The 1,127,833-nt window shown below is 39.0% G+C and overlaps 17 protein-coding genes and 1 long non-coding RNA gene across 44 annotated transcripts; 9 read left to right on the top strand and 9 right to left on the bottom strand.

Moving 5' to 3' along the window:
• Window positions 1-6,606: 6,606 nt before the first annotated feature.
• Window positions 6,607-80,527, bottom strand: LOC130930984 (zinc finger MYM-type protein 4-like). 2 transcript variants are annotated; one of them, XM_057859389.1, is made up of 38 exons: window positions 80,290-80,527; window positions 71,695-72,277; window positions 66,523-66,569; window positions 65,659-65,805; window positions 64,798-64,861; window positions 59,866-60,065; window positions 59,617-59,741; window positions 59,068-59,302; window positions 58,709-58,921; window positions 58,466-58,616; window positions 55,357-55,472; window positions 54,210-54,554; window positions 53,966-54,116; window positions 53,666-53,841; window positions 53,340-53,505; window positions 50,422-50,535; window positions 50,036-50,079; window positions 49,806-49,944; window positions 49,344-49,406; window positions 46,890-47,035; window positions 45,796-46,372; window positions 44,404-44,649; window positions 43,448-43,696; window positions 40,745-40,978; window positions 39,809-40,042; window positions 37,465-37,704; window positions 35,427-35,666; window positions 33,675-33,920; window positions 32,519-32,764; window positions 29,967-30,182; window positions 23,511-23,587; window positions 19,217-19,346; window positions 18,980-19,131; window positions 18,768-18,882; window positions 17,920-18,177; window positions 17,743-17,845; window positions 10,494-10,562; window positions 6,607-8,335 (listed from the first exon to the last, which is right to left on the bottom strand). In XM_057859389.1, exons 1-38 carry the CDS (start codon window positions 80,326-80,328, stop codon window positions 8,245-8,247), a joined length of 6,987 nt encoding a protein of 2,328 aa, XP_057715372.1. In that variant the 5' UTR covers window positions 80,329-80,527; the 3' UTR covers window positions 6,607-8,244. The 2 variants fall into 2 exon arrangements, with proteins under 2 accessions (XP_057715372.1, XP_057715371.1); XM_057859388.1 differs by having other exon boundaries at window positions 6,642-8,335; window positions 65,659-65,808; window positions 80,290-80,526.
• Window positions 24,076-25,114, top strand: LOC130930985 (uncharacterized). Of its 2 annotated transcripts, none has more exons than XR_009067150.1 (3): window positions 24,076-24,146; window positions 24,663-24,761; window positions 24,826-25,113. It is a non-coding gene; the product is annotated as an uncharacterized LOC130930985 (long non-coding RNA). The 2 variants fall into 2 exon arrangements; XR_009067151.1 differs by lacking the exon at window positions 24,076-24,146 and adding an exon at window positions 24,490-24,588 and having other exon boundaries at window positions 24,826-25,114.
• Window positions 80,528-87,628: 7,101 nt separating the features above from the next.
• Window positions 87,629-103,392, top strand: adprs (ADP-ribosylserine hydrolase). The gene is made up of 6 exons (XM_057860396.1): window positions 87,629-88,140; window positions 93,055-93,151; window positions 93,279-93,486; window positions 95,990-96,177; window positions 96,253-96,353; window positions 97,731-103,392. Exons 1-6 carry the CDS (start codon window positions 87,963-87,965, stop codon window positions 98,105-98,107), a joined length of 1,149 nt encoding a protein of 382 aa, XP_057716379.1. The 5' UTR covers window positions 87,629-87,962; the 3' UTR covers window positions 98,108-103,392.
• A 7,378-nt stretch (window positions 103,393-110,770) lies between these two features.
• Window positions 110,771-146,131, bottom strand: zmp:0000001267 (b(0,+)-type amino acid transporter 1). Of its 2 annotated transcripts, none has more exons than XM_057858631.1 (6): window positions 145,365-146,131; window positions 123,641-123,774; window positions 120,491-120,620; window positions 120,124-120,248; window positions 113,331-113,418; window positions 110,771-111,235 (listed from the first exon to the last, which is right to left on the bottom strand). In XM_057858631.1, exons 1-6 carry the CDS (start codon window positions 146,067-146,069, stop codon window positions 111,005-111,007), a joined length of 1,413 nt encoding a protein of 470 aa, XP_057714614.1. In that variant the 5' UTR covers window positions 146,070-146,131; the 3' UTR covers window positions 110,771-111,004. The 2 variants fall into 2 exon arrangements, with proteins under 2 accessions (XP_057714614.1, XP_057714615.1); XM_057858632.1 differs by lacking the exon at window positions 145,365-146,131 and adding an exon at window positions 137,406-138,274.
• A 6,786-nt stretch (window positions 146,132-152,917) lies between these two features.
• On the bottom strand, window positions 152,918-168,139 carry utp25 (UTP25 small subunit processor component). The gene is made up of 12 exons (XM_057860111.1): window positions 167,789-168,139; window positions 167,504-167,543; window positions 163,444-163,606; window positions 162,370-162,603; window positions 162,216-162,304; window positions 160,532-160,951; window positions 157,979-158,195; window positions 156,694-156,896; window positions 155,809-155,991; window positions 155,474-155,583; window positions 155,126-155,371; window positions 152,918-154,238 (listed from the first exon to the last, which is right to left on the bottom strand). Exons 1-12 carry the CDS (start codon window positions 167,887-167,889, stop codon window positions 153,986-153,988), a joined length of 2,259 nt encoding a protein of 752 aa, XP_057716094.1. The 5' UTR covers window positions 167,890-168,139; the 3' UTR covers window positions 152,918-153,985.
• Window positions 168,140-169,745: 1,606 nt separating this feature from the next.
• grxcr1b (glutaredoxin and cysteine rich domain containing 1 b) lies at window positions 169,746-170,227 on the top strand. The gene has a single exon (XM_057859969.1). It carries the CDS (start codon window positions 169,808-169,810, stop codon window positions 170,225-170,227), a length of 420 nt encoding a protein of 139 aa, XP_057715952.1. The 5' UTR covers window positions 169,746-169,807.
• A 4,299-nt stretch (window positions 170,228-174,526) lies between these two features.
• On the top strand, window positions 174,527-185,879 carry LOC130931367 (transmembrane protein 151B-like). Its single transcript, XM_057860112.1, has 2 exons — window positions 174,527-174,996; window positions 181,294-185,879. Exons 1-2 carry the CDS (start codon window positions 174,898-174,900, stop codon window positions 182,701-182,703), a joined length of 1,509 nt encoding a protein of 502 aa, XP_057716095.1. The 5' UTR covers window positions 174,527-174,897; the 3' UTR covers window positions 182,704-185,879.
• Window positions 185,880-195,108: 9,229 nt separating this feature from the next.
• Window positions 195,109-205,528, top strand: mtres1 (mitochondrial transcription rescue factor 1). Of its 2 annotated transcripts, none has more exons than XM_057858619.1 (4): window positions 195,109-195,220; window positions 200,386-200,818; window positions 204,694-204,766; window positions 204,841-205,524. In XM_057858619.1, exons 1-4 carry the CDS (start codon window positions 195,202-195,204, stop codon window positions 205,021-205,023), a joined length of 708 nt encoding a protein of 235 aa, XP_057714602.1. In that variant the 5' UTR covers window positions 195,109-195,201; the 3' UTR covers window positions 205,024-205,524. The 2 variants fall into 2 exon arrangements, with proteins under 2 accessions (XP_057714602.1, XP_057714603.1); XM_057858620.1 differs by lacking the exon at window positions 195,109-195,220 and adding an exon at window positions 195,920-196,044 and having other exon boundaries at window positions 204,841-205,528.
• Window positions 205,529-207,970: 2,442 nt separating this feature from the next.
• Window positions 207,971-235,847, bottom strand: bend3 (BEN domain containing 3). Of its 5 annotated transcripts, XM_057859471.1 has the most exons (8): window positions 235,717-235,847; window positions 235,137-235,211; window positions 228,623-228,677; window positions 228,049-228,246; window positions 210,249-221,165; window positions 209,763-209,935; window positions 209,451-209,603; window positions 207,972-209,252 (listed from the first exon to the last, which is right to left on the bottom strand). In XM_057859471.1, exons 3-5 carry the CDS (start codon window positions 228,656-228,658, stop codon window positions 218,940-218,942), a joined length of 2,460 nt encoding a protein of 819 aa, XP_057715454.1. In that variant the 5' UTR covers window positions 228,659-228,677; window positions 235,137-235,211; window positions 235,717-235,847; the 3' UTR covers window positions 207,972-209,252; window positions 209,451-209,603; window positions 209,763-209,935; window positions 210,249-218,939. The 5 variants fall into 5 exon arrangements, with proteins under 5 accessions (XP_057715453.1, XP_057715455.1, XP_057715457.1 ...); XM_057859470.1 differs by having other exon boundaries at window positions 207,971-209,252; window positions 209,763-221,165; XM_057859473.1 differs by having other exon boundaries at window positions 209,763-221,165; window positions 228,049-228,218.
• An 18,852-nt stretch (window positions 235,848-254,699) lies between these two features.
• pdss2 (prenyl (decaprenyl) diphosphate synthase, subunit 2) lies at window positions 254,700-299,421 on the bottom strand. Its single transcript, XM_057858512.1, has 8 exons — window positions 298,994-299,421; window positions 284,608-284,742; window positions 273,429-273,627; window positions 269,222-269,296; window positions 267,334-267,507; window positions 263,745-263,876; window positions 263,600-263,635; window positions 254,700-256,638 (listed from the first exon to the last, which is right to left on the bottom strand). Exons 1-8 carry the CDS (start codon window positions 299,263-299,265, stop codon window positions 256,483-256,485), a joined length of 1,179 nt encoding a protein of 392 aa, XP_057714495.1. The 5' UTR covers window positions 299,266-299,421; the 3' UTR covers window positions 254,700-256,482.
• Window positions 299,422-299,595: 174 nt separating this feature from the next.
• Window positions 299,596-302,773, top strand: LOC130930922 (THAP domain-containing protein 2-like). Its single transcript, XM_057859250.1, has 3 exons — window positions 299,596-300,027; window positions 302,074-302,306; window positions 302,386-302,773. The coding sequence occupies exons 1-3, from the start codon at window positions 299,813-299,815 to the stop codon at window positions 302,475-302,477; spliced, it is 540 nt and encodes a 179-aa protein (XP_057715233.1). The 5' UTR covers window positions 299,596-299,812; the 3' UTR covers window positions 302,478-302,773.
• A 4,301-nt stretch (window positions 302,774-307,074) lies between these two features.
• Window positions 307,075-405,638, top strand: sobpa (sine oculis binding protein homolog (Drosophila) a). 4 transcript variants are annotated; one of them, XM_057859246.1, is made up of 8 exons: window positions 307,075-309,352; window positions 326,285-326,405; window positions 333,620-333,829; window positions 357,053-357,204; window positions 357,707-357,730; window positions 371,579-371,674; window positions 390,401-392,414; window positions 398,610-405,638. In XM_057859246.1, exons 1-7 carry the CDS (start codon window positions 309,257-309,259, stop codon window positions 392,411-392,413), a joined length of 2,712 nt encoding a protein of 903 aa, XP_057715229.1. In that variant the 5' UTR covers window positions 307,075-309,256; the 3' UTR covers window position 392,414; window positions 398,610-405,638. The 4 variants fall into 4 exon arrangements, with proteins under 4 accessions (XP_057715229.1, XP_057715230.1, XP_057715231.1 ...); XM_057859247.1 differs by lacking the exon at window positions 357,707-357,730; XM_057859248.1 differs by lacking the exon at window positions 371,579-371,674.
• A 7,649-nt stretch (window positions 405,639-413,287) lies between these two features.
• On the top strand, window positions 413,288-472,461 carry rock2a (rho-associated, coiled-coil containing protein kinase 2a). 2 transcript variants are annotated; one of them, XM_057859146.1, is made up of 33 exons: window positions 413,288-414,147; window positions 438,935-439,016; window positions 439,100-439,200; window positions 441,995-442,132; window positions 442,243-442,503; window positions 444,054-444,198; window positions 444,283-444,421; window positions 446,446-446,537; window positions 446,607-446,766; window positions 446,850-446,904; window positions 448,509-448,597; window positions 448,675-448,723; window positions 450,003-450,138; window positions 450,377-450,468; window positions 450,680-450,926; window positions 451,974-452,080; window positions 452,270-452,429; window positions 452,515-452,675; window positions 452,813-452,997; window positions 453,091-453,160; window positions 454,777-454,880; window positions 456,399-456,585; window positions 456,662-456,755; window positions 456,833-456,927; window positions 457,041-457,232; window positions 460,455-460,623; window positions 460,710-460,780; window positions 461,295-461,383; window positions 461,513-461,591; window positions 462,903-463,170; window positions 463,237-463,450; window positions 468,930-468,977; window positions 472,073-472,461. In XM_057859146.1, exons 1-33 carry the CDS (start codon window positions 414,049-414,051, stop codon window positions 472,074-472,076), a joined length of 4,182 nt encoding a protein of 1,393 aa, XP_057715129.1. In that variant the 5' UTR covers window positions 413,288-414,048; the 3' UTR covers window positions 472,077-472,461. The 2 variants fall into 2 exon arrangements, with proteins under 2 accessions (XP_057715129.1, XP_057715130.1); XM_057859147.1 differs by lacking the exon at window positions 468,930-468,977.
• Window positions 472,462-473,874: 1,413 nt separating this feature from the next.
• On the bottom strand, window positions 473,875-484,093 carry slc66a3 (solute carrier family 66 member 3). 2 transcript variants are annotated; one of them, XM_057860298.1, is made up of 7 exons: window positions 483,938-484,093; window positions 480,524-480,606; window positions 479,042-479,111; window positions 478,862-478,919; window positions 476,311-476,431; window positions 476,194-476,235; window positions 473,875-475,977 (listed from the first exon to the last, which is right to left on the bottom strand). In XM_057860298.1, the coding sequence occupies exons 1-7, from the start codon at window positions 484,081-484,083 to the stop codon at window positions 475,877-475,879; spliced, it is 621 nt and encodes a 206-aa protein (XP_057716281.1). In that variant the 5' UTR covers window positions 484,084-484,093; the 3' UTR covers window positions 473,875-475,876. The 2 variants fall into 2 exon arrangements, with proteins under 2 accessions (XP_057716281.1, XP_057716282.1); XM_057860299.1 differs by lacking the exon at window positions 483,938-484,093 and adding an exon at window positions 482,663-483,928.
• A 739-nt stretch (window positions 484,094-484,832) lies between these two features.
• Window positions 484,833-487,698, bottom strand: c15h2orf50 (chromosome 15 C2orf50 homolog). Its single transcript, XM_057860300.1, has 3 exons — window positions 487,358-487,698; window positions 487,238-487,277; window positions 484,833-485,035 (listed from the first exon to the last, which is right to left on the bottom strand). The coding sequence occupies exons 1-3, from the start codon at window positions 487,582-487,584 to the stop codon at window positions 484,841-484,843; spliced, it is 462 nt and encodes a 153-aa protein (XP_057716283.1). The 5' UTR covers window positions 487,585-487,698; the 3' UTR covers window positions 484,833-484,840.
• A 329-nt stretch (window positions 487,699-488,027) lies between these two features.
• LOC130930894 (CAP-Gly domain-containing linker protein 4-like) lies at window positions 488,028-554,887 on the top strand. Of its 5 annotated transcripts, none has more exons than XM_057859173.1 (15): window positions 488,028-488,094; window positions 493,619-493,808; window positions 495,966-496,105; window positions 498,370-498,463; window positions 498,593-498,754; window positions 499,113-499,231; window positions 509,740-509,985; window positions 512,877-513,015; window positions 513,129-513,260; window positions 521,131-521,325; window positions 521,416-521,550; window positions 531,785-531,908; window positions 544,366-544,433; window positions 544,536-544,614; window positions 552,489-554,887. In XM_057859173.1, the coding sequence occupies exons 2-15, from the start codon at window positions 493,682-493,684 to the stop codon at window positions 552,856-552,858; spliced, it is 2,130 nt and encodes a 709-aa protein (XP_057715156.1). In that variant the 5' UTR covers window positions 488,028-488,094; window positions 493,619-493,681; the 3' UTR covers window positions 552,859-554,887. The 5 variants fall into 5 exon arrangements, with proteins under 5 accessions (XP_057715156.1, XP_057715158.1, XP_057715154.1 ...); XM_057859175.1 differs by having other exon boundaries at window positions 488,044-488,094; window positions 493,662-493,808; XM_057859171.1 differs by lacking the exon at window positions 488,028-488,094 and adding an exon at window positions 490,889-493,155.
• A 23,114-nt stretch (window positions 554,888-578,001) lies between these two features.
• On the bottom strand, window positions 578,002-585,048 carry LOC130931325 (creatine kinase, testis isozyme-like). Its single transcript, XM_057860027.1, has 8 exons — window positions 584,880-585,048; window positions 581,098-581,285; window positions 580,857-581,011; window positions 579,097-579,229; window positions 578,864-579,035; window positions 578,673-578,796; window positions 578,406-578,595; window positions 578,002-578,320 (listed from the first exon to the last, which is right to left on the bottom strand). Exons 1-8 carry the CDS (start codon window positions 584,900-584,902, stop codon window positions 578,142-578,144), a joined length of 1,164 nt encoding a protein of 387 aa, XP_057716010.1. The 5' UTR covers window positions 584,903-585,048; the 3' UTR covers window positions 578,002-578,141.
• A 20,981-nt stretch (window positions 585,049-606,029) lies between these two features.
• alk (ALK receptor tyrosine kinase) lies at window positions 606,030-1,113,700 on the bottom strand. Of its 10 annotated transcripts, XM_057858940.1 has the most exons (31): window positions 952,063-952,218; window positions 951,866-951,928; window positions 951,445-951,593; window positions 916,791-916,895; window positions 909,108-909,269; window positions 861,550-861,754; window positions 792,484-792,614; window positions 752,166-752,297; window positions 728,954-729,082; window positions 721,686-721,789; window positions 713,873-714,045; window positions 712,581-712,681; window positions 695,357-695,476; window positions 687,065-687,230; window positions 681,735-681,882; window positions 668,639-668,749; window positions 668,355-668,496; window positions 658,990-659,157; window positions 657,751-657,849; window positions 653,983-654,135; window positions 652,899-653,012; window positions 647,216-647,402; window positions 644,768-644,858; window positions 644,516-644,580; window positions 644,294-644,423; window positions 643,989-644,086; window positions 641,518-641,610; window positions 617,732-617,833; window positions 616,441-616,575; window positions 610,193-610,283; window positions 606,030-608,393 (listed from the first exon to the last, which is right to left on the bottom strand). In XM_057858940.1, the coding sequence occupies exons 4-31, from the start codon at window positions 916,801-916,803 to the stop codon at window positions 607,416-607,418; spliced, it is 4,341 nt and encodes a 1,446-aa protein (XP_057714923.1). In that variant the 5' UTR covers window positions 916,804-916,895; window positions 951,445-951,593; window positions 951,866-951,928; window positions 952,063-952,218; the 3' UTR covers window positions 606,030-607,415. The 10 variants fall into 10 exon arrangements, with proteins under 10 accessions (XP_057714923.1, XP_057714921.1, XP_057714924.1 ...); XM_057858938.1 differs by having other exon boundaries at window positions 951,866-952,214; XM_057858941.1 differs by lacking the exon at window positions 951,866-951,928 and having other exon boundaries at window positions 952,063-952,209.
• Between the last annotated feature and the right edge of the window lie 14,133 nt (window positions 1,113,701-1,127,833).

Genomic DNA, 1,127,833 nt, shown 5'->3' with positions numbered 1-1,127,833 from the left:
TAAAACACAGTAGACCTACCTATACCAGCAGCTGACATGGCACCCCAGACCATCACTGATTGGGGGTACTTGACACTGGACTTCAGGCATTTTGGCATTTCCTTCTCCCCCAGTCTTCCTCCAAACTCTGGCACCTTACTCTGGACAACTGACCAACAGTCCAGTGCGTCTTCTCTGTAGCCCAGGTCAGGTGCTTCTGCCCCTGTTTCAGGTTCAAAGTGGCTTGACCTGGGGAACGCGGCACCTGTAGCCTATTTCCAGCACACGCCTGTGCACAGTGGCTCTGGATGTTTCTACTCCAGACTCAGTCCACTGTTTCTGCAGGTCCCCCAAGGTCTGGAATCGGCCCTTCTCCACAATCTTTCTCAGGGTTCGGTCACCTCTTCTGGTTGTGCAGCGTTTCCTGCCACACTTTTTCCTTCGCACTGACTTCCCACTGAGGTGCCTTTATACAGCACTCTGGGAACAGTCTATTCGCTCAGAAATTTCTTTGTTTTAGCCTCTTGCTTGAGGGTGTCAATGATGGCCTTCTGGACAGCAGTCAGGTTGGCTGTCTTGCCGAGTAATGAACCAGGGTGGGAGTTTTTAAAAGCCTCAGGAAACGTTCGCAGGGGTTTTGAGTTATTTCGTTGATTCAGATGATTAGGTTAGTTCTTTAGAGTACCTTTTTATGATATGCTAATATTTTGAGATAGGGATTTTTTGTTTTTCTTGACCTTTTTGCCAAAATCATCAATATTAAAACAATAAAATGCTTGAACTACTTCAATTGTGTGTAATGAATCTAAAATATATGGGAAAAAAATCCTCACAATAAACCTGGTGTAAGAATTTTCACTACAGTATTTGCTAGAAAATGGTTTAATAGGGTAACACCGTTTGTTTTCAACCACTGTTTTCAACCACCAGATGACCTCAGGCTCCTCACCACACACTAAGGTCAAAGAGGAACAGCGTGGAGGCACACACTTTTTTTTTTTTAAAGGTGTTTTCGGGTGCAGGCCTGCACAATCGGCCAGCACACATAAGCACAAAAAAAAAGCTTTTTCACCAAAGTATAGTTTATCACAAACAAACGAAAACGTGTTTATAAGTTTTTAACCATTGCAAACGTATATAAGATTTATATTAAAATGATTTGTACACATATACTAGGGGTGTGACAAAATATAGAAATGGTGATATATCATGATACTTTGCATCCCAAAAGGTTATCGATATGCTCATGCCAACAATCAAGATGTCGTTTTAAAAAGTTAATGCATAAAAAGAAAAACGAGGAAGCATTAAGTTGCTACCAAAATCTTCCACCATAATAGTGTCTCAGTTAACATTGTCTGCGCTTGACGCCCAATCCATTTAGACTGGGAGGGTCGGACCCGAAACGTCCCCAAAGTGCTTTACAACAAAGACAAACATGGCTCATCGTAAATAAAAGGCAGGAAATTTAGGGGAAAAAAACCTCCAAAACAACGCATTGCGATAAAAGTCAGACAGCAAATCAATATAACAGATAAAATCCGAAAACATTGAAACCCTTAATAAAACCAGGCTACACTAATCTGGGGGAAAGGGGAGTCTAAAAAGTGTGTCTTTAACAGATTTAAAAAGGGTTAAATTTCGTAGTGGTGCGGATTTCAGGGGAAAGACTATTCCACAACCTGGGGACAGCAACTGCAAAAGATCGGTCTCCCCAGTAAGTTTGGACCTTGGAACTTGCAAAAGAAGTTGGCCGGTAGAACGAAGAGTCCTGCCAGAGTTACGGAGGGTTAAAATTTCCAATAAGTAAGGAGCCTGACCATTAATAGAATTAAAAACAAACAGTAAGAGTTTGAAATCAATTCTGAAATGGACTGGAAGCCAGTCTAGGTGTACCTGTTAAAAATCGAGCAGCAGCATTTTGAACAAGTTGCAGACGAGAAATTGAGGACTTTGGAAGACCAACATAAAGTGCATTGCAGTAGTCCAGCCTTGAGCTTATAAAAGCGTGAATTGCTTTTTCAAGCTCATGGTGACTAAGATAAGGCTTCACTTTTGCCAAGAGACGGAGCTGGAAAAAACTTGCTCTTACGACAGAACTAATCTCTTTTTCAAAGTTGAGCCTGCTATCGAATATTACTCCTAGATTTTTAACGTGCGTCTTAAAAAAGGGGAGCCAGAGCGCCATAGTTGGGCTCAAGGGCATTCAACATAGAAGGTGTGCCAAAAGTAATATATTCAGTTTTGCTCTCATTAAGATGTAAAAAGTTTTGAGCTATGCTAGCCACTGCTTCACATCGGCTAGGCACTCTATTAATTTAGTGAGAGCAGTGTGTTCGTTGGGAGTCGGGGGCAGATGAAGCTGCAGGTCATCAGTATAAAAATGAAAGAAATATTATGTTTTTATTATGATTTATCCTAAAGGTAGGAGATAAATCAACAGGAAGTGATCCATAAATTGCCCTGAAATCAACAGGTATTGGCCTGAAATGGACCAAAATGACCTCATTGCCTGCCATTGGCTGCCACTGACGGCCATAGAAGTGGGAGGGGCCCATTTGAAGGAGGGGTTCATTCGATGCCACCCAACCAGTTCAAAATTATTGGAAGTCTATAAACTTACAGGAAAAGGATGAAGATAGCTTGTTTTTCTGTTAATTATTTGTTTTGTAGAATATCTTAGAATGATTTCCTGATCAAAGTATCGATAATTGTTGTATCGCCATATCACGAGTCTGTTATAGTGAGCTTTGTATCGCAAATTGTATGGTATCATGAGGTACCAAGAGGTTACCACTCCTAGCCTGCGTTCCAATCACGGTTTGAGTTGCCCTCGCTCACTTGCTGTTGAGTTAATTATCGAGGGTTGATTGAATATTTGCTTGATTGATTGAATATTTGCTTGTGCTCATATATACCTAATACATACATAATACATATTGCCATATTTTTTTCTTATTTGATATAACCAGTAAATAATTATTGTTTGCTATACTAGGCTGTTTAAGTTAATGTTTAAGTGTTACAAAGTGTTAAAGAGGGTCGGGGTGACAACTGCCTTGCTTCATGGCCGCAACATTGCGTAACTAGACCTTCTAGGACATCTTTAGCATCTTACGTCTGGACTTTCGTCTAGACTTTCGAGGACAATCTTCCATTTGAGGACATCTTCCATGGCCGCAGCGTTGCATAACTGAAGTGTCTGGGTCATTCTGACCACTTTACCTAAGTGCCCTTGCTTACACACGTGTATTTAGTTAGTTCCACCTACATGCTCACACATAGCCAACCAAAATCACATGGGTGTCTCCAGCTTGCTTTCCCCCTCCCTTTAGGGCGGCACCCTTCTGTGTTAGGACAAACCCCTAATAAAAAGAGCAAGGAGGTTTTTTAAGATAAATTTTGGTGACTATACAGCGTAATCTAGCATTTCTCTGTCTAGTCCCTCCTTGCTCTCCTTGGCCAAGAAAACTGAGTGTCTTCTCTCCTTATTTTTGGGTAATTTTACAAATGTCTTCCTAGGGGTCTATTTTTGAACTTGACACTTGCCCTGAGCACTTGCTATGACGTCACACTGAGGCCACTTGGAGGGTGCAGGGAAAGTGGGCGGAGGGGGAGCGAAAGACGTAAATGGAACACACGTACCCTCGTTCACTCACAGGCAAGAAAATCATAGAACAACCACAAGGTGTTGGAGTAGCGCTATACTGCCTATTTCAAATCAGCGCCTCCAGAAATTCTTTATAGGGGTGGCCAAATGGGGCCACTTAAAACCTTGGGGTGGCACACCAAAAAAATAAAAGCCATAATTTCAGGTTTTTACTATGTTGTAGTATTAAACAGGCCAGTAGAACAACAGGCCAGTAGAAAATTGTCAGAAAGACTTCAAGACACACCTGATATACTTTTGTTGGTGTTATATTGTTTATTGTACACTATTATATTGTGTTAATGTACATAGTCCAGTCAAAATTTTGAGTTCCGCAGCTACTACAATCTGACATTATACTGGCGAGTGGCGTGACCAGTGGGGTAGCCAACAAATTCATTGGGGGGAGCCGTGGACAGGCCTCGCCACCCCCTGGTGGCACCATTATTCCACATCGCACAAAATATACTGCGACTCATGTCAATAAACCGGAGAAGTAATCCGCGCTTGATGGCAATACGTTGTTACCTGGTTTGTATCAAATTTTATCTGGGCATTTCATTATTTATTTGTCTATACCTTACAGATTTGTTGTTCAAATTCATTCATTTAACCTATTTGAAGTTTAAGTTCAGTCCCTCTCAACGCCATTTGATTGACGGACCATTTCTTTTGTTAAAAGCAAAATAGAAAAGGCAAGCGAGAAATAGAAACATCAATGACAAAAATGGTCATTTTTTCCTTTTCTTTACTGACAAAAGTGAAAGTCAATCAAAAAGTAACTTTAGTCTTTATTTATTCATTTATTTCTCTTTTTGTTTATTTATTTTTTATTTTTTTTACTTTGGCACTCCTGTGATTCCATAAGTCTTGCCATAACTGCCACATACAGTCTAATTTTTTTTTATTTTTATTCATTAACAACAATGATAAATTTTACAATTCCAAAGGCAGTTTGGTATCACATTCAAACACCGTGCTGGCTCCTGCATTCATTTTCCTCTTCTTTGGTGGTAAATAGACAGCAGAGCTTCATTATCACCACCGCATGGACATATTTTCCGTGTACCACGGCAATGCATTGTGGGATACAGGGAGCTCCGGAGTGACCATCGTTTTTCACTCGATCACTGAGCCCTATAAGGTTCCATCTCACCAAGTTCACTTCGCTGTTTTGGGAACTGGAACGGCCCTTAAGATGGCGCCTGGGATTCCCCCGGGGGGCGGTGGCTAGGGCAAGTGAGCGAGGGCTCACTCAAACCGCGATTGAAACGCAGCCCTAATGTATACATGCATATCTCAACATTTTTAAATAACTAATTGAAAAATTTGATGGTGGACTGAGGGCACGAAGTTTGAAGTGGAAAATAGCGAGGGCTTGTTAATCTTCCAATTGGTTCTGTAGCACTAACAGGTCACTTGACTACCTGTACATTTTGGATCACTTCCTGTTGATTTTAGGGCATTTCTTGGTCAATTCACGTTAATTGGACACTTCCTAGTAATTTGGGGGTAAATGGGGTCACTTCGTGTGATGTGGCCTTTATGGGTAACTTCCTATTGATTTCAAGTCTGTTCCAACTGGTTTAGGGGGACTTACAGGTCACCTAATGGACATTTTGGGGTATTCTGAAGTCACTTTGGCTACGTTTCAATCGCGGTTTAAATGAGCCCTCGCTCACTTGCCCTAGCCACCGCCCCCCGAGGGAATCCCTGCCGCCCTCTTAAGGGCCGTTCCAATTCCCAAAACAGCAAAGTGAACTTGGTGAGATGGACCCTCAGAAGGCTCAGTGATCAAGTGAAAAACGATGGTCACTCCGGAGCTCCCTGTATCCCACAATGCATTGCAATGGTGCATGGAAAATATGTCCATGCGGTGGTGATGATGAAGCTCAAACACCGTTGGCTGCTGTATATATGCCACCAAAGAAGAAGAAAATGAATTAAGCTGCCAGCACGGTGTTTGAATGTTATACCAAACTGCCTTTCGAATTGTAAAATTCATTGTTGTTAAAAAATGAAAATAAGAAAATTAGACTGTATGTGGCAGTTATGGCAGAACGTATGGAATCACAATAGTGCCACAAAAAAAAAAAAACATGAATGAATAAAGAGAAATAAATTAATAAATAATAATGAAGTAACTTTTTTTTATTGACTAACTTTTGCCATAAAAAAAAAAAAAAGGGGGGGGGGGGTTTCATTGATGTTCCTATTTCGCTTATCTTTTCTATTTTGCTTTAACGAAAGGAATGGTCTGTCATTCAAATGGCCTTGGGAGGGACTGAAACTAAACTTCAAATAGGTTAAATGCAATTAAACAACAAATTTGTCTAGAAATTATAAGGTATCGACAAATAAATAAAGAATTGGCCAAATAAAATTTCATACAAAACTAATAATTTGATAATTCCCAGGTACCGACGTATTGCCATCAAGAGCGGAATACGTCTCCAGCTTATTGACATGAGTCTCCGTGCAATTTGTGCGATGTAGAATAATGGTGCCACCAGGGGTTGGCCAGGCCTGGCCATGGTTCCCCCAATGAATTTGTTGGCCACTGCACGCGCCAGTATAATGTTAGATTGTAGTAGCTGCAGAACTCAAAATGTTGACTGGACTATTATGGACTATGCACATTAACACAATATAATAGTGTACAAAATACAATATAACACAATCAACAAAAGTATATCAGTAGGTGTGTCCTTAAGTCAATCTGACAGTTTTCTACTGGCCTGTTTGTTACTTCAACATAGTAAAAACCTGAAATTATGGCTTTTATTTTTGGTGTGCCACCTCAAGGTTTTAAGTGGCCCCATTTGGCCACCCCTATGAAGAATTTCTGGAGGCGCCACTGATTTGGAATTGGCAGTATAGTATATAGTATAGTATATAGTATAGCGCTACTCCAAAACCTTGTGGTTGTTTCATGATTTACTTGCCTGTGAGTGAACGAGGGCAGGTGTGTTCCATTTACGTTTTTCGCTCCCCCTCCGCCCTCCAAGTGGCTTCCGTGTGACGTCATAGCAAGTGCTTAGGGCAAGTAAGCGAGGGCAACTCACACCGTGATTGGAACGCAGCCTTTGTGAACTGCATTTCAGGGTCATTTTTGGGGCAGGGGTCAAAAATAATGACCACTAATGGAAACAATTCTGCGATAGATGCCTAATCATGTAGCTCTTTGTCACTAGTAGACGTTCAATTTGAAGTGGGAGGGCTGGCAGCAAATGAACCACACTGTGTAATATGTACTTTTCAAATTTAGTTCCAAACAGTCTGTCGCCTTACCCAATAAATGAATGAAGTTAATTCTCTGCTAGCCCTCCCACTTCAAATGGATTGGACGTTTAGTGCTGCCAACGGCAAATACCGAATTAGAAGCATACTGCATGCACACCTAAGGGGTGTTGCTTTTTTGTCTTTATTAAACTGTCACTGAACCAGCTTAATGTAACTAATTTAAAAAAAAAAAAAAAAAGAATTAAAAAAAGTAGAAATGATCATCAATACAACTTTTAGGCAGACTCCAAAATCTTGCTGCTTATTTATTGTTTGACCATTGAAAATATTTTTAAACCTTACAGACCATTATTTATAATACACCTTTAAAAAAAGACTATGCTTCTCTTTGAATGAGAGCAAAGCCACAGGAACGTTAAAAACAAATAAGTCCAATGAAAGAACACCATCACGAAACGCAAAGATGACTCAGGGGATGGATGGATTTACAGAATAAAAAATAGGTATTGGGAAGGACTTCAGGCAAACCAGGCAGAAAAAAAAGAACAGATGTGCTGTTTCGACACTAAATAAGGCCACAAAAGGGACTAAGAAAATGAAAAGGGCAGTATGTTTGATGAATCATTCATCATTCCAAAAATGAGAGGCACTGAGTTTAATCTAGTGTCACACCCCCTCATTCAGCAGCTGATGACAAGAGAGTACATGAATTTTCTTATTATCAACAAGCCTTGGGTGATCAAAACAAAATAATGAACAAGTTATCTATTGGTGCTGGCATTATCCTGCTAAAAAGCACTCTTTCAAAGGGTCATGATTTTAAAACGTTAAGAGAAGACAATCCCACAATCCACGAGTAAAAAATGGTGCTAAAATATTATTCGGTTGAGTGATAAGGACTATTATGTTTTTGGTCTTCAATGACGTTTGATTGACAATATGAAAAAGCACGTCTCTTTACTTATGTCATCATTGAAAGCTGGGAGCTACCAATGTGTCTTGCTCTTCAAAAAAATGTTTTAATTTAATTTTGTATACATTTATATTTTGGGGGGAGGGGCATTCAGTGACAGGATCAGCAACAGTATAAAACAATGTGATGCATGAACAATGCACTAAATGTCACATTGCACAGCTCTATGAGGGCTGCACGAATGAAGTCACTGCATCGCCATCAAATCTGAAAAGATGACAAAAAAAGAAAACTCATAGTAGTCCAAAAACCGAAGATGCCTGTGGACAACTGAGTGTTTGTAGAACGAGGAGGCGACCGCGACCAAGAGTTCCATTTCTCCGTTGTGTCGTTGACAGCATGGCGGCCTGCTTCTTCACATCGTCGCTGTAAACCAGGACTAAGAGGAGGCCGCCTGCTGTTACCGCTGAACCTCTTTGACTGCCAAGATGCGAGTTAGCATGCTCTGCAAAATGGTGTGATGTAGTGCATGAGACGTATACCAGTAGGAACTGTGAGGAAAGAAGAAGAAATACAGTGAAAATGTGTATGAAATGTGTCTACGTTAATGTATTTTGTCCACTTCTAAAACACCCGGATTTATGCAATACATTTTGCCTAAATTGCTTAAATTTTTACATTTGGGACAGATAATGTATCTCAAAAACTATTGCCGATTGAAACTTTTGACCTCAGTTTTCTTTATTAGTGACCCAAAGCGCAAAAATGGCACTGTATTGGTGCAACACTGCTGGCCAAAAGTATTGGCAGCCCTGCAATTCTGTCAGATGATGCTCAATTTCTCCCAGAAAATGATTGCAATTAACAAATGCTTTGGTAGTAATATCTTCATTTATTTTGCTTGCAATGAAAAAACACAAAAGAGAATGAATTTTTTTTTTTTTTTTAAATCATTATCATTTCACACAAAACTCCAAAAATGTGACGGACAAAAGTATTGGCACACTCAGCCTAATACTTGGTCGCACAACCTTTAGACAAAATAACTGCGAACAACCGCTTCTGGTATCCATCAATGAGATTCTTACAATGCTCTGTTGAGATTTTAGACCATTCTTCTTTGGCCAACTGCTCCAGGTCTTGAGATTTATAGGGTGTCTTCTCCAAACTGCCATTTTCAGATCTCTCAACAGGTGTTCTATGGGATTCAGGTCTGGAATCATTGCTGACCACTTTAGAAGTCTCCAGTGCTTTCTCTCAAACTATTTTCTGGTGCTTTTTGAAGTGTGTTTTGGGTCATTGTCCTGCTGGAAGACCCATGACCTCTGAGGGAGACCCAGCTTTCTCACACTGGGCCCTACATTATGCTGCAAAATTTTTAGGTATTCATCAGACCTTATAATGCCATGCACGTGGTCAAGCAATCCAGTGTCAGAGGCAGCAAAGCAACCCCAAAACATCCTTGAAACCGTGAAAGGCCTCGTTTTTTTCCTATAAACTTTATGTTGATGGCTTTTCCCAAAAAGCTCTACTTTTGTCTTATCTGATCAGAAAGCATTCTTCCAAAAGGTTTTTGGCTTTCCCAGGTAAGTTTTAGCAAACTCCAGCCTGGCTTTTTATGTCTTTGGGTCAGAAGTGGGGTCATCCTAGGTATCCTACCATTGAGTCCCTTTTCGTTACCCTCGGACTGCAGGACAGCTTGAACTTGTTTGGATGTTAGTCGAAGTTCTTTATCCACAATCCGCAATTTTTTATGTTGAAATCTCTTGTCAATTTTTTCCCCCGTCCAAATCTAGGAATGTTAGCCACATAGCCATGGGCTTTACACTTATTGATGAGACTGCGCACGGTAGACAGAGGAACATTCAGGTCTTTGGAGATGGACCCGTAGCCTTGAAATTGCCCAGGCTTCCTCACAATTTTTCTTCTCAAATCCTCAGACAGTTCTTTGGTCTTCTATCGTTTCTCCATGCTCAATGTGGTACACACAAGGACGCAGGACAGAGATTGAGTCAACTTTAATCCATTTTAACTGGCTGCAAGTGTGATTTAGTTATTGTCACCACCTGTTATGTGCCACAGATAAGTGAGAAGTGCTGTTAATTACACAAATTAGAGAAGCATCACATGATTTTTCAAAGGGTGCCAATACTTTTGTCCGGCCCTTTTTTGGTGTTTTGTGTAAAATGATAATGATTTATTTTTTTCCCCATTGTCTTTTGTGGTTTTTCATTACAAGCAAAATAAATGAAGATAAAACAACCAAATCATTTGTAATTGCAATCATTTTCTGGGAGAAATCGTGCATTATCTTACAGACTTGCAGGGGTGCCAATACTTTTGGCCAGGAGTGTAAATGGTACTATTAGCCTTTTATAGTGCAAGAGAGATTTTCGGTCACTTAAAAACCTTCACCCTATAAAGACCAGGCATCTACAATACGCATGCAGATATCACATTTTGGGTCATGTCGGCCGCAATATGAACATTTAGTATACCGGTGTGTTCTGCAGGCCAAAGAAGTGTTTAAAATATTTGGGACAGATTGTGGTAAACGTCAGCGCGATGACATCACATACAGTTGCATTCCTTCTAAGTTAAAAAAAGAAAAAGGACATCGTAAAGCTTGCTTTTCAATATAATGCAGAGGAACAGGAGAACACCAGAGCACAAAGAAGCTGCTTAAAATTGCAGAATAAAGTTTCTGACCTTTGTGTGTGGACATTGCGTTCAGGCTGGAGGTAAAACATGTCTGTCCTCTTCAATGCTGTTGGGGGACTATTGAGAAGTGAGACAGAGAAAAATATTAAGATTTGACCTTTTTGGCAAAAGTATGCTAAATAAACAAATACAGTGATCCCTCGCTACTTCATGCTTCAAACTTTGTGCCCACAGTCATCGCAGATTTTTTTTTAATTAAAAAGAGCAAAAAAACAAAACATGAGCTGTCCCAAGCCTATCGGGTAGGCTCACTCTCCCTCCCTCCCTGCTCTTTGTTGCTTATTAAATTTAACAATGATTAATGGATGTTCAATGTTTGTTCTTGCCAGAGAAGCAAATTTCAAAGTCCCCCATGTGTCAATCATCGTTTAACTTGTTAAGCAGTTGTTGTGGCAATTCATTGTGGATAAGTGAGCATTTTGAGTGGATTTGAGTGGACTCACTCAATGAAGCATTCAATAACGCCAAGCATTTTTCTGATATATCCATCCATTATCTTCCGCTTGTTCCGGGGTCGGGTCACGGGGGCAGCAGCTTTAACAGGGAAGCCCAGACTTCCCTCTCCCCAGCCACTTCAACCAGCTCCTCCGGCGGGATCCCAAGGAGTTCCCAGGCCAGCCGAGAGACATAGTCTCTCCAGCGTGTCCTGGGTCGTCCCCGGGGCCTCCCGCCGGTGGGACATGCCCAAAACACCTCTCCAGGGCAAGGCGCCCAGGCCACCTCAGCTGGCTCCTCTCTACGCGGAGGAGTAGCAGCTCGACGCCTAGTCCCTCCCAGATGACCGAGCTTCTCACCCTATCTCTAAGGGAGAGCCCGGACACCCTGCGGAGGTAACTCATTTCGGCCGCTTGTATCTGGGATCTTGTTCTTTCGGTCACGACCCAAAGCTCGTGAACGTAGATCCACTGGTAAATCGAGAGCTTTGCCTTTCGGCTCAGCTCCTTCTTCACCACTACGGACCGGTGCAGAGTCCGCATTACTGCAGACGCTGCACCGATTCGCGTGTCGATCTCCCGCTCCCTTCTACCGTCACTCGTGAACAAGACCCCAAGATACTTGAACTCCTCCACTTGGGGCAGGATCTAATCCCCGACCCGGAGAGGGCACTCCACCCTTTTCCGACCAAAGACCATGGTCTCGGATTTGGAGGTGCTGATCTTCATCCCAACCGCTTCACACTCAGCTGCGAACCGCTCCAGTGAGAGTTGGAGGTCACGGCTTGATGAAGCCAACAGCACTAAATCATCTGCAAAAAGCAGAGATTCAATGCTGAGGTCACCAAACCGGACCCCCTCAACGCTTCGGCTGTGCCTAGAAATTCTGTCCATAAAAATTATGAACAAAATCGGTGACAAAGGGTAGCCTTGGTGGAGTCCAACCCTCACTGAGAACGAATTCGACTTACTGCCGGTAATGCGGACCAAACTCTGACACCGGTCGTACAGGGACCGAACAGCCCTTACCAAGGGGCTCGGTACCCCGTACTCCCGGAGCACCCCCCACAGGACTCCCCGAGGCACATGGTCGAACGCCTTCTCCAGATCCACAAAACACATTTAGACTGATCGGGCGAACTCCCATGCACCCTCGAGGACCCTGCCGAGGGTGTAGAGCTGGTCCACTGTTCCACGGCCGGGACGAAAATGCACAATGCTCCTCCTGAATCCGAGATTCGACTTCTCGGCGGACTCTTCTCTCCAGCACCCCTGAATAGACTTTACCAGGGAGGCTGAGGAGTGTGATCCCTCTATAATTGGAACACACCCTCCGGTCCCCCTTCTTAAAAAGGGGGACCACCACCCCGGTCTGCCAATCCAGAGGCACTGTCCCCGATGTCCACGCGATGTTGTAGAGACGTGTCAGCCACGACACCCCTACAACATCCAGAGCCTTTAGGAACTCCGGGCGGATCTCATCTACCCCCGGAGCCTTGCCACCGAGGAGCTTTCCAACCACCTCAGTGACTTCAACCCCAGAGATCGAAGAGCCCACCTCGGAGTCCCCAGACTCTGCTTCCTCAAAGGAAGGCGTGTCGGTGGAATTGAGGAGGGCCTCGAAGTATTCTCCCCACCGGCTCACGACGTCCCGAGTCGAGGTCAGCAGCACACCATCTTCTCTATACACAGTGTTAATGGTGCACTGCTTTCCTCTCCTCAGGCGCCGGATGGTGGACCAGAATTTCCTCGAAGCCGTCCGGAAGTCGTTTTCCATGGCCTCGCCGAACTCCTCCCATGTCCGGGTTTTTGCCTCGGCGACCGCCAAAGCCGCAGTCCGCTTGGCCAGCCGGTACCTGTCAGCTGCCTCCGGAGTCCCACCGGCCAAAAAGGCCCGATAGGCCTCCTTCTTCAGCTTGACGGCATCCCTTACCGCTGGTGTCCACCAGCGGGTTCGGGGATTGCCGCCACGACAGGCACCAACCACCTTACGGCCACAGCTCTGATCGGCCGCCTCAACAATGGAGGTGCGGAACATAGCCCACTCGGACTCAATGTCCCCCACCTACCCCGGGACAAGGGAGAAGTTCTGCCGGAGGTGGGTGTTGAAACTCTTTCTGACAGGGGATTCTGCCAGACGTTCCCAGCAGACCCTCACAATACGTTTGGGCCTGCCAGGTCTGGCCAGCATCTTCCCCCGCCATCGGAGCCAACACACCACCAGGTGGTGATCAGTTGACAGCTCCACCCCTCTCTTCACCCGAGTGTCCAAAACATGCGGCCGCAAGTCCGATGACACGATTACGAAGTCGATCATCGAACTGCGGCCTAGGGTGTTCTGGTGCCAAGGGCACATATGGACACCCCTATGTTTGAACATGGTGTTCGTTATAGATCAACTGTGACGAGCACAGAAGTCCAATAACAGAACACCACTCGGGTTCTGATCGGGAGGGCCGTTCCTCCCAATCACGCCCCTCCAGGTCTCACTGTCGTTGCCCACGTGAGCGTTGAAGTCCCCCAGGAGAACGAGGGAGTCCCCAGAGGGGGTGCTCTCTAGCACACCCTCCAAGGACTCCAAAAAGGGTGGGTATTCTGAACTGCTGTTCGGTGCATAAGCACAAACAACAGTCAAAACCCGTCCCCCCACCCGAAGGCGGAGGGAGGCTACCCTCTCGTCTACCGGGGTAAACCCCAACGTACAGGCACCAAGCCGGGGGGCAATAAGCATGCCCACACCTGCCCGGCGCCTCTCACCATGGGCAACTCCAGAGTGGAAGAGAGTCCAACCCCTCTCGAGAGGATTGGTACCAGAACCCAAGCTGTGTGTGAAGGAGAGTCCGACTATATCTAGTCGGAACTTTTCTGCCTCACACTCCAGCTCAGGCTCCTTCCCTGCCAGAGAGGTGACATCCCATGTCCCAAGAGTTAGCTTCTGCAGCTGGGGGTCGGACCGCCAAGGCCCCCGCCTTTGGCTGCCGCCCAACTCCGTACGCACCCGACCCCTTTGGCCCCTCCCACAGGTGGTGAGCCCATGGGAAGGGGAACCCACGTTGCCTTTTCGGGCTGAGCCCGGCCGGGCCCCATGGGGACAGGCCCGGCCACCAGACGCTTGCCTTCGAGCCCCACCTCCAGGCCTGGCTCCAGAGGGGGGCCCCGGTAACCCACGTCCGGGCAAGGGAAACTGGGGTTCATTTATGTTGCTCATCAATTTTTTCAATCATTTTTCTGACATATTCTGGTTTAAAAATAATTCAGTGGGACAGTAACATATTAAAAACTTATCAGAATTTTTACATTTGAAGTGCTAAAAAAGATGATGTATATACACATAAAAGTTTTTTTTTTTTTTTAATTATACTTTGTGGGGGAAACAAAGTGAAAAACATGTCATATATATATGGCGGATAACAGACAAGACTGAAAAAGCAGTTTCTGCTCTTGCACTCCTCTCTAAAATAAACAGGGGGAAAAAAAAAAGAAAAAAAAAAAAAAAAAAACCGTTTAAAAGGGTAAATATATGAAAAAGAACATCTTGACCACACCTTGATGTCTGCGATTTCTGCATCGCGACCCTTGTTACATGACCATGTTTCACCCATAAAATCCCCCCAAAATCCAGCTGTGTCTTGACACTTGGTGATATATGCTACATGGAGGTTTTGGATCGTAACAAGTTAAGTCCACGATAATATCTCGTTAAAGTCATGGCATTTATAATTCTGCTCTCGCTTGCTCTCACCTCCAGATAGGGTTTTGCTGTTTAAAAAGATTTTTTTTTTTCCAAAAATACCCTCCAGTTCAAAATTTTTCTTCCCCCCCAAAATTGAGATTTTAAGCTTTCCAATAATGTATCACACATACAGTGGGGCAAATAAGTAGTCAACCACTAATTGTGCAAGTTCTCCCACTTGAAAATATTAGAGAGGCCTGTAATTGTCAACATGGGTAAACCTCAACTATGAGACACATAATGTGGAGAAAAAAAACCCAGAAAATCACATTGTTTGATTTTTAAAGAATTTATTTGCAAATCATGGTGGAAAATAAGTATTTGGTCACTACCAAAAGTTCATCTCAATACTTTGTTATGTACCCTTTGTTGGCAATAACGGAGGCCAAACGTTTTCTGTAACTCTTCACAAGCTTTTCACACACTGTTGCCGGTATTTTGGCCCATTCCTCCATGCAGATCTCCTCTAGAGCAGTTTTGGGGCTGTCGTTGGGCAATACGGACTTTCAACTCCCTCCACAAATTTTCTATGGGGTTGAGATCTGGAGACTGGCTAGGCCACTCCAGGACCTTAAAATGCTTCTTAAGAAGCCACTCCTTTGTTGCCCTGGCTGTGTGTTTGGGATCATTGTCAGGCTGAAAGACCCAGCCACGTCTCATCTTCAATGCCCTTGCTGATGGAAGGAGATTTTCATTCAAAATCTCTCGATACAGGGCCCCATTCATTCTTCCCTTTACACAGATCAGTCGTCCTGGTCCCTTTGCAGAAAAACAGCCCCAAAGCATGATGTTTCCACCCCCGTGCTTCACAGTGGGTATGGTGTTCTTCGGATGCAATTCAGTATTCTTTCTCCTCCAAACACGAGAACCTGTGTTTCTACCAAAAAGTTCTATTTTGGTTTCATCTGATCATAACACATTCTCCCAGCCCTCTTCTGGATCATCCAAATGCTCTCTAGCGAACCGCAGACGGGCCTGGACATGTACTGGCTTTAGCAGGGGGACACGTGTGGCAGTGCAGAATTTGAGTCCCTGGCGGCGCATTGTGTTATTGATAGTAGCCTTTGTTACTGTGGTCTCAGCTCTCTGTAGGCCATTCACTAGGTCCCCCCCGTGAGGTTCTGGGTTTTTTGCTCACTGTTCTCGTTATCATTTTGACGCCACGGGGTGAGATCTAGCCTGGAGCCCCAGATCGAGGGAGATTATCAGTGGTCTTGTATGTCTTCCATTTTCTAATAATTGCTCCCACAGTTGATTTCTTTACACCAAGCGTTTTACCTATTGCAGATTCAGTCTTCCCAGCCTGGTGCAGGTCTACAATTTTGTCTCTGGTGTCCTTAGACAGCTCTTTAGTCTTGGCCATAGTGGAGTTTGGAGTGTGACTGACTGACATTGTGGACAGGTGTCTTTTATACTAATAATGAGTTAAAACAGGGGCCATTAATACAGGTAAGTAGAGTGGAGCCTCGTTAGACCTTGTTAGATCTCTTTGACAGCCAGAAATCTTGCTTGTTTGTAGGTGACCAAATACTTACTTTCCAATCTAATTTGGAAATAAATTCTTTAAAAATCAAACAATGTGATTTTCAGTTTTTTTGTTTTTTCCCCCCAAATTCTGTCTCTCATGGTTGAGATTTACCCATGTTGACAATTACAGGCCTCTCTAATCTTTTCAAGTAGGAGAACTTGCACAGTTGGTGGTTGACTAAATACTTATTTGCCCCACTGTACGTATCGGACAATATTGAAATTTGGCCAAATTGGGGGACTCAGAGCGGAACTTCAAGTCACCTGAGTGTTTTCTGCCATATATCTTTCCAGTGCTAAATCTGAATAAACACACTGAACACACCCAAAAAAAAAAACTTACAAAACAAAAAGCGTTTTTTCACTTATCACGGCGGGTTCTGGTCCCCATTAACCGGGAAAAACAAGGGACCACTGTATAAGTTAATTAAAGCATTGAAAAATTGAGCGTTTTCACTATCCCTTACTTTTTTAAAAACCACGTTAAAAACCTAGTTTTCCTGTTGTATTATGGGCAAAGACATTCTCGTCATGAGCCTAGTAAAAACTTTTAAAAACTTAAGCTGGACTGGACTCTGAAATCGCAGAGTTCAAAATGTGTGTGTGTGTGTGTGTGGGGGGGTGTTGGCTTTTGGTCCGGAAATTACAGCACATTTTGTATGGTTTTCTGTGTGGGTTAATGATCTATTGTAAAGCTATTTAACACCAACGTTCGTTCATTCATTTAATGAAGGAATACAGGTAGTCCTTGGGTTACAACAGACCCGACTAACGCAATTTCAACTTTATGACGCCTGCATCTCGTTGTATTTGTTTTTTTTTAATGTTGACTTTTGCTTTGTAATGCATGCTTTTATTTTGGCGCAGGAAGCGAACGTATTTACAGACGCGCCCGCCCACCCCGCATACAGAGAGCAGCCAAGTGAAAGAGGTGACAGCCTGCGTGCACATTTTTTGCTTGTGAAGCATCCAGAGGCGACGGCTGTATAGAACACGTTTTGGACTGCTTATTGTGCATTCTCAATTGTGGTCGAATATTTGGGGCGTGTTTATGTGATTGTTTTTGATGATGCGCGGATGCTAACTGATGATGCTAATCGTTTGTTACTGCTGCAATAGCAACTACAAATTTGACTTTGCTGTTACTGAAAATGAGACTGATTTAATTTCATTTTATTTTAGTTCAACTCTGCAAGTGTTGATGTCATGAGCAGCTGAATAAAGTCAGCAAACCACACGGACGTATGACATCGTCATTTTGGAGCTTAGCTCACTGTCTAGCTAGGACTTAACGCCAACATTCTGGCAAGGACAGTACAATGATGTAATAATACATGTTTTTGGATAGTTTTTTTTTTGTGATTTAGAGGGTGTTTTACGGTATTTACCGTAAAAGGTTAATCCAGACTTACGAGGAAATCTGAGTTACATCGCCAGCCTCGGAACGGAACTCGTTCGTAAACCGGGCACTCCATGAATATTGTATTTAGCGCTCTGGAATGTTTGCATGATGATTGGCAAGGTTTGTGTGTTTGGGCCTTACCATCTCGAGAGATAGAACTCATATAGTCTGACTGGACAGTGCAGGGGATTGGTAACATTTTCTTCTATCTCCATGTCACCATCTTCATTTTTTTTCATTCGCTCTGAAACAATAAACAGTGACTAAGTGGAATGTTTTTCAACAATAGCAATTAATCTAAATTTCGTTAAAAGGTACCAGTCTCTACACGTCCTGGAGTAGCCGCAATGCTTTGCTGGTATCTGAGGTAGAGGACTTTTCCCGCTCGACTGCAGGGTTTGGTGTGCAAACTAAAGTTGGCAAAAGAGAGGCTTTGGTGCTGCGCCACAGTGGTGAAGTGGAAGTTCTTGGTGTAGAAGAAAAGAAGTGTGTTCAGCAATACGATGGGGGAGTAGGCGCCCAGCTGCTTGCACTCCCATAAGAAGGACTCCTCAACTCGAGAGGACATAAGGCTTCCTGCAAGGGGAGATTGTAATTGTGTTAAATCAGTACATATCTCTGTAAAAAAAAATTTAATCATCCCCCCAAAAAAACAATGTTAATATTGTATTGTTGTGAAATTGGTCATTTGTACCCCGACATGATATGGAAAAATCTTAAATGAGTTCAATTTTAGGTTAAAACTATATACAGTGCTTGTACTCGCTCCATTGTGCTAGATAACAACAATAAAAAGGCCATTGTAGAAAATTTCGGAAAAATACATTATGAGCAAAATGACTGTGATAAACGCTTTTTATCTAGTAAAATTTCATTGTGCTGAAAAACGACATTATGAAATAAAAAGGCTATTGTGAAAAAAGGCATTATTGAAATAAAAAAACTGAAAAATGCTTTTTATCTTGTAGAATCTTTCATAATAATATTGTTTTAACATCTATAGGCCACATTACACAATTTGTCATTTAACAAAGGGTATTTACTTCAAAATGTTTTTATTTATTTAATTTTGACCCTTTTGGGCTTCAATAGCCTCTATGTTCGGTACCATTATGAGTTCACGACATTTGATTATAGTCGGAACAGCTTTCCATAAGTGAACATACCATTGGGCAGCTGTTTAGGTTTCCAAAGTCGTAGCATCCCAGAGATCTCCAATGCAAACTGACTGTACAGCTCATCTGTGAAAATGTTTTCTATGCGGCCCTTCATAAACAGATACTGCTTGCACAAAGAAAGAAAAATGCAAACCGTAGACAAAAGGTCAGGATAAAGTGAAACATCATGAGCAAGAGGAGCTTTGAATTAATCCGTGTACCTGTTGTATCCCCAGGCAGAGGTAGAAAATGCTGTCAGGGCTGTAGGCCTCACCGTTTGGCCTACGCACTTCTTTTACAAAGCAAGACAGAGCATAGCTCAGCTCAGCAGAATCACACTGAAGAATTTCCTCTTTAACAACCACTGGATTGGCTAAAAAAGGAAAAGACTGAGCTATGACCAAAAACACCCAAAAACCTTAACAAGGGAACAGAAAAAGACCAGCATTCTTGCTTACATCTTTTAGAATGCATGTTGTGTTGCTGCACCCAGCATTTCCATGCTTTAACACCATACATGTAGTTCAATTCGAAGCTGACTGGCGTCAAAGCAGCGGTGCTGTCCACTGAGCCAGTTCGTCTTCGACCCTGTATCAATAGAAATGCAATGAATAACGGAAAGTTTATAGTGAGATGATTTTAAAGAGAACATTTAAGAACAGACACATTGACTTCCAAATACCAATGACCTATTGGCTATATGCGATTCTCTACGTTTCTTCTTTAAATAAAGCTGGCTAAAAGTAAAAAACAAAAACCTATAAATCATGCTGTAAAACAACCGGCAGCAACATTTCCATGGGACCTTAAGTCAACCTTTTTGTTTTTTTTTTGGTGAAGAATTTTTGTGCCACCACTGCAAACATTAGTATTCTGGTAAGTGAATTTGTATAATTATATGAATTACAATCATTATTCTAACAGACCAAAGTTTATGTCCACCCTCTCGAATGTCAATGACAATGTTCCAACAGCGTACCGCACAAATCTTTAGACCGTGACGTCGCCATCGTAACGCGGAAGTGGGACATTATAGACACGCCCCCGCATTTAAACCACATTATTTTTGCTTGTTTTCTCCGGTAATCGTTCAAGAAAGAACATGCCGATTAAACACTGCTGTTATGGAACGTGTAGAAACGATCCTTGACATTAAGACATTCGAAGGATGTTTTCTTCATACATTTCCCGAAAGCAAATAACTGAAGAAAAAATGTGAAGAATGGATCAACTTGCGCGGACGTCCAAAAGACCAGTTTAACGCCAGCAAGGTGAAGCCATTCACATTTCATATGCAGTCAACATTTTGTTGGGGGCCAAGATCCTTCAGAGGATGAAGAGGTAAGCCATTTTGATATTTTTACTTATTTGTTAGCGTGGCTGTTTCTTTCTGACAAAGAATGACCTGAAAAAAATTAAAATGGTGTCTGACTGCCACTGTTACCTTTTCTGTTGTAAAATAAAACAACTTTAGTAAAGGGAAGTGTAAATAAAATATAGAATTAAGATTTGTTATTGATGAAAAAATTAAAAGTGTTCGTTGGCTGTCACTGAGTAGCATTTGCGATCGCTGCACAAAAATAGAAATGTAAATTGCCCCCAAGAACGGTCGGAGACGTAAGACAACCAGGGGATATAATATATAAAAAAGACAGCGCATATGGTAATAAAAGATAGATTGTTGAAACAGGAGAATGTCATTGTCAGTGGCGTAAGGCAATGCACACAAGAAAAAGGTGTTGATAAAAAACACATTTGTATGTTCTTCCACATCTTTACCAGTGAATTTGGCACCAGGGACATTATTTTCAGACAGAATTGGCAGGTTTAGCTCACTAAACATCTTGTTCGTACACTATTTACATTCATTTACTACTAGGGACAAACGGGAGGTTGACCCGCCAAGCCACAATTGCTAACGTCATTAATATTGAAGCGCAAAAGTGACATGTTGCTTGTGGTACGCCATCAACGACAACGATAGTAACGATAGTGAAAATATTTCGTCAATGAACACTTTTTTAATGAATGAATGACTTTATTGTCATTGTCATCATCATCATCATAATCATTGATAGTTTCAGAATGTGGAATTTGCCCGAGAAAGACGATGACAGACAAAGGAAAGAAGGGGAAAAGCATATGCTTATCGATACCCGTCCCCCAACAACCCGGGACGCACAGTCAAAATTTAGTTTTAGTGTTTGATATTCTTTCACCTTGCAATGTTAAATAAAAAGCTTTCAAATACATTAGAATTACATTCTACTTCATCATAGAAGTGTCCAACTTTAACATACACTAACGCTCAATAAAACTACTTATCTATTTTTACAAGACACTACATTGTACATTCCATAAAACACCTATCAAACTATCACATTACTTCAGCAGTGCATCTCCAGTGATAGGTATAATTCATTGTGTGGTAAATGATAGCTGTCTCAAGCACTGGCGTCAACGAATAAACTACAAACAAGATTGGCAGAATATAACAAATCAAAAAACAAAAACAAAGATATAAAGAGCTGTTTTCTTTTGCAAGTGTTGATAAGCATCTTGGTCATCCAAGGTTTGTTTTGCATTCTTTGTCTCGTGGGAGTCAACTTAATCAGGCAGTGCTTATCGTGCTGAAGTGTATTCATAAGCACCCATAAGCTGCATTCACATTGTTTGCATTGTAAACATTTCAGTCTTGAGTTTAGAGATCTTTTTTCATGTTTTCAATGTTTTGATCAGTTCTAATTCTTTTGTACACTGTCTTTGTCGGATTTACGCAGTGGTTGCGTGGAGTGTAGTTTGTGAAGATAGGCAGATGGTCGGTGATATCATAGCAATGTTGTATCCGTGCAAATTAAAGTCAGTTTCTTTGTTTTCCCTAAGCCGGGTTTCTGAGACGGCAATAACATCAAACTTGTTATTAAAGCTCTGTGTAGTACTGTTCCGCTGTGTAGTACTTACAGTTGTTCGACATGTTATTGTAAAAGTTGAGGTCAGGATCAAGATTATCAGTTGGGTCATCATGGTACTCATCAATCTGGTCATCCAGAAAGGTGGTAACAGGTGTCATCATTAATTTTCGAATGAGGTCAGCTCTTCCAGGCTTCTCACAACTCTTATCTTCATGTCTTGCGACTTGACAAGGATTTTGCAATCAGAGACCCAGGTGCTGGCAATTTTCCCCTCTTTTTTGAGTTGACGTGCTTTTCTCGCTATTTGGGCATTTCTGCGAGTCAAGTTGTCATTCAGAAAAATCTTTGTTCCTTTCAGGTGGTGGCGCTGGTCAAGCAAGGCAACCTTGCTCTTGTGGTCTGCCAACTTCACGACCACCATCGCCGGGTCCCCCCCCCCCAGTTGGGAGCAGAAAGCAGTGGCGGATGTCCTGCGGGTCCACCTTTATTCCAAATTCTTGCAGCTTGGCAATTGCCTGTTGAGCCACAGGTGGGCTAGCTGCCTCGGCATATGATCTGGGCGTCAGTTGTAATCCAGAGATGATGAGATCATTTGCGCGTCTTCCTTGGTCGAGATCATCAGCCAGAATTTCCAGCCTTTTGATGCGAGCCTCCTTCTCCTCAATCAATTGCTTGAGCTTCACGTTTTCAGCGCGCATCAACTGTAATTCTTTCATGACTTCCTGATTCTGGCCTTGAATCAGGTTAGTCAGAGAAGCCTCCAGGTTCGTCAGAGGGGCCAGAGAGGCCACTATTTTCTGGATGGAAGATTTAACTTCATCGAGATCCTCAGGTTTCAGAGTTTTCCGAGCCATACTGGAGTCGTATTTTTCAGGCTGGTCCCGGCCCTGAGCGCTTATCAGTCAAGATAGGAGCGTGCCCTTCAGGAGCTCAGAATGCGCGTCTGTACAGTTCGAGCAGTGAGAGCATGACGATGAGACGATAACGAGGTAAAACGTGTTTTGGGAGACTAAAACATAATGAAACAAATGCCAGTTTTCGTCTGACGAGACGAGAACGAGAAAAAAATGCGGCATAGTTTCTGTCACATGTTCACAATGTGTGACATTTAATGTGTAGTTAGCCTGCACCGTAGCACTGTCTGGTTGTGTTACACGTGACGTGCTGCCCCTCCCACCGACTCACCAGTGTCGTCTCCTGTCCTCCAGCTTGGACACACAGTAAGATGTGTTCTTTTATCTTGGCCATAGAGCATATACAATGTTGCTTTGGCCTTCAAAGGTCTGAGCTAAGTGATCATCACACACTAAATATAACTCGTAGCGCTAGCATAGCATTCGCGTTAGCATTGGGCTAATGCTAACAGCAAGCGTCTGCTTAAACTTTCAGACAATTTTTAAATGTTTTTTATACATACAGTTCTTGGTGTCCAGGTGGGTACAACTCATTGAAAATAATATACTGTTTTCCTGCGGAGTGTGTATTATCATCAAGTTGGCGTTGTCCTTGTAGATTCTACAATATGTGCTCGTCTGTCAATGTTCATTCGAAATAGTTGGAAACCTTTATTTTTTATTTTATTTTATTATTTTTTTAATTTTACAGATGAAAACATTTTTAGTAAACGTCGACTAAAACTAGACAAAACTAGTCTTGAGTTTTCATCAAAAAACACTAGATGAAGACAAACACTAATAAGTATTATCGCCCAAAAGACGAAGACGAAAATTAAAAGGGCTGCCAAAAACAACACTGATTCATTATTTTGTTACAGGAAGCTGATAGGAGAGGGGTATATTAAAATATACTGCAGCGCTGCCGGTCAGTGGTGCCTTCTTACCCGCTTCCGACCAGAAAAACCCTCTCGAGGTCTTTTCACTCCTCGCTGGGGGGTTGATGTCTTCAGCTCTGACGGATCTTCAAAAACAACAAAGAAAAATCCATAACATTAACTGGCAACGGACAAAACCAAAAATGTTTTGTTGGTCAAATAAAACTCCAATTTGTTTATTTGCCAATTAGACAGTGACTGATAATTAAAACAGTCCTAAATAAGGATAAGCCTCTTACTGTGTCACAAATCATAGTTAAGTCTTCGTGATCAGATGACAGATTTAATGTAGCATTGCACAGCTAGATTCCTGTAGTCTGGTCAGTGTAAGGTTGTTGTACTTTGTTTTGATGAACAGCCTAGTGTTGTCTCAGTGTATTCTGAACCCTCACTAGACTAGTAACAGTGCCTTGACTGTTCTCTGGGTTCATCACTTCAGATTAAACCTGTAATTACACCACCCGAACGAGAGGAGTCTGGCTGCAGCCCGCCTCTCTCAGTACCCTGCGCCGCTCTTCTCAGTACCCATCCCGCAGACAGGAAATGACGCAATACCGCAGCTCTCAGTCCCCTCAGACCGGAAATGTCGTCAACCCTTGCGACGAAAACAAGTTACGTTATTTCACCTCTCGCGAAGAAAACACGGTAAATGGCCGCACTGAAAAAAAGTTTTTTAAAAGCGTATGCATGTTTAAAAATGTTAAATAGTTAAACAACACTTGCGGTGAAAATATGAAGTGTTTATTCTGAGTTGAAAAGACCGTACTTATATCTAGTATTCTTAATGTAATGTAAATAATGTCTTCCTTTACTAACTGCATGTGACTTTGCTCTACTTATATTGTTTAATACGTACTGATGAATTCAGCAGCGATTTGGCTAATGCTGCTAATGCTTTTTACTTTTTTTTTTTCACAATGAACAGTCTTCTTTGTGCATTATATTGCACTCTTATTTTTCATTATGTACATGCCTGCAATTCGCAGCTCGCTGTTTTTGTTGTTGTATGGTATTGTTGTTTTGCCTTCATTTGTTTTGTCTGGTCCTTTGTAGTTTGAATGTTGTCACATGATCCAAATAGGACAAGGTTGTAATTTTTTCTTGATATTGTTACTCTGCTTAGCTATATATTTTTTCATTATTTTGTTTTTTTTTTACTAGCTCCAAGATCACCACCCCATTGGGAAGAAACTAAATCACGACCCCCAAATGGTAGTCTTCCCATGCAGATACAGGGATGTCACACAGATCCAAATGGAAGTAAGTAGCATAAGTAGTAATGTACTTTAGATTTTGGACTGTGCTGAACACTTTTTTTTGATAGACATCGAACACTGTAAAACCCACTGTGCAGACAGGACCAATGGTGACAATATAAGACCATGCCGAGCTTCATGGACGGTTCAAACTCATCCTGCCCAGGAACGGCTGGTATGTTTTTATGTCTGAGACAAATGTTGTGCTCAGTGGAAATCTGGATAGGCTTATTATTCCTTATATTAGTTAACAATTGGACATAATTGATTATTTACTCTTTGTTTATTTAACCAATCAACATTCTCATTAGCTTATGCAAATTTTGAATATAAAGAGGCCAGAAATGGTGTTGATTGTCTAAAAAAAGAAAGTTTGATTGACACGTGCTGACTTTTGGAACGTTGGCCTGAACAATGAAATGGAATCAACTGTGAATTTTGAGGATTTAGTTTCTCTAAAGAACAATGTCACTTGTACAATTAAGTAAAATGTAACTTTTGTGTTTGTTTTTTTGCAGATATGAAATGCATATTTATAACTTGTCTAAGAAGTAGCTCATTCAAAGGTATAAAAAAGTATTTTTTGGCGTGTGTAGGATATTATTTTAACTATGTAGCCTACAGAATGCTTGTATGGGCTCATGTAGGTGTCTGCGTACGTTTGTATTTATATAACATATGTCTGTGTGTATAGATTATGTATTTTTCAGGGAAGGACCATATTTGTGGCTGACCCCTATGTTGTTGCAACATGGTGAAAGCCTACAGGATGTGACCCACACATGCATTTGCCTGTAAGGCTGATTAGTAACAACTATAACTTGGAGCATTGGTTCATTTTCAAAGAACAGTCAAATCATAACAAATTAAATGATCCAAATTCCAATTATTTATGGGAAGAAAAACAGATCCAATCATGAGATCAGAGAACTATTGTTATCTCTAATGAAATTCAGTATCCATTCATATTGGCATGGCGTTTCCATGATGATCCAGAATAGCCTTGTTTGGTTTTGAAGGTATGTTCCAGTCGATCCTTTTATGTTGCCCCTTCAATTAAAGCAGAATTGCACTCCAGATGATTCATCCAATCATTTGAAGCAAAATTCTAAAATGCCACTCTAAAATTGCGAATGTTTTGTTTCAAGGGCGTTGGCCCGGTCTCAACATTGGTAGGGACGAATATAATGCAAATAAGGTTGCTCAAAAGTTGGTGGGGACAACTTTAGCATCCTGAAAAGTTGGTCGTGTTATGTCCCTACCGTCCCTATGCAAACCTACGCCCTTGTTTTGTTTGCATGAATCATTTAAACCTGACTGGTTGGTGTTCTTATGCATGGAAACACGTTTGTAATTGTTTAACTACTGTATTTAATATAAACCTATATTTTCAATTGCAGAAAACGTTGACAGTCAATCAACTGGGGGACATGGAAAGAGAGGATTGGAAGTGAAATAGAGGTATTTGTAAAAGTGTGTATATTCATTGATTCAAAACTTGAAGGAAGTGACTCGGTTAAATTTTTACGTTAGGGTTTTCCGGGACAGCCATAGGGGAAGGACTGTGGCATCTTCATGTTGATGGTAGGTGAGTTTAACTGTCCAATTTTGTCCTCTGTGATATTTGTATTCATTTATCCATTTGTAATATGCTCTTTGCACTGTTCTGGATGCTCTCTTTGAGTTTAACCATTGTAAAATGAAGTTCACCGAATCATTCAAATTGGGCTACAAAATATCCTTGTCGTTATTCTTTATTTACACTTGTTTTTAATTTTTGTTAGACTGATATGCCAACTCTGAGGAAGTGGTGGTGTATATTGCTAGTGGACAATTTCAAACTTGGGTGCATGGTAAGTCTTTGAAACTGTTGATATGGCATTCATAGGAAAGTAGGTGCACAGCACCTTAATTCTTTGTTGGAAAATGTGGAATACTTATTTTTTAATTTTTTCAACTTATGTGAGCCACAGGAAAGAGTTTGCCCATTGGACAGATGAGGCAAAAGCATTACTGCAGGGTGAAGTGCCACCAGTCTATCAGTTACAGAAATGAAATTTGAATATAATTGCTGAGGTCAGCTTTTAAAGACTTTTTAGTGTCCATTACTCTGACGCACTTTTGAACACGCCCCCCTTTATTCACTGATTTATTTTTAGGAAGAGGTGCAACCACAGCTCCTTCAAGTTAGTGGTGGGCCACTCCAAAAAGATATGGTGGGAAAAATGGTAAGATTGTTTATATACCTAGTTTAATGCAATGCCTGAAAAGAAAAATCAAGTATAAAATTAACAAAGTATCATTTTTATTTTACTTATGTAATATTCAAATAGCTCTTTTCTTTCTCTTTTCCAATGAACAGTTTTCGAAAAAGGATTGTGCAAGACAGCACAAAAGCCTCAGACAGGGCTGGGGGGGGGGGGGGGGGGGGTGGAATCAATGCAGTAGGAGTTCCCAAGCATCCTGCAGATGGAAGAGGATGAGCACGAACTACAATGTCTTGGAGCCATTCAAGTTCTGTTTCAACCATCTGGAAGATGGATATACCTTTTTTGAGGAGATTGTTGACTAAAGAAAATATCTGGTATTCTCTCAATAATAATAAAAAATAAACTAAAAAAATAAAGTTTACCACATTAGAACTGGTTGTATTGAGTTCATTTTTCTACACTTATAAATTAGTTGTTGTTTTTTTCTTTTATCCGAGATGTTAGTTGTAGGTAGTTTTAATTACCTGTGATGAAGGCGGGAGTGCTTGCCGAAAAATGTCAGGTAATTAAAACAACCTACAACTATTGTCTGGGATAAAAGAAAAAAACAACTAACACATGATAACTATTTTGTCATTTCTGTTTGAAATAAAGGTGCCTTTCCTGGAGCAGAAAGTTTAATATAGTTTCTGAATTAGTTAATTTGGATCTTCACCCACATGAATGAATTTAAGTAGCAAAATGAAAGACAAAATTGGTTTGGTTGCAACATTGAGAGAATATTACGTTTTTGATACATTAAATTGTAATGAAGCTATATTAATGTGTCCGTTCATAAAAATGTAAGGATGACAGCAATTTCTAATAATTCTCAATTGGAGTATATTTTACAATTGACAAACTAAAGTACACACTGTGATAGGTCACAGGCGATCTTGCAGTCACTAATTAAACCTTTATTGCAGTAGTGTGTATTTTAATTTTGATGTACTGTAACCGTGTTTTTCATTTTGGTAAAATCAGCAGGCTTTAACAAACTGACCGCGCTTAAAGAGTTAATCTCCCGATTTCACCAAATCAATTTAAGGAGCATGGAAATAAATTATTATTTACATAATAATGAATGATGCTGAAACCGAAAATAAAAGACGTGCGAAAAGCAAAGCAAACTAGTATTTACGTTCGAATGGACGCTAACTATTACGATAAAACCGGAAGCTCGGAGCTCGAGCACTGCTTCATGTTGTCATTTCCGGTCTGAGAGCTGCAATATTGCGTCACTTCCTGTCTGCGGGATGGGTACTGAGACGAGCGGCGCAGGGTACTGAGAGAGGAGGGCTGCAGCCAGACTCTCTTGACCCGAACACCGGAGAGAAGGGGGGGGCACTAATGCTCATTTTTGTAACTGAACATTTTCTTTTGTCTATTTATTTTGTGGACATTGCCAAACACCCTCAGCTTCATGCACAGAAGGCTTGAACATGTAGCTGACTGTAAATTAAAATTAGTTTTCCTATTTATGTTTTTTTTTTTTGGGGGGGGGGGGTTGAATGTCTACCTCAGATTTTGTGCACTTTGTTAACTTTTAATTATAAACAATGTTCCTCATATTTGTGAAATGCTGTGTAGTAGTTCGTCACCATGCATCTTTGTTCAGACATTAAAGATCGGTTAGAGCAGCATCTGGTTTTGTCAAGATTCACTCAGAGGCAAAAATCAATACTTCAAATTTAAAAGATAAAAGAATTGATTATTATCATGATAATGATCCACTTCGACTAATAAGAACATTTTTATCGTAATAACAATTTTTGTCATATCAAGCCCACTCTAAGTACCCCTATATACCCCCTAAATATCAAAAAATGTGTATTACATGCTATATTATTAAAATAAACTAAACAATAAGATGCAAGAGACACTGTACGCGACTTAAAAAAAAAAAAAAAAAAAAAAAACGACTCGAGACAAAATGGCGGACGAGATTCCAGCATCATAAAGTCGAAATCACCTAAGTCAGGTACGTCTTAACCCGGGGACTAACTGTATTCAAGTTTGCACTTTATGTTCATTTTTTTTTTTTTTTTAACCAGTCCTGTTCATCTGTTTGACACGGAGAATGGAAGTCTAAGTGCCCGGGTAGCCTGAACAGTTTTAATGTTTCGCATTGAGAGTCTGACATACTCCCTTTGAGATCATTCAACATACCTCATTTATTACGACAAAACAGCGAACAGGAAGGGGTTATGGGGGAACAGAAGAAAAGAAACACAAGAGAAGAAAGAGAAAAAACACAAACAACAACAAGAAATACATTGAACGCCTAACTACACTAACTACTAATATGTTGGTGCTATTGTCAGCTAAATGTATTTCCGGTTGACACCATCGGGGGGCCTGTTGTAGAGTGTACACAAATCATCTCTGTGATCTAGAACCCAGTAATCGTGTGAATGCCTTGTGAGTGTAAGCCCGTTGGCGATCGACCCTACGCCGCCCCATCGCCAATCCCGGCACTGGGACACCCGCCCGAGCGCACCCAATAACGTCCAGCCACACGTGTGCGGCTATGTTCACTTTTTCAACTTCCAAAACAGTTCATTGAGCATCTTTGTAGTTTTTAGTGTAATAAATGATATATTTTTTCTGGTAAGAATTTAGTGAGTGTTGCATTGTCAGTCATAAAGTAGGCTATAGTGAAATATTATAATTTCATATTCATGAAATTGTGCCAAAAAAAAAAAAGGTGATACCAAGAAAGGGCATGATAAACATTTTTTACGTGGTTTAGAGAGGCAAAATAAGTACTTAAAAACAGCTAAAATAGGTTCAGGGCTTTAAGGGTTAATTGCCATTGTTAATGAATAATACATACAGTATAATACTACAGCGGGCCTTCAGGGGTAGTTGATGTTTCACATAATTTTTGTATTTTCAAACCCCTAGAGGACTTTAATTTTCTAATATGAGAATAAGCATAAAAATTTTCCATATCTCACCCATTGGAAAGTCATACTCCAAGTCAGTCATTGGGGACGAGGGAGGTTGCTGTTCCACAGTGATGGTGTCAGGGTGGTCACTTGTTGTTTTTTGCGGCTGGCTTTTACGGGTGGAACGGGTTGACTCTTTTGTCCTTATTGGGGGAGGAATCCCGGTTTGTGTCGTGTTTGGACTCTCCTCAACTTGCAACATTGTTGGGGTGACCACTTCTGATGCTGTAAAATACCATTGGAAAAATATATTTCTGTATGAGCCCGACTAATGGTGTCACAAATTAAAGAGCTCTTGCGAATGAGTCAAAAATTGAGTATCAGAAAACAACTCTACTATGTCTACTAAATGTCATCTAATGCATAAAAACAAATGATTCCCTTATTTTCTGCACTGTAAGGCGCATTGGACTATAAGGCGCACCTTGAATCTATGGTCTATTTTAAAACTGTTTTCACATATGGTGCACCATATTATAAGGTGCAGTAATAGAAGTAGTAGTGGTTTGGGTTGCATTATACATCCACTAGATGGTGCTGCGCGGAAGGGAATGTCATGCCATGATTAACCAATATTGATCCGTATTAAAGGCGCACTGTCTGCTTTTAAGAAAATCGAAGGCTTTTAGGTGCGCCTTATAGTGCGGAAAATACGGTAACTAAAAACAATGAGCCAGTGATTTCTGTGTTTTCACCAGCCAATCCAAGAGGTTTTTATTTTTTTTAAATTACTTGATTGAGCATTCTACCCGGTGCAGTACGTCATCTTCACAGTATAACAACTACCGGTACTTACAAGAGAAGCCAAAGTGCATATTGCCGCCTCAATTTACAGTCAATTTGTAACCATTGGCTAAAGAAAATAAAGACTTGGATACCATTTAAAAAACAAAAAAAACAAAACAAAACAAAAAAAAAACTTTGCCAGCTTATAATAAGTAATAATGTAGAGCTAGTCACATCAGACATGGACAGAAATTTTTTCTTGACACTGAAATTACAGTAGAAGTTTTGTGGTAAGCAAAGGTCTAAAATTAATCCTAATGGCGGTTCATGTCTGCCCTGTCCAAAAAAATTGCAACTAAATCCAAAGGTGCACTTTTCACATCTTGTCGTAGTAATAACTAAAAGGATCAGGATGATCATAGTTGGATGTGTTGATGTAGCAGCCTACTTGGAAGTACAAGATTATTTTTCATTCTTTATGGTTCAGTGGGAACTTCGGGAGTTTATTTTTGTTTCTGTTGACGCGACTACTGTAGTTAGCCATGTGAGCTACTCTTGCGCAAGTGAGAAAATAATCACATGAAAGAGACCTCTCATAAGCCTCAAAGGGTATACCAGCTTGACTTCCCTTTGAACCACTTTTGACAAAATATTTACTGGTTACTGTAGTGAGGCAATATCAGCCAGCACAGCTGTTTAATTATATTATACAACGTAGAAGATTTGTGCTACTCACTAAGCTTATTATTCTGGGGTGATGAATTTTAGAGAATTCACTCAGTTTTTGCATTTTCAAACTAATACCCATGAGGACTTTCACTTTTGTAACAGACTTTACTGTCAGTTGACAAGACTGCTCCCACAAACATTGCGCCACGCCTTCCCCTTGGGGGCCGACACAGGCAGAGATTGTGGCTTTAACTGTAATAAACACAAACCCACGCTGCGTTCAAACGCCGGATTTAGGTGGACAGTTTTACTGCATACAAGCAGGCAGGAGTGTCTCAATAGTGATTTGGTCGAGGGTTTAAGGTAATTATTATATAAAATAGCGTCACACATGTACTTTCAGACGTTGTGAAAAAAATGCATGGAAAAAATTAGGGTAACTTTAGCTTGAAATATTTACATAAAATGAATGATAACTGCCTGCTTTTTTCTTTTAACCAAGAATCTAGACTGTTCAATGTTCATATCTAAAGAAATTCAGGGATGTACACATTTATTTAAAATAATTTTCAACTTAAAAAGCTCTTTGTTTTGTGATGGCTACCCCTTTGGATTTTCACAATCTAAAAACGACAAGGGCCAGATAGCCAGCAAGATGTGCCTGCGTGCTGAGGCAATAGTAACATCGAAATTCAACCTACATAAGTCGTGATTGTATATAGAAAAATGCCAATTTTGTTTTTGTTGAGTAAATTTAAGACGATTCTGCATCCTTTCCTCAAGTATTAAGTTGCTTATACTACTATAGTACTTATATGATATGTTGAATATTGCTATTGATCCTGAAAATGTAAGTGATTATCTCTGCATTAGGTGATTTTTGTGCATCTAGTATAAAATTTGAGAATTTTATAGCCATTTTTCGGGATTTTATTAGGGAACGACTTTGAATTTTTTTTTAATGTCGCAGCTCATGGAGACTCACATACGACTAAGGTGCCTGTTTTGATTTTAGGCCGCTAGCGGCTTGGGTTTTGAAAATATTTGAATTTTTTGAAAATGTGCCCCCTACGGATAAGCGGAGCCCAGTCAACTGATAATGAAGTCTATGTTTGCAGCATAGTAAAAAAACATTAGTATCACCAACTGTTGAATTTTTAACTCACCCATTGGAATGTTATGCTCTGACTCAGTCATTGGAGAGGAGTGAAGCGGTTGTTCAACAGTGACAGAGTCTTGGTCTTCACTTGTTGGTGTAGCCTTCACCTTGCGTTTACGTGAGGCACGAACTGCGACTTTTTTCCTTGCTAAAATATCTGGAGGAGGAATTTGGGTTTGTGCTGTTTTCGGACTCTCTTCAAGTTGCTCAATTGTTGGCGCCACAACTTCTGACGCGGTATCTTTACCCCGGCCTGTAAAATACCATTAGAAAAACATACAGTTTTAAGTGCTCATTCCTGCCATCCTACAGTAAAAAGCTTCTGATAGCAAGAGCAAAAATAGAGCTTGTCAATATCGGAAAACAACTGTAATAATCATCCTTCTGCTGTGAATTTCAATCAGTTTAGCATTACTTGACATCCAATCCATTTGAAGTGTCAATGAGTTAATGGTTGCATTAATGTATGATATAATTGTAGTTTGATTTTATGAAAAACGTAATCTAATATCATTTTTGCTTTTCCCCAATCATCTGTAGTTTCAGTGGAGCACATTTTAATATCCTAACAGATTCATGGTTTGTACCCAAATCATGCAGATTTGATTTTATCAGATTTATTGAATATTTGAAAATCCTTATTTCAAAAAATATTTTGTCTTCTGTTAAGGGCACATGTCGATTAGCCATACTTTTTTGGTCACTGTACTTGTGCAGAACTTTTGAATAGGCAAACTAAAATCCATGAATCCATATTTTTGATAGAAAATACTGTATATACGTGGAGTGTAAAAACAGGCATATAGTTTAAAAAAAAAAAAAAAAAAAAAATCGCGCAATGATTCCCACCCAAAAATTCGAGCGATAAAAAAAAAAAAAAACAACAAAAAAACAAAAACAAAAGCCATGCTACTAGAGTTGTCTTCTTGTGCACTCCTTGTATATTAGCTTCCGTTTTAAATGATGCATCACACACCGTTAGTTTCCGACCACTGTTCCAGAAGCATACTTTTTAGGAGTGATTGACTTCAGGGGTTTAACTCAATTTTTGCATTGTGGAACCCCAACACAAATGTTGATTTGAGTTTTGTTTTTTGTTTTTTTTTTGCAAAGTGAACATCAGTAAATCAGCATCCACAACTCAAACTCATTCAGTATCTCACCAAATGTATAGACATCATCCAAATCAGTCAGAAGAGAGAAAGGAGGCTGTTGTTCAGCAGTGATGGTGTCTTGGAGGTCACTTGTTGGGTTAGCCTTCAGCTTGCGTTTACGTGGGGTACGATTTACTTGTTTTTTCTTTACTAAAGTTATTGGAGGAATAATTTTTGTTTGGGACGTGTTTGGACTCTCTTCAACTTGGGGGATTGTTGGAGTGACTACTTCCGATGTCATACTTTCATCCTTGCCTGAAAAATACCATTGGAAAAACATTATGGTAAACTGCTTCGTTGCTGTCACACATAAAGAGAGAGATTGACTTTATCGAAATCGGAAGATAACTCCAATGTGCCTCCCAATATTTGCCACAATGAAAAATAAGAAAATAACATTTCTCAAATGATTTAGTTGAAATACTGTAAAACTGCTATACAATTCTTCAATTTTACATTTACACTGCTGGTCGAATTGTGTCAGATAATGCTCAATTTCTCCCAGATAATGATTGTAATTACAAATGCTTCGGTAGTAATATCTTCATTATTTTTGCTTGCAATGAATAAACACAAAAGAGAATGAAAAAAAAAAAATCATTATCACCTTACAAAAACTCCAAAAATGGGCCAGGCAAAAGTATTGGCAACCTCAGCCTAATACTTGGTAGCATAACCTATAGACGAAATAACTGAACAACCGCTTCCGGTATCCATCAATGAGTTTCTTACAATGCTCTGCTGGAAATTTGGACCGTTCTTCTTTAGCCAACTGCTCCAGGTCTCTGAGAATTATAGAGTGCCTTCTCCAAACTGCCATTTTCAGATTTCTCCACAGCTGTTCTATGGGATTCAGGTCTGGACTCATTGCTGGCCACTTTAGAAGTCTCCAGTGCTTTCTCTCAAACCATTTTCTAGTGATTTTTGAAGTTTGTTTTGGGTCATTGTCCTGCTGGAAGACCCATTACCTCTGAGGGAGACCCAGCTTTCTCACACTGGACCCAACATTTTGCTGCAAAATTTGTTGGTAGTCTTCAGACTTCATAATGCCATGCACACGGTCAAGCAGTCCAGTGCCAAAGGCAGCCAAGCAACCCCAAAACATAAGGGAACCTCCACCATGTTTGACTGTGGGGACCTTGTTCTTTTCTTTGAAGGCCTCGTTTTTTTTCCCCTGTAAACTATGTTGATGCCTTTTCCCAAAAAGCTCTACTTTTGTCTCATCTGACCAGAGAACATCCTTCCAAAACATTTTTGGGTTTCTCAGGTAAGTTTGGCAAATTTCAGCCTGGCTTTTTTATGTCTCTGGGTCAGAAGGGGGGTCTTCCTGGGTATCCTACCATAGAGTCCCTTTTAATTCAGACGCCGATGGACAGTACGGGTTTAAACTGTTGTACCCTCGAACTGCAGGACAGCTTGACTGCAAATGTGATCAAGTAAGTAACAGGTGCTGTTAATTACACAAATGAGAGACGCATCACATGATTTTTCAAAGGGGGCCAATACTTCTGTCCGGCCCATTTTTGGAGTTTTGTGAAGAATGATAATGATTTAATTTTTCTTTCCATTCTCTTGTGTGTTTTTTCATTGATAGCAAAGTAAATGAAGATATTACAACCAAAGCATTTGTAATTGCAATCATTTTCTGGGAGAAATTGAGCATTATCTCAGAGAATTGCAGGGGTGCCTATGCCTTTGGCAGGCACTGTATGACATAATGAGATTAAGCATGAACAATTCTTAAACTCGTACATATCTCACCCAATGAGAGCTCATGCTCCAAATTGGTCAGTGGAGAAAAGGGAGGTTGTTTTTCAGCAGTGATGATATCTTGGTTGTCACTTTTTGGTTGAACCTTTAGCTTGCGTCTACGTTTACCTCCGACTTTTTTCCTGAATAAAGTAATCGGAGGAATAATTTCTTTTTGTGCTGCAATTGGACTCTCCTCAACCTGGCTGATTGTTGGATTGACCACTTCTGTTGTTGTACTTTCACCCGAGCCTGTAAAATACAATTGAAAAATATATTCAAGTAAGTGCCATCTTACATTAAAGAGCTCGTGAGAGCTAGAGGTAAAACTAAAGTTAATCAACATCAGAAGACAACGCTACCGGGTCTACCAATAAGTAATATAACAAAAACAAAGAAGATTCCTAAATTCTTCCAGAAAAATACTGTAAGATTCAAATACTGTGCAATAAGTAACTTTTATTTCACTCAAGAGGCATATATTTAAGCAGTGGTCAACAGATGTTTTGCAGCATTTTTGAACTGTCATAACCTAAGACCAATGGTGACCTAATTTTGCAGCATACACTGTAAAAAACTTTTTGTGGGTAGTAATTATATCCATATAAATTGTGTAGTGTAAAGTGAACTGTGTTAAATTGGTTAAAATTCTCTTTACCCAATTTTAATCAGTGAAAACTTCAACAAACAAGATAATATTGACTCAAAAATACTAGGTGTGTGCTCAAGGCTGCGCATGTGCCAACGCCTCTTTAAAACTGAAAGGAGGAGCATTTCATTTGGCCGGACATTCCAACTTGGATGGCTTTGTATAGTAGCAGGCAAGTTTGAAGTTACTGTTTCTTTTAAAATTGACAATGCGATAACATTAACAAGCCTGGCATTCTGCGTGTTAAATTAAGAAGCCCCTATAGTAAAAATATTTTATTCCTGACTTGCGACAGCCATTCCTAATAGCTAACAATGCTCTTCGGAGCATAGCAACATGAGTTGTCGGAAATAAGATTGCTTATTTTGAACCATTAAACTTATAATTACCTTTTCAGTTACAGCATACAATATTGTGAAATGTTTCGCCCTTCAGTATAACTGAGTGGCACCCCCCCCACCAATCCCCGACTGGAAGTACCCCGTTTGCCTTTGCTTGTGTGTGCCGCCTGCTGCGCATAGCCAGCAGCAGCTAACGTTACTGTTTACATTGAATGACAGTCCACCACAACTCGGATTGGTCAATATGTATTAAGGAACAACTCATCAGGAAGCATTCCAATAGCCTGATAATGATCCTAATTACTTGATTCAGGTGTGTTGGAAGAGAGAGACGTGAAAAACAGACTGGATAGGTGCCCTCTAGGACTGTAGCTGGGACACTTGCTCTAACATGTTTAACATGCTACATCATAGCACTATTGTGAGGTTCAAACATCTATGGTACAGCATGTTTGCAATTCATCCCAAACTGAAAGATGCGTGATGTACTGGTGTTGTTCACTGTTTAGTTAAAACTTCTTGAACTCATGTTGTTGTCATTTTACTTATTTTGGACTGATGTCCTTGTGTTCTTCACTCATCAGTTAATACTGTACTTGAACTCATACTATGAGTAATAAATGTCAATTTGTTAAATTTAATGAACAAATTGTCAATAAAAAAACAGTTGACAATCAAATGTTTCTCGTGTGCTATGACTTTAGGGTAAAACAAACCTTATCTACACTAGTAATTAAGTTGATATTTTAATTAGTATTTATTAAAAAAAAAGTTTTTTTAATTAAATCGGTAAAATATACAAATACACGACAATCATGAGTAAATAATACTCAATTTTAACAGGTATTAAGTGATATTATCGGTTTCAAAAGGTTAAGTAAACCTTCTCCAAATTATTTGAGTATATTATCGTTGAGACATTTAGGTAATATTTACTTAGTAAAATTGGCTAAACTTTACACTATCAAACTGAGGGTAAATTGTTACCACAATTTTATTGAGTAAATTATATTGGTTGTTTTTTTACAGTGTAGTGAGAACCAACTCGTTTATATCTTACCTAGTGGAAAGTCATGCTTCAAATCAATCATTGGAGAGAAGGGAGACTGTTCTTTAGCAGTGATGTCGTCTTGTTTGTCACTTGTTGGTTGAGCCTTTAGCTTGCGTCTACGTTTACCTCCGACTTTTTTCCTTAATAAAGTAATTGGAGGAATAATTTCTTTTTGTGCTGCGTTTGGACTCTCCTCAATCTGGTTGATTGGTGGATTGACCACTTCTGTTTTTGTACTTTCACCCGAGCCTGTAAAATATCATTGGGAAAAGATATTTTCCAGAAGTGCCATCTTAAAGAGCTCATGAGAGAAGATGTAAAACCAGGGGTGAAGGTGGGATTGAACAGTCCGGAACGCCGTTACGCTAAGAGATTCGGCGCCGGAACGGGGAGGAACGGTGCTTTGATCCCGAAAAGAGGTTGGGGTTACTGCTGTTTTTGTTAACTGTTATTTTGCAAATCATTGAAAAAAAAATACAATTTTGAAAATTTATTAGTTTCTCATGTTTGCCTTGTGGTAGTATGTGTAATGCAGTAGCCTAATGCATGTGTAAAACCAGGTATACAATAGGTATAACTGTGCCAAAAGCAGTTTTCTCTGCATTTCAGTGGTATTATGAGGTTTCACCCGCCTCCCCAAAAAAATACAAATCTGGCTCCATGACGACCTTTGAGTTCCGGCAAGACATTCTAGCCACTTTCACCCTTGGGTAAAACAAGCTAAAGTTAATCAATATTAGAAAACAACTTACCGGGCCTACTAATAAGTAATATAACAAAAACAAAACATTAAAAGTAAAAAAAAAATTAAGTCACAATGCATATACACTCACCAGCCACTTTATTCGGTACACTATGCTAGTAACGAGTTGGACCCCTTTTGCCTTCAGAACTGCCTCAATTCTTCGTGGCATAGATTCAACAAGGTGCTGGAAGAGTTTGGTCCATATTGACATGATGGCATCACACAGTTGGTGCAGATTTGTCGGCTGCACATCCATGATGCGAATCTCCCGTTCCACCACATCCCAAAGATGCTCCTTTGGATTGAGATCTTGTGACTGTGGAGGCCATTTGAGTACAGTGAACTCATTGTCATGTTCAAGAAACCAGTCTGAGATGATTCCAGCTTTATGACATGGCGCATTATCCTGCTGAAAGTACCTATCAGAAGTTGGGTACATTGTGGTCATAAAGGGATGTACATGGTCAGCAACAATACTCAGGTAGGCTGTGGCGTTCCAACGATGCTCAATTGGTACCAAGGGGCCCAAACAGTGCCAAGAAAATATTCCCCACACCCTTAGACCACCACCACCAGCCTGAACCGTTGATACTAGGCAGGATGGATCCATGGTTTCATGTTGTTGACGCCAAATTCTGACCCTACCATCCGAATGTCGCAGCAGAAATCGAGACTCATCAGACCAGACAACGTTTTTCTTTTGTCCAATTTCGATGAGCTTGTGCAAATTGTAGCCTCAGTTTCCTGTTCTTAGCTGAAAGGAGTGGCACCCGGCGTGGTCTTCAGCTGCTGTAGCCCATCTGCCTCAAAGTTCGACATACTGTGCGTTCAGAGATGCTCTTCTGCCTACCTTGGTTGTAACGGGTGGTTATTTGAGTCACAGTTGCCTTTCTATCAGCTCAAACCAGTCTGGCCATTCTCCTCTGACCTCTGACATCAACAAGGCATTTCCGCCCACAGAACTGCCGCTCACTAGATATTTTTTCTTTTTCGGACCATTCTCTGTAAACCCTAGAGATGGTTGTGCGTGAAAATCCCAGGAGATCAGCACTTTCTGAAATACTCAGACCAGCCCTTCTGGCACCAACAACCATGCCACGTTCAAAGTCACTCAAATCACCTTTCTTCCCCATACTGATGCTCGGTTTGAACTGCAGGAGATTGTCTTAAACCATTGGTGTCAAACCGATTCCACAAAGGGCCGCAATGGGTCCTGGTCTTTGTTCTAACAGATCCAGCACAGACAGTTCAACCAATGAGGTTTCTGCTAAAATAAGCAGCACCTGAAAGCAAACAACTGATTACGCTTGTAAAACACCAGATTGGTGAAAAGGTATTCATCTTGTTTGGTTGGAATGAAATCCAGCACCCACTGCGGCCCTTTGAGGACCGGTTTGACACCTGTGTCTTAAACCATGTCTACATGCCTAAATGCACTGAGTTGCCGCCATGTGATTGGCTGATTAGTTGGACAGGTGTACCTAATAAAGTGGCTGGTGAGTGTATTTATGGAGTGGTCAAGTTTTGGTACATTTTTGAACCGTCAAAACCTGAAACCAATGGTGACTTTTTTGCAATATAGTGAAAATTAACTCATTTCTATCTCACCCAGTGGAAAGTCATGCATCAAATCAGTCATTGGAGAAAATTGTTCTTGAGCAGTGATGTCGTCTTGGTTGTCACTTGTTGGTTGAGCCTTCAGCCTGGGTTTACGTCTACTTGCCACCTTTTTCCTTGACAAAGTAATTGGAGGAATAATTTCTTTTTGTGCTGCGTTTGGACTCTCCTCAATCTGGTTGATTGGTGGATTGACCACTTCTGTTTTTGTACTTTCACCCGAGCCTGTAAAATATCATTGGGAAAAGATATTTTCCAGAAGTGCCATCTTAAAGAGCTCATGAGAGAAGATGTAAAACCAGGGGTGAAGGTGGGCTTGAACGGTCCGGAACACCGTTCCACTAAGAGATTCGGCGCCGGAACGGGGAGGAACGGTGCTTTGATCCCGAAAAGAGGTTGGGGTTACTGCTGTTTTTGTTAACTGTTATTTTGCAAATCATTGGAAAATATAATTTTGAAAATTTGTTTTTCATGTTTGCCTTGTGGTAGTATGTGTAATGCAGTAGCCTAATGCATGTGTAAACCCAGGTATACAGTATACAATAGGTATAACTGTGCCAAAAGCAGTTTTCGCTGCATTTCAGTGATATTATGAGGTTTCACCCGCCTCTCAAAAAAAAAAAAAAAAAAAAAAAAAAAAAAAATCTGGCTCCATGACGACCTTCGAGTTCCGGCAAGACATTCTAGCCACTTTCACCCTTGGGTAAAACTAGAGCTTAAGTTAATCAAATTAGAAAACAACTTACCGGGCCTACTAATAAGTAATATAACAAAAACAAAACATTAAAAGTAAAAAAAAATTAACTCACAAAGCATATAGTATTTATGGAGTGGTCAACAGTTTTGGTACATTTTTGAACCGTCAAAACCTGACACCAATGGTGACTTTTTTGCAATATATTGAAAATCAACTCATTTCTATCTCACCCAGTGGAAAGTCATGCATCAAATCAGTCACTGGAGAAAATTGTTCTTGAGCAGTGATGTCGTCTTGGTTGTCACTTGTTGGTTGAGCCTTCAGCCTGGGTTTACGTCTACTTGCCACCTTTTTCCTTGACAAAGTAATTGGAGGAATAATTTCCTTTTGTGGTGTGTTTAGACCCTCCTCAATCTGGCTGATCGGTGGATTGACCACTTCTGTTGTTTTATTTTCACCCAAGCCTGTAAAATACCATTGAAAAAATATATTCCAGAAGTGAGATCTCATATTAAAGCGCTCATGAGAGCTAGAGGTAAAACTAAAGTTGATCAATATTAGAAAACAACTCTACCGGCATTCTGCAATTCTTTCTACACGGTGAGACGTCCTACACAATGCTCAGTGAGCAAGGATCTACACGCATGCGCACATCAGTTAAAAGCGGCGAGTAGTCACTATTTTTGTTTTTATTGAGTTTTTTATTTTCATTCATTTCCTTTTCATTGTCTCAAAAACACTTTTTGCATGAATTTCCCTCTCATGCTTTTAACCGTTGTGTTTTCTTGTGGTAGCTTAAAAGCAGTGTTGATCTATTGGGGGATGGCGTAGAGTAGTTGTCCCCCAACCCAGAGGTTGTGGGTTCAATTCTCTGCCCTGATGAACTCGCCTAAGTATCCTTGAGCAAGACACTGAACCCCACATTGCTCCTGGTGCTGTGTCACCAGTAGGTAGTTGGCGATGTAGTGTAAAGTGCTTTGAGCGCCTTGAAAGGTGGAAAAGCGCTATACAAGTATAACACCATTTACCATTTATAGACCACATTAGTCACATAGCGTATTTTCTTAAAGTGCCTGTGACACGAAAAAGCATGTTTATTTCATAATACACGCGGTATTTTATGCCCCTGAATGATATGGGCCGCTTGGATGTGTGTGGAAGCGATCGCTATTTTTATTTAGTTTTTTGAATCCCGCGCCATGAAAATGAGTGACTTCCGGCTTCGGTCTTGCATTGAGGAGGAGGGCGCTGTGACGTGTACGGTAGAAGACGTCCTCTTCACGCTACAGTGTACTGTTGTGTATGAGGAAGAAGGATTCAGCTGATTTTGCGGATTAATACGTTTATTTTTCGCATCACGCCAGCCAAACGGCTGCAGAAAAATCATTCTGTATGAGGGAGAGGTGTATGCGCCTTTTTGGAGTTTCAAAAGGTTCCCATTCACCGTGGATATTTACTGTGGGACCATTGGACTTACGAGGAAGTGAGTAAACATCTTGTTTTGTATTATGTCAAATACGAATACAGCGATTACAAAGTAAACACTACAAACTTTCTTTAAATGAAGGACTACTTACGTTTGATCATTGATAGGCATGTAAAAAGCTCTCCTAATGCTCATTAGCAGCAGCACGTTAGCTGCACAACAACTCCAGCCACCCTCCTCCGGGGAACGAACTGTAAATTGCTCTCCGCCTGGCGGTTTGCCGGTCCGCGATGACAATCGACAACCGGGTCGTCATGTCAAATAATCCAGGATAGTTATGTGTGATTTTCCGCTTCGAAGACTTTGAAACATCACTCGGTTCGGGTTAGCATGTCGGCTAGCTGTCACGCCTTCTGGTTTGTTTACATTCTCCGAAGCCGGGGAAGGGAAATGACATATGTCCGATTTAGGTGTCATAAAATATCGTTCGGGAGGTGCGACAGTAAAGGTGAAGTCGACAGTTTTGACCATTATGGAGTAATTTTGCCATGTCGTCTTGAATAAATGTATTTTTATTATTTCATATTCCATTCAGCACAAGACTGTTATTTGTCATGACCATGCTATTTATTTAGCAATTGGGGAAAATACTTGGATAAAAAGAATATCCTGTAAAAATATTGAAGTAAAGAGACAGAAACAATGACATTTTGCCGCTCTCTTCGTCGCGTTTTCCTCGTTGTGAATAGTTCCCCCTCGACTGGCTGACTGGTCCTTCTCAAGCCATTTATAAAGCTATTGGGGAAAAATACTTGGATAAAAAGAATATCCTGTAAAAATATTGGAGTAGAGAGACTGAAACAATGACATTTTGCCGCTCTCTTCGTCGCGTTTTCCTCGTTCTGAATAATTCCCCCTCAATGGGCTGAATAGTAAAACCGATGAGCCCAGTCTACCGCTGACGTCATCCACCTGTTGGGGACGCTAAAGCCCTATAATGGTAGGCGTGGCTATCCGGCAGATTAAAAGACTAATTTCTCGTCATCTGTGCTTTGCTAAATTGTTGTATATAGTCGAATCGTCTCAAAATATGATTCTAATTCACATAATAATGCCATTTAAGACTTTTTTTCTCATGTCATATGCTCTTTAAGGCATTTATTAGTAAATTTTGCCTGTATGCATCTAAACAAAATAAGTTGAAAGCGCACGGTAGTACTTTGTGGGTCAAATTCGCCTGATGTAAACGTTTCGCTGATGTAGGACATTTTGGCAGAACACCGAAACCCTAACCAATAAGTAATATAACAAAAACATCCGCAAATGCATTCAGCGAAATACAGTAAGATGCAAATACTTTCCAATAAACAAGTTTTGTTTAACTTACGAGGCATATATTTAAGGAGTGGTCATCAGATGTTTTGCTACATTTTTGAACTGTCAGAACCTGAGACCAGTGGTGACTTAATTTTGCAGTATAGTGAGAATCAAGTCCTTTATATCTCACCTATTTGAAAGCCATGCATCAAATCAGTCATTGCTGAGGAGGGCGGTTGTTGATCAGCAGTACTTGTGTCTAGGTTGTCACTTGTTGTTGGTTTAGTCCTGGGCTTGCGTGTACTGGAGGAACGACCAGGCATTTTTTTCCTTGCAAAAGTTATCGCGGGAAGAATGTCATTTTGTGCTGCGTCTGGAATGTCTTCGACTTGGGTGATTGTTGGATTGACCACTTCTGATGTTGAACTTTCATCCTGGCCTGTAAAAACACCGATAGAAAAACATTATCTTAACCCTTTCATGCACGAATTATGACTTTTTTTTTTCCAACTCTTACAGTGCACTCAATTAACTCATTGGCTGCCATTGAGGGCGCTAGATGTTTAATCCATTTTGACGAGGAGCAGTAAATGAACGTGTATTCATTCGCCCCTCCCTGTCAAAATGGATTGGCTGTCCAGCACTGTCAATAGTACTGAAATATGAGCATTCACAGCCAGTCCTCCCAGTTGAAATGCATTGCACGTCCATCGTCATCAATGGCATGCAAGTTAAATACTATGGGAGAAAAAAACACCTACTTTAGAGTGTTACTTGGGGCCATAATCAGAGTATATTTTTATTCATTTTAATTTAATTTATTTAGCTTTAATTAACATTGTATTAATTTATAAATTTATTTACAATTAAATAAAAAAATTAAAATACAGTACTGTAATCATCATTAATAAAAAAAAAAAAATCTAATATATAATTTTTTTAATCACCTGTAAGTCTATCCTAAAGAGTTTATTAGAGCTAGAAGCAAAAACAGAGTTTATCAATTTGGGAAAAAAACCTCTACTGGGCTTACCAATGTTATCAACTGTGACGACAACAAGAAAAAGTCCATATATCAACCTGATATATCGGTTGATCTTTAGTGACAATCAGCATCAACAACTATTGAACTCACTCATAACTCACCCAATGGAAAGACATGCTCGAAATCACTCATTTGCAAGGGGGGAGGGTGTTGTTCGGCAGGGATGATATCTTGGTGGTCACTTGTTGTGGATTTTGTCTTCCGCTTGCGTTTTCGTGAATAATGACTTGTTTCTTTTTTCCTTGCTAATGTTATCGGATGAAGAATTTTGGTTTGTGCAGTATTTGGACTTTCCTCGACTTGAGGAATTGCTAGATTGTCCACTTCTGATGTAGCTTTACCATGGCCTGTAAAATAAAATCAGGAAAGGATTGGAGTTTTCAGTTAAAAAAATATAGGTTTTTGTACTTCATACATGTACAGCCTCTCACACTCCCTCCTGAAAAGCAGTGCGACCAAACTGTTTTTCTTGGTCAGTGCAGCTGACATTTAGGTGCTTAAAGTTAACAATGACAGGTTTGTAGCTATGATCTGACCAGACACCTTCGGGTAGCTCTATGATCAAAGGCACAAATGTGTTAATCATCGTGAAGCTTGGTACACAGTGTGAAGTGTGCTGTGGCAACTCATTTTTTAAGTGAGAGGCTATTTATGGCTGCGTGAGCGTCACAGCAAAAACTTTTTTTTTGGTATCGAACTTTTCGTACTTCAATTAAACGAAGACTCGTAGCAGCAAAATTAAATTCGAAACTTTTTTTCAAATCGAATTACTCGAGTTAATCGATTCATCATTGCAGCACAATTATTCATATAGGACTGGGTTGTCAAACTTGAATTGCAGCCTGTGGAACAATATTTTTGGACCCCATCTAACATCCAATTGCAGTATTAGTGAGGCTTGCCCATATTTTGCACACAAAAAAAAAAAAATCGATAATTTTGAACAAAATGAATGAAAAGGACAGATTTGGGGGATGGGGACTGAATAGTAATAAAGTGTATATATTAGTGTAGCATTTTTTCTTTTTTTTAAAGCCATGAATAATATTTATTAAATCAAATTAATAAAAAACACTATATAATATGCAATAAATTGACTGATGATAAATTCAAACATCTCATGTGACCTCACATATATGTAGCTAAATGTAGCTCTTTGGCTGATTGGCATTGGCGATTGAATGACTGATGCAAGCCCCTCCCAGTTGAAATGGATTGGACGTCTATTGCCGTCAACAGGCGTTTTCAATATAAATTTCCCTCTTTTACTAACAACTACAACACATACTCTGTGAACCGAGCTGGCAGTGAATGAGTTAAGAAAATGATTAATTTTTCAAAAAGATGTCTACCGTTGTGCCCGATATCCCTGAAAGGTTTCAAGAACCCCCCGCACCCTACACCCCAAAAAAAGACACTTCTGAAACTCTCCCAACAAAATCCTGTACAGATCCCAAATGTAATGCATATCAAATTAATCATTCAGGAAATACCTGGGCTGGCGTCATCAAAAGCCATCTTGGTTTCAGGCTCCACTTCCCAAAGACCATATTGGACAGGGTCAGCCATCTCCTCACCCAAAGCATCGGGTTGATCAGCAGCAGCTACTGCACGTTTACGCAGCGGTGGCACAAACATGGGTCGAGGAACTACGGATGTGACTTCATATTGTTTAGAGTCATTTAAATCATTCTTCTTTTCCAAACTTAAATCTGTTTGGACCGCTGCATCTACTACATTTTTACTACATGGCAGCAAGACAGGCAAGGGAACCTTTGCGGCAACCATGGGATCTGACTGGACAGCGATATCTTTCACATCTTTGATTCGTGATTCCACCTTCGTATTATTTTGCTCTTCAGCCACTAATACCAAAGGATCTGACTGGATCGCTACATCTATTCTCTGTGGTGGTACGATAATAGGGATTGGAATTAGGGGTGTGTCTTCCTGATGTACAGGGACCTCAACATTGTTCAGGTTTTTAGTCCCTTCGGTCCAAGGATCTGATTGCGTGGCTACATCAGCCACTTCTTTAAGTTGTGGTGGTATAACAACGGGCACTGGAAGCTGAAAAGAAATCCTTAAGTAAATATACTGATGTGAAGACAATATTTGTAAATAGAGATCCACCAAAAATTCGGTGGCCGAAAACCGTCGTCCGAAATATGATTCAAAATGTGGTTTTGGTTTCAGTTAGAAACATTTTTTCCCACTGAAACAACATTACCGAAAGCGGAAGTTGCATTGGTGCAGGCAAATAGCTCCGTAGCTTGCACTTGGAGGTTATGAGAGGCAACACGTCCGCTGAATGAGGATGTGTTGGCTTGAAAATTCGCACTTAGAGTGGAACAGTTTATTTTTGTAATTAAAAGCATTAAGAATTCATGTTCCAACAAAACTAAATCTGAATAATAATTGACCAAATTGTGTTTATGAATATTACATAAATTCAAAACATACAAAATATTTTGAATAATAATTTGTTACAGTCTTAATTTTTTGTTTCGGCCAAGATTTTTCATTTTGGTGCATCACTACTTCAAACCACTTAAAATGTTTAAAATTGTTACATAATGAAACGTACAGTTATAGGCAAAGCCATTGGAACTGGTGTGTGCTGGGAGTACATGTTCATAGGCACTGGGACAAAGACTGGCACAGGAACTGGCACCATTACCACCTTCACTTTGTCCCCCTCTTTTGAGCAGCTTGCTGGTGGTGGTGAAGGAGCTGGGAGCAACATAAGAAAATATTAAATCACTAACTGAAAAGGAATGAAGATTGATACACATCTCATGTTTTTCAGTGCATTTGCAGAGGTAACGTGTGCCTTAATCTCAAAGTTTTGCACTACTAGCAGCGACTATATTTTGTTACCAGTGTTGTTTTCGGCAGCCCTTTTAATTTTCTTCTTGGTATTATGGACGAAAAGACTTCTTAGTCATATTTAGTCATTTCAAAATGTGTCTTCATCTAGTTTCAGTCATCGAAAACACAAATTTCGTCTAGTTTCAATCAACGTTTACTAAAAATACATTGCTCAAAAAAAATAAATAAATAAAGGGAACACCAACGTAACACTTTGTAGATCTGAATGAATTAAATGTTTTTATTAAATACAGTGGTACCTTGACATACGATAGCTTTGACACACGATCTTTTTGACATCCGACGTAAAATTTGACACGCCATTTCTTTGTACATCCGACGACATGCTCGAAATACGACGATTTTTGACAGCGCCGTAGATTCTTTGTTTTGCCCGAAGACTGATGCACGGATGATTTTCTTGTGAGAGAAATCAACACTGGATCCAAAAACGTTAGTGCAGGCGGAGGAAAAAAAAGGTGAGGCTAACTATTGAAATGAAGATGTGAATGATGGCAAAATATGAGGGCTGACAATAGGGCCGTAGAATGTCTATCTCGGCCGACGGTCCTCCTCTGTTTGCCAGTCTTTACAAGTTAAGGTGACAATTGTTATTGTGGTAACATCGCCAAAGAAATCGCCAGCTTCGTCAGGTTTCTAATCATTTATTCCATCAACTCGCCTAGTGTCTGCTGCTGTTGACGCCAAGATCGAAACAGAAAGTAAAATAGCGCTCTCTTGCTCACAGTCTCAGCCCCACGGTGCGTTCAGGTACAGCAAAAAAAGGCCGCCACATTAGAACCAATTTCATTACATTATTGCAGATATTACTATCATTATTGCTATCATTATATTATTGTTATTCTGATTTTTATTCATAATTTATTTGTTTTGCTCTTTGTAATTGCCATTTTCAATAGTAAAAGCAGTATTTATTAAGGATTTAGTGTAGGTTTTTGGGCTGCGGAACGAATTAATAGAATTATAATGTATTCCTATGGGAAAATCCTGCTCGACATTTGACCATTTCGACTTGCAACCAAGGTCCTGAAACGAATTAACTTCGTATGTAGAGGTACCATTGTACTTTGTTCTTTCCATAGTTGAATGTGCTGACAAAGGTCACACAAAAATTATCCAAGAATACCAAATGTATCAACCTAAACATTGCTACGACGCATTCTAACTACACATGCGATTAAAAAAATGTTACATATTGCGAGTTTATGACGGAAACTATGGCGAATTTTCATCTCGTTCTCGTCTTATGTTTAATTCTTCCAAGATACGGTTTGAGCTCGTCATCGTCACGCCATCGTCATGAATAAAAAATTGTTCAATGAAATATTTCGTTATTGCCATCGATGACGAAAAGAGCATTTTGTTACTGTAGTCAAGTAGATTTTTTTTCCTGCTGTTTGTACATTATTTTTACATTATATAAACACATTTATATATATTTTACTTTTACTCCCAATTTTTAAAAACAAATGAAAAATGGTCCATACGTCAGCAACAGGGGAGAACGTGAGCCTGGGTGCACACAGAAGTGACACAGCAGATTCAATTGCCTTGGTTAAGAAATTGTTTCTGACATTAAAAAATATTTCTGAGATGAAAAACAGAACATTCTATTTAATTGCTTCATTAAATTAGCTTTTATTGTCAGTTTAGAACATTACAATTTTAAAGCTATGGTAGCATGTTTTGATTGCACAAAAGCTTAAGTCACTGTATATTGGAGGAAAACTATTTTGTCTGCATTATTTTTATTGACTGTCAAAACGGATATGTATAGAACTGACAGTAACAATCCAGTTTCACTTTCCACTTGTGTAATTTAGTACATTACAGAGACTACTTTTTAACCTTAAAATACATCGATAACTAATTATACTCATACTTCCCACAAGTATTGTGTATATTTCTACTTAAGTACAGAGTATGAATAATTTTGCTAGTAGTGTTGCATTTACAGATGCAAATGGAAAGAAGTCTTCAGTTTTCTCGCAAGGAGGAATATCGAAAATAGCAGCTTTATGATTCCATAATGGCTGGTGTTTGCAATGACAATAGTTTTAATGATCAGTTCTCTAAAATGAAGCACCTCGTTTAATTATCTAGTCAATCACAAAATAAGAGCTGGGCAACATACGTGTAAAACACTCACCTGTTTCTTGGACTGTCTTCATCTTTTTAACAGCTTTTTCACAGTCATATGACCTAAAATCATCTGCTTGGAAAGAGGGAGCTGTGATTAGCTTGTTCCTACAGCTAGTATTTGCAAATTGTAAACCTGCTACCACAACACACGACTGCCTTGCTACAGTAACCCAAGTAAACATATTGTTCAATGCGCATGGGTTGCCTTATCTCATTTAACTCCCTGAGATCTTGGTGTACATGTACGTGGACATCAAATGTTGTACATTGTAACTTTTGAAAAGTCATGAATAACGCCAGAAGAACGTTCAATACAAAACATTACTGAAAGACCAATGTTGAATCTTCATAAACATGTATCACATTGTTACCAGTTTTCATGTTTCATACAGCACAGCTTTGCAACGAAATTTGTAAAATAAAAAAAATATATACCATACCAATATATACCAAATGGTGTTGTAATTACCTGAAGAATCTTTAGATGGTTCGAGGAGCAGACATAGGCTCTCTTGATCCATTGTGAATGGCCGGCAAAGAACGGACTTATTCTTCATTTGACGTCGGGAGGTTGGGGACCCACGCATGGCATCTGTTTGAGTACTCGCCTGAGCATTTTAGCAACAAAGACAATGATTTAAAGTGTTTGCCCTATATTCCTTCTAACATAGTACTTATTTCAGAACATGTAATACATACATGATCAAGAATCTTGCCATCAAGGCTAGAGTTTGGAACTCCTCCTATAAATGGGTGGGAAAAAAGATTAAATGTGATTTTTTTTCCTTTAAGACAAGACAGTGTGGACAGTTTATACTGAAAGTGACACACCAAAACAACAGATTGCTTTCCGAAGGTAAATATGCTATTTTAATAGTATGCCCGACAACAGCATAGTTTGCGGCAGGTAAAACTTATTGAGGTGGAAGAAAAATAACATTTTGTCTACACATTTTTCGATGACAATAAGGGCTGGATGACCAAATTGTCCAATAAAATCTCAATTAAAAAAATAACTGATTTGGAAATCACCCATTTCTAGCTGCCACCGTGGCCTGTATCAACGGGTGAATAATTGAACTAACCAGTGAGAGCAATATCCGATGGCACACTGGGCTGAGTTGCCGAGCCATTTGCGAGTGACACGACATCGGCTATGACAGGGTTAGCTTTTGAGGAGTGCTGAGGCTGGGCTGGAGCTGAAATAGGAGCGAAGGAAAAAAATCAATTTAAATCAAACATCTCACACTAAACAATACATCTCTGCAACACAAACCAGGTCAACGAAAAACCAATAGGCAATTCTGATACGATAATGATCAAGCTCTTCTCACATCTTGCAGTACTTTTCAGTATTTCATCACTAATATTTTATATCGGCTGGTGAAATTCGTATGCTGTCCCACCTCATTAACCCTTTAACACCTAACCTGTCGGCGTCGACAAAATTACGCATATTATCTTTGAAGCCTCGTCAGGCTATAATTACATCACCCACGTGCCGCCGGTTGATCTCATTTGAAAGTGCGGAAGTTGAGGTCCACGTCCGTTTTTACTTGAAGTCAATCGCCAAAGTAAAACAGGACATAATATCATTTGAGTTTTGTATTTTTTTAGTGCCCTCATAAATAAGCATTAAAACGCTACATGGACCAAGTTTTTATGTCCATATTTCCATCATTTCACATCCCTTTTCAAAACCAAAAGCACCACAATAGACTCCATATCCCAGGAGCCATTGTGAGGTCAAGAAGGACGGATGTAATGTGAACATTTTTAATAAATTGCCAAGCGAGGCGCCACCTAAGGAGAAAGGAGGCAAGGTAGGGCGCGACAGCTAGTTGGATTGAGCGAGCGACTTTGAAACGTGCGGAATGAATCGAAAACTAAATTTAGCAAGCTAATGCATTATTTCATCAACTCAAGGAAGAGGATGAGTCGGATTTGTCGTTGGTTTCTTCGGATGAGTTGCCGTCTCGGCGAGTGAGAAGTGACAGCAGCGTGCAAATGGTGGAAGAGTGGGGTGTGGTACGTAGTGTGTGACGTAGCCCTGGGTCTTGTTCTAGAGGAAACTGAGTGGCACGCCTGAAAAAATTTAACTGAACTAGCCTATTGTCAATATTTTTGAAAAGACTTTTTTCAATGTTATACTTGAATTTTTTTTTCTTCACTATAAATCTTTTCAAATTTGATTGCATGTATATACTTTTGATAAGCTGATGGGTACAATACCTAACCTACCTAACAAAGAGATATCCTCCAAACCATTTTTGTGTTATATATACAGTATATATTAACTATTTTGCATTCTATATAACCTGTTTTGACCATAAAACTATTCAGTCTTATTTTTTTTCTGTTGAATGTTTATTCTAACAAGTTGAATAAATATTATCAAGCTTCAAAATGGTTGGTCAAGCATGTTTAGTTGTCAAAGAGACATCAATATTACAAATTTTGACAAAAGATTTTGGGATTTTTTTTTTGTCTTTCTGGGTCCTAAATGTCTATTATAATTGCTCAGTGAAGAAAACAACAGTTTGGACATTCAGGTTATGGTGTCCTGAAAAAAGGGACCCAACCTGACCATTGTGAACATTTTTTTCCTTTGAAATATAAAGGCAACATCAAAGGCATGTAAATTTGGACAAAAGACGGTTAGGTGTTAAATGGGGTTAAACTCCAAAAATGTTATAGCTGAAATTATGCATTTCGCCTTGGTATGGGCAGAGTGCGACCCCTTGTCCCCCGTTTGTAACATGCTAATATAATAGTTAGCCATTCTGTAGCAGAAAATTATAGTTATTTCAGTGTAAATGAAAATAATCAATAAAACACAAGCAAAAAGAGAAGCTCTTTGTTGTAATACAGAGTTTTAAGTATAGGCGGCGCCATATCCTACTGCATATACTCTACATATGCCTAAACCAGACATGTCCAAAGTCCGGCCCAGGGGCCAAATGCGGCCCGTGGTCAAATTTCATCTGGCCCCCAGCCTCTGTCATAAAATCAATAACGTCTGGCCCGGACACAGTCTTAATAAATTAGTCAGCAGTACTGCTACCAGCATATGAAGTAGCTTCCACACTAAATGCTGCTCCTCATTTACCCACTAAAATGCAGAAGCACTCTGAGCAACATTACCCTGTGTGACCCTTTACTTCACAATTTTCTAAAATGGCGACAATCAACAAAAAAAAAAGTTGACTGTGACGGCCGACGGATAGAAAGGATAGGTGGAAATTGGACCATTTCTTCACTAAAATACACAACGACTGCCTCATTTGCAAAGAGACCGTCGCTGTTTTTAAAGCGTTCGATGTGAGGCAATATTACCAAACAAGACACGCTGACATGTACAACAAGATTACAGGGAAGATACTCAGTGAGACATTGAAGCAACTTGAAGTTAGTTTAATTTCTCATCAGCACTATCTCGCAAGTGCACAAGAGTTGTAAGAGAACGCCACAAAGGCTAGTTGCGAGATTGTTAAAATTGTTGACATTGTGAATGAAAAAAATAATAAAGCAAATGTGACATACAGAATGGCTTGCTAAAATTTGCTTAAATATATTGTTCTACGTAAATGACGTCAAACAAGGTCGGCCCTCCACATTTTTACCAAACCAAATCTGGCCCCCTTTGCCAAAAGTTTGGACACCCCTGGCCTAAACAAAATGCTTTTTCAACACTACAATGTCTACAGCAGGACTCTCCAAACCAAGTCGTCAAGGGCCACTGTAGGTCCTGGTTTTTGTTCCTACCAATCAAGCACAGACAGTTTAACCAATGAGATTCCACCTCAAACAAGCAGCAACTGACTGCAATCAACTGATTGCACTTGCAAGTGCACTAGTGCACTAGTGGTGAAAAGATGTGATCTTGTTTTGTTGGAAGGAAATCCTGCACCCACTGCGGCCTTATGTGAACTCGTTTGGAGATCCCTGATCTACAGTCTAATCTCAAATGGCAATTCTGACATCACAACTTAAAAATTCTTACCATGAGGTGGTTCTGCGCCAGTACAATTACTGTGGTGGCTCGGTTCAAAATTCAGGGAGCAGTACCCGAGCAAGCAGGTCAAGTTGCAAAAGTTCCGCACTGAACCCATGTACTGCAGCTTCTCATTTAAGTAGCCCTGCTTCCTACAACTGTCACATCGACCCATCTGTACATCAGAGAATAATAAGGTCAGACTGATCACAGAATTGGTTGATGTTCGATTAATACAACAATTAATGGAACTTGTGTTGTTTATTTCCTTGATTGATGCAAGGGCTGATTTGGCGAAAATTGCTTCATGATAAATGCAGACCTCTCCTCCTTACCCCATAGTAGAGTACAGTGTACTGGGACATGCAGAGAGGCTTGCAGAACTCTTCCAGCTTGCCTCCATAGTGACTATGCAACATCTTTTGACTAATGCTAAAGCAATAGCTGCAGGGACGGCAGGGTAATTGGTTGGGACGAGATGTTAGAGCCAATTTGAAGCTTTGTTTACATTCTGAAACAAACAATTAATGAAATTCAACAGTCATTTAAGGTCACAAGCAGGATAAAGCCCAAACCCATTGGCATGGAAAACATGTATTGTAACATGATGATTGATTTCTCAAATGCTGACTCACGTTTACTGCAGAAGAAAATGTCTTTCCCATTGTAGTGGATTGTGTCAAACGGCATCTTGTCCCTCTTACAAACCTCACACATTGCCAGGATGTTGTTATGTGTTTTATACAGATCACAGCATGCCATAGAGCAGAACAGAGCTATCTGATCCTGTAAGGGAAAAAAATGGAACAATTATTATTATCATTTCTTTTTTTTTTTTTTAAGTTGAAAAAGCTATTGAGGGAAGAGCACTTGTCTTACTTGGTGGCCAAAAAGCAGCGGCTTGGTAAGGATCTGCTTGGTACACTGATGACAGCTCACTTTTGGGCTGTCAGCTAGTCTACCCTCGCCTGTTTTTATTGGCTGAGAAGAGGGTGTTCTGGGATGATCTTGCCCAGGTGCAGAAGTTGAGGTCAAGCCAACTGATGGAGGAACCAGCGGGGGTACTGAGCTGTTACTGCCATGGTGGCTGGGACAGGGGGCTGAAGATGGGTAATCCTGAGGAAAAGGAGGGACTGAGCTGGCTCTGGAAGTGGGCCCAATTCGTGGGGCATCCCTTGGAGAAGATTTTCCGTTCATTAGATCTGACCCAGTATGTCCAGTTTTCTGTTAAAAAATATATAGTATATATAAATAAATTGATTTGCAATCCTCAATCTCATGTTTGCGAGTCCTTGGTTTAGGACGAAAACTAAAATATGATTGTATTCATTGCAACTATGCCAGTTTTATGAAAGGTTGACTTATTTTACACTTATCACAGAGTGGCTTGCTTTTATTTATTTACACAAGTTCTATTGTTTATATTTGAAAATAAAAATAAAAGGCATTTAAAGTCTTTTTCCTTGCCTTTTTGCACCGAAAATTAACTATTAAAAATGAATAAATCCCTGCCTTCCTGAATTTTTTGAAAATACTCAGAAACAAAAAAGTAGTGTTTCTTTTTTTTATTTTTAGCGATTCACGATCAGTTTTCACCTGAAACATAATAGAAAACGATGAACTGTTAATTTCCATTTAAAAAATGATAGTAAACTTTCTGGTTTTTCAAAATCTTTGTGTCAATGTATTACTCTTTCCAACTATTCCATCTATCCACTCATACTCCCCCCAAAAATATTTTAAAACATTTTGAATTTTTTCTGTCACATACCTACCTGATGGAGGGGAACTAGTGTACAATAACAAAAGTGTCACAGCGGGTGTGTATGGATATAGCTTAGCTTCAAATCATTCAAAACATGTTTTATGGCATACAAATCGATACTAAATCATCACTAGTCTGTTAATTACAGCCTTCGAGTCCTCAGTTACTCCAAGGCAATAATTAATCAATAGTCAGTTAAACACAAGCGACAGAATTCTGTGTGGTATACTGAATATTATGCAATTATTGTACCATTCTTACCCTGAAAGTAGACACACATTCATAGGAACAAAAGTTCCTTATGGTGCCGTCCACCATTGCCAAGTGATACTGAGGAATCGCTACGGTCTTGCACAGACAGCATGGAAATGCAGCTCCTGTGGAATGGACATAAACATCTCAGGATAACAAAATCATGTTTTTAACTTTTAACTAATTTTTTTAGAGAACCACCGCATGTGCAATTAAAAACAGTCTTTGTTCCAAGGGCGTAGGTTTAGTCTAGGGCTGCAGGTATCGAATATTTTAGTAATCGCGTAATCGAATGAAAATTCTATCGATTAATCGAGTAATAGGATAAAACATATATATTTTTAGGTGAAGAGCAATTATAAATATACATGAGAAAACAAGACATTTCATCTAATATTGAACCATTTTCAGGCAATCAATGTCTTTATTTTCGATGTACCATGTTGAAAACAGCCAACAATTGCATCTCAGATGTAACTAGAATTAAAAAAAGACTAATTCACTGCTTTCACTCAAAAAACTTTTAGATCTCATAAAATATATATATATATTTCTTAAGTAAAAATGCCATTACGCTTGATAACACACATCACTTAACACATCTTTTCCCACGTTTCAATTGAATTTCTATTTGTGTCAAGCTATTTTTAAGTTCTAGTTAAGTTTTAAGTTTAAAGTCTAAACTGTAAGTCCTGATAGGATTTTGAGTTTTTGCAGTGTTCAAAATAAATGTATGATACAGACTGTATTGGAGCACATTAGGGACCAGTGCTACTTGGTGTTTTATCCAGCAATGACTACTGAGATAAAATTGATAGTCAGCATCATTAAGTTTTTATTTTACACCCCCATCATTCCACAGCGCTTTGTTATGTTAAAGCCTCTATGTAAGACACGTTAGCCACGTATCGACATTGGTCATAATTAATAGAAAACTAGCCCTCCGCAGGGCTAACGTTACATGAGCGAGTGACAGTAACGTTAATCTTATTTAGGGCTGCAGCTATTGAATATTTTAGTAATCGAGTAATCGACTGAAAATTCTATCGATTGATCGAGTAATCTGATAAAACAAATATATTTTCAGGTGAAGAGCAATTATAGATATACATGAGAAGACAAGACATTTTATCATTTTCAGTCAATCAATGTCTTTATTTTTGATGTATATTGTTGAAAACAGGCAACAATTGCATCTCAGATGTAACTAGAATGAAAAAAATGACTAATTCACTGCTTTCACTCAAAAAACCTTAGATCTTATTTTTAAAAAGTATATACATATATATATATATATATATATATATATATATAAACACACCTAAAAATGCCTTTACGCTTGATAACACACATCACTTAAAAGTTAGGATTTTTTCCCACGTTTTTCAATTAAATTTCTATTTGTGTCAAGCCATTTTTAAGTTCTAGTTAAGTTTTAAGTTAGTCTAACCTGTAAGTCCTGATAGGATTTTGAATTTTTGCAGTGTTCAAAATAAATGTATGATACAGGCTATATTGGAGCACATTAGGGACCAGTGCTACTTGGTGTTTTATCCAGCAATGACTACTGAGCTAAAATTGATAGTTAGCATTATTGAGTTTTTATTTGACACCCTCATCACTCCACAACGCTATGTTATGTTAAAGCCTGTATGTAAGACACGTTAGCCACGCATCGAAAGTAATTTAAACCTAGCCCTCCACAGGGCTAGCGTAAGGTGAGCTAGTAGTGACAGTAACGTTAATCTTATATATCAGCGCTTAGCGCTATTTATTAGCGCTCTACTGCTTTAAGATGGCGGCTGTTTGCTAACGCTGCCCAGACGCGGCCTAGTCTGTCAATGTGCATCTAGTTCAACATACATGTGATCTCTATGAGACTCATTGGACGCTACCTGCAACTAACGTAGCATGTGCGGGCTAGTATTTAGCAACGTCGGCGTCGTTTGTAGCGGTTGTCGGCTGCAGTAAGTTTTTTTTTTTTTTTTTTTTTGAACTTCTTCCTCTACGCACGTGACATCAGCGCGTTGTCCTGCATTAAAAGTAGTCCGAGCAAAACGTGATGCTTAGAGCTGTCAAAATAAACGATTACTCGAGGTGAATAAAATTACTCGGATCAGTTTTTAAACTCGAGTTGCTCGAGTATTCGTTTCAGCTCTAATCTTATTTATTAGCGCTTAGTGCTCTTTATTAGCGCACCACTGCTTTAAGATGGTGGCTGTTTACTAACGCCGCTGACTCTGTCATTTTGGCATCTAGTTCAACAAAATACATGTGATATCTATGAGACGCATCAGATGCTACCTGCTACCGTCGTAGCATCATGCGGGCTAGTTTTTAGCAACGTCGGCGTCGTTTGTTGTCGGCGGCTGTTTTTTTTTTTTTTTTTTTTTGCTTTTTCCTCTACGCACGTGACATCAGCGCGTTGTCCCGCATTAAAAGTAGTCCGAGCAAAACGTGGTGCTTAGAGCTGTCAAAATTAAACGATTACTCGAGGTGAATAAAATTACTCGGATCATCTTTTAAACTCGAGTTACTCGAGTATTCGTTTCAGCTCTAGTTTAGTATTAACATTAGTAGGGGCGATATAACAGCATAACCTGCACACTTTTTGCTTGGGACGGGACATTAATAAGACCAAACAGATTGGGTGTCGGGGGTCAGGGCTACAGGGACCGGCAGATTCAGCATTAAAAAGGGGTAAATGTAAGTCTGAACATAATGAAAATAATTCACTTAATAATGGTAGGTGCAATTCTATCATTACAACATATGGAACGGCAATCTAAATTCAGTATACAACTGAAATCATTATAAAATGCAAATAATGTAGCTTAAAAGTTGGTGGGGACAATCTGAGAATCCTGAAAAGTTGGTAGTGCTATGTCCCTAGCGTCCCTATGCAAACCTACGCCCTTGGTTTGTTCACAAGTAATGTTCAATGTTTTAAACAAAAAAATGATTGATTAGTCTATTCATGGTGGATGCTGTTGTTTATGAAAAAATGGGGATAGGCAAAACTCGAGATCGGCAGGTCTGGGTTTTCAAAATGGGTGTTCGTCTAGAAAATTGTGGTTGGCGCACCCTAGTATAAAGATTTTTCGAGGATTGAACCTACCGCTTAGAGTGTGTTGTGGTGGTCGGCTCATTTGCACACAAACAGGTGAACAGTAAAGTTGAACTTTTCCCTTCTCATCTCGCTCCATGATGCTGGCTGACACGATGGCAGACTTATGACATTTGGCACACTCAACTGTCCTTCGGCAGGACTGTTTGAACGGGACGCAATGAAACACAACCTTTTACATGACAATTATTTTTGATTGTGAGTTATCCCGTTAATAAACACACTCAAACCTACCTGTTTGTAAGTGCCAATGCAGGTGGGACCACAGAAGTTGAGCTCAGATTTTTCAATGGTAAGTGTATGATAGGAGTCTGAACTACTGTTACAGTAAAGTCCACAGCCTTCACAGCAGTTCATGGCTAACTGTCGCATCTTGCGCCAAGTTACAAAACAAGCGTCGCTGCAGAGTCTGTGCAGACGGCCTTGGTGACTGACCTCATGTTCGATCTGGTGATGATCAGAATGATTGAAACTTATTAAATCAAGTGAAGTTTACAGTATGAAGGGAATCAGTCTGCCATTCAAATTGAGATTAACTTGGCAAATTGACACAAAAAGTGTTCTTTGCAATACAAGTTCATGTCATTGATTACCCGGTTAGTGATTCTGCACACACTACAAATAGCACTTTCCACCGGTCGCTCAGCAGGTTTCTCCTGTGGCTTCTCAATCTTCTTCTCTGGCCGTTTTTCGACCACTTTTTCAGGAGGCTTTTCAATTTTTTTCGCCCTGTGTCTAAAGATTGACAAACAGTGCTGCCCACAAAAGTGCAAGTACGTGTTGTCATCAGCTGGGATCGTTATTGTGTCCCGAGCACGAACGATTTCACTGCAAAACGACAAACGCAAAGGCATAGGTTGTAGTATTAAAGTACAACAGCAAAGTGAAAGATAACAAAACAGTATTGCCCACTTAATGCCATGTAACTTAAGGGAAGATTTGCTAGGCTTTCTAGCCGATATTTGCCAACTTCAACAAATATATGTACACTGCTGTCTTTATCTTATTATTAAAACTTCTTATCACTTCTGTCTTTATCACATTAGGTCAAATTTGTTGCATTGGCCCTGTACAATGTAATGACAAAATGAATATTTTCATCCATCAGTTAGTTGTAAATAAAACACTTCACCAAAACATACTTGTTGCATAGAGAACATAATTGGTTCTTGTTTGTTGGGGGCAGATGTCCTGTCAGACAAACCGTCGAGCAGAAGAGTTGTGTTGAGCCTTTCCTTTGGAAAGCTGTTTGACCTTTTAGCAGAATCTAAACACATGAACAAACCATGAAAAAAACAAAAAACAAACAGGCTGCTATTAGACTTTCACATTTTAGAAGTTGATCTATGTTTGTGCGAGTAGCCAGAACACTGGCTAGGATGTAATGGTACCTTAAAGCAGCCACTGCAACGAACACTCCCAGGAATGAGTGGCACTGGGGGTCGAGGGGGTAGTGGTGTCAAAGATGAAAGTGAAGTCTGGATTGTAGCTGGAGGTCGGACAGAAAGGGGAGCTACTGCTTGCAGAACAGCACCTCTACCCTGAATAAAAATGGTTGTTGGTTGGGGAGGAGCTGCAGTCACTTGATGGGCTGGAAAGTAGAAAGAAACAAGAGGTTGATAAAACAAAAAATACTGGCATATGGAACTTTATCATTCAGTGCAACCGGAAAGTAATCACAGCGTCTCTCTTTTTTAACGTTTAGATAAGTTACAGCCTCAATATTCCCCTCAAAATTTTTCACACAACACCCCATTATGAAAAACAAATACAGTGGCACCTTAACATACGAAACGGACGTGAAATTTGACCCATCATTTGTCTCGACATATGACGACATGCTCGAAATACGATGATTTATGACAGTGTCGCAATTTCATTGTTTTCCCGCAAGACGGACGCATGGCGAATTTTCTTGTGAGAGAAATCAACCTGGGTCCCAAGAAGGTTAGTGCAGGTGGTGGAAAAAAGGAAAAATGTGACGCTTACCATTGAAATTAAGAAGGAAATGATAGAAAAATATGAGCATGCTGTGCGCGTCCGTGAACTGGCTCAACAATACGGCTGGAATATGTCTACGATCTTCGCCAGTCTTTATAAGTTAAGGTGACTATTATTATTGTAACATCACCAAAGAAATCGCCAGCTTCGTCAGGTTTTTAATCATTTATTTCAAAACTTGTGGAACACAACATGCCTGCTGTATAGTACTGATGTGTTCTAAGTTTTAACCTTTGCGTTGTTACCTCCGCTTTCACCTTAAAATAAATAAATAAATAAATAAATAAATAAATAAATAAAAAGAAAAATGAAATTTTGGTTTTGTTCCTAGGGGGCTCTACACGCATTTACGCCTTTTTTTTTTTTTTTTTTTTTTTTTTTTTTTTTTCTTAAATACATTTTATCAAAGTTTTCACCAGTGTTCCCCTGGCTGTTGAGTTTGGTGAGTTTTGAAGCATTCTGAGGGGGTCAAAGTAGGGCTCAAAGCGTCGGTGGGACAAAGAATGACTGCTAGGGGTCGCTACATCGTGTATTTGGAATTTGTCTTTACACGGCATCAAAGATCCTGTCTTGACCTGCCTGCCGATTTTGGTGCATTTTGAAGCATTCTAAGTAGTGATTCACGTAATGCATTTTTTAACAGATACTGATAACCAATCATTTCCTCCTCCTGCCAACCCCCAACCGATAACCGATAATGTCAAGCTGATAATTCTATTAAAAGATATACTATATACAATTTTAAACTATACACAAGAGCAAATATTTGCTGTGCAAAAATAGAATAGCTACTTTTTCCACACCAAATGTGAACAATATTAATGAATTAATATTAATACATACAAACAGGCATGAAAATGGGTCAGTGGTTAAAAAGGTGAGAAGGGTGTGGAGGACATATGTTCCGGCGTTCTGCCAAAATGTCTACATCGGCAAAACGTCCTATATGAGGCGAATTTGACACCCAAAGTACTACCGTGCACGCTCAACTTGTTTTGTTTAGATGCATACAGGCAGAACGTACTCAAAAATGCCTTAATAAAAGACTTAAATGTAGTTATATCAAATAAGGAAGGTCTAAATACGCTACGTGACTAATGTGGTCAACTGCTTTAAAGCTACCACAAAAAAAAACATAATGGTTAAAAGTATGGGAGGGTAATACATGCAAAAAGTATTTTTGAGGGAATGAAAAGGTAATAAAAAAACTCAATAAAAACAAAAATAGTGAGTACTCGCCGCTTTTAACTGATGTGCGCATGTGTGCGAATGTTTGCGCAAGAGCACTGAGCATTGTGTAGGACGTTTCGCCGCGTAGCAAGGAATTGCCGAACACCGGTACACTGTACAACCCAACAAAATACTGTATTGAGCTCTGTCGAACCACACTGTTTCAGTAATCTGCAGGAGGCACCACAGACACATATACCTTGTGCTGGCCATGTTTTATTTAGAAACAAAGTTTACTTTGAAGCTAAACGAGTTAGGTGTTCAACACTGCACGAATGTTGCACTGAAAAAAAGGTGCCACACGTCCCTGAAATACCAATTACAGTGATATTAGAAAGAAGCTTGTATTTCTTCTTTTAAATTACCGTTAAATACACAAGCTTGTAGCTAACTTAACGGGAGCTATTTTTTCACCGGAGATTTGGCTAGCTGTGGCAGTGTTCGACACAAGCTGCAACAAACGGCAGTAACTTTGTTATACCGCAAAATATGAAAAGGATTGAAACCATTACCCACCAAATTCAATACGCTGGCAAATGCAATCATCTAAAAAACATTGGGCGTGAGACCTCTCCTCGTCCAGCGAACGTGAATTTGTGCTTAAGGTAAGATCATCCGTCGCAATAAGCGATCTTTGACGCTATCCTTTTTTTTCCTCTTCAAGCTTGTTCCTCTCTCAGCGGCTGTGAGACTTAAATTAAAACCTCGACGAAGTTGCTCTCCTAGCTAAGCCTAGGCTAACATTCGTCTTTTTAAGTTTTTAATTAGTTTTTATATTGAATTTGAAAGGGAAATGTGTTTTGTTTTTGGCAAATTTTTTCATTGTGCTAATCTGTTGAAGCTACTCACACATGGAAAAATACTATTGTACGTTTTAAATGTATTCATTTTGTATACAGTGGCCAATGGGAAAACCCATTGGCAGTGCATCAAATACTTGTTCTCCCCACTGTATTTCAGTTACCACGATTTGAGAGCTCAATAAAATGAAGAAAAGTATGTCTTGTGTTTTGTTTTTGGGTTCGGTGGAATAGCGTCACTGACACACACCGCAACAAACGGGGGAAGGGGTGAGTGCGCGGCACTTTTGGCTGTATTTTTGACACACGAAAAATAATAGCGAATTCCGTACTACGGTGTGACAGATCATTTGAGTGGTTTTGAAACAGCGACGTTTTGAAACCATGGTAAACCGTGACACTGGTAACTGGCACATGCCTACAACCCCCCTTAAAAAGTTTCTCCTCGGATCTACACAATTCACATAGGTCACCCTTTTTGACTTCAAAAAGGCGAATTTCGCCCAAAGGTGAGAGATTTTCATGCCTGAGAAAGTAAATACTTAATTGCACAAAAATGTCATTAGGAAGGGGTTGAGGCGCTGGCATAGAATTGGACAAAAATGCGTTGACTGCGCACATCTGGAGGTTAAATCGAGCACATATTTATCTGATTGCATTATCGGTACATTTTTATATGGATTCTCGGTGTGACGTCATAATTGCCATTATCGGGCGATAATTATCGGTGACCGATATTATCATGCATCTTTAAGTCTAAGGGGGTCAAATTGAGCTCTAAGGGGCTGCGAAACAAAGAATAACTATAATAAATAATAATTAGGGTTGTTCCGATCATGTTTTTTTGCTCCCGATCTGATCCCGATCGTTTTGGTTTGAGTATCTGCCGATCCCAATATTTCCCGATCCAATTGCTTTTATTTTGCTCCCGATTCAATTCCAATCAATCCCGATAATTTTTCCCGATCATATACATTTTGGCAATGCATTAAGAAAAAAATGAATAAAACTCGGACGAATATATACATTCAACATATAGTACATAAGTACTGTATTTGTTTATTATGACAATAAATCCTCAAGATGGCATTTACATTATTAACATTCTTTCTGTGAGAGGGATCCACGGATAGACTTGTGACTTTGTATATTGTGACTAAATATTAGCATCTCGTGTATTTGTTGAGCTTTCAGCAAATGATACTGTAGCCATGCCCAAATGCATGAAGGGAAGTGGAACCATGACTGTGTGTAGTGCTACCAATTGATACAGTATATCTTCTCTGCGTTAGGAAGTAATATAAGGTGATAAGAAAAAGATCAATTGCTACCTTGCTTTCCCACACTGCTTCCCATGATATTTCTAAACGTAGGGAGAGGGATTGTAAGGCTTTAGCCGATTAAAAAAAGGCTCCAAAGGCTGCCAAAATTCACTCTACTCATTTCACGCTGCCTTTTATCTCTCTATATAGGTAAAACGGCGCCATTACAGATTGAGCGCGACAATGCGTGAGTGGATCGTGCAGTGCATGTATTAATTGCGTTAAATATTTTAACGTGATACATTTTTTAAAAAATTAATTACCGCCGTTATCGGGATAAATTTGATAACCCTACCTTAAGCCTTAACTAAAGACTCTGGATGAGTGTAACATATTATGTTTGTAACGTTAAATACAATTAGAAAACGATTTAATTAAAAAAAATATATATATATATATATATATATATTAAAAAAAGGCATGGCCGATATTTTTTTGCCGATTCCGATACTTTGAAAATGACATGATCGGACCCGATCGATCGGCATCGACATCTCTAATAATAATAACAATAACAATAATAATAATAATAATAATAATAAAACCGAGGAACCACAATAGCTTACCTAAAAAAAAACATTGTCACCTGCATAGCCATACTGTTCATTTATGGATGTGTTCTAAGCTAAATAAAATCAAATAATGTTTATCACAACAACAGTTATCTCAAGAAGAAAACAAAACATGTTTTAAGGTGCAGTACCCCTACTCTGGATTTTGAACTGCTTGAACATTGTTGTTTCTTTTTTTTATTTTTTTTTTACAAAAATAAAAAAAAACTCAATGGTACTTTTGACATACCCAAACTTGAAAACGGGCTAGTCTTGACCCAAAAACAATATATTGCAGAGGTTTAGTGTTTTCAGGCGAAGTTAATTTACAGATCAAATTTTATTCACTAGCAAAAATATGGGCAGATTTTTAACACAAGGGTTAAATGTATATGAAAGGAGAAAACGTATACACTCACCCGTAGGTGGCGCAAGTGTGTTACCTCCGCCAACAGAGTAAACAGAGCTGATCCTGAGCTCATCCTGGAAACCACAAATAGAAATGAGCGGTTGAATTTTAGAAGTAAATACTAGTATATACAGTAGCAAACAAAACAGACCATGTGTCGTAAAAATGTGATGCAGCTTTGTAATCTCTGTGTTTGAACATTTTAGCATTTTGAGCTGGAATGAGGGATTTCAAACAAATTCACCTTGAGGAATTTGGAATGAGGAAACAAAATGGTAAGATGTTTTTACAGGCTGAAGGCCAGTCAAGGTGCTACACAAGTAGTTTTTTTCTTTTCCTTGTGGAATCTCCCTTCCTCTGCCATTCGTGAACCGATCGTCTTGAAACTTGTTAGCTATGTAGCATTGGTCAATATCTATCACTCATTGTAGCCTAATTTTTATATTTTTTGTTGATGATTAATTAATTCCTGACTTATTAGTGCCTGTGTGGTCTGTAGGTTAAGAGTTAGCCAGTAGCGTGTATACACGAACAGCCTTCAGCCTGTTATCAGCTGCAGCACACTCGCGCTTGTTTTATGTAGAGATCAACTGGGCGCAAAGTGAACTGCTTCCCGATTGCCCCAGGATATTGAAAAAAAAAAATGTCAAGGGTAAGGTAATAAAACAAAACATTCTCAATCAGGCAATAAATAAGTTAAATAAATTTGTAGCATGAACTACAGTGTTTGAGCTGATCACTCGCCGCTTCTCCAGTTGCGAATTGAAATATAGTGGGGCCATCATTTCCTTCATAAAAACACATGCCCACTTGCTGAATTAGCAACTGTTTTATCTACAGTGAAATATAATTTTGAAACAATGGCACTTACCTCCTGATGTTCTAGTTCTTCTTTGATTTGTCTTGCATTACTCTGAGGCAATAAAGCAGCATCATATCCCTCATCAATTGGTTCATCTTTAACGGTGATATTGGGAGACAAAGGAGGGTTGCTGCCTTCTACAGGAGGGCGCGCCGACTGCTGACGTAGAAAATATAGAAACTTGATGTTACTTCAAGCATTTAAACTCATATTTAGCGAAAAAAATACTTTTGAACTAGATGTATCTTTTTGGTAAACACCTATGTCATCACCTTCCATAGGTATTTTTTCCAGTCGCTTTAGAAAAAACTATTCAGCGTATTTATTCATAATTTCATTTTAATTGCAAGAATTGTTCATTTTCAGATCGCAGCAATTTTAGTTGAGTTGTTCTCAAACAGTTTGAGTCACGACACCAATGAACCAAAAAATTTGTATTTAAAAATGGCTGGTCGGCAACTAGTTCAGCGTGTAGCTCTAACCCCAACTCCACCACATCATCCTAGTGGTGATAAGTGGTATAGATGAATGATGGACGGAATGCAAGACAATGCAACAATTTAAACAGTAGCACCATTCCCAAACAGTGGTTCTAGGAATGGGCTTCACTTAGTGCGGGGCGACATAGCCAAAGTTTGATATCACTCCAAGATAATGCATTTTTATAATCTAAAAATTACATCAGCTATTATTTAGGAAAGTAACATGGTCATCAATATCTGCTGAGGGATCATATCTGAAATGTCATCTGGTCTCAATATTGAACATGCTAATGTTAATTGCGTTAAAATAAACATCTTGCAAACAACAGGAACACAAAAAAAAAAACAGGATTTGGAATGCCATTGTTGGCCAAGACAAAATTTTACCAACCTGTACGTGCTCTTCTGTTTCTTTCGTCTGATTCACATTTCCCACATCTGAGGAGAGTTAAAAAGTCATGTTATGATGGGTGACTTTAGAACTTATTTTTTACTTAATCATATTTCTCAATCGGCCAGGAAAATCAGCCAGGTGATCGGAAATCCAGCCTGTTCACGTCATTGTCAGTGGATCGGAATCGGGTTAATAACATCCAGTCTTTGAATTTTATTTATTTAATTTTAAACATTAACGTATCGCTGAATGCCAGCCTTCCCAACTGAAATGGTTTTTATGTCTATAACTGTCAATGGCAGTGAATCAGTTCAGGAACAAAGTACAGATTTGTAAAGATACTGTATACATGAAGAAGACAGTAATCCCTCGTTTTCCACAGTTGATGGGAACCAGAAGCCCTTGCGAAAAGTGAAAGACCGCAAAGTAGGATTTGCCCCCCCCACCCACTCCCAAATTTTTTTTAAAAAAGGTAGAAGTAACCAGTATTTTACATGTATTTACTTTGGATGTCCCGATCGCATATTTTTGCATCTGAATCCGAGTCACCTGATTTTGAGAATCTGCTGATACCGAGTCCTGGGCCAATACTGAAAAAAAGTGTTTTTTTTATTTGTTTGTTTGTTTGTTTGTTTGAACAAAAGTTCCAAACATGTTACATTACTGTACTTTTTACAGTACTTCCTCTTCCGCTATTTTTAAACACATTTTTATATCTTTTGGCAATACCATTGTATTTCTGAATATTTTGTTACTTTAGCCTTTAAAAAGTACAAAAAAATCAATTAGACCTGAACAATATTGGAAAAAAATAACATTGCGATATACGTATATTGCCATGGTGTGCCTAACTTTTTAAGGTGCACTAGCACAAAACGTAGGTGCACCCACATTTTTCATTGCACACCACCTGGACGTCGTGGCTGTCCACTCACGAGCAGGTAGTGGGTATATGATTCTTCATTTGTGGTTTTAAAAAAAAAAAAAAAAAAAAAAAAAAAACTAAAATTCTCCTAGACATGTTGGAGGTTTGTAGCTTTGGGTGCTATCAAAGCAGGTAAAAATTGAGAAAAGTACCGCTTAGTATCCCCTTGGAGGTCATGGGGGTGTTTGGCGGTGCTCAATTTGCGGGTAAAAGTTGAAATTTCCCCAGGAGGTGTTGGAGGTTTGTAGCTGGCTTTCGCAAGATGCATTTTGCTGGGCTTTTGCACAGCTTTTTAATTATATGTTGTATTACTTTTCCCAGCGACACTGTTTTCTGGTGACACAGTTAAACCTGGGCGATAAAACGATAACAATAATTATTGTCTGAATCGTCATATAATTTTTGTCAAAAGCAATCAATTACACCACCTGAACACCGGAGAAGGGGAGGCACTGGTGTGATGTGAACGCTAGCTTTGAGAGGGTATTCACTACAGGAGTGAAAGTGACCTGTCACAGAGCAGCATTAAAGCCTAATACTATGGACAGACTTATTTTTCTGGCCCGTAACCTTTAAAGCAATGGCTGTCTTGTTTATTTGTCACATTTTGGAAGCTGAACATTTTCTTTTGTCTATTTATTTTGTTGACATTGTCACTTTAACATGTTGCTGAGGGTAAATTAAAATTAGTTGGTCTATTCACGGTTATAAAATTTTGGGATCGCATGTCTGCCTCAGATTTTGTGCAATGTCTTGCATTTTGATTACCTCGTGCAATGTTTTGCATTTTGTTAACTTTTAATTTGGTGCAATGTTCCTCATATTTGTTAAAAGTTTGTCACCATGCATGCATCTTTGTTCTGATATTAAAGATTGGGTAAAGCAGCATCTAGTTTTGTGAACTTACAGTCAGTGGCAAAAATCAGAGTTCACATTTGGAAGAAAAAATTATCGTGATAATTATCGATATCGACTAAGGGTGTAACGGTACATGTATTTGTATTGAACCGTTTCGGTACGTGGTGCTCGGTTCGGAACGGAGGTGTACCCAACGAGTTTCTGAGGTAATGTAACCCTTACTTTTCGAGGCTGTGAGTCGATCGGGTTACAGTTTCTTTGTGTAGATTATATTTACTCCGTCTTCTCTACTATAATGAGGACCAACACGGTAGGACAGTATAACCCAGAAACGTCAATGGCGCAACAACGTGGCCACCGCAAGAACGCAGTGAAACGCGGGCGTTAAAGTCACTCAGCCAATGCACACCACTCGCAGTGCAAACGCGTCCCAGAAGCGGCTCAACACGGCGCACACGAAAACTACGGCAGAGTTGTTTATTTGACGCGAGACGCGACCCTCCTGCGTCAATACTGCTACCGGTAGCTAAGATCGGGCAGACCGGAAGTCACTCGTGTAAAAATACGGTGGATCTGGTCGATTTTCAAACTAATATGCAATCGTAACCCACAGATCTCTTGAGTGGTAGATCGGGGCACAGTTGACTCGTCTTTGTTGATTTACTGCTGTCTTCTCTGCTATAACAATAACCAACACGGCCCCATGTTCAATACAAAACCCTCCTACCACAACAAAACAAGTAGGAACTAATATTCACATAGGAACTAAAGTTACACAACATAAAATATACAATATAAATGAATACTCCATCACATTTGTAAAATATAAACACATAATAAAATAAATAATAGCCTATTTAAATAAAATAAATTGAAATGAGCTAAAACACCAGTAATTAAATAATAAGAATGATACACAGATCCAGCTTACACAATTAAATTTATTAATTTCTGAGTGGCGCTTTAACCTGAGAAAATCCACCAATAAAGCTTTTGAAAACCGTTCATAAGGGAAAAAATGATTGATTGAGGCATTTCATTTGTAAAATACAATTTAAAATCTTTGTCATTGGGATTGCTTTTCTCTTTGACACAGGGCTTCTTTTTTCTTCTCTCTTTCAGAAAGAAAGCCGACCAATACGCGGGGTCTGAAAGGCAAATTGTTGTTGGATTATCTTTAAATACCCGCTACTTTTTGAGCAGAATTCTAGCTTTGTATAGGCTAATGTTCCTATTGTTGAAAGCACAAAGGTGTGTAATAAACAACTAGCGCATTTATATTTTGCGTTTTCTTACTGTACCGAAAATGAACCGAACCGTGACCTCAAAACCGAGGTACATACCGAACCGAGATTTTTGTGTACCGTTACACCCCTAATATCGACCGATAAGAACATTTTTCCCGTGATAACAATTTTTGTCATATCACCCAGGCTTAAACGCAGTAGTTATATGCGATGAGTTTATAATGAATTCTTTTTCATTTATTGTTCATGTCACATTGTGCACCATGAAGGAATGGTCTTTCCCTCAGTTAACAAATCCCAAGCATCTTCGTTTGGCAGCATCTAAAGATCACTCTCAGCACAGCTGCTCTGTTAGGCTATGACCAGCCCATGAACATAGGCTGCATGCTTGTGCATCTACATGCCAGCATATATAGACCCTACTCACATGACGTCACAACCACGCCTCCGCGCCATATTGTCCGTCTACTCGTCGTTTTGACGCATTACCGCTATGTAAATTCCTCCTATTATGGCGCGTTTTTCTGCTCATTAACATTAATAATCAAAATGGTGAAGGCGTGTGTGGCGGTTGGTTGCAATAACAGAGAAGATAGACGGAGAGACTTGAAGTTCTACCGTATTCCGAGAGACCCGGAGAGGAGAGCGAGATGGACTGCTGCAATTTGACGAGAAAACTGGGCTCCAAACGATTACCACAGATTATGTAGTAGTCATTTTATATCTGGTAAGAACCATTTAATATATATTTAGAGGGTTTTGGGCTGACAACCACAATTAAGATCATTGCGAGGCTAATCGCCGACAACATACAGTTTCAAATTCAAGATGCTTATTTCTTCCACCATCATTACATTTTAATAATATTTAGCTGGTACCAAGTGAAAGAAGCTGGCCTCATCTACGGATCATCAGTTAAACAGGTGTGTCCAAACCTTTTGCAAAGGGGGCCTGATTTGGTGTGGTAAAAATGCGGGGGGCTGCCTTGGCTGATTTACATAGAACAATATATTTAAACAAATTTTAGCAAGCCCTTCTGTGTGTCACATTTGCTTTATTATTATTTTTTTTTATTCATAATTTCAACAGTCGTCTTTGTGGCGTTCTCTTTCGACACTCGGGCTCTTGCGAAATACTGCTGCTGTGAAATTAAACTAGCTTCATGTTGCTGTAATTTCTCACTGCGTCTCTTCCCTGTAATGTTGTCGCACATGTCAGCGTGTCTTTTTCGGTAATATCATTATCGCGTCACATCGAACTCTTTGAAAACAGCGACTGTCTTTTTGCAAATGAGGCAGACACAGTTGTTGCGTGTGTTATTGAAGAAATAGTCCAATATCCACCTATCCTTGAAGCGTCGGCCATCGCAGTCAACTTTTTTTTTTAATTGATTGTCGCCATTTTAGAAAATTGGAAGGGTCACACAGGGTAATGTTGCTTAGAGTCCTGCTCTTAAAATTTTTCAAACTTTCGTGAGAATAAGTTGATTTTGTGTGGACAAGATAGTTGTAGATATCAGGGTAGCAGATGTCAGGCAGAGAGGGCGAAGACAGCGGGTCAAAAAATATCGATTTAGGCATCAAATATGGATCTGGCGAATGGATAGACTGAAGCTTTTCCACATAACGCCTTTTATGCAACGCATCCAATGAGTTTACAGCGTCTGAAAGCACCGGGGCTTCCATGAATTGCACTATAAATTGCACGGCAAATTGAAACCATTGAGAATACGGATAAACAATGACGGACAATATGGTGGCCGGATACAGCGACACGTCATTCTGTGACGTTGGTGAGTAGGATCTATACTGCCGCAAATCCAAAAGATATTTTCAGATATTATTTTAAATGCTTTTATCAGCTGATATTATCGTGTGGCCGATATCAGACAACTCTAGTAAAAATACTAACAACATTTGGCCCGAGATTGGGCGGCAACCATTTCAATCTGTACCCTGTTTTATATGCTGGGATTCATATAATATAAAAGTGATTTACTGGATGGTACAAAATAATTTTCGCATCTTAAGTCCGCAATCTTAAGTTATACATACTTGTATATTCAGTTGTAAAGTGTCCTAGAGTGTCGTGAAATACGCTTTACAAATAAATGTATTATTATTATTATTTTTATTATACCTTGACTGCTCTCAGGTGTGTTGTCCTTGGATGAGTGAGAAGTGTTTGCAGAGCCACTGGTTGCATCTTTCTCTTGCTCATCCTCCACTTCTCTAGGTCCCAGAGAAGGATCTCCTTGAATTTTGTCAAGTCCCTCCCTCGGCTGATTTTTTTTGCCCTTTAATTTGTCATAGTCAACATCCTGCAATGTCTCGTCTGGTAGGGCAAAGTGCCAGTCCTCATCCTCGTCCTCCTCTTCAGGACCAAATGAAGGAAGGCCATCTAATGCATCATCAAATGCTGCCTCTCCAGTTCCTCCTCCACTGGGTTCAATGGTAAATGGGGAGCGTTGGTCATTGGCAGGGGATACTATGCGAGGATATGATGATTCCTCCACCCCCTTACCAATATTTTGTTCTTGCCTGCTGCCACTACTGTTGCTGTTGTCCCCTTCTTGCTGTTCCTCTTGTCCAGAAAGTCTTTCTACCGCTGGTGTTCCCTGTGGACCTTCACTCTTAGAGGAGGTGTTGGAGCCTCTGGAGGAGTCAGCAAAGTCTCCCAGTCCCATCACCTGGTCGAACACTCTGGACTGCTCCTGCTCATGCTGTGGAGAAAGGGAAAGAATGAGTAATTTTTTAATGACAATTAGGTGTTAAGTTTTTACAAGGCAAATAGGGCGTCCAAATGTGTTTGGAAGCGCAAGTGTCTAAGGCTACGTCTATACTAGGACGGATAATGGCCTTAAACGTGTAATTAGTTAGACTATACGGCATGTCGGCCACACTAGTATACCACTAGGCATGTGCCGATTACCGGTTTCACGGTGTGAAAACGTCGCGGTTTCAAAACAACTAAAATTTTCCGTCAGACCGTAATACGTTATTCGCTATTTTTCATGTGTCAAAAATGCAGCCAGAAGTGGCTTGGCGCAGCAGCGCTTACTCCCTCTCGTTTGTCGCTGTGTGTGAAAGTGACGCTATCGGCTAGACAGCCAGTGAACCCAAAAACAAATACTCCAAACTAGAGCAGGGCGGTAAACCGAAAATTTACCGTTACCGAAATTCTTCACGATGACCGACGTAATTTTGACCATGTCGGTAAATTCGGTAATTTAATAAAAGAAGAAAATATAGTCTTTTCATCCCGCTTTGACTCTGTGTTGTTCGGCTATGTTCATTCCCCTTTAAGAAACCAGACAGTGTGCTTACATTGGGAGTCACATGGTTTTCAGGAAGCCAATCAAACAGAAGCCCGGTAGGCGAACGCTAGATGCTAACGCTAGCTGCTAACGCTACAAGTAAACGGGATGAAGTCGGGCTTAAGTTAGCTTCGCCAAACTTTCACCCGACATTAAGTAAACTCTTGACAGGTTCCAGATAGGGATGGAAAAACCGAGGCTGTCTGAAACAATGAACCACTTTTAAGACAATTGCCCTAAATTGAATCACTGTTTGACACACTGCAAGAGCCCCATCTACTGGATAAACAGTGCACGTTTCTTTTTAAAAGTAAAGTTGACAAATTGCCTCAGCATTACATATCTTCAATAGAATTACCGGTAAGTGGATGTCGTCTATTTCAACCAGGAGATCGTGTCGTCATTAAGTGTGATTTACACAATTAAAGTTGACCTCTTTAAGCCTGTGTCATTGCTTTTGTCTGTGAAGATGTGTTCAAAGCAGTATTTGTAATACACGACAGTGCTAGTCTTGTAAGTGGCTCGTCCTAGATGACAGGGAGTAACTATGTATTGTTTATTTTTTGTAAAAATTACAGTACAGTAAGCACAGTGCTTGGGAACAGGAATATTATTTATTGCATACTGTAAGGATTTCCAAAATCATAAGATGTAAATAATTGAGCTGAATAAAAGAAAGGAAAGGTTTGTGAAACATTTTATTTTTTAATTAAGTATAATTTCTGGGGGGCGGGTGGATGTGTCGTATTTGTATCTATTCTAAATATCTAAACGTATGCCACTATCTAGTGTATAACAATGCGGAATGAATTTAATGAAATTCAAGTGATGATATTTTTCAAGTCATACAAGCTGTTATAAATGTTCACACAAGAATTCTTATTGTTTACAAGATTTTTTTAATACTTAATGTTTAGACTGCATGTGCAATTGTTAAATTGAAAGCTGGTAAATAAATTTAACGAGAAACTGTTAATTTGTATTCCATGCATTGATTCAAATTTTCAAATTATATAACAGTTTGCTTGGGCGAATTTATCGTCATTTATCGTTATCGAGGTAAATCTGCTCAATTTATCGTGATACGTACTTAAGGCCATATCGCCCAGCCCTACTCCAAACACAAGGCGTACTTTTCTTCAATTTATTGAGCTCTCAAATCGTGGTAAGTGGAATATACAAAATGAATACATTTAAAACGTTGCACAGTTGTTATTTTTCCATGTGTGAGTAGCTTCAACAGGTTAGCACCATGAAAAAGTTCGCCAAAAACAAAACACACATTTTCCTTTCAAGTTCAATATACAAACTAACTAAAAGCTTACAAAGACGAATGTTAGCCTAGGCTTAGCTGGGAGAGCAACTTCGTCGAGCGTTACAGCCGCAGAGTGAGAAAACAAGCTTGATTCGCTTGAATGAACGGGAAAAGGGGATAGCATCAAAGATCGCTAATTGCGAAAGATGCTCTTGCCCTAAGCACAAATCCATGTTCGCTGGATCAGGGAGAGGTCTCACTCCCAATGTTTTTTTGTTTGTTTGTTTGTTTTTTTGTTTAGATGAAACCTTTCCACAACAATATTTACACTTTAAACTAACATACATTTTTAACTAACTTATTAACTTATGAATTCTTTGTTTTTTAACACATAGGTATGACATCATGTAGACTAGAGCTGACACAGTGGCTGAAAATGGCGAAACTTCATTTGAGCTTTTCCACCGTCAAAAAAAAAGTCATGCAGTAGAATTAAAAAAAAATTTATTCAGAAGTTTTTTTACTTTTTTATAGAAATTATTTTGTTATTGCTCTAATCTTGAGCAACTTGAGCTGTGGCTGTGGGTATAGTCTATAAGTTATATTTATTTTAATTTTATTCAAAATATTTGTTTTTTTAATTGATAATTTATTTTAACAATATATTCATTTTCCAATTTGCAACTATGTTTAAAAAAAAAAAAAAAAAAAAATCCTGTTCAATGGGGAAAATTTTTTTTTTTTTAACCCATACATCTCAAAATAACACATTTTGGAGCTATAATTGCAATACCGTGATACAGTGAAACCGCGGTATTTTTGCCCACGGTTATCGTACCGTCAAAATCCATGCCTATATACCACTTGTCCGGATTCGTTGCTACACGGATGATGTAAGCGGGTAATATTACCCATGGCTTAATATGGACTGCTGTCGCCGTACAACAATCGGATACTAAGGAAGTGACATCATGGAGCGTGCCATTGCCACTTTTAGTGCGGCATGACGGCATTGCAAACAATGGAGGCGGACGATCACTACTTGGCATTCCTGCTCAACTTTTCATTTCCACAGGTGGGCTGGCTCGACTTGAACGAGCTGTGATGAGCTGATCATGTATTCACACATTTTTCTAGAACGTTCAAACATATGTCGCAATAATATGCTTCAATTCAGTGCCTTTTTGTGGTCCTCCCATAGCGGATGTCTCCAATCAGCCAACAGTGGGGCTGGCCCCTCAACACAATGCCGGCCGAACTAGAGTATATAAAAATGCGTAGAGGAAAATGAAACCCCAAATAATGAACTCGCGATACCACGGTCACAAAGGTGCTAGATCAGTTTCATTTTGTTGACATTTCCGCCTGTCAAAACTGTCCCCACTTCCAGGAGCGACAATGTAATGCACATGCTCTCCTTGCTGCAGTTTCCACTTCCAGGAAATATACGCAGCGCTACACCATATGTTTCCGCTTGTTATTTTCCAAGTAGTGAGAGCGTAACTGAGCATCGATTGTAACATCCCAAGTAACGATGTCAAGCTTTCGTTGTTTTGTAAAGATTTATTTCAATCACAACTCGGTGACTGGATATAAAAGAAGAGCATGCCTTCTCTTCGCTCACTCACGCGTTCAATTGCGATCACGATAAAAACAGTGATCACAAAACGGAGTTCCCGACCCCTGTCTAGAAGGTGTAAATTTCCCGCCGGCAGGTAATGAGTTTCTGGTTCAGAGGTAAACTGCAAATGAGGCTATTTCTTTGTACGCATGCGTAGTTCGTGCAAATGCAGGTGTACCTTGCAGAAGTGGGGGGGCCTTAAACGCACCTTAAACAAAATGTGGACAGGTATAAAAATAGTCAGCAAAATACCCTTGATAAAATTATATGTCCTACTGTAGACGTGGCCTAAATGCTTGAATGAATAAGTCGGCTGGGGGTTGGGGGGGGCTGTGCAATCGGGGACAGCAAGGGGAGTGAGTGAGCGACCTTGTGTTTTAACCACATATTGAGGTGGAAACTGAAAATGAAATTTCAAGACGTCAAAGTCTGCTTCATTATCATCACCTGAGCATCACCAATAAAAAAAAAAAAAAAATTGCTCAACCCTTGGTCCTGACGGCAACACTTATGTTTCACAAGATGGCGCCAAGACACTTATTGCTTTGGCCTGACCACACAACCAACACTAATTTATTCATTCATTCATTTTCTGAACCGCTTAGCCTCAATATTTTTGGGAAAAAAAAAAAACATTGGCTGGCAACCCCCCCACCCCAAAAAAATTTGAATATGCACTGTTAAACTACTGTTATGCAGGTGTTCGCTGTAATACATTATCATGGTATCTTTTTTTGTAATCACTCAAAACAGGACATTGCCAAATTTACAGTGCATGATATTCACAAATAGGCATGTGCCAGTGTAAGATTCTTACGGTATGATAACCTTAAGCCAAAATATCACGATTTCATGGCATCACGGTATTGCAATTACAGCTCTAAAATGTGTTACTTTGAGATACCGGAGTTAAAAATAACTTTTTACCGGAGTTAAAAATTACTTTTTTCAATTGAACAGGATTTTTATTTTTCAAAACATATGAGCAAATTGGAACATATAAATTTAAAAAATAACTAAAAATAACAGAAATATTCTAAATAAAATTAAAATAGATGCATTCCTTTATGTGAGCCAAAACCCACAGCTACAACTCATTATTACCATAAGAACAAAAATAATTGAATTATTTTCCATAAAACGCACGTGTGTATGACTCGTATCATGTTTCGAATATACACACACTCGCTTTCTCAACACTGACAGTTGCCAGAGAGAAAAAAACATAACTTTTTACCACCGCTAGACACACTAAACACGGTGAACTCTCGTAGCTGGTGGGAAACGTTCATGATAGTGTTTACTAACCTTTCATTTTGTATAAATGCGAAATCATATTGGAGTTATTGCCTCCTCGGCAGCCACCCTCCGCAAACATGTTTTACATGTCAGTTGACCCTCCTCCTCTAAGCCGCGGCAGTCTGTAACTTTGCTGTAGCCGAAGTATTCCCATACCAGCGATTTCGTTTTCCTTCTATGTGGGGAAAAAGTTCAGGAGTTTCACCTCCTCCAGCCATCGTGTAGCACAGCTGACTCACTGATACTGAGCAACAACCGGTGGGGGAGGGTTTAGCCTTGCAGCTGCAAGCGAGTGATTTCTCCCTGCATTTTTTGGAAAAAAAAATAGCTAATACCTTACTAAAAATACTAAATACTAAAAAAGTTTTGCGGTTTTGAAACTGTGACATTTTCATACTATGGTATACCTTGAAATCGGTAATCGCCACATGTCTATTCACAAATGGGCAAGGATTCAGTCACTGGTTCTGTAAATGGAAAAAATGTTTTTCAAAACCAAAACCTTCAAAGTGAGTCATTTTAGGGTTTTAATTTTGATACTGATATTTTTTTCCTCAGGGTTGTCACACCACCTGAATCTGAAATGCCCAGCCTGTATATTTGAACCACCATAACCAGAATACAATTCTGAGCTAACACTGGGCTAACAACCAACATTTTCCCCCCAAAATCTGACAAAATCTAACATTCACCATTTAAAGCTGGGATACTGATCAGATAATGTTGTCAAGTTAGTCACACATCAAATTAGCCACCGTGTGATTGGTTACTCTTGATTTAATGTTTTAATTTGACTGATTTGAATGTCTCAAAGAATATTGATCTCACATCTCTGTAAATATGCCATGATCCACTTCTTTTTAAACTGTGAATTTGCATCCAGTACTTAGTATAATAAATAAATGCGCTATATAAGGACTCTCCATTTACCATTAAATAAGACTATCAACACAGTAGGTAAGTCAATCAATGGATCACTTTTTCATGCATATTACTAACGTTCAACCTCCTACTATAACTCATTCCAGCATCTTTATTGAAGTAGATGTATTTGCAGATTGTTTATCCATTTCCATTGTGTTTTGAAGAGAAAGTTTTTGAAAACCTATGGAAAGCAAGTCAACTACAACTCCTGATTACAAGTTACACTTTTTTTTTCATACTTGGGCTGGGCCTCTGACTTATACTCTGGTACGACTCACATTTTTATTTCTATACTGACAGCCGCAAAAAGGGTGCTCTATGTTTGGTTTTGGCAACTTAGGGATGATTTTAAGTGAGCTCGAGAGTTTGGTAAACTACCGTAGTTATGTTGTAATGTTTTGGCTAGAGCAATCTGAATAACTGTTAATAAGTTACGTCAACATACGTCTATTTAGCCTGTTGTTTTCAGTTTTACTACTCTACTGTAATGTATAATGTTTGTTCTTGGTCTCTGATAAAATGAAACTCCCCACTCCCAAAATGCAACTTGTACTGCAGTGCCACTACTATGTCTTTTTTCCTTTTCATTGAGCATTTTTGGCTGTTGTGACTTATGCTCAGGAGCAACTTATAGACCGAAAAATATGATACATAGAGTAAAATAATGTTAAGACGCTGAATTTGAAACTTGAATGATAATTATGGACTATAATGTTCATCAAAGAGCACACAAGCCAACTTACACTTGTTGTTGGGGACATAACGTCACTGCTGACCATGGCACCCCACCATAGAGGAACATAAGGTTGACGCCCAGATAGTGAGAGTGTCGGCACTGCCCCATTACCTGGAATAAACGTATTCACGAAGCCCTGTTGTCTCTGGTTGAAGTTTATTAAACTATCTGCCGAAAAATGATCACTGCAGAGACTGGTGCTGTTGTGGATTTTAAGCTTTCTGTCAGTGTTTTTCTTTATGAAGTTGATCCACCTCCTTTTGATTTTCTCAATTTTGGGCAGTTTAAAAAACGTCACGTTGCTGTCCCGTAAATTGGGGCATCCGGGTAAAGCCCACTTGCGAATTGCATGCATACTTTGCTCACTATTTTATGTGATATAGTGGTTGGTAAATAGGCAAGATAACTTGCAATCACGCAAAATAACCAAGGTACTTGGACCTGATACAGGAGTGGAGCTTCCCAGAAACCCAGGATGTTTATGCTGCTATAACCCGTCTCTTCATTTAGGCCCACCCAAAAAAATCTTGCTGGCTGAGGGGGTGAAAAAGGCTTTATTGCTATAACTTAGCAGTTGAACAAGGCTTTACAGCCTGTTTAATCAATGATCGAAATAGTTTAATCGTCGTCGACTGATCGATTAAATGTTGCACATTTGTCTGCATTTCTATTTAATAAACAAATATGTGCTGCAACAAAAATGTTAACGTATCCCACCAATGGTTCATGAGTCAAGTTAAATGTCCAAAATGACAAAGAAACCTTGTTTCCTTGTTCAACATATATGCCATTAACATAGATATTTATTACATAGCAAAAACAGTGCAGAAAAAAGAGATAATCGTGACGTTGGCATCAATAGACATAGAAGGTAAAGTGGGCTACGTTCACTGGATGTTTTGGGCGTGTTTTGACTTTCCCGCATTAAAACGATGATGGATCAATTAAGTTATTTATGAGTTAACCTAAAAATATAGACTGTATTGCAGCACGATAAAAACGATCTAATCCAGACTTTGGGTGTCAAATACAACGAATTGTAGAAGATTGCAGGCCTCACTTAGCCCCGTCTCTTACATTGTGGCTTTTTAACCCCAAGAACGGTATGGATTTAAAAAGCTTTGCAAGTACAAAGTGTAATCATCCGACTGCCTTGAGCGAGGGTATTTGGATATAGTACTGCATATAGCATTTTCATTGTCCATGCAAGCCCCTTGTGAGAGGTTTGTTGGGGGCGGGGGGTGAATCACCATGAAAAAAGCTATTTTATGCAACTATCAGCTTTATATGATTGGACATTGCCCCAATTAAACTTTTGAGAGCTTCAGTCTTATTTGAGGGATCATATTTGCAGCCAGCGATGTTGAATGTAGAGCTCGCATCACGTTGAACAACAGCGAGCTAGCCTCACATAGTAGCTGGAAGCTAACTAGCTCTTAGCCTAAGCGCCCCTCTCTACGCTCTGAGGGGGAAAAAAAACATGGACGAGCGCATATGACAGTTCGTGGTTGGACGCAAGAATTAAGTTGACCCAGTGTCTAATGCCCAGAAGTGAAAATCACACCCGGTGCATTTTTGCTTACCATTAATCGCTTGAGTCTAAATTCCTCCGAGTCGGCCATCTTTAATTATGCTGCAGTCATTGGGCTTCCAAACAGCAACCAGGCAGCACCGCTACCAAAAACCTCCTCCTCCTCTTCCTCTCTCTGGCCCTGCCGCTTCTTCCTTGGCCAGTCAAAGCAAGCAGATAGCATTACAAGGACCATCGAGGATGCTGCTGTGGAAGGCGAAATGGCATACAATAGCTTTTCACCATTCCAGTTTGCCAGAGGTTGCTGTAGTATTCTGTTCTTAACTAGATGTAAATAAATACTTTCCTAGGTAAAAACATAAATTATTTTCTTCTCAGTGACTCATTCTAATGTGTAGGGATTTTAAATATATAAGAATAACTTTTTTAAATGGCTCTGAAAACTTGCTGAATATAAGTTTGATTTGACTGTTTTGTTCTACTAATATTTTTTTAAATACCAATTTTGATCCGTTTGTAGTTTTTCCCAGTTGTGCCAAGTTATCAAAATTGCTTTGTAAATAAGCATTAGGGGTGAGAACTCGAGAGTACCTCCCGTTATGAATGGAACTATCGCAAAGCCCCGCCCCCTCGTGAAACTTGGACAACCCAAAGCTCTGTCAAATTCTCTTAAGCCCCTTTCACACACTCCGAAACACCGGAAATATCGCAGGATTTAACTGTGAAGCAGTTGTATGTGAAAACAATTTCCCGGGTCGACTGACCCGGCGATTACACGGTCATTTCATGGGTCGCGTCTTTGTATAATGCAGTGTTGTTTTCGTCAACGATGACTATAACTGAAATATTTCGTCAACAAACAATTTTTTCATTGCAATGACGAGACAATAAAGACCTAAAAACGTGTTTTGGGATACTGAAACATTACGAGCCTAGTCTAGGTCAGTTTTCGTCTGACGAGACGACAACGAGACGAAAATGTGCCACAGTTTTCTTCATATGTTCGCAATGTGTGACATTTTATTCGTAGTTAGCCCGCATTGTAGCAGTGTCTGGTTGTGTCACTCCTGTGTCGTGCTGCTGCTCTCCAGTCTCCAGGCTTGCATACACGGTTATATTTGTTTTCTTATCTTTGCCAGAGAGAATATGCAGTGTTGCTTGTGCCTTGAAAGGCTTATGCTGAGTGATCATTACGCACTAAATGTAACACGTAGCGTTAGCATAACATTCGCGTTTAATGCTATGTTATGGTCAATTTGGGCTAATGCTAATAGCAAGCGTCGTCTTAAACTCTCGGGCAACTTTTTCTACATACAGTTTGTGGCGTTCAGGTGGCTATAATTACCGGTAATTGAAAATAACAAAAAACTGTTGAGTTTTCGTCAACTAAAACTAGACTAAAACTTGTTTGAATATTCGGCGACTAAAACTAGACTAGATGATGTCGGCAGGGTCATGGTTTCATCTGATTTAGAATTCAGCCCATTGAGGGGGAATTACTCAGAACGAGGAAAATGCAATGAAGAGAGAAGCAAAATGTCATTGTTTCAATCTCTCTACTCCAGTATTTTTACAGGATATTCTTTTTATCCAAGTATTTTTCCCCAGTTGCTAAATAAATGGTATGGTCATGACAAATACCAGTCTTGTGCTAAATGAAATAATAAAAATGCATTTATTCAATACGACATGGCAAAATTACTCCATATTGGTCAAAACTGTCGACTTCACCTTTACTGTCGCACCTCCCGAATGATATTATATGCGGTTGTTAGGCTTTTGTCATTTCCCTGCCCCAGGTTCGGAGAATGTAAACAAACCAAGAGGCGTGACAGCTAGCCGACATGCTAACCCGAACCAAGTGAAGTCTCAAAGTCTTATTTTTGCTTTTCAAAGCGAAAAATCACACCAAACTAGCCCGGCTCATGTTACACGGGGGCGGGGTTGTCGATTGTCTTCACTGATCGGCAACCAGCCTGACGGCGAGCAAGTTACAGCTCGTTCCTCTGCTGCGGACAGGAGAGTTCGCCGGGGAAGCAGCTGGAGAGTACCGCCGGACAAACCGGCCGACGTCGGAGGAGCGCGTAGCTGCCACATGGTCAACACGAATATGGCGTAAAATAATGCTTAAACAGAGAACAGCGTGCAGTTGTTGTGCAGCTAACATGGCAGGATGTGTCTGAGGAGAGCTTTGCTACATGTCCGTCCATGATCAAACGTAAGTAAATAGTCCTTTATTTAAAGAAAGTTTGTAGTGTTTACTTTGTAGTTGCTCTATTTGCGGCCATTTTTAACACAAAATTGCAAATTCTGATGGGGTTGAAAATTTGACAGAACACCGAGGCCACGAAGAGGGCAACAAGCCGAGTATGGGGGGGGGTGCAAACAAGCAGCCGGTTGTCGGCAGAGTGGCATCTCGGTGGACAATCGGCCACAAAATGGAAGCCACCTCCGCATTAAAACGTGTGCCATGATGCCTTGAAATCATGAAATCAGCTGAATCTGCAGTCCATCTGCATGCTACAAAGCAATGCTGTACTGTGAGATGCTAACACGAGATGCTAACCCGGGTGACGTCACATTCACATTCGTTCCAAACCCAAGAATGAAGCCAGAAGTCACTCATTTTCATGGCATGGAATTCAAAAATTGAATATATAAAATGATCGCTTCCACACACATCCAAGCGGTCCATTTCATTCAGGAGCATAAAACACCACGTGAAATATGAAATAAACATGCTTTTTGGTGTCATACGCGCTTTAAGCCCCTTTCACACACGCCGAAACATCGGGAATATCACGGGATTGAACCGTGCAGAAGTTGTATGTGAAAACAATTTCCCGGGTCAACTGACTACTGATTACACGGCGAGGGACCGGCAAGCCACTAGAGGGGTGTGGCGTTGTGTTTGTTCGGTTTTGAGGGACTCTTGTCGTCTTACTCTAGTTTTCTTCCGGTTACACAACAATGCCAACGGATACAGTGCTGCTCGAAAGTTTGTGAACCCCACAGCGATGGTCAGATTTTTTGTAAAAAAAACTAAAATAACCTTATTAAATGTTAAGTTATACCTAAATCCACAATACTGACATTCCAAATAATGGACTGAAACAAAAGAAATAGTTATATTGTCATTCTTTATTTAACAAAAGTGGTTGATTTAAGAAAAACTCAGATATCATGTGTGCAAAAGTATGTGAACCCCTTCAGTTAATAGGATATTGCGCCTCCTTTTGCAGAGATTACCTCAACCAAACGGTTTCTGTAGTGACTAATCAGCCTCTCACATCTACTTTGGGGGATTTTTGCCCATTCTTCCTTGCAGAACGCAGTCAGTTGAGAGAGGTTTGATGGGCGTCTGGCATGAACTGCTCGCTTCAGGTCCCGCCACAGCATTTCAATGGGATTTAGGTCAGGACTTTGACTGGGCCAGTCCAGAACACGAATCTTCTTCTTTTTCAGCCATTCCTTGGTTGTATTGCTGGAATGCTTTGGATCATTATCATGTTGCATGATCCACCTTCTGCCAAGCTTTAACTTCAAAACAGATGGCGTCAGGTTATGTTCTAGGATTTGACAATATTCCTCAGAATTCATGATTCCCTGGACTATGTGGAGTTGTCCAGGTCCTGAGGATGAAAAGCAAGCCCAGATCTTGACATTCCCACCTCCATGCTTCACTGTTGGGAGAAGGTTCTTTTGGTGGTATGCAGTGTTGACTTTTCGCCAGACATGGCGGTTTTGGTTGTGACCAAACAGTTCAATTTTGCACCTACATCAGTTGATGAAAACTCTTTTTAATTTAGTCTCGACAACACAACTGTTAAAAAAACAAAAAAAAACTACTGAATTGATTGATTAGGAAATCAGGTTGAAATAATAGAAAATTCCAAAATGTTGAGGGGGTTCACAAACTTTTGAGCAGCACTGTATGGAACGCTTCAATGTGGATCTTCGGCTCATCAACATTGAACAACAAATGTTGATCATATAAATGTTGAGGCGCAGGCGATGCAGAAGATGGTTGCGGAGGCAGTCGTTAGCTCAAGAATGTTTGTACAAGGCGGTGATTTCGCGCAGAAACGGAAACAACAGTCTGAGCGGACCAATCACAATCCATTTGCGTCAAGTCTCCATGCATTTAGATAACGCGAAGTCAGAAAATTGTGGAGATGCATGTCAAGCTACAGCGAAGGGTCCTAAATCGTGTCTGCCTTGGCGGCGTAAGTCTGCCGCAGAAGCATAACTCAACCTTTAGTATAATATCCGGGACTTTCCCGGGAACCGGTGTGCGTGAAATCAGGCATTCACAGCACTATGGCTGATGACGTAAACATCATGGCGGGCCGATCGTCACTTCTTCTCTCTTCGCAGTAAGAGGAAAAGTGGTGAACAAACATCGTAATTATCAACATAGCAAGCTGGAAATAGCTTAATTAAACTGAAAACATAACGAAACTAAATTGCTTCGGGATCGTAGAGCCAAGGAAGAGAGTCCATCGTCCATCTTTGGAAATGTGTGGTTTATTTTGTTGTTGATGTTAGGGTCAGCTGCTGCCGAAACAAGGTTTTACTTCAAAGCAGAATGCAACAGGGATGCGTTCAAGGGTTTATTAAATACAAACAAAAATACACGCGATCACGGAAAAGGGGGAATAACACAATGGGTCCATGACAGTAGGTCGACAGGAATCAATAACACTAATCTAAGCGGTAGACAGAGCCGGTAAGACAACAAAACAAATACAGTACACTGAAATACTAGCACAACATAGGGGATTTTCCAAAACGGGCGGCAAAGGTGTCAGATGCTGCTCAGAAAGTAATATCTCGACATCCTTCTCTTGGATCGCCTGGGCTTGAATGCAGTCTTGATGAGCTTGAATTGGCTGCAGTTACGACGTCGGGAATGCTCACTCATAGTCTGGAACAAAACACGATTTGGGGTTGGTGGGTTGGTGGTTGGGGTGATGCGTCTCCTCTTCCCATCCCTGAAGGCCGGTTGATGGTTGCCTGGCACGGCCAGACTGTTTACCCTGTATTTTGCAAACACTGTGAGAACAGTCTGGGACCCAGCTCTTTAATGGCCAAATGAAACCATAGCAAAGCAAAATTGAAGATGAGATCTTGTTCATGTCTCATTTAAATCTCTGAGAAATGAATCTGCAATAATCGTGACCGGAGTGGTTTTCTCAGTTTTCTAAAATTTGTCTCATGAGAAGTAAGTCTCATAGTGAGCATTACATGAGAGGGTCTTGAGAATAGTTCAACTGGCACAATTTTTCAATAAAGTCTCACAGTTGTCTCCTTTCAAGATCTCACCAAGAGACAACTATGAGTACTTGTGTCGATTTCAAATGCGTCTCAATTTTATCTCCTTACTTGGAGTCACGATCTCAGTAATGTCTCAGTAAAAGATGATGGATGAGATGAGGATGAGCAAAGTATTTTATTTCTTCAACTTGCCTCAAAGCTGCCTCATTTACTGATCTCGCGGAGACACCTTACATTGTGCCAGTCACAAATTTTTCTCAATTTGATCTCTTTCCAGTCTACAATTGCTCATTTTGGGTTTTCAAGATTCTTTCATTGTAAAAAAGAGTTGTGTCTGCTCTGACATGTCAAATCACATTTTAATTAATCTCATGGCAAAATCCGAGAAAATACTATAATTGGTCAAATAATTTAATAACATCTGGTTCATTTGGGTTATCTTGTTCAATGTAAAAATTTGCGATGTGATCGAAAATTTGGCGCCGAAAACTATCAATCACTACGAATGCATTATCGGTTTTTGGTTTCGGAGACCGAAAGTTTACCACAAAATAGTGTGAAGAACCTTAGTCCTCTTGTTTGATGACGTAATCAAAACAGGCAAAACTATTGGCTCACAGGCAACATGTCTGCAATTTGGAAGTTTGTTTTTAAATATCAAAGAAATATAAAAATTATTAAATGAACCAAAATATAATAAATTTTCTTCATCGTTGCTACACGCTCTTTCTGAAGTTGCTTTCCATTGATGTGCCGCGTCACATCGAGCACAGCGCATCTGAGACCGTGCGTGGCTCAGTGGTAGAGAACTTGTTCCCCAACTCAGAGGTTGTGAGTTCAACTCTCTGTCCTGATGAATTCATCCAAGTATCCTTGAACAAGACACTGAACCCCATGTTGTTGTGTCACCAGCAGGTAGATGAGGATATAGTGTCAAAGCGGTTTGAGTGCTTGAAAGGTGCTGTACAAGTATAACTCCATTTTTTAAATAAGATAATTTGTCTGCTCAAATCCGGCTTTCTCAAATCAATCTCCTTTGTCTCAGTGATGTCTTTGCTCATTTTGACTCATCACTTGCTCCTAAGGGTACCCTGAGGAGCACAAACTCAGAAACAAATAAGCAGAGAATGAGATAAATTTGTGATGATCAAATTCATCTCACGAGACAAGAGTAAGCAGCAGATGAGTAACAAATTTTTGGTATGGGAAATTATCCGTGCAATCAGATTTGTTTTTTCCCGTGATGTGTTCCTAACGAGCAACGTCACTGTTGCTCGTTGGAAGTCGTCTCCACAATAACACTGATGGCGAACGGGACAACCAAGAATATATTCCAATCCGCGGTAAAATCAGTTTTAAAATGACCAAAAATCACATCAACACAAGTCATTGACAACAGTCTCTCACGTTAGCCATGTTGAATAAACTTCTCTGTGCTCTGCTTGTGCTACAGTTTCTTGTCGCTTTACCAACGTCACGTCCGCCCGTCACTGATTGTCAACTCCACTGTCTTTTTGTTGTGGCTTGCGCTGGGAATTTGATCAATCACTGGAGCGGAGTTCAAGGCTACATAGGTTGATGGGGGCGTGGGTGGCCCAGGGGACCACCCTGGATCCGGGGGGGGGACGATGACCCCTTTGCTGGGCTGCGGGAGGAGAGGAGGGATGGGCTGCACTGCACCAACAAACCGAATACTTTTGCAAGGCACTGTGTAAGTACAAAACCACAACAGGAGAAAACCTGAAAAAATACCCTATTCTCCCTTTATTATTTTACTAAACCTCCTTTCTAGTATCGGGGGTTCATGTCTGGGGCTCCGTATTAAAATGTTTGAGAACCACTTTTTTAAAGTGTTCAGTCATAGGCCCAGTGAAAGGTATCAGAACGGGGGAGCAACAAATAAGCCAGAACTCAAATTTGGAACAAATTGTTAATTGTAATTTTTTTGTAATAACAATAAACAAATAAGTATATTTTTATTATAATATAATTAAAATTAGGTTGTCTAAGAGTTACGGATTTTTTTCTTTCTTTTTTAAGCGTTGAAACGGTTGAATCAGGTCAGAACGCCCCACAGGATCAAGCATTAACGACTCCTTTCCAGCAGATGGCAACAACGACCTCAAAACGTTGTACAAATGCATAAGCCTTTGTCTTCCTACAGCTATACCATGCATTAGCAAAGAAAACTCGTCTTCACATTACTGCTTTTTGTTATTTGTTATGGGGTAACTTCCCATGCAATTGATATATATAATCGTGCTGTGCGTATATGTTTCGTTTCCTGTCTTCCGTGTGTCAGCCTTGTGATTGCAGTCATTACCCGGAAGTAGTAGACTGACTGACGAACCGACATTTGTTGTCATTTTATTTGCAAGCTAGTCAAATACTGGCTGCAGTCATTTAGCTCATTAGTTTACACGCACACGTTTAGTGACCAGCACATGAATGGCGAGAGCGGTGGTGGCAGCGGCGGGACCGACGTCTCTGTCCCGGTTCAGGGGCGCTCTGGTCGCGGCTGTGCTGGGCGACTGTGTCGGGGGAGAGTTCGAGGGAGTTGAGGAGGTTCCCATGGAAAATGTACTGCAACACATGAACAGTTTGGACGACGAAACGAAGGGAAATGGTGAGTGGCGGCTCATGCACACTCATCATATTTTTTATTTTGAAAAAATAATAACGGTTTCCTTGCTTGCGTCTGTCATTAACACATTGCCTGACACTGACAGCGATGAACGAATCAGAGTTGCTTTAAAATGAGATTTTCTTATTGACCACACGTACCTTGCACTAGCCTATTAACATTTACAATACTCGAACTATGGAAACACATCAACAACCTTTCTACCCCCAGATCAGATTGAAAGTTTTCATAAAATAACCCATTGGTTGCCATTGACGGCGAGAGACGTCCAATCCATTTGTGCTGTCAGCCCCTCCCAGCCCAAATAGATTGGACGTCTATTGCCGTACGTAGCATTGAAACACGATCATTCAATTCCTGCCACCCCAATTAAAATGAAATTTCTATCTACTGCTGTAATTAGTGTTGTATCGATACTAGTATCGGTACCGATACGGCACTAAAATGACGGCTACGGAGACATAACTTGGCAATGCTGCGCAGAATATACTTTTCGAGATGTAGTTTTCAACCTAAGGTTGCCCTGTTCAATATGGCCACCAGCTATGCAAGCTACCATTAAAAAAAAAAAAAAAAATATATATATATATATATATATATTATGGCGCTTGTAGCCAGGGATGTGCCAGTATGAGATTCAGACGGTATGCTAACCTAAAGCAAAAACTTCACGGTATCACGCAATTGCAATTACTGCTCTCAAATAGGTTACTTTGCGATATCTGCGTGAACTTTTTTTTCTCCATTGGACAGGATTTTTATTTTTCAAAACATATTAGCAAATCGCGCCCAAAGTATAATGATAAATTAAAATAAATCAAAAAAATATTCTAAATGAAATAATAAAAATTAAAAAAATCCAGTCCTTTAGGTGAGCTTAAACCCACAGCCACAGCTTAACATTATTATCATCAGAACAAGAATAATTGAATTATTTTCCATCAAAAGCACATGTGTATGACTTGTATCATGTTTATTTAATACACACACTCTCTTTCTCAACACAGACAGCTGTCAGAGAAAAAAAACCACCGCTAGACACTCTAAACACGCTGGAGTTAACTCTCGTAAATGGTGGGAAACATTCCTGATAGTGTTTACTAACCTTTTATTTTGTATAAATGCAAAATCATACTGGAGGTATTGCCTCCTCAGCAGCCATCCTCTGCAAACATGTTTTACATTTCATTTGGCCCTCCTCCTCTAATCTGCGGCCCTCTGTAACCTTTCTTTAGCCGAAGTATTCCCATACCAGCGATTTTGTTTTCTTCGATGGGGGCGAAAAGTTAAGTGGTTTCAACCTCCTCTAGCCATCGTGTAGCACAGCTGACTCACTATCACTGGGCAACAACCAGTGGGGGAAGGTTGAGCCTAGAATCTGCAAGCGAGAAGTTTCTCCCTGCATTTATGGTACATAAAAAAATAGCTAATACCTTAGGGACGGTATGACGGAAAAATTTTGTCGTTTTGAAACCTTGATGTTTTCATACCACGGTATACCTTGAAACCGGTTAGCAGCACATGCCTACTTCGTAGCTCTTCCCAAGACAATGATAGAGGTCCAATGTGTGGCATCTAATCATCTTTCTGGTGTGAAATTTTAGTTTTCCCCCTATAGATGTTCAATCCATTTGAAGTGGGAGGGATGGCAGCCCTCCAAGCCACTTAACATATAGCAGATGCTTTGACATTGATAAACAAGAGAAATAAGGTAGTTAGGACTTAATTTTAATGTCAGTGCAATGACTTTCATGGGACTGTCGCCCCTACCAACATGGCCACCATGAGGCTATTTTGGTAGGGGCGATGAAAGGTCTTCATGCTTCTGTCATGAATTGAAATTTAGTTTATAACTTATTGACGTCCTCTTCATTTGAAGTAGGAGTGTGGCAACAAATTAACGTTCGTTCATTCCAGTGTTATTTTTGACAACCATTTTAATTTTCGTCTTAGTCTTTTGGAAGCTAATACTTTTCAGTCTTAGTCATATTTTATTCATGTCATCTCAAAATGTGTTTGTCTTCGTCTAGTTTTTGTTGACGAAAACTCAAGACTAATTTCGTCTGGTATTAGTCAACGTTTACTAAAAATGTTTTCCTCTGTAAAAATAAATTTTACTCCCAAGATAAATAAATAAATAATGGTTTCCAACTATTTCGAATGATCATCGACAAACTAGCAGATATAGTTGCATCTACAAGGACAACTCCAACTTGGTGATAATACTCAGCAAGAAAACAGTACATTATTTTCAATGAATTATACACAACTGGACGCCACAAACTGTATGTAAAACAAGTTATCCAAGTGTTTAAGAAGATGCTCGCTGTTAGCATTAGCATAATGCTAACGCGAATGCTATGCTAATGCTACGAGTCACATTTAGTGTGTGATGATCACTCAGCACAGACCTTTATAGGCAGGGGTGCACATAAGTGGTCCGCATGCGCGCATGCGTACTGGACGTAGACAAATGCGTTGGCCCTCAACGGCTTCAATACGCTTTTGCGTACCGATGGCTGACCACTGTATTTGCGGCGGACACGAGAAAATCTATTCTCAAAATGTCAAAGAGGCAGGTCCCACTGAATAATTATTTCCGTGTTCCCCCACACCCGTCAAAAGACAGACAGACGACCAGTGTTGTTAATAACGGCGTTAGAATATAACGGCGTTACTAACGGCGTTATTTTTTTTTCAGTAATGAGTAATCTAATTAATTGCTTTTCTTATCTTGGCAACGCCGTTACCGTTACTGAGGCGGGAAAGGCGTGCGTTACTATGCGTTACTAAGTTGTTTGAATAAAAAAAGTCTGAGAGAAACGGACTCGCGGAGACGAGAGAGCAGGGCAGGAGTGGGGAAGACGCCGTTGCAACCGCAATGCTAGGTGGCTCCAATAATACCTGACTGTAGCCATAGCCGACAAACTACGCCCACATGACACGGTAGATATCATATTATAGAACTAGATGCAACTGACAGACATAGCTGCATTGGCAACATGTTTTAATGACTACATGCGTTAGTAAACAGCCGCCATCTTAAAGCAGTAGACCTCTCAGGAAGGCTCTGATGTAGAGATCCTTCATAGCGAACCTAAGTAACTTTTTTTTTTTAAATCTAAAATGCTCCTAAATCGGCAAAATCTTAACTTAAATATCTTTAAATGATGAAACAGTTTTAAAACTTACACATGTTTAAAGTAGACAGAAGGGAACTAATGCAATAACGAGAGTAACAACTTTAACGGTTGATTCACAACTTTAAATGACTTCCACACATAGCAAAGGTTACTATCTAGTTATCGCAATACCCTTGTGTCTAGTTAAGTGGAGGGTAAAGAATTGGGCTAGGGCCAATTGTCCCCCAAACCCTTTAAACTTCACATTGCGTGACCTGTTTTTGTTTTGTTTTTTTTGAGAAAAAAAAAGAAAATTACCACTAGTTACTTTTCCAAGTAACTAATTACTCTAACATTCAGGTAACTGAGTTACTAACGCAATTACTTTTTGGGAGAAGTACTTTGTAACTGTAATTAATTACTTTTTTAAAGTAAAATTAACAACACTGCAGACGACAGAGACGTCACCAGAGCTACCGAAAAAAAGGACTTTTGCTGAAAAGTGGCTGCAGGAGGTACCATGGCTAGAAGCAAATGATGCTCTCATGGAAATGTGGTGCTAAACTTGCCGTGAGAATCTCAATGTCGCTGATAAGAGCAGTGCATTTTATGTAGGGTCAAAGAATTTCAGCCATCCAAACTTTGAAAATCACGAAAAAAACAGAGAGCATGATGGCAATTAAGCAAACTATCGATGCCAGACAGGACCCTACTCGCCCTATGGACAAGTGGCGGAATAAAATTAATAAAGAACAGCGCCATGCACTGACAAACGTGTTTTTGCTCGCATTTCACAAAGCTAAACATGCACGTTCAATGAGCTCTTAAGAGGTGGACATCCCACTTTTACAAAGGCTTTGAGTTAATGTGGGAGGCAAAAAAAATATGCGGTACCCCTGTATATGTCTTTACATTTCACTTCAGAGTAATGGCAATTTTGTTGTGCCAGTTGATGTTAATCAAGTGTTAATTGTTAATAAAATTAATTTAAGGTAATTGGCTCCAAGTAAAGCTTGTCATAATTTTATCGCATCAGGCGGGTCTGTTCTCAAGCTCAATGAGGACCAAGTCGCATCTCCAGGTCCTCCTCTGAGAACCGGGGCAAAAAAATTATGTGCACCCCTGTTTATAGGCTAAAACAACATTGCATATTTTCTCTTGCCAAGAGAAGAAAACAAATCCTACCGTGTGTACAAGACTTGAGATTAGAGGACACTGCAGTAGTGAGTGGGTGGAGCGCAGCACGTCAGAAGAGTGACACAAGCAGACACTGCTACGATGCAGGCTAACTACACATAAAATGTCACACATTGTGAACATGTGACGGAAACCATTGCGGATTTTTGTCTCATCAGACGAAAACTGGCATTAGGTTCGACATGTTTTGTCTTTCAAAACACGTTTTTTGCTCATTATCGTCTCGCAATCATCATGAAAAAAGTTGGTCGACGAACTATTTTCATTATCGTTGTTGACGAAAACAACACTGTTTCATTCATTGGATGTCTAGTGTTGTCAGTGGCAGTGAATGAGATAAATGTTTAAACACCTGCACATTTGCCTTGAATAAGAAAAGTGCTCAAAAGCATGATATTTGCGGCACCAAATATGGTCAAGAATGAATTTAATGCAGAAGTTACATGCCAGCACTCATTAATTGAAAAGAAAAAAATAATTTCTTAATTTTGACCTCCATATTACATGTTTCCTCTCTATCCGCTGTACACTCATTGTGAATTTTACACACGCAATAATATGTGTACGTGTCTTTTAGGTATCCTTGAATACAGTGACGACACGGCTATGGCTCGTTGTGTGGTCCAGTCTTTGCTCACCCGGTCTGGCTTCGATGAGCAAGACATGGCTCGCAGGTAGACAATATCGCCACTTGTGCTTTTAAGCCATTCGTAAAATATGTGAAATTCTTCAAATGAGTCACATGAATCACAAAAAGCGATTTAATCGCATGTACTTATATAAATGTTGTGCTTTATTTAGGTTTGCAAAGGAGTACAGCATATCCCCCGGTCGAGGTTATGGTTCTGGAGTGATCCAGGTGTTAAAGAAATTAGCCTCTCCTCACCTCACAGATGTGTACCAGCCAGCTAGGGATCAGTTCAATGGTCGGGGTTCTTTTGGGAATGGTGGCGCAATGAGGGCGGCCCCCTTTGCTTTGGCCTTTCCTGATCCAGCTGATGTTAAAAAGGTAAAGAGGATGTTGATGATGAACTGAAGGATTAAAATTTTTTTCCCCTTCATTTTAATACAGGAGGTTTTTAAAATGCTTGTCTTTGCCTCTTAAAATCTGAGCAGAATTGAATATTCTGGTTATACAACCTGAAATGTTTTTCTCACCCGTGTGACTGCTTGGCATTAAAGTAAACACTTGTTAAACCGTTTCAATTATACCTGGAATCGTACTTCACACAACCTTATTCTGGTTTAGCTGAAATAAAGCAGTTTTTAGTCCCCATATTTTCCCTTTGATAAATGGACCAATCGCAAAGCCCCGCCCCATTGTAAAACTCCCAACCCAAGGCTCTGTCAAATTCTCTCAGTGACAGTTAACGAATTATTTATGGATGATGGCAGGAGTTGAAATTTCTGAATTTGCATGACCACAGCTGGCAATAGACCTTTTTCAAAAATAAAATGTTTTTTCAACAATTTTTACTGAATTTGTTCTGTGAGCAGACAGAGACTGTTGCAGTATGTAGTGAAGTGTATGTCCATGGTATTAAAAAGAGTTGAGACCATGATTATAGTGGAGGCAAAATGCTACCACTCGCAACTTAAAAATGAGAAACCCCACAGGCCGAATATATAACTAGCTATAACGTTAGGTATTTAGTAACATTATGTCATGTGTTCTTTCAGATTTTTCTCCCGAAGCTTTTGTGGCGTTAAATAAGCAGTCTTTTAAATTCAGTGGAATTCTCAATATTATCTAGAGGCGCTAAATAAACAACTTACATCATACATGTGCAACATGAATACGACGTAAATAAATGCTAAACGTTGAAACAGCGGTGTGCATTCGAGTTGACCGCAGCCACATTCTAGGTGTGTGTGTGTGAGAGGACAACTTTCCTTTGTGTGCGTCCGTGACCAAATGTAAGTACATCTTGCTTTTTTTTTTTTTTTTTTATAGAAAGTTTGTGGTGTTTACTTTGGACTTTCAGTTCTGGGGTCTTGACAACTTAAATAGTTATATTTTATTCTATTTCTGTAGTGACAAGCTAGTAAACACGTAGGCATCCAAATGTTAGCAAATTAACGTGAATAGATAAGTCTAGGTTTCTACTACGGTACATGCTATCAAATACATATGGCGGAAAACACTTAGGTGACTTGAAGTTCCGCTGTGAGACCCCCAATTTGGCCAAATTTCAAATTTGTCCTTTATGCATGTGTGATACATGATTGGAAAGCTTAAAATCTCAATTTTCTGGGGGAAGAAAATTTTTGAACAGTTTTTAAACATTAAACGTTTTTAACATTTAAAAAAAAAAAAAAAAAAAAAAACATTTAAACAGCAAAACCTTAACTGGAGGTGAGAGCACAATTAAAGACGCCGTGATTTTAACGAGATATTATCACGTACTTATCTCTTTTCGATCCAAAAACTCCGTGTAGCATATATCACTGAGTGTCAGCACACAGCTGTGAATGGCCACAACTGGAGTTTTGGGGGATTTTATGGGTGGAACACAGTAATATAACAAGGGTCGCGATGCAGAAATCGCAGACATCGAGATTTTCATTTTCAAATATTTACCTTTTTAAACTTTTTTTTTTTTTTCAATTTTTCTTTGTTTGGATCGATTATCATCTAAAATATCAGGGAAAATGCGACAATAACGAAAAAAATACAATAAAGCGATAGTTATGAGGTAGATATCCGTTACTTTTTTACAGACGCCATTTTTTTCATTGTGATGTAATTTGTTTAAAAGTTTAAAATATGCACAGACGCCATTTTTTTCATTGTGATGTAATTTGTTTAAAAGTTTAAAATATGCGAGTGATTAATTTTTAATTTAAAAAAAAAAACTAAATATTAGACATCAATTAATGATTCTAAGCTAAAAATGACATACATTTCGAATAATAAATATGATCTTTTTATCGCTAGGTTAAGACAAAAGCAGTTGCGCGACGTCTGTAAACCAGGGTTTCCAGGGTAAAACGAACAAATTAAAAATAGTTCGGAAGCTTATTGCGCCATGAATCTGCTATGGCAGCATATAGACATATTGTTCTATCAAACATAACAGTTCTTTTGGCTTAAAATACAGCAGTTTATTTTAAAGAGCAGAAACAGCTTTTTTCAGCCTTGTTTGTGTTTTCCGCCATATATATTTTTACAAATCAATCATTAACTTACCTTTGAGCAAGCAAAAGTGTCCTTGGGTGACTGTCTTGACATTCATTTGTTTATGTGGTCAACCATGTCCATAGCTTGCATTTGGCGAGCCAGCAATCTTTTAGGGTACCTGGTGTCGGAATTACAGGTAGCCCACGCACAGTGTTAAACCATTGGGTTTTTGCTGTTTTAAAGTTAGAAAAAATATTTTTTAAGTAATGACCACACAGTATTCCTCTGCAACTCTACGGCTTGGTGTCCGACTTTTGTGATTTTTGGGCATGGATTTGCAATAGGTTTATTGCTATTTGATGAAGAACTCTCCTCCTTCTTGCTTTTTCAGTTTGCTCGTCTGGGCGCGATGCTGACTCATTCTTGCTCCCTCGGCTACAATGGGGCAGTGTTGCAAGCATTAGCTGTCCACCTTGCCCTCCAGGGTGCGTTGGACCTGCCTCAGATGTTCATCAACACGCTCATCACAGAGATGGAGGAAGTTGAGGGGGATGAGGTGTCACGCAACGATGCCAGAATGTCAGTGACTACATGTTAGTAAATGTTAGTGGTTTCTATTGTATGTAATGGTTGTCCCTGTGTGTGTTGGCACAGCCTGAAGGAAGCGGAGAAGCCGTTCTGTCACCGCCTTCATCGAGTCAGAGATTTGATGAACACGAGCAAGGTCACCATAGAGGAGGTCATCTCAGAGCTGGGTGGGTACTCACCTTTCAAATTCTACTTTTGGTCGATACAATTATAAAATGGGGGGAAAACTTTTCAAATTTATTAAACTTTCTGTCTATTCATGTATAAACTCATTGGAGAAATTGTTGGTCGTCTTCAGTTGAAGAACGAACAACCCAGAATGGTCACTGGGCTATAACTTTCATTCATCTTCTGTGGCGCTTATCCTCACAAGGGTTGCGAGGGTGCTGGATAGAGGGTTGGAACCTTTGGTTACCTCTCGATACGACACAATTTGCAATATAAGACTCACGATAACGATTATCTCACGATAGGGAAATACAGCAATTATCGATACACGGGTCAGGAAACCAATCGAAGATACAACTAATAAACATAAAACAACCTGTTTCAAAATGAAAAAACAAAGAATGTTTATTTTTTGCACTTTTTTGTGACAATCCAACAAAAAACTGTCTTCCTCAAAGACAATGAGAATATTTCAGTGCAACGATTCTGTAAATACAGCAACAGTATAATATTGCAACATTCTTTTAAACAATTGAGTTTCTTTCTTAACCTGCCATTAAAAACTGGGCATGTGCCGGTATAGGATTTTGACGGTAAGATAACCTTAAGCAAAAATACCGCGGTTTCGCGGTATTGTAATTATAGCCCTAAAATGTGTTTTGAAATGTATGGGTAAAGAAAAAATTGAACAGGATTCTTTTTGTTTTTCACAACATATTTGCGAATTGGCACATCAACATGAATATAATGTAATTTGGCACATCAACGTGAATATAATGTTAAAATAATAAAAAATAACTAAAATATTTTAAATAAAATCAAAATAAATAGAACTTATAGACTAAACCTACAGCTCCAGTTGCGAAACGTCAGAACAAAAATAATTATTTTCCATAAAAAAGTATAAACACTTCTAAATAAAAATACGTTTATTGACCCATCTTCAGCTTTCGGGCAGATGGCAACAGATTTTGATTTAAAATGTCCTGGTATTTCAAAGCATTCATGATGCCATGCAACAAACACTCTAAGTGGGTCTGGCGTGCCACGAAAGATGCGCATGCTGAAAAGCACCTCATACCCACTGTGAAGCATGGGGGTGGGTCAGTGATGCTGTGGGGCTGTTTCGCTTCCAAAGGCCTTGGGAACCTTGTTAGGGTGTATGGCGAGTCCAATCCATTTTGACTGGGATGGGTGAATAAATTTCGGTAGCAACCTATCAGTTCCTTTATTAAAAAGTGACACCTTTTCAAAACGATTTATCAATTCTTTGCGGGAGCATATCGATAACCCACTATAATACAAAGTATTGCAATATCTCACTATGGATTGATTGTCACACCCCTAATCTCTATCTAAACCAATTTTCCCACCAGGTAATGGTATTGCAGCACTCCAATCAGTACCAACTGCCATCTTTTGTGTTGTCCATTGCCTGCAACCAAGGGAATACCTTCCAGAAAACTATGGTGGACTGGAGCGGACAATAGCCTACAGTTTGGCTCTCGGAGGGGACACAGACACCATAGCCTGCATGGCAGGGGCCATCGCCGGAGCTCACTATGGCATTGAGGTCATTCCTCAACCTTGGATCCGCTGCTGTGAGGGGGCAGATGATGCAGATGTGAATGCAGAGCGGCTTCACATGCTCTACCATCAAGTATCGCAAGTGAGGGAGAAAAGAACAGGTGACCAGAGCAATGAAGACTCATCTGACAACTGTCAAAAGTCTTCAAATGGCACAGAGAAGTAATAGCACATGGAAAAACGCGACACATTTTTTTTCTAGACTGAACTGTTCACTCTTACAGTCATCTCAGACTCTGTAATTAATAGGAAGTATTTGGTTTTAGGAAACGAGGTAAGGACATTAACCCCTTGATGCCTGAATTTACATCGAACTCTTTCAGTGCCATTGACAATGCTAGACGTTCAATCATGCGGCGTAACAATCATCCTTGCGCTGTGATTTGAAATAAGTTTGTCGTCAGAAGACGTCCAATCCATTTGAAGTGGGAGGGTTGCGACGTTCATTCCATGCTAGCACTTGAAATGGATTGGACGTCTATTGCCGTCAATAACAGCCGTTGAGTTAACAAATATACATTAAGCGTTGGAGGAATACATGCTGTCAGTGCATAAAAATTAGTGTTGATTAAAACATATTAATTATAAAAAAACAAACTTAAAAAAAAAAATCCAGCTAAAAACGGGGAAAGTCCTTAAAAAAAATTAAAGATGAAAAAATAAGTACCGTAATTTTCGGACTATAAGCCACTACTTTTTTCCTTCATTTTGATACCTGTGGCTTATAGTCCAGTGTGGCTTATTTGTTGATTTTTTTCAGGTAACACTTTATTTGACAGCGGTGTCATAAGACTGTCATAAGATCATCAAAATTATGACATGACACTATCATAGACATTACTGAATGCTTATGTCATTAAGTGTCATTTGGCAAATTATGTCACTAACTCAATTTTTGTCCATCTTGGATCTTTTGCATCCATTCAAAAGTGAGATCATTTGCCGGATAAATGGTAAATGGTGTTATACTTATATAGCGCTTTTCCACCTTTCAAGGCACTCAAAGCGCTTTACACTATCTCGCCATCTACCTACTGGTGACGCAGCACCAGGAGCAAACACTTAATGACATCTGTTATAACCATTCATAAATGCTCAGGACCAAGACATGTCATAATTATGATTGTGTAATGACAGTCTTATAGCACCACTGTCAAATAAAGTGTTAGCAAATACCATAACTAGCAATTGATGAAACAATTGGAACAGTAACTGAAGAAATATTTAGCACAGAACATGATTTTTGATTGTTATTTGCATCTGTAGCGCTGCAATGCATGCTAAGAGGCATGTTGGATGACAGCAGTCAACAGCAGGTGGCAACAGAGGTTGACTGTCTCCCCTGAGGGAGCAGTGATGTCCAAATGAAGCTTCTTGAAGCAATAAAGCTCTGCAGTAATTGGTTCAAAGTTTAATGATGGTTCATTTGGTCTTATGACACTCGGTCGTATGGTGCCGCTGTCAAATAAGGTTGTACCGGTTAATATCTTTTGGTGTAAATATCCCATGATACAGTGAGGACAGCTGCGGCTTATAGTCCAGTGTGGCTTATCTATGAACAAATGTCATTTTCGTGCCAAATTTGGTGGGCTGCGGCTTATAGTCAGGTGCGCCTTATAGTGCGAAAATTAGGGTATATAGTGGTACCTCAACATACAATCGCTTCGACACACGATCTTTTTGACATCCGACGAAAAATTTGACACACCATTTGTTTCTACATCCGACGACATGCTCAAAATACAACGACTTCTGACAGCACCGAAATTTCTTTGTTTTCCCGCAAGACGGACGCAAGGCAGATTTTCTTTTGAGAGAAATCAACATGGGTTCCAAGGTTAGTGCAGCTGGTGAAAAAAGGAAAAAGGTGGTGCTTACCATTGAAATGAAGATGAAATGACAGAAAAATATGAGCGTGGTGTGCGACAAAAAAATCGCCAGCTTCATCAGATTTTTAATAATTTATTTCTAAACTTGTGCAACACAACATGCCTACTGTCCGCCACAGTTGACGCTAACAACAACATTAAAAGAGAAAGTAAAATCTCTCACCGTCACGTCAGCCACACGGTGCGTTCAGGTACAGCACGCAAAACACATCCGCCACATTTGAAGCCGATTTGTTACATTATTACAGGAATTGTTATTGTTACATTGTATTATTATTACGATTTCTATTTATAATTTGTTTGGTATGTGTAATTGTGAATTAAAATGTGATCAAATATAACATTTTATGTACTTATGTAATCCTCCAATGCTTTTTTTATGAATACTTGTTAAATGTGAATTCAGGTGGCAAGGAGTTGAAGGAGATATGTTCCCTTTTTTTCATAATTTAAGTGTTCCTAGGTGTCTCTGACATGATTTTTCAAAAACAGGATTATGGCTCTCTTTCACAGTCATCTTTCCGAGCTCACACGGAATATTGACTTCTATAGCCGCAAATGGAAGTCAGTTGAGTTTTAACATCCATTTGTTACACTTTGACTCCACTCTAAAGTACTACTTTTTGTGGGTGGCTTTGCTGTTCAAATCATTTATATTTTTACCCAGCGTAGCTGCTAAGTAATGGGCAGAGATGGTTACTGTGTAAATTAACTGCACTTTTGTATTGCAGTGTGGCAAAATATAGAACAGTTCGCTCACAGACTGAATTTCATAAAATAGGCCATACTTACCAACCAAACTTACCATATGGCACTTACTTGTTATATTGCTGATAGAAGTGTGGCAGACAGATACTGCATTTGTGTACAAGCTTACAATCTGTAAGTAATTGTGATAATGGCTTGGTCAGACACTGCTTAACTTATTGTCTGCCATTGATGGCGCTAAACGAACATTCGGAGCCACCCTCACGCTTCAAATAAATTGGATGTCTACTATTGATGAACTAATGGCGTACCGCAAGCAACACGTCACTTCCGCTCATTAATATTCATGACGTTAGCTACTTTTGCTAAGGGAGGACACGCCACCGTTTGTCACCAATAGGAAATGGATGGAAATCGTGTACGAAGGAGATGTTTACAAAGCTAAACCTACCAATTCTCTCCGAAAATGATGTCCCTGGTGCCAAATTCACTTGCAAAGATGTGGAAGAACATAAAAATGTTCAGTTAAAGAGATGGCTTGAGTGTTGAGGGCCGAAAAAGACGAAAAAAACGAGCCGACCTTAGCATAGTCTTAGCTCTTTTATCGACACCCTTTTTCTTACGGGACTGACAATGGCATTCTTCTGTTTCAACAAGCTATCTTTTACCACCAGCCCTGTCTTTCCTATATATTATATTCTCTGCTTGTCCTACGTCTCTGACCGTTCTCGGGGGTAATTTATATTTTATGTAGCGATCGCAAATGCGACTCAGTGACAGACAACGAACACTTTTAATTTTTTCATTGATAACAAATCTTAATTCTATAATTTACACTTCCCCCCTTACTAAAGTTGTTTTATATGTATATAGGCAGTCAGATACAATTTTAATTCTTTTCAGGTCATTCATTGTCAGACAGAAGCAGCACAGCACAACGTCACGCAAAAAAAAAATAAGTTGAAAATATCGAAATGGCTTACTTCTTTGTCCTCTGAAAGTCCATGCCAACAAAAGTTTTACTGCTTAAGAAATGTGAATGGATTCACCGAGCTGACGTTAAAAGTCCGCGCAAGTTGATTCATTCTTCACATTTTTTCCTCCGAGTTTTTGGTTTCGGGAAACGTATGAAGAAAACATCCTTCGTATGTCGTAATGTCTAGAGTCGTTTCTACAAGTTCCAAAAAAGGAATGTGTGATCGGCATGTTCGTTTTTGAAAGATTACCAGAGAAAAGTAGCAGAATCACATTGTTTCTATGCGAGGGCGGGTCTATAATGTCCCACTGCTGCTGTACTTCCGCTTTACGATGCAACGTCACGGTTTAAAAATGGCATGCGTGCGGTACGCCATTAGAGGGAGGGTGAATCTTGGCCAGAGAAAGAACACATTTTATTTTTTACCTTATTGACTACATATTAACACCACTAGCGGGAGGGTGGCAGCAAATGAACGGTGTCAGTCCTTCCACTTCAAATGGATTGGACGCCTTACTAGTGATAAACTCTTTGAAATTCACAGCAGAAGGATGATAGGATGCCACAGGATTGGATTATTGGTTTATCATCATCTTGGGAAGGGCGACAAGTGCTCCTTTTTAATAGCAGCGTGTGTAGCCATCTTGGGTCCTGCGACCAGTAGTTGGAAACACAATCTCAAAAAGTACATATTGTACAGCATCGGCACGTTATTTCTTAGTACTCCCCAATACCAATCACGTCGCCTAAGTGAGGTATCAGTACCGTTACTAGTATCACTGTATTACATTATGAAAGTTTTTTCTTCTTTTTTAATACTTCACGCTCGTTTTTATTTTCTTATCATTATTATTATTTAAAATGTATTTTTCTCTTTTTGGGGTGAATTCACCCGTGGAAATGATGTGATGGCACTTTTTTAGCGTTAATTTGAATTTGGGGCTGTTTGAAAAGAAGAAGAAAAGAAGCATTTTTCAATGGGCATCATTTGTTTTTTGCTATGATCATTCTAGCCTAGTCCCTGTCAACCTGCGAATAATGGGGGTCCTTTGTACATAGGTCTTTTTTCCCCTTCAAAACACCAGCATTTCTTCAACATGTACGCCATTATATTGCTGTTCTTCCCTGTTTTGTGTCAAACAATATTTTGTCATCATGTAAAAGTTGCACAATGACTTGTTTGTGTTTTTTGATTGAGTCATTTTCATGAGAAACTATTATTTAATAAAACGTTAATAATTTGCAGAATCTGAGTTGGTATTTAAACTTAAAAACCTCAGAGAAATCCATCACAGATACATGTAGAAAATGTAGCCGGGAAAGCTAGCCTGACTTTCGCCATGTATCTTGTACATGACAAAATTCAGGGGCCGTTTACACATAAACATGAACAGTAGGCATGTGGCGATCGTTTCTGAAGGTATGATAAGCCTTAAGCCAAAATATCACACTATTGCAATTACAGCTCTAAAATGTATCACTTTGAGATATCTGGATTAAAAAAAAAAATTTTTTTAATCAGTTGAACAGGATATATGTTTTTCAACACATATTAGCAAATTGTAACATAATTATAATGTAAAGTTAAAATAAAAAAAATATGTATATTCCAAATAAAATTAAAATAAATGCAGTCCTTTAGGTAGCCTAAACCCACAGTTTAACATTATTACCATCAGAACAAAAATAATTTGGATTTAGCTAGTGGGAAACGTTCATGACAGCGTTTACTAACCTTTAATTTTGTATAAAAGCAAAAATTATATTGGAGATCTTGCCTCCTCGGCAGCCACCTTCAGCAAACATGTTTTATGTGTCGGTTGGCCCTCCTCCTCTAAGCCGCAGCAGTATGTAACTTTTCTATAGCCGAAGTATTCCCATACCAGCGATTTTGTTTTCTTCAATGGAGGGAAAAAGTTCAGGAGTTTCACCTCCTCCAGCCATCGTGTAGCACAGCTGACTCATTGACACTGAGCAACAACCGGTGGGGGAGGTTTGAGCCTTGCAGCTGCAACCGAGGGTTTTCATCATGAATTTTTGGGACATAAAAAATAGCTAATACCGTAGGGATGGTATGACGGTAAATTTTTGCGGTTTTGAAACCTTGACGTTTTCATACCACTGTATACTTTGAAACCAATAATTGGCACATCTTTAATGAACAGTGTTTTTTTTGTTTTTTCAGTATCGCAGACAATCTGGCAAAAAGTTTTGTCTTCCTCACAGACAGATTATCTCTGTGCTACATTTCTGTAAACAACAACAACACTATATTAGTGCAACATCCTTGTAAACAAAGGAGTCTCTTAACGCATTACCTGCCATTGACAGTGATAGACGTCCATTACAACGAATGAGTTAACATGGAAGTGAACCAAAAATGCCCCCAAAATTAATAGGAAGTGAACAAAAATTAATAGAAAGTGACCTTTAAGTGCCCTAGAACAAACAAAGTGACCTTAAATCAACAGGAAACGACCCAAAATCTATAGGGAATGCCCCAAAATGATCAGAATGTTCATTCGCCCCTCCCACTCAAAACAAATTGGGCATCTAGTGAAGTCAATGGCAGCCAACTAGTTAACATCGACACTATTCTTGTGCAAAATTTTGATAGCCACCTGTCGGTTCCTTTATTAAAGAGTGACATCATTTTTTTCAGAATGCAGCCCCATTTACTGCAAAATGGACCCAAAGGGGTGCCATTCGTTTGTGCTTCGTTTGCGCTTCGTTTGTTGGGACACCCTCCTGTTATTGATAGAGTTGGTATGCTTCGTCAGCTGTGACGAAAGTACTTCGATTGAGATCATCACTCGGAATTAATATCTCAATATCTATAAAACGATAGCAGCACAAACCAAATTTTTTACAGCACAAGCAGGCAAAAACAAAAAAAATATGTATATATTTTTAAAAAACTTTTTTTCCGGTATCCGATCGGGACTCTGTATCGCTAGATTCTCAAAATCGGGAGACTTGGACTTGAATTGGTGCAAAAATATGCAATCAGGACATCCCTACTATATACAGTATTTGAGAAGATTTGGTATTTATTTGGATCAGATATATTAGTCTGTTTGTTACGCCCCGGTCTAGGGGAATTAGAACGTAACATGCCTCGGTGCGCCTCCCGTCCAACCCTCACCCAGAAAGGCTATTAAAATCAGAAAATCAAGCAGTTCAAGAGCAGTTTCTTTATTTGTCTCAGAGGGAAAAATTCGCCAAAATATCAAACAAAACAATCTAAGAAAACCCCACCTTTCCTAACAAAAAGAACATAACTGCTATGCAAAAACAAACAGAAAACTGTACAATAAAAAGGCTTCTCCCTCCTACATCACAGTCAACTATTTACACTGTATACAAGGATGAAACGAAGCAGGAATTGCTGCTGGAATCTGCACAGATGAATTGGCGTTTCTGAGTGGTTGTATCGCAGTGTTGTTAATCTTACTTTAAAAAAGTAATTAATTACAGTTACAAATTACTTCTCCCAAAAAGTAATTGCGTTAGTAACTCAGTTACGTGAATGTAAGATCAAGTAGTTACTTGGCAAAGTAACTGGTGATATTTTTCATGTTTTTTTTTCTCAAAACAAAACAAAAAAAACAGGTCACACAATGTGAAGTTTAAAGGGTTTTTGGGACAATTGGCCCTAGCCCAATTCTTTACCCTAAACTTAACTAGACACAGGGGTATTGCAGATATTGCGATAACTAGATAGTAAACCTTTGCTATGTGTGGAAGTCATTTAATGTTGTGAATTAACCATTAAAGTTGTTAAAATTGCTCCCGTTTTTGCATTAGTTCCCTTCTGTATATTTTCGATATGTGTAAGTTTGGAAACTGTTTCATCATTTAAAGATAGATGTAAGTTAAGTTTTGCCGATTTAGAAGTATTTTAGATAAAAAGTTACTTAGGTTCGCTAGGAAGGTTCTCTACAATAGAGCCTTCCTGAGAAGTCTACTGCTTAAAGATGGCGGCTGTTTACCAACGCATCTAGTTCTTTATTATACATGTTGCTAATGCCGCCCTGTCTGTCATTTGCATCTTGTTCTGTATATATGTGATAGCTACTGAAGCATCATGTGGGCGTAGTTTGTAGGCTATCGGCTACAGTCAGGTATTATTGGAGCCACCTAGCATAGTAGCATCGTGTCAGTCAACCAACATCGTAACGCATAGTAACGCATGCCTTTCCCGCCTCAGTAACGGTAACGGCGTTGCCAAGATGAGAAAAGTAATTAATTAGATTAGTCACTACTGAAGAAAATAACTCCATTAGTAATGCTGTTATATGCTAACGCCGTTATTAACAACACTGGAACTTGTATGGATTGGGAGGAGGCAGAGTGCTTGTGGCAAGCTTCTTAAATAGGCCAGGAACTCAATACCTTGGCCAATCAGGGAGCACCAAGCAGGAGCGGCTGAATAAGCAACACCTACACCTAATTCACTCAAACAGCATACCAACGCATGCACCAACCACACCCACAGAGCAGTGAAATGATGTTTTCTTAGGGTCATAACACTGGTAAGAAAACACAAATGTGAACTGACCATTAACCAGTGCAAATCTCTGAATCTGTATGTTAGTCCTACTACACAATAAGCAGAACACTATCCTTAAATATTCCCTAAAGTAACAATATTAAATAATGAATGTGATTCAAGTTTGAGAATGCTACCTTTCAAATTCCCTGACCTGTTGCCATTATCCCCATCTTGTGTTTGCCAGAGTGTGAAGTGAGACGGCGTGCGCTAACAGGGTATGAACCGCCCACTTAGCCAATCATCATCGTATTTGCAACGGCGTCACCACCCCCTTCCCTCCTCACGCTCTCTCACAGGCAGTTATGTGTGACAAAATCAGACAACTCACCCTTCATTCAACCAAATTGTAGTAACGTTCCCCTTCACATCCTCAGTAATGGTACCAGCGTTGCAAAGATGGAGCAAGTAATTAATTAGATTACCGTATTTTTTTTTTTACTATAAGCCGCTACTTTTTTCCTTCATTTTGAATCCTACGGTTTATTGTCCAGTGCCACGTATTTGGTGATTTATTTGGGTTAATAGGGAACACATTCCTCCGAGTATTCATTGCAGCGCCACAGATGTAAATAACAATCAAAATTCATGCTTTTTGCTAATTATTTATTCAGTTACTGTTCCAGTTGTTTCAATAATTGCTTGTTATGGTATTTGGTAACACTTTATTTGACAGCGGCGTCAAAGACTGTCATAAGACCGTCATAAGACCGTCATAATTGTGACATGACACTATAATGGGCATTACTGAATGCTTGACATATGTCATTAAGTGTCATCCGGCAAATTATGTTACTAACTCAATTTATGTCCAGATCAGATCTATTGCATCCATTCAAAAGTGAGATAATTTGCCGGATGACACTAAATCACATCTGTTATAAACATTCATTAATGCTCATAACAGCGTCATGTCATAATTATGATTGTCTAATGACAGTCATAAGGCGCCACTGTCAAATAAAGTGTTACCAAATATGACTAGCAATTAATGAAACAACTGGAACAGTAACTGAATAAATTGGCACAGAATATGAATTTTGATTGTTATTAACATCTGTAGTGCTGCAATGCATGCTAGGAGGCATGTTTGACAACAATAGCGTTGACAGCAGGTGGCAGAAGAGGTTGACTGTCTCGCCCAAGGGATCAGTGATGGCCAAATGAAGCATCTTGAAGCAATGAAGCTTTGAAGCCAATTGGTTCAAAGCTTGATGGTGGTTCATTTGGTCTTATGACAGTCGTATGATGCCGCTGTCAAATAAAGTGTTACAAATTCATATCTTATGGTGTAAAAATCCCATAATACAGTGAGGACAACTGCGGCTTATAGTCCAGTGCGGCTTATTTGTGAACAAATGCCGTTTTCATGTCACATTTGGTGGGTGTCGGCTTACAGTCAAGTGCGCCTTATAGACCCCACTCACATGATGTCACAACCACGCCTCCGCGCCATATTGTCCGTCAGCTCGTCGTGTTTACACATTACCGCTACGTAAATTTCTCCTATTATGGCGTGTTTTTCTGCTCGTTAACATTAATAATCAAAATGGTGAAGGCGTGTGTGGCGGTTGGTTGCAGTAACAGAGAAGATAGACGGAGAGACTTGAAGTTCTACCGTATTCCGAGAGACCCGGAGGGGAGAGCGAGATGGACTGCTGCAATTCAATGAGAAAACTGGGCACCAAACGATCACCACAGATTATGTAGTAGTCATTTTACAGTGCCTTGCAAAAGTATTCGGCCCCCTTGAACCTTACAACCTTTCGCCACATTTCAGGCTTCAAACATAAAGATATAAAATTTTAATTTTTTTGTCAAGAATCAACAACAAGTGGGACACAATCGTGAAGTGGAACAAAATTTATTGGATAATTTAAACTTTTTTAACAAATAAAAAACTGAAAAGTGGGGCGTGCAATATTATTCGGCCCCCTTGCGTTAATACTTTGTAGCGCCACTTTTTGCTCCAATTACAGCTGCAAGTCGCTTGGGGTATGTTTCTATCAGTTTTGTACATCGAGAGACTGACATTCTTGCCCATTCTTCCTTGCAAAACAGCTCGAGCTCAGTGAGGTTGGATGGAGAGTGTTTGTGAACAGCAGTCTTCAGCTCTTTCCACAGATTCTCGATTGGATTCGGGTCTGGACTTTGACTTGGCCATTCTAACACCTGGATACGTTTATTTTTGAACCATTCCATTGTAGATTTGGCTTTATGTTTTGGATCATGGTCCTGTTGGAAGATAAATCTCCGTCCCAGTCTCAGGTCTTGTGCAGATACCAACAGGTTTTCTTCCAGAATGTTCCTGTATTTGGCTGCATCCATCTTCCCGTCAATTTTAACCATCTTCCCTGTCCCTGCTGAAGAAAAGCAGGCCCAAACCATGATGCTGCCACCACCATGTTTGACAGTGGGGATGGTGCGTTCAGGGTGATGAGCTGTGTTGCTTTTACGCCAAACATATCGTTTTGCATTGTGGCCAAAAAGTTCAATTTTGGTATCATCTGACCAGAGCATCTTCTTCCACATGTTTGGTGTGTCTCCCAGGTGGCTTGTGGCAAACTTTAAACGAGACTTTTTATGGATATCCTTGAGAAATGGCTTTCTTCTTGCCACTCTTCCATAAAGGCCAGATTTGTGCAGTGTACGACTGATTGTTGTCCTATGGACAGACTCTCCCACCTCAGCTGTAGATCTCTGCAGTTCATCCAGAGTGATCATGGGCCTCTTGGGTGCATCTCTGATCAGTTTTCTCCTTGTTTGAGAAGAAAGTTTGGAAGGACGGCCGGGTCTTGGTAGATTTGCAGTGGTCTGATGCTCCTTCCATTTCAATATGATGGCTTGCACAGTGCTCCTTGAGATGTTTAAAGCTTGGGAAATCTTTTTGTATCCAAATCCGGCTTTAAACTTCTCCACAACAGTATCTCGGACCTGCCTGGTGTGTTCCTTGGTTTTCATAATGCTCTCTGCACTTTAAACAGAACCCTGAGACTATCACAGAGCAGGTGCATTTATACGGAGACTTGATTACACACAGGTGGATTCTATTTATCATCATCGGTCATTTAGGACAACATTGGATCATTCAGAGATCCTCACTGAAGTTCTGGAGTGAGTTTGCTGCACTGAAAGTAAAGGGGCCGAATAATATTGCACGCCCCACTTTTCAGTTTTTTATTTGTTAAAAAAGTTTAAATTATTCAATAAATGTTGTTCCACTTCACGATTGTGTCCCACGTGTTGTTGATTCTTGACAGAAAAATTAAATTTCATATCTTTATGTTTGAAGCCTGAAATGTGGCGAAAGGTTGCAAGATTCAAGGAGGCCGAATACTTTTGCAAGGCACTGTATATCTGGTAAGATGCATTTAATATATATTTAGAGGGTTTTGGGCTGACAACCACAATTAAGATCATTGCGAGGCTAATCGCCGACAACATACAGTTTCAAATTCAAGATGCTTATTTCTTCCACCATCATTACTTTTTGAATAATATTTAGTTGGTAACAAGTGAAAGAAGCTGGCCTCGTCTACGGATCATCAGTTAAACAGGGCTGTCCAAACTTTTTGCAAAGGGGGCCAGATTTGGTGTGGTAAAAAATGTAGGGGGCTACCTGGGCTAATTTACGTAGAACAATATATTTAAACAAATTTTAGCAAGCCCTTCTGTGTGTCACATTTGCTTTATTATTATTATTTTTTAAATTCATAATTTCAACAAGCTCGCCTTTGTGGCGTTCTCTTTCGACCCTCGGGCTCTTGCGAAATACTGCTGCTGTGAAATTAAACTAGCTTCAAGTTGCTTTAATTTCTCGCTGCGTATTTTCCGTGTTATCTTGTCGTACATGTCAGCGTGTCTTGTTTGGTAATATCGCCTCACATCGAACTCTTTGAAAACAGCGACTGTCTCTTTGCAAATGAGGCAGACACAGTTGTTGCGTATTTTATTGAAGAAATAGTCCAATATCCACCTATCCTTGAAGCGTCGGCCATCGCAGTCAACTTTTTTTTTTATTGATTGTCGCCATTTTAGAAAATTGGAAGTAAAGCGTCACACGGGGTAATGTTGCTTAGAGTGCTGCTCTTAAAGTTTTTTAAACTTTCGTGAGAATAGGCTGAGTTTCTGTGGACAAGATAGTTGTAGATATCAGGGTAGCAGATGTCAGGCAGCGACGGCGAAGACAGCAGGTCGAAAAATATCGATTTAGGCATCAAATATGGATCTGGCGAATGGATAGACTGAAGCTTTTCCACATAACGCCAATGAGTTTACAGCGTCTGAAAGCACCGGGGCTTCCATGAATTGCACTATAAATTGCACGACGAATTGAAACCATTGAGAATACGGATAAACAATGACGGACAATATGGTGGCCGGATACAGCCACACGTCATTGTGTGACGTTGGTGAGTGGGGTCTATAGTGCGAAAATTATGGTACTCAGTACTGAAAAAAAATAACGCCGTTAGAAATGCTGTTATACTCTCATGTTGTTATGAACAACACTGCTTTTTTAGGGGGGGTGAACCTAACTTTCAAATGAAGAGAACTTTGGCAAAAAGTGAAATTACCAATGCAATGCAAACATAAAAGTTCAATTTTGGGGATGTTGATTAGTATAGTGTGATATAAAAAAATGAATGTTAGATCTCATACCTTGGACAATAATGCATACGCTTGGTTAACAGGATTGTGCTTTTATTCAAAGTGCTGCATGTAGCATATGGAATGTAAAAATCTAGCACAAGGTGCTTTGTAAGTAATGAAGTTTGTAACTTCTCTTTTGAACATAAATGACTCCTACAAAATATACAAACGTGTTTTAGGATAAAATCATGAAATACTGAATCATCTGCTAAAACAATGTAAACATCGTTAATGTACAGGAAACAGCTGGAAAACCAACAAATTAAAAAAAATATATATGTCACATCACAGGTTTTTCTCTGCTGGGGCGACCTGTAAAAACAGCTGCAGGAATATGGTCATCTTGGTTAACAAGCCTGGGCATAGCTTGTAATGAATGAAGGGTACATAGATGATGGCCCCACTGAAGATAAATAAAGTCACGTAAAGGTATTCGATCTGAGGATTGTCAATGATGGGCGCCAGCACAAGGAATACTGCTGCGATGACTACCAGTATAGGCAGGATAATGGGAACCTGAAGGAAAGAGTTTTCTGTTAAGTAGTGGATGTTTTATTTGAAACTTTTCATACATATTAATTTCCTTAAATGTTTTTATAACATGCTTTTAGGACGGGGGTCTCACACTTGTGGCCATTTTGAGGGAAAAAAATAATTATAAATAAGAAAGAATTAAACAAAATAATAATGTAAATGATTCCAAATTATTTTTTAAAAAAAGATAACTTCCCAAAATAATTTCAAACAAATTGTCATAAACTGAAAAAAGAATAAAGACATAAATTGAAATAAGTGTAATACTATGGGTATTTTGCTTTTGTATAATAAATCTCCTGTGACCTCACAAAGCTTAACTATTTTGTTGCCATGGACGGCAATAGACGTCCAACCCATTTTAATTCAATTTGAAAAGGATTGGACGTCTATTGCCGTCAATAGGTGTTTTTTAATACTACAACTACTACAGCACATTCTCTCTGTGACCTGTGCTGGCAGTGAATGAGCTAAGCTAATTATACAGTATCTATGTCAAAATCACACAAATGAAAAAACAGTGTCTGCTTGAACTAAAACCACGCAAACATTTATCGGTTTTCATATTTTAATGAGGATAGTATGCAAACAATGACAGAACAGGGAAAAATAAGTAAGTGAACCATCACATTTAAAATTTTGTGCCCCGCCCCTTTTGGCAGCAACAACCAGATGCTTCCTGTAGCTGCAGATCAGTCTGGGGCATTGATCAGGACTAATATTGGCCCATTCTTCTCTACAAAACTGCTGTAGTTAAGTCAGATTCCTGGGATGTCTGGCATCAATTGCTGTCTTTAGGTAATGCCACAGCATCTCAATGGGGTTATAGTCTGGACTTTGACTTGGCCACTCCAGAACGTGTATTTTGTTCTTCTGAAACCATTCTGAAGTTGATTTACTTCTGTGTTTTGGATCATTGCATTGTTGCAGCATCCATCCTAATTTTAGCTTCAACTGTCTGACAGACGGCCTCAGGTTTTCCTGCAAAACATCCTGATAAACTTTGGAATTCATTCTTCCATTAATGATTGCAAGTTGTCCAGGCCCTGAGGCAGCAAAACAGCCCCAAATCATGATACTCCCTCCACCATGCTTCACGGTAGGGATGAGGTGTTGATATTGGTGAGCGGTCCCATTTTGCCTCTACACATGACGTTGTGTTTTACTCCCAGACAATTCAACTTTGGTTTAATCAGTCCACAAAATATTTTGCCAAGACTTCTATAGAGTGTCCAAGTGCCTTTTTGCAAACATTAAACGAGCAACAATGTTTTTTTGGACACTAGTTGCTTCCTCCATGGAGTCCTCCATTGGCCATAGTTTTACATATAGTTGATGTGTGCACAGAGATATTGGACTTTGCCAGTGATTTCTGTAAGTCTTTAGCAGACACCCTAGGTTTTTTTTTTTTTACCTCTCAGAGTATTCTGCGCTGAACTCTTGGCGTTATCTTTGGTGGACGGCCACTCCTTGGGAGCGAAGCAACAGTACCAAACTCTCTCGATTTGTAGACAACTTCTCTGACTGTCGATTGATGAACATCCAGACTTTTAGAGATAGTTTTGTATCCTTTCTCAACTTTACAAAAATCAACAATCCTTGATCGCAGGTCTTCAGGTGGCCCTTTTGACCGAGCCATGATGCACATCAGACAATGCTTCTCATCAAGACATTTCTTACCAGGTGTGTGTTTTATAGTGGGCAGGGCAGCTTTAAACCACTCATCAGTGATTGGGCACACACCTGACTTAAAATGTTTGGTAAAAATTGGTTTCAATTACTCTTTAAGTCTCCTTAGGCAGTGGGTTCACTTACCTATTTTCCACCCTCTGTCATTGTTTGCATGCTATCCTCATTAAAATATGAAAACTTATAAATGTTTGGGTGGTTTGAGTTAAAGCAGACACTGTATTTTCATCTGTGGGATTTTGACAAAGATCCGATACACATTTGATGGTGTTTTTATGTAAAAAAATGAGAAATTCCAAAAGGTTAAGATACTTTTTCATACCACTGTACATGTCCACTGAAATGACCATTGTCCCTGAAAGGGTTAAGTCAAATGAGTGGGACTCACCCTGTATGGCCTTGGGAGCTCAGGCTTCTTAATCTTGAGGTAGAGGAGCCCAGACAGCGTGATGGCATAGAAGAACCAGGCAGTGAAACTTGCAAACAAAAAAAGTAGAATGTTTTTTTTTTTCCTTCTCAGATTCAGAGGAAATTCTGAATCTGTTGTTGTACAGTGATCCCTCCTTTTTCTCGGCTAATGGGGACCAAAATCCGCCGCGATAAGTGGAAAAACGAAGTAACCCCCCCCCCCCCCCCAAAAAAAAGGTTCAATGTTTTTCTTCAGATTTGCATTGGAAAGAGATACATATGACATTTTTTTTCACTTTTTTCCCCAAAGTATAATTACATTTTATATATATATAATAGTATAATTATATATATATATATATATATGTGGCGGAAAACACTCAGGTGACTTGAAATTCTGCTCTGAGACCCCAAATTTGGCCGAATTTCAAAATGGTCATATATGCATGTGTGATACACCATTGGAAAGCCAAACATCTCAATTTTGGGGGGAAGAAAAATTTTGATCAGGTGGGCATTAAAAAAAATTAAACCCCGAAACCCTAACTCGAGGTGAGAGCATGAGCGGGCATAATTAAAGACACCATGACTTTGACGAGATATTATCAAGTACTTACCTTCTTATGATCCGAAAAACTCAGTGTAGCATGTCTCATAGAGTCTCAAGACACAGCTGTGAATGGCCACATCTGGATTTTTTGGGGATTTTATCGGTGAAACACGGTAATATAACAAGGATTGCATTGCAGAAATCGGAGACATCAAGGAGTGGTCGAGATTTTCTTTTTTTAAATGGGTAACCTTTCAAACGCTTTTTTTTTTCTAATTTTATTTGGATCGATTATTTATCATCTAAAATATCAGGGAAAATGCGACAGTAACATAAAAAATATAATTAAGCGATAGTTATGAGGTAGATATCTGTGACCTATTTACACTTTTTCTCATTGTGACGTAATTTATTTAAAAGTTTAAAATATGCGAGTGAACAATTTTATGAAATCGTTTTAAAAAAAAAAAAAAAACCTAAATACTAGTCATCAATTAATGATTCTATGCTAAAAATGATTGACATTTGAATAACACATATAATTACTTACCTTCTTTTTATGACTGGGTTGAAACAAAAGGGGTTGTGCGATGTCTGTAAACGGGGGTTTCCAGGGTAAAACAGACAAATCAAAAATAGTTTAGGGGCTTAATACGCCATGAAACTGCTACGGCAACATAAAGACATACTGTTCTATCAAACACAACAGTTCTTTTGGCTTAAAATATAGCAGTTTATTTCAAAGAGGGGTGCAAGAGCCCAGGCTTCTCCCGTCAGCCCTTGTCTTTTCTTTGGGTTATTTAATCTTATCACAATGCTATCTTGTAACTGTCAATTGCCACGTTTACATGGAGCCAAATATTCCAATTACAATCGGAATATTTGTTCAAACCGAATAAATGTGTTCCATATAAACACCTCATTCGGAATGAACAGGCCCAAACCGAATGGAATTTCATTCCGATTCACAGGGGTGGAATATTCCTTTTCCCAAACCGATTAGAAGTAAAATTATATCATGTAAACAGGGAAGCGGAATGGTGTCTGGTTGCGTTCTTTCTGCACATGCTCCGTACTGACGTGGTGACGTCACTTTGTGACGTAAGTAACGTCACTTGCAACATGGCTTCCAAGCACAGCGCACCTAATTAGAGTCCGGCGAAAAGATTGTATTTAATTCAAACTTTAAAATAATTGAATATAATTGCTCGCTTAGACGGGCGTAAAACGAGGAACAGTGAACTATTTAAAAAAGTTCACGACAGGTTACACGAAGCCGGAATAGACCGGACCGTTGACCAGATTAGAAACCGGAGGAAAACCGGCTACTACAAGGCAAAAGAGCAAAACAGCAGAAGCGGATACGACCCCACAAACACAACAAGTGGGTTAAAGTTAAAACAGCAGCACTCCGACGATCGATCTCCATGTTTTGCAACGTGACGCTTTGTTTTGATTAATCTGCGCATGTCAGACGGCAGTTGTCAAACGTCCTTTCGGAATAAAGGCAGTCACATGTAAACGCTGGATCGGTATAGATGAAGTGACATGTAAACAGCTGATCTGAAATTTCCATTCGGAATGATTTGAATCGGTATGAATAAAAGTCAGCATGTAAACGTGGCTAATGATACTGATGATGATGACAATAAACAACCCCCCCCCCCCCAAAAAAAAAAGAGCAGAAACAGATTTTCCAGCCTTGTCTGTGTTTCCCGCCAGATATTTTTTAAATAAATGGTTTTCAAGCACTTCAAATATAATAATTAGGGCTGTCAAACGATTAAAATTTTTAATATAGTTAGTTACAGCTTAAAAATTAATTAATCGTAATTAATCGCAATTCAAACCATCTATAAAATATGCCATATTTTTCTGTAAATTATTGTTGGAATGGAAAGATAAGACAAGATTGATATATACATTCAACATACGGTACATAAGGACTGTATTTGTTTATTATAACAATAAATCAACAAGATGGCATTAACATTATTAACATTCTGTTAAAGTGATCCATGGATAGAAAGACTTGTAGTTCTTAAAAGATAAATGTTAGTACAAGTTATAGAAATGTTATATTAAAACCCCTCTTAATGTTTTCGTTTTAATAAAATTTGTAAAATTTTCAATCAAAAAATAAACTAGTAGCCCGCCATTGTTGATGTCAATAATTACTTACACAATACAATGCTCATGGGTGCTGAAGCCTATAAAATCAGTCGCACCCAAGCGGCAGCAGAGGGCGGCAAAACTCCATAAAACACAATTAACAAGTGGGCATTTCACTGTACTGTCATTTAAATCTGTCTGAGCGGGGCATGTGCATTAATTGCGTCAAATATTTTAACGTGATTAATTTAAAAAATTAGTTACCGCCCGTTAACGCGATTATTTTGACAGCCCTAATTATAATTAAGATCTGTTTTAAAAATGGTGCTTTCCCACCATTTTTAAAAAAAATTTTATCAAGAATATAGTGGAAAAATGTTTGTCTTTATTAACTGCTTCATTGAGTGTGTCCACTCAAATCCGCTCAAGCTGCTCACTTACACAAAAAGTTGCCATAGAAACAGTTTAAAAAGCTAAACGATGATTGACGCATGTGGCACTTTGAAGTTTCGGCTTCCAAGCGTCTCTAGCAAGCTCAAACCATAATGTTTGTCAATTATCGTTAACTTTAACAAGCACCTCCAGTGCACTGCCTGACGAAGAAAAGCAGCGGGAGGGAGAGTGAGACAACGTCTAAATAAATAATTTATTAACGACTGCATTCTGGCCTGTGCCGCTTAACACACCAATATCACTGTGTACTCTAGAGGGGCATTCAAAAAGTAATGCACTCAAGTGCATTGCTCGCACAAGATTTTACCAATCTTGTTTACATTTGGCACAAACATGATAGGACACACCTTCTTGCGATTGTTATATGTGTTTTTCTTATTTTTAGATTTTTAAAGCTTAAACTAGCTTCCAAAATGGCTGCCCCTCTTGAAGCTCATCAGAAACAAAGAGCTGTAATAGAATTCCTTGTTGCAGAGGGAGAAACCCCTCTGAAGATTCACAACCGGCTGGAAAATGTCTACAAGGATGATACCATAGACTATAGACCCTACCCACGTGACGTCACAACTCCGCTCTCCTGACTGGTGCCGCCCACTTGTCCGTCAACACATCGTGTTGACCTGTTACGGCTATGTACATTCCTCCTATTTACGGCGTGTTTTTCTGCTCGTTAACATTAATAATCAAAATGGTGAAGGCGTGTGTGGCGGTCGGTTGCAATAACAGAGAAGATAGACGGAGAGACTTGAAGTTCTACCGGATTCTGAGAGACACGGAGAGGAGAGAGCGAGATGGGCTGCTGCAATTCGAGGAGAAAACTGGGCTCCAAACGATTACCACAGATTATGTAGTAGTCATTTTATATCTGGTAAGATGCATTTAATATATATTTAGAGGGTTTTGGGCTGACAACCACAATTAAGATCATTGCTAGGCTAATCGCCGACAACATACACGTATGTATGTAGTGAGAGTGCTATCGCTAATCCATATAAACATTAAAAGCTCTAGCTCCATTGACAAATGACATGAAATGCATTAGACTTCACAGTGGATGTTAGCAAGAACAAAAGATTTTGAATTGAAAATTTCGTAACTCACCTTCCGAGCACAAGATTCCTGCCGAATTTTCGTGTACGAGGACCTGTTTCACCCAACCAGCAACGTAGCATTTATAAGCCTCCAAGCTCTTAAAGTTTTTCAAACTTTCGTGAGAATAGGCTGATTTTGTGTGGACAAGATAGTTGTAAATATCAGGGTCAGGCAGAGACGGCGAAGGCAGCCGGTCAAAAATCATCGATTTAGGCATCAAATATGGATCTGGCGACTGTATAGAACGAAGCTTTTCCACATAACGCCTTTTATGCAACACATCCAGTGAGTTTACGGCATCAGAAAGCACCGGGTCTTCCATGAAATGCATTTTAAATTCCTCGATCAATTGAAACCAATGCTAATACAGAGACAAAATGACGGACAAGTGGGCAGAAGCATACTGCGAGCACGTGGTTTTGTGACGTCGGTGGGTAGGGTATATAGTACTGTAAAAAGATGGGTGCTGCGATTTAAAAACAGTACTGAAGACCACGAAGAGGTGGGTAAAGCCAGCATAGCCGATAAACCCAAAAAGTTCAAGGCCCAAAAATCAGCTGGCAAAATTATGGCCACCGTTTTTTGGGATTCTCAAGGTGTAATCATTGTGGATTTTTTGCCGAAGGGTGAAACCATTAACTCTGAGTGAGGTATACATTGAGACTCTTAGGAAGCTCAAAGCAAGAATTCGACGTGTTCGGCCCAACTTGGACATGACAAATGTGCTCCTCTAGCATGACAATGCACGTCCTCACACAAGCATCAGGACATGGAGGTCATCACTTCATTTGGATGGATTGTGATACCACATCCGCCATATTCTCCCAATTTGGCACCGTCAGACCACCACCTCTTTGGTCCAATGAAAGAAGGACTCCGGGGCAACCGATATGGCAATGACGAAGTGAAAACTGCTGTCAAGAATTGGTTTAGAGATCAACCGGCTTTCTAGTCCGGAGTTCTACAACACTGGTAAACATGCCCCCTTGTTCATAGGTGGACTGTAGCTCTTGAGAGAGGTGGAGACTATGTGGAGAAGTAAAAATGTAATCCTCACACTTGTACCTTTCTTTTGATGTATAATACATGTTCCTATTGTAATTTGTTTGTACATAATAAAGTTGGGTGCATTACTTTTTGAATACCCTTCGTACAACTACAGGACAGGAGGTCGTCACAGAAATGCATTGATTGGACTGTTAGCAGTACATCTTGTTTTGTATATCTATGTGCGCTTAGCCTCGATAATAATGTATGACGTAGGTCGTCGCCAATCACATTTGTTCCAGGAAATAATTAGCCCCCAGACTAGAACGACAGAAAACCAGACGTCTTTGGAAGGATTTTTTACGGGGGAAAAGGGCACCTGACGAGCCAGAAGATGAGCCTACAACCTCGAACGAAAACAAAATCTATGCTACTTCCCAATCACTAAAGACCTACGAACTGCGAAGGAGTGGATTCGTGACCCGTATGTGAATAAACCGAGTGATTCGAGCATGTCTGTGCAACAGGAATATCAGCTTGTAGAGGTCGGAAATCCCGGCGACCTTAAACGTACATTTGAGACAACAACTCTACCGAGGTTCTGGATTAAAGTCATTTCGGAATATTCTGACATCGCTAGAAGAGCACTGAAACCTGTGCTACAATTTCCAACATCGTATCTTTGTGAAGCGGGCTTCTCTCACTCTCCCATCTCGGGACCATCTCGTCTCAACGAAACAAGCACATGCCTCCCACTGATTCACACGGTGAGTTGTATTTTCCCTGGACTTAATACGACGGGGCTAAAAACAAATGTTATTTTATATTTGCTGTATTTTTCTGCCACACATTGCCGGTGTTCTGACAAATTTGGCACACACGTAACGTTAAAATGACCGCAAAGGCAGCGATTCCAAGGTACACACTACAAACTTTCTTTAAAGAAAGGAATATTAACTTACGTTTGCCATGTTAGCTGCACACAACAACTGCAAGCTGCTCTCTCACTTCACGACTTTGCCGTGTCGTTAAGCATTAATTTACGCCATTTTCGTGTTGCACATGTATGTTTATGATGTAAATAGTTTTTCAGCACCGGTGGAGAGTCCAACTGAATATAAGAGGGCTTTTTTCACCGCCACAAAAGCTTTGGGAGCAAAATTTTATAAGGGTGCAAAATTTGAAAGAACACCGGTCTGTGGAAAAAAAAAGACCCAAAACACACGAGTCCGTCGTGCAAAAAAGGTTGGGGACCCCTGGACTACGTGATCAGATCGGGACAGCTCATTTGTATTTTTTTATTTTTTAACTGGAAAAAAAAATCCGCTATGGACTGAGGGTGCGAAGTTTGAAGCGCGAAGTAGCGAGGGATCACTGTACATTGTCCGGATGAGCGTATCATCATGGATCGATTAGTTCACCCTGAGACACAACATTGTTTTTGATATGCCATGTCTGGGACTGTGGGATATGTGCAGTGTAATGGGAGATTAAAAATGTGTGCTACATGGTGTTCACCCGCAATTTCCTGATCGTTTCATCTTTAAATGTGTAACAAATACACAACACCTGTGTTCACCTGAAGAAGTTGACGATACTCTGAAAGTCTCCGGGAATGAGCACCAGCAAGGAGACTATAGTGGTGAAAATGAGTGCTGGAGATGGAGTCAGTCTGTGTACATGAGCCATAGACAGAATATCCGGCTATAAGAAACACACAATACAGTACTTTGTCACTACTGAGACCGCGGAGCAACATTATTGGCTAAAGGGCGTATTTTATAAAGGAAACCGGAGTAATTAGTGTTTTTTCCCGTCAATTTCCAGATACAAATTTGTTTTGCATTTTTGTACCATGGCACAGATTACTCCTATGCAAGTGACTTTATAGACCTTTTCGTAATGTTTGTAGTTAAAAGACACCGAGGAACTGCAAAGATTCTCACCATGTGTCCTTCACGTGCAGCAACAAAGCACACTCGACCGCCGCTGAAGAATGTCCCGTTTAGTGAGCCAAAGGCTGACAAAGCTGCAGCTATTGACATGATCCATCCCCAGGATCCTAACACCTTGTTCCTGTGAAGGAAAACATCTAAAATTTTTGCTTACGGGTTGAAATTTGCTCCCAGAAATTGAATTGGATTTAAATGAGTTTATCGCTAGAAGACGTCCAATCCATTTGAAGTGGGAGGTTGGCAGCAAATGAACGTTCTACCAATCCCTCCAACTTCAAATAGAATGGACGTCTAGGGCCGTTCATTGCAGTCATTGATTTAGCTGTGTGTACAACTTTGCAACATTAAAGGGTATGTAGTGCCCTGGGAAAATTTTAATATTCCATCATTTATCCATAAACGCATGCCTTTTGTATTCATATCATGCCACTTCGTGTAATTACACACAAGAAAATGAGAGAAATTTGGCTCGATTGTCAAGCTAAAACGACCGGCGCCCGAGATCTGGCAGATTGTGTGCGTGACGTCACGACAAGTGAAGAGAGTGCCACCGGCCACTAGGGGGGCAGCGCCTGTCTGCATCAATAGAATTCCTTCTAGTGAGGGGAGAATTAGGGGTGTTTTGAGCTGTTTATGCTGATGCATTGTGTTCGTCCTGCACATATTCCAGGTTCCCTCATGAAGAAACACCCCTCGTTGTCAATTCAGAATTGACAGTGAGGGGTGTTTCTTCAACAAGAAAAAGGCTCAGTGCTTTAATACTGAATGGCGGCGATGATGGCAGACAATTTCGTTTCTAGTTTCAGCGACGAATCCGACGTAACGAATGTTCATCTAATGGTGACGAGGAGAGTTACGACGCTTTAATCGGTGTTTTAGGTTACCAATTTGAGCCCAAACGAACTCCAATGCAACGTAATGAAACGGTCATTGAGGGGAGCAATGACACTGATGAAACATCGGCAGCAGATCGTGTGGGAAACACCAATGATTTGTTTTGCATTTCTTTTTGTGAACCTGATACACCGTGACTGCAAAATAAAGGAATGCATAGAATAATTATCATTTATTGCGCTATCATAGCTTTTCGCTCTGCCAACAGACACAAATATGAATGGGATCAGAGGATTTGTTCTATATATTTTACGAACGATAATGTATACATGTGTCCAGTCCTGTATCCAATGCGTGACATTTTTTTATTATAAAAGAGTACTCACTCTGGCCATTTCGAGCTTGGCTGCTCCCCTCCTTTGCTTAGCCTTAGCCTCCTTTGCTAGTCATCATCCTCTTTCTTGATATCTCGGGACATTTAGGTCGCTGCGCGTGTATGGTCGGCACCGCATCTCCTTTGAGCAGCAATCTTTTAGCAAAATCCGATTTCACTTGTCCATAGTTCGAGAAGCTTTCCAGTGGAAAATGCGTACCACAGAAAAGCGTGCCGGAGGCTGTGTCTAGAAAATTAGCCCTCTTTGCATGGACGAACTTTACCCATCGTCTGCGTAGTCCAGCTTTTTTTTTCGCGTTCGGGAACTCATTGATACTATATTCCGATAAATAACTATTTGTACACCACATAGCACAGCAGTTTTGAACCATTTTTTAGATGTTTTCGTCAAACAAACCCCAACGCTACTCTCTCGTCGTTAAAAAACAATGGCACCTGGCTCCGCCTCGACTGTCAATCACTTGTCGTGACGTCGCCGCCCCATTCGGCTGTTTCCGGAACACTTTCAGGAATGTTCGTCATTTTCGATCTATTTTCGATAATTGCTCATTAATGTGATTGATTTTTTTGTTAACTTTATCAATATTTGTTATCTTGGCACATAACGGTTCTATTGATGTCTCACACCCCCTTTGCCGCTACATACCCTTTAAAAAGTTTTCAACATTTTTAAAGTTCTTTAGTTTGAAGTGTAATATCGGATTTGTCCGAATATAAGACGGCCCTGATTATAAGACGACCCCCTCTTTTTCAAGACTCAAGTTTGAAAAAAGACTTTTTGAACACCAAATTAATTTTATACAGAAAATAATTACAGTACATTCGAAACAAATGATTATAACAATATATTTGAGAGAAAAAGCATGTTATTTTGCCTCATTCAAATCTTAATATCTGAACATTTAAATATGTAAACTAAAGTGCAATCACATTCGTAAATGAATGGCTTCTGGTTTTAAATGTAAATGTACACCAATCTATTGTGATAAAACAACAAAATTGCAATAACTGCATTAACCATCAAAGTGAAGTATAACTGTAATTGTAGTCTTGAAACAAATCTGAATAAGGAAAAACATTGCAATAAAATAATGCAAACTGGTTAAACGAGTAGAGTAGCTGAGATCTGTCATGACAGAATATCGCTTCAAGGATATCTGGTGTCATCTAGCGTCGTAAATGGGTATAACGTGTAGACCGCGAATATAAGACGACCCCCTCTTTTTCAGTCTTATTTCAATGCAAAAAACACCGTCTTATATTCGGGCCAATACGGTATTATAATTGCTTGTTAGGATATCAAAAGCAATTAAATGTAGCATTTTTCCCCAAAATCTTTCCATTCCGACAAATTATTTTACAGAATATATATATAATTTACAGAAAAATATGGCATATTTTATAGATGGTTTGAATTGCGATTAATTGCGATTAATTAATTTTTAAGCTGTAATTAACTCGATTAAAAATTTTAATCGTTTGACAGCCCTAATATATATATATATATATATATATATATATACATATACATATATACAGTGGGGAGAACAAGTATTTGATACATTGACAATGGGAAAACCCATTGGCAGTGTATCAAATACTTGTCCTCCCCACTGTATATATACAGTATAGGAAAATCATTTACATGCAATGACACTTTCGGTCACCAGGGGTGGGCTGTCCCCCAATTAAACTCCGCTTATGCCCTAGTAATGTAGCTGCCACTGTAGTATTACTGCATCATATTATAAGCGGGATAGTTTATGAGTGTATTATGAACATGGAGCTAAAACTCATGAATTCCTTCATGCTCCATTTGAATGTTTGACAACTCAAGAAAAAAAGCAAGCCAGAGTAAACTGACTGATTCGAGGCTTCAAAGTGTGAATCTTTTTCAGGTGCTCCGTCCTTACCCCCAAGTGACCGCCACTGCACTTGAAGAAATTAGCTCTTTTGGCGTCATCACAGTCAGGTAGCTGACATTCACCAAAAGATACAATCCAGTCACCAGCGAAATGGCAATGATTACTGCTCTCGGAAGATTTACCTGCAAAAGAAGACAAGGAATGGAGTGAGGCTCCTATAGCTTAAATTTGATTTTACATAGCATTTTTAAAAGGCCTAAGACCTGTCAATTCACCACTCAGGTTGTTGTTGTTCTTGTGAACACCAACTTTGAAGTCCTTTCCCTCAGTCATTCATGAACCAATCATCTTGAACCTTAGTAGCTATGTAGCATGGGGCAGTATCTATTGATCCTCGGAGCCTTGATTTTTTATTTTCTATTTATTTTTTTTATTTTATAAATTTTGTTTCAGGGTTGATTAGTTAGTAGCGTAATTATTAGCCAGTAGAGCGTACCCTGCAGTAAGTTAGGAATTTGCCAGTAGAGGGCAGTGCAAAATTATCGCACATGCTCATTTAATTTTACTGTTACGTGCCAAAGACGGCTCGCGAAGGGCGTAACATAAAACAAGCCACACAAATGTACGAGTGGACACAAATTTATTTACAGAACAATCAAACTCGCAATGAATATGTACAGAATGCCGACGAAGCGTGACTTCAGGGTAAGCCCAGGCCAAAACAACAAACAACAGGAGCTACACTTAAACCCCACCCGCTAACTAAACCCTGATCATGTAAAAGGAACAAAGAAAAGACAGCGTCTAACCTAACTTCCTACTCTATACAAAACAGGAGAAAACGGGTTGAACAGAAATGGCGACTTACCCTTACTTGCTTCAGTGCTCTTATTTACAGTGGTGAACAAAAACGATCCAATAACGAATAAACACAAAAGACCTCACAGAAAAAGCGGGAGTGTATCAAACTAGCGATCAAATGCAAACGAGCGTGAATGGCGAGCAAATAGCTGGCGAGGAGGACCGCGGCAGAATACTGTCAAATGCGACCTCATAGAGCGTTGTCAGCGGCAGGTTTAAGAAGTTTGGCGGCTTTTTCCGTGGCCAATCAGCGGCGGTGACGTCGTCGGTCCGTCCTGCGTCGATCAGCTGTCGTCACAGTAGGAGGGGAAGCAGCCAGCTGGTGGAGGCGACGATCAGCTGATTGGAAGAATCTCAGAAAATTAACTATTAAACGGCCAGGGCCGACACATTACAAAAGAATGAGATGCAATCTTTGTTTGCAACTCATGCTTGTTTAATTTAACAAGAAAGACTAAGACACAAAACTGTGAAAAAAACATACAAATAAACAGAAAAGAATGCTTGAAAATATAAACAGTAAATACTAGGGCTGTCAAACGATTAAAATTTTTAATCGAGTTAATTACAGCTTAAAAATTAATTAATCGTAATTAATCACAATTCAAACCATCTATAAAATATCCCATATTTTTCTGTAAGTTATTGGAATGAAAAGATAAGACACAAGACGGACATATACATTCAACATACGGTACATCAGTACTGTATTTGTTTATTATAACAATAAATCAACAAGATGGCATTAACATTATTAACATTCTCTTAGAGTGATCCATGGATAGAAAAACTTGTAGTTCGTAAAAGATAAATGTTAGTACAAGTTATAGAAATTTTATGTTAAAACTCCTCTTAATGTTTTCGTTTTATTAAAATTTGTAAAAATTTCAATCAAAAAATAAACTAGTAGCTCGCCATTGTTGATGTCATTACACCATGCTCACTTTCCAAACCCATAAAATCATTTGGACCCAAGCGCCAGCAGAGGGCGCCAAACAACAAGTAACAAGTGGACATTACACTGCTGTCATTTTAATCTGATCGGGGCATGTGCGTTAATTGCGTCAAATATTTTAACGTGATTAAATAAAAAAATTAATTACCGCCCATTAACGCGATAATTTTGACAGCCCTAGTAAATACATCTTTTTTTAAAAAGTCTGGAGTAGACATGTGCCGATTACCGGTTTCATAGTATACCGGGGTATGAAAACGTCACGGTTTCAATACTGCAAAATGTTTTTGTCATACCGTCCCTAAGGTATTAGTTACTTTTTATGTCGCAAAAATGCATGGAGAAATCCCTCCCTTGCAGCTGCAAGGCTCAACCCTCCCCCACCGGTTGTTGCTCAGTGTCAGTGAGTCAGCTGTGCTACACGATGCCTTGAGGAGGTGAAATTCCTGAACTTTTACCCCATCAAAGAAAATGAAATCGCTGGTATGGGAATACTTCGGCTACAGAAAAGTTACAGACAGCCGTGGCTGCAGGAGGAGGCCCAACCGACATGTAAGACATGTTTGGGGAGGGTGGTAGTTGCGTTTATACAAAATTAAAAGTTAGTAAACAATGTCATGAACGTTTCCCACCAGCTACGAGAGTTAACTCCAGTGTGTTTTGTGTATCTAGCGGTGGTAAACGTGTTTTTTTTCCCTCTGGAAACTGTCTGTGTTGAGAAAGAGAGTGTGTATAATGTAAACATTATACAAGTCATACACAGGCACTTTTTATGGAAAATAATTATTTTCGTTCTGATGGCTGTGGGTTTAGGCTCACCTAAAGGACTGCATTCATTTTTATTTTATTTCGAATATTTCAGTTATTTTTAGGGCCCGAGCACTAAGCGTGCGAAGGCCCTATTGTTTTGCAAAGGATTATTTTTTTTTTTTTTTTTTTTTTTTTTTTTCAGGGCAAATGAAAACGGCCAATTTGGAGGCCTGAACATGCACGAAAAGTCACCAAAATTTGCACATACGTCCGGAAAATTGTAAATTTCGATAATTTTGCAACGTTGCAAAAAAATATAACAAAATGGCTCAGTGGCGCCCCCTTGAAATTTTAAAATTGGCCTATAACATTAGGGTATGTCAGCGTAGAGCAATGAAATTTGGGGGGTCTATACCTTGTCCAAAACCGCTCCAAAAAAGCATTTACACGCATATTCCAAACCCAACAGGAAATTGGTTATTTTGGATCAAATATGAAATTTTTATCGATTCACAGGGTGCACATTTGAGACCTTTTCGCAGAGGGAGTTAGTTGGATCATCTTCAAAATTGGTGAGACTGTTCAGGAGACATATGAAATCTTAAGTTTTGAAAATGGTGCGTTTTCATTCACGGGTCTGACCTGGACGTGGTGCCAAAGTCGACCATTTTTTCGGCAAAATGACAAATTCAGTAAATGACTAATAGTTCCTTGACACAACGTTCAATCTTTTTCATATTTGGCATGTATGTGTGGTATCCCACCCTTAACACGAGTGCATTGAAATATTACCCATTAGGTCTAGCGCCCCCTAGTGAGAACAGGAAATGCCTTTTTTTACGAGACAGGTTCCTCCTCCAAGGGAAAAAAATCTGTTGACCTCAAACCTGCATCAGGGGAGCCTTAAGACCTGTGTTCAGGTGCCTGATGAAAAATATTGAGGTTTCGTTGAGGCGGAGGGGTCCAAACAGGAAAGTGAAAATGAACGTCAACAATTTGTCACGCAAAAAACTTTGAACAGTCATAACTCGGCAGATATACAACATATCTGCGCCAAACTTCCCGTGTTTGTTGAGAGTCATACCCTGAAGGTTCTTGTAGGGGTCATTTGCATCAACTCTACAGTGCCAACTAGTGGCGACAGAAAGAAGTTTTAAAAAAGGCCTTTCCTATTGGGTTTTTTCAACATAGAGCAAGGAAATTTGGGGAGTACATACCTTATGCAAAACTGCTCCAAAAAGTCTCTTGCACCCGTATTCCAAATCCAACAGGAAATCGGGTATTTTGGATCGAATGTGAAATTTTCATGGGTTCACAGTAGGAGTTTACATTTGGAGGCTTGAATATGCACAAAAACTCGTAAAAATTTGCACATACATGCGGCTTTGGATAACGTTCGATAATCTTGCAATGTTACGAAAAAATGTAACAAAATGCCTCAGTGGCGCCCCCTTGAATTTTTCAAAAAGGCGTTTCCTATTAGGTTTTTTTAACATAGAGTGATGAAATTTGGGGAGTCGATACCTTGTGCAAAACTGCTCCAAAAAGTCTCTTGCACCCGTATTCCAAATCCAACAGGAAATCGGGTATTTTGGATCGAATGTGAAATTTTTATCGGTTCACAGTAGGAGTTTACATTTGGAGGCTTGAACATGCACGAAAACTCACAAAAATTTGGACATACATGTGGCTTTGGATAACGTTCAATAATCTTGCAACGTTACAAAAACATGTAAAAAAATGGCTCAGTGGCGCCCCCTTGAAATTTTCAAAAAGGCCTCTCTATTTAGGTTTTTTCAACGTAGAAGGATGAAATTCGGAGAGTCGATACCTTGTACAAAACTGCTCCAAAAAGTCTCTTGCATGCGTATTCCAAACCCAACAGGAAATCGGGTATTTTGGATTGAATGTGAAATTTTTATCGATTTACAGTGTGCACATTTTACACCTTGGCACCTAGGGAATTAGTTTGATCATTCTCAAAATTGGCGAGACTGTTCATGAGGCATATGAAATCTTAAGTTATCAAAATGGTGTGTTTTCATTCACGGGCCTGACCTGGGCGGGGTGCCAAAGTCGGCCATTTTTTCGCCAAAACACCGAATTCGGAAAATGACTGATAACTCCCTCATACAACGTTCAATCTATTTTAAATCTGGCATGTGTGTGAGGTATACCAGCCTGAGCAGGACTGGATTGAAAATTTACCATTTGTGCTTGGCGCCTCCTAGTGGGAACAGGAAATGCCCTTTTTTTACGGGACACACTCCTCCTCTAAAGGGAAAAAATCAATCTACCTCAAAGCTGCATAAGGGAAGCCTTAAGACCTGTCTTCAGGTGCCTGATAAAAAATATTGAAGTTTCGTTGAAGCGGAGGGGTCCAAACAGGAAAGTGAAAATGACTGTCAACAATTTTTCTCTCCAAAAACTTTGAACAGTCATAACTCGGCAGATATACAACATATCTGCGCCAAACTTCCCGTGCTTGTTGAGAGTCATACCCTGAAGGGCCTTGTAGGGGTCATTTGCATCAACCCTACAGCGCCAACTAGTGGCAATAGAAAGTCACTCGTTTTTCCAATACATGTCCAGTTCTTTTCAGGTTGGTCATTGTAGTTTCAAGACCTATTAAAATACTTATTTACGGCCCATGTCCACGTGTCTCTGTCTGTTGCCGTGACGACCCTTTATTCGCCATTTAAAGGAAATACTTTTTTTCAGAGACTCAGGCAGCTTATAGAGCCACAATATTTGGCACACTTGGTCGAATTGGCCCAGTTAGAATATTAATTTTGGTTTTGAATAAGGGCTTGGCTGCACAGCTCAGTAGTACCTCCTTTTTTGTAGTACTCTCTCCACTAGGTTTTTTTTTATCTGTTAGGTGTGTGAATGTAAAGAGGCGACTTTCGAGCTTGTTAGGTTCTAATGAGATGATTAGAGAGGAGGATCTGCCACCACCCTGACCTGCACACAGTCCGAGTTGCGCTAGATTGCGAGGGCCCGTTCAGTCCTGCTTGCAGGCCTAGTTTTATTTTATTTTTTTATTTTAACATAACATTATACTTATGTTCCAATTTCCTAATATGTTTTGAAAAATCCTATTTAATGGAAAAAACCTTTTTCTTTTTTAAAAACTTAGATATCTCAAAGTACACATTTTAGAGCTGTAATTGCAATACCATGATATTTTGGCTTAAGGTTATCATATAGTCAGAATATCATACCGGCACATGCCAAGTCTGGAGTATACCTTCTTAACTAATTCACTGCTATTCACGGCAATAGACGTCCAATCTATTTTGACTGGGAGGGGCTAGCAGGGATCTAGCGATCCCAGTCAAAATGGATTGGATGTCTATTGCCGTCAATTGGTGTTTTTACTATAAATGCTATAACTATAAAAGTTATACTATAACTTTTACTTCCTAACAAAACACATACTCTGTGCATACTATATACATTATGTACCTGGGCTGGATTATTTATTATGTGAAGGGCGGGATCTAAAAATGTTTCCAATTCTGGAATGATTCAGTTAACTCATTTGCTCCCAAAAACGTATAAATACGTTCTATTTTTAATTGTTTCAATGTCCCAAAGACGTATTTATACGTCTTTTACGTTGGGTTTTTTTCTTTCAAAAGAGACATCTCTGGGTTGTGATTCAATTTAGGTCCAAAGCAAAAAGCTGAAAATCCATTTTAAAGCAATAAAACTGGCCACTGGAGGGAAGTAGCGCATTTGGTAAGACCTGCAACCCTATTCAACCGGTAGAACGCCCGGAATGCCAGGCGCTGGACGACCGAGCAGAATGACCGGGACCACTAGATGCCGTTGAGTCCGTGCTGCTCGCGAGCAGAGCCCGCAGAGACTCAAAAAAATAATCTTTTTGAAACAGGTAACGATGAGGGAAAAGTTTAATCGGCTGTCGCATCCACAATAGCGTCATCTTTCAGTTAGTTATGTGTAAATAAATTGTTACTTTGCTATCAAAAGCTCTATTTGTCTTGTTGTTTCTGTTATTTTGTAAAAGGAAAACATTATTCAGATGTTTGGGATGTAACTAAAGCAAAAAAATAGTTGTTTTGAAGTCAAAGTTATGTTTGAAATGTATGCTTTCACAAAAAGCTCAATTTCTCCGTTTTTTCATCAGAAAATGGAAAATTGCTCAGACTAAGCTATTTTCTAATGCTGATTTCTAAAGAATGGAAAAAGATATGAACTTACTTTTTTTTGCTGAAAGAATAGAGTCTAATCTTTCTTTTGGTGGGTTCCATGTTTATACAGCAATAGAACAGAATTTTCTGTGGGCCTTGCAAAATCAGTCAAAATCCAGTAAAATGGCCAGGAGCGAAGGGCCTTGCTCCGGTGAAAATGGCTGGGAGTGAATGAGTTAATCAATTCACAATAGATACGAATCTAAGGCTTCACTGGCGCTAATTATCAGCCGTATAAATCACCCAGATGCGTCCTCTTGTAGCTTTTTTCAGCTTCATGCCGTTTTTCGCTCAGCAGGAATGTCCGTAAAACAAAATAAACTAGCACTGGATCAGCAATTTTAACTCATTTGCTCCCAAAAATGTATAAATACGTTCTATTTTTGTTAGGTTTTGTGTTGATTCCCTCCTAGTGTGACTTGTCTCTGTGATTACCCATTGATTTCACCTGTCGTCCCTGCACATAGTGAGTCCTCCTGTATTACCCAGCTGTTCCTCGTTGTCTCGTTACCCCTTGTCTGCATGTGTGTGTGTATATAAGCACCCAGTTTCTTTTCAGTCCTTGTTGCGTCATTGTCAATGTCAGCATCTGTGTATTGTCAAGGTCAATCGTTACGTTCATGTCAGCATTTTTCCCCAGTTCCTCATGTTCCTCGTCCTGCTTGGAAAGTAAGTTTATTAGTTAACCTGACTTTTGTTAAGAGTTTTTTTATCACCACAGCCTTTGTTTTGTACTTTGTTTTTTGTTTGCTTGAATTAAATCATTTTTGCACGACCTTTTTGCCTCGCTTCCCTTTCCCTGCACTTGGGTCCACACACCACCTGCCTGCCCCGCGTACCTGACAATTTTTAATTGTTTCAGTGTCCCAAAGACGTATTTATACGTCTTCTACGTTTTTTGTTTTAACAAGAGACATCTTTAGGTTCTGATTCAACTTTGCTCCAAAGCACAAAGCTGAAAATCCATTTTAAAGCAATAAAACTGGCCACTGGAAGGCAGTAGCGCATTTGGTAAGACCCCCAACCCGATTCAACGGAACGAATGGCCGTCCGCACAGCCGCGGCGCCGGCAGAAGACGACCGAATGGACGATCAGAATGCCAGGTGGTGGACAACCGAGCAGAACAACTGGGCGAATGCCCGGGATGCCAGGCGCTGGACGACTGGGAAGAACGACCGGGACCACCAGTGCAGCGGACGGTGCTGTTGAGTCCGTGCTGGAAAGACTAAAAAAATTCCATCTTTATGAGACAGGCGGCGAAGAGGGAAAAGTTTACCCTGGTCGTCGCGGCCACAACAGCGTCATCTCTGTTAGTTATGTGTAAATAAATTGTTACTTTGCTATCAAAAGCTCTATTTGTCTTGTTGTTTCTGTTGTTTTGTAAAAGGAAAACATTATTCAGATGTTTGGGCTGTAACTAAAGCAAAAAAATAGCTGTGTTAAAGTCAGTTATGTTTGAAATGTATGCTTTCACAAAAAGCTCAATTTCTCAGTTTTTTTCATCAGAAAATGGAAAATTGCTCAAACTAAGCTATTTTCTAATGCTGATTTCTAAAGAATGGAAAAAGATATGAACTTTTTTTCCTGCTGAAAGAAGAGTAATCTTTCTTTTGGTGGGTTCCATGTTGATATAGCAATAGAACAGAATTTTCTGTGGGCCTTGCAAAATCAGTCAAAAGTAAAACGGCCGGGAGCGAAGGGGGTTGCACCGGTGAAAATGGCTGCGAGTGAATGAGTTAACTGAGTCCTGGTGTCATCTTAATTCAATTGAAAAGACATTGCACCAATAAAACATTTGTTCAATCTTTTCACATAGTCTCACCTGGGGTCGTTTCAGTTCTTCAATGACATAGTTTAAGTTATACCAGCCAGAGTATGACCAAAGTCCTTGATAAAAAGCCATTCCAATTGTGCTAAAGGAGTACTGCGTTCCCTTAAATGCATTATCAACATGCAAGTTTTGCACAATGACATTGCTGCTCTGTGTCACCGCGACAATTCCTCCTATTACAATAAGCGTCAATGTTAAGACCTTGGCCACCAGGAAAACGACTTGGACTCTCACAGCAAGGCGTACGTTCAAGACGTTTACGATAGCGACAATTAGTATAGCCACAGCTGCCACACACTTGACCATGAACTGCGGTGGATCACATCCACTGTAAAAGGGCGCCGTTGCATACTGTGCAATGCTGATTGCCATTGCGGCAGCGCTAAAAGGCTTGACGATCCAGATAAAAGTAATTGCTGCAAAAAAGGCGGGAAATGATCCATAGATCCGCAGGATGTATATAAATTCTCCCCCAGACTCAGGAAGAATGGTTCCCAATTCAGTGTAGGACAACGCCGCGAACATGGCCACGACTCCGGAAAGGGCCCAGATTACCAAACTTGCTCCCGGACTGCCAGCGTAGGCCAGCACAAACTGCGGCGACATGAATATACCGGATCCAATCATGGTTCCTGAAATAAACGAAATGCCGCCGATCAATCCGATTTCCCTTTTCATTTTCGCGGTCCTTCAAATCACGTAGCGCTGTTGAAACTCCAAATTATGAAGTTGCAACTCTTAAGAGCAAAGGACGAAACACTGGAAAGGACATGCAAAACATTAAAGGAGCTGCTATAAAACTCATCCGATAAATGTTTATAATGACAGACAACTTGTCTTATCTGAATGAGACTCACCACGAAGTGTCTTTCATAACTTTCTTACTGGGAAGAACATAAAAAGCTTGTAAAAAAAAAAGTCTTCAAACTCAAATCTCTTCTTAACAACTCAACAATAAAGAAGAGAAAGCAAGTGCTGCATCAGTGTTCAAAGGTCAAAAGTTGACACTTAAGACTAACCATATCAAGGACAATGGCCACAACAGTGGACATCAATTAAAAACTTATCTTTAGCTTAACTCATTTCCAGCTCAGTTCACAGAGTATGTGTTGTTGTCATTAGTAAGAGGGAAATTAATATTGAAAACACCTTTTGACGGCAGTAGACGTCAATTGCTCACTGACTGCAGCCAATGAAAATATGTTGGGGTCATTTATTTTACAGGGTGACATTTGGACGTATCAGCGTGGACATCAGCAGAGGGGACATTTTGTGCTAAAGTTAGCCGTCAGCCTAGCTTGGGAAGCATAATAGCTTTCATTACTTTGGATATTTGATGAGAAATCTATAATTTTACAAATAAATGTTTTGAAATAGTTCAATTCAATTAATGTCTTTGATATGTAGCTTTAACAGAGTGGACACTTTACGATCAAGCGCACTAAATGTACTTCATAAAACTGCAAGATCAGATTTTTTATTTTACTTCATACTTTATAAAAAAAAAATAGAACTGCTTACCATTGTTACACTGGTATGATGATCGCAGAACAGTGATGTCAATAATAAATGGGGATTTTTTTTTTTTAAGGAAACATTAACACAACAGAGTGGACATTGACAGTGGGAAAAACAGAAAACCTTTTTTTTTTTTTTTTTTGTTAAATTAACCAATATATGGCGGAAAACACAGACAAGGCTGAAAAGGCAGTTTCTGCTCTCGCACCCCTCTATAAAATAAACTGCTGTATTTTAAGCCAAAAGAACTGTTGTGTCTGATAGAACAATATGTCTATATGCTGCCATAGCAGATTCATGGCGCATTAAGTCCCTGAACTGTTTTTAATTTGTCCGTTTTACCCTGAAAACCGCTGTTTACAGATGTCGCGCAACCGCTTTTGTTTCAACCCAGCCATAAAAAGAAGGCAAGTAATTATATTTATTATTAAAAATGTCTGTCATTTTTAGCTTAGAATCATTCATTGATGTCAAATTTTTCGTTAAAAAAAAAAAAAAAAAAAAAAAAAAAAAAAACGACTTTAAAAATTTATTGACTTACATATTTTAAAGTTTTAAATAAATTAGGTCACAATGAAAAAATTGGCGTCTGTAAAAAAAGTCACGGATATCTTCCTCATAACTATCACTTAATTGTATTTTTTTTTTTTTTACTGTCACATTTTCCCCAATATTTTAGATGATAAATGGACAGTACTTATATAGCGCATTTATTTGCATGGTTACCATGCCCAAAGCACTTTATACTAGCACACATTCACACACCAATGGGGCTGCTGCCATGTCAACCCATTGGAGGCAAATCAGGGTTCAGTGCCTTGCACAAGGGCACTTCGACAGTGGGCAGTCATAGCCAGGAATCGAACCACTAACCCTTCAGTCCAAGGACAACTCCAGCTACCAACTGCGCCACAGCCGCCATTGAATCAGTTGAAATAATCGATTCAAACAAAGAAAAATTGAAAAAAAATGTTTAAAAGGGTAAATATATTAAAATGAAAATCTCAATTACTCCTTGACCTCTGCGACTTCTGCATCGCGACCCTTGTTATATTACCATGTTTCACCCATAAAATCCCGAAAAAAATCAAACCGTGGCCATTCACATATGTGTCGACACTCGATGATACATGCTATATGGAGTTTTTGGATCGAAGGTAAGTACGCGATAATATCTCATTAAAATCATGGCGTCTTTAATTCTGCTCTCGCGTGCTCTCACCTCCAGTTAGGGTTTTTCTGTTTAAAAAACTTTTTTTTTTTTCATAATGCCCTCCTGTTCAAAATTTTTCTTCCCCCGGAAAAGTGATATTTTAAGCTTTCCAATGATGTATCGCACGTGCAAATCGGACAATTTTGAAATTCGGACAAACTGGGGGTCTCAGGGCGGAACTTCAAGTCACCTAAGTGTTTTCCGCCATATTTTGATTTAAAAACAACACATGATTAAAGACTTTATCCAGGAAAATCATGAAAATTATTTTGGATTTATAGACTGAATTTGAATGAAACACACTTCCATAACAACCTATTAACAAATGTAAATTAAAAAAAAAAAACAAATTAGGCATCTGTACCATTGAGTTTATAATAGACGGCAATTGATAAAACACAAAAAAATGAGTTGAAAAAGTATTTTTCCAACTTAAAAGCTTTTTGTGTTTTAATACTGGGGGCACAAATGGCACATAAAAAAATGACCCGTTGGACTTCTATTGCTGTTAATGGATTGGACGTCTACTTGTGATACTTATTTAAATTCATGGCAGAAGCATGAAAAGACCGTCCATCACCCCAACCAAAATGACCTGAGAGCGGCCATGTTGGTGGGGTCCACGTTCCCATTAAAGTGAATGTATTGATATTAAAATTAAGCCATAATGATGTGATAGGGCGCGCTCGGGTGGGGGGTCCCGGTGCCGGGATTGGCGATGGGGCGGCATAGGTTTGGTCGCCAACGGGCTTACACTCACAAGGGATTCACACGATTACTGGGTTCTAGTTAACAGAGCTGATTTGTATACACTTTACATCCCTTTCAATCAATAGCTTATAGACTCCCCCACCCCTGTCCCCCTCTTTCCCTGGTCACCAGGCCCCCACATGGTGTCAACCGGAAATACATCTAGCTGACGATAGCACCAACATATTAGTAATTGGTCTAGATATTCAATGTATTTCTTGTTGTAGTTTGTATTTTTCTTTCTTCTCTTGTGTTTCTTTTCTTCTGTTCCCCCATAACCCCTACCTGTTCGCTGCTTTGTCATAATAAACGAGGTATGTTGAATGATCACAATGGTATGAGAGTATGTCAGACTCTCAATGTGAAACATTAAAACTAAAGACATCCCGATCGATTGGCCGATCAGGTCCGATCACGTCATTTTCAAAGTATCGGAATCGGCAAAAAAATATCGGACATGCCTTTTTAAAATTTTTTTTTTTTTTAATTTAAATAATTTTCTAATTGTATTTAACATTACAGACAAAATGTCTTACACTCATCCAGAGTAGTTTTGACTTAAAGTAGGGCTATCAAATTTATTGCGTTAACGGCGGTAATTAATTTTTTAAAAAATTAATCACGTTAAATAATTAACGCATGCGCTGCACGACCCACTCACGCATTGTCGCGTTCAATCTATAAAGACGCCGTTTTACTTACAGATAGCGCTTAAAGGCAGCGTATAATGAGTAGAGAGAATTTTGACAGCCTTAGGAGCCATTTTTTATGTGGTTAAAGCCTTACAATACCTCTCTCAGCAATTAAAAATAACGTGGGAGGCAATGTGGGGAAGAAAGGTAGTAGTTGATCATTTTCTTAACACCCTGCATTCTTTCCCAACGCAGAGGAGATATATCAATTGGTGCCCCTACGCACAGTCATGGTTGCACTTCCCATCATGCATTTGGGCAGAAGTTAAATGGCTGCAGTACCATTTACTGAAAGCTCAACAAATACACTAGATGGCAATATTTAGTCACAATATACAAAGTCACATTTATCCTTTAAGAATTACAAGTCTTTCTATCCGTGGATCCCTCTCACAGAAAGAATGTTAATAATGTAAATGCCATCTTGAGTATTTATTGTCATAATAAACAAATACAGTACTTATGTACTGTATGTTGAATGTATATTTTCGTCCGAGTTTTATTCATTTTTTTCTTAACGCATTGCCAAAATGTATATGATCGGGAAAAATTATCGGGAATGATTGGAATTGAATCGGGAGCAAAAAAAAAGCAATCGGATCGGGAAATATCGGGATCGACAGATACTCAAACTAAAATGATCGGGATCAGATCGGGAGAAAAAAAACATGATCGGAACAACCCTAATTAAAACTGTTCAGACTATCCGGGCACTTAAGACTTCCATTCTCCGTGTCGAACAGCTGAACAAGACAGGTTTAAAAACTTTTTTTTTTTTTAATTAAGCCATAACTAGCTTTTTCTTAACCCTCTCACTTCTTATTTTTTATGGCGCCGTGCATACCTGGGCGGTTATCTTGAGTAGGGCGAAACTAGATCTCAAAAGTACATTTTGCACAGCACCAGCACTTTATTTCTTAATACCCCCCGATACCGATGTCATTTTAGTGCCATATCGGTACCAATACAGTGCAACACTACTTGTTTGCAAATCACCACCAAAAAAGTAAATATTAAACTCTTACTTCTGGATGTTTGAGCTCCTCAGTCAAATAATTTAAAGTGTTCCATCCGTCAAAGGACCACAAGCCCTGATAAAAAGCAATGCCAAAGGACCTGACACGAAAATTGGTTCCTTCAAAGGCGTTCTCAAAGTTCTCGGTGCCTTTGTCAACGAGAATAACCATTCCTCCCACTATTATCACTGCCAGTGCCAGCACTTTGACGAACATGGAGACCACTTGGATGGCGGTGGCCAGGCGGGCGCTTTGACAGTTCACCACAGCCAGAACAATGATAGCGACGGCAGCCACGCACTTTACCACCAGCTGCGGAGGGGAGCAACCAGCATAAAAAGGAGCCACGGCATATTCGGCAAAGCTGAGTGCAATTCCCGTGGCGCTAGCTGGTCTCATGACAGTGATAAAGCTGAAGACAAACATGAAAGCCACCACCCTCCCTGCCGTCCTCAGCATGTAGATATATTCTCCGCCAGACTCTGGGATGACCGTTCCCAGCTCAGCATAGCAGAGGCCCCCCAGCATGGCTATCAAGCCACACGAGGCCCATATAATGAGACTGGCTCCTGGACTGCCAATGGTATAGATCACATACTGGGGTGATATGAAGATACCGGAACCCATCATAGTCCCCGCGATGAAAGACACCGCCCCAATGATTCCAACATCCCTCTTCAGGTTGAGTCCGTGCTCATCAGTTGCCATCTTTGGAATACTTTAGGGTAGCATTCCGCAGACAAGGTAAGTACTGGGTAATGATAAATCTACGCAAACAATGAAAGGTCAACCAATTTCAAGAGAATGATTCTTTAACAAGTAGTGGCACCAATCACAGTCGGTTATCTCTTTTGCTACACCGGCCAAACCAATGCTTATCTATTTAAACACAGCTAGCCGTTCAGTGTATACGTGACAACGTAAGCGTGTTATGACCGTACACTAAAAATGAAACGTTGCTACATTGTAAAGTAGTCAGTGAAAAGCTTGAATATAGGTGTGAATTTACTGTCCCCTCAACATGAATCATGTCTAAAGTGCTGCCAACAAATGCATATAATATGCAAGCGAAAATGTCCAGATTGTGGCTAAAGTGTTAATATTTTGTGTAGGGTTGCAACTAATGATTATTTTCATAATCGATTAATCGGACGATTAATTAAACGAGTAATCTAATAAATGTCACTTTTTTCAATTACAGTCATGTGAAAATATTAGGACAACCCATTAAATATTCAGTTCTTTATTAAGAAATGTTCACATATCAATGTTTGATCTTGTTTTTCTTTATCTCTGGAAAAGACTGATTTAATAGCGAGTAAACATTAAAAATTAACATTGTTATACACACTAAACCAAATTTATCAACAAATATGCATATTCTAACTGTGGAAAAAGTTAGAACACCCTACCACCGAATAGCTAGTGTTACCCCCTTTGGCTGAAATAACTTCGGTGAGACGCTTTTTGTAGCCATCTACCAGTCTGACATCGGCCTGAAGAAAGTTTGCCCCACTCCTCAACGGAGAATACTTTTCAGCTGTGAATTGTTTGAGGGGTTTCTTGCATGTACAGCCCATTTCAAGTCACCCCACAGCATCTCAATGGGATTACGATCTGGGCTTTGACTCGGCCATTCCAGGACTGGCTATTTCTTCCTTTTCAGCCATTCCTTGGTGGATTTACAGGTAGGTTTTGGGTCAGGGGTGGGCAAACTATTCCACAAAGGGCCGCAGTGGGTGCGAGTTTTTGTTGCAAGCCATTAAGAGGACACATTTTCACCAATCTGCTGTTTTACAAGTGCAATCAGTCGATTGCAGTCAGGTGCTTCTCATTTCTGCTGAAACCTCATTGGTTATACTATCTGTGCTGGGTCAGTTGGAACAAAGACCAGGACCCACTGCGGCCCTCGAGGATCGGTTTGCCCACCCGTTTTGGGTCATTGTCATGTTGCAAGGTCCAGTTTCGCGTCTGCTTTAATTTTTCCACAGATGAGCCTAACATGTTCCTCAAGCACCCTCTGATACACGACAGAATTCCTGGTGGATTCTATGATGGTGAGCTGGCCAGGTCCTTCTGCAGCAAAGCATCCCCAAACCATGACACTTCCACCTACATGCTTCACAGTTGGTATGAGGTTATCTTCCTGGAATGCTGTATTGAGTTTATGCCAAACATGTCCTCTGTTCTGGTGTCAAAATAATTCAATTTTAGATTCATCTGTCCAAAGAACATTATTCTAGAAGTCCTGGTCTTTGTCTACATTCACTCTGGCAACCTTTAGTCTGGCCTTCTTGGAGAGCCAATGTTTTCTTCTTGCACATCTCCCATGAAGGTTAAACTTGTGAGGTCTCTTTGAGATTGTAAAGCATGCACTTTCACATCAGCAGTAGCAAGAGCCTACTGTAGGTCTTTTGATGACATTTTAGGGTTTTTGGAGACTTCTTTTAGCATCTTACGGTCTGCTCTCGGGGTGAACTTGCTTGGACAGCCAGACCTGGGTATGTTGGCAGTTGTTTTGAATGTCCTCCACTTGTAGACTATTTTCCGGACAGTGGAATGGCTGATTTTATATTCTTTTGAGATCTTTTGATATCCCTTACCGGACTCTGTGTCTACAACCTTCTTTCTGAAGGTCTCAGACAGCTCCTCTGATCTCACTATGGTGTTTTCACTCACTTCAACAGTCAGTCACCGTTAATTGTATTCTGCGTTGAGGAGTGGGGCAAACTTTCTTCAGACGGATGTCAAAGACTGGTAGATGGCTACAAAAAGTGTATCACTGAAGTCATTTCAGCCAGAGGGGGTAACACTAGCTATTAGGTGGTAGGGTGTCCTAACTTTTTCCTCAGCTAAAATATGCATTTTTCTTGATAAACTTGGTTTGATGAGAAAAAACAATGTTAAATTTGGTTGTTTACCTACAATTAAATCACTTTATTTTCCAGAGATAAAGAAAAACAAGATCTGACATTGATATATGAACATTTCTTTATAAACAACTGAATATTTAATGGGGTGTCCTCATTTTTTCACATGACTGTACCTTCACAATTTACCTTGAAGTTGTTTTAGGCATGTTGTAAGGAAGAATGAAGACAAAATCGATGACTATTCCCTTGAAAAATAATATTTTATTACAGCTTCCTGACTTAACTGTACTCTACAACTTTCAAATTTCAAATCCGTTGGCAACTAATTTATTATTTGATTGAATCGATTAGTTGTTGCAGCCTTATTTAGAAGCTAGTTTAGACAGTAAGACGTCTGAAAATTGGCAAAAATGTGAATTCTTGTTTTCCAAAGTAAAAGACGATTTTTGTACATGTCCTACTTTGACTTAACAAAAAAATAATGAAGAAATCTGATCATATTTACAACTGAGAAGTTATGTGAATGTTATTATTTCAAGAATTTAGACAAGTTTGGGGTGAAGAGGATCCTAAACGATTAATCGGTTGTCAAAATAGCTGTCGATTAATTTGCTAATCGATTAATTGTTACACTTCTTAATTTTGTGCGGACATTGTTTGTTTTTTTTTTAGTATTGCCATATAACCAAGGGCGTAGGTTTGGTCTCAACACAGGTAGGGACGATATAACAGCATAACCTGCATATACACTTTTTGCTTAGCAAGGGACATTATTAAACCCAAACAGATTGGGTGAACGGGGGTCAGGGCTACATTTCTCATGAATATGAACCTAATTAATTGATAGGCAAAATGATCAATGCAAAATAAATCTCTTGACTTATACTAACTTTCATGTGTATTGGTTCAGGTGATACACCGTTTGATTCAAACCTTTGTTTTCAAAAACTACTGAAGAGACATTTTTGAAAACTTCCAGAATAAATTTCTGGATTTTATGAGCGAATTCAACATACAGTACACAATAAATAACAGCAATAACCCCAACCTCCATCTCCTAATTTTTATTTCCCCTCATTTCCTCACATACTAAATGCCATATCTCAATTTTAACAACTTAAGAACATAGGATGTATATTAAAATTAATTTAAACATTTACTTAAGATATACCGTATTTTTCTGACTATAAGTCGCACCTGAGTATAAGTCGCACCAGCCATAAAATGCCCAACGGAGAGGAAAAAAAAACATAAAAGTTGCACCGGACTATAAGTAGCATTTTTGGGGGAAATTTACATGATGAAATCCAACACATAGAACAGATATGTCATCTTGAAAGGCAGTTTAAAATAAAAATACAATAGAGAACAACATGCTGAATAAGTGTACAGTATGTTAATGTTACATGATGCATGAACAACGAAATGCGAACGTGGCCGGTATGTTAATGTAACATAGCTATTAATAGTTATTCAAATAACTATAGCATAAAGAACATGCTAACAAGTTTACAAAATCATCAGTGTCACTCCAAAACACCAAAATAACATGTGAAATGATATAATAATTTGTTAATAATTTCACAAATAAATCACTCCAGAGTATAAGTCGCGTCTTCAGCCAAACTATGAAAAAAAACTGCGACTTATAGTCCGAAAAACACCATAGGTAACATACATTCAGAAAAATAAGTACAAATGACTTATATTATGCAGAGTGAAATGGAATGTATTTTGAAGATTGCGCAAGCATTGACTTTTTTTAACTCATAAGGAAATGAATGAGTAGCCTAACATAAATGAACAAATACAAGTCCAAAGTGCACATTGACAGCTAAGATGTTCTGAACCTCAGAGTAAAACTACATATGATAAATAAGCCTCCTCAACTCTTTCGTTGCTCTTAAAGATTTGATCCATTTTTAGTTGCATTGCCCTTTTTTGTCGCATCAATTCAACAACCTTTTTTTATTTCTGTTCCAGAAAACATGCACATTTGAACCAATCAGAGCTAACTATCTCTGCTGATCAAGTGTATGTCAGCCAATTGAATGGATAAATGAGTCCAGGCGTTTTGCTTTGCGGCGTGCATTCGCACATTGATGTGACTCATCATCGTCAGACTCAGATAATTGCGGCAGCTGGGGAAACTTACATGCCGTCCGTGGAATAGAATAAATAATAAATATTGGTGGAAACTGATTACGCTACACAAGCAGTTTATTATACTTGTTAACACCTGTGTATGCAAATCTAATGTTGGTAGATTGTTTTGTTCTTGGAGATGAAATGCATGTGTGGCAGCTTAGCATTTTTTTTTTTTTTTTTTACATAGGGTTTTGACAGTTGCCGGTATAATTTTCGGAATCAAAGCACCGTGTACCGGAACAGCATTCCGGCCCTGAATCTTGTACCGGAACAGCATTTCGACCCTGAATTTTATACCGGAACTGTGTTCTGGCCCTGAATCTTATACCGGAACTGCGTTCCTGACTGTTCTGGCCCACTTTCACCTCTGATTATTACTAGTCATCCTTCACACAGCCGCTGGAAACAGAAATGTCATGTATTCAATCTGCAGGCGACCGGAAGATCATGATTTACAACACAGTGCGGGTGTGCACTGGTCCTCATGGGAAACGCACTCTTCCTTAAGGCATAACCAGTGTTGTTAATAACGGCGTTAGAATATAACGGCGTTACTAACGGGGTTATTTATTTCAGTAATGAGTAATCTAATTAATTACTTTTCTCATCTTGGCAACGCCGTTACAGTTACTGAGGCGGGAAAGGCGTGCGTTACTATGCGTTACTAAGTAGGTTGAATAAAAAAAATTCTGAGAGAAACGGACTCACGGAGACGAGAGAGCAGAGCAGGAGTGGGGAAGACGCCGTTGCAACCGCGATGCTAGGTGGCTCCAATAATACCTGACTGTAGCCATAGCCGACAAACTACGCCCACATGACACGGTAGATATCATATTATAGAACTAGATGCAAATGACAGACACAGCAGCATTGGCGACATGTTTTAAGGACTACATGCGTTAGTAAACAGCCCCCATCTTAAAGCAGTACACCTCTCAGGAAGGCGCTGATGTAAAGATCCTTCCTGGCGAATCTAAGTAACTTTTTTTTTTTTTTTTTTTTTAAATCTAAAATGCTCCTAAGTCGGCAAAATCTTAACTTAAATATCTTTAAATGATGAAACAGTTTTAAAACTTACACATGTTTAAAGTAGACAGAAAGGAAGTAATGCAATAACGAGAGTAACAACTTTAACGGTTGATTCACAACTTTAAATGACTTCCACACATAGCAAAGGTTACAATCTAGTTATCGCAATACCCTTGTGTCTAGTTAAGTGGAGGGTAAAGAATTGGGCTTGGACCAATTGTCCCCCAAACCCTTTAAACGTCACATTGCGTGACATGTTTTTTTTTTTTTTTTTAAAGAAAAAAAAGAAGAAAATTATCACTAGTTACTTTGCCAAGTAACTAATTACTCTTACATTCAGGTAACTGAGTTACTAACGCAATTACTTTTTGGGAGAAGTAATTTGTAACTGTAATTAATTACTTTTTTAAAGTAAAATTAACAACACTGGGCATAACACTACTGCTTCTGTCCACCTGTGTCGCTAAAATTGACCAAAACTGAAAAGTTACCTAATGTTGCTTTAAAATGAGTGTTTACAGCTTTTTTTTAATAAGGTCAAATATACTAATTTATTGCTTGAAATAAGTCTGTTAAGATCATTTTCACTCTAACGAAAGCTTATTTTTCTACAAGAAATCTAAGAGTAAATTTTATTTGAAGTAATGGCAGATTATTTCACTAATTTCTAGTAGATTTACACTGACAACAAGGGGAATGTAACTTGTTTTAAGGAGGTGTGTTTTTTTTACCAAAAGGGGCCATTTTGTAACAGGATGAGTGAACCACTCATTAGTATGCACGACAGTCAGTCACTGAACAACACCAGGCCCAAAAACACTACAAACCAACTCCACAGTTGACCTCACGCAAGGAACGTAGTTAGTGACTCAAAATCTAAAAACAAAGTGAAGAAGCCTCAGATTCTCATTCTCTATGTGTGAACAGGACAGGCTATAGAAAACTAGGAAGAAAAAAAAAGAAGTAAAGAAGCCTTTTGGATTAAACATGAAACATCTTCAACTCAAAACAACAGTGCAGTTCCCCTGATTAGTTTGCTGATTAACATGACCTTAACAACTACAATGACAGCTGTCACACTATCACCTGAATCTTAACTTTACAACTGAATATCTTGTTTTTACAACTTGTTTTATGAAGCGTTTGATCTGGGCTCTTTTCACTACCATAATGAAAATATTAGTGTGATATGAAGAACATCAAGGTTATGACGGTAGATTTGTGTCTTTATTATTCAATCCAAAAAAAAGTTGCTTTAATCAAAAAAAATTGCTCCAATCAAAATATATTTTCAGGAAAAAAAAAGAAAGAAAAAAAGTCACCTAAAAAAAAGTATTTGAATGCAAAAATAAATTTGAGACTCAAAAAAAAAAGCATTTGAAAACTATTTTTCTTTGATTTAATTATTATTTTTGGAAGTTTATTTCTTTCTTTCTTTCTTGAAGTGATGTTGTTTTACGTTTGGGCCACATTTTAGCTCGGGCATTTGTGTCTTGATTATTCAATCAAAAAATAAGTTGCTTTAAATAAAAAATATATTTTCAAAAGAAAAATCATTTCAAACAATCCCCCCAAATTTTTTTCAATCATAGAAAAAAAGTTTTTGGTTGCGAAAAAATATTTGAGACTCAAAAAATTGCCTTCGAACACTTAATTTTTCATTGAAAATGTTTTTTTTTTGTTTTGTTAGAAGCAATCCTCTTTGTGTTTTTGGCATATTGAAATGGGTAGGACATTTGTGTCTAAATCATTCAATCCCCAAAAAATTGCTTCAATCAAAAAATATATATATATATATTTTAGTCTCAAATTTATTTTTGCATTCAAACACTTTTTTTTTTTTTTTTTTTAATTTTTATTGAAGGTTGGCTTAACATGCAGTAAATCAAATGAAAAAGAATGGTATAATTTACTGTACCTCTGGACGTTTTAATTCCTCAGTCACATAGTTGAGATTATTCCAGCCATCAAATGACCACAATCCCTGGTAGAAAGCAATTCCAATTGGATTGATGCCAATGTTTGAGTTTTCAAAGGAGTCTTGAAAGTTTTCTGTGTGTCCCCTGGCAAGCATCACGATGCCTCCTACTATTATGACCGCCAGTGCCAGGACCTTGGCCACCATAAAAAACACTTGCACTGACATCGAAAAGCGAACGTTTAAACAATTTATTGTTGCTAAAGTGAGAATTGCCGATGCCGCCACACACTTGACGAGCACAACTGGAGGCGCGCAATCCGAGTAGAAAGGAGCTACGACATACTGAGCAAAACTAAGAGAGATCCCCACCACCCCGGCAGGTCTCACAAATAAAACAGAGCTGAAGATTAACAGAAAGGCTACAACTGGGCCCGACGTCCTGAGTATGTAGATGTACTCTCCCCCCGATTCTCTAATCACGGTCCCCATTTCAGCATAGCAAAAAGAAGCAAGTATGACCAGTAGACCACAGCACGCCCACACCAGCAAACTAGCTCCAGGGCTGCCGATAGTCGCTAGCACCGTCTGCGGTGACATGAAGATCCCCGAGCCAATCATTGTCCCCCCGATGAGGGACACCGCTCCCACTAGGCCAACTTCACGCTTAAGACTGAGCTTTGCCTTTGGCTCCTCATCCTCCATGATACAGGCTGATATCCGAAGGTCTGCGTTTCGCACCTTTCTTCAAACTTGAACATTAATTACGTGAATGAGGTCTCCCAGACCTCTAGTTAATAATTAACTCCTTGATGCCTGAATTTGCATTTAACACATTCACTGTCACCGAAGACCAAGGCCGGCCCAGCCTATACGCAAACTATGCAGCTGCTTAGGGCCCCTGACCACTAACAGCCCCCAATCTGGCAACCTCATTTCATACGCTGTTAATAGAGCATCGCGAGTAATGTGTCGCGCATTGCCGTTTATCGGTGCAAACATCCATTTTCTTGTCTTTACAATCTGGCAACCTGGGGAGTGACGTTGAACCTGTTTTGCAATGATTGTTGCTCAAACTTGCTTGAAAAATAGATGCACGAATATGTCGAAGAGAATTTATCCTTCTGGAGCAATGAAACGAAAAAGCTGATTAATATACAAAATATGGACGTATGGGTTGGACTGCACGTATGGGTTTCACAGTACACTGTGACAAAAAATATGGGCCCCTTGGCATTATTTTGCTTAGGGCCCCCAAATGGCCTGCCGAAGACGACGGGCGTCCAAAACAAGGGTTTGCATAGGGTCGGTAGGGACATAGCACTTTTCAGGATGCTCAGATTATCCCCAACTTTCAAGCAACCTTATTTGCATTTTTTATTGACTTCAGTTATATGGGGGCGGAAAACACTCAGGTGACGTGAAGTTTCGCTCCGAGACCCCCAATTTAGCCAACTTTCAAAATTGTCCGATATGCACGTGTGATACATCATTGGAAAGCTTAAAATCTCAATTTTCTGGGGGAAGAAAATTTTGAACAGGAGTGCTTTAAAAAAAAAAAAAAAAAAAATTATGTTTTTTTAAACAGCAAAACCCTATCTGGAGGTGAGAGGACGCGAGAGCAGAATTACAGACGCCATGACTTTAACGAGATATTATCGCGTTCTTACCTTGTTTGGATTCAAAAAGTCCATGTAGCATGTATCACTGAGTGTCAAGACACAGCTGTGAATGGCCACAGCTGGATTTTTTGAGGATTTTCTGGGTGAAACATGGTAATATAACAAGGGTCGCGATGCAGAAATCGCGGACATCAAGAAGTGCTCGAGATTTTCTTTTTCATATATATTCCCTTTTGAAGATTTTTCTTTGTTTGGATCAATTATTTATCATCTAACATATCGGAGAAAATGCCGTGACTTTTTTTACAGACGCCATTTTTTTGTCATTGTTACATAATTTGTTTAAAAGTTTAAAATATGTGAGTGCTTACTTCAACCGCAACTATGTTTTTTCTAAACCAGACGTTCGGAGCAGACATTTTCCAAGATGGCGCCACGCATATTTCACTCAGAAAACTGCAGCCCAGCCTCAATCAATGTAAACCAGGGGTGTCCAAACCGGTCCTCAAGGGCTGCTGTGGGTCTTGGTTTTTGTTCTTACCAATCGAGCACTGACAGTTTAACCAATGATGTTTCTGCTAAAGCAAGCAGCACCTGACTGCAATCTACTGATTACACTTGTAAGACACCATATTGGTAAAAAGGTGTCGTCTCGTTTTGTTGGAATTTAAATTGTTTAATCTATAAGTTGTATTTATTTACGGGCTGTCAAACGATTAAAATTTTTAATCGAGTTGATTACAGCCTAAAATAATTAATCGTAATTAATCTTAATTAATCGCCATTCAAACCATCTACAAAATATGCCATATTTTTCTTTATTGTTGGAATGGAAAGATAAGACACAAGATGGATATATACACTCAACATACGGTACATAAGTACTGTATTTGTTTATTATAACAATAAATCAACAAGATGGCATTAACATTATTAACATTCTGTTAAAGCTATCCATGGATAGAAAGATTTGTAGTTATTAAAAGATAAATGTTAGTACAAGTTATAGAAATTTTATATTAAAACCCCTCTTAATGTTTTCGTTTTAATAAAATTTGTAAAATTTTCAATCAAAAAATAAACGAGTAGCCCGCCATTGTTGATGTCAATAATTACACAATGCTCATGGGTGCTTAAGCCCATAAAATCAGTCGCACCCAAGTGCCAGCAGAGGGCGACAAAACTCCAAAAAACACAAGTAACAAGTTGGCATTGCACTGTGCTGTCATTTTAATCTGTTTGAGCGGGCATGTGCGTTAATTGCGTCAAGTATTTTAACGTGATTAATTAAAAAAATTAATTACCGCCCGTTAATGGCGATAATTTTGACAGCCCTGATTTATTTCAATTTTATTTAAAATATTTCAGTTATTTATTTAAAAAATGTATTAATGTTGATATTCCAATTTGCAAATATGTTGTGAAAACTTTTTGGAAAAATCCTGTTCAATTGGAATTTTTTTTTTAACCCATACATCCCAAAATAACACATTTTAGAGCTATAATTGCAATACTGTAATACCGTAAAAGGTTATCAAACCGTCAAAATCTCACACTGGCACATGCCTACTTCTATGCATAAGTATACATAAGTTTTCCCTTCTCTGATGAGGGGCCGGGGTGAGTTTGCAAAAGAAAAAGTGTGACGATTGCAGGAGTGCCTAAATGTAAAAAAATATTGTTTTTCAAAAAGCCACAATTAAATAACCCTTTCTGGACTCTTCACAGAACAAACGTAAATAAAATAATGTTATAATAATAATAATAACAACACTATTAATTAAATAGATAATAACCAAATAACCCTCTCTGAGTTCTTCACAGAAAAAGGCCAGGAAATAAATAACACTATAGAGAAAAAAAAAATCAAAATGCTTTCTGGTATTGTGGGGGCGGGTCGTATCCGGCCCGCGGGCCGTAGTTTGGGGACCCCTGATCTAACATATCGGAAAAAAGGCAACAGAAACAAAAAAATACAATTAAGCGATAGTTATGGGCAGGGGTGAAAGTGGGCGGGAACGGTCAGGAACACAGTTCCGGTATAAGATTCAGGGCTGGAACGCAGTTCCGGTATAAGATTCAGGTGCCGGAACGTTGTTCCGGTATACGGTGCTTTGATTCCGAAAATATGACCGCAACTGTCTACAGCAATCAGATTTACATACACAAGTGTTAACAACAAGCATAGTAAAGTGCTTGTGTAGAGTAATCCGTTTCCACTGATATTATTTATTTTATTCCACGGACAGCATGGAGGTTTCCCCAGCTGCTGCAGTTATCCGAGTTTGACTATGACGAGTCACGTTAATGTGCGAATGCACGCAGCAAAGCAAAACGCCTGCATTCATTCATCTATTCAATTGGCTGACATAATGACATGTGATCACCAGAGATAGTTAGCTCTGATTGGTTCAAATGTGCATGTTTGCTGAAACAAAAAAAAAAAAAAAAAAAAAAAAAAAAAAAAAAGCAATGCAACAGAAAATGGATCAAATCTTTAAGAACAAGGAAAGAGTTAAGGTGGCTTATTTATCATAGTTTTATTTGCTCTGATGGGGAGCTTCAGAACATCTTAGCTGTCAATGTGCACTTGGGATTTATATTTGTTCATTTATGTTAGGCTACTTATTCATTTCGATTGAAAAAAAAAGTCGATTTTTGCGCGATCTTCAAACTATATGCCATTTCACTCTGCATAATACAAGTCAATTGTACTTATTTTTCTGAATGTATGTTACTTATATCTTTATCATTAAAAAAACAAAAAGTAAATGTTTACATTATCTTCCATTTTAATATACATCCTATGTTCTTAAGTAGTTAAAATTGAGATTTGGCATTTAGTATGTGAGGAAATGAGGGAAAATAAAAATTAGGAGATGGAGGCTAGGGTTATAGCTGTTTTTGTTAACTTTTATTTTGCAAATCATTGAAAAAATTCATTCAAAAAATTTTGAATGAAAATCAGTTTTTGTATGTGTTATAGAAATAACTGACCAAAAAGAGTTTTCTTTGCATTTCATTAGTTTTACCCCAAAATAAATAAATAAATTTCTGGCTCCGTGGCGACCTTCACGTCGGGGAGTTCCGGCAAGAAATTCTAACCACTTTCACCCCTGGTTATGAGGTAAATATCCATGACTTTTTTGCAGACACCATTTTTTTTTTTCCATTGTGACATAATTTGTTTAAAATATGCGAGTGAATAATTTTGTAAAAGTCGTTTTTTAAAAAAAAATATTAGACATCAATTAATGATTCTAGGCTAAAAATGAGACATTTTAAATAATAATTACCTTCGTTTTATGGCTGGGTTGAAACAAAAGCGGTTGCGCATCGTCTGTAAATGGGGGTTTTCAAGGTAAAACGGGCAAATTATGAATAGCTTCATGCGCCATGAATCTGCCATGGCAGCAGACAGACATATTCTTCTATCAAACACAACAGTTGTTTTGCCTTAAAATACAGCAGTTTCTTTTAAAGATTGCAAGAGCAGAAACTGCTTTTTCAGTCTTGTGTTTTCCGCCATAGGTAATTTAGATTGTCTACCCTTATGTTCTGAGGATAGAATGGCGCCTACCATTATTAAGTGAAACATTTTCATTATGTTCAGACTTACATTTACCCCTTTTTAGTTGCTGAATCTGCCGGTCCATGCCCCCCCCCCACCGCACACACAATCACGGCCCCAACAGAAATAAAACATGTCAACAACATACCGCCTCCTCCACCCTTTTTGAAGAGGGGGGATATTAGCTTTTTTTCCCGCCAGCAGCAGTAGCCACTGCATCTAATGTAAAAAGATGTCAATGTTGTGAAGGTGGGGAACACGCCACAAATTTTGCTATTGAAAGTCTGACCTGCATCAGAGTTAGCATAGGATTAAACTGTGTGAATTTGCTAACCTGCAAAACTCGAGAAGGAAGCCACTTGGAGAGAAGTGTCCTCCTGTGTTTTCTACTGTTACCGTTAATTAAATTTGAGAAATAAGTGAACTGAGGCTTACCCACTTCTCCCAAGTTTTCATTTTTATTTTAAGGGTGTAGGTTTGCATAGGGACGGTAGGGACATAGCATTACCAACTTATCAGGATGCTGAGATTGTCCCCACCAAATTTTAAGCAACCTTATTTGCATTTTATTATGACTTAAGTTATTATAAGTAATTTAGATGGTCTTCCCATATGTTGTAATGATAGATTTGCGCCTACCATTATTAAGGGAATTATTTTCATTATGTTCAGACTTACCAATTTTTACTTACTGAATCTGCCGGTCCATCTTCTCCCCACACACACATACAGATAATTACAGCCCCAACAAAAATACATGTCAAAAACATACCGCCTCCTCCGCCCCCTTTGAAGAGGAGGGGTATTAGAAGTTTTTATTTCAGCCAGCAGCAGTAGCCGCTGTAAATAATGTAAAAAGACGTCAATGTTGTGAAAGAAGGGAACATGCCACAAATTTTGCTACTGAAAGTCTGACCTGCATCATAGTTTGCGTAGCATTAAACTGTGTGAATTTGCTAACCTGCAAAACTCGTAGGAAACCGCTTAGAGAGAAGTGTCCTCCTGTATGTTTTCTACTGTTAAAAATTAAAATATGAGAAATGTAGTGAACTAAGGTTTACCCACTTCTCCGCATTTTTCGTTTGTATTTTATTTATGTGGTCTTAAAGGAGCCATAGCAGCCTTCATTTTTTGTTGAGTTTATCTGTGCTTGTGGACAAAAGCAGTTTTACCTGAAGGAAGGCTCCATGTTTTTTTTTTAAATTTTTGTTATTCCCTGACTGTTTTTTTTCCAGATATATTTATTTATATAGACAATGTTGAGTGGTCTTAATGTTTATTTTTTGCAATCCTAGTTATTTACAAGTTTGTATTTATTGTGTTTGTTGATAGATTTTAGTTTATGTTCAAATTAGGGCTGTCAAAATTATCGCGTTAACGGGCGTTAATTAATTTTTTAAATTAATCACGTTAAAATATTTGACGCAATTAACGCACCCGCTGGCATATTGCCTCAAACATTAAAATGAGGCCGTTTATGGACATTAAGAGTGGAGAGAATGCCACCGGCCGCTTGGGGGCAGCGCCGTTCCATACTCATGTTATGTCTTCTAAACGTGGGAGAATTAGTAGTTGTGAGACGTTTATGCTGTATTCACAATGCAATGCAAATTGCTATTTGTGCTCCACACATATTTCGGAAAGTTTTCTTTCTTTTAGTGGCAATTATGTGTCTCTTGTTTTATTTTGGGTAAGATATGTACAGGTACAGTGGGGAGAACAAGTATTTGACACACTGCCAATGGGTTTTGGCAGTGTATCAAATACTTGTTCTCCCAACTGTATATGTTATACAGTAAAGGCGAGTGGACACAGGCGCGCCGTTTATTGGCATAAGCTTCTCCTTCACAACAAACATAAGTATCGTTTAGTGAAAGCACAACAAAAATAATATTCCTATCTCTCTCAAAAAAAAAAAAAAAAAATTCTCAAAAAGAAAAGCACTTCAGTCTATAGTAATGAGGCCCTATTCTGACACACAGTTAAACAATGCTAAATAAACTGGCATTCATATCAATTTAGCTATGCAAAATACACGTAAAACTTTTCACTCTATTTTTATTAGTGTTATTTTTATTCTTCTTATTATTATATTAACTCTACTTTTGATTGAAAATTTTACAAATTTTATTAAAACGAAAACATGAAGAGGGGTTTTAATATAAAATTACTATAACTTGTAACTATAACATTTATCGTTTAAGAACTACAAGTCTTTCTATCCGTGAATCACTTTAACAGAAAGAATGTTAATAATGCCATTTGTGGATTTATTGTTACAATAAACAAATACAGTACTGATGTACAGTATGTTGTATGTATATATCCGTCGTGTGTCTTATCTTTCCATTCCAACAGTAATTTACATAAAAATATGGCATATTTTAGAGATGGTTTGAATCGCGATTAATTGCGATTAATTACGAATAATTAATTTTTAAGCTGTAATTAACTCGATTAAAATTTTTAATCGTTTGACAGCCCTAGTTCAAATATTAAAATTTAAATTTACGAACAAAATCCAGACATTTATTCTGGAAGTTTTCAAAATGTTTCTTTAGTAGTTTTTGAAAACAAAGGTTTGAATCGAACGGTGTATCACCTGAACCAATACACATGAAAGTTAGGATAAGCCAAAACAGATTTATTTTGAATTTATGATTTAGGCTATCCATTAATTAGGTTCATATAAAAAAGAAATGTAGCCCAGACCCCCGACGCCCAATCTGTTTTGTCTTATTAATGTCCCGTCCCCAGAAAAAAAAAAAGTGTACGTCCAGGTTATGCTGTTATATCGTCCCTACTAATGTTGAAACTATACCTACGTCCTTGGTCCAATCCAATTTAACTGGGTGGGTTCGGAGCGATTGTTTGATTCAGCCAATGAGTTAACGAATGGTTTGCTTGTGTCTCACATATATTAAATCATGTTTTCTTTATATCACTATAGCATCTGTTTTTTCCCCCCTCTCTGTGCTCTTAAACACTCTTCTGTTTAGCTTTTCTGAATAAACAACCAGATAGGGGGTATACCAAACTCCCTTGTGGCACATTCAAACTGTTTTTGGCCTTTAGTATCTGCCTTCTGCGTATCAAAATGCCTGAACAGGACAAGAGACAAGATTAAAAAAAAAAAGTTTGAAAATAGAAACTATGTAGAAAAATACTATTACAGAGGTTGATATGGTCTTTTATATCGCAAAACTCAATGTTAATAAAGCCTGTAAAACATTTATTTGATGATTTTTTAAACGTTTGTGAATGAAATCTGGCATCTTGCAGCGATAATACTAATAACTCAAATCACTGTCATGATAGTCAACGTTTATAAACTTCAGTGTCTGATAATACATCAACTACCATTATACCTGGCACGTGATCAATGACGCACTGCTATCTAAAAGTCCTCTTTTACTTGGCCGGCTCGATCAGGATTTATCTTCCCCTCCTGTAACAAAAAGATGGAGGTTCTTGTTGGAGTGAAGCATCTGTCCAGCTCGTTGTGCACCAGTAATGGCAGCCAGTTTTTGTGCATCAAAGCGGGAGTACAGGGCTGTGCATGTCCAACTGGCTTCCTCCCCCTGTGCCCCCGCCGTAAGCATGTTACACAGCTCACTGTAGAAGTGCGGGAAGGCGGGAAGGCCGTAAAAGATCAGATTCTGAATCCCTTTGATAGTGTACCTAAACAGAGAAGAGCAACAGACGGTTCAACATTTTATACAAACATACGTTATTTATGCTCTGATGTGGAGATCCATCTTCTATTCAAGAAGTTTTATGACAAGATGACATGTACTATTTTTTAAATTAACCAGGTTTTATGCAGAATAGAGCCATACCCAATGGTTCGAAAGTATTTGGAAAATTATGGTCTCTGTCGCATTCGATTGTCCTATCTTTCGTCTTGTGGAATCATCATGTCAGATGCAGTTCTTTTTAGGAAAGGGTAAAACGATGGTATTTTCTCTTTTAAAAATGAAAGATTACGTGTATAATTATTCATTTCTTTCCTATTATATTTTATGTACTTTTTCCACCAATACCATATTTTGGCTCCCGATACAGATTCCGACACCCAACTATGTGGTATCAGTACACTGTACAGATACTGACTGATACCACGTTCTTATGATTTTTTAAATCATAATTCTAAGGTACTGCAAACTCACTTGACTGTAAAGTAATTACTATCATGGTTTGGTCAGACACTGCTTACCTCATTGTCTGCCATTGACTGTGCTAGAAGTCCAATCCATTTGACGTGGGAGGGCTGTAAGCGAATAAACAAACCTCCTCGCTTCAAATGGATCGGACGTCTACCTGTGACAAACTCTAGCAAGTCGCAGTCTTGGGTAGGGCGACCAGTGGTTTGAAACTAAGTCTTAGAAAAGTTATATTGCACAGTCTCTGTGCATTATTTCTTAAGCACTGTTCAATATCAATGACATCCTTTTAGTGCCGTATCGGTACCGTTAATAGTATCGCAATCAGTGCTACACTAATTGTTACACTGCAATTTCTGTTAATTATTTTTCCATTCTAAGCATTCTACTACAACACTCACTCACCTCTTGTAGAAGTGGAAGCGTTCTGTAAATAGCATAAACTGTTTATCGCCTTTCAGGAAGAAGTGCCTCGCTCGAGACACCTCCGATTTGCTGGAATACTCGCACACGCTTGCAAAGCTCATCTCTTCTTTCTTCATGTGGTTGCGCAGTCGGACATAGTCGAAGTACGAGGGAATGTAGATCAGCGTGTGCGACATGACGGAGTCTTTGTACTGAGGCAACACTTTATCAACAAAGAACTGAAACCTACAGGAAACAGTAATAAAAATACATTTAATTGAATCATTTGGTAATACAAAATAACAATTTAAATTAGATAAAGGAATTGCAACACCATAAGTACCTTACCGTGCATCATGATTCATGAAACTATCAGAAGAGAACATCTGGAAGACATGAGGCAGCTGGACAAGAACCTGGCATATGGACCCTGTTTTTGGAATGTTCTTAACTGAAATCTGTGGGGGTAAACCCAAAAAAGGAATATAATCAAAGTATATAAGAGGCTATCTAACTTTAATTCACAAAAAAGATATTTTCAAGGTGTGATCGGGCACTACAGAGCAGTGAGGCAGGAGCTCATCATTTCAAGATTTTTCTCCATGGTGGAAACTGACTGCCTTGTCAGAGAAATAAATGTTCTTATTTTGGCTCTGTACAACAAAATCAATTAAAGAGAGAACCTGTCCGCGGTAGTTGGAACACTGTTTGGTGAGGATATTGTTGATCTGAGGGTCCTGGATGGAACTGAACACAAGTGTTTGTCGGTAATGTCTGGCCCAGTTGTTGAGATTCCACATTCGCACCCTGGAAAAGTCCACTCCATGTGACTCCAGTGGCTGCAGGTTCATGTGTTTCATCACATGCTGGTGTGGAGAAGAATTGATTACTTAGTACAGAAAAACTGAAAAACAAAATTACAACAAGATATCGACAGAAGAGTTACACAGATAGTGATAATAGTGCTAAAATGACTGATTGGAGTGGAAATCGAGGACAGTCAATATCAGCCACTGAGCAAATATCAGATGAAATAAATCTTTTGGTTGAGAAATGAGAGCTCTTAGGAATTAATTTTAATGTCAATGGATTGACTTTGATAAAAACGTCACTCCCACCAACATGTTCGCTCTGAGGCCATTTTTGGTAGCTTTTGCAGTGAATTGAGATAAGTTTATCACTAGTAGACGTCTAATCCATTTGAAGTGGGAGGGTGGCAGTGAATGTTCATTCATTGACTGTCAACCCTCCCACTTCCTCACAACCTCCCACTCATTGACTGCCATTGTCGGCCCTTGACGTCAATGTCAGCCAGTGAGTTAAAGCAGTGTCTGGCCATCAAATGATAGCAATTTATATTCAAATAAGAAAGCAGTAAGTTATTACACAAAAAATGTGGCATCGGTACAGTATTGCCATCGGCTGATACCACACACCAAGTTATTGGAACCGGTATTGAGAGCCAAAAAATGGTAACATGATAACAATGGATTTGAAATGAAACAACTATACATTCAAATACTACACAGTGAAAGTCTAGGTGATGTTGAGAGGGTGAGTATTCCTACCAGGACATGTTCCCAGTTCTGCATGAGGAATACATCAGCCTGGTCCACTACAAGCATCTCAATAGAGGAAAGGAAGTCAAAGTCTCTTTTATGCTCTCCTTCGGCTCCCAGTACTGTACGAAGGCCCAGTGGAGAGGCAATGATGATGTCTGATGAGTAGAAGGGGGAATAGAGGCGCATGTTGCTCTTGATAATGGAGAGACCTGAAGAGAAATAATCATCAGAAAGCATCTTACAAAAAATATACAGTATATGGCGGAAAACACTCCGGTGACTATATGTTCCGCCCTGAGACCCCCAATTTAGCCAACTTTCAAAATGATCCGATATGCATGTGTGATACATCATTGGAAAGCCTAAAATCTCAATTTTCCGGGGGAATAAACATTTTGAACAGAAGGGCATTAAAAAAAAAAAAATGTTTTTTAAACAGCAAAACCCTATCTGGAGGTGAGAGCACGCGAGAGCAGAATTACAGACGCCATGACTTTAACGAGATATGATCGCGTACTTACCTTGTTTCGATCCAAAAACTCCATGTAGCATGTATCACCGAGTGTCAAGACACAGCTGTGAATGGCCACAGCTGGATTATTTTGGGATTTTATGGGTGACACATGGTAATATAACAAGGGTCGCGATGCAGATATCGCAGACATCAAGGAGTGGTCGAGATTTTCTTTTTCATTTATTTACCCTTTTAAACTTTTTTTTTTTTTTTTTTTCAAATTTTCTTTGTTTGGATCGATTATTTATCATCTAACATATGGAGAAAATGCGACAGTAAAAAAAAAAAATACAATTAAGCGATTGTTATGAAGTAAAGATCCGTGACTTTTTTACAGACGCCATATTTTTCATTGTGACATAATTTAAAAGTTTGAAATATGTAATTTTTTAAAGCTGTTTTTTTTTTAACAAAAAATGAGACATCAATTAATGATTCTAAGCTAAAAACGAACTTTTAAATAATAAATATAAATGCTGAGCTTTTTAAGGCTGGGTTGAAACAAAAGTGGTTGCGCAACGTCTGTAAACGTGGGTTTTCAGGGTAAAACGGACAAATTAAAAAATGTTCGGGGGCTTCATGCGCCATGCATCTGCTATGGCAGGATACAGACATATTGTTCTATCAAACACAACAGTTGTTTTGGCTTCAAATACAGCAGTTTCCTTTAAACAGGAGTGCAAGAGCAGAAACTGCTTTTTCAGTCATGTTTGTGTTTTCCGCCATATATAAATATCAGAAAGGTGGACTGATGTAGATCTTTTTCTTCAACCGCACCTATTCTGAAGTGATCATCCACGTTTCCAGAGAAAGTGGCGTGGTAGTCATCCGGTCTCCGCAGATTGGCTAGATTGTCATCAGAAGCCTGTCCAAACTCCTCTTTAAAGCGCTTCTTGTTGCTGACTACCACCTTCTTGCCTTTGCTCTCCAACAAGCTTATAAGAGTTTGGACGATAAGTAGTACTCCGCCACGGAACGGCACGAGAATCAGGACCTGCCATTATAAAACATTATATGCTCAAACTACAAGCTGAAATGAATGAATGAACTTTACAATTAACACATTTTCCCTTAAAATTCTATATTTTCTCAGTTTAAACTTTCGACCTGTCATTTATGGTCTATTCTCAATAAAATACAATATTGAAATTTGGCATTTTCAAATCACTGCATTCCTTTTTTATTCACAACTTGTAGTGTCCTAATTGGGAATTTGGTTCGCACACTAATCTGACATAAGGTACAATAAAGTGAGCCTGCTTATAACCCGAATGTGCCTGTTTTCAAAATCCTCTCATTTAAATTTATTTGGATGCACCCCTTGTTTTACGGGATTTCAACAAGTGAAATTGAAGACTAAATTTTAAAACCACATAAAAAATAATTTAACCGTTTCATGCATGAATTATAATTTTTTTCAACCCTTACAGGGCACTAATTTGACTCACTGGCTGCCATTGACAGTGCTAGACATCCAATCCATTTTGACTAGGAGGGGCGAATGAACGTTCGTTCTCCCCCTTCATATGACTTTTGGCGCCATCAATGGCTGCCAATGAATTAAGCAGTGGCTGAACAAGACATGATAGCAATGACTACATAAAAGTGAGCATGCAGTAATTTAGTATTAAAATAACTTCTAAATATTGCTAATTTTTACCCCCCAAATTTTGGGGGGTATTGGTACAGTATTGGCTGATACCATAAAGCTCGGTAACCAAAGATGACCAGTGCAAAACTATAACGAACTGCAGTTAACCCTTTAACACCGAACGTGTCGGCAGCGACACGTTTATGCATGTTGTCTTTGAAGCTTCGTCACGCTGTAATTACGTCACCCACGTGCCACTGGTTGGTCTCATTTGAAAGTGCGGAAGTTGATGTCCACGCCAGTTTTTATCTGAAGTCAATCGACCATGAAAAACGGGAGATAATGTCATTTGAGTTTTATAGTTTTATTGCACTCATAAATATGCATTAAAACGCTGCATGTACCATGTATCTATCTCCATATTTCCATCATTTCTTGTCCTTTTTCAAAACCGAACGCAGCACAAAAGACTACATATCCCAAGATCCGTTGTGATGTCAAGAAGGACGAACCGAATGTGAACATTTTTAATAAATTGCCGAGCTAGGCGCCAACTAAGGAAAAGGAGGCATGAACACCGGTTGGATTGCGCGAGCGACTTTGAAACGTGCAGAATGAATTGAAAACTAAATTTAGCGCAAGCTAATGCATTTTTTCATCAACTCAAGGAATAGGATGAGCTGCATTTGTCGTTGTTTTCCTCGGATTAGTCGGCGTCTCGGCGAGTAGAAGTGACAGCAGCGCTCAAACGGCAGAAGAGTAGGCTGTGTGACGTTGTATGTGACGCAGCTCAGTGACCTGTTCAAAAACAAACTTTATTGAGTGCGCAAAAAAAAAAAAAAAAAAAAAACCTCTCGGGTCGCATGCCTGAAAAAATTGAATTGAACTGAACTACTTGTCAATATTTTTGAAAATACTTTTTTTCAATGTTATATATATATTTTTCTTCACTATGAATCTTTTCAATTTTTATATAGATGTGTGTTCTAGAAGCTTGATTGCATGTACGTATGTATACTTTAGATAAGGTGATGGGTATAATACCTAACTTCACAAAGAGATATCCTCCAAACCTTTTTTTGTGTTAGATGATATACATATAATTTTTTTTCTCACTATTTTGCACTGTATATAACCTGTTTTGACCATAGTATGTGTAAAGGCCAAAAACGCCTATGACCATACCCGCTGTTTGTGTTGAATCGTCAAACATAAAACTATTCAATCTTATTTTTTTCTATTGAATGTTTATCCTAACAAGTTGAATAAATATTATCAAGCTTCAAAACGGTTGGTCGAGCATGTTTGGTTGTCAATGGGACACCGACATTACAAATTGTGAAAAAATATTTTGGGATTTTTTTGTCTTTTTGGGTCCAAAATGTGGATTATAATTGGTCAGTGAAGAAAACAACAGTTTGGACATGAAGTTCAAGGTGTCCTGAAAAAAAGGACCCAACTTGGCCACTGTGAACATTTTTTTCTTTGAAATATAAAGGCACATCAAATGCATGCAAATTCGGCCAAAATAGACTTAAGTGTTAAAGGGTTAACGATAAAAAAAGTTCAAAATTTGCAAAGGTGGGATAACTGGAATTGATGTTGATAATGAGTTTTTTTTTTTTTAATGCAACAAGAATGTGATATTTGAAAAGTGGTGTGTAGAGTATTTATAACCATTGTAGCTAAGCACTGCAGAAAAATGCAAAAAATAATCCACACACAAAATGAAAAGCTACCTTGGGCCGTGTCAGACCTTGGTCTCTTGGTTCATCGAGAGATGCTTGCTTCATGTCTCCACTCTTAATGCGCTGATGATTCTCTTTAAGTTGGGCATTGTGAGCTAAGACCCTGGAGTTAGCTTTCAGCACATGGTTGAGGACATGGAGGCAGTAAGCGCTTCGAACCTGCGGGCCCACCCTCAAGGGGCAGGTTTCGGAGTAGTAAAAGTCTTTGTACGTTCCCATGAGAGCCAACAGCTCCAACTGCAGAGGACTCGTCTCCTCTGCTCCATCCTTAGACTTTCCACAATTGTTTATTTTCTTGTAATTCCCTTCCAAGAGTTTGTGGAAAGCTGGGAGTTCAGTGTCTTTGTGGGAGTGGATGGCGCCAAATCTCTCCAAGGGTGTTATGCAAAGAAGTGAGCCAAGTTTTGGCCACTAAGTTCACCAATACAAAAAAAAAAAAAGCACATCAAATTCCAAGTTTTTGATAGTACACTATACAAGTTATGTGAATATTAGGCATGTGCCGGTATGAGATTTTGACGGTACGATAACCGTGAGCAAAAATACCGCGGTTTCACGGTATCACGGTATTGCAATTATAGCTCCAAAATTTTGAGATGTATGGGTTTAAAAAAAAAAAAAAAACTTTTTTCCATTGAACAGGTTTTTTTTTCAGAACATATTTGCAAATTGGAACATGAATATAATGTGAAAATAAATTAATGTGAAAATAAATAAATTAAACAAAAATAACAAATATTTTATATAAAATTAAAATAAATAGAACCTAGACTATACCCACAGCCAGAGCTCAAGTTGCTCAATAATAGAGCAAGAACAAAATAATTGCTATAAAAAAGTAAAAACACTTCTAAATAAAATTAAAAATATATACTGTATGACTTTTTTTGAGGGGGAGAATCTGAAGTTTCGCCATTTTCAGCCACTGTGTCAACTCTCTTCTACATGATGTCATGCCTTTGTGTTAAAAAGAACAAAGAATTCATAAGTTAATAAGTTAGTTAAAAATGTATAAGTTTTATAAGTTTGTTAAAATGTAAATATTGTTGAGGTTTCAAGGTTTCATCTAAAACAAAAAGTGAGGAGTGACACCTCCTTTCGCAATTAGCGATCTTTGACGCGATCCCCCCCCCCCCCTTCAGTCAAGCTTGTTTCTCACTCAGCGGCTGTGAGACATAAAACGTCGACGAAGCTGCTCTCCCAGCTTAGCCTAATATTCGTCTTTGTAAGTTTTAGTTAGTTTGTATATTGAATTTGAAAGGAAAATGTATGTTTTGTTTTTGGCGACCTTTTTCATGGTGCTACTGCTATCCTGTTGAACCTACTCACATGTGGAAAAATACAATTGTATAACGTTTTAAATGTATTCATTTGTATATTTCACCACGATTTGAGAGCTCAATAAATTGAAGAAAAGTACGCCTTGTGTTTCGAGGGTTTGTTTTTGGGTTTGCTGGCTGTTTAGCAGAAAAGCGTCACTGACACTCACGGCAACAAACGGGAAGGGTGAGCGCTGCCGCACCAAGCCACTTCGGCTGCATTTTGGCACATGAAAAATAGCGAATACCGTACTAAGGTATGACGCAAAATTTTAGTGGTTTTGAAACCGCGACGTTTTCACACCACGGTAAACCGTGAAACCGGTAACCGGCACATGTCTAGTAAATATGAGTACCGTAATCTGAGCCTTTGCTTTGCTGCCTGATGTAATCTTTTGCACGTCATCTTCACTGAGTTCCGTGCCCAAATGCTGGAAAAACATATCTGAAAGGAGAAGGTATATAAAGATGTTGTTATATCTGTAGACATGTTAAATCTCTGCTCCTCACCTTTGTCTTGTTGAGTAACATCCTCAACGTCTTCTTGCCCTTTTTCACCAATCGAGTTGGTCTCCAGGCAGAATTGGGACTCGTACTCCTTGTCAATGAATTCTTCACCTCCTACTTCCTCCCCCTCGCCTTCAAACGATTGAGTAAGCGCAACACCGCTATCTCCAGGTTCTTCCTTCTCCGCCTCCCCTTCCTCTTCAACGCCATCATCTTCATCCACACCGACAGTGTTATCTAAAATAACAATTCACCTTATTATGATTGTCCCGATCATATTTACGGTCCTAAGTAGGGATGTCCCGATCTCATATATTTGCTTCTGAATCAGTCACCCAATTTCGAGACTGACGATACAGAGTCCAGATCCAATACCTAAGAAATGTATTGAGAAAAAAAATCACATCCAAAGTCTTTTTTTCCTTATTCAAACAAAGCTAAAACAACATTATAACCATATATATGGGTTATTAGTACAACAGCGGTTTTAATGAAGCAAAAAATAAATAAATCACCCCCTTTTTATTTGCTACACAACTGATTTGCAAAAAATCTAAATAAAATTGCAATTATGTTATTCTGTTTTACAAACTTTTATGAATAATAGAGTTGGTCATCCAGTGTGATAACTTGAGCTGTCTTGGTTGCGATTTTTTAAATAAACCTTTTTGTTGATGCTTGACCGTTACTCTTCGTTGTGGATTATTTTGTTGCTTGAAGCCGTCAGTCATTGCCATTGACAGTTGTAGACATAAAATCCATATCAACTGGGGAGACTACAATTGAGTGATCATGTTTCACTGCCATTGACAGCGATAGACATCCAATCCAATTTGACTGATTGAAAGCTTGCTGCCAGCCCTACCAGGCTAAATGGATTGGATGTCTGTCGCCATGAAAGCAGCCAATGGGGTAGTACTTAAAATTAAACAAATACATAAAAAAAGTTGGGTTTTTTTAAAATGTGTTTTTTGCCCAATTCTGATCCACTGAAAATGACGTCATCAGTCCCGATTTCAGATCAAGTTATCTGATCGGGGACATGCCGAGTCATAAACATTACTACTATAAGCATGCCTTCATCTGCAAGATCCTCCTCTTCATCGCTGCTCTCTTCACTTTGGTCATCTTGGTTGTGTTGACTCAGAGTACAAAGAAGTTTCTGATAGGCTGTTTTGTGCTCTGGCTCCTCCTCCTCCAAGTCATCCAGCTCAGCATCAGACTGTTCTGGGCTTGGTGCCTTGGATTGAGAGAAAAAAAAAAAGGTTCATTCCAAAATTAGAGGACATGTTTTGTCTCCATAATATCAAGTAATACACAAAAATGTAACAAAACTAATTCATATTTATTTAAAATATATTGGTACCTCTACTTACGAACGTCTCTACAAACGATATTTTCATGTTACGACAGGCCTAAACAGGGGGGAAATGCCTCTTGTTACGAGTGAAATTTCAGGTTACGAAAGGCAAAAATACAGCACAGTATGGGGAGCTGTGTGTATGGGCAGCTACTAGCATCTTCCAGAGTTTACTGAAAGTAATATACTCATAGCTGCTCTGCCATTTGCTATTGCCGAGCATCTTCCTGGCATCCAATTGGCTACCAACGTACAATGTACTGGTCCTTCAAAAAAAATTAGCATATTGTGATAAAGTTAATTATTTTCTGTAATGTACTGAAAAACATGAGACTTACATATATTTTAGATTTATTACACCCAACTGAATTAGTTCAAACCTTTTATTGTTTTAATATTGATGATTTTGGCAAAACAGGCAAGAAAAAACAAAAATCCCTATCTCAAAAAATGAGCATATCATGAAAAGGTACTCTCAAGAAGCGACTACCCTAATTTTCGCACTATAAGGCGCACCTGACTATAAGCCGCCACCCACAAAAATTGGCATGAAAACGGCATTTGTTCATAGATAAGCCACACTGGACTATAAGCCGCAGCTGTCCTCACTGTATTATGGGATATTAACACCGAAAGATATTACCGGTAATATTTCATTTGACAGCAAAATCAAACAACTTTCATAAGACCAAATGAACCCCCATGAAGCTTTGAGCCACTTGGTTGCAAAGCTTCATTGCTTCAAGAAGCTTCATTTGGTCATCACTGCTCCCTTGGGCGAGACAGTCAACCTCTGCTACTGCCTGCGGTCAACACTGTTGTTGTCCAACATGCCTCCTAGCATGCATTGCAGCGCGACAGATGCAAATAACTATCAAAATTTATGTTCTGTGCTAATTATTTCTTCAGTTACTGTTGTTTCATTATTGCTAGTTATGGTATTTGGTAACACTATATTTGACAGTGGCGCTATAAGACTGTCATTAGACAATGATAATTATGATATGACACTGTCATGAGCATTTATGAATGCTTATAACAGATGTCATTTAGTGTTATCTGGCAAATTATCTCACTTTTGGATGTAAAAATTCAAGCTGGACATAAATGGAGTTAGTGACATCATTTGCCAGATGACACTTAAGCATTCAGTAATGCTCATGACAGTGTCATGTCATAATTATGATGGTCTTATGACAGTCTTATGACACCGCTGTCAAATAAAGTGTTCCATTTTAACCGAAATAAATCAACAAATAAGCTGCACTGGACTATAAACCGCAGGATTCAAAATGAAGGAAAAAAGTAGCGGCTTATAGTCCGACAATTACAGTAACCTAATCATCTGAATCAACGAATTAACTCAAAACCCCTGCGAAAGATTCCTGAGGCTTTTAAAAACTCCCAGCCTGGTTCATTACTCAAAACCGCAATCATAGGCAAGACCGCTGACCTGACTGCTGGCCCAAAGGCCATCATTGACACCCTCAAGCAAGAGGCGAAGACACAGAATGAAATTTCTGAACGAATAGGCTGTTCCCAGAGTGCTGTATCAAGGCACCTCAGTGGGAAGTCTGTGCGAAGGACAAAGTGTGGCAGTAAACGCTGCACAACCAGAAGAGGTGACCGCACCCTGAGAAAGATTGTGGAGAAGGGCAGATTCCAGACCTTGGGGGACCTGCAGAAACAGTGGACTGAGTCTGGAGTAGAAACATCCAGAGCCACCGTGAACAGGCGTGTGCTGGAAATGGGCTACAGGTGCCGCATTCCCCAGGTCAAGCCACTTTTGAACCTGAAACAGCGGCAGAAGCGCCTGGCCTGGGCTACAGAGAAGCAGCACTGGACTGTTGCTCAGTGGTCCAAAGTACTTTTTTCAGTTGAAAGCAAATTTTACATGTCATTCAGAAATCAAGGTGCCAGAGTTTGGAGGAAGACTGGGCAGAAGGAAATGCCAAAATGCCTTAAGTCCAGTGTCAAGTACCCACAATCAGTGATGGTCTGGGGTGCCATGTCAGCTGCTGGTGTTGGTCTACTGTGTTTTATCAAGGGCAGGCTCAATTTAGCTAGCTATCAGCAGATTTTGGAGCACTTCATGCTTCCATCTGCTGAAAAGCTTTATGGAGATGATGATTTCATTTTTCAGCACAAACTGGCACTTGCTCACAGTGCCAAAACCACTGGTAAATGGTTTACTGACCATGGCATTACTATGCTCAATTGGCCTGTCAACTCTCCTGACCTAAACCCCATAGAGAATCTGTGGGATATTGTGAAGAGGAAGTTGAGAGACACCAGACCCAACACTGTGGATGAGCTTAAGGCTGCTATCGAAGCATCCTGGGCCTCCGTAAGACCTCAGCAGTGCCACAGGCTGATTGCCTCCATGCCACGCTGCATTGAAGCAGTAATTTCGGCAAAAGGATTCCCGACCAAGTATTGAGTGCATAGCTGATATAATTAATTGAAGGTTGACTTTTTTTGTATTAAAAAACTTTTTTTGTATTGGCCGGATGGAATATGCTAATTTTTTGATATAGGAATTTTTGGTTTCTCTTGACTTTTTTTGCCAAAATCATCAATATTAAAACAATAAAAGGCTTGAACTACTTCAGTTGTGTGTAATGAATCTAAAATATATGAAAGTTTAATGTTTCTCAGTACATTATAGAAAATAATGAACTTTATCACAATATGCTATTTTTTTTTTTAGAAGGACTAGTATGTGAATGTTGCGTCCTCTTCATTAACACTTCAGGCTGTAATGTGTCTTGGCACCAGCAGCTTCTCGTGAGCGTACATATGAACTTTTATTCACCATGGCCCACAAGAGAGTGATGGTGAAAAGAGGAATAGAAAAGAAGAAAAGAGTTATTTGGTTAATACAAACAAAGCAAGAGATAATAGAAAAGTCTGAAAAAGGGGTGTGTTTGGTTGATCTTGCCAAAGATAATGACTGTAAAACATCAATAAACGGCACGTTACTAAGACGTTGGCGCATGAACAACACCGGGAGTTTAAGGCATCGCGTGAATAGTTCGAGAAGTTCCAAAAGAGGACTGGAATTCACTCAGTTGTTCAGCACGGTGAGGCAAGTAGCGCAGACCACAAAGCAGCTGATGAATTTGAGCAAAAATTCAAACAATTGGTGATTGATGAAGGCAAAAGGTGATAAGGACCGCAGTTAATAGGTTATTGACCATTTTTATTTTTATTTTTTTTTCACATGATGTGCAACTTTCATTATGTTTATTGTGCAACAATTTAATTGCGGCATGTATTTATTACATGTTTTGATGCATTTTTATGCTTTATAAAAGATTTGTGTCTGAATTTTGGGAGGCGTGGATTGGAACGGATTAGGGCATTTACATGAAAACCACATCTCTATTTCCAGAACGGATTTATTTCGTAAGTAGAGGTACCAACAAAGTCAACAGAGTCTTGAGCACCCCCCGAAATGTTCTTGTTATTATTTTTAAATCTTTTCAGTTGTAGTGGAATGTGATGCTCAAATCAATGTGAATGTTACACTTATAATATATATATATATATATATATATATATATATATATATATATATATATATATATATTGCAACCTTAAAAACGTACATGTATTTATTTAATTTTAAAATGGATTTTTATGGTCTTGGTCCCCATCTTGCTCTCGACTCCCCAAAGACAAGGGACTTATCTCGATTGGTTTCAGTGAAAGCGGCTCTTCTACTCATTGGAAGGTTTGAATAATTTGATAATGTAATAAAGTCGTGTGACTTACCATTTGCACTATTTGTGTCCTTTCAGATTTGTCATTGACTCTGCAAGAACAAAACGGAAAGTTACAATGAGAAAAGAAACAAAAGATTCCCATAAATTTAAAAATAAAAAACATCCGCAGTTGCAGCTATATTATTGCTAGCACACTGTAAATAGTATACTATTGCTGTCACCAATATATAGCTTTCTATCAAATAACCAAGAGGGATTTCGCCTTGATTTAGCTAGTTGGCTAACGTAAGAATCCTCCACTTTCAGTTTTTAGGACATTTCCTTTACAACTTACACGTCGTGAAATGGATGCTCTTCTCCAAACTCTTTTAGGTGTTTCTTCTGTTTTTTAGAAAGACTTGTAAAAAGCTGTTTGTTTTGCCTTCTTTTCCCCATGTTGACACGGTTGCCACTCACGTTTACAGCCCCACGTGAATCTCTCACTCACATACTGATCAATGTCCAATAGTTATATGATACTGCCATCTACAGCACAGGAGGAGAATAACAGGTCAAATTCAGGCAGTCTTTTCTGGGCAGGAGAGAGATACTGTTTGCATTGGACGGCTTGATAAAATCTGGGCTACTTTTGACAAAATTTGATTAAACTATGTTGTTGTCAAAAGTATCGAAAAGTATTGACGTATCGATACTGAAATGTTATGTCCGGATTTTATAGAAAATACAAGATACATAAAAAGGACCCAGATAGCAGACCGACATTGAATAAACGTTGATTTTCCATCAAAATCATCAGTATGGTTGACATAGAAATTTTGGACGTCAAGTGACGTTGAGACAACGTTGTTGGCATCGCCTGACATACTACAGAATCTATGGTATGTCAGGCGATGGTTGGGTTAACATTGTTTTATAGTTGATGAACTAATGTTGACAAATAGTTGAATTATGATTGACCGGGAAATATGATTAAAAAGTAATTGAATTATGGATGAGCGGGCGTTTTGGTCGAAAACATTACATTGATTCAGCATTGTTCCAATAATATTAATAATCGAAATGACGTTTAGGTTTTGTAAGGATTTCGACTTTGAAACAACATTAATTGAGGGCGCAAAAGTGACGTTGATTTAACGATATAAGATTGACATCGCAATGTTAATCCAACATCTTTTCAATGTCGGTCTGCTATCTGGGGAGGATTTTTTAAATAGATTCCTCCTGAATTAATAAAAAATATTTCTGCATTTCAACACATTTTCTATATTTACTTTTAGGTCTAGTTACTTTTGGTGATTTTTTTTTCTTTTAATTTTAAGATTTTTAGTTTTTGGCTGTATTTTTCTATTTATTTTTTATTTTAATTATATAATTTATTTAATATGTTACATAATTATAATTTAAATTTAATTTTATATTTAATTTTCTATATTTATTATTTTTTTATCAGTACTATTTTCATTGTACGTATATATTCCGCCAATGCTTTATGTACGTTTGTTAACTCTATTAAATCTCTCCATTGACAGCACTATCAGTCCAATCCATTTTAAATGGAAGGATTGTCAGCAAATGATCGAATGTTCATTCGCTCCCACTCTCCCACTTCAAATGGATTTGGACGTATACTTGTGATAAACTCATTTAAAGAGTGAAACTTAGTTTTTAAAGCCACATGATCGGATGTCTATTATCGTCAATGACACTCAAACAGTTTAAATGTTTAAATTTTTAAAAAAATGGTGTTTGACTTATGTAGAATCAAAAATGATACCAAGTATTTTTATGTACATCAATATATTAAATCCAAAATACGATTGCATTTTGTTTTCTGTTGAAATACAAATTATAGAATTTTTAGTATACATATTTTAAATGATATGTTGCAAATATTGCCCATATCTGAGAGAATATCTTATCTTTAGCATTACTATTCCAGAATGTCATGTCTCCAGAGCGACTGTTCAGCACTCACAAGGGCGTAATTAGCCTGAAAGGTCATTGGTAGTTCCTTCAAGGGGTATCTCTTTGCCACTGCCAGCTTATCACACCTTGGCTTGTGCGTTTTCTAAAGACAAGACACAGATCTCTGCACCTTGAAAACTACTAGTCTATTATTGAACACGCTGATATCAGCTTACAGTTTTCCTGTTTTAGCTGTTGCCATAGCAAAGGCTCCTTCATTATTAATCAATTTGGTGTCTAGTTTTTGTACACTGGGTATTTTCAGTTCATTTTGCCACGTCAGGATGTTTTTGTTTGATAATTGCGCAGTAACTGGCTATGGCTTGGGCTGAAAGAATATGTCCGATGTTGCTGACTGGGGTGTGAAATGTGACATTCTTGTGTTTCAATGGAGTGCTCTAAAGTGAAACAGGAGACTGTGAGGACAGTTCGGTTCAGAGTAGCATCTGCCAACAGTGGTCGTGTGTTGGCTGAAGTGTTCAAGGATGAGACAAGGAGGTCTGGCTTGGTGCCTAAGCCAGTGGACTTGGACAGCACCCGTGGTCCTGAGGCCCAGCAGAAGGTCTCGTCTCCCCCCAGTGAGGCCAACAGCCACCTGAAAGGGCTGCTGGTGGAATCTTCTCATGAGGAGAATGGCGGCGAACCCGATGACCTGCTTTTGTATGCTAGTGCCAAGAGAGAGACACTCTTCAGCAACAAGCGACTCAATATCTGCAGCAAAAATGGAACAATTAGAGGGGTGAGGAACAAAGTGAGCGCAGGTCAAGTGCTTTTCAACAACCTCTCCAAAATGTACTCCGTAAGTTGAATTTGATGCACAATGTTTTTAGATTATCGCTATAGCGACCATTATGTATTTTTTAAATAACATTATCATGATGAATGGGAGAAACCATTCCATATAGTTCTTCTTCCTCTATATATATGTGGCTGGCTCTAACTTGTATTCTCTCTTTCTTAAGGGACCCATTCGCCATCAGAAAAGGAGACCTTGGGAAAAAGATTAGATTCTTAGGGAGTAAAAAACATTTTAAAAAAAGAAGTCACTTATTATCAATGTTTTTTTTTTTAAATATAAAATATATATTGAATGCTTGGTTAAAATAAGGCTAAGCAATGGTTACTAATCTCAATCACGATTAATGGCATGTGATTCATCACATTCTGAAACATAATGATTTCAAAAGTAGTTATTTGTGCACTTTTATTTTGAAATCTACTGCCATAATAAAGAAATAATATTGCATATTAACTCATTGACCGCCATTTACAGCGATAGACGTTCATTCTATTTCAACTGTTCAAATAGATTGGACATCTACTAGTGATAAACTCATTTCAATTCACACGGAAGCATTAAAAAACCTTTTATCGCTCTCACCAAAAAGGGCCTCGGGGCTATTGTCGTCAATGGGAGACAACAACTTTATGCGCAGTTAAAATAATTACCTGCAACATTATTTGTGATTATTCGCATTCTGTATATTAATGATTTGAAAAGTAGAATTTAGCTCACTGTTATTTTAAATCTACTGTCATGTTAATGAAATGTTAATCTACGTACTGTACTTAACTCACAGTACGTTAATGTACAGTTAAAATAATTCACTGTTAATTACAATATGAGTTAACTCGCCCAATTTTAGATTAAATAAAAGTGACCATCTGTACTTTGAACATTTGAAAATATTTTATTTAATTTAGAATTGGTGGTCGTGCTTCACATTTACGGGATTTAATAAATTGATATGTAATAGTAAAGAATGCTTTCTGCTCTGCAGATTTGTTGGTTGCTCACATTCTGTATAAAATAAATCAATGTTAGACCAACTGTCGGGTTTATTTCTTTTTTCAGCTACTCTCAGGAAAGAAAACATAGTGTAAGATTTTTTTTTTTTTTACTATTCTATATGTTTTGCATGTATGGCAGCCTAATTATTCAAATTTCCTTTTGAAACTGTTTTCTGAACTACTTGTGGGTACCTCTGTTCATTTATCTTATTATTTCAAGTATTATGACTTTCCATTGTTGATCATGTACCGTTACTTGAAGCTATTTGATTTATTTTTACACTTAAGTAAAAGTAGTAGTGGATGTTCTTGTTTTTATTCTTGTGGAATTTACTTTAAAGTTTTACTCCTCTGTCATTCGTGCCGATTGTTAATGCAGTTGGGATCAATTCTTGGCTTTTCCTTTTGCACAGAGAAAGTGTGAATCGGATATGTTTATTTTGAAGTTTGTAATTTGATTGGAGAGCAATAATAAACAAACAAACAAACAAACAAACAAAAAAATAAAACTACAGAGTCAGTGATTTCTACAATATACCTGTTCAAGCTAGTGCACAGCCATTTCCCCAAGAGAAGAGTGTATTGTATGGTTGTCAAAAATATCGAAAAGTGCACTATCTAAGTATTGATACTAAAAAGTTGTATCCGGATGTGATATTTGATTACAAAGGTATGAATACTCAGTAATTTTTTATTTTTTGTACGACCCCCAGATCATCAGAATTTTTATTTCATTTTAAGTATTTATCAAGATTAAAAAAAAAACAACAAAAAACATATATATACAGTATATATATAGTTGTGGTCAAACGTTTACATACACTTGTGAAGAACATAATGTCATGGCTCTCTTGAGTTTCCAGTTATTTCTACAACTCTGATTTTTCTCCGATAGAGTGATTGGAACAGATACTTCTTTGTCACAAAAAACATTCATGAAGTTTGGTTCTTTTATGACTTTATTATGGGTTAACAGAAAAAGTGATCAAATCTGCTGGGTCAAAAATATACATATATGGATCTGAAAAAGCGAATCATTGACTTGAACAAGTCAGGAAAGTCACTTGGAGCCATTTCAAAGCAGCTGCAGGTCCCAAGAGCAACAGTGCAAACAAGTGTTTGTATGTATAAAGTGCATGGCACTGTTTTGTCACTGCCACGATCAGGAAGAAAACGCAAACTATCACCTGCTGCTGAGAGAAAATTGGTCAGGAGGGTGAAGATTCAACCGAGAATCACCAAAAAGCAGATCTGCCAAGAATTAGAAGCTGCTGGAACACAGGTGTCAGTGTCCACAGTCAAGCGTGTTTTGCATCTCCATGGACTGAGAGGCTGCCGTGCAAGAAGGAAGCCCTTGCTCCAAAAGCGGCACCTTAAGGCTCGACTGTAGTTTGATGCTGATCACATGGACAAAGATAAGACCTTCTGGAGGAAAGTTCTGTGGTCAGACAAAACAAAAATCGAGCTGTTTGGCCACAATGCCAAGCAATATGTTTGGAGGAGAAAAGGTGAGGCCTTTAACCCCAAGTACACCATGCCTACCGTCAAGCACGGTGGTGGTAGTATTATGCTGTGGGGCTGTTTTGCTACCAGTGGAACTGGTGCTTTACAGAGAGTAAATGGGATAATGAAGAAGGAGGATTACCTTCAAATTCTTCAAGATAACCTTACGTCATCAGCCCGAAGATTGGGTCTCGGGCGCAGTCGGGTGTTCCAAGAGGACAATGACCCCAAACACACATCAAAAGTGGTAATTGAATGGCTAAATCAGGCTAGAATTAAGGTTTTCGAATGGCCTTCCCAAAGTCCTGACTTAAACCCCATTGAGAACTTGTGGACAATGCTGAAGAAACGAGTCCATGTCAGAAAGCCATCAAATTTAACTGAACTGCACCAATTCTGTCAAGAGGAGTGGTGAAAGATTCAACCAGAAGCTTGCCAGAAGCTTGTGGATGGCTACCAAAAGCGCCTAATTGAAATGAAAATGGCCAAGGGACATGTTACCAAATATTAGCGCTGCTGTATGTATATTTTTGACCCAGCAGATTTGATCACTTTTTCCTGTTCACCCATAATAAAGTCATAAAAGAACCAAACTTCATGAATGTTTTTTGTGACAAAGAAGTATCTGTTCCAATCACTCTATCAGAGAAAAATCAGAGTTGTAGAAATTACTGGAAACCCAAGAGAGCCATGACATTATGTTCTTCACAAGTGTATGTAAACTTTTGACCACAACTGTATATTTATATGGCGGAATACACTCAGGTGACTTGAAGTTCCGCTCAGAGACCCCCAATTTGGACAACTTTCAAAATTGTCCGAAATGCATGTGTGATACATCATTGGAAAGCTTAAAATCTCAATTTTCTGGGGGAAGAAAAATTTTGAATATGAGTTTTTTAAACAACAAAACCCTATCTGGAGGTGAGAGCACGCGAGAGCAGAATTAAAGACGCCATGACTTTAACGAGATATTATCACGTACTTACCTTGTTTCGATCCAAAAACTCCATGTAGCATGTATCACTGAGTGTCAAGACACAGCTGTGAACGGCCACAGCTGGATTTCTTTGGGATTTTATGGGTGAAACATGGTAATATAACACGGGTCACGACGCAGAAATCACAGACGTCAAGGAGTGGTCGAGATTTTCTTTTTCATATATTTACCCAAATAAATAAATGTAATGTAAATAAAATGTAAATATAAATCGATTATTTATCATCTAACATATCGGAGAAATGCGACAGTAACAAAAAAATACAATTAAGCGATAGTTATGAGGTAGATATCTGTGACTTTTTTACAGACGCCATTTTTTTCATTGTGACATAATTTGTTTAAAAGTTTAAAATATGTGAGTGAATAATTTTTTATAAAGTTGTTTAAAAAAAACGAAATAAGAGACATCAATTAATGATTCTGAGCTAAAAACGACAGACATTTTGAATAATAAATATAAATACTTTCATTTAATGGCTGGGTTGAAGCAAAAGTGGTTGCGTGACGTCTGTAAACGGGGGTTTTCAGGGTAAAACGGACAAATTAAAAATAGTTCGGGGGCTTAATGCGCCATGAATCTGCTATGGCAGCATATAGACATATTGTTCTATCAAACACAACAGTTGTTTTGACTTTAAATATTGCAGTTTCTTTTAGAGAAGAGTGCAAGAGCAGAAACTGCCTTTACAATCTTGTCAGTGTTTTCCGCCATTTATTTTTAATAGGAGTAAATTCAGGAATCAATGAGTTAAAATCCAAATAAATACAAGTGTAGTGTCCCTTTGTTGTTTTGTGGGGGGTTCCCTTTAAGTGATTTATGCAACAGCCTCGTGTGACCGCGAGGCTACCTGGCTCCTGCATGCCTACCTTAGCACCATGGAGAGCATCCCTGCCAACACTCCACACACTACAAACGACGCCGTTTGCTAAAAGAATCCGCGGTCCGGAAGTGCGGGTATTACTCGCCGCCAATATTTTGGACGTCGATGTGCGATCCTGTTACTGCGGCACACAGCGAAGTGGGATGCGGGCTTTCCCCACACACGCTTATTCACCCTCGCATAGTTGCTTCCAAGATGCGACTTGAGCGTTTTTTTCTCGAACGCTGCTATTGTTTATGAGGAATCTGCATTAACGTTCTAATCCACGCCCCGTAATTTCATCAATCGGTGATCGGTGTCATGTCTCCTCCGGCGTCGGCTGCGACTGCCAGTGAAAGCAGCACCGCCACCACCACTACCACCACTACTGCCGTGTTTGAAGAGGATACTAGAGAGGAGGTACCTTCTTCACACAATCATGTTATCTTTTAGGGAATGTAAAATGCGTTTACTGCAGGGTGCCCATGCATGTGTAAGCTTGATAGCTTTATGACAAGTGAGCCTGCATTTGTATGATTTGAATATTTGTAGTGAATATGAAAATGAGAATGACACCTAATACAAATGATTTTAATTTGCCGTGCAAATATCTCTACCCAAGAGACAATACATTACATAAAAGTAGGCACATGCTGTCAAAAGTAGTGGTATAATTTTTGTCGTTTACTTTAAGGTACCATACACCACAGTGCAACTAATCACCGGGAACAGTACAATAACCAAAACATACTATGTATGTAGTTTTCATTATTACATATGGCGGAAAACACTCAGGTGACTTGAAGTTCCGCTATGAGACCCCCAATTTTACCAAATTTCAAAATTGTCTGATTTGCATGTGTGATACATCATTGGAAAGCAGGAGGGCTTTAAAAAAAAAAAAAAAAAAAAATTTTAAACAGCAAAACCCCATCGGGAGGTGAGGGCACGCGAGAACAGAATTACAGACGCCACGACTTTAACGAGATATTATTGCGTACTTACCTTGTTTCGATCCAAAAACTCCATGGAGCACGTATCGCTGAGTGTCAAGACACAGCTGTGAATGGCCACAGCTGGATTTTTTGGGGATTTGATGGGTGAAACATGGTAATATAACAAATGTCGCGATGCATAAATCGCAGACATCAAGGAGTGGTCGAGATGTTCTTTTTCATATATTTACCCTTTTAAATGTTTTTTTTTTTCAATTTTTCTTTGTTTGGATCAATTATTTATCATCTAACATATCGGAGAAAATGCGACGGTAACGAAAAAAAGTACATTTAAGCGATAGTTATGAGGTATATAGCCGTGACTTTTTTACAGATGTCATTTTTTTCATTGTGATGTAATTTTTTTAAAAGTTTAAAATATGCGAGTGAATAATTTTTTTAAGTCTTTTTTTTTCAAACGAAACATTAGACATCAATTAATGATTCTAAGCTAAAAATGACAGACATTTTGAATAATAAATATAATTAATTACCTTAGTTTTATGGCTGGGTTGAAACAAAAGCGGTTGCACGACGCCTGTAAACAGGGGTTTCCAGGGTTAAACGGACAAATTAAAAACAGTCTGGGGGCTTAATGCGCCGTGAATCTGCTATGGCAGCATAGACATATTGTTCTATCAAACACAACAGTTGTTTTGGCTTAAAATACAGCAGTTTCTTTTCAAGAGAAGTGCAAGAGCAGAAACTGCTTTTTCAGTCTTGTCTGTGTTTTCCACCTTATATTAAAGTAAAAGTCCAATGAGTATATGACCTCAGCCACCGTATGCATAGAAGTAGGCATGTGCCAGTATGAGATTTTGACGGTTTGATAACATTCTACGGTATCACAGTATTGCAATTATAGCTCTAAAAGGTGTTATTTTGGGATGTATGGGTTCAATTCCCCCCCCCCATTGAACAGGATTAAAAAAAAAAAAAAATCACAAATTGCAAATTGGAATATCAACATTAATATATTTTTAAAATAAATAACTGAAATATTTTAAATAACATTGAAATAAATAGAACTTAGAGACTAAACAATTTCAGTTCCAACAAAACAAGACGACACCTTTTCACCAATATGGTGTCTTACAAGTGTAATCAGTAGATTACAGTCAGGTGCTGCTTGTCTTAGCAGAAACTTCATTGGTTAAACTGTCTGTGCTCAATTGGTAAGAGCAAAAATCAGGACCCACAGCAGCCCTTGAGGACCAGTTTGGACACCCCTGGTTTACATTGATTGAGGCTGGGCTGCTATAGACAAGTTACCTGAGGGAAATATGGGTGGCGCCATCTTAGAAAATGTCTGCTCCGAACGTCCGGTTTAGAAAAAACATCATTAGTTGCGGTTGAACTAAGTCAGGGGTGTCCAAACGTTTTGCAAAGGGGTCCAGATTTGGTGTGGCAAAAATGTCGGGGGCCGACCTTGGCTGACGCCCTTTACGTAGAACAATATATTTAAGCAAATTTTAGCAACCCATTCTGTGTGTCACTTTTATTATTTTCTCACATTTATTATTTTTTTAATTAATAATTTCAACAATCTCGCAACAAGCCTTTGTGGCGTTCTCTTTCGACTCTCGGGCTCATGCAAAATACTGCTGCTGTGAAATTGAAGTAGCTTCAAGTTGCTTCAATTTCTCGCTGCGTATCTTCCCTGTAATCTGGTCGTATATGTCAGCGTGTCTTGTTTGTAATATCGCCTCACATTTTGAACTCTTTAAAAACAGCGACTGTCTCTTTGCAAATGAGACAGACACAGTTGCTGCGTATTTTAGTGAAGAAATAGTCTGCTGTCGCAGTCTTTTTTTGTTGATTGTCGCTATTTTAGAAAATTGGAAGGGTCACACGGGGTAATGTTGCTTAGAGTGCCGCTGCCTTTTAGTGGGTAAATGAGGATCAGCATTTAGTGTGTAAGCTACTTCATACATATGCTGGTAGCTGTACTGCTGACCAATTTATTAAGTGTGTGCGGGCCAGACGTTATTGATATTATAACAGAGGCTGGGGGCCGGATGAAATTTGACCACGGGCCGCATGGGCCCCCGGGCTGGACTTTGGACATGTCTGAACTAGGCAGTGTGCTGACAAAGTTAAAACTGCAAAATCAAACCAGAGGAACCCACTTAATCTCCAAAAATGGATTCAGCATGATGTAGATGACACTCCGAGATGTTCTGTGCTGTGCTTGAACTCCTGGAAACGCCAGTTTGGAGTGGAATGTTTTAAAGAGCGTCCCAGCTTCAGCGCGCCAGTGTGGATTTACCTCGCCATACACCTTTAATCGAAACCAGCTGCAGACAAGAAATTAAGAATGTGAGTTAAACCTAATTATATACCTAATAGGTTGTACGGTTGTTCTTAACACTTCGTTGATCATTCGTGCAGAAAATTATACCAACCTGTCAGCCTGTGTTGACATGAGGTGTAAATTGATACGCCGGCCACTTGAGTGACCAAAATGAGGTGAAATTACAAATAATATTACATTTGCCGAATGCAGAAAGGCTGACACGGATTTTGTTGTCACAAGGAAATACTACAAGGTATGTACATATAAACAAAAAGTGTAGTATGTAATTCTTTTTTATTGCACATATTGATCGCAATAGAACATTTTGACAACATGATTCCATTTCTTGTTTTATTCAGAACGATTGGTGCCTGTGCAAAACAGGTCAATAAATCACAATTTATAAAATAATTACAAAAATATTAACGAAGGTGTAGCATAAGTCAGCCTTCCCTCATCAAAGTAGAACGGACGTAGTCTCGATATATGTCCATCGACGTACATTCAGTGTTGTTGTGAGGCATATCAATTTGTCTTCCCTTGCCGAAGAGCGTTTTCCCCCTGTAAACAAACAAACAAAACATTTGCATTTATGCATTTACATAAATGTGCCATCTTACACGTACTGATTAGCAACAGGCTAGCAGCAGATAGCGTGTGTTGAAGCCACAGCAGTACAGTAGTTGTGCTAAATAATATTAAACATCATCATAATTACAATTATCATCGTAATAGCAATAACAAAGACAACAAGTCGTTTGAAGCGCAAGATTTTAGCTTTAGTATTTTTGGAGCATCGGACACATGAAAATGCAGGGATAGGAAGAACATACCTCCCATAACACAGCAGCAACATGTCTACATAAACACCCGGTCTTTGTGGTGGCACGAGCTTGGTTCCACATTTGTCTTCACCTGTCATGATGATGACAGATGGATGCAGTATTTCCAAATTGTCTTTTTTAAGGGATTTTGACGAGTAATGTTACTCCAACTCCACTGTTGTTTTGGATTGAGAAGTTCTAAAATGGAAGTTGCTCGCAGAAATGCGGAAGTAAAGCGGAAGTACCTTGGAAACTTGAGTGCAAACACCCCAGTAATGGCAGTCAACCACTAGAAATTGACGTACACCAATCTCTACTCGAATTAGTCAAGAGGCATAGGCCAGATTGCGGTCATTAACAAATTCTATTATTTTTCTGCGGCCCAGCGGCAAGTGCGTCACGGACCGGTACCGGTCCCTAGCCTGGTGGTTGGGGATCATTGCTTTAACTGACTTGAGCGAGATTTTTTATGAAGTTCTGAAGAGGCCAGGTAACATGGAATCTTCTATTTTCAAGTCTGAGATAGGCCACTTTCTTATGTGGTTTTAACACTAATATGGTCCAGCAAACTGTAATCTGAATTCATGCGTCGATAACGTAACGACAATGAAATGGGTGAAACAGAGAGAAGCCAGAAAAGACAAAAGTGTGCAGTGGCAGACAGCAAAATGTTACTGCTATTAAATATGTGGGGTGAAACAATTCAAAGGCGTTTTATAATATAACGTGTTGGATAATAACCCAGCATGTTGAGGCTTTGTTATTCTTCTTCTGCGTATGATGACAAACATCTTGATATTGACCTTCTATACATGCATATCAATTTAAAGAGCATATGACACGAGAAAAAAAGTCTAAAATGTCATTATTATGTGAATTAGAATCATATTTTGAGACGATTCGACTATATACAACAATTTAGCAAAGCACAAACGACGAGAAATTAGTCTTTTAATCTGCCGGTTAGCCACGCCTACCATTATAGGGCTTTAGCGTCCCCAACAGGTGGATGACGTCAGCGGTAGACTTGGCTCATCGATTTTACTATTCAGCCCATTGAGGGGAAATTATTCAGAACGAGGAAAACGCGACGAAGAAAGCCGCAAAATGTCATTGTTTCAGTCTCTCTACTCCAATATTTTTACAGGATATTCTTTTTACCCAAGTATTTTTCCCCAATAGCTATATAAATGGCTTGAGAAGGACCAGTCAGCCCGTTGAGGGGGAACTATTCACAACGAGGAAAACGCGACGAAGAGAGCGGCAAAATGTCATTGTTTCTGTCTCTTTACTTCAATATTTTTACAGGATACTCTTTTTATCCAAGTATTTTCCCCAATTGCTAAATAAATGGCATGGTCATGACAAATAACAGTCTTGTGCTGAATGGAATTTGAAATAATAAAAATGCATTTATTCAGGACGACATGGCAAAATTACTCCATAATGGTCAAAACTGTTGACTTCACCTTTACTGTCGCACCTCCCGAACGATATTTTATGACACCTAAATCGGACATATGTCATTTCCCTTCCCCGGCTTCGGAGAATGTAAACAAACCAGAAGGCGTATACAGCTAGCCGACATGCTAATCCGAACCGAGTGATGTTTCAAAGTCTTCAAAGCGGAAAATCACACATAGCTATCCTGGATTATTTGACATGACGACCCGGTTGTCGAATGTCTTAGCAAATCGGCAAACCACCCGGCGGAGAGCAATTTACAGTTCGTTCCCCGGAGGAGGGTGGCTGGAGCTAACGCAGCTAACGTGCTGCTGCTAATGCATTAGGAGAGCTTTTTACATGCCTATCAATGATCAGACGTAAGTAGTCCTTCATTTAAAGGAAGTTTGTAGTGTTTACTTTGTAATCGCTGTATTCGTATTTGACATAATACAAAACAAGATGTTTACTCACTTCATCGTAAGTCCAATGGTCCCACAGTAAATATCCACGGTGAATGGGAACCTTTTGAAACTCCAAAAAGGCGCATATGCCTCTCCCTCATACAGAATGATTTTTCCGCAGCCGTTTGGCTGGCGTGATGCGAAAAATAAACGTATTAATCCGCAAAATCAGCTGAATCCTTCGTCCTCATACACAACAGTACACTGTAGCGTGAAGCGGACGTCTTCTACCGTACACGTCACAGCGCCCTCCTCCTTAATGCAAGACCGAAGCCGGAAGTCACTCATTTTCCTGGCGCGGGATTAAAAAAACTAAATAAATATAGCGATCGCTTCCACACACATCCAAGCGGTCCATATCATTCAGGAGCATAAAATACCGCGTGTATTATGAAATAAACATGCTTTTTCGTGTCACAGGCCAAAAATGAAAACGGTGGTCTGAACGACCATACAAAAAGATCAGATATGACAATCTTTTTTTGTGCACTAGGACCTGCAGTTTGAACTCACATAGCCCAGCTTTATTACTTTGAACTTTTTTTTAGTTTATTAATCCGTACTGTTTATCCTTATGCGGGTCACAGGATGCGACTCTGAAAACTCCTCAACTCCCAAAACTGCTCATGTCTTCATATGCCTTACAAATAATTCAGCAGTTTTTATTGATTTCATTATTTTTTCTTTCTCCTCAGCAAAAACCCCTTAAACAATCTCTGAGCAAGTCACTGTGTCGGGAGAGTTTCTGGAAATGCCTTCTCCTGTCCATTCTCATGTACAGCTGCATAGGTGCCATGGTGTGGTGCCATGTCACCGAGGTGACCCGTCTCAACTTTGACAGTGCATTCAAAGGGAAATCAATGATGTACCACGACAGTCCATGCTCCGATGGCTACATATACATTCCTCTGGCCCTCCTGGGCATGCTTTACTTGGTCTATCTGGTGGAATGCTGGCACTGTCACGTGCAGAACGAGCTACAGCACAAAGTCGATGTCGAGGGTGTTTACGAGAGGATTCAGAGAATGCAGCAAGCCAAACCTTGCATCTGGTGGAAGGCCATCAGCTACCACTACGTGCGTCGCACTCGGCAAGTCACGCGCTATCGGAACGGAGATGCGTACACCAGTACCCAGGTTTACCACGAGCGAGTCAACACTCACGTAGCGGAAGCTGAATTTGACTATGGGCACTGTGGAGTGAAAGATGTCTCCAAACAGCTGCTCAGCCTGGAGAAGTCTGCCCTCACAAAAATGCGTTTCACCAAGTGTTTTAGCTTTGCCAACGTTGAGTCCGAAAATTCATACCTCACGCAGCGAGCAAGGTTTTTCACTGACAACGAAGGACTCGATGACTACATGGAGGCCAGGGAGGGCATGCATCTAAAAAACGTTGAATTGAAGGAGTATATCATGGCTTTGTCCGACCCAGAGCATCACCCCTGGTATCTATCCCATTACGTTTTCTGGTTCGCCTCTTTTCTAACCTTCTCATGGCCTCTCCGAGTATTTGCGGAGTATCGAACTGCTTATGTCCACTATCGTGTGGAGAAACTGTTTGGTCATGATTACATTCCAGCGACGCCGTGTGAGGACCGGCCGTATTGGCGACGTATCCCTCGCGTAAACACCATAGATAGTACGGAATTAGAGTGGCACATTCGCTCCAATCAGCAGTTGGTGCCCAGTTACTCAGAAGCGGGCCTCATGGATCTAGCCCAGTGCCCCAACAGCTTCAGTGGGATTCGTCAGAATTGTGAACGCTGCCACAGGGCTATAAGCTGCTCCTCAGTGTTCTCCAGGAGCGCCCTCAGTATCTGTACGGGCGCCAGCTCCCGAATTCCCTTCAGCGGCAGCAGATTCTCCTTGGCACGACGCTACGGATCGCAAAGGAGCTGCTTTTGGAGGAGCGGGAGCTTGGACGACCAGGAGAGTCCTAGCGAAAACACCCGTTGCCTGTCAGAGCGCCTCGCCACAGATGAAGAAGAACCTCCAGACTATGACGATGCACTGTGCTACCCGGTGCTTATTGTCCACTGCAGTGAGAACTGCCATAATCACAGGTCCTTCCACAGAAACGGCTCTTGTGTGGAAACTTCCCTATGACCAAGCTGAAAAAAAGAAAAGAAATCAAGAATATTTGTAGCATACAAATACTTGCATGTGAGATCCACAAACAAATGCCTAAATCCTAAACGTGTGAACCAGCAAAGCAATACATGATATTAGTAATGTTGCACCGATATGATACTGAATTACATATTCCGTATTGGAGAGTACTAAGAAATAATTTGCGCAAACTACAAAATATTTACTTTTTGAGAGCTAGTTTCCAACTGCTGGTCACCCTACCCAAGGTGGCCACCAGCTATGCACACTCCGTAAAAAAAAGGAGCGCTTGTCACCCTTTCTAAGATGATGATGATGATGGCATCCAATCATCCTTCTGCTGTGAATTTCAATGGTTTATCAGTAGTAGACATTCAATCAATTTGAAGCTGGAGGGTTCAAATCAATGTCACGTCTTGCGCCTTCAATGGCAGCCACTCAATAAAAACAGATGCTTTGACATTGATTAAATAATCTTTAAAAAATCGATTGAGAAATAATATGGTTATGACTTTTTAAGGGGAAGTTCAGGATTTTTGACATCAGGCTTAATCTTCGAGTTAGCGAGGGTTTAATTAGTCGGTGGAGTTGATCTCAACAAATTCCATGTAGTTTGCTAGTTAATTATTAGTTTCAGGCAGTGGCTAAGCTAGCGCGAGTCAATTGGGCCATCTTAGCATGCCAATGAAAAACAACATATGCACACATGTAAATAATCGATGACCCATTCAGTCAATAGTGTTGGCTATGTTTTCAGGATAAAGTTATTGAAACTTACCATTGCATGCCAATAATTGCAGTTTGACCAGCAATATTTGTAATCCAGAAGCTCTGCAGATGAGCAGGGCGCAGTGATATCACATCAGTTTTTTTCACCGCTGATTTCTCATGTCATAGCCAGCAGCAAGTAACCAGTTTATAATGTTCCTCGTTCTTCATAGGGAATTTGTGGAAACTTTCCATTGCCCATTTCTTCTGTCTGTTTCCACAGCCTCTAAATGCACATTTCGTCATGTTGCCGGCCGGTCGTCAGTAAACTCAGCGGACTGATGCTGCTTTCAAGGAATGTGGGAAGAGTTTCCAACCTTCAATCTGGAAAAATATCATTGGAACGCCTCCACTATTTGATCGCTTACGAGAAGGCGGTTTGCTGGAGGTCAAAATGTATTTTGATGGCAAAAATAAAAAGACAACTTGTCGTGATCAGCCATTTTTGCTGTTTACATTCGCATGGAAAGCTTTGAGGTCGCAACTGGTACCCTCCGAGCACGAGTGGCTGAAGCACTCTATTGTGGTCGTGTTACGCATCTGAAAAAATAGTCCTGCAGAATGAAATGATTGGCAGTTTGGTGAGATATTGTTTTGGATGCATGTGTGTTTTAGAACAATGACCTGTGTTTTGAATTTATTTGACTATGTTGGGTCTGTTCGTAGATCTGTATCGTTTTTTTATTGGCATGCTAGAAGTGGGTGCCATTGACTCGCACTAGCTTAGCCACTCCGGAAACTAACAAATAACTTGCGAACTGCACAGAATTTGTTGAAATCAACTATCGCTTTAATTATAATGTCAATGCATTGACTTTAACGGGAACATCGCCTCTACTAACATGGCCGCCCTGAGGAAATTTAGGGGCGATGAGAGCTTCTGCCATATATTGATATGACTTTATCACTAGTAGACGTCCAATCTGTTTGAAGTGGGAGGATGGCAGCGAATGAATGTTCATTCATTCCCTGCCAGCCCTCCCACGTCGATCACAGCTAATGAGTTAAAGTGTATGACCAAGCCATGGCCTTTACTTTACAATTACTTTACATCAAAGTGAGTATGCAGTAATTATTATTAAAAGAAAAAATACATATGTTTAATAAACAACGACAATGTATCACTATAGCATTGGTATTGGCGTATACCATACAAAAATGGTATCGGTGCAACTCCAGTTATTAGTGATATGTTAAACCTTCACACTGACAAAGACTGTTAAGCACATGTTTGCCATAGCTTTTAAAATCTGGTGGCACCTGCAGTTACCTCAAAAGAGCTGGAAGCGGGGGGAAAAAATGGACCTGTGTAAAAGAGGTCACTGAAGTATGTGAGCCACCAAAGCATTCCATTCTAAATGATTTTCAAATACACTCCCACCTTAGAAACTCCCTTCAAGGTTTGTATAGAAAAGTGATTGAAAGATCTGTTGTAAGCAGTCATCATAAGCATCGATAAAATTCGATAAAACTTTTAAAGCAGGTTTTCACCGATATATGGATATCTCAGAGGTCAGTTTTCACCGATATATCGATATATCAGAGGTCAGTATGGTTGATAAAAACCTTATAAAAAGCAGATCTTGCCCATCTACTCGCATTTCAGGAGCAAGAATTACTTTAAATTTGATGGAGAAAAAATGTGATTACTCAACTCTCATCGGAGGTAATATAAGGACAGAAAGAAATGCAATGATTTAATTTTTTTCTGGTTTCGGTGAAATGGCTCACTTTAAGTGTAACATGCATCATCGGTGACAAGTCACCTGACAAGTCGAAGATTCATATTCCACAGTTGACCCACTTCTAACTGTAGCAATGCTTGAAAAACCCCAAGTAGAATCATCTCAGATGGAAGGTAAAATGGAGAATATTAATTTACTATGTGAGTTGCAATGATGCAAATCAATGAAAATAGAATGAAACCTGAATTCGTGGAATTGGTGAACTGGTGCAACACTAGTTGCGGGTAAGCCATAGAGTTTGACTTTTGGCCCTGGGGGGGCACAACATGTTGATGACCCCAAAATGCAGTGTCAGCAATGAAATTAACTTACAAGAATATGTATAATAATAAGTTGAAAATGTGTGTTTTTTGTTTCCCATCATTTTTGAGGGGAATTCTAAATCAGGCTGCTTAGGACAGCTACACTTTTCACCAAGATCGTCATCCAATGAATATGGTACGCTCGGCGGCGGCGTGCCAATGTAGTTACCCCAGTCAAAAATTGTATCCCCTGGGCGGAGCCATATGGAGGTAGATTTGTGTCTTCATTATTCAATAAAAAATGTGTTTGAATGCAAAAATAAATTTGAAGCTAAAAAAGAATGCATTTTTTGCAATTTTTATTTGAATTTTTGATTTGATTGAAGTCAAATTTTTTTTAAAATTTGATTTTGATTTTTTTTGGGTTTTTTTTGGTGTCTTTATTATTCAATCAAAAAATAAGTTGCTTCAAACAAAAAATATTTATTTTCAAACGAAAAATCACTTCAATTAAAAAAAAAAAAATTCAATCATAGAAAAAAAGTTTTTGAATGCAAAAAAATATTTGAGACTCAAATATTTGCATTTGAACACTTTATTTTTAATTAGAAAAGTTTTCTTTGATTTTAGCAATCCTTTTTGCTTTTGGGCCATATTATGGGTAGGATATTTGGGTATAAATAATTCAGTCCCCCCAAAAATATTTTCAAACAAAGAAAAAAAATCATTTGAAAAATAAAATTGCCCTCGCCTACTTTTCTTTTTTAAATAATATGCAAAGCAAATGACCGTCTTAGGTGGTAGTCACATGATCTGTTTGAAAAATAATTTTGACCCATTCTAATTTTTTTTCCCATTTCATTCATAGTAAAGTCAATTACATGCAATGACATTTTTCGGCCACCAGGCTGGCCCCCCCTTAAACTCCGCTTATAGGGTAAGCTTTAGCTAACTCTCAGCTAGCTTTGGGTAAAAGGGAGTGCAATCACACTCGAATATTAATGTTAAATTATATGGCTTGTTAATTGCCTTGGGGAGAGTAAGCAATTTATATATAATTTTAATTTGATTACTGTATGTTTGTTAAAAGATAGTCATATATAGTGTGCGTTTTCTTTTTTGCTAGCATCTGCCACGGTTCAAAAATGACCTATCAACTGTAATATCTGCATTAATTTGCAGTCGGAGGTTTACATTTTACAATACAGTCATGACATCATCATCACAATATCATCAAGACACTAGATCATGTCCACATAATTAATGGTATGTCCTAACGATTTGTTAAAGATGCAAAACTGAATGTGAGCCACCAGCATACATTAATATTTCAATTATGTAGCTATAGTAGAGGAACATTTCATACAACTGTCACAACATGTCCTTATCAATTTGACTGTTCACATATTTCCAGCTACTCATAGTACACAACACTTACAAACAAATACAATTAAAGCAAATATGTTGGTGCACTATGTGTACACCACCGGCTTTTTATAATATTGTTTTTTAATGATATATATAACATGTAACAGATAAATATAGTCTAGCAAATAATACAGTAATCAATAATGTTGTCAAACAAGTATTATGCACTTGAAATTACAATAGACTATGAATTGTACTGAAGCTGAATGTTAATATAAATTCACAGAAAAAAATAAGTACTCGAGCTGGTATGCAATGATACATAAAAAAAAGGGGTACTGCTTGTACAAAGTTACATTATTGTTGTCTTAATAGTATAAATGACTGTACAAAAGGTGATTATGTTTAAATAATGTATCTTATGCTGGGAAATATATATCTGCAATAAATGATCTTTACAAGCGTAAAATGTTTTCTTCAGGAATAATTCTTTCATACTGTATACTGTACTTTACATATTCTTTTTTTATGATAATAATTGTTCTAAGATTGTTCTTTATAACCTATATGCAAGCATGAAGAGGTGAACATGGAATCTTCAGACCTTAGATCAGATGTTCCAAAACACCAACTCACTATTGTACTGTACTTTAAATGAAATGAGAAGATTAAATTGACTTTGCTGTACGCAAGAACTGTCTCATAAAAATAAGGTTCACTGGAAAAACAATGAATATGCACAGCCACTTGCAGCTGGTGACGAAGTGGTCACCGAATTTCTTTAGCAACCACCTGCCATCAGTGCTTTGCTTTTATCACCCGAGGTAGGAATGTTTTGCAATGTAATTTTTTTGTTGTTGTTTTGATGACATTTGGTGTTGAATAGTATCAAATAAACCAGGACCTTAAATTGGATGGAAATGAATATCAAACAAGCCTACATTAATTTACTGATGTATTTGATATTTTTTGAGAACCACTTTCCATCTAATTTACCACACAAACTATTAATACTGCCATTTTGATACAAAAAGCTATACAAATGGTTTGAATAGCTTCCAAGATATATAAGGTGATATGCATATTAATTGATGTATCCTACATATTAAAAATTAGTAATTATTGCATTTTTAAATTATCAACATTCAATTAATATTTTTTTTATTCACTCAATACTTCCAATACAAAAAAAAAAAAATCAAGATTTCATCTCAAAGCTATTAAGCAAGGCCGGCCCAGCCTATACGCAGACTATACAGCTGCATAGGGCCACCACTAGGGGGCCCCCAATCTGGCAACCTCATTTTATACATTGTTAATAGAGCATCGTGAATAATGTGGCGCGCATTGCCATTTACCTATGCAAACATCTATTTTCTTGTATTACAATCTGGCACCTGGGGAGTGACGTTGAACCTGCTTTGCGATAATTGGTGCTCAAACTTGCTTGGAAAATAGATGCACGAACATGTCGAAGAGAATTTATCCTTCTGGAGCAGAGAAATGAAAGAAGAAGAAAATCGGAGAAGAAAAGAAACAACAGTATCAAGGTAATAGAGCACGTTGTTGTTGTTGTTGTGCAAGACTGTCCGACTTGAACGTTGTTGTCAGCTGAGCTTGTCAATATGTCGTACTGCTAATTGCCATTAGCCGCAGGGCGAAGGCCCGGAGCGAATCAAGTAAAGCCGAGCAAGTTGTTACGCGCCGCCTAATATGGACTGCTGTCACCGTACAACATTCGGATACTCAGCAAGGGACGTCTTGCCGTCGCTGTTTTTAGTGCGGCAAGACAGAATCGTAAACAATGGAGGCGGATGATCACGACGTGGCATTCCTGCTCTTTTCTTTTCCACACATTTTTCTTGAACCTTCAAAGTACGTCTCAATAATATGCTTCAATTCAGTGCCCATTTGGGGTCCCCCCAGCACGGACGAGGTGGAGATGAGCGTTTTTTACAGAGCTCGTCTCCCAAGTTGTCTCCGATCAGCCAGCTGCAGGGCTGGCCCCTCCCAACTCAATGCCGACCGAACATGAGTACTGTATATAAAAATGCGTAGAGGAAAATTAAACCCCGAAAAGTGAACTGCGTGGTACCCCCAGTCAAAGTGGTGCGCGATCAGTTTTTTTCCCAGACATTTCTACCTGTCAAAATTGTTGCCACTTCCAGGATCGCCACTTTTATGCACAAGCAGTCCAGTCCTGGTTGCTGCTTCCAGGAAATATACTCAGCGCCACACCATATGCTTCTATTATTTTCCCAAGTGGTGAGAGGGCAACTGAGCATTGATTGTAACATCCCAAGTAATGATGTCAGGCTTCCGTTGTTTTATAAAGATTTATTTCAATGACAACGCGGCACCTGCACATAAAAGCAGAGCGTGCTCTCCCTTCCACTCTTGCTCCTGTGCGATGCGCTTAATTGCGATCACGAAAAAAAGTGATCACAAAATTATGACTGTCTACTCTAGAAGGAGTAGTAATTTTTACATTTTCCGTGGGCTAGGAATGAGTTTCCGTTTCAGAGATAAACCGCGTTGACGTAACACATGAGCTCCTTTTTACGCATGCGTAGTTTGCGCAAATGCAGGCGTACTTCACAGAAGCGGGGAGGCCCTTACACGCACCTTAAAAGAAGTGTGGACAGGTATGAAAATAGCCGGCAAAATACCCTGGAGAAAATGATCCGTCCTAGTGCAGACGTAGCCTAGTCATTTCATTTATATCGGACATTATTATTAACTAGTATGCCATGTATCAGCCTACGGTGAATCTACTTAATTAGTTACGCACTCCCCACAGTACACGTTTTTGTTGACGAATATTTTCCTGGGCTGAATTTTGTTCCATGTGATCATATTTTGTACTTTGAATGATTCAAAGGAGCTATTGAGAAGTATCTTGGAATTGGAGGTGGAGTGCCGTCCTCTTCACAAGATGATGATTTCCCCAAATGTACAATTCAAAGTAATACTTGGCAATGTCATGCACATAGTTATGAGATCAAGAATCAAGAAAAATGCACATAAAGTTACAATTGTAATTAGAGATGTCCCGATCGATCGGGATCGGGTCCGATCACGTCATTTACAAAGTATCGGAATCGGCAAAAAAATATCGGACATGCCTTTTTTAAATATACCGTATATATATTTTTTAATTAAATCGTTTCCTAATTGTATTTAACGTTACAGACATAATATGTTACACTCATCCAGAGTCTTTAGTTTAGGCTTAAGGTAGGGTTATCAAAGTTATTGCGTTAACGGCGGTAATTAATTTTTTAAAAATGTATCACGTTAAAATATTTAACGCAATTAACACAGTCGCTGCACGACCCACTCACGCATTGTCGCGTTCAATCTGTAATGGCGCCGTTTTACCTATATATAGAGCTATAAGGCAGCGTTAAATGAGTAGAGTGAATTTTGGCAGCCTTTGGAGCCTTTTTTTAATTGGCTAAAGCCTTACAATCCCTCTCCCACTGATTAGGCATATCGTTGGACGCAATGTGGGGAAGAAAGGTAGTAGTTGATCTTTTTCTTAACACCCTATGTTATTTCCCAATGCAGAGAAGATATATCAATTGGTATCACTGCGCACAGTCATGGTTGCACTTCCCATCATGCATTTGGGCAGAACAGTTAAAGGACTACTGTATCATTTACTGAAAGCTCAACAAATACACTAGATGGCAATATTTAGCCACAATATACAAAGTCACATTTATCCTTTAAGAATTGCAAGTCTTTCTATCCGTGGATCACTCTCACGGAAAGAATGTTAATAATGTAAATGCCATCTTGAGGATTTATTTTCATAATAAACAAATACAGTACTTATGTACTGTATGTTGAATGTATATATACGTCCGAGTTTTATTCATTTTTTTCTTAATGCATTGCCAAAATGTATATGATCGGGAAAAATTATCGGGAATGATTGGAATTGAATCGGGAGCAAAAAAAAAAGCAATCAGATCGGGAAATATCGGGATTGGCAGATACTCACTAATCAGGATCGGGAGCAAAAAAACATGATCGGAACAACCTTAATTTTAACACATTTTTACAAAAATATGGGCCCCTTGGCATTATTTTGCTTACGGCCCCCTAATGGCCTGGGCCTGCCCTGCTATTAAGTTGCTAATATTTTTAGTTGTTTTTAAGGTGAGGACTGAGTCTGACATCTTGAATAATGAAGCAGATGGTGGAAGTGCTCAAACCAATGCTTGTGGCAAAAATGGTCATATACGAAGAAAAGAGATTTGCAAAAAAGTAAGTGTGATTTTTGGATAGATGACTGATGACTTTGTCAAAGCAGCGCTGCCAACTGTTGTGGAACAGTGCTTAATTTGTAAATCATAAGGTGCCGGAACGCAAAGTACATATGACAGCGCAGGGATGACGGCACGTGGACAGGTCCCGGAACATATTGTAATAGCCCGAATAGGGAAATAGAAAGGAGAGGAGTGAATGATGGCTTCCTTCACTTTATTGTGGCAACAGTTAAATAACAAATAACAAAAATAACAGCGGACTGCTGCAACATGCGACCGCCAACTTCACTCTCACGCCGCATTCTTCTCCTCACTTCCCGCTACGTCACCACTCTGCTGTCCTATGGCCCCTTCACGGGCCCGCACATAGTTAAGAACATTACATTATGCAGAAAATGGTGCTGAAAACAAAACGCAAATGCCCACTTCCTATGCCATGGACTTTCCTTTTTTTCTTTCTTTTCTATGTGCTTTTCTGACTCGTTTTGAACCATCTTCCTTCTTTTTTGAAAAAAGACAGTAAATGCAACAGTCTTTTTGGCATGTTGAAATACCGTTTGATCCTGGCTGCTTGCTCCCAAGATGCCGCAAATTTCAAGTTTTTTTTTTTTGTCAGGAGTGTGATTTGTTGGTCCAGCTTCTCAGTGCACCAACAAATCTCCAACTCTTTCATATGACATTAATTTTCATAAACTACATGCAATTCTTGGGATTTGTTGTGTAAATGAATTTATGCATATTATTTTTTTTTATACTGTAATGTCCTAACTGCGTGTAGTATTCTGATATAATGTTTTTTGAGGCACCCTGAAGTGCACGCAACGTTACTCTTGCTTTGGTCACATGACGCGGGTGTGTCACAGGCTCTATCTATCGCTCCGCACAGCCTGCCGAGAGCCCCAAGCTGTGTTCGTACTGTTAGCTCCATGTGTTAATAAAGAAAAAAGTTGTCATCACGTCGTGTGTTCGATACCTTTGTCAACAAAAAGCTCATAACAAGACACTATGCACGATCTGTTTAAGAGATGCTGGGACTGGAGAGCTGTGAGTAGTAGGAGGCGAGGGGGAGATGAGCGAGAAGCAAAACTTTGCCGTCAAATGTGGCGGCAGTCCGCTATTATTTTGTTTTCTTATTGTTGCCACACTAAAGTGGAGAAAGCCATCAACGACTCATCTTCTTCTTTCCCCCCAACGTTTTTATATTATTATTTTATATTCACGAGAGCGGCCGGATTTGCCAAAATGAACATGAAGTCTGATTATTATTGTTTTTTAAACAATGTCATCAGATAGACAAAAACATAAAATTATGTGCAAATGCCTGCATCTTCAAATCATGAAAATAATAACAGCCTATATCAGACATGTCCGAAGTCCGGCCCGGGGTCCAAATGCGGCCCTTGGTCAAATTTCATCCGGCCCCCAGCCTCTGTCATAAAATCAATAACGTCTGGCCCGCACACAGACTTAATAAATTGGTCAGCAGTACTGCTACCAGCATATGAAGTAGCTTATACACTAAATGCTGCTTCTCATTTACCCACTAAAAGGCAGCAGCACTCTAAGCAACATTACCCCATGTGACCCTTTACTCCCAATTTTCAACAAAATCAACAAAAAAAGAAAGTCCGCTGCGACGCTTCAAGGATAGGCGGAAATTGGACAATTTCTTCACTAAAATACGCAACAACTGTGTCTGTCTCATTTGCAAAGAGACAGTCGCTGTTTTTAAAGGGTTCAATGTGAGGAGATATTACCAAACAAGACACGCTGACATGAACGACAAGACTACAGGGAAGATACGTAGCGAGAAATCAAAGCAACTTGAAGCTAGTTTAATTTTACAGCAGCAGTATTTCGCAAGGGCCCGAGAGTCGAAAGAGAACGCCACAAAGGCTAGTTGTTCGATTGTTGACATTATTGATTAAAAAATAATAATAAAGCAAATGTGACACACGGAATGGCTTGCTAAAATTTGCTTCAATATATTGTTCTACGTAAAGGACGTCAGCCAAGGTCGGCCCCCCACATTTTTACCACACCAAATCTGGCGCCCTTTGCAAAAAGTTTGGACACACCTGGCCTTTATTTTACCAATCTCGTAATCTCGATGGGTCTTGTCTCCATTCCATGTCAGGTAGTCTAGGCACATTGTTTGCCTCCTGATTAGCGTCTGGCTAATACATGTACGGTCCAACATAAAATTCCAACCTCCTCTTCTTCCTCCAACTCTTCAAAAACTTGGATCTCCTCCCTTGCGCTCGATCTATCGCTTATATCGCTGTTTGAATCATTGTTTGAAGGGCTTTGTATGGCGGCCGTATGGAACGCTGCCATCGCTGTTCTCGGTGTGACGTATCACTTCCGAGTTCGTCCCCTTTCAAGCTCGAACTTCGGAAACGCGATTATTTTGTCAAATATACAACATATAAAATATTTTTTCATACTTTCTTTGTTGGACAATGTTTAATTACTTTAATTGTGACCCTATTTGGCATGTTATGAAATTACTTCACATTTGGTCATTAACAGTTGTATCGTAGAATATCATATATCAATTTTCTGACCAATATATCGATAATCGTTGTATCGCGATATTGTATGATAATCGTTATCGTGAGCCTTGTATTGCGAATCGTATCACCCTGCAGTTCCCACTCCTACTTTATATACTGTAATAATCTCTTCTATCTAGGAATGCAAAAAAAAAAACATTTGTCTTAAGACCACTCAACATTTGTCGAAATAAATGAATAAATAAATACTGTAAAATAGAACTGAATACTGAAACACATCCGAATACTGAATACTGAAATGCATCCGAACAACACCATACCCACTGTGAAGCATGGGGGTGGAAACATCACGCTTTGGGGCTGTTTTTCTGCAATGGGACCAGGACGACTGATCTGTGTAAATGAAAGAACGAATGGGGCCATGTATCGAGAGATTGTGAGTGAAAATCTCCTTCCATCAGCAATGGCATTGAAGATGAGACACGGCTGGGTCTTTAAGCATGACAATGATCCCAAACACACAGCCAGGGCAACAAAGGAGTGGCTTCGTAAGAAGCATTTCAAGGTCCTGGAGTGGCCTAGCCAGTCTCCAGATCTCAACCCCATAGAAAATCTGTGGAAGGAGTTGAACGTCCGTGTTGCCCACCGACAGCCCCAAAACATCACTGCTCTAGAGGAGATCTGCATGGAGGAATGGGCCACAATACCAGCAACAGTGTGTGAAAAGCTTGTGAACAGTTACAGAAAACATTTTGCCTCGGTTATTGCCAACAAAGGGTACATAACAAAGTATTGCGATGAACTTTTCGAATTGACCAAATACTTATTTTCCATCATGATTTGCAAATGAATTCTTTAAAAATCAACAATGTGATTTTCTGTTTATTTTTTTTCCCACATTCTGTCTCTCATGGTTGAGGTTTACCCATGTTGACAATTACAGGCCCGTCTAATATTTTCAAGTGGGAGAACTTGGACAATTAGTGGTCGACTAAATACTTTTTTGCCCCACTGTAGATCGGTTCTTGGATATCTCAGATGATCACCTGAACCTATACACATGAAAATTAGTATAGATCAATACAGATTTATTTTGCATTACTCATTTTACGTATGAATTCATTAGGTTTATATTGGTGAGAAATGTAGCCCTGACCCCTGTTCAGTAAACTGTTTGATCATATTAATGTCCTGTTCCAAGCAAAAAGTGTACATGCAGGTTATGCTTTATATCGTCCCTACCAATGTAGCGACCAAACCTACGCTCTTGATCCGTACAACATATGGGTCTAAATGACCTATATATATAAATCAAATTAGGTGGCTTTAAAGTCTGTGGGGATAATTTGGGCACCCTGAAAAGTTGCTAGTGTTATGTCCCCACCGTGCCTATGCAAACCTACACCCTTGCGTTATTTAATGTACGGTATTACAGAATGACTGCATGAAACCGACGTACAAACAAGAAAGTGTAATACGCCCTCCCAAACGATTGAGGGCAGCATTACTATATGCGAGCTACTGTAAAAACACAACAGTCAAAGACGTCGCAGTACTACAAACCAAGGCAAGCTAAGCTATGCGAGGTTATTTTCTAGGTGAGTGAGCCCTTCTCAACGTGTGCTTGTAATAATTTGTGTCGCACTAGAATTGAGCAATTTAGCAGTATTTATGATGTTTATTAATAACGTCTCCTGCCAAAACCTGAAATCAGTCCAGTAAACGAGTTAAGATGAGTTGATGTGAGTTGCCTCACATCACATCGATCCCATCCTGATTATTGTCAGGTTCGGTTAAACAGAGGGAACCGATATTCTCTCAGGAACCATAACTACGCCGAAAAGTGCTTGTATTCATTGGTTGATTTTGACAACGCATGAAAACACATTCTAGCCATTGTAGTTCAACATTGAATTTTAATTTCTGAGTGATGTTTTCTAATGTAATGCTCTTGTCAATTATAACAACGAGTATGTTGTGGCGCGAGACTTCAAATGCGGAAAGTTTTAACCCTTTAAAGGACACTCATAAGCGGAGTTTAAGGGGGGCAGGCCCCCTGGTGGCCAAAAAGTGTCATTGCGTGTAATTGGCTTTCCTGTAGCCTATAGAGCCTACCCACGTACCACGTGCTCGCTGTATGGTTCCGCCCACTTGTCCGTCAAAACATAGTGTTAACCTGTTACGGCTACGTACATTTCTCCTATTTACGGCGTGTTTTTCTGCTCCTTAACATTAATAATCAAAATGGTGAAGGCGTGTGTGGCTGTTGGTTGCACTAACAGAGAAGATGGAAGGAGAGACTTGAAGTTTTACCGTATTCCGAGGGATCCAAAGAGGAGAGCGAAATGGACGGCTGCAATTCGACGTGAAAACTGGACACCAAAAAATCACCACAGACTATGTAGTAGTCATTTTATATCCGGTAAGATGCATTTAATATATATTTAGAGGGTTTTGGCCTGACAACCACAATTAAGATCATTGCTAGGCTAATCGCCGACAACATACGACGTAGTACGACATAGTTTCAAATTCAAGATGTTTGTGACTTCCCTTTCTTCCACCATCGTTATTTTTTGAATAATATTTAGCTGGTACCAAGTGAAAGAAACTGGCCTCGTCTACGGGGCTGACAAATAACCACAATTAAGATCATTGCTAGGCTAATCGCCGACAACATACACGTATGTATGTAGTGAGAGTGCTATCGCTAAACCATATAAACATTAAAAGCCTTAACTCCATTGACAAACGACATGAAATACATTAGACTTGACAGTGGATGTTAGCAATAACAAAAGATTTTGAATTGAAAATTTCGTAACTCACCTTTCCAAGTACAAGATAGATTCCTGCCGAATTTTCGTGGACGAGGACCTGTTTCACCCAACCAGCAACGAAGTATTCATAAGCCTCCAAGCTCTTGAAGTTTTTCATATTTTCGTGAGAATAGGCTGATTTAGTGTGGACAAGATAATTGTAAATATCTGCGTAGCAGATGTCAGGCAGACAGGGCGAAGACAGTGGGTCGAAAAACATCGATTTGGGCATCAAATATGGATCTGGCGACTGTATAGAAGAAGCTTTTCCTCATAACGCCTTTTATGCAACAGATCCAGTGAGTTTGCGGCATCAGAAAGCACCGGGTCTTCCATGAAATGCATTTTAAATTCCGCCATCAATTGAAAACAATGCTAATACAGAGTCAAAATGACGGACAAGTGGGCGGAACCATACAGCGAGCACGTGGTACGTGGGTAGGCTCTATATATGAAAGTTGTAAAGCAAGAAAACAACAAAAATGAATGAAATGAACAAAAAAAGATATTTTCATAATGGGTCAAAATTATTTTTCTAACGGATCATGTGACTAGCACCTTAGGCGGTCATTTGCTTTTAATATTATTTTAAAATAAATAAATAGGCTAGGGCAATTTTATTTTTCAAATGATTTTTTTTTTTTTTTTTTTTTTTTTTTTTTTGATTGAAGCAACTTTTTTGGGGATTGAATTATTTGGACAAAAATGTCCAACCCATAATATGGACCAAACACAAAAAGGATTGCTGAAATCAAAGAAGATTTTTTAAATGAAAAATTAAGTGTTCAAATATTTTTCGCATTCAAAATTTTTTTTTCTATGATTGAAAATTCTCTTATTTTGATAGAAGTGATTTTTCTTTTGAAAATATATATTTTTTTGTTTGAAGCAGCGTATTTTTTGATTGAATAATAAAGACACAAATGTCCTAGCCAAAATGTGACCCAAATGCAAAACAACATTACTTTAATCAATAAAGTTGCTTCAATCATTTTTTTTTACTTCAATCAAAAAAAAAAAAAAAAAAAAAAAAATAATTCAAATTATAGAAAAATAGCTTTCAAATGCATTTTTTTGAGTTTTAAATTTATTTTTTCATTCAAACTTTTTTTTATTGAAGTGACTTTTTTTGATTGAAAATATATATTTTGATTGAAGCAACTTTTTTTTTTGGATCATATAATGAAGATACAAATTTACCTCCATATGGCTCTGCGCAGGGGATACAATTTTTGACTGGGGTAACTACATTGGCACGACACCGGCGGGCGTACAGTATTCAATGGATAACGATCTTGGCGAAAATATAGCTGTCCTAAGCAGCCTGATTTAGAATCCCCCTGAAGAATGATGGGTAAACAAAAAAACGCTCATTTTCAACTTATTATTATTAATATTCATGTAAGTTTTTTTTTTTGCTGACACTGCATTTTGGGGTCATCAACATGACCCCCCCCTCCCCCCCAAAAGTCAAACTATGCTCAAGAACTCCTTGGCTGATTAACGGCCCTCCATTGAGTGATCGAGGCTTGGCCATCGGGAGACAAACAATAATACAATATGACTTTTTTTTTTTAGGCCGATGTTCCTCATTAGGGGTGAGAACCTCGCGATAGGATACAATTTGTTTAACCAAGCTCACGGTAACGATTATCTCACAATATGGCGATACAATAATTGTATTGACTTATATGTCAGGAAATCATTGTACAACATTTGACAATATGCTGTTAGCTATTTTCAAATGGCTGCCAATTCTCCCAGTCTAAACTGATTGGGCACCTAGCACCATCAATGGCACAAAAACATAAACATTCACTGTCAGTCCTTCCATTTCAAATGAATTTCTGTGAAGTGTCAACAGCAAGCAATGAGTTAAATACAAAAGTGTTATTGGGGGGCATAATTTTTTTAAATTTAAATTTTATGAAATATTGTTTTATTAACATATAATTGCTTTATTCATTAAACAAACTTGAAAAATTATGATTATATATTTTCATTAATATTACAATGGAGACCTGGCGTTCACATACGTATGTGGACATCACATTGTGGGTCATGTAGGCCACACTTGTTTACCAAATGTTAATATACTGTATTGGCCCGAATAAATTACAGTGTTTTTTTGCATTGAAATAAGACTGAAAAAGTGGGGATCGTCTTATATTCGCGGTCTAGACATTATACCCATTCACGACGCTAGATGGCGCCAGATATCATTGAAGCGAATGCTGAACTTGAGTAATGTTCTGTCACGACAGATCTCAGCTACTCTCAAGTTTAACCAGTTTGCATTATTTTATTGCAGTGTTTTTCCTTATTCAGATTTGTTTCAAGACTACAGTTACCATTAGACCTCACTTTGATGGTTATTGCAGTAATTGCAATTTTGTTGTTTTATCATAGATTGGTTTATTTACATTTCAAAAACTAGAAGCCATTCATTTACGAATGTGATTGCACTTTGGTTTACATATTTAAATGTTCAGATATTAAGATTTGAATGAGGCAAAGTAACATGCTTTTTCTCTCAAATATATTGTTATAATCATTTGTTTCAGATGCACTGTAATTATTTTCTGTATAAAAATTAATTTGGTGTTCAAAAAGTCTTTTTTTCAAACTTGAGTTTTGAAAAAGAGGGTCGTCTTATAATCGGGGCCGTGTTATATTCGGTACAATACGGTAGTATAAAGTGTTAATGTACTTTAAAGTGCCTGTGACACCATAAAAAAATCTTAATTAGCATTATTATGTGAATTAAAATCATATTTTGAGACGATTAGACTATATACAACAATTTGGCAAAGAGCAGATGATGAGAAATGAGTTTTAATATTGCGCACTAGCGCCTCAAGCTGGGTGATGACATCGGCAGAGTAACGATTTCAGATGATTTAGAATTCAGCCCACTGAGGAGGAAGATTCAGAACGAGGAAAATGCGACAGAGAGCAGCAAAATGTCATCATTGTTTTAATCTCTCTATGCCAATATTTTTACAGGATATTCTTTTTATCTAAGTATTTTCCCCCAATTGCTAAATAAAGTGTATAGTCATGACAAATAACTGTCTTGTACTAAATGGAATATGAAATATTAAAAATGCATTTATTCAGTACGACAGGGATGAATTACTGCATAATGGTCAAAACCGCCGACTTTTTAAACCTCCCGAACGGTATTTTATGCCACCGGAGTTAGTCCGGCTTTTGTCATTCCCTGCCTCGACTTCGAAGACGGATGAAAACACGTAAACAAAACAGGAGGTGTGACGGCTAGCCCGAACCGAGCGGTTCTTCCAAGTCTCTTTCTCTGCTTTCGAAAACGAAAAATCACACAAAACTACCCTGACTCAAGTCACACACGGCGGCGGGGGTGATTGTCTTCATCGATCGGCCAGCCTCCTCCAGCGGCGAGCAAGTTATGGCTCGTCGTTCCGCTTACTCACTTCCTTGTCCGTCCAATGTTTTCCCGGTTGTTGGACTTGTTTTGCCCATCATGGTGAACAAGGATCTTTTGGAAATCCAAAAAACTCACACCTCTCCCTTGTGTAGCAACAAAAGCCTTCAGCACATCGGGCTGGCGTGATGCAAAAAAACCCCGAATTAATCCGCAAAATCGGCTGAATCTGCAGTCCTTTTGCATCCTATAATAATGGCTGTATTGTGAGATGGTTACTCGGCTGACGTCACATTCGACGTCTTCCTCAACCCGAGACTGGAGCCGAAAGTCACTCATTTTCATGGCGCAGGCTTAAAAATATTGAATAAATATATCGATCGCTTCCACACACATCAAAGCGGTCTGTTTAATTCAGGAGCACAAAATACCGCGTCTAATATGAAATAAACATACTTTTTTTGTGTCACAGGCACTTTAACAAAAAAGAATTTTCAATTTTAGTTTGAGTGTGTTCTTGAACTACATAAACCTTGTGCAGGTGCAGTGACAGGGTGGCGCTACAACATGCACAACTTGATGGTACAAGCTCTTGCCATGAGGCAGTTAGGAAGGCTAAACCCACGTCATCTACTGGCGGCCGGTTATGGACCCTCACAGACTGAATGGTGTCCTAGAACCATTCATACACGCCAGCTGTGGGGCTGCTCAACTTATTCCAAACTGGGCTGCCACAGCAGAGATGCCGTCAGGAGGTGGTCTGTCCATCAGCTGAGGTTCAAAAGCAACAAGAAGAAAGACACTGCTAAAGCAATGCATGAAGAAGAGGAAGAAAAAGACCCTGAAAGCAGTGATTCTGAGGATGAGGCGGATGAGGACGAAAACATACCAAAAGACTATAAAGACATTGAGAAATATGTACAGTCCTTCCGTTATGATGTCGTTTTAAGAGCCGGCTTGGATATTGCACGCAAGTAAGTCTCATACATTAGGCACAAGTGATTGACTGATATGGGTTTTTCAAGACCAATACCGATTATTAGTAGTTAGAGGGTCTGGTGACCGATTTTTGGAGCCGATCATAGACTTCACTATTAGTTGACGAAACACGGGGCTCGGGGCCTATCCGTCGGGGTCCTATTTTCAAAAACTTAAAATTCAAATGTTTTCAAAACCAAAGCCTAAACAAAAACTCCCTTAGGCATCCATGAGTCTCCATGAGCCACGACAAAGTCGTTCCCCAATAAGATCCCGATTAATTATTTTTAATAAGTATAACAAAACTTAAAATGCCTATAAAATTGTTACGCTAGATGCACAAAAATCACCAAATGCAGAGATAATCTCCTATATTTTCAGGATCGATTTAATAAACTGAATATGGGTTTTTGCCCAAAATAGCAACTTAAAAGTCTTCAACAGCAAATAAATCACTCAGTTTTCACATCAGAAACTTAATACTTGAGGATCGCATGCAGAATCATCATAATTTTACTCAACAAAAGCAAAATTTGCATTTTTGTATTTACAATCACAACTTATTTAGGTTGAATTCCAATGCCTCAATGCCTATTGCCTCAGCAAATCTTGCCGGCTATCAGGCCCTCGTCGTTTTTAGATTGAAAATAAAACACGTAAAAGGTGAATTTTTTGTTGTTGTATGGATGCAGAAATGTCTAAATTACAATTCTTGTAAATAAATGCATACATCCCGTAATTTCTATAGATATGAACATAGAACAGTCTAGATTCTTGTTTAAAAGCAAAAAAAAAAAAAAAAAAAACCCGGGCAGTTATCATTCATTTTACGTAAAAATTTCAAGCTAAAATTAAGCTATTGTGTAATTTAACATGACGGACATCACAAAACAAAGAGCTTTTTAAGTTGAAAATTCTTGTAAATAAATGCGTACATCCCGTAATTTCTATAGATATGAACTTGGAACAGTCTAGTTTCTTGGTTAAAACTGGTTACGCAGTTATCATTCATTTCACGTAAATATTTCAAGCTAAAGATTCGCAAATTTTTCCTTAGCTTTTTTTTAATGTTTCATAGTGCATGCATGGGGGTATTTAATATACAGTGGGGCACCAAGTGTGCAAGTTCTCTTACTTGAAAAGATTAGAGAGGCCTGTAATTGTCATGATTGGTAAACCTCAACCATGACAGACAAATGTGGAAAAAACCCCAGAAAATCACATTGTTTGATTTTTAAAGAATTTATTTCCAAATTAGAGTGGAAAATAAGTATTTGGTCACATACAAACAAGCAAGATTTCTGGCTGTCAAAGAGGTCTATCTTCTAACGAGGTCTAACGAGGCTCCACTCGTTACCTGTATTAATGGCACCTGTTTTAACTCATTATCAGTATAAAAGACACCTGTCCACAACTTCAGTCAGTCACACTCCAAACTCCACTATGGCCAAGACCAAAGAGCTGTCAAAGGACACCAGAGACAAAATTGTAGACCTGCACCAGGCTGGGAAGACTGAATCTGCAATAGGTAAAACGCTTGGTGTAAAAAAATCAACTGTGGGAGCAACGTTTAGAAAATGTAAGATGTACAAGACCAATGATAATCTCCCTCGATCTGGGGCTCCATGCAATATCTCACCCCGTGGCCTCAAAATGATAACAAGAAAGGTGAGCAAAAATCCCAGAACCACACAGGGGGACCTAGTGAATGACCTACAGAGAGCTGGGACCACAGTAACAAAGGCTACTCTCAGTAACACAATGCGCCGCCAGGGACTCAAATCCTGCACTGCCAGACGTGTCCCCCTGCTGAAGAAAGTACACGTCCAGGCCAGTCTGCGGTTCGCTAGAGAGCATTTGGATGATCCAGAAGAGGACTGGGAGAATGTGTTATGGTCAGATGAAACCAAAATAGAACTTTTTGGTAGAAACACAGGTTCTCGTGTTTGGAAGAGGAAAAATACTGAATTCCGAAGAACATCATACCCACTGTGAAGCATGGGGTGGAAACATCATGCTTTGGGGCTGTTTTTCTGCAAAGGGACCAGGACGACTGATCCGTGTAAAGGAAAGAATGAATGGGGCTATGTATCGAAAGATTTTGAGTGAAAATCTCCTTTCATCAGCAAGGGCATTGAAGATGAGACGTGGTTGGGTCTTTCAGCATGACAATGATCATCAACACACAGCCAGGGCAACAAAGGAGTGGCTTCGTAAGAATCATTTCAAGGTCCTGGAGTGGCCTAACCAGTCTCCAGATCTCAACCCCATAGAAAATCTGTGGAGGGAGTTGAAAGTCCGTGTTGCCCAACGACAGCTCCAAAACACCACTGCTATAGAGGAGATCTGCATGGAGAAATGGGCCAAAATACCAGCAACAGTGTGTGAAAACCTTGTGAAGAGTTACAGAAAACGTTTGGCCTCCGTTATTGCCAACAAAGGGTACAAACAAAGTATTGAGATGAACTTTTGGTTTTGACCAAATACTTATTTTCCACCATGATTTGCAAATATTTTTTTTAAAAAATCAAACAATGTGATTGTTTTTTTCCCCTCCACATTCTGTCTTTCATGGTTGAGGTTTACCCATGTTGACAATTACAGGCCTCTCTAAACTTTTAAAGTGGGAGAACTTGCACAGTTAGTGGTTGACTAAATACTTATTTGCCCCACTGTGTATTAAAAAAATAAAACTTTTTGAAATCTTCACTTTGCTATCCATCACTATCAATGTAAAATTGCTGGAAATCTGCATGCACTTTGCCCCACTGTAATTACTTTGAATCCTCGACCAAATAACTCGAGACACTCCTGCCTGCTTGTATGCAGTAAAACATTAGTCCTTTTCCCACCTAAATCCGACGTTGGAACGCAGCGTGTGTTTGAGTTTATCAGAGTGAAAGCCAAAAGCTCTGCCTGGGTCACCCCCCAAGGGAAAGGCGTGGCACAATGTTTGTGGGAGCTGTCTTGTCAACTGATGGTTAAGTCTATGAGCCAATATTCATTCGCTGTAAAAGTGTGTTTATTGAATCACACAAATAGAGAATAATAGAAGGTTGCGTGGTTCAGTGGTAGATTAGTCGTTCCCCAACTCAGAGGTTGTGGGTTTGATTCTCCGCCCTAATAACCTCATTTAAGCATCATTGAGCAAGATACTAAACCCCACGTTGCTCCTCGTGCACCAGTAGGTAGATGAGGATATTGTGTGAGGCGCTTTGAGGGCCTTAAAAAGGTGGAAAGAGTGTAACTCCATTCACCATTACCATTTAACCAATCAGAGGACAGGGTGAATACAGGAGAAAGTGCAGCTGCATTTGATCTTAAATAACCCAGTTTTAGATTTTTTTCATATCGGCCGGTCAAATTAGAAAAAAGGACGATACCGTTATACGTCAAATTTTCAAATATCGGTGCCGATAATTGGCCTGGCTGATTATCGGTTCATCTGTATTAGGCATTAAGAACAAACGTGCTACTGTTTAGGTTTGTCAAAATCATCAAAAAGTATCGTTACAGTATTGAAATGTTCTATCCGGATACGATATTTGATTGCAAAATTCAGTAAATTGCAACTCATTTATTTTTGCACGACCACAGGTCATCATAAATTTGTTGTCATGTTGTAAACTTGATTTCGTACCATTCTTGATTGTAATGGAAGATATTTTTGGCTAGTGATAATCTGCTTAATTGATGTGGCCACCTCATTGGCTGCCATTGACAGCAGTAGTCTTGCAATCCATCTGAAGTACGAGGGATGGCAGTAAGTGAACAAAATAAGTGGTGGGAGGGTGGACCTTGGCTAGAGGAAGAACACATTTTTTTGAACACAATTCAAGCTCTATAATTCCATTTTTTCCCTTGCCATTAGCAAAATTGAAGATAGCTTCTACAGTAACAAGCTGAGACTAAATGGACAAAAACTGATCAAGAAGAGTAAAACGGTGAGTGTGTTTTCTAGCAATACCTTCTTCTTACCTGTACTGTTCCTTATCTGTTGTCGTTTATCCTGGTTTAGGTGAGAGTTGGAGACACATTGGACCTGGTGATGTCAGAGAACCAAGATACCAACACTGTTACTTTAATGAGAGTTGTCCTTAAAAAGGTTTTGGGTGAATCCAGTAATTCAGAAAAGTACAAAGTTTCTATAAGGCGATGGAAGTTCATAGCACTACCCAAGGATGAGGCCTTTAAGTCTTGAAGTGTAATACGAACATTGTAATTGTCAAAGTATTGGCTTTTTTGAGCTTGAAGTACTTGAAGGTTTGCTGTACAAATACTAACCTCTGGGATAAGTCTACAAAAGTGGTGTGGAGGCAACTGGGAAGATGGACTGTTTTCTAAACATGAAAATCAACATTTGCATTTGCCTGCCATCCAATAAATATGCACTAAAATTGACTTTTGATGACTCAACAAATTGAACAACGCCATACTAATTCCTAACAGTTCTAGATAACATTTGATTTGTAATATTAAATGGTCATTATTCACCTTTCAATAACATAAAACAGGATTGGTTGTCATGCTTGCTATAACTCGACCACCAGAGGGTAGTGTTGTGCAATATCATTATTGTAATAAATCACAATTGCGTCAATTAATCTACATTGTCTTTATTGTAGCGTGAAAAATTAAGAGTAAAAACACGGGTTGAGGTTGGTTGTCACATTAAAAGATTTCAAATTATTTTTATTGTCCCTGTACAGGGCTCAGTGAGTTTCGCAGAAAGTCTCAGTTGTTTACATCATAGAAATTGAATAAAAAATATGTAGGAACAATAATATTTTCAAACGGTGAAATAACAGTGGGGTCCTCAGTAGCAAGGCCCCACGGGTCGATGAGATCCGCCCGGAGTTCCTAAAGGGTCTGGATGTCTTGGCTGACACGCCTCTACAACAGGGGTCCCTATCTGCCGGGCCGCGGACCGGTACTGGTCCATGGCGCATTTAATACCGGGCCGTACAGAAACAATTTATTAACGACCGCATTCTGGCCGAATTAACCCTGTGCCCGTTTAACACACGAATATCCCTATCTACTCTTGATATTATACAACAAGATAGATTAGAATGTCGTCATAGAAATGCATTGATTGGATTGCTAGCAGTACATCTTGTTTTGTGTATGTAATATATCTATGTGCACTTGTCCTCGATAATAACGTATTACTAGGCCGCGGGCGCAGAACATTTGTTCCCGGAAATAATTAGCCCCACACGAACGACAATGACTGGAAAACAGACGTCTTTGGAGATATTTTTTACGGCGAAAAGGGCACATGAAGAGCCAGAAGATGAGCCTACAACCTCAAAGACCCACGAACTGCGAAGGAGTGGATTCGTGACCTGTTTGTGAATAAACCGAGTGATTCGAGCTTGTCTGTGCAACAGGAGGATCAGCTTGTAGAGATCGCAAATGACGGCGACCTTAAACGTAAATTTGAGACAACAACTCTTACCAAGCATCTGGATTAAAGTCATTCCGGAATACCCTGACATCGCTACGAGAGCATTGAAAACCTTGCTACAATTTCCAACATCGTATCTTTGTGAAGCGGGCTTCTTCATTAATGCTTAAAGACAAGTCATTAATGGTGAGAGAGCTGTGTGCAGTTGTTGTGTGCAGCTAACATGGCAGGATGTATCTGAGAACTTTTTTTACATGGCCTTCCATGATCAAACGTAAGCTAATATTCCTTTCTTTAAAGAAAGTTTTTAGTGTTTACTTCGGAATCGCTGCGTTTGCGGCCATGTTTAACGTTACGCGCATGCGCAGAACCGCATTGTTGCAATTTTTGATGGGTTGCAAAATTTGTCAGAACACCGGTCCGTGGTGCAAAAAAGGTTGGGGACCCCTGCTCTACAACATCGCGTGGACATTGGGGACGGTGCCTCTGGATTGGCAGACCGGGGTGGTGGTCCCTCTTTTTAAGAAAGGGGGCCGGAGGGTGTGTTGCAATTATAGAGGGATCACACACTTCAGCCTCCCCGGTAAAGTCGATTCATTGGAGAGGAGGGTCCATCGGGAAGTCAGATCTCTGATTCAGGAGGAGCAGTGTCGTTTTCGTCCCGGCCGTGGACCAGCTCTACACCCTCGGCAGGGTCCTTGAGGGTGCATGGGAGTTTGCCCAACAAGTCTACATGTGTTTTGTGGATCTGGAGAAGGCGTTCGACCGTGTGCCTCAGGCAGTCCTGTGGGGGGTGCTCCGGTAGCCCGTTGGTAAGGGCTGTTCGGTCCATATACGACCGTTGTCAGAGTTTGGTCCGCGTTGCCGGGAGTAAGTCGACTCCGTCAAGGCTGCCCTCTGTCACCGATTCTGTTCATAATTTTAATGGACAGAATTTCTAGGCGCAGCCAAAGCGTTGAGGGGGGTCCGGTTTGGTGACCTCAGCATTGCATCTCTGCTTTTTGCAGAGAATGTGGTGCTGTTGGCTTCTTCAAGCCGTGACCTCCAACTCTCACTGGAGCGGTTCACAGCTGAGTGTGAAGCGGTTGGGATGAAGATCAGCACCTCCAAATCCGAGACCATGGTCCTCAGTCGGAAAAGGGTGGAGTGCCCTCTCCGGGTCGGGGATGAGATCCTGCCCAAAGTGGAGGAGTTCAAATATCTTGGGGTTTTGTTGACGAGCTAGGGTAGTAGGCCTTGGGGTGGACCCTGAAAAAGTGCCTAGAAAATGAGTTTCGTTCCACTGTCTGGGCACTACTTGTTCAATGCATTTTTTGATACATAATACCCTTCTGAACTTAGGGTTAAAAGTTCACCCAACGTTTCCCTGCACCAATTTTGTCAAAAGCCAGGAATATATACATAGGGAAATAACAAAAAACGAAAATCTGGTGCTGCCATTTCTGGGTGTAAAATGTCTTACATTAAATTTGGCAACACAGAATCTTTCTCAAATGTCATACATACATGTACCTAATATCAGAAACAAGTATTGGTGGTTTAGTATACTCATTTGTGAATTTAGATCATTAAATGTAGCAAATCTGTGCAGAAAAAATCACTTCAACTAGAGGTGACACCAGCACATGAAGCACATATGTTACATTTATCTAAAAGCTTATGTTTTATATATGAAAACAATTCAGAACCTACTATGTAATGAAAGGTACACAAGACGCAGCACACATTGGCCAAAAATGGCTGAAAATCCTACCATGCACCTCAAAACTGGAACACGGCAAAATGGACTGGATGAAAATAAATGCATTAAGAGCCCAGATAATTGTAACAAAGAGTATTTATTAAAGTGTCAGATTATGTCACAGCATGTCATTTACACCCCCATCCCTGCCTCACACAAAAAAATAATATATATACATACATCATACATATACACATACATATACATATATCAAATGTGCATTCACAATAAAACCATGGCACTTCGTTGGAACATCCATCTTTTTTGGCAGTCAAATTGAACAAAGGTGTATGTTTTGGGAAAAGGCAATACAGACATTTTTTTTGTTTTAAAAGTGTTAAAATGGAGAGTACCATCTTGATAATGAATCAAAACTTAGGACAGATTTTACATGGTGGGTGATTACTCATCAATATCACTATCATCAGTGTCATTATCCCATGTGCCTCTTTCTGTTTCCTTTGAAATATTTTCACAGTTCTGGCAGTGGCATAAAACTGTACAAGACATTTTTGCAGACAAGCATGAACATCATTCAGTCTCACACTTGCTTATCTTGCAACCACAGACCTGTAGCACACTATCTTGGGAAGGATTTCTAGTCATACATTTTACTGTTAATTCACCATCCTCAATGTCCCATCCATTGCCAATTGGTAAAGGGGCACACATCATACCAGTCAGAGAATGTCGCTTGGTAGTTTGCCCTTTTGCTGTGTTGGAAGAGAGCATCACTTGTTGGAGGAATGGACAGTTCTGGCAAAGCTGACGATGCCATACAGAATGCCTTGTATCTTGCATCGTTGACATTTTTGGCAGTTGACTGGCCATATAGATGGCACATATATTTGCTCAATGCCTCAAATGTAGACTGGTCAAGGTTAAAACTACTACCCAGATCTGTAAACGCAGTCAGGTATTCTACTTGCTGACAAGCAAGAGAAAATGTCTTTGTTTTGCCCTTGCCATGAAAGGCACTGGTCGAGTCACAACCTGTGAATGTATGGATGCCAATGAGGGCTGAACAAACACTTGGGCCCAGAGCTGGTTTTCCAACCAGATGTTGTGCTAGCCATTTTTTCAGTGTCACTTTCTTGGCTTACCTCAGTAGATTCGGTAGCTGATGTACACGATGACTGAGGTATCCTGTCTAAAAGTTTGTTGTTGATAATGTCTCCAAAAAAAAAAAAAAAAAATTTCAGACATGTTGCGCTGGAAAGGGGTGTGAAAAACCAACTGGAGGAAATCGCGCTTCAATCTTCTTTTCAGCAAAACCTACCTGAAACAAAGTTAAAGGGAAAGATGAGTACAAGACACATATATTCACATCACACACAACCACATTCACTCTTGCACTTATATTTCTCATTTACACAAATACACCAAAGAGAACAAAATTAAACATTCTCTCAAAGCCTTTTTTATTAGAGACTAAATTTATACAAAAAATTTTTTAGTATGAAGATTTATATATTACCTGTAGTCTGAAGGATCAAGATCCTCATGGTTCTTCACGGTGTTCACGAAAAACCTTTTTAGCTTGTCCATTCTGAGCACTTCTTTGTCAACGATAATCCTTTGACAGACCACTTGTTCACAAAAGAGTTTGTAGCTCTCAGCATAGGGTTGTCTGAAACACACACATACTTAGGATGTGGAAAGGGTAACGCTTTCAATGCTTTGGCTAAAGGCAAGCAGAATACAAGTGACATGTTGTTAACAATGCTTTACCTTTGAAATGTGTAATTTTAGCAAAGTGTCAATGGAATAGTGCAATGTAATAACTCACAGTTCTTCGTCCCTCGTTGCAGTTTCTGTTGCTGTTGACTTGGTTTAGGAACCTGGTGTAATCTCGGTAACAGGATTTATGGTATCGCACCTCCATTGCAACACAGTCTTTGTCTTTGATATGTTGAAGGATTGAAGAGTCTTTCTTCATCTATGCTGCCTGCAGCAACCGGCCTTTACACAAAAAAAGAATTATAATAAGTATTACTGTCACATCACTGCTTTTCACAGTATATGCACATCACAGATTTAAAAGTAAAGGGTTTGTTGTGGTTGGTGGGGAGGGGGGTGTAGCTGTGATCTATTACTGTGAGGGGCACAGCTAACCCGAGTTTGGTAACCACTGCTGGATTCACTCGATAAATCATTCAGCAGCTCGCGTGTTTACTAAACTATAGCCTTAAAAATTAACAAATTATTTTCAGTCCATTAATAAATATTGGTCATATTGTAAAGAAAAATGGGCGCGTGTGTGTGAGGCACATACCTGCCGACAATGTCTCTGCTTTGGCGAGATGATCCCGCTGCCGTTTGCCTTCCGATCCCAAACGAGCATACTTTGACACTTTTTTTTTACAAATAATGCAGATGGCTGGAAGGACAGGGCCAGCAGAAGCGATGGGCAAACCTGAACGGGAACAAAGTGTTTTTCTGGGAGTTTCAGACGCTTCTGCAACTTCGCTCATACTCGCAGGGGGGGGGTCAGAATGGCTCGCGGCTGCAGATGGCTCTCCCCCAGCACGTGCGAATTTTTTCTCAGCCTTTAACAATTTCTGTTTATCAGTAAAACACCGGTAGCATGTAGTGTGGAATCCAGCGTTTGTATATTCCTGCAAGATCCTTGTTAGCGCCGTGAAGACAAAGCCACTTTTTAAGCAGGTTCTGTACGTGTTCCACCGTTGAAAAGTGAGGTCCAAGACGTCCTCATTCTTCACGGAAAAAAGATGCATGTAGCATCGTTTATTTCCCACTTTCTGCGCTCTCTTTTTAACTTTTTTCTCCATTCGCTCGTCTTCGCTCTCCGATGTTGTAGTCGCCATTTTTGATATCTGGTTGTTATGGTGAGAAGAAAGCGGCTACCTGATTGGCTCATGTGACCAAAATCACACCACTTCCGACCTAATGGCACTACGCGCACACCAGAGATCAATGCGCCCCAATGCAAAATACTCCCGGGGTTTCATCAATCAATCAATCAAAATTTATTTATATAGCCCTTTACAAAACCCGAAAGGCCCTCAAAGTGCTTTACAACAAAACATGGCTCAAGATAAATAAAAGGCAGGAAAATATTATACAATGACATTTTAAAAAATAAAATAAAACAAAGAGCGCATCGCAATAACATTCCAGCAAGTAAAACAATAAAACCGATAAAATCGAAAAAACATTAAAAAAGCCCTTAAGCTAATAAAACCAGGCTATCCTAATCTTTGTAAAAGGCGAGTCTAAAAAGGTGTGTTTTTAGCCGAGACTTAAAAAGACCTACATCCGTGGTGGTGCGGATTTCGGGGGAAAGGCTGTTCCACAGCCTGGGGGCAGCAACCGCAAAGGATCGGTCTCCCCACTGTTTAAGTTTTGACCTTGGAACATCTAAAAGAAGCTGGCCGGTCGAGCGAAGAGTCCTGCCAGAGTTACGAAAAGTTAAAATTTCCGATAGATAAGATGGAGCCTGGCCATTAATAGAATTAAAAACAAACAGTAAAAGTTTGAAATCAATTCTAAAATGGACTGGAAGCCAGTGGAGTGATGATAGCATGGGGGTAATATGCTCACGTCTAGGTGTACCTGTTAAAAATCGAGCAGCAGCATTTTGAACAAGTTGCAGCCGAGAGATCGAGGACTTGGGTAGGCCAACATAAAGTGCATTGCAGTAGTCCAGCCTTGAACTTATAAAAGCGTGAATTGCTTTTTCAAGGTCATGGCGACTAAGAAAAGGCTTCACTTTGGCTAAGAGACGAAGCTGGAAAAAACTTGCTCTTACAACGGAACTAATCTGTTTTTCAAAGTTAAGCCTGCTATCGAATATCACTCCGAGATTTTTAACGTGTGTCTTACAAATGTCAGCCGGAGCGCCAGAGTTGGGCTCAAGGGCTTTCATCATGGAAGGTGTGCCAAAAGTAATAAATTCAGTTTTGCTCTCGTTAAGGTGTAAAAAGTTTTGTGCAAGCCACTGCTTCACATCAGATATGCACCCTATCAATTTAGCAAGAGCAGTTTTTTTGTTAGGTCTCAGGGGCAGATAAAGCTGCAGGTCATCAGCATAAAAATGAAAAGCGATATTATGTTTTTTTATAATTGATCCTAAAGGTAGGAGATAAAGCGCAAAAAGAACAGGCCCTAAAATAGAGCCTTGCGGTACCCCGCAAGACAGAGAAGTTTGTGAGGAGGAAAATTCCCCAATCATTACCGAGAATGTTCTATGTTGTAAATAGGATTTAAACCATTTTAAAGCGTTACCACGGATACCTATGAAATGTTCTAAACGAGATACAAGGACTGAATGGTCAACTGTATCGAATGCTGCTGTGAGATCCAGTAAAACAAGGATAGCCGGGTTTCCATTATCCACAGAAAGAGCAATGTCATTATGTACTTTTAACAATGCTGACTCAGTGCTATGTCTGGACCTAAAACCTGATTGGAACTTGTCAAGGGTGGAATTTGTCTCTAAGGAGGTTTGCAATTGAATAAAAACAACTTTTTCTAAAACTTTGGAAAGGAAAGACAAGTGGGAGACAGGTCTAAAGTTGGACAGCACAGAGGAGTCGAGATGGGGTTTTTTAAGAAGGGGTCTGACTACAGCCTGTTTGAAGGCAGCTGGGACAGAACCGGAACTGAGAGAGGTGTTTATGAGAGACAGCAGACTTGATCCAAGGCAACTAAAGACTTCCTTCAGAAGCCTAGCTGGTATTACGTCTAATGGACAGTTAGTGGGTTTCATGCTACTAACTATTTCGGTGAGGGATGACAATGAAATATGATCAAATTGCTCAAAGACATTGAGCAGTTCTGAAGGACGTACGTTATCGGATGAGAAACCAGAGTTGCAGACATTTTGCCTAACTGAAGAGACCTTGTTTTGAAAGAAATTGAGAAACTCTTCACATTTGGCAGCTGACACATCAGTTAAGACAGTGGGTTGTGGGTTTAAAACAGAATCAATAGTGTTAAAAAGGAGTCTTGGATGATTGGAGCTGTTATTTATAATGGTAGATAAATAACTAGACTTGGCCTGTTTTATGGCCTCCTGGTAGGCAGCTAAGGTGTCCCTCAGCAATCGCAGAGAAGCATGGAGTTTGTCCTTTTTCCACTGGCATTCAGCACGCCTGCATTTTTGCCTGAGCAGGCGGGTATTGTCGTTGAACCATGGAGTGGCTTTGGGTTTGGAGCTTTTTTGCCGTAGAGGGGCAATGGAGTCTAAGACAGCAGTGCAAGTGGAATGGAAAATGGAGAGAAGACTGTCAGAGCAAAGAGGAGAAGGCAGCACGGCGCCAGGATGCTGCTGTAAGTCTCCAAAAGCAGCCACAAACTCTCCTGATGTGCATGGAGTAATGCGTCGTTGGTAGCAGGCTGGAGATATTGGCTTTCCGGCAGAAAAAGGGGCAGAAAAGTCGAAAATGATGGGAAGGTGGTCCGAGATAGCAGTATCCACAATTTCTGTGATGGAGACTGAAAGCCCAAGTGAAATTACCAAATCCAGGGTGTGACCTTGCTCATGAGTTGGGGCACTCACAGACTGGGTGAGGCCAAATGAGTCCAGAAGTCCTTTAAACTCATTTGCCAGCTGATTAGCTGAGCAGCAGACATGGATATTAAAATCCCCGCAAATTAAAACCCTGCCAAAGTTTGGAATAAAATCTGATAAAAACTCAGAAAACTCCGGGATAAAATCCTTGTTAGAACCAGGGGGGCGATATATTGTGGCACAAAGCAATGGGGGAGAAAGCCCAATAGAGAATAACTGCAGTTCAAAACTTGAATAATTATGAGCAGTTATTGGCCTGCATCTAAAACTGTCCTAGAATACAACAGCCAGGCCGCCACCACGGCCAGTCGCTCGCGGGGTGTTGAAGAAACAGCAGCCGGATGGGAGGAGCTCCGAAAAGGCGCTGTATTCACCTGGTTTCAACCAGGTCTCCGTTAGAAAAAGGAAATCCAAATGATGTGCCGAAAAAAAGTCATTCAAGATAAACGTCTTATTCGTAAGGGACCTTGTGTTAATCAGCGCTGAGTGAACCAGGGATCGCTCAGCCGGGGGAGTGGGGCCGCGGAGCGGGCGAAGGTTCCCCGGCACAGAGCCCCGCAGAGAGAGCCTCACCGGCCGACAACGCGGAAGTAGCGTCCCGAAGTCCCGTTGAGTCAGCTGAAGCCACCGATAACGGAACTCCAAGGAACTCCGTAGGTCATATCCCTTGAAGACAGTCGGGGGTCTAGCCGGTAGATGATAGCGATCGCAGCGATAGGACGCCAGGTAGGCTTTCAATTTGACAGCAATTCCTCCCCGCTTTCCACGCCTCCGGCGGCGGTAGGTACGTGGCAACCAACAAGGAAGGCGCCGTAAATGTGGTGGTAAAAACGCCAGAAAAGGTGGCGGTGACTTTGAGTGACTGTAGCCATCGAACGGCAACTTTTCCAACGTGTCACGGATATTAAAAAGCGTCAGGCGATCGTACACATGAAGCGGTGACACTGTCCGTATGACGAATAGCAAATACAGGGTAAATAACAATAAATCGAGCAGCGTGAGACGGCCAGCCAACACCGTGAACAAAAATTTGGCACGTTTTCAGAGGGTGAACTCCACGGATTCTTACTTAGAACTAATAAATCTATTTTATGAAGAAGAAATTATTTAGTGCCCCTGGTAGCGGAGCGAAACTGAACGAAAAGGTAGGTGACCTGACGGCCTATAGGCGGGAGCGGGATGTCGACAGGCGGATCGGTGCAGCGTCTGCAGTAATGCGGACTCTGCACTGGTCCGCAGTGGTAAAGGAGGAGCTGAACCGAAAGGCGAAGCTCTCGATTTACCAGTCGATCTACGTTCCTACCCTAACCTATGGTCACAAGCTGTGGGTCGTGACCGAAAGAACAAGATCCCGGATACAAGCGGCCGAAATGAGTATCCTCCGCAGGGTGTCCAGGCTCTACCTTAGATATTGGGTGAGAAGCTCGGTCATGCGCGAGGGACTCTGCATTGAGCTGCTACTCCTTTGCGTTGAGAGGAACCAGCTGAGGTGGCTCGGGCATTTGGTTCGGATGCCTCCTGGACGCCTCCCTGGAGAGGTGTTCAGGCATGTCCCACCGGCGGAAGGACCCGGGACGACCCAGGACACGCTGGAGAGACTCTCTCGGCTGGCCTGGGAACGCCTTGGGATCCCGCCGCAGGAGCTGGTTTAAGTGGCTGAGGAGAGGAGGAAGTCTGGGCTTCCCTGTTAAAGTTGCTGTCCCCGCTACCAGACCCTGGAGCAAGCAGAATATAATGGATGGATTAAACAAGGCAGCAAGCAGACCCTATGTCTGCATACGGTGAATAGCTAAGACAAGATGTTGATGTTCAGTTAATTTTGTGTTGAATACCTTTAAAGGAGTTTTGAGTGCAACGATTTCTTGTTTTTACACAATAACATAAAAAAGGTATGTGCTTTGTTCTGTTGAAGCAACAATTTAAGCCTGTTCTCATGTAATAGTTGTTATAAAGCATTCTTAACATGGTAATGTAATGTTCCTTCTTTAAAGTAATAATTATCGGTAATTAAAAAAAAAAAAAAAAAAAACAGTTCAGATGATTGTCAATATTTTTGAAGATCCCTTTTAAATAACTGGTGACCACTAACCCTACGATCAGGATGGTTGTCACAATATGTCAGGGTGTCTGATTGATTACTGTTAAAATAAAAAGTTGAAAATATAAAATGTCAAATACAACCCAAAACATTAAGATGCCTTGTGTTCAATCAATATTGGCAGATAGGTTGAAGATATTCACAGAAGAGTAGAAACTATGACAACCAATCCTGTTCTCCTCTACTACTTGTCAAGTCAAAACTAGGACAAGACGCGTAAAGGCCCAAAATGTCATGTGATTTTATTCGAAATCAGTGCTCCACCATTGTCATTCTATAGTATAAACCTCTATAACAAGGCTTAATAATCACCATGTTACAACAAGTGACACAACGCTACATTAGTAACTGAAATCTCTGCTCAAAATATAAAACTATGCTACGAACTACTCGTTAGTATTGTTGAAGATTACAAAATTTGTTAAACTGCTAGTTTTTGGCTTTTTGAAAGTTTATCCAATGAGAATTGTACAAGTCGTATATAGACCCCAATCACGTGACGTCACAACTCCGCCCCCCTGACTGGTTCCGCCATATTGTCCGTCAGCTGGTCGTGTTTACATATTACCGCTACGTACATTCCTCCTATTACTGCGTGTTTTTCTGCTTGTCTAAGGAATCACCGCCTAGTAAACGAACCCAAAAACCTTCCTGACAATCGTTAACATCGATTGATCTGACTGATTAATCAAAATGATGAAGGCATGTGTGGCGGTTGGTTGCAGTAAAAGAGAAGATAAACTGTCATTTTAGAAGTTGCTGTGTGCCCATTGTTAAAAGGGCAAATCTCTAAAGCAGCACGGTTTGCTTATCTCGGTCCATGATGCGTTTGTGTCGGCAGCCGTCAGCGGCGAAAACATCAATATGATGCCAACACGAGACATCATCAGACGGAGACTACGAAGCTCGTCGCCACAGTCGAACAGCAAGAAAGTGAGCGCAACAACAGGTGTTGTGCCGAAAAATAGCCGCCCTGCGTGAAATGTCCTCCCTGACGGGAGCGCCCACACGGAAACGACTTTCTTGTACCGTGAATATGTATTATTTTACTCTGCTTGAAATAATAAATGTCAAACCTGTGTGATTGTCATTGGGATATGGTCGTGTAAGCCTGTCGACTAATACATTTCTGTTCAAAGATGGTTATGTGGCCCAGTCCACGATTTGTTACTAAATTACAGTACTAATATTTTGTGTAATTTATTTAAAACTGATCTCACAGTCGTAAATCCATTACTGTAATGCGTCCATGAAAACATTTGATGTTTTCACGTCAATAAAGCGTTATAAATAAGCACTCCCGGCAGGGGGAACATTTCACGCGGGGCAGCTATTTTTCGGCACACACCGGCCCGTTGTCGATCAAGTTTCATTTTACAATAGTGACAACGGTGACGCTCAGCTGACCAAATGTCGGTTTATATTTGGGCCGGTGCCGATTTTGGGTACCCGACTCCTCATCGTGACATAAACTGGAGTATGATTGGAAATTTTGTGGTCTCAGGGCGAGCTCTGACGCACGGCACGGGACCGGACGGGAGGAAACATCGGTTTGGGCATCAAATATGGATGTGGCGACTGGATTGATCGAAGCTTTTCCAAATAACGGGTTTTATGCAGCTCATCCATTGAGTTTACAACGTCTGAAAGCACCGGAGCTTCCATAATTTGCAAGTGTATCCACCTTTAGAAACTACTACCATTGACAATACGGACACACAATGACGGACAATATGGCGGCACAATACAGCGATCACGTGATTGTGTGACGTTGGTGATTGGGGTCTATATGTCTATAGACCCTACTCACATGACGTCACAACCATGCCTCCCCGCCATATTGTCCGTCTACTCGTCGTTTTGACGCATTACCGCTACGTAAATTCCTCCTATTATGGCATGTTTTTCTGCTCGTTAACATTAATAATCAAAATGGTGAAGGTGTGTGTGGTGGTTGGTTGCAATAACAGAGAAGATAGACGGAGAGACTACCGTATTCCGAGAGACCCGGAGAGGAGAGCGAGATGGACTGCTGCAATTCGACGAGAAAACTGGGCACCAAACGATCACTACAGATTATGTAGTAGTCATTTTATATCTGGTAAGATGCATTTAATATAAATTTAGAGGGTTTGGGGCTGACAACCCCAATTAAGATCATTGCGAGGCTAATCGCCGACAACATACAGTTTCAAATTCAAGATGCTTATTTCTTCCACCATTACATTTTAAATAATATTTAGCTGGTACCAAGTGAAAGAAGCTGGCCTCGTCTACGGATCATCAGTTAAACAGGTGTGTCCAAACCTTTTGCAAAGGGGGCCAGATTTGGTGTGGTAAAAATGCGGGGGGCTACCTTGGCTGATTTACATAGAACAATATTTTTAAACAAATTTTATAAAAGCCCTTTTGTGTGTCACATTTGCTTTATTAATATTTTTTTAAATTCATAATTTCAACAATCTCGTCTTTGTGGCGTTCTCTTTCGACACTCGGGCTCTTGCGAAATAATGCTGCTGTGAAATTAAACTAGCTTCCTAGTTGCTAGAATTTCTCGCTGCGTATCTTCCCTGTAATGTCGTACATGTCAGCGTGTCTTGTTCGGTAATATTATCGCGTCACATATAACTCTTTGAAAACAGCGATTGTCTCTTTGCAAATGAGGCAGACACAGTTGTTGCTTGTTTTATTGAAGAAATAGTCCAATATCCACCTGTCCTTGAAGCGTTGGCCATCGCAGTCAACTTATTTTTTTTTAATTGATTGTCGCCATTTTAGAAAATTGGAAGTAAAGGGTCACATGGGGTAATGTTGCTTAGAGTGCTGCTCTTAAAGTTTTTCAAACTTTCGTGAGAATTGCTGATTTTGTGTGGACAAGATAGTTGTAGATATCAGGGTAGCAGGTGTCAGGCAGAGAGGGCGAAGACAGCGGGTCGAAAAATATCGATTTAGGCATCAAATATGGATCTGGCGAATGGATAGACTGAAGCTTTTCCACATAGCGCCTTTTATGCAACGCATCCAATGAGTTTACAGCGTCTTGAAGCACCGGGGCTTCCATGAATTGCTCTATAAACTGAACGACTAACTGAAACCATTGAGAATAGGGCTAAACAGAGACGGACAATATGGCGGCCGGATACAGCGACACGTCATTCTGTGACGTTGGTGAGTAGGGTCTATAGCTGTTACAAAGTTATTAAGCAGGACTAAGAGTTGTTGTAAATAAGAAGCACATGACAAATTTTGGCTTCATCCTAAATAGGACAAGTTTGTAAAAGTTAAGCTTATATGCTGTGCAAAAATGACACTGTGTCTGGGGTGGGCTGGCACTACAACACAGAATTTGACCTCTTGGCCTTTTTCAGAATGTCACACTTCTTCCGATTAGGGCGCCTACAGCGTTCATCAATGCTTGGCACGCACTCGTAGTGCCACACTTCCTCCATCTTCTCCACGGGGTACACAGTCTCTACATAGTGACGGATCAGTCTGAGGCGCACGGGGTCAAGCTGCTTCTTGTTGCAAGCCCCCGAATGGTTGTACTGCAGCCGCAGGTTGTCCTGTGTGAAAAGCTCCGGAAAAAGGCGTACCAACAGTCGAGCGGCAAAGTTTCCGACCGAAAGACTCTGCTGGACTATTTCACGAACCTCCATGTCTGAGAGAAGGTAAGCCGGCGGAACTGGGAAGTCGGGTTTGGAAACGATCAGTTCATCCATGGGAATTTTGCAAAAGTCTTTACTGCTTTTCTCAGGGGGTAACGTGGGATTGTCTGAATCCTCCCTCATGAAGTCTGGGTGGATCTGCTTCAGGAAAAAGTCCTGCTCTGCGTCGTGACCATATGCTTTGCGGTGCTGCAGGTAGGATTTCCTCTGTTCTGTGTCGCGTCTCCGGCACCTCTCGTCGAGTTTTCCCACAAACTCAAGCATCCAGACTCGGTCGTTCTTAGCCCGTGGGTAGACTAACTGCACGTAATGGCGGATCAGGTTCACACGCAAGGGATCAAGCTGTTTTTTACCGAGAGAACCACTGCAGTTGTAAAGCTTCCTAGCGTTTTCGTGGGTGAAGAGCTCAGGGAACGTGAGCACCAGCAGCCGTGAGGCAAAGTTCCCAATGGACAAACTGCATTCATAGTTATACTTCAATTGCTCCTTGGACAAGAGAAACTCATGGGGAACGGTAAAGTCTGGTTTTGGGATCTCCAGATTGTCAAAATCTATCGGCGATAGCAGTGACTTTTTGGACTTACGAGAGGGCCTTTCATTGTCACAGATCTCTGGAACTTTCAGAGCAGAAACGTCCTCGGCCATGTTTGCCAGCTCATCGTTTTCATCATTCATGTTTTCAGGTTCACTTGCGTTGCCATTGCTGTGAGGACCATCGAGCGCATCCTCCATATGCTGAACACATACCTGAAGCCAGCTCTCCTCAGGCACATCTGGAAAATTGGTTTCCATGTACCTCTTGATGATTTCCATCCTGTCCGAGTCTAGAATCAGTTGACCCACACTGTTTAAACAGTTGGAGCCCTCTGGCACTTTATTACCCTCTTCAAAAAGCTCAGGGAATAGTCGATGGATGAGGAAAATGACAAAGTCTTCTGGGGAAGAGAGCTCATCCAGCTCCTCTGTAGCTTGATCGTTGAACATTCCAACCAAGCCGCACTGCTGGTTGTCCTGTGAAAGGAGCTCCTCCCGCCCTTGCTCATTTATGAAATGATAGGTCAGAGAATTCTCTGCTTTTAGTTCGTCTCCAGTCGAGGTCTGCTTCCTGAGCAGCCGGGCGCTCTCCATGTCCCTCTGGGCCCAGAAGCGATTAAAGAAGTCGTTAATCTGAGGGAGACACTCTCCCTTCCACACGCTGTTGTTCTTGACTGAGGGATAACACGCCTCTACGTAATTGCGGATCAGCTGTAAATGTAAAGATTCCAGCGAACGCTTGCCTGCCAAACAGTCATGGGAGCACTCCCTGGCTTTGAACAATTGAGGAAAGAGATGAACAAGTAAGCGACAACCCAGCTCCCCGGCACTGGATGTCTGCTCCATGAGAGGATTCAACTCCTCGCTTGTTAACAGATATTCTGGAGGAGGCTGGAACTCCGTCACCATCTGCGCCGGTTTGATTTGCTTCTTTATCCGCATGACTTCTAGACTTAACAGGTCCACTTTGCTATGCAGCTGAGTCATGGTGGAACTAAGGCTATTAAGAATGAAAAACATTTTTTCAATTAGAGGGTAAATGTCTTTTGAGTCTTTTGACCACTCTTGGCTTGAATTGTCCACGCTTGGAAAAGCCTCACATGAGTCATTTTCCTGGGAGAGTCCAGGGAGAGTGGAAGAGAAGCCACTAGTATTGAATGGATTTCCAGGACCTTGACCTGGACCTTGCTGCTCCAGACTGTGTGTGTTCTTCTTCTCTAAGATTCTGTGGGAGATACTGAAGAGAGGCTTTCTGTAGGAAAACCTGGATTTGCCGTGGAGGTTGTCCCTCAACTCCCCACTTGTGCTGAGACACAGAGGCTCATGTCTTCTGCCTTCATCTGCCGATTGCCGCCTCATCTAGAAACAATAAATGACAAAATATGTATTTGACCATTTGAGACCTGGCAACCTATACTTACAGGGAATTTAAAGGTAATGTTATGAATATGTTGCACCGATACCATTTTGGGGGGGGCATGATACAGATTCCGTTACACGGCTGTGTGGTAATAGCTGATGCTGACACTGTACAGATACATTTTTGGGGAAAAAAACTATGGTTTGGATAGACACTGCTTTACTCATAAGCTGCCATTGTCGGCACAAGACGTCCAATCCATTTGAAGTGAGAGGGTGGCAGCAAATGGATTGGATGTCTATAAGTGATAAACTAATTTCAGTTCACAGCTGAAGCTGGACCTTTCATCGCCCTTACCAAAAATGGCGTCAGTACAGCCATCTAGGCAGGGGCGATAGTCTCATCAAATTCAATGCATTGACATTAGAATTAAGTCTTATCTTATTACTTATCACTATTAACTAGCGGTGCAACGGTTTGCGGTTCAAAGCCAAACCGTACGGTTCGCCCTGTGCGGTTCAATACGCCTTTATGAACTGCGCCTTTTCGGTTTTGCAATTAATGTATTCCGAACGCTTGTGGAATGAATTGATCGAGTTCTGTGTGCCTGTGTGTGACGTGAAGCACCGCTGTGGAGAAATTCCCGCCCCGCAAGTAAATGTTGGATCACTGTCAAGCACCTGTGTAATAGAAGCCGAGTAACGCCCTCTCTCGCTTACGAGCGAAGTGAAAGTAAGAAAACAAATAGCTATGGCGAGCGGAGGAGTGGAGAATCTGCGGTGTGGCAACATTTTGGTTTCCCCGTGGACTACAATGCGGAGGGAGAGAAATTATTGAAAAATAAAAAAAAATTGCAAGCATTGCTCAGCGCTTGTTCCCAATGCTAATGGAAACACTTTTATAACATGACTCCGGCACCTCAGCCGGCATCACCCACAGATATCACTTTCTCAGGGCAGGACAACCCCGACGATGACACACGGCTGGCTTCGTCAATTTATTTGCAACGCTTGACCAGCGTTACATTGTTCCCTCGCGGACATATTTCTCCAACGTAATCCCCCGACATTTATGAAATGGCACGCAAAGCCATCGAAGATGATTTCGCTAAAGCACATAGTTTCGCCCTGACCACTGATAGTTGGACGTCCGGTGCTAATACCTAACTGTGACGGTCCACTATAATTCCTACCAGTCAAGTTGTACGGTCTCGTCGTAATTTGTACAAGTGAGCACTGATTTTTAAATGTGTACGCCGTACGTTACATTCAAAATCTGCACTTTTTTCGTGCATTATGTATTTATTTTTTTTTTTCATCCGTCCGGCTTTGGTCACCGTTTCTGCAACGAGACAATGCTCGTTAATACGTTGGTTGAATGACGCGAGAAAAGTCAGACAAGGAGAGGGAAGAGTGTTTGTTGAGACGCTGTAGCAAACGCAATGCTAGGCGGCTCCAATATTTCCTGACTGTAGCCGACAGCATACCATCTACGCCTAGATATCTCATGCATATAGAACTACATGCGGAATGACAGACTCGGTAGCGTTAGTAAACAGCCGTCATTTCAGAGCAGTAAACTTCTCAGAAAGGCTCTGTTGTAGTAAACCTTCCGAGCGAACCTAAGCAACTTTTTATCTAAAATACTCCTAAATTGGCAAAATCTTGACTTGAGTCTTTCTTTAAAGGATGAAATAGTTTTAAAATTTTCACGTCGAAAGTAGACAGAAGGGAACTAATGTAAAAACGGGAGCAATTTTATCAACTTTAATGGTTGATTCACAACATTAAATGACCACCAAACCAGGGGTCGCGTTAACCGAATATTTTCTGTCGTTGACTGGTTTTTTTAAAACGGTGACGGAAAAAACTGAAGTCTGTCCGTCATTTTGACAGGTTGCAATTAAAACCCCAGACCACAGGGTGGCGAGTGAGCATATTAATTAGCTATTGTCTCTCTTAATGCATGACGTCGTTGGCTATTCTGTCAGAATATTGTAGCGTCACCGGGGTCTGGCGGCGGCACTATGATTGACACATCAACGCGAGGTTCTTATTGGTGCACCCGGTGTGCCAGCGCGTCATCCAATTGGTGGACTAGATTGCCGCCTGTGTATAGACCCCAATCACATGACGTCACAACTCCGCCCCCCTGATTGGAGCAGCCATATTGTGTGTCAGCTCGTCGTGTTTACAAATTACCGCTACGTACATGCCTCCTATTACGGCGTGTTTTTCTACTCGTTAACATTAATAATCAAAATGGTGAAGGCGTGTGTGGCGGTTGGTTGCAGTAACAGAGAAGATAGATGGAGAGACTTGAAGTTCTACCGTATTCTGAGAGACCCGAAGAGGAGAGCGAGATGGACTGCTGTAATTCGACAAGAAATCTGGGCACCAAACGATCACCACAGACTATGTAGTAGTCATTTTATATCTGGTAAGATGCATTTAATATATATTTAGAAGATTTTGGGCTGACAACCACAATTAAGATCATTGTGTGACGTTGGTGATTGGGGTCTATATAGTTGCCTCTTTTTCTTTGGGGGCGGAGTTGTTGTTTTGTTGGTGTTGTTGGCAGTAAGCAGAGTAAAAAGAGGGAGAAAAATACCACGACTTCCGTGTCTAATTTTTTGCTGCCAAGCAAGCGTTACAATATTAATTAAAAATGAATGAAAACGAAATACTATTGAATATGTCATCATTATCATTTTAAAAATTTAAGTGACGGGTAAAAATAGATTATGACCGGATTTTTATGACCCTGTCAGTCAAAATGACAGACAACGAAAATGTCTAGCGCAACCTCTGCTCCAAACATAGCAAATGTTACTATGTTTTTGGGTTTGTTTGTTTTTTTCATGTAAGGTATCACCAGTTACTTTGCCAAGTAACTTTTTTACTATTGTGTATTTCAGTAGTCAATCACTACACTAGCCAAAGAGCTAAGAGGCATTTTAACAGTCGAAAATGTTTACATTTTAAGTGTTTATTTCATTTAAAAAAAAAAGCAAAATAAAGGCAGTTTAAAAAAAAAAAAAAAAAAAGCAAAACGCAAACCGAACCGAAACAGTGATCCATAAATCGAGGTTCAAACCGAACCGTGGGCTAACTGAACCGTTGCACCTCTACTATTAACATATTTGTAAAAGATTTTGTCAAAGTCATAGCATCTGCTATTTACTCAGTAGCTGCTACAGACAGCGCAAGACATCGAATCCATTTGAGTGGGAGTTTCTGGCAGCAAATAAAACAAACGTTCATTAACAGCCACCTTCCCAGTTCAAATGTACTGCATATCTACTTGTGATAAATTCATTTAAATGCAACCAGCGGTTGGAAACTAGATCTTGATATTGCGCAGTATCAGAACGATAATTCTCCGTACTACCTGATACTACTATCGATACTGATAAATAACAGTATCGGTATCGGTGTTGTATCTCCTTTTTTTGGGGGGATAAAATTTTAATTACTTTAATTTCTCTTAGGCTGCCAGTGAACTCTATTCACAAGACCAAATAAGTAGTACAAGTTCTTTCAGTTAAGGACAACAGCACTGAGTTCACCCATGAGTCACATGGTTGGTCATGTGGCTCTGTCCATGCTTCATAGTACAATAATAAAAGAACTGACTGTACAAGAACTGACTGTAAGTAAGGTATGGGGGGTTGGGAAGTACTAAGAAATAATGTGCCAATGCTGTGCCATAAGTACTTTTCAAGACCTAGTTTCCAACCGCTGGTCACCCTACCCAAGATGGCCGCCAGCTACGTACGCCAAAGTAAAAAAAGGAGCACTTGTCGCCCTTCCCTGTGTCCCCACATGATTATAGTCCCTTAGTCTCCCTGAGTAAATGCATTCATCAAATCAATGAATGGATGTGCCAGAATTTTCTCCAGTTAAATGTGGAGAAGACAGAGGTGATCATTTTTGGGCCAAAAAAGGAAAGGTCAAAGATAAGCAGCCAACTTAGCACAATGTCACTTACAGCTACAAATCAAGTCAGAAACCTTGGCGTAATTATTGACTCAGACCTAAAATTTGATAGCCATCTAAAGTCCGTCACTAAATCCGCTTATTACCACCTAAAAAATATAACCAGAATTAAGGGGCTTCTGACTCAACAAGACATGGAAAAACTTATGCATGCATTCATCTTCAGCAGATTGGACTATTGCAACGGTATATTTACAGGTCTTGATAAAAAAATCAGTCAGGAAGCTGCAGCTAGTACAGAATGCTGCAGCCAGAGTCCTCACAAATACAAGGAAGCTGGACCACATTACACCGGTTTTAAAATCGCTACACTGGCTTCCAGTGAGTCAAAGGATAGACTATAAAATACTACTGCTCGTCTACAAAACACTTAATGGCCTTGGACCAAAATACATGCTTGACTTGTTAGATTCCTATGAGACATCTAGACCCCTAAGGTCGTCTGGAACCGGTCTTCTGCATGTTCCAAGAACAAGAACCAAGCAGGGTGAGGCAGCATTTAGTTATTATGCTCCTCACCTCTGGAACAAGTTACCCGAACGTCTGAAGTATGCTCAAACTGTTAGCTCTTTTAAATCAGGGCTAAAAACGCTTTTGTTTAGCACTGCATATCCTTAACTGTCTATATATTTCAATCTACCTGCTTTCTATTCCTCTTGTGCTTATCTCCATTGGTGATTTCAATTATTATTATTAGTAGTAGTTTTTGTTTTTGTTTTATTTTTATTTTTGTTTTATTTTTATTTATTTATTTGTATTCTGTGATTAAATGCGATCTTTTGTCTTGGTTTTTATGTTGTGTTGATTTAAATGTGATTTTTATGATCTTCATGTGATGTAAAGCACTTTGAATTGCCTTGTGTTGAATTGTGCTATATAAATAAATTTGCCTTGCCTTGCCTTCCCTAGATGATGATAGATATCCAATTGTGTGCCGTTCAATCATCCTTCTAGTATATAACCAGTAGACATCCAATCCATTTGAATTGGCAGAGTGGCAGCAAGTGAACATTCTAGCCCTCCCTCTTCAAATGGATTGGACGTCTAGCACCATCAATGGCAGCTAGTGAATAAATAACATTTGCTTTGACATTGATAAAATACTTAAAAATAGCAAATAATAATAATAGAAATAAACTAATTATGACAGTTTTATTGTCAATGTATTGACTTTAATTGGAACGTTGCCACCACCAACATAGCTGCCCGATTGCCATGTTGGTAGGAGTAAGGTATTTTTATGCTTATACTGTCAATTGAAATGAATTTGTTACTAGTAGACGCCCAATCAATTTGAAGGTGGAGGGTGGCAGCGAATTAATGTTATTCGGATATATTCAGTGACCTTTTTTCCTCTTTAGGATACGAAAAATTATTTGAAATCAGTGAGTGGGATGTGCCAGAAGCATTTGTGGCCAATTTTCCCGTTCACTATGGTTTTAAAGTGCCTGTGACACAAAAAAGCATGTTTATTTCATATTACATATTTTATTCTACTGAATGAAATGGACCGCTTGGATGTGTTGGGAAGCGATCGATAGATTTATTCAATTTTTTAAATTACGCTATGAAAATGAGTGACTTCCGGCTTGAGTCTCGGGTTGAGGAAGAAGGCGAATATGACGTCAGCGGTAGACATTATCTTCACAAGACAGCCATTACCATTTAGCATGCAGAAGGAGTGTGGATTCATCTGATTTTGCGGATTAATTTGCTCATTTTTTCCGTCACGCAAGCCCAATGTGCTGCAGGCTTGTCTTTGCTACACATGGGAGAGTGGTGTGAGGCTTTTTGGATTTCCAAAAGATCCTTGTTCACCGCGATGGTCAAAACAAGTCCGACAACCGAGGAACCATTGGACGGATAAGTGAGTAAGCTTCATGTTTTACATTATGTCAAAAACTGGAATCATGGCAAAGGTTTTAATAAGGAGGTGGCTTGCATTTTAAGGGTGATAATACTACTGTTTTGTTTACATTTTCGGTGTTTCCTCTTCTCTCCCCAGCGACGAGCACTGCCTGCCTGCCGGGGCGCAACGGAACGACGAGCCTTATGTTGCTCGACGCCGTGAGCTGGCCGATCGGTGAAGACAATCAACCCCACCGCCGTGTGTAACATGAGTTGGAGTAGTTATATGATTTTTCGTTTTTGAAAGGCGTGAAAAAGACTTGGAAACGCCGCTCGGTTCAGGTTAGTTTGTCAGCTAGCAGTCACGCCTCCTGTTTTGTTTACGCGCTTTCCTCCGAAGCCGGGACGTGGAAATGACAAAAGCCTGACCAACTCTGGTGGCATAAAATACCGTTAGGGAGGTGCAAAATGTCGACAGTTTTGATCATTATGCAGTAATTTTGCCCTGTCCTAATGAATAAATGCATTTTTAATATTTCATATTACATTTAGCACAAGCCTGTTATTTTTCATGACCATACCATTAATTTAGCAATTGGGGAAAAATACTTAGATAAAAACAATATCTTGTAGAGATTGAACAATGACATTTTGCTGCTCTCTCTCGCTACTTTCCTCGTTCTGAATCTTCCCCCTCAATGGGCTGAATTCTAAATCAGCTGAACTTGTGACCCTGCCAAAGTCATCATTTAGCTGGGGACGCTAGAGCGCTATAATGACAGGCTGGGCTAAACGGCAGATCAAAAGACTGATTTCTTGTCATCTGCGCTTTGCCATATTGTTGTATATAGTCGAATCATCTCAATATGATTTTAATTCACATAATAATGCTATTTAAGACCATTTTTATCTTGTCACAGGCACTTTAAGCAACACTTTGTGTCGAGTCTATATACTGTGCTAAAAAATGTGGCAGATTTGTACAGTATTTTTTAATTGTCCTATGGTATTTTATCAGTCAGATTAAACTCACCTCTCCTGTGACTTTGACTCTCTTGCCACTTGAGGACTGCTTAGAGTCTGGTTCCATTTCTGAAGAAGATCGTTTCCCAGCCTCAGTGTATCCAGGAGATCCGCCATGCTCTCTGGGCCCCTCACAGAAAGCCAAGTCCTCAGGCTTGTCTTTTTTACCATGCTTGTGTTCTGACAACAGACACAGATGATTGTGTCTCTTTAAAAGGAAAGATAACACCTTCATCATGTGCACACGAGTAGAAAAAACCTCATTTTATAATTAAAAAAATAAATCACAATTACATTTCTCTGATGTGTAATAGTGGCGAAAAGGGTAATATGGGGTAGATGTTTTAAATGCTAGAGCAAGTGAGAGGTTGAAAATGGCAGTCTTCATCAGTGTCTCAGAAGGAGAAAAGAGAAAGACAGGTACAACTTGAACAGGTACAATAACTACCACAAGTGTGCCATTTTGACGCTTGTCAAAAATGATTACATATTTACTGGGATTTGATTGTCATGTAATATATCATGTAATTTTCTACCGACACTTATGATTCATTCCAAATTCAAGTTCGGAAATAGAGACATACCTTTTTCAAGCATTTTTCCATCTGAAGCGTCCCCATGCTCAGAGGAATTCATAGCCTAAAAGACAAACACCATCATCCGTGTAAATCAAAACACTATAAAAACTAGCCATAAAAAGTTAAGGATATTGGGATGAAACTTTAGGAAAGAACCTAAACTGCATTATACTATCACCTTTATAAGGGAACCTTACTTCATCTCAAATTTTGAACTTGCATGTTTTAGTGCCTTTTGCCAAACTTGCTGTTCTTTAGCAGGAGGTTTGAAGAGCAAAACTCACAACAGGGGTTCTATCCATGAATCGACCATTACATTCTCAAGAAGGCCCACTTCTCCGGCATTCTGTGACTCTTCCAGTGTCTGAGTCAAGCTGCTGATGACATTGTTATACCCTAACCTCGAACATTCATTCATTTGTATTCCCTACCATTTCAAATTTATTGGACGTGTTGCACCGTCAATGGCACCAGGAGATAAATAACATAGCTTTTCTTTTGGGCAAAGCACACCCTCCCACCATTTTTTTTTTATCACTAGTAGACATCTTAATAATTTGAACTGGGAGGGTGGCTAGGTATGACATTCGTTCATTGGTGTCAAACCTCCCACTTCAAATGGATTGGATGTCTAGCCCTGTCAGTTCCAGCCAATGAGTTAAAAAATCAATTTAAAACTGGCTTAAAGTTAAATTATTTCAGCTCTATTTAAATTTTATTTATTGTGAAAAATTTCAGGGAGCTATTATCTAAGTTTTTATTTATAGCTTTACAAGAGGTGCTGCTGAGCCTGAGAACTACCTGTATTTTTGTTGTATTGTAACCTTTTACTCAACTTTATGAGATATTTCTGAGTCTAGGAAATTCAGGCACATCTGTAGCTATTGTTTTCTATTTGTGTGATTCAAAAAACATGCTTTATGCATTTCAATGAAGTTCTTTGTTTGCACTATTCAATGTTTTGATGCAAATTTTCCCTCCTTTACTGCAAATGAATATTGGCTCCAAAAATCTGTAATCGGCAAGAGGGCGTTCAAGAGGTTTTCATAGTGACGGTACCACTACCAACTTTTCAGAATGCTCAAATTGTCCCCAGCAACTTTCAAGCAACCTTATTGGCATTATATAATGAGTTCCGTTAAATAGGTAATTTAGATAGTCTTCAAATACTGTATATTGTGAGCATAGAATTGACCCTACCATTATTAAATGTGTATTAATCATTTTCCTTATGTTCAGACATACATTTCCCCCTTTTCACTTGCTGAATGTGGCGGTCCATTCTCAAACGCACGTTTGATTGGCTGATAACCACCACCACACACACACACCAGCACAGCCCCGACAGAATAATGTCATGCCACCTCCTCCGCCCCCTTCGAAGAGGAGGGATATTAGAATTATTTTTCCCGGCCAGCAACAGCCACTGTAATTAATGTAAAAAGACGTCAATGTTGTGGAGGTGGGGAACACACCACTAATTCTGCTCCTGATAATTCGACCTGCATCAGAGTTAGCATAACTTGAGTAGGAAGCTGCTTAGAAAGATGTATGTGTATGTGTTTTCGACTGTTAACGTTAATTAAACTGTGAGAAATGTAGTGAACTCCGCTGGAAACTACAGAACCAGAAAAATGTGAGCAGTGTGTCAGTCAATTTTCAGTTGTATTTTATTTATGTGGTCTGAAAGCAATTCAAACGACTGCTCATTTTTTGTTTGAGTTTGGCTGTGCTTTTGGACAAAAGCAGTAGTGTTTTACCAGAAGGAAGGCTCCATTTTTATTTATTTTTTAATATCGTGACAAAAAAGTTTTTCCAGTTCTATTTGTTTATTTAGACAATGCTGAGTAGTCCTAAGGGATTTTTTTTTTTTTTTTTTTTGCATGCCCGGATGGTTAAGGGATTATTAACAAAATTGGATTTAATGTGTATGTTAATAAAATTGAAGTTATGATTTAAATTAAATTTAAATTTGCTTAATAAAATCCGGACATTTATTCTTGAAGTTTTGAATCGGACGGGATATTACCTGAACCTATACACATGAAAGTTAGTAGTCAATACAGATTTAATTTGCATTGATCATTTAGCCTATCAATTAAATAGGGACATATTGTTGAGAAATGTAGCCATAACCCCCTTTCACCCAATCTGTATGGTCTTATTGACGTCCTGTCCCCACCAAAAAGTGTACATGCAGGTTTTGCTGTTATATCATCCCTACCAATGTTAAGACCAAACCTATGCCCTTGTATGAACCCAATAAATGTATAGGAAAAATGATCAATGCAAAATACATCTGTATTGACTTATACCAGTGCTTCTCAATTATTTTCTATTATGCCCCCCTCAGGAAGAAGCAAACGTTTCGTGTCGCCACTGTAAATACAGGAGTTTTTTTGTTTTTGTTTTTTTTTTTTAAATGTTTTTTTTAAACAGCAAAATCCTATCTGGGGGTGAGAGCACATGAGAGCAAAACTACAGACGCCATGACTTTTACGAGATATTATCGTGTACTTACCTTGTTTCAATCCAAAAACTCCATGTCGCATGTATCACTGAGTGTCTAGACACAGCTGTGAATGGCCACCGCTGGATTTTTTGGGGATTTTATGGGTGAAACATGGTAATATAACGAGGGTCGCAATGCAGAAATCGCAGACATCAAGGAGTGGTCGAGATTTTCTTTTTCATATATTTACCCTTTTAAACTTATTTTTCAATTTTTGTTTGTTTGGATCGATTATTTATCATCTAACATATTGGAGAAAATGTGACAGTAACAAAAAAAATTACAATTAAGCGATAGTTATGAGGTAGATATCCGTGACTTTACAGACGCCATTTTTTTTCATTGTGACGTAATTTGTTTTAAAGTTTCAAATATGTGAGTGAATAATTTTTTAAAGTCGTTTTTTTTTCTAAACGAAATATGAGGCATCAATTAATGATTCTAAGTTTAAAACGACAGACATTTTGAATAATAAATATAGTTAACTACCTTCATTTTATGGCTGGGTTGAAACAAAAGCGGTTGCGCGACATCTGTAAACGGGGTTTTCAGGGTAAAACGGACGAATTAAAAATAGTTTGGGGGCTTAATGCACCATGAATCTGCTATGGCAGCGTATAGACATATTGTTCTATCAAACACAACACTTGTTTTGGCTTAAAATAAAGCAGTTTCTTTTAAAGAAGAGTGCAAGAGCAGAAACTGATTTTTCAGTCTTGTCTGTGTTTTCTGCCTTATATATATATATATATATATATATATTCATCAAAAAAATTATTTGAACTTTTTTTATTTTTTTAAATTTTTTATGAGTACACCATTGCATAGCATTGTCCTTGTTCACATAAAAAGTAATATAGATCAAGTTACAATAAAGTTATACTTTAACATTTTTGTTTGTAACGGAAAACACTTAAAGCACATCTTTGCTTGAATTAAAAAACAGGCATGAAAATGAGTCAGGGGTTAAAAAGGTGAGAAGGGTGTGGAGGAAATACAGTGCCCTCCATAATTATTGGCACCCCTGAAAAAGATGTGTTTTTTAGCTTCTAATATATATATATATATATATTTTTAAATTCAAATAATATGGGACCTTAATGGAAAAAAGAGAAAAATCCAACCTTCAATGTACCAATGTAAAATCTGAATAAATAGATTGAACACGCACAAAAATATTGAGGGGGGGGGCGCTACTTCGTGGTTTTCACTTATTGCTGCGGGTTCTGGTCCCCATTAACCGCGAAAAACGAGGGATCACTGTATTTCTGAAAAGCTTTAAGAAGTAAGAATCATTCCCACCACTCGTCGGTCCGGTGTTGTGCCGACACCGGCCATCAGCTCAAGTCCCAGCAGAAAATAACGCGTCTCAGGCGGACGACGGGAGCGATGCGAGGCGGCCCCCTCCATCCGAGAGCATGCCGCTTAATTTGACTCAACAGTGCGTTTCTTCATTTATATTACCGCTAAATACACAAGCTTGACGCCAAATTTAACTGGAGCTATTTTTCACGGGAGATTTGGCTAGCTCTGGCAGTGTTCAACGCAAGCTGCAACGAATGGCAGTAACTTTATTATATTGCAAAATATAAAATCGATTGAAACCATTATTCACCAAATTCAATCAGCTGGCAAATACAGGCAAGTGTGTATGATGCGCTCTGGTCTGCCCCGGTGTGGATAAGGCCTGCTTTTTGTTTTTGCAGCTTTGCAATGCAACCAAAGGCTCTCCAAACACTCCATGTACACGTAAAGAGTGCGCGCGATTGGAATAATGGAACGCAGTTTGGGCCGATGATTGGTTCTTGTCAGCGAAGCATCTAGAAGGATTTGCTGACTGTCCAAGTGTCACTTTTTTAAAGGACCGATTTCTAAATTGCTCAGTTCACGTACTAAGTTAATCACATGGCGATAATAATAATTATAATTAATTAAATAAAATCTCCCGACTCCCACCCCAAAAAGAATTTCTCCTCGGATCTACGCAATTCACGTAGGTCACCCTTTTTGACTTCAAAATGGCGAATTTCGCCGAAAGGTTAGAGATTTTCATGCCGGGAAAAAAAAAAAAAAAAAAAAAGTCACACCCAAACAACACACTCAAGGTCCAAAAAAAAAAAAATAAAATAAAATAAAAAAACACAAAAAAAGGTTTAAAACGTACATTTTTTGACCATTTGATACTGAAACGTCAAATTTATTGAAATCCATAAACAATAATTGATTCACACTGATTAGCAACAATAACTCGAGAGTACAATGTGCCAAATAATTTGACTGAAAAAACTTCCTGTTCATTTTGTGTTACAGACCTGGGAATCACCCAAATGAATAGACCCTACTCACCAACGTCACAGAATGACGTGTCGCTGTATCCGGCCGCCATATTGTCCGTCTCTGTTTAGCCCTATTCTCAATGGTTTCAATTAGTCGTTCAGTTTATAGAGCAATTCATGGAAGCCCCGGTGCTTTCAGACGCTTTAAACTCATTGGATGCGTTGCATAAAAGGCGTTATGTGGAAAAGCTTCAGTCTATCCATTCGCCAGATCCATATTTGATGCCTAAATCGATATTTTTCGACCCGCTGTCTTCGCCCTCTCTGCCTGACATCTGCTACCCTGATATCTACAACTATCTTGTCCACACAAAATCAGCCTATTCTCACGAAAGTTTGAAAAACTTTAAGAGCAGCACTCTAAGCAACATTACCCCGTGTGACCCTTTACTTCCAATTTTCTAAAATGGCGACAATCAATTAAAAAAAAAAAAAGTTGACTGCGATGGCCGACGCTTTAAGGATAGGTGGATATTGGACTATTTCTTCAATAAAACACGCAACAACTGTGTCTGCCTCATTTGCAAAGAGACAGTCGCTGTTTTCAAAGAGTTCGATGTGACGCGATAATATTAACGAACAAGACACGCTGACATGTACGACAACATTACAGGGAAGATGCGCAGCGAGAAATTATAGCAACTTGAAGCTAGTTTCATTTCACAGCAGCAGTATTTCGCAAGAGGCCGAGTGTCGAAAGAACGCCACAAAGACGAGATTGTTGAAATTATGAATTAAAAATAATAATAATAAAGCAAATGTGACACACAGAAGGGCTTGCTAAAATTTGTTTAAATAAATTGTTCTATATAAATCAGCCAAGGTAGCCCCCCGCATTTTTACCACACCAAATCTGGCCCCCTTTGCAAAAGGTTTGGACACACCTGTTTAACTGATGATCCGTAGACGAGGCCAGCTTCTTTCACTTGGTACCAGCTAAATATTATTCAAAATGTAATGATGGTGGAAGAAATAAGCATCTTGAATTTGAAACTGTATGTTGTCGGCGATTAGTCTCGCAATGATCTTAATTGTGGTTGTCAGCCCAAAACCCTCTAAATATATATTAAATGCATCTTACCAGATATAAAATGACTACTACATAATCTGTGGTAATCGTTTGGAGCCAAGTTTTCTCATCGAATTGCAGCAGTCCATCTCGCTCTCCTCTCCGGGTCTCTCGGAATACGGTAGAACTTCAAGTCTCTCCGTCTAACTTCTCTGTTATTGCAACCAACCGCCACACACGCCTTCACCATTTTGATTATTAATGTTAACGAGCAGAAAAACACGCCATAATAGGAGGAATTTACGTAGCGGTAATGCATCAAAACGACGAGTAGACGGACAATATGGCGCGGAGGCGTGGTTGTGACGTCATGTGAGTAGGGTCTATAGGCAGTGACTCAAACTCAACAGGAAATAACCTGGGAATGCCCTAAAATGAACAGCAAGTGACCTATAAATGCCCTAAAAATCTGACAGAATGACTGTGAATGTTGTATTTTCGAATGAACGAACGTTCCCAGTGTAAATGGATTCCTTTTTTTTTTTTTTTTAAGTATCACGATATATCACCATTTCGATATTTTGTCACACCCCTAATAAACAGACTACAAACAAAATTAGATGTTTTTTTTTTTTTTTTTTTTTTTTTTTTTTTGTTGCTCACCTGTAGAGTGTTCCAGGTTGCTTTTGAAACCAATCTACATCCTTCATTCCCTTTTAGGGTCCGTCTGTCGCAGATCTGTGAGTAAACAAACAGACGCAAGGGAAAACGGTGTTCCGTTTAATGACGTCTTGTCCAGTGCGGACCCATGGCCGAACATTACTGGGTATGAAACATAAACGTGGCCGATCATGTCATCGAATTACCCATGAACTTGTCAGTGTTGTTGCGCACGCCAGCATAGTGACACAGCGTGTGATCACATCTTGTGTCATTGACACATTGACGTGAAGCCAATTCGTCAATAAGTCAGCTGTGCCGCCCGCTGTACGTTACTTCCGCATTCCGTCAACCAAATCACAGACTAAAATCTTGCACCGCGTAACACAACCATTTCTTCAACACCCATTCGGCCATAAAAGTCTGTTTAATTCGGTGGTGTACTATGGTGAATTTGAGTGAGGTAGTAGAAGTGTTTGCGTGGTACAGTCTATCGTCCTGCTGAAGCTAGTGCTAATTTGATGCTACAGTCCTGGGTGAAAAAAACGCAAAAAAATCGTGTGTTCGGCAGTTGAAAGCTCACCTTGGTGAGTGTCTGCAATCCCTTTTAGATATTTGCGCTGTTTTCGCTCAATGTCACCCTAAATAACGGTTGTTGAGCATTTCCTCTCTGGGGCTCCAGTCCTATGCCGTCTCTCGTGACGTGTTTCTGACGTCACCGTGTCATTTCCGCACAAGTTTCGACACAAACAAACATCATGTTAACTCATCTTTTTGTGAAATCTTTTTTTGTGATTGTCCCTTCAGTGTCAAATTTCGGGGGAGGGGAATACTAGTCCTTCTCAAATTTTTTTTTAGCATATTCTGGAAAAGTTCATTATTTTCTGTAATGTACTGATAAACATTAGACTTTCATATATTTTAGATTCATTACACACAACTGAAGTAGTTCAAGCCTTTTATTGTTTGAATATTGATGATTTTGGCAAAAAAGTCATGAAAAAGCAAAAATCCCTACCTTAAAGAATTAGCATATTCAATCCGACCAATACAAAAAAGTGTTTTTTAATACAAAGAAAAAGGTCAACCCTCAATTAATTATATCAGCTATGCACTCAATACTTGGTCGGGAATCCTTTTGCAGAAATGACTGCTTCAATGCGGCGTGGCATGGATGCAATCAGCCTGTGGCACTGCTGAGGTGTTATGGAGGCCCAGGATGCTTCGATAGCGGCCTTAAGGTCATCCACAGTGTTGGGTCTGGTGTCTCTCAACTTACTCTTCACAATATCCCACAGATTCTCTATGGGGTTCAGGTCAGGAGAGTTGGCAGGCCAATTGAGCACAGTAATGCCATGGTCAGTAAACCATTTACCAGTGGTTTTGGCACTGTGAGCAGGTGCCAGGTCGTGCTGAAAAATGAAATCTTCGTAAAGCTTCTCAGCAGATGGAAGCATGAAGTGCTCCAAAATCTCCTGATACCTAGCTGCGTTGACCATGCCCTTGATAAAACGCATGTAGACTAACACCAGCAGCTGACATGGCACCCCAGACCATCACTGACTGTGGGTACTTGACACTGGACTTCAGGCATTTGGCATTTCCTTCTCCCCAGTCTTCCTCCAAACTCTGACACCTTGATTTCCGAATGACATGCAAAATTTGCTTTCATCTGAAAAAAGTACTTTGGACCACTGAGCAAAAGTCCATCTTTTCCCATACGAATACATTATTATTCCATTAATTCGTTCCACTACCCGAAAACCTACACTAAATCCTTAATAAATACTGCTGGTACTATTGCTAATAGCAATTACACAGAGCAAAACAAAAACAATTATGAATAAAAATCAGAATAACAATGTAATAATAATAATAATACCTGTAATCATGTAATGAATCAGGTTCTAAATTGATTCTAGATTGAGCTTTTTGGCAACAAACACTCGAAGTGGGTCTGGCGTGCCACAAAAGATGCGCATGCTGAAAAGCACCTCATACCCACTGTGAAGTATGGGGGTGGGTCAGTAATGCTGTGGGGCTGTTTCGCTTCCAAAGGCCCTGGGAACCTTGTTAGGGTGCATGACATCATGAATGCTTTGAAATACCAGGACATTTTAAATCAAAATCTGTTGCTGGATGAGCTGAAGAGGAGAGTACAGAGGAGAGGACCCAGGTCTCTGGATGATTTAGAGAGATTCTGCAAAGAGGAATGGCTGAAGATCCCTCTTTCTTGTCTTTTCCCATCTTGTGAAACATTATAGGAGAAGATTAGGTGCTGTTTTGTTGACAAAAGGGGCTTATTAACACCAGGGGTGCTAATAATTGTGACACACATTATTTGCTGTCAAATATTTATTTCTTTATGTGGGATTCCCCCCCCCCCCCCCCCCCCCACTGAATAAATGCACTTGTATTGAAGGTTGGATTTTTCTCTTTTTTTCCATTAAGGTCCCATATTATTTGAATTTAAAAAAAAATATTAGAAGCTAAAAAACACATCTTAACCAGGGGTGCCAATAATTATGGAGGGCACTGTATGTTGTAGGGCAACGTTTCTTTAAAACATCCAGGCTTGGACTGGGATGATTGGCTCACAATGATCACGTTTTGACATACCTTTGACTGCGATAGACGCCTGACACATTTGGACTGGGTGTTCCCTCCCAGTTTAAAAGGATTGAACATCTGTTGTCAACAATAGCTGCCAATGAGTTAATTTAGGAAATAAAATGAAATCAATAAAACAGTTGGAAGATTGTTGGTTTCCTTAGTTTGAGGACTGTAAGTGGTAATTTGCCCTAGAAGTGAAGAATTCTCTCAGGCTGCTATTTCAAGGGCCACCTCTGGGAGTCGCCAGAGGACAACAAACTCAGCCATCTTCTAGGGGTGATGAAAGGTCGGCATTGCCAGAACTGCTTTTCACATTGTAATCGGGAATCGTTGGCCAGCAAAAAAATGTATTTCAATTTAACACTTCCAAACCAGACGAGGCTTTAAAAAATCATGCACAAAGCGCTTTATACTTCTTAATACTCTAAATATACGAATTCCTAACTTGATTTCTAAATGTTGTGAGGTTTTGACCCCTTAACTAATGGAGAGGCATTGTTTAAGTGAATAGCTCCATATAGTGTTAAAGCTGAGAAATGCAAAAGAACGTAGGCTGAACTCAAGCTTTTTGGGGTGGCCATATTCAGTGATATTTTCATAATTTGCTGCTGGCCAATAAAAACTGGGCCGCTGTCCAATGTAGTTTGGACACAATACAATAATGATTCATCATTAAAATATAGTTTACAGTAAAAAAGGCTCATATGTAATTGTTTTTTAAATACCAAAAATAGTCAAGTAATAGTTTTAACCCTTTCAGGGACAGAGGTCACTACAGTGGGAGAGCTATTCAAAAGTGATCATTGTCACACTGCCAGCCTTGGTCACAGAGTACGTGTGCGGTACTTAGTAAAAGAGGAAAACAGATATTGAAAACACATATTGACAGCAGTAGAGTAATGTGTGATACATCATTGGAAAGCTTAAAATCTCAATTTTCTGGGGGAAGAAAAATTTTGAACAGAAGGGCATTTAAAAAAAACAACAACAAAAAAACATTTTTAAACAGCAAAACCCTATCTGGAGGTGCGAGCACACGAGAGCAAAATTACAGACGCCATGACTTTAACGAGTTATTATCGCGTACCTACCAAAAACTCCATGTAGCATGTATCACCGAGTGTCAAGACACAGCTGTGAATGGCCACAGCTGGATTTTGGGGGGATTTTATGGGTGAAACATGTTAATATAACAAGGGTCGCGATGCAGAAATCGCAGACATTAAGGAGTGGTCAAATTTTCTTTTTCATATATTTACCCTTTTAAACGTTTTTTTTTTTTTCACTTTTTCTTTCTTTGGATCGATTATTTACAGTGCCTTGCAAAAGTATTTGGCCCCCTTGAACCTTGCAACCTTTCGCCACATTTCAGGCTTCAAACATAAAGATATAAAATTTTAATTTTTTGTCAAGAATCAACAACAAGTGGGACACAATCGTGAAGTGGAACAAAATTTATTGGATAATTTAAACTTTTTTAACAAATAAAAAACTGAAAAGTGGGGCGTGCAATATTATTCGGCCCCCTTGCGTTAATACTTTGTAGCGCCACCTTTTGCTCCAATTACAGCTGCAAGTCGCTTGGGGTATGTTTCTATCAGTTTTGCACATCGAGAGACTGACATTCTTGCCCATTCTTCCTTGCAAAACAGCTCGAGCTCAGTGAGGTTGGATGGAGAGTGTTTGTGAACAGCAGTCTTCAGCTCTTTCCACAGATTCTCGATTGGGTCTGGACTTTGACTTGGTCATTCTAACACCTGGATACGTTTATTTTTGAACCATTCCATTGTAGATTTGGCTTTATGTTTTGGATCATTGTCCTGTTGGAAGATAAATCTCCGTCCCAGTCTCAGGTCTTGTGCAGATACCAACAGGTTTTCTTCCAGAATGTTCCTGTGTTTGGCTGCATCCATCTTCCCGTCAATTTTAACCATCTTTCCTGTCCCTGCTGAAGAAAAGCAGGCCCAAACCATGATGCTGCCACCACCATGTTTGACAGTGGAGATGGTGTATTCAGGGTGATGAGCTGTGTTGCTTTTACGCCAAACATGTCGTTTTGCATTGTGGCCAAAAAGTTCAATTTTGGTTTCATCTGACCAGAGCACCTTCTTCCACATGTTTGGTGTGTCTCCCAGGTGGCTTGTGGCAAACTTTAAACGAGACTTTTTATGGATATCTTTAAGAAATGGCTTTCTTCTTGCCACTCTTCCATAAAGGCCAGATTTGTGCAGTGTACGACTGATTGTTGTCCTATGGACAGACTCTCCCACCTCAGCTGTAGATCTCTGCAGTTCATCCAGAGTGATCATGGGCCTCTTGGCTGCATCTCTGATTAGTTTTCTCCTTGTTTGAGAAGAAAGTTTGGAAGGACGGCCGGGTCTTGGTAGATTTGCAGTGGTTTGATGCTCCTTCCATTTCAATATGATGGCTTGCACAGTGCTCCTTAAGATGTTTAAAGCTTGGGAAACCTTTTTGTATCCAAATCCGGCTTTAAACTTCTCCACAACAGTATCTCGGACCTGCCTGGTGTGTTCCTTGGTTTTCATAATGCTCTCTGCACTTTAAACAGAACCCTGAGACTATCACAGAGCAGGTGCATTTATACGGAGACTTGATTACACACAGGTGGATTCTATTTATCATCATCGGTCATTTAGGACAACATTGGATCATTCAGAGATCCTCACTGAACTTCTGGAGTGAGTTTGCTGCACTGAAAGTAAAGGGGCCGAATAATATTGCACGCCCCACTTTTCAGTTTTTTATTTGTTAAAAAAGTTTAAATTATCCAATAAATGTTGTTCCACTTCACGATTGTGTCCCAGTTGTTGTTGATTCTTGACAAAAAAATTAAATTTCATATCTTTACGTTTGAAGCCTGAAATGTGGCGAAAGGTTGCAAGATTCAAGGGGGCCGAATACTTTTGCAAGGCACTGTATCATCTAACATATCGGAGAAAATGCGGCAGTAACAAAAAAGATACAATGAAGCGATAGTTATGAGGTAGATATCCGTGACTTTTTTACAGACGCCATTTTTTTTCATTGTGACATAATTTGTTTAAAACTTTAAAATATGTGAGTGAATAATTATTTCAAGTCGTTTTTTTTTTAAATGAAATACGAGACATCAATTAATGATTCTAAGCTAAAAACAACAGACATTTTGATTAATAAATATAATTAATAACCTCTGTTTTATGGCCGGGTTGAAACAAAAGCGGTTGTGCGACATCTGTAAACGGAGTTTTCAGGGTAAAACAGACAAATTAAAAATAGTTGGGGGGCTTAATGCACCATGAATCTGCTATGGCAGTATATAGACATATTGTTCTATCAAACACAACAGTTGTTTTGACTTAAAATACAGCAGTTTCTTTTAAAGAGGAGTGCAAGAGCAGTCAGATGGTGAAGGTATGTATCATACACTGTCTCTATTGCTAATAAATAACTGCGATGCAAAAGGTTTGAGACGAGAGCAGTCGGGCTCTAGCGTCCCCAACAGGTGGATGACATCAGCGGAGTCACGATTTCATCTGATTTAGTATGCAGCCCGTTGAGGGGGAATTATTCAGAACGAGGAAAACTTGACAAAGAGAGCCGCAAAATGTCATTGTTTCAGTCTCTCTACTCCAATATTTTTACAGGATATCCTTTTTATCCAAGTAATTTTTCCCCAATAGCTAAATAAATGGCATGGTCATGACAAATAACAGTCTTGTGCTAAATGGAATATGAAATAATAAAAATGCATTTATTCAAGACGACATGGCAAAATTACTCCATAATGGTCAAAACTGTCAACTTCACCTTTATTGTCGCACTTCCCGAACGATATTTTATGCCACTGTAGTTAGTCAGGCTTTTGTCATTTCCCTTCCCCGGCTTCGGAGAATATAAACAAACCAAGAGGCGTGAAAGCTAACCTACATGCTCACCCGAACTGAGTGATGTTTCTAAGTCTTCAAGCCGAAAATCACACATAACTAGCCCGGATTTTTTCACATGACGACTGGGGTGTCGATTGTCTTCGCCGATCGACAAACCGCCCGGTGGAGAGCAATTTACAGCTCGCTCCCCTACTACGGACAGGATAGCTCGCCAGGGAAGCAGCTGTACAATGTTGCTAATGTGTATGAGGTGAGCTTTTCACATGCCCATTCATGATCAAACATAAGTAGTCCTTACTGTTTTTAACTCAAAGTTGCAATTTCTGATCGGTCGGAAAATTTGACAGAACACCGGGCACATGAGCAAAATAAGCCGAATATAGTGCTCTCCCGGCGGGTGGATGTGCGACAAGCCGCCAGTGTTGTGCCGAAAATAGCCGCCTCGCATGCATGTCAGCCACAAAATACAAGCCACCTACATATTAAAATTATCCCAGTATTTGACATAATACAAAACACGATGTTTACTCACTTCCTCATAAGTCCCATGGTCCCACAGTAGTGGGGCTTGTTTTGGCCAATATCTACCGGTGAATGGGAACCTTTTGAAACCCCCAAAAGGTGCACACGCCTCTCCCTCGTACAGCAAGATTTTTTCTGCAGCCGTTTGGCTGGCGTGATGCAAAATCAGCTGAATCCTTAGTCCTTCTTATACAACAGTCCGGCTGTATAGTGAAGAGGACTCCTTCCTCCGTACACGTCACAGCGCCCTCTTTCTCAACTCGAGACTATTGCCGGAAGTCACTCATTTTCATGGCGCGGGATTAAAAAAACTAAATCAATATAGCGATCGCTTCCACACACATCCAAGCGTTCCATTTCATTCAGGAGCATAAAATACCGCGTGTATTATGAAATAAACATGCTTTTTCGTGTCACCGGCACTTTAACTCCCACTCCCCTAAATTCAGTAGAATACTTTCGTTAAGGACAGTTCAATTGTAGTTACCTTTTGCGTACAATTTCCATTCATCTGTATAATTTATCACCTGTTTCTGTACACCCGCGGTCAAAGTTTTTGAGACACTTCACCATTCAGTAGGATGGGAAAGCGTCTCAAACCTTTTGATCATGGGTGCATAACAGTCATTTATTAGCAATAGAGACAGTGTATGATACATACCTTCACCTTCTGAGCCGTTAATCCTCACAAGGGTCACGGGCAAGGGCGTAGTTTAGCATAGGGACTGTAGGGACATAAAACTACCAACTTTTCAGGATGCTCAAATTGTCCCTACTAAATTTTAAGCGACTTTATTTGCATTAAATAATGAATTCAGTTACATAAGTAATTGAGATTGTCTTCCCATATGTTGTAAGGATAGAACTGACCCTACCATGAATTACTTTCATTATGTTCAGACTTACATTGACCCCTTTTCACTTGCTGAATGTCCCAGTCCATTCTTTTCCCCTTAAATGCACGTTTGACAGGCTGATGACTTGACCCACCCCAACCCCCCAAATACAAAATGCAGCCTCCTCTGCCGAGGAATATTAGTTTTTTCCCCCCAGCAGCAGCAGCAGCAGCAGCAGCCACTGTAAGTATCGTAATAAGACGTCAATGTTGTGGAGGTGGGGAACACACCACTAATTTCGCTACTGAAAGTCCGACCTGCATCAGAGATAGCATAACATTAATCTTTGTGAATTTCCCTCGAGTAGGAAGCTGCTTTGAGAGAAAATATCGTTCTTTATGTGTTTTCTACTGTACACATTAATTAAACTGTGAAAAATGTAGTAAACTGTGTTTTATCCCCTTCTCCCCAATTTTCATTTCTTTGACACTCAGAACAAGATGGAGAAAATATTCGACTAGATTTAAGAAAAATGATCAGATTAAGATGTTATACATTTGCAGTTTGAAGGTTGGTACAAATCAATACAGTTTTATTTTTGCATCGATCATTTAGTGTATCAATTAATGAGATTCATATTCGTGAGAAATGTTGCCCTGACCCTTGTTCACCCAATCTGTTATTCGGTCTTATTAATGTCCTGTACCCAGCAAAAAGTGTACATGCATGTTATGCTGTTACAGTGGTATGAAAAAGTATCTGAACCTTTTGGAATTTCTCACATTTCTGCATAAAATCACCATCATATGTGATCAGATCTTTGTCAAAATCACACAGATGGAAAAACAGTCTGCTTTAACTAAAACCACCCAAACATTTATAGGTTTTCATATTTTAATGAGGATAGCATGCAAACAATGACAGAAAGGGGGAAAATAAGTAAGTGAAACTGCTGCCTAAGGAGACTTAGGCTAGGTGCATACCGCAGGTTTTAATGCACAAATCCGATTTTTTTGTCATATCTGTTTTTTGGTGTTTCCGTTCAGACTGCCTTTGTCCATTGAGCCCGTTCAAGTATTACGCATGTGCACTAATTCGCAGTCCGACACGCGCTGAGCAAGAAGACCCGCATGCGCAGAAGCATCAAAACAAGTGACTACGCACGCTGGCTGTCATTCGTCATTCCAGGGATTTGATTTCCAAAAAGAGGACACAAATAACAGACATAAATAATCACCGTTTAGCCTTATATTCAAAGTTTACATGGATCGATAGCATGCACACACGCTCCGTACATGACAGACACACATACGGACAGTTTACCCCGACTCTCGACCGTGTAAGCAATCTTAAAATATTGCTCATATGGGTTGTTAGGCTTATCCTCAACCCATTTTAATTTTTTTATGACTGTTGTCAAGCCCTTCCCCAAAAGCTGTGTTCAAGGCAAGCTAGGCGCTAACCCACATCTGCACCGCTACCGGAGCGCCCTGTCTCGCTCTTTGATGACGTAATTGTTGCATGAATTCCGATTTGGGAGACTTGACAGTTCAGACCGCCGCGTCATTCTGGAAAATTGTGGCCCGGATCAGATTTAAACCACATACGAAAGTGACCCAGATCGGATTTTAAATTGTCCACTTCTATGCGACTTGTCCCGTTTAGACCATCAAGTTAATGCCTCACTTGACTCGGAAAAACACGAAAAAAATCGTATTCGTGCGTTAAGACCTGCAGTATGAACCTAGCCTTAAAGAGCAATTGAAACCAATTTTTACCAAACAATTTAAGTCAGGTGTGTTCCCAATCACTGATGAGTGGTTTAAAGCTTCCCTGCCCACTCTAAAACACACACCTGGTAGGAATTGTCTTGATGAGAAGCATTGTCTGATGTGCATCATGGCTCGGTCAAAAGAGCTGTACGATCATGGATTGTTGATTTGAGTAAAGCTGGGAAAGGATGCAAAACCATCTCGAAAAGTCTGGATGTACATCAATTGACAGTCAGAGAAATTGTCTACAAATGGAGAGAGTTTGGCACTGTTGCTTCTGTCCCAAGGAGCAGCCGTCCACCAAAGATGACACCAAGAGTTCAGCGCAGAATACTCAGAGAGGTAAAAAAGAACCCTACAGTGTCTGCTAAAGACTTACAGAAATCACTGGCTCAGTCCAATATCTATGTGCAAACATTTACTATATTTAAAACTATGGCCAAGAATGGTGTTCATGGGTGGACTCCACGGAGGAAGCCACTGCTGTCTAAAAAGAAACCGTTTTGCTCGTTTAATGTTCGCAAAAAGGCACTTGGACACTCTACAGATACGTTGGCAAAATATTTTGTGGACTGATAAAACCAAAGCATAATTGTTTGGGAGTAACACACAAAGTCATGTGTGGAGGAAAAATGGAACAGCTCACAAACATCAACACCTCATCCCCACTGTGAAGCATGGTGGAGGGAGTCATATGATTTGGGCTGTTTTGCTGCCTCAGGGCCTAGACAACTTGCAATCATTAATGGGGGAATGAATTCAAACGTTTAGCAGGATGTTTTGCAGGAAAACCTGAGGCCGTCTGTCAGACAGTTGAAGCTAAAAAGAGGATGGATGCTGTAGCAAGACAATGATCCAAAAACACAGAAGTAAATTAATTTATGAATGGTTTCAGAAGAAGAAAATACACGTTCTGGAGTGGCTAAGTCAAAGTCCAGACTTGAACCCCATTGAGATGCTTTGGCATGACCTATAGACAGCGATTCATGCCAGACACACCAGGAATCTGACTGGGCTACAGGAGTTTTGTACAGAAGAATGGGCCAAGATTAGTACTGATCGATGTGCCAGATTGATCTGCTGCTACAGGAAGCGTCTGGTTGAAGTTATTGCTGCCAAAGGGGGGCACGAAATAAAATGTTAATTAAATGTGATGGTTCAGTTACTTATTTTTCCCCCTTGTTTTTCATGCTATGCTTTGTTTTGTCATTGCTTGGATGCTATCCTCATTAAAATATGAAAACCTATGAATATTTGGGTGGTTTTAGTTAAAGCAGACAGTTTTTTCATCTGTGTAATTTTGACAAAGATCAGATTACATTAGATGGTGATTTGATGCAGAAATGTGAGAAATTCCAAAAAGTTCAGATACCTTTCCATACCACTGTATATTGTCCCTATCAATATTGAGACCTTTGGTCTTTGGTCACAGGGTTGTTGTAGTCTATCCCAGCTAACTAATTTATTATTCTATAAAAAATAAATCAGCTAATCCAGTTAGAAATAAAAATCTAACGAGAACCGCCATTGTTGTTGTTCAACATCATTCCAGGAAACTTTTAGACCCATGTGCAACAAGTGGTGAAATCCAATTTTTTCCTTAAATAGAGCAGCTAAACAGCATTTCTATGTTGACCAGGTTTTTGTGTGCGATTAACAGAGCATTCAAAACTTGAATTAACTGCGTATTTCATGCACACGCTAGCAGCCAATGTTCTGTCCCCTCCACAAATACGTCGACGAAAAGACGATCTAACAAGTCAATGTGCATCTGATGTGCTTCTCATTAGTTGGCTAATGAGCTGTCTCCACGACAGTCTGGTTTGTGTCGGCGAGTGCGGCCTTTGCGGGAGCAAGCACGGCCCGGGGTCAGCCAGGCGATGGCGCGCAGCACTTAAATGCGGGAAAGAGCTCGTTAAATTGTAATTTTTAGCCAATATGCTCGTCTGTGTCAAGCAGGGGCGCTCAGCCGTACTCCTGCCATCACAGGACAATGACTGTCATCCATCACTGTCAGCAATATGCTCATGTTACTGTCACAGGTGTTTACTAAAAGATCTTTTCTAACCATCGATGGAGAACAATATTCAGCATAACTAACTGCATGTTACTCATTTGTTAAAAAAACTGCCGTTGACAGCTCTAGAAGTCCAATCCATTTTGAATAAACGTTCATTTGTTAACTAAATGAATTTGGACGTCTGTTGCCGTCACTGGCATGCAGTGAGGTAAATATTATGAAAGAAAAAAACTAGAGTGTTACATGGGGCCGTAACTAGTGTTCATTTCAGTTTTTAAAGTTTGAATTTAATTTAGCTTTTAATGAGATAAAATTTCAAATTATATTACATTTGCTGAATGCAGAAGGGCTGACACGGATATTGTTGTTACAAGGAAACACTACAAGGTGTGTACATAAAGTGGGGCAAATAAGTATTTAGTAAACCACCAATTGTGCAAGTTCTCCTACTTGAAATGATTGGAGGCCTGTAATTGTCAACATGGGTAAACCTCAACCATGAGAGATAGAATGTGAAAAAAAACCCCCAGAAAATCACATTGTTTGATTTTTAAAGAATTTATTACCAAATTAGAGTGGAAAATAAGTATTTGGTCACCTACAAACAAGCAAGATTTCTAGCTGTCAAAGAGGTCTAACTTCTTCTAACGAGGTCTAACGAGGATCCACTCGTTACCTGTATTAATGGCACCTGTTTTAACTCATTATCGGTATAAAAGACACCTGTCCACAAACTCAATCAGTCACACTCCAAACTCCACTATGGCCAAGACCATAGAGCTGTCGAAGGACATCAGAGACAAAATTGTAGACCTGCACAAGGCTGGGAAGACTGAATCTGCAATAGGTAAAACGCTTGGTGTAAAGAAATCAACTGTGGGAGCAATTATTAGAAAATGGAAGACATACAAGACCACTGATAATCTGGGGCTCCATGCAATATCTCACCCCGTGGCGTCAAAATGATAACAAGAACGGTGAGCAAAAATCCCAGAGCCACACGGGGGGACCTAGTGAATGACCTACAGAGAGCAGGGTCCGCAGTAACAAAGGCTACTATCAGTAACACAATGCGCCGCCAGGGACTCAAATCCTGCACTGCCAGACGTGTCCCCCTGCTCAAGAAAGTACACATCCAGGCCTGTCTGCGGTTCGCTAGAGAGCATTTGGATGATCCAGAAGAGGACTGGGAGAATGTGTTATGGTCAGATGAAACCAAAATAGAACATTTTGGTAGAAACACAGGTTCTCGTGTTTGGAGGAGAAAGAATACTGAATTGTATCCGAAGAACACCATAGCCACTGTGAAGCATGGGGGTGGAAACATCATGCTTTGGGGTTGTTTTTCTGCAAAGGGACCAGGACGACTGATCTGTGTAATGGAAAGAATGAATGGGGCCATGTATTGAGAGATTTTGAGTGAAAATCTCCTTCCATCAGCAAGGGCTTTGAAGATGAGACGTGGCTGGGTCATTCAGCATGACAATGATCCCCAACAAACAGCCAGGGCAACAAAGGAGTGGCTTCGTAAGAAGCATTTCAAGGTCCTGGAGTGGAATAGAAAACCTGCTCTGGCGCACTCAAGGCTACACTACGTACGTGTCTTGAAGTGGGAAATTAAAATCTGTCATTGTTATAAACTCAAAACATGGCGATTCGTCATAAATCGGGAGCGCAGAAAAGAAAAAGAGATAAAGATCATAGAGGTGTACAAGAAAAAATGTTTTTTTAAAAAGTTTTTAAAAGGGGGACAAGAAGCCAGAGAATTTGGGCTAGAGTTGGCTGTTGATGGTGATGTCGGTAAGTGAACAACAGCTGCTAGTACTGAACGTTTACATTCGCGATCACCGTGACCGAAGCCCGATTCGAGTCTGTCACCGGCCGCTTGTAGCCTATTGAGCTGCGGTATGACAAGACATGCTGCTCGCGTGGAGCCGAGGAGAGAGAAGGTGATGGGAGATCAGGGATATATGTTCGTCTGTCGGGTGCAGGTGCGCGAGATTTTGCCAGTGACTGTTTGAAAATAATAATAATGAAAATAATTTAAAAAATATATAAATTACCTATGCTTCACCATATCACAGGGCAGGCTTAAAAACCTAGCCATACTCTCAATTGAGCTTGAGCTTGCTCGAAAACTGGATTTTACTGATGTTATAAATGACTTTGCTGTCAAAAAAGATAGGTGCATCACTGTTTGAGGGCTTGATAACCCCAGGGATGTGGAAGGGGCAGGCACAGGACGTTTAGTTATACTGTTTTTTTGCTTAGCAGGCAGGCATAGCACTCTCTGTTGTATTGTATTGTAGCCTACATGGGACAATAGATGGAAATTGTTTGTTTATGGCGGAAAACACTCAGTTGACTTGAAGTTCTGCTCTGAGACCCCAAATTGGCCAAATTTCAAAATTGTCCGATATGCACGTGTGATACATCATTGGAAAGCTTAAAATCTCAATTTTCTGGGGGAAGAAAAATTTGGACAGGAGGACATTTTTTTTTTAAATTTTTAAAAAGTTTTTTAAACAGCAAAACACTATCTGGAGGTGAGAGCACACGAGAGCAGAATTACAGACGCCATGACTTTAACGAGATATTGTCGCGTACTTTCTTCGTTCTGATCCAAAAACTCTATGTCGCATGCATCACTGAGTGTCAAGATACAGCTGTGAATGGCCACAGCTTGATTTTGGGGGGATTTTATGGGTGAAACATGGTCATACAACAAGGGTCGCGATGCAGAAATCGCAGACATCAAGGAGTGGTTGAGATTTTCTTTTTCATATATTTACCCTTTTAAACGTTTAAAAAAAAAAAAAAATTTTTTTTTTGTTTGGATCGATTATTTATCATCTAACATATCGGACAAAATGCAACACTAACAAAAAAAAAAAATACAATTTAGCGATAGTTGTGAGGTAGATATCCGTGACTGTTTTTTACAGACGCCATTTTCTTCATTGTGACAGTGAAAGTGAAAGTTTAAAATATGCAAGTGAATAATTTTTTAAAGTCATTTTTTTTTTTCAAACAAAATATTAGACATCAATTAATGATTCTAAGCTAAAAATGACAGACATTTTGAGTAATGAATATCAGTACTTACCTTGTTTTCACGGCTGGGTTGAAACAAAAACGGTTGCGCGACGTCTGTAAACGGAGGTTTCCAGGGTAAAACGGGCAAATTAAAAATAGTTCGGGGGCTTAAAGCACCATGAATCTGCTATGGCAGTATATAGACATCAGGGGTCGCGTTAACCGAATATTTTCCGTCTTTGACCGGTTTTTTAAAACGGTGACGGAAAAACTGAAATCCATCTGTCATTTTGACAGGTTGCAATTCACACCCCAGACAACAGGGTGGCGAATAAGCATATTAATTAGCTATTTTCTCTTGATGCATGACGTCGTTGGCCTTACTCGGAAAAATGTCAAGGCAACTGAGTGTCCGAAGTTTCTTCAAAAAGCCCCAAAACGACGATGGTGTTGATAAAAGAGGTGAAAAAAGAGGGACTGCACAAGCGGGCATGCAATTCAAGTCCATGCGCACCAGGAGGAAGGTGTGAGACTGCATTCAGGCCACAGCAGGTGAACTGTTAATTTCATTGTTCCATATATAGCCTACCTACTGGGGCCACAGTCAGCTGTTTTTGTCACTGGGGAGAAAAAGTTACATATTCATCTGCTTGATGTGTGATGGCACGGTGTGGATTCTCTGTAAAGCTTGTTCGGACAGAATATTAATTAAAAATGAATGAAAACTAAATACTATTGAAAATGTCATTATTATCATTTTAAAAATTTAAGTGACGGGTAAAAATAGATTATGACCGGATTTTTATGACCCTGTCAGTCAAAATGACAGACAACGAAAAAGTCTAGCGCAACCTCTGATAGACATATTGCTCTATCAAACGCAACAGTTCTTTTGGCTTAAAATACAGCAATTTATTTGAAAGAGGAGTGCAAGAGCAGAAACTGCTTTTTCAGTCTTGTCTGTGTTTTCCGCCATCACATTACGGTCTGGTAAATTGAACTGTCCATCTCAAATTAAATAATTTGAAAATTTATACTGTCATTGCTTGCAAAGTATTAAAAGTACTGCGTATGTTGTCGTGACAAGCCGGTGGCAGAGGTGGGGTGGGAGGTCCCTATCATGGTCTCTTGTCCCTGGGCCCCTGCAAGTCTGTTGACAGCCCTGACTCCAGCTCCACTGTTGTTTTGGATGGAGAAATTCTAAAACGGAAATTGCTTGCAGACATGCGGAAGTACCTCGGAAACTTGTCTATTGATGGTTTTGTCTGCAAGGGAAAGTAGCTCAAAAAAACAAAACAAACAACATTCTTTTGGGTATAAACAACACAATTCTATTGTACATTTGAGTTAACTCAAAATAAATGTAGACGCACCTTAATTCAAAAACAAAACACATAGCTACTTTTGAAAGCAATCAGCATCTGAGGTGAGGTCAGACATTCTTTGGGAAAAGTTTGGTTTAGTAAGTGTTTAGTACATTCTGGCCCTGCCCCACCTGCCTTCCTTATTTAGTTCTTTTAACTTTCCATGTACCTTTCCTCATGTCTCCTCACGGCAAGGATAAATATTTCATCAAGTGCCCAAGGCTTTCCCTGGCACACGCTGTGAACAGGAAGCCTAAACAGTAGAGGAAGTGGATGCATAAAAACCAAGCAAGTAGCAACAGACAGTTAAACAGTCTGAGAAGCTCCTTGTTGCATTAAGTCAAGCTTGTTTTTCATTTACCTTGTTGCTTCTGCCCACTTCTCTACTCTTTGCTTGTTGCCTGTTTTCCTCATTAGATGGGGTTTTGCAAGGTAAAGGCCCAGATAGTAAAATTCAAATTTGACTGACTGCACCATTCAAATATCAAAATGACTGGAATTTTTCTTGCAACGCAGGGAATTTTTTAAATGACCACCAAAAATCTTCTGTTTACCCGCTTTTTGAATTAAAAAAAAACAAACAAAAAAAAAATCTAGTCATACAATTTTTGACCAAATCGCATAATTTAGCTATCAAAAATTCCAGGACGGTAAGGGGCATAAAATTTGCATACAAAATTTGCCAAAAACTTGACCATTCATTTCTAATGGGATGACAATGACGGCCATGTACGTCATTCCATTCATTTCTAATGGCAAAATTCCCCCTTCATTTTCAATGGCAGGAAAACATAAGGTGGTTCGGTTTTTGACCGCTTACCATTACAGCTCGTTGACATTCAACTGGGGCCCATGTAAGTCAATGCCATTGACAGCCATGTACGTCCAAATTTCCCCTTCATTTTCAATTGCAAAAAAACCTGTGTATTTGTGATTTTTGACCAAAAACTTACCAATAAAACTGATTTAGACATTCAAGTGCCGCCCAATTCGATGCCATTAATAGCAATGTAACAGGACGTGTCCCTGAAATGTCCCCAAATTAACAGGAAATGACCTGATAGCAATAGGACGTGTCCCCGAAATGTCCCCAAATTAACAGAAAATGACCTGATAGCAATAGGACGTGTAACAAAATTTGTGGTATGTACCCCACCTCCACAACATTGACGAGTATTTACAATACTTACAGTGGCTGCAGCTGCTGCTGGCCAAACAAAAACTTCTAATATCCCTCCTCTTCAAAGGGGGTGAAGGAGGCGGCATGGGGGTGTAAGTGCGCATGTGTGTGTGGGAGGGGTGTGTCAAATCATCAGCCAATCAAACGTGCATTTTGGGGGAAAACTGACTGGCACACATAGCAGTGAATCGGGGTAAATGTAAGTCTGAACTAGGGGTGCAACGGTTCAGTTAGCCCACGGTTCGGTTTGAACCTCGGTTTCGGGATCACAGTTTCGGTTCGGTTTCGGTTTGCGTTTTGCATTTTTTTTTTTTTTTTAAACTGCCTTTATTTTGCTTTTAAGAACATGAAATACACACTTAAAATGTAAGCATTTTCGACTGTTAAAATGCCTCTTAGCTCTTTGGCTAGTGTAGTGACTGACTACTGAAATACACACACAGTAGTAAAACAGTTACTTGGCAAAGTAACTGGTGTTACCTTTCATGTTTTGTTTTTTTTTCATCCAAAAAAAAAAAAAAAAAACTATATATATATATATATATATATATATATATATAGTAACCTTTGCTATGTTTGGAGGTCATTTGATGTTGTGAATCAACCGTTAAAGTTGATCAAATTTATCCCGTTTTTGCATTAGTTCCCTTCTGTCTACTTTCAGCATGTGAAAAATTTAAAACTGTTTCATCCTTTAAAGATAGACTCATGTCAAGATTTTGCCGATTTAGGAGTATTTTAGATAAAAAGTTACTTAGGTTCGCTAGGAAGGTTCACTACAACAGAGCCTTTCTGAGAAGTTTACTGCTCTAAAATGGCAGCTGTTTACTAACGCTACCGAGTGTCATTTCGCATGTAGTTCTATATGCATGAGATATCTAGACGTAGATTGTAGGCTGTCGGCTACAGTCAGGAAATATTGGAGCCACCTAGCCCAGCATCACGTTTGCTACAGCATCACAACAAACACTCTTCCCTCTTCCCTTCATCTCTGACTTTTCTCGCGTCATTCAACCAACGTATTAGCGCAAATTGTCTCATGCCGAGACGATGACAAAATACGAACGGAGGGAAAAAAAACGTAATGCACGAAAAACGTACAGATTTTGATCGTAACGTGCGGCGTACACATTTAAAAATCAGTGCTCGCTTGTACAAATTACGCGTAGACCGTACAACTTCACAGGTATGAATTATAGTGGACCGTCACAGTCAGGTAGTAGCACTCTGTAGGATGGGACGTCCAACTATCAGTGTTCACGGCGAAACTATGTGCTTTAGCAAAATCATCTTCGATGGCTTTGCGTGCCATTTCATATATGTCGGGGATTAAGTTGTTGGAGAATATGTCCGCGAGGGAACAATGTAACGCGGGTCAAGCGTTGCAAATAAATTAAGGAAGTCCGCCCTGTATTTTCACTGGTGTCATCTTCGGGGTTGTCCTGCTCTGAGAAAGTTATATCTGTGGGTGATGCCGGCTGAGGTGCCGGAGTCATGCTATGTCAAGTGTTGCCATTAGCATAGGGAACAAGTGCTGAGCAATGCTTGCAAATTATTTTTAAAAAAATTGTTTTTATATATATATTTTCTCTCCCTCCGCATTGTAGTCCACGGGGAAACCGAAATGTCGCCACACCGCAGATTTGAAAGAAGCCGGTCCTTCCTCAAAATTCGGTCTCTCCACTCCTCCGCTCGCCATAGGTTTTTGTTTTCTTTCTTGTTTCACTTTCACTTCGCTCGAAAGCGAGGGAGGACGTTACTCGGCTTCTATTACACAGGTGCTTGACAGCGATCGGACATTTACTTGCGGTGCTTCCTGTCACACACAGGCACACAGAGCTCGACCAATTCATTGCACAAGCGTTTGGAATAAATTAATTGCAAAACCGTACAGGGCGAACCGTACGGTTAGGCTTTGAACCGCAAACAGTTGCACTGCTAGTCTGACCATAATGAAAATAATTCACTTAATAATCGTAGGGTCAATTCTATCCTACAACATATGGAGAGACAATCTACACTACCTATATAACCGAAGTCATAATATAATGCAAATAAGGTTGCTTAAAGTTGGTGGGGACAATTTGAGCATCCTGGAAAGTTGGTAGTGTTATGTCCCTACCATCCCTATGCAAACCTACGCCCTTGGTTATGACAGATTTTGTGTCATCCGGCAAATTATCTCACTTTTGAATAGGTAGAAAAGATCCGAGCTGGACATAAATGGAGTTAGAGACAAAATTTTTTGGATGAAATTTAATGACATCTGTCATAAGCATTCATTAATGCCCATGATAGTGTCATGTCACAATTATGACAGTCTTATGAGCCTGTTGTCAAATAAAGTGTTACCTATTAACCCAAATAAATCAAGAAATAAGCCGTGCTGGACTAAAGCCGCAGGTTTAAAAATGAGGGGAAAAAAGTAGCGGCTTATAGTCCGAAAATTACTGAATGTTATTTACAAAGTATTTTAAGAAAAGCAGTTGAACATAATAAAAAAATTAAAATGATTAATTAATGTGATACCCCAACTAGTAAATTCACATCTTGGAGGAGTCCAATTAAAAAAAATGTTCATAAAGCACAAAGGCATCATAACATCCCTTCGCTGTTTTAAATGAAAGTGTGACAAATTAGATTTACATTTATAAAAAAAAAAAAAAAAAAAAATCGGAAGCAGTAATTTGAGATAGCTACTTTTTAATAAATTTTTAAAATGTGCTACCTTAACATTATTATCCTGTATGATCATTTTATTATTCAATCAAGCGCCAAGCACATTTTCACACCTCGGTCCCCGCCACAACCTTACAGGCCTGGGGAAACCACAGGCTGGCAGGCTGGCGCCAGCTCGCACAACTCGTAGAAAGGCAGCCAAGTCCAATCAATAGCTCTGCATTTCCTGTCCATTTGCTCAAGTCTCTTCATTAATAATTACTGCCTGGCACTGCTTCACCGTTCTGGCTGGCTGGGCCAAGCGGAGAGGGCTAGGTGACCTTTGCCCGCCCCCGACTTGAATCGGATCACATCACAGACACAATGAGGCGACACGGATCACTTTATTCTTGAGCTGTACATGTGCCATTTCCCTCTCAAGGGAGTCGTATCAAGTCAAGCTCGAGTTAAAAACCAAACCACTTATTAAACAGATCAAAATATTGAACACAACATGATTATTTGGGGATGCTTATCAATTGGGAAAACCAAATAATGCAGATGAGGTTACTTGCTTTTTATGGTATGTTTTCTCCACTTAATCACAACTGAATACAATTCGTAAAGATTACGTCAGAAGTTCTTTTTGAACTGATGATCCAACTGGAGGGTGGGAGGGCTAGCATCCAATAAATGTTCGTTCAATGCCTGCCACTCTCCCGCTTTATATGAATTGGACATCTACTAGTGATAAACTTCAAAACTTCGCGGAAGAATGAACATTCGCTGCCAACCTACCACCTCAAACGGATTAGACGTGTACTAGCATATTGCGCAGCATCTGCGTGCTATTTCTTCGTACTCCCAAATACCGATGACGTCAATTCAGTGCCATATCTGTACCGATGGTAGTATCAGTTTAGGTGCAACAAATAGAAAATAAAAACCATCCAACTATGGTGTCAAACATCATAAAACATTATTAGCTGCACACATTTACTCAGTGACTGCCATTGACAACAATAAACGTCCATTTCACTTAAACTGTGAGGACTGGCAGTGAATGCTCATCTGGGAGGGGCGAATGAACGAATGTCTCCCATTCCAAATGAACTGGATATCTAGTGAAGTCAATGGTAGCCAGACTTAAAAAAAAAAAAACGCTTACCTTCAACGCCCAACTACGCCATGGGCATCAAATGTAAATTTGATTCATGTCACAAATACACTATTACATATAAATATATATACTGTATATATTTTGTAAGGACCATCTACAATGGGGCATCACATTCACAATTTAACTTGGCAGTGCACGCAATTTATGGGCGAGCACCTGTTTTGGTTTGTTTTCGTAAGTCATGTAATTCTGCTCTGTGTTCTCCATTCTCCAACAGAACTCCAGTTTTAAAATCACAAGTATGTGAGTGTTTGTTTGCACATTAAAGTGAATCCTGGTCAAAATTTCATGATGGCGGAGGCGATGTTTTCCAAGGCGGACCGTGCCTCGGAGGAGGGGAAAGCCTGGATGGCCTCCAGAGCTCTGTTGCCATGGTAACAGCATAAATTGACCGCCGAGCTCACGCCTTTCTCTGACTTCACCGCTGCCAAAAGCTGTTGAGAGACAAAAACACACCTTGTTTTTATGCCGTCACTCTACTGTCAAACTTTTGGACAACAAACAAAAAAAAAGTTGAATTAAGTTATTAAGTGAGCAAGTTTTTGCACTTCAGTTGACGCTAATAGGTGTCACCGTGGAAGATTTGGGAAAGCATCATAGATAGGAACCACATGTTGCGTGTATACTCATCATCATATCATCATAAGCTCTTGGTCCGTGTTCAACCACAGGGGGCATTGGCCAATTTTATATATCAGACAATAAGGTGATATATTGTGATACTTTCTATCCCAAAAGGTTATTGATATGCTCCTGCCAAGAATCGAGATATCGTTTTAAGAAGGTGTCAATGTCTAAAAAAAAAAAAAAAAAAAAAAAAAAAAAAAAAAAAAAAAGATCCCAACAAGTTGCTACCAAAATCTTCTATCATAATAGTGTCTCAGTTAACTCTACGGCTGCATTGACGGTGCTTGACGCCCAATCCATTTAGACTGAGAACGTTCGTTCATTCGAGACCAGAGCATTCCCAGTCATTCTCTCCGTTTTACAGGGCATTTAAAGGTCACTTGCGGTTCATTTTAGGGCTTTTAAAGGTCATTTTCTGTTGAGTTTGAGTCACTGCCTACTCTTTTGGGTGATTCCCAGGTCACTTCCTGTTCTGCAACTCAAAATAAACAGGAAGTGACCTATTAAATGCTCCAAAATGAACAGGAAGTAACTGAAAATCAATAGGTAAATGACTTTAAATGGCCCAAAATTACATCATTGCCTGGCATTGGCTGCTACTGACGGCCATAGACGTTCAATCCGTTTGAAGTGGGAGGGATGGCAACATCCGTTCATTCGCTGCCACCCTCCCAGTTCAAATGGATTGGACGTCTACAAGTGATAAACGCATTCCAATTCACAGCAGAAACTTGTTTTTCTGTTTTTTAGTTGTTTGTAGAATATCCTAGAATGATTTCCTGACCAATGTATCGATAATCGTTGTATCGCCATATCGTCAGATCATCGTTATCGTGAGCTTTGTATCGCAAATCTTATCGTATCGTGAGGTACCAAAAGGTTCCCACTCCTAAAGGTGATACAGTAGTACCTCTACTTAAGAACGTCTCTACAAACAGATATTCTTAGGTTATGACACGCCTCAACGGGAAAATATTGCCACTTCTTAAGAACAAAATGTCAGGTTACAAGTGTCAAAAATATTATGAGGTACTCTAAAAGATACGTATACTGGATGCTTTCTGCTTTTAAATGTCGCGCCATACGATCCTGCTGCCTTCTTGGTCATTACCTTTCACATCATGCATCAGTAAAGCAATTAGCCTGTTGTTGATGACGTTTCAATTTGGGTGTCGCAGTATTAGGTCGTTCACAGGTACGACTGTGTTGTTGTTGTTTTAACAGGTTGACGTCTTCGCCAAAACAGTTTCCTTGCGTTTTTGTCTCACAAAGATTTTTTTTAAGCCCACACATTGTTCACTAAATTACTAGCACATTGGTCACACAAAAGCACAGGTCTCCTTGCATTTTCATCTCATGAAGAGTGAGATAAGCGATAGGCACCATCTTGAAAGAGAAGGAAACCATCACAGCGGTAACACCTTCGAAGATTGTGACTATCCTTTCATGCAAGAGGAGTCAGTTTCATGATGGGATAGAGACACTTCTCCTCTGGACTAAGGAAAAGGAAATCGCTGGAGACACAATCACCAAAACGGTAGTTTGCCACAACGCCAACACCATTTTTGATCACGTGAACGAAGAGGACATCGCCTCACTCGAAAAGGAAGATATATAACTTTTGTGGCTGTCAAATGATTAAAATTTTTAATCGAGTTAATCACAGCTTACAAATTAATCGTAATTCAAACCATCTCTAAATATGCCATATTTTTGTGTAAATTATTGTTGGAGTGGAAAGATAAGAGACAAGACGGACATAAACATTCCACATACTGTACATAAGTACTGTATTTGTTTATTATAACAATAAATTCACAAGATGGCATTAACATTCTTTCTGTTAAAGGGATCCACCGCTAGAAAGACTTGAAGTTCTTAAAAGATAAATTTGAGTAGAAGTTATAGTAGTTTTATATTAAGAAAACGAACGTCTCCTGCTCTGCCCAAATGCATGATGGGAAGTTGGCAACCATGACTGTCAGTAGTGGCTGCAAAAACAATATGTTCTGTGTTGTGTTCAATTAAGCGTGTTAAGAAAAAGATCGTCTCTTGCTCCGCCCAAATGCATGATGGGAAGTTGAGCAATCATGACTGTTAGTAGTGGCTGCAAAAAATTACGTCAATAAAAGGCGCGGGCCAATGAAGGCCTGTGTCCACTCGCATTTCTCTGCCTTTTTGCTTTCAGTGTGCTAAAACGGCATCATTGTAAACCGTTTGAGGCAACGCATGAACGGGTCATTCCGCGCATGCGTTAATTGCGTCAAATATTTTAACGTGATTAATTTAAAAAATTACTTACCGCCCCTTAACGCGATAAATTTGACAGCCCTAATAACTTTTCTTTTTTTCCTTTGCATTTTGTTTTATTATCTACTTTATTATAAGTATTAATGGTTAGGTTAAGTATACGGAATGATTCAAATGTGTTTGGCTGTTTTATTCTGATTTTATCCCGATTATGAAATTGAATGTGACGTTTCAGTAGTGCTTGGGACAGATTAGGGAATTTACATGGAAAAAACATCTCTACTTAAGGAATTTTCAGGTTTCGAGACTACTTGCAGAACCAATTAATTTCGTAAGTTCAATTTTTTTAGGGTTTGCGATATATTGCGATATTAAAACTACAAGACATTTCACCAAATAACTTGAATAGCTGTGTTTGGCATAGGCCTGATCGATATTGGAAAAAATTAACATTGCGAATATATTTTGCCATTGCTTCACACTTACTCCTTGTTTGAGCTGGTGCTTTTTTTCCTAAGGTGCACCAGCACAAACTGCAGGTGCACACACATTTTTCATTGCATCACCTTTGACGCCATACTTTTAATCACTCTCCATAAAATTCATATAATTAATTAATTAATTCCTTCAGCTTCTGAAAAGTTTATCTTCAGGAGGATTACAGGGGTGAAGAAGCCTCTCACAGCTAACTCAAGGCAGAAATAGGGGTACACCCTGAACTGGTTGCCAGTCAGTCGCAGGGCACATATACTGTAGACACACAACCATTCATGCACACACTCACACCTACAGACAATTTGGAGTGTTCATTTTTTTTTTGTGAGATGAGATTAAACCCATGATCCCAGACTGGGATGTGCTAACCACTGTTCCACCGTGCCGCCTTCATAATGTGAACTATTTCTAAACAACAATAACGTAGAAAAATGCTTGTCTTTATTAAATGCTTCATTGTGTGAGTCCACTCAAATTTACTCAGGCTTTGACGCTCATGCTGCTGAGAACAGCCGCTCACCTTTAATACATTTGATCGTAGAGCTAACGAGTGTTCTCTGGTCAGATCAAAGCTACAAACCCGTCAATCATCATTAACTTTAAGTAGCAATGCCAGCTTCAGTGGTGACCAAGAAAAACAGTTTGGTCGCACTGTTTAGGAGGTGTGAGAGGCTGTGGCGCTGTGCGAGCATGAAGCAGTAAAACAAGTTTGCGTGTAAAAAATAAAATAAAATAAATTGCACGTCCTTGCGATGCAAGTATTGCGCCTCCGCACAACGCAATGACCATGTTCAAACGATATATCGTTCAGGCCTAAGAGGTACCACTGTATAGTTGAGTGTTCAAAAAACCCAAAAAACAAAGACCCCCCCCCCCAAAAAAAAAACAAACCCCCCCCCGCACATCCTTGTGATGCGAGTATTGCGCATCCGCACAACGCGATGACCATGTTCAAACGATATATCGTTCAGGCCTAAGAGGTACCACTGTATATAAAATGGTCAATGTTTTTACTATATTGCACAAGAAGTCAAGATAGTAATTACAGGGTCCCCCCAGGATTGATAAATCTAAATTCAAGACTTTAAAGACCTTTTTTAATGCCATTTCAACTGAAAATTAATACTTTTCTCGCACCCATTATTTAGATCATGTTGAATCATATTAAATAAATAAAGCACTGAACATCATATTTAACCTCAATTACGAAGTGTGTTTGACAAAAGAAGGCACATATATTGAAGATACAATTAAAACACATTTGTACACACCGATGTAACTTCCTCCCTCTTCGCAGTAAGAGGAAAAGCGGTAAACAAACATCGCAATTATAAACATAGCAAGCTGGAAACAGCTAAATTAAACTGAAAACATGACCAAAATTAAAATGTCAATTATTACGTCGGGCCGGGCCAGGGTTCTTTCTTGCTAACTTTTTGAAATAACTATATATTAACGATGTATGAATAATAAACTAAGGAATACTTGTTATAAAATAAATAATTTGGATAAAAAAAAGAAGGCACTGTATGGTCATTGCAGAGCCAGAGCGTGCCTATACGCCCTTTTTAATCTTCCCCTCGGCGAGTCAGCAAAACCGCATCTGTTTATTTATATTTAACAAACTTTTCCAGCGTTATTTCGTTGTGTAAATAAATTTATAATGATCATAAAAATATGTAGTCTATTTAAACATTAAGAAAATGTGCGTTTTTTTTCCCTGCCAACTGAGAATTCGTTATAAAAGACAGGCTTTTATGCAGACATCGTCACAAATGTTATCACACAAAACGCGGGTCGGGCTTTAATACCCGCGGACCAGTTCGGGTCGGGCTAGACTTTTTAGGCCCGATTTTACCTCTAGAGCTTAAACTGGCTGCAGTTACTAAGTCGGGAATGCTCCCTCCGGAAAAAAAAAACACGATTTGACCAACATTATGTTTAACAAACTTTTCCAGCGTTATTTCATTGTGTAAATGCATTGTAATGGTCATAAAAATATGTAGACTACTTAAACATTAAGAAAATGTACGTTTTTCTTCTGCCAACTGAAAATTCGTTACAAAAGACAGTTAAGACATCGGGAACGCTCCCCTCTGGAACAAAACGCAATATGACCAACATTGTGACAGCCGATGCCGACCAAAAATGACGTAATATCCGAAACAGATCACCAATTGACTCATTTGAAGTATATGAATGGTGGTCTGTTTTGGTGTTCAGAATCCTCAATACTTCTGCCTGCAGGGTTTTCGTTCCACCGACAAACGGACACATTCCCGATGCAGAGGTGGATGGATTCTCCGTTTTACTTGTTGTGGTGGTTTGGCACGCACCAGTTGCATTTCGATTTGTAGTGCAGTGCATCATAAAAATTCTTTGCGTCATCTTCGTTACGGATTATTAAAAAAAAAAAAAAAACAACAACAACTTCGTCACGGATATAATTTAGGTTGCACTGAGATGTTCTTGAAAATTAAGACCACGGTGAAAAAATTCCAGACTTACAACAGCTAATTTAATACTTTTAATACCTTTAATAATGGAAAGCTAAATTCAATGCTTTTTTAATACTTTTAATAACCCGCGGGTACCATGAATTAACGTGACAACAAGCCTACACACAACTTCTCACTTGGCTGTCACGATAACAAATTTTAGTAGGCGATATATTGTCTTTAGGGCTGTCAAACGATTAAAATTTTTAATCGAGTTAATTACAGCTTAAAAATTAATTAATCGCAATTAATCGCAATTCAAACCATCTATAAAATATGCCATATTTTTCAGTATATTATTGTTGGAATGGAAAGATAAGACACAAGATGGATATATACATTCAACATACGGTACACAAGTACTGTATTTGTTTACAATAAATCAACAAGATGGCAATAACATTATTAACATTCTGTTAAAGTGATCCATGGATAGAAAGACTTGTAGTTGTTAAAGATGAATATTAGTATAGTATAGTATAGTACGTATAGTTATAGAAATTTTATATTAAAACCCCTCTCAATGTTTTCGTTTTAATAAAATTTGTAAAATTTTCAATCCAAAAATAAACTAGTAGCCCGCCATTGTTGATGTCAATAACTACTTACACAATGGTAATGGATGCTGAAGCCAATAAAAGCAGTCGCACCCGAGCGCCAGCAGAGGGCGGAAAAACTCCATAAAACACAATTAACAAGTTGGCCTTTCACTATACTGACATTTAAATCTGTCTGAGCGGGGCTAGTGCGTTAATTGCGTCAAATATTTTAACGTGATTAATTAAAAAAATTAATTACCGCCCGTTAACGCGATAATTTTGACAGCCCTAATTGTCTTATAAATAATAGCTGATATGCGATATTGTGTATTTCTTTTTAACCAATTCTGAAGTGTCACCTTTTAACCGCAGGTTTACGTTATGGAGAAGACTGCCAATTTTTTTATAGCAGGCTAAAGTGGTTCGTACATTGTCTTTTTTCCATTAGACTCAGTGTAGCAATGCTAATTTTTACAATGTTTAATGTAGATGTGTTTCCTATTTTGTATGTCTGAAACTTAAGTCTAGGGTGTGTTGATGACCAATAAACATCTGTGAAAGAAACTGGATCCTCATATGCATTCAACACGCATGCAAACACACGCACGCACAAATGTATGCACGCACGCACCAATAGATAACAGCCAGGAAAAAATGACCAACTTCATTTTTATTTACCGTGCGATTAATTGACTTATTTCATATCGCGACAAGATTACTTCTCACTATGTGTCCTTTCCCGATGAAGGCAATCCTCCCACAATGGCAGTGTCTTTGAGCCACACTGTCTCCTCCACAAATAGGCCCTGGTAACTAATCTATCCTCCTTTGGTTTCAGACAGGACTAAATAACCCCTACGAACAACGCCACTCTTACACACCTCGCTCTCCTTCCACCTAAAGAGACCCCTTTCACACCTTTGTAACTATTCGGTGGCATGGCATGACAAAAACGCAGTGAGAACAAGTCAAGCAACAGTCCTTACCTTGGAAAAATCAAGCTGGTTCCTCATTGTTTTGGCCTGATGGAAAAACAATTTAATTAAAACTTTTTCTGACAAAAAAGATGTGGACTCTTGAGTATTAGAATTTTTTTCAGGTTGCTGTACTGGTGCCACAGCCATCCATTACCTGCTGCAGTTGCTGCTGCCATCGCTCGGGGCCAATGATGTGGCGGTGAAAAACCACAGGGGCGGCGCTAAAACTGAAAGACACCTGCTCGCCCACGTTGCTTTTCACAAAGGGCTGCAGGTCAGAGTTAAGCTGTAGGAAGGAAGACACACCAATTTAACAATCCCAAAAGGAAGCGTGAGTCACTGCAGGTGAGCCTGCTTAAAATGAGCAAAATGAACGAAATGCGCTGTAACTAGCACAGCTTGTTCAATGCAAAAGCCTCTATAATAGGACACATTTGAACATGAACCCATGCTAGCATTTTCTGTCGCTACACAGACCAGCAGACAGCCAGTCACAGCAGGAGAGGAACTAATATAAAACAGCATTACTGGAAGTGGGATGGGTGCAAATTGCAGTGGACCATCATTAAGCAATTCACGGTGGGCTCTAAAATGGGAAAAATATCATTGGGGAAAAAAAGCCTAAAATAAAAATCAATACAAAAATTTTCTACCCAAAATTTTAATTTTTACTTTTTTCTCCTTAATTTATGGGTTGTAAACTAAAGTACTAATGATGAAGGAAATTGTTGCTATAAGGAGTGCTCTTTTTCTACCAAGTATTTTACATTTTTGATGATTACAAACAAAATTTATAGGTCAAACGCATTGCATTCCAAGAAACTCATCAATCTCTGGTTTGCCGACAAACAATAAAGATAATAGAAATGATCTGTTCCAGGGCCAAATCCAGGGAACAATTATAAAACCTTTACAAGGACTTTCAACAACAAACTTTAAATGGCACTAAGAGTATATAAACAAACAAACAGTCAAACAATTGAAAAAATGTGTAGATACAAAAAGACAGGTGTAAAATCATCTTCCTAAAAGTTCTGTATTAACGTATTTTGCTTTTTAAATCCCCGTTCTATGGCGAAGCAAAACTGGCTTTTTATTCCAAAATGTGGCACTCTGAGGCAGATTGACTGGCACAACCCCCCCGGGGGGGGGGGGGGGGGGGGGGGGGTACCTCATTGTGGCATTTATCATTATTTATTGAAATAGATTTATATTGGTGAATGCACAGATAAACTGTAAAACCAGAAGTTGGAATCTTCTGGAAGCCTGGATTTTGTGTTTAAATAAGTGCTTTCGGAGACGGGCGTTTTAGTGAGTTCAATTATTTTATCTAATTTTTGGCATTTCAATTTTTTTGTAATTTTGTTTAATAAATACAGTTTATCACAAAAGTGAGTACAGCCCTCGCATTTCTGTAGATATTTAAGTATATCTTTTCATGGGACAACCCTGACAAAATGACAGTTTGACACAATGAAAAGTAGTCTGTGTGCAGCTTATATAATAGAGATCATTTATTTTCCGCTCAAAATAACTCAAAATATAGCCATTAATATCTAAACCCCTGGCAACAAAAGTGAGTAGACCCCTTAGAAAAACTACATCCATAAATGTCCAAATTGAATACTGCTTGTCATTTTCCCTCCAAAATGTCATGTGACTCGTTAGTGTTACTAGGTCCAGGTGTGCATAGGGAGCAGGTGTGTTCAAATTTGTAGTGCAGCTCTCACATTCTCTCATACTGGTCACTGAAAGTTCTGACTAATTACAAGTACATATCAACTTTTTTGTAAAGAGAGAAGTTTGTTCTCTGCTCAGTTGTGCTGCCATCGTTGTCCCACCTATCGCGAGTGTCTGAGCAGACTCTACAGCAGGGGTCGGGAACCTTTTTGGCTGAGTGAGCCATAAACACCACATATTTTTAAATGTCATTCTGTGAGAGCCATACAATATCTTTCAAACTAAAAATATAAGTAATATGTGCATTTTATGTAATTTCAACATTTTTAAAGTACAATAAGTCTCTGAATTATTTTTAATAACTAATAAATTTAATTAAATAATAAATAAACAATATTAAAATAGTTATTTTAATATTTTGCATCCACAGATAGATTAACCCTATGTTTAAAATGTATGTAATCTTATTTTGTTGTGTTTGTGAAAAATATGCACACAAGTTTCAGCCTGAAAAGACGGTTGTACTTATGGTTTTAAACCAGCAGGGGGCAGCGTTCGCTTCATGGCGTGCATGGGCAATAATTGTATTCATTTTAGAGCAAATAAGAAATGAGTCGTCTTTGCAGTAATGCGAGACGGACGTTGTAAACTAGTATTTTTTTCTTTATTCAGGTGAGAAAAAGAGTATAATTTGACTGTGTATATTAGCGGATTGCTTCATTTTAGGATGATTGTGATGTGTACTGTGTGTTAATATAGTTCCGAAATATGTTCATCGTTAAGTATGTTTATGTATGACTGCAGATGTGTTCGTAATGGCGAGCGGATGACGAGTGAATCGTAGTAGTGTCTAAAATGCAGCAGTTAAATGTTTTGTCACAAAAACTTGTTTATTAATATAATCAAATAAAAATTTGCATTTCAGAGCGAATAAGAAATGAGCCGTCTGTGTGCAGCAATGTGAGACGGACGTTGTTTTTTTTCTTATTTCAGCTGTACTAGAAAAATTAAAATAAAACAAAATTAAATGTGTAGCAACAGACTAAAGCATCTGTCTGCACCACGCTACAGATGCATAGCTATTATTTCAACCGACTACCACACACATCATCAGGCTTTTCAGACGTTCTCCACTGCCGCACCTGTCCTGAATGTCGCCTGATCACTGGCTTGCCAATGGAAAAAATGTGAGCGCCCCTTACTGGTTGCTCTTTTTAACGCTTCCCCTTTGGCCCTTACGCCCGCCCGCCAGGTTTTCCCCGAGGTCCTAGCGCCCTTCCAATTACATAACGAACCTTTTTTTTTTTTAAATTAATAATTGAAGATTAGTCTGTGAGACAGATGCAGCCATCAAAAGAGCCATATCTGGCTCGCGAGCCATAGGTTCCTGACCCCTGCTCTACAGGGTTGAGGTGTGGGATCACTGCCTTGCTCAGGGGGTTGGAGATGCATTTTTACAAGTTCATTTATCTTCCGTGCCGCTTACCTTCACGAAGGTCATGAGGGTGCCGGAGTCTATCCTTGCTAACTATGGGCAGTAGGCGGGATACACCTTTAATTGATTGACAGCCAGTCGCAGGGCACAATGAGATGGACAACCTTTGATATAGTAATAATTTAGAGTGTTTAACCAGCCTACCATTCATGTTTCTGGGATGCGGGAGGAAACCGGAGGACAGGGAGAACATAAAAATTCCACATGTGATTTATCACAAGTTAACAATGGACGGCATGCAATTAATCATGATTAATAAATTTAATAGCTTCACAGGACTAGTTATTTTTTAATTGATTTGGTAGGGATTTTGAGTGAGATCGAGACTTTGGTAAACAAGTTGTTGTTCGGGTTATAGTTATCTGAATAACTGTAAAAATGTTAAGACAACTATTAAGCATACTGGTTTTTATTTTGCTGTTATTACTATAATGTATCCTGTTTTTTTCTTGGTCTCTGATAAAATAAAATTTCCCCCAAAATGCAACACAGGTGCGTTTTATAGTCCAAAAAATAAGGTAGTCTTTGCACTCGCACTACAGTCCATAGCCAGAAATGTTAAATCTACCTTGTGGCCTAATGACAGGTGCTTGCCATACTTGTAGGCCAGTCTTTGGGACCTCTTATCGTGTTGTGCCAGCTCCATTGCAGCTTGGCAGCTCTTGGCCAGCAGCGCCCCGTGAGACAGGAATGTCTGCTCCTCCCACGCAGTTGTGTCCAATTCAGCGGTAAGATTGTTCTCCTACAAAAACAAAGACAGACAGTATCACTGTCGAGTTCTCACTGTCTGCACCTCAGAGTTCCTTTGGACCAGTGCTGGAATGATTTGCAAGTTTGAAATGGTGTGCAAGTGTGTGTTTGTTTGATCCCACAATGGTGAAATTCACTCAAATCCAAATTCACATGATCCCAAATGTGTTTGATTCCCCGCTTTCAAAGATCTTTTTTTTTTTTACCTCCACCAGTAGCTGAAACCCACAGAAGGTTATGTATTCTGTTCCATGTCTTTCTGTCTGTTTGTATGTTCCTGTTCAAGCTAACTCAAGAACAAAGAAATGATTATCAAACTTGCAGGGTTTGGTTTTAATATAAAATGCAAGAGGTGCATCAATTTTGTGTTCATGAGGTCAAAGGCCACATGGCCAAACTTTATACGCTTGTGTTCAAGATAACACAAGAACGAAGAAATGGATGATTATCAAACTTGCAGGATATATTTGTAATATCGAACGGAAGACGTCTCACATTTTGGGGTAATGAAGTCAAAGGTCACACGTGTCAGAAAAGGAAGTTTGCGATAACTGAAGAACGAAGAAAGGGATAATCATCAATCTTGAAGATTGTTTTGTATTATGAAATACAAAAAGTGATTTAATTTTGGGGTAATGAGGTCAAAGAGGTCAAAGAAAGGAATTTCACGATAATGTGTTTCATAGTTGAAGGGAGTGCTCTCACAACTAAATATGGCGATGCTTTGAATTTTGCCGCTTAGGTGGAGATTTGCTTTCTCTGAGTGATCCTGATGTGTTTTACAGATAATAGGTCACATTAAAGATAGATTTCTTTAAATGATTCGTCTTTGTAACAGTTTCTAAAAATCTGGCACCTGAACAGGGTGTGTGGACTTTTTATAATCCCTACAGCTTACCAATTTAGACAATTAAAACTATCCTAATGGGGCCAGTTAACTCGAGGCCTTTTTGTTGTTTTGCTACAATATGAAGGTGATAACTATCATCAAATATCAAATCAAATAGATTGAGTAAAACCAGCATGAATATATTAACCATTGTTGCAAAAATACATGCCTAAAATAATTCCCTTCTGATGTTTCGTCCCCTCAAACATTAATCATCCCATCAAAATGATAATGTCCTCCTCGTTTTCTCTGCCAGACATTAAACAAAAAATCTATGAATACAAATTATTTTTCACTTTTAAGTACTGCAATTATTGGGCAAAACAAGTCTGCTAAAAAATAAAAGTTTCATATTAATGTTTACTTTTCTTAGGCTCGGGGTTGCTTTAATTGTTACAAACACATATTTCTTCTTTTTAGAGTTTGAAAATAGTACAGAATTTGGTAAGTACTGACAATGACAAAACAATTGGAGTAATGAGTGTAATAAGACAGTTCCATAATGTGGTGCAATAATTGTGTTCACGACTGTTGCCAATAATTTCAGGTGACATTTGCACTACAGAAAGCAGTAAATGTTTTTGTAAATTACCTCAAAATTCCAAAATGTTTCTTTTTCTTTCTTTCTCCAATTTAGTTAGTTAAATGTCAGCCACATTTATGAACACAATAAAAGACAGAATTTAGAACCAGGGCGTCCGTGATGTATACACTTTTGTTCTGCTATTGGTCAAGGTGCTGTATGGAATTCGTCATGGAATTTAATTATTATTATTATTTTTTTTACATGCGACTGCCACTGCTACTGGTAGTTTACCTCAGTGTTATTGGAATTCTCATAGTAGATTCCTTGAACTAAATCACCGATGGCACTGGAAATCAGTTCAACAACCTGGCAAACAGATAAACAGACAAAACAGACATTGACTTCCACCTTTCAGTACAACCCCTAAATGTTTGAGATATTCGAGACAAAATGGCAGGGTTAAGTTTAAACATAGCATCCAAACATTGCTAGGTTATTAAATGTTATCTTTAACCCTTTCAGAGACAATGGTCACTACAGTGGACAGATAAAAGTTGACACTTAAAGCAACCCTAGGTAACTTTTCAGTTTTGGTCAATTTTAGCGAAGCCGGTGGACAAAAGCGGTAGTGTTTTGCCTGAAGGAAGACAGCGTTTCCCACGAGGACCAGCGCACATCCGCACAGTGTCATGAAATCATGATATCCCAGTCGCCTGCAGCTGGATTAAACGGCGTTTCTGTTTCCAACAGCTGTGTGAAGGATGAATAGTAATAAGCTAATGAATGCAGCTATGGCTAAACAATAGCATATGACGATAAGCAACCATGTGGCTTAGTGTGGCTACAAAATATTTTATAAAGGTTAAAAAAGTTACCTAGTGTTGCTTGAATACCTTTAACACTTTACAGAGCTGGCCAAATGTATTGGCACCCCTGCAATAATGTCAGATAAGTGTCAATTACTCTCAGAAAATTATTGCAATTACAAATGCTTTGGTATCAATACAGTATATTCATTTATTTTGCTTGTGATTAAAAAACACAAAGGAGAATGACATTTTTTTTAATCAATGTAATTTTACACAAAACTCCAAAAATGGGCCGAACAAAAGTATTGGCACCCTCAGCCTAATACTTTGTAGCACAACCTTTTGACAAAATAACTGCGAACAACCGCTTCTGGTATCCATCAATGAGTTTCTTACAATGCTCTGCTGGAATTTTAGACCATTCTTCTTTGGCCAACTGCTCCAGGTCTCTGAAATTTGAAAGGTACCTTCTCCAAACTGCCATTTTCAGATCTCTCCACAGGTATTCTATAGGATTCAGGCCTGGACTTATTACTGGCCACTTTAGAAGTCTGCAGTGCTTTCTCTCAAACAATTATCTAGAGCTTTTTGAAGTGTGTTTTGGGTCATTGTCCTGCCGGAAGACCCATGACCTCTGAGGGAGACCCAGCTTTCTCACACTGGGCCCTACATTATACTGCAAAATTTGTTGGTAGTCTTCAGACTTCATAATGCCATGCACATGGTCAAGCAGTCCACTGGCAGAGGCAGCAAAGCAACCCCAAAACATCAGGGAATGCCCGCCATGTTTGACTGTGGAGACCTTGTTCTTTTCTTTGAAGCTTTGTTGTTTTTCCTCTAAACTCTATGTTGATGCCTTTTCCCAAAAAGCTCTACTTTTGTCTTATATGACCAGAGAACATTCGTTTTTGGCTTTCTCAGGTAGGTTTTGGCAAACTCCAGCCTGGCTTTTTTATGTCTCTGGCTCAGAAATGGGGTCCTCCTGAGTATCGTACATAAAGTCCCTTTTCATTGAGACGCCGATGGATAGTACGGATTGACACTGTTGTACCCCTCGGACTGCAGGACAGCTTGAACTTGTTTGGATGTTAGTCGAGGTTCCTTATCCACCATCCGCACAATCTTTCGTTGAAATCTCTCGTCAATTTTTCTTTTCCGTCCACATTTGGTAGGTTACATTCAGGTCTTTGGAGATGGACTTGTAGCCTTGAGATTGCCCATGCTTCCTGACAATTTTACTTCTCAAGTCTTCATACAGTTCTTTGGTCTTCTTTCTTTTCTCCATGCTCAATGTGGTAGACACAAGGACACAGGACAGTGTTTGAGTCAACTTTAACCCTTTAACACCGAATGTGTTGGCAGCGACGCGTTTACACATATCGTCTTTGAAGCTTCGTCACGCTGTAATTACGTCACCCATGTGCCGCTGGTTGGTCTTCATTTGAATGTGCGGAAGTTGATGTCCACACCAGTTTTTATTTGAAGTCAATCGACCAAGAAAAACGGGAGATTTGTAATTGCAATCATTTTCTGGGAGAAATTGAGCATTTTCTGTCAGAATTGCAGGGGTGCCAATACTTCTGGCCAGCACTGTATAGGCCAAGTAACTATGGTCATTGAGGAAAAAAAATAGCAATTTATATATATTTAACTTATAAACCATTACTGCATTATTTTATATCATTTTTCTATCACTATAAATACATGTATAAATGCATGCAATTTTAATGAAAGCTAAATTAATTAAATTAAAATGAATAAAAAACAAATACAGTCTGGTTAATTCCCCTAGAACCACTTGCGAGTCGACCCCCCCCAATATTTAACTCATTGCCTGCCATTGACAGCCATAGACGTCCAATTCATGTAAACTGGAAATACTGGCCATGAATGCTCATCTTTCAGTACCAATGACTGCGCTTGAACATTTGTTCATTTGCCCCTTCCAGTCACAACTGATTGGACGTCTATTGACGCTGTCAATTGTAGCGAATGAGTTAATGAGTGCCCTGTAACGGTAAAAAAAAAAAAAAAAAAATGGGGGTAAAAAAAAAAAAAGAATTTAATTTGAGCATGAAAGGGTTAATGACCAGATCACACAAATCATTCTTGCTTATGAGACAAAATCAGATGGTCCTTCATTTCCACTGACTTGTATTTGTACAATTGACTGCAGTTGCCAATTTCCTCTTACAGGGGGCATGCATGACTACATTTCCGTTTCTAGAAACACTGTTCATTGTCAACCTGCCACATGAGAGCCTGATTAGAATATTCACAACTACAAAATGAATCAGGACACATTCAGAGTTCTTTCAGCTCATTGCAAACACCCTTGGTTCATCAGAAAAGTCTGGTGACGCTAATGCTTGCTGTGCCCTTTGGGTAACACAATCCATCTGGGGGAAAATATTGAGGAAACCTGAGCTTCACCCACCAACCTGAAAGGACAATGTGCCTACAGTGTTACTCTGGTGTCTCTCCCTGTCTTGGGAAGTGGGGGCCGGTGGGGGGCTTTTTTTGGAAAGTATCAGATAAGCTCTCTCTCTGCTTCCCCGTTACTCCATTCCCAAATCCATCCGTATCGTGTTTTGCCGACTGGGCCTGCAAAAGGGAAGAAACCAGAGCTGCTGGGCAAGATTACTTTACAGTTTACGAAAGTAGCAGCATAGGTTACCTCTCAAGGCCAAGACACATCATCTCCATCACTTTCATAGCCTTAAAGAGCTCAACTTTGCCTTCTTTAAGAAATGAATCGGAAATTTTGATTTTTTTGTTTTTCCACAAGGGGCAAACTTTCCTATCCGAGCGAAATGATCCGGAAATACTTCGAGGGAAGGCTTTCTTAGTTTTTATTGCATCATTGCAGAGTTCTGCAGTAAACTTTTTGAAAGTAGGATTTTTCATTCTTTTCGCATGTATGACAAAGTCAACGCCAAGTCTGATCTTATGAATCTTATGAAAATATTACAACAGCATAGCTTAAACTATGTGCATGTGACAGAAGAACCCCCACCACCACCGATTTAATCCAATTCACATGAGTTAGCACATCAACAAATTCAGTAAATGAATGAGGCACACAAAAGTTGGACATAGTTTATGCAAAAAACATATGGTCCACCTAAATCTGAGAATAACATCCCCATTTATTTCCAAAGACGTCATTCATTTCCAATGGGAAAAATGACCCAACATCAACAAGAAGTCACCTAGAAATGCCCTAATATCAACAGGAAATGATCCAAAATATATAGGAACTGACGCCAGAAGGCCTCAAAATGTGCAGGAAAACACTGAAAACCAACAGGAGGGTCCCTGTTAGTACCCTAAAATTAACATGGAAGTGACCCAAATTTAACTCATTACCTGCCTAGACGCCCGATCCATTTTGACTGTTAGGCGAAAGAACAAATATGAATGAACATTCGTTCATTTGCCCCTCCCAGTCAAAATGGATTGGACGTCTAGCTCCGGAAGGGGCTAATGAACGAATGTGAATAAACATTCATTCATTTGCCCCTCCCAGTCAAAATGGATTGGACATCTAGCTCCGTCAATGGCAGCCAATGAGCTAACAAGGAAGTGATCCACGAAATCTATAGGAAGTGACCAATTGGAGTGAGAGGAAAGCATTCATTTTCATTCACTGATTTATTAGAGGCGGCGTTCAGTGCCACACATATTACCTTAGTGTTGTTTAACTGGGCCAAACCAGTACATGCATTTGCAAGCAGGAAGTCTCCACTCAGGACAGCCATTTTATTCCCAAACTCCATGTCTTTCAGCAGGCCGTCGGAATCTGTCAACTCTTTTAAATTGACAACTCCACGATGCACCAGGAAGGCTGTGTGGATCAACTCTGTGATTTCTGCCAAATTGCGCTGGCTGTGACACAGACAAAAAAAAAAACAAAAAAACAAAAAAAAACATTTAAATGACACAAAAATATTTTGTTAATGTAAATATATATGTTTTACATAGATTTGACATTTAGAAAGCTTTTAGAATAAAAGGCTTTTTTGTTTGTTTGTCGTATTGAGGAAATGTGCACTTTGGTGAGTATCACCATCAAAAAGGTTGCTGACAAAAATCTCTCAAAATAGATTTTCAACTAATAATTGTAGTCCAGATAGCTCCATCCATCCATCCATCCATCCATCCATCCATCCATCCATCCATCCATCCATCCATCCATCCATCCATCCATCCATCCATCCATCCATCCATCCATCCATCCATCCATCCATCCATCCATCCATCCATCCATCCATCCATCCATCCATCCATCCATCCATCCATCCATCCATCCATCCATCCATCCATCCATCCATCCATCCATCCATCCATCCACTCCCGCTTATCCAGGGTCGGGTTGCGGGGGCAGCTGCTTCAGAAGGGAAGCCCAGACTTCCCTCTCCCCAGCCACTTCAGCCAGCTCTTCTTGGGGGATCCCAAGGCGTTCCAAGGCCAGCCGCGAGACATAGTCTACCCAGCGTATACTGTATTGGTCCCGAGGCCTCCTCCCCGTGGGACGTGCCCAGAACACCTCACCAGGGAGGCGCCCCAGAGGCATCTTAATCAGATGCCCGAGCCACCTCATCTGGCACCTCTCCATGTGGAGGATCAGCGGCTCTACTAGGAGCCCCTCCTGGATGACCGAGCTTCTCACTTTATCTCTAAGGGAGAGCCCGGACACCCTACAGAGGAAACTCATTTCGGCTGATTGTATCCGGGATCTTGTTCTTTTGGTCGTGACCAGGGGTCGCGTTAACCAAATATTTTCCGTCGTTGACCGATTTTTTAAAACGGTGACGGAAAAAACTGAAGTCCATCTGTCATTTTGACAGGTTGCAATTCACACCCCAGACCACAGGGTGGCGAGTGAGTATATTAATTAGCTATTGTCTCTCTTGATGCATGACGTCGTTGGCCTTACTCTGAAAAATGTCAAGGCAACTGAGTGTCCGAAGTTTCTTCAAAAAGCCCTAAAACGACGATGGTGTTGATAAAAGAGGTGAAAAAAAGAGGGACTGCACAAGCGGGCACTGCGGAGAAAAAGTTACATATTCATCTGCTTGATGTGTGATGGCACGGTGTGGATTCTCTGTTAAGCTTGTTCGGACAGAATATTAATTTAAAATGAATGAAAACTAAATACTATTGAATATGTTGAAGCGGTATGCAATGTTAAGAGTCTTGTTAACTCGAATTGCTGTGTCCAGCCGCTGTAGCTCTGCTGCTCTCTGTGAACTCTCTAACGGAACGCGCGCGGCTCTTAAGTGTCTCTGTCACGTGACTGTGTCGTAGCCGGTAACGTGCTCGGCCAAATGGACACACAAGTACGGAAGGTGAATTATGCCGAACAAAGGGTCACCACAATGTCATTATCATCATTTTAAAAATTTAAGTGACGGGTAAAAATAGATTATGACCGGATTTTTATGACCCTGTCGGTCAAAATGACAGACAACGAAAAAGTCTAGCGCAACCTCTGGTCGTGACACACAGCTCGTGACCATAGGTGAGGGTAGGAACGTAAATTGAACGGTAGATAGACCACAATGGACCGATGCAGAGTCTGCATCATTGCAAACGCAGCACCGTTCCACTTGTCGATCTCCCGTTCCATTTTTCCATTACTCGTGAACAAGACCCCAAGATATTTGAACTCCTCCACTTGGGGGAGGACCTCATCCCTGCCCTGGAGAGGGCAGTCCCCCTTTTCCTAGCTGAGGACCATAGTCTCGGATTTAGAGGTGCTGATTCTCATCCCGACCGCTTGACACTCAGATATGAACCGCTCCAGTGAGAAGGTCACGGCCCGATGAACCCAACAACACCACATCATCCGCAAAAAGCAGCGATGCAATATTGAGGCCACCAAACTGGACCCCCTCAGTGCCTCGGCTGCACCTAGATATTCTGTCCGTAAAGGTATTGAACAGAACCGGTGACATAGTGCAGCCTTGGCGGAGTCCAAAGCTCACTGGAAACGGATTAGACTTACAGCGGGCAACACCGTACAAACTCTGACACCGGTCATACAAGGACCGGATCCCCCGTATCAGATATTCCTGGGGGACACGGTCGAACACCTTCTCCAAGTCCAATAAAAACATATAGACTGGTTGTGCGAACTCCCATGAACCCCTGAGAACCCTGAGTGTATAGCGCTGATCCAGTGTTCCGCGGGCCTGACCAAAACCACACTGCTCCTCTTGAATCCGAGATTCGACTTCCCAACGGACCCTCTTCAGTACCCCTGAGTAGACCTTTCCAGGGAGGCTGAAAAGCGTGATCCCCTTATAGTTGGAACACACCCTCTGGTCCCCCTTTTTTAAAAAGAGGGACCACCACCCCGGTCCGCCAATCCAGAGGCACTGTCCCCAATGTCCACGCGATGTTGCAGAGGCCTGTCAACCAAGACAACCCCAAACCATCCAGAGCCTTTAGAAACTCCGGGCGGATCTCATCCACCCCTGGGTCTCTGCCACTGAGGAGCTTTAGTTCATATATCATTTTATTAGGGCTGTCAAAATTATCGCGTTAATATAATAATAATTAATTAATTAATTGATAATTAATTTTTTAAATTAATCACGTTAAAATATTTGATGCAATTAACGCACATGCTCCGCTCAAACAGATTAAGATGTACAGTGTAATGTCCACTTGTTACTTGTTTTTTGGTGTTTGGCGCTTGGCACTTGGGTCCAACTGATTTTATGGGTTAGTACCATGAGTGAGCATGGTGTAATTATTGACATCAACAATGGCGAGCTACTAGTTTATTTTTTTATTGAAAATTTTACATATTTTAATAAAACGAAAACATTAAGAGGGGTTTAAGAGGTTTAAGAGGGTAAAATTTATATAACTTGTACTAACATTTATCTTTTAAGAACTACGTCTTTTTATCCATGGATCGCTTTAAAAGAATGATAATAATGTTAATGCCATCTTGTTGATTTAATGTTATAATAAACAAATACAGAACTTATGTACCGTATGTTGAATGTATATATCCGTCTTGTGTCTTATCTTTCCATTCCAACAATAATTTACAGAAAAATATGGCAATTTTATAGATGGTTTGAATTGCGATTAATTACGATTATTTAATTTTTAAGCTGCAATTAACTCGATTAAAAATTTTAATAGTTTGACAGCCCTACATTTTATACAACCCTGTTCCTGAATTCCAACATAACCTACTTGTAACACCTAGGTGCTTAACTGTGATTCTTGATACAAGTCTCGCGATAACAATTATCATGCGATATGATGATACAACCATTATCGATACATGGGTCAGAGAATGAATCTACGATATTCTAGGATACAACTGATGGACAGAAAATCAAGATGCTTCTCAAGTTTTTGTTTTGCTGTTTTGTGGAATAATCACACTAAAACTGTCTTCCTCAAAGGCTATGAGACATTTTTATTTTAAATAAATAGAGCAACGCTATATTAGTGCAACACTGTATTAAACAAATGTCTTTCTTAAAGAGTATGTCCTGGGAAAATGTTAATATTCCATCATTTATCCATAAACGCATGCCTTTTGTATTCATATCATGCCACTTCGTGTAATTACACACAAGAAAATGAGAGAAATTTGGCTCGATTGTCAAGCTAAAACGACCGGCGCCCGAGATCTGGCAGATTGTGTGTGTGACGTCATTACAAGTGAAGAGAGTGCCACCGGCTACTAGGGGGGCAGTGCCCCCTCTGCATCAATATAATTCCTTCTAGTGAGGGGAGAATTAGCTGTGTTTTGAGCTGTTTATGCTGTTGCATTGTCTTCGTCCTGCACATATTCCAGGTTCCCTCATGAAGAAACACCCCTAGTTGTCAATAAAAGAGAATTCAGAATTGACAGTGAGGGGTGTTTCTTCAACAGGAAAAAAGGCTCAGTGCTTTAATACTGAATGGCGGCAATGATGGCAGACAATTTCGTTTCTAGTTTCAGCGACGAATCCGACGTAGAAGGACGTAACGAATGTTCATCTAATGGTGACGAGGAGAGTTACGGAGCTTTAATTGGTGTTTTAGGTTACCAATTTGAGCCCAAACGAACGCCAATGCAGCGTAATGAAACGGTCATTGAGGGGAGCAATGACACTGATGAAACATCGGCAGCAGATCGTGTGGGAAACAATGAATGATATTTTTTGCATTTCTTTTTGTGAAGCTGATACACCGTGACCGCCAAATAAAGTAATGTATAGAATAATTATCATTTATTGCGCTATCATAGTTTTTCGCTCTGCCAACAGACACAAATATGAATGGGATCAGAGGATTTGTTCTATATATTTTACAAGCGATAATTTATACATGTGTCCAGTCCTGTATCCAATGCGTGATATTTTTTTTATTATAAAAGAGTACTCACTCTGGCCATTTCGAGCTTGGCTGCTCCCCTCCTTTGCTTAGCCTTAGCCTCCTTTGCCAGTCATCGTCCTCTTTCTTGATATCTCGGGACATTTAGGTGGCTGGTGTATGGTGGGCACCGCATCTGCTTTGAGCAGCAATCTTGCAGCAAAACCCGATTTCACTTGTCCATAGTTCGAGAAGCTTTCAGGTGGAAAACAACAGAAAACCGTGCCGGAGGCTGGGTCTAGAAAATTAGCCCTCTTTGCACGGACGAACTTTACCCATTGTCTGCGTAGTCCAGCTTTTTTTTTCGCGTTCGGGAACTCATGGATACTATATTCCGATAAATAGCTATTTGTAGACCACATAGCACAGCAGTTTTGAACCATTTTAGTGATGTTTTGGTCAAACAAACCCGAACGCTACTCTCTCGTCGATAAAAAACAATGGCACCTGGCTCCGCCTCGACTGTCAATCACTTGTTGTGACGTCGCCGCCCCATTCGGCTGTTTCCGGAACACTTTCGGAAATGTTCGTCATTTTCGATCCAGTTTCGATAATTGCTCATTAATGTGATTGATTTTTTTTTGTTAACTTTATCAATATTTGTTATCTTGGCACATAACGGTTCTATTGATGTCTCACACCCCCTTTGCCGTTACATACCCTTTAAATCATTGCTTGCCATTGACAACGATAGATGTCAAATTCATTCAAATCGGGAGGACTAGCTGCTAATGCATGTTTTGGAGCCATTGACTAGCAGCAACTGACAAAGCAGTCAATGGCAGCCGATGTCCTAACTTTTGTATTGGAGTGCTGGCGAGGTTATCAGGAATTGACGTCACCAGGTAGCGGCCAGCAGCAAGGCGTGTTCTTCATTGCTAAGGTGTTACTACGGCAGTAACTCAAAAACTACGCGGTCAATTCAAAAATATTTTTGGTAATTTGAGTTTTGAGACAGCGATTGATGCATTCAGGCCAATTTAACCGAGTAAAACGCTCAACCGAAAATCTCTTCAGCTGCCCTTTAAATGAGTGCTCTGTAATGGCATCCAATGAGTTAAACACCCCCAAAAAATTGGGCTAAACTAATTTTGAGGTCTACAATATTTCTAAATGGTTTATTGACTTTCACAATAGATGACGATTTATTTACTAATTGATTAGTCCTTTAATCGTTGTAGCCCTAGTTTACCTGCCATTAATGGACTTGTCCGGTGCATATCGATAACCTGTTGGGATAAAATAAATCGTGATACATCATGATATCGATTTATTGTCACACTCCTATCGGTAACACCATTTTCTAATTCTCTCTCTAAAATGAAACACTTGCTATTTCATATTAAAAGTAAACTCTTCATTAGCAGACAACAGCCGGTTTTGATTCTATTCTTTGGATAAAGGCTTCGAGTGCAGCCTTAGGGAGGACATAATCAAATGTTGATTCAGTCATTGGCGGGGGATAATTAGGCCCCTCTCCATATGGAAGAAGCTCACAGGGCTTCGGCAGGAGGGATTCATCTAGACAGGGTCGGGTGCCCTGATAGCCACTTTCCTTTTTCAGCCACAGTGAGAAACTGATGAGCCTGCTCTGCTCTCCTCCACCCTTTAAACCCCCCCCCCCATCCCGAAACACCCAAACCCACACACACACGTACGTATCTTGTATGCTGCTAGGTAATTGTCGAGTTAAATATCAGTTTAAAAAAGAAAGGGGGAAAAAAAGATGTGATTATCATTCAATAATGTAATGAATTTTGCTTTCCTCAATCACACCTATTGTTTGGCTGGTAGATGCTGGCTGTCGCCATCGATAGGTGTTGCATTAAGGACATAGAAAGGGTATTATTTGAAAAATGATTTTCCCCAAGGTGTTATGAAGGAATGGCAAATCTTGACATTTTAGGGGGAACCTAATGTTAGGAAAAGAAAGAAAAGAGCTATTAAGCTATTAAAGTATGGTAAAATGTCAAGTTCAAGAGAAAACTACATTTAATAGGTGAAGAATGTTAAACGGGAACGTTTAGCTTTCATTATGACATGCTTAATTATTCTCTCACATCTTAACGGATTATATTGCATTAGTATACTATAAAAAGTAAAAAGGAGCGTGGTTGGATGGGTGAGTACTGTGGGCTGCAGTTGGACCTACTTGCTCTTTTAGCTTGGTTTTAGGAGTGTGGGGAAAAAAAGGCTTATAGCACTGGCGGACCATAGGCGAAGTTTGACTTTTGGGGCAGGGAGGTACAACATGTTGATGACCCCAAAACGCAGTGTCAGCAATAAAATTAATTTAGAAGAATATTTATAATAATAAGTTGAAAATGAGCGTTTTTTTTTTTGTTTCCCATCATTCTTAAGGGGAATTCTAAATCGGGCTGCTTAGGACAGCTATACTTTTTGCCACGATCGTCATCCATTGAACATTGTATGCCCGCCAGTGTCGTGCCAAAGTAGTTACCCCAGTCAAAATTCTATCACCTGAGCGGAGCCATATGGAGGTAGATTTGTGTTTTCATTATTCGATTAAAAAAAAAAAAAAAAAAAGTTCAATCAAAATATATATTTTCAATTTAAAAAAAAGTCACTTTAATAAAAAAAAAATGTGTTTGAATGCAAAAGTAAATTTGAAACTCCCAAAAAAATGCATTGATTTTGACTTTGGATTTTTTTAAATTTAAGTTAAAGTTGCTTCAACCCAAACAACAATTTTGAATGAAGTTATGTTGTTTTGTCTTTGGGCCACATTTTGGCTAGGACATTTGTGTTATTATTATTCAATCAAAAAATAAGTTGCTTCAAACAAAAAATATATATTTTCAAAAGAAAAATCACTTCAATCAAAAAAAAGAAAAATTTCAATCATAGACAAAAAGTTTTTGAATGCGAAAAAATATTTGTCACTCAAATATTTGCATTTGAAAACTTAATTTTTCATTTAAAAAAATATTTGATTTTACCAATCCTTTTTGTGTTACATTTGTGTCTAAATCATTCAATCCCCCAAAAAGGTGCTTCAATCAAAAAAAAAAAAAAATTTGGGGGGGGAAAATAATATGCAAAGCAAATGACCGTCTTAAGTGCTCGTCACATGATCTGTTCAAAAAATCATTTTGACCCATTATAAAAAATATCTTTTTTTGTTCATTTCATTCATTTTTGTTGTTTGTTTTATTGCTTTACAACTTTTATATATATAGGAAAGTCAATTACATGCAATGACATTGCTGGCCCCCCTGGCCCCCCCTAAACACCGCTTATGTGGCGGACGCAACAATGTTATAATAATGTAGCCCTGGCGGGCTGTACATTATTGCAATTGATTAATGAATTGATTAAAGTAACATAATACAGGCAGATTCATTTGCTACAGCGTCCATAACAGGCTCATCAAACAGTCAGATATTTAAACAATACCAAGAATAGTGTAAATGAAATGGTAAAACATTTGACATTCAATACATCTCAACCCTTTTCTGCCTAAATTATGATTCTTTTTTTTTTTTACCCCTTACACAGAACGTATTGAACACATTGGCTGAATCACGAGCATTCATAGCCAGTCTTCCCGGTTTAAATGAATTAGATGTCTACAGCCTTCAATGGCATGCAATGAGTTAAATACTGTGGGGAAAAAAGGGAGGGGTATAAAATTCAGAGTCCTAGATTGAGTCTTTTTTCAAGAATTCTTACCGGGAAAAAAAATGCTCCTTCCATTGGCAGGATTTTCTTACTTGTTATAAGATCCCATTTCAAGTAATTTTGAATTTTTCTGGGTGTTTTTATTTATTTAAATTTCATTTATTTAGCCATAGACTTCATGATATAATGAAGTCTATGATTTAGCATTTATTAACATTGTTTAATTGTATAGATTCATTTATAATTATGATAATGGAAATTATATAATAATTGCTAATATTTGTTTTTTTCTGAATGACCAAAAATATTAATTAGCCCTATACGGGGTCAGAGGTCTTCAGTGTCAAAAAAAAAAAAAAAAAAGTTTTTTCTTTCTTTCTCAGTAAATACTTAAAAAAAAAACTCACTGTGGTCATTAAAGTAGATGACAACTTGAAAATAATCATCGCACTTAAGTTCCTCTCCAGCAATGAGAATTACGCTTTACAGTTGTATGTCATGTCCCAAACCTTTGCCTCCTATCTCTTAGTCCAGTTATGTAGCTGTGGGGCTTTGGGAGGAAAAAGGGGGACAAGGGGACCTGGGTATAAATAGCTTTGGAGCCTGGTTGCATAGCAACTGATGCCATCTTGCAGAGTTGAAACGCCCCTCACCACGCCTCTCGTCCTGAGTGTTCTATGCCATTTTCCTCCCTCAGCTGTCTGCCTTACAATCAAAAGCTACCATCAAATGTAGCCTTGAGAATATGAGAGTGACTTAAAAGAGAAGGACTGTCTATCAGATAGAGTTGGTGTGTTCAGTTGCATGCATATACGGAGTCATTCATTTAATCATCCCTCCGTCCATGATCCATTCAGCTCTCCATCCAACTGCTTGCCTCATCTAACTATCAACATATACATCCATTCTTTCCAACTGTCCATCAATCATTGCAGTGTTTTGGTGAATCATCAGTGTCAGGCAGCAGAGTGGGGAATCTTTTACAAATGCTGCCTGTCAGGAGGGAGGAGACCATCCCCCAGAGGTTTCAATCATCCTCCACCTTCCATCTTGCCATCAGCGGAGGTGCTAATGAGCCCGAGAGAGGTAAGAGGGTGAGCTTGTGGAAGCACAAATGAGGTGATCAAGTCATGCTGGGTGTGTGTCTAGATGTAGGGTCAAGCTGTCAATCATGGTGCAGTAAAGGAATGCAAGTAAAGTCAGTGTGGCAGTGTGACGTTATAATAAAATTGCCAAGTGGTAACATGATAAGAGCATAAACAACAATCAGCCGATATACATAATTACGTACCTCTAGAATTTTTAATACGTGCCTTGTGTATGGCAATTCTTTCTAATAACTATCTTAGGACCTTTCCATACAGACAAATGCGCTTCAACCAGGAAGCAGTAAGAAAGAACCCTTTCAAGCACCCAGAACTCATGCCATGGCAAACACAGCAGTAGTCACTTTTGGAAGCCACTTGGCACACATCCAAAGGCCTGTTCAGAGCCTCATGCAGCAGATGATGTAGTGAAGAAAAGCTGAGAGGACCCGGAAGCAATAATTCACAATTATAAGAAGGAGTGTGACAATATATAAATATTGTGATATATCACGATACTTTATATCCGTATATGATATTGATACGCTCCCACCAAGAATTGATATATCATTTTAAAAAGATGTCACTGTTAAATAAAGGAACCATCAGGTTGCTACCAAAACCTTCTACCAGATCGAAATTTCACATTTCCGGTACAATAGTGTCTATGTTAACTTATTGGCTGCTATTTACGGTGCTAGAAATCCAATTCATTTTGTCAGGGAGATATGAATGAATGATGTGAATGATATGAATTCGACCTCCCAGTCAAAATGAATTGGACGTCTAGCACCGTCAATAGCACTCAAACATGAGCATTCAAAGCCAGTCCTCCCAGTTTCAATGAATTTGATGTCTATTGTTGTCAATGGCAGGCAATGAGCTAAGAAAGACTCATTTGTTTACAAGAATGTTGGAATAATATTGTCTTGATGTATTTATTAAATGTTGCACTGAAAAATTCTCATAGTCTGTAAGGAAGACCAGGTCTTTGACAGATTCTCTGTAACTGCGAAAAATAAAGTTTTGTTCTCTATTTAAAAACAGCTTGCTTTTCTCTAAGAATTGTGTCGAAGAATAGTGTAGACTGATTTCCTGACCCATGTATCTATAACTGTTTTATTGCCATATTGTTAAATGATCATTATCGTGAGCCTTGTATTGCAAATCATATTGTATCGGGAGCTACCCAGAGCTACATACCCTTATTATTATAACATTCAACTGTTACAAACAAAATAAATGATGACCATTACAAACAGTGGCGTATCAGCCAATACGAAAGATGACTTAGCCTTTTATCTCGATTTACTTACTCAAATATCTAACCCCATTGAACTGAACTGAAATGTCATTCCAGCTCCCCAAACTCTTTTTTTCTTGTCTAAGTAATCTATGGTCTTTCGTTTATTTTTCCTTCTAATTTTAAAATCAAGAAAAAAAAAAAAAAAAGGAAAACGAGCGTATGAAATGAATGGCTTCCATTTTGCTTTCCATTTTGGCCAAGAATTTTCATTCCGGTGCATCCTTGAAATTTTAAATAAACTTGTGCAGTTAACATGGTGAGTTTGTTTTGAAATAATTGTTGGTATTTTATTAAAATGATTTCTATTTTGATTTGATTGATGGTTGGTTAGATCTTGTGATAATTTTAAGTTATGCGTATACTACCGTCGCTTGGCAGATCTTGTGATAATTTTAAGTTATGCGTATACTACCCATCGCTTGGCAGTGATATGAGAGGATTTACCTGGGGTATATGCCTCCAACCATGTCCTGAGCTAAGTGATCTGTGGATGTGCGGCTCGGTCCTGCAGCTTTTGAGAGTAGGAGAACAACCAGTCCTCTCATTTGAAGGTTGTTTCTGCTGTCATAGACAAAACCTCTGAAAAAAAGGGAAATAAAGAATTAGGCCCGACACAAGCCATGCGATTGTGAATCGGCTAACTGGGCCAGCGTAATAAAATTTCAGCCTTTGACGCTTCACCGCACGACCAGGTTGGGCACCACAAACATACCGATGCGCTGCAGCTACAAAAAAAAAACTGTCAATCTGTATTGAAAGTTTGGCACTCCAACCTAAAGTACAAGGGGTGTGACGGTATCTCGATATGGTGATATATCTTATGAGGATGCAACAATACTCGGTTTTTTACTCGGTTTTTGAACCGTTCGATACGCCCTCTTCGATTCAATACGCAAAGACATTCGATCCACTTGAAAAAGCTCCCAAAATATATTTTCCGAACTTTTTTTGTGGTCTCTCTCGCTATAATGTCCGGCGCATTTTGCCTTGTAAATAAAGCTATGAGAAGGCTCCTCCCCATTTTTAGACGATGTCACTGTTAATGACGGAACTAACATGTTACTACCAAAACTTTCCAATAGACCAAAATTTTGCACTAGAATAATGTCTGTGTTAACTCATTGGCAACCTTGGACCACGTGTCGTCAATGGCACTTAAACATGAGCATTGAAAGCCAGTCTCCCCTGTTTAAATACATTGGACAGCTATCATATTCATATTAAATTTTTAATGAAGTTTTTGTAACGTTGAATTAGTTTATAAACTTATTTATACTTATATATATATATATATATATTAGAGCTGAAACGAATACTCGAGCAACTCGAGTAATTCGAGGTTAAAAACTAATCCGAGTAATTCTATTCACCTCGAGGAATCTTTTAATTTTGCCAGCTCTAAGCATCACGTTTTGCCCGGACTACTTTTAATGCGGGACAACGCGCTGACGTCACGTGCGTAGAGGAAGACGCAAAGTAAATAATTAAATAAATAAATAAAACTTACTGCAGCCGACAGCCGCTACAAACTACGCCGACGTTGCTAAAAACTACGCCCGCATGATGCTAGTGTGGTAGCAGGTAGTGTCCGATGCGTCTCATAGATATCGCATGCATTTAGGACTAGATGCGAAATGACAGACTCGGCCACGTCTGGGCAGCTTTAGTAAACAGCCACCATATTTAAGCAGTAGACATCTCATCGCTAATAAATATCATTACTGTCACTCACTCACGTAACATTAGCCCTTCGGTAGCACTGGTCCCTAATGTGCTCCAATGCAGCAGGTATCATACATTTATTTTGAAGACTGCAAAAAATCAAAATCCTATCGGTACTTACAGTTTAGACTAACTTAAAACTTAACTAGAACTTAAAAATAGCTTGACACAAATGGAAATTAAATTTAAACACGCGGAAAAACACTTATCTTTCAAATGATGTGTGTTATCAAGCGTAAATTCATTTTTAGGTAAGAAATATGTTTTTTTTTTAATAAGATCTTGAAGTTTTTTGAGTGAAAGCAGTGATTTTTTTTCTAGTCACATCTGAGATGCAATTGTTGGCTGTTTTCAACAATGTACATCGAAAATAAAGACATTGATTTGCTGAAAATGGTTCAATATTGGATTAAATGTCTTTTTATGTCATGTATATTTATAATTGCTCTTTACCTAAAAAAAATGTTTCATCCGATTACGCGATTAATCGATAGAATTTTCAGTCAATTACTCGATTACTAAAATATTCTATAGCTGCAGCCCTAATATATATATATGAGGGCTGTCAAACGATTAAAATTTTTAATGGAGTTAATTACAGCTTAAAAATTAATTAATCGTAATTATTCGCAATTAATCGCAATTCAAACCATCTATAAAATATGCCATATTTTTCTGTAAATTATATATATATTCTGTAAAATGTTGGAATGGAAAGATAAAACACAAGATGGATATATACATTTAACATACGGTACATAAGGACTGTAGTGGGCATTTCACAGTACTGTCATTTAAATCTGTCTATGCTGTCCTCACTCCGAAGCGTCTACTTTTTCCAAAGCTAGACAGCTAGTGAACGACGCCTTAATAATTAGACTTCTTCCTGTTTCATCTGATTTATTAATAAAATGGCCTCAAACCATTGTCCTCTTTAGACCGTCGTAAAACTACAAAATAAAAGTACACAAGCATTGCATTAGCAACAACGTTAGCTTAGCACGCTATACAGGTTCACTAAACATAAACAAAAAGCGTCTCATACAAAAAATATAACATTTCGCTTACTAACATAATATGTAAATTCTTTACAACAACCATACTTACGGACAAATCTTGTCCAAGGATCATATAAGCACAACATTATCAGCCCGAGGCGTCGTGCAGCCATAATGAACTGGCAAGAAAATAATAAACCATGTCGCAAAGCGACCACAAGAGTTCGCTGTTGGACAGCAAAAAAAGCCTTGCTGTAAAACTTAACAAAAGGCAGAATACTTTCTGAGCGGGACATGTGCGTTAATTGCGTCAAATATTTTAACGTGATTAATTTAAAAAATTAATTACCGCACGTTAACGCGATAATTTTGACAGCCCTAATATATATATATATATATATATATATATATATATATATATACACACACACATATATATATATATATATATATATATATATATATATATATATATATATATATATATATATATATATATATATATATATATATATATATATATAGTTGTGGTCAAAAGTTTACATACACTTGTGAAGAACATAATGTCATGGCTCTCTTGAGTTTCCAGTTATTTCTACAACTCTGATTTTTCTCCGATAGAGTGAATGGAACAGATACTTCTTTGTCACAAAAAACATTCATTGTAGAAATAACTGGAAACTCAAGAGAGCCATGACATTATGTTCTTCACAAGTGTATGTAAACTTTTGACCACAACTGTATATATACATATATATATACAGTGCCTTGCAAAAGTATTCGGCCCCCTTGAATCTTGCAACCTTTCGCCACATTTCAGGCTTCAAACATAAAGATATGAAATTTAATTTTTTTGTCAAGAATCAACAACAAGTGGGACACAATCGTGAAGTGGAACAACATTTATTGGATAATTTAAACTTTTTTAACAAATAAAAAACTGAAAAGTGGGGCATGCAATATTATTCGGCCCCTTTACTTTCAGTGCAGCAAACTCACTCCAGAAGTTCAGTGAGGATCTCTGAATAATTCAATGTTGTCCTAAATGACCGATGATGATAAATAGAATCCACTTGTGTGTAATCAAGTCGCCGTATAAATGCACCTGCTCTGTGATAGTCTCAGGGTTCTGTTTAAAGTGCAGAGAGCATTATGAAAACCAAGGAACACACCAGGCAGGTCCGAGATACTGTTGTGGAGAAGTTTAAAGCCGGATTTGGATACAAAAAGATTTCCCAAGCTTTAAACATCTCAAGGAGCACTGTGCAAGCCATCATATTAAAATGGAAGGAGCATCAGACCACTGCAAATCTACCAAGACCCGGCCGTCCTTCCAAACTTTCTTCTCAAACAAGGAGAAAACTGATCAGAGATGCAGCCAAGAGGCCCATGATCACTCTGGATGAACTGCAGAGATCTAAAGCTGAGGTGGGAGAGTCTGTCCATAGGACAACAATCAGTCGTACACTGCACAAATCTGGCCTTTATGGAAGAGTGGCAAGAAGAAAGCCATTTCTCAAAGATATCCATAAAAAGTCTCGTTTAAAGTTTGCCACAAGCCACCTGGGAGACACACCAAACATGTGGAAGAAGGTGCTCTGGTCAGATGAAACCAAAATTGAACTTTTTGGCCACAATGCAAAACGATATGTTTGGCGTAAAAGCAACACAGCTCATCACCCTGAACACACCATCCCCACTGTCAAACATGGTGGTGGCAGCATCATGGTTTGGGCCTGCTTTTCTTCAGCAGGGACAGGGAAATGGTTAAAATTGACGGGAAGATGGATGCAGCCAAATACAGGAACATTCTGGAAGAAAACCTGTTGGTATCTGCACAAGACCTGAGACTGGGACGGAGATTTATCTTCCAACAGGACAATGATCCAAAACTTAAAGCCAAATCTACAATGGAATGGTTCAAAAATAAACGTATCCAGGTGTTAGAATGGCCAAGTCAAAGTCCAGACCTGAATCCAATCGAGAATCTGTGGAAAGAGCTGAAGACTGCTGTTCACAAACACTCTCCATCCAACCTCACTGAGCTCGAGCTGTTTTGCAAGGAAGAATGGGCAAGAATGTCAGTCTCTCGATGTGCAAAACTGATAGAAACATACCCCAAGCGACTTGCAGCTGTAATTGGAGCAAAAGGTGGCGCTACAAAGTATTAACGCAGAGGGCCGAATAATATTGCACGCCCCACTTTTCAGTTTTTTATTTGTTAAAAAAGTTTAAATTATCCAATAAATTTTGTTCCACTTCACGATTGTGTCCCACTTGTTGTTGATTCTTGACAAAAAATTAAAATTTTATATCTTTATGTTTGAAGCCTGAAATGTGGCGAAAGGTTGCAAGGTTCAAGGGGGCCGAATACTTTTGCAAGGCACTGTATATACAGGGGTGCACATAAGTGGTCCGCATACGCGAATGTGTACTGGACGTAGACAAACGCGCTGGCCCTCAATGGCTTCCATATGTTTTTGCGTACCGATGGCTGACCACTGTATTTGCGGCGGACACAAAAAAATAACATCTCAAAATGTCGAAGAGGCAGGCCCCACTGAGTAATTATTTCCGTGTTCCCCCACCCCCGTCAAAAGACAGACAGACGACAGAGACGTCACCGGAGCTACCGAAAAAAAAGGACTTTTGCTGAAAAGTGGCTGAAGGAGGTACCATGGCTAGAAGCAAATGATGCTCGCACGGAAATGCGGTACAAAATGTGCCGTGAGAATCCCAATGTCGCTGATAAGGGCAGCACATTTTATGTAGGGTCAAAGAATTTCAGCTATCCAAACTTTGAAAAGCATGAAAAAAACAGAGAGCATGTGGCATTTAAGCAAACTATCGATGTCAGACAGGACCCCACTCGCGCTATGGACAAGTGGCGGAATAAAGGTAATGAAGAACAGCGCCATGCACTGACAAATCTGTTTTTGCTCGCATTTTACAAAGCTAAACATGCACGTTCAATGAGGTCTTATGAGGAGGACATCCCACTTTTACAAAGGCTTGGAGTTAATGTGGGAGCCGCATAATGCCCTTTATTTTGAAGTGGAGCTTTTATGTTTATTTCTTTACATTTCACTTCAAAGTAATGGCAATTTTGTTGTGCCAGTTGATGTTAATCAAGCATTAATTGTTAATATAATTAATTAAAGTTAATTGGCTCTAAGTAAAGCTTGTCATAAATTTATCGCATCAGGCGGGTCGGCTCTCAAGCTCAATGAGGACCAAGTCACATCTCCAGGTCCTCCTCTGAAAACCTGGGCAAAAAAAATATGTGCACCCCTGTAAATATCTATATATATATAACCTAATATTCTTCTTTTCCATTCAGCTATTCCCTTCATATATATATATATATATATATATATTAGGGCTGTCAAAATTATCGCGTTAACGCGCGGTAATTAATTTTTTAAATTAATCACGTTAAAATATTTGACGCAATTAACGCAAATGTCCCGCTCAGAAAGTATTCTGCCTTTTGGTAAGTTTTACAGCAAGGCTTTTTGTGCTGTCCAACAGCGAACTCTTGTGGTCGCTTTGCGACATGGTTTATTGTTTTCTTGCCAGTTCATTATGGCTGCACGACGTCTCGGGCTGATAATGTTGTGCTTATATGATCCTTGGACAAGATTTGTCCGTAAGTATGGTTGTTGTAAAGAATGTACATATTATGTTAGTAAGCGAAATGTTATATTTTTTGTATGAGACGCTTTTTGTTTATGTTTAGTGAACCTGTATAGCGTGCTAAGCTAACGTTGTTGCTAATGCAATGCTTGTGTACTTTTATTTTGTAGTTTTACGACGGTCTAAAGAGGACAATGGTTTGAAGCCATTTTATTAATAAATCAGATGAAAAAGGAAGAAGTCTAATTATTAAGGCGTTGTTCACTAGCTGTCTAGCTTTGGAAAAAGTAGACGCTTCGGAGTGAGGACAGCGTAGACGGATTTAAATGACAGTAGAGTGAAATGCCCACTACAGTCCTTATGTACCGTATGTTGAATGTATATATCCATCTTGTGTCTTATCTTTCCATTCCAACAATTTATTTTACAGAATATATATATAATTTACAGAAAAATATGGCATATTTTATAGATGGTTTGAATTGCGATTAATTGCGATTAATTACAATTAATTAATTTTTAAGCTGTAATTAACTCGATTAAAAATTTTAATCGTTTGACAGCCCTAATATATATATATATATATATATATATATATATATATATATATATATATATATATATATATATATATATATATATATATATATATATATATATATATATATATATATATATATATAAATACTTGCAAATATTTTAGTTTTTTTTAATTTTTATTAAATGACCGAAAACAGTCACCTAGAAAGTTCTTAAATGTCAAAAAAAAATAGTTAATTCGCCCCTTCCAGTCGAAACGGATTGGACGTCTAGCTCCGTAAATGGCAGCCAATGAGTCAACTGAGTGGCCTGTAAGGGTATAAACAAAACAAATTCATGCATTTCAGGGTTAATATACAAGTTGCACAAGTTGAGTTTAATTTGCAGGACCGGTCAAACTTTGGAAAAAGTGCTACTCCCAGTGCGAAAAATGACCAAAAAAAAAAAAAAGAATTCAGTAATTGTTTTTAGACACATACTTTTCAAGTCACTGCACTAAAATGTTGTAAAATCCTAAAATCAGTGACACTAGTATATTCAGTCGGTGATCATACTTTTCATACTGTACATTGAGTGAACAAAAAAAATGAATGTACACAAACAAAGACAGCATGCAGAGTGCAATGGTCGCTGCTTGTGTGGTAGCTAGATTAAATATCTTTTTAATGTCCCGCGGGAGCGCTTAGACAGAGCACCTCTAATCCTGTCCCTATGGGAGCCCCTTGTGCAATGAATCATGCTCTCGTTAGGGGCTACGAAGCAGACAAGCAGCCACACCCCCACTGCTCAATGCCCAGACATCAGCCCCACACATCCCACCAGCCCCCCTCCCTTCTCTTCGACTCACCCCTGCACCACAGGGGGGTGGAGGACACAGTGGATGTGGGAGATGGACCATGAAAAGAGGGAGAAAATGCAGAGAGTAGAGCCGGGCAGAAATGAGAGTGCAATAAATAAAATAAAAAAAAAAAATAAAAAAATAAAAATAAATAAATAAAGACACATTTCTGACTGTATGCGTGATTCACTGTTGTGGTAATAGGGAAAAAAAACAATATGACGAGCAAATTTTGGCACCTTCAGGTGAATAAAATTCTCATGCATCTTTTCTTCCAAATTATTTGGGGAGCTCACTGTCATTTCACTGTGTTAAAAAAAAAAAAAAGGTCAATCTTTAAAAAAAAATATTTTTTTTTTTAACACACACTACTAAAAATGTATAATACTGTTTAACATGTAATCTGCAAAAGAGACAATAACTGACTTTCATGAGACAGTTCTCAAAGTTCGCCTGAGGGCTGGCATATGATTAATATTTATGTCAATATCTACAACTGCTTACATCAATCAATCAATCTCATACAAGGGAATGGAGGAAACATGGTCGGTATGATGAAAGAAAGTGAGCAAGGGAGCCAGAGGATATGAGAAAAATGGGCTGCTGTCATCTTGAAAGGGTTGCGAACAGGTCACCACGCCTTCTACTTGGATTGCACGGAAACTTTCACAAGTATGATACTGCGTTCACACCAAAGTTAAACCGCTGCTCGCACTACACTCTTCGCCAAAAGCAGTTTTGTGTTCACACAGATCTACGTCGCCAAAAGTAGAAGCCTGTGAAACCAAACAACTTCCAGTTCATGTCACGTAAAAATAAGCAATATAACAACAAGGGATGTCCCGAGCGCAGGGTTCCATTACTGGAAAAAAAATGTTAAAAAAAACACAAATAAAAAGTATTAAACACATTACTGTCCCCAAAAATTATTTTTCAACAAGAATAATGTAGAAAAATATTTGCCTTTATTAAATGCTTCATTGATTGAGTCCACTTAAATTCACTCACGCTGCTGAGAAAACCTTACACACACACAAGGAGTTGCCGCAGCACACTACTGCCAGTGTTTAACAAGCTCAACGAAGATTGACAAATGCGGCGTCTTTCAAGGTAGCGCTCCCAGGCTTCTCTGGAAACATCAAAGCTTCAACGGCTTTCACTCATCGTTAACTTTAACAAGCATACTTCAGTGCACTGGCGAACAAGAAAAGCAGCATGAAGGAACATGAAGGCTCCACGCGCATGAAGCAGAGAGACATACTGTAAATATATTTCTTTAATTAAAAACCCCATCCTTTTCAGCCGATTCCAATCGTCTGAAAAATGGTGCGATAAACCCGATTTCCGATCATGTGATCGGGACATCGCTCTAATAACAATTTACGGTAATCTCGTAATATTATGACTTTTATTAATCAAAATATTACAATTTGAGATGTGACCAAAAATTCAGCACCGAAAACTATCATCCAAAAATAGCTAAAAACGCATTATCGGTTTTGATTGGGAAGACTGAAAGTAACCACCAAATAGTGTGAAGAACTGAAGTCCTCTGGTGATCGTAATCAAAACACAGCAAGAAGCAACATGCTAGCTGACCCTGTCTCGCTAGCGCTACTGGCTCACAGCCAACATGTCCGCGGTTTGGAAGTATTTTATTAGTATTGAGTAGGCCTGTCGCGAAAACAAATTTTAGTGTGCGATAATTATTCTCACAAATTATTGCGATATGCGATATTATTGCCCCCCCCCCCCCCCATTTTTTTAACCAATTTACAATAACACGGTGAGAATACAGTATATATTAATAGATCAAGTACACCCATTTAAACGCGATATTTACTCTTAAATTCAAAAATACTTTTTAAGAAATCACAACTAAAAACAATAGACCATGCCTCTTAAGTAAAAAACAACAATGTTGATACCGCACAGAAACACAGAATAAATAAAATGTGTTTAAAAAAAAAAAAAAATGCACTTAATAACTTAAGCATTTAGGCAAATGAAAACTTTTCCCGTCATAGCTTCTGCAGTGGTGTTCCATAGGGATGCGACGATACAGTTAAGTCACGGTTCGGTCCAATTTTCGATACCAGGGACACGATTTTCGATCCGATTGAATACATTTAATGCTGTGTAAAAAAGTAACAATTATATTTTTTGTTTCTTTTTTTGCTAACGACCAAAAATTAAATTGCCATCATATAAACATGCATTTTAGTGCATAATATTTATGTGCTTACTTCTTACTGATCTGAAAAAAAATTGTATAAAAGTGCTGAGAACAATCTTTACTGTTTGTAAAGTGAGGCAGGGCACACTGTTGATTGCCACAGCTCTCTTAGCAGCTAGGTTTACTACAGGAGCAAGACATCCTATTTGTGATCCGAATCCATCTGTGTCACGTACTGAATTAACAATATTTGCAACATTATCTATAGTCACTGGTATGGATTGATTTGGCCTGCTCAAGCCCCATTCAGTCATGACAGTTTAGAATTCATTGATGTAGTATATGGACTACGTGTCCCATAATCACTCTGGGCTCACGTAGCCAATGACATGGAACGTACCACATCTAGTTTGCCATTTCATGATATCTAGTGTGTGGGTGGGCGCATTAAAAACGTTAGCAAGCGCCGCTGAAGTCACGTCTGCTCATTACTACAACCCCAGCATATGACAATCGACTTTCATAAACAGTACGAGTTTGAAGCACAGCGCTCTTAATTTCATTCAGCTGTTCATTGTCAAAGCGAGGTTGTTCGAAGCAGCCAAGTCGGTAACAATGTTTTGGTGGACTCCGTTGTAAATATCCGGCGTTGTGCCGAAAAATAGCCGCCCCGCGTGAAATGTCACTCCTGACGGGAGCGCCCACACTTCAACAACACTACAGATGTGCCGTAGATGGTCCACAGTCACTCCGGAGCACTGACGCGGCCGGTATACTTTGAACAATAGGATATAATGGGAACGATTGGCTCCGGCGCTAGTTTTTGCCGGACCTGGAACGAAGATGCATTTTGTGCAGTTGGTAACGAGGAATCCAAACTTTTAACAGCACGTCTGCCACACGCGCGCACGCACATGCACGTGAGGCGATAAATTGCAGCGGAAAAATTACCGCCTTCATTTTTATTTATCGCGCGATAAATGGAATTATTGCATATTGCGACAGGCTTAGTATTGAGTATTTTATTTCAAAAAAATATATAAATCAATAAATGAAGGAAAATAAATTTGCTTCATCGCTGCTAAACGCTTGTTCCGAAGTTGCATCAATTGGAAAATAATGAAATAATTTTTTTTTTTTTTTTCAATGAAATAAAAAAATGAATTGCATTCATGTGTATTATTCGGCCTTTTGGTTTTCGGCCCAGCTTTTCCAATATTCTGTTTTCGGTTTCGGCCAGAACTTTTGCTTTGGGTACATCCCTAATTACAATATATGACTTCATTCTCGTAATATTCTTTCTTTTATCCTGTAATATCGACATTTTTCGTGTAGTATTACAATTTATGACTTAATTCTTGTAGTATTGAGACTTTAATCTTGTAATTAGTAAAATGTTTCTTTTATCCCAGACAATTGTTTTAGGTTGTAATCTATAAGTGTAGACAAAATGAACTCAGAACAACTATTAATCTTGTAATATTATGACTATTCTTGTCGACCTTCCCAAGACGGCTGCTGATTACAAACTCCGACACACACTCCACATGGGAAAGCCCGTCTCCAGCCCAAACACACTGTAAAACCCGCCCAGTTGAATAAAATAAAACAGCCAAAGTTACAACCTCCTGTTCAAGATAAGATGTTTCACTTATATAACTCAATGTACATTTTCATATTATAACCGAGAAAAAAAAATCAACAGTGGGGAGACACATTGCAGTGGAGACATTGCTGTTTCACCAATAAGCATCATGGGAGATGTAGTTCTTCTTAGAAAAGGTTAAAACCGCTGATTCTGATGTGCATTCTATGAATGGTATTCATTTGAGATATGAAAAGCAGAAGAAAATGCATGAAGAAACAATTCTAAACACACCAGAATAAGTCTTTCTCATAACATTACAGTACATCTAATAGAGGTTCGTGTTTTGTCATTTTTAGAATGATTTGTTTATTTTGACTGTGTACCTACAAATCAGAAATGACATGCAGCTCACAGATTCGGCCGATATCACATGGGCAGGTATCGAAATTAGTATCAGGAGAAAAAAATATTATTAGTGAAACACTAATTATAATGTAAAATTCTGAAAACAGAGAACTAAATGTTTCTTTCACTGTACTTAACATACTTATCGTGAAGAAAATAAGTATTTGAACACCCTGCTATTTTGCAAGCTCTCCCACTTAGAAATCATGGAGGAGTATGACATTTTCATCTCAAGTGCACGTCCACTGTGAGAGATACAATCTTAAAAGAAAAAATCTGAAATCACAATGCATGATTTTTAAACATTTGTGTGAGACAGCTGCAAATAAATATTTGAACACCTGTCTATCAGCTAGAATTTTGACACTGAAAGACCTGTTAGTCCGCCTGTTAAAAGTCCACCTCCACTCCATGTATTATCCTGAATCAGATGTACCTGTTTGAGGTCGATAGTTTCATAAAGACACCTGTCCACCCCATACAATCAGTAAGACTCAAACTTGTAGCATGGCCAAGACAAAAGAGCTGTCCAGAGACATCAGAGACAAAATTGTTCACCTCCACAAGGCTGGAAAGGGCGACATCGCAATTACCAAGGAGCCTGGTGAAAAAAGGAGCAATCATTGGAAAATGAAAGAAGCTAAACATGACAGATCAATCTCAATTGGAGTGGAGCCCCATGTAAGATATCACCTCGTGAGGTCTCAATGATCCTAAGAAAGATGAGGAACCAGCCCAGAGCTACACGACAAGAGTTGGTGAATGACCTGAAAAGAGCTGGGACCACTGCTTCCAAGGTTACTGTTGGTAATACACTAGAAGTCCCGGTTTGAAATCATGCATTGCGCGGAAGGCTCCCCTGCTTACACCAGCACATTTCAAGGCCCGTCTTAAGTTTGCCTATGACCATTTGGATGATGCAGAGGAGTAATGGGTAATGGGTTTTGAGGTCAGATGAGAGTAAAACAACTTTGAACTCATAATTCCACTGTGTTTGGAGGAAGAAGACTGATGAGTATTATCCCAAGAACACCATCCCTACTGTGAAGCATGGGGGTGGTAGCATCATGTTTTTTTTTTTTTTTTTGGGGGGGGGGGGGGGGGGGGGGTTCTGCACATGGGACAGGATGAGTGCACTATATTATTAAAGAGAGGATGATTGGGGCCTTGTACTGTGAGATTTTGGGGAACAATTTCCTTCCCTCAGTCAAAGCATTGAACATTGGTCGTGGCTGGGTCTTCCAACATGACAATGACCCGAAGCACACAGCCAGGAAAACCAAGGAGTGGCTCCGTAAGAAGCCTATCAAGGTTCTAGCATGGCCTAGCCAGTCTCCAGATCTAATCCCAACAGAAAACCTTTGGAGGGAGCTCAAACTCCGTGTTTCTCAGTGAAAGCCCAGAAACCTGACTGATGGGTGGGTCAAGACCCCTGCTGCAGTGTGTGCAGACCTGGTGATAAACTACAGGAAATGTTTGACCTCTGTAATTAAAGGCTGCTGTGCCAAATATTAACATGTGTTTTCTGAGGTGTTCAAATACTTATTTGCAGCTGTATCACACAAATAAATTGTTAAACAAAATATTGTGATTTCTGTTTTTTTTTTTTTTTTTTTTTTTTTAAAGATAATCTCTCTCACAGTGGACCAGAGGTTGCGCTAGACATTTTCGTTGTGTGTCATTTTGACTGACAGGGTCATAAAAATCCGGTCATAATCTATTTTTACCCGTCACTTAAATTTTTAAAATGATAATGATGACATATTCAATAGTATTTAGTTTTCATTCATTTTTAATTAATATTGTAACGCTTGCTTGGTGGCGAAAAATTAGACACGGAATTCATGGTATATTTCTCCCTCTTTTTACTCTGCTTACCGCCAGCAACACTAACAAAACAACAACTCCGCCCCCAAAGAAAAAGAGGCAACTATATAGACCCCAATCACCAACGTCACACAATGATCTTAATTGTGGTTGTCAGCCCAAAATCTTCTAAATATATATTAATTGCATCTTACCAGATATTAAATGACTACAACATAGTCTGTGGTGATCGTTTGGTGCCCAGATTTCTTGTAGAATTACAGCAGTCCATCTCGCTCTCCTCTTCGGGTCTCTCAGAATACAGTAGAACTTCAAGTCTCTCCGTCTATCTTCTCTGTTACTGCAACCAACCGCCACACACGCCTTCACCATTTTGATTATTAATGTTAACGAGCAGAAAAACACGCCGTAATAGGAGGCATGTACGTCGCGGTAATGTGTAAACACGACGAGCTGACGGACAATATGGCGGCTCCAGTCAGGGGGGCAGAGTTGTGACGTCATGTGATTGGGGTCTATACACAGGCGGCAATCTAGTCCACCAATTGGATGGCACACCGGGTGCACCAATAAGATCCTCGCGTTTATGTGTCAATCACGGTGCCGCCGCCAGACCCCGGTGACGCTACAATATTCTGACAGAATAACCAACGACGTCATGCATTAAGAGAGACAATAGCTAATTAATATGCTCACTCGCCACCCTGTGGTCTGGGGTGTGAATTGCAACCTGTCAAAATGACGGACGGACTTCAGTTTTTTCCATCACAGTTTTAAAAAACCGGTCAACGACGGAAAATATTCGGTTAACGCGACCCCTGCAGTGGACATGCATCTACGATGAACAGTGGGAGAACCTGCAAAACAGGAGGGTGTTTAAACACTTATTTTCTTCACTGTATGCCTCGGGTGAACTCCTGCATTAAATGTCATCAGATGCCAAAGGTCACACATACAAACAACAGAACTCAACTCATAACTAAAATCAAGTGCTCATGCATCCTGTTCACCATCGTTTATGAAAGGTGGCAGAAAAATATGCGTTTTTTTTTTAGTTTAGTTTTTAGTCAGAGCAAAGAAGAAAACGATCATTTAATTACCTTGCGGTGTTAAGTAAGGGGTGTTGGGTTCCGACCAGCTTCTTGACATGCATTGCGACGTTACTGAACTCGTCACTGAGTAGACAGCGGAGGCTCATGAAGGAAGTAGGATAACCCACAATCTTCTCGGCGTCAGATACCACTTTACTCCAGTTTGAAGGTTCCGAGCTGGAGAATAGACTCAATGTCCTCTGCACTGGTCCGGACCGGACTGTACAGGACAGTCGCGTCCACTTAGGTGGAAACATTTTCTCTATCATAGTCCTTATCATCACTTCTTAACAACCTTGCGGGTCTTTAATGCCATCTCACGAATGAGTACTTCCGATCAGATGTGCCATTGTTAATTCGTGATAGACACAACTCAATGTGTCGCAACCAGATGTTTCACAACACACGCCCGGTCACCGGGCGCCGCCATCTTGACAGTCAGGCTGAGGACGTTACGTCAACTACACTGAAAACGTCACTTCCGGTAAAAAAATTAGTGGATCACAATCGCAAATGTTTCACATGGTTAAATATATTTGTTTTAGTGGTCTTGTCATAGTCATACTATGACTACAAGCACGCACGATTATATTCATATTTACACGTGCAGAGAGGGCAACTGAAGAGCTTTAAAATAATAACAATAATTGACCGCGTAGTTTTTGAGTTAGAGCCATAGCAACTCCTTAGCAACGAGGGACGCGGTTCGCTGCCGACCGCTACTCGATGACGTAACTTCCAGGAAGCCACTCTAACACGGAAGTATAGCACTACGCGGCTGTCGTCATATACTGCAAACATTTTCTGTGTTTTACTCGCAAAATTCATATGCCATCTCGATGTGTAGCGATGTACTGCTCTCACGAAGGCTCGAAACTTTATGAGTGGCCCAAAAAAAAATCTTCTGCAAGGATTTGGACCGCTTTTGTGAGAGTGAAGCGGAAGAACTTTTCTCCTGTTCCTCGGTCGGTACTTTGTTTTCATCATTTCAGCGACGACAGCTTTGACAACCTACTAGAATACAGCCTTGGTTTTACAAAAATGTAAGTAGACCCTTACTGAATTTTCTTATTCTAAAATGTGATGCATTTCTGTTGATATACGAGTGCAAATCCTACTGCCTGTTCGTTGAAGTGCGACATGTTTTTATAGGCAAGGCAAGGCAAATTTATTTATATAGAACAATTCAACACAAGGCAATTCAAAGTGCTTTACATCACATGAAGATCATAAAAATCACATTTAAATCAACACAACGTAAAAACCAAGACAAAAGATTGCATTTAATCACAGAATAAAAATAAATAAATAAAAATAAAACAAAAATAAAAATAAAACAAAAACTACTACTACTACTACTAATTGAAATCAGCAATGGAGATAAGCACGAGAGGAATAGAAAGCAGGTAGATTGAAATATATAGACAGTTATGGATATGCAGTGCTAAACAAAAGCGTTTTTAGCCCTGATTTAAAAGAGCTAACAGTTTGAGCATACTTCAGACGTTCGGGTAACTTGTTCCAGAGGTGAGGAGCATAATAACTAAATGCTGCCTCACCCTACTTGGTTCTTGTTCTTGGAACATGCAGAAGACCGGTTCCAGACGACCTTAGGGGTCTAGATGTCTCATAGGAATCTAACAAGTCAAGCATGTATTTTGGTCCAAGGCCATTAAGTGTTTTGTAGACGAGCAGTAGTATTTTATAGTCTATCCTTTGACTCACGGGAAGCCAGTGTAGCGATTTCAAAACCGGTGTAATGTGGTCCAGCTTCCTTGTATTTGTGAGGACTCTGGCTGCAGCATTCTGTACTAGCTGCAGCTTCCTGACTGATTTTTTTTATCAGGATCTGTAAATATACCGTTGCAATAGTCCAGTCTGCTGAAAATGAATGCATGCATAAGTTTTTCCATGTCTTGTTGAGTCAGAAGCCCCTTAATTCTGGTTATATTTTTAGGTGGTAATAAGCGGATTTAGTGACGGACTTTAGATGGCTATCAAATTTTAGGTCTGAGTCAATAATTACGCCAAGGTTTCTGACTTGATTTGTAGCTGTAAGTGACATTGTGCTAAGTTGGCTGCTTATCTTTGACCTTTCCTTTTTTGGCCCAAAAATGATCACCTCTGTCTTCTCCACATTTAACTGGAGAAAATTCTGGCACATCCATTCATTGATTTGATGAATGCATTTACTCAGGGAGACTAAGGGACTATAATCATGTGGGGACACAGAAATGTACAGTTGTGTGTCATCTGCATAGGCGTGATAGGAGATGTCATACTGTTCCATTATCTGAGCTAACGGAAGCATATAGATGTTAAATAAGAGTGGTCCAAGAATTGACCCTTGAGGGACTCCACACGTGAATTTGGTTCGTTCTGACTGATAGTTTCCGATTGACACAAAGAAATCCCTATCATGTAAATAGGATGTGAACCACTGAAGAATAGTGTCAGTAAGCCCTACCCACTGTTCCAATCTGCTGAGTAGTATGCTGTGATCAACCGTGTCAAATGCGGCGCTGAGATCCAATAGTAGCAGAACAGATGATTTGCTTGCATCGGTATTCCGACGAATATCATTTAGGACTTTGATAAGCACGGTCTCGGTGCTGTGTTGTGGCCGAAATCCAGACTGAAATGAGTTAAAAAGATTGTTTTGCATCATAAAAGTCTGGATCTGTTCGAACACAACCCTTTCGATAATTTTCCCCAGGAATGTCAGATTTGATATTGGCCTGTTATTACTAATGGTTGAGGCATCCAGATTAGGTTTTTTTAGGAGAGGTTTTATTACTGCAGTTTTTAAAGTCTGAGGTCCTGTTTGGAGAGAAGTATTTATATTCTGAAGTATGTCTGGGGCTATGCAATGAAAAACCGTTTTGAAAAAGTTTGTAGATAGGTTAGCCGACAGGTCGTCTATTCATGTGAATTTGATACATTTATTACTAGCTCTATGGGTATTATGTAAATCAAAATGTCCTCAGCACCAAATAGGACCTTGGCTAGTTATCTTTTGGCCTGACACAGGGTAAATATAAAGTCTACTAGCCTATGGATCCCTATACTCTTTTGTTATTCATTTCTAGGCTCCGTCTGAAGAAAAATGCAGTGCCAACAATCCACCTGCGAGACCCTGATGCACTGAATACATCCCAACAAAATCATAACTATTTTACTCCAACACCGAGGTCAGCCCATTCAAAGAGGGCAAGATCACGTCAAATAGATGCTGCTTTGTCTGAGGCATTATTATTAGATTGCCAAAAACATTCGGAGGTTTCTGAGATGGAGCCAATTGAATCAGCAACTGCTGAGAAGGGTAAGAAAATTATATTTTATTTCATAATTTTAATTTAACAATATTCATATCCAACTGTGATTTTTATTTTTTTTTTCAGGATGTCAAACATTAAAGATAAAGCAGCGGAAATGCCCAACACGACAAAAAAAGCGTTACAAGTCGGTCGCTATCCAGTTTCCTGAAGTCTAAAAGAGAAAGTGGGTAGACTCGGATGACGATACAAGTAATACAAGAAATTATTTAATTGTCCACAAGTTCACCACATTAATCCATTTGTAGCAAGAGTAGTCAGTCGCCCACTGCTTGGTCCTTTATAAAGTAATAGTTCAATTGTTTTGAGAGAGAAAATATGTAATCTGGAATGTAAATATACAAGAAAAAAAGGAGGTGGCGTTAGTTTTCTATCTCTTTGCAAACGTATTCTTTTATATAATTAGTCACAACGATTGTTTCCTCCTCTTCTTCTTATACAAGCTCTAGTTAACGTTGGCTCAGGACATTATAGTATCAAATGTGTTACTATACAGTGCTGGCCAAAAGTATTGGCACCCCTGCAATTCTGTCAGATAATGCTCAATTTCTCGCAGAAAATGATTGCAATTAAAAATGCTTTGGTAGTAATGTCTTCATTTATTTTCTTGCAATGAAAAAACACAAAAAAAGAATGAAAAAAGAATTAAATCATTATAATTTTACAAAAAACTCCAAAAATCACCCTCAGCCTAATACTTGGTTGCACAACCTTTAGACAAAATAACTGCGAACAACCGCTTCCGTTATCCATCAATGAGTTTCTTACAATGCTCAGCTGGAATGTTAGACCATTCATCTTTGGCCAACTGCTCCAGGTCTCTGAGATTTAAAGGTACCTTCTCCAAACTGCCATTTTCAGATCTCTCCACAGGTATTCTATAGGATTCAGGTCAGGACTCATTGCTGGCCACTTTAGAAGTCTCCAGTGCTTTCTCTCAAACCATTTTCTAGTGCTTTTTGAAGTGTGTTTTGAGTCATTGTCCTGCTGGAAGACCCATGACCTCTGAGGGAGACCCAGCTTTCTCACGCTGGGCCCTACATTATGCTGCAAAAATTGTTTGTCTTCAGATTTCATAATGCCATGCGCACGGTCAAACAGTCCAGTACCAGAAGTAGCAAAGCAACCCCAAAACATCAGGGAACCTCCGCCATGTTTGACTGTGGGGACCGTGTTTTTTTTCTTTGAAGGCCTCGTTTTTTCCCCTCTAAACTCTATGTTGATGCCTTTTCCCAAAAAGCTCTACTTTTGTCTCATCTGACTAGAGAACATTCTTCCAAAACATTTTTGGCTTTCACAGGTAAATTTTGGCAGACTCCAGCCTGGCTTTTCTATGTCTCTGGGCCAGAAGTGGCTCATGATGAGTCCCACTCATAGAGTCCCTTTTCATTCAGACGCCGACGGATAGTACGGGTTGACACTGTTGTACCCTCAGACCATCCGCACAATCTTTCGTCTAAATCTCTCGTCAATTTTTCTTTTCCGTCCACATCTAGGGAGGTTAGCCACAGTGCCATGGGCTTTACACTTATTGATGACACTGCGCACAGTAAACACAGGAATATTCAGGTCTTTGGAGATGGACTTATAGCCTTGAGATTGCCCATGCTTCCTCACAATTTTACTTCTCAAGTCCTCAGACAGTTCTTTGGTCTTCTTTCTTTTCTCCATGCTCAATGTGGTACACACAAGGACACAGGACAGAGGATGAGTCAACTTTAGTCCATTTTAACTGGCTGCAAGTGTGATTTAGTTATTGCCACCACCTGCTATGTGCCACAGGTAAGTAAGAGGTGCTGTTAATTACACAGATTAGAGAAGCATCACGATTTTTCAAAGGGTGCCAATACTTTTGTCAGGCCAATTTTTGGAGTTTTGTGTAAAATGATAATGATTAATTTTTTTCCCATTCTCTTTGGTGTTTTTTCATTGCAAGCAAAAGATGTTACTATCAAAGCGTTTGTAATTTCAATCATTTTCTGGGAGAAATTGAGGATTATCTGACAGAATTGCAGGGGTGCCAATAGTTTTGGCCAGTTCTGTAGCTTTGCTCACATCATGTATGACAAAATTGACTGATAACTGAAACAAATATACTAAGGCTATACCTGCACTGCATTTGTTTTTTTCCCAGTTAGACAGAGAATTATTAAATAACAGAAGCGGGCATTTTTGGGAATTTGCACAAAATAACATTGGAGACAAATCACCAAGCATCCTTCTGCTTTGATTTTGAACGAATTTATCACTAGTAGACATCCAGTCCATTTAAAGTGGGAAGGTGTCAGAGAATGAACATTTGCGCTCCCACTTTAAATGGATTGGGCGTAAAGTGCAGTCAATGGCAGACAATTAGTTAAGCAGTGTCTGACCAACTTAGTAAGCAATAATTTAGTGGGGGGGGGGGGTAGTTTTTCGGCCGATACCACACAGCATGGTTTTGGAATTGGTATTGTTAGAACTCCGAAGCAGGCCTGTTTGGTTTTTTTTTCTTCCTCCCAGTCATTAGCACTCATTCCACCTGTTCTGCACACCTGATCATGATCATAGCCTCCCTACTTATACACCCACAGCACTCTGCTTTATTGTGCGTTTGTTAGCCCTTACAGCAACTTACGAGTGTTTTCCATCATCTTACCTTTCCGGTTCTTGATATGCATTTTTGACGTTTTGGATTTTTGCTTCTAGCCCATACCTCATCTGTGCCTCTGCTCTATTGTCCGTCCAGTATTTCAGTGACCTGCAACCTGTGACAAGAACCGGACCCAGAACATTTCCTGCTTAGGCCTTTGCCTTGCTAGTCGAACAACCCTGCGGGCCTCACCGAAAGACAAGGCTTCTTCCTGTCGGGGAAATTGTTCAATAAATCTTATTCTGAGTTCTGCATTCTTAGGTCTGTTTGTTCCCTGATCCTTGTCAGGTATTTGGATCTAAAAATGGCATTGGTGCAACACTAGCGAATACTATACAAGTATACGTATACCATACCTAGGCAGGCAGTGGATGAGTTCAGGTTGTATAACACAGTTCATTACTTATTGTACTACTAGTATATACTATACTACTAATTGTAGGCCCACAGAGAAGGGTTTCCCGACAGGTCATAGTTTGCTCCAAGCATAGGTTTGCATAGGGACGGTACTAGGGACATAACACTACCAATTTTTCAGGATGCTCAAATTGACCCCACCATCTTTTAAGCAACCTTACTTGCATTGCATAATGAGTTCGGGTGTATAGGTAATTTAGGTTGTCTTCCATATGTTGTAAAGGATAGAACTGACATAACCATTATAAAGCGAATTATTTATTTTATCCATTTCATTTGCTGAATGTGCCAGTCCATTTCTTGCCCTCCAACGCACGTTTGATTGGCTGATGACTTGCATTTATTTAAAACGTATTTATTTATTTTCGACATTATCGATTTTAAAATATTTGTATTTGCAGCCTCTGCAGACATTTTTTCAGATAATCATGCATTAATCATAATCGAGGTAAAACGTTTTCATTTTTTGTTGCGTTTAGCTGTGCTTGCACAAAGCAGTAGTGTTTTAGCTGAAGGAAGGTTCCATTTTTACTTTTGTTATACCCTAAGAAGTTTTTTTTCCCAGTTATATTTTACTTAGACAATATTGAATGGTCTTAAGACAATTGTTTATTATTATTATTATTTTTTGCATTCCTGAGTAGTTGATGTTATTAACAAGTTTGTATTTATTGTGTATGCTAATATCATTCAAATTATGTTCAAATATTGCAATTTAAATTTGCTAATAAAATCTCAAAATTTATTCAGTTTTCAAAATGTTTCTTAATTAGTAATTGAAAACAAAAGTTTGAATCAAATGGTGTAACACCTGAACCAATACACATGAAAGTTAGTATAACTCAATACAGATGTATTTTGCATTGATCATTTAGCCTATCAATTATTTAGGTTCATATTTGTGAGAAATGCAGTCCTGACCCCCGTTCACTGAATTTGTGTGGTACTATTAATGTTCCGTCCGCAGCAAAAAGTTTACATGCAGGTTATGCTGTTATATTGTCCCAACGGCGTAGGTTTGCATAGGGACGGTAGGGACGTAACACTAGCAACTTTTCAGGATGCTCAAATTGTCCCTACCAACTTTTAAGCAACCTTATTTGCATTATATAATGAGTTCAGTTATATAGGTAATTTATATTGTTTTCTCATATGTTGTAAGGTCAGAATAGACCCTAATATTGTTTAGTGAATTATTTTCACAATGCTCAAACTTTTATTAATCCCTTTTCACTTGCTGGATGTGCAGGTCCATTTTTTTCCTCATACGCACGTTTTATTGGCTGATGACTAAACCCCCCCACGCCACACACGCACATGCATACTCACACAGCCCCGACAGATTCATGTCAACAACATGCCGCCTCTTCCGCCCCCTTCCGTGAGGCAGGATACTCGATTTTTTTCAGCCAGCAGCAGCCACTGCAAGTAATGTAAAAATATGTCAATGTTGTGGAGGTGTGGGAAACACCACTAATTTTGCTACTGCAAGTCCAACCTGCATCAGAGTTAGCATAACATCAAACTGTGTGAACTTGCTAACCTGCTATATTACTGCGGTCAGGCTAGAACAATGAAGTCAAGCTAGCTGTCCCTCATTTGGATCATTGTTTGCATTGTGTGCATTATGGTAATGCAATGCGGTGGCTTCAGAGAGCAGGTCCATTTATTTAAACAAACAAACAAACAAACAAACAAACAAACAAAACGATGAGCTATCCAAGAATGGGTCCATTTCAGGGGGACACTGACATGAAAGGAAATCATCTTTGAAATGAAATCACACATCAGAAGTTCATGAGAGTACTTTGGTTCAAGTCTTGAGGTAGTCTAGTATGCCTCAGATGTAGAATGGTCCGTGGATTTCTTTTTCATTCACTTTTATATTAAAATATTTTAGTTTGAGTTTCAGGGTGGTCCAGTGTCCCCCAGAAGTGGACCCATTCTTGGATAGCTATCCGTTATTTTAATGGAGGGACTTGCACTTCAAAAATGTTTCTTTAGTAGTTTTAAAAACAAAGGTTTGAATCGAACCTTGTATCACCTGAACCAATACACATTAAAGTTAGTATCAGTCAATACAGATTTATTTTGCATTGATCATTTAGCTTATCAATTAATTTGGTTCATATTCGTGAGAAATGTAGCCCTGACCCCCGTTCACTCAATTTGTTTGGTCTTATTAATGTCCCGTCCCCAACAAAAAGTGTACATGCAGGTTATGCTGTTATATCGTCCCTACCAATGTTGAGACCAAACCTACACCCTTGTATCGTCCCTACCAATTTTGAGACATTCGCGGTACGACTCATTCACGCATTGCCGCAAACAGCCTACAATGGCGCCGTTTTACTTACAGTATATACAGAGATAAGAGGCAATGTCAAGTGAGTGGAGTAGATACAAGCATTCATTGGGGCCGTGCTTTTAATTGGCAAAAGCTTTGTCATCTCTCCCACAGCAACTATAAATATTGTGGGAAGCGAAGTGAGGAAGAATGACAGGAGTTGATCTTTTTCTTAACACCCTGTAGTGTACCCAAAGCAGAGAAGAAATAGCATTTGCAGCCACCACACACAGTCATGGTTGCACCACTTCCTATCATGCATTTGGGCAGAATAGTTAAGTCGCTACAGTATCATTTACTGAAAGCTCAACAAATACACTAGATGGCAATATTTAGTCACAATGTACAAACTCACATTTATCCTTTAAGAATTACAAGTCTTTCAATCCGTGGGTCCCTTTCACAGAAAGAATGTTAATAATGTTAATGCCATCTTGTGGATTTATTGTTATAATAAACAAATACAGTACTTATGTACAGTATGTTTAATGTATATATCCGTCTTGTTTTATCTTTCCATTCCAACAACAATTTACAGAAAAATATGGCATATTTTAGAGATGGTTTGAATTGCGATTAATTACGATTAATTAATTTTTAAGCTGTGATTAACTCGATTAGAAATTTTAATTGTTTGACAGCCCTAGTTAAATGTACACCTTATGCCTAACATATACAGAACACAACAAAACAGAATTGTTGTGGAACTCAAAATGTTGACTGGACAGTTATGGACTATGCACATTAAATCATTAGTAACATTAAATATTACACAATACACCAAAGTATATCAGTAGCCGTGTCCTTAAGTCTTTCTGATAGTTTTCCCCTGACTTTTTTACTGCAATAATATAATGAAAACCTGCAATTATGGCTTTTAGTTTTGGCCACCCCAAGATTTTAAGTGGCCCCATCTGACCACCCCTATGAAAAATTTCTGGAGGCGCCAATGCTCCGGAGTGAGGCCTTCTGGAAAGCACATGAGCAAGGCCCGTTTATATAGAATCTTGGTCAACTTCCCAGCAAGATCGCTATGCATCTTGAGGACAAGTTAAAGTTGGACGTCACACTCTTGTCAATGCAATATGGACGGGATGGGTGGCTAGAGGGCACCTGTTTGCCTCTTGCAGTCTCCCCCATCCTAAGACAATAGCATTGAATGGATGGGACTACATTAATTGCTCCATGCGAATGTGAGAAAACACAGTCTACCTCTAATCATCAACACGTCATATAATGTTTCAGAATAGGCCCCTCCCACTGTCTTCTTCCCCCCTTGCTCAACCTCTCCTTTGACTCTTGGACAGAGGCGGCACAACACCGGTGCGTGGACCGTGGAGGGAACGGGTAGAAGATGGCTGACTTAACCCGGCGCGAAAAACCCTCGGCGGCATCACCAGCTTCAAACCGGCCGCTGGGAAGCTGCAAGACATCCACCGTCTGGCGACTGTAAAGAGCTGCCTGTCGTCCCCGCTCCTTACCTTGCCTCTAGCCCCCCACCCCCTCGCCGCAAATATTGACAGAAGTATCAGCGAGAAAACATGGCAGAGATGGAAAAAGAGGGCAGACCTCCGGAAAATAAAAGAAGCCGAAAACCAGCTCACCCGGTGAAAAGAGAGATTAATGAAGAGATGAAGGTACAGTAAATTGATCTGCATGCTGTTTACGCGTGGAGTGCTTGTGAGGAACATGCGACCTTACTGTATAAGAGAATAATATGTTACAAGAGAGACTAACTTAAAATATGTTTGGTATTTTTAACGAACCTACCCTAAGTTCTATTGTTTTGGTGGTGCACCATGCCAACACCGTATGCACCGGCGTGACATCTTCATGCTGATACTTATGATTTTAACAACAAGTTTGAAAGCAGAGAGGAAAACTACGCTTGTGTTACTGTCGCTTTTTGACATCCATTCCGCCTCGTGTGTTAATACAGCTTCAATGAGTTGTTAGTAGAAATTCCCGTGCGCCATGAATGCACCTCGCGCCCCTACTACTATTATTACTACGCTACATGCACGGAGAGCATCCAATGCGCATAATTATACAAATCAATGGGGGAATACTCGCCTCCTCGTGCTGCGTTTATGTGCATATTTGGGCTGAGTAAAGGAGTGTGCGTTCGGGATTGCGTGTGTGCTGCCCGGCTGCTCGGAGATGTGTGATCCAGATGTGCGTCTGTTGTCAGCTTTACGCACTCACCAAGAGCACACTCTCCCGTGTTAGGCCTGCAAGGTTCGAGGACCAAATCACGTTGTTATCATTTGTGGCTTTTGTTCGCTTCACATGATATTGGAGCCCAGTGCGGTTAATTGAGGCGAAAGAAAGTGATCCGTTTGACGTGATCAGTGAAAGGCAGATGTTCTGTGTGTCGCTTTGTCTCCCGTCTCGGCATTGTTTGTACACATTTCGGCCAATCATATTCACATCACTCTTTTGGGTAAATGTGTAGGCGATCACAGTAAGGGCAATTGTGGAAATTGTGATTTTTAAGCTGTCAGGAGAAGCACTTGGTTTCTGAATCCCACCGAGACCTGATTCAACCCTTTTTGTCTGGCTCCATCCAATATGGGACGAATGCAAATGTGCTTTTCCCTATGACTGTAAAATGTATGCAGTCTTTTATTTCTGATGTCAGAATTTTACATCTTAACTATGGTTATTCCAGATAGGCCATATTTGTCCAATATTTAGGTTTTTAATAATACATAATAATAGAATGTTAGCATTGCGTTTCATTCATCCTTGATAAAATAGCTTTTTTAAGCAGAGGGTCAGATTTGAATGACTATCATTTACATATCCCATGCTGTAATTTTCACAATAAAACATTTATTTTGTGTAGCTGTCATTTAAATTAATTGAATTTTAAAAAACAACAACGAAAAAACTCAATTACATATTCAACCAACCAGTGAATTAGCTCAAGTACATGTGCGTCAAAACACAAGACATAACAGTCAGTACAATGGATATCAGTTCAATGCAAAACCACTACAAAAAACAATTTTAAATTAACTTTTCTCACAGTCTGAATTAAGCCTGTGAGCTATTATTTTTTAAAAAGTGCCATTTTAACATACTTTTCTTAAAAGGCAGCTGCTTGCTACACAAAAGAGCTCAGATTTTTAAAAATGCTACTTGTAACATGTTTATTATCACATAATCTTTGTTCTGCAATTCTAATGAATAAGCTCCAGCTCCAAGATGTGATTGACCAAATCATAGTTGGCCAATGTGAAGTGACAGTTGCACTCAGTGCTGAACTGGTAACGTGTATGGAGGGGAAACACCAAAGTTAATAGTTCTGTTAATATGAGGTGAAGTTGCATTAAATTGATGTGATTAAGGTTTCAAAACAATGGCAAATAAAAGACATACTGAATTAGAATTTGGAGCTCACTACTCAACCTTGAATTTCATGTTCAAAGACTCAAACAGGCTCACACACAAAAAGTTTTTTTTGTTTTTTTTTTTACCTGCAGACATGTGCTTTTAACAATGTACATTAACACATACTCTCTGAAACACAATTGCAAAAAATACAACACATTTCACATCATTCAGTCTTTAGGGGTTAAAATACAAACCCATACACAAATACACAATGTTCCCTTATAAGTACGCTGCTGAAAATTTTAACAGTCTGTCAGTGTTTCCTTCTGGCTGCAGCTTAATGTGTGCCATGGCAAAAGTAAGGTCTGGTGAGTAATCACGGGGAATAAGGAGTGGGCATGGAGGGGCGAGGCAAAGAAAGAGGGGAGAAAGGAATGTATGGAGCACAGAGCTGGCTAAGCTGTAAAAACTGAAACCTGAGCGTCTCAAACGGATCAGATATCAAGGAAAGGAGAGAGAAATGAAAGCAGAGAGGGAGCGGGAAGAGAAAGTAAAGCAGAGAAAAGTGGATAAGGCGTCTGCAAAAGAGAAAGTTTTATGTGGATTTGGGAATTTTATCATTTATGTTGTCTTCAGCTCTGCTTTCTACCCACTGTCATCATTAGTGAAACCAAAATAGATTATATTGGTCTTACAGCAGGAGGAAAGATGCTAGAGGAGATTCAGATTTTTAAAATGAAATATCTGCTCCAGAAAATATTCCACATAAATGATGTGCAGTTTGCACCTACCTGGATAACTGCTGGATGTCATTCAACTTTTGATTTTCTAAAACCGAAACACCTTCAGGAGTTCTGTCTATTCTCTTTCTATTAAAGAAGAATCTTGGACTTGCTTCATTTGGAAAGAGTTTGAAGACATAGTTGATTCAAAAAGATTTTGACCATTGCATTTTTTATGATTTGGCAGAAAACAATCCAGATACAAGAGAAGACTATATACTTTATAGAATTACAGCCTAGCTTTCATTTTTAGTTGATTTTTGCAGTTAATTTGACAGTGGTAATAAAATACTTTTTTAAAGTTAGATTTTGACACAGAGAGCCAACATACATCCAAATTAATGTCTCACCAAAGGGGTCATTCAATGTTGTAACACTTCAAAACCACATGTCAACCTCATGATGGTGCTAGAGTAAAAGTGAAGCGCTTACTCAAGACTTTCATGTAAGGGTCTAATTACGTCAGTAAATAGGCCTATAGTGGTTCAGCATTGTTGCCTCGCAATAAGAAATGTTTGAGTTAAAATCTCAGCTTTCTGTGTGGCCTTAATATAATTCTTAAAACTCCAACCAGCTCCAAGGTTTTAGAACAGTGAAGTAAATTCCTTTATTTCTATAACCTTGTAGACCCTGAAAATATTTGAGTTTGACAGATTAATATACGACAAGAGAGCAACTTTTCATCGTTTACCTCATGGTATACACATCTGGGTTTGATTCAAATCTTTTGTTTGAACTTGCCCATTTTTCATGCGTGTAAAAGTGTGAAAACATTTGAAAAACATAGGTTTTTGATGCATGTGTCGTATCGCATTGAGTTAACAAACAATAGTTAAACATCTTTGTGGAGTTTCAGGTTTGTGTCAGACTGGATGTACAGTTGGTGCAACCAACCTGAAATCCAGGGAAAAGCAATTGTGAAGCTGAGCTGACAAAATTGCATTAGATATATTGCAAAAACAGTGTCCATAGCTAGTGCAACCATTCGAATGTCTTATATTAAAATATATATACATATATGGCGGAAAACACTCAGGTGACTTGTTTTGCTCTGAGACCCGCAATTTGGCCAAATTTCAAAATTGTCTAACATGCATGTGTGATACATCATTGGAAAGCTTAAAATCTCAATTTTGGGGGGGAAGAAAAATTTGGGACAGGAGGGCATTTTTAAAAACAAAATGTTTTTCAAACAGCAAAACCCTATCTTGAGGTGAGAGCACGCGAGAGCAGAATTACAGACGCCATGATTTTAACGAGATATTATCGCGTACTTACCTTGTTTCGATCCAAAAACTCGATTTCGCATGTATCGCTGAGTGTCAAGACACAGCTGTGAATGGCCACAACTGGATTTGTTTGGGATTTTATGGGTGAAACACGGTAATATAACAAGGGTCGCGATGCAGAAATTGCAGACATCAAGGAGTGGTCGAGATTTTCTTTTTCATATATTTACCCTTTTAAACGTTTTTTTTTTTTTTTTTTCATTAGGAACAATTATTTATCATCTAACTGTTAGATGATTTTTCCACGATATGTTAGATTCTAACATATCGGGGAAAATGCGACAGTAACCAAAAAAATACAATTTAGCGATAGTTATGAGGTAGATATCCAGGACTTTTTTACAGACGCGATTTTTTTCATTGTGTCGTAATTGTTTTAAAAGTTTAAAATATGTGAGTGAATAATTTTATAAAGTCTTTTTTTTTAACAAAATATTAGACCACAATTAATGATTCTAAGCTAAAAATGACATTTTGAATAATAAATATAATTACTTACCGTGTTTTCATGGCTGGGTTGAAACAAAAGTGGTTGCGCGACGTCTGTAAACAGGGGTTTCCAGGGTGAAACAGGCAAATTAAAAATAGTTTGGGGGCTTAATGCGCCATGAATCTGCTATGGCAGCATATAGACATATTGCTCTATCAAACACAACAGTTGTTTTGGCTTAAAATACAGCAGTTTCTTTTAAAGAGGAGTGCAAGAGCAGAGACTGCATTTTCAGTCTTGTCTGTGTTTTCCGCCATATATATACATATATATATATTTATAAAATGTATGTATGTATGTATGTGTATATACAGTATATATATAATATATATACTGTATATACACATACATATACATACATATATATGTGTATATACAGTATATATATAATATATATACTGTATATACACATAGCCACAGAGCCATGAGCTTTACGCTTATTGATGACACTGCGCACGGTAGACACAAGAACATTCGGGTCTTTGGAGATGGACTTGTTGCCTTGAGAATGCCCATGCTTCCTCACAATTTTGCTCCTCAAGTCCTCAGACAGTTCTTTGGTTTTCTTTCTTTTCTCCATGCTCAATGTGGTACACAGAAGGACACAGAAAAGAGGTTGAGTCAACATTAATCCATTTTAACTGGCTGTAAGTGTAGTTTAATTATTGCCACATCCTGTTATGTGCCACAGGTAAGTAACAGGTGCTGTTAATTGTACAAATTCGAGAAGAAATTACATGATTTTTCAAAGGGATTTTTCAAATACTTTTGTCCAGCCCATTTTTGGAGTTTTGTGTAAAATGATAATGACTTTTTTTTTCAATCTCTTTTGTGTTTTTCATTGCAAGCAAAATAAATGAAGGTATTGCTACCAAAGCATTTGTAATTGCAATCATTTTCTGGGAGAAATTGAGCACTATCTGACAGAATTGCAGGGGTGCCAATACTCTTGGCCAGCAGTGTACTGTATGTAGTAAATTACAATTGTCAAATGAGTAAACAAAGAAAAATAATGATAGTTCAGGACAAAACCAATTGAAATCTGTCCAGAAAAAGCATCATCAATGACATTAGAATCACATTTGCTAATGCATAGGCTGCACAATATCCTGTACATCTTGTTCAGAGCATACTGAAAGATTGAGTATGTTATCATGCTGTTGGAAAGCAGTATCAGCCCCAAGGTTGGAATGCTGCTTATGAGGAGTTAATTGCTCCAAGATTGTTGTCGGTGTAAAATGTGTTGTACTGGAATGGGTGACTTTAGGCCTATTGATCAACAATAGTATCGTTGGTATTATATTACAATTTGTAACTTAATCATCACACAAAGACTGAAGGGCAACGGAAAATTCAAACTTTGTGATTCTATGAGCCACCTACTTTAAATATTAAATAGTATATGAATCATATCCTTATGGGCAAGATTGGCACTGTAGTCACTTGGACCAGATGGATGCCAAAATATGCAGTATCGTCCACGATTATTCTCCAGGCCGTCAGTGTTAATTTCCATGAATCCCGCTTTCAGCAGAACACCAGTATGCTCACAGAAGGAGAGAACGAGTAAACAAGACAGTGCCAATGAATGTTAATGATATGTAAGTTAACACACGCTGAAAAACATAAACATTGGCTATTTTATACTGCATGTAGAACGGAAAATTGACATATAAAATGGCCAACAACAGTTTTTGCTATCGGACGACAAGTCGATATAGTAATTATCGTCACAGGAGTAGGAGAGTTAGCATAAACATATACACACTACAAGAATAGACTACACCACTGATTAATGATAATAAACTTAATGATACAATTTTGATTCATATTTCTAATTTTTCATATGATCCCTTTTAAGTTTGCAATTGATTTTTAATTAATTTTTCATGTATATACTTGTAACCGATTCAGGGTGTACCCCGCCTACTGCCCATAGTTAGCTGGGATAGGCTCCAGCACCCCCGTGACCCTTGTGAGGCTCAGCGGCCCGGAAAATGAATGAATGAATATTTACTTTTTTGGGGGTTTTCATGGTAATAAAATTGGGGGGGTTTTATTTTTATTTTTATGAAGTGGAATAAAGTTTGCCATTTAGAGACCAAATGTGAAGTAAGGTTGGCCAACCATGTTTTTGAATAATATCAATGGCTAAACAATTATAAGCATATTTTCGTTATTTTTTTTAACGCAACCCTTCCAGATTCTTTGTTTAACCCATAGCAACGCCCTTGACAACGAAAATGCTTTTCTTCGACAATCTTTGGGAATTACATCACACAGAGAACTGCGAGGGAAGTCCGTAATAGAACAGTATTGTTGCATTGCTTCTCGGTAAGATGCCACGGCGGTGTGTGGCCATGTATTGTTTTCAATCTAAAAAAAACTTGTATGAGTGGCCAAAGGATAGCAGGGCACGTAAATGGACATCTTTCGTTCGCATGAAGCGAATGAATTTCACGCCATCATCGAGTAGTGTTCTCTGTTACAAACACTTCGAAGATGCCTGCTTCCTCAACCGGTTTGCTGAAGCAGAGCTGCCATCTGTTGTGGAAAGAGCAGTAGAAGCTGGTGATGTTAGCCGAAAGCTAACTCGTGGCAATCCCCCTTCATAGTTGTATTGAGTTAATTTTGCCTACACTTATAAATTCGTCAAAACTTTTCTTTTACCCCAGGCAATAGTAGGTGGTTTATATACCTGACATGTTTCGGCGAACACTTCCGCCTCCTTCCAAGGGTCCGAAGGCGGAGGTGTTCACCGAAACATGTCAGGTAAATAAAAGCTAACGTTGCTAGCTTATACTGTTCATTCCAAACATGATCGGGGATTCGTCAAAACTTTTCTTTTATCCCAGGCAATAGTAGGTGGTTTATTTACCTGACAATTGTTTCGGCGAATACTTCCACCTCCGTCCGAGAGTCCGAAGGCGGAGGTGTTTGCCGAAACATGTCAGGTAAAGAAAAGCTAACGTCGTTAGCTTCTATTGTTCATTCCACAACATGATCGGGGATTAGGGTTGCCACCTGTCCCTTAAAATAAGGAACGACCCGAAATTGGGAATTAAATGTTGCGTTCCATATTGAACTAATACGGAATATAAATGAATAGATAAATTTCTATACATTTTAGGAGTTTTGGGGATGTCCCTTTTTTTCTCTGCCTGTACAGCTTTGGGCGCGAGGGGGGCGTCCCGTTTTTCTTATTTCGGAAAGGTGGCAACCCTATCGGGGATTTGTCAAAACTTTTCTTTTATCCCAGGCGGTGGTTTATTTACCTGACATGCTTCAAATCATAAAAATAATAACAGCCTATATCTTACCAATCTTGTAATCTCGATGGGTCTTGTCTCCATTCCATGTCAAGTAGTCTTGGCACATTGTTTGCATCCTGATTAGCGTCTGGCTAATACATGTACGGTCCAACATAGAATTCCAACCTCCTCCTCTTCCTCTAACTCTGCAAACACTTGGATCTCCTCACTTGCACTCGATCTATCGCTTATATCGCTGTTTGAATTATTGTTTGAAGGGCTTTGTATGGCGGCCGTATGGAGCGCTGCCATCGCTGTTCTCGGTGTGACGTATCACTTCCGGGTTCATCCCCTTTCAAGCTCGAACTTCGGAAACGCGGTTATTTTGTCAAATATACAACATATAAATTATTTTTTCATGCTTTATTTGTTGGACAGTGTTTAATTACTTTAATTGTGACCCTATTTGGCATTCACATTTGGTCTTTAAGTACCTGTATTCCACCATTTCCCATCATTATGAAGGGTTGAAGAGTTTCGTTTTTATATTTTCTTTCGAGTTTTCTGTCATCATACTTGCGTAAGTGTACAGTGGATGCTTTGGATGGAATTTTCTTTACAATTGCCCTTTGACTCTATTTGATGCTTTATAGTGGCTTTGTTTTATTTTAATTTTATTCTCAACCTTAGGTTACCTCAGGTCGAGAGGGGGTTTGCTAAATTTTAAAGTAAACTTAAAACCTATTATTTTCCCTTAATGTTAAATATTCTTATAATCCGAATGATTGAAAATGCACAAGTCGCTCAATATTACTTAAGACTAATTACTTTTCCTTAAGGTGGAGGAGATGCAAAAGAGGTAAATGTAAGGATTGTCATGCCTATAACAACTGAGACCATTCGTTCACAAGGGTTTTTACTGTGGTCAAAAGAGGGACTGTTGGGATTAAATACAGTGGTATAAAAAAGTATCCGAACCTTTTGGTATTACTCACATTTCTGCGTAAAATCACCATGAAATGTGATCTGATCTTTGTCAAAATCACACGGATGAAAAAGCAGTGTCTGCTTTAACTAAAACCACTCAAACATTTATAGGTTTTCATATTTTACCGAGGACAGTATGCAAACAATGACAGAAGGGAAAAATAAGTAAGTGAACCATCACATTTAATATTTTGTGGCCCCCTCTTTGGCAGCAATAACTTTAACCAGACGCTTCCTGTAGCTGTAGATCAGTCTAGCACATCGATCAGGACTAATCTTGGCCCATTCTTCTCTACAAAACTTCAGTAGTTCAGTCAGATTCCTGGGATGTCTGGCATGAATCGCTGTCTTAAGGTCATGCCACAGCATCTCAATGGGGTTCAAGTCTGGACTTTGACTTGCCCCCATTCCAGAACGTGAAATTGTGTTCTTCTGAAACCATTCTGAAGTTGATTTACTTCTGTGTTTTGGATCATTGTCTTGTTTCAACATACATTCTCTTTTTAGCTTCAACTGTCTGATAGAAGGCCTCCGGTTTTCCTGCAAAACACCCTGATAAACTTTTGAATTCATTCTTCCATTAATGATTGCAAGTTGTCCAGGCCCTGAGGCAGGGAAACAGCCCGAAATCATAATGCTCCCTCCAACCTTTCTTCTCGGTGGGGATGAGGTGTTGATGTTGGTGAGCTGTTCCATTTTTCCTCCACACGTGACGTTTTGTGTTACTTCCAAACAATTCAACTTTGGATTTCATCAGTCCACAAAATGTTTTGCCAAAACATCTGTGGAGTGTCCAAGTGCCTTTTTGCGAACATTAAACGAGCAACAATGTTTTTTTTTTTTAGACAGCAGTGGCTTCCTCTGTGGACTCCTTCCATGAACAGCATTCTTGGCCATAGTTTTACACATAGTTGATGTGTGCACAGAGATATTGGACTGTGCCAGGGATTTCTGGAAGTCTTTAGCAGACACTCTATAAAGTTTTTTTTTACCTCTCTGAGTATTCTGCGCTGAACTCTTGGCGTCCTCTTTGGTGGACGGCCACTCCTTGGGAGAGAAGCAACAGTCCCAAACTCTCTCCATGTGTAGACAACTTCTTTGACTGCCGCTCGATGAACATCCAGACTTTTAGAGATGGTTTTGTATCCTTTACCAGCTTTAAACCAATCAACAATCCTTGATCGCAGGTCTTCAGACTGCTCATTTGACCAAGCCATGATGCACATCAGACAATGCTTCTCATCAAGACAATTCTTACCAGGTGTGTGTTTTATAGTGGGCAGGGCAGCTCAGTGATTGGGCACACACCTGATTTAAATTGTTTGGTAAAAATCGGTTTCAATTGCTCTTTAAGTCTCCTTAGGCAGAGGGTTCACTGACTTATTTTTCCCCCTTCTGTCATTGTTTGCATTCCATCCTCATTAAAATGTGAAAACTTAGAAATGTTTGGGTGGTTTTAGTTAAAGCAGACACTGTTTTACATATGTGTGATTTTGACAAAGATCAGATCACCATTTGATGGGGATTTTATGCAGAAATGTGAGAGATTCCAAAAGGTTCAGATATATTTTTATACCACTGTAAAATTAGCTCCATGACTATGTTTACATTTTTATTTTACATTATTTGATAATCTAATAATCATTATTGGTTTGATCACACTTGCTTATGAATCTATTCGCATAAGTTAACAGCGTGTCACGCTCCTTAATGCCGACGCCATGAGACAGTGAATTCGTTTCTCACAATCACACAGAATCCCAGTCCTACTTTGTTTCGTAGCATTACATACTTATAGCTGCGCTGCCATTGTATATTGCCTAGCATTCCTGGCATCCAATTGGCTAAGAGGGACCTCTACTGTTATTCTATCTGTGTATCAACATCCTCTTCATTCGCTTTACAGTTTTACATGAGTGTATTAAATTTTATTTTTTTTACTCTATTCTTGGGTTTGTACAATATGCACAACTCACATTTTATGCCTATTGTGCAACAATGTAATTGTAACATGTATTGGCACATGTTTTGATGCATTTTTATGCATTATAAAATACTTATGTCTGAATTTTGGGGGACTTGAAACAGGGCATTTACATGGAAAACGTGTCTACTCACAGAATTTTCAAGTTAAGAAACTACTTCCAGAACTAATTAATTTCCTAAATAGAGGTACCATTGTAGTGTCCGTCGACCTCTGCTGGGGTCCTGTTGACTTTAAAATTCTAAATTATAACACAGTATACATTGTCTGATGAGGAAAAAGTACAATGAACCTGTGTATCCATCTGTTTCAGAATAGGTGTTGTCATTTCGCTCAGTGTTCAATTAAACATCCTCAGATTTCACAGATTTACTAGATTTGTTAGTAAATTGAGGCGAGATTATCCAGTAGTCATGCTTTTTGTTACCTTTTTGGGGTAGTCATGTGTAAAATGTACATACGGAAAAATAAGTGTTGAGAAATTATATTGTTTGAGTGTATATTGCCAATGACACTTGTTGCCTGGCCGAGGGCACACATACTAATAAATAAGTGATCTTTTCAATGTGCAACCTATAAGAAACCTGTCGGTGGCTGATCTGTATATAGCTTCTTCTTGTAGTTTGCACAGAGCTGAGGTTTGTGATTCTGCTTTGATGAGACGCCAACCAGGATTAGATTCCACTCGTTATAATCCTCCCACTTTCTCCAAGTTGTGGGGTGACACAAGGGACAGGGTGCACGGAAGGAAAATGAGACACCCAGAGAAAAAGATGCTGTGTTTTCTTCTCTTTTCCACTGTTTTGCACCGGACTGCATGTAATGTGATTGCTACTGTTTTTATCTAATTGGAAGCAGTTGCTGGATGCTGTATTTGTGTCAGACAATATCTTTGAACTAAATATTGACTGGCAAGTGTGGATACGTTAAGTGCAAGCATTTGTTGTTAGTTTTTTGTCAATGTGACCACACTACTACTACTACAGTTGTCACGATACTAATATTTTCAACTCGATGTCCAAAAAAATACTTGAAACCTGGTACCATTTTCAATCCTACATAAACAGAAAACCCAAAATTAAATGTCTTTTTTTTAATGAACTCGTTTCTTGCCAAAGACTGCGATAGACGTCCAATCATGTGGCTCTTAAAAACTGAATTATAACTCTTTGAATGAGTTCATCATGAGCAGACGTCCAATCCTACTGAAGTGGGGGGAGGTAGCTGTTCATTCGATGTCAGACCTCCCACTTCAAATGGATTGGACGTTTAGAGCCGTCACAATGGAAGCCAAAGAGTTAACAAGAAAAAATGCAAATACGTATGTCCTCCATTACTGTCAAGAGCAGTATAAAATTAAATTTGCCCTATGACAAAAAAATTCGGTTGGCCTGTGGTTGTGCAAAAAAAAAATGAGTATCAATTATTTTGCATTGAAGTACAGTGTATCACACAAGTGAGTATACCCCTCGCATTTCTGCAGATATTTAAGTATATCTTTTTATGGGACAACACTGACAAAATGACACTTTGACACAATGAAAAGTAGTCTGTGAAAGCCTGCAAACAGTTTGCTGAAGACATGTCAACAAAGCACATAGATTACTGGAGCCATGTCCTATGGTCTGATGAGACGGGTGGGCTTTCTTGTGTACCGTCTTCAGAAGAGGCTTCCTCCTGGGGTGACACCCATGTGCACCAATTTGATGTAGAGTGCGGTGTATGGTCTGAGCACTAACAGGCTGACAACCTACCTCTTCAATCTTCGCAGCAATGCTAACAGCACTCCTGTAACGAGTCACATGACATTTTGGAGGGAAAATGACAACCAGTACTCAATTTGGACATTTAGGGATGTAGGTTTTTTCATAGGGGTATAGACCCTACTCACCAACGTCACAGAATGACGTGTCGCTGTATCCGGCCGCCATATTGTCCATCTCTGTTTAGCCCTATTCTCAATGGTTTCAATTAGTCGTTCAGTTTATAGAGCAATTCATGGAAGCCCCGGTGCTTTCAGACGCTGTAAACTCATTGGATGCGTTGCATAAAAGGCGTTATGTGGAAAAGCTTCAGTCTATCCATTCGCCAGATCCAGATTTGATGCCTAAATCGATATTTTTCGACCCACTGTCTTCACCCTCTCTGCCTGACATCTGCTACCCTGATATCTACAACTATCTTGTCCACACAAAATCAGCCTATTCTCACGAAAGTTTGAAAAACTTTAAGAGCAGCACTCTAAGCAAGATTACCCTGTGTGATTTCTAAAATGGCGACAATCAAAAAAAAAAAAGTTGACTGCGATGGCCGACGCTTCAAAGATAGGTGGATATTGGACTATTTCTTCAATAAAACACGCAACAACTGTGTCTGCCTCATTTGCAAAGAGACAGTCGCTGTTTTCAAAGAGTTCGATGTGACGCAATATTACTAAACAAGACACGCTGACATGTAAGACAACATTACAGGGAAGATACGCAGCGAGAAATTATAGCAACTTGAAGCTAGTTTATTTTTTCACAGCAGCAGTATTTCGCAAGAGTCCGAGTGTTGAAAGAGAAAGCCACAAAGACGAGACTGTGGAAATTATGAATTAAAAAAAATAATAAAGCAAATGTGACACACAGAAGGGCTTGCTAAAATTTGTTTAAATATATTGTTCTACGTAAATCAGCCAAGGTAGCCCCCCGCATTTTTACCAAACCAAATCTGGCCCCCTTTGCAAAAGGTTTGGACACACCTGTTTAACTGATGATCCGTAGACGAGGCCAGCTTCTTTCACTTGGTACCAGCTAAATATTATTCAAAATGTAATGATGGTGGAAGAAATAAGCATCTTATATTTGGAACTGTATGTTGTCGGCGATTAGCCTCGCAATGATCTTAATTGTGGTTGTCAGCCCAAAACCCTCTAAATATATATTAAATGCAACTTACCAGATATAAAATGACTACTACGTTTGGAGCCCAGTTTTCTCGTCGAATTGCAGCAGTCCATCTCGCTCTCCTCTCCGGGTCTCTCGGAATACGGTAGAACTTCAAGTCTCTCCGTCTATCTTCTCTGTTATTGCAACCAACCGCCACACATGCCTTCACCATTTTGATTATTAATGTTTTTTTTTTTTTTTTTTTTTTAAACTTTGTTTATTGAAGCAATATAGTACAAGCAAATGAGGTAACAACATTCGAGCATTTTTTTCCCCCCCCATTGAACCTTAAAAAAAAAAAAAAAAAAAACAACAGAAAAAACCCTCACCCAACCAATACCCATAGCACATATCCTCAAAAAGCAATATATTGTTAATATAGTTGTTTCCCTTTAAAGGGCAAAAGAGCACAGACCAAGAAACGGGAGAAAAAAAAAAAAAAAACATATATAAATATATATACACCTTTATATTGGTGTAATTTTTCAGGCATAGTTCAAGAATCCACACAGAGATGGCAATTTGTGCTTCTGACATATGCAAAAAACGGGTTCCAAGCGTTCTCAAAGGACGCAACTGATCCACAGAGTGTCAGTCTTATCCTTTCCAATTTGAGAAAAAAAAACATCTCCTTGATCCAATATGATTGCGTAGGTGGAACTGAAGATTTCCACCTCAAAAGAATTAGCCTTCTGGCCAGCAAGGTTGCGAATGCTATGAGGTCCCCCTTCTGAGGAGGTAGACCATATGCAGAAGGAACCACACCAAACAAAGCAGTCAAGGCATTTGGAGCAATATCTATCTCTGTTATCTTTGATAGAGCAGTAAAAATATCAGACCAATATGAAGTTAAAGACGTACAAAACCAGAACATGTGTGCATAATCGGCTGAGGCCTGCTTACAGCGATCACACGTGGAGGAGACTGTATGAAATATTTTAGCTAGCTTAGCTTTGGTATAGTGAGCTCTGTGTAGAATCCTACACTGAGTGAAACTGTGTCTGGCGCAGATTGAAGATTTGTGTGTCCTACATAAAATTTTCCTCCAGACCTCTTCAGATATACTCATTCCCAAATTTGATTCCCAGACTGCCTTAAGGGCATTTACAGTACTATCTGAGCTGATTTTATAAATATTAGAATAAACCGTAGTTATTGCACCCTTTGACGATAATAAGGGTTTTAAAAAGATATCTAAGGCAGAGGCAGCAGGGAGTGTTGGGAAACTTGGCCAAATAGAGCGAGCATAACTGCGAATTTGGAGATACCTGAAAAAATGACAATTGGGCAATGAATGATTATTAATGTTAACGAGCAGAAAAACACGCCATAATAGGAGGAATTTACGTAGCGGTAATGCATCAACACGACGAGTAGACGGACAATATGGCGCAGAGGCGTGCTTGTGACGTCATGTGAGTAGGGTCTATACTCTTTTGTTGCCAGGGCTTTCGATATTAATGCCTATATTTTGAGTTATTTTGAGGGGAAAATAAATTAACTCTAGCTGCACACAGACTACTCTTCATTGTGTCAAAGTGTCATTTTGTCAATGTTGTCCCATGAAAAGATATACCGTAAATTCCGGACTATTGAGCGCCCCTGATTATAAGCCTCACCCAGTACATTTTTAAAGAAAAAAGCATTTTGTACACACATAAGCCTCTCCTGCCTATAAGCCGCGTGTGCCCACATAGTAAACTGAAATATTTATAAAAGAATACAGTTTTCTAAGTTTTAATACCATACTTTAACGAATCGGGTTATGATATAGCGCGTGACTTACAGGTAAGGGAGGTGCAGAAGAGCAAGAGACGTGCTGTTGTTGCGGGTGTGTCTGTGTCGGCTGCTAGAGGCAGCAGTCGTGTGTTGTTCGACGAGTTTCCAAAATAAAGAATTGCAACCTAACTTAGCGGGTTACTCTTTGTCATCGTTACAATACCTTAAATTTTCTTTCCAAACAGCGCCAGCAACACGGCACTTAGCTGACTCCTCAAGCTCACTCCTAAGCGTGTGTCGTCCTCTTCGTCACGCAGCAGACCGGCTTTTGGAAACCCGTTGGTGATGGTGGATTTTTTTCATGCTGCTCCACGCTTTCAGACTATTGCAAAAGTTGCTCTTCGCATACGGCCACTTTTGTAAACGATCTGATGCCGCTGGCCATCCAAGCCTTCAATTCAACTCGGCACGTCATATCCATTCCTTCTAGCATTTTCCATGATGCGGGTATGCTAATTTTACTAATGCACAACGATGAGGGTCTGCTACTTTTATTCGTGCACAAAGCACAAAATTAAAATACGGGTAAGAGTGCAAACTTGCGTCTTCCTCGACACATATATTGCACGTGTCTTACGCTTACATTTTATGCTCTAGCGCTCCTGGCGGTCATTAGAAAAATTGATAAATTGGCCGCATCATTGGATACGCCGCAGGATTCAAAATGAGGGAAAAAAGTAGCGGTTTGTAATCCGGAAATTACGGTACTTAAATATCTGCAGAAATGCGAGGGGTGTACTCACATTTGTGTTACACTGTACTGGTATATACGAGCATTTCAGTAGAGATACTTTTGAAAACCCTCGCACACACATGTACAAGTGCTTTGTGACCTCTCTGTGGAAGGCGCTTTAGTGGTGTATGTCAAACATGTATGTATGTACTGTATGTATGTATGCAAGGGATGGTCTACAAATTACAGATTTACGCATTCTCCCTGTTCTTGTGTGCTTTCTCTGGGTACTCTAGTTTCCTTCCAAAATATGCACATAAGGTTAATTCTAACCCATAATTTACGTGAAAAAATGATTCATTTTTCCTTTAAAAGCCTACACTGAATGTACCTGACGAGGATGCCATCTTAAAGTGAATCGGATTGTGGCTTCCCTTCGTGTCACAATCACCCATTGTCCAGGCCACCGTTGTGGTATTTAATATCAATACAGATCAATAACTACTGTCAGGGGTCATTAACAATGCCTGCTTAGCATTTAGCCAAAGCAACTCAGTGCTCTGACTCAGAGTTGAAAAAGCTGTGCATTTAAAAACAGTTACTAACATGAAATTAAAGTTCAAGAGCAGCTTGTCATAGATATAGAGTCAAACAGAATATTCACTTGCTTTGTAACATGGAAGGGCCAATGAAATTTACCAAACTTTGTAAAACCAATCCACGAAAGTATTATGTAGTATTTGTGCATGGTTGTTCAAAATAATAATAATAATTTTAAAATGTTCTATGTCTACATATGCTCACCTATGCATCACCAGGTGCCCAAAAAGTTGAAAGTACGTGTTATGTACAGAATATGTTTATTAAAAAAAAAAAAAAAAAAAAAAAAAGGGAGGGGCACAGCAAAGGTAGGTCCGTATGGGAGAATTTAATAAGGCAGTGATGTTTGTGGATAATTGATGTGATACCCTAACAAATATGACTCAGACCAGAAAATCAAGTAAACCATTTTATCATCTGAAATGGAATCCCGTCATTGACTGTCCCCCTCTTGTTTGTCTGCAGAGTTTTGCAGAGAACACCATGAATGAGCTCTTGGGGTGGTATGGCTATGACAAGGTGGAGCTGAGGGATTCGGACAACCTGGAAATAGGCGAAACGCAGCAGTACATCTCTGTCCTTAAAGGTACAAGACATCTTTAAAAATGAGCAAGGGCGTTGGTTTGGTCTCAATATTGGTAGGAACGATATAACAGCATAAGCTGCATGTACGCTTTTTGCTGGGGACAGGACATGAATAAGACCAAACAGATTGGGTGAAAGGCGGTCAGGGCTACATTTCACACCAATAAGAACCTAATTAATTGATAGGCTAAATGATGAATGCAAAATAAATCTGTATTGACTTGTACTAACTTTCACGCTGCAAATTTTACAGTATAACGACTTAATCTGATCATTTTAAAAAATCTAGCCGAATAATTTTTTTCGTCTTGTTTTGAGTTTTAAAGGGTAGTTAACAGATTAATGTGTCAGATTCTTCCACTTACTTTTTGTAAACATTACCATTTGTTCTTATTAGGCCCATACATCTAAAAGTCTGTCATTTTTCACCTAGATAAAGAAAAAAATGCTTTCAAATAATGTTTCGAACAATATCTTTTCTTGAATTAAGAACATTTCTGACATTTTCTTTTTTTTTAAGATTAAATATACAATCTTTTTGTTGCAAACCAGTCTGTTATTTTCAGCTATCGAATTTTATTTCAAGAAATCTGAGTAAAATTTCTTTGAAGCACTGGCAGATGATTCCACTTACCGTAGTTTCCCGAATATAAGGCGCACCCGTGTATAATGCGCACCCCAAATTTACTTGTAAAATCTAGGGGAAATTATTGTACCCGTTTATAACGCACACCCTAATTTTAGCACCAATAAATAGAAGAATACAAGAAAACAGAGCTCGTGTACAGATACACAAATGTCATTTTACTGACTGGTGAAACACAGCACAAGCATAGCACATTGGTAGTTCAAAACATTACCATAAACTGACAATATTTACGGTAATAATATGATTTGACAACTTCTCCAACTTACCAGAATCTAGGAGAAAACAAAACAGATGTGACTTTTCTTTTAAAGGCTGCTGTATAACTTGCTCGTTTCATCATGATGAATAAATGTTTCTTCCATGGATTGATACGGTAAAATGAAAGTGAGAACGTAAGTCGGAAATCTGTAAGAGCTCATCGCTGTATATATATTTCTGTCTCCATCCATGTACCCATTTATAATGCGCACCATGATTTTACAAGTTGATTTTGGGGAAAAAAGTGAACATTATATTCGGGAAATTATGGTAAATGTCTGCATTTTATTAGCAAATTGAAATTGCATTATTTGAACACAATTTATTTTACACAATTTAATTTACACAAGGAATAGAAACGTGTTAATCATCTTTTAAGTATCCAAGAATGCAAAAAAAAATCCAAAATATTTTTCTCATTACCGCTCAAAATTCTCTTTCTAAATTAATTAAATATAACAAAAAAGTTCTTAGTCATGGAATAACAAAAAAAAACACACACACAAAAAATGGAGCTTTCCTCCAGGATTAACACTACTGTTTTGTCCACAAGCATGACCAAACTCAACAAAAAAAAAAGCTCCTTTGGTCTGCTTTAAGACCACATATGTAAAATAAAAACGAAAACTGGGGAGAAGGGTGTAAACTTCGGTTCACTACATTTCTTACAGCTGAGCAGAGTTTACTATATTTCTCACAATTTAATTATCGTTAACATAGTGGAAAACACATACAGGAGGACACTTCTACTGTACCTAAACAGCTTCCTACTCAGGTTAGCAAGTTCACACAGTTTATCGTTATGGTAATGCCAACTCTATTACTTCCATTACTTACAGTGAGTGGCTGCTGGCCGAAAAAAAAATCTAAAATCCCTCCTCTTCGAAGCAGGCGGAGGAGGGCATGCCGACAAGCAACGTAATTCTGAACTGTGAGAGTGTGCGCGTGTGTCGGGGGAGGGTCAATTCATCAGCCAATCAAACGTGTTGAGGGTTATGTTTTGTCCCTACCGTCCATATGCAAACCTACGCCCTTGCCAATGGCGGATACTCATGAACTACTCTAAAATGTACTGTAAACTACAGTAGCGGGCCAGCATTTGTTACTTTTTACTTTGACTTAATCCAGCTGTTAATTCAATTTCAATTCAATTTTATTTGTATAGCCCACAATCACAACAGAGGTCTCAAAGGGCTTTACAGCCCTTTAATAGCACCACTATCAAGTCACTTTCATTGAAACTATAAATACAACTGAAAAAAACCAAAAAGAAAAACAACAAAATCTGTATGGTAAATAAAATACATTGTATACACCAGAGATGCTAATTATCAAATGTTCTGTATTCCAGTGGTGGACCTTCAGTGCCAGTAAGGCCTCATCTGCTGGCCTAATATAAATAAAAAAATCATGATAATATTTTTATAATAAATATCATCATGGAATTTTAATTTCACTTTTAACATATGTTCCCTGAATACTAAACACAATTTTAAAATTATTCTCCATGTCATATTTACCCCTTTTCCACTAAAATAGTGAGGGTGCCATTTCGTTGATGATGCTGATGTTACAGTAGCCCGATATGTTGTGTTTGAAATTCTCCTCACTGATTGAAGTACTTCAGGGCTAAAAAGATCACACTGTATTATTATATGTTCGCTTGGAAACGCCACATTTACAAGTTGCCATGGCAATGTTAAAAGAAAGTCTAAAGCTACAAAACTTACTGTTTATTTATTTTAGTCAGGGAGCCATGAAGATAGAAAAATACTCTGGAAACGTATAAAAAATGTAAATGGAAATAAAAATGTAAAGCATGGACTGATGAGGAGATTAAATTACTCCTCAATTTTAAAAAGCAGAATTAGTGCAAATGTTGATATATTAACATTTGTTTGTCCAAAAACTGTGTGAGCAACAGTTTTGTTTCCTGTCAGCAGAAAGCGCTCAGGAGAGCAAGGCAGATGTCAATGAATGACCTTCATTAAGGCACAACACACAATCAATTTCTTTAACAATCAGTAAATTTTCCATTAAAACAGGATTAATAATTAAATTAATAGACGACAAGCCCAAGTCAGATACACCATTGTAATATGTGGCGGTTCCTCATCATGATTAAAATGTGTTCCAAGTTTTAATAAAAAAGTGAAACTTAACGGCTTCTTCACCAGTTCTGATCAGCTCCAAGAAATTTTAACATTGTCAAAACAACACTAGGGAACATTTGACTTAATGTATACTCCATTTCCAATGAGGACCTGCGCACAGTATCATAAAATCCTGATCTCCTGGTCGTCTGCAGTCCGATTGAACGACATTTCTGTTTCCAGCGGCTGTATGAACGATGAATAATGGCGAGGTAATGAATCCAGTTGTGGCTAAACAATATGATATCACGATGTTAAAAATAAGAAACATTTGATTTTGCACTGTACAAATGACCCTACCATTTTTAAATGAATTGTTTTCATTATGTTCAGACTAACATTTACCCCTTTTTCACTTGCTGAATGTGCCACTCCAAACGCACGTTTATTGGCTGATGACTTGACCCTCCCCTGACACACAGACGCACGCGCACACTCTCACAGATCAGAATTACTTCGCTTGTCGGTAGGGTTGGGCATCGTTTGAAATGGAACGATTCCGGTTCCGATTCCACGTTTCGATTCCGGTTCCGAACGATTCCCGATTCCGATTCTTTTAGAGGCAGGGTAAAAAAAAAAATGCAGGGTCCAGAAAATTGAATAGTTTATATTAACCCTTTAAGGTCTGGGCCTATTTTGTCTTATTTTGCATGCCTTTGAAGTTGCCTTTATATTTCAAAGAAAGAATTGTTTACGATGGCCTGGTTTGGTCCCTTTTTTTGTGACACCTTGAACTTCATGTCCAAACTGTTGTTTCCTTCACTGACCAATTATAAATCATCATTTTGGGCCCAAAAAGACCAAAAATTCCAAAATCGTTTTGTCAAAATTTTTAATATTGATATCCAATTGACAACCAAACATGCGTAACGAACAGTTTTGAAACTTTGTAATATTTATTCAACATGTTAGGATGAACATTCAACCAAAAAAACTTAGAATAAATAGTCTTATATTTGACAATTCAACATAAACAACAGGTATAGCCATAGGCGTTTTTTGCCTTTATACATGCTCTAGTCAAAACAGGTTATATACAGCAGACCAAACAGTGAAGAACAGTGAAAAAATATACCATCTAACACAAAAAGTGTTTAGAGGCCATCTCTATATGAGTTTAGATATTGCGGCCCATCACCTGATGAAAACTATGTACACACAATCAAGCTTCTTGAACACACATTTATATACACAAATTGAGAAGACTGATTGTGGGGAAAAAAATATATATATAACATTGGGAAAAAAAGTATTTTCAAAAATATTTACAATAAATAAGTTAAATTTTTTTCAGGCATGCCACTCCGAAAAGCAGTTTCGTCCTGGAATTAGACACAGGGCTACATCACACAGCCCACACTTCCATGGGGTGTCGGTCCTCTTTCCACCCTTCCATTTTCATTTCACTTTACTTTCATTGTCACTATAAATGTACATGAAAAAAAAGTCAGTATTTATGAAAATAATAAAGTATAAAATAAAAATATATAGAAATAAATAATAATGGAAATCTATATGTATAACAATAGAAAGAATACCATAGCTGAATATGTGCTACATCCCTAATCTTCATATAGAAGGAAGACCACAAATTATACTTTGATCCGATATGCACATTTTATTATTATATATACAAACACACACTTATATTGCATCAAAATTAACGTTGTCTTGCAATATCAAAAGAAACTTTCAAAACAAACTTTTTCAGCAGCATAAAAAAAAAAAAAAGTGGGTTGGCTTACCTCTGCTCATCGATGGCGTCACCCACGTGTTCAAATCCGTCACTATCTTCACTCGAGGACTCTTCCGAAGAAGACGATGATGACGAATTTGGACCATCCTCTTCCTCACGTTGATCAAAAAGCACAATTGCTTGCGCTAAATTTAGTTATCTGTTCATTCTCAAAGTCACACAAAGTCGCTCGCTCGCTCGATTCAAACGGCCGTCGGTCGCCACCTCGCTGCTTCAGAACACTCCTCCCTCTCGTTCGGTGGAACCTCGCACGGCAGTTATATTTATTAAAAAAAAAAAAAAAAAACGCATGTTGTGCTTCCACTGTGACTTCGAAAGGGTTCGTTTGATTTGTGTTTTTTTCATGGAGCTTCCGTTTTGAAAAAGGACAAGAAATGATGGAAATATAGACATAAACAAATGATCCATGCAGCGTTTTAATGTTTTTTTGAGAGGACAATAAAACTATAAAACTTAATGACAATATCTCACGTTTTAGTTGGTCGATTGACTTCAAATAACAACGAGAGTAAACCGCAACTTCCGCCCTTTAAAACGAGACCAACCAACGGCATGTGGGTGACGTAATTAAAACGCGAGGGCGCTTCAAAGACGACGTGCGCTGAGGACGCGCCGGCGCGTCCTTCGACTCTCAAGGGTTAAAGTCTTAACTTCTCGACATTTTTTAAAATTAAATGAACTTCTCACACGGCTAATTATAACTTGTATATAAATATCAGTCTTTAAACTCGAGCAATTTTTTTCAGCTCGGCGGTCAGGGCATCGAAACAAGGAATCGAAATTTAAAAATTCGAACGATTCCGGGAGCATCGGAGTGTTAGAACCGGTTCACATCGATGCTCGATGCCCAACCCTACTTGTCGGCATGCCCTCCTCCGCCTGCTTCGAAGAGGGGGGATATTCATTTTTTTTTTCGGCCAGCAGCCACTGTAAGTATTGGAAGTAATAGAGCTGGCATTACCATTACGATAAACTGTGTAAACTTGCTAACCTGAGTAGGAAGCTGCTTAGGTAAAGCAGAAGTGTCCTCCTGTATATGTTTTCCACTATGTTAACGATAATTAAACTGTGAGAACTATAGTAAACTCTACTCAGCTGTAAGAAATGTAGTGAACCGAGGTTTACACCCTTCTCCCCAGTTTTCGTTTTTATTTTACTTATGTGGTCTTAAAGCAGCCCAAAGGAGCGTTCATATTTTGTTGAGTTTGGCTGTGCTTATGGACAAAAACCGTAGTGTTAATCCTGAAGGAAGGCTCCATTTTTATTTATTTTTGTTATACCACGACTAAGAACTTTTTTTTTGTCATACTGTATTTAATTTATTTATAAAGAACATTATGGATGGTCATAAGGAAAATGTTTTTTTTTTTTTTTTTTTTTTTGCATTCCTGGATATTTAAAAGTTTATTAACAAGTTTGTATTTCTTGTGTATGTTAATATAATTTGTGTTCAAATAATGCAATTTCAATTTGCTGTTATAATCCAGACATTTATTCTGGAAGTTTTCAAAATGTGTCTTTCGTAGTTTTTGACAACAAAGGGTGCAATCGAATGGTGTATCAATATCAATACATATGCACTGCAAAAACCCACCTCCTTAAAACTGGAAAAAAAAAATCCTTCATTTTCAGTGTAAATCTATTAGAAATGATTGAAAATATTAGTAAATTTTACTCAGATTTCTTGAAAGAAAATTGCTAGCTGAAAATGAGACTTATTTGAAACAAAATGTTTTTATATTTAATTTTAAAAAACTTCTTTGTCAGAAATGTTCTTAATTCAAGAATAGATATTGTTGAAAAAATTATTTGACAGCATTTTTTTTCTTGATTTAGGTGAAAAATGACCGACTTTAGGGTTGTATGGGCATAATAAGAACAAATGGTAACATTTACTAAATGTAAGTGGAAGAATTTGACATACCAGCCTTTAAAACTCAAAATAAGATGAAAAATAAATAATCGACTAGATTCAAGAAAAATTATCAGGTTAAGACGTTTCGCTGTAAAATTTGCAGTGTGAAAGTTAGTACAAGTCACTACAGATTTATTTTGCATTAATCGATTAGCCTATCAATTAATTTGGTTCTTATTGTTTAAAAATGTATCCCTGACCACCGTTCACCCAAACTGTTTGGTCTTATTAATGTCCTGTCCACAGCAAAAAGTGTACATGCAGCTTATGCTGTTATATCTTCCCTACCAATATTGAAACCAAACCTTTGCCTTTGCTCATGGAAGATTACTCTGTTTTGAAGCCAGCCTCCTGTGGCAATCTCCGGTAATGCAGGTTTTTAAAACATCTCCAGGACTTAATTAGCCAACCATGGTTATGATGGATGCTGGACTTCCAATGAATGCAACATCTTCCTAATGTTCCTTCTCTCTCCCTCACACAGAGAACTTGTTGCCAAAAATTCCAGCTTCAAGACAGAACAGTGAAGTATCTCCAGATGGAGCCAACATCTCCCAGTCTCTGCCAAATTCCAAAAATGGGGTCTCAGACCACCCCACCACACCGTCCACCTCTACCAGCAGTACTAAGGAACTTGGCAACCAGCCCATCACTGTTCCAGTGATACCCCCGCCACTGATCAAACCCTCAACAGGTAATGACAGTCTTTTAGAGTTCTTCATTTTACCGAATCAGGAAATAAGGATGAACAAAAATGCAATGAGGACCATATTAGATTAAGAATTCAGCAATGACCATATTTTCCGGATTAAAAATCTTTTTTTTTTGGGCTGGGCCTGTGACTTACCACTCAGGTGCGATATGTTTTTATTAGTGCTGCCAAATGATTAAAAAATTCAATCTAGTTAATCATATGTCAACTGTGTGATTAATCGTGATTAATCACATTTCCCTTGGGATAAATAAAGTTGCTCTTCAGGAAAAAAAAAATCTAGGAAAATACTATAATTGACTTAAATTTGTTTTAAGATGAAATGTATGATGTATGAATGAATTAATACATAACCAAATTTTATTTAACAACTCAGCTCGTATAAAATAATAAATAAAATAAATTGTATGATACAGCAAAGAGCGTTAACAGATTAAAGTGCCTCAGACTAACAATGTGGCTCAAGTACCGTTTGGCATATTACCCAAAATTAACTGCCAATTTAAAGAGCAGACAAGCACAATACAGTAACAATAGCTAGTGTTTCAAAAAATGTGTAAACAACTTGTCTGTTAAATTGAACATTTCACACAAATAAATGCAGCATTTGCAGTTTTACAATAAATGGCCTGAAAGCTGTGTGAGATATAAAAAAATAAATTGTCAATTTTCACACACTTAACTGAAAAACATTGCACTAAACGGTGTGTAAAGGTGTTTAGAAACACTGCTTAAGTTAGCCAGTCATACTCTTTTTTTTTTTTTTAACTAACTGCTCAGGCAAACTAGCTTGTTGACATTTTCAGATAACAGAGCAGACCTTTTCTTTTGAACAATGTGCCCTGTCAAAGAAAACAGTCTCTCGCAAGGAACGGTTGTGACAGGTGTGACCAGATACTTTTTTTTGCATGGGCCAGCTTGCTGTGGGCACCACTGTGTGCAGACCACCACTGTAGTGGACATGAGTCCATGCTGGCACTGCCTTGTACCTGTCTAGTGGTTTGTCGTTGTTGTTTGTTGTCATTGGATTTTCAATGCCCTCGTCTTCGACTATGTTAATGGGTCTAGACTCTACAGTCTCTGTCTACCCATGTAGCGATAGCAGTAGTCAACCTACTTGTTGTCCTTTGTTGACAAGTCCGAGTCCGCACTCTGCCAGTGTAGCTTGATGACTGCGGCTTGTTTCCCGCAGTGTTAGCGTCATTGCTAACACTAGCTGTGCCCGAAGGTGGTACTTTAGGCTGGTTGAGCTTCGATCGAACGACAGTTCATTACATCAGTATGTGCACACAACTTTGGTTTTATCCAGATTTCCATTAGGCAGCTTTTTAAAACGGAATTTGGTCATCATCCTCACTCACCGTGGCTGGCTGCATTATGCATTATGTCCTGCATTGCCGCACGGAGAATGTAAACATCAGCGTGTGGGACTACGGGAGGCCGTTATGGCCAAACTGAGTGTGAGCGGTAAATTGCGTTTTTTTTTTTTTTAATACGTTAATATTTACAGATTAATCACAGTCGTTAACGCGTAATTGTTGACAGGCCTAATTTTTATTATTCTTAGGGGTGTCAAACGATTAAAATTTTTAATCGAGTTAATTACAGCTTAAAAATTAATTAATCATAATTAATCGCAGTTAATCGCAATTCAAACCATCTATAAAATATGCCATATTTTTCTGTAAATTATTGTGGGAATGGAAAGATAAGACACAAGATGGATATATACATTCAACATACGGTACATAAGTACTGTATTTCTTCATTATAACAATAAATCAACAAGATGGCATTACCATTATTAACATTCTGTTAAAGCGTTCCATGGATAGAAAGACTTGTAGTTCTTAAAAGATAAATGTTAGTACAAGTTATAGAAATTTTATATTAAAACCCCTCTTCATGTTTTCGTTTTAATAAAATTTGTAAAATTTTCCATCAAAAAATAAACTAGCAGCCCGCCATTGTTGATGGCAATAATTACTTAAACAATGCTCATGGGTGCTGAAGCCTATAAAATCAGTCGCACCCAAGCGCCAGCAGAGAGCGGCAAAACTCCGAAAAACACAACAAGTACACCTTTCACTGTGCTGTCATTTTAATCTGTTTGAGCGGGGCATTTGTGCGTAAATTGCGTCAAATATTTTAACGGGATTAATTAAAAAAATTAATTACCGCTCGTTAACGCGATAATTTTGACAGCCCTAATTATTTTATTTTTATTTTTTTCACACTGACACAGAGTTGCGAAAGGGCCTTAAAGGCATGCCCTCTGCTTCCAAAGCTGGCGGAGTTGATCATAAGTGATACTAAAGATGAAGACTTTAATGAATTAGGGGTGATTTGGGTGTGAGCTAGAGTTTGATAAACAAATAATGTGCTCTTTCGGCTATAGTTATCTGAATAACTGTTGATGTGTTACATTCACAGATGCCTATTTAGCCTGTTATTCTCTTTTTTATTATCGCACTGTAATTAGCAAGATGCCTGTCTGTCTGTGAAACTTTATTCCAAGACTGACTCACACGGACATCAAATTTGCTAAGGGAGCGCATGTCGGTCACGGGTAGAAGGAGTTTGCATTTTTTAAGCAACTGGTCGACAAATGGCTTTATTATCCCCCCCAAAAAATAGGATACGGATATGACATGTTCATTGTTCCAACCTCCGCCATTTTCCGTCGCCATCACCACGGAAAACAATCGCTCACTTCGCAAAGAGGCCGCTTATGTCAGGTGGCTTTCAATTCTCTCCCACTCGTATTCGACTATTTCATAATCGAAAGAAATATGATACGGATATGTTACCGTATGTTCGTTGTTCCAATTTCCACCATTGTGTGTCGCCATCGCCATGGAAAACAATTGCTCACTTCGTACTTTTGTTGGGTGGCCTTCAATTCCCCCCCACTCGTATTTGACTATTTTATATGTACCTGTATATGGATGAAATTTCAAAGGATGTGGCAAAATGTACGAAGCGCATTCATGTGAAGGGGTCTCTTATGTCACTTTAAAAAAACTAAATTACCGTAAAACTCTTTATATGAGTTTATCACAAGTGGGCATTTGTTCTTTCGCTGCCATCCCTCCTCCTTTTGGTAATAGCAGCCAATGAGTTCATAAAAAGATGGTTTAATTTAGATCTGTACAATTTCACACTGACTTGCAGCAAGCTAGTCATTACAATAGAATACAAGTAGTCGACGGGTTACGACGTAACCAACTTACGTGATTTCCACTTTACGACGCCGGAGTATCATTTTGTCATCAATGTTTTTATTTTATTTTAATTTTTTTTTGTCGCGTACCTTATTGTACTTCACAGTATCTTATTTTTTGTTTACTTTGTTTTATTAATATCACTCTTTTGCCCTTTGGCGAAATGCGTATTTAATTATACAGTAGTATTGACTTTTGTTTTGTGATGAATGCTTTTATTTTGGGCGCAGGAAGCGTAGAGCTGTTAGTACTTCGGCACGCGAGTAAGAGCGCATGCACACACAAAGAAGAACGTATTTGCGCACCGCACACGAAGAAGAGCGCATGCACACACACCAGAAAGAGTTGCGACACTCTCTGATCTCGCCGTGGGTGGTCACATGATTCATGTAGGCGTGAATAGTTCTAAGCACAAGCAGCGCTATAATGGTTTTCTATGCAACTGACAGCGGTGATTGCGACATGAATGGAGAAAATTGATAAAATCACATATCGATGTACTTTTTTTTTATTATGTCATTGCATCATAACATATTTTTTAATGCGAGTTTTACATTTGTATAGACCCTACTCACGTGACGTCACAGCCACGCCCCCGCGCCATGTTGTCCGTATACTCGTCATGTTAATGCATTAGCGCTTCGTAAATTCCTCCTCTTATGGTGTGTTTTTCTGCTCGTTAACATTAATAATCAAAATGGTGAAGTCGTGTGTGGCGGTTGGTTGCAAAAACAGAGAAGATAGATGGAGAGACTTGAAGTTTTACCGTATTCCGAGAGACCCGGAGAGGAGACTGACTGCTGCAATTCGACGAGAAAACTGGGCTCCAAACGACTACCACAGATTATGTAGTAGTCATTTTATATCTGGTAAGATGCATTTAATATATATTTAGAGGGTTTTGGGCTGACAACCACAATTAAGATCATTGCTAGGCTAATCGCCGACAACATACACTCAGACGTTGTGAATGAACTACCAGAAAATATATAATTATAAGGGGATAATCAGACAGTTGTCATACAATTAATTTACAATTTCACTATTGAGGTCAAAAGCCAAAAAATAAATTCAACTAGGGACAATCTGGAGTAGTGCTATCGCACTTCATATTTATTACATATTATATATGTATGTAGTGAGAGTGCTATCGCTAAACCATATAAACATTAAAAGCCCTAGCTCCATTGACAAATGACATGAAATACATTAGACTTGACAGTGGATGTTAGCAAGAACAAAAGATTTTGAATTCAAAATTTCGTAACTCACCTTCCCGAGCACACGATAGATTCCTGCCGAATTTTCGTGGACGAGGACCTGTTTCACCCAACCAGCAACGAAGTATTTATAAGCCTCCAAGCTCTTAAAGTTTTTCAAACTTTCGTGAGAATAGGCTGATTTTGTGTGGACAAGATAGTTGTAAATATCAGGGTAGCTAGCAGATGTCAGGCAAAGACGGCGAAGACAGCGGGTCGAAAAACATCGATTTAGGCATCAAATATGGATCTGGCGAATGGATAAACTGAAGCTTTTCCACATAACGCCTTTTATGCAACGCATCCAATGAGTTTACAGCGTCAGATAACACCAGGGCTTGCATGAATTGCTCTATAACTTGCACGACTAATTGAAAACAATGAGAATAAGTCTAAAAAATACGGACAATATGGCGGCCGGATACAGCGACACGTGATTTTGTCACGTAGGTGAGTAGGGTCCATTGGTAAGGCGACAAATTGGGGCAGCTTTGAATTTCATAACACTTTGTGTAATGAATAAAGGTATTCTATTCTATTCTATTCTATTCTATTCTATTCTATTCTATTCTATTCTATTCTATTCTAAACTGTTACGGTGAAGGGAACTTTCCCATGTTGCGGAGGGAAAGTTTCCTGTTTGTGTTAGCATTAGCAGGAGAAATCGACTTTTAGATTGAAATGCAAGATGATTTAGGTTTTTCTTTTTTCACGGCTAGAAAACGTTTGTCATATTTTTTTATTGAACAATTGGTGAAAATGGTGTCATAGATCATTGTTTACACCCAACATTTTATCGATCAGTGGGCTGTGATGGTTGGTTGTGCAGCATTTGGATGCACCAATTGGTCCGAAAATGGCTATCGTATGTCTGCTTTTCCAAGGACCAATAGCAACTGAAAGAATGGATGATAATTGTCAGCTGTCCAATCATAAAATTGAAAGGCTTTTTCTGGTTGCGGCCCCCCCCCCCCCCCCAGCATTTTTTATTAATTTTCAAACTAATAATTAACAACATCAAAACAACACCATAAAAAAAAACACCAGAAACACAAAAAAGGGGCTCAGTGGCCACAGTCGGCAGTCACCAGCAGCAGGCATCAGCAGCTGCCCCCAGCACAAGCAGCAGCATGATATTCATCATGAAAATATAACATCTGACCTAAAAAAAAACAACAACAAAAAAACAATAAATTAGTTTTCCATTTTAGTTTTGTGCCTATTATTTATTGACATCAGTTTTCAATCAGTACACATCTCTAAAATATAATAATGTCATTTCAACATTTTAATGTAAAGAATACAGGTTGTCATGCAACTTGGTACTCTAAGATGAAGGCGATACCTTCAAAGCTTACAAAATCGAGATAACAAGCGCATGAAAGCTGGTCGTCTACCAAATACAGATAAGCGTATGCGTCACAAAGAGCCTCCGAAAGAGTTGACTATTTAAAAGAGGTAGTGACTTATTTTATCCCTGGCGATACTTTCCCAGTTAGCAGTCAGCTTAAGAAATAGGAAAAAATCGCTCGTTAGCTAAGAAAAAAACAGTTTAAATACAGTTTATAATTATGCCATGCACATACAAATAAAACTCAACATATACATTATAAGGCACTGCTGATAAAATACAGACAGATGACAATTCAAAAGACGTCATTTTTTAATCAACTTAGCCCCGAATATACTTGACAGTAAGGCTGCAGCTATCGAATATTTTAGTAATCGAGTAATCGACTGAAAATTTTATCGATTAATCGAGTAATCTGTTAAAAACATTTTTTAGGTAAAGAGCAATTATAAATATACATGAGAAAACAAGACATTTCATCTAATATTGAACCATTTTCAGTCAAGCAATGTCTTGAAAACAGCCAACAATTGCATCTTAGATGTGACTAGAATAAAAAAAGATTAATTCACTGCTTTCACTCAAAAAACTTCTAGATCTAGAAAAAAAATTATATATTTCTTACCAAAAAAATGTCATTACGCTTGATAACACACATCACTTAAATTTTAGGTGATTTTCCCACGTTTCAAATAAATTTCCATTTGTGTCAAGCTATTTTTAATTTCTTTTTCTTTCTTTTAAGTTAGTCTAAACTGTAAGTCCTGATAGGATTTTGAGTTTTTGCAGTGTTCAAAATAAATTAGTGATGCACCATAATATATTTTTCAACCGATACCGATAACCGATAATTTCCTCCTCATTCCAACCGATAACCTATAATGTCAAGCCGATAATTCTATTAAAAGATTTATGTAAAATTTAAAAGTATACACAAAAGAAAATATTACTGTGCAAAAATATCATTTATTGCTCTTTTTTTCAACATAAAATATGAACAAGTATTCAATTCCAACATCTAAATAATGACAGATTGTCTGACATTGTGTAATGGTAAACTTTTGGCAACAATTACTTACAGAGTAAATACCTAAGTTGCACAAAAAAGCATTTAAAAGTAAGCCATTCCTAACATATATAACATTAATACACTGCAAAACACACCTCCTTAAAACTAGTCAGTTTTAAGTGTAAATCTATTGGAAATAAGTGAAATTATCTGCCAGCGCTTCAAGTGTATTTCTCTCAGATTTCTTGGAAGAAAAATAGCTAGCTGAAAATAATCTTAACAGCCTTATTTTAAGCAATACATTATTATACTTCATCCTAAAAAAAACTTGGAAGAAGAAAAGATTTTGAATAATATTTGTGGCTACAGAATATTATTGTTATTTCATTACAACAGGAATGTGCATATTTAAATTGATAAGTGTTAATAAGTGCCAATAAGTTTTGATTATCTACTGTGACTGTAATTGAGCAGACAAATAAGTTAAATTAATTTGAAAAGTGATTGCTAATGTTATATGCTTTGTTGCACACTGTGAAAATGATTAACTCGAAAGAGCGAGATGTCATGTACCCATTCTGCAGCGCTTTGTTTACATTTGCGGCACACACGACATTTGCTTTACAGCAGCTAAACTGATACACAGCAGTACTATTTGGATGGAGTTGGAGCTCGCATCGCAGTGCTTGTTGTTTTGTGGCTGAGTTTTGTTGAGCCGAAAATAAAGGCAGCGTTACAAAGTCATCTGACCACTCGTCATTTTACATACGGAATGCATTATTGACTGGCTGACTTCGTTTTCTCCATGTTTAAATTATCATCTAACCACTGTGCCGTCATGATAAGCTTGCTTACTGGACATCACTTTTCCAAATGTCCGTGGTGAAAATGTGATTGGCATGTTTTTCATGAAGAATGGTGGTCGTATAAACTGCATTATTTTTTTATCCAGCGCTTTGGCCCTCGGGTCATTTCGGTAAAAATAAAATCGCGTCTTGCCTTGGCGGCGGCAGCTTACGTTCGTACTGGATAATCCGCCCGCACCGGCCGGTTCGTTGCGGCGTATTCGGTGCCTGGCTCTGCTCGCACGCCGTGGAGGAACGCTCGAGAAACCGGGGTGTTCACCAGAGGTCCTGAAGCCGGGGTACCGGGCTCGGCCCGCCCCGCCAACGGCAAGGCGGCGGCGGCGGCCTGCTGGACCGGCCAGAGCGACGGGCTCCGTCGGAAGACGGCTACATGCCGACTATCGGTCTCCAGTCGTGCCGGTTTTTAGCCTTAGATACGAGTTTACTACCCGCCTTGGGCTGCATTCCCAAACAACCCGACTCTGTATCGTCACAAGCCCCGTAGTTTAACTTAGTTTGTGTTTACAATAGCTTTAGCATTTGTAAGCAGCAGCCTCGTATTCAGCCTCGTATTCATTCCAAAAATCTTCTGAGGTACGTTTCACAGATAGCGAGAGCGTCGTTTTTTTTAGTAAAAGCCGCCATAATATTCAACTACTTCTTCCACATGTAACTCCGCCTCCTCAACCCCTCCTTCCTCAGAGGCTTCAGAGAGGGGAGGGGTTGAGGAGGCGACGTGCTGAATTCTTCGGGTGCGCACATTTCGAGGCTAAATCAAGTATATAATTATCGGATTGCATTATCGGTTGAATTTTTTTATTATCTGGATTATCTGTGTGACGTCATAATTGCCATTATCGGCAGATAATTATTGGTGACCGATATTATCGTGTATCTTTAAAATAAATCTATTATACCTGCTGTATTGGAGCACATTAAGGACCAGTGCTACTTAGTGTTTTATGCAGCAATGGCTAATGAGCTAAAATTGACAGTTAGCATTATTAAGTTTTTATTTTACGGCCTCATCACTCTACAGCGCTTACTTTTCACAGATTAAATAAAGCCTGTATGTAAGACACGTTAGACACGCATCGACAGTGGTCATAATTAATAGAAACCTAGCCCTCCGCAGGGCTAACGTTACGTGAGCGAGTGACAGTAACGTTCATCTTATTTATTAGCGCTTAGAAGTCTACTACTTTAAGTTGGCGGCTGTTTACTAACGCCGCAGAATCTGTCATTTCGCATCTAGTTGAACATATGTGTGATATCTATGAGATGCAGCAGACGCTACCTGCTACCACCGTAGCATCATGCGGGCGTAGTTTTTAGCAACGTTGGCGTAGTTCGTAGCGGCTGTCGGCTGCAGTAAGGTATTTTTTCCTATTGCTTCTTACTCTACGCACGTGACGTCAGCGCATTGTCCCGCATTAAAAGTAGTCCGGGCAAAACGTGATGCTTAGAGCTGGCAAAATTAAACGATTCCTCGAGGTGAATAAAATTACTCGGGTCAGTTTTTAAACTCGAGTTACTCGAGTTGCCCAATTCAAATGAATGGGATCTGCCCTCGTCTGTGCACTGTTGGAACTATTCGAGACTCCAAGTACCCAGAAGTAAAATCGTGTAATGGATTCTTATGGGAGTGTCGCAACTCTCTTTCTACATGGCTTTGAAACACACGAGGAAGAGTGCATTTATTGCATCGAGCGGCTGAGTGAGAGAGAGAGGGAAAAGATCACAGCTTAGCTCGCTGTCTAGCTACTAGGACAGTACAATGGCGTATATAACATGTTATTGGATAGTTATTTTGAGATTTAGATTCTGATGTTCTCTTTGGGAGTGACCAAAGTTCAGGAATGAGCATATTAGAGGAACAGCACATATTAGACGATTTGGAGAAGAGGTCAGAGAGTGCATTACACAAAATGCACACTATTTTTGTATTTTTAGTAGGGCTGTCAAACGATTAAAATTTTTTAATCACAGCTTAAAAATTAATTAATCGTAATTAATCGCAATTAATCACAATTCAAACCATCTCTAAAATATGCCATATTTTTCTGTAAATTATTGTTGGAATGGAAAGATAAGACGGATATATACATTCAACATAGTGTACATAAGTACTGTATTAGTTTATTATAACAATAAATCCACAAGACGGCATTAACATTAACATTCTTTCCGTGAAAGGGATCCACGGATAGAAAGACTTGTAATTCTTAAAAGATAAATGTGAGTACAAGTTATAGTAATTTTGATAGTTTGTATATTGTGACTAAATATTGCCATCTAGTGTATTTGTTGAGCTAAACTTAATGTTTGAATAGAGTATTATTTTGCATAGCTATTTTGATTGGGAATGCCAGATCTCTTTGCATTGAGCGCTTTTTATTTTTGTGAACATTATTTTATTTTTGAGAGATAGGAATATTATTTTTGTAGTGCTTTCACTAAATGATACTGTAGGCTGTAGCGACTTAAATGTTCTTAACTGCCCAAATGCATAATGGGAATTTGAGCAACCATGAGTCACAGTGGTTGCTGCAAATGGTATATCTTCTCTGCGTTGAGTACAATACATGGTGTTAAGAAAAAGATCATCCCCAGTTATTCTTCCCCATGTCGCTAGCCATAACAGTTATAACAGTTGTGGAAGAGATTCCACCGCTTATTCCATTAAATAGCGCGGTTCCAATAAATGCCTGCGTTTCCAATTCGCCCTTCTTGGTAATAGGCGATGCTATGGACCAGCGATTCATGTTGGCTCGTTGTCGTCAGTTGGCTCGGTTCGTCCGATATCCTCCTGAGGAAGACGGCTGCGTACATATAAACACCGAGAGGCGTTGGATGGCTTTTTGTGGGTACTTTTATTAACAAAACAAAAGCATGTGGGGGACGCAGCACTTGAGTCTACGCTAACTGCGCACTTTCTCTTCACGACCACTTTCTTCCTCACTGCTCAATCTGACAATGCCGGTCACATTGAAAATAACAGCGGTCCCCTTGGCGGGTGCCGGTAACACCTGCGTCCACTCCACTTGCTTGTCTCTGCCATTAGCTCTCAATATACTTCAAATGGCGCTAGGCATGTGCCGGTTACCGGTTTCACGATTTACCGTGGTGTGAAAACGTCGCTGTTTCAAAACCACTAAAATTTTCCGTCAGACCATAGTACGGTATTCGCTATTTTTCATGTGTCAAAAATGCAACCAGAAGTGGCGTGGCGCGGCAGCGCTCACCCCCTCCCGTTTGTTGCTGTGTGTGAATTGGCTATTGGCTAGACAGCCAGTGAACCCAAAAACAAATACTCCAAACATAAGGCGTTCTTTTCTTCAATTTATTGAGCTCTCAAATCGTGGTAAGTGGAATATACAAAATGAATACATTTAAAATGTTGTACAATTGTATTTTTCCATGTGTGAGTAGCTTCAACAGATTAACACCATGAAAAAGTTTGCCAAAAACAACACACACATTTTCCTTTCAAATTCGATATACAAACTAACTAAAAGCTTACAAAGACGAATGTTAGCCTAGACTTAGCTGGGAGAGCAACAGCGATTGAATGAAGGGGAAAATGGGATAGCGTCGAAGATCGTTAATTGCGAAAGATGATCTTGCCCTAAGCACAAATCCGCCAAGTTCGCTGGATCAAGGACAGGTCTCACTCCCAATTCCCCCCCCCCGTTTAAAAAAAAAAAAAAAATTTTTTTGATGGAACCTTTCCACAACAATATTTACATTTTAACTAACTTTTACATTTTTCACTAACTTATTAAATTATGAATGATTTGTTCTTTTTAACACAAAGGCATGACATGTAGACTAGAGTTGACACAGTGGCTGAAAATGGCGAAACTTCACTTGAGCTTTTCAGCCCTCAAAAAAAAAGTCATGCAGTATAAATTTTCTAAAATTTTATTCAGAAGTGTTTTTACTTTTTTATAGAAATTATTTTGTTCTTGCTCTAATCTTGAGCAACTTGAGCTGTGGCTGTGAGTATAGTCCATAAGTTATATTTATTTTAATTTTATTTAAAACATTTGTTTTTTTATTAATTATTTATTTCAACAATATATTCATGTTCCAATTTGCAACAATGTTCTGAAAAAAAAATCCTGTCCAATGGAAAAAAGTTATTGTTTTCTAACCCATACATCTCAAAATAACACATTTTGGAGCTATAATGGCAATACCGTGATACGGTGAAACCGCAGTATTTTTGCTCACGGTTATCGTACCGTCAAAATCTCCTACCGGCACATGCCTAAACGGCGCCATTGTAGTCTGTTCGCGGCAATGCTTGAGTGGGTCGTTCTGCGCATGGGTTAATTGCGTTCAATATTTTAACGTGATTAATTTTAAAAATTAATTACCGCCCGTTAACGCGTCAATTTTGACAACCCTAATTTTTAGTTTTAAACATATTGTATGGCTCTCACAGAATTACATTTTTAAAATATTTGGTGTTCATGGCTCTCTCAGCCAAAAAGGTTCCCGACCGCTGGTCTAGAGGATGGCCAAAGAGGAGGTTTATGGATGTAGTTAAATAGGACATGAAGGTAGATGGTGTGAGAGCAGAGGATGCAGAGGACAGGAGTCAGCTAATTCGCAGTGGCGGCCCTGAAGGGAAAAGCCGAAATGAAAAGAAGAAGAAGGGGTACTTCAAGGGTTAATTAATTTCCGACTTGCATGGAAATTTGGGCTACGTCGCCAGTGTAGGAACGGAACTCGTTCGTAACCCGGGGACTACGGTACCTGTATTCCGAATTAAAACCTTTTGTGCAGGGACATGGACAGGTGTCTGTGTGTACAGCTACCTGCTGTACACCTTGTTTTTTCTCCACCTGTTCAAAGTGTCAATATTGCCCTATAAACTCTCCAAGGAAATGTCCGCACTCTTCGACCAGACAGCAGCATCATTATCTCTTGCGTCTGCTGTTCCAGGAGGTTGGTACTCCCTGTGCAAAGTATGAGCCTCCTTGGCACCGCCAAAGAGGAGTCTCCACTGGTCCTGCCTTGGCAGGGGGAAACAGATGGTGCGGTGCCACTTAAAGCCCAGTACCCTTCCAACAACTCTTCTCAACCCCCTCGCATATGTTGAATTATTCATATACCCAGCAAAAAAATGATAAAAGCCCTTTGATGTGCACATACTGTATATACTAGTACATACCACAAATGTCTGAATAATTGTTAGGGTGCATGTTCTCTCCTCATGCAGATGTGCATTTTTTTCAGATGGTCTTGTTACCAGGTGCCAGGCAGGTCTTAAACATTCAATTATAATCCACCTGAAAATGTGTCTTTTCAAACAAATGAAAATGTATATTCTGAATCAAGAGCAATTGCTTTTGTTCATTTTGTGGCAGTCCATTAATTTTTTTTCAAGCTATTTGGGCAAGGCAAAGCAAATTTATTTGTACAGCACAATTCAACACAAGAGGATTCAAAGTGCTTTTACATCACATGAAAATCCCAAAACACAAATAAAAGTGATTCATAAAAGTCACATTAAATCAGCAAGACAGTTGAAAAGAATTGAAACAGGAAATAGAAAAAGTTACTTAAAAAGTCAGTCCTGTTTTGCTATGTTTTTTAATTATGCACATCAGCTATGAGTCTAGAAAAAGGTTTTACACTGTTTTTTGGCTCCCAATACCGGTTTCTACCCCTTGCCATAGGGGTCTGACAAAATATCGAAATGGTGATATATCATGATACTTTGTATCCCAAAAGTTTATCGATATGCGCCTGCCAAAAATCGAGATATCGTTTTAAAAAGGTATCAATGTCTAAAAAAAATAAAATAAAAAGGAACTAACAAGTTGTTACCAAAATCTTCCACCATAATTGTGTCTCAGTTAACTCTAAGGCTGCATTGATGGTGCTCAACGCCCAATCCATTTATTTAGACTGGGAACGTTTGTTCATTCGAAACCAGAGCATTCCCAGTCATTCTGTCCGATTTTCAGGGCATTTACAGGTCACTTGCTGTTCATTTTAGGGCTTTTACAGGTCATTTCCTGTTGAGTTTCAGTCACTGCCTATTTATTTGGGTGATTCCAAGATCACTTCCTGTTCTGTAACTCAAAATAAACAGGAAGTGACCCATAAAATACCCCAAAATCAACAGGAAGTAACTGAAAATCAACAGGTAAATGACCTTAAATGGCCCAAAATTACATCATTGCCTGGCATTGGCTGCCACTGACGACCATAGACGTTCAATCCGTTTGAAATGGGAGGGATGGCAGCGAATGAACCCTCCCGGTTCAAATGGATTGGACGTCCACTAGTGATAAACTCATTCCAATTCACAGCAGAATCATATTTTTCTGTTTATTAGTTGTTTGTAGAATATCCTAGAATGATTTCCTGACCAATGTATCGATAATCGTTGTATCGCCATATCGTCTGATCATCGTTATCGAGAGCTTTGTATCGCAAATCGTATTGTATCGTGAGGTACCAAGAGGTTCCCAGTCATACCTTGCCATCTGCCGATGCCCCTACTGTACTGATACCACATTTAAAAACCTTTTTTTCTTTTAACCAAGGGCGTAGGTTTGGTCTCAATTATGGTAGGGATGATACAACAGCATAAGCTGCATGTACACTTTTTGTTGGGGACAGGACATTAATAAGACCAAACAGATTGGGTGAATGGCGATCAGGGCTACATTTCTCACCAATAAGAACCTAATTAGTTGATAGGCTAAATAATTAATGCAAAATAAATCTGTATTGACTTGTACTAACTTTCAAACTGCAAATTTTACTGTATAATTTCTTAATCTGATCATTTTTCTTAAATCTATTCAAATATTTTTTTCATTTTGTTTTGAGTTTTAAACGCTAGTTAACAGATAAATGCATCAGATTCTTCCACTTACTTTTAGTGTATATTATCCTTTGTTCTTATTAGGCCCATACATCTAAAAGTCATTTTTCACCTAAATCGAGAAAAAAATTGTGGTCAAGTCATCAGCCAATCAAACGTGCATTTGAGGAAAAATAGCGGCTTCCTACCCAAGTTTTGCAATTTAGCAAGTTCACACAGTTTAATGTTATGCTAATTCTAATGGAGTTCGGACTTTCAGTAGCAAAATTAGTGATATGTTTCCCACCTACACAACATTGGCATATTTTTAAATTACTTACAGTGGCTGCTGCTGGTCGAAAAAAATACTTCTAATATCCCTCCTCTTCAAAGGAGGCAGCATGTTGTCGACATGTATTTCTGTCGGGGCTATGTGAGTGTAAGCGTATGTGTGTGCCGGGGGTGGGTCAAGTCATCAGCCAATCGAATGTGCGTTTGGGAACCCTAAATATAAGTCTTAAATATAAGTCTGAACATAATGAAAATAATTCATTTGATAATGGTAGGGTCAATTCGTTACAAGATATGGGAAGACAATCTAAATGACCAATATAACTGAACACATTATAGAATGAAAATAAGGCTGTTTATAAGTTGGTGGGGACAATTTGAGCATTCTGTAAAGTTGGTAGTGTTTTGTCCCTACCGTACCTATGCAAACCTACGCCCTTGCTTTTAACTGTAAATTAATTGTTTTAATGACATGGCCAGACATTGTTTAGCTCATTCTCTGCCATTGACGGCTCTAGACTGGATGTCTAGCTCATTTGAAGTAGTAGGGCTCCCGCTTCAAATGTATTGGATGTCTACTCGTGATAAAGTAATTGGTGCACGGGTGCATCTTGCCCAGAGGAAGAAGAAATGTTATTTCTTACCTCATTGGCTGCCATTGACAGAGCTAGACGTCCAATTCATTTGAAACAGAAGTGTGGCAGCCTCCCCACTTCTAATAGCTTGGACGTCTACTAATGATAAACTCATTGAAATTCACAGCAGAAATATGATTAGACGTAACACGATTGGACTTCTATCATCATCTTGGGAAAGGCGACAAGGGCTCCTTGCGTAGCTGGTGGTCATCTTATGTATTGCACTGCATCGTCACATTATTTCTTAGTATTGCCTGATACCGATGACGACATTTTAGTGCTGTATCGATATTGGTATCAGTGCTAGCAGTAGAACACATAAAATGGACATAAAGGGTACTAAATTGAAATTTAAAATAGCTGAGAAATATCAATTATATGCTTGGTTTTCCATTGTCCTATCTTAAGAGCCACGAGGGAGTGATTCTTTTAATTGCGAGTTTGTCTTTATTCTTTAACGTCAAAAGGAAAGGCCCTGTAGGTGCATTAATCCCAACAAGAGGTGAATAGCCTGGCCAGCATGTGATGAGGGGGTCAGCTGCAGCGAGAGACTAATGGCTGTACTTTTTTTATTCTTGACACTCGCATAGTCATAATGTGAAAACGTAGAGACTCTCAGAGGATCTCTCTTCACTTATCACAACAGCATCAGCACTAAAAGCCTGCAGCTCATCACTGGTCACAGAGCCACAGCTTAACACCAAAGAGGCTTTTCAGTGTCACTGAGGGTCTCTTCAAATTATTCGTTGTTCACTTTAACCACATTGTAACACTGCGGATTCATACATTTTAATGAGGGCATGAAACATTGGGAAGATATTTGTGTCTCAACTGGTTACTTTCTTTTCCAAAAGAGCACAATTTCATGTGATCCTCTCCCAAAGCTGTTTTAAAACTGGTTTTTACCATGATGGTATAGCTCAGATGTTGATTAACATGAGTCTTGCATAGACAAAGGCATTCGGTCGGCACAGAGGCAATTGCGACATGTAAGAGCCAGTGAGGTGTAAGGCCCGCTCTTGTGCAGTATAAGGTAGGTTCATTGTTTCGAGAGTGGTCCTTTCGACCAAGCTCTGGAGTAAGACTGGCATCTCTTTAGCGACCAGTTTATTCTCATCAAATTATCTGCTTCTGTCTGTGTATTTGTAACTCTGCTAAATCCAAGTGATAATCAATTATTGTCATTTTTTTAGTCAATAAATTGGTGGGATTTAGCCAAATGAGTAAAGATACCTTGTTGATGGATGATGATCACAAGAAAGTTTTCTGTGTCTGGTTATACATAAATGACAGCTCCAAAAGGACTGGATCTTTAAAAAAAAAAAAAACAAAAAAAAAACTTGGATTTAAGCCCTAAGATGCAAAAGTGGGTCAAAAATAACCCGGTGGAGATTCTTAAAATGTATTCATAATGAAAAGTGGTTATCATTTCATATTCCAGATATTCCTCAAAAAACATGTTTTTATATAATGCCATTCACATTTTTAACTTACCGTTTATATATATTTTTTAAGAAATTATATTTTTTGTTTTACCCCCATAAGTGGGTCAAAAATAACCTGCATCCATTTTCTGTAGAAAACAATGGGAACCTTTGATTCTTATCAACTTTGTCTGTATGGAATAAATTAACTGTGGACTACACAGACTAGTTATGTCAGATTGGTCACCCCTCAGGAAGATTACAGTATTTTACACAGCAAGAACTGCTATGTGTAAGTATTATCTTCATATCATATTCTGTGTGTGTGCCTTTCATTACTAGCTAACACTAGTTAGTTAACTAAGTTAGCTAATATTACTGTATGTATGTATCTATGTATGTATGTTTGAATATGTATATATATATATATATGTGTGTGTGTGTATATATACTGTATATCAGAGGTTGCGCTAGACTTTTTCGTTGTCTGTCACTTTGACTGACAGGGTCATAAAAATCCGGTCATAATCTATTTTTACCCGTCACTTAAATTTTTAAAATGATGATAATGACATTGTGGTGACCCTTCGTTTGGCATAATTCACCTTCCGTACTTGTGTGTCCATTTGGCCGAGCGCGTTACCGGCTACGACACAGTCACGTGACAGAGAGACTTAAGAGCCGTGCGCGTTCCGGCTTGAATAGACCCTACTCACGTGACGTCACAGCCACGCGCCATGTTGTCCGTATACTCGTCATGTTAATGCATTAGCGCTTCGTAAATTCCTCCTATTATGGCGTGTTTTTCTGCTCGTTAACATTAATAATCAAAATGGTGAAGTCGTGTGTGGCGGTCGGTTGCAAAAACAGAGAAGATAGACGGAGAGACTTGAAGTTTTACCGTATTCCGAGAGACCCGGAGAGGAGAGCGAGATTGACTGCTGCACGAGAAAACTGGGCTCCAGACGACTACCACAGATTATTTAGTAGTCATTTTATATCTGGTAAGATGCATTTAATATATATTTAGAGGGTTTTGGGCTGACAACCACAATTAAGATCATTGCTAGGCTAATCGCCGACAACATACACTCAGACGTTGTGAATGAACTACCTGAAAATATATAATTATAAGGGGATAATAAGACAGTTGTCATACAATTAATTTACAATTTCACTATTGAGGTCAAAAGCCAAAAAATAAATTCAACTAGGGACAATCTGGAGTAGTGCTATCGCACTTCATATTTATTACATATTATATATGAGAGTGAGAGTGCTATCGCTAAACCATATAAACATTAAAAGCCCTAGCTCCATTGACAAATGACATGAAATACATTAGACTTGACAGTGGATGTTAGCAAGAACAAAAGATTTTGAATTGAAAAATTCGTAACTCACCTTCCCAAGCACAAGATTCCGGCCGAATTTTCGTGTACGAGGACCTGTTTCACCCAACCAGCAACGTAGCATTTATAAGCCTCCAAGCTCTTAAGGTTTTTCAAACTTTCGTGAGAATAGGCTGATTTTGTGTGGACAAGATAGTTGTAAATATCAGGGTCAGGCAAAGACGGCGAAGACAGCGGGTCGAAAAACATCGATTTAGGCATCAAATATGGATCTGGCAAATGGATAAACTGAAGCTTTTCCACATAACGCCTTTTATGCAACGCATCCAATGGGTTTACGGCGTCAGATAACACCGGGGCTTCCATGAATTGCTCTATAACTTGCACGACTAATTGAAAACAATGAGAATAGGTCTAAAAAATACGGACAATATGGCGGCCGGATACAGCGACACGTCATTTTGTGACGTAGGTGAGTAGGGTCTATAGAGTTCACAGAGAGCAGCAGAGCTACAGCCGCGGCTGGACACAGCAATGCGAGCTAACAAGACTCTTAACATTGCATACCGCTTCAACATATTCAATAGTATTTAGTTTTCATTCATTTCAAATTAATATTCTGTCCGAACAAGCTTAACAGAGAAACCACACCGTGCCATCACACATCAAGCAGATGAATATGTAACTTTTTTCTCCACAGTGACAAAAACAGCTGACTGTGGCCCCAGTAGCTAGGCTACGCATGGAACAATGAAATTAACAGTTCACCTGCCAAATTTCAAAGTTGTCAGATGTGCATGTGTGATACATCATTAGAAAGCTTAAAATTAGGGCTGTCAAACGATTAAAAATTTTAATCGAGTTAATTACAGGTTAAAAATTAATGAATCGTAATTAAATCGTAATTAATCGCAATTCAAACCATCTATAAAATATGCTATCTTTTTCTGTAAATTATTGTTGGAATGGAAAGATAAGAGACACAAGACAGATATATGCATTCAACATACGATACATAAGTACTGTATTTGTTTATTATAACAATAAATCAACAAAATGGCATTAACATTATTACATTCTCTTTAAGCAGGGGTGTCCAAACGTTTTGCAAAGGGGGCCAGATTTGGTGTGGTAAAAATGTGGGGGGCCGACCTTGGCTGACGTCCTTTACGTAGAACAATATATTTAAGCAAATTTTAGCAAGCCATTTTGTGTGTCACATTTGCTTTATTTTATTTTTTTTCATTAATAATTTCCACAATCTCGCAACTAGCCTTTGTTGCGTTCTCTTTCAACTCTTGGCCTCTTGCGAAATATTGCTGCTGTGAAAATAAACTAGCTTCAAGTTGCTTCAATTTCTCGCCGCGTATCTTCCGTGTAATCTAATCGTACATGTCAGCCTGTCTTGTTTGGTAATATAACCTCACACGGAACTCTTTAAAAACAACGACTGTCCCTTTGCAAATGAGGCAGACACAGTTGTTATGTATTTTAGTGAAGAAATAGTCCAATTTCTTTTTTCAACTTTCTTTTTTTTTGTTGTTGATTGTCCCCATTTTAGAAAATTAGAAGTACAGGGTAATGTTACTTAGAGTGCTGCTACCTTTTAGTGGGTAAATGAGGAGCAGCATTTAGTGTGTAAGCTACCTCATATGATGGTAGCAGTACTGCTGACCAATATATCAAGTCTGACGTTATTGATTTTATGACAGAGGCTGAGGGCCGCATGAAATTTGACCATTTGGCCCCCGGGCCGGACTTTGGACGTGTTTGTCTTAAAGCGATCCATGGATAGAAAGACTTGTAGTTCTTAAAAGATAAATGTTAGTACAAGTTATAGAAATTTTATATTAAAACCCCTCTTAATGTTTTCGTTTTATCAAAATTTGTCAAATTTTCGCTCAAAAAATAAACTTGTAGCTCGCCATTGTTGATGTTAATAATTACACCATGCTCACTCATTGTGCTGAACGCTTAAAATCATTTGGGCCCAAGCGCCAGCAGAGGCCGCCAACACCAAAAACCAAGTAACAAGCGGACATTACACTGCTGTCATTTTAATCTGTTTGAGCGGGGCATGTGCGTTAATCGCGTCAAATATTTTTAATTAAAAAAATTAATTACCGCCCGTTACCGCGATAATTTTGACAGCCCTACTTAAAATCTCAATTTTCTGGTTGAAGAAAAATTTTGAACAGGAGGGCATTAAAAAAAAAAAAATTAAACAGCAAGACCCTATCTGGAGGTGAGAGCACGCGAGAGCAGAATTACAGACGCCATGGCTTTAACGAGATATTATCGCGTACGGACCATGTTTCGACCCAATAACTCCATGTGGCATGTATCACCAAGTGTCAAGACACAGCTGTGAATGGCCACAGCTGGATTTTGGGGGGATTTTATGGGTGAAGCTTGGTAATATAACAAAGGTCGCGATACAGAAATCACAGACATCAGGGAGTGGTCAAGATTTTCTTTTTCATATATTTACCCTTTTAAATGTTTTTTTTCCAATTTTTCTTTGTTTGGATCGATTATTTATCATATAACACATCGGAAAAAATATGACAGTAAAAAAAAAAAAAAAGTACAACTAAGGGATAGTTGTTAGGTAGATATCAATGACTTTTTTACAGACACCATTTTTTTCATTGTGACGTCATTTGTGTAAAAGTTTAAAATTTGCCAGTGAATAATTTTTTAAAGTCGTTTTTTTTTTTTAAACGAAATATTGGACATAAATTAATGATTGTAAGCTAAAAATAACAGACATTTTAAATAATACATATAATTAATTACGTTTGTTTTTTTGCTGGGTTGAAACAAAAGTGGTTGAGCGACGTCTGAACGGTGGTTTTCAGGGAAAACTGACAAATTAAAAATAGTTCTGCAGCTTAATGAGCCATGAATCCGCTATGGTAGCATCTAGACATATTGTTCTATCAAACACAACAGTTCTTTTGGCTTAAAATACAGCAGTTTCTTTTAAAGAGGAGTTCAAGAGCAGAAACTGCTTTTTCAGTCTTGTCTGTGTTTTCCGCCATCAGAAACTGCTTTTTCAGTCTTGTCTGTGTTTTCCGCCATATATATATATATGTGTATGTGTGTGTGTGTATGGGTATATATGTATATGTATATATGTACAGATGTATATATGTATATATATTAGGGTTGTTCCGATCATGTTTTTTTTTGCTCCCGATCCGATCCCGATCGTTTTAGTTTGAGTATCTGCCGATCCCAATATTTCCCGATTGCTTTTTTTTGCTCCCGATTCATTCCAATCATTCCCGATCATTTTTCCCGATCATATACATTTTGGCAATGGATTAAGAAAAAAATGAATAAAACTCGGACAAATATATACATTCAACATACAGTACATAAGGACTGCATTTGTTTATTATGACAATAAATCCTCAAGATGGCATGTACATTATTAACATTCTTTCTGTGAGAGGGATCCACGGATAGAAAGACTTGTTTGTGACTTTGTATATTGTGACTAAATATTGCCATCTAGTGTGTTTGTTGAGCTTTCAGTAAATGATACTGTAGCCATGCCCGAAAGCATGATGGGAAGTGGAACCATGACTGCGCGTAGTGCTACCAATTGACATATCTTCTCTGCGTTGGGAAATAACATAAGGTGTTAAGAAAAAGATCAATTGCTACCTTGCTTCCCCACATTACTTCCCATTATATTTCTAATCGTAGGGAGAGGGATTGTAAGGCTTTAGCCAATTAAATAAAGGCTCCAAAGAACTGCCAAAATTCATTCTACTCATTTTATGCTGCCTTCTATCTCTCTTAATAGGTAAAACGGCACCATTACAGATTGAGCGCGCGACATTGCGAGAGTGGGTCGTGCAGCGCATGCATTAATTGCGTTAAATATTTTATCGTGATACATTTTTTAAAAAATTAATTACCACCGTTATCGAGATAAATTTGATAACCCTACCTTAAGCCTAAACTAAAACTCTGGATGAGTGTAACATATTATGTCTGTAACGTTAAATACAATTCGAAAACGATTTAATTAAAAAAAAATAAAAATAAAAAAAAATAAAAAAAGACATGACCGATATTTTTTTGCCGATTCCGATACTTTGAAAATGACGTGATCGGACCCGATCGATCGGAATCATCTCTAATCATCATCTCTAATATATACAGTATATATATGTGTGTGTATAAGTGTGTTCGTGTGAGAGTATTTATTTATATAGCTACATATTGATCTATTGAATACATTACTCTTATGTTTCCTTATCCAAGATGGCATGGCTGCTAGTTACACAGCTGAAATAGTCCTACAGATGATGGAGAGGCCGTAACGTTATTGGACTCAAGTGTCCCAAATTTTTCATTTTGAGGATCCAGACTATTGTCCAGGTGGCAGTTGCAGTCGTTCACCTGGAAATTCAACTGAACAGGATCAATCTGACTCTGTTGATTCCTCTGAAGAAGAAAGTGTCCAAATAATGTCCAACAGAATTAATTGGTAGGGCTCTTACTGGAGTAAGTGACCTCACACCCAGGGCAGAAAACAGAACCACAATATACTTACAAGTCGGTCAAGCCAGCAGGACTGTCTTACCTAAAAGATGCATGGGAGCTCTTTATCACTGATAATATACTACAAGAGGGAATGAAGTTTATTGCCGTTTTGTGTAATTTTCTTTTTAAAAAATGTGAAAAAGTGAAGAATAAAGATATTTCAAACATCAAATCATTCTTGCGTGGTCCTAAACATAATACTAAATATGATACAAGTGATTATTCTTAACCAAAAAAGTAAAAAAATAAAAATAAAAAAAATTTTTTTTAAAACTGATTCTTATTTGGGTAATTTTTTGACCCACTTATGGAAGAGTGTGGGGTCCAGTCACTTGTGCATCTAAGGGGTAACAAATTCATTCTGCTTTCCAAATCAACAGCATCTGAAGCTAATAATTCAACTGCATGCTTTTCTAACAGATGAAGATGCAACCAGTGTACAGATCATGTGTGCCTGGTGCCAGAAGATCGGTGTCAAACGTTACTCTTTGAGCATGGGAAGTGAGCTGAAGAGTTTTTGCAGCGAGAAGTGCTTTGCTGCCTGCCGCAGAGCCTATTTCAAGAGAAATAAGGTAAAGAACTCCCATTAAAAAGCACTAATGTCACAATGCTTCTTTACAGGTTTTACTTAAAGCTTTATGCAGATCAGCTTGCTGGCTTGACTGGAAAATGAGACATATTTTTGAGAATAGGCAGTTTAGTGCACAGTAATGTAAAGTGAAAATTGAAAAGGATTATAGCTCACTGGCTTGTTCTAAAAAGTGCACAGTCACTTGTTTAATTATATCATCTGAATAGGGGGTCTTCTTTGTTGCAGCCATCTGCAACCATACTAAATATAGTATATATGTTGATGTAAAGTGTTCATCATTTTATCAGGTTTGCCTTGAAAACAAAATGCAAAATTCATTATACCTTAAAGCATAAGGAAAAAACTAGATCCTGTTTTCCTATAAATCACCTTTTGGTAATGCCCGTGGTGCATTATAGGATTAATCGGTTCTGGTACTGAGTTTTGCTCATTAGACTAGCATTTCTTTAAACAATCTCCTCTCTGTCTTGTACATACTAAAGCTGGGATATTTAAGGAGTTACACTGTGAGTATGCTTCGTGCTGTTTTCTTCTCCTGCTTGCTTGTCTTAGTCAGTTATCATCCAACACAATCACTTTCTCTGCACCCCACTAGCACAGCTAGCAGCATTTGCGATAAGGAGCTGCCTGCTCTCAATCACTGATAAAGTGTTTAGCCAGTGTTTGCCTAAGATACACCCTATTTACGGTCAAAGTTTCTGTGTTTATTGGTAGCCTTCACAATTTAAGTAAATAGTATATCATTCTTTTATTACACAGCTATTCGCTTGATAAAAAACAGACAAACTGCCGCTCAATTAATAGTTCACACAATTAGATGAATATGCTAAATCTATTAACCAAAAACGTCCAAATGTGCCAAATTGCAGCCCAGTTCATTTTGTGCATTTTCAGAAAAGTATGCAAAAAGATGAATTTAGCACACACAATGTAATTCATCCAAACTGAGAAAAAGGCTACACTGCTGGCCAAAAGTATTGGCGCCCCTGCAATTCTGTCAGATAATGCTCAATTTCTCCTAGAAAATGAGTGCAATTACAAATGCTTTGGTAGTAATATCTTCACTTGTTTTGCTTGCAATGAAAAAACACAAAAGGGAATGAATAAAAATCATTATCATTTTACACAAAACTCAAAAAATGGGCTGGACAAAAGAATTAGCATCCTTAGCCTAATACTTGGTAGCACAACTTTTAGACAAAATAACTGCGAACAACTGCTTCTGGTATCCATCAATGACTTTCTTACAATGCTTTGCTGGAATGTTAGACCATTGTTCTTTGTCCAACTGCTCCAGGTCTATGAGATTTGAAGGGTGCCTTCTCCAAACTGCCATTTTCAGATCTCTCCACAGGTGTCCTATGGGATTCAGGTCTGGATTCATTGCTGGCCACTTTAGAAGTCTCCAGTGCTTTCTCTAAAACCATTTTCTAGTACTTTATGAAGTGTGTTTTGGGTCATTGTCCTGCTGGAAGACCCATGACCTCTGAGGGAGACCCAGCTTTCTCAAACTGGGCCCTACATTGTGCTGCAAAATGTCTTGGTGGTCCTCAGACTTCATAATGCCATGCACACAGTGAAACAGTCCAGTGCCAGTGGCAGCAAAGCAACCCCAAAAGATAAGGAAACCTCTGCCATGTTTGACTGTGGGGACCGTGTTCTTTTCTTTGAAGGCCTTGTTTTTTTCCCTCTAAACTCTATGTTGATGCCTTTTCCCAAAAAGCTCTACTCTTGTCTCATCTGACCAGAGAACATTTTTCCAAAACGTTTTTGGCTTTCTCAGGTAACTTTTAGCAAACTCCAGCATGGCTTTTTTATGTCTGTGGGCTCTTCCTGGGTATCCTACCATAGAGTCCCTTTTCATTCAGACAGCAACGGAGAGTAAGGGTTGACACTGTTGTTACCCTTGGACTGCAGGAGAGCTTGAACTTGTTTGGATGTCAGTCGAGGTTCTTTATCCACCATCCGCAAAATCTTTAGTTGAAATCTCTCGTCAATTTTTCTTTTCCGTACAGATCAAGGGAGGTTAGCCACAGTGCCATGCTTACACTTACTGATGACTCTGCCCACGGTAGACACAGGAACATTCAGGTCTTTGGAGATGGACTTGCAGCCTTCAGATTGCCCATGCTTCCTCACAATTTAGCTTCTCAAGTCCTCAGACAGTTCTTTGGTCTTCTTTCTTTTCTCCATGCTCAATTTGGTACACACAAGGACACAGGACAGAGGTTGAGTCAACATTAATCCATTTTAACTGGCTGTAAGTGTGATTTAGTTATTGCCACCACCTGTTATGTGCCACAGGTAAGTAACAGGTGCTGTTAATTACACAAATTAGAGAAGCATCACATGATTTTTCAAAGGGTGCCAATACTTTTGTCCAGCCTTTTTTTTTTTAGTTTTGTGTAAAAGGATAATGATTTTTTTTTCATTCTCTTTAGTGTTTTTCATTGCAAGCAAAACAAATGAAGATATTACTACCAAAGCATTTGTAATCGCAATCATTTTCTGTGAGAAATTGAGCATTATCCGACAGAATTGCAGGGTTGCCGATACTTTTGGCCAACAGTGTATGTTCACACTACAGGCGAATTCTGGTTTCTTTGCTCATATGAGAATCGTATAAGATTTTATCCATGCAGTGTGAACAGTCCATTACGATTTTTCTCTAATTATACCTGGGCTTTAATTTTTTTTTTTATTATATACATTATATAAAAGTTAACTATATATATTTTTTATTTCCGGAGCCCCAGACATGACGCAGAGGGGAAAATTTAGCTCATGCGCAAGCTCAAATAGTTAGTGCACACAAGCTACTACCTCGTGTACATGAGATACTACCTCATGCACACGAGCTACTATTTTTTGTTAACGAACTAGTACTTAGTGTAAACGTGTTTATATTTGTGCGCACGACCAAAATTAGTCACTTGCTCTATAAAGGTTGAAAGGTCTTAAGTGTCAACTTTTGAATAGTTGTCCACTGGTAGTGAAGTCTTCCTGAAAGGGTTAAAAATATGACTGAAATTGAAATATTTATTGAATGTTTTATAAGGATATGATTTCGAAGCCAATGTATATCACTTTACATTTCTTGTAAGTACCGTATTGGCCCGAATATAAGACGGTGTTTTTTGCATTGAAATAAGATTGAAAAAGAGGGTGTGGTTTTATATTCGCGGTCTAGACATTATACCCATTCACGGCGCTAGATGACGCCAGATATCATTGAAGCGATGTTCTGTTATGGCAGATCTCAGCTACTCTCCCCATTCACGACGCTAGATGGCGCCAGATATCATTGAAGCGATGTTCTGTCATGACAGATCTCAGCTACTAGTTTAACCAGTTTGCATTATTTTATTGCACTGTTTTTCCTTATTCAGATTTGTTTCAAGACTACAGTTACAGTTAGACTTCATTTTGATGGTTACTGCAGTTATTGCAATTTTGTTGATTTATCACAATAGATTGGTTTATTTACATTTCAAAAACCAGAAGCCGTTCATTTACGAATGTGATTGCACTTTAGTTTACATATTTAAATGTTCAGGTATTAAGATTTGAATGAGGCAAAATAACATGCTTTTTCTCTCATATATATAGTTATAATCATTTGTTTCACATGTACTGTAATTATTTTCTGTATAAAAATTAATTTGGTGTCCAAAAAGTCTTTTTTCAAACTTAAGTCTTGAAAAAGAAACGGTCGTCTTATATCAGGGCCGTCTTATATTCGGGCCAATACGGCAATCACCTTACAGCAAATTTGTGCTACCTTGGTTTTGAAAAATACTGGAGAAGCCAATTCCTTGCCACATTGGACCTTAAATGAATATCACCTCATGAGGACCATGCTTAATTTTACACATGTTTTAAAATGCACATAAATATGAGAGAATAAATAACAAAATATAAATAATACATATTTGGGATAAGTGCTGCATCTGAAGATGGATAAAAATTAAATCAAAAAGTGTTGGCAGCGACTCAAATTTTATTTTTCACTTACTTGTTGCTGTGTCAGCAATTTAAATATTTTTCTTGCATGGCTTTTTTGTGTACTAAAATAAATAAGGCAGGTACAGGGGTGTGGATTTCAGGTGGTGGGGTGTTGGCAGGTGGGCAGTTTCTCTGCAATGTTGCATGAAATAACTGGCTCAATTAACAAACTTAATCTTAGGGCGCTGATGATCAGTCACTTTCTCAGACCTTTTCTGTACGTATTTTTATGTTTATGCACTGCAGCACGTGATTTATGATTTACCTTAGTGTGAGTCTATTTTTATTTTGCTTAAGAATTTAATTGTGTGTATGATGTCATAAATATATACTGTATGTATTGTTTGCGCACACATTCTTTTGTCTTATGAAGCTCGAAAGAAATCTCTCTCTCTACACGCTTGTATAGTTTCACTGAAAAATTACCACTTATGAATTACGTACTCTCAGAGTGTTTCAACAGTGCATGTCAAGGACACTGCCTTTGGCTTCCATCTTGTGTGGTTGCAAGATGCATGCTCATATGTATTAAATACTTGTACATTTACAGTCTACAAGAAGCACTGACAAAACTCTAGCTTTCTTTGGCTATTTGGATTGTATTTGGGCAACTGAAGTGTAATGTAATGGCTAGCTGGATTGTATTTAGACCAAGGGCGTAGGTTTGGTCCGAATATTGGTAGGGACGATATAACAGCATAACCTGCATGAACACTTTTTGCTGGGGATGGGACATTAATAAGACCAAACATATTTGGTGAATGGGGGTCAGGGCTACATTTCTCACCAATATGAATCTAATTAATTGATAGGCTAAATGATTAATGCAAAATAAATCTGTATTGACCTCTACTAACTTTCAAACTGCAAATTTATAACGTCTTAATCTGATATATTTTTTTAAATATAGTCAAATAATTGTCTCGATTTTTTTTTTGTGTTAAAGGCTAGCTAACAGATTAATGCGTCAGATTCTTCCACTTACTTTAGGTAAATATTACTATTTGTTTGTATTGAGCCCATACATCTAAAAGTCGGTCATCTTTTACCTAAATCAAGAAAAAAAATCTTTCAAATAATGTTTTGAACAATATTCTTGAATTAAGAACATTTCTGACAGGCAAATTCTTCTTTTAAGATTTTTAAGATTAAATATACAAACTTTTTGCTTAAAATAAGTCTGTTAAGCTTATTTTGAGCTAGCAGTTTTTCTTATTTCAAGAAATCTCAGTGGGTAAAATCGACTTGAAGCACTGTAGCAGCAGCAAAATTAGTGCAGTGTTCCACACCTCCACAACATTGACGTCTTTTTACATTACTTACAGTTAGAGATGTCCCGATGCCGATCGATCGGGTCCGATCACGTCGTTTTAAAAGTATCGGAATCGGCAAAAAAATATCGGACATGCGTTTTTTTAATATATATATATATATATATATATATATATATATATATATATATATATTGTGATTAAATCGTTTTCTAATTGTATTTAACGTTACAGATATAATAATAATAATATAATGTTACACTCATCCAGAGTCTTTAGTTTAGGCTTAAGGTAGGGTTATCACATTTATCCCATTAATTTTTAAAAAAATTTATCACGTTAAAATATTTTACGTGATTAACGCATGTGCTGTACGACCCACTCACATATTGTCGCGTTCAATCTGTAATAGCGCCATTTTACCTATATATAGCGCTAAAAGGCAGCGTTAAATGAGTAGAGTGAATTTTGGCAGCCTTTGGAGCCTTTTTTTAATTGGCTAAAGCCTTACAATCCCTCTCCCTACGATTAGAAATATCGTGGGAAGCAATGTGGGGAAGAAAGGTAGTAATTGATTTTTTTCTTAACACCGTATGTTATTTCCCAACGCAGAGAAGATATATCAATTGGTACCACTACGCACAGTCATGGTTGCACTTCCCATCATGCATTTGGGCAGAAGTTAAATGGCTACAGTATCACTTACTGAAAGCTCCACAAATACACTAGATGGCAATATTTAGTCACAATATACAAAGTCACATTTATCCTTTAAGAATTACAAGTCTTTCTATCCGTGGATCCCTCTCACAGAAAGAATGTTAATAATGTAAATGCCATCTTGAGGAGTTATTGTCATAATAAACAAATACAGTACTTATGTACTGTATGTTGAATGTATATATTCGTCTGAGTTTTATTCATTTTTTTCTTAATGCATTGCCAAAATGTATATGATCAGGAAAAAGTATCGGGAATGATTGGAATTGAATCGGAAGCAAAAAAAAATAATAATAATCGGATCGGGACATATCGGGATCGGCAGATACTCAAACTAAAATGATCGGGATCAGATCGGGAGCAAAAAAACATGATCGGAACAACCCTACTTACAGTGACTGCTGCTGGTGGGGAAAAAAAATTCTAATAACCCTTGTCTTTGAAGGGGGCGGGTGAGGCGGCATGTTGTATTTCTGTCAGGCTGTGAATGTGTGTGTGTGGGGGGGGGGTCAAGTCATTAGCCAATCAAACGTGCGTTTCAGGGGAAAAATGGGCTGGCACATTCAGCAAGTGAAAAGGGGTCAGTGTAAGTCTGAACATAATTAGAGTACTGTAATTCACTTAATAATGGTAGGATCAATTCTATCCTTACAACATATAGGAAGACAATCTAAATGACCTAAATAACTGAAGTCAATATATAATGCAAATAAGGTTGCTTAAAAGTTGGTCGGGGATAATTTGAGCACCCTGAAAAATTGGTAGTGTTATGTCCCTACCGTCCCTAATCAAACCTACGCCCTTGATTTAGACACATAATGGCCTACGCCTTATAAGTGCTGTGCTGCTAAAAGACATCTGCATCGGAATTTATTCTTGAGGAAAAAACTTGGCACTCTATTGTGTAATCCCATGTTTATCAGTAATGTTAACCGACACCTCTATGGAGCTTCATCATACATGAGATACATAAATGGTAGACAAAGCATACAAATACTGCATTTACAGTATAAATGAAACTTTACACTAGTTTTCTGGGATTGTTGCTGCCATAGCACTAAGGTTTTTATTCGCACCAGAAAATACCTCTCTAGAGACCACAGACCCCCATCAGCATCTCACGCCAGGAGGTAGCTCCTGGCGTGAGGGTGCAGAATACTGCTTCATGTCATCCCAGAAATGTCACTTTTCCTCAAACACACACACACACGTCTGCTTCCTTCCACACCTCCCTGTGGTTGACACAGCATGGTAGCAGACTGAATGAGCGAGGTGTGCAGCGTGTGAATGTGCCTGCTGTGGTAGTGAGAAAGCCTTGAGGCCTGCCTCTCACAGCTTCAGGGCATTGAGGGGAAGGTGATTATATTGTAGCTGCCAGCTATTCTCTTCAAATAAAGACCCAATAACCTCTCACAAAGTTGGACTTTGATTGCATTACAGTATTTCCCAAACTTAAAGTTGTTCATGTAACACATTAGAAACGCGGCTGTAAAAAATACATTTCGCTACTTGCAAATGTGGATCAGATAATCAGTAATCAAACCATCCACACAAATGACTTTTAGTTAGAAGGCATGTTGGCATTAGTACTCGTTACATTACTTTACATGTGCCAGTGCCAAGTCCATGTGAGTACTCCCAGCATCTCTCGCCTGTGGTAAAGTCAATGATATGATTTAAAAATATTATCCCTGACCCGTAGAGGGCATTACAACTTTTCATGACTGAGGACCATGGTATCAGATTTGGACGTGCTGATTCTTATCCTGACTGCTTTGGTGGAAGTTGAAGATCATGGCTTGATGAAGCCAACAGATTTACATCATCTGCAAAAAGCTGTATAATAAATATAATTACCGTAATTTCACGAATATAAAGCGCACCCGTGTATAATGCGCACCCCAAATTTACTTGTTAAATCTAGGGAAAATTATTGTACCCGTCTATAACGCGCACCCTAATTTTAGCACCAATAAATAGAAGAATACAAGAAAACAGAGCTTGTGTACACATACAGAAATGTCATTTTACTGACTGGTGAAACACAGCACAAGCATAGCATATTGGTAGTTCAAAACATTACCATAAACTGACAATATTTACAGTAATAATATGATTTGACAACTTCTCCAACTTACCAGAATCTAGGAGAAAACAAAACAGATGTGACTTTTCTTTTAAAGGCTGCTGTATAACTTGCTCGTTTCATCATGATGAATAAATGTTTCTTCCATAGATTGATACGGTAAAATGAAAGTGAGAACGTAAGTGGGAAATCCGAGAGAGCTCATCGCTGCCGACACGACAGTAACAAAAGGAACTATTGTTATTTGGGTTTGAGTTTCCCGAGGGACCGATATAGTTGACGGACACAGGAAGTGTGTGTCCTTACATTTGTTATGGTCCGAATTGCGGAGCTGCAATAAACGTCGACTCAAATGAGTTCAAGAAACTAAATTCTGTGCTTTATGAAGAGTGAAAAAAGCAGAATCTAACACAGACGAAATCATTCGGCCGATTAGAGTGAAGTATTGTCAATGAAAAAAAATCGGTTTATATATATATATGTAATACATATATATTTCTGTCTCCATCCATGTACCCGTTTATAATGTGCACCATGAGTTTACAAGTTGATTTTGGGGAAAAAAAGTGCGCGTTATATTCGGGAAATTACGGTATATATATATATATATATATATATATATATATATATATATATATATATATATATATATATATATATATATATATATATTAGGGCTGTCAAACGATTAAATAATTACAGCTTAAAAATTAATTAATCGTAATTAATCGCAATTAATCGCAGTTCAAACCATCTCTAAAATATGCCATATTTTTTTGTAAATTATTGTTGGAATTGAAAGATAAGACACACGACTGATATATACATACACCATACTGTACATAAGTACTGTATTTGTTTATTGTAACAATAAATCCACAAATGGCATTATTAACATTCTTTCTGTTAAAGTGATTCACGGATAGAAAGACTTGTAGTTCTTAAACGATAAATGTTATAGTTACAAGTTATAGTAATTTTATATTAAAACCCCTCTTCATGTTTTCGTTTTAATAAAATTTGTAAAATTTTCAATCAAAAGTAGAGTTAATATAATAATAAGAAGAATAAAAATAACAATAATAAAAATTGAGTGACCAAAGTCTAAGTTTTACGTGTATTTTGCATAGCTATTTTGATATGGAATGCCCGTTCATTTTGCATTGTTGTTTATCTGTGTGTCAGAATAGGGCCTCATTACTATAGACTGAAGTGCTTTTCTTTTTGTGAACATTATTTTTTTTTCGAGAGATAGGAATATTATTTTTGTTGTGCTTTCACTAAACGATACTAATGTTTGTTGTGAAGGAGTTGCTGAAGCTTATGCCAATAAACGGCGCGGTCCAAAGAACGCCTGTGTCCACTCGCCTTTACTGTATAACATATATCTGTACATATCTTACCCAAAATACAACAAGAGACACATAATTGCCACTAAAAGAAAGAAAACTTACCGAAATATGTGTGGAGCACAAATAGCAATTTGCATTGCATTGTGAATACAGCATAAACGTCTCACAACTACTAATTCCCCCACGTTTAGAAGAAATAACATGAGTATGGAACGGCACTGCCCCCAAGCGGCCGGTGGCATTCTCTTCACTCTTAATGTCCATAAACGGCCTCATTGTAATCTGTTTGAGGCAATATGCGAGTGGCCCATTCAGTGCATGCGTTAATTGCGTCAAATATTTTAACGTAATTAATTTAAAAAATTAATTAATTAACGCCCGCTAACGCGATAATTATGACAGCCCTAATATATATATATATATATATATATATATATATATATATATATATTTTTTTTCCTCTCAATCCATGTACCCGTTTATAATGCGCACCATGATTTTACAAGTTGATTTTGGGGGGAAAAAGTGTGCGTTATATCCGGGAAATTACGGTACTTACCTTCTTTTTGGGTTGAAACAAAAGCGGTTGAGCAGTGTCTGTAAACGGGGGCCTCCAGGGTTAAACGGAAAAATTGAAAATAGTATGGGGGCATAATGCGCCATGAAAATGCAATGGCAGCGTATAGAATTGTTGTTCTATCAAACACAACAGTTCTTTTGGCTTATTATACAGCAGTTTTATTAAAGAGGGGTGCAAGAGCAGAAACTGCTTTTTCAGCCTTCTGTGTGTTTTCCGCCATTTATTGAAAATGTAATGGGCCAATAAACAATGAGTTTTGGATACCACTCAGTTACCAATCAGGAGAGATGAATAAATTGTAAAAGGTCCATAAAATAGATTGATTCAACCTTATAGACATTGTCTTAATTTCCATGAAATCAGTTTTTTTTTTCCCCGTCACGTGAACTATGGCTAGATCTGAATAAGCTACGCTTGGCTGTGTTTGCCTTTGGATCCTGGAATAAGCCTGTAAGCATTTTCTTCTGTAGAATATGCAGCTTTGTTGGCAGGTGATGGGCACACGCACACACACACATGCAGACAGACCCACAAACACCTGGACATGCATATGAGCTCAGATGGCAGCTAGAACAATGGCAGCTGGCATCCATCTCATCCATCCATCTATCTATCTATCTATCTATCTATCTATCTATCTATCTATCTATCTATCTATCTATCTATCTATCTATCTATCTATCTATCTATCTATCTATCTATCCATCTATCCATCTATCCATCCATCCATCCATCCATCCATCCATCCATCCATCCATCCATCCATCCATCCATCCATCCATCCATCCATCCATCCATCCATCCATCCATCCATCTCTTTCTCTGTCTGTCTGTCTGTCCGTATTTCTATCCATATACTGTATCTCTCTCTCTCTCTCTCTCTCTCTCTCTCTCTCTCTCTCTCTCTCTCTCTCTCTCTCTCTCTCTCTTTCTCGCTCTTTTCTGTCATTCAGTCACTAAGTCTGTTTATCCTTCTGTGGCTTTCAGTGACTGCCTCACGCCTCGTTCACAATGCCAACACCTCATTAGTACAATATGCAAATAAAATGGCACAGGGCCAGAGGGTCAGTCCACAAACTGGGGATGGAATAATAGTGTGTGTGTGTGTGGTGGTGGTGGGGGGGTGCACGTGTGTGTTTGTGTGTAGCACACACAGCCCTAGTCGCCCAAATCTCAATGTCAATGTCTGTGTGTTTGTTAGAGACCGAGAGAACCAGAAAGATCTCATTCATTTGAACCTACACTTTAAAAACTACCTTTTGCAGTTGTAAAATCTGCTAAGAAATCCAGCAAATGACATGATTCTGTAGCAGCAAGACCACTTGCTTCATTAATTGTGTTTTGATATTGGTCTTACTTGTAGAGAAACCAGCATATGCTTTATTTCTCAGCCAGAACCTTTCCAATATTATCCAAATAATGAATCTTCATGAGGGGATGAACAGTATATTTCATGAAGTCAAAGATGAAATGATCCATTTAACAAGACGCAAATTTACATACACGTTTTATGTTGTACAAGACACCTGAAGAAAGGTGGATCGATATAGCTAGCTAGTGATATACATGTAAGTTCTCAATGCATGGTACATAAATGCTAGTGCCCAGCGCGCAATTCAAGCGTTTTTACCGTGGTCTCAATGAGCATGCAATGGAGCAAAATGTTTGGACCAACATTGCACAGAGAATGGGTCGTATTTGCATGAATGATAATGTCATTGTAAAATTGGACAAATCATCAATATTAAACAAGTTGAGACTGCACCCGAGTTTGTGTTTTGCTGACTTACTAGCCAAGTCGAATAATGAAAGGTGACGATTGGAAAAGAAAAAATTAACCACTACCCCTTTTACAGCGAAAACACAATTACTGCAGTGCAGTGAATCACTGTTCAGACTTGAATCATTTTAGGGTTTAAGCATAAACGGATTTTCAGGTGGCAAAGAAGTGTCATTGCATGTAATTGACTTTCCTATACAGTAAGAATTTTCCAGTAAAATATTGTCTATAAAACTTTTAAATCAATAAAACTAACAACAAAAATGAATGAAATGAACAAAAAGAAAGTTATTTTTATAATGCGCCAAAATATTTTTCAAACAGATCATGTGACTACACCTTAGACAGTTATTTGCTTTGCTTAGCCAAAACTACCCGAGGACTGAAGAGGCAATATGGATGCATGTAATTTTTTTCAAACCTAAGCTTTCAAAAGGGACAACAATTGACCAAGAACCAAAGATTGAAAATGTGGACCATTAAACGCCAGAGACCACCGTCAAATGGTGAGCGGAATTTCAATTTGCCCCACTAAAGACGCTAATTGTACAATGGAGCCACCACTAGTGTCTTGCCAATGTAGTTAAGAAAATTGTGTCCCCTGGCCGCGGGAGTGCACACATTCACATTAGTTATGAGTTACGTTGACTTAAACAATTAATTGAAGCCAGAAAAGAACCAAAGTGATTTTGGACATCGACATTTATTTAACTGGAGAAACTCTATAAAGGACTTGAATTACAGTAATAACAGTTATAGGTCATCCTATAAGTAAAACAGTGAAACATTGCCTTTTTTACGTTCAGTAGGTATGTTACGTTATACGACAGAAAAAAAAGTTTTTTTTTTTTTTTTTTTAATGGATGTGTCGTGTTTTAAAACCTCGTAGATAACTACATGACTAAAACACACAAATCAAGCAAATCAGCGCAGCGCTGTGGCTCCGCCCAGGGGATACAATTTTTGATTGGGGTAACTACATTGGCACGACAACGGTGGGCGTACCATATTCAATGGATGACAATCTTGCCGAAAAGTATAGCGTAAGCAGCATGATTTCCCCTCAAGAATGATGAGAAACAAAAAACACTCACTTTCAACTTATTATTAAGAAGATTCTTGTAAGTTAATTTTATTGCTGACACTGCGTTTCGGGGTCATGAACTTGATGTGCCCCCCCTACCCCAATAGTCAAACTCCGCTTATGGTTATAAGTGTCTCTTGCTAGTTTTTCATGCTTTGTGCTGTGAACCAATATTGCTGCTCGAATGATGTGAAAAAATGTTAAGGAAGAGTTACCGTCGTTGATTGGTATATTGGATGTATTTAATATATTGGAGATTAGGGCTGCAGCTATTGATTATTGTAGTAGTTGATTAATCGATGAACTAGTTAGTACAAATAATCGAGTAATCGGATAAGGAACATGAAAAAATGAAAACATCTGACCTGAGCCTCAAACAGTATAAAAAACATAAATAAATTAGGTTAGACGTACAACAAAAGAAAAATTGTCTAACTTACATAGCAAAAGTTCGCTAGGTTAAATGCTAGAAAATGTCGTGTTTTTTTTTTACAATGCTCTTAACAAATAGTTCAAACACATATTTCCACAAAAATGGCTAAATATACCTTTCAAGTAAATAACGAATGCATTACAGAAAACATTGGCTCAAACTAAAACTTAGCTTCTGTTGCCCTTAAGCCATGTGAAATGAGGCAGACTAGAGGGCAGTGTATCCACCCAAATCAATAAAACTAAATGCAAACACTTTCAAAACAAACCATTAAAACGCCACTTTAATTACACGAATACTCGTGGCAGCAAAATTTAATTCGAATATTTTTTTTCTAATCGAATACTCGAGTTAATCGATTAATCGTTGCAGCACTAACTGATATAGTACATTGTAATTTTTTGCAGCTAATGATATGTTTTTTAAAAATGTAATGGTTTCTGGGACACTAGAATAGATTTGTGTTATTTTAATTTATTTTCATGGTTTAATTCATGAGTAAATTCTCTTTTAATTATTTAAAACATATTTTTACTGCTTAGCAGTTTGGCCAATATAGGATAATTACTGTGAATAGTAGACAACTTCCAAACGGGATTCTGTGAATATTAAATCATCACATAAATAAGCATGAATGAAAAAGCGTTTAACTGATGGCTTTTGCTTTGTGTGCAGCCCTCAGTGAGGCAGCACTGCAGCAGAAAATTGGATTAAGCGGGAAATTATTCAGATTTAGGAGTTTTCCATAGAGTTTGAATGTGTTTATATCATTTACATTTAATTATCGTTACATTTTCTTTGAATATATGGCCACTTGAAGGAGCACATTCCCCTGCTGTGCATGAACACTCACTTTCAGTCTCTCACTATTTAGTTTCAAATACTTTTTCCTGGTTTACCCTTAAACCAAAGTAAAGTATTACCCATGTTAAGGTCATCATTTCTGTTCTCATTTGTTTTCCATTCTTAAGTTTCCTTGTTGCCTCTGTTCACTTGTTCATTTTGTCCATCCATAAAAAGCAGCCATTATTTCTCCCCCCCAGGCGAGAGACGACGATGGCCTCGGTGGGAAATTACTCCAGCACAGCTTTACTCAGGACACGCCCAGGCTTGTCTTCAAGACAAACAGCGATGTGCTTGTAAGGACCCTAACCGCTTACCACCAGATAGCGCTTAAGCTTGATGTCTTACTGCGCAAAAAATGTTTTCATGTTGTTCTGTTTTGATGACGGCCATTTTCCTGTCAGGTTTTGAATATACTTTAAAGGTTGAATAAAGCTACTTTTATTTTACAATCTCATTTCAGCACGGACCATAGGCAAAGCAAAAGCTAGGTTGAAGGCAATGAGCTTTTGAATTTAAATTCAGATGAATTTATAATGCATTGTATGTTAGTATTGGGATAATTACAAATACATAGACACTGGAGGCACTAAATCATTTATTGTCTAATTGTTGTATACATGTTACTGTATATTTCAAATTTTTTTGTGGTTTCTTCTCAAATTCATTCATTTTTTAATTTGTTTTTTCCTTTTACATCATTTTAAATGACTTTGGTTGGGAATGTTTTGAATCTGTAATTTGAGTAATAACAGGTGGAAATGTTTTCCATCAGTTTTCAGGACAACAAGTGTTCGTCATCAACCCTTCTCACTTGGGTCAAAAAAGTGAATATCCGATAACATAACTTTGCGGTCATTTTTCATACAGCTGATATAAGAATAAATACAAATGAACCATCAAGAGCTAGAGTAAATGGGATTCAGGTTAGGGATGTCCCGATCCAGGTTTTTGCACTTCCGATCCGATACCGATATTGTTTTGCACTTCCGATCCGATACCGATACTGGCCGATACCGATACCGGCCTATCTGAGCATGTGTTGAAGTTAGTGCTGTCAAATGATTAAAAAATTTAATCTAGTTAATCATATGTCAACTGTGTGATTAATCATGATTAATCACATTTCCCTCGGGATGAATAAAGTTGCTCTTCAGGAAAAAAAAATCTAGGAAAATACTATAATTGACTTAAAATTTGTTTTCAGATGAAATGTATGATGTATGAATGAATTAATACTTAACCAAATAGTTTAAAATGTTTATTTAACAACTCAGCTCCTATAAAATAAATTGTCAGTATTATACAGAAAAGAGTTTCACAGATTAAAGTGCCTCAGACTAACAATGTGGCTCAAGTACCGTTTGGCATGTTGCCCAAAATTAACTGCCAACTTAAAGAGCAGACAAGCACAATACAGTAATAATAGCTAGTGTTTCAAAAAATATGTAAACAACTTGTCTGTTAAATTCAACATTTCACACAAATAAATGCAGCATTTGCAGTTTTACACTAAATGGCTTGAAACCTGTGTGAGATTTAAAAAAAATATATATAATTTGTCAATTTTCACACACTTAACTGAAAAACATTACACTAAAATGTGTGTAAAGGTGTTTAGAAATACTGCTTAAGTTAGCCAGTCATACCCTTTTTTTTTTGGTCCAGTGGTCTCCTGTCAGTGCAACAAACGTAACTCTGGCTAGTTGCTCCACCTTCGTTGCCTTTTCATTTTCAAAAAGTTCATGAATTTTTGTGGCAATAGTTGCCCGTGAAGGTGTTCCGTATGTTGGGTCGCCCGATGATATCGGGATGGGAACTTCAAGGCCCTTGTCTTCGACTATGTTAATGGGTCTACAGTCTCTGGCTACCCATCGAGCGATAGCAGTAGTCAACCTACTTGTTGTCCTTTTGTTGACACGTCCGAGTCCGCACTCTGCCAGTGTAGCTAGATGACTGCAGCTTGTGTTTGCGGTGTTAGCGTCATTGCTAACACTAGTGAAGATAGGCTTTGCCCGAAGGTGGTACTTTAGGCTAGTTGTGCTTCAATGGAAGGACAGTTCATCACAGCAGTATGTGCACACAACTTTTGTTTTATCCAGATTTCCATTTGGCAGCTTTTTAAAACAGAATTTGCGATGGCGCAGTCCTGGGTCATCATCCTCACTCATCATGGCTGGCTGCATTTTGTCCTGCATTGCCGCGCAGAGAATGTAAACATCACCGTGTGGGACTACGGGAGGCAGTTGTGGCCAAACTTAGTGTGAGCGGTAAATTGCGTTATTTTTTTTTAATGCGTTAATATTTCCAGATTAATCATGGTCGTTAACGCGTTATTGTTGACAGGCATAGTTAAAGTTTAAAGTTATTTAGCCTTACTTAGTTGTCAGACTCATGTTGAAAAAAGGTTTTAGTACTCTTGATAACAACTAGTCAGCTGAATTAGGTGAGTTTGAATAACACACAACGGTTGGTAACAAGAAACTGACCTGATTATTCAGTGACAAACACAAAACATTATAAATAACAAACAGAAATGGCATAGTCAGTCAGTAAAACGTGCAAATAATATTGTATACTGTCTTAAAAAAGCAAAACACACAAACAACCTCAGTGAAAAATCCCACAAACCCCCCAAGCTATTAGATGCTTTTAATGTTTCGTGCATTAGTTAACGTTTTAAAACAGTAAATAAAATACTCAAGTCCCCATTCTGTATCAGCAGCTTTAAACTACATTCAATTCATTTAATTTTGCGAATCAACTGTTAAAGTTGTTAAAATTGCTCCTGTTATTCCATAATTTCCCTTCTGTCTACTTTCGACATGTGAAAGTTTTAAAACTGTTTTGAAGATAGATTCAAGTCAAGATTTTACCGATTTAGGAGTATTTTAGATAAAAAGTGAATTAGGTTCGCCTGGAAGGTTCACAACAGCCTACTAAGGAAGTCTCCTGCTTTAAGATGGCGGCTGTTTACTAACGCAACTAGTTTTCAATACTTCAATGTTGCTCACGCCGTCGAGTCTGTCATTTTGCATCTAGTTCTATATACATATGATGTCTATTATCTAAAGTAAAACGATGTTGACGTAGTTTGTAGCGGCTGTCAGCAGCAGTCAGGTGTTCTTGTGTTTTTTATCCAGCGGCATGAGTTGAGCTAAAGCCGTGAGTTGAGCATTGGCAATACCCGGGTCTATGACAAGCATGATGTTTACTCTCGGGACGCAATGTGGTCCGTTTCTCATTGCGTCCCGATGACCGCGCTGTGTATTAGTTCCACTTTGTTTTTGAATCGTTCTCGAATCTTCCACGACCGAATCACTCAAGGATGTAATGACGGCTGGGCATGTTGTACCGTGGTTCTACGTGTTGGATGGTGCGTCTTTACTCACGAGAGATAATGGCTTGTCATCCAGAATGAATTCTTCGGCAATGACTCTTGTTATTCCCTGGGCTGTGGGACTGTCGAGTGCCAGTTTGTCACGCATAGCAAAAGTTTCTGCCAGTGTTAGTTGTGTAGGACCTTTCTTTTTGTCTTCGGTTTTCTTAACATACTTCTTATATTGTTTGTGGTGGTATTTCGCTAAATGTTTGATTAGGTTGGTTGTATTAAAACTTCTTACAGCTTTACCACCACGCTTGACTTTATTGTGGCTTATGTTGAACTCTGCCTCTTCGTCTTTGTTGTCTTTTAAGGTGAAATGATCCCACACAGCTGACATTTTTACCGATAAAGTCTCTCGGTAAATTGGGAGACGGTAATGTAAAAGTAGTGTGTTGAAGGTGTGCCGTAAAATGCGGACCGGATTTTAGGGAAACCGAAGCAAAAACTGGAATGGATTAGTAAATCGGTGCGCTGAAAAACCCGGACCGGACTTTGAAAAAAAATGGATTGGAATTTTTCCTTGTTGGCCGATCCGATACCGATGCGCATTTTTTTGCCCATATCGGCGTCCGATCCAATCCAAATATCGGATCGGGACATCTCTAATTCAGGTATCATGTTTTTAGGCATTGACATCTAATAAAAAAAAAGGAAAATTAAAGAAAACGATACACATGCATTTAGGGAACGTGATAAACAACCAGTGTTGTCACGGATTACTTATAAAATTAATTTAATTACTTATTACTGATTACACCTCAAAAAAGTAATCTAGTTCCTTTGCTGATTACTTTATTATCGTTTCACCAATTTTTCTCCTTTTGCTGCCTCAACATAAAAATAACAGAAAAATGTCATTGCGTGTAATTGAGTTTTTCACATAAGGCTTAATCTTTGAGTTAGCGGGGGTTTAATTAGTCGATGGACTTGATTTCAACCACCATTGACTCGCCTTAGCTTAGCCATTCCGGAGCCCTAAAACTAACAAATAACTGACAAACTGCACGAAATCTGTTCAAATCAACTAACTCCAAGATTAAGCCTAATGTAAAAAATTCTGAACTTCCCCTTTGAAATAAAGACCGAGCCGTTAAAATGTTATCTATAAAAGTTATAAAGCAATAAAACAAACATCAAAATTTAATGAAATGAACAAAAATCCTACAACGTACAGTTTTCATAATGGGTCAAAATCATTTTTCGAACAGATCATGTGACTAGCATCTTGGAGACTATCCTTTGCTTTGCTTAGCCAAAACTACACCAGAGGAGGCAAGATGGATATTTAGAATTTCTTTAAACTTAAGCTTTCAAACGCTACCAACAACAACTTGAACAGTTGATTGAACTCGAACAGTGTCAAGATGTGTATATATATACACAGTATTGGCCAAAAGTTTGGCGACAACTTAAAGGTGGATACTTTGAAGAATGTTGAAAACAAAACCTATTTTCAGTTATTTCACTTTTTTTTCCCATTCCACATGTGCGTTCATAGTTTTGATGTCTTCAGTGACAATTTACAATAGTAGTGAAAATATATAAAACACAAAAATGATGAAGTGTGTCCAAACTTTTGGCTTTTGTTTCAGTCTTCAACATGCTCCCCCCCCCGTCCCACAAATGTAAAACTCCGCCTATGATTACAAACTCTAACTATCAAATGTACATAATTACACATATTATAAAGGCTGGTTACAAACTGTAGAAGTGCTGGCTGTCTCGTTACCTGTCGGCTTTGTTTCGCTTTTTTTCGCGTTGTGCTTTAATTCCGAGTGCTTCCTTGTTGAATTGGATGTCGTGTTTTTAGCGGTCGACAGTCTGTCCGAGTCAGCGCAGAGTTTGCAACACACGGAGATATGTCATCTTTACTGGACAGTAATGCGAAGTAATGGCTGTATTTCCATTGAGTAAATACAGCCGTTTGTGGTATATTCTGACAAGGCAGCCAGGCTATGTTGTTGACCGCCGTGGCAGACGGCGCGCACACAGCATGGCAATAAACGTGACCCTTTTTTTTTTCCGATGAGAAAACGTGAGATGTGATATCACTCCCAAACTCAAGAGCAGTATTTTCTATTCAAATGCTCTTCGTACATGACTACAGTATTCTTCATTCTACATACAGTATGAGGCAACAACAAAATAGTAACGCGTTAGATTGCTTGTTACTGAAAGAAAGTAATCAGATTACAGTAATGTGTTACTGACAACACTGTAAAGAACTACACTGAAAGAAAATGTAAACGTTTTATTCAAAGGTTGCTTTTTTTTTTTTTTTTAAATTAATTAAAACAATTACAATGAGTTTCACCCAGGAATTAAGACAATATATTATTTGTTATACCACATAGATAAAATGATCAAAAATACCTTTCTTTACTGTGGAGGGATATGCTGTTAATGTTTGTACCAAAAATGTAACACTGGTGAAAAGTTGACGAAAGGGATCCTGCAAAGTCTGTTTAATGCTTCTTAAAACACAAGTGTGTACTTTTTGAAGCATTTCCTCTATTATTAAATATAGGGGTGCACGATAGCCATTTTTTGAAACCGATACCGATATCAATAACTTCCTGCTCCTCAAAGCCGATACCGATATCGATAACCGATAATAGATATATAATTTTTTAAATGTATAACCTGAGTTTTTGAACACCTGGAGGTTTCCAAAAAAATAAATAAATACTAGTGGCGGATTCAACATAGATTTGCCTTTGATCTCACCAAATTTTTCGTAATGACATGAACAAACCAGTGTGTTTCACTTCTGCACTGCCCGACAGCCAGCTAAAAATGAATGCACTTCCATACACCACAAGACTTGGTCTTTTCTTGCTTTTATGGGAAGACACTCATCTTAATATTGTGAAAGTACAACAGAAAAATACAGATATGCAATACTCAATATACAACAAACTGCACAATACACTTGTATACACAACTATTAATGTAAAGCGCTATGGGCATGGTAACCATGCAGATAAATGCGCTATAGAAGTACTGTCCATTTACCATTTACATGTATAGCATAGTACACTAGCTTGAGCTACTAAAGCATTGGCTGGCTTCTATAACACATCAACTTATTCAGTTCTGTACATATGACCCTTCACCACAAAAGTAAACATATGTAGCACATCCACATTTTATAGTAAACATAAAATACTTACAGACATACATTTCCGAGGCGGAAACGGAACAGAAAGCATTCACGATTGTCAATGCTACCGCTAGACACCGCAATGTGGAAGTGAATGAACCAAACTACTGTTACAAAAAATAGATGCAGCAAATTATTCTGACCAGCAGGTGGGAAGCAACTGCTTTCCCATACTAGTGTGTAAACTGTAAAGCCAGCACAGTACATATTACGGTCCTATTAATGTTATTGGATTATCGGGATGACGTCATAATTCCTATCATCGGACCAATAATTATCGTGCACCAGTAATTAAATAAATAGGCCCTTCAATGAGACAAGTTTTTTTTCCTGTGGCAATCGTAAAGGAAAAGCCGAAAGGAGAAGTAGATAAGCGGCTTATAAGCATGAGAGTGCTACAGTATTTCTTCAAATGTGCTTCTATATTATGCAAAGAGAGTTGTAGATAACTGATTACCTGTTAAAAAAAAAAAAAAACTGGTGCAAATGAGTTTTCATAGTTCTTCGATGCTCAGACAAATGACTTGACTCTTGAGCCCATGTGAAACTTATTATAATATTTATACACGGTGTATTGTACATTATAAATGTTAACTGTTGCCAAAACGGGTAAATAATATATCCATGCTCAATAAAGAAAAAAAGTATGCGAAGGGAAGTCTAGAAATAATCATTTAATTTTCTATGATGAAAAGTACCATAGTGAATTTACATGAAGTGAGATACAGATTTTTTTTTTTTTAAGTTTCAGATAAAAAAAAAATATCTATGCTATAACAGAATAGAAATGTTCATAAAGCTATTGAACCTATAAACCTATGAACGTGAATCTATATTTGTTACATTTTAGAGGTGCAACAATTAGTCGATTAATCGACAACTAATCGATAAGGAAATTAATCGCCAACTATTTTGATAACCAATTAATCGTTAAGGACTTTCTTCACCTTGAACTTGTCTAAATTCTTGAAATTATATACTGTAAATAACTTCTCTGTTGTAAGTCAAAGTAGGACAAACATCTGCTTTTACTTTCGAAAACAACAATTCACATTTTTGCCAAGTTTCGGACATCTTGCTGTCTTTTTAATAAGGCTGCAACAACTAATCGATTAAATCAATTAATCTAATTGATACGGTTGTAGACTACAGTTAAGTCAGGAAACTGTTATAGAATATTATTTTGGAAGGAAATAGTCATCCATTTTGTCTTCGTTGTGACTTACAACATGCCCTAAAAAAAACTACAAGGGAAATTGTGAAGGTAATTGAAAAAAAAAATACATTCACCAAACTATAACTGTCAACATCACATGGTTGGCAGCTACAATTACTGTTAAAAATGCACATTTACTAGAGGCAAAATGGCAAATCAAGTTGTCGGGGATGTTGGCATCTGCTGAATTAAACTAATAAAATAACTAAAGTATATATTCTCTGTCGTCAGGTCTTTGGCCTTTTTGGCCTCTGCACATTTCTCTTCTCTGACTTCTTTCCCCACTTCATCAACAATCTTGTTTCAAATCAACAATGTTTTCTTGATATTTCATGTGCGAAACCTCTTCATCTTCCCTTGCAACCTGTTGGTCAGGGTCTAATTGCCTTGTGAAATATTTATCGTCTTTAACTTGTCAAAAGTATGCTAACATCTAAGCTCTTGAATTAATAAGAATAAGAATAATACATTTTATTTATAACGCACTTTATTTGAAAAACACATCTCAAAGTGCTCATTACCATGTAAAAAAAATAAAAAATAAAAAGACTAACAATAAAAGAGTAAAAGCAAAAACACACAGAAACAGATCAAATCAGATACAAATCAGATAAAAGAAAGATACCGTATTTTTCGGACAATGAGTCATAGTTTTTTTTCATAGTTTGGCTGGGGGTGCGACTTAGGGGCCGTTTACATGGTGACTCTCTGAGAATACGAACAATTTCAAATTTGCATTTGCATTTGCGTCTCCATTTGAACAATGTCGCAATTCAGCATGAAAACGATGTAGTATTCATGCCAAGCCCTAGGGGGCAGAGCAGATTTACCGGGCGACAGAGAATGATGCACTTTGACCCCATCAAGCTCCCTCAGCCCGGAAAAAAATATGCCCGCCCATTCGAAGCGATGTCATTTTTCTTTTGTTCAAAAAGGCAAATAAATTGAAACGTTCAACATATTTAATTTAAAAATATTATTAAAACAGTAAATTAAAGCTGACATTCCGCCATATTTGCTGTTTTTAATGTTTAGTAGCGGCGCTGCACACGCCCAATGTGACGTCTACGAGTGCTGACGTTAACAGCGCGGTCTCGCGCGGCAGGAGCCTTTGATATGCATGCCGAGGAAGCCCCCCTCAACCCCCCACAACCGGATTCTTTCACTTTGGAGGCAGGATTCAGAATTTTTCGTTTTTGCCTTCTGTCTTCGCTGGCACCATATGCACGCGAGGCGAGTCCGCAACTCAGTCATTGCGTCTTTGTGTCGCAGAGTCGCCATGTAAACTGCCCATTATACTCAGGAGCGACTTATGTGGGAAATTATTAACACATTATGATATCATTTCACATGTTATTTTGGTGTTTTTGAGTGACACTGATGGTTTGGTAAACTTGTTAGCATGTTCTTTATGCTATAGTTATCTGAATAACTCTTAATTGCTTTGGCCACGTTCGTGTTCTGCCTTTGGCAATGTGTGTTCAATTGTATTATTGACTTTTTTATATTGAAATGCATGCTTATAGTTTGTGGCGCTTTCACGCCCACGTGGGGGCGCACTCACACTTGTTTACGTGAAGAAGAGCGCTCACACGCAAGAAGAAGACGGACAGCTACGCAGCTCTGCGTGAGTGGGCGAGCTAGCGAGAGAGAAACACGGCTGTTAAAAGAAACACTGCTTTTAAAATATCTCTACAGAGGCAACGCCTGTGTGTATCATCTTTTCTGTTGTTGTTGTTGTTTGTTTCCCACCCGCGATTGGACACTGAGAGCCAGTTGTGTTATTTGAACGATGTGCTAATGCTAGCGAAGACATGCCAACCGTTTGCGTCATTGCTGTAGTAGCACCTAATTATCATTTATTTACATTGATGCAAACCTGTTTGGTATCGAGGACGAAACTGATTCAGCAAATTCTACGGACGTCCAGCATCGTCATTTGGGAGTTTAGCTCGCTGTATAGCCACGACCGAGCCGTAGCGTTCTGGTGAGGACAGTACATTCGCATTTCGTTGTTCATGCATCATGTAACATGATCATACTGTACACTTATTCAGCATGTTGTTCTCTATTGTATTTTTATTTTAAACTGCCTTTCAAGATGACATATCTGTTCTATGTGTTGGATTTTATCAAGTAAATTTCCCCCCAAAATGCGACTTATACCTCTGTGCGACTTATATATGTTTTTTTTCTCTTCGTTGTGCATTTTAGGGCTGTTGCGACTTATACTCAGGTGCGACTTGTAGTCTGAAAATACGGTAATCAGATAAAATTAGCCAGAGTAAGCTTTTTGAAAAAGGTAAGTTTTTAGTAATTTTTTAAATGCATCTACTGTCTGTGGGGCTCTGAGGTGGTCTGGGAGGGCGTTCCACAGACGTGGAGCAGCAGCTGCAAAGGCCCTGTCGCCCATAGTCTTGAGCAGAGTCCTAGGCGGGAGTAGATGGTGCAGTGGGCCTGACCGGGTTCTGGCTGAAGTATTTGGTGTGAGGAGTTCGGTGAGGTAGGTGGGGGCAACACCGTGTAGACAGTGATGGGTGTGAAGGAGGATTTTAAATTCAATACGGAGGTGAACAGGGAGCCAGTGTAGGGTGTGAAGGATGGGGGTGATGTGCTCATGTTTACGCACCCTCATCAGGACCCTGGCAGCGCTGTTTTGGACATACTGGAGCCTTTGTAGGCTCTTGCCAGGGATCCCGATGAGGAGTGCGTTACAATAGTCCAACCTGGAGGAGATAAAGGCATGCACGAGTCTGTCTGCAGCAGTACGGGAGAGAGATGGCCGGAGTTTGGCAATATTGCGGAGGTGAAAGAAGGAGGTTTTGCAAATACAATTGATGTGGTTGTTAAAGCTAAGATGGGGGTCAAACCTGACTCCCAAATTAGTCACAGAAGGGGAGAAGGAAAATTTGTGCCCGAAAAAGGAGACTGAGGAAATGGGCGCGGAACTGAGCTGGTGAAGGGTACAAATGTTAATAGCTTTGTTTTGGAGCTGTTCAGCTGCAAGAAGTTTTCGCTCATCCAAGCTTTTATCTCCTCCAGGCAGGAGTCAAGTTGAGAAACAGAGGAGGAGGGGGTGGAGGACGGAGTGACCTTGAAATATAGGGGCCGTTTAAACTCTCCGAGAATACGAAAAATTTCAAATTTGCATTTGCGTCTCCATTTGAACAATGTCGCAATTCTGCATGAAAACGATGTAGTATTCATGCCAGGCCCTAGGGGGCAGTGCAGATTTACAGGGCGACAGAGAATGATGCACTTTGACCCCACCAAGCTCCCTCAGCCCAGAAATAAATATGCCCGCCCACTCGAAGAAATGGCATTTTTCTTTTGTTTAAAAAGGCACAAAAATTTAAACATTCAACATATTTAATTTGAAAATATTATTAAAACAGTAAATTAAAGCCGAAATTCCGCCATATTTGCTGTTTTTAATGTTTAGTAGCACCGCTGCGCATGCCCAATGTGTTGTGTACGAGTGCTGACGTTAATGGCGCGGTCTCGCGCCGGGGGAGCCTTTGATATGCATGCCGAGGAAGCCCCCCTCTTCTTCCACTTTGGAGGCAGGATTCAGAATTTTTCGTCTTCGCCGACACCATATGCACGCGAGGCGAGTCTGCAACTCAGTCATTGCGTCTTTGTGTCTCAGAGTCGCCATGTAAACTGCCCCATAGTTGTGTGTCGTCAGCATAACAATGGAATTGTATTCCATGCCTGCTGACGACACAACCGAGGGGTAGAATGTAAATGGTGAAGAGGGTTGGACCGAGCACAGAGCCCTGGGGGACTCCACAGATAACAGTGTTAGGGCAGGATTTAACATCCCCCGGGCTACAAACTCGGGCCTTCCCATTAAGGTATGAATTAAACCATTGAAGGGCAGTGCCAGAGATACCTATATCGTGTTGGAGGCGGTGAAGGACGATGTGACGATCAACAGTATTAAATGCAGCAGAGAGTTCAGAGAGAATTCACTATCATCGCTTCACTGGAGTCTTTGGGAACTCCAGACTAGTCAATAGGTCTCGTCACTAGGTCAGATGGTATACAGATGAAGATTGGCTGATATGAGGGACGGGCGAAAGTGTGATTATTGCAGTACTGCAGATAGGTAAACCACGTCACCAAAGTCTGTTCCTTGGCCACAGTGGAAATAAATGACCATAATTAAATTCAACTGCAAACATCTGTGTGCAGGATGTGAAGAGCACAACTCCATTAGCCTAATGTGCAGTGAAGTTTCACTCACAGAACACAGTCGTTAAGTGCTCTCCATCTGTATTTCTGAGTGAAGAAACATTTTAACACATTCATAATTCAAAATTTCTTACATTACATTACATTAAATGCACGTAGATGGCCTTTTTGATGTAAACTTAGTCATGGTTCATTGCGTTAACCAGGAGTAAATGGGCATTTAGTTTAGTTCAATTTTAGACATCTTTTTTTTTTTTTTTTTTTGTAGCACTTATTAACTCCACTATTTTACCATGGTTCTTGAGTATTGAGTGATCCTCACTAAAATATATTTTTTTCATTTTGTCCTTTTTGGAAAACACCTCTCTTAATGAACTTGATGCATAATCGCTATCCAATAAAATTTGTTCCAGTGGGAAAACTCACAATTTTTGGAATAATATTCTTTTTGTTGGAATAAATTCACAAACCAAACAAATAATAGAGGCTTAAACAAAGCAGGAGGTATTCATAAAAAGGCATTTTACTTATTAGGCTGAGGCGAATTTTCAATTGAGTTACTATTCATTCGGCAGATCCTGTCCTTTTCTCCCTCTTCGCTGTTGCCAAAGAGTATTGAGCCAAGTAAACCATTGTTGCTATGCAGTGGGCTAAAATAGTTTTTCCACCACCCATTTGCATCCTCCTGCTTATTAACATTCAGCACCCAGGGATCTAAAGGATGTGTGTGATGGATGGTTGTCGTTGAGGGGTCTGACAACTGATTAATGCCTTAATTATCTCCAGCAAGGACCGGCCACTCCTCCGAGAGCTGACAGAGTGAGCTGTGTGTGGCCTAACAAGTAACACTGTGTTTGGGTCTCGCCCACTGCTATATGCTCCACCAGGGTCACATTCATTTTCTTCCTCAAGAAAAATGTGCTTTATTTGTTTCCGGAAAGGTGCATACTAGCGATGACACTGAGCAGCACGTTATTCAAGGGTTAGGAACAAGGACAATAACGTTGCACTGAGAAGCTTTCAATTAAAAATAATCAACAATACTATCTGAAATTGACCAAAACTTAAGTCATACTGTACGTCCTCTTAAAGCAACACTAGGTAACTTTTCAACCTTCATAAAATATTTACATAACATTTGTGATAATATGTTGACTGACAACTAGTTGAATGACACTTTTTAATTTACTGATTTATATCTTGAGGAGCTCTGTATCGCTTTCACCAGCACTAATTAACTTTGTGGAAGGTGGCAGGAACCCTGCCACAAAAAAAAAAAAAAAAATCCTACAAATGTGCTGACTGCTTTACGTCATGCCACTCCATTTATTATAAAGACGGAAGTCGATGCGAACGCTTTTGCGCAAATTCTGCAAAGATGGCAGAGCAACAAAAGAGACAAAAAGTTTTGTCCGAGATGGGAAAAAAAAGGGAGGCTACCAGGAAACTCAAGAATAAACATTGGCCCGGCTTTCACTCGCTAATGTGACGTCCCAAACCGAACTCGTCATAGCTGACAAGTTGACGGTTGCTAACCGTCAGATGCTAATTTTTAGCCACAACTGGAATCATTACCATATTGCCATTCATCCTTCATACAGCTGCTGGAAACAGAAATGTTGATTAATCCATCTGCAGGCGACAGGGAGATCATGATTTTACGACACTGTGCGGTTGTGCGTTGGTCCTTATGGGAAACGCAGTCTTCCTTAACAGAAAACACTACCGCTTTTGTCCACTGGAATCGCTAAAATCGACCAAAACTGAAAAGTGGCCTAGTATTGCTTTAATAGGTTTGATTGAAAACAATTGCTCTGATATCATAGTTAATACTTTATAGAAAGTAAAAATACTGTTGTGACAGACTGATTGCTGATCGATGAGGTCTGTTGTTGGCCATGGGTCGTACTGAACTTTTCCTAGCTCTGGTTTATTATAATTTTACATTTTACTTGGATAAAATACAGCCCAGGGCCACATCTGACCCGTTCATAGTCTCTGACTGGCCCCTGTTGTGTTATCTTGGTGTACACAATTGTAGACAATGGAAGTGACCAAAGAGCTATTTGATGTGACTGCAATGTTGCCAACTAGGCGGCCAATTCAATTCAATTCAATTCAATTCAATTCAATTCAATTCAATTCAATTCAATTCAATTCAATTCAATTCAATACACTTTATTAATCCCTTGGGATGGCAGCAGTTTCATATGTAGATTGGGTGTATTATATTTCATCATTCTATCATTTCATTACTCAATGTTATTTTTTTCTAACTTGGTACACTTCTACTGTGCACCTGCGGTCAAACGTTTTGAGACACATTATATGATGAAGTGTCTCAAAACGTGACTGTAGGTGTATACAATATATCAAGTGGTTTGCAAGTCCGGTGAAGTTCTCAAAATGTCAGTACACTTTTAAAAATGTATGTACTCGCCCCACCCTACCTGTACCTGTTTTAATGCGCCATTTCTTTTGGCGAGCCCACAACAGAGGGAAGGGTACAGTCAGTTTTGGGCAAATAATACATTGAACGTACTCTATTTGCAAATACAACAGCGTCTAGTTATCATTTGTGTCAAAACAGACTTTGTGGTGAGGAAAACTGTTCAACGTTTACATTTTCATTTTTACTGACATGTCCGTCCCCCTTACGGTTATCTTGGTATTTGTGGTTTTGTCTCAGTTAAGGATCTTTTTCTTAAAGCAGTACTTCTCAAATGGTGGGGCGCGCCCCCCCAGGGGGGGCGCGAGTGACCTCGGGGAACATGCTTTTTTTTTTTTTTTTTTTTTTTGCCGTACTAGAATAAAGTGTACTTGCACATCCACTCCGTGGGTGGCAGTGGCGCTCTCATTTTCAAAGTGCGTGCAGTATTTTTGAAGTAAGCAAGAGCACACGGAAGAGACTCATGCAGAGCTGGACTCACGCAGCGACCTTCTTCGGTTCTTACGTGTCCGGCCGAGAAGTGCCGTTTTCGGCTTGGGATCGTCACGACCACCGCCCTCACCTACGGTTCTCCCTCGGCCGCCGAGAATGCGCTTTTTTCGGGCCGTTTGCCTTTGACTTTTAATATAGTGGGAAATGAGGAAAGACCACTGTTTACTGAGTCTAAAAATGATTATAGCGGAGAAGCCAAATCAGTTAAGACGCCACTTGAAGACATTAGACCTCAATCTCATTGATAAGCCGCTTGATTGTTTTTCAGCGAAAATGTGCCGAATATTGCCAATTGTCACAATCGTCCCGCTTTGTCAGTGTTATATCAGTAAACCAGTGAGCACTGTGGTGAATCAGCGAAAATAAAAACTTTCCTTCTGTCCAAAGACTTTTTCCCCCCTTCTATTCAGTTTTGTTTTTTTTTCGGTCAAATTTTTTGGCATGTTGTCCGGAAGAGTAAATGTTTCTAATCAATTTGAATTTGTTATTATTTACTGATTTTATTACATTTTATTTTTCAGTATCAAATGGTCAAAAATGTACCTTGAGTGTATTTTTACAGTTTGGATGTGACTTTTTTTTTTTTTTTTTTTTTAACTTCAGGCAAATTGATGCGCGTTAAGTCTTTTCTGTTACAAGCAACACAATGTTAAAAAAGTTAACACTTTATTATAAGTTGATCTATGTTATTTTTTTTCTTTAATAGAAAAAAAAGGACACAATGTTAGGCTGAGGCGTACTTATAATAGTAATATAGACGAATGATACTATTTACAGTGGCGGCAGAGAGTTGGGGGGGGGGGCGCGAAACATTTACGTCTTCCTTGGGGGGGCGTAACAGAAAATAATTGAGAAGCACTGTCTTAAAGTGACCTGTGCTTGCTTGTAATACCCCTTTCCCACTGGCCAAAAAACCCATGTCAACCCACTAATAATCGGCTTTTGATGACAGTGGGAAAGGTGCAGCGACCCGCCGCGACCGTTGTCAATCAACCCGCCAAGCGACCCGCGTTAAAATCACCTCGGCTCTGATCGTCATGCAGTGTGAAAGCAAAACCCCGGGTCAACAGTCAACACTCTAATCTACGTGGTGACGTAGGCTCTTACGTGATGCGTCATAACAACTGTTATGTTTTGTCAAATGTTTCCCGGGTCATACGAAAGTGCGCCTTCCACTGCTCCTCACCAAAATGCTCAATTGTAGACCAAAAACCATGTGCTCTAGCCCGGATCCACTTACGGCGAACAGTCGGTGTAGCAGCGTTAGCAATAGCCGTAACAGATGAAACAAAAGCTCTTCTCCTCCTTCTGTGACTTACACGACTCCTTTCAATTTCAAACCAAAATTCACGTCACCTACGTTGCCTCAGCACAAGCAGAGTGTTGATCCTTTGCTGCATTTCGACCATTTTGAGGGCAGTAAAAAGCATGAAAACAGAGAACATAAATGGAAAGGAGGCTTCCATGTTGCTCTGCATTGTTTACTTCCTTGAACTGAATGAATTCGGTAGCACTTGTCGACGCGCATCTTAGCGTGGTGACGTCACGTAATCTTACGCACGGCTGAGGAAGGGTGAGGGGTTAGACGGGTGGGAAAAAAAATAAAAGACACGGCTTTTTTTTTTTGTCAATGTGAAAGGTGCCAAATGCCAATTGCTAGTGGGTTGCATCGGCTTAGAAAAAACGCGCGTTGACCCACTAGTTTCAGTGCGAAAGGGGCATAAGTGTCCTTTTTGGCTGCAAACAGTGTCGTAGACATTGTTAATATGTGCATGTCTAACGTCATACTCATATTGATATTAGGGCTGTCAAACGATTAAAATTTTTAATCGAGTTAATCACAGCTTAAAAATTAATTGATCGTAATTAATCGCAATTCAAACCATCTCTAAAATTTGCCATATTTTTCTGTAAATTATTGTAGGAATGGAAAGATAAGACAAGATGGATATTTACATTCAACATACTGTACATAAGTACTGTATTGTTTATTATAACAAATCTACAAGATGGCATTAACATTATTAACGTTCTTTCTGTTAATGGGATCCACGGATAGAAAGACTTTTAGTTCTTAAAAGATAAATGTGAGTACAAGTTATAGTAATTTTATATTAAAACTAGAGATGTCCCGATCGACTGATCACGTCATTTTCAAAGTATCGGAATCGGCAAAAAAATATCGTCCATGCCTTTTTTTAATATATATATATTTTAATTAAATCGTTTTCTAATTGTATTTAAAGTTACAGACATAATATGTTACACTCATCCAGAGTCTTTAGTTTAGGCTTAAGGTAGGGTTATCAAATTTATCCCAATAACGGCGGTAATCAATTTTTTAAAAAATGTATCACGTTAAAATATTTAACGCAATTAATGCATGCGCTGCACGACTCACTCACGCATTGTCGCGCTCAATCTGTAATGGCGCCGTTTTACCCATATAGAGAGATAAAAGGCAGCGTAAAATGAGTAGAGTGAATTTTAGCAGCCTTTGGAGCCTTTTTTTAATTAGCGAAAGCCTTACAATCCCTCTCCCTGTGATTAGAAATATCATGGAAAGCAGTGTGGGGAAGCAAGGTACCAATCTTTTTCTTAACACTTTATGTTATTTCCCAACGCAGAGAAGATATATCAATTGGTAGCACTACGCAGAGTCATGGTTCCACTTCCCATCATGCATTTGGGCATGGCTACAGTATCATTTACTGAAAGTGCAACAAATACACTAGATGACAATATTTAGTCACAATATACAAAGTCACAAGTCTTTCTATCCGTGGATCCCTCTCACAGAAAGAATGTTAATAATGTAAATGCCATCTTGAGGATTTATTGTCATAATAAACAAATACAGTACTTATGTACTGTATGTTGAATGTATATATTTGTCCGAGTTTCATTCATTTTTTTCTTAATGCATTGCCAAAATGTATATGATCGGGAAAAATTATCGGGAATGATTGGAATTGAATCGGGAGCAAAAAGAAAAAAAGCAATCGGATCGGGAAATATCGGGATCGGCAGATACTCAAACTACAACGATCGGGATCGGATCGGGAGCAAAAAACATTATCGGAACAACCCTAATTAAAACCCATCTTAATGTTTTCGTTTTAATAAAATTTGTAAAATTTTCAATGAAAAAATAAACTAATAGCTCGCCATTGTTGACGTCGCCGAGCGGGACCTCACATGGGCTCCCTGCCGTTCTTCCACACTTGCACTACATAAGGTAGTGATTGAAATTCACCACAAGGTGTCAATGGCGAGTTTTTAATTAATTAGAGATCTAGCCAAGGCAAAGTCTGAGTAAGTTTTATGTGTATTTTGCATAGCTATTTTGATTGGGAATGCCAGTTCTCTTTGCATTAAGTGCTTTTCTTTTTGTGAACATTATTTTTTGAGAGCCAGGAATATTATTTTTGTTGTGCTTTCACTAAATGATACTGTAGTGACTTAACTGTTCCGCCCAAATGCGTGATGGGAATTTGGACCACCATGACTGTCAGTGGTGGCTCAAATGGTATATGTTCAGCATTGTGTTCAATACAGCGTGTTAGGAAAAAGATCATCTGCTATCATTTTTCCCCACGTCGCTCACCACAATAGTTATGTTTGTTGTGAAAGAGTTACCAAAGCTTATGCAAATAGACACCGCGGTCCAATGAACGCCTGTGTCCAATTGCATTTCTCTGCTTCGTAGCTTTCAATGGGCAAAAGACGGCGTCATTGTAATCTGAGGCAATGCATGAGCGGCTCAATCCGCGCATGCGTTAAATGGGTCAAATATTTTAACGTGATTAATTTTAAAAAATTAATTACCGCCCATTACGCGATAAATTTGACAGCTCTAATTGATATATAATTACACACAGACAGTACACAATGAATGGCACAATTCCTAGGCGTCCCTCCTGTACAAAAGCATGTACTCTAGTCAAAGTTAAGTCTTTTCTGTGAAGCATCATTTTCTTTTATTATATGCGCATCTCCAGATGGTTCAGATTCTGTCTTCGCTTAACAGGGTACTTCAAAGGAGAATGCGACCTAATTCAAATCGTCTTTTTAAAGAAAGGTGATAAAGTCTGCGTAATATGTGTGCTTTTTGTTATAGGTGTGTGACTGGTGCAAGCACATCCGCCACACTAAGGAGTATCTTGACTTTGGGGCTGGTGAACGACGGCTGCAGTTCTGCAGTGCCAAATGCCTGAACCAATATAAGATGGACATTTTTTACAAGGAAACACAAGCAGCGCTGCCTGGAGCGCTCTGTAACCCAGGACATGGGGTTGGAGGTGAGGGTAAGGCAGAGTGTAGTGGCGGTTTACAGTTGCTCACTCCTGAATCCTGGGGAACACCTTTATCGGACATTCGCCGTAAAGCTCCCTCACCTGGAGGGCCCCCCAACTCTTCAGCTCCTTGCACTTCATCTACCACCTCGTCCTCAGATGCCCTTTGCTCTCCATCCTCCTCTTCCTCCTCTGTCAAGATCCCCACACCGCGACCCCATGAAAGCCCTACACTCCCACCCCCTCCCATACCTACTTTGCATCCAGCAGTTGGGGTCCCACCAGGGAGTCCGCCAATGGTGATGACCCCCCGGGGGCCGCTGCCTTTACCTCTGTTTATGGAACATCAGATGATGCAGCAAATCCGGCCACCGTTTCTTCGTCCATCTGTCCATCCGGGTGGACCCAATAGTCCCATGTCAAACCCCATCATCCCTGGAATAGGCCCCCCACCTCCTCCCAGGACTATTGGCCCTGCTTCTAGTCCCATGCACAGACCCATGATGTCCCCTCATGTCCATCACTCATCCAATCCTAATCCTGGTATCATCCCTCCCCACCCTGGTCTCCACATCCCGGGATTTACCCCTTTTCCCCCAGTCAACATGATGCCCAATGGTCCTATACCTTTACCACCAATGATGAATTTTGGCATGCCATCCTTGGCCCCATTAGTACCGCCACCAACCCTTTTGGTTCCGTACCCTATCATTGTACCCCTTCCAGTCCCGATTCCCATTCCAATACCAATCCCTTTCAACCCCAAATCTTCTGGGAACCAACCAGAAAGCACTGACCCTCTCTCCGGTGGACATTTGTCTTCAGATGTTTCAGCATCTGGGCTATCTGACTCTCCAGGATCTTCTGGAGGAGAGAGAGGAAAACAAAGAGGAGATCCTGATGGTGTAGAGTGTCTCTCGCCAGGATGCACAGATACAAACAGGTTGGCAGTAATCAACATGAATGTGAAGATAGAGGATAATATAACAAATTTATCCCCAACTGGAGACATTAGACAACTGGAAGGAGTAATTGATCTAACTGTAAACCAGAAACCGTGCCAACAGCACATTATTCAGAAGATCCTCCCTAAGGTTCAAGTAAAAAAAGAGGCAGTGATTGAGTCAAGATCTTCAACGCTTGAAATGGAAGTTAATGGTTGTCATGACATTGAGGAAAGGGTCACATTACCACATACCCAAATTAATCCGGAGTTGTTTGTGGCTACCAGTTTAGAAAAAATGGAAACATCAAATCCAGCGTCCAGCAAAAAAAGCTCTTCTTTCATAGTTAATAATGAAATAGACATTTCCCAATCACCCACTCACTGCACACCAAGGAGCCAACCTCAATTTGTTTCACAGATCCAAACTAATCCTGCTGCCTCATGTAATGTCATTGTGAATGGTACAGGGTGGCATTCTCGTCATGTTCCTAATTCTAATGCGGACAGAAATGGAGACTGCCTTACATCTGAAGGGGATGCAAAGGGGCACACAGCAAATGGTGAGTTGGAACAGGAAGCCCTAAAAGAGAACAATTGTTCCGTAAGAGAATGGGAAAATGTGAAGCGCACTGCAACACAAGAACAGATGGTAGTGGGTGCAGAGGGTAAGCATTGCCCTGACTCTAACTTGGAGGAGGCTGAACATACTTACACCCTACCACTGCTATCTACCGGTGGTTGTGTGGTAATCCAGCCTGTGCCAAAACCTGGCACTGAAAAGGCAGCCATCCTGTCCTGTTCCATCAGTGCACCATTATCAGCCACTGGAAGCCCTGAGCTCGAGCCCCCAATCAAGAGGAGGTGTCTGCGAATCCGCAATCATAACAAATGAGGTTGGTTCGCCATAGTGTCTTAACACAAAATGAATGCATGAATTAATTGTAGCTCTGACTTGCACCCAATACTGTTTTACTATTTGCATTGACACTAGCGGTGGCACGCAAATGGATTAGAACAGACATGTCCAAAGTCCGGCCCGGGGGCCAAATGCGGCCCGTGGTCAAATTTCATCCGGCCCCCAGCCTCTGTCATAAAATCAATCATGTCTGGCCCGTACACAGACTTAAAAAAATGGTCAGAAGTACTGCAACCAGCATATGAAGTAGCTTACACACAAAATGCTGCTCCTCATTTACCCACTAAAAGGCAGCAGCACTTTAACCCTTTATTGCCAAATGTATCATATATGATACACCTAAAATTTCATGATTTTGAGACTAGAATTTTGACATTTCTTTTTGAAAGCAAAAAAAAAAACAAAAACGATGGATGCAAGTCAACACATGCATTTGCAGGTTCTATGAGAAAAAACATGATTTAGCACGGGTTATAGATATTAGAGCGCTTATTACACATATTCATTTTGACTTTGCTTTTTACAAATTTGAAAAATTGGTTTCATTAGGACCTTATTTTTCAAATTTTGGGATTCTCTGATAATTGCTTCATGTTGCAGGTATTGAAGAGCTAAGCAACATGACCCATTACTTCCATTTTCTAAAATGGCGACATTCGACAAAAAAAAGAAAGTTGACTATGACGGCCGACGCATCAAGGATAGGTGGAAATTGGACTATTTCTTCACTAAAATACGCAATAGCTGTATCTGCCTCATTTGCAAAGAGACAGTCGCTGTTTTTAAAGATTTCAATGTTAGCTAATATTACCAAACAAGACACGCTGACATGTACTGCAAGATTACAGGGAAGATTTGCAGCGAGAAATTGAAGCAACTTGAAGCTAGTTTAATATCACAGCAGCAGTATTTCGCAAGAGCCCGAGAGTCGAAAGAGAACGCCACAAAGGCTAGTTGTAAGATTGTTGAAATTATTCAATTAAAAAAAATAATAAAGCAAATGTGACACACTGAATGGCTTGTTAAAATTTGCTTAAATATATTGTTGTACGTAAAGGAAGTCAGCCAAGGTCGGCCCCCCACATTTTTACCGCACCAAATCTGGCCCCCTTTGCAAAAAGTTTGGACACCCCTGGATTAGAATGTTTTCTCATTGCACAGAAGAAGAACATAATACTGTATTCAAATTCCTATTTGATATCAAATCCTGTTTCCACATGACAGATGTAGATTGCACACTCTCCATATACATTCAGTATGTCATATCTAGAGCTGGGAATCTTTGGGCACCTAACGATTCGATTACGATTACGATTCAGAGGCTCCGATTCGATTATAAAACGATTATTGATGCACCCCCCTCCTTTTTTTTTTTTTTTTTTTTTTTTTAATAAAGTTTGTACATTAGTTCCAAAATTGTTCAAAAATACTCTCAGGCTAAACCAAACTACTATTTCAGTATCAAGTTAACATATAGCAGTAAACAAATATACAAAAATAACATTAAATAAAAAAACTCCAGTCCCCATTCTGTATCAGCAGCTTTAAACTACATTCAATTAATGTAATGTTGTGAATCAACCGTTAAAGTTGTTAAAATTGCTCCCGTTCCATTCCATAATTTCCCTTTTGTCTACTTTTGACATGTGAAAGTTTTAAAACTATTTTAAAGATAGATTCAAGTCAATATTTTACCGATTTAGGAGTATTTTAGATAAAAAGTTAATTAGGTTTGCTTGGAAGGTTCGCTACAACAGCATTGCAGGGAAGTTTACTGCTTTAAGATGGCGGCCGTTTACTAACGCCCGCATCTAGCTTTTTGCAGATGTGCTGCTACCGCTACCGAGTCTATAATCCATCTAGTCCTATATAAATGATATCTACCGTAACATTATGTAGCTTAGCTGTACTTGTAGCAGCTTTTCGGCAGCAGTCAGGTATGTTGTTGTGTTTTTTTATCTCGTGGCATGAGTTGAGCTAGAGCCGTGAGTTGAGTGTTGGCATTACCCGAGGGGCTGGTTAATGAGAAGCATAATGTTTAGCTACTCCCGCTCCGTTCCGTCCCGAAGACCGCGCGGCGCGCTGAGTGTGTTGTACTTCCGCTTTACTTGGCATATTTCAATAATCGGAATTTGGATGTTTGTGAATCGTTCTCGAATCTTCCACGGCCGAATCGCGAATAATCTAAGAATCGGAAATTTTGCACACCTCTAGTCATATCCAAGTTCACCGACAAATTTACAATAGTACATGCAAGGGATACACCTAAGGGGGCTATTAACAATATTATTTTGGTTCTGGGTCTGAAAATTTGGATTGTCTGATCGCTTGTCAACACTCAATTGAATGCCAAATCAAGTTATCGCCGAATCGTGCACAGATTTCTTTTCAATTATGTAAGGATAGGTTGCTAAATAATCATAATTTTGATTTTTTTTGTTTTTTTTGTTTGTTTTCATATTAAATGAATTTCAAACTATGGTCCTTTTTTCATAGCTATGATTAGAAGATGCTATAAAGTTCCTAAGAAAACATGCTAAATCATACCTGGAAATGAGATTAGATAATATGTATGGGGATATTTTATGGACTTTTTTTTATTTTTTTAAAATAAATTAAATAAAAAATAAATATAAATATTTTTCCACACTGAAAGCCTCAAGAAGGGTGCTCAAGGAGTGTCCTTTACTGTACCTCCAGAGTTGGCAAGGTTGTTCAGAAGTCATACTGAAAACGAATACAGTGGTACCTCGACATACGATCTTTTCGTCATGTGACGTAAAATTTGACTCACCATTTGTTTCCACGTCTGACGACATACTCAAAATATGACGATTTATGACAGCGTCGCAGTTTCTTTGTTTTCCCGCAAGACGGACGCGCGGCGGATTTGCTTGTGAGAGAAATCAACAAGGGTTCCAGGAAGTTTAGTGCAGGTGGGAAAAAAGGAATAAGGTGACGCTTACCATTGAAATGAAGAAGGACATGATTAAAAAAAAAAAAAAAAGCGTAGTGTGCGCGCCCGTGAACTGGCTCAACAATCCGGCCATAGAATGATCTCAACAGTCCTCCTCTGATCTCCGTTCGCCAGTCTTTTTAAGTAAAGATGACAATTTTTATTGTGGTAACAACGCCACAGAAATCGCCATTTTCGTCAGATTCTTAATCACTAATTTCAGAACCTGTGCAAAACAACATGACTACTGTCCGCCGCAGTTGACGCCGAATCCCCAACAAAACATAAAAGAGAAAGTAAAATCTCTACCGCACTCTCTATCTCACTGCCACGTCATCCACAAAGTGCGTTCAGGTACAGCAGGAAAAAACACATCTGCCACATTAGAACCCGATTCATATTACATTATAATAGAAATGATTAATTATTATTATTATACTGACTTATTATTCCAACATCTATCTGTAATTTATTTGTTTTGCAATGTGTAATTGCCATTTGTAATAGTACCAGCAGTATTTATTAAGGATTTAATGTAGGTTTGCGGGCTGTGGAACGAATTAATGGAATTATAATGTGTTCTTACGGGAAAATGTTGCTCGACATAGGAACATTTTGACTTACAAACAAAGTCCTGGAATGAATTAACATCGTATATCGAGGTACCACTGTACTTTAATGTTTGGAAGTGATTTGTAGTGAAATGGAGTGTTTGGTAAACGAGTTATGTTATGTGGTTTAGGCTGTAGTGATCTGATTGAATGTTAGTATGTTATCGTAACATAGGCCTATTTAGCCTGTTCGTCTCCATTTTATTGTTATTAATAGGGTTGTTCCGATCATGTTTTTTGGCTCCCGATCCGATCCCGATCGTTTTAGTTTGAGTATCTGCCGATCCCGATATTTCCCGATCCGATTGCTTTTTTTTTTGCTCCCGATTGAATTCCAATCATTCCCGATAATTTTTCCCGATCATATACATTTTGGCAATGCATTAAGAAAAAAATGAATAAAACTCGGACGAATATATACTTTCAACATACAGTACATAAGTACTGTATTTGTTTATTATGACAATAAATCCTCAAGATGGCATTTACATTATTAACATTCTTTCTGTGAGAGGGATCCACGGATAGAAAGACTTGTGACTTTGTGTATTATGACTAAATATTGCCATCTAGTGTATTTGTTGAGCTTTCAGTAAATGATACTGTAGCCTGCCCAAATGCATGATGGGAAGTGGAACCATGACTGTGTGTAGTGCTACCAATTGATATATCTTCTCTGCGTTGGGCATTAATATAAGGTGTTAAGAAAATGATCATTTACTACCTTGCTTCCCCACATTGCTTCCCATGATATTTCTTATCGTAGGGAGAGGGATTGTAAGGTTTTAACCAATTAAAAAAAGGCTTCAAAGGCTGCCAAAATTCATTCTACTCATTTTGCGCTGCCTTTTATCTCTCTATTCAGGTAAAACGGCGTTATTACAGATTGAGCACAACAACGTGCGGGTGGGTCGTGCAGCGCATGCATTAATTGCGTTAAATATTTTAACGTGATACATTAAAAAAAAAAAAATTACCGCCGTTATCGGAATAAATTTGATAACCGTACCTTAAGCCTAAACTAAAGACTCTGGATGAGTGTACATATTATGACGTGATCGGACGGGACATCTCTAGTTGTGCATTATGTTTGTAATTGGTCTTTGATCAAATAAAATTCCCCCCAAATTGTGATTTACAGTGTATTACAAAAGTGATTACACCCCTCCCATTTCTGCAGATATTTAAGGACTAGTATATCTTTTCATGGGACAACACTGACAAAGTGACACTTTAGACACAATGAAAAGTAGTCTGTGTGAAGCTCATATAATAGAGTTAATTTATTTTCCCCTCAAAATAACTCAAAATATAGCCATTAATATCCAAACCCCTGGCAACAAAAGTGAGTACACCCCTTAGTAAATAAATACATCCCTAAATGTCCAAATTGAGTACTGCTTGTCATTGTCACTCCAAAATGTCATGTGACTCGTTACAGGAGTGTTGTCAGCATTGCTGCAGAGATTGAAGAGGTGGGGTGGGGGGGTCATTCCCACCACCATGCTTGACAATAGGCATGACACACTTATCTTTGTGCTCCTCACCTGGTCGGCGCCACACATGTGAGACTATCGGAACCAAACAAATTAATTTTCGTCTCATTAGATCATAGGACATGGTACCAGTAATCCATGTGCTTTGTTGACATGTCTTCAGCAAACTGTTTGCAGGCTTTCTTGTGTACCCTCTTCAGAAGAGGTTTACTTCTGGGGTGACAGCCATTCACATCAATTTGATATAGAGTATGGCGTATGGTCTGAGCACGAACAGGGTGACCCCCCCACCTCTTCAATCTCTGCAGAAATGCTAACAGCACTCCTGTAACGAGTCACATGACATTTTGGAGGGAAAATGACAAGCAGTACTCAATTTGGACATTTCGGGATGTACGTAGTTCCCATGCAGTGTACTCACTTTTGTTGCCAGGGGTTTAGATAATAATGGCTATATTTTGAGTTATTTAGAGGGGAAAATAAGTTAACTCTGTTATATAAGCTGCACACAGATTACTTTTCATTGTGTCAAAATGTCATTTTGTCAGTGTTGTCCCCAGAAAAGATATACTTTTAAATATCTGCAGAAATGCGAGGGGTGTACTCACTTTTGTGATACACTGTATATCTATTTTTTCCCCTCTTCATTGTGCATTTTGGGACTGGTGCCATGTATATTCCTGTGTGATTTATAGAAAGGAAAATACGGTGATATGGGTGCATGGGTGTCTCCATTAAGTTGGGAATAATTAACTGCAAACTATTCTAAATTTACCAGGATATTGAGTTTTTATTTAGTTTGCAGTGACCTGTAATGCATCACTTCATACTGACATCACTTCATACTTCATACAAAATGCAGCCACTCTAATTAGCCAATTATTTATATACTTAAATATACTTAAACCTTTTGAATCAGTAAAAAAATAAAAATAAATAAGGTTTAAAATAATTCCATGCCACTACAAATCAACGAATGTGTGATACTTATCTAAACAACTTAAGAAGGAAACAGGCCCTCGCTTTAATGCATTGACTGATTTCTAAGTATAGAGGATGCTTTCATTTATTTCCTCACTGACTGGTTCTCCTCCTGCTGTGTTTCATAGATGGATACTCCAAGGACCGCTGTGCCAACCATGCCACAACCCACACTGCATAATACACATATACATGTGTCCTTGTTATCATCTAATCTACCAGCATCACAACTCGCCTTTGACTTCAAGTCAATAAAATGTGTATTCACGAACCTGATGCTTTCATGGAAAGTCTTGAGGAATCTGTCAGTGGGACCAACTGACAGCAAAGCTCAATGCACAATGGCCCCATGTACAGTAACTTTATCAGTACTCTTTGATGATTCAGGTGTTCACTTTGTTGTCTGCTATCGATAGATTGCAAAGCTGTTTGAAAGTTTGTGAGGGAGATAGTTTATACAACACGACTGTTGTCCAATTGAAGTCATATAAAACATTTAATCCTTACTGCAGTATGTCACTGTAGCCTCACCCAGCCCCCAAAACAGAATGGTGTACCTTTCTTTTTGGCCTTATGATTAGGGTTGCACCAATACTGTTACAGCACTAAAATGACGTCATAGGTATTGTGAGTACAAAGAAATAACGTACCGATGCTGTGCAACATCAACTTTAGTAGATCTGGTTTCCGACCGCTGGTCGCCATACCCAAGTTTGCCGCAACCTGCTGTAAAAAAATGGAATGGTTGTTGCCCTTCAAAGATGATGATAGAAGTCCAGTTGTGTGGCACCTAATCATCCCTCTGCTATGAATTGAAATGAGTTCATCACTAGTAGACATCCTAGTCATTTGAAGTGAGAGGGCTGGCAGTCGTCAATGGCAGACAATGAGTTAAGCAGTGTCTGTCCCAGTCATGATAACAAATGTTTGTATTAATCCTTCTAAAAAAATTAGCATATTGTGATAAAGTTCATTATTTTTCTGTAATGTACTGATAAAAATGAGACGTTCATATATTTTAGATTCATTACACACAACTGAAGTAGTTCAAGCCTTTTATTGTTTTAATATTGATGATTTTGGCAAAAAAGTCAAGAAAAAACAAAAATCCCTATCTAAAAAAATTTGCATATTTCATCCGACCAATACAAAAAAGTTTTTTTTTAAGACAAAAAAAGTCAACCTTCAATTAATTATATCAGCTATGCACCCAATACTTGGTCGGGAATCCTTTTGCAGAAATGACTGCTTCAATGCGGCGTAGTATGGAGGCAATCAGCCTGTGGCACTGCTTCGATAGCGGCCTTAAGCTCATCCACAGTGTTGGGTCTGGTGTCTCAACTTCCTCTTCACAATATCCCACAGATTCTCTATGGGGTTCAGGTCAGGAGAGTTGGCAGGCCAATTGAGCACAGTAATGCCATGGTCAGTAAACCATTTACCAGTGGTTTTGGCACTGTGAGCAGGTGCCAGGTCGTGCTGAAAAATGAATTCTTCATCTCCATAAAGCTTTTCAGCAGATTGAAGCATGAAGTGCTCCAAAATCTCCTGATAGCTAGCTGCATTGACCCTGCCCTTGATAAAACACAGTAGACCAACACCAGCAGCAGACATGGCACCCCAGACCATCACTGACTGTGGGTACTTGACACTGGACTTCAGGCATTTTGGCATTTCCTTCTCCCTAGTCTTCCTCCAAACTCTGGCACCTTGATTTCCGAATGACATGAAACATTTGTTTTCATCTGAAAAAAGTACTTTGGACCACTGAGCAACAGTCCAGTGCTGCTTCTCTGTAGCCCAGGTCAGGCACTTCTGCCGCTGTTTCAGGTTCAAAAGTGGCTCTAACACATGCCTGTGCACGGCTCTGGATGTTTCTATTCCAGACTCAGTCCACTGTTTCTGCAGGTCCCCCAATGTCTGGAATCGGCCCTTCTCCACAATCTTTCTCAGGGTGCGGTCACCTCTTCTGGTTGTGCAGCGTTTCCTGCCACACTTTTTCCTTCCCACAGACTTCCCACTGAGGTGCCTCGATACAGCACTCTGGGAACAGCCTATTCGCTCAGAAATATCTTTCTGTGTCTTAGCTTCTTGCTTGAGGGTGTCAATGATGGCCTTCTGGACAGCAGTCAGGTCGGCAGTCTTGCTCATGATTGCGGTTTTGAGTAATGAACCTGGCTGGGAGTTTTTAAAAGCCTCAGGAAACTTTCGCAGGGGTTTTGAGTTAATTCGTTGATTCAGATGATTAGGTTAGTAGCTTCTTTAGAGTACCTTTTCATGATATGCGAATTTTTTGAGATAGGGATTTATTTTCTTTCTTGACTTTTTTGCCAAAATCATCAATATTAACCCTTTAACACCGAACGTGTCGGCAGCGACGCGTTTACGCATATCGTCTTTGAAGCTTTGTCACGCTGTAATTAACGTCACCCACGTGCCGCTGGTTGGTCTCATTTGAAAGTGTGGAAGTTGATGTCCACACCAGTTTTTATTTGAAGTCAATCGACCAAGAAAAACGGGAGATAATGTCATTTGAGTTTTATAGTTTTATTGCACTCATAAATATGCATTCAAACGCTGCATGGACCATGTATCTATCTCCATATTTCCATCATTTCTTGTCTTTTTTCAAAACCGAAAGCAGCAAAAAAGACTACATATCCCAAGATCCGTTCTGATGTCAAGAAGGACGAACCGAATGTGATCATTTTTAATAAATTTCCAAACGAGGCGCCAACTAATGAAAGGGAGGCATGCGACGCAAGCAATGTTTGGTTTGAGCGAGCGACTTTGAAACGTGCAGAATGAATATAAAACTACATTTAGCGCAAGCTAATGCATTATTTCATTAACTCAAGGAGGAAGATGAGCCGTATTTGTCGTCTTTTTCTTTGCATGAGTCGGCGTCTCGGCGAATAGAAGTGACGGCAGCGCGCAAGCGGCAAAAGAGTAGGCTGTTTGACGTTGTGTGTGACGCAGCTCCATGACCTGTTCAAGCTTTATTGAGTGCGCAAAAAAAAAAAAAAAAAACTTTATTGGGTCGCATGCCTGCAAATTTTGAATAGAACTGAACTACTAGTCAATATTAAAAAAAAAAAAAATTTTTTTCAATGTTATATATTTTTTTTCTTTGCTATGATCTTTTCAATTTTTATGTAGATGTGTGTTCGAGAAGCTTGATTGCATGTAGGTATATACTTTTGATAAGGTGATGGGCCTTACAACACCTAACTTCACAAAATGATGTCCTCCAAACCCTTTTTGTGTTAGATGATATATATATATTTTTTTCTCACTATTTTGCACTGTATATAACCTGTTTTGACCATAGTATGTGCAAAGGCCAAAAACGCCTATGACCATACCTGCTGTTTGTGTTGAATTGTCAAACATAAAACTAATCAATCTATCAAAAACTATCAATTTTTTTCAATTGAATGTTTATCCTAACAAGTTGAATAAATATGATCAAGCTTCAAAACGGTTGGTCGAGCATGTTTGGTTGTCAGTGGGACATCAACATTACAAATTTTGAAAAAAGATTTTGGGATTTTTTTGTCTTTTTGGATCCAAAATGTGGATTAAAATTGATCAGTGAAGAAAACAACAGTTTGGACATGAAGTTCAAGATGTCCTGAAAAAAGGGACCCAACTTGGTCATTGTAAACAATTTTTTCTTTGAAATATAAAGGCAACATCAAATGCATGCAAATTCGGCCAAAATAGGCTTAGGTGTTAAAGGGTTAAAACAATAAGAGGCTTGAACTGGTTGTGTGTGATGAATCTAAAATATATGAAAGTCTAATGTTTATCAGTACATTACAGAAAATAATGAACTTTATCACAATATGCACATTTTTTGAGAAGGACCAGTATGTTTTCAAAAAACACGGTATTGGTACAATATCGGGATCGCTCCATACCACAAAGCTGGGGGTTGGGGTTGGAATTGGTATTGGGAGCCAAAAAAAAAAAAAAGGTATTGGTGCAAAACTACTTATTGTGACAACCAGAAAAGTGCACTTGGCAACCCAACAAATGATGGGAGCAGCCACAAACATCAACAACAGAGTGAACGCCCACTTACTAAGGATTCAATGAATAATCATCCATGAATATAAATGACACAACAAATGACATGTCATCAAGATATTGTGCAACCTTAAGATTTTTCTGTGGCTTTCACATTTTTGTTTTTGGTCTTAAAAATGACTGAATTTAGAGTATTATTACCGACTTCTACTGTTTTAGAGTTGTGACGGCATGGCAGCTGTAATGGTGAGATTCCACTGCAGGCTAGTACTTTTCTATAATACATTAGCAGTGCTGTTACTGTCACTGTCACCGGGCACTTTGTGACTGATGCACTGAATTGAGACAGGGCTGAGAGAAGCCAGCTTTTATAAATAATTGTCTTGGCGCCTTCTAAGTAAAGTAACGCGGAAATATTGATAAGACGAATCACACTCAAGAAATTTATAAATGTTTGCTTGGTGTTTTATGTGAGACTACCAAGTAACTTGGTGTCTGTAGGAAAAAGTAACGAATTATACAATGCGTTTGGGTTTTGGTTTGTGAAAACAAACAACGTACTTTGCTAAATTGGAAAACAGATTGATGAATCTGAGTTGCCAAATTAACAAGCACTTAGCATAAAAATGAAATGCCTGTTACATGTGACATTAGCAATCTGCTTACACTTTCTTGTTTTCTAGCTGTTTTTTTTTTTAACTATCACGGTAAAATTTTTGTATTTCCAAATAATGACATTATTTCTGGGTCTTACTTAGTCCTGGAATTAAACTTCATTTTGTACGTGGGATGTGTGGGGGAGGTAGGTGCAAGCAGAAGTGGAGATTGCAGAGTGCAATCATCTGCTGCCTGTTAGTCATGCATTTAGCTTCACATATCTGCTTGCCAAAGCCTTGTTTTGGTGTCACTTGAAGTATTTCCTTTCACTTCACTCCAATCAATGCCAATGCCAGTGAAAAGGGGCTTCTGAAGCTGCCCTTATCCACTTGCTTTTCCTGTATTCTATTAAATACCACGGTGTTTATAGTCATTTATACTGATCAAAACACAGATTATTTACATTTAATCTTTGTCATATTGATAATACTGGCTTTTTTGTGAACTTATCAAACTGTTCGGCATTATTTTTGTTTCATTTCAAAATTAATTCTCAATTGGTGGTTAATCAAAATGGTTTTGATGAACCCGTTCAGAACCACCTTGTAAACCGTTTGTGTATACTGGGTATCTGAAAGCTATATGTAACATACACTGTATAGCACTGCAAATGTTAAAAGTGAACGCCTGTGAGACATTCCAAGTGATATAGGATAGACAAATTGTTAAGGTGTTCTTAGATGGCATCATAGATTGATCCATGTTCGCCTTGTCGCTATCAGGATAGAATGATGAATGATACAGGATTTACTTTAATCACAGAATGGACTTTTCCAATAAAGACACCCTCAGGGCAATATCACCTCTATTCATGACATACACATACGGTAAATAAAAACTCCAATATGGTCTAGAATAATATGCAAAAGATCCAAGGTCAACACTGGTTGAGCTCTGATTTGTTGGTAGAATACAATATTCAGAGTAAACTTTTCCAAATTATTCCAGGGGTCAAAGTGGTGCTATCGTAACATTTTCTTTTTCTTTTTACATTCTTATCTTTCACATACAGACCCTTTTCAAAGAATCCCAAAATTCATGGATATGTTTATATCTTTCCGTAATTTGGACTTTTCCATTCTATTCTGATTCATGATATTACCGGTATTTTGATTTTTTGTTGTTGTTGTTTTTAATGGTTTGACATGCAGATGGTAAATCTCAGTGTCTTGAAAGGCTGTAACAGTTTTAAAGTTTTATCATTCATTTATCCTGTATCACGGCCAAAGCTTTTTTGTTTTTATTTTACATTTTTTTACCCTTTGTAAATGGCATAAATGATAGCCAAAGAAAAAGCCAAACACTTGTGAAATTTCCGCTCACTGATATCTTGTCCCACAAAGTTGCTTGAGGTGTACCCCTAACTCTGCTATGAGGAGCATTGCCATTACAATGTAAAGTGTCTGGGCTCACAAATTTAATACAGCGGAAATGGAGTATCACTGTGTCCAAATTGTGAAACATCTCTTTGCTAATTATGTTATGTCCTCTAAATTTCCCATCTTTGTGCTATGCAGCTGCACCGCAGCTTATTTTTAACAGCAACATTAAGAGCGACAAATTTTTAAAATGTCAAATTACAAATCCAAACTTTGCATCCCAAAAACAAAAGGCTTGTTAACAGTTTTCTGGATTGTGTTCTGTGTTCCACTACAGCTCCTTTTTAACATGCATATTCTCACTCTCTCTTGCTTTCTCTTTTACACAAAAACACAATTTTTAGTTTGTCTTGTTCTTTTTGCACAATATTGCGGTGCCATTGTAAAAACTATGAAGCTGAAGATATTGACAGGTCATTACTAAATGGCTTCACAGATTCATTGTTTGTGATTGAAAACAAATCTGATCAACCTATTTCAATGATAAACTGCAGGCTAGACCAATCGCTATGAATTATGCAATGACAACCAACCCTAAAGAGACTAGAAATCAAAAACTTCAAACTGTTTCATCAAGAACAACAGCGAAGTTGCCTTATCTCTTGCTTGTATAATCTCAACAGTTAAGACAATGATGTTCACATTCTAAAGAGGACTCTCCTATCTTTGTACTAAATGAAATTGATCAGAAACAACTTTGTTCTCTTGTGTAAATGTGTAGCTGATCATTTTTTTCTGTAACTTGTATGAATCTTCACGTTTTCTCTCAACCTTAACGTCCTTGTTATCAATCATCCGAAATACATTGTGGTAAACTGTCAATCTTTGTGTACATTTTAGGTTATTATTTATTGTTGACATGTTTTGTCTTGTCAAATAACAAAACAAGTCACTAAGGTTTAAACTGAATATGTATTTCAGTGTAAATGCCTGGAGATCAGTGACGTTCTTTTATAGGCTGATTATTAAAAACACCAGTACAAGAAGATTTTTTTTTTTATTATGTCGCCAAAGTTGCTTTGGAAAATAACTTTTTTTGTGTTGTAACAGTATTTGTTAGTGAATTGCTTATGAAGAAAAATAAATAAGAGGCACACAACTGGTTCAGATTGGTCATGTCTATATAAATGCACAATCCTGCACAATGAAGAACCGGGGGAGGGGGGGGGCACCCAAAGAAAACTGGATGTAGTACTTACGGCAATCTGGGCATCGCGTTTAGTATCCCATTCATATAGTACTGATGTGTTCTAAGTTTTAACCTTTGCGTTGTTACATCCTCTTTCACTTTAGAAAAAAAAAATGTTGGTTTTGGTTCTAGGGGGCGCTATACACATTTACGCTTTTTTTTTTTTTTTTTTTTTTTTTTTTTTTTTAGTACGTTTTATCAAAGTTTTCACCAGTGTTCACCTGGCTGTTGAGTTTGGTGAGTTTTGAAGCATTCTGAGGGGGTCAATGTTGGGCTCAAAGCGTCGGCGGGACAAAGAATGACTGCTAGGGGGCGATACATAGTGTATTTGGAATTTGTCTTTACACGGTATCAAAGATTGCACTTGTCTTGACCTGCCTGCCGATTTGGTGCATTTTGAAGCATTCTAAGAAGTTCAAATTGAGCTCAAAAGGGCTGTGGAACAAAGAATGAATATAATAATGATAATAAAACCGAGGAACCATAATAGGTTACCTAAAAAAAAACATTGTCAACTGCATGTCCATACTGTTCAGTTATGGATGTGTTCTAAGTCAAATAAAATCAAATCAACTTTTATTTGTTTAGATAGACCAAATCACAACAACAGTTATCTCAAGGAGAAAACAAAACATGTTTTTATGTGTAGTAGCCCTACGCTGGATTTCGACCTACTTGAGCATTGTAGCCCCCCCCCCAACACCACTGGTGTTAATGATCATATTTTGTACTCATTCATAACTTTTGTTATTGGCTGTATTTCAGAATACAATAGAATAGTATAGAATAGATATGATATTTAAATATAAATTCTAGACATTTAGATGACTTGATGTTTAAACCCAATACTTAATAAACATCATAATGTAACCCTCAAGATATAAAACTCCTCCCAAATTTACAATTAGTTGGCCCATAATACAAACTACAAGATGAAATATCACGCTTTTTGGACGAATCTATTATTATTATTATTATTTTGTAATTAAGATCACGATAGAACTTGTTGAGCCGTTTACAGAAATTGCAATTGATGATGGGGTTCGGAGGTCCTTGCTTAAATCAAGGTCATGGTGCCGCAGGGTGGAAAATGTTTAGCTGTATTGTAGCGCCATCGCATGGCTTGTGTAAGTACTGATTGATGCCCAGCGAATGATAGACTGAAAAAATGTAATCATTATTTATGAAATGGTTTGGTACTTTTTACACCACTCTGTTCTTTAATACAGATTTATTCGCCAATTCACAATACGATATACTGAACGAAAAGTTGCATAATAACTCGATGCAACTTTATGTTCAATATATGTTAGATTATTATTCTCTTACACGATTAATCATGTCTATGGATTGGATGCCATTAAATGTGGTAGCCAATGTATGTACTGTACAATTTTATACCATAACCTATACTATATAAAAATAACGTTAGTGATAATAAAATATTTTGAGTTAATTGACTCAGTTATTTACGGTGGTTGTAACGTAGGGGTGTGATATCGTTTTAAAAAGGTGTCAATATTTAAAAAAAAAAAAAAAAAAAAAAAAAAAAAAAGGAACCATCAAGTTGCTATCAAAATCTTCCACCATAATAGTGACTCAGTTAATTCTAAGGCTGCTATTGAACGTTCCCATTTAGACTGGGAACGTTAGTTCATTCAAAACTATTCAATTCAATTCAATTTTATTTGTATAGCCCTCAATCACAACAGAAGTCTCAAAGGGCTTTACAGAGGCAATATGATACATAATTAGAAATGAAGCAACAAAGATGAATAGATACAGTTCAAGTCCTGGGTATCCCCTATCCTTAAGACCCTCCATGCCGGCAAGGAAGAACTCCAAAAACTCCAGAGTCAATTGGGAGAAAATGAGAAACCTCGGGGAGTACCACAGTCAGGAGAGATCCACTCCCAGGACGGATCGACAGGAACCCCAGAACTGCTAATGGGAATTAGCAAGCGAAGTTACAGTCCGTAAAAATACAGTGGAGTAAAGGAGCAAGAAGAGGTCCCTCTAGTCAGATGAGACGGGGGTAGCAGCGAGGAAAACCAGAACATTCACTGTCATTCGGTCCGATTTTCGGGGCATTTACAGGTCACTTGCTGTTCATTTTACGGCATTTACAAGTCATTTCCTTTTGAGTTTGAGTCACTGCCTATTCATTTGGGTGATTTCAAGGTCACTTCCTGTTCTGTAACTCAAAATTAACAGGGACTGACCCATAAAATACCCCCAAATCAACAGGAAGTAACTGAAAATTAACAGGTAAATGATCTTAAATGTCCCAAAATTACCTCATTGCCTGGCATTGGCTGCCACTGACGGCCATAGACGTTCAATCCGTTTGAAGTGGGAGGGATGGCAGCGAATGAACATGCGTTCATTCGCTGCCACCCTCCCGGTTCAAATGGATACGACGTCTACTAGTGATAAACTCATTCGAATTCACAGCAGAAACTTTTTTTTCTGTTTATTAGTTTTTTGTAGAAAATCCTAGAGGCGTGCGAAATTTCCGATTCTTCGATTATTCGCGATGCGGCCATGGAAGATTTGAGAACGATTCACAAACATCCAAATTCCGATTATTGAATTATACCAGGTAAAGCGGAAATAAAACACAGCTAGTGTGGTCTTCAGGACGCAATGAGGAACGGACCAAGAGTAAATATCATGTTCAACTCATGCCGCCAGATAAAAAAAAAAAAAAAAACAATAATACCTGACTGCGGCCGTCAGCCCCTACAAACAGCGCCCAGTTGGTAGTTGCTACAAGCATATGGCAACATAGTACATACATAGTAGATATCACATATATCCATAACTAGGTGTGAAATGACAGACGACGGCCGTGTTAGATCATATACCAAGAACTAGATGCGAAATGACAGACTTTCCCGCACTAGTTAACAGGCGCCATCTTAAAGCGGTAGACTTCTCTAGAAGGCTCATGTAGCGAACCTAATTACTTTTCATCTAAAAAAAAAAATCGGCAAAATCTTGACTTGAACCTATCTTTAAAGGATGAAACAGTTTTAACACTTTCACGTCGAAAGTGGACAGAAGGGAAATTATAGAATAACCGGAGCAATTTGATCAATTTTAACGGTTGATTCACAACATTGAATTAATTGAATGTAGTTTAAAGCTGCCGATACAGAATGGGGACTTGAGTATTTTATTTACTATTTTTAACGGTTAACTTGATACAAAAATAGTAGTTTGTAATTTTGGAACTAGTGTACAAAAAATTAAAAGCGGGGAGGGGGGGTTGTGGTGCATCAATAATCGATTTGTAATCAAATCGGAGCCTCTGAATCGTAATCGAATCGTTAGGTGCCCAAAGATTCCCACCTCTAGAAAATCCTAGAATGATTTCCTGACTAATGTATCGATAATCGTTGTATCGCCATATCGTCAGATTGTTATTGTGAGCTTTGTATCGCAAATCGTATCGTATCGAGCGGTACCAAGAGTTTCCCACTCCTATTGGAAAATACAAATACTATTAGAAATTGTGAAACACTTTTACATTGCATTAAACAAATTAGCATTTCAGGAAAAAAAAGGCAAAAGCCGAAACAAAAAATTAACAAAGCTGAAACAAAACAAATGTACATTTCAGAAATAAATCTGACATTATGATTAAAAATAGAGAGAGTTAAACAAAGGAGGAAGCGAAAGGCTATAATTTCTGAGGCGGTAGCATGCATAGATATCACATATATAGAGAACTACATACTAGATGCTGAACGGCCATTTGAATTTGTCGACCGTTTTTGTGCCAGAGCCATTCGATAACGCAAAATTTTAGTCAACGGAGTGTTTTCTCTGAAATACCTATAAATTGGTCAATTTTCAAATGGGTTTTAAATGGCTTTGTTATTCGTCAATGTCAAAGATGCAATAAATTACGGTAACTGCATTCTTGAATATATACAGTGCTGGCCAAAAGTATTGGCACTCCTGAAATTCTGTCAGGGAATGCTCAATTTCTCCCAGAAAATGATGCACTTGTTATGTGCCACAGGTAAGGAACAGATGCTGTTAATTACACAAATTCGAGAAGCATCACATGATTTTTCAAAGGGTGGCAATACTTTGGTACGGCCCATTTTTGGGGTTTTGTGTAAAAATGATCATGACTTATTTTTTTCTTCTATTCACTTTTGTGGTTTTTCATTGCAAGCAAAATAAATGACAATATTACAACCAAAGCATTTGTAACAGTCATTTTCTGGGAGAAATTGAGCATTATCTGACAGAGTTGCCAATTGCCAGGGTGCCAATACTTTTGGCCAATACTGTATGGTCTCAACATTCGCAGGGACGATATAACAACATATAATAGCATAACCTGCATAAACACTTTTTGCTGGGGACGGGATATTTCTCTCATAACAACTTCCAACTCGAGTTTTACAGGTAAGCAAGTTCACAGTTTAATGTTATGCTAACTCTGATGCAGGTCAGACTTTCAGTAGCAAAATTAGTGGTGTGTTTCTCACCTCCACAACATTGGCGTCTTTTTACATTGCTAATAGTGGCTGCAGGCTGCTGCAGCTGGATGGAAAAAATGTGTAATATTCCTCCTCTTCGAAGGGGGCGGAGGAGGTGGCATATTGTCGAAATGTATTTCGGTCGGGGCTGTGTGTGTGTTCGCGTGTGTTTGTGTGGTGGGGTCAAGTCATCAGCCAATCAAACGTGCGTTTGACGGGGGGAAAAAATGGACCGGCACATTCAGCAAGTGAAAAGGGGTAAATGTAAGTCTGACGTAATGAAAATAATTAACTTAATAATGTTATGGTCTATTCTATCCTTACAACATATGGAAAGAAAAGCTAAATTACCAATAACTAAACTCTATAATTATATAATGCAAATAGGGTTGCTTAAAAGTTGGTGGGGACAATTTGAGCATCCTGAAAAATTGGTAGTGTTAGGCAAGGGCGTAGGTTTGCATAGGGATGGTAGGGACATAACACTAGCAACTTTTCAGGATGTTGAAATTGTCCCCACCAACTTTTAAACGACCTTATTTGCATTATATAATGACTTCAGGTATATAGGTAATTTAGATCATTTTCCTATATGTTGTAAGGATAGGATTGACCCTACCATTATTTAGTGAATTACAGTACTTTCATTATGTTCAGACTTACATTGACCCCTTTTCACTTGCTGAACGTTGTCCTCTCAAACGCATGTTTGATTGGCTTTTGACTTGACCCCCCCCCCCCACACACACACACGCATTCACAGCCCCGACAAAAATACAAAATGCCGCCTCCTCCGCCCCCTTCGAAGATGACTGATATTAGAAGGTTTTTTCTTTCCGCCAGCAGCAGCCACTGTAATCTAAAAAGATGTCAATGTTGTGGATGTGGGTAACACACCACATTCTGCTACTGAAAGTCCGACCCGCATCAGAGTTAGCATAAAATTAATCTATGTGAATTTCTCGAACTCTTGAGAGAAACATCCTCCAGTATGTCTTTTACTGTTAATGTTAGTTAAACTATAGAAATGTATTGAACCAAGGTTTCCCCCCTTCTCCTCAGTTTTCATTTTTATTTTATTTATATGGTCTTAAAGCAGCCCAAATGAGCTTTCATTTTTTTGTTGAGTATGGCTGTGCTTGTGGCCAAAAGCAGTAGTGTTTTACTTGAAGGAAGGCTCTATTTATATATATTTTTGTTAAGGTTATTGTCCCTACCAATATTGAGACCAAACCTACGCCCTTGGTGTTAGGTCTAGCCCATAGTCAGACTTTTGGGGCAGGGGGGTCACAACATATTGATGACCCCGAAACGCAGTGTCAGCAATAAAATTAACTTACAAGAATATAATACTAAGTTGAAAATGTGCGTTTTTTTTTTTTGTTTCCCATCATTCTTGAGGGGAATTCTAAATCAAGCTGCTTAGGACAGCTATACTTTTCGCCCATTGAATTTAGTACGCGTGCCAATGTAGTTAACTCCATGAAAAATTGTATCCCCTGGGCGGAGCCACTGCACTGCACCGATTTGCTTGATTTCCATGTTTTGGTGATGTTGTTATCTACGAGGTTTTAAAACATGCCCCCCCCCCCCCCCCCCCAAAAAAAAAAAAAATTCTGTCATATAACGTAACATACGTACTGAACATATAAAAGGCAATGTTTTACTGTTTTACTCGTAGGATGACCTATAACTGTTATTACTGTAATTCAAGTCCTGTATGGAGTTTTCTCCAGTTTAATAAAGTCGATGTCCCAAATATATAACTGTGGTTCTTTTCTGGCTTCAATTAATTGTTGACATAATTCATAACGAATGTGTGTGTATGCGGTCCCGCGGGCAGAGCATACTATATTTGACGGTGGTAACTACATTGGCAAGACAGCGTATTTACTAGGGTTGGGCATCGAGCATCGATGGGAACCGGTTCTAACACTCCGATGTTCCCGGACTCGTTCGAATTTTTAAATTACGATTTCTTGTTTCGATGGCCTGACCACCGAGCGGAAAAAAATTGCTCGAGTTTAAAGACTGATATTTACATGAAGTTATAATTAAAGTGAGAAGTTAATTTAATTTAAAAAACATTGAGAAGTTAAGACTTTAATATAAAGTATGCAATTTTTGGACCCTGCATTTTTTGGGGGGGACCCTGCCTCTTAAAAGAATCGGAATCGGGAATCGTTCGGAACCGGAATCGAAACGTGGAATCGGAACCGGAATCGTTCAATTTCAAATGATGCCCAACCCTATGTCTTCAGTAGGGCAAATTGAATGCGCTCACCATTTTAGCGGTGCTGTCTTGTGACATGGTCCACATTTTCAATCCTTGGTTCTTGGTCGGTGGTTGTTGTCACTTTTGAAATAGGTTTGAAAAAATTACGTATAGCCATCTTGCCTCATCGGTCCTCAAGTGGTTTTGGCTGAGCGAAGCAAATGGCCGTTTAAGGTGCTAGTCATATGATCTGTTCTAAAGTTAATTTTGACCCATTATAAAAATATATTTTTTGTCCATTTCATTCATCTTTGTTATTTGTTTTACTGCTTTATAGCTGGGATAGGCTCCAGCACCTCCGCGACTCTCGTGAGGAAAAAGCGGCATGGAAAATGAATGAATGAATGAATAACTTTTATAGACAATATTTCACCAGAAAACTCTAAATTTGAAAATCATAAATAGGAAAGTGAATTACATGCAATGACACTTTTCGGCCACCAGGGGAAGCTGCCCCCTTAAACTCCGTTTATGGCTCTAATTTAACCCCACCAGGACAAATGGGGGCGTGGGGGGCGGGTTGGAACGAGTTTTAAAATATCCAGCCTCATAACCTCGTTAAAAGGTTTGCTAATAACAAAACTGTTTGACATGCTTCAAGAAAATTGCACACCTTAGCATCGCTGCAACAGAGTCCGCCAGAGATGTCAACTGCTTTAAGATGGCCGCTGGTTACTAACACCATATTTGAATGTGTGTAATGTCTATGGTAGAAGGGAGTAGACTGGTGAATTATGGGAAATCGAGTTCTTTCTGTCAATGGGAGGAGGCAGTCAGTTACCAGACTGCGTGCTTGTTTGCATGCGAGTTAGTGGTGTGTAGACGTGAGTGAATCGTGAGGACTCGATGAGGGCTGTCCTTTTCCCTTCCGCGCGAATACGGAATTTTTCACGGCCAAAACTACTAATCCGGACGAGAGGACACGTTCGAAATGCGAGAGGGAATCCAGGAAGAGAGAGCGTGCCCATTAAAAATTGAGCGCGGGAGAGCAGACACTCTTCTCCTCGTCCCTTCCTAACACTTGTGGTATCACCGAGGATAAACTTTGACAAGTAATGACTGCTAGCCTCTCTTGAATGGGGTGAATTGAAGCGCTGCTTTTTTTTGTGGACGCGAGTACGAGGCTTTTGCAGACGTCCAGAGAGGGAAGGGGAGGCGAGGGGGGCAAAGAATACGCCCTGCCGCCACTGTCTGTTGCAGTTATCTTCAAATTCAAACTTTATTGTCGACTTTTAAAAATGCATCTCCCACTTTAACGGGAGATGAGATGGCATTTGAAAAGTCATCTTCGTCGCTTGAAAAGCTATCGCCTCCCTCTTTGTTAAGGGCAACTTCTGGGAAATCTCCTTGCTTTTGGAATATTTTCCACTCTTCGTTGTTGCAGACTATTATACCCGTTAAGGACTATCCGGGTGGGTTTGGAGCCCTGAAGCGGCCTCGCTAGGCCCGAACATCGAAGTCTCACATGTAGACTCAAGCAGTTTTGGGACCAAAGCAACTCTGTCTTCGTATTATTTGACGAACCACGCCGCAGACATGTCTCAGGGCGCCGAGAGGAGGATGGAAAGCCGGTTGAAGAAGTTGGAGGACATGATGAGAAACCCCAGGTCTGCCCTAAACCTGGAAAGTTTGCTGGTAAGTCAAGTGGAATTCAGATCTCCTGCATTATTCAGAATGGGACTGCTCCCTGAAATGCGAGACATACAACGAGCACGATGAAGTAACGTTACTCTATTGACCTGTAAGGTGTCCCCCCCCCAATTTCTTTTTTATTTATATGACGCTGGAGGGCTGGCATGCTGCCACCCTCCTAGGTCAAAGGAATTGGACATACGTTTTTAACAGCCACATGACTGAACGGCTTTCGTCGTCAATGGCAGTGAAATTATTCAAGTAAATTTTTATCGGGATCATGAGTTTGGCTACTATGATGAACCCTTTAAAACCTGGGCCTATTTTGTCCAAATCTGCATGCCTTTGATGATGCCTTTAAAGTTCAAAGAAAAAAATTGTTCACAGTGGCCTGGTTGGGTCCCTTTTTTTTCAGGACACCATGACTTTCATGTCCAAACTGTTGTTTTCTTCACTGACTTGTTATAATATTTTTTGACCCAAAAATTGGCCCCAAAAAGACGAAAAAAATCTTTAAAAATTTGTCAAAATTTGTGATATTGATGTCCAATTGACAACCAAACATGTTCGACAAACCGTTTTGAAGCTTGATAATACTTATTCAACTTGTTAGGATAAACATTCAACAGAAAAAATAGGACCGAATAGTTTTATATTATACAATTCAACACAAACAGTAGGTATGGTCAGAGGCGTTTTTGGCCTTTACACATACTATGGTCAAAACAGGTTATATACAGTATAACAGTGCAAAATAGTGAAAAAACTACTGTATATACGTTAGGGCTGAACAATACTGGAAAAAAACCGATATTGCGACTTTTGGGGAGTTTGCAATATATTGCGATATAAATTGCGATATAAAAACTAGAATTTTTACCAGATGACTTGAATAGGCCTGTCTGGGAAGACTGTGGTTGACTCATCATGACCACATTGTATTCATTAGAGATGTCCCTATCCGATCACATTATCGGAAACCATTTTTCAGAGGTTGGGAATTGGTAAAGAGGATCAGGTTTTTCATTTAAAAAATAAATTAGTTTTTATGCTTCATGCTCGTACAGTCTCTGACCCTACTGATTCTTTTCTTGGTCACCTGTGCAGCTGGAATTTGCTACTTAAAGTTAACGACGATTGACAGGTTTGTTGCTTTGATCTGGCCAGAGACTCCTCGGTAGCGCTATCATCAAAGGCAAAAATGTTTGGTACACAGTCTGAAGTGTGCTGTGGCAACTCATTCATTGTGTTAGTGGGAGGCTATTCTCGGCAGAGTGAGCATCAAAGCAGAAAAAAACCCAACCTTTTTTCCAGTATCGGATCAGGACTCTGTATCGGCAGACTCTTAAAATCAGGTGACTTGGGTGCAAAAATATGTGATAGCCCTACTATTCATATAATACTGTTTAATCCAGGCTAAAGGGGTTTATCTGTGAATGATGATGATTGGTGTATATAAATGGGATCCAGGAAGCCATGTCTCTGCACAATTGCTGCTTTTATGAAGAAAAAAAAAAGTTTCCATTTGAAAAGAAAAAAAAAAATTTGCACGTCCTGTGATGGGACTATTGCGCATGCGCACATTGAGGTGGCGATGTTTAAACGATATGTTGTGCAGGCATAATATACGTGTATATAATCTAAAAAGGGTTTGGTGGATATTTCTTTGTGAGGTTAAGAATTGCACCCATCACTTCGTAAAAAGTATATTCATACAATCAAGCTTCTCGAACACACACATTTAAATACAAATTGAAAAGATTGATTGTGGAGGAAAAAATCAAATATTACATTGAAAAAAGTATTTTCAAAAATATCGACCATACAATAGTTTTTTTTTCAGGCATGCCACTCAGTTTCCCCTTGAACAATACACATGGCTACATCACACAGCCCACTCTTCCGCCATTTGCGCACTGCTGTCAGCCTGTCACGCTTCTCGCTCGCCGAGTCATCCGAAGAAAACAACACAAATCTGGCCCATCCTCTTCCTCCAGTTGATGAAATAATGTATTAGCTTGCATTAAATTTAGTTTTCGATTCATTCCGCGCGTTTCAAAGTCGCTCGCTTATTATTCCAACCGGCCATCACTCGCTAACTCGCCTTCCTCTCCTTAGGCGGTGCCTCGCTCGGCAATTTATCAAAACACATTATGTCCGTCCTTCGTGACCTCACAATGGCTCCTGGGATATGTAGTTTTTCATGGTGCTTTCGGTTTTGAAAAAGGACAATAAAAATAAGGGAAATATGGACATAAACACATGGTCCATTCAGCGTTTTAATGTTTATTTAAAAGGGAAATAAAACTAAAAAACTCAAATGACATTATCTCCCATTTTACTTGGTCGATTGACCGAGTAAGTAAAAACGGGCGGGGACCTCAACTTCCGCACATTCAAATGAGACCAGCCAGCGGCACGTGGGTGACGTAATTACTGCGTGACAAGGCTTTAAAGATGATATGCGTAAACGTGTCGCTGCCGACAGGTCCGGTGTTCTGCCAAAATCTTCTCCATCGGCGAAACGTCCTACATTAGTCGAATTTAACACCCAAAGTACTACTGTGCGCTCTAAACTTGTTTTGTTTAGATGCATACAGGAATAACGTAATAAAAAAATGCCTGCAGAAAATATTTAAATGAAGTTATATCAAATAAGGACGGTTTAAATACATTACGTGACTAATGTGGTCAACTGCTTCAAAGCTAACACAAAAAAACGCAATGGTTAAAAGTATGAGAGGGTAATACATGCAAAAAGTATCTTTGAGGCAGTGAAAAGGTTCTAGATAACTAAATAAAAACAAAAATAGTGAGTACTCACCGCTTCTAACCGATGTGCGCATGCGTGTGGACGCATGCGCAAGCGCGCTTAGCATTGTGTAGGACGTTTCGCCGCGTAGTAAGGAATGGCCGAACACCGGTTTTAAAGGGTTCACTCAATGACACCGAAATGTGAGCATTCACAGCCAGTCCTCCCAGTTTATATGAATTGTAAGTCTATGTCAATATCAGGCATTGAGTTTATAGTGAATGCTCTTATTAATTCATTTAATAATTGTTAGTTGTTTTTTTAACATCATGTTACAATTAAAAAGGGAACAAAACAGTATTTTATTGTTTTTTTTTTTCAACATCTTAAAGATACAACTTCAATTATTCACGCAATTTATAATATTTATTCATTTTAACAATGTTATTAAAAAACAGAAAAGGTAACCAAAAGTGTTTAAAAAAACCTATTTGATAATAATGCTATTTTATTTATTATATATCAATTTTAGAGTGTTTTGGGGCCATAAACAGAGTGTATTTCTGTATTTAGTCACTTCCATTTTGTTTTTATTAATATTTTATTAATTTATTCATGAAAAAGTATGAAAAATTAATAATAAAAACAATACAATAATTACTATAATTGAGAGCTGATATTCACATTGACCTACATGAACCAAAATGTGCTGTCCACACGTGTGGACGCCAGGTATTTATGAGGAACCTGTTCGGAGTTGCTAGTATTGTCCTTTATTATGAGGGAGACGTTCTTGTTCACTTTGTCCTTGTGAAAATCTATTTTCCAGTCTTCCCTGTAATCAGATATCTTTCCTTTATAAATGATTTCATGGAAACTGCAGTGTAAGGCAATGTGTGGGTTTACACTACAGTAGAGGGAAGGCCTGATGAATTCATTGGCTGCCAATGATGGTGATAGACGTCCAATCCATTTGAACAGGGGAGACTGGAACTAATTATTCACAGCTAATCCTCCCAGTTCAAATGGATTGCAATTCTATCGCCGCCAACGACTGCCAATGAGTGAATCGTTAAAACTGACCATAGACCGTGCATTTAGGGGTTTCTGTGGTGTCTACAGGTTAGGATAAATTTGGGAATTAATGTAATGAAGGGGAGACGGCAGGCTATAACAATGTGCAGACTGGGTGGTATAGTGCTGCATTGAGAATTAAGGCAAAGCAAAAGGGTAAGCTAACTTCATTTAGTAAAATGTTATATTGACAGATCTGCTAGATTAATGGGTGAACAGCAGTAGTTTAGACTGTGGATGTTCTTCACTCACCATACTTTGTCAAGTCCTGGAAATGGCATCGAAATCTGCTTTCGAGCCAGAATAAACTGATGGGGACTAGTGCTCTGTTTGTCCCTTTTGGTTGCACAATTGTTAATGTAGGTAAAATACAAAGATATCACATAACAAGGCAAGTTAAAATAATAATGTAAGAAGTTAAGAAAAGTACATTTTATTGAGTTGAATGTTTATGAATGCTTTCCAAATAGCTGAGATGTTTGCTTTTTACACAAACAAAATCTCAGTAGTAGTGACGGATGTGGTTAAGGATTTCTTGACTTGACGCAACACCAGTTTGACATGTAATTGTTACCTTAAAGGGTCTGTATAATGTGACAAGCTTGGCCACTAACTTTGTAGTGCTGTACTTAAAAGGAATGACTCAGTATTGATTTTAGTCTAGATTTATGTATAGCATGGTATTGAGGATTTAGGAATGCCCCCCAATGAACTTCAGCCCTTTCGTCTGTTGTTTTGACACAATATTGATCAATTTGAATAGTTTGGGAACAAAGCTCTTGCCCTTCATAATGGGTAAGTGTTTGTGAAATGGAAAGAACTGAGCCTATTTCAATGATATTGTGATTAAGGCAGACTTCAGTATGTCTGCCTTTACCAATCTTTGGCTATATATGAGAAGTGTTTAGTAAACCTTTGCATATCATATATGTCTGGCTTTCACATAACATTTAGTTAGATAGCGCGGTACATTTTCTGTGAGATTTGCTTTTTTTGACAGACATTAAGTCATGTGACTTAATAATCTTGTGCTTGTTTGAGGGCTAGAAGCATATCAGCACTGCGGTCTGCCGTGTTTTATTAATCATATCCTGGTAATTGAACATGTTCCTGTGTCTGTGTTGATGAGGGATATGATTGCTGCTTGACACTTTCACCATTTTTTAACCAAACGACACATTTCAACAGCGCTCCAAGTTTTCATGCATACATTTTCATTATGTCAAGTGAGCTTGCTAGTGAAAAATGGACCATCTCCATAGGCGCTTTAAACCTCTGGTAGTCTTTCACCTTGTAAGCTGTCCTCTTTTGAATAAGTGGGAATTGTAAAACGTGTTTTGAGTAGTTATAGAGTTACATCACAATACTTTTGTCTTAAAGTGTTTAATTTATTTATCAAACTTTTTACACCCGTTCAAGTGTATTTGATTCTTATAGTAGAACGCATTTGGACATGAGGCCGTTGAAAGTCAAGTAGTCAACCTGGCTTTGAGTTAATTTCCTTCACTGTTAAACTCCTCTTATCGATCAATCTTTTAAACCTGTTCCTCAGTACACGCATGCAATACGACACACATACATTTACACACAGTACAATAAGTACCCCACTCAATTCGCTTTCCTTAACAACATCAAACTGAATAGTTGCTGAGCACTGGTGCTGTTTACTTCCTGCATGTGAGCTGAGTGATGCAGGTGCTGAGTACTGGAGACAAAAATTTGAGTGGGAAGCGTGCTTTGGTAGAACAGAGTAGACCACAGTTTTCCATTTTTAGAAGCCACACTGCTGTCACTAGGATGGAGGTTTTTCTGCTAAGGGTAGGATTGTAATTAGAGCTGGGAATCTTTGGGCACCTAACGATTCGATTACGATTACGATTCTGATGGTCCGATTCGATTCTAAAACGATTATTGATGCACCCCCCTTTTTTTTTTTTTTTTTTTTTTTTTTTTAAATGTTTTGTACATTAGTTCCAAAATTGTTCAAAAATACTCTCAGGCTAAACCAAACTACTATTTCAGTATCAAGTTAACATATAGCAGTAAACAAATATACAAAAATAACAGTAAATAAAAAAACTCCAGTCCCCATTCTGTATCAGCAGCTTTAAACTACATTCAATTAATTTAATGTTGTGAATCAACCGTTAAAGTTGTTAAAATTGCTCCCGTTAATCCATAATTTCCCTTTTGTCAACTTTCGACATGTGAAAGTTTTAAAACTATTTAAAAGATAGATTCAAGTCAATATTTTACCGATTTAGGAGTATTTTAGATAAAAAGTTAATTAGGTTTGCTTGGAAGGTTCGCTACAACAGCCTTGCAGAGAAGTGTACTGCTTTAAGATGGCGGCCGTTTACTACGTCTGCATCTAGCTTTTTGTAGATGTGCTGCAAACGCTACCGCTACCGTAGTGCATCTAGTCTTATATAAATGATATCTACCGTAACATTATGTGGATGACGTACTTTTGTAGCAGCTTCAGGTATGTTGTTGTGTTTTTTTATCTCGTGGCATGAGTTGAGCTAGAGCCGTGAGTTGAGCATTGGCATTACCCGAGGGGCCGGGTAATGAGAAGCATGATGTTTAGCTACTCTCGCTCCGCTGCTCATTGACCGCGCGGCGCGCTGAGTGTGTTCTACGTCCGCTTTACTCGGCATATTTCAATAATCGGAATTTGGATGTTTGTGAATCGTTCTCGAATCTTCCACGGCCGAATCGCGAATAATCTAAGAATCGGAAATTTTGCACACCTCTAATTGTAATACTAGCAAATGTATTCATTCATATTCGGCGTAATATTTGTGTTGCACCGATAACATTTTTTGGCCCCGATGCCACTGTGTTTTCCCATTGGCAGTGTATCAAATACTTGTTCTCCCCACTGTATATGTGTGTGTGTATGTATAAGGGGTGTAACGGTACACAAAAATCTTTGAGGTCACGGTTCGGTTCATTTTCGGTACAGTAAGAAAACTAAATGCAAACTATAAATGTGCTAGTTGTTTATTACACACCTTTGTGCTTTCACCAATAGGAACATTAGCGTATACAAAGCTAGAATTCTGCTCAAAAAGTAGTGGGTATTTAAAGATAATCCAACAACAATTTGGCTTTCAGACCCCGCGTTATTGGTCAGCTTTCTTTCTGAAAGAAAGAAGAAAAAAGAAGTCCTGTGCTAAAGAGAAAAGCAATCCCAATGACAAAGATTTTAACATGTATTTTACAAACGAAATGCCTCAATGAATCATTTTTTTTTTCTTCTTATGAACGGTTTTCAAATGCTTTATTGGTGGATTTTCTCAACAAATTAATAAATTTAATTGTGTAAGCAGGATCTATATTATTATTATTTAATTACAGGTGTTTTAGCTCATTTCAATTTATTTTATTTAAATGGGCTATTATTTATTTTATTATGTGTTTATATTTTACAAATGTGATGTAGTATTCATTTATATTGTATATTTTATATTGTATAACTTTAGTTCCTATGTGAATATTAGTTCCTACTTGTTCTGTTGTGGTAGGAGGGTTTTGTATTGAACACGGGGCCGTGTTGACTATTATTATAGCAGAGAAGACCGCAGTAAATCAACAAAGACAAGTCAACTTTGCCCCGATCTACCACTCGAGAGATCTGATGGACTCAAAAAGTGGGTTACGATTGCATATTAGTTTGAAAATCGACCGGATCCACCATATTTTTACACGAGTGACTTCCGGTCTGCCCAATCCTAGCTACCGGTAGTAGTATTGACGCAGGAGGGTCGCGCCTCGCGTCAAATAATAAACTCTGCCGTTCTTTTCGCATGCGTCGTGTTGAACCGCTTTTGGGACGCGTCTAACATGCGGCCGCACTGCAACTGGTGTGCATTGGCTGATTGACTTAAATGGCTGCGTTTCACTGCGTTCTCGCGGCGGCCATGTTGTCGCACCGTTGACATTTCTGGGTTATTCTGTCCTACCGTGTTGGTCCTCATTATAGTAGAGAAGACAGAGTAAATATTATCTACACAAAGAAACTGTAACCCGATCGACTCACAGCCTCGAAAAGTAAGGGTTACATTACGTCAGAAACTGTGCTCGATTCGGAACGGAGGCGTACCGAACCGAGCACCATTTACCGAAACGGTTCAATACAAATACATGTACCGTTACAACCTTAGTATATATACAACCCCTAGCAAAAAGTATGGACTCACCAGTTTTGGATGAGCGCTCACTCAGACATTTTATCATGTAGAACAAACTCTGATAAAAAGCCTGAAAAAATAATGAATTAGCTCAAAAGTGCAACGCTTTAGCATTCAGAAACACTAAAAGAAATGAACAAAAAACATTGTGGTGGTCAGTAAATGTTACTTTTATAGAGCAAGTGCAGGGACATATACAGTGGGGAGAAAAGGTATTTGATACACTGCCAATGGGTTTGGCCATGACAGTGGGTTTTCCCATTGGCACTGTATCAAATACTTGTTCTCCCCACTGTATATGGAATCACTCCATTCTGAGGAAAAACATATGGAATCTTGAGAAACAAAGAAATAACAATCAAAGCACATCTCTAATATTTAGTAGCACCACCTTTGGCTTTTATGACAGCTTGCAATCTCTGAGGCATGGACTTGATGAGTGTTCTTCATCAATTTGGTGCCAACTCTCTTTGATTGCAATTGGCAGATCATCTTGCAGGTCGGAGACTTGCTGTGGACCATTTTTTTTCAATTTCTACCACAGGTTTTCAATAGGGTTGAGATCTGGGCTATTTGCAGGCCGTGACATTGACTGGATGAGTCTTTCTCCAAGGAATGCTTTAACAGCTTTAGTTTTGTGGCATGATGCATTGTCATCTTGGAAAATGACACATATTTTCAATTGAAGGGATAAGAAAGCTGTCTAAAATTTCAACGTAAACTTGCATTTATTGAAGATTTAACCACAGTCATCTCCCCAATGCCTCTGCCTGACATGCAGCCCCATATCGTCAAGGACTGAGGGAATTTTGATGTTTTTTCTTCTGGCAGTCTTCTTTGTAAATCTCACTGCAACAGCACTAAACAAAAGTTCCAGCATCATCAACTTGTCCAATGCAGATACGTGACTCTTCTTGACAGGTGATGATGCTGGAACTTTTGTTTGGTGCTGTTCCAGTATAAATAGAGACATTTCTATGCATTTGAGTTTTGGGGATGCCCCTTTTTTTCATCGCCTGTAAGGCATTGGGCGCGAGGGAAGCATCCCTTATTTCTATTTCTGAAAGGTGGCAACCCTACTTTTGAAACAAGTCTCAAATTACTGCGCCATTTCTTTCAGCAAAAGACAATAAAAGTAAAGTAGACGAACTGACCAGAGATTTTTGCTCCGGCCCCCTTCCCAAGGATAGCAATGCTGCTGTTGCAGCCTTAAACTCTTTGTGTCCGTTCACGTTTCGTCTTCAAATGTTTTATCAGGTTGGAGGTATTGAAACTGGTCGATGTAACTCCACCTCTCCAAACTTTCAGGCCGTGAATCTTGCATGGAGCCATTGTACGCGACAGATTATAAACTGAAATATTTCCAGACTGCCAACATTTTCCTCTTATTTTGTTTTTCTTCCATATGTAAAGGCTGCCCCGGCATTGGTTCAGAGTGGCTATTGGCCCGCTCTCATTGGTCTGGAGTAGGCCAATAGTGATAGCTGCTTGGCATGTAAAGTGATCATGTGTCATCACACAACAGAGAGTGTAGTAAGCGTCAGGAGAAAAAAAGGCTGCGGTCAAGTGTTATAATACTGGACCGGTAAATGGTATCGGCGACCTCTTTGTTGGTACTCGCCGATACCACCATTTCGGGCCGGATCGGCCCCCCGTGCCTATGCTGATGTCTGTATTGGTGCATCTTTAATAATAATGTTAAGCTTAATTATGTATATTTTTTATTGGTATGGAAGTGTACTTTAGTTGCCCAGTAAAATTTGAAAATGCATTGTAAAAATTAGACAAACAAATGTTTATTTTGCCAGTCGACCATTCTAGGGGTGCAACAATTATTCAATCTGGATCAATATCTATATGTTAAGCACGATCTGATCGAAATTGATAAAAATGCAAAACGATTATATGATCGAAACTGATAAAAATGCAAAACGATTATTAATGTCATCACATTGTTGTTGTTGTTGTTTTTTTTTTAACGCATTGCTTGTCATTGACAGCAATAGATGTCCAATTCATTAAACTGGGAGGACTGGCTTTGAAGTCTCATCTTTCAGTGTCGTTGACAGCACTAGACATCCAACTCATTTTGACGTAAACGAATTCTTTCTTTCAGGCATTGTGGTTGAAAATATTTTGGATATTTAAAAAATTTTTAAAAAACATTGATTACGAGTCACATAGACTGCCTTTCTACCGTCTTGAAGGAAATGACCTCATTGGGTAAATAGTTGTTAACTATATGTGGTGCTCCAAGTCCCCAAAAAGAACAGCACTTTCTGTTTTTACTTTTAGGCCTTATCTCTTATTATTTGCTGTTTCTATTTTGAGGCAGTAGCCAGTCCCTCCTTTCAGGCCAATTAGACACGCTGCAGGTACTTTTCTGTCTTGTTAGTTTCAAGCTCAAGACTTGATTCAACTGCAACAAATATGCGAGATACTTTATGCTTAAATATGAAATAAGAAATGTTTACTACGGAACAACGTTTTCTTTACATTTTTATTCCTTTTTGGAGTGTATAAAATGTCCAAATATTTTAATAACTGGGTTTACATGGAGCCAAATGTTCCAAACACAATCAGAATTTAAGACCAAGCCAAATAAAAATACTCCAGATAGACACCTCAATCGGAATAGGCACACTGAATCTGAATGAAATTTCATTCCAATTCACAGGAGTGGAATATTTCTTTTCCCAGACCGACTGAAAGTAATCCTATCGTATCATTCTTTGATTGTTTATTTCATGCATATCTTTTTCAGTCTCTGACATCCCTTTGTATTTATAGTAAATGCTCCACTCCACATTTTATTTCTCCCTATTTTGGCCACACTAATGCTAATGCCTTCTTCTGTTGCAGCATTTCCTGTTCCCTTGTAGTCTGACTTGTGCCCCTTTTCACATCCCTTATTCTGAAGAACAAATGTGTGGTTCCTAAAGGTGGTATGGATAGTCTCACCTAAATCTAATACTTAAACAAGAGCGTCAGCTTTGTCTCTGGAGTGTACTTGGGTTGTACTTAGACGAGCAACAACTGTACCGGTATCAGTGTGCTAGCTGGGAAAGAAACACTTCCTTGTAAGGCGCTCGGGATGGTGGCCCAGGTCATTTTTTTTCCTTTTTGCAAAACAAGCTAGTCTCTCTACTCAGCACCTCCTCTGGGGAGCCTGCTAGGCCTCTTTGTGGTCCTTTTTTTGGTTTGTTGCTCCACTTCAGTGAAGAAGAAGACCTAGTGTCTGTCAGATGTCCAAGTTCTTAATAGCTTGAAAATGTCACACTCCACCTTTGTCATGTTCATGTAGCCTGCATGCCTTGAACACAACTAGAAATATTGTATTTTTATTTTATTTTCTTAATTTTCATTGAAGTCACTGAGCACTGTGGGGGGGGGGGGGGGGCAAGTGTACATCATCACACGACTTTATTGTTATTAAATGTTTGCTTATCTGTCACTGCCACAGGGTTCCCGCGGGTCCTTAAAAATTTATAACCCGGATAATCAAGGTGTTAACTTAGCTTCAATTTAATGGAAAATTGTAGTAGATTAAATTTCCAAAAGATGCATTTAATGCTAGGGTTGCTACCAAAATCTTTCATTGGAATAGTTTTAGCTTACTGGCTACCATTAATGGTGCTAGACATTCAATTCAGTTTAATTGGATTGGACGTCTAGTGCCGTCAACGGCACTGTAACTATAGCATTTACAGCTAGCCTTTTTGGGCATTTACAGTACAGATCATTTCCTGTTCATTTTGGGGCATTTACAGGTGACTTCCTGTTGATTCCGACTCTGCTTATGCATTTGGGGACATTCGTGGGTCACTTCCTTTTCAGTAAACCAAAATCAACAGGAAATTCCCTACGAATTCCCCCAAATCAACAGGAAATTCCCTGTGAATGCCCCAAAATTATAGGAAGTGACCTGTGAATGCCCCAATATCAACAGGACTTGACCTGTGAATGCCCCAAAATCAACTGAAAGTGAACCATAAATGCCTCAACAGGAAAAGGAATTGATGTCAAATGCCCCAAAATTAACTCATTGCCTGGCATTGGCTGCCACTGACGGCCATAAACGTCCAACCTATTTGAAGTAGGAGAGCTGGATCCCTCCCACTTCAAAACGGTTGGCCGCCAACTAGTGATAAACTCATTCCAATTCACAGCAGAAGGATGAAAATACTGTTGCTTGTTTTTCTGTTTGTTAGTTGTTTTGTAGAATATCCTAGAATGATTTCCCGATAATTGTTGTATTGCCATATCATATCAGTGCAAAGTCTGCAAAAAGACTTTTTCGTTAGAGACGATGGGGGTCAAAGCCATTGAGTTACACATGAGAGGAGAAAATCCCCACTTACAGTGAAAATTAGTTTTTTTCTTCATCAGAAATTGTTGCAACATGTTTTGGTTGTAAATTATATTTTTAAGTCTTAAAATGTCGTTAAAAAAACATTAAATTTGACTTTAAAAAAGGTAGGAGTGCACGATATCCATTTTTTGAAACCGATATCGATAAGTTCCTGCTCCTTAAAGCCGATACCGATATGAGAACCGATAATATATACTGTATATAATTTTTCAATGTATATTCACCTGAGTTTCTGAACACCTGTAGGTCAAAAATATTAGTGGCAGATTCAGCATAGATTTACCTTTGACCTAACCAGAATTTTCATGATGACATGAAAGTTATTATAATGAACAAAACAAAGACAAAAACAGTTTTGACTTCAAATAAAGTGCCTATATTAATTTTTTCAAATAAATATAATTAGAGTCAATCACAATCAGTCAATATCATTGACGATGTGTTCCCCCGAACACTAAGCACAGAACTAAAACAAACGTAAACCCAACAGGTATTGTGCTTTGTCAGCAGATAAAAGATTTGGTGCAACAGGAGAGAAGACTTTTGTCATCTTGATCCATGAAACAACTTTCTTAACCTGGTAATTATAGGACAGCAAGCCTATCAATAGCCAAAAGGCCTCTCAATAACTTGTAAACATAACACTGTAAAATGCAAACATTTGCTAATTGCCATAGTAAGGTTCATCACTCAGTGATGAACCTTACTATATATTTCTCACTCAGTAGAACATTAACAAAACTTTGCATACTGGCAAAACAGAATTGGAAACAAAGGCACACATCCCAGTCCACTGACACAGTGACAAAATTAATATTAATAGGCCCGATAATATTATATAATGTTATTGGATTTTTTGGGATGACGTCATAATTCCTATTATCGTACCGATAATTATCATGCAACTCTTAAAAAAAAAAAGGGTGCAAGTACCCTGCTGCCATTGACAGTGATACACGTCAAATCACGTAGCTATTTAGAACTAAATTAAAATTCTAATCCATTTGAAGTGGGAGGGTCTGTCAGCGAATAAACATTCGTTCATTCACTTATCCTTTTCACTTTAAAACCTGCGGCCTATAGTCCAGTGCAGTTTACGTATATATGAACTAGGGTTGGGCATCGTTGAAATTGAACGGTTCTGATTCCGGTTCCATGTTTCGATTCCGGTTCTGAACAATTCTCAATTCCGATTGTTATAAGAGGCAGGGTAAAATAAATAAATAAATAAAATAAAAATAAAGAGGCCGGGTCAAAATATTTACAGTTTAAAAATTTATTAGTTTATATTAATGTCTTAACGTCTCGATTTTTTTTTTTTAATTATATGTATTCAAAATGTATTATTATTTTATTATTTCTTTTTATTATTATTTAATATTAATAAAATTAAAATGAAATTTATGAATTATATGAACTTCTCACAGGGCTATTTTTAACTTGTATATCAATATCAGTCTTTGAACTTGAATGTGATGAAGTTTCTTTCCACTGGAGTGCACTTTCACAAATATGTTTATTTTTCAAAAGCTCACGGAGAAAACATTTACTCATATTTTTTAACATACATGTACCTTAGCTGGGAGCTACAATGAAGCATTAGTATAAATTCTTCTATTGAATATACTTTGATGGAGATGAGGCAAAATAATAAGGTATCCTTATTTGTAAAAACTGATTTTCTGGTGTTTACAGACACATGCAATGTTTATGTTGTGACAATACCAGTTAGGCCAGTGAGTGGCACTGTAGGAGTGTACGTATAATGCGGAGAAGACGAGATGAGCGCGTCAATGCTAGGATGCTATGTGATGTGATGTGCTATGTTTTCACTGTTACGAGTTTATTAAAAAAGTAAAATGGCGGCTGTTTACTAACGCTAGCGAGTCTGTCATTTTGCATCTAGTTCTCTTTACATGATCTAACGCCGCCTAGTATGTCATTTCGTATTTAGTTCTATTTACAGTACATATGATATCGACCATAGCCCGACGTAATAATACGATTTATTCTCATACTACTCCATCCATCCATCATCTGCTTAATCCAGGGTCGAGTCGCTGGGACAGCAGAAGACAGACGTAATGTATTGTTTTACTTACCTAGATTGCGCAACGTGTCAAATACGCAGCACTCAGCTAGCTATGCACTTGGCACTCGTATTGAAGCCGGTCGTGCATAATTGGTCGTGCAGCCGCCTTTGCATGATGTAGTTGTGGTGCAAATGTTGCACTGAGCTGACTACTCATTTTTTCCCCCTAAAGTTAAGCCAAACTTTTGAGCGCCGCCTCACCGCGTCCATGATTGTAATCAAGTTGCAATGCACAAACATGCACTTCTTGTGGCTTCTTCTTCGTGATTTTCGGCAGCAATTTTTTCCGCTTAGCGGTCAGGGCATCGAAACAAGGAACTGAAATTTAAAAATTCGAACGGTTTCGGGAGAACCGGAGTGTTAGAACCGGGTCCCATCGATGCTCGATGTTCAATGCCCAATCCTAATATGAACAAAGTCTGTTTTCTTGTAAAAATTGCTGGGTGCGATCTTTAGTCAAGCATGCTTCACGGTAATTGAAAATCAGTAATTTGTTGATTCTTCGGAATATATTTTTTTAATACTTTTGGTCTTGACTCAATAGAGGGAAGAATGAGTACACTGTTGGTTGTTTGGCTGCAACAAATGATGCTGAAGGTGCTGTTTGCTAGTGAATGAAATTTGTAAAGCGTGGTGCATTATCAGTGGGAAGTTGAGTTGTATGCATACAAACAATTGCTACAGCAAGTCTTTCAGTCAGTATTATTCCGCGACTAATGTTAAGACTGTATATACAAAAAAAAATAAAATAAATACTAGTGCATAAAAAAACTCGACTTAGTGCACTCTAAGAAGCAGATACTGTACTTTGTGTCACAAACACTATTTAAATAAATAAATAAAAATAAACAGAAACTGAACAGCTGCTTGTAATGAAGCACTTTCTCAACCAGTAGTCAGCCAGTGTTGAATCTGTGTATTTACAGTCAAATATATTGTCATATTTTATCTCAGAGATTGAGTTTTGGACCTATTTTATAGTTAATCTATCAGAGTTATTTGACCCCCCCCCCCCCCCCCAGCTCTAGCTGTTGATTGCTCCCAATATCAATGTGTGCATTGTTCTGTCATACCCCTCCTTGCAGTATGTGAAAGACGAGCACTGCATAATATCCAAAATGACCACCCAACAGGGCACTACAACTGTCACGTTGTCAATCAACACCTTACCTGTCAAGCTCCTATACATTAAGATAGTAAATCATCTAATGTAACTAACCAAACTAATTGCAGCTAATGCAAGGCTTGTATCTGCATTGTCTAGGCCAGAACAACATAGGTAGGTAAAGCTCATACTAAAGTTGGGCTGCAGCTATCGATTATTTTAGTAGTCGATTAATCTATCAACTAGTCAGTTTGAATAATCAAGTAATCTGATTAGGAACATTCAATGGGTTGCAGAATAAATTTTAGAAGATGTAAAAGAAAGACTTGCTAAGATTGCACTTACAAAAGAGCACTAAATGCGAACACAAAATACAATTCCAGAATGTTTCTTCAGACTATACAGAATTGCACTTTTATTTCACAAGAGCAATAAATGCATTTGAAAATAAATGAAAATAAAATAAACAAATGAGGATCTAAGAACAATTGGCTAACTTGCTTAACAAAAGTCCTCTAGCTTAAATGCTGTGCAATGCTGTTTTTATTTATTTATTAATACAATACTCTTACCAAATCGTACAGACACATGTTAACAACAAAAACAAAACAAAACAAAACAAAACAAAAAAACAGCTAAATATACCTATAAACTAAATTATGAATGCATTAAAAAAAAACATACTAGGTTGGTCTTAACAGGGAGCAGCTGGATTCAGCTATGTTGAATGTGTTATGTCATAATCACTGTTGTCACTAGAGGGCAGTGTATCCACCCAAATCAATAAAATTAAATGCAAACACTTTCAAACCATTAAAATGCCAAATGAATACTCGAAGCAGCAAAACTTGATCCGAAGTTTTTTTCTGCTTTTTTGTTGCAGCACTGTACTAAAGTAGAAATTTACTGAATCAATTAAGGTGCACCAATAAAAGTGTCTGAACATGAATTGGGCAACCATTCAGTATATTTTGCAAATGTCAGAACACCACAGACGATATCTGCAGTTTTTGTTGTCGGATTTGCAAATTACTTCGTGTGGACATGTTGTAGAGTTTGCCACCTTCGTCTTCATGTATTTTTAGTTTTGGATGAGGGCGTGAGTGAGCGGAGCTGAGAACATGAGGCTCCCACACATAACACTCTCCATCTAGCTTCAGCATTCTCTACCAACTGGTGAGACATAACCTCCCACACACAATCATTTTTTTCTTTTCCTAGACAAACATGTATATAGTGTATGCACAGGTTTATCCTTGCAAGCTTGTATGCAGTCAGCGGCAACAACAAATTAATTCAAGATATACATAACAACTGTATAACAGTGTAATTTTCACATCTTTTGCTTTCTTAACCGAAGTTGAAGAAAATAGTATGCAAACAAAAGCAATGCAATAGGAAATAAAATGGTGTACTTTAAATGAAGGGCCAGCTTCGGAGAGCGTAAACAAACCAGGAGGTGTGACAGCTAGCCGACATGCTAACCCTAACCGAGTGATGTTTCAAAGTCGTACCGTAATTTCCCGAATATAAGGCGCACCCCTGTATAATGCGCACCCCAAATTTACTTGTAAAATCTAGGGCTTTGAGAAGATTGAAAAAAGCAGAATTTAACACAGACGAAATCATTCGGCTGATCAGAGTGAAGTATTACTGAAACAAAATGGTGATGTCACGTACCGTAATGGTCAGCAACGGAACGCGGCATACGTTTCTTCAACACAACGTGGCCGTGTCAATTAAAAAAAGAATCGTTTTTTATATATATATGTATATTTCTGTCTCCATCCATGTACCCGTTTATAATGCGCACCATGATTTTACAAGTTGATTTTGGGGGAAAAAAGTGCGCGTTATATTCGGGAAATTACGGTATTTTCGCTTTTCGAAGCGAAAATCACACAAAACTACCCAGGATAATGTCACACGGCGGCGGAGTTGTCGATTGTCTTCGCCGGGTGGGTTGCCGGTAGAGCAAGTTACAGCTTGTCGGACTCGTTTCCCTGCTGCGGGTAGGAGAGCTAGTTTGCCGGGGAAGCAGCTGGACAAACCATCCGACCTTGGAGGAGCGCGTAGCTGCCACATGGTCAACACGAATATGGCGTAAAATAATGCTTTACTACACGGCGAAGACGTAAACAGTGAGAGAGTGGCGTGTAGTTGTTGTGCAGCTAACATGGCAGGATGTGTCTGAGGAGAACTTTTCTACATCTCTGTCCATGATTAAGTAAATTGTTCTTTATTTAAAGAAAGTTTGTAGTGTTTACTTTGTAATCACTGTATTCGCGTCCATTTTTATAGCAAAGTTGCAATTTATGATGGTGTTGAAAATTTGACAGAACACCAGGCACACAAAGAGGCCAATAAGCAGAGTATAGACCCTACCCACGTGACGTCACAACTCCTTCCTCCTGACTGGTGCTGCCCAATTGTCCGACAACACATCATGTTTACCTGTTACGGCTACGTACATTCCTCCTATTTACGACGTGTTTTTCTGCTCGTTAACATTAATAATCAAAATGGTGAAGGCGTGTGTGGCGGTCGGTTGCAATAACAGAGTAGACGGAGAAGACGGAGAGACTTGAAGTTCTACCGGATTCCGAGAGAACCGGAGAGAAGAGAGCGAGATGGGCTGCTGCAATTCGACGAGAAAACTGGGCTCCAAACGATTACCACAGATTATGTAGTAGTCATTTTATATCTGGTAAGATGCATTTAATATATATTTAGAGGGTTTTGGGCTGACAACCACAATTAAGATCATTGCTAGGCTAATCGCCGACAACATACACGTATGTATGTAGTGAGAGTGCTATCGCTAAACCATATAAACATTAAAAGCCCTAACTCCATTGACAAACGACATGAAATACATTAGACTTGACAGTGGATGTTAGCAATAACAAAAGATTTTGAATTGAAAATTTCGTAACTCACCTTTCCAAGCACAAGATAGATTCCTGCCGAATTTTCGTGGACAAGGACCTGTTTCACCCAACCAGCAACGAAGTATTTATAAGCCTCCAAGCTCTTAAAGTTTTTCAAACTTTCGTGAGAATAGGCTGATTTTGTGTGGACAAGATAGTTGTACATATGAGGGTAGCTAGCAGATGTCAAGCAAATACGGCAGAGACAGCGGGTCGAAAAACATCGATTTAGGCATCAAATATGGATCTGGCGAATGGATAAACTGAAGCTTTTCCACATAACGCCTTTTATGCAACGCATCAAGTGAGTTTACGGCATCCGAAAGCACCGGGTCTTCCATGAAATGCATTATAAATTGCTCGATCAATTGAGACCATTGATAATACAGACACAAAATGACGGGCAAGGGGGCGGAACCATACAGCGAGCACGTGATTTTGTGACGTCGGTGGGTAGGGTCTATAGGGCTCTCCCCGCGGGCACGCGAAGGACCGAGGGGGATGTGCGACAAGCCGGTGGTCGTCGGCCGAATGCCATTCTCTGTGTACAATCAGCCACAAAATGCAAGCCACCTCCGTATTAAAACGTGTGCCATGATCCCAGTATTTGACATAATACAAAATACGATGTTAACTCACTTCCTCATAAGTCCAATGGTCCCACAGTAGTAGAGCTTTTTTTGGCGAATATCCGCAGTGAATGGGAACCTTTTGAAACCCAAAAAGGCTCACACGCAGCTACAGTATGTACTAATAACTGCATCCCTTTAAAATGCAATGGGCTGCAGTGGAATAACGGATCCAAATTTAGAACCATAAGAAAAGCATTCTGTAAAAAAATTCGGCTGTCACGCTGATCTTTAATGTCAAGGCTCATGCGTACAGTTAGATGTTGATTCTGCATTATCCGCTACTCTCTAATAACGTAGTGGTCTGAACCTTAAAAGGATTATGGTAATTCTGTTTTCAAGAAAGTATTTTGGAAAAAAAAAAACAACAACAACAACTGTGTGGTTAACCTGCATCATGGAATAGATTGTGACTTTAACTTTCTTTTGGAAGTTTGTCAGAAATAGCATAAGGGATATGCACAAAGAAAAACGGTGTTAGTAGGAGTGATCTCTCCACTTAAGATCATTGAGATTGAGAGTCAGTGAAGTTTGATGTTGGACCTCATGGGCACCAAGTTCCTCCCATTGCCATATTTTTCCAGCACATTCCTCAGTTGACTGATATATTAATAAATACTGGGTGCAAAAATGCACAGGGCACGGGAGCATGGGACAGAAATCATTCAAATCTAAGAGTTAGACCAACTCCTGCGATCCCCTGAGGGCACATTTACTGTGCTATCTGAGAGCCTTTACTGGATTCCTGCTGTTGTCTGTTATGGAGAGTTTATGGGCCATGCCAACCCCTGTCCTCCCTCACTGTGCTCAGCCCACCGTTTATCTTGACAACTATTTTTAAAACGTCTGGAATGCAATCAAAACAGTGACACTCATTCAATTGTTTTTGTGGGGCTGCTTGTTTTTGTTTCACTTGCCCAATGGCGGGCGGGTAGATGGGCTGTCTCGACCAAGAGTTCCATCTAGCAAGTTAAAAACGTTTTATAGCAGAGATTGCAATATATATTACTTTTACAAGTACCTTGCAACTAAACAATGCTCTTATTTGCATTTTGCAGTAGTTGCCAAGCAACCAACCAGAATCTAATAGCTCCAGGGAGGGAGAAAAAAAGATTCTCGACAGGATAGATACTCTTACTTCATCAGTAAAAATCAATCAATCAATAAAATATCAAAGTATGTGGCTGGATTTGAAAAGAATGTCACATTTTAAATGCAAGGACCAGAAGATAGGTGCAGCAGATCCAATTACGCCACAAAAATGTGCAGAAAGCTTTGCAACTTCAACACTTGTCAGTTAATTAATATTAATAGAAAGCTGTTCAGCCAAGTAGTTGACAAATGGCCTCTAGAATCTTGTTAGCATTTTAGGTCATTTTATTAATGAACTCTAGTTATTATTATTATGATTATTATTATTATTTTTTTTTTGTCTAACCAGTCTCACCTGACAACTGCCTTCATAGGTTGGAACTGATATGTCTTTGTTTGACGATCCATGGTAAATGGAAAATTACTTTTATATGAGGTTTAATTTAGATGAAACATTTATTGTGAAGAAATATTTACATAATTCTGATCCACTGCTGTCTTGATTAGCTTGGAATACAGTTTTTTTATATTAAATCTTATTCCACCCCCAAAATATGATGAATAGATTTGCATTTTAAGTCAGAGTGAGCTTTTGGATTTTGCAAGCAAGAGTTTGTTTAGACAGTGATTTCAAACATTGCAGCTCTGTACTTTGGATTCCTCAGGCTAATGGGCAAACAGCCATTTTTGTCATTTCTTTTTCTTCCACCCCAATCCTGACAAATATTAATGAGTAAAACGATTGACAAGTATGTAAAATAAAGCTTCTAAATGTTGAAAAATAGAGCGTTCCTTCCACTTGCTGGACTGTGTGGGCGTATCTACTGAACCAGACCATTATCAATCATGTACAAATCTTCTCTAATTGGCTCCGCATCTTCCAAAGAGGCTCTATGTTGGGTGGACAGACACTCTCAAATCTAAACCCCGGAAGAAACTGCCTCAGTTGAAATTTAGCTGACCATTTAAAAAATTGTAGCTTTCCCTGATTCACCCAGTATTCGCCCTGTTGTACAATGCTAGATGCTTGTCCAGGGGTGAAAGTGGGTCGGAACGGGCCGGAATGCCATTCCGGCAAAACCTTTGGCACCGGAACGGTGCTTTGATCCCGAAAATATGACTGCAACTGTAAAAACTCCATGCTCATAACAACCTGCCTGGCTGCCACACAGGCATTTCCATGAGGAAAACAATCTACTAACGTCAGATTTACACACACAAGTGTTAACATCAAGCATAATAAAGTGCTTGTGTAGCATCATCCGTTTCCACTGATATTTATTATTCATTTATTCCACGGACAGCACGGAGTTCTCCCAGCGTGTGTCTGATGTGTCGTGTTGATGTGTGCATGCACTCAGCTAACCACCCTCCCTGGCTGGGACTCCAGTTGCCGGTTCAATCGGCTGACATGCTGACATGTGATCAGCATGGATAGTTAGCTCTGATTGGTCCAAATGCACATATTTTCCAAATGGACAAAAAAACAAAAAGAACAAGCTAGTTGAATTAATGCGATAAAAAAAACGGCAATGCAACGGAAAATTGATCAGATCTTTAAGACATAGGAAAGAGTTGAAGAGACTTATTTTATTTTCTCTGATGGGGAGGTTCAGAACATCATGTTAACCTTATAACGCTTGACCCTAGAAATAATGAACAGAAAATTCCGATTTTTTTCAATTTGAAAGCTTTATGTGGTCCTTAAAGGTAATAAAAAATTGAAGTTTTAAAAATTAATATGTATATATATGTTCTTTAATTTTTATCATTAATGATACGTTAAGCATTTCATGCAGTTCTTGTGGTAATACAAATATAATTAAAGTGAGATGGAACACAAAAAGGTTTTAAACTTTTTTTTTTTTTTTTTTTTTTTTTTACTGCAATGAGGTACACAAATGCTTGTTTCCAATGTGATACATTTGGCAGTATAGTTTATGTGCACTCTGGACTTATTTTTATTCACTTACCTATGCTAGGCTACTTATTTCCTTATAATATAAAAAACGTCAATGTTTGTGTTATCTTCAAAATATATTCCATTTCACTGTGCATAATGTAAGTCATTTTGTTCATGTATGTTACTTTAAAATATGATTTGGAATGAAAATCAGTTTCTCATGTACCTGTATACCTTGTTACAGTAAGTGTAATGGAGTAGCCTAATGCATGTGTAAAACATTTTTTGTGTGTTTTTTTTGCATTTCTGCGGTTTTAGTAAATATGAACCCCCCCCAAAAAAACATATGGCTCCGTGGCGACCTTTTTGTCTGGGAGTTCCAGGAAGAAATTCTTGCCACTTTTACCCCTGTGCTTGTCAGTATCTAGCGGCCAACAGCTGAGGCTTCCCTAGCGGCGCTTGTCCAGCAGTCACCAACTGAGGCCTCCCTGGCGGTGCTCGATTATTTTTTTCCCCTCCGTTTATGCTACGTGCTATGTTGCAGATCTCAAAAACTCTTTCGCGAGGCAAGTCGTTTCGCCCCGCATTACATCAACTTCCCAAAAAAAACAAAACACATTGGAGAAAATGTGTTTTTATTAGGTTTTGTTATTTGTAGGCATAGCTGAATGCCTAGCTGCACGCTGTAGTAGAAATGGGTTGTATTATTATCTATGAGGAAGATACATTTGCAGTAAATAGCCACTGTAGGGGTCATGTAGGGACATAGTGGGGCAAGGCCTCTCTGTTTACGCCATGAATTCCCCATTTTAGCCAGCTTGTGACGTAACGTAATATCAGAGACTAAAAGAGAGTGGATTGATTGAAGAGACTAACTTATGCTATATTATTTATTGAATTATATGAATGTGCCAACTTAGAAACGGGCTTATATTTGGCTCAGTGGGCAATAATAGCATCACTTGTAAAGAAACCAAACTTCTTTAAAACTTTAAAAATTACATACATTTTCCCTCTAAAAATGCAACATACCACAAAAACCATGTTCAGCCAAATCTTAAAATAGATTTTTTTTTCCTTCTGGTGTGTCATTGTAAGTCTCTGTATTCCCTGATCTCACTAAACCACGACGTAATTGCAATGTGACCACAGAAGCAATGCATTTGGTTTGTTTAACATCTAAGTGTAGCATGGAAACATACCATCATTACTTTTACTACAGTACTTTTTGGATTTTGCAAATTTCTGAGGGTAAGATAGCAACCAAATGCGGTTGCAAAGGAAATGAGTTGCACACAGGGACCGTCTTTATGTCATAGTAAAATTATCTGACAAACACGGGGCGGGGTGGATCATTTCCTGGATTGCTTTTTGGGCGATCCTAGTGCATGTACTGTATTTGTATGTGCGCACACACATACACACACCCTCCCTGTGTGCCCTTCTCCGCCCCCTGCATGTGTATTTTTTCCCTTAAATAGTAGCTTTGTGTGAGGTTAGTCCTTTAATGGGGAAGTACTGTTGAGACGGTGAAACAAGAGTGTTAGTGCGCTGCAGACTGACTCTAGCCGTTTTGGAAATGTTTGAAAATAACAGCAGGCAAGCTAGATAAGACACTGAGAAAAAAAAAAAAAAAAGGACAAATGGACAAAGGCCCTCTCCACATCTCACTGTACAAATACGTTCACACATGTGTTGAACCACACCTCTTCCTTAATAAATTAACGGAAAACGTATTAGATAGGGCTGCGTAGTTCCCCATGATGCATAAAACATGTTACACCAATGTAATTATACCTGTTCGATACAATTTACTTCTGTACAATTACTTTGATTTAGTGCTGTTTGTTTGACCAACACTGAATTTTGAAAGAAATGGTGATATAACACTAAATAGATATCATATTTTCAAAACACTCTGTAGATAATTATTACAGTATTTTTTTTTTTTAAATGCGAATGAGCTGACATGTTTTAGGCAGCAACAGTCATCATTGTCCATAGTTAAAACATGCCAGTCTTGTGGTCTTTCTTCTTGTGGAGTCATACCCTGCAAACATTTTATTTTGTAATGTTGTTTGTTGTTGGCAATACAAGCTAGGATGTGGGAGGGAAAGACACAATAGAGTTTATTTAGAATATTATACCTAAATCAGAATTTATGATTACCTCTGCAAGAAGGTGAAACCTAGCAAATGTGGAGGTTACAGTATGTATTAGTTTCCATATGTCTTTTTGTCTGTATGTTTGTGTTGTATATAACTCCACAACAAATAAACTGATAATTGTCAAACTTGCGGGATATATTTGTAATAAGAAATGGAAGAGGTGATTACATTTTGGGGTAATGAGGTCAAAGGTCCGAAAATGAATTTCGCAATAACTTTAACGGATCAACCTACTTGACTCAAATTTGTAGGGTTGGTGATAGGAGGTCTGCTCGCTAAACATTGCCCCAGACAAGTTTGCTGGATCAGTAGGACACACAAATCCCTCCGACACATCACACATACAATATACAAAAAAAAAAAATCATTCCATGACAGGCTATATTAATGTGTTGGCGTATTGTTGCTGTCATTTTTTTTTTGGTAGCTAGTGGAACTAAAAACTAAATATGATTCTTTTTTTTTTCTCCCCTCCAGGACTCCTTAAATGCTGTGGTCCTAGATTTGGACTATCCTGCACTTCGCAAGAATAAAAACATTGAAACCTTTCTAAATAGATGTAAGTTTTTTTTTGTTTTTTAAATTAGCATGACTGGTGTTTTTATGAAAAGTATTGAGAAAACTAATGACCTTTTTCTTCAGATGAGAATGTCATAAAACAAGTTCGAGATCTGCAGATGAAGTCAGATGACTTTGACAGAGTTAAAGTGATTGGCCGAGGAGCTTTTGGTGAGGTTCAACTGGTGAGTAGGCCTGAAGTTAAAATAATGATGTCATTTGAAATTATAAATATAATTTGATATCAATAAAGCAGTTTATGCCTAACGGAATACTACCCAACGTATGTTGTAGTAGGAAATACAACTTTACATACACAGTATAAAAAAGACGTGCCTTTTATCCCCTCAATGAAAGTCGACTAAATTTTTCCTGTTTAAGGTCAATGAGGATTAACAAGATCTTATTTTATCATTTTATTTGTTTCATTAACAACATTGAGGTTACATAGAGTAGGGCTGGGCGATATGGCCTTAAACATGTATCACGATAAATTGAGCAGATTTATCTTGATAACGATAAATGACGATAAATTCGCCCAAGCGGACTGTTATATAATTTGAAAATCTGAATCAATGCATGAAATACAGATTAACTATTTCTTGTTGATTTATTTACCAGCATTCAATTTGATATACTGTATTTAACAATTGTACATGCAGTCTAAACATTAAGTTTATAAAAATGTATTGTAAGCAATAAGAATTCAAGTATGAAGGCAAGGCAAGGCAAGGCAAATTTATTTATATAGCACAATTCAATTATAACAGCGTGTATGACTTGAACAATGTACATTGTCAAAATCAATATGCCTGTGCAAACATGTAATTGTAACACAAATGACTTGCAGCTTGAACAGTACACTTCAAAAAGACAACTTATTGTTAATGGCTGCTGTGACATAATTATTAAATACAAGTGTTTACTTTATGGTTTAAGGTTTTTTTTCCCCCCAGTGCATTTTTTAATAAATGCACGCACAATAAAAATAGCTGGGGCCATTTCTCGGTCATTTTAAGTTTTGCCGTTGGATTGTACTTTATGCTGAATGCTTTACCATCACAAAAGCTATCAGAGGAATCACACACAGATACAAAATAACGCCACATAGTAATTGCTAGATGCAGTCCGTGCCCAATCCACTCATTAAGTTCAGCCGTTTCGACAAGGTTAGAGCCGCTATCCGACTCCATAACGTTCATTTGTAGCGTTAGCCGCTAGCTAGCGTTAGCCTGGCTACCAGTAGAAAGCACTGAAAGCACCATCTCCGGAAATCGTGAGAACAAAGGAGGACAGCGGGTGAAAGCCCGTCTGGATGCCACCAAGAGTCTACTAAATGTCGGTTGAAAGTTTGGTGAACCTCCCTTAAGCCACACTCCATCACGTTTTGCTTGTAGCGTTAGCTGCTAGCGTTAGCTTACCGGGCTTTTGTTTGATTGGCTTCCTGATGATCACGTGACTCCCTACGTAAGCACATTCACTGCTTTCTTAAAGGGGAATGAACATAGACGAACAACACAGAATCAAAGCGGGATGAAAGGACTATATTTTCTTGTTTTATTAATTTACCGAATTTACCGACATGGTCAAAATTACGTCGGTCATCGTTAAGAATTTCGGTGACGGTAAATTTTCGGTTTACCGCCCTGCTCTAACATAGAGGCACCTTAGTGGATGTATTTAAAGGCACATCTGAAACATAAATGGAAAAATCAAAACATATTGGCCCTCTTCCTGATGGTTTTCTTCAGTTCAGTGATTGTTCTGGTTTTGGTTCCAGCAAGCTCTTACACCGTCAAGCTTTCCTAAGACTGTCTGAAAGAAAACTTTGGACGCCGTATGATCAATTTCAAGACTGATTTTGAGTGGGCGTCTCACAGCCCTAACATTAGACACCTCAGACTTCTTCCTTTGGGGTTACCTGAAGGATCAAGTCTATACAGGAAGAGAAAAAAATATCACTGATCTGAAGAAACCCACCAGAGAAGGTCTGTTTAAAGTCTGAGGACACTATCCCAACTGTGAAACGCAAGTGTGGCAGCATTATCGTATCATAAAAATAATTATAGTAATATGAAATGACGTACAACAGGAAAACCTTAGTCTAATTTCATATCAGATCGAGAAAAAAAAAACATTTTAATATTATGTATGTAAGCACTAGAGGCGTGCGAAATTTCCGATTCTTAGATTATTCGTGATTCGGCCGTGGAAGATTCGAGAACGATTCACAAATATCCAAATTCCGATTATTGAATTATACCAGGTAAAGTGGAAGTAAAACACAGTCAGCGCAGTCTTTGGGACGCAATGAGGAACTGACCGAGAGTAAGTATCATGTTCAACTCATGCCGCTAAATAAAAAAACAATCATACCTGACTGCGACTGACAGCCGCGACAAACAACTCCCAGTTGCTAGTTGCTACAAACATACGGCTACAGTAGATACAGTATCATATATATGTAGAACTAGATGCAAAATAACAGACAACGTCGGTGTTAGAACATGTATTATTGAACAGAGATGCGAAATCTTATCTTGAATCTATCTTTAAATGATGAAATAGTTTTAAAACTTTGACAAAAGAAGACAGAAGGGAAATTATGGAATAACGGGAGCAATTTTATCAACTGTAACAGTTGATTCACAACATTAAATTAATTGAATGTAGTTTAAAGCTGCTGATACAGAATGGGGACTGGAGTTTTTTTATTTACTGTTATTTTTGTATATTTGTTTACTGTTATATGGTAACTTGATACTGAAATAGTAGTTTGGTTTAGCCTGAGAGGATTTTTGAACAATTTTGGAACTAATGTACAAAACAAAACAAAAAAAAGGAGGGGGGTGCATCAATAATCGTTTTATAATCGAATCGGAGCCTCTGAATCGTAATCGAATCGTTAGGTGCCCTAAGATTCCCAGCTCTAGTAAGCACCTGGTTCAACTCTCCATAATATTGTACATCTTCATTCAGGTCAGGCATAAAGCCTCCCAGAAAGTCTACGCCATGAAGCTTCTTAGCAAGTTTGAGATGATCAAACGCTCAGACTCCGCCTTCTTCTGGGAAGAAAGGGACATCATGGCCTTTGCCAACAGCCCATGGGTTGTGCAAGTATGAAATTTAAGCCTCTGTCAAGCCATCAAATGTATTTTCTTAGCCATTTTCTTTAAGGATACTGTGTATACCGGAAATAAAGGATCTTGACATGTTTGCTTGCTCAGTTGTGCTGCGCTTTCCAAGATGAGCACTACCTCTACATGGTGATGGAGTACATGCCAGGAGGTGACCTGGTCAACCTCACCAGTACCTATGATGTGCCAGAGAAATGGGCCAAGTTTTACACCGCTGAGGTGGTGATGGCCCTGGATGCTATTCACTCGATGGGCTTCATTCACCGTGATGTCAAACCAGACAACATGCTGCTGGACAGACACGGGCACCTGAAGCTTGCTGACTTTGGAACATGCATGAAGATGGACTCGGTGGGTCTTATTCAACCATGGTAGAGGTTGGATATGTTTTTCTAGAATACAGCGTCACTACCAAGTAGGGTTGGGCACCGTTTGAATTTGAACGGTTGCGATTCAAATTCCATGTTTCGATTCCAGTTCCAAACGATTCTCGATTCCGATTCTTTTAATAGGCAGGGTAAAAAAAAAATGCATAGTTTATATTAACTTCTTGTCGATTATTATTTAAATTATATGAGCGTTCAATTAACTATGAATTTCTGACAGGGCTATTTTTAACTCGTATATAAATATCAGTCTTTGAACTTGGATATGATGTTTTTTTCCACAGGAGTGCACTTTCACAAAGACTTTTATTTTTCAAAAGCTCATAGAGAAAACATTTACACATATTCTTCTTACCTTAGCTGGGAGCTCCGACGAATCATTGGTATAAATTCTTCTATTGATTATAATTTGATGTAAATATGGCAAAATGATAAAGTTTCCTTATTTGTAAAACCGATTCTGTTGTTTATACAGACACATGCAATGTTTATGTTGTGACAATACCAGTTAGGCCATCGAGTGGCGCTGTACAAGTGTGTACGTTTAATGCGTAAAAGAAGAGATGAGAGAGTCTGGCTAGGATGCTGTGTAATACGACTTATTCTGCTACTATTCCATCCATCATCTCCGGCTTAATCCGGGGTCGGATCGCGGGAGCAGCAGAAGGCAGCGTAATTTATGGTTTTACTTACCTGGTTCTGACTGGTTAGAGGACGGGGCAGCGTGTCAAATACGCAGCACTCAGCAATGCACTTGGCACTCAGTAGTTGTATTCCATGAAGCCGGAGGTGTTTAATCATATTGGTCGTCCAGCCACCTTTGCATGATACAGCTGTGTTGCCAATGTTGTACTGAGCTGACTGGTCATTTGTCTTTGTGAAGTTGAGCCAAACTTTTCAGCGCCGCTGCACCGTGTCCATGGTTGAAATCAAGTTGCAATGCACAAACATACGCTTCATGTGGCTTCTTCTCCGTGGTGTTCGGCAGCTATTTTTTTTCCTATGTGCGGTCAGAGCTCTGAAACGATGGAATCGAAATTTAAAAATTTGAACGATTCAGGCAGCATCGGAGTGTTGGTCCAGGATCCCATCGATGCTCGATGCCCAACCCTACTACCTTTGTTACATTTAATTTTGTATTAAGTGACTTAAATGGGAGCGCTTAGGTCCTGGTGCTTTTTAGTGCTCTTCGCTCAAACTCCCACCCGGAACAGAGCAAATGCAAGCTAGTATTTTTTTATGTTTACATAGTGTAACTGAGGCTTTGTGTAATGAGTTAACATGCTGTGTGATATCGTGCATTTTTTAAAATACGTTTCATTTCAGATCCAGAAGACTTTTTTTTTTTTTTTTTAACTCGCACTGGATTTTTTTCTTTTTTTTTTTCTGTTTTGTTTTGAGATAACACTGTTGTATTTGTTGGCAAGGATATTGTCCGGCAATAAGGGGAGCTTTAACACATGCATACTACATTTACAAATGTGTTCAATAATTAAATTTTGATTTGTGTCACAGACTGGTATGGTACATTGTGATACAGCAGTTGGAACCCCTGACTACATTTCTCCTGAAGTGCTGAAATCCCAGGGAGGCGATGGGTATTATGGGAGAGAATGTGACTGGTGGTCCGTCGGGGTTTTTATCTTTGAACTGCTTGTTGGTCAGTGGTTCTTTTCTCTTTAAGTGCCAAAGTCTTTTTAACAAGAAGCGAAATAATCTTATAAATCATTTTGCGCACTCTCAGGTGACACGCCCTTCTATGCAGACTCTCTTGTGGGAACTTACAGTAAGATCATGGATCATAAAAACTCCCTCAACTTTCCTGATGATGTAGAGATCTCCAAAGATGCAAAGAATATCATCTGGGCCTTCCTAACTGACAGGTATGGAAATAAATGTTTTCAGTGAGTATTTTAACTCCACCATTCCACAAATGTTTTGCTCTTTTGAGTGTCGCTGTCGTGGGTGTAAACTGCGTAAACTCTACAAAATTGCATTACTAATTGCTTAGGTGACATCGTATCAACTTCTCAACATGCAAGTGTTACTTTCATAATGGCATTGCGTCACATTGTGTAACTTGCCATAAATCTCTCTTGTTGGAAGCACACTTTTAAGACCCACTTCCACATCCAATCATACAAGTACAGGTGTAACGTTACACCAAAATGTAATTTCGCTTCACTTCGGTTTTTGAAGTGCTCTGTTCGATTTGTTTTTGGTACAAAAAAGCAGGGAAAAAATACTTACAATGCTTTTATTTTTAAAAATGTAATTAATAGAACTTGTGTAAATAAATAAATCTGACCCTTTTGAGTGATATTTCAAATACTGTAAATTACACTGAGCTCATAAAATTGAAACATAAATAAACAATTGTAACAATTAAAAATCTTCCATTTATGAATAAACAAGCAGAACTGTAAGCTTTGGATCCTTAGCAGCAACAACCTGAACATGACAGATTGAACTATCCAACACTAGTGAAGTAAAACGGTCTCTTACCTCAAGCTTCTCGCTTGCATTTGTCATGGCTGTAATTTACAGGACTTTACAGGCTGTAAAGTCTAAACTACTTAATCAGAGCCCTGAGTGTCTGACACTTAACATACCCGTGCGGAAACTCCCACAGGACGTTTACATGTAGCGCTTCGCTTGCGCTAATAATACATTTTCTTAGAATAAAATAAATAGACAAATTCAAACCGAACGTGCAATACTCAAACGATTAAATACATCCACGTGAACCGTTACTCCCTTCCAACTAGGCATGTGCCAGTATGACATTCTGACTGGATGATAACCTTAAGCAAAAATACTTTTCACGGTATCACAGTATTGCAATTACAGCTCTAAAATGTGTTAATTTGAGACATCTGGATTAAAAAAAAAAAATTCCCATTCAACAGAGGATTTTTATTTTTCAAAACATATTAGTAAATTGGAACAAAAGTATAATTTTAAAACAAACAAACAAATAATAACAAATATTCAAATAAAATTACGATAAAATGAATGCAGTTCTTAAGGTTAACGTAAACCCACAGCCACAGCTTAACATTATTTTTATCAGAACAAAAATAATTGAATTAATTTCCATAAAAAGCACGTGTGTATGACTCATATCATGTTTACATTATACAGACTCTCTCTTTCTAAACACAGACAGTTGCCAGAGAGAAATAAACACATGCTTTACCACCGCTAGACACACGAAACACGCTGGAGTTAACTCTCATAGCTGGTGGGAAACGTTCATGTGTTTAGTAACCTTTAATTTTGTATAAATGTGAAATCATGTTGGAGGTATTGCCTCCTCATCAGCCACCATCCGCAAACATGTTTTACATGTCGGTTGGTCCTCATCCTCGAAGCCGCGGCCGTCTGTAACTTTTCTGTAGCCGAAGTATTCCCATACCAGCGATTTCGTTTTCTTTGATGAGGGAAAAAGTTCAGGAGTTTCACCTCCTCCAGGCATCGTGTAGCACTCCTGACTCGCTGACACTGATCAACAACCAGTGGGGGAAGGTTGAGCCTTGCAGCTGCAAACGAGGGGTTTCTCCCTGCATTTATGGAACATAAAAATAGCTAACACCTTAGGGACGGTATGACAGAAAATTTTGCCGGTTTTGAAACTGTGACGTTTTCATACGACAGTATGCCCTGAAACCGGTTTTCGGCACATGCCTACTTCCAACATACCCAGTGTATTGTATAAACAAAAAGTAATAGCCATATGCCAACTTTGAATTGAACTCTTAATTCTGACATTAAATAATGCCGCAATGACCCTAAATTACTTGGGTTTTACTTTGCATTTTGCTGAGACAATATACGACAAGGAATGAGGCTAATCTTGGTTTGTTCTCACACCCGTTTTTTTTTCCTGTAAACTTACTTTTCATAGGGAGGTGCGATTAGGACAGAATGGTGTAGAGGAGATCAAGCGACACCCTTTCTTCAAGAACGACCAGTGGACCTTTGACACCATCAGAGAGAGTTAATATCACGACAGATAATTACATGACCCGAAACGCCCAAGTTTATTTTTCTTGGTCTTCTTTTTAGCTGTTGCACCTGTGGTCCCAGAGCTGAGCAGTGACATTGACACCAGTAACTTTGACGAGATTGAAGAAGATAAAGGTGACGTAGAGACGTTCCCCACACCGAAGGCTTTTGTTGGAAATCAACTCCCCTTTGTAGGCTTCACCTACTTCAAAGAAGACCAGTAAGTCATGAGGTGAAGTTTTTGGGTGTTGGTGTAAACATAGATTTCAGATTGACATTTATTTTTTTTGCTTCATTATTTAGGCTACTTAATGCTTCCAACAACTCCTCGTGTATTAATGATAATTCAAAGGGAGAGGTAAGTCAATTTGCGCTACACTGATGTTATTCTTACTAACACAACTCAAAGCATGTCTTTATGATTTATGTCCTGAGCTGCTGCCGCCATAAAAATATTTCAACCATAACCCACTGAGCCTTAACCTAATTCATGGAATTGCACTTGATTTGAGTTAAAACAGCACTAAGCACTCCTAATCCACTACTACTTCTAAGGAATATGAAGGGTCAGGTGGTTCAACAATCTGTTTGTCTTGATTTAGCTGAGATTAAGTGCCATTGACTATCTTTCCGCTGTGACTTTAAACGTGTTTGTCTGGGAGTGGTTCATTCGCTGCCAACCTCCAATTTCAAATGAATTGGACGTCTATCACCCTCAACGGGAGCCGATAAGTTAAAAGGCTCACGTCAATGTTCATGAATGCACTACTAATAAAAATATGCGCAAGTTTGTCTAGCACACTAACAGGCTGAAGGTTGTGCGCGACTGTCCTCGACGAACCGCGCTGTACAACACAGACCAACATGCATTTCGGCTCTACGAATATAATTAACGCTGAAAGTTCATGATCTCTGATAATAACTTCGTCAGTTACTCTTTCAGTTGTGTCATTACTTGCTAGTTATGTTATTTGGTTTGTTGCTTTTTGATAATTTTAGTTTAGTTTCAAAACGATTTTATTGAATGACATTTAATTTGATGATCTGCTGACTGACTGATGTACCGTATTGGCCCGAATATAAGATGGTGTTTTTTGCATTGAAAAAGACTGAAAGAGTGGGAGTCGTCTTATATTTGGGGTCAAGACATTATTCCCATTCACGACACGCTAGATGGCGTCAGATATCATTGAAGCGAATGCTGAACCTGAGGAGTAATGTTCTGTCATGACAGATCTCAGCTACTCTCAAGTTTAACCAGTTTGCCTTATTTTATTGCAATCTTTTTCCTTATTCAGATTTGTTTCAAGACTACAGTTACAGTTAGACCTCACTTTGATGGTTAATGCAGTTATTGCAATTTTGTTGTTTTATCACAATCGATTGGTTTATTTACATTTCAAAAACCAGAAGCCATTCATTTGCGAATGTGATTGCACTTTAGTTTACATATTTAAATGTTCAGATATTAAGATTTGAATGAGGCAAAATTACATGCTTTTTCTCTCAAATATAGTGTTATAATCATTTGTTTTTGATATACTGTAATTATTTTCTGTATAAAAATTAATTTGGTGTTCAAAAAGTCTTTTTTTCAAACTTGAGTCTTGAAAAAGAGGGGTTCATCTTATAATCAGGGCCGTCTTATATTGGGGCCAGTACGGTATTTGGATCTCATACCACAGACCAACTACTGATTCAAATTGATTTATCATTAAATCTGCCTTTTTTGAAGACATTTAGAGGTCAGTTTTAGAATAGCTGATGTGCTAAACTGTGATCCGTAAGTTCACAAGGGCTGCAGGCTTGTACTTTTACTTTCTGTCCAACATTTCACGATATTGGCGACACTATAGGATCATCATGACGATATGGAAATTTATTTCGCATTGACGATATACAGTATATTGTCATATCGTACTTAAGTAACTGTAAGGATTTTCTGTTTTTTTTCCTTCTCAGTCTCTAGCACTGCAAAAGAAGCTTCATAACTTGGAAGTTCAACTAAATAATGAGAAGCAAGCCAAAGATGATCTCGAGCACAAATTCAGGTACATAAACTGTAGTTTACAAAAATCTGAATAATCGATTAGTATAATTTCTTACAACAATCTATATATCTCCTCAGAGCTGCCACTAGTCGTCTGGACAAAGTCGCCAAAGAACTTGAAGACGAGGTAGAACAACAGCAGAATTTGAGGAACCTGCTGCTTGTCTGATATTACTTGGATATTTTTTTTTATTAACCAGCATCAGAGTTTTGTCCACATTACACAATAAGTCGAATCTGTTCCCAGTGAGGGTTGGACTGCGCCAAGGTTGCCCTTTGTCACCGATTCTGTTCATAACTTTTATGGACAGAATTACGAGGCGCAGCCGAAGCGTTGAGGGGGTCCGGTTTGGTGGCCTCAGCATTACATCTCTGCTTTTTGCAAACGATTTGGTGCTGTTGGCTTCATCAAGCTGTGACCTCCTGGAGCGGTTCGCAGCCGAGTGTGAAGCAGTTGGGAAGAAGATAAGCACCTCCAAATCAGAGACCATGGTCCTCAGTCCTAAGATCCTGCCCCAAGTAGAGGACTTCAAGTATCTTGGGGTCTTGTTCACGAGTGAGGGTAGGAGAGAGCGAAGATCGATAGGCAGATCGGTGCTGCGTCCAGTGTTGCGGACTCTCCGTATTGGTGAAGAAGGAGCTGAGCCAAAAGGCGAAGCTCTCGATTTACCAGTCGATCTACGTTCCTACCATCACCTATGGCCACGAGCTGTGGGTTGTGACTGAAAGAACAAGATCCCGGATACAAGCGTCCGAAATGAGTTTCCTCCGTAGGGTATCCGGGCTCTCCCTTAGAGATAGGGTGAGAAGCTCAGTCATCCGGGAGGGTGTCCGTGTTGAGCCGCTATTCCTCTGCGTTGAGAGGAGCCAGTTGAGGTAGCTCAGGCATCTGGTTTGGATGCCTCCTGGACGCCTCCCTGGAGAGGTGTTCAGGCATGTCCCACCGGCGGGAGGACACGCTGGAGAAACTGTGTCTCTCGGTTGGCCTGGGAACACCTTGGGATCCCGCCGGAGGAGCTGGTTGAAGTGGCCGGGGAGAGGGAAGTCTGGGCTTCCCTGCTTAAGCTGCTGTCCCCGTGACCCGACCCCGGATTAGGCAGTAGATGATTGATGGATGGAGGGAGGATTTTTTTTTATTGCAATTACTGAATATTGCTGGTATTTAAAATCCAGTTCTCACATATGGATGATTACATTTTATACTCTTAATAATTTTCCTGGCTTTTTTTTTTTTCCCGAAGTTTTGTATCAGTGGAATATTAGTGCTTATGGAATGGCAACAACAACATAAAATACCTGTGAGGTGTTAAAGACCCAATTTTATTCTCATTTGTCATTAAAATAGTGAAAAAATCACATGACTGTGACACCAACATGTGGGGTAATATACTAAATGACCCTTTTAGGTGACCAGCAGGAAAAATTTGGAGTCAAACCTGAGGCAGCTGGAAAGAGAGAAGGCGCTTCTGCAACACAAGAGTCTAGAGAGCCACCGAAAAGCTGAGAGTGAAGCTGACAGGAAACGCTGTCTGGAAAATGAAGGTGATAACAGAGAATAAAAATATGACTTAATTCCATTAGTTTTAACATAGTTTTTAAAGGTAGCCATTTAATTAATTTGTTGAATCCTTTATAATAATTAAGAATTAATACAGTTATGTTATTGTTTGAAAAAATAGTCTATTTTTTTTTTTTTATTTGTAAGCTTTAAAGACAGCCACTTATTATTATTGGGTATTTAAGTTTTAATGGGCTATACCTTTGTCACCTTATTTTGCAGTAAATAACCTCCGGGATCAGCTGGATGACTTGAAAAGAAGAAATCAAAATTCACACATTTCCAATGAGAAGAACATCCATTTACAGAAACAGGTTAGTCAGGGGTTTTACTTGGACCCAAATATGAATAGTTCTCAATATTTTTTTTGTCGTCAGTTCAATTTGAAGAAATGAATGGCGAACAAAACATGGCAGCAGAAATGTTTGCTGGAACTTGATTTATTCATTTGCTTGGCTCCTTCAAAAAAAGTTTTGTTGTGAACCTAAAAAGAGTTGTGTAAATCTCACAATTATTGTCTTTCAGTTGGAAGAAGCCAACAAATTGCTCCGGGCTGAATCTGAGTCCGCTACAAGGCTCCGTAAAACTCAGACAGACAACAGCAAACAGATGCAGCAGCTGGAGGTGAACATGCGAGAGCTTCAGGACAAATGCTGTCTGCTGGAACGCAGCAAGTTAAGCCTCGAGAAGGAATGCATCACCTTGCAGGCTGCCCTGGAGACAGAACGCAGGGAGCACAGCCAGGGCTCAGAGACCATCAGTGACTTAATGGGTGCGTAGGACTAATGGTTTACTCAGCATAGGAGTTTGACCATCGATTTATATTAGCGGTATCACTTAATGCAGATAAGTTAAGCGGCTCCTATCAGGACAAAATGACCAAAGGTGAATTTGAGGTAATAAAGGTAAAGGCTTCTCTTTTCCCACAGTTGATAACTGGGCATGGTGAAATGAGGAAATTGACCTACAGGTTCGACATATTGCATTTTTAAGATTATTTAAATTAAGAAACAACATACATGCATTTAGCTTTTGTTTGAAAAAGCCTAGCAATAAAAACAACAATATTATATAGTTATATTATTATAGTTTGGTTTCAGACCATCATGTCATCACCTCGTACATCTGCATAGCTGGCAAACCTCTTCTGGTTTGTTCATTGATTTTCTGCATATGCTCCATTGAAGGAGTCCAAATGATATAAAGGGCACCTATCAATATGATGCCACAGTGCTAAACAGCCAACACTTAGGTTGAAAATCACCAAAATATTTGATAATACATTTACATAAGAAAGGTGACTAATGTATAGTTATATTTAGCTTTTACATAACTAATACAAGCTGACTATCAAACAATCATTAATCATTGTGTGAACTTCGTCGTGGGAATCCTTTTTAGTTGGAGAATTTCTTTATTTGACCAGACCGAGACAGCAGCAGTACTATTTCAATACATTATGTATGTCATTTCAGCCATACAGAGTGTTCAAATTCGGGGTGTGACATTATATCAATGTGGCGATATGTCACAACACTTTGTATCCCAATAGGTTACCGATATACTCCCGCCAAGAATCGACATATCGTTTTAAAAAGATGTTAATGTTTAATGAAGGAACCGACAGTTTGCTACTACTAGACCAAAATTTTCCCCAAGAATTGTGTCTATGTTAACCCATTAGCTACCTTTGGTGGCACCAGACGATCAATTCATTTTGACTGGGAGGTGGGCGCATGAAGCTACCTTTATACTTTGTTTGAAGAAATAGTGAAAACATGTTTATGTGGAGTACTTACTCGCCATAACCATCTTGTAGGGCGTATCTCTGGCCTTGAGGAGGAAGTACAGCAACAGAAACGAGCATTCTCCAAAATGGAGACTGAGAAGAGGCATCTTCAGGAGAAGCTCACGGATTTGGAAAAGGTAAACTTCAGCTTATCACTAAATTCATGATTTTTTAAAACCAAATATCTCAACTTTTCATACTTTTTATTTTCTTTTTATACTTTTTTGTTTATTTCTTTATTTCCTGATTGTTGGGTTCCCATTTGGTGCATGAGTGACAGTTGTAGCTCACACTATATGTTACAAGATGTTTGCATGTGTACACAGGAAAAGAGCAACAAAGAGATCGATTTGACCTATAAGCTCAAGGTGCTACAGCAGGGACTAGAGCAGGAGGAGAGCTCCCATAAAGCCACCAAGGCTTTGCTGGCAGACAAGAACAAGATAAAAGTAACCATTGAGGGTGCAAAATCAGAGTCTATGAAGGGTAAGCAAAATTCTTCTTTGTCCTGATGCTTCGCTCATCCAGGCTACTAAGTATTTTGATGTATCCTTTACTGTATATAATCCAGAGATGGAGCAGAAGCTTGCAGAGGAACGAGTAGCCAAATTGCGGCTTGAGAACAGAATACTTGAACAGGAGAAGCATAGCAGCATGATGGACTGTGACTATAAACAAGCTCTCCAGAAGCTGGATGAGTTGCGCAGACACAAAGACCACCTCACAGAGGAGGTGAATCACTGTTATCAGATGTGCTACACAAAAACATTGCAACAAAAATAAAGTGCATTGAGATCTGTGGTCTGAAGGAAGCTTTAATGGCCACAAGTATGTATCCTTTATTTAGTTTGTCTTGTTCCTGCCTGCAGGTCAAGAATCTGACACTAAAAATTGAGCAGGAGACCCAGAAACGCAACCTTACCCAGAATGATCTGAAGGCCCAGAACCAGCAACTAAACTCTTTACGAACGTCAGAAAAACAGCTGAAGCAGGAAACAAATCACTTACTTGACATTAAACGCAGCCTGGAAAAACAGAACCTTGAGCTGCGCAGGTCAGTTCAGTTTGTGTTATTTTGATGCACGTTTTGTATTTGGACATGCAGAAAGAGTGGATTGCAATAAATATGTCCTTGTTTTGTTAACAGAGAAAGACAAGACACGGATGGGCAATTGAAGGAACTGCAAGACCAGTTAGAAGCAGAACAATATTTTTCTGTGAGTCTATAACTCCTAAAAAGTTTCATTGTTGAAAATGTGTCAATTGTATAATTTTGCAATGTCATACCTGAGTTTCCATTTGAGCCAATGCAGAGTCCTAATCCGATAATTTGGAAATTTATTGAGGAAAAAAAAAACACATTCAATGTACTCCCAGTGTAAACGAAGCTGTCCCAACATTATAGCCATATAAAAGGGTCATTTTAACTGCAGCAGTGGTTTCAGAAAAGGAAAATATTATTATTAAAAAAAAAATCCTAAATCTCTTTTTTTGGCAAATACTTTGTTGAGCATAGCAATTACATTTAAATATTTTGTTTTACATAAATGAATTTAAAAATAAAGTTTGTAATCCAAAGTGATAAACTGAGCTATTTTGGTTGTAATTTTCTTGACTTTACTGCCACTCAACATTTTCTCTTTATTTTACAAGGTTTATTCAGTAGTGTAAATATATATACAAATATACTGTATACCATATTTTTGCCAATATCCCAACACCTGTGGAATATTTTGTTGCTTGTAGCCCTTAGCTCATTCAGTGCCATTGACAGTTATATACATGAAATCCATTTCAATTTGGAAGGCTGGCATTGAGTTATCATGCTTAGCCGCCGTTGACGGAGATAGACATCCAATCCAATTTGACAATGGGGCTGCCACCCCTCCGAGTCAAAACGGATTGGATGTCTATCGCAGTTGATGGCAGCCAATGAGTTAATATTAAAGAATATAAACCAGGGTTTCCCCTACACAGATTTTGGCGCACCAAAATAAAAGCCGCCACACCTTGCAAATTAGATGTTTTTTTAATGATACATTCCATTCATCCATCCATCCATACATTTTCTCCCGCTAAACCGATTCTAAAACACAAGATGCTTTCAATATTGTTGAAAACAGAAGCGGCTCCGTGCTACGTGAAGTACGTAGCTCCTTATTCAGTTACAGTAGCTATACGTAATAATACGATTTTTATTCTCATAGTATTAATTCTACATTCATTCTCATAGTAATAGTTTGACTGATTTTTTTTATCCAAAGAATGATTTATGCTAACGCTTCATCGTGGCTCCTACCAAAGGTACATGTTTGTAAAGTGCGTAGCGGTTTACTGCTACTTTACCACTACATAATAATACTTTTTTTCCCCTCGTAGCAAATTTAATCTTGGTCATTTTATTTATTTTTTATTTGGCCCCAATACTCCATTGTAAATGTAGACCGTCACGTTTCGAAATATTTCATTAGCCTGGCTAATGAATTATTTCAAATAGATCGTTGTTATGGTTCTCCTTGGGAAAAAAAAGAGAACGTTGTTAAAAAAAATCTTATTAGCCATATGAATTTGCTGCGGCACAACATGTGGGGGCTGTCAGACTTCGATGTAGAAAAATTCCAATTCTTTTTTTGCCCAAGTCCAACCATCTGAAAATGATGTGATAAGCTAATAAGTTAATACTTAAAAATAAATCAATACATTTTATTAACCTGATCATTTTCACCCCAATCGGGGACATCCCTATTTCTTGTTAAAGCAAAGCATTATTATTATGATTATTGCATGTTATTATGTTTTTTTTTTTTTTAAACCTGTGTTTTGTATATTCCAGACATTGTATAAGACACAGGTTCGTGAACTGAAAGATGAATGTGAGGAGAAGAACAAACTTTTCAAAGAAGTGCAGCAGTCTCTTCAGGAACTACAAGAGGAAAGGTGTTTTACTTTTCAAAAACATTTTTTGTCTTACTTGCAATGCTGATAAACAAATCATAGGGTTTCCACTGGGTCTTGAAAATGATTAAATCTCAAAGTTACAAATCTTGATAAAACGGTCTTAAAAAGTCATTGAATTTTGTCCAATGGGTCTTAAATTCCTTAGATTTTAAATGCTGTGACACGGAGAATGGGAATCTGAGGGTCTTTATTGGCTGAACAGTTTTAAAGTGCCACATGTGAGTTTGGTGTACTCCCATTGTGGTTGTTTATATTTTGTTGCTTATTCAGAGAAGGCAGCTTGACGAAAAAGGTTTTGGGTTGAATGGAAGAACAGATGGACCAAAAAGCATTCAATTATGATCAAAGCGGTCTTAAGAAGGTCATTAAAGGTTTAAATTTAACTTTTTGAAACATGTAGGAACTCTAAATCAACAAATGACGACAATATGGCATCCTTGACATTTTCTCCAGTCAGACATTTTTTACTCTTTTGATATTCTGTTGATAATAGTACCCTCTAGTGGTGCAGTGTGATTTGGGTTAGAGTGATCCCTTGCTACTTCACGCTTCAAGCTTTGCGTCCTCAGTCTATTCCTGATTGATTTTTTTTCCAATTAAAAAAAAAAAAATACAGATGCCATACCGATCGCGTAGTCACTCTCCGTCCCTGCTCGTTGTTGGTAGCACTGCACTGGAGTTGCTTATTAAAGTTAACGATGATTGACAGACGTTTAAAGATTGATGTTGCCAGAGAAGCCAACTTCAAAGTGCCGCGTGCGTCAATCATCGTTTAACTTGTTAAACAGTTGCTGTGGCAACTCATTGTGTGTAAGTGAGTAGCTTGAGCAGATATGAGTGGACTCACTCAATGAAGCATTTAATAAAGCCAAGCATTTTTCTGCTTAATTCTTGTTTAAAAATAATTTGGTGGGACAGTAACATGTTCCAAACTTAACATAATTATTCCATTTGAAGTGGTTAAAAACCATTCATTAAAAAGTATATACTCTATACATATTTTTTTTCCTTTTTTTTTTAAGTATACTTTGGGAAGAAAAGTGAAAAACATGTCTTGGATGTATCTCTTTCCAATGCTGAATCTGAACAAATACCTTGAACACACACACACAAAAAAATATATATATTTTTTTTTACTGGCGCTACTTTGCGGTTTTTCACTTATCATGGCGGGTTCTCGTCCCCATTAACCACGAAAAACGAGGGATGACTGACTGTATACCTCTTTAATAGTACAGTATTATACTTGAGAAATGAAAAGATTGTAGCTGGATGAATAGATTTCCAAAATGATTGATAGACTACATGACTGTTTGCATTTATTACTGTGAAATCCATGCAATACTTTCCTTGACTATAAGGTTACAAAAAAATTTAATCCACTCATTCTTGTTAGATGTTCAAAGCGCTGTTAAATCAAATTCTACTAACAGACTAGATGAAGTATTTCTATTGTAGGTCTGGATGGCTGATGCTCATTTTTTGTGACTCCTTTAGAGATTCTTTGGCTGCTCAGCTGGAAATCACGCTTACCAAAGCTGACTCAGAGCAGCTTGCTCGCTCTATTGCTGAGGAGCAATACTCTGACCTGGAAAAGGAAAAAATAATGAAGGAGCTTGAGCTGAAGGAGATGATGGCTCGCCATCGTCAGGAATTGTCAGAGAAGGACATCACAATCAATTCGGTACATTTTGAAATACCCATATTTGAGGCTTTTAAGGTGTAGTTATAGAAGGCTACCAATTTCCTTAATGTTGCAGTTGGAAGAAGCCAATAGGACCCTCACCAGTGATGTCGCCAACTTAGCCAATGAGAAGGAGGAGCTCAATAACAAAATGAAGGAGGCTGTTGAAGGTATTGAACATTTTATTTAGCAAACCACACATCTTGAAACTAGGTATCATATTTGCCGCTTTGTTTTGTAAATACAGTAACAGAGAAGTCGAATGATTGGGAGCAGCAGATTAGTCAGATGAAGACCACATTTGAGAAGCAACTGCAATCTGAGAGAACACTGAAAACTCAGGTTTGTTATGTAGCTACAGTATGTCCAGCAATGGCGATGCAAACTGTGTTTCTTTCAACATTGCAAACATTGGTTTTATTTTTTTTTTTTTAAAACAAAATATCCAACTACAGGCTGTCAATAAGCTGGCAGAGATCCTGAACAGGAAGGAGATGCGTGCTGGAAGTAGTCGCCGTGGCAACGACACAGACATGCGGCGTAAGGAGAAGGAGAACAGAAAGCTGCAGCTGGAGCTGAGATCGGAGAAGGAAAAGCTCAACAGTACAATAATCAAATATCAGAAAGAGATCAATGAAATGCAGGCAGTGAGTATGGTTGTTAGGTTAACTGATTGGTTTATCATATGTTAAGATGCACCATGAATGTTTGCATATCTTTTATCGAAGTTGCTGTCTATACAATGTCACGTTAATCTTTTTAAATGATTATTTTGTTTTGATTCATCCTTAGTAGGTATGGAAATCGAGAATATTCTCATTTGCAATAGATGGCTGCCGATAGCAAAGTAAAACAAAACATCTTGCTTTGCTTCAGTTGTATGTACAGTGTAATTTAAAGTATTATATTGATACGATATCAGAAGTGTTGAATACAAATCAAGAGCAAGGTAAAAAGTTATGAAATATTAGCGTCACCATATTTTCTATTCTAACATGATACTGGTGTTGGAACTTGAAATCAAACACATACTGTAATGGCAACGAATGAACTAATGACCAATGAACTAACTAGCTCCATTGTTTATTGAGGTGACTCACACACGACACGCCAATTTTTTAGATTCTGGTCCCCTATCAGCTTCCTAATGCTGATTTAATGAACGCTAACTTGCACTCCACATACTGTGGTCTTCAAAGAGTCGCAGCGTCACCATGTAAACGGCCCCCAAGACTCAACGATTGTGTTGCGGAATGGCATTGCCTTTACACGGTGACGGCAAAAACGGAAGGCGAAGATGCAAACTTTTGATTCCAGCCTCCAAAGCGGAACGATTTGATTGCTGGGCTTGCTCCGCAACTATATGAATAAAATGCTCTCGCTCCACTATGCTCATGCGCAGTCACTGCTACTAAACATTCAAAACAGCAGACATGGCGGATCAGAGGCTTCAATTTCCTGTTTTGTTAATATTTTTTAATTTAAATATACAGGTTGTCACTGGCTTACGACGTACTCGACTTATGTGATTTTGACTTTACGACGCAGGAGTTTCGTCCGCTGTTTTGTCTCCAGTCGTTTTTTATTTTTGTTGCGTAAACAGTACCTTATTGTACCTCACAGTACCTTACTTTTTACTTTATTGAGATTACGCGTTCTTTCCTCACTAAATGTGAAGTTATTCATTTTGACAGACAGCAAAAAAGGCAATTGTGGTTTTTGAAGCTTTTGAATTCCTTCACTTTTGACAATTTGTAAAGCTGAACAAACACATGCACACTTATATGTTCAAAACGACACGTATATTAATAATAAAACCCTTGACACCAAACAATTGGTGTTAAAACGTGCATCTAGTCTGAGCAATATTTAAATTTAGTAGATTAGCCTAATTTGCCTAGCAAAAGTCCGCTAGCTTAAGTGCTACGAATGCTAACGTATTTACAATTCGCATAGCAAATCGCTAAACTTAATTACAAATGCATACACAAACATATCTTAGCTGAAACAACTTACAGCCTTATGTGGGCCAAACCAGAGCGCAGCTGTCCTTTATCCATGTCAGACGAGAGTCTGCTCCTCAGTCATAAGGCGACAGTCTAGCCAGACCCAACGCTGCCACCAGAGGGCAGTGTATCCTCCATCATTAAACAAAATACAATACTTTTGGACTTTTTTGATAGTTATTATGGGATTTAGGGGTATTTAAAAGTGTTATTTTCAACTCATGTGAAAACTCGGGTTATGTCGCCAGCATAAGAACGGAACTCGTCCGTAACCTGGAGACTACCTGTATTTTACATTAGAATTTTGTTCCTTTTGAAGCAAAAGAAAACACCGTGTGGGCGCCTTTGCGTCGAGTGTGCGGGTATGTTGTCTTTCGGGCTGAGGAGGTTGTCGTCAAAGAAGAGCATCACTGGCTGTTGCCTTGTAAAACTGCACTGCCCCTACGGGCCGGGCATGAATACTACATCGTTTTCACGCGGAGTTGCAACATCGCTCGAATGGGGACGGAACCATGTAAATGCAAACATGAAATGTGTCGAATTCTCGGAGTGTCACCATGTAAATGGCCCCTCAGTCACTCTAAACTCAGATTCCGCTGGTACGGCACACTATGCTGGGCATTGCGTGGCTGCTGGTGGACCAGCCCCAGTTGGCACAGGCTGGCCTTCCCCCAGCCGCCGCTCCTTGGCTGGTTGTCATCTACCTGCCCGGGTGTTTAGATCAGTGGTTAGTAGAGGTGGGAATCTTGGCGCACTTAACGATTCCATTACGATTACAATTCAGAGGCTACGATTCGATTATAAATCGATTATTGATGCACCCCAAGGCTATTAGCGCCTTTTAATGTTTCCTACATTAGTTAAAAAAAGTATACAAGAATCCTCTCAGGCTTAAATAAAGTACTGTTTAACTATCAAGTTTACAGTTCAAAACAGTAAAAAAAAAAAAAAAAAAAAAACTAAGTCCCCATTTTGTATCAGCAGCTTTACACTACAGTCAGTTAATTTAATGTGAATTAAACATTAAATTTGTTGAAATTGCTCCCGTTATTACATAATTTCCGTTCTCTCTACTTTCGACATGTGAAAGTTTTAAAACTGTTACGTCATTTAAAAATAGATTCAAGTCAAGATTTTGCCGATTTAGGAGTATTTTAGATAAAAAGTTAATGAGGTTCGCTACAACAGAGCCCTCCAGAGAAGTCTACTGCTTTAAGATGGCGGCTGTTTGCTAACGCCGGCAAGCCATTTCGTATCTAGTTCTCTATATTTATATATACTGTATACTAACGCCCCCGAGTCTGTCATTTTGCATCTAGTTCTGCATACATGTGACATCTACCGTAGCATTATGTGGCCGTAGTTTGTAGCAACTGGCCGTTGTTTGTAGCGGCTGGCGGCCGCAGTCAGATATTTTTGTTTTTTTATCTAGCGGCATGAGTTGAACATGATATTTACTCTTGGTCCGTTCCTCATTGCGTCCAGAAGACCACGCTGACTGTGTTTTAGTTTCGCTTGACCTGGCATAATTTGATAATCAGAATTTGGATTTTTGTGAATCGTTCTCGAATGTTCCACGACCGAATCGCGAATAATCTAAGAAGCGGAAATTTCGCACGCCTCTAGTGTGTAGAGTGCTGGGCGTCTGACCAGTGGTGGATTTTCAACCCGAGTGGGTAGGAAGAGCACATAGGGAACACCACTGAGACACTGACACCCTGTGGGAGTCCGTTTTTAGAGAAACAAAAAGAATAAAAAATAAATTATAATGTTATATGTATATGACTAGTCAACTAATCTTGGCAGCCTTAATACAATATTACACAGTACGTTCTCCTGTTTCTTTTGTAATTGTCTTTGTAGCAATTGGCAGATGAGAGTCAGATGCGAATTGAGCTCCAGATGGCTCTGGACAGTAAAGACAGTGACATCGAGCAGTTGAGGAATCTCCTCCAGTCACTCAGCGTACAATCTATGGACTCTGCCAGTATCAGTAGTGGACCAGAGTTTGATACCGATGATGCCTTTACAGGTAACAGTAAATATGAGAGACATAGATATTTGACTAGCATTTAGTCTTGAGTTCAGTTGGAGATTTAAGGCTTTCTTTTCTTTTAGAAACAAGGCTTGAAGGATGGCTATCCCTTCCTGTGCGTAACAACACCAAGAAATTTGGATGGGAGAAAAAGGTAAACCTTTCAAACAGATGAGTGAAAGTTAACACTTTCAGGGACACATCATCTTGAAGCCTTTATAGGGCAAGTGGCTATTTTATTAAATAAATGTATTTAATATAGTTACATTTATTTAAATTGCGATTTATTAGCAATTATTAATATTATATGTATACACTTTTAAAGTTATTAATCAATTTTGTTTTATATATATTATTATGTCATTGTAAATTGAAAATTACAATGTTAATAAAAGCTAAATTAAGGAAATTAAAATGAATAAAAACAGAAATCCACTGGTTACAGCCCCAACACCCAGTTTTATTTTCATAGTGTTTGACTCACTGCATGCCATTGACGGCGATCGATGCCCAGTCCATTTTCATGCCCCACCCACCTAAAATGATTTGAATTCAGCGCATTCAATGGCAGCCAATGAGTTAAATGAGTGCTCTGTAAGGGTTTAAATAAAAAATGTCAAAATTCGGGCATAAAAGGGTTGCCCTGACTGTGTTCTTTCTTGCTGTAGTATGTTGTTGTGAGCAGCAAGAAGATTCTTTTCTACAAGAGTGAACAAGACAAAGAGCAGTCCATTCCTTATATGGTGCTTGATATAGAGTGAGTAACTTAATCAGACTGCAGAGAGAAAAAGTTGTTTGCCAATTGCATGACTAATTCTTGAGAGTGACGCATGTATCACTCGGTCTTGTGACGGGGGCGTGCCTGATAACGTTTTTTTCTCCATAGTAAACTATTCCATGTGAGGCCTGTCACTCAAACAGACGTGTACCGAGCAGATGCCAAAGACATTCCAAGAATATTCCAGGTCTGTACAAGTAATTGCAACTTCTCACATTTCATCATTGAGGACTCACTGAAGTGTTTTGTTTGGCATCCTAAAGATGAGAATGTTGACAAGGAATCGTTACATTTGCATGATTCAAGATGATTTAACACGCAGTTGAAAAACCTTTCACTTCAAGTACCTTGAGAATTTAATCGGTCTACGTGTCTGTTATCTTCTTTATGAAGATAAGACCGATTTTCTTTTAATACTTAATCATTGCATACTTTTATGACAGTAAAGCAATTATTATAGCTTGGTCAGTAACGAACAGAGGTGGGTAGAGTAGCCAAAAATTTTACTTAAGTAAGAGTAGTGTTACTTCAAAATAATATTACTCAAGTAAAAGTAGTCATCCCATAAATGCACTGAAGTACAAGTAAAAAAGTATTTGGTGAAAAGAATACTGAAGTAATTCGTAACATTGTGAATAACTGCTTAAGATGTTTTTTTTTCTTTTTCTTTCTTTCTTTTTTTAAACAATTGTATTCTTTTCTCAGCGCAAAGTTATCTATATGAACTGTTATTATTATACTTTACTATAACATTTTACATAACCACATTAACTCAAAGACATACAAAAAATATTGAATTCCAGCCAGAGAGAAAAATCTACAGAAATTAAACACCATTCTTCCAAAGAACATGAGTGCCCTCTAGTGGAGAAAACATTTCCTACTATGAAACTAGAAGGATCATCTCTCCGGATTTCCGTGGGCAATCGATGCCAAATAAAAACTGGGTGAGATTAAAATCTGCGCTTTCGAGTCATGTTGACGGCTGCGCTCTATGTCAAATATTTTTTTACGGTGCTTTAAAGACACCACGTGATTGAACAGGCCGGCATGATTGTAAACAAATAATTTTTTTACGGTGCTTTAAAGACACCACGTGATTGAACAGGCCGGCATGATTGTAGAACAGCAAGCTTGACTCTGATTGGTATAATAGTCATGTGATTATTGTCACGACGTTTCATTAGTGAAACTGGTTGAGCCACTGTTTCACACATATTAGTAAAATCTAATATGTAGAATAAAGAGGGAAAATGTAATGATTAGTGTAGCCCAAAGTACCGGGGTACGGGTAGTGTTTTTTCTTCAAATACTCAACTAGAAGTAAAAAGTACAGCCTAGTACAACTACTATTAGAAGCACATTTTTCTCAAAGTTACTCAAGTAAATGGAACACATTACTACCCACCTTTGCTATCCAAATGATGATTTGAGAATGATGGTTTAGAAGACTGGATTAAGACAAACTTCAATCTTTCGTTCCTGTTGGGCTCCTCAGATTCTTTATGCCAACGAAGGTGAGAGCAAAAAGGAGCCCGAATTTCCCGTAGAGCCGCTGCCGATCGGTGAAAAGTCCAGCTATATTTGTCACAAAGGCCACGAGTTCATCCCCACATTGTATCACTTCCCCACCAACTGTGAGGCATGCACCAAACCTCTATGGAACTGGTTCAAGCCCCCGCCTGCTTTAGAATGTCGGCGCTGCCATATTAAGTGCCACAAGGATCACATGGACAAGAAAGAGGAGATCATTGCTCCTTGCAAAGGTAATGTTGGTCAGGACATACTTCCGATTGTTGTAATATTAATAACAATGCATGTTGTATCTTCAGTGAACTATGACGTGTCTACGGCCAAAAATCTGCTGCTGCTCGCCATTTCTCAAGAAGAGCAGCAGAAGTGGGTGAGCCGTCTGGTCAAAAAGATTCCCAAGAAGCCGCCTCCTCCGGAGAATCTTGCACGCTCCTCACCACGTGCATCCATGAAAGTCCAATCCAGTCAGTCCATTAGGAGGCCCAGTCGACAGCTCCCCATCAGCAAAAGCAGGTGACCAAATTGCTTTATTGACATGTCTGTACAATGAAACTATGACATTTTTAAGATGCATTTTAAAACTTAACCTTAAACCTTCAATTTAACTGGATTACCTGGATGTTGAATTTACTACTTTGTATTGGCAAGCATTCAGAAGCCTCAATTATTGCTCTGTGTCAGTTTGTAAGATTTTTAATTTGATTTAGTATATAAAGAACAGATGGTGCGAATGGAAAGTTGTACTGGTGAGAACCATCCCACTTCTTGCCGCCCACAAAAATCGAAGAGCATTTGGGCTTAGTAAATATAAATAAGTTACTCATTTTCTTTTAAAATTATTCCCCCAAAAAATTTCAACCTTGTGCAATTAATCCTTTTATATTAAATCTTCGTGTTGAACGGTTAATTCAAATCTGATGTTGAATATCAGAAAGTCCTGGCAGGACTTGTTAGAGCTTCATTTTTATCACTGAACAAAAAACAAAGTGAACCTTTAACACTGTTAACTTGAAAAGTCCTACATACTGCACGTTAGTTATGTATTACTTAACAATAATACATGCTAAATGGTTTTTCAAATGTACTGAATCAGTGTTGTTTTTGGCAGCCCTTTTAATTTTCGTCTTAGTCTTTATTACGATAATACTTATTATTCTTAGTCATATTATAGTCATCTGAAAATGTGTTTGTCTTCGTCTAGTTTTTATTGACGAAAACTCAAGACTAATTTCGTCTAGTTTTAGTCGATGTTTACTAATGGTTAAAGGTTTCCAACTATTTCGAAAGAACATTGACAGACGAGCAGATACAAGGACAACGCCAACTTAGAGAAACACTCAACAGGAAAACAGTACATTATTTTCAATGAGTTATACCCAACTGGACGCCACGAGCTGTAAGTGAAAAAAGAGGACACGCGCCGTTAGCATTAGCCTAATGTGAATGTTATGCTAATGCTAGGAGTTACATTTAGTGTGTGATGATCACTCGGCACAGACCTTTAAAGGCTAAAGCAACGTTGCATATTATCTGTAGGAAAGATAAGAAAACCAATCCTACCGTTTGTGCAAGCCTTGAGACTGGAGGAAACTGTAGTGAGTGGGTGGGGGCGCAGCATGTCACGAGTGACACAAGCGGACACTGTTATGATCCAGGCTAACTGGTCAGACGAAAATTGGCATTAGGCTCGTTATGTTTTAGTCTCCCAAAACGCTTTTTTAGCTCGTTATCGTCTCGTCATCGTAATGAAAAACAAGTGTTCGTTGACGAAATATTTTCGTTGTCGTCATCTTTGACAAAAACAACACTGTTCTGAATTAATTTGGGTACGTGAAAATAAAGATTTCTACTTAAATTGTTAAGAATGTTGTTTTCGTCGACTAAGTTTTTTTCATGAGGATTACGAGCTAAAAACGTTTTTTGGGAGACTAAGACATAAGTTAACGTTCTCATCTGACGAGATCAAAATGCGCCATAGTTTGCGTCACATGTTCGCAAAGTTTGACATTTTAATGTGTAGTTAGCTTGCATCTTAGCAGCGTCTGGTTGTGTCACTCATGTGACGTGCTGCGCCACCCCCCCCCCCAAAAAAAAAAAAAACTAACCCACTAGTGTCCTCTCCAGTCTTCCCATTGCTTGTTTTGAGACTTAACTGTTATGCTTTTTCTTCTTATCTTGGCAAAGAGAATACACAATGTTGCTTTAGCCTTTAAGGGTCTGTGCTGAGTGATCATCACACACTAAAGGTAACTCGTAGCGTTAGCATAACATCCACATTCGTGTTAGCATTAGGCTATAGACCCTACTCACGTGACGTCACAGCCACGCCCCCCGCCATGTTGTCCGTATACTCGTCATGTTAATGCATTAGCGCTTCGTAAATTCCTTCTATTATGGCGTGTTTTTCTGCTCGTTAACATTAATAATCAAAATGGTGAAGTCGTGTGTGGCGGTCGGTTGCAAAAACAGAGAAGATAGACGGAGAGACTTGAAGTTTTACCGTATTCCGAGAGACCCGGAGAGGAGACTGAGATTGACTGCTGCAATTCGACGAGAGAACTGGGCGCCAAACGACTACCACAGATTATGTAGTAGTCATTTTATATCTGGTAAGATGCATTTAATATATATTTAGAAGTCTAAAAAATACGGACAATATGGCGGCCGGTTACAGCGACACGTCATTTTGTGACGTAGGTGAGTAGGGTCTATTACTAACGGCGAGCGTCCTCCTTAACTCTCGGACAACGTTTTTGACATTCGTGGCATCCAGGTGGGTATAATTTAAAGATACACGATAATATCGGCTACCGATAATTATCAGCCGATAATGGCAATTATGACGTCACACAGATAATACAGATAATAAAAAAATCAACCGATAATGCAATCCGATAATTACATACTTGATTTAGCCTCCAAATGTGCGCAACCAAGCAGTTTTCTCCACTTCTTCACTGCCGCCTGCTCAACCCCTCCCCTCTCTGAAGCCCCTGTGGGAGGAGGGGTTTAGGAGTACGGCGTCATAGAGGAGGCGGTGTTACACATCAGTGTTGACACTGTTGAGGCGCTCTCACTAGCGTGCGTTGCTTTGAAATGCGTGAAATGAAATAAACGATGCTTTCGTCATCTACAAAACAGTTCCTCAAGGCCTAAAGAAAGCGTCCTCATTGAACACCACTAGCACTAACCCAGCAGCCATTTAAAACTGCATCACAATGATTTTTGGAACGAATATGAGGCTGCTGCTAGCATGAATGCTAAAGCTATTGTTAACAAATAAACTATAAAGGAAGCTACGGGGCTTGTGACGATACAGAGACGCTGCGGTCCTCCCGGAGTCGGGGTGTTTGGGAATGCAGCCCAAAGCGAGTGGTAAACTCCCATCTATGGCTAAACACCTCACGAGATCGATAGTTGACAAGTAGCTGTCTTCCGACGGAGCCCGCCGGTCCGGCAGGCCGCTGCCGCCTCGCCCTAGGCGGGTAGAGGATGAGAGCAGAGCCATGCACCGAATGCGCCGCAGCGAGCCGGCCGGGGCGGGCGGATATCCGGTACGAATTTAGCTGCCGCCGCCACTCCGGTTCAAGACAGAGGCCTGGCGCGGGTGCTAATTTGGCAGCCGGGCGGACTGAAGGGCACAGGCGGGAGGAAATTCCCGAAATGACCCGATAGCCAAATCCCTGGATGAAAAAATAATGCAGTTTATACGACCACGATTCTTCGTGAAAGACATGCCGATCACATCAGTTATACCACGGACATTTACACAGGTGATGTCAACAAACCATGTTTATCATGATGGCACAGTGGTTAGTTGATAATTGTAACATGCACCAAACGACACAAAGAAGTCATCCAGTCAGTAATGCATTCAGTACGCTTTAAATTTATGACGTCTTAATAAGATCATTCTTCTTAAATCTAGTCAAATAATTTTCACCATCTTGTTTGAGTGTTGAAGACTAGTTGAATGCGCCAGATTATTCCACTTACTTGAACTAAATATTGCAATTTGTTCTTATTAAGCCCAAACATCTAAAAAAAATAAGGTCATTTTCACCTAAATCAAGAAAAAATTGCTTTCAAATAATGTTTTGAACCATACATATTCTTGAATAAAGAACATTTCTGACAAGTTTTTTTTTGGGATTATGTATAATAATTTATTGCTTAAAATAAGGCTGTTAATCTTATTTTCAGCTGGCCATTTTTCTTCAAGAAATCTGAGTGAAATATACTTGAAGTGCTGGCAGTTAATTTAACTAATTTCCAATAGATTTACACTGAAAACAAGGGACTTTAACTAGTCTTAAGGAGCTGTGTTTTTGCTGTGTAGTAATGTTATACTTTAGGAATGGCATACTTTTAAAGCCATTTTTGTGCAACTTATGTATTTACTCTGTAAGTAATTGTTGCCAAAAGTTTACCATTACACAATGTCAGACAATCTGTCTTTATTTAGATGTTGGAATTTACTACTACTACTACTTGTTCACATTTGATGTTGAAAAAAAAAGAGCAATATTATTTTTGCACAGCAATATTTTCTCTTGTGTATACTTTAAAATTTTACATAAATCTTTAATAAAATTATCGGCTTGACATTATCGGTTATCGGTTGGAACGAGGAGGCAATTATCGGTTATCGGTATCGGCTGAAAAATGCATTATCGTGCATCACTAGTATAATTAATTGAAAATAACGCACTGTTTTCCTGCTGAGTGTGTAGATGCTAGTAGATTGTACAATATGTGCTCGTCTGTCAATGTTCATTTGAAATAGTTGGAAATGTTTTTTTTAAATATATTTTTGGGGTGATACTTTCGGAATTTACAGACGAAACTATTGAGTAAAAATCGACTAATACTAGACGAAACTGGTCTGAGTTTTCATCAACAAAAAATAGATGAAGACACATTTTGAAATGATTAAAATATGACTAAGACTAATAAGTATTATTGTCCAAAAGACAAAGACGAAAATTAAAAAGACTGCCATAAACAGATTGTTACACATAACGATCTTTCATAACTTCGCATCAAGGCATTTTCTTAAACTTTTAAATGCTAGTTTTGAGTACTTACTACTATGAGGTTTTCCACAATATTCTGATTTATTGAGATGCTCCTGTTCACAAATGAAACTAGTTTTCAATCCTTTTACTTTACAATGACAACATTTGATACTGTGGTAAGATTTTTTTTTATGGGAAACATTAATGCACAATAATTTTGGAAGCTTAATGTTCCTCTATTTTTTCCTGTGTCTGGGACAACACAAGTTGCAGAGTATGCAGTTTATGTACATAATATGTGTATTGTCTGGCCATCACAACTCATCTGCCCTTTCAGATTGGTGGACTTCAGTCATCAGGAATTGCAATGGTCCATGGATGATATTGATTGTGCTTCTCCGATTTTCTGTTGAGGTGCAATGGTAACACTGTGTGCAGTGTTGTGCAGTGCAAGCTGCGTGAGCACGTGGTTTATTGTGATGCATTTTGGTTTCTTTTCATCTTTTTATTGACCTCACCCCCCCTCAACGGCATTTATGGTTTATTTAGACAACTCCATGCTTGTAAACTAATTTGAGCAATTTAGACAAGGCCTCTTCTGCTCACAATTGTTCTTTTTGATGGATTGGGAATGGAAAGTGTAAAGAGAATACCACAGAGATGAGTGGAAGAAGGATCTAAAAGGAACAGGAACTCCAACTGTTTTGCAAATTATTATAGTTTTTCTCATAAGTAGATGTCGATACTTTCCTATTATATCCATTTTAGGATGAGAGTCTTTTTTTTTCCCTCCTAAACAATATTCTGAGGTGACATCTCTTAATCTTTTGACGCATTAAAACAATGCTACTTTATTAATACATTTTTCTTGTAGCTGTCCTATTCGGCTTCTAGAGCACCCACACTGGTAAATCTGAATGCTTTTTAATGCTGAAACAGTTTTGTGTGCCAATTTTTTTTTTCCATTTCACTAGATCAAATGGCTTCAAATTGATACGAGAAGACTCCAATAGTGGACTAGGGTACAGAATAATTTCTCCGATATTTTATCTCGGGTCTTTGTGTGGTGGCGGGCAAAGTGCACGTTGGGATCAATGCATGTATCAAAACACAAACCTGGTGGGTAGTTTTTAATAATCGGATGGGTTTATAGAAGTACACAGTGACTTAGATGGAGACACTTTTCTACAGTGTTTCCTCACGTTGGTGTCAATACTACCTGTTGTTGTTTAATTAGTTAGCAAAAATCCGGAATAATCAATTGATATATCACTCCAGATTGTTACACCAACACACAGACATTAAAATTGATAAAGGCACTTTAAGATAAAAGCAGGGGTCTAACATGTTTCCTCAAAAATCAAGGTTGAATTCAATCATAATGATAAAAAAAACAACCGATGGTACCTGGTGATAATGGTAATATTGATGTGATACCAAGTGGGTTGGTAATACTCAAAGTATGTGTGTAATCACCAGAGGTGGATAGTAAAGCGTTACATATACTCAGTTACATTTACTTGAGTTAACTTTTGAGAAAAATGTACCATACTTTTTACTTGAGTAGATTTGTGAAGAAAAAACACTACTCTTACTCCGCTAGTTTGGGCTACACTAGAGTCGTTACATTTTTCCTCTTTATTGTACATATTAGCTTTTTTTTTTTTTTTTTTTTTTTTTGCTAGAGATGCTATTGTCAAGAGTAGCGCTACTAATTTCACCAATGAGACATCTCAACAATAATCACATGACTCCATTACACCAATCAGACGCAAGTAAGCCGGTTCAATCACACGTCTGTAAAGCAACATTGTTCGGCAATGCTTTCAATGCGGCGAAACGTCTACACAATGCTCATCGCGCTTGCGCAAGCATCCTTACGCATGCGCACATCGGTTAAAAAGAGGCGAGTACTCACTATTTTTGTTTTTGAGTTTTTTATTACCTTTCCATCACCTCAAAAATACTTTTTGCATGTATTACCCTCTCATACATTTAACCATTGTGGGTTTTTTTGTGGTAGCTTTAAAGCAGTTGACCACATTTAATAACGGCGTTACGTAACGGAGTTATTTTTTCAGTAACGGGGTAATCTAACTAATTACTTTTTCTGCCGTTATAACGCCGTTACCGTTACTTACGGTCAAAAGCGGTCCGTTACTTACTCTAAATAAATTGAAGAAACTACCAGCCGTGTCGAGTCGACTCTGCTCTGTTGATTTGTCATCCAAGACTTGGGGTGCGTTCAGGTTCGAGAATAGCGCACGTACTTCTGACTTCAAGCTGTTTGTCCCCGCTCATTCAATTACACAATGCTTTCCAAAGTTTGGTAACGTTTCTGTGTTTGCTACACCTGATGCTAGCCTCGTTCCTATCTCCCACTGTCCGCCAGCAATAATTCTGCTTCCATCTTGAGGACGGCAGACGCTTTGAAGGTGACGTGAATTGTCGGGAAATGAGCCTACCTTAATGCAACCCCTCGAGAGATGCGATGGAAGTGATTGTGATTGGCTGAGGGTTAGAGTCATGTGTCGTGGAAAGCCAATCAGAGCCGGTGATTTCACAAGCAAACCGGAACAGCGCGTGCGGCAAACACACACACGCAAAACAGATGCACAGGGTCGGGATGGCAGAGCATTCAGAAGAAAAACTGTCCTTTAAGAGGTGGATATATAGACACTATTTCAAGTTTGTCGAAATTAAAGGAAAGAACCTGCATGTAATGTGTAATTTATGTCCCGGGGCAAAGCTTTTGTCGACATCTGTGGTAAGCAATTCAAATCTGCTGAAGCATCTAACAAGTTAACTACCTGTCTGTTGTTCTCTATTCCACTGACTCGAATACTGCTCAGAAAATTTCAAATTCTTTGACATACAACAAGTTTTTTTTAAAGTAACGAAATAGTTACTTTCCCTGGTAACTAGTTACTTTTACTATAGCGTAATTCAGTTACTAACTCAGTTGCTTTTTGGAAGAAGTAGTGAGTAATGTAACTAATTACTTTTTTAAAGTAACGTGCCCAACACTGCACATTAGTCGTGTAGTGTATTTAAACTGTCCTTATTTAAATGCATTATTTTCTTATGGCATTTTTTAGTACGTTCTGCCTGTATGCATCTAAACAAAACGTGTTGAGAGCGCACGGCAGTACTGTGGGTATCAAATTCGCCTCATGTAGACATTTCGCCGATGTAAGGACATTTTGGCAGAACATCGTAACAAATAAAGTATTTGACATAGAGCGCTGCCCTCAACATGAATCGAAATTGCGGTTTAAAACTGTTTTTATTTGGCACCGATTGACCACGGAAAACCGGAGTTGTAATCCTTTTAATTTCATATAATAACTATGAAGGAACAACTGTATTTTCTCCACTAGAGGGCAGGGCACTCATGCTCTTTGCTCATGTTTCTTTCTCTCTTTTAATGATTTTTTAAAAAATTATTTCTTTGGCTTAATGTGGTTATGTAATTGTTTATTGTACAGTATCATTATAACAAGAAAAAAATATCATTGTTTAAAAAAAAAAAAAAAACAATCAAACAAAAATAATCAGTTACTCAGTGTTACTCATTACTTGAGTATTCTTTTCACTGAAAACTTTTTTACTTGTACTTGAGTACATTTGTTGGATGACTACTTTTACTCGAGTAAAGTTTTTAGCTACTCTACCCACCTCTGGTAATCACTGAATACATGTTCCAATCTAAAGCCATGCTTTAGCTTATTTATAGAGCTAAAATACTGGTAGATGTTAAAGGTGTAGCAAACAGCAAAAAAAAAAAAAAAAAATACCATCAAAGTCACTGGTATGTTTCTATTTGCCAGATAACAGCTACCGTACATTTCTCCAATTTTTGGGATAGTGGCAGCATTTCGTAACACTGACCTATATTTTTTGCCGATTTTTTTTTTTTTTTTTTTTTTAAATATGGGGAAAAGGTACCGTACCGTTAAATGCAATATCCTGTGGGTTGTGAATATTCGGCGGGAATGCTAAAAAATAGATGGCAATTTGAGTTTTCTGAAAACTGCTGGTGGTGAATGACTTAATTGCCTTATTTCTTTCAAACTGATCATTTTTCAAATATGCATTTGTCTCTGTCTTGATCTAGCTAACCTTGTGCAGGAGCACTTCTTACACTGGTGCATCTTGAAGACATTTCGTCTTAAAATGAAGACTGCATTACAGAGCTCTTCTGGCTAATCGGCACACTGAACTTCACTTGTCCACGAGTCACCCTCTGCTTCATGCCATGAGTTCCTACAGCTCATCTCTATTAGGCTGTAATCAAGCTTGGAGGCCCAGGATTCGAAGAATCTTTGACGCGGACATTTAAGTGCGTCTTGGGGGATTCCTGGGTCCCGCAGAACAAGATGGGCTCCACATACCTCAACACTCGATTGAATGACCCTCGTGTTTTCCAATTCTTCATTGTGGACCATTGCCAAAATGCTTTGTGTGTTACAATTGTGAGTATAATGAAGGGTTTCTGTGGAAAACTACACTCAAAATAATAATAAATAAATCTTGTAAATTGTTGGGTAAGTTGAGCACCGTTAACATTTAGTGTAGCTTTCAGGTGTTCTGCATCGTTCGCAGAAACCTGAAGAAGCGACCTGAGCAAAGAGCCACCAAAGTGCTGCTTATTGCAATCTGGTCAGTCATACATGAACTGAAATAGATTTGATGAAAAGAAGGCGACGGGAAATCCCACCACCCTGCACTGTTGGTTTTGAGTTCTATTGTTTACTGAATTGAAGGGATGCTTCCTCATTGCTTTTCTGATCCAAGCTCAGCACCCGCTGTCGTGTGAATGTATAACTGGGATGTACCAGAGACAAGACACAAGCATTGTATTCCTTGGATCCACTTACTTGACTGAAGTGTTCTGTTAATCAAAAAAAAGTGACTGAATGATCTTGCATGTCCGCTTCTTGTCACGCACTTACACACTGCGACACAGTAAGACGTGTGTCATTCACGACTATGAAACGGAGGGAAGTGAACAAATAAGCACAGTCAAAATCCAGTTAGCATACTGAGCGGCACTATTTCATTCTAAGTTTTTCTTCAAAGTGATTGTTGTGATATTTTTGTATTAAAAGTAACCAGAGATTTGGGCACATTGTTGTGAGTGGATGTGGCTTTTATAGCAAGTGGAGAGACACTGTGTGCGTGCAGCTCTCCTTTAACCATCAAGCATGTTTTATACATATGAATATACACAGTATATATTTTACATGCCATACAGTGCACATTATTTATACAGCTGTGTCCACTTTGTATTTAAGGGCTTTACATTCAAGACTGCATGTTGTCTACCAAACGGTTCTCTGTAAAAATCCACTTCAACAATAAAGATGTGGATGTACCTTTTTGCTCCTCACTTTTTTTTTGTTTAAACCCTGCATGCTAGACACATGAAGTACAATAGGTAATTCACCATGCACTTTTAGCATATTTTAAACATAATTGCTGGCTCCACTGAAGTAAAAGCTTTCTTTAAAAATTACCAACCATCTTGAACATAAAACAAAAATGATTACACATTTGTAAAGCTTTCCAACTTCTAAATTTGTTTTATTGGATTGTTTTACAAAGGATTTAGCACTGGAAATGCTTTTGCTGCTGTTTGCTGTAGTAATTAGTTCATTTAATGTTGAAAGCGCCATCACATCAGCTGGTCAAGTATATCATGAAATACTGTGGTAAGAAAGAGAAGCTGAACCTTTTGGAATTCTCACATTTTAGCATAAAATCACAAAATGTTATTTTTCAAAATCACACAGATGAAAAAACTGCTTTAACTAAAACCAAACATTTATAGGTTTTCATATTTTAACGAGGATAGTATGCAAACAATGACAGAAGGGTGGGAAATAAGTACGTGAACCATCACATATAATTTTTGTGCCCCCCCACCCAACCCCCTTGGCACCAATAAGTTCAACCAGACACAGCCTGTAACTGCAAATCAGTCTGGCACATCGATCAGGACTAATCTTGGCCCATTCTTCTCTACAAAATTGCTGTAGTTCAGTCAGATTCCTGGGATGCCTGGCATGAATCGCTGTCTTTAGGTCATGCCACAGCATCTCAATGGAGTTCAAGTCTGGACTTTGACTTTGCCACTCCAGAACATGTATTTTGTTCTTCTGAAACCATTCTGAAGTTGATTTACTTCTGTGTTTTGGATCATTTTATTGTTGCAGCATCCATCCTCTTTTTAGCTTTAACTGTCTGACAGACTGCCTAAGGTTTTCCTGCAAAACATCCTGATTAACTTTTAAATTAATTCTTCCGTTAATGATTGCAAGGTGTCCAGGCCCTGAGGTAGAAGAACAGCCCCAAACCATTATGCTCCCTCCACCATGCTTCAAGGTGAGGATTAGGTGTTGATGTTGGTGAGCTGTTCCATTTTTCCTCCACACATGACGTTGTGTGTTACTCCCAAACAATTCAGTCCACAAAATATGTTGCCAAAACTTGTGGAGTGTCCAAGTGCTTTTTTGTGAAAAACAAGCAACAATGTTTTTTTTAGACAGCAGTGGCTTCCTCTGTGGAGTCCTCCCATGAACACCGTTCATGGCCATAGTTTTACATATAGTTGACGTGTGCACAGAGATATTGGACTGTGCCAGTGATTTCTGTAAGTCTTTAGCAGACACTCTAGGTTTTTTTTTTTTAACCTCTCTGAGTATTCTGCGCTAAACCCTTGGCGTCATCTTTGGTGGACAGCAACTCCTCTGGAGAGAAGCATCGGTGGCAAACTCTCCATTTGTAGACAGCTTCTCTGACTGTCGATTGATGAAGATCCAGACTTTTAGAGATGGTTTTGTATCCTTTCCCAGCTTTATACAAATAAAAAAAATCCTTGATAGCAGGTCTTCAGACAGCTCTTTTGACCGAGCCATGATGTACATCAGACAATACTTTTCATCGAGACAATTCTTACTCGGTGTGTGTTTTATAGTGGGCAGGGCTGCTTTAAACCACTCATCAGTGATTGGGCACACACCTCACTCAAAATGTTTGGTAAAAATTGGTTTCAATTGCTCTTCAAGTCTGCTTAGGCAGAGGATTCACTTCCTTATTTTTCCCCTTTCTGTCATTGTTTGCATACTATCTTCATTAAAATATGAAAACACATTAATGGCTGGTTTTAGTTAAAGCAGACACTGTATTTTCATCTGTGTAATTTTGACAAAGAACAGATCTTTGTTATTTTATGCAGAAATGTGACAAATTACAAATGGTTCAGATACTTTTTCATACCGCTGTAGCAGGGCAGCTTTAAAATGTTCACATTTATGATGCAACTTAAGGTGCTGCAGTTTTAAATGTGTCATAGAGATTTTTGAACAGTAAGACATTGGTAGAAACAACGTTGTTGAAAAGTTCGCCTCTGTGGTTAGTAAAAATGAGCATTTTATCTCTAAATGCAGTATCTCTTATCTACCCAGTAAGCAAGAGGGCGATTTCGTACTGGTACTGCAAATGAGTACATGTGTATTTAATGTTGCAGAGGCTACACAAGAAGTATCTCATGGAATGTTGGTAAAAGGTAAGGTTTATTTAAATATTTTTCTCAAAAGAATTTAAAACTATATAAAAATCAGTCATATATCGTTTGATAGGTGTCACGTCAGTCGGAATACACAACTATTTACAGGGTAATAAAGCATGTATGTTTCCTTTTTTTCCCTGGACATTGGAATGTTCTTAGATAAACAATAGCATTAAAAAAAGGGCGGGGGGCACATTTTTCAGGTATAAAAGAATACTTGCCACACTTAATTCCTTTTTTTCTGGACATTGGAATGTCTTAGATAAACATTTAAAAAAAGGGGGGCACAGTTTGCAAGAATACTTGCCACACTTAATCTTACACCTGTAACATTACTCTTAAAAGTGCTTAATCTTCTTTGATGGAGCTGCGCCCTTGTCTTCTGTAATAGAGCACGCTGAGAAGCACCCACAGGTTTAGGAAGGTCATGACAATGAACCGCACTAGAACTGTGCACAAAAAAAGAGCTTTTGTTAAATGCACAAATTCCGCACACTGAGATGTTTTTCTATTAAAATTCTGACATTCTTTACATCACTCATTGAAAGTTTGCAAAAAAATATCTAGTATGTATGAATACTTATAATAATTTAATGTACATTGCACTTTTGGAATTGGATCAGTTACTCGAGCTACGATACACCAAACTTATTTGTTTCATCTACCTTGCATGTCTCCAGTTGTCGCCATGGTGGTGTAAATGCGTGCTGAAAAGAAAAGCACAGTGATTGCATCTCAATCACGAGCTGAAACCAGAAAGCATCTCTATTCGTTTGACTTACTTGCACATGTGTAGGTTGCCAGCCCCCATGTGAGGGCGCTCACCTGTCCAGCATCTTTGGACTTCCAAAGACATTGCAGTTGGGCAAACTTACTGGCAGCGCTAATGAACGTGCAAAGGCTCTAAAAGGTCATAAACAACAAAAGTGTTGGAAAAAAATGCAATTAAAAAAAAAAAAGACATTACATCGGGTCAACACAATCTACTGACATTACAGTACACGTTTACAGTTAACATTTGTTTGAACACGACACTTATCCGTTTTTATCGTTATAGTTGACATCTAGACCCATTACTAGAGCTGAACAAATTACTTGAATAATTCGAGTAACTATTTTAAAAACTGATCGAGGAATTTTCTCTATACATGACGTTTAGCACGGACTACTTTTAATGCAGCACAACGTGCTGATGTCATGTGCGTACAGGAAGAAGACGGAGGCGGCGGATATATTTGATTTCAACCATGCATGAATATACAGTGCTGGCCAAAAGTATTGGCACTCCTACAATTCGGACAGATAATGCTCAATTTGTCCCAGAAAATGATTGCTATTATAAATACTTTGGTAGTAATAGCTTTTCATTTCAAACTGAACACCAAGGCGAACACTGCTTCATGTATTCACTGTAAGACAGCGCTTGCAGAACACTACAGCACCTCTTCAATGCTGCAGCTCCACCGAAGGCACCCCATTTACTCCGAGAGCGGAGGAGAAATACCCGGGAAAGGGTATAATTAAGTTAACGTAGTGCTAATACATAAGATTAACGTTACTGTACCTTGCTCACGTAACGTTAGCCCTGCGGAGGGCTATGTTTCTATCAGGGGCGTTACCAGTGGGGGCAGGGGTGGGCAGTGCCCTCCCACGGACACGCTCTGCCCACCCAAAGAAAACTGGATGTAGTACTAACGGCAGTCTGGGCACCGCGTATGGTATCCCATTCATATAGAACTGATGTGTTCTAAGTTTTAACCTTTGCCTTGTTACCTCCCCTTTCACCTTAAAAAAGAAATGAAATGTTGGTTTTGTTCCTAGGGGGCGCTACACACATTTACGCATATTTTGATATATATATATATATATATATATATATATATATATATATATATATATTTTGCATTTTATCAAAGTTTTCACCAGCGTTCACCTGGCTGTTGAGTTTGGCGAGCTTTGATCATTCTGAGGGGGCCAAAGTAGGCTCAAAGCGTCGGCGGGACAAAGAATGATTGTTAGGGGGCACTTCATAGTGTATTTAGAATTTGTCTATACACGGTATCAACGATTGCACCTGTCTTGACCTGCCTGTCGATTTTGGTGCATTTTGAAGCATTCTAAGGGGGTCAAATTGAGCTCAAAGGGGCTGCGGAACAAAGAATAACTATAACAATAATAATAATAAAACTGAGGAACCACAATAGGTTACCTAAAAAAAACATTGTCACCTGCATGTCCATACTGTTCAGTTATGGATGTGCTCTCAGTCAAATAAAATCAAATCCACTTTTATTTGTTTAGACCAAATCACAACAACAGTTATCTAAAGGAGAAAACAAAACATGTTTTAAGGTGCAGTAGACCTACGCTGGATTTCGACCTACTTGAGCATTGAAGCTTTTTTTTATTTCTTGCCCTTTATTTCTTTGTGTTACAGGTAACACTTTAATTGACAGCGGCGTCATAAGACTACCATAAGACCGCCATAATTATGACATGACACTATCATGGGCATTAATTAATGCTTATGACAGATGTCATGAAGTGCCACTTGGAAAATCATTTATGTCCAGCTTGGATATTTTACATCTATTCAAAAGTGATTTGCCAGATGACACAAAGTGACATTTGTCATAAGCAATTATTAACGCTCATGGCAGTGTCATAATTATGATAGTCTTATGGCACCACTGTCAAATAAAGTGTTACCAAATACCATAACTGGCAATTAATGAAACAACTGGAACAGTAACTAAAGAAATAATTAGCACAGAACATGAATTTTAATTGCTATTTACATCTGTAGTGCTACAATGCATGCTAGGAAGCATCTTGGACGACAACAGTGTTAATAGCTGGTGGAGCAGTGATGGCCAAAGGAAGCTTCTTGAAGCAATAAAGCTTTGCAGCCAATTGGCTCAAAGCTTCATGGTGCTTCATTTGGTTTTATGACAGTCTTACGATGCCGCTGTCAAATAAAGTGTTACCTATTAATATCTTTTTATGTAAATATCCCATAATACATTGAGGACAACAGCGGCTTATAGTCCAGTGCAGCTTATCTATGAGCAAATGAATGCTGTTTTGTGTCAGATTTGTTGGCTGCGGCTTATACAGTAGCCCTGAGCGCCTTATAGTCCAAAAATTAGGGTACATCTAAAATAAAGACATCGATTGTCTAAAATGGTTCAATATTAGATTAAATGTTTTCCATCTATCCATCGCTCTTTACCTAAAAAAATGTTTTATCCGATTATTTGATTAATCGATGGAATTTTCAGTCGAATACTCCCGATTACTAAAATATTCGATAGCTGCAGCCCTACCCATTACCATTGCAAAATCGATGATCCATTTTTCCACTGTCAAGAGCCGCCAACCCACGACAAAGCTGAATATATGACAATAAGGTGCATGACACAAAGGCTTGCATATTAGTTTTTTGCTTGATGAGAAAAATTCTACAGTATATAACATTTTAGGTAAAAGATAACACTTTAGGTAAAAGGATACACAACACTGTACACAAGGCTGTTCTGCAGTCGGCCATCGTAGAGAAGAATCAAGAGCAGAAGAACAACGTCTGAGGAGACAAGACAGTCCTTTTTTTCATCATTCACAACATTCTACCATCCATAAATATTTACAAATTACTAGAGATGTCCCGATCGATCGGGTCCGATCACGTCATTTTCAAAGTATCGGAATCGGCAAAAAAATATCGGACATGCCTTTGTTTAATATATATATATATATATATTTTTTTAAATTAAATTATTTTCTAATTGTATTTAACGTTACAGACATAATATGTTACACTCATCCAGAGTCTTTAGTTTAGGCTTAAGGTAGGGTTATCAAATTTATCCCGTTAATGGCGGTAATTAAATTTTTTTTTAATTATCATGTTAAAATATTTAACGCAATTAACACACGCGCTGCACGACCCACTCACGCATTGCCGCGTTCAATCTGTAATGGAGCCGTTTTACCTATATATAGAGCTAAAAGGCAGCATAAAATGAGTAGAGTGAATTTTAGCAGCCTTTGGAGCCTTTTTTAAATTGGCTCCAGTCTTACAATCCCTCTCCCTACGATTAGAAATATCGTGGGAAGCAATGTGGGGAAGAAAGGTAGTAATTGATCTTTTTCTCAACACCCTATGTTATTTCACAACGCAGAGAAGATATATCAATTGGTACCACTACGCACGGTCATGGTTGCACTTCCCATCATGCATTTGGGCAGAACAGTTAAATGGCTACAGTATCATTTATTGAAGCTCAACAAATACACTAGATGGCAATATTTAGTCACAATGTACAAAGTCACATTTATCCTTTAAGAATTACAAGTCTTTCTATCCGTGGATCCCTCTCACAGAAAGAATGTTAATAATGTAAATGCCATCTTGAGGATTTATTGTCATAATAAACAAATACAGTACTTATGTACTGTATGTTGAATGTATATATTCGTCCGAGTTTTATTCATTTTTTTCTTAGTGCATTGCCAAAATGTATATGATCGGGAAAAATTATCGGGAATGATTGGAATTGAATCGAGAGCAAAAAAAAAAAAAAAAGCAATCGGATCGGGAAATATCGGGATCGGCAGATACTCAAACTAAAACGATCGGGATCGGATCGGGAGCAAAAAAACATGATTGGAACAACCCTACAAATTACACATGGTTGTCTTTGAGTGAACATACAGTAGGGTAGGTAATGACGCTTTATTTTGTTATGCACTTGCGACTTGCTTTAGTAGCTTACAATGTAAATTGATATTTATAAGAAGAGAAAATTCATCAGTTGTCTTGTTATGTATGTGAATGCTCAATTGGGTTTAAGTCACGGTCAAAATACTCAAAAAGCCTCACGTACGTTTAACTTTTCTATAAATCAGCAGACAAAATCTTTCTGTAGAATTCTGATTTACATCAAAGAAGGCTAACGAGCCCATCATTTTCCATCTGCAAAAGTGTCACCTCACCTTGAGCAATGAGAATTGGATATTCCAAGTAAGTTGGAGGTGGGTAGTCATAATACACCTGGTATGTCACAAACACAATATACCTGTGAAGTAGAGAAGAAGTGAAGTTTGGTACTGACACTTCAAATAAATGAGAAAGACAGTCATGCAACTGGGATGCTTGAAAGCAGATGGCAACAAATACCTACATGTAGCCAAGCATGATCATTCTCTTTTAAAACAACTATATTGTATGAGATATTAGTAGGCCTGCTAAATCAAGTCAGATCCAACATGTTCGCTATACATTTTTGTTACTTTTTTTGACAATTTTTGTCACTTTAAATTATATCTCTCACTAGATTGTGTATGTTGTAATAAGATGCAGCAATGGGTGTTGACATATAATGGGCCAGCATTCAAGGCGAGAAATTCTGTATAATGATGCAGTTTAGCTGTCATGGTGACAAATAGTCAACATTAACAAGTTCCTGTCCATTAGACTTAGCTCCATAGTAAGCAAATTAAGCGATAGAATAAACAATACTGTTTTATCACATCAATAATTACAAAACAGTCCATTACAAAACTGTTCTACTCTTAAATCACCACCACTAAGCTTAAATGGCTAAAAGTCATTTTGACACAGTAGGAGAGAGGGAGGAATCATTAATTAACAGCAATATCTATTCTAATTGTTCAAGTTTTGTCATTGAGTGAGGCTCACTGTAGTTCCCACATTTTATAGTCCATTTTCTAGGTTTATTCTTGCAAACAGATTGATAAAAACAAGCTGTGGTAGATGTACCAAAGCAACTGATCAAATGGCAGCTTAACAGGCTTTTACACCACTTTACTTGCATGTACACACAGCCACACCTTTTTAGTTATTTTTTTAATTTTAGCACCCACCCTGTAAGTTATCATTAAACAATCAAGTAGAAAATGTATAGTGAGGAGCAGAAGTATTTGCAGCCATTGTGATTTTGCAAGGTCACCCACTTACAAAATAGGTAGGATGTCTGAAATATCAATCATTGATGCATTTCCACTCATAGAGATATAATCATGAAAAATCCTGAAATCACATTGTATGATTCTTAAAATATTTGTAATTTACTGGGGTTCATAAGTATTTGTACACCTGAGAATCAGCAATAATTATGACACTCAAAAGGCCAAATTATACCGGAAGCGTTTGCGGTACGGATTCGGCAAGCTTCGTGTTGACGGCGTGCTCCGCAGTACGTCAAAAATAGGACAAAACATATCGGCCCGGCACAACTGCGGCCGGCCGGCAGCCCTGTCCTGTCGTGAGCTCTCACGTGATTTGTCCAATGCAGATTCTTGACTCTTGACGCTTTGCCCAATGCAGACTCTTGACAAGGTGATGACGAGTTTGTTTAACATGATAAAATGTCTGAGTGACTGCTCGTCCGAGACTGGTGAGTCCATACTTTTTGCTACGGGTTGTATATCATGAAAAATATTAGCCTGGAACTTAAGACTCACCGCTGTTCAAGCAATTGATTCTCACAGTGTTTGAAAAATACAGGAAGAACAGTCTGGCCGTGCCAGGCAAGAAAAAAAATCAGATCAGAAGTCAAAAAATCTTTAATGGGACATCCCTAAATATAATGTAGTGTACATTGCAATATGATATTTAGATATTTCAGTATATGATTATTGATCTATTTGTTTTCACATTATTCAAGTGAAGTTTTCATTATCATTGTTTTGGCTCTCTATAGCAATAAAATTAAACAATGGACTACCCACTGTAGTGTGCACAGATGTGTAAGAATATGTTGCCAATCAACAAATGAAGGCACACAAGTTAATATCATCATGGTTGTACCCACTGCTAATGAGAGAGGTTACATATGAATTCGGGTATCCTTGCCATAAGACTATATGTACATTGAAATGGCCCAAAAAGGGCTATTAGACAATTTAAACTCTCAAATTCATTTTGATTTATGATAGCATGAAACAATGAAGAAAATGGATTTTGATGGGATGTGCTCTGTAAAAAAAAAAAAAAAAACTCAGAATGGGCTATGTAATAATGTTTTAAACCCTAAATCTTTAGCATGAATCAGTTTTGTGAAGCAAGGGCAAAGTGGATGACTGGTTAGTTATTTAGCACATGCGCCTTACCCCACTGAAGTTTGGGTTTTGAACCCAGTTCTGGCCTTCCTGTGTGCAACGTTTTCTCCAGGTTTCCTCACACATTCCGAAAACATTCAGGTTAGATTATCTCACTGGCTGCCATCGACGGCTCTGGACGTCCATTACATTTATACTATGAGGGCTGGGATCGCAATAATCATTCGTTGCTAGCCATTACCAGTCAAAGGGGTTTGGACTTTTAGCCTCGTCAGTGACACTGAAAGATGAGCATTGTATGTTTTGATACTGGTCTTGCTGGTACAGAAACCAGCAACTGTTTGATTTCTTAGCAGGGTTTAGCAAGTTTAAATGAATTGGGACGTCTGTCATTATCAGTGGCTGGCAATTACAGTGATCCCTCGCTACTTCGGGCTTCAAACTTCGCGCCCTCAGTACATCCCGAATTTACTATCAATGGTAAATGGTGTTATACTTATATTGCGCTTTTCCACCTTAAATAAACAAAAAAACTCCACGGTCCTCCTCCAACCTCTGTTTGCCAGTCTTTATAAGTTAGGGTGACAATTATTATTTTGGTAACAGCGCCAAAGAAATTGCCAGCTTCGTCAGGTTTTTAACATTTATTTCAGAACTTGTCGAACACAACACGCCTACTATCCGCTGCAGTTGACGGTGTTCTCAACAAAACATTAAAAGTGGAAGTAAACTCTTAACCGCATCACTCCCTCTCTTCGTCACTTCAGCGACGCGGTGCGTTCAGGTACAGCACACAAAACACGTCCGCCACATTAGAACCCGATTCGTTACATTATTAAAAGATTTATTATTATTATTATTACTTTATTATTCCGATTTTTTTATTGATAATTTATTTGTTTTCCTATATGTAATTGCCATTTGTATGTGTAATTGCCATTTGTAATAGTACCAACAGTATTTCTTAAGGATTTAGTGTAGGTTTTTGGGCTGTGGAATGAATTAATGGAATTATAATATATTCTAATGGTAAAATCCTGCTCGAAATACGACCATTTCGACTTACAATGTCCTGGAACAAATCAACTTCGAGGTAGAAGTACCACTCTATATAAATATGTCTAATAAACATGTCATATGTATCTTTTTCAAATGCTAAATCTGAATAAATACATTGAACACACACACAAAACATGGGGGTAGGGGTGCGCTATTTCGCGGTTTTTCACTTATCGCGGCGGATTCTGGTCCCCATTAACTGCGAAAAACGAGGGATCACTGTAGTTAAATTAAGAGGAATTTTCCAACAGAAATATGTTTACTCACCCGACAAGTTCGAGCACAATACTTTGGAGGCTGACTCCAGTCGTGGTTTTGGCTCGCAACAGGACGAAGATCTGCGGGAACTTTAGCACCATGCATACGAGCAATGTAGAAAAATTGGCGACGTGTAACAAAGCGTCAGACTGCATCGTGTTTGATAAATGTAACTATTCCCCAACTTGACCTAAATAAGCATCAATCAGACACTGATGCAGATGCGCTCGTTCTACTTTCGAAGTGAGTATCATTTCCTTTACTATATTACAAAATAAAACAAATGAACGTACATATTGGTTTATTCACTGCGTTTTGGAGCAATTTTGCGAGGAAGGTTTTTAATTTTGAAGTCCCATTCCAGTTACTTCCTTTATGCAAATTGTTTCCGTAAACGACCACACGCTCACTTCCGTATACTACACAGCAGACTGTGCAAGGTTTTAAAATTGCGTTTTTGAAAGTCCACCACAATGCACTCGCTATAGATATATCAACAGGTGAAAATATTAACATTTAAGCTATTCCAAATTCATTTTGGAAGAGAAATGAATAATGTTTTTACAAAGTATGATACTGAACGTAATGCAAAAAAAAAACAATACAGTAAACAAAAGAAACATCATATTGTTTACGCTTGGATTCCCGAAAATATGTCAAACCTAAGACAGGAATTCAAAAACACATTCAAAAGGAGTAGATGTAGGCTATAACAATAAAGACATCGGTGTGAATCGGCTACTATTGATCTTACTGTTAAATTATGTTTAAGTCACAACAAGGAGAACATAATTTCCAAGACAATTAATAGATATGTCTTGTTCTTATTGTATTACAAGTTTACATTCTTAGGTCATATTATCATGAAACACAGCTATAGACCAAGTAAGTATTGTAATATTCCAACTTATTCTATGACATCATCTCTGGATCCTGTTTGCATTTGTTATAGTTCCTAGACCGAGATAAAAGCTTGTCTAGTCTAATTAGTTCACGTCCCAGTGGCGTCGACAATCGGCTTCCAAATATTTGGTTTGTGGTGTTGGGGGAACAACCTGAAAGGGGCGATGAATTGCCAGGTGAAGGTTCATCTGGCTTCAGCTCTCCCTAGAAACAGACAGCGGATGAAAAAATAATAAAAATACAATAATATTTGAGTATGACGGAAAACACAGACAAGACTGAAAAAGCAGTTTCTGCTCTCTCACTCCTCTTCAAAAGAAACTGCTGTATTTTAAGCCAAAACAACTGTTGTGTTTGATAGAACAATATGTCTATATGCTGCCATAGCAGATTCATGGTGCATTAAGCCCCCGAACTATTTTTAATTTGTCCGTTTTACCCTAAAAAACCCCTGTTTACAGACGTCGCGCGACCGCTTTTGTTTCAACCTAGCCATAAAAAGAATGTAAGTAATCGTATTTATTATTCGAAATGTCTGTCATTTTCAGCTAAGAATCATTAACCGATGTCTAATATTTAGTTTAAAAAAAAAAAAAAAAAAACACTTTTGAAAAATTATTCACTCGCATATTTTTAAACTTTTAAACAAATTACGTCGTAATGAATAAATTAGCGTCTGTAAAAAAGTCACGAATATCTACTTCATAACTATCGCTTAATTGTATTTTTTTGTTACTGTTGCATTTTCTCCAATATTTTGATGATAATCGGTCCAAACAAAGAAAAATTGAAAAAAAAAACGTTTAAAAGGGTAAGTATATGAAAATCTCGACCACTCCTTTAAGTCTGCGATTTCTGCATCGCGACCCTTGTTATATTACCATGTTTCACCCATAAAATCTGCAAAAAATCCGGCTGTGGCCATTCACAACTGTGTCTTGACGCTCGGTGATACATGCTACATGGAGTTTTTGGATTGAAAAGAGGTAAGTATGCGATAATATCTCGTTAAAATCATGGCGTCTTTAATTATGCTCTCACCTCCAGGTAAGGTTTTGAACCGCAGGTCTTAATGTGCAAATCCAATTTTTTTCCGTGTTTTTCCGACTCAAGTGAGGCATTAACTTGACGGTCTGAACATGACAAGTCACATAGAAGTGGACCATTTCAAATCCGATTTGGGTCACTTTGGTATGTGGTTTAAATCTGATCTGGGCCACATTTTACCAGAATGTGGCAGCGGTGTGAACTGTCAAGTCTCCCAAATCTGAATTCATGCAGAAATTACGCCAGCAAAGAGCAAGAGAAACAGGGCGCTACGGTAGCGGTGCAGCTGTCCGTTAGCGCCTAGCTTGCCTTGAACACGGCTTTTGGGGAACGGTCGGGCTTGACAACAGTCATAAATAGATAGAATGGGTTCAGGATAAGCCTGAGAATGCTCGGTTTTCTCTCTGCTCCATATTACCAATATTTCAAGATTGCTTACACGGCCGAGAGTCGGGGCAAATTGTCCGTATGTGTGTGTGTCATGAACGGACAGTGCGTGCATGCTATCAATCCATATGAACTTTAAATATAAGATTAAACAGGGATTATTTATGTCTGTTATTTGTTTCCTCTTTTTGGAAATCAAAATATGATCACCTTTGAATGACGTTGAGCCAGCATGTGTGGTCATTTGTTTTGATGCCCCTGTGTATGCGGGTAATTTTCGTCAGAGCATCTCAGACTGCAAATTAGTGCGCATGCGTGATACTACAACGGGCTCAATGGACAAAGGCAGTCTGAACGGGCACTCCAAAAAAACATATGACAAAAAATCGGATTTGTGCATTAAGACCTGTGGTATGAAGCTAGCCTATATGATATTCATTAATGCTCATGACAGTGTCATGTCATAATTATGACAGTTTTATGACGCCGATGTCAAATAAAGTGTTACCAGTCAATATCATGTGGTTTAAATATCCCATAATACGGTGAGAACAGTGAGAACAGCCCCCCCCCCCCAAAAAAAAATATATGGGGGGAATGTAGAGCGAGTGAAGGGGCCCCTTCAGGGAACTCGGACACAAGGCTTTCACTGGCACTGTCGCAGTAAAGCTGCGTGTGCTAAATCTGTTGGCCCTCTGGGGGACCCTGCTGGCTGGGGGCCCTAGGCAATTGCCTGGTTTGCCTAATGGGACGTGACACCTCTGCCTAGGAGGATTGAATAATAATAATCATAATATTACTAATAATAAATTACATTAGTTTTACATAGAATTAAAAAAACGCTTTAAAACACTGAGAGGAAAAAGCAAAAAATAGAAATGTCTAGAAAAAAAATTAAAAAAAAAAAAAAAAAAGCTGACAAGTGAAGATTTATCTTTTAGCAGAGACAATTTATTTAAATAACAGACTTACCAACTGATCATAATTTTGCAGGAAACTCCAATTCCTGTCCCTGTGAATGAAAAGTTGTTATCATGTACTGTTTATTATCGATGGAAGTAATAGTAACTCCAAATTAGAAAGTAAATTTACCATTCCCTCACTGCTCTCCTTTCACTCCACACCATTTCTTTCCACGCTTGGTCTTGTTTGACTGGATCACTCGCGTCTGCGTCTCGCGTAGGCGTCGTGGTCGCGTTTCTTACCTTCGGCAGACTTTTGCCTGAAGATGGTAGCTTTGTTATTGGCCTGGGAGCTTTCGTTCGCTCTGGTAGCCTGTAGCCAGCAGATGACGCGCGTCTAAAATTGTCGAATTCCATTTCGCTCCAGAGTAAACACGATCGATTTATCTAGAGCCGCATGGAATTTTAATGTTACTGCAGCCCTACGCGGTCATTTCAGGTCAGATGACCAGCGGATCAAATCACTGCTCCTACTTCTGCGTGTTTTTGTTTCCATGGAAACTAAGAACGGACTCATTACTGGTTGTTACACTTCGTATATTTTGGCAGTGTATACACATGAATACACTATAATGACACTCTCCAAATCACCCTGCATGGTTAGATGACCTACTAACAATTTAAAATAAAATGGGTAACCACGGACATGCTTTTTCCTAAATCATCAAAATTACTAAATTGCTTATATGTAGTTTATTAATACAATAATGATTACTTAACTGCGTATTAAAAATGTACGTTAAATGTAAAACTGTTCACTTTTATTTTGAAGTCTGACATCAAAACCCGGATGTTTCCTAGCTGTCTTGGTACAAACAAGATACTTGACAGTACAGTATTACGCATGACGGAGGCTACCGCGTTCAGGTAAAAATTTAAAAAATATATTTTACGCAACGTCTTTGTACAAAATAATTTGTTCGACGTGTGTTTTATATCGTTCTTTATGAAGGATTGGCCCAATACTTGAGCGAAACTGTACACCTCAGGTGCAAATTGGAATATTTGACTAATTTTGTTATGTTTGAATAAATGTGATGAAACCTAATACAAGTGGTGGCTATTGATTAATTACACTTCACTGAATCGACAAACGTAAAACGTGATGTGGCATCAGTGCCATCATTCAGGCTTAGTCAGCATCTTAAATCATGCTAGCCCGCTAATGTCAACGGTCCAGCATCCCTCTGAGATCATGGCACACGTGTGTCGTTTGACAGGAGATAAACGATAAAAATTCGAGTACAATTAGTAAAAAAAGAGCGCATTTTAAAGGCTGTTTCACGCTTTAATTGGTGTAAGAGTACGCACTCATATTTATGTTAGAATATACAGTAATTGTCCTTTATTTAAGAAATGAAGTCTAAAGTGGGTGGAGCAACTTTAGACTTTTGATGATCAGAAAATGTGTCAAAATTGTTTGTCACTGAGAAGTGAGTCATGTTGAATTATGAAGAAATGTAAAAACTGTTTTAACATCGCACATTGTGGTAGAGGTTGGCGCAAATCTGTCGCACATTTAAAGGGAACCTTGCAAGGGCCTAGGTTTGGTCTCAACATTGGTAGGGACGATATAGCAGCATAAACTGAATGTACACTTTTTGATGGGGACGGGACATTAATGAAACCAAACAGATTATTGAACAGGGATCAGGGCCACATTTCTCACGAATATGAGATAAGAGATGATGATCAATGCAAGGCCTTAGGTTTGGTCTCAACATTGATAGAGACGATAAAACAGCATAACCTGCATGTACACTTTTTGCGCAACACTTCTAAGGCTAAGCAGATTCCTACTCGAGTTTTGCAGGTTAGCAAGTTCACACAGTATAATGTTATGCTAACTCTGATGCAGGTCGGACATTCGGTAGCTAAATTAGTGGCGTGTTTCCCACCTCCACAACATTGGCGTCTTTTTAAATTACTTGCAGTGGCTGGTGCTGGCCGAAAAAACAAAAAACTTTTAATAACCCTCGTCTTCGAAGGGGGCAGCATGTTGTCGTCATGTATTTCTATCGGGGCTGTGTGAGTGTGCATGTTTGTGTGTATGTCGAGGGTGGGTCAAATCATCAGCCAAACAAACATGCAATGGGGGGGGGGGGGAGCGGCACATTCAGCAAGTGAAAAGGGGTAAATGTAAGTTTGAACATAATGAAAATAATTCACTTAATAATGGTAGGGTCAATTCTGTCCTTACAACATTATGGTTAGACAATCTAAATACCTGTAGAACTGAACTCATTATATAATGCATATAAGGTTGCTCATAGGTTAGTGGGGTCAATTTGAGCATCCTGAAAACTTGGTAGTGTTATGTCCTTACTGTCCCTATGCAAATCTACACCCTTGGATCAATGCAAAATAAATATTGACTTACAATAACTTTCATGCGTATTGATTCAGGTGAAACACTGTTCAGTTCAAACCTTTGTTTTCAAAAACTACCAAAGAACCATTTAAAGTGCAAGTCCCTTTATTGAAAAAAAAAAAAAAACAGGGAACTTTCCAAGAATGGTTCCACTTTTGGGGGACACTGGAGCACCTCAAGACTCAAACTGAATTATTGTAACATAAAAGTGATAAAATATGAGATGTCCAAGGACCGATCTACATCTGAACCATACCAGACTAGCCCAATACTCGATTTTTCTTTCCCATACCAATTCATGTTCGTGTCAGTGTCCCCTTGAAGTGGACCCATTCTTTAATCGCGCCCCGTTATTTGTTTTTTTCTTAAATGAAGGGACTTGCACTCTGAAGCCACTGTGTTGCATTACCGTAATGCATGTAATGCAAATAATGATCCAAATGAGCGATGGCTAGTTTGACTTCATTGTTCCTTGTGGAGGCCGGCTTGACGGCAGTTGTTTTGCAGGTTAGCAAGTTGGTATGCCAACTCTGTTGCAGGTTCGACTTTCAGTAGCAAAATTAGTGGTGTGTTCACCACTTCCACAACATTGCCGTCTTTTTACATTACTTGCAGTGGCTGCTGCTGGCTGAGAAAAACTTTTAATATTGATCCTCTTTTAAGGGGGCAGAGGACGCGGCATGTTGCCAACATGAATCTGTCGGGGTTGTGTGAGTGTGCGCGTGTCTGTGTGCCGGGAGGCTGTGTGTGTGGGAGGTGTGGGGGGCAGACAAGTCATCAGCCAATCAAACATGCGTTTGAGGGGGAAAAATGAACCTCACATTCAGCAAATGAAAAATCTATGTTTGAACATAATGAAAATAATTCACTCAATAATGGTAGGGTGTATTCTATCTTTACAACATATGTGAAGATAATCAAAATTTTTATCATATAATTATTATTATATAACTGAATCCATTATGTATTGCAAATAAGGTTGCTTAAAAGTTGGTGGGGACAATTTGAACATCCTGAAAAGTTAATGGTGTTATGTCCCTACCGTCCCTATGCAAACCTACGCCCTTGGAACCAGGGACTTAAAGACTTGTGGGCTCTAATAAGCAGAAATGGGTAGAGTAGCCAAAAATTTTACTCAAGTAAGAGTAGCGTTACTTCAAAATAATATTACCAAGTAAGAGTAAAAGTAGTCATCCAAAAAATGTAGTTCAAGTAAAAAAGTATCCAGTGAAAAGAATACTCAAGTAATGAGTAACATTTTGAGTAACTGCTTTTTTTTTTTTTTTTTTTTTTTTTTTAAACAATGGCATTTTTTCTCTCTCAGCACGAACTTATCTGTATGAACTGTTGTTATAATGATACTGTACAAAAACCCATTACATAACCACATTAAGCCAAAGGAATAATAATAATGAAAAAAACCCATAAACAGTAATAAAGCATTATTCGTCCAAAGAGTATGAGTGCCCTGCCCTCTAGTGCAGAAAATAGTTCCTAGTTTGAGTAGTGAATACTGTAGTCCTTCATAGTTACTGTTGTGAAATTAAAAGGATCATATCTCAGTTTTTCCGTGGTCAATCGGTGCCAAATAAAGACTGGGAGAGTTTTAAATCCGTGATTTTGATTCATGGTGAGGGCAGCACTCAATGTAAAATACTTCATTTGTTTCGTTGCTTTAAAGACAACAGGCTTGCGTAATCATAGAACGGCAAGCGTGCGTCTGATTGGCGTAATGGAGTCATGTGATTATGTTGCGACGTCTCATTGGTGAAATGAGTAGCACTACTCTTGGCAATAGTAGTAATTTATTGAGTCTTTTATTACCTTTTCATTGCCTCAAAATACTTTTTGCATGTGTTTTCCTCTCTTACTTTTAAGCATTGTGTTATCTTGTAGTTTTAAAGCAGATTGCTGATCTGTTGACCACATTAATCACGTAGCATATTTAAACCACCCTTATTTGATACTACTACGTTTAAGTATTTTCTTAATGCATCTTTATTATGTTCTCTGTATTCATCTAAACAAAACAAGCATGGTTGTACTTTGGGTGTCAAATTTGCCAGTGTAGCACATTTTGGCAGAACACTTTTTCCCCCTGGTCTCATCTCATCCTGTCTTTCCGGTTCATTTTGCTTTTGCTGCTCGTTTTGTGAAATATCGACAGTGCTGTCATGCTCATTAATCATACTCTGGAAGCCCGGCAGCATAACCATGTGACGTCACCGCCCTGCGACGTCAACAACAATGGCGACCTACTAGTTTAACAAATTTTACAAATTGTATAAAAACGAAAACATCAATAGGGCTTTCTGTCAGGGAATGCGCGGGCAGGCAGGTTGTGTGAACCCAAAAGCAGAGAAACAAAAATGCAAGGCAGGAGGCAGTGAACTCAAAAAACGTTTTAATAATAACTAACAAAAATCACAAAGTACAAACAAAAGGACTATGGATCAACAAAACTTACTTAAACGGATGGACAGGTACGCGAGGGCTTGGACGGGTCTTGACTTTGGCAAAGACAGACATAGACAATAACGCAACAAGGACTGAAAAGAAACTGGGAGCTTAAATACACACGCAGACAAAGGGTAACGAGTCAAGGAACAGCTGGGTAACACAGGTGGATGCAGATTGCAGGATACACTGGGAGAACACACACAGGTGAAAGCAATGGGCAATCACAGGGACAAGTCACACTAGGAGAAACCAACACAAAACCTAACACTTTCAATATCAAATTATTTTAACTCATAATAACATTTATCTTTTAAGAACTACAAGTCTTTCTATCCGTGGATCCCCTTTAAGTCCTGCGTTTAAATCTTCCATTAGTTTTATCCGGGTATTCCAGCTTCCTTCCACCTTCCAAAACCTTAATACCAAACTCTCCTCCAGTGTAAATGTGTGCATGAGTGCTTGTTTGTCTTACTCACCTACCGACCATAGTCAAATACAGCATCAAGCAGGGATGCACAGGTGTAATGCTAAAAAAATATATCCTGATTTACTGTGACGAGTGAGAGGCACCCACCTGCTTTTCCTCTGAACTTTGTTTTTCTCAATGAAACTACTCTAAGGCTCAATGTACGCTTGTGTAATGTATCCAGAAAGAGATATGTACATGTATTAAGATGAACGCTTCTTTCTAAAGATTTATACCAGTGTGTTCTGGTCTCCTAATCCCATCTCTGGCCTCTGTTTGTTAACACTGTCACACTACACCGCCTCATTCTCGCCATTGTGGTTGACCAGTGACATAAATTGGCAGCAGGGTCACAGTGCACAGTACAGCGGGAAGTAAGAGTGACATTCCTGACATGGAACATTAGTGGTAAGAACACCTCAGGTCTGGAAAGAGAGCAGCCTGCAAATAGTGAAGGCAGTCAGGGGATTAGTGGGATTTAATCGGAAGGACGGGTTGTATAGTTGGCGTGTGCACACTACATAGTGTTTTAGAGAAAGACAGTTTGTAAGATCAGCTCTTGATGTAGTTTATTTTAACCAAGATACTCTTATGGAGTCGAGGGGGATTGAGGATACAGCGAAAAATGACAGTGAGTGTCACTCAGGAAGATGTCCGTGCTGTCTTTCAGATTTTTTTCTGTTCTGTGTGTGTTCCTAAAATGCCACCTTCTACATTATACATCATGTAATCTTTCTGACTTCCTACCTTCTTTGACTTTTCAGATGAGTAGTTTCTCATAAACTCACACTGAATCGACATATTTCCTAAAAGTGCTCACTTACAATTTATGTATTTCACTTGTATATCATATGTGGTCATATACATATACACATTTCCTATTCTTTCAAGGTAGCTTTGGTAACTAAGCGGCCATGCGTTGGTACTATTTTGTTCCAAATGTTAGTATTAAAGTTATTCTGTAAATTTGTGTGTAATGCTAAAAGCAACGCAATGGCCCAATCTTATTCTAAAATTACTAGATTACCTGAAACATGAAGCAAAGGAGCCATACTGCTTTGCCAATTGTGTTTTCTCTGCTTTCTTGAGATTAGACCTACTTAAGGTCTAAGAATAGGGCATCTAATATCTTTCCAGCCCCTGGCCCTGAGAGGGAGATGACAAAGGAGGATGTTTTAGCATCTGTGGAGGAAGATGCTACCCAGGGATGCCTCATTACATGCTCTCCCCATCAACGGCCAGTCATCCACCAGGTGGCCTCTGCACCAATGCCTGACGACTGTGGTGAGAGCATGTATAAATGCACACACATACTCGTGATGATTTCTCTTTAGAAAGTTTGAAATGAGTTCTTTGACAGAACAATAAAATATTGGTTTCCTATTGAGTAACACTGCTGAAAAAATATCTGAACTGATGAAACAAAAATTGACCTCCTCGAAATGTAGTAAGAAATCAAATAATTTGTTGCAGTGCAAATGAAGAAGATAAAATCACTTACAGTCACTTTGATATTTTTTTTCCTCAATTTTTTTATTGTAATGGAATCTTAAGATATTTTACTGTATGTAGAAACTAATTAGATTTTATCTTTACTGTGTAGAAAATTGGTAGGTTACAGTGGGGCAAATAAGTAGTCAACCACTAATTGTGCAAGTTCTCCCACTTGAAAATATTAGAGAGGCCTGTAATTGTCAACATGGGTAAACCTCAACCAAGAGAGACAGAATGTGGAAAAAACAGAAAATCAGATTGTTTGATTTTTAAAGAATTTATTTGCAAATCATGGTGGAAAATAAATATTTGGTCAATACCAAAAGTTCATCTCAATACTTTGTTATGTACCCTTTGTCAGCAATTACGGAGGCCAAACATTTTCTGTAATTGTTCACAAGCTTTTCACACACTATGCTGGTATTTTGGCCCATTCCTCCATGCACATCTCATCTAGAGCAGTGATGTTTTGGGGCTGTCGTTGGGCAACACGGACTTTCAACTCCCTCCACAGATTTTCTATGGTGTTGTAATCTGGAGACTGGCTAGTTCACACCAGGACCTTGAAATGCTTCTTACGAAGCCACTCCTTTGTTGCCCTGGCTGTGTGTTTAGGATCATTGTCATGCTGAAAGACCCAGCCACGTCTCATCTTCGATGCCCTTGCTGGTGGAAGGAGATTTTCACTCAAAATCTCTCGATACATGGCCCCATTCATTCTTTCCTTTACACAGATCAGTCGTCCCGGTCCCTTTGCAGAAAAACAGCCCCAAAGCATGATGTTTCCACCTCCATGCTTCACAATGGGTATGGTGTTCTTCGGATGTAATTCAGTATTCTTTCTCCTCCAAACACGGGAACCTGTGTTTCTATCAAAAAGTTCTATTTTGGTTTCATCTGACCATAACATATTCTCCCAGTCCTCTTCTGGATCATCCAAATACTCTCTAGCGAACTGCAGACGCACCTAGATGTGTACTTTCTTCAGCAGGGGGACACGTCTGGCAGTGCAGGATTTGAGTCCCTGGCGGCGCATTGTGTTACTGATAGTAGCCTTTGTTACTGTTGTCCCAGCTCTCTGTAGGTCATTCACTAGGTCCCCCGTGTGGTTCTGGGATTTTTGCTCACCGTTCTTGTTATCATTTTGACGCCACGGCGTGAGATCTTGCATGGAGCCCCAGATCGAGGGAGATTATCAGTGGTCTTGTATGTTTACCATTTTCTAATAACTGCTCCCACAGTTGATTTCTTTACACCAAGCGTTTTACCTATTGCAGTTTTAGTCTTCCCAGCCTGGTGCAGGTCAACAATTTTGTCTCTGGTGTCCTTTGATAGCTCTTTGGTCTTGGCCATAGTGGAGTTTGGAGTGTGACTGACTGAGGTTGTGGACAGGTGTCTTTTATATCGATACTAAGTTAAAACAGGTGCCATTAATACAGGTAACGAGTGGAGCCTCGTTAGACCTCGTTAGAATAAGTTAGACCTCTTTGACAGCCAGAAATCTTGCTTGTTTGTAGGTGACCAAATACTTATTTTCCACTCTAATTAATGAAAAATTAATTAATAAAAAATAAATTCTTTAAAAAATCAAACAATGTGCCCCACTGTATATCAGGAAGGGAAATCAGTGTGAGAACTGTGCCAAAAGTCATGCAACATTACATTTTAAGTAGTGTCTAGGACTGCTGAACTTGTACAGTAAGCAGACTTTCATTTATACTTTGGAAGTTGATAGCAGCGCAGGCGAACCTCTACTTTTGTGTTTAATTGTGATGCAGGAGGCCACAGCAAGGTCCATTCTCATTTTTAAGACACTTATTGTCTTCGGTGTAGGTTGTAACGCATTTTATAACAAAAAAACAACAACAACAACAAAAAATGGCCTTAGAAGATGAAAAAAAATCTTAAATTTGCCTGTGTTTGTGTTTTTCCACTCACCATGGGCAGAATTCTCCTTCTTTGACCCCAGCGAGCCACAGTGCAGGGAGGTTCTGGAAGAGCCCAGCACCACAATACCAGAACTGTTTGCTGTCCTGAGGCAATGGGTTCCCCAAGTTCAGAAGAACATTGATCTGATTGGCAATGAGGTGATAGATATTAAAGGCCTTTTCAACTGCATTAGCAAGACACATATATATATGCAAAGCATATTGTGCTGTGTACTTCTGTTTGCCTTATAGATTATATTGATCACTGTTGGAATATATTGTAAACAGTAATACCCATTAAAACAAGCAGAGGTGTAAATAGCTGGATTGAACTCTATGGGCAAGCACTCGTCTTCAGGGTTAGAGCAGCTGCTATATCCTCATGCTTGTTTATTCAATGTTTCCTTTGAGAAATTGTGCCTTGTTTCGATACAATCTTTGTTTTTACTCGTAAGATAGTTCAGCTCACTAGTGTAATAGTAGCAATAGGACAACTAGATGTTACTATTATGGCAAAACAAGAGATGTCTCAGTCATGTTTTTGCATATGGGGCCGAGTCACCTAATTTTGAGAATCAGCACATCAAAATGTCTTACAGTATTTTCCCAATTTGAACTAAGCTATCCCAACATTATAGCCATATGAATGGACCACAGTGAGTTGGGTCGATACAGCGAAAAAAATTTGTAAAATCTTTTTCAATTGACAATTGAAAATGACCGTAAAAACTGTAAAAATATATTATAAAACGTAAGTTAGATATTAATATTATTCTTTGCACTATCCTTCTGGATTATTTTGTTGCTTGTAGCCCTTAACTCATTCACTGTCAATTACAGTTATAGACATCAAATCCATTTCAACTGGGAAGGCCTGGCACCGAGCGATCATATGTTGCTGCTATTGACAGTGATTGACATCCAGGCCAATTTGAGTTAAGTATAGTCAAAATGGATTGGACGTCTATCGCCGTAAATGGCAGCAAATGAGTTAATACCTAAAAATAAGTACCATATTTTTCGCACTATGAGTCGCAGTTTTTTGATAGTTTGGCCGGGGGTGCGACTTATACTCTGGAGCGACTTATGTGTGCTATTATTAACACATTATTATAACATTTCACATGTTATTTTGGTCTTTTGGAGTGACACTGATGTTTTGGTAAACTTGTTAGCATGTTATTTATGCTATAGTTGTCTGAATAATTCTTAATAGCTATGTTATGTTAACAAACCGGCCACGTTCGCATTTTGTTGTTCATGCATCATGTAACATTATCATACTGTACACCTATCCAGCATGGATTCTATTTTTATTTTAAATTGCCTTTCAATATCTGTTCTATGTGTTGGATTTTATGAAGTAAATTTCCCCCAAAAATGCAACTTATACTCCGGTGCGACTTATATACATTTTTTTCCTCTTCGTTGGGCATTTTATGATTGGTGCGACTTAAACTCAGGTGCGACTTTTAGTCAAAAAAATATGGTACATTTTAAAAACCCGCTGAACACTGTTTTAGCCTTTCTGAACACCCAAGAGTCAACTACGCCTGTATTCCTCTGCAACTCTACTGAGCGTAGGCTTTCTGCCCGATTATCAATCGGTAAGAGTTTTGACTGTTCTTGTGTGCTTTAACAGTAGCGCGGGGATTTTAGAAGCAATCTAGCGCTGGCGTCATTGTTCTTGTTTTCTTCCTTTTTCTATATTAAACATTGTATTATTTGCAAAAGTGTGCCTGTTACTGACTCGCTGCGAACCCGGAAATTTCGTAAAACAACTATTGTGCAAACAAACAAAACTACAATGTTCCCTCATTTTTCGCAGATAATGGGGACCGCCCCCTGGGAAAATGGAAAATTAGCGAAGTAGAATTACTTTTTATTAGATAGAATTATTATATAGAATATATAGAATTACTTACTTACTAAATTACTTAAAAAAAAATTTTTTTTTTAATTGTGGTGTTCAATGTATTTATTCAGATTTAACAGAATTGGAAAGAGATACATATAAGACATGTTTTCCCCCAAAGTATAATAATTAAAAAAAAAAAAAAAAACTAACTAACAAACAAAACAAAAAAAACCCTTACATGTATATTTTAATAAATGTTTTTTAAACAATGCAAATGTTATAATTATGGTTTAATGATATATATGTATATACATACATACATACATATATATACATACATACATATATATATATACACACACACACACACACACATACATATATATACAAAAACAATAATTTGTACATGTACACATGCATATAGCTTGGCATTTTTAAATAAAATACTGTATTTATTTATTTATTATTTAATTGAAAAAAAATCTTTGATAGACTGAGAGCGCAGTTTGAAGTGTGATGTAGCGAAGGATCCCCGTAGTGTTTTTTGAATTTATTTTCCCCCCAGATCCTAAACAGGGGTTGTGGTGTAAATGATCGGGATGGTCTGACAGACATGAGTCTTCTTCACTATTGCTGCAAAGCTGGGGCTCCAGGCATTGGTTAGTATTGACTGCTGCGTCTCAAATATCATAGAAAATTAATTGTAGTACACAATACAGTATGTCGTGAAAACCACAGCTATTCAAAAGTATTTTTTGTGCTTGTGTTTGTAATTTCATTTTCTTTAGGTGATGCAGATACAGCTGCTGGTTTTGCCCGCCAGCTTATTGCCCTGGGAGCTGATCCTAACCTCCGCTCCCGATGGACTAACATGAGGGCATTGCATTACGCTGCCTACTTTGATGTACCCCAGCTTATTCGTGTGGTATTGCAGGCCTCTCAGCCAGGAGGTAAGCAGAGGAAGGGCTTGTTGTGGATTTCATTTTCAAAACAAGAATATTCCCTTGCAAACACGCTTTGATATGCCTATTTTTGTCAATAAGAATATTTGTAGAGCATTTATGTAGGAAATGTGTCTTCTACTTTGTAATACAAAAAAACCCCAACAATTTTACACTCTCCAACTAGACCCCATTTAAATATATTGACGAGCCATAAGACATTTAATTATTTTTCATGTCAATCTTTGAATTGGTGGTGACTTGGCAATTTTGGAAGTCATATATTACAATGTAATCAATAAGTAGAAAAGCCACAAAATTAAAGAATTAATTTTTAATTTGTTCCCATCGTGTCTGTTTTTCTAAGATATTGATGCAACGTGTAGTGACTTTGACTTTGGCACCGCTCTGCACATTGCTGCATCTAACCTGTGTATGTCAGCTGTCTCATGTCTCTTGGAGTTGGGGGCCAATCCTGCTTTCAAAGTAAGCTACAATTTTCCTTTTCCTCAGAATCTAATTTTGTAATTATTAGGACTGCAAGTAACACTTATCTTGAAAACCAATTACTGTAAGTTTTTTTTTTTTCCAAATTACCATGTCTTTATTAAAAATCAAGACGTTATTACAAATTGGTGGTCAAGAAACGTGCACAAATATGTTACTATGTGAACATCACAGAGCTCTTATTAAAAACACATTAAAAAGTGTAAATGCTGATGTCCAAAATGTTTAACCATATGCTAATGATCAATAAAGATGAACATACAAATGCTATACAATACTGCCATTTTTGCATAAGTATGTTATCCATTTACTGTATTTTCGCGACAATAAGGCACACCGTATCATTTTCAGAAAGATGTAAAATGAAAATAGGGGGATGAAATAAGTGCACAAAAAAGATAAATACAACATCACTTTTTATGTCACAGGCACAGTGCTCAAAGACTTCACCTTCGCCTAAATTGCGAACATTACGATATGACTGTAAACAAACTCATGAATCTGTCTCATTTAAGTTACCTATAATAAAAAAATAATTTATATAAGCCAGAATAATTGCAAAGAATTATCATTTCCAGTAATAATCTTGTTCGATTCTGATCACAAGTGTAGCATCTTTATTGGAGCAATTTGTATCTTCCTAGAACTCATAAACATGACTGTACAGTATTTCAATGAGTGGTATTTTCTGGTCTACTTGTTTGTAATTCAAATTACAGTCTATTAAACATGGAACAATTTTTTTTTAAACTGCTGTAAAACATAGAAAATGCTGATCCATGCTCTTCAGAACTGAAGTTGGCATCATAAAACTGTGACCAACCAACCAAAAGCCAAGTCTTCTATTTATGACCTAGTAAATCAAGCAAATTATATATTTTCATTCATCACGCTGCAGAGCTGAGAGTATTCATAAACTATTTTAGTTTGTCTGTCTAATCATTTAATTAGTTCTAAATTTTCATTTAATTAAATGGGAAATGGAGTTATACTTGCATGGCGCCTTTCCACCTTCAAGGCAGTCAAAGCACTTTGACACTATATCCTCATTGACTACTGATGATTCAGTAGCTCGCTCAAGGATACTTAGACGAGGTCCCAAGGGCAGGAAATCGAACCCACCATCTCTGGTTTGGGGAACGTCTACTCTGCCACTGACTCGCACCCCGCACAATTAGTACTGAAAGGGAAACATTACTTTCTTAAAAGTAGCATATAACATTTTGGAAGTCAGCGCTATTTGCATGATATCACAGGTGTTCACAGTAACACATTGCTTGGATTGTACTTTTTTGTTCTTTTTTTATGAGGCTTTACAACCTTTCCATTTCCACAGTAATTAGGGATGTCACGGTCACATATTTTTGCATTTAAATCCGAGTCACCTGATTTTGAGTATGTGCTGGTACCGAGTCCCGATCCGATACTTACTGATACCGATACTCACTTTTTTTTTTTTTTTTTTTTTTTTTTTTTTTTTTTGCAAATCAGTTGTTGGCACAAAATAAGTTTGCAAACAAATTATAATCAGATATTTTGTTTTACAAAAATATAAACGTTTGTCATCCATTGTGATGAATTGAATGATCTTGGTTGTGATTTTGTTGACTTTTTTTTTTCTTTTTTGCAGCTGTTAAACATTTTCTCTTTGTTCTGCAAAGTTTATGTCCTTACACGTCTGGTTTGTTTTGTTGTTTGTAGTTGTTAACTCACTGCTACTAAGTTATAGACAGGTTTCCGAAGGTACTTCCGCTTTACTTCCTTATGTGTGCAAGCAACTTCCGTTTTAGAATGTCTCCATTCAAAACAACAGTGGAGCTGGAGTAACATTACTCATCAAAATCCCTTAACTCATTCACTCCCAGCCATTTTCACCGGTGCGACCCCCTTCGCTCTCGGCCGTTTTACTGGATTTTGACTGATTTTGCAAGGCCCACAGAAAATTCTGTTCTATTTCTATATAGACATGGAACCCACCAAAAGAAAGATTAGGCACTCTTCTTTCAGCAGGAAAAAAAAAGAAGTTCATATCTTTTTCCATTCTTTAGAAATCAGCATTAGAAAATAGCTTAGTTTGAGCAATTTTCCAATTTCTGATGAAAAAACAGAGAAATTGAGCTTTTTGTGTACTCATACATTTCGAACATAACTTTGACTTTAACACAGCTATTTTTTGCTTTAGTTACATCCCAAACATCTGAATAATGTTTTCCTTTTACAAAATAACATAAACAACAAGACAAATAGCACTTTTGATAGCAAAGTAACAATTTATTTACACATAACTAACTGAGAGATGATGCTGCTGTGGCCGCGACAGCTGGGTAAACTTTTCCCTCATCGCTGCCTGTCTCATAAAGATGATTTTTAAAAAATCTCTACGGCATCGTCCGCTGCACTGGTGATCCCGGTCGTTCTGCTCGGTCGTCCAGCGCCTGGCATCCCGGGCGTCCTCTAGGTTGTTCTGCTTGGTCGTCCGCCGCCTGGCATCCTGGATGCCATTAGGTCGTCTTCCGCCGGTACCCCGGCCGTGCGGCCTGGCCGTTCGTTGCCGTTGAATCGGGTTGCGGGTCTTACCAAATGTGCTACTGCCCTCCAGTGGCCAGTTTTATTGCTTTAAAATGGATTTTCAGCTTTGTGCTTTGGAGCTAAATTGAATCAGAACCCATAGATGTCTCTTGTAAAAAAAAAAAAAAAAGAAAAATGTAAAAGACTTATAAATACATCTTTGGGACACTGAAACAATTAAAAATAGAATGTATTTGTACGTTTTTGGGAGCAAATGAGTTAAAAAGACAATTTGGAAATACCGCATCCATCTGCCATCATCACGACAGGGGAGGACAACATGTTCATGAAGGCAGATGTGGAACCAAGCTCGTTCCACCACAAAAATATTTTTCTGGCAATGTTACGGTTGTGTTTTGGAAGGTATCCCTGCATATTCATGTGTCCGGTACTCAAAAAATACTAAAGCTGAAATCTTGCGCATGAAATGACTTGTTGCCTTTGATATTGTTATCACGATGATGATTGTAATTATGATGATCTCTAATTTTATTTACTACAACTACTGTATCTGCTGCTAGTCTTTTGCTAATCAGTACGTGGAGATGACACAATTATGGTGTTAAACGTTGTTAGGCAAGATGAGTGATGTGCCTCACTTACTGTACGTTGATGGACATATCGAGACTACGGTGCGTGCATTCTCCCCGTAGGCTGCCAAGAGGCTGGGGCTGGAGACGGTAGCTCGTCTTGCGGCGGACCGTCAGGTCGATCCTGAGATCTAACTACGAGCTTTTTAACTGCAGCAACTTACAAATACGCTAATAAAGCTAGAATTACGGAGGAAAGCGGGATAAAGCCCGTCTGGATGCCACCGAGGGTCTGCGTAATGTCGGGTCAAAGTTTGGCGAAGCTCTCAAGCCACTCCGGAGCTCTGCTGACTGATATCACATTCTCGTATGCTATTTTTTCTAATAATTCTAAAAATTGTGATTTCTTAACCTGTTTTGCACATGCACCAATAATTTTAAATAAAACAAGAAATGGAATTATGTTGTCCAAATGTTTTATTGTGATCAATGTCTGCAATAAAAAAGAACAACATAGTATTTTTGTTTATTGGTACATACCTTGAAGTATTTCCTTGTAACAACAAAATCCGTGTCAGCACTTCTGCATTCGGCCAATATAATATAATTTGTAATTTCACCTCATTTTGGTCACTCAAGTGGCCAGCCTATCAATCTGTACCTCACGTCAACACAGGCTGACAGGTTTTTTAAATTTTGTCCACAAATGATCAACGAAGTGATAAGAACAATCATACAATCTCATCTATGTCGTGCTGAATCCATTTCCGTGAGTTCCTCTGGCTGGATTTCGCAGTTTCAACTTCGTCAACACACTGCTAACTTCAACCGCAACTTATGAGGTTTTTCCTAAACCGGAAGTTCGAGGCAGACATTGTCCAAGATGGTGCCGCCCATATTTCACTCAGGAAACTTGTCTATTTACATTAAATCCATTTCAACTGGGAAGGCTGGCATTGGTAGATCATGTTTCACTGCCATTGACAGTGATAGGCATCCAATCTCTTTTGAATGGGCAGCCGGCTACAATCGTTCGATGGCTGTTGAATTGGATTGGACGTCTATTACTGTCAATGACAGGCAATGAGTTAATATTTAAAAATAAAAATAACACCCAATCTTTTATACCCGACTCCGATCCTCTGAAAATTTTGTGATCGGGCTCGATTTCCGATCATTCAATTGCTGCCAACCCCCCTGTCAAAATGGATTCTATTGCAGTCAAAGCGTTAATACTTGAAAATAAAAGTAAATAAATACAATTTAAAAAGACAATATTTTTTTTACCTAATTCCGATCCTCTGAAAATGACGTGAACTGATCGAGACATCCATTTGTCATAATAGACAGACATTGTTGGTCTTATTTTTATACCTATTTTTTCAGTACCTTTTTCAGTATTGTTGGACCCTGCAGAATTATTGTTTACGTGACTTATTTTGTTGAATAGTTTGTTTTTTCACACAGTTGAAACTTTAGTTGTTGTGTTGTAAACTATTGCAACAAATTTGCATTTTTTTTCTTCATTAACCAAGATTGTGCCCTGTATGGTTGCCTCAGTTACACGCCTACCTGCACTACTTCTATATTTATAGTTCATTGCTAAATAGCTCTCTGTACTTAAGTGTTGCATCCTAAGTGTACTGTTGTAATAGTGGCTTGTCTTTTGTTTGTACTGTAGCAATACTTAAGTAGTTTCTAAATGCTCAAGACAAATTTACGGTAATCTGTGTTTATAACATAGTTGGATTTGGAATACTTATTTGAGGTAGAATAAAATTTAAGGTTGCCAACAATTGATCCCTTTTGGAATTCATTTTTATAATCTGTAACCATTATTCTGAACAATTTACCAGAGTCTCCACTGGGTGTCACTAAAGCACTTTGCACTACAATAATGCAATCGCCTCTTTTCAATTCTACTGTTAGTTTAATTTAATTTGGTATGCAAACGTTATAAACCATGTGAGACAGTTTGATATGAGGAAATACTTTTGAAAATCTTTCTATAGAGAGAGGTGGTTAGTATATCAGGCAGTTGAGGTTTTTAGGCCTTTATTATAGCAAATGAAATTATAATTTGGGGAAGAGAACAGAAACACTTGAGAGCACAATCGGCGCGCAAGAATGAGTGTGACCCAATTGCCTCTATTTCTGCTGTCACTCTGCACTTCTTTTGTCATTAACTTGCTGAATCTCACCTTATAAATTATTTTAGCCACTTCTCCAAGCCTCTGTGTTCCTTCATGCCGTCATAATCTTTTTTGTAATGCGTTTACATAAGTAGGATTTTATTCCCAGTCTGAAAGCAACATAGTCGCTACACTAATGCAAATATTTTGACACTTTTTATAGTGTATTTATTTTTTTCTTAGTTACTGAATATATGGCATTCCATGCATAATTGTATAAGTAGTTCTCTATCTTACCTTTCTTATATTTTTCCTCCCGAATATCAAAATCGACGTTGGCTTCTGTTTCTGCTGAAGAAAACCACCCTCAAAGCAGTTTGCTGCTACCACCATGGTCTCATTGTTGATAGAGTATGGTGTTCTTTTGGTCATAGGTAGTACTGTTTGAACAGAAACTTTAAAAAAAAATTATGATCAACAACTCTAATCATCAAAAACCTTCGTTTTATTTGATTTTTTTAAATTTTCCAACATGTGGTTTTGGTGTTGGGTCTTTTTGTACAATGTCGTTATTGTTGGATGTTTGGATTTGTTATTACAATGTATATCAGAAATCAGTTCAGCTCCTTTTGTGTCCATGTTGACCTTTTGACCTTCCTCCTTGACAATTTTTTTTCTCGTCCCTTCATCAAATAGGGCTATTGTAACCTTTGCCCAGTCATGTGGAAATATGTAATTGTAAGACAGTAATGTTCATTGATCATTTAATTTAGGCATGAGGTCCAGATCTTTGTAATGCCAAGGCTACATTCAATATTTTTTTCCTCTAACATGTCTTTCTCTCTTGACTGTCTTCCATGTTATACTATACAGTCCCTGACAAAAGTCTTGTCGCTTATCCATTTTGTAGAAACAATTGCTAATAACCTGACTTTTAATTATTCAGTTGGTTTCAGAAATGGCTCATATGAAAGCTAAGACCCTCCCAAATGATGTTGAATGTACAAAAATATTTTTGTTTCACTGAAAAAAGATTTATCATTCAATGAAGACATAAAGGTCAAATTTTGGCAAGACAAAAGTTTTGTTGCCTATAGAAAGTAGTGTGAAAATTAACAAAAAATGTACTTCAAATACAAAAATATGTTACATAACATAAGCGAATTAAGTAGTGGTGCTGTGAGATCCAAATTTAATATTTTGTATGACTTCCATGGGCTTGCAGGACTGCATCCATGCGGTTCGGCAAGGATTCATACAATTTATTGATTAAGTCATCAGGAAAATCAAAAAAAGCAGTCTTGCGTGCCTCCCAGAGTTCATCAACATTCTTGGGTTCCGTCTTCCATGCGTCCTCTTTCATCCTACCCAAGACATGCTCAATGATGTTCATGTCTGGTGACTGGGCTGGCCAGTCCTGGAGGATTTTGATCTTCTTTGCCTTGAGGAACTTTGAGGTAGAGATTGAAGTATGCGATGGAGCACCATCCTGCTGCAGAATTTGTCCCTTTTTATGGTTAGGAATGTAAGAGGCAGCTAAGATTAGTTGATATTTCAGACTATTTATGTTGCCTTCCACCCTGCAGATCTCTCGCACACCTCCATACTGGATGTAATCCCAGACCATGATTTTGCCACCACCAAACTTCATTGTTTTCTGAGTGAATCTTGGTTCCATGCGGGCTCCAGTAGGTCTCCTGCAATATTTGTGGTGACTGTGGTGTAATTCAATGGAAGATTCATCTGAAAAATCCACCTTTTGCCACTTTTTCAGCATCCATCCTTCTGACAGGCTGTGGGCCTTGGCAAATGCCACACGGTTTTTTAATTGTCTGCACCCTGAGAGATACAAAATATTAAATTTGGATCTCACAGAACCACCACTTAATTCGCTTATGTTACGTAACATTTTTTTTGTATTTGAAGTACATTTTTTGTTCAATTTTCACACTACTACAGAACCACTAAAAGAAATGAATAAAAAACATTGTGGTGGTCAGTAAATGTTACTTTTGTAGAGCAAGTGCAGGGAAATAAATATAGAATCACTCTATTCTGAAGAAATATGTATGGAATCATTCAATTTTGAGTAGAAAATACAGACACACCCAGTCAATTTCCTTTCCTTAATTGGGCCCTTGCCTCAGATTAGATTCGCTCGTTAGTCAGCAGTTAAAAAACGTGCAGTTATCACACCTTGGAGGGCTGCTGGACCAAGTGGATTCACAAGAATCATGGCTCCAACAAGATAGATGTCTCTTGAGACCAAGGAAAGGATTATCAAACTTCTTGAAGAAGGTAACGCTACACGTATGGTTGCTAAAGATGTGGGCTCTTCACAGTCACCTGTATCAAATATCTGGACCAAGTACAAACAGCATGGCAAGGTTGTTAAAGTTAAGCATACTGGAAGACCGAGGAAGACATCCAAACGTCATGACAAACAACTAAAGGCCACATGTCTTAAAAACAGAAGCTGTACAACAAGACAAATGAAGACGAAATAGGAGGGAGCTGGAGTCAAGGTATGTGACAGAACTGTGCAAAATCGCCCCAAGGAAATGGGATTTTAATACAGGAAAACTAAAAGGAAACCATCATTCACACTTAAAACAGAAAAGAACAAAATTGCAATGGGCTAAGGAGAGGTAATCATGGACTGCGAATGACTGGATAAAGGTTATTTTCAATGATGATTCAAGAATCTGCATTGGACAAGGTGATGATGCTGAAAATTTTGTTTGGTGCCGTTCCAGTGAGATTTACTAAGATGACTGCCTGAAGAAAACATCAACATTTCCTCAGTCTTTGATGATATGGGGCTGCATATCAGGCAAAGGCACTGGGGGATGGCTGTGGTTAAATTGTCAATAAATGCACAAGTTTACATTGAAATTATAGAGACACTTCTTATCCCTTCAATTGAAAATATGTTTGGGGATAATGAAATCATTTTCCAAGATGACAATGCATCATGCCACAGAGCTAAAACTGTTAAAGCATTCCTTGGAGAACGACTCATCCAGTCAATGTCATGGCCTGCAAATAGCCCAGATCTCAACCCTATTGAAAACCTGTGGTGGGGAAAAAAAAAATGGTCCACAGCAAGGCTCCGACCTGCAAGGATGATCTGGCAACTGCAATTAAAGAGAGTTGGCACCAAATTGATAAAGAATACTGTTTGTCACTCATCAAGTCCATGCCTCAGAGACTGCAAGCTGTCATAAAAGCCAGAGGTGGTGCAACTAAATACTAGAAATGTGTTTTGATTGGTATTTCTTTGTTTGTTTCTCATGATCCCATATATTTTTCCTTTGAAAATCAGTCAGGAAGCTGCAGCTAGTACAGAATGCTGCAGCCAGAGTCCTCACAAATACAAGGAAGCTGGACCACATTACACCGGTTTTGAAATCGCTACACTGGCTTCCAGTGAGGCAAAGGATAGACTATAAAATACTACTGCTCGTCTACAAAACACTTAATGGCCTTGGACCAAAATACATGCTTGATTTGTTAGATTCCTATGAGACATCTAGACCCCTAAGGTCGTCTGGAACCGGTCTTCTGCATGTTCCAAGAACAAGAACCAAGCAGGGTGAGGCAGCATTTAGTTATTATGCTCCTCACCTCTGGAACAAGTTACCCGAACTTCTGAAGTATGCTCAAACTGTTAGCTCTTTTAAATCAGGGCTAAAAACGCTTTTGTTTAGCACTGCATATCCATAACTGTCTATATATTTCAATCTACTTGCTTTCTATTCCTCTTGTGCTTATCTCCATTGCTGATTTCAATTATTATTGTGAGTAGTAGATTTTTAATTTATTCTAATTTATTTATTTTTATTCTATTTGTTATTAAATGCGATTTTATGTATAATTTTATTTCCGATTATGATTGTCTTGGTTTTTACGTTGTATTGATTCAAATGTGATTTTTATGATCTTCATGTGATGTAAAGCACTTTGAATTGCCTTGTGTTGAATTGTGCTATATAAATAAATTTGCCTTGCCTTGCCTTGCCTTGAATTAAGTGATTCTATATTTATTTCCCTTCACTTGCTCTATAAAGGTAACATTTACTGACCACCACCATGTTTTTTATTCATTTCTTTTAGTGTTTCTGAATGCTAAAGAGTTGCACTTTTGAACTAATTCATAATTTTTTCAAGGTCTTTATCTGAGCTTATTCTACATAATAAAATGTCAGAGTGAGTGCTCGTACGAGACTGGTGATTCCATACTTTTTGCTAGGAGTTGTATAACAATTGTAAAAATAATGATATTGATAACTATAATAATACAAGGAATACAGACTACAAGTTTCTTGTTACCTTGTTTCATAATGTTTTTCAGCTCAAGAAAAACAAAACCAAAAGAAAGTGAAATATCCTAAAATATTTCATGTATTGCCACAAAAATGACCAATTACCAATAAAAACCAACTAATGGTGAAGAACGCTGCAGGCCGTTTGTTACTATAAACTAAAATTCGAAAAAGCCCTAGCTAAGGTTGTTAACCTTGATGATCAAAAAAGCTTTTAAAACATTTTATTGACCTACCTGCGGAGAAAAAAAAAAATCATTCCAATTACGCTACATTTTGTTACCTTTCTGATTTGTATATATCAGCTCCAAGGTGCTCTTCTGTCCTGTTTTCTCATTAAGTATTTCTGTATTTGTTTATACTGTATAACCGAAGCTTAGTTATTTACTTTTCTATGCAATAGGCGGAATTAGTTTTAACGCACTTTATTTGCTATCAAAAACAGACAAAATAAAAAGGTAAATACCAGCAAGAGAGTGCAGTTTGTTTTTACAGCGACGGTACTTGAGCTGACAAAAGTCTAGTAAAATCAACAGCAGATCACCAAAAATGTGATAATGCACTGGAGGGAGTTATAGAAAACTGGGGTAGTAACTTTTCTGCAACACACTGTCTAAAATCTTGGCTAATAATAATGCAGCATGAAGGATCTGTATTCCAAGAATAAGGTTGTGACTTGTCTGGTGTAGTTTGGGAAGTTTTGTGATTTCATTGTCATGATTAGGGTTTAGAGTCAGATGAAAAAGAATTGTCTACTGATTAAAAGAAATTATGTCTTACAGCATTGTGCTGAATAGTCATGACATTTACAAGGGTTAAGTCTCTACGATCATTTCTAGTTCTGTGACATGATCTAAAGTGAATTATAACAATGAGCATCATTTTTATCAATGTACAAAATTATGTCTTATGTTTATGGGCTTATTCTACAGGACGATAAAGGGCAGTACCCAGCGGATGTTGTTCCCGAGCCCCTTGACATGCCCTTAGAGATGTCAGATGCTGCTGCCCTGGCCAAAGAGCTGCAGACTTTACTAAGGGAGGCTTTGCCACAGCCTAGCTCCGTGCATTTAACAGCGCAAGTCCAGACCCCTCCTGCTCTTTCTGACAAAGCCAGGTTGAAACTTGCCTCAATAGGAATCCAGCTTGGTGACCGTGTGATGATTGCTGGACAAAAGGTGTGTGGCATTTATATACAGTACTACCTTTTCCTAAAACGCAAATCTTCTTGATTAAAGACAGTGGCGGGCTGTGCATTTTGGACGTGGGCCTTAACTACGCACAAACACACGCTCATCATCTAAGCCTTTAAATAAATATACGGTATAATGTATATACTAGTATATAGATCTCCTCTCCTGAAAAACTCATTTAATGTGTTTTAATTTATTTTTCAAAAGCCGTACGATTGGACGTCTAACGTAAGCACTAAAAGAGTTCATAAAAAAAACAACAACACACATTTAATGTGTTTTTTTTTATTCATGTAGTATCAGAAATGGTAAAGAGTATCAAGTATTTTTTTGAGTATCAATATCAAGTTGAAAATTTTAGTATCGTGACAACAGTTCACTGCAAATTTATAACATCTCAGATTATTTTTCTTAAATCCGGTCAAATAATTATTTCTTCTTGTTTTATCTTGTTTTGAGTGTTAAAGACTACCGTAGTTAACAGGTTCATGCATCAGATAATTCCATTTAATTTTAAGTAAATATTACTATGTGTTCTTATCAAGCCCATACATCTAAAAGTTGGTAATTTTTCACCTAAATCAAGAAAAAAATGCTTTCAAATAATGTTTTGAACCATATCTATTCTTGAATTCAGAACATTTCTAAAAAAAAAAAAAAAAAAAAAAAGTTTTTTAAAAGATTAAATTTATTAATGTATTGTTTAAACTAAGTCTGTTATGCTTATTTTCGGCTAGCTATCTTTCTTATTTCAAGAAATCTAAGTGAGTAAAATTTACTTGAAGCACTAATTTCACTTATTTCTAGTAGACTTACACAAAAAACAAGATATTTTAATTATTTTTAGGGAGGTGTTTTCTTGCAATGTAGTCTTTAGCTGTGAATACCCCTGCGGTTTATAGTCCAGGGCGGTTTATGTATGAATAAATGTTTTTTTTTTTTTTTTTTTTTGTAAAATTTAGCGGGGGCAGCTTATAGTCAAGTTGGCCTTATAGTCCAAAACTAACAGTACTCCAGGGTTACGACATACCCCACTTACGTGATTTCGACTATGACGCCGGAGTCTCGTCCGCCATTTTATCTCCAGTCCTTTTTTTTATAGTCGCATTAAAAAGTACCTAGTTCTTGCTATGTCAAAATTCCTTCCCCAGCAGCGTTGCCCCCGTCCTGTAGTTTCTGATGGGGTCTGGTCCCACTTCCTTGTTCTCATGCTGCTGCTGGTGATGGACCCCGGCGCACTGTTTCGAGTCCCGATCTGTTTTTTTTGAGTTCGGATGGCGGGCTAGCGTTAAGAGAGGGGACGCGGGCGACCTTGGCGGCCATGATATCCCCCTTCTCTCACCTCCCTCCTTTTTCCACAGCACCCTTTTCTCTCAGCAAGGCGACTCACTCACGAGTAAAGCCCGAATGTTTTTTTTTTTTTTTTTTTTTTAAGCCCAAATAGTCATTAGCCACGTTTACATGCTGACTTTTATTCATACCGATTCAAATCATTCCGAATGGAAATTTCACATCAGCTGTTTACATGTCACTTCATCTATTCCGATCCAGCGTTTACATGTGACTGCCTTTATTCCGAAAGGACGTTTGACAACTGCCGTCTGACATGCGCAGATTAATCAAAACAAAGCGTCACGTTGCAAAACATGGAGATTGATCGTCAGATCAGCTGCTGTTTTAACTTTTCGAGTGGAAACAAAACTTCAGAATGATACGCCGTTCATTTAAAAAGTTGTGTGGGTGCGCTGTGCGTGTGCTTGGAAGCCATGTTGCAAGTGACGTTACTTACGTCACCAAGTGACGTCACCACGTCAGTACAGAGCATGCGCAGAAAGAACGCAACCAGACACCATTCCGCTTCCCTGTTTACATGATATAATTTTACTTCTAATCGGTTTGGGAAAAGGAATATTCCACCCCTGTGAATCGGAATGAAATTCCATTCGGTTTGGGCCTGTTCATTCCGATTGAGGTGTTTATATGGAACAAATTTATTCGGTTTGAACAAATATTCCAATTGGAATTGGAATATTTGGCTCCATGTAAACGTGGCAATTGAGTATAACGGCATTTAACACAACATACCTCAAAGTACCTCAAAGTATCTTATTTTTTACTTTATCTTATCAATATGACATATAATGCCTGACATATATACCTGTATATAGTATTCTGTGACATTGCATTGAACATTTTGAAGATAAAATGGAACATGTTGGGTATTGTGTATAAAATATACAGAAATTGTTTGTTCACACATCAGCAAAAATACCATTACTTCTTTTTTCAAACAGTGACTTCTTTTTTCAAACAGTGAACCATCACTAGATTTTTTAGGCTGCTCCTGAATAGAACTCCAAGCCTAGATAGAGTCATCAACAGTTCAATTTCGACCTGGGCGCTGGTTGTATCTTTTTCACTTATTTACTCTACTCTCTTCTACAACATATTGCACCCAGGAGCAATAGAAGGAGCTGAAAGAAGATAGAATTGGATCGCACTCTTTTTGGCCTGTGTTAGCTCAAGTTGAAAATAATTTCCTTACACATGAATAAAACAATCTATATTTCGGCTAATGTGTTCTCAAAACTTAGATAAGAATGAATGAATGAATGAATGAAAAAAGACTTGTGATCAAAGTGACAGCTCATCCTTTGTTGAATACAAATTGTGTATCACTAATGTGTTTTGGTAAGGTCACTAAGAAGAATTTGTCAACGTGACAAGCCTTTGTCAATGATAAATTTGGTCCAACAAGATCATACAAACTACAGCCCGCTTGTATTGACCAGTTTTTTGGTTGAAGTGTGTTCTACAAACCACTGTTTTTATCTATTGTTCTCACCTTCAGTCAAGCATGCATGTTAATACCTTAGCAGGTTGGAACCCTTCAATTCTGTGGAAACACAGAGTTCTCTGGTGGTCTCTGGGCTGGAGTAGTGCTTGACAAACCTGAGGGGAAGAATAATGGCTCAGTAGCAGGCGTCCAGTATTTTACCTGTCAGCTCAAACATGGTAGGTCATAGCAAAACCCTTTACTCTTTCATCAGTTCAATTTCACATTAATTATTAGTATAATTAATTCATTACCAAGAGCAGTTGATTTTTACAGTCTTTTTTCCCCATAGGTGTATTTGCTCCGCTTTCAAAGATAAGCAAACCTTTGGAAAGATATAAAAGTGCCAATAAGATGTCTACACCTGCACGCCAACGTCACATTGACTTTTCACCCATTCCCTCCAAAAGTAGCACAAGGTTAGGTATGTAATTACGTATGTATTCGGGTCTGTCTGTCTATCTGTTTTTGTTGTTGTTTTTTTTTGCGGGGGCTGCAACAACCATAAGGCATCCACATAAAAACTAGACAAAAAAATCTCATCTTAACTGCATCAGATCAATAAATGATGACCTAATATTCAGTTGGCTAAAGAAATAACTCTTTAGTGCTGTTGCTTGAGTGTTTTGGGACATAAACTGAAGTGCCGCAGCAGCAGCAACCTTCCTATTACTCAGGGGAAGATATACTCAATATGACAGCAGTGTTGTTAATCAACCTCAGTTCCACATTAACTGTATTGCTTGTCTCTGCGGTAACACTCATCCCTACGGCTGTAAAGCCCTAGTGACATGTACTGTAAAATGGATCATTACAAAAGTAATCTTTACATTGCTTATTTAACATAAGCACATTGTCATGTATCGTATCTTGCATTAAATCCTTTGTTTTCAGAATTAATAAAAGTATTTAAGAAATGCAGTTGGAGGTTTGTCAACAAAATAAGTTTTTTTTTTTCTGGAGCTTGGTGCACTGTTGACATGGAACATTTTGGGGCTTTACCACAATCCGTTCCTAAATTTTGTTGAACTCGGTTTACTACATGACAAGTAATGGAAATTGAATGACAATACACTACATATCAAATTTAAAGGAAGTCAATTGATACTAAAATTAATGATTTAAAAAAAAAAAAAAAAAAAAGCTTGCTCAATTTTGGATGATTAGTGATGGGCAGTACGAGATGGTGGAGTAGCAGATATCTGAATTCATGTCACCTAGCGTGAAGATTTATGATTGCTTTGTTGCAATGCTCTTACTATGTTAATTTCAGGTTTTTTTGGTTGTCCACTAGTACAGTAATCACAAAAACAACAACAAAATAAGCAAATGAGTAATCAAACATCTTGTGGAGTTGATATACACTTCTTGCCAAAAATATTGGCACCCCTACAATTCTGTCAGGTAATTTTCAAATTTTTTTCCAGAAAATGATTGCAATTACAGATGCTTTGGTAGTAATTAGTGTTGCACCAATGCCATTTTTGGCCCCGATACCGATACTTGGCTGTGCAGTATCGGCCGATACCAATACCATTACGATACCACTCCACAGCCACTCCTTTACAACATCGCGTGGACATCGGTTACAGTGCCTCTGGATTGGCAGACCGGGGTGGTGGTCCCCCTTTTTAAGAAGGGGGACCGGAGGGTGTGTTCCAATTATAGAGGGATCACACTCCTCAGCCTCCCCAGTAAAGTATATTCAGGGGTACTGAAGAGGAGGGTCCATCGGGATTTCGAATCTCGGATTCAGGAAGAGCAGTGTGGTTTTCGTCCCAGCCGTGGAACAGCGGACCAGCTCTACACCCTTGGCAGGGTCCTCGAGGGTGCATGGGAGTTTGCCCAACCAGTCCACATGTGTTTTGTGGATCTGGAGAAGGCGTTCGACCGTGTGCCTCGGGGAGTCCTGTGGGGGGTGCTCCGGGAGTACGGGGTACCGAGCCCCTTGGTAAGGGCTGTTCGGTCCCTGTACGACCGTTGTCAGAGTTTGGCCCGCATTGCCGGCAGTAAGTCGAATTCGTTCCCAGTGAGGGTTGGACTCCGCCAAGGCTGCCCTTTGTCACCAATTCTGTTCATAATTTTTATGGACAGAATTTCTAGGCGCAGCCGAATCGTTGAGGAGTTCCGGTTTGGTGACCTCAGCATTGCGTCTCTGCTTTTTGAAGACGATGTGGTGCTTTTAGCTTCATCAGGCCATGACCTCCAACCCTCACTGGAGCGGTTCGCGGCTGAGTGTGAAGCGGTTGGGATGAAGATCAGCATCTCCAAATCCGAGACAATGTTCCTCAGTCGGAAAAGTGTGGAGTGCCCTCTCTGGGTTGGGGAGGAGATCCTGCCCCAAGTGGAGGAGTTCAAGTACCTTGGAGTCTTGTTCATGAGTGAGGGTAGGAGGGAACGGGAGATCGACAGGCGGATCGGTGCAGCGTCTGCAGTAATGCAGCCTCTACACCGGTCCGTAGTGGTGAAGAAGGAGCTCAGCCGAAAGGCGAAGCTCTCGATTTACCATTCGAACTACATTCCTACCCTCACCTATGGTCACGAGCTGTGGGTCGTGACCGAAAGAACATGATCCTGGATACAAGCGGCCGAAAGGAGTTTTCTACGCTAGGTGTCCGAGCTCTCCCTTAGAGATAGGGTGAGAACCTCGGTCATCCGGGAGGGACTCGGTTTCGAGCCGCTACTCCTCTGCGTTGAGAGGAGCCAGCTGAGGTGGCTCAGCCATCTGGTTAGGATGCCTCCTGGACGCCACCCTGGAGAGGTATTCCTGGCATGTCCCGCCAGCGGGAGGCCCCGGGGAAGACACAGGACACGCTGGAGAGATTATGTCTCTCTCCCGCTTCCTGTATCCATCAATGGGATTCTAACAATGCTCTGCTGGAATTTTAGACCATTCTTCTTTGGCCAACTGTTCCAGGTCTCTGAGATTTGAAGGGTACCTTCTCCAAACTGCCATTTTCAGATCCCTCCACAGGTTTTCAATGGGATTCAGGTCTGGACTCTTTGTTGGCCACTTTAGAAGTCTCCAGTGCTTTCTCTCAAACAATTTTCTGGTGCTTTTTGAAGTGTTTTTTGGGTCATTGTCCTGCTGGAAGACCCATGACCTCTGAGGGAGACCCAGCTTTCTCACACTGGGCCCTATATTATGCTGCAAAATTTGTTGGTAGTTTTCAGACTTCATAATGCCATGCACACGGTCAAGCAGTCCAGTGCCAGAGGCAGAAAAGCAACCCCAAAACATCAGGAAACCTTCGCCATGTTTGACTGTGGAGACCATGTTCTTTTCTTTGAAGCTTTTTTTTTTTCCCTGTAAACTTTATGTTGATGCCTTTTCCCAAAAGCTCTACTTTTGTCTCATCTGAGCAGAGAGTATTCTTCCAAAACATTTTTGGCTTTCTCAGGTAAGTTTTGGCAAACTCCAGCCTGGCTTTTTATGTCTCTGGGTAAGAAGTGGGGTCTTCCTGGCTGTCCTACCATAGAGTCCCTTTTCATTCAGACGGCGACGGATAGTACGGGTTGACACTATTGTACCCTCGGACTGCAGGACAGATTGAACTTGTCTGGATGTTAGCCAAGGTTTTTTATCCACCATCCACACAATTTGTCGTTAAAATCTCGTCAATTTTTCTTTTCTGTCCACATCTAGAGGGGTTAGCCACAGTGCCATGGGCTTTACACTTTTTGATGACACTGCACACGGTAAGTAACAGGTGCTGTTAACTACACAAATTAGAGAAGCATCACATGATTTTTCTAAGAGTGCTAATACTTTTGTCCGGCCCATTTTTGGAGTTTCGTGTAAATGATATGATTTTTAAAAAATTCTATTCTCTTTTGAGTTTTTTCATTGCAAGAAAAAAAATGAAGCTATTACTACCAAAGCATTTGCAATTACAACCATTGTCTGGAAGAAATTGAGCATTATCTGACAGAGTTGCAGGGGTGCAAATACTTTTTGGCCAGCAGTGTGGTGTAACGTCTATTGTGATTTAATCCATAAAAAGGTTCAACCTGTGGATTAAGATAAAAGTAACAGCTGTGCTCCCTTCTATACTGTTTGGCCTCACAATTATTGTGGGAATGCTATCATACCTGCTAACAATGGGCACGAAGCGAGGTGCACCCTGGAGGACTTTTCAGCTGAATGCAAAGCATATGCTGTGGAGGCTAACAACCATTCACTCATATTGTTGCACCTAGATGTCTACCATTAAAATACATAGTTTCAGAATGTGGGATGAAAGCAGAGTGCCCAGTGCAAACCCTTGCAAAGATAGGGAGAGCATGCTCCACATGGGAAGAACTCTGCTATAAATGGTACTGGTGCGCTGCACAAGGTTAATTGAAACTCTCAGGAAGAGGTTTGAACACATAACTCAGAAAATATCAAAATAAGGTTGGACACCATTGGATGTTCTATAGGACAATAATCCAAAATAAACTTTAAAATCACTTCAGAATTGATAAAGCAAGCAAAAGTAATTTTCTAGAATGGCCTTCCCAAGTCATGTTTGTGTTCTCAGTTGTTCTTTGTGATGCATTAGGAGCGCACTGTATTTAAGGACGACTGTGTCTTTCAGCTGTGTCGAACAATTGCCTTGCTTACTGCTGTGTGTGCCCTCATCTTCGTGCTCCAACGTTTCCTACAGTTGTATCCTACTTTAATAATCTTGGTTTTTTGTGCTCTATTTTCTATTGGACTCTGTGCTCCCTCAGTTATACTTTGTTAAATTCGCGTACTGTTTGGTGTACTTCCTTTGTTGTAGTTTTTTATTAAATAAAAACCTTTTCGCTATTTCTGGTCTCTGAGTCTGTGATTGAGATCCACATAAACGGCTTGCTGTTTATCACAAATTGCTGGACACAGCCCCCGTGATCCCTTTTATCTTACTGGACCGTCCTCTTGTTTGCATGTAAATGCCTTACAAGTGTGATAAGCACTGTGTAGCCAATCAAACCATGCGCACCGTTGGGACTGCAGGCTTACTACTTTATTCTGTCACAAAGTTGCAACTCCTCCTGTCGTGTCCTATTTTTTTGCTCATTTTTGTCCCTTCTTCACTGTATTACTGCTGTCTCAGTGCAAATAGATGAAATCCATCTTTTATAATGATATTGATGTCTGTTCTCTGTCTGCCCCTCTCAAAACTTGTTTTGTCAGACGGCAAGCTGTGACCCTGCATAGGATAAATTGAGAAGATAATGGATTATGTGTCTATTTTAATTTTATTGGGTGTTGAAGAGCAGATACACAGAGAGTGCATATATTAGACTGCCGACAAGACCAGTCCTTGGTTCATGTCCTCATTTCCTGACTAATATTGGCCAGTAATATAGTCCAGTGACCTTAGAATATGGTCGGAACTTCTCTTAGTGGGTTTTTGTGGTTTGTGGGCCCTTTAGGGTTTACAGATTTATTGTAGAGTGGTAATATTCAGAGGTTTTGGTGGCTGATTGATCTTTACGTGACTGGAATTGTGGACCTTAGAGTAGCCAATGGAATGCTGTGATTGATAGTCCAATTAAGTAGAGTTTAATAACCAGGGCATAGACAGGCTGAATAGTCTTGGCGGCAATTCATCACTAGGTGTGAGTGTGTATGTATGTGTGGTGTATAAGAAATGTGAGGTTGTGCTTGTCAGCACCTCCTTACACCCCAGGAACCAGACTAATTTATGACCAAACTTTCTCAGGGCTTTTGTTGGACATTTACAGTCCAGATACTCAATGCCACCTGAGTTTTTGCGACTTACCAGCTCAACAATGCAGCCAGCCTTGTCGTGGGTCACTTTGAAATCCTCTAATCCTCAAGTCAGAAAAAAGTCAAGCTACTGGTATTTCATCTGTAGTTCAAGGCTCAAAGAGTGCTGGGAACATAAACAAAATAGGAGAAGCTGGATCCTGTGTTGCTGGTTGCCTAAAGCGAATCTCAATGTGCAAAGCATGGAAAGACGGGAGGTCCCTGAACGCTAAATGTCAAGTGGCAAGAAATGTTTTGTATTCTGAGATGATTCTTGCTAGAGTCGGCATGAAGGGCACTCCTCTAATGCTCAATATTAACAACTATCAGGCTGATATTACCTATACTTGCATTGCACATCACCTTTGGAGCATATTCATTGTGAATTAAATAATGGAGCTTCCACTTTAAAGGATTTACTACAATTAACCATCTGACCCCTTGTGTTTCATTTGTGTATATTAGAGATGACCCTATCACAAATTTTTGCAGCAGAGCCCGAGTCACCTGGATTTTAGGATCTATCGATACGAAGTCATGATCCGAAAACGTGGCAATGTTTTAAGGAAGGAAGAACATCTAAATGTCAAATGTTTCTTTACTGCCGACATTTTCGCGCTTACCGTTCCCTTATCATGGTAGTTAATAGAAAGTTCTCCTGCCAGCTGCTTCTGATGTTTCCGTCTGTATTGCAATGCTACGTAGAATAAATGATATACTTCAGTTTCTTTTGGCAATATCCTTGTACATCTGTGTTATTTTTTTGCTGTGCAGCCATTATGTATCAAAAGTGGAAATGAATAAATATGTCTTCAAAATACAATTCCGGTCCTTTGAAAATGACGTGAATTTTCTACCACGCGATCGTGAACATCCTTAGTATGTAAATGGTGGAAAACACTGAGGTTCTGCTCAGAGACCCCCCCAATTTGGCCAAATTTCAAAATAGTCCTATTTGCATGTGTGATACATCATTGGAAACCTTAAAATCTCTATTTTCTGGGGGAAGAAAAATTTTGAACAGGAGGGCATTTAAAAAAAGATTTTTTTAAACCCCTAGACCCCAACTCGAGGTGAGAGCATGACAGCATAATTAAAAACACCATGATTTTAACGAGATATTATCGCGTACTTACCTTGTTTCGCTCTAAAAACTCCGTGTAGCATGTCTCACCGAGTGTCAAGACATAGCTGTGAATGGCCACAGCCGGACTTTTGGGGGATTTTATGGGTGAAACACAGTAATATAACAAGGGTCACAATGCAGAAATCGCAGACATCAAGGAGTGGTCGAGATTTTCTTTTTCAAATATTTACCCTTTTAAACGTTTTTTTTTTTTTTTTTTTTCAGTTTTTTTTTTCAATTTGTATTTATTATTATGATTATTTATCATTTAAAATATCGGGGGAAATGCGACAGTTAAAAAAAAATACAATTAAGTGATAGTTATGAGGTAGATATCCGTGACCTATTTACAGACACTATTTTTTTTCATTCTAACGTAACTTGTTTAAAAGTTTAAAATATGCGAGTGAATAGTTTTATAAAGTCGTTGTTTTTGAGATAAATATTAAACATAAATTAATGATTCTAAACCAAAAATGACAGACATTTCGAATAATAAATATAATTACTTACCTTCTTTTTATGGCTGGGTTGAAAGAAAAATGGTTGCGCTGTGTCTGTAAACGGGGGTCTCCAGGGTAAAACGGACAAATTAAAAATAGTTTGGGGGCTTAATGCGCCATGAAACTGCTATAGCAACATATAGACATATTGTTCTATCAAACACAACAGTTATTTTGGCTTAAAATACAGCAGTTTATTTTAAAGAGGGGCGCAAGAGCAGAAACTGCTTTTTCAGCCTTTTCTGTGTTTTCCGCTATATAAATGTATTTAGGTACATGTACAGTATGCTTCTGATACATCAGACAGCTTATAAACCTTTTTTTTTTTTTTGTGCTGAATACTACTCTGAAATCCCAACTTTACAACGAACACTTGAGACAGTAGAGAATTGATCTGCTCAGACTGAATCAGCAACTCCTTCTCTTAGTGTATTGGTGCTGACTTCCATTTAAAGTCTGCAGTAGTATTGGAAATCAATTTATTGCAAATGGTGATTTGGGTTTTCTTGGTGTGTTTTTCCACTTATTGGAAGTGGAGTGCACAGATTTAATATGTTGACTTCCAAGTGGTTTTAATCGTTATTGATTGCTGTGAAGGTGAGTGAAACTTAAAAACTTAATCAGAGGCAACGTCTAAGAATTGATATTATTGATGATGATACAGCAGACACTATATGTTTCAAAGATTGAACAATACTTGTTTTGTAAAGGCAAGGCTGGATGGAGCAAATAGTGTTAAGAAAGGAAGCACAATTTTCTCATGGACTTTTTGACAGAATAGTAGTCTGACCCCACTATCAGGCACAGTGCTAACAATTTGTGAATTCCATAGAATGGTCGGCATTTTTGAGCTAGCAGAGTATGTCTGACTTTTTTGTTGACCTTTACCTTAACTGTCATCTATTCCTCGTTGATTTGATCACAGGTGGTCTTTCCCAGTCGCTCTCCTCTTCATCTTCCTCGGTGGAATCTCGTCATGGACGACGTCCTCGACCTCGACCCCATCACAGGCAGCGTCTAACTGCCAGGCAACAACAGGAAAATATTTCTCAGAGTCCCGCAGCCACTTCTTCCCTCGGCATCTACTCTTCTGCTGGCATGGCTATAAATGCTACAGCAGGTGGTACTCATTTTACCACATATCAATTGATGGAGTCATTGAACGTTTTACAATATGTTTGATCAATAATTCTGACCATTTCTTTACCAGGCTATCGAAGCCAAACTCCTTCAGCTAAGAGCTCTATGTATGGAGAAACTGACGTACGCCCGGGGGACAGGGTGCTGGTCGTTGGCCAAAGAACTGGTGTAGTTCATTTCTATGGCAAGACAAGTTTTGCTCCAGGTCAGTATTATATTTTTCTGCAATTCCCTTGTACAGGGTTCACGCTACCCATTCGCCACATTGCCAGTGGCAAAAAGAAACAGTGTGTGGCGAGGAAAATATTTTCCATTCTTGTCATGCTGGTGAAGAGCAAATTTGACGGATGGAAGTGACCTCGTGTCCAAAGCATTGGTCAAAAGCTCTCACTTTGAGGACTGTTTGCATTTGTTGACAGCCCAACAATTCACCACACGGCTTGACTGGCTACAGTACAGTATAAACAAAACACCACCTCTCAATCGAATCATATACAGTGGTACGTCTACATACGAAATTAATACGTTCCAGGACCTTGTTTGTAAGTCGAAATGGTCATATGTCGAGCAGGATTTTCCCAAAAGAATAAATTATTTTTCCATTAATTCGTTCCACAGCCTTAAAATCCTTAATAAATATTGCCGGCACTATTCCAAATAACAATTACACAGAGCAAAACAAGTAAATTATGAAGAAAAATAGTAATAATGACAGTAATTATAATAATAATAATAATACCTGTAATAATGTAACGAATCGGGTTCTAATGTGGCGAATGTGTTCGCATTGCGTGGCTGACTTGACAGAGTGAGATAGGACTTTTTACTTTCACTTTGTTACTTTGTTCAGCTGCGGCGGACAGTAGGCATGTTGTGTTGCACAAGTTGATGGAATAAATGATTAGAAACCGGCCAAAACTGTCGATTTCCTTGGAGATGTTACCACAATAATAATAGTCTCCTTAACTTATAAAGCCTGGTGAATGGAGGTCGGAGGAGGACCTTCGAGAGTAGATATTCTGCGGCCGTATTGTCGAGCCAGTTCACGGATGCACACACCACCGTCATATTTTTCTATAATTTTCATCATCATTGAAATAGTAAGCATCACCTTTTCCCTTTTTTTCACCACCTGCACTAACATTGTTGGAACCCATGTTGATTTCTCTCACAAGAAAATCTACCGTGCGTCCGTCTTGTGGGAAAACAAAGAAACTGCCATAAATCGTCGTATTTAGAGCATGTCGTCGGTTGTAGAAACAAATGGCGAGTCAAATTTTACGTTGGATGTCGAAAAGATTGTGTGTCGAAGCGCTCGTATACTCATTTTGGGACCAAGTCATGACAAATAAATCGAACTCTATCATGCACAAATAATGATTACTTAAATAATTTTGATTTGATGAATCAGATCTTGTATTTTTTATTTTTTTCATTACAAATTTGGAAAAATTACATTTTAATAATTAGCACCAGTGGTCTGTAATTTTTGGACTATTAGGCGCACCCTCCAAATTATACCAAAACTTTATTTGTTGACATATACCTGTAAGCTGCAGACGCTCATGCACGGAAAGACATGCAGCTGATCAGTCTTTAAAAAAAAGATTCATTATCACACAAAACTGGGGAAAAGTTGTAGACATAGTACTTAGTACATAGTTGTAGTTTATAGTCCAAAAAGTATATGTCGGGTATATCATGCATACTTGTGGAATACTACATGCCGAACAAGTCCGTGGTATAGCTGTTTGTCAAATTTGTATAACGCTAGACTGAAAGTGGACAATTCAAGAAATATGGTGTTCTAACGGAAGAAAAATACTCAGTTACACAAAGGATCAGGGTTTGTTAACAATCCATAAATAAGGTAGTTAAAAACAACAACAAAAAATAAAGCATTCAAGGCTATTTGAAATATTCAGTATGCCATCAATAAATTAGGTCTGCCCTTTTTAGTTAGTTTATTTAGAATCTCTTTGTTCTAGCCAAAAGGATGTCATGAAGAATCAACAATTTAGCTTTGGTTAAATTCCCCCGCCCCCTCAATCTTATATAAAGAAAACTTTTGAGTTCATTCCCTATTCTTTTGAAGCCAGAAATCTTAAATTGCATATCATAGAAATGATATTCATAAACATGATATTTGGGGCTGTGGAATTAATCATAATTAATCAAGCTGTGAAATTCTTACCCTACACTGTAAATGCAAATATACTACGGTACTTTAAGTGGAAGTTCAGGATTTTTGACAGTAGGCTTAATCTTCGAGTGAGGGCGGGTTTAATTATTCTGTGGAGTTGACTTTAAAAAATTCCATATAGTTTGTTAGTTTTTTATTATTTCCAGGGCTCCAGGGTGGCTAAGCTAATGCAAGTCAATAGTCCCCTCCTAGCATGCCAATAAAAAGTGATATTAACAGATCTAATGTAGTCAAATAAATTCAAAATGCAGCTTAATGTTAAAAAATCCAAAGCAGCCAAAACATTGCCGCACCAAACATATTAACAACAACAACAAAAAAATCAGCCCTGAAAAGACCAATGTGATATCCCTCCGACTTGCTCGCCCAGGCAGCCTATTCTCTGCAAAGCAGCTGAATTACTAATGTTGCTGTTCATACTCTTTTTATCAACATGCAATGGTAATTTTTAAAAACTTTATCCTGAAAACATAGTCAACATTATTGATTGCATGCGTCATCGGTGATTCTCCTACATGCATATATTGTTTTATTGGCACCGCGCAATCAACCAGAGCTCTGTTCAGCACCTTCACGTACTTTACTTATTTTACATGGATTTGGTAAGTAAATATTTTACTGTTTTATAAACTGTCGCGTACACAACAAGGCTACGCGACAGTTTATAAAAGAGTAAAATATTGTAGGGACTGTTATTTATCTGTTCCACCGCAATGGATGATGGGTAGTTGTGGCAACCATGACAGATACTAGTGATTGCTGTTGTTTATGTCATGTGTGTTCTGTTCAATAAAGTGTGTTGTATTTTGGTGTTGTGCGATGAAAGGGCCAAAAAGAACAGCAAGTGTTAAAAACAAAAGCCTGTCTCTGTCATTCTTCTCCACGTTACTCGCCACAATATTTACTTACAAATTGATGTGAAGTAGGTGAAGGTGTTGAAGACAGCTCTGGCTATACTTATACTATATTAGGTTATACTACTGATTGTTCATGTCAAACCAAGCATGAACACAACATTCATAAATTCATTGTTGAGTTATCGCCCTTCATTTATTTGGTGGTATGGTCATTACTGTTTGAAAATGTGTCCATTAAATAAATTAGTATGTGTTGTTTATATTTTAGAATTCCCAAAAAAATAAATGAAGTTCACCTACATATGATGAATGAGCAGCACTAAAGCTCACTAAGTTATCACTTCATTACCAAAAACTCACAATAAATAAGTTACTGTAATCTAATTCTTTCAAGTTATTTTGAGTACTGCAAACTCGAAGTATTTAAGTTACTGTTACTGTAAGTTACTAACTTAAATTCATTTGAGCACTGAAAACTCAGTTTAATATAATCCAATTATTAAAGTTATTTTGAGTCCTCAAATCTTGAAATAATGAGGTAAATAACATCTAATTAATGTAAGTAACATAAATTACATTTTCTAAGGCAGCAAGTTTGTATTTGTTCTTTATAAAGTCAATTTATCATCTTTTACAGTGTAGGTAAAATTACTCTGTCAGGTATTTTGATTTCTCCTCTCTTATTACTAATTACTCTACTGATTTTGTGGTTGTACGAAAGGCTATCAAGTGTTAAAGCCTTTCTCGGAACATGAGCAGAAGAAGCAGAAATAATAACAAAAATAAAAATTAAATAATTCCGACTGGTCCCCTCACTCCGCTATGCAGAAGCGGCACCCACAGACGATTTATTGTAAGGAGCCTGCACCGAAGAGAAATTCTGTATCATTTTTTTGGGGCATACTTTTGTTTTAGTATGTTCAGGGAAAAAAATGCAAAACAAGCCATTAGCGTGACGTGATTATATATATAAAATGGAAGCAGTCCGTGCTTAGAACCTCGTGCAGTGTCACACACATGTCCGTGCTTTGGAGAAAAAAGGCAAAAATTATGTTGTGTGGGCACCCTGAGCTCTACAAGACTAGCGGCTCTCAGTACAAGGACTAAGCCCGGTGTACCTCTACTTTTGAGCAACTGTGAACCAAGAAGTCAATTGCCAATGTTTAAGTACGACTCTATAAGCATCCTCTGTTGACAAATGCGATGCAAAACTATTTTTCAGTTCGATCTGAATGTAGATGACGGGCAAAATGTTGTCAGGTGCAAAAAGTGCAAAACAAAAAATTGAATCTTTACTCTTTACTGTATTTTGTATACAGTAGTATACACAAAATTAAATCCAGTTGACTGCATTGATCCTTTAATCTACAGTAATAGGTTGAGGATAACCTCATTTTAGAGTAAACACAAGACACTTGGGAAATAAAGCTTTTGTGTAGACTGTTTCTTAAAATCTGAAACCAACAGAGACCTGGAGAACCAAGTGTAAATTTTTTCCCAATAAAGTCATTTAGCCCAAGTACAGACATCTATAAAAAAGACGGACACATCTGTCACAAGGAACATTTTCTAAAAATGATGTCTGGCTTTGTTTTTGAAACATTGCTCTGCCACTTTGGTCCCAGAACACTGAGGACTGTTTATGGGGCTATACTCCCTCGAAAGTAAATTTCATATCTTTCTTTATATAAAGTTTATCTTGGGAAGCTAGAATTGGTAATCTCTTGCCATCTCACTAATTAATTAGATATTCATCATGATGAATTAATGTTTATTTTTCCCCTATAGAATGGTATCTTGACTTGAAGTGTCATTTGTTCTGTGGACACAGTCTTAACTCAAATCACTTGCTTCATTGTTCCCTAATGAAATGAATAGATTTCAATAATCTGACCAAACAGTTAAATATGTGCTTCACAATATTGTGGTTTATAAAACTAAACAACAACATTCGTATAAAACAAAATTATACTAGTACAACAATATGATTGAGTTCATTGTAAAGAACTAGTTTTTGCACTGTGATTTTATGCTTCAATGGACATTTTGCCTCTTCTTCTGATTTGATCACAAAGAGGGAAGTATGATACATTCAGAAATTTTCAAATGTGTCGTGGCACTATTTGTAATTGTCGAGGATATCAAGAACATTCTCCTCTCTGTTCCTAAATGGGGGGGGGGGGGCTTTTATTGTTAAAGTTAGACATAGGGCAAGTACCACTTTTTATTTAATCGAGCCGATGCGACCAGATTTTTTTACCCTTTTAATTACAGTATAAATGCACAATGCTTGAGCAGGTTGTTGGCGATGATGCACAATGGAGCTGTCAAAGTATTTATGAGTATTGCAGTGAAAACAAGTAGAATTATGACTATTGACTCCACAAGTCAATTTACATTGTATGCTAGTAAATGTTCTGCTTATGTTTATAAATGGATATGCTTATAAATTGGATAAAATACATAGATTCATAAAGCAGCCATCGTCATCATCACTTTATATATATTTTGCCCCAAGCCAGTATACAGATTACAATGATTTTTGTTGACGTCTAAATTGAATACACAACTTCAAATTTTGGACCAACTACACCAATTATTTGAACCCACCAGTGTTGTTTTTGGTAGACAGGGGTGGGCAAACTATTCCACAAAGGGCCGCAGTGGGTGCTACTAAGAGGACACATTTTCACCAATCTGCTGTTTTACAAGTGCAGTCAGTCGATTGCAGTCAGGTGCTTCTCATTTCTGCTGAAACCTCATTGGTTATACTATCTGTGCTGGGTCAGTTGGAACAAAGACCAGGACCCACTGCGGCCCTCGAGGACCGGTTTGCCCACCCCTGTTTTAATATCTGTCTTAGTCTTAGTCTTTTGGATGAGAATACTTATTAGTCTTTGTCATGTGTTAGTCATTTCGAAACGTTTTCGTCTTCGTGTAGTTTTAGCCGACGAAACCTCATACAAATTTCGTCCAGTTTTAGTCGACAGTTACTCAAATTGCACGCCCGTCTCATCAGACCATAGGACATGGTTCCAGTAATCCATGTGCTTTGTTGACATGTCTTCAGCAAACAGTTTGCGGGTTTTCTTGTGTACCATCTTGAGAAGAGGCTTCGTCCTGGGGTGACAGCCATGCACACCAATTTGATGTAGAGTGTGGCGTATGGTCCGAGCACTAACAGGCTGACCCCCCATCTCTTCAATCTCTGCAGCTATACTGACAGCACTCCTGTAACGAGTCACATGACATTTTGGAGGGAAAATGAGAAGCAGTACTCAATTTGGACATTTAGGGATGTACGTAGTTTCTAAGGGGTGTACTCACTTTTGTTGCCAGGGGTTTAGGTGTTAATGGCTATATTTTGAGTTATTTTGAGGTGAAAATAAATTAGCTCTATTATATAAGCTGCACACAGACTACTTTTCATTGTGTCAGTGTCATTTTGTCAGTGTTGTCCCATGAAAAGATATACTTAAATATCTGCAGAAATGTGAAAGGTGTACTCACTTTTGTGATACACTGTATCTGTGATTATGGCATAGGTCACTCACTTACCTACACTTCCTGTGCCACATTGAATTGCCTGGCATAGACTGAACTTCAGCATTTTACTTTTTTCTGCCAGTATTAGTGGAGAAATACATGGATTCAGAATAGTTAACAAACTTAACATTTCAAACCCACCTCTTTGGCAGATTCAGTTTTTCTGTTGTTAACGAAAACAACTACATCCTCAAACTCCCATTTAATAAGGCAGTAAGTAAATATGAATTTACCTAGTAAAACCCAAGACAAGTGAAGCATATTAGGTAAGGCTGTCAATAGACTTGCAGGGGACCGGGGACTAGAGACCATTATAGGGCCCCCAACCACACCACACCCCTGCCACCGGCTTGTCTCTGCAACATACGCAGTACTTTTAACGCTTTGCAAGCAACGACAGTGTAAATTTTCAAATTATTTAATTTGAGATGGACAGTTAAATTTAACAGACCATAGTGTGATGTGGCACAATATAAAGAAACAATTTCCATCTATTATCCCCTGTAGGCTACAACACAATACAACTGAGAGTGCTATGCCTGCCTGCTAAGCAACAAAACAGTATAACTAAACATCCTGTGCCTGCCCCTTCCACATCCCTGGGGTTATCAAGCCCTCAAACAGTGGTGCGCCTAGATGTTTTGACAGCAAAGTCATTTATAACATCAGTGAAAACTAGTTTTTCAGCAAGCTCACGCTCAGTGGCGAGCATGGCTAGATTGTTAACAGGTTCGTTTGTGCTGTTTCAGCGATAGATTCAGATTAGCGTTTGCTATAGTACACAGTAGGTTGGAAATCCAAGATAAATCCAGCCGCCGGACCCGAGTCTGTTGAGCCTCGCCCACCTGCTTACCACAGACTAACATATATCCCTGATCTCCCATCACCTTCTCTTTCCTCGGCTCGACGCGAGCAGCATATCTTGTCATACCGCAGCTCAATAGGCTACAAGCGGGCGGTGACAGACTCGAATCGGGCGTTGGTCACGGTGATCGCGAATGTAAACCGTTCAGTGTTAGCGGCTGTTGTTCACTTACCGACAGCCAACTCTAGCCCTAATTCTCTGGCTTCTTGTCTCCCTTTTAAAAACGTAATTTTTTCTCTTCTACCTCTATGATCTTCATCTCTTTTTCTTTTCTTTTCTGCGCAGGTGCGGGGTTCTTGTGAAAAAAAGGAAAAAAACTATATTTGGAATATTTAATATGTTCAAGTTAAGTATGTATCGAGTATAACATATAATTTAATTAGACAATGATTTAAATAAAAAATGTATGTAAAGTAAAATAAATGAAGGGTCGTTCAGGGCCCCTATGGTCCTGAGGCCCGGGACAACATACTCGGTTGCCCCCCCGCTGTCGACGGGCTTGACATTAGGTACATACATGCCTTGACCAGTTGTATTTACAGTTGTTTCATTTCAGATGTCACAAAGTTATTTTTTAACCTCCCCGTTTAAAGAATGTCAATCTTTTTAGTTTAAACTGAATACTTGTGGCCCATTCGATTGTGAGTCATGCTTCAATTACTTATAACTTTATCCGGCGGCACGGCGGCACAGCGGCACGTGTGATTAGTATGTGTGCCTCACAGCAAGGTGGAAATGTGAGTGTCAATTGTTCGTGTTTATGAGCCCGGTGAGTGACTGGCGGCAGGTTCAGAGAATAAAACATTACTGCCTTCCATATTGGGAGTTTTTTCAAACAAGTCGGGCAGACATGTTGAGGATTGCACATAAACTGTGCCACTGTGTACAACTTGAGATCGAATTGTGGCGACGAGACGCCAAAATCATTATTTATTGATTGCTGCACGTATACAAGAGTAAAACTACATATGGTGTGAGCTGGCTATAATTGGCAGAGGTTCATCCGTCCGTCCGTCCGTCCGTCCGTCCATCCATCCATCCATCTATCCATCTAGGGCTGCAGCTATCGATTATTTTAGTAGTCAATTAATCGATGAACTATTTAGTTCGAATAATCGAGTAATCGGATGAGGAACACGAAAAATTAAAATACCTGAGCTGAGCCTCAAACGATATAAAATAAATAAATAAATAGATAAATAAATAAGGATCTATGTCAACAAAAAAACAATGGGCTGAATTATATAGCAAATGTCTGCTATCTTAAATGCTATAAAACGCTAACTTTTTATTTTTTATTTTTTACAATGCTCTTAACAAATGGTTCAGACACATATTCCCACAAAAAATAGAAAACATTTGCGCAAACAAAAACTAGGCATATGTTGGTCTTAACATGGAGCAGCTGGATTCAGCCATGTGAAATAAGGCAGAGTAGAGGGCAGTGTATCCACCCAAATCGATAAAACTGAATGGAAACACTTTCAAAATAAAAAATTACAACACCACTTTAATTAAACGAATACTCGAAACAGAAAAATGTACTTCGAATCATATTTTCTAAACGAATACTTGAGTTAATCGATTAATCGTTGCAGCACTCCATCCATCCATCCATCCATCCATCCATCCAATTTTATGATACTCAAAACTGGCTATAACGGCTATACTGGCTATACTGAATTTGTATTATTTTTTAAAAAGATATTTTATGCACGTATGTATTCCTCTAATGCTTTATGTATATTTGTGAAATGTAAACTCTGGCATCAAGGGATTAACTAATTCACTGCCAATGACAGTCATATTTCATGGCTGGCATTGAGTGATCATGTTTCACTGCCATTGACCGCAGTACATGTAGAGCTGGGAATCTTTGGGCACCTAACGATTCGATTACGATTACGATTCAGAGGCTCCGATTCGATCATAAAACGATTATTGATGGACCCCCCTCCTTTTTTTTTTCTCTCTTTTTTTTTTTTTTATGTTTTTTACATTAGTTCCAAAATTGTTCAAAAATACTCTCAGGCTAAACCACACTACTATTTCAGTATCAAGTTAACATATAGCAGTAAACAAATATACAAAAATAACATTAAATAAAAAACTCCAGTCCCCATTCTGTATCAGCAGCTTTAAACTACATTCAATTAATTTAATGTTGTGAATCAACCCATAAATTTGTTAAAATTGCTTCCGTTATTCCATAATTTCCCTTTTGTCTACTTTCGACATGTGAAAGTTTTAAAACTATTTTAAAGATAGATTCAAGTCAATATTTTACCGATTTAGGAGTATTTTAGATAAAAAGTTAATTAGGTTTGCTTGGAAGGTTCGCTACAACAGCCTTGCAGGGAAGTGTACTGCTTTAAGATGGCGGCCGTTTATAACGTCCGCATCTAGCTTTTTGTAGATGTGCTGCTAACACTACCAAATCTATATTGCATCTAGTCCTATATAAATGATATCCACCGTAACATATGGATGTACTTTGCAGCAGCTTTTCGGCAGCAGTCAGGTATGTTGTTGTGTTTTTTTTTTATCTCGTTGCATGAGTTGAGCTAGAGCCGTGAGTTGAGCATTGGCATTACCCGAGGGGCCGGGTAATGGGAAGCATGATGTTTAGCTACTCTCGCTCCGTTCCTTCCCGAAGACCGCGCGGCGCGCTGAGTGTTGTGTACTTCCGCTTTACTTCGCATATTTCAATAATCGGAGTTTGGATGTTTGTGAATCGTTCACGAATCTTCCACGGCCGAATCTCGAATAATCTAAGAATCAGAAATTTGCACACCTCTAAGTACATGTCTAATCTAATTTGACTGGCAGGGCTGTCAAATGGCACCTTGGGAAAAAATGTTCTTTGTCATACAATGAAGAAATGAAAATAATTTATTTTCAATTCCAGTACCCAAAAATTTACTGTTTCTTGTTAATGATCCACTTTACAGCGTGTCTCTTCTTCCAGGGCACTGGTTAGGCATCGCACTGGATACACCAAGTGGGAAGAACGATGGATCAGTGGGGGGTGTGAGATACTTCAACTGCTCACCAAGACATGGTGTATTTGCTCCTCCATCTCGTGTTCAACGGTGAGCACTCATTCGTAAAGTTGTATGAGAATATAAACCTTTGTTGGATTTAACGATGTTCAACTCGTGAATACCCTGTGGTCTGCTTCATCAATACATTTGCCACTAATGAGTCCCTTTGACAGTATCATTTGTGCTAGTGTTGACATAATGATTTTGCCCTGTGTGGCAAAGAGTCCCCTCTATGCTTGTAATTAACAAGAGTCAGAGGTATGAGTCGAGATGCCCAAGGCCTTCTCTCACCATGATTCCTGCATTTATTGTGGAAGCCAATGAGCCTGCATTGACAAACCTTGACTTTAATTTGTAAATGTTTAAGCCACAATGTTGTTGCTTCGAACAAAATAATAGAGCAAAATAATTCTGTCATGTTGACTGATTCTATAGTTATATTTAAGTTGGACCATATGGTAAGCGTTTTGATCTGTGTACATCTACTCGGAACATATGTTTCTATGCTATACATTCAGAATTTAATGGAAGTTCACTGGTTTACAGTTTTGTCATTTTAGTAAGCAATTGTTTTGTGCATCAAGCTGTCAAGCATTGATTGTTATTAGAAACTAGTGCTGTGCGATATGGGAAATAAAATCTATCACGATATGTCATTTTATATAAATAAATCAATATGCCACACCCTGAATTGGTTGCGCGCCAATTGCAGTCTACAAGGAGATGGAAACCTTTCACGTCCATACTTAAGCCTGAGTTATGCTCCTGCGTTGCGGTGACAGCGAAGCTACTACGGCGTCAATGAGCATTCGATAGTTCTGCGGCATTCACTGCCAAGCCACTAGAGGGGTGTGGCGTTACGTTTGAAGGGTTTTGGGGGACGCTTGTCGGCTCCCTTTAGTTTTCTTTCGGTTACACAATGCAAATGGGGAAAAAAATAAACAATGTAAGATGGAACGCTCTAATGTGGATCTTCACGAATTGTTTGCCATTTGGCAATCTTTATAATGTCTTGACGAGACATTGTAGAGGTTGTCGTACTTGCGGAGCTCTTTGATGATACTCTCGTTGGTTTGGTCCATTTTTTCGTGTAGCACAACAATGTTTGAAAATGGCGGTGATTTCGCGCTGAACCGGAAACAACAGTCTGAGCGGACCAATCACAGTCCACTTGCGTTACGTCTCCACGCGTTGACGCGATGCAAAGTCTGCCTTGGCAGCGTAGGTCTGCCGCAGAAGCCTAACTCAGCCTTTATATCTAGGAACAATTTGGAGAGTTCAATCCCCTACTGTGTGTGTTTTTGGGATGTGGGAGGAAACCGGAGTACTCAGAAAAATCCCATGCCGAAACGGACAGAATATAATGTACAGCCGCCCACTTTTTAAATTATTTTTGATGATTATACAACAGTTATGCAACTCGTGTTATTTTTGAATGAACATTAAACTGACCTATAATAAATGTATGGACATCAAACATTCAGGTGTATTTTCGGGAGGACAGGAACAACAAATTATCTCTGAATTGAAGTACCTTGGTGTGTAACTTGATTCCACATTGTCTTTTAAAGTGCCTGTGTCAGGATGTAAAAAGTCTTAAATAGCATTGTTATTTATTGCATTACAATCTTGAGAATTTTGAGACGATTCGACTATATACAACAATTTGGCATAGCGCAGCGAGAAATTAGTCTTTTAATCTGCCGTTTAGCCCCTGCCTTTCATTATCGCGCTTTAACGTCTCCAATAGGAGGATGACGTCGGCAGGGTCATGGTTTCATCTGATTTAGAATTCAGCCCATTTGGGGGAATTATTCAGAACGAGGAAAATGTGATGAATAGAGCTGCAAAATGTCATTGTTTCAATCTCTCTACTCCAATATTTTTACAGGATATTCTTTTTATCAAAGTATTTTTCCCCAATTGCTAAATGAATCGTATGGTCATGAAAAAAATATCAGCCTTGTGCTAAATGGAATATGAAATATTTCGGGCTGTCAAAATTATCGCGTTAACGGGCGGTAATTAATTTTTTTAATTAACCATGTTAAAATATTTGATGCAATTAACGCACCTGACCCGCTCAAACAGATTAAAATGACAGCACAGTGCAATGCCAACTTGTTACTTGTGTTTTTTGGAGTTTTGTCGCCCTCTGCTGGTGCTTGGGTGCGACTGATTTTATGGGCTTAAACACCCATGAGCATTGTGTAATTATTGACATCAACAATGGTGGGCTACTAGTTCATTTTTTTGATTGAAAATTTTACACATTTTATTAAAACGAAAACATTAAGAGGGGTTTTAATATAAAATTTATATAACTTGTACTTACATTTATCTTTTAAGAACTATAAGTCTTTCTATCCATGGATCGCTTTAACAGAATGTTAATAATGTTAATGCCATCTTGTTGATTTATTGTTATAAATAAACAAATGCAGTACTTGTGTACCGTATGTTGAATGTACAGTATATATCCATCTTGTGTCTTATCTTTCCATTCCGACAATAATTTACAGAAATATATGGCATATTTTATAGATGGTTTGAATAGCGATTAATTACGATTAATTAATTTTTAAGCTGTAATTAACTCGATTGAAAATTTTAATCGTTTGACAGCCCTAGAAATATTAAAAATGCATTTATTCAGTATGACATGGCAAAGTTACTCTATAATGGTCAAAACTGTCGACTTTTTGCACCTTTTTGCCACCAAGTTAGTCCGGCTTTTGTCATTTCCCTGCCCCAACTTCGGGGAGCGTAAACAAACCAGGAGGCGTAACAGCTAGCCGACATGCTAATCCGAACCAAGTGATGTTTCAAAGTCTTATTCTCGCCTTTCGAAGCGAAAAATCACAGAAAACTACCCCGGTTTATGTCACACGGTGGCAGGGTTGTCAATTCTCCTCGCCGATCGGCAATCCCCCCGGCTGCGAGCAAGTTACAGCTTGTCATTCCCCTGCTGCAGACAGGAGAGCTCGTTTGCTGGCGGGAACAGCTGGAGAATGACCGCCGGACAAACCGGCCGACGTCGGAGGAGCGCGTAGCTGCCACATGGTCAACACAATATGGGAATATGGCGTAAATTAATGCTTAACTACACGGTGAAGACGTAAACAGTGAGAGAGCGGCGTGCAGTTGTTGTGCAGCTAACATGGCAGGATGTGTCTGAGGAGAACTTTTCTACATGTCCGTCCATTATCCTTTATGTAAAGAAAGTTTCTAGTGTTAACTTTGTAATTGCTGTATTCGCGGCCATTTTTAACACAAAGTTGCAATGTCTGATGGGTGGAAAATTTGACAGAACACCGGGCACATGAAGAGGGCAAAAAGCCGAGCGCTCTCCCGGTGGGCATGCGAAGGACCGCGGGGGGTGTGTGACAAGCCGCCAGTCGTCAGCCGAATTGCATTCTCTGTTGACAAGGAGCATTGTCAGCCACAGTATGCAAGCCATCTCCGTATTAAAACGTGTGCCATGATCCCAGTATTTGACATAATACAATACAATGTTTCCTCAATTCCTTGTAACTCCAATGGTCCTGCAGTTGTTGGACTTGTTGTGGCCATTCTCCGAGGGTTAACGGGAACTTTTTGAAACCCAAAAAGGCTCATACGCCTCTCCCTGGGGCAGCAACAAATACCTGCAGCACACTTGGCTGGCATGATGCGAAAAATAAACGAATTAATCTGCAAAATCGGCTGAATCCGCAGTCCATCTGCATGCTATAAAGCAATGCTGTACTGTGAGATGCGGACCCGAGTGACGTTATATTTGCTTCCGTCCTCAACCCGAGACTGGAGCCGGAAGTCACTCATTTTCATAGCGCGGGATTCAAAAATTAAATCCACACACATCCAAGCGTTCCATTTCATTCAGGAGCATAAAATACCACGTAAAATATTAAATAAACGTGCATTTTGGTGTCATAGGCACTTTAAAAGCCATATTAAAAGAATTTGTATTACTGTGAAATTCAACCTGAACAATTTTAAACAAATAAGATCTTTCATAACACTTGGGGCTGCTAGAATGTTTCTAGATGCAATGATTTTATCACACATTGAATATTGCATTACTTTTTGGCAACTGGCCGGTGTAAATACATGCAGTCACATAGAATCACTCTACAAGAAATCGTTAAAGGTCTTTGCCAGAAAACCAATGTTATTCCATGTGTGTAACATTAAAAAAAAAAAAAAGTACTATTTATTGAGCCTTGAGAATGAAACATTTAAAACGGCTTGTCTAATGTAGAAAGTGTTACATGGACTCGTCCCACCTTCCATGTCGGACTCCTTAAAAAAAAAAAAAAAAAAAAAAAAAAGGTCATAGTGGTCTCAGGACCAGGGCCTCCTCTAGAGGGGACTTTGAGGTCCCAATCAGAGAAACAGCCTTCGGTCACAATTCTCTCCGTAAAAGCCAGTAAAATCTTGAACAGTTTACCACTCGCCATCAGGGAGTGTCCCACAATACGAACCTTCAAAACTCAGCTCAAGCAGTGGTTGAAAGTAAACCAGTCCTGCAATCACTGATTTTTAGGTTCTTAGTAGCCTATTGTACTGTGCTGTTTTATTGTAATTTTTTGTTCTTTTTTGTCTTTTTGTGTCTTTGTGTTACCTGCCTAGGGACTGCGGATGAAAATTAGCATTTTTTGCTACAATATGGCATATTTACATCTTTTAGATGTTCATCAATGTGCAGTCCCTATTAAATAAATAAAATAAATGCATCAATTAGTGTTGCAACCTTAAACTACACCGAAGCAGCACAGTAGCTTACGTATTTTTGCTCAAATGCAAATATATCTAGTTATCTACAAATGCTTGACTGCTGTAGTGGGTTTGACTTTCAAGACTGCTATGTAATAATTAATCAATAAATAATTATTATTTTGGATATTGGAGCGAAATGTACTGTCTGTGTTCTTAGTGGATTATCTGTTATTTTCAATTGTCTTGCTTGCTTACTCACGTATGTTTGGCAGGAGGAGTCATTTGGCTTATTATTGCGTGGTGATCGGGACATATTGAGGTTGATACGTGGTACCACTATGGCATATGGAATGCCATATATGTATCAAGTCAGGATAAATTGACCACCTTGGCCAAAATATGTATTGCAGAAAAAGGTTTTAAGCAATAATGACAAGTAAAATGTCAAAAGTTTTTTTTTTTTTTTTCTGTTTGGGCAATATATAATGTCATATTGTATCGCAGCACTATTAGAAACCTAACATACATGAAGAATTTACGTTATTTTGCATGAACCTATTGCAAGGTTCTCTTTCCCATAGAAAACACTCCTGCTGTCATTAAATGTCTCAAGTTCACTGTCATCAGTTTCTCTGAGTCAAGTACTGCTATTGGGAGAAATCATCGATCACTCTTGGATTTAAAGCAGCCAATTAAATACATCTATTGATGCGGTTTTTCCAACTTTGTTTGCTATTAATCTTGCAGTCCTGGCCCACATTTAGCTATTGTCAGCTTCCCTGATTGTGTGAAGTATGCTTGAATCTCTAATTAACCATCATGCATGTTGTTTAAATGTTAAACTTTGTCAGGGTTTCTTTGATCAGCTTGTGAATGCTAACACCAATTCCCATGTGTTAAATTCGGAGTTACAATCCTGTGGTAAGAGTAAAATTCACATAATTTGTCACTCCTTTGGCAATATGTGGCTTTATCTGCATGTCCTTGATTCATTTATTATGGGAGATTAAAATATCCAGAGTGTGATTTTATGCAAGCCTAAACTTAAAAAGGAGCTGGAGTGCCAAAATAAATGCATAATTGAATAAATTAATGAATGTTTCATTAACTCATTGGCTACCATTTACGGCGTTAGACATCCAATCAATATGAACGAACGTACTTTTGCCCCTCCCAGTCAAAATGGAGTGGACGTCTAAGGCTGTCAATGGAACTGAAAGATGAGCATTCACAGCCAGTCCCCCCAGTTTAAATAAATTGGATGTCTATCGTTGGCAATGAGTTAAATATGCAATTTCAGTATTTATTATTTCATGGTTCAAGTTTTATGTATTTTTGCAATGTTTATTCAGGATGACTTTGTTTTTTTTTTTACTTTATGATTTGCATTTATTTGCATCCCTCGTCATCCACTGTCCTGCCAAAAAAGAATAATTATAATAAAGACTAGTTGTCATTATTATGACCAATTAACCCATGATTTATTATAGAAAATAATTCATCTGGTGGTCTCCAAGTGCTTACTTACTAACTATGATCTCTGCAGCCAACCTTACATCAATGTTGAGGTCTGCAGTTGTTATATAGTGCACACCTACTGTACCGTACTCTGGCAAATCAGGTTCCTCTTCTGGCATGTAAAGATGTGCCTCTAGCACAGCAAATTTAAAGGGAATACAGTGATCCCGCTCTACTTTTTTTCAATTAAAAAAAAAAAAGATGAGCTGTCCCAAGCCAATCGCGTAATCTCCCTCTCCCTCCCAGCCTCCCTCTCTCCCTCCCTCTCCCTGCTCTTTGTTGGTCAGGCAGTGAGTGCACTGGATTTGCTTATTAAACTTAATGATTGACAGACGTTGATGTCTGATGTTGCCAGAGAAGTGAGCTTCAAAGCGCCGCATTACTTGTTAAACAGTTGCAGTGGCAACTCATTGTGTGCAAGTGAGCAGCTTGAGCGGATTTGAGTGTACTCACTCAATGAAGCGTTTAATAAAGCCAAGCTTTTTTATGTTTTATTCCTGTTTAAAATATTTTTGGTGGAATAGTAACATGTTTAAAACTTATTCAAAATTATTACATTTGAAGTTCTTAAAAAGTATTTATTAAAATTAAATTTTAAATTAAATTGCTAAATCCTAATAAATAAATTCAACACAAAAAAATAAATAAACTTTTTTTTTTTTTTTTTTTTAGCTACTTTGCAGTTTTTCACTTATCACGGCGGGTTCTGGTCCCCATTAACTGGTAAAAACAAGGGATCACTGTATAAAGGTGAGGATGACCAATGAAAATTTGGCCGAGAATGACTCGGTGAATGATTGCGCCAAAGCAGTGAAAAAAATCTTTTTCAAATGTACCTGCCTGCACTCATCCTCTAAATTCCCAAAAAACAAAAACAAAAACAAAATCATCTCCAACCAACAAAAATGTTCTCAATTTCTACATCGTCTTTGTTTTTTGAAGTGTTTCCTGATGAAAGAGGAGCGCCCTGAAGTCTCCTTTCAGTAATGAATCAAAGACATACTGGTCAAAAAATTACCATATTGTGATAAAGTTCATTATTTTCTGTAATGTACTGATAAACATTAGACTTTCATATATTTTAGATTCATTACACACAACTGAAGTAGTTTAAGCTTTTTATTGCTTTAATATTGATGATTTTGCAAAAAAAGTCAAGAAATAACAAAAATCCCTATCTAAAAAAATTTGCATATTTCATCCGACCAATACAAAAAAGCGTTTTTTAAAACAAAATAGTCAACTTTCAATTAATTATATCAGCTATTCACTCAATACTTTGTCCGGAATCCTTTTGCAGAAATGACTGCTTCAGTGAGGCGTGGCATAGAGGCAATCAGCCTGTGGCATTGCTGAGGTGTTATGAAGGCCCAAAATGCTTCAATAGCGGCTTTAAGATCATCCACAGTGTTGGGTCTGGTGTCTCTCAACTTCCTCTTCACAATACCCCACAGATTCTCTATGGGGTTCAGATCAGGAGAGTTGGCAGGCCAATTGAGCACAGTAATACCATGGTCAGTAAACCGTTTATCAGTGGTTTTGGCACTGTGAGCAGGTACCAGGTCATGCTGAAAAATGAAATCTTCATAAAGCTTTTCAGAAGATGGAAGCATGAAGTGCTCCAAAATCTCCTGATACCTAGCTGCATTGACCCTGCCCTTGATAAAACACAGTAGACCAACACCAGCAGCTGACATGGTACCCCAGACCATCACTGAGTGTGGGTACTTGACACTGGACTTCAGGCATTTTGGCATTTCCTTCTCCCAAGTCTTGCTCCAAATTCTGGCACCTTGATTTCCGAATGACATGCAAAATTTGATTTCATCTGAAATAAGTACTTTGGACCACTGAGCAACGGTCCAGTGCTGCTTCTCTGTAGCCCAAGTCAGGCGTTTCTGCCGCTGTTTCAGGTTTAAAAGTGGCTTGACCTGGGGAATGCAGCACCTGTAGCCCATTTCCAGCACACGCCTGTGCACAGTGGCTCTGGATGTCTCTACTCCAGGCACAGTTCACTGTTTCTGTAGGTCCCCCAAAGTCTGGAATAGGCCCTTCTCCACAATCTTTCTCAGGGTGCGGTCACCTCTTCTGGTTGTGCAGCGTTTCCTGCCACACTTTTTCCTTCCCAGAGACAGACTTTTTCCTTCCCACAGACTTCCCACTGAGGTGCCTTGATACAGCACTCTGAGAACAGCCTACTCGCTCAGAAATTTCTTTCTGTGTCATAGCCTATTGCTTGAGGGTGTCAATGATGGCCTTCTGGACAGCAGTCAGGTCGGCAGTCTTGCCCATGATTGCGGTTTTGAGTAATGAACCAGGCTGGGAGTTTTTAAAAGCCTCAGGAATTTTTCGCAGGAGTTTTGAGTTCATTCGTTCAGTCAATTGATTAGTAGCTTCTTTAGAGCACCTTTTCATGATATGCTAATTTTTTGAGATAGGGATTTTTTTCTTTTTCTTGACTTTTTTTTTGCCAAAATCCTCAATATTAAAACAATAAGAGGCTTGAACTACTACAGTTGTGAGTAATGAATCTAAAATATATGAAAGTCTAATGTTTATCAGTACATTACAGAAAATAATTAACTTTATCACAATATGCAATTTTTTTGAGAAGGACCTGGACATAGTAGGGGTGTGACAAAATATCAAAATGGTGATATGATCATAGTGTGCAGGACATCACTCATCTCTTTAAACAAGCTAAGTTTGAAAGTAAACAGGTAACTGTTGCGTCCATTAGCATTTTATACTATTAAGTAACCTTATTTTCCTCACTATAAGGGGCACCTAAAAGCCTTCAATTTTCTCAGAAGTGCCTCATAATCTGATGCGCCTTATATATGGATCAGTATTGGTCAATCATGTAATGACATTCCCTACAGCACAGCTTCATCTAGTGCATGGGTGTCCAAACCAGTCCTCAAGGGCCGCTGTGGGTCCTGGTTTTTGTTCCTACCAATCGAGCGCAGAGAGTTTAACCAATGAAGTTTGCGTTAAAACAAGCAGCACCTGACTGCAATCAATTGATTACACTTGTGAGACACCAGATTGGTGAAAGGTTGTCCTCATGATGGGTTTGAACAAAAACCCGCACCCACTGCGGCCCTATGTGGAATAGTTTGGACACCACTGATCTAGTGGATGCATCATGCAACCCCAACAACTACTACTACTGCGCCGTATAATGCTGTGCACCCTATATATATGAAAACAGTTTTAAAATAGGTAATTCATTGAAGATCTGCCTTATATTCCAATGCGCCTTATAATGCGGAAAATACGCTAATTGGTAGATTTATGTGAATGAGTCAGTTCATCCAGTAGCAGTTACACCTGTAAGTAGGAGTGGGAACCTCTTGGTACCTAACGATAAGATACGATTTGCAATACAAAGCTCACGATAACGATGATCTGACGATATGGCGATACAACGATTAGCGATACATTGGTCAGGGAATCATTCTAGGATATTCTACAAACAACTAATAAACAGAAAAACAAGCTTCTGCTGTGAATTGGAATGCGTTTATCACTAGTTGACGTCCAATCCATTTGAACTGGGAGGCTGGCGAATGTTCATTCGCTGCCATCCCTCCCACTTCAAACGGATTGAATGTCTATGGCCGTCAGTGGCAGCCAATGCCAGGCAATAAGGTAATTTTGGGCTATTTAAGGTCATTTACGTGTTGATTTTCACTTACTTCCTGTTAATTTTGGGGTATTTTATCGGTCACTTCCTGTTTATTTTGAGTTACAGAACAGAAAGTGACCTGGGAATGACCCAAATGAATAGGCAGTGACTCAAACTCAACAGGAAATGACCTGTAAATGCCCTCAAAATCGGACAGAATGACTGTGAATGCTCTGGTTTCGAATGAACGAACGTTCCCAGTGTAAATGGATTGGCCATCGTGCACCGTCAATGCAGCCTCAAGGCCGAGTTATACTTCCGCGTCAGACCTACGCTGTCAAGGAAGAATCGAGTTACGACCCTACGACGTAGCCTGACGCGCGCCTCTCGAATTTTCTAACCTTCGCGTCACCTAGACGTGTATGACGTGGCGAAAACGGACTGTGATTGGTCCGCTCAGACTGTTGTTTCCGGTTTACCACGAAAACACCGCCATTGTAGAATAGAATCAGACATTATTTTCTACACGCAAAAATGGACCAAGCCGACGGGGGTATCATCGAAGAGCAAGTCTCGTCAAGACATTATTGTGATTGCCAAATGACAAGGTCGGCGATTGAAAAAAAAAAAAAAATGGAAGAACCACCGAGACGTGGGTGTTCGGAATCGAGTGGCCACACGAAGCGGTGACCCAGTCGGCCAAAAACTGCCAACTTTTTATCACTTTATGTCGTATTTTTGGTAGGTGCACTTCAACATTTACTGTGTACATATGTTTGCTGTGAGTCTGTGACTTATTTATGTGTCACACTTCAAGTATATGAAGAATAAAGCACAGATTTGGTGTCAAAAGAGTTGTTTTGATCTTTTAATTTTCAATAACAGACAGTTCATACACACGATACATCATCACTGATTGAGAGTGCCTCGGTGCTTTTTATGATAACGTTAAAATCAAGGCTCCCAACGCAGTTTGGGAAGTTCCATAGACGCCAGAAATCTGCTATGGCTTCCCACTGGCTGGTTGTAGGAGACGGCAAACAAATCGGGCTGGAGGGCTTTGCAGACCTTGAATGCAGTGCTCGACGCCAGTTTGAAGCCAGCCGCCACGGCTAGCTCTCTCCACCCGAGTCTAAAACTCTCTGTGCGGCATCAAAAGTCGGCCAGACCGCCTCGAAACCGTCTTCTGCGTCGCCTGCCCCTCAACATTTGTATGTTCAATATTTATTCAGTGTTGATGAGCAGAATATTTACTTTCAAGAGTTCCATCTTGCATTGTTTATTTTTTCTCCGACTAGCGGAAGTGAACAAGCATGCCCCAAAACCGTACAAACATAACGCCACATCCCTCTAGTGGCTTGGCGGTGAATTACAGAGCAACGCGTTCCCTCACCGCAGAACTATCGAATGTCGAATGACGCCGTAGTCGCTGCGCCGTCACCGCAACGCGGGAGTATAACTCAGGCTTTAGAGTTAACTGAGACACTATTATGGTGGAAGATTTTGGTAGAAACTTGTTGGTTCCTTTTTATTTATTTATTTTTAGACAGTAACACCTTTTTAAAACGATATCTTGATTCTTGGCAGGAGCATATCGATAACCTTTTGGGATACAAAGTATCACGATATATCACCATTTCGATATTTTGTCACACCCCTACCTGTAAGAGGCTATTTGTGTGTCGTTTGTCTAAATTTTGTATGAGTCTCGTAGTGGAGTATGTGCTAGTCTTGCTGATCATAATCTTGGATCTTGCTTTGAAGAGTACACGCCATGAAGAGCTAGCGAATGACTTTGCATTGCAACAATTTAATGAAACATTTTATCATCATAAACCTTTTAGATTTGCCTCAAGCCACAGCAATGACTCAATAGGCATATCAAATGCTAAGGAAGCTATTTATGTAGAGCCTGCAGAAAGTCGTTTTTCGATATATAGTCACAAGCCAGTTATAAATTATGGTGTAGTATCATTTAAAAACGATTTTGCAGGTTTTACTTTCAAATCAAGGTAGGGTTGCTTTTGCTCTGCCACGGCAGCTTTCCTTAGACCCTCAGGGGCTTTCCAGGTTTTTCCTCCTTATTTCTTTATTGCTTTCATTACTCTCGTAACATTGTTTCTTTTAATCTACGATTTACACCTTCAGTGAAGTAAGAGCTGCTTTGGGCAAGGAAGAACCTTTGTGTTTGTAATACCTTTTTCATGTCTTTTTCTGGTGTTTCCCCTCCTAATTAACCCTGAGGCCCATACTTTTTTCCCCCACCCTCACTCCTGCACCTTTGTCATAGCGAGAATCTCACTTTCTTTCCTGTGAACACCCTGTTTAAACCAACCTTCCTTTTCTTCTCCCGTCAGCAGCTACAACACGCCATTAGGAAAACAAACAACGTTTCTTTTGCTGTAGGGAGATAAGATAATCCTCTATTACTCTCACAGTGGAGAAATTCATGTCGAAGCACTTTTTGCTTCTGTCAGAGCCAGCGTCGTCTGAAGTAATCTATTTTTATTTGAAAACTAAAATGGTATACACTAGCAGTTACTGAATTAGAAGTGACTTTGCTGCTGGTGGAATTTACATGGATGATCATGTTATACTACTTGTGCTACATCTGTTTATTGTTTTGCGCACCCGCAGGATCCACGGATCTGTTGATTGCCTCTCAGAGCTCTCTTCGTCACATCTCAATCATACATCAATCAGCGGTGAGAGCAATTGCCACATTGCAGCCCTCGTCTGAAACGTGTCTCTGCATTTGTCGGGTTTTGGCAGAATATACACACTTGATTTTTCTGATTGCTATACAGGGGTGATTCGTCGCAGTTTCAGCACATCATCTGCCATTGCTCCACCTAAAGAGAAGAACAGAAGAAGCCCTGTGCCCAGGTGTGTCTTCATTTTCGTGTCATACTCACACATCTCTCCAGATGATTGCCATCATTTTCAGCTACAGAAAAAATGACAGTTATGAGCAACAATGGCGTTTTGTTCAGGGCCAATGGTCGGACTCTGATTTCTCTCCTTCCCAACCCCAAAAACATAATCCTCTTGTCGCCATCCTTTTTTGCACCACAGACAGGTGTGATCTGGGCCTTTTTTCCTCCCATGGACCGGAAATGTGTGACAGAAAATTACAGTAAATATAAAATAACTTGATGGGGCTGAAAACGAACCTTAAGTGCAGGGAAAATGTAACTCACCATACGCTGACTCAACCTATTTTAACAACGGCCTCTCCTAAAACCTGACGGCAAATATTCTTGGTCCCAGGCATAATGAGTTCTTCTCCAATCGTGAAAGGTTTCTTGGCTTTAGCAATACAGTTCGCCACGAGGTATGATGCTCTCAGTGCATTCGCTTTTGTTGCCTCGTTTGCTAGCTTTTAGCCACATATTATGCAGAATGGACTTGGTTGTAGGCGCTTCTAGCTCAGCAGGCAGAGGTGGGTAGTAACGCGTTACATGTACTCCGTTACATTTATTTGAGTACCTTTTTAAGAAAAATGTACTTCTAAGAGTAGTTTTACTAAGCCATACTTTTTACTTTTACTTGAGTAGATTTGTGAAGAAAAAAATGCTACTCTTACTCAGCTACTTTGGGCTACACAAGGGTCATTACATTTTTCCTCTTTATTCTACCAATTAGATTTATTTTTTTATTTTTTTTTACCAGCGATGCCAAGAGTAGTCTAGTAATAATTTCACCAATGAGACATCGCAAGTTCGCAACAATAATCACATGACTCCATTACACTAATCCAGTGCTTCTCAATTATTTTCTGTTACGCCCCCCAAGGAAGACGTAAATGTTTCGCGCCCCCCCCCAACTCTCTGCCACCACTGTAAATAGTATCATTCGTCTATATTACTATTATAAGTACGCCTCAGCCTAACATTGTGTCCTTTTTTTTCTATTAAAGAAAAAAAGTAACATAGATCAACTTATAATAAAGTATAACTTTTTTAACATTGTGTTGCTTGTAACAGAAAAGACTTAACGCGCATCAATTTGCCTGAAGTTAAAAAAAAAAAAAAAAAAAAAAGTCACATCCAAACTGTAAAAATACACTCAAGGTACATTTTTGACCATTTGATACTGAAAAATAAAATGTAATAAAATCAGTAAATAATAACAAATTCAAATTGATTAGAAACATTTACTCTTCAGGACAACGTGCCAAAACATTTGACCGAAAAACAAAACTGAATAGAAGGGGGGGAAAAAAGTCTTTGGACAGAAGGAAAGTTTTTATTTTCGCTGATTCACCACAGTGCTCACTGGTTTACTGATATAACACTGACAAAGCGGGACGATTGTGACAATTGGCAATATTCGGCACATTTTCGCTGAAAAACAATCAAGCGGCTTATCAATGAGATTGAGGTCGGATGTCTTTAAGTGGCGTCTTAACTGATTTGGTTTCTCCGCTATAATCATTTTTAGACTCAGTAAACAGTGGTCTTTCCTCATTTCCCACTATATTAAAAGTCAAAGGCAAACGGCCCGAAAAAAGCGCATTCTCGGCGGCCGAGGTAGAACCGTAGGTGAGGGCGGTGGTCGTGACGATCCCAAGCCGAAAACGGCACTTCTCGGCCGGACACGTGAGAACCGAAGAAGACAGTGGGTCGCTGCGTGAGTCCAGCTCTGCATGAGTCTCTTCCGTGTGCTCTTGCTTACTTCAAAAATACTGCACGCACTTTGAAAATGAGAGCGCCACTGCCACCCACGGAGTGGATGTGCAAGTACACTTTATTCTAGTACGGCAAAAAAAATAAAAAAACAATAAAAGCATGTTCCCCGAGGTCACTCGCGCCCCCCCTGGCATCGCTCTGCGCCCCCCTGGGGGGGCGCGCCCCACCATTTGAGAAGTACTGCACTAATCAGACGCAAGCTTGCCGATCTATGATCATTCGGTGTTGGGCATCGTTTGAAATTGATCGATTCCGATTCCGCGTGTCGATTCCGGTTCCGAACGATTCTCGATTCCGATTCTTTTAAGAGGCGGGGTCCCAAAAAAAAAAAAAATGCAGGTTCACTAAAATCGCATAGTTTATATTAATGTCCTAACTTCTTGATGATTTTTTAATTCATATGAACTTCTCACAGAGCTATTTTTAACTTGTATATAAATCTCAGTCTTTGAACTTGAATATGAGGAAGTTTTATTCCACAGGAGTGCACTTTCACAAAGATGCTTATTATGAAAAAGCTCTCGGAGAAAACATCTACACATATTCTTTTTCCATACATGTACCTTGGCTGGGGGCTTTGACAAAGCATTAGTATAAATTCTTCTATTTATTATAATTTGATGATCTTTTAATATTGTTAATTTTAACGGAGGCGGCAACGCTCTACTGCTTTATTATTTTAAGACTTTAAGGCAGCTGTTTACTAACGCCGGCGGCGAGTCTGTCATTTCGCATCTAGTTCTATATATGATATCTACCGTAGCCCGACGATATATTACGACTTATTCACATACTATTCTATCCATCCATCCATTATCTATTGCTCAATCTGGGGTCGGGTCGCGGGGGCAGCAGAAGACAGACTTATGTTATTGTTTTACTTACCTGGTTCTGACTGGTTAGAGGACCGGCGCTGCGTGTCAAATACGCAGCACTCAGCTTGGCACTTGTATTCCATGAAGCTGGAGGTGTTTAATCATATTGGCCGTGCAGCCATCTTTGCATGATGTAGTTGTGTTGCAAATGTGTCACTGAGCTGACTGGTCATTATTTTTAGTAAAGTTGAGCCAAACCTTTGAGCGCCGCTGCACCGTGTCCATGGTTGTAATCAAGTTGCAATGCACAAACACACGTTTCTTGAGGCTTCTTCATGTTTTCGGCAGCATTTTTTTCCTGCTCTGCAGTCAGGGCATCGAAACATGGAATCGAAATGTAAAAACTCAAGCAATTCCGGGAGCATCGGAGTGTTAGAACTGGATCCCATTGATGCTCGATACCCAACTCTAATGAACGCGCCAGCCTGTTCAATAACATGGCATCTTTAAAGCACCGTAAAAAATGACGTATTTGACATAGAGCGCTGCCCTCAACATGACTCGAAAGCGCGGATTTAAACCTCTCTCCCAGTTTTTATTTGGCACCGATTGACCACGGAAAAACAGGAGATATGATTAATTTCATAAGAGTAACTATGAAGGAACTGTATTTACTATTCAAACTAGGAACTATTTTCTCCATTAGAGGGCACCCATGCTCTTTGGACAAATAATGCTTCATTTTTGTCTTTTTTTTTCTCTCTCTCTCTCTCTCTCTCTCCGGATTTGAATGAGGTTTTTTTGTATTTCTTCGGCTTGATGTGGTTATGTAATGGGTTACTGTACAGTATCATTATAACAACAGTTCATATAGGTAAGTTTGCTGAGAGAAAAAAAATACAATTGTTTTAAAAAAACAAAACAAAAATAAATAGTTACTCACAATGTTACTCATTACTTGAGTATTTTTTTCACTGGATACTCTTTTGCTTGAACTCGAGTACATTGTTTGGATGACTACTTTTACTTGAGTAATATTATTTTGAAGTAACACTACTCTTACTTGAGTAAAAGTTTTGGGTACTCTACCCACCTCTGTCAGCAGGTGGCCTTTACCCCGTAAAAAAGCTGTCCCAAGACGTCGCCGCCTGCAGCACACATCCAACATCAGCAAACATTACTATTTACATTGACTGATTCTGGGCTGCTAAAGGTGTAGAAAACACCCTAGTAATGACGGCCAACCACTAGATGGTGACGTACACACATCTCTACTCTGATTAGTCAATAGAGTAGACAGGTTTATTGATGTGTGAAGAGGCACAGGCCAGATTACGGTAGATAAGAAATTATTTATTATTTCTCCGCGGCCCGGTAGCAAATGCACCACGGACCGGTACCGGTCCCCGGCCCGGTGGTTGGGGATCATTGTTTTATACTACAGGTTAAACACCAGGGCCTGGCCCAGATCCGGCCCACCACAAAATGTGACAAGGACCGCTAAAGCAAATAATTTGGGTATATTTCTCTGCCAAAATTGCAAATTGTCTATCTTTTTAAGTCTTCAAATGATTTCTGATTTCAAAATTAGGCTATCCACGCACAACAGAGTGTAATGCGCATCATGTATTATTTTGTTAATTCAGATTTTTTTTTTGTTCGGCCTTTGATTTTACAAAAATAAAAGCGACTTGACAGTGAACAGAACAAGTGACAACATTCACCACATGTCGCAGTGTGTTTACAGAAATAAATATAGCGCTTTTGGCAGGTCTTTGTTGTCATGCTGTGACTGTTTTGATGATTTTGTGCTGTTGAAGTCAACATTTTCTCAACTTGATAGCGTCATGAGTAGTGTCAAACAGGAAAAGGTATCTTTTCATGCCTTTGCCCGTCTGCACCTATGTTGAAGGTGTACGGATGAGCGTTTATACTGCAGACGCATCGCTTTCTTTGCTAATCCAATTTATTAACACATATGAAAAAAGCCCAGGTCGGATTTGAAAAAACCTGAATTGGACTGTTCACACTGCATGAGAAGAAAATCTGATATGCGTCACATATGGGTAGGGATGGGAATTGATAGGATTTTTATGATTCCGATTCCATTATCGGTATTGCTTAACGATTCGATTCTTTATCAATTCTCTTATTGATTCTAATTTGGGGAAAAAGAAGAACAAATGTTTTGATTGGCATCGAGTTTGTTTAATCAGAAGTCACAACCTTACAAACTCACAACAAGGTCAAAAGAGGCCCAAAGCCTCAATGTTAACTGTGACAATATGTAGAAAATACACAAGAATGTGTAACATTTTACTGAAACATTTTTCTAATAGAAATAAAAAATATTGGAATATATTGGCATATTGGTCGTATTCCTTCCCGACGCAGTTATCTCCACCTTGCAATTACCAGGCATGAAAATGGGTAAGGGGTTAAAAAGGTGACAAGGGTGTGGAGGAAATATGTTCCGCTAGGGCTGTCCCAAACGACAAATTTTCTCCCGATTAGTCAGCCGACTATTTTTACGATTAGTCAACTATTTTAATAATCCCCCCCCCTTTTTTTATTTTGACTTATTTAGCAATGAAATTTTTGTTGACGCTTATTAATTCACAAAAACATTTTGGCTTTATTGAAGTACAAATAAACATGTACATAACAATAATTAATCACACATAAACAATGAGGTCAAATGCTCATAGCATTAACTAGTGCATAAGAATGGAATGTAAACAGATTCAGAACACTGACTTAGCCTTTCCAACATTATTCAAAACAATTCTTTAAAAAATCTAGCATTATTATTATTGTATACTACTATAGATGATAGTATTATAATAATTATAATATTCATTGCCAATCATATTTTTCAAAAAGGGTGTCATTTTAAAGCTATTCTTAGTGTAGAATCTGAATTCTATAGTATTATATTATTTACATATTATAGTATTAATTCTGAAGTATGTGGGATTAACTCCAGAAATCGTTATTAATATGAACGTGGTGTGCTTTTATTTTGAAATGTACACCGGAAGTATGTTTCGCTAAATCGCTAACAGCTTCACACTCCGCACAAAATCACTTTTCGTCTTTGCTTGTGGTGTCACTGTCACTCATTGTTTTTTGGGTTTTTTTTCCTCAATTTTTTCGTTTGCATATTATGTTAACCAGTGATTTTTCATGTTTGAAGTGTCACCTTTTAACCGCAAGTTTGCGTTTTGGAAAAGACTGCCAATGTTTTATAACAGGCTAAAGTAGGTTGTCTTTTTTTCCCCCATTCGTCTCAATAACGCTTACAGTGTTTAATATACACGTGTTTCCTTATTTTGTATGTCTGAACTGTGATTCTACGGCGTTTTGATTACTAATAAACATCAGTGAAATGAACTGGAGTCTAATAGTCATCTACACGCACACACAAATGTATGCATGCACACACGCGTTGATAAAACGCAGCCGTGAAAATTATCGTCATTTTTATTTATCTTGCGACAAATGGACTCATTTCATATCGCGACAGGCTTAGCAACTTTAATAAAACATTTCGTTAGTTAGTTAGATGGAATTACGACTCCCCTCTTAAAAATTTTGTCCTCGGATCTACACAATTCAAGTATGTCACCCTCTTTGACTTCAAAATGGCGAATTTAGCCGAAAGGTGAGTGATTTTCATGCGTGAATGAATGCAAGTCGCTTTGTTGTTATTTTTCCTCGTGAAGTGAAGACACACTTTCGAGCATTTGAACCTACGATCATTGTTATGTTTACGGCTGCAATGCTCGTGCTATACTATCGTAGCCTATCATTTTCACCCTCTTTCCTGGTGAAGTATAGCCAAACTTTGGAACAGCGGTTCTTGGCTCCATGCTAGTTTGATGCGTCCAGGATGCGTCTGGGCAACAAGACGCGTCACGTCACGTGATGATGCAGTACGCGTCTTTAGGAATCGTTAAAGGGATCGTGAAGGCTTTTTCATTGTGATGTCGAGGCCTCGAAACACTAGGAACCGGTTCGGAATTGGAATCAGATTTTGATTCCCATCCCTACATGTGGGCAAAGAAATCGGTATTGACATGCTGTGTGAACTTAGCCTTAGTTGTCTATCTATTAATTGTGTGTATGTAAAAAAAAACTATTTGATTGAACTTTATTTCGAAAACATGCATCACATTATGGATATACAAGAATACAAACAAAACATAAGATTCGAAAAGGAGTAGGAAGAAGTAAAAACTTCCTACCCCTTTGTCCGCTACATACTCATCAGCATGAATCAGACAAAACAAATACAATTCACAACAGTTCAATAATGCCTAAAGAACATTTGTTGGCATCACTCAACATTTTCTCAACATAAATACCATAATTCATTTCTATAATTACAGAAAACAAGATCTTTGTATTTTCTCTTAAACACGCTCAAATTAGCGCTTTTCTTTAGGTCCTCAGTAAGTTTGTTCCACAAGTCCACACCTAAAATTGAAGGACAAAAACTCTTTTTTGTTGTACGGTGGTATTGCTTTTTGAAATTTAACTCCCCTCTCAGATTATACCCTCCTTGTCTATTTGAAAACAAAACTTGTATATTTCCAGGTAATGCGTTTTTCCGTGCCTTGAACATGATTATGGCCGTTTTGAATTTGACTAGATCCAGGAATTTTAACTGCTTGGATTCCAAGAACAGTCTATTTGTATGTTCGAGGTATTTAGCCTTGTGCACTATTCTTATTGCCTTTTTTTGAAGTACCACAAGTGACTGTAAATTGCTGGGATATGTATTGCCCCAAACCTCCACACAGTAGCTGAGGTATGGCATTAGAGAGAGAGAACAAGATATGGCGTGCTTTATAATTTAAAAAGGGTTTTGTTTTGTTCAGTAGTCCAACCCTTTTTGCCAGTTTTGTTTTTATGTGCTTTATTTGTGACTTCCAATTCAACTGTTCATCCAGTATTACACCTAAAAATTTAGTCTCAGTTACTCGCTCAATTTCGCTATTGTCTATATTATGTGGCGATTATACATTTGTATTTTTTCAGTCTTATCAGTGATTTGTGGATAACCAGAATTATGTACATAAAAGTTTTAACTTTTCTAATGGAACAATGACCTCCAATGTTTCCACGACCTTAGAGGCTCTATTGCATTGTATTGAGTTTCTGTCAGTCTATTCTGGATGTTTTTTTTAATCCTATTTACTGCATGCTAATTAACTTTATCCCCTATGCCCCGCTCCTACTCAACGTAAAGGAGTCGATCCAACCCTCATCGTCGGCGCTGGAGCACATTGAGCGGAGGCAGCAGCAGCATCAGCAGCATGCCCAGAAGTACCGCTGGGACTGTCTACAGGTCTGACAACCAGGTCCGCCTCCACGAGGGCATGCAGGTCCTGTTGAACAGTGCCAATGAAATGGCCTCCATCCGTTACATGGGCACAACTGACTTTGCCCCAGGCCTTTGGCTGGGTCTGGAGCTGCGAGGCCCTAAGGGAAAGAACGATGGTTCTGTAGGCGGCCGTCGCTACTTCACCTGCCGCCCAGGTCACGGTGTGCTTGTTCGACCTAGCCGTGTTACCTACCGTGGGATTAACGGTTCCCGGTTGGTGGATGAAAACAGTTGAGAAATGGAACTCTCCCAGAAGGTACAATAAAAAAGCGAAATATCAAATGTACTGTCCAACATTTCTAAAGCATTTATCATCTGCAATACCTTTTGTAAGATACATTACTTTTTAAAAAGAATGCTTTGACAGCCCAAACCGAACTAGTACCGTATTGGCCCGCATATAAGACCGCCCTGATTATAAGACGACCCCCTCTTTTTCAAGACTCAAGTTTGAAAAAGACTTTTTGAACACCAAATAAATTTTTATTCAGCGAATAATTACAGTACATCCGAAACAAATGATTATAACAATATATTTGAGAGAAAAAAGCATGTTATTTTGCCTCATTCAAATCATAATATCTAAACATTTAAATATGTAAACCACAGTGCAATCACATTCGTAAATTAATGGCTTCTGGTTTTTGAAATGTAAATAAACCAATCTATTGTGATAAAACAACTAAATTGCAATAACTGCATTAAGTGAAGTCTGACTGTAATTGTAGTCTTGAAACAAATCTGAATAATGAAAAACATTGCAATAAAATAATGCAAACTGGTTAAACTAAAAAGAGTAGCTGAGATTTGTCATGATAGAACATCACTTCAATGATATCTGGCGCCATCTAGCATCGTGAATGAGGAGAGTAGCTGAGATCTGTCATGACAGAACATCGCTTCAATGATATCTGGCGCCATCTAGCGTCGTGAATGGGGATAATGTCTAGACCGCGAATATGAGACGACCCCCCCCTCTCTTTTTCAGTGTTATTTCAATGCAAAAAACAGTGTCTTATATTCGGGCCAATACGGTAATTGTTTAGGAGATTAAATTAATGCACTTTATTGAATTTGCTTGGAATTCGCATTTAATTAATTCCATTTAATTCCCAGGGGAACTGGTGGGAGGGATTTTATAAGACATGAAGCCTTGCACTATTTATAATCTGATTGCGCTGTTAGACATTATTTTCATCGATTTACATAAAGACTGCACGGTGTATTGTGTTCTGGTGTGCAGCCTTTGTTTGTGATCCTATTGTATTCTATAATAGCTGTTTGAATCCCACATTTTAACAGGAAAATATACAAGATTTAAATGAGAAAATGAACTTCTAGATGCAGGCAGACCATCCTATATACAGTACATGCTTAGGATCTTGTTGGTTAAAGTTTTTTATCGCATTAAACCTGTTGCAGACAATGCGACTTTCTTCTAAGTATTATAACATAGTTCAGTATATACAGCATACTACAAATACTATAGTTATAATTTCATTTACATATATACTGTATCTGATGGCAGAGAACTTTTACATTGAAAATGTATTTCTGCATACATTCAGCTGGTCACCGCTAACATTACAGTATGTACTATATATCTGGAATGTACACACCTTTTTTTTTTTAATTTCTTGCCTATTTCCAACTTTGTTATGATAATATAGCTCCAGTGGCGCATCTTCTAGAAGCACTCCATTTTTTTGCATTAAAAAAAAAAAAAAATCTATAATATTTGGCACCTTAAAATGTTGTTTCCAGACATGACAGTTTTTTCATTGTTTTGAGTATATTATACGCGAGGGTCAATCACCTGATGTGATATGAAGCTGGGAATTCAGCAACTAGTTGTTTCATGTGTATCAATTTATTTCATTTCCTTTGTCTAAAGATAATAGTAGAATTTAATGCATGTATTTTAGCACAAAGCATTCATATGTTAAAAAAGGCAGCATGAGGCATAGTTGTAGTTGACTTTTAATTAGAGCAGCTCAAGTGGAGAAATACAATCATCCTTAAGTTCTAAAGTTGATCTGGGAAGTATAACCCTATTGATTGGTTATCAGCCTTAATTCAAGGATAAACATTAGACTTTCATTTATTTTAGATTCATTACACACAACTGAAGTAGTTCAAGCCTTTTATTGTTTTAATATTGATGATTTTGGCAAAAAAGTCAACAAAAACCAAAAATCCCTATCTCAAAAAATTAGCATATAATGAAAAGGTACTCTAAAGAAGCTGCTAACCTAATCATCTGAATCAACGAATTAACTCAAATACCCTGCGAAAGATTCCTGAGGCTTTTAAAAACTCCCAGCCTGGTTCCTTACTCAAAACCGCAATCATCGCCGACCTGACTGCTATCCAGAAGGCCATCATAGACACCCTCAAGCAAGAGGCTAAGACACAGAAAGAAATTTCTGAGCGAATAGGCTTTTCCAAGAGTGCTGTATCAAGGTACCTCAGTGGGAAGTCTGTGGGAAGGAAAAAGTGTGGCAGGAAACGCTGCACAACCAGAAGAGGTGACCGCACCCTGAGAAAGATTGTGGAGAAGGGCCGATTCCAGACCTCACAGGACCTGCAATCATGGGCAAGACTGCCGACCTGACTGCTGTCCAGAAGGCCATCATTGACACCCTCAAGCAATAGGCTATGACACAGAAAGAAATTTCTGAGCGAGTAAGCTGTTCTCAGATTGCTGTATCAAGGCACCTCAGTGGGAAGTCTGTGGGAAGGAAAAAGTCTGTCTGTGGGAAGGAAAAAGTCTGTCTGTGGGAAGGAAAAAGTGTGGCAGGAAACGCTGCACAACCAGAAGAGGTGACCGCACCCTGAGAAAGATTGTGGAGAAGGGCCTATTCCAGACTTTGGGGGACCTACAGAAACAGTGGACTGAGTCTGGAGTCGAAACATCCAGAGCCACCGTGCACTGGCGTGTGCTGGAAATAGGCTACAGGTGCCGCATTCCCCAGTTCAAGCAACTTTTGAACCTGAAACAGCGGCAGAAGCGCCTGACCTGGGCTACAGAGAAGCAGCACTGGACGGTTGCTCAGTGGTCCAAAGTACTTTTTTCAGATGAAAGCAAATTTTTCATGTCATTCGGAAATCAAGGTGCCAGAGTTTGGAGGAAGACTGGGGAGAAGCAAATGCCAAAATGCCTGAAGTCCAGTATCAAGTACCCACAGTCAGTGATGGTCTGGGGTGCCATGTCAGCTGCTGGTGTTGGTCTACTGTGTTTTATCAAGGGCAGGGTCAATGCAGCTAGCTATCAGGAGATTTTGGAGCACTTCATGCTTCCATCTGTTGAAAAGGTTTATGGAGATGAAGATTGCATTTTTCAGCATGACCTGGCACCTCCTCACAGTGCCAAAACCACTGGTAAATGGTTTACTGACCATGGCGTTACTGTGCTCAATTGGCCTGCCAACTCTCCTGACCTGAACCCCATAGAGAATCTGTGGGATATTGTGACGAGGACATTGAGAGACACCAGACCTAACACTGTGGATGGGCTTAAGGCCACTATCGAAGCATCCTGGGCCTCCATAACACTTCAGCAGTGCCACAGGCTGATTGCCTCCATGCCACGCCGCATTGAAGCAGTCATTTTTGCAAAAGGATTCCCGACCAAGTATTGAGTGCATAGCTGATATAATTAATTGAAGGTTGACTTTTTTTGTTTTAAAAAACACTTTTTTGTATTGGTCGGATGAAATATGCTAATTTTTTTAGATAGGGATTTTTGTTTTTTTCTTGGCTTTTTTGCCAAAATCATCAATATCAAAACAATAAAAGGCTTAAACTACTTCAGTTGTGTGTAATGAATCTAAAATATATGAAAGTCTAATATTTATCAGTACATTACAGAAAATAATGAACTTTATCACAATATGCTAATTTTTTGAGAAGGACTAGTATATATAAAATAACATCAAAAGTGCAGTTGATCCTTCTATTAGAGGAAAATGAAAGAAAACAAATGCAATATGAGAGACAAATTTACTTTCCCCATTTAAGATGAAGGTAATATTTTCTTTAATATGAAAGTGCCAGTCATTAAGCTGTCATTTGTATCCTTTGACAAATTTAATTTGTGACAGTAAGCATTTCTTTGACTGTTCTTTAATCTACTCAAGTCAAAAACTTCTCTCATAATTAGTATTCCAAATATGGTGGTTGTGACGGTTGTGTGAAACTCCTCTGTATGTTTTAGCAGGAATGTGATAGGCTAGAGCAAGGTTTGAAACTGTTCAGTCAACAATATTTGCTAAAATAGAAAAATAAAGCAAACAATTTCAACGTGCCCCATTTGGCTCATCTTTCATTTTTGCCAATTGTAGCTGAAAATGTTTGACTTCGCTAACCTGGGTTCAGCGGAGGGTTGTTTTGAGCAGTGTTGTTTTTGGCAGCGCTTTTGATTTTAGTCTTAGTCTGAGTCTTTTCCAAATGTGTTAGTTTTAGTCTAGTTTTTAGTCGATGAATATTCATACAAGTTATAGTCTAGTTTTAGTTGAAGAAAACAACAGTTTTAGTCTCATTTTAGTTGACGAAAACTCAAATCATTTTAAACTAGCATTGGTTAACGGATACACAAGGTTTTAGTAAAAAAATTAAGGTTTCCAACACTTTTGAATGAACATTGACAGTCAAGTAAACAATTATTTTCACAACACTTGCTTTATTTTGGTGAAATTCACACAATGGATGCAGTAAAATAAATTCCTGCTGTGTAGGGAGGTACAAGTCATATGTAGCTTACAATTTATAAGGAATATAAGGAAGCATACATAACATGTGTGGAAATTAAAATAGGCCAAACCCTGATAACTGTAAAACAACACCAAACTAATAACCAACTCCTGGCCCACTCAGAACAAGCCCAAATTGAATTGCACATTGTTCCAACGAGTCTGGCATGTATTTGGACACTCTGGTAATACTCGAAATTTCGACCTCAGGCATCTGGATGGGGGGAGAGACCATGAAAAAGACTAATGTAAAGAGTCTGTAACTGGCCTGTTTAGTGTTTTATATAAACCCATTGGCTGCCATTGATGACGCTTGACGTCAAATTCATTAAAAGTGGGAGGACTGGCAAAGAATATTAATATTTGCTGCCAACCTAGAAACTGTCTACAAACTGACAACTTCATAGCAGAAGAATGTAAAGAGTGAAATGGACGTCAATTACCCAAGTGAAAAGGTCAACTATCAATCAACTTGGAAAAAATATGTAAACAGAGAGACGTTCAGTCAATGTTTGTACGCATATGGTGAATATTAAAGCTGTCCCGATCGATCCGATCACGTCATTATGTAGCCACAAGTGTGGCAGGTGGGAGCTTCTTTATGTGGGAGCTTCTTTCGGTGGGATTACAGATAAAATGCGGCCATGAATCCTCTCGCCTGGAGCCGCAATTAATGTTGATGTTAGATCACTGCTGGTTTTGAGTGCATTACGGGCCGTTTGCATGGGGACGCTGCGACACCAAGACGCGAAGATTGTTTAGCGGCATGTCCTCGCCTTTACACGGCGACGGCGAAACAGAAGGCGAAGACGCACACGCTTGATTCCAGCATCCAAAGCGGAACAATTAGATTGCGGGGATTGCTCCGCAACCATATGAGTGGAACGCTCACGCTCCGATGATGTCAGCACTCGCTCATCTCACTTTGGGCATGCGCAGTCGCTGCTAGTAAACATTCAAAACAGCAAACGTGACATAAAGGCGGCTATGATTTACTGTTTTACTCTCAAATATTTAATTTTCATGTTACACTCGTCGCTCTGATTGGCCTTTGGTGAGTTGGTGTGTTGGTGCTCCGTAAGTAATTAGCCTCCCAAAACTTTGTGCGTTAGCTCCATGCTATGATCCTGCTACGTAATGCACTGTAGAAGGCAATTAAATTCCAAACTTAAAATCAGTATAAAATTTTGTGAGGGTGAATGTTTTTCTCTTCTCATATGCTTGTGCCCTGGCAAATTACTGTAGATCAGTCCCAACCAGTGTGTTGTAGCACAACAGTGAGATGTGAGAGATTGTTGAGGTTAACCTGTGAAATGATCCAATTTCACTCGATGATCATGTCATTTTTTAAAGAACCCTGTATCTTTGTTTATCTGTCATTTCAATTAAATGATTCCCTTGGATAGAAAATAAACCTGTGTGTCCACCTATTGAAGTTCACAACCGTATGAACCCTGGCTTCAGCATTGCATTTAAATACAGAGGTTCAGACTTGTTGTAGATGGGCTCATCGGTATTCCGATATTCCTACTTTTTGTTATGTGCCGTGATATTCATCTAGTATAAAATGAGTGTCGTGGCTCTATAAAGGTTCGAAAACACAAGTCCAGAGTGTACCCTTTCCCCAAAGTCTTGTTTAAAGCATTTTATTCAAATAATAAAACAAACTAAGTACTGTATCACAGTGCATAAAGTTGCTCCATCTGCTGTTTGAATTTCATCTATCAGAAGTGATCTCTAATGGGAGACAAAAGATCTGAATCAATGGAGCATAACTGCAACCTGCTTTCTAAGCACAGCTGGCCCTCAAAACAATACACTTTTCGATCATAATCTATAGATGCCACAAGATGGTACCAAGTCACTGCTTTTATATGAAGCCCGCTAGAAACGGAGCAATTTGAGAAGGGTCCTGGTGCAGCCCGTAGTACAAGCCAACCGCAACCCCTGCTTACATCGACCAATCAGATCGAGAGGCTGGAGGCGGTGGCTCGCCCCGAAGCGGACCGTTGCTTGATCCCGAGATCCAACTACGAGCTTTTTAACTGCAGCAACTTTAATATATGCTATTGGAGCTGGAATTACCGAGGACAGCGGGATAAAGTCCGTCTGGATGCCGCCGAGGGTCTCCGTGATGTTGGGCGTAAGTTTGGAGAAGGTCCCTTAAGCTCTGCTGTCTCATAACGCATTCCTCGTATGCGCAACCTTTGTTAATATTTTTCTAATAATTTTATAAATTGTGATTTATTGATCTATTTTGCACATGCACCAATCGTTTTAAATAAAACAAGAAATGGAATCATGTTTTCCAAATCATAAGCGGAGTTTAAGGGGGGGCCAGCCCCCCCGGTGGCTGAAAAGTGTCATTACATGTAATTGACTTTCCTATACAAGATTTTAAAATTACGTTTTCCATTAAAAATTGTATATAAAAGTTGTAAAGCAGTAAAACAAACAACAAAAATGAAATGAACATAAAAAGATATTTTTTTATAATCAGAATTTGTATGAGCCATATTCCCGATTTGTGTTATGATTGTAATTTTACTCCTTGCCACTAGGGACTGTCAAACGTTTCTTTCCAATAACCTGGAGTCAGCTCCAGTACACTTAAAATGACAGCTAATCATGACATAGGAGTTGGTATTTCGGAAGGCAAAACAGTTTTTGACTGTGGCTTAGTGCATTGTGCTCGAAAGGAATATACTCATTTTGATTGTTCCGTTTTGAATACGTTTTTGAGTCTTTTGGATTTGAGTCTTTTATTTGGATAAAAAGCATTTGAGTGTACAAGGCGCCGCCAAAATAAACTATTGAATAAGAGAAATGGACTCGCTGTGTATGCATCGCTTCTTCAACTGCACTGGGCGCACACCCTCACTAAATCATTTTTCGAACTGATAATGTGACTAGCACCTTAGACGGTCATTTGCTTTGCTTAGCCAAAACCACCCGAGGACTGAAGAGGCAAGATGGATACACATATTTTTTTCAAACCTAAACTTTCAAAAGCGACAACAACTACTGAGCAAGAACCAAGGACTGAAAATGTGGACCACGAACCGCCAAAGAGCACTGCCAAAATGGTGAGCGGCGTTTCAACCGGTGTCTTGGAAATGCAGTTACCCCCGTCAAAAATTGTATGCCCCGGCCACGGGAACGTGCACACACTCACATTAGTTATGAGTTAGTTATCGACTTAAACAATCAATTGAAGCCAGAAAAGAACAACAGTTATATATTTTGGACATCAATGTTTATTAAACTGGAGAAACCCATACAGGACTTACAGTAATAACATTTATAGCTAGAGTAAAACGGTAAAACCTTGCCTTTTTTTTACGTTCAGTACATATCTTACGTTATATGACAGAAGGAAAAAAAAGTTTTTTTTGATGGATGGGCCATGTTTTAAAACCTCGTAGATTACTACATCACCAAAACAATTTTTGACGAAGGTAAATACATTGGCACGAGACCACCGGGAGAACTAAATTCAAAGGAAGACTATCTTGACGAAAAGTATAGCTGTCCTAAGCAGCCTGATTTAGAATTCCCCTCAAGAATGATGAGAAACAAAAAACGCTCATTTTCAACTTATTATCATAAATATTCTTTTAAGTTAATTTTATTGCTAACACTGCGTTTCGGTGTCATCAACATGCTGTGCACCCCCTGTCCCAAAAGTCAAACTCCGCCTATGGTCCAAATGTTTTATTGCGGTCAATGTCTGCAATAAAACTATTTTTGTTTATATGTACATACCTTGTAGTATTTCCTTGTAACAACAAAATCCGTGTCAGCCCTTCTGCATTCGGCAATTGTAATATGTAATTTCAACTCTTTTTGGTCACTCAAGTGCCCGGCGTATCAATCTATACCTTACGTCAACACAGGCTGACGGGTTGTTATGATTTTGTAGGGCTGCAGCTATCGATTATTTTAGTAGTCGATTAATCGATGAACTAGTTAGTTCGAATAATTGAGTAAGCGGATAAGGAACATGAAAAATTAAAATACCTGAGTTGAGCCTCAAACAGTATAAAGAAAATAAATGAAGATCTATGTACCACAAAAGGATCATTGGCTTTCATAACTAACTTTCATAGCAAACGTCCGCTAGCTTCGATACTATAAAATGCAAACTTTTTTTTTTTTTAAATGCTCTTAACAAATGGTTTAGACACATATTCCTGCAAACAATGGCTAAATATACTTATACATTAGATTACAAATGCATTAAAAAAAACATTAGCTCAAACAAAAACTTTGCTTATGTTGGTCTTAACAGGGAATAGCTGGATTCACCCATGTGAAATGAAGCAGACCAGAGGGCAGTGTATCCACGCAAATCAATAAAACTAAATGCAAACACTTTCAAAATAAACCATTACAACGCCACTTTAATACTCGAAGCAGTAAAAAATTAATTCGAATCTTTTTTTCCAATCGAATACTGGAGTCGAATTATTCGAACGATTAATCATTGCAGCACTATAATTTTGTCCACGTATAATCAACAAAGTGATAAGAACAATCTTCCAATCTCATCTACGTCGTGCTGAATCCATTTTTGAAGATTCTGTGGGTTCCTCTGGCTTGATTTAGCAGTTTTAACAGTGTCAACACGCTGCTAACTTCAACTGCAACTCATACGTTTGTTCTAAACCGGAAGTTCGAGGCAGACAATGTCCAAGATGGCGCCGCCCATATTTCGCTAAGGAAATTTGTCTCTTGTATATATATATATATATATATATATATATATATATATATATATATATATATATATATATATATATATATATATATATATATATATATATATATATATTAGTGCTGGGACTCGATTAAAATTTTTAATCGAGTTAATTACAGGGTCTGTAATTAATTAATCGAAATTAATCGCATTCTAATTGAAAACCATATATTGACAAAACAAATCGTGTTCTCAATAAAAAAGCCTTTTTGAGCTTAACAACAAATTTATTACTGTTAATATGTAATGTCGTCAGCATACAATTGGTCAAAGTGCTAATACAGCTATTCAGGTTTAAAGTGTTTCAGGCACCCGGATTATTTATGTTCTTTGAAAACATTTTTCTTTAGATAGTTACTGTTTTTTAACTGTAAACATAACTACTTTTCAGTAGTTACAAGATAAAACTATGAGGCATAAAATATTGCCAAATATTTTCTTTCAAATAGTGAAATGTAAACACTGATAATTAAACTGCAAGAAAATAACAAAGTGCAACACTTCAACATTAAGTTATTCAACAATCCGTACAACAACAATTGTTGTGACTTTTCGTTCAATCTCCCAGGACTCAGCTACCGAAAAAAAACTGGTCTGCACAGTTTACTGTTTAGCGTCCGTCGTTGGCTTTTTGCACAGTCAGGACGAAAGACGCCAAATGCCATTCATTGTTGACGACTTGTATTGTATGTGCGGTCACTCCGAGATAGTTAGAATTGCTCAAGAAAGTCCAGTGGTCCCGTGTCAAACCAACATACTCGACAGACTTCAATCGGTCTCCTTTGGTCTGCTTTTCGTCATCGAATAGCAGCTTGCACAAGCGCCGGCCGAGGCAGCCCGCCGGGTGCAACCGTGACCGCCAAGCCGACCGCGCCGGGACCCTCGCCGCCGCCGCGCCCTGGTTAAAGGGCGGGCGGGAAGAGGGGGACGAGGAAGGCGCGCGGCCGCGTCGGCAGCTTGCACAAAACAATGCTCTTGTCCATTGTCCCATCAGGATGCGTTTTATAGGGAAAAACTAGCCCCTAACTGTCCAGATAAAATGTCGCCTCCCATCACTGCTGCTGTTAGCGTTTGTTTGTGTGCGTCAGATTTACCGGCGTACCAGAAACAAATGATTAGGAAGGTTCCGCATGCGGACAAATGGAACTGAAACAATTAATTGCGTTAAAATTTTTAACGCGTTAAAAGCTTTATAATTAATTAATCGAAATTAATGCGTTAAAGTCCCAGCCTTAATATATATATATATACATATATATATATATATGAATGAATAGATATGTTGATTATGGATGTATCCCTATTACGGTTATCACTTGCTATCAACGACCAATCAGATCAAGCATTCGTCAACTGCCAATCACGTCCGCTGCTTTCAATGACCAATTAGATCAAACGTTCGTCATTCGCCAACTGCGCCCCCTGCAAGTACTGCGGGCTGCAGCTGGACCTACTAGAACAATTTGGCTGTAACCAACTGCACTATAATACCGTGTGCAGGATTGATATTGAATGAGTGGCAAATGGTCGGCCACTGGTTTTGCCAAAATTCAAAATTAAGATCACAATGATGACTATTTATAATTTTGGAGAATGTGTACTTACAGCAAGAAAACAAAGTTCAGCGTCTTTGTTGCTGAATTCCACGAGTGCAGTCAATGAGTCAGTGTTGCGATAGATTATATTAAAGATTTAAAGATGATAACAGCCAGCCAAACGTGTGGTATCCAGTTATCCTCCAACTGTGAATTCAAATGAGTTCATCACTAGTAGACATCCAGTCAATTTGAAGTGAGAGGGTGGCAGCGAATTAATGTTCCTTCATTCACTGCCAAACCTCCTACGACGTGTCAATGGCAGACAATGAGTTAAGCAGTGACTGACCAAGCCATGATAGCAATTACTTTACATTCAATGCAGCATGCAGTAATTTAGACAACATGGTATTGGTGCACTGGCAGCATTGGCTGATGCCGCACAGCCAGGTGTCGGAATCTGTATCGGGAGCCAAAAAAAATTGGATCGACGCAACACTACTTGGAACTCTGCCATGGATGACATTTTTGGGTAGTCTCTTCCATAATGAGTCGTCAACAAGGACCTTAACTGGCGCAAAGGAAGCCTGCAGATCTTTAGATGTTCTAGGTTCCTCTGTGAACTTCTGGATGCGTTGTCGCTGTGCTCTTCTGGCCGGCTTCTTTTATCAGTCAGCTTGTATTTGAGTGATTCCTTGAGGGTATCAGGTATGGGTGTTCAAAATGAATTTGAACTCAGCTTCTCAAAAAATGTGACAAGCCACAGTTCGTTTAAGCATTATGTATATTTAATCATTTTTTACAAGGGCATAGGTTTGGTCTCAACATTGGTAAGGCTATAACAGCATAACCTGCATGTACACTGTTTGCAGGGGAAGAGACATTCATAAGACCAAACAGATAGGGTGAACAGGGGTCAGGGCTACATTTCTCATGAATACGGTGATGTGTTTTCTACTTAAAAATGGAAAATGTTGTTATTTTCATGGAGAAAGTCATTTTTCAAAATTGTTTCATATAAAGGAAATTTACAGTGGTTGTTTTTTTGCGGGGTTTTTTTTGGGGGGGGGGTCGGGGGGTACTCATTAATCTATTAACCTATACATCGAACTACATGTTAGCTTACATTCCACAAGTACAATGCATTGATTTAATTGGTTGTCCCTTTCATCTACTTTTCCCTTCTTTTCATCTCCTAGAGTGCATTAGTGGGTTGAGCAATTATGGAAAAAAAATCTAAATTGGGATTAATTAAACTTTTTACTTTGATTACAATTAATATATGATTTTCTAAAAAATGTCTGCATAGGCTGCAAGTATTTTTTTTAATAAATAGCGTAATAAATGCATTTTAATTAATGAATAAATGCTCTATATCGCTCTACCCTTTTTTCCTTCTGATCTAGGCCGTTTACAAGAAGAAAAGCAGCCGCATGTTTTTATTTTTAATTTTTTAATTTTTTTTTTTTTTTTTACTGTCAACACTTTCCTGTGAAACACAGTATGGGAGTTCCCTCTCTACGCAGCTTCTTGCTCATGTTTTGCTGGTTCCATAGTTTCCAGCAGAGTTCAATACATTTAATACATTTCAATACATTTTAATTAACGATAACGCTAAAACACATACAGGAGGACACTTCTCTCCAAGCAGCTTTCTACTCGCCCTAGGAAGTTCAGAGTTACTTATGCTAACTTATGCAGGTCGGACTTTCAGTAGCAAAATTAGTAATGTGTCCCCACCTGCACAACATTGATGTCTTTTTACATTACTCACAGTGGCTGCTGCTTTTGCTGGCGGAAAAAATACCCTCCTCTTCAAATGGGGCGGGGAAGGCAGCATGTTGACATGTATTTCTGTCGAGGTTGTGTGAGTGTGTATGTGTGTGCGGGGTAGTCATCAGCCAATCAAACGTGCGTTTGAGGGGAAAAAAATTGACCGACAAATTCAGCAAGTGAAAAGGTCAAGTCTAAACATAATGAAAATAATTCACCTAATAATGGCAGGGTCAATTCTATCCTTACAACTTTCCTTCATTCATTCATTCATTTTCCATGCCGCTTAACCTCACAAGGGACACGGAGGTGCTGGAGCCTATCCTAGCTAACTACGGGCAGTAGGCAAGGTACACCCTGAAATGGTTGCCAGCCAATCGCAGGGCACAATGAGACTGGACCATTCACGACACACTCATACTTATGGACAATTTAGAGTGTTCAGTCAGCCTCCCACGCATGTTTTGGGGATGTGGGAGGAAACCGGAGTCCCTGGAGAAAACTCACGCAGGCACGGGGAGAACATGCAAACTCCACATAGGAAGGCCAGAGCCCAGGATTGGAACTCTTGATCTCAAAACTGTGAGACGGATGTGTATCCTGAAAAGTTGCTAGTGTCATGTCCCTACCGTCCCTATGCAAACCTACGCTTGATTGAATAAAGTAAATTAGGTAAATAGGTAAATGGTAGCTACCAATTGTGCACGTTATGTCACTTGAATCGATGAGAGGTCTGTAATTTTCGTTATAAGTGCACTTCAACTGTGAGGAATCGAATGTGTTTAAGAAAAAAAAAAAAAAAAAAAAAACATAATAATAAAAAAAAAAATAAAACAGGAAATCACATAGTATGATTTTTAGCAAAAAGTTTAATACAATGCTTTGTATTGAAGTATAACCTTGGTTGTCACTGCCAGGGGTCAAACATTTTCTGTAACTGATTGGCTAGCATTGACGGAACTAGACGTCCAATCTATTTGAAGTTGGAGGGCCATTCGCTGCCACATTCCCAGTTCAAACGGATTGGACGTCTGCTAGTGATAAATCAATTTGAAGAGTTTTTAGTTTTTACGTGCCACATTATTGGAAGTCCTTTTTTTAAACCCAAAGTTGTCATGACAATGTACACTAAAGTATATTTTTACTTGACCGCTCAAGTGTATAACTAACAAGAAATAAGGAAAATAAATCAAATATTTAACTCTCAGGAACATTTTTGCATATTGGCCTAGGGGAGGGCAAAATACTGCGAGTAAAAATGAACTCTGTGTTATTATGATACTTCATCCAACTCTACTTTAAACCAGGCAGAAGTGATGTCATTGAAAAGCAGTCACTCAAATCCTTAAGCCACTGTGTGAGTTCCTCAACTGTTTTCAGACTTTTTGTCTTCTTGCTCTTTCGTTCTTATTTTGAAATGTTTTTTTGAGAAAGCTATAAGAGGCAACCACAGTCATAATTATTGTCCTTACAGAGTGTTCTTTTACTATTTTCAACAGATGTTTTTCAATGTTAATCAAAAGCGGATAAAAACAGTGACATTTATTCAGTGTTCTAGAGACTGACAATACGAATGTTTCAAAACCAGCCCTTTTATATTTCCCACAATGCTGAGCATGTTCAGCCTCATGAAATCTATCACGATTGTGATGCTGTGTGCCTCCATTAAAATTGCAAGGCTATACCATAGATCATAAACCATAAATAATGTATTAAAAAAAAAAAAGGATCATTCCTATCCTTGAGCCGCCGACTGACAGATATGTGTAATATGGTAAGCAATCTAGTTACGACAGAGCTGGTTTCTGAAATATCTGAAGGCATTCTGATTTGGTAGTGGTTAATTAACCACCCAAAACTGAATAAGGCTAAATAAACTGTACTGAGCCAAACAGGCACAGTGCAGTAAAAGTGGTCAGTCAGCTCATAGTTATTGAACGTTCAAGAGCAAACGCTCGGCCATCATGCGATCGCTGCCAGCTCTTTTTCAGTCCAAATGGTTTGGACATCTACCGCTCTCAATGGCCGCCAATGAGTTAAAGTGCTTTTAAAAACACATATACTAGTCCTTCTCAAAAAATTAGCATATTGTGATAAAGTTCATTATTTTTTGTAATGTACTGATACACATTAGACTTTTATATATTTTAGATTCATTACACACAACTGAAGTAGTTCAAGCCTTTTATTGTTTTAATATTGAGGATTTTGGCAAACAAGTCAAGAAAAAACAAAAATCCCTATCTCAAAAAATTAGCATATTTCATCCGACCAATACAAAAAAGTCAATCTTCAATTAATTATATCGGCTATGGATGCTTCGATAGCAGTCTTAAACTCATCCACAGTGTTAGGTCTGGTGTCTCTCAACTTCCTCTTCACAATATCCCACAGATTCTCTATGGGGTTCAGGTCAGGAGAGTTGCCAGGCCAGTTGTGCACAGTAATGCCATGGTCAGTAAACCGTTTACCAGTGGTTCTGGCGCTGTGAGCAGGTGCCAGGTTGTGCTGAAAAATGAAATCTTCATCTCCATAAAGCTTTTCAGCAGATGGAAGCATGAAGTGCTCCAAAATCTCCTGATAGCTAGCTGCATTTACCCTGCCCTTGATAAAACACAGTAGACCAACACAAGCAGCTGACATGGCACCCCGGACCATCACTGACTGTGGGTACTTGACATTGGACTTCAGGCATTTTGGCATTTCCTTCTCCTCAGTCCTCCTCCAAACTCTGGCATCTTGATTTCCGAATGACATACAAAATTTGCTTTCATCAAAAAAAAAAAAAAAAAAACCTGGGGAATGCGGCACCTGTAGCCCATTTCCAGCACACGTCTATACACGGTGGCTCTGGATGTTTCTACTCCAGACTCAGTCCACTGTTTCTGCAGGTCCCCCAAGGTCTGGAATCGGCCCTTCTCCACAATCTCTCTCAGGGTGCGGTCACCTCTTCTGGTTGTGCAGCGTTTCCTGCCACACTTTTTCCTTCCCACAGACTTCCCACTGAGGTTCTTTGATACAGCACTCTGGGAACAGCCTATTCGCTCAGAAATTTCTGTGTCTTAGCCTCTTGCTTAAGGGTGTCAATGATGCCCTTCTGGACAGCAGTCAGCTCGGCAGTCTTGCCCATGATTGCAGTTTTGAGTAATGAACCAGGCTGGGAGTTTTTAAAAGCCTCAGGAATCTTTTCGCGTTAATTCATTGATTCAGATGATTAGGTTAGTAGCTTCTTTAGAGTACATTTTGATGATATGCTAATTTTTTGAGATAGGGATTTTTGTTTTTTCTTGACTTTTTTGCCAAAATCATCAATATTAAAACAATAAAAGGCTTGAACTACTTCAGTTGTGTGTAATGAATCTAAAATATATGAAAGTCTAATGTTTATCAGTACATTACAGAAAATAATTAACTTTATGACAATATGCTAATTTTTTGAGAAGGACCAGTATACTCAGCTGTCGTCATATTCTAATCTTTGTGAGTCGCTTTGTTGAAGGTGTATGACTTCCAACCCCATAATCTATCTCAGATTTCTGTCTCTCTGTCTCTTTCTCTCTCTCTCTCTCTCTCTCTCTCTCTCTCTCTCTCTCTCTCTCCCTCTCTCTCTCATAATACTCATCTGTCGATTGGAAATAGTTCTATTGAATATGTAAATGAGAATGTAGGAAATAGGAGTCGACGAAAAAGCTTGTAGGTATACAGTCCCTTACAAAGGTCTTGTCGCTTATCCATTTTGTAAAAACAAATGCTAATAACCTGACTTTTAATTATTCAATTGGTTTCAGAAAGGACTCATATGAAGAAGACTCTCCCAAATTATGCTGAATGTACAAAAATATATTTTGCCACCACCAAACTTCACTGTTTTGTGGCAAAAGGTGGATTTTTCAGATGAATCTTCCATTGAATTACACCACAGTCACCGCAAATATTGCAGGAGACCTACTGGAGCCCGCATGGATCTGAGATTCACTCAGAAAACAGTAAGTTTGGAGGTGGCAAAATCATGGTCTGGGGTTACATCGTGAGAGATCTGCAGGGTGGAAGGCAACATAAATAGTCTAAAATATCAACAAATCGTAGCTGCCTGTTACATTCCTAACCATAAAAAGGGACAGATTCTGCAGCAGGATGGTGCTCCATCGCATACTTCAATCTCTACCTCAAAGTACCTCAAGGCAAAGAAGATCAAGATCCTCCAGGACTGGCAAGCCCAGTCGCTAGACTTGAACAGGATGAAAGAGGAAGCATGGAAGACGAAACCCAAGAATGTTGATGAACTCTGGAAGGTGTGAAAGACTGCTTTCTTTGATGTTCCTGATGACTTCATCAATAAATTGTATGAATCCTTGCCGAATCGCATGGATGCAGTCCTTCAAGCCCATGGAAGTCATACAAAATATTAAATCTGGATCTCACTTCACCACTACTTAATTCCCTTATGTTTTGTAACATATTTTTTTGTATTTGAAGTACATTTTGTGTTCAATTTTCACACTACTTTCTGTAGGCGACAAAACTTTTGTCTTGCCAAAGTATGACCTTTATGTCTTCAATAAATCAAATCTTTTTTCAGTGAAAAACAAATATTTTTGTACATTGAACATAATTTGGGAGGGTCTTAGCTTTCATATGGGCCATTTCTGAAACCAATTGAATAATTAAAAGTCAGGTTATTAGCATTTGTTTCTACAAAATGGATAAGCGACAACACTTTTGTCAAGGACTGTATACAGTGGGGAGAACAAGTATTTGATGACAGTGTATCAAATACTTGTTCTCCCCACTGTATATACTAGAGCTGAAACGAATACTCGAGCAACTCGAGTAACTCGAGTTTGAAAATTAATCCGAGTAATTTTATTCACCTCGAGAAATCTTTTAATTTTGCCAGCTAGAAGCATCATGTTTTGACCGGACTACTTTTAATGCGGGACAACGCGCTGATGTCACGTGCGTAGAGGAAGAAGCAATAAAAAAAAAAAAAAAAACCTTACTGCAGTCGACAGCCGCTACAAACTACGCCGATGTTGCTAAAAACTAGCCCGCATGATGCTACGGTGGTCGCAGTAGCAGGTAAGGTCTGATGCGTCTCATACTGTAGATATGACATGTATGTTGAACTAGATGCGAAATGACAGAGTCAGCGGGGTTAGCAAACGGCCGCCATCTTAAAGCAGTACACTTCTCAGCGCTAATAAATAAGCTTAACGTTACTGTCACTCGCTCACGTAGCGTTAGCCCCGCGGAGGGCTAGGTTTCTATTAAGTATGACCACTAACGATATACAGACTTTATTTAATCTGTGAAAACATAGCACTGTAGAGTGATGAGGGTGTAAAATAAAAACTTAATAATGCTAACTGTCAATTTTAGCTCTGTAGACATTGCTGGATAAAACACCAAGTAGCACTGGTCCCTAATCTGCTCCAATACAGCAGGCATCATACTGTAACGTTGACAGAGTCACTCGCTTCGTTAGGTTGCAATTATTTATTTTTTAGGAACTTGTAGAACAACCAACACGACCCACACGCACCTGCCAGAACGACAATAACAACAGGAAGGCACGTCTTCCGCTCTCCCGCACCTCCCTCACCCCCGCACGTCGAGCGGGGCATTCAGGAACGCATGCAAATATCCCCGCCGTATTATAACCTGATATGTTACAATACATTTATTCTGAACACTGCAAAAACTCAAAATCCTATCAGGACTTACAGTTTAGACTAACTTAAAACTTAACCAGAACTTAAAAATAGCTTGACACAAATGGAAATTCAATTGAAACACGAGGAAAAACACCTAACTTTTAAGTGTTGTTTGTTATCAAGCCTAATGACATTTTTAGGTAAGAAATAATATTTTGTTCTTCTTCACAAGATCAATAAGTTTTTTAAGTGAAGCAGTGATTTTTTTTTTTTTTCTGGTCATATCTGAGATGCAATTGTTGGCTGTTTTCAACAATGTACATCGAAAATAAAGACATTGATTGACTGAAAATGGTTCAATATTAGATGAAATGTCTTGTTTTGTCATGTACAGTATATGTATAATTGCTCTTTACCTAAAAAAAAAAAAAAAAAAAAATGTTTTATCCGATTACTCGCTTAATCGATAGAATTTTCAGTCGATTACTCGATTACTAAAATATTCGATAGCTGCAGCACTAATATATACACACATTAGGGTTGTACGATATCTTTTTTCAGTGAAACAAATATATTTTTGTGCATTCAACATCATTTGGGAGGGTCTTAGCTTTCGTTTGAGCCATTTCCGAAACCAATTGAATAATCAAGAGTCAGGTTATTAGCAATTGTTTCTACAAAATGGATAAGTGACAAGACTTTTGTCAGGGACTGTATATATATATATATTAAACACACACACACACACACACACATTAGGGTTGTACGATATTATTGGGTAGCCGATACTATCGGCCGATAAAAGTATTTTAAAATGATATCGGATAATTTCAATATCGGTTTTTCATCATTAATTTTGGCCCAATATGCATATTGCAGTGTCTTGACCATATATTGCCTGCCTGTGTTTCTGGTATTTTTTCTCGACCATATATTGCCTGCCTGTGTTTCTGGTGTTTTTTCTCACCCCTGCTGGTGCTTAGGTGTAATTACGTTTGATAATCCAGCACTTTCTGCTGATGTAATCACATGTCGACGTGAGCTCATTGTGAATAGAGAGAGCGCTAACGTCTGCAGCCAAGGTACCCAAGCAGTTCTTACCAGTTCTTACGTTGTTTGTGCCTTATACATACATCGCTTGTAAATTATGTTCTTCCTTTGTTTTATATTCATGAGCATTGTGTAATATATTGGAGATATGTATATTTTGTTTTGTTTGCATTTGTGGTAAAAACTACCAGTTGCTATTCAAATTGACACGTGGTGTTTTCATATACATATATATATATATATATATATATATATATATATATATATATATATATATATATATATATATATATATATATATATATATATATATATATATATATATACATATATATATATAGTGGGGAGAACAAGTATTTGATACATTGACAATGGGAAAACCCATTGGTTTTTATACACTGACAATGGGAAAACCCATTGGCAGTGTATGAAATACTTGTTCTCCCCACTGTGTGTGTGTGTGTATATATATATATATATATATATATATATATATATATATATATTGCTTTATTTGTGACTTAATTTCACAGTATTGACACAATGTTTTGTTGTTTTTAGTTTTACAAAAAAGTATCACTGCTCTTGTCAAGATGACCACAGTAAAGCCAATTCAACTTTACTCCAGTGTCTGACTTCTCTTTAGAGCCTGCTTTGTCTGCTGTCGATTTGTGTATCACCACACACATTGAGGACAGAATAAGTGCCTTACTGGCACTTTGTACTATTTGGATTTCAACAATAGATATCGTGGCCCAATATAGTCACTTTTCCCATAATTTTAGACGAAGTTGTTCTTGTCTTTCACAGAATGTATATTTGGAAAAAATGTTGTTACATGTATCATAATTAAAGCATCCTGTGGGACATCACAATACAATTAGACATAATATGTTAAGGCCACGAGCGCATATATCGGTATCGGATTTTTGGAATTGGACAATATTGGCATATCGGCTATCGGCTAAAAAGTCATTATCGGACAACTATAATATACTGCATATATGCAAAAATCTGGCATTTATACATGGGTGCGATACATGTACTGTATACACTGTATGGCTTCGCGGTCTTTCTTCTTTCGCAGTTTGTTTGCTGATACTTCACATAACAGATGGGAAAAGCCAAAAAGCAACTCTCCATGGTAGTTATGAAAAGAAATATAAACTTCGGGAACCTTACCAGCCTTCAAACTATCCCGAGGATTGCTGTCAACTCCCATGGATGATTTCCTTCAAAGCTATAACTTATTCAGAGGCAACGTTCCAATTGCCTTTTTAGACTTGCCCAACTGTTTAGCAGCGTCAAAAGGCCCTACACAGTGTGGAACTGTCATCCTTCCATATCAACAACAGATTGACGAGCCAAGTGCAGGCCATACCACAGTGGGCAGACTAACATGGACATCTGCAAGTCTCTTTCAATTATCTTTCTGTCCGAGTCTGTGATAGTTGCTGGCCTTTACAAATGCGGTCTGCCTGGATGCCATTCCAAAATAGTTTGTGTCATCTAAGGCAGTCTGTTGAAGACTGCAAAACACACCTTGCTTAAAGAAAAATGTTAGTACAAGTTATAGAAATTTTATATTAAAACCGCTCTTAATGTTTTCGTTTTAATAAAATTTGTAAAATTTTCAATCAAAAAATGAACTAGTAGCCCGCCATTGTTGATGTCAATAATTACTTACACAATGCTCATGGGGGCTGAAGCCTATAAAATCAGTTGCACCCAAGCACCAGCAGAGGGCGGCAAAACTCCATAAAACACAATTAACAAGCAGTTCACTACACTGTCATTCAAATCTGTCTGAGCAGGGGGAGTGCGTTAATTGCGTCAAATATTTTAACGTGAATAATTTAAAAAAATTAACGCCTGTTAACGCGATAATTTTGACAGCCCTAAATAAAACCAATAAAAATGAATGAAATGACCAAAATAATATATATTTATAATGGGTCAAAAATATTTTTCAAGCACCTTATACGGTATTTGCTTTGCATATATAATTTTCAAAATATATATATATATATGGCGGAAAACAGACAAGACTGAAAAAGTAGTTTCTGCTCTTGCACTCCTCTTTAAAAGAAACTGCTGTATTTTAAGCCAAAACAACTGTTGTGTTTGATAGAACAATATGTCTATAGTCTGCCATAGCAGATTCATGGCGCATTAAGCCCCCGACCTATTTTTAATTTGTCCGTTTTACCCTGAAAACCCCTGTTTACAGACGTCGCTCAACCGCTTTTGTTTCAACCCAGCCATAAAACGAAGGTAATTAATTGTATTTATTATCAAAAATGTCTTTCGTTTTTGGCTTAGAATCATTAATTGATGTCTCATATTTCATTAAAAAAAAAAGACTGTAAAAAATTATTCACTCACATATTTAAAATTTTTAAACATATTATGTCACAATGAAAAAAATGGCGTCTGTAAAAAAGCCACGATATCTACCTCATAACTATCGCTTAATTGTCTTTTTTTTGTTACTGTCGCATTTTCTCCGATATGTTTATGATAAATAATCGATCCAAACAAAAAAACATTGAATTTTTTTTTTTAAAAGGGTAAATATATGAAAAACAAAATCTTGACCACTCCTTGATGTCTGCGATTTCTGCATCGCCACCATTGTTATATTACCATGTTTCACCCATAAAATCCCCCAAAATCCAGCTGTGGCCTTTCACAGCTGTGTCTTGACACTCGGTGATACATGCTACATGGAGTTTTTGCATTGAAACAAGGTAAGTATGCAATATTATCTCGTTAAAGTCATGGCGTCTAATTCTGCTCTCATGTGCTCTCACCTCCAGATTTGCTGTTTAAAAAACTTTTTTTTTAAACATGCCCTTCTGTTCAAAAATTTTGCCACAGAAAATTGGTATTTTAAGCTTTCCAATGTTGTATCACACATGCATATCGGACAATTTTGAAAGTTGGCTAAATTGGGGGCCTCAGAGCGGAACTTCAAGTCACCTGAGTTTTTTCCGACATATATATATTATATATATACATATATTAGAAAAAAATATTTTTAAAAAATGATTTTTTGATTGAAAATATATTTTTTTATTGAAGCAACTTTTTCGGGGGATTGAATGATTTAGAAACAAATGTCCTAATCATAATATGGCTCAAACACAGAAAGGATTGATTCAAAAAAGAAAACGTTTTCAATGAAAAATTAACTGTTCAAATGCTAATTTTTCAATTTCAAATATTTTTTTCGCATTCAAAAACTTTCAATGATTTAAATTTTTCTTTTTTTGATTGAAGTGATTTTCTTTTTGAAAATCAATTTTTTTGAAGCATCTTATTTTTTGATTGAATAAAGACAAAAATGTCCTCGCCACAATGTGGCCCAAACACAAATGAACATTACTTCAATCAAAAAAGTTGCTTCAATTAAAAAAAAAAAAAAAAAGCTTTTCACACACATTTTTTTTTTTTTAGTTTCAATTTTATTTTTGCATTCACACACTTTTTTTTAAAATTAAAAGCGAAATTTTTTTGGTTAAAAATTTATTTTGATTGAAGCAAAACATTTTTTTGATTGAAGCAAGTTTTTTTATAATAACAATGACACAAATCTACCTTCATATGGCTCCGCCCATTGGCACGACACCGGGGGGGGGGGGGGGGGGGCGTACCATATTCAATGGATGACGATCTTGGCGAAAAGTATTACCTAAGCAGCCCGATTTAGAATTCCCCTCAAGAATGATGGGAAACCAAAAACGCTTATTGTCAACTTTATAATTATTCTTGTAAGTTAATTTTATTGCTGACGCTGCGTTTCGGGGGTCATCAACATTTTTTTTTTGTTGCTGTTCCAGAAAACATACATTTGAACCAATCAGAGCTAACCATCTCTGCTGATCACATGTCAGTATGTCAGCCAATTGAATGGATAAATGAGTCCAGGCGTTTTGCTTTGCTGCTCATCGTCAGACTCTGATAACTGCAGCAGCTAGGGAAACCTCCATGCCATCCGTGGAATAAAAATATTGGTGGAAACCGCTTACACTACACAAGCACTTTATTATGCTTGTTGTTAACACTTGTTCATGTAAATCTGATGTTAGTGTATTGTTTTCTTCTTGGAGCTGAAATGCATGTGTGGCAGCTTAGCAATTTTTATTTTTTTTACATAGCGTTTTGACAGTTGCTGTCATATTTTCAGAATCAAAGCACCGTGTACCGGATCAGCATTCCGGCCCTAAATCTTATACCGGAACAGCATTCCGGCCCTGAATCTTATGCCGGAACTGCGTTCTGGCCCTGAATCTTATACCGGAACTGTGTTCCTGACCGTTCTGGCCCACTTTCTCCCCTGACGATACTACTAATCATCAATTCAAACTAAAAAATGCAGTTTTTATTGCTGTCACAGTATGTGGAAATAGAACAAGCGGTGAAACAGATTTTTTTTTTTTTTTTTTTTTTTTTTAGGAATCTTGAGTGCCCTTATTGTCCGAACAGTTTTAACGTAGGAGTTTGCTATACTCCCATTGTGGTTGTTCAATATGTTTTATTTATTAACTCACCTATGCCACAATTGGACCTTTTCCAGGCCATAGCAGGACTCCTCCCATGGTTACAGCAGGACTCACATATAACATAGTACACACCTCACGAACAATGAGACCTTTGTCTTTTTCATTTTAAGTGGGCCAAATCAATTATATTAAAAGTAAACTAATGCAAATTGCTGCTGTATTTTCATTCTTGTAATAAGCAATGTAACTTTCTATGAACCAAGGTTTTGAACATGCTTGATACTGGTGTGAGGCAACAGCGTATACATCTGATGTTGCTTATAGTGGTCCTCAGTGTGCTCTGAGAGCTTGTGTCTGCTCAGACAAATAAAAAATTAGAGGGAACATTGATGGCAGGCTGATCATTTCCTCTTTGCAATAAGGCGAAACACGGTAAACAAACATTTCAATTATCAACATGGCAAACTGGAGAGACGGCAAACATAAACGTGTGATTTATTTTTTTGCTGATGTCGACCAAAAATAACGTCCTTACGCCCTCCCCGCACAGAGTGCGCAGAGTCGCCAACACGGGACAAGTCTGAAATGTCTGACCGGGGTAATTCCCGGTACATCTCCCAATGTCTGAAAGCCATGACACGGGTAAATCCTGCGTCAACTTACATGCAAATTTAGCGGGATATAGTCTAAATGGTCATGTATGCTTTGTGTGTGCCACTACTACTAATACACGCGAATTTAGCGGGATATAGTCTAAATGGTCATGTTGGCTTAGTGTGTGCCACTACTACTAATACGACATATGGTACCTAGCTATATGTAGCATTACAATTTCATCAATTCATTTACATACCGGACACCATGTAGGATGGTGATACTTTTTTGAAGATTTGGTTGTCAGTTAAAGCGCATCTCTGGTGGTCATCTGAAAGCAACCAAACGTATGAAAATTTGCAGATCTATTTGCTCACTCTTGGTCAACGTTGTCGTTGAGGCAGCAGGTTGTAGAGGCCATCGGCACTACCTCTTTGCAGAAGATTCATAGTGGAATGTCCATAAATGTCTCATTATAACAAGTAAAAAAAAACCTAGTATTTGTGTATTTGCGTGCCTAATCTGTTAATCCAGAACATTTTACTCACAGAAAAAATTAAAAATCCGGTCCAAACAACAATGACGCTTTAATCATAAGAACCCCATGTTATTAATGGCGATTAAATATTGACCAACCATATTATTTTGAAACCCACTAACTAATGTTCATAAAACCAATGTAAGGATTTAACCATGCTATTACATGTCAATTGTTCTACAATGTTTTTAGGTGTTGTCAAATGTCCAATGTCAATGAAACAATGAAAACTTGCATTTTATTTCAGTGCATCAACATTAATGTAGTAATGCAAACACTTTTGCAACTTCAATGACATCAGTACACACTGTAGGACAGTCATTTAATTAGATTCTAAGGGAGACCGGAGCAGGGTGCATCTACTTCTGGTTGGGCATTAATTCATCAATGGGCTCACCCGCCGCCAGTTTCTTTTCCATCTCCACCAGCAACTTCACACCATCGACGACCATCTGTACCAGCTCCACCTCAGAGAAGCCGAGTCTATCAGCATTTGAGATGTCAAAGACACCATCCACGGCATCAGTATCCACACCACCTGTTGAATACATTACATTTGACAGAAATGCTCAAGTTACAACTGAATGATTTCAATGAATAGTAATCGCTCCCAAAATATATACCCGTGCCACGTTTCTGCAGCCTCAGTCTTTTAAGGATTTCTTCAAACTCGGGATTACCGCTCATGTTTGGTAACTTCACATGCACACCAGCACGTAGCCCAGTTCCCAGGTTGGATGGGCAAGTCAGGATGTAGCCAAGGTGCTCATTCCACATGAAAGAAAACCCTTTGTTTTTGAACAAAGATTCAATCTAAAAATGACATGATACGGTCACATTAATATCTTTAAATAGATCTTTCAGCAGAATTTCAAGTAGGTTTAATACACCTCTGTGAGTCCGGTGCAGAAACGAGTAAACACTTCCTTCAAGTTACCACCCTTTTGCATGGAGATCACTCGTAAATGGTCCTCTTCGTTCACCCACACCAAAAATGTCTTTTTTTCATTATGCCTGGAATGAAAAACACCATAAACTGACCACCTTTCTATTTTCATGTCTAAAAATAAGAGTGTCTAACCATATGCCTCTAGCATCGGGCCAGTCACGAGCCATTCTTGAAGCCAGCAGCAGAGGGGACACTGGCTTGTCAAACAGCAGGTGGTCGTCAATCATCTGCTGCTGCTCAGCTTCTGACAGGTCTCTCAAGGAATAATATTTCCCCTGCAGGTCTCCAGTAAGTGAACCCAGAACTGCAGAAAGGGTTATCATTTTTTCCCCATCATACAATCACGTAATGCAGCTCCACTTTACCTTCAACGGAGAGCTTCTCAACAGCACGTCTCTCTCCTCGCCTGCAGAGGGGCGGTAGGCAGAAGCCGCGGACGCTACGGCCTGTTCTGACACGGGAGCTCAAAACATATTCTGGGTCAAGGTCGTCGCCTCCCTTGAGGTGAGAAATTTGTGTTGGTATTTGCTGCAACTCTTCACCATTGTACAAGTGGGGCAAATAAGTATTTAGTCAACCACCAATTGTGCAAGTTCTCCTACATGACAATATTGGAGAGGCCTGTAAATTGTCAACATGGGTAAACCTCAACCATGAGAGACAGAATGTGAAAAAACAAAACAAAATCCCATTGTTTGATTTTTAAAGAATTTATTTCCAAATTAGAGTGGAAAATAAGTATTTGGTCACCTACAAACAAGCAAGATTTCTGGCTGTCAAAGAGGTCTAACTTCTAACGACGTCCAACGAGGCTCCACTCGTTACCTGTATTAATGGCACCTGTTTTAACTCATTATCGGTATAAAACACACCTGTACACAACCTCAGTCACACTCCAAAGTCCACTATGGCCAAGACCAAAGAGCTGTCGTCGAAGGACACCAGAGACAAAATTGTAGACCTGCACCAGGCTGGGAAGAATGAATCTGCAATAGGTAAAATTCTTGGTGTAAAGAAATCAACTGTGGGAGAAATATTAGAAAATGGAAACCATACAAGACCATTGATAATCTCACTCGATCTGGGGCTCCATGCAAGATCTCACCCCGTGGCGCCAAAATGATAACAAGAACGGTGAGCAAAAATCCCAGAACCACACGGGGGGGGCCTAGTAAATGACCTACAGAGAGCTGAGACCACAGTAACAAAGGCTACTATCAGCAACACAATGCACCGCCAGGGACTCAAATCCTGCACAGCCAGACGTGTCCCCCTGCTGATGCCAGTACACGTCCAGGCCCGTCTGCGGTTCGCTATAGAGCATTACGATGATCCCGAAGAGGACTGGGAGAATGTGTTATGGTCAGATGAAAACAAAATAGAACTTTTTGGTAGAAACAGGTTCTCGTGTTTGGAGGGGGAAATACTGAATTGCATCCGAAGAACACCATACCCACTGTGAAGCACGGGGGTGGAAACATGCTTTGGGGCTGTTTTTCTGCAAAGGGACCAGGACAACTGATCTGTGTAAAGGAAAGAATGAATGGGGCCATGTATCGAGAGATTTTGAGTGAAAATCTTCCATCAGCAAGGGCATTGAAGATGAGACGAGGGTGGGTCTTTCAGCATGACAATGACCCCAAACACACAGCCAGGGCAACAAAGGAGTGGCTTCGTAAGAAACATATCAAGGTCCTGGAGTGGCCTAGCCAGTCTCCAGATCTCAACCCTATAGAAAATCTGTGGAGGGAGTTGAAAGTCTGTGTTGCCCAACGACAGCCCCAAAACATCACTGCTCTAGAGATCTGCATGGAGGAATGGGCCAAAATACCAGAAACAGTGTTTGAAAAGCTTGTAAAGAGTTACAGAAAACGTTTGGCCTCCGTTATTGCCGATACAGGGTACATAGATTAACTTTTGGTATCGACCAAATACTTATTTTCCACCATGATTTGCAAATAAATTCTTTAAAACTCAAACTGATTTTCTTATTTTTGTCCACATTCTTTCTCTCATGGTCGAGGTTTACCGGCCTCTCTAATATTTTTAAGTGGGAAAACCTGCACAATTAGTGGTTGACTAAATACTTATTTGCCCCACTGTATATTACATGTGATCCTTTTACCATGAGGTTTTCTGGGTTAAGGTCAGTCTTATGCATGTCTGTTGGTTTGTAACCTCCATGTCTGTCCTCAATGACGAGGTCCAGCAGCTCTTTGAAGACTTCATATGACTCCTCATCTCCAGCAACACATCCCACAGTCATGATAAAGGGGTGACCTACGTTCATCAAAGAATACAAGGAACATTACAATCAGAGGATGAGTTTCTAAAATCAATTCAAGGGAGCATCATGCAGCTATAACCTGGATTATCCACGCCTGTCTGGATGACTCGGTCTATGGTAAAGCCATTGGGGGTGGTCCGCTCCCTCAGTGTTTTGTACATGTCCATGTTTAAGAACTTGGCCATGTGGTTGTTGTGTTGACTGAGATCCGGAAACTCATCCTCTGCTGTCAATCCCTTAAGCTGAAGGTTGGCCATCTTTTGACAGCTAAACACACATTTACAAAACATTCAATTGAAACTGGAGTTAGGAATCTGTGTCCCAGCCTATGGCGCGTTGCCATGACAACATATGCCCTATGTGGGCAGATTTAGAAAGTTAATATTTTCACAAAATCAAATACGAACCATTTCCTCAGCACTTATTGGCAGAGGTGGGTAGTAACGTGTTACATGCACTCAGTTACATTTATTTGAGCAACATTTTGAGAAAAATGTACTCCGAGTAAGGTAGATTGAAACTGGAGTTAAGTGTCCCCGCATATGGTGGGTTGCCATGACAACATATGCCCAATGTGGGCAGATTTAGAAAGTCTAAGATTTTAACAAAATCAAATACGAATCATTTCCTCAGTACTTTTATTGGCAGAGGTGGGTCGTAACGTGTTACATGCAATCCGTTACATTTATTTGAGTAACTTTTTGAGAAAAATGTACTCCTAGTAAGAGTTCACAAAAATTAATTAGATGCATTGCGATTCGACACGTGACGATTCGATTATGATTCATAAATGTTCAAAAACGTTGATTTTTCCTAATAACTATGACAGCCGCTCGTAGCGGAATTAAATTCAAGACACGCCTGCCGCCCGGACACCTTTAAAGGACGCACGCACAACATTATGATGGATGCTGCCGGTTACTGAGCGAGAGATTTACTCCTTTTCAAAAGACTGGAAAATAAATTTGTGTATGAGACAGGCAGGTCGCCCTTCTGTGCGCAAGTTATTTCTTACAGAAGAGGGGACGAGAGATAGTTCGTTGCTCCTTGTCTTTCAGTTGTCCAGCAGTAGTTTTAAGTCATGTCGATTTAAAAAAGTCCTGAGTGTGTTGCTAAGACCCGTGTGCGTCTAAGAGGTGAGTACATGAACCCTCTTGTACTGGTTAGCCTTTGTTGTTTTTGAGATGTCAACAGTTAGCGCCGAACGATAAGCTAATTAGCTAATTTGCTAATGTGTGTTAGTTGTTGTTTGTTGGTGTACAAAAGTTACTCCATATGCAGAATGTGTAAAACCATGATTTCGTAACACTACAAACATGCGAAATAGAACAGAAATCTGTGAAAACAATGTATACTGGTTAAAAAAAGTCTTATTTCTAAAGACAATTTGTTTCCAGAAAATGTGGAAATCATTCCACCTTTGTAAATTTTATTGTATTGTTGAGAGAAATAAGTACTGCCTTTAAAACGGTTAATGTTTTTGCACTTTCTCGTAAACATTAACAAAAATGGGGAAATGTATGGGCACATCGTTTCTGTTGAATCATTAGGATATTTTAAATACATAATGGACATAAATGTGTTTGGCAACTTTATTAATTAGTAATGCACGATGCATCGATAATCGTGATAATTGTGATAACCGTGATCATTGTCAATACTGTGATAATCTAATTGGCTAATTCGCTAATGTGTGTTAGTTTTTGTTTGTTGGTGTACAAGTTACTCAATATGCAGAACGTGTAAAACCATGATTAAGACGTGTAAAACCATGATTAAGTACAGCGGTAACACTACAAACATGCAAAAAAGTACAGAAATCTGTGAAAACAAAGTATATTGGTTAAAAAAGTATTATTTTGAAAGACACTTTGTTTCCAGAAAATATGGAATTCATTCCACCTGTGTAAATGTTATTTTATTGTTGAGAGAAATAAGTACTGCCTTTAAAATGGTTAATGTTTTTGCACTTTCTTGTACGATGTATCGACAATCATGAAAATTGTGATAACCACGATCATCGTCAATACTGTGATAATCTTTCATTAATCAAATCATTGCACCCTGAATCGTAATCGAATCAAGTCGTGGGGTGCCTAAGATGTCACACTCCTAACTCCTAAAGTAGTTTTACTAAGCCATCTTTACTTTTCCTTGAGTAGATTTGTGAAGAAAAAAAACGCTCCTCTTGCTCCACTACTTTGGGCTATACAATTACTTTTTTCCTCTTTATTCTACATATTAAGATTTTTTTTGCCAGCGATGCCAATAGTAGCTCTCACCAATGAGATGCCACATTAATAATCACACCACTCCATTATACCAACCACTCCATTATACCAATCAGGCACATGCTTGCAGTTTTATGATCATGCCAGCTTGTTCAATCACATGGCATCTTTAAAAATAAAGATGACTGACATAGAGCGCTGCCCTCAACATGAATCCAAAGCGCAGATTTTAACTTCTCTCCTTGTTTTTATTTGGCACCGACTGACCATGGTTTCATTTCATAATAGTAACTATGACGGTTGCACATCACGTCGACGCTACTGCCCTTGTATTTAAACTAGGAACTATTTTCTCCACTAGAGGGCACTTATGGTCTTTGGACGAATAATGCTTCATTTCTGTCAATTTTTTTCTCTCGCCGGAATTCAATTTTTTTCCTTCTGTATTTCTTTGGCTTAATGTGGTTATGTAATGGGTATTGTACAGTATCATTATAACAACAGTTCATATCGATAACTTTGTGCTGAGCAAAAAAAAAAAAAAAAAAAAGCAAAAATGTAAGCGGTTTTTCACAATGTTACTCTTTACTTGAGTATTATTTTCACCAAATACTCAACTTGTGCTTGACTATATGGCCATGACTACTTTTACTATATTTTGAAGTAACACTACTCTTACTTGAGTAACATTTTTGGCTACTCTACCCACCTCTGATTATGGATTAGTATCAAAATGTACAAGGAATATAAACTTGTGCTCAGAGTCATGGCCAGTATCTAAAATGATTTCCCCAGGTTACTCTTGATGGACAGGACATGTGTGGACCAGTAACAGGCACAGAGCTCCTCTTTAATTCACATGCTTGAGGGAGGAAGTCACATGCGGCTGGCCAACATTTATTTATTTTTTTAAAGGGACTTCCTTCAAGCAATGAGTGCATCTTCAGAGAAGTATTTCTATGCAGGACAATGCACAGCCATAGACATCAAAGCACTCCTGTGTTCCCATGCGGTGAAGGCCTTTAAGATAATAGAATAATGACATGGCCTCTGGCTTCAACCTACCTGTATCCTCTATATTGACAACTTGAGGAACCTTCTATTTACAGTGTAGGGAAAATATGCCTGCTCACGCTGTGCAAAAAGTTATCCCAAAAATTACGGGCTTTATGGCTTCTGACTAATGACTAAAGTGGTTATAATGGCCAGACATTTCAAAAATGAAATTTTATTTATTTAACATGTTGGAAATTCCAGTTTTCACTTAGTTTCATAATCCTGCACTATATCAAGGGTGCACAACATTCCTTCCTTCACTGCCAAACAAGTATATAAAAACACTTATAGACGTCCAATCCATTTTGACTAAGAAGGTTGGCAGTGAATGTTCAGTGCCAACCCTACCAGTTAAAATTGGACATCTACTGTCAGCTGCTAAGAGTTAACGTGCTTTTACTTTCTTAAATATTGTTTTTAGGTGGGCTATAGAAATAAACTTGGATTTTGAATTAACCATAGTACCGTGGTTAACTATATTGAAAATTAATCTTTAAAAACACAAGTTGAAGCACACAAGAATGAATGAAACTCACACTTTTCTAAAATGAGCTTAATAAAATCCCTTACTTACACTTGTTCAATAGTGTCTGACATGTTTCAGTCTTCTCTTCACAGGTCCAACACACACACACACGCACAAAAATGAACTTGCCCGTCTTCGATGATACACAGACGCTCTTCTGCAGAATAATGTTTACGCACAAATTTATATACATACGCGTGTTCCTTTAAAGTTACGTCGTGAGCGCCATGAAGTGTTATTAAAGCCGCACAATATTACGTGCGTGAACTTCCAAAGACTCCGTATGGTCCACGTTGCCTATGTGACAAAACGTGTTTCACCAAGGCGTCATATTCGTATATGTGACGGTAAAACTCAATTTAAAATAAATAAATAAAATAACCGCAGACCTGTAATGCCTTCAAATGTACGCACACTAAAAAATAATGCCCATTGCAGCTTTGTCTACTAATTATAAAGTCTGTGGCCACAAGAGGACGATATAGTTGAGGAGTTGTGAATTTATAGTTTTTTAAAAAAGATTTCTGTTAACGTGATTGAATATATTTTAGTACAAAGAGCAAGATGTATACCATTTGGAAAATATATTGATAATTTATCATTTTGTCCCCCATTGGATCTTGAACCAAAGATAAAACGTTTTGTATGCACAAACCATTGAACCCTCCATCCTAAACCCCTCAATTATTGTGATTATGATGGTAGTAGGCACAAGTCACATGCTTGGGTAAGTTCAGTTTTTGGCAGAGGTGGGTGGAGTAGCCAAAAATTTGACTCAAGTAAGAGTAGATTTACTTCCAAATAACAAATAAACTCCAGTAAAAGTAAAAGTAGTCATCAGAAAATTTACTTAAGTGCAAGTAAATAAGTATTCATTGAAAAGAATACTCAAGTAATGAGTAACATTGTGAGTAACTGCTTAAGATGTCAGTTTTTTTATTTATCTATTTTTTTTAAAATAATGGTATACCAACCTTTTTGGCTGAGAGAGCCACCTTTAAAAAAATGTAATTCGGTGAGTGCCATGCAATATGTTTAAAACTAAAAATACAAGTAATGTGTGCATTTTATGTAATTTCAACACTTTTAAAGTGCGTTTGACACCAAAAAGCATGTTTATTTCATATTTCATGCGGCGTTTCATGCTCCTGAATGAAATGGACTGCTTGGATGTGTGTGGAAGCGATTGAACTATATATACTCAATTTTTAAATCCCGCGCCATGGAAATGAGTGACTTCCGGCTTCAGTCTCGGGTTTAGGATGAATGTGAATGTGACGTCACCTGGATTTTGTTCCAACCGATAACGCGCAGAGAGTTTAACCAATTAACTTCCTGCTGAAACAAGCAGCACCTGACAAAGTTTAAGTGATTACACATGTAAAAGACCTAATTGGTGAAAAGGTGTCCTCTTCATTGGTTGGAAAGCAAACCTGCACCCACTTGGCCCTTTCTGGAATCGGTTTGACACTTGTGCTTTATAGCATGCAGATGGACTGCGGATTCAGCTGATTTTGCGGATTAATTTGTTTATTTTTCACATCACGCCAGCCAAACGGCTGCAGAAAATAGTTGCTGCACCAGGGAGAGGCGTGTGAGCCTTTTTGGGTTTCAAAATGTTCCCGTTCACTGCGGATATTGGCCAAAACAAGCCCCTACTACTGTGGGACCATTGGACATACGAGGAAGTGAGTAAACATTGTATTTTGAATTATGTCAAATACTGGGGTCACGGCACACGTTTTAATACGGAGGTGGCTTGCATTTTGTGGCTGATTGTCCACCGAAAATGCCACTCGGCCGACGATCCGCGGCTTGTCAAAGTCCCCCCCCCCCCATACTCGGCTTATTGCCCTCTTCGTGTGCCCGATGTTCTGTGAATTTTCAACCCCATCAGAAATTGCAACTTTGTGTTAAAAATGGCTGTGAATACAGTGACTACAAAGTAAACACTACAAACTTTCTTTAAATAAAGGACTATTTACTTATGTTTGATTATTGACAGACATGTAGAAAAGTTCTCCTCAGACACATCCTGCCATGTTAGCTGCACAACAACTGCACGCCGCTCTCTGTTTGCGTCTTCGCCGTGTTGTAAAGCCTTAATTTATGCCATCGTGTTGACCACGTGGCAGCTACGCGCTCCTTCGACGTCGGCCGGTTTGTCCGGCGGTACTCTCCAGCTGCTTCCACGGCGAGCTCTCTTGTCCGCAGCAGGGGAACGAGCTGTAACTTGCTCGTCGCCTTGCGGGTTGCCGATCGGCAAAGATAATTGACAACCCCGCCGCCGTGTGGATGATCCAGGCTAATTTTGTGTGATTTTTCACTTCGAAAATCGAAAATAAGACTGAGTCGTCACTCGGTTCGGGTTAGCCTATCGGCTAGCTGTCATGTCTCTTGGTTTGTTAACATTCTCTGACCGGGGCAGGGAAATGACAAAAGCATGACTATCTACAGTGGCATAAAATATTGTTCGGGAGGTGCGAAAGTAAAGGTGAAGTCGACAGTTTTGACCATTATTGAGTGATTTTGCCATGTCGTACTGAATAAATGCATTTTTATTATTTCATATTCTATTTAGTACAAGACTGTTATTTGTCATGACCATACCATTTATTTAGCAATTGGGGAAAAAACTAATTGGATAAAAAGAATATCCTGTAAAAATATTGGAGTAGAGAGACTGAAACGACATTTTGCGGCTCTCTTCGTCGCATTTTCCTCATTCTGAATAATTCCCCCTCAATGGGTTGAATTCTAAATCAGATGAAACCATGACCCTGCTAACGTCATCCTCCTGTTGGGGACGCTAGAGCCCTATAATGGTAGGCGTGGCTAAATGGTGGATAGAAAGATTAATTTGTTTCATCTGCGCTTTGCCAAATTGTTGTATATAGTCGAATCGTCTCAAAATATGATTCTGATTCACATAATAATGCTATTTAAGACTTTTTTTTATCCTGTCGTATGCACAAGGGTTTAGGTTAGTCCCTGAATTCTATTTAAAAACATTGTTATGCTGTTGCTAATCGATGATGAGTATTTCTCACCATTAATGTGACTTTTGCTGATGGCATTGTAGTCTGGTTGATACTTGGTAGGGTTAAGCCTTATGCAGGCGTCGTGTTACTTGGCATGGAATGCGTCTCTTTTCATGTTCACGAAGCGCCACGAATCCTGTTTTTCCCCACCACGCACGGAGCACCATGAGTGCACACCGAAACAAGTTTATCCATCAGTAGATTTTTTTTCTTTAGCGAACTCAGTGAAGGACTTGAATAAACCCTCCCCTCTTGTTGTCCCTTTCATAGTCAAAACCTTCCAATCACACTGAATTGGGATAAATTGCTTACGTCTGCTGACTCATCCAAAGCGAGACAAAAAAAGGTGCCTCATTTATGTCCTTCACTTGCGTTGCCTCAATTTGATTTGACATCATGTCTTTATCCGAAAAGTCGTCATAAACTCTCCACAAAGGCAAATTCCTCTGTCAGTTCCTGCTGAAAAGTACGATACTTCTCGTCCCCCCCCCCCCTCATCTTCTCAAAAGGGTTTCTAAAATTAGCTGACAAACGTGGAAAACACAACTAAAAATGAGGGAAGTTTACTTCATGCAGATGCGCACACTGGCCGCTATTTTCGACAGCAAAGTACGGCGACCCCACTTGAACAGTGTCTCTGCCTCATCTGCGTTGCCAATGCGATTGATAGATAAATAAAAATATAGATAGACACAACAACATGTTTGTTTGCCACTTTCCCACTAAAATTACTGCGAACCGGCTTTCTAGTTGCCAGTTGTAGTCTACGGACTACATGTCCCATGATCACCCTGGGCTCATGCAGCTAATCGCATGGGACTTGTGGGGATCTAACGTAGCACACCTAGGTTGCTATTTGATGATATCTAGTGCGAATTGTGCGAGTTGTTGGAGCATTAAAAAAGTTAACATACGCCGGATAAGTCACGTCTGCTCATTACTGCACAACACCAGCATATGCTCAACTCGCAAAGGAGTATAACGAAACTTTAAAAAAAAAAAAAAATTAATGATTTGTCTGTGAGCCAGATGCAGCCGTCATAAAAGCCAGATCTGGCTCGCGAGCCATAGGTCCCAACCCCTGATCTATATCGGTTGTTATTATACTTACTGTACTATAACCTATTACATGACCATGTTAGGCCAAAAAGATCGAAAAAAATCATCAAATTCAGACCAGAAAAACCAGTCCTTTAATCGTAAAACATTAGTTACCTTTTTATCTTGTGCTTTATTGAGATAACAGTGTCAACCATTAGGTTTTTGGGACCACATTACTATTCTGATAAAGTATTTTTAATGACTTGGAATACTTTTGATCCTCCCCCTTTATGCACTGTCGAGTGATCAAATTTTGACTGAAATTAAATATAAAAAAACAACAAAAAAACCACCCGTCCAAAGGGCATGTGCGCCCTCGAGTGGAAAAAAAAAACATTGTTAGCTTTGGTTAGTGCAGGGGTTGGCAACCCAAAATGTTGAAAGAGCCATATTGGACCAAAAAAAAACAAAAACAAAAAACAAATATGTCTGGAGCTGCAAAAAATTAAAAGCCTTAAATATACCTAATAATGAAGGCAACACATGCTGTATGTATCTATATTAGCTATATTAGCCTACTATCAAAATGACTAAGTTGGCTAAAAATACATAATGAGCCATCATGATTTTATGTTTATTTTGCTTGCAGTGCATCCAACGCACCACGGGACTACTCTGTTGTATGATGCCACCTCAAGTTTAACTTCATTACAACAGTAATAAATTGTTCCATTGCTTTTATGAAATTATAGAAATGCAATAAAGAAATCCGATTTTTGATGTTGTTGTTATTTTGAGGTTTTGAAAAACAAAATGGAATGGTCTCATGTATTAATGTCACATGCACTTTAGTGATGATAATGTCACATGTACTTTAGTGATGGTAATAGTTATAATAAATGATGTCGTGCGTTGTTTCAATGAAGTGACTTTTCTCCTGTTGAAGTCGTCTGTCTTCCTTGCTTTTTCCGGGCGAATGCAACAAGTGATCTAATTGGAGGGCAAACAGCCAACCAGTGTACTTCCGCTAGCTCTCTGATTGGTTGGCTTCATGACACGTTAGTAGCGTGTGCTCAACTGAACGAGCAGAGAAAAAAAAAAAGACGAACGTAGGAGTCGAGAAATTGAGCGAGAGCAGGAGGTGTGTTTTGTGTGCTCAAAATCCATTATTGCTCGCTCAGAATAGAGGCAGCAATATAACGCCATAGCATCCTGCCCTGGTGATAGGAACGTGTGTCGCAGGCTATGACGCAAATCTTCGTTGACAGAAATGTTAAAATGTATTATTTATTCAACACATTTTTACAGCATTGGAAAACGTTAAGAATGTGTCATTTTTGTCCTCCAACAGAAACAATATCAAAATCACAAATATTGCAGCGTCCCTGAGGCTGTCATCGGCACGGTAATTTATGCGCCAATGCGGGGCTCTTATTGGTGCACTGATGCGCCAGCGCAACGCTCCGATTGGTGAACTGCATAGCCGCCAGTGTATATAGTTGTTTTGCATTGGTGTGGTGGCGGAAAGAGGAACAAAAAGGGGGTTGAAAAGCATTAAAGAGCATACGACAGGAGAAAAAAAGTCTTAAATAGCATTATTATGTGAATTAGAATCATATTTTGAGATGATTCGACTATATACAACAATTTAGCAAAGCGCAGATAACGAAAAATTAGTCTTTTAATCTGCCGGTTAGCCACGCCTACCATAACAGGGCTCTAGCGTCCCCAACAGGTGGATGACGTCAGCGGGTGACTGGGCTCATCGGTTTTACTATTCAGCCCATTGAGGGGGAATTATTCAGAACGAGGAAAACGCGACGAAGAGACCTGCAAAATGTCATTCTTTCAGTTTCTCTACTCCAATATTTTTACAGGATTCTCTTTTTATCCAAGTATTTTCCCCAATTGCTAAATAAATGGCATGGTCATGACAAATAACAGTCTTGTGCTAAATGGAATATGAAATTATAAAAATGCACTTATTCAGGACGACATGGCAAAATTACTCCATAATGGTCAAAACTGTCGATTTCACCTTTACTGTCGCACCTCCCGAACGATATTTTATGACACCTAAATCGGACATACAGTATGTCATTTCCCTTCCCTGGCTTCGGAGAATGTAAACAAACCAAGAGGCGTGACAGCTAGCCGACATGCTCACCCGAACCGAGTGATGTTTCAAAGTAGTGATGCACGATAATACATTTTTCAACCGATACCGATAACCGATAATTTCCTCCTCATTCCAACCGATAACCGATAATGTCAAGCCGATAATTCTATTAAAAGATTTATGGAAAATTTTAACGTATACACAAAAGAAAATATTACTGTGCAAAAATATAATTTATTGCACTTTTTTTCAACATAAAATATGAAAAAGTCGTCAATTCAAACATCTAAATAATGCAGATTGTCTGACATTGTGTAATGGTAAACCAATTACTTACAGAGTAAATACCTAAGTTGCACAAAAATGCCTTTAAAAGTAAGCCATTCCTAACATATATAACATTAATACACTGCAAAACACACCCCCTTAAAACTAGTCAGTTTTAAGTGTAAATCTATTGGCAATAAGTGAAATTATCTGCCATCGCTTCAAGTGTATTTCTCTCAGATTTCTTGGAAGAAAAATAGCTAGCTGAAAATAATCTTAACAGCCTTGTTTTAAGCAATACATTATTATACTTAATCCTAAAAAAAAAAAAAAAAACTTGGAAGAAGGAAAGATTTTGAATAATATTTGTGGCTACAGAATATTGATTTAAGAATTTGATTATCTACTGTGACTGTAACTGAGCAGAGAAATAAGTTAAATAATTTGAAAAGTGATTGCTAATGTTCTATGCTTTGTTGCACACTGTGAAAATGATTAACTCAAAAGAGCGAGATGTCATGTACCCATTCTGCAGCACTTTGTTTACATTTGCGGCTTTATCGACATTTGCTTTACAGCAGCTAAACTGATACACGGCAGGACTATTTGGACGGAGTTGGAGTTCGCATCTCCGTGCGTGTTGTTTTGTGCCTAAGTTTTGTTAAGCCTAAAATAAAGGCAGCGTTACAAAGTCATCTGACCGCTCGTCATTTAACATACTGAATGCATTATTGACTGGCTGACTTCGTTTTCTCCATGTTTAAATTATCATCTAACCACTGTGCCGTCATGATAAGCTTGCTTACTGGACATCACTTTTTCATGAAGAATGGTGGTCGTATAAACTGCATTATTTTTTTTATCCAGGGCGTCGGCTCTCGGGTCATTTAGGTAAAAAAAACAAAAAAAAAAACGTGTCTCGTCTCGGCGGCGGAGGCAGCTACGTTCGTACCGGATAATCCGCCCGCCCCGCCGGTTCGCCGCGGCGTATTCGGGTCCTGGCTCTGCTCGAAAAAACCGTGTCTCGTCTCGGCGGCAGCTACGTACCGAATAATCCGCCCGCCCCGGCCGGTTCGCCGCGGCGTATTTGGGTCCTGGCTTTGCTCGCACGCCGTGGGGGAACGCACCACGAAACCGGGGTGTTCGCTGGAGGTCCCGAGGCCGGGGAACCGGGCTCGGCGGCGGCCTGCCGGACCGGCCAGAGCGGCGGGCTCCGTCGGAAGACGGCTACTTGCCGACTATCAGTCTCCAGTCGTGCCGGTGCCGGTTAGATACGAATTTACCACCCGCCTTCGGCTGCATTCCCAAACAGCCCGACTCTGTATCGTCACAAGCCCTGTAGTTTAACTTAGTGTTTACAATAGCTTTAGCATTCCCGCTAGCAGCAGCCTCGTATTCGTTCCAAAAATCTTTGTGATGCAGGTTTAAATGGCTGCTGGGTTAGTGGTTTTGAATGAGGACGCTTTCTTTCTGCCTCGTGGAACTTCTACGGTACATATTTCGCAGATGGCGAGAGCGTCGTTTTTTTAGTAACAGCCGCCATAATATTCAACTACTTCTTGTCGTGTAACTCCGCCTCCTCAACCCCTCCTCCCTCAGGGGCTTCAGAGAGGGGAGGGGTTGAGGAGGCGGCGTTCTGAATTCTTCGGTTGCGCACATTTTGAGGCTAAATCAAGTATATAATTATCGGATTGCATTATCGGTTGAATTTTTTTATTATCTGGATTATCTGTGTGACGTCATAATTGCCATTATCGGCCGATAATTATCGGCGACCGATATTATCGTGTATCTTTATTTCAAAGTCTTCGAAGCGGAAAATCACACATAACTAGCTTGGATGTTTTGACATGACGACTGGGTTGTCGATTGTCTTCGCCGGAGAGCAATTTACAGCTCGTTCCCCGGAGAAGGGCGGGTGCAGTTGTTGTACAGCTAACGTACAGCTAATGTGCACGAGGAGAGCTTTCTACATGCCTATCAATGATCAAACGTAAGTAGTCCTTAATTTAAAGAAAGTTTGTAGTGTTTACTTTGTAATCACTGTATTCGCGGCTATTTTTAACTCAAAGTTGCAATTTCTGATCGTCCGAAAATTTGACAGAACACCGGGTACATGAGCACAATAAGCCGAATATAGTGCTCTCCCGGAGGATGGATGTGTGACAAGCCGCTGGTGTTGTGCCGAAAAATAGCCGCCCCGCATGCATGTCAGCCACAAAATGCAAGCCACCTACATATTAAAATGATCCCAGTATTTGACATAATACAAAACAAGATGTTTACTCACTTCCTCGTAAGTCCAATGGTCCCACAGTAGTAGGGCTTGTTTTGGCCAATATCCACGGTGAATGGGAACCTTTTGAAACTCCAAAAAGGCGCACACGCCTCTCCCTCATACAGCAAGATTTTTCTGCAGCCGTTTGGCTGGCGTGATGCGAAAAATAAACGTATTAATCCGCAAAATCATCTGAATCCTTAGTCCTCATACACAACAGTACGGCTGTACAGTGAAGAGGACGCCTTCACCCGTACACGACACAGCGCCCTCCTCCTCAATGCAAGACCGAAGCCAGAAGTCACTCATTTTCATGGCACGGGATTAAAAAAACTAAATAAATATAGCGATCGCTTCCACACACATCCAAGCGGTCCATATCATTCAGGAGCATAAAATACCGCGCGAATTATGAAATTAACATGCTTTTTCGTGTCACATGCACTTTAAGGCTCCTGTGTTATTTTCGCTGCCAAGCTTTCACTTACCAAGTGTTACATTATATTTCTTTCAACCATCTTTGTCCGTTTTCAAACATTTTGGGAGCCATTAGGGCAGCGCTAGAGGGCCTTATGCGGCTCTCAAAACACGGGTTGCCGACCCCCCGGTTAGTGTAATAGAGCATATGGATATGGTTTGCAACGTCTCAGTGTGGAATGAGACAGCCTCTGTTGGCATTTCTGGCAAAAATAAAGTCAATATGTAGAATGAAGAGGAAAAATGTAACAACTCTAATGTAGCCCAAAGTAGCGGAGTTGTGTTTCTTCTTCACAAATCTACTCGAAAAGAAGTAAAAAGTATTGTGTTGTAAAGCTGCTCTAAAAAGTACATTTTTCTCAAAAAGTTACTCAAGTAAATGTAACGGAGTAAATGTACAGTGGGGCAAATAAGTATTTAGTCAATCCCTGATTGTGCAAGTTCTCCCACTTGAAAATATTAGAGAGGCCTGTAATTCTCAACATGGTTAAACCTCAACCATGAGATACAGAATGTGGAAAAAAAAACAGAAAATCACATTGTTTGATTTTTAAAGAATTTATTTGCAAATCATGGTGGAAAATAAGTATTTTGTCTATACCAAAAGTTCATCTCAATACTTTGTTATGTACCCTTTGTTGGCAATAATGGAGGCCAAACGTTTTCTGTAACTTTTCACAAGCTTTTCACACACTGTTTGCTGGTATTTGGGCCCATTCCTCCATGCAAATCTCCTCTAGAGCAGTGATGTTTTCGGGCTGTCGTTGGGCAGCACAGACTTTCAACTCCCTCCTCACCCTGTGGCGTCAAAATGATAACAAGAACGGGGAGCAAAAATCCCAGAATACACGGGGGGACCTAGTGAATGACATACAGAGAACTGGGACCACAGTAAAAAAGACTACTATCAGTAACACACTGCGCCGCCAGGGACTCAAATCCTGCACTGCCAGACGTGTCCCCTTGATGAAGAAAGTACACGTCCAGGCCCGTCTGCGGTTCACTAGAGAGCATTTGGATGATCTGGTAGAGGACTGGGAGAATGTGTTATGGTCAGATGAAACCAAAATAGAACTTTTTGGTAGAAACACAGGTTCTCTTGTTTGGAAGAGAAAGAATACTGAATTGCACCATACCCAATGTGAAGTATGGGGTTGGAAACATAATGTTTTGGGGCTCTTTTTCTGCAAAGGGACCAGGACGACTGATCTGTGTAAAGGAAAGAATGAATGGGGCCATGTATCGAGAGATTTTGAGTGAAATATCCTTCCATCAGCAAGGGCATTGAAGATGAGACGTGGCTTGGTCTTTCAGCATGACAATGATCCCAAACACACAGCTAGGGCAACAAAGGAGTGGGTTCGTAAGAAGCATTTCAAGGTCCTGGAGTGGCCTAGCCAGTCTCCAGGTCTCAACCCCAGAGAAAATCTGTGGAGGGAGTTGAAAGTCCGTGTTGCCCAACGACAGCCCCAAAACATCACTGCTCTAGAGGAGATCTGCATGGAGGACTCGACCAAAACACCAGCATCAGTGTGTGAAAAGCTTGTGAAGAGTTGCAGAAAACGTTTGGCCTCTGTTATTGCCAACAAAGGGTACATAGCAAAGTGTTGAGCTGAACTTTTGGTATTGACCAAATACTTATTTTCCGCCATGATTTGCAAATAAATTATTTAAATATCAAACAATGTGATTTTCAGTTTTTTTCCCACATTCTGTTTCTCATGGTTGAGGTTTACCCATGTTGACAATTACAGGCCTCTCTTAATATTTTCAAGTGGGAGAACTTGCACAATTAGTGGTTGACTAAATACTTATTTGCCCCACTGTAATGTGCTACTACCCACCTCTGGTTTTTAGGTTAGACGATCTACGCCCATCAAACACGTGGAGGGAAAACCAGAACAGGCATCAGTAATTATAGGAGCAAAGAGGGTCTGAATTAAGTGACTTATACGTTGAATTCACTTAGAGCTGTTAATCATGTCCAGTACTTTGGTATACATGCTGTTTTCGAATTCAGAGATTTCCTAGAAATGTTGCAAAAAGGATAAAAAATGTGAACAACTGCAGGTTGTTGGTATTGAAAAAAAAAAATCTATCTTGAGTCACATTTTTATTCCATTGATTTGTATAACTTGTTAGACCGCCAGGAGGGAGGTCTCAAGTTCTTGCTCACTTTGTTCATCCTCCTATTCTTGGCGAGGACACCAAGTAAAATGACTAATTCTCTGTTATTTGTTGACGAATTAGAATTAAATGAGGAAGGTATATTGTACAAATGCACACCCATCGAACTTTGGAGCATGTTTTGTTTTGTTTATGTATTTTTCTTTTGTGGCTGATTAACTACATTAGCTACAGATTTATAGCTGCCTGGAGATTCCGAGTTTGCCAATAGAGGGCGTGTGTACGCTTTGATTCTGCTTTTCATGTCTCTGGGCTGATGAGAAATTTAGGGAGCAAACCGGGTCATTGTTGGTCATTTAGAACTTGTTAAAGATGTGGTTTGAGTGGAGGGAAACAGTAATATTACACATCGAATTAACGCAAAGGAAATTAAGATTACAACTGATACATTTTGTTGTCAATAATCATTATCAATAATCAATAATAATCATAATCATGTCAAAAATCCTCATCATAATCATACATATTTGAAGTTATTACCGTAATTTCCCAAATATAACGCACTTTTTTCCCCCCAAAATCAACTTGTAAAATCATGGTGCGTATTATAAACGGGTACAGGGATGGAGACAGAAATATATACAGTGCCTTGCAAAAGTATTCGGCCCCCTTGAACCTTGCAACCTTTCGCCACATTTCAGGCTTCAAACATAAAGATATAAAATTTTAATTTACATAAAGATATAAAATTTTAATTTTTTGTCAAGAATCAACAACAAGTGGGACACAATTGTGAAGTGGAACAAAATTTATTGGATAATTTAAACTTTTTTAACAAATAAAAAACTGAAAAGTGGGGCGTGCAATATTATTCGGCCCCCTTGCGTTAATACTTTGTAGCGCCACCTTTTGCTCCAATTACAGCTGCAAGTCGCTTGGGGTATGTTTCTATCAGTTTTGCACATCGAGAGACTGACATTCTTGCCCATTCTTCCTTGCAAAACAGCTCGAGCTCAGTGAGGTTGGATGGAGAGTGTTTGTGAACAGCAGTCTTCAGCTCTTTCCACAGATTCTCGATTGGATTCAGGTCTGGACTTTGACTTGGCCATCCTAACACCTGGATACGTTTATTTTTTAACCATTCCATTGTAGATTTGGCTTTATGTTTTGGATCATGGTCCTGTTGGAAGATAAATCTCCGTCCCAGTCTCAGGTCTTGTGCAGATACCAACAGGTTTTCTTCCAGAATGTTCCTGTATTTGGCTGCATCCATCATCCCGTCAATTTTAACCATCTTCCCTGTCTCTGCTGAAGAAAAGCAGGCCCAAACCATGATGCTGCCACCACCATGTTTGACAGTGGGGATGGTGTGTTCAGGGTGATGAGCTGTGTTGCTTTTACGCCAAACATATTGTTTTGCATTGTGGCCAAAAAGTTCAATTTTGGTTTCATCTGACCAGAGCACCTTCTTCCACATGTTTGGTGTGTCTCCCAGGTGACTTGTGGCAAACTTTAAACGAGACTTTTTATGGATATCTTTGAGAAATGACTTTCTTCTTGCTTGCCACTCTTCCATAAAGGCCAGATTTGTGCAGTGTACGACTGATTGTTGTCCTATGGACAGACTCTTCCACCTCAGCTGTAGATCTCTGCAGTTCATCCAGAGTGATCATGGGCCTCTTGGCTGCATCTCTGATCAGTTTTCTCCTTGTTTGAGAAGAAAGTTTGGAAGGACGGCCGGGTCTTGGTAGATTTGCAGTGGTCTGATGCTCCTTCCATTTCAATATGATGGCTTGCACAGTGCTCCTTGAGATGTTTAAAGCTTGGGAAATCTTTTTGTATCCAAATCCGGCTTTAAACTTCTCCACAACAGTATCTCGGACCTGCCTGGTGTGTTCCTTGGTTTTCATAATGCTCTTTGCACTTTAAACAGAACCCTGAGACTATCACAGAGCAGGTGCATTTATACGGAGACTTGATTACACACATTTGGATTCTATTTATCATCATCGGTCATTTAGGACAACATTGGATCATTCAGAGATCCTCACTGAACTTCTGGAGTGAGTTTGCTGCACTGAAAGTAAAGGGGCCGAATAATATTGTACGCCCCACTTTTCAGTTTTTTATTTGTTAAAAAAGTTTAAATTATCCAATAAATGTTGTTCCACTTCACGATTGTGTCCCACTTGTTGTTGATTCTTGATAAAAAAATTAAATTTCATATCTTTATGTTTGAAGCCGGAAATGTGGCGAAAGGTTGCAAAATTCAAGGGGGCTTAATACTTTTGCAAGGCACTGTATATATTATATATATATGTAAAGACCGATTTAAAATTTTTTTTTTTTTTTTTATTGACACGGCAATGTTGTGTTGAAGAAATGTATGCGGTGATCCGTTGCCGACCATTACGGTACGTGACGTCACCATTTTGTTTCGGTAATACTTCACTCTGATTGGTGGAATGATTTCATCTGTGTTAAATTCTGCTTTTTTCACTCTTCATAAAGCACAGAATTTGGTTTCTTGAAGTCATTTGAGTCAACGTTTATTGCAGCTCCGCAACTTGGACCATAATAAACGTAACACAACACTGACTTCCTGTGTCCGTCAACTATATCTGTCCCTCGGGAAACTCAAACCCAAATAACAATAGTTCCTATTGTTACAGTCTTGTCTCCAGCAATGCGCTCTTTCCGATTTCCTACGTAAATCCTCACTTTTATTTTTACCGTATCAATCCATGGAATAAACATTTATTCATCATGATGAAACTAGCAAGTTATACAGCAGCCTTTAAAAGAAAAGTCACATCTGTTTTGTTTTCTCCTGGATTCTGGTAAATTGGAGAAGTTATCAGATCATATTATTACCGTACACATTGTCAGTTTACAGTAATGTTTTGAACTACCAATGTGCAGAGGTGTAGCAAGGGTCCCCGGGGGCCCCAGGCAACTAGAAACATAGGGCCCTTCTGAGTCATGTGACACACATACATACTTGCGCAGTATAATGAACACAAAGGTGGGGGGGTGCGAGTGGGCGCCGCGTGTACATGCGGTCATCATGGCCATATAAGTGGCGAAAACTGAGCACTTCACAATGACTCAAATGGATGTACTTACATTCGTTCATGGACGCACACATTTTAACAGGTGGCCGTCCTCTGCTCGAAATGCGCACCTTACGGCTATTCTCGCTCCCAGAATACGTAGCGCTTGTGACGTAGGATAATAACAGGACTGGTTGCTATGGGAACGTACGCACAACCAAGGAACCTTGCTAAAAGGAGTATTAAAATTGCTAATAAAATCGTTTAGGACTATTTTAGATGCATATATGTTATATTTTTCTTATAGAGTATTCAACGAGGAATATGATAGACCCATTAACAGACTTTTTGGGGGGAAAAAAATCACCATTTCTTTAAGTAGTCACATGAATAATGAGGTGGCCTGTGAAAATCAATGTAAAACAACTCGGCAAGGACTTTCCAGAGAGTACTTGGTGAGTCACTCTTTAAACAAACATCTGGTATTAACAGCTGATTGGACCTTCATGAACATGTATAATCTACGCGACATGGTTAGTGCTGATTGGGATTGATAACAGAATCGTTAGATAATCTGCCAAATGAATCCATGGTATTGAAACACTCCCTAAGCTTGTCGCTGTGACAGTGCAGTAAAGCTGCATGTGCTAAATCTGTTGGCCCTATGGGGGCCCCTGCTGGCTGGGGGCCCTAGGCAATTGCCTGGTTTGCCTAATGGGATGCGACGCCTCTGCCAATGTGCTATGCTGGTGCTGTGTTCCAACAGTCAGTAAAATGGCATTTCTGTATTCGTACACGAGTTCTGTTTTCTTGTATTCTTCTATTTATTGGTGCTAAAATTAGGGTGCGTTTTATACACGGGTGCAATAATTTTCCCTAGATTTTACAAGTAAATTTGGGGTGCGCATTGTACGTGGGGTGGCGTGGCTCAGTGGTAGAGTAGTTGTCCCCCAAACCAGAGGTTGTGGGTTGGATTCTCTGCCCTGATGAACTAGTCTAAGTGTCCTTGAGCAAGATACTGAACCCTACATTACTCCTGGTGCTGTGTCACCAGTAGGTAGATGGCGAGATAGTGTAAAGCGCTTTGAGCGCCTCGAAAGGTGGAAAAGCGCTATATAAGTATAACACCATTTACCATACACGGGTGCGCCTCATATTCGGGAAATTACGGTAATAAAATTTTTATTCCATCTCCAACAAGTGGTACAATCTTTCATTTTTCTTTTTTGTTTTAAAAACATTTTTAGTACAATATTCTATGGTGCCATCACAAAAAATGTCATGATTCTTGGAGGAACTATTTTCAAAGGGCCCTGCACCCAAGTTAAGGCAATTGTATAAATTCATAAAATGTAATAAAAGAGGTCAATGTAATGAACAAAAGGTCTTGCACATGGCCCCATTTAATTGAGAGACACCATGAATGTACAATACATACATTTTTCTCATTCCCATCAGCGATTTGTACCGTGCTCACGCATGCTCTAGTTCACTGGCCATAGCATGATTGGAAAAGGAGGACACAAATTGGTTCATCATAAAATAGAGACGTGTTTTGCCAATCCATGCTGCCATTCCTCCTTAAAATGATTATAGCCCCCACCTTGCAGAATAGAAAAATTAAAACTCATTTAAATAAATGTTGCAGCAATACAATGTCATATCATGAAAACTTGGTTTTGTATGCTTGAGTCTTACATGCAGCCGCAGACTTAAAAAGAGACAAATGTGATCTGTGGTGTCATGGCGACGATAACATTCACATCTTTATGAGTAGAACACATATGAACCACACTTCCGTGATGGCATCATGCCACCATGGTCTGACCCCAACTAAATATAATTTGAGATTTTTGCATAAGAGAAAATACTGAAAGATTCAAGATACTGGCTGCCTCTGGACCTCATTTTAAATCTTGGCCAGCAAGGAACATGGAATGAGTCACTCAAGTACTTGTCATGGGAATTATGATTGTGCTCTAAACAGACAGTTACAGTCATGTGAAGAAATTCGGCCACCCTATTAAATATTCAGTTCTTTATTAAAAATGTTTACATATCAATGTCTGATCTTGTTTTTTCTTTATCTCTAGAAAAGAAAGTGATTTAATTGCAGGTAAATAACAAAAATTAACATTGTTTTATTCATGAAACCAATTTCATCAACAAAAATGCATATTCTAAATGAGTAAACAGGACAACCTACTACCTAATAACTAGTGTTACCCCCTTTGGCTGAAATAAATTCAGTGAGATGCTGTTTGTAGCCATCTACCAGTCTTTGACATCGGTCTGAAGAAAGTTTGCCCCACTCCTCAACGCAGAATAGTTTGAACAGTGACTGACTGTTGAAGTGAGAGAAAACACCATGGTGAGATCAAAGGAGTTGTCTGAGGCCCTTCAGAAAGAAGATTGTAGATGTTTATGAGCAGAGGTTGCGCTAGACTTTTTCGTTGTCCGTCATTTTGACTGACAGTGTCATAAAAATCCGGTCTTAATCTATTTTTACCCGTCACTTACATTTTTAAAATGATAATAATTACATATTCAATAGTATTTAGTTTTCATTCATTTTTAATGAATATTCTGTCCGAACAAGCTTAACAAGAGGCAAACAGACAGCGGAGTGCACCAATCAGCGACGGGCAGACGTGCCGTTAGCAAAGCGACGAGGGCAGGACGAGGGACTTGCGCGCGGAAGTAAACATACGAGGAGAATGGCGTTTATTCAACATGGCTAGCGCGAGACAGACTGTTGTCAATGTCTCGTGTCAATGTGTTTTAGCTCATTTAAAACTGAATTTACCGCGGATTGGAACATATTCTCGGCTGTCCCGTTCGCCATCCGTGTTGTTGTAGAGACGACTTTCGGCGCGCAAGAGTGACGTTGCTCGTGAAGAACACGTCACGCAAATAAACAAATCTGATTTGTCGACTGATTTTGTACCTACTCGAGAGGCTGTGTCCCAGACTTTTCTCTCAGTGTTTGAAAAATACAGGGAGAACAGTCTGGCCGTGCCAGGCAAACTGACATTTTTCCGAGTAAGGCCAACGACGTCATGCATCAAGAGAGACAATAGCTAATTAATATGCTCACTCGCCACCCTGTGGTCTGGGGTGTGAATTGCAACCTGTCAAAATGACGGATGGACTTCAGTTTTTTCCGTCACCGTTTTAAAAAACCGGTCAACGACGGAAAACATTCGGTTAACGCGACCCCTGCTTATGAGTCTGGTAAGGGATTTCAAAAGATCTCGAAAGATCAGCCATTCCTTAGTCTGGAAAACAGTCTGCAAGTGGAGGACATTCCAAACAACTGCCAACATGCCCAGGTCTGGCCGGCCAAGCAAGTTCACCCCGTGAGCAGACCGCAAGATGACAAAAGAAGTCTCCAAAAACCCTACAATGTCATCACTGGACCTACAGCAGGCTCTCGCTACTGTTGATGTGAAAGTACATGCCTCTACAATCACAAAGAGACCGTACAAGTTTAACCTTCATGGGAGGGGTGCAAGGAGGGAAACCTTTGCTCTCCAAGTAGAACATGAAGGCCAGACTGAAGTTTTCCAGAGTGAATGTAGACAAACACCCGAACTTGTGGAATGATCTTCTTTGGACGGATAAATCTAAAATGGAATTATTTAGACACCAGAAAAAAGGACATGTTTGGTGTAAATCCAATACAGCATTCCAGGAAAAGAACCTCATACCAACTGTGAAGCATGGAAGTGAAAGTGTCATGATTTGGGGATGATTTGTTGCAGCAAGACCTGGCCAGCTCACCACCAAAGAATCCACCATGAATTCTATCATGTATCAGAGGGTGCTTGAGGAACATGTGAGATCATCTGTAAAAAAATTGAAGCTGAATTGTAACTGGACCCTGCAACATGTCAATGACCCAAAACATACCAGTAAATCCACCAAGGACTGGCTGAAAAGGAAGAAATGGAGAGTCCTGGAGTCCTGAAAGTCAAAGCCCAGATCTTAATCCCATTGAGATGGCTTGAAACTGGCTCTACATGCAAGAAACCCCTCAAACATCTCACAGCTAAAAGTATTCTGCGTTGAGGAGTAAGGCAAACTTTCTTAAGACCGATGTCAAAAACTAGTAGATGGCTACAAATAGCGTCTCAGTTATTTTAGCCAAAGAGGGTAACACTAGCTATTAGGTGATAGGGTGTCCTAACTTTTTCCTCAGTTAGAATATGCATTTTTGTTGATATATTTGGTTTCATGAGTAAAACGATGTTCATTTTGATTTCTACCTACAATTACATCACTTTTTTTCCCCAGCGATAAAGAAAAACAAGATCAGACATTGATATGGTAACATTTCTTACTAAAAAACTGAATGTTTAATGGGGTGCCCTAGTTTTTTCACATGACTAAATGCACTCACACAATCTAATTAGAGGTACCCAGAAGTGGGTAGTAACGCGTTACATTTACGCCGTTGCATTTACTTGAGTAACTTTTTAACAAAAATGTTCTTCTAAGAGTAGTTTTACTAAGCCATACTTTATACTTGAGTAGATTTTGGAAGAAGAAACGCTAATCTTACTCCACTATTTCGGATACGCTAGTCATTACAATTTTCCTCTTTATTCTTCAGATTACATTTTACTTCTTTTTTTTTTTTTTTTTTTGCCAGAGACGCCAACAGTGGCTCAACCAGCTTCACCAATGAGACAATAATCACATGACTCCATTATACCAATCAGATTCAAACTTACCGTTCTATGTTCACGCCAACCTATTAAATCACGTTGCATCTTTAAATCACCCTAAAAAAATAATAAACATTTGACATAGAGTGCCGCAGTCAACATGAATAGTAAGCACGGATTTAATCTCACCCAGTTTTATTTGGGTCCGATTGACCACGGAAAACCGGCGACATGACCCTTTTATTTTTCTAATAAGAAATATGTTTTCTCCACTACAGGGCACCCATGATCTTTGGACAAAAAATTGCTTAATTTCCGTAGATTTGTTTTCTTTCGCTCTAATTAAAGTTTTTTTTTGTCATTTTTATTGGCTTACTGTGGTTATATGTTATTGTAGAGTATAATAATAACAGTTCATATAAATAACTTTGTGCTGAGAAAAAAATACCATTGTTTAAAAAAAAAAAATCAAACATCTTAAGTAGTTACTGATAATGTTACTTATTACATGAGTATTCTTTTCACCAAATACTTTTGTACTTGTGTACATTTTTGGATGACTACTCTTACTTGAGTAAAATTTTTGGCTACTCTACTCACCTCTGGAGGTACCGACTCGTTGTTCATCAATGATAAAAACTGCATTGGTATTTATTTTTTATACCAAATACCATATTGGCCTTGCCTGGTATACCGACTGTTCCAGCGATTGAGTCTGGCGACCGTCCGGCGGATCAAATTCCGAGGGCGGAGCAAGCCACAGCAAAAAGACAGCGGAGTGGACCAATCAGCGACGGGCAGACGTAACGTTGTTAAAGCGACAAGTAATTAGCGTGAGCGGAGAATGGAGAAGTTTATTCAACATGGCTAGCGCGAGCCATGTTAACTGTTGTCAATGACTTGTTTTGATGTGTTTTTGGTAATTTAAAACTGGTTTTACCGCGGATTGGAACATATTCTCGGCTCTCCCGTTCGCCACCTGTGTTGTTGTAGAGACGACTTTCGGCGTGCAAGAGTGACGTTACTCGTTAAGAACACGTCACCGCAAATAAACTAATCTGATTGGACGACTGATTTTGTACCTTGCTCGAGAAGCTGTTAGTGGGCTGGGTCCCAGACTATTTCTCACGGTGTTTGAAAAATACAGGGAGAATAGTCTGGCTGTGCCAGGCAAATATTGGCCCGTATAAAAGACGGCCCTGATTTTAAGACGACCCCCTCTTTTTCAAGACTCAAGTTTGAAAAAAGACTTTTTGAACACCAAATTAACTATTATACAGAAAATAATTACAGTACATCTGAAACAAATGAGTATAACAATATATTTGAGAGAAAAAGCACATTATTTTGCCTCATTCAAATCTTAATATCTTAACATTTAAATATGTAAAGTAAAGTGCACTCACATTCGTAAATGAATGGCTTCTGGTTTTTGAAATTTAAATAAACCAATATATTGTGATAAAACAACAAAATTGCAATAACTGCATTAACCATCAAAGTGAAGTCTAACTGTAACTGTAGTCTTAAAACAAATCTGAAAAGGGAAAACTGCAATAAAATAATGCAAACTGGTTAAACTTGAGAGTAGCTGAGATCTGTCATGACAGAACATCGCTTCAATGATATCTGGCGCCATCTAGCGTCATGAATGGGGAGCATAGCTGAGATCTGTCATGACAGAACATCGCTTCAATGATATCTGGGGCCATCTAGCGTCGTAAATGGGTAGGACATCTAGACCGCAAATATAAGACGACCCCCTCTTTTTCATTCTTATTTCAATGCAAAAAACACAGCCTTATATTCGGGCCAATACGGTATATCAAAAACAGGAAAAGTATTATATAGTTCTTTATTCATTTTGGCGAATGTATTCCCAAGGGCAATTTACAGCATTTACCAGAGCAATAGTACAATACTCTTTAATTACATCATTTACAGACGCAGTACATGAAAGAATAATGGATGGGCTACAGAAGGGTAAAAAGGCGATAGAAATTATACACCTACAGAAGGTAAAGTCAACATACTAATCACTCATTGAATTGGCCATGACTCATGACAGTCCGTCTTTGCTTTGCAGCAGATGGACTGACATGCTTGCCAAATAAATCGACATATGTAAGAAGTGACATTTTCACTTACTGAAATGTAAACGACTTGGGGCTGTATTTGTCTGGCCTAACACTGAAAAGGGAACTCAGATGTCAACCACTGTTTTAATACAGAGAGAAAAAGTAGTTTCTCCATTCATACTCATTTGTATTCCACGACATTCATTCGGTAATAAAAAAGACAAAATATGTAAATGTCGAAGTGCTTTTGAGATATCAAATTTGAAGGTTAACATTGATTCAGCAATAACCACTGTTTCTATAACCAGACACAAAAATGGAACGTATTTGTGAAAAGCCGTAAGGAAAGAAAGACCTCCGTGTCTTCAACACAGTGAAGTCATGAACATAAGATATAAGTTTGTGGTTGGATTTTGCAGCAGCAGGGGTGACTTATTTCAAGTTGAGCAACAACAAAGAACAGATTGTTTCTGAGGGTGCCTATTAATAATCCCTGCTTTACCTGCATCAAATTTGTTCCTGCATCCAATATAAAAGGGCAAAAGGATATGTGGGATTGCATGTGGTTACTGTTTGTTCAACTTTGTAGAGTCGATACTTTTGCTAGATTCTGTCTTTCTCGATTATTCATAGGTTTTTGCCCTTACTCATTTTCCAAAAGCTTAAAACATGAAGTGAGATTAAACTGATACAGGGTGATTTTGCTTGTACTATGGAGCTTTTCATTTATAATTTATAGAACCACATCCAAATAATAAATAAACAAATGAATAAATAAACAAGCAGGCAAGCAAAACATCAACAAACACATTTTTCTAGTTTTTCATTTTAGTACAAATGTTTAAAATCCAACATATGATTCTGAAAAATTAGAAGTCATCTTTTTGTGTGTGTGTGTGCTCCATGAAGGATGCTGCCAATTTTGGGGTTCTGCAATCGAAATTAAACATGTGGCTGGCAACTTTTTAAATTGGTCTCCACAGTCATCAGAGTTTGTGAATCAAAGTATGCAGTGGGCGCGCTTTCGAGGTTCCACCAGAATAATTGCCCATTCTGTTGTCGCCTGAACCGTCAGTTAGCGACACAGAAAAACTTAAATATTTGCTATAAACTCTGTTCTGTGAGGATCCAGTCATGCTCCTTTTACGATGAAAAAATACATTTTGTGGGCATAAAAACTAGTCTTTGAATTCATTTTGCCATCCAGTGTTCTCTGATGTGCTTTAATGTTCAGTTGGGGATTTTACACTCCGCGGGTTTCTTATTATAAAAGATGAACGGATTGAGTGCTTGGGTATGCTTAAAAGGCCGCTTCCAAACCGGAGGGAGAAACCAAAGGATGGTAGGATTTGCCGACACGACGCTTGATGTCGTGCAGTCCGAAAAGCAGTTGCCAAAAGTTAGAAGTGAATTAAACTGTACACGCATATTCACTAAAGCACAGTGGCGTTATGACCTTCCATTCTGGGCAGACGGGTGTCCTGCACTGTCCCCATGGTGACTAAGAGTGGCCGGCTGTCCTCTGATAATCCTGAATGAAGAGACACTAACGCGGGGACCCTCTGGAGGGCTGCTGATGCACTCTGTTGGGAGGAAGGGAGCGGAGGAGGATTGGCCTCCATCGAAATGCCTTGCTCCTGGTAGCCGTATCCGATACTCCCGCAGGGGAAACGTCTCAGTCTGTAGAGGGGACCTGGTGGCAAAGTGCCTGAATCTAAAAGGAGTGGAGACTGGGTGGCTGGAGGTGGAGGTGCTAGCAGCGGTCTGCAAAGACCCTGCTGCTGCTGCTGGTGCAGCATCTGAAGCTGGTGCTGATGTTGAAACTTATGCTGGAGACCCATGGACCCAGCCACCTCAGCCACAGTCCTTCCCACATGTTCTTGCCCTTCCCCAGGCACTCTGCCCCCACTGCCTCCCACACTCAGAACCCCCCTTTGCCTCTGCTGCTGCTTCCTCTGTAGCTGCTGCAGGAACCATGAGCCGTATGTAGGGTTCCACAAACTGGTGCTCTTCCCAGTCTGACTCTCCTTCTCTGCTGGTTGACCCTGGGTGAAAGCCAGGTTGATGTGTCCTCCCTCCGGGCCCGGCTGGGAGGGTGCCTTGGCAGTGAGCGTGGATGTTGCTGCGGAGGTGACGACAGTAGTGTGTGTGTGAGGTTGCTGGTGCGAATGGAGGTATGCTTGAGGCTGAGATGCCGTCTGTGCTTTGGACTCGGCTGTATGCTCCGCTCCTCTATGACTCTCATCTGAGTGGTAGCATGGACTTGGCTGAGAAAGTTCCCCATCAGGCACTTGAGCATTCACCAGCACCGTCGCACCTGAGGGATTGTCTGGGCGTATTGGTACACAGTCCTCTTCTTCCTGAACTGGTCCGTATTCGATAGGCAAAGGCATGGTCACCACATCAGGGTCCTAAAATGATCAGATTAAACTAGTTACATTGCTGAAGCAATCATTTTAGATCGATGACAAAACTAGGGCTGCAGCTATCAAGTATTAAAGTAATCGATAAATCTATCAATTACTTAGTTCGAATAATCGAGTAATCGGATTAGGAGCAGTTAATGCGTTGCAGAATAAATTTTAGGAGCTGTAAAACAAAGGCTTGCTTAGATTGAACTTTCAAAAGCACATTAAATGCAAAATGAAATTCCCTAGTGTTTTTCAAACTATGCAGAATTGCACTTTCATTTCACAAGAGGAATAAATTAAAAAAACATAAATTAAAATATTTGAGCTTAGCCTCAAACTGTATAAAAAGTAATGAATAAGGATCGAAGTATGACAAAAAAGAACAATTGGCTAACTTGCATGGCAAAACTGCTAGCCTAATGCTATAAAATGCAACCATTTTTTTTTTTTTTTTTTTTAAATAATACTATTAACAAATGGTTCAAACAAATATTCCCACAAAAAACCTCAAAACTAAATAACGAATGCATAAACAATCATATTAGCACAAACAAAAAGTTACAACCTTATGTTGGTCTTAACAGGGAGCAGATGGATCCAACCATGTTTTTACTAGAGGGCAGTTTATCCACCCAAATAAAAAAAACTAAATGCAGAGACACTTTCAAAACAAACCATTACAACACCACTCTAATTAAACGAATCCCCGAAGAAGAAAAATGTAATTCAAAGCTTTATACAATTACTCGAGTTAATTGATTAATCGTTTCATCACCATACAAAAGCACATGTCCTGTTATACACTGTAAGATCAGTCATTCTTAAAGGGACATATCAGTCATTTTGATAATCTTTTCTAAATACATGAAATATGTTTGAAAGCGTGCATATTGAGTGCTGAGTCTTTTTGAGTCAGTTTTATGCCTGCTCACCTGACAGGATGGTTTTGGCGGGCCTAAAAAGAGGGCCAGGTGGCATCTCCCAGAACTTTCTGGACCACCCCCACCACTAATATGGCACAAGTGCAGCTTTCTCATAGACTTTGCCTTCAAGCTGTGCCGCAAAGTCAGTGATCGATCCCCCAAATACATCGTCTCGCTGTTTTATGTTATTTGGCCAAAAAGATATGCGGGATAAAATTGTCTGCATTTTTCCCAGATGTCGCAAAGCAATTAGGCACACAAAGTGCAGTTATTTCTCATGTAGTATTACTGTATGTGCAGAAAAGAAAGTTGCATTGCTCAAGAATTACAATATCATATGTCATCACTGAATATGTAAAACAGCAGAAATGAGAAAGGGGAACAGATCAACAATCTTCATATTTATTCATAAAGCTGAAAAAGATTGGATTACTTTTTTTTTCTTCAAAAAAAACTGGAATCCTTTTTTTGTGGAATACTTGATGTGGCCCACATTCACGCAGACGATCTCCAGCGGTCCCGTTTTAGCGCATAAGGCTATATAAAACAAGGGGTGTCTTGTTGCAATGCAGCCTTTATTGAATTAAGTGGATGATGATAAATTGGGCCCCTGTGTCTCTACGGTGGAGGCCATTATTTGAAGAACTATTGTACATCAATTATTCTGCTATCTTTTTACACAGCAGTAGCCCACTGGATACTCTGTCTTGATGACTCCTGTTCGCTCTTTTCAATTCCCAATAATGCTGTATTATCCACTCACGCACACCTCCCCTTTCAGGTGATGCAGAATTGACTATGGATTCCTGTGGATAGTTTCACATGAAATCCCAGAACTCAGATTAAAAGCAATTTACAGTAGTTGTATTTTGCTACCTGCAAGCAGTAGTCAATTCTCTCCAGTATAGTTGAGAAATTCGGCCTGTCCTCTGGTTGGTGCTGCCAACTTTGAGTCATTATACGGTACCTGTGTATGAAAAAATATGTAAGACATGAACACATTAAATCACCCAATAAATGTTTTTTTGTGATGTATTCACAAGCAGAGAAAACCAAGAACTTGAATTATAGTACTTTCTTTTCCATGGGTAATTACTCACTTAAAGCAAATAGTCATCAAAATCATGCAGTCTGACTAGAAAATGTGCATTTAGTGCAGTGTTTCCTGTAAAACATCTATGCTGATTACAGCATATTTGTTTAAACCAACCCACTGTCTAGTTCATGTGATTCTCTGGAGTTATCCTCCTCATTCTTGAGTCTCCATTTACATAAATCTCAACAAGTCTGTACAATAATTTCATATGGACACCATTTTTAGCACAAATAAAGTCATTATCAGAGAAGAACAGTTAATTATGTTCTCAAGGACATCGATAATGTCCGCCTGTTTCCATTATTTCATTCAATTGACTTCTCTCAGATTGCAGCTGAACTCATTGCGGTCACAGCATTGTCAAATTCTGACATCTGGCACTGATATTAAATATTTCAGTTTTTCCATTTAATCATTCCTATGGAATATTCTAACTGGTCATTGGAGTGAAATGAGGACTAGAAGGCCATTAGTGAATGAGTGTCTGTCCAAGAGACAGTCTATTAATCATTTTTAACAACTATGTTGGTTCACATGCTTGGGTTCGTAGTTCAATGTGTGACTGTGGGAAGTGTAAAAAAAATTTTTTTTAAATAATAAGATGACTGAGAGCTTAAGAGCTAAGATTTCCCAAACTGTAATAGCTTTTCTGTCTCCCTCAATTACATATAAGTGCTTTCAGTATAGAGCTTAAGAGTAGCTCCCAGCCCACGAGAATGCTTCGCTCTTATAGTCCAAACCTACTTTCGGGTAAGTGAATCTCCAAAAGCAGTGTGAGTAAGCAGTCTTGTGCTGCTGGACAAATTTTACCCAGTACGACGCAATCACTCTATGTATAGCTGCTTTTATACCCATGTGTCTAACTGCGTCCGATTCAGTGAAACACAAGTTTATTTTCCAAGGGTCCATTGTTTATAGTATTAACCAGTCTGAGTCTGGACCCACTTTTAATTGCCCAATGTTTTGCTCTTTGCCATTCTTATTTTTAGCTATGAGTCATTGTCCTGTTGCGAGACCGATGACCTGTGACTAAAGGCTGAGGTTTGCTTCTGCGGCAGACCCGATTTACGACACTGCGCCGTAGCCTCTCTTGCTCCTTCTCAATTTTCTGACTTTGCGTCGCGCAAACGCGTGTGACGTAGTGGAAATGGACTGTGATTGGCTTTCTCAGACTGTTGTTTCCGGTTCAGCGCGAAATCACCGCCATTGTCGAACATGATTTTTCTACACACGAAAACATGGACCAAGTCAACGAGAGTATCAACGTAGAGCAAGTACGACAACTTCTACAATGTCTCGTCAAGACATTATGAAGTATGCCAAATGACAAGCAATTCGTGTAAAGAGATTGCTGAAAATACGGGTCTGGAGGTCAGCCAGCGATTGAATAAAAAAATGGAAGAACCACCGAGAAAAGTATTTACGTGTTCGGAATCGAATGGCCAAGCGGTGACCCAGTCGGCCAAAAACTGCCAGCTTTTTATCATTTTATGTCGTCTTTTTGGTTGGTACACTTCATCATTTATTGTGTACATATGTTTGCTGTGAGTCTGTGACTTATTTACATGTCACACTTCAAGTATACCTGTATGAAGAATAAAGCACAGGTTTGGTGTCAAGAGTTGTTTTGATGTTTAATTTTCAATAACAGACAGTTCACACACGATACATCATCACTGATTGAGAGTGCCTCGGTGCTTTTATGATAACGTTAACATCAAGGCTTCCAACGCAGTTTGGGAAGTTCCATAGACGCCAGAAATCTGCTATGGCTTCCCACTGGCTGGTTGTAGGACACCACAAACAAATCGGGCTGGATGGCTTTGCAGACCTCGGACAAAACGCTGGACGCAGTGCTCGATGCCAGTGTGAAGCTAGCCGCCACAGCTTGCTGGTTTCCACCTGAGGCTAGTACTCTCTAAGCGGCATTAAAAGTCGGACAGACCGCCTGGAAACCTTCTTCTGCGTCACCTGCACCTCAACATTTGTATGATCAACATTTACTCAATGTTAATGAGCTGAAGATCCACATTCAAGCGTTCCATCTTGCATTGTTAATTTATTTTTTTTCAACAAGCATGCCCCAAAACCGTACAAACATAACGCTGCACCCCTCTAGTGGCTTGGTGGTGAAATACAGAGCAATGCATTCCCTCTCCGCAGAACTATCGAATCCTCATTAACGCCGTAGTCACTTCGCCGTCACCGCAACGCAGGAGCATAACTCAGGCTTAAAGGCTGAGGTTTGCTTCTGCAGCAGACCTACGCCGCCAAAGCAGACCCGATTTAGGACTCTTCGCTGTAGCCTGACGTGCATCTCCACCATTTTCTGACTGTTCGACGCGTTGATGCTTGGTGACGTGGACTGCGATTGGTCCGCTCAGACTCTCTCTTCCGGTTCAATGCGAAATCCCTGCCTTTTGCAAACATTGTTTTTCTGCACGCAAAATTAGACCAAGCGGTCGAGAGTATCATCAAAGAGCAAGTACAACAACTTTTATAATGTCTTTACAAGACATTATAAAGATTGCCAAATGGCAAGGTCAGCAATTGCATAAAAACATGGAAGAACCACCGAGACAAGTCCAGTATGTGTGTGTTCGGAAGCGAAGGGCCACCCGAAGAGGTGACACGGTCGGCCAAAAACTGCCAGCTTTTTATCACTTTATGTCGTATTTTTTGTTGTGCACTTCATCATTTGTCGTGTACATATGTTTGCTGTGAGTCTGTGGCTTATTTACATTTCACTCTTTTAGTATATAAAGAATAAAGTACAGGTTTGGCGTGAAAAGAGTTGTTTTGATCTTTAATTTTCAACAACAGCTCATAAACAACACTGATTGAGAGTGCCTCGGTGCTTTTATGATAACGGATGGAGGGAAGAAGGAGAGGCGTCGATGATGGCTTACCCTACTTTATTGTGGCAACAATAAAATAAATAATAAAATAATAGCGGGCTGCCGCAACATGCGACCGCAAACTTTCACTTTCTCCCGTTCTTTCCACTCACTTCCCGCTACGTCAATGCTCCCCAGTCTGATCGCCTCTTAAATGACCCGCGCTTAGTTACGGATATTACAGTATGATCAACATTTGTTGTTCAATGTTGATGAGCTGAATATCTACATTCAAGCGTTTCATCTCCATTTGTCATTGTGTAACCGGAAGAAAACTAGAGAAAGTCGACAAGAGTGCCCCCAAACCGTACAAACACAGTGCCACATCCCCTCTAGTGGCTTGGCGGTGAATTACAGAGCAATGCGTTCCCTCGCCGCAGAACTATCGAATGCTCATTGACGCCGTAGCAGCTTCGCCGTCACCGCAACGCAGAAGCACAACTCAGGCTTAAGACCAAAATTTCTGACACTGGACAACATATTTCTCTCTTATATAACCTGATAGTTTATCAATAGATTTCATTGTACTCCGCAAAAATTCAAGACACCAGCTCCATGATTTAGCAATATCAAAGAGCCTTTTTCATGTTTTAAAGTAGGAACAACTGTGATCACCGCCGGTTTAATAGAGTGGACCACAGCAGTGCTGGTTTGCACTTGCCTTCTAGATGCAGAGGCTTTTTTTTCACAGCCAACAAAGTTGCAAAGGTTCTCAAATCTCCCGCATTGAGCGTGTTTGTCACGCATTTCAGACCATCCTCACTCCCTACCACACCGTACATTTCACACGCCCTCAAAAATCTCGGCCATTGTCCTAATGTAAAAATAAAAAATAGGATCTTAAAACCGGTCATTTTAGTCGCCGTGTAACTGTCATACCGACCCAAAAGAACATGCGCTGTCAATCTGGTCTGCCCTATAGATTTTACATACAGTATACTAAATACTTATTTGCCCCACTGTACAATGGTCACATGCCATAGGATCGCTTCGACACACGATCTTCTCGACATCTGACGTAAAATTTCACTTGCTTTCTACATCCGACGAAATGCTCAAAATACGACAATTTATGACAGCGTCGCAGTTTCATGGTTTTCCCGCAAGACAGACACACGGTGGATTTTATTGTGAGACAAATCAACATTGGTTCCAAGAATGTTAAAGCTGGTGGTGAAAAACGAAAAAAGGTGAGGTTTACCATTGAAATAAAGATGGAAATTATAGAAAAATATGAGCACGGTGTGCACATCTGTGAACTGGTTGACAATACGGCCGTAGATCTCGACGGTCCTTTTCCGACCTCCGTTCGCTAGTCTTTGTAAGTTCAGGTGACAATTACGGTATCATGATTGTAACATTGCCCAAAAAAATCGCCAGCTTTGTCAGGTTTTTAATCATTTATTTCAGAACTTGTGCAACACAACCTGTCTACTGTCTGCCACACTGAACATGAAAATAGAAAGTAAAAAAAAAATCCTCTCTCACTCTGACACGTACGCCACGCAGTGCATTCATGTACACTACGCAAAACACATCCGCCACATTAGAATCCAATTCGTTATATTATTACAGGTATTATTATTAGAGATGTCCCGATCGATGCCGATCGATCGGGTCCAATCACGTCATTTTCAAAGTATCGGAATCGGCAAAAAAATATCGGACATGCCTTTTTTAATATATATATATATGTGTACATTTAATTAAATCGTTTTCAATTGTATTTAACGTTGCAGACAAAATGTCTTACACTCATCCAAAGTCTTTAGTTTTGGCTTAAAGTGGGACTGTCAAATTTATCGCGTCAACGGCGGTAATAACAATAAAATATTTATCGCAATTAACGCATGCGCTGCACTACCCACTCACACAATGTCACGTTCAATCTATAATGGCACCGTATTACATGTTCATAGAACTAAAAGGCAACGTAAAATGAGTAGAGATAATTCTTGCAGCCTTTGAAGCCTTTTTTTAATTGGCCAAAGCCTAACAATCCCTCTCTCAACGATCCCACGAGGGATATTGCGGGAAGCAATGTGGGGATGAAAGGTAATAGTTGATCTTTTTCTTAACACCCTATTTTACTTCCCAACGCTGAGAAGATATATCAATTGGTACCATTACGCACAGTCATGGTTGCACTTCCCATCATGCATTTGGGCAGAAGTTAAATGGCTGAATTATCATTTACTGAAAGCTCATAAAAGTCCACTAGATGGCAGTATTTAGTCACAATATACAAAGTCACATTTGTCCTTTAAGAATTACAAGTCTTTCTATCCGTGGATCCCTCTCACAGAAAGAATGTTAATAATGTAAATGCCATCTTGAGGATTTATTGTCATAATAAACAAATACAGTACTTATGTACTGTATGTTGAATGTATATATTCGTCCGAGTTTTATTCATTTTTTTCTTAATGCATTGCCAAAATGTATATGATCGGGAAAAATTATCGGGAATGATTGGAATTGAATCGGGAGCAAAAAAAAAAAAAAAAAAAAAAAAAGCAATCGGATCGGGAAATATCGCGATCGGCAGATACCCAAACTAAAACGATCGGGATCGGATTTTAAATAATAATTTATTTGTTTTGATCTGTGTAATTGCTATTTGCAATGGTATCAGCAGAAATTATTAAGGATTTAGTGTAGGTTTTCGGGCTGTGGAACGAATTAATGGAATTTTAATGTATTCCTATGGGAAAATCCTGCTCGACATACGACCATTTCGACTTACAGACAAGGTCCTGGAACGAATAAACGTTGTATGTACCACTGTATAAGGCAAGATGGAGGAGTCTGGGTGTAAGTAAGTGTCGGCCATCTTGCATCAGGGGACTTCTGTGCCTAGCTCTATTGTATCGGATGTAAGGTGAGTAATTTGACGTTTATGTTTACTAAGTTGTTGAGGAAATTGATGCCCCGCTAACGTTACATAACCTATCGGTAGTTAATTTGGCCTGTGACTCACCCAAGCATGTGCTCACGCACACACAACCACACGGAGTCTCACTCTAAACAATTTTCATTGGTTAAGAACTCTGAAGTTGCTTTGTTGGGCTTCTCAAAATAATGTATTTACTTATACGGTATGATTGCATGCATGTTTATATTTTACATACACTGGCCCAGGGCAATTTTTGGGTGGGTCCATTCTTCCACCGTTGGTTACAAAGTCCAGTACTTCTTGATTACTGCGACTTGGATAAGGCATGTAGCCTAGTGAGAAGATTTCCCATAGCAGAACCCCAAATGACCTGCCAAACATGGAGAAAAAGGAAACAAGAGTGGGAAGGACAATCTAGTCATATATCAAAACTAAGGCTGTGAAGGACGAGAGGGGATTCGCATTTGAAGAGTCAAGACAAAGAATTAATAATATATATATGCATCTGAGTTGTGCAGGCTGAAGGACAGAGAATTGCAAGGATAGAGAGAACACACGTAAATCTAATAAAAAAACAAAACAAATATGGTTTCTTTCCGATGGCCATTATGTCAGCCAACCAATATACAGTAAATATTCTCAAACTCATTTGGCTGCCATTGACGGCGTGAGACGTCCAATGATTTTTGATGAACTCAAAAAGTCTTGTCAATGGCAGGTAAACTAACACCGTCACGAATAACTGACTAATCACAAACTAAGCAATTAGAAAATGAATTTACATCTATTTTTAGGTTTATGAATGGTTTAGAGATTTTGTTGACCTCAAAATTGTCCAAATCCTCTTTTCCAAGCCTCTTCATGGCAACATTTTGTATCAGTAAAAAATCTTTTTTTTCATAATTTTGTTTTTTTTAATTAAAAAAAAGGAAATATTTTCTTTTTCCCTCTATTTATATATTGTATTTAAAAATGCTTTATTCATTCATATTGTTTTAAATAAACTAATAAAAAGGAAAATAATAACTTTTCTTTTACATTGATTCAAAAATCAATTTAAAAAATTTAAAAACAAAAACATACAAGTTATTCATTTACATTTTAACAGCAAAAAAAAAAAAAAGAAAAAAAAACAATATACATTCTCTTTTTTAATTTGAGGATTTAATTAGGAAAAAATCAGAAAAAGAAAACCCACGGTAAATATTTGTATTATTTTTGTTATGAAATATTTTTTATTGATTTAGGTAAAAAAGAAACAAACAGTGAACATCGTCAGATTTATGGACTATAGAAATTTTATTTACGGTATATTTTATTTTGGCAAAAATAAATAAATAAATAAATAAAATAAATAAATAAATAAAAAGTAAAGGGCGCAGTTTTATATAGATTTTATTTTAGTAAAAAAAAAAAAAAAAAAAAAGACATTTACTTTCGTGAGCCCTACAAAATTATGTGGTGGGCCGGATCTGGCCCCTGTGCCATCAGTTTAAAACTTGTGGGATGGATGATGGGGTGCTCACCATGTGTCTGTTTTTGATGTGAAGATGCCCTCCATGAAAGCTTCAGGTGGCATCCACTTTACTGGGAGCATAGCACGGCCACCTTTCCTGTAATAACTTGCTCTACACACATTCATGCACGTACACGCAGGCACAGACATTCATCCAACGAGAAAAGACATCAGAATAATAATACAATGAATGCCAGCATTAATTTGCTTTAGCATTGCCATGGCAACAGCCTGAAACGGAAGGATAAGAGAACCTTGACATGAATGTTTAATTTTGTGCTGTCAGTGGGTGTATCTGAGCTTTTATTCAAATGCATTTTGGGTTTGGTGTGAGGGACACACTAAGACTGCTCAATCAATGTAAACAGGTTAGAGTTTTATTGTATTTTTCTATGGGCTGCAACCGAGCCATATTTAATGATGTCATTGTTGGTGGAGATACAATACATAATTGAAAAACTCATTCACTGCCATTAATGGTAACAGAGGTTCAATAGTGGTTCTTAAAAACTAAATTTGAACTCTTTAAATGGGTTTACCACTTGCTGACGTCAATGGCAGTCAGTATCTTAATGTTGGAACGAATGAACAACTTCTGTCTTAAGTGTCCTCTGAGAAGAATGGACACATCACACCCAGATTGAAATATGCTACCTCAAGGGTTTACAGCACAATTCTCGGCTCTGGACTGAGTGGTAATTGTGATGAACATCAGAAAACTATAATAATGAATGAAAGTACGATGACCCTTCATCATTTTGCTTTATCGAGTCAATTTGTCGTCAAAAGTGCATATACATACTAAAAACACAAACTGTATAATACAGTTGATGTACAAACTATATAATATATATGGCGGAAAACACAGACAAGTCTAAAAAAGCAGTTTCTGCTCTTGCGCCCCTCTTTGAAATTAACTATTTATCTATTTATTCATTCATTTAGCATATTAGTGTTAAATTGTCAGGTGATTTGTTCACATAAAATGTTAGGAATTTAAATATTAATATTTATGATCATTTTTCATATTTTAAAAAAATCGTTTTGATACGAATCGTATTGTGAGTTTCTGTATTGTTACAGCCCTAATATACAGTACGCCAGTTTTTCGCCAAAAGAACTGTTGTGTTTGATAGAACAATATGTCTATATGCTGCCAGAGCAGTTTCATGGCGCATTATGCCCCGAACTCTTTTTAATTTGTCCATTTTACCTTGGAGACCCCCATTTACAGACACCGCGAAACCGCTTTTCTTTCAACCCAGCCATAAAAAGAAGGTTAGTAATTATATTTATTATTTAAAATGTCTGTCATTTTTAACTTAGAATCATTATCCATGTCTAATGTTTCTTTAAGAAAAAAAAAAAATAAAAATAAAACTTTATAAAATTATTCACTCGCAAATTTTAAACTTTTAAACAAATTACGTTACAATGAAAAAAAATTTTTGTCTGTAAATAGGTTACGGATATCTACCTCATAACAAACACTTAATTGTATTTTTATGTTACTGTCACATTTTCCCTGATATTTTAGATGATAAATAATCGATCCAAACAATGAAAAAACAAAAAAAAAGGGAAATATTGGAAAAACAAAATCTCGACCACTCCTTGATGTCTGCGATTTCTGCATTGCGACCCTTGTTATATTACCGTGTTTCACTCATAAAATCCCCAAAAAGTCCAGCAGTGGCCATTCACAGCTGTGTCTTGACACTTGGTGATACATGTTACATGGAGTTTTTGGATTGAAACAAGGTAAGTACGTGATAATATCTCGTTAAAATCATGGCGTCTTTAATTACGCTCTCTTATGCTCTCACCTCCAGTTAGGGTTTCGCTGTTTACTTTTTTTTTTAAACTTTTTTTTTTAAATGCCCATGTTCAAATGTTTTCTTCCCCCAGAAAAGTGAGATTTTAAGCTTTCCAATGATGTATCACACGTGCATATCCGACAGTTTTGAAATTTGGCCGAAGTGTTTTCTGCCCTATATATACGTATATACACTATACATACTGTATATTGGGGCTGTAACAATACCGAAACTCACAATACGATTCGTATCAAAACGATTTTTTAAAAATATGAAAAATAATAATAATAATAATAAATATTAATATTTAAATTCCTAACATTTTATGTGAACAAATCACCTGACAATTTAACACTAATATGCTAAGCAAATAAATGAATGAATAAATAGATAAATACAAAAATAAGAATTCTCTACCCCCCTTCCCCTCCAAAATAATAACAAAAAAGATTTTATAGTTAACATAACGCTTTGGGGTCTCTTCAGTAGAAGAAGTCATGATTCACCTGGTAGCAAATTACCACTTCAGGGCAGATTTAGAAAATAGCAATGAAAAATTCAAGAAATATGCTTGACAAATTATGACAGCATGTTCAGCCATTTTGCATGTAAAGACTTTTGCAATAAACTAAGGCCTAAACATTGTGTGTGTGTGTGTGGGGGGGGGGGGGTGTTGAGCAATGTGACATAAGCAATAGATAATGTTGGAAACATCAGAGAATTATACAGAATCATTTGCATGGATGTACTAATGCATTTGCAACTTGTTGAAATAAACTAGAAACTGTTTTTTTGATGTGTAAAAGTGACCCGATGTTACGGAAATTGAACAAGTAGTTTTGAGAATTTCAGTTCTGATCTGAGAAAAACTAAATATACACCAAAGGTTTTCAATTACAGGCTCAGCTGAGTCAACGATCTCATGACTGTCAGTTAGTTTTAACATATTGTTTTTGACATAATGATGGTTGTGTCATCGACTCGCAGGATAAACAGAGCCAAATTGGGCAGTCCACATGCGCATTACAAGAGACAGGACTGTGGATTTAATGAAGCCAAAAGTGTACACATGTGGTTGTGAAGAGAAGTATTGAGGTTCCCTGAAGATGTTGGTGAGTGGAACCTAGCGTGGTTCGAAATAAGTTACATACCCAACTGAATTCATCCCCTTTCAGTGAAACCATGTGACTGACAGTTCGTCTACCCTTCAGCGTAAACCTTGCAAGACGAAAATGAGGGTGTTACAACCCAAATGACTGTAACTCTTTGCCTTTGAGAGAGTGTGTTTCAATGCAGTCAGGCAGTTGTGAGTTGAAAACATTTGGTTTATACTGGGCTTGATGGTGTGTCAGGATTCTATCCATGCCATTTGACTGATTTAATTTTTAAAAGCTAAAGAAATCGAATGGCATTATATGTACTTTTCAAAAGTATATATATTTTTTTGTTTCTTTACTTAATTTGGCTTTTATTAAACCTACAAATGTGGTTGTCAATCAGTTTCGGCTGCTTTGTTGTTCACTCATTTGCTCCCCAAAACATATAAATACGTTTTATTTTTAATTGTTTCAGAGTCCCAGAGACGTATTTATACGTCTTTTATGTCCCCCCCCCCCCCCCAAAAAAAACCACATCTCTGGGTCGTGATTCAATTTAGCTCCAAAGCACAAAGCTGAAAGTCCATTTTAAAGCAATAAAACTGGCCACTGGAGGGCAGCAGCGCATTTGGTAAGACCTGCAACCCGACTCAATTGCAACGAACGGCCAAGCCGCACAGCCGAGCGCCGGCGGAAGATGACCGAATGGATGCCAGGCGGCGGACGACCAAGCAGAACAACCTTGCCTGGTATACCAGACTCACCGCTGTTCCAGCGATTGAGTCTGGCGACCGTCTGGCTGTTCAAATTCCCAGGGCGGAGCAAGCCACAGCAAACAGACAGCGGAGTGGACCAAACAGCGATGGGCAGACATGACGTTGATAATGCGACAAGTAACTAGTGTAAGCGGAGAATGGAAAAGTTTATTCAACATGGCTAGTGCGAGACAGACTGTTGTCAATGACTTGTGTCGATGAGTTTTTGGTAATTTAAAACTGATTTTACCGCGGATTGGAACATATTCTCGGCTCTCCCGTTCGGCATCTGTGTTGTTGTGGAGACGACTTTCGGCGCGCCAGAGTGACGTTGCTCGTTACGTTAGTTATGTGTTAATAAATTGTTACTTTGCTATCAAAAGCTCTATTTGTCTCGTTGTTTATCTTATTTTGTAAAAGGAAAACATTATTCAGATGTTTGGGATGTAACTAAAGCAAAAAATAGCTGTGTATAAGTCAAAAGTTATGTTTGAAATGTATGCTTTCACAAAAATGACAATTTCTCCATTTTTTTCATCAGAAATTGGAAAATTGCTCAAACTAAGCTATTTTCTGCTAAAAGAAGAGAGTCTAATCTTTTTTTGGTGGCTTCCATGTTTATATAGCAATAGAACAGAATTTTCTGTGGGCCTTGCAAAATCAGTCAAAATCCAGTAAAACGGCCGGGAGTGAAGGGCCTTGCTCTGGTGAATATGGCTGGGAGTGAATGAGTTAATAAAATCAACAACAGGTTTTCCAGGTTGTGGCCACTGATACTTTTTTTTCTCTCCTAGTCTATTTTGGCTACATTTTTACTGACTGACCTTGTACTACTGGACTTTTTCATTTGGCTTGGATAAAAATCTGTGTTGAGAGCATGGTGCAGTAGGTTGCACAAGTAGTCAAACTCCTCCAGGATGGCACATCAATATGTCCTATTACAAGACGGTTTACTGTGTCTCAAACCACAGCTTCAAAAGCATGGAGGACATTCAAGGAGACCGACTACTCCAGCAGAGCTGGACAGGGCCGTAGAAGGTCCTTAAAACCTCAGCAGGATCGGTATCGGCTCTTTTGAGCAAGGAGGAACAGGATGAGCACTGCTTGAGCTCTACAAAATGACCTGCTTGTAGGTCTCTGGCAGTGCTCACCCTGTTCTTCCTTGCACAAAGGAGCTGAAACCAGCTAGGGCTTTGGCAGTGCTCATCCCTACAAAATGAGCGTCCAGGAACCGCACTATGCTCTCTCTCTTGAGTTTTCTCTCATATTTCCCCAACAGTCCAGCAGAAGTAGCCTGCCCGGCGACGCTAGGCCATACTGCAAGTATATCATGAAAACATTTCTGCAATTGCCTTGTGTACCCCGCCCACAGTTTGCTGGAAAAGCCTCCAGCACCACTGGCACCCTTGTGAGGATAAGCGGTATAGAAGATGAATGAATATAAATACATTTATAACTTAATGGAATGATAAAAAAAAGCTAAATTAATGAAATTAAAATGAATAAAAACAAAAATACACCCCGGTTAAGAGTCAGAGTAACACTCTAAATTAGATTTTTCTTCATAGTATTTTACTTATTGCATGCCATTGACGGTGATAAATGTCCAATTCATTTAAACCGGAAGAATTGGCCATGACAAAAATTTACAGCCAATGTCGAACACTAAAATACCTTTTTTGTGTTAAACAGTTTGATATTGTAGTTAGCAATGTATTGCGGGTAGTTAGCAATGCATTGTGGGTTACCAACATTCAAGAAACAAAACAAATGCTGTAAATGCTATGTTAATGTTTCAATTACATGACACTGCAGTATTTTTTGGAAACTGAGTTTTGACTAGAAGATTGGAGCATGGTCAGAAATCTGACATCTTTTACATTGTGGCAATATAGACAAGGTTTTGGCCAATTTAAATTAAAATAACTAGACACCGCAAATAATTTGCCATCAAATCCTGGAGGACCTAATTACCCATAATTTGGATGTTGGAGACTCTTCAGAGGATGACGTTAGATGAGATATGCAGCTCTTCAGTGCTTGTTCTTTAACTTATATTGGGATTTATGTGTACCAATTTATAAACGGTAAGTTAATTAAGTCTTACTCATATTACCTAAAATATTTTATATTAATCTAGAGTTCAAAGGATGGCTGGATGGCGATATATAATATTGATGTTTATTCGTCTGGAGTGCCAGTAGAGGGCTGTTTTGTATTGTTTTGCAAAAGATGCTGCTGAGTGAATGTTTTGGAAATAAATAAAAGGTGTTTGCCGGTGAGTGTTTGAAAAGGCAAAATGCGAGTGTCTCATATGTATCCAACAGTGGAGTTATAATTCGATAAAATTTATTTTTAATTATTTCTCTATTTATATAATTAATTATTTAATACATTATGTTTATGTTTTCATTATGTTAGTAGTTTTAAATTTTGACGTCGCATATGTTAGCTAAATGCATTAGCGTTATCTGTAGCGGATGATGTATGGGAGTTGAGCCTCAGACAACAACACAATCACATCGACGCAAACACCAGACTGGATGTTTTGTTGGCCTATAGGCTATATTATCATCTTATTTGACGTCGCCTCCATTGTATTCTACTCATATTGTATATGTTTCTTGTTGTATCCCCACTCTGATCTAAACTGGCCCTTTTCCACTAATTATAGTACTCCATCACCCTGAAGGCTGATTTATGCTTCTGCGTAGCGCTGACGGCGGACCTACGCCGTTAACGCAGACCCGATTACAACTCTGTGCGATAGCCTGACGTGCACCTCCAAAAAGTCCTGAATACACATCACGTCAACGCGCATGAGGTGAACATCGAGGAATGTGATTGGTCTGCTCAGAACGTTGTTTCCGGTTCAGCACAACAACACCATTTTCAAACATTCGCAAAAACTTCTGTGTCGCCTACGCTTCAACATTTGTATTGACAACATTTGTTGTTTAATATTGATTAGCTGCAGCTGCAGATACACACGTTCAATCTCCATTGCCATTTCTGTCAATGACCTGAGGAAAATTAAAGGAATTCGACAAGAGTCCCCCACAACCATACAAAGACAAAGCCACACCTATCTAGTGGATTGGCGGTGAATTACTGTGGAAACGTCACTGGCTGCGACAAACTTTGTCCCCACGTCACACATGAGGCCAATGTTTACATTTGGAGTAAATTAGACAGGTGTTTTTTTGCTTCTTTTTTTAAACAAACTCTTGCTTCTTCATATTAAAGAACCAATGCAGAGAATGGGGGTAGTATGGACAATTATTTTTCGCGTATTGTTATGAATGTACTTAAAAATGAATGAATGTGGTTGGCTGTGGAAGATTTTTTATTTTTACTTTTTTTACAAACCTGCAGGTGTGGACGTAATTATTTTTTTCCCGACGTATTAGGGCAGGATCCTCGGTTTTAGAAAACCCTGCTAGGTGTAGACATGGCCACAAAAGCATAAATCGGCCTTTAGCCTGCTGCCACTCCACCTATCAGGGAATTCATCTTTCATCACTCCTAATTACCGCCACCAGCAACTTGTTACCAGCTGTACATTTAGGGCACGGCCTGCCAACAGTATCAGTTTGTCAACAATTCAGCACACCCCTGCTCTTCGTTTGTCCTTGACTGATCACCACTTCTGACCCAGACTGTCCTGCTTGACCCGACTACGCCAGAGTTCCAGCCCAATCAACTTGCTCAGCCTGTCCTGCTTGACCAGACTATGAAAGCTCTCCATTGAGCTAAACCTCTCCTGCTTGACCCGATTACGCCAGATCTCCAGCCTGCTCAGCCTGACCTACACGACCCGACTGCACCATCTCTCTAGTTCCTGTCCGTTTTGACTGCCTGCCAACACGATGACATAAAACCTGTTCTGTTTCGCACCTGAAATCAGTATTCTGTACTAGACGGAAATATATGCATCCATAGACTGTAAAGTCATTTTGCCAAATAATACCGTTAAAACAGTATATCGTTAAAAACAGCATACTGCAGCTCCTCAGTTGCCTGCTCTTTACTGTGAATTCTAGTAATACAGGAATATACAGTTTTCCTGGATTACAGACTACTACTGTTAAACATGTTTACATTACCAAGACTGAAAAATAACAGTCTGGTAATGGCAATCCTGCTGACAGACTTTTACTATATTTTCTAGAAAGACAGGAATCAACAGTTTTTTGGATTACGGACTATTACTGTGAAACATTTTTACATTACCAAGACTGTAAAATAACTGTATATAAATGGCAACCCTGCTGCCAACTCTTTACCATTATTTTACACAGAATTTTTTTACAGTGTGCGTATCGTTCAGTGCCATTGACGGTACTAGATGTCAAGTCCATTTTGACCACCCAGTCTAAATGGATTGGACATCTGGCGCTGTCAATAGCAGCCAGTGAGTTAAATGAGTGCCCTGTAAGGGTTAAAAAAACAACAACTCATAATTCATTCAGTGTGTGTGTTAGAGTGGGAGTGTGCAGGGGTTGGCAGGGACATTGTATGACTTGAAATTAAGAAATTAATACACGGTAACTTTAACTATTTAACATTACTTAAAACACTCTAATAACACCTTCTGATGCATTTAGTAAAAGCTAATGGTAACAAGGCACTTAAAGTATACTTCTGTGTCGCTACTCACTTTGTCACTGACGCAGAGAGCCAACCGAATTTTTTTAACACAGTACACATGCAATGGACTGAGTCACATCTACATCCCATTAATTCATTTAACATGGCAGTGCTGCTACCCCTCCCAGTTTTAATGGATTTCTATGTCTATTGCTGTCCATAGCAGTGAATGATTTACACAACAAATGAGCGTATAAATAAAAAATGCTTAAGGCTTTTAAATTGTATATCTAAACATATTTTTTTCTTTAAAAACGGTGCTGTTTCTATAGGTGTTTGTCTATAGCTGGCATGGAAACAAATCACTTCTGATCAACCCAAAACACACAGAACACATAGAAACAGAAAATAAACAAGATGATCGACTGCACATTAAGGGGCCGTTTACACAACAACGGCAATGGGAGTGACAACACAAAAACTTTTCCAGAGAGCGTTTTAGGTGGCTGAAAACACAAAATTTGAAAAAAATTTGGTGCTGCCACCTACACATTTGGAATGCATACTACATTGGTAAATTGGAGGTTTCATTTGCGCTTCGATGCGCTCACAGTTTTCCGCACACATAATGGTCGTATAAACGCGGAATTTAAAATAACGGAAAAAATGTTACTTTTGCGTTATTGCGTAAAACCATTGTCGTGTAAACGTGGCCAAAAGCTGTGCAAATCAAAGTGTAGCTTATATAGTTATGTAGATTGTTAGCATTCAGAGCTGTCGTGTGCTTTACATACAGTACAGGCCAAAGAGCACACCTTGTGTAATCCATGTCTTGTACATTGTAACACATGGTAGCTAGGATACGTGTATAAAAGTACCAAAAAAGGGGAGAAGCTTCCACTATGCACATTTATTCACAAAAAAATAATATTTCCACCTTGACCACTCTTCATTCGGGAGCTCAGGAGCAAGCAAACACGCGTTCCCTGACGAACTCAAACATTGTTGTGAGGTCCACGTCAGAGTCACTGTCGTCACTGTAGCGTGCCACAGTGCTTTAATTATTTAGTATGATTTGGGGAAAACTCCCACGAACAATAGTCAACAAGAGATAGCAATAGTAATCCAAATCCGCGTTTTTTAACTCATTCGAAGATCCAGGAATTAGACCGATCCCATGGCAATCTCGCAGCTGTCGATTCCACAAAATAGATTGATCCGAAAAGCCGCTGTGGGACTGACAAATCAAAAAAATGGACAGATCCAAAACAAATATTACAGATGTGGTGGGACCGTCGGATCCAGGAAATAGACGGATCCCTTACTTGACTGAGGATCCGGGAAAAATGTTCGGGCGCCAGTTGTAACGCGTGGTGGGTAGGGTACGTGCATACAGGGACCAAAAAGGGGAAGAAGCTTCCACTTATGCACATTTATTCACTAAAAATAATAATTCCACCTTGACCACTCACTTTACTCCCCTTGTTTCCATTTGACTGGAAATTGCATCCAAAAGCAGCACATCGTGGCATTTTACTTTGCGAGTTTAGGCAGCAATAAGCAATTGTTTAACACGCTACACATTTGGAAAGATACCATTTACGTCATCACTGCGAGCCTGGAAACCATGGCGCCAACTAACGGTCAAAATATGGACTAAATATTATAAAATATTGCCATTGATTTAACATTTTATGTGTTTCTAACAACATATTTTAGTACAAGAGAACAATTATGGTTTATTAGAGCCTACATGTATTTAAGTTAGAGGATCACTTTAACTCTGAGAAAGCCTGAACTTGTCTGATTACGGAAAGGGCATAATGGGTCTAGGGCTACAAAAAAGCAGCTATTGAGTGCATACATTATATAGTCCTAATTTTTAAAATTGTGAGTTGGGAATGGGCAGTGGTTTTAATGGGCTGGGAATGCCGTTTTTGGCTTGTCCTGTTTGGACTCCATTGTATGTCATCCTTTTCCAACTTATCTTCTGCATCTTCCTCTCAGACATCAACTGCCCTCATGTTTTCCATAACCAAAGCCGTCTGCCTTCGCTTTGGTCTCCCTCCCTGATCGCACCATCCTCAGAACCCATTTACCAATACTGTATACTCACAATCTCTCCCCTGGATGTGTCCAAACCATTGACCATTCACGATAGAACAGAACTATCTGCTAGCACCAATCAGCAGAATTTCCTTACATAAAAACAGTTATATATACATTTTTACGACCCCACCAGAAGGAGATCTGTTGAGGCAGGCTGCTACTCACGTCAAGAAGTTTGGTAATTTGTAGTGCTGCAACGATTAATCTATTAACTCAAGTAATTCGATTGGAGAAAAGCTTCGAATCAAATTTAGCTACTTTGGGGATTCATTTAACTACAGTGGTGTAATGGCTTTTTTTGAAAGTGTTTCCATTTAGTTTTATTGATTTGCGTAGATATACTGCCCTCTAGTGACAACAGTGAACATGACATAACTCATTTAACATAGCTGGATCCAGCTGCTCCCTGTTAAGACCAATACAAGGTTGTAAGTTTTGGTTTGAGCTAATATGATTGTTTATGCATTCGTAATTTAGTTTAGAGGTATATTTAGCAGTTTTTTTTTTGTGGCAATTTGTTTGAACGATTTGTTAAGAGCATTGCAAAAAAAAAAAAAAGTTGGCATTTTATAGCATTTAAGCTAGTGGACTCTTGCTATGCAAGTTAGCCAATTGTTTTGTTGTTGTACTTCAGTCCTCATTTATTAATGTTTTTATACCGTTCAGGTATTTTAATTTTACATTTTAAATTATTGCTCTTGTGAAATGAAAGTACAATTCTGCTTCGTTTGAAAAAACATTTGCGTATTCTATTTTGCATTTGGATTTAATGCTCTTTTGAAAGTGTAATCTCAGCAAGCCTTTGTTTTGTATCTCCTAAAATTTATTCTGCAACGCATTAAATGTTCCTAATCCGATTACTTGACTATTCGAACTAACTAGTTGATAAATTAATTGATTACTTAAATAATCGATAGCTGCAGCCTTAGTCAATTGCATTATTGGACCAATTGAACAAATCCATGATTTAGTTTCTTTTTCTTTCTTTGTTTGAAACCTGTCCTGTTTAGCTGCTTAGATACAGAGAACGGTACATCTGAGTGTCTTTAAAGGCTGAAACAGTTTTAATATGCCACATGGAAGTTTGATGTACTCTCATTGTACAGTAGTCTGTGATTTCTAATTTGAACGGATAGCAGCAAGAGGCTCAGAGGATGAGAAGCGTCGATGAATGCGAGAGAAGAAACCACAAATCTTCAATCCTCTCCTTTCCCACACCTGCCACCACCTTTCTAAATGTTTCCCCACCTGCTCCCTGCTTTCACTGCAGATCACATTGTCATCTACGAACATTATGTGGTCCGTGGGGATTCCAGTCCATCACTACTGCAAACAAGAAAGGACTCAAAGTTGATTCTTATGCAGTCCCCAAAACACCATTAAATTCTACATCACATCTTTATCACATCTCACTTCGGCTCTGTTGCACATGTCCCGTACTATTCTAAAGTACTCCTCTACCACTCCAGACTTCCTCATGCAGTACCACAGTTTCTATCTGGGTAGTCTGTCATTTACTTTCTCTAGATCTACAAATATGCAATTTAGTTTCTTCTGCCCTCCTCTGACTTCCCCATCAACATTCTTTTGGGCAAATATTGCATCTGTGGTGCTCTTCCAAGACATGAAACCATATTGTAGCTCACAATGTTATGAGCTTGCTACCGGGTTTAATTGCACTCAGTAAAAGAACCAACGTATTTTCAAATTTGTGAACAAATCTTTTATTGGGGAAAGTCAAAAGAAAAGCTTTTCCTCCTCTCATCACGCAAGGCAAGGCGTGTAATTACACTGAGCAATTCTCAGACATGTATTTGCTGAGCATGTTGAGAAAAGACAGAATGCGAAGAAAAGAAAACAACAGGTGACAGAAATCAAAACAAAATGTCTTGGCTGCTCCAAGCTGCTCAAATATGCATTAAAAGTGGCTTTGACAGCCTAACCTTTTAGAAGGAACATTTTAAGATGTTTTTCTCTTGAGGGGGAAATGGCTGCCCAAAACATATGTCTTTCAAGTAATTTCCTACAACGAAATACACAACATCTTGAAAAATCAAAGCTTTTCCATTAAATCATTCGAAATCACTTGATTAAACTCAATAACAGTTTTATGTTGCATTAGCCATTTCCACATCGGTGCTTTTTTGCTGTTGTTGTGTAAGCTTTTAGATTTCATCTCTGTGGTTGGCAAGTGGTGTTCTGGATTCACATGTTTTACAGGTGGAGTTAAAGAAGCAGCGTGGGAGGCAAGCATTTACTCCTCTTGTGAAACCGCAGAGCTCTGAGCTCAAAGAATACTGCACCAAAGAAGCTTTTAGATCAATTTAATTAATTCAAAGACGGAAACAATTCTCTTTGCAATGGCGACTGCACAAATATGAAATTTTCTGAAATGCACATGACAGCGGTCCTCATTGCTTTACATATCTTGCTCATTTTGTCAGTGCCATTTAACTGCAATACAAGGATTGATTAAAGCGTTTGATCTTGGTGATGTTGACTAGATTAGGGACGATGTACAAAAAGCTTGTTGGTTTGTAAGTTATACAGTATGCACCTCTCATAGAGTCTGACTTAAGGGCACTTTCAGGCTAGAAAGATTTTTTTTTCATTTTGTTTATATCAGTTAGTGCATGTAAGTACACTTCCACCCAAAGGGGACCTCTACTACACAATGGACCTTACCTGTGTCAAAGCTCTTAGAGTAAAACAAATAAATAAATGAAAAATAGATATGGGGGGAAAGTTTGAAATATTAGTTAGCTATCTACCTCTAAGAAAAAAAATCGTAATATACATGTTATAAATCTTAAAGGGGAAGTTCAGAGTTTTTCACAATAGGCGTAATTTTCGAGTTAGCAAGTTAGGTTTTAATTAGTTTTAATTTTATTTCGTGTGTCTGTATGTGGAGTGAAACTGTAAAAATTTAGACAATCATTTCAAGCAGTGTCAAAATATCCCAAAATTTAAATTGTTGTGTAAAAATATGGTCTGGTCACAGTAAAATGACATTTGCTGACAATGTGTGTTGCTATTTTTGTCAATTGGTGTAAATATTGAAATTATTGTTAATGAGTTTAGTTGGTTGTCTCTTGGTTTAGTTGTTTTTGTCTGTTTTCCCTTTTTCTTCGTTTTCATTGTGTGGACAGGAGTATCCCACAAAGTAAGGATGCTGGACAATGAGATCAGGGGTGGGATAAAATACGTTTTTTCTTCTTCCCACTCCCTTTCGAGTGCAATTATTTTTGTTGAATTATACTGTATGTGTTTTGTTTTTTTGTGGGTGCATGCTCGAAATAAAAAAGCTTCATCATCATCATCATCAATTAGTCGGTGGAGTTGATTTCATCAAATTCGGTGCAGTTTAGTTGTTAGTTAATTTCAGGGCTCAGGAGTGGCTAAGCTAGCACGAGTCAATTGTGTCTGCTTAGCATGCCAATAAAAATGATATTAACCCTTTAACACCGAACGTGTCGGATGCGACACGTTTACGCATATCATCTTTGAAGCCTCGTAACGCTGTAATTACGTCACCCACGTACCCCTGGTTGCTCTCGTTTGAAAGTACGGAAGTTGATGTCCACAACAGTTTTTATTTGAAGTCAATCGACCAAGTAAAACGGGAGATAATGTCATTTGAGTTTTATAGTTTTATTGCACTCATAAATATGCATTGACACGCTGCATGGACCATGTGTCTATTTCCATATTTCCATCATTTCTTGTCCTTTTTTCAAAACCGAAAGCAGCACAAAAGACTACATATCCCAAGGGCCATTGTGATGTCAAGAAGGACGAACCTAATGTGAACGTTTTTAATAAATTGACGAGCAAAGCGCCAAATAAGGGAAAGGAGACACGTGTAGTAAACAACGGCCGGTTGAATTGAGCTAGCGACTTTGAAACGTGCAGAATGAATCGAAAACTAAATTTAGCGCAAGCTAATGCATTATTTCATCAACTCAAGGAATAGAATGAACTGTATTTTTCATTGTTTTCCCCGGATCAGTCGGCGTCTCGGCAAGTAGAAGTGACAGCGGCGCGCAAACGGCGGATGAGTAGGCTGTGTGACGTTGTATGTGACGCAGCTTAGTGACATGTTCAAAAACAAACTTTATTGAGTGCGCAAAAAAAACTTTATTGGGTCGCATGCCTAAAAAAAATTGAATTGAACTCGTCAATATTTTTTAAAATACTTTTTTTTCAATGTTTGTTATTTTTTCTTCACTATGAATCTTTTCAATTTTCATATAGATGTGTGTTCGAGAAGCTTGATTGCATGTACATATATACCTTTGATAAGGTGAAGGGTACAATACCTAACTTCACAAAGAGATATCGTCCAAACCCTTTTTGTGTTGGATAATATATATTAAAAAAATTCTCACTATTTTGCACTGTATATAACATGTTTTGACCATAGTATGTGTGAAGGCCAAAAACGCCTATGACCATAGCTGCTGTTTGTGTTGAATTGTCAAACATAAAACTATTCAATCTTATTTTTTTCTATTGAATGTTTATCCTAGCAAGTTAAATAAATTTTATCAAGCTTCAAAACGGTTGGTCGAGCATGTTTGGTTGTCAGTGGGACTTCAACATTACAAATTTTGAAAAAAGGTTTTTGGGATTTTTTTGTCTTTTTGGGTCCAAAATGTTGATTAAAGTTGGTCAGTGAAGAAAACAACAGTTTGGACATGAAGTTCAAGGTATCCTGAATAAAGGGACCCAACTTGGCCATTGTGAACAGTTTTTTCTTTGAAATATATAGGCAACATCAAAGGCATGCAAATTCGGCCAAAATAGGCTTAGGTGTTAAAGGGTTAACAGATCTGACATAGTCAAATAAATTCAAAACAAAGATCATTGTTCGAAATACTGTATGCATGCGGCCAAAACAATGTCACACCAAACTGCCTGACCATTTTTTTTAGATGTGCAATGCGACCACAATATAGAGGAGTGCTTCGGCCACTCGTGCTCAGTCTGCTTGGGTGTCCCTTTCATTCCCACAAAAAAAAATCAGAAGTGAAAAAACAAATATGGTAGCACTCTGCCCTGCTTGCCCAAACAGCCTGTTCCCTGCAGAGCTACTGGATTACAAATGCTGCTGTTACAACTAAAATTATTGACATGCACTGGTTGGTTTTAATAAATTTATCCGGAAAACATAGCTAACACTATTAATTGCATGGGTCATCGGTTTTCCCATGCATGCGTATGTTGTTTTTTTTATCCGTACGCTAAGCAGGAGCCATTGACTAGAGCTAACTTAGCTACTCCAGAGCCCTGAGACTAACAAATAACTAACAAATTCCAAGAAATTTGTTCAAATTAACTCCACTGACTAATCAAACCTCTGCTAACTCGAAGATTAAGCCTTATGTCAAAAATTCTGAACTTCCCCTTTAACTCAAAACTCATTAAACTGAAGTGAAGAATCCACAATTTTTCTAATTCAGTACTTCTCACATAATGGGGCACCCCCCCCCCCCCCCCCCCCCCCCCCAGGGGGGCACAGAGCAATGCCTGGGGTGGCGCAGGTGTCCTCGATGTTAGGGTCCGCGACAGCAGAAACAAGGTTGGACCTCAAAGCAGACAACAACCGAAGGATGCGTTCAAGGGTTTATTAAATACAAACAAATGTACAAGGAATAACTGAAAAGAGAGAATAACAAAATGGGTCTGTGACAGAAGGTCGACGGGGATAAATAATACTAACCTTAGCAGTAGGCAGACAGCCAGCAAGACAACAAAATAAACACACTCAAATACCTGCACAAGGCAGAGTATTTCAAAACACAGGCGGCAGACAAATAAGATAGCAAATGCACGAGACTTGAGAGTACAAGCTGTGGAATGGCGCCCAGCAAGTTAATATCTCGGCACCCTTTTCCCAGATCGCCGGGGCTTGAATACAGTCTTGATGAGGTTGTATTGGCTACATGTGAGACGTAGGGAACACTCCCACAACCGACTCTGTAACAAAACACGATCTGACAAACTGAATGCGACACTCAGGGAACATACTTTTTTGCTGTTGAATAAACTGTAATTTCACATCCACCCAATGGGTGGCAGTGGCGCTCTCATTTTCAGAGTGTCCACAGTATTTTTGAACCAAACAAGTGCACACAGCAAAGAGCACTGGAGATATGAAGAGCTAAGACGAAGAAATATGAAAAAGTGTATGCAACGTTTGGCTTTTGGCTTTGACTTTTAACCAAGTGGATACGAGGAAAGACCAGCCTCTTTACTGTGCTAAAATGTTTCCAGGACGCCAAATCAGTTAAGACGTCACTTAAAGATATTAGACCCCATCACATTGATAAGCTGCTTGATTTTTGTTGTTGTTAATCAATGTTGCTAATCAATTTAAATTTATTATTAGTAGTTGATTCCATTAAATTTTATTTTTCTGTATTAAGTGGACAAAAAATGTACAATATCTTGAGTGTATTTTTACAGTTTGAATGTGCCTTTTTTTTCAATTCAGGCAAAGTTACGCACTTTAAGTCTTTTCTGTTACAAAGAAAACAATGTTAATAAAGTTATACTTTATTGTAAGTTGATCTATATTACATTTTTTCTTTAATATTAAAAGGAACACAATGTTATGCAGAGCTGTATTCATAATAATAATAATAATAATAATTTTATAGACAAATGATACTATTTACAATGGCGGCAGAGTGCTCGGGGGGATTGGGGGTGGGCAAAACGTTTACATCTTTCTGGTTTAACGGAAAATAATTGAGAAGCACAGGTCTAGCTGATAAGTACTGCAGTATGTGACATTCTTTCAGATCCTCATAGCAGGACCAAGCCAGACTTTGCTCTGAAGCTCGAGGATTTTCAACCATTCTCCAGGAAATCTATGAAACACACTTTCTTGTTTTCCTGTTTGCATTATTCAAAACTACAGTACTTCACTTTTGTCTGTTTCAGAGAACTTTGCAACTGGGCCAAGCACAAAGCAAGCAAGATTCCACGAAAATATGGAATGGATTAAATGAAACTTTGTACAGGGCTGGCATATACTGTATGCCAAAAAGGAACTCATTCAATAATGTTCCAAATCCAGATGAAAATGCAGATAAAGGAATGTTTTCTCTGCTGTTTGAGTTACAAACACAATGGTTCCCTGGCCCACAATGCAAATGCATTTCATTTCTCCATGAAGGTATTACTTGGCATAATTTTTTCACTAATGCCAGAGAACTTTTTGCTTTATGAGTCACAATAGAAGCGTTCCCCTATCCCAGAACCAAAAAATTATTAAGTACTGATGTTCTGTATCTGATGTCATGATTGATGTTATTAGTCAGCATTGCTGTTATTATACAGTAACTAAAACACGCACAAATGTGCCTCAGCATGCTACATGCTTTGTTGCCAGGGGTTTGGATATTAATGGCTATATTTTGAGTTTTTTTGAGGGGAAAATAAGTTAACTCTATCATATAAGCTGCACACAGACTACTTTTCTTTGTGTCAAAGTGTCATTTTGTCAGTGTTGTCCCATGAAAAGATATACTTAAATATCTACAAAAATGCGAGGGGTGTACTCACTTTTGTGATACACTGTACTGGCTAACTCTTAACCAAAAGACAACACAGGCACCAATAAATCCGCCATTAATCAATCAGCCCTGATACAGGATTGATAGATACGGGCCCAAACCATGTACTGTACAGTAATTTATAGCTACCAAGTTTCAAGATGATCGGTTCAGGAATGACGGAGGTGTAGGACTTCAAAGTTAGTGTTTGCAAGAAAACAAACAAAGGAGGACTACGCAATAGGCTTGTTGTTATATTGCCCCATTAAAAGATGCTTGCTAGATTACTGGCATATATTACAATTATTATGAATAATTTATAGAATGAGTGTGAATGTTGAGTTCTATACATACTGTATGACTAATGTGCTGACTGGTGTACTGCCGCTGGGATTGGTTCCAGTTCACCAACAACTGACATAAGCTAACTGGTTCATACTGCATAGATTTATTTTCTCTATATATGGTGTAAATTGACTGCTAGGATGACAGGTTCAATAGTTATTACCTCCGCCGGTAAGTGAGGGGAGGGTTATGTATTACATTCTGTACATTTGTTTCTCTGTCTGTTTGTGTTCAAGTCAAGATAGCTCAAGAATAAAAAAAGGATTATTATCAAACTTGCAGGACGAATGTGTTACGAAAGTTATACAGCACGTTAACTTATTTTATGCTTTCATTACATACACCGGAGTTGACAAAATCTGGTTACCTAGTTTGTGGTCAATTGTTGCTACCACGCTGATTATGAGGTTGATTAGTCGAACCTGTGTTAACCCAATCAGAGTGACTGCACATTCACATAAAAGGGGGCGGAGACCAGAGTCAAACACTACTTGTGACGATGGCACAGTCACAGCGAGTAGAGCGCGACTGGTCTGTTGGCAGCAAATTACAGATTGTATGATTTGTGAATGTGTCAATATGCCAGTTTACTTATTTCCATGAAAAGAAATAAAGCCTGCTGTCAGGACAATAAAATAAGATTTGGTACATTAATTGTACGAAATAATTTATCGTATGTGCATCCCCACATGAAGAAGGATGATTGTATGTTTAGTCCCATTGACTGTATGAATATGTATGTCCTTTGAACAGAGTAGAGGTTAGATCGGGCCTAAAAAAATCCAGCCCGACTCGGCCCAAGAACTTGATTTGCAGGCCCGAGCCCGAACCCCCCCGAAATTTTATGTTATACTTTTGAGGACTCAGGAGAAGAAGGAAATGCGGGGATACGATGCGTGCTTGCGTTTTGCGTGATCACATTTGTGACGATGCCCGTGCATAATGATAATAAATTAAAGCTCGTCTTTTGTAACAAATTCTCACAGTTAACCAAGACTGTATATTCAATAAACATTTACAGTATATCTTTTATATTTGTGTGTCTGTTCTATCAGTGGATTTGACATTTATTTTAATCTCTTCGAGTTGGCAGAAAAAAAACACAAGTTTTCTCAATGTTTAAATAGTCTACATATTTTTATGATTATTTTAAGTGCATTTACACAATGAAATAATGCTGGAAAAGTTTGTTAAATATATTTCATGCATTAGAGCAAAGCTCCACATTCATTTACATTCAGCGAAGCCGACACAGGTTTCTGTATAGCATTTTCAACAATCAATTTGAAGCGTTTCCATACCCCACGCCTACCACTTTCCGAACACGGCATACAGTGTTCTTACTCAGATATTCAGCATCACCGATGGAATACATATATTGTCCGCTGGCGAAAGAGGGCAAGGACTGGCACACATTCTGCTCGATTGTGAAGGCCTGACTTCGGCGGATTAAGTTAGAGACGTCCGCCTCGATCAGCTGGCACAGGTAACAAATTCCCTCAGATGAAAATCTATCTTTCATGGAGAACATGAACAGCAAATTCTGGCGTTCTCTAAAAACCCGTGCCCTCCGAAAAGAGCCCCTCACAATGCGTGCGCCAATATCGTACGGGTCGTCCAGTTACATTGTCATTGTCAAGAGGACATGTCTGTGGTGGGGTGCTGTTTAAATAGAGTGTGGTTAATTGGATTCCTGGGGTTAAGCAAGATCTAACTCTGAGATGACCAGGTTTGATGTGTGGCGTGTGTTGGCAAGGCAACACTCCCCGGTTCCAACATTTCCACCTTTCGGAGTCCCGGTTAGCCGGGAAGATAGGCTGCAAGTTATTCTCGAAGTTACCCTGCTAAACCAGAAAACTGGCTTCGTAGCATAGGCTACAGTTCTTAATACCATTGAGATGCTGTGGGGTGACTTGAAACGGGCTGAATATGCAGGAAACCCCTTAAAGATCTCACTTTTGAAAGTACAGTGGTACCTCTACATACGAAGTTAATCCGTTCCAGGAGCTTGTTTGTAAGTCGAAATGGTCGTATGTCGAGCAGGATTTTCCCATAGGAATACATTATAATTCCATTAATTCGTTCCACAGCCCAAAAACCTGCACTAAATCCTTAAAAAATATTGCTGGTACTATTACAAATGGCAATTACATATAGCAAAACAAATAAATAATAAATAAAAATCGGATTAATAATATAATAATAATAATAATTCCTGTAATAGTGTAACGAAACGGGTTCTTATAAGGCGGACGTTTTTTTCTGTACCTGAAGGCACCGCGGCGCTGACGTGACAAAGAGGGAGGGGAGCGGGTGAAAGTTTACTTTCGCTTTCAATGCTTTCTTGAGAACATCGTCAATTGCGGCAGACAGCAGGCGTTTTGTGTTGAATAAGTTGTGAAAGAAATGATGAAAACGTGGCGAAGCTGGCGATTTCTCTGGAGATGTTACCACAATAAGAATTGTCAGCTTAACTTATAAAGACTGGCGAACGATGGTCGGAGGAGGACCGTGGAGATGTATTGTTGAGCCATTTCACGGATGCCCACCCTACGCTCATATTTTTCTGTCATTTGCATCTTCATTTAGAAGGTAAGCGTCAACTTTTTCCTTGTTTCACCACCTGTACCAACCTTTTCTGAAACCAGTGTTGATTTGTCACACAAGAAAATCCGCCGTGCATTCATCTGCGGTGCTGCCATTGTCGTCGTATTTCGAGCATGTCGTCGGATGTAGAAACAAATGGCGAGTCAAATTTTACGTCGGATGTCGAAAAGTTCGTGTGTCGAAGCGATCGTATGTAGAGGTACCACTGTATTCTGCTTTGATGAGTGGGGCAATCTTTCTTCAGACCAATGTCAAAGACTGGTGGATGGCTCCAAAAAGCGTCTCACTAAAGTTATTACAGCCAGAGGGGGTAACACTAGCTATTAGGTGGTAAGGTGTCCTAACTTTTTCCTCAGTTAGAATATGCATTTTTGTTGATAAATTTGGTTTAATACGTAAAACAATGTTAATTTCTGTTCATTACCTGCTATTAAATCACTTTCTTTTCCAGAGATAAAGAAAAACAAGATCAGACATTGATAATTGAACAGCTCTTAATAAAGAACTGAATATTTAATGGGGTGTCCTAATTTTTCACATGACTGTTTATGTTAATTTGTTCTTGCACTTTGTGTCAAATGAAGGACGTAAACGATAACGGATTAGCATATTTAACTCAAATTTGAAGGGTAGGTTAAATGATAAGAAAAAAAAGTCATCATCCCACTTTATCAAATGGCAACGATTTGAATTTGGCTGCTTAGGCTGCTCACCTGCTCTCTCAGAGCGCTCCTTTAGTGTCCCTTTTTTTGCAGTGTTCATGAAAGCCATTTATCGCAATGTAAACTTGCCACAATGTGATTTGAGAAAAACATTTCCAAACGTGTTATTTTTATTTCAGAACGTATAACAGCCACAAAAATTGGAAAGAAAGTCAAAATTCAAACCTGGGTCCTTTGACAGGGGGCACTTACCATATGCCCCACTGTCCCTGACTAGCTTATCTTCATCTTTTTTTATATTTTAATTGTTTTTTTTTACATCACAAGTGTGCCCACATGCGTGCAAGGCTGCTTGAGTGAAGAATACAAGCATGTGTGAGTGCGCCTGTGGCTCTGCTCTCAGAATATAAAAAGATGACATTAAGCTCCATCCCCACCCTCACTGTGACGGCCTTAAAAGGACTTGCATGTCCCTTGTCACACAAATAAGGGCCACACTATGAAACAGCAAATAGAACTTGCAGACAGCGAAGCGGCACTGAAAGCGAGGTACCCCCTCATTCTTCTGTACATAAAAGCAGAGATAAGCCTAGTCTGAGCATAACTGCTGGAGGCTGCGATATAAAAGCAAAATCTTGGCGGGGCACCTGAAAAACTGACATCAGCAATTAAATCAAGCACTTCTAATTTGGCACCTTGGGGGAAACTGAGCAACAGCCTTAACTAGATGTGACTTTAGACCCGTCCCTGTCCTCATCGAAGACTTTTCACGGAAAGCTGCCATGATATAGCTGCATGTTTTGACACATTTCCCCAGCTCCAGTCTCTCTCAGATGAAAGGCTACTATGATTTCCCAGCAGAATTGGGAACTCGTAGCATCATGTGGAACTGCGCTGGCCGATTTAAAATGTTAGAGATGAGAATAATGAGATGCTAGTTGGGTAGTGTATGGTACTGAGATTAAAAGAGGGAGTTAGAAGCTCCTCTGACTTGCGCTTAAAACATTTACACATCCTAATGAGCCTCAGGGAGAGGGCAATAGTTTATAGACACAGGGATAAAATCTACACTTACTGGGCACATACTTAGGGAGAATCTTTTGATAAAAAGGATTGCATTACGATAGTATTCAGTGTCTTGTAAAATAAAAAAGCAAGGGTACAAGGTAGCCCAAAGACCTTATGGGGATTCACCAGAAGCTACTGTCAGTGTCACAACTGCAACTGAAATCTCTACAGAAAGCAACTAAATTAATAATCCTGTTTCTGTACATCTAAAAAATTGCCCTGGCACATAACATACCTAAGATATTTCCACTCTGGAAAAACCTTCTTCTTCATGTTCTGGAGTTACATAATAAGCCCTACAGAGGACAGAAGTGAACTTTGACTGTTCTATTTATGTATTATGACAGTATGCAAAAGATTATTTTTGTTAAAAATATATAGCTAATATATTTAGTCAGTTCCATCCAACTCCCAAAGGCTTTTTTAAACACTGATTAGTGTAGTTCCTATTGAGATTGATGTAATATGTCTGGTGAGAATAAAACAAAAAAATATATTTGTCTACCCATGTCTGTTTCCGTGTTCAGATTGAAATCGCCACTCAAGTTGTTGTGGACACTAACTTTGAATTATTTTGCCTTACCACACCTGATGCGATGATGTCTCCAATATTCTCACTATGTAAGGTGAAAATAATTAAATAAAAAAAAAAAAAGCGGAGTTCATGATGTAAGAGGCCTAGTCAAGGCCAGAAGACAATCCAAGTATAAAGCCATAGTGAAAATATTTCCACATCAATTTTCCCAAGTTAATCATTCATTCATTTTCCGAGCCGCTTATCCTTGCAGGGGTGCTGGAGCCTATCCCAGCTAACTAAGGGCAGTAGGCGGGTACACCCTGAATCGGTTGCCAGCCAATCACAGGGCACAAGGAGACTGATAACCATTTGCGCGCACTCATACGTAGGCACAATTTAGAGTTTCCAATCAGCCTACCATGTATGTTTTTTGGGATGTGGGAGGAAATACTAGAGTACTAGTAGAATCTCCGGAGTACCCGGAGAAAACCCACGCAAGCACAGGGAGAACATGCAAACTCCACATGTCCACACTCCACATAGGAAGGCCGGAGCCTAAGATTGAACTTTTGATCGCAGAACTGTTAGGCGGACGTGCTAACCACCCTGCCACTGTGTCAAGTTAATCATTCCAAAATAATTAATTTGCATTTCATGTAATTCTTACCTATAAATATCCCGAGCCATTCCAAAATCTCCAATCTTGGCCACGCGACCTGGTCCTTTGCAAGTCAGCAGGCAATTACGAGCTGCAATATCCCTAGATGATGAAAAATACACACAGGATCGAATGTCAAGATATAAACACATTTTTAAATGATTGATTATTTCTCATCTTTTACTTAAGTATTTCATATACAGTAATTGCGTGCCTTGCATGCATAAAACACAGACACACACTCCAACAATGGATTAGAACTTTAAGGAGAAAACTGTCATCAGCATTGCCAGTGAAACTCAGCTTCCTGCAATGCTTTTTATGACTCAACACACTTCCATCCTGAGAAAAGCTTGAACTGCAGAATATACAGGCAGAGTGACTAAAAGGAGAAAATACATAAAAGTGTCATTTCCACAGAGCTGGGTTTGTTATATTTGAATGAGTATATTTCAGTGCACACAGTATGCTATACTATTGTGTTTGGAGGGGAAAGAAAACACACTGTACTGAAACCAGAGCCGGGCAAACTTTCTTCAGAAGAGACCTCATGAGCACAGTGCATACATCTCTTTATCAGGCAAGACAAATGGGCACCAGTACTAATAAATTGCCAGGATTGAACATCAAAATAACAGCATGTGACACACCGCTCAAATGGAATCATGAGACCGGGGCAGAGATGCAACACACACAACTTGAAGCAAGATCACCAACCATGGCAGTAAGCAGCATGTGGGTACTTCAGACAGCCGTTCTGTGATTAATGTAGATGTGAAATGACACAATGGGGATGTAGTAATAGCTACGACCGATTTAAACAGAGGCTTTTTTTCCTTTTTTTTACAACACTGTGTGCAATATCGTGTCCCTTCACTGTGCCATGAGAGATTGAAAATGAGTCAACAAATTTGTGTTGAATAATTTACTAAGAACTAAAATCAACATATCCCAGCAAATGTTTACTTCTCATATTATCTGTATTAGGCTTTATTTAGCGAGCAGGAATATAATTTCCAGTTTCAGTACTTTAATCAGTATGTATTTTCCAAACAATTTACAGTAGCTACGCATGATTACCTATCTTTGGGGTATAACACAGATCCGATTCAATTACAGCCAGTAGATCTATTTGGGAGGATGCATATTTAGTTTTTTCCTTAGGTCTTCTGATTACATATTACAAAGAGCTTGTGGTCAAATACAAACTAGTGCAGACAAATACAAGTGCCATAGTCCTTGTTTAATGGCTTGGAAGAAGTCACACTAATGATTTGCTTCTGCTCGTGGGCAAGGACAAGCCTTGGAATGCAGCAAGCACTGTCACAGACAGCAAGCAGAGGCCTTCGGGGAAGGGCACAGAGCCGTTATGCATGAAGCACAGTAATGGGAGGGCGTACAACCCCTTTATAAAGCAATGTTAACAGGCCTCACACTGTAGACTTTAGTGAATTAGAATAACTTTCAACAACTTGGTTCCTAGCTGCATTTTAGAGAAACATCTTTATTATGGCTATTAAAATATTTGTTGTCGATTTCTTTTAAGAGCTTTGCTTGTGTCGAACGGCACCTTACTGCTCTCAGCGCAGTACTTTAATTATAAGTGTACAATTCCTATAGTGAGCTTCAAGCCTTTTCAATGAAGCATGGGATTTAACCACTTTGTAGATATTTATCTAGCTGACCTCATTTGTATGCCCTTTGCTCCAACTCGACTAAACAGACCTTCATAAAAGTTGCAATTAGCCACAAGGACAGTGTTAGCGCCCATTTCAATACATGCAGAAAGACGGACCGTATAGAAGGTCAGCAGAAGACGCAGCCATTAGGTGGATTGATGGGGCTTTACAGGTCCACATTGCTGCAAACACAGTTTAATAGGCCTCGTTTGTCAATGGCTAATACCTGACCTGAAAGGGAGATAAACTTCAATAGTCTTGATGTGATTGTAGGAGGAAATTTGACCTTTCCCCATATTGACTTATACTTGACCTTCCTTGTGAGTATCCATAATGACCTTTCTTGTGAGCATCCATAAGTGTGATTTGGGGGTTTAAAAGGAAGCTCTTAAAAACACCAACTTAAATCCTTTTGTTTTGCAAATAAAATGCTACAGGATGTAGAAGGGAGATACTGTACGTGCCTTGTAAAGAAGCTATAAAAAGAGCTCCCCGCTTGGCTGTACTGATGGTAAACTCCTTATTTGTCTTCTCAGCTATAATGTCAGAGGCAAAATGTGTCCTTATGTTCCACTTGTAGTCACAATGAGCAGAAAAACTATTCTTGTCCATGCAATCTGTGTAGATTGCTTCCATCATTTGCATTCCATATTCACAATTTATGCATCCACATATCAATGTTTTCTTTTCCCATCTGCCAGATCTCTTAGGAATACAAATAGTGCAACTCATCCATATGCTGCATTTGTCTGCGCCGAATGATTCTACATTTGCATTTATAAAATCGGTGGCTTTTGATACCTGTGGATAAATTGATTCTCTTCCAGATACTGGCAGCCCTTGGCGATGTCTCTCGCTACATTGAGAAGGTCAACCATGGTCAGGCTGGACGGCTGCTCCTGGACGAAAGCCATACCAGAGCATTTATACATTGATTAGAATTTATCTACGAGACTGGCAATAAAACAGAGCATTTTTTTAACGCTGGATTTAACTCACTATAAAATGGAACTTATTTAACACCACTGGCGTCTCACAGAGGTTTTGGATTTGGCAATTTCTGCTTGACATCTGAATTTTGAATATCGAGCTAGTGAATTTCTCACCAATCTGGGTCTCATCTCCCTGAGGAAGGTCTTGAGGTCTCCTCCGGTCATCAGTTCCAGCAGTATGAACCTGGGCATTGCTTGCAGACTGACCCCAACACAGCACACAATGTTCTGGTGGCTGAACTTACTACAGAAAGAAACATGGGAAAGAAAATTGGACATTTTGACTTTGTTGAGCAGATTTCTTGGACAGTACATTACTTTGTAAATGACTGATACCTGATAATTAGAGCCTCCATAAGGAAGTCCAGTTCATCTTGTTCAGAGCAAACCTCGGGAAGGGTCTAGTATTCAGACAAAAAAAAAAAAAAAATGAACTAATTGAAATGGCTATCTTAAATAGGTGTGCAAATGTCAAATATAAAAGGCAAGATTCCATAATCTATGATGACAGCGTCTTCATACACAAATGCCAATATGTTTGAGAAACAGTTTTTTAAAAAGCAAAACTTTTAGAGAGGGAAATATCACCTTAACTGCCACATGGAGCGGACTCGGTTCGCCTGGTATCCCCACTACCAGTCCCTCATATACTTCACCAAACGCGCCATGACCAAGGCCCCTGGAAAGACATACGTGGATCCATTATTTACCGTGACATCCACATGCATACTGCATGCTTTTGGACCTTATTCTAAAATATCTACAGGTAGAAAATACATAGGACAAAAAACAGATTTCCAAAAACCTTGATTTAAAAAGTTGTGATGGCAACTACAGCATGAAACACTAAAGCATTGTTTCCAACAAGCAGTGAAGTGTGCCATTGTATAATTGTATGACTGTCTCCATGTTATTAAACCAACGTTATTATGGAGCGTTGGTAATTAGCCAAGAAGGACAGCTAGAAGGATCCAAAAATGCTATTCTATAAACAACAACAGTCCCCTTGGCATGCAATTACTTTGGGATACTACTTACTGCTAGGGGTCTTACAATATAACAATATGCCAATTTGCATCCTATTAGATTATCGATATGATCTCGCCAAGAATTGATGTCATTTTAAAAAGATGTTGCTATTTAAACCACATTTGCTGACGGTCACGTCGGCGTGATCTGAAGACACGGCGCAATTGTTGTTCAGTGTTGTTTATAACGGTGTTTGAGTATAACCACATTACTAACGGTGTTATTTTTTGCAACGCTGTTACCGTTACTGATGGGTGCGTTAGTGCGTTACTGCAATTTGGTTGAAAAACTGCGCGTTGTCTGAGAGACACGGCGAGAACAGAGGGGGAGTGGGGAGGAGGGAAGGAGGTTCGGATGCCGTTGCAAATGCGATGCTAGGTGGCTCCAATAATACCTGACTGAAGTCGACAGCCTACAAACTCCACCCACGTTGCTACAAACTACGCCCACATGATGCTACGGTAGATATCACATGGATATAGAATTAGATGCGAAATGACAGACTCGGCGGTGTTAGCACATGTATAGAGAACTAGCTGCGAAATGACAGACTTGCCAGTGTTCGTAAACATCTTAAAGAAGTACACTTCTCAAGAAAGGTCTGTTGTAGCGAACCTTCCGAGCGAATCTAGCTGTCATCTAAGGGGCTGTTTACATGGTGACTCTCTGAGAAGACGAAAAATTTCATGTTTGCATTTATATGGCTCCGTCTCCATTCGAACAATGTCGCAATTCCGGATGAAAACGATGTAGTATTCATGCCAGGCTCTAGGGGGCAGTCCAGATTTACAAGGTGACAGCGAATGATGCACTTTGACCTCCTCAGCCCGGAAGACAATATGCCTGCCCACTCCAAGCAATGGCATTTTCTTTTGTTCAAAAACTCACAAAAATGGAAACATTCAACATATTCAAATAAAAAATATTATAAAAACAGTAAATCAAAGCCGATGATCCGCCATATTTGCTGTTTTTAATGTTTATCAGCACCTCTGTGCACGCTCAATGTGACGTGCACGAGTGCTGACGTTATCTGCGCGGTCCTGCGCCGCGGGAGCTTTTGATATGCATGCGGAGCAAGCCCACCTCAAGCCCCCGCAATCTAATTCTTCCACTTTGGAGGCAGGAGTCCAAGGTTTGCGTTTTTGCCTTCCGTCTTCGCCGACATCATACGAACGCGAGGCCACAGGTCTTTGTGTCGCAGAGTCGCCATGTAAACTGCCCCTAAAATACTCCTAAATCGGAAAATCTTGACTTGAATCTATCTTTAAATGATGAAACAGTTTTAAAACTTTCACATGTCGATAGTAGACAGAAGGGAACTAATGCAATAACGGGAGCAATTTTAACAACTTTAACAGTTGATTCACAACATTAAACGATTTCCAAACATAGCGAAGGTTACAATCTAGTTATCGTAGTATCCATATTGACTTATACTTGACCTTCCTTGTGAGTATCTATAACCCTGTGTTTAGTTATGTTTAGGGTGAAGAATTGGGCTAGGGCCTATTGTCCCCAAAACCCTTTGAACTTCACATAGTGTGACCTATGTTTTTTCTTTCTTTTTATTGGAATCTAAAAAGAAACAAAAAACAGTTCAATTCAATCAGTTAATATACACATATTTGATGTGAAAGACATTATACTGGTAGAATGGATTGTGTAATAACGTGTAGAACATGATAAGTAATGCTGGATCGTGTAATAACGTGTAGAACATGAAAAGTAACGCCAGTTACTTTGCCAAGTAACTAATTACTGTTACACTGAGGTGACTAAGTTAGTAACTCAATTACTTTTTGGGAGAAGTAATTTGTGACTGTAACTGGTTACTTTTTTAAGGTAAGATTAACACCACTGGTAGGATCATATTTTATTTTTTGAAAAAAACATACATTTTCCTTCATTATTGTTATATTGTTTAAGACGTACATTTTTAGGGTTACCTTGTAAAGTTGACTTAGGAATGTAAATCAGGGTGGCTATTGGATAGTTTTAATTCACCTGGTGAGGGAGATGTTGCGTCGTGGCACTTCCTTAAGGTCGTTTACTGACGCCGTCTTGCCAGCAAAGCAGTAGTTTGGATTATAGTCAGTCATGATGGTAGATGCCCGTAGTTTACTGAGCTTGCAGTCTGGACTCTGGAGCTCCAGCTGAATTGACTGCAGCTCTGTGTGTTTACGTCTGTACACTGGGGAGGAATATACATTTTTCTCAAACAAAATTTTTTTCGACAAGATAAACTGTTTATAGCCATCTTCAAGTTGACATTTGGAGCCTAGACACGAAGTGGAACGTTTGCTGAAAGACTTTTTGTCTGCAGACGTTGAGATGCTTGAAAACATTTTTTTCTCCCAAACATACACTGCAAATATGATTTTTCAGAACAGTCATAATCACTAAATAAACTCCGAAACCCCCCCCCAACTCCTTTATACAGATGAATGTTAAGCAGCTTAAAAGAAGATGACAAAGCCGTGACCTGTGCTATGGACACATTAGTTCAAGTGAGAACAGTTGGTGTGTACGTTTTCGTTCACGTGTATGTGTTTAGAGGAGCTTATTTAACAAGTGCCGTCTACTGTGCAAGACTTGTCGGCCGCCGGCTAAGCTGCCATCCATCATTAACACATTTCATTGGTGCACAGAGGTAGTCCTCACCCCCTGCCTTGCCACTGAGCATAGGTGGGAGCCTGAATACGTGTGTTTGTTTGTGTGTAAGCGCTCCACTCCAACTATGAGGGGAAGCGTGGGTGCGCATGTGGAGGAGATGATGGCTTGATGAGTGCATGTCTGGCGATAATGGTTTGAGAGCTGCTGGGCTATTGGATGTGTGCACTGGCTGTAAGGCCTCCTTGTTCTGACAACAATATATTAAGTGATGTCCAAGAGGGACCACTGCAGAACTTTATGAGTGTAGGAGAGAGAAATGTGTCTCCTGAGAATACAGAGGAAGAAACTGGAGTACTTGCTTGCAGTCATGCAAGAATCTCTCGTTCATATGGCCTACCTGTTGTTTTAATACTTTTTTTTAGTGTCAGTACTTGCTATGACACTCAGTTATTGCTTTGAAAATATGACTGCACTAATAAAAACACCACTTCACAGCTTAGCAAACTTCCAGTGTATGCTGGCAATAACTAAGGTTTGATGACATTATGGTTTGAACAAACTTTTTGCAAGAGTGGATTGTTCAGTGAATACAGTGTTAATCAGAATACCATGTTTACATTAGTGGGGTTAATACGATGCCTTCAATTAAAAAAAACATAAGGCTTTAATTCCCTTATAATACTTCAGTGATTGTTACACTTTAAGGATCTACATAGCTAATTACATTTACTAATTGTTACCTTATGTCAAATTTCCTTTTGACATCACTTTTCTGAAGAGAGAAGAAAAGCTATGCCTAAGGCTACAACCAGAAGTCAACCGCATTGCGTCTCGGTTGCTACTATAGTATTTATCATTATTTTGAAATGCATAGAAACATTACAACGGTTAGTAAAAACAAAGGTAAGTCATTTTTCTGTCTATTTTCACGCTGGAAAAACATGTTTTTTGTTATAGAGCCACTTCAAATCACAATGTCCATTAGAACTAGCGCAGAAATATACGTGTGACAGGATATAAGAAAAATTGAGTGCCACCTTGCGTATAACCTCCCCTGTGTCACTTCTGCTTCTCTTCTTGTGCACCAATTTACAGAAGCGGCCCACACAATAAGTGAGTGATTGATTTCTCTCGCTGATTCGACATGATCAATCGTCCAGAAAACTTGCGGACAAAGGCTGACTACTGCTAACGTGCAGTACACACTGAAAATACTACACAAACGTCCACAAGGAGAAACTTTGACTGATAGCTGCCTGTGGGCCAACTTTTTAGTTGCATTTACTGTATACACTGCGTAATCAAGACTTGTGTCCTAGTTAACTCATTAGCTGCCATTGACAGCGACAGAGACCAATCCTATCGAAATGGGAGGGTTGCAGCGAATTAATAGATATTCAAATGGATTGGGTGTCTACTAATTCTAAACTCTTTTAAAATTCGCAGCAGAAGCATTAAAATAGCCACATGATTGGACGTCTATCATCGTCAATGGCAGTGAATGAGTCCATTTTACAGTGACAAGGAAATATTGTACCGTATTGGCCCGAATATAAGACAGTGTTTTTCGCATTGAAATACGACTGAAAAAGAGGGGGTCGTCTTATATTCGCGGTCTAGACATCACACATGATGTTTTGTCATGACAGATCTCAGCTACTCTCCTCATTCACGACGCTAGATGATGCCAGATATCATTGAAGCGAAGTTCTGTCATGACAGATCTCAGCTACTCTCAAGTTTAACCAGTTTGCATTATTTTATTGAAATGTTTTTCCTTATTCAGATTTGTTTCAAGACTACAGTTACAGTTAGACTTCACAATAGATTGGTTTATTTACGGTACATTTCAAAAACCAGAAGCCATTCATTTTCAAATGTGAGTGCACTTTAGTTTACATATTTAAATGTTCAGAAATTAAGATTTGAATGAGGCAAAATAACATGTTTTTTCTCTCAAATATATTGTTATACTCATTTGTTTTGGATGTACTGTTATTATTTTCTGTATAAAAATTTGGTGTTCAAAAGGTCTTTTTTCAAACTTGAGTCTTGAAAAAGAGGGGGTCGTCTTATAATCAGGGCCGTCTTATATTCGGGCCAATACAGTATTTCAATGGGTAAACATACTGTGGGACGAGACAAGAAAATCTCGAGGTGACAGCCACAAATCAAACCAGAAATCTTGGTGTAATTATTGACTAAGAGCTGAACTGTAACAGCTGCGTAAGGTTTCTCACTAAATGTCTAAACATGACATGGGAAATCTTATCGATGCTTTCTTTAGCAGATTGGATTAATGCAGTGGCATTGTTACAAGTCCTAACCAAAAATTAACAGGATGCTGCGGTCAGAGTCTTCTCAAACGAAAATATATTATGCGTGTTATGTAAACACTGTACAGGTAGTCCCCGGGTTAAAAGTACCCCACTTACGCGATTTTGACTTTACGACACCAAAGTCTCGTCCACCATTCTGTCCAGTAATGTTTTTTTTTTTGTTTTTTTTAGTCGCGTAAACAGTAATTAGTACTTGCCATGTCTCCTTCCCCCACCAGTGTCGCCGCCGTCCTGCAGTTCCTGACGGCGCCAGGTCCCACCTGCTGACATCTCCGGTTCTCATGTGTCCGCCCGAAAAGCACCCTTTTCGGCCTGGGAGAGTCATGACGCCCGCCCCAACCTCCGGTTCTTCCCTGGCTGCCAACAATGCGGCTTTTTCGGACTGGGCTCAAGCAGCCACCCGCTGTCATCTCCGGTTCTCATGTGTCCGCCCGAGAAGCGCCCTTTTCGGCTTGGAAGAGTCAATGCGCCCGCCCCAACCTCCTGTTCTTCCCTGGCCGCCGACAATGCGCCTTTTTTGGACTTCCTACCTCCTTGTTCTCATGCTGCTGCTGCTTCTCCCCCGCCGCAGAGTCCTCTTGCGAGTCCCGATCTGGAATTTTTAGTTCCAAAGCGGGCTCACGATAAGATAGATGACCTGAGCAGCCATTAAATCCCTACTCTCTCGCCTCCCTATACTTTCCACAGCATCCTTTTCTCTCAGCAAAGCGACTCACTTGCCAGTAAAGCCTGAATTGTTGTTGTTGTTTTTTTTTTTTTGAAGCCCGAAAAGTCATTCAATTTAACGGCAACACAACGTACCTCACGCTCACAGTATCTTATTTTTTTACTTGATCTTATTACTATGACGTATAATGTATGTTTTTGGAAAGTTATTTTGTATTTAGAGGTACTTAAAGGGTTAATTGCGATTTACGCGGACATTCGGGTTACATCACCAGCCTAGGAATGGGATTCGTACGTAACCCAGGGACTACCTGTATTGACATCCAGTGAGTTAATGGATAGACTATAAATTCTTACTGCTGTTCTACAAAACACTTAATGACTTTGTACTAAAATACATGCTAGATTCACTTGATTCCTATGAAGCATCCAGACAACTTAGATTGCCTGGAACTGGTTTGTTGAGTGTCCGATGAACAAGAACTATGCAGGTTGAGGTGGCATTCAGTTATTATGCTCCTCAACTGTGGAACAAATTAGCTGAAGATCCGAGGTGTGTAAATCAAGGCTAAAAACACTATTGTTTACAATAGTGTATCCCTAACTGCCCTTACTGTTCAAACTAGGGCATAGATTTGGTCTCAACATTGGTAGGGACGATATTACCGTAATGCACATAATGCAAACAATGATTCAAATAAGCAATGGCTAGCTTGATTCGTTGTTTCTTGGTGAGGCTGGCCTGACCGCAGTCGTTTTGCAGGTTAGCAAGTTTAATGTTATGCCAACTCTGATGCACGTCAAACTTTCAGTAGCAATATTAGTGGTGGTTCCCTAACTTCCACAACATTGACATATTTTTACTTGACTTACAGTGGCTGGTGCTGGCTGATTAAAAAAAAAAAAAAAAAAAAAAATCTAATATACCTCCTCTCCGAAGGGGGCGGAGGAGGCGGCATGTTGTCGACATTAATCTGTTGGGGTTCTGTGACTATAATGTGTATGTGTGTTTGTGGCGGGGTGGGGGGGGCTTCAACTCATCAGCCTACCAAATGTTCGTTTGAGGGGGGAAAAAAATGAACCGCACATTCAACAAGTGAAAAAGGATAAATGTAAGTCTGACTATAATGAAAATAATTCAACTAATAATGGTAGGGTCTGTTCTATCATTACAACATATGGGAGGACACTCTAAATTACCAATATAACTGAACTCTTTATATAATGCAAAACGGTTGCTTAAAAGTTGGTGGGGATAATTTGAGCTTCCTGAAAAGTTGGTGGGGACAATTTGAGCTTCCTGAAAAGTTGGTAGTGTTATGTCCCTACCGTTCCTAAGCAAACCTACGCCCTTGTGTTCAAATCTGCAATATATGACTTGTGTTGTTTTTGTTTTTAACTGTATATTGCTGATTTTAATCTTTTGTGTTTTTATTTCTATTCCTTTAATTGATTGGTTTTTGTTTTGTTTGTTGTTTTTGCTGATTTTAATGTTATATAGCGCACATTTAATTAACTTGTGTTGAATTGTGATGAATTTACCTTGTCTAGATTCCACAAGATGATGGCAAAGCACCACTTTAACATAAAAATGTATACTATTTCAAATAGGAGCTGTTCCCCTCAGTTCAATGCAATTCCCTGGTACAAGATGGCACCATGTCCCAAGAGTTAACTTCTGTAGATGGGGGTCAGACCCCCAAGGCCCGCGCCTGCCTTTGGCCCCTCCCACAGATGGGAAGGAGGACCCACACTGCCTTTTCGGGCTGTGCCCGGGAGGGACCAATGGATACAGGACTCCCAAATTCCAAATATATCTAGACCAATTTTCAACAAAAGAACAGTATCAAAATATCCCCCCGACTACAATATATCTATTTTTTCTACCAGCAGTGCAATGTTGTTGTTGTTTTTGGATTTAGTTCTATTGATTTGTATTTGTTTTAGTTTGCTTAGTTTTACTCTACTGTCTGTGGCCCATTCAACATTGCTCATGAGAATTGGTTCTCAATTGCCTTACCTGGATAAATAAAGTATGCTTAAGAAAAGAAAAGTCATACGAGACTAACTTATCATGACTCCCGAGACAGCCAGCAGCAGGGCAGCGATAAGGGCCGAGGTCCCGACAGAAAGACCTAGCGCCAGGTGGGAGAGAGACGGCTGTGCAGGCAGCAGGCTCACCTCTGCATGAAAAAACAGAAAACAGTGTTCCACTTGTTACCTCCCCCAAGAGAACTATTAACATTCCAGCCGCCTCTCTGATCCCTTTCTTAATTAATGATGTGAATGTGAAGACACAACAGAGCTTGAGGGGCTGTGCGGCATATCAATGCCTTGTTGTCTTGACGTGAAGCTGGCATTGCTCTTGTCCAAGCTGAGCTACATATCTGCCTGCTGAGAAGGACCATATTGAGACAGTAACCTTTTTGTGACCGAGTAACGCGCAATAATCTGCTGTTTGCCCTTACAGGGAATAGATTTGCAAATCATCAGGACAAGGAGAAACTCTCGGTCGCTACAATATTATTTCGAGGGAAATACAGCTATTATTCTGACCTTAATGATGCTGACAACCCCCATATCGATTAATTTCAGATCAACATTCATGTATTCATTATTCATCTGCGATAACAAATCATAATTGAAGAAGCAATTCTGGCTTCACCGAAAGCCCTTTGTTACAGCTTAACCCGGGTGAGAACTCATTTGTAGTGAAGGTTGACATGCTTTGAATAGTCAGAGCCACTTGCGAGCTCTCAGGATCATGAGGAAAATTGCCAAAGCCGCTTTAACTTCATGAGGGACTTTTATCCTAAATCCATAACATGATAAGAGGTTTTATCAAACTGTAACACAGAGATAAATTACTTATCTCAGAAAGAGACTCAACATGTGGAGCAACAGTTGCGCATAACACCGTTAGGTACAGTGTGATGATTGCCAGAGTGTATGTGTAATTCTTACTGAATAATAAAGACCCTAAAAAATTTACTCTGATAAAGATTCACTTAAGCACAGAACCTCGAAGACATAATTACATTTGTAGATTAATTCATTTTCTATTCACAGTCACAGTTCATTAAAAGAACATTCAATTCATTCTATTAGGACTCCCCCCACCCCAGTAAGATGACACAATGTAATGTATCACACCTGTGGAGTTAATACAGGATATGCCATCTCCTGCCAGGATGAGGTCATCATCACAGTAGCAGATGTCTCCTTTCATGTCTTGACATTCACCGCTTTCACAGTGACTGCAGTTCCGAACTGGACTGATGATCACTTCCCCATCGCTTTCAATTGCTGAGAACGAAACACCGACAAAAGTTATGAAGATTGTTGTGTGTAAGAAAAGGTTTGTCAATTGTAGACCGTATGCCTCAAGATACAGTTCTATACTACTCTTTTCACTGGCTCATTACGTGCACGCAGCTAAATTTTATGGACAGTGTCAGAACAAAGTTCACCAGCAACATTTCAGATTTGAAGTTGGAATCAAACTAGAACAGCATTGTATCAAACTGGGTGTTTCCAGAATTCTAATATTTTGTAGGATCAATCAAAATATTTTTCTGTCTTAAATGAATTTTTTCAATCTGGTAAAAATTAGAGATGTCCCGATCGATCGGCATCCCGATCGATCAGGTCCGATCACGTCATTTTCAAAGTATCGGAATCGGCAAAAAAATATCGGCCATGCCTTTTTTTGATATATATATATATATATATATATATATATATATACAGTGCTGCTCGAAAGTTTGTGAACCCCACAGCGATGGTCAGATTTTTTGTAAAAAAAACTAAAATAACCTTATTAAATGTTAAGTTATACCCAAATCCACAATACTGACATTCCAAATAATGGACTGAAACAAAAGAAATAGTTATATTGTCATTCTTTATTTAACAAAAGTGGTTGATTTAAGAAAAACTCAGATATCATGTGTGCAAAAGTATGTGAACCCCTTCAGTTAATAGGATATTGCGCCTCCTTTTGCAGAGATTACCTCAACCAAACGGTTTCTGTAGTGACTAATCAGCCTCTCACATCTACTTTGGGGGATTTTTGCCCATTCTTCCTTGCAGAACGCAGTCAGTTGAGAGAGGTTTGATGGGCGTCTGGCATGAACTGCTCGCTTCAGGTCCCGCCACAGCATTTCAATGGGATTTAGGTCAGGACTTTGACTGGGCCAGTCCAGAACACGAATCTTCTTCTTTTTCAGCCATTCCTTGGTTGTATTGCTGGAATGCTTTGGATCATTATCATGTTGCATGATCCACCTTCTGCCAAGCTTTAACTTCAAAACAGATGGCGTCAGGTTATGTTCTAGGATTTGACAATATTCCTCAGAATTCATGATTCCCTGGACTATGTGGAGTTGTCCAGGTCCTGAGGATGAAAAGCAAGCCCAGATCTTGACATTCCCACCTCCATGCTTCACTGTTGGGAGAAGGTTCTTTTGGTGGTATGCAGTGTTGACTTTTCGCCAGACATGGCGGTTTTGGTTGTGACCAAACAGTTCAATTTTGCACCTACATCAGTTGATGAAAACTCTTTTTAATTTAGTCTCGACAACATAACTGTCAAAAAAACACAAAAAAAAAAAACTACTGAATTGATTGATTAGGAAATCAGGTTGAAATAACAGAAAATTCCAAAATGTTGAGGGGGTTCACAAACTTTTGAGCAGCACTGTATATATATATATATATATATATATATATATATATATATATATTTTAATTAAATCGTTTTCTAGTTGTATTTAACGTTACAGACATAATATGTTAACACTCATCCAGAGTCTTTAGTTTAGGCTTAAGGTAGGGTTATTAATAATATCCCGGTAACGGCAGCAATTAATTTATTAAAAAATGTTTCACGTTAAAATATTCAACGCAAGTAATGTATGCGCTGCACAACCCCCTCACTCATTGTCGCGCTCAATCTGTAATGACGCCGTTTTACCTATATAGAGAGATAAAAGGCAGCACAAAATGAGTAGAGTGAATTTTGGTAGCCTTTGGAGACTTCTTTTCATTGGCTAAAGCCTTGCAGTCCCTCTCCCTACAATTAGAAATATAATGGGAAGCAATGTGGGGAAGCAAGGTGGCAATTGATCATTGTCTCAACACCTTTAGTTATTTCCCAACGCAGAGAAGATATATCAATTGCTAGCATGACGCACAGTCATGGTTCCACTTCCCATCATAGTTCCACTACCCATCATGCATTTGGGATGGCCACAGTATCATTTACTGAAAGCTCAACAAATACACTAGATGGCAATATTTAGTCACAATATACAAAGTCACAAGTTTTTCTATCCGTGGATCCCTCTCACAGAAAGAATGTTAATAATGTAAATGCCATCTTGAGGATTTATTGTCATAATAAACAAATACAGTACTTATGTACTGTATGTTGAATGTATATATTCGTCCGAGTTTTATTCATTTTTTTCTTAATGCATTGCCAAAATATATATGATCGGGAAAAATTATCGGGAATTATTGGAATTGAATCGTGAGCAAAAAAAAGCGGATCGGGAAATATCGGGATCGGCAGATACTCAAACTAAAACGATCGGGATCGGATCGGGAGCAAAAAAACATGATCGGAACAACCCTAGTAAAAATCTGTTTATATTGTTTTTTTTTTTATTTTATTTTTTTTTTAAAAAAACATAGGGGACACATCGGTGGAACTTGAGCGCTAGCAATGCCTAAACATTATAAGAAGCCCGAGTGTTGGTAATATTTATTCTAGGAAATTGTATCCATTAATTCTACACAATTATATTATCTTATTTGCAGATTCTCTTAGCTGCACTCTTTCTAATACATTTTTATTTATATATTTAAAATCCCATCCCATTTCAGCCTCTGTGTGAACTGTGAAAATAGGTATTCTTTTTTGACATTTTATGAGTGGGAGACACACCTGAAATAAACAACTTCTTTTGTGATATCATGGGAAAGTCGAGAGAAATCAGCGAAGTTATCTGGAAGAGAATTGAAGACTAAACAAATTTTATTCACCCCTATGAGTAATTTATTTTATAGGCCAATGGGTTTCCCTGAAATGAATGTGCTTTGGTACCAAATGTTGATTTCAACCCAAGAACAAAAGCAAAAGAAGGTACTAGCCGAGACTGGTAAAAGTGGATTATTATCCATGATAAAATGAGTCCTCTACCAACAAGGATGAAAGGCCACTCTAGCAGAATGAAGCCATTACTCCAAAAGAACATAAAAAGGACAGATTACAGTTTGTAAATGCACACAGGGACAAAAACCTTTTATGGAAATGTGCCTAAGTAAACTAAAATTGAAGCGCTATAATGTCCATTGATGTATTTGGAGAAAAATTGGGGAAGCTTGCAAATCGGAAGACACCATCCCAACTTTGAAATATGTGGGCAGATGTGGCAGCATTATGGTATTCAGTCATTTTGCCATTGTAGGGATTGGTGCACTTTACAAAAAAGAAATGTGTCCTTTTCTTATTTATTTATTTTTTTAACCTGTCCTGTTCAGTTTCTCAGAAACAAATAAAAGGAATCTGAATGTTCTTATGGTCTGAACAGTTATAATGTATCACATGGGATTTTTATATACCTCTATGGTGGTTGTTCATTATGTTTTATTTATTAGGAGAAATCCGCGAACAGGAATGGACTTAGGGGGGACAGAAAGGAAGAAAGCAGACAGAAGAGGAGAAGCACAAATAACAACAAAAAGTACATTATTAAACGCCTATGCTACTTATGAGCATAGTGGTGCTATCACTATTGAATTATATTTACTTGTAGACACCATGTGAGGGGCCTGATATTATGCATTATGTTGCGCAGTTATTTTGCCATAGAAGGGACTGGTGCACTTTACAAAATAGACATGTTTTAAAATAACCTTTCAGAGGATATAGGTATGGCTCTCCAGCTGGACCGAAGAGGGACGTGCCATCATCACCGTCATGTTTGGGATTATCATTTAATGAGGTGTTACCACCTGGAAAGAAAATTAACGAGTGATTAACACGCTTTTCTAATTAACATTATCCATCCATTTTCATAACTTGTTGTAATTAGAGTTACTGGCAAGCTAATCCTACCTGACATTTGGTGGCAGGCAGGGTATACCCTGGACTGGCCACCAGTCAATGACATGGCATATATTCGGACAACCAATATTCAATTAACTTGGGAAGCCTGTTGTTGAAAGGTAAGGCATAAAATATTTGCAAACTCGCCAGACTGCCAGGTTACCCTGAATGCAAGGCAGACGGATATCAGTCTGCTCATGACTATTTTAATGTTACATAGGAAGTGGGTTTCATCAATATTACATGGTACAAAGAATTTGAAGAAGGGACATTATTAGTAGAATATCACACAACCGTAGGGCAGTGAGCCAGTTAGCACTCCAGAAGTGTGGTGGGAGTGGCCACACAGTGTCCACATATCTTAAGGAACTTTAGAGAGCAAATGAAAGGACAGTCCAGGCAGATGATCCAATCGTAAAGGTTTTCCGAGGTAGAGTCGGCCTCTACATTAAGCAATTACCTATGTCCCATAGGCGTGTCGACTGAAATACAATATATTAATGAAATCACACCATCACATATGCTTGTTATCCCGACAGTGTCCGGAATTGCTGTGCAAGTACAATGAGGACAGGACAAGCAAACTCAGCCTTAACCATCCGAGAGAGTAACAAGCACCGTACATGGGAACCCACTTGAGAGGACCATGCCTAGAGACCTATGCCTATTAAGGAAACCTGAACAGCACACAGGAAGAAGACATTGGGATGTCTGTGCTGCTCTCCTCATGCAACCTCCATTTCTGACCACTGGCGAGTACACCCAGCCACTGCAAATTCTCCCCAGAGGGGAGCGCGGAAGCCAAGCCAACAGCAGTGTGTCCTCATGGGGCAAGACAGCGGAGTGGAGGAGCTTACAAACAGAAAGAGTATGCTATAACTTGCATCAATCCCCCTCAACAATCCTGAGTATGTAGGTTCCCAAGGTATCGTCCATAACCAGATCCACATCTTTGTCCCAGTGATTCTTTCATAAAATATATGGACATTTACACACTTGATTCATATACATTATATATGAATTAAATACATGTCTCTTTGACTTACCTCTGTAGCCTCCACCACCGCCTCCAGCCATACAGCCACCTCCACCACCCCCGAAGCCACCTCGTGTCTGCCAGAACTTCTGACAGGGCTGTCCTCCCTGCCCTCCCAGCAGCAAAGGTCTGCCACCCTGACTGACAGGAGCAGTTGCATTCCATCCTCCACCCCCACCTGTCACAAGATACAACATATATTGTCTTATGTCTCTTAGGATAAAGTGATATACTGTGACTCAAATTTGGTCAGTGGCTGAATCAAATACATGGGGGATATGAATCTGTAGGCACTAAGATTGTCAAAATTTGATTTTGATAGATCACCATCATAAAGAACATTTTAAAAGTGGTACGAAAATTTTTTTAGTATATATACAGTACAGTACTTATATATGTATATATTAGGGGTGTAACGGTACACAAAAATCTTGGTTCGGTACGTACCTTGGTTTTGAGGTCACGGTTCGGTTCATTTTCGGTACAGTAAGAAAACAAAATGCAAAATATAAATGTGCTAGTTGTTTATTACACACTTTTGTGCTTTCATCAATAGCAACATTATATACAAAGCTAGAATTCTGCTCAAAAATAGAAAATACAATATTCTGAAATGTAGATATTTTGAAAAACAAAATAAGAATGAATAACATTGGCTGAGACTTTTTCTTTAAAAAATGTCGGATGTACAAAATTGAACAGTTGCAATACTGAACAGGTTCAAGTTTCTCATATTGACTTTATGACCACAGCCTTGAAAAGTAAGGTTTAGGGCTATCAAATGATTAAAATTTTTAATTGAGTTAATCAGAGCTTAAACATTAATTAATCGTAATTAATCGCAATTCAAACCATCACTAAAATATGCCATATTTTTCTGTAAATTATTTTTGGAATGGAAAGATAAAACACAAGACGGACATATACATTCAACATACTGTACATAAGCACTGTGTTTGTTGATTATAACAATAAATCCACAAGATAGCATTAACATTAACATTCTTTCTGTTGAAGACATTTTCTTCTTCTCAGCAAAAACAAACACACAACTGAGCCTTAGAACAGTAACAAAAACAGTATTATTTACAATGTGTGCAAAGTGTGTGTAGTGTACACATAAATGTAGCCCTCTTCTCTACTCATCCTCTAGCCAGTCGCTGAGGCTAACTAACTTATTTACACATTTTCTGAGAGTTGTTCCATCTATATTCTTTTTTAATTTGAATTCCCCACCCGGAGGGCCAACCTGCTTTTCTTCCAAACCATTACCCACGCTGCTCACTGCACTTCTGAGTGGTGCGACGGCCCCGTTTAATTGTTATCTTTTTTGAGACTGTCAGTCAGCTGATCGTCGCATCTGCCAGCTGGCTGCTCCCCTCCCAACGTGACGTACTCTGATTGACGCCGGACAGGAAGATGACGTCGCTGTCGCTGATGGGCCACCCGAGGAAGGGTTCCAACTTCAAAAACTAGCCACTGTCAACACTCTGAGAGTTTGCATTTGCAGCATACGTGCCGTGTACCAGCTCTCCTCGCCAGCTGTTTGCTCGCCATTCATTCACCTGTGCATTTGATCACTACTTTGTTACACTCCCGCTTTTTCGGTGAGGTCTTTTGTGTTCATTCGTTATTGGATCGTTTTTGTTCACCACTGTAAATAAGAGCACCGCAGCAGTAGGCATCAATGCCGTTTTCGTTCAACTCGTATTCTCCTGTTTTGTTTAATGTAGGAAGCTGTCTTTTTGTTATTTCGTTTTTACGATCAGGGTTTACTTAGCGGGTGGGGTTTAAGTGTAGTTTAATTTTGTTTGTTGTTTTGGCCTGGGCTTACGCTGAAGCCAGCTTCTTCCGCATTTTCTTCATTGCGAGTTTGACTTGTGTGAATAAATTTGTGTCCACTTGCAACTTGTGTGTGTGGCTCGTTTTATGTTACGCCCTTAGCGAGCCGTCCGTGGGACGTAGCAGTGGGATTATGGGATGCATGAGCGGGCATTCCGCGCTTGCATTAAATGCGTCAAATATTTTTAACGTGATTAATTAAAAAAAGTAATTACCGCCCGTTAACGCGCTAAATTTGACAGCACTTTACATTACGTCAGAAACTCGTTCGGTACGCCTCCGTTCCGAACCGAGCACCCTGGACAGAAACGGTTCAATACAAATACATGTACGTTACACCCCTAGTATATACAGTATATATATGTAAGGGCTCTCAAAATTATCGTGTTAACGGGCGGTAATTAATTTTTTAAATTGATCACGTTAAAATATTTAACACATGCGTGGAACGACCCACTCACGCATTGCCGCGAACTGACAACAGTGGTGCTGTTTCCAGCATGTTGAGAGCTAAGAGGCAGAGACAAGCGAGTGGAGTTGACACAGGCATTCATTGGAGCCACACTATTTATTGGTATAAGTTTTGGCATTTCTTCCACAACAATTATAACTATTGTGGCAAGCGGCGTAGGGAAGAATGACAGGAGATGATCTTTTTCTTAACACCCTGTATTGTACACAACGCAGAGAAGATATACCACTTGCAGCCACCACTGACAGTCATGGTTGCCCAACTTCCCAACAATTATAACTACTGTGGCGAGCAACGTGGAGAAGAATGACAGGAGATGATCTTTTTCTTAACATCCTGTATTGTACACAACACAGAGAAGATATACATTTGCAGTTACCACTGAAAGTCATGGTTTCCCAACTTCCCAACAATTATAACTACTGTGGCGAGCAACGTGGAGAAGAATTACGGGAGGTGATCTTTTTCTTAACACCCTGTATTGTAAACAGCACAGAGAAGATATACCATTTGCAACCACCACTGACAGTCATGGTTGGCCAACTTCCCATCATGGATTTGGGCAGTTAAGTTGAGAACAGTTAAGTCGCTACAGTATCATTTAGTGAAAGCACAACAAAAATAATATTCCTATCTCTTTAAAAAAATATTGTTTTCAAAAAGAAAAGCGCTCAATGCAAAGAGAACTGGCATTCCCAATCATAACAATACTCACCAAGTCTATTCAAACATTTCGTTTAGCTCAACAAATACACTAGAAACGGCAATTTTTAGTCACAATATACAGACTATCAAAATTACTATAACTTCTACTCACATTTATCTTTTAAGAATTACAAGTCTTTCTATTCGTGGACCCCTTTCACAGAAAGAATGTTTATGATGTTAATGCCATCTTGTTGATTTATTGTTATACTAAACAAATACAGTACTTATGTACAGTATGTTGACTGTATACATCTGCCTTGTCTTACCTTTCCATTCCAACAATTTACAGAAAAATATGGCATAATTTAGAGATGGTTTGAATTGCCATTAATTACGATTAATTAAATTTTAAACTGGGATTAACTCGATTAAAAATTGTAATTGTTTGACAGCCCTAATATATATATATTTTTTTTTTTCAAGCCATCTCGTCCTAATTGACACTAAGGTGCTATTAGTTTTGAAAATGCTTCAGCATTTCCATTTTGAACTACAGATGTACTGTCCCTAAAAAACTTGGATGTTCAAATGATAATCAAATATGTGGGAGTGGTGTGTGGTGGGGGTACGCCTCAGTCTCCTGGGCCTGTCTCCGGCTCCGCCAGCCTCTCCAACCTGTGGCATCGGCCGCTGCCTTTCTGCTGGCGAGGTCGCCGGCAGGCTGGGATATAGCTTGTTGTCCCTTGCTGGGAAGGTGGTTGATCCCATGGTCGCCAGCATGTTGTGTGGCGCCCGTTCGGGGACCAGGAATGGGTGCTCTGGGGGAGAGGGGGTGCTGAGGTGCTGGGGGTGGTCTGGGATGGGGGGTGGTTGGGGCCCTGGTGCTTCTCCCACCCTGTGGCCAGCGGTTCCTGCAGGAGCCTGCCTCTTAACTCGCACACTCTTCATTTTGCATTGAAAATATCTTTCACCTTTGGAAAGTACACACTCATTCAGGTCTTTGGGGAGAGTCGGAACGGGGCTGTATAGTCCCAGGTCCCCTCCCCCCTGATTTTAATGCATCATACACCGAGGATGTGGGGTGGCTGGGACTGGTTGCGGGCTGGGGGAGTGACGTGACAGTTTCCTCACCACCACAGGCCCCGCCATTCCCGCACCTTTTAACCCATCACATACATTATACTTCACAGGGGCGCTTCGGCGAGGGTCAGTGGGATGTGTGGCTGGGAAGACCTTCCATGAGGCGGTCCCACTGCCCTTAGCCGGGCTCTCCTATTTCAATGCATACACTGCACTAACCTCCCCACACAATCCCATCACGGTGCTGGGTAATGCGGAGGTAGGTGGATCCTACAATTTTTTCTATGGTGTAGCTCCCGGGGCATGACCAGCCTCTTCACCTGGGCTGCCGGTTGCGGGGGTGAGGGGGGTTGGGACTCCAGTCCGAAGCCGCCCTACGACGGCACCTCGGCACTCTCTGCTTCCGCCTCCCCCAGTCTTTTCTACCCGGGTATCGTCCTTGGGCCCTGGCGCGGCTCGCTGGCTGAGTGCCGGTGTGTCAGCAGGGTGTTGCCCACTCTAGGTGGCGAGACTTTCCTGCCCCAGGCCTAGTGGTCCGTGGGAGTCCCGCAGTGTGCCGTGTCGATTGTGGGATTTCAGCGGTGGCTGGTGGGCCAGGTGGGCGGGCTTGGGGGGGGGGGCGTGGCGCGTCCCCTCATCCCTTCCCTGAAGGCCGGCTAATGGGGGCGCGGATGGTCCGGGGTACTGGGGGGATGGCGACGGCCATTTTGCTGGAGCTGCGGGGGAAGGGATTGGCTGCGCTAACCCCGAGATTGGCTGGAGCGGCCCTCGCGCAGCATTTCCAATGTATGCAGGACTATCACACGTCTGATGGGATTTACACATGACTGAGTACAATTAGACACACTCAAGTAGAGAGAATGTCGGTGCTAGGATTAGTGATCAGGCCGCATAGAATAGGATGTCAACATATTCACATGTACAGTGGGGAGAACAAGTATTTGATACACTGCCAATGGGTTTTCCCAAGTGTATATGACTGGGTTCTACACGTCACATTGCTGATTTGTGTATGCTCCACTCCGCCTAACCACATCTCTTTTTGACACCCCCCCCACTTCTCTTTCTCCTCGGCCCCCACATATGGTGTCCACAGGAAATACAATTAGCTAATGCACCTCTACATTCACAGGTAGTGTAGCCGTCCAATGTATTTCTTTTTGTTGTCTGTTCCTCTTGTCTTCTGTCTCTCCTCTTCTGTTTTTCTTTCTGTCCCACCCTAACCAATTCCTGCTCGCTGCTTTCTGCTTTTAAACGAAACACAATGAATAATCACAATGGGAGTACATCATACTCCCATGTAATACATTAAAACTGTTCAGAACAGGACAGTTAAAAAATAAAATAAAAATGATAATCAAATATGTGATATAGCAACAGTGGCGCCAGTTGCTTTACAAGACAATTAACAGCGACAGAGTATAATATCATTTAATATTGTTTCCACAGCAAACAAGCTAGTAGACATGGTTTAATTGACATGTTTAATGGTCAAAAATAGCTACTACAGTAGTGTATATAAAAAGTCTACACTCCTTTTTATTTTGAAAACATTTAACCACCAATTTAACTTATACTGTTGAGTACACTATAACATAATTGTTTGAAAAAGAAAGTGGTTGCACAAGCCCTCTATTGCAATGAATCATTGAATACGGCCTCCATTTTTAATGACTTTTTTATGGTTGGGCTGCGCATGCTTAATTCCAGGTAAAACAACTTTGAGAGTATTAAATTAAGTCAAATCAGTTGTTGTCTCACTGAGAATGCAGTTTTGTACCTTAAAGTATTTCAATTCTGAGTCCAGAGTTAGACTCAGATTTTATTGAAACTGCTTACTGAAACAGACCCCTGAGCCCTAGATTGCTCCCAGTGCGTATAGCATTGCATTGCCTGGCAGCAGCACTGCCTCCTGGTGTGTAAATGGGTGAATACGAGCTTGCAAAGCACTTTCAGCTCCATTATAGTGTAGATAAAAACACTATATAAGTCCACTCCATTTACCATTTGAGATTGAATGTCATTTGTTATAAAATGATGTGCACACTTTTGCAACCACATCCAATTTATCTTTACTTTCTCTTTTGAAAAAAAAAAATCAGAAAAATAAAAGTTTTTGCTGGTCACATAAATTTGGGAAATGATTTATCTTTTTCTCTTTTATTGTACAGTATGTCAACTCGATGAGTCCCTTGAAAAAAAAGTAATTTTTTGCCCCACTACTTAATGCTGTAAATTGAAAATACGACGTACACGGACCCCTGGAATCGTCATCACTTAGCTTCCCTCCGACGGCAGTTTATTTCATTGCTGCCATCAGTCTTCTCTCACATAAAATGTTCTCCTTACTGCGGACAACGGACTTATGCCACAAAGTAAATAATAGAGACCAGGGTGTTATAGCAAGGGCAAGAGTTGAATGGAGGTCTTGAGCCATTACATTACTAAAGCAGCAAGGTACATATCCTGTAAGTGTAATCGTTATATATAATTGAAGTGTACAGGAATGAATAAATGTTCTGTGAAGTGTTGCTGTTTCCTCTTCACTGACATGAGTGACTTAAAGCCTTAAGCCATGCAATGCTGGATTTCATTTACTGTCATAGTTGCTTCTCTTATCCTCCAATTGCAATGGTGTATGTACTTCAGCCCATTTTCAATAGAAAAAAGGGCATTTTAAACTAGTGATTTCAACACTGTGTGTAGCACACAATCCAAACTTTGTCCAGATAATTTGATTTCCTTTGTGAAATAAACTTTCAATCTTTTGATGTCTAACTGTTCTACAAATATTGAAAACTGCCTAATACAGTGGTACCTCTACATATGAAGTTAATTCGTTCCAGGACCTTGTTTGTAAGTCGAAGTGGTCATATGTCGAGCAGGATTTTCCCATAAGAATACATTATAATTCCATTAATTCGTTACACCGCCCAAAAACCTACTCTAAATCCTTAATAAATACTGATGGTACTATTACAAATGGCAATTACACATAGCAAAACAAATAAATTATAAATAAAAATCCGCATAATAATATAATAGTTCCTGTAATAGTTTTTAATGAATAATATATATATATATATTTTTTTTTCTGTACTGAACGCACCGTGTGACTGACGTGACAGAGAGGGAGCGGTGCGGTTGAGAGTTTACTTTTGCTTTCAGTGGCGCCACCAGGGGGTGGCCAGGGGTGGCCACGGCTACCCCTATAAATTGGTTGGCCACCCCACTGGCCACCCCGCTTGCCAGTATATCGTTAGATTGTTGTAGCATCAGTTATGCATTTCATCCCAAATGAATGCATTTATTTTGTTTTGTTAAATGTAGGGCTGTCAAATTTATCGCGTTAACGGGCAGTAATTCATTTTTAAAAATTAATCACGTGAAAATATTTATCGCAATTAACGCATTCGCGGTACGACTCATTCACGCATTGCTGCAAACAGCCTACAATGGCTCCGTCTTACTTATATACAGAGATATGAGGCAGAGTGGAGTAGATACAAGCTTTCATTGGGGCCGTGCTTTTAATTGGCAAAAGCTTTGTCATCTCTCCCACAGCAACTATAAATATTGTGGGAAGCGATGTGGGGAAGAATGACAGGAGTTGATCCTTTTCTTAATACCCTGTAGTGTACCCAACACAGAGAAGATATAGCATTTGAAGAGAAGGTATAGCATTTGCAGCCACCACACACAGCCATGGTTGCACCACTTCCCATCATGCATTTGGGCAGAACAGTTAAGTCGCTACAGTATCATTTACTGAAAGCTCAACAAATACAATAGATGGCAATATTTAGTCACAATATACAAACTCACATTTATCATATAAGAATTACAAGTCTTTCAATCTGTGGATCCCTTTCGCAGAAAGAATGTTAATAATGTTAATGCCATCTTGTGGATTTATTGTTATAATAAACAAATACCGTACTTATGTACAGTATGTTGAATGTATATATCCGTCTTGTCTTATCTTTACATTCCAACAATAATTTACAGAAAAATATGGCATATTTCAGAGATGGTTTGAATTGCGATTAATTACGATTAATTAATTTTTAAGCTGTGATTAACTCGATTAAAAATTTTAATCGGTTGACAGCACTAGTTAAATGTACACCTTATGCCCAATATATACATAACACAATAAAACAGAATTTTTGTGGAACTCAAAATGTTGACTGGACAGTTATGGAAAATGCACATTAAATCATTAGTAACATCAAATATTACACAATACACCAAAGTATATCAGTAGCCGTGCACTTAAGTCTTTCTGATAGTTTTCCCCTGACCTTTTTACTGCAATAATATAATGAAAACCTGAAATTATGGCTTTTAGTTTTGGCCACCCCAAGATTTCAAGTGGCCCCATCTGGCCACCCCTATGAAAAATTTCTGGAGGCGCCACTGTTCGCTTTCAATGTTTCTTGAGAACACCGTCACCTGGGGAGGACAGTAGGTGTTTTGTGTTGGATAACTTCTGAAATAAATGATAAAAACCTGACGAAGCTAGCAATTTCTTTAGCGATGTTACCACAATAATAATTGTCAATTTATGAAGACTGGCGAAGGGTGGTCGGAGGAGGACCGTGGAGATGTATTACTGAGCCAGTTCACGGATGCGCACCCCCACGCTCTTTTCTATATTTTTCTATAATTTGCATCTTCATTTCAATGGTAAGCGTCACCTTTTTCCTTGTTTAACCACCTGTACCAACCTATTTGAAACCTGTGTTGCGTTCGTCTGCGGTGCTGTCATGTCGTTGTAATGCGAGCATATCGTCTGATTTTGAAACAAATGGCGAGTCAAATTTTACGTGAGATGTCAAAAAGATCGCGTGTCGAAGCGATCATATGTCGAGGAACACTGTATTTGGATCTTACCCATAACATATTACATACAAAATCTGTGTACAGATCAATTTGCGTGTGCAGTAATATAACACTTGAAATGATAACCGAACAAATGAAAATTAGGTAAATTAACGTGACATACAAGTGACCAGCATTGTCTCTGTAAAGGCAGAAATTTGTATTGCAGTGTATCCTCGCACATTAATGGTTAATTAAAAAAAATAAAAATAAAAATATATATATACAATAATATTTTGTATTTATTTAATATTTTTAAAAAATCATTTTATTCTTCTGTTATTGCAATGGAATTTATATACCGGTGTCAATTATTTGGGGGTTTTGTGATTCACTGTCGAGCCTCTATACACTAGATACTTGGCAACAAAAGAACCTGTGTGGTAAGTGTATACAACGAGTTTAAAAAAAAAAAAAAAAAAAAAAAAAAAAAGACGGGCATAACATACCAGCAGCATTTGACTTGCCGTTGCGACCTGGTTGGCTGAGGTCATAGTCCATCTGTTCGAGCTGGCTGTCTGATTGGCTGCTGTAGCCTCGGCCCCCTCCCCCACCAGCAATGATGAGGGGGATGTGAATCCCATTAAGCACCTGGGTAATAATTAGTTATTATTTTATGATTGTTAAACTGCAATTGCTGCTTCCATATGTGTGACAGGGATGTAAAAAGTTTTAATTTTGGAATGCCAAGTGACGAGTGATGAGGTCCATTGTTGCCTAAAAATTGTCTCACCTTGAATACATAGGTAGCACCACCCCCTCCTCCACCTCCACCTTTCACTTGAGTCTTATTCAGCATTGGGCCAGTCTGTTCCAAGCAGATCTTATTCAGCACAGCATTGGACTGGAAAGAGATACATTGATACTGTAGTACTCACAGAGGTTTCTGGGTTGCATATCAAAAGACTGATCATTGGATTTTCCTGACAAAGACAAGTCAAGTGGGATTTAAGTTCTGAGTCATTGTATCCCTGTCATGATCACAGTGCGAATCAAAATCACAGTAGTAATACAACTGGGGCAGACACTGGGTGTTGATATATTTGCACACCGCTGTATATTTGAATTCAACACCAATTAGGACGTACAGTGGCATGCAAAGTTTTGGGCACCCTGGGTAGTTCTAACCTTATTAATGCCACTGTACTTAATAAAAGTGATACAGTATCTGGGGTACATTTAAGTACACAAAAAAATGGACAAAGTGGGCTGTATTTGCGTGGATGTGTCGGACCATATTTTGGCAATTTCATGGTAGTGCACAGCTGAGTAAGTTTGAGTCGACCCCTTCCCCAACAACGAGAGAGCTTCTTCGCATACCCTTCAAGGGTGACACACTTTTGGCACACGGCTTGTCCTAGACAAGATGGAAGAAAAATTGGATTTGTTCGAGTCACTAATTAGTATGAGGATGTGTGGATTGAAACAGGAAATGTAAATTTTGCTAGTGGAGATCACAAATCTCTTTTTAGTAGGGTGGGAGTACAGGTAGGTGGAGCCTGCACAGCATAACTGCTTGTCGCACCTCCGACGGTGCTGGTGAGCCCGCTGCAGGGTTGTCTGCCAGGAGCCACCCCTCAGTGATGTTTCACCCCTTTCATCCGGAACATCTCTGGGTGGTGGGGCAGTGTCAGGGATGTCTCCCCTGCAGCTGGGTTGTTGGCTGCGCCTCAAGGGACTATACATAGCAGGGGAGTCCAAGTCCCTGACTGAAACACAGGCTAAACCGCATACTAAGCGAATTTGGAGGTCCTGGAGGTCTGGGCTGTTGCAAGGCTGACGTCGCAGAGTTTGAGAACCACATCAAACGCTGGTACAGGGCGAATTGGTAACACCAGACATTGAATTTTCCTGGCAGGGGGGCTCAGGTCGATCTTGCCTAGGCTGTCCAACAGCTGGGACTCGTGCGAGGTGGCCATGTGTTTGTCCAACAAGTCGAATGTGTACTGCTTTCCAAGGCTCCATACTAGTTGGTCCACTAGCAGTGGGATTTTCTTGCTGTCGACCACGAAACAGATGTTGTCAGTCCGTATGCCTTTACTGATGCGGGACTTGGCCGGCTATATCCTCATCCAGGCCCATATTAGCAGCTCTTCGAGCCTTTTCAGGAGGCTTACTGTGGACACTGATGTTTGGAGGAGGTTGGTTACATCGTCCATGTAGCTCCGGACAGTTGGGAGTCGTTGGGAAATAATAATAATAATACTATATTTTATTTAGACGCACCTTCACTACACTCAAGGCCACCACACAAAGTTCAATAAAACAATTAGTAAAAAACATTACATATAAATCATTCATTTTGGAGGGTGGACAATGCACAAAAGCATATTATACAGGAGAAATAATGCTTACCTGTTTTTCACAATGCAATGAAAGAGATGCTATTCTTGAAATTACAAATCAAGCATATATGATTTACTAATTGTTCTGTCTTTCAAGAAAAGGGACATTTGGTCACAATTTAATGTACTTTGAGTACTTTGAGAGTCAAACGGTATCGTTTTACTTCTTGACACTGAAGTTCACCCAAACACTCAAACACGCACTCACAGCCCTTCAATTGTACTTTTATCTTCCAATTGTCTGAGCTGAAAGCTCAGGGGGCTGAGAGTAAGGACAAGGTGGAGCTTCACTGACTATGATTGACACGTAGCAGTAAGATTGCTGGGGTACAAAACAAATGCTATCAAAAGCTGTGAAAAGCCTTGAAACTTTCTCCCTGCAAACCAGTTGTGATTGTTGTTCCTCACTTTAAAGTTGCATCTGTGAGAAAATAGATCCACAAAGAAGAATCGGTGGGTGCTTGTGTGTGTGGAAAAAAAGTAATGGATATGGAATCAAAACTTTTAAAAAAGTAATTACAGAAATATCATTCAACATTTACAAATTCAGAGAGCTCTAAATGCATCCTAAGAACAACGACAGCGTCAAATTCTTCAACGTGTTGCCTAAATAACTTATCCTTACTGTCAATAATGTTTTACCTTTATAACTGCTGCAGGAAGCCATTGAAGAGTCCATATCAGATTTAATGAGGGTCTAGTCGTCTTAATTTACATGTAGGTTAATGTGTAACTTTTACTTAGATGGCTTCATCTTTAAGACGTTGAACATGAATCATTTATTGTCATTATATGGTGGAGGTACAATGAAATTGGAGTTATGAGAACATAAAACGCAACCAATAATGTCAAGCATACTGTATACTACTTTCAATATCATTATGGCTTTCATGAAATTAATTTATCTTCTGTAGTAAAGGGTCAATGTCAAAAAAGTTGAATAATTGCGGATGACTCGGTTCAGTTAAAAAGTAAAATTTGGATCATTTTTCACCCTTGTCTCCCCTATTACCATACCATATTTACACATCCTACGTTATCACACATTTAAAGAAAGGGGTTATATTTTCGGATAGATGGCATCTCAGCAGCAAATACAGCACAACCAATTACCAAAGGAAACTGGTATGCTCCGGAATCTTACATGTCTTGCTAGGCAATTTTCTTTCTTTCTTTTCTTTTTTTTTTTTTTTTTTTTAAATATCGCACCTTATACTTATTGTGAATATTGTTTCTCATCTCAACTTCCCCATGCAAACAAGCTAAAACTACTGTAACACTAAAACTGATGAAAATTTAACTTAATCAAAGCATATTTTAAATTATGAAAACTAGAAAACTACTGAAACAAACTAAATTTGAAAAATCAGCAGTCAAAATTAAATAAAGCCTACATAACTATAAAGTAAAATGAAAACTCAAAATAATTATGACATTATGACTTATTAACATATGAATTATGACTGACAGCAATCATTGTTTTTATTTTAAACCTTGCATGAATGAATTATTATAAACCTTTTTTTTTTTTTAGCTCAAAGGTTTAAAAATTTTTTTTTTTTTTTTTTTTTTTACTTACCTTCGTATTCGAGAAAGCAACTTTTGATTAGCTGTCGACTGTAGTGACTGCTATTGCTAAAAGGGTTTAGTTGATTTACTGCTGCAGACAACTTTTATATTGTTTGCAATGAGGTGCTCTCTTGGCTGGTCATTAAAAACATATTCATCTGAAAGAAGCAGGCAGTGGTGGATACAGTCTCTCAACATACAATCTGTCTGTTGTGTATAATGGGTTTCCCTGGACACTTAGATTTACGTCCATGGAGAATTTGGATTGTTCAATTAGCCAGTATGAGTAGCTTGTTGAATTAAGAAGTCAATACACCACAAATCATTAATTTAGTAGGCAGATCAGGAACACATTATAATCAATATTTGTTCTTTACATTTTGTTGTAGGCTAGTTTCCTTGATACTTTTAGCTTGCAAGGTTAGTTTATCCGATCCTACATCATGTAGTAAATTGGTCATTTAAGGTCAGAATTAAGCATCAAGCACACAAAAATGAGTAATATATCTAGTTGTCTACCTTATGAGTGTTTAATTCAGCACTGGTTAAAAGATCCATTCATATAAGAAAAGCAGCTTTAGTAGAATACAGTCCTTTTCATGGTTTGTTTCTATAATGTATAGAATAGAATAGAATTGAAAGCCTTTATCGTCTTTGTACAGAGTACAACAAGATTCAAAGCTTCGCCATAATGTGCACCACACAGAACAAAACTAAAATAAGATTAATTAAAAAAAAAAATACAGTGTACCATAATTTTCACACTATAAGGCACAATTGACTATAAGCTGCCACCCACCAGATTTGGCACGAAAACGGCATTCATTCATATATAAGCCGCACCGAACTATAAGCCGCAGCTGTCCTCACTGTATTATTTACAACAAAAGATATTAACCGGTAACACCTTATTTGACAGCGGCATCATACGACTGTCATAAGACAAAATGAACCACCATAAAGCTTTGAACCAATTGGCTGCAAAGCTTCAAGAAGCTTCATTTGGCCATCACTGCTCCCTTGGGGGAGACAGTCAACCTCTGCTGCCACCTGCTGTCAACACAGTTGTTGTCCAGTATGCCTCCTAGCATGCATTGCAGCGCTACAGATGTAAATAACAATCAGAATTCATGTTCTGTGCTAATTATTTCTTCAGTTACTGTTCCAGTTGTTTCATTAAGTGCTAGCTATTGTATTTGGTAACACTTTATATGACAGTGGCACGATAAAACTATCATAATTATGACATTACACTGTCATGAGCATCAATAAATGCTTATAACAGAATGTCATTTAGTGTTATCCGGAAAATTATCTCACTTTTGAATGGATGTAAAAAATCCAAGCTGGACATAAATGGAGTTAGTGACATGATTTGCCGGATGACACTTAATGACATCTGTCATAAGCATTCAGTATTGCCCATGTCATGCCATATTTATGACGGTCTTAAGACAGTCTTATAGCGCTGTTGTCAAATAAAGTGTTACCTATTAACCCAAATAAATCAACAAATAAGCCGCGCTGGACTAGAGGCTGCAGGATTCAAAATGAAGGAAAAAAGTAGCGGTTTATAGTCAGAAAATTACGGTACACATATTGGGAATAAAGTCATTCAGTTCCTTGCAGCAAGTAGTGATGTAGTGGTAAAATATCAGCACGTATATGACAACTTACAATACTCTCACTAGGAGGCACATAGCTTACTTGATATGATAGTGCAAATGACAGTTTATGCATAGGTATTGATGTAACAGTGCAAAAATGCGATAATGCAGCTGTGCAAATATTGGATGTGCAGTACCCAGATTGTCTGAGAACATATTATTTAGTGAAATGCATGTGACAATGTTATGGCATTGCGGTGCATACATTAAATGCTGAAGCTTGAAGATCAGTTGTGAACTTGCATGTAAAAACATGGGAGGATTTAGGATTGAATTGTTGCGATACAGCATTAAACTCTTTTCGTTACCTCCTTCGACAGTGGCTCAAATGGGGCCCAGTGACGCACTTAAGCTGTCAATTCTGAGGCGGTCCTTTCTTCCACTGTATAAATTCTGTGTGCTGTCATTTCATCTGTGGCCATCTGTCACAGGTTATTCTGCCTACCAATAAAACCTAGGTCCCTTTCTAACACTACAATGTGCAGTTAGTCATATAACTTTTCTTACAACTTGCAAAAAAAAGCATTTTACCAGAGGTGTTATGCCACACAAGGCATACTAGATGGACAGCCCCAATGCAAATGGGCCTGCTACTAGCTAAAAGCTAACAGCCATTAGTGGGCTTCAGGACATGTGTCCTTCCAATTCTCCACAGCCCCACTATATGTACATGCAAAGTTACGGTAACTGTTTATTACGTTCTCTTGATCGCAGTGTCGTCAGTGTGTTGATTGTTGGGCTAAACCCTCTTCCTGCTGTTATTGGGCAAGGTTCAAGGTACTCGCTAGGTGGACATCAGCCAACTGTGGGAAAATTAGAATACTAATTCAATATTGTGAGTGCCTCTGATATTTAGAGCTGATGCAGAAAAAGGTTAACTGCAGGGTTTTTGCTGTGAAATTCTATTAACAATGTTACTTACGCTGTACTGTGTATGTAATAAACACAACACTTATTGTTACTGTCCATAATCTCTCTCGGACTTGATAATGTACTTTACTTTTTAATGTTTTGTGTCTCAATTTGAATGTTGTTTCTTGCACCTGGCATTAGCATGGATTATTTGTGCACAGTAAGACACACAACAGGCTCTATTTTAGTAGAGAGCGCTGAAAAAGTCAACATACTGTATAGTAGTAGATTTTTGTAATTGCATCTGTCTGTGGCCTGCAAGATGTGCGGGTCTCGGAAAATTGGGGGCATGTCTAGCTACACGTCACAACAAAGTGTCATCGACAGCACACATACTGTAGGTTGTTATAAAAGCTTATTCCTACACATCTCCCAGATTTCCCAATTCCCACAAAATACTTCAATCATTGGCTACCTAGGTGGCTTCTGCTCGGTGCCTTGTTGATGGGGGCATCGTTAAGGTTAGTATTACGAGTAGAGTTAGCTATAGACCACATGCCAGGAGGACAGGGCGTGGTTAAGGTTAAGATTACAATAGTGTTAGCTACAGAGCATGTGACAGTTAAGAAGCATCAGTCTGCACCTAAGTGGCGCACAACAATAAAGTTTTGCCCCCATCTGCAGAAGCGCCCCCGTCTGGCAAGTCGCAGACAGAACTCTCTCGATTTTTGAGCCAGCGCAGATAAGGATGCATGTTTTTTGGAATTTGTTCGACCGGTCTGCATTAAGTGTGAGTAACAATTTTGTGGAAAAAAGGAAACATTTTGAGTACTATGTATACTGCCAAAAACAATATTTAAGTTCCGACACAAGGTACTAGTCCTTCTGAAAAAATTAGCATATTGTGATAAAGTTCATTATTTACTGTAATGTACTGATAAACATTAGACTTTCATATGTTTTAGATTCATTACACACAACTGAAGTAGTTCAAGCCTTTTATTGTTTTAATATTGATGATTTTGGCAAAAAAGTCAAGAAAAACCAAAAATCCCTATCTCAAAAAATAAGCAAATCATGAAAAGGTATTCTAAAAAAGCTACTAACCTAATCATCTGAACCAACAAATTAACTCAAAACACCTGCGAAAGATTCCAGAGGCTTTTAAAAACTCCCAGCCTGGTTCATTACTCAAAACCACAATCATGGGCAATACTGCCGACCTGACTGCTGTCCAGAAGGCCATCATTGACACCTTCAAGCAGGAGGCTAAGACACAGAAAGAAATTTCTGAGCGAATAGGCTGTTCCCAGAGTGTCTGTGGGAAGGAAAAAGTGTGGCAGGAAACGCTGCACAACCAGAAGAGGTGACCGCACTCTGAGAAAGATTGTGGAGAAGGGCTGATTCCAGACCTTGGGGGACTTGCAGAAACCTGGAAATGGACTACAGGTGCCGCATTCCCCAGTTCAAGCCACTGTTGAACCTGAAACAGCGGCAGAAGCGCCTGACCTGGGCTACAGAGAAGCAGCACTGGACTGTTGCTCAGTGGTCCAAAATACTTATTTCAGATGAAAGCAAATTTTGCATGTCATTCGGAAATCAAGGTGCCAGAGTTTGGAGGAAGACCGGGGTGAAGGAAATGCCAAAATGCCTGAAGTCCAGTGTCAAGCACCCACAGTCAGTGATGGTTTGGGGTGCCATGTCACCTGCTGGTGTTGGTCTACTGCGTTTTATCAAAGGCAGGGTCAATGCAGCCAGCTATCAGGGAATTTTGGAGCACTTCATGCTTCCATCTGCTGAAAAGCTTTATGGAGATGAAGATTTCATTTTTTTCACCATGACCTGGCATCTGCTCATAGTGCCAAAAGCACTGGCAAATGGTTTACTGACCATGGCATTACTGTGCTCAATTGGCCTGCCAACTCTCCTGACCTGAACCCCATAGTGAATCTGTGGGATATTGTGAAGAGGAAGTTGAGAGACACCACACCTAACACTGTGGATGAGTTTAAGGCTGCTATAGAAGCATCCCGGGCCTCCATAACACCTCAGCAGTGCCGCAGGCTATCAGTACATTACAGAAAATAATGAACTTTATCACAATATGCTAGATTTCTTAGAAGGACTAGTATATTTCTGGTGTACCCATAAGATCTGCTTTTACACCATCATAACAAGAGTGCATCAAGTTGATCCTCGACTTGGCAAAACAGTTTCTCCATCTTCTGATCGAGGACGGGCCTACCGGCCTTATGGACAAGCAAAGAAGCATACTTATAGGTGTGTGTAAAAGCTGGCAGCGTTCACACTTTTAAGTGACCCCCGCTCCTAAAAAAGTGACGTATAGCACCGTGTTTTTATAGTCAGTAGACCTTAATGACAACAGAGACACAATGGGCTTTACAGGCCCAATGACATACTCAAATCTAACCTTGAACCATATACATTTGTTCATTCGCAGCCAACACTCTCACTTCCGTCAACGGCAGTCATGCAATTATAGCGCACAATGAATATACGTTGAAAATCACGATGACAATTTTGCTTTATTGTATGGTGAGTGTAGGCGGACAACCTCTGCAGGCTTCCTTGTGTACACATTTTTTTTTTTTTTTCAGAAATACTTTATCTCTAGCCAATATCGGGCACCAAACAGCATATAATTAGCATATAATTGAGTCTTTTAATGGAAAAAAAATCCATATTAATGCAATACTTCTCTGCAGCACAGCAGGAAATAAGCATCGGGTGGGAGTGCTCTGAGATCAAAATTATTATTATTAGATATTCAAGAAAACATAAAAAATGGTTCTATTTATTTGATGCCGGTGAAAACATTTGTAAATGTTATATGCATATATACTATATGCATATATGCATTTTAAATGCATATTCAAAATATGATCTTGTGTCCAAATATTGTATACACATAGAAAGATGATATCTTTCTGGACACAAGTCGCACTAAGTCTGAAAGCAAAAGTACATCTAAGAGCTAAAAATTCATCGATGTTGCTCAGAAATATTCAGATGAAACAACAGGTAAGGGATCATATAATGATTGATTATTATTGAGGTTGACATGGTTTATAAACAGGGTAAGTACTTCTTTAAAGTCCAAAAAAGATAACAATGCTTCCACACATATGCACGTTGAGTGCAGTGAGATACTGGACTGTCTCAGAAAATTAGAATACACAATATTCTAATTTTCTGAGACAGTCCTGTACATTAATCCACCATTTAAAGCAGGGGTGTCCAAACTTTTTGCAAAGGGGACCAGATTTGGCGTGGTAAAAATGTGGGGGGCCGACCTTGGCTGACGTCCTTTACATAGAACAATATACAGGACTGTCTCAGAAAATTAGAATATTGTGTATTCTAATTTTCTGAGACAGTCCAGTATATTAAAAAGCATACAGTGCTGAAGTAATGCTCATAGATGCTAGAATTGTTATAGTAATTACAAATTTCCACATTTACATCATCATAAAACGAAGCAAGATTGTGATTGGTTTGTGACCTGGACAATTATTTAATGTAACTGTACAAACACTTAACAGCCTTATGTCAAATGTGACTTTCTAGCCAGCAACAAAGCTATAAAAACACCAATAAAATTCCTTTTCTTCCAACCATCTGTCTCTGAGTCCGTTTTTGTGTTCACAAAAAAAAACAATAATTTGTATGGACTCGATTTGAAGGACTCAACCTGACATGAGTTATGTAAAATACAGTTGTATCGACTTGTTAAGTCCCAAGATGAATAATGTCCCACAAACCATCTTGCTTTGTTAATATGAGAAATCTTCAGTGCAGAGACTGCCCTACATTTCTAAATGTTGATATTGGAAATGATGGATGGTTTCATTGGTGACTAGAGGGATTGGGAGGTTTTTAATCTGAGTGTTGTGCAAGCATACAAGGAAGGCTGCCAGCAAAGCGCTCCAGTGCATAACGAATGACAACCACCGATGACAAAACAACAAAAGTAAGCTAAGGGGTGACAGCAGGGGGTTCATTGTAAGCTTGGTCGCCGTTTTAAATAACCGTTTAGTGGCCATAAAATGTAAAATGAGTATTCCCTTTCTACTAACATAATTTGTGGTGCATGAACCTTGAGATTTATACTGTCTATATTAGGTTTAAAATAATACATACCGTATTTTAAAATTAAAAAAATTCTAAAAGTCGCACCAGAGTATAAGTCGCATTTTTGGGGGAAATTTAACTTGATAAAATCCAACACAAACAACAGATATGTCATCTTGAAAGGCAATTTAAAATAAAAATACGATAGAGATCAACATGCTGAATAAGTGTACAGTATGATAATGTTACATGATCACGAACAACAAAATGCGAACGTGGCCGGTATGTTAACATAACATTGCTATTAAGAGTTGCCTTTTATTTATCTTGAGCCAGGTTTTTGTTGTAAAGCACTTTGAGGGCCTTTCGAGTTTTGTAAAAGGCTACATAAATGAATTTGATTGATTGATTGATATAATAATGTGTTAATAATTTCATACATAAGTCGCTCCAGAGTATACAGTTAAGTCACACCCCAAGCCAAACTATGAAAAAAACTGCGACTTATAGTCTGAAAAATACGGTATACTGGACTGTCTCAGAAAATTAGAATACACAATATTCTAATTTTCTGAGACAGTCCTGTATATTGTTCTATGTAAAGGACGTCAGCCAAGGTCGGCCCCCCACATTTTTACCACGCCAAATCTGGTCCCCTTTGCAAAAAGTTTGGACACCCCTGCTTTAAATGGTGGATTAATGTACAGGACTGTCTCAGAAAATTAGAATATTGTGTATTCTAATTTTCTGAGACAGTCCAGTATGTCTTTCTTTCTGTCTAATCTATAGTCCTATGAGTATAGACCCCAATCACGTGATGTCACAACTCCGCCCCCCTGACTTGTGCCGCCATATTGTCCGTCAGCTCACGTTTACATATTACCGCTATGTACATTCCTCCTATTACTGCATGTTTTTCTGCTCGTCTAAGGAATCACTGCCTAGTAAACGAACCCAAAAACCTTCCTGAGAATCGTTAACATTGATTAATCAAAATGGTGAAGGCATGTGTGGCGGTTGGTTGCAGTAACAGAGAAGACAAATGGTCATTTGAAATATCTAAAGCAGCACGGTTTGTTTATCTCGTTCCATGATGCGTTTGTGTCGACAGCCGTCAGACAGCGGCGAAAACATCAATAGTCGTGATGCCAACACGATCGCAGACATCATCAGACGAAGACCACAAAGCTCGTCGCCACAGTTGTTGTGCCCGAAAAATAGCTGCCCCGCGTGAAATGTCCCCCCTGACAGGAATGCCCACACGGAAACGACTTTCTTGTACCGTGAATATGTATTATTTTACTCTGCTTGAACTAATAAATCTTGTACTGTGAATACGTATGTATTATTTTACTCTGCTTGAACTAATAAATGTCATACCTGTGTGATTGTCATTGGAATAGGGTCGTGAAAACCTGTAGACTAATACATTTCTGTTCAGATGGTTATGTGGTCCAGTCCACGATTTGTAACTAAAATACAGTACTAATATTTTGTGTAATTTAATCATTTATTTAAAACTGATTTTACAGTAGTAAATCCATTATTGTAATGCGTCCATGAAAACATTTGATGTTTTCACTTCAATAAAGCGTTATAAATAAGCGCTCCCGTCAGGGGGGACATTCCACGCGGGGCGGCTATTTTTCGGCACACAGCTACCCGTTGTCGAACCGCCGATCAAGTTTCATTTTACAATCGTGATAATAGTGACGCTCAGCTACCCAAATGTCGCTTTATATTCGGGCCGGTGCCGATTTTGGGTACCCGACGCCTCATCGTAACATTAACTGGCGTATGAATGGAGGTTTTTGCACGGGACAGGACCGGACGGGAGGAAACATCGATTTGGGCATCAAATATGGATCTGGCGACTGGATCGACCAAAGCTTTTCCAAATAACGGCTTTTATGCAACTCATCCAATGAGTTTACAGCGTCTGAAAGCACGGGGGCTTCCATAATTTGCAAGTGAATCCATTTTTAGGAACTACGATCATTGACAATACGGACACACAATGACGAACAATATGGCGGCACAACACAGCGATCACGTGATGGTGTGACGTTGGTGATTGGGGTCCATACCTTAATTTTCGGACTATAAGGCTCAGAAAAAAGGACTATAAGGAATATAAACCGCAGCTGTGCTCACTGTACGATAGGATATTATACACCAAAATATATTAATCGGTAACTCTTACTTTATTTGACAGCGGCGTCATAAGACTGTTATAAGACCGTCATCATTATGACATGACACTGTCATGAACATTAATGAATTCTTACTACAGTTGTCATTTAGTGTCAGCCGGAAAATTATCTCACTTTTAAATAGATGTAAAAGATCCCAGCTGGACATAAAACGAGGTAGTGACAAAATTTTCCAGATGACACATAATTATGACAGTGTTATGATAGTTTTATGACACTGCTGTCAAATAAAGTGTTACCTATAAACCCAAATAAATCAACCCACAAGGCACACTGGTCTAAAAGCTGCAGGATTCAAAATGAGGTAAAAAAGTAGGGGCTTATATACTGAAAATAACGGTACTAAGTATTTGGAATAAACATACATTGCTTTTTTATTGCTTTTTTTTTTGTAAATGACTCTGAAAAAAATTAGATTAAAATATTATAAGAGAGAGAACATAAAGAGAGTTTAAGAAATACAGAAAGTAGGATTTGCTCAGGGAGTCTAGGTTCACCTAACCATGGGGTCGGCAACCTTTAACATCCAAAGAGACATTTTGGACAACCATAACTTTTCATAGTGGGTGAATTCATACCAGTGATCTCACTCCCGGTGGGCAACTTTAAATAGTGGGTGAATTACGTCAGTGTTCTGTTAACAAACACAGTGAGCCTGTCCTGATCTACCTACTAAAAGGAAGTTAAATTTCTTACTTAAATCTCGCAAGTGCCAGAATTAATTTTTGAAAAGCATAATCATTTATTCAATATAGCACTGAGTCGCATCAGAGGGTTCAAAGAGCCGCATGCGGCTCCAGAGCCATGGTTTCAGACCCCTGGACTAACCAAACCAACCAAATAAAACCCCAACCACATAAAACCTGATTCTATGTTCTGAATTTTATGGAAAATCTCCGGTTTTGGACTAAGGAAAATCCAGAATATCCTTGGTTTCCAAGTGTGATAGTGTGGATAAGATTTTGTTATGGACTAAAAAAGTAAAAAAACATAATAAATGATGCGGACAATTTAGATATTTTATACCATGAGAATTTTTTGAAAGTATATTTACACATTTTGTGAACCACAATGAGTTGGATGAAACTTACATTGGGACATGCATCTTCTCCTTTTTGACCAACCAGGATATAAAGCAGCTCTCCTTTCCTCAGCAGAAAGTCACCAGCGATGTAGATGCCATGTGATCTACTCATGGCCATAACGCTTCGGCCGCCTGCTGCACCAAAGGCTGTGATCCTAACAAACAACCACAAGAAGCGGACAAAAAGCAATTATAATCTATTAATATCATTAACTATGGATGAATTGCATAGCAGTAATACCTTAGATCTCATGCACACGCAGACAACAAAAAACAAACAATAAGCACAATGTAATTCCTCTCAGAGTTTGTTAATGATTATAATTGAGCTTTAAGACACGTACGCACATGTATGCATTCAATATAATGCAGACCCATAAAAGCAAATCCATAGACTTTCATAGCAGAGATTGTGAGGACGCACATTTTAACTGTCCCAATTTTACCTGCCAGAAAAAGAAAACATTGGTTTTTGGGAGCGCTTCAATATTGCACTTCCCAAGTGGTCATGCTTGGTGGAGAGAGAACGCTGCCTGGTGCTCGGTATAGCTACCTCAGCTGTTTGCCTAATGACTTTTGGGAGATGCAGCGCGCGCATTCATCTCTGTGGCCGTCTGTCAACTCTATTTATTGGTTCTACCAGATAACTAGGCTGCATTAAGGCTACCCTTGTGTTTTTTGAAAAACTCATGACATGAGTCATGACATGATTGTTCTTAGGTATTTAAAAGCTCAAAACTCAGCAGAGCTGAGTGGGAGGTTGAAGGGAGAACTTTTTCGATGTCAAATTCAAGATAAATGCCTCGTGTTTTTATAAAATGCCCACAGGAGAAATATTGATCTCTGCCCAAAGTGATGGGTACTACATATTGAGTTGTAGAGTAAAATAGAGTGAGAGGACAATGTGCTCAGGCTGATTGCCGATGTATTTTTGAATCCTTTTTGAAAATTCTCTCCTTTGCTCTCTTCAGGAACATTGACACCCTGCTGATCCACACAGTAAAGGAAGAAGTGGACAATAGGACGAGTATACATCAAGAAAGGCACAAAATATTCACAACTATGATTCAGGATAAGACTGTGCTTTAAGAGCAGTAGTCGAGTTGAGTGGGGGAAGACATCCCCCCTTAAAAAAAATCAAAATCATATCCCCTGTAAAAAGGCCATCCCCCAGCTATTTGATAGTAAATGTTGGAAATACTATATAACTCACAATTAATATTTATACAGTACCACGGGAGATTAACTTTTTTATTGTGATGAGAGGAAAAAATCCGCCATCCTGGACCCGGTGCTCAGTTTGCCCAGGGTTTGAAGCTGGAGTGTTTGGCCCTGCTTTTTATGTTGTGTGGAGGTCTTCCACTCAAATTGCTCAAATCAGATGCCGATGTCAAGTCTTTGCTTCAAAGCCGTTGCTTCTAAAGCAAGAACACGAAAAATAGTCAATAAAAAACAAACGCTCGTCTCTTTATAAAGGTTGATATGAGATGTTGAGACTTGAAACAGAGAACTTTTAACTATTTACGCTATTGGAAAAAGTGTGGTAAAATGTTTGAAAGCAGTTCTAAATAATGGACTAACACAAAAAAGACAACTTATGAACAGTGTTGTAACGCATTAGTAACGCGTGACTGTAATTTGATTACTTTCTTTCAGTAACAAGCAATCTAATTTTTCAAAACCAGTAATATGATTAAAGTTAGTTTCCTTAATGTTTGTGCGTTTCTATTTTGTTATTGCCTCATAATATATGTAGAATGAAGACGATTGTAATCATGTATGGAGACCATTTCGAATAGAAAATGTAAGAAAGGTTCACATCTTCTCACTACGGGTTTGTTTCCATGGTAACCGCTCAACGTAACCTCCTGTTTTGGTCTCGAGTCACACGCGCAAAGAGTTTTGGGACTGAGAGAGGCATGACGAACGCAGGGTGAACATTCGAGTCGAGTGCAGCCATCTGTTGAGATGTGCGAGGGAATGTTGATCTGTGTGCGTCCATGAATGAACATATTTTTCCTTCATTCTGGAGGGTTTCAGCGATAGGTTGAAGCCGCAACATGCACGTCCGTTTCGTAGCTTTGCCGTTGCAACGGCGGGTATCATCGCTCCAAGTCGGCATGCATTATTTACATCATATTCGTGTTGCATGTTTATGTTGTTAGGCGACATGTTCTTTTAGCATCTACTGTATAGGATGTGTTGTAAGTCAGTTTCAATGTAAAGTGCTTAGTTGCCACCACGTTTTTGTGGCCAAATTTACCGCATGTGTGTGCGGCAATCCCCGAACCCGCTGGTGGACACCTGGGGTAAGGGATGCCGTCAAGCTGAAGAAGGAGGCCTATCAGGCCTTTTTGGCCTGTGGGACTCCGGAGGCAGCTGACAGGTACCGGCTGGCCAAGCGGACTGCGGCTTCAGCGGTCGCCGAGGCAAAAACTCGGACATGGGAGGAGTTCGGTGAGGCCATGGAAAACGACTTCCGGACGGCTTCGAGGAAATTCTGGTCCACCATCCGGCGTCTAAGGAGAGGAAAGCAGTGCACCATTAACACTGTGTATAGTGAAGATGGTGTACTGCTGACCTCGACTCGGGACGTCGTGAGTCGGTGGGGAGAATACTTCGAAGCCCTCCTCAATTCCACCGACACGCCTTCCTTTGAGGAAGCAGAGTCTGGGGACTCTGAGGTGGGCTCTTCAATCTCTGGGGTTGAAGTCACTGAGGTGGTTAGTAAGCTCCTCGGTGGCAGGGCCCCGGGGCTAGATGAGATCCGCCCGGAGTTCCTAAAGGCTCTGGATGTTGTAGGGCTGTCATGGCTGACACGCCTCTACAACATCGCGTGGACATCGGGGACAGTGCCTCTGGATTGGCAGACCGGGGTGGTGGTCCCCCTTTTTAAAAAGGGGGACCGGAGGGTGTGTTCCAATTATAGAGGGATCACACTCCTCAGCCTCCCCGGTAAAGTCTATTCAGGGGTGCTGGAGAGGAGGGTCCGTCAGGAAGTCGAATCTCGGATTCAGGAGGAGCAGTGTGGTTTTCGTCCCGGCCGTGGAACAGTGGACCAGCTCTACACCCTCGGCAGGGTCCTCGAGGGTGCATGGGAGTTCCCTCAACCAGTCTACATGTGTTTTGTGGATTTGGAGAAGGCGTTCGACCGTGTGCCTAGAGGAGTCCTGTGGAGGGTGCTCCGGGAGTACGGGGTACCGAGCCCCTTGGTAAGGGCTGTTCGGTCCCTGTACGACCGGTGTCAGAGTCTGGTCCGGTAGTAAGTCGAATTCGTTCCCAGGGAGGATTGGACTCCGCCAAGGATGCCCTTTGTCACCGATTCTGTTCATAATTTTTATGGACAGAATTTCTAGGCGCAGCCGAAGCGTTGAGGGGGTCCGGTTTGGTGGCCTCAGCATCTCATCTCTGCTTTTTGCAGATGATGTGGTGCTGTTGGCTTCATCAAGCCGTGACCTCCAACTCTCACTGGGGCGGTTTGCAGCCGAGTGTGAAGCGGTTGGGATGAAGATCAGCACCTCCAAATCCGAGACCATGGTCCTCAGCCGGAAAAGGGTGGCATGCCCTCTCCGGGTCGGGGATGAGATCCTGCCCCAAGTGGAGGAGTTCAAGTATCTTGGGGTCTTGTTCACGAGTGAGGGTAGGAGGGAGCGGGAGATTGACAGGCGGATCGGTGCAGCGTCTGCAGTGATGCGGACTCTGCACCGGTCCGTTGTGGTGAAGAAGGAGCTGAGCCAAAAGGCGAAGCTCTCGATTTACCGGTCGATCTACGTTCCTACCCTCACCTATGGTCACGAGCTGTGGGTCGTGACCGAAAGAACAAGATCCCGGATACAAGCGGCCGAAATGAGTTTCCTCCGCAGGGTGTCCGGGCTCTCCTTTAGAGATCGGGTGAGAAGCTCGGTCACCCGGGAGGGGCTTGGTGTCGAGCCGCTACTCCTCTGCGTTGAGAGGAGCCAGTTGAGGTGGCTTGGGCATCTGGTTCGGATGCCTCCTGGACGCCTCCCTGGAGAGGTGTTCCGGGCATGTCCCACCGGCGGGAGACCCCGGGGTCGACCCAGGACACGCTGGAGAGACTATGTCGCTCGGCTGGCCTGGGAACGTCTTGGAATCCCGCCGGAGGAGCTGGCTGAAGTGGCTGGGGAGAGGGAAGTTTGGGCTTCCCTGCTGAAGCTGCTGCCCCCGCGACCCGACCCCGGAATAAGCGGAAGATAATGGATGGATGGATGTATTTACCTCGTGTGTGTGCGGCGTACTTCTGGGTTGTGCACATTTATTCGTGCGCCCCCACCTTTGTGTTTATTGCACTGTTTATTGCATAGTTAATTTGTGTGTTGTTGATTATTGTGCAGTCAATTTGCATTGTTTCCACTAATTAAACCCTCGTTAACTTAAAGATTAAGCTTTATGTGAAAAATTCTGATCTTCCTCTTTAAATTCAATTATCTGAAAGTCAATTCCATGTGATGACATTTTCCTGTTGACATTCTTATGTTTAGGCAGCAAAGGGAGAAAAATTGGTAAAAAGTAACTGATAAATTACTTTTAAAGTAACTTAGTTAATTTGATATTAAAGTAATCAGTAAAGTAACTACATTACTTTTATGAGGTGTAATCAGTAATCAGTAATGAAGTTTCTTTTTCCAAGTAATCTGTTTCAACACTGCTTATGCTGAGGCTGGTTAACTCAGCATTAATTCAGAAATAAATTAATACAATTAAATATTTTAATCGTGCATTAACATCTGAGCTAAGAATGAAAAAGTTAAGCCTTTTTTCGACTCATTTAACGTGTACTACTCGTATGTGCTACTATTGTATATATAGTACTACTATATAATTTATGCTACATAGCTCAAAGTAGCGTCACAAATGCATTATGACTTCATTTAGTGAGGGGAAACACTAAAGAACTGATAGGACAAGAAGAGGGAACAGATTTGTGCATGACTATTACTACTGTATATTCTTCACCTACAGTATGTTCAAAGATTTTCACCATTCAGTAGGATGAGGAAGCATCTAAAAAATTTTGAACGCATTTATTATGGCTTTGTTTCTATGTCAATGAGATTAATCACAGTTAATTGCAAGTAGCTCATGTTATTAATCACGGTTCAAAATTGTAATCATTGCCTTAGATTAGAGATTTCAGCACTCTTATTTACAATAATTTGCTTTCAATAATTAATTTCATGATTTGCCCTACATGAACTGCACCCATAACAACACCCACCAACACAACCAATAAACATGCAGCTTTGACTTAAAGAGTTCTAAAACAAAGTAATACAGGCATTGAGTATACATTTTAAGGAAACAATGACTTGGTCCAACCTGTATGTGCCAGTCTCAGGGACCTGCCACATTTGAATGCCTTTAAAGGACCCCCGGGTCCCCACGGTCACATTCATTTTGCTGCTCTTATAGGAATTGAAGCACTGGGAGGGAGTTGGACCTTCTGGGCCGCCAGCACCGCAGGTGTTAAAAATCCATTTATGAGCTGAAAACCAGGGAGAGAGAATCACATTTCACATTTGACAGACATACTATTGAAAGAAAAAAAAGAAAGGAATATGCGAAAATATAAGCCAATATTAAACCATTTAACACAATTTAAATGTATATTCTGAATAAAACAAGAATGGATATGAAACCAATTACTACAAGGTGAGGATGTGAGTTGTATGAAGGTAAACTAGCCATATGAGATTACACTAATGCAATATTAACAAAGGAAGCAGGAGCCCCATGTGTCACTACTAATTAGAGCTTTTACTGAAATTAGATGCGAATAATCTTGTCATGTGTGCTACAGAAGGATTTCATGCTGCACACGCACTACTGGAGCAAACAAGCACCAGTTTAACTCACTTTCACTGCCAGTGACGATGATAGACGTCCAATCATGTGTTCTTAAAACTGGGTTAGCATTAAACCTCTTTAAATGAGTTAATCACTGGTAGACAACTGATCCATTTGACCTGGATTACACTTCAATTGGATTGGACGTCCATCGCTGTCAGTGATAGCCAAAGAGTTAAAGTCGGTCAATCAACTGTTTCCCAGAACAGGGACACTGTTTCGTTTGACTTGTTGGACAATGTGAAAGTTGTACAGTTTTTGATTAAATTCAATTAAACCATCATGTTTTTGCATTCCCTTTGTAGCAGAATGTGGACTGAGTTACGGTAACAAAAACAAAAAACAAAGAAACAAACGAAAAAAAAAAATTTACTTTACATTTGTATATTTTTTCATTATAGTGTTGAATTCTATAAGGATTTATGGATGATGATTTTTTGTGTGAATATTTGTTTGTTGAGAAATCGGACATTGCATCATAGCAATCGTAGCATTCTTAGTCTCAGTGATTAGTGCCTGGATATTTACAGTGCCCTCCATAATTATTGGCACCCCTGAAAAAGATGTGTTTTTTAGCCCCTAATAATGTTTTTTTTTTTTTTTTAATTCAAATAATATGGGACCTTATTGACATCAAATAATGTGTGTCACAATTATTAGCACCCCTGTTGTTAATACTTTGTACAACCCCCTTTTGCCAACAAAACAAGGTCTGGGGACTGAGATGGCCATGGGAGGAGCTTGATTTTGTGTCTGGTAAACCATTTCTGTGTAGATTTCGCCATATGTTTAGGGTCAGTGTCTTGCTGAAAAACCCAGTGACGACCCATCTTCAGCTTTCGGGCAGAGGGCAACAGATTTTGATTTAAAATGTCCTGATATTTCAAAGCATTCATGATGCACTGTATATACAAGGAAAACAAGGAAAAAAACTATACAAAAAGCCGATTGCATTTATATGCACACATTATAAAACAACTAAACTTCTCATCCGTAAATTATATAAATGACAGCTAAGGTCATAATTTACTGCCGCGTCTTAACAAAGCCCGCTAAGCTTGTCTATGGAGGCTAGCTGTTACTAGATGAGGGGCACACATGCTTATTACAAACTAGATGGATCAAAGCTGGCACATTGTGAATGGATCTGCATAAAAATCAAGCATGGAAGACAGATTAATTACAAAAGCTGGATTTGCATGACACTGCTTGTTTCTGTTCCCAGCATACTAAACCCAAAGTAACAACAAGGAAAAAAACAACACCGCTAAATGTTAGATGAGTAAACAATGAAGCATTTCAGCTCCTCAACTAATAAGCAGAGAGATAATGGCAAAACCTGTCTCTGCATGAAGTGGAATGGGAGCAGCATCTGCTTGAAGAACAAGTTGAAAGAACCAATTGGATTGTTTCAAGCAATAGTCGTTCTATTTGATTTGGAGCCAGTTTTCTTCTAATCCACAGCGCTTGGATTTGTTGTCAGATGTTTCGTGAGCGGAACTTCAGCACCTTGAAATGAAAATATGCTGGGGGTTCAAAGGAGATCATGCTTGTACACCCTCACTTTTGCAGATGATCACTTTTGGAAATGTTATATTTTGTATCAAATGCTTATCTCTCTCACATGCTCACCCATGTGCACGCCCACATGCGGTGCGAGCGCTCATATTGAGGTTAGCGATGCATTCCCTTCACTGCGGAGTGAACCGCCACAATCTCGAATGGCTTTTTCAGAAAAAGCAGAGGATGAATCAGTTTTTAAAAGAGGAGGGAAGAAGCTACTCCATCTTTTGTCACGATAGTGGAGCATACATACGGATAAAGAGGAAAAGCCTAAAAGAAGACAGCGGATGCAGGTGAAGTTGGGGTGAATAAAAAAAAGAGAAAGGAGAGCAAAATGGGATCAGAGACAGCTGACAGAAAGACATGGCGGTTTGGTGATGGGTGAAGTGTTGATAAATAAAACCTTTTAAAAATGGGACAGAGAATGAAACATAAAAGTCAGTGTTGAGATATGTTGGCAGGAAAAGATGAAAGAGAGCGAAGACAAGAGGCGTTTGTTGGGGTTAATCACGCAGCGTGTCAAGGGTAGAGAAGCGGTTTGTTGGAGTGACAGGCTGGCAAAGTTAAAATCCCCATCAGGCCCAGCATAGAGGAAAACGTCAGACCCGCTAGGAGAGAGAGAGAGAGAGAGAGAGAGAGACAGAGAGAGAGAGAGAGAGAGAGAGAGAGAGAGAGAGCAGACACCCAGCGAATGTTAAGCGCTCTTGGCTGTTCTCAAAACAGCCAACTCCAAGCTCTACTTGTTTGCCCTCTATAGTTACAATCTCTGATAATGACTAGAGAAAAAGCAGTGACGATTTCAGTCAGTAGTTTTTACTGTAAATGAAGTGCTCTCTCTCTCTCTCTCTCTCTTTTTTTTTTTTTTTTTTTTTAAATAAATGTGTTGAACTGATACGATACAATTTTTGGCTCCCGATACCAATCCCGACAGTGCGGTATCAGCTGATGCCGATTAAGGGAGTGCCAAAAAAATCGATTATTAGATGCATCACGATTCGACACGTGACTATTCAATTACGATTCATAAATGTTCATAAACGATGATTTTCCCTAATAACTTTATGACAGCCGCTTGTAGGGGAATGAAATTCAAGACACGTCTGCCGCCCGGACACCTTTAACGGACGCACGCATAACGTTATGCTGCCGGTTACTGAGCGAGAGATTTACTCCTTTTCAAAAGACTGGAAAATAAATTTGTGTATGAGACAGGCAAGGACCTGGCGGTCGGGCTTCTGTGCGCAAGTTATTTTTTAGAGCAAAAAGGGGAAGAGATAGTTCATTGCGCCTTGTCATTCAGTTGTCCAGCAGTGGTTTCAAGTCATGTCAATTAAAAAAAGTCCTGAGTGTGTTGCTAAGACCTATGTGCGTCTATAAGAGGTGAGTACATGAACCCTCATGTACTGGTTAGCCTTTGTTGTTTTTGAGATGTTAACAGTTAGTGCCGAACGATAAGCTAATTAGCTAATTCGCTAATGTGTGTTAATTGTTGTTTGTTGGTGTACAAAAGTTACTCCATATGAAGAACGTGTAAAACCACGATTAAGTACAGTGGTAACACTACAAACATGCAAAATAGTACAGAAATCTGTGAAAACAAAGTATATTGGTTAAAAAAAGTTTCTAAAGACACTTTGTGTCCAGAAAATGTGGAATTCATTCCACCTGTGTAAATTTTATTGTATTGTTGAGAGAAATAAGTACTGCCTTTAAAATGGTTAATGTTTTTGCACTTTCTTGTAAACAAACACACACAAAAAAGGGCAAATGTATGGGCATGTCTCCATTGTTCCTGTTGAATCATTAGGATATTTAAAATTAATAATGGACATAAATTTGTTTGGCTACTTTAATAATTAGTAATACACGATGCATCGATAATCGTGATAACCGTGATCATCGTCAATACCGTGCTTATCGTTCAACAATCGAATCGTAGCACCCTGAATCGTAATCGAATTGAATCATGGGGTTTCTGGGAGGGCACACTCTTAATGCCGATACTTTAACGATACCACATTTTTTAGATACTTTTTTCCCCTTTTAATACTAAATTACAGCATAGTCTCTCTTACCTGTAAAGTATTTGCTATCATGGCTTGTACAAGAGTACATATTGCACAGCATCAGCACATTAATTCTTAGCAGTCCCCAATTCCGATGACGTTTTTTTAGAGCCACATTGTTACCGGTGCAAATGTAAAAAATTCTCCTTGGATTTAAGTCAAGTCTGTACATCAGAGCCTGTTGTGCAAGCAGGTCAAACATGAATGTATGATATCCCAGCCTGACCCATGAAAGAAACAAGTCAGCAGCTTGTGTTCAAAACTGACAGGCAACACAAATCAGCATATTTCTACTTGGCTCTCGTTCTTACTTATCTACGCCTGTTCAACAGATTGAATGCTATGTGTCCAAATGCACAGACAGATGGTTGCTACATCAGTCCGTGATTTAGTCTTTTTACTAATCTCATTAAACCACTAGTTGGAATCCATGTCAATTATTTGACATATGTCACTAACATTTTCTGACTGATCTAATTTACTTTTGATAGTCCAAGCATACAATTTTTCATAAATCTGAGCCCATTTCAAACACAAAAATATTTGCAAAACTGGTTCATGTGATGTGTCAAAACTAGTTTAAATGAAACGTCAGTGTACAACAAAATTAATTGTCAGTGTTTTAACTCTTCCATGCATGAATAATGATTTTATTTGATTTTATTATCCCTTACAGGGCCACTCATTTAACTCCTTGGCGGCAATTGACAGCACTTGGCGTCTAATCCATTTAGACAGGGAGTCAAAATGAATTGAACGTCCAGCGCCATCCATGGCAGGGAAACATGAGCATTTACGGCCAGTCTTCCCGGTACAAATGAATTGGACGTCTATCGCCATCAATGGCATGCAATGAGTTCAAATCTATGGAAAAAAAAACAACTCCCAACTTACAATGTTACTTGGCGCAATCATTGTAGATTTTGATTAATTTTAATCTCATTAATTTAGTTTTTATTAACATTCAATTTTTTTTTAATTAGTTCATAATTAAAAACATTTTAAAAATACAAACAGTGTTGTTTTTGGTAGCCCTTTTAATTTTTGTCTTAGTCCTAGTCTTTTAGACGATAATATTTATTAGTCAAATTTTAGTCATTTGAAAATGTGTTTTTCATCATCTAGTTTTTGTTGACGCACTAATTTCGTCCAGTATTAGTCAACGTTTACTCAATGTTTTTCCAGCTTTTTAAAATTGAACATTGACAGACGAGCACATATTGTAGCATCTACAAATCTATCACCAACTTGGTGATAATACTCACTCAGCAGGAAAACAGTACATTATTTTTAATCAATTATACCCAACTGTACGCCACGAATTGTATTTAAAAAAAGTTAGCCATTACCATTACCCCAGGGGATAATTTGTGCCGGAACACGCCGGAACAGGATCCGCCACCTCTTGATTTTGGCGTCCCTCTGTTCCGGGACTTATTTGGGTGGATCTGGTACCTCTCGTGTGTAGAAAATAATAATTATATAAAAACTTTTTTCAAAAATGTATTGTATTGTATTGTAACGTTGACAAAGAGTCAAACGCTTAGCTACAGCCCCTTTCACATACTCCGAAACACCGGGAATGTCGCAGGATTAACCCGTGTAGCAGTTGTGTGTGAAAACAATTTCCCCTGTCGACTGACACGGAGATTACGCAGACATTTCACGGGTCACGTCCTAGTGTCATGTCCGGGACTTACCCGGGAAGCGGTGCGCGTGAAAGCAGGTGTTAAATTCCAGGGAGCACGATGGCTGATAAAGGTAAATATCATAGCGGGCCGATCGTCACTTCCTCCCTCTTCACAGTAAAACGCAAAGCGGTAAACAAACATCACAATTATTTACATAGCAAGCGGGAAATAGCTAAATTAAACTGAAAACATAACAATATTGAAATGTCCAAATATTACGTTCGGGTCAGGCCGGGCCGGGCTTCTCACTCGCTTTTTAAAATAAATATATATTCATATATGTATACTCAAACGATTTATGGATGTTAAACTAAGAAATACTTGTTAGTTACCAGTAGTAAATAATTTGAATAAAAAAGTGAAGGCGCTGTATATGCTCAATGCAAACAGTATAACTGCAGTGCCAGAGTGTGCCATGCCCCCTTTTTAATCTTCCCCTCTATGTGTCCGCAAAAGCATCTTTTCCAGCCTTATTTCGTTGTGTAAATGCATTTAAAATGATCATAAAAATATGTAGACTATTTAAACATTGAGAAAACCTGTGATTTTTTTCTGCCAACTGAGAATTCGTTGCCAAAGACACAGTCTTTTACGCATTGTCACAAATGTGATCCTTATTAATCTTCCCCTTTGTGTGTCCGCAAAACTGCAGCTCTTTATATTTAACAAACTTTTCCAATGTTATTTCATTGCTTAAATGCATTTATAATCATAAAAATATGCAGACTTTTAAACATTAAGAAAACTTAAGTTTTTTTTTTTCTACCAACTGAGAAGTCATTATAAAAGACACATGCAGGCATCGTCACAAGTGTGATCACACAAAACGCAACCAGTCCGTTTTCCCGAGCAGCAAGCAGTGCTGTCCAGGTCTGACTGGCGCATCCCATCCTTTTCATCCTTAGAATGGATATTATCTGAAATTGAGGCTTGTAAATCCCACAGCATGGCAAGTGGGCATTTGCATGTTGTTTTCGACATTAGTTTTTCCCTGTGTTCTGGGACCTGTGTGTGTCTAGTCATCCCTGCGCTGTCATATGCACTTTGCGTTCCGGCACCATATGATTTACACATTAAGCACTGCATTACCCTAATACTAATGTGAACATGAATGTTATTCTAACGCTACAAGTTACATTTAGTGTGTGATAATCACTCAGCACAGACCTTTAAAGGCTAAAACCAAATTGCATATTCTCTTGCCAAGATAAGAAAACAAATATTACTGTGGGTGTTTCAAAACAATCAATGGGGAGACTGAAGAGGACACTGGTGGGCGCAGCACATCACATGAGTGACACAACCAGACACTGCTACGATGCAGGCTAACTAAACATAAATGTCGCACATTATGAACATGTGACATAAACTATGGCGCATTTTCGTCTTGTCAGACAAAAACTGACATTCGTTTCAATATGTTTTAATCTCCCAAGAGACATTTTTAGCTAGTTATTGCCTCGTCATCATCATGGAAAAATTTTTAGCCAACGAAATGTTTTCGTTATAGTTGTCGTTGACGAAAACAACACTGAATACAATTATGACGAATTATTTAAAAAATATATAATAATTGCTAATATTTGAGTTTTTTTTTTTCAATCGCTCTATAAACGGTCAACTTAAGTGTCAACTTTGGAAAATCTGTCCACTGTACTGACAACTGTCACTGAAAGGGTTAACAGGCATAAAAGCTTTGTTCTGCTGCCGAGGACAATACAAAAGGTAGATTAATGCAATTCATATAGCATGTTAAGATTTCCTGGGATAATCATCTATTGGAAGTGAAAAGTATGTGAAAAGTATTCCACAAACCACGAACATTATTGACCGCATTTATTTGACTGCGGGATGCTGACTGCTAAATGATTTCAGAGAAACATGTTTACGACCCGAGGCTATAAATCAAAAAAGATTTCCCATCCAGTTTACCAAGAAAATGTAACAACTCACTTTTTTGAATGAGCCCACTGGTTGAAAGCTTGCTGGCTAAGGAAATGTGTTTGAGGGAAAATTTGATAAGACTAACAGCAATGTACGACTTTCGATATAGAAGTCTGCTTGTTGTTGCCCTACTGAAGGAAAGAAGTGAGAGAGCGTGAGCGGGAAAATGTCAAGACTGTGTAACCGTCTCCATTGACATTCTCAAGAGACAAATTGAAGGATTTTACACTTCGTAACTGCTTGTCCTGCTCCATTTATTACCAAAGGAGATCTCTACAGGACTCCTGCTATTGTGGGGTGGAAGCAAACCAGAGGGTGGTCGCACTTACTTTGTTATAGTCTGTGTCTTGTCAAACAACATGCATTCAGAGTAATTGTCAGTCAGTGCATGCATGTGTGAGTGAAGGAGTTTGAAACAAAGACATTCAAAGGAAAACTTTGGCAGGATTAACTTCTATTAAACTGTAATATAGCCTCCTCACATACAAATTCCGACTTACAGTAATCTGTAGTAGGGAAGTTCATCAGAGGAATCCCAATGGATGGGGTTGTGGGAGTGATCAGCGGTCTGATAGGCAACCTCGTTGCGCTTCTGTGCACCGGTGGAAACTCTCCATTTGCTGAAATGGAAATGTAACATGTTATCACAAAAATATTGCATTTCTACCTCCATGTACAGCAGTTAAAAGTAGTTGCTATCACATTAAATATACAAGTAAGCACACTACCAGCTCAACCTTTACGGCCATTGAATATGTGGAACCTGCAGTAAGGGTTTCATTTGGCTATAAAAGTGAGAGGGAATGGATAGATCCAATTTTCTCTTCCCCTATCTCTTCCACTGGCGAATGGGTAAGCACATTCACTGTGGGTCTTTTGTAGCAATCCATCAAGCCTCGGGCCCCAACCACATTTCCAGGACTGAGATCATATGCTTGCTGCTACCTTGATCTCATCCTGCTTAAACTCTCTCACAGGGTGAAGTCTTCTTGGCAAAAGGGCGCCTGATTGGCTATTACTGCACAAGATAGAGGAAGTTCTCTCCCCCGAAAGATGTTCAAAGTAGGGGTGACTAATTTTAGTTGCTGTGGTTGGAGGCTGGCCTGGAAAATTGTCACCTGTCCTCATTCTGTATGTCTCAGTGTGGAGAAAAGATGAGTTTTCATGGTTGCTTAACTGAAAGTCAGTATAAATGAGTCATTTTTGGTGCTGACGTCAATGCATGAATTTAGTGGCGTGCTTTAAACTACACCACAAACTTAGTAGTTTAGTTGCTGACGAACCTCCATCGGGTCAGAATTAATTTCCATTGATGGTAAGTGATGGATTTTTGTTCTACTTTTATCTGCCATTTTAGGTAAGTTGATAGAAGTTAGTCCTGTGCTGTCAACCTCTCTTATTTAGCAGAATAATGCATTTTTTTGTCCAAAACCTCAATTCTGCTTTCAGGACAATTGGTCCAAACCAGTGCTGATTAGTGTTTGGAAGAAAATGATGGTGGTTTTTATATCTCTGTATTTATATGTCTTCAATTTTCAGGTTTAGGCAAAATGTTACAATGATTTTAGTTTTTTTTAACATTAAGTATTTAAATTAACTGAAAATAGGTGGTGTTATTTCAAAACTAGACTAGATCAACTGCAATATTTAAATTGAAAGAGTAAATGAAAAAAAGAATTATACTGTTTGAGATGAGTCCTGAAATTTCAGATTGGTCATGTTATTTGAAACAAGGTAATATTCAATAAATGTAAATATTAGCCAAATATACTTGTGATTATTGGAGCCAAAAATATGGCACAGATCGGAATTGGTGTTATTTGTAGTTTTTTTCAATTAGCTCACAGGTAGAGTTTACTGTATATTGGTTAAACTTATTTACAATCAAATTGGGGTTATTATGGGACCTGCCCTAAAATGTGTTTGACATACCTGCTTTTCTTTTCTTTTTTTTCTTTAGTTCTTCTTTTATTTAAAAAAAATTTTTTTTAAACACTGAGCCGTTCAGGTAGTGAGTTGTGGAGAAGGGATGATTTGAATCTTTTAGGCAGTAATAGTTTTTGTTCCCATTTTATGGGAACACTCTCTATGGTTATTTGTATTGTGATGGTTATTTATTGAAAATTGCATATAGACAAAACAAGTTGTAAAGATGCGAGCATCAAAGAGAAAAGCAAGGACAAAGAGAAAAACAAATGCAAGTAAAAAACAGCACATTATTTGTTGGAGGACTAAACAAAAAGTGTGAACATTACAATCCTAGACTGAAGTAGAGTTTTAGTCAAATCATTAGTTCTATACCCAGTGAGGAAAGGTCTGAGGCAAGAAGACAATATTGTACTGGACAGGACGCGAGAGCAGGAAAAGAGGTTGCAGACACGGCAGTGCAATTGAATTTCGGTGGGGGGTAATGTGGTCATTTCAAAAAGCATTTAGAAAGGGAGTGCAAATCAGCAAGCAGCACAGAGAGTCAAGTCATGGGACTTATGTATGACCATTAGAAAGCGAGCCCACACAGAGCACCTAAATATTCATGGATGTCCATCCACTGTCCATCGACATGCAGGCAAATTATCATAGTTTAGCACAATAATAAACAGTCTGAAGTGTGTTCCAATTATACAGGTATCACGCTCCTCAGCCTCCCCGGTAAAGTCTATTCAGGGGTGCTGGAGAGGAAGGCCTGTTGGGAAGTTATCTTGGATTCAGGAGGAGCAGTGTGTTTTTTGTCCAGGCCGTGGAACAGTGGACCAGCTCCACACCCTCAGCAGGGTCCTCGAGTGTGCATGGGAAATTGCTCAACCAGTCACATGTGTTTTGTGGATTTGGAGAAGGCGTTCGACCGTGTGCTTCGGAGAGTCCTGTGGAGGGTGCTCTGGGAGTACGGGGTACCGAGCCCCTTGGTAAGGGCTGTTCGGTCCCTGTACGACAGAGGTTAGTCAGAGTTTGGTCCGCATTGCCTGCATAAGTCGAATTCGTTCCTTGTGAGCGTTGGACTCCACCAAGGCTGCCCTTTGTCCCCGATTCTGTTCATAACATTAATGGACAGAATTTCTAGGTGCAGCCGAAGTGGTCTGTGGCTCCGGTTTGTTGGCCTCAGTGTTGCATCCCTGCTTTTTGCAGACGATGTGGTGCTGTTGGCTGATTAAAGCCGTGACCTCCAACTCTCCCTGGAGCGGTTCGCAGCAGAGTGTAAAGCGGTCGGGATGAAGATACAGTGGGGCAAATAAGTATTTAGTCAACCATTAATTGTGCATGTTCTTCCACTTGAAAATATTACAGAGGTCTGTAATTGTCAACATGGGTAAACCTCAACCATGAGAGACAGAATGTGGGAAAAAAAACCACACAAAAAAAAATATTTGCAAATCATGGTGGAAAATAAGTATTTGGTCAATACCACTTTGTTATGTAGCCTTTGTTGGCAATAACAGAGGCCAAACGTTTTCTGTAACTCTTCACAAGCTTTTAACACACTGTTGCTGGTATTTTGGCCCGTTCCTCCTTGCAGATCTCCTCTAGAGCAGTGATGTTTTGGGGCTGTCGTTGGGCAACACGGACTTTCAACTCCCTCCACAGATTTTCTATGGGGTTGAGATCTGGAGACTGGCTAGGCCACTCCAGGACCTTGAAATGCTTCTTACGAAGCCACTCCTTTGTTGCCCTGGCTGTGTGTTTGGGATCGTTGTCATGCTGAAAGACCCAGCCACGTCTTATCTTCAATGCCCTTGCTGATGGAAGGAGATTTTCACTCAAAATCTCTTGATACATGGCCCCATTCATTCTTTCCTTTACACAGATCAGTCGTCCTGGTCCCCTTGCAGAAAAACAGCCCCAAAGCATGATGTTACCACCCCCATGCCTCACAGTGGGTATGGTGTTCTTCGGATGCAATTCAGTATTCTTTCTCCTCCAAACACGAGAATTTGTGTCTCTACCAAAAAGTTCTATTTTGGTTGCCTCTGACCATAACACATTCTCCCAGTCCTCTTCTGGATCATCCAAATGCTCTCTAGTGAACCGCAGACGAGCCCGGACGTGTACTTTCTTCAGCAGGGGGACACATCTGACAGTGCGGGATTTGAGTAGTTGGCGGCGCATTGTGTTACAGCCTTTGTTACTGTGGTCCCAGCTCTCTGTAGGTCATTCACTAGGTCCTCCCTTGTGGTTCTGGGATTTTTGCTCACCGTTCTTGTTATCATTTTGACACCATGGGATGAGATCTTGCATGGAGCCCCAGATCGAGGGAGATTATCATAGGTCTTGTATGTCTTCCAATTTCTAATAATTGCTCCCACAGTTGATTTCTTTACATCAAGCGTTTTACCTATTGCAGATTCAGTCTTCCCAGATTGGTGCAGGTCTACAATTTTGTCTCTGGTGTCCTTCAACAACTCTTTGGTCTTGGCCATAGTGGAGTTTGGAGTGTGACTGACTAAAGTTGTGGACAGTGTCTTTTATGTAATGAGTTAAAACAGGTGCCATTAATACAGGTAACGAGTGGAGCCTCGTTAGACATCCTTAGAAGAAGTTAGACCTCTTTGACAGCCAAAAATCTTACTTGTTTGTAGGTCACCAAATACTTATTTTCCACTCTAATTTGGAAATAAATTGTTTTAGTAATTAAACAATGTGATTTTCAGTTTTTTTCCCACATTCTGTCTCTCATGGTTGAGGTTTACCCATGTTGACAATTGCAGGCCTCTCTAATCTTTTCAAGTAGGAGAACTTGCACAATTGGTGGTTGACTAAATACTTATTTTCCCCACTGTAAGCACCTCCAAATCCGAGACCGTGGTCCTCAGTCGAAAAAGGGTGGTGTGTCCTCTCCGGGTTGAGGATGAGATTCTGCCCCAAGTGGAGGAGTTCAAGTATCTTGGGTTCTTGTTCATGAGTAAGGGCAGGAGGGAGCGATAGATCGACGGGCGGATCGGTGCAATGTCTGCAGTGGTGCGGACTCTGTACTGGTCCGTAGTTGTGAAGAAGGAGCTGAGCCGAAAGGCAAAGCTCTCGAAATACCAGTCGATCTACATTCCTACTCACACCTATGGTCACGAGCTGTGGGTCGTGACAGAAAGAACAAGATCCTGGATACGAGAGGTCGAAATGAGTTTCCTCCGCAGGGTTGCCGGGCTCTCTGTTAGAGATTGGGTGAGAAGCTCGGTTATCCAGGAGGGACTCTGTGTGGCTGGGGAGAGAGAAGTCTAGGCTTCCCTGCTACTACTGCTGCCCCCACGACCCGATGCGATTAAGCGGTAGATGATGGATGGATGGATGGATAAACAGTCTGAGTTATGTAAGTGATGCTGTGCAAGGCACACAAAGGACAGTCCAACTATCATCCTTACAGTTGTGCATGTTACATCTGTAACTAAAGTACTATAGAGGAAATGTTTGATTTACAGTACCTCAGAAAAGGTACTTCAGTAATACTAATTATACAATAAAGTATTATAATAATATAGGCATAGAGCATGTGAAGGCAGAATTACATATTACAGGTAGTGGCAGAGAGTAATGTGATGCGCATGTAAAAAAGAAGACAATCGGATTCACCTGGAGCCAGGCAAACGTGGATTGAACGTGAATCTTCTACTTATACGTACTTATACTTCATGTACGTATAAAAATCAAATCCTATTCACTTAATATGATTGATTTCCATCGGACTGAGGAAAACTACCCATGTAAATGTACCTATTAGAATCGTAGTCCAAATCTGGAGGCAAACACAACATGAGGCTTCCTATGCATACATGTACTTAGTTCCTTTACACACCTGCAACTTCGTTTCTCTGTAAAAGGTAATTTTCTCTTGCTGGTCACATATTGTACAGGAGATAAGAGATTGTTTATCATCTGAACATTTAGACAACTGGTCATGCTGCACTGTGATAAAAGAAAATTGTTTCTGCTGTTACCTGAGAAATGGCCTAGTTTAATGGTGTAATTGTGTGGGCATGTTTTTACACAAGGAACAGGATAACAATAATGCCTTGACGGTGGCAATAAACTTTAGTTTTGTATTTGCTTTGATTACATACCTTAAGTTTAGATACACACTGAATATAAAAAATATGATACATGTTTGGCCAATTTATGCTTTGGCATTTTCATTCATATGACTGTGTGTTCATAAAAAAAAAAAAAAAAAAAAAAAAAAAGTTTATTGTGTAACATTAATTTATTGATGGATTTTCTGCAAAACAAGGCAAGGCTCTTCTGCTGTTGTTCACGATAAAAAAAAAAATGGGCCTGTTGTTCAGCTTTCGAAACAAATAATGATTGGTATTAGTCTATACAAACTTGTGATTACTGGTGTTATGTTCTATAGAAAATGCCTTTGTGGCGCTAGTAAGGAGATACACGGTGAGGTGCAAAGATCAGCTAATTGACCATACTTCTTTGACAGTAACATGATTGCCCACAACTGTGAAAGCATGTAATAATCATCCTCATACCATGGCAACACACTTACACTTAACTGAACAACAGTCCTATAATTGCTATATGAAACATATATCTTTAAAAGACCAGATTAGAAAGGAATGAATCATGTTTCAGTCTTACCCAACATAATGCCAGTCAATAAGCACACCTGAAGAATAGTGCTCACAGAAGAAATTAAAGGGTATGACAACACCTGGGGAAATGCTAATATTTCATCATTTATCCATAAACGCAAGCCTTTTGGATTCATATCATGCCACTTCGTGTAATTACACACATCGCGACACCAAGAAAATGCTAGAAATTTGGATCGATTGTCAAGCTAAAACGACCCGCCTGCGAGATCCCGGAAATCTAGCATATTGTGTGCGTGACGTCAGTACAAGGAAACAAGTGCTCAGTGCTTAGTACTGAATGGCGGCGATGATGGCGGACAATTTTGTTTCTAGTTGCAGCGACGAATCCGACGTAACTAACATTCTTCTAATGGTGACGAGGAGAGTTATGAACCTTTCTTTGGATTTTTGGGTTATCAATTTGAGCCCAAACGAAAGCCAATGCAGCCTAATGAAAGGATCATTGAGGGGAGCAATCACACTGATTAAACACCGGCAACAACAGATCGTGTGGGAAACACCGAATGCTTTGTTTTGCATTTCTTTTTGTGAAGCTGATACACTGTGACCGCAAAATAAAGTAATGTATAGAACAGGGGTGTCACGTCTCTGAGGTCTTAACGTTTTTTGTAGATGTCAGATCCTTTTATTTTATTTTGGTACTGGTGTGCCTTCATGAGTTAACTTTACTTCCTGCCCTTGCCAATCAGGCTGATCATGTCCACCTGTGACCCTCTGTATAAATAGCCTGCTTCTAACCTTGCCCAGTGTCGGTTTGTCTGCTATCCTGCCACGTCCTACGCCACGTCCTTGTGTAAGCCCCTTTTTGAGAACGATTCATGTTTTTGAACCAATGCCTTTTTTGTTTCTAGTGAAATCTACTCAGTTGATTGATGTCCAGCTGTTGCTGTGAATTTTTGTTGATTAATGTCCAGCCATTGCTGTGAATTTTTGTTAACTTCCGTTTTTTGAACTTTATGAACTGGAAAATGAATCTTTGTTTGGATTGAACTGTCGAGCATTTGGGTCCTTTAGTGCATCCTTGTCAAGGGGTGGGCAAACTATTCCACAAAGGGCCGCTGTGGGTGCGGGTTTTTGCTGCAACCCATCAAGAGGACACCTTTTCACCAATCTGGTGTGTTATAAGTGCAATCAGTTGATTGCAGTCAGGTGCTTCTTGTTTCCATTTAAACCTCATTGGTTAAAAACTGCTGGATCAGTTGGAACAAAGACCAGGACCCACTGCGGCCCTCGAGGACCGGTTTGCCCACCCCTGGTACAGAATAATTATCATTTTTTGTGCTATCATCAGTTTTCGCTCTGCCAACCGACACAAATATGAATGGGATTAGAGGATTTGTTCTATATATTTTACGAGCGATAATTTATAAATGTGTCCAGTCCTATATCCAATGCGTGATATGTTTTTTTATTATAAAAGAGTACTCACTCTGGCCATTTACCTCCTTTGCTTTGCCTGGGGTGGTGGGGTGGTCTCATCAGAGCCAGTCATCGTCCCCTTTCTTGATATCTAGGGACATTTAGGTGGCTGCGCGTGTAAGTGGGCACCGCATCTGCTTTCAGCAGCAATTTCTTAGCAAAACCTGATTTCATTAGTCCATAGTTCGTATAGCTTTCAGGTGTAAAATGCGCACTACACAAAACCGTGCCGGAGGCTGGGTCTGCAAAATTAGCCCTCTTAGCACGGACGACCTTTACTCATTGTCTGCGTAGTCCAGGTCTTTTTCTCGCGTTCGGGAACTCATGGGTACTACATGGTGAAAAATGGCTATTTGTACACCACATAGCATGACAGGTTTGAACCATTTTAGCGATTTTTTGATAACACACGAACGCAACTCTCTCGTCGATAAACAACGATGGCACCTGCCTCGACCTTTTGTTTCCTTGTTATGACATCTCCGCCCCATTCGGCTGTTTCCGGAATACTTTCGGAAATGTTCGTAATTTCCGATCTATTTTCGATAATTGCTCATGAATGTGATTTATTTTTTGTGTGAACTTTATTAATATTTGTTATCTTGCCACATAACGGTTCTATTGATATCTCACAGCCCCTTAGTGTTTTAATACCCTTTAAAAGTACCTCACTTGCTATGAACAGCAGATTTGGCTCTAACAAAAGACTAGTAGCTAACCCTGCCTCTAATTTTCTCTAAGAAGATGGACAACAGCATGTGTGGTTTGAGGTTTCTTGTGTGCTTTTTTTTTGGTTGTAATTGCTCGACTTCCTTATTTTATTGTGTTTTAATTATGTTGACATGAATTCCACTGTTTAGCATGGGATCTTTTCAAAGCATTCTCGAAAGATATTCAACACACATTTTCCTGTCAGCAGGTCATAGCACAATTCCAATTTTTCTTCATATCTGTTTTTTTGGCCTGCCCGTTTAGACGGCCTTTTCCCATATAGACCCTACCCACCGACGTCACAAAACCACGTGCTCGCTGTATGGTTCCGCCCACTTGTCCGTCATTTTGTCTCTGTATTAGCATTGGTTTCAATTGATCGAGGAATTTAAAATGCATTTCATGGAAGACCCGGTGCTTTCTGATGCCGTAAACTCACTGGATGTGTTGCATAAAAGGCGTTATGTGGAAAAGCTTCGTTCTATACAGTTGCCAGATCCATATTTGATGCCCAAATTGATGTTTTTCGACCCACTGTCTTCGCCCTGTCTGCCTGACATCTGCTACGCTGATATTTACAATTATCTTGTCCACACAAAATCAGCCTATTCTCACGAAAATTTGAAAAACTTCAAGAGCTTGGAGGCTTATAAATACTTCGTTGCTGGTTGGGTGAAACAGGTCCTCGTCCACGAAAATTCGGCAGGAATCTATCTTGTGCTTGGAAAGGTGAGTTACGAAATTTTCAATTCAAAATCTTTTGTTATTGCTAACATCCGCTGTCAAGTCTAATGAATTTCATGTCGTTTGTCAATGGAGTTAAGGCTTTTAATGTTTATATGGTTTAGCGATAGCACTCTCACTACATACATACGTGTATGTTGTCGGCGATTAGCCTAGCAATGATCTTAATTGTGGTTATTTGTCAGCCCAAAACCCTCAAAGTATATCTTAAATGCATCTTACCGGATATAAAATGACTACTACATAGTCTGTGGTGATTTTTTGGTGCCCAGTTTTCACGTCGAATTGCAGCCGTCCATTTCGCTCTCCTCTTTAGATCCCTCGGAATACGGTAAAACTTCAAGTCTCTCCTTCCATCTTCTCTGTTAGTGCAACCAACAGCCACACACGCCTTCACCATTTTGATTATTAATGTTAAGGAGCAGAAAAACACGCCGTAAATAGGAGGAATGTACGTAGCCGTAACAGGTTATAACACTATGTTTTGACGGACAATTGGGCGGTACCATTCAGGAGAGCGGAGTTGTGACGTCACGTGGGTAGGGTCTATAGCCCATAAATGTATTACACATGCGCACTAAATTGCAGTCCGACATGCGCTGTGCAAAACTGACCCGCATGAGGAGAAGCATCAAAACAAATGACTACACATGCTGGCTTCACGTCATTCTAGGGTGATCATATTTTGATTTCCATAAAGAGGACACAAATAACAGACATATATAATCTCCGTGTATATGGATTGATAGAATGCATGCACGCACTATACGTGCATGACGCACACACATACGATCAGTTTACCCCAACTTTCTGTCATGTGAGCAATATTGAAATATTGTTCATCTGGTGCGCAGGAAGAAAACAGAGAATTCTCATTTTAGAGAATTCTTTCCCCAATTTATTTTATTTTATTTTATTTTTTTATGACTGCCATCAAGCCCACCTCCTCCCTAAAAGCAGAGTCCAAGCTTGGTGCTAACGCTAATGCAAAGCTCCATTGATGATGTCTTCCCTGCCTCTGTCACTCTTTGCTGACATAATTGCAGCATGAATTCCGATTTGGGAGACTTGACTGTTCAGATCGCAACCACATTCTGGGAGAACATAGTCCAGATCGGATTTTAACCACATACGAAAGTGATGTAGATCAGATTTGAAATGGTCAACTTCCATGTGACTTGTCCCGTTCAGACCATCAGGTTAATGATCTGTGGTATAAACCCAGCCTTAGTTGTTGTTGTTGTTGTTTTTAACCCCGTAGTAATAAAACAGTTGTTTTTTTTTTTTTATCTGTCTACGGGCTATATATGTTTAAATCTTACAAACTTAATCCTACAAGTGGCCAGGCAAATATGTGATGTGAAAACTAATATATGCAATTCAATGTATCTATGTTGCTGCTTCTACTGCTGACAGGTTGGTGTTGTGTATGTGTATTACATTACATGACGGATAAAATAACAAATTGGATTTCAACAGTAACAGTGTTTCTGCCATCAAATGTTAATATAAAAATAAAATAACCAATTGGATTTCAACAGTAACAGTGTTCCTGCCATCAAATGTTAATATAAAAACTAGGGCTGCAGCTATCGAATATTTTAGTAATCGAGTAATCGACTGAAAATTCTATCGATTAATCGAGTAATCGGATAAAACAAATATATTTTTAGGTGAAGAGCAATTATAAATATACATGAGAAAACAAGACATTTCATCTAATCTTGAACCATTTTCAGTCAATCAATGTCTTTATTTTCGATGTATATTGTAGCTAGAATTAAAAAAAAAGACTAATTCACTGCTTTCACTCAAAAAACTTTTAGATCTTATTAATATACATATATATATATATTACCTAAAAATGCCGTTACGCTTGATAACACACATCACTTAAAAGTTAGGATTTTTTCCCACGTGTTTCAATTGAATTTCTCTTTGTGTCAAGCCATTTTTAAGTTCTAGTTAAGTTTTAAGTTAGTCTAAACTGTAAGTCCTGATAGGATTTTGAGTTTTTGCAGTGTTCAAATTAAATGTATGATACAGGCTGTACGGGAGCACATTCGGGACCAGTGCTACTTGGTGTTTTATCCAGCAATGACTACAGAGCTAAAATTGATAGTTAGCATGTTTAAGTTTTTATTTTACACCCTCATCACTCCACAATGCTATGTTATGTTAAAGCCTGTATGTAAGACCCGTTAGCCACGCAACGACAGTGGTCATAATTAATTGAAACCTAGTCCTCCGCTGGGCTAACTTTACGTGAGCTAGTAGCGACAGTAACGTTAATCTTATTTATTAGCGCTTAGCGCTCTTTATTAGCGCTTAGCGCTGTAGTGCTTTAAGATGGCGGCTGTTTAATAACGCTGCCCAGACGCGGCCGAGTTTGTCATTGCGCATCTAGTTCAACATACATGTGATCTTTATGAGACGCATCAGACGCTAGCTGTTACCAACGTAGCATCGTGCGGGCTAGTATTTGGCAACGTCGGCGTCGTTTGTGGCGGCTGTCAGCTGCAGTAAGTTTTTTTTTTTCCCTTCTTCCTCTCCGCACGTGACAGCGCGTTGTCCCGCATTAAAAGTAGTAAGAGCAAAACGTGATGCTTAGAGCTGTCAAAATAAACGATTACTCGAGGTGAATAAAATTACTCGGATCAGTTTTTAAACTCGAGTTACTCGAGTTGCTCGAGTACTCGTTTCAGCTCTAATAAAAACCCAATTTGACGATTGAACTTCCTCATTCACTAAAACGGCATGTCTGATGTGTCTCAAATTGTACCCTATTAATGCAATTGGGATTTCAAAGCTTAAACTCTTTTTTTCCCCACCAGCATACACCAGTTAGAAAATCAATAGCTCATTCCCAACCCTGTTATTCTCAAATGAATATGATCATTTAAACCGCTGCTGCTTGAGAGCTGTGCGCAGATTTGATGGATCGCGTACAACATACAAGTGAAAATAATACATTTGTTTCGTTAGATGAGTGGAAGCACTTTACTTAGCCTCCCGCTGTCCCGCTGGAAGTAAGCGGCTTATTATATGTGTTGTTTTACCACTAGTTCAGCATGTTTTATGTGTGTGACAATCTAGAGCAATATTGTTGCAAAGATGGGAAGTGGGAATACAGTGGAATAGGCAGTGCTGGAACATGCATCGCTGGAATGTTGCTATAACAACTAGCAAGCAAATTGACACGGTTGCATGAATAGGTGGCCAGAGAAAACAACCGATTGAAATTCCGCTATTTATTAGTAGGATGTTGGAAGATACAGTACATGAAGCTCCCCAGAATCAAGATATAAACTGCTGGCCAAAAGTATTGGCACCCTGGCAATTCTGTCAGTTAATGCTCAATTTCACCCAGAAAATATTACAAATGCTTTGCTAGTAATATCTTCATTTATTTTATTTGCAATGAAAAAACACAAAAGAGAATGGGGAAAAAAATTAAATCATTATCATTTTACACAAAACTCCAAAAATGGACCGTGCGATATGGAAGATAAGTGTAATGATGATATCTCCAAAACCACTGCGCAGAAGTGAACCAAACTTCATTAAATGTTGAATTGTGTCACAGTCTAGTAATTACATTTGGAAATTTGGTTCTAGGACATTTGGTTTGAGCGCAATCCTCAAAATGAATTTTGAAATCTAAAGTGACCTCCCTAGCGGCAAGTGCGATATGGAAGATAATGTAATATTCATATCTCCAAACCACTTCACACAAATTTGGTTCTGGGACATTTGTATTAAGTATTGGCATCCTTTGAAAAAACATGTGATGCTTCTCTAATTTGTGTTATTAACCCTTACCTGTGGCACATGGTGGTGGTGGCAATAATTAAATCTTGCAACTTGCAGCCAATTAGAATTAAAGTTGACTCAACCTCTGTCCTGTGTGCTTGTGTGTACCACATTAAGCATGGAGAAACGAAAGAAGACCAAAGAAATGTCTGAGGAATTGAGAAGCAAAATTGTGAGGGAGCATTGATAATCTCAAGGCTACAAGTCCATCTCCGAAGACCTGAATGTTCCTGTGTCTCCCGTGCGCGGTAAAGCCCATGGCACTATGGCGAGCCTCCCCCCATGTGGACGGAAAAGAAAAACTGACGAGAGATTTCAACGAAAGATTGTGCGGATAGTGGATAAAGAACCTCGACTAACATCCAAACAAGTTCAACCTGTCCCGAAGTCCGAGGGTACAACAGTGTCAACCCATACTATCCGACAGCGTCTGAATGAAAAGGGACTCTATGGTAGGATACCCAGGAAGACCCCACTTCTGACCCAGAGACATAAAAAAGCCAGGCTGGAATTTCCCAAAACTTACCTGAGAAAGCCAAAAATGTTTTGGAAGAATGTTCTCTGGTTAGATGAGACAAAAATAGAGCTTTTTGGGAAAAGGCATCAACATAGAGTTCACAGGAAAAAACGAGGCCTTCAAAGAAAAGAACACGGTCCCCACAGTCAAACATGGCGGAGGTTCCCTGATGTTTTGGGGTTGCTTTGCTACCTCTTGCACTGGACTGCTTGACCGTGTGCATGGCATTATGAAGTCTGAAGACTACCAACAAATTTTGCAGCATAACGTAGGGTCCAGTGTGAGAAAGCTGGGTCTCCCTCAGACGTCATGGGTCTTCCAGCAGGACAATGACCCAAAACACACTTCAAAAAGCACTAGAAAATGGTTTGAGGGAAAGCACTGGAGACTTTTAAAGTGGCCAGAAATGACTCCAGACCTGAATCCCATTGAACACCTGTGGAGAGATCTGAAAATGGCAGTTTGGAGAAGGCACCCTTCAAATCTCAGAGACCTGGAAAGGTTGGCCAAAGAAGAATGGTCTTAAATTCCAGCAGAGCATTGTAAGAAACTCATTGATGAAGCGGTTGTTCGCAGTTATTTTGTCTGAAGGTTGTGCTACCAAGTATTAGACTGGGGGTGCCAATATTTTTGTCCGGCCCATTTTTGAAGTTTTGTGTAAAATGATAATGATTTTTTTTTTTTTTTTCCATTTTCTTTTGTGTTTTTTTTATTTTTTTATTGCAAGCAAAATAAATAAAGATATTACCGCCAAAGCATTTGTAATTGCAATCATTTTCTGGGAGAAATTTAGCCTTATCTGACAGAATTGCAGGGGTGCAAATACTTTTGGCCAGCAGTGTATAGCAGTCAAATTCTAAAAGATTACAGTTGAACCTCACAATAATGTGTTTCAGCCTAGCTGTTTCGCTGATATTATTCAGGAGGAGAGGGGCTTGAAAAAAGGCTTGATCTTTGGTTTCATTCATAATACTTAGGTTGACTACGTCAAGTATTTGCCTATTGCGGGTTAGTTTTAGAATGATAAATGAGGGAACACTGTAATGGGAAATGACTCATGTAGCATCATTAATGATAAAAATAATTAGTTAATTAACAAATACATGTGATCTATATTCTAAAAACGTGTATACTGTGGTCATGTACAGTACACTACAGTATGCCTTAAGCTCAAAACCAACCGTAGGGTTAGCCCAAAGCCCTTTATCTTTTTGAAATTTTATCCAGCATCCTGAAATATTTGTGGGAAACCTACATTTTTACATCAAGTTGGAAAGGGCCTTTTTACTACCTGTATGCCTGTGCGAATGGGAGTACAGTACTTTACTCCATCTATAAAGTTGTAGATATGTAATCTGTCAGTCGTTTGACTTTTAAAGGATATTATGCATATAAAATGTGTTTGTAGTCAAAAATAAGCATGCAAAAATATTTGGTGACTAGTTCAGTGGTATATAAATACTTGCAGGGCTATTTGGCATCTACACTGACTGGTCCTCTCTCTCTTAACACTGAGTTGCAATGGGGTCATTACCAAAATATTTAATGGATAATTATTACCACTACTATTATTATATTACACCTAATTCAGAATAGGATATTGACATATTGTATAGTATATTCAGCCTTTGGGACAACACGGCTCAATAGTAGAGTCGTAGTTTCCCAATCCAAAGGTTGAGGGACTTGCATCTATGACGAAGTATCCTCGAGCAAGATGCTGAACCCCACGTTGCTGATAATATGCTGCATCATTAGTAGGTGAATGAGGAGACAGTGTCAAAGCGCTTTGAGTGTACACCTTGAAGGTAGAAAAGCACTATACAGTACAAGTGAAGACCCATTTACCTTCTATTGGTCACATTAAATTGTATTCCATGACAGTGTTGCAATCCTCAGGGATTGATGATGTTAGTCATAAAGAATTCATGTGCATCTTCAGCATCTCCCATTAACTGGTTGGACTGATGGGCAATAAAATGTGACCGAGTTGAATGTAGATGGATGACATGGATACCTGCTCTGGATTAAGAGCTTGCCATCTGGAAAGTGAGCAAATAGACAGATGTTCCTGCAGTGCTGCAAAAACAGTGCTGCCAATCAAGAGGCAATGAACCACACATTGGTGTGGTCTCCTTGAAAATTCCATCTCTTTGAATATAAGGCTGCTGACTCAATAAACCAGTGTTGACAAAGATGGGTCATGCATCTTCTCCAGTCCAGACCAAACACAACATATTGTCCCAGCTTTTGAAAAACACAGACATCATTTTCTGCCTCCCTTGTTGTCGGATGTCTAATATGTTTCAATGTTTGACATCAAAATTGATGATTTTTTAAAAGTATATTTGTAGCTTTTAATTATATATTTCTGCTTGGTTTATCATTGGTGGGCCATCAAGTAATTTTGGGTTCCCTAAACACTAATAGAAGCCTCATTTTACAGTTTTCAAGATTAGTTCATTCATTGCCATTGATAGTAATAACATCCAATCCAATTTGACTGGAGGGCTGTTAGTGACTTAACAACAATAGGTGCATTAAAATATGGAAAGGCAATTTCAAAATCATTGCAAAAATACAATGTAGTTGAGAGAAGCTATGCTTGGAAAAAGAAGTACCACCATAATGCACTTCTTGTCAAACCACGATCAAATCTCAATTTCATTCTGTATTTGGAGCCCCTCATCATGCTCAGCATTATGTTTTGCTGACTGTTAATCAAGTTTAATATTGAACTCCATCAAGCTGATTGCTGTTGGAACTAAAACACTGTTTAGTCATTCACCTGATTAGAAAATTGATGGGTGTACCAACAAGCAGGTGTCACCAAGTTTGCACAAGACAAGATTTATCTGTATGTCCACATTCCTTGTTGGTTGGTGCTCTGTGTGTTAGTTATATCTTATGCCTGATGTGAAAATCTGAGTCATAGAGTATATGATATGAAAAGCTTATTAACATATTGTCGTGTTTCTTTATTCTTAACAACTCCACTGTTCATATTAAACCTGATATAATTTTGATATTGCAAAGGTGCTGTGGCATTATTATTATTCACGTCACATACTAAACATGTATCCTGAGGAAGGACGAGATGGAGGAGTCTTGCACTCTTAACCTTTTGTTCTTCAGCCAGACAGGGTTGTCATCTTGCTTTTGTTTTTATCGTCTGCCTGTTTTCAACCCCGTTCAATTTAACTGAATTAATATTTTCCCATATACTGGACTGTCTCAGAAAATTAGAATACACAATATTCTAATTTTTTGAGACAGTCCTGTGTATATATACAGGACTGTCTCAGGAAATTAGAATACACAATATTCTAATTTCCTGACTGTCTCAGGAAATTAGAATACACAATATTCTAATTTCCTGAGACAGTCCTGTATATATACACAGGACTGTCTCAAAAAATTAGAATATTGTGTATTCTAATTTTCTGAGACAGTCCAGTATATATGTATATAGCCTATGGGTTCCATGTTTTGCAATGTTTTTGATGAGAGGTTTTCAATTTGAAAGATGCGCAGCATGACATCCATTATGTTTTTTTTTTGTTTTTTAATAAATATTTTTTTTTCCACCTCCAGGTATGTATTTAATTATTATGTTTCTAAAAATTATATTATTATTTAAAGACAGGTTGAAGTCGCTTTAACATTTTGCACAGTGTCTTCACATACCACTACAAGCGTACCACGCTTACGAGATAAGAAAATGCTTTCATATTAATGGAATGGTAAATGGTGTTATACTTATATAGCGCTTTTCCACCTTTCAAGCATTGCAATGTTTTGTAGCTGAATTATTGGAAAACCAATAAATTCGATATTCTTTAACGATGAATGCACTTCTTTTCTTAACATAGAAAAAAATCTGATAGAAAATGAAAATGTGTGAGTTTGATAGAAAAGTATAGTAGTACTCACAAGCCAAGAAGCAGTTCATACTGAAGGAGATGTTGTCAAGGGTCATAACGGACCCATGCCCAAATCCCGGTCCATCTTCTGAGTTAAAAATAAGCCAGAACCTATGGAGGGAGCGTAAACGTAAATAAATAAAAACCCAAACAACTTGAAAAAGGTTTGATAGCTGCCAAGGGAATAAAGGCGAACAAGAATGTATGTAAATTTTTAAACAAAGCCGTTGCAACAGAGCTCTCGGAGCGGAGAAGAGCTCTTATGGCCTGATACAAGTCAGAAATTTTAATTGAAGTATCGGCTGCTTTTTCATATGACCATGATCATAGGCATGATTCTCTATTATAGATATAATACTTATAGTATAATTGTTATTCTCATTTAATAATTTAATCCAATATTAGTTTAAAGGCAGATATTTCACATTAATGTAGATGGGATTACCTCTAAATTCTGCTGTATTGTTACTACTAGTTTGTAATTAAATAACTTTTATGCAATTAAATATATCATTTCTATTATATATTCTCTTTAATGTATCGATCATCTCCTCGATGAACTAATACTGCCTCATTGTACTTGTGGTCATTGTACTGATGGTCGGTCATCTTCTGACAGCACTCAGCACTTTTGGATGTACTTAATCTCAAGAAAAGGTCACTTTGCAAAGACTTAAGGTTCACCTGGTGGTTACGAACATGACATTCTAATTTAGAACAAAGAACCGCTGACTACATAACACAGGAATAAAAAATTAATCACTCTCAGTGGAACAGGATTATTGGAGCTCAAATAGCAGAGAAACCATCAGTCAGGAGAATAAAGATGAAATGCTTTATGTGGGTTTCTTTCCTTTTTTCTTCAGTCTGTTTAGCATTAACGTATCTTCTCTTTGAGCGAAAATCAGGGACATAGCTAATTGTAAGGCAGGAGGTTGGAGCAATGTGTATTGATTTCAACAATTCATCACAGTCAAGCAAAACAAAAAGGAAGCAAGGCAACTGGCACAACCATTGTGTAGCTATATTTGCACTGCAGTCTCTATGGGAGTCAGTAATTTCAGTTCACAGAGAAAGGAATGAAAAATGTTTTCAATATACATTTTGAGACACAAACAGACCAAGAAGAAAGTATTAGTCCAGAGGCTCATTGTCATGTAATCACTAGGTATTTATGTTAATGTGAAGGACAAGTACAATAGGACTCAATGACTGCTTAAATATAAAACCAATTTGGTCCCTTAATGATAGCTCAGACGCTCTTTCCTGATATAATCATAACAACACTGGTGAGTGTCGTACCAGTCAGCCAGCCCATAAAGTGGAACTGTGATGAGGTTCCAGCCGTTCTTAGACGTAGGTTCACTGGCTGAGTGCCACAGTTGGCGCTGGTCCTTAGGGCCCGTGCTGTTCTCTGCTATCCACAAAGAAAGCGACCCCTTCTGTGCACCTCCAGAACACATCCAGAACCGCACCTGTGGTAAATGTTCAACACAGTCAAGCAATTCTGTATTCATGACAACCACAATTAGCTTTGCAATACCTGCAGCGGTATTTGTCAAATATATACTACCTCATTCATCATTATAGCACATACTGTTAGAAAAAATTGCGGTACCCTGACTTACCATTTTATTTTTTTTTCACAACCCGTCATGTGACTCAATATGCTGTACTTGTACTGTCCTGTATATAAAATCAATGAGCCCCATTGAAATGTACTGCGATCATATTTATCCGTTACAAATGAGTTTCTACACCAAAACCTAAACTAGTGCTGTCTATTGTTGGTGTCCAGGAGTACTAAGCAATAAGCCTGTCGCGATATGCGATAATTCCATTTAACGCACGGTAAATGAAAATGAGGGCGGTAATTTTTTTATCGCCTCATGTGCATGCGGCAGATGTGCGGCGGATGTGCTGTTGAAAGTTTGGCTTCCTTGTTTACAACAGCGCAATATGCTGTGACGAGGATTCACTCTGTTTTATTGACTTCTGGGTATATTCGTTTTTATACATTTGAGTTTGCGTGACCATCATTCAATGGGGAGAGGCCGGGCCGAGGGCACTGTCATCGTACACCGTACAGCAATGAGCGAGCAGAGTGAGGAAGACAAAAATGGACGGAAAATGCTGATTTCCAAGCCAAACACCACAGCCCCGGTATGGGAATATTTTGATTTTAAACCAAATGAAAATGGTGAGGCAACCAAAACGGTGAACTAGTCTGCAAAATGTATTTGGAGGTTGTTTCAACAAAGAGGGCCAACACAACAAATCAACATGCTCATTTGAAACACTATCACGCTCTTTAGTTTTAACTGCTTGGTAAGAAAACTGCATCACAACAAGCGGAGCCTTCCTCGTCACGGCAATTGACAATTACAGAGTTAATCGCTTGATTTGAGAAATACAAACGAGATCGCGCAAAATGGCGTTCCCTCATTGAAAGTGTAGTGCGCTACCTTGCTTAAGAAATGAGACCGTTTTACCTCTGATTTTTTCGTGTTTTTCTGATTCAAGTGCAGCACTAACTTGACGGTCTGAACGTGACAAGTCGCATAGAAGTGGACCGTTTCAAATCCGATATACGTCACATTTTTCCAGAATGTGACTGGCGGTCTGAACTTTCAAGTCTCCCGGGTCGGAATTCATGCAGCAATGACGTCAGCAAAGCGAAAGCGGCAGGCAGGACGGAAGCGATGTGGCTGTGCATTAGTTTCTAGCTTGAACTCTGCTTTTATGCAGAAGCGGGCTTCATTCTATGCGCCGAATGAGCAATATTTCAGTATTGCTTACATGGCCGAGACAGGGCAAGTTGACACACCCATGCGTCACGCACACAAGGCAAGGCTTATGTGCATGCGTGTATGCGTTCTATCAGTCCATATAAACTTTGAAAAAAAAGGCTAAATGGGGATTATTGATGTCTGTTATTTTTGTCCTCTTATTGGAAATCAAAATCTGATCACCCTGGAATGACATACAGCTAGCATGTGTACGGTAATTTGTTTTGATGCTTCTGCACATGCGAGTCATTTTGCTGACACTCGGCGAATTAGTGCGCATGCGTGATACTTGAACAGGCTCCCTGGACAAAGGCAGTCTGAACGGGCACGCCAAAAAACCAGACATGACACAAAATCGGATTTGTGCATTAAAAGACCTGCAGTACAAACCTAGCCTCAGTGAAGCCAAATTTTTGTTATTGCTGCTTGATTAATGTATTTTTCTCTTGTTATTGAAGTGCAATTTTATTTTTTCTTGAAAAACACATTTTATTTATTCTGTGTTTCTGTGCGGTATTGATATTTAGTAAACGTTTATTGCGTTTAAATGGGTGTACTTAATATTACTTAACATTATTAATATATACTGTATTCTTACTGTGTTATTGTAAATTGGTTAAAAAAATTGGGTGGCGGGGGGGGGGGGGGGGGGCGCAATAGTATCGCAACAATTTATGAGTGAATTTATCGCCCACTAAAATTTGTTATCGCGACAGGCCTATTAAGCAATGACGTGTATGTACTCTGTGAGATCTAGTTTCCAACCTACAGTCGCCCTACCCAATATAGCCGCCAGCGATGAAGGCTGCCGTAAAAAAGAAGTGCTTGTCAACCTTCCAAAGATGATCATAGACGTCCAATTGTGTGGTGTCCAATCATTCTTCTGCTGTTAATTTAAAGGAGTTCATCACTGGTAGACGTCCAGGGTGACAGCGAATCAACGTTCATTCATTCACTGGAATCCCTCCCATTTCAAATGGATTTGATGTCTTGTGCTGTCAGTGGCAGCCAATGAGTTAACCGTATCTAACCAAGCCATTGCAGCAGATCAGCGTTCGTTCATTTGCTGCCACCATTCCTGCATGCTTCTCCGCAAATTAATGTAGTTTTATTGTTTCCTGATGAAATATGGACAAAATCCCACTTTCAGTGGTTTGGATATCTATAGGGACTTGGACTCGAATCGCAATCTCTATTACTTGAATTGGGAAAAAAAACAAAAAAACAAAAAAACGCAGACTCTGACTTGGTTCACTTGAGATGGGAGGGCTCGAATGAGTGGCGAAACTCAAAGGGTCCAGTAAAATCAATACCTTGAGAATGACATGAACTAGATGAATAAGTATATTTATAGGCATACTGTGATGACATTTTTCGTGCCTGCCAAGTTGTGCTAAATCTCAAAAGTAATCATTTCCCATCAAATATTTAAACAAATCCAACAAGTAATATACTTGTTTCTGTCACGAGCAACTGCAAAAATGTGCTTATTCAGACACAATTACTCAACCAACGTCAGTGGGTGAAGGTAACTTGCCTCAATTTTTGCTTCACTTTGAAAGTTTGGTACAGGTACACTTCAGATACAGATACACTAAAGGTATCACACCAATCAGCCTGTCACGCTCACCACCCTTCACACTCTACTGTATGAAACAAGGGGAAGGACATATTTTCAAATGTTAACGGCACAATATATTCTCTTAAGGCTGAGAAACATGGCCTTTGATTTTAAGTGTGATTTGCATGTTTATTCTTTACCATCAACTGTGAACTACCCCAAGAAATGCTACAGGTAATAACTAGACATATCTCTATACATTCTGGCTCCTAGATTTTGTCGGTGATTCTAAAAAAACGCCTCCTGAAAGTATTCATGGCCAGACCCTATACTCGAAGAGCTATCCATATGGAAGAAAATCCATTCCAAGACAATAAATCCCACGTGTTCCCTGGCTGGGCAAACTTCCCTTCACCCTTAAATCCTCCAGAGGCTAAGTGACTAACACAAGTGGCTAGAATCACAACAAGAAGCCTTGACAAGGATCTGAAAAAGGGTACAAAGAAAGAAGGCACAACAAACAGAATAATTCAAAACAAAAACAAGTGATGAAAACATGGGGCGAGGAGCTGATTGGCACAAAAAGAGCATAATAGATGAGAGCACATGAAACTAATGACACAATGAGTACCATGAGAGTGACATAGATGAAGCCAAGAACCCAGTAATAAAGCACAAAATCTGAACATAATAAACACAAACAGTCAAGTCAATGACAGAGATTAATGGCAATGGGAAAGTCTAAAAATGACTGCAATACTGACACTATATCAATTACCCACTATGCTATCTGGGCCGTTTTCATGCTGGTCTTGCTGGTGCTAACAGAACACGCAATAAAGAGCTGGTGAGCAGTACTCACTGTACCTACTACTACTGTACCAGCAATCCATTCTCTGTATCACTTTTCCTCCACCGGTGTGCTGGAGCCTATCACAGTTGTCTTTTGTTCAGAGGCTGGGTACACCCTTAGTTGGTCACCAGCAAATCTCAGAGCACATTTAGACAAACATTCACACCAACTGACAATTTAGATTGTTGAATTTACCTACAAACAATGCTTTTAAAATGTTGAAGGAAAATGTGGTACATGAGAAAATCCACACATGCACGAGAGTACAACACCCAGATTTAAATCCAAGACCTCGGGACTGTGAAGAGGATGTGCTCACCAGTCAGTCAATTCATCAAACTACTGAACTAAGACAAAAAATTGATTTGCCTTGCAATGTGATGACACAAGGGGTGAATACGGCTAAATATTTTTGTATGGTCAAAGAAATTAAATATAACAAGCAGCTCTCTAATGATTTAGAGATTAATAGAATTCAACCAAAAGGATCATCGGGGTTGTTTTGAATCAACACAACTCCTGCATGCTTCTCCGCAAATTAATCTAATTTTGTTGTTTCCTGAAGGGATATGGTCAAACTAATCTGGCTTGAAAACGCACAGAGCGTAACACAAATTAAACTGCAGGAAGAAAACAGCTCTGAAGCTTGCCAACAACCATGAGTTGCTAGCGTGTCCCTCAACAGACTTTTATTACAGCCAAGCACATAATTCTTCCTATACCATTTACTGGAAATGATGCGGGTTTAATTTTGATAAGCATGACACAATGAGGCAACACAACTAGAAAACGGAATGCAACATCTTTATGTCAAGCACATACTTATCCATTACAGCTTGAGGTGCTTATCATCCTTTGCAAAACCAGATGGTGAATTGAGAACACATGATTGTGGGCAGTGGACATCGGGCATGAGATGAGAGTGAGCTGTGCTAATACCCAAAACGACTATCATCATTACAGTTGTCCAGAAGCCCATGGGCCACAATAACCAGTAATGATTCAGTGTAGAGAAAAAGGATTTAGTGTCTTAATCTAGAATCGTACTTAATCTTTGGTTTAGTGTCAAGAGATTGTGGAAAAAATCTCTGACGGTTCAGCACTTCCTGTATAAAAATCCACAAAAATATTAGTTTTATTTGTTACAGAACAGGTTAGGGTTGTCCGTTCATTGATTTGTATTTTCTCAAAACTTTTAAATCTCTTGAGGCTTTTCTCTTAGCTACCTTTTATGGGCTTCCTTTGCAATTTTATCATCACTTTGATACGATCTTCTCACACCTTTGATGACTCCCCTCATCTATTACAGATCTGCAAAGTTCAAACGCAATGGACCACAGGAAGCAAAACAAAACCAATATTTGGCTTGTTCCATGACTATCATTGATACTTCCGGAGGAAGAGAAAAAAACTATTCATCTACACGCTTCAGTGGCATCATGAGCTACCAAGAGTATCATCTAATTTGACGTGTAGCTAGGTGGAAGCAATGTTAGATTGACAAGGTCAGCCTTACTGTCTACCCCTGACCCTCTTTTCCCCTTTAGACACAACGATAGAGACACATCACTGCATGTTTCAAAGACCATGTTTAGATGAGTGGGAAGCTTTCAAAGCAGTCTTGACGAGACAAAGAATGTTTTACAGGTCCCCGATTGCCAACCTCTCCATTTACACTGGCTGCACTTACCAAGCTGTCTTCATTTACTGTATATAAAATATGTGGGGGTTCACTGTTAACAATCTCACAACAACTAAGGATAATTAAAATTATTTTCAGGATAGAAACTGACTGTTTGATCAGTAAAGCTTTATCCTCTTGAGGGTTGCGGGGGTGCTGGAGCCTATCCCAGCTGACTATGGGAAGTAGGCGGAGTACTCCTTGAACTGGTTGTCCGACGATAGACCCCAATAACATGACGTCACAACTCCGCCCCCCTGACTGTTGCCGCCATATTGTCCGTCAGCTCATCGTGTTTACATATTACCGCTACGTACATTCCTCCTATTACTGCGTGTTTTTCTGCTTGTCTAAGGAATCACCGCCTAGTAACCGAACCCAGAAACCTTCCTGACAATCGTTAACATTGATTAATCAAAATGGTGAAGGCATGTGTGGCGGTTGGTTGTAGTAACAGAGAAGATAAACGGTCATTTTAGTAGTTGCTGTGTGCCCATTGTTAAAAGGGCAAATCTCGAAAGCAGCACGGTTTGTTTTACCTCGGTCCATGATGCGTTTGTGTCGACAGCTGTTAGACAGCGGCGAAAACATGAATATGATGCCAACACGATCGCAGACATCATCAGACGGAGACTACGAAGCTTGTCGCTACGGTCGCGCAGCAAGAAGGTGAGCGCAACAACAGGTGTTGTGCCGAAAAATAGCCGCCCTGCGTGAAATATCCTCCCTGACGGGAGCGCCCACACGGAAACGACTTTCTTGTGCCATGAATATGTATTATTTTACTCTGCTTGAACTAATAAATGTCATACCTGTGTGATTGTCATTGGGATATGGTCGTGAAAACCTGTAGACTAATACATTTCTGTTCAAAGATGGTTATGTGGCCCAGTCCGCGATTTGTTACTAAAATACAGTACTAATATTTTGTGTAATTTAATTATTTAAAACTGATCTTACAGTCGTAAATCCATTACTGTGATGCGTCCATGAAAACATTTGATGTTTTCACGTCAATAAAGCGTTATAAATAAGCGCTTCTGTCAGGGCGGACATTTCATGCGGGGCAGCTATTTTTCGGCACACACCGGCCCGTTGTCGATCAAGTTTCATTTTACAATCGTGACAACGGTGATGCTCAGCTGACCAAATGTCGGTTTATATTCGGGCCGGTGCCGATTTTGGGTACCCAACTCCTCATCGTGACATAAACTGGAGTATGATTGGAAATTTTGTGGTCTCAGGACGAGCTCTGACGCACGGGACGGGACCGGACGGGAGGAAACATCGGTTTGGGCATCAAATATGGATCTGGCGACTGGATTGCCCGAAGCTTTTCCAAATAACGGCTTTTATGCAACTCATCCAATGAGTTTACAGCGTCTGAAAGCACTGGGGCTTCCATAATCTGCAAGTGAATCCACCTTTAGAAACGACGATCAATAACAATACAGACACACAATGACGGACAATATGGCAGCACAATACAGCGATAACGTGACTGTGTGACGTTGGTGATTGGGGTCTATAGCAGGGAAGATGAATTGCAACTGACTGTTTTAAATTGTACGTATGGGCATATTAAATTGATCGAAGGCCCCTTAATTTGAACCTTGGTAGACTTTCTAATATTGGCAAATATTTTATTGTTTTTAAAAGACCCTACAGCAGGGGTGGGCAAACCGGTCCTCGAGGGCCGCAGTGGGTCCTGGTCTTTGTTCCAACTGACCCAGCACAGAGAGTTTAAATAGTTTATCCAATGAGGTTTCAGCAGAAATGAGAAGCACCTGCCAGCAATCGACTGATCGCACTTCAGATTGGTGAAAAGGTGTCGTCTTAATGGGTTGCAACAAAAACCCGCACCAACTGCGGCCCTTTGTGGAATAGTTTGCCCACCCCTGCTCTACAGTATATCATAGTTTCGAGAAATTGGAGATTTACACTCCTAGTGATTCATATACAGTATGAGCCGGCTAGTTAGGTAATCACAAAAATCTTCGGTGTTTAGGCCAAAATTAAAAAAGATTTTTAGAGGTCCTATTGCTAACCGACCTTTATTTCTACTTTCATGCTCCAAAGAGTTCTGCAGCAAGCCTTGGATTGGCCACCTTCAAATCCGAAGTCAATCTTGACAAGCACACAATAAGAAACTGCTACGTCTCACTGAATACAGTATGTGAAAATATCACTCTCAACTCAACATTCACTGTGAAAAACAAACATGTGCTCACCATGCATGGGGAATTTCTTAAAGGAGGCGGAAAAAGAGGACTCCTGAGTGATGCTGAGTGACGTTGGCCTTTTAACTGGCTCCCCTCCACACTGAGTGTTGCACCTTTTCAACATAAACACAAACATTAGAATACAGTAGAAAACATCAATAATTAAAGATATGTTAAACATTTGTCAAAAATTGGCATCGTGGTCCTATGGACGTATTGGGTTCTGTCAAAAACAGAATTAAAAACAAAATATACAGTAAATTTACTGTAGACTGAGGGCCATAATTTCGTAGTCTGTGCCCGTGCGATTGATACATTTTTAGTGTAAATGATAACAATGGCATATATGTTTTAGAATTTGGTAGACCTGTCTGTGAGAAGACGTAGGGCACTTTTTTACAACCCCTCCAGAATCGTGGTCTAGGCAAGATAAACCGCCTGTTATGTGCTTGAGCCGCATACAGACGGACAGCATACTAAATAGTGGCCCTGAATGTCAAGATAAAATAAGTTATTCTTATAATTTACTCATATGCGTAATTGTAACTGACACCAAGCATGGTATTAAGTTGAAACAGTCCTTTATGAATCTCCTCATTGTAAATATTTGTAAAAATAGTAGTGTTTTTGTTTTAAATTTCTTGATGATTTAATAGCAGGCATGAAAATGGATCAGGGGTTAAAAAGGTGAGAAGGGTGTGGAGGAAATTTGTTTCGGTACACTGTACAACTACGGCTGTCCCAAACGACTAATTTTTTTTCCCGATTAGTCAGCCGACTATTTTTACGATAAATCGACTAGTGTAATCATTTTCTTTTTACTAATTTAGCAATGAAATTATTGATGACTAATATTAATTCACAAAAACATTTTGGAACACTTGAATTGTTTTTGGAACACTTAAATTCTTTATTGCAGTACAAATAAACACGTAAATAACAACAATAAATCACAAATAAACAATGAGGTCAAATGCTGATAGCACTAACTAGTGCAAAAGAATGGAATGTAAACAGATTCAGAACACTGACTTTGCCTTTCCAACATGATTCAAAACAATTCTTTTAAAAAAAATCTCTAGCATTAATACTATAGCATACTATTATATGAAATAGTATTACAATAAATATAATAATTATTTATTGCCAATCAGATTTTTCATATAGGGTGTCATTTTAAAGCTTTTCATAGTGTAGAATCTGACTTCTGAAGTATGTGGGATTAAATCCAGCTATCGTTATTCATATGACGAACATGACGTGCTTTTATTTTGAAATGTTCACCGGAAGTACGTTCGCTAAACTGCTAACCGTTAGACTCCGCAAAAGCACTTTTTGTCATTGCATGTGGTGTCAGTAATAGATTTTACCCCCCCCCATTTTTTCGTTTGCAAATGCTGTTAACCAGCGATTATTCATGTTTGAAGTGTCACCTTTTAACCGCAAGTATGCCTTTTGGAGGAGACTGACAATGTTTTATAGCAGGCTAAAGTGTTTCGTTGAAATAAGTCAATGTTTTGGCCACTCTGGTGCGCTTTTTTGGCTTTGTGCTGCTTTCCCCACTTGCATACCAAGTGTTCGATATTAAAAAAATCTCCTGACCTCCCCCCTTAAAAATTTTCTCCTCAGATCTACTCAATTCACGTAGGTCACCCTTTTTTACTTAAAAATGGCAAATTTTGCCAAAAGGAGAGAGATTTTCATGCCTGTAATAGGATTTTTATGAGTAATTTTGTGTTTTTGGATTTTTATGTTATGTAAAGCACTATTGTTGAATTGTGCTATACAAACAAATTTGCTTTGCCTTGGTGCTGTAATTGCCACTGTGATTCTAGGAGAGACCATTTCTGACACCACAGTTCTTGTTTATCTTATATGATTGGAACTAACAGTTAACGTTGTGATATTTGTAATGTAGTCATGTCCACCTCTTTAATAAACTATACAAGCCCAGTTTCTACCATGCAGGAAAATCAAGGTTGGCTAGGTTGTATAGAATTTGAACTAGTTTGACTTCAAAAATATGGGTTTGATTAGAGACACAGTGATGTCAGACACTGTTCATTACGTTTAAATGCAATGGTTCTGAAACTCCAGTATGTACACGTTGCACTGTGCTTCAGCCCTGTTGACGTCTAATGTCTAGTACATTCAGCTAATGGGAGTGTGCTGACGCATACTCATGTGTGGAAGGCCTGCATGAGAAAGAGGTAAGTTATCCAACATGAATGCTCATAAACACTAATTCAGAACATAGATCTTTTATATACAGTGATTACTGTAATCCAATCGTTCTTTACCAGTTAATAATAACGGTGACCTTGTGTAATATAAATTAATTCTACAGCTTGACACAAGGTCATGCATGAGCACACATGCCCACCTAGCATATACTTTCACTTATTCATGATAACCGTCTCTGTGCACAATATACATCTTTAATTAAATGAAGTAAAAGGAATAAGACAGCTGATCTATTGCCCACATGTGCAGTTTTACATGTCATGATACTTGGAATCATGACTCTGCCAAGTTTCTATATCGATTATAGCCACCTTGCACAGTAAGATAACCCTAACTTGCAAATGGACAAGTGCGTACAACCCGAAGACCTTAAATCAGACAAATTGTGTTGTTGTAGCATGGTGTACTATTGGGGAATCAAATTATTACCTCCCGGATGCCCACTCTACTAAAACTGCTTTTGGCATCTCAGTAGTGGGCTTTTTACCGTATGATCTGTTATATTGTATAGCTTATGATAAAACAACATGCATGCAACAGTGTAATACTGGTTTCTTGTAAAATTCTTCCTAGTCAATGTTTGTGGGAAAAACTGTTTTAACAGATTGTCCAAATCAGGCATGTCCAAAGTGCGGGCCGGGGGCCAAATGCGGCTCGTGGTCAAATTTCATCCGGCCCCCAGCCTCTGTCATAAAATCAATAACATCTGGCACGCACACAGACTTAATAAATTGGTCAGCAGTACTGCAACCAGCATATGAAGTAGCTTACACACGAAATGCTGCTCCTCATTTACCCACTAAAAGGCAGCAGCATTTTAACACTTTATTGCCAAATGTATCACATTTGATACACCTAAAATTTCATGATTTTCAGACTAATTTAGAATTTTGACATTTCTTTTGGGGAAAAAAAAAATGATGGATGGAAGTCAACACATGCATCTGCAGGTTCCATAAGAAAAAAAACATGATTTAGCATGGGTTATAGATATTAGAGCGCTTATTGCATATATTCATTTTGACTTTTCTTTTCACAAATTTGAAAAAAAAAGGTTTCATTAGGACCTTATTTTTCAAATTTTGGGATTCTCTGATAATTGCTTCATGTTGCAGGTATTTAAGGGCTAAGCAACATTACTCCGTGTGACCCTCTCCTTCCAATTTTCTAAAATGGCGACAATCAACAAAAATAAGTTGACTGTGACGGCCGACGCTTCAAGGATAGGTGGAACTTGGACTATTTCTTCACTAAAATACGCAACAACTGTGTCTTGCCTCATTTGCAAAAAGACAGTCGCTGTTTTTAAAGATTTCAATGTGAGGCGATATTACCAAACAAGACACGCTGACATGTACGACAAGATTACAGGGAAGATACGCAGCGAGAAATTGAAGCAACTTGAAGCTTGTTTAATTTCACAGCAGTAGTATTTCGCAAGAGCCCGAGAGTCGAAAGAGAACGCTGTAAAGGCTAGTTGCGAGATTGTTGAAATTATTCATAAAAAAAAAAATAATAAAGCAAATGTGACACACTGAATAGCTTGCTAAATTTTGCTAAATATATTGTTCTACGTAAAGGACGTCAGCCAATGTCGGCCCCCCACATTTTTACCACGCCAAATCTGGCCCCCTTTGCAAAAAGTTTGGACACTCGTGGTCTAAATGCTCTATTGCCTGCTTTTCCATAGTACGGCATAGTTGTACTTGCTATTGATGATTTTTGAGGTAGTAACTTACGGCACTATCATCAGTGCTTGATCAGCCAGGAATCAATACCATGTGAATGTGTGAACCACTGCGCTTTGCTTACTTGGTGGAACAGAAATATTTTTTACACAATATTGTAACATTTGGGAATATATTGGTATGGATGACCAACATTATTATTCCACTTTCTTTTGCTACAGTGGCCCACTTTCCTTGTGCATTGAACTCTTCTGTTTAATAAAATGTGTCAATTTCCCACTGCCATGAGCCATACATGTCATTCAATTGATGCGTTCAAAGCAGAATGTTTTTTGCAGTTTCCCATAGTACCGTAATGAACGGGAAAACTAACTGCCTCAACAAATGGTGAACAGAGACGAGTGGAGCTGAGCTCAGTTAAGCAGAGAAAAGGCGTCATCGTTCCGATCAACTCACATTTGTTTTGCTATCTGTAGCAATGGTGCATTGTAACTGTATTGCTTAATTGTATTATAAGACGATGATCAATTAAACATTTTACTGCTTTTCTTCCAGAAGCGAAAATCTCATTTCACTCTAGGGTACATGACATTGGGGGTTAGTGTCGCTTACACACTTTTAGATAAAATTCTTAAAATGGATTCATACGCGTGATCAAATGCGCAAATATCACTATAAACTCGGAAGTGATGTTTTGATTTTTAATATTATAATTAAGTAAATATTAAATTACATTTCATTTTATCACTGCCAGACCTCCCACTTCAAATGGGTTGGATGTCTAGTGCCGTCAATGGCAGCTAGAGTTAACAAAGAAAATGCAAAAATCTCATCATTTCTATCGAGTAATGCAAATTTAAATCATTTACCCCATGACAACAAATTTCTGGTGACCTATGGTCGTGCAAACAAACAAACAAACAAACAAACAAACAAACAAACAAACAAACAAACAAAAACGAGTATCGATACTTTTGCAATCACACCGTGACAGGACACAACATTTCAGTATTGATACTTTTGATAAGACTACTGTATACACCAGTTTTGGATGAAGTACTCATTTTTTTAAAGTAAAAGAATAGATACACGGGCAAAAAAAGTAAGAAAAGATTTACTCAAGTACAAAAGTATTTTATTTTAAAATTTACATGTAAAAAGTAATAGTATTTTTTCCCGATGCACAAATGAATAATGAAAAGCTTAATAGCGGATTGCAAGCAAATATCAGGTGCATACTCCAACCAGTACTGTACAAGAGTGTGCAGCACCCACTGAGGGCATGCTGCTCTCGCTGCTGGTTTTTAGTGGTGAATATCTTGTTGACCTCCCTAATCTTACTTGCTCTCATGCTGCTACCTCTAACGCTCAATTACGGTATAGTTGCATGCAGCTTATCAATTCTGCCGAAGGCATGAAAACAAAACTATCCACTCACAATGAGAAAAAGAAACAAACAAAAGTAACGTGTAACGCAGGCAACAATTTTAAAGGTGCTGGAGCATAAAGTACAGATACAGTCGGGCAAATAAGTATTTAGTCAACCACTAATTGTGCAAGTTCTCCCACTTGAAAATATTAGAGAGGCCTGTAATTGTCAACTTGGGTAAACCTCAACCATGAGAGACAGAATGTGGAAAAAAAACCCAGGAAATCATATTGTTTGATTTTTAAAGAATTTATTTGCAAATCATGGTGGAAAATAAGACATTGGTCAATACCAAAAGTTTATCTCAATACTTTCTTATGTACCTGTTGTTGGCAATAACGGAGGCCAAACGTTTTCTGTAACTCTTCACAAGCTTTTCACACACTGTTGCTGGCATTTTGGCCCATTCCTCCATGCAGATCTCCTCTAGAGCAGTGATGTTTTGGGGCTGTCGTTGGGCAACACGGACTTTCAACTCCTTCCACAGATTTTCTATGGTGTTGAGATCTAGAGACTGGCTAGGCCACTCCAGGACCTTGAAATGCTTCTTATGAAGACACTCCTTTGTTTCCCTAGCTGTGTGTTTGGGATCATTGTCATGCTGAAAGACCCAGCCACGTCTCATCTTCAATGCCCTTGCTGATGTAAGGAGATTTTCACTTGAAATCTCTTGATACATGGCCCCATTCATTCTTTCCTTTACACAGATCAGCCGTCCTGGTCCCTTTGCAGAAAAACAGCCCCAAAGCATGATGTTTCCACCCCTATGCTTCATAGTGGGTATGGTGTTCTTCGGGTGCAATTCAGTATTCTTTCTCCTCCAAACACAAGAACCTGTGTTTCTACCAAAAAGTTCTATTTTGGTTTCATCTGACCATAACACATTCTCCCAGTCCTGTTCTGGATCATCCAAATGCCCTCTAGCTAACCGCAGACAGGCCTAGACGTGTACTGGCTTCAGCAGGGGGACACGTCTGGCAGTGCAGGATTTACACTGGCGGCGCATTGTGTTACTGATAGTAGCCTTTGTTACTGTGGTCCTAGCTCTCTGTAGGTCATTCACTAGGTCCCCCCGTGTGGTTCTGGGATTTTTGCTCACCGTTCTTGTTATCATTTTGACGCCAAGGGGTGAGATCTTGCATGGAGCCCCAGTTCGAGCGAGATTATCAGCGGTCTTGTATGTCTTCCATTTTCTAATTGCTCCCAGAGTTGATTTCTTTACACCAAGCATTTTACCTATTGCAGATTCAGTCTTCCCAGCCTGTGCAGGTCTACAATTTTGTCTCTGGTGTCCTTCGACAGCTCTTTGGTCTTGGACATAGTGGAGTTTGGAGTGTGACTGACTGAGTTGTGGACAGGTGTCTTTTATACCGATAATGAGTTAAAACAGGTGCCTTTAATATGGGTAACGAGTGGAGCCTCGTTAGACCTCATTAGAAGAAGTTAGACCTCTTTGACACCCAGAAATTTTGCTTGTTTGTAGGTGACCAAATACTTATTTTCCACTCTAATTTGGAAATAAATTATTTAAAAATCAAACAATGTGATTTTCTGTTTTTTTTTCCACATTCTGTCTTTCATGGTTGAGGTTTACCCATGTTGACAATTACAGGCCGCTCTAATCTTTTCAAGTAGGAGAACACAATTGGTGGTTGACTAAATACTTTTTTCCCCCACTGTACGTGCTGTAAAATGTAATGAAGTAAAAGTAAAAAGTACCACTTCATATTTGTGCACAAGACCAGATACACAAAAAAATGTACTTAAGTAGAGTGACGAAGTACTTTTACTTCAATACATTCCACCACTGGTATACACATACAGTACATATACACATACTGTACACGTACACACAAAACAATAATAAAGATAACATCATGGCACATCTTGACTTCAATAGATGATGTCAAAACCACCTGTGGATGGGCAAGCCTTTCTAGTAGCCTTGCTCGGATACTGGAGTCTTCTCCAGGGGACACCCATTACTGACAGCCAACCGCACTCGTCCTCTTCAAAAGAGCAGTAGCTGCCATTGAGGAAGCGGCCTGAAAAAAAAAAAAAAAAACCAGAAGAGAAAATATTTATTGCAAGAGATAGCAATGATATAACAATAATAATGATAGTTGGGGTGTATAATAAAGAGGGAGACCAAGAAGGTGTAATGAGAACTTGTGAGGGGAGAAAAACCACCAGGCGGAGCTTTGGGATCAACCACAATGAAAGTGGGATTGTGCAGGTAGAGGGCACAGTGTCCAGAGGACTCATTGTGTTGGGAAATTTTAAGGTTGGAGTGGAACCTGAAACAGCACTACAACAACAAGTAGGAAATTGGAAAGGCCCTCGTCAAGGAGATGGGAAAAAAGTGACAAGGGGGACTCGAGGGGAAATGAGGGCTCTCAGGTAGCGGTGCTGTGTGTTTTGGGAGTGACAATCAAGTGAATGGCGTGTGTCTGAAGCATTTTTTTGCAGTTTACTGCTGGGATATTTTAGTGGCTTGAGCAGACCATCAAATGCATCCCTCTGGTACCACAAGAGGAGGTGAATGTGTGGTCTGTCTCGCCTCATTTCCACAATGCCATCATGGAAAAGTGCAAACTCTTTTATTTCTAACAAGATTTTCCCTCCCTTGTTTGTCTAAGTAATTGACTGCATAAATCAAATACAACTTAGATGGGGCAAATATTGTAAGAGCCATTGTCAAAGGCATATTTTTGATTGATTTTTTTCATTTTTCCTCTTACACAATTCTTTTCTGGCCTATCTTCAGATAACAGAGTGGGGAATTGAATGCATGACGAGGCTAAGCAGCTGACTCAGACTGCTACTAGGGTACTCAAATGGGAAGTGATAAAATAGTACCATACACTACTGTTTTTTTCTTTCTTTTTTTTTGTTTTGTTTGATTTTCTGGTTGCTTTCATTTTTTTACTCCCTCAAAAGCCTGATGTTACCTTTTGACTAACTGTAAGTGCCCATTACCAATAAACTGTTGTGTTGTGAAAGTGGAATTTAGGACAAGAAAAGTGTTAAAATTGGCTTCTGCAGATTTCCTAAGGCGGTAACAAGAAATAATGTACATAAGAAAATGTACATTACCCTGAGGTCTCGAAAGCTTTACGTGCAAGATGGCGCCCCTGTGTTTGGCTGGCCGTCTCACTGTGCTCGATGTATTGTTATTTTGCCTGTATTTACTACTTGTTATACGGACAGTGTCACCGCTGCACGTGTACGATCGCCTGACACTTTTTGATATACGTGACACGTTGGAAAAGTTGCCGTATGGTGGCTATAGTCACTCTAAGTCACCGCCGCCTTTTTTGGCGTTTTTACCACCACATCTACGGCGTCTTCCTTGTTGGTTGCCTCGTACCTACCGCCGCCGGAGACGTGGAAAGCGGGGAGGAATTGCAGTCAAATTAAAAGCCTACCTGGCGTCCTATCGCTGCGATCGCTATCATCCACCGGCTAGACCCCTGACTGCCTTCAAGGGATATGATCTACGGAGTTCCTTGGAGTTCCGTTATCGGTGGCTTCGGCTGACTAACCGGGACGTCGGGACGCTACTTCCGCGTTGTCGGCCGGTGAGGCTTTCCCTGCGTGGCTCTGTGCCGGGGAACCTTCGCCCGCTCCGCGGCTTCACCCCCACAGCTGAGCACTCCCTGGTTCATTCAGCGCTTATTAACACAAGGTCCCTTACGAATAAGACGTTTATTTTGAACGACTTCTTTTCGACACATCATTTGGATTTCCTTTTTCTAACGGAGACCTGGCTGAAACCAGGTGAATGCAGCGCCTTTTCGGAGCTCCTCCCATCTGGCTGCTGTTTTTTCAGCACCCCGCGAGCGTCTGGCCGTGGTGGCGGCCTGGCTGCTGTATTCAAGGACAAGTTCAAATGTAGGACCATAACTGCTCATAATTATTCAAGTTTTGAACTGCAGTTATTCTCTATCGCGCTTTCTCCCCCATTGCTTTGTGCCACTATTTATCGGCCCCCTGGTTTTCACAAGGATTTTATCCAGGAGTTTTCTGAATTTTTATCAGACTTTATTCCAACATTTGGCAGGGTTTTAATTTGCGGGGATTTTAACATTCACGTCCGCTGCTCTGCAAATCAGCTGGCGAATGAGTTTAAAGGACTTCTGGACTCATTTGGCCTCACCCAGTCTGTGAATGCACCAACTCATGAGCATGGTCACACTTTGGATCTGGTGATTTCGCTTGGGCTTTCAGTCTCCATCAGAGAAATAGTGGATACTGCCATCTCGGACCACCTTCCCATCATTTTTGACTTTGCTGCCCCTTTGTCTGCAGAAAAGCAAATTTCTCCAGCTTGTTACCGCCGGCGCATCACTCCATCCACAGCAGGAGAGTTTGTGACTGCATTTGGAGACCTGCAGCAGCATCCTGACGCCGTTCTGCCTTCTCCTGTCTGCTCAGACAGTCTTCTCTCCATTTTTTGTTCCACCTGCACTGCTGTTTTGGACTCCATTGCCCCTCTACGGCAAAAAAGTTCCAAACCCAAAGCCACTCCATGGTTTAATGACTATACCCGCCTGCTTAGGCAAAAATGCAGGCGGGCTGAACGTCAATGGAAAAAGGACAAACTCCATGTTTCTTTGGAATTGATGAGGGACACCTTGGCTGCCTATCAGGAGGCCCTAAAACAGGCCAAGTCGAATTATTTATCTTCTATTATACATAACAGCTCCAGCCATCCAAGACTGCTTTTTAACACAATTGACTCTGTTTTAAACCCGCACCCCACTGTCTTAACTGATGTGTCAGGTGCCACTTGTGAGGAGTTTCTCGCTTTCTTTCAAAACAAAGTCTCTTCGGTCAGGCAAAATGTCTGCAATTCGGGTATCTCATCAGATAATCTACATCCTCCAGAACTGCTCACTGTTTTTGAACAATTTGATCTCCTTCCATTGTCATCTCTGTCTGAAATAGTTAGTGGCATGAAACCCACTAACTGTCCGTTAGATATAATTCCAGCTGGGCTTCTAAAGGAAGTCTTTAGTTGCCTCGGACCAAGTCTGCTGGCTCTTATAAATAACTCTCTCAGTACCGGTTCTGTCCCAGCTGCCTTCAAACAGGCTGTAGTCAGACCCCTTCTTAAAAAACCCCATCTCGACTCCTCCGTGCTGTCCAATTTTAGACCCGTCTCCCACTTGTCTTTCCTTTCTAAAGTTTTAGAAAAAGTTGTTTTTATTCAATTGCAAACATTTCTAGAGACAAACTCCACCCTTGACAAGTTTCAATCAGGCTCCAGGTCCAGACATAGCACTGAGTCAGCACTGTTAAAAGTGCACAACGACATTGCCCTTTCTGTAGATAATGGAAACCCAGCAATCCTTGTTTTACTAGATCTCACAGCAGCATTTGATACAGTCGACCACACAGTCCTTGTATCTCGTCTAGAACACTTTATAGGTATCCGTGGTAAAGCTCTACAGTGGTTTAAATCGTACCTGGAACATAGGACCTTCTCAGTAATGATTGGGGAATTTTCCTCCTCACAAACCTCTCTGTCTTGTGGGGTGCCACAAGGCTCCATTTTAGGGCCTGTTCTCTTTGCACTTTATCTCCTACCTTTAGGATCAGTTATAAAAAAACATAATACCTCTTTTCATTTTTATGCTGATGACCTGCAGCTGTATCTCCCCCTGAGACCCAACGAACAAACTGCTCTCACTAAATTAATGGAGTGCATTACCGATGTGAAGCAGTGGCTAGCGCAAAACTTTTTACATCTTAACGAAAGCAAAACTGAATATATTACTTTTGGCACACCTTCTATGTTAAATGCCCTTGAGCCCAACCCTGGCACTCTGGCTCCCTTTTTTAAAACACATGTTAAAAATCTCGGAGTGATATTCGATTGCAGGCTCAACTTTGAAAAACAGATTAGTTCTGTTGTAAGAGCAAGTTTTTTCCAGCTCCGTCTCCTGGCCAAAGTGAAGCCTTTTCTTACTCGCCACGACTTGGAAAAAGCAATTCACGCTTTTATAAGCTCAAGGCTGGATTACTGCAACGCTCTTTATGTTGGTCTTCCCAAATCCTCAGTTTCTCGTCTCCAACTTGTTCAAAATGCTGCTGCTCGATTTTTAACAGATACACCTAGACGTGAACATATTACCCCCGTGCTATCATCGCTCCACTGGCTTCCAGTCCATTTTAGAATTGATTTTAAACTTTTACTGTTTGTTTTTAATTCTATTAATGGCCAGGCTCCTTCTTACTTATCAGAAATTTTAACCATCCGTAACTCTGGCAGGAGTCTTCGCTCTACCGGCCAACTTCATTTGCAAGTCCCAAGGTCCAAACTCAAACAGTGGGGAGACCGATCTTTTGCGGTTGCTGCACCCAGGTTATGGAATAGTCTTCCCCCGGAAATCCGCACCACTACAAATTTGGGCCTTTTTAAATCTCGTTTAAAGACACACCTTTTTAGACTCGCCTTTCCCCAAGATTAGTTTAGCCTGGTTTTACTTTAGGGTTTTTAATGTTTTCGGATTTTATCTGTTTTATTGTTTTGTTTGGTGTCTGACTAATCGTGATGCGATGGTTCGTTTTTTTTTCTTTTCTTTTCTTCCTAATGTCATTTTATAACACTTTCCTGCCTTTTATTTACTATGTGCCATGTTTCTCTTTGTTGTAAAGCACTTTGGGGACCTTTCGGTTTTTGTAAAGGGCTATATAAATAAATTTGATTTGATTTGATTTTGATTTTACTTTAGAAATACAACATACTGTAGCTCTCACTGTGCTTATGTAAAGTTATGCGACACAAACACACTATTAATACTGCTTAGTTAATACCTCTCTTTAAAGCTACCAATTATTACCTTTGTTAAGGCAGAGTATTAGATAAAGCTCTTGCGTTTGTTCAATATTTCTATTTTAAATGTTGTCAAAAGGCAATTGTCAACACGTTCAACAAGGAATGTACTAATTGGACATGAGGAAATCTTTGTCACTGCAAAACTGAAACTGAATTTTGCGACCAGGAGTTGAATCGTGAGATTTGAACAAGGGTGCTGGAAGTCGCTCATAGCAGCCATTTTGGTCCAAATTTGTCATGCCTTTTCTCCGTACAAGCCGTGCACAATGGCAGCAAACACGCTTGCTGGATAGTTTACGTACTACTGCTAGGCTACTAAAAGGACAGTGTTGTATTTCACCTACAGTGTGTGTTGGAGTTTTTGCATTGGAAACAAGAGCACCCATGTATTACAATGCAAATGCCTGCAGCTAGATGGTGCAATGACACAAACACATTTGAAAACTAAAAGGTCTAATAAGCATTGGTTTAAAACCTCTTTTCACAACACTCAAATACATTGCTCACGAATATCCAAAAGCGCTTTGCATGGCGGCAGTTCAATAGCAACAACAAACAGTAATATGGCTGCAATGCAAGCTATTGAAGTTCTCCACAGTCTAAATCTTCAGCTAACTTTTCCCCCTTGGGCTCTTTTATAAACTACCATAGTCATCTTCAGTTTTGACCTCAAATTGAATTTTAGAAAATCTCGCTGTTTTTGTAAAGAAAAAAAAAAAAATCGCTAATTTGTTTTTGCTCCATGTTAACGCCTCTTCTGTCAACAGTTAACTTTTCCATTCCAATAGTGCCTTATTCAACTTGACCCGGTAGCAAGCAAGGGGATGACCATGTTATTAACAAAAATACAAAATAAAAAAATATATTTTATCCCCAAAGTTACATATGCTATTGTTTCAATGTGTTTTATTTATAAAAAATATATATATACATATACCAAAACATTTTTTCTCCCCAACACCAGGAGGAGCTGCAGCATCCTCAGCACCTCACTTCCCGCACCACTGGATTTGAATGAAGAATAAATTGCGTTGAATCTATAAATTAATACATACAATTTAAACCTTTTTCAATACAACTAATTAAATTAAATAATACTATTTCATATTATGTAATTCGTTTCCATTTTTAATTTGTGTTTTCCATCCAATTATTCAAGTAAAGCAGTCAAGATTGATTTTCTGGTAGCATTATTTCAGCCCATACAAATGAGTCTTAAAATTATGAGCAGGCTTTTGCAATTCATTAGCTTAGAGTGTAGCCTGGCTTTTTCATGTCGTCCTCGACTGCTGAAAAAAGTCAATTATGTGAACCACTACAAAAATTTAAGAAACAAACAAACAAAACCAAACAATTTTTACAAAATTTTATAACAAAGTGGTGTATGGGAACACTTCACATTGCTTTGCATTAGTTTCTAGTAATATTATTCTATTATTCTAGTATTGTCTGTTTTGATCTGGTTTAATATACACCTTGATATCGTTTTACAATTGTTTTATACCAAGTTAATTAACATCTGCGAGATTATTCGAGGCTTATGACTCAAAACATATAGCTATATGATAGTTCTTTACACCAAGAACTGGTAATTGAAATATGAAGGAAGTTTTGTTTCTCTTTCTTTTTCATAGTCAGAGCATTAATTTCCTTCCTTTCATTTAGTTCACTTCAGGGCTAGTAGAGGGTTACTGCTGGAGTCAAAAATGCATATTAGTTTGTTCCGCCTCGACTCTCTGAAATTAGCACATTAGTCATTTCTTTTCATCATTCAAGTATTTGCCCTCACGTCACAGAACAACATAACCTTCAGCTCAGATTGAACTCTATGTCCGTCTTTCAAAATGAAGATTTTTCTATTTCAGTACATGAAAAATTCTTGTGAAGTTTTTGTTAAGAACTTAAGAACCCAAAAAGGTGTCTGTATCCCTTTTTTGAGCTGAAAATACATCAACGTATTGTTGTAAGTTGTAAATGTGAGTCTCCATTTTATTAATTTTTGATGCAATGAGGACAAATCAGCCCACATCACCGTCCATAGGATAGTCAAGTGAACTACGCGCAAGCAAGTTGGGTATAAAAAAATATATACAAATTATTACTTAACATTTTAAAATTTCTATATTGTTCTATGTTACAATTAAATGCTTGATTTCTAATGTTTTGTTGCTATTTACTTTTTTTTGTTAACGGTCTGTTTCAATTATTTCAAAATTGTGTTAGTAAAATAAAATTCAAAAACGGAAAGTGCTATTGTTTATTGGATTTGTTTTTAATGATCTACCATTAGAGGGCGGTAACATGGTACTATTAATTTGTTCTTTAATTAGATCAAAAAAATTTGACTTAGGTAGATTAAATTTGATCAAATACAACATGTAGCAGGAAAATAGTTTGTGCATATGAATTTAAGGGTCATGGTTAGAGTGAGACTGACTAATAAGATTTTGTCGTTGATGGACTGGTTTGTGAGTTTGTAGGGACACTGTTTTGCTCGTTATTAAAAGCAGCAGTTTTTCCATTGCAATGCATATTTGACACACAGACTTTTAATAGTTTTTGAGTGCTTGCTGTAGTTGTACGTACATTAGATATCATCAGAATGGCTGAGAACTGCAGGGTTGTAAATAACATATATATATATATATATGTATGTATGTGTGTGTATTAGGGCTGTCAAAATTATCGCGTTAACGGGCGGTAATTATTTTTCTAATTAATCACGTTAAAATATTTGACACAATTAACGCACATGCCCTGCTCAGACAGATTTAAATGACAGTACAGTGAAATGCCCACATGTTAATTGTGTTTTATGGAGTTTTGCTGCCCTCTGCTGGCGCTTGGGTGCGACTGACTTTATAGGCTTCGGCACCCATGAGCATTGTGTAAGTAATTAATGTCATCAACAATGGTGGGCTACTAGTTTATTTTTTGATTGAAATTTTTACACATTTTATTAAAACGAAAACATTAAGAGGGGTTTTAATACAACGTTTCTATAACTTGTACTAACATTTTTCTTTTAAGTCTTTCAATCCATGGATTGCTTTAACAGAATGTTAATAATGTTAATGCCTTCTTGTTGATTTATCGTTATAATAAACAAATACAGTCCTTATGTACCGTATGTTGAATGTATATATCCATCTTGTGTCTTATCGTTCCATTCCAACAATAATTTACAGAAAAATATGGCACATTTTATAGATAGTTTGAATTGCCATTAATTGAGATTAAATACGATTAATTATTTTTTAAGCTGTAATTAACTCGATTAAAATTTTTAATCATTTGACAGCCTTTTCGGAAACTCTCCTGAATGAAGCAAGCCTCGGGACACACTTCGCGGAAACGTCCCTTCATTACTCGACACACACTTTGAAAGGCTTGGCGGACCTCGTTACATCACTAACATTTGGTTTCATCCTCTTTTCTTGCCTTGCCTCCTAAGCCTGAACGATATATCGTTTAAACATCGCCATCGCGATGTGCGCATGCGCCATAGTCCCATTGCAAGCACGTGCGATAGTTAAAAAAAATTTTTTTTTTTTTTTCAATCCACAAACGTTTGTTCTGCTTCATTCGCTCACACAGCCTCTCTCATCCCCTCTCCCAGCTCTCAGTCACTAAAGTTATCGATCTCTTTGATCTTGCCAAAGAAGCAGACTTCACATGGGCATAATGTGTCAATCATCATTTAACTTGTTAAACAGTTTCTGCAAAGAAGCGCGGGCTGGAATGAATGTGTGTGTGTGGTTGGTGGGGGTATGTGTGTGTGTTTGGAGACGTTCCAGACATATAAAATAAACACCAGAAGTGATCATGAGGAGTTTGTAATTTCTACATGTCACTCCAAGACTCACAGCCAAGTTAGGTAAACAGAAGCATTTAATAAAGCCAAGCATTTTTCTACTACAGTACTTTATTCATGTTTAAAAATGATTCGGTGGGACAGTTATGTTTATAATTAATATATTATTAATATTATAACCATAATTATTACATTTGACGTGCTATATACTAAGCCTGAACGATATATCATTTAAACATCGCCATCGCGATGTTTGCGTGCGCGATAGTCCCATCGCAAGGACGTGCGATAGTTTTTTTTTTTTTTGGATCCACATACGCCCTGCTTTCTGCTCTGTGCAGAGCCTCACACGCTCTTTGAACCTCACAGTCACTGCAGCACTTGCTTATTAAAGTTAACGATGCTGGTATCTTTGATCTTGCCAAAGAAGCGGACATCACCGCGCAGCAGCTGTCAATCATCGTTTAACTTGTAAAACAGTTTCTGCAAGGAAGCCGCTTTGGAATGAATGTGTGTGTGTGTGGAGACGTTTGAAACATACAGTATAAATTAAATGCCAGAAATGATCATGAGGAGTTTGTAATTTCTACATGTCCAACAAGAGTCACAGCTAAGGTAGATAAACAGAAGTATTTAATAAAGCCAAGCATTTTTCCGACTACAGTACTTTATTCTTGTTCAAAAATGATTTGGTTGGACAGTTATGTTTAAAACTGAGCATAATATAACATAACATTTGAAGTGCTTAAAACTATTTATTAATATATATATACATTATGTATATACAGTGTATATATTTTTTAAAATCAAACTTTGGGGAAAAGGTGAGGAAAAAAACATGCCTTATATGTATCTCTTTCCAATGCTAAATCTGAATAAATACATTGAGTACACACACACAAAAAAAATAAAAATTTGGGGAGCGGGGTGCACAACTTCGCGGTTTTTCACTTATCGCGGCAGGTTCTGGTCCCCATTAACCGCGAAAAATGATGGAATACTACTGTACACTGGTCATTGAGAGTCATCCAAAGTCTTTCCAAACAGCTATTCAAGTCATCTAGTGAAAATTTCTTTAAAAAAAAAAATATACGTGTATATACAGTGGGGAGAACAAGTATTTGATACACTGCCAATGGGTTTTCCATATATATATATATATATATATATATATATATATATATATATATATATATATATATATATATATATATATATATATACATATATTTTAATATCCCAATATAATTTTTGTCCAATATCGTTCAGGCCTATTGCCTCCGAAATGCCATAGAGGAATCCTTGCATACAGTGCCACACAGTATAGACCCCAATCACCAACGTCACACAATCACGTGATCGCTGTATTGTGCCGCCATACTCTCCGTCATTGTGTGTCCGTATTGTCATTGATCGTAGTTTCTAAATGTGGATTCACTTGCAAATTATGGAAGCCCCGGTGCTTTCAGATGCTGTAAACTCATTGGATGAGTTGCATAAAAGCCATTATTTGGAAAAGCTTCGGTCGATCCAGTCGCCAGATCCATATTTGATGCCCAAACCGATGTTTCCTCCCGTCCGGTCCGGTCCCGTGTGTCAGAGCTCCTCCTGAGACCACAAAATTTCCAATCATACTCCAGGTTATGTCACAATGAGGAGTCGGGTACCCAAAATCGGCACCGGTCCGAATATAAACCAACATTTGGTCAGCTGAGTGTCACCGTTGTCACGATTGTAAAATGAAGTTTGATCGACAACAGGCCGGTGTGTGCCGAAAAATAGCTGCCCCGCGTGAAATGTCCCCCCTGACGGGAGCGCTTATTTATAACGCTTTATTGACGTGAAAACATCAAATGTTTTCATGGACGCATTACAGTAATGGATTTATGACTGTAACATCGGGTTTCAATAATTAAATTACACAAAATATTCGTACTGTATTTTAATAACATCGTGGACTGGGCCACATAACCATCTTTGAACAGAAATGTATTAGTCTACAGGTTTTCACGACCCTATCCCAATGACAATCACACAGGTATGAGATTTATTAGTTCAAGCAGAGTAAAATAATACATATTCACGGTACAAGAAAGTCGTTTCCGTGTGGGCGCTCCCGCCAGGGGGGACGTTTCACGCAGGGCGGCTATTTTTCGGCACAACACCTGTTGTTGCGCTCACCTTCTTGCTGCGCGACCGTGGCGACGAGCTTCGTAGTCTCCGTCTGATGATGTCTGTGATCGAGTTGGCATCATATTGCTGTTTTCGCCGCTGTCTAACGGCTGTCGACACAAACGCACCATGGACCGAGATAAACAAACCGTGCTGCTTTCGAGATTCGCCCTTTAACAATGGGCACACAGCAACTACTAAAATGACCGTTTATCTTCTCTGTTACTGCAACCAACCGCCACACATGCCTTCACCACATTGATTAATCAATGTTAACGATTGTCAGGAAGGTTTTTGGGTTCGTTTACTAGGCTGTGATTCCTTAGACAAGCAGAAAAACATGCAGTAATAGGAGGAATGTACGTAGCGGTAATATGTAAACACGATGACCTGACGGACAATATGGCGGCACTAGTCAGGGGGGCGGAGTTGTGACGTCACGTGATTGGGGTCTATAGTATGCTGGTCATTGCCAGATTTTTTAAAATCCTCGCTGTTTATCACAACTTCTCTACGTTCCAATTCCTTTATCCCTCACAGATACATGCATATGTTGACATCTGCAATATTAAAAAAAAGCTATCCTTTACTTTCTTAGTTAGCATGTGCAGAACAACAGCTGAAAGAGAAGGTATATTTCAAAGCAACAGCCATATTGGGTAATAAAAAAAATATCCAGGATAAGGAGGAATCTTGCAGATTACCACTTATATCGCATGCTTGCATTCTCTTTGATGGAGGCAGTTTTCCTCTGTAGTTGGATGGAATATGCTAAAAAGCAGTGGGGTGTCGGCAGAATTTCGATTGACGAAGATCAACCAGAGCTGTGACTGAAAGAAGGGAGAATGCATGTATGTGTAATGATGCAGAGGCTGGATCGGGTACAGGCTAAATTGTACCTCTGCTGTATGTCAAAAGACTTTGTGATTGACACAAGGTGTGATCGTTGCTTGTGAATCACAAGCTACCTTTTCCTCTTAATTAGCCTTGGTGTAGCTTAGAAGGGATTTAAATTGATCAAATCAGGAAATTCATGGACAGATCATGTAAAATATGGTAACAGAGAAGAGACACAAGTGTGATTTGCATTTTGAGGTGTTATGGTTAGCAATGGACATAAAAAAATCCAAAGCCTTAAATACAGTAGTCAAATGTCTGTGTCATACTGATAAATTGACTTAATGATCACTTGTGCTTGTCCTCAATCATAGAGGATAAAGGTTATTACTATTTTAAGAAAAGATAGATGAGCCATGAGTGAACTGTGCGTCAAAGCAAATGACAGCAGTACTTGATGAGCGGGTTCTCTCTTCTGCAAGAAGGCAAGGAGAAAGGTCAGTGGAGATTTTGTGAAATCAATTCCCAGTAGACCTACAGCAAACAGCAAGTGTGGAAGCCACAGTGGTTTGTCATTTGTACAATAACTAATTTTTGTCACACACACAAAGGTGTGTGCACACCCACAGCTAGCTGTCTGATATGGAATAAGCAAAGATGCCAAACCCTATTATCACCTCTTAGGAGCACTGAATATTTTAACACAAACCTTTAAGATTTTTTCAGGAACTTTTGCAACTATGAGGTTGCAACTTTACACAGTGTTATGTTGAATGTTCCCGTGTCTGATTTTGCTGTATTTTTAGTTCCTGTCTTGTCTGATTTAGGGCACATTCACACCAGGAAAATGTTCGCTTTCTTTGGTCCGCACCAAAATACATTTGGTCCTTTTCACATTGCAATTCGAGCAAGCGCTCATAGGCGAAGTTTAACTTTTGTGGCAGGGGGAGCAAAACATGTTGATGACCCTGAAATGTGGTGTCAGCAATAAAATTAACTTACAAGATATGTGCTCGGTTAGTAAGCATCGCCCATGCTCGTAAATAGTTATGCACGATAATACATTTTTCAACCGATACCGATAATTTCATCCTCGTTCCAAACGATAACCGATAATGTCAAGCTGATAATTTTATTAAAAAATTTTTTAAGTATACACAAGCGAAAATATTACTGTGCAAAAATATAATTTACTGCTCCTATTTTTCAACATCAAATGTGAACAAGTAGTAAATTCCACCATCTAAATAATGACAGATTGACTGACATTGTCTAATGGTAAACTTTTGGCAACAATTACTTACAGAGTAAATACCTAAATTGCACAAAAATGCCTTTAAAAGTAAGCCATTCCTAATATATATAACATTACTTCACTGTAAAACCATACCTCCTTAAAACTAGTCAGAAGCGCTTTGAGCTCCTTGAAAGGTGGAAAAGCGCTATATAAATATAACACCATTTACCATTTTAAGTGTAAATCTATTGGAAATAAGTGAACCGCCTTATTTTAAATAATAATTATACTTAATCCTAAAAAAAATGTATTTGTCTAATTGTCCACTAATTGTGCAAATTCTCCCACTTGAAAATATTAGAGAAGTCTGTAATTGTCAACATGGGTAAACCTCAACCATGAGAGACAGAATGTGGAAAAAAAACCTAGAAAATCACTCTGTTTGATTTTTAAAGAATTTATTTGTAAATCATGGTGGAAAATAAATATTTGGTCAATACCAAGAGTTCATCTCAATACTTTGTTATGTACCCTTTGTTGGCAATAACGGAGGCCAAACGTTCCAAAAAAACTTTGTGATGCAGGTTTAAATGGCTGATCGGGTTTATGTTGAATGAGGACACTTTTTTCTGCCTCATGGAACTTATGCAGTGCATGTTTTGCAGATGCCGAGAGCGTCGTTTTTTTTTCACATACGGAAAAATGAGCCATGATCTCCACTCCAACTGCCTCTGTTGTGTAACTCCGCCTCCTCAACCCCTCCTCCCTCAGGCGCTTCAGAGAGGGGAGGGGTTGAGGAGGCGGCGGTGCTGAGTTGGTTGTGCACAATTGGAGGCCAAAGCAAGTATATAATTATCGGATTGCATTATCGGTTGAATTTTTTTAATATCTGGATTATCTGTGTGACGTCATAATTGCCATTATCGGCCGATAATTATCGGTAACCGATATTATCGTGTATCTTTACTCGTAAATACAAGCATTCCACCTACTGTATGTGTGTGCGGGTGTGCGTGCGTGTGTGAGCGCGCGCATTTTTCTGTGGAGAAGTAGACGCCGATTTTTGCGTTCCGCGGAGATATCCAGATATCTAATCTAATGCCACATTTTTCCAGTCACCCACATCCTTGCGAAACGAATCCTTATTGTGGTGAGTTTGAAATGGCAGCAGGCAAAACAGGAAATGGCATTCTTTTTGAATAATTATTCCAGCCAGGAGTATTTATAATCATACATTGAAAGTGAGCGTTTTTTGTTTCCCATTATATATAGGGGAATTCTTAATCAGGCTGCTTAGGACAGCTATGCTTTTGGCCCAAGGACGTCGTCTGTTGAACATGGTACGCCCGGTCGTGGTTCTTTTGTACAATTAGCGTCTTTAGTGGGACAAACTGAAACTCTGTAGCGTGTCATGGTCCACATCTTCAATACCTGGTTCTCGCTCAGTAGTTGTTGTCACTTTTGAAAGCTTAGGTTTGTAAAAAAGTACGTATATCCATCTTGTTTCTTCTGTCCTCAGGGGGTTTTGGCTAAGCAAAGCAAATGATCTTCTCTAAGGTGCTACTCACATGATGTTATTTTGACCCATTATAAAATTATATTTTTTTGTTGATTTCATTCATTTCTGCTGTTTGTTTTATTGCTTTACAACTTTTATAAACAAGATTTTACCGGCAAAGTCTTAATTTTGAATTAATACTAGTATATTTGAAGCCCCCCCCCTTTAATCTCTGTGTATGCAAGCACCCAAGATTTGATTTAAAAAAAAAAAAATCCTTCATCCATTGGACAAAACGTTCTGGGCGGGTTAACATGGTAAAGTAAGGAAATGAACAATCGAGGCGCTCCAGATTATAGCAAACATGCTCATAATGATTTGTTTTATCCATTTATAAGCCTTTACGGGAAATTCGGAGAATTAGAGGCCATTGATGCCACAATTTATTTATGTGTTTATTTATTCAATCTTTTTTATTTATTTATTTTGCTTACCACAGATTGAGATGCTAACCAAACAACATTTCCTTGCTACGAAAGCCTGTTACGTGCAAAAAGGTATGCGATTTCAGCTACGGTCTGTACCATGGTGCGGTTACTTTTAAACCTATTGCGAACCGCACCACGGTCTGCTTAGAAGCGAACTGAGACCAGCTCTCCGGGGAGCTCTCGGACCGGCTGTTTGGTCCGCACTAGAGTACGCTGGTTTGTATTCAAACCAGCCCAAAAGTTGCGCACCACAAACTTTTTTGGTCTGGTCCGGACCAAACCTGGCAGGTGTGAATTTTTTTTTATTGGTGCACGATAGTTATTGGTCCGATAATTATCGGTCCGATAATAGGAATTATGACGTTATCCCGATAAATCCAATAACATTTAAATAAAGATGCACCGATACCGATACTAGTATCGGCAGGGGGCGCCGATCCGGCCCGAAATGGTGGTATCGGTATCGGCGAGTACCAACAAAGACGGCGCCGATACCATTTACCGGTCCATTATTATATCATTTGACCACAGCCTTTTTCTCCTCCTGGCGCTCACTACACTCTGTCTCTGTGTTGTGTGATGACACGTGAACACCAAGCAGCTATCGCTATTGGCCTGCTCCAGACCAATGAGAGCAGGCCAATAGCCACTCCTGACCAATAAAAAGGGAGCTTTTTCATATGGACGACAAACAAACCAGGAAATATGGCGGTGCCGCGGCGGTCGGGAAATATTTCCAAATAGAAATCCCGTCGATTAAAATCAATGGCTGCATGCAAGATTTGCGGCCTGAAAGTTTGGAGATGTGGAGTTAAATCGGCCAGTTTCAATACCTCGAACTCGATAAAACATTTGAAGACGAAACGTGAACGAACACAACGAGTTTGAGCCTGCAAGAGCAGGACTGCTATCCAGAGGAAGAAGGCCGCTGGACCGGAGCCACAATCTCTGGTCAGTTCACTTCGTCTACTTTACTTTTATTGTCTTTTACTGAAAGAAATGCCGCAGTAATTTGGGAAGTGTTTCCAAATTATTGTTGCCACCTTTCAGAAATAGAAATAAGGGACTCCCACCTCCCGAAAAAAAGGAGAGACGGGATGCTGTGGTCAATTATTATTACTTAGAAATGTTAGCGTCCGCAAATGCGCAAACAAGGTTGAACCTCGAAGCAGACAACAAGCGGGGGATACATAAAAGGGTTTAATGATTGCAAACAAAAAAATAACACGCGATCGCGGGACAGTAGAAATAACAAAAGGAGTCCGTGACAGCAGGTCGACGGACAAACTAAGACGATAGGCAGCGGTTACGAACGAGAGCAGCACACTAACAGAAAAACCCAATGCAGGGGCATAACAAGCAAATGTAGCGAGATTATTGTGCCAGATGTCAAATAGCGATCAGCAAGGCAAATATCTCGGCAGCCTTCTCTGAGATCACCCGTGCTTAAATGCTGCGTTGATCAGCCTGCATTGGATTCAAGTGCCACGCCCAGCAACAAAACACAATATAACCAGCAGTAGAATGTGACAATAATTTCATGAAAGTTGCACTGTTTGGACTTTGAGAGGTTTAAAAAAGTTTATTCAGTTCATTCAGAGTTTATTATTATGAATTTAGTTTTACTTTCTTACTGTTGGGCTAGTATTATACATGTTTTATTAATTTCACAAATTTAGCACTATTTTGGCCTTTGAGAGCGGAAGGTTTATTCAACTATTGTCTACTAGGGTTTAGTGTACTTTTTCCTATTTTGCAAAGGTAAGCAACAGCCTGACAAAGCCTTGATAGCAATGATTTCACATCCAATTATGTAACTCTTTGGAAAAAAAAAAAAAAAATTAAGAAAAAAAAAAACAAAAAACAAAAACAAAACCAAAAAAAAAATATATATATATATATATATATAATCGGGGTGGTATCGGTATGGTATCGGTATCGGCCGATACTGCACAGCCAGGTATCGGTATCGGGGCCAAAAAATGGTATCGGTGCAACACTAATTTATAATAGGACCGATAATATGTACTGTTGTGGCTTTACAGTTTACACAGTAGTACGGGAAATCAGTTGACCATTGCATTGCTCCCACCTGCTGGTCAGAATAATTCACTGCATCTATTTTTTGTTACAGTAGTTTGGTTCAATCACTTATACATTGCGGTGTCTAGCGGTAGCATTGAGAGTCGTGAATGCTTTCTGTTACATATATTTCCGAGGCGGGAACGTAAGTATTTTATGTTTACTTTAACATATGGATGTGCAATATATGTTTACTTCTGTGGTGAAGGATCACATGTACAGAACTTCATAAGTTGTGTTATAGAAGCCAGCCAATGCTTTAGTAGCTCAAGCTAGTGTGCTATGCTATACTTATAATAGTTGTGTATATAAGTGTATTGTGCAGTTTGTTGTATATTGAGTATTGAAGATGTGTATTTGTCTGTTGTACTTTCACAATATTAAGATGAGGGTCTTCCCATAAACGCAAGAAAAGACCAAGCCTTGTGGTTTATGGAAGTGCATTCATTCTTAGCTGGCTGTCGGGCAGTGCAGAAGTGAAACGCACTGTTTTGTTCATGTCATTATGTAAAATCTGGTGTGATCAAAGGTTGATCCACCACTAGTTTTTTTTTTTTTTTTTTTTTAAACCTCCAGGTGTTCAAAAACTCAGGTTATACATTTAAAAAATTATTAGGGCTGTCAAATGATTAAAATTTTTAATCGAGTTAATTACAGCTTAAAAATTAATTAATCGTAATTAATCGCAATTAATCGCAATTCAAACCATCTATAAAATATGCCATATTTTTCTGTAAATTATTGTTGGAATGGAAAGATAAGACACAAGATGGATATATACATTCAACATCCGGTACATAAAGACTGTATTTGTTTATTATAACAGTAAATCAACAAGATGGCATTAACATTATTAACATTCTGTTAAAGCGATCCATGGATAGAAAGACTTGTAGTTCTTAAAAGAAAAATGTTAGTACAAGTTATGGAAATTTTATATTAAAACCCCTCTTAATGTTTTCGTTTGAATAAAATTTGTAAAATTTTCAATCAAAAAAATAAACTAGTAGCCCGCCATTGTTGATGTCAATAATTACTTACACAATGCTCATGGGTGCTGAAGCCCATAAAATCAGTCGCACCCAAGCGCCAGCAGAGGGTGGCAAAACTCCATAAAACACAACAAGGAACCATTGCACATTAGCAAGCAAGATGGCGCCGCCGGCAGGCCGTTCCGCTGCAGTCTCGCCGCGAGCTAAACCTGAAATCTACCGAACAACCAGCGGTAAAACTATAGTAGAGGACGAACTGCTAAACTTCCTCGTCATAAAAATGAGAACTCTGGGCCATGATGATATTGTCATGTTGGCCACAAGCTATTTCAGCACAGAGTGGATCGAGTCTTCCAAGAAACTTTTGTTTGAGCTGTGCCCTTCCACCACGCAACGCTGTGTCTCACACGAAGGACCGCAAAAAGACTCGAACAATATTAAAGCCTGTCTGAGGTTACTAAACGAATATGGGGACAACATTCCACGCTTTGTGTCATATCACCTGGACGAGCTACCGCCTATCGGCTACGATCACATTGACGTCTCTTCACTACTGGGACGGATACAACAGCTGAACTCGGACATGACCGGGGTGAAAAGTGCCATCGAGGCTCAAACGAGCGCTTGTGAAAAGCTGCGAGATGTGACTGTATCACTTGCCAGTCGGGTATCTGCGATTGAAGCCGTGCATAACGTTAGCCAGAATGGCTACCCACAACCGGATGCCGTTGTGGCAACAACAACGAATACCATCGACGTGCAGGAGCAAGCGGACACCGACACTTCACGTCCACAATGGTCCGAGGTGGTAAGAAGACGGCGGCAGAGACCAACAGAAACTCCCGAACTTGGAGGAGCCGCCAGACCCGAGGCTCGGACCGGTGGGGCGCCTGCCAGACGGGAGAGGAGGAAGCTGGGGATCGTCGGCACCGGTGCGTGCTCTACCATCGCGGTGGTCAAAACTAAGTTGGTGAACATCTTCGCCACTAGGTTTGACCCTGAACTTGACGCCAATACACTTAAGGATTACTTGGCTGAGAAAAAGGTTCGAGTGGTCATCTGCCGGAAGATCGCGACCGCCCAGACCAGATTCAGCTCCTTTCAGGTAACTGCGGAGTGTACGGAAGTGGCTGATATGTATGATCCGGGGCTATAGCCAGCTGGGACGTTTATACGCCGCTACTTTGAGCCTAGAAAGCCCATAGTCTCTCCAGCCGAGGATGATCGGATGCCGGGTATAGCTGCCCCAGCGCTCGTATCCGCGTAACTATGATACGGATTGTGTCCTATAATGCGCGTGGCCTGCGCGTTGGGCAAAGTGCAGCGGACAAATCGCGACGTATTGTTGTAGACAAGCTATTAGAGGAGTGTGATATTCTCTGCTTACAGGAGACATGGTTAGCCAAACAAGAACTTGATGGGCTAAATGCGCTGCATCCAAACTTCCACGGAGCTGGAGAGTCAACGACCGATCTCAGGGACAAGTTCGTGCGTGGGAGAATACCTGGGGGCGTAGCAATACTGTGGAGTTGCACACTTGACCCAGTTGTGTCAGTGTTAAGACTTGATGTTGACTGGGCGATAGCCATTGAGTTTAAAAGCACGGAGAGATCATTTATTATTATTAATATCTACACGCCTTATGAGTCATATAGCAATGTGGACGAATACTGTAACAGACTGGCGTGTATTAATGCTTTTATTGACAGATGTGGCTCAACCAGCGTGTTCTTGGTAGGGGATTATAATGCAGACATCTCTGATGGGTCTTCCAATTTTGCGAAACTTTTGCTACACTTCTGCAATGATAATAGCCTGCTTATCTCCAGCAAACTGTTATTGCCTGCAAACAGCTACACGTACATTAGTGATGTGTGGCATACTGTATCTTGGCTTGATCACTGCGTATCCACGGCAGATGCCCATGCCTCACTGATGAGTATGAAAATTTGCTACGATCTAGCTACATCTGACTATATTCCGTTATTAATGTGTGTCAAAGTGGAGAAAATACCAATGATAAGCGCAGACGAAAGCAGAGCCAGCTTTAGTAAACTTAACTGGTCAGCCCTAACAAATGAGATAATCAGCAAGTACACCTTAAAAACGGATATGTTGTTAGATTCCGTGTTATTACCAAAGCAAACTCTACTATGTTGCGATATAAACTGCAAAAACATACAGCATCGCAAAGATTTGTGCAGCTTGTATGATTTCATCGTTAAATGCCTATATGACTCTGGTAAAACTTTACATAATAACAATAATGGGCAAATTCATCATGCCAAGCCTGGATGGAATTCTTATGTGGTTGAACTTCACTCAGCAGCTAGGCAAGCCTTTAAAGAATGGGCGGCATCTGGCAGAATTAGATGTGGGCCTCTTTTTGAGAATAAAAAGCGCACAAATGCAAGGTTTAAGCTTGCTGTACGTTTTATTAGTAGGAATGAGGCCAGTATGAGGGCAGACTCCCTTGCTGGCAAACTTAGTAATCATAGATACTGTGACTTTTGGAAAGAGGTGAAAATATTGAATAATTGTAAAGCTCCCTTACCTTTTAACATTAACGGAGTATGTGGCTCGAATAACATTGCGGAATTATGGAGACAGCACTACTATGAGCTGTTTAACTGTATTAAGAGTGATATATACATACCGGATAATGTTGACCTCAGTGAGATTTTAGTGATAACCCCGGATGAAATCCACAAAGCTATTACTGAACTAGAAAACAATAAGGCTGGTGGTGCCGATTGTATTACAGCTGAGCATTTAAAACATGCCAGTCAGAAAATAATCCCTCTTCTTGCCTTGTGTTTTTACGGGTTTTTTAAGCATGGCATCTTACCTGACTCTATGATGGCAGTACAACTTGTGCCTATCTTAAAAGACAAGGCTGGTAAAATCAATAGTAAAGATAATTACAGACCTATTGCCCTGGCCAGTGTGCTCTCTAAAGTTCTAGAGTCAATCATACTGGGCAGAATTGTTTCATTTATTTCGACAAGCGACAATCAGTTCGGGTTTAAAAGGAAACATGGAACCGACATGTGTATATTTGCTCTGAAGGAGCTATTATTTAAATATCGAAGCCTAAACTCAACAATGTTTTTATGCTTCATTGACTCATCGAAAGCCTTTGACCGGATCAATCACAGCAAACTTTTTCTTATGTTAGCAAAAAGAGGGGTGCCCAAATACATAATCCGTATTCTGGCCTTCTGGTATGCAAATCAACTTGTTCGCATAAAATGGGGTGGCTCGGTCTCTGCTTGCTTTAAAGTAGGTAATGGTGTAAGACAGGGAGGAATTCTCTCTCCATATTTGTTCAATGTTTTCATGGACGACTTATCCAGCCGACTCAATAAGTGTAATACGGGAGGTGTTGTAGGAGACACTGTCATTAACCATCTTATGTACGCAGATGATGTGGTGGTGCTCTCCCCATGCAGTGCTGGCTTGCAGGAGTTACTCTCGATATGTTCCGAATTTGGTGATCATTTTGACATCAAATATAACGCAGAGAAAAGTAATATCATGATTGTCCGTTCTAAAGAAGATAGGGCGGCTATATTCCCTCAGTTCTTTCTTGGCAAAATAGCTATGAATATTTGCAATGAAGCCAAATACCTCGGCCACTTCATATCTGAAGACTTGTCGGATGACAGGGATATTCATCGTCAATGTTGTAAACTTTATGCACAGGCAAATATGCTCAAAAGAAGATTTTCTATGTGCTCCCCCCACATTAAGACCTCGCTGTTTAAGGCATACTGCACACCATTTTACACAGCTCACCTGTGGTCAAGGTACACAGCTAAATCCATGCAGAGGCTAAATGTAGCCTACAATGATGCCCTGAGGCTGTTACTGCGTGTGCCTAGATGGTACAGCGCCAGTCAATTATTTGTTAGCTCTGGATTACCCACATTTAAAGCGCTTTTAAGAAAATTGATGTACAGCTTCATGTGTCGGCTAAATGAGTCTGGAAATAATATTATAATGAATTTAACAGACCCTACAATGAGCTTTAGATTTAGTTCGAGCCTGTGGTGCCATTGGCACAAAAGCCTGTTTGTTGTGCACTGATTGCCAGTGCTTCCTTGTTGTTCTGTTTTTTTTTTCCTTTCAAGTCACTTTATTATTATGTCTCCGTATGTACGGTATTCTTTTTTTTTTTTTTTTTTTCTTTGTTGGTGTGTGTGTGCTATGGACCCACTGTGAGATTCCGGAATAAAGATAATATATAAGTGAGCGTTTCACTGTACTGTCATTTAAATATGTCTGAGCGGGGCATCTGCGCCAAATATTTTAATGTAATTAATTTAAAAAAATTAATTAACCCCCGTTAACGCGATAATTTTGACAGCCCTAAAAATTATATATTTATTAACGGTTATCGATATCGGTATCGACTTTGGGGAGCAGGAAGTTATCGATATCGGTTTCAAAAAATGGATATCGTGCACCCCTAGTGTGAATACACCCCTTAGTTTTCATTTCCACCTGTCCTTTCCAGCTCTTTTGTTGTGTTGGCCAATCAACTTCCAGCAGACATTCAAGTCCAATCCAGGTGTTCCCCATTGTCTTTTTTTGTATTTAATTCTCTGCTTTGTTTTTTTCTGCTCTGTTGTTTCCTGTTCCAATTACTGAGTCCTGGGTTTTTTTTTTAAATTTTTTTTTTTAACATGCATCGTGTAATCTTGGTGAGTTAATTTAAATAGCATTTAGAATCATTCCTAATAATTAGGAACACCATGTAATCACTTAATCAGGACATAACTTCTCATCCAATCCAAACCAACTCAACCCAGCCTAACCCAACCCAACACTAAATATACACACACAGCAGGACGAGATGCACAAAACTAAATGTGCATACAAATAAATATAACAACTCAGGAATATGTCAAGGGTGAGGAATGCTCGCCAAGCATACAGTAGTGCATCTGCACTGTTCTAACTTGGTTTTGACTTTGTCTCATTGTTGGAAGAGATTGCACATGACACATTCATTAACTCTTCGTCTATGTGACAGTATTCACTGGTTTGGTTAAAGCGGTATTATAGCCATGAAACATATCAACTTAATAACGTAATCGAAAGATGAAGGTTGGACAGCAAGAGTGATTTTGTCTCTGTATCAAAATGATAATATACTCACGACATTGCTCTCCCTCATCATCTCCAAGTGGACAGTCTTTTCTGAAGTCGCATAGTTTGTCCAGTGGGATTGCACGTCCTTCATGGCAATGGTATTTGCCCTCAAGTGTGATGGTAGGGCCTGCTGAGGAAGCTGGAAAACAGATGGAAGAAAAATGTTTATGATTTCGGGATATCCTTGTCAGCAATAATGAATTAAAATGTTGCCACAGTACAGTACAGTACAGTACAGTACAGATGAATGTAGGTAATTTTGGAATATGTAGCTAGGACATCCACTTCACAGTCAAAGCATCTTTGGTCACATCAGGCTTTCTTCTTGTATTGAGTCTTTTCATTCATATTAGCATGTATAGTTGGGCTACGTCTACACTAGGACAGATAATTATCTCCAGGGTATTTTGCCGACTATTTTTACCCCTGTCCACACTTTGTTTAAGGTGCGTTTAAGGGCCCCCCTGCTTCTGCAAGGTACGCCTGCAGTTGCGCAACGTACGCATGCGTAAAAAGGAGAAGCCTCATGTGTTACATCATCGCCCACGCGATTTACCTCTGAACCGGAAACTCATTCCTCGCCCGCGGCAAATTTCGAAATTACAACACCTTCTAGACTGTCATTATTTTGTGATCACTGTTTTTTCCGTGATCGCAATCGAACGCATCATGCAGGAGCGAGAGTGGAATGGAGAGCACGCTCGGCTTTTACGAGCAGGAGCCGAGTTGTGATTGAAATATATCTTTATAAAACAACGAAAGCCTGACATCATTACTTGGGATGTTACAATCGATGCTCAGTTACGCTCTCACCACTTGGAAAATAACAAATAGAAGCATATGTTGTGGCTTTGGGTATATTTACTGGAAGCCGCAACCAGGCTGCTTGTGCAAAAAAGTGGCGATCCTGGTAGTGGCAACAGTTTTGACAGGTTGCCTTGACAAAAAAAAAAAAAAAAAAAAAAACTGATCGCGCCTCTTTGACTGGGGGTACCACGAAAAAAAAAAATAAAAAAAAACTGATCGCGCACCTCTTTGACTGGGGGTACCACGCAAGTCACTTTTCGGGGTTTAATTTTCCAAGACAACTCGAGAAACGAGCTCTGTAAAAAACGCTCATCTCCACCTCATCCGCGATAGGAGGACCCCAAATGGGGACTGAATTGAAGAATATTATTGAGACGTACATAGTTTGAAGGTTCAAGAAAAATGTCTGGAAAAGAAAAGAGCAGGAATGCCATGCATGGCAATGCAGTGTTGTGATTGTCCGCTTCTATTGTTAACATGCTGTCATACTAAAAAACAGCAACGGCATGACGTCCCTTCCTGAATATCTGAATGTTGTACCGAGACAGCAGTCCATATTAGGTGGCGCATAGGCGGGTAACAATACCCTCCTATGCTATCCGTCTAACAACTAATCCGGATAATAAGCATACTTGTGTGGCCGACATGCTGTATAGTCCAACTAATTACACGTTTAAGGCCATTATCCATCTTAGTTTAGACATAGCCTTGGTCAACTCAAGACTCAGTTCTTGCAACTCCATTGTGCAGTCACTTCCGTAATGCCGTTAATACAGTACGATCCCTTGCAAAAACTACGAATCTATAGTCCTGAAAGATGTTCAGACATTTTTTAAATTGTCCATAAGCAAAGCAAATCATACACATAAAAAAGTCATATTAAACAGAAACTTTTCAACTTCTCAACAAAACACACACATATACACCCCCCCCCCCCCAAAAAAAAAAAAAAAAAAATTATTGTGGTAGTAAGTAACAATTATTTTTCTGACCAAGCGGTGGGAAATGATAGAATCACTCAATTCTGAGTAGAACAATGGAATTGCCAAGCAAACAAAGAACTAATACTTTAATGCACCATTCTTGGCTTTTTAGAACAGCATACATTCTTAGACCAGGGACCTGAGAGACGGAAAACCAAATGTGATTGCACGAGTCCCATAATGTGTACGATTACACTTATATGTAAGCATAAACATATACACATATATACTGCGTGTACAAACACATAAGATACTGTGCAAAGATGCTCCGGACAGAATCCAGTATATCGTAACATGATGTAAGATGCTAGCTGGGTCAGCATACATGGAGAGGCACAACCAAGTTGCTGGGATAGTATACAGGAACATCTGTAACCGGGATGGAATAGAGGTGCGCAGATCCCAATGGGCCATGCCACGGAGGGTGGCAGAGAACAACAAGGCCAAGGTTCAGTTCCAGACTGACAAACAGTTCCAGACTAACCAATTGGACATTGTGGTGGTGGACAAAGGGCAGAAGAGAGTGATGGTGATAGATGTGGCAATACCAGCGGATGCAAACATCAGGAACAAAGAACATGAGAAGATGGAGAAGTACCAAGTGCTGAAAGAGCAGTTGGCACGGTAGTGGAAGGTGAAGGCTAACGTGGTTTCCGTAGTAGTGGGAGCACTCGGCCGGGGGCAGTAACCCCCACACTTGGAGAATGGCTCCAGCAGATCAGGAACAGCTAAGATACTGCAAGAACCCTCAAACTCCCAGGGCTCTCGTAGAGGACCCGAGCTTGAGGATGACACAAATACCTAGCCAGGAACTCCAGACTCATCGCTGTTCCAGCTATAGAGTCTGGGGCCCAGCTCCTTATTGGCCTCTCGAGCCCGAATGAAATCCTCCGTGTAATCAGATTCGTTTATTTGTGTGACGTGTTCTTAATGAGCAACGTCACTTTTGCTCGTCGGAAGTCGTCTCCACAACAACACAGATGGCGAACGGGAGAGCCGAGAATATGTTCCTATCCGCGGTAAATTCAGTTTTAGATGACCAAAAAATTGAGTTGCTAAAACCAACAGTCTGTCTTGCGCTAGCCATGTTGAATAAACTTCTCCATTCTCCAGGCTAACAAATACCACCCCATGTGTGGTGAGAGGGACGTTTTGAGTTTTTTTTTTTTTTATAATATATATATATATATATATATATATATACACGTACAGTATATATGTTTATGTATATATATATATACTGTATATATATTGTATATATGTATATATATATATACACACACATATATAATTTATACACACAAAACAAGAAAACACAAGCAGCGGCTAGTGTAAGCATAATTTATAAATAGAAAATCCACTGTAACGTTGCAAAAGTACATCAGTCACTGACATGGGCTAATTTATGTCTTGGCTGTAAAGGGTGTATGACATCCTATGGCTGTCTCGTACCAAAGATAAATAACTTCCCCCAGTCTGCATAATCATCTGGCTTTGAATACAGTATTCATCAGAAAAGGGGGGGGGGGGGAACTGACCCAGATACCCTTGAAGGTAGCACAATTTGAGCTCTTTTTTTCTTGCTCTCTTGTTCCCCAACATGCAAAAACACAAACATTCAGACATACTGGTGTGATGAACTGTACTTATTTTTGAACAACACACTTGTACTGTTGTGAAATTTGCATATTTATGCAAATCTGAATGCTGATGTTTCTGATATTCCCAGACTGTGGACACCACATCCCCTATCCTCACATGTAGATCACAGAAAAGAAACCAAAAAAAGAAATGGGGAGAAAAGGTTATACTGATTATAATCTTGATTTACCCCCCCCAATATATAATAAAACTGATTTTCATCATGATTAACTGGCTGGTTTGGTAAAGAATGGCTTAGATCTGTTATATGCACATTTGTTTTCCATGCAAGCCAAAGAATTGAAAGTCTCAAAATGTTTGCCCCTAGTTTGCTGAGATAATCCTTGTGCCAGTTATTGCTTCTGAGCTGATTATACTGGCAAAGAAATCGTGCCGGCCAAGAGGCTATGTGTTGATGGTTGGTTGTTTTGTATAGCAGATAGGATTAAAAACAACAACAACAACAAATTACTCGTACAAATGTGAGCAAGATGGAGCATGGGCCAAGAGGAAGCCACTCGATTAAGTCGGTTGTTGGCAATTGTATGCAACCTCTTTCCCTTTTATTTCCTGGTTATTACATTACCAAGGTATCAGATTGGCACTCAATATCAGCAGATATTCAAAATCAAGTGGCTTGTATTTCAACGCCAAAAAATATTTATCAAGGTATCCCTAAAAGAATTAATTTCATGGCTGCTGAGGTACTATCATTTCAAAGCCAAAATGTAATATCATCTGCAGTTTCAGCATATATTAACTTCATTCCACAGTACACTGGGTAATGTTGCCATACCCAGCTGAACTGTCACACAGACCGGGAGGTTTGGCAGCAAATTTTGAGTAGCAAAAGTGGGCGAGTGCCAGCAACTAGTCGCTCAAGGCTTCAGTGCTACAACGATTAATCGATAGACTCAAGTAATCCATTAGAAACAAAGATTCAAATTAAATGTTGCTGCTTCCAGTATTCTTTTAATTAAAGTGGCTTTGTAATTGTTTATTTTAAAAGTGTTTGCATTTAGTTTTATTGATTTAGGTGGATACACTGCCCTCTTGTCTGCCTCATTTTACATGGGTGAATCCAGCTGCTCCCTGTTAAAACCAACATTAGCTTTCGTTTGTGCTAACGTTTTTTTTTTAATGCATTTGTACTTTAGTTTATAGGTATATTTTGCTGTTTTTGTGGGAATATGTGTCTGAACCATTTGTTAAGAGCATTGTAAAAATACGTAACCATTTTATAGCATTTAAGTTAGTGGACTTTTGCTATGTAAGTTAGCCAATTGTTCTTTTGTTGTACATAGATCCTCATTTATTTACTTTTTTATACTGTTTGAAGCTGAGCTCAGGTATTTTAATTTTCCCTGTTCCTTATCCGATTACTCGATTATTCGCACTAACTAGTTCATCGATGAATCGACTACTGAAATAATCGAAAGCCGCAGCCCTACAAGGCTTTAATCACCGGGTAGTTTATGCCATTCACAACATCACATATGTGATAACCAAACAAAAGTGCAATGACATATCATGCAGGCTTTCACTACCAAAACATATCTTATTGGTTATAAGCCAGTAACTTCTATTACCAAGCTATAGCAAGTACAGTGCAATCAGTATGCAGAATATACTGTAGGCATATTGTGATGTATACAATGATACTCTGTCACCAAAGTACATTCAAGCTTTCACAACAAGAATTACGTTAACAGGAACAAAGTGACAGTAGCTGTAAATGAATGACTGTAGTCAATAAATGGAGCCGACAGCCACTGAAATATGTACACCATCCACCTTTTATTTCTCGCCTGTTTCTTCCTGTTTTATTAACACTACACTGGCGAGTACAATTCTCTTTTCCATGTCATGTTGTTTGTTGTTCAAGGAAAAAATATGATTACAGTGTTTGTGGCATCAAAAAATGTTTCCTGTTACATACACTGGGAGTTGCAGTTTTCCTATTGTGGCAAGTAGGTAATGTATGATAGGGTTAATCCCCTGATGTGTGAGTGTTCGGTGACAATAGCACCCCACACAATTGTCTTGTTTAAAAGAATAAAGTCATGTGGCCTCTTTTTTTACACTAAAAATACAATGCACACTTGTATTGCATGCCATCAACATGTTTGCTTACACCATGTACTTGACCTGTACAGGGTACAGTGCACCTCTTGTGCAAAGTCAGTTGATATAGAACTAAGACAAGTTTATTGACACTATACAGCACTTTCACAACCGGCACAGCTGTATGAAAGCAAAACAAAAAAAATCCACACATAAAAACTGGAAAAAATAGTTCAATTTTTTAATGTCATCTACATCTGACTCACATTTCAAACTCAAACACTGAGTCTTTCCATTACACTTCTCTGAGGTAAAAGAATAGATGGATAATTTTATGCCCCACGCCATACTGAAATGATGGGACGACATTTAAAAAACAAACAAACAAAAAAACAAAAAAAACACGTTTGCCTGCTTAAATGATTTTAATAATGTCAGAGCAGCTACACACAATTCAACTTTTTTTTTTTTTTTTTTTTAACCAAGCAAAATGCTTTGAACAGTAAAACCAGCAATGTGCATTGACATTTTTTTCTGGCAAAAATAGACATAGCAAGTTAAGTCCAGAAAAAGGCAAATGTACTATTTCAAACAAATGAGATGGTGTTTGTTTATGACCATGTTGGTTTATGGGTCTCAATGCAGTCTTGAAATGGGCATTCATTCAAAACATGCATTATGCATTCATTGAGCTTCCTCTCAGTTTAATGCAAGCAGCATAATTCATTACTAGGAGAAAAAAAAGCTACCCCAAACCTTAGGGCAAGTCATGTAAATCATTCTATTTCTATTAGCTCTGAGACAGTTGGATAAACACCTGAAAGTGGCCATGTCACCACTATTCCTTGAGTTTCCACAGTAGGTAAATTTAGCTAAACCTGGCTGCTGGAAACCGGACCTACCACAGTCTTTAAATCACACTTGTCAGATCGCAAGAACAAGCGGGTCAGTCAGGGATAAATCGTCTGTGGGTGTGTTTTGTTATCCCTGTGCTCATGGGGTTGGTTTGGAATTGTAAGGTGAATGATGTATGAGATGAGAAGACCTGGAGAGGTGACTTAAGGCCACAAAAGCTTCTGGTCAGGTACAGCTATTTTCATTACAGCTATATTTTCATGACTATTTACATTGTAATTTCTCACTGAAGGAAATAAAACTATGAATGGACTTGTGTGGCATGATAAACTTTGCAAAGAAAGGTGAAATAACTAAAACATAATATTCTCTTACGGCAAATCACCCTAAAATAATTACTTGGGTTGTTCCTAAGGGTGTAACGGTACATGTATTTGTATTGAAACGTTTCGGTATGTGGTGCTCTGTTCGGAACGGAGGCGTACTGAAAGAGTTTCTGATGTAATGTAACCCTTACTTTTCGAGGCTGTGAGTCGATCGGGTTACAGTTTCTTTGTGTAGATTATATTTTTTCTGTCTTCTCTACTACCCAGAAACGTCAACGGCGCGACAACGTGGCCGCCGCGAGAAGGCAGTGAAACGCGTGCGTAAAGTCAATCAGCCTATGCACACCAGTCGCAGTGCGGCCGCGTGTTAGACGCGTCCCAGAAGCGGCTCAAATCGACGCACGCGAAAAGAACGGCAGAGTTTATTATTTGACGCGAGGCGCGACCCTGCTGCGTCAATACTACTACCGGTAGCTAGGATCGAGCAGACCGGAAGTCACTTGTGTAAAAATACGGTGGATCCGGTCGATTTTCAAACTAATATGCAATCGTAACCCACTTTTTGAGTCCATCAGATCTCTTGAGTGGTAGATCGGGGCACAGTTGACTTGTCTTTGTTGATTTACTGCTGTCTTCTCTGCTATGATCATAACCAACACGGCCCCGTGTTCAATACAAAACCCTCCTACCACAATAAATCAAGTAGGAACTAATATTCACATAGGAACTAAAGCTATACAACATAAAATATAAAATATAAATGAATACCACATCACATTTGTAAAATATAAACACATAATAAAATAAATAATATCCCATTTAAATAAAATAAATTGAAATGAGCTAAAACACCTGTAATTAAATAATAATAATAATACACAGATCCTGCTTACACAATTAAATATATTAATTTCTGTGTGGTGCTTTAACTTGAGAAAATCCACCAATAGAGCTTTTGAAAACCGTTCATAAGAAAAAAATGATTCATTGAGGCATTTCATTTGTAAAATACATGATAAAATCTTTGTCATTGGGATTGCTTTTCTCTTTAGCAAAGGACTCCTTTTTTCTTGTTTCTTTCAGAAAGAAAGCTGACCAATACGCGGGGTCTGAAAGGCAAATTGTTGTTGGATTATCTTATAAATACCCGCTACTTCTTGAGCAGGATTCTAGCTTTCTTAGCTTTTTAGGCTAATGTTCCTATTGTTGAAAGGTGTGTAATAAACAACTAGCACATTGATATTTTGCATTTTGTTTTCTTACTGTACCGAAAATGAACCGAACCGTGACCTCAAAACCGAGGTACGCACCGAACCGAGATTTTTGTGTACTGTTACACCCCTAGTCGTTCCTGATACAATCATGTGAACTGAAATCTGATCCGATCACATCATTTTCAGAGGATCGGAATCGGGTGTGTATGTGGGGGGGTGCGTGCGTGTATATATCAAATTTCTAATCACTGAATGTTAAATGTGAGCTGTTTATTTGAACACAAATCTGATACTCTCACAGAAAGCTTTGGCTTGGTGGATACAGAAGTTGATTGCTTCTTTTGCCACAGAGAGGAAAAGTGCTTGTTTTGCTTGTCACGAATCTGAATTTCACTGGTATTGATGAGCAAAGATATACTGGACTGTCTCAGAAAATTAGAATACACAATATTCTAATTTTTTGAGACAGTCCTGTGTATATATACAGGACTGTCTCAGGAAATTAGAATACACAATATTCTAATTTCCTGACTGTCTCAGGAAATTAGAATACACAATATTCTAATTTTTTGAGACAGTCCTGTGTATATACACAGGTGTATATACACAGGACTGTCTCAAAAAATTAGAATATTGTGTATTCTAATTTCCTGAGACAGTCCAGTACAGATAATGTCCACTTAAAAAAAAAAAAAAAATTTAACCATGTAGACTTAAGACACAAAACAGTGTTCTTGGCTTCTATGCAGTTCATGTTAAAAAAAAAAAAAGGATAACATTATTTAAGAGCAAAATCTGTGCACTAAAATTTCCTTCCTTTTGTGACAAATGAGACCAGATAATTGTTTGTCACAACACTTCTTGTAATGTAGCATTGCACCCTCCCAGGGCGGCCTGGCCTTGGTGCTGTCCACGGGTCCTGCCCTGCACCTCTTTTAATGCACCACATACGTTATACTGTACTTCACAGGGGAGTTACAGCAGGCGGTGGGAGGCAGACGGTAGGAAGAAGTTCCCCGTTGTTGTACTGCTGCTTTCCTGGCCGGGCTCTTCTATTTCAGTTTTCCTCCATTGGTTCGGCTTATTCCTCGAAACGGAATTTAAATTCTCATAACTTTAAGTGGATTTGGCAAAATAGTTCAACGATTCAGCACAAGACATAGGCTCACCTGCAAAAGGTCATTTCTCTTAAAACAATTAACTCATGCTTCAGACTAAGGCTATGGAATCACAGGAGTGCCAACATTAAAAGAATGAATGAATAAATAAATACATGAAAATATAAAAGTATATTTTGTCATTGACTTTTACAGTACTTTTTGTCTTTGAAAAACACAAACGGAAAAATCAATGGCAATTTTTTCCTTGCCTTTTCGATTTCGCTTGTCATTGTCTTTGCCGGTAACGCTTACTTTTAGTGGTCCCTAACTGTTGACCAATCAAGAGCAGTAAAGCTGACTTCCCTTACCGCTATACTTAACCAAAAAAAAAAAAAAAAAAACCCTCACCAAGCCCTAAACCATTAACCCCTTATTCTTACCGAGCCCTAAACCATTAACCCCTTATTCTTACGATGAGGTAGGTTTTTTTTGGTTAAGTTTCGTACAGGGGGAAGGGGAGTCAGCTTTACCGCTCGTGATTGGTCGACAGTTAAAAGGGACCACTGAAAGTAAGCTTTACCGCCTTTGCTTTTGCCTTTGCTCGACCGAAAGGAATGGTCTGTCAATCAAATGCCGTTGGGAGGGGCTTTTCAAAAAGGAATAGTAGTCGATAGCGGATTACTCCAAGTTTACTTGAAGGAAAGTGAGTTCTCGGCACGATGGGGGATTGGGGGGCTTTCACAACTGCTTTGAGAAGCAGCTGACAAGCTGGATGGATTGCCTCAGCCAACAACACCGTCACCAAGACAAACAAATTTAATGCTGTCCATAACTAACCCTTCCCTGTTTTGAAAGCCCCTCTTAATGCCATTTGATTGACAGACCATTCCTTTCGGTAAAAGCAAAGGCAAAAGCAAAGGCAAAGACAATGACAAGCAAACTAGAAAAGGCAAAGACAAAGAAAAAAATTGCCATGGTTTTTTCAGTTTGTGTTTTTCAATGACAAAAAGTAAAAGTCAATGACAAATACTGACATTATTTTTTCAGGTTGTTTTTAAAGGACAAAAAGTTAAAGTCAATGACAAAATATACTTTTTCTAATTTTCATTTATTTATTTATTGATTCTTTTATTTCTCCTTACAGTTATTTTTTTAATTTATTCATATATATTTTTAATTTACTCATTTATTTATGTATTCATTTATTTTTTTATTATATTGTATAAAACAAAATACACGATACTGTAAACAAATCAACACACAAAAAAGGAAAATTAATGCAATATCATTCACACTCATAACCACCTCAATGGTCGTCCTTCTCATCCTTACTCCCATGCTCCACCTCTCTCTGCACTCTGTTTGGTCACAGATTTTCATCCACATCATATCTGATATTCATCCTTGCGATACAATGGGGGAAAACTCTACCTGTAAGCCGCAACCATCCCCTGCAGTAATCTGCTGTGACACATTCAATGCTTCAACCCGGGACCACTGGTTCTGAGCTCTATGTTCATACAGCCCCCACCTCCAAGCAGCAAAAAGTTCCTTTATTGGATTGAGAAATGGGAAGTAAAGTGGTACGAGCACCATTAGCAGTCTTGGATGGGCACTGAACCAGGCCCTAGTGCCGGGGTATCCAACTCTGGTCCTCGAGAGCCCCTATGCAGCTTTTTTCCCCCATGTCTCTCTCCTTTAACACACATGAATCAAATGATCGGCTCATCAGCAAGCTCAGCAGGGGCCTGATAAGGATCCTGATTATTTGAGTCAGGTGTATTGGAGGAGGGAGACATGGAAAACAAGCTGGATAAGGATTCTCGAGGACCGGAGTTGGATACCCCTGCCCGTGTAAGAAGGCCGTGGTGGAAGCTGACATTGTCCTATATAAATACAAACTTTGACATGTGAGACCCTACCAAACCTCTCTCATTTTCTGGGATGAGATCTAGATTCACCTAAGTCAATCATGTAATGTGATGTTATATATGGTATTTTATTTCTGACTAATTTTGACAATTATATGAACTCTTTTGCATTTGATGGCTGACACAAATAATGCTGACATGTTTTGGAGAATAAAACAATTTGACTGACAATCAACATTTAGGATCAGTATTATATATACTGAACAATTGATAATCGTGCTAACTGTAAGTATGAGTAGTCAATCATTTGAAAAGATGTGCTACACATTTGCAATTTTTGCAAGCTATAGACAATTGTATTTAATCATTTGCAAAGTGTGTGTAGCCCAGGTGTATGATTGGGCATATACCAAAACATCCAGAATAGTATGGGTTAATACAATCCATTACATCGTTTTGCTACACATCAGGTAAATTAATAATTAATATTAATTGTGACCTAAAAGTTAGTTCTGCAAGTATTTTATTATTTCTTTTTATAAACTGTTGGTTTAGCCAAAAAGAATAATAACAATATTTGCTAGGATGACTATGAGGTTTGATGCACACAGCTTACATTGTTATGTATTTGTGAAAGCATTTTGTGTGGACGCCATTGTTTTCATTGTGAATTGATGGACATTTTAAGCAGACGTGAATGCTATTGCTTAAGTTCCGTTGCCATGGAGACAACGAGGAGAACTGCTGCTTTCTCTCGCGAGAGGACGCGAGTGAAGCGAGTCGACCGCTGATTGGAGGATGGCGATTCTCGGAGGGAAAGAGAGAAAGGAGTTCGAGAAAGTTCGGAGAGACGAGAGGACGCAAGTGTGGCGGCTAACGGTTTTGTTCACGTTCGGGATGCAGAGTTCGTGGCAAGTTGGACTGTATGCCAGGTGCTTTCTTTCCATTATTCACGGATTGCTCGTCGACAACGCTGGGAGAGTGTTGTCAGTTGAATGCGCGTCTGTTTGGAGTTGGATGCCACGAGGAGGTCGACGGAAAGGCGTTAGCGTGACTCGAAGCTAATGCGAGGCTAACGAAGACGACGACGACGTTTGAGCTTACCCTGCGCTGGTCCCGCTCGGAAACTTCTCCGTGTGAAGCCACAGCCAAGGTTTCGCCGCTCTCAAAAGTTTCACCGCACTCAAAAGCCCCACCGCACTCAAAACTTCGCCGCTCTCAAAGCTCCACCGCGCTCAAAACTTCGTCGCTCTCAAAGCTGCGGCGCACTCAATCCGGCTGGGCACACAACGGGTTGGGCAGGCCTCACGCAGGTCTGGTATCGGTTTTTGGGGACGCTCCGGAGCGTGAGTACTCAAGACAGTGTATGTGTGTGTGTGTGTGATTGTGGGCCCACTTTGGAAAAAAAAAAAAACAAACCAACAAAACAAACTTGTTGTTCCGGAACGTTTGTGGATTATTGACTGTGATTTTTGTGCTGTTAATTGTTTATTGCTTGATTGCATTTTTGACATTTAAAATACAAGTTAACAGTTACATTTATTTTGAGTGAACAGATTTAAGTTAATTTTTAGTTAATCCCATTATTCACAGTTTGTAAATATATTGTATATAGTTATTAAAATAGTTCTATTTTCTTACATTTTTACTACGTCTATGGGTCCAATTTATTTAGAATTTTCCTTTGATACAAACGAACCCAAGCACCCACCATTCTCTGGTTAGTTGCCAAATAGAAAGGTAGCACGGGTGCTACATGTGCAATGACGTTAGCAATTTGTTAAAAGGAATGAGAATTTGAAATCTGTTGTGAAGAAGAGCCCAGTGGCTTGGAGGGTTGGACATGTTGTTTTGAGAATGTAATTTCAGTTTCAAAAAATGAGCCAAACCAATTGAGAAAAACTGTAAAGCATAAGCCCCTTTCACAAACATATCCTGGTAAATTCCCTTGTAAGGTGACACGGGATTTACTTGGGTCATTGCTTTCACGCATGTAGATATATCCCGGCAATGACGCGGGTTGGACACTTTCACAGGCTTGTCCCGTGTTGCCCACTGGCGCTCTCTGTGCGGGGAGGGCTTCTGGCGCGATTTTATAACCCGGATATTACGTCATTTCTGGACGGCATCGGCTTTCACGATGTTGCTCAAATCGTGTTTTGTTACAGAGCCCAGTTGTGGGAGCGTTCCCCACGTCGTAACTGCAGCCAATTCAAGCTCATCAAGACTGTATTTAAGCCCAGGCGATCCAAGAGAAGGGTGCCGAGATATTAACTTGCTGGATGACATTCGACACCTCTGCCAGCCTTGTTTTGAAACCCCCTACGTTGTGTTAGTATTTGAATGTATATGTTTTGTCTAATTGGCTCTCTGCCTCGTTAGGTTGTGTTATTCCCCCTTTTCCGTGATCGCGTGTATTTTTGTTTGTGTTTAATAAACCCTTGAACGCATCCCTCCGTTTTTTTTTCTTCTTTGAGGTACAACCTTGTTTCCACAGTTGCGGACCCTAACATCGGCAATAAAATAAACCACATATTTCCAAAGATGGACAATGGACTCTCTTCCTCGGCTCTATGATCCAGTAGCAATTTAATTTTGTTATGCTTTTAGTTTGATTGAGCTATTCCCAGCTTGCTATGTTGATTATTGCCATGTTTGTTTATCACTTTTCTGCTAAGAAAGAGGAAATGACGATCTGCCTGCTATGATATTTACGTCATCAGCCATTGTGTTGTGACTCGGGAATTTAACGCTTTTCTTTCACATACGCCTCGTCCCGGCAATTTCCCATACATTATACTAAGACGCGACCCGTGATCCTGTAATCTCCTTGTCAGTCGACCCGGGAATTTGCTTTGGGATTTTAACGGTGTTTCGGCGTATGTGAAAGAGGCTATACACTGCACTATTGCCTTCCCAAATGATCCCATCAAGTTGCTGGGTAACAGCTGGGAACCTGGTAGCCATAGTAATAGGGTGGTAAATAGGTATCACTCTCCCATGATGTGGCTCTTGGGACGGGACCTCATCCTCGTCTGGACTGACAGCTGCGGTAGGAGTAGGTGCGGTGATCCCACTTCAATCAGTCTTGCAGTGGCCTTCTGTTGGTCTCTCACCCCTGTCTTACCATTCCCCTCTACCAGGGTACCGGGGGTTTTCTCCTGGTCTGGGTCCCGCTGCGGTCCTGGTCTGGTGACAGGCGGCGGTGGTGGTTGCGGATGCGGTTGTGGTGGTGGGTGTAGGGGGTGGTTGAGCTTCTCTTTGTCCGTTTCCGGAGGTCTGTTTCATGATGACTCTGATGGGCTGGAGGACTGCCCTGGGTCCTAGGGTGCTAATGATGTCCTATATGCTACGGCTGCAAGTGGAGGGGCACGCCGTGCCCACTTCCCCATCAGTTGGAGGGGGAGGCGCAATGTCTACCTGGCGGCTCCTGCACAACAGTTTCATTTTCTGCATGACTAACAAGCGCAAGAGTGGGGACATGGGTGAATTGTTGGTGCCAGGATTAGAAATCACATAGCTGAAACATAAAATGTTGATTCATTTTATTCATTATTACAGGGGATTTGTCTTGATACTTGGTTCCCCTATTTACACATTATCAAAGATGCTTACACATTTACTTTGCCTTTTAATATGACCTATCCCCCTCTACTATTGTCCTCCATTTGCTGGTTGTCCCCCCCCCCAAACACACCCACATAGTGTCCTCTGGTAAGAATAGGTACACCGCTACTTACATTCTTGTTTATTCTACTGTTCTCTACGTACACCCCAAAAGCCTTTTTTGTCCCACTGTTTCTCTGAATAAACAACACAATGTAAACAACCACAATGGGAGTCCATCAAACCCATGTAGCACATTAAAACGCTTCAAAACAAACAAAAAACACTGTCTTTCGGGCTCATTTGGTATCCACACATTCATTTTCCATCTCCTATCCTATACAGAGTAACGGGTATGCTGGAGCTTATTCCAAAAAGGCAGGATAAATCATGGCTTGGTTGCCAGTCAGTTACATATCACACCCTATGTGACAACTATTAACACTTCCAGTCATTGAGTCATAATCGCTAGGCCTGGCTACATGGGTGTCAGCTATGTGTCAAAGAACTTGGCGATAATCATAAATATAGATCTCAGCTCTCAATTATCTGCGGAATGTAGGAGTCAAAAATTTTAATGTGCTTGCTGTAGCCTTTTCAAGGTGTAGGTGTGCCTGACAACTTGCACATTGTGTTAAGTGATGTCAGCAAAGTGGAGTACTTTTATTTGCTTGCCGGGGCACAACAGCTTTCTCCCACATTCCAAAAACATGTTAGGTTTGAAAATCAGTGTGACTGGAGCACCCCACCTTTTAACACAAAGTCAGTTTGAATTGGCTCATGCTTCTGCATCACAAGTGACATACAAACTGGATGGATGTTAAGAGAATTTTATAAGAAAGGTGTTTTTCATGTAAAACCAACACCAGAATCAGTTATGCCAACTTCTTTCAACAAAAAGTCACTGTCCATTATTCGACAAGAGACCAGAGGATATGTGTGCAATATTAATGAGACAGATTAACTGACTGCCTTGTTAACTACCAACTTCTAATATGAAACCCAACAAAAATATTTGACAGGTCTTAATACCGTAATTTATTTAATGTGAAAATTCCTATTGAGACGTGGCACATTTTAGGTGTGTATAACTGTCTGTAGAACATTAACCCTCAAGCTTCAGTCTCTTCAATGCTTACAGGATGTATTATTGACTGAATTTATTTCATTGAGAGTTCAAGACTTGTGATGTAAACAAGATAGCAGCAAAGCAAAATGAATAATGTACTGCAGATGCTCAGAGTAATCCAATGTCAAACCTGAAACTCTACACGAAAAAATATATTGAACTTTGTGTTAAATAAATCCAGCCTGGATGTTTTTACTGCATCTGGCAGAGGAGGAAGTCTTGCGAAGATGTAAGACAACAATGGGAAAATCTTACCCGTCTCTGTTCTTAGTCATACCTGTTCTTTAGAATCCATTACTCTAAAGCCAAATGGACCTCTAGCTACCATTGTTACTATGTAATTGTATGCATAGTAATTTGATGATCCACACGTCTTTGCTTACTCTCTCTTTTGTTGTATTTACATATTATTATATTTTACTGGCTTCCTCCTTACAAGCAGTGATTCTCAATAGGTGGGTTGGGACCCATTTTGGGTAAATCGTAAAGAGATAAGTGCCAGATGATTCATTTTTAAAATGCAGTTGTCATCATTAGTTTCTTAAAGTGCTCTGTAAGGCACTTAAAATATGTGAGCACATGTAGTTATAAGACAATATCTATGTTTTCTAAAGCTGTTTCTTAAAAATACATTCTCTTTACTGTTCATACTAACTCACTAAAGTGAACTTGACTTCATTTGTTGTTCTGGAGTTGACCCCACTAATTCCACTGCAGATGAGCTCCGTGTCTCTGATCATATTGTATCATTCAATGTCAACCTTAACTTACACTATCCCAACCAAAGCAGACATGTTATTTTATTCTACAGTAGTCTCTATCATAACCACAACCCTCTTGAGGATAAGTGGTACAGAGAACGGATGAATGGAATATCAAGGACATTGATTTAATTGCCATCTCTACTGGCATCCTTTTCCCTCCCCAGCATAAATTCTTTATCCACTACAGATGACCTGGTTTCTCTATGTAATGATGGTGTTCATTGCCTTTTAAACACTTTTAAAACCCAGACTGCTTCATTCACGGACTCTATCCCTTCGTCTAGACATGCCGAATTTCTTTGCCAAGGCAACTGCATTTTGAACTTTGCCATATTTTAATGCTTAAATAACCAAAACCCACCAACAATTAACCAAACACATTTTATTCAGCTCAAATCTTTCAAATTCCCTTCATCTCCAGTCACTTCCTGTGTTCCAAAAGCTTCTGTTCGTCATTCACACTCTCTGTGATTTCCTACAGGAAATCTAATTCTGGTTTATATTCAACTTACACAAAGTAAACAGTAATAAAATTGAGTTTCTTCTCATTATCACCAAATCACCCTAACAAAATCTGACATCTTTACCATCACCATTGATAGCTCCACAGTGTCTCCCTCCTAGTTGTCATCGTCGACAGAACGCTATTTTTTTAAGCACGTCAATACTGAGTCTGACTGCTACCACCCCAAAACATAACTCCCCCACACTCATTTCTCACATCTCACAATACCTCGATCCTTTCCCACATCCTGACGTCTTGCATTGATTACTGCCACTCACTTCTTTTTGGTCTCCGCCTCAAACTCAACTTTAAACTCTGACTGTTCCAAAATTCAGCTGCTGGTATAGTGACAAAATATTGAAATGGTGATACATGGTGATAATTTATATCGCAAAAGGTTATCGAAATGCTCCTTCCAAGAATCGATATCATTTTAAATAGGTGTCACTGTTTAATAAAAAAAAGGGAGCCAACAACTTGTTAACAAAATTTTCCACCAGACCACTAGTCCACTCTGTTAACTCAATGGCTGCCATTGACAGCACTAGACGCCCAATTCATTTAGACTGGGACAGATCTCTCATACAAATTGAAAGCATTAGCAGCCAGTCTTGCTGATTTTCGGGACATTTACATGTCACTTTGTATTCATTTTAGGGCATTTACATGTCAATTCCTGTTAGGTTTCAGTCACAGCATATTCACTTCCTGTTCTGTAACCCAAACTCAACAGCAAGTGACCCAGAAATGCCCCACAATGAATAGGAAGTGCCTGAAAATCAACAGCAAATGACCTGAAATGAACCAAAATTAAGTTCATTGACCACCATGGACGTCCAATCCGTTTGAAGTGCACAAATGTTCATTCGCTGCCACCCAGATTAAATTATTTGGACGTCCACTAGTGATAAATAAATTTACAGTAGACGGATAAAAAAAGCTGCCTTTTCCGTTTATTACATGTATAGTAAAATATTGTAGAATTAATTTGTGACCCATGTAAAGATAATAATTGTTGTTATTGTGAGATCATCGTTATCGTGAGCCACCCAGAGGTTCCCACCCCTAATAATAACCAGGAAAACCTCCTTTCACCATATCACTCTTGTCTTCCAGCAGGTTCACAGGCACCCCCCCCACCACCTCCAGTGACTATAAAATTGTGCTCCTCACTTTTAAGGCCACCCATAACCTCACTCCTTCATAAGTACATATTTACAGTCCTGCACACTTCCACATCCACACACTCTCTTATGTCCTCAACCTCTATTCACATTACTGTGCCACCTGTCTACCAGATGACCATGAAGTTTAAAGCCTTGAGCTGCTTTGCTCCTTCCTCTGGAGCCCTCTTCATCCACGGCATGGAATATTTCCCCACTTCAACTCTCTCCAAAAAACACATCTGCTGAAACTGGCTCACATTATCAGCTGCACTTTTTATTTAAAGCAACACGAGGGAACTGTCAGTTTTGGTCAATTTTAGCCATGCAGGTGGACAAAAGTGGTAGTGTTTTGCCTTAAGGAAGACTGCATTTCCCATGAAGTCCAGCGCACAATATCAGAAAAATCCTGATCTCCCCGTCGCCTGCAGTTGGATTAAACGACATTTAGTTTCCAGTGGCTGTGTGAAGGATGAATAGTGATGAGGTAATGAATCCATTTGTGGCTAAACAATATCATATGCTGATGTTGAATAAAGGAAACGTTTCATTTTGTACCGTATTCCGCCATCGGCCCCTACCCCGAACTCGTCAGCGAGTCATCGGGTGAGGCGGGTGGTCATGCCAGCGAGTGAAAGCCGGCCCAGTGTTCATTCTTGAGTGTCCTTTTATCCTTGTAACCTTGTAACTTTTTTTTTTTTTTTGTGTTCTCTGACAAAACTTTTTGTCTCTTTTGTTGCTCTGCCATCCTTGCAGAATTCGTGCAAAAGCGTCCGCTTCGACTTCCGTCTTTATAATGAATGGGGAAAGGGAGTCGTGACGTATGCCATAAAGCAGTCAGCACATTTGTGCCGTAATTTCCCGAATATAACGCGCACTTTTTTCCCCCCAAATCAACTTGTAAAATCATGGTGCGCATTATAAACGGGTACATGGATGGAGACAGAAATATATATATTAGGGCTGTCAAAATTATCGCATTAATGGGCGTTAATTAATTTTTTAAATTAATCACGTTAAAATATTTGACGCAATTAACGCAGAAGCCCCGCTCAGACAGGTTTAAATTACAGTACAGTGAAACGCTCACTTGTTAATTGTGTTTTATGGAGTTTTGCCGCCCTCTGCTGGCGCTTGGGTGCGACTGATTTTATAGGCTTCAGCACCCATTTGCGTTGTGTAAGTATTGACATCAACAATGGCGGGCTACTAGTTTATTTTTTGAATGAAAATTTTACAAATTTTATTAAAACGAAAACATTAAGAGGGATTTTAATATAAAATTTCTATAACTTGTACTAACATTTTTCTTTTAAGAACTAAAAGTCTTTCTAGCCATGGATCGCTTTAACAGAATGTTAATAATGTTAATGCCATCTTGTTGATTTATTGTTATGATAAACAAATACAGTCCTTATGTACCGTATGTTGAATGTATATATCCATCTTGTGTCTTATCTTTCCATTCCAACAATAATTTACAGAAAAATATGGGATATTTTATAGATGGTTTGAATTGCGATTAATTGCGATTAATTAATTTTTAAGCATATATATATATATATATAAACCAATTTTTTTTTTTTATTGACATGGCCACGTTGTGTTGAAGAAACCTATGCGGCGAGCCGTTGCCAACCATTACGGTACGTGACGTCACCATTTTGTTTCGGTAATACTTCACTCTGATCGGCCGAATGATTTCGTCTGTGTTAAATTCTGCTTTTTTCACTCTTCATAAAGCACAGAATTTAGTTTCTTGAACTCATTTGAGTCAATGTTTATTGCAGCTCCGCAACTCGGACCATAACAAACATAACAACAGACTTCCTGTGTGTGTCTGTCAACTATATCTGTCCCTCGGGAAACTCAAACTCAAATAACAATAGTTCCTATTGTTACTGTCATGTCGACTGCGATGAGCTCTCACGGATTTCTCACTTTCATTTTACCGTATCAATCAATGGAAGAAAAATTTATTCATTATGATGAAACGAGCAAGTTATACAGCAACCTTTAATAGAAAAGTCACATCTGTTTTGTTTTCTCCTAGATTCTGGTAGGTTGGAGAAGTTGTCAAATCATATCACTTTAAATATTGTCAGTTTATGGTAATGTTTTGAACTACCAATATGCTATGCTTGTGCTGTGTTTCACCATTCAATAGAATGACATTTCTGTATCTGTACACGAGCTCTGTTTTCTTGTATTCTTCTATTTAATGGTGCTAAAATTAGGGTGCGCGTTATAAACGGGCACAATAATTTCCCCTAGATTTTACAAGTAAATTTGGGGTGCGCATTATACACGGGTGCGCCTTATATTCGGGAAATTACGGTAGTATGTTTGTCTCAAAGTTAATTAGTGCCGGTGAAAGTGATACAGACCCGTTCAGGCCATAACAGAGGTATCGTTCAACTACATTAATTGTCAGTTGACATATAATCATATGATAATATTATATAAAGGTTGAAAAGTTGTCTAGTGTTGCTTTAAATCTTTTTATCAGTTTTATCTTAATCTGTACTACAGTCTTCTATCGTGACACTTAAAAAAAAAAAAAATCATTGTTAGGAGTGTAACTATACAAAAATTCACAATTCATTCGTATGGCTATTCTTGCCTCACAATTTGATACAAATAAAAAAACAATTTAAAATAAATGGTAGGATTTGAAATTGGTAGGATTTGAAGTCAGAGTTTGTCTTAATATGCAACAACCTGTCTCTTGAACCTCTTTGTTCTTCCTCCAGGTGGTGTCATTGTACTCCAAGCGGCACGGTGGCAGAGTGGTTAACAGGTTGTTCATCGCCCTGTGACTGGCTAGCAACCGATATAGGGTATACCCTGCCTACTGCTCATAGTTAGCTGGGACTGGCTCCAGCACCCCCGTGACCCTTGTGATGATAAGCATGTCTTTGGGATGTGTCAAAGTCACCACACGCATTACCAGTGGTCACGAGCTTCTCGCTTCCTTTTTTTGCAGACTCAGAGGTCATTGTCTCATCTCTCCTGTTGCGAGTACCAGCAGATATGAATATTTGGTTTTAACACGGATTGAACATCTGTCAAGATACTATCGTCTCACACCGCGACACAGGATCGTGACTTTGAGTTTCGCCATTTTGATATGCGTATCATTATGGGCTTAATCAATATCATTAGTTCTGCAGAATTTACAAAAAATTATGTTAGAAGACTAAGCTGTACCATTATGTTTTCCGAGCTTCAATCATGGCTTTTATAGAGCCCTTGTTGCAGAATAAAATTTGATAATTGGAAGTCAAGGTAAAGGTCTGATGATTGGATTCTTGCTTCAGAGTAAATGTCAGGGAGAAGTAAAAGGTTACCAATATTCGCTGCTATTTGAATATTCAGTCATCTGCCTAATAATTAGTAAAAAAATAAAACAAACAGAAACAAGAGATTTTTCACTGAAGGTTGAGAGGGGAAAGTTTGATAGGCAAATGTTTTTCGTGACTGTAAAATATACATACAGTACAGTAGTTGATTTGTTTAATTTTATATTTGACCACCCCCCTCCCCCTCTATCTTCTGTACCATTTATCCTCACTAGGGTTGAAGGGGTGCTGGAGCCAGTCCCAGCTAACTATGAGCAAGAAGCGGGGTACACACTGAGCTGGTTGCCAGCCAATCGAAGGGCACTTATAGACAAGTAACTATTCACACTCACAATCATGCCTATGGAGAATTTAGAATGTTCAGTCATCTTCACATGCTTGTTTATGGGATGTGGGAAGAAGCTTTTTTTCTGGATTCACATTAAAGGTATAAAAATGAAACTATTTGATGTCTCGATAAACAGTATGTGAGTTAGATATTTGGAGAAAACCTTTGCAGGCACAGAGTCTAAATTCAAAAGGTAATGTAATCTGCTGTATTTTATCATGAAGCGCTGCCTCATTTTACGCGGGGAGAAATGAATTAGTCCTAGCAAGAAAGGACCAAAGATAAGGTATAAGATATTCATATTTACAGTTACTGGGATGTTAAAGATGGATTCTTTGAAGTTTCCCACTGGACAGTTGACAGGTCAAGAGGTGCTCAGTCATGAATTCAATTAACTGCAAAGAGCCATGCTCGATTGGGCGCTGCCCTGTTCAATCACTATCTTTATCTGTCATGCTTCTACCAGAAGAGCCTACAGCACACTGGAACAAGGCAAGCAGCAATTTAACACCGAAACAAAGCCTCTAGTTCAATGAATAATCAGATGGCCTTTATTGCAAAATGATTTAATGGAAGATTAAAGGGGAAGAACAATCATCAATTGGTTTTACTCATGGTAACGGTGGGCACTCAGAGAGCACTGCAATATTCAAGCAGTGCTTAAATATTGATAGAAAACTCAGTTTCCCAAACAGTTTGTCGCTAGAAATGTTTCAGACTCACCAATAATAGTGGAAAAACCAAAGAGAGCATATAAAAAAAAACCCAACAATAAACAACCAACAACAAAAAAATTAAAAAAAAGTTACTACAGGATTAGTGGTATGGATTTAAAAATATATATATATCAAGGAATGAAATAAGGTCAGCAGGATTGACTTATACTTTATATTATGTCAAAGCTATCAATTAGGTAAGTAATTATTTTGATTTTATTGTAGAGATAAATGACAAGGTAAAGTCTTTTGTCTATGTTGGATGCACTGAATACAAGTCTAGTAGTTGAAATCCATGGTTTTAAACATTTAATTCCAAATTTTAATGGCATGAAGAGTACAGTGGGGGAATACAGTGAACTTTGCGCCCTCAGTCCAGATGAGCTGTCCCGAGCCGATCTCGTAGTCTCACTCTTGCTCCCTCCCTTCCTCTCCCTGCTCTTTGTTCGTCAGGCCGTGCACTGGAGTTGCTTTTCAAAGTTAACGATGTTGACAGATGTTTGTGTCTGACCTTGCCAGTCACAAACTTCAAACGCACCGCATGCGTCAATCATCGTTTAACCCAGTACTTCTCAAATAGTGGGGCGCTCCCCCCCCGGGGGGCGCAGAGCAATGCCTGGGGTGGCTCATGTGACCCGGGGAACATACTTTTGTTGCCGTACTAGAATCATCATTGCACATCCACTCAGTGGGTGGCAGTGGCACGCTCATTTTCAGAGTGTGCGCAGTATTTTTAAACCAAACAAAAGCACACAGCAAAGAGATAAGAAGAGCTGTGCGCTGTTTTTGGCCGGGCTCATGCAGCGACCCACTGTCTTCTCCGGTTCTCACGTGTCCGCCCGAGAAGTGCCATGATCGGCTTGGGAGCGTCACGATGAGCGCCCTCAACCCCGGTTCTCCCACGGCCGCCGAGGATACGCCATTTTCGGGCCATTTGGCTTTGACTCAATCTAGTGAAAGACGAGGAAAGACCACTCTGTTTACTGTGTCTAAAAGTGTTTGGAGCGGACAGCGGGAAGCCAAATCAATTAAGATGTTACTTAAAGACATTAGACTCCAAACTCATTAAAAAGCCGTTTGATTGTTTTTTAACCGAAAACGTGCTGAATATTGCCAACAATCGTCACTCTTTGTGAGTGCTACATCAGTAAACCAGCTAGCACTGTTTAGCATGCTCAGTGCAAAATAACCCCACAATATAGCAAAGGAGCTAATACTGCCTGCAACGAAAATAAAACTGTCCAATGACAGTCATTTTTTTTTCTTTTTTTTTTTTTAGTCAAATTGTTTGGCATGTTGTCCTGATGAGTTAAAGTTGCAAATCAATTTGCATTTATTATTATTTATTTTGTTAAAATTTATTTTTCAGTGCCAAATGGTCAAAAAATGTACTTTGAGTGTAATTTTACAGTTTGAATATGAGTTTTTTTTAATTCAGGCAAATTGATGCACTTTGAGTCTTTTCAAACAAAAATTGTTAATACGGTTATACTTCATTGTAAGTTGATCTGTTCCTTTTTTTCTTTAATAGAAAAAAAGGACAATGTTAGGCAATGGTGTACTTATAATAATAATTTTATAGACAAATGTTACTATTTACAGTGGCGGCAGAGTTTGGTGGGGTGAGGGGCGCGAAAAAGTTACGTCGTCCTGGGGGGGGGGGGGGGGGGGGTTAACAGAAAATAATTGAGAAGCACAGGTTTCACTTGCAACTGGCAACTCATTGTGTGTAAGTGAACAGTGGAGTGGAGTGGAGTGACTGGACTCACTCAATGAAGCATTTAATAAAGCCAAGCTTCTACTACAGTACTTTATTCTTGTTTAAAAATAATTCGGTGGCACAGTAACATGTTTAAAACTTATCATAACCATTACATTTTAAGTGCTTAAAAACCATTTATTCAAATACATTTTTTAAAATTATACTTTGAGAAAAATTATATGTATAGTGGGGAGAACAACTATTTAATACACTGCCGATTTTGCTGGTTTTCTCACTTGCAAGGCATGTAGAGGTCTGTAATTTATATCATAAGTTATCTTCAACTGTGAGGGACAGAATCTAATACAAAAAAAACAGAAAATCACGTTGTATGATTTTTAAATAATAAATTTGCATTTAATTGCATGAAATAAGTATTTGATACATCACAAAAATCGAATATTTGGTACAGAAACCTTTGTTTGCTATTACAGATACCAAACGTTTCCTGTAGTCCTTGACAAGGTTTGCACATACTGCAGCAGGGATTTTGGCCCACTCCTCCATGCAGATCTTCTCCAGAGCCTTCAGGTTTCGGGGCTGCGGCCGGGCAACACGGACTTTCAGCTCCCTCCATAGATTTTCTATTGGGTTCAGATCTGGTGACTGGCCAGGCCACTCCAGGACCTTAAGATGCTTCTTACGGAGCCACTCTTTAGTTGCCTTGGTTGTGTGCTTTGGGTCATTGTCATGCTGGAAGACCCAGCCACGACCCATCTTCAGGGCTCTCACTGAAGAAAGGAGGTTGTCAGCCAAGATCTGGCGATACATAGCCCCATCCATCCTCCCCTCAATACGGTGCAGTTGTCCTGTACCCTTGGCAGAGAAGCAGCCACAAAAAATGATGTTTCCTCCTCCATGTTTCACGGTTGGGATGGTGTTCTTGGGGTTGTACACATCCTTCTTTTTCCTCCAAACACGACGAGCCGAGTTTAGACCAAAAAGTTCAATTTCGGTCTCATCCGACCACATGACTTTCTCCCATTGCTCCTCTGGATCGTCCAGATGGTTTCCGATGGTTTTGTTCGAGACTGTGGTTCCAGCTCTCTTTAGGTCATTGACCAGGTCCTGCCGTGTAGTTCTGGGCTGATCCCTCACCTTCCTCATGATCAGTGATGCCCCACGAGGTGAGATCTTGCATGGAGCCCCAGAACGAGGCAGATTGACCGTCAACTTGAACTTCTTCCATTTTCTAATAATCGTTCCAACAGTTGTTACCTTCTCACTAAGCTGCTTGCTTATTTTCCTGTAGCCCATCCCAGCCTTGTGCAGGTCTATTATTTTATCCCTGATGTCCTTACACAGCTCTTTGGTCTTGGCCATTGTGGGGAGGTTGGAGTTTGTTTGCTTGAGCATGTCTTTTATACAGTTAACAAGTTCAAACAGGTGCAGTTACTTCCTGTAATGAGTGGAGAACAGGAGGGGTTCTTAAAAAAGAACTAAGAGCCAAAATATTTACTAGTTGGTAATGTATCAAATACTTATTTCATGCAGTTAAATACAAATTTATTATTTAAAAAATATACAATGTGATTTTCTGGATTTTTGTATTAGATTCCGTCCCTCAGAGTTGAAGAGAACTTATGATACAAATTACAGACCTCTACATGGCTTGCAAGTGGGAAAACCAGCAAAATCGGCAGTGTATCAAATATTTGTTCTCCTCACTGTATCTCTTTCCAATTTCCAATACTAAATCTGAAAAAAAAAAAACATTGGGGGGGGGGGGGGGGGTGCGTTACTTCGAAGTTTTTCACTTATCGCGAGGGTTCTGGTCCCCATAACCACGAAAAACGAGGGATCACTGTAGTGTGGTTTGAAAAATGAAATAAGAAGGGACATAGATCTACTTCATGCAGTCTTCTGAACCCCTCAATTTTTTTTTATCATACCAAAGTTATTCGGTTATATTTTACCAATGCATAGTTGTTTTTCTATATGTTTTATTGTATGTATAATATCATAATTTCCATTATATATACAAACATATTATGTATATTAGTCACTGTATGCTACTGTATATTTTGCCTTCAAATGTATGTGTCAACATGGTTTGTTTTGGTTTTTTGGATGTCAGCGGCACCTCACCTTTTGACTTTCTACATATCTAGCTATGATTAGTTGAAAGCAAACAAGGATAGCGTTTTAAATCAAAGATAACATCACTATAAACACAAGCATGTTGTGTAGCGAGGCCATGCTGTTCGCTTCTGTGGCCTTGAGTGATTTAAAACTGACACACAACAATGCTTATCTGACCAGAAAAAAAGAAACCCAACAACTCATTGAAGATGTACAGTCAACTAAACAGCAAGCCATATTTGTACGGATTAAAGTTTAGCCCACTACACTAATCCAAGACTACAACTAAGCTTTGGACACTGTTGTGGTGCTGACAGTAAGTGCCACGAAAAGTGCCGAACGTTGCACAAATCAATCCCAAAACACACGTGACCATAGCCATAGCTATAGCCATTTATGACAATGACGATAGGTTTAACAATTGAGGCACAAGCAAACAAACAATATCACCCCTCGTACAATGGGGTACGGCATGCAACACGCCACTTTTCCTCATTAATATTCATGACATTAGCAAATGTTGCTAGGCGGGTCGACCTCCCGTCTGTCCCTAATTGTAAATGAATGGAAATAGTGTACGAATGGGATGTTTATTGAACTAAACCTACCAATTCTGTCCGAAAATGATGTCCCTGGCGCCAAATTCACTGGTAAAGATGTGGAAGAACATACAAATGTTCAGTTAAAGAGATGGCTTGAGTGTCAAGGGCTGAAAAATAGCCGACCTGATCCAGAGTTAGCTGTTTTATTGACACCTTTTTCTTGTGTGCATTGCCTTACGCCACTGACAATGACATTCTCCTGTTTCAACAATCTATCCTTTATCACCATATGCTCTGTCTTTCTTATGTATTACATCCTCTGGTTGTCTTACGTCTCTGACCGTTCTTGGGGGCAATTTACATTGCTATTTTTGTGTAGCGATCGCAACACTTTTAGTTTTTTTTATTAATAACATCTTATTTCTATAATTTATTTCCACTTCCGCCTTATTTTATTTATTTTTTTAAATAACAGAAAAGGTAACAGTGGCAGTAAGACACCATTTTAATTTTTTTCAGGTCATTCATTGTGAGACAGAAGCAGCACGACAAAACACCATGCTAAAAAATAAGTAAAAGTATCAAAATGGCTTACCTCTTCGTCCTCAGTAGGACCATATCCCTCAACAAAATGTTTACTGGATATGAAATGCCAATGGCTTCAACTTTGTGTTAAACTGGTCTTTAGGATGTCTGCGCAAGTCGATCAATTCTTCACAGTTTTGGTTTTGGGAAAACATTTGAAAAAAACATCCTTCATATGAGTAATGTCTAGAGTCCTTTCTAAGTTCCATAGCAGCAGTGTTTGATCGGCATGTTCTTTTTTGAAAGATTACCCGAGAAAAAAAAGGAGAAATAACATGGATTGTATGCGTGAGCGTGTCTATAATGTCCCATTTCCGCATTACGATGGCGTCACGGTCTAAATATAGCATTTGTGTGGTACGCTATTGTCAATAAGCAGATGTGTCAACATACAGATCAAATTCAAGTTTATGCCAAGCTTTGAACATAGATTAAAAAAAGACACTGTTCAAATACTTGTGGACCTAACTACAGTGAACAAAGAAACACTTTAATTTGTTTCCAAGTATTGATGGAATAGTTTCTGAGTATTGATGTAACTTGTCTTTACCCTTTAGTCCTTGGAATATTTTCAATTATATCTCTGCATTAATGCAGTTCCTGTCACTCTTTCAAAACCTATTACTTATATTGTTTGGACAGATTTTATGGACTACTAGAATGTCTTGATGAGAATCAGAATTAAGAAATCAATATGACAATAAATGACAAATGAAAATTAAAAACAGTAAGCCTCTCCTTATCACTCTGTCCCAAATTAATGCATTCTAACTATCTTGTAGTCGTACTGGAAACCTACCATTTTTGTCCTGGGACAAACTTCGACTGCGTTGCTATTCTATAGAGATCTCCATCAGTCTGTGCATTCTGTCTGAGATATACAGAAGCAATATTGAAAGCTCAATTAGAAGCTTATGGTGAGGATGCTAAGCATATTTAAAGGAAAACCTGACACAGAATGGCATTTTGCTGGGGAGCTCCCTCACCCATCCATCCACACGTCCCGCTCTGTCCACTCCACCGGCTTCCACAGACCAATTTACCCCATCGCCTCTGCAGGGCCGTATGTGATTGATGGGCCTAGGGACACCCTCCTGCTACTGTGTACCTAATCGCAAAGTATAGACTTGCTGTAACGCTCCATTAAGGGCCTGCAGAAGTATGGTGTAATGGGTTAAGGAAATGCGCCTGGGAAGGAAAGGTCTCTAGTTCAAATTCCCTACAGGGTTCACTGCTTCCTTGTCCTGTGCTCCATGTCCAATTGGAAAAATGGATAGTGACAAGTTGACGGGTGATATAAAGGCACACATACAAAATATGCTGTTTCTAGTTCATTCTTCATATGTTGATATGACAAAGTCAAAGCAAGGAGTCAAATAATATCATTGGGTCAGTCATCAAAAACATCAGTCTTGTTTTCTTCTGTGAGGCACACAACTGGCCAAGATGAAATGTTCCCTGCTATATCAATGTGATCTTGGTGAGGAACTAGCAGACAGGAGCATCCTAACATTCTGTTAGAAGGGTATGCTCCAGAGACTTAATAGCAGGCAACTTAAAAAAAAAAAAAAAAAAAAAAAATTGGATTGCTTGTTGGTCCTGTGACTGATGAGTTCATTAAAGTAGAGGGTATAGCGAAAGAAGCCTGACCATAGCATCATTCATTCATTCTATATAGATATGTCCTTTCACTTCACAAGCTTGAGTAATCAGGCAAAACAGATGTGCTGCGATCACATAGCAGCCCAACTCAGATATTTTAGCCCAAATGTGACGAAGATTTTTTTTTAAATCTAGTGTGAACATTATAATTCAAATTTGTTAAAATCTAATTCGGGCCACACCTTGTTCATATGTGGATAGAAAATTGGATATGTGTCTGATGCCTGTACATTATGACCGCTCACGTGGTGCTCGTCTGACTTACACGTCCATAAACACTGCCATGTCATGCGATATTTAGTTTTCTTGGAGCACACAGGCACGTCGTTTTGAGTCTACACGTTTCACTAGGCGGACACATTTAAGTTTTTGTAAAGTGAACGGATGAGGGAGAAGATTGGATTAAAAAAAAAAAAAAAATCAAAATTGAGCATCACAGCCTGCAGGGTAAACATACATAGTCTTACACATTTGACATACTAATGGCAAATCTGCTCAGTTCAAAGCTATGTAAACAAATGAATACATTACTTGCACTAGGTGCTCACAGTCTCAGACTCCTAGATGCTTGTTTCTACTTGGATATTTGTGTTGGAAATATCCTTCACGCAACACGGCAGATTTTCTTGTGAAAGAAGTGCAGGTGGTGAAAGAATGAAAAGGTGGCACTTACCATGCCTTAAGATGGAAATGATAGAATATATCTACGATCTTGACGGTCCTCCTCCGACATTTGTTCGCCAGTCTTTATAAATTAAGTTGACAATTATGGTGACTATAACATCGGCAAGGAAGTCGCCAGGTCTGTCCAATTTTTAATAATTTATTACAGAACTTGTGCAACACAACACAGCTACTGTCCGCAGTAGCCGACACAAACAACAACAGAAGATGAAAAGTTAAAGTAAAAACTCAGTCAAACTAGTCAGTCACGGTGCCTTCAGGAACAGCATGTAAAACACAACCGGTACATTAGAACACAATTTCTTAGATTATTATGATTATATTATTATTATTCAGAGATTTGTATTTGTAATCTATTTGTTTTGTTATGTGTAATTGCTATTTGTAATTGTACCTGCAGTATTTATGAAGGATTTGGTGTAGGTTTTTGGACTGTGGAACAAATTAATCAAATTATAATGTATTCTTATGGGAAAATCCAGCTCGACATAACACCATTTCGACTTACAACCCAGGTCCTGGAACCAGTTAAATTCTTATTTAGAGGTACCACTACTTGGAAATGCATGCAGAGGCAGTGATAAGCATTCTTTCATTCATTTGTGTCTTTGTCATGTCTGTGTGCGTTCTAAATTCTTTTTCTTTATTCAAGCACCTGATTGAACTGGATGAGCGGGCCGTGCAACACACCTGTGGCGCATTAGGAGTGCTCAATATTTAAGGCCGCCTGTAGCCATCTACGAGTGTCGGATTACTGCTTGCTTACCGCTGTGTGCGTCATCTCGAGTTCTGCCTGCTTATGGTTGCAATCGTTGTCATCAATGTGTTTTTTGCTAGGATTTTTGTTGGATTATGTTATTATTTGTTTTTGCTATTATTTCTTTTCTGGCCATCGTTGGTTCCACTTGGTTCTCTCGCCGACTCGGCTCGTGCCTCGTTTTTCTTTTTTTCGCGTGTTCTGGCGTGGTTACTTAGTTGTCTTTTTGTAATAAGTACTTCACAAACCTCCTTGTCTGTGTTGGGATCTACTTTTAACAATCTTTAGTTTTTTGGCTATTTTAATTCATACCAGGCAGGCACACTCCTTGTATTTTATCCCTAGAAGGGATATTTACACTTCAGGCAGTTATGTTGTGGGCTGTAATAGTTGGTTGTTCAAAATTACAAAATTTAATGTAATCTTTGTTGCGCTTCACTTTTTTAAACTCCACGCCTGGTACATTACCCAATATATGAAAAACTACCGTAATACTACAACTAATGAAAGCTAAACTAAAAACAATTTAAATAACAGGAAAGCAAATATTAAAAATCCACTTTAAAACTACTTAAAAACCAAATATAAGCTAAGGGATACACACTGATAACAGTATAGGAAGAAGAAATCAAAGTAACTTTTGCTATAGCACAATGTTTAGCTACAATTATTTACCAAAATCACACCAAAACATCCCAGCAAGTAGCATGGCAGAGACGTGCAGTTTCTAGAATGCATTGCATGCCATGTTAAAATTTTGACACAGCATGGATAATGAATCCTTTTCATTTGTTTATTTTTGTTTCCAATAGTTCATAGGTGTGTCTAAATTAAGTGTCATGCTTTATTGATGTTGCACTTTGTTTTAATGAAACCATGGCTACGTCTACACTAAAATGGATTATGTTATACTATTTTTAACATCTATCATTATACTTGACGCTGCAAGCCGAGCCCAAATTTGCACGGACATAACGTTGTAACCTAGCATTTTGATTACGAAAAGATGTCTGTATTTACATAATTCACCTGCGGAACTATAGTTACAGTTATGATGTTCGGGGGGGGGGGGCTGGTGTCAATGCTGGTTGACTTGTAACGTTGCTGCTACAATGTCAATAAAGCATCTCAGTTCGGCTGCTTATTTTGACACAGCGCCTCAGACTCCTGTCCTTGCTCCGCACTACAACCAAAAATTAAGAATTTTCCGGTAAAATATTGTCTCTGAAAGTTGTAAAGCAATAAAACAACAAAAATGAATGAAATGAACAAAAAAATATGTTTTTATTATGGCTCAAAATTATTTTATTTTTACTATTTAGCACATCATGTGACTAGCAACTTAGACAGTCATTTGCTTTACTTAGCCAAAACCACCCGAGGACTGAAGAGGCAAGATTGATTTGTCATTTTTTTCCAAACCTAAGCTTTCAAAAGCGACAGCTACTGAGCAAGAACCAATGATCGAAATTGTGGACCATTAAACGCTAGAGACCACCGTCAAAATTGTGAGCGGAGTTTCAATTTGCTCAACTAAAGACACTAATTGCACAATTGAGCCACCACCGGTGTCTTGCCAATGTAGTTACCCCCGTCAAACATTGTGTCCCCTGGCCGTGGGAGCTCTCACACACACATTAGTTATGAGTTATGTTGACTTAAACAATTAATTGAAGCCAGAAAAGAACCACCGTTATATATTTTGGACATTGACATTTATTAAACTGGATAAACTCCATACAGGACTTGAATTACAGTAATAACAGTTATAGGTCATCCTACGACTAAAACAGTGAAACATTGCCTTTTTTTACATTCATTACGTATGTTACGTTATATGACAGAAAATATTTTTTTTAATGGATGGACCATGTTTTAAAACCTTGTAGGTAATTACATCACCAAAACACGGAAATCAGTGCAGCGCAGTGGCTCCGCCCAGGCGATACAATTTTTGACTGGGGTAACTAGATTGGCACGACACCGGTGGGCGTTCGATATTCAATGGATGATGATCTTGGCGAAAAATATAGCCTAAGCAGCCTGATTTGGAATTCCCCTCAAGAATAATGGGAAACAACGCTCATTTTCAACTTATTATTATAAATATTCTTGTAAGTTCATTTTATTGCTGACACTGCGTTTCGGGGTCATCAACATGTTGTGTCCCCCTTGCCCCAAAAGTCAAACTCCACCTATGACTACAATCTTAACCTATAAAGACTGGAGTAGACGGCGAGTAGAGGTCTCTTTATTCATATCAGTAAAAGGTGTTCCATCTCCTCCGAAATAGCGCTACGAATAGTCGTCTCTTTGGATGCTTTGACCATTTTGATGGCTTCCATCTGCTTGAGGACCGTCAAGATCGTATACATATTCTGGCCGTATTGTCGAGCTAGTTCACTGACACGCACACAACACTCATATTTTTCTATCATTTCCTTCTTGATTTCAATGGGAAGCATCACTTTTTTCCCCTCTTGTCATCACCTGCACTAACTTTCTTGGGACCCATTTTTCTCACACGAAAATCTGCCGCGCTGTCATCTTGTGAGAAAACGATGAAATTGCGACGCTGTCATAAATCGTAGTATTTCGAGCATGTTGTCATATGTCGAGACAAATGACATGTCAAAGTTCACGTCGGATGTCAAAATGATCGTACGTCGATGCATTCGTACGTCGACTTTTTTTAGGGGCAGAGTCAATAAAGGTAAAATTCCTGTATAACTACTTTTGTCCCATCACTGTCACTAGTACTACAATATGTAGTTAATAATGGGTATGAAATATATGTGAGAAAAGGCAAACAAAAAAAAGAAAAGAAAAAAAAATGTTTGCATGTGAAGAGAGGAGGGTCATATGTTCTGCTTCCTGGGTATGAATGAGACCTGTGTTTGGCATCCTAATGTATTTCAGAAAGCTGGCACGCCAGATTGATTGGTCCATATATCCGCTACAAATATATTACATATACCAATGTGGGATAGATTGATTTGTGTCACATTCTGCTGCTGATTTTATTTATTTATTTTTTTAAATAGGAGGACCCATCAAAAACTCTTTTAGTGACCTATTTTTGGCCCTCCTTTAATAGATAAATTAGTTGTATTTCAGACAAAACTTTGGAAAATGACCCATCAAGAATAGTCGCTTTCTGGTCATGTCTTAAGCTCTCCCCTCTTTCTCCTGATTGGTTTGGTCATCAGATGGCCGCGAAATACTTAAGACACTTGAGGTTGGCAAAACGGCACGGTATGATGAATGAATGAATCAGTCTTGCTTGCAAAGCTAGTATTTCAGTGTTTAGACCAGAGGTGCCCATGTCTGGTCCTCGAGAGCCCCTATCCAGCTTGTTTTCCATGTCTCCCTCTTTGAACACACCTTAATCAAATGATCAGCTCATCAGCAAGCTATGCAGGAGCTTGATAATGATCCTGATTATTTGAGTCAGGTGTATTGGTGGAGGGAGAAATGGAAAACAAGCTGGATAGGGGCTCTCGAGGACCAGACTTGGGCACCCCTGGTTTAAACATTAAACCCCCCCACAATTTTACTCTCCTAATCTTTTCAGTTTTTAGTCAACAACATAAGTGCTCCTCAGATTTTGAAAACCCTGGAAATGTTGAATAACTATAATTATGAACTGTGGCACATTGGCTGATTGGTTAGCCTGTTTAGAGGTTCAGTGTGGAGATTTCATTTTCTCCCCTGCATGTGTGGGCATAGCAGTTTCCTCCCACATGTAAAAAAAACACATGGTAGCTTAACTTCTTTGTCTAAATTGTCAGTCGGTGTGAATGTTAATATGAAAATTCATTCATCTACAGTATAAGAGCGCTGCAATTGGATGTCGGTTTGTGTGGGGCGTACTGAGCCTCTCATTCAAAGTCAGCAGTGATCAGTTCCAGAACATAGGCTATGGTTAAACTCAAGGCCACAGGGGCCAGCTCCAGCCCCCTACATCATTTTATTTTTCCTGCAAAAGCAAATCATGTGCATTGACTTCATATGTCTTACACAAATATCAAAATGACAGCTTGTAACTCTTAAAAAAATTTTACAGTGGGGCAAGTAAGTATTTAGTCAACCACTAACTGTGCAAGTTCTCCCACTTGAAAATATTACAGAGGCCTGTAAGTGTCAACATGGGTAAACCTCAACCATGAGAGACAAAATGTGGAAAAAAACCCCAGAAAATCACATTGTTTGATTTTTAAAGAATTTATTTGCAAATCATGTTGGAAACTAAGTATTTGGTCAATACCAAAATTTCATCTCGATACTTTGTTATGCACCCTTTGTTGACAATAACGGAGGCCAAACGTTTTCTGTAACTCTTCACAAGCTTTTCACACACTGTTGCTGGTATTTTGGCCCATTCCTCCATGCAGATATCCTCTAGAGCAGTGATGTTTTGGGGCTGTCGTTGGGCAACACGGACTTTCAACTCCCTCCACAGATTTTCTATGGGGTTGAGATCTGGAGACTGGCTAGGCCACTCCAGGACCTTGAAATGCTTCTAATGAAGCCACTCCTTTGTTGCCCTGGCTGTGTGTTTGGGATCATTGTCATGCTGAAAGACCCAGTCATGTCTCATCTTCAATGCCCTTGCGGATGGAAGGAGATTTTCACTCAAAATCTCTCGATACACGGCCGGCCCCATTCATTCTTTCCTTTACACAGATCAGTCGTCCTGGTCCTTTTGCAGAAAAACAGCCCCAAAGCATGATGTTTCCACCCCCATGCTTCACAGTGGGTATGGTGTTCTTTGGATGCAATTCAGTATTCTTTCTCCTCCAAACACGAGAACCTGTGTTTCTACCAAAAAGTCCTATTTTGGTTTCATCAGACCATAACACATTCTTCCAGTCCTCTTCTGGATCATCTAAATGCTCTCTAGCGAACAGCAGACGGGCCTGGACGTGTACTGGCTTCAACAGGGGGACACGTCTGGCAGGGCAGGATTTGAGTCCCTGGCGGCACATTGTGTCACTGATCGTAACCTTTGTTACTGTGGTCCCAGTTCTCTGTAGGTCATTCACTTGGTTCCCCCGTGTGGTTCTGGGATTGTTGCTTACCTTTCTTGTTATCATTTTGACGCCACGGGGTGGAATCTTGCATGGAGCCCCAGATTGAGGGAGATTATCAGTGGTCTTGTATGTCTTCCATTTTCTAATAATTGCTCCCAAAGTTGATTTCTTTACACCAAGCGTTTTACCTATTGCAGATTCAGTCTTCCCAGCCTGGTAAATGGTCTACAATTTTGTCTCTGGTGTCCTTCGACAGCTCTTTGGTCTTGGCCATAGTGGAGTTTGGAGTGTGACTGACTGAGATTGTGGACAGGTGTCTTTTATACCGATAATGACTTAAAACAGGTGCCATTAATTAGAGCTGGGCGGTAAACCGAAAATTTACCGTCACCGAAATTCTTCACGATGACCGACGTAATTTTGACCATGTCGGTAAATTCGGTAAATTAATAAAACAAGAAAATAGTCTTTTCATCCCGCTTTGACTCTGTGTTGTTCGCCTATGTTCATTCCCCTTTAAGAAAGCAGTGAATGTACTCACGTAGGGAGTCACGTGATCATCAGGAAGCCAATCAAACAGAAGCCCGGCAAGCTAACGCTAGCAGCTAATGCTACAAGCAAAACGTGATGGAGTGTGGCTTAAGGGAGGTTCGCCAAACTTTCACCCGACATTTAATAGACTCTTGGTGGCATCCAGACGGGCTTTCACCCGCTGTACTCCCTTGTTCTCACGATTTCCGGAGATGGTGCTTTCATTGCTTTCTACTGGTAGCCAGGCCACAGGCTAACGCTAGCGCCTAACGCTAGCGGCCGCTAGCGGCTAACGCTACAAATGAACGTGAGGGAGTCGGATAGCGGCTCTAACCTTGTCAAAACGGCTGAACTTAATCAGTGGATTGTGCACGGACTGCATCTAGCAATTACTATGTCGCGTTATTTTGTATCTGACTGTGTGTGATTTCTCTGATAGCTTTTGTGATGGTAAAGCATTCAGCATTAAGCACAATCCAACGGTGAAACTTGTAATATGACCGAGAAATGGCCCCAGCTATTTTTCTGTATGTGCTTAATTCTGTGTCATTATTGCTATCATAAAATCTTAAGTGTTTCATTTGCAGAAGATCAATATAGCTTTAATGTGTGTCTGTCTGTCTGTTTGGGGGTTCATGTATGCCTGCATTTATTAAAAAATGCACTTGGGGCTGAAACCATAAAGTAAACACTTGTATTGAATAATTATGTCACAGCAGCCATTAACAATAAATTGTCTTTTTGAAGTGTACTGTTCAAGCTGCAAGTCATTTGTGTTACAATGACATGTTTGCACAGGCATATTGATTTTGACAATGTAGATTGTTCAAGCCATACACGCTGTTATAAATGCTCATACTTGAATTCTTATTGTTTACAATACATTTTTATAAACCTAATGTCTAGACTGCATGTACAATTGTTAAATATATCAAATTGAATGCTGGTAACTAAATCAACAAACTGTTAATCTGTATTTCATGCATTGATTCAGATTTTCTAATTATACAACAGTCCGCTTGGGCGACTTTATCGTCATTTATCGTTATCGAGGTAAATCTGCTCCATTTATCGTGATAAGTATTTAAGGCCATATCGCCCACCCCTACCATTAATACAGGTAACGAATGGAGCTTGTTAGACCTCGTTAGAAGAAGTTAGACCTCTTTGGCAGCCAGAAATCTTGCTTGTTTGTAGGTGACCAAATACCTATTTTCCACTCTAATTTGGAAATAAATTCTTTAAAAATCAAACAATGTGATGTTCTGTTTTTTTCCCCACATGCTGTCTCTCATGGTTGAGGTTTACCCATGTTGACAATTACAGGCCTCTCTAATCTTTTCAAGTAGGGGAATTTACACAATTGGTGTTTGACTATATACTTATTTGCCAAATTACAAGACAAAACACGAATACTTTGAGAATGCAATTTAATAAGAGTGCACACCTCCTCATCCCATTGGGAAACCATCATATGTTTTCCTGTGTAAAATACATTATTCATATTTGGCAAATGTTTTTCAGGACACTATTATGCAACAGTTTTTAGAACAACTTAAAATCTTTTTTTTTTTTAATCGACACTCAAAACTTAAATCGCTCGGGAGCAAATTAAACAAGATAAGTCTTTTAGCAAAAGCTTGTGCAATCCATCCCAATTGTCTGCATACAGGTCATTAATAGCAATGAGTGGCTAATTTTGACTGCAAAATCCTGGAACAAATAAATCAAGCAAATGTCTGTGCCAGGAATCGTGTCCGAGAGTCTTAATTGTGTTCGCATGCTTCAAATTCTGTGCAAGTTAGCAAGGAAGGTAATTCGAGTCCCAGCTTTGTGACAGGTGCTAGAGGGTAAAAATGGGGGTGGCCTTGAAATCTGCGAAATGTGGTAAGGCCACACGGTGGGCTTGCCGACAGAGATTAAGGCTTTGATTTTGTAGTAGGAGGTGCGTTGAGGGTGTTGTGTTGGAGAAGTAGGTAGTGCCTCAAGAGAATACCACACATCTGCATTGTTTTTCTCCACTAGCCATTGCCTAAACACTGCCTGACAAGAGGAACTTAGCGAACCCTGAGCTGAGGAAAAAATAGACACTATTGAAGCGATCGAAGTGTGAATTTGCATAAGCAAAAGCACCTGCCCCAGTCTTTCTGATTTATCTAAAGATGATAAGCACATTCATTTGTCTATAAAATACAATGGTCCAATTCTTTGTTTTGCATGTTTATCTGATACCTTTTTGTCTTCTCCTTAGGGACAGTACAAATGATAAAATAAAGACATTTATTGTTGCAGATCACTTCTCAGAATTAGCAAAAAAAAAGTTCCCTGACTCAAAGATTGCATCGGTGGGTTAATTTTATCAATTGACCTTTTTTAATTTATAATTGGACACACTAACAAACTACCTTCAAGTCAAAGTGAATTGCGAGCTGAAGTGTCATGAAGTGCAGCCATCAAGATAATGATAGAAATTGCCAAAAGTGCTACATACAATTAAACAAAAGTCACTTTTAATTTTAGTAATCATTATGTAGCTGTAGATATTGATTGTTCTTTGATTGCTCCAGGTTAAATGTTACTATAATACCTATAAATTCATATTACTTTAAAAAATTGAGTTTTATTTTTGTTTCACATAGCACGCTATATACAACATTGTAAGATTAATCACCAATTTGTTAGGGCATACGTCACTATTTGTAAGATTGCCAACAGCCTCGGGTTGACAGGTATGCATTACTGACTGTTAGACAAAATCACTGAGAGTCTTTTTCATATATCAATATTTTTACTCAGCTACATGCTGTAGCTATGAACATGTTCAAGCTAACAATTCATTCAGAGCTCATTATTGCCGGACATTTTTTGTTCACTTGTTGCGAAGGTGACAGACACCAGAATGATTGCATTTCTAGTGCATTTCTTTTTAAACAATCTATATTTGAGATATTAATGTTGTTAGATTGCAATACAATATTTTAATGTCATACTTTTCTGTATTTTTATGGTTTAATTAAGCTATTAATGTTGGCAATATGGTGTGGATCTCTCCAATAAAGACACTTTGCTAGGTATAGAGATATTTGGGTGTGATACGATCCAAGAACAGTTCAGTTTTAAAGTGGAGAGATTTGAATCGCTTTGATTCAGTGGATTACGAGAGAGTATGATGCAAAGCTTTGAAGAACGCATGCAATCCTTTTACAATTATAAATGAACTCGTCAGCCGTATAAATAGCATCCATCTAAGAATAGAAGAGAATTTGTAACCTTTGTCGTATTAATTAAAATGTAACAAAATGTTCCAGCACTCAGAAGCCCAAAGTATTCAAAGTAATTGAATTCAAAGTAACAACAGTAATGTGTGTGAGCAGATGTAGTCTTTCCAAGTGGCGACACTTTGATTCAGCATCTCATTATTCAAACAAAATCTTTCTATTTTCATTTTTAATTTCTCCATACAGACACGGAGAGCCAAGTCTTGTTTATGTTCAGAAATATGCAGGCACAACTCATCAACATCAAACACCAATAAAAGAGATTGAACCTCAATGGCAGAAATAACTGATTCTAAGGTAATTTAATTTCTATACGGTGTACACAAAGCAGTGTGTGTCTAATATTTGCATGAATGTTAAGAGACAGCTTTAAATCTACATTGGCATACGTCTAATTTCTAGAATCCAAACTTTAGTGACAAAATTTCGCTTCGACATGAGCTGGTTCACAAGTTGCAAATGTTTTACTGTGAAAAAAGGAGATTTTGAAACTGTATTTACCTGGAAAATCATATGAAGTACCTACGTACTAGTAGTGCAATGAAAAGAAAAAAAGTGAAGTGCTTTCAAAATTGTCTAGTCTGACTTGTTTGAACTGCGTTGAGAACTCGGTCACCCGGCAGACACGTGAAATGCATTTACTCTACATGCATTTTACAGAAGCATTCAAAAGCAATGTAAGAAAAAACAAGTTGAGTTTCATTTTACATGTAATAGGATTGTTTTTCACTACATTCACCTTGGAAATATAATATTTCACTTATAGAGCAAGCAAAGGGACCTTATTTGTTGATGCTTTTAACTGTGTGACTTATCCAAACCACTTCAGAAGATTAAAAAAAACTATGCTGTATGTATACATATATATGCCATATGATATACAAGTGACGGGTGTACAAGAGTAAAATAAATTATATTGGTGAATTGGTGCTATGTGCCAAATAAAAGTTACAGAAAAAGAGCAAGATATCTTACCCATGGTGCAGTTTGTGGTGAAGTTGGGCTCAATCATAGCCATGTCATCAAGTGTCCGCTGGTCATAGCTAGCTGAGATCCGGAAAGGTGATCCCCCATGGGTCCTCAAAGTGAGGTGAGCCACAGCCCAGCTGCCAAGGAGAGAAAGCAGGAGCAGGATCATTGCGATGAGCAGGCACCATGGTTGACGAACATTCTTATATCGTTTATGAGGCTGTGGCATCAATGCAGGTTGGTTCTGTTCAGTCTGAACCTCAATGACCCCAGGGAGGGGGCTGTGTGAGACCTCAGTGGAAAAAGATGTGGGGGTTTCCCTGTTCTTTTCCATTTTGGCTCTCTGACACCTAAAAAGTAGCCTTACAGTTGGCCAGGTGTGAAGTGTACCTTACATGGAACCTTTAGCTTGAAATGATTTGGTAAAATCCAAAGATGAGGAAAAAAATCTTTTGGGTCTGGAGCATGTGAGTCAGTCAAATTCGTTACACCCTCCTCCCACAATCACTAACTGTCCCTAATTTGTCTTAAGTAAACTGTGCTGATTTCACTTAGGCTTTAATGTCATAAACAGTCCCTCTCTGTCTCTCGCACTCTCCACCCACCAGCTCTTGATCCATTTTTTTTTTTTTTTTTTAACTTTCACATAGTGCATTCCATCTGGAAATATCTTTTACAAACATGCAGTACAGTGCATTATTGCAATCATCTAAGGACCGTGTAACTGTAAAGTGATCCCTCATTTTTCGCGGTTAATAGGGAAAAGAACCCACCGCGATAAGTAAACCACTGCAAAGGAGCCCCCCCCCCCCCCAATAAAAAAATATATTTATTATGTTCAATTTATTTGTTCAGATTTAGTACTGGAAAGAAATATAAGACATGTTTTTTCACTATCTTTTTTTCTTTTTTCCTTAAAGTATAATTAAAAAAATAACTTTTATGTACCATATTTTTCGGACTATAAGTCGCAGTTTTTTTCATAGTTTGGCTGGGGGTGCAACTTATGCTCAGGAGCGACTTATGTGTGAAATTATTAACACATTATGATATCATTTCACATGTTATTTTGGTGTTTCGAAGTGACACTGAAGGTTTGGTAAACTCGTAAGCATGTTCTTTATGCTATAGTTATCTGAATAACTTAATAGCTATGGCCACGTTTGCCTTCTGCCTTTGGCAATGTGTGTTCAATTGTATTATTGACTTTTTTATATTGAAATGAATGCTTTTAGTTTGTAGCGCTTTCACGCCCACGTGGGGGCGCACTTGCACATGTTCACGTGAAGAAGAGCGCTCACACGCCAGAAGAAGACCGACAGCTACGTAGCTTTGCCTGAGTGGGCGAGTTAGCGAGAGAGAAACACGGCTGCGAACCTACATTCATTGTTTATGCTTGTAAAATATCTCTACAGAGGCAACGCCTGTGTGTATCATCTTTTCTGTTGTTGTTGTGTCTTTTCCACCCGCAACACTTAGAGCCAGTTGTGTGGTTGTTTGAACGATGCACTAATGCTAGCGAACGCATGCTAACCGTTTGTGTCATGTCATTGCTGTAAAAGCACCTAATTATCATTTATTTACGTCGATGCAAACCTGTTTGGTGTCGAGGATGAAATTGATTCAGCATATTATACGGACGTCCAGCATGATCATTTGGGAGTTTAGCCCACTGAATAGCCAGGACCAAGCCGTAGCGTCCTGGTGAGGACAGTATATTCGCATTTCGTTGTTCATGCACTGTACACTGTACACTTATTCAGCATGTTGTTCTCTATTATATTTTTATATCAAATTGCCTTTCATGATGACATGTCCGTCCTATGTGTTGGATTTTATCAAGTAAATTACCCCCAAAAATGCGACTTATACTCCCGTGCGACGTGTATATGTTTTTTTTTCTCTTTGTTGGGCATTTTATGGCTGATGCGACTTATACTCAGGTGCGACTTGTAGTCCGAAAAATACGGTATACATATACTGTATGTACACTTAAATAAATGTTTTTAAGCACTTCAAATGTAATACTTATGATAAGTTTTAAACACGTTACTGTCCCACTGAATTATTTTTAAACAAGAATAAAGTAGAAACACGCTTGTTTTTATTAAATGCTTCATCACATCCGCTCAAGTTGCTCACTTACACACAATGAGTTGCCACAGCAACTGATTAACAAGTTAACCGATGATTGACGTATGCGGTGCTCTCAAGTTTCGGCTTCCATGCGTCTCTGGCAAGAGCAAACCTAAATGTCTGTCAGTCATCGTTACTTTTAATAAGCAACTCCAGTAAACTGCCTGACCAAGAAAAGCGGCAGGAGCGAGAGTGAGAAGCTATGGATCGCATCGAGACAGCTCTATGAAGTACTTTTATTTATTTTGTATTTATTTTTCAAAATAAAATTAAATCCGTGTTGGACTGAGGGCACGGAGTTTGAAGCACAAAGTAGCGAGGGATCACATTACTTTCATAAAAAACAGCTAAGGCAACCGCTGGTCCATAACACCACATTGGATAAATAATTAAACCTGTAAGTAAAAAGGTAATCAATTCCATCGTTTTGTAGTTTGCGAAGAAGTGTTGCTTCAATAACACATTTGAAAATGACTGAGAGGGAGATTATCCAGTGGCATAACCCACCCTCTAGAGCAGGGGTGTCCAAACTTTTTGCAAAGGGGGCCAGATTTGGTGTGGTAAAAATGTGGGGGGCCGACCTTGGATGACGTTCTTTACGCAGACCAATATATTTAAGCAAATTTTAGCAAGCTATTCTGTGTGTCACATTTGCTTTATTTTTTTAAAATGAATAATTTCAACAATCTCGCAACTAGCGTTCTCTTTCGACTCTCGAGCTCTTGCGAAATACTGCTGCTGTGAAATTAAACTAGCTTCAAAAGTTGCTTCAATTTCTCGCTGTGTATCTTCCCCGTAATCCTGTCGTACATGTCAGCGTGTTTTGTTTGGTAATATCGCCTCACATTGAATTCTTTACAAACAGCGACTGTCTCTTTGCAAATGAGGCAGACACAGTTTTTGCTTATTTTATTGAAGAAATAGTCCAATTTCCACCTATCCTTGAAGCGTCAGCCGTCACAGTCAACTTTTTTTTTTGTTGATTGTCGCCATTTTAGAAAATTGGAAGTCAAGGATCACACGGGGTAATGTTGCTTAGACTCCTGCTGCCTTTTAGTGGGTAAATGAGGAGCAGCATTTAGTGTGTAAGCTACTTCATATGCTGGTAGCAGTACGGCTGACCAATTTATTAAGTCTGTGTGCGGGCCAGACGTTATTGATCTTATGATAGAGGGGACTTATGACAGCTGGGGGGCCGGATGAAATTTGACCACGGGCCACATTTGGCCCCCGGGCCGCACTTTGGACATGTCTGCTCTAGAGGTACTGTTGTGTCACAAAATACATACTTTCTATGATGAAAAGAGGGCTCAGTGATGGAAGATGTTTGAGGAAGCAGTGCACATGTCTCTTAATCTAATTTCTTTAAAAACCTTAAATCCATCGAATGACTCAAGTAAATATCTATAGCATGTGACTAAGCGTTAAAAAAAAAAAAAAAAATCCACATTGAATCATTGATGAATTATTTGTGATTAATAGTGATGATTTGAGGTTACTCTGGGCAAACCGATTTCCTTCATATTGACAGCACTAAATTTAAGTTTTCACAACTACTGTGCAAAAAATATTTTTATCCTTCTTAAATTCTTAAATTTTTCAACATCTTCATTTTTAAGATCCTCACACAAATGTAAATATTGCAGATAACCTCACTATACATAAAACAAAACAAAAACAAAAAAATCATTAAAGGAAAATGTATTTGAAGCTACCTATGTCTGCGTGAAAAAGTAACAACCTCATTCTTAAACTATGAATTAACTGTGGCTAATCCAGAGTTGGGTACAGTATTAAAATTTACTCAAGTAAGAGTAACATTACTTCAAAATAATATCACTCAAGTAAAAGTAGTCATCCAAAAATTGTACTGAAGTACAAGTAAAAAGTATCCAGTGAAAAGAATACTTCTGTAATGAGTAACGTTGTAACTGCTTATTTTTATTTTTTTTAAACAATGGTATTTTTTTCTCCCAGCACAAACGTATCTATATGAACTGTCTTTATAATGATACTGTACAATAACCCATTACAGAAATACAAAAAAATACAAAAACAAAAATCACTGGAAAAAAAAAAAAAAGACAGAAATGAAGCATTATTCGTCAAAAGAGCACGAGTGCTCTCTAGTAGAGAAAATAGTTCCTATTTTAAATAGTGAATTCTTCCTTAATGGTTACTATTATGAAGTCAAAATGATCATATCTCCGGTTTTCTGTGGTCAATCGATTCCAAATAATACCTGGGAGAGAGGTTTAAATCCACGCTTTCGATTCATGTTGATGGCAGGGTTCTATGTCAAATACTACTTCTATTTTTTACGGTGCTTCAAAGACACCACGTGATTGAACAGGCTGGTGTCACCATAGAACGGCAAGCTTGCATCAGATTGGTGGAATGGAGTAATTTGATTATTGTTGTGATGTCTCATTGGTGAAATTGGTAGCGCTACTCTTGGCATCGCTGGCAAAAAAATAATATGTAATAAAATGTAATAATAATACAAAATAATAACACCTCTGGGCTAATCTTTTTTTTTTGAAAGCTGAGTATATTTTCACTGAACAAACCCAAGCCTGATTATGCCCAGAACTGTTCAATCATTCATTCATTCATTCATTCATCTTCCATGCCGCTTATTCCTCACGAGCGTCGCGGAGGTGCCGGAGCCTATCCCAGCTAACTACGGTCAATCAAAAAAAAAAAAAATCACTTAAATAAAACCTATCTAACTAAATAGAGTTCTGAAAAACATTACAAAAAACTGCAAAAAAAAAAAAAAAAGATAATAATAGTAATAAAAATTTTTTTAAAAAAAACTGCCACTTTCCAATTAAATAAGGAAATTCAAGAAATGATGAAAAATGACTTATCCTCAGTCTGGAAAGGGTTACAAAGCCATTTCTAGGGGCTCTCATGAAACACAGCGAGAGCCATTACCCCAAAACAGAGAAAACATAGAACAGCGAATGGTGAAATAAACAATTACCCCAAGACACAGTGATCACTCACCCAGTAGGTCACAAAGGAACATAGGACAACATCTAAAGTGCAGCAGTCTTCCTTTGCCTCAGTTAAGATCAATGTTCATGACCTCACACTAAAGAAAAGGCTGTGCAAAAATGGCGACCAATTCGGAGTTTTAAGAAGGCAGGACTTACTTTGTAAAAGAAAATAAAACATTCGGAAGCATATATATAATTTTGTTGTTGTTGTGTGACTCATTACATGTGGTGAAAGAAAGTATCAGCATTTCATAAAAAGAACACCATACAACAGTCAAACATTGTAGTAATATTGTGATAGTCCGGGGCTGCTTTGATGCTTAAGGAGCTGGGTGAGTTGCTGTGATTAATGAAGCTATGAATTCTGCGTTTTAGTACAAAATCCTGGATGAATGAATTCTTCTTTCAATCTGTGACCTCAAGTTGTAGCGCACCACTTTAATGGTATGAAAAACTAAGGGAAGGTTTTGCACTATTCATTTTCTTTAACATCAACAGAAAAGTTAACATATATACCATATATATGAGATTGAGTGGTTTTATGATATTTTCTTGTGGTTTTATAATATTTTCTTGGCAGTCATATTCTCTTTGGAAATTTCCTTGACATGTTCAACTGGACAACCCCCCAAAGAAAAAGAAAATAATCTAATATTTCTATTTCAATGTCTTAAATGTGACGGTCTGTGTTTATTTTACAGCATGTGTAAAGGATAGACTAAAACACATGCTGACATATTGATTTTCAACCTTCCTCATGCCAGCTTATTCGCACCATCCTTTTGACTTGGCCTTTCTTAGAGAGAAGGGGAAGTGTTGACCAGATAGGAAGTGAAACCTCAGCACCACACTTCATCATTAGAGAGCATCTGTCTCAACCTATCAAAGAGGAGAACTTAAACACCCGATAAGAGTTGCCACTGTGTCCTTGATCACGGTAATACAATTTTCAGACCAAGAAATCTACATGTAGTGAGGCTCCAAGTCCCACAGGCTGAGTCATCAGCATGATGGCGATGAGCCTGTAATTGCTCCGCAATGTTTGTTTCCTTGTGCGTAAAATATATGCAGGCAACACATTGCGATATAACAAGTGCCTAAACCCCAGATAGGCAGTGAATTCATGCTTCAATACTCCAAAACTGAAACACAAAACAAATTAACAAAATCTATAATTTGAAATGAACAAATGTGTAAACAAAACAGTATGAGTCCCAGTTAAATAAGCTCGATACTTTAAAAAAATAACCAGGTCCAGCTCTAGTGCATCCAATTTCAGTCCACCATGTACACATATAGATTGAGGGCAATCTCCTTATTATTGTTACCGTTTGGCCTTATCTCTGCCTATAAGGGCTGGGAAAAGAACAGATTATAAAATCCAGGATATTATGTTTTTGTAGAGTTGTCCGAAAGTTTCAGCCACACGATAACATTGTGCGATAAAAAGCATTTAAAATATTATCGGAAAATATCTAAATGAAAATGACTGCATACATTTAGAAATAAATGGTATTTATAGTCATTTCTGGAACCAGTTCAGTTAAAAAGCCTAATAAAGCATAATCATTTTTTGCTTAATTGGATTATGGCGGTTAATTTAAGTTATGAGATTTGAAATACATACCTATATTTTTTCCAATACCTTTTGTGCAAAAATACCCAGAAGTTACGTTATGGCAGTGCTGCTAAAATTTGGAGACTTAAGATACACTTTGAATACTCTCACTAATGGGTTTTTTAACTTTTATTGCCAGTGGTTTTGGCTAGAATGTAACATAGAAGAAATAACATATTATATATTGCATATAATAATATATTGACAAGCATAAGTGCCTGTGTAGTGTCATCAGTTTCCACCAATATTTATTATTTATTTATTCCACGGATGGCACGGAGCTCTCTGCAGCTGCAGGAGTTATCGGAGTGTGACGAGACCAGGTACGAGCAGTCGCGTCGATATCCGCATGGACTCAGTTGTCCGTTCAATTGGCTGACGTACTAACATGTGATCAGTAAAGATAGTTAGCTCTGATAGGTTCAAATGCACATCTTTTTTGGAACAGCAAAAAAAAAAGGAAAAAAATGAACAAGCTTGTTGAATTAAGGCGAAAAAAGGGTAATGCAACAGAAAATTGATCAGATCTTTAAGAGAAAGTAAATATTTGAAGAGGCTTATTTATTTAATTGAATTGGATTTGCTTTGATGGGGAGGTTCAGAACATCTTTCAAGTCAATGTGCACTTTTGACTTCTTTTGTTCATTTATGTTAGGCTGCTTATTTAATTCCTTATAATTTAAAACAGTCAATGTTTGTGTGATCTTCAAAATATACTGTATACCATCTCACTGTGCATACTGTAAGTAATTTGTATTTATTTTTGTGAATGTTTACTTATACGTTTATTACTAAAAAAAAAAAAAAAAGTAAAAGTTTTCATTATCTTAAATTTTAATGTACATCCTATGTTCTTATGTATTCACAATTTAGGTTTAAATGTGAGGAAATGAGGGAAAATAAAAATTAGAAGATAAAGGTTAAGCTTACTGCTGTTTTTGTTAACTGTAATTTGGCAAATCATTGAAACATTTTGAATGAAAATCAGTTTCTCATGTTTGCCTTGTGATAGTATGTGTAATGCAATAGCCTTATGCATGTGTAAAACAAGTTTATCAGTGTGCATGTGTTATAGCTGAAACTGTGCCAAAAGCAGTTTTCTCTGCATTTCAGTAGTATTAAGAGGGTTCACCCCCCCTCTTCTTCCCCCAAAAAAGTCTGGCTCACTCCATGGCGACCTTCATGTCAGGGATTTCCGGCAAGGAATTATAGCCACTTTCACCCCTGGTCAGAAGTGTATATTTGTACCAGCACAGACCATGCTGAGTGTGTCTTGAAATATGGTAGATTACCGTAATTTTCGGACTATATATCGCTACTTTTTTCCTTCATTTTGAATCCTGCGGCTTATAGTCCAGTGCGGCTTATTTGTTGATTTATTTGGGTAAATAGGTAACACTTTGACAGCGGTATCATAAGACCGTCATCATTGTGACATGATACTATCATGGGCATTACTGAATGCTTATGACAGATGTCATTAAGTGTCATCAGACAAATTGTGTCACTCCATTTACACTGTATGTCCAGCTCATATCTTTTACCTCCAAACATGAGATAATTTGCCGGATAACACTAAATGACATCTGTTATAAGCATTCATTAATGCTCATGACAGTGTCATGCCATAATTATGATTATATAATGACAGTCTTATGGTGCCACTGTCAAATAAAGTGTTAACACATACCATAACTAGCAATTAATGAAACAACTGGAACAATAACTGAAGAAATAACGAGCACAGAACATTCATTTTGATTGTTTTTTATATCTGTAGCGCTGCAATGCATGCTAGGAAGCATGTTGGACAACAACAGTGATGGCAGCAGGTGGCAGCAGAGGTTTACTGTCTCCCCCAAGGGAGAAGTGATGGCCAAATGAAGCTTCTTGAAGCAATGAAGCTTTGCAGCCAATTGGTTCAAAGCTTCAAGGTGGTTCATTTGGTCTTATGACAGTCGTATGATGCCGCTGTCAAAAAAAGTGCTACGGGTTAAAATCTTTTGGTGTAAATATCCCATAATACAGTGAGTACAGCTGTGGCTTATAGTCCAGTGCGGCTTATCTATGAACAAATGTCTTTTTTTTCCCCCAAATTTGTTGGGTGGCGGCTTATAGTCAGGTGTGCCTTATAGTGTGGAAATTACGGTAGTCTGTACAAAGATAGGCGCCGTGGCGCAGCATTATACAGTGGGGTCTGAGTATTTGATACACTGTCAATGGGTTTTTCCATTGGCAGTGTATCAAATACTTGTTCTCCCCACTGTAAGTGTTAGGGAAATCACCAAAGAGAGGATGTAGGTTTTGCTGAAAGGTAGACGGCTGATCTTGCATATGAGACCGAGAAATATACTACTATATACAGTAGATGCACAGCTCCGCTAATGTGCCATTGACATCAACTGGTTTCATTCACAAACACATGACGAGCATATAACAGATCTATGCACCATTGTACAAGTACATTATTTTATCGTAAAATTGTGTTTGGCATCTTTATCATATATCTAAAATAACTCTCAATATTAATTCACTTTTTTTGGGCTTTGTTTATCAGCATGAAATTAAAGTTCAAGAATTTAGGCCAGTTGAGTGCAAACAACTTGTGGACAACGTCTGCAGTTATACTGAAGAAAAAAGAACAGGCCTTTAATAGATTTTGTAATTTCGAAAAATTAAATTGATTAGATACAAAGTTCCAATTTTGGCTGGCAACCGATTCAGTGTCTACCGCCCATAGTTAGCTGGGATAGGCTTCAGCACCCCTGCAATCCTTGTGAGGATAAGCGAGTCGGGAAATGAATGAATGAATAATGTTCCATTTATCCATAGAAATACATAAATGACAGGGTTGGAAGGTAAAAGTGCGTCTGTGTTTGCTGCCTGAGCAGAATCCTCACTGAAGCTGCATTGATTTTAGCAGTTTAGCAGCAGATTTTTGATTAAAAGTGTGGTTGTGACACCCTAATTGATTGTTACTAACAGTTTGTGACAGCAAATGTTGTAACATGTCGCTGTAATGATCAGGTATGTGCAGTTTGCTCCTGCCTCACAGTTACCATGGTGGCATCATTTTAAGGACTGTTGCATCAAAAAATGCATCTGATTTGTTTCTCTGTTTGTGTGAACGAGCCATTACCTTTTATCTGCACGCATTATTGGGTGGTTGCTTCAAGTCTAAAGTGTGACAAAAGAAGAAAAAAGAGTGACAGCAAGGCTCAGGACTTAATCTGCTTATGTCAAAGTGTTGCACAACTTCTCGCATCGTTCCCTTTTTCTTTCTTTTGAACTACTGTGTAGCATAATATTGTCACGTACACATTTTGTCACACTCTCACTGTCCACCACAACAGCAATTAAAGGGAACCTCGGACTTACAGAATTGTGGCTCTAATAAGCCACAATTGTACTCCTTTACTAAAATATGTTATTAGAAACACATAAAATATTGCCATTGATTTAAGAATCTATATTATTTAGTACATGTTTTGACCTACGGAGGGCGCCATGTTTTATGCGCGCTATGGATGCTCTGGGTAATGACTTAGTTTTTCACGCACTAGACGAACACTACCAGTCTTCTGCAATTCCTTCCACGTAGTGAGACGTCCAACACACGCGCACATTAGTTAACCATTTAAGGTCTGGGCCTATTTTGTCTGATTTTGCATGCCTTTGAAGTTGCCTTTATATTTCAAAGAAAGAATTGTTTACGATGGCCTGGTTTGGTCCCTTTTTTTGTGACACCTTGAACTTCATGTCCAAACTGTTGTTTCCTTCACTGACCAATTATAAATCATTATTTTGGGCCCAAAAAGACCAAAAATTCCAAAATCGTTTTGTCAAAATTTTTAATATTGATGTCCAATTGACATCCAAACATGCATAACGAACCGTTTTGAAACTTTGTAATATTTATTCAACATGTTAGGATGAACATTCAACCAAAAAAATTTAGAATAAATAGTCTTATATTTGACAATTCAACATAAACAACAGGTATAGCCATAGGCGTTTTTTGCCTTTATACATGCTCTAGTCAAAACCGGTTATATACAGCAGACCAAACAGTGAAGAACAGTGAAAAAATACATACCATCTAACACAAAAAGTGTTTAGAGGCCATCTCTTTATGAGTTTAGGTACTGCGGCCCATCACCTGATGAAAACTATGTACACACAATCAAGCTTCTTGAACACACATTTATATACACAAATTGAGAAGACTGATTGTGGGGAAAAAAATATATATAACATTGGAAAAAAAAGTATTTTCAAAAAAATTTACAATAAACAAGTTAAATTTTTTTCAGGCATGCCACTCCGAAAAGCAGTTTCGTCCTGGGACACAGGGCTACATCACACAGCCCACACTTCCATGGGGTGTCGGTCCTCTTTCCACCCTTCCATTTTACTTTACTTTCATTGTCACTATAAATGTACATGAAAAAAAGTTAGTATTTATGAAAATAATAAAGTATAAAATAAAAATATATACAGCAATAAATAATAATGGAAATCTATATGTATGACAATAGAAAGAATACCATAGCTGAATATGTGCTACATCCCTAATCTTCATATCGAAAGAACACCACCACAAATGATAAATTCCTGCCTGGGATACACACAGTGCACGTACGACTTTGACCTGATATGCACATTTTATTATTATATACACAAACACACACTTATATTGCATCAAAATTAACTTTGGCTTGCAATATCAAAAGAAACTTTTTCAGCATAAAAAAAAAAAAAAAGTGAGTTGGCTTACCTCTGCTCGTCGATGGCGTCACCCACGTGTTCAAATCCGTCACTATCTTCACTCGAGGACTCTTCCGAAGAAGACGATGATGACGAATTTGGACCATCCTCTTCCTCAAGTTGATCAAAAAGCACAATTGCTTGCGCTAAATTTAGTTTTCCGTTCATTCTCAAAGTCACACAAAGTTGCTGCTCGATCCAAACGGCCGTCGCTCGCCACCTCGCTGCTTCAGAACACTCCTCCCTCTCGTTCGGTGGACCCTTGCACGGCAGTTGTATTTATAAAAAAAACGCATTTTGTGCTTCCGCTGTGACTTCGAAAGGGTTCGTTTGATTTGTGTTTTTTTCATGGAGCTTCCGTTTTGAAAAAGGACAAGAAATGATGGAAATATAGACATAAACAAATGATCCATGAAGCGTTTTAATGTTTTTTTGAGACGACAATAAAACTATGAAACTTAAATGACAATATCTCACGTTTTAGTTGGTCGATTGACTTCAAATAATAACGAGAGTAAACCGCAACTTCCGCACTTTAAAACGAGACCAACCAATGGCATGTGGGTGACGTAATTAAAACATGAGGGCGCTTCAAAGACGACGTGCGCTGAGGACGCGCCGGCGTGTCCTTCAACTCTCAAGGGTTAAAAGCGGTAAGTACTTACTATTTGTGTTTTTATTGAGTATTCTATTACCTTTTTATTGCCTCAAAATACTTTTTTGCATGTGTTTCCTTCTCATACTTTTAAGCATTGTGTTTTCTTGTGGTAGCTTTAAAACGAATTGTTGAGCTGTTGACCACATTAGTCACGTAGCATATTTCAACCACCCTTATTTGATGGTACTATGTTTAAGTATTTTCTTAAGGCATCTTTAGTATGTTCTGTCTGTATGCATCTAAACAAAACAAGCTGAAAGCGCACAGTACAGCTTTGGGTGTCAAATTCGCCTATTGTTGGACATTTCACCGGTGTAGCACATTTTGGGAGAACAAGGGTTTTGTCACATTTTAGTCTCGTCTCATCCTATCTGTTGAGTTAATTATCGAGGGTTGATTGAATATTTGCTTGATTGATTGAATATTTGCTTGTGCTCATATATACCTAATACATACATAATACATATTGCCATATTTTTTCTTATTTGATATAACCAGTAAATGATTATTGCTTGCTATACTAGGTATAATGTTTAAGTGTTACAAAGTGTTAAAAAGGGTCGGGGTGACAATTGCCTTGCTTCATGGCCGCAACATTGCGTAACTAGACCTTCTAGGACATCTTCTGCATCTTACGTCTGGACTTTCGTCTAGACTTTCGAGGACAATCTTCCATTCGAGGACATCTTCCATGGCCGCAGCGTTGCATAACTGAAGTGTCTGGGTCATTCTGACCATTTTACCTAAGTGCCCTTGCTTACACACGTGTATTTAGTTAGTTCCACCTACATGCTCACACATAGCCAACCAAAATCACATGGGTGTCTCCAGCTTGCTTTCCCCCTCCCTTTAGGGCGGCACCCTTCTGTGTTAGGACAAACCCCTAATAAAAAGAGCAAGGAGGGGTTTTCTTTAGATCAATTTTGGTGACTATACAGCGTAATCTAGCATTTCTCTGTCTAGTCCCTCCTTGCTCTCCTTGGCCAAGAAAACTGAGTGTCTTCTCTCCTTATTTTTGGGTAATTTTACAAATGTCTATCTAAGGGTCTATTTTTGAACTATCTTTCCTAGTCATTTTGCTTTTGCTGCTCGTTTTGTGAAATATCGACAGGGCTGTCATGCTCATTAATGTTCCTTCCAGGTTCAAATTGAAAGGGTTGAACAGATGACATGTTTATGTCGCTAGAGTCATACTCTGGAAGCCCGGCAGCATAACCATGTTACGTCACCGCCCTTCGACGTCAACACCAATGGCGACCAACTAGTTTCACTTATTTTACAAATTGTATGAAAACAAAAACATCAAGAGAGGTTTTAATATCAAATTATTTTGTATTATCTATTAAAAACTCCAAGTCTTTCAATCTGTGGATCTCTTTTAAGACTGCACAAACAATAATACATTTGTGCTCATATTTGGTAAGGGCACCCGTGAGTTCACGCTGTAAATAAACCGTGGAACACAATTTTTGTTGATTTTTAACTAAACTTTGGGTGTAGAATCCAATATTGATCTTGGGTTTTCTCCACCAATGTCACATTTTTGAACTACAGGATCCTAGTTTTCTTTGAGATTTTTTTTTTTAAACAATTCCAATAATGACATGCAATGAAACATGAAAGACACTGGCATTACTTTCAGTTTCACAGTATTCTCGTTTTAGAAAGGATATAGATAATGCAATTTTGAAATCAGCATGCCAATTTTAATTTTAGTCAGCATAAAAATCTAATGTAAAAGATTTTTTTTTTTCTTTACCCAGATTGTTCCTCAGTGATATTCACAGCCATCTTTGTCTTGTCATGTTAGGCCATACTAACTTGTCATCGTCCACATGCTTGCCACTCTCAAGGCCACTCAGACTTGTAATTACTTCAACACATTGCTCATAAACCCCTTTAGATATTCAGTTGGATCCTACTATGACCTAACAAAGTTGACGCAAGACACAATGCTTCAGAGAAGCCTCAAAAACAGAGGATGGCATGGTATAAGTGTAGTATAATAGTAGTGTATCCATTCGGCATTGAGCTATGACCGTGGCTCAGTCTAATTTTGCTGTTGTTACACATCACATTAAGCATGGATGAAAGTATAATCGTTAAATCGTCACACAAGGCTTAACCTCAAATAAACTATACGTAGGGGGAAAAAATTACAAAATAATTTAACATCTGATCGGCAGTGAGTAATTCTTTGCGCACTTGTGAGCAAATAGAAGGCTTAAACAATAATCACAAGACTTTTACATTGTGTTATCTGGCTAGAATTAGGGAGGCACTTAAGGCAAGCCTTAATATATTTCCAATTGATTTAAACCTGAATATTAAACAGAACATTGTGCAACAGAGCTGCCAGGAGCTAATCACAGAGGATGAAAGCAAACTGGAACAAATAAACAAATGCAGATGAAAGCGGGTCCTCTCTGTGATATTCACAGTCCATTCAAGAACCACTGATTGAACTGACATTATGAACTCATAGAGGAAGCAAAAAGTCTTGAATCAACTTTTCCGACACATGAAAAGCTGATACTTAACTTATTAATCGATGCTCATTAATTTTCACCTCCTTGTTAAAAAGTAGCCATTGTTGTTTCCTCTAGTGTAAACAGAAACCTAGTTAAACTTTCCTGCTTTATAGCAATGTTTTATCCAAGACATTTTCACATATCTTACTTGCATCATGAAATAATTATCATATAAAGTGTATTATCAGTGTGATTAAACTGTTGACTGGTATTGTATGCGGATTAGTTTTAATATATGACTATTACAATAACATCAGATGCCAAAAATATGCCATGTGACTACTGAAAGACTTAAATGACACAGACAAAGTGGCACAAAAAAGAATTGTATATTTCCTTCAGAAATTTTAAACAGCCTCATATCTTGAGCCGGGACTGAGTATAAATTTGGTCAACATTTACTGCAACATGCCCTCAGCCTCAATATAAGTTTTAAATTGAAGTCAAATGAGACTTCTGCCACAATTTCATTGAGGTCAAATTGAACAAGGAATAGTGGTGGGTCATTTGGACACACTGGGACCAATAAAATAATTTATATGGGAAATTACGAACTCTACATTGATAGATTTGCCAAGGTACATGGAAAAAGATGACTAAGATGTCGGTGCAGCATCACTTCTTCAATAACCCCTGAATATTCACTTTTGAACTTCCATCTTTTTTGCGATGTGAATTTTGCTTGTATTTCATTTTTTCCTTGACATTGTATTCAATACTGCTACAATGTTGATGCATCTTTAAAAGGAATTGTAATGAAATTGGATTATTTTTGCATTATGTGGAAATGAATGTTTTGTCTGAGTGGACGACATGCTTATTTGGAAATGTAACAAGACTTAATGGGTTCAGACATAATTTATTGAGTAGATGAATGTCCAGTCAAATTGTCATCTATTGCCATCACTGTCAGTGAAACATGATCACTCAAGGTATTGGACAGGGACTCTCTATTGGCAGATCCTCAAAATCAGGTGACTTGGACCTTGGATATCACTAATTTGAATCTACCAAGGGCTATGCATCTCTGGTCCATGGCTGACAAAGTGCAAATTTCCAACTTTTTAAATCTAACATCTTTTGTAAACATCTGCAATACGAAAATATGAAAAAATGAACTATATTAATATATTGACTACTCTCAGTCAATCAATTTATTTGGTATTTTTTCTGATGTAGAGGAAATAACATATTTCATTTTCTGTGACACTGTACAGCTAGCTAGTGGGCAAGAACAAAAAAAAAAAGTTAACACAGGTTGCGCTAAACTCTGAAGGCTTCTAGGCTACTATTTAAACGTAAAGCAGGGTGCTAGCAATTTCTGAAAAATGCCTCAATAGAATTTATTTTGCCACCTGTGTTTTTTTTTTTTTTTTAATTTTTTTTGTGCACTGCGTGTGTTTTGTCTGGTTTCAATCTTTCCTGTGAAATCCTTAGTGTTCCCATCATTTGGATTTGAAATTTGTCTGTGTTTACATCTCCACAATCCAAAACACAAACACATTTGTTGTGACATGCCATTACCACAGTACTTACACGTAACTTAGCTCCGCATGACCAGTAGCTTGCATGTCATCAGTGGCACTGTTGTTGTTGTCTGAGACTACTGTAGCGGTGGGTGTGCTAGATCAATGGTAAATTAATTACGTAATGTACCAGAGTGACAAAAATACTGAACATTTATAAATGACAGCTTAGAACAAATTAATTAACACATAGGACTTTGTCAATACTGAGTTGGGGAAACTGGTGCATCTTGATTTTATTGCAAAACTTCATTGGAGTATCGATGCATATCAGTAAAACTTCCCATTCCTAATTCAAGGATGTTGGCGTGCATTTTGCCCTTGCAGTAATTCTAGTAGATTATGAAATTTTCAGATAACCTATTAACAACGCAGCTCCATTAAAAGAACTGCATTGTAAAACCTAAACATATATCTTAGTGCAAAGAACCAAATTTTCAAAGTGGTGAAAATCAATTATCTTTGCTAAATTCCGCCCAAAATAAACCAGACTAAAAAAAAACAAACCAACAAATGTTTGTAGTAATAAGTCAGTTGTGTTGAGTGGGCAAATAATAAAACAAATAAAACACAGACCAGTAACTAAATTATCAACACTTATACAATACTGTATAATGATATGTATTTGAAAGCTCTATCAAATATTGTGCATTCATAAAGTTAATAATGATTCATTTGAATTACCAGTGACAGAGAGGTTTTTTTTTAATTTAACTTTGTTTAATGGTTGTGCAGAAATTTACTGCATCACAATTAGGGCTGTATGTAATGTTTACAGAAAAGACTCAAACTATTTGGAACAGCTCTGAGTATATATCATGTAGTACAGTTCTACACCACTGCAAATACAGTGGTACCTCTATATATGAAGTCAATTTGTTCCAGGACTTTGTTTGGAAGTCGAAATGGTCGTGTGTCGAGCAGGATTTTCCCATAAGAATACATTATAACTAATTAATTCGTTCCACAGCTTGAAAACCTACACTAAGTCCTTCACAAATACTGCTGTTACTATTGCAAATAGCAATTATAAAGAGCAAAACAAATAAATTATGAATAAAAATCGGAACAATAATATAATAATAGTAATAATAATAATACATGTAATAATGGAACAAATAGGATTCTAATGTGGCGGATGCATTTTGTGTTGTGCACCTGAACGCACCACCTGGCTGACGACAGAGTGAGAGAGAATGCAGTTGAGATATTACTTTCTCGTATAACGTCTTGTTGTTGCTGCCGTCAACTGCCGACAGACAGTTGGTGTGTTGTGTTGCACAAGTTCTGAAATAAATGATTAAAAACCTGAGGAAGCTGGCGATCTCTTTTGCGATGGTATCACAATAATTATTATCACCTTAACTAATAAAGACTGACGAACGAAGTCATCAAGCAGTTCACAGACACGCACCCGCGCTCATGTTTTTCTATCATTTTCATCTTCATTTCAATGGTAAGCCTCACCTTTTTTCTTTTTTCACCACCTGCTTTAACATTCTTGGAACCCATGTGGATTTTTCTCACAAGAAAATCCGCTGTGCATCCGTCTTGCAGGAAAACTATGAAATTGCAACGCTGTCATATATCGTCGTATTTCGAGCATTTTGTCAGATGGAGAAAAAAATGGCAAGTCAAATTTTACGTCGGATGTCAAAAACATCGTGTATTGAAGCGATTGTATGTCAAGGTACCACTGTATACACGGCGGAAAACACTCAGGTGACTTGAAGTTCCACTCTGAGACCCCCAATTTGGCCAAATTTTTAAATTGTCTTATATGCATGTAAGATACATCGTTGGAAAGCTTAAAATCTCAATTTTCTGGGGGAAGACAAATTTTTAACAGAGGCCATTAAAAAAATAAAACAAAAAAAAAACCTAACTCGAGGTGAGAGCATAAGCGAGCATAATTAAAGACGCCATGATTTTAACGGGATAATATCGCATACTCACCTTGTTTCTATTTAAAAACTCCATGTAGCATGTATCACCGAGTATCAACACAGAGCTGTGAATGACCACAGCCGGATTTTTGGTGGATTTTATGGGTGAAACATGGTAATACAACAAGGGTCGGGATGCAGAAATCGCAGAATCAAGGAGTGGTCGAGATTTTCTTTTTCATATATATACCCTTTTAAACATTTTTTTCCCCAATTTTTCTGTTTGGATCGATTATTTATCATCTGAAATATCGGGGAAAATGCGACTAACAAAAACAAAACAAAAATAGTTATGAGGTATATGCGATAGTAATGAGGTAGATGTCTGTTACTTATTTACAGAGCTTCTTTTTATGGCTGGGTTGAAACAAAAGTGGTTGTGCGGTGTCTGTAAACGGGGGTCTTCAGGTGAAACGGACAAATTAAAAATTGCTCGGGGGCTTAATGTGCCATGAAACTGCTATGGCAGCATATAGACATATTGTTCTATCAAACACAACAGTTCTTTTGGCTTAATATACAGCAGTTTTTTTTTAAAGGGGGATGCAAGAGCAGAAACTGCTTTTTCAGCCTTGTCTGTGTTTTCGATATATATATTAAAAAAAAACATACAACATTGCCTATAATACTGCAGCGCATTGGACTTTTTTTTTGTTGGATGATCTATGTGTCTTCTATGTGCTTGCTCCAATCTGAAAGTAATAATAATTGGCTATCTACCTCATGATCCTTGCTCTCCGTTAAAGTGAGTGAAGTGTCTAGCTGTGAAGGTGCCTGTCTCAGCACTACCCTCATAAGCCTCCGAATCATTACCCAGCAAGCCTTGAAGGCACAGACCCTTGCCTCCTATAAAAGTGATTGACACCATGTCGCTCATAATTCAAGATAAGCTCACCTCTTTCCAAGTTTATGAAACAAGGGAATTTCTGGTGATGCACCCAACTAATGTTATCAGGGAATGGGGTTCTCTCACAATGGGAGTATACCGTTTTATTATACAGTATACTTTATACGTATATATATTCAATTGTAAGATAAGCTTATATAGGTGACTAGCTACTGCCACAAGAAGCTATTTCCACACACTAAAGCAAGATTACAGCAAAGTAATAACAGCCCTCAATCAGACTAAATATCTAACAAATCAAAAACAACGTTGTTTTTTCTAAAACCAAGACCGAGTTGTTTCCCTATACAGTGGTTTAGTATTTAGAGTGAACGGGCATGTCACAGCCCCCACGCAAAGTATCAACATAATAATTTTCATATTTCACTTGTTTTCAAATTGAAATAGCTAATCAGTCACATGGCTACTTTTGTCATTACAATGAGCTAACAGATACTCCAGCTGTATCTTAATTAAGAGACTGTAGTCTCAGAGTCTGCATTTGAAGGCCAGTCACGTCACAAGACTGTGTGAAGGCCTGTCTCAATCCATTAAAACTTGAGGAGTCTCTTCTCACGTACTCAACATGGGTTATTCTCATCGGCTGATTTGAGACGATTTTGCAGGCCACAACTCTGCCACACTCCGTCAACAGTCAAATACCAGAATGCATTCTGTGCTGCTGCCCCGGCGAGTAGAAATCATCCTAAATGGCGGCATCTACCTGCGACTTGTAAATGATAGAATTCCAACTTCTTAGTTTTATTTATTGCCAGAAGAAAAGAATAAATAATTCAGAGCTGGATGAAACTCAAATGTTGAGGCTTTCTCCAGAAGTGACATGGTTGTATGGGCTCAACAATGATCTAATCAGAAGAACAAAGTTAGAGATAGTTTGCCCACATCCAGAGAAGAGCCCGTGAGTATATCGGTAAATAAGTGTTGAGGATGGAGCTACCCCTCATGAGATGGACAGGAAGACCAAGGAGAAGCTGGTTGGGTGTGGTGATGGAAAACATGAATCAGTTGGTGTTAGAGAGGAGAATTCAGAAGATTAGCTGACATGGAAAGGAAAGGAAAGGCATGCTGTGGCAACCCTAATGGGACCAGCCAAAAGGAAAAGAAAAAAGAAGTTAGAACAACTTGCAATTGATCTATAGTGTTATAAAAAAGTATCTGAACCTTATGGAATTTCTCACATTCCTGCATAAAATCACCATCAAATCTGATGTGATCTTCGTCAAAATCATACAGATGAAAAAACAGTGTCTGCTTTAACTACAACAGCCCAAATATTTATAGGTTTTCATATTTTAATGAGGACAGTATGCAAACAATGACAGAAGGGGGGAAAATAAGTAATTGAACCATCAAATTTAATATTTTGTGCCCCCCCCACCCCCCCTTTGGCAGCAATAACTTTAGCAGGACACTTCCTGCAGCTGCAGATCAGTGGCACAATGATCAGGACTCATCTTGGCCCATTCTTATCTACAAAACTGCTGTAGTTAGGGTTAGGGTTAGTCAGATTCCTGGGATGTCTGGCATGAATCGCTGTCTTTGTCAGGGAGCGAGGGCGAACGAGCGGTGTGGACCCAAAAGCAGGGAAACAAATCCAAGGGAAGGCAAGGAGGCAAGGCCGGGTAGCAGTGACCTCAAAATTGGTTTAATGATAATTGGCAAAAGCACAAAATACACTGGGCAAATAAGTATTTAGTCAACCACTAATTGTGCATTATTAGTGGTTGGGATTACTGGGATAATATTTCCAAGTGGGAGAAATTACTGGGATAATATTTCCAAGTGGGAGAACTTGCACAATTAGTGGTTGACTAAATACTTATTTGCCCCACTGTATCAACGGAAGGCCAGGTGATCAAATAAAAGGCATCAAAACTCACTCAAACAGGGAATGCAGGAACACGAGGGCTTCAGAAGTAGATATCGACCACACTGGGATAGACATCAACAATGACGCAAATAGGAGTGGAAAGAAACTGGGAGCGTATATACACACAGAGACAAGAGGTAGCGAGACAACGAGAAATAGGTGAGTGAGACAGGAGGATGTAGGTTGGAGGATATACTAGGAGTAGGAACAACAGGTGAAATCAATGGACAATCACAGGGACACATTAGGAGGTAACTCACACAAAACCTAACAGTACACCCCCTCAAGAGACGGATGCCAGACGCCCCAAAGGAAAACAAGGTCCCAAATACGAAGGGCAGAGGGGGCCCTGGAAGAGGGAGCAATGTCAGCCCCTCAGGGCTAGTCAGGCGGGCGTTTGGGGCGCCAGTCGTGGGGTGCCCGTACGGGCCGATTGGGGCTGACGTCTGGGACGAGGGTGACTGGCTCTGTTTTCCATGCCGCTCAGCTGTGGCAGAAAATGAGGAGCAGCAGCAGGAGCAGCAAAGTCGTTGTCGGGCGGGTCAGGCACGGAAAAATAAATTTGGGTGGTTTCAGTTAAAGCAGAAACTATTTTTTTTATCTGTGATATCTTGACAAAGATCAGATTACATTTGGTGATTTTATGCATAAATGTGAAAAATTCCAAAAGGTTCAGATACTTTTTCATACCACTGTAAAACCTAATGGTGATAATAAAAAAGCTATTTAAAATACTACATTAAGGAAAATATTATTCAGAAGTAAAATAAAATTTTAAATTTTCCCTTTCCCTTTTTCCTTTTTCACAGGAGTATGTCTGTACCTATAGGGAACTTATTCTCAGTTGGTGTGTTTGCCTGCTGGTGAGTTAGTTTATTTCTCTGAAAAGCTTTGGAGCTGAAGAATTCAGCAGTAGAAATAAAAGAAAAAGTCATGAATATTAATCTTTCTGCATAAAGAATACATTAAGAGGATTCATCATATTTTTTTCTGCACGTTCACAATGCAATTACAATGCAACTCAAGGCAGTTCAGTGCAGACTGCACTTTACTTGCTATTGTTAGCTCACAAGCTAAACACACAGCTAAAATGACCAAAAAACAAACCTTGTTCGACAGGATCTTTAAAAGACGTAAGAGTAAAGCCAACAACTTTCAACTAAAAGAAGAAAATTCTTTATCACAGCAAGAGATTCACTTGTATAAGTCTGCTCGGTTTAAAGTGGCGACCAGCTTCTGGTGTCATGTTTGTCTCTCATCGCCTCCAGATGGGTCCGTCATGCAGGGCTTTCTCTGATTCTGCATCATGAGTCATGGCAGTTTTTCCCAGGAGCAACAGACTTTTATAGCAATTTATTTCAAGCAAACACAAAGGCGTGCGCACGCATGTGTAGGCATGTGTTTGTGTGTGTGTGTGCTCACACACACGCGCAAAACCCACCTACACATCTACAGGTGTGATTAAGTAAACTTAAAAAAAAAAAAAAAATTATAAAAAAAAAGTGAAAACATGATTCATTCTCAATTTCTAGCTATTTTACTGACCCTATGATGGGCGAGGGTGGTACCAATCATTTTTACCCAAGTTTGCAAGCGTCAGCTCTCACCTTTTTTCCTCTTGATATAATTCATTTCCCCTCTCCCTGTCTGCTGAAGTCCTGTTTAATAAGGTTGCTGCGCCTTCCTGGGAGTGCTTAGCAAATTGCTAAACTCAGTGAGAACTTATACAAACTGCTATGACAAAGACGATATTCATGTGAGAGTGGAAAATCACATGGCTTCTAATCCCTTTTTAAATTAGGACCTAAATTAAATTACTATGTAAACCCTCATTTTCCAGGGCTACAGGAAATTGCTTAAATCAAATGATAGTACATGTGATTAAAACATGTTGATGCTGTCGCATGAAACTGCTGTCAAAGCTTGGCGCTTCCAAAGAGAAGTCTGATTACATATCATGTCTGCCTTGATATAATAAATGCCATTTGAGCCATTGCCACTGCAACCAGAGGGCAGTGAATTCGCAAACTCTTTGGAGTCTTTGGGGAAAATAAGTTATTGAACATGACAAAGCTTCAATGACTGCTTGAATGACAGAATGAGGAAAATAAGGGCCATATTCAAAACAAAAAAAACCACCACAACCATGCAGTCACTTTAATCAAAACTATTATTAGTTAGTAAACAGTACATTCAGCCTCTCTTGGATGTAGAAACATTTGAAAAGCAATGACAAAAATACTGCACTTCTGTTATGAGTAGTGTTAGCTTTGGGTTGAACAGTGTAAGAACGAAAAATGTGTTCCATTGTATTTACTTACAAAATGTAGACATGAATTCAAATTCCTGGTTTTCTGAAGTGAAAAACTTCATGATGACAAACTTCATAGATTAAAAGCCTTCCCTTTTGTTGTTGTAATGTAATGTAATGGATCTTCATGTGATGTCAAGCATTTTAAAATTGCCTTGTGTTGAATTGTGCTAAACAAATAAATTTGCCTTGCCTTGCCTCATGTTAACACTGTGTTACAATGGAACATTTAGCTAAAAGTTTTCTTATTTAAATAGTTTTTACAAAAAAACCCAAAAAACAAAACACACACACACACACACATATATATATAGACCCTATCCACCGACGTCACAAAACCACGTGCTCGCTGTATGGTTCCGCCCACTTGTCCGTCATTTTGTCTCTGTATTAGCATTGGTTTCAATTGATCGAGGAATTTAAAATGCATTTCATGGAAGACCCGGTGCTTTCTGATGCCGTAAACTCACTGGATGTGTTGCATAAAAGGCGTTATGTGGAAAAGCTTCATTCTATACAGTCGCCAGATCCATATTTGATGCCCAAATCGATGTTTTTCGACCCACTGTCTTCGCCCTGTCTGCCTGACATCTGCTACGCTGATATTTACAATTATCTTGTCCACACAAAATCAGCCTATTCTCACGAAAATTTGAAAAACTTCAAGAGCTTGGAGGCTTATAAATACTTCGTTGCTGGTTGGGTGAAACAGGTCCTCGTCCACGAAAATTCGGCAGGAATCTATCTTGTGCTTGAAAAGGTGAGTTACGAAATTTTCAATTCAAAATCTTTTGTTATTGCTAACATCCACTGTCAAGTCTAATGTATTTCATGTTGTTTGTCAATGGAGTTAAGGCTTTTAGTGTTTATATGGTTTAGCGATAGCACTCTCACTACATACATACGTGTATGTTGTCGGCGATTAGCCTAGCAATGATCTTAATTGTGGTTATTTGTCAGCCCTAAACCCTCTAAGTATATCTTAAATGCATCTTACCGGATATAAAATGACTACTACATAGTCTGTGGTGATTTTTTGGTGCCCAGTTTTCACGTCGAATTGCAGCCGTCCATTTCGCTCTCCTCTTTGGATCCCTCGGAATACGGTAAAACTTCAAGTCTCTCCTTCCATCTTCTCTGTTAGTGCAACCAACAGCCACACACGCCTTCACCATTTTGATTATTAATGTTAAGGAGCAGAAAAACACGCCGTAAATAGGAGGAATGTACGTAGCCATAAAAGGTCAACACAATGTTTTGACGGACAATTGGGCGGTACCATTCAGGAGAGCGGAGTTGTGACGTCACGTGGGTAGGGTCTATATATATATAGTCGCACTGGAGTATGAGTCACATGTTGGGGGGAAATTTACTTGATAAAATCCAACACATAGAGCAGATATGTCATCTTGAAAGGCAATTTAAAATGAAAATACAATAGAGAACAACATGCTGAATAAGTGCACAGTATGATAATGTTACGTGATACATGAACGACGTTGAACAATGCATGTGAACGTGGCTGGTATGTTAACTAGAGATGTATCGGGTCCGATCACGTCATTTTCAAAGTATCGGAATCTGCAAAAAAATATCGGACATGCCTTTTTTAATATATATATATATATATTTTTTTTAATTAAATCGTTCCTTAATTGTATTTAACGTTACAGACAAAACGTCTTACACTCATCCAGAGTCTTTAGTTTAGGCTTAAACTAGGGCTATCATGTCGCATTCAGTCTATAATGGCACCGTTTTACATATACATAGAGTTAATAGGCAATGTTAAATGAGTAGAGAGAATTTTGGCAGCCTTTGAAGCTTTTTTTTAATTGGCTAAAGCCTTACAATCCCTCTCTCAACAATTAGAAATATCGTGGGAAGCAATATGGGGAAGATTTCCCAGCGCAGAGAAGATATATCAATTGGTACAACTACGCATGGTCATGGTTTCACTTCCCATCATGCATTTGGGCAGAAGTCAAATGGCTACAGTATCATTTACTGAAAGCTCAACAAATACCCCAGATGGCAATATTTAGTCACAATATAGAAGGTCATATCTTTTAAGAATTACAAGTCTTTCTATCCGTGGATCCCTCTCACAGAAAGAATGTTAATAATGTAAATGCCATCTTGAGGATTTATTGTCATAATAAACAAACACAGTACTTATGTACTGTATGTTGAATGTATATATTCGTCCGAGTTTTATTCATTTTTTTTTCTTAATGCATTGCCAAAATGTGTATGATCGGGAATGATTGGAATTGAATCGGGAGCACAAAAAAAAAAAAGCAATCGGATCGGGAAATATCGGGATCGGCAGATACTCAAACTAAAACGATCGGGATCAGATTGGGAGCAAAAAAACATGATCGGAACAATCCTAATGTTAACGTAACATAGCTATTAAGAGTTATTCAGATAACTATAGCATAAAGAACATGCTAGCAAGTTTACCAAACCATCAATGTCACTCCAAAACAAAATAACATGAGAAATGATATAATAATGTGTCAATAATTTCACACATAAGTCGCTCCAGAGTATAAGCCAAACTATGAAAAAGTGCTTTCTTCCAAGGCATTAGGTTAAATCAGGGGTGTCCAAACTTTTTGCAAAGGGGGCCAGATTTGGTGTGGTAAAAATGTGGGGGGCCGACCTTGGATGACGTTCTTTACGCAGACCAATATATTTAAGCAAATTTTAGCAAGCTATTCTGTGTGTCACATTTGCTTTATTTTTTTTAAATGAATAATTTCAACAATCTCGCAACTAGCGTTCTCTTTCGACTCTCGAGCTCTTGCGAAATACTGCTGCTGTGAAATTAAACTAGCTTCAAAAGTTGCTTCAATTTCTCGCTGTGTATCTTCCCCGTAATCCTGTCGTACATGTCAGCGTGTTTTGTTTGGTAATATCGCCTCACATTGAATTCTTTACAAACAGCGACTGTCTCTTTGCAAATGAGGCAGACACAGTTTTTGCTTATTTTATTGAAGAAATAGTCCAATTTCCACCTATCCTTGAAGCGTCAGCCGTCACAGTCAACTTTTTTTTTTGTTGATTGTCGCCATTTTAGAAAATTGGAAGTCAAGGATCACACGGGGTAATGTTGCTTAGACTCCTGCTGCCTTTTAGTGGGTAAATGAGGAGCAGCATTTAGTGTGTAAGCTACTTCATATGCTGGTAGCAGTACGGCTGACCAATTTATTAAGTCTGTGTGCGGGCCAGACGTTATTGATCTTATGATAGAGGGGACTTATGACAGCTGGGGGGCCGGATGAAATTTGACCACGGGCCACATTTGGCCCCCGGGCCGCACTTTGGACATGTCTGGGTTAAATGGTATTGTTATTTTTCATGTTTAAATACAAGAAGAAAAAAAAAGAGAAAATCACCTCGACAGTCATTCAGTTTTCAATATTGCAGAAGGGAAAAAATCCTTGAAATTAAAATATGAAAAAACAAACAAACAGGAAAACACACAAATGGTGTTTAAAAAGAAGCACACATTTCTTTTTCCCTCTGATTTATTGTTTTGACAGAATAGAAATTAAACAATGCTCAGTATACCACAAAGGTCTACAGAGTCATTTGTATGAGGTCCACCTGCATAATAATGTGCTAAACTTTGGCAGCTAAAATATTGTGCACATCCAGCTAATCTTCATTTTATAATGATTGATTTTCACGCAGTATAATGTAGCCCTAAGGCCACGAGCATATTACTAACGCTATTCGTTGTTGTTGTTGGTTTTTTTCTTTAATTTTTATTTTTAGCACCACATAATACATAGAGTACATTTTAACATATTTTGCATTTGTGCAGTATGTATATGGCGCGGAAAACACAGACAAGACAGAAAAAGCAGTTTCTGCTCTTGCACCCCTCTTTAAAAGAAACTGCTGATTTTTAGCCAAAAGAACTGTTGTGTTTGATAGAACAATATGTCTATATGCTGCATTAGCAGATTCATGGCGCATTAAGCCCCCAAACTATTTTTAATTTGTCCGTTTTACCCTGGAAACCCCCGTTTACAGACGTCGCGCAACCGCTTTTGTTTCAACCTAGCCATAAAAAGAAGGTAAGTAATCGTAATCTATATTCAAAATGTCTGTCATTTTTAGCTTAGATCCATTAATTAATGTCTAATATTTAGTGTTAAAAAAACACAACTTAAAAAAATTATTGACTCGCATGTTTTAAGCTTTTAAACTAATTACATCACAATGAAAAAATTAGCGTCTGTAAATAAGTCACGGATATCTACCTCATAACTATCGCTTAATTGTATTTTTTTGTTACTGTCGCATTTTCCACAATATTTTAGGTGATAAATAATTGATCCAAACAAAGAAAAAAAAAAAAGTTTAAAAGGGTAAATATATGAAAATAACCATCTCGACCACTCCTTGATGTCTGCAATTTCTGCATCACGACCCTTGTTATATTATCATGTTTCACCCATAAAATCCCCCATAAATCCAGCTGTGGTCATTCACACTTGTGTCTCGAGACTTAGTGATACATGCTACATGGAATTTTTGGATCGAAAAGAGGTAAGTATCTCGTTAAAATCATGGCATCTTTAATTCTGCTCTTGCGTGCTCTCACCTCCAGTTAAGGTTTTGCTATTTTTTTTTTTTCCCCTAAATGCCCTCCTGTTCAAAAATTTTCTTCCTCCAGAAAATTGAGATGTTAAGCTTTCTAATGATGCATATAGGACAGTTTTGACTTTTGGCCAAATTGGGGGTCTCAGAGCAGAACTTCGAGTTACTTGAGTGTTTTCCGCCATATATTTGGTAAAATGATATTGTGGTACGTAAGCCAGACGGGGTGCAGGCAAGGGTGGGTTTAGCTCCCACTCAGTGGTGGTGTGAACGAGAGTGCGACATGCTGTCCGTTTCAACATTTTCTCTGCAAATGACTGCCAACAAGTTCAGACTAAAGTCAGGTGTCATCAGTGACATTAAAATAACTAGATATACTAGTATAAACAAATTAGTGTTTGTTAATGTGTCACACATTGCTGTGTCCCTTCGATATAGCTGTAACACAACACAGTTAACATTTTTTCTTCTTTTTTCCCCTATTTAGTGTAAACTAACATATAAAGAGCCTAATGCAAGAACATTTTGCTTCTCATTTAGAGAATTGTTTCCTATTTTTCCAAAAGAAAATAGACCCATCTCTACCTTTCAAGTATCTCTGAATCAAGACGAGAACATGTAAAGTTCATTCGCCTCCGATATAACAGGACCTCCATCAATTGCCCACATGTAAATCATGATGACAATCCTCAAACAATATTGTATATAACACTGTTCTACAGTAATTTGAATCAAGAATTTTGGTTTGCCGTAAATATATTTTACTTGATACAGTGTTAAAGTTTTGATATTGTTGCAATTTGCAATACAACAACAACAGTAAAATAGGCTGTCTAATTTTCTAGCCTGCTTTTAGACCTAGCTTGAAATTCTAGTGATAGGTCAACTGCATACTAATGCTCACTTTTGTGCATTGGTTCCTTTGTTTAGCTTGCTATTTTATTTTTATGCGCACATGGAGTATTGTGTTTGCTGAAAATCATAAAACATTACATTTTAATCATTTGTAAAAACACACACATGCGCGGGCACACACACAAAAACAAGAGCAGTGAGTGCAAACATCACAAAGGCTACCCAGAAAAGACACAAACTGGTATTCATGCACAAAATGTTGTTCTGTGTTTAAGCTTCACTGAGCAAAGTTTGTCTGAGATGTGACGGAGCATATACCGCATGAATAACCAACTTGGCTGCATTCATGTATAACAAATGTATGCATGAAATTCAGCTAGATCCCTTGAATATCCCGATTAAAACATTTGTGAGTGTAATTTCTGGCAAGAACAACGTTTACATCTCTTAATGCCCAATGACTAAAAAATATGCAAATAAATCATTCTGTACACAAATAATAAATAATTACAGTGGAAAAAAATGTGGACATGCAGGATATTTTGGGGTGCAGATTTTAAAGCACCATTATGCCATAGTCATATCCTGCAGAGAAATAATGGGACACAAAATAGTCCAATGTTTCATAAGCGTGTAATAAACACATTTAAAAAATGTTTTTCATGAAAAGCGTGTTCTGTGACCTATTGAATGAGGTCACAATATCCATTCCTTTTTTAGATGAACCGACATAAATATTATTTGGACTACTGCTCTTATCTAGTGAGAAAGAGATGTTTTTTCATGTACTGAGTCAGTTTCTGAAAACATGTTTGCCTCAACATTCCATTAGATTGTAGAAGTGCTTTTAAATTGAGAAGCAAAATTGGAACCTCTCAGGGAAATTGACTCATATCTATACATTTATGTTGGTGTCTCGCTAAAATGTATTTGCATTAGATTATTCCGCATGACCTAATTTTTTAAGTTTCATGGGAAGTTTACAGTGGGACCTCAACTCCCAGAAAATGTAAAATGTGCTACAATATGGGAAACTGAATCAAAACTAAAACTATATAATAATATTAATAATAATAATAATAATTATTATTATTATTATAATAATTTGTGCGATATGACTTGTAGCTTCACGCAAAAGGTTTTCTTAACTGCATGCTGCAGCACCCCCTGTTTTTGGGGGTAAAAAAGGTTTTGTGTATATTAAAAATAAATAAATAAAATATTGAAATAATAGCGTATGTAACTTTGGGATTAAATATATATATATATTAGGGCTGTCAAACGGTTAAACATTTTAATCGAGTTAATTACAGCTTAAAAATTAATTAATCGTAATTAATCGCAATTAATCGCAATTCAAACCATCTCTAAAATATGCCATATTTTTATGTAAATTATTGTTGGAATGGAAAGATAAGACACACGACGGATATATACATACAACATACTGTACATAAGTACTGTATTTGTTTATTGTAACAATAAATCCACAAATGGCATTAACATTTTTTCTGTTAAAGTGATCCACGGATAGAAAGACTTGTAGCTCTTAAACGATAAATGTTATAGTTGCAAGTTATAGTAATTTTATATTAAAACCCCTCTTCATGTTTTCGTTTTAATAAAATTTGTAAAATTTTCAATCAAAAGTAGAGTTAATATAATAATAAGGAGAATAAAAATAACAATAATAAAAATAGAGTGACCAAAGTTTTACGTGTATTTTGCATAGCGATTTTGATATGGAATGCCAGTTCATTTTGCATTGTTGTTTAAGAATAGGGCCTCATTACTATAGACTGAAGTGCTTTTCTTTTTGTGAACATTTTTTTTTTTTTTGGAGCGATAGGAATATTATTTTTGTTGTGCTTTCACTAAACGATACTTACAGTGAGGAGAACAAGTATTTGATACACTGCCAATGGGTTTTCCCATTGGCAGTGTATCAAATACTTGTTCTCCCCACTGTATGTTTGTTGTGAAGGAGTTGCCAATAAACGGCGCGGTCCAAAGAACGCCTGTGTCCACTCGCCTTTACTGTATTAAATATATCTGTACATATCTTACCCAAAATACAACAAGAGACACATAATTGCCACTAAAAGAAAGAAAACTTACCGAAATATGTGTGGAGCACAAATAGCAATTTGCATTGCATTGTGAATACAGCATAAACGTCTCACAACTACTAATTCTCCCACGTTTTGAAGAAATAACATGAGTATGGAACGGCGCTGCCCCCAAGCGGCCGGTGGCATTCTCTTCACTCTTAACGTCCATAAACGGCCTCATTGTTTAATCTGTTTGAGGCAATATGCGAGATGGTCATTCACCCAAGGGCCAGCAGAGGGCGGCAAAACTCCATAACAACAAGTGAGCTTTTCACTGAACAGTCATTTAAATCTGTCTGAGCAGGACATCTGCGTTAATTGCGTCAAATATTTTAACGTGATTAATTTAAAAAATTAACGCCCGTTAACGCGATAATTTTGACAGCCCTAATATATATGTTTTTTTTTTTAAATTTTTTAAAATTACACCACCTGACACCTTGCTTGCTTACTGGGTCACGTCTAACAAGATGCTATTGGAACGGAAAATTAAATTTGACATAAGAGGCGTTAACATGACACAACAACATTTTTTTTTTTTTCCCCACAAAATCAACAACATTTTCTAAAATTCACTTTGGGGTCAAAAATGAAAGATGAGTGAACTTTGGTGTCTTTAAATAGGTAAGACATGCTTGCATTTTAGCCACATTATTGTTTGTGGTTGCTGCTGAAATGCCGTCGTGCAGAGCGCTGTTGGATATTCATGCGCAATTAATAAAGATACACGATAATATCGGCTACCGATAATTATCGGCCGATAATGGCAATTATGACGTCACACAGATAATACAGATAATAAAAAAATCAACCGATAATGCAATCCGATAATTATATACTTGTTTTAGCCTCCAAATGTGCGCAACCAAGCAGTTTTCTCCACTTCTTCACTGCCGCCTGCTCAACCCCTCCCCTCTCTGAAGCCCCTGTGGGAGGAGGGGTTTAGGAGTACGGCGTCATAGAGGAGGCGGTGTTACACGTCGGTGTTGAGGCGCTCTCACTAGCGTGCGTTGCTTTTCCAGTGTGGCTCTCGCCATCTACAAAAACAGTTCCTCAAGGCCTAAAGAAAGCGTCCTCATTGAACACCACTAGCACTAACCCAGCAGCCATTTAAAACTGCATCACAATGATTTTTGGAACGAATATGAGGCTGCTGCTAGCACGAATGCTAAAGCTATTGTTAACAAATAAACTATAAAGGAAGCTACGGGGCTTGTGACAATACAGAGACGCTGCGGTCCTCCCGGAGTCGGGGTGTTTGGGAATGCAGCCCAAAGCGAGTGGTAAACTCCCATCTATGGCTAAACACGTCACGAGATCGATAGTTGACAAGTAGCTCTCTTCCGACGGAGCCCGCTGGTCTGGCAGGCCGCCGCCTCGCCCTAGGCGGGTAGAGCATCAGAGCAGAGCCATGCACCGAATGCGCCGCAGCGAGCCGGCCGGGGCGGGCGGATATCCGGTACGAACTTAGCTGCCGCCGCCACTCCGGTTCAAGACAGAGGCCTGGCGCGGGTGCTAATTTGGCAGCCGGGCGGACTGAAGGGCACAGGCGGGAGGAAATTCCCGAAATGACCCGATAGCCAAACCCCTGGATGAAAAAATAATGCAGTTTATACGACCACGATTCTTCGTGAAAGACATGCCGATCACATCAGTTTTACCACGGACATTTACACAGGTGATGTCAACAAACCATGTTTATCATGACGGCACAGTGGTTAGTTGATAATTGTAACATGCACCAAACGACACAAAGAAGTCATCCAGTCAGTAATGCATTCAGTACGCTTTAAATTTATGACGTCTTAATCAGATCATTCTTCTTAACCCTTGAGAGTCGAAGGACGCGCCGGCGCGTCCTCAGCGCACGTCGTCTTTGAAGCGCCCTCACGTTTTAATTACGTCACCCACATGCCGTTGGTTGGTCTCGTTTTAAAGTGCGGAAGTTGCGGTTTACTCTCGTTATTATTTGAAGTCAATCGACCAACTGGAACGTGAGATATTGTCATTTAAGTTTTATAGTTTTATTGTCCTCTCAAAAAAACATTAAAACGCTGCATGGATCATTTGTTTATGTCTATATTTCCATCATTTCTAGTCCTTTTTCAAAACGGAAGCTCCATGAAAAAAACACACATCAAACGAACCCTTTCGAAGTCACAGTGGAAGCACAAAATGCGTTTTTTTTTTTTTTATAAATATAACTGCGGTGCGAGGTTCAACCGAACGAGAGGGAGGAGTGCAGCGAGGTGGCGAGCGACGGCCAGTTGGATACTGCTGGATCGAGCAGCGACTTTGTGTGACTTTGACAATGAACGGAAAACTAAATTTAGCGCAAGCAATTGTGCTTCTGATCAACTTGAGGAAGAGGATGGTCCAAATTCGTCATCATCGTCTTCTTCGGAAGAGTCCTCGAGTGAAGATGAACACGTGGGTGACGCCATCGACGAGCAGAGGTAAACCAACTCACTCTTTTTTTTCATGCTGAAAACGTTTCTTTTGAAAGTTTCTTTTGATATTGCAAGACAAAGTTAATTTTAATGCAATATAAGTGTGTGTTTGTGTATATAATAATAAAATGTGCATATCAGATCAAAGTCGTACGTGCACTGTGGGTATCCCAGGCAGGAATTTATAATTTGTGGTGTTCTTCTTTCTATATGAAGATTAGGGATGTAGCACATATTCAGCTATGGTATTCTTTCTATTGTCATACATATAGATTTCCATTATTATTTATTGCTGTATATATTTTTATTTTATACTTTATTATTTTCATAAATACTGACTTATTTTCATGTACATTTATAGTGACAATGAAAGTAAAGTGAAATGAAAATGGAAGGGTGGAAAGAGGACCGACACCCCATGGAAGTGTGAGCTGTGTGATGTAGCCGTGTCTAATTCCAGGACGAAACTGCTTTTCGGAGTGGCATGACTGAAAAAAATTTAACTTGTTTATTGTAAATATTTTTGAAAATGCTTTTTTTCCCCCAATGTTATATATATATTTTTTTCCCACATCAATCTTCTCAATTTGTGTATATAAATGTGTGTTCAAGAAGCTTGATTGTGTGTACATAGTTTTCATCAGGCGATGGGCCGCAATACCTAAACTCATAAAGAGATGGCCTCTAAACACTTTTTGTGTTAGATGGTATATATTTTTTCACTGTTCTTCACTGTTAGGTCTGCTGTATATAACCTGTTTTGACTGGAGCATGTATAAAGGCAAAAAACGCCTATGGCTATACCTGTTGTTTATGTTGAATTGTCAAATATAAGACTATTTATTCTAAATTTTTTGGGTTGAATGTTCATCCTAACATGTTGAATAAATATTACAAAGTTTCAAAACGGTTCGTTACGCATGTTTGGTTGTCAATTGGAAATCAATATTAAAAAATTTGACAAAACGATTTTGGAATTTTTGGTCTTTTTGGGCCCAAAAGGATGATTTATAATTGATCAGTGAAGGAAACAACAATTTGGACATGAAGTTCAAGGTGTCACAAAAAAAGGGACCAAACCAGGCCATCGTAAACAATTCTTTCTTTGAAATATAAAGGCAACTTCAAAGGCATGCAAAATCAGACAAAATAGGCCCAGACCTTAAAGGGTTAAATCTAGTCAAATTATTTTCCCCATCTTGTTTGAGTGTTGAAGACCAGTTGAATGCGCCAGATTATTCCACTTACTTGAACTAAATATTGCAATTTGTTCTTATTAAGCCCAAACATCTAAAAAAATAAGGTCATTTTTCACATAAATCAAGAAAAAATTGCTTTCAAATAATGTTTTGAACCATACATATTCTTGAATAAAGAACATTTCTGACAAGGTTTTTTTTTTTTTTTTTTAGGATTATGTATAATAATTATAAATAATAATAGATTTACACTGAAAACAAGGGACTTTAACTAGTCTTAAGGAGCTGTGTTTTTGCTGTGTAGTAATATACTTTAGGAATGGCATACTTTTAAAGCCATTTTTGTGCAACTTATGTATTTACTCTGTAAGTAATTGTTGCCAAAAGTTTACCATTACACAATGTCAGACAATCTGTCTTTGTTTAGATGTTGGAATTTACTACTACTACTACTTGTTCACATTTGATGATGAAAAAAAAGAGCAATATTATTTTTGCACAGCAATATTTTCTCTTGTGTATACTTTAAAATTTTACATAAATCTTTAATAAAATTATCGGCTTGACATTATCGGTTATCGGTTGGAACGAGGAGGAAATTATCGGTTATCGGTATCGGCTGAAAAATGCATTATCGTGCATCACTAGCAATTAATATTAGTGTTGTGAAAAGGGGCTGTTAAACCGAGGCTTGGGGGGGTCTCCAGGGTAAAACGGACAGATTAAAAATAGTTTGGGGGCTATGAGTAACTTTTAAAAAAAAATAATAATAAAAAAATTAAAAAAATGCTATTTTCAATGCTGGATTAAACACAGTTAACTGTAAACCATTACTAGTGAACATACACGCCAATTTAAAATATAAGACAAGACAAATGTGTTCGTTTGTGACTGTGCTGTCTAGCTGCGGGGATTTTCATTATAATACAAGGGCGCTTTTATTTCCAATACAAAAACTCCAACACACACTGTAGGTGAACTAGAATGCTGTCTTTGTAGTAGCCTAGTAGTATTACCTAACCCATCCATTATGCATATGTATAGACCCTACCCACGTGACGTCACAACACCGCCCTCCTGACTGGTGCCGCCCAATTGTCCGTCAACACATCGTGTTTACCTGTTACGGCTACGTACATTCCTCCTATTTACGGCGTGTTTTTCTGCTCGTTAACATTAATAATCAAAATGGTGAAGGCGTGTGTGGCGGTCGGTTGCAATTACAGAGAAGATAGACGGAGAGACTTGAAGTTCTACCGGATTCCGAGAGACCCGGAGAGGAGAGAGCGAGATGGGCTGCTGCAATTCGACGAGAAAACTGGGCTCCAAACGACTACCACAGATTATGTAGTAGTCATTTTATATCTGGTAAGATGCATTTAATATATATTTAGAGGGTTTTGGGCTGACAACCACAATTAAGATCATTGCTAGGCTAATCGCCGACAACATACATGTATGTATGTAGTGAAAGTGCTATCGCTAAACCATATAAACATTAAAAGCCCTAGCTCCATTGACAAATGACAAGAAATACATTAGACTTGACAGTGGATGTTACCAAGAACAAAAGATTTTGAATTGAAAATTTCGTAACTCACCTTTCAAAGCACAAGATAGATTCCTGCCGAATTTTCGTGGACGAGGACCTGTTTCACCCAACCAGCAACAAAGTATTTATAAGCCTCCAAGCTCTTAAAAGTTTTTCAAACTTTCGTGAGAATAGGCTGATTTTGTGTGGACAAGATAGTTGTAAATATCAGGGTAGCTAGCAGATGTCAGGCAAATACGGTGAAGACAGCGGGTCGAAAAACATCCATTTAGGCATCAAATATGGATCTGGCGAATGGATAAACTGAAGCTTTTCCACATAACGCCTTTTATGCAACGCATCCAGTGAGTTTACGGCATCCCAAAGCACCGGGTCTTCCATGAAATGCATTATAAATTGCTTGATCAATTGAGACCATTGATAATACAGACACAAAATGACGGACAATGGGGCGGAACAATACAGCGATCACGTGATTTTGTGACGTCGGTGGGTAGAGTCTATTGCCACTGTGCATGCCTGGTATGGAGAAACCGTGCGGGCATGACAAATTTCGAAAACAGTTGTTTTTGGATGGGGAAAAAACTAAGGGGCCGTTTACATGGTGACTCTCTGAGAATACGAACAATTTCAAATTTGCATTTGCATTTGCGTCTCCATTTGAACAATGTCGCAATTCCGCATGAAAACGATGTAGTATTCATGCCAAGCCCTAGGGGGCAGTGCCGATTTACCGGGGGACAGAGAATGATGCACTTTGACCCCACCAAGCTCCCTCAGCCCGGAAAAAAAATATGCCCGCCCATTCGAAGCGATGTCATTTTTCTTTTGTTCAAAAAGGCACAAAAATTGAAACGTTCAACATATTTAATTTAAAAATATTATTAAAACAGTAAATTAAAGCTGACATTCCACCATATTTGCTGTTTTTAATGTTTAGTAGCAGCGCCGCGCACGCCCAATGTGACGTGTACGAGTGCTGACGTTAACAGCGCGGTCTCGCGCGGCAGGAGCCTTTGATATGCATGCCGAGGAAGCCCCCCTCAACCCCCCGCAATCGGATTCTTTCACTTTGGAGGCAGGATTCAGAATTTTTCGTTTTCGCCTTCCGTCTTCGCCGGCACCATATGCACGCGAGGCGAGTCCGCAACTCAGTCATTGCGTCTTTGTGTCGCAGAGTCGCCATGTAAACTGCCCCTAAAAAAGATCCTCAGCACCCCATGCTGTAAGTGACATCCAGCGCCCCTGCATCCGTGTATATTTAATAAAACCTGTCCTCATTATCCTTATAGGTACCTTAATCCTATAATGGCTGATTCATATGAGCGAGCAAACCGTGTAATGCTCACCAGTCAATTGCAGACAAATTACAAGAACTCACATAAATAAATTTTGTTTTCATGAAAACAATGTTTTTAAAATGCAGTGTTACAGAACTTGCGACACAGAATTGACTGGGTTTGAGATTTCATTGATCAATAGAGTATTTAGGTCCTTTGAGGAGATACTTATCCAAGCAAGGATTTTCATAAAAGTTTTTTTTTTTTTTTTTTTTTAACTTGAAAACATTTAATGCTTGAGTTAAGTTTCACATACATATGGCGCAAACACGCAGGTGACTTGAAGTTCCGCTCTGAGACCCCCAATTTGGCCAAATTTCAAAATTGTCCTATTAGTATATGTGATACATCATTGGAAAGCTTAAAATGTCAATTTTCTAGGGGAAGAAAAAATTGGAAAAGGAGGCCATTTAAAAAAAAAAAAAAAATCAAAGCGAAACCCGAACTGGAGGTAAGAGCATGAGAGAGCATAATTACAGACACCATGATTTTAACGCGATATTATTGCATACTTACTTTGTTTCAATCCAAAAACTCCATGTAGCATGTACTACCGAGTGTCAAGACACAGCTGTGAATGGCTACAGCTGGATTTTGAGAGGATTTTATGGGTGAAACATGGCAATATGACAAGGGTTGCGATGCAGAAATCGCAGACATCAAGGAGTGTTCCAGATTTTCTTTTTCATATATTAAACTAAATGACTAAAAATGACAGATATTTCGAATAATAAATATCATTACACACCTTCTTTTTATGGCTGGGTTGAAACAAAAGCGGTTGAGTAGTGTCTGTAAAGGGGGGTGTCCAGGGTAAAACGGACACATTAAAAATGGTTTGGGGGCTTAATGCGCCATGAAACTGCTATGGCAGCATATAGACATATTGTTCTATCAAACACAACAGTTCTTTTGGCTTAAAATACAGCAGTTTATTTTAAAGAGGGGTGGAAGAGTAAAAACTGTTTTTTCAACCTTGTCTGTGTTTTCTACCATATACACACACATATATATATGTCAGGGGCAGCGGCATGTAATTTAGGGGAGGTCCATCCAAATCAGGTGGGCTCATTCAATCAGTGTGAAGTCATATACATATAGTTTACTGAATGGTCCACCCCACTGCACACCCTCAATTAACATTTTTTTCCTGGTTAAATTTCATTTCTTTCAGTCAAGTGTACCTCTGCCACTCCTTTGAGACGGTACATGTTATTTTTTATGTCAGTACTGCACTCAGGGAAAAATCAAACACAGTTTAGCGCTTGGGATGCAGAAACCATGAAATATTTTCAGTCTCAGAGACAATTTATCATGAAAGTCCCTCTCTGCTGCCATCAACAGTAGATTACATGTCAAATGTGGCTCTGTGAGCAGATATTTCAGCCAATAAGCATGGATGAAGGGAAATCTCCGGCTTTTCTCGAAAGTGATATTGCTAAGCCAAGGAATCAGGCTGACCTGTGATCTTATTGTTCTTAAGAGTGATGGCTGACCGTAAAACTGCCTGACATTGCTCAGGTGAAATGTATCAACTGAGGAGTAAAAAAAAAAAAAACGATTACTTTGCTGTGGGATTAAATACTCAGAGTGGAATCATCTCAAACATAATCTGGAAAGACAACCTTTGGATGGAAACACAAAAATATTCAGAAACAGAGACAATACAGTACTGACATGTTTGACAAGTTTAGCTAATAAAGGTAATCAAGTGGTTTTGTTATGAATTCTGGGACATATCCCCGTACACAATGCCTGACAAATGGTAAAATGTGTGATGTAAAGTTGGTGTTTTGTCTGAAGTTCAGGGGAGGATGGGAAGTTATCATTATAATAAATCTCCTATGTTGCAGATGTTTTCTCCGTCCAGTTCACAAAACCTCTGTGAATCAATAGCTTAGAGATGTGGTAACTTGTTATTGCTAGTATTTTTTAGCATTTAAAGCTTGTAGAGCAATGTTTTTCTTTTTTTCATTTTCTGTTGCATAAGTTTTTTCCCCTTAATTTTTGATCGCTAATTCAAATCTCATGTTTTTATCTGTCTGTCTGTCTGTCTGTATATATCCATCTAATCCATAGTTTTATTAAAAGTCATACTTAAGCTTGAAACTAATCACTTTAATTTGTTTTTCTTGTCACAAGTATTCACCTGATTTAAGAACCGAAATAATGTATTTGCAGCTGTGTCAAACTTAAATAGCATGTTAAATCTGCTTAACATTATATTTCTAATTTTGTCCATATACTAGTGTATGTCTGTCCTATCATCCATCATACGTAGCTCCTTAAAATGGTGTGTCAAATATTATCATGTTTAGATTAAGCCCCTGTACACTATAGTGCTCGTATGCTGTAGTCTAAAAATAATGAAGGGAATACTGACAAAATGTCCTCCTATTCTGTGGAAATTCATTGGATTGCAACTTGCCGCCTCAGGAAAAGAACACATGCTCAATGAAAGCCACTGCTGACTCATGTGTCTAATGCAGTGAGGCTCCAGTATGACTTCTTTGTACCCTGAATCTCTGTTGTAGGGCAGGAGCACTACCTAATGATCTCTATGAACTTGTGCTGACTCTTGTATTTCAGTCCTTTACAAGGACCAATTCAACAGCTGACAAAAGTAAGTGTGAAACAACTTCACATTAAATTTTACATCCTCCAATTCAACTGTTAAGATGCCATCGCTATGCTTGTAAGGCACAACAATGTAGCATCTATCCTTTCCATTGCCACTGTTCCGTTTTGTAACACTGGAACCTGTGCCAACTAACTGCAAAACCAAAAGCACCCCACACATTGGACTGGTCACTCATCAATAAAGGGGCATTTTCCCCCGATTATTATTATATCTTGACTGAGAATTGAGCCTATCTGGAATGCATTGGAATTTCCACTCCACAACACTTTACAAGTAATTACTGCATGTACAGTGAATAACAAAAGTGAGTACACACCTCACATTTCTGCAGATATTTAAGCATATCTTTTCATGGGACAACACTGACAAAATGACACTTTGACACAATGAAAAGTAGTATGTGTTCAGCTTATATAATAGAGTTACTTTATTTTTCCCTCAAAATAACTCAAAATATAGCCATTAACATCCAAACCCCTGGCAACACAAGTGTGTACACCCCATAGAAACTACGTACATCCCTAAATGTCCAAATTGAGTACTGCTTGTCATTTTCCTTCCAAAATGTCATGTGACTCGTTACAGGAGTGCTGTCAGCATTGCTGCAGAGATTGAAGAAGTGGGAGAGGGGGGTCAGCCTGTTAGTGCTCAGACCATATGCCATACTCTACATCAAATTGGTGTGCATGGCTGTCACCCTAGGAGGAAGCCTCTTCTGAAGATGGTTCACAAGAAAGCCTGCCCGTCTCATCAGACCATAGGACATGGTTCCAGTAATCCATGTGCTTTGCTGACATGTCTTCAGCAAACTGTTTGCGGTCTTTCTTGTGTACCGTCTTCAGAAGAGGCTTCCTCCTGGGGTGACAGCCATGGGAAAATGACAAGCAGTACTCAATTTGGACATTTAAGGATGCACATAGTTTCTATGGGATGTACTCACTTTTGTTGCCAGGGGTTTAGATATTAATGGCTATATTTTGAGTTATTTTGAGGGGAAAATAAATTAACTCTATTAAAAAGCTTCACACAGACTACTTTTCATTGTGTCAAAGTGTCATTTTGTCAGTTTTGTTCCATGAAAAGATATACTTAAATATCTGCAGAAATGCGAGGAGTGTACTCACTTTTGTGATACACTGTATGTGTGAATGAAAAAAAAAGCTACAAAAGACTGTTTTAATTAAACATTTTTTATACCCATGGTGCAAAATATGCACTGAAATTTGTTAATCACATAAACATCAATGAAGAATAACTGCTAAATATTTCACAGCATTTGGTTGTTTGAAGGTATTTTTCATCCTATTTTTTAAATCTATTTGTCTTTGTACTCCTGTCTGTCTCTTTCTGTAGCTCAATGAAACCAAATGGCTCTGGCTCAGTTTCCGATTATATCATCCAACAACTGATTTGTGGATGTTGGTGGGATTATGCACACATTTTTACAAAGTCTACAGTACACAGAGGTTTTTCAGAGGGCAGGAGCATCAGCCATCACAACGTGGCACAAAACCAGGTAAGATTATGCTCCAGATTTTCAGGACACAGATGAAACAGTATTAACTACCAACAAAACTGACTTTTCATTCCAAGTCACATCACTTCAAAGTGATTTTGAGAATAGCCAAACAGAATAAAATGTAATAATCTCTCTAAATCTGTTTTTATGCTAAACTACTATGAATAATAAATATAACAACAATAATGATAATGATGGAAATAATAATGCATCCATTTGCAACATATTAAGTGTTTCAGACTTGCAGGCAGTTGGAGGCTATCCAAACTCATAGCAAAATGCAGACTAATCCCTGAAATGGTTACCAGTCAGTCACAGGACACATTGAGATATGGACAACAATTCACACTCAAATTCACACGGCCAATGAGTTGGAAGCGAACCCATGATGCCTGTAACAAACTGAGGCAAAAATTTACAATACAACCTCTAAGTTCTACCACTACCACCAATACTACGACCACTAATGGAAATAACTCATCGATTGACCGTCCGATCACTGCCAGCCCTCGAGTCGAATTGGATTGGATGCCTATCGCTGTCAATCTAAGTGAAATATTCTCAATGCCAGGGATCGCAGTGGAAATTGACTTGATGTTTATGATTGCCAATGGCAGTGAATGAGTTAAGTTTGTTATGAATGGGCAAAATAATTATCACATTCTTTGCAATTCTTAAGAATTCTTCATTTTCAGAAGTGCTCTGAGATCACATATTCTTAAACAAATTCTCTGAAAAAGTGAAGGGTTACTTGTTATGCACAGACATGTACCCATGGCCAATGACAGAAGGACCCGAGATTTTACCATTCCAATGGCATAGGGATATGGCCCCCAAGGGGGAGAAAATCATTTCTAACACTGTGTGTGCGTATGCGTGCATTCATGTATGTGTGTGTGTGCACAGCATATCTGGGACAACAGTATTACAGCATGGCTTATTTGCCCATCCGCTACCCACCCCCTGCTTTTACACAACTGTGACAAATGGCTTTTACTAAAGCAACCTTCATCCCATATTGAACTTTCCCTGTTCAGCCCTCCCGGTGCTACATCCCATTAGAGAACATGCACTGAGTTTGGGTAAGGCCCAATACATCATCATTCAATTTTGCTTGTGCTAAACACCTCTGAAATCTATTGCTCAATATTAGCTTTTGTAATAGCTAAATAAATGACTGGATCACATGAGTGGATCAATGTCGCCCACACAGCATCATATGGATAAAAATGCCACCAACCCTATGGGCACACAGTCTTAATCTGCAAGCGCTCTACTCAGTCAGGTCTTTTTTGCTCTACACAGTTTTTAACCTGAAGGTAAAATACAGCATGAACAGATTCATTATACATTTTTGGTGGCCCATACCTTTTATAAGATCACAAGACACGGTTTTAAAAATGTCAGAAAGTATTAGTTGTTTGGAAAGCATAACAAAGGGTTTCCCCGTCTTAGACCTCAATAAATAAGAGACATTTCATGCTACATACATCTCATCCAAAGTTGGGATCCAAGATGAAAAATAGTGTCGTCTACGGAGGTGTCACGCACCTGATGTTTTTCTACGCCTCAGACAAATGGACGACTAAACGTTAAGGCGAGAAGTTTCATTAACGCTGTGTAGAGATCATCTAGGACATTTCCTGAGAGGATTTCCACAGTAACCTCAATGGCCTACAGGAAGCAAGGACCACTAGCATCATCATTAGAAATGAGCTAAGATGGAGAAGTCACGTTGTCAGGATGCCATACTCCCGAAAGAATTCATCAATGTCTCACTCAAACAAAGTCAAGTTGATGAGGCCAAAAGGAAATACCAATGATAACCATGAAAGGCTAACCTGGAGGCAGACTATAATTTAAAGTGCATCAACGTTTGAAGCCCACAGTTGCGCGGACATTCAGGAGAAGAGCAGCAGAGGGAAGGAGAGGGAAGAACGCCCTGGCACTAACCTTCAAGCTAAAACTATCTTGCACTCACTGTGTAAGGAAATTCAAAGCCACGAGAGGATTCATCATCCACCTCTCTACACTAGTGAAGTTTTATAAATGACCACCATTCTCATCATTCAAGGGTTGCCATGAAATACAGTGCAGCGTTTTGGTATCGAATTGCAGTTTTGTATGAAGATCTCAAAATTATAAACATGGAGGAAAGAAATACTTTACGCCACACTATGTTTTGGGTCTGAACATACTGTGTAGCAAAGCATTTTGAACATACATAGAATACTAACAAAAAAACCAACAACACACAAATCTACAGAAAAATGTTTTCATCTAAATTCTTCAATTCGACCTTGAGTTATGAGTTTAATTTTAATTAGATTTGACATTGCGAATGTAACTAGCTGCTTACCAGGAGTAGAGGAATAAATTAAAAAATAAAAAATAAAAATAAAAAACAAACTCACACCCACACACACACACACACACTGAGCATTTGGTTCAGTACTGACAGCTGAACTTCCTCAGATCTGAAATGCTATCAGGCTTTTGTTTGTCTTTTGTCCGCTGGTTATCAAGGAAAATCCATGTAATATATTGTGCTATCAAAAGAGTTGCTGCGCTTTCATCTCCACTGATATAGGCCCCTGGGCTGACAGGTGAAAAAGGGTTAATGATGGCACAGGGTGATGTCTGTGATCATTGGCAGGAAAGGTGCATCATGGTGGAGATCAGCACAGTGGGCTGAATGGAAGAGGAAGGTTTGCATGTAATTGGAGGAGTTGTGTGTGTGTGAGGTATCGATGTGGAATGTTGACCTGCAAATTTTTTTGGCCTCTGAATTAGTCTCTGAGTTGGAGTATTGGCATAACTGGCAAGCACCGCCACCATGTATATTTAAAACTCAAGACTTACACACCCACACGTTTGTCATAACTGTACCAATTGCCTCATGGCCATGTTTTAACGATTCCTGCCAAGTGAGGACAGAAGAATAAATCATCATAACAGGAGCAGACAGACTAATTTAATGTTTGAGAGTTTTATTATATTATTTTGAGATGTGTAGTTTTAGTTGTTAGTAGTTTAGTAGTTGCCATATATCCGAACACAGTGAAAACATAGCAAAGATAAATTTGTTAGGCAAGCAGAGGTTTAAGTCACCCAAATTGGTCCATTCAGCCCAGAACCCTGGCTATCACTGAGTTCGTCAGGTTTATCCTTCACACTGGTGAACATGATGAGGGATCCTTGAGCAAGATGCTGTTGGTCCTAATGCTGTTTTATCAGTAGGTGAATGCAAGAACATAGGTTTGGTTTCAACATTGGTAGGGATGATATAACAGCATAACCTGCATGTACACTTTTTTTGCTGGGGACGGGACATTTATAACACCAAACAGATTGGGAGAACGTGGGTCAGGGCTACATTTCTCAACAATATGAACCTAATTAATTGATAGGCTAAATGATCAATGCAAAATATATCTGTAGTGACTTATACTAACTTTCATGTGTATTGGTTCAGGTGATACACTGTTCGATTCAAACCTTTGTTTTCAAAAACTACCAAGAAAACATTTTGAAAACTTCCACAATAAATGTCTGGATTTTATTAGCAAATATAAATTGCAAGATATGAACACAAATTATATCAACATACACAAGAAATGCAAACTTGTTAATCATCAGTTAACTATATTTAAAGGGGCAATCCTTAGTTCATTACATTTCTTACAATTCCATTAACGTTAACAGTAGAAAACATACAGGATGATATTCCTCTCAACGCAACTTCCTCCTTGAGTTGGAGAAATTCACACAGATTAATGTTATGCTAACTCTGATGCAGGTTGGACTTTCAGTATCAAAATTAGTGCTGTGTTCCTCACCTCCACAACATTGACATCTTTTTACATTACATACAGTGGTTGCTGCTGGCGGAAAAAACCTTCTATTATCCCTCATCTTCAAAGGGGACGGAGGAGGCGACATATTGTATTTCTGTTGGGCTGTAAATGCATGTGTGTGTGCGGGGGGGGGGGGGGGGGGGGGTCAAGTCATCAACCAATCAAGCGTGAGCTTGAGGGGGAAAAAAATGGACTGGCACATTCAGCAAGTGCCAAGCGGTAAATGTAAGTCTGAACATAATGAAAGTATTCACTTAATAATGGTCAGGTCAATTCTATCCTTACAACATATGGGAAGACAATATAACGGAAGCCATTACATCATGCAAATAAGGTAACTTAAAAGTTGGTGGGGGACAATTTTAGCATCCTGAAAAGTTGTTAGTGTTATGTCCCTACTGTCCTTATGCAAACCTACGCCCTTGGGTGAATGAGACAGAGTGTCAAAGGACTTTGAGTGCCTCTAAAATTGTAAGCCAATTTATTTTGGTTTATATTTGGTTTGTTCCTTGATGTGGTTCTCGTTCTTGTCTTATGCGGAGTAGGTTTTGTTTTCAACTAATGCTTGTCAGCCTCTCCCTTGTTTCACAATATCAACTTCCCACTCATGGCCTTGACTAGGAGATCCTTGCTGTCTGATGCTTTGTATATACCTGCTTTCTTTCAGTCCTTATTTAGTGTTTTTGTTATTGGTTGGTTATTCTTGTTAGCTTTTGCTAGAGAAGGTGATTGACACCTCTGAACTCGTGACATTAGCCACGGCAGCTACCGTTTGTCCATGACATACATGCCTGTCAGGTTTAAGAGTCACAACCACATAGTTTGGTAGCAAGAGTGTTATGAAAGAGAGAAAAGATAAAGTAGATCGTAGACACCATAGAAACTACCGGGTTTCTGTAAATGGGGAGATTGATGTCTCAATTGTCATCATGTGTAAAAGATATATTTACGGAATCTGACCAGAAATCCTCTGATGAACGCTTGCAGTGTTAAATTAAGAAATGTTAACACTGATCATGCAGCTATGCTGATAGTGAGAATTTTGGTTTTGACTGGTTTTGTTAAATTAAATATTGTTATGTCAATAAAAGAATAATATAAATACCTATGCATGTTTACCATTGGGAATCCAAACAAAATATTCTGGCAAAACACCCCTCTAAAGTTGCACGATATATTAGAGGTCGAACTGCTGTTACCTATGACATCCGTTAATTATACTGTATCTAATGAACCACTTGAAGCACATTTAATATCATGCTGTCTATTTTTGTGAGGAGTTGTGTGGTGTGGTGGATTGACATGGGTCTTGATTGAAACTTGAAGCTTACAATTTGAGATTTAAGACTTACATGTGTAAGTGCATTTCCTACACTGCACTTTAAATCACTAATCGCCTTTGATGCATTCAATAGGTTTGATGCATTCATGTTTTGTTTTTTTTTCTTCAATATACTTTTTCCACACAGCTGGTCCCATTTTTCTTAAGAAAAGTGCCATAGATGTTTACAACACTGATTTATAATCCATTTTGTCAAGCATTTTTCCTGTGTCCAATTCACTCCATTCCACTATAGCATGCTGATGCATAACAAACATTGCTTCAGTCCCGGCAGAGCAAAAGTTGTTTTCCCAGAGTACTGTCAGCCTCCATACAAACAAACTTGAATGCTTTTACAATTTTAATAATTTAGCTCTAGCATCATCACTTTTATAACTACGCTATATGGCATTGCCACTGGAGCATGCAGCAAGGAAATCTCCAATTTCAGTTTTAATTAAAGGAAAACTAATTGCCAATTTGCATTTGGCGAATTAGCTCATCTTCAGTGGATATGTTTGTTTTGTGATGAATTTGAGAACCTTTAAGTGGAAACCCCGATATGCACATCTTGCAGCTGCCGGAGAGGTTGTGTGAGGCACCGGTGCTGCAGGCCATGTATTGGAACAGTAATAGAGGCTTGGAAATAATGAACATATGCATGAGTGCAGTTCAAGTGGTAACATGTAAAAGGAAAGCACTCATGAAGGGACCATAACGACCATCTGTTCCTTTGCCAAATATGGATCTGGGTAAGAATATTAATGACATGGATCAATGGGAAAGTCAGGCAAGCAAAATGGCCACTGAAAAATGAAAATTTTCTTAAGCCTCACTCTCGATCCAGTATGAGACATGGTTCTCTGCACTGGATGAATGCCCCGATTACCCAGCAAAACATCCTCTTTTAACATCCTAAACCACCGAGGGAGTCAAAGTTTTCAAAGTTTTGGAAAATCGACACCTCAACTCTTCCAGAGCAGCCAGCCAAAATAATCATTCAGGCAAGTAATAACAGTGACTGGAGGTGATTATCCATCTGGAATGGGCCAACAAAGCTATACTTCTGACGCACAGCAGCTATCCGAAAGAAAAAAAAGCTCATCTGGATGACCAATGCGTCTTCCCCGCTGCCGTATGAACTGCACTGATCTTCGCAATTATGAGTTTTATAGCCACTACGAGTGAAGACGATTCAGTGACTCAAAGTTACCCCCCTTACACCATACTTAAATTGTGGCCTTTGAGGCTTGAGGTGTGTGACTGCAATTGTACATAACATCTGCATGCTGGCTGATTTCCAAATCCAATGCTTCTGGCCAGAGACGATAGCTTTTGTTTGTTTGCTTTGTTTGTTGTTGTTTTTTGGAGTGGAAGTTTAATGCACAGAGCAATATTGAATGTGTTGAGACTTTAGTGTTGCAGTGAATGAATGATAATCCTTCAATAATGAACACCAGAATCTAAAAATAATTATTCTGAACTGAATAAAAATCATTTATTAATTCTCTTTTCCATGCTTTCAATGAATTCATACTGTGGTATAAAACAGACTTATAGGTTTCAGATGATATATATTACAGTTTGCATTGGTATGCAGATTTCAAACTATATGGTGATCTGGCACAGCAAAATGAGTTGGAAGACAAACAGATTGCAAAATAAAAGATAAAAATGTTCTACAAGGTAAACATTTTGTAAATCTAAACATTCCATAAACACTTTTATCGAGTCAAAGTACCATTGTTATGAAATAACATCACTGACAAAATAATTGCTCATTTACTCATTGTTTTAATAAATAACGACATAGGGTACCACTACCACAAGGATATAAGCAAAAGATAAAGAATCACTTTTGCTATTTTCATACCCATTTGAATATTTCTATGCACTTTTCCAGAATAAAAGCATTACCGGTAGTTTGTTCCTATCTGGAGAAACTGGCCTTTGACTGGTCTGTTTGTCGTCTTTTATTAGCACGTATTACTTGATTCCTCTTTGCTTTCATTGCTTGTGCAGCCTAAAAAGCTCATATAAGTTCTCAGTTATAAGTATAAGTAACTCAGTTGTTCCATGTTACTCCATATGCGAATGATGGTCTCTTTCTGTTGGTGAATATTTGACATCACCACCAATGATGCAAAGAGATTGACAATTAACCACCAAAGGAAGGCTGTTCTCCATATTCAATCATCTCAGAGCAAATTTTATTTACACACTGGTATATGATAATGGTGAAGAGTCCAAGACAAGTTAAAAAATCCAAGTGTTTTTAACAAGAATAATCAGACAAATGATATCATGATATTTATTAAACATATTTCAAACATAAAATCTTAAAATGTATTTTTATCACCCACCTTCTTCTTCTTATTTTTTTTTTTTGCTATTGATGGTGATAGACGTCCATTTCGTTTGAACTGATAGGGTTGGTTAGCGAATGAATAAATATCCATTCGCTGCCAACTCTCCCAGTTGAAATTGATTGGACGTCTACCAAGTGACAAACCTATTAGAATTCACAGCGGATGGATCAATAAAGCTAAAAAATTGGACATCTATAATTGTCAATGGAAATGAAAGAGTGCAATGTGGCAGTGGACTCAGTGCCTGAGTGGGACTCATATTTAGCCCCGGATTTTCATACCACAGACCTGCCCACTTTAATCATGACCTACCTGAAATAATGTAATTATAATTATGTTGTCAAGCAACTAATATCTTTAATGGTGATTAATCGCATGCTGTCCATAGTTAATTCGCGATTAATCGCATGATGTCCATAGTTAATTCGCAATTAATCGCATGCTATCCGTAGTTTTTTTGTTGTTTTTTTTAAAAATTTTATTAATTTTTTTAATTTTTATTTTTTTAAATTTATTTTTATTAATTTATTTATTTATTTAATGCTGTCCATAGTTAATTCACAATTAATCGCATACAGTCCATAGTTAATTTGTTATTAAACGCATCCTTTCCATAGTTAACGTACGATTAATGGCATTCTTTTTAACATAAAAATGATTACCGTATTTTTCGGACTATAAGTCGCAATTTTTTTTCATAGTTGGGCTATGACACTATTATATCATTTCACATGTTATTTTGGTGTTTTGGAGTGACAGTGATGGTTTGGTAAACTTGTTAGCATGTTCTTTATGCTATAGTTATCTGAATAACTCTTAATAGCTATGTTACGTTAACATACAGGCCACGTTCGCATTTCATTGTTCATGCGTCATGTAACATTATCATAATGAACACTTATTCAGCATGTTGTTCTCTGTTGTATTTTTATTTTAAATTGCCTTTCAAGATGACATATCTGATCTATGTGTTCGGTTTTATCAAGTAAATTTCCCCCAAAAATTCGACTTATACTCCGGTGCGACTTATGTTTTTTTCCTCTTCGTTGGGCATTTTCTGGCTGGTGCGACTTATACTCAGGTGCGACTTATAGTCCGAAAAATACGGTATAGGCCTATATTTTAATTTTTAAACACATCTATTAGTACAGGAGTTGAGTAATGTACTTACCTTACACAATTAAAATTGAAGCCTCATTAGAAACAAGACTTGGGCAACATTACACTTGTATAGATGAATTAAAATTTTTCCCAAGTAAGTTGGAAAAGGGCTGCACAGAGGAAGAGTGGTTAGCATGTGCCCTCAAAGTTCTGAGATCAAGGGTTTTAGCACAGGTCCTGTATGGAGTTTCCTTTCATGTTTTGGGTATAATCGACAATACTTATATTTTATTTTTTTAACTTATATACTTTACACACGCACACACTTATACATATATATGGCAGAAAAAACAGACAAGACTGAAAAAGCAGTTTCTGCTCTTGCACTCCTCTTTAAAAGAAACTGCTTTATTCACAGCCAAAACAACTGTTGTGTTTGATAGAACAATATGTCTAGATGCTGCCATAGAAGATTCTTGGTGTGTTAAGCCCCCGAACTATTTTTATTTGCCCGTTTTACCCCGGAAACCCCCGTTTACAGACGTCGCCCAACCGTTTTTGTTTCAACCCAGCCATGAAAACAAGGTAAGTAATTATATTTATTATTCAAAATCTCATTTTTAGCTTAGAATCATTAAATGATGTCTAATATTTTGTTTAAAAAAAAAAAAAGACTTTAGAAAATTATTTACTCGCATATTTTAAACTTTTAAACAAATGACCTCACAATGAAAAAAATGGCGTCTGTAAAAAAGTCACGGATATCTACCTCATGACTATCGCTATATTGTATGTTGTTTGCTACTGTTGCATTTTCCCCGATATGTTAGGTGATAAATAATCGATCCAAACAGAGAAAAATGTGAAAAAAAAAAAAAAAAAAAAAAAAAAACGTTTAAAAGGGTAAATATATGAAAAAGAAAATCTCGACCACTCCTGTCCAGTCTGCGATTTCTGCATCTCGACCCTTGTTATATTACCATGTTTCACCTATAAAATCCCCCCAAAATCCAGCTGTGGCCATTCACAGCTGTGTCTTGACACTCAGTGATACATGCGACATGGAGTTTTTGGATCGAAACAAGGTAAGTACGCAATAATATTGCGTTAAAGTCATGGCGTCTGTAATTCTGCTCTCGCGTGCTCTCACCTCCATATACAGTAGAGTTTTGCTGTTTAAAAAACTTTTGAAAAAAAAATGCCCTCCTGTCCAAATTTTTTCTTCCCCCAGAAAATTGAGATTTTAAGCTTTCCAATCATGTATCACACATGCATATCGGACAATTTTGAAATTTTGCCAAATTGGGGTCTCAGAGCGGAACTTTAAGTCACCTGAGTGTTTTACGCCATATACCGGTATATATGTAGGCATAAACACTACTACTCAGAAAATGAGAATATCCTGTCAGATCAGCAGTCTTCTCCATGCATGTCTGAACCCTTCTGAGCCAGCCTAAAACTGACACGTTAAAGACTCGGGACCCTTTTGCAGGTGTTTTGAAATACCCATGTGGCAACTGTTTACAAAACTGAAGTTTTCACCATATTCCAATTTTTCCAATTTTTGAGTGTGTGGTGAAAAATAACCAGAAAAGTTACAACGAGGAACTACTTGCGATATTTCAGTTCGCATGTTCAATAAAAATGTGTTAAATTGCGGAAATAGTAGTAGTATTAGTACTATGTATAGTTTAATGAAATATATTATTTGCTATCATTGGTTTAATATTATTCATGACATAAAAGTACAAAAAAAATATTAAAAAATTAGATAAAATGATTGAACTCACCAAAACAGCTGTCTTCCAAAGCACTTACAGTATACAGTTCATATGTGCTTAACATCAGGGTTCGTGCCAGTCCACCTCAGAGTGCAATATTTTGGCTTAAAAGGCAAGTTACGCTTTGCCTGAGAATGTGGATTTCACTGCGATACTCTTAAGTCCTTGCGCCCAAAAATAATGAGCTTTGGGCAGCTGCTACAGAAGCCCAACATGCCTGGAGTCTCCATGCTTGAGGTTCTCCTGGTGCTCAAAAACCTTCACATTATTTCAACCTATATGTTTAATTGCAGTTTTACTTGTGCATCGTAGCTCAATAAAATAACAATAAATGCCACACTGCCACAGAGCGCCACATTTTAAAAAGCTAAAGTTATGTTCCGCCTTAAACCTTCTTCTGCCCGATCCTCTGTGAGCTTGTGTGCCTTGGACAGCCACGGTAGTTGCCCAAATCACCAGGAGGTTCATCGCTGTGTTTCTATCCAAACATGTGCACAGCAAATTGTCTTGAATTCCTAACTACGGAGTGCAGGAAGGACTATAATTTATTGAATTTATCAAAATCAACTGTGTCAAATGGGGTTCGCGTTAACACCGTTTTTAATGCATTTAACTTACAGCTTTATTTAAAATTTATATTAAGACATCGTGGACCAAACATCGGGCCGGCCCACCGCAACTTGTCCCTGTCCTCCTGATTAGCCAATCCGGGGGCCTGATTAGGACTTTAAAACACAGTTCACTCTAAAATGTGCTTCTGTGAATGCAAAAAGCTACATTCAAACAGTACAAGATGAGAAGAACAAAACCCACAAATCCATTTATTTACAAGACAAATAGGCAAACCCAGCGGAGTCACGTCTACTTGGTCATTCATGAGAGCATATAAAGACCACACTTCACCTCATGTCAAAAACTAAATGAATACACAAAAAAAGTGCTCGCCATCCATCACATATGCAAACAGTGCAAACAGCTGGGGACATGCGTGAAGATAACTAAATCTATGTCCTACTGGATACATTTATTCAGCAACACTCACACTACAACAAGCAAGAGGGCCACTAATGGAAAGGTGACAGTGTATTCACACAGCCTCGCATTATCTCCTGAGCTTGTATTTACTTAGGTAGAGAAAACGTTGTGGCCAAAAAGTCTTGCTTCCACGCCTGGGAGTTTGGGCAAACAGTAAAGTTATTAAATACTGAGTCTGCAGCTCTGTCATGCGTTTTACCTGTAAAGTCAATTGTCACCTTCCTGTGCTGATAATCACTGTTGCTCACCATAGTTAGCAGATTAGGTTAGTGGCTCACTGCTCTTAGCCATTTTTATACAAGCACATTCTGGTGTCATAGCATAGCTTATGGTTTAGGATAGGCTGGTGAAATCCAAAATATTTACCCTTACCTTTTGATTGGTGTAATAAGGTCAAACGTTGCTAGTACTTATGTTGGATTGGTAACACAGATTTATGTGACAGCACCCAAGTCACAAGTCTTCCTTTAGAACCAAATAGTATTGATCGCGGAAGCAAAAATAAATCTTTTCCTTTAGGCTCACCCCGTTCGGGTCGTCAAAGGGTGTCATATTTTGCCATCTAAGCCTATCTTCTGAATCCCCATCTTCAACTGTCCTCATTTCTTTCCTTACTTCATCAATCAACCTTATCTCAGGTCTTTTTCAAGCCCTCTTGCCTGGTGGTTCCACTCTTATCATCCTTCTTCTAACACTCAATATCTCTCCCCTGGTTGTGTCACAATCATCAGTAAGTATGCTCACTCTAACTTTGTCCAAAATCCATCCAAAAAATATCTGGCCCTCTTATGAGCTCATTTCGGATACAATTTCAGCCTGGTCACCTTAAAGAGAACCACAACTTAAGTTAAAATTCCTGCCAACTCCAACTCTGCTTCCTGATGTCTCATCACATCCATTATCTTGACTCAGTGGTGTTACCAGGATGCCAGGTGTGGGTGGGCATTAGTCTTACCTGGGGGGGCGAAAAAAAAAAGCCACAATGCTCAAGTAGGTCGAAATCCAGCGTAGGGCTACTGCACCTTAAAACATGTTTTGTTTTCTCTTTGAGATAAATTGTTGTGATTTGGTCTAATCAAATAAAAGTTGATTTTATTTTATTTGACTTAGATCACATCCATTACTGAACAGTATGGACATGCAGGTGAAAATTTTTTATTAGTTAACCTATTGTGGTTCCTGGGTTTTATTATTATTATTACTATAGTTATTCTTTGTTCTGCAGCCCCTTTGAGCTCAATTTGACTCCCTTGGAATGCTTCAAAATGCACAGAAAATCGGCATGCAGGTCAAGACAGGTGCAATCTTTGATACCGTGTAAAGACAAATTCCAAATGCAATATGTAGCGCCCCCTAGCAGTCATTCTTTGTCCCGCCGACGCTTTAATTCCTACTTTGATCCCCTCAGAATGCTTTAAAACTCACCAAACTCAACAGCCAGGTGAACATTGGTGAAAACTTTGATTTAAAAAAAAAAAAAAAAAATACAAAATCAAAATATGCGTAAATGTGTGTAGCGCCCCCTAGGAACAAAACCAACATTTCATTTCATTTAATTTTTTTATAAGGTAAAAGAGGAGGTAACAACGCAAAGGTTAAAACTTCGACCACATCAGTACTATATGAATGGGATTGGGATAGCATACGCGGTGCCCAGACTGCCGTTAGTACTACATCCAGTTTTCTTTGGGTGGACAGAGCATGTCAATGGGCACTGCCCGCTCCCCCCCTTGGTAACACTACTGACTCCATCATGGCTGTGCCTACCACTGTCTTATAAACTTTTTCCTTCCTTCTAGCAGAATTCTATCACTTAATATGAGATATTTTTCTCAATCGGTTCCAATATGTTTACGTCTCTTTTTTAAACACCTTTGTCAAAGTCATTATTTTGATGGACTGTTGACCGTACATACTGTCTACTCTTGCTCCCTTCTTCCTGTTGTCTCCCTCTCCCATTGCCCTCATTTTTCAGGGAAATACAGCACTGAATATTAGGTATTACTTAGACTAATTTTAAATCCTGTCTTTTATAGTGCACACTTCCACCTAAGTTTTCTACAGCTGATTTGTGATTTTACAGCAAATCACAAAGCCATCTACCGTAGGTTGACCATATTTTGATTTCCAAAAAAGAGGACACTCAGCCCGGCCTGGACAAAGGAGTGGTGAAAAGCTTGTGAGGAGTTACAAAAAACATTTGGCCTCTGTTATTGCAAACAAAGGGTACATAACAAAGTATTGAGATGAACTTTTGGTATTGACCAAATACTTATTTTCCAAAATGATTTGCAAATAAATTCTTTAAAAATCAAACAAAGTGATTTTCTGTTTTTTTTCCCACATTCTGTCTCTCATGGTTGAGGTTTACCCATGTTGACAAATACAGGCCTCTCTAATATTTTCAAATGGGAGAACTTGTACAATCAGTGGTTGCCCCACTGTACATGTCCTGTCCTGCGACCTGTAATATTTCAACACAGTTATTTGCTATTGAAGACTTATTTGGGCACAACACAGGTCTTCTTCAATGTCCTTAGGCAAAACACTGTGTGCTATTTTGCTCCCAGTGGGTATGGCAGCATCTTGCATGGCAGAATCACGGCCGCAGGTGTATGAATATGTGCATGAATGTCAGCCTCTGTAAAGCACTTTGGCTACTGTGATGATGTAGGTACTGTGTGAGTGCACTCCATTTACCATTTTTCTGGACACCTTGTCATATGATTTACAAAGGGACAATGTAGCTCATTCCTATTATCTCCGTATTGCTAAGGTAAATGATGTTTCAGTTGTGGAGTATGAATGAGAGTGTAAATGAATAATGCAATCTGATGTAAAGCATCATTGATTGAAACGTGCTATATAAATCCAATGCATTACTGTCATTAAGCAATATGTTTATAACCTCCAAAGCCTCCTCCTAGATGCTCCTATATCGAAACAGGGTAGACAGCTTTTCTTTTTTTCCATCCTATTTGTTGCCCCTCTGACAAGCCATAGCAAATACCAAGTTCAGTTGATGGTCTTGATTTGCAACTTTTGAAAAGATTTGATCAATAAGCCCTAGGAAAGCCAAGTTTGCTTAATCATTCTTTTATCTACACAACTAAATTTACTCTTTTGCCTTTAAACTCAATGATAGTGTTTTAATGTGTTGGTGAGGGACTGGTTTTGTATGAATAAAAGTATCTCCTTTGTCTGCTGCCATTTTTAGCCTTTTACTAACTGGTCATCTAAGATGGCATTTTACTGACCTGCTGTCCTGTGTGTAAGTGATTGATTCAGGAAGGTGGAATTTGTGTCAACCTGGGAATCTGCTGGCTCCCATTGAAGTATCACAGCCATAAAATTGACAAAATACCACCAGCAATGACCGACCTATGAACTATGAACCAGAGACTCACTGCCCACGACATTTGAAAGGAATTGTCGTTCTTGGGCTCCCCTTGCCACGCGTTTAACCACTGCCAGTTTCACACAGGATTCCAGACAAATTGCTGCATCAGAAGCGTAACAGTAGAGCCTGGATTATTCGACTGTCCCTTTCAGGCTTCAAGCTCAGCTGATGGGTGACGTCCCAATGAAAACTCAAGCACGGTTGCACTGAATAAAGCAATGAGGCTAAATGGCAATTGTCTTCACACATTTCACTGAAACTTCAATTAACAGTTTTGGGAGTAAGAACTCAGGAGAAGACTGCAAGATAAGGATCACAAAAAAACATGTATAAATAATAATTTCTTCTTCAGTCTAGCGAAAGATTTACTGTTTTCTATTTTGCATTGGCCTCGGAATACTATATTTAGAAAAACATGTATAAACGAATGTTTAAATATGTTGTTTTGGTCTAAATTATTGAAAGTGTATATGATTTCTTATGACATGGCAGGCTAACTTACAATAACTAGAATAATGACCAAAAATCTGTAAACTACGACAATTTTATACTGTAAGGATTTAGCCCTCTATATATGATTTTCTGTGAGTTTTTTATTTATTTATTTTTTTAAAGCCTGTCCTGTTCAGCTGTTTGACACAGAGAATGGAAGTCTAACTGCCCGGATGGTCTGAACAGTTTTAATGTTTCACATTAAGAGTCCGACATACTCCCATTGTGATATTCAACATACCTCGTTTATTATGACAAAGCAGCGAACAGGAAGGGGTTATGGGGGAACGGAAGAAAAGAAACACAAGAGAAGAAAGAAAAGAAACACAAACTACAACAAGAAGTATATTGAACGTCTACACTAACTACTAATATGTTGGTGCTATCATCAGCTAGATGTATTTCCGGTTGATACCATGTGGGGGGCCTGTTGATCAGGGAAGGAGAGGGATGGGGGTGGGGGAGTCTATAAGATAAGTGATCGAAAGAGGTAGAGTGTACACAAATCATCTGTGATATAGAACCCAGTAATCGTGTGAATCCCTTCAGTGCAGCCCATCCCTCCTCCCGCAGCCCAGCAAAGCAGCCATCGTTTCCCCCCCGGGATCCAGGGTGGTCCCCCGGGCCACCAGCGCACCCATCAACCGGCCTTCAGGGAAGGATTTTGTGTGAGATTGAATAACTGTTTAGGTTTTCATTTTATGTGTGTAAATAAAGAAAGTGTAAATATGCAAAATAAAAGATGTATGCATGATGTGGGTTAAGATTAACATAGGCAACTTTCTGCAGGTTGAAGGAGTTACCATGTACGGTGTGCTGCATTTTCACACACAGGCTTTGCTTGCATAATGAGACTCATATTCTCTCAGGACAATGCTCATATCATGAAATACACGTAAAGTGAGGTGGTCGTATACAGCAGTGTTTTTCAACCAGTGTGCAGCGGCAGTGTGCCGTGAGAGATCGTCAGGTGTGCCGCGAGAAATTATCCTATATCGCGGTTTTTTTTTTGAGTTGCAGTTGGAAGGAAGGCTTAGATAGAAAGTTGCAGTTGTGTCCAGATGAGCGAGGTATTGCTCGTGTCAAGTTCAATAACTGCTCGGATTTCTAGCCATCGGCAAACTTGCTGTCCACGACAATGTGGACCACACTACGTCTACTGTACATCATTTGAATTAGACTCGTCAAGAGTCAATATACACAAAAGTGTCCTTTCCATTTTGTCCATATGTGACGACCGTCAATCTGCCCCCATGTTTTATTCCAACACATTGTCGAGGACAGCAAAATGGCTGACGGCTGGAAATCCGAAATTTTTGAACGTGACATGAGCAGCTATCCTAAACGTCATCTCCAGACGAAACACCAGTCACTTAAAAAATAGTTGATGGACTATTTTGTTCGCCTTGGTGAAAACACAAAGAAACAGGCAATTTTTTTTTAGAAAAACTACACAGGTAAATGAGAAAGCCCTCAAAGCCAGTAACCCTGTGTTGCTAAATAAAAAAGTCCCACACTGTGGCAAGGACCTTAATACTACCTGCCAGCAAAGCTATCGTCAGCGAGATGCTCGGCCCTGATGCAGTTAAAGACATTGCTAAACTTCCCCTGTCTGATAATTCTAAGCTTTTCAAGCCTAAGTGCAATAAAAAAATAATAACAGAGAGAGACTGAGAGCTGTTGATGATGATTCCTGCAAGGAAATCGGCTTTGTGGTCATCTAAACAGGCTGAAGTTTCACACTCAGTAAGTATAAATATAGAGAAATTATTTGAAAATTAAATATACTGTACAGAAAGTAATTTTGGAATATTTTTGTTTTGTGATGTGCCGCGAGATTCTTTCCAATGTAAATACGAGTCGTGACTCAGAAAAGGTCGAAAAACACTGGTATACAGTATGTACCATAATTTTCGGACTATAAGATGCACCTGACTATAAGCCGCCACCCACCAAATTTGACACAAAAACGGCATTTGTTCATATATAAGCCACATCAGACTATAAACCGCAGCTGTCTTCAATGTATTATGGGACGTTCACACCAAAATATAATAACCGATAACACTTTATTTTACCACGGCGTCATAAGACTGTCATAATTATGACATGACACTGTCATGAGCATTAAGTCGTATTTGACTATCAGGGCAGGATTCAAAATGAGGGGGAAAAAAATTGCGATTTACAGTATGTGTGTATCTAGGTGTGTGTACTTGTGTGTGTAACGGCCTCCACAGATTTTTGTCAGAGAATGTACTGCCTTCAGACCTACTTGCATATGTGCAGCTGCACACAGAGTATGGCTCCTTCCCTGCCTTGACATATAAGCCAACAAAAAGCTGAAAATCAGACAGTCCCAGGCAGGCATTCTTTCTGGCTTCAGATCCAGTGAAATTGGTCCACTCAGCGCAGCATGGGCATAAAACTGGTGTAGAAGTCCACATAGCCCAAAGTGCAGGAATCTATCCCACCTACAGTTTGTCAACTTCAATTAAATTCTTTGTGGAAAGGCTTTATCATTATCATTAATTTAATTAAAAGAATGATTACATGATCTACATATTTTAAAGTCTGTATGATGATTAAGCCAACTTATTATTTCGAAACAGTTCATCACAAAGTCGTCTGTTATCATCAACAAATGCATTAAATATATGTATAAAAAGTATTGTAAGTGTGAGAAAGGGTTCATACATTAATATATAGCTGGCCCTTGGAGAGCAAAAGTAATTGGTGTAGAATACCATAAAAATGACTGATGCAGAAGATAGGCTGACATCGAAAAAAATGAGATCTGGCAACAATGGGACAAACAGAAACGAATACAACAGTGCCCAGCATTTAAAGCTTCCAAAAAATAGCATATACAGTTACTGTGTGAAAGTGTAGGCGTGATATCATCTTCTTCTTTTTCTTTCAAGATAATTATATCGCTGTAGTATAACATACCGGGCTCAATTTCCTTTTTTTTTTTTTTTTTTAAATTTTATTTATTCATTTTTTATTTAAATATTCCTTGTAAAGACACAGTACAAGTGATAATTCAGCTGGACAAAAGACACGGTTAGACTATAACGCCAAAGAGGAGGAGTTCCAAAATGGTGGTCTTGGCTCTTAACTCTATGAATGCATTATTGATAAATTAGTGATGCACGATAATACATTTTTCAACCGATACCGATAACCGATAATTTCCTCCTCGTTCAACCGATAAGTGATAATGTCAAGCCGATAATTCTATTAAAAGATTTATGTAAAATTTTAAAGTATACATGAAAGAAAATATTACAGTGCAAAAATATAATTTATTGCTCTTTTTTTTTCAAATTCAAACTGAACAAGTAGTAAATTCCAATATATAAATAATGACAGATTGTCTGACATTGTGTAATGGTAAACTTTTGGCAACAATTACCTACAGAGTAAATACCTAAGTTGCACAAAAATGCCTTTAAAGGTAAGCCATTCCTAACATATATAACATTAGATTACTACAGTGCAAAAACACACCTCCTTAAAACTAGTCAGTTGAAGTGTAAATCTATTGGAAAAAAGTGAAAATATCTGCCAGCACTTCAAGTGTATTCATATCAGATTTCTTGAAGAAAAACAGCTAGCTGAAAATAAGCTTAACAGCCTTATTTTAAGCAATATAAATTATTATACTTAATCCTAAAAAAACTTGTTTGTCAGAATTGTTCTTTATTTAAGAATAGGTATGGTTCAAAACATTATTTGAAAGCATTTTTTTCTTGATTTAGGTGAAAAATGACCATTTTTTTGGTAAGATGTATGGGCTTAATAAGAACAAATTTACTTCAAGTAAGTGGAATAATCTGGCGCATTTATCTGTTAACTAGTCTTTAACACTCAAAACAAGATGGGGAAAATTATTTGACTAGATTTAAGAAGAATGATCTGATTAAGACGTCATAATTTTACAGCGAACTGAATTACTGACTGGCTGACTTCTTGTAAGTGTCAGGCATGAAAATGGGTCAGGGGTTAAAAAGGTGAGAAGGGTGTGGAGGAAATATGTTCCAGTACACTGTATTGTACACCCCAACAAAATATTGAGCTCTGTCGACCCACACTGTGTTTCAGCAGGGCCATGCAGAGACCGGTGGAGGGGTGGGTGCTCGTAGATCAAAAGGGGCACATGAACAAGTATTTAATACACCTTAAAACAACATAACTTAAATTTTAACCAGCTTTAGATAATAATTGGCTGCGACTGTGACATACTTTAATTGGGAGGGGGCAACAGTGAATAGAAATCAAAACTGTCAACACTTTCTGGCTGTGACTCAGTCAGTCTGCCTCTTTTCTTCCTTCAACCTCTGCATCAAAACTTCCTTCCTCAACTTGTTCATCTGAGAACAAACCACATCAGATGATCACTGTGCCACCAACAGCACAGTTTTCTTAAAACTATTATTTCATTATTATCCATACTTAACAACTCTAGCACCTAATGATTAATAAAGCAATGACATAAAAATCTTATAGAAAAATAACATTGTAATTGTGTTTATAATTGGATTTAATACCGACTATCCTTACAAACTTGTTCTTACCAGGTCTGCTATTCACCCAGCTGATGAGGCATCCATTGCCTTTAGCAGCCTCATCTAACTCCTTTTTTTATCCCTCAATCTCCCTTCCCTACGACGCATGTCTATGTAATGAAATACAGTATAAATATTTAAAAAAACAAACAGACTCCCCAGTGGCTTTTAGTTTTAAAGCTTTCTTAATTTCTTTCTCACTCAATAACGATGGAGTTAGATTTGTGTTTTTATTATTCAATCAAAAAACAAAGTTACTTCTATCAAAAACAAAGTTGCTTCAATCAAAATACAGTATATACTTTTAATCCCAAAAAGTAGCTTCAATTAAAAAAGAAATGTTTTTGATTGCAATAATAAATTTGAGACAAAAAAAGCATTTGAAAACTATTTTTCTTGATTGAAACAAATTTTTCCATTTAAGTAATGTTTTGCGTTTGGGCCACATTTTGGCTAGGACATTTGTGTCTTTATTATTCAATCAAATAAGTTGCTTCAAACAAAAAAATATATATAAAAAGAAAAACTTTGCACATGTGCCAATCACCGTTTACCAAAGCCTGAGAGGGTTTGAGTAGACTCACTACAAAGCTTTTAATAAAGCCAAGCATTTTCTAACTACTTTATTCTTGTTTAAAAATAATTCGGTGGGGCAGTAACATGTTTAAAACATCATAATTCTTACATTTTGAAGTGCTTGAAAACCATTTATAAATGATACTTTGGTGAAAAAAGTGAAAAAACATGTCTTATATACTGGACTGTCTCAGAAAATTAGAATACACAATATTCTAATTTTTTGAGACAGTCCTGTGTATATATACAGGACTGTCTCAGGAAATTAGAATACACAATATTCTAATTTTTTGAGACAGTCCTGTGTATATATACAGGACTGTCTCAGGAAATTAGAATACACAATATTCTAATTTCCTGACTGTCTCAGGAAATTAGAATACACAATATTCTAATTTCCTGAGACAGTCCTGTATATATACACAGGACTGTCTCAAAAAATTAGAATATTGTGTATTCTAATTTTCTGAGACAGTCCAGTATATGTATCTTTTTTCCAATGTAAAATCTGAATAAATGCATTGAACACGCACAAAAAAATGGGGGGGGGTTCAGGGCGCTACTTCGCGGTTTTCACTTATTGCGGCGGGTTCTGGTCCCCATTAACCGCGAAAAACGAGGGATCCCTGTATTTCTGAAAAGCTTTAAGAAGCAGGACTCATTCCCACCACTCGTCGGGCCGCTGTTGTGCCGACACCGGCCGTCAGCTCAAATCCAAGCCGAAAATAACGCGTCTCCGGTGGACGACGGGAGCGATGTGAGGCGCCCCCTCCATCCGAGAGAATGCCGCTTAATTTGACTCAACAGTGTGTTTCTTCGTTTATATTACCGCTAAATACACAAGCTTGACGCCAATTTAACGGGAGCTATTTTTTTTCATGGGAGATTTGGCTAGCTCTGGCAGTGTTCAACGCAAGCTGCAACGAATGGCAGTAACTTTTTTATATCGCAAAACGTGAAAACGATTGAAACCATTACTCACCAAATTCAATCTGCTGGCAAATACAGGCAAGTGTGTATGCTGCGCTCTGGTCTGCCCCGATGTGGATAAGGCCTTCTTTTTGTTTTCGCTGCTTTGCAATGTAACCGAAGGCTCTCCGAGCACTCCATGTACACAAGTAAGGAGTGCGCGCGTTTGGAATAATGGAACGCAGCTTGGGCCGATGATTGGTTCTCGTCAGCGAAGCATCTAGAAGGATTTGCTGACTGTGTTCTTAAGTGCTCAGTTTACGTACTAAGTTAATCACATGATGATAATAATAATAATTAAATAAAACCTCCCGACCCCCCCCCCCCCCTTCCTCCCAAAAAGAATTTCTCCTCGGATCTACGCAATTCACGTAGGTCGCCCTTTTTGACTTCAAAACGGCGAATTTCGCCGAAAGGTGAGAGATTTTCATGCCTGAAGTGTGGTTTTGTGCATGTTACAATTATCATCTAACCACTGTGCCGTCATGATAAGCATGCTTACTTGACATCACTTGTCCAAATGTCCGTGGTGAAACTGATGTGATCGGCATGTTTTTTTAACAAAGAATGGTGGTTGTATAAACTGCATTATTTTATTATCCGGGGGTTTGGCTCTCGGGTCATTTCGGTAAAAAAAAAAACGTCTCTCGTCCGGCATCTCCTCCCATCTTTCCCCTAAGTCCGTCCGGCCACCAAATTAGCACCCGCGCCAGGCCGCTGTCTGGCCGTGGTGCTCAATGAGTTGAACTGGTGTAGCGGCAGCAGCTACGTTCGTACCGGATGTCCACCCGCCCCAGCCGGCTCGCCGCGGCGTATTTGGGGCCTGGCTCCCCTTCGGACGGAGGCGCACGCCTTGCGTCCCGCACGCCATAGGGAAACGCGATAGAAAGCGGGGTGTTCGAAGGAGGTTCCGTCGCCGAAGAACCGGGCTCAGCCCACCTGCCCGCCCCGCCCCGCCTAGGGCAATGCAGCGGCCTGCAAGGACCGGCCAGAGCGGCAGGCTCCATCGGAAGACGTCTACTTGTTGACTATTGATCTTGTGCCAGTGTTTAGCCTTAGATGGAGTCTACGACCCGCTTTGGGCTGAATGAGGACGCTTTTTTTTCCGCCTTGGGGAACTTCTGCATTGCATGTTTTGCAGATAGCGAGAGTGTCGTTTTTTTTTCACACACGGATAAATCCAGCCACGCTGGTAACATCCGCCATGATCTCCAACTGCTTCTTTTGTGTAACTCCGCCTCCTCAACCCCTCTTCCCTCAGGGGCTTCAGAGAGGGGAGGGGTGTAGGAGGCGGCGGTGCTGAATTCTTCGGTAGCGCACATTTGGAGGCTAAATCAAGTATATGATTATCGGATTGCATTATCGGTAGAATTTTTTTTAAAAATCTGGATTATCTGTGTTACGTCATAATTGCTATTATCGGCTAATAATTATCGGTAACAGATATTATCGTGCATCTTTATTTATTATGTTTAAAACCACCCCACTGGCCTCAGCAGCCATTTTTTTTTTTTTTTGTGCGTATGTGTGTGCTGGCCGACTGTGCAGGCACGCCACCGAGTACTTTACTTGAACACCAAAAACACTTAAAAAAAAAATAAAACAATTTTTTTTAAAAAGCCGTCTGCGTGCCGCTAAGCCCCATCCATGCACGCTGTTCCTCTGTGACCTAGGTGTGTGGTGGGAAGTCTGAGGACATTTGGTGGTTGAAAACAAACTGTGTTACCCTATTTAAATGTGTTCAAGCAAATACTGTAGTGAATATTCTTATACCAGGTTTATTGTGGGGATTTTTAAAAAATAATAATGTGTAATATTTAATTTTCTCTTATATAGTTTTCTGCTTTAGTAATGAATTACCCCCCGCTCCAAGGCTATTTCAACCTGTGTGTCTCTACTCTCTATAGGCAACCATATTTGTCCGTTTTCTTCACAATGTTATCTAGAAAGGTACACTTTGATCTATGAGCACCTGTCCCTCCATTGTTCTCTGTACGGCCCTGGGCCTCAGCACTGTACTGGTTGCACATGATTACAATGTGTTGAACTGAATGTAATCCATTATTTTTTGAGAAGAAGAGACGTAAATTACACCAGTTTATCATTATTTTAATCTTGTGCAACTTGATGATAGTTTTGTTGATAGTGTTAAAATCAGATTTTCTTTTCTACATGTAGGGATTGTTCTCCAAAAGCACATTTCACAACATGTGTTTTGCTTTGAGTCCATAAGGATGATGGTCTGGGCACTTGCTGATCCATTCACAGTATTTACGAGTTTCTTTCAAGGCAATTTAACATGAGCCACAAGCCTCCAGGCCGATCCCATCAGTTTATTCTCTTGTAAATTCCAGTTGTTTTGCCTTGCCAAGTTGCCCAGAATGTTAAGTGCTCAGAAATTCTGTTCTGAATGCTTAGGAATATTATTGTTGAATGAATACAACAGCGCAACCCACCCTCTTTTCCAAAAAGCATGGTGGCACACATCCTTCAAAATACCAAAACATGGTCTCAAACAGCCCTTAGCTTGGCGTAGCCTCGTTTTGGTCTTTATTTACACTGCACAAGATGTAACAATGTAATCAACGGATTGTCGGAAAGATAACGTTGATTTATTAGTAATTTAATCATATGTCCTAAATATTTGAAACAATATAACCATGTTCTATCATTGGTATTAGATTAAAAAAAACAACTTGTGTATTGATGATTATGAAGCCACACATACATAAAATAGTGCGGGTCTACAAATGGATTGAATTAATTTGCATTTTTTAAAAAAGCATCACTCTGCTTTTCAACCATAATGAAAACTGATGAAGCAATTAAGATGAATTATGATGCTGCTCTTCAAGTTCACCAAACACGATAAACTACTATTGCGTGTTATAAAACAGGTGTTTTACCTCCCCTAATTTTCGGACTATAAGCCGCTACTTTTTCCCCTCATTTTGAATCCTGCGGCTCCAGTGTGGCTTATTTGTTGATTTATTTGGGTTAATAGGTAAGACTTTATTTGACAGCGGCATCATAAGACTGTCATAAGAACATCATAATTATGACATGACACTGTCATGGGCATTACTGAATGCTTATTACAGATGTCAATATGTGTCATGTGGCATATCATTTCACTAACTCCATTTATGTCCAGCTCAGATCTTTTACGGCCATTCAAAAGTGAGATAATTTGCTGGATGACACTAACTGACCTCTATTATAAGCATTCATTAATGCTTATGACATTGTCATGTAATAATTATGACTGTCATATGACAGTATTATGGCACCACTATCCAAGAAAATGTTACCAAATACCATAACTAGCAATTAATGAAACAACTGGAACAGTAACTGAAGAAATAATTAGCAGAGAACATGATTGTTATTTACATCTGTAGCGCCGCAATGCATGCTAGGAGGAATGTTGGATGACAACAGTGTTGAAAGCAGGTGGCAGCAGAGGTTGACTGTCTCCCCCAAGGGAGCAGTGATGGCCAAATGAAGCTTTTAGAAACAATAAGGCTTTGCACCCAATTGGTTTAAAGCTTGATGGTGGTTCATTTGGTCTCATGACAGTCTTATGATGCCATTGTCAAATGAAGCGTTACCAGTTAATATCTTTTGGTGTAAATATCCCATAATACAATGAGGACAACTGCGGCTTATAGTCCAGTGCAGCTTATCTATGAACAAATGCCGTTTTCATGTCAAATTTGGTGGGTGGCGGCTTATAGTCAGGTGCGCCTTATAGTCCAGAAATTACGGTAATTTGCTAAATTTTCACCAACACATGTGACTGTATATTGTTCTTTTGCAATCATCTTCATGCTCACACACAAAGCATGTACATTTGGAATACACGTAGAAAACAATCAAGATATGAAACTTGAATATTTTCCATTGACCACAGAATGCAAAAAAACACATTCTGAAAATATCCTGGAATAAGCAGTTTATTGCTGATATAATGTGCGTAATGCATTTCGTTTATGATCATTTTTATGATTTGTAGTGCCATTTGTTTTAATGTAAGTCAATTAAGTTAGTGATTATGAAATCAAACCACAATAATAGAGCTTGACCTGAAATGCAATGTGTGTTGCTTGTGCATCTAAATCTTCCATGAAAAAAGGCTTATAACTAAATGTTAATCCACAAGGACAGATTGGTTCCCTTTAGGGCTAATGCTTATAAAATTAAAATGAAAGTGCACAGGTTGGCAATTAATAAGAGTACCGCAGTTGGCTTTATTTTATTTTTAAAAAATTTTTCAAGACTTCTTTTGTCAAGCACTCAACACTCTGCCACGCTCATTCCTGGAACAGAGTTGTAGAGTAATTGTCTCCAAATAGCTGAAGCAGAGATGATGTGGGCGGATGGCACATTTTGGCAATAAATGGGCGCACACAATTAAACATACTGTATATTGTTCAAAGACGTTTATCTTTGGTTTGTGAAAAGAAACTAAAGTGGTCTCCTCCACTATCAAACCTCTGGTGATCATATTCCAAGTAGCAATCTTGTGAACTAACTGGGAGGGGTGTATGCTCAAGAAAATAGCAGGGAAAATGTCTGTGCCGCATTATACAATTGTAAAAGGAAATGTGCTATAGGAGTAACAGTGCGAGCAGTGGCAACCCAACGCACCACATATTTTCTCTAACATTATACTGGATTCACATTCGAGGTTGAACAGACTACAGATCAACTTTACCATGACGGTTCAACCTTTGGTCGAGTCCCCATTGACTCTTTTCGGAAACGAGGTGGGTTCGCAAGGCAATGGCAGCAATCCTTCAAGCATGTGTAAATTTTTAATGAAAAATAAGAAATGTGTAAGATGTACAGCAAGGCTACTTGCAATATATGCAAATTGACTTCAGCACAGAAAATCGTCATTCAACTTATGTTTTAGGAGCAGTGATGGCATAGTGCGCCGTGGGATTTTTGCAATCTTTTTTTTTAAACTGTAGTTCTTTGAGTACTAAGAAAATAAATGGCTATGTTTCAAAAGCACACTTTTCAAGATGGCACCAGCAACCAAGCTTAAAAAAAAAAAAAATAAGAGGTGCGCTTGAGTCATGCATTTTCATGGTTTACTGTAGCATGTAGGTATGTCTCACAGGCAGATCGGGGATTCAATCAGTTGGAAGACCTTGAAGTTGCATGTTCACCTCATGCGTGTGTGTGCGTGTTTGTGTGTGTTTGCGTGTGCATACGTGTACCGTACATCCCAAACCATGCTTCTCTGTCTATATGTGCACTGACTGATTGGGCTGTCACCTGAAATCAGCTGGAATACACTGTAGTTTGCTGATCAAAATGAGAACTAGCAGCATCAAAAATGCATTTATCAACCTTTCCATTAGTTCTTTAGACTGTGATTCACAATGTATCCAAAACAACAACAAACCCCCCCCCCAAAAAAACAAATAATAATAATAATAATAATTATATTAGTCTTGTCTGGAAATATTGCCAACACACATACTAAGAAGAGTTTCAAATGCATCTAAATTAAGTTCTTGTCTGATCTAAAAAATAATGTCACATAGCAGGCATTGGCTTGATTTGCAGTCTGTGCCAAATTTGAATTCATTCTGTGACTGACTCGTGACTAGACTGGGATGAAGGCCGCCTAAGAACACCTACAGGAACTAGAGGAGGACACCAGGGACTACTCAGACTGATGTAGTCATGAACAAGACACAAATAAGCAAGCATCCATGCCTTTGTGGAAGACTTGTGCTCAACAATAAATGCATAACTAAGCCCTCACAAGAAAAAATAATGGAGCTGACCTTAAGAAAGTAAAAGAACAAAGCAAACATACAGCACTAAATCTATGTTCAATTAAAATATAAAGGTGCACATTCAGGAAAACTGCTTAAATCTAAGATCCAGCCCATCATGATGTAAAAGACTCATTATAACTAAGTCCCATGCTGTTTTAATTTAGAATTTAGAAGCTGGGCCTATCCATGATTCATTTCAAAGATCTGATTTAGCCTTCACAACAACTCAAAACCAGTACTTACCCTGTGATCTGAGGTAGTGTGTCAGTTGAGAAGAGAGCAAGTTGTGTCTTATCCCGCTCAATGAGCCATATGGTGTATTGTCCACTTTGCTTGGGATTCAAATACAGGGCCATGTCGATGCTGCAAGGATTTGGTCCACTCCGCAACCAAGGACTCAGCACCCAGGGCCCCCCAAAGGAGGTACCGTTCACCCAAAAGAACTGACCTATGGACAAGGAAAAACAGCACTAAGCGCAAAATCAAGAAAGCACAAAAAATCCTTCAATTACAGAAACAGACACAATTGTCTTATTCATAAGATTGAATATAGAATTGAAGTTTGCAAGAGATTGTGAACATATTCACGACTAATAATCAAGAGCACAACTATTGAGCTAACACTTCTTGACCTAAACTACTTTAGAGGAAATGGTGAATTGTAGCAATTAATTATGCATTGAGAAATTAAAGAATAACAAAAGAGATCGAGGGGGAGGGGAGCGAAGCAATATATCTATCTAGATATATATATTTTTTTGCATTGATATAAAGTTTCATTTCACTGTCCAAACCAACTCTGCTCACTAGAGCGGGACGTTATTGCATGTGGAGGAGCACAGAGTTTTAACTTGAGAAGAATGTTTCATGCACCTCGTTAGGAAACTCTTGATAAATTGATGTTAATCTTGCAAAACCCAATCTGACTGAATTAACAAATTTCATGATGCTTAAGAGCCATTTAATATAAATATGCCGTGGCATAGTCGATTATTGTGTACTTGTATTGAAAATCATTTGATGTGCTTTGAAAGTAGATCTTATTTTATTTCAACAATGTTGAGCTGCTATTTCTTTTCATTCCCATTAGTTTACAAACAAGTCTCTCTTTTACATAAAAGCAATACCAGTTTCCTGAGGATCAGAGTTTGTTAACGCATACTTCTCAAACTGGGTCACTCATGTCTCCTTGTGTATATCAACAGCTGCACTTAAACCGCCCTTTCCCATTAGTTTTGGCAATATGCAATTCATATGTTGTGCTGGATGAGAAAGGATATGAAAGGACCATGCAAGTTGCTCAACTAAATCTTGCAAATTATATTTCCTACTGCTATATTATCACAAAATATAACTGAGTGTTTTGCAACTGGTACCCATATTCAATTTTTCAATCTCAATTATATTAAATTTCTTATCAGGTCTTATTAGGTTTACCTTGCTACATTTGCAAGCAATCATAGATAATGGTGATAACAGTGCAATCACATACTGCATTACTGGCAGCCTAATTACTGTGTAGAATCTGCAAGCTGAATAGAAAATCTGGCGTTAATTGAGAGTATCTGACAAAATCAGTTCTGCTTCAGTACATTGCTATCCAGCTCCATAACATGGTCCACATTTAAAAAGAACCCTCATCTCCCAAGGCATGCACACTTGAACGTTTGGAGTACGAAGGCATAGTAATATCAACGACAGTGTCAAACTCTTCAAAGTATATTCACTGTCTCCTCAAATTACCTTTACAACTTCTCCAGTTACTCTAGTGCAGTGGTACCTCTACTTATGAACATCTCTACTGGGGTGGCGTGGCTCAGTGGTAAAGTAGTTGTCCCCCAACCCAGAGGTTGTGGGTTCAGTTCCCTGCCCTGATGTACTCGTCTACATATCCTTGAGCAAGATACTGAACCTCATGTAGCTCCTGGTGCTGTGTCACCAGTAGGTGGAGTACAGTAGGCGTGTAGTGTAAAGTGCTTTGAGGGCCTTGAAAGGTGGAAAAGCGCTAAACAAGTATAAAACCATTTACAAACACGATTTTCAGGTTACGACACGTTTAAACGGGACAATATTGCCTATTGCAAAACTACTATACAATACTGTAAAAGATACGTATGTACATGGATGCTGAGGATCTATTTTAGTTTTTCCCATCAAAAAATAGCCATTTTGGTCCAAATTTGTCATGCTCGCGCATTTTCTTCATGCAAGGCGTACACAATGGCAGTACACAGGCGTGCTGGATAGTTTACATACTACTACTAGACTACTACAAAGACAGCATTCTATTTCACCGACAGTGTGTGGTGGGAGTTCTTGTATTGGAAATAAAAGCACCTTTGTGTTATCATGCAGATCCCCACAGGACGACAGCGCAATGACACATGAACAGATCAGAAAACTATAAGGCCAATAAGCCTCGGTTTAACGTCCCCTTTTCACAACACTAAATATGACACAAATATCCAACAGCGCTCTGCACGGCGGCAACTCAACAGCAACGACAATATGGCTATAATCATAGGCGTAGTTTAATTTTTGAGGCAGGGTGGGCATAACATGTTGATGACCCCGAAACACAGTGTCAGCAATAAAATTAATTTACAAGAATTTTTCTAATAATAAGTTGGCAATGAGCGTTTTTTGTTTCCCATCATTCTTGAGGGGAATTCTAAATCAGGCAGCTAAGGCAATAATTTTAGCCAAGATCGTCATCTCCATTGAGTATAGTACTCCCGCTGGTGTCGTGCCAATGTAGTTACCCCAGTCAAAAATTGTATCTGCTGGGCGGAGCCACATGGAGGTAGATTTGTGTCTTTATTATTAAATCCAAAAAAAAAAAAAGTTGCTTCAATCAAAATTTATATTTTCAATAAATAAAAGTCTCTTCAATAAAAAAAAAAATGTGTTTGAGTGCAAAAATAAATGTGAAACTCAAATAAATGCATGTGAAAGCTACTTTTCCTTGATTGATTTTTTTTTTTTATTGGAGTGAAGGTTTTTTTTGATTGACACAACTTTTTTGATTGAAGTCATGTTGATATGTGTTTGGGCTACATTTTGGCTAGGACGTTTTTGTCTTTATGATTCAATTAAAAAATAAGTTGCTACAAAAAAAATATATTTTCAAAAAGAAAATCACTTCAATTAAAAAAAGAAACATTTCAATCATAGAAAACATTTTTGAATGAAAAAAAATATTCGAGATTGAAAAATTTGCATTTGAACACTTAATTTTTCATTAAAAAAGTTTTCTTTGAAGCTTTTTGTGTTTGGGCCATTTATGGTTAGGACATTTGCGTCTAAATCATTCAATCCCAAAAAAAGTTGCTTCCATCAAAAAAAAAAAAAAAAAAAAAAAAGTATTTTCAATCAAAGAAAAAAAATCATTTGAAAAATAAAATTGCCCTCCCCTAATTTTATTTATTTATTTATTTTTTAATTTTATGCTGAGCAAATGACTGTCTAAGGTGCTAGTCACATGATCTGTTCGAAAAGTAATTTTGACCCATTATAAAAATATATATTTTTTGTTCATTTCATTCATTTTGCAGTTTTATTGCTTTACAACTTTTATATACATGGGAAAGTCAATTTAATGCAATGACACTTTTCGGCCACCAAGGGGGGCCTGCCCCCCCCCCTTAAAATCCGCTTAATGCTATAATGCGAGCATGTCTTACCGGTTTGAAGACACCAAAGGACGATCATATCCAGCCCCTATCCAGCTTGTTTTCCATTTCTCCCTCCTCCAACACATCTGACTCAAATAATCAGGATCATTATCAGGCTCCTGCAGAGCTTGCTGATGAGCTGATCATTTGATTCAGGTGTGTTCAAGGAGGGAGACATGGAAAATAAGCTGGATAGGGGCTCTCGAGGACCGGACTTGGGCACCCCTGCTATAGCGGGTCAACTTCTCAGCCAAATGAGCACAAGGCTCCTAGTGTTTTTGTCTCACTTCTTTGTTTTGTCTCTCTTTTATTTTTTTAAAAGCCCACAGAGAGTGGGCAGTACATTTGTAACACATTAGAGCATAGGTCTCCTTGTGTTTTTGTGTCACGAAGACCGGGATAGGCCATAAGTACCATTGACCTCGTGAAAGAGAACATTGCCTCACTCGAAAGGATAAGATATAGATTTGTTTCTTTTATTCGTTGCATTTTTTTCTGTTATCTACTTCATTTAAGGTATTAATGGTATGGTTAGGTTAGGTTAGGTTAGGTTAGGTTAGGTTAGGTTAGGTTAGGTTAGGTTAGGTTAGGTTAGGTTAGGTTAGGTTAGGTTAGGTTAGGTTAGGTTAGGTACATGTATATGTAATGATTCAGTTTTATTCCGGTTTCATCCCAGTTATAAAATTTAATATGGCATGTCAGTAGTGCTTGGAACGGATTAGGGCATTTACATGGAAAACAAATCTCTATTTACAAAATTTTCAGGTTACGAGACAACTTCCAGAACCAATTAATCTCGTAAGTAAAGGTACCACTGTAATGGTAAAGGAAATTTAATGAGCCATTCATAGTTTCACAGCACATAAAGGTCCATGTGTATTTAAAGTTCAAGAGGTCAATCTTTGGCTATGTTCAGACTGCAGGCCAATTCAGATAAAAAAAATGTAAAAAAAATCTTCGCCAAAATGCGACTTGCATCTAATTTTTTTTAATGCAATGTGTATTGTAGCAAGAGTACGACTGCATTTCAAATAGTAACAGGAAAAACAGTCATATTTAACATATTGGGGGGAAAAAAAGTTAAAAGTAATGAGTAGAGGTGTGCAAAATTTCCGATTCTTAGATTATTTGCGATTCGTCCGTGGAAGATTCGAGAATGATTCACAAACATCCAAATTCCGATTATTGAAATATGCCAAGTAAAGCAGAAGTACGACACACTCAGCGCACCGCACGGTCTTCGGTACGCAATTAGGGACGGAGCGAGAGTAGCTATACATCATGCTTCTCATTACCCGGCCCGTCGGGTAACGCCAATGCTCAACTCATGGCTCTAGCTCAACTCATGCCACGAGATAAAAAAAAAACAACGACATACCTGACTGCTGCCGAAAAGCTGCTACAAGCCACATTATGTTACGGTAGATATCATTTATATAGGACTAGATGCTATATAGCTTCGGTATCGTTACCAGCACATCTACAAAAAACTGGATGCGGGCGTTAGTAACGGCCGCCATCTTAAAGCAGTACACTTCCCTGCAAGGCTGTTGTTGTGAACCTTCCAAGCGAACCTAATTAACTTTTTATCTAAAATACTCCTAAATCGGTAAAATATTGACTTGAATCTATCTTTAAAATAGTTTTAAAACTTTTACATGTTGAAAGTAGACAAAAGAGAAATTATGGAATAACAGGAGCAATTTTAACAACTTTAACGGTTGATTCACAACATTAAATTAATTGAAAGTAGTTTAAAGCTGCTGATATAGAATGGGGACTGGAGTTTTTTATTTACTGTTATTTTTGTATATTTGTTTACTGCTATATGTTAACTTGATACTGAAATAGTAGTTTGGTTTAGCCTGAGAGGATTTTTGAACAATTTTGGAACTAATGTAGAAAACAAATTAAAAAAAAAAAAAAAAAAAAAAAAAAAAAAGGAGTGGGGTGCATAAATAATCGTTTTATAATCGAATCGGAGCCTCTGAATCGTAATCATAATCGAATCGTTAGGTGCCCAAAGATTCCCAGCTCTAGTAATGAGTGATTAAACCAGTAATATAACTAATTACCCTCTTCAGTGAGTATAGAGTAATGTAAGGAATTAGAATTTATGAGACTAATATGTAATGTGTCATATATTTGTTTTTGAAGTAACTAACCCCAATACTGTCATAGACAACTGCTTAGTCTCTGGGGCTGTTAGGTATTTTTACCCATAATGTGTACAAATTTGAGGAAAATATTGTCGCAGTGTGCAGGTCACATGAACTAACTTTGGAAGGAAAATGAATTGATAGGCATACACTGATGCTGAAGGTGAGTTGCACAAATCTGAGGATACAAACTGTGTTTTATGTAAATAACAGTTTTTGTCCATTTCATTTATTTATTCATTAATTCATTTACTTATTTGATTAGGACATTGTGCATTAATCAACATGTCAGCCCAAAGCATCAATGTAAAACATGCCAGAGTTACATCCATTGTCCTAAGGAGTGTCAAGGACTTGCAAACAATACACAGAGTATACAAATGTAAAAAAAAAAAAAAAAAAAAAAACACAAACAGTTACACACAAGTCCGCATGAAGGCTACAGAAATAACAAATTTGATCTCATTAATTCATTTCTTGGATGAGTGCTAGTAGATAGTAAAGATCATACGGGATTTACATGTTTTGCATCTCGTTTAGTTTGATATTTCAGATTTAGTATAATTAATACTTTACAGTTCTTTTGTCCTTGTTATTCCCTGAATAGTAGTGTGCTGGATAAGCCTCATTGGCCCTTTTCCCATACTAACATTGATTCTTACATAAAATATCCACTTGGCTTACATGATCCAAATGCTGGAGGCTGTGTGGACAGCACAGTTTCCTACATACAAAACACAGATTTGATGTAAAGGCTTTAAACTAAGCCCAGAAGGGATTTTCGCCCGATGTGAAACATTTATTAAGTATATTCTTACCCAGTACAAATGGCATAACGGAATAGCTGCACAATCATCCCATTTCCATTGAAAGAATATGTACTGTGTACTATATATGAATAATATTTATATGGTTACATATTAATTAAAACATTATTGAATTAATACAATACCTTACCTCACAAGTTTTGTCTGACATAAATACCAGCAGTATCAGCATTCTTCACCAATGGGAGGTCACTGGGTCATGCACAGTCATGGAGTTTTTGTTATTGAACTATCATGAACTCTGCTGGATTTTCACTCATCCATTGCACCTCCCAACCCTTCTATAACTCGCCACGCGCAAGTGAAACATTTTATCCATTCAGCACCTCTCAGCTTTTCTGGTGTGTTCAAAGAAAAACCTGCTCATCACGTTTTGTAGCATAAAGATAGTAAATTCATGTAAAAACTGAAAATTACGACCTTGAAGCAATATGAACTATCATATAAGAAGTAGAAGAGAAAAATAATAAAAGCAAATACTGTAAACAACTGGTACAAATGCCTAATACAACCTGCAGGCAAGTGTATAGATAGCATTATTCAAAGGTTCACTGACTAGATTGACAAACCGATCCATACTCACACTGCTGCGCCTAAATCAGTGGCACAGCCAGTGTATTTTATACCAGCACACCGTATTGTTGTTAGTCTTGCCCGAGGCCCAACCTCCTGTGTTGTAGATGTTCGGGAGCCTGATGCAGACTTGGAATTTAGACTGTATGGTTACATAATTTCTTCATGACAACTATATAGGGGTATTTCTTTGAACCAGAATCGTTAAGTCTTGATCTATCTCTCCCCAAAAATCTGAATAATAAGCAGGTGGGGGCCACATACGTTTTCAGGATCTCTTGGAATCTTTACACAGTTGGTACTTTCGTTTTCCCATCCATATACTGACATAGAGAATGTGTATTGCTCGAATACCCCAACTATGGGTGACTGCCAAGAAAAAAATACATGGCAGCTGTGAGGGCAGTACCCTGAGCGGTAAAAAAAGCTTCAAAGCGATATACTAGGCCAGCGTAATGTCCAGTCTCTCTCTATAGTCGTTGCTTTTGTCTAAACTTTCTTCTTTTTATATGAACACACACAATGCAGTCAAATATAGTGCAGTCCTTTGGGATGTAGCTATCTGAAATGTTTATGGCAGAAAACACAGACAAGACTGAAAAAGCAGATTCTGCTCTTGCACTCCTCTTTAAAACAAACTGCTGTACAGTGGGGTAAATAAGTATTTAGTCAAGCACTAATTGTGCAAGTTCTCCCACTTGAAAATATTAGAGAGGGCTGTAATTGTCAACATGGGTAAATCTCAACCATGAGAGACTTGTTTGCTTGTTTGATTTTTAAAGAATTTATTTGCAAATCATGGTGGAAAATAAGTATTTGGTCAATATCAAAAGTTCATCTCAATACTTTGTTATGTACCCTTTGTTGGCAATAACGGAGCCAACGGAGTTTTCTGTAACTCTTCATAAGCTTTTCACACACTGTTGCTGGTATTTTGGCCTATTCCTCCATGCAGATCTCCTCTAGAGCAGTGATGTTTTGGGGCTGTTGTTGGGCAACACGGACTTTCAACTCCCTCCTCACCCCGTGGCGTCAAAATGATAACTAGAACGGTGAGCAAAAATCCCAGAACCACACGGGGGGACCTAGTGAATGACCTACAGAGAGCTGGGACCACAGTAGCAAAGGCTACTATCAGTAACACAATGCGCCGCCACAGACTTAAATCCTGCACTGCCAGACATGTCCCCCTGCTGAAGAAAGTACACGTCCAGGCCTGTCTGCGGTTCGCTAGAGAGCATTTGGATGATCCAGAAGAGGACTGGGAGAATGTGTTATGGTCAGATGAAACCAAAAAATAACTTTTTGGTAGAAACACAGGTTCCCGTGTTTGAAGGAAAAAGAATACTGAATTGCACCATACCCACTGTGAAGCATGGGGGTGGAAACATCATGCTTTGGGGCTGTTTTTCTGCATAGGGACCAGGACGACTGATCTGTGTAAAGGAAAGAATGAATGGGGCCATGCATCGAGAGATTTTGAGTGAAAATCTCCTTCCATCAGCAAGGGCATGGAAGATGAGATGTGGCTGGGTCTTTCAGCATGACAATGATCCCAAACACACAGCCACGGCAACAAAGGAGTGGCTTCGTAAGAAGCATTTCAAGGTCCTTAAGTGGCCTAGCCAGTCTTCAGATCTCAACCCCATAGAAAATCTTTGAAGGGAGTTGAAAGTCCGTGTTGCCCAACGACAGCCCCAAAACATCACTGCTCTAGAGGAGATCTGCAAGGAAGAATGGGTCAAAATACCAGCAACAGTGTGTGAAAAGATTGTGAAGAGTTACAGAAAACGTTTGGGCTCCGTTATTGCCAACGAAGGGTACATAACAAAGTATTGAGATGAACTTTTGGTATTGACCAAATACTTATTTTCCACCGTGATTTGCAAATAAATTCTTTAAAAGTCAAACAATGTGATTTTCTGTTTTTTTTTTTTTTCACATTCTGTCTCTCATGGTTGAGGTTTACCCATGTTGACAATTACAGGCCTCTCCTCTCTAATATTTTCAAGTGGGAGAACTTGCACAATTAGTGGTTGACTAAATACTTATTTGCCTCACTGTATTTTAAGCCAAAACAACTGTTGTGTTTGATAGAACAACATGTCTATATGCTGCCATAGCAGATTCATGGCGTATTAAGCCCCCAAACTATTTTTAATTTTTCCATTTTACCCTGAAAACCCCCGTTTACAGATATCACGCAACCACTTTTGTTTCAACCCAGCCATAAAACGAAGGTAATTAATTATATTTTTTATTCAAAATGTCTGTCGTCGTCTCATGTCGTTAAAAAAAAAAAAAAAAATCGACTTTAAACATTTTTTCACTCACATATTTTAAACTTTTAAACAAATTATGTCACAATGAAAAAAATGGCGTCTGTAAAAAAGTCACAGATATTTACCTCATAACTATCGCTTAATTGTATTATTATTTTTTTTTTTGCTGTCGCATTTTCTCCGATATGTTAGATGATAAATAATCAATTTAAACAACAAAAAATGAAAAAAAAAAAAAAAAAACTTTAAAAGGGTAAATATTTGAAAAAGAAAATCTCGACCACTCCTTGATGTCTGAGATTTCTGCATCGCGACCCTTGTTATATTACCCTTTTCACCCATAAAATCTCCCAGAAATCTAGCTGTGGCCATTCACAGCTGTGTCTTGATACTCGGTGATACATGCTACATGGAGTTTTTGGATCGAACAAGGTAAGTATGCGATAATATCTCGTTAAAGTCATGGCGTCTGTAATTCTGCTCTCGCGTGCTTTCATCTCCAGATGGGGTTTTGCTGTTTAAAAACCATTAAAAAAAAAAGAAAAGAAAAAAAAAAGCCCTCCCGTTCAAAAATTTTCTTCTCCCAGAAAATAGAGATTTTAAGCTTTCCAATGATGTATCACACACGCATCTCACACAACTTTGAAAGGCCAAATCGGGGGTCTCAGAGTGGAACTTCAAGTCACCTGAGTGTTTTTCGCCATATACATCTGATACTTGCTCATATTTAATTTGATACTTGAATACACTTTGTGGTGCCATCAGATACCCTCATCATGCATAAATATTACAAATCACTTAAAGTCCACATTTAATAATAACCTTGTATGAATGATGTTTTGAATGCTCGACCGGAAGTCACTTCTCCTGGCAGAGGAGCACCTCACCCAAAAAGTTGTGAAATAGGCCGGTTGGAAAATCTAAATACTAAACCACAGAGATGGGAAAATAATATTGTATTGCATACACACTACATTATACAGTATTTGTGTTTCATAAGGGAAAACAAGGGGCTCAATCGAACACAGGCTAAGAATATAACTACTATGATTTTGCAAACAATGCTATTTCTGCATGTTCCTTAAGACAGTATAATGACAAAAAATGTGTTTGACCTCATGTGTAAAGTTATACATTCTGCTGCAAAGTTTGGTCAATCTCAACCATCTTTTTGAAAGCGAACCCCAAGATCAAATAAAATCCTGAAGTAGGGTAGTAGCCATTTTTCTTCTTTAAGCTGCTGAACCATAACCCTATAGAAAACATGATTCAAATTCAAAAACCGATTTACTCATAATTTGACTTGGCTCTTTTGTTTTATAAGTGACTTGATATTACATAGCAAGTCAGCTCAAGCGCCAACGTACTGCAACTAGGGCACAAAGTTCCTTTGAAGCCGAGACAAAAAGGAATTAATACATAATTAGTAGGTCCTCAGAGCGGACAAAAGACCCCCAATGTTCACGCCTCTTGGCAAACGATATCTACACCCAGCTAAACTACCATCCATAGACTCTGTAGAATGGTAGATAAACCCGCTTCTTGAACACCATTCATGGACATCACAATAGTTTCTGAATTTCTTAAAGTAGAGATATTATTTTATTATGAATTATGGAGGTAAGCGCAATTGATTACAGATCTTCAACATTATTTTCCTCCTGATAGCATTTTTTATTTAAAACAAAAATATGCTGAGTGAAAAGGTAATGCTAACAAATACAGTATCATTAGTCGGTTTTATCTTGATGTTTGATTATTTTCTCCCAAAAATCAAGTGTTTGTTTTTGAAAATGCGCACAACAGTTTACTGGACTGTCTCAGAAAATTAGAATACACAATATTCTAATTTTTTGAGACAGTCCAGTGTATATATACAGGACTGTCTCAGGAAATTAGAATACACAATATTCTAATTTCCTGACTGTCTCAGACAAACTCAGTGGAACAAAATGATCCTCAAGTATACTGGACTGTCTCATTTTGTTCCACTGAGTTTGTCTAGTATATTAGCGTTAGTTATTGTTTTGGAGGACTATCTCAGGACCGAATGTGAATTGAGCAACCACCAGCCAGAGCGAGGCCTCTCAGCTTGTAAAGGAGTTGATGGATTACACTCAACTGGGAAAGGGTGCACATTTTCACCCCATACCAAAGCCTCTTGCCTGGACTGGTGTGCATGGATAATCTAAATACTGCTTTCAAGAAGAAGCCTAGAAGCTATTTTTCATGGATAAAGCTAAAACAAACAAACAAAATCAGAAAAAAAAAACTACAAATGAACAACAACAACATATTGGGCACTTTTAGAGCTGTGGGCTGTATGAACAAACATAGACAGTAGGCCGATCAGAGGCCAGTATATTTGATTGCCACGCTATGTTAGAATTGATCATTAGTAATATGTAATCTTTGCATTCATAACCATTCATCCACTGTGCCACCTCATAATGATGTACATTTACTGCAACGGATACGAAATGAACAAAACGGGATTTTCATATTTATAATAATACCTTTAATCCTTGTGTGGATATTTACGAAAATGGTCAGGAAATGAGTGATTGTGTTTTTTTTTTGTTGATCATTTGTAGGGTCTTAGATAGGGATGGGTGGCTAAACTTGGAAGCAATTAGGTACCAGTTCAAACAGACCTGTTGGTAACCAGACTGAATTATAACAAACATTTCGGCGCTTGCAATTGGTGCTTCTTTACCAACTTCTTATTTCGTGACGTCAGTGCAACTCCATTCACTAGACACTCAGGAAGCTCGCATGTTGATCTGACAATAGCAGTAAGATGATCAAAGCATGAGGACAATGACTGCAGCCTCCCTTTTCTCTTCAGGTAAGTAAAATATTGCTGCCCGCAAATCTCATACATCAAAGTGCGCATGACAATAAAAAGCATGTTTATTTCATATTTCACGCGGTGTTTCATGCTCCTGAATGAAATGGACCGCTTGGATGTGTGTGGAAGCGATCGTTTTGGATATAATTTTTGAATCCCGCGCCATGAAAATGAGTTACTTCCGGCTCCAGTCTCGGGTTTAGGACGAATGCGAATGTGACGTCACCCAGGTCAGCATCTCACAATACAACATTGCTTTATAGCATGCAGATGGACTGTGGATTCAGCTGATTTTGCGGAACATTTTGTTTATTTTTCGCATCACGCCAGCCAAACAGCTGCAGGCTTTTGTAGCTGCAGCACGGAGAGGTGTGCAAGCCTTTTTGGGTTTCAGAAAGTTCCTGTTCACCCCGAGATTGGCCAAAACAAGTGTGTGACAACTGGGGGACCATTGGACCTACGAGGAAGTGAGTAAACATCGTGTTTTGTATTACGTCAAATTCAGGGATGATGGCACATGCTTTAATACGAAGATGGCTTGCATTTTGTGGCTCACATGCTCCTTGTCCAGCAAGAATGACACTCGGCCGTCGACCGGCGGCTTGTCACACACCCCCACCGCAGGGAGAGCGCTATACTCGGCTTATTACCTGTTCGTGTGCCCGATGTTCTATCAAATTTTCACCCCATCATAAATTGCAACTTACTGTTTAAAAATGGCCGCGAATGCAGCACTTTCAAAGTAAACATTACAAACTTTCTTTAAATAAAGGAATATTTACTTACGTTTGATCATGGACGGACATGTAGAAAAGCTCTTCTCAGACACATCGTACCATGTTAGCTGCACAACAACTGCACGCTGCTCTCACATTGTTTACGACTTCCTTCGCCGTGTAAAGTATAGTAAAGTGTAAAGTAGTAAAGCATTATTTTACGCCATATTCGTGTTGACATTGTGGCAGCTCTGAGCTCCTCCGACGTCGGCCGGTTTGTCCGACGGTCATTCTGCAGCTGCTTCCCCGGCAAACTAGCTCTCTTGCCCGCAGCAGGCGGAACGAGTCCGACGAGCTGTAACTTGCTTGCCGCTGGGCGAGTTGCCGATCGGCGAAGACACTCGACAACCCCGCCGCCATGTGATATGATCCTGGGTAGTTTTGTGTGATTTTTGGCACCAAAAGCCGAGAATAAGACTGAAACATCACTCGGTTCAGGTTAGCATGTCGGCTAGCTGTCATGCCTCCTGGTTTGTTTACGCTCTCCAAGCCGGGGCAGGGAAATGACAAAAACTCCAGTGGCATAAAATATTGTTTGGGAGGTGCAAGAAGTGGACGGTTTTGACCATTATGAAGTAATTTTGCCGTGTCGTACTGAATAAATGCATTTTTTAATTTTTGCTATTCCATCTAGCACAAGACTGTTATTTGTCATGACCATGCCATTTATTTAGCAATTGGGGACAAATACTTCGATAAAAAGAATATCCTTTAAAAATACTGGAGTAGAGAGACTGAAACAATGACACTTTGCGTCTCTCATCGTGGCATTTCCTCGTTTTAAATAATTCCCCCTCAATGGGCTGAATTGTAAATCAGATGAAACCATGACCCTGCCGAAGGCATCCTCCTGTTGGGGATGCTAGAGCCTTATAATGGTAGGCGTGGCTAAAGGGCAAATTAAACAACTAATTTCTCGTCATCTGCGCTTTGCCAAATTGTTGTAGCCTATATACTCAAATCGTCTCAAAATGTGATTCTAATTAATACAATTTAAGACTTTTTTTATCCTATCATACGCACTTTAAGTTAAGCCAACAAACATTAAACAAAATTAAAATGGAGCCCCAGGTTTCTCAATCAGGTGCATCATTAGTGTAGCTTCTTGACACTTTGAATGTGCCTATTCAAAATAATAATAAATCTTTTTGGCAATCGTTTCCACCATCAACTGACTGCCAATGTTTACCCACTTAGCTCTGGAGCTGTTCAGTCATGCTGAAAGTCTGGTGTGAGACTTTTAATGACATGCAGACAAAAGTTGCCACTTGCTGGTACTGAGAACGTCAGTGATAATTTAGTACTTGCAACAGTCTAGGATTGAAATCAAGTGCATGTGTGCTCAGCCATGCCCAACAAGTCCATCTGTTTATTAGCCGATAGCAGGCATCAAGCTGTGCTACGGACAACCGTCTCTCCCTTACATCAATACACAAGATGTCATGCTGTGTGTGCGCTCTTGAGGCTTGCACTAACACTCATAAATGAACACAAGCCTCCATGTTTTACTTACCCCAATTTAACCAAACCCAAACAGTATTGGAAGGAGAAATGGAGAACATGCTTGATCTCAAAGCTTTTCAGATACGTAGAGTTGCAAAGCGGTCAAAGGTCAGTTAGCACATTGAGATTAAACATGAGATTATAACAGCAAAGATTTAATGTCAGAAAACACTATTTCTGACTTTATGTGGACTCTGGTTCATGGATGGCATGCTCAAAACAAAACATACAGCTTTATCTCAAATTGTTGTGAAAAAGTTCAGTATTTCATACACACACACACACACAATATATATATATATATATATATATATATATATATATATATATATATATATATATATATATATATATATATATATATATATATATATATATATATATACAGTGCTGCTCGAAAGTTTGTGAACCCCACAGCGATGGTCAGATTTTTTGTAAAAAAAACTAAAATAACCTTATTAAATGTTAAGTTATACCCAAATCCACAATACTGACATTCCAAATAATGGACTGAAACAAAAGAAATAGTTATATTGTCATTCTTTATTTAACAAAAGTGGTTGATTTAAGAAAAACTCAGATATCATGTGTGCAAAAGTATGTGAACCCCTTCAGTTAATAGGATATTGCGCCTCCTTTTGCAGAGATTACCTCAACCAAACGGTTTCTGTAGTGACTAATCAGCCTCTCACATCTACTTTGGGGGATTTTTGCCCATTCTTCCTTGCAGAACGCAGTCAGTTGAGAGAGGTTTGATGGGCATCTGGCATGAACTGCTCGCTTCAGGTCCCGCCACAGCATTTCAATGGGATTTAGGTCAGGACTTTGACTGGGCCAGTCCAGAACACGAATCTTCTTCTTTTTCAGCCATTCCTTGGTTGTATTGCTGGAATGCTTTGGATCATTATCATGTTGCATGATCCACCTTCTGCCAAGCTTTAACTTCAAAACAGATGGCGTCAGGTTATGTTCTAGGATTTGACAATATTCCTCAGAATTCATGATTCCCTGGACTATGTGGAGTTGTCCAGGTCCTGAGGATGAAAAGCAAGCCCAGATCTTGACATTCCCACCTCCATGCTTCACTGTTGGGAGAAGGTTCTTTTGGTGGTATGCAGTGTTGACTTTTCGCCAGACATGGCGGTTTTGGTTGTGACCAAACAGTTCAATTTTGCACCTACATCAGTTGATGAAAACTCTTTTTAATTTAGTCTCGACAACACAACTGTTAAAAAAAAAACAAAAAAAAACTACTGAATTGATTGATTAGGAAATCAGGTTGAAATAATAGAAAATTCCAAAATGTTGAGGGGGTTCACAAACTTTTGAGCAGCACTGTATATATAACCCATGTCCCAAAAATGTATACACTCTGAAGCAGTTGGTAACCAAATTGTCAATGGATATCTTTGTAGATTAAACTCATTGAATTAGTCATGGCAGCCAGACTAAACTTTGGAGAAATAAAATTTATTTTCAAATGCTACTGGAAGTATGGAAAATGCAGTTCAAGTGTGAACATGTCATGTTATCAGCTGCAAAAGGGTGTATACATAATTTTGGGACACCCTATAGTCCAGAGGTTGCGCTAGACTTTTTCGTTGTCTGTCATTTTGACTGACAGGGTCATAAAAATCCGGTCATAATCTATTTTTACCCGTCACTTAAATTTTTAAAATGACTATATCTTGATGCAGTCACTATATGTATATACACAATAATACAATAATACTTTATAATATAAAGTAACTAACATTAGTGCAGTCATGGATTACAGTAAGCAGGCCAGTGCTGTGTTTCCATATATATTTTTATTATATTATGTATATACAGGATATATATATATATATATATATATATATATATATATATATATATATATATATATATATATATATATATATATATATCCCCCCCCAAGTGTGACCTTCCATGATCCTAATACATTTAATAATAATAATAATGACAATATATATATTATTATTATTATTATTATTAAATAAAAATGCACGTTGATACGACGCACATAAAGGAAACTTCAATTTTTTAAAAATCGTTTGAAAGTTGTATGGACTTACAATCCGCTAGCTTGTTGTTTCCTGTTGTCTTCCGAAATACACCTGGGTGACGGCGCGTCAAGTGTTCGTTCATAGCCGACGTGCTACCGTGGTATGCGAGCTCAGTTTAGCAAAAAGAGTACACACAGTGGTGGCACTCTCCATATTTTCCTTGAAATAATTTCAGGCTCTGGCTAGTCTGGTCCGCTTTTTTGGCTTTATGCCGCTTTCACCTCGTTACCAATTCTGCCCTTCTTGGTAATTGGCGGCGTTTTCAACTGCTCGCCACAGTGAGGAGTGAACCGGCGATTCACTTGATTCGTTGTCATCGTTCATCCTCCACTGCATCAGTCCCTCTTTTTTCACCTGTTTTATCAACAACGTCGTTTTGGGGCTTTTTCAAGAAACTTCGGACACTCAGTTGCCTTGACATTTTTCCGAGTAAGGCCAACGACGTCATGCATCAAGAGAGACGATAGCTAATTAATATGCTCACTCGCCACCCTGTGGTCTGGGGTGTGAATTGCAACCTGTCAAAATGTCAGATGGACTTCAGTTTTTTCCGTCACCGTTTTAAAAAAAACGGTCAACGACAGAAAATATTCGGTTAACGCGACCCCTGCCCTATACACATATATATATGGCGGAAAACACTCAGTTGACATGAAGTTCTGCTCTGAGACCCCCAATTTGAACAAATTTCAAAATTGTCCTACATGCATGTGTGATACATCTTTGGAAAGCTTAAAATCTCTATTTTCTGAGGGAAGAAAAAATTTGAACAGGACGGCATTTAACAAAAAAAAAAAAAAACAAATATATATATATATATTAAACAGCAAAACCCTAACTGGAGGTGAGAGCACGCGAGAGCAGAATTAAAGACGCCATGATTTTAACGAGATATTATAGCGTACTTTGTTTCGAACCAAATCTCCATGTAGCATGTATCATCGAGTGCCGAGTGGATTTTTGGGAGATTTTATGCGTGAAACAGGGTAATATATCAAGGGTCATGATGCAGAAATCGCAGACATCAAAGAGTGGTCGAGATGTTATTTTTCATATAATTACCCTTTTAAACATTTTTTTTCCCCAATTTTTCTTTGTTTGGATCGATTATTTATCATCTAACATATTGGGGAAACTGTGACAGTAACAAAAAAATACAATTAATCGATAGTTATGAGGTAGATATCTGTGACTTTTTTACAGATGCCATTTTTTCATTGTGACGTCATTTGTTTAAAAGTTTAAAATATGCTAGTGAATAATTTTTTTAAAGTCGTTTTCTTTTTTTTAAACGAAATATTTGACATCAATTCATGATTCTAAGCTAAAAATGACATTTTGATTAATAAATATAATTACTTACCTTATTTTTTATGGCTGGGTTGAAACAAAAGCGGTTCCGCGACGTCTGTAAACGGGGGTTTCCGGGGTAATAAGGGCTAATTAAAAATAGTTCGGGGACTTAATGCGCCATGAATCTGGTATGGCACCATACAGACATAATGTTCTATCAAACACAACAGTTCTTTCGGCTTAAAATACAGCAGTTTATTTTAAAGAGGATTGCAAGAGCAGAAATTGCTTTTTCAGTCTTGTCTGTGTTTTCCGCCATATACAGTATATATACACACACATGAGTGTGTGTTTCTGTGTGTGCTTCTCTATATAATCCACAATTACACACTGGTAAACCACAACGAATATATACATTAATATATTGTATTTGTATGACTCATCTGCAGTTCAGCACCCAAATGTAAGCGAACTAGCAATATTATAGCATAGTATGTACAGTTTCCTGTCAGTCTACATACAATAAGCTTGAATACCCTAAAATCTTGCTTCAAAATGCTTAGAATTTTTCTCCCACAATAACACATTCAATCACTACACACCTAACACTTGCTACACACACTCGCCGTCCATCTCTAGCAGATTCACACACATTTGATGACAGGCTGTCAAAGCTGGAGGTCCTGAGAGGTAAAGTCACATTGAAATAAAAAATAAGAAAAACAGCTCACACAGACCATGAGCTAAGCAAGTTGGGGTTTCGCACTTGTCAGGTCTCTAGCCGGATACGGCGATAGAAACATCGTAAGGCAGGCCTCTGGTGGTGAGGGAGATAGAATAACAACATTTAGCAGATCGACTCCTTATTCGACCAAGCCAAAAGGGTGCCTCTCAGGAGGTGACGGGCAAAGGGAGTGGGGGTATAAAAAGAGGACAAAAAAATAGAGATGAAGAGAGGAACGGGACTTGCGACAAAAGTATTAGAGTAAACCAAAAAATAATTTTACATTTTTATTAGTGTTGCACCGATACCATTTTTTGGCGCCGATGCCTGGCTGTGCAGTTTCGGCCGATACCGATACCACTTTGTTTGAAATTTATATATATACATCCATGCAAAGTGAATCCAGTCCAACTTTTTATTGCATAACTGGTATGGGTGACAAATTAGTTAAATAAACCTTTGGCTCTGGAAGGCTAAAATAGTGCTAAATTCGTGAAATTAAAACATGTACAGTACTAGCCCAACAATAATATAAAGTAAAAATACAATGAATGAATTATGAATAAACTTTTTTAAACCCTGAGTTTTCGCTCTCAAAGGCCAAACAATGCAACTTTCATGAAAAAGTCTTAGCAGTAATAATTGACCACAGCATCCTGTCTCTCTATGGCTAGGTTCATACCGCAGGTCTTGATGCACAAATCCGATTTTTTCATGTGTTTTCAACTCAAGTGAGGCATTAACATGCCGGTCTGAACGGGACAAGTCGCATAGAAGTGGACCATTTGAAATCAGATCTGGGTTACTTTCGTATGTGGTTTTAATCCGATCTGGGCCACATTTGTCCAGAATGTGGCGGCGATCTGAACTGCCAAGTCTCCTAAATCGGAATTCCAATCAATTGATGATGGAAGCAATTCCATCAGCAAAGAGCGCAAGCGGCAGCCTGGACGGCAGCGATGTAGCTGTGCATTAGCGCCTAGCTTGAACTACGCAGGAGGCGGGCTTGACCACAGTCATAAAAAAAAAAAAAAAAAAAAAAAATGAAGAAAAGGATAAGCCTGATCATGTCCGGTTTTCTCTCTGTGCGCCAATAAGCAATATTTTAGTATTGCTTATATGGCTGAGTCAGGGAAAACTGACGCACACACGAAAGGCTTATGTGCGTGCGTCATGCATGCATAGTGTGTGTATGCGTTTTATCAATCCATATAAACTTTGAATATAAGACTAAACAGGGATTATCAATATCTGTTATTTATGACCTCTTTTTGGAAATCAAAATATTCACCTTGGAATGACATACTGTAGTACGTACTGCCTACATACTGACCTTTTGTTGCTCAGGTCAAATCCACTTTCACTTGGTAGCAGTTGCTGCTATTGTAGCCTCAAACTTTGTGTTCATTCACGTTTCATCTTCAAAAGTTTTATCAGGTTTGAGGTATTGAAAGTGGCGGATTTAACTCCACCTCTCAAAACTTTCAGGCCGCAAATCTTTCATGCCGCCATTAATTGTAATCGACAGGATTTCTATGCTGAAATATTTCCAGACCGCCGCCATTTCTCCTGGTTTGTTTTTTCGCCATATGAAAAAGCTGCCCCGGCATTGGTTAAAAGCGGCTATAGGCCCGCCCTCATTGGTCTGGAACAGGCCAACAGCGATAGGTGCTTGGCATGCAAAGTGATTAACAGAGTGTAGTGAGCGTCAGGAGAAAAAAAGGCTGCGGTCAAGGGTTATAATACTGGACTGGTACAGTGGGGCAAATAAGTATTTAGTCAACCACTAAGTGTGTTAGTTCTCCCACTTAAAAATATTACAGAGGCTTGTAATTGTCAACATGGGTAAACCTCAACAATGAGAGACAGAATGTGAAAAAAAACAGAAAATCACATTGTTTGATTTTTAAAGAATCTATTTGCAAATCATGGTGGAAAATAAGTATTTGGTCAATACCAAAAGTTCATCTCAATACTTTGTTATGTACCCTTCGTTGGCAATAATGGAGGCCAAACGTTTTCTGTAACTCTTCACAAGCTTTTCACACACTGCTGCCGGTATTTTGGCCCATTCCTCCATGCAGATCTCCTCTAGAGCAGTGATGTTTTGGGGCTGTCATTGGGCAACACAGACTTTCAACTCCCTCCACAGATTTTCTATGGGGTTGAGATCTGGAGACTGGCTAGGCCACTCCAGGACCTTGAAATGCTTCTTACGAACCCACTCCTTTGTTGCCCTGGCTGTGTGTTTGGGATCATTGTCATGCTGAAAGACCCAGCCACGTCTCATCTTCAATGCCCTTGCTAATGGAAGGAGATTTTCACTCAAAATCTCTCGATACATGGCCCCATTCATTCTTTCCTTTACACAGATCAGTCGTCCTGGTTCCTTTGCAGAAAAAAAGCCCCAAAGCATGTTTCCACCCTCATGCTTCACAGTGGGCATGGTGTTCTTCGGATGCAATTCAGTATTCTTTCTCCTCCAAACACGAGAACCCGTGTTTCTACCAAAAAGTTATATTTTGGTTTCATCTGACCTTAACACATTCTCTCAGTCCTGTTCTGGATCATCCAAATGCTCCATAGCGAACTGCAGACAGGTCTGGACGTGTACTTTCTTCAGCAGGGGGACACGTCTGGCAGTGCAGGATTTGAGTCCCTGGTGGCGCATTGTGTTACTGATAGTAGCCTTTGCTACTGTGGTCCCAGCTCTCTGTAGGTCATTCACTAGGTCCCCCCGTGTGGTTCTGGGATTTTTGCTCACCGTTCTTGTTATCATTTTGATGCCACGGGGTGAGAATTTGCATGGAGCCCCAGATCGAGGGAGATTATCAGTGGTCTTGTATGTCTTCCATTTTCTAATAATTGCTCCCACAGTTGATTTCTTTACACCAAGCGTTTTACCTATTGCAGATTCAGTTTTCCCAGGAGAGGGAAACCTGGAGCAGGTCTACAATTTTGTCTCTGGTGTCCTTCGACAGGTCCTCATTAGAAGAAGTTAGACCTCTTTGACAGCCAGAAATCTTGCTTGTTTGTAGGTGACCAAATACTTATTTTCCACTCTAATTTGGAAATAAATTCTTTAAAAATGAAAAAATGTGATTTTCTGTTTTTTTTTTTTTTTTTTTTTTTTTTTTTTTTTTTTTTTTTTTTTTTCCTTCGACATTCTGTCTCTCATGGTTGAGGTTTTGTTGACAATTACAGGCCTCTCTAATCTTTTCAAGTAGGAGAACTTGCACAATTGGTGGTTGACTAAATACTTATTTTCCCCACTGTAAATGGTATCGACACACTGTTTTTTTGGTACGATACAGATTTCGGGCCGGATCGGCCCCCCTGCCAATACTTTTATAGGTATCGGTGCATCTTTAATTTATATCCTGCATTTTAAAGGCTTTGGTGTGGCTTGGTGCCCCGCACTTTAGGTAATGTTTAGGATCAATCTTGACAAAATCCGCCTGAATACAGAAAATCCTGGTACCGATGTACCTCGTGATGTCTCCCCGAAAAAGTTGAAACTATTTTTCAACTTGTCTGACTTTTCTGGTAACTTTATGAGTCTTGCCTTTCACTTCATAGCCAAAATTTAAAACTGGTAGACTTGGTCCACTTTCTGATGTGGGGGGGGTTGCTAGGCTGGCTGATGTGTTTTCCAACAAGCCAACGACCACCACCTCCCTTCTCCAAACCACCCAGCTGCAACATTAGGGTACATATTTTCCCCAATTCAGCTGTGCTCCTAAAACCCCTGCATCGTAAAAAGGTACAAAGTACACATGGATTTATTTTATGCTGCAGTTGGTTGGTTGGTGTATAGAAAAACCAAGTAAGTTATTCCAGGTATTAGTAGAATTTCTAAAAGATTTAATAACAGCATATCATGATGAATCTGTAAGGGCAGTATCACTGTAAATCATCATGTTTCAGACACATTTTGAAATTCGAGTGTTAATAATTTGTCAGGCACAACCATGTAAAAATCTAACAATTATAGTATACAATATATTATGAACAAAACTTTGTTGGTGTATTCTATTCTAACAAACACAAGTTGATAGACTATTTATTTGTCCATTTACTATAATTTCTGGCCAGTAAAATGTCATGACATGTGTCATGAATTGTTGCCATTGCCAACAATAGCTCACTGAACTTCCAGTAACTTATTGAATTGCTTCTGTTTTCTGAGGGTTTCTTAATTTCATCCTAAGTGCCTGTTTATTGTAGTTAGTGAAGCTATGGCTCTGTGCCTTAAGGCGTGTGCCCTGGAGGGAAAAAACAACACATAGTTGTATTCATCCATTTCCACCAGCTTATGGCTAGAGGTAAAATACCTCTCATCCTTTCAGTGCCCCTTGTTAGAAATGTACCAAATCACCCCCCCTGAGGCATATTTCCTTTAGGTGGATTCATCACACAGACCTAAACTTTGAGCGTGTCCGGTGTATGTCCCATTAATTTTCCTGCTCCAAAGACATCACAAGCAATTCATTTTGACAATACGGCCTGAAGTGCAGTGAGGAAGACTTTTACCCCCGGTGGTTTACTCTCCATCTTTATCAGTGTCAATACAGGGGGTCCTCGGATTACGATGTACTTGACCTATGACATTTCAACTTTATGATGCCTGTGTCTCATTCACTATTTAGTTGCCAGCACCATAGTTTCTGCCGAGCTAGTGCATGTCTGTATTTGTGCGCCGTGAGTCTCTGAGCCTTTTTCACATGATGGCCTCGAAGAACTAAGCTGGGTCTTTTAGGTTCAGGCAAAAATACGAATTACCATGGAAACAAAGCTTAACATCATAAAATGAGTGGAAAAAGGAGAGGGACACCAATGGAAATTTGGGTGACGCCGCCAGCGTAGGAACGGAGCTTGATCGTGACTCGAGGACTCTATCATTATTACTATAATTATTATTACGCTAATAGCCTTCCCACCTACCATTGAATATCCCCTCACAATGTGCAAAACATAGCAAACAACAGGCAAAAGAGTGAAAAAAAAACCTATGAAAGGTTCTCTAAAATGTAAGTAAAAATCGAAATATTTGATTGGACCAAAGAAAATATTGTTTTTAACAAGCCTGCTAAATTTCAACTGATAAAATCATTGCTAGGTATGTGTAGTATGGCTTTAAAATAGGGACAAATAAGAGTGCCTGTCAATTCTCAGACACAGCAGGCGTGTCCAGTATATTTGCTCAAACCATGCCTGTCAAACATTGACCTCTACTTGTTACAATGTGAGAAATGGATGCTACTTTATCTAGATTTCCTATGCCTAAACAACTCATCTACCATGCCTGCGAAGCATTGTGAGAAGATATGCAGGGATAAGAGTCTCTCAGCCACATTTTCAGTAAGCCTCCCACCTCCACACCAGTCGGGGTTTGTGCACTCTGGGGGCTAAAATCTCTCTCGGCCACATTTTACACACATCTTGCTACTCCCGTTGTAAGCTTAGAATTTAGAAGGCATATTTTGAACACTAATTGTGTGATTTAGTATTTGTTAAATGTATCTCACAATAATAACAATAATAATAATAATAAATAATAATAAAACAAAAACAAACAAAAAAAAAACAGCTAACTCATAACTGTTTGTCAGCCAGGCAACTTGGACTCTTGTTGAAATTAAGGGGGCCCTTGACACATCTTGTGATGGTCGCTGCAATGCAACACTCGATGCTTCTTGGCGCTCCTCCTTCATAATAAAACATAAAACACATAAACACCTGAAGGAAGATGTATTTTGGGGACGGAGGGTGATAGCTTGTTAGTTGAGTTTGGTAGCAAAGTGAATGAGAAAGTTGTAAATGTGCTGAATAGTCATTGATTTCACCAAGTCGTTATATTGTGGAAGGGATGGACCAGAAACCCAGGTTGCTATTGATATCGATAGATATCCTGTTTAGGCAAGCCCAAAAACTTTGAAGGTGGCCGTACACATATAAATGCAATTTAGCCCCAAATTGTTCTCAATTCTCAGTCTGTGCATGTTTTCAACACTCAGTTTTTCTTCTTCCCACTCCCTTTTGAGTGCAAATAATTATACTGAACTATAGCTACTGTATTTCGTTTTTTTGTCCATGCTGGAAATAAAAAAAAAATCATCATCATCACCTATCTTCAAAAATATTACATGTATTTATGAACAATTCATGAAAATATTTCCACAGGACCTTTTAGGTCAGATTGGCTAGATCCCCATTGCTCTGCCCACTCAGCAGTGAAGATCGCCATAAAATAGAATGTACCTTATATTACGGTTAAAGGCAAATTGAGTAGATAACCATTGTCCAAAGCCTGGGATCAGACTGCAGTGTCCTTTGGCTGTTACACATCTTGCTTTGCGATTGAACTCCTTGGTCCCTTCCACAGTTGTTAAAAGCATGGGAATGGGTAACCATGTTGCCTCTTCAGGGTGTGGCCAACTGTTTCCCTTGAGTCAGGCGCCCACCATCATCCCATAACTCCAGCTTTGGCTTAAAACGGGGGTCGGCATCCCGTGATTTGAGAGCCGCATACGGCGCTTTAACGCTGCCCTAGTGGCTCCCTGGAGCATTTTCAAAAATGTTTGAAAATGGACAAAGATAGCTGAGGGAAATATATTTTTGTTTTGATATGGTTTCTGTAGGAGGACAAAAATGACAAAAACATTCTTAATGTTTCCCAATCCTGTAAAATGTGTAGAATAAATATTAATTTTCAACATTTCTGTCAGCGAAGATTTGCGTCATAGCCTGCGACACACGTTTGTATCAGCAGGGCGGGATGCTATGGCACTATAGTGCTGCTTCTATTCTGAGCGAGAATAATGGAATTTGAGCACACCCCCTGCTCTCGCTCAATTTCTCAACTCCTGCACTCGTCAATTTTTTTTTTTTTTTCTCTCTACACGCTCAATTGAGAACGGGCTACAAACGTGTCACGAAGCCAATCAATTAGAGAGATAGCGGAAATACACTGGTTGGCTGTTTGCCCTCCAATTAGATCACTTGTTACATTGCCCAGTGCTTAATTTGTAAATAATATGGTGCCTGAACGCAAAGTACGTATGACCCAATTGCCATTCTGTGGGACTTTCAAGTCTCAATTTCAGATAATATCTATTGTATAAATGTTATGACAACAATTTACAATTATTTAGGCTATACTCTGCACAGCATGGACAATTGCCCACATAAACACAGGTGGGACTTACAGTAACGTACGGTCTAACTTGTAAAACATTAAAAAAAAAAAAAAAAGATATTACAATAAATAACACAAACCCATTCTTTTGGGAGTTTCATCCCCCCGTCTTCTCATGCCCTAAAGTTCCCACCGCCTTAAAAAATTGTACTGCCCAGACCAGAATTTCCCATAGGGGTACTGGCTTGTTGCTCCGGCTGTTGGTGGTCCACCTGGCTGATTGCTGGCGCTGTAGCTGGCCCCCACTCAGGGGGGCGCTGAACCTGACCAGCTGCTGCCACGGTAGCACCTTACTGCCCCGGCTTGGCTGGTTTTCCGTGAACCTGGCTAGCTGCTGCAGCACTAGCCTCCTGCTGTTAGCATGCCTTCTCCGTTAGCATGATCGGTGCAGCTGCCCTCATTGCTGGTTCTTGCTTTTCTGACTCGTTTTGAACCATCTTCCTTCTTTTTGGAAAAAAAAAAAAAAAAAGACAGTCTTTTTGGCATGTTGAAATGCCGTTTGATCCTGGCTGCTTGCTGCCCAGGTGCTGCAAAGTCAATTTTTTATATATTTATGTATTTGTGTATGTATGTATTTATTTATTCATTTATTTATTTTAATGTCAAGGGCGTGATTTGTCGGTCCCGCTTTACAGTGCATCAACAAATCTCCGACTCTTTCAAATGACGTTAAATTTTTATAAACATGCAATTCTTGGGATGTGTTCTTTAAATGAGTTTATGCATATTATTTTTATTTTATTCTGTAATGTAACGGTCCCTTTAAGAGACGCTGGGACTAGAGAGCTGCGAGCTAGAAGGAAGCGAGGTGGAGACGGGTGAGAAGCAAAAGTCAGTGGTTGAATGTGGCGGCAGACCGCTGTTATTTTGTTTATCGTTTTCTTATTGTTGCCACAATTGGGCCATGTGCAGACGAGGAAATACAGCACCCCAATTTATTAACCATCAAAGGAGATCATTTGAGTCGTGGTTTGTCTGGTCCTGCCTTGAAGCTGTTTGCCATGGATGATCCAGCCAGGGGCAGAAAACCCCAGACCACTTAGCTCCTAGGATCATAGAAACACACACCTCCCTCTACCACAATGAGCTGATTATTACGAAGGGAGGGTTTTATTTATTTTCTTACTTATGAACTTCATTGGCACACATGCTTCTTCTGGCAATGCCAGACAAGATTAGGGCATAATTGGGAGGTTTATGAAAAAGTAAAATTAAGAAAAGTCCATAGCAGAACAGTTCACCTCTCCCCACTTTTATTGAAATAAACCTCCACCAATCAGCATTTATGTTTGATCAGGTAAGTGATTCAGACTGTATAGACTGATATGTATAAATGAGCCTTATCAAATCTACAAGAACATTGCTTTTATCGCTGTTGTATATCAGCAACGGAGTCACTTTCCCTCGCCATTTCTTCTCTGCATCTAAGTGGTCTTCGATAGAAGTCTCAGGCATCCATATCTAGTTCATTCCTCAAATAACCCTCGACCCCCTTTCCTTAATCTGCTGGACGCATTTTACTCAGCGTTTGACAGTGTAGCTCATATTTTAATATAATTTCATTATCTTTTAGTCTTTCATGCTTTGGAATCACTTGTGTGCTGTCTTCTGATTCATCGTTTTCTGTCTGTGTTGTCAGTGATATCATGATGAATTTAAAATGAACTTTAAAAATGGGACTAGAAAGCCTGTTTCTATTTGCAGGGTGAGTATACAGTAAAAAATCCAAGGAGGAAATGCATGTACACTATAACTAAAATCCTATAATGTCAACGACATTTAGTTTATTAAAACATGTCAGTACATCAAGACGCTGGGGAAAAAATTCGGAATTTGATTTCCTCGAATTTCAAAGCAATGAATCACATCAGTGCTAAATTGAAATAGGATACTTAAATATTACATTGTGCTGACGAATTAGATTTATTTTTACACCACTTTTTGTCTGAAATAGACACAACTCTGATACCTGATAGGTAACATCCCTTATTTGTTTTAAGACATGCAAAACATTGACTGACTAAAAAAGATTATATTCCAAATGAGGGGGAAAATGCTTCCTGATATCGTCCTATGCTTTATACTGTACAGCACTGTGAACCTCAAGTGCAATATGGAGCACAGGAAAGGAAAATGCTATGCCTTAAGCTTTGCTTGAATTTGAAATAAGAAAAACAACTGGTTAAGCACAATTACAAAGAGTATGACAGCAATATGATTCTTGGTATGGCAGTGTAAGGAAAATATGACTCAAAGTGATGACAAAAATTTGGTAAAGAAAATAAATCAATAAATGACCAACTGAGATGACTGGCTACCCGATATGGACTCATTACTGATGACTGAAATAACACATACTCCGTGATGCAATGTTCTTGGTCCACCGACAAAACATTTGCTCATAACAAGGATGCATTCCTTGGTTCTTGAATGACAGGCAAAAGAGTCACTGTGAGCCAAATGGATAATTGCATTAGGATGTTGCTGGGGCATGGCTCACGGACTTGAATGCTTTCTATACAGCACATTTCTGACTGTAGTGGCAAACCATCTTCGGTTGGGTATTTCAAAGTTTGTCAAGCCCCATAGTGTAATCTGTGACTTTATAATCATCAGTGCATGCAAGTTGTTTGTCTTAAACCAAAACCAACAATACAACATGGTCATATTGCTTCAAATGTGTAAATCTAGGCCAAAGTGAGGCTGCACAAGCCAAGGGGAATTTAAGATCATGTTTTAATATTTTGATGGATGTGCACCACTGTGCTCTTTGGAAGGTGGGCGGGATGCACCGTGTTTTTATCCTACAATATCAAATCAAAAACAAACTTTGCCTGATTCTTTACCAAGTATTCAAAACGGTAAAGTTCCAATGAAAGGCTTACTCAAGTGTAAGTAATTCAATAATTCATTAGGTCGAGGAAAAGTCTTTCTTTCCCTCTTTAAAATGAAGCACACACACAGCCTCATTATTCTCATGTAAGTTGCATGATCAATAGGCATGTACTGGATAAGGACAGATATCTTGGCCGCAGGCAGAAAATAGTTATGGCATTTAGTCTGGAAGACATTGGTCCTTGAGAAAGAGATTGATGTGACCTTTAAAGATGATGACCATGATTTGCTAGAGGTGAAAACAGGCAGGTAAAATAACATCTTCTAATATTAGTGTAGAAATGTTCTTTTGAAATCTAAATTCATAAAAAAAATAATAATAATAATAAAAAAATAAATGAATAAAAAAGATGCAAAAATCATTGTAGCCATTGTTAAACATACAGTACAGTACAGTACCACAATGATGCAAATTGTGATTTAATACTTTAAGTTTTGTCATGTTCTGCTGCTTTAAGTGTGTCATTTTTCCATTTTTGCTCACGGATCCCAGGGCAAGTTAGAAGGGATGGTCGCAGTTTCATTACGTTCAATTATGACACACATTAGAGGAGGGCGGATTATGCTGGGCCGGCACTGGAACATCACTCCAGTCAACCGCGACTACAAACATTTTCCAAACTCAACAGTATACTACTTTTTGTTGAAGCTGGTTGAACATTGTAGAACTTCAGAAATGTAGCAAACTGAGTTTAGCAGCGCGTTTATAAGGATCATAGATGTGATGGGCTGGGAGGAAACATATTGGGGCCCATGGTAAACCACAAGGCGAGCTATTGTGCACCTCTTTATAGCTACGTAAGATTCCTTCCCTAACTACCTTTCACCCATAGTTTTTGACACACACTATAATCAGTTTATTTTTTATTTTACATGTACATGTTTCGACGAACACTTACGCCTTCATCAGAGTGAATCTCTGATGAAGGCATGAAGTGTTTGTCGAAACATGTCAGGTAATTCAAAACCTAAAGCAATTTTCTTGGATAAAAGAAAAAAATCAACTAATCTATAAGTGTAGACAAAATTAACTCAGTGTAACTAACAAACAATGTAATCAGCTATCAGAAAACTTAGCAAGATTTACCGTATTTTACGGACAATAAACTGCTACTTTTTTTCTTCCTTTGAATCCTGTGGCTTTAAAAGTGCGTACGACACGAGAAAAAAAGTCTTAAATATGATTATTATGTATATTACAATCATATTTTGAGACGATTTGACTATATAAAACAATTTAGCAAAGCGCAGATGACGAGAAATTGTCTTTTAATCTGCCGATTAGCCACGCCTACCATTATAGGGCTCTAGCGTCCCCAACAGGTGGATGACGTCAGCGGAGGCACGATTTCATCTGATTTAGTATGCAGCCCATTGAGGGGCAATTATTCACAACGAGGAACACATGACGAAGACAGCCGCAAAATGTCATTGTTTCAGTCTCTCTACTCCAATATTTTTACAGGATATTATTTTTATCCAAGTGTTTTTCCCCCAATAGCTAAATAAATGGCTTGAGAAGGACCAGTCAGCCCGTTGAGGGGGAATTATTCAGAACGAGGAAAACGTGATGAAGAGAGCCGCAGAATGTCATTGTTTCAGTCTCTCTACCCCAATATTTTTACAGGATATTCTTTTTATCCAAGTATTTCCCCCCAAATAGCTAAATAAATGGCATGGTCATGACAAATAACAGTCTTGTGCTAAATGGAATATGAAATAATAAAAATGCATTTATTCAAGACGACATGGCAAAATTACTCTATAATGGTTATAACTGTTGACTTCACCTTTACTGTTGCACCTCCAGAACGATATTTTATGCCACCTAAATCGGGCTTGTGTCATTTCCCTTCCCCGGCTTCGGAGAATGTAAACAAACCAAGCGGCGTGACAGCTAGCCGACATGCTATCCTGAGCCGAGTCATGTTTCAAAGTCTTCGAAACGGAAAATCACACATAACTAGCACGGATCATTTCACATGACGACTGGATTGAAGATAGTCTTTGCCGATCGGAAAACCGCCCGGCGGAGAGCAATTTACAGCTCGTTCCCCTGCTACTAAAGAGAGGAGAGCTCGCCGGGAAGCAGCTGGACAATAACCACTGAACATTTACATGCCAATCAATGATCAAACAATAAGTAGTCCTTTATTTAAAGAAAGTTTGTAGTGTTTGCAATTTCTGATCGGTTGGAAAATTTGACAGAACACCGGGCACTTGAAGAGGGGAATAAGCCTCCCAATACTAGTAGTGCTCTCCCGACGGGGGGATGTGCGACAAGCCACCGGTCGTCATCTGAGGGGACAAGGAGCATGTCACAAAATGCAAGCCACCTACATATTAAAATGATCCCAGTATTTGACATGATACAAAACATGATGTTTACTCATTTCGTCGTAAGTCCCATGGTCCCACAATAGTAGGGCTTGTTTTGGCCAATATCCACCGGTGAATGGGAACCTTTTGAAACCCCAAAAAGGCGCACACGCCTCTCCCTCCTACAGCAAGATTTCTCTGCAGCCGTTTGGCTGGCATGATGCGAAAAATAAACATAACTAGGCCTGCAAGCAGGACTGAACGGGCCCTCGCAATCTAGCGCAACTCGGACGTCACGCAACTCGGACAATGTGCAGGTCAGGGTGGTGGCAGATCGTCCTCTCTAATCATCTCATTAGAACCTAACATGCTCGAAAGTCGCCTCTTTACATTCACACACCTAAGAGATAAAAACCCCTATTGGAGAGAGTACTACAAAAAAGGAGCGAATAAAGGGTCGTCACGGCAACAGACAGAGACATGTGGACATGGGCCGTAAAATAAGTATTTCAAAAAGGTCTTGAAACTACAATGACCAACCTGAAAAGAACTGGACATATATTAGAAAAATGAGTGACTTTCTATTGCCACTAGTTGGCGCTGTAGGGTTGATGCAAATGACCCCTACAGGACCCTTCAGAGTAAGACTAAACAAGCACGAGATGTTTGGCGCAGATATGTTGTAGAAGTTATGACTGTTCAAAACTTGTGGTGAGACGAAATGGCTTCAGTCATTTTCACTTCTCCTGTTGGACTCTTCTGCCTCAACCAAAGCTCAGTATTTTTCATCAGGCACCTGAACACATGTCTTATGGCTCCCCTGATGCAGGTTTCAAGTGAATATATTTTTTTTCCTTGGAGGAGGAGCCGGTTTAGTAAAAAAAGGCATTTCCTGTTCCCACTGGGGGGCGCTAGGCCTAATGGGTTATGTTTCAATGCACTCGTGTTAAGGGTGGGATCCCGCACATACATGCCAAATATGAAAAAGATTGAAAATTGTGTCAAGGAGCTATTAGTCTTTTACTGAATTTGTCATTTTGCCAAAAAAAAATGGCCGACTTTGGCACCACGCCCAGGTCAGACCCATGAATAAAAACGCACCATTTTGAAAATTTTAGATCTCCTATGTCTCCTGAATAGTCTCACCAATTTTGAAGATGATCCAACTAACCCCCTCTGTGACAAGGTCTCAAATGTGCACCCTGTTAATTGATAAAAATTTCACATTCGATCCAAAATACCCGATTTCCTGTTGGGTTTGGAATATGGGTTCAAGAGACTTTTTGGAGCAGTTTTGCACAAGGTATCGACTCCCCAAATTTCACTGCTCTACGTTAAAAAAAAACCTCATAGGAAACGCCTTTTTGAAAAATTCAAGGTGGCGCCACTGAGCTATTTTGTTACAATTTTTTGTAACATTGCAAGATTATCAAAATCCATGCAAAGCCGCATGTATGTGCAAAATTTGGTGAGTTTTCGTGCATGTTCAGGCCTCCAAATGTAAACTGTACTACAAATGGATAAAAATTTCACATTCGATCCAAAATACCCGATTTTCTGTTTGATTTGGAAAATGGGTGCAAGAGACTTTTTGGAACAGTTTTGCATAAGGTATGGACTCCCCAAATTTCATTGCTCTACGTTGAAAAAACCCAATAGGAAAGGCCTGTTTTAAAACTCCTTTCTGTCACCACTAGTTGGCACTGTAGAGTTGATGCAAATGACCCTTACAAGACCCTTCAGAGTATGACTCTGAACAAAGCACGGGAAGTGTGGCGCAGAAATGTTGTATATCTTTTGAGTTATGACTGTTCAAAGGTTTTGGCGAGACAAATTGTTGAGGGTCATTTTCACTTCCGGTTTGGACCTCTCCGCTTCAACGAAACCTCAATATTTTTCATCAGGCACCTGAATACATGTCTTGAGGCTCCCCTGAAACAGGTTTGAGGTCAATAGATTTTTTTCCCTTGGAGGAGGAGCCTTTCTCGTAAAGAAGGCCATTTCCTGTTCCCACTAGGGGGCGCCAGGCCTAATGGGTAATATTTCAATGCGGTCGTGTTCAGGCTGGGATATCTCATATACATGCTAGAAATGAAAAAGATTGAACCTTGTATCACAGAGTTTTTAATCATTTTCTGAATTTGGTGTTTTGCCGAAAAAATGGCCGACTTTGGCACCACACCCAGGTCAGACCCGTGAATGAAAACGCACCATTTTCAAAACTTAAGATCTCATATGTCTCCTGAACAGTCTCACCAATGTTGATCCAACTAACTCCCTCGGCGAAAAGGTCTCAAATGTCCACCCTGTAAATCGATAAAAATTTCATATTCGATCCAAAATAACCGATTTCCTGTTGGGTTTGGAATATGGGTGCCAATGCTTTTTTGGAGCGGTTTTGGACAAGGTATAGACTCCACAAATTTCATTGCGCTACGCTGACAGACCCTAATGTTATAGGCCAATTTTAAAATTTCAAGGGGGCGCCACTGAGCCATTTTGTTAGATTTTTTTGCAATGTTGCAAAATTATCGAAATTTACAATTTTCCGCACGTATAGGCAAATTTTGGTGACTTTTCGTGCATGTTCAGGCCTCCAAATTGGCCGTTTTCATTTGCCCTGAAAAAAAAAAAAAAAAAAAAAAAAAAAAAAAATCCTTTGCAAAACAATAGGGCCTTCGCACGCTTAGTGCTCGGTCCCTAATAATCTGCAAAATCAGCTCAATCCTTAGTCCTTCTCATAAAACAGTATGGCTGTATAGTGAAGAGGACTCCTTCCTCTGTACACGTCACAGCGCCCTCTTTCTCAACTCGAGACTGTTGCCGGAAGTCACTCATTTTCATGGCGTGGGATTCAAAAACTAAAATATAGCGATCGCTTCCACACACATCCACACGGTCAATTTCATTCAGGAGCATAAAATATGAAATATTATGTAATTACCATGCTTTTTCGTGTCACAGGCACTTTAATTTTAGATAGTGATTAAAAGTAATAGTTGTAATGATGATTTTTTTTTCCATTGTTCTTTTTCATTAGGTAAAATAAAAAGTTCTCCCAGATCAGTATGAATTTACGGAGAAAAAAAAATCCATGATCAGCTCTTTTGGGGAGATATTTCAGATAGCAATATTACATTTAAATAACAATCTCTAATGTGCCCAGTCGATCTTGTCCTTATCTTAGTTGACAGGTTATCCAACAAGATCATTGGATGCATTACTGTTTCAAAGGCTCGTTAGGTTCACTGATAACAAATTTGACATCAAAAACAGAGGAAAAACATTAGACATCGGAGAACACAAGGTTATACTGTGCATTACAAATTAGTCTTACAACATTCCAATTTTTTCATGATGCAGTAACCTCATGGATCAGAGGAGCCTTCAAGGCTCACTCATTGATGAAAAGAGAAAAGCAACCTTCGCTAATCCATACCAGATCATTAGCAGTGACTTATCAGATGGGACAGGTTTTCTGGGAAATGAAGGTTAAAAGAATTAAACTCTTGGGGGTGGGTAAATTTTGCTTTCATTTCAGTTTTTCCTGATGAATCGCAAAAATAAACAAAATAAAGTTTGAAGTGTAAGGTTGTAAAAGGTAGAAAACAAGTTTCATTTTAAGTCTAGTTCTACCTTAAATACCCTCTAAACTGCCACAAATATGCGTTACGTCGTATATAGGGGTGTAAAGGTACACAAAAATATCGGTTCGGTACGTACCTCGGGTTTGAGGTCACCGTTCGGTTCATTTTCGGTACATTAAGAAAACAAAATGCAAAATATAAATGTGCTAGTTGTTTATCACACACTTTTGCCCTTTCAACAATAGGAACATTAGCCTACACAACGCTAGAATTCTGCTCAAAAATAGAAAATACAATATTCTGAAATGTAGATATTTTGAAAAACAAAATAAAAATAACTTTGGCTAAGACTTTTTCTGTAAAATAAATATCTAATGTGCAAAATTGAACAGTTGCAACACTGAAGTGAAGAGTTGTTCCATCTATATTCTTTTTAAATTGAATTCCCCACCCAGAGGGCCAACCATCTTCCATGTTAACATTTAACCATTACCCACGCTGCTCACTGCACTTCTGAGTGGTGCGACGGCCCTGACTGTTTAATTCTTATCTTTTTTGAGACTGTCAGTCATCTGATTGCCGCGTCCGCCAGCTAGCTGCCTCCCATCGTGGCGTACTCTGATTGACGCCGGACGGGCAGACGACGTCAACGCCGTTGACGGGCCACCCGAACTAGCCGCTTTCTGACATGTATCCATTATGCAGCGCTTTGTTTACATTTGCGGCAATAACGACACTTGCTTTACGGCAGCTAATCCGATACACGGTAATACAGCTCTGGGTAATACTATTAGGCCGTTGTTTGAGCTTGCATACCCGTGTGTGTGTTGTATTGTGCCTGAGTCTTGTTAACCAAGTAAAGGCAGCGTTAACAAAAGTCATCTGATCGCTCGTCATTTTACAGTCAACACTCAGAGTTCGCAACTTCGCATTTGACAGCATACGTGCCGCGTACCTCCTCGCCAGCTGTTTGCTCGCCATTCATTCACCTGTGCATTTGATCGCTATTTTGTTACACTCCCGCTTTTTCGGTGCGGTATTTTGTGTTCATTCGTTATTGGACCGTTTCTGTTCATCCACTGTACATAAGAGCACCGCAGCAGTAGAGGTAAACTGCCGTTTTCGTTCAAACCGTTTTGTTTAGTGTAGAAGCCAGGGTAGTGGCTGTATTGTTTTTTTCTTTTTTACGATCAGGATTTACTTAGCGGGTGGGGTTCAAGTGTAGTTTCATTTTGTTTGTTGTTTTGGCCTGGGCTTATGCTGAAGCCAGCTTCTTCCGCATTTTGTATATTTTTTCATTGCGAGTTCGACTTGTATGAATAAATTTGTGTCCACTTGCAACTTGTGTGCTTGGCTCATTTTATGTTACGCCCTTAGCAGCCATCCGTGGGACGTAACAGTGGGATTATGGGAAGCATGAGCGGGCATTCCGCGCTTGCGTTAAATGTGTCAAATATTTTAACGTGATTAATTCATAAAATTAATTACCGCCTGTTAACGCGCTAAATTTGACAGCACTTTACATTCTGTCAGAAACTCGTTCGGTGCGTCCCCATACCGAACCGAGGACCACGTACCGAAACGGTTCAATACAAATACATGTACCGTTACACCCTTAGTCGTATACATATGCTGTAAATTGGACACACCAGAAATGAGAGTTTTTTTTTTTTTTTTTTTAAACAAACTTGCAAAACTTGAATGAATAATGACACTTACCAAGTATATTAAATAATCCAAAATATTGTGAAAAAAAGCTTGGCTTCCTCTTGAAGGACTGTTATGCGCATGTCTGCTGAAGCAGAAATTTTGCTGTCAATCAATTGCAAGCCTCTCCCTCACCAGGCTCCTTCTGAGTTCATCGGCCAAGAGAGGCAGTCTTTTTGGTGGGCAGTGCAGAAGTTGTTTCTGTTCTGGTGAATGAGCAGTGGGACGACATTGCTACTAACTTCTCGAGCACGTTTTGGATGCCCAACTTCGGGATGGCTGATGAAAATTTTCTGCATTTGTGCAACAAATTGCATCCGACAATGGAGAAGATGAACACCAACTTTTGTGTAATGTCTGCTGGTCTTACTATTGTTTTAGCCATTACCAAGAACAAAGCTGTTCAAAATACTTACTGCCTCTTCACTCCTTTAATAGTTTCTGTTACAGTCTCTCATATTCTCATTTATTTTACTTGCACTTGCACCTTTCCGCCATCTGGTGGTGATTTGTGAATAGGAACTTAATTAGAGAATAACTGTTCTACTCGATGCTTTTTGGATGACGCAATCATTAAGCGAGGGAGAAGAAAAGGCGAGCGAGCGGTCGGATGGTAGCTAACTCCGTGCTGCTCTTTTTTGTTGTTCAAACTCCTAAAAAGACTGCATTAAGAAGTTTGGAGAAGAACTTTTTAGCTCCTTGTGGATGTGAGCCCACGAGGTTTGTGCACTTTCTTTATTTAATTTGCAATTATCTCTGTATATTTTCTTAAGTGTATTTTTCATTGTGTATGTGTTTGACCAGTTCTCACGGGTTGCCAAGGCTTTTCAAGAGTTGTCAAGAGCGAATTAAACCCTGTTTTTTAATCAAACTTCGTGTCGTGCTCGTTGCAACATCCGGAGGGAGCTTCAGTGAGAACTCTCCAACTCCGACGCATGGTTTGATGAGGAAGACTCTGCCAGGGCGAGTGAGAGCTGTTCAACTCGGCGCATGGTTTGACGAGGAAGGCGGTGCCAGAGCGAGAGCGAACGACCATCGTGCCCCCATCTTAAATGACGACGTGAACTCCACCTTCACAAGTGTGACAAGATAAGCCACTTTTGAAAACAATCTTGAGTCATTTCATGGTGTAAAAAAAAAAAAAAAAAAAATTGTTGTCAAAGGACTGTAATATAACGTATTCACTATTTCATAACCTGTTTTATTCACTGTTATATGTGAGTTTAATTGTTTTTCCATTCATTTTTGGGGTGATTTAAATAGCAAATGTTTAATTGCTTTAGAAATAAGAAGTTATAGTGTGTAAGGTGTAATTGTTGACTAATGTATGTGTAACTATATTTCTTGAAATTGAATCTTTAATTTCCATTTGAAAATAAGGCAGTTTACTGTGTATGTAAATTCTAGCAGTAATTGTAAGTGACAAAACATTTTCAAAATATAGCCAATTCAAATATTGCGTTTTTTCACAATAAGTTTCAAGCAAATCAACCATAAGTCAAACTAATAATGGCAACGTTTGAGTCTCGGTCAAAAAGCAGAGATAGTGATATTGAGCAACCACTTTTAAGTGAAGATGCCAAAATTGACGTACTTACAACTCAACAAGAGCAACAAAGGAGCCAGAGAACCCGCAAGCTGACGGAAAAGGGCCAAGAGCTGCACGATGAGCTTGTAAGTAAAGCTACACGTCGATTTAGTGTTTTCTATGCAAAGTGGAAAGATGCTGCTAAGGATGCTAAGAAAGCCTTGAATGAAGGATGCTCAGAAGATCTCTTGCGTGAAATTGTAAACAATGTTACAGAAGTCTCAAAAATTGTGAACACAACTTATGATGAGCTAAGACGCATTGATTTTCCTGATAATGACACAAGACGAAGAATGGACACATGTGAAGCAGTGACGAAGACAATTATTCAATCTGCTGAAGAGTGTTTAGAAATGAAAAAAAAGGGAAATTATGAAGAAAAAGTAAAAACTGAATTTGCGTTCAGTTCTGCAAATTCTGAAATGATGAGCATCAAATCATACATCACAAAGTCTTCTAGTCACTCGAAGGTTTCAAAACGTTCTAGTCTGAGTTCTGCTAAAAGACAAGATGCAGCTGCTGAAGTTGCAGCCAATGAAGCAGTCTTGGAAGTTCTGCTTGAACAAGAAAGCCATATTAAAGAAATGGAAAGACAAGAAGCAGAAATAGCAGAAAGACAAAGAATTTTGGAAGCAAAGCGAAGAGAACTAGAGCGGCTAGAGACTATCAAGAAGCTGAAAGCAGCTAAGGCAAGACAACAAGTATATGAGCAAAGCGCATGTTCAGATGAAGAAATACATGAGCTGCTTCATTCAAATTTCAATCAACAAAATGAAGTAAAATCGAATATAAGTGATTCACATTGTAAATCCTGCTCATCAACTCAAAATGTGTCTCATCCAAAACAAGAAATAAGTACTAAAGAGCTTGTCAAAGTCATTGCTGAGTCAATAAATTGTAGTCGACTTCCTGTACCGGAACCAGCAATGTTCAGTGGGGATCCACTCAGATATAAAGATTGGAAAAATTCCTTTAAGACTCTCTTTGACAGGAAAAATATTCCAGCTGAAGAGAAGACATATTACCTCCGGAAATATGTGAGCGGACCTGCCAGAAAAGCCATAGAAAGCTACTTTCTGTTGGGCACAGAATCAGCCTACAATGCTGCATGGGCAGTCCTTGACGAAAGGTATGGCAATCCATTCCTTATATCCAAAGCATTCAGAGACAAACTTGATGCATGGCCAAAAATAAGCACAAAGGGCAGTATAGAGTTACAAGAGTTTGCTGATTTTCTTCGAAGTTGCAAGGCAGCCATGTCAGAGATTAAAGGACTTGAAATACTCAATGACTGCAATGAAAATCAAAAGATGCTGTCAAAGCTGCCAGACTGGCTTACATCAAGATGGAATCGGAAGGTGACTGAAACACATGAGCAAAGTCAAACATTTCCAAGCTTCAGCCAGTTTGTTGAGTTCCTCAACATTGAAGCAAAAATTGCATGTAACCCCATAACATCTCTCCATGCTCTGAAACCAAGTGAAGCTGATAAGATAAAAGTCGTTAAAAGCAGAAACTACGAAACAAAGGTTTTGGCAACTAACACAAATGAAAAGACTTTCAATGTAAGTTGCATCTTCTGCGAGAAAGCTGGCCACAGCCTACAGAAGTGTCGAAAGTTCATGAACAAACCAATCAGTCAAAGACTTGCATTAGTCCAAGAAAAGAAGTTATGCTTTGGATGCCTAAAGTCTGGCCATCGCTCAAAGGATTGTGAAGGAAGAGAAACATGCGACACTTGCAGTAAAAAACACCCAACCTGTCTTCATGACGACCAAGCGAAAGAAGTGAGAGTGCAAGCAAGGACCAAAAAGACAAACAGTAGTAACACTTCAAATTCAAGACAAACAGAATGTGCACCAAACGACAATAATATTCCACAAACAAGTGCAGCAACATCTAACAGAATTATGCAAAATGATGAAGACACTCATACGTCTTCCATCATCCCAGTATGGCTGTCAAATGAAAAAGAGCCAGAGAATGAAGTTCTTGTGTATGCACTTCTTGATACACAAAGTGACACAACTTTCATACTTGAGGAAACTGCAAGATCTCTGAACACCACGCTTCAACCAGTCCAACTAAAGCTCACCACAATGTCTACAAGAAATGCCGTGATAGCTTGTCACAAGATATCTGGTTTGCAAGTGAGAGGATTTTATTCAAATAAATTAATTCCTCTACCTGATTCTTATGCAAGGGATTTCATTCCAGCCAACCTTGATCATATTCCAACTCCAAAAACAGCTAAGGTTTGGCCTCATCTTGAGCATATCGCAAATGAAATCGCTCCTTTACAAAGTTGTGATGTTGGCCTTCTGATTGGCTACAATTGCCCACAAGCACTTGTTCCCCGAGAAATAGTTTCAGGGAAAGAAAATCAACCATTTGGGCAAAGAACAGATTTGGGATGGAGTATAGTTGGCTTCGGCAATCCAAGTCTTGATTATGGCGATGCAATCGGTGTAAGCCACCAAATCATCGTGAAGCAAGTAATGCCAAGCATTCAACCATCTTCAAGTCTCACCAGTCAAGTCCACTATGTCTGTAGAACTCAGATAAAAGAAATGGTCACGCCTGCAGATGTCATAAAGATGCTGGAGTCAGATTTTGTTAAAAAAACTACACAGGACATACAACTCTCACAAGAAGACATCAGATTTATGGCAAAATTGAAAGAAGGTATCAAACACAAAGAAAATGGACATTATGAGATGCCACTTCCATTCAAAAATGAAAAACCTGATTTACCCAACAACAAAGAATGTGCCATCCATTGTCTCAGATGCTTGGAAAGAAAGCTGAAAAGAAACATGCAGTTTTACAAGGACTACAAAAAGTTCATGGATGAAATCATAGCCCATGGCGACGCTGAAAGAGTTCCTGAAAAAGACAGTGATAAGACACCAGCTTGGTATATCCCACATCACGGGGTGTATCATCCACAAAAGCCTGGTAAAATTCGTGTCGTCTTTGATGCCTCCGCCAAATTCAAAGGTACCTGTCTAAATGACCATTTGTTGACAGGCCCAGATTTAACCAACACCTTGCTTGGAGTCTTATGTCGTTTCCGTAAAGGTCATGTGGCGTTTATGTGTGACATTGAACGCATGTTCCATCAGTTTCATGTGTGTGCCAATGACCAGGACTATCTAAGATTCTTGTGGTGGGAGAATGGCGATGTGGAAGCACCGGTTGTCATTTACCGGATGAAAGTACACCTTTTTGGTGCAGCTTCCTCCCCCGGTTGCGCCAATTATGGACTCAAGCACCTAGCCTCTGAAGGTGAAGGACATTTCAGTGACGACACCATCAAGTTCATTAAAACCAACTTCTATGTCGATGATGGGTTGGCAAGTGTTGACACTGAACCTCAGGCTATTGAGCTAGTAAAAGAGGCACGTGAGCTATGCAGCAAAGGCAAACTTCGTTTGCACAAATTCATCTCCAACAGCACCAAAGTCCTAGCTACACTCCCAAGTGAAGAATGTGCTGTAGCAGCCAAAGATTTGGATATGGCACTAGGTGAAATGCACATAGAAAGAGCGCTTGGCGTGCAGTGGTGTGTTGAGTCGGATGAGTTTCAATTCAGGATTGTCGTCAAGAAAAATCCACTCACACGAAGAGGAGTTTTGTCCACAGTTGCGTCAGTATTTGACCCACTGGGATTTGTGTCGCCCTTTATCCTGCTGGGAAAACAGATCCTGCAACACATGTGTCGGGATAAACTCAGTTGGGATGACCCCTTACCAGACAGTTTGAGACCTCATTGGGAATCATGGCTTCTTGACCTACAAAATCTGGTGAAAGTTAAAGTCCAAAGATGCTACATACCATCAAGCTTCAAGGTTCAGCAATATGAACTCCATCATTTCTCCGATGCAAGTGTATCTGGATATGGAATGTGTTCCTACCTTAGAGCAGTAAGCACAGCTGGAGAAGTTCATTGTTCCTTAGCAATGGGGAAATCAAGAGTGCCACCTTCTAAGGTCACAACTATACCACGACTTGAGTTGTCAGCAGCTGTAGTGGCTGTTCGCACTGGTGACATGTTGAAAAGAGAGCTGGAAATTACACTGTCAAAAGAAGTGTACTGGACAGACTCCAAGGTTGTACTCGGGTACATCAACAATGAAGCCAGAAGATTCCACGTTTTTGTTGCAAACCGTATAGAACGTATCAAACAAAGTACAGAGTCAACGCAATGGAGCTATGTGGTCTCTGAAGAAAATCCAGCAGATCCTGCGTCAAGAGGGTTGACAGCAGAACAGCTCCAAAGGTCAAATTGGTTCACAGGCCCTGCTCTTCTCTGGCAGAAAGTTGTGCCCAGTGTTGAAGTCAAGGTGGGAGAGCTATCTGTTTGTGACCCAGAAGTTAAAAATGTTCAAGTTCTGAGCACTCAAGCAAATGAACAAAGGTCACTTCTTGATCGCCTTTGCAAATTTTCCAACTGGTCAAGAATGATTAAAGCTATTGCCAGACTTACACGATTCCTGAAGGACAAAAAGAATCCCAGGAAAGGATCCAGTCAAGCAAGTACTCTTCAAGACAGAAAGGAAGCAGAGGTACTGATCTTAAAACTGGTCCAAGACACAGCATTTTATCATGTTATGCAGTCGCTTAAACATTCAAAGACAATGCAGACTGAAGACAAAGTCAACAAGCTGCACAAGTTATGCCCATTCAAAGATGACCAAGGCATTCTTCGAGTTGGAGGACGTCTTACACATGCCACTTTAGATTCTCACGTTAAGCATCCAGTGATTCTTCCAAGAAAAGGTCATGTGTCATCGCTGCTTGCTAAACATTATCATGAACGAGCATACCATCAAGGAAGAGGTATCACAGTAAATGAACTTTGTTCCAATGGCTATTGGATTCTCGGTTGCAGTAAGCTTGTATCATCACTCATCTTCAAATGTGTGAAGTGCAGAAAATTCAGGAGACGCACAGAACAACAGATAATGGCAGATCTCCCTGAAGAACGAATGGAGACCAGTCCACCGTTCACATATTGCGGGATGGACTCCTTTGGTCCTTTCTACATCAAAGACTGTAGAAAGGAGTTGAAGCGCTATGGTTTGGTAATCACCTGCATGTGTTCCCGAGCCATACATATTGAAATGCTGGAAGATTTGAGTACAGATGCCTTTATCAACGCCCTACGTGCATTCATTGCCCTTCGAGGTCCAGTTCGGCAGATAAGGTGTGATCAAGGCACAAATTTCATCGGTGCCAGAAATGAGTTTGTGGACGCATTCAAAGAAATGGATCAAGGCCAATTGGAAAGACTTGAATGCGAATTTGTCATGAATACCCCAGCATCAAGCCATATGGGAGGTGTATGGGAACGGCAAATTCGAACGATAAGAAGCGTGCTTGGATCCATCCTCGAACAATCTGCAAAACAACTAGATGGGCCATCACTCCGCACATTCCTGTATGAAGTAACGGCAATTGTCAATAGCAGACCACTTACAACGGACCATCTGTGTGATCCATCAAGCCCAGAACCCCTAACACCGAACCACATACTCACGATGTAATCAACGATCATTGCACCACCTCCAGGGAAATTTGTAAGAGAGGATCTTTATCTTCGAAAAAGATGGCGTCGTGTTCAGCTCTTAGCAAATACTTTCTGGACGAGGTGGAGAAAGGAGTATGTCCTCAATCTTCAAAGAAGACAGAAATGGACTAAGGAACGCAGAAATGCCCAAGTCAATGATATTGTGCTTCTACAAGATGACTTAAGTGCACGCAACCAATGGAAATTGGCAAAAATTGTGGAAGTGTATCCTGGACAAGATGGAAGAGTGAGGAAAGTGAAATTACTCATGAGTGATTCAACTCTGGATAGTAGCGGGAAACGCATCTTGAAACCTGTCTACCTTGAAAGGCCGATTCAGAAGACAGTGACACTTCTAGAAGCCGAATGATATTGTCCAGCCTCACTCATTGCCATTAAAATGTTTATTTAATATAACTTCAAATAGTTCATAGTTGTTATAAAAGTTCAAACCTTTTAGTCACGCAAAGTAATCACAAGTGATTGGTGGGAGTGTTACAGTCTCTCATATTCTCTTTTATTTTACTTGCACTTGCACCTTTCCGCCATCTGGTGGTGATTTGTGAATAGGAACTTAATTAGAGAATAACTGTTCTACTCGATGCTTTTTGGATGACGCAATCATTAAGCGAGGGAGAAGAAAAGGCGAGCGAGCGGTCGGATGGTAGCTAACTCCGTGCTGCTCTTTTTTGTTGTTCAAACTCCTAAAAAGACTGCATTAAGAAGTTTGGAGAAGAACTTTTTAGCTCCTTGTGGATGTGAGCCCACGAGGTTTGTGCACTTTCTTTATTTAATTTGCAATTATCTCTGTATATTTTCTTAAGTGTATTTTTCATTGTGTATGTGTTTGACCAGTTCTCACGGGTTGCCAAGGCTTTTCAAGAGTTGTCAAGAGCGAATTAAACCCTGTTTTTTAATCAAACTTCGTGTCGTGCTCGTTGCAACATCCGGAGGGAGCTTCAGTTTCTATATAAATTTCATATTGGATTCAGATTTGTCAGTGCGTCTTGTCTTTGTGATCAACCATTGATTTGACCTATTGTTGCCTGCTCCTTGTATGTCAACCAATCAGCTGCCTCTCGTGTCACCCACCGGATGTTCATCGTTACCCCATGTTTGTGTATGTAAGCTTCCCTGTTCTGTTCAGTCTTGTTGCATTATTGTCAATGTCACTGTCCATGTCAGATTTGTGTTCCTGTGTTCCTGTGACCCCGCCCGACCCTTGTTCCTGGTTTTGTTAGTAGGATGGTTTTTGAAAGTGTTGTTAATCTTACTCTAAAAAAGTAATTAGTTACAGTTACAAATTACTTCTCCCAAAAAGTAATTGAGTTAGTAACTCAGTTACCTTGATGTAAAAGTAATTGATTACTCGGCAAACTAACTGACATTACTTTTCATGTTCTACACGTTATTACATGATCTATTCTATAATGTCTTGCACATTAAATATGTTTATGCTAACTGATTGAGTTGAACTAAACTGTCTTTTTCATTCCCCCCAAAAAACATAGGGCACACTTTTTACATTTTTTAAATTTCACCAATATAAGAGTGTGATGGTATACAAAATTTAAACATTCAAATTCTGTGAGAAAAAAAAGCCTTTTTGTTTTTCTTGCCGTACTGAACCCGCACCAAACCGTGACCCCTGTACCGAGCTATGTACTGAACCGTGAATTGTGTGTACCGTCACACCCCTTAGTTATATATTTATATATATGGAAAACACTCAGGTGACTTGAAGTTCCGGTCTGAGACCCCCAATTTGGCCAAACTCAAAATTGTCCTATATGCATGTGTGATACATCATTGGAAAGCTTAAAATCTCAATTTTCTGGGGGAAGAAAAATTTTGAACAGGAGGGCATTTAAAAAAAAAAATGTTTTTTTAAACAGCAAAACCCTATCTGGAGGTGAGAGCACGCGAGAGCAGAATTACAGACGCCATGACTTTAACGAGATATTGTTGCGTACTTACCTTGTTTCGATCCAAAAACTCCATGTAGCATGTATCACTGTAGATATCCGTGACTTTTTTACAGACGCCATTTTTTTCATTGTGATGTAATTTGTTTAAAAGTTTTAAAATATGCGAGCGAATAATTTTTTTGTCGTTTTTTTTTTTTTTTTTAAACAAAATATTAGACATCAAATAATTCAAAGCTAAAAATGACAGACATTTTGAATAATAAATATAATTGATTACCTTCGTTTTATGGTTGGGTTGAAAGAAAAGCGGTTGCACGGCGTCTGAAACGGGGGTTTCCAGGGTAAAACGGACAAATTAGAAATAGTTCGGGGCTTTATGCGCCATGAACCTGTTATGGCAGCATATGACATATTGTTCAATAAAACACAAGAGTTGTTTTGGCTTGAAATACAGCAGTTTCTTTTAAAGAGGAGTTTTAAAGTTGCCTGAGAGTTTAAGATGGCGCTTTTTAAATATTAAATCTTTTTACCTTCCTCGTTCCTTGCCTACAAGAACCCTACACTTGACAAAAACACTGAATGCCCCTTTGAATAAAAGCTAATTGTGCTCTATACATTGTGAATTTCTTCAGAGCACTTGATGCTCAAGGGCAAATTCCATGTGCAACAAAATATGAATCAAGGTATGTTTGACAAGAGCAATGTTAAATATAAATGCATAGAATATAACTTTTAACCGTTTCCTAACACAGTATTGATGGTACCGAGACATGAGGCCTGGATGGTACAATCTTAGCTCTTCTTAAATCTATTCCTCCTCTGTTTAAATCATTTTCAGCATCACGTCAACTAAACCTTAATCTGATTAAAGAGTTGGATCTCAAACTGTTTTGAATTTCAACATCTTTTATTTGATGAGTTAGGTAAAGAAGAAATCACTACCAATCCCACAGATCATAGCCATGAAGTATGCATTCCTTATTTCCATTCCTTTAATTCGCAAGTCCCAGTGAAAATGTGTGGAGACAGCAGCTTGCCCACCTCAATTATTCAAAACACACTAACTATATTGTGGTTAACCGAGGGCTTGAACATGATTATGCAAATATATTTCCTTTGTACTTTGTATTGCCTGGCCTCCAATCATGATCGGCTTTGATTATTTTTAGATCATGCTGTGCAAATATAAAGCATATATTGAAACGACTAAAAAAGCTATCTGAAGGAAAAACTATCATTAGATTTGTATTCAGTCTATACTTTATAATAAAACTACAACATGAATTTTAGATGTGCAAATAAACCCTAAAACCCAATGACGAAGATACATCAATATTTTAAGAGAAGTCACAGTATAAATCTGCTGCCATGCAACGACATAATGCAAAAAGGAGCAGGCATTCAAGGATTAGCTTTGGATAGATTCACTCTTTTCGTGTCTTTTTTTTTTTTTTTGGTAGCACTTATTTGAAAAGGACTGACCTCAGCAAAGAGTGTTAAAAAAAAATACTTGAAGTGGACCTTACCCAGCTTGACCATGATTCTTTTTCATAAATTTCCAATTTTATTTCACCCACATGGTCTCAGATTTATGTTAACTCACCCGACCTCGGATCAGCGGGAGAAAACGAATGGGTGGATGGGTGCCAGACATTCGTTCATTCGCTCTCAGCCTCCTCAGTTCAAATGGATTGGACGTCTACTAGTGATACACTGTTGATAAACTTATTTACACTCACGGGAGAAGGATAAAAAAAAAACGTCAGTGGTAGTGGAAGAGTTAAAAATGCTGGTAAAAATCCATAATTGGATAGACTTCTCCCTTCCACCACAACCAAGGAAGAGGAAATCGCTGAATTTTTTTTCTCATCCTTTACGGCATGAAAATAAATGACAGATGAGATTGTTGGAAATGTGGCGAGTATTTAATTGATTAATTCATTCATTTTTTAAAAACACTACTTATTTAATAAAAAATAGGTTTGCATCATTCACATATTCTTCAGACACCCCTGATTCTCATGAGAATGTAATTTTTGAACAGCTTTTTGCAAACATTGCTTGGTACTTTGTTGCGTGTGTGATGCTTCAAAAGAACTCGGGGCCCTGAAAGTAATGGAAGGTCATTTTTTTCTCAAGGAAAGTAAAAACGGAATTCAGATGGTCAGATTCCCATTCTCCGTGTCAAAGAAGCTGAACAGGACCGGTTAAAAAAAAAAAAGAATTCGTTAAAGAAAAAGTGAAACACCTTTTAATGGGTGTGTTGGGTGTTATACCTTCAATCTTACCTTCCTCCCACCCTTGGGGACTTCCAGCCTTCTGTGTGGTCTTTTGGTTGTGCTCTTCTTTTGTATCCCCAGTAGCCACGATGATCCATGTAAACTCAGGGGCACCACCTATATTCTGGTCACACATTTTGCCTCCATCGCACAGGGGATCTATGAGAGACAAGATTCATAATCATCCTAGGAAGGGATTGTCATACAACAATACAAATTACAATAGCAGGAGTTAAGGCTCGGCAGTGATTCAATAACATTATGAGTCATGATACACGCTTGAAGAGAACCCAGATTCGTTGCCTCAAAGCATTCTGGGGATGTAGGCAAAGTCTCTTGACGTATCGTGACTAGCTGCGTCACAATCTATTTTGACAGATGCCTTGACGGCCAATCACAGCTTGTCATTCAGTGTGCCTATCACATTCTGCCAGCCAAAATCACGCAAATATAAAGGTTGGTCGATGATCTAATAAGTCAGATTCTCCAGCTTTCATGACAACACACTTCTGATGTGATTATGCTGTTATGACAACTAACTGAGTTTCCTCCCTGTTCTCTAAAGTGGAATTCAACTACCAGCATTGCCTAACCTGCTATCTGTAAAATACAGAATTTTACAGGAGTGTTGAACAAATTCCACATGTTCACTTAAGATTCTTCAGACACCTCTTTGTTTTCCATTCTGGCTTTAGAAGATCTGTTACCATTGCTACAAGAGTCATTAATACTTGGCATTTACAGGGAAATAAAAACAAAACCAGTGTGTGCATTTCGGTACTTGACTTGTGTCTCATGTCAGGCTAAGGTATGCAAATTTGGCAACATCTTCAAACTCGCTGTCGGAGGTGGGTAAAGTTGCCAAATATTTTACTCAAGTAAGAGAAGCGTTACCTCAAAGTAATATTACTCAAGTAAAAGTAGTCATCCTTGCTTGGTATTATCCAAATACAAGCGATGATGAATAATTGCGACTGACGAATTTATTGTTATTTATTATTATTTATTTATTATCCTGATCCGATCCCGATCATTTTAGTTTGAGTATCTGCCGATCCCAATATTTCCCGATCCGATTGCTTTTTTTTTTGCTCACGATTCAATTCCAATCATTCCCGATAATTTTTCCCGATCATATACATTTTGGCAATGCATTAAGAAAAAAATGAATAAAACTCGGACGAATATATACATTCAACATACAGTACATAAGTACTGTATTTGTTCATTATGACAATAAATCCTCAAGATGGCATTTACATTATTAACATTCTTTCTGTGAGAGGGATCCACGGATAGAAAGACTTGTGACTTTGTATATTGTGACTAAATATTGCCATCTAGTGTATTTGTTGAGCTTTCAGTAAATGATACTGAAGGCCATGCCCAAATGCATGATGGGAAGTGGAACCATGGCTGTGCGTAGTGCTACCAATTGATATATCTTCTCTGCATTGGGAAATAACATAAGGTGTTAAGAAAAAGATCAATTGCTACCTTGCTTCCCCACATTGCTTCCCATGATATTTCTAATCATATGGAGAGGGATTGTAAGGCTTTAGCCAATTAAATAAAAGGCTCCAAAGCCTGCCAAAATTCACTCTACTCATTTTATGCTGCCTATTATCTTTCTATATAGGTAAAACGGCACCATTACAGATTGAGCGCGACATTGCGTGAGTGGGTCGTGCAGTGCATGCATTCATTGCGTTAAATATTTTAATGTGATACAGAAAAAAAAAAAAAAATTATCGCCGTTATTGGGATAAATTTGTTAACCCTACCTTAAGCCTAAACTAAAGACTCTGGAAAAGTGTAACATATTATGTCTGTCACGTTAAATACAATTAGAAAACGATTTAATAATAATATATACAGTATATATATTAAAAAAGGCATGGCCGATATTTTTTTGCCGATTCCAATACTTTGAAAATGATGTGATCGGACCGGAAAGCTGGAGAATCGATCGGGATGCCGATCGATCGGGACATCTCTAATTAGAATTTCTCATTCTGTTCCTTTTATTAAAACAACTGCAGCAGGGCAGGATTTCCTTTTAAGGAACAATGCACAGGTGAGGTAAAAGTTGAGAGTTAAGGTCTTTGACCCGCTATGTGTCCAAAACAATGAAGTGGTGCGTGGTTTTGAGACGAGAGTTTGAGCTCCCATGATGACAACTCACACAAGGATTAAGGCATCTGCGTCATAATAATAAAGATGACGGCAGTCCCCTGAGTGCTGGATGTCTGCTTCCGCGTGTGAATCGCTGCACCTTGACATCAGATTCAGAGCAAACAAAACTTTGGGGTTGTACACTTTGATTAAATCACATTTCGATTCATTTCAGTCAAGAGTGGTCACAAAGGGGGGTGGAGAAAAAAAAGATGCCAATCACGAATATGAAAAATATTCACGATTAGACGAATATTTCATATTCGCGACAGCACTACATGTGAAAATCAATGCATGCCTCTTTTTATGCTGCAATGCCCTGGAGTGGTGTACAAAAATAGTGTCACTGTGAATTAACAGAATATTATTAATTTAATCAATTACTATAAGTCTTTTCAACATTATTCAAGAGTCACTTTTCAAAAAAAATAGACAATAAAGAAAGGCGGCGTCTTACCGCAGACATGTCTATAAACTATATATTAGCTGGAAGCAGAAACATACTCGCGGAGCCTCATCCACTGTACTTATATAAGTATCATACATCACTAACAGTGCTTTCCACTGCTATATTTGGTATAGCAGGTATTTGTTTGTTTGTTAATACATTGAACCAGGCAATGGTAACAATCCAGACAGCATAGAAGAACAATATGCGGTTGCTGATCACACTAATGAGAATATCATAATTAGCACATGGCTAGAGGAAAAGTTAATTTAACAGTAGGCTAACCAAATGTCAAACATCTGCATTGATATTGAAATATAGGGAACTGTGCTCAATGCACAGTTGCTTGTTCTTGTTTTAAGTTCAGAACTTTTTGGAAAAGTTACAGAATGTTCCTCAAGTGTATGATGAGCATTTTTAAACAGTCAGTTCTACTAAAACATTCAAGATTTCTAAAATCCACCGAGCATGCTTGTTTTTGGAATGTGTGAAAACTGGAGTAACAGGAGAAAATCCATACAAGCATAGGGAGAACATGCAAACTGCACACAGGAAAGGTAAAGCTTGGGATTGAACCCTTTATCTCAGAAATGTTTGGCCTCATGCTAACCAGTCAGGGAGCATGCCACACTGCAGTAGTTCACAAAATATTAAATTATTATGATGACAAAATCCCCAAATTTAGGGATTTTTACATCATATCAGATTATGACAATATTATATTCAGTATATATATTCATATAATATTTTTTGTAGTCACTTGCTACTCTTGGGAGAGACTAATAAATCCTTTATTGTGTTGTAGCAAGCCAACCGCCTCCAAGTGTGGTCCAATTAATAATAAAAAAAAATATATATATATATATATACTGTATATATACAGTATTATTGCGTTAACGGGCGGTAATTAATTTTTTAAATTAATCACGTTAAAATATTTGACACAATTAACGCACATGCCCCGCTCAGACAGATTTAAATGACAGTACAGTGAAATGCCCACATGTTGTGTTTTATGGAGTTTTGCCGCCCTCTGCTGGCGCTTGGGTGCGACTGATTTTATAGGCTTCAGCACTCATGAGCATTGTGTAAGTAATTATTGACATCAACAATGCACACTTTATTTTTTGATTGAAATTTTTACACATTTTATTAAAACGAAAACATTAAGAGGGGTTTTAATATAAAATTTCTATAACTTGTACTAACATTTATCTTTTAAGAACTACAAGTCTTTCTATCCATGGATCGCTTTAACAGAATGTTAATAATGCTAATGCCATCTTGTTGATTTATTGTTATAATAAACAAATACAGTCCCTATGTACCGTATGTTGAATGTATATATCCATCTTGTGTCTTATCTTTCCATTCCAACAATAATTTACAGAAAAATATGGCATATTTTATAGATGGTTTGAATTGCGATTAATTGCGATTAATTAATTTTTAAGCTGTAATCAACTCGATTAAAATTTTTAATCGTTTGACAGCCCTAATATATATATATATATATATATACGTATGTATATACAGTGGGGAGAACAAGTATTTGATAATTTGATACACTGCCGATTTTGCTGGTTTTCCCACTTGCAAAGCATGTAGAGGTCTGTAATTTGTATCATAAGTTCTCTTCAACTGTGAGGGATGGAATCTAATACAAAAAAAACCCTGAAAATCACGTTGTATAATTTTTAAATAATAAATTTAATTTAATTGCATTTAATTGCATGAAATAAGTATTTGATACATTACAAAAATCGAACTTAATATTTGGTACAGATACCTTTGTTTGCCATTACAGATACCAAATGTTTCCTGTAGTCCTTGACAAGGTTTGCACACACTGCAGCAGGGATTTTGGCCCACGCCTCCATGCAGATCTTCTCCAGAGCCTTCAGGTTTCGGGGCTGCTGGCGGGCAACACGGACTTCCAGCTCCCACCATAGATTTTCTATCGGGTTCAGATCTGGTGACTGGCTAGGCCACTCCAGGACCTTAAGATGCTTCATACGAAGCCACTCTTTAGTTGCCTTGGCTGTGTGCTTTGGGTCGTTGTCATGCTGGAAGACCCAGCCACGACCCATCCTCAGGGCTCTCACTGAAGGAAGGAGGTTGTCAGCCAAGATCTGGCAATACATAACCCCATCCATCCTCCCCTCAATACGGTGCAGTCGTCCTGTACCCTTGGCAGAGAAGCAGCCCCAAAAAATTATGTTTCCTCCTCCATGTTTCACGGTTGGGATGGTGTTCTTGGGGTTGTACTCGTCCTTCTTTTTCCTCCAAACATGACGAGCCGAGTTTAGACCAAAAAGTTCAATTTTGGTCTCATCCGACCACATGACCTTCTCCCATTGCTCCTCTGGATCATCCAGATGGTCAGTGGCAAACTTCAGACGTGTCTGGACATGCACTGGCTTCAGCAGCGGGATCTTGTGTGCGCTGTAGGATTTTAATCCATGACGGCGTAATGTCTTTTCGATGGTTTTCTTCGAGACTGTGATTCCAGCTCTCTTCAGGTCATTGACCAGGTCCTGCCGTGTAGTTCTGGGCTGATCCCTCACCTTCCTCATGATCAGTGATGTCCCACGAGGTGAGATCTTGCATGGAGCCCCAGAACGAGGCAGATTGACCGTCTACTTGAACTTTTACCATTTGCTAATAATCGCTCCAACAGTTGTTACCTTCTCACCAAGCTGCTTGCTTATTTTCCTGTAGCCCATCCCAGCCTTGTGCAGGTCTATTATTTTATCCCTGATATCCTTACACAGCTCTTTGGTCTTGGCCATTGTGGAGAGGTTGGAGTTTGTTTGTTTGAGCATGTGAACAGGTGTCTTTTCTACAGGTAACACGTTCTAACAGGTGCAGTTACTTCCGGTAATGAGTGGAGAACAAGAGGGGTTCTTAAAAAAGAACTGAGAGCCGAAATATTTACTAGTTGGTAATGTATCAAATACTTATTTCATGCAGTTAAATACAAATTCATTATTTAAAAATTATACAATGTGATTTTCTGGACTTTTGTATTAGATTCTGTCCCTCACAGTTCAAGAGAACTAATGATACAAATTACAGACCTCTACATGGCTTGCAAGAGGGAAAACCAACAAAATTGGCAGTGTATCAAATACTTGTTATATATATATATATATATATATAATGTGTGTGTGTGTGTGCTTGTGTATGTACTGCTGATGCACTGATACCGATACCAGTAGCAGCAGGAGGGTGGGCGATCCGGCATGAAATGGAAGGAGGTATCGGTATTGACGAGTACCAACAAACAGGGCGCCGATACCATTTACCGGTCCAGTATTATAAAACTTGATCTTGCCTTTTTTCCTCCTGACGCTCACTACACTCTGTCTCTATGTTGTGTGATGGCACGTGATCACTTTGCATGCCAAGCAGTTATCACTATTGGTCTGCTCCAGACCAATGAGAGCGCTCTTAACCAATGCCGGGGCAGCTTTTTCATATGGACGAAAAACTAACCAGGGGAAATGGTGGTGGTCTGGAAACATTTCAGCATAGAAATTCCAACCATTAAAATCAATGGCTGCATGTAAGAATTGCTGCCTGAAAGCTTCAAGAGGTGGAGTTAAATCGGCCAGTTTCAATACCTCGAACCTGATAAAACATTTCAAGACGAAACATGTGAACGAACACAAAGAGTTTGAGGCTGCAACAGCAGGACTGCTGTCCAGTGGAAGGGGACTGGACCGGGGCAGCAATCCCTGGTCAGTTCACCGTCTACTTCACTTTTATTGTCTTTTACTGAAAGAAATGCTGCAGTAATTTGAGACCTGTTTCCAAAGTAGGGTTGCCACCTCTCAGAAATAGATAAAAGGGATGCCCGCCCCCCCCCCCCCGCCCAAAGCTGTACAGGCGACGAAAAAAGGGACATCCCCAAAATTCCTAAAATGCATAGAAATATATCTATTCATAAATATTCTGTATTGGTTCAATACAGAATGCAACTTTTAATTCCTAATTCGGAACGATTCCTTATTTCAAAGGACGGGTGGCAAGCCTATTCAAAAGTGCTGTAGAAGTAAGCTAAGCTAAGTGGCTAAGTGTGTGTTGCTGCTGGTGCACAGAGAGGGGGGCTAATAGAGACAGGATGCTGTGGTCAATTATTATTACATATAATTTCATGAAAGATGGACTGTGTGGCCTTTGAGAACCAAAACTCAGGGTTTAAAAAAGTTTATACAGTTAATTCATCGTATTGTTATTTTCTGACTGTTGGGCTAGTATTATACATGTTTTAATTTCACTGATTTAGCACTATAGCTATCGTCTTAGCTATTTTATCAGTTACTGCTCAAAGTCTGAAAATTTGTCTATTTCACTGGCACTGCAGTAGCCAAGGGGAGCTTATTTTTTTAAAACAACGACCTTTAGAGCTCTGTCTGGTTATCCAAGGAGCTGCTTTAGAGTTTCTCATTGTACTCTGATATGAGGTTGTCTATAAATTCTTCCCTAAAAAGCTTTCAAGACTGCTATTAAAATTTCCACTGAAGCCTTCGTTACACAGGACGGATAAAGAAAGAAGACAGAAAAGAAAACACACGAAATGCACAATTCCAAACACTGACATGCAGTTTGATACAGGATTAGTATTATTACCGGATGTCTGTGTTTGACAAAATATACTATGTCGTCTTTGGTCAAATCTTTAATTTACAAATTAGAGACTTGTAATAATATGTTTTATTCTTTATTTTTAATGAAAAGAAAAAAATATACTAAATGGTTTTTGTCTTTGGTTTTGTTTTTGTCATTAGTGGCATAGGTGTTTTTACTCAACATAGTCATGCATGTTTGGGCTGTGTTTGCATATACGATAGAAAATCCCTGCATTATAATTGCTTGGGTAACTATGGTTGTAAAGATGTAAAAGTAGAGAGCAGGCAAGACAGAGATGTTTATTTGTTGTGATGGAGAGCTGATGTGAGGTATCACAGTCATTTGGTTGCACAGAATCTTGGAGGACAGAGGCAGCAGGGCCTGTCCATCATGCTGAGCAAGGTTAACAATGTCCAACTCACCTGACATGGGCATCCAGTAGTTGGGAAAGCTAAGATCATCCTCAGCAACCCAGGAAAAACTCCAGTACCCTTGAGGAATGCCAGTTCTTTCCCCCAATGGCTCACCTGTGAAAAAAAAAAGCAAACATCCCACTATGAGGAAATACAGCAAACTATTGATGATTATTAATTTTCTATTTATATTGCATCGGATAAAAAAATATATACAGTATAAGTACATTTTTCATCTTGTGCGAATCTAGAACAAATGCAAGGTTGCCCGAAGCGAAGATATGTTTTCGAAGATATTTTATTAATTTGGAAAGAAGGGAGATGCACTGCCACAGATGTGAATATTCTAATTACATTGACTAATAAACTTTCCACAGTTGACAGTCTTGGCATGGAAAGGCTGTCGGACAGTCAAACTTGACCAGAGAATAAACTGACGAGACCATCTGTAAAATAGCTGTAATATGTCTGCCAAATACCCCAATGGGTTAGGATTTAGCCTAACATGTGACCATCGCTGTAGAGAAAATAGAGCTTAGCAATATATATTATTATATTAAGTGTGCAGTGTGGTTTGGCATTTGAGTTAGCATTTCTTGGTTTCTTTGAGTTTGTTAAGCACTCAAAGGACTGAAATGATTCAGTAAGGCTGAAATGATGTTCAAATGAAATTTTCTTGGGAGTGATTTTAAAATGTAAAGAATAGAGATATAAAACAAGCAGTTTTAGGAAAAGTCACGAAAGCACGAATTGAGTTGAACAGGCACAGATATTTAAAAAATTTCTGGGTGCTAGGTCACTTGACCCAACTTTGTAGTTAAGAAATTAAACATTCATTTTCTTAGTTGGTCTATCTTCAACAATATCTTATTAGATTATCATATTTCATCTTATAAAGATAAAAATGGTACAGTATCTTCAACAAAATCTGTATGGGTAACTAAAAATGTATTTTGATTTTTAATAAGATTGACTCTGCTAAAAAATTCTGAACTCAGAGACTGCACACAGTATGACAAGGGGCCAGTTAATGTCAGTTGATGAATGTAACTTTATGTGTACCTTCTGCTTGAAGCTTCTTGTTGTTCTACCATCATTTGCTCACCCATTCTTTCTCCCAAGTTTGTGGATAATTAGTACACAGTCACACTCCAATAAATCAGACAAAGAAGCAGGCTTCTGCATTAATCAATCAGTTTAAATGAGCCTTAAAGAGGGGATTGATTGTAAACATCCCGTTCCATGGTCCTGAAAAGAGAAGTAACATTTTGGGCTTAGTTATCTTTCTCCTAGGTGTGATACCTGGAGCCATAGTAGATCAAATGACAATGATTTTTTTTCAAGGTTATTGTTGGCAGTCTCTGAATTCCGTCAAGGGAGAGTCAACAACTAAAATGTACTTTTTAAACAGTTGCCTTTTGAACATGTCTGTTTCAACTGTACTGCAACATTCACTGTTGTAGCATCATTACTTACATAACAGTTGTTGTTCAGTATTTTCACATGACATTGCTGGCCAAAAGTATTGGCACCCCTGCAATTCTGTCAGATAATGCTCAATTTCTGCCAGAAAATGATTGCAATTACAAATGCTTTGGTAGTAATATGTTCATTTATTTTGCTTGCAATGAAAAAAACACATAAGAGAATGGAACAAAAATGATATAATTATCATTTTACACAAAACTCCAAAAATGGGCCAGGTAAGTATTGGCACCCTTTGAAAAATCATGTGAAGCTTCTCTAATTTGTGTCATTAACAACACATGTTACTTACCTGTGGCACATAACAGGTGGTGGCATTAACTAAATCACACATGCAGCCAGTTAAAATTAAAGTTGACACAACCTCTGTCATGTGTCCTTGTGTGTACCACATTGCGCATGGAGAAAAGAAAGAAGAACAAAGAACTGTCTGAGAACTTGAGAAGCAAAATTGTGAGGAAGCACGGCCAATCTCAAGGCTACAATTCCATCTGTCATCTGTCCATCTGTGTCTACCGTGCGCAGTGTCATCAATAAGTGTAAAGCCCATGGCACTGTGGCTAACCTCCCTAGATGTAGACAGAAAAGAAAAATTGATGAGAGATTTCAACGAAAGATTGTGCAGATGGTGGATAAAGAACCTCAACTAATATCCAACAAGTTCAAGCTGTCCTGCAGTCCGAGGGTACAACAGTGTCAAACCGTAATATCCGTCGGCGTCTGAATGAAAATGGACTCTACGGTAGGATACCCAGGAAGACCTCACTTCTGACCGAGAAACATTAAAAAGCTAAGCTGCAGTTTGCCAAAACTTACCTGAGAAACCCAAAAATGTTTGGAAGAATGTTCTCTGGTCAGATAAGACAAAGTAGAGCTTTTTTGGGAAAAGGCATCATCATAAAGGATTAAAGGAGAAAAAAAACGAGACCTTCAAAGAAAAGAAAACACTCCCTACAGTCAAACATGGCGGAGGTTCCCTGATGTTTTGGGGTTACTTTGCTACCTCTGGCACTGGACTGCTTGACCGTGTGCATGGGATTGTGAAGTCTGAAGACTACCGACAAATTTTGCAGCATATTGTAGGGCGCATTGTGAGAAAGCTGGGTCTCCCTCAGAGTTCATGGGCCTACCAGCAGGACAATGACCCAAAACACCCTTCAAAAAGCAATAGAAAATGGTTTTGAGAGAAAGCACTGGAGACTTCTAAAGTGGCCGGCAATGAGGCTAGATCTGAATCCTATAGAACACCTGTAGAGAGATCTGAAAATGGCAGTTTGGAGAAGGCACCCTTCAAATCTCAGGGACCTGGAGCAGTTGGCTAAAGAAGAATGGTCTAAAATTCCAGCAGAGCATTGTAAGAAACTCATTGATGGATACCAGAAGAGGTTGTTCGTAGTTATTTTGTCTAAAGGTTGTGATACCGAGTATTTGGCTGAGGGTACCAATACTTTTGTCCGGCCCATTTTTGGAGTTTTGTGTAAAATGATTTAATTTTTTTCCATTCTCTTTTGTTTTTTTTTAATTGCAAGCAAAATGAATGAAGATATTACTACAAAAGCATTTGTAATTGCAATCATTTTCTGGGAGAAATTGAGCATTATCCGATAGAATTGCAGGGGTGCCAATACATTTGGCCAGAACTGTACACAACTAAGGCATTTTAGGCAGTCAAAGCCTTTATGCAATTTTTACAGATTCTTTGGTACATAATAAATATTATCACACCAGTCACTTTATATTGTTGGACGACTCTGCAACAATTGTACAGGTGCCATTGTTCAGTACCTCTGAACTACTGGTATCCTTTTATAGGTAAGTGCCTTTCAGTGGCTTTCGGGCTATGTCCTGAATGTACTGTTCATTTTCTTTTACAATAGTGGCTTGTATGTAATATGTACTGTATGTAATAATAACCCTTTGACTACCATAGACATAGCCCACGTATGTTTCTAACATACTCTGTCAATAAAGAGATTATGATTCTAAAATACAAATTTCAGAGGCAGTTTACCTATCAACTTAGTCATTAATCAGCAGTGTGCAAATCAACAACTATCACACGACCATATGCTAAGTTAATAAGCAGGCAAATATTTTTAAACTAAAGTGTACATTACTAACAACCACAAAACAAACAAGAAAGGTGGAAGCTATAACTTACCCTCTGTTGCATATACTGAAGACAAGCGTAATCAATTAATGTGGTCAAAATGTGTGGATAGGTGTGATAAAGGCATAGGGTGGGGAAAAAAAGGAACATATACTGCAGTGAGGTAAGGCAACACTTTCAGTAGGTTTTGTTTCAGTGGTGCAGTGATCCAAAAATAACACCAATTATCCATGGAAAGAAAGCAGGTGGGACTGGTGGTGACAATCATATTTTATTTTATTTACACACCCACCCCCCCAGTCCTACCCCACCTACCACAGGAGATTGCTGAGCAGTTACAGTACATGAAGTAAAAAGATCCAGCTAAACAGAAATGTTTGAATATGACAGATCACAACTAGGCAGTGATCTGCAGTAATTAGAGGTAAATGAAACGGAAATAAGCAGGCCACATTTCACCCTCTTGGATATTCACACACCTTGGCTTACTGCAATATGATTGTCCTCTTCTTCTTTACCCGTTAATTAAAGATTTACCTTGGGATACATACATTACTGCCTAAATAAATGGATCACCTGTCCGCTCCAGTGACGCACCATTAAACACACGTCAAAGTCTCCCGCCTCCAAATCAGGCAGCTGAGATTTGGATTAGCTGCCCACTCCCCACTACAAAAGACCACATTGATTTTCATCAGAAATCACTAAGTGGTAACATATTCAGAAGTCCAGTCACGTTTATCTCTCCAGAACCAAAACCACTACTCATCTGGTCACACTTTTTATGAGACATAAAATGGACATGTGGCTAAACCACGCCCCTAAATCAGAAAACCAACCGTAGTGTTGTATAGGAATGTACTGTGTTGTCGGGACTTAAAATGTGTTTTTTTCTAATTTTGAAATAGCAAAAACCTGATGGTTAAACACTGTGTGCAATTCCGACGCCAGGTACCCTGAAAAAAATTGGTGGAGGAATTTTTTTGGAGCCTTTTTCAAAACCTAAAAGGAAGCTTGCCAAATACAAGCTATGGATAAAGCTCTGTCGTCGACCACATAAACAAATGAATGTTAAGACAAGCACCAAGGACACTTATGCTTGCTCAAAGGTAAGTTAATGATCGTTTTGTAAAAAAAAAATATATATATACAGTATATACGATATATAAATCGTTGTCTCGCCGACCCAGGCGGTATGGTCTCTCCTTTCAAGCTCGGGTCCTCTACCAGAGGCCTGTGAGAAACACAACTGAGATAGAATTTTGCCAAATTTCAAAATTGTCCGATTTCTTTTGTTTGGATGGATTATTTATCATCTAACATATTGGACAAAATGCGACAGTAACAAACAAAATACAATTAAGCGATAGTTATGAGGTAGATATCCGTGACTTTTTTACAGACACCATTTTTTCATTGTGACGTCATTTGTTTAAAAGTTTACAATATGCGAGTGAATAATATTTTAAAGTCGTTTTTTTCTAAACAAAATATTAGACATCAATTAATGATTCTAAGCTAAAAATGACAGACATTTTGAATAATAAATATAATTAATCACCTTCATTTTATGGCTGGGTTGAAACAAAAGCGGTCGCGCAACGTCTGTAAACGGGGGTTTCCAGGGTAAAACGGACAAATTAAAAATAGTTCAGGGGCTTAATGCGCCATGAATCTGATATGGCAGCATATAGACATATTGTTCAACCAAACACAACAGTTGTTTTGGCTTAAAATACAGCACTTTCTTTTGAAGAGGAGCGCAAGAGCAGAAACTGCTTTTTCAGTCTTGTCTGTGTTTTCCGCCATATATAAAGTATATATTTGATAGCATGTGGTAGAAAGGTAGACTTAACTGAGTTAGCTCGCTAACATTTGACTGCCTAGTTGTTTACTAGCATGTCACTACACAAATAGAATTAAATATAACTAATCTGTCAAGACCAGAGCACTGAAAGTCCAAGTTAAATACCACACACTTTCTATAAAGAAAGGAATATGAACGTTTGGTCGCGGACGCACGTGAAGGAGAGTTCTCCTCACACACCTAAAGATGTGCCGACGGTCAACTCGACTGCACGCCGCTCTATAGCACCCTTAACGCCTTGAGCATTTATTTGTGCTGTAATCACGTTGCACATGTATGTTTATGATGTGAGTGTCACAACGAGAGGGCAAGGTGGAGCCAAATGCAGGGGAAACGGGGAGGCGAGGCAAGGTGGAAGAAAACCCAAAAAATATTTATTGATCGTTAACAAAGTACAAACAAAAACCAAGGGGAACAAACAAAAGCTATCAAAACTTACAAAGGCAAGGATCCAGGATAACAAGGGCAAGAACATTGATGGGACAGACATTGGATAGGCACATGGATTGACAATGACTGACAGACAGCACATGGAGAACTTAAATACAGACATGGGGAAACAAAACAATGTGACACAGGTGGGTGATACAAGAGGCAGCGGATTGGTCCAGACACAAGCAGCAGGCCACAACAGGTGAAATCAACGGGTAGTCAAATGGACAAGAAACACTAAGGCAAAATCCTAACAAAACTTAACTCAAGGCATGACAGTAAGTTGTTTATTTAGCACCTCTGGATAATATTGAGACGCCAACTGAATGTAAAAGACTGCTTACTTATTGCCATAAAAGCTTTGGGAGCAAAATCTGACCCAACACATGATATACAGTATGTATGTTACTAAGTACAGTAGCTAACGTTATAGCTAGCTAGATGTTTGTTTGGGGTTTCTCATTTTTAAATTTCTAGTGGTAGAATTTCGTCTCGATTATAATAATGGTCTCCTCTCTGTAAAGTTTAATACAAATGAAATGACATACCGCTCCACTGCATATTGCAATCCTCTGTCTGCTTCAAGACGGAATTCATTTTGGAAAAAACAAAACAAAAAAAAACATTTCATTTAAATAAAAAAAACAGGTTTATTGGCAGCTGTGGTAGTGCAAATTCAGAAATTTAACGCCCGCCATCATCAATAAATCGTTCACTCAGTCACTGTCATTGAAAGAATTTGACAGAGCATTTGTCCAAGTATTCCAAGGGGGGGTGGCTTAGCAATAGGTCCATAGCGCTACACATCCGGCTGTTCCACTCAAATACTACACAATCCTCTGATGTGAAAACCGAGACAGCCAATATTTGTACCGGTACATTAAATTGTGTCGCCTTTCTACAGGTAAGACAATTTGATTAGTGCATTCAAATTGTGCTGAGTGTTCAATCAGAGCGATAATAAATTAAGCAGATACTTTTTTTGTGTTTAATGTAAATATGCATTTGTCACGAAATGGTGTATTAGATTAATATTGTTGTCATGAACCCTGTTTTGCAAATAAATTGGGGATTTGTGCTCAAATGTTGGATGCAGCTCATAAAGTCAAGATTGCTGCCTGTAAAACTTGACTTAAGGCCACCAATTACACAATCGGCACACTGAATTTTGGAAGACAGCTGAGATTTCATCCTGCAGAGTTCCTATCATAACAAGTCAGGGGCGAAGGAGCCGAGTCTCAGAAGCACACATACATACATTATAAATGGTTCAATCAGTGGAAGGCGGTTCAGCAGCTGTTCTTGAATTTTTTTTCTTCTTCTTCTTCTTGTCATTACACAGACACCACAATCAGCTTTCACAACGTATAATAAAATAACAGTTCGGTTTAAAAGCACCCTGACATACCACCAGACCACTGCCTTCAGGGCAACATTTAAGACGCAAAGTTTGTTTATTTGTCATCTGTAAAAACATCGGTGAGTTCTCTCAAGGCAAACGCTTAATGAATAAGCCGAGAAGTGTGTGGTAAGGCCTCAGTATGAAAAACATTATCCAGAGGACAGGACAAGGCAGAGCTGCATGATAATGAAGATGTCAACTGGTCTTGAGTAGTGCTCATTAAAGAAAATGATTTCATTTTCAGTACAAGCATAAAATATGAGCCCTAAAGAAAGCAGCCTGTCAGGAATGCACTAAGGACACGTAACGTTGCTAATCCACAGATGGTAAATATGGGGGGAGGGGGTGTTATCTGTCTGATTTGCAATGCTGTATAAAAAGTTTGTAACCACGGGGTTTCTCATTTAATGGCAAAAGAACTCATTTATTGAATTATATAAGGTTTTCAACCATGTCCTGGTGGCAATGTATGCATTTGCTAATGAGAGCGGGCATTTTCCCTACAAAAAAGACCATTTATTCCACTTAAGGACATTGAACCGCAAATGGAAGCTAATCATGTGGCACTACTAAGGTTAAACTGTATGAAAAAGAAAAAAAAAAGTTTGTGTGAGAGCTTTTTGAGCAATATCACAGATCAGACTGCAGCTGTAATTATTTATTTAGTTTTATTTCATTATTTTTACATTTTCATTTTGCTAAGATGGATAATTGTTTTGATTTGCTAAGTTTATTTCTAATGTGTACAATAACGACCATTTCACAGTTTTGTGATTTGATCATTGATTTTACTAGCAGTGCCACTACTCCAATTGTTGGTGACGTAACATGTAAAACTCCCCAAAATTTCAGTTTGGACCTTTAGAGCATTGTGTTGTTGGTTGATCTAAATGTCTCAAAATCAGAGTAAACATCACATATCACCACCCCCCTCCATGTATAGCAATTGTCTTTTAATGAATGGAATAATTTAATCTTTTGGCTCCTTGGCACATAAACTACAGTGGCTGTCAAATGGTGTTTGTTGTATTTTTTTACTTCCAAATATAACCTGATTTTTTTTTTTTTTTCCGGCACTCAATTAATTTTCTTTCTTCACACCAGCATTAATTGAAATTTTTTTTCTTTGCAAGTCCACTTCACCGCAGCAGGATTGCCTCAAACTGTAAATCATCTCTGCTGCTTTCCTGCAGCTCAGCCTAGTTGCTGCTTGGCATTCAGAATCATGACAATCACCATCTGTTTTTGACCCAGCTGGGCTGCCAAAGGCATGCAAGTCAACTCTCTGAACTGGCCTATCAGAATTGCTGTTTAACATGAGTAATAAGGGCTGTAGTTAGTTTAGGGTTTGAATGTCTTCCATATATTTGACATATGCAATTTGCGGGTAATAGTAGAGGGGCACTACCACTTTTTACCTTGTGTAAATCATAAAAAATTAAGACTGGAATTTGCTAAAGTGCATGTTTTATGTTTGTTGTAGTTTAATGAAGTATGATTTACACATGATTTGCACCTCTCAATTAAACGCACAGTGATTCCATAAATGTACAGTGTTCATAGCAGAATGATGGAGGAGGCTTGCTTATGTTCTTTAGTTGCTTTGCTGCATCTGGCACTGTGTTCCTTCAATATGCACGGTGGTAGAATCAAATCTCAAGACTTTCAATGTATTCTCGAGAGAAATGTGCAGCCTAGTGTCCTGCAACAGGATAACAGGATAATTTAATACTCTGGATTTCTGATTCCTTAGATTTAATTAATTCTAAAACAGTAAATTGCTCTTTTAGTGCTCACAGATATTTCAAGGCATCACTCATTCTTGCAGTCCTTTGCATCATTGCAAATTTACTAAAACTGACTGACTGGCAGGAAGTGGGAGCCTTTAGACAGGCTTCCCATTAGTGTCAAGCCTTTACAAAGAAAAATTTTAGGAAACAGTTCATGAATTTTGCTGGTGGAAAAGTTAGATAAGACTATCCAGAATTGTAGATGCAACAGAAAAAGGTGTATAATGCAGTATGAATTCATCCAATGCAGATTTGATTTGGATCCAAGATTGTATATGAAATGGTCCATCCCTTGTCCTGCTGCATGGTTAATTACGGCAGCTCCAATTTGAGCACATGCACACAAAATAATACTTTGAGACTTGATGTGGTGGTGTGTGTGTGGGGGCAATGTGCAGCTTTGATATTGATTAATAATAACAGATTTTATTTGATATGCCCAAAAAGGAGTGGGGTGAAGCATTTGCTTATTAAAACTTACCCCATTTCTCAACTATCAGTCCGTCATATATTAACAAAAGAAATAAAGGAAAAATCATACCATATTTTTCTGACTACCGCACCTGAGTATAAGTTGCACACGTCAAAAAATGTACAATGAAGAGAAAAAAATATATAAGTCACACCGGAGTATAGGTCACACCAAGAATAGATACGTCATCTTGAAAGGCAATTAAAAATGAAAATAGAATAGAGAACAATAGTCTGAATAAGTGTATGGTATACTAACATTACATGATGCATAATGAATGAACTGAGAACGTGCTAGGTATGTTAACGTAACGTAACAGGTGTTGAATATAACGTGAAGTGATTTAATAATGTGTTAATAATTTCATACATAAATCGCTCCAGAGTATAAGCCGCACGTCCAGCCAAACTATGAAAAAAAAAAAAAAAAAAGATTTATAGTCTGAAAAATACAGTAAATAACATGACAAATAAATAGAGATAATCTGTAATAATGGGGAGAGAAAGAAGACCCCTTATGATGAGAAAAAGAAATGAACTCCAGTTTCCCTTGCCCGGACGCGGGTTACCGGGGCCCCCCTCTGGAGCCAGGCCTGGAGGTGGGGCTCGAAGGCTAGCGTCTGGTGGCCGGGCCTGTCCCCATGGGGCCCGGCCGGGCACAGCCCGAAAAGGCAACATGGGTTCCCCTTCCCATGGGCTCACCACCTGTGGGAGGGGCCAAAGGGGTCGGGTGCGTAGAGAGTTGGGCGGCAGCCAAAGGCGGGGGCCTTGGCGGTCCAACCCCCAGCTGCAGAAGCTAACTCTTGGGACATGGAATGTCACCTCTCTGGCAGGGAAGGAGCCTGAGCTGGTGGGTGAGGCAGAGAAGTTCCGACTAGATATAGTCGGACTCTCCTCCACACACAGCTTGGGTTCTGGTATCAATCCTCTCGAGAGGGGTTGGACTCTCTTCCATTCTGGAGTTGCCCACAGTGAAAGGCGCCGAGCAGGTGTGGGCATACTTATTGCCCCCCGGCTTGGTGCCTGTACGTTGGGGTTTACCCCCGTAGACGAGAGGGTAGCCTCCCTCCGCCTTCGGGTGGGGGGACGGGTTCTGACTGTTGTTTGCGCTTATGCACCGAACAGCAGTTCAGAATACCCACCCTTTTTGGAGTCCTTGGAGGGTGTGCTGGAGAGTGCCCCCTCTGGGGACTCCCTCGTTCTACTGGGGGACTTCAACGCTCACGTGGGCAATGACAGTGAGACCTGGAGGGGCGTGATTGGGAGGAACGGCCCCCCCGATCAGAACCCGAGTGGTGTTCTGTTATTGGACTTCTGTGCTCGTCACGGTTTGTCCATAACGAACACCATGTTCAAACATAGAGGTGTCCACATGTGCACTTGGCACCAGGACACCCTAGGCCGCAGTTCAATGATCGACTTTGTAATCGTGTCATCGGACTTGCGGCCACGTTTTGGACACTCGGGTGAAGAGAGGGGCGGAGCTGTCAACTGATCACCACCTGGTGGTGTGTTGGCTCCGATGGCGGGGGAAGTTGCTGGCCAGACCTGGCAGGCCCAAACGTATTGTGAGGGTCTGCTGGGAACGTCTGGCAGAATCCCCTATCAGAAAGAGTTTCAACACCCACCTCCGGCAGAACTTCTCCCTTGTCCCGGGGGAGGTGAGGGACATTGAGTCCGAGTGGACCATGTTCCGCACCTCCATTGTTGAGGCGGCCGATCGGAGCTGCGGCCGTAAGGTGGTTGGTGCCTGTCGTGGCGGCAATCCCCGAACCCGCTGGTGGACACCAGCGGTAAGGGATGCCGTCAAGCTGAAGAAGGAGGCCTATCAGGCCTTTTTGGCCTGTGGGACTCCGGAGGCAGCTGACAGGTACCGGCTGGCCAAGCGGACTGCGGCTTCGGCGGTCGCCGAGGCAAAAACTCGGACATGGGAGGAGTTCGGCGAGGCCATGGAAAACAACTTCCGGACGGCTTCGAGGAAATTCTGGTCCACCATCCGGCGTCTGAGGAGAGGAAAGCAGTGCACCATTAACACTGTGTATAGTGAAGATGGTGTACTGCTGACCTCGACTCGGGACGTCGTGAGTAGGTGGGGAGAATACTTCGAAGCCCTCCTCAATTCCACCGACACGCCTTCCTTTGAGGGAGCAGAGTCTGGGGACTCTGAGGTGGGCTCTTCGATCTCTGGGGTTGAAGTCACTGAGGCGGTTGGTAAGCTCCTCGGTGGCAAGGCCCCAGGGGTAGATGAGATCCGCCCGGAGTTCCTAAAGGCTCTGGATGTTGTAGGGCTGTCATGGCTGACACGCCTCTACAACATTGCGTGGACATTGGGGACAGTGCCTCTGGATTGGCAGACCGGGGTGGTGGTAAAGGGGGACCGGAGGGTGTGTTCCAATTATAGAAGGATCACACTCCTCAGCCTCCCCGGTAAAGTCTATTCAGGGGTGCTGGAGAGGAGGGTCCGTCGGGAAGTCGAATCTCGGATTCAGGAGGAGCAGGGTGGTTTTCGTCCTGGCCGTGGAACAGTGGACCAGCTCTACACCCTCGGCAGGGTCCTCGAGGGAGCATGGGAGTTCGCCCAACCAGTTCACATGTGTTTTGTGGATTTGGAGAAGGCGTTCGGGGGTACCGAGCCCCTTGGTAAGGGCTGTTCGGTCCCTGTACGACCGGTATCAGAGTCTGGTCCGCATTGCCGGCAGTAAGTCGAATTCGTTCCCAGTGAGGATTGGACTCCGCCAAGGCTGCCCTTTGTCACCGATTCTGTTCATAATTTTTATGGACAGAATTTCTAGGCGCAGCCGAAGTGTTGAGGGTGTCCGGTTTGGTGGCCTCAGCATTGCATCTCTGCTTTTTGCAGATGATGTGGTGCTGTTGGCTTCATCAAGCCGTGACCTCCAACTCTCACTGGGGCGGTTCGCGGCCGAGTGTGAAGCGGTTGGGATGAAGATCAGCACCTCCAAATCCGAGACCATGGTCCTTAGCCGGAAAAGGGTGGAGTGCCCTCTCCGGGTCGGGGACGAGATCCTGCCCCAAGTGGAGAAGTTCAAGTATCTTGGGGTCTTGTTCACGAGTGAGGGTAGGAGGGAGCGGGAGATTGACAGGCGGATCGGTGCAGCGTCTGCAGTGATGCGGACTCTGCACCGGTCCGTTGTGGTGAAGAAGGAGTTGAGCCAAAAGGCGAAGCTCTCGATTTACCGGTCGATCTACGTTCCTACCCTAACCTATGGTCACGAGCTGTGGGTTGTGACCGAAAGAACAAGATCCCGGATACAAGCGGCCGAAATGAGTTTCCTCCGCAGGGTGTCCGGGCTCTCCCTTAGAGATAGGGTGAGAAGCTCGGTCATCCGGGAGGGGCTTGGTGTTGAGCCGCTACTCCTCCGCGTTGAGCGGAGCCAGTTGAGGTGGCTCGGGCATTTGGTTCGGATGCCTCCTGGACGCCTCCCTGGAGAGGTGTTCCGGGCATGTCCCACCGGCAGGAGGCTCCGGGGTCGACCCAGGACACGCTGGAGAGACTATGTCGCTCGGCTGGCCTGGGAACGCCTTGGAATCCCGCCGGAGGAGCTGGCTGAAGTGGCTGGGGAGAGGGAAGTCTGGGCTTCCCTGCTAAAGCTGCTGCACCCGCGACCCGACCCCGGACTAAGCGGAAGATAATGGATGGATGGATGGATGGATGGATGGATGGATGGATGGATGGATGGATGGATGGATGGATGGATGGATGGATGGATGGATGGATGGATGGATGGATGGATGGATGGATGGATGGAGAAAGAAGAGTGTATTAATTCATTTGGTATATTTCAACTTCATATAATCATAGCTCACAATCTTCTGGTAGTCTTAAAAGATTATTTTTAAATGATCTAGAGCAGGGGTCAGCAACCTTTTTGGTGTGGCGTGCCACTTTCAAATTTTCTTGTCAATCAGTGTGCCACACCAAGATTAATGACGCACATCCGAATTTTTATATCCAACAGAGCTGTAATTTTACTCCAAAGAAAACAACATGAACATACGTTGAAATCTTACAACTACCATTCTTCTTTAACAAATAACTAAAAAATAAAAGTATATTTTAGAAAATATCAAAACTTGAGCATCATCTTATGTAAACATATCACACACACACAACCCAGCAAGAAAAGGGGAACAAGCGTGATTCTCAGTGCAGGTATCTCACAGTACAGAGCGGGCTGTTTTAACCTTCAAAGTCAGGCGACTACTTTGTCTTTTTCACTAACAGTGAATTCTATGCACAATTTTAGATTTTATATAACAAATACAAAAGATGACTACCTTAATGTGATCCCTGGCCCTGTTTTCCATGAATTTCATGTTTCGTCTCGTAGTTGCGTTTGACACTTGTTATGCGACACACACACAACGCTCCGGAGGCATAATGCACAGAGCAAGCGGAAGTAACCAGCCAACCAGTTGTTACCGGCACCCCCAAGGGGCCGCTGTCCCCTACAGTATGACCAGCTTACTAGTTAAGCGTAAGAAAAAGAGAGGCAGGGAGCAAGGTGTTGAGAGAGAGTTGTGCGAAGAGCGCCATGAAAAGTGGCTGTGTCCCATGCTGGTTTTAGTTTTGTTAATAAAAGTCTCCAGCAAAATACCATCCAACGTGTCACTGTGTTTTTATACACATCACCACCTCTCTGAAGTAATAAGCACCGGGCGAATCGACGACAACAAGCCACGTTAATCGCCTGTCCACTACACCCTACGGTGCAGAGTTGCAATTACCAAAAAGTGCAATTGGTAACACAGTGTACTTCCGCCAGCTCTCTGATTGGTCGGCTTCGTGACATGTTAGTAGCGTGAGCTGAATTAAACGCGCAGAGAAAAAAAATCCGACAAGCGCAGGAGTCGAGAAATTGGGGAAGAGCTGGAGGTGTGCTCAAAATCAATTATTGCTCGCATATAACGCCACAGGCAGAGTGGGTGAGAGGGGCGGTCCCGTAAAGCCCCTAAATAACAGGGCGCGCAACTGAAAATGCCTTAATTTCCGGTAAAAAGGCACATTGTAAATGGGCTCGCTTCCGCTATCCAAACAGCTAAACATGAAAAGGTTCACACTCCGGATGTTTTCAGTAATCCTTTATGTGTCTCTTTTCTTTTTTATGAAACTAAAACAATGAAAAAATACATGCAATCAGCAACAATGCTGCAAATAACAAAATGCCATCCATATATGCAAACACAATTAGCCTGTATTCAGTAGTTCTTAATTAGAAATATCAAACACATTTCCCCTCAAACATGCAACCTAAAGACAATATAAAGAGTGTAATTCTCAATTTGACAACAAAATACTCACAGACGTTGCTCTAAAGAACACAAATGCCACTCAAGTTGTGAGAGTGGAGCTGCCATGTAACACACTGAATCCCATTTGAAGAACTTCCTATTTGCATTTTTCTTCTACTGTTTTAGAACCAATAAATAAAACGGCCACAAGATGGGGCGCTTGAGCAAGTGATAAAGCTACAACCGACAATGAACATAACACGCATTTTTTTTTTTTTTTTTTGCCATGCCCTCGCGTGTCACTGGTTAACCCTTAGCGTGCCAGTGCTGACACGCGTGTCATAGGTTGCCGACCCCTGATCTAGACCATGCTGGCACTTTGTGGAAAAATAAAAATTAAATGAATAAATATTTACTATATCTCCTCCCCACCCCAAAAAAAAGTGCAGCTTTGAAACATTGTAGTAAGTAATTTAAGTAATTCTGTTTTTGTCACAATCCTAGGTGTATTCATTTTGTATACTTAAAGGGAACCTCACACTTAAAAACCTGTTGGCTCTGATAACCACAATTTTTCTCTTTTACTAAAATATGTTATTAGAAACACATAAAATACTGCAATTGATTTAAAAAACTAATATTTAGTACATGTTTTGACCTACGGAGGGCGCCATGTTTTAACCGCGCAATGGATGCTCGAGGTGATGACGTAGATTGTCATTGTCACTCAACGAATACTACAGGGTTATTGCAATTCCTTCTACGCGGCAAGATGTCCAACACATGCGCTAATCGGCATATATATAAGCGGCGAGTACTTAATATTTGTCATTTTATTGAGTCTTTTATTACCTTTTCATTGCCTCAAAATACTTTTTGCATGAGTTTCCCTCTCATACTTTTAAGCATTGTGTTTTCCTGTGGTAGCTTTAAAGCAGATTGTTGATCTGTCGACCACATTAGTCACATAGCATATTTAAACCACCCTTATTTGATGTTACTACGTTTAAGTATTTTCTTAAGGCGTCTTCGGTATGTTCTGTCTGTATGCATCTAAACAAAACAAGCTGAAAGCCAGAACACAGCAGCAAGACTTTTAACAGGAACTAATAGAAGAGAGCACATCACCCCTGTGCTCCAAGCCCTTCACTGGCTTCCAGTCGAGTTCAGAATTAAATTTAAAATCCTCCTTCTTACATTTAAGACCATTAATGGTTTGGGGCCATCTTATCTCACAGATGCTCTGGTTCCATACCACCCCAACAGAACACGTCGTTCTCAGAATGCAGGTCTACTTGTAGTTCCCAGGGTCTCTAAAAGTACAGTAGGAGCTAGAGCCTTAAGTTACCAAGCTCCTGTCTTATGGAATCAGCTTCCAGCTAATATTAAAGAGGCCGACACAGCCTGTACATTTAACATTAGAGTAAAAACGTTCCTTTTTGACAAAGCTTATGGTCAGGCTAGTTGAAAACAGACTAGACTCACAGTTCAGTCTAAGCTGCCCGAGGAGCTATAATCCTGGGGGAAGTACAGCCACTGAGTCATATCCCCTGTTTTTCACTCTACTTACCACTTGCCTTTACTTTATTTCTCTTTTCTAATTCCAATATCTAGTTGACTAGGCTTTTCATCATTAGTCACCCGGTGTCTCCTTTCCACCCTCCCCTCTGGGGAGGGGCTACTTTTTCAGCCGCAGCTGCCTGACTATCCTGACCCCTGGCTGGATGGATTGAATTGAATTGGATTGAATTGAATTGAAAGCGCACGGTTGTACTTTGGGTGTTAAATTTACCTCTTGTAGAACGTTCCGCCGGTGTAGCACATTTTGGCCGAACACCGTTTTTTTTTTCTTCCTTATTCTCATCTCGTATCATCCTGTCTTGTCTTGTCCTGTTCATTTCGCTTTTTCTGCTCATTTTGTGAAATATCGACAGTGCTGTCATCCTCATTAATTTTCCTCTCGGGTTCAAATTGAAAGGATGACAGATGACATGTTTATGTCACTGGAGTCATACTCTGGAAGCCCGGCAGCGTAACCATGTGACGTCACTTCCCTGCGACGTCAACAACAACGGCGACCTACTAGTTAGACTAATTTTACAAATTGTATAAAAACGAAGACATCAAGAGGGGTTTCAATATCAAATTATTTTAACTCATAATAGCGCAATATATATTTTTATTTATTTATTATTATTATTATTATATTATATTACAATATATATATATATTACGTTATTATTAATTATTTATTATTATGTATTTATTTACGATATATATAATAGCATAATCTTTTAAGAACTAAAGTCTTTCTAGCCGTGTATCCCTTTAAAGTCTATAAATGCACAAATCAGAAGTTAAACAGCATGCATTTGTATGTGTGTCTTTGAATATTGGATGGAATTTGAGTCGTCTCAGTGAAGTTGTAAAATGATTTTTCTGCATTCCTGTTGTTTCACTAAAATGTTCTGTACTGACGACTGATGAGAGACAAGAATACTCTAGTCTCTGATGCTCACACTGTATCTCTCTGAATTTGTACTTAACTCATTTGCGGCCACTGATAGCAACAGGCGTCCAATTAATTTGTACTGGCAGGACTGATCATAGTGCAAACATGAGTCCAGATTGGGACATAAATTGAGGAAAACTGCTCATTATTGTTTGCGTATAAATACATTTTTTCAATAAATTAATGGGCGTTTGCTTGACTGAATTTGTTTCCATGTGTGAACACGTGGCCTGCTATAATCACTTTGTGAAGACATTAACACTGAAAAGCAGTCTGAGGAAAATTCCTCCTTTAATCTTCAAAGCACAGCAAATTCAACAGAGATGAGTGTCGAGGAGATAAGTGTAAAATCACCTTGCTCAAGGGTATGGCCTTCACAGATCAATATCAGTAAGAATTGATGTCCAACTGTAACTACATGTCCCGATGTTTTGTCTGTTATGTATGTATGTTATGTTTTTCATTTGAAATGAACAGCTACAGTACAGCTGTTCTGAGTTTACAGCAACACGATTGAAGATGATCAAACTACATATATTTTATACAAACATATATATAATATTTTATACAAACATATATATATATAACCCCCCCCCCCACACACACACACACACACACTGTATTCAATTACTTCAACAGGTAAGCTAATAGAGAATATCTACAAATGTATCTCTTTAGTGGCTAGTTGCATTTGTTGCATATTTATGTTGCTATGTGTTTTATTAGTTACTATTAACATTTAAATACCTGATAATAACCTAATTGCCAACTTCTTCTTCCATAAGGATAAATTTTCATCCTAATTAATTTTATTCCAAATTACATCTGTTGCAAGAAACAAGTTGTGTTTGTCTCAAGTGTTTGTTTTGAAGCATTACTCCTAATGAGTAATTAAAATGCACAGTTAAACACACATCATTACATCTAACAAGAACAAAAAAATGAAGAAACCTAAAATGAAACAAAGTGAGTCTAAATTAGGCACAGACAGATAAGAGACCGTGTACAAGATCTACTCACTTCACAAATGAAAATGTTTTAATGTGGTTGTCTTGTGACCGGTTCCTGGCATTCGCTGGCACCAGCACACCAGTGACCCTATTGAAGGCAAGCGGTAAAGGAAAAGGGCGGAAATACTTACCATCTGGATTACTCGATTTCCAAGTCTTTTGAAACAAATTGTTCAAACTGGAAATTGGAACCGAATGATGAATTAAATTGCGATTCCAAGGAAATTTATTCTGCATATTTTAGAGCAGGGTTCACTAAATCCGGACCTCGGTGCCACTTTTCCTGTCGTGTTTTCCACGTCTCTCCCCTCTAACACACCTGAATCAAATGATTATGTCATCAGCAACCTCTCCAGAAGCCTGATAATGATCCTGATTATTTGGATTCAGGTGTGTTGGAGGAGGGACACATGGAAAACACGACAGGAAAAGTGTTACCGAGGTCCGTATTTAGTGAACCCTGTTTTAGACAATTGTATTGAATGTGTGGGAGATGTCAGCAGAGCATTCAATAATGTCTATACATACATCAGTTGCTGTTATGACTGAAGCTTTAGGTCTTTTATTGAAAATATTGTATATTCACCACTTACACCAATAATTTAATGAGTGTCTAATTCGAAAATTAATATGGTCCTTGAGTCTATCTTGGTTTTTTAAATGCTCTTTTAGGCTACATTCAAACTGCAGATTGAAACGACCCACTTCGGATTCTGTGCCTTTAACTGACTCAAGTGGTATTCTGTCATGAAATTCTGAACAAGAATTCAGTTTTTTTTTTTTAATAAGACCACTATGCATACTGGATGTGACTTTGTGTATGTGGTTTTAAATCTGATACGGGTTAGATTTTTCAGAATGTGACTGAGGTTTAAAAAGCAAACCCACCCAAAATCAGAATTCATGCAACAAAGACCTCAAATTGGAATCCATGCAACAATGACGTATTGCTCAGCAACAGGTGAAATAGTGTGGGAATCAGAAACTATCATGGAGGACAGCATAGCACTGGAGATAGAGTTAATAATGTGGGAAGGTAACAATTCCTATTGTAACCAATCAGTTTCAGGAAGTATTTCTCACGATATGACTGAAAGGGGTCACTTAAGAACTTTGCTCCCCCAAAAGAATATTTTAAGAACCTCAAAGATAGATTCAAGGAAGCGAAAGACATCAATGAGTGTAGCAGTCGGCGATGAATACAATTAGCTGAAATACGTGCTGATCGATAAACCTAGTGGTCAGTTCATCAAACTGCGGCTGCTTTTTGCCTTTTGTTATTGTTCTTCTGCGGATGTGGGTTACTTTTGCTCAAAGTCAAGTGTGACATGACATGAAAATTAAAAACAGCAGCCAGAACATCCCCACAAGAAGATTGAATATGACCAAAAAAAAAAAAAAAAAAAATCTGATTTGTGCATTAAGACCTGCATTCTGAATGAAGCCTTCCTTTTAGTAACTGCAGAACACCAACCTGCAATCAATCACCAGTACAAATTCAAAAATACTACTTTGCTGTTGACATTATGTAAAGTAATTGCCTTTATTGATCTAACATCTTCTATTTGTCACTATATCAGCAAAAAGGGAGGGTGTCTGTAGCCACTTCATGATTTTATTGGATAAAGATTTAGATGAGACTGGTTGCATTCTATTATTGATGAATTTCAAGGCATCCAGAATTGATACTGCTTGACCTAATGCATTTGTTTTTCTTAAAAAAAGTGAACAGTGATATCCCAATTTTGTATATTAAAACTATTGGTAAAACATTGCAGTGTAATTAATAATTATAGCCAGGGGTGCACATAAGTGGTCCGCATGCGCGCATGCGTACTGGACATAGACAAATGCGTTGGCCCTCAACGGCTTCAATACGCTTTTGCGTACCGATGGCTGACCACTGTATTTGCGGCGGACACGAGAAAATCTATTCTCAAAATGTCAAAGAGGCAGGTCCGACTGAATAATTATTTCCGTGTTCCCCCACACCCGTCAAAAGACAGACAGACGACCAGTGTTGTTGATAACGGCGTTAGAATATAACGGCGTTACTAACGGCGTTATTTTTTTCAGTAATGAGTAATCTAATTAATTGCTTTTCTTATCTTGGCAACGCCGTTACCGTTACTGAGGCGGGAAAGGCGTGCGTTACTATGCGTTACTAAATTGGTTGAATAAAAAAAGTCTGAGAGAAACGGACTCACGGAGACGAGAGAGCAGAGCAGGAGTGGGGAAGACGCCGTTGCAACCGCGATGCTAGGTGGCTCCAATAATACCTGACTGTAGCCACAGCCGACAAACTACGCCCACATGACACGGTAGATATCATATTATAAAACTAGAAGCAATTGACAGACACAGCTGCATTGGCAACATGTTTTAATGACTACATGCGTTAGTAAACAGCCGCCATCTTGAAGCAGTAGACCTTTCAGGAAGGCTCTGATGTAGAGCTCCTTCATAGCGAACCTAAGTAACTTTTTTTCTTTTTTTTTTTTAAATCTTAAATGCTCCTAAATCGGCAAAATCTTAACTTAAATCTATCTTTAAATGATGAAACAGTTTTAAAACTTACACATGTTTAAAGTAGACAGAAGGGAACTAATGAAATACCAGGAGCAATTTTAACAACTTTAACGGTTGATTCACAACTTTAAATGATATAGCAAAGGTTAGTATCTAGTTATCGCAATACCCTTGTGTCTAGTTAAGTGGAGGGTAAAGAATTGGGCGAGGGCCAATTGTCCCCCAAACCCTTTAAACTTCACATTGCGTGACCTGTTTTTGTTTTTTGTTTTTTTGAGAAAAAAAAAAGAAAATTACCACTAGTTACTTTTCCAAGTAACTAATTACTCTTACATTCAGGTAACTGAGTTACTAACGCAATTACTTTTTGGGAGAAGTACTTTGTAACTGTAATTAATTACTTTTTTAAAGTAAAATTAACAACACTGCAGACGAAAGAGACGTCACCAGAGCTAGCGAAAAAAAAGGACTTTTGCTGAAAAGTGGCTGCAGGAGGTACCATGGCTAGAAGCAAATGATGCTCTCATGGAAATGTGGTGCTAAACTTGCCGTGAGAATCTCAATGTCGCTGATAAGAGCAGCGCATTTTATGTAGGGTCAAAGAATTTCAGCCATCCAAACTTTGAAAATCACGAAAAAACAGAGCATGATGGCAATTAAGCAAACTATCGATGCCAGACAGGACCCTACTCGGCCTATGGACAAGTGGCGGAATAAAATTAATAAAGAACAGCGCCATGCACTGACAAACATGTTTTTGCTCGCATTTCACAAAGCTAAACATGCACGTTCAATGAGCTCTTAAGAGATCGATATCCCACTTTTACAAAGGCTTGGAGTTAATGTGGGAGGCAAAAAAAAATATGCGTACCCCTGTATATGTCTTTACATTTCACTTCAGAGTAATGGCAATTTTGTTGTGCCAGTTGATGTGAATCAAGTGTTAATTGTTAATAAAATTAATTTAAGGTAATTGGCTCCAAGTAAAGCTTGTCATAATTTTATTGCATCAGGCGGGTCGGCTCTCAAGCTCAATGAGGACCAAGTCGCATCTCCAGGTCCTCCTCTGAGAACCTGGGCAAAAAAATTATGTGCACCCCTGATTATAGCTGTTCTCCCTCTATCATCAATCCATCTATGCTGTTGGTGATTGTAAAATTGTGATGTTGAGAGTGCTCAGCCGTAAGTGTATTGTTCAAGCTAGTGGACATACCTTTAGATCAGTGGTTCTTAACCTTAAACATGCTGTACCCCACGAGGTTCACATATGCACTCACCTTACCCTTTGGAATTAGATGATAGAACTTTTCTTTTTTTTTTCTCGAATTCAAAACCGATATAGCTAAAATAGCAAGCTAACATCTACAGAAATCAATTCCCATTCAAATTTCTTCTCATTATGACATAATGTATTTAAACAGTTCAAAATTCAAAACATTTAATGTTTTTATCTTAACAGATATAGAGATGGCTGAAGCATGCACCCATTTCATCAACACACCTGGCCAAGACTGGCCCAATTTGCATAGCTTTGATTTTTTTCATTCGAATTTGGAGGAATAAATCAGATATTGTTCAACATTAGGCCTGTTTAGTTGCCTCAACCTTGACAATGTAGTTTCTATCATCTTTACATCTCAAATGATTCAAATTTAATGTAACATCCTGTATGTTTTCAGTGCACAAAACAATCAGCAAATTATGAATCCCTCTATAAATTGGGGTGACCCAGTCCAAAACCTGCTCTAAAATGCCACCTTGCCTAGATTTAGTCAGTGCAGGGCCCTGTGTGATTTAACCTTTGCCGAACCCCTGGGGTTCGATCAAACCCAGGTTATTAAGAACCACTGCTTTAGATAATAGAATTGAGTTATCGTTTGTACATTTACCTGGATAATTGCAACAACAACAAAAAGGTACAATGCAATCCTGGAAGAGTTTGGCTGCTAGACTAATACAGCAAGCTGCACAATAGAGGGTGGGGCAACTTGAAAGAAGGCAATCATGGACATGGCAGTCTATTCTGTGCCTTACACCCACGAGGCCAAATGGTACAAATGGAGTGGAGGGCAAGTGAAATAATAATCAGAGTGGTTGTCCTTCTCATTCCTATTTATCTGATATGGACCAGTCAGCTAGTGGAGACTATAAAATGAAGTACTATGACCTGACTTCATCGTTTTAAGCATGCAGTAATTCCATCGAAAAAGTACCAGAGAGAAAGCAATTCCCTTTTGAGACCTTCATGTCCATAGACTTTCAACATTATTCTCCCTCATCTATGAGTCTGACATTTCTAAAATCGCTGCCCCACAAGGAGCCCATTTCACCTAACCAAAGGGCATTGAAGGTTGAGTCATATAATTCCACATTTGTCTTAGAAACGGAGGGATATGGCTATGAATCAATTTAATAGCCCTAGGTGTGCATGACCCATTGTTGCTGCAGCTGTTCTAATATCTTGTCATTCTCACAATGCTAAATACCACTGCATGGCTTCCACTTTACAGTGAGAGCCTTCTTCCTCCAAGGGGTGGAAATGATATCCAACCACATAGTAATGATAACATTTGGAACTCAGGACACGGGCAAGGTAGATAAGGGACTATCAATTTGGAAGCCATTGCAAGTCAGCCACTGTCACAGAAAGAGGGTGAAATAGTCTTCATGTCCAATGCCTGCCTGCACACCACACTACTAGTATGTCTGACAGCTGCTAGCACTATAGCCTCTAAACTAAACAAAGTGTATCCAGGCTTCCTTTCACCAAATAAATATATAGAATTATTAACTCATTTAAACAATGTTTTTAGTGATGTTCGACAATATTACCATGGACAAACGTGTAGGTCAGGGGTCGGGAACCTTTTTGGCTGAGAGAGCCATGATGAACACATATTTTTAAATGTTATTCTGTGAGAGCCATACAATATGTTTAAAACAAAAAATACAAGTAATATGTGCATTTTTATGTAATTTCAACACTTTTAAAGTACAATAAGTCTGTGAATTCTTTTTGATAACTTATATAAATAATAATAATTAAATTAAATAAGAAATAATAATTAAATCAAATTAAAATAGTTTTTTAAAAATATTTTGTTGTGTCGAAAGATAGATTCACTCTATGTTTAAAATGTTTCATGTTATTTCGTTGTGTTTGTTGAAAACATACACAAGTTTTAGCCTGAAAAGACTGTTGTACTTACGTTATTAAACCAGCAGTGGGCAGCGTTTGCATCGTGGCGTGCATGGGCAATAAATGTTCACATTTTAGAGCAAATAAGAAATGAGCCGTCTTTGCAGCAATGCGAGACGGACGTTGTAAATTAGTATTTTTTTTTTCTTGTTTCAGGTGGGAAAAAGAGTATAATTTGACTGTGTATATTAGCGGATTGCTTTATTTTAGGATGATTGTGACGTGTACTGTGTGTTAATATAGTTCAGAAATATGTTAATTGTTAAGTATGTTTATGGATGACTGCAGATGTGTTCGTAATGGCGAGCGGACAATGAGTGAATGCCAGTGGTGTCTAAAATGCGGAAGTTAAATGTTTTGTCACAAAAACTTGTATTTCTTTATTAATATATTTATATAAGAATTCACATTTTAGAGCGAATTAGAAATGAGCCGTCTGTGCGCAGCAATGCGAGACGGACGCTGTTGTTCTTTTTTCTTGTTTCAGCTGTACAAGAAAAATGAAAAATAAAACAAAATTAAATGTATAGCAACAGACTGAAGCATTTAATCTCTGTCTGCACCACGCTACAGATGCATAGCTTTTATTTCAACTGACTGCAACGAGCATCTTCAGACTTTTCAGACATTATCCACTGCTGCATCTGTCCTAAAGGTCGCCTGGTCACCGGCTTGCCAATGGAAAAATAGCGCCACCAACTGGTTGCTCTTTTTAATGCATCACCTGAGCCCTTACGCCCGCCAGGATTTCCCTGAGGTCCTAGCACCCTTCCATTACATAACGAAACTTTTTTTTTTTTTTTTTTTTTAATAATTGAAGATTTGTCTGTGAGCTAGATGCAGCAGTCAAAAGAGGCATATCTGGCTCGCGAGCCATAGTTTCCCAACCATTGGCGTAGGTTATGTAAATGAATGATTAAAAAAATAAATAAATAAAATAGGTAAATGACATATCATTCAGTCTACAGGGCTCTAAAATAAGGAAATAAATCATGATTGCAAAAATGATGTAGGATTAAATCATGTTGATATGCATTTTTCTGTGATCTCAATTATGTTTTAGTCTTTTTTGTTGCAAATTTGTCACGCTAGGCAATCTGCATCTCATCCTGTTCTGTCTGAAATCAAAAGAAAATGTAATAGTTATTTTGGATTTAAACTGTTCTAAACACAATATTTTATGTTATGATAAAGGGGTTCATAAAATTATCGTAGTACAAAACAAAACATAAAAATCCTCTCAAAACCAATAACAGCCTCAGCCTAATACTTGGTTAAAAAACCTTTAGACAAAATAACTGCGAACAACCACTTCCGGTATCCATCAATGAGTTTCTTACATTTCTCTGCAGGGATTTTAGACCTTTCTTCTTTGGCCAACTGCTCCAGGTCTCTGAGATTTGAAGGGTGCTTTCTCCAAACTCCCATTTTCAGATCTTTCCACAGGTGTTCTATGGGATTCAGGTCTGGACTCATAGCTGGCCACTTTAGAAGTCTTCAGTGCTTTCTCTCAAACCATTTTCTAGTGCTTTTTTAAGTGTATTTTGGGTCATTGTCCTGCTAGAAGACCCATGACCTCTGAGGGAGACCCAGCTTTCTCACACTGGGCCCTACATTATGCTGCAAAATTTGTTGGTAGTCTTCAGACTTCATATTGCCATGCACACGGTCAAGCAGTCCAGAGGGAGCAAAGCAACCACAAAACATCAGGGAACCTTTGCATGTTTGACTGTGGGGACCGTGTTCTTTTATTTGAAGGCCTCGAAACTCTATGATGATGCCTTTTCCCCAAAAGCTCTACTTTTGTCTCATCTGACCAGAGAACATTCTTTCAAAATATTTTTTTGCTTTCTCAGGTAGGTTTTAGCAAACTCCAGCCTGGCTTTTTTATGTCTCTTGGTCAGAAGTGGGGTCTTCCAGGGAATCCTACCATGGAGTCCCTTTTCATTCAGACGCCGACGGATAGTACGGGTTGGCACTGTTGTACCCCTCAGACTGCAGGACAGCTTGAACTTGTTTGGATGTTAGTCGAGGTTCTTTCTCCACCATCCATACAATCTTTCGTTGAGATCTTTCATCAATTTTTCTTTTCCGTCCACATCTGGGGAGGTTAGCCACAGTGCCATGGGCTTTACACTTATTGATGACACTGTGCACGGTAGACAAAGGAAAATTCAGGTCTTTGGAGATGGACTTGTAGCTTTGAGATTGGCCGTGCTTCCTCACAAATTTGCTCAGAAAAGTCAAAAGTCCTCAGACAATTCTTTGGTCTTCTTTCTTTTCTCCATGCTCAATGTAGTACACACAAGGACACAGGTTGAGTCAATTTTAAACCATTTTAACTGGCTGAAAGTGTGATTTAGTTAGTTCCACCACCTGTTATATGCCACAGGTAAGTAAAAGGTGCAGTTAATTATACAAATTAGAGAAGCATCACATGATTTTTAAAAGGGTGCCAATACTTTTGTACGGCCCATTTTTGGAGTTTTGTGTAAAATGATAACGATTTATTTTTTTTTCCATTCTATTTTTTGCGTTTTCATTGCAAGCCAAATCAATGAATATATTACTACCAAAGCATTAATTGTAATTGCAATCATTTTCTTGGAGAAATTGAGCATTATCTGGCCAATACATACGGGGGTGCCAATACATTTGGCCAGCAGTGGATATGATATAAACCTTATGATAACACTTTATTTGACAGTGGGTTCATAAGACTGTCACAAGACCGTCATATTCATGACATGGCACTGTCATGAGTACGAATGAATGCTTCTGACAAATGCCATTAGGTGTCATACGGCAAATTATATCACTTGGTGTCATGACGACTCGTGTCATGACAGCTTGACATATAAATTATGTCACTTTTGATGCAAAATTGACATCATGATTGTGTCACTTTTGATACAAAAATTGACACCGTTTCTGTCATGACAACTTGACATACAGATTATGTCACTTTTGATGCCAAGTTGGCATTGTTTGAGATGCCTTTGTCATGACAACTTGACAAAAGTCAAGACAACATTAACTTAGTAAGTATGACATAGCAGACCTATTTGCCAAAATTAAAAAAAAAAAAAAGAAAAAAATAGTGTAGGACTGGGTAGTCTTGTGTCTATGTTTTTATAATGGCAATGGATTTATTAAGTACTTCTGTGGCAAGCTTGCACTTATATATCAAATAACGATAGACAGCCCACCTTAGTGGCCACGTGTACATCACACTAAAGCAAAGCTGTAGACCACAGCACAGGCCTTTCCTTTAACCTGATTCAATCACCAGATTGAACGGGGATAAATGGAGACCCCCCAGTGAAAGATTGAACTTCAAATGCCTTGAAAGAAAAAGGAGCAAGTGTTGGACCATGGAATCAAAAGGTATCCAGAGGGTTATTTGCGAGTTTATAAAATGATTATAAAATGAATAAATAGATATAGTGGCTGTGAATTTTGTGATAATTTAGTTGCTCTGTTATAAAAAACCCTATTTCTAATATTGTTGAAAGTCACCCAGCTCCAGTAGGCACCCCTGACTGTAGTAAATGACTCGTAAGACCGCTGAGCCAATGGTGAGTGTGGATTTAATTTCCATTACGGTGGAGGGCGGAGCAACGGGTTCAAGAGGCAAGTGGCATCTACTTGCATGGGTTGAGTTCTAAGTGTGAAAATTAGCAAGCACTCATAAAGATATTAATAACATTTTTATTGCTGGGTCAGCACTAAGATGCTGAATGACACTTGCCAATTAGTGTAGCACATTGCCAAAGAGATACAGTTTACTATTCTTACAACTCCAGGCAATCAAGTGAACACTAATCGGCGCCTTTAATAAAACATTGCAGTTCTGCTTACATTTCGGCTTTGTCGTAGTGTTTCGGACAATATCCAGTTCATCTGGAGCATCAGGTAGGTAACATAGCTTTCAGGATAGATACATTTAAAGTAGAGGTGTTCATTATGAATATTGGCCCGAATGTTACGTGACAGATAATTCATAACGGCTCGTTAAAAGTCAAATTCTTATGCAAATGAGCATAACCAATGATTAACGTTGTTTAATCTCATACTTGATTGGTGGGCAACCACTCCAGAGACCCACCGATTTATAAAATACAAATAAAGTATATATATTTTCATTTAAATTTCCTGCCCCAACGTTATATTTTTTAGGATAACAGTTGGGGGAACAACATTTTAATCATGCAATGAGTGAAAATCTTATAGTAATTTGGCATAGTGTAGAGTGTGGGAATTGCCTGAAGCATGAGAGTTGAGAATCTTGCTTCAGAGAAAACCGGACAATATCTTTGAATTAATAAAAAACCCCAGACACACCGGATGGGATGAAAAAAGTTGATGTCTGGGGAAAAGAGGACGTTTGGTCAGGCTAATTAACATGAAAAAAGCCGTTTTATCAATTCAGTTCTGAATAGGTATTGTAACCTTATTATTGATTTCAGAACCTCCTTTTCTATGGCAAGAGAAAGGAAGTATAGAATTTAGACAATTCTCCACATGCATGGCTTGTAGTCAATAAAGACAACTTCTGAGCAATTCCATTTTTGTTTAATTTCTATAAGTGAAGCAAATCACAGTACCTGGGTGTCAATTGCCATCAAGTGGTGCACAATGTTGAAATACTGCTAAATACAGTCTTTTTCGGACTATAAGTCGCACCTGAGTATAAGTCGCAACAGCCATAAAATGCCCAACGAAGAGGAAAAAAAACATATAAAAGTCGCATTTTGGGGGGAAATTTACTTGATAAAATCCAACACATAGAACAGATATGTCATCGTGAAAGGCAATTTAATATAAAACTACTATAGAGAACAACATGCTGAACAAGTGTACAGCATGATGTTACATGATGCATGAACAACGAAAGGCGAATATACTGTACTGTCCTCACCAGGACGCTACGGCTCGGTCCTGGCTATACAGTGAGCTAAACTCCCAAATAACGATATCCGTATAATTTGCTGAATCAATTTCGTCCTCGATACCAAACAGTTTCGCATCAACTTAGATAAATGATAATTAGGTGCTATTACAGCAATGGCACAAACAGTTAGCATGCGTTCGATAGCATTAGCACATTGTTCAAACAACCACACAACTGGCTCTAAGTGTCCGATCGCAGGTGGAAAACACACAACAACAACAGAAAAGATGATACACACAGGTGTTGCCTCTGTAGAGATATTTTACAAGCATAAACAATGAACGTAGGTTCGCAGCCGTGTCTCTCTCCCTCTCTCTATCGCCCACTCGCTCAGAGACGCTCCGTAGCTGTCCGTCTTCTTCTGGCGTGTGAGCGCTCTTCTTCGCGTAAACAAGTGCAAGTGCGCCCCCACTTGGGCGTGAAAGCGCCACAAACTAAAAGTATGCATTTCAATATAAAAAAGTCAATAATACAATTGAACACACATTGCCAAAGGCAGAACGCGAACGTGGCCATAGCTATTAAAAGTTATTCAGATAATTACAGCATAAAGAACATGCTAACAAGTTTACCAAACCATCAGTGTCACTCCAAAACACCAAAATAACATGTGAAATGATATCATAATGTGTTAATAATTTCACACATAAGTCGCACCTGAGTATAAGTCGCACCCCCAGCCAAAATATGAAAAAAACTGCGACTTATAGTCCGAAAAATACGCTAGTAAAAGGATCGCTCATCTGAATTTGTATGCCTGATCAATATTCTGAATTTGTTGTAGATTAAAGGAAACGAAAAATAGACACCTAAATTTCTGATTTTCCTGTCCCTCCTACCCCCCATAGTCAAGACCTACATCACAAACTTGCGGACATCCTAAACAAGCAAACAAACAAAACCAGTAATCGTTAAAATCTAATCTTTTGCAACAAAACTAACAACCTCAAATAAAAGAGAACATTACCCCAATTGTGACTCATTAACACTATGTACTGTATGAGTCAGTCTGCCCTACGGGACAACACACAACACTCGTTCCTCCCTTTGTGAATTAAGATTTAGCTCAGTGTTTATTGAAGCGTGCTCAATTGTCTTCTCCGTTGCCCTTCGTAGGATCAACTGGTGTTTCTTGGCAGGAAGAAAAACCCAGTTCAACAATTGGGATCCCAATGATTCTCTTAGGCTAGATTGCCATTTTGTGTGAAGCGAGGACAGACTCTGCTGGCTTGGCAGCAAAGTCAAAATCCGCAGAGAGTCTGAAGGTAAAATGCTCCTGCCGCCTTTCTTACCACCCTTGACAACCTGACGTGCCAAACAAATTGCTCCAAGCAGATGTCCCTCAATCTGCCTACTGAGCATTAAGTGTTAGTGTGATCCCATTGCTGTCACTTTTGTGTTTCAGTTTGGATACCATAAGGACTGGCATGTGATCAACACCACTCAGCAGTGTGTCGTACAGATGCTGAATCGCCATATTAGCAATGAAGGACCAGAAAATAATCAACTACTAAAGAACACATTTTGCTGCTGTACATACTTATCAAATACAGTGGTACGTCGTCGTACGATCCTTTTGACATCCAATGTCAAATTTGACTTTCATTTGTCATTTGTCTCGAAATATGACGACATGCTCAAAATGCGACGATTTATGACAGCGTGGCAATTTTTCATTGTTTTCCCGCAAGACGAGCCCACGGCAGATTTTTTTGTGAGAGAAACCAACATGGATCCCAACAAGGTTATTGCAGGTGGTCAAAAAAGGAAAAAGGTGACGCTTACCATTGAAATTAAGAAGGAAATTATAGACAAAAATGAGCGTGGAGTGCACATCAGTGTATTGGCTCGACAATACAACCAGAATATGTCTACGATCTTGACCGTCCTTCTCTGACCTCCGTTCGTTAAGTTAAGGTGACAGTTATTATTATTATTATTGTAACATTGGCAAGAAGTCGTCTGCTTTCCAAGGTTTTTAATCGTTTATTTCAGATCTTGTGCAACACAACATGGCTACTGTCCACCGTAGCCGACGCCAACAACAACAGAACATAAAAAAAGAGAAAGTACAAGTCAACTCTCACACACCTTTTTCACTCTCATCAGTCACACAGTACGTTCAGGAACAGCATGTAAAACACAACCCCCACATTACAACCTGATTCGTTACATTATTATCAGCATTATATTATTCCGATTTGTATTTATAATTATTATTATTTTTTTTCTGTTATGTGTAAATGATATTTGTAATTGTATCTATTTTTATTATTTATTTATTAAGGATTTATCTTAGGTTTTGGGACTATGAAATGAAAATTATAATGTATTCATATGGGAAAATCCCACTCGACATACGACCATTTCAACTTACAAACTGGAATAAATTAAATTTGTATGTAGAAGAGCCACTGTATTTTACACTTAGATCAGAACTGAAGACAGGAAAAATTGAATATCTAAGCAATAAAAACAATTGTTCACTCTTCAGCATGCAAATTTAGCTCATAAAGTCAGTGAATGTTGTGATGTGGCAGCCCTAACCATATAAAATAAGTAATTATGGAATGAATGCATTTGATTTTTTATTATTCCAGTAACTTATAAGGAAGAATGGTCATATACATTACATTAGTATACCAAACCATAAATGTCAATTCCCTCTTTAATGAAACCACTGGAAAGTTACACCGAGTCTCACTGGTATGGTGTCATATACATAGGTGTAGCTATTATCATAACTCCTATGAGTTTACCTATCCATGACGTACTGTGGTATACAAAAAAGCCGAGTTGAAATGCATTATATGCTCGTGTTCTAAGCCTAGTGTAGTGCATTTGCTGATGCATTTAAAGAAGATTCAAGATGGCCTTGACAAATGACATTCCATTAACTGCTCCAAGGCTCAACAATATCCACTTGAACACTTCTTTTGCCCTCATGTTTTCCCGCTGTACTGCATTTTATTTCAATAAATTTTTCTCTCACCTCATCTCAAGACTCCCTTCTTTTCCCCCATTTGTGTCCATCCCCTCTTGTACTTTTCCCAGAACCGCATCTCTTCCCTCATCCCATTTATTTCTCCACAGCAACCATCATCGACATTGCCCGTGTCCCTTGCAGTCTTCTTCTCATTGCATTGACCTTTTAATCCTCAACTCAACCTTCATCCCAATTTGGCTGTTAACAGTATGGGAGCCCTTTCTTCGGAGAATGTTCAAGAGTGAAAGCTTGAACTGAGATGGCTTTCAGAATGCGGGACTGCCATTTTTTTAAAATGGTTTTAGAATGGGATTAAATGAAAGGTAGTCAACTGATACTCTACTTTCTGTTATCTGTATCATTTTATACAGAAAAATAAAATAAAACTAAAACCATACAAGTTTGAATAGACATGTCCAGTCCATTTAACAAAACTAGTTCATCCAAATTTACTTGGAACTCTTGAGTTCTCTCCTAAGCTGCAAATATTGTCGTAATTTTTTTTTTTATTCACTCGTTCATCTTCCGTATCGCCCATCTTCACGAGGATTGCGGGGCTTATGAAGCCTATCTGAGCTAACTATGGACAGGAAGTGGGGTACACCCTGAACTGGTCGCCAGCCAATTGCATATTTAGTTTTTTATTTTCACTTTTTATTCTATACTCTCTCTTAGAATAAGATGTCCGCTCAGTGTGGCCTTTATCATTTTGGTTTTTGACACTTCAATTAAATGAGACCTAATTCATGTAAACTATTATTTCACTTGCAGATATCGTTTCATTTTGCCTTGATTTATTCATTCACAACAATTAACATCACTGCGCCCCTTCCACATCATACCAAAGGTCAAACATCGACATATTATGTTAATTTTAATGAAACTGGTGTATATGTAATGAATTATAATTCTACATTTACAATATGTTCTCATAGGCCCCCACGGCATAGGAGTGGTGACGGGCCGGAATTGAGTGAAAGTGACAGCGATATCCGGGAACATATAGAATGCATGTAGGATTCGAATACATCTACAATATTTATGTGGTATCGACAACAAAACTCATTATGTTGCAGAAATGTTCTTTAACTCTCACAAGTTGTGAGCATTACTGTAGGATAAAATACTCATCATGCTACCCTCCTCCAATATTCATGATTTACTGCGATATTACAACTAAAAACTGCCTCATTAAGCAACCATATGCTATGCAACAAAACTGCAGAAGGAACAAAATGACCCAAAGACAATTAGAGTAAATATCAACAGATCTAAAAATGAAAAGCTACAGTGCATGAACTTTCATGAACACCTCTATTTCGATTATGGACATGGTTGGAAAATCAAATAGTACAGCCATGAGCAAAGAAAGTGTGACCACCTTCCCTGGCTCCTACTGAGCAATATCTTGGAATATTGTAATTCACCATCAGGTCATTTTCTCAGGGCATTGATCGTAACAGCAGTTTTCCCTCTTCCAAGACAATCAGTAAAGTCTGGTTGTGATCACTTATAAGAAATGCTCAGCCTACAGACCGAGAGAGGCAGTCTGTTTGGTGGCTCTGAACCCCAATGAAAGGCTATTGAAATTCAGCAGCTGTTGGTGGATTTGTATCAGACCCTGAAGTTGTTTCCCAGAAACATTATTGATAAATCAAAATTAGTTCAATAATTTAACCGTCAAACATCAAATAACACGGATATCAATGTAAAATTATTGATGGCATGCTTTCAAAATGGACTGATCGTTGTACAGACCAGTCATTTTTCCTTGTTACAAACTAAGAGGACCAAAATACAAACCACCGTAGGTTTGTGTTTATCTGAGAAAGTCCTTTTTAAATACAGTATTAAAATAGGCCCTGTTTCAGATTAACTTCATACCTGTCAACCAGAGGCTGTTGGCAATCTTACAAATAGTGACGTATGCCCTTACAAATTGATGATACATCTTACATTTTATGTAGCGTGCAACATGACCCAAAAATAAAACTCAATTTTTAAAATAATATGAACTTATTGGTAATATTGTCACATATAACCTGGTGCAATCAAAAACAATATCTTCAGCTACATCATGATTACTAAAATTAACAGTGACTTTTGTTATAATTGTATGTAACACTTTTGATGGCTGCACTTCATGGCACTTCAGATCGCAATTCAGTTTGACTTGAGGGTAGTTCATTAGTGAGTCCAATTATAAATTAAAAAGGTCAATTGATAAAATCAATTTACCGATGCAATCTTTCAGTCAGGGAACATTTCTTTTGCTAAGGCTGAGAATTGATCAGCAATATGTAACCCCTGTAGAGTCTACAGGAATTTTTCCAATTGGGCACGTGCGCTTAGGTTCGTCTCTTGAAGGAAAATTTTGGTGTAACAAGAAGAATTTCGAACACAATAAATAACTGGAGCCACGAAAGGGTTAAAATTCAAAATTATAATTAAAAGAGAAAACTATGTACAAATATTTACAATATATTCACAATGACTGCCTATTAGAGCCGGCTCTCTAATATACAACAGTTCAGATTGGTGCCAGAAAAATAATAAATTAAAGTGTCCCTTCAAAATAAGTGAAGAGTGTCTCAATTTGTATGAAAATAAAAGTGCACTGTTCAGTTTTTTATCCTATCCACTGCAGAAGCAGTTCGCAATCCTACCACACTGGAGAGGTAGGAAGTGAAGATTGTGCTCCTTGGGAAAAGGAAGCAGCCAGGTCCGTCAATCAAGGGTTAGCTCGCCATCCCCCTCTTCAGGGAGAATCCAGAATCCAAATCCAATTTAATTCAAGGTCCTCAAAAAACCTAGCCTGTATAAAACAAGGCTATTAAAATCTAATTCTTTTTCTAATTCCCAGCCAATGTTATTTTTAACATTAACTGCAGTTCAACTCAATTTGATAATTGGGTTGAGTCTGTTCTCATTTAAACAAATACAGAAATCACATTAAACATTGAAAAGAAAAATAAATGTTGCCATTGTTAGCAATTTAGTATCACAGACAATAGGAGTGCATATGGTTCAACTGCTGTGACTACATTATAGCACTTGACTGTTGTTCGCACATTTGAAGTAACTCACCAAGATGCTTTCAAAGAGCTCCACAAACTCCAGGCTCAAGGAACTCCGGTTCCACTCCCTCCTCTATTCGTCAACATATAGGATGACAATTATTTTACTAACTTTAGTCAACAATTAGTTGACAAATTCTTATTAACGGCCGAACTGGTCAGCTAATGCTAACGTTAGCGCCGATTAGCTCGATAGGCTAAACTTACCAAGGACGAGTAAACTGCCCTTTTGCCTCACGCACACCGTCTCCAACTCAGCCCACGCTGATAAGGAAGTGCTACAAAAGGGTAACTCGCTTTTTGGAGGGATTTTAACCATAAAATATCGAATAAATTCGTTCAGTGGCTCTCCTATGCAGCACCTCTGCTGAAGCAGCTCACACGCGGTCAATTGAAAAAAAAAGGGGTTGGTCTCATTGTGTTGCTGGTAATTTTCCACTGGCCCTGTGCTACAGCAGAGGGGTGGAGAACCGTTTCATCTATAATTCACATTTTGTGAATTAGATCATTTTTAAAACTAAAATAATTGAGATGCAAATATAAAATTTAAAATATTAAGTTCCATCAAGTTATTCAATTGAAAATATTTACTCAATTATCCATTGGGTTACAAATAGTTGTGGGCAAATTGTGTTCGGCAACAAATTGGCAGAATAAAATCTCCACTTTCGTCACTTTTCATTCTGCAGACTGCATCTTTATGACCAGTGTTGTTAATATTACTTTAAAAAACTAATTAATTAGTTACAAATTACAACTCCCAAAAAGTAATTGAGTTTGTAACTCAGTTACCTGAATGTAAGAGTAATTAGTTACTTGGAAAAGTAGTAGTAGTAAACTAGTGTTACCTTTCATGTTTTTTTTTTTTTTGAACCCCCCCCCCCCCCCAAAAAAAACTTTGCTATGTTTGGAAGTCATTTAATGTTGTGAATCAACCATTGAAGTTGTTAAAATTGCTCCCGTTTTTGCATTAGTTCCCTTCTGCCTACTTTCGTCATGTGAGTTTTAAAATGGTTTCATCATTTCAAGATTTTGCCGATTTAGGAGTATTTTAGATAAAAAGTTAATAGATTCGCAAGGAAGGTTCACTACAACTGAGCCTTTCTCAGATGTCTACTGCTTTAAGATGGCGGTTGTTTACTAACGCCGCTCAGTCTGTCATTTCCCATCTAGTTTTATATGCACATGATATCTAGTGTAGCATTAAGTGGGCGTAGATTGTAGGCTGTCGGCTACAGTCAGGAAATATTGGAGCCACCTAGCCTAGCATCGCGTTTGAAACAGCGTCACAACACTCTTTCCTCCTTCCCACTCCTGCTCTCCTTTCTCCGTGTCTCTGACTTTTCTCGCATCATTCAACCAACGTAGCAACGCACATTGTTTCGTTGCCGAAACTGTGACAAAATCCGAATGGAGAAAAAAAAAAACATAATGCACGAAAAATGTACAGATTTTGAATATACAACGTACACATTTAAAAATCAGCGCTCACTTGTACAAATTACGCCGAAACCGTACAACTTGACAGGTATGAAACTTTCAACACAAGCCAGTTGAAAACTACTTTTTTTTTAACTGAATTTACATGGGTCACTTGTGTAGGGTGTGTGGGAGCATGTTATAGGTTTTGTGGGGATCCTTGTGACAGAAACAATTGGAAACTGCTGTGCTGAATGGTACAGTGTAAGCGCGCTGTTTTTTTCTTTAGTATGTGACTAGAATACCCCCATATACTTTATTGACCATTTTGGAATTATCTAATTCCCCTCACACTAAGCCTTGAGGCAGCCTGAAGGCCTTTCACTTTCCTTCTCTGTGCTTTTACGTGTCCTCCAAGTATTTTTGTCACTAGAGATTTTGTCTCAACCTGCTTTGTTTTAACTCTGAAAAACAAGCTTCCACTCATTCTTCAGTGCTCCCTTATCTGCAGAAACCGCTCACTGCTCTCCTCTCTACGACGCACGTAAAGCTTTCAATTCCAGTGACCTACTCCTTCCGTTAAACAAAGCTCTTAAAGACAGACAGAAAATATGTTACAATTTTTTTCCTGAGATATCAGATCTAAGACACTCAGCAGGCCTGTAGCCATAGAGCACTGCATAAAGCACAATGGCCTGATGGCATGAGCCAGATATTTACTTTTTGAACAATAACAAAAACAGGGAGGAGCACCCGTTAAGTGCAGGACTTCAGTAAGCCATAACATGGCCTGTCATTTGCACTTTGTCCGCGCCTCCACAGTCCTGTGTGTGAGATGCAATGCTAACCCGTTATCAACTTTGTATCCACCTCTTTGTTACATACGCCTGTTTCAACAGTATTATTTTCTATAAGAAAGTACAATACGACACAGCAGATATACCCAATTGGTAGGTGTAATACGTCAACTGCACAGAACTCGTAAAACATCTCCTATAAGGGATGACAAATTGACAAATGGCTCCTCTTGGCTAATGGCCACAAAGGTGGCACATGCACACTGGAGGAGGTGATCCAGGCAGACAATGGACAGCAGTAAATTACACCTACAGTACCTGTACATTTATAGAGTATACAGTATACACTTACAAAAATATTGTACATATTTCTGACCATGTATGAGGTTTCTATATGCCATGCTAAGCATTGGGAAAGGCTGGTAAATTCCTATCTGAGGAAGTGGCTCAGACCTTCAAAGAGCTGATACACTGCCAATCCCGAGCTTGGTGTGCCAAGGTGAGTCTAGAGATATCCCTCATGTTCCCGGGACCCTGTAGTGAGAGGTGCCCCTCCAACCTTGGCAAGTGAGAGGAAGTGGAACCCTGCCACCACTGTCCTTCAGGCAAAATCTGCTCTCCTCCATCGTGATGTAGTGGGCCATGTTCAGAAAGGCAGAGCTGGTTTTGGTCTTGGAACTGCAACTCCTCTCTGGCAAAAAGCGTCAGCAACCGGTTGTTGAACTACTTTTCGAGGAGGTGCACTACCAATCAGACACTTCAAAGCAGTGACACAAGCCAAACAAGGCTGCTGGATGAGATGGGAATACTATATTAAGAAGAGTATCTCATGGAGTGAACTTGAGAGCCTGGAATCCATAAGTTTCATTGTCCGAGCAACATATGATCTGCTACCATCTCCCGCAAATCTGTAATTATGGTTTAATAAGGACCTATAAAAGTTAAAAATATAAAAGATATTTGATTACAGGATACAGTATGTCATTAGCACAAACATGCACAAAAAGCATGTGGTTTATTGGCTTTGTTTTGAGGTAAAACAAAGATGCTAAAAGCTTTGAAACAATAGTTTGAAACAGTAGGTAAACCTTTTGTACAGTGGTAGTAGGAGTAAAATCTCTGATCATTGTCTTCACTCATTCAGTGTGGGGAGCATCATTAGGCAGCCCAAGTATTATCTGCATAATCCAGCTATCGTTTACACCCACAATTTGATGCAGTTCACTGAATACATTATGGACATGGGGGTTTAGGTGATAATAATGGCTGAGGAACTGATGGCGGGAGAAATCATTGAAAACTGAAAATGGGGTTATGGCTAGTAAACATTGATAATGGATGTAGGCAAATATTCTTGCATACTGAATACGAAAGGACATACACGCATACATGCATACACCTAACCTATATTTTGTGCATCGCTTGACTCTGGGCAAATGCAGAGTAAAGGTACCCATTGTCACAACACCAAAAATAAACATTTTGTGGCATTTATTGAGGTAAGAATAATCACAACATTGATGTCAAGCATACTCCTCACATCAATATAATTTTCTACATGATAACATTCATTCATAGGGGGTCGGGGGGTGCTATGGGCAGGGCATTGCTGGTTCCTGACTTTGGATCAAAGCCGGACTAAACCCTGTACTGGTTGCCAGACAGCCACATACAGTTCATCAGAACTATGTTTTCATAGTACCGTGATTCTAAGAAATGCTCAGCACAAGAATTTACAGTATTTTATGACATACCATATTCTAGCAGTTGGGAAACAAGGGTTAACCTAACAATTGCATACATAAACTGTATATATGGTGGAAAACACAGACAAGACTGAAAAAGCAGTTTCTGCTCTTGCAGCCCTCTTTAAAATAAACTGCTGTATTTTAAGCCAAAAGAACTGTTGTGTTTGATAGAACAATATGTCTATATGCTGCCATAGCAGATTCATGGCGCACTAAGCCTCTGAAGTATTTTGAATCTGTCCGTTTTACCCTGAAAACCCCTGTTTACAGACGTCGCGCAACCACTTTTGTTTCATCCTAGCCATAAAAAGAAGGTAAATAATTACATTTATTATTCAAAATGTCTTTTATATTTAGCTTAGAATCATTAATTGGTGTCTAATATTCAGTTTGGAAAAAAAAAAAACGACTTTAAAAAATTATTCACTCGCATATTTTAAACTTTTAAACAAATTACGACACTATGAAAAATTTGGCGTGTGTAAAAAAGTCACGGATATCTACCACATAACTATCGCTTAATTGTATCTTTTTTTGTGACTGTCGCATTTTCCCCAATAAGTTAGATGATAAATGATCGATCCAAACAAAGAAAAATTTAAAAATAACCTTAAGGGTAACTATATGAAAAAGAAAATCTCAATCACTCCTTGTTGTCTGCGATTTCTTCATCGCGACCCTTGTTATATCACCATGTTTCACCCATAGAAAAAAAAAAAAAAATCCGACTGTGGCCATTCACAGCTGTGTCTTGACACTCGGTGAAATATGCTACATGGAGTTTTTTAGTCAAAACAAGTTAAGTACGCGATAATATCTCGTTACAATTGTGGCGTCTTTTGTTCTGTTCTCGTGTGCTCTCGCCTCCAGTTAGGGTTTTGCTGTTTAAATTGTCTTTTTTTTTTTTTTTTTTAATGTCCTCCTGTTCAAAATTTTTCTTTCTCCAGAAAATACAGATTTTAAGCTTTCCAATGATGTATAACACATGCATATCGGACAATTTTGAAATTTGGCCAAATTGGGGGTCTATATATATATATATATATATATATATATATATATATATATATATATACATATATATATATATATATATATATACATATTGGATATAGGATATATTGGATATATATATATACAGTGTATCACAAAAATGAGTACATCCCTCGCATCTCTCCAGATATTAAAGTATCTTTTCATGGGACAAAACTGACAAAATGACACTTTGACACAATTAAAAGTAGTCTGTGTGCAGCTTATATAATAGAGTTCATTTATTTTCCCCTCAAAATAGCTCAAAATATAGCCATTAATATCTACACAACTGTCAACAAAAGTGAGTACACCTCATGGGAACGACGTACATCCCTAAATGTCCAAATTGAGTACTGCTTGTCATTCTCCCTCCAAGATGTCATGTGACTCATTATAGGAGTGCTGTCAGCATTGCTGCAAGGATTGAAGAGGTGGGGGGGGGGTTAATTCCCACCACTATGCTTGACTGTAGGAATGACACACTTATCTTTGTACTCCTCACCTGGTCGCCGCCACACATGCTTGAGACCATCGGAACCAGACAAATGAACGAAAATGAATGAAGGAAATGAATCCAAACCAAACCAAAGTACTCTCATGAAATTTTGATGTATGATTTCATTTCCCAGATTTTTCATGTTCATGTCAGTGTCCCCCTTTAGTGGACTCATTCTTGGATTGTTCCAAGTTTTTTTTTTTTTTTTTTTTTTTTTTTAATAAATGGACTTGCACTCTGAAGCGAACATGTTGCATTACTGTAATGCAACGATGCTAATACAAACAATAATCCAAATGAGGGACGGCCAGCTTGACTTCGTTGTTACTTGTGGAGGCTGGCCTGACCACAATAATCTTGCAGGTTAGCAAGTTCATACACTTTAATGTTATGCTAACTCTGATGCAGGTCGGACTTTCAGTAGCAAAATTAGTGGTGTTTCCCCCACCTCCACAACATTGACGTCTTTTTACATTTCAGTGGCTGCTGCTGGCCGAAAAAAATATCTAATGTCCCTCCTTTTCGAAGGGGGTGGAGGAGGCGGCATGTTGTCGACATGAATCTAATTTTGCAAAGTGCTTTGCTCACCTGTAGCTGCTCTTAATGCAGCCACACTGGAGTTTGTTGTGATCAGGACCAACTACAAAAAGGAGGAAAAATAAGTGTCCTGCATGGAATGAAGGACAAGGCAATTAAATGAAGGGCTGTCCTACATATTGCAAGTCGTGTGGCAATCCAAGGCGTGGTATACCCCGGACTGGTCGCCAGTCATTTGTGTTGACAAACACTTCACACTCATATCCACACGTGGGAACAATACCACCTGTAATATTTTTTTTTCTCTACAAATGTACATTAGGTGGAAGTTGAACCCACATAAGCAGTAAGAGAAAGAAATGTGATCATGTTTTTGTTTTTCCTTTTTGTCAACATGTACTGTATACGAATTGTTAATCAGAGTAACAAATTACAGAGGGGAAAGGTGGAAGCAAGAGTGTATTGGATGTGAAGACACATGCTGCACCAAAGGTGATTAAAATAAGCCCCAGCTGGGTGGCTGATTGGGATGTTGGGAAAACGTAAAGAGGCAATCACCATATGTTACACTGCTGTGACTTTACACGCCCTTGTAGTTAAAACATAACATCAACCCCCAGGTGTCTGGTAGCATGTTATGTACAGTACATGCATTCTAGGATACAAAAGCACCACCTTCTCTGACTTTACCCTATATACAATTTGGCTGTCAGTTTTACTTGAATGTGTACATCAAAATATTCAACATATTAACATAAACAACTTGTTTTTCAGAGATGTGCTTTTTTGTATTGTAATTCTACCTCCCAAAGTAATTACAGAAAAGTAATGCAGACATGTTGAATTGTGTGATTTACTGTTGGTGTATGTCAGTGCTTCTCAATAATTTTCTGTTACGCCCCCCCCAAGCAAGACGTAAATGTTTCGCGCCCCCCCCAAACTCTCTGCCGCCACTGTAAATAGTATTATTCATCTATAAAATTACTATTATAAATACGCATCTGCCCAACATTGTGTCCTTTTTTTCTAATAAAGAAAAAAAGTAACAGATCAACTTATGATAAAGTATAACTTTATTAACATTGTTTTGCTTGTAACAGAGAAGACTTGACGTGCATCAATTTGCCTGAATTAAAAAAAAAAAAAAAAAAAAAAAAAGTCACATTCAAACTGTAAAAATACACTCAAGGTATTTTTGACCATTTGATACAGAAAAATAAAATGTAATAAAATCCGTAAATAATAAAAAATTCAAATTGATTAGAAACATTTACTCATGAGGACAATATGCCAAAACATTTGACCGAAAAAACAAAAATGAATAAAGGAAAAAAAGAGTGTCCTTGGACAGAAGGACAGTTTTTATTTTTGCTGCTCACACTCAGTATTACCTCCTTTGCAATGGTGTGGAGTCATTTTGCAATGAGCATGCTAACAATGCTCACTGGTTTACTGATGTAACACTGACAAAGCAGGACTATTGTTGGCAATATTCGGCACGTTTTCGCTGAAAAACAATCAAGTGGCTTATCAATGAGATTGGGGTCGAATGTCTTTAAGTGGCGTCTTAATTGATTTGGCTTCTGGCAGTCCGCTATAATTATTTTCAGACACAGTAAACAGTAGTCTTTCCTCATCACCCCACTGTATTAAAAGTCAAAGCTAAAAGGCAAACGGCACGAAAAAAGCACCTTCTCGGCGGCCGAGGTAGAACCGTAGGTGAGGGCGGTCGTCGTGACGATCCCAAGCCAAAAATGGCACTTCTCGGGCGGCGACGTGAGAACCGGACAAGACAGTGGGTCGCTGCGTGAGTGAGTCCGGTGTAGGCTCACTATCCTATTCCCCTCACTATCCACTCGCTCTTGCTATATGATTGGCCGAAGAGTCGGAATGCTCTCCCGTGATTGGCCGAAGAGTCGAAATGCTCTCCCGTGAAATGCCTGTTTAAAAATGTTCCCGTTGTTACTTCTTGCGTTCGTTAAAAGTGCTCATTTAAAAAGGAAAATCGATGGATGATACTACACACAGAGCGCATTATTAACAAATGCTAAAGTTGTATATTCATATAGCGAGAATAAGGAACGTCACTGACAAGCGCAGGCCCCCGCGAGTGGATAGTGAGGGGAATAGGATAGTGCGCCTACACCGGTCGGAAAATGGCTTTCGAAAACGGCGGCGGCACACTGCTCTTCATATCTGTTTTCTGTGTGCTGAGTGCTCTTCCTTAGTTCAAAAATACTGCACGCACTCTGAAAATGAGAGCACCACTGCCACCCACTGAGTGGATGTGCAAGTACACTTTATTCCAGTCCGGCAAAAAAAAAAAAAAGAAGAAAAAAGCATGTTCCCCGAGGACACATGCGCCCCCCCTGGCATCGCTCTGCGCCCCCCCACTATTTGAGAAGTACTGGTGTATGTATAGTTTTTTTTAAGTTAATTTGGAAGATGGTTGCATTACCCTTTCATGCATAAGAAAGTTGTGTGTAGGCATCGCGTGTGCATTCGCCCACAGTGCTGCATACCTTAAAAACTCAGTATAACTCTCTGACTGTGATGCGAGCATCACATCGGAAAGGAACAATTTTGCTGACTCATTTCAAAGGAGTCATTCTCCTTCTGTGCACCAAGTGACCCTGAGCGAACAATTGGGAGTTTTGATTGAACCCTTGTAGCACATTGTGATTCATAATCTATTAGCAGCAAAGTAGAGGGAAAACAGCAGATGGGACTCAATGGTAACAGAGCATATTCACAAAATGCCACGCTGTTTTTCCTCCATTTTATATAACACTTGTCCTAGACCTTATAAAAGACAAACTAAAATCTTGTAGCAGCTACAAGTAAAAGGTTTTATTCCATTTCAGTGTAGCAGGTCACCAATCATATGGCACACCTTCTACACGATATGCCAATGTTTTTTCCAAATCAAATCTGGGTCACTTTCGTACGTGGTTTAAATCCTATCTGGGCCACATTTTTCCAGAATGTGGCGGCGGTCTCAGCTGTAAAGTCTCCGAAATATGAATTCATGCAGCAATTACGTCAGCAAAGAGCGAGAGCGGCAGGCAGGACGGCAGCGATGTAGATGCATTAGCGTTAGCGCCTAGCTTGAATTCGGATTTTATTCAGGGGGCGGCCCTGACCATAGTCATAAAAAAATAAAATGAAGAAAAGGATAAGCCTGGTAATGCTTGATAATGTTTTCCTTCTGTGCGCCAAATAAGCAATATTACAGTATTGCTTACAAGGCCGAGTCGGGTAAACTGACGCACACACATAAGGCTTATCTGTGTGCATCAGGCACGCACAGTACGTGCATGCCTTCTATCAATCCACATAAACTTTGAATATAAGACTAAACGGGGATTATTAATGTATGTTATTTGTGTCCTCTTTTTGGAAATCAAAATATGGTCACCCTGGAATGACGAACAGCAGGCATGTGTTGTCATTTGTTTTGATGCTTCTGCGAATGCGGTTCAGTTTGCTCAGCGTGTGTCGGACTGCAAATTAGTGCGCATGCGTAATACTTAAACGGGCTCAATGGACAAAGGCAGTCTGAACAAGCACACCAAAAAACAGATACGACAAAAAAATTGGAATGGTGCATCATGACCTGCAGTATTAACCTTGCCCAAGTCAGACGTGTGAGCGACAACACTATTATTGACACGTTAGACAATCGGTAAAGATTAAGCAGAATTTTATTGGTAGGGTAGGTAGGTAAGGTGGTACTTGCAAAGATTATATACTTGTCTGTGCATGTGGGTTTTCTGAATGCCTGAATATCTAATCTTCCTTCCCTACCAACACTTTCAATCACTCATCTTCTGTATTGCTTTGCTAATCTTCATGGTTTTATATTAGTAAAAATTCACCTTTTTAACCTACCATGACACAATCTACACAAACATACATGTCATGTAATATTGTTGAAATATTTGTGTTCATGACAGTTTTATGCATTTATTGAGGGCATATAAAAATAAAAAATAAACATTTCAGAAATGATTCGACTATTTAATTATCAATTATCATACCTTTTTCCTGGTTTCGTCTTTATCTTGAACCATATAACTGGGATGGACTGTGACAACCGCTAACACTTTTTTTTTTTTTTTATTGTTTAAGCAGAACGTGTGTGGGTTGTGCAATAAATTACGCGAACGAATGTCTCACTGAGCCTTCATTTTCCATAGAAAAAAAATTGCATAAGTTGCTCGTCCATTTTCAGTACTGCTTATCCTTTTCTAGGTCAAGGGAAAATGGAGTCTATCGTAGCTGACTTCGAGTGACAGGCAAAAGACATCGTGGAGTGGTTGCCAGAAATTACAGCAAGATTGTCAAAACATACAACCTTTGGCACTTATATTCACGCTGTCATTAAGTGGAAACTGATTCTAAGCAGTCTGGTCAAAAGTCAGGCGCACGAAATGCTCCACCATAATACATTATACGATGAATTATTCTTTTCAATTGCATGTGTTCTGCATGACAAAGGAGGGCATATGGAAATTGATAGCACCCACAGTGGTCCATTAATTTGTAGTATGCTACGCTAATTTAAGATTACCATAAGATGTAAGAGAACGCAACAATATACTGACGCCAATCTTAGATGTAGGAAATGACGAAAAATCCGCCAACTGGGACTTATGCATCCCTTTGATCTGGCTTGAAACGACTGCTCATGAAATATACCGTACATCCATCTATAAACATTAATCTAAAATTTTTCCACAATAGGGTAACTCTCAAGACCATTCTTGATCTCGATACTACTATTAGGATTCAGCAGCTAAGCAATAAAAAATTAAGAAACATTTTGGACATCTCGAGTCACTGGTGTACAGTAATTCATACTGTCTAAAGGGGTAAATAAAAGACAATGCCACCCAAAAATCCGAACAGCTGTATTTTTTAAGCATATGACCCACAAGGTGTCTCAATGTATTAGATACCACTTTTTGACGAAACAACGAGCGGGCTGGTACTTGTGCTGGTGCTTGCGCTTTGTTGGTTCATTTTGCGAGTTTCCCAAACACCAACTAGCTTTCGATCAGTGTTGCCAACTCCCCAGTAAGGAAATTAGCTATTGGCTGTCCTAAAAGTTGCAAGATGTCGTCATCACCTAATTTGCATAACTGGCAATTTGCATGTAATTGAAATGGACACTGTAGGAGAGAGAAATACTGTTTTAGAAGAGGCAAAAAGTGAGCTGGGAAAAAAAACAAAAAAAAAACCACCCTAAATATGTTTAGAACAACAGACGGACCCTAACTTTTTTTTTTTTTTTTTAATTGCCAAACTAAATGGACCAGAAATACAATACAATACATTAGGTGTAGGAGCCTAAATTACATTTAGTTGGATATTCATGTTAGTTGGGAACAATTTATTTTGGTTCAATAGGACAGGCTTGTTATTTGTTTATTTGGTTTCATGGGACGGGCTTGTGACGCCATTTTGTACGATATAAATGCGAAGCGAGAGCTGTTTGTGCGAGTCAGTTGGCGTGCATGCAGGAAGGAGGAGGCATAAAAGCCCAGTTTTTTTTTTTTTTTACCATTTCTTTAACTCTTTACCTCTCTGGATTAATTTATTTAATTAATTAATTTTTACTTTCTATGCTTTTGGATCTCATTTGCTCTTTTGTTTACGTTTTTGGATGGCGCTCAGTGGAGTAGTTTTTTGTTGGATTAAAGAATGAACCCATAAAGAGGACCGTGAGAATTTTTTTTTGCTGCTGTCCAGTGGTGCGCGAGGAAGACGGAAGAGGAAAGAGTCGGGCTGAGGGGTTTTTTACATTGTGGATCCTACATTAGGGAAAAAAAGGTGGTAACTTGTCGCTAGATTTGTTTCTACTCGCTTTTGACAAAAAAAAGTCGCCAAGATGCTTTGGACAGTTGCCAGATTTAGCACAAAAGTCATCTAGTTGGCAACATTGCTTTCGATCAGCTAATGAGCCAAACTGCAGGCACGTCATGTGCCACCAGAATACGTTATTACGTCATTACATTAGTAGTAAGGAAGAGCGGAACGTGAATGGGGGGTTGAAAAGTCCAGAAATGTATTATATGTACAGTATGTGTGTGCTGCATGACACACAGCCATACAAGGTGTTTTTCCCGAACCCGGTGTCTTTATTTAGCGTAAATCACCCAAGGCAAGATAATGGGAAAAGTGTTCTGTGTTGGTGCTCCTCGCTTCTGTGTGCAGTTAGCCTGAGCTACTACTGGCAGCCACCTATGCTGAAGAAAAATTGTCACACAAATACATCCGTGATTGTGTTTTCAAGACCTTGAATATTCCCAAGATTTTCACGTGTATTTTCGAGATCCACAAATATATAATGTACTAGCATTATATTTGTGCACCACAACTGTGGAACACAATAAACAGAAAAAGAGAAAAGTGCTTCTCCGAGATTTCCTTGCTGTTGCATGCATCTGCATGCTGTACGTTCGCCATGTTGGCAGCAGGGGGCTACTTCTTGTTGCGACTGCCCCTCCTCGCCTACTGATGTAGTTGGCCGATAGCTGGCCTTTGTCTGGACCAGCAATGAGTTGGTGCTCGCTAAGCCCCAGTTTTCAGCTTCTTGAGCCAGTGCTTGTTTTATTGAAAAAGAAAGACCCAGTGCTAAGCCATGAACCAGCTCAGAAAGAGCACCAACATCAGCTCTGTCAAAAGAAGGCCAGAGTGATGCCATACATATTCAGAACTCTTTGATTATGGTGGGATCAAAAATGTTGTAAAAGTTGTAAACTGTTGTCTGCTAATATTAAGATAATGATGATAAACTGGTGTTTGTGTTTCTCTTTGACCATTGTCTTTCTGCCTGGAGTATGTTTTATGAAATCCTGAAGCTTTTTTTTTTTTTTTTTTTTTTTTTTTTTTAAATCTCCAGCACCCTATTAGGACCATCCTGTAAATATAATGCTTAGCTGAGTGACGTCTGAAATGGGTCTACACATTCATGCTTTCATTCATTTCCGTAAGCGAAAAAAAAAAATATTCTATTGATTTACGTTTGCAGGATTTAATCATTAAAAGCTTTGCCCCGAAAGAGCACTATACATTTAAGAGTGGCCACCACACACCGTTTAAGCATTTACTGTTAACTTACAACGCACAAATTCAATAAACACATTTTACAGTGGTCAACGATAATGGAAACCACGGCAGGTTCTATGGAAGTCATTTACCAATAGATGTTACCATGGTAATGTTTTGGTTTTTACAGAATACCGGCAATTGTCCTTGATTTTTATATGTTTATTTTAAAAATTTTGAAAATTGTGTCCATGTGAAGAAAAGATTTTAAATGTTTTTTTTAAAACCTGATTTTTCATTATTGTGTATGCATGGTTTGCGGATGTTCTAGAATTTTAGTGATGATCACATGGGTGTACATGTTGAACTTAAAGCTTAAGCACAGGTTTCTGCGTACACACTGTTCCCCAATGTGACCAATGAGTTATGAAATAAACTTTTGCAAACTGCAAATCACATGCAGGCTTTAGGAACATTTATCTTGTCAAATTAAATATGCTGTAATACTCAATGCAATGACAGCAATCAAATGATTAAAAAAAAAATATATATATATATATATATACGATATTACTGTAAATATATCTGCATTTTAATAGCCACACAACTTCAGTTCAATGCACACAAAAAAAGAAATGCATAATTAAAATTGACAAACAGTACATAAGTTACTGATGACCATTTTTGTGTCTGTGGATCGTAATTGGGTTAGTGGACAGTGATACATACAGTATATATTGTGTTCAATTTACCTAGAGTAGTTGCAGACTTTCCAGTTTTCTGGTGAAAAATATATTAATTATATTGCAATGTCTCTTGGAAAAGAATACTGCTGCACATGAACACCAATGATATGAAGTGGGGATAACAAGTTCAATATAACTGATTGCTTGCTCATGTCAGATTGCCTTACGTGATAATGTGCAACAACATAAAAGGCAAAGAATGTCCGCAAACATACAGCCAGGAAACAAACCTGCCACCTGCAACACATCATTAGACAGTCTTCTGTCAGGAAAATAATTCTCATTAGTCTTGGATCATTTAACATGATACATGTACAAGCTGGAGGCTGAGAGCTCATATTGCTCTGCGTGGCAGCTAAACCAACAATGCAACCTGATGTGTTATCCCAAACCACTAAGTAAACATAGAACAGTGACAATTAACATTTTTATCTATGGCCATGTTGAAAGTTACCTTTGAAAAATAACTGATTTTGAAAGAAACGATTTTGGATGATCGGTGAATTTTTAAGCTAGTTTTTATTTGGGTGGCGCCTCTTGCTTTTATTTTCTTTTTATGTGTTGCAGGCTGTGAATAGGACTTAATACAACCTTCACCGAGATAGAGGTAGAAAGCACATATTCTATACGTTTTTTAAAATGTGTTTACTAAGGAAAATTTCACTGTTGATTGCGCAATGAAAATAATAACACTTTAGATTGCCCCTTACCCGAAAACATGGTCATATTAAGTAGCACATTACTAAAAAAGGTACTTTCAAACTAGACCAAGAGGACCAGGGTCTAGTTGGAGAGCTACCTCACAGCAACACTTCCAATTGAGTTGTTGAAAAAGTTCAGCATTCACACTGCACCAGCAGAACTCTCCGAGTAGGATGACGTGGACGAAAGACGCACTCATTGATTGGAAAGGTGGAGCATAGCATTATTTTTACATGCTATACATGCTTTAATTTTTTTTAAATTTATTTTTATTTATTATTATTACTGTGTTTTATTTTGCAACGACAACATAACTGTGCATCTTTACGTGTCAATTTTTTTGTCAACTGACTGTTTTGTGAAACAGAAGTTCGTATGCAAGTTCGAATTAAAAAAAAAAAAAAAAAAAAAAGGCGCACATCGATCTCACTTTCGTGAGTTTTTGTCAAATTGTGGCCACTTCCAGGTGAGCGAGACTCACAAAACAGCCGCCCCGAGAGGCTCCCGGTCTCAGTGAGTCACTCTCACACGGTATGTTCAGCAACAGTATGCAAAACACAATCGCCACATTAGAACCTGATTCTGTGTGTCAAATTCAACTGCTCGGCACAGCACAACAACATTTGGCCATGGCTAATCGTCTGTCGTCTTGCCATTGTTGATTTTGAATAACGTCCACACTGTACTTTTGCTTCCAAGGATGCCCTGTGTGTACAGTCACAACCTAGAGCAGACATGTCCAAAGTCCGGCCCGGGGGCCAAATGTGGCCCGTGGTCAAATTTCATCCGGCCCCCAGTCTCTGTCATAAAATCAATAACGTCTGGCCTGCACACAGACTTAATAAATTGGTCAGCTGTACTGCTACCAGCATATGAAGTAGCTTACACACTAAATGCTGCTCCTCATTTACCCACTAAAAGGCAGCAGCACTCTAAGCAACATTACCCCGCGTTACCCTTTATTCCCCATTTCTAAAATGGCGACAATCAACAAAAAAAAAGAAAGTTGACTGTGACTTCCGACGCTTCAAGGATCGGTGGAAATTGGACTACTGTAGTTTATTCTCCAAAATATGCAACAACTGTGTCTGCGTCATTTGCAAAGAGGCAGTCGTTGTTTTTAAAGAGTTCAATGTGAGGCGATATTAACAAACAAGACACGTTGACATGTACGACAAGATTACAGGGAAGATATGAAGCGAGAAATTGAAGCAACTTGAAGCTAGTTTAAATTTACAGCAGCAGTATTTCGCAAGAGCCCGAGAGTCGAAAGAGAAACAAAGGCAAGTTGCGAGATTGTTGAAATAATTAATTTAGTACTGTCAAACGATTAAAATTTTTAATCGAGGTAATCACAGCTTAAAAATCAATTAATCGTAATTAATCGCAATTCAAACCATCTATAAATATGCCATATTTTTCTGTAAATTATTGTTGAACTGAAAAGATAAGACACAAGACGGATATGTACATTCAACATACTGTACATAAGTAGTGTATTTGTTTATTATAACAATAAATCAACAAGATGGCATTAACATTAACATTCTGTTAAAGCGATCCATGGATAGAAAGACTTGTAGTTCTTAAAAGATAAATGTTAGTACAAGTTATAGATTTTTTTTAAATTAAAATCCCTCTTAATGTTTTCGTTTTATTAAAATTTGTAAAATTATCAATCAAAAAATAAACTAGTAGCTCACCATTGTTGATGTCAATAATTACATCATGTTCACTCATTGTGCTTAAACCCATAAAATCATTTGGACCCAAGTGCCAGCAGAGAGCGCCAAACACCGAAAAAAAAGTAACATGTTTTCGTTTTAATAAAATTTCTAAAATTTTCAATCAAAAAAAAAAAACTAGTAGCTCGCCATTGTTGATGTCAATAATTACCCAATGCTCATGGTGCTGAAACCCATAAAATCAGTCATACCCAAGCGCCAGCAGAGGGCGACAAAACACCAAAAAAACACAACTAACAAGTGGACATGACACTGTGCTGTCATTTTAATCTTTTTGAGCAGGGCATGTGCGTTAATTGCGTCAAATATTTTAACGTGGTTAATTAAAAAAATTATTTACCGCCCGTTAACGCGAAAATTTTGACAGCCCTAAATTAATTTTAAAAGATAATAATAAAGCAAATGTGACACACAGAATGGCTTGCTAAAATTTGCTTAAATATATTGTTCTACGTAAAAGCCAAGGTTGGCCCTCCACATTTTTACCATGCCAAATCTGGCCCCCTTTGCAAAAAGTTTGGACACCCCTGACCTAGAGCATCACAGCTCCACCCTGTGACGCTGCTCCGGTTGCATTCACAAGCCCATGATTTTTGATCGGACCAGACTTCAGTTGTTTGGTCTGAACTACGGTTCATATGTACGTTCACATTTACAAAACGAAGCTGGATATCTAAGAAAAAGAACTCTGGTCCGTTCAAAATTGACCAAACAGGGCTAGTGTGAAACCGCCCTAAGACATAATGGCATGGTGGTATGATTAAAAAAGAAGTGTTGGGTTCAAACATAGCTTTATACCAGATTGAAAATGAAACAAAACCCACAGTCTATATCTAGGAGTTGGAGGGCTCAAGCAGTCGGCATCATGGTGCTCAAAAACAAACCATACCGTCATTAGCTCCAAAGGCACAAATGAACAACGAAAACAATGGTAATTGGGTGCAGGATTTGAGGTCCACTCTGGTGAAAAAGGAAAAGGGGCTGAGGCAAAACCACTGTGTAAGAACTCACCCTGATTGATAACCAAGCACCAACTCAGCTGGCAAACTCCTCTTTCAGAGCTGATCGGAATTTGAGTATCACACATGGAAAAGTGGTTGACCCAGTTACCACCCGAAAGAGCAGGCCACAATGCTGCCTTGAGCGACTGGTGAGCCTGGGGGTAGAACGATGCCAAGGCCAACCAGAGCTCTGATACAAACTGAGGACCAAGGTGACATCAGACAGGAAATCAAAACCAGCAACCCATGTTTACAGGATAGATCAGAGTCAACCCTTGGTTAATAAGTTTGTGCTGCTCCCGTCAGGTCACAGGTAGAACAAATTAACTAAAATATTATTATTATTTGTCCATTTATTGAGTTATGTTTTCACAAAATTTAGGGGCGGCGGTGACTCATATACAAGCCACACTTGACTATAAGCCGCAGGTGTCTACAAATAAATGTTATATTAATGTAAAAAGCTGATATACAGAAACATTTGATTGATCAAAAAAATCACTTTATTAACCAAATTAACCTCAACATTCAAATGCAGCGGCCTGTCCGGGTAGCCGGCCCCTCCCACAACCTATGGTAAAGATATGAGACCTGAAAAAAAAAAAAAAAAAAAAAAAACTGACAGTTGATTAAGCCACAAATACATATACTGGTCCAGCTGCTTACGATCAAATTGGGGTGAATCTAGATGCCTGAATGATGAAATTTCCGGTGAAGACTAAACGTTAAGTGACATAGTTACCATTCAAAAGAAAAAAAAAAAAGTGCATGAGTCATGGCGCATTCTTATCCATTAAAACACTAGGTCTTACTCTGGGGCTGGTCAATGAAGAGGCAGGGACGCAAATAAACAATGTATGGATGACCTTTGAAAAATGACAGGCTGCTCTGAAAGCTGATGATCATCAACTGGAGAGCTTCTACCAGCATCTGTCAGTCATGTATTCTGTTGTTTAGTTTTCATAACCAGTCTGTGGCTTCAGGTGTAAAACGGTCGGGTTACATTTTTGTAAAAGACAGCCTAAAGTGACATCAAATTACATTTAAATGTTTGGTGACAGGCAGGGTTTTGGATGAAAGGCAGTCAGTGTTTGAATGTTCTTTCCCTCCCACAGACTTCTAGACATTTCATGTCTGACACTTTGTAAAAGCTTTTTTATTTTTCTGTTGTCTTAGAAATATTTGCGACAACCATTTCCCACAAACAATTTAGCAGGAACTTCAATATCTAAAAGTATAACAGATATAAACTAGAATTGAAAAATAATTTCCTGATATGAATAAAGTGGTACCTCAACATACTAATTTAATTCGTTCCAGGACCTGGTTTGTAAGTCGAAATGGCCGTATGTCGAGTGAGGATTTCAAATTGGGAATTAATTATAATTTGATTAATTTGTTCCACAGCCCAAAAACCTACGCTAAATCCTTCATAAATTCTGCTGATAAAATACAAATAGCAATTACACATAGCAAAAAAATAAATTATAAATACAAATTGGTTTCTAATGTGGTGGTTGTGTTTTGCATGTTGTTCCTGACAAAAGAGAGAGAGGTGCAGAATAAATTTTTCTTCCTTTTTTCATGTTGTTTACATCAGCTATGGCAGACAGTAACTGTGCTCTGTTGCACAAGTTCTGAAATAAATGATTTAAAAACCTGACGAAACTGGTCACTTCCTTGTCAATGTTTCAGTTATAGTAATTGCCACTTTAACTTAGAAAGACTGGCAAAAGGAGGTCGGAAGAGGCTGATATCGTAGACATATTTTGGCCGTATTTTCCAGCCAGTTCACCGACACACTCATCTTTTTCTATCATTTCCATCTTAATTTCAATGTTAAGTGTCATCTTTTCCCTTTTTTCACCATCTGCACTAACCTTCTTGGGACCCATGTTGATTCCTCTCACAAGAAAATCTGCCGTTCGTCCGTCTTGCGGGAAAACAATGAAAGTGGACGCTGTCATAAATTGTCATGTTGCGAGCATTTCGTCATATGTCGAGACAAATGACGAATCATTTTACATCGAATTCGGAAAGGTATGTCAAGGCACCAATGTATTTAAATTATAAATGGCGGAAAACAGAGACAAGACTGAAAAAGCAGTTTCTGCTCTTGCCCTCCTCTTTAAAAGAAACTGCTGTATTTTAAGCCAAAACAACTGTTGTGTTTGATAGAATATGTTTATATGCTGCTATAGCAGATTCATGGTGCATTAAGCCCCCGAACTATTTTTAATTTGCTCGTTTTACCCTGGAAACCCCCATTTACAGACGTCGCACAATCACTTTTGTTTTAACCGAGCCATAAAACGAAGGTAATTAATTATATCTTTATTATTCAAAATGTCAGTCATTTTTAGCTCAGAATCATTAAATGATGTCTTGTATTTCGTTTTAAAAAAAAAAAAAAAAAAAAAAACTTTAAAAAATTATTCACTTGCATATTTTAAACTTTTAAAGAAATTACGTCACAATGGTGTCTGTAAAAAAGTCACGGATATTTACCTCATAACTATCGCTTGATTGTATTTTTTTGTTGTTGTTTCTGTCACATTTTTTCTGATATCTTAGATGATAAATAATTGATCCAAACAAAGAAAAATTGGAAGGAAAAAAAAACGTTTAGAGGTAAATATATGAAAAAGAAAATGTCGACCACTTGATGTCTGCAATTTCTGCATCGCAACATTTGTTATATTACCATGTTTCACCCATAAAATCCCCCAAAAAGTCCAGCTGTGGCCATTCACAGGTGTGTCTTGACACGCAGTTATACATGCTACATGGAGTTTTTGGATCGAAACAAGGTAAGTACGCGATAATATCTCATTAAAGTCATGGCGTCTGTAATCCTGCTCTCGCGTGCTCTCACCTCCAGATAGGGTTTTGCTGTTTTTTTTTAAATGCCCTCCTGTTCAAAATTTTTCTTCCCCCAGAAAATTGAGATTTTAAGCTTTCCAATGATGTATCACACGTGCATATTGGACAATTTTGAAAGTTGGCTAAATTGGGGGTCTCAGAGCGGAACTTCAGGTCACCTGAGTGTTTTCCGCCATACATATATATATATATATATATATATATATATATATATATATATATATATATATATATATATATATACTTTTTTTTTTTTTTTTAAGGAATTTAGTACTGTTATCGTAAATCAACAATCACAAATGGATGCCTGAGCCACATGAAGTAGCCATGTAGGAAAGCCCCATTGTGAGTGTGAGTGCTTCAGTTCAGTCGCTGCTACACGGGCCCTTCAAGGAGAGTGACGCGCGCACGAGTGACTTTCTCTCCTCCCTTCATTGGCGCGTGCGAGTGACTCTTTTTTTCCCCCTTTCAATGCGTGCAGTTCGTTCCTAAATCTGCCGTCCTGTTTGTTGCCTTCCGGGTGTTGTGCGTGGATGAAAAAGGTGGGTTTGGAGTAGAACTGTACTTTGGAATTGTTTGAACACCTTTGGCAAATGATTTGCCTGTTTGTGGTCCGTTGCGTTGTTAGCCGCCACGAGCTAACCGCTAGCTTCCGAGCGCTAGCCGCCGCGCTAGCCGCTTAGCGCTGGTGCTAATCGTTGGCCCTTTTGGCTACATTCTGAAGGTTGATAGTTTGTTGTTGCCAATTCAGTTATCTAAATTGTTAAGTTAATTTCCTGCTCAGTTGGTATGCTCATTATTGTGCATGATTAGCAGTGTATTTCATTTATATTATGTTTAATGTTTTCCTGTTAATTTAGCTATAGGTTTATACAGTATGTGTTTATATATTGTATTAGTGACATGTTACATGGTTGTCCTGTGTTTGCAGAAAACCGCAACACAACATAAAACAATACAACAAATAAATCAAATCCTGAACTGTTGATCCGCTGATTCTCTGGCCGGAGTCGCACCTCCATAGCGTCGCCGGCTTTACACCTCACACCCAAAGAGAGGGATTCCCAGTAAAATTAGACCTCTTTTTCAAGCCACTCAATTTGCAGGAGGAGTGGACCATTAAGCTTGTTGATACGACTCAAGACTCCCGGAAGCAGTCAGCAGGACCCGAGCTTGAGAATGACACAGATACCACCCCACGAGTGGTGAGAGGGCAATTAATATAATAGGTTTAAAGTAGGCAACATCTTAGGCCCTGGTTCCCAAATATTTTCAGCGTTGCAAATCATAATTACTTTTTTTGGTACTGCACTGGCCCCAGCTAAAAGCTTTGAATAGCTTCTTTGGAGTGTCATTTTCGCCCATCTTATCATGTGAACTGCTAGCGTATGACCATGTATTGTATCTTGATGTGCGAATAAATTGAATTGAACTGAACAATACAGTGGTACCTCGACATAAGATCGCTTTGACACACGTTTTTTTCGACATCCGACGTAAAATTTGACTCGCCATTTGTTTCTACATCCGACGACATGCTCGAAATATGACGACATGACAGCACAGCAGACGAACGCACGGTGTTCTGACAAAATTTGCAACCCATCAAAAATTGCTACCTTGCAGGTTTTTCGCATGCGCGTAATGTTAAAAATGGCCGCGAATGCGGCGATTCCAAAGTAAACACTACAAACTTTCTTACAGAAAGGAATATTTACTTAAGCTTGATCATGTAAAGACATGTACAAAAGTTCTCAGACACATCCTACCATGTTAGCTGCACACAGTAACTGCACTCCGCGCTCTCACTGTTAATAACTTTGCCGCGTCGTTAAGTATTAATTTACGCCATTGTTGTGTTGCACATGTATGTTTATGATGTATCTAGTTTAGTTAGCACTTTGGATGACATTGAGAGTCCAATTGAATGTAAAAGAGGGGTTTTTCAGCGCCACAAAAGCTTTGGGAGCAAAATTTTTTATTAGGGAGCAAATTTTGACAGAACAACGGCAGATTTTCTTGGGTGAGAAATCAATGCACGTTTCAAAAAAGGTTGGTACAGGTGGTGAAACAAGGAAAAAGGTGACGCTTAAATGAAGATGCAAATTATAGAAAAATATGAGGGTGGGGTGCGCATTCGTAAACTGGCTCAACAATACATCTCCACGGTCCTCCTCCGACCATCGTTCGCCAGTCTTTATAAGTTAAGCTGACAATTCTTATTGTGGTAACATCGACAAATAAATCACCAGCTTCGCCACGTTTTTATCATTTATTTCACAACTTATTCAACACAAAACGCCTGTCTGCTGCAATTGGCGGTGTTCTCAAGAAAACATTGAAAATGAAATTCTCAAACTCACCGCTCTCTGTATCTGGCACGTCAGCCCCGCGGTGCATTTAGGTACAGCAAAAAACGTCCGCCACATTACAACCCGATTCATTACGTTAATACAGGAATTATTACTATTATTTTTATTATATTATTCAAATTTTTTTTCATAATCTATTTGTTTTGTGTAGGTTTTTGGGCTGTGGAACGAATTAATGGAATTATAATTTCCAGGTTTCCTATGAGAAAATCCTGCTCGACATATGACCATTTCGACTTACAAACAAGGTCCTGGAACGGATAAATGTCATATCTAGAGGTACCACTGTATTATACATGGGCGATATGACGATATAAAACCGTCTCACGATCTTAAGTGCTGAAGGTACGTATTTTTTAGGACATCGTTATACCGCGTTTTATTAACTTTTATTTCAAACCCACTCACATCACTAGTCTCCCTTTCTCCCTTTTTACACTTCCTCGTCAGGCTCTCTAGTCTAGGCCAATCAATAGACTGGAAAGTGAGTGACGCCGCCCGGTAGCACACGCCCACTGTTACCACTTTCACAAAGGAGGTGTGCGTCATGGCGGAGGCAGCAGAGAGCGAGCTTAGCGGGGCAGAAAAGTTTACCACTAAGAAAAACTCCACATCGATTGTTTGGAACTGGTTTGGCTTCAAAGTGGACGATATAGATCACAAAAACATAATTTGCAAGATTTGCAAGAAACACGTAAAGGCAAGTGACGGCAACACATCAAACTTATTCCACCATTTGAAACGAAAACATCCAAAGCAATATACTGAGAGCCAAACTGCCAAAGCTAAAAAGCCAACCTCCGCTACAGCTCCAAAGCAACAAAAACTTTCGGATGCTTTCCTAAAATGCACTCCATACGAGAAACGTGGTAAACGATGGAATGACATTACTGACGCAATCGCTACCAGCTGCCTAGTCGAAAATATTTCTCAAACACGGCAATTACGACCATGCACGCACAGTGCAGAGAGACTGTCTGTGACAAAGTGAATAAAGTGAAGTTTTTTGCCACAACAAGTGATCTCTGGTCCAGCCGAACTGCCGAGCCGTATCTCGAGCTGACGATACATTTCATTGACGGCCAGTGGAAACTGTGCAATGCAACGCTACAAACAACGTATTTCCCCGCGGACCACACAGGGGAGTAGATCGCCATGGGACTAAGATGCGCTGGAAATGTGGCACCTTGATAAAAAAAAAATATGACCTCAATGACGACCGACAGCGGCACAAACATGATCAAGGCCCTTGAGCTCAGCGGCTGGACTCGTTTACATGTTTACAATGCTTCAGACAGAGATTGCATTTGGCAATTGGTGAGTAGGCTAAAAATGTTTAATAATTTTGGTGTAATATTATAATGTTATTATATTTATATTAAAATCATTGTTGGCTAAATTAAACGTATTATAGCCTATTTACTACAGCTGTCAGTATTACAGCTCTTCACTGTTTTTTCAGCATGCAATACAAAAATAAAGGGGGTCATTTTTCAATTGTGAGTGCAAACTGAAAAATTCAGTGCTTCTTTTTAGCTATCTTGCATAATAATCATAATGATTGTGGATATGAAGGTTTCTATAATACAACAAAAATAATCTGTGTAATGGGAAGAAGATAATGTAACAGGTTGTGAAATGTGTGCATGCAATTTGTTTTGTACATAAATGGCCCTCAAAGTCCAAAAAGAGTAGGCAGAAGCAGGCTTAAAGGGACATGCCCCTTTTCTATTTTTTTTACATGATGAGTCAGTCACTGTATTTTCTCAAATGAAAAGTCTGTCTTGCTTAATCATGTTATTGTGTTTTGTTTTTAGAGAATGGATCCAGGGACCCTCGGATTGAAAGAGTGATTTCGGTCTGCAAAAAAGTAGTCAGTCAGTTCTCCTTCAGAGAGAATCTTTAGCACAGGAGGCAATATTGTGACATGCCAAAGAGCTTTACTTAAACCAGAAAAAGTGGACAAACTGATATTTCTGGCAAAAAACCTGTGACTTTCTTGAACTCTTTTTTTTTTTTTTTTGTACGTATATTAAGTTCATGTTTACTGCATAATGACTGCCATATACTTTGCACTGAAGGCTGAACCAAATTGGCAGCAGCAACATGTTTTAGAGCTTACTGTATTGGTTACTTGAATGTTGGGCACATTTGCACAGTGCGTTTTGCGTTTTTTAAATATATTTTTTTCCCTTTTTGAGTGTCTTTAATTTTTACTATATGACTGCTATATTGTATATGCACACAACCAAGGTCAGATTGGGACCAGCACATTTAAAAGTTTACTAGTTTCTTTAGTTATTGACCTTAGGTATTCGAATAGTGTTACTATTGATATTTGTTTAATATATTGTAATTTTGCACAGTGCAATTCCGTTTTGTTGAAAATACTCTCTCCTTTTTGAGTAATTTAATGTTAACTACTATACAGCTGCTATATTTTTTTGTATTTGCACTGAATCAAACTCAGATTGGCTGCGTTGGTTGGCACAAGCACATTTAAAAGTTTACTAGTTTTCTTGCATTGTGTTATTCACCCATATTCATAGTATTGAGTTTTTAATAAATATCTTTCAAAATATCTTAGTGTTTTATTTTAAGTGTTTTAAAAATATCGTGATAATATCGAAACCGTGATATTGTCTTGGGAATACCGTGATATATATTTTTTCCCATATCGCCCAACCCTACACTGTACTTAGTGTTATTTTTATGTCTTTGTTGAACATATTAATTTAATGTATAAATAAATTAGGTTTTTGCTCAGGATATTGGTTTTCTATTCTTTAATATTGAAATGTAATTAAATGCATTTTTCCAGCGTTAGCAATATTCAGTGTAAATTATTAGATTTAATCATCTTGAACTAAAAACCATAACATTGACCTTACATGCGTGTTTTCACAGTTTTTTCTCGTGCATTATCATCTTGAAGAAGAATGATTTCATCATCCACAAACATCCTTTCAACTGAAGAAATAAGAAATGTGCCTCAAATGTCAACATAAACCTCTGCATTTCTTGAAGATGTAACAACAGCTGTCTCCCCTGAGCCTTTCCTGGACATGCAGACTAATAACATCAATGACAATGGAAATTTGCATGTCTTTCTCAAAGCAGTCATTGAAGTCATATACGGTATTTCTCATTGGAATGGCAGCAAATTAAATTTACAGCATCATCACCTCTTCCAAAGCAGATTCGCAATTCATCATTAAATAATTATGCCTTTTATCCAGCTCTCCACAGTCCACAATAACTCTTCCTTATGCCATTGTAACCTTGTTCTTTTCGGTTTCAGGTTTTATGATGGCTTTCATGTGGCTTTTCTGCATGTTTCTCAGATTTTGATCAGATATGCTGATACCAGTCTGCTCCCATTTCTCCGTCCTCTTTTTGTTGTTGTTATTGGTGGTCATTCTGTTTTCATGACAGTGCTTTAGGTTTTCATTCTTGAGACTTCAGATGTCTGTCCGGCATGTTTGATTTTGACAGCCTTCCCATGCGCATGTGTGGTCAGAGGTTTTGAGACTTTTAATCATTCAGTTGAATAAGAATGTGTCTCAAAAAATTCACCTTTTTTAACATCAGCTTTTTTTTCTACAACAGAGTGAATATCTCCCCAGACAGGCGGTTCCATACTTTGCCAGTGGTTGTAGTAGTATTACTATGACAAAAACCTAAAAACTTGAAATAAAATGGATCATACTCATCAGAGAGGTTAGTTAAACTATTAGACTTATCAAATTTAAAAAATTAAATAAAACACTTTAGTACTATTTTTGCAGCTTCTCATCAATTACAAGACTACTGGTATAGACAGGGAGTGTTTAAAATACAGTTCAGGAGTCAAATGATCTAGTTAATTTACATTAATCTAAAGTTATTTTGGAGAATCTAGCATGTTGATGATAACAAACAAGAAAAAAAAAAAAAAATAACCAATGGTCTGTTCAGCTCGAGGGCAATTGGTAACCAATTATGTCAATGTGTAATTTTAGCTCTCTTGGAGACATTGTGCATCTTTCCACTACCCACTCACCCTGATAGCTAGCAGAATGGTTGGGTAACGTCCATTCATACATGACAACTGGAATATTCTGACTCTGTGCCAGACTCGTAATCCTCCAGGGAAATCTTGGAGTTGAGAACGTAGGCTCTGCTATAGCCTGCCTCCTGCTGATGAAGTCATTCCTGCCAATGTCCTGTCATCCATATTTATATTAAAATCAGATGCCATAGGATGATTACCTTCAAACCTTTAGCGAGGATTAAAGAAAGCAGTGACTATTAAAGTAATTAGCAACTGTCTATATACAGTATACATATAATCAACATTTGATAATGATACAGCACTTCCAAACAATTACTAAGGTAATTACTATTTTATGGCAAAAAAAAAACAAAAAAAAAAACTTAACAGTAAAAATGTTAGGTTTTGTGTTGGTTTTCTCCTAGTGTGACTTGTCCCTGTGGTTGCCCATTGATTTCACCTGTTGTGCCTCCTAGTGTATCCTCCAATCTGCATCCTCCTGTGCTCACCTGTTCCTCGTTGTGTCGTTACTCCTTGTCTGCATGTGTGTGTGCGTGTGTGTGTGTGTATATAAGCTCCCAGTTTCTTTTCACTCCTTGTTGCGTCATTGTCTATGTCTGTGTCAAAGTCGAAGTCCTGCCCAAGCCCTCATGTACTATACCCTTCGATAAAGTAGGTTTTTGTTTGAACATTGCCTTTTTGATTCCTAGTGCTTTTGGTTGTACTTTGTGATTTTGTTAGTTATTATTAAAACATTTTTTGAGTTCACTGCCACCTGCCTTGCTGCGTTTTTTTTTTTTTTTTTTTTGTTTCCCTGCAATTGGGTCCACACCACCTGCCTGCCTGCGTTTTCCTGACAAAAAGTATGATTGTTTTGAGGCTGCATATCAGTTTTCAGCATTGCTAACTGGGCTCAAGAAGCAAACAGGCAACCGGAGCGCACGCTCACGAGTGAAATCAAGGAAGCCGGCCCATAGGCCCAAGATGACCAAGTGTTATTCCAAGCACTCACTCTCAACAGGGAGATACTAAGGGTGTAACGGTATATGTAGTATGTAGTTGTATTGAATCGTTTCGGTACGGGGTCCTCGGTTCGGAATGGAGGCGTACCGAAAGAGTTTCTGACGTAATGTAACCCTTAATTTTCGAGGCTGTGAGTCGATCTGGTTACAGTTTCTTTGTGTAGATCATATTTACTCCGTCTTCTCTACTATAATGAGGACCAACACGGTAGGACAGTATATAACCCAGAAATGTCAACGGCGCGACAACGTGGCCGCCGCCAATCAGCCAATGCACACCAGTCGCAGTGCGGCCGCGTGTTAGACATGTCCCAGAAGCGGCTCAATGCGACGCACGCGAAAAGAACGGCAGAGTTTATTATTTGACGCGAGACGCGGCCCTCCTGCGTCAATACTACTTGCTAGGATCGGGCAGACCGTAAGTCACTCGTGTAAAAATACGGTGGAGCCGGTTGATTTTTAAATTAATATACAATCGTAACCCACTTTTTGAGTCCATCAGATCTCTTGAGTGGTAGATCAGGGCACAGTTGACCTGTCTTTGTTGATTTACTGCTGTCTTCTCTGCTATAATAATAACCAACACGGCCCTGTGTTCAATGCAAAACCCTCCTACCGCAACAAAACAAGTAGGAACTAATATTCACATAGGAACGTAATACTACATCACATTTGTAAAATATAAACACATAATAAATAATAGCCCATTTAAATAAAATAAATTGAAATGAGCTAAAACACCTGTTATTTAATAATAAGAATAATACACACATCCTGCTTAGACAATTACATTTATTAATTTCTGTGTGGCGCTTTAACTTGAGAAAATCCACCAATAAAGCTTTTGAAAACCGTTCATAAGAAAAAAAAAAAGATTCATTGAGGCATTTCATTTGTAAAATACATTTTAAAATCTTTGTCATTGGGATTGCTTTTCTCTTTAGCACAGGACTTCTTTTTTCTTCTTTCTTTGAGAAAGAAATCTGACCAAAACACAGGGTCTGAAAGGCAAATTGTTGTTGGGTTATTATCTTTAAATTAGGGCTGTCAAAATTAAGGCGTTAACGCGCGGTAATTAATTTTTTAAATTAACCACGTTAAAATATTTGACGCAATTAACGCACATGTCCCTCTCAGACAGTATTCTGCCTTTTGGTAAGTTTTACAGCAAGGCGTTTTGTGCTGTCTAACAGCGAACTCTTGTGGTCGCTTTGCGACATGGTTTATTTTTTTCTTGCCAGTTCAATATGGGCTGCACGACGTCTCTGTTGTGCTTATATGATCCTTGGAAAAGATTTGTCCGTAAGTATGGTTGTTGTAAAGAATGTACATATTATGTTAATAAGCGAAATGTTATATTTTTTGTATGAGACGCTTTTTGTTTATGTATAGTCAACCTGTATAGCGTGCTAAGCTAACGTTGTTGCTAATGCAATGCTTGTTTTATTTTTTTTTGTAGTTTTCCGTAAACGGTCTAAAGAGGACAATGGTTTGAGGCCATTTTATTAATAAATCAGGTGAAAAAGGAAGAAGTCTGATTATTAAGGCGTCGTTCACTAGCTGTCTAGCTTTGGAAAAAGTAGACGCTTCGGAGTGAGGACAGCATAGACAGATTTAAATGACAGTAGAGTGAAATGCCCACTACAGTCCTTATGTACCGTATGTTGAATGTATATATCCATCTTGTGTCTTATCTTTCCATTCCAACAATTTATTTTACAGAATATATATATAATTCACAGAAAAATATGGCATATTTTATAGATGGTTTGAATTGCGATTAATTGCGATTAATTGCGATTAATTACGATTAATTAATTTTTAAGCTGTAATTAACTCGATTAAAAATTTTAATCGTTTGACAGCCCTACTTTAAATACCCGCTACTTTTTGAGCAGAATTCTAGCTTTGTATAGGCAAATGTTCTTATTGTTGAAAGCACAAAAGTGTGTAATAAATAACTAGCACATTTATATTTTGCATTTTGTTTTCTTACTGTACCGAACATGAACCGAACCGTGACCTCAAAACCGAGGTACGTATCGAACCGAGATTTTTGTGTACCGTTACACCCCTAGGGGATACAGCTCATTGTTAGGCAAGATTACCTTTATACAGTGGTACCTCGACATACGATTCACCACACGCTTCAACACACAATCTCTTCGACATTCGACGTAAAACTTGACTCGGCATTTGTTTCTAAATACGATGATCTATGACAGCACCACAGTTTCTTTGTTTTCCCGCAAGACGGACGCATGGCAGATTTTCTTGTGAGATAAATCAACATGGGTTCCAACAATGTTAGTGCAGGTGGTGAAAGAAAAACAAAAAAATGCTGATGCTTACCGTTACCATTGACATGAATATAGATATGATAGAAACATATGAGCGCGGGGTGCGCATCCGTGATATGGCCCGCTCAACAATACAGCCGTAGACGGTCTATGACGGTCCTCCTCCGTTCGCCAGTCTTTATAAGTTAAGGTGGCAATCATTATCGTGGTAACATCGCCAGCTTCATCAAGTTTCTAATCATTTATTCCATCAACTTGAGAAACACAGCACGTCTAGTGTCCCCCACAACAAATAATGAAAGTAGAACTAAAAAGTTCTATGAAGTCAGCCACATTAGAACCTTGTTTGTTACATTATTACAGGTATAATAATTATTATTGCTATTATTCTATTATTATTCCGATTTTTATTCATAATTTGTTTTGCTCCTTGTAACTGATATTTGCAATAGTAACAGCAGTATTTATTAAGGGTGTAGGTTTTTTTTTTCAATTAATGGAATTAGAATGCATTCTTATGGGAAAATCCTGCGTGACATACTATGACCATTTTGACTTACCACTGGACTTAGCTTCTGGTCATCTAAGTAGCAAAAGTCGACCTGAAGATAACTATTGTAAAAATAACAAAACATAAAAACAAAAAATAACTATTGAAACCTTAAGAACACATTTCTGTACATTTTGGTGAGAATATGGATTAAGGTGTGAATCTATGAAGTCGTTTGTTTACCATCTGCCATGGACCATGAAATAGCCTGTGAAGTAATTAAAGATGACCAAAGACAAATACAACACCCCACCTGTTTGTCCACTCTGGCTGATAGTCCAGGATTTTTCAATGAATAACATTTTAGTGATTGCATTGGACAAATGATAAAATAACACCTAAATAAAATATGCCACACAGCAATTGTAGAAACCAAAATACAGGGTTATTGTTTCTAGGCTAAAAAGGGCTCATAACAGATTACATAAATTGTCATACTGCTGCAAAAGAGTATGCAAGTTTTGCATTAATTATCCTCACAGCATGTGACAGCAGTGAATTGATAATCTGTGGTTACTGTGGCAGGTCTGAAATAAAAGGTCTTTGCATGTAGGATGAGCAACCACTTCTGTTTAATGGCCTAAATTCCCTAGGGGAGTAGCAATGGATAGATGGATGGCAAGATAGGGACCACAAATACACAACCAATTAACAAAGAGATATTTAACCACCCTGCTGAAGGAGAGAAGATGGGTTGAACATGTAGAGGAGAATCCAGCAGTGTTTAGTGTCTCTTACCATTTCCAGCTGCCTTAAGTACATCAGTGATAACCCCGCAAAGAACTAATGGACCTTTTAGAGTCAATGCTTTCACATCCACTTAGTCTGTGAAAGACTTGTAATTGCTAAGGTTTGTTTTTCTGTATTTTTAGGTAGTTTACATTGTTGTAAACAGCCTAGGGTGAATGTTACTAGAATTTTTTGAACTCACTGACATTAAGGTCGCCGTGCAGCCAAATTTTTTATTTATTTATTTATTCATTTATTTATTTATTTTCCATTGTCAAACCTCCTCAAACCACCGAAATGACAAGAAAACTGCTTTTGGCACAATTATACCTATAGCACATAATAAAACACAAAAGGTCTAACATACAGGCATACATAGAAACTTATTTTCATTCAAAATTGTACTACAGTGCTGGCCAAAAGCATTGGCAGCCCAGCTTTCTCACACTGGGCCCTACATTATGCAGCAAAATTTGATGGTAGTCTTCAGACTTCATAATGCCAAGCAGTCAGGTGCCAGAGGCAGCAAAGCAACCCCAAAACATCAGGGAACCTCCACCGTGTTTGACTGTGGGGACCGCGTTCTTTTCTTTGAAGGCCTCGTTTTTTTTCCTGTAAACTCTATGTTGATGCTTTTTCCCAAAAAGCTCGTCTCATCTGACCAGAGAACATTCTTCCAAAACATTTTTGGCTATCTCATGTAAGTTTTGGAAAACTCCAGCCTGGCTTTTCTATGTCTCTGGGTCAGAAGTGGGGTCTTCCTGGGTATCCTTTTTATTCTGACGCCGACGGATATTACGGGTTGACACCGGTGTACCCTTGGACTGCAGGACAGCTTGAACTTGTTTTAATATTAGTCGAGGTTCTTTATCCACCATCCGCACAATCTTTCCTTGAAATCTCTCGTCAGTTTTTCGTCCACATCCAGGGAGGTTAGCCACGCTGCAATGGGATTTACACTTATTGATGACACTGCGCACGGTAGAACCAGGAACATTCAGGTCTTTAGAGATGAACTTGTAGCCTTGCGATTGGCCATGCTTCCTCACAATTGCTTCTCAAGTCCTCAGACAGATCTTTGGTCTTCTTTATTTTTCTCCTTGCTTAATGTGGTACACAAGGACACAGGACAGAGGTTGTGTTAACTTTAATCCATTTTAACTGGTTTCAAGTGTGATTTAGTTATTGCCACCACCTGTTATGTGCCACAGGTAAGTAACCGGTGCTGTTGATTAAACAAATTAGAGAAGCATCATATGGTTTTTCAAAGGGTGCCAAAACCTTTGCCTGGCCCATTTTTGGACATAATGATTCATTTATTTTTTTCCATTCTCTTTGTTTTTTCATTGCAAGCAAAAAAAAATGAAGATATTACTACCAAAGCATTTGTAATTACAATCATTTTCTGGGAGAAATTGAGCATTATCTGAAAGAATTGCCAATTGAATGCCAATTCTTTTGGCCAGCACTGTAATAATTTTCTCCTTCATTCCCTCACATCGGAATTTAAAACCTCAATTTTAACTACTAGAAAACATAACACTAAAATTGAAAATAATGTAAACATTGACTTTTTTTTTTTTTAAATATCGTATCATGCTTGCCTTTGTAAGGCTGAGCCTGAGACAGAAAACACACTAGTCTCCCTTTTACCTCCACGAATATGTACTCCGCTTCCCACCTGGCTAGAAACCCTGTGTTCTCCGCATCTACCTCCCGTTTAGCTTTTTTTAGGAGGAACTAGCTGAAAATAGACACCCACTCGGTCAGCTCATGAATAATCAAGCCTGCTAACTGCCAGCTGTGAGGTAGCAGCATTCGTTGCATTGTGGATAATCTAGTTTTGGCATGTGCAAACCACCAGCGGGCGACTGCGGCGTACGGGCCGATTTCCATCTTAATTAAATGTCATCCCGAGGGCCTGATATACTTGATTCGCGGGCCAAATGTGGCCCGCTGGCCTTGACTTTGACATATGTGTTTTACGTTCCGGCACACTTCCACCCCTGCAAACAGCGCTGTGGACTCAAACATATAATGTTGTGAAACGGAATTCAAACTCCATAAAGGGAGGATGAATTGGGCTGTTTTCTATAGAACAATAATTGTTATAAAGAGCAAAATAATTAATGATGATGAATTCAGACCTGCCATCACCTATTAGGAATATATTGACGCAAAATTTTAGCGAAATCTGTCTGGGTGTCTATATCTGGTTTCATTTTGGGACTGTGACTTGCACGGTAGTCAAACTTGGTAGAAGGGTGCATCTTGGGAAGAGAGACAATGAGTTTATTTTGTGGTCACTGTACAGGGCAGATGGGAAGCAGAATTTTATGGCATTGCGTGGGTGAGTAGTTTGCTGCTGTGTTGAGGTTATGGTATGGGTGATCGGGATGTTGTGGAGAATAGCTCAAAAATAGATTCATTAGAAATATTTGAGAGAATTAGGCAGTTTGGGAGCACAGGAAAAGTTTTTCACCTTTGAGTTCAGTTGATGGAAAATAAAAGCTAAAATAAAAGAGTAACCCTGTCAAATGTTCACCAAATGTCTACGTGTGGACATGCTGTTGAACTTTTATTACTGTGATTTTAGTGAGGCACTGTTACATGAATTCACTCTCAGAGAGTATTTTTTATGTTGACCATAAGATGAAAAAACACTTTTATTTTTCTGCTGATGGCAGAATTTTGTGGGTTTGAATTTTCATTTACATTACGCTGGCAGGACTTGTCTGGTCAGCTCTGTCTGCAGTCAGATGTTTTTATTCATTTATCCCCCTTATTTGGTTATTTGAGCTTTCATTATGTGCCGTTCCATCATATTTGTTTCATTTTAATGCTAGTGTCATGAATGTGAGGCAATTAACCACTACTTTGATAATGTTTCACAGACACAAATAGACAATGAAAATTGAAAATGTTTTTTGTTGTTTTTTTAAGATGGCGGTCATATCTACAGGAGTAAATTCTCAGATTCAAGCCTCAGCCAAAATAAATGGCAATTTACCGCATCTTGTCAAGTGTGACAAATTGCAAAAACAAAATAATGAAACCATCTTATACCCGCCTGTCATATGTAGTTAAGTTTTCTTTTTGTTGCTCCTTGTTATGCATGGGTTTAATGGTGGACATCATGCTTGACTTCATTGGAAAAACCAGTGAAGCAGTAAGTTGGAAAAAGCAAGGTGGAAATCTTGTTTTGAGATCTATCTTTTGGTTTCCATAGTCCCTGGGTGCATGTGCGGGGAGTTGGCAAGACATTGTAACCATGGAAACTTGAGAAGGACTTATCACAGAATCATGGAAAAAGAAAAAAAACGGGAAGACAAAGAAACTGTCCTTGTTTTTTTTTTTTTTTAGTCTTGCCTCAACTACAGTGGTGCTTTTTTGGTAGCAAAAACTTTCATCAGAGATGCTCTTAGAATGTAGCTTGTCAGCATGCAGTTTGGCAAATTCTAGTCTCACATTTTTATGTTTTACACACATGCAAAAAATGTGTTCATACCATCTGTTAAAGTGCCTATGACAGCAAAAAGCATGTTTTTTTTTCATATTTTCCACGGTATTTTATGCTCCTGAATGAAATGGACCGCTTGGATGTGTGTGGAAGTGATCGCTATATTTATTTCGTGCGTTCCGGCTCCAGTCTCGAGTTGAGAAAGAGGGCGCTGTGACGTGTTCGGTAGAAAGAGTACTCTCATTATCCAGCTGTACTGTTGTATGAGAAGGACTGCGGATTCAGCTGATTTTTGCGGATTAATTTGTTTATTTTTCGCATCACGCCAGCCAAACGGCTACAGAAAAAATTTGCTGCAGCAGGGAGAGGTGTGAGCCTTTTTGGGGTTTCAAAAGGTTACCGTTCACTGGTGGATATTGGCCAAAACAAGCCCTACCACTGTGGGACCATTGGAGTAAACATTGTGTTTTGTATTATATTTTATTTATATTTTCTATTAATACATAGGTGGCTTGCATTTTGTGGCTGACATGCTCCTTCTCCACTCGGCCGACAACACCAGTGGCTTGTCGTACATCCCCCCTCCGGGAGAGCACTATACTCGGTTTATTGCCCTCTTCATGTGCCCGGTGTTCTGTCAAATTTCCCACCCGATCAGAAATTGCAACTTTGTATTAAAAATAGCCGCGAATACAACTACAAACTTTATTTAAATAAAGGACTATTTACTTACATTTCATCATGGATGGGCAGGTAGAAAAGCTCTCCTAAGACACATTCTGTCTGTCATGTTAGCTGCACAACAACTGTACGCCGCTGTTTGTTTACGTCGTCGCCGAGTAGTAAAGCATTATTTTCCATTATATTCGTGTTGACCCTGTGACAGCTACGTGTACCGATGTCGGCCGGTTTGTCAGGCGGTACTCTCCAGCTGCTTCCCCGGCGAGCTCTTCTGTCCGTAATAGCAGATTATCGAGCTGTAACTTGCTCTCCGCTGGGTGGGTTGTCGATCGGCGAAGACAATCGACAACCCCGCGGCAGAGTGATATGATCCGGGCTAGTTTTGTGTGATTTTTTTATGCTTGGAAAGGCGAAAATAAGACTTTGAGACGTCACTCGGTTCGGGCTAGCATGTCAACTATCTGTCACGCCTCTTGGTTTGTTAACATTCTCCGAAGCCGGGGGGAGGGCAGGGAAATATAAAAAGCCTGACTAACTACGGGGGCATAATATAGTAAGCTTGAGAACGATAAACCGATACGACCGGATATCCGGTTTTACAGGTGAGAGATACAGCTGTATTGATTGTAAAGTTACTATTCGACAGTAATTTGCCATTAAATATTCAACGAACCGATAGTAGAGCTATAATTCGGCTATCGCGAGCACAAGAATCGGCTTCTAATGCCTAATTCAATGCATTGCTTAATGGAATGATAATTTAGCTTTTACTTCACTTGCTGCACTTGTGTCATTCACCACACAGCGCGCTTAGATTGAGACCGCACGCATGCTATAATATGGACAAGCACAACTCACGGTATGGTTGCCTCTACTTCCCATGCATTTCGGCAGAACCGCTACTAGTCGCCGTCATTGCCCGATCGTCACGGGCGTGTCACAACCCGAGAGCTAATAAAACCACTGTAACGCACGCTCCATAGCTTTTTCTTCACAGCCCAAAACGAAAACGAAACCGGTAGTGGCAACAAAGCAACATGCTAAAACAATGGGCAGTTTGAGCACCGACACCAGCGACGTGCAGCGATTGATTTTCAACGCACCCAGGAAATACAAAAGTCGGACTTTGAAGTCAGCCAGATCTGTTCGCATGAGACAGAGCTAGTGTGAAGTGAGGAGCGGTACAGGGATCGTGAGTTTTTAACCCTGGAAAAATAACCCACTACAATGGTGGAAAGGGCAGCACGCTCCTTTGGAGATTTTTTTCCCACGAAACGCAGTCTACTTAAACTAATCCACATGTTAATGTTTATCTTCCTCAAGAAAAAATCTGCCCTTCAAAAAAGATATGGAGAGTGATAAGGAATAAAAAAAATGTGGAAGCACAGGCATAAGTGAAAGACTGCTGTGTATAAGGTAAAGGTAATGATTATTGACCTGTCTGTCTAAAATGCCATGTTTTTATTCCCCCAATTATACCAGTGGTAAAGCATAATTTATTATTTATTTATGATAACATTGCGGGTTTAATTCTTTTTTTTCTAGAGCTGCTGCATATAATTAATATTTTTTGTTGGTAAGATGTTTACGTTGAAAGTTTGCACTTAAATTGCTTACCTCTTGTGTTCGAAACACCAGGAAATGCACTAATTGATTTACTGCACTTTATTGTTGTCCGTCACTGGAGTTTTATTTTATTATAAATCCCATCCAACAAAATGACGGTCATATAGTAAGCCTTATTTTTATTTTTTTCATAAAAAAATAAAACATAACATTGGTATGAAATTTTGTTGTTTAACTTTGCTATTAGAAATGTGGTCTTTTTTATATGTTTAAAATACTGTTCGAACACACACAACAAATGTTTACTATCGTATCGTTTTCACTCTGTATCGAACCGTATCGTTCTTAAACTGTATGGAATCGTATCGAATCGGTCGGCCTTAAAAACGTATCGTTTTTTAATCGAATCGTAACCTGTGTATCTAGATACATATCGAATCGGCTTCATGCCAGAGATTCCCATCCCTATAATATAGCGTTCGGGAGGTTCGACAGTAAAGGTGAAGTCGATCATTATGGAGTAGTGTCATGTTGTACTGAATAAATGCATTTTTATTATTTCATATTCCATTTAGCACAAGATTGTTATTTGTTATGACCATACCATTTATTTAGCAATTTGGAAAAATAGTTCGATAAAAAGATTATACTTTAAAAATATTGGAAAGACTGAAACAATGAAACAATTTTGCGGCTCTCTTCGTTGCATTTTCCTAGTTATGAATAATTCCCACTCAATGGGCTGCATACTAAATCAGATAGAACCATTCTCCCACTGACATCATCCACCTGTTGGGGACACTAGAGCCCTATAATGGTAGGCGTGGTGAGACGGCGCATTAAATCACTAATTTCTCATCATCTGCGCTTTGCCATATTGTTGTATATAGTCGAATTGTCTCAAAATATGATTTTAATTCACATAATAATGCTATTTAAGACTTTTTTTTATCCTGTCGTACTCACTTTAAAGTCATTGTGGTCACACAAATGTGGACAGTCACCACTTTGAAATATGGAGGAGAGTGTCATGTTCTGGGACTACGGGGCCACATCCGTCAAATGGCAAGATATAAGTAAGTACATGGGGACATTGCGACACCATGACACAACGATTGTGTTGCGGAATGGTCTCCCCTTTACATGGTGATGGTGAAAACGGAAGGCAAAGATGCAAACTTTTTATTCCGGCCTCTAAACTGGAACGATTCGATTGCGGGAAATGCGCTGGAAACATATGAATGGAACACTCTCGCTCCGATGACGTCAGCACTCGCACACGTCACTTTGGGCATGCGCAGTCGTTACTAGTAAATATTCACAACAGCAAACATGGTGGAACAACAACTTTAATTTACTTATCTTATAATATTTTTAATCAAAATATATTGTATGTTCACGTTTTTGTGCCTTCAGAGGCAAAAGACGCATGGACGTCATTGCTTCGCGTGGGCGGGTAAATTGTCTTACGGGCTTAGGAGGTTGTTGTTGTGGAATTACATCATTGGATTGTAAAACTGCACTACCCACTAGGGCCTGGCATGAATACTACATTGTTTTCACGTGGAATTGCGACATCGTTCGAATGAAGACAGAACCAAGACGGAACCATGAAAATTTAAACATTAAATTTGTCATATTCTTGGAACGTCACCATGAAAACGGCCCCTAAATTTTCAAGAATGTCAAGGTATTCTTAAAGTGTGTTGGCGATTGTCAAAAAGCTTGGTCACCCGTCGGCGGCCTTTGTGTGTCTCTCAGATGGAACAATGAGAGTGAATGTAACGAATTGAAGTAGGTAGAGTAACTGTAAAGAATTTGTGCCTATTAGCTACTTTTTAACTGATATATCAGCATTCTTTCACATTAAGGTAATTTATACTAGGTGATGTCTTACGCTGTAACAAGTGTTTTTATTAGTCTATCCATAGTCGAGCCGTTGGCTTGATTGATGTTGAATCCATCTGAATAGGGAGCACTGTCAATGAATGTCCATTGTTTCAGTGTGAAAGAACGCTGACAACCTTCCCAGTCAAAATGGATTCACCGTCTAGCACCGTCAATTGTAGCCAGTAAGTTCATGGTGGCTCTGACCAAAGAGACAAGCAGTCTTTGACGTGGCACTGTCTGAAAAACGTATGAGAACTGCTGCTCTAGTGTTCATGAGTGTGAATGTGAAAGTTTGTTTGTCAATATGGCTGGCATACCGCGAAATTAAGATATCGGTTTTTTGGTGTGTCTGTTTAGACTGCATTTTTCCATTGAGCCCATTCAAGTATTGGGCATGTGCACTTACTTGCAGACCAACAAGCACTGGGCAAACTGACCCGCTAAGGGTAATGCACAGCTCCATCGCTAGCATCATCTCTGCCTTTTTCAATCTTTACTGACGTAATTGCTGCATGAATTCTCATTTGAGAGACTTGAGCGTTCAAACCGCCGCCACATTTATAAAAAAAGGTGGCCAAAATCGGATTTAAATCTATATGCGAAAGTCACCTAGATTGGATTTGAAATGGTCCACTTCTATGCGACTTGTCCCGTTCAGACCATCAAGTTAATGCTTCACTTGTCTCAGAAAAACACAAAAAAGTCAGATTTGTTCATTAAGACCTGTAGTATGAACCTAGCCTATGTGACCGGCGAGAGGTTGGCAACCATTACAAGGTGGACCCCGCCCCCTGTCGTTTGTCAACTGAGATCCAGCACACCTGTGACCCTCGTGAGGATAAGCAGTATACATAATGGATGCAACTTTTATTACCATTTCATTATTGTTATTATTATCATTTTGTATCTTGGCACAACAAATCACGTCTACTGAGATACACATGAGAAAATGGTTCAATGACAAGTGAGTTTTTACAGTGGACATGAAAACCCTGCAGTGCTCCATCATGCAATTCTATAGTTAGAGCATGCAAAATGCCAGTGCACGCACAAAATGAAAAGACACATATTCATTACATGTCACATTCTGCACGGTTGTATTATATTTTTTTCAGCAACACAGAAAGATCAAACTCATAAATATTGTCTCTTTGGGGCCTGATGGAACACAAACAGCCAATTAAAATCATCCTTGCTGCTGCCATCTCATTTTCTTTGCAAAAATTATTTTTTGTTATTTATATATATATATTTTTTGTCTTTCATTCTAGGCAAGGTACAGCCTAGTTTGCAGAACTAGGTTGCAAAGGCCTCAACTGTGCAATTTTAATGATCAAGATTCAGCCAGCCTTTTTTTTTTTTTTTTTTGCAGAAGTGTTTCATTTATACATACCAACCAAGCAACCCCGTCTTTTATGTAAGTTTAATTTCATTTCATTTAGTTTGATGTACAATCCTCCTCAAGCTATCATTTTTTCCAAAATATGCAAGTTTGACTTCTTTTGAAAATTGGAGACTGCTGGTATGAATTTATAAATCTTAGCTCAGCCTGCTCAAAGCAATAATGATGTCAGAAAAAGAGAAGAGCAAAATACGAGGCATCCAGCGGCTTTACCTCACAATAAATGGTGTGGAAGTGAAATCTGACATGGGGCTGTCACTGACACAAAGTGATGTCTTTGCAGATCAGCCCTGAAGTCACGCTCATGTTTTTTTGTGTTCAGGTTGGGAAGCGGTTGGAATTGCAGACAAAACGGCAAGTTAAACATTGGCTCAACATAAGTCCCGGATATAAAAAGCAGCCTGCCGTCAAGGCTCCAGCCTTCATGAAATAGAGAACCAAATCCCCAACACACACAAAAACACACACACCTATACACCCCAGCCCTCCTCTGAGTACTGCGCTCACGTAAAAGAAGTAGTTTGGACAAAAATATGACCTAAATGTTACATATGCTTTAAATCTCTGGGGGGGGGGGGGGGGGGGGGGGGGATTATGTTTAGATATACAGTTGTGGTCAAAGGTTTACATACACTTGTAAAGAATACTAGTATAATGTCAACCCTCTCTTGAGTTTCCAGTTGTTTTTATTACTCAGTTTTCCCTGATAGAGTGATTAAAAAAGATATATATTATGGGTCAATAGAAAAAGTGACAACATCTACAGAGTCAAAAATACACATGCACCAAGGTAATATTTAGTTACATGTATATTGGCCATTTGCACTTTAATTACCGTATTTTTCAGACTATAAGTCACAGTTTTTTTTCATAGTTTGGCTGGGGGTGCGACTTATACTCAGGAGCGACTTATGTGTGAAATTATTAACACATTATGATATCATTTCACATGTTATTTTGGTGTTTTGGAGTGACACTGATGGTTTGGTAAACTTGTTAGCATGTTCTTTATGCTATAGTTATCTGAATAACTCTTAATAACTATGGCCATGTTCGCCTTCTGCCTTTGGCAATGTGTGTTCAATTGTATTATTGACTTTTTTATATTGAAATGCATGCTTTTAGTTTGTGGCGCTTTCACGCCCACGTGAGGGCGCACTCGCACTTATTTACGTGAAGAAGACCGCTCACACGCCAGAAGAACACGGACAGCTACGCAGCTTGATTGAGTGGGCGAGTTAGCAAGAGGGAAACACGGCTGCGAACCTAGATTCATTGTTTATGCTTGTGAAATATCTCCACAGAGGCAAGGCCTGTGTGTATCATCTTTTCTGTTGTTGTTGTGTTTTCCACCCGCGATCGGACACTTAAAGCCAGTTGTGTGGTTGTTAGAACGATGTGCTAATGCTAGCAAACGCATGCTAACCGTTTGTGTCATTGCTGTAACAGCACCTAATTATCATTTATATACGTTGATGCAAACCTGTTTGGTATCGTGGACGAAATTGATTCCGCAAATTATACGGACGTCAAGAATCGTCATTTGGGAGTTTAGCTCGTTGTATAGCCAGGACCGAGCCGTAGCGTCCTGGTGAGGACAGTATATTCGCATTTCGTTGTTCATACACTGTACACTAATTCAGCATGTTGTTCTCTATTGTATTTTTATATTGAATTGCCTTTCAAGATGACAGATATGTTCTATGTGTTAGATTTTATCAAGTAAATGTCCCCCAAAATGCGACTTATACTCCGGTGCGACTTATATATGTTTTTTTTCTCTTCGTTGTGCATTTTATGGCTGGTGCGACTTATACTCAGGTGCGACTTGTAGTCCGAAAAATACGGTTGTCTCTTTTGGGAGGCATTCACAAGCTTCTAGCTGTTAAATTTGCTGGCATTCTGACATGGACTTGTTTAATGTGTATTCTTCACACTTTTTCAATGGTTTTTAAGTGAGGGCTTTGGGAAGGCCATTCTAAAATATTAATTATAGCCTGATTTAGCCATCCCATTATTACTTTGATGTGTGTTTGGGGTCGTTGTCCTGTTGTCCACCCAACTGCTGCCAAGACTCAACTTTCGAATTGATTATTTTAGGTTATCTTAAAGAATTTGAGGGTAATCCTCCTCCTTCTTCATTATTATTACTATCAAGGACCCGCTCCATTGGCTGGAGATCTGCCAAGAATTAAAGGCCAAATTATACCAGTGTCTTCAGTACAAATCCGCCAATTTCTGAGTTGACTGCATGCTTAGCAGTACGTCAAAAACAGGACAAAACATACCGGCTGCGCACAACTGTCGTCCAGCAGCCCCATGCCGTCGTGAGCTCTTGCATGGTCGTGCGTGATAATGTGGCTAAAAAAACAACCAACACACAGTCTGCACTCAACAGAGAAGCAGAGAAAGAGGTGGACTTTGGATTTGACTGAGCATTTTTCCCTGAATATTTTTTGCTTTTACCATAGGTTTATGACACTATTTAATTACTGTTTCAAATTGCATAACTTGTATAGAAACTCACTGTCCATCCTCATAGCTTATGCTATGGCGTTCCATGTAATTTCCTCTGAAATGATGTCCTTATAAAAAGGATCTGCTGCATCATAAATCACTTTGTGACTTTCCAACTCGATGATGAAGCATTCTTTGTCCATGTTCGCTGGTGTTTAAACCATGAATAGGCACCTGGCCTGGCCTGTTGACTCCAGGCCTGGCTCTGCCCATTTTGACAGCTGCATCTCTGGCAAAAAATGGAAAATAGCCCAAACCATCCGGCAGGCTCCAGCACGTCGGAGATAGTCAATTCGTAGCGCTGACACGGCCGGTATAATTTGAACAATAGGATAGAATGGACTAGGGATGTCCCAATCCAGGTTTTTGCACTACCGATCCGATACCGATATTGTTTTGCAGTTCCGATCCGTTACCGACCTATCTGAGCATGTGTTAAAGTTTAAAGTTATTTAGCCTCCTTACTTAGTTGTCATATTCATGGTGAAAAAGGTTTTAGTACTTTTGATAACAACTAGTCAGCTGAATTAGGCGAGTTTGAATAACACACAACGGTTGGTAACAAGAAACTGACCAGTTTATTCAATGACAAACACAAAACATTATAAATAACAAACAGAAATGGCATAGTCAGTCAGTAAAACGAACAAATAATATTGTAAACTGTCTTAAAAAAGAAAAACACACCAGCAACCTCAGTGGAAAATCCCACAAATCCCCAAAGCTATTAGATGCTTTTAATGTTTCGTGCATTAGTTACAAAAATTGTATAAAAAGCCTCTCAGGTTTAAATAAACGACTATTTCAGTATCAAGTTAACATTTTAAAACAGTAAATAAAATACTCAAGTCCCCATTCTGTATCAGTAGCTTTAAACATTCAATTCATTTAATTTTGCAAATCAACTGTTAAAAGTTGTTAAAATTGCTCCCGTTATTCCATAATTTCCCTTCTGTCTACTTTCGACATGTGAAAGTTGTAAAACTGTTTTGAAGATAGATTCAAGTCAAGATTTTGCCGATTTAGGGGTATTTTAGATAAAAAGTTAATTAGGTTCGCTTGGAAGGTTCACAACAGCCTACTAGGGAAGTCTTCTGCTTTAAGATGGCGGCTGTTTACTAACGCATCTGGTTTTCAATACTTCAATGTTGCTAACGCAGTCGAGTCTGTCGTTTTGCATCTAGTTCTATATACATATGATATCTATTATCTCCAGTAAAACGACGTTGACGTAGTTTGTAGCGGCTGTCAGCAGCAGTCAGGTATTCTTGTGGTTTTTATCCAGCGGCATGAGTTGAGCTAAAGCCGTGAGTTGAGCATTGGCATTACCCAGGTCTATTGCTGCGTTCCAGAAAAGTGGGATGTCGGACTTTTCCAACCTCCGACTAGGAAAATATTATTGGAACGCCACTCGAACTGGGAGGTCCAAGTCGCGAAGTCGGAGAAAAAATAACTACCCCGACTTCCAAGTTGTTTCAATCTGACGTCACTGGACAAAATGGCGCTCATGAAAACGTATTGAATGATAACACAATAATGAAGTAAATCAAGTTTATTTGAGACGCCATGTATTTTTTTTCTCATACAGTGAATTATCTTTGTTGTGCTATGTTTTTATATTGATGATCAGCAAAGGATGTAACTAAAAAAAGGCAGTTTACAGTGTGGGCTATAACACAGCCGTCGTTTTTCCTCTACTATTTGATCGCTTATATGAAGGCAGGTTCGCTGGAGGTCAAAATGTCTTTGGATGGCCAAAATAAAAAACACCTCGTCACGATCAGCCATCTTTGTTGTTTACATTTGCTTGGAACGCTTTGAGGTTGGAACTGGTACCATCCGAGTGGGATAAATCCGACTTCCCACTTCTCTGGAATGCAGCATAAGTGTTGGATGGTGCGTCTTTACTCACGAGAGATAATGGCTCGTCATCCAGAATGAATTCTTCGGCAATGACTCTTGTTATTCCCTGGGCTTTGGGACTGTCGAGTGCCAGTTTGTCACGCATAGCAAAAGTTTCTGCCAGTGTTAGTTGCGTAGGTTGGTTGTATTAAAACTTCTTACAGCTTTACCACTAAGCTTGACTTTATTGTGGCATATGTTGCACTCTGCCTCTTTGTCTTTGTCATCCTTTAAGGTGAAATGATCCCACACAGCTGACATTTTTACCGATAAAGTCTCTCGGTAAATTGGGAGACGGTAATGTAAATGTAGTGTGTTGAAGGTGTGCCGTAAAATGCGGACCGGAGTTTAGGGAAACCGAAGCAAAAACTGGAATGGATTGGGTAAATCGGTGCGCCGGAAAACCCGGACCGGGTAAAAAAAAAAAAACTGGATCGGAATTTTTCCTTGTTCCGATCCGATACCGATACGCATTTTTTTGCCCATATCGGTGTTCGATCCGATCCAAATATCGGATCGGGACATCTCTAGAATGGACACAGACTGGCTCCGCCGCTATATCTTACCGGACCCGGACCGTAAACGCATCCGGTATAATTTAGCCTTTAGAAGTTGTGGAAAACGTGTCAGTTTCCACAGTCAAACGTGTTTTGCATCACCATGGACTAAGAGGCTGCCGTGCAGAAGGAAGCGCTTGCTCCAAAATGGCAACATAAGTTAGTTGCTGATCACCAGGACAAAGATGAAATCTTCTGATAGAAAGTTCTATGGCCAAATGAAACAACCTAGCTGTTTGACCACAATGACCAATAACAGGTTTGGTGGACAATAGGTGAAGTCTTTAACCCCAAGAACACCATGCCTACCGCTTACACAGTTTTGTTTGTATTATGCTCCGATAATATTTGCATCCATTCACATTTGCTTGAGACATTAATCCAGATTTAGATGGCTGTCAAGCTGAGAAAGCATCTGTGCTTAATTAGACATCATGCCATGCATTGTTTTTCTTCTTATTAATCTAAAAATTAAGAGCTCCAAAAAAAAAAAAAGAAAAAAAAATTCTGATGTTACAATACCAGCACAGAAGCCCTGAGAATTCATTCATGGCAACTGGTGACCGTATCGATGAAAAAGAGCAAACCTCTCATGCTCAGATTTCATTCTCATTCCCAGCCGGCACTGCTGCTGAATCATGCCAAAGCCTTTACTGTCTGCATTGAAGCGAGAGGCCTGATTGCCTCATAACTGCCAGCCAACCCTCCATGCCAAGCACAGCCCTAAACTCAAATACTTGCCAATCAATCATAGCTACAAACTTCGCCATGTGATTGATGCTGGAAACCCACAGAGCACAGCCAGATGGTCTCAGAATGTAAAGCAACTTACTAGCTCCCCATTTTAGGCACCACTGTTCCTTATACTATGTATGATACTTGCACTTGCCTGCCCAATACTGCATACTGTTACTAAAACAATGAGTGTTTTAACAATATGATCACTTTGATTAGTGACATTTTCATATAAAAAGTCAAATTTTGGCAACCAATCATTGAAGCTAAACGCCAGAAAAAAACAATATGTTATTATCCGCGACCGTAGATATAAGGTTGGACCCCAAAGCAGATGACTCCTAAAAAGGAAACATATTTACAAAGTTTACAAAAAGGAGGAAGCATGCACTCGTAAAAAGTGACAACCAAGAAGAGCCATAACAGTAAGTCAACGGGGTTTAAAACACTGAGGGTAACTGAAGAGGTGGGTGGAGCGCCACAAGAGAAAGATACGAGCATAACAAACTATCAACTCTGTACATACATAAGGTTGAGAATCAAAACGAGGGGAAAAAAACAACAAGTAAACCGAAACAAGACAATAAATGCAACTAGCGATAACAGCAACAAGAGGGCACAAAATTACAGATTGCGAATGACGATTACCAATGCAATATCTCGGCACACTCCTCTTGGCTGTTCTGCATCTAAATATCCTGCTGATGAGATGGGATGCAGGTGCAGGTGGAATATAACATCACATAGAAAACAACGTAGGTATAACTGAAATGCTTGGCAACACACAGGTCCATAAATATTGGGACACTAACAAAATTCTCATCTCTTAAACTCAAAACAGCACCACAATGGAATTTGAAATTCAACAAGAAAATATGCTTTGACTGCCAATGTGGATGATATCTTGTATAGTTTGGTTTACCATCGAATAATAAATCAATAGCAATAAGCGGTCCGGAAGATGAATGAATGAATGAATGTCTATCAACTTTACAGTACAGTATATAACATCCACGCTCTGAATGCATGCATGCTCTCTGAATGAGTCTTTCTGAACCTTCATGTGAACCTGTCATGTTTTTCACCCCATATTCTTATCTATCTATCTCTTCTCCGCAACCATATCTTCTAGAGCTTGTCAGTTTTAGTTTGGCAATGTCAGGTTTAAATAGACTAGGGCCAATTAAGTTAGCTTTTTTTTAAAAGCTCCAAATGCAGTCAATTGAGCGCCATCTCCACCATCTAGCTCAGATTGCAGATAAGAGTGAGTTCAATCCGTTGGTTACATCCCCCACTTACATATCCACTCTTTTTGTTCTGTTGAGTCTTTCCACCGTAATGCACACGTTTGAATTGTTAATTAAAAATGAATAAGTAACATGTATTTTTTACCTCTGACTTGTCTCCCATTAGATTGTTCTGGTGTACTTAATTAATCATTGACATGTTAACGAATTGTTGTGATCGGAAATGAAAATGACCATATCTGTTAAATGTTTACATGGACGAGTTGTCCAGCTTTCTCAATAAATGTAATACTGGCTGTGCGATAGGAAGCACTGTCATTAACCATCTTATCTACAGTACGTGGATGATGCAGTGGTGCTCTGTCCATGCAGTGCTGACTTACAGGAGTTACTTCCATTATGTTATCAGTTTGGTGGCCTATTTGACATCAAATGCATTGCAGAGAAAAGTAACATTATGATTATACGCTCTAAAGAAGATAGGGGACTGTATTCTCTCGGTTCTTTCTGGGCAAAAAAAAAGCGCTGATTGTCTGCAATTAGGCAAAATATCTCGGCCATTTTATAACTGATGATTTGTCAGATGACTGAGACGTCCCCCGTCAATGCAGTAAACTTTATGCACAAGCAAACATGCTTAAGAGGTAATGTTTAATGTGTTCCTTCCATGTGAAAACATCACTGTTCAGGGCGTACTGCACAACCTTTTACACCGCTCACCTATGGACTAGGTACTTTGCTAAATCCATGCAGAGGCTAAATGTAGCCTATAATGATGCCTTGAAGCTGTTATTGTGTGTGCCTAGATGGTACAGTGCCAGCCAATTATTTGTCAATTCTGGGTTACCCACCTTTAAAGCGCTATTAAGAAATCTGATGTATAAATTCATGTGTCGATTAAATGAGTCTGAAAATACTATTTAATGAAAATAAGGGACCTTACAAATGTAAGTCAAGCATGTGGCGCCATTGGTGTAAAAGTTTGTTGTGCACTAAAAGTTTGTGCCTTTTTAATGTTCTTTCTTTTCTAGTTTCTGTCCCCTCCTGTTTTTTTTTTCTAGTTTCTGTCCCTTCCTGTTTTTTCTTATAAATATATACACACAGTATATGTACAGGTCCTGTATAATAATAATCCTGTAGTAATAGTCCTGTATATAATAATGAACTTTATCACAATATGCAAATTTTTTGAGAAGGACTAGTATATATACAGGTCGAGCCATTAGCCTTGTTGTCTTCAACAATGTGGTGAAATAAAACACAGCGGGAGGATTGACGGTTGTTACATATGGATAAAATAGAAAGGACACTTTCGAGTATATCGACACATGACGAGTCTAACCAAATGATGTGCAGCAGACCTGCTGGGGTCCACATTGTCGCGGACAACAATGTCGCTGATGGCTAGAAATCCGACCAGTTCTTGAACGCGACACGAGCAATACCTCACTCATCTGGACACGGCCAAGAACTTCTACCTACTCCTTCCTTCCTTCCTACTGCAACACTGCCCGACGACGTAAAAAAGAAATATATACAGTATATACTGTATATGGCGGAAAACACTCAAGTGACTTGAAGTTCCGCTCTGAGACCCACAATTTGGCCAGATTTCAAAATTGTCCTACATGCATGTGTGATACATCATTGGAAAGCTTAAAATCCCAATTTTCTGGAGGAAGAACATTTTTGAACAGGAGGGCATTTAAAAAAAAATAAAAATAAATAAATTTAAATAGTAAAACACTAACTGGATGTGAGAGCACGCGAGAGCAGAATTAAAGACGCCACGATTTTAACAAGATATTATCACGTACTTTCCTCTTTTCAGTCCAAAATCTCCTTGCAGCATGTATCACCGAGTGTCATGACACAGCTGTGAATGGCCACAGCCGGATTTTTGGCGGATTTTATGCGTGAAACATGGTAATATAACAAGGGTCGTGATGCAGAAATCGCAGACATTAATCATCATCATTTTTTTTTTTTTTCAAATTTTTCTTTGTTTGCATAGATTATTTATCATCTAACTTATCGGAGAAAATGTGACAGTAACAAAAAAAATACAACTAAACAATAGTTATGAGGTAGATATCCTTGAATTTTTTTACAGACACCATTTTTTTCATTGTGACGTAATTTGTTTAAAAGTTTAAAATATACGAGTGAAAAATTGTTTAAAGTCATTTTTTTAAAACGAAATATTAGACATCAATTAATGATTCTAAGCGAAAAATGACAGACATTTTGAATAATAAATATAATTAATTACCTCGTTTTATGGCAGGGTTGAAACAAAAGCTGTTGCGCGATGTCTGTAAACAGGGGTTTCCTCGGTAAAACGGACAAATTAAAAATAGTTTGGGGGCTTAATATTCCATGAATCTGCTATGGCAGCATATAGACATATTGTCTATCAAACACAACAGTTTGTTTGGCTTAAAATACAGCAGTTTATTTTAAAGACGAGTAAAAGAGCAGAAACTGCTTTTTCAGTCTTGTCTGTGTTTTCCCCCATATATACGTATATAAATGCGACATTGGATAATTTTCACAGCACACCTGACGATCTCTCACGCCACACTAGTGTGCCGTGGCACACCGGTTGAAAAACATTGCTTTAGAACACCTGTGCAGAGATCTATAAATGGCAGTTTGGAGAAGGCACCCTTCAAATCTCAGAGACCTGGAGCAGTTGGTCAGAGAAGAATGGTCTAAAATTCCAGCAGAGCATTGTAAGAAACTCATTGATGGATACTGGAAGCGGTTGTTCACAGTTATTTTGTCTAAAGGTTGTGCTACCAAGTATTAGGCTGTGGGTGCCAATGTTTTTGTCCTGTCCATAGGGTGAGAGTTTAGAGTTTTTTGTAAATTGATAATGATTTTTTTTTTTGTCATTCTGTTTTGTGTTTTTTCATTGCAAGCAAAATTAAATGAAGATATTACTACCAAGGCATATGTAGTTTGTGTAATCATTTTCCGGGAGAAATTGAGCATTATCTGACAGAATTGCAGGGGTGCCAATACTTTTGGACAGTAGTTTATATGACCATTAAGTAGAGTCCCTCTTTGAAAAAAAAGTTTAGGAGAGGCCAGTTTCAAGCAGAACAAATTGTTTAATTTTTTTTTTTTTTTTTCATTCAATTTTATTTCAGCTGTTGCACTTTCAAGTTTTAAGACAGTGATAGACACTCAGTCACATGTATGAGAAGGACTCTACTGAAAATCTGTCCTTATGTGTGAAACCGTGCATTCGTATCCTGATGTGTGTGTGTATAATCCCATGATATGCAAATTTTACCATGTCATTATACAAATACCACCAAATTGAGTAGAATGAGAAGCAATACATCGCCTCAGTCCCTGCACATAGTTCCTATTGCCTCCTTTCGGTGTCATTTGTGGTCCATGGTAAAAGTATTGTCCAAATGTGTTCAGTTCCCCGTTGTGTTTTATGGCATCCATGAATTAATGTCAATGCCTCAGAGGCCTGATCAGTAAGTTGTGGATGAGAACTGATGGATGTCATTGTCCAGAGGTCTGGATAGGTTCTTCCTTTGGATGAAGGGCAAGCTTTATGGTTGTATGGATAAGAGCATACTAGCTGGATCCAAAACAGGAGGGGATAGCAGTGCTCGCATTCCAGTGTAGTGGAACTCGCTGCTGGGAATTGTTTAATACACCAGAGCAAAAAGCATTATTCCACCAGACTGAGTGGATTTCTTCTACGCATGAAAATAGGGAAGCAACGACATACCAGGCGATGTTTTGGGATCTCCCCAGAAGATCTGGATGAAGTGGTATAAGAGCGAGTCAGTCTTATTGCTTAAATTTCTGCCCCAACATAATAAACGGTAATCAGCGTGGGGGGCAGTCTGTTTTCATCGTTTAAATGGCTCCCAAATATCTTAATGACTAATTGGGATTTTTGTGTCAAAATTCATAGATAAAAAATTACAGCAAAATTAGCCAGTGTGAAGATGATAACTTGATGATGATATGGGTAGAGCTAGGATGTTGTGACATCATGAGGTTTACTACCCGTACACAAACAAGACACAACGATGTGTATGACTGGGAAAGCAGATTTTTATCTCCTAACCACTGACTAACATTTGTCAGGAAGTGGAGCAGATCCATGAGTGTGATGCATGCAGCTGACAAATTGTCAGTCACAAATAGCTCTCACCCCCACAACCGAGTTCAATATTTGAGTATGTGCCAGGATTTAGAAACTAATCTGAAGAATGCTGTTATTTATTTACTAATCTCTGCTAATAATGCAGCTTTGCTTATTTTTTGCTTTGACATGTTAGTACTTCTGAGTAGTCAACCAGTCCAATTATGAAAAGAACCTGCTTGTATTACGACACCAATTAATTCTCTCAATAACTGTGACACTGATACATAAAACAAGTATAGTTCAAGCAGAATGGATTTTCAGCTCTCTTCTCTGAGACCTACTTACGAATTTCTGTCCAAAAGAATCCCATGGTCTGTGTTCAGTCAAGCCACATGACAGCAGCTACAAAGATAATGAGTAGCACATCTGTGTTTTCAGTCAGCGCCTTTGTTTAATGGTTTAATCGCTGATCAATAAGTCAGTCAATATAACACTTCAGCCGTGAATGACTTTTTAGCATGTGTATGTGAGTGACTGCATGTGAACTTCAGGGAGTCTGTTTGGAAATTTAGGAGTACATCAATATGGCCCAGCATCGACAACCAATAAGGTCAATTTAATCAAGAGTGGAATTCATAAATGTCTGTCTCAAGTCAAGATATATGACCAAATTGTGGGAAAAGTGCGTAAATTAAATGGGGTTTTCATATAGAAAAGCTATGAACACCAAAATGGAAAAGAATAAGGTTACAATGGCCTAAGGAAAAGCTGTCGTTGATGTAGATGGCTGGATGAAAGTCATAATAATTAATGAAAAGTTGCAAATCTGCATTGGGCGAGGTGATGATGCTGGAACTTTTGTTTAGTGCTGTTCCAGTGATATTTTTGAGGACAACTGCCTGAAGAAGGCATGCAAATTTCCAGTCATCAATGAAATGGGCTTGCTTGTCCAGGAAAGGCACTCGGGAGATATTGAGGTCCCGAGCCTTTTTTTGGCCCACCTACAAAGATCAGCAGCGAAATTGCACAGTAAAACGATCTACCAACACTAGCGTTGCAATCGACACGTAGATCTCGATCGATGAAATGAGTACTCCTGTTCAAGATGATAATGGATCTTGCTATTCAGTAAAATCCCTGAAAATGCACACATAGGGTCAAATATTCCTGATAACGATCCATTTTAAATTATGTGGTGGAATTTAAGTTCAGAGGTAGCCAATAGAGAGCATACACATTCTTTGGTTGTGCTTATCATGTCTCTGTGTTGGAGAAAATTTTAGGGAGCAAGCCGGGCGGTCGTAGTTTATTTGAACCAGTTTTATACACAATAGAACAACTGAGTAAACATGTACCTGAACTGGCGATTCCATAGTTTTTACAGCGGATGTAGTAACACAAGACAATATCTGATTGGGCAAAAACATCAATTAGAACCTCTGCAGCTATACCAAAAGCCGTATCTAAATACTGATGTCTCTACCGAGACGGCTGCATGTAATAGTGCCCCTTACATGTTTCCTAAATTTTGATCTATCTACTTTGTACTGTATATGCGGTACAGGCGCCCTCAGCGATTGGGCTCTTTCCCTTACAGGGGTTGAGGAGGTAGCTTGTTCCGACCTCCCGGAGTGGTCAAGTCTGAAGCTGAGTGCCTTCTGGTTTTATAACGCATGTAAAATGCTTGCCTAACAATCCCGTCACGGTGTCAGTAGGGAAACTTGCAACCAAAATAAATGGGTGGTCGTGGATCCAACTTTCCTTTTGCTCTGGTTCGAGGAGCTAGGCCTCCTCCTCGTCTGGAAGGATGGCTACGGTAGGGTCTGGTCTCCCCCAACCCATCCCCTCGTACCACAGTGGCTTCTTTTCATTTTCTCGTTCTGTTGGGAGACTAGAGTGGCAGCGGTGTGTGTTGACTGGTAAGTGATGGTGGCTGTGGGTGCAAAAGGGTGGCCATGCGCTCCCTCAATCTATTCCAAAAGGCTGGTTGAAGGGGATTTGGATGCGCTGGGGGACTGCCCTGGGTCTTTGGGTGTTGATCGGCTATGGCTGCGGGCGTCGTTGCGCGACGTGCCCCACCCAGATTAGCTAAAGTACTTATGATGGCGCTCAAGTCTATTGAGAAGCATGGCGGGGGTAAGGGGGCATAGATGTCTGGCGAACACACTGAAAACCCCCAGTTAATTTTTATGTAAATTTTACCGTCAATAAAATGACACGCAGCGGTACCTCGACATACGATTGCTTCGACACACGATCTTTTTGACATCCAATGTAAAATTTGACTCACAATTTGTTTCTACATCCGACGACATGCTCAAAATACGACAACATGACAGTGCCGCGGACGGATGCACGGCGGTTAGTGCAGGTAGTGAAAAAAGGAAAAAGATGATGCTTACCATTGAAATGAAGATGGAAATGATAGAAAAATATCAGCGTGGGCTCCGCATCTGAGAACTGGCTCAACAATATGGCCGTAGAATATTTACGGTCAACGGTCCTCCTCTGACCTCCATTCGCCAGTCTTTATAACTTAAGGTGCTAATTATTGTTGTGGTAACATTGCCAAAGAAATTGCCAGATTAGTCAGGTTTTTATCATTTATTTCAGAACACAACATGCCTACTGTCTGCCCCAGTTGATGGCAACAACATAACATTATAAAAAGTAAAGCCTCAACTGCACCTTTCTCTCTGTACGGTGCGTTCAGCAGTGTTGGGCACGTTACTTTAAAAAAGTAGTTAGGTATAATTACTCACTACTTCTTCCAAAAAGTAACTGCGTTAGTAACTGAATTACTCTATAGTAAAAGTAACTAGTTACCAGGGAAAGTAACTATTTCCGTTACTTTAAAAAGAAGTTGTTGTATGTCATAGAATTTGAAATTTTCTGAGCAGTATTTATCCTACACTTGAAGTGCAACAAAAATAAACAGATTTGAATTGCTTACCACAGATGTCAACAAAAGCTTTGCCCCGGGACATAAATTGCACTTTACATGCACGTTCTTCCTTCAATTTCGACCAACTTGAAATAGTGTTTATATTTCCACCTTGTAAAGGACAAATTTTCATCTGAATGCTCTGCCATCATATCCCTCTGCATCTGTTTTGCGTGCGTGTTTGCTGCACGCGCTGTTCTGGTTTTTGTGTGAAAACACTGGCTCTGAAGTACGTGCACTATTAGGGTCGAGCGTTTACGTCACAGAATGGGGGACCACGTGAGATTTGACAACAACACAGACATATTGGAAGCAGGTCTGGCTCGCGGGACATTAAACTTTAACTTGCCAGTTCGATAAAGAGAAACTCGTTACTAAGGCGAAGAACAGATATGCGATCAAACTTAAGGATGTGAACAATGTTGACCCTTACGAGCAAGCCGAAGACAAATGGAGTGAAGAAATCGACGGGCTTCCACAATTACGCGAAATGGACATTCTGCTGTATTTATTGTTTGGTGTATGTTACTAAACTCATCAGCGATTCCGAAATTACAAATCGCTACAAAGCTACGAACAGTTTTGCGGCTGATGGGTGCAGGACCTGCACATTATGACCGTATCAAACGGCAACGCCATCGTTCTTGCAAAGGTAGACTATGTGTGTTTACTATTTTCATTGCCATGAACCTGAACGCACCCCAAGTCTTGGATGACAAATAAACAGAGCAGAATAGACTTGCTACGGCTGGTAGTTTCTTCAAAGTAAGTAACGCACCGCTTTTGACCGTCAGTAACGGTAACGGCGTTGTAACGGCGGAAAAAATAATTAGTTAGATTACCCCGTTACTGAAAAAAATAACGCCATTATGTAACGGCGTTATTTATAACAGCATTATTCCTAACACTGGCGTTCAGGTACAGCACGCAAAACACGTCTGCCACATTGGAACCCGATTTGTTACATTATACAGGAATTATTATATCATTATTTTTACGGTTTTTGTTAATAATTTATTTGTTTTGCTATGTGTAACTGCCATTTGTAATAGTACCAGAAGTATTTATTAAGGATTCAGTGTAGGTTTTCAGGCTGCGGAACGAATTAATGGAATTATATAATGTATTCTTATGGGAAAATCCTGTTTGACATACGATTATTTCGACTTACAAACAAGGTCCTAGAATGAATTAACTTCGTATGTAGAGGTACCACAATATGAAGTGTGGTATGTCTCTACAAAGAAAATCTTGAAAACATTCATGGCTTAGCAGCTTGCTGCAATTTCAAGTTATCACTACTTCACGCTGGATTTCTCAGGAGTCTTGAATATTTTTCTTTTCAATCTCGCAAAACCTCCCATGCACACATTTCCTTGAAGAGCAGAGAAGTTGAGTTCCTGTAGTAAGTTTTAGTCTATCCCCTCTCTGACAACTATAATCTTATTTTATAGCAGCTTTCTTCCTGGTTTATGAAGATGATTTAATATTCAGCTATGAACCAGTATAGCTATCATTAAATATTTTTCTTGCAGGCGAATACACACAAGCACATGGTTTTTGGTTGTAGTATTCATGTATACTGTAGCTATTATTATTCCCTAGAAACTGTGACCTTAGAAATATATTCTCATTTTGGGAGGGGGGAAAAATAACTTTGTAAATATTTTTACATAAAATTCTACAGTAGACATGAAATTAGGGTTGTACGATATTATCGAGTAGCCGCCAAATTGGCAGATATAAACATTATAAACTTGTATTTAATAACATTGACATCGTCTTTTCATTATCATATATGAGTCTACATGCATGTTGCCTTCAAAGTGATTGTATGAGCCTACTGTCTGTGTTAAAGGGCTGATCACCATTCTGCGCAGATGTTAGACTTACTGACTGCTAAATGTGAACAGACCAAGGGCGTAGATTTGGTCTCAATATTGGTGGGGACAAAATAACAGCATAACCTGCAAGTACACTTTTTGGTGGGAACGGGACATGAATAAGACCAAACAGATTTGGTGAACGGATGTCAGGGCTACATTTCTCACTAATATGAATCTAATTAATTGATAGGCTAAATGATCAATGCAAAATAAATCTCTATTGGTTTATACTAACTTTCATACTGCAAATTTATAATGTCTTAAACTGATCATTTTTCTTAAATCTAGTCGAATAATTTTCTCCATCTTGTTTTGAGTGTTAAGATAAAAATGAAAATAGGGGAGAAGGGGGCAAACCCTGGTTTACTACATTTCTTGCAGTTTAATCAACGTTAACAGCAGAAAACCCATAAAGGAGGATTTTGCTCTAAAAGCAGCTTCCTACTCGAGTTTGGGAAATTCACACAGATTAATGTTAGGCAAACTCTGTCCGTCACATTTGTCACGTCTGATGCCAGTCAGACTTTCAATAGCAGAATTAGTGGTGTGTTCCCCACCTCCACAACATTGACTTCTTTTTACAAAACTTACGTTGGCCGCTGCTGGCAGAAAAAAAACTTCTAATATTCCTTGTCTTCAAAAGGGGCAGAGGATGCGGCATGTTGATGTCGGGGCTGTGATTACGTGTGTGTGTGTGGGGGGGGGGTTTAAGTCAGCAGCCAATCAAACTTGTGTTTGAGGAGAAAAAAATGGACAGGCACATTCAGCAAGTGAAAGGGTCAATGTAAGTCTTAAGTAATTAACTTGATATTGGTAGGGTCAATTCTTTCCTTACAACATATGAAAAGACGATCTAAATTACCTATGTAACTGATTAATTATATAGTGCAAATAAGTTGCTCAAAAGTTGGTGGGAACAATTTGAGCATCTTGAAAAGTTGGTAGTGTTGTGTCTCTACCGTCCCTATGCAAACCTACGCCCTTGGAGCAGACCATTCGCATTCAAGGAGCAAATTGTAATGAACAATAAATTATTAAAAAATAATGAATCATAAACGCATTATATATAACTACTGCGTTACCAGAAAAAGTCACTAACTAAACTAATAAATTACACACATCTGTGCAATAGCCCTGCAAAATGCATCTTGGGAATTGCCATTGGATTGGTATCTCCTATGATTGACGGTTTGTAATCCTTTGGGCGCCCCCTAGTGGCTCTTTGGGGTAGCTTTTGTTAACGTGATTTAATTGTGAATGATTCCTTTTATTTAATTGTGAATGATTCCTTTTATTTAATTATGGACATTTTGACTCATTTCAATTGATATTATTTATATAGGACATTTATTTTCTATACCTTCAGTTGAAGTTCTCTTATTTTTCACATAATATTTTATTTGAACCTTAAAGTTGTTATTTTTATCATTATTAAAGCATCCAGTGGGGCATCACAATACAATTAACAATAAGTTAAGTGCACTACCGTATATATATCGGTATCGGTTTGATATTGGTATCGGATTTTTGAAGTTGGACAATATCGGATTATCTGTCAAAAAAAAAAAAATCCACCCATCCACATAGAAGATTGATAAGACAACTTCCTTTAATTGATATTGTGTGAGAAAGTGATTGTTTGGTAGACCAAGTGGACTAGTAAATTATTGGGGGGGGGACAATAATAGTCAACTACTCTAAGATTTATCATCACATGCTCTAATTTATTTCTGAGAAGGGTAAGCAGGGTAACAGACAGGGTATTTCCAAGGCAACATTGTCGAGGCATGGGGAAACAACAATCATTTATTTTTCTTTTTTATTGTCCAAATATGTGAGACTTTTGAACACAAAACCTCAATTTTGTTCCTCCTGTAATTTTGTCAAATCTATAGTAATTCCTTTGACATCATAGAAATGTTATAGTGAACTATTTCAATAATAAAAGGATAAAGGGCTTTTGAAACACTGCAGATATTATACTCTTTTCATAAAGGCTGTCTGTGGGGATCTTAACTTAGTTGGATTGACAGAAACAGGCCAAACAACTACAATTTCAACAGCAAAAGTTTAAGGCTACATCCACACTAGAATGTATAAATGATTATGTAATTTTTTTTTGCCAATACCTATGCTATCCATACCAGCACACTATCTTTTCCCTGGATTCTGTGTAGGGCCGACTCGGGGTAGTTAGCCACAGTACAACTTGTGACTGACAGCGAGATACCGTAGCTCAGCACAGACTCTGCAGAGTATTAATAGGAACCCCACAAGGAGCTCAGGCCTTCAGTCATACTTCCTGTCTCTGCTGGGTCTTCGTCAGAACTGCTGCAGTGTTAAAAGTCCAGGTCAGGACATTGATGTCTCAGTTTTTGCTCTAACTCACACAAAAGGTGTTCTGTCAAGTTGAGGTCAGGATTCTGAATTAGGTTCTTCCATACAAAAAAAAAAAAAAAAAAGTTTAATCCATATCTTTTTAGACCTTACATTTAGCATTGTTGTAAAGTCATGCTGAGCTAATATTTTGGACAATCCAATGACCCCTTTTCTGTGAGAACATTTTGGGGTTGAAATTTGATGTTCTAAAATGACTTTGAACCAGTGTAGAAAGTAAGGCATGGTAAGATATGGATGGTAAAGCTTGGTGTAGCTTAGCCTGACTGTAAAAAAAATAAATAAAGAAATAAAAACAAAAAATTAGGCCTTGTCATCCATATCAGTGTCTAACCTCACAAACGTGTTTCTGAAATAATGAAAAGTTCCTATAAATGTGAAAAATATTTCCAGAAGAGCTGATGTTGTTAGCGATGCGGAGGTAGACAAACGTCAAAAGGTAATTAAATTCATACGTGGGTCATGACCTGTGAGCATATAATTTTGCAAATAAAGTGAATGTCTAACTGCATGGGAAAAGCAATAGCAACCATTATGCACATATGGCTGATAAGATATTTTAATTTCTCTGACTGTATTATGGCCAGAATTCAGAAAAAAATAATCCGGTAAAATAGTTAATATTTCATATCATACATAAATCACTCTGTTTGCTAAAAGAGAATACAGTTAATAGGAGTCAGTTAGAAATTAGGGGACACTCAGCTTCAAGATCTACCGAACACATTTAACGATAAATGTTTATATACTCAGCTGTTGGGAATATCATCTGCTGTGCGATGTATTTTTTGTGTCATATTTGGTACAGTGTTGTTAGAATTTCCCTGTAGGGACAGTAAAGTTGTAACAAGTAGTTAAGTTGCATGCTCCCACTTGGTGACTGCATAAAAGAAGCTGGTTCCAGGCAACTTTATCTGAGATTCCACTGCCCACACACACAAGCAGACCCTCCGGTGCTGCATATTTCAGCAACTCTAACTGTAAAGATGGGGTAAAGCCGAACACAAGCTTCTCTTTGGCTCAAAGTTTGTACAGTACACCTGCCTCTCTCCCAAAAATTACATACCAGAGGCAATATTTGAAATCCCTCCATGCTGAAGAACCACATATGATTGACTTCTAAAATGCATTTTTAACAATTTTGTGGGGTACACCAGCTTGTGCAAATAGCAAAACAATGCAAAAATGTCAATTGAAGACAATCAAAATTCTCCATGAGTGTCAATGGGAGTGTGAAGTGTTGTTTGTTCATATGTGCCATAGGATTGGTTGGTGTCCAGCTCAGGGTGTACCCTGCCTCTTGTCTAGAGTTAGCTGAAGAGGCATTTGTTTGGAAATAAATCAATACAGTGGTATAAAAAAGGATCTGTTCCTGTTGCAATTTCTCACATTTCTGCATAAAATCAACATCAGATGTGATCGTTGTCAAAATCACGCAGATGGAAAAAAAAAAGTGTCGGCTTTAACTAAAACCACCCAAACATTTATAGGTTTTCATATTTTAATGAGGGTGGAATGCAAACAGTGAGAGAAGGGGGGGGAAAAATAAGTGAACCATCACATTTAATCTTTTTTGGCCCCCCTTTAGCAGCAATTACATCAACCAGACGCTTTCTGTAGCAGCAGATCAGCCTGGCACATCGATCAGGACTAATCTTGGCCCATTCTTGTCTACAAAACTGCTGTAGTTCAGTCAGATTCCAGGGAATTCTGGCATGAATCGCTGTCTTTAGGTCATGCCACAGCATCTTAATGGGGTTCAAGTCTAGACTTTGACTTCGCCACTCCAGAACGTGTATTTTGTTCGTCTGAAACCATTCTGAAGTTGATTTACTTCTGTGCTTTGGATCATTGTCTTGTTGCAGCATCCATCCTCTTTTTAGCTTCAACTGTCAGACAGACGGCCTCAGGTTTACCATAAAACATCCTACAAAACTTTTGAATTCATTCTCCCATTAATGATTGCAAGTTGTTCAGGCCCTGAGGCAGCAAAACAGCCCCAAATCATGATGCTCCCTCGGCTATGCTTCACCGTGGGGATGATGTGTTGATGTTGGTGAGCTGTTCCATTTTTCCTCCACACATGACGTTGTGTGTTACTTCCAAACCAACTTTGGTTTCATCAGTCCACAAAATATTTTGCCAAAACATTTTTGGCGAGCATTAGATGGCAAACAATGTTTTTTTTTAGACAGCAGTGGCTCCTTCCATGGAGTCCTCCCATGAACACCATTCTTGGCCATAGTTTTACATATAGTTGATGTGTGCACAGAGATATTGGACTGTGCCAGTCATTTCTGTAAGTCTTTCGCAGACACTCTATGGTTCTTTTGTAACTCTCTGAGAAATCTGAGCTGAACTCTTGGCGCCATCTTTGGTGGACGACCACTCCTTGGGAGAGAAGCAACAGGGCCAAAGTCTCTCTATTTGTAGACAGCTTCTCTGACTGTCGATTGATGAACATCCAGACTTAAAGAGATGGTTTTGTATCCTTTCCCAGATTTGTACAAAGCAACAATCCTTGATCGCAGGTCTTCAGACAGCTCTTTTGACGGAGCCATGATGCACATCAGACAATGCTTCTCATGGAGAAAATTCTTACCAGGTGTGTGATTTATAGGGGCCAGAGCAGCCCCTAAACCACTCATCAATGATTGGGCACACACCTGACTTAAATTGTTTGATAAAAATTGGTTTCAATTGCTCTTTAAGTCTCTTTAGGCAGTGGGTTCACTTACTTATTTTCCCCCTTCTGTCATTGTTTGCATACTATCCTCATTAAAATATGAAAACCTACCGTAATTTCTGGACTATAAGGCACACCTGACTATAAGCCGCCAGCCACCAAATTTGACATGAAAACGGCATTTGTTCATAGATAAGCCGCACTGGACTATAAGCCGCAGCTGTTCTTATTGTATTATGGGATATTTACACCAAAAGATATTAACTGGTGACACTTCATTTGACAATTGCATCACAAGACTGTCATGAAACCAAATGAACCATTAAGCTTTGAACCAATTTGGTGCAAAGCCTTATTGTTTTAAAAATCTTCATGTGGCCATCACTGCTGCCTTGGGGGAGACAGTCAACCTCTGCTGCCTCCTGCTGTCAACACTGTTGTCTTCCAACATTCCTCCTAGCATGCACTGCGGCGCTACAGATGTAAAAACAATCAAAATTCATGTTCTGTCCTAATTATTTCTTCATTTACTGTTCCAGTTGTTTCATTAATTGCTAGTTATGGTATTTGGTAACATTTTCTTAGATGGTGGTGTCATAATACTGTCATTAATTATTACATGTCACTGTCATAGGTATTATTGAATGCTTGTAATAGATGGCGGTTAGTGTCATCCAACAAATTATCTCACTTTTGAATGGACGTAAAAGATCTGAGCTGGACATAAATGGAGTTAGTGACATAATATGCAACATGACACATTTTGACATCTGTCATAATTCAGTAATGCCCATGATAGTGTCGTGTCATGTCATAATTATGACGTTCTTATGACAGTCTTATGATGCCGCTGTCAAACAAAGTGTTACCTATTAACCAAAATAAATCATCAAATAAGCCCCACTGGACTATAAGCCGCAGGATTCAAAATGAGGGAAAAAAGTAGCAGCTTATAGTCCGAAAATTAGGGTATATAGGTTTTGGTGTTTTTAGTTAAAGCAGACACCGTTTATACATCTGTGTGATTTTAACATGGATCAGATCACATTTGATGGTGATTTTATACAGAAATGTGAGAAAAGGTTCAGATACGTTTTTCATGCCACTGTAAAAAAAAAACACCAAAAAAACGGATTGATATCTTACTGAAAAGATTCTTAAGTTGTCCGTTCAGTGACCAATCCTGTTAAGTCATTGCTTTCAAGATTTATTTTCTAAATGCATGAAATATGTTTGTGGAAAAGTGAAAAAGTAAAAGATGAAAAAGTGCAGTCAACCAACAGGCTTTATTGGGCGAGACTATATGTGGCATCTGATGTTGGAAGATTGAGCACAGTCAGGGTCTATTCTGCACAGTTGAAACTTCCTTATTCATAACCTGGCCATCAAGCTATGCCTATACACGACCAACCACCACAAGGTGAAACGGTCTGCCACGGCACTTATGTGTTCACGAGCTGCAATTCTGTGAAAAAGAAGTAAGCGTTGCTAGGGGGCCTGTGAGGACTGACCCAGCATGCAGTGCCTTGTGCAGCATTGAATGACAACTGGCAGTATCCCGGTAGAATTCAAGTCCACCAATGGCTGCTGAATTTTAACGGAAGCAGCTTCTGCAGGGTTCAGAGCTGCCAAACAGTGAGATGAGAGTTGCCCAGATGCCATCAAAACTAGGCTTTTCTTTCTTCCAAGATAACCAGAATTGTTCAGTTGTGATTCAATAGCCTGAGAATAAAATGACTTTGATGTATGAGAATATTCACACGAAAGAGCCAGGGAGGATAAAGATTGTATGTGATTGACAGCTGGAGGTCAGCTTCAATGGGCACGCCCACACAGTCATGCAATCTGAAGGCGGCTTTTATTTTTCGTTATTTTGAAGCTCTATTTTAGATATTTGGCAATATTTGTATACATTTAATTCCGTCTGTCTACTTTGCAGTCTTGTTTACTCTTCTCGCTGTTGCTTTGATTTACAATCATCATTTTACAGGATCTTTACTACAACTAAAAGTGTCAAAACTGCAGTTGCATCGTTTCAAGTTATCAACAGCTATTTAGAGAGGTGATTTTTTAACGTGTTATTCCTTATATTTATAAATGAACTGATTGTAATCAATGATGAATCAAAACTTTTTTATACACTTTTGGCCAAATACATTATTGATATTATGAGTTAGGTGTTGACCAAAGGTTAGTCCTGTTTAGTGCTTTTAATGGTTTTATAATAGCAAATAAATAATATTTAGCACAGGTTTTTGGGCTGTGGAACCAATGAATCGAATTATAATGTATTCTTATGGTAAAATCCCACTTGATATAAGACCATTTTGACTTACAAACCAGGTCCTGGATTAAATTCCCGAGTTAAATCCGTATGAATAGGTACCATTGTACTTCTACATTAACATTGTTTCCATCCTGTTAGAGCAGGGATGGGCAAATCAGTACTGAAGGGCCGTAGTGGGTGTTGGTCTTTCACCTGAGTGACTTGCAACTGATTGCACTTGCAAGACACCAAATTGGTGGGAAGGTTTTCTCTTGCTAGGTTGGAACAGAAACCTGCACCTACTGCGGCCCTTTGGGGAATATTTTGTCCACCCCTGTGTTGGAGGACTAACAGATATCCAGAGATTCTTTAGTAGCTGCCACTAATGGTGATAGACGTCCAATACAGTCAAATTGACTTGCGCGTCTATCACAGTCAATGGTAGTGAAAAACGATCTCTTAATGCCAGCCATCCCAGATGAAAATGTGTTGATGTCTATCACTGACAATGACAGTGAAGGAGTTAGCCAGCTCCGGTTCCTTTGAGTTAGAGCAAGCTCAAGTCAGAGATTTTTTTATCCGTGCCACTTAATAAAGACCACTGAAGGATGAGGTTAACTATGTTAGCCTGTGTTCCACCTGTTGGCAGGCAGCTTTATATTTACTGCCGGCCTAAAGTATTGGCACCCCTCCAATTCTGTCAGATAATGATCAATTTCTCCCAGAAAATGATTGCAATTACAAATGCTTTGGTAGTAATATCCTCATTTATTTTGCTTGCAATGAAAAAACAAAAGAGAATGGGGAAAAAAAATATCATTATCATTTTACACAAAACTCAAAAAATGGGCTGGACAAAAGTATGGGCACCCTTTAAAAAATCACGTGATGCTTCTCTAATTTGTGTAATTAACAGCACCTTATACTTACCTGTGGCACATAACAGGGGGTGGCAATTACTAAATCACACTTGCAGCCAGTTAAAATTGATTAAAATTGACTCGCCCTCTGTCATGCGTCCTTGTTTGTACCACATTGAGCATGGAGAAAAGAAAGAAAGAACTGTCTGAGGACTTGGGAAGCAAAATTGTGAGGAAGCATGGGCAATCTCAAGGCTACAATTCCATCTCCAAAGACCTGAATGTTCCTGTGTCTAATGTGCGCAGTGTCATCAATAAGTTTAAAGCCGATGGCACTATGGCTAACTTCCCTAGATGTGGACAGAAAAGAAACATTGACTAGAGATTTCAATGAAAGATTGTGCGGATGTTGGATAAAGAACATCCAAAAAAGTTCAAGCTGTACTGCAGTCTCAGGGTACAACAGTGTCATCCACTACTATCCGTTGGCGTCCGAATGAAAAGGGACTCTATGGTAGGATACTCAGGAAGACCCTACTTCTGACCCAGAGACATAAAAAACCAGGCTGGAGTTTGCCAAAACTTACCTGAGAAAGCCAAAAACGTCTTGGAAGAATGTTCTCTGGTCAGATGAGGCAAAAGTAGAGGTTTTGGGGAAAAGGTATCAACATAAGAGTTTACAGGAAAGAAAAATTAGGCTTTCAAAGAAAAGAACACTGTCCTTACAGTCAAACACGGCAGCGGTTCCCTGATGTTTTGGGGTTGCTTTGCTGCCTCTGGCACTGGACTGCTTGAAAATGTGCAGGGAATTATTAAGCCTGGAGACTACCAACAAATTTTGCAGCCTAATGAAGGGCCCAGTGTGAGAAAGCTGGGTCTCCCTCAGAGGTCATGGGTCTTCCAGCAGGACAACTAGCCAAAATACACTTGAAAAAGCACTAGAAAATGGTTTGAGAGAAAGCACTAGAGACTTCTAACGTGGCCAGCAATGCGTCCAGACCTGAATCTCATAGAACACCTGTGGAGAAATCTGAAAATGGCAGTTTGGAGAAGGCACTCTTCAAATCTCAGAGACCTGGAGCAGTTGGCCAAAGAAGAATGGTCTAAAATTCCAGCACAGTAAGAAACTCATTGATGGATACCAGAAGTGGTTGTTCGCAGTTATTCTGTCTAAAGGTTGTGCTACCAAGTATTAGACTGAGGGTGCCAATACTTTTGTCCGGCCCATTTTTGGAGCTCTGTGTAAAATGAAAATGATTCAATTTTTTTCCCCATTCTCTTTTGTGTTTTTTCATTGCACACAAAATAAATGAAGATGTTGCTACTATAGCATTTGTAATTGCAATCAATTTCTGCAAGAAATTGAGCATTATCTGACAGAAATGCAGGGGCGCCAATACTTTTGGCCAGTAGTGTACCTAGTTAGCTGCAATATGCGTGTCACCTTTCATCAAAAGGTAAAGACTGTTTTAACTTTTGACTATAAGTTGACTATAAGTTGGCTGGTTAAGTCACTTTTCTGTGTGGCACGCAACAATGATTTTACAGGGCAAAAACAACTTTTTGTGAGGCTGGGAGCCTGTGAGTGAAAAACAGAAGTATCCAAAATAGGATTAGAGATCACTTTTTAGTCTAGTCAGCGATTCCTTTTGCTCAGTACGAGATCAGCATGAGTCTCTCCCGAGTTCATGGTTTATGTCCTGCTGTCTGTCTGTCAATTTTGATCACACAGGTATTTTGTTGTGCAGCCTGGTGGGAGCATGAGAGCAGGCAGCATCAGAGGAAGTTGTGGCAAAAAAGAGACTCAAAATGAGGCCTCGCTGTGATCCCCGTCTATAAGCTGCTTTGGTCTGCTGCTTTGCACATTTCAAAGAGCTGGCTTGGGCCATGGGCGCTATGCCTGACACTGAGGCCAGCAGGCAGCCATGGGATGTGCAAAGCGAGACTGAGAGAGGCAAAGTGACATAAAGGCAAACAGGTAGAATGCGAGAGGGAGAGAGATGAGTAGTGAGTGCACCAAAGAAGATCACAAGTACTTGCACTGGTTAGCCACGGGGCATCACAGAACACACACACATAAACCTACACATGATCATGTGCCAGAAACCCTTCCAGCAAAGTCTACCAAGACCTCATTGTTTAATTTTAGTTCTTTGACTAGTCAATATTGAAATAAGTACTATGAATCTATCCTTTGTTTTTTGTTTTTTTGTCCACAACACCTGTAACTTTCATGTAACAAAGCAAAAACACCACCGAGGCGATTCTCATGAGGCGAACCTAAACTATGTCTTTGAAGACCTAAAATAGTTCATTATAAGTTGATTACTGTATGTCCATTATGTGGCTCAGTCAACAATTTGTTACCAACATAGTTTTTGTATGTTTTTTGAACTGATTTCATTGTAAATTCATTACTGTAATGTGTCCATGAAAAGCTTTGATGTTTTCACCTCAAAATAACATCATAACTGTTCAAATAATTTCATAAATACATACATACATTTGTTTATAACCATATAATTTTGAAGATGATAAACTACCGTATTGGCCCGAATATAAGACGGCCCTGATTATAAGACGACACCCTTTTTTTCAAGAGTCAAGTTTGAAAAAAGACTTTTTGAACACCAAATTATTTTTTATATAGAAAATAATTACAGTACATCTGAAACAAATGATTATAACAATATACAGTATTTGAGAGAAAAAGCATGTTATTTTACCTCATTCAAATCTTAATATCTAAACTTATAAAAATGTAAACTAAAGTGCAATCACATTGGTAAATGAATGGCTTCTGGTTTTTGAAATGTAAATAAACCAATCTATTGTGATAAAACAACAAAATTGCAATAACTGCATTAACCATCAAAGTGAAGTCTAACTGTAACTGTAGTCTTGAAACAAATAAGGAAATAAGGAAAAACATTGTAATAAAATAATGCAAACTGGTTAAACTTGAGAGTAGCTGAGATCTGTCATGACAGAACACCGCTTCAATGATATCTGGCGTCATGTAGCGTCGTGAATGGGTATAATGTCTAGACCGCGAATATAAGACGACCCCCACTTTTTCAGTCTTATTTCAATGCAAAAAACACCGTCTTATATTCGGGCCAATACGGTATAATGGTTTCTTACATTTTATTAAATATATATTTAAGGAAAAACTAGTGTCATCTAGTGCCAGCTTTCATGAATCCTGCAGTGTTTGTACTGTTATTGAATTTATTATTATTATTATTTTTTTTATCAAGTTATTCTGACCCATAATGCATCGCAAAGGGGGCTAGGCAAAAAATATTGTTAAAAGGCAGTGTTGTCACAGATTACTTAAAAAAGTAATTTAATTACTGATTACTGATTACACCGCAAAAAAGTAATCTAGTTACTTCACCGATTACTTTATTATCAAAGTAACTAAGTTACTTTAAAAGTAACTTGTCAGTTACTTTTTTTTTACCAATTTTTCTCCTTTTGCTGCCTCAACATAAAAATGACAACAAAAAAATGCCATCGCATGTAATTGAATTTTTCACATAAGGCTTAATCTTTGAGTTAGCGGAGGTTTAATTAGTCGATGGAGTTGATTTCAACCACCATTGACTCGCGCTAGCCTAGCCACCCCAGAGCCCTGAAACTAACAAATAACTGACAAACTGCACGGAATTTGTTCAAATCAACTCCAACGACTAAATAAACCCCCGCTAACTCCCAAGATAAAGCCTAATGTCAAAAATTCTGAACTTCCTCTTTAAAATAAAGACCTAGCTGTTAAAATATTGTCTATAAAAGTTGTAAAGCAATAAAAAAAACAACAAAAATTAATGAAATGAACAAGAATCCTACAACGTATTTCATAATGGGTCAAAATCATTTTTCGAGCAGATCATGTAACTAGCACCTAAGACACTAGCTTTTGCTTTGCTAAGCCAAAACTACACCTGTTGGAGGCAAGATGGGTATTTAGAATATCTGTAAACCTAAGCTTTCAAACGCAACCAACAAAAACTGAGCTTGAACAGTTTTATATATATGTATATATACAGTATTGGCCAAAAGTTTGGCGACACCTCAAAGGTGGATACTTTGAAGAATGTACAATATAAAACCCGTTTTCAGTTATTTCACTTTTTTTTTTTTTTGCCATTCCACATGTTCGTTCGTTCAAAGTTTTGATGTACTCAGAGAGGATTTACAATAGTAGTGAAAATATATAAAACGTAAAAATGTTTAGGTGTGTCCAAACTTTTGACTTTTGTTTCAGTCATCAACATGCTTTGCCCCCTGCCCCACAAAAGTAAAACTCCGCCTATGGTTACAAACACTGACAATAAAATGTGCATAAAGGCTGGTTACAAACTTTGTTTCGAGTTTTGTCGCGTTGTCCTGTAATTCCGCGTTGTCCTGTTATTCCAAGTGCTTCCTTGTTGAATTGAATGTAGAGTTTTTAGCGGCCGATTGTCTTTTACAGCCAGTGCAAAGTTTGCAACGCACGGAGATATTTTAGTCATCTTTACTGGACACAAATGTGAAGTAATGGCTGTATTTCCAGTGAGCAAAGGCATCCATTTGCGGTATATATCCTGCCTTTCACTGTTAGCCTCGCTGCCTCGTCAGAATGCTATGTTGTTGACCGCCGTGGCAGACAACCTCAAATAGCATCGTAACCCACGTGACCCGTTCCCCCCCCCCCCCCCCCCCCCCGATGAGAAATGCTCTTCGTACATGACTACAGTATTCTTCATTCTACATACATTATGAGGCAAAAACAAAATAGTAACGCACAGGCACTAGGGAAACTAACTTTAATCGGATTACTGTCTTGGAAAAATGAACGCGTTAGATTACTCGTTACTGAAGAAAGTAATCAGATTACAGTCACGCGTTACTTAGTAACGCGTTACTGACAACACTGTTAATAGGTTAGGCATATGTAAACAGACGTATTTCCCACTATAGGTGATCATTACCATAATGTTTAATTCAACATTAATCAATTAGATATTTTACCGTAAATAAAATTTAAGGGAGCTCAAACTGTTGATAAAGAAAAATTTATTGCGTCATCGTAGGATTCTGCAATTGTAAGCAAGCCTTGGTATATGCCCTTCATTACAGTAACGCATAGCTTTCCTGAGAATCACCCACACTGTGTTCTACATAGCCAGTTGAATTGTTCTACAACAGTGATTAGGAGAAGAGCTAGGGCCTTCCAACTACTCGAGCCAACTGATAATTGCAACCAGCCTAGAATCTGAAAAGAAAGTTCAGCAGTGAAAGAAAGATAATCATAAAGAACACTGCAACACTAAGTTTGCAAATAACACTTGCCGATGTGTGCTGGTCTCTCCATGTGAGGCATCCAGCATGACCATTGTCAACACAAATACCCTTCTGTGCAGTTCTTTGCCCAGCCTTGGTGCAAACGTATTAGAAAAAAATACTGTGAGCGGGTATCTGTTAAATATAATTGGCTACACTGCTATAGTGGAGAGGGAATTCTAAACAGCTTGCTCACCGACACATTTTGGAAATGAGCAGATCACTAAATACTACTTTGCCTGATTTAAGATAATGTGTGATCAGTATGGATGTAGGGATAACCAAATCTCATTGTTCAATATCATCACGGTATTATTTTTTGTGGTACGATAATTATTGCGATATCACGGTAAAGCTGTCAGTATTGCAGCAAGTTTGACAGTACCCATGAGGTGGAGATGAGCATGCAAGAGAGTGGAAATACCTCTTTTTCTTGCTGGCCCAGGCCCTTCTGAAAGGCTTTACTAGTTTCTATGTGTGTTTCCCACATGTTTATGTGGAGATACTGTACATCCAATGTTTACATTTGTGTAACTTTCAAACCCTAATATTTCTGCCAGAATAAAATTGCTACCTCGCAATCAGCTCCGTTCATACTGTCGCACAAGCAGTTGCCACCCTGCTAAGCACGCCCCAATGTATATAGCCAAACCTAAAGGGTGATTTTCATAAAAGCTATGCATGACAGTGATTAAGGAGATTCGCATGGAAAATGAATGAATGAATACTAAAGCTATCTTAAAATAGCAGAATGCTATGATGACTCAGTAATATTTTTTTTTTCCATCAACAGTTTGAGATCCCTATTATTTTATATACAGTTAAGTATCTAATTGATTAATGTCTAAAAACGTAATATTACACGTTATGGTAACGTTTACCTATGGTGAGGAAGTAGTAGGCGTATATAAAAACAAACATATCTAGTATTAATATTAAAAAAAAAAAAAAAAAAAAAAAGGCCGAACAATCTTACACCGTGGCCATCTTTTGTCTTGCCGTCCATGTGGTGTATCACAGGTCAGTCAGAAAAACATTAAAAAAAAAAAAGAAAGAAAGAAAACATTGACTATGAGAGGACCATGAACCCAGTGCAGCAATAATGAAAGCTGCATGCTTGGACACTAGATTTTCCTTTAAGGTGCACAATGTAGGATTGATGGCCAAAAATGGTACTGCAACTAGATCAAAATATTGACTAGCACAAAATGCCCACCTCCTTTGGGTTGCCAGAATACCGCTTCACATTGGAGAACCTGCAGGAAAATAACTTTAGGTGGCAAGTGACGAGTCCTCTGCAGAAGGTATATCTTATTTTTTATTTTCATGCAAGGTATTTTCAATGTAATAGCGCCAACATTTAATAATGACGATTGAAAGAGCCGTAGTGAGGGAGAGCTACTTTTCTGAATGTATAAACACACTGGCAAAGAAATATATAATTTGGTAATGCATTGACATCTTCCACTAGGATGATTCAATTGCTCTATCCATTTTAAATTTTAATTACTGACTAAATGTATACACGCGTAAAGAATATATTTGCCCTGGTCAATGGATCCACATGCTAAATACCGTAGCACCGGTCAATGGATCCACATGCTAAATAACATAGCACAACCACGCAAAATGAATTTACAGTACTAGTCCTTCTCAAAAAAATGTGCATATTGTGATAAACTTCATTATTTTCTGTAAAGTACTGACAAACATTAGACTTTTATATATTTTAGATTCATTACACACAACTGAAGAAGTTCAAGCCTTTTATTGTTTTAATATTGATGATTTGGGAAAAAAAAAAAAAGTCAAGAAAAACCAAAAACCCTACTGTATCTAAAAAAATTAGCATATTTCATCCGACCAATACAAAAAAGTGTTTTTATTACAAAAAAAGTCAACTTTCAATTAATTATATCAGCTATGCACTCAATACTTAGTCGGGAATCCTTTTGCTGAAATGACTGCTTCAATGCGGTGTGGCATGGAGGCAATCAGCCTGTGGCACTGCTGAGGTGTTACGGAGGCACTGGATGCTTCGGTAGCGGCCTTTAGCTCATCCATAGTGTTGGGTCTGGTGTCTCTCAACTTCCTCTTCACCATGTCCCACAGATGTTCTATGGGGTTCAGGTCAGGAGAGTTGGCAGGCCAGTTGAGCATAGTAATGCCATGGTCAGTAAACTATTTACCAGTGGTTTTGGCACTGTGAGCAGGTGCCAGGTCATGCTGAAAAATGAAATCTTCATCTCCATTAAGCTGTTCAGCACATGGAAGCATGTGTTGCTCCAAAATCTCCTGATAGCTAGCTGCATTGACCCTGCCCTTGATAAAACACAGTAGACCAACACCAGCAGCTGACATGGCACCCCAGACCATCTCTGACTGTGGGTACTTGACACTGGACTTCAGGCATTTTGGCATTTCCTTCTCCCCAGTCTTCCTCCAAACTCTGGCACCTTGATTTCCGAATGACATGCAAAATTTGAGCAACAGTCCAGTGCTGCTTCTCTGTAGCCCAGGTCAGGTGCTTCTGCTGCAGTTTTAGGTTCAAAAGTGGCTTGACCTGGGGAAAGCGGCACCTGCAGCCCAGTTCCAGCACACGCCTGTGCACGGTGGCTCTGGGTGTTTCTACTCCAGACTCAGTCCACTGTTTCTGCAGGTCCACCAAGGTCTTGAATCGGCCCTTCTCCACAAACTTTCTCAGGGTGCAGTCACCTCTTCTGGTTGTGCAGCGTTTTCTGCCACACTTTTTCCTTCCCACAGACTTCCCACGAGGTGCCTTGATACAGCACTCTGGGAACAGCCTATTCGCTCAGAAATTTCTTTCTGTGTCTAAGCCTCTTTCTTGAGAGTGTCAATGATGGGCTTCTGGACAGCATCCAGGTTGGTAGTCTTGCCCATGATTGCTGTTTTGAGTAATGAACCAGGCTGGGAGTTTTTAAAAGCCTCAGGAATCTTTCGCAGGGGTTTTGAGTTAATTCGTTGATACAGATGATTAGGTTAGTAGCTTCTTTAGAGTAGCTTTTCATGATATGCTAATTTTTTGAGGTAGGGATTTTTGGTTTTTCATGACTTTTTTTTGCCAAAATCATCAATATTAAAACAATAAAAGGCTTGAACTACTTCAGTTGTGTGTAATGAATCTAAAATATATGAACATCTAATGTTTATCAGTACATAACAGAAAATAATGAACTTTATCACAATATGCAAATTTTTTGAGAAGGACTAGTATATCCTTGTTTTGCTTCTCTTGTTACCTTCAATCCTTTGAGATTCGTAACGAAATTTTTATGCTTGAGTGGTACACATAATTCAAATTGTTCGCTCAGCCTTAGTTTGCGGGGCTAACAGAGCTGTGGCAACCCTAACGAAGACTGGAAACTTCTCTCATGATAGACTGATTATGAACACTGAAGCAAAACAGGAACAAATTTGCAACGCATAACTCATCTTTTAAAATTGGAAAATCTCTGCTTAACCTTTGAGATCAGTTTTAGAAGTATTTTCAAAAAACATGTTTCTTTCATATCTATTTCATCAATAATTGAAGTGGAAATCCTACATTTTGCACTTTTAAAAATATATTTTTTTCCAAAGTCAGTAACCATTATATCTTGCGTATTAAATTGATTGAATAGTTTTTATGCTGATTGAGGTAAAAACATCAAAGCTTTTCATGGATACATTACAGTAATGAATTTACGACTAAAATCAGTTTACAAACACAAAATACTATTGTGGTAACACATCATGGACTGGGCCACGTAATAGACATAACCCTCTTTCAACAAAAAAATGAACCATTTCAAGTTTTTCCTAAAATCTTAGTTTAAGTTATCTTTAAGAGAATCACCCTAAAATACTTTTGCAGCAAAAACAGATAGCAAGTAAGTACAAATCATGTACAGGTATTAGTAAACTTGTCCATCGAAGCAAATGGCCACTTTTTTGGGATGAGAATAGTGAGGGAAGTAAAGTGAGCCTGCTTGCCCAGGTGGAACGTTTGTAGCCAGATAATACGTGGCATAGATGCTTTCCGTGGGAAGACGCCTACATAGTTGGAATTGTGATAGCATGTTTTGCCAATCCCATTGTAAATTTTGGAATATGTCGGCAGCATTTTTGGAATTAGGAAAACTGCCCATCTTGATCGAGCTTAATGGTTGGTTGAACAATGCTCAGACTCAGATGTGTGAGTTCAACCACAAGCTGGATATGATCCTTGAACTCCTTCGCTGTAGGATAGGGTGACCAAACGTCCTCTTTTGCCCGGACAAGTCCTCTTATTACATGCCCTCCGGAGCGTCCGGCCGGGTTTAATAAATTCATGAAAATGTCCGTTTTTTATGATTTTTCACGGGACCAATTTGAAGAGAATCCCTCGGGCCGCTAGAGGGCAGCGCCTGCCTGCATTGATGTGGCTCCTACTAGTAGGGGCGGGAGAAGGAGAGATCAGACTACAGTGAGGAGTTCAATAATTAGTTCTAAAAGACGTGGCTCCATACACCTTTTTGTAAGTTTATCTCCTGTTAATGTCGATCACGTGCCTTTTGTTGTATATAGGGTTAGATGCGTACACAGTGATGCAGTATATTGTATGAGTCTTGTAATAGTTCTGTGTTAGTATATTAGGTTGAATGCTAGTATTATATTTTAAATAGCTGTGTTTCTTATGATTTATTTTTTATTTTTATTTTTTTACGATAAATACATATATAATGGCAACTGTTGACTTCTGTCGGATATTTGTGCTGGTGTAATCTGTATAATTCCGTTTGGTGTCACATCTTTGCGCTGCCGATGATTGTAAACTTTTATAGCAAAGTCTGATTTTGCCTTGGCTCCCGTACTCGCTAATAAGGTAGCAATCTGTTAGCTCAGCTGCGCTAGGCATTATGGGCAATTTAGTTTTGAACTGCTGCGTTTGGAAACACGCTGGTTGAATAGCTTTTCAGTTTATTTCGGTTATTGTTTGCGTACAATCTAGAACATTGAGGAGGAGTTGATAGTTTGTCCAGGCAAGGAAGGCCATCCAAATTTGGATTAATTTAACATCCTTTGTGAACACAAAGACTTGGGGCAGATGGAAAATGTCCAGCCCTTGGCTAACCAAAACAACTAATCAGCTAACCTTGTCGGCGGCCATTTTATCACAACCCCTTTGCCCTCACCCCAATAATGAATACCATCCCTGAAGAAACACACTCCGGAGTGTCTCCACAGCAAAAGCAGTGTCTCGTCACCAGTCATCATGTGTAATGAAAGGCATGGGTTTCTCTTGTCGAATGACATGCATGTATACACGCAATCTGTCGGACACAACTCTAATCACCTACGATCCATTACTCCCTCCCAATGTTGCGTGGAAGGCATGTCATGGGTGCTTCAGATCCCATACAATGACTGCATAACCCGCTCGCAATGATTTTGTATTTTTTGTACACTATATTAGTCACCATGAAGGTACAGAATTCCAAAGAACCACCCATCCATCCAACTTCATCCGCTTTATCCAAGGTTGTGTCGTCAGGGCAGCAGTAAAGGCCTGGACTTATTTGGTTTCATGGTCTTAATTTAGGAGTTGCACCAGAATAAGAAAACATTTTAGCTTGAAATTCAGTTATAGTATTACAACCCTTTAACTCAGCTCAGTGGTGAAACATGGACTTCTGAAATAAAACCTCAATTACTGAATGCCATTTAATTGATGTTGCTTATTCAAACGACTTTTTGTTAGAATTACTTTCATAACCTTACATCAAATGATGTACTTCACTACATAAAAAGAACAGATAATGCTACGTTCCCATCACACGTCAAAACTGCTGTACCTGTGACATTATCCTCAAAGGTATGAGGATTAATGATTACAGCTTAATTTTTCCCTTTGTCAAAGCATGATGTGCCAATTAATGCATATCCATGTGTCAAACAAATTAAATCTGGCATGGATATAACTGCTTTGTGTTGTCACCATGTGTTAAAATTCTGAATACTTTGCTTGGATTTTGTAAATGGGCAGTTCACAAATTACTTGTTTGATATGATAAAAATGTAAACAAGCAATCAAAAAAAGTCTTAATGGTTGACAACATGTCTGCTTTAAGACCCTGTTAGAAGCATGTTTTGTGTTATTTATAGTATGATATTTCTTTGCCACGAAACATGGTGAAATTCATACATTCCATCTCCCTGCTTTAGTGTACTATATATATATTTTATTTTTTAAATAAAGAATTCTTGGCCTGTATCTTGCGTGTCAATGGCTTTAAAGCAGCTAAGGAGATTATAGAGCACACCGCCTTGAGGCTGAGTAAAGCTCAGCCTGCATTCTCGTACAGCATTCAGGCAAAGACAGACACTCTGATGATGTCGTAAAACAAAGGGATATCATCGATTTGTATCAACAAACAAAGCCCAACTATAGATAATTCATATTTCTTATGTGTACAGAAATACTTTGCTTAGAAGGTGGTAGCGTTCCCTCACCACAGTTGCCAAGTGCTTTCATGGGGGATTTGTGGTCTTTATCTTATAGCTTATAAAAGTGCTCTGTGACTTGGTTCCGCAAATGAAAGGGAATTGGACAAAAATCCAGTTACAATAATCCAATCAGCATGTTTTATTATTCAGGCAGTTTTTTTGCTTAACCAAACAGTAGTGTTTAGGTTTTTATAATGGTCATTTTGAAAGCTAAAAAGTTCAGCATCAGAAATTTCATTTCACATAAACACAAATATAAACAATGCTTAGCTCATAATTGGCCCCAGTGCATAATTATCATGATCATTATTTTACCTATTATACTGTAAGAATGGCTTTCAGAAAAGGTTCTTCATGATACATATTGTTTCCACACAGAATACAATCTTATTACAATCATATTGTTTCTGCAATCTAACCGTTGTGTCTTCTAAGATACTGTGTTTGAATAGAACCCATATATCTTGATTCAGTGTGTATCGAATCAGCCTCAGGCTAAAAATTTCCCAATGTTACAATCTAGAAATATTTTAAAGTGCATACGACAGGATAAAAAAAGTCTTAAATAGCATTATAATGTGAATTACAATCATATTTTTAGACGATTCGACTATATATAGTACAACAACTTGGCAAAGCGCGGATGACGAGAAATTAGTCTTTTAATCTGCCGTTTAGCCACGCTTATCATTATAGCATCCCCAAAAGGAGAATGACGTCAGCAGGGTCATGATTTAATCTGATTTAGAATTCAGCCCATTGAGGGTGAATTATTCAGAACGAGGAAAATGCGACGAAGAGAGTAGCAAAATGTCATTATTTCATTCTCTCTACTCCAATATTTTTAAAGGATATTCTTTTTATCCAAGTATTTTCCCCAATTGCTGATAAATGGTATGGTCATAACAAATAACATTCTTGTGCTAAATGGAATATGAAATATTAAAAATGCATTTATTCAGTACAACATGGCAAAATTACTCCCTAATGGTCAAAACTGTCGACTTCACCTTTACTGTCGAACCTCCTGAATGCTATATTATGCCTCCATAGTCAGGCTTTTGACATTTCCCTGTGGCTTCGGAGAATGTAAACAAACCAAGAGGTGTGACAGATAGCTGACATGCTAACCCGAACCGAGTGACATCTCAAAGTTTTATTTTTGCTTTTCCAGGCGAAAAATTACACAAAACTGGCCCGGATCATATCACACGGCGGCGGGGTTGTCGATTGTCTGCGCCGATCGGCAACCCGCCCGGCGGCGAGCAATTTAGAGCTCGTTGCTCTGCTGCTGCAGGCAAAGGGCTCGTTTGCCGGGAACCACCTGGACAATGACTGCCGGACAAATCAGCCGACGTCGTAGAAGCGCGTAGCTGCCACATGGTCAACACGAATATGACGTAAAATAATGCTTTACTACACGGCGAAGACGTAAACAGTGAAAGAGTCATACGAGAGCGGCGTGCAATTGATGTGCAGCTAACATGGCAGGATGTGTCTGAGGAGAACTTTTCTTCATGTCCATCCATGATGAAACGTAAGTAAATAGTCCTTTATTTAAAGAAAGTTCGCTGTATTCGCAGCCATTTTAAACATAAAGTCGCAATTTCTGATGGGGTTGAAAATTTTACAGAACACCGGGCACACGAAGAGGGCAATAAGCCAAGTAAAGAAGGGGGTGTGCGATGAGCCAGCGGTCGTCGGACGAGTGGTGCTCTCGGTGGACAATCAGTCACAAAATGAAAGCCACCTCCTTATTAAAACGGTGTCATTATCCCAGAATTTGACATAATACAAAATACGATGTTTACTCACTTCCTCGAAGGTCCAATGGTCACACAGTAGTAGGGCTTTTTTTGGCCAATGTCCAGTAAATGGAAACCTTTTGAAACCCAAAAAGGCTCACATGCCTTTCTTTGGTGCAGCAATAATTTTCTGCAGCACATTTGGCTGGCGTGATGCGTAAAATAAACGAATTAATCTGCAAAAACAGCTGAATCCGCAGTCCATCTGCATGCTGTAAAGCAATGCTGTATTGCGAGGTGCTGACACGGGTGACGTCACCTTCGCACTCCTCCTCATAAGAAAGTTATTCATTTTCATGGCGCGGGATTAAAAAAAATTGAAGAAATAACGATTGCTTCCACACACATCCAAGCGGTCCATTTCATTCAAGGCCATAAAATACCGCGTGAAATAAGAAATAAACATGCTTTTTGGTGTCATTGGCACTTTAAGACTTATTTGTTTGACAAACTAAATTTTAAAGTAAACTAAAGTGTCTAATAGTAGTGTCAATCATCTTTCAGCAGGAGGAAGTGAGGTACCCTTGCTGTCATGCAAAGTGTGGCTGACAAACATTGTTATAGAGTGCCATTTTATGATCAAACAGTACACATGCTTTCTCAAAAGGTGAAAAACACCCCGTATGATTGTAATTTAAATTTCATTTTAAAAAATTAAGATGATTTTGCACTTTTGAAAAACACATTTCTGTTGACAAGGCTCTTAAGAAAAGTCATCATCATTAATTTGTCTTTTCATGGATGCTAATTCAAATGAAAAAAAACAAAAACTTTACACGATTAATCACCTGTCCACATTGCGTTATAATTAATTTTAATGAAAGGAATTCATCTGCCATTTCTGGCACTGTTGACACGCATAAGTATTAAATTCTCTTTAGTTTCATTTGATCTTGACAGATATTAGAGAAATTTGAGATGATACAGGGCAATTTAAGACTTTTAAGAGATGAAATGCGAATGGAGCTGTAACACCCTAATGACATCCAAACAGCGAGCAAACAACTCGTGACAAAAACAAGAGTCGTTTATAGACAAGAGCACTCTTCTTCCTTTTTTCTCATCAAACAGCGTGGTGTGCCCATTTTCATGAGAATTAAGTCTGACAGTCTACTTCTCGCTTTTACGACTAAATTATATTATCTTTCAACTGTTGACAAAGTCAATTCAAACTATCCAATCCATTTCAATCCAGGCATGACTGAAACAGGGTTTTGTCAGGAAGAGCAAGAACTACACATTTGACAACCACTCGTAGGACAAGCCAAAAGTCACAATCACTTTAAAACTATACTTTATTGCTAATGTGATTAATTATACAGTATGTGATTTATTAAAGAGGTTTTTATGACCTTTACAATATTGAGATAAGAGATTACATTTTAAAGGCCTTTTAAGACGACCAGACGCAGCAGACAGTTTGCTGCTTACAAACCAATTAATTGTGAACGTGGGAGAGGCGTTGCCCACAGCAGGGAGCGTTGGTGGCCAATTTGAGCTGCGCGGCAAGGAATGATTGAATTTGCCGTTGAGACGTAGGTCCCTAAATATATTCTTCTTCTTTTTCAAATTGGCAAGCTCTGACATCCAAAAGTGCATCCTAAATGCTATTTTGGTGGGCCTATACTTAAAAGTTACACAGAGTAACCCTTCATATATGTGCTTCCTTTCAGCTTTCTGAGTTTTGGGACAGCCAAAAAGGGGTTTTCAAACCCTGCTAAGGCTATTCCTCCTTAAAATGAGAAAAGTTATAGCTTTCTTGTGCAACAATGAAAAATAAATGATTCCCTGCTTAGGACTGGCGTAGGCTACTCGGTTCGCTGTCTTACTTTTTGAAATACGTCTACTTTAGTATTTCGAATTTTGTCTTGTCGTCATGTTACGCGCCACCGCTGGACATTTTTTCCCTGGGCTGCCGCTAATGTGAAAATGCCTTAAGGCTATTGTTTGTTTTTCTTGCCTTTGTGTGCATGAAAGTATACAACCGCGATGATAAACACTAAGAGGGAGTGTAATTCATCTGGCATCTCTTGTATGATATGATGTTTTGTTCCTATCATAACCCAGAGAACAAAGGGGAAAAGACTTGTATTTAAACTAAAAGCTCTTAATTAGTTAGACCACTTCACTTACTCGCCACAAGATCATACTGCAGAGGCATCCTGCCAACTGCAAAATATTGTTCGGTCGTGTGTGTGTTTGTTTGCGTGTGGGTGGGGGTTATGCCCTGTAATTAAATTGCCACCTTGGGTTGCATCAGGCAAACTAGTGTTTATTAGAAGTGTTGCACTTGCTCCAACACCATAAGGAGCAGGAGAGTCACAGGAAGGCAGCAATGTGGCAAGACGAGCTCTTATCATGTCTCTGCAATCTGCTCAATTGCTAAGGGTCTGATTTAACATCTTGGAGGAATTTAATAACACAAAAATTGTTTGTAATAAATTATGGGAAGTGTCTTAGATTATACCTCATTCATTACATTTAAAAGCCTATATAGCATAATCATAATGGTTCTAGAAGATACTCAAAACAGTCAAAAATGCTATTTCCAAAAGCTTTTTGTGCAAAACTGCAATTACAGTACAAAGTAATAAATTCTTACAGAAATTGCAGTAATATGAATTTCAGTTCTTTGTTTGTCACAATAATACCGTAATATAATATAATATAATATAATATAATTACAATACTGTATGAACTGTACATAAACAGTATAACTGTAACCTGTCTGAATGGAGCCACACTGCACAATGCAACCAGTCCCCCTCGTCCAGGTCAGGACTCTTACCCGTGCCGCATGACGCGTCCAGCATGGCAGGCGAGCGCGCTGACCGCTATGCCAAAAGCCCAGGCTAGCAGCTTCAGCTCCCAGCGAAACCTCTTGAAGGTATCGGGAGGGAGGTTTCTATGCACCGCAAACAACGGACCCGCGTACACCCGTTACACTGACATGGTATAAGTTGTACTAGATTTCATAAACCCATGACTTTGTGATTGTGTGCATTATAATGACCTCTCTATCTAGTCTTTGAGAGCCTGAAAAGGCTGCACTTATGTTACACTTAAGTTAAAGTTTTGAAATAGTACATATGGAGTAAAATTAAAAGTGGCCAAGTATATGAATAATAATTTAAAGGTGGATAAATGTTGTACTTAGGTAAGGTAACCACAAGCGGATTTTAAGGTGGGGGGGGCAGGCCCCTCCTGGTGGCCGAAAAGTGTCATTGCATGAAATTTACTTTCCTATATATACTGGACTGTCTCAGAAAATTAGAATACACAATATTCTAATTTTTTGAGACCGTCCTGTGTATATATACAGGACTGTCTCAGGAAATTAGAATACACAATATTCTAATTTCTTGAGACAGTCCAGTATATATATATAAGTTGTGACGCAATAAAACTGCAACACGAATGAAATGAACAATAAATAAATAATAATAATAATAATGGCTCAAAATTATTTTTCGAACAGATCATGTGACTAGCACCTTAGACGGTCATTTGTTTTGCATATAATTAAAAAAAAAAAATTAGGGGAGGGCAATTTAATTTTTCAAATGATTTTTTTTCTTTGATTGAAAAAAAAAAAAAAAAAATATATATATATATATATATATATATATTTTTTTTTTTTTTTTTGATTGAAGCAACTTAATTTGGGATTGAATGATTTAGACACAAATGTCCTACCCATAAAACAAATTTTTTTGGAATTGAAGCGACTTTTTTTTAATAAAGCAATTCAAGAGATTTTTTTCGATTGAAGCAACTTTTTTTTTTCTTTTTTTTTTTTTGACTGAATAATAAAGACGCAAATCTCCCTCCATATGGCTCTGCCCAGGGGATACAATTTTTGACTGGGGTAACTACATTGGCACGACACCGGCGGGCGTGCCATATTCAATGGTTGATGATCTTGGCGAAAAGTATTGCCTATGCACCCTGATTTAGAATTACCCTCAAGAATGATGGGAAACAAAAAACGCTAATTGTCATCTTGTTATTATAAATATTCTTGTAAGTTAATTTTATTGCTAACGCTGCGTTTCGGGGTCATCAACATGTTGTGCCCACCCTCCCCCATAAGTCAAACTCCGCTTATGAAGGTAGCTCAAGTGAATTCAATTCAAGTTTATATATATTTATCATTATTAAGCACTTTGAAAACAGTAGCAGCTGAATACAAAGTGGGACATATTAACATAAAAGATTAAAAGTTCTAGAGCTGTCCCGACTAGTCGACATAGTCGACGTCATCGATGACGTAAATCCGTCGACAAGCACAACATCCCGTCGACGGTTAATGAAGGGATAAAAAAAATATATATGCGTGGAAAGTTCAGAATGTCGGATGCTCTGTATGCGAGCGGGGAAAGCGGCATAAAGCCAAAAAAAAGCGCACCAGAGTGTCCAAAACATTGACTTATTTCAAAGAAACAACGGAGGGTACACTCTTCTGTCCTGTCTCTTTAATGCCAAGCTTGGCTGCACGTCGGCCGTGAATAAACAACTCAAGCGTCGTCACCGTTTGTAATTTTTTTTGTACACCAGAGGGTGCTGTCGCCTTACTGAATAATAATGTTTCATTGACAATGGGCCTATAAGTGCTATTAGTATTGTCCTTAATGCTAACTGAAAGGTTTATTTCATGTTATGGTTTATTTTCTGGTATAGAAAATTATATAAGGTTAAAAGGTCATAAATATATACAGTATATACAGTGATTGCACTCAAGGGAGAGATTGTCAATGATAAGGTAATAAATTAAGGTAAAGGCAATTCATTGATATATAAATAAGGTTAAAAGGAAAAAGGTGAAAAGTTTTTGTTTATTTCCAATTGTAATGTTTTATTTGTGTGCACCATAGCTCTTACGGTGTGATTACATCAAGGATGGAATAAAAGTTGTAAACCGTCAGTTTAAGAGACCACCTTTTCAATCGGGATGGTACACTAGTTAATTCTATCAGCATTTGAACTCATTGTTTATTTGTGATTTATTATTATTTATGTGTTTATTGTACTTTAATAAATAATTTAAGTGTTCCAATATGTTTTTTTGTGAATTGATAAGTGTCAACAAAAATTTCATTGCTAAATTAGTAAACAAAAAAAATTTTTTAATTTTTAAATTTTTTTATTATTATTTTTTTTAATTATTATTAGATTAGTCGACTAATCGTAAAAATAGTTGGCTGACTAATCGGGAGAAAATTAGTCGTTTGGGACAGCCCTAAAAAGTTCAAATAAAAACAACAGATCTTTTACGTAAAATTGAATAAAACAAATAAATGCACACTAACAGAGCTGATTCCCATGCCGTGTTAAAGGCCAAGGAATAAAGATAAAGTATTTATACTCTACTACATGACAAATGTAGTTTAAATTTAGTTTAAATTTGCCCTGAGATATCTACCAGAGAGTGAGACTGCGATTGTTTGATAGAGGGTGGAATAAGTTTCCGCTATCTGTGCAACACCTTTGCACCGGAGGTATATCTTCCTCCATCCCATATTCCACTCAGGTTCACTTCTATTGAACAACGGCAATGACTGGAATGAAGTGCCACAGATCTATCATCTTTAACCGGTCGTTTGATGACAAACTGTTAATCAAAGCTCTCTTTCAGGAAATAGCCCTGGGATCTAGGTATTTAGGGGCATCTTTTAGTACAGAGTATTGCTAAAGCAAGTAGCCTGAGGCTCTTGCTGTTAGCTCACATTGCAAACAGCCGTTAACATTGAACAAAACAATTTCCAAACCTAAGTTGAACCAAGAACAAAAATACCTTACTGAAGGTAATCATCTACACAGTTTTATAGACCACAAATTTCGACAACCTTTCTTTGTTTTATATTCCTGTTATTGGATAAAAACTCAAACATTAATTTTATGCTCATTCGTCAAGAGGTTGTGGAGCAGCAATTAGGGTCAAACACGACTGTTGTTTTTCTTATTTGTTTGTGGCAAAATTACTTAGGCTATGTCTCCACAAGTATATACAGTGGGGAGAACAAGTATTTGATACACTGCCAAAAAAACAAATAAATGAATAAAATGTTCATATTGCCCAAGGCTCGTTGAGACTGTGACATTTGTTCTGAATCTGTAACTACCACTGCCCCTAAACGGTGTCTTACCTGCAGTGCCTGAGTATTTGTATCTGTGAGTTCTTTGGTATAAAATCTCGGATTGTACTTATTTCTGTAAAAAGGATACTAATATTTGAGCCAAGTAAGCAATTCTCTTTAGGCTAAATCACCATAATGCGCTGCTGCTGTCAACCCAATGAAAAAAAAAAAAAAAAAAAAAATCTGGACTCGGACGCTAAATCCCAATTCTAGTATATGCTGGAAGTATAAATATACCATATAATGAGCTTGGGTTATTGATATGCACACTGCCAGTCAAAGTTTACATAGGGCAGCTCTGCCAAGAAATTTCCAATCAATGATTGGCGCCCAAAGAAAACACAATAACTCTGTAACTAGGAGACATATGAGGAAAAATGATCTTTACAGTGTTTCTTTGAGCTCCTACCTGGGGATGTCAAGAGTCAACGCAAGACACCATTGTTTCAACATGCCATATTATGCATAAGACCACCAACGCCAGAAATCAACAAATGACACTGTCACAGTCTGCTGCCTGTCAGATAGCGTTTTATTACAGAGACAGTTGTGCGAGCGTTCCCGACGTCGCACCTGCTTCCAGTTCCAGCTCATCAACATTAGTATTTAAACGAAGATGATCCAAGAGAAGAGTGCTAAGATATTGACGTTGTTGGTCGCCATTTGACACGCTGTACTCTCTAGTATTGAGCATTTGCCAGCTTGTTCGTCCGCCGACCTTGTTTTGAAATCCACTACTTTGTGCAGTTATTTGAGTGTGTTTATTTTGTCTTATCTGCTCTCTGCCTACCGTTTAGGTTAATATTATTGATCCGGGTCGAGCTGTTGTTTTGTTATTCCCCTTTTCCGCGATTGAGTGTATTTTTGTTTATATTTAATAAACCCTTGAACGCATCCTTCGGTTGTTTTCTGCTAACAGACATGGTACTTTTGATCTGAAATTGAGTTTTTGTAAATAACGAAAATGGACAAGTAAATTCAAGGAGTAAATTGTTAGGGGAGATGGACGTGTAAATCCCTTTGGTCATTTCATTGCCCACGGTGAGAAACCCAGTCATGGAATGTTCTGATAACAGTTGAGTGAAAGATAAGCAGGCTAATCTTATTTGACGCTATCTTATAAGATTGTGTGGTGATACCATTAGTTGCTCTTTGGCTGAGAAAACATATTAAAAATAAACACTAATTTCTATACATACCCTACAGGTGTGTATGCGTGGTTGGCGCGTGCAGTGTGTCGATGTGTGCTCGTTTACATGTCTGTGTGGTTTGATCAGTCTGAATTTCTCTAAAGACACTCTGCATCTATTATTGCTTTTCATTACCACTCTACCCGAAGATTTCAGGACACACGGCTAATTACTTTTGATGAACAAGTTTTATTATTATTTTTACTTTTTTTTTTGTTTTTTTAACTCCACAGTTTTCCCAAATGGTTGAAAGAGGAAAAGGGCACACTTTCTTAATTTCACCAGAAATGTACCCAGTAACGAACTACATACTGTTGTAAATACACTTTCTATGAATGTAGATATGAACCGTTCATTTTTTTTTTTTTTTATTAACATGTATGAGTAAGTCATTGGCTGCCATTAACGGCACTAGACTGCTAATCTATTTGAAATGGGAAGACTGGCAGCGAGTGACAAACACATTTTAATTCCTAGCAGAAGGATGAAAAGAGATACATGATTGGATGTCTATCATCATCAATGGCACTAAAAGAGTTAACTAAGTCCACTTGTCAAATCATGAAGTAAAATTGATTTCCTGACAATCACGTCCGTACTTTTTTTTTTTAGGCCAACCCTGTCATTTAAAATGATCTCGTTCTTAACAGTTAGGAAAATAATGATGTGTCAGGTCCGGACTGATAATTCATCATCATCAACAGTACATCAACTATTATTTATGCCCATAAGCGGCTAATGGCTTGGTTACCTGGTGCTACAAACAGAGGCAGTCAGTGTCCATTTATATCAAGTCTCAGTGATGATTGTTCTTATTACACCAATCGATATTGTACCCATTGGCGATCTTCTGTTCAAGGTTATTTGAGAGCCACATGCCTTCTCCCTTGCCTTGCGGATTACCGTTATCAAAATGACACAGATGGGGGATGCGCACACACTTCCATGCAGACTTAGATCTGCAAAGCACAAACATGCTTTGAATTGACATGCATGTTTGTAAACTGTCTACTAATCAATACAGTATGGTGACACACCACAAGGATTGCTGGACATATGCTTATCCAGCTTGAACATATCACTGATAAGTGTCAGACAGTACTGTAAGTGAGACAGCACACATGAGGATTAGTGAGTCTTTGACGAAACATGAAGGTAGAATCCCCTGTTTAACACTGACAGCACAAATGTAATGGATTTATCACTCCGTACCGCTTACTTCTCTATTCTTACACCATGACAAAGATGGGCCATTTCCTAAATGCATTTGTCTCATTTTTTATTACAGCCTTTCAGTAATCAGAGCGAATGAAGAAACAGCGCTCTTATCACAAACTAATTAGGAACTAAGGTAGAGCACAGACAGTCTGACAAGACCGCCATCCGTTTTAATCAGATACAGAGGCTCCTGATAAAGACATTACCTGAACAGATGCCCCACTCTATGAAGGGAAATAGAAGGATACCAGGTGGTGTGTCTCTCTATATATAAATGTAGTCCCACAGAAACATAATTCAATTAGATCACTGCTTTTCGGCAATTCTCTCAGCATGACATCAGTGGGAGGAATCTGCTTATTTAAGACGGCACATGATAAGGACACCTGAAAAGCGGGGGCTGCAAGTAAATCTGATATGTTTTGGGGAATAAAGCTGGTAGCCTTTTTAATATCGTTAAGTATTTAAAAAGTCATTATGAGACGGCAGATGCAAAACATGTTACATGGATGAGCTGTCCAATGAATTTTTGCTGCCAGATTTGCTAGTGTTTTTTTTTTTTTTTTTAGTGTTTTTAGTCTTTTTTACTGATTATAAATAGCAATAAGAAACACATGGATTATGTATTCATAATACTTCTCTCTATGTATTCAACATCAGAAAAAAAAAAGAAAAAAATCTGAGATATCCAAGGACCGACCTACAGTATATTTGAGGCATCCTAGACTAACCCAAGATTCGAACCAAAGTACTCCCAGGAAATTCTGATGGGTGATTTCATTTCACAGAATTTTTTTCATGTCAGTTCATGTTCATGTCAGTGTCCATCTGAAGTTGACCCATTCTTAGGACTGGCACTCTGAATTCACCGCATTGCATTACGGTAATGCACATTATGCAAACAATGATCCAAATGAGGAACGGCTAGCTTGACTTCGCTGTTCCTTGTGGAGGGTGGCCTGACCGCAGTAGTTTTGCAAGTTAGCAAGTTCACACAGATTAATGCTATGCTAACTCGGATGCAGATCGGACTTTTAGTAGCAAAATTAGCGTTTTTTTTCCCCCCACCTCCTCAACATTGATGTCTTTTTACATTACTTACAGTGGCTTGTGCTGGCCAAAAAAATAACTTCTAATATCCCTCTTCTTCGGACAGGGTGGAGGAGACAGCATGTTGTATTTCTGTCGGCGGGGTTGTACGAGTGTGCGTGTGTGTTGCAGTGCAGGAGGAAACGGGGGGGGGGGGGGGGGGGTGTCAAGTCATCAGCACAATCAAACCGCTGTTTGAGGGGGAAAAATGGACTGGCACATTCAGTAAGTGAAAAGGGATAAATGTAAGTCTGAACAAACCGAAGATAATTCACTTAATAATGATAGGGGCTATTCTATCCTTAGGGAAGACAATCTAAATTACCCATATAACTGAACTCATTATATAATGCAAATAAGGTGGCTTAAAAGTTGGTGTGAACAATTTGAGCCTCCTGAAACGTTGGTAGTGCTACGTCCCTACTGTCCCAATGCAAACCTACAGCCCTGACCTAATTGTTAGGTCCTGACGGTAATTGCTCAGAAGACTTGAAAAAAAAAAGTCAAAGTCAGCTTTATTGTCATCGTAATATGCAGAGGTCATACTAAGAAAAGCACATTGTGTTTCTCTCTCTATCCATATGAAGGACCCATTACATAGGACTAACATAAGTGAGACATACATACATTGCAACACAAACATAACTGTTAAACAGTGACAAAAGGACTAATTGTAATAATAATCATAACAGAGTGATTTTGTGGCAGGCAACAATCGAGACAGTCCAGTGTCTTGTATTCGAAAGCCCAAGCAAAAATACTTTGCATAAGAGTCGTATGGTTGTGTTTTACCGTTTATTTGTCATTAGACTTATGGTAAATAAATATAAGACTACAACAAATATAGTGGGTGAAAACAATTGACGGTTATCGAGCGCCTCATCAAAATGTTAAGTGCGCAATCTTGGTGCTTATATGTGCGATCCATCTACAATTTGTTTATGTATTTTTCATAATCCGGCTGTTTATCATTAGGTAAAAATGATTGCCACAAAGAAGTGTGTGAGTGTTTTATCTTCATGCCACAATTGTATTCAATTAACTGCTGATTTTTGCATAGTTTTTACACACAATTTCATTCAATAAAAGTGTACTGCTCCTTCCTCAAATTTAAGCACTTTGATTGTGTTCTGAACCCATCTTCCACAAACACCGTTCTCCTAATTAGATCTGGAGGCCTTTTACTCTCCTCTCTCAAATATACCTCTTCATCGCCTCCACACAAATACACACCCTTGCTCTTAATCCCTGTAGATTTGTGGTGAAGTTCAGATGAAGGCAACATAGCTAATTGCATTAACATTCATTTACTGGTCCAGCAAAAGACAGCCGTGGATGAATAGCCTCACTGACAGTCCAAAGATTTGTTAGGCACCCCATGTATGTGCATGCATGTGTACCACAGATCATGCTGAGAGATCGAGAGAAGTTACATACTGTATTTACAGAGATAAATGGCAACCTGATGCCTATCAAGGCTACATGTTATTGTAATTATTACAGCAATACTGTATACCGCTCTGGGTACAATTTCAGAGGAAAAAAAACATTTAACATTTCCATTTTCACATTTTTCAAGCTGCAGTTAATAGATTGTCAACATTCTACAACACCACAGGCTACATGTGTCATAAATAATTTAGTACTGTTACACTGCTCCATCCTGTATTTTTCTTACCCCCAAATCATTGCCTCATAATCCATCCGATGCTAGGATGCCAAGCATTGTATATGGTAGTATCAGCCTGCTGCAAATCCTCGTTCCAGGCTTGATAGACGTTTCTTAGATTGCATGTATGTTTGAGTATGCATTTGTATTAATGTGGCTGCTTGATTTTTTTTTTCCTCAGTCTTTTTATGTACATGTGAAGATGGGTAACAATTAAATGAAAAGCAGTTAAAGTCTTGAATAATTTCTAAGTGACACAAAGTGATCACATCCTTTATTTTCAAATACAGGATGTCCCAAAAAATGTATACACCCGTTTGCAGCAAATAATATGGCATGTTCACATTTGAACTGCATTTTCATAATTACAGTAGCATTTGAAAATGAATTTTCTTTCTCAAATTTTAGTCTGGCTGCTGCCCTCATTGACTCAATGGGTTTAATCTACAAAAACCCATAGACATTGGTTACCAACAGCTAAAGAGTGGATACGTTTTTGGGACACCCTGTATATATTTATTTTTAATGCCTGGATGTATTTTTAAAAGCAAGAATAAACAAAAATAAAAAATAGGAATGTACTGAAAGCATAAATCTTGGCTGAAACTGAAAACACTTGGCCGGAAACCGAAATGCCAAATAATAGCCATCTATGCAATTAATTTATTTCATTAAAAACATATACATATTTCATTATTTTTTTATTAATTCCCTTCACCTTGGCACAGAATAAGTCGATATGCTGGGAGTGACTCACTCCCATTTCTGTGAGCTTCTTATATTCGTCATGTTGTTCTTTGTGTTTGTATTACAAGTGGCTGATTAAAGTGCATACGACAGGAGGAAAAAAAAAGTCTTAAATAGCATTATTATGTGAATTATAATCATATTTTGAGATGATTTGACTATATACAACAATTTAGCAAAGCACAACTGATGAGAAATTAGTCTTTTAATCTGCCGGTTAGCCACGCCTACCATTATAGGGCTGTAGCGTCCCCAACAGGTGGATAACGTCAGCGGGAGAATGGGCTCATCGGTTTTACTATCCAGCCCATTGAGGGAGAATTATTCAGAACGAGGAAAACACGACAAAGAGAGCCGCAAAATGTCATTGTTTCAGTCTCTCTACTCCAATATTTTTACAGGATATTCTTTTTATCCAAGTATTTTCCCCAATAGCTAAATAAATGGCATGGTCATTACAAATAACAGTCTTGTGCTAAATTGAATATGAAATAATAAAAATGCATTTATTCAGGACGACATGGCAAAATTACTCCATAATGGTCAAAACTGTCGACTTCACCTTTACTGCCGCACCTCACGAACGATGTTTTATGACACCTTAGTCGGGCTTATGTCATTTCCCATTCCCCGGCTTCGGAGAATGTAAACAAACCAACAAGAGGCGTGACTGCTAGTCGACATGCTAACCCGAACCGAGTGATGTTTCAAAGTCTTCGAAGCGGAAAATCACACATAAATAGCCCGGATAATTTCACATGACGAATGGGTTGTCGATTGGCTTCGTCCCAACCCGCCCGGCGATGAACGAGTTAGAGGTCGTCGTTCCCCTGCTAAGGGCAGAGGGCTCGTTTGCGGGGAAGCAGCTGGACAATGACCACCGGACAAACCGGCCGACGTCGGAGGAGCGTGTAGCTGCCAAATGGTTAACAAGAATATGGTAAAATAATGCTTTACTACACAGGGTAGTTGTAAACAGCGAGAGTCTCATAGGAGGGCGGCTGCAGTTGTTATGCAGCTAACATGATAATATGTGTATTTTTACATGCCCATCCATGATCAAACATAAGTAGTCCTTTATTTAAAGAAAGTTTGTAGTGTTTACTTTGTAATCGCTGTATTCGTAGCTATATTTAACACAAAGTTGCAATTTCTGATCGGTTGCAAAATTTGACAGAACACCAGGCACATGAAGAGGGCAATAAGCAGAGTATAGTGCTGTCCCGGCGGGGGATGTGCGACAAGCCGCCGGTCATCGGCTGAGGGTACAAGGAGCATGTCAGCCACAAAATGCAAGTCACCTACTGTACATATTAAAATGATCCCAGTATTTGACATAATACAAAACACGATGTTTACTCACTTCCTCGTAAGTCCCATGGTCTCACAATAGTATGGCTTGTTTTGGCCTATATCAGTGCTTCTCAATTATTTTCTGTTACGCCCCCCCAAGCAAGACGTAAATGTTTCGCGCCCCCCCAAACTCTCCGCCGCCACTGTAAATAGTATTATTCGTCTATAAAATTACTATTATAAATACGCATCTGCCTAACATTGTGTCCTTTTTTTCCTAATAAAGAAAAAAAGTAACAGATCAACTTACAATAAAGTATAACTTTATTAACATTGTTTTGTTTGTAACAGAGAAGACTTGACGTGCATCAATTTGCCTGAATTTAAACAAAAAAGTCACATTCAAACTGTAAAAATACACTCAAGGTATTTTTGACCATTTGATACAGAAAAATAAAATGTAATAAAATCCGTAAATTATAACAAATTCATATTGATTAGAAACATTTACTCATCAGGACAATATGCCAAAAAATTTGACCGAAAAAACAAAAATGAATAAAGGAAAAAAAGAGCGTCCTTGGACAGAAGGACAGTTTTTATTTTTGCTGCTCACACTCAGTATTACCTCCTTTGCAATGGTGTGGAGTCTTTTTGCAATGAGCATGCTAACAATGCTCACTGGTTTACTGATATAACACTGACAAAGCAGGACTATTGTTGGCAATATTCGGCACGTTTTCGCTGAAAACAATCAAGCGGCTTATCAATGAGATTGGGGTCGAATGTCTTTAAGTGGCGTCTTAATTGATTTGGCTTCTGGCAGTCCGCTATAATTATTTTCAGACACAGTAAACAGTAGTCTTTCCTCATCACCCCACTGTATTAAAAGTCAAAGCTAAAAGGCAAACGGCACGAAAAAAGCGCATTCTCGGCGGCCGAGGTAGAACCTCAGGTGAGGGCGGTCGTCGTGACGATCCCAAGCCGAAAATGGCACTTCTCGGGCGGCGACGTGAGAACCGGACAAGACAGTGGGTCGCTGCGTGAGTGAGTCCGGTCGGAAAACGGCTTTCGAAAACGGCGGCGGCGCACTGCTCTTCATATCTGTTTTCTGTGTGCTGAGTGCTCTTCCTTAGTTCAAAAATACTGCACGCACTCTGAAAATGAGAGCGCCACTGCCACCCACTGAGTGGATGTGCAAGTACACTTTATTCCAGTCCGGCAAAAAGAAAAAAGCATGTTCCCCGAGGACACATGCGCCCCCCCTGGCATCGCTCAGCGCCCCCCCAGGGGGGCGCGCCCCACTATTTGAGAAGTACTGGCCTATATCCACCAGTGAATGGGAACCTTTTGAAACCCCAAAAAGGCTCACACGCCTCTCCCTCGTATAGCAAGATTTTTCTGCAGCCGTTTGGCTGGCGTGATGCGAAAAAAAAACAACTAATTAATCCGCAAAATCAGATCAGTCCTTAGTCCTTCTCATACAACAGTACGGCTGTATAGTGAAGATGACTCCTTCTCCCGTACACATCACAGCGCCCTCTTCCTCAATGCAAGACTGAAGCTGGAAGTCTATCACTTTCGTAGCGCAGGATTCAAAAAATTGAATGAATATATCGATCGCTTCTTCACACATCCAAGTGGTCCATTACATTCAGGAGCATAAAATACCAAGTGTATTATGAAATGCACATGCTTTTCGTGTCACAGGCACTTTAAACCTGATGTGGAAAACTTCTTAGGCTTTGTTGTACCCTCTTTGAAACCTCAAAATAGTTCCAAACTGCAGACATTTTGTGTGTGAGCCAGGAGTTTTGCAAGACCAGCGTGTCACTTCTCCCCATGTTCTGATTACGTCATCATAAGTGGACTAAGGTTTTTCAACACTATTCGGTGGTAAACTTTAGATTTTCAAAACACTTTGACCGAAAACTGATTATGCATTTTTAGCTATTTTCAGCGCCGAATTTTCAGTCACATCCTAAGTAAAAATGCTTGTGCCTATAAATTTTGTATTATGTGATTCTTTTAATGATAACATGAGCGAACTACAAAATAAAAGTTCTACTTTTCATACGTCTAAAGTAACTTGCATTGATTTGGGGCAGTCACATTTCCACTTGCTCATGGTAAGCAGAGAAAATCATGAAGCGCTAAAGGTGAGAATAAAAGTCATTAATAACGCCACATGAATGTTGGCTGTAGTAAGAAAAGTTATACAGTAATTGAGAGGGAACCCATTCCTCCTGTTAACGACGCCATTTTTTTTTTTTTTTTGATATTATGGAGGCCAAAAAAGGAACTGTGTATACAGTATGTAATGCATCAATGATGTGGTGACGTGAAAAAACAGGCCTTTTCTATCAAACGCTGTTCAAAATTAGAGTACCGCAAAATGCATGACTGTAGGCAGGGCTAAACGCATTATAGCAAAATAGCAACCGACTGACTTTGACAATTTGGTTCTGTTTGCTCAGAGGTCACCCTACTACATTCGCATAGCTTCAGACAACTTCCTACTTTTGTCATGGGGACTCTACCACAGTAAAACAGTTAAAGGAGGAGTTGTGGCTTGCATCACAAGGTTAAAACACGCATTCGTATACTGTTGTTTATGGGCAGCATTGTTCTTTCTTATCTCTGCTTTCATCGATACAAAGCCATTTGAAAAATAGCACTCTGCAGACTGCTATGGATTCTCCATGGGTATAGAGTAGGACCGACAATACATTTTATGAGCTCTTACAGGTCAATCAATTATATCATCAGCACTTTTGGTGAGTCAAATTCATCTTGTATATGATTTGAATCAGTCATTTGTTGAACCTCTGTTATGTGTTTGGCCCAGTGGCTTCACTGATGATCCAAGGGGTAACAACCCTCCCTCACAGCTTCTTTGTGGAGATTGCGTGGGGTTTTGCGGGGGTTTAAAAGCAGAATGTGTGTGTGCGCTGGATGTGTTAGTGTGTTCAAACATTATGGAGGGAAGTTAAATATTCTGTTCTCATGAGATCCTCAGACTGACATCAAAGTCATGCAAATATAGCCAATATGGTATTTTTGTATTGATTTTGATCCTTGCATAATGATAAAGTCGTGCATTGTCGTTACGTGTTGTAGCTATGAGCTGTGTCTGTTCTGTGCCTATGTTCTCTCGCTTTGACAGCGTGTTAAAGAGTGTGACTGAACGCGCTGCTCTCCATAACAAATGCACATACAGCGTAACCATATCAACATCAATGATATTTAAAGGTCACACAAGCTTTTGTAACCACAGGGATTAGATTCCCAAGATTGCACAGAGCCCACCACAGATCCAGCGTGTTGTTCCTCTGCATCCGTGCATGTGGCGAAAAACTCATAAGGTGCAGCTCAGTTTCACGCCATTATGAAAAGGGCTTTGTTGATTTTAGTTATTTATTTATTTAAACAATGACTTCCTTTTTAGATTAAAACTCAGCAGGTCTTTTATCAGGCAAGTGAAATCAAGAAAAAAAACAATTATTACAATATAAATGCAACTGTGTGTGCAGATATTGTGTTAAAAAAATTATGATCATTGTATTTTTGTACAACTCTGATTAATTTTAGACTATGTAGGTTAAAAATTCTGGTTGATAAACAAGCAGCCCCCTCTGCATTGTGAAACCTGCCGTTCATATCAAGGGCAGCTTATAGGATGTGGGTTTTTACAGGCTAATAAGTAATATGTCATTTGGTGTGGACATTCCGACAGCTTATACCATAGTCCAGTGCTGCATAAAAACGAACAAATATCGTTTTCTTGTAGAATTTGGTGGGTGGGACTTATCGTCAGTAGGGTGCGCATAAAAGTCCCAAAATTAAAGTTATTTATATAATGACTCACAAGTAAACAACATCACCATGACAAGACCCTAGGAAATTAAGGGTATAGCTAATGTCACGAGCAATGGTGGACTATCTAAAATACTCACATTTGATTTGTGGAAATAGTTCTGGCCTATAAAAGTTTCATGCTCGAATATTGTTTTTTTCTTTCTAACACTTTAAGTACATTTATGTAAATCATTTGCCCCTCACAGTCAAAACTGATTAGACGTCTAGCGCTGCCAATAGCACTGAAACATGAGCAGCCAGTCTTCCGGGTTTATGTCTATTGCCATCAAGGCATGCAATGCGTGAAATATTTTATATACATACATACACATATATGTATATACATACACACACACACACACATATATTTACCGTATTTTTCGGACTATAAGTCACACCCGAGTATAAGTCGCACCAGCCATAAAATGCCCAACGAAGAGGAAAAAAACATATATGTCGCACCCGAGTATAAGTTGCATTTTTGGGGGAAATTTACTTAATAAAATCCAACACATAGAACAGATATGCCATCTTGAAAAGCAATTTAATAAAAAATAGAATAGAGAACAACATGCTGAATAAGTGTACAGTATGATAATGTTACATGATGCATGAACAACGAAATGTGAATATACGGTCCTCACCAGGACACTACGGCTCGGTCCTGGCTATACAGCGAGCTACAGTAAACTCCCAAATGAAGATGCTGGAAGTCCGTATAATTTGCTGAATCAATTTCATCCTCGACACCAAACAGGTTCGCATCAATGTAAATAAATGAAAATTAGGTGCTATTACAGCAATGACACAAACGGTTAGCATGTGTTCGCTAGCATTAGCACATCGTTCAAACAACCACACAACTGGCTCTAAGTGTCCGATCGCGGATGGAAAACACACAACAACAACAGGAAAGATGATACACACAGGCGTTGCCTCTGTAGAGATATTTTACAAGCATAAACAATGAACGTGGGTTCGCGTCTGTCTGTCTCTCTCTCTCTCTCTCTTTCTCTCTCTCTCAGAGACGCTGCGTAGCTGTCTGTCTTCTTCTGGCATGTGAGGCAGAACGCGAACGTGGCCATAGCTATTAAGTTATTCAGATAATTATAGCATAAAAAACATGTTTACCAAACCATCAGTGTCACTCCAAAACACCAAAATAACATGTGAAATGATATCATAATGTGTTGATAATTTCACACATAAGTCGCTCCTGAGTATAAGTTGCACCCCCAGCCAAACTTTAAAAAAAAAAAAAAAAGTGACTTATAGTCCAAAAAATGTGCTGTATACTGTACATATGTATTTATATTAAAAGACTTTCGGCCAAAAATAGCTAAAATTGCATTTTCGGTGAGAAGACCGAAGGTTTACCACTGACTAGTGTGAAAAATCGTAGTCCTCTTGTGATAACGCAATCAAAACAACGCTACTGGCTCATAGCCGACATGTCCGTGGTAGAGTGCATTTGAGCCCGTGTGTGAGTGCTTTGAAGTTTAATCAAGCGAGCAGCATACAAATAAAGAAGTATTTAATTACATACAAGTATATTTGCTGTGGTTTAGTAAAATAATTTTATGGCACAACCACTTACCCTTTTTTTGTCATATTTTTTCCGTCACCTCGACACCCCTTCTGCCAGTCGCCGTTTCATCCGGCTGGGAGCAACTTCGCTCGGCTTGGTCGCCGCTAAAACTCAGCCCACTCACCTGGCTCTCAATCGATTCCACTTGTCGCACAAGAAAACAGTAAATGTTATTTTAAGGAGTAAGAGAGGTTGTAATAGCTTTGTAAAGACCTTTCCTAGTTTTGACGAGAACAGGATAGTTTTTTTTTGTTCTTGTTGTGAACTACAGTTCCACACAAATGTACATCGTACATTTTTTGACACTCCCAAACTTCCAAGAAAGCGCATTTATCAATGTTTCGTTAGCTGTGGGATCCACCGAACAGAATGCTACGATGACGCTGGTGCCTCTTGTATAGGAGGCGTTCAGAGTTTACCGCAAAATGCTCACTGCTCACAACGCACCCTCCCAAGGGGTATCAGAATCTGGACCTTTCAAACAAAATTTCTCGAGCCTTCGGGGTCGTAGAACATTTTGGAAGATGTTTATTGTATTTGTGAGAAGGGACCATATTTTATTTCCGCCAGATCGTGTTAAAAAAAAAGGCCAAGGCAAAGGGCATTAATCAAAAGATATAGAAAAATTAATTGAAAATTGTATACATGTGTAATATTCTACCTTTCGGTTTTTAGGCCAAGTGTTTCCAATATTTGGTTTCGGTACATCCCTAATTTATATATATACAGTATGTACAGTACAGGCCAAAAGACACACCTCATTCAATGCAACATAAATAAAGGTCCCAACCCCATTGATAAAGCAATAAACTCCACTAATCAACTCTGAAAAGGCATACCTGTAAAGTCAAAACCATTTTAGGTGGCTCCCTCTTAAAGCTCATCAAGCGAATGGCAAGAGTGTGCAAACAAGTAATCAGAGCAATGGGTGGTTACTTTGAAGATACTAGAATATTATAAATATTTTTAGTTACCCTATTTGCCGTTTTTTGCTAACTACATAATTCCACACGTGTTCTTTCATAGTTTACCCTCAGTGAGAATTTACAATGTAAATAGGCATAAAAATAAAGAAAATGCACGAATGAGAAGGTGTGTCTAAACTCTTGGCCTGTACTGTATATGCGTATATATGTATTTATTAGGGTCCGTCGGGAAGTCGAATCTTTGATTCAGGAGGAGCAGTGTGGTTTTCGTCCCAGCCGTGGAACAGTGGACCAGCTCTACACCCTCTACAGGGTCCTCTAGGGTGCATGGGAGTTCGCCCAACCAGTCTGCATGTGTTTTGTGGATCTGGAGAAGGCGGCCGACCATGTGCCTCGGGGAGTCCTGTGGGGGGGGGGTGCTCCGGGAGTACGGGGTACTGAGCCCCTTGGTAAGGGCTGTTCGGTCCCTGTATGACCGGTGTCACAGTTTGGTCTGCATTGGCGGCAGTAAGTCGAATTCGTTCCCAGTGAGGGTTGGACTCTGCCCTTTGTCACCGATTCTGTTCATAATTTTTATGGACAGAATTTCTAGGTGCAGCCGAAGCATTGAGGGGTTCCAGTTTGGTGACCTCAGCATTGAATCTCTGCTTTTTGCAGATTATGTGGTGCCGTTGGCTTCATCAAGCCGTGACCTCCAACTCTCACTGTAGTGGTTCGCAGCCGAGTGTGAAGTGGTTGGAATGAAGATCAGCACCTCCAAATCAGAGACCATGGTCCTCAGTTGGAAAAGGTTGGAGTGCCCTCTCGAGGTCGGGGATGACATCCTGCCCTACTGGAGGAGTTTAAGTATCTTAGGGTCTTGTTCACGAGTGAGGGTAGAAGGGAGCGGGAGATCGACAGACGGATTGGTGCAGCATCTGCAGTAAAGCGGACTCTGCACAGGTCCATAGTGGAGAACAAGGAGCTGAGCCGAAAGGCAAAGCTTTCGATTTACCAGTCAATCTACGTTCCTACCCTCACTTATGGTCATGAGCTGTGGGTCGTGACCGAAAGAACAAGATCCCGGACAACAAGCGGCCAAAATGAGTTTCCTCCGCAGGGTGTCTGGGCTCTCCCTTAGAGGTGAGAAGCTCGGTCATCCAGGAGGGACTCCGCATCGAGCCACTACTCCTCCTCGTTGAGAGGAGCCAGCTTATGTGGCTCGGGCATCTGGTTCAGAAGGCTCCTGGACGCCTCCCCGGAGAGGTGTTCCGGGCATGTCCCACCAGCGGGATTGATCGGGAACTGAACCCACACCTTGATTTGCAATTGTACTATGTTTGACCATAGCGCTTGATAGTTTTTTTTTTTTTTTTTTTTTTTTTTTTTAAAACCTGTCCTGTTCAGCTGTTTGACACAGAGAATGGAAGTCTAAGTGCCCGGATTCTGAACAGTTTTAATGTTTCACATGGAGAGTCTTACATACTCCCATTGTGATCATTCAAAATACCTTTTTATTATGACAAAGCAGCGAACAGGAAGGGATTATGGGGGGACAGAAGAAAAGAAATACAAGAGAAGAAAGAAAAGAAACACATACACAAACAACAACAAGAAATACATTGAACATCTAAACTAGTTACTAATATGCTGGTGCTATCGTCAGCGAGATGTATTTCCGGTTTACACCATGTGGGGGCCAATTGGCCAGTGAAAGAGGAGAATGGGGGTGGGGGTGTCTATAAGACTATAAGCTAAGTGATTGAAAGGGGTAGAGTGTACACAAATCAGTTCTGTGATCTAGAACCCAGTAATCATGTGAATCTCTTATGAGTGTAAGCCCGTTGGCGACCAACCCTACGCCGCCGCATCGCCAATCCCGGCACCGGAACCCCCAACCCGAGCATGCCCTACCACATCCAGCAGCACGCAAGCCCCACCGGGCGCGCGACAGCCACGCAGACGGGCGGAAAAACCGCGCGGGCACCAACCCAGGGCCACGGCCCCCACCCAGCCAGCCCGGGGAGGGAGGGTGGGCGGGGGGGTGGGGGGGCCATGCGCAGCCCATCCCTACTCCCGCCGCCCAGCAAAGGAGCCACCGTCCCCCCCCTGGGACCCAGGGTGGTCCCCCGGGCCACCCGCGCGCCCATCAACCGGCCTTCAGGGATGGCAGGAGGGGACGCATCACCAACCCCACGCCTACACCCACCCGGGCCACGAGCCACAGCCACAGCCCCCCAACCGGCACGGCACGCCACGGGACCCCCAGCGGCCCACCAAGCCCCAGGCAAGGTAGGGTCCCCCGCCGGTGCAGGCGATACCCCGCTGATACACCGGCGCCCAGCCAGCGATCCGCGACGGAGCGCAGGGCGGATGCCCAGCCAGAGAAGAGAGGGGAAGGCGGAGGCAGGAGAAGGCCCAGGATCTGCCACGGGGCGATGCAAGATCGGAGACCCGACCCCCCAACCCACTCCCGCGGCCGGCAGCCGAGGCAGAGGGGAGGCCACACCCCGGGAGCCACGCCATATAGAAAAAGTGTGGAACCCACCTACCACCCTATTACTGTGGCTGCCAGGTTCCCGACTGGCAGCCATCACCCAGCACCGTGATGGGGGTGTGAGGGGAGGGTAGTGCAATGTATGCATTAAAATAGGAGAGCTTGGCTTGGGGCAGTGGGACCGCAGCATGGAGTTTCTGTCCAGCCACCCGTCCCACCGCCCTTTGCCGGAGCTCTCCTGTGGAGTATGATGTGTGTGGTGCATTTAAAAAAGGTGCAGGGATGGCGGGGCCTGTGGTGAGGAGGCAGCCGTGAGGCCCCCCCCCCCAACAGGTCCCAACCATCCCACAACCTTGGTGTGTGGTGCATTAAAAACAGGGGGGAGTCGGGCTGGGACTGTAAAGCCCCGTCCCAACTCTCCCCGGAGAAATGTATGAGCATGTAAGTTCCAGGGTGAAAAATATTTACAGTGCCGAAGTGAGAAGTGCGTGAGTTAAGAGGCAGGCTCCCGCGGGCGTGGCCCCATCCACCAGAACCACCGGCCCCAGGGCGGAAGAAGCGTCAGGGCCCCGATCAATCTCCGCCCCAGACCACCCACGGCGCCTCCGCGACCGCCCCACCCCCCTCCCTCCCACTGAGCACCCACCCCGCACCCCGAGCAGGCGCCACACCAAGCGCCGGCGACCAGGGGGCGTCCACCCCACCGGCAAGGGACAGCAAGCCTCACTCTAGGCCCCGCGGGCCCCAAGAGGCCCCGACAACGACCCCGCCGGCCGGGGGGCAGCCGCGGCCGCCGCGGCCTAGGGAGGCAGACAGGGCCGGAAACAGACCAAGGGGAGGGAAGCGCACCCCCCACAACCCACCCCCGGGCCAAGAGGGGCGCGCGGTATGGCACCAGAGGGCACCTCCCCGGCACCCGGTACAGGGAGACGCGGCTCCGGCCGGGCGGACCTGGGAGGGAACCATGGCTGCCGCATACACCCCCCGGCCCCCACCCCAACTCCACCCCACCCCGGCCGGCCGGGGAAGGGCCGCGGCCCCCCCACCCGCCCACGACACCAGCGTGCGCCCGACGGGACCCCCCGCACAGCCAGACGCAACCAGACAAGCCCCGGCCGAAAATCCCGGGGGCCAAGACCGGCGGCGGGACGGCCCAGGAACTCCACCTGTAAAGCTGATAGAAGAAGAGGTTTATCAAACACCATTAGATGTATGCCAAGGACCAGTGAAGTGTATTATTTACGCATAGTTCCTTAATTGTTCCGAGTCTGATAAGTAATATATAGGGTGTTCCAAAAAAAGTTGCATATGATCCCCAGTAGCTGGAAACCAAATTGTCTATGAGTATCCTTGTAAAATAAGCCCATTGACCGACTAAACTGTGAAGGAAGAAAAATTATTTATTACATGCTGTTGGGAGTGTATAAAACAGTTCGGATTTAAACATGTCCAGTTTCCAGCTGCAGAAGGATGCATACAACTTCCCTGGAAGCGCTTGATAGGTTTGTGATGTTTACGATGTCAGAACTAGCAAATACTGCGTAATGTTTTAAAATGTGCATGGGTAGGGGGATTAAAGGACGGATGCATGTTATGCTTTGCACATGAAATATTTCGCCAATATGTTCAACATCGTAAAGAGATATACTTCTTTATTTCATTACCATTAAAACATGAAGTATTAAATTTTATGTGCTAATAGTAGCTGGTTATTGGATGAAAGGATGACGATGATACAACATATGCATTTTATAGAGCAGAACAACAGGAAATCTATACTGTAATAATCCAAGTAAAAACACAATGAAAACTTGAGAACTGTTTAAAATCAGCTTGTGGATTCAATATACAAAACAGGAATATGTCGTACATATTGCAAATTGTGCAACAGATTCATCCAGTCCATTACTTAGACCTGACAGTACTTAAGCATCCTTTCTGATGAACCATCCTCTCTATAAAATGGCAAATAGCTGAGTGGATGTATTAAGCAGGCGGGAGGGAAGGTAATGAAATACACAAACAAATCGCCGCACACAGAGGTTGGAGGACAAACTGGGGGACTGTTTGACAATTTATTTCATAATGAAAAACACATTTGCGGCAAAATGTCCATGGGGTGCCATTGAGTCCCTCTGAGAAGCTAAATTAAACTGACTCGGCAAGTGATTGTGTGCCCTTGCACCCCTTAACCATTATAATTATTTAATCAAGAAGCAAACCACAATAATAGACAATGGGGCTTGTGAAGAATTTATGGAATTCGTTTCATTCTAAAGTGAAATTAGCTAAATGTTTCTCAATCATGAGATGTCTTTGACAGGACCAGTTGGGGATTGCCTCTGGAGCCTTGTTTGTTACTTTGAAAGAATACCCTTCAAATTAAGCACCTGCACAGGGGTTATTTTTGTACTTGAGAAGAATTCATATAATGAAGCTTCATTAGTTTATAGCTTATGTACTCACTTTTATTTCACACATTTTTTCCTGTTTTCCCTACAGAAATGAATGTGATGTGCAATGATTGCTAAGAATGCTGCATTTGATAAAGACCTTGTCTTTCAATGGATTGATAGCAATACATATGCTAATATCATATGTCTTCTCAGAAGTATTGGTTCAAATTGTGAAAATGAAGAATGATCACAAAGGAGGGTATCTCAATAAGTTCCTAAAAATATTAAATGACACACCAACAAACTGTCTCCATGTGCGATTCCCTTGATACTGTGTACCTCGACATACGATTGCTTCGACACACGATCTTTTCGACATCGGACGTAAAATTTGACAAGCCATTTGTTCCTACATCCGAGGACATGCTCTAAATACGATGATCTATGAGAGCACCGCAGTTTCTTTGTTTTCCCGCAAGACGTATGTACATCAGATTTTCTTGTAAGAGAAATCAACATGGGTTCGAACAATGTTAGTGCAGGTGGTGGAAAAAAAAGGAAAAAGGTGATGCTTACCATTGAAATCAAGATGTATATGATGGATATGATGGAAAAATATGAGTGTGGGTTGTGCATCAGTGATATGGCTCAACAATACAGCCGTAGATGGTCTATCTCTGCAGTCCTCCACCGTTTGCCAGACTTTAAAAGTTAAGGTGGCAATTGTTATTGTGGTAACATCGCCAAAGAAATTGACAGCTTCATCAGGTTTCTAATAATTTATTCCATCAACTTGTGCAACACAACACGCCTAGTGTCCCCTGCAGCCAATGATTCCTCAAACTGTGCATGTGCGCAATTGCGGACTGCTTTCACATACTCAGCGCACAAAAAATTATATGCATAGCACAAAATAAAATTCAACAGAAACGTATTGTAGCGTCACTAGGACTACTGTCAGCACTGCAGTGATATGTCAGCGTGAAATTCATTGTGCATTCGTGACAGAAATGTGACGCTCCAATCGTTGGGTTACTACACCACGATCGTAAAGTATATAGCTGTGAGGTGCATTACGTGGGTGGGTGCGGAGAAAAACAAAGAGTGAAAAGTGAGCTACATTCCTATGCTGATTTACTGAAGCAACATTCCACTGCCAATCTGCAAGCGCAACAGTATTAATTAATCTTAGACTTGATATAATGTAGTTAATTAGACCAACAAAATTGTTTTCTGTACCATTTTCAAAGTAACTCAGATTTTTTAATTTAATTTTTTTTTTTTTTTTTAACCTGTCGTCTATTGCTGGTTAGACACTGAGAGGAGGAATCTTGAGTGTCCTTATTGTCTGGACAGCTTTAAAGTGGGAGTTTGATATACTCCCATTGTGGTTTTTCATTATGTTTTATTTACTGTATTAACTCACCCATGCCACAAATGGACCTTACCCAGGCCAAAACAGGGCTCTTCCTATGGTTAAAGCAGGACTCTCAAATATAACATAGTACACATCTCATGAACAACAGGATTTTTGTCTTTTTCATTTTTTAAGTGGGCCAAATCAATTATATTAAAAGTCTTGTTCTTCTTTTCCTTTTCACTTTTCCCCTCAGGGGATGCCAGGGCCTGTTCTAACCCTGTTCTCTGCATCGTCTGCTCTCACACCAACTACCTTCATGTCCTCTTTCACTACATCCATAAACCTCCAGGATGTATGGAAATTCAGCATCAGGACATGCCTGAACCATCTCATTCTGGCCTCTGTGACTTATCTCCAAATACTCTAATATGTGCTGTCCCTCTGATATAAACTAATAACAATTGCTACTGTAATTCCATTCTTTTAATAGGCCATGTAACTTGCTATGATCCAACGTTTTGAGCAGGCATGATACTGGTGTTTGGTCACATCGTACACATTTCATGTTGCTCACAGTGGTCCTTAGTGTGCTCAGAGAGCTTGTGTGTCTACTCAGACACATAGAAAATTGGAGGGAACATTGCCAGCAGCAAGTAAAGAAAGTGAAAGTAAAAACGCTCACTCTGTCAAGTCAGCCACGCGATGCATTCAGGTGCATCACGCAAACACATTCACCACATTAGAACCCGGTTTGTTACATTATTACAGGTATTATTATATGATTTTTATTCATAATGTATTTGATATTTGCAATAGTAACATCAGTATTTATTAAGAATTTAGTGTAGTTTTTCCGGTGCTGGAACAAATTAATGGAATTATAATGTATTTTTATGGGAAAATCCTGCTCGACATATGACCATTTCGACTTACAAACAAGGTCCTGGAACAAATTAACAGCATATGTAGAGGTACCACTGTAATTGGATTTCACTGTATTACCATTCAACTAGTAATGGTTTGTCTGAATTAATATGAAGAGAACTACCTGTAAGTTATTGTTGGCATGGATACTCTGGTATCGGCATGCTCTGTTGATTCAGTAATATTCGCCGCAGAAAAATATTTTTCTTCTCGCTTTATATTTGTAGCCTACATCAATACAAGGTGGCATTTTGAATATATTTTGTGCTTCCAGTGGGAATGCAATTAGGACTAATTATTCTATTTATACCCATTCCATCCAATCCTGATTGCTAAACACAAAATATCTTCTGACATGTTTGAAGTCAACAGTTGCGTTTGATCCACTGGGGATGTGAACGTATACATGTCATTTCTTTTGCACAGTATATAATACAATATTCTTAACATTTAAAAAAATGTATTTGACTCAATTACAATGAACTTCCAGGGACATGGTGATGAATCCCTCATTTATTTAAACTCGTGAATGCCATGTGATGTGAATATAATGTGGAATTGGATCAAAATATTTTGGATAAAGCAACACACTGCACAAGATCTCAGTGTACCTTGCGAGAGCTCAGTTCATGAATTTAACAGTACTTGTTCTGCTTTTTTCTGTCTTTATTTCAGCTTCAAAAGGGTATGTTGAGAAAAGGTAAGAAAAGAAAAAAAGTTCCCTGTTCTTGTGTTGGACTCCTTGATTGCAAAACAGATGCCAGACGGTGGAACGACAATAGGTGCGAGTCATAACCATCAGCCACCTTCTTAAGTCAGCTCATCGTTGACAATTTCGCCAAACCAACCTGCCAACTAACCCTGTCAGTCATGTTTAGCATTCTTAAGGTATTTGTCTACTCTTGACACACCTGGCAAATGAGACCTTCTTGTTCTGTCCGAGTATCTCCCATTCCTGAATTCTCGTCTGTACTGATACCCGATTGCTCTCTCATCACCCTGCACTTGCCAGCAAAAGCCCAGCCAGCCAGCGTGCCCACTGCCATTCCCACGCACGTTTCAATAAAACTTGTATGCCCTCATTGCCTGCTTCGGTATCCGCTCCCCAGCACCCTCCGAACAGTTCTTGCAGACTGCACCCATACGCTCCTGCCTAAAATGTGCCCTGCATGGATTTTCACAGAAAAAAAAAAAATCAGAGTTGAAGTGAGTCTTCAAGTGCCAAGCATTGATATCTATCGGCAACTTTCTTTATGCCCATTAAATTTTTGTTTTGTTTCTCTAAGCAAGCATGTGTTGCCTCAACCTTACACTAAGCAAACCAGTTTATTGTTTTCCATCGGCTGGAGCAGGTATCACCAACCACCGGGCCGGGGACCGGTCCCGGTCTGTGGCACTTTTGTTACCGGGCCGCAGAGACATAATAAACAATTTGTTAACGACTGCAATCTGGCCTGTGCCTCTTGACTAATCCAAGTAGAGATTTGTGTGTTGTTTGCTATTTGTTATTTGTTTGCCGCCATTACTGGGGTATTTGCACACCGGTAGCCTTAGCTACTGTTGGATGTGTGCTGCAGGCATTGATGTCTTTAAACACCTTTTTTACGGAGGAAAAGGCCACCTGCTGAGCTAGAAGAGGAGCAAACTAACAAGTCCATTCTGCATAATATTTGGCTAAAAGCTTGCAAACGAGGCAACAAAAGCGAATGCACTGAGCGCATCATACCTTATGGCGAACCATATTTCTAAAGCCAAGAAATCTTTCATGATTGGAGAAGAGATTATGCCAGCGACCAAGGATATTTGACATCAAGATTTAGGAGAGGATGCTGTTAAAAAAAAGATTGATTCAGCATATGGAGAGTTCCATTTTTCCTGCTCTTAATTTTCTGCCACACATTGCCGGTGTTCTGGAATTCCTCCCCACCCCACGTGACACAATGCCCAGTGCGCTTGCGCATGCATATCGGTTAGAACCTGTGAGTACTTAGTACTTTCACTGCCTCAAAATACTTTTGCCGTGTTTTCTTGTCATAGCTTTTAAGCATTGTATTTTCTTGTTGTAGCTTTAAAGCAGAGTATTGCTGTTGACCACATTAGTCACATAGTGTATTCACCCTTATTTAATATTACTACGTAAGCCAATTTTTAGTCGGTACTTCCTGTATGCATCTAAACAAACAAAGTTGAAAGCGCATGGTAGTACTTTGGGTGTCAATATTTTGGCAGGACACCAGTCCGTGAAAAAAAGGCCTACATCGCACTGGTCCATGGTGCAAAAAAGGTACATTTAGCGGGTTAGATGAAGAGCGGCGCAGAGTCAGAAGTGATCACTAGAGCTGTCCCGACTAGTCGACGTAGTCGACGTCATCGATGACGTAAATCCGTCGACGAGCACAACATCCCGTCGACGGTTAATGAAGGGTTAAAAAAATATATGCACGGAAAGTTCAGAATGTCGGATGCTCTGTATGCAAGCGGGGAAAGCGGCACAAAGCCAAAAAACCGCACCAGAGTGTCCAAAACATTGACTTATTTCAAAGAAACAAAGGAGCGTACACTCTTCCGTCCTGTCTCTTCAATGCCAAGCTTGGCTAAACGTCGGCCGTGAATAAACACCTCAAGCGCCGTAACCCAGTTTGTAATTTTGTTTTTTCATTTTTTGTACACCAGAGGGTGCTGTCGCCTTACTAAATAATAATGTTTCATTGACAATGGGCCTGAAAGCGCTATTAGTATTGTTCTTAATGCTAACTGAAAGGTTTATTTCATGTTATGGTTTATTTTATAGTATAGAAAATTATATAAGGTTAAAAGGTCATAAATTTATACAGTATATACAGTGATTGCACTTAAGGGAGAGATTGTCAATGATAAGGTAATAAATTAAGGTAAAGGCAATTCATATAGGCAATTCATTGATATATAAATAAGGTTTAAAAGGAAAAAGGTGAAAAGTTTTCGTTAATTTCTAATTGTGTTGTTTTATTTGTGTGCACCGTAGCTTTTACAGTGTGATTACATCAAGGATGGAATAAAAGTTGTAAACCATCAGTTTAAGAGACCATCTTTCCAATCAAGATGCTACACTAGTTAATTCTATCAGCATTTCAACTCATTGTTTATTTGTGATTTATTAGTGTTATTTACGTGTTTATTTGTACTTTAATAAATAATTTAAGTGTTCCAATATGTTTTTTGTGAATTGATAAGCGTCAACAAAAATTTCATTGCTAAATTAGAAAACAAAACAAAAAAAAATTTTTTTTTTTTAATTATTAGATTAGTCGACTAATCGTAAAAATAGTCGGCTGACTAATCGGGAGAAAATTAGTCGTTTGGGACAGCCCTAGTGATCACGCTTAAAAGGGAAACATCCCGTCCTCTTTCTAAAGCACATGTTTGCGCCTATTGGCAAAATACCAAAGCATAATCCAAAACAACCCTTTGCTTAGTGTAGACTCCCGCTGTGTCTAGATTGATACGATGTCAGAACACATAACGGTTAAATTGTTGTTACATTTGTGAATGTTAGAATATACATACTATATCACACTCCTATTCAAGTTAATAAAGATTCTATAGAGGCCGTCAATATTTCTTTTATTCATTGTGTGGGGAAAAAAAGGTACCGAATTTTTCAGACTATAATTCGCACCAGCCATTAAATGCACAACGAAAAGGAAAAAAACATATATAAGTCGCACCGGAGTATAAGTCGCATTTTTGGGGGAAATTTACTTGATAAAATCCAACACATAGAACAGATATATCATCATGAAAGGCAATTTAAAATAAAAATACAATATAGGACAACATGCTAAAAAAGGGTAAAGTATAATAATGTTGCATGATGCATGAACAACGAAATGCGAATGTACTGTCCTCACCAGGACGCTACGGCTCAGTCCTGGCTATACAGCGAGCTAAACTCCCAAATGACGATGCTGGACGTCCGTATAATTTGCTGACTTTATTTTGCCCGTCGTAATGACACCATCATTTGAAGAGTGAAACTAAAAATATAAATCCATTTCGTCCTCGAAACCAAACAGGTCCGCATCAACGTAAATAAATGATAATTACCTGCTATTACAGCAATGACACAAACGGTTAGCATGCATTCGCTAGCATTAGCACATCGTTCAAACAACCACACAACTGGCTTTAAGTGTCCGATCGCACGTGGAAAACACACAACAGCAACAGACACACAGGTGCTGCCTCTGTAAAGATATTTTACAAGCATAAACAATGAACGTAGGTTCGCAGCCGTGTTTCTCTCTCTCTCGCCCACTCGCCCAGACGCTGCGTAGCTGTCCACCTTCTTCTGGCGTGTGAGCGCTCTTCTTCGCATAAACAACTGCGAGTGTGCCCCCACTTGGGCGTGAAAGCACCACAAACTAAAATAATGCATTTCAATACAAAAAAAAAAAGTCAAAAATACAATTGAACACACATTGCCAAAGGCAGAATGCGAACGTGGCCAAAGCTATTAAGAGTTATTCAGATAACTATAGCATAAAAAAGCATGCTAAAAAGTTTAACAAACCATCAGTGTTACTCCAAAATACCAAAATAACATGTGAAATGATATAATAATGTGTTAATAATTTCACACATAAGTCGCTCCTGAGTATAAGTTGAACCCCCAGCCAAACTATGAAAAAAACTGCGACTTATAGTCCAAAAAATACGGTATGTTTAAAGAAATATTGACACATTTCCTGTTAAACGAATCCACATGTACATAGGTATATGTGTGGCTTTCAAAAGTACTGGTCACAAAACGCCCCGCCTATAAATATGCAGAGAACTGTGTATTATTTATTGCAAGCAGTTGCATCAAAAAGTGTAATAAAATATTATATGCTACTGTATACAAATACAGTATAATAGCTCTGATTGTGATAAAAGTTCAGTTTATCACACAATTTTGGAACACAATTCTGTGAATATATTATCAGCAAACAGTTAAGCCAAGCTAGTAAGGAGAGCTATAATAGTTATAATTAATATTCAACTACAGCCGGGTTGTCAAAGGGAGCACACTGTTCTAGTTTCATCGACTGCCACTGACAGAGCATGTCCTGCCTCTGTATGAGATCAATTAAATGGTAGCTCAGCCCAGCAAAGGGAATTTTAATTACGACTGCAGATGTCGACAGTGTGGCGCACAAACTTTATGCTGGCGGAAGGCGTTAGAGGCACATTAGGACACTCTCTTCAGACTCTGATATGCCGTTAGGGCTTCAAAATGCATCAGGCTGGGAGACTGGAGAAGGCTAGGTTTGTATGGGGAAAGGGTGAAACTGTAGATGTAATGCCGACGTATTTGCAGTACCAAAAATAGGGACAGCAATTCCTCAGATTTTGGTTACAAATTTTGCCTTCTTTTAGAAAAAAAAAAAAAAAAAGTCAAAATATTGACACAAAAAATAGCTTGCTGAACATTTATTGTAATTAAACATTCATACTGACTGCTTGCTCTGAATTTTGAGATTGCCCTCATTAATGCCTAATTAGAACAGCAGCCCATTTTAGAATCGGAAGTTTATAGTAAACATGCATTTTGCTGTCTACTTAAAACTGATTAGTGTTTGTGCTCTATTCAGAATAATCACTACGTTAAAAACAGACGTTGGTGAAAAAAAAATTATAGTTTTAAAAGAACACAGAAAGTAAAGCATTACGTGTGTAAAACTAGTTGAAAATATTCTTTATTTATGATGCAGTGTTTACATCTTCAGAGCTAGACTGTTTTGTATGTAGAAGCGCACTCTCGAAAGAAAAAAAATTAGGGTGGGAAATGTAATTACTTGCTGTCGGATACAAGGTTGAGACTGCTAATTGTTTCTGACAAACCTCACTGTGCAAGATATGAAAAGGTACCCCCCCAAATTTTGTGCAAGTTATGCATATGTGTCAAAATGGTTTTACCCTATTCCCCATCTGAAGAGAGTTGAGACATACAGAATGTTTTTGTTTTGAAATAAGGCTAGTTTTGCCACCTAGGCCCTTTTCACACATATTTCCAGGGATATTCCCATGTAAGGTGACGCAAGATTTACTCGGGTCATTGCTTTCACGCATGTATAGATGTCCCGTGAATTGTGCGGGTTGGACACTTTTACGCACTGGATCATGTTGCCCACTTGCGCGATTTTATAACCCGAGCATTGCATCATTTTTGTTCAGCATCGCCTGCCACAATGCTGGTCAAATCGTGTTTTGTTCCAGAGGGAGCGTTTCCGACATCGTAACTGCAGCCAATTCAAGCTCATCAAGACTGTATTTAAACCCAGGTGGTCCAAGAGAACGGTGTAAGGAAGAATCCCGCTGACTTGGGAAGGAAAAATCCCGCTGGCTTTGTTTTGTTGTCTTATCGGCTCTCTGTCTACCGCTTAGGTTAGTATTTTATTGATCGCCGCCAACCTACTGTCACGGACCCATGTATTCCCCCCTGATCGCGTGTATATTTGTATTTAATAAACTATTGAACTTATCCCTCTGTTGCTTTCTGCCTTGAAGTACAACCTTGTGTCCGCAGTAGCGGACCCTAACATCGTGAACAAAATAAACCACACATTCCTAAAGATGGACGATGGACTCTCTTCCTCGATTCTACTGTCACCGACTCATTGTGTAGTTCCCCCTTTTTAGCGATCGCGTGTTTGCAGGACAGTGGTGGGGTGAGGCTCGGTCCCTCACCCGGCCTCAGGCCCCCGCCGAGTACGAAGGCGGCCGAGGTGCGCACGGAAGCCTCGGGCACGGGCCCTGGTGGAGCCGCCGCGGGGCAGATTTTGGTGGTAGTAGCAAATATGTATTTAATTAATCTTTGAATGCATCCCTCTGTTGTTTTCTGTTTTAAAGTACAACCTTGTGTCCGCAGTAGCGGACCCTAACATCAGAAACAAAATAAACCACACGTTTCCAAAGATGTACAATGCACTGTCTTCCTTGGTTCTACTGTCACGGATACATTGTGTAATTTTTTTTAGCGATCGCGTACAACCTTGTGTCCGCAGTAGCGGACCCTAACATCGCGAACAAAATAAAGCACACATTCCCAAAGATGGACGATGGACTCTCTTCCTCGGTTCTGCTGTCACCGACACATTGTGTAGTTCCCCCTTTTTAGCGATCGCGTGTTTGCAGGGCAGTGGTGGGAAGAGGCTCGCTCCCTCCCCTCGCCTCAGGCCGATCAGTGACGATCGGCCTGCCATGATATTTACGTCATCAGCCATTGTGCTTTGACCCGGGAGTTTAACGCCTGCTTTCAAGCACACCACTTCCCGGAAAAGTCCCAGACATGATACATGGACGCGACCCGCCAAATCTCCATGTCGGTCGACCCGGAAAATTGTTTTCACACACAACTGCTGCACGGGTAAATCCCGCAATATTCCCGGTGTTTCGGAGTGTGTGGAAGGGGCTCTATACTACCGCAATCACACAATTGCACTCATCTTCAAAAACGCTATCTAGGTCACCCTTTATCATCTGGTTGCTCTGAATTAAACGGGCAAAAAGTTAAATATTGTATTCTAACCGTTTCAAGATCATTTTAAATGAAATGTTTGAAAGAATGAGGTCCAAAGCACATTCAGGTAGTTTGCATAGAGAACACATACTGTATGAGGACAGTAACTGTTTGGGATTAACATACTAAAATATAAAGGATAGCCAGTGTACATATAAGAGATAACACAAATGTATTATACAGTGGGGAGAACAAGTATTTGATACACTGCCAATGGTTGGCAGTGTATCAAATACTTGTTCTCCCCACTGTATATGCATCTACATTCCATGTAACATTTGTTTAATATGGCACACAATGATAAGACTTGCGCAAGTCAATACAAGAGATGCTTCAAATTGGCTGCTATACAAAGACAATGGTCCGTTTCAATTCAAGGTAAGAGAAAATGTGATACAGACGACAATCGTCATTATCATTATGTCCAAGCAAAAACATTTCATGCTCAACTTAAAACAACAGACAGGAAGTACTTTAATGTATTATTTGTGTTCCATGTTTTCCCACAAATGTTCCTTTTGATCTTTACTTTTATTTTGACAGCATTACCAACAGTGTGGTCTCCATATGATTCAGCATCTTTTCAAGTTCTGTTAAGCTGCTTTATGAAGAGAAAGCCCCCTTAAAGCAGTAATGTGAAGTAAGGTTGGCCAACAATGTTTTTGAATAATATCAATGGCTAAACAGTTATAAGCACATTTTAGTTATGTTTTTTTTAACGCAACCTTCCAGATTCTTTGTTTAACCCACAGCAACGCCCTTGACAACGAAAATGTTTGTTTTCGGCAATCTTCGGAAATTACGTCACACTGGGAAGCGCGAGAGAAGTCCGCCATAGAACAGTATTGTTTGTTACATTGCTTCTCGGTAAGATGCCACAGCGGTGTGTGGCGATGTTTTGTTCTCACTCAAACGAAAAGTTGTATGAGTGGCCAAAGGATAGCTGGGTACATAAATGGACATCTTTCGTTCGCACGAAGCGAATGAATTTCACGCCGTCATCGAGTAGTGTTCTCTGCTGCAAACACTTCGAAGATGCCTGCTTTCTTAACCGGTCTGCTTATAATCAAGGATTTGCCAAAAAATTAGTGTGATTTTTGGATATATGACTGATGACTTTGTCAAAGCAGAGCTGCCAACTGTTGTGGAATGAACAGTATAAATTAGCGACGTTAGCCGAAAGCTAACTCGTGGCACTCCCCGATCATAGTTGTTGTTGCGTTTGCTAGGTTAAGTGTGTTTAAATTGTGTGTCATCTACGATCTTGTCCGAAAGGGTTAATCCACTGTCAATCGGGAAAGGGGTGTGGATGTGCATATAAGCGGGTCGGCGTCGCGGTAATTCACGGTCACGTTGCCGCAAGAGACACACACCGCCGGTGAGTTCGTGCACATTTATTTGTATTTGTATTATGTACAGTATTTCCACCTTCACCTCAAGCATTGCATTGCATTTGTACGGTTCGGCGTTTCTTTCACGGTGATCGCTTGATAGCCTTCTAGTTTTTATTTTACTGTCCGAGAGCCGCTGACAGGTGACCCCAACAAGCGCGTTGCTTTTAATGTCTGGCAGCGAATCAGCGAGCGCGCAGGTCACGCAGTGAATCATAGGAAATGTAGTCTCGGGACAACACTGAAGTGGTGCTTTGTAATCTGTTCGCTTGTGTGAAAAAACTACATTTCCTCACGCCATTAGACGCCACTTCCTCCCGAGAGCCCCGATCTGTGTTGTACTGTTAGCTCCATGTGTTAATAAAGAAACAAAGTTGTCAGCATGTCGTGTGTTCGATACATTTGTATACAAAAAGCTCATCATAAGACACTATGCACGATCCGTTTAAAAGACGCTGGAGTAGTAGGAGGCGAGGAGGAGATCAGCGAGAAGCAAAACTTTGCGGTCGAATGTGGCGGCAGTCCACTATTATTTTGTTTTCTTATTGTTGCCACAATAAAGTGGAGAAAGTCATCAACGACTCATCTCCTTCTTTCTTCCCAACGTTTTTATATTATTATTTTATATGCACGAGAGCTGCCGTATCTGACAAAATGAACATGAAATCTGATTATTATTTTTTTTTTATCAATGTCATCAGATAGACAAAAACATAAAATTATGTGCAAATGCCTGCATCTTACAGCCTATAATCTTACCAATCTTGTAATCTCGATGGGTCTTGTATCCATTCCATGTCAGGTAGTCTAGGCACATTATTTGCATCCTGATTAGCGTCTGGCTAATACATGTTAGGTCCGACATAAAATTCCAACCTCCTCTTCTTCCTCCAACTCTTCCAAAACTTGGATCTCCTCCCTTGCGCTCGATCTATCGCTTATATCGCTGTTTGAATCATTGTTTGAAGGGCTTTGTATGACGGCCGTATGTATGGAACTGCCATCGCTGTTCCCGGTGTGACGTATCACTTCCGGGTTCGTCCTCTTTCAGGCTCGAAATTCGGAACCGCGATTATTTTGTCAAATCTACAACATATAAATTATTTTTACATGCTTTATTTGTTGGACAATGTTTAATTACTTTAATTGTGACCCTATTTGGCATGTTATGAAATTACTTCACATTACTGCTTTAAATATATTTGAAGGCATTTAAGATGTTGGCACTGGAGAATAATAAAATATCCTGCAAAATGTATGATTAAACTTCTTTTGTTTAATTATGAGTATTAATTACTGCAGCGTGTGTAGTAAAATGGTGGCACTTCAGTGAGCAAGTTGACTCAAAAAAGAAGCTTGTAGTCAAACCTGTGATTTTTTTGTTTGGTTGGTTTTTAATTTTGGTCACTATTACTATTTTTACTGTTGTCACGTAAGTAAAATTTTCAACACGATACCGATACTTTAAAAAAAAAATACTCAAAACCATTTTCGATACTCGACCCTTGCCCTGGTCACGTTTTGAAACACTTCATCATTTAATCGACTGGTAAAGTCCCCCCAAACTTTTTTTTTTTTTTTTTTTTAACAAAAATTAAGAGCCCAAAATGATTTATTCAACTTTTTCAGTGCCACTGATGGTCCAGCCGTGTGGTTCTTAATAACTAAATTAAAACTAAATTAAAGTATTTTAAATGAGTAGCCATCCAATCGATTTGAACTGGGTGAGTAAGTTAAGACAATTTTTTTCTATACTCCATAGAGGAAATTTGGGTATTACAGCAGCACAAACATACAGTTAAAAGTATAAGTGCCAGCGAACATTCTAGATTAGTGCAAAATCTTAATTCATCCCATGACAACAAAATCTTATTTCCATACATTTCATATGATAATTAACACTTTATTTCGAGTGGATCTAACAAAGGTAAATGTTTGCAGTGGTAATGAGGACAACTTTAATACCGTGGCAGCAAACGTTAGAATGTAAAATTAAAATGTTATACTTTCATACATCCTTTTTTTGTAAAGCTTATGGAATCCTAAATTGGACTGTAGCCATTGAATAAAGCGAGACATTTATCCATTTCTCTCTGCCTCTTGCTGAACTTGCCTTGTCCTCATTAACCAGACTCTGCTGTGCCTGCAAAACTGAAAGGCATTAAAAGTACAAACGGCAGGGAGGAACTTGATGCATGTAAAACCACATTGTCGCACAACAATCAAGGTTCAGAGCTGAAGGTGCTTGGTTGCCAAAGAGATGGCCTCTCTGAGCATTGCTCCCAAAGCATGAATGTGATGGTGGTCTGCTTTACCGGGCATGCCTATACGATCAGAAGGCAGGTACTGTTTTTCATGATTTCTCCAATTAGCATAATTCTCCTTTGTCTATATTGTTAACATTACTAATCTCTGTCAAGTGTCAAATTTACAAGATATATTTTGCATCATTTGGCTGGGTCTTCAATTTTCATATGTGGTGGAAGCATCTTTTTTTACCAAGAAGATATAATAATCGTGTTATGTTTGTATAATTTGTAAATTGAATTGAGAATTGTGAAGTTCTTTAGAATACCTACCTCTAGCAGTGATAGTAATTTCGGCAAATTCAAATAACCTCACTTCAGCATATATCTGTTGTTGTTGCTTAGCTACCAACAAGTGCATCCAAAACCAATGTGGCTTGGCATACCAACAAGGCGACTTGTTCGGCTTCTGCCCATGGCATTTTTGTGAGGTTGTTGATATTTTTGCCATATAGTGGCATTTTGGGATGTTGTTCAAAGGGAACAAGGCCGAGACATTTGTCACCCTTAGATTGGAATTCATGTTTGAAGGCCATTTTGGGCTGGAACAAGTTTAAGTTGTCATCAAGTGCTTCATGGTAAGACATTAATACCAGCAGCCCACAATGATATCAAGCGTTTTCGCCTCCTCGTGGCTTTCACATTGTAGTATATTAACATCAATGATGCCACTATGTTCTATGCTTGTGTTTTGCCTTCCAACCAATTATGTTTTTAGTTTTTCATTGACCTCAGTGGCTTTTGTAACCCTTTTTTCGTTCCTGATGAATATTTTCCTGTGAAGAATTTATTTATTGTCATTAAAGTGCAGTTTAATTTTTCTTGAATATTTACTTCTATTCATGTTTTAAATTTATAATTGGGTAAGATTCACAATAATGTTTTAATTGATTTTCTTGTTTGATGTGTGTACAATGGTGTCCTCTTGAAGTTCAAATCTTCATAATCCTTCAGTAGTTCAAAAAATGCCCAAAGCATTTACTTTCTCAATATCCAAAAGGCAACTTTAAATAAATAAAATTAATAAAAAATTCTGATTAAACATTTCGGTTGCATGGCATATTAGCATTTTCAACAGCGTTTTCAACAATTTTCAATCCTTTAAATGCCACATACGTCAAAGTCCAAATTGTCTATACTACTTCAGGCACCCATCTTGCTTTTTACCCGTGACCCTTGAAAGAAGTGCACATCTGTAACTAGTAGCCATACCTGGCAAGTGGGGGGACATGAGGGTTGACCTAAAATAAACTTGCTTTCAGATTTGTTGAAACAATTTTTGCTTTTCAATCTTCGAAAAGTCCAACATCAGTGACTTCTGACTCATGATCATGTGCAATAACTTTTCTCGGGCAAGTGGAAGCCGTTTTAGCCTGAGGTTGCCAGTCACCAAATGTCTAAACAAGACATCAAAACAAAGGATAAGGGTTAACATGTTTCATAAATGTTTCTAATAGTGCTTGGTACTCAGTAGAACATTGTTGAAAGAAGTGTATGTTCATGTTCTGCATCCAGCTACAAGTGTTTTCAGATTAAAAACAGAGTCTAGTACAGGAAATGAAGAAAACGAAACTCCTTAGATTAAATATACAGATTAGTTCTTCTCCAACAGCAAAACCGTTTTAGAATGACATGCAACAAGTTATTATCACACTTGACTTTACTTATACTTCACTGAGCTGGCAATTATTCGGTACACAGTAAACTAATTTTAGGCCTTAACCTTCTATTCACTATAACTGTTAGTGTTGAATCATATATACAAATGTTTAGCAAGGGCATCACTTGAAATATGACTGGCCCTGCATGACATCAGCAAAACAAAATGTGTACGTATTTAAAATATTACTTGTAGTTTCTTTAATCAAGGCACATAATAACATGTGGCCCAGAAAATCAATACATAAATGTCAGCAGTCGACAATATAAATGGCCTGGTGGCCCGGACGTACTTTCGAAACTGTCAGGGCCACCATAATACTCCAACCACTGTCTCGGTGGGGCGGGTAAAAATAATGTGTTGATTTAAAAAAATAATAAAACATTTAAAAAAAAAAAACATTTCACATTAAAGGGCAGATGAACAGTTTGTCGGATTTCAGTGTAACTTGACGAATTTAAACCTTTGCCGAAACAACTGTCATTTCTAACATGTACCTGCAAAAGTAATTTGCTTTTTTTTTTTTTTTTTTCTTCCTTTTTCAGCACTCCGTCAATACTGCCTTCCCATACCCGGAATTGTGACGTCATTTTCAGAAGGCAACAGAAAACATGGCGATCTTTATCCATAGCAGCACCAGCGATAGTGATATTTCTAGTGATGTTAGTGATGACTAGGGCTCCCAGGAAAATTTGTTTGAACCTAAGGCGTCAGATGATGACGATTTGCTTGGCACAGCACACTGTGGTGATGACGCCAATTTGCGGCTCGACACTTCACGAAAGGAAGAGTGGTAAGCCTATGTTTAGCATCGTGATTTCTCTCTGAACCTTCCTTTACCCAGTCATTCTGTGTTATAATTATCAGTAATTACAAAAACAAACAGGTTGTAATATACAGTGTTTCACAAAAGTGAGTACACCCCTTACATTTCTGCAGATTTTAAGTATATCTTTTCATGGGACAACACTTACAAAATGACACTTTGACACAATGAAAAGTAGTCTGTGTGTAGCTTATATAATAGAGTTCATTTATTTTCCCCTCAAAATAAATCAAAATATAGCCATTAATATCTAAACCCCTGGCAACAAAAGGGAGTAAATCCTTTAGAAACTACATCCCTAAACGTCCAAATTGAGTACTGCTTGTCATTTTCCCTCCAAAATGTCATGTGACTCATTAGGGTTACTAGGTCCAGGTGTGCATAGGGAGCAGGTGCATTCAAATTTGTAGTGCAGCTCTCACACTCTCTCATACTGGTCACTGAAAGTTCCAACATGGCACCACATGGCAGAGAACTCTCTGAGGATCTTAAAAGACGTATTGTTGTGCCAAGGCTACAAGAAGATTGCCAACACCCTGAAACTGAGCTGTAGCACAGTGGCTAAGATCATCCAGCGTTTTAAAAGAGCACCACTCAGAAAATGCCTCAGGTTGGTCGTCCAAAGAAGCTGAGCGCACGTGCTGAGCGTCACATTCAAATGCTTTCTTTGAAAGATTGTCGCAGGAGTGCTGTCAGCATTGCTGCAGAGATTGAAGAGGTGGGGGGGTCAGCCAGTTAGTGCTCAGACCATACGCTGCACTGTAATTTAAATTGGTGTACATGGTTGTCACCGCAGGAGGAAGCCTCTTCTGAAGACAGTACACAAGAAAGCCCGCAAACAGATTACTGAAGACATGTCAACAAAGCACATGGATTTCTGGAACCATGACCTATAGTCTGATGAGACGAAGATTAATTTGTTTGGCTCCGATGGTCTGCAGCATATGTGGCGGCGACCAGGTGAGGAGTACAAAGATAAGTGTGACCATGCCTACAGTCAAGCATGGTGGTGGAAATGTAATAGTCTGGGGCTGCATGAGTGCTGCAGGTGTTGGTTAGGGGAAACATGAACTCCAACATGTACTGTGAAATATGCAGCAGAGCATGATCCCCTCCCTCCAGAAACTGGGTCGCAGGGCAGTGTTCCAGCATGACAATGACCCCAAACACGCCTCCAAGATGACCACTGCTTTACTGAAGAGGCTGAGGGTAAAGGTGATGGACTGGCCATGCATGTCTCCAGACCTGAACCCAATAGAACATCTTTGGGGGATCCTCAAGCGGAAGGTGGCGGTGCGCAAAGTCTCAAATATCTGGAAGCTCTGCAACGTCGTCATGGAGGAGTGGAAGAGCATTCCAGTGGCAACCTTTGAGCTCTGGTACACTCCATGCCCATGTGACCACTGACCACACAAAATATTGACAGTTGACATGTTGTATGTTAATATTGAAAACTTTCACTAAGGGGTGTACTCACTTTTGTTGCCAGGGGTTTAGATATTAATGGCTATATTTTGAGTTATTTTGAGGGGAAAATAAAATAATTATTATATAAGCTGCACACAGACTACTTTTCATTGTCTCAAAGTGTCATTTTGTCAGTGTTGTCCCATGAAAAGATATACTTAAATATCTGCAGAAATGCGAGGGGTGTACTTAATTTTGTGATACACTGTGGCAAGCCAGCAACAACATCAACAAAAACAATTCGCACTTCAACGAACAGGTAGTAGGATTTTCCCTCCTAGATCAACAGAGTTGCATCAATTTTTTTAATCAGAAAAGCCAGTAAGGGTCTAATTACGTCTAAATACGAAAAAATAAAGTATTCTCCTAGGCTTTGAAAGCTGTCGTTGCTAAAATGTTGAAAACGAAGGATCGGGGAGCCGGGGAGAAGTTCTGCCACTTGACACTCGCAACGATTTTCAAATCCTTGAGAGGAGGAAGGTTTTTCTGGGCCACTGATAGTCTCTCGAGCCTACGTGTGAGCAAGTCATCGAGATGGCATGATGAATCACGCGAATAAAACCCAGAAAATCTTCGCAAAATATGGTGAGGATAGCGTAGCGCTACACTTCCATATTGGAATGCTGGTGAGGTCTTTTGTAAAATACGTCATCAGGTAGCGGCCGGTAGCGAGGCGCTTCCCTTGTTGCTAAGGTGTTGCTAGGACAGTAACTCAAAAACTCTGCGGTCAATTGAAAAAATTTTGTAATATGAGTTTCTACACAGCAAGATGCATTCAATACAATTTAAACTATTAAAACGCTCAAGAATTGAACTCTTCTGTTTTGTATCAGTGTGGTCTACCTCTTTTTTTGTTTTTGTTTAAACCTTTCCATGTATTGTATGGTTGTGGCTTGGACCTTGAGTCTGTTAATAAAAATATCTTCATTTGCCCTTTACTTCCCAGTGGTTCCGTGTGTTGACGATATCCCGATCAAAGACAACCTTACAGTCTATGCAGCAAGCCGCTGCTCTCCGTGGGGCATTAACACACCTCGCTTGCTCCCACGTAAATGCGCGCAACCTGATTCCTGCTGCTGACTGACTGTTAGTATCTCAGTACCCACCTAACGTTATACCACAAGACGAAATGTTTCTGAAATCCCCAGCACCCGGCCAAGCATCGGGATAAAACACCACTCAAGAAAGAGAAAGTCACCGGTGGAGTTGAGCGAAAGCAATACCCAATATGAAAAAAAAAGGGAGGAAAAGTTTCAGCCCCAGTGGCGAGACTGCTGGAATTGGCTCGGCTACAATGAGACAAAAAAAAACAAGGTTTACTGCAAGGTGTGCAGATCAATACCCATATATGCAGACATGTAAGTTAGAGAAAAGTTAACGAGTATGAAACCAATGGTATGAACATAATATAATAATTCATCCGTTTGACAACGGAGAAAATGAGATCGTCATAATGATGGTCTAGCTTGAAAATCGTTTGACATAATTGCCTTAGTCATCACTTTAACTTCTAAATTGTTGCCACAACAACCGAGCGGGGGGAGACTCCCAGAGAGCGGTAAGGGGAAGACAGGGAAGCTTCACCCAGGCACAGGATTCTCCCACAGGCCAGCCTCCCCCTGGAGCTCCCAAGAAAAAAAAATGTTTTTTTTTGTGTGTGTTTGTTTTGCGAAAACAATATAATATTTGTAAGTGGAGTGATTATGGAATGATTATGGAATTGGAATAGGATTATTACTAGATTCATGTTTTTTGGGCCGTATTGCTGCACTTTTTATTAAATCTACCTAAAAAAAAAAAAATGTTATTCATGTTATTCAAGCCAATTGTTGTTTTTGTGATTATTGGGCTCAATAACTGACGCATTGGACTGGGCCAGTGGTTTTGATGGTGGGGCCAGTGAACTAATTTCCCTTATTGACTATCCCTAAATGTTGAAGGAAACGCAAGTAAAGTGACAAACGTATTTTCATCACTGATGAATTAAAAACACTTTAGGGGAAAAAATTCTCAAGTGAACATTCATTCTTCATACTAATTGTCTTCTTACTCTACATAATCTTTATGTCTGCAAACTGTGGTCTTAACCCTCATTCTTGAATACCCTGTGGCCTACCAGCTGTTGCAGTGTAAGGGAAACTGCTGCTAATGGACATGTTAATATGAAAATCTTTTCAATTACTGCAGAAAATGGCTCATTTGAATTCAAATTATTACCACTATTAGTAGCAAAGACACCAAACTGTGGATGAATTGGTAGCTGTTTAAGCACTCATTCTTCCCGAGGAGGTAAGTAACCCTGCCAGATGGACGGTGGTGCACAAAGATGTAATTAATCACTTCCCCATAGGTCACAAAAGGGAGGGGGGGAAAAAGGCCTGGATTTGCAGTTTTACTATTGAGTGTTGAAAATGTTCAAGTAAGACACTGGCTGGGAGGCAGTAATTTATTTCAACAGGCTAGCAAGTGATGGAATCTTCCTGCACATTGATTTCTCATCATTTTGCTTCACAAATCCTTAAAACCCTACTTTTCTTTGTTTTTGCTTTTTGATTGTAGCATATGTCTTCATTAGACAGGTCTTGTTGTGTCATTAGGTTGGGTTACAATTAGAACACGCTGGGTGTTATAGGATTGAGTAACGCATAAGAACCTATTTCTCAACGTATGTTGCTATGAGAGACCGAGAGAGAGAGAGCAAGAAAGAGCCAGAGGACATACTTAATGGCCCCCTCGGGTGGGTTTACGACCTTTTAGTGATAAGAGGCTTGTCTTATTGGCCAGCAAATTTATGAGTGGATGAAAAAAAACTGTTTTCTAATCATACCTGGCTGCGATGGTAACACATACTGTACCTGCAATAAAGGCAACATACTGTATGCACTGACTATACAATGCTGGCACAGGAACTAAAATAGAAGAATACAGTTTAGCGTGTTTCAACTAAATTCACATATAATAATTGCTATGTGTGCCTGATTGCATGGAGTCATGCCTTATTGCTATTTCATTGTCAGAGGGTCCACTTTTTAAAAAGAATTTGAGAATATTCCATAGTCAGCATCCTGTTTCTAATCCCACTTGATATTGGTACCTCTAAAATAGGTCGCTAGCATTCAGAACCTTGATTTAATGAACCCATCTTCACGATACAGGATGACCTAACCATATTTAACATGCATTCCTACCACACAAAGATTTTTTCTACACCTAGAGAATGAGTTTATTAGTATGTCAAAATGAAATGAGATAGTACCGCTTCCCAGTTTGTTCTTGATTACTTCCTATTTCCTTCCTGGCAATAAATTCTACACATCGCCCTTTCCCTCATTAGCTATTCACTTGGCCCCTTACTTTCCTACAAAGATCCCCAATGGATTTCAACCCTTACTTCATTCTTCAGTGAATCGTATTGACTCATCTAATGGTCTTGAGGCACTCCACTCAAAATAACCCCCCTCCTTATTATTCAAATGAGTGTGCCTGTGGTGAGGGCCAATGTGGAGATCAATGAGCAAACCTCTCCCCAGCTGCATGTGTCAAACAGTGTGTCATGGGAAGATTGCGCTCTTCTGTGCAACCCTTTGGTTTCTTTTTTAAACTCAATTTTGCCAACACGCTTGGTGGATTACGTGTTCAAAAATCCATCATTACACTTATGTCGCTGGCAGGAAGCTCATTGTCCTGCTCAGATTATGGGTTACAGCATACTACACATAGGAATTGACCAGATGGTATCTAGTATCAAGAGTAGTTTGATTTTAAACTGAACAATGATGACAGACACTTTTGGGCACTGACTCACTCACCAAAATACAATTAAAATCAATTACAATCAACGGAATGAAAACATTTGGTGCCCAGTGTCTAAAAATGCAATATTCTTTAAATATTTTCAAAAACGGGCCTTGAAGCAATCTCAAATTATACACATTCATCACATAGGATAATCTACAAACACAACAAATGTTCCATTTGTTCCATAAAAATGTGAAAAGAAAGATGATGTGCTCTGTGATAAACCTTGCAGGATGATTCTGTGGGTCGCAGATATTAAATGTATTTGGTGTGACTGTCAAGGAAACTGCTTGGGCATAAGAGGTGTGTCAAAGTAAGAGACATCCAGTGATCCATCAAGACCTACAGAGAGCTGGGACCACAGTAACAAAGGCTACTATCAGTAACACAATGCGCCGCCAGGGACTCACATCCTGCACTGCCAGCCGTGTCCCCCTGCTGAAGCCAGTACATGTCCAGGCCCGTCTGCGCTTCGCTGGAGAGCATTTGGATGATCCAGAAGAGGACTGGGAGAAGGTGTTATGGTCAGATGAAACCAAAATAGAACTTTTTGGTAGAAACACAGGTTCTCGCGTTTGGAGGAGAAAGAATACTGAATTGCAACTGAAGAACACCATACCCACTGTGAAGCATGGGGGTGGAAACATCATGCTTTGGGGCTGTTTTTCTGCAAAGGGACCAGGATGACTGATCTGTGTAAAGGAAAGAATGAATGGGGCCATGTATCGAGAGATTTTGAGTGAAAATCTCCTTCCATCAGCAAGGGCATTGAAGATGAGAGGTGGCTGGGTCTTTCAGCATGACAGTGATCCCAACCACACAGCCAGTGCAACAAAGGAGTGGCTTCGTAAGAAGCATTTCAAGGTGGAGTGGAGTGGCCTAGCCAGTCTCCAGATCTCAACCCCATAGAAAATCTGTGGAGGGAGTTGAAAGTCCGTGTTGCCCAACGACAGCCCCAAAACATCACTGCTCTAGAGGAGATCTGCATGGAGGAATGGGCCAAAATACCAGCAGCAGTGTGTGAAAAGCATGTGAAGAGTTACAGAAAAGGTTTGGCCTCCGTTATTGCCAACAAAGGGTACATAAAGTAATGAGATGAAGTTTTGGTATTGACCAAATACTTATTTTCCACCGTGATTTGCAAATACATTATTTAAAAATCCAACAATGTGATTTTCTGAGTTGTTTTTCCACATTCTGTCTCTCATGGTTGAGGTTTACCCATGTTGACAATAACAGGCCTCTCTAATAGTTTCAAGTGGGAGAACTTGCACAATTAGTGGTTGACTAAATACTTATTTGCCCCACTGTATATTGAAGCAGAAGTGTAAAATCATACAAAGGTTGGAATGCAGTTTATAATGTGATAAGATATTGGCTTAATGATTCATCCATTCATCTTTTATACTGCTTATAGTCCACTTCAAAATTATGTTTCCTGAAGGCTAACTCCTATAGACTATCACATATCTGATGTCTCTTATGTGACATACTATACATCATTGCTGTCTAATGACAACCATATTACATGAAAGAGTAAAAAATAATGTTCACACATACTGTAAGTATATTATTAATAATTCACTAATGGATGAGGAACGCAGTCGTCATGGTAATTAAATGCTTACAATGCTTATGTTACACTAAACCTCTATTATTCAAATGAGCATGCCTGTGGTGTACTAGAATAATATTATAGAATAATATTTGTCTAATATTGTAATATAATTGTAAAACAGCAAATAAAGCCCTTAAGTCTGCTATTTATTTGTCCTCTTAACTTACAAAGAAAAAACAAAAAGTTTATTATGACACGACACAAGTATGTTTATTTTTTGCAATACAGTAGGTTATACAGAGAGCAAAGAAAAAAAGGTATCACAATTTTTGGCGATTTTGCAGTAACATACAGCATAAGGCGCCTACAGCCTTGTGAACAAATTCAAACCTGAAACTGATTTTTTGATTCAGTTGCTTTTATTTTTACTGTAGTCACTGTGAGAGGATAAATGTATAGGTCTTATCTTAAGACATTAATTACTGTACAAAAGAAAAAGAAATTGCCAGGCTAATCTTAAATACTTCAGGCAACACTAAACTGAAGTAATGGCCGCTCTTAATAACAACTGCCAGTTGGAGATTATGACAGCCTCTCATTTTACGACTGCTCATTGCTATGGATCTACAGGAGTTGCTACATTGCTTCTTTCAGCCTTACTGTTCTGCTCGCATAGTTCTAAAGTTATCCTCTGGTCTGTCAGAAACATATTGCAGGGTTTCCTTCTCATGTTGCATACTACCCAATGTATGCTTATTCTACACTCTCAAGTGGTTTGAATACCTCTGACCAGAAACAAATAGCTATGTTTGCCAATCACTTAAAGGACCATATTTCTCTCTGATGTGGTTTAAGTCCATTTCTTCATCTGGAAGCATAAACCATGAGCATTGTGTGAATATGATAATGTGACAACAGTGTTCCTTCTGGGGACTACCTCGTTCTGCTGGGGGACTTCAATTCTCACATGGGCAATGACAGCAAGACCTGGAGTTTCGTGATTGGGAAGAACGCCCCCCCTGAGGAGAACCCAACCGGTGTTCTATTGTTGGACTTCTGCACTCTTCGCGGATTGTCAAAAATGAACACCGTGTTCTGACATAAAGGTGTCCTATGTGGCCGCAGTTCGATGATTCACTTTGTAGTCGTGTCATCAGAATTGCAACCACATGCCTTGGACACTCTGGTGAAGAAAGGGGCAGAGCTGTCAACCGACTGGTGGTGAGTTGGATCTGATGGTGACATGGCTTTGCAAGACCAAACACTTTGTGAGGGTCAGTTGGGAAAGCCTGGAATAGTCCCCGAGTAGAAACAAATAGAAAGCTTTGCCCATGTCTAAGGTGAGGTGGGGGACATTGTTTCCGAGTGGACCATGTTTGTCCACCATGTCGCACCTCGATTCCTGAAGCGGCCTGTGGCTTTAGGGTGGTCGGTGCTTGTCGTGTCAGCAACCCCAGTGGTGGAAACCAGCAGTGAAGGATGTCATCGTCAAGCTGAAAAAGAAGTCCTTTCGGGCCTTCCTGGCCTGCCAGACTTGAGAGGGAGCTGATGGGTGCCGGCTGGCCAAGCGGCTACAGCTCTGGTGGTAACTGAAGCAAATACCCGGGCATGGGAAGAGTTCAGACGGATCCTCATCTCCAGTACCTCTGAATATGCCTTACCAGGGAGGCTGAGGAGTGTGATCGCCCTATAATTACAACACAAAATCTGGTCCCCCTTTTTAAAGATGTGGACCACCACCCCGATCTGCCAATCCAGAGGCAATGTCCCAGATATCGATGCGATGCTGCATAGGCGTGTCAACCAAAACAACCCAAGAACATACAGAGCCTATAGAAACTCCGGGCAGATCTTGCCACCGAGGAGTTTTTTTAACCACCTCAGTGACTTCAACGCCAGAGATAGGAGGACCCCCTTGTAGTCCCCAGGCTCTCCTTCCTCATGGGAAGGAGGCATAAATGAGTGGAGCAAAAAACAAAAAAAAATAAGGCACTAATGAAAATGTGTTTTGTTTTTGGTATAAACAATGCAAAACACTTTCTGTCTTTGTGGTATCCAGGTGGCACAGATACCTCATATTGGTAGGAAAATGAACTTTTTCAGCATTGCTATATATTAAAGATAACAATTCAAACATTAGTAACTTGTCTCTGTTCATTGTATTGCTAACTGTAATTGTCCATTGCTGTATTTTCCATATGCAGAACATGTGCTGGTATCCTTGTTGTTTTTCATAATGTACACAAACAAGGACTCAGCAGTACTGGAGAGGAGGATCCGTCTGGAAGTCGGATCTCAAATTCAGGAGAAGCAGTTTTGTATTTGTCCTGGCCACATAACAGTGGATCAACCTTATACCCTTGGTAGGGTTTTCAGGGGGTCAGGGGAGATCTCCCAACCAGTCTAAATGTACTTTGTGGACTTTGAGAAGGCAATCCCTGATACGGGCGGTCTCGTCCCTGTATGACTGGTATCAGAGTTTGGTCCGCATAGCCAGCAGTATGTCAGATCTATTTCCAGTGAGGGTTGGACCAAGGCTCCACCAAGGCTGCCCTATAGACCCTACCCACGTGACGTCACAACTCCTTCCTCCTGACTGGTGCCGCCCAATTGTCCGTCAACACATCATGTTTACCTGTTACGGCTACGTACATTCCTCCTATTTACGACGTGTTTTCTGCTCGTTAACATTAATAATCAAAATGGTGAAGGCGTGTGTGGCGGTCGGTTGCAATAACAGAGAAGATAGACGGAGAAGACGGAGAGACTTGAAGTTCTACCGGATTCCGAGAGACCCGGAGAGAAGAGAGCGAGATGGGCTGCTGCAATTCGACGAGAAAACTGGGCTCCAAACGATTACCACAGATTATGTAGTAGTCATTTTATATCTGGTAAGATGCATTTAATATATATATTTAGAGGGTTTTGGGCTGACAACCACAATTAAGATCATTGCTAGGCTAATCGCCGACAACATACACGTATGTATGTAGTGAGAGTGCTATCGCTAAACCATATAAACATTAAAAGCCCTAACTCCATTGACAAACGACATGAAATAAATTAGACTTGACAGTGGATGTTAGCAATAACAAAAGATTTTGAATTGAAAATTTCGTAACTCACCTTTCCAAGCACAAGATAAGATTCCTGCCGAATTTTCGTGGACGAGGACCTGTTTCACCCGACCAGCAACGAAGTACTGATAGGGTCTGGTTTAGTGGCATCATTATTGCACATCTGCTTTTTGCAGATTATGTGGCTCTGTTGTCTGTCCGCAATCTTCAACTGGAGCGATTCGCAATCGAGTCTGAAGTGGTCAGGATGACAATCAGCACCTTCAATTCTATGCAGTGATGTGGACCCTGCATCGGTCAGTCGCAGTAAAGTAGCAGCTGAGCCTGAAGGTGAAGCTCTCCATTTGCCGGTTAATCTTCATTCCTACCCTTAACTATAGTTACAAGTTATGGGTCGTGACCAAAAAAACAAGCGGCCGAAATGGGTTTACCTCCCTTACAGATAGGGTAACAAGGTCGGTCATACGGGAGGGGTTTGGAGTAGAGCCGCTACTCCTCTACATTGAGAGATGCCAGATGAGGTGGCTTGGGCATCTGATTAGGTTGCTTCCCAGACCCTTCCCTGGTGAGCTGTTACCGGCACGTTCCACTGGGAGGATATGGTGTTTTTTTTTTGTTTTTTGTTTTTTTTTGCTCCATCCACAGTTGGAAAAAATACAGCCAGGAGAACTGAGGTTTTACTCAAATAATGAATAGTTAGTACATCAGACATTTTTTGACTTTGTGTATCTAGCTTTTCATCTAAAAACCTGTAGACACTCTCTGAGTGGTGGGACTTAGAAATGCAGTCCCTGAATTGTGATTCAATTAATCAAGGCCTGCCTCAGGCTAAACGTTTCCTTTTCTACCCATTTGCATGGCCCACTTGTTCAAAATAAAAGTGTCACTAATCTTCCCATCATTTTATCACTATTGACAACCACTGCAGTGAGCCATTGCTTCTCTTTTGCTCCAGTAGCTGTCTTTTATATTACAGCTGTCCGTTTATTCATTCCACTTGACTGATGTCTGTCTGCAATGTCCTGACAAGGCTGAGAGACTCTTTTCATTGATCTCAACATGCTGCTTGGAATAGTTACAGTAATTCTGAATTAGCAATCAGTGAAAACAATCCAACACTGGCTCTTTCTTTCTCGAGCTTACTTCTATGGCTGCTTTTATAGATACTTTTCTAACGGTTCCACAAACAAAATGAATTGTGTCTATAAACCCGTTGAATTAAACACTGATATGCTTTAAATGGTAAATGGCTTGGAGCTGCTTTCTTGCTGAATATGCAGTAACAGTCAGGAAGGAAAAGTTCCGGTAAACTTGAAAATACAGTATCAAAGTGACAGCTAAATGATCTTTTCCATGGTAAATCGAAATGAAAACATGAAATTGTGATAGTGTGTTCGTTCTCTCGTCTTAAGCACTCCCTTTTTGTGACTTGAGTGTCATTTATTTCCAACAGCTCCAGTTGCTGTGTTTGTATTGAACAGGAGTCAATCAAGCAAGCAATGATGCCAGCTGGCTGCAGAGACTATAAAGGAGAAAGAGGAATACAACAACAATGAATGAAAGTGAGAGCCCAAATGAATGCATGCCTGTGGAAACTAAACAAGGCTCAGCTTTTACTCTGATTACACATCAAATGGGAGGAAGCCATTAGTGATGGATTGTATTGGCTCGGTGGCAAACTTGGAATAGAGCAGTGTAGAGATATTTTGCATTATCAAAGGAGGTGAGTGAAGTAGAAGAAACAGAGGTATACTTAATAGACTTAATCTTTTTTTATTTTTTTTTTATTTTTTAACATAATAGTCTTATGATAATTTGAAGCCATTTCATTATGTGTAATGTATTTCAATTTAAGGCAAAGGATAAAAATCGAAAATGAAAACTGGACCACAGGGCTGAATTTGATTAGAATATTTGTTTGAATTAATTTATGTTAACCAGAAGTTAATATAATATTACAAAAATATTGTATGTACTTTATGTACTGCATGTTACCTGCCCCAATTAAATGGGAACAACCACATTAACTCTTTTAGTGCCACTGACGATGATTTGGCTCTATTCGTCTTTCTGCTGTGAATTTAAATGAGTTCAGGCGCCCAATCAATTTCAACTGGGAGGGTGGTAGCAAATGAATGACCATTACATTACAATACGTACATTACATTTTCTGATGTTGCAATCTTGTCCTCACACCTACCAAATTCGCAATTAATTACAAAATAATATCAAATGTTTAGATTTGTCTTTACATAAATAATTGTATGAATGGATGACGTACACGACGTCAATGATTATCTGAAGACATCAGACATAAAAAATTTTAAAAAAATTAAAAATCAAACCATTACAAACCTTTACACAACATAGGAGTATCAAATTACTCGTGTTATTTGAGTTGAAAAACATGACTTTAGATGCACAAAATATTGATATCAGATTGGTATTGCATTACCAGCTTGAATTTTCACTATTGAATTGGAAAGAATATTGGCAGGATTTAACATAGCTACCGGTAAGGGGATCAGTCATCCACCGCATGTTCTCTGTATTACATTTTCAAGTGAGTCAGTTATTTTCAAAATGATAGGGTTAAGCATGTTGTTCATCCATCCAACCCCCGCTTATCCAAGGTCGGGTCGCGGGGGCAATATCTTCATTAGGGAAGCCCAGACTTCACTCTCCCCAGCCACTTCTGCGCATCTGTTTATTTATATTCAACTAACTTTTCCAGCGGTTTTTCATTGTGTAAATACATTTATAATGATCATAAAAATATGTAGACTATTTTAACATTAAGATAACTTGCATTTTTTTATCTGCCAACTGTGAATTCGTTACAAAAGACAGGCTTTTACGCACAGGCATTGTCACAAATGTGATAACACAAAATGCAACAGTCGGTTTTCCCAAGCAGCAAGCAGTGCTCTGTCCGGGTCTGACTGACGCATCACTTCCCTTTCATCCTTCTCCTGAGTCCTCACAAATAAAACATAGAATTTCGGGGGTTTTCGAGCTCGGGCCTACAATAAAATATAAAATGTTTTTTTTCCGGGCTCGGTCCTATAAAATAAAACAAAATTACGTGGTTTTTTTTCGGGCTCAGGCCAGCAAATCAAGTTATCTGATCGGGCTCGGGCTGGGTTGGGGTTTAATACCCGCGGACCGGGTCGGGTATTTTTTTTTAGGCCCGATCTTACCTCTAGCTTAAATACAGTCTTGATGAGCTTAAATTGGCTGCAGTTACGACGTCGGGAACACTCCTTCCGGGAAAAAAAAGCACGATTTGACCAACATTATGTTTAACACATTTTCCAGTGTTATTTAATTGTGTAAATGCATTTATGATGATCATAAAAATATGTGGACTATTTAAACATTAAGAAAATTTGCTTTTTTTTCTGCTGAGAATTCATTAAAAAAGACAAGCTTTTAGACTGGCATCATCACAAATGTGATCACACAAAATGCAACCAGTCCGTGTTCCCAAGGAGCACTCTGTCCAGGTCTGACTGGCACATCCCCTCCCTTTCCTCTCTCTCCTGAGTCATCACAAATAAAACATAAAATTTCGTTTTTCATTTTTCGGGCTCAGGCCTACAAATAAAGCATAACATTTCTAGGGGGCTTCAAATAAAGTTAATTGATCAGACTCGGGCCGGTTCGGGCTTTAATACCTGCAGACCCGGGTCGGGTGTGGCTGGATTTTTTTAGGCCCGATCTTACCTCTCGCTAAAAATACAGTCTTGAGCTTAAATTGGCTGCAGTGACATCGGGAACGCTCCCTCTGGAACAAAACACGATTTGACCAATATTGTGACAGACGATGCAGACCAAAAATGACGTAATATCCGGGCTATAAAATCGCGCCAGCAGCCCTCCCCGCACAGAGAGCACCAGTGGGCAACGCGGGTCAAGTCTGTGAAAGCTCTAACCCGCTTCATTCTCGGGACATCTTTTTGTGCGTGAAAACAATGAGGCGGGTAAATCCCGGGTCACCTTACATGTGAATTTCCCTGGATCTGTGTGTGAAAAGGGCTATTGTCTCCCCAACGTGTCCTGGGTCGGCCCCACGGCCTCCTCCAAGTGGGACTTCCCTGTAACCCCCCCCCCCCATACGTCATCTTACGTGTATCACAAAAGTGAGTACACCACTTAATTTATTTTCCCCTCAAAATAACTCAAAATATAGCCATTATAGCAATGCTGACAGCACTCCTGTAACGAGTCACATGACATTTTGGAGGGAAAATGACAAGCAGTACTCAATTTGGACATTTAGGGATGTAGTAATGGCTATAATTTTAGGGAAAAATAAATTAACTATTATATAAGCTGCACACAGACTACCTTTCATTGTGTCAAAGTGTCATTTTGTCAGTGTTGTCCCATGAAAAGATATACTTAAATATCTGCAGAAATGCGAGGGGTGTGCCACTATTGTGGTTCACTGTATCTAACCTGTTCTTTTTACTTCCTGTCAACCCCTGTCTGCTGCTTTCCCCTAATGAATCAATATGAACAGCCATGATGGAAGTATATCAAACTCTCACATGGCATATTAAAACTGCTCAGTCTATAACGACAGATTCCAATTTTCAGTGTTTAAAGTGCATGTGACACGAAAAAGCATGTTTATTTCATAATACACGCGGCATTTTATGCTCCTGAATGATATGGACCGCTTGGATGTGTGTGGAAGCGATCGCTATATTTTTATTTCATTTTTTGAATCAGGCACCATGAAAATGAGTGACTTCCGGCAACAGTCTCGGTTGAGAAAGAGGGCGCTGTGACGTGTACGGTAGAAGGAGTCCTCTTCACTATACAGCCGTACTGTTGTTAGAGAAGAACTAAGGATTCAGCTGATTTTGCGGATTAATACGTTTATTTCTCACATCATGCCAGCCAAATGGCTGCAGAAAAATCTTGCTCTATGAGGGAAAGGCGTGTGCGCCTTTTTGGAGTTTCAAAAGGTTCCCATTCACCGTTGATATTGGCCAAAACAAGCCCTACTACTGTGGGAACATGGGACTTACGAGGAAGTGAGTAAACATCTTGTTTTGTAATATGTCAAATTTGGGATTTTAATACGGAGGTGGCTTGCCTTTTGTGGCTGACATGCTCCTTGTCGCACATCCCCCTGCCGGGCGAGCACTATACTCAAGTTTTTGCACTTTTGGTGTGCCCCATGTTCTGTCAAATTTTCCACCCGATCAGAAATTGCAACTTTGTGTTAAAAATAGCCGGGAATACAGCGATTACAAAGTAAACACTACAAACTTTCTTTAAATAAAGGACTACTTACGTTTGATCATTGATAGGCATGTGAAAAGCTCTTCTCATGCACATTAGCTGCACGTTAGCTGCACAACAACTGCAGCCGCCCTCCTCCGGGGAACGAGCTGTAAATTGCTCTCCGCCGGGCGGTTTGCCGATCAGTGAAGACAATCCACAACCCAGTCGTCATGTCAAATGATCTGGGCTAGTTATGTGTGATTTTCCACTTCGAAGACTTTGAAACATCACTCGGTTCGGGTTAGCATGTCGGCTAGCTGTCACACCTCTTGGTTTGTTTACATTCTCCGAAGCCGGGGAAGGGAAATGACATATGTCCAATTTAGGTGTCATAAAATATCGTTCGGGACGTGCGACAGTAAACGTGAAGTCGACAGTTTTGACCATTATGGAGTAATTTTGCCATGTCATCCTGAATAAGTGCATTTTTATTATTTCATATTCCGTTTAGCACAAGACTGTTATTTGTCATGACAATGCCATTTATTTAGTAATTAGGAAAAAATACTTGGATAAAAAGAATATCCTGTAAAAATATTGAAGTAGAGAGACAGAAATAATGACATTTTGCAGCTCTCTTCGTCGCGTTTTCCTCGTTGTGAATAATTCCCCCTTGATGGGCTGACTGGTCCTTCTCAAGCCATTTATTTAGCTTTAGGGGAAAAATACTTGAAATAAAAGAATATCCTGTAAAAATATTGGAGTAGAGAGACTGAAACAATTACATTTTGTGGCTCTCTTCGTCACGTTTTCCTCATTCTGAATAATTCCCCCTCAATGGGCTGAATAGTAAAACCGATGAGCCCAGTCACCCGCTGACGTCATCCACCTGTTGGGGACGCTAGAGCCCTATTATGGTAGGCGTGGCTAATCGGTAGATTAAAAGACAAATTTTTCGTCATCTGCGCTTTGCTAAATTGTTGTATATAGTCGAATAGTCTCAAAATATGATTCTAATTCACATAATAATGCTATTTAAGACTTTTTTTCTCCTTTTCTATGCTCTTTAAGCTGAACAGGACAGGTGGGGGTACATTTTGACGTACTTTTTTCCCCATCCTTAATATACTGTTTTTCTGATTAAATGGCATCAGCAGATCTTTAGGTGACATGGACTCATTTGCAAAAATGAGTAATCGTGACATCCCAAAAAAATACAATTCAAAAGTTCTGCTCATCATTTTGTGATGCACATTGGCAAGAAAATTAGAAAAACATTCACCCAGCCATGTCCCATTTTCCTCTCTTGAGGATAAGCCAGGGCGTGATCAATATCAAATAAGTGTTAGAAGGTCTGCAAGTCTGAATTATACAGTATATGTAGGAGAGGGGAAAATGGCAGCGTCACACGTTGTCATATTCTACCTCTATCTACTTTTCACCCAATGCAACTAAAGGTAGCTTCATACACCAGTATGCATGCCGTAGTTTAGCAAGAAAATATTCATAATAGCATGACTTTTACTGTAGGTGATAGGTCTGGGCCATCTCATACTTGTCAGCAAGTGGCTCTGCTCGTTCAGAACATAAATCTAGAGTACATGGCAGTTGAATCCAGCTTTTCCTTTGAAGGACGAGTGAAAAGCAAAGATTTGGCTGTATTTGATTGTATGTCACTCCATTTGTTAACCAGAAGACCCACTCAACACATAAACATGACACCACTTACTTTGATGCATGAGAGCATCATATTTATTCTCGCTTCTTTCAAGAAAGGGCGACAGTTTCTTTTCATGATCCATCTCCTTAAAGATTGCAATTAACGGAACAAACAGCTAAACACATTTACTGGTAGATACTTGGTATCAATTTCATTTATAACTATTAAACTTTATGAGAGAAGTAAAGTCTTTAAACCTTCACCAACTGTGAGAGTTGCCAACATGGTTTGATAAGAAGTGGGCTGCGCGACTGCCAAAGGTGGGAGTATTGCTGGTCTACAGATACAGAAACAGACTCTAGAGATGTCGATTGTCCAGGTGAGGAGTCATTGCTGGTGTAAGAAGTAAAACATTTTTGACCTCTCACCCATAGCTAAGCTGGCATCCTGTTGCTTCCAACTTCTTACTTCTCAGAGTGCCGTGACAGCTGCCATAATACCATATATATATATATATATATATATATATATATATATATATATATATATATATATTTGGGGTGGGTGCATTGCATTTGTCACTTCCTCATAAAGCTACACTGTGTTCTCGATGTAACTGTTTGTTAAAGTTTTTAAATACAAAAAATGCTCCAAAAAGATGGCTCCAAGGAATTGTGAATAATGTTAAATGTAAAAATATATGCATATTTTGGTATTAATTGGATACAGCATAAATTGCAAATTTGGGCACGTATTGTCAATAGCAGCCCCCCCAACATGTCCTCTTTAGCCACTTTGACACAGAGAATAGTAAATCTGAAGGTATTCTATGTGTGAAACATTCAATGTGCAACAAAACCAATACCTTTCAATAAATAAAATGGATGCATCATTGAATTGCTAAAGTGTGTTTTTCTGTAGCTCTTTTTTTTTTTTTTTTCCATTGTTCAAAAGTTAGGACAGAGTTCAGACAAAAGCCGCTTTCGCACTGTAGGAACTATCCGCAGTTCCCAGAAAATTTGGGGGGACGATAACCTCACTTTGCGTGTTCGCACATGTAGGAACTAGGGATCAAGATCTTGAGTTCCGAGAACTATTTTACTTCCCACTCTGAGCAAGGGATTTTCAGTGGGGCCGCAGGGACTCGACTATGTAGGTGCTTGGTGATTTGCTGAATTTAGCAGCTACGCAACTTCCATATTTGCACTTCTCAAGGAGCCGCCATATTAAAAAAAAAAAACCTGTCCGATACTAAATCTGTATGCTAATCCAGTTTTGTTGTTAGACGCTGGATTTGCTCACTGATGGAAACTATTGCCTTCAGACATGCAAGAACTGTTGCTGTGTCCTCGAATGTCTCCATTTCGTTGTTTTCCATTCGTCATAGTTTTTGCGGTTTTATTTTGCCAGATACAAGTGTGTCGAATAAATAATGCATTATTGGTGCAGACTACAAAGTCACAGCAGTTCGTTCAGTTGCAGTACCCATATGTGAACACGACTTCCTGGCGAAGGATAGGTCCTATTACTACTGGAAAGGCCTATAGTTATAGGAACTAGGTACTCTGGTTCCTACATTCCGAAAGCGGCTTAAGTTTAAAACTAGCTCATTTGTTGCAATTGACAGCAATAGAAATCCAATTCATTTGAACCTGAATGGATGAACGAATGTTCATTCGCTGCTGCCATTCCACTTAAAATGATTTGGACTTCTACTGGTGATGAATGCATTTAAATACACAGAAGGATGAAAAGAGCCACATGACTGAACGTCGATCAAAAGTATTGTGTTTATTATTATTATTATTATTTTTTTTTTTTTAATACAGCCAACATTTTGGTGGTTATATTTTTTGCATGTTCGTTGTTAATGAAAACAAAAAATAATAATAATAGTTTTTGTTTTTATTTGTAGTATCAAAAATGGTATGACGTTTTCAAGTATTCATAGCGAGTTCAGTATCGTGACAATACTGAGTAAGGTACACCTTGAAATGGTTGGCAGCCAATTACAGGCCACAAATAGACAAACAACCATTAGTACGTCTGTTTAAAGTGCTCAATGAACCTACCATGCATGTCTTGGGATGTGGGAAGAAACTGAAGTACAGTGCTTGGACAAAAGCTACATGAGCACTATGAGAATATCTAAGCTCCACACAGGGAGGCTAGGGCCTGGGTTTTAACTTTAGTGAAGCGGACCTACTTTTCATTCCCCATGTCATCAAACTTATTCTAAAAATGGGGGAAATAAATGCTGAAAATGATGATGAAATGGATTTTTTTTTTTTTTTTTTTACTTCTGAATCTAAAAACATATCTGCATGTCATGTTTTTATCATAATGAACATTACAAGGACACCAAGAGTCAGGTTTATATGCTAAACATAGGAAGGTATTGGTGTGTATTTTGCTGTGGATTAATTTCACGGATGCCATGCAAAAACATAAGGGACAAGATGTTGTCCAGCTGGCACTAAATTTAAACAAACACACAAACAGTGCTGATGTTTTGTGTTTTTTGCCCTCTCTTGTGTTGCTTTTCTAATGTGGCTTCAAGCTGTTGGCTTTTGGTTACTGCTCCACAACAATAAGAATGTGGGGGTGTTAGCCTTTCGTTGCCTGGAAGACCCTCAGTGCTCCCTAGTGGACAAGTGCACATGAATAAAACTGCAGAGGGAGTATTTGCACATGAGCATGCTCACCAATTACCACGCGCAGTCACGCACACTCGCAGGGACATACACATAAACATTTGTGGTGATATCTGACAAATAATATACATCTGTTGTATCATTTCTGCTCCACTTGGAACATTCATGCACCCACTGTCCACCCTCTCAAAATAAAAACGCAAACCTCATAAATAAAAATCAATGCTGTACTGTCTTTATGAGGGCGCAGGTGCACATTGTACTCACTATTATCAGCCCCCTTCTAGCTTTTACCCTGATAATCATGGTTATGCAAAACTACTCATGTTGGCACACCATGCAGTAGAGCAATTGGGTTAGGAGTGTCTAGGGTCCGCTCGGTAAAGGGCTGTTAAGAGTCAATGGCAGACAATGACTTAAGCAGTGTCTGACAAAGCCATGATAGCAATTACTTTACATTCAAGTATTTATTGTATATATTTTTAAACGTGGTACCAGTACAGTATCATCAACAGCAGATACCACACAGGCAGGTACCTGAATATGGATCCCCAAAAAAATTATAAGAAAGAAAAAAAAAAGGTATTGATGCAATGCTAGTTTTGACCTAAACACAACACAGGCATTTTAGACATGCTTAACTTGATTTGGTGGTAATATTGTTTCCTTAAAGCATAAGGCTAAATATTAGTGACAATAACTCCTCACCCACACAAACAAACTAATATCCACTAACTAGGGCTGTCAAACGATTAAAACCTTTAATTGAGTTAATCACGGCTTAAAGATTAATTAATCGCAATTAAATGCAACTCAAACCATCTCTAAAATATGCCATATTTATCTGTAAATTATTGTTGGAATGGAAAGATAAGACACAAGATGGATATATACAACATACTGTACATAAGTATTGCATATGTTTATTATAACAGTAAATCCACAAGATGGCATTAAGATTATTAACATTCTTTCTGTTAAAGGGATCCACGGATAGAAAGACTTGTAGTTCTTAAAAGAGAAATGTTAGTACAAGTCATAGTAATTTCATATTAAAACCCCTCTAAATGTTTTCGTTTTAATAAAATTTGTAAAATTTTCAATCAAAGAATAAACTAGTAGCTCGCTATTGTTGACGTCGCCGAGGGGTGACGTCACACGGGCTCCCTGCCGTTCTTCCACAGTGTCTAACTATGTAAGGTAGTGAGTGAAATACACCACAAGGTGTCAATGGCAAGTTTAAAATTACTTAGAAATCAAGCCAATTAGTGTGTTTTGTCCTTGACTGACGCCGTAGTTCCCTCTTTACTGGTCTATCCATTGTACTTCACGGTCATTTGAGTGCTGGCTTCACAACGTACGAGACCTCTGATAGTTTGTACATTGTGACTAAATATTGCCATCCAGCATATTTGTTGAGCTAAACAAAAGCGAAATGTTGAATAGAGTTTGATCAAAGTCTGAGTAAGTTTTATGTGTATTTTGCATAGCTATTTTGAGTGGGAATGCCAGTTCTCTTTGCATTGTTGTTTAACTTTGAGAATAGGGCCTCATTAATACAAATTGAAGGGCTTTTATTTTTGTGAACATTATTTTTTTGAGATATAGGAATATCATTTTTGTTGTGCTCTCACTAAATGATACTTATATTTGTTGTGAAGGAGTTTCCGAAGCTTATGCCAATAAATGGCGCTGTACAATAAACGCCTGTGTCCACTCGCCTTTTTCTGCCTCTTACCTCTCAATGTGCAAAAAACCGCGTCATTGTAATCTGTTTGAGGCAATGCATGAGCGGGTCATTCCGCGCATGCGTTAAATGCGTCAAATATTTTAACATAATTCATTTTTAAAAATTACTTGTCGCCCGTTAACGCGATAAATTTGACAGCACTACCACTAACTTGAATAGTTTTATACTCATTTTTGGTTCTCCTACACATTATGAAACACATTATAAAACACATTATGAAACTAGCAATAGCGACAAACTAGCAATGGGCTCTTTAATCAAAATATGAAATGTGGCATGAGAGAACATCCAGTGTAAACCTCCTCCTCATCTGTCAAACGAGGAAGGAAACATGTCCAGCTGAGCATATTGTTACGCAGATGCACAACACTTTTGAGGCTCATAATAATGTCAACTGAGACAACAGGAATGAGCTGAATGAGAGTCTGCGTTGAAGCACACCAGTAAATAAATCCCACAAAAACATTGGAGAATCATCTGATTCTCTTCAGTGACAGGAATATATGGTATACCATTTCAGGTAAGAACCATCAATATTTTTTTAATTCAGCCTAGTGACTGATATATTTTTTATACACACTAACATAGCTGGTCACACTGACTTTATTTTGCATACTTTTTTGAAATGCTCAACAAAGGAAGGGAAAAAAGCAAGTAATCAAAAGATGCACTTTGGCTTATTTCTGCTGCATCTTTTCTGCTCTACTTTCTAACTATTCTGTTTAAACTCTGTGAAAGCTATGTATTGTTATGCTATTATTATTAGGCCTTGTGGTTCTAATTTCTCTTTAATCCACCATTCCTGTGCCACTTTTTGTCCAGGTATTACAAGCAGAGGTGGGTAGTAACTCGTTAAATTTACTCCGTTAAATTTACTTGAGTATCTTTCTGAGAAAAATGTGCTTAAAAGAGTAATTTTCCCACACCATGTTTTTTACTTGAGTAGATTTGTGAAGAAGAAACGCTACTCTTACTCTGCTACTTTTGGCTGCACTAGAATCGCTACTTCATTTTCTCTATTTTTTACCAGCACAGTGGCTCACCCAGTCTCACCAATCAGACGCAGCAACAATAACAATATGACTCCATTATACCAAATAGGCTAGGTTCATACCGCAGGTCTTAATGCATAAATCCGATTTTTTTCATGTTTTCCCGACTTGAGTCAGGCATTAATTTGATGGTGTGAACAGGACAGGACTTCAAATCTGATCTAGGTCACTTTCGTATGTGGTTAAAATCCGATCTGGGCCACATTTTTCCAGAATGTGGCTAAGGTCTGAACTGTTAAGTCCCCCAAATCAGATTTCATGCGGCAATTATGTCAGCAAAGAACGAGAGGCACGGAGGACGGCAGCGATTAGAGCTGGGAATCTTTGGGCACCTAACGATTCGATTCAGAGGCTCCGATTCGATTATAAAATGATTATTGATGCACCCCCCTCCTTTTTTTTTTATTTTATTTTATTTTTTTAAATGTTTTGTACATTAGTTCCAAAATTGTTCAAAAATACTCTCAGGCTAAACCACACTACTATTTCAGTATCAAGTTAACATATAGCAGTAAACAAATATACAAAAATAACAGTAAATAAAAAACTCCAGTCCCCATTCTGTATCAGCAGCTTTAAACTACATTCAATTAATTTAATGTTGTGAATCAACCGTTAAAGTTGTTAAAATTGCTCCCGTTATTCCATAATTTCCCTTTTGTCTACTTTCGACATGTGAAAGTTTTAAAACTATTTTAAAGATAGATTCAAGTCAATATTTTACCGATTAAGGAGTATTTTAGATAAAAAGTTAATTAGGTTTGCTTGGAAGGTTCGCTACAACAGCCTTGCAGGTAACTGCTTTAAGATGGCGGCCGTTTACTAACGCCCGAATCTATCTTTTTGTAGGTGCTCTGCTAACGCAACCTAATTTATGTTGCATCTAGTCCTATATAAATTATATCTACCGTAACATTATGTGGATGTACTTTGTAGCAGCTTTTCGGCAGCAGTCAGGTATGTTGTTGTGTTTTATCTCGTGGCATGAGTTGAGCTAGAGCCGTGAGTTACCCGAGGGGCCGGGTAATGAGAAGCATGATGTTTAGCTACTCTCGCTCCGTTCCTCATTGACCGCGCGGTGCGCTGAGTGTGTTGTACTTCCGCTTTACTTGGCATATTTCAATAATCGGAATTTGGATGTTTGTGAATCGTTCTCGAATCTTCCATGGCCGAATCGCGAATAATCTAAGAATCGGAAATTTCGCACACCTCTAGCAGCGATATAGCTCTACATTCAGATTAGCGCCTAGCTTGAACTCGGCTTTTAGGGAAAAGGTGGGGGGGTGGGGGTAAGCCGGGGCAAAATGGCAAAATGACGGTATGTGTGTGCGTCATGTAGGCACAGCGTGTGCATGCGTTTTATCAATACATACTGTATAAAATTTTAAATACAAGACGTGGGATAAACGGGTATTATTTATGCCTTTTTTTTTTTTTTTTTTTTAACCTGTCCTGTTCAGCTTCTTGACATGGAGAATAATGATTGGTCTGAACAGTTTTACTGTATCACATGGGAGTATGGCATACTCCCATTGTGATCATAGCCTTGTTTATTAGGAGAAAGCAGCAAACAGGAAGGAGTTATGGGGGGAGAAAGAGAAAAGAAGGAGAGAGACAGAAGAAGCGCAAACAACAACAAGAAATACATTGAACGCCTACACTAATTATGAATATGTTGGTGCTATCGTTAACTAGTTGTATTTCCGGTTGATACCATGTGGGGGGCCTGATGGCCAAGAGAAGAGGGAGTCAGAAAGATAAGTGATTGGGAGGTGGGGAGTGTACACAAACCATTCTATGCTGTCTGATCGGTCTCTGTCTAATCATTCGCTAATTATTTTGAAGTAACGCTACTTAAGTACAATTTTGGGCTACCCTACCCAGCTCTGATTACAAGGTAGAGAGGCTAAAATTACCTGATGGTTAAGATTTTAAGAGCCCCCTGATGGATGCTTTAGTTAGTGGTTCGGGATTTTTGTAAAAGCTTCAATGTGCTAATACAATTTAGGAAAGGAAAGGCAAGGCAAATTTTATTTGTACAGCACAATTTGTACAGCTCAATTCAACAGAAGGGGATTCAATGTGCTTTACATCAGATGAAAATCGGCAAGAAACAAAATACAAATAAAAAAATATACTGTATATATGAAAGTCACATTAAAAATCAAGACAGTTAAAAACAAAACCGTAAACAACCTTTATCCAATTTGTGTACATGTACTTCAAAATCTTATTCTGATTTAGAGACATTACAGATTTGATATGGAATTACAGAGGTCATTTCAAAATAACTGACAGTTATTATCAGGTTACACATTGGATGACTGGTTAGTAGGATGTGTCACAATGTCGAGATTAGTTTTTTAATCCCTGGCTTTAGCCTGCAGTTGTTTTTGTTCTTGTTCTCCCCATGTAGTCCGATTTCTTCCCATGTTTAAAAAAAAAAAAAAAAACGTACCGGTACTTGGTAGATTGATTAAACCATCTGCAGGTGTGAGTGTGCTTTGGATCTTTTTTTTTGTTGTTTTGTTTTGTTTTTTTCCTCCTTTGTGGCCTGCACTTGAGTGGCAACTAGTTCAGGGTTAGGGAATTGAATATTGAATGAATGAATGAATTTAATATCAGTGGACATTTTAAGTTGTAACTTCATCATGTGTTTTACTTTATTACAAAACATATTTTAGTTAGCTGCGGCTCCTATGATTGCATGATTACTGATGTAAGAGTACCAGACCACAAAAACAGAGTAAAGCCTAGGAAAAAAGTGATGAGTTGAGACCTCAACAAGGTTTTCCTTAGAGCTGTGTTTGGTTTTCCAGTTGAAGAGATAAGCTGCCTCAAGGCATTGATGAGTTCACAACAGCTCTGGCTAAACAAGTTGGGCTCCCATCTCTTAAGCTGGTCCAAGCAACGAAGCATGCAGAGTCTTGTGCTTTGATAAGCCAAAAAGTGCGTCACACATGGCACTTCTGCGCCATTTTCTTTTTATTATCCATTGTTCATCATCTCTCACAAGAACTAAATGGGTGATACGAGGTCCGATCAACATGCAGGCTTTGAATGTTAGGTGTGAATGAAGGCTTCAAGGGATGAGCAGGTTCAGTGAAACACCGCTCTCTTTCGACCTTTCATGACGAATTAAATCCAATTAAGAGGCTTTTGTTCTGTGATGAAGATGCTGCTGGCGCTCTTTAACAATCCCATTACAGATCATAAAGGGAGCTGGGGATGTGGCTTGAGAGCTCTTATGCTGCTCTGCTATGGCAGCCACGCTTTGGTGTTGTGTAGCGGAGGTATTTGATCATTTTTTTCCATCCTCAGGTGAATGTTGTGTGGCTTTCATTCACACTCTGATTACATTTATATTTTGTGGTGTACAGGAAGCAGGACCTGGATCAATTTAGCAAATAATTGTGGGTTGGGCAAATGATGTGTAAAACCCAAGGACAGCCTGACAAAGAGAAAAGCTCAATGGCTGTGCCTCAATGCATAACAAAGACTGCAGTTGTGCCTTCCCCTACTTACTGTTTATGGTCCCTTTAAATCCTCCTTTCCTTCCATTTCTTCTTTGCAGGTCATTTTCCCCATTTATCGATTTTTTTCACGTCGTATCACAAACTAAAAGCAAACCATTGGCAACACATTTTTACAGTATATGACAATGACACTCCAGTGAAAAGTAAACTTTTAGTTTTGACTGAAGAAATTCCACTTTATACATGTATAGACTTGTCTCAGAAATTTGCAAATGTACTATCTAAAAAGATTTGTTGAACTTTACCTGCCATTAATGCAAATATCCACAACATATTTTAATTTGGAAAATATTTGAGCTTACTCCAAATAGTGCCTATTGAAGATATTCTAGTAAACCCATTTTTTTGCACCACATTTCTACATTTTGTCCCTGACCTTAATTTTACTAATGGGCTTTTTATCAAAGTGTTATTTGACTAGGAATGAAACATGGTCTTTTCGATAAAAAGGATACATTTTCTTGAAAGAAGTTGAATTTATTTTTCAAAATAAGATGATTAATCTTTTACACATTACAAAAGCTTAAAACGTATCGTTTGAGATGTGACTCAGGATATGTTTTCAGGACTTATTTGCGTAACAAGCTATTCAAAATGTATTGTGTCAAAATAAGCATTTCTATCATACTGAAATTTTACTTGCCTTATTTTAAATGTAATGACATATTTTTACCAAAGATTAGACACATTCTTGGTAAGATTTTGAGTTTTTTGCCATCTATGTAGACTAAAGTCAAAACACAATCAGGAACATTTCCTTCTTTGTAAGAATACGGTATACTCAGGGGTGCACATAATTTTTTTGCCCAGGTTCTCAGAGGAGGACCTGGAGATGTGACTTGGTCCTCATTGAGCTTGAGAGCCGACCCGCCTGATGTGATAAATTTATGACAAGCTTTACTTAGAGCCAATTAACTTTAATTAATTATATTAACAATTAATGCTTGATTAAAATCAACTGGCACAACAAAATTGCCATTACTTTGAAGCGAAATGTAAAGAAAAAAGAAGCACCAATTCAAAATAAAGGGCATTATGCGGCTCACACATTAACTCCAAGCCTTTTTAAAAGTGGGATATCTTCCTCATAAGACCTCATTGAACGTGCATGTTTAGCTTTGTAAAATGCGAGCAAAAACACGTTTGTCAGTGCATGTCGCTGTTCATTACCTTTATTCCGCCACTTGTCCATAGGGCGAGCGGGGTCCTGTTTGACATCGATAGTTTGCTTAATTGCCACATGCTCTCTGTTTTTTTCGTGCTTTTCAAAGTTTGGATGGCTGAAATTCTTTGACGCTACATAAAATGCGCTGCTCTCATCGGCGACATTGGGATTCTCACGGCACATTTTGTACCGCATATCCGTGCGAGCATCATTTGCTTCTAGCCATGGTACCTCCTGTAGCCACTTTTCAGCAAAAGTCCTTTTTTTCGGTAGCTCCGGTGACGTCTCTGTCGTCTGTCTGTCTTTTGACGGGGGCGGGGGAACACGGAAGTAATTTAGTGATGGCCAAATGAAGCCTTATGAAGCAATGAAGCTTTGCAGCCAATTGGTTTGCACATGTAGCAAAGCTTCATGGTGCTTCATTTACCCTATGGCGCCATCAAGTGGTCTAGAAGCCCAAGAGGTCAACATTGTTAAGAATTCAATGGCTATTTGCTTAAGACAAAGATATGAATGTGCTTGTGTTAGTAATTTAGTATGTGAACAAAATACAACAAGTGCTAAGAGTAATTTGTTATTCATTTTTATTTAGAAATAATAGCTTTCCCACAGTGGCTGGCTTTAAACAGTTTCTTTTTTTTTGGAAAATATTTCACCAGCTTTAGAAAATATTCTTTCACAAGGCACAGATGAAGCTGGGGTGCAGAGAAATGTGAGTGCCAGTTTATATAAATTTGGGTAGGTATTCTTTTGTGCCTCCCAGTACACTAATGGATTGTTCATTCTGTTGATGTTTGGTTCAGATAGGTACACACACACACACACACACACACACACACTCACATTTATATTAAAGTTGTTTTTCTCCCTTACTTTATTGAAAGCAATCAAATCAAAATGTTCCCATACAGGGGTGGATCGCTCTTTTTGCGCAGGTTCCATCGCAAGCAAAGGACAAGGCTCGAAAAAAGATTGCACTGGTTGCACTGTTGCGCACAGATGTAACAAGTACAGGAGCCCAAAATCCACAAAATGTGAGATAACAGGCGATCGCCATTGCGTTTTGCAACCAATTTATACCGTAGTCTGTCCTGTTTTTGCAATGTGCGCCAAACGTTGGATCACTTCCGAAGCACTCACGAGATTCAGCCGGCCGCCGGCCGCTGGCCGCCGGCCGCCGGCCACCGGCCGCCGGCGAGGCTTCCCACGTCATCATTTCCGGGTTTTGCCGAAATGAAGCGCGCCTCGCTACAAGCTTCGTGGAAACCCCCCTCCCATTACTCGACACAAGCTTCGGAACCTCGGCTCATTTCGTCCCAACACTAAAGTAATTACTCAGTGTGGCCTGCCTCTTCAAAATTTTGAGAAGTTATTTTCTCGTGTCCGCCGCAAATACAGTGGTCAGCCATCGGTACGCAAAAGCGTATGGAAGCCGTTGAGGGCCAGCGCATTTGTCTACGTCCAGTACGCATGCGCGCATGCGGACCACTTATGTGCACCCCTGGGTATACTGCATATCTTGTAAATGTGTTTTTGACCAATGGTAATTTGGGAATCCCCCTCATGCTCAGAAAACTACTGTACGTCCTCCAACAATGGAGGTACGCCTGTCAGGACCTGTCCCCCAACTGCAAGTGGGGAAAGTACATTGTGAATCCCAACGTCCAGGCAAATAGTCAGGAAGCAATAAGTTGCAAAATTTACATAATGTAAAATTCAGTATTTTATGTCCCCTAAACTAAATCTGTCTTATTTCCTCCTATATTGAAATCATCCTTTTGGTACTGAATGCAAAACAAGTCACTCCGAGATTGGTTTTCTTGCAATGCATGTTAAACACAGTACGTGTTAGTAATTGAATTCTAAAAATGAAATGATACTCAATAGTATATCACTAAATGAATATGCAAGCAGCAATAATCCTATTGAGGGTTACAGCTGTTTAAAGAAATCCAATTACAAAGCTCATTAAAATTTCCTTTCATTGGCTATTTTGTTGTTGATTCCTTGAGATATTTGTTCTCTTCTTTTCAAAATATACATTATTTGTTTACATATAAAAAAAACATGGAAACAAAGAGAAAAAAGTGCAGACACTAATGCATTTTGCGCATGGACAATCCTACATAATGAAAATGGGTGTCTCCAGAAAACATGACACAAATTATATAACATTTTAGACACATAAAACAAGGACATTCATTGGTTTGAAAAAAAAAATCAGATCATTACTTTTCATCAAAAGCAATTATATAACCTGAAGTATCCCAATAATTAGTATACTAATGAAAGTATCCTTAATTGATTTTGAAAGGAGATTAATTTGGAATGCCTTCACTGATATTGATCACATTGGGGTACAACCTGGCCTACTTGCCAAACTAGTGGCCAAATAACTGAAAAATGTATTCATTGTTATGATCCTGCCTTTTTTACCATGTGTGGAGTGCGCCCATAACACCCTGGTAAGCACAGCTTCCCTTTGTTCCCCACGAAGGAGCCTGATATAGCAGTGCCTTCTGTTCAGGCACAATTCAGGAGGGTCCGACACATCTGGCGGGAGACGAGAGCTGCTCTGGGCCAGACAGCAGAGCGGAACCGGCGTTGGGCGGATCAGCACCTCATCCTAGCTCCCGATTATAAGGTTGGCCAACAGGTCTGGCTCTCCACAAAAGACCTCGCTCTACAAACCGATTACCGAAAGCTGACCCCCAGATCCCTTCACATCGGTCCATATCCCATCAAGAAGATCCTGAACCCCAGTGCCATTCGCCTTACTTTCCCTGCCTTCCTCAACATTCACCCGGTCTTCCACGTTTTCCTCCAAAAGCCGGTCACTGAGAGTTCCCTTCAGCCTCCAGCACCTCCACAGCCTCCCCCACAACACGCCGACGGACACACAGCCTACACAATCCTGGATGTCCGCAGGCGAGGCCGAGGTTTTCAGCACCTCGTCGACTGGGAGGGGTATGGCCTCAAGGAGCACTCATGGATTGGGCGCGCCCTCATCCTTGATCCACAATTGCTACGCGATTTTTATACAGTACAAGGTACCCGAACAAGCCTGGTAGTTCGCATGGTGGCGTCCTTTAAAGAGGATGATAATACTAAGGGGCTGTGAGATATCAATAGAACCGTTATGTGGCAAGATAACAAATATAAAGTTAACAAACAAAAAAAAAAAAAATTACATTAATGAGCAATTATCGAAAATAGATTGAAAATTACGAACATTTCCGAAAGTATTCCGGAAACAGCCGAATGGGGCTTTGTCACAGGCAGAAATAAAAGGTCGAGGCAGGTGCCATCGTTGTTTATCGACGAGAGAGTTGCGTTTGTGTTTTAGCCAAAAAAAAAACAAACAAAAAAAAAAAACCGCTAAAATGGTTCAAACCTGTCATGCTATGTGGTGTACAAATAGCCATTTGTCGCAACGTTGTACCCATGAGTTGTCGAACGCGAGAAAAAGAGCTAGACTACGCAGACAATGAGTAAAGTTCGTCCGTGCAAAGAGGGTTAATTTTGCAGACCCAGCCACACGGTTTTGTGTGGTGCGCATTTTGCACCTGAAAGCTATTCGAACTATGGACAAATTAAATCAGGTTTTGCTAAGAAATTGCTGCTGAAAGCAGATGCGGTGCCCTCCATACACGCGCAGCCACCTAAATGTCCCGAGATATCAAGAAAGAGGACGATGACTGGCACTGATGAGACCACCCCACCACCCCAGGCTAAGCAAAGAAGGGGAGCAGCCAAGCTCGAAATGGCCAGAGTACTCTTTTATAATAAAAAACATATCACTAGATATAGGACTGGACACATGTATAAATTATCGCTCGTAAAATATATACAACAAATCCTCTAATCCCATTCATATTTGTGTCTGTTGGCAGAGTGAAAACCTATGATAGCACAATAAATGCTAATTATTCTATACATTACATTATTTTGCGGTCACAGCGTATCAGCTTCACAAAAAGAAATGCAAAACAAACCATTCGGTGTTTCCCCACACGATCTGTTGCCAGTGTTTTGTCAGTGTGATTGCTCCCCTCAAGAATTGTTTCATTAGGCTGCATTGGCTTTCGTTTGGGCTCAAATTGATAACCCAAAACACCAAAGAAAGGTTCATACCTCTCCTCGTCACCACTAGAACAATGTTCATTACATCGGATTCGTCGCTGCAACTAGAAACAAAATTGTCCACCATCATCGCCGCCATTCAGTACTAAGCACTGAGCCGGCCGGGTGTTTCCTACTTGTGACGTCACGCACACGATATGCTAGATTTCCGGGATCTCGGGCGCCGGTCGTTTTAGCTTGACAATCGATCCAAATTTCTACCATTTTCTTGGTGCTGCGATGTGTGTAATTACACGAAGTGGCATAATATGAATCCAAAAGGCATGAGTTTATGGATAAATGATGGAATATTAGCATTTCCCCAGGTGTTTTCATACTCTTTAAGGGGGAGGTACTGTTATGATCCTGCCTTTTGTTCCATGCTGATGCCTTTTTCCCTGCTTGCAGGCTGCACAGGTGCGAGAGGGCCCGGTCTCCTCAGGAGCGAGGCTAACTGGCAACACCTGTGGCTTATTGATTGAGACTTTTTAAGGGCAGGCCAAACACAAACCAGTTGCCAGAAGATTCCAGCACAAGCACTCAGAAGCCTCACTCCTGAGAAGACTGCATTTCCCGAATACTCCTTTTGTGGCACGTTTTTCCCCTTAAAGGTGACCTTTCGTTTGACACTTTGTTTTTTTTTTTAATAAACACTTAACCAGTCTCTGCATTTGGGTCCTAGGCATTTCCTGATCGTCACACATTCATCTGACATCATAATATTATTGCATGAGTATTTTCACAGTCTCCAAACACCGAGCTTAAGACTCTAAGTGGCTATTTTGAAGATTTTGGTTTTTAAATATATTGAAAAAATGAAAATGTATATAATCTCTCCGCTGTTGGACCGTTTTTTTCCCCTTTTCTTTGTTATAGCATTCATTCATTCATTGATAACCTGAAATAATGTAAACCTTTAAAAGTAATGCAAAACAAAGCTCATCTAAAACGTGGAAATACCCAAAGAACACAAGCACAACAAAAAATTACCTGGATTTTAAAGAATGTACCAGAATTCTGGCTTTGAATGTTATCATTAACCAGCATGTTCCCTTTTAGCATTGTGAATTGGTGAAGATATGATGGTACGCCACCTCTTCCAAAAGTAGTTAAAAAATTAGCCCAAGCAAAGGATTCCAAATCATTTCTCTTTAAAATTTGTACTCGTGTCAAAAAGAAAAAAAAAAAGTTCTGCCATAATAACTGTAATTGTGTATTGAGTGTTTGAATCAGTTTAAAACTTACTTTACTGGTCAAATATACTGCAATGCTACACATTTGTGAGGAGGAGAACCATCAGCTACTCGACACAGTATTCAGAAAGAGGAGCATATTTAGTGGCATTCTGCTGTTTCTTTCCTGCTCAAAAAAAAAAAAAAAAAAAAAAAAAGGAAAAATTTCCTTTCACAAGCCATATGGCTGTGAAACTCCTCCTAGAATGGGAGGGCAGCCAACTCCTGAGTCCTGAATTTACATTATCACCAATGCACCTTTAGGTCACTTAACTATATTGCATAGAATGCACAACTGCCAATGTTTCACTTGTCACTTTTACAATTACTTTTGTTATTTAATTGCATCTTTATCTTTTGATTTTTGTTATCAGTACTGAATATTTTTAACCATTACTCTTGTGCCTCTTGTACAGTTTATAAAAGTTGTTTTCTTCTAGTGCTGTTCGTAATGTTTTGTAACTGTATTTCTGCTCCCTAATGAATATACAGTAACGTAGCCACCAACATATGTACTGCATTACTCATGAAGATCTCTATTGTGCTTCTTCCCAAGCATTCTTTGCAGCTATCTTAAACTATATGCAATGCAATACATTGTTACAGTAATTAAGAATGTTTGTTTTTGTTCAAACTGGTTTGGTTTTGACATGCAATTACCCCTCGGGGAAGTGAAAATTGACAAAATTGTCATAAGTATCGCAAGTAAAAATTGGTCTGCTGGGAGGGACGTAAGTGTATGCGCAAGCCAGTAAAAGGAGAAAATATTGCTTCATGAAAAAGCACACATGTCCTATCTTTTGAAAAGACAGCAATAGTTTTAATGTAAGTGTTGTATAGCTTTTCCTCTTGGAAATTAAAAAAAAACAAAAGCACGGACCACAAATGAATCACAAAAAGATAATATGAATATATTATTGGTCTTTTAATTTCAGTAAACATTCTTGCAAACAGTGTGTTAAGACTTTAATTAGGGCATCACACAAATAGTTTAAATGACAACGAAGGCTTTGGTCAATAGGGTCGCTTGTGGCCACTTTGAGCTTGAAAGACAATTATATTTGTGAACGAATTGGGTCGACCATTTTAGGTCTTCAATTACTGGTACATACGATTCCACAATTTAGCTTGAACATCACACTGTCATCCAACATAACTGGTAGAGCTCTTATCTCAGCATTTCTTTGCAGTACAACAGTAGTTACAAAAATGACCCTAATTGCCACAAAATCAAATACGGCTCAAAGTGACTGTCCTTTGCCAGCAAAGTAGACATAATATCGTATTGGCCCGAATATAAGATGGCTGATTGTCCACCGAGAATGCACAACCCCCTCTATCTGATCATGGATGGACATGAAGAAAAGTTCTCCTCAAACACATCCTGTCATGTTAGCTGCACAACAACTGCACGCCGCTCTCGTATGACTCTCTCACTATTTACGTCTTCACCGTGTAGTAAAGCATTATTTTACGCCATATTCGTGTTGACCATGTGGCAGCTACATGCTCCTCCGTCGTCGACCGGTTTGTCCCCGCGGTCATTGTCCAGCGGCTTCCCTGCAAACAAGCCCTCTGCCCGCAGCAGGGGAACAATGAATTTCAACTTGGCTGCCGCCAGGCAGGTTGCCGATCGGCAAAGATAATCGACAACCCCGTTTTGTGTGATTTTTCGCTCCGAAAAGCGAAAAATAAGACTGAGACGTCATTCGGTTTGGGTTAGCATGTTGGCTAGCTGTCACGCCTCTTGGTTTGTTTACATTCTCCGAAGCCAGAGCAGGAAAATGACAAAAGTCGGACTAACTAAAGTGGTATAAAATATCGTTCGGGAGGTGTGACAGTAAAGTCGACAGTTTTGACCATTATTAAGTAATTTTGCCATTTCGTACTGAAAAAATGCGTTTTTAATATTTCATATTCCATTTAGCACAAGACTGTTATTTGTCATGACCATACCATTTATTTAGCAATTGTAGAAAAATACTTTAATGAAAAGAATATCCTGTAAAATATTGGAGTAGATACACTGAAACAATGGCATTTTGCTGCTCTCTTCGTCGCATATTCCGCGTTTTGAATAATTCCCACTGAATGGGCTGAATTCTATATCAGATGAAACCATGACCCTGGCGACGTCATCCTCCTGTTCGGGACACCCTACATTGGGAGGCGTGGCTAAACAGCAGATTAAAAGACTAATTTCTCGTCCTCTGCACCTTGCCAAATTGTTGTATATACTCAAAATATGATTGTAGTTCACATAATAATGCTATTTAAGCGTTTTTTTACACTGTCGTATGCACTTTAAATTAGACATGTATTCATCAAACGTGTACCACAATGACAGATGAAAGATAAGGATTGTAAAAAAAAATATGGCCTTATTGTTTCCAAAATTTAGCTTAGCTTAGTTCAACAATCAACACATTATGAACTGCACGGCAGCACTGTACTGTACTATGACAAGCTAATCTTTGCACTATACTGAGATTTTTTTTGTTTATATTGATACGAGTGTGTTCCTTGGTTTATATCGAGCAAGGTTGATATGACTGGTTGAGTTCTATGATACTCTGACTGTGGGTTGTGCGATGAACATTGTTCATGTTGGCTGTATCACCAAGTTATCTAATGACTTAACAGTTAACAGTTGTGTATATTGTAGTCTTAGTGTAATCATTCATCAAACTGCAAAACAAAGCTTTCTTTGATTTGCAAGCTTAATAAGTACTACAATTCAATACTTTTCAAAGGCACAACCATACTCAACCAAACACTCCACAGGTTTGTCCATATTTAAAATAAACAACTTATTATTCTAATGCCCTGGTAAAAGCACACACAATTGTTGGAAAATGTTGATAAAACGCAACTTGCAGAATTGCTCCCTTTTCTCATTATGGGAGTAGAACATCAGAGGCAGACCCCCATATACAGCATGTACTTCTCTTCATACCCCGCATTAAGCATTACTTGAGTACTGAAGCTTCTTAAAAGCATTTCCATTAATCAAACAGGCAGCTTGAAGGCATATATATATATATATAGGTAAAACATCTAGTCAAAATAGAAAGCGAAGAAACTTCTGAATAAGAACGGCAAATAGAATTCACAATCGAAGTCAGCTTGAGTTTGGTCAATTTGCAGGGGTGCACATAAGTGGTCCGCATGCGCGCATGCGTACCGGACGTAGACAAACGCACTGGCCCTCAATGACTTCCATATGCTTTTGCGTACCGATGGCTGACCACCGTATTTGCAGCGGACACGAGAAAATAACTTCTCAAAATGTCAAAGAGGCAGGCCACACTGAGTAATTACTTCCGTGTTCCCCCACCCCCCTCAAAAGACAGACAGACGACAGAGACGTCACCGGAGCTACCGAAAAAAAGGACTTTTGCTGAAAAGTAGGAGGTACCATGGCTAGAAGCAAATGATGCTCGCACGGAAATGCGGTACAAAATGTGCTGTGAAAATCCCAATGTCGCCGATAAGAGCAGCGCATTTTATGTAGGGTCAAAAAATTTCAGCCATCCAAACTTTGAAAAGCACGAAAAAAACAGAGAGCATGTGGCAATTAAGCAAATTATCAATGTCAAACAGGACCCCGCTCGCCCTATGGACAAGTGGCGGAATAAAGGTAATGAACAGCGACATGCACTGACAAACGTGTTTTTGCTCGCATTTTACAAAGCTAAACATGCACGTTCAATAAGGTCTTATGAGGAGGACATCCCACTTTTAAAAAGGCTTGGAGTTAATTTGGGAGCCGCATAATGCCCTTTATTTTGAATTGGTGCTTTTTATTTCTTTACATTTCAAAGTAATGGCAATTTTGTTGTGCCAGTTGATGTTAATCAAGCATTAATTGTTAATATAATTAATTAAAGTTAATTGGCTCTATGTAAAGCTTGTCATAAATTTATCGCATCAGGCCGGTTGGCTCTCAAGCTCAATGAGGACCAAGTCACATCTCCAGGTCCTCCTCTGAGAACCTGGGCAAAAAAATTATGTGCACCCCTGTCAATTTGGGAAAAAAAAACAAAAAAAAAAAAAAACGGGCATAATCATCAATCAGGATTATCATATCGTAAAATACAGTGGGGAGAACAAGTATTTGATACACTGCCAATGGGTTTTCCCATTGGCAGTGTATCAAATACTTGTTCTCCCCACTGTACATTAATTGTAGATTTTTTAGTGTCACATATGTGGACATTTTGAGTCAATCCCGGAATAATACATTGTATCCAAATTTGCTACAGTTAACTTTTTCACTGCCACTGACAGCCGTCCAATCATGTCGCTCTTTTCTTCTTTTTGCTGTGAATTTAAATGAGTATTACTTGTAGATGTCCAATCCATTTGAACTGCATGTCCGACAGAGAATAAATAAATGTTCATTTGCTGTCAGCCCTCCCACTTCAAATGGATTACATGTTTGTGGCTCTCAGTGGCAGCTAAGGAGTTAAGCAGTCAAATTTCCTCAGTTAAATACTGTAAATAAAATTGTATTATGCACGATTCCTTCCTTGAGTAAAATACAATGTCTGTACAAACGTGTCATAATATAGGAAAATAGAAATAATATAAACATTTTATCTACTGATTGCGTGATAACACAAATTTTCATGAAGAAATTAAAGTTTCCTCAGCATTTTGTCATCATTATTTGCTATGTTTGCAATCTTTGTCACGCGCAGTTCCATGTGAATATAACATTGACATGCATTTGCATGTGAGGTTATTAAAATACATGGCTGAGTAAGCACCATAAAACATCCATGAGTGTAAAAATGGTGAAATTGTGTTTACAATGTAGATGCAGTGCTCATTCTTCCCAAGGACACATTGATTAGTATTTAATCGTTGCCTGCGGTGTTCTCCGTACATTGTACATTTATAATATACTCGCAAAAATTTGTTTGAACTAAAATCACTATTTTGCATTAGATATCATTAGAGATGTACCAAATACTGTGGCCAGTAGGGTTAAATATGTAATTCTGAGTGTAACTGTAACTGTAAAATGTTGCTCTGTTGCCCTAAGAGTCCTGATGGTGTGTGACACTATACAACAGTTAATCCATCATAGAAATACATTCATAATAAAGGGGGCTTGTCATCTTGACTCCCCATTGACTTTTCCATTAACAGCTGATTGATACAAGCTTTTCATGTCAGTAGCCTCATTGATTACAAGTTCAACCAACGTCCTTGCAATGTCATGTCATTCCTTTGGGTCTCAATGCAAATCACAGGTGCAAGGAGACATCCACATCAACAGACCCTTTTTGATTATCAAAAACAAATTAGTTCTTTTACATTTTATAATATTTTTCAGTAAACAGTTGGTTATTCTCATAGATTTTTATAAGCAATGTTAAATTGCATGACTTTCTGGGCCATGCCCCCCGCCAATGGAGTCCCACTGTCTACTTGTAAATTTTAACTTTATTTTACAATGCTTACAATTTCTTGTAGCCAATCGGAAGTGTTAAATAAGCTGTGGAGTGTTACTTGTTCATTAAACCTTTCATGGACAGTGGTCACGAGAGTGGACAGCTCTTCAGTTGGGGACACTTCAAGAGAGCCAAGGTCTTAAAGACTTGTAGGCTCTAATAAACCACAATTGTTCTCTTTTACTAAAATATGTTATTACAAATAGATATTACAAATATTGCCATTGATTTAAAATTTAATATTTAGTACATGCTTTGACCAATGGAAGGCGCCATGTTCTACAAGCGCAATGCACGGTGGGGGTGACCAGCTCATCAGCAGTGTCTTTATACTGATCCTAGGCGGGTTGCTGAGATATTGACTTGTACTATTTGACAGTTTCCTTTTGTTGCCAGTTGCATCCTTACCTTGTTTTTTTTTTTTCTTTCGTCTGCCTCTCAACGCGGTTTTCCCTCGTTTATTTTTTTTTTTTCAACTGATCCTGACCTACTGTCACCGACCCTTTTTTCGTTTCCCTTTTCGCAATTGGATGTTTTTTTTCTTGTGTTCAATAAACCCTTGTACATATTCCCTCTGTTATTGTTGTCTGCTATGGGTTGGTTTTCATCTGAGGACTTGTGTTACCGTTTACTGTACGTCCGTCTTGCGGGAAAACAAAGACACAGCTGTGCTGTCATAAATCATCGTGTTCTGAGCATGTCGTCGGATGTAGAAACAAATGGCGAGTCAAATTTTACGTCGGATGTCGAAAAGATCATGTGTTGAAGCGATCATATGTCGAGGTACCACTGTATATCAATTATTAAATGAAGTAAAATAAGTTGTTTTCCATTGATGTCCTGCGTCACATAAGGTACAGTGCATTTGAGCCCGTGCGTGAATAGTTTATTTGTATACTGTTTGCTTGATTAAAGTAGTATTTGGATGAATACATGTGCATTTGCTGTAGTTTAGTATATCATGTTTATAGCACGACCACTTCTTCTTTTTGTCACTTTATTTCTGCTGCCTCCACACACCCCTCTGCCTGTTGCCGTTTAATCCGGCCCGGAGCGACTTCGCTCGGCTTCATTGCCGCTAGAACACGGCCCACTTGCCTGGCCTGGTTGCACAAGAAAACATCAAGTCTTATTTTAAGGAGTAGGAGAGATTGTAATTGACTTGTAAAGAGCTTTACTAGTTTAGACGAAAACGGAATAGCTTTTTGTTGTTGTTGTGAACTTAAGTTCCACACAAACATACATCGAGATCTCACGTAGAAATAACAGGCATGAGACCCATTTTTTTTGTGTCCCAAACTTGCTGTGAGTTGCAATTTCTGATGGGGTGAAAAATGTGACAGAACACCTGGAACGCAACATCCCATGGGGTTTCGGAATCGGCACATTTCAAACGAAATGTCTCGAGCTTCCGGGGTTGTAAAACCAAAGCCAAGGCAAAAGGCATTAATCATAAAATAATGAAATAAAAAAAAAAAAGAAAAAAGAATTACATGCTTGTGTATTTTTGGGCCTTTCGATTTTCGTTTTTTTCAGCCAAATGTTTGCAAAATTCGGTTTCGGCCAAGAATTTTGCTTTCGGTACACCCTTAATATATATATATATGACATACTTTCCCCCCCCCCACAATTGTTCCCCAGTGTCATTATAATTCCTAAACACTCAGTGCCAGATTTATGTCAATGAAATAATATCAAGAAATTCAGCACTAGTGTAGCTGTACATTTGTGAACATGTGCACATGATGTGAAGGTAGTTTTAAGATGATACGACAAACACACTCAGATTTTCCTTTTTTCATATTCTAAGCCTTTGCTTCACTATGTCTACAATCACCAATCAATCCTCCGATGGGGTTAATATAATTGTAGTTGTTTTCTATCTGTTAACACTGAACTAGGGAATACTTTTGATTGAATGAATGAACGAATAAATGAATGGATGAAGACATGATGACTGTACTGTGCTGCAATAAACATCAAAGTCCTGTTTGGATTGTTCCAATTCAAAATATGTTGGTGGCACTGTTGGATTGTGTTAGTGCTAGCCCTCTCAAAGGATGGTAGCGTGACGATCCTGATGAGATCACATGAGTGTGTATTTGTTTTGGGGGCAATAAGGGGGAAAAGCCCACAAATGTGCCTCTGTTTTTTTAACAAACATGTCGGCAGCAGATTTTTACTTGAGGGTAAGAATGTTCATTTCTATTACCATAATATCACAACTGGGATGCCCTTTGTCTTACAGTGTGTGTTGGTTATTGTTTGGAAAGCATTACTTATTAACTATTACAGAGAATGCTAAAGTAGAGGTCAGCTCTATCACACCTTAGCTTGGTCTCAAATGATTGCTCTTGTACAAACAACTCACAGTAATTATTTCCCCTTGAAGGCCTAAAGCCCAAGCACGAATAAGTAATACATTCATTCAGAGTTTTGTATATTGATTGCTGCAGGCATGTTTGCTTGGTTGTCAAATTATTCCGGGGACCATAACAGGCATTTATTCCAATGCTAATAACCAGTATTTGACTTGAGGCTGGGGAAAACAAGCATGCACATTAAGCAGAGAAATGTCAAACTCAATCAACCAATCAGAGCTGTATTCTTGTAAATCACAAAGCACACACAGCTTTGGATTTAGTCATGCTATGAAAAGGCTTTGACATCCGTACGGTAGACTCATGAAAAAGAAACAAAATAATACACGCGCGTGTAGCAATGTGCGTATTTCATAACTACTAATGTTGTCCTTCGTAATGCAACCCTCTTATTTCAAGTGAAGGACACCTGACTCCTACTTCATATTTTGTCAGTTCCACAGCTCAACAGGTGGACTGAGGTACAATCGACGCGTGATTATTTGGATGCCACCAGGCTGTAAACCACTTTGACATTTAAAGGCTCATGTGGTGATAATGACAATAAAATACCTTTGAAAGATGAATAAAAAAACAAACTGATCTTTCATTGCTAATATCACTTGCGTGGGTTGAAATGTCTGACTGCTACAGCAGTAGCCCACTCATTTTCTTGTGTGTGTGCATGCTTACACGTATGGCTTAAAATGGGAATAAGGCATTCATTTTATGACACTATAATACATCCTTTTTTTAAATTATTTCTCATCACAAAAAGTAAACATCAATACAAATAGCATGACATCTTATTTTAATGGACTGTACTGTCGTGCTTTTGTCAATTAGTGTGAATACTGCATTCACGTACACTTCCATCCAACCATGTTAGGCCCTTCTTTGCTTTTGTCTGGTGGTTTCATTGCATTTTTCTGGGACAGCCTCCTTCATCAAAGCGATTAAGCAATTAACAATGATCGTGCCGATCCTCAGAAGAGAGTGGGAATAATCCCAGGAGTGTCAAGTACTAAGGCATTATTAGCGATAAAGACTTAATTTGTGGCCAATCAGAATATTGTGTGTTTCCTTCTTTTAAACCTTCATGCAGGAAATGGTAAGCGGGAGAACAGAAGGCATGTCATGGGGAAAGTAAGGAAAACCAGGGAGCCCTCCATGGACTTCTTTGTCGAAAATAAACTCTCAGGTAGGATTTGTGGATGTAGTATCATTTAAAAAATAAATAAAAAGATCTAATTTCCTCTCTGAGTAAAATAATCAGATTAACTTTAGACAATGGAGGCCCAGAAAGATAAGACATATCCAAGACTTTGTGAATTAAATCAATATGCAGTTCATCAGTAAGTGCTTCTGTTGGCATCAACGATAAAGCAGGAACATAAGAGGAATTGAGCTCTATCAGATAAGCTATTGACTGTTGTTTACTTAAAACACACAAACAGAGCCTCTTGATATGATCAGACCATTAATGCTATTGGCAAATTTGCATACAGAATTATCAACATGTGAAGGTCATACATCAAATATTTTAATGGAAGTGCATATTGTAAATGACATCAGGACTGAACTGAGCAGCATAAGGTAATTTGGTGAGAAATATGCATGTGTTCGAGACAATATGTATGTAAAGACTCACCCCGTGAGAAAATCTGGAGAAACAGACGGGGGTCTGCTGCACGTATGGCTGCAGTGTAGCGGTCTTCTATCCCAGGAACCTGTGCCTTTTTCTCAGGCATGAGCCTAACTCTCAGTCGGCCCCCATCTGCACTGAGCCACCACTCCAGAATTGTTGTGAGGTCCATTTCCAGGGTGAGCACAGGTGCCTCCTCATAAACAGACAACCCACCACATCCCGTTCTGATTATATCCTCTCCTATTTCCACCACCACCTGATTTGATTTGCGACTTGCTTTGGTTAAACCAAATTTCAGAACTTTGGACAGAGGTCGCTTGGAAAAGAAAGGGAGTTCTCCATCAAAAGATGTGTTACCTCTTGCAGATATAGCAGACCTTTGGTCGACAAAGGTGGAAATGGTTTTCTGTAAAGGTATGCAGTGCATTTTTAAGTTTGCACTCACTGTGTAACATTCTCTCAAAGTCTGACAGTCCCCGTTTAAGGGTCTCTTAATAAACTCCGAGAGGTAAAAGCGCAGCAAAGAAGGAACCGCAAAATCCACAGCCAGGGTTTTCCTCTTCAACCGAGAGTTCATTGTCTGATTTAAGTCTCGTTTACCCCCATTTTCCACGGTGTTGCTCGCATCAACGTTAACGGCCGTGAAGTCATGCGTCGCCTCTGCTGTGGTCCTCTGCAAGGTGCACTGCAGCCCAGTGAAAAATACCGCAGAACAAACAGCCAGAACCAAGAAGCTGGTGTTCATTGTCGAAGCCATTGAAGTACTCATCTTGGGAGAAGCAGTGTCTAATCCCACCGTCCCCTGCTTCCTCCGCCACGTCCGTCACATATGCGCAACGCAAAATCAGCAAGTGCGAAAGGAGCTCCTGCGCCTTTTTTTCTTGGCGGCCGTGCGCACACGTGGCTCGACAGGGGGGAAAAAAGAATATTTTTCACATTTATTCTCCTGCCATCCCTTCAGCCATCACTCTTTGTCTACCTTCCTTGTGGTTTATCCGATGGTTGGACCCAACCAGGCTCTTCAGTGATCTCTAATTGATATGCCGGTCTGGTCCGCTCCCGAAGCCCTCAAAGACTCCCTGTCTCCTGGCACTGTTGCGTACAAGTAGTCTCTGTCAGCAGCCTCTCTCTTCTTTTTTGGGGGTGGAAAAAAATTACACGGCTATTTTGAATACGTTCGACGTCTGTAAACTTTGGAAATGGAACGTCACTTAATTGATTCCCCCCCCCGCCCGCCATCGAATTTGAGTTCGCAGATGGTCAGAACCGATGCAAGCTCCAAGTCGCCTCTGCTATACACTGATCCACGCAGGGAAGTGTTTTACATATCCATTCGACGTCATTATGAGACGTTTTTCTGTACGCGACTCCCACACAGCAGTCAGTCAAAAGTGACTCAGGTGGTGGCCGAAGACGTGTTCAAGGGTGCAGTCCAACTTGCACACGTGTAACGTGTGGATGCATTGAAATGAAAAATTGCAGGAAGGACCTGAGCTGACAAATGTCCACAGTTGCTCTCGGGGATTACCAATGATTTACTGCAGGTGTGACTGCTCTCCTTCTTATGCGCAACTCAAATAGTTTCACATGGAGGCTATTTTTTCTTGGACTAGTGTGTGTCCTATCACGGCCTGTCTAAATGGATTGATGGTTGAGGGTTCAGTTTAATATAATGGGCTACATAAGAAAACATGACGGCTCCTTTCAGTTTCTTCTGATGCTTTCGCTCTAACCCCCCCTCTCGCTCTCTAAGCATCCACTAGATGGCACAAGCACACACACCAATGTGCACATGCAGCCCACTCTTCATTTTCTCCAAAAAATCAATTTACCCCCTAATTACTATTCATTTTCAGTATCTAATTAATGCCCAAGCTACTATAGGAACATATGTGGGGGGAAAGGAAAAACTAAATAAGAAGACTGAAGAATTATTACAATGACTTGTATCAGTAATTTAGGGAGGGGAGAAAGGAGGATCAATATCTTGATATAGTTGATCTATTTAAGGTGCCAAATGTCAAAGTAAAAGGTACGAAACAGCAATACATCGTGCTGCAGTTTGATTTACTGCAAAACACATTAAGCACGCAGCAAAAGGAATTCCAATCCAGAGTTTATATACATAGGCGGAGTTTGACTTTTGGGGCGGGGTTGGGGGGGGGTCACAATTAACTTACAAGACTATTTATGATATTAAGTTGACAATGAGCGTTTTTTGTTTTCATTCTTGAGGGGAATTCTCAATCAGGCTGCTTAGGCAATACTTTTCGCCAAGATCGTCATTGAATTTGGTACGTCCGCCGGTGTCGTGCTAATGTAGTTACCCCAGACAAAAATTGTATTCCCTGGGCGGGGCCATACTGAGGTAAATTTATGTCTTTATTATTCAATCAAAACAAGTTGCTTCAATAAAAAAAAAAAAAAAAAAAAAAGGTTGCTTCAATCAAAATGTTTTCAACCAAAAAAGTTGCTTCAATCAAAAAATATATGTTACAATGCATAAATAAATTTAAAACAAAAAAAAAAAGTGCATGTGAAGCAACTTTTTGATTGAATTTGTGTTTGAGCCACATTTTGGCTTGGGCATTTTTGTCTTCATTATTCAATCAAAAAATAAGTTGCTTCAAAAAATATATATAGAAATTTCAAAAAGAACAATCACTTTTATCAACAAAAAAAAAAAAAAAAAAATTCAATCATAGAAAAAAATTTGAATGCAAAAAAATATTGGAGATGGAAAAATTTGCATTTGAATACTTAATTTTTCATTAAAAATGTTTTGTTTGATTGAAGCAATCCTTTATGTGTTTGGGCCATATTATGATTAAGACATTTGTGTCTAAATCACTCAATGCCTGAAAAAGTTGCTTCAATGAGAATTTTTTTTTTATATATATATATATATATATATACAGTACTGTGCAAAAGTTTTAGGCAGGACACCTGCCTAAAACTTTTGCACAGTACTGTATTTTTTTTTTTTTTTTAATTATTAAATTTATTAGGATCATTGAAGCTTCCACTTGGTGAAAATATATACATACAGTATATCCTGTATATACGCAATATAATAAAAATATACAGTACTGTGCAAAAGTTTTAGGCTGGTGTCCTGCCTAAAACGTTTGCACAGTACTGTATATATATATATATATATATATATATATATATATATATATACACTGAAGGAATTTAGTCCTCCCAGCCCAAACCCCACGGGGAGGCCGGCAACAGAACGGAAATGTGCTCCGCCGCTCGACGCCCCCGAAGAGCCAGGACAGGAGGAAGTCAAACTCCGCGTGTTCCTGTGTTAACCCTTTGCACACTGACTCCATGTTTCAAACGCTTGAAGAACACTCGCCGAAAACAGGTTGACAATTTATTCGTCGACAATGGTAAAAAACAAGGCAAAAACAGACGACGGAGGGACAATTCTGGATCCAAAACAAGGCTACATGTTTCCGAGCAGAAGAAATCTGTCTTATCTCGGTGTCCAGTCTTTTTGAAGTCTTTGCTGACGCGGGTCTTGTCGAAGGCGTTTCTGGGCGTTGCTTTTGGGCCGCCCCCGCTGTGGCCGGTTTTGGGCGGCTTCGGTTTGTGCGCGGATTGGGACGCCCGCTATCAACTTTGCTGCCCAGGCTGGTTGTACTTGTTTTAGGACAAAGCGCTTTGTCCTTGGAGTTTGCTGGGAGAGCAGATTACCCGAGTTGGTGCGTCACTCTTGTGATAAGACGGCATTGTGTATCTCTTCTATTTCTTCTCATTAAACTATGGTGTGCTATTTATTTTATATTAGTAGTGTAGTCCTACCGTAAATATGAAAATGATACTATTTCCTGATTAATTATATTACGTGTGTTAGACTAATGCAAACAGTTAGACGGTGCCTACGAAGGCCTGTACCATATGTATGTGTTAGACTATATATGTGTTAGACTAATGCAGACAATTATATGGTGTGTGCGATGACGATATCGTTTCTCCTTCAATATATAATATATATATATGTAATATGCAAAGCAAATTACCGTCTAAGGTGCTCGAAAAATAATTTTGACCCATTATAAAAATGTTTTTTTTTCATTTCATTCATTTTTGTAACAATTTTATTGCTTTACAACTTTTATATATATAGGAAAGTCAATTACATGCAATGAGACTCTTTGGCCACCAGGGGGGCCTGGCCCCCCTTAAAATCTGCTTATGTTTATATATTGTTTCACTTTTTCCTAGAGGCTTTTCATTTTATATTAACTATATCTTGTTAAAAGGAACCTCAGAATGAAAGACTTGTAGGCCCTAATAAGCCCATATCTGTCAAGTTGTACGGTTTTGGCGCAGGGGCGTTATCGGGGGCGGGGGGGGGGGGGGGGGCAGTGCCCATTGAGCTCAAAGGGGATGTGGAACAAAGAATAACTATAATAATAACAAAACCGCAGTAGTTTACCTAAAAAAAACATTGTCACCTGCATACTGTTCAGTTATGGATGTGTTCAAGTCAAATCAAATCAACTTTTATTTGTTTAGACCAAATCACAACAACAGTTACCTCAAGGAGAAAACAAAACATGTTTTAAGGTGCAGTAGCCCTACGCTGGATTTCGACCTACTTGAGCATTGTAGCTTTTTTTTTTTTTTTTTTTTTTTGCTCCCTCGGTAAGACAATTGCCCACCCACAACTGGCATCCTGGTAACACTACTGTTTTGGTGTAATTTTTACAAGTGAGCACTGATTTTTAAATGTGTATGCCGTATGTTCAAAATCTGTACGTTTTTTATGCATTACGTTTATTTTCTCCGTTTGGATTTTGTCACCGTTTTGGCAACGAGACAATGCACCGAAAAGGTGTGCGTTGCTCTGCGTTACTACGTTGGTTGAATGACGCGAGAAAAGTCAGAGACACGGAGAGAGAAGAGCAGTAGTGGGAAGGAGGGATGAGTGTTGTGACGCTGTTGCAAACGCGATGCTCGGCTAGGTGACTCCAATATTTCCTGACTGTAGCCGACAGCCTACAGTCCACGCCCACTTGATGCTACGCTAGATGTCACATGCATATAGAACTAGATGTGAAATTACAGACTCAGCGTTGTTAGTAAGCAGCCTCCATCTTCAAGCAGTAGACTTCTCAGAAAGGCACTGTTGTAGTGAACCTTCCTAGCGAACCTAAGTAACTTTTTATCTAAAATACTCCTAAATCGGAAAAATCCTGACTTGAATCTATCTTTAAATGATGAAACTGTTTTAAAACTTTCACATGTCGAAAGTAGACAGAAGAGAACTAATGCAAAAACGGGAGCAATTTTAAAAACTTTAACGGTTGATTCACAACATTAAATGACTTCCAAACATAGCAAAGGTGACTATGATTTTTTTTTTTCTTTTAATGAAAAAAAAACATGAAAGGTAACACTAGTTACTTTGCCATGCAACTAATTAGTCTTATATTCAGGTAACTAAGTTACTAACTCACTTACCATGCCATGTTGAATAAACTCCGCTCTCCTCGTATGTTAACTTCCGCGCGCAAGTCCCTCGTCCCGCCCGTCGCTGATTGGTCCACTCCGCTGTCTGTTTGCTGAGGCTTGCTCCGCCCTGGAAATTTTATCTGCTTAATGGTGGCCAGACTCAATAGCTGGAACAGCGGTGAGTCTGGAGTACCAGGCTAATGAAGTGCAGCCATTAAAAGACATGATAGAAATTGCCAAAAGTGCTACATACAATTATTACAAAAGTCACTGTTAAATTTTAGTAATCATGATGTAGCTGAAGATATTGATTGATTGTTCTTTGATTGCACCAGTTTGCATGTTCCAAGATTACCAATAAATTAATATTATTTTAAAAAATGAGAATTATTTTTGTTTGTATATATATATATATATATATATATATAGTTTTATATTGCAATATAAAACAAAAATAAAACTTATTATATGTTCTCATTGTATGTTATATAAATTATATATAAATTATATATAAATTATAAAAACGCCAACACTGTATAAAACGTTGTAGGATTAGTCACCAATTTGTAAGGGTATACGTCACTATTTGTAAGATTGCATACGGCCTCGGGTTGACAGGTATGTAAGCCACAATTGTTCTTTTTTAATGAAATATTTTATTAAAAACACATAAAACATTGCCATTGATTTAAAAATCTATAATATTTAGTACATGTTTTGACCTACGGAGAGTGGCTTGTTTTAAGCGCACAATATTGACGCAGATCAGGGGTGCTCAAGTCCAGTCCTCGAGAGACTATATCCAGCTTGTTTTCCATTTCTCCCTCCTGCAACACACCTGACTCAAATAATCAGGATCATTATCAGGCTCCTGCAGAGCTTGCTGATCATTTGATTCAGGTGTGTTCAAGGAGGGAGACATGGAAAACAAGCTGGATAGGGGCTCTCGAGGACCAGACTTGGGCACCCCTGACATAGATTGTCACTGTCACTCGATGAATACTACTGGGTTACTGCAATTCTTTCTACGCGGCGAGACGTCCAACAGATGCGCTCATCGGTCAAAAGCGGCGAGTACTTAATATTTGTGTTTTTATTGAGTCTTTTATTACCTTGTCATTGCCTCAAAATACTTTTTTCATGTGTTCCTCTCTCATACTTTTAAGCATTGTGTTTTCTTGTGGTAGTTTCAAAGCAAATTGTTGATCTGTTGACCACATTAGTCACGTTGCATATTTAAACCACCCTTATTTGATATTACTATGTTTAAGTATTTTCTCTAGGCATCCTTATGTAGCAAAGAGGAAAGCCCAATTTTCCTACAGTATCAAACTCATCATAGCTAGTTGATTTCCACTCCTCCATTGTGCACTATAAATTGGCCCATGCAGAACACCTGTGAATGAGCCAGGTTGTTTGCCTTGTCCCCTTGAAGACTTGACACCTGCTGAGAACCAGCTTTTGAGGGGAGCTTATGGAGGTAGATTTGTGTCTTTATTATTCAATCAAAAAAAATGTTGCTTCAATCAAAATATATATTTTCAATCGAAGAAAACGTCTCTTCAATCAAAAAAAAATGTGTTTGAATGCAAAAATAAATTGGAAACTCAAAAAAATATATTTGAAAACTATTTTTCTTTGATTGAATTTTTTTTTTTTTTTTTTTTGATTTAAGTCGTTTTTTTTAATTGAAACACCATTTTTGATTGAAGTCATGTCATTTTGCGTTTGGACCACATTTTGGCTAGGACATTTGTGTCTTTATTATTCAATCAAAAATTAAGTCGCTTCAAACAAAAAAAAATATTTTCAAAAGAAAAATCACTTCAATCCCAAATTTTTAAAATTTCAATCGCAGAAAAAAAGGTTTGAATGTGAAAAAATATTTGAGACTCAGAAATTCGCATTTGAACACATTATTTTTCATTCAAACCGTTTTCTTTGATTGAAGCAATCCTTTTTGTGTTCAAGCCATATTAGGGGTAGGACATTTGTGTCAAAATCATTCAAGCGCAATAAAAGTTGCTTTAATCAAAAAACTATTTTTAATCAAAGAAAAAAATCATTTGCAAAAATATATATTTTTTGAAAATATATATTTTTATTTGAAATATATGTATTTATTGAAGTATCACTTTTTTTGAAAAGCAAAAAGTTTTAAACTTTTTTTTTTTTTTTTTCAAAGTGGAAAAAGTTTTGAACAAACTTTTTTTTTTGAAGTGGGAAAAGTTTTGAAGGCACTTTTTTTCGATTGAATCATTTTGACACAAAGATTCAACTTCAACGCTAGTTCCGGTGTGTTTGAGTGGCAGCTGATTGCGCCAATGGCATAAAAGTATGAAGCAAGAATAATGGCCATTGGCCACCAGGTCTCCATCCAGCCATCGGAGTCTCCTGGAGTCCAAGCCGAATATAGGGCACTGGTACGGGGGTGTAACATCGGCATTTCACCGGAGTACCCGCAACGGCACGTTGCCTTGTCGCGGCACACTGGTCGGACCCCGATATCACCCCCCAGGCGCGGAGGCCGGCTGTCGAGTGGACGGTCCGCGAATGACACGACACTCATTCAAAGTTGAAGTGATGGGGCTCCAGGCGTGGACGCCGGCGACTCGCCGGTAGTCCACTCTCTTACTGGGCAGGCTAGTGTCGGGCCACTCGCCGACCACTCTTGTACCGGCGCGTCGCGGACACTCCGGTTGGAACCGATTGCCAACCGTCACGTCAGGGCAGCGGGTGAAGTTCGCCGTGTTGAATCACATTAAGCAGCAGGGCACCGTACTCCGGTGAAATGCCGATGTTACACCCCCGTACCAGTGCCCTATATTCGGCTTGGACTCCAGGAGACTCCGATGGCTGGATGGAGACCTGGTGGCCATTATTCTTGCTTCATACTTTTATGCCATTGGCGCAATCAGCTGCCACTCAAACACACCGGAACTAGCGTTGAAGTTGAATCTTTGTGTCAAAATGATTCAATCGAAAAAAAGTGCCTTCAAAACTTTTCCCACTCCAAAAAAAAAGTGTGTTCAAAACTTTTTCCACTTTGGAAAAAAAAAAAAAAAAAAAAAAGTTTAAAACTTTTTGCTTTTCAAAAAAAGTGATACTTCAATAAAAATATATATTTCAAATAAAAAAAATATTTATTCAAAAAATATATATTTTCGCAAATGATTTTTTTCTTTGATTAAAAATAGTTTTTTGATTAAAGCAACTTTTATTGCGATTGAATGATTTTGACACAAATGTCCTACCCCTAGTATGGCTTGAACACAAAAAGGATTGCTTCAATCAAAGAAAACGGTTTGAATGAAAAATAGTGTTCAAATGCGAATTTCTGAGTCTCAAATATTTTTTCACATTCAAACCTTTTTTTCTACAATTGAATTTTTAAAAATTTTGGATTTAAGTGATTTTTTTTTTTGAAAATATATATATTTTTTTTGTTTGAAGCGACTTAATTTTTGATTGAATAATAAAGACACAAATGTCCTAGCCAAAATGTGGTCCAAACGCAAAATGACATGACTTCAATCAAAAATGGTGTTTCAATTAAAAAATACTTGACTTAAATCAAAAAAAATTTTCAAAGAAAAATAGTTTTCAAATGTTTTTTTGAGTTTCAAATTTATTTTTGCATTCAAACACATTTTTTTTTTTTTTTTGATTGAAGAGACGTTTTCTTCGATTGAAAATATATATATTTTGATTGAAGCAACTTTTTATTTGATTGAAGCAACTTTTTTTTTTTGATTGAATAATAAAGACACAAATCTACCTCCATAGGAGCTGGCCTAGTATGAGGTATTTTATACATTTCTTGTGCCTTATTATGCTGAATGTGTTAATCTGATGTTGTTTTTAGCAGTGACCACCTGGACTGAATGTTGGCCACTGCTGTTTAATCAAGTTCCCTGTGTGTAGACAGGTCACCTTTTAATCAAGCTTCCCGGTTTAATTGAGGTTCCCATTAAACAAGTCAATGTTGAGTAGCTCTCAAATTGAGTACGTTTTAAAGAATTGAAATTTAGTAGTTATTTTGCTCCCCCTCCTTTTTCTTGGTTAGGGGTATTTTCACTTGAGTTGTTTGCATTGATTTTTTTTTTATTTTTCCAAATATTCACACAGATTTTAGGAAGTTTTGAATAAAGCATGTTTTATTTTTGAGTGTCAAATCTACCAAAATCAATTGTTTGCTGTTGCCACCACTTCTGCGGCTGCTTCATTTTTGCCAGACCTTTTTTTATCTGTACCAAGGGGCTTGCCTTGCCTGACACGGTTACACTTAGTATGTTCTGTCTGTATGCACCTAAAGAAAACACGCTGAAAGCGCACGGTAGTACTTTGGGTGTCAAATTCCTCTTGTAGCATGTTTCGCCGGTGTAGCACATGTTGCCAGAAGTCACCCCCCCCCCCCCCCCTCGCCTCGTCTCATCCAGTGTCTCCTATTTATTTTGCTTTTGCTGCTTGTTTTGTGAAATATTTACATTGCTCTCATGCTCATTAATGTTCCTCCTGGGTTCACATTGAAAGGGTTGAACAGATGACACGTTTGTCACTAGTCATACTCTGGAAGCCCATAACCATGTGATGTCACCGCCCTGTGACTTAACAATGGCGAACTACTAGGTAAACTAATTTTACAAACTGTACAAAAGCAAGAGGGGTTTTGATATCAAATTTTTTTACCTCCTAACGTTGATCTTTTAAAAACGACAGGTCTGTCTAGCGATGGATCCCTTTTAATTAAATACATTCCCATGCCTGAACATGAAGTGATTTATCCTATGGGTCAGCTGTCATTTGCAGTAGCTAGTCTAGAGTAGTGAACACCGAACCACACAAATCACCAGTCTCCATGTCATTGAACAGGAAAATCTGTATAAGCAGGAGTTCTATGTAATGGTTGTACAGGGCTAAAACAATAGCCTGATAAAAGATGCATTTTTTTTTTTTTTGTAAACAATGACAGAAAAACTAAAATAATTGTGACCAGTGATGCAGTACGAAAGAACCCCCACAACAAAGCAGTTTTTTGAGCAGCAGCGGCCAGCAGGTGGATTCATTATGGTCTGCTACTATTCCACCAAGGGCTCGCGGAGTTTCTAACGTTACTCTTTGCGGGAGAAGCAAATGTTACATCCGCTGTCACTTAAATACATCTCTCATCGGGTGTCTGTAAAGTGGACTTTGTGTAATAATGCACAAAGCACAGCTGGTGTGTCATGCAGCACTCGCCCACAGATGTGTTTCGCCTAGCTAAACATCTGCCAAATGGGCACAAAATTAAAACAATCTTCATCTTTGTAGTGATATTTGTAAATTGGTGATTTCTGGTGTGAATAATAAGGAAAACAGTAGGGAAATAATTGCTCTCGCTATATTTTGCGACCATCACTGACGTCTGTTAAGTGTTTTTTTCCATAATGAAATTTGTGAATAATTTTCCAAGTTTACATCTATATAATGGATTTTTTTTTTTTTTAGGTGTTTATGGAACTTACTCTGCAAATGTCCATTTCAAAATATGTACCTGGTGAACAATTACAATTTTTCCTCGATATCTAATCTGTGCAGCACAAAAAGCAGCACAAATTATCACTATATGTAGAGGCTCTTGCACTGTATTTACTGTGCATGAAAGGTGCTCTACTGTTTACTGAACATAAAGTAAATATAGGGTTGGTTGGCTGGTTTGGTTGGTTAGTTGGTTCAAATATATCAACACATTAATAAAGGACGAGCAAGATCCCATGTTTAAAACTGGAAAATATGAGTACTGTATTTTTCAGACTATAAGTCGTACCAGCAATAAATGCCCAACGAAGAGGGAAAAAAACATAAGTCGCACCGGAGTATAAGTCTAATTTTGGGGGGAAATTTACTTAATAAAATCCAACACATAGAACAGATGTCATCTTGAAAGGCAATTTAATATAAAAATACAATAGAGAACAACATGCTGAATAAGTGTACAGTATGATAAGCTTACATAATGCATGAACAACGAAATGCGAATATACTGTCCTCAACAGGACGCTACAGCTCGGTCCTGGCTGTAGAGCGAGCTCAACTCCCAAATGACGATGCTGGACGTCCGTATAATTTGCCGACTTTATTTTGGCCGTCGTTATGACACCATTTGAAGAGTGAAACTAAAAATAGAAATAATACAAATCAATTTCGTCCTCAATAACCAAACAGGTTCGCATCATCGTAAATAAATGATAATTAGCTATTACAGCAATGACACAAATGGTTAGCATGGGTTCGCTAGCATTAGCACATCGTTCAAACAACCACATAACCAGTGTTGGGCACGTTACTTAAAAAAAAAGTAATTAGTTATAGTTTCTCACTACTTCTTCCAAAAAGTAACTGAGTTAGTAACTGAATTACTCTATAGTAAAAGTAACTAGTTATCAGGGAAAGTAACTATTTCCGTTACTTTAAAAATAAGTTGTTGTATGTCAAAGAATTCGAAATTTCTCAGCAGTATTCGAGTCAGTTGAATAGAGAACAGACAGGTAGTTGTGTTATAGAACCATGTAATATTTATTGCACCTCACCAGCAACAGATTTATCCTACACTTGAAGTGCAACAAAAACAGATTTGAATTGCTTACCACAGATGTCGACAAAAGCTTGGCACTGGGACATAAATTACTTTACATGTACGTTATTTCCTTTAATTTCGACCAACTCGTAAAGGACAAATTTTCCTCTGAATGCTCTGCCATCATATCCCTCTGCATCTGTTTTGTGTGTGTGTTTGCCCCATGCGCTGTTCCGGTGTTGTGCCGAAAAATAGCCACCCCGGGTGAAATGGGAATGCTTATTTATAACGCTTTATTGAGGTGAAAACATCAAATGTTTTCATAGACGCATTACAGTAATTGATTTACGACTGTAAAATCAGTTTGAAATACAGTAAATAAATTGCACAAAATAGTAGTACTGTATTTTAGTAACAAATCGTGGACTGGGCCACATAAGCATCTTTGAACAGAAATGTATTAGTCTACAGCAGGGGTCCCCAACCTATTCCACTAAGGCACACTGTGGGTGCAGGATTTCATTCTTACCAAACAAGATGACAACACTTTTTCCCCAATCTGGTGTTTTACAAGTGCAATCAGTTGATTGCAGTCAGGTGTGGCTTGTTTTAGCAGAAGCCTCATTGGTTCAACTGTCTCTGCTGGATCGGCTGGAACAAAAACCAGGACCCACAGTGTGCCTTGAGGACTGGGTTGAAAACCCCTGGTCTACAGCACGGGTGTCAAACTGACTCCATAAAGGGCCAAGTGGGTGCAGGTTTTCTTTCCAACCAATGAAGAGGACACCTTTTGACCAATCTGATCTCTTACATGGGTAATCAGTTAAACTTTGTCAGGTGCTGCTTGTTTCAACAGAAAATTCATTGGTTAAACTGTCGGAACAAAATTCAGCACCCACTTGGCCCTTTGTGGAATAGGTTTGAAACCTATGGTCTACAGGTTTTCACGGCCATATCCCAATGACAATCACACAGGTATGAAATTTATTAGCTCAATCAGAGTAAAATAATACATATTCACGGTTCAAGAAAATAGTTTCCATGTCTATCGATTGGTAAGAAAAAGCTGTTTGAACGAGTGATGTGTGGGCGCTCAATAAAATAAATAAATAAATAAACGCTCAATAAATCGTTATAAAAAAGTGTTCCCATCAGGGGGGACATTTCGGCACAACACCGGTTTGTGTGTGAAAACACCGGTGTTCGGCCATGCAGAACAGGTGTTCGGCCATTCCTTACTACGCGGTGAAAAATCCTACACAATGCTCAGCGCGCTTGCGCATGCATCCACACACATGCGCATATCGGTTAGAAGCGGCGAGTACTCACTATTTTTGTTTTTATTTAGTTATTATTTAGAACCTTTTCACTCCCTCAAAGATACTTTTTGCATGTATTACCCTCTCATACTTTTAACCATTGTTTTTTTTTGTGTTAGCTTTGAAGCATTTGACCACATTAGTCACGTAGCGTATTTAAGCCGTCCTTATTTGCTATAACTACATTTGAGTATTTTCTGCAGGCATTTTTTTAGTACCTTATTCCTGCATGCATCTAAACAAACCAAGTTTAGAGCGCACGGTAGTACTTTGGGTGTCAAATTCGACTAATGTAGGACGTTTTGCCAATGTAGGAGATTTTGGCAGAACACTGGCTCTGAAGTACGTGCTCTAGGCTCGAGCGTTTATGTCACAGAATGGGGGATCACGTGAGATTTGACAACAACGCAGCCATATTGGAAGCAGGTCTGGCTCGCGGGACATTAAACTTTAACTTGCCAGTTCGATAAAGAGACAAACTTGTTACTAAGCCTAAGAACAGATATGTGATTAAACTTAAGGATGTGAACAATGTTGACCCTTACGAGCATGCCAAAGAAGAAGAAGTAAAGATGTCGACGGGCTTCCACAATTACGCGAAATGGACATTCTGCCATATTTATTGTTTGGTGTATGTTACTAAACTCATCAGCGATTCCGAAATTACAAATCGCTACGAACAGTTTTGCTGCGGATGGGTGCAGGACCTGCACATTATGACCGTATCAAACAGCAACTCCCATCGTTCTTGCAAAGGTAGGCTACGTGTGTTTACTATTTTCATTGCCATGAACCTGAAAGCACCCCTAGTCTTGGCTGACAAATAAACAGAGCAGAGTAGACTCTCTACAGCTGGTAGTTTCTTCAATTTATTCAAAGTAAGTAACGCACCGCTTTTGACCGTCAGTAACGGTAACGGCGGAAAAAATAATTAGATTACCCAGTTACTGAAAAAAATACTGCCGTTATGTAACGGCGTTATTTATAACAGCGTTATTTGCAACACTGCACGTAACTGGCTCTAAGTGTCCGATCGCGGGTGGAAAAACACAACAACAGAAAAGATGATACGCATAGGTGTTGCCTCTGTAGAGATATTTTACAAGCATAAACAATGAACGTAGGTTCGCAGCCATGTTTCTCGCCCACTCACTCAGACGCTGCGTAGCTGTCCATCTTCTTCTGACGTGTGAGCCCTCTTCTTCGCGTAAACAAGTGCGGGTGCGCCCCCACTTGGGTGTGAAAGTGCCACAAACTAAAAGCATGCATTTCAATATGAAAAAGTCAATAATACAATTGAACACACATTGCCAAAGGCAGAACGCGAACGTGGCTGTAGCTATTAAGTTATTCAGATAACTATAGCATAAACAACATGCTAACAAGTTTACCAAACCATCAGTGTCACTCCAAAACACCAAAATAACATTTGAAATGATATCATAATGTGTTAATAATTCACACATAAGTCGCTCCTGAGTATAAGTCGCACCCCCAGCCAAACTATGGGGGGGGGGGGGGGGGGGGGGGGGGTGGGACTGCGACTTATAGTCCGAAAAATACGGTCTAATGGTCCAGCCTAAGAATTAAACAAAACAAAGGCATAATATACAGAGTGGGTCCAATGTAGGTTTACAGTTAACTTTTAGACATTTTACAATTATTAGACATTTACTAAATAACAAAAAGATATAGTTTATAAAATGTATGTTTGACATGAGTAATTAGCATAGAATAAGGGTTCGGTATTATTTTCTATATATTGATGGTGAAGCAGAAAAAGAAGCATCAATGATATGCTTCAGATCCACAAGTGTATGGCATAGTAATCATATGACTAAATGAACAGTTTATGTTGTTTCCAATTAAGAAAGCAAATAACAAGAGTACATTTTTATTAATATGAAGTGAATGCATTTAGAAGCTCCTCTCCTGACCATTTGTTCGCTACACTGACTCACAAGTCTTCTCACTTAAGGTCAGTTGGGGAGCACTTTTGTGATAAATTACATACAGATATGTTCTTACAGCAACTGTTCCCCCCTGAAGCGTCACATTTCATGGTATGTGGTAAACCTCATAAATCAGTAGATGAGTCACCACAAGTGGCTATCGTTTCACGCTGCTAGATTTTCTCCCATGCCCACTCTATCTTCACGGCAAAGATCCACTATACCCAACTAATGGCATTAATTGCTTTTTTTTTTTTTAAACATATAAACACGTACCCCCCCCCCCCATGTGTCATCACCTTATTGTGGGGGAGGAGGGTGTCTGTCACTATGATCCTAGGAGCTACAGTGCCTTCATAAGTACTCAACATCTTGTGTTTGTTTCCCCTATTTATTGCAT

The sequence above is a fragment of the Corythoichthys intestinalis genome, chromosome 15, assembly GCF_030265065.1.
Source record: "Corythoichthys intestinalis isolate RoL2023-P3 chromosome 15, ASM3026506v1, whole genome shotgun sequence".
Lineage (NCBI taxonomy): Eukaryota > Metazoa > Chordata > Actinopteri > Syngnathiformes > Syngnathidae > Corythoichthys > Corythoichthys intestinalis.
This window is presented reverse-complemented; position numbering and strand designations above follow the sequence as displayed.

What these genes read in the sequence shown, in the direction of transcription:
- LOC130930984 (XM_057859388.1), bottom strand. Translation starts at nt 80,328, where the DNA reads ATGGCCGACTCGGAGGAATTTAGACTCAAGCGATTAATG. An exon ending in TGTGCAGAATCACTAACCGG is followed by an intron (nt 58,922 to 59,067) that starts GTAATCAATGAC and finishes GATCATCACCAG; the next exon opens with ATCGAACATGAGGTCAGTCA. An exon ending in GTTTTTCTGGTCGGAAGCGG is followed by an intron (nt 19,347 to 23,510) that starts GTAAGAAGGCAC and finishes CTATTGATACAG; the next exon opens with GGTCGAAGACGAACTGGCTC.
- adprs (XM_057860396.1), top strand. Translation starts at nt 87,963, where the DNA reads ATGGCGAGAGCGGTGGTGGCAGCGGCGGGACCGACGTCTCTGTCCCGG. An exon ending in GAGCAAGACATGGCTCGCAG is followed by an intron (nt 93,152 to 93,278) that starts GTAGACAATATC and finishes TGCTTTATTTAG; the next exon opens with GTTTGCAAAGGAGTACAGCA. An exon ending in GGAGGTCATCTCAGAGCTGG is followed by an intron (nt 96,354 to 97,730) that starts GTGGGTACTCAC and finishes TTTTCCCACCAG; the next exon opens with GTAATGGTATTGCAGCACTC.
- zmp:0000001267 (XM_057858631.1), bottom strand. Translation starts at nt 146,069, where the DNA reads ATGGAGGATGAGGAGCCAAAGGCAAAGCTCAGTCTTAAGCGTGAAGTT. An exon ending in CTGCACGTGAAGGACACATG is followed by an intron (nt 120,249 to 120,490) that starts GTGAGAATCTTT and finishes TGTTTCTTATAG; the next exon opens with CCGGATATTCTGTCTATGGC. An exon ending in AGTATCGTCAACTTCTTCAG is followed by an intron (nt 113,419 to 120,123) that starts GTGAACACAGGT and finishes TTTGTTTGCAAG; the next exon opens with TTTCACTGCCTGGTTCTTCT.
- utp25 (XM_057860111.1), bottom strand. Translation starts at nt 167,889, where the DNA reads ATGGGGAAAAGAAGGCAAAACAAACAGCTTTTTACAAGTCTTTCTAAA. An exon ending in AGAACTGGGAACATGTCCTG is followed by an intron (nt 155,992 to 156,693) that starts GTAGGAATACTC and finishes TCTCCACACCAG; the next exon opens with CATGTGATGAAACACATGAA. An exon ending in GTTCCAACTACCGCGGACAG is followed by an intron (nt 155,584 to 155,808) that starts GTTCTCTCTTTA and finishes TTACCCCCACAG; the next exon opens with ATTTCAGTTAAGAACATTCC.
- grxcr1b (XM_057859969.1), top strand. Translation starts at nt 169,808, where the DNA reads ATGGAGTGCTCTAAAGTGAAACAGGAGACTGTGAGGACAGTTCGGTTC.
- LOC130931367 (XM_057860112.1), top strand. Translation starts at nt 174,898, where the DNA reads ATGTCTCCTCCGGCGTCGGCTGCGACTGCCAGTGAAAGCAGCACCGCC. An exon ending in AAGAGGATACTAGAGAGGAG is followed by an intron (nt 174,997 to 181,293) that starts GTACCTTCTTCA and finishes CTTTCTCCTCAG; the next exon opens with CAAAAACCCCTTAAACAATC.
- mtres1 (XM_057858619.1), top strand. An exon ending in GGCTTGGATATTGCACGCAA is followed by an intron (nt 200,819 to 204,693) that starts GTAAGTCTCATA and finishes CCTTGCCATTAG; the next exon opens with CAAAATTGAAGATAGCTTCT. An exon ending in TGATCAAGAAGAGTAAAACG is followed by an intron (nt 204,767 to 204,840) that starts GTGAGTGTGTTT and finishes ATCCTGGTTTAG; the next exon opens with GTGAGAGTTGGAGACACATT.
- bend3 (XM_057859470.1), bottom strand. Translation starts at nt 228,658, where the DNA reads ATGGGGACGCTTCAGATGGAAAAATGCTTGAAAAAG. An exon ending in TGGAAAAATGCTTGAAAAAG is followed by an intron (nt 228,247 to 228,622) that starts GTATGTCTCTAT and finishes TTCCTTTTAAAG; the next exon opens with AGACACAATCATCTGTGTCT. An exon ending in GAGTCAAAGTCACAGGAGAG is followed by an intron (nt 221,166 to 228,048) that starts GTGAGTTTAATC and finishes TATTGTTTCTAG; the next exon opens with ATGAGGCGGCAATCGGCAGA.
- pdss2 (XM_057858512.1), bottom strand. Translation starts at nt 299,265, where the DNA reads ATGATAAGGACTATGATAGAGAAAATGTTTCCACCTAAGTGGACGCGA. An exon ending in CCCAGTTAAACAACACTAAG is followed by an intron (nt 269,297 to 273,428) that starts GTAATATGTGTG and finishes TCTGTTTGCCAG; the next exon opens with GTTGTTGAACTGATTTCCAG. An exon ending in ACCAGCTTGATTTTTCCAAG is followed by an intron (nt 256,639 to 263,599) that starts GTAAGGACTGTT and finishes GTCTCTCAACAG; the next exon opens with CTTTTGGCAGCGGTGAAGTC.
- LOC130930922 (XM_057859250.1), top strand. Translation starts at nt 299,813, where the DNA reads ATGCCATCTCGATGTGTAGCGATGTACTGCTCTCACGAAGGCTCGAAA. An exon ending in AGCCTTGGTTTTACAAAAAT is followed by an intron (nt 300,028 to 302,073) that starts GTAAGTAGACCC and finishes ATTCATTTCTAG; the next exon opens with GCTCCGTCTGAAGAAAAATG. An exon ending in ATCAGCAACTGCTGAGAAGG is followed by an intron (nt 302,307 to 302,385) that starts GTAAGAAAATTA and finishes TTTTTTTTTCAG; the next exon opens with GATGTCAAACATTAAAGATA.
- sobpa (XM_057859246.1), top strand. Translation starts at nt 309,257, where the DNA reads ATGGCAGAGATGGAAAAAGAGGGCAGACCTCCGGAAAATAAAAGAAGC. An exon ending in AGATTAATGAAGAGATGAAG is followed by an intron (nt 309,353 to 326,284) that starts GTACAGTAAATT and finishes GTTTGTCTGCAG; the next exon opens with AGTTTTGCAGAGAACACCAT. An exon ending in CCTATTTCAAGAGAAATAAG is followed by an intron (nt 357,205 to 357,706) that starts GTAAAGAACTCC and finishes TACATACTAAAG; the next exon opens with CTGGGATATTTAAGGAGTTA.
- rock2a (XM_057859146.1), top strand. Translation starts at nt 414,049, where the DNA reads ATGTCTCAGGGCGCCGAGAGGAGGATGGAAAGCCGGTTGAAGAAGTTG. An exon ending in AAAATCAGAGTCTATGAAGG is followed by an intron (nt 452,430 to 452,514) that starts GTAAGCAAAATT and finishes TATATAATCCAG; the next exon opens with AGATGGAGCAGAAGCTTGCA. An exon ending in AGATCAATGAAATGCAGGCA is followed by an intron (nt 457,233 to 460,454) that starts GTGAGTATGGTT and finishes TTGTCTTTGTAG; the next exon opens with CAATTGGCAGATGAGAGTCA.
- slc66a3 (XM_057860298.1), bottom strand. Translation starts at nt 484,083, where the DNA reads ATGCAGTCTGACGCTTTGTTACACGTCGCCAATTTTTCTACATTGCTC. An exon ending in ATTGTGCTCGAACTTGTCGG is followed by an intron (nt 480,607 to 483,937) that starts GTGAGTAAACAT and finishes TCTACTTCACAG; the next exon opens with GTATATTGTGTTTGTGACAT. An exon ending in AGCCTTGTGTACAGTGTTGT is followed by an intron (nt 478,920 to 479,041) that starts GTATCCTTTTAC and finishes TCATATATTCAG; the next exon opens with CTTTGTCGTGGGTTGGCGGC.
- c15h2orf50 (XM_057860300.1), bottom strand. Translation starts at nt 487,584, where the DNA reads ATGGAATTCGACAATTTTAGACGCGCGTCATCTGCTGGCTACAGGCTA. An exon ending in AGGAGAGCAGTGAGGGAATG is followed by an intron (nt 487,278 to 487,357) that starts GTAAATTTACTT and finishes TTTCATTCACAG; the next exon opens with GGACAGGAATTGGAGTTTCC. An exon ending in TGCAAAATTATGATCAGTTG is followed by an intron (nt 485,036 to 487,237) that starts GTAAGTCTGTTA and finishes GTCTGTTTCTAG; the next exon opens with GGAGAGCTGAAGCCAGATGA.
- LOC130930894 (XM_057859171.1), top strand. An exon ending in TACCTGTCAGCTCAAACATG is followed by an intron (nt 513,016 to 513,128) that starts GTAGGTCATAGC and finishes TTTTCCCCATAG; the next exon opens with GTGTATTTGCTCCGCTTTCA. An exon ending in CAATCATACATCAATCAGCG is followed by an intron (nt 544,434 to 544,535) that starts GTGAGAGCAATT and finishes ATTGCTATACAG; the next exon opens with GGGTGATTCGTCGCAGTTTC.
- LOC130931325 (XM_057860027.1), bottom strand. Translation starts at nt 584,902, where the DNA reads ATGTCAGACACTATTGAACAAGT. An exon ending in TTAACCCAGAAAACCTCATG is followed by an intron (nt 579,230 to 580,856) that starts GTAAAAGGATCA and finishes TCTCACCTCAAG; the next exon opens with GGAGGCGACGACCTTGACCC. An exon ending in TGAGAAGCTCTCCGTTGAAG is followed by an intron (nt 579,036 to 579,096) that starts GTAAAGTGGAGC and finishes CCCTTTCTGCAG; the next exon opens with TTCTGGGTTCACTTACTGGA.
- alk (XM_057858935.1), bottom strand. Translation starts at nt 1,112,906, where the DNA reads ATGAGTACTTCAATGGCTTCGACAATGAACACCAGCTTCTTGGTTCTG. An exon ending in TGTCTCGGGAGTCATGATAA is followed by an intron (nt 647,403 to 652,898) that starts GTTAGTCTCGTA and finishes ATTCCTCCCCAG; the next exon opens with TGTACAGACGTAAACACACA. An exon ending in GGGAGATGAGACCCAGATTG is followed by an intron (nt 644,087 to 644,293) that starts GTGAGAAATTCA and finishes GCTTTCGTCCAG; the next exon opens with GAGCAGCCGTCCAGCCTGAC.